The 1153433-nt window shown below is 31.9% G+C and overlaps 1 protein-coding gene, 1 long non-coding RNA gene and 1 other non-coding gene across 5 annotated transcripts; 2 read left to right on the top strand and 1 right to left on the bottom strand.

Annotated features, from left to right (window-relative positions):
• The first annotated feature begins 529042 nt into the window (after nucleotides 1-529042).
• Nucleotides 529043-1083690, top strand: LOC118191245 (contactin-5-like). 3 transcript variants are annotated; one of them, XM_085813860.1, is made up of 14 exons: nucleotides 529044-529272; nucleotides 777929-778264; nucleotides 874051-874161; nucleotides 879502-879705; nucleotides 886227-886526; nucleotides 890719-891009; nucleotides 905225-905512; nucleotides 944555-944860; nucleotides 996174-996299; nucleotides 1045067-1045091; nucleotides 1054816-1054889; nucleotides 1067507-1067619; nucleotides 1075364-1075567; nucleotides 1082204-1083690. In XM_085813860.1, the coding sequence occupies exons 1-14, from the start codon at nucleotides 529173-529175 to the stop codon at nucleotides 1082240-1082242; spliced, it is 2517 nt and encodes an 838-aa protein (XP_085669986.1). In that variant the 5' UTR covers nucleotides 529044-529172; the 3' UTR covers nucleotides 1082243-1083690. The 3 variants fall into 3 exon arrangements, with proteins under 3 accessions (XP_085669988.1, XP_085669986.1, XP_085669987.1); XM_085813861.1 differs by lacking the exon at nucleotides 944555-944860; XM_085813862.1 differs by lacking the exons at nucleotides 1045067-1045091; nucleotides 1054816-1054889; nucleotides 1067507-1067619; nucleotides 1075364-1075567; nucleotides 1082204-1083690 and adding an exon at nucleotides 999885-1000103 and having other exon boundaries at nucleotides 529043-529272.
• Nucleotides 669616-669688, top strand: TRNAT-AGU (transfer RNA threonine (anticodon AGU)). The gene has a single exon. It is a non-coding gene; the product is annotated as a tRNA-Thr (tRNA).
• Nucleotides 1020421-1030709, bottom strand: LOC118191247 (uncharacterized). Its single transcript, XR_004758552.2, has 2 exons — nucleotides 1030133-1030709; nucleotides 1020421-1020657 (listed from the first exon to the last, which is right to left on the bottom strand). It is a non-coding gene; the product is annotated as an uncharacterized LOC118191247 (long non-coding RNA).
• Nucleotides 1083691-1153433: the final 69743 nt, after the last annotated feature.

Raw genomic sequence — 1153433 nt, 5'->3', positions numbered from 1 at the left:
TATATATGTAAGAATATAAGTTCCAGTTAACGTTCTTTATTCTCGGCTTTTAATAGTTGTCATTGAAAGAATAATATGCGAATATCATTCACATGTCGGAACCTTAATGGAAACATACTTTGCAAAAAATTACCTTTTTAAAATTCTCTCGAGTATAAATTCCGCAAATTTTATCACGCTGGCTGCATTCCTTTAGGACAGCAATCTTCAAATATTACTGATACTTTACTTTAAGATGAAAGTAATTGTAACTTATTCAAATTTAATAAAACGTAATATAACGCAATCTACATGATCATCTCGCAAGTGATCTTGAACTTAGTTCTTTGGCCTTCCTACGATTTTATGGTGTACTCAGCAGAAGTTGTCACGCAAAAGCTGAAATGTTTGTTCAAAGTAAAATAGAAGGGAATATGGTTTTTAAGGCCTTTGACAGGAACGGAGTGAAAATGTCATTAACACAGTTGGTATATTTTTTAATCTTTGAAAAGCTAACCATCAAACAATTTCAGTTTTCTATTAGTTTCAGAATAATGAGATGCTATTGAAGACCGTCTCATTTTTTTTTTGTTTAATATATAGGACCTGTTACCATATTAAACAGAAGGAAGCTGGAAAGAGGTGTTTCCCAATTTTCTTTTGAAGGCAAATTCTCCTGCTCAGCGCCGTGTTCTGAACATTTCCCTACAAAAATGGTAAACGAAATGGTACAACAGCGACAAAGGGCGTCGTACGTACGATTTTCTCCCAAAATTCTGCATAAATAGACTCTGCGCTGCCGCACAGCTTACTAGATATATCAGTGGACATGGCCCATTCCCTGAGTATTTCTTCGCCCGAGCCATCACGAACTGGGGCCTTTGTATTTGCGGGGCACAAGGAAGCCCTGGCCACTACGTCATGGAATGTCCACTAACCGAAAGGTTCCATATCAGAATGCCTTCCACCAATATCAACCCATTCAGACGGTTTACATTGAGAACTCCAGTCCAATGACAGAGAATCTGTAACATCATTAACCTGCTAATGGTATCAGGACTGGATATTGTGGCCACGAACTAAGTAAGATCTATGGCAATTTTCTTCCTGAAACGTTTCCGTGGCGTTTCTACAAGCAAATATAGGCTTTAATCCACCAGCGACAGTGCCAACGAGTGCCACTACTGCCAGAATTGCAGCAGTAAAAATAATTAATTAATTAAGTAATCAAGCAGTGAGGTATATAAGTATTCAAGCTTACATGAATTTATGTATTCAATGTAAACTTCGATACATACGAAGTTTATGTATCCAAGAATTATTGTACATATATATATATATATATATTATTGTACATATATATATATATATATATATATATATAAGTGTCAACAACCATACTAAGTACTCATAACCAATGTATATAGGATAATGTAATCAACTAATCAAATGTTTTTATTGTAATCAAGTATTCAAGTATATAACTAGTATTTAAATGTGTAAACGATATTCATAACACGATTATGTATCTATTATAACAACGCATTTATGTACTCAAATAACGCAAGCCCCAAATAATAAATGTAAACAGGTCTAATGTATGTTTTACCGTAATCAAGTTGTCAAGTACATAACTAATGTATTTATGTACCTTTATAGTGTATCCAATGTATTAATGTATTTTATTGATGGATCATATTTCATGCATTTAAGAATTATTATTATTAAGTTGTCCTGGGACTCGGGAGCTGCCGGTTCAAGATAGAGGAGGGCATGGGACATATACCCGCTTACCTTTGTTAGACATCAGGTGTCCCCGTCCTTCGTCACCTGTCACCTGCTCTTATTCTAGTAGCAGTTTGATAAAGTTGGATTGAGCTGTAACAAAATTATGGATAGCTATGATTTTTTCTTTGATTCATGCAATTTTTATGTCTCTTAATTCAGTTACTCTTAAACAAAATAAAGTTTTTAACTTTAGAGCTTATGCGCTTGGTGGAATCTTTTTGTTTGAAAATAATATGAGACTTTACTTTTGATGAGGGGGAATGTATCAATGTTTTCGGACAAGCTTAATAGAATTCTGCTCATATCTTCTTTATTGCCATGAACTTAATTTAATTCTATGAATAGTCTTCACACCTATTTCTCACGGAATCTTGTAAATTGTTCCGTAGATCATGAATAAGTTGGGAAAACGGATAGTATCTAACATCAATGCCAACTTCACAGCCGATTTGTTCTAAAGCTTCAAGGAAATATATCACAAATGAATTGACCAACTAAAGCGTGTTGGTAAATAAAGGGATGCAACTAGCAGCTGCTGCTATTAGAAGCTGCAAAGACCGTTGTCCGAGAAATAATTTTCCCATGATTGCGTTGAGTAAACTACGCTTGGCAAAGTTATCGGTAAGTAGCCTTATTATATTGCCATTTTGTTACACGTAGTTAATCTACTATATAACGAAATCGCTTACTCCCTTAGGAATGAACTGAAGCATGTTAAGAGAAGTCCTGGCTTAGACGTCCTTAAGTTCCTCGTCTTGGAGAAGGCAATTTTTGGATGACTAGAACGAATACATCTGGTCGAATTAAATCATCTAAAAGCTGGATTATTAAATTTATTATTTTAGTATACTGTCTTAAGACACTTATCAGCAATCTTAGTACACTTAAGATTCATTCGATATTAATATTCTACGACACTGATACTCATCTGATACTCATCTCTAATAAACATTTTTTTTCTAACAAATGCTAGAATACTTAAAAATTGCAATTTATTCAAAAGCAAAATTCAGCTTTCAATTTTTCTTAAATTTGAATAAAAATATATTAGAACATAGCAAATATACTTAGGGACTTTCAGGCATAACAAATATGCATAGGGGGTTTCAAGCATATTTTGTGCTTTCATTTGGGAATCAGTTATGCTTTGATTGTGCATTAACCTGCATCAACAAGCAAAACGTTACATTTGGAACAACTAAAAACGTTTTTCTTACGTAATACTTGAATGTATTTTTTATTTAAACTCCCTAACACTTATTGATGAAATACAATCCAAAAAAGCTTAGATATTAGATAGATCTAAACTCGTATATGGCCAATTATTTCGATATTTCTGAATGTGTATTCATTATACTGATAAATGTAGTAATGTGCCTTAAAAGCTTTTTGGAATAAAACAAGGAATAAAACAATAACATTCATGTATCCTCATATTTTTCGAACTGTTGCCAAAGGCTTAATGGAAATGTGTTTTGATGTTTTCTTTTCATCATTCTCTCTTGTCTTTCATGTGTTAGCGAATTCAAAAGATATGATTGTGACATTTTAGTAAGGTAGCTAGAAAATACTGCTTTTTGCAGTATGTTGAAAGTGAAATTTCCAATAGCATTCGTAAACTATGAAATAAAATGCTTCCAAATATACTACAGATGTATGTCATCTTCAGTGACTCTTCCTTAAAATCTGTAGACTTAGTAAATAGACATTTAATAAAGCTATTGATATTTGCTATTCTAGAACTTCAGTATAGTTGCTAGTCTAAGTGTTTGTTGGTTATATGCAAAGGAAGGGTTTCATTAAGAGAACGCTTTTAAATTTTCTCTTGTCTGATTCTTAATTCATTAACTTTACGTTAGTAAAATATTAATGTCAGTAGCTGTGCCATATTTTCGAAATCTCCATTGGTCCGTTTTTCAAACAAGATAATGCGAGACAACGTGTTTCCCAAGGTGCCTTATATTTCCTCAATTCAGAATATATTCGACTCCTACATTGGCTGGTTCGTTTTTCACTCAGCCACTACTTGAAATGTCTAGTCAACGGCTGCAGAGAGACTTGTACGAAAATACTTTCTAACTGTACGACAAAGGATTTCAGATATATAACTGCAACTGCATGGAGGACGCTAATCGTTACTGCCATCCAGACTCATGTCTGTTCGACATATAGCTGCTGCTATTTTTGCTATAGGCTTATTCTTGGGGTACTTATATCGTCATGATATTACAGAATATTGCAAAACTTTTTTCAAAAGTGTAAAATTCATGATATTCGAGCGCAATTTCAGTCTAATCTTAGAGTTCCAATTTCACAACTGAAGCAATTTTATGCTGAATAAATAAGACCTATTTAAGAGTTATTTTTTATTATTACTCATGGAAATAAAAATGCGTTGAACACAAAATCTTGTACTTAAAAAGAGGTCGTGGTTAAACTAGTAAAAGTAAAACAAGTTTCCATGATATTATTTCATTGTAAGTTAATATATGATGTATAAAACTGTACTCTTATTTCATAAAGATTTAACTGTTAAATGCATAACTTCACATTTTTTCACTAGTTTACTTGCAACAAATATTTCTCTCAAGGGATAATATTTTATATTTTGCCAGAACAAGATATCTGAGAGCTGAAACTAATTCTTTGAGGTAGTTTAAAGATATTTAAAATGCACTATTTTTAAATGTACTAAAGAGTGAAAATAATTTTTTTATCGCTATAGTAATATTCTGGGTTCTGTTTGTCTATCACACGGTTTCTAATAAATGCATATTTGAACTGAATATTGTCAAGGAGAAATATAAGCGAATTGAAAGTAATTATCCTCATATATGGTTTTTCTGTACTATTACCACTAAAGTCATACGCTTAATATATGCGCATCTTATATGTGACTAAAATAAAGTTACAAGGCGTCCATGTACTAATACATTATTAGCAGTTCCATACGTTTATTTTTAGTCTCATATGCTTAAGAATATCATGATAGCTACAACTATTACTTTTGACTTTTTACTGCATCTGGGTAAGACCGTGCAATTTAAAAATTTTTTATATATAAATTTTATTGTCTTGTTGCAGTTAATGTTAGAGTGAAATGCAATTACATTACTATTCCGAGATCATTATATTGCTCATTATTTAAAAATTTTTCACGTTTATGTAACCAAAGTATCGAGAAAGTTTATTTACATAAAAAATAAATTTATGTAATCCTATTCCTGCATAAGATCTGTTTTCACAAACAGTAATCTGTACAAATAATTCATTTACCGCACATCTGCTTTAACTCTCCAGGCTTTATCCTTTGAGGTTCTTATTTAAATAAATAGCGTGTTGAATACGGCAAACATTTGCGAGAATTAAAGATCATTAATGAGTTTGATTGATATATCTAATACCAAGGATATGCAAGTCTTTTAATTAAACGTGGCACTATAATTAGTCTAGAGAGCTTTAGCAAGATTAATTGTTATTGCACATTTTGACTGAATGCATTGATTAAAAGGTGTAGTTGACAGCCATAGAGTTCTCGATTTGGGGCAGTATTTTGAAACAGCATTGTGGAATAGCTCATTTCCTAAACTATCAAAATGTCGTTTTCCAAAATTTAACATTTCTTCAGTAATAATATATGAATTTCTCTGTAACTGACATGTTATTCTGAATTTTACAACATGTTATGTGCATACATCCAGACATACACACATACATACTGTATATGCAATGAAACGTTGGGTTCTACGATAGCAGATATTGATGATAGGCAAGGCAGACATAGCAACGGCAGTGATATATTCATGATATAACATTATTAAAGTAAACATATTTAAGTTTTATCTTAGAGTGTGTTGAGCTCCAAGAACGAATGAACCGAGTCGGGAGCTGTAATCTAGTATGTCGTCGAGTGCATTCCGAGATGTAGCGTGGAGAGTCTCTAGAGTACGTAGAGTTCCGAGAGCGTCCGAGCACAGTCGGGAGCTGTACTCCGGTGCTTTCCCGTGAAGCTGTCTTCACTGTTACAAGCTCGTAGCCTGGAGGCTGTGTCCCTGATTGTTTCAGCGTGTTTATAGTAGTTTTTAGACGACTGTAAAACGTGATTTTAGAGCTGTCTTGAATAATACTGTTGAATAAATTGTTTCCATCCTTCATCAAGTGATGTCATCGTTATTCACTCCAAATCGACGAACCCCGTACGAATGTAAAGGAAGGAAAACATAACAATGTCGAAATGTAAATTAGTTTATTTATATGTATATATGCACATCTGTTAAGGATTTTGGAATCTGATCAGAATTTTCCTGAATTCTGATCAAAATCTATTGGCTCTTAATATGCATGCCAAGTAATGTTTTGAAAGTTAAATAAAATTATGGCTAAATTAAAAGGTTTGCTTACAGTATCATGTTACAATACCCTTTGTACACAAAGAAGTTACTCCACGTAGCAGTTCAATTTAATCCGCAAATTTTGCAAAAAGTAATAAACGTAGTATTAAGTGGTATTTAAGTATAGTATAATATAAATAATAATGATTCAGATTTAATGAAACTATTCTTAAGCGAAAATCATAGAAGAAATCATATCTTAAATTTCAGTTAGGGATCTATGATTTAAAATGTATAATAAAATATTTATGATCTTTTAAAATGATAAAACACGTACAGGTTTTATTAAAGTGTATTAAGATGTGCGTCAATGAAACGCTGCTTTTCTCGTTTTGAGACGCTGAGCCATTGAAGAACTCTACTGAATTCGTTACTTGAGGCCAGGAATTTTCAAAATTTTGAAACCTTTTGTCATGGAAGTCTTCCGCACATGTATGATTTGGTCTTTACAGCGAAACGTACAATAGGAAAATATATTGTACGTAGTTATTGATTGGATTGGGTTTATAAAGTTATGAAAAGCCACTAGGAATGTTTTTCTAAAGAAAGGTTTACCTACGAAAGTAATTTTATAACAGACCCTGGCTCGTACGCAGGGGAAAATTACGAACATATTCATGTGAGCAGTCCTTTTTGCGAAACTTTTGAACGCTGTAGAACTTCCAGTGGCCAGAGATATTTTTCACTCGACCTCTGCTTGTCCCATATAATTAAGAGAAAGGAACACAACGGAATAATTAACATTGTAGAGACGTTAGGTTAATTCGAAGCAGGAGAAATGAAAAATGAGCAATGCCTCCCCATGACTCGAACTACGAATATTTCGAATACGCCCCGAGTGTGCTGACTTCTACACCACGAAGGCATTCTAAGAAGGCGGGAGAAATAACTTACCACTGCAGTACACAAAAGGAAAACACTATCTCATACATAACAATATTGAAATACCCTCCTAAACAATATTACAAAGGTTACAGTGGCATAGTTACGGGGGTTAAGAGGACATCTGTTCCCGGGCTTAGCATTCAGAGGGTGCCAAATAAAGCTTATCCATTGCATTTTTGCAAACGGAGGTAGCGCTAAATTTACAGTTGTCCCCAGATGCCGAAACTTCTAGCAACGTCTCCGAGCGACGAATCAAGGTGTCGCAAGGCACAGTTTACAAATTTTTGGTTTGGGCTATTTATCAGAAATGGTCAAACTTCATATCAGTAGAAGTCGCACGATAGGACTATCGAAGAACCACAGCGAAATTTTCCAAAACCGCATACATTTCTGTATAATTCTAAATAAAGCAAAATTGCTGCTGAAGGAAAAGAAACTGTTGAAGCAAATTAACAGCTTTTGAAACACATTTGTGGCTCTTTATTAACATGAGTAAATAGAAAATTCATTCTAAGTAATAAAAATTTTAATATCTGGATGAATATCGGGTGTTTGTTATTCGTTTTGAAATCCAAACACATTTCTTCCCGGGTTTTTAAGATACTTTGTTCATTTATACTGTTTTCTTGGCTAAAAAAAAAAAAAAAAAAAACTCTTGGCTAAATAAAGTCGTTTTAATCGGACTAAAAAAAAGGCGAAAGAAGATATTGTGTTGTTTACGATAGCCTGAAAACTTTTCCATTCTAGAAAGGACGGGGCAATTATTCGAAAATTTCAGTAAATGATTTTCGTTATAAGGTACTTCTCCCGCCTTCCTAGCGTGCCTTCGTGGTGTAGTGGTTCTGCACGCTGGGCCGGTATTCCAGAGGTCCGTGGTTTCATTTCCGGCGAAGGCGTTTGCTCCTTTTTCATCCCTCCGGCTTTACCAATTAACTTAATACCTCTACAGTGGCGCCCGAACTAAAAAGGTCTTTCATGGATGATGAATCTCCACACCCAGGATTTGGCGATTGGGTCCGTTAAATACCCCAGTCGCCCTTTAAAAGGGGGTCTATATAAAGTATTTCTCCCGCCTTTCTAGCGTGCCTTTGTCGTGTAGCGGTCAGAGCACTGAGGTGGTATTTCAGAGGTCCGTGGTTCGATTCCCGGCGAAGGCGATTGCTCAATTTTCCTCTCTCCTGCTTCCAAAATTCCTAATGTCTGTACATTGTAAAAGAAAAACAAGAGTTATCGAAGGAAAATGAATAGTCGCACAGCAGTTTAAGAGAAGAAACTATTTTAGAAGTAAGATGTCAACATTCCAAGATTTTTGCATAAAGATAATAGTTCATTTTCGCACACAGCAATTATAAGGGGCAACATTTCCGGAAAGATAGCTTTGAATCATTTAAATGTTTCTTACGTTAGTTGAGAGATGAATTATTAAACAAGTTTTATATTTTGTAATGAAAGTTAATAATTACTGATTGTTTTTTAAAGAATGACATCTGTAGCAAGTTTTACTTCCAATATGAAAGTACTGTTTATTAAGACCCGAGTCGCATTTAACTGACTAATGAGCCACATGTGGTTCACAAACTACAATTTCATCATGCCTGTTTTATACTACATAATACACATTAAGCAAGTAGACGTAAATTCTGAGTAATTAAAAAAAATACTTTATTTGAATCCTAGTTTCGTAAGAAGAAAATTGCATAAAATATAGTTAAGTACATTTTAGCTCTTCAAGTACTTAAAGTTACTTACATTTGAAAGAAAAGGAAAATCTATTTTCTCTGCCAGCAAAGTAAAGAAGTCTCAGTATGAGATGTGATCTTTTAGGACTTTGAATTAATTTTCGCATCAATGTTTCATTCTTTCGTTGGACTATAGAACGCAGCTGAGCAAATAACTGCCATTCCTATGAAAGGACAATTTTCAGCTCTTTGAAGAGTGAATAATTGAAGGAAGCTCCACGGTCAGGCAAATCCTTTCTAAGGCTTTGAAAAATTTTTCGGTGGGAATGAATCTGGAAATTTTCTTTGCGCGCGGAATGACATACTTTCACTCTCAAGGCAATTATTTGACCATCGGTTCTGATTTACTTATTAAAATTACTTCTCATGAAATGAAACCATGGACCTAATGACTCGCAAATATGATCCTAGAATATTTTCTTTTATACATTCGTGCATTTCAATATAATATCCTAACGAAACCAGACACTTCGCCACAGAAGTGCGCCACAGAAAAGGTACGATGTTCATGCATTTACTTCGTGATATTAAGGTATATCGTTGCTTATCCAAAGATACTAGCTATTTTATTATATCTCCGCAGAAATCGCTAGCTGATCATAAGGTTTAATTGTGATGTTCTCACGTTGTCTTTAACGAGAACTCAAACACGTAATGTCTCAAAATAATATCTGTTAGTTGCTAATGAATCCAATGCCGACAGATGCTGACCTTTCTGCTGCTGTAATAGTTACTGCAATTTATGAGATTGTTCAGCGTTTACTTTTCGGAGTAAGCCAATGTGCTAATTAGCAGATGATAATGTAGCCATAAGAAGAGAGGTAGCAAATCTCTAAATAATTAGTTCAATTATTTTCAAAGCGAGAAACTACAGAACAGTTTGCAGGAATGGAAATGACAAAAATTTTATTCTTTATTAATTGGCCTAAGTGACAACTTACTAAATAGAAATGTTAGTATTTTTTTCAAATTTCTCAACAACACGATAGTAATGAGTATCTTCAAAACTCCTTATGATGTCAAAATAAGACCTAATGTAGCCGGTATGTAGGGACTAAACTGACAAATCCACCGATAGATAGCATCAACGAGTATAGATTATGTCATCCAGTTTCTTAATATATGGTGAGTTCCTGCGGAGTTCTTGCTATTCAATAGCTCTTAACTTTCTGCGTTCCTGCACAACTCACGTCAGTTGAACGAATGAAACATGTCTTCAACTAGACACAAAGTTCAATACCACGTTTATGATAGTGCACGAAACACTAGTTGTAATATTCGGCAAACGCGACATATGTTAAAGTGTTACAGTTGGATTCTGAAGAATATCTAGTCTGTTTCTCTCAGTCAAAGAAGTATCAAGGAAGCTATGCTGTCAATTCTGAATGATGAAAACTTTGATGCATCCAATCTATAGTGTGTAAATGCTACAAAACCGCAGATAATTTAGAAAATTCGAGAGGTGTCTTTTGTTTACTGGAGAAAGAGTTCGGAAGATCATTGCTGGGGATGATATGCCTACTTCACTCTAATAAGCTATCATTAACGCGCATAATGAATCATCTGAATGAACCGAGAGGTGAGCGTAATACATTTTACGGACCTATAGGCAAGAGATTAGTCAACAGTGAACAAATCTGAATAGCTGTATATCAACCAATTTAATTAAATTCTCCAGCCATATGAGAAAATGCTGTAGTAAATCTCAGTACAGATCAAACATGTGTATGGAAAGTTTTACATTAAATGACATCCAACCATTAACCTATCACGTATTTTTCTGTCCAGTAATAATCTGACTGTCATCGTGGATGACTGCATTCAGCGAAATGTTTATGTTGCCTACGGGAGGAATTGCTGGTACCTATGCTTCCAGATGAAAAGAGCACATTTGAGAGTTAGGTGTGCGAAGATTTTTTTCTATGATGCCACGATCAAAGGTGCCAGTCTGCCAGTAGGCAGAATTAAAGATCAAGCAACCATTGACAATATGCAAAACTACATTAACATCATACACTGTCAACATTGTGAAGTTACAGAGCCACCTCTTTTATCTCATATTTCAAGTGAAGATTTGAAAGAGTGTATCAAGAAAGGCTCTCCAGTTCGTTGCTTTTGCTCCACATTTCCGTACTTTCTACTTCCTATTCCATACCTAGACAGTTGGGTATTGCATCAGTGGTGTTACGGAGATTTCTAGACACGTATGGGGGACTAGAGTTCGAGACGGAGTAATCAGGGCAAAAATTTGGATAGGTTGATTTTGCTCACAAGTAAGTCTACGGACTTGAATTAAGGAAAGACTGAGGACAAAGTGCCGAAAGATATGCTGGTTTGGACGGATACTGCAAAATTCCTTATACAACTTCTTCATCGTGGAGTGTTCTGGGTAGGTCATTGAACCTGCGAAGTGTTTCATTTTTATACTGTAACTCTACAATATAGAAAATAATTTTGAAAAATTTACAATTTTTGAAAATTCTCAATTTTACCTTATATTTCTAGGACTCTTGCGGGAAACAAAGATGAAAAAGAAAATTGGGAAATAATTTAGGAGTGACATTTTCGTCAATGCAAAACTTTTGAGGGGTAATTTGTTTCATCCCATAATTTTCAAAAATTTCGTGATTTTTCACCATGCCATTAAGGTATCTAATTCAGAATTCAAACAACAAAAATCAGCGTTATACCTACAAAATTCTCACAGGACTAGTTTCGATGGTTTTACCGAACCATCATCTTCAGCTGCAAAACCGCAAGATGATGGTTCGGTAAAACCATCGAAACTAGTCCTGTGAGAATTTTGTAGGTATAACGCTGATTTTTGTTGTTTGACTTCTGAATTAGTATTTATTCGGCGTGTTATTGTGTCTTAATTAAGGTATCTGCCTACGTTCGGAGCACTTTTTTTAAAAACATAGAATTCTGATGAAATATATATTTATTTAGTCAAAAAATATGATACCAAATCATGAAAATAGGTAAATGTTTAGGAATATTTTCATAAATTTTTGAAACATATGCAATTTTATGCACATTTTTAGGAAAACTTAACACTTACGTTAAATGTCGTATATTTTTCCCCACAGTATATATTTCAATTTTATTTATACTGTATACTACTACAACACTCATCTGTGTTATGAACTAAAATGTTTATGATATTTCTAAAATTTACTAAAATATGTGTAATTACATGAAAAAACACAGTTTTTTGTAAAATAGTTCTTATCGTTTTATATAGAAATACTTATAAAACAATCAAATTAATAAATGTGGAAATCATAACATCCAATGCTGAATTAGAATACCAGGATTATGACGTCATCAGTATACCATCAATACAGCCCAGCGCAGTAAGAATCATCCCAGACAGCGCTGAGACCTGGTCGAGAGTGGAGGGCAGACGTGAGCAGACGGCTCACACGTCTTCAAGAGTTTATGAACTTTAATTGTGCTTTCGATGTTATGCCTTTACATCATTATGTTAATCCTGCATACCGTTAACTTCATCTTTATATACTTTTCTTAATTATTTTATTTCTTTATATTAAATAAAAATTTAAGTATTACTTCGTGCTCTCATGCTGTGAATCAAGTCAAAGTCTACAAAAAAATATGGCGCCCAACGTGGGGCCTCGAATTCCAAAATGTGCGAGTAGTAGAACTGTCCTTTGAACTACTGAGTGAAAGTTATTCGATTTATTGGATTACTCGTATAAAGTGTGGATTACCCAATTGACGACGATCATCTGTCGGGTGAGTACAAAACTTTCTTTCCAATATGAAGTTAGTAGAAATTCCAGAATTGGAAGCAGCTTTAAAGAACAGTAAAAGTTCTGAAATCAAAAGTTTGCATAAGCTTATTTTTAATACTGATGGAGACCGAAATAACCGGAAACGATTACGTGAATTTTCTGGCTTTATTTTTAAACCAGATTCCGAAGAATTTAATAAGAAAATAGATACAGTGCAGAATAGTTTTACTTTGAATGAGTTAATTAAAATTTGCAATGTACTGTGCATAAATTCAGAAGGTTTAAAGACGGAAGTCGTAACCCGAATTGTCTCTTACCTATGTGATTTATCTGTATTATTTGAAAATGTTTTGCATGAAGAAAATAGTGATATTGAAGATGAAACTATTAATAAATTTTCTGAAGTAATGCTTGATGATAATCGAAGAGACAATCCTGGTTTTAATGAGTCTCAAGTAAATAACAGTATGCAGCTTCCAATTCAAGATCATTTTAAACCTCATCTTAGTTTTTCTGATATTGAAAGTATTGTTAATCCTTTTTCTGGTAATTCATATGAAAATGTTGATAAATGGATTGATGAATTTGAAGATGTTATAAACTCTTTGAAATTGAGTGACTTGCATAAATTAGTTTTTGCTAAAAGATCATTAAAAGGTAAAGCGAAACTATTTATTCAGAGTGAACCTAAAGTTAATGACTGGTGTAAGTTAAAAAAGCTTTTGAAATCTGAATATGGTAAAGCTTTTAATTCTGCTGAATTGCATGAAATGTTATGTAAACGTAAATTAATGCCTAATGAATCTTTAGATGAGTATTTTTTGAAAATGAAAGAAATGTGTTCGCGAGGTAACATTGAAGATGCTTCATTAATTAAATATGTTATTGATGGTATTCCCGATTCTGTGGTTAGGAAAACTATACTATATGGTTGCGAAACAATGTCTGAATTTAAACAAAAGCTTAAAATTTATGATAAAATGAGATTGGACAATGATAAGTTTAAAAATCCGAAACCGAAAGTAGACACTCAAGTTAAAGATAGAAGTAAGCTTTCGTCATCAAACCGAAATCAATCTAACGTTAATAAGGTCAAATGTTTTAATTGCCAGGAATTAGGGCATTATTCTAAGCATTGTGTAAACAAATCAAAGGGTGTAAAATGTATAAAATCTAAGAAGTTCGGGCATTATTCAACGGACTGTCCAGATCAGACCACCGAGACACATCAAGCAGCTTTATTACAACGAATTTGTGACAAGGATAGAATTATGAAGACTGTAGAGATAAATAATCATTTAGTTGATAGTTTAGTTGACACTGGTTCAGATGTAACGATATGCAGCGTAGAGTTATACAAGCAGATTGGTTCTCCTAATTTAAATTGTAGTGATATCACATTAAACGGAATTGAATCAAAACAAACGTACCCTATCGGCTTTTTTATTTCTGATATTTCAATTAATAGTTTTTCACTGCGTACGAAAATTTATGTTGTTAAGTCATTATGTAATCAAATTGTATTAGGTTTGGATGTATTGAGTCAGTTTAACTTCTCTTTTACCGAGAATGGCCTTCAAATAATTTCTCATCGGAATAAAAGTAATGTAAACTTGATAACTGCTGAGTCATGTCGAAATTCTAACGTTCGTTGCGTTATGGGAAATTTGAATATTGCTGTCTCATTGAAGAATGCTTATGATCCTTCGCGATCGTCTGGCGTCTCTGTTAATGTAAACAAAAGTCCCGAAAGCGGAAGTAGCTCGACGTTTAATTACCTTTCACATCTGGTGAATGCTATTTCTGTCAACGAGATTGATTTATCGCATATTTCAAATGCAGAACATAAAGAAAGACTGTGTAATTTAATTAATTCGTACCAACCACGGAAAAATAGACAATCTGACTTCAAGATGCAAATAAATTTATGCGATGATATTCCTGTCTGTCAAAATAGAAGATACATGTCTTTCGCGGAACAAAAAATTGTTGACGATCAAATTAAGGAATGGTTGAAAGAGGGCATAATAAAGCCTAGCAATTCTAATTATTCGGCGCCTATTGTTTTGTGTAACAAGCGTAATAATTCGAAACGTTTATGCGTGGACTATCAGAAATTAAATAAGAAGATTATTAAAGACAAATTTCCACTACCTTTAATTCCGGAAGTACTTGATCGCTTAGAACAGTCCAAAGTCTTCACGACACTAGATTTGAAAAATGGCTTTTTCCATGTAGACATAGATGAAAATTGCACCAAATATACCGCATTTGTAACACATAATGGTATCTACGAATTTCTTAAAGCTCCTTTTGGTTTATGTATTAGTCAAAATGTTTTTCAAAGATATATTTATTCAGTATTTCGTGACTTGCTAAATGAAGGTGTACTAATTATTTATATGGATGATATAGTCATACCGGCTAATGATGAAGTTGAATGTTTAGACAAATTAGAAAGAGTACTCAAAACTGCTTCGGAGTATGGATTACAACTAAATTTCAAAAAGTGCCAATTCTTAAAACGTAAAATTGAATTTTTGGGACATGTAATTGAAAACGGAACTATTCGACCATCACCTTCCAAAACTGTTGCTGTTCGAAACTTTCCACAACCGCGTAACTGTAAACAACTACAAAGCTTTTTAGGACTAACGGGATATTTTCGTAAATTCATTCCTCAGTATGCTAAAATAGCTAAACCTCTTAGTGACTTACTTGGAAAAGGTATTGGTTTTAAGTTCGATTCCGAACAACAGGAAGCTTTTTGCAGATTAAAAGAAATTCTCTCTCAGGCACCTGTTCTACACATATTTAGGCAAGGATATCCATTAGAACTCCATACTGATGCTAGTAGTCAAGGCTTTGGTGCGGTATTACTCCAATTGTCTGATGATGGTAATTATCACCCAATCCAGTATATGAGTAAGAAGACTTCACCGCAGCAAGAGAAACTCTGTAGTTACGAATTAGAAGCCCTTGCAGTAATAGAAGCTCTGAAGAAATTTCGAAACTATTTGTTAGGGACTAAATTCAAAATTGTAACTGATTGTAGCGCTTTTCAGAAAACTTTAGATAAGAAAGATTTAACTCCTAAAATTGCGAGATGGGCAATGTTTATTGAAGAATTCGATTACGAAATTGTACATCGTTCAGGAAGCCAAATGAAACATGCTGATGCTTTAAGTAGAAATGCTTTAATTTTAACATCATACACATCCGATGTAACTGAGAAGATTCGGTTAGCTCAACAACAGAATGAAGATGAACATGTGAAATTGATAAAGAATTTAGTTGAGAAGGGAGAAGAAAATGGATTCTTCGTGAGAAATGATATTTTGTACAAATTTGAAAATGGTAAAGATCTTCTAGTAGTGCCAGAATCCTTACAGAACGAAATCATACAGAAGGTACATACAAAAGGTCACTTTGCTGTAGATAAAACTGTGAATGCTGTAGAGCAAGAATTCTATATTCCCAGACTGAAATGCAAAGTTGAAAAAGTAATTGCTAACTGTATAGAATGTATACTGTACAACAAGAAGCAAGGAAAAGCAGAAGGATTTCTTCATCCTGTACCAAAAGAAAACGTTCCTTTGAGTTCGTATCATATCGACTTTATTGGACCTCTTCCATCGACGAACAAGAGATACCAACACATTCTAACTGTTGTCGACGCTTTTACGAAATTTACTTGGTTCTATCCAGTGAAATCACCAACTACGCAAGAAGTTATTTCAAAATTGAAGCAACAACAGACTGTATTTGGAAATCCAGCCAGAATCATTTCAGATCGAGGTAGTGCCTTTACATCGAAAGAATTTTCAGCTTATTGTACTGAAGAAGGAATAGAACATGTCAAAATTACTACCGGTATTCCAAGAGGTAACGGACAAATTGAGCGAATTCATAGAATTTTGATTCCTGTTTTGTCAAAATTATCACATGAAGATTCAACGAAATGGTTTAAGTATATTTCAGCTGTCCAGAGGATAATCAACAGTACGACTACGAGAAGTACGAAATATTCACCGTTTGAGCTTCTCATAGGCACGAAAATGAAGAACAAAGAAGATTTGAGAATTAGTGAGATATTGAATGAAGAATATCTAAAACAATTGATACAAGAACGTGATGAAATGAGAGAAGATGCGAAAAACAACATTTTGAGGATTCAAGAAGAGAATCGAAAACAATTCAACAAGAAACGTAAGAAACCGAAACTATACAAGATTGGCGACTTGGTAGCCATTCAGAAAACTCAATATGGGACTGGTTTGAAACTACGACCTAAGTTTCATGGACCGTATAAAATCATAGCTGTTCGACCAAATGACAGATATGAAGTCGAGAAAGTAGGATGCCATGAAGGACCAAATTTGACATCTACTGCGGCTGACCATATGAAGCCATGGTCAAATTGATTTGATTTGTGTATCAGCTCAAAACCTAAGGACCTGATACTCTTTTTTCTTTTTCTTTTTTTTTTATTCTCTTTGCAGGTACATGATAGTGATGTCCATTCAACAGACATCGAGGACGACGCCTCTTCAGGCTGGCCGAAGCTGTGGAAATCATAACATCCAATGCTGAATTAGAATACCAGGATTATGACGTCATCAGTATACCATCAATACAGCCCAGCGCAGTAAGAATCATCCCAGACAGCGCTGAGACCTGGTCGAGAGTGGAGGGCAGACGTGAGCAGACGGCTCACACGTCTTCAAGAGTTTATGAACTTTAATTGTGCTTTCAATGTTATGCCTTTACATCATTATGTTAATCCTGCATACCGTTAACTTCATCTTTATATACTTTTCTTAATTATTTTATTTCTTTATATTAAATAAAAATTTAAATATTACTTCGTGCTCTCATGCTGTGAATCAAGTCAAAGTCTACATAAATATAACTTATATTGTAGCTTAAAACCTAGTAAATAATATAGAAAACACTTTAGTGAAATTTAATAGAGATACCTTCAGAACATTTTGAGTAATTACATTTCTTGTATGTAAAAACACTAGAAAAAAGAAAACCAGAAAATTTCCAGAAAACGCATTTAAAGATTTCACATTAACAGAAAAACTGTTCTGTTGTATTTACACACTTAAAATTCTCCACATTTGTACGTCACACCCTCCATATCTTTATACTTAAGTAATTTTGATTTCCCATTTGATTTTAATTTTTTTCTGGCTATTTTCGAAATGAGTGACGAATGACGTTTCGAGTTCTTTATTCTTTCGTTATCAATTCCAAAGTAATTTTTAATCATTTCTTGTTCAATTGATATGCCTAAATTTTCAAACACAGGAAGTAATTCAAGATACCCTAAATTAAAAATTAAAACTGCTATATAAAGTGTCTCACAAAAGTGATGGGACACTTGTGCTTTACAAAAAGAAACTGTAATAAAATAAATTAAAAAAACATGTAAAAATTTTTTGTGGGTGTGTTTGATACTTAAATTTAGTAACAATTATTACATAAAATACATTTTCTCAAAATAGTAAAATAGTAATTTAATAAAAATACAATTGTATAGAAGGGAGCAAAAATGGCTCACATAAGTGATGGGACACCATTAGATACTACTACGTACTACAATAAAAATATTTTTTTGGGTTTTTATTTTTACTCAAAAGCAATTGGCAATAATTTATAAAATCGTCTGCAGTCTTTCTCTCCAGTTTGTTTTGGAATTTTTGTGTTTTTTAGCTCTGTGCAGCTATGAATGCTAAACGAAAAGAAACTTTGCCTGAAATTCGAAAATTAGTTATTAATTTGCATATTGGACGTGGAAAATCTATTAGAGAAACTGCTGAAACAGTTAACATCAGTCATTCAACAGTTTTTGATATCATTAAATGATATTAAAAAATCATATGATTCAGGATAAAAGAAGATCTGGCCGACCATCAAAGCTATCCAATGGAATTATTGTTCAAATTATTGTTCAAAGCGAATTATTGTTCAAAATATTAAAAAAAAAAATCCAAGAATGAGTGCTCCTAAAGTTTCTGCTTATTTACAAGCATTATATGGAGTAATTGTTAATCCTGAGACTATTAGAAGAGTAATTCGATCTGCTGGATATCACAGAGCAGCCAGGAAAAAATTCTTCGTAAGTGAAAAGAATAGAAAACTCAGACTGGCTTTCACAAAATCCAACATAAAATCCAACATAACTCTGATTACTGGAATGAAGTTGTATTTGCAGATGAGAGTAAATTTAATATATTTAGTTCTGACGGTAGAATCTTGGTGTCGAGAAAAACCCAGGAAAGAATTTCGCAAACAGAACTTAGTGCCAATAGTGAAACATGGTGGAGGAGGAGTTATGGTATGGGGGTGTATGTCGTCCGCTGGAGTTGGTAATCTTGTTTCTATTGACTGCATAATGGATCAGTACAAGTATATTGACATTTTAAATCAAAATTTGAAATATTCAGTACGAAAATTGATCCTTCATAACGATTTTAAATTCTACCAGGACAATGACTCCAAGCACACTGCTTTGAACGTTAGACTCTGGCTGTTGTATAACTGTCCTGAAATAATAAAAACGCCACCACAATCTCCAGACTTATATCCCATAGAGAATATTTGGAATCAAGAATTCGCAAACACACCATTTCTTCAAACCAACAATCAAAATCATTGCTTTAAGAAAAATGGGGTAAAATCACTCCAGAAATCACAAAAAAATTAGTCGAATCCATCCCAAGAAGATTAAATCACGTTTTAAAAGTAAAAGGAAATCCAACAAAATATTAAAACATTTTAAGAAGTAAAATTTTTGGATAAATGTTTGATGGAAAAGTAAGTGTCCCATCACTTATGTGAGCCATTTTTTGCTCCGTTCTAAACAATTGTATTTTTTATTAAATTACTATTTTAATATTTTGAGAAAATGTATGTTATATAATAATTGTTACTAAATTTAAGTCCCATCACTTTTGTGAGACACTGTATGCACCCAGCAACATAGTCTTTATACCTAATCGCAATGTTGCCAGTCCCAGTTCAAAAAATTAAGGCAAATAATTATTGCTAGAAACAAAAAAAGTACCCAGAATTCAAATGAAATGTTTTAGCACAATTTTACACACAAACGGGTAAAAAAAAAAAACACGGATAACAACATTGTTTACCTTTAAGTTGAGCCTTTTAAATGTCACTTCCGGTCTTTCTGCTTTCACTTCCAGTGCAGTTAATTGGCTATATCTTCTCTTCTAATTATCACAAACGTAAAAATGAACCATTTTCGGAATACTACAAAACTGATCTTTCAAATTGGGCAATTAAATTTTTTTTTCACCGAAATCGTTTTTTTAACGTAGGCAGATACCTTAAAAAATTACAAAAGTCGAAGGTTCTTGCAGAAAGTGAAGTTGGAGTAGAACATATTTCTTAAATTTGAAAGTGATATAATAGTCAATAGGCAATTTTTGAGCGATAGTGTGTTTCAATTATACATCTTTTATATTTTTGCTCCTATCTAATATACACTTGTTCGTAATTGCAGTGCTTTCTGATGCAGATGGTCACCTTTAATAAGAAAATAGCTTCTGTCTACTCAGTCCTATTCTATCTTTATGAGACAAAGTAAAAATATACTTCTAAATTTGGAAGAGTTATCAATCAAACTGAATGGCATTAGAGCTGCCGTTATATAAGTATTGTGATTATTATTTGCGTTATTATATAAATTATTTGCGTGTTATGTTGTGATCAGCAGCAACAGGTAATGCACGTGATTATAACAATCTAAAATGTGACATATGCAGGAGTCTAAGTAAGGATGATTTTGTTGGTGTTGTAGCTTATCTCACTTGTCTGACATTAGCATCAGAACGAGCCCACGAAATTCATTGTGGCCAAGCGTACAAGATTGTGCCTGTCGTTGGCAAGTGCCAACGACACAATGTACAATGCAGGTGACGATACGACTTTACTCAGTTCTATTCTCTATTTTGGTGGACAGCACCCCGGGGGATGAGTCGGAGGGTCTCCCATCTCTCTTTCCCTACCATTAACCTTTCGAGAGGTATTTTGGCTCGCCGCATATTTAGAGTGTCCCCATCCCTACATTTACAAACATCAATGCATTCTTCGGTATTCGAGCTCGGGCCTAGCGGTGTGGCAGTCAGCATCCCTAACCACTATCCCAGTTGGGCGACCAAGGATGCCTTTTTGTTTTTCGAATTTATCAACGTCAAATGAATCTTGACAGCTATTACGAGTGTATACAGTTTTCCCTTAATGCTCCGTGAGGAATTCAAGATCTTAATTATTTAGCATTTTCATAAAGCTAAATTTATTTTGTTTAATTTCAAATCTATGTATTTTGGAATTTACAACTAACTTATCTAAAGCACATCGAAACACCATTAGCTCTTTTGGAGTAACGAACGTGAGAAAATCCTGCTATGTCGTCTCCGGGATTCGAGTTCCGGACTTGCTAGCTAGATACACTTTACCATTACACCGTCAAAGCACATGATAAGGAAAGAAAAATACCGTAATACCTCCATATTACGGCTTTTAAGATTACAGACAAGATTATGTATGTTTTACCATAGTTGCCGTTTTAATAAAGTATGCAAATAACACATGAAATTCAAATTTTATTTTATAAAGTAAAATGTGTGAAACACTTTTGTTAAAATTTTGAAGATTCGTTTCACTTAGGCAATATGAACTGCAATGCGCATTCTATTATTTTTAAACAAGAAAATGGACATTATTCATTAAATTCATAAATGATGAGTCAAAAGTCGAACTTATGTCAAGAAATAAGTGTAGAAAATTGAAATTGGAAATTCGGAATTCTAAACTTGACAAACGCACAACTGTAGTCCAAAAATAATGATGAAACTTGGAATTCTGAAATGTGTATGCAGAACGGAAGCAATGAATCAAGTTTCAGACAACACAATGATATCATTATTTGGCATCAACGGAAGGTTCTTGAAGTGAAAATGATAAATACTTGGCAAATCCGATGAAATATTTTTCGCAAAATTAGTCTGCCTACAAAATTACTTCCAAGATGCCCAGAAAAGTGCTTGGTCTAATCTGGTGAAGAGTGATAACCAGTTGACTCTGCTTCAATTGGCCATTAATCACGAGCAAGTTGCTCAGCTATTTCTCAAGTTTTTCAACAAACATAAGAATTGCAGTTGGCGTATTGTTGATGTAGAAGAAAGCTTATTTGGGGCTCCGTAGAAATCAGGAAATGTCACATTTATTTATTTATTTATTTTTTAATTTTAAATATAGATTTATATCGAATGACTATTTTAAAGCAGGCTTCGTCTTTAAATATCTTGAAAATTTCTTAAAATATCTATCTTTTATGCGTGTTATTATGAGTTTTGCTTTTTGAGAGTAAGAGAGCGTTGTTATTTTAGATTTTCAAAATGTAATTACGCTATAGAAATTAATGTTCTGAAAATGAAATGTATAGAAAGTTCTCATTGAAACTGAGTATTTCTTTACATTTTCCTATATTGTATGATTTCCGCAGATTGTTTATTCATGCTTTACATAACGTACCTTTCATCAATTTGAAAAGAATGTTTTTGAAAGCTATTTACAACGATGCCACATTTAACTTATAAGGTATTTCTCCCGCCTTCTTAGCATGTCTTCGTAGCATAGTGGGCAGCACGCTGAGGACGTTTTCCAGAGGTTCGTGGTTCGATTCCTGGCGAGGGCGTTGCTCATTTTTTATCTCCCCTGCTTTCAAAAAGTGCCTAATGTCTCTAAAGTGGCTCCCGAACTAAAAGACTGGTGGATGATGTTTCTCGCTCCCCAGGATTTGGCGATTGGGTCCCCTAAACCCCAGTCGCCCTTTAAAAGGGGAGTATATAATGTATTTCTTACGCCTTCTTTTTCAAAATCTACCTAATGTCTCTTCAATCTTAACTAAAGAGTACGGAGGCATTTCGGCTGATGCTCGTTTTTGTGGATAATATATTTTCAGCAACTGAAAGCAGAAAAAAGGCATTTAAGTTTGCTAACAAAGGGTATATCATAATGCATTTAGATATTGCCCTAAATTTACTGCTCTTTCTTGATATTTTTAATTCGAAATGCTGTTACTGTTCAATGAATAACGAGAAGGCTTACGAGGTTTTCCAGTGCGCCGTTTCACTTTCGCTGTTTTTTTATTCAATGCAATATGTTATTGGAACATATTTATGTCCAAAAATGATTTAAAATCTGTTTTCTTCCAAAACATATTTGATAAATATTGCTGCTAACTGGCCATTGGACTCACTAAATCAGTGCAATTATATTTACCAATTTGAATAAGAAGTTCATTTATTTATCTTGGATATTATGAAATTTTCATTTAATTAATAGCTTTGCATTTTCTTTGAAGTACCTTATTTAATTTATATTAATTTCGGTTATATATTTGCAATACATTTGAACTTATTGCTTTTGTTCTCTGTTATAATTATTTTAAACGAACGTTTCCGTATGATATCTTCAGTTACTCGTAACCACTGAAAATTTGAAAATCACAGGCAACGAAAGGTCAAAGCTCTAAGATCATTTACACTTTTATCGAGTTGAAACGAGTTCATGTACTTTTTCTTTCGTGAATTATTGAAGCCATCTTCCTCTACCCTTTTCCATCCGAGAAAAGACGCTGATTTTATTGTCTTACGTGCAATCTTGAAATTGAATGTTTTCCGTGGTTAGGAAATTTATTTCTGTGTATCCACTTACATCATTTGTTTTATGCTTTCGTAAGTCACTATTGCATTTGTTTCGTATGACGAAAGTTCAGATGTCACACTTATTTACAGTGCTTTCTACTTGAAGTAAAATTCTTTAATTGAAATAGCTGGCATCTTTACCTGACAATCTTGGAATACGAGTATTGGTAAAGTAAAGTGTAAAGCAAAACAGAAATCGATCCTTAAGAATCTCGAAATGTATCCTTAAAAATCTGTCCAACTTCTAGGTTAGTACAATTAAATTCACATGCACACTGCTGTAATATCAAAGTGATTAGAAAACTTGAAGCAAGAGGTTGTAAAGACATTAGGATATTTCGTAGCGGAAGTCATGAACAATGAGCAGTGCCCTCGCCGGGACTCGAACATCGGACCTGTCGAATACGCACCGAGCGTGCTGACCATTACACTACGAAGGCATTAGGTTATTTTGAAGCAACTGAAAAATAACCAATGCCCTCGCCAGGGCTCGAATGTTGGACCTCTCGAATGCGCGCCGAGTGTGCTGACCATTACACCAGGAACGCATGCTAAGAAGGTGGAGAAATACCTTATAAGGTAATGGTTTTATTAACTCTTTTAATAATGTCCTTGCAATATTAGAATTTCTCGATTTTCATGTTCAGCCCGAAAACTTTAAAGTATTCTTTCATCTAAGACATACATAAGTCTCCGATCGTAGGAATTTTATGAAATGTCGCTAAAAATGCCACTGCAAATGTTCCTTCACCTAACGTTTCCAATAAATTCACATTTACAAGAACAAAAAGGCAATGATTTATTTCGCTAATTAAAACTGGTACATATTATTTTGCATCTGTTAGTCTCCTATCTTAAATTACATTCCGAACACCAAATCTGAATACAAATTTCATAAACCTGAAAAGAAAAATTCGTTTAGTGTGAAGAGTTTTTAAATCACTATTCTTATTAACAGTATAACAGAGCAAAACCATATACATGTCTGCAACATGTACTACATTATAACAAAACGATTCAATTAAGTATAGCTTGCTATGACACATTTGCAAACTAATTGCGAAAAAATCAAAACAAGAGGATGAATCAAGGAAGTTGTTTGACTACACAATACCGGACTAAAGAGGTACAGCTAGCTTTCTTGGGTAATAGTTCAACAAATTATGTTGTTGATGTTATCTAGCCTTAAGGATTTTGTTGGGTTACGACAAGTTCGAAAATTTGAGTCTTTTGTAGTTCAAGAATTGGACATCCTAAACGAATGCAGAAGACAGTTAATTTTGATTTAATACCCTCCCAAAAAATGTACCTTTTATTAAAAAAATAAAATTCCACAAATGAATGTTTCTTATGCATTAAACTAAGATTTAGGGTACATAATAAGTAATAAAGACTTCTGACAGACTATAACTAATTAAAAATGTAATTGATAGCTTTACAAAGACTGATTTCTGTTTATTTAACATACAGAGAAAAAAGCGAAAATCTGCATTAATACGACATTTTCGAAATATCTGTTAAATCTATATAAATTTAATAAAATAAATTTTAGCTCAAAGGAGCGTTAGAATGGCCATTAGTCTCGAAGCGGCATTGTACTCCCGTTCACTATAAACGACGTAACACTTTTCAAACTGCTGCCACCAAATATTATCGCCCTGTATTATATTTAAAGAAATAATGAAGAATCGGGATGAATATATATATTTTTCTCACAATGGCGGAAAACGACGTTACCTATAGCCATCAAATTTTGAATAACGTAATCCCCCACCGGAACACGCACATCTGAATGTCTGAATTTTGAATTTCGTATTTGTTTTGCTATCTATTTCATATTTTGTAAATCTTTAACGAATTTTTCATTAACCCGGGAGAAGTCGCGCGGGGCACAAAGTCACCCCATGCGTCAAAAATCAACAATCCTAACCGGAAATATTTCATTTTAATGAATCATCCTTTTAGTATCCTCCTGTTTGACACTCCCCTTGGAATGTGTATTGTTATTTTTGCTTGTTTTTCTTTTCTGCGAAAGAAGCAATAGTTTCTCGGAATGCATGAGGGAATGGGGTGACTGAGTCACCCCGTGCGACCGTTACTGCTTCGAAATTTTTCATTAGTAGAAGTTTAGCTTCGTGCTCTCGAGTGTTGCCGTTGTGGTTCTGTTGGATTATTTGATAGATAATGGTTTACAAACGTAAATTTACCGAACATGAAAAAGAGATGGAACGTTTGAAAACTGTATTAGATGAAGTTGAGTCTTCTGAAGGAGAAGTTGATCAAGATAGTAAAAATGAATCTGATAAAGAAATATCCAGTTCTCACAACAGCGAAAGAGAATTTGAGCAGAATGATGAAGACGACGGAAATCCTGATTTAGTAAAAAGTATTTTTATTAGCAAAAATAAGAGTTTGGCGGAATGGAAAACCAAATCAAAAAGTGAAAAAGGTCTTCTCAAATTATGAGCACTTTTTGGGCTTTTACATCTGTACGGCTTGCATAAATCGTCACATAAAAATACGCAAGATTTGTTGGCTACTGAAAATTGAAACAGGCATTGCAATTTTACGGAACACAATGTCATATAAAAGATTTAAATTTCTTCTCAGGTGTCTACGGTTAGACAATGTGACCAATCGTGAAGCTCGGAAAAACTTGGACAAACTGGCGGCTGCGAGAGAATTTTTTGCCGATTTTAATGAACATTGCCAAAAGATATACCTTATTGGTAAATATGTTACTATCAAAGAAAAATTAGAGAAATTTCGAGGGCGGTGTTCCTTTTGTCAATATATACCCAGCAACCCATCGATGTATGGAATCAAAATATTTGCCTTAGTAGATTCAAGAACTTTCTGCAGCTATAACATGGAGGACAACAGTCGGAAGGTCCCTTTAGATTTGAAAATTCTTCATTTGAAATTACAAAACGCCTATGCACCCCTTTATTTGGGCAGAAATGTAACAATGGATAATTGGTATACGAGTTATCCTCTAGCGAAAGAACTTTTGTCAAGGAAGTTAACTATTGTAGGAACCCTGAACAGAAACAAGGCTGAAATTCTCACCAAGTTCGTCCAAACAAAAACTAGGAACGGTTATTTATCTACATTTGGGTTCTAAAAGAACGCGACAATAGTATCGTATGTGCCTAAAAAATCAAAATGTTTAGTTTTGTTATCTACAATGCATTGCGATGATGCCATTGATAAAAGTGATGATACGAAGAAACTAGAAATAATTTACTTTCTTAATGCAACAAAAGGTGGTGTAGATAAAGTTGATGAAATGTTATCGTTATATTCGATATGTCGAAAAACCAACAGATGGCCGATGGTCGTCTTTTACTGTGTTGAACGACACTGCAATAAATACCCGAGTTGCTTTATTCCCAACAAAGACCCCTCCCTTACAATATGGAAATAGTAGAAAATTCCTAAAATATTTGGCTATATCTCTTATACAGCGCCTTACATAGAGATTACAAAAAATATGTCAATGTTTCCTAAAGTGGTTCGTGAAAGCATCGATAATGCGACTAAATGATACTTGATAGTGTATCAGAAGAACGCCCATCAAAGAAAACAAAACTCGACAAAGGCCGACGTGCTATGTGTCCAAGATCCAAAGACAATAAAACTACAATTTCTTGCAAAATATGTGATAATTTTTCATGTAAAATTCATTCTTCCTATGTTTGCCAGAAGTGTACGTTAGCTTCTGACTCCTGATTAGGTATATACTTATTTTGAATGGATTTTTTTTCTTAAACATTGAAATAAGTTTTTTAAGTAAAGAAGTATAGTTTCTAAATGAAATATTGCAATTATTGCTTATAATCAAATGATTTCTATAAAATATATAACACATTTTTCTAATGAATCTGTGTCTCTGTGTCACCCCGCGCGATCTCCAACGTCAGTGTTGGGTGCGCTCCTTCTGCCGGGTTAACAAACTCAACGATTTTAAAGCGAGTAATGGCAACGCTATTCGAAAAAAAAAAAAAAAAAAAAAAAAAACATTATCATCTGCAGCCTATGAGATTATCTACCGGAAATTATAAAGATATGCTGTTCAAAAATATTTCGTGATATTTCTATTAAATTGAATTCTATGCGGTCAAAGTACGAAGAAAAATGATACTTGATAAATAAAGTAACAGACAAAATGTTAAAAAAACGCCCCTTTGGTCGTAATATAAAATCTGAAAACTTTAAATATACAATATGCTTCAGTGCATTTTTCTTAGGCAAGCAAGCATTTTAAAGTTCTTGATAGCAAAACATTACAAGCTCAATGGAAATAATAAATATGTTTTACTTCTTCTGTCTGATTTTTATTTTCCTGATTGCAGAGTAACAGATATTCCAGCCTGCTGGCAAAATTTCTTATCGGTATTATCAATTTCCTCTACCATATTTAATCTGTTTGCTTGAATTATTTATCTATCGCTCATTAACTAATTGTTCTTTAATTTTATTAAATTTTGTGTCGAAATTAAACTAGTATAAGTTAGTGTAAAAAACAATCAAATTAAAGTAGTTTCTGGTCCCAGTCTCCTTGATTTCGGTGCATAGATATCAATATATTGACATGCACTCTAAAATTAACTCTTTTAGTTATAATGTTCAGCGATGAACGTAGATTAAAAGTCTTGTCTGTAAGTGATACGAAATCTTAGGTATTCAAATTAAATAAATTAAAGGTTCAAATTAAATAGCTCTCTGTTTTCACTTTCTCTGTATTCTTTCTTTATGGTTCCTTTCCATTCTGAATCTAACAGGTAAAGAAAGGCTTTAAAGCTAGTAATTTTTTGTTCTGTTTTGCTAGATTTTAAATCCAAAAAGAAGTTAATTTTAAATTTCGTGGTTCGCTGTTTTCGTAATAAATTACATTAGAAAAAGTAGACGCGTTCGAGCTAGTTTTTAGGTTCAGAAATTTCAAGTTTGCAAGGTTGGGGGATATAGTTTCTTTCATTCTCACTGTTTTTTTTTTTTTTTCCTTGATTTATATGTTCAGTATTTATACAGTATTTGAAAGTCAAGTATTTCAATAGTTGCCTTGTTATTTAACATGTGTATATTCCTTTTACATTTTTATCTAGAATTTCTGAGCATTAGGTAGAGACAATAAACATTCTCCTTTCAGCTAATTACCAGTTTTAAGTTTATTTTTTTTTTGTTGTTTAAATTTGGTTTGTGAAATATTTTTTGCATTTTTGCTTTTACATTTTGTAGAGATATTAGGACTTTTTGGAAGCAGGAGACCTGAAAAATGAGCAAAGCCCTCACCACGAACATCTCGAAATACGCGCCGAACGTGCAGACCACTACACCACAAAGACACGTTAAGAAGGCGGGAGAAACACATTATAATTTTGGTAAACGCTTCACCACTGTGTCTAATATGTTGCTCTTTGCAAATTTTCTGTTTTTTTTTTATGTCCCGTCAATCTATGTGACATATAGTAAGGAAGGTAATGATTTTGGGTTTTCAGTAAATAAGCATGAATTTGGGTCTTCACAACAGGTTTTTACTATTTTTGAAACGAAGTTATTCTGTATATGTGTTTGCATGTGTGTAAAGATTTTTTGTCCACGACAGCTCTTATATGAAACTTTAAAAATTTTATATTTTCCACATTTAATTTTTCGAAATTCCTATAAAATGTTGATTTCATATTGGGCAACCGGAAGTGGTACTTTACAGAAAGCCCATAAGCGTCTTCACTGGACAAAAGGTAGTGGTAAACCTATATCAAAATATAATATAGTTTTTCAATTTTAATATTTAAGACTTCAACGGTAACAGTATTTTAGATTTTGGCGAAACCTGAACGCAAGTAATATTTAAGTGGAAACTCTTAACAGACGTGAAAAAATATATACTAATTCAAAACTTCTCACATTTTCTATGTGAGATATAATAAATAGGTAGGATGTGATTGAGAACAACATACTTTGTTTATAAGCATTAAATGCACTTTTAGAACTATGCTAAATGCAAAGAGAGTAAGCTTATTATGAAGATGAGCTTTCATTATAAAGCAGTTAATGGTTTAACTTTAGTTTCCAACGTGTTCGTTATTTCTTTTTTTTTTTTTTTTTTTTTGCCGAATCACTTTTCAAATTAAAGGATGCTGTTCCTAATCGTTACCGCTATGTATTATTTTTAAAGAAATAACGTAGTAAATATAAATAAATTACCGAATATGAAAAGAAATATATGGTAACATTTAAAACTATGAGGAATTTTATGGCTATTCTAGATAATTTTTTATGACTGTTAAGTCACTGCTTTGTGAATCCGAAACACTATGTGACCTGAAGACGATGCAGTATTTTCGGACCAAAGCTTAAAAACGGATGTTAACATAAACACGCATAATTATCATTATCCACTGTATTAGGGAACAAACAAATGAAAGTTGAGCGCTATTTATAATTAACATTGAGCCATAGAGTCTATAAACTAATCAGATTTTATTTGCCCATACGGTCAACCGGAAGTGGTATTTTACTATCAGCTTCCATTTCCATGTCTTTATATCGACTTGGCAAGAGGTTATATACTGGCCACGTATGTATTTTTTCCACCTCTTTGGGGATTTATTCAAATATTTGCATTTATACATATTTGAGGAGTTTTATCAGTTAGCTGTGTCTAGTAAGTTTTGTTTTTCTTTGACTTTCTGATTTGTTACTTGTGCAGGTCTGTCTCTTTGGTATTTGAAGGTTTATTAGAAGAATTCATTAAATTTTATGATGCGAAAATTTTTGCTCCATGTGGTTTTTCGTAATTTCCTTTCTTATGTGTAGGAAATCTCCGCCATTTCTTTTGACAAGTTGTTCGCTAAGGTATCCTGCCTCTTACGCAGATATGAACTGAAGATTACTATTCAGTTTTGTGGAATTCAAATATTCCTGTAAGTAATGAAGCTAAAGTGCTGACGACTGCTACAGATATAATCTGTGTGAATCTATGAGGAAAATGTTTTGCGAAAACGGCATCAGTAAAAATAAAACTGAATCACATGTAATTCAACTGAAATTTAAATCGATGATGTTTACTTAAGGAAATAATGCCTTTTCAAATTAATTTTAATTTCCTAAAAATTATTCATTGTTCAAAATAGTTGATGCATGTTTATTAACTTTCGTAAACAAACATTATCCAGTATGTAAACAGATTTATGCAAGAACAGAAAAAAATACTAAATTAATACACAGTTCTTTCAGTCTCTTTCGTGAAACTTCCTATTCCGTGGAAATATTTTGTTTAATATACTAATTTTGTAAGCTCTACAAATATTAAGCTATTTAGAAGTTTCATAAGGAATAATTTGTAAATATTCACAAGTAATTTTTAATGAATACACAACTTTTTTTATTCTTCGTAAATATTCTTCACAAAAATTTCTGTTATGTACGCATATCAAGCAATTAGTTTGCAAACATTAGAAAAAACAAAGTAAATATTCTTAGTTGATAGTAAATTAACGCTAAAGAATAAAGAATAAATTAACGAATAAAGAATTAATTTCACACCTTTTGCGATTATTAAAAAATTATTTTCACATTTTTTGCGATCATTAAAGAATTAATTTCACACTTTCTGCGATCATTAAAGAATTTCACACTTTTTGTGAGAAAAGCTTTTAAATTATAATGTAACTCTTCAACGGTAACAGATATCAGCGTATTGTTCCTTTTACCTTAATTCAGATCCCTGCTAATAGATGGTTTTGTGGGCTTTTTCATTGTTTTACCCATATACAGCAAGATATATATAACAGTAACGTTACTACTGTTTATTTTAATGCCCTAAACGGGTTGAAAACGTATAGTCTTCATTGTCTGACATGGATTAAAAAGCAGTGAAAGAGTTGTAAAATACTTTCGTGGATTTTGAAGGCTCTAAATCAAACAATTTCTTTTAGACCAGGATTTCTTAAACTTTTTCAGTTGCGACCCCTTCTTATCACTGAGATTCTCTCACGACCCCAGGACCCCATAATATTTAAGAAAATTTTGTGGGACCCCATAAACATTGCGCAAATCTGACACAGGCGTATATGAAACTGTCAATTTTTCAGTTGTACTGTGATATACTATTGCAGTTTTAGGCCATTTACTTTAGTTTCTAATTTTAAGACATAGAACAATGTGAAAATGTTAAATAAGTAACAGACGAAACGACAGCGTCACGTGCAAACAAGTAAAATGAACGTTTCTATTATAAAAAGAATGCGTCGAAACGTTTACCTTTTTTCTTTGTCTGTATTGTCTTTATCTATATCTATTTTCAGATACTTTGTGTAAAAATATTTGGTAAACTTAAAATTATTATAATAAGTTAAATAAATATCAAAACTGCTAAATTTTTTGGCAACCCTCTGCTGCAGGTCCCTGGTGTAAACTTCGATTTCTGAAGAAGTTCCGCTGCTACCTTGGGACTCGCTACCCACAGTTTAAGAAACGCTGCTCTAGACCGTGCTTTAGGAAGGCATTTCTTTCTTTGATCTGTTAGTCCTAACATGTTATGCTTAATCTATGAAACAACAGCAGCAACAACTCTCATTTTCTTCAATCAGTACAAAACATGCGATCTGAAATTTTGAACATAGAATTACTAGATTATATTACAAACGAAATAAATTTTATAAAATTTATAAAATTCTGCCAATAAACGAGGATCTCGGGTCCCATTCGGTCTTCGTGTGGACTATATTGCAGAAATCTGGTGCAAAATGGTTTGAATAGAGTTTCGAATTCAGTATTAATAAAAATAATTCTTGTTTGGCTACAGCTCAAAACGCAAAAGATAAAAAAATGAGGCGAGCAGGGAAATATTTTGAACTATTTTACCATCCATTTTTCTCGACATAGTTGGCAGAACTCCAGAACGAGTCAGTTCTATCTTTTTCATGTATTTGTTCTTTTGTGCAGTAATTTTAATCCAAGACAAGTGACAGGCTTATTTGAGAACTATTATTTTCGTTTCAAAGTATAATATTTTTATGGATAAATATGTTAAACCAACACTGTACGTAATTTAAGATGCGCGGTTTAGCGTTTGAAATGAATTTCTGCTTGAAAGACAAACTGAGTGTGGAATATAATATGCTAAATAGTACATATGCTTGGAAAATTTTAAGTAATTTAGAATACTTTATTTTGTAGTCTGCAGTTTGATTTTCTGTTACAAAGAATCCCGAGAAGCGCTCAGATAATTCTCCATTCAACACTCACCGTAGAAAATGACGATTTGAATGTGTTACGAAGTACATGATGTATCATTAACTTGACGAGTACAAATGAAGCTTCTTTAACTTCTGTTATTATTTCCTTAGAGTGTAACTGTAGCAGACAGTCAAATATCTCTCACTCTGAGGTCTTAGAAAAACTTTTGAACCCTATTTTAATAACGGTTCTTCAAAGTTCTATCTAATTTAAGTATAAAATTTATTAAATGTGAGATTTATGGAATCGTCGTTTTTAATAATTTCCACGCCAAGAAGTTGCAATTTTACACAAAAAAGATATAATATGTTTTTTTTTTATATAAATGTTAACAGATATTTTTAACCTTTCTCTTGTTCTCATTGGCTGAAAGTCTGCATGCATTACTAAAATTCTATTTGAAATTTACATCGCCAATAAGTGTCATTGACTTCACATGTTTATGAACACTTTCTCTCGTTTCGTTTATATTACTAAACCGTTTTGTAATAAATAAACCGTTTAATAAACCGTTTTGTAAATACCTTACATAACTTCTAAACAATTAATATATGAAAACAAATAACGCATATTTTTAATTTACAGCTTTGTGATCGACTTTACCGTTGATAACTCTCTAAATTATAGCTAAGATTATACCTTCTGTTCTTTCTTATTTTCGGCTGAGATTATTTGGATATAAAGTGTGAATGGCATCTTTTCTTAACTACAACTTTCTTATAGACATACAACTGTAAAAACTTTTGGAATTTTAAGTACTGTAAGTTTCTGAGCAACTAATAATTGAACTTTCGAGTTCACATAAGCTACAGATCTTATTTCTTGGGGATGCACATTAGCCATGTTTAAATTATTTAAATGTTTTAAAATTAAGGAGCCAAGAAATATACATTAAATAGAATAGCTGCAGGCATGATCATTATAAAAATATATTATTTATTCCATTCAAGACGGATTCATTCATTAGGTGTAATGTTTATATGCACAACGCATGCTGAATCAAAAAGAAACTCTAATCGGCACCTGCACAACAATTCGTCACTGTGTGAGAGACAACGCTCTCCTTGCCTGTACCAAGTACTCGGCTTCTTATCGCAAACATGTATCTATGCGAATTTTTGTAATTTTTCATGAATTCGAGCTGTGATGGGGCATTATGCCTATAATATACAGGTCTATATAATTTACAGATTGTAAGACCTCACTTGTTTTTGTTTCATAATTAAGTCAAGACTCCTACTCTATGTAGACTTAAGCGAGTTATTCCTACGTCTGAAAAAGCAAACAGGAACGTACTAAGAGTGTAAAGGCACTTTTTTATTAAAAACTAAGAAGTTGAACAGAAGGCATTCGTGGTGCTTACAAATCAACCAGCATTTATGGCGTGAACTCAAAAGTATAATTTTTATTTAAAACTAAATCTAAGTCTTTATTCGCCAAAAATTACTCAGATATATTTAAACGTGCAAATTGTCTCACACAATGCTAACTAACACCGGAGTGACAGTTGCAGCAGACAAACATAGATCCCCGACCCAGGTCCGACTTGCGGACCCATGCGGAGTTTGGATATCTATGGCCTAGGGGACCTCGTTCTCGCGGGCGCAACCCTCGCAGTCCCCGCCCTGTTTTATCCAAAGCATTGAGCAGAACAAATCGTGGATATGAGTAGAGCTTAGTCATTTTGCTTCCGGGCACCACTTCATCGGCTAAACGTACGCCGAAAAATTCGCTCTGACCACTCTGTCAGTCCCCGTCACGAGAGCTAAATGGGATCAAACCCCCGGGCACTTGGTCGACGATTTCCAATCTAGCTCCACCACAGCCGGAGAAACAGACACGACAGTACCAGTACGGTCCCGGCCAAGCCTGAACCAACCTGAGTACAATACTCGAGTTCTAGTCCTGTGAAGACAAATTATATACCCCGTGGTTGAGACTGCCTAGGTACAGATCCTAACCAGTTCTTCCCAGGAATTCTCCTGAGTCAACCCCCGGAGTGGCAGCAATATCTGCAAGAATAAAGTAATGCCGTAGACAGGTGACGGGTGACGGAGGACGGGGACGCCTGGCGTATAACATAGGTAAACAGACATATGTCCCACGTCCTCCACTATCTCGAAGAAGCAACTCGCTGGAGCCCCGTGAGGCTGCACCGGGAGTTTACATGGCCATACAGGGGCTAGATGTCAAGTAGATTTTACATAGGATGTTGTTAATAACACAAAGTAACTTAAAAATAATATAAAGGATAGCATTAAATCACTAAAACTGAACACAAATCACTGAAACACATAGATATACAAAATTAAACGTAAAAGCATAAAAACACACCCGTAATTACGTAACATAAAGACATAAAAACACACACGAGAATACATAACACGACACATAGAATTAATGCCGTAAACAGAAAAGCTTATCCTATAAATAGAAACGTGGCCTTCGGAAGGCAGAGCTGGCTCTCACTAAAATAGAATTTCACAACTCGCTTATGGCACGAAAGCGGAAAGAGAGAAGTAACAGTACAGATTCGTAACATAAAATAAATTGTCCATTAACATAAATATTTCACAAGGTATAAACAACAAGAATTAAAATAAAAATCAAAGAATCATTTTATTCAATTTATTTGGTAATATCGACTGATAATATGGGGTGCTGCAAAGCCGCAGTGCTTATATATTCTCGCACAACGCACTTCAGCTATTGAGATAGTGTTGGGATTTAAGGAGTCAAATAATTTTTAAATGTCAAAATATGCAAAAAATATGACAAATTTTAAAACTGAATATAATTGTAATTAACTAGTTTACAATAGTGAAATTTTGTACCTTTATTTTTCAATATTGTTGAATTTTGTGTTTGGTCCTATACGTTAATCCTGAGATATTACAATATTTTAAATGAAATAAAGACAAAATACCCTATTCTTTATCACAATAAAACTGTAGTATAAGGGTGTACCGCGTGCAACATTACGAAGAAACAAATCACTATTTTGAGGAGTTTTCTTTCCCCCTTCCGCTTTAAAATCATAAAAAGAAGGTATAGCTTAAATAAACTTCTTTAAAAACATTTGAATTATATTTTCCTAAAAAAAATATTTTTTATTTTTTTAGTTTTTGAGGTTCTAAAATCGACTATTTTTCACATAAATTTGAAGCTCATTTCTAAAATTTTTATGTGAAAAGCGTAATAAATGAATATTTTATATTTACGTAAGGTTTATATAATTGGTCAAAATTTCATGAGACTTTCGTTAATCTATAATCAAAGCCTGTAAATTTATATTATTCTTTAATTTCAATAAAAAGATACAAAAGTATATTTATAAATTTGTAAATGAGCATAACTATATTTTTAAACTGAATAATATATATACAGTTAAAAGTCGTTAATCCGGACTCGTCGGGACTTCGGCGATTCCGGATTATCGATTTTTCCGGATTATAGATCATTAGTTTAAATCTGGTAAAATGGCATGCAGAAGTTATAAAATTAAAAATATGAAACCGTAATTTACGAAATAAAGAACAATTATGATCTAAAGCGTATCAAAATTTACAAAAAAAAAAAGCTTAATATTTATTTGTTTACTTTATTAAACATTTCTTTCAATGTAAGTTGTTTAAGTTGCTTCGTTTTTTACGTGATAATACATTCTCTTTAATTCTATAAACAGACATAATTTCTTGTTCAGTTACAAAGTTCCGCTGTTGAAGTCCTATAATTGCTGTGTCGAGAATACCGGCTAATTCGTCAATCGAATTTTTTTCGTTTTCAATAACCTCTGTTACTTTCTTCGTTATCGGAAGCGAATTATAATGACGAGGTATTTGATTTAAATCATATCAAAGACGGAGTACATCGAAATGAAATACTACATTTCGTAAGCAATTATAAGCCAAATAAAATAAAAACATCTGCCCTGAAGATAAGGATAGTGCTGACAGATCAACTTCCAATTCATCGCGCGCCGGACGCGGCGTTAAAGATAAACAAAGTTTAGATAAACAAACGTTAAAGTTTAGATAAACAAAGGATATGCCTTTATCCATTTTTTGCAGCAATTCCACTTTTTGTTTAATGGATTCCGAAACATACTTTCGCTTTGAAGATCCGTTACATATTAGTAAATATAAATCGGAAATTCTATTTGACATAATCGAAAGTTCAAGCTTACTTTTATAAAATTGCTCTAACAGTGTGCAAAAAATAATAAGCCGGATCCAATTCGAAGATTAAGGAACAACGCAATCTGCAACATTAACTGAAATAGATAATTAGATAATTTTAGCTTAGCTTATATCGTCCGTAACGCCCATTCGTAAACGTATTTTTCGCACGCGCACACGCAAATTCGCAGCCGTAGAGATCTTACGCGCATGCGTCAACGCGACGCATGCGCAGAAAGTTTGTAGCTTTGAGGTCCGGATTATAGATCATTCCGGATTATGGGTGTCCGAATTAACGACTTTTGACTGTAATATCCATGATTTTGAATTGAATCAATAAAATGTGAGGTTTCGAAAATTTTCATGATTCATCAAATTTAATTAGAATTCTAAATATTCTTAATTCAGAACCACAATAGATGGTCATTTTATACAGATGTAGTGTTCACGCAAATAATAAAAGGTTTTTGAAATTATACAATTAGTTAGTTTAGTTGAATCATGCTCACAGTCACAAAAATCACATTCTTATGAAATTTGAAAAGAAAATAGCTTAGAATCTAAACGAATTACTTTCTTAAAATTAAAAAAAATGCACATAAATAAGCTGATAATTAGTTAATTTTTATCAGGTTATTAACTATATATTTCCATGAAATTATATGCCGAAACATCTGACATTTCATTCGCGATTATCTCAACTCCTTCCTTTATGCCGCAATTATTTGCTTATAGGAAGAACATCGCTAATCAGAACAGATATAGACGCCTATATTAGTTGAGCTTTGTCTGCCCGACCAATTAGTGTTGTAACCTCGCTTAGGTTTAGTGACTGTGTAACCCAGTTAGGCTTGTGGATGTACAAATCATAATTTTTAGTTTGTTTATTGTAAGGTTCAGCAAGCTGCTGAATTAAGAACGTTTAATTATGTGTTGTATTGTTTTAAATTTACTAACTAGCGGTGAAGAAGTAAACATGTTGTGTCTTGTATCCATCATCCGAATTCAGCAAAAGTTATGACTCATAATCATATAGCAGTAAACTAAGGGTGAACAAAGCAGAAGTAGATAATTAGATAGCTGGACATTAAAAATTATTATAAATTTAAGGAATTAAATATCAGGAATATTCTGAAATTCAAATAAAAAATTGTACTTTAAATGGTTTAATGGATATTGTTTATAATAACTGTGGTCCTAAAGCGAATTATTAATAAATTATTAATAATTATTTTTAAATACACTAAAAATCAAATTTCAATATTAAAGCATAAGAAGAGATTTTATTATTTTTAATTGTTAAGAAGTAAATTAATAAGCTAGTTAGCATAGTTAATTATGACAAAAGAGGTGAAGGCTAGTTGCCTGAGAAGAGAGTTAAATGATTTTATAAAGGAAATCGATTCAAACTCGCTTTATATTTGGAGCAAAACACAAAAAGAACATCGTTATTTCAACATACGCTTGTTTCGCCTGGCATCGACCAGCTTCAATGCGAATTTGGTACTGGTTTTGCTGTACTCGGTGTACAAGACATGCAACACGAATTTGGAATATAAGGTATGGAATTTAACTTCCATATTTTAAGAACGATATTTTATCGAATCTATGACGATACTAAAGTTTATTTCCTATTTCTCTGACTTCTGTAAGGATTTGAGAAAGTGCATAGGCGGTACAAAATGTTTGTGGATGAATTTCAGAAAATATTTTTATATTTTGTGCAGGGAAAGTAACATAGTCTCATTTGAAGTAATCTCCATTCTTAATACATATTTTGCATCCGTTGTTGTTTAAAAGTACAAAGGTCTTGGTTATTATATCATTAGCTTTTGAGCTCTCCCAAATATATGAGCAATCTCGCTATAATTCTGAATCGAAATTCACATATCTTAAACGTTAAGAAAAGGGGTTAAAAATTCTAAACTAAACAAATAAAAAATCATCATCTCGTTCTAGGAGATTATAAGAACTCTGCTGTCATTCCTTTCTATCCATCAATTAGCTATAAAACTGAACGTTTTTACAGAAATTCAACTTTCAGGTCGTCTTATCGTCTGTCAATACAATTTTCATTTCCATACTTATGATCCTGGATATGAACTCCTGGGATATATAGAGGATTCTTTGCCAATGTGTTTTAATTTATATTGATCAACTTACAACAGCCTTAAAATTTCGTGCTAACGAACATGAGGCATAAGTTAGGAAAAAAGGAACACATAAATCCTTTGTCACCAAACACTGTTGGTCAGATAATCTCATTTTTCATTTTCTGCAGCCGAAGTTATTCAAAAAACTTCTTCCGTTAGCAAATTATATTTTCTAGAGGTGTTTCACATTCATAAAAAATCTCTCAGTTCTAGTTTACGTTCTAGTTCCGTCTTTAATCTCAGCCTTTAAGGAAATTATTTCAGATTCATTCCCATTTTTCATCAATAGATGGCTCCAGTAGTTTAACTTCCTACTTCTCATTATTATCGATTTATCTTATCTTACCACTGTCTTCCTTTTTTGTCACTTGCACTTCTGCAGCTGAAGCTAAAGTTTCTCTGTTTAAACCTTTGAAACTAATTCTACAGATTTGTGAATATTACGTTGATGTTGCTTCTTTGCCTCATCCAATAATATCTTTCTAATATGAGAAGTTTATCCTAACATTTATGAAACACCCTCGGGAGATTCAAATAAATAAAACGAAGTAAGTTAACAGGCATTTGTCAAACTTGTCCCCATTGTTTGAAATATTGCTGCAGTTCGTTTGAGATATGTCGTTCAAATACTTCGTGATGCCGTTCCTTATTTTTGAAGTTTTCGGAGATACTGGCCTTAGAATCCGGTTCTGATTTTTTGAAAAGGCAAATAATCATAGGGATCTAGATCAGGGAAGCTGAGAAAATATTACTTAAGGTGATTAAATTAGATTTAAAAATCGACAAGGAACCAATACCGCTTGCAGTCGCTTTTATTCATGATGCAAAATTTGTGTGTTTCATTTGAATAATTGCTGTTGCAGATATTAATATATTTCGAATAATTGTTATCGTATATATTAAGTCTTACTTTTAACAACAGTTAAACGTATAAGTTAACAACAGTAATTATAAGTATAACAACAGTTATAACTATAAGTCTTACTTTTTAAACAACAGTTGTCGTGTATAAGCAACAAAGAGTGTTCTTGCAGTAAGCTGCATTATAAGTTGTCATTCTTAGATGAATTTGTGGCGTACAATTTCGCGCATATCGAACAAACAATGACTTTGCTTTTTATTTTAGACATCCTTTTCCAAAAAGCTTTTGTTTATGAATTTGTTTCAGCACTTTGTCAAGACTTTTTGATTTCGTGTCAAATCGTATTCCTCGTATCATTTTATTAAAAAAATCGTTGGTTGACCAGTTAACACACATTAGTCTTTCTTTTTACTTTTATTTTTTATTTATTTATTATTTATTTTCCATTGCTGTCAGATATTTAGGGATGGACACAGTTCTCTTTTTCTAAATTTCTGAACTAAAATTACATGAACAATCATTATTCCTGATTCAGCGCTTCAGTAGGCATGCTAGTTGGATACAAGACATTTATCAGTTACACCCGGACACTAACTCTTCTTTTGTTCACACGAGCAGTTGAAGTCTGATTTCACAAATTTTTGCTCCATTAAGACATTGTTCTCCATTTCAAAATAAAATAATAATAATTATTAAAAAAATGATAAATATTTATAAAGAGCCTTCTTTCAGATTATGTAAATGTCCTCCAAAAGCAGAATTTGCATTAATGACAAAAACAACCCGATTGTACCAATTAATGTTTCGAGGTTACGTTACTGTTATCATGTGGAGAGACAACATCAATCTACGAGTTTCGTTTCATAAGCTAAACCAAGCTTCAGTGAGATACCGATTACTATCTTGCTGATGGATCATTCAGGAAGTAGAACGTGAACGTTTATAAGACATATTTGTTTATGTATTTACTTAGAAAAATAATTCGTTTACTTACGATGTTTCCTCAAAACCCACAAGGTATATCTAACCTAAGTTAAAGCATAATGTATTTCAGATCTCTCTGAAGGAAACTGACTTACATTTCGTTTAAAAATGGAAGAAAAATCAATAACGCCCGTAAGACGACGTGTTAAACTCAGAACGATCTGCAAGTGTTCAGCGGTCTTACCCAAGTAGCCACTAGTAAACCAAAATTGGACCCAAAGCGAATTCATAAAAGAAAATGACTATACTCAAGATTAGGTGACGCATTTTAATGAAACATTTTGATAAAAACAAATCTAATATGGCTGAAGCCATCTCCCAGTTTATGTTTTCATTTACTTATTACTTGGCCGTATTACATATCATGCATGAAATTGTTTAATAGCAAATAATGAATGCACATACAATTAACCTTTCTTATGTAAACCTAGCATTTTTCTTAAAAATAAACTAAATTCGAAGTTTACTCTATAGTATAAACTTAGTAACTTGAATGCAAAATAAACTATTGCCCACTAGAGAATTTCTTCATTTTACAGAGATTTAAGATTCGAGGCTATTAAATTAGAGTCACTGGCCAGAGGCTAAGTTCATTGTCTTTCTTGGATAAGTAATTAATTCTTACTTCTCTTGAATTCAAAATTCTAATTATATCTAGGCTCGACTGCTAGGATAAACAATCTAAGTAAGAAGAGGATTTAGTATTCATTAATTCTACCCTTACTCTTACTACGTAAAAGTATTTGAAAAAGTAGATGCAGTTTACAAATCCGTGAGGAAATTTAATGCTGCCTTAATTAACATTTTTAATGGTCAATTATGGTAGTAATACTCTCGCTATTAGAGGCGGCATGTTTTTCTTGACGAAATTAATGATTCTTGTTAATTATTTTTCAACAGCCAATTAAGAAAATTTTCGGCGCGTAATCGAAAAATTTCCCTTAGGTCACTTCACGAAGATTAGTGAGAAAACATTTTCGTATGTGCAAAAGTATATAAAAATTTTCTTTCTTGGTTAATGAAGACGACTCAGGTTTCTGATTTAACATTAAAAATTAAAATAGCAAGTCCAAAGACACAGTTCTAATTCATAAAAATTTTTTAATGAATTTGCAAGTACAGAATTAAAAAAAAAAAATCCCTATTACTTTAATTCTCACATTTTATTTCGGGTTATGTAGTTTAGTATTGTCATTAGTACATAAAAAATAAAATATATATAATTATAAAACTAAAAGCGTATTATCATTTTAAAGTTGAAGTTGTGTTATGTACTTCCCACTTTTATTCTTAGAACCCAGAGAAAGCATTTTAATATGCAAAAGTTTTATACATCATTGTAAAACTCACTTTCCATAAGAACAAAAACGAAAGAAGGCAGAAATAATAAGATATAATGAAAACAAAAGATATGAATTGTAGAAAAAAACATTAATTTAAATTTAACTTTGAGATTGAGTTTAATGCTTTGTTGCTTAACTTCCGCTTAAATATATAAACAAGCACTTTGGTATAAAATTACCTTGAAAACAAACACATATTCTAAAAGGTCATTAAAATTGGAAATGCGCAAGACAAAATTTTCATTCTTAATGCAGAAACTTTAACCACCTGCCCCATTGCTTCCTGTACAAAGATTTTCCGCTGATTGAAAAAGAACTGATGTAAAGAAAAGCGGTTAACGAAAGCTGAAGCCTTTAAAGCTGAAGTAAAGAAAGACGGTTAACCAAATTTGGTAAGCTTATCTGAATTACACTGGCCTTCATTTCTTGTAAAGCAATCGTTTTTTGAATAATTGTTTCACCGTGACTGAAACATTTCCTCGATGACGCATTGCAAGAATATATGTGATGCCAGGGATATTCAAATTATTGAGAAACGATTATTTTTATGTATTGGTAAATAGTTATTTGTATGGCTATGGACAGAGTTGTGAAGCAATTACATAAAATAATTGAATATATGGAATTTTACCTGTACCTAATCATCCTAAATTAAATGAAAGATAAATCTTGACTTACTCATTTAATAGTGATGTTAAATAACTTTTAACATCTTCGCATGTGAAACTGATATTTATTGCGAACATTATATTGCAATCGAAATTTATATACGTATTCAGTCACGTAGAAACCTGGATAAACACCAATCACATGATGTCAATCGCGAATTCATTGTGGAAAACAGGACGCCGAAGGAAGTGAAAATCACTTAACGTCGCAAGAGTCATTAATTATTTTCAACATCTTGTTTGCAGACTTTATAGGAATGAAAAATGTCCTACTGCTTTTTAATCGAATTGCCATAGCTTGGTTGACATCGTGTATCAAAATAAAAATAGCGCAAAGAAACTGCTTCATGAATTGAAGAGATTTACTTTAACCTAGCACGGTGTTTGACGAGAGGTACGTTCTGCATCATGATAAACAAATATAAGAGAGGTTCAGTGAGTTAAGAAAAGGAAACCAGTTTGTGAAGTGGTACTATAAACTTGCTTCGGAAAATGCTGACCAGAGCAGACGAGGAATAAATCAGGTAAACGACGCCCTTCTCCCTCCTGCTTTCATCCAGTGTGATCAGGGGTCAGACCGCAAGTGGACAATCCGAAAGCCAGATTATTTATACCGTTTTTAACTAATGTCCTTTGCCCCACAATCGAAATGGAGTTCGAATGGAGAGTAAAAAATGTGAGTGCTTGCCTCCATTTCCCCTTATAACTGAAGCAAATTGTCCTAAATGATTCCAATGAATGTCCTTTAAGAAGTCAGCATCTAAAATCTTAATAATCAATTCAATTCATCTTCATGATAGTACGACGAAGAAACGTGCTTCAGTATGAAAACATGCAGGCCTCTATTTACAGGAGCCTGATTTAGTATTACTTTGTTTGTATAGTACTATCTGGCATTAAATTTATATCTTACCTTTTTTATTTGCAAACCTCATGTTGCAAAGCCCATGATAGTTATCTGCCTAAGGGAAAGGATACCTTATTTATGCATACCTTCCTTATTGCCTTATTTTTATCCTTGTTTATCGGTCCCATGTGTCCAATGAAATAATCTTCACAATGCTCTTACAACTGTAAAAGTAATTAATATAAAATTATGTATTTTTTCCACGCATTAGTATTATAATAAATGCAATATTATGATGTCAGGAAAAGACGTAATGTAGTAAGATTTACATTACTTATTCTCCTGATATCAGAATATTTCATTAATTTCAAATATTTAAGAAAATTAAACATATATAACAAGTTTAAGTTCCCTCAGCGCTAGGAGAATATTCGTTCTAAGATGTGTGATGGTAGTCAGTAATTTTAAGGCAAGCAACATAGTTTTTAAATCTTTCCAAGAATTGGCTTGCTAAACAGTGATACTCGAAATACTTGAATTCGTGAAATTCTAAGCACTGAAAAGTGTACTTACGAGCTCCAGAAAGCAATAGCAAGCATATATTTCTTCTCTTTATCGAAAATATTTGATGTTTGACTCCTGAACCTTACTACGTAGAATAAGCATTTTGGGAACAATCGGTATCCCGAAGCTTCCTTTCTGGAGGTTATTCTTTCATGACAAAATAAGGTCAGTGCAGTTGTAGTACAGTTGTTAAGTAAGTGTGGACGTTTCCCTTGGTACTAGTATATTTCTTCTTCTCCAATGGTAAGGAAACGTGTCCAAAGAGCTAAAGAGAATGTGCCCCTCGAGTTTTACTTTCTGTCTTATACAGAAGAAAGAACTTGCTTTTGTTTAACGCTTAGTATGCAGGCAAAACAATAATAAGAAAATTTACATGTAGTCTGACGTAATTTCATTAATTTGATAAAAGAATTTTCAATAAAATTCGGTTTGTAAATTCTCTGAATAATAAATAAATTTAAAAAAATTATTGAAAAAGGATAATTTAGGATTTCATATCAATACTAAATTTAAGCATTTATTGAAATGTGTCAAATAGGTGTATATCTAGGCATATATAACATACTTACAAGTGTAACAAAATGCCACAAAACACACACTTATAATAGGTTCCGTATTAATAAATATATTTTACAAAAATAAATAAATAAATAAATAAATAAATAAATGCGCAAAGCAGAATGCATTTTTGCAATGTGTGCAGGGCAACAAAATAAGCACTTATAGGAATAATTGGTGCAGAATGTACATTTTTACTGTCATTGCAATTAAGCGAAATGGAGGTTTAGTTCTAGGCTGGTGGAAGTGTAGGCGAAGTAATTCGTTGGTGTCCGTACTGCGATTTTTGTTGCAGTTTTAAGCAGAATAATTAGTCGTATTGTAGTTTTAAATGAACTATTTAAAATTTTAAAATGATCCTATCAAAGAGAGTGCCTAGTGATATGCGTTTGATCTCAGTGATGTTGAATCAAAATGTTTTGTTTAGTTTTTAAATTTTTAACAATAGCTTAAAGGAGTACGATTTGATAATTTAAGAGGAATGAGTACGAAACTATAGATTTAAAATGTTTATTTTATTTTTAAATGTTAAATAAAATACTTTTCTGTTCGAACAAACAAATATATAAAAATATTAAAATTTTTCCAGTACGTTTAGAAATATTAAAACTTGAAAATTACGTGGTTGCTAAACCTAAAATGATAAGCGCTAAAATATATATAAAAAAATGTGAAATATTATTCAAAAATAGGATAATTATCTAATTATGCTCTAAAAGTTAAGAGAAATGTAATCTTTCAAGTGATTTCCATTCATAAAGAAAGGACAATTTGCCACAAATCAATGCTTGAATATTATAAATATTTGCTACATACTGTTTGTAGTAAAAAGCACGTAGTTTAGAACATAAACGCAAAATATTAAATCATTTCAAATCTCGGCAAGATAAGGTGTTCCAATGGGTTCCAAAATGATGTTCCTAAATGCAAAAAAGGATAAAACATGCCGGGATATACACACAAAATCCAGAGCTTTCACATATTTTCGAACGATTCTGATTACGCAATTAACTAAATTTAATTAAGTGTAAAAATTAATTGGCAGAAACGTTTACACTTAAGTATAAATTATTTTCTTATACAATCAAATATTTTGATATTAAAATGGTTCATGCTAATATGTTTTGGATAGATTGGATTGAAGGCTATGGTTTTGTCCATTCTTAAGAAGCATTCTTTGATTTTTCATTACAGAAGCAATATAAGTACCTTGAAATCTTTATAATTAAATGCGTAATATAAGATATTGTTACGAATTTTGTACATGGGCAGACGACTTTAGTGCAATTATATATGAAATTGTTGTACTTCTTTTGTGTAATGTAACATGAAAATCTAAAGAAGCGAAGCTTGCTGAAAATTTAAGAATACAATGGCACATCTATTTAACATTTAGTAAATGTCTCTCTCGATAATTTGGTGAGAAATCGCTAAAAGGCGCAAAACATGGCGACCATTTGGCGCCATTTTGTTCCGGTCCCTGTATAACCAACCGTATTAGGTTATAGTAATTGAATAACTATAATTTATGTTCTGTGTAGCTGTAACCATAATGCGGTTTTCATTTGCCATCCATTAATTTCGAGAAGCAGAAAGTACTAGAAATATCTAGGCGGTTGACTGAAAACTATATAAGACCGGAGAGCACATCTGTATCAGTTGTTTTTGTTAGCTGTTAGTTCAACGTGAACTCAGTTTACAAAGATATCTGCGGATTAGTTTTGCTCTTAGATGCGCTTAGCATTGTGTTGTGTTTAACATTCTTAGTAGTTTGAAGTGTTACCACTGAATGTACTTCGTGATACAGTAAACACCTGTGCGAGTATTCCATAATTCTGAAGCTTTTCTTTTGGTAAAATAAATTGTATCTACCTATTATCGGATCTATGTAAATTAAATCCATTGCAAACCCGTACTCACTCAAAAATAACATCCATAACAAATGAAAATTTGGCAGTCACTCATTTCTACAGGAAAAAGTATACCAAATGTCTGTCCAAAGATGTTACAAACTCCAATGATCATTCCAGAAATTAAATCTGTCTTTCTAAAAGGACACTTCACCTATTGAACATTAAAGGCTGTTCAATGCCTATTTCTACAGTGAATGAAACACTTAACAAGTTTAGAAAAAGCAAAAATTACACTATTCAATGTTTGCATATATTAGATTTTACATCCTGAAACGTTTCTTTTTATATTTCCAAATCACTCATAATTATATTGAAAATTGACAGAAATGTGAAAATTATGGTAAAATATATTGGTAAAATAAATATTTCCAGATTATGTCATATATATGACAATTACAGAAATAACGTAGGATCACGATTACAGAACTCTAAAGGAAATTTTTATAAGCATAATATCATGGTCTGCGTTAATAAGGATGATGTACAGAGGAGTTTGACAGATTTTTAGAAAACTTTTGGTAAATAATTAAAAAAATGAAAATAAATTATTTTGGCAAAAGCTTATTATTTGAAATTAGAAATACTACGTACCGCTTTTATTTTTTTTTGAAAATTTTGCATGCGAACATGGATGTGTTTTTGAGCTTTCCGAAAAGAAATATTCTTATTCCATAATTCAGAAACATTGTGAAATGTATTGCATTAAAACTCCAAGTAACAATTAAGCAACATTACTAATCTTAAAGGGAAAAACCATCAACCATTACTTCTGCATGGATAGAAGACTCCAATGAATACCCGAAAAATGTACGTATTGTTTCTAATTTCTCTACAGCTAAATCATCGTTAACGAGAAAAATTCTGCCGACACAGAAACCAATTGAAAAATTTTAAATACATCTTTAACAATAATGGATAAAATAGCAAACCAAGATTTACAAAGTAAAAAAAAAAAACTGGAAAATATTATATTTACCAGCTTTTGTCAAGGTATGTGGCTCAACGCAGAACTATTTATAGAACCCTGTATGAAAACTGTTTGGCAGGAAATAAATGGGAATACTTAGTGATCCTTTATGAAGCCCAATTTTATATGAATAATTTCCATGAAAATAGTTTATTCATTATCGAAAACGAAGAGAAAAATATGTCCAAAGCTGGTTCCGTCAATGCAAAGAAAGTTTCAGTAAGGGGTATATTGTAGCAGGATTCTCTTACTGTGGAAAATAAAAAAAAAAAAAAAAAACATAAATAAAAATAAAAAAAAAGCAGAGAAATATTAAAATCAATTCAGTGTTCTTTGAATTGAAAGTTTTATAAACGATATTTACAGAAAATTTCCATTTATTTATACTAGTATCATTCAAAGAGTGAAACTTCATCAAGACAAAGCAACCAGTCATACTTCGAAAAGTAACTGTTGTTAGCGCAAAACTACATCTTCTGTATCCTTAAATCCATTTCGGTTCTTTTTCGTAATTTTAGCTATTGCTCACTCTGTTTTAATTCATATTTCTGAACAATGATGTGGAGGTAATTGCTTAATTAAGCAAAGGTACTCAGCAAGTCAACGCCTTGGTAATCCGAAATCCAAACCCTTACCAATAAAATGTTTATAAGGTTATAACTGCGTTTTACTTGAAATATAAATCCTGCAACTCCGACTATAAAAATAGCGAATTATCGCTACGTCTGAAAATTGTATGACAGAGGTTTCTGAAGTTCTAAACAACCTTTTTATGAAAAGGAACTTTTAACAATTCGTGCTACATATAGATTACTACTTGTGGCGATGTAAATCTAACAATATCAGATTCTTAAATTTAAACGTTAAAAAAGTAGTCTAAGACTATGCAGTATACCTTTTAGATAGAGCTGGCAGAATATAACCACGTGGGCGCGAGTGCCAGGAAAGTCTCTCTATCTAAAATCCTAAACACTCAGCTTAAATATTTTTAAAGCTAGTTTGCATTGTGGTGAGGAATATGGAAAAAAGACGTTAAAGTAAAGATCGAGATCATAACATAACATTGTTAACATAAGATTCTCACATGTTGATTATTTTCAGGGAGTTTACATTGCATAACTTACATTACAAAATAATACAAAGTCTACAACGTAATGCTTTCTGTTCATTTATCCACACAATTAAGATGTTTAGGTAACTAATAATTTCATGGTGGCAACTATATAATCTTAATAATGAGTCATGTTTTCCATGCATCCTCAAGCCCTGCAAGATTAGCTTTGTAGCTTCTTAGAAATTTTGCCCAAACATTTGATGAATTTGAAATAACTAGAATTCTTTATTTACAAAATAATATTACCCTATTGCTTTTTTGGAAAATTATTTACCTTATTTCTAGAAACTTCACAATTAGAAGTACATATCTGGGATCAATATTTAAAGAAATAAACCCTATACTCTTTTAATGTCCATGTGCCAAGGTGCTTAAAATTTGTATGATTACCTTTCTTTGTTTATGACGCAGATTACTGTTTGCATGTAGAAGAATTAGATATATATGCTGAAACAAAATGTAAATAAATGACGTTTTAAGCTATTTTATTTATAATAATGTTGGTATAATATTTAACTAGACTTGCTGCAAAATATTGTAAAAATTAAAACGAGTAACGCTGTTCTGAATGGTCTACATTTTTATACATATAAGTCACGTAATATTATAAATTGTAAGATCAATGAACCAGGAATTATTTGTTTCTTCTTTTTCCTCCAAAAGAAGGGTTTCAAATGCAAATTGAGTGAAGCGACAGTAGTAGAAAAAAGGATCAAATTAGATTCTTCGTATATTGTCAAAACTTTAAGATATTACATTATTTTTTAATTTCTGATACAAAATAGACTTTGGAAGTTAATTTTAAAGACGAGATATACTTATTGAAATACTAAAATATAAAACAGACACACTCAAAAAAGGCGTGTGTTCCGTTTTTCAATGCTAATCGATACAAATGTTTCAGCTTTAAAGAAAAAACAAAATTATTGGATGCCCTTTCTCAACGATTTACGATTCACGTATGAGAGCAAGAATAATTACTGGCTATCAACGTATGGATTTGTTTCGCGGAAAGTGAAAAAGAAACAAAACATTCTTCAGCAGTTAGTATTTTTTTCTGAATTTTATTAACAGCATATTGTTGCTTGTCGACAAAATACTGCTGAGAACTCCAATCTATCACAAACTTTTGTTCTTTACGTCATGAAACATACGTGATAGCAATAAAGAATCATAGACAATACCTAGAAAATATATTTTCCTTTCCTTCAATCTGCTCCATACATGTCGAGGTTTAATAGTTCTTGAGTTTCAATCCTATAGTTTTTCAGAGGCGAAGACTAACCGCCCTAGGCATGATTATACAGTGAACCAAATGAGTTTTAATCAGTAAACGATATTCAAAACAGTGAATCAAATGAGTAAAATTAAACGCTGATTCGTCACTTTACGGAGCAAACTTTCAAAAGTATAATTATGTATGATATAGTTTCAGAAAAATTTAATGTAATGTAGTTTTAATCTAATATTGTGAGATAGGTTTTCTTGATTTCAAGTGGTTGATTTTCTAAGATAAAAAATCTGATATGGACTCAACATGACTTCCTTATACGGAATATTAAATTATACTCATCTTTTGCTGCATTTCATTTAAACGTATTTCCTCGAATTTCATTAGAGATATTTCTCATTCAATGAATTCAGTTTTCACTTCGAGGCAAGGCATACATGAAGCATACATGAATACATGAAGCATTCGAGGCATACATGAAACCTCAAAATGTCTTCATTAAAAATTGAAAAATGTAGAAAACGTTAAGACATTAAATACAGTTAAAACAATTTTTACAATTAAAATAAGAGGTTTTCCTCAAAAAGAAGCAATTCGGCCAGCGGGCAAGAAGACATATTTTTCGGTGCACAAAACCGAAAGTTTAAATTTGGTCCACTCCACATGTTACATTTTTTAATAATTTCGGAAATTAATTGCACGCTAAATTTACGTCATATGTACTAAATTTGAGAACGTATATTTTTTTATTATTAAGGTAATATGAACATCTGATTATTAAGGGCAAAATAACTTAAGAAAACTGGAGCAATCTTGTCTTTTATTATCAAGCTTTGTTTCATAACTTCACTTAGAATATGCTTCATGCCATGAATTCTTTGCTCTAATACGATATTGTGCTCCATTTAGATAAGACTTTTTGTTTCTTCATACATTCTTTTCTTTTTTATATCAGCTCTTATTTCTTTTCTCCTAACCCGCAAAATGAGCAATCATGTAGCGGTAACGCTTACCAACACATCAAGAAAGCGGACAAAAATCACGTCATCAACATGTCATCATGCCGGTAGTAAATGACTCTCAAATGCAAGGAAACTATCTTGCCAGCCATATTTGGTCATGAAGTTCTTTAATGAAAATTGTGAAAATGTGCAAGAAAACGGAAAGGAAATATTTTTGTACCTCGATGTACGTTATTAATCCTTTCCAGATACTTGAACCAGTACCAAACTGGACATACACCAAAAGAACGTTTCAAGAAAGAATAAATGGGAAGTAATTAATCCTTCTTACGCAATGGGTAAAATATATACTGAACCTAAATGAAACGCTGTACATAATTGTTATTCTGCAGTTAAGATGAAAATCAATTTTTGATCATGCTCTAAAGTTACTAAGCTTTGTTTCCAAGGGGACATAACCCAATTCGCAACGTTAACCGATTTAACCGCTTAACAACCACGCCCGAGATATCTCGGGAATAGATGCCTTTTCGATTTTCCAATGAACTAGTTAACTCGGGTGCTGAAAATATTACGAATATTTAATGCCATCATCCGTAATATCGCGTGGCCGCATGATTAGCTGTGGGAGGAGTCCAAGCAGCCTTTTTTGTTTGGTTCAACACTATGCCATGCACATGTTTTCTTAGCTGTGGGAAAGGTCCAAGCGGCTTTTGTACTTAGTACCTCCATGGCCCTGAGCTGTAGTCGGCGACGTGGCTGCATTATAAATAAACCTTAAATACAGTTTGTTTTGTTAGTCGTTGCAGATTACCAAATTATCACGCTGTTGCAGACTGCGATGTGCCGCTATGTGTTACACTATGTTTCAGACTGTACCATACTGTTAATGACATCTATGTATTTACTTGATCTATGTATTACTAAAATGTATTTACTTGATTTTTACTTTAGCTCTTATTACCTTGACTACAGTTTGTATTACTTTTGGCTAGATTGTGTGGTTTTTTTGCCTGCTTCATTGAAGCCCGTGTTAACTCGAGTAATGTCATGAACGATAATAAATATATTGTTTTTTCTTGAAAAAAAATTTTTTCACCTTACAAAGCTACATTTAGTGAGCTGTATATGCACATAATAAAAATGTTATAAAACTTCAGGGATTTTCGGCATAATTTTTAATATAAATTCAGTCATTAAGCGGTTAACAAGGTCTTTCTATTTACAACTGTAAAATACCATTTTACCAGGAATACGGTATACAATAACCTTGTCCTAAATAGTCATGTTTTTCAAAAATCACTTTTTTCATCTTCATAGTGATCCTAGCACTTTTCTTCGAAGCTTGATCCTTCTCATTAACTTTCTTCAAACTCATTGTTAACGAATTTACAAGTCATTAACTAGATAAAAAAAAAAAAAAATATTATAAAAAAAAAAAAAAAATCTGAAATTTTTCAGATTTTAAATTACGTCCAAAGGGGCGTTTTTTTAATGTTTTGAGTGTTACCTTTATTTATTAAATATCATGTTCTTTGCACTTAAACCATAAAATTCACTTCAAGAGCAATATCGCAAAATAATGTTAAATTAAGCATATCTTTAGAATTTCCGATATACACAGTCTCGCGAGCTGGAGATAAAAGTATTTTTTTTTCTATATAACGTTGCCATTTCTCGCTTTTAAAGCATTGAGTTTGTAAATCAAAAATTCGTTAAAGTTTTACAAAATATAAAATCTATAATAAAACAAATTCCAAATTTGGGATTTCAGATGCCCATATTCGCAGTAGGATTTCGTCATTCAAAATTCGATGGCTCTATGTACCATTGTTTTATCACAATGCGAGAAATAGACAATCATTTATGCAGATTTTTCATTATTTAATTTCTTCAAATATAATGCAGGACTCTAACATTTTGTGGCAACAGTTTGAAAAGTGAACCGACGTTTATAGGAGTCTCTCATGGGACTCATAGAGTACTGTCTCTCATGGGCAGTCGTAGCGTTGTCTCGAAAGAGGTAAACAAGTGTAATTCTCTCATTTGTGTTTCATCGTACTCGAGTGGTATTCTAAGCAAGTATCGTATATCAAATAAAATTTTTCGCGTCCAGGCGGAACATATATCAAGTTCAGAAAATTCAGAACTGACGTATATTGAGGTACCACAGTATACCATAGCCAGTAAGATGTTCAGTTTTTTGTTTAATGTCATTAAATAATATAATAATAGTTGTTTAATGCCCCATAGAAACATAAAATTTTAACCTATTCAAAGTAACCTTAAACGCACATCGACTTTTCAAGCAACTTCTTGGTTCTCTTAATTTCAGTATTGTTTTCTAAGGTAATGTAGTTTCTTTTTTAAACGTTTACGCTAGACAGCGAAAATGTGAACTATGAAAATTTCTAATTTTATTTAATAACGTTGAACGGTTCGCCAACTCTAAATGAAATATTTATGCGCCATTTCCTTTTTCATTCCTTTTCCCTTAAGACATGTTAACGCTCTTATTCAAATATACAGTCACATATCTATTCCTCACTATACATATCCGCATAATTCTACATCCTTTGTAGTAAAAATACCGTTTTATTTGCGTTTTACATGTATTGTTTAAGTGCTATCTTTAAAAACACTCAGTAAGGGAAGAAACCTAATTTGACATAGAGAAGAAGGTGAACTTTCTAAAACGGTAGAAATTTAATACTTAAATAAAATATATCAAAATTAAAATTATGTTTAACTTCGCTTTTTGATTCTTATCAAAATGTAATTTTTTGCGAATTTTCTTTATTTGAAATATCATAATTTAAAATATTAAAACTCGTCGCGAATTAAAGTTTTCATACGTTTTGTTTAAATGATATATGAGGGAACAGATTATATTCGCGATAGGATATTAAGTAAATAAATTTTGATTTACATAGGTTTAATTCAGCTATCGTGCCAGTTTTAGGAATTTTAATGGAGTTATATTTTATGTGCTATAGCTTCGATGCTATAATAAAATGAAATAACGATAGTGCTATCCCATTAACAACATATTAAAGTATAGCTATGTTCATTAGTCCGTAAAACATTTTAAAATTCGTAATAACTGAACTGTGCTACCAATATCAAATTGTATTATCCTGAAATGCAGAAATATCTGGTGAGCCATACATACAGAATTCATAAATGATCAGTATGTTTATATTTTTCATTATTACTTAAGGTGTCCGTCTTCGCTGATAAGGCAAATAATTATGTGTTGTTGGTAAGCAAATTGGCTAATGGTATAGTAAAATAAAGATGCGTTTATTAAACAAGAAGGTGACCGTCTTCCTAACACGTATACCATTTTCCAGAGTACCTCCATGTTGAATTTGTTGCATATATGGAGACCATTTGCAACGCTGCCTGTCAAGGTGGAGAAAATACGCCTTAATTCATATTTATTCCGTTCTCTAAATTTAATTTTATGTAAGCTTTTCTTGTGGTGGATGCTTTTCTCTCTACAGCATCGCTACAGGGTTCAGGGTTATCACACCGAATCATCAATGTTGTGGCTTGCGAGAGAGGTGATAGATATCTCTGTACTAAGTTTGAATTTTCTTATATATTAATAGATTTTAAAACTTATCTTACGTAACAAACCAAGTATTTAAAATTCATTCATTTAGCTTTTCACCGTGTAATAATATGAAACCCAAATGCTAAGCAATGTTAATATTTCAACCGTTAGAACTATTTTTGTGTTTTGCACCTTTGTGTGTTTTCAGCTAATAGAAAAATACTTGTCTCCAATAGTATATATACTATTTGTTAATCTGGATCAGATTCTTTCAGGCAGCATTTCGTTTCATCTCAAAAGGGTAAAACGCAAAGGATTGAACTTATTTTAATAAGTCAGATATTTATTGTAAAATATGTTGGTATAATCTAAAACAGCAACTTTGACGATGGTGGTGTTGTGTCGGGGTTACTATGCACTTTACGCATTCCAGTAACTATCAGATATGTTTAAAAAAAAAAAAAAAACAGAATTTTAAGCTTTCAAGCAAGGACTTGTCACATTTGGTTTATATTAGCGGTTATGAAGCTGTTTTTAATTTTTTTTCCGCATACTAAGAATTAATCTGAGGCACACGACTCGCAATTTTAGTTGTTGCTATGAACCGAACAAACGGTTTGCCGAACTCATTTCACTACCATATAATTTATACAGTTCTTGATGCTTGTAAACACTTTCAGTAAATCATATGTCATCGAAACTGGGACATCGATCACTTGGAGAAAGTTGCCTGAGCAGATGAACAAAGTTCCTTGCTAAACAATGTGGTATAGCAGTATTTTAAGTGATTATTTTTACCTAGGCGTCAAAATATTCCTTATTCCACAAATGCACAGAGGGCCGAAAGGTGAAAAAAGTGTTTTCGACAAGTCAATACTTTCTGGAACCATGGCATATCATAAAAACATACATCCATGAGCTTTGCGAAGCAAATGCTGACAATTCACAGTTATCTGAATATCAGGCTGACCGCGTATACAGCTGTATAACAATTACACTTTGTGGTGGAAGTGTCATCTTTCAGTAGGAAAATTCTATATGTCATAACACAGAAAAGATTGTGCAAAAGTTTTAAAATCACTATGAGAAACGACATTTAGTGAAACTACCCAGGCTTACGAACTTGAATCTATGGAGTATTTGTGTTATGAATCCCGTTTAAAATGAAGAAACAGTTTCAAGGAATTAAAAAGGAAATTTATAGGTTGTTGAATTTATTGTTCAGGCTGTCAAATGTACGTGGTAGAGCTTCATATAGAGAAACGATATTCTGTTATAAGTATTATATATTTTTAAACTTTCAATTTCCACAACAAAATTTTTGCACAGAGAAACAGTTAAATTTTTGTTAAATGCATTGAAGCGTTCCGTATCCATCAGCGTTTTTCAGTTGCGTCCTATCTAGGAATGTAAGTCAACATAAAGTGAAATCTGTATTTCCTTCAGTGGATAGTGGTACTTGTTAGTCCAAAGGGGCTTTGTCCCTGAAGGACTATTGTTTTCCTTTTGCGATTTTTCGTTGAATCACTATAAATGTCCGTTCCACTTTTCACCTTCAATGGATAGTGGTACTTGTTAGTCCAAAGGGGCTTTTTTCCTGAAGGACTATTGTTTTCCTTTTGCGATTTTGCGTTGAATTACTTTAAATGTCCGTTTCACTTTTCAAACTGTTGCCACCAAATCTTAGAGTCCTGCATTATATTTGAAGAAATTAAATAATGAAAAATCTGTATAATTGTATGTATATTTCTCGCATTGTGATAAAACAACGGTACAGAGAGCCATCGGATTTTGAATGACGTAATCCTCCTACGAATATGGCCATGTGGAAGACCAAATTGAAATTTGTAAATTGTTTTATAATCAATTTCATATTTTGTAAAACTTTCACGAATTTTTGATTAACAAACTCAAGGATTTCAAAGCGAGCAATGGCAACACTCCTACGGGGGAGGGAACATTTTTATCTCCAGCGCGCGGAACTATGTATCGCAAATTCTAAAGATATGCTCATTTTAAAATTATTTTGCGACATTGCTATTGAACTGAATTTTATGGTTTCAGTGCAAAGAACATGATATTTAATAAATAAATGTAACACAGAAAAAGTTACAAAAACGCCCCTTTGGATGTAATTTAAAATCTGAAACCTTTCATATTTTTCTTTCTCCTATCAAATAGCTTATGCTTTTCGACCTTGTGTTCTCGCTCAATAAGTTGATCCTTCATCTTCTAAGCTTCTGACTGATTTTATGCACGGGAAAAACAGAAAACAGGTATAAGTTTACAGGTTTTTATTATCCTAAATTTTAACAAATTTACTATTTTTAAGACTTAAACGTTTATCTTGGAAGACCACTTGGATCTTTTCGCAGTAGTTCGAAGTTTCAAACACCATTTCACCTCATTTTTGTTTATGAGCTACTCGTATAATTTTATTTCGGAGCTGGAAACATGAAAGATCAGTGATGCTCTCGCCTCGGCTCAAATTTGAGTGTTCCGATTGCCAGCCGGAAATGTTTAAAATTACACAAGGAAGGCACGCTGTAAAGAATAAAATTCCTTAGAAAATATTTTTGCAACATGTAGATGCTGTTTTGAAATTAAATTCCAAATTCTACTTATCTTCTAATGAAGCGTTTATTTGAATCAGGCTATTTAATTTAAGTAAAGTATATTAGCGCTGTCTGCCTAAACTGAGTTTAGTTTTTAACTAGAATGCCATAATGGAGAGAATCAAAAGTCTTATACTCATTTTGCTTTACCTCAAAATTTTATAAGTGAACGGAACAGTGAAGTCTAATATAAGGTATCTGCCCATGAAAAAAATAATTTATGTCATTTTATTGCTTTCTGAGCTTGGAATCTTCACATAGCAATAAATTAGTAACCAAACAAAGCAATCTGGAACATTTGGCTTTCAAAACAGGGCACATTAAAAAATTCAAAATTTAGATTTTAATAATTAAATTTGGGCGTCATTATTATTTCAAATAGCAGTTTACATTTTACAGTTTCATTAAGATATTAAATATCAAAAGCGTAAAGCTCTTAATATAATCAAACGCAAAATCTATGCCAGACGGACACAGTCATTTTCACCTCATAAATATTTTGCAGTTTCTAATTAATTTATAATTTTTTCTGCCATTTTCGCTATTTCAAAATACATAGGCATGTTTATGCATTTTCATTATGCATGTCATTCTTTTTTCTCCTTCTGGTTGTGAAGACTCTCTTTTACACTATTTAATTGATACATGTTTAAAATATTTCAATTTTCTGAAGTAAAAAAAAAAAAATCAAATAAAAGAATATTTAGAACGACACGCTACAATAAACTTTATTGAACGAATAACACGCATTATTTAAAAATTAAATATTTTAAGAGAATAATCTAGTGGATGACACCGTAATCTTTTTTTCTCTAATTTCAAAATCATAAAGTGGAAATAATATGAAAATTAAATGCCGAGAGATAATTTTTTACATATACTGACGAAATACCTTACTAAATGAAATTTGAATTACTAAATGAAATTGAAGGGATTTTTTAGCATTTCAATAAAGAATCAAAATACTTTCTATTAAATTAAGCCAGTGATTCTCAACCTGTGGCGTGCACCCCCCTAGGGAGGCGCGAGCACACTAATGGGGGGCGCAAGCATATCCAAGAGAAAATGTTATTTAAAAAAATTGATTAAGTGACTGAAAGGAAAGAACACACACACACATACAAAACAAAATACATTTCGACATATTTAATAATTAACTTATTAAATTTTAAAAAAACTTACTAAATTAAAAAAAAAATAATAATTATTAGTGACTTCTTGGGCCTGTCTTGCAGAGCAAAGGTTTTTGAAGGAGGGTTTAATATTAGAAATAGACTCTCTCAGTTCTTTTTCTATATTTAGCTGAGATCTATATTTTGTGTTCAAAGCAGCCACCGCATAAAACCCAGTTTCACAACAGGTAAGATTTTTAAAATGGTAGTAGAATGCGAAATGCCCTTGTTTTTAGTGCAGAAAACTCATCATCCACTCCTGCCCAAAATTCAAAGAGTGATTTATTACTAAATTGTCTTTTGGTTTCGCGGCTTGCCGTGAAGTCTATGAAGGTTTCTTCCTCTTCAATTGAGAGTCCTTCGGGAGTATTTTGAAATGTATCCCTCACCCACTTGTAACTTGATATCAATTTGTCGTCAGCAAGAAAGTACTTTTTAAAATTCTTTGCTAGCATTGCTAAATGATTTTCAATGGTTACGAAAACAACTTTTACATGTTGTTCTTCAGCCTTGTAAGTTTTAATACAATCATTCAAATTTGCAAAAATTGTTAAGTTTTTCTTGCTTTAAATTTCTGCTCCACAATTCCAAATTCCTACAAAAAGCATTAACTTTATCACTCGTATCCAATATATGTGTATTTGATTCTTGCAGTTGAATATTCAAGTTATTTAATTTCTCGAATATGTCGACCATGTAGCTCAATTTCATCACAAATAAACTATCGCGAAAATTCTCTGCTTCCGGTCTGTTTTCCTCTTTTAGGAAAACGGCGATTTCTTCTCTTAATTCATAAACACATTGCAAAAATTTCCCTCGTGATAACCATCTTGCCTTGCAATAAAATAGTAACGCTGAATGTACTGCACCCATGTCTTTAAAAAGTGGGGAAAAGATTCTTGATTTCAAGGGTCTCATTTTTATATAATTTACTACGGTTACAACCGTAGTTAACACAATATTCAAACCAGGACTCATTTCTTTGGAAGACAAAGCTTCTCTGTGGATCATGCAATGTGTCCAGGCACACTGTGGCGATTTTTGTTTCACAAGAGCGTGAATATTTTGGAATCTTCCGGACATAGAACGAGCACCATCGGTGCATATTCCGACGCAATTTTTCCATTCTATGTTTGCCTCGTTCATAAAATCATTTAAGATAGCAAATAATGCGAGTGCTGTTGCTTTGAGTTCTATTGGTTTGCAGAAAAGTAATTCTTCTACTACTGACAAATCATCACAAAATCTAACATAGGCAATGAAATGAGCATCTTTATTACTATCTGTTGCCTTATCGAGTTGTATTGAAAACAATTTGTCACGTAACTTCGACAAAAGCTGACACTCTACATCTTCAGCTATATCAGCAATTCGACGGGCAACAGTATCTTTGAAAGAGGTATAGACTGCAATTGTTTTGCAAAATTATCTCTAAACATAATTTCTACAATCACAATTGCGGCTGGCAAAATAAGCTCTTCATCAATGGTGTGAGGCTTTTTACATCTGGCTATTTTATATGAAACTTTGTAAGAGGCAATTAAAGCTTTTTCATTCACAGACAAAGTTTTTTAAACAATGATTTTTGCTTTTCATATGATTTTAATTTTAATTCGAAGAATTCTCTGGGTTTGTTTACGTACTCACTATGAAGCGTTTCCAAATGTCGTTTAAGTTTATTAGGTTTCATGCTGTCTGCCGCCAACATTTTTGAGCAAATGATACACAGGGGCCTTCATTTACTTCAGTACTAGTGAACTTCATTTACTTCAGTACTAGTATCTTCATTTACTTCAGTACTAGTGAACCCAAAATTTAAGTATTCTTGAGAATATTTTCTTGATTTTATTTTCGAAACCACGCTGGTCAGTGTACTTGTTGATGCTTGTCTATCGTCTAATACCCGCTTAAAAATTTATCCATGATTCTGCATAAGTCTGCTGCCGTGAATATTTAATACGGTGAATTGCAATTACACGAAAATATATATAACATACACATTCAGAATAGATTCAATAGCGATAGAAGGATCGACTCGAATGAGATTGTCTGGAATTGAAATTGGCGTCATAGAACTTTCTCCTTCTCCCTATGAGAAAACATTTGTTCACATTTGCGCATGCTCCTAACTTAACTTTTAAGCTGATCAGACAAATCGAAACTTCTCACGAAACCGTGAGAATGCCCGACATGGCGGGACGCAAGAGCAATAAAAAGGCATAGGATTCTTGTTTTTTCAATGCTGAGAATCGGTGTTGCAAAATGTCAATAAATTTCCGTATTCTTGGTAATTTGTAAAGTTTAAAATTAAGTTTGTAGTGTAGGTTTAGCGTCAAAATACTCAAAATATATTATTATTGTATACATTTTATTGTATGCGTTGGCGAGGGGGGGCGCGATGAAAATTATGATTGAAAATTGGACCGTGAATACTAAAAGGTTGAGAAACACTGAATTAAGCCCAACAATAATTCTGCTCCGAAGTATGTAATAAGGAGATTTAGATATATTTTCATTAATTAAAATAATGGTGCAAATGTAGAGAAACCAGCTATATTATCGATTATACCAATTAATGACATCACTAAGAATGAAATTTATTAAGAAATTTGGCTCAAATCTTAAATTCGTTAAAATTTGAAAGATGAATTAAAAAGCTTCCTTGTTACCTAGATACTATAAATATCTGACATATTCTTGCGTCTTGATTTTGCATATTGCCTGTTGGAATGGTAAAAATTTGCCAGACCCCGTTAATGATTAATACTCTTCTAGCGTAGCGTAGTGTTGTGATCTCAAACTTTTAAATGCTCTGCCAAAGTCATCTTTAACCTAAAAAAAAATGCATACTAGACACTTTTTAAGAGTTATTTTACACTTCCAGCGATTGCAAGAGATAATATTTAAAATATATTTTTAAAATGAGGTGAAAAACGCTACAGTAGATGCAATATTAGTTTTGCATCAAATATGTCTGCATTGAAAAATGATGTGTACACCACATGACTTCCTTGTACGGAATATTAAATTATACGCATTTTTCTTGCATTTCAATGAAACTTATTGGATTAAATTAAAATTTAATTTCACTTGGACAGGCATTATAGAAAGGGATATTTATTAAAAACTTAAATTTAAAAGATCCATCTAATATGTCTTAATGCATCATACACAGAGCTGGCACTAGGCATTTTCCCATCTGATGCAATCTCTGTGGATCCTAAATTCGACAGCATAGTGCCTTATAAGGATTATGTTAATTTTATTAACAGTTACATTTTGAGTTAATTTTGAATTCAGGAAATTGATGTAAACTAGCCAAAATGTTTAGGAAGGCTTCAAATTAAAATCACGGATAAATATTTTGTTGAGTGTTGTTGTTACAAAACAAATGTTTTTTAGCTTTAATGTGTAATTATTCTAATATCGTTTAAAAATCAGTGTCATAAATTACATGTATTTTAAACTGTGAAATTTTATTAGATTTTGATTTTAATATGGCTTTTTTAACAAATATTGTTAAAAAATAAATTTAATAGTGGCCATGTAAATCCATAATGACTAAGGTTATCTATTTACCTAATTTAATTATTTATAACTAACTGCTTACCCTTAAAAGTTATCTCTACATATTAAAACAAGTTATTGCCTTTCATTAATACTCACTGTGGTCACAAGATAAAACACAAAGATGTAGAAATTCAAGTAAAACATTTTCTGTGCATCTAGAGGCACTTGAAATGCTTTAATGGTGCTTTAATGGCTTATTGGAACCTGAAAGTATATTAACTGGGTTACAACCCTAGAACTCTACACAAAGCTATTACATTAATTGCATCAAACAGAGCCTGACTAACTTTCAACACTTGCTTAACCTTCTTGCCTTTCAAATTTGTTCTAATCAGCAGGTCTCTCTCTAGACAAGCCGCAGCGATGATAACATTCAGTCTTTTTTTTTTTATGAATCATGCTGATTATGATCTTACTTCTCATTTTAACCTTTCCTGTTTGACATAAAATCTACCTGCTATTTACTAAACCTTTAGACCAGCGGTTCTCAACCATTTGGACTATGAAAGCCTTTAGTATCACCACTACAAAGTACTACTATCAGCACCACTCTTGAACAAAGCTCAGATCGCATAAATTTACAAGTGTTAGAGAAAAAACTCAATCAGGATGTTGGGGGTTTAATTTTTGAAATAAATAGTTAAAAATACTTTGCTTTTTTGTGTAGTACCTATTTTTTTCTTGCGTACCACCAGTGGTACGCGAACCACCGGTTGAGAACCTCTGCTCTAGCTTCTTGAAAACTGCATCAAGTTTATTTTATTCTCCAACTTATTAATAATTATGTTAACTAATTCATGTTTAGTAATAATGCATACTACTTAGGGATCTATTTTATTTTTAGGATGGTATTACAAAAGTGAAATTCAGGCATAGAATAATATTTTTAATTGAATTTATTCAGTTTCCATTTGCTCATAGGTCCTTAATTTTTTCATTAATGGCCCTTGAAAGTCCTTTAAAGTACGCGACACTCTGGCGCTTGGTTCACTTACCAGCTTTATATTTCGTTCATATTATAACTCAGAATGCACAAAATTTATATCATCGAAGAATTATCTAATCGTTGCCACATGTTATATTCAAATAATATAATAAATCTAGAACGATGTAGAAAAGAAATTAAGCAAACAAAACAAGAAAGAAATAGTTTTTCACACACGATTCAGTATTTCTCATTCAATTAATGCAGTTCTCACTTCGCGACAAGGCAAAAATACATAAAATCCCAAAATATCTATATTAAAAATTACGAAGTAAATCTTAAACACTTATTTTCTCGAAAAAATTCCGAAAAGGAATAATCACGATTTAATTCGCAATAATGAATGACGGCGTTATCTTTGTTTTTTGCGGAGCTTAGCCTTTCTAAATTGGCAACAAATCCACTATTCTGCTGTTTTAAATGTAAATAAACATGTCCACCATGTGATTTAAACATTAGGCTTAATCGCACTTAAACAGCTTTCAAATTGTTGATAATTCTACGAATATTGCTTGCAAATTTCTTAAAGGCATCAAAACATTAACCGGAAATTATGAACAACATATTTCAAACATTTTTAAAGCAAAAATGCACAATTTACAAACATATAATAGTAAAGAACCTGAGATCGTTGAGCCGGGTAAATGAGTATATATATATATGTATATACGTTTGATGATATACGTATGATGTAACGCTGATTTTTGTTGTTTGACATCTGAATTAATATCTGGTGTCTTGTTCATGACATTGCAACCAAAATAAATAATTAAACTGCGCATTTTTAACGAATGGATCTGATGATCACACAAATTGAAGAATTACGAAAAGTAGGATTCTGCCAACGTGAGAATAAAACAACTTCTTTTGAAGTTAATCTAATTTACAGAATTACATTGTATTTACAGAAATACTTTACCTAACATTTTGTGTTCTAAATGTTATATTTGATAACCTGTATTCTTTATTATCTTTCTACGCTGTATTTTTCAAGACAATAAAGCTTTTTGTAGTATCCGAAGAGGTATTCTTTACCATTCCCCTTTAACAGCTTTCTAAAGTCCAAGGAGTGTTGTAGGTCGAACTTTGGACGACCCAGTTTTTTAAAGTCCAAAAGCGTAAAAATCCATAAAATAATTATCAGGTAATTTAGTAGAAATATGAGTGAAAGGTATGATATTGACACGCGTTTCTTGTTCCATTTCTTTCAGAAAATTAAAAGTGGATTTTGACGTGTGGCTGCTTGTTCTGTCTTGTTGCAATTGTAGATGGCACTGTGGCCCGTAGATTGTAGATGGCATAGATTAATGTGAGTAAATATAAGATATTTCATATTTGGAAATTAGGTACGAAATATGTTCCTGATTATATAAGGAATTTGGATTACCATTTTTGTCTACTGCGGTTTTTCTTTTTAACGTTAAGTATCCTACCTCTGCAATATTCGAAATATTCTGATTTTTACTTGGATATATAGCTGAAACAATTTTTCTCCTCGAAGCCAAACTTGGATAGTTTTCCTTTCGTGTTCACATTATTACTTATTATAGATTTAGGTATCTAAACACCGTGCTTTCACAGCATTTTTATTAGGTAGAAGAATAAATTCCTTCGGAAAGAGCACAAAATGGCCTTCCATCCATTGCTTCTTTAAATGATCTATTTTGCCTCGAAACAAAACTATCATGTAGGGGACGATGAGTTATACTTTCAAAAATATAGTTTCAGTTAGAAAACTTTTCCAAGCAGTTGATTGTGTTTCGAAGTAAGGCACAATCGTCTAAAATTTGTGCAAACAGTCTCCTTATAAGCAAACAATAACCTGAACCTTGGCTCCTTCCACACCACAGAGGTAAGAAAGAAACTGTTTCTTCGTTCGTATGACTCCTCATGAAAAAGCGCTTTTAAAAAAATTTAGAGAAAGAACATTTTCCCAATAAATACCGCAACATTAGATGTAGAAATGAATGACTGCCGGCCTGTGTGTCCAAGCGTTGTGTGATAAACGTAGCAACTAGAAGCTTTCTATTGTTTGCTGTTTGCTTTCGAGCAGAAACTGACGGGTGTGAACATGATAGAAAAGCCAAAATAGCATGGTTACTGTTTCGTTATACTCACGAACCAGGTAAGGATGGATATGCAATTGCAGATATGTACTGCCCTTTGTTAACCTATTTAAAACGCTTGTCTTCCTGCCAGGTGCTCTCCCGATCGATAGTGGTGGGCGTGGGGCGAAACCGACTGACCTATGATAACCAAACTGTGGCCCCTTTGTCTGGCAATAGTTACGAACCGAGTTCCTGACTCAGGGTACTTGACGTCGCTATACAATCCTGAAAGATCGAGAGGACATATTTGTCTTCTCGGGCGTTAGAGGCCCGAGTCCCTGAGGTCCTGCATGCGTTTACTATGATCCTCCTGAACCTAGCGATACTATATTATCCGACAGTATTTGGATCACTATCAATATGAGTATAATTGTTGGAAAACAATAAAGCAAAGTACCGATAGACCACGATCCTGCCGATATGTACTGATAGTTTTTCATTTTTACACTTTGCATAACGCGACATTCAAATAAACAACCGAAGTTCAAATTTGATTTCCAAATATGAAGTCCACCGGGCAATTTTTACACGTTATAGATGGCGTTACTCATACCTGCTCTGTACGCATGTGCTGAAAGGCTAATCATTAGGATGTACCAACATTAACTTTTCAGCAGTTTTGACATCTGTTGCATGCCCTCTTCATAGCGTAGTAATTTTAATGCTCAGCGGTGTAGATTTATTTATGAATAGTCATAGAACTCAGTCGGACATTTTCGCATATCGCAGCGAAATATGCCCTAAATCAAAGTATTTCCTTACATTTTAAATTTCAAATTTGTTTTATATACATATGTAGGATATCAAATATGAAAGAAAATTGATAACTTTAATTTTTCAATATCCCCTTTTATTTCTCGTTTTAATTTGGCTGCAATCACTTCGTATCCTAAAACTACAAATTTTTTATAATATATGAATCCAAGGTGCGTCACCTCAAAATTAATCCGCCTGATGCCATCTTATGTAACACACACTGCAAACACCTTTTTTCTCAAATCACAGATCAAAATATTACTCTATAAGTATCATTGCTTGTAAATGCAAAGTACGTTTATTGCATTCCTTATGTTTACTAGCATACGTACAAATACATCGACAGGTAAAGTTGATGTGACATAAGAATTTCACTATTAGTCTTTTAAGTGTAGTCCCACAACACAACTTCTGCAACGTTCCCTCAATTTTGATGCGAGCGGCTCCAAGCGTCTCACACCCCTTTGCCTATTATCAAATAAATCCCTCTCTGATTTCAGCTGGCTAGTGTTAAGTACCTCCAAGCCTCGTACGCATTATACACTTAAAAACATCGATGCTTTCTCAGGGATTTTAAGTCAAATCTAAAGATATATACAAGCGTCGCTAACCACGATACCGATCATGGCGGCTCAAATACGTCCTTAGGACAGACTAGAAATGTAATAATGGCAATGAGATTGGGGATAAAGTATGCATTTATTTAGCTTGTAACGTTTATTAAACTGGTTAGGATGTTTTTTATATAAAACTGCTGAATGCGAAAATCCTTCTTATCTTCTTGATGAGACATCTACGTTTATAATCGTAAAACGCCATCATTGTCAATACAGGGATGTAAACTCGATAAGTTAGAATAGCCCATACCAAAGAAAAGGTTCCTTTGAATTAGTAATAATTATACGTTTTTAGCTGATGCATATTCTTCGCAAGACAAATCGCCATCGATATGTTTATGTTTTGGAATTTGACTCTTCTTCTTGAATCGTAATATCCAGCCCAACATACGCACGATGTGAATGTTTATTGAGAAATATTTATAATGACAGTTTATATTTACCAGCTGAACACGAAGAATTAACGCATTTGTTTTTTCTTCACTGAGATCTCTTGTTCATTTTTTTCATTGTTGGATTCTGGCCAAGATTCCATACATTAGTTTAGCAACTGAGGATATTTCCACCATTGGGATTTTTGCAAGCATTTAGCACCAAATCCCCAAGAAGGTAAATCAGGAGCATTCCGATCACTCGGTTTTCATCGGTTTTAGGAAGTCAATGTCCTTATTTCTCTTACTCTGTTACTGATAAAAATTGACCCCAATGCATTGCAACAGACCTGTGGTTCTTTTCTGTACAAAAAATTCTATATCTTCTAATTGAAGAGCTTCTACAATGGAATTTTGCAATCTAGAATTTGCAAAAATTTTCCTCTTAGTCACCACTTCATTTTCTTTAAATTCCAAGCTTTAAGGACTAATATCTAAAACATAATCATTTCTATTCAGTAATAATACCAAAACGTTTGATTTGTTGATTTCAAGGTCATAAGTTTCTAAATAGCTTTGCTCACAACTTTTCAGATCTAATTGTACTTCTTTCATAACTTCGGTTGCCAACAGTGAGGTTAGAACATATTAATATTTCTGCTGTTTTTAACTTGTAGGAAATTTCCTTTTAATGCCCAGCCAAATTTAGTTTTCATGGCAGAAAACCACCTTTCAGTTCTTTTCTTTCACATGTAAAATGTTTAACTGCGACTTCTGATGTAATTAATTTCTCGGTAGGACTTGGGTTCTTTTGCATGTCAATTGTAATAATATTAGAAGTTTAAAGTTCTCGAAACCAGGATCCATACCTAATTGGAGGAATGTTACCACTAATTATTATCAGTTCACTAGTTCTTCACGATTGGAAAGATATCTAGCATCAAGATTGCCTAAATAAATCTTTTAAAACTTATGTTTCGATTAATTTGTTACAGTCTCTCCAAATAAAGAATAGTGCACAATGTATTCTTTAATTATATCGTAAATCCTATTTAAAGCTGAAAATATTAAAATATGTGACTTATGTGAACCTGCATTAATTGACAGACGAACATCCCATTCAGTGTTATTACCTATTAACCTTACAACGAATGTCTGAAGAAAAACTTCAGGATTAGAAAACGAACGTGAATATAATGTTAGAATTCATTGTTTGTTTCGAGGGGCAAACTGATTTATTTTTTAATTTATTGCGGTTATTATTTGTTTTATGTTATTCTGGGCTCATAACAGAAAAATGTCCCTTTTAACGTATCATAGACTTCCCTGAAACTTTGCAGTTCTTTGCATTATGTCCCTGATTTCAGGAAAAAAAATGTTAAATATATTTTTTGTGTCAAGGACGCATTTTTAACTTTAAAACATTCATTACTATTATGTTTGCCAATACAAAATAAATATACATTACTTAAATTATTTTTGTTAAAGGCGAATGAATTGGTAGGACAAACATGTTCTTTATTTACTTTAGAATTTATCCTTTTGTTTTCCTTAAAGGATTTATTCTTAAAATTAAAACCTGAAATTGCAGTTGAAATGCGTTGTTCTATTTGGAACGTCGTTTTGAATTAATTTTGTTAAATCATCAAGGCAAACTTTTGGAGCTCCTTGTGGTGCTCCTCCGATCCATTGTCATTGTGAGACTCTAACAACTCTTCTGGAACAAGGATTTCACAAACGGAAGCAGAATTGCATTATATGTTTCAGTTGCTACACTTAGAAACGCTAACGAACTCAAATGTTATTATAATCAGTTCTGTCATACAAAGTTGAAAGTTAAGAAGTGGAATTTGTCGTGGTATTTTGAACAATTAAGACAAAAGTTCTTTAAGGTAAACTTCTATTAATAAAACCTTTGTGCCAAATGGTAAATTTAAAGCTTCTACTACCTTCGGATAATTATTCTCCAGCGTGAAAATTTATCGCAGTTGATTGTACAAAATACAAGAATTTATCCGCAGGATATATATTATCATCCTCATGCATATTCTTATTGAAGGCCCGAAATGGCAACCATTCTTGAATTTTAAATCACAATTTTTCCTTCGAAAAAGTCAGTTCGCGTTCGTTTTCTTCGTCAATGTCAGTCAATCAAAGTCAGTTAGCGGACGTCTCCGTTTTTACGAAATATTTACACTATCAACATCAGTTTCATTTTTTCGTTTAAAATTACCTTTAAATAATTGCTTAAATATTTTTCAACTAACTTAGCTTTTGGAACGCCTCTTCTCTTTTGTTGTATTCTAACTACTCGTCCATTACTTCACTATTTAAATTTTTAATTCTTTAGATTCTTTCAGTAAAATCTGATTTTTTGATTGCACTTCCATAATGTATTCCTGTGTCTCATTAATAATAGCTGGAATGAACTTATTACCAGTTTCCTGGGTTTCATGATCTTTTCTACGTTTACAAATGGCGCGCTGTCTAGGAAGCCATAATATATTGAACGCTGCTGAGCAGTCTCTCTCAGTAAACGAATTCTACCGAGCCATGATATGTGGTAACAAAAAATACTCTGCTTAAGAATAATTCATTTTCCATCAATTTACTTTTAGAAAATGCAGATTGGTCACGTTTTCCCAAACGACTACCTCATGAGAGTAGAAGACACTGTTGCCAATCCATTGCAATTGGCGTAAAACAATGACTCGTCCAATAGCCAGCAATTTTATCGGTATTGAAGCCAAGAATATTTAGTATACTAATTTTACGTCTTAAAACTCTAAATAAAAAGCATGGCTCAAATTCATGGATTTCCTATTTTATTGTGATTAGGTTGTTTATTTACAAAATACCAGTTACCCTTTATAGGTTTATCTATGTTTCCAGCAAAAGTAACAATATAAAGCACGATACAAGAACTACAACCAAAAGACCAAGCTTTCAAGCAGTTAACATATAGTGAAACCTAAGAAATATGGAATTTCTATAAATTTAATTTTTACGAAAGGAGAAATTTATTAATTTAATTTTTGTTTGCCTTTGCCTGGGGGAAAACACATCGTAATGTGAAATAAATTTTATGTATCAATAAAGTTCCCATATCAGATATACATGCTGCACGCTCATGCAATCGGTATAAGATCTGGTAAAATTTGGTAAGGGATTTTTTTAGAATAAATATTTGTTTTGAAAATACTTATTTATACTAAACATCTGAATTCGAAACATCCTTGATTAAAAGTTTTTCCCTAGAAGGGAGATGAATGAATTAAAAATATGTAACTTGTTTTCAAACTCACAATGTAAACTTGTTTTTATTTTCGATTTCTTTCGCTTCGTTTTCATTTACCCTATATCATAAAATCTAAACATCATAGCGAGGACTCAACACATGAAGTATCCAAATCATTGAAAAAAATAATCTTTTTCTGTCCTGCAGCTTTTATAGGTAAAGGAAATTTTGATTTCCCTTGAGCGTATTGTTCATATCAACCGTCTGAAATTCGTTGCTTCTCATAGGAAAAGGAAGTATAACTTGTAAATTGATCATCTCTCATGGCAAGCCCAACATGGCGTCGGAAAATAGTCTGGTATTTACCCCTGGCTCAGAATCTGCCCTGTCGTTAGGGTTATCTTGCATTTTTGAGATTTTGTTTTTAGATTATTACTTCTAGAAATTTCTTTCTTGCATGCAATGTTAAATTTTTTTTCTTTGTTTCAAACTGCTCTTGGAATGTTTATTTTTTATAACACTAGGTCTTCAAGAAGTCGAAGGAGTTGGAAAAATGACACTTGTGATGATGATGTCACTAGATTTGGAGAGAATAGCGTTTATTCGTTTTACGAATCTCTGGTGTTTTCATCCACATTTTTCATGATTTTGCTTTCATATTTATAGTTAAGAAAATATAGAATCTATATAAACGATGATTTTCAAATTCTTAGGAGCCTGACTCTGAATTGTGATTTAATTTCCTTACATATGTTAAAGTTTGAATATTTCATATTTGTAGGCAATCAAGGAAATATTGTAGTTTTTAAATATAGAAGGAAATATAGAATCTGCGTGTATTAAATAGGTGCGTTTACAAATGTCAGAGCAATGTTAGGTTTCCGATTCTAAGGACATTTTAGTCCTCCTAACTAGGAATAATTATAATATATTATACTAACAGATATTCAGTAGACTACATCTATGCGAGACTAATAATTTCTAAGAATGGGCTTCTGAAACAGAGAGGGGAATTTCAGAGTTTGAAGAGGGAAAAGGCAGTAAGTCTGAATAATATAAATCTAAATAAATGTACATGTAGGGGGGATGGTCTTCTAGTAACGGTGAAACGGATGCAAGGGACAAAACATATTGAGAACCACTGTTCTAACTTTTATCATAAGTACATGGATCCGAGGATAATAGCAAACGCTATAAAAACAAAAATTAATGTGACGTACAAAATTTTGATTCACTTTAAAATTATGGAAGTAAAATATTAAAAACAATTAATAAAAAATAAATCTTTCAGATTTTATGTTACACCCAAAGAGGCGTTTATTTAACTTTTTCTATGTAACCTTTACTTATTAAATATAATCTTTTTCGAAATTAAACCATTAAATTCAGTTCAAGAACAGTATTAAAAAATAATTAAAACAAAGTGTATTTTTAGAATTTCTGATACGCAGTCTCGCGCGCTAGAGATAAAAAAGTGTTTTGTTTCGTACTATGTTGCCATTGCTCGCTTTGCAAACGTTGAGTTTGTTAAACAAAAATTCGTTAAAAGCTTTACAAAACATGATACAGATAATGAAAAAAATCCAAATTACAAATTTTGGCTTTCAGATGCCCATATTTGAGTGCAGGACTACGTTATTCAAATTATAATGTCTCTATGTACCGGTGATTTTTCACAGTGCGAGAAACATACATGCATTCATGTAGATTCTTTATTATTTAATTTCTTTAAATATAATGACGAACTGCAATAATAAGTGCCAACAATTTGAAAAATGCAACGCTGCTTATAGTGAACCAACGCGAAATAGCAAAACAAAATTAATACCCCTTCTGGGCAAATTGCCACTTTCGGCAAATAAAACTTTCCTCATACTAAAATACATTAAAAACTGCGCTAGTAAATAGAGCAATGTAACGTATAAGCATATGGTATTCACTGCCATATATATAAGAAGTAAGAGATTGTAGAATTTTTAAATTAATTCACGAAAGACAAATGAAAAATTTCAATTTCATGTTGCACACCCTAATATAAAACTAATAATTAACTAAGCATAACATAGAATATGATGAGTAATAGAATTAATAATCGAAGAAACTTTAGACGAGATTTCTTATGATCTTATCGATGATCTTTAAACCGGGATGCGAGCTGAGAGCTTGAGGGAGTTTCTATCACCTGAGAAAACTCATAAAATTGTAGACTGAGAATTCCAATTCTCCATGTTTAATTACGTGGGCTGAAACGAGCGTATAGTATACAAGAGCGTATATGCATGGGGATAAAGAATTAGCCGTGTTTCAGATACTACTATTACTCGCAGCTGAGCAGGCTCCCGAACAGGGTATTATCTCTGGTAGCCTACCTACATACGGGATTTCCATCTACTCATCGGATTTGATCTACTTCCGGCCAAACCCCAGCCCTTGGATGACAGTACAGATAGCATTATCGTATTTCTAAAAAAATTAAGAAATAATGAAAATAATAACATGAGCAAACAAGGCTCTTGAAGGAGGTACAATTTTTCAGCGAAGATACACTATTAAGGTGTTGTTCTACTAATAAACAGAGTAATGCAATATATAAAGTGGAGATAGTGTATGTGCTATGTAATATAAATGCAATATAAATGCACACTGTTGTAGACAATATAAATTGACAGGTCAATTCCCGATAAACTTCTGGGATACAAAGAATGCATACTGAAGATAAAAATGAAAGGATACCAATAGCGAAATAACAGGAGTATACAACGGTCTTGAAGTGAGTAGATTTTTTCAATGCAGAAATATCATTGTGGTGTTGTTTTACAATTCGTGTATTGTATTACATAAGGTGGAGGCATACTAAGCCAAAATACGTTTCAGATACTATATTTTGGCTGTAATAGAAGCTGTTGTCACTTCGCTTCAATTTCGAAACCTATACTCTAGAAATAATGACAGTTTTTTTAGGGGGGAGGCGAGTTGAAAATATAGCTTTGAGGCTGCTGACAATGATGAACATTCTTATGTTTGTCATTTCTGAGTTATTTCTTGTTCTCCAAGATTCTCTGTAGTGCCTGGTTTTTCGAAACTGTAACCCTGAATATAGGTAGCGCCCTCTAGCCGGAAAAAGGGTAAGTTGGAGACTGGCTTTCGATGAGAGAGGTCGAATTTTATAAATTTAACAATTCTATTATCTTATATATTTCTTTTTGTACAAAGTGTATATAGTTTACGTTGACTGTGTGAATAAATTAAGAGATAAATCTGAATCCATTAATCATGGCACCGGCCACGGCTGGATCTTAACATTATCTTAATGTATTAAGAAAATTTATATATCGGCGCCCCACCTTTTTTGTTTTTAGTCCTATATTTAAAAAAATATCGTGAAAGCTAAAGATGATTTTCTGCATTTAAGCTGATTTAACTAAAACAGTGATATTCAAAAATTTCATATATTTAATTGACTATTTTAATGTGGCTGTCTGTAGAATGTAAGAAACTAATAAGAAATGAAATGACTACATTTAAAGATACGAAAATTATTGTTTTTATTCCTTTTAATGAGCGCCGTGACGACAGTTTTTTTCCCCCAAATTGTCTGTTCTCTCCGGTAACTTAAATTTATATTTAAACTACAGAAAACCCTCGCTTGATTAGATATTCCCTTTCAGCATTCCTTAAACTCATGCGGCTGCAAACGAGGAATAACTGAATATTTTTATTCAAAAACTCTGTCCCTGTCGGTAACGTACACGATAACTTAAAAAATGAAGGATATTTGTTAAATGCGCATTATTCGATAAATAATATTAGAAATTTCACATATGCGATGTTGTACAAATGAAAATACTGCCATGATTTGTTGGACTAGATGTGAACAATAAATAAGAAATCTTTCACATTGAATTTTGAAACCACTTTGATCGAATATCGTATTATCATTTCAAAATGAGCAACAGAAAATTTTCAAATTTTCAAAATGTCGATTGTGTTGACGAGGATCAGGTATTAGATTCAAGATTTAAATTAAACAAACAAAGAACAGAAAAGAAATTAAGTAAAGACATATAACCTTTCGCATTGTAATTGTCAGCATAATAGTAAATTCAGAAAAAAAAACAATTTTATGCAGAGAACATTTAATTTATTCATAGATAATGTGTTATAATAAACACATTATTAATGAACTTCATTGCTTAATTTGATATTGTATTTGTTTCATGGTTATCTTGTTTTCTCTTTTAGAAATATTTCTAAAATTTTCCTTTGTGGGTTCAAGAGCAAATATTTTGAGTTTCTAAATGAATATTTATGTCTTTTGATTTTTCCCTCTCACAGCCATAAACAAACTCATAATTCTATTCTTATGCAAACTTAAAATATATAGGATTCTGGTCAATAAAGCAGAAAATATGAATCAGAGCACTAACAAAATCATAATCAGACAGCTAGGTTTAAGAAAAAAGAAGAGAAATTACTTTGAACACACTGATGAGTCTTGTAAAAACAATACAAGTAAAGACAACTTATTTGTCTAGTAAAAGTTTAAAATTAAATCCTATGCACAAAATATTACTTGTAACAAAAGGCCGATAAATGAGTTAAAAGATAATGTTGCCGAAAATTGCCTTAAGGGGATAAGAGACGTTAAAATAATTTTTTTTTTCAAACTTCAAAATATTTTTGACTTTTGTGTATTATGCATGATTTTACACAAATATGTAATTTCTTAGTGATAGAGCTAATACTTTCCCTAAAAAATAAAGGCATATTTTCATGCTTTTAGACCTTTTTATCTATATACTCCCTTCCGCATTAAATTTAATCAGAAGTGCACAATGTTTTGTGTAACCAATTTAAATTAAATAATAAATAAAGAAAGCAAACCGATTTTAAAATAAGATTAAGTAGCACTGAAAAATAAATTATATATTGAATTTAAAGCACATTTAAAAACATTATACTAATTGGTAATTATTTTACGGAAAGCCTACCAATTCAAGCAAAAATTTATGATGTATTTCTCCCGCCTTCTTAGCGAGCCTTCGTGGTGTAGTTGCTTGCACACTCAACGCGTAATTGAGAGGTCTGCGGTTCGATTCCCGACGAAGGCGTTGCATATTTTTCATCTTGCCTGCATCCAAAAATACTTAATGTCTCTAAAGTGGGGCCTGAACTAAAAGGGTGCTGGATGATGATTCTCCTCACCTAGGATTTGGCGCTTTGGTCTCCTAAAAAACCCAGTCGCCCTTTAAAAAGGGAAGTATATAAGGTATTTCTTCTGCCTTCTTAGTGAGCCTTCGTGGTGTAGTGGTCTGCACGCTCAGCGCGTAAATGAGAGCTCCACAGTTCGATTTCTGGCGAAGGCGTTGCATATTTTTCATCTCGCCTGCTTCCAAAAGTACCTAATATCTCTACCAGTTAATCAGTACTAAAATTCATGTTTATTTTTCTTTTGAGTAATACCATAATCATGAATAAATTATGAAATCATTTAAATAAAAATTAAGATACAAAGTGCAGTTAGAATTTTCAAAAAACTTAAATAATCTTTGAAAGATTTTAAATGGCATTTTGCAGCCACCTAGAGGGTTATAATGGTTAGGAGAGCCGACTGCGATACCGAAAACCCCGGGGAGATAAATTGTCTTTCTCTTCGTAGGAAGTAACAGTGGTCGCTTATTAGGTGCCTCCATAATAAAATAGCCACCACTTCTGGCTTTAGTACCGAAGAAAGCCTAAAAATGGCTAGTACCTGTCATAAAAAAAAAAAAAAAAAAAAAAAAAAAAAAAAAAAAAAAAAGACCATTTTGTCTTGAAAATTCTTCTCAGGTTTTGGGAGGTGGGGGTAATAAAATACGAAATTTCGAATTTTTAAAGAAAATTTGCTCTCGAACATCCCTTTCACCCTGCTTTAAATTCGATAATATTTGCTGAATTTAAAATTACTAACGCATTTTGAGAAACGTGGTACTCAGAGTATATTTTTGATAAGAAACTTAAAAGTCGATAGTTGGATAAAACTTTAAATCCATTTATGTGCCAATAATATGCATATGAACGCACATAGAATAGATATATAGAAACATATATTGATCCTTTACACTAATACTTTTACCTAGATGGAATGTTATCGATCATCCATTCGTGTTAAATATTCAGATCATTATGTTTACTTCGCAAAACATTAATATTTAAAGAAAAACTCGTTCAGACTCCATACATGTAACTAGCAATTTCAGTGTGCAAAAGTATCGAATATCTAATAAAAACCTTTTTTTTTTCTCTTTTGAATTCTAAAGAATTCTTTCAATTTAACATCTTCCTCGCATGCAAGTGAACGTGCTAAACATCGTGCACATTTTTGATGCAAGGAAACCATTCCCGAAGGGAAACGCTAACAGAAATTCCCTTCTTTGAAAAAGTGAGGTAGGAAAATAAAACCAATAAAAATTTCGGAATGGAAATTCTCCCGCCGTCTCTCAAACTTTTGATGTAGTATATATCAATCAGTCCACACTTTTCAATTTTTGAATATTTTTTCGGAGTACTCAACTGGTTCCGGTTGATGCTTCTTCATTGTGTATGCAGAGAATCATGTTCTTTTAAATTGGAAAATAAGCAAATATTTCCATATAGATAGCGCAGTGTGTGTTACAGAGGACTTCATTTTGTAAGTATAACTTCTAGTATTATTTTGTGTTTTTTTTTTTAGCTTACTATTTCATCGGAAAATCTGTCATACATATAAATTATATTCTACAAGCAGAAATATAAATTACACGGATATGGAGAAGCATTTTTGGAGAAATAGTTTCCCTAGTTTCTTGGATATCTTAGTTAGCATAATTTTGAACGTATGAGAAAATATCAGTGTACTAAAAATTTAAGTATCTTGCAGATTTATTATTTTTTTATGTTGGAGAAGTGAAAAATGAGCAATGTCCTCGCCAGGACTCGAACCTGGTCCTCTCGAATGCGCGCCGAACATGCAATCATTACAACACGAAGGCATGCCAGATGGAGGGAGAAAATACTTTATATACTCCACTTAGAGGCGACGCAAACAAGATCATAAAGTATGTTTTTAGACCAGGTGGATCGGGTCATAGTCCTCTCATTTGTAACCTTATATAATCCTTCTTTTAAAGGGCGACTGGGGAATAGGGGACCCAATTGTCAAATCCTGGTGGTGAAGAATCGTCATCCACCACCTTTTAGTTTGGATGCGACTCTGGAGTCATTACTTTTTTTATGCTGCAGAAGTAAAAATAAGCAATGCCTTCACCGAGAATCGAAACTGGATCTCTCGAATATGCGCCGAGTGTAACCGTAACACGACGAAGGCATTCGCAAAGGAGGGAGAAAATATCTTATTAACCTTTTTGTATATAGCAATATATTTTAATTGTGTACTATCACGAAACCAAACAAATCTGATAGTCGATCTTTTTAAATGTTCCGAAAAATATAAATGCATTACATTTCTACAGCAAAAGCAAATTCACTTGGAAGCCAAGTTTTATGTCAACGTTTTGATATTTAAAATTTAATATTTTTCCAAATCCATGTCGTGCTTTGATTCGTTCATCATCTAAGAGTTCTTTCATTACGAATACATATTTTATGTATTAATTCGTCAGAAGCGAAGTTATATCATTGTGAAGTTATTTAAGTTTCATAACATGTCATTTATCAGTTGAGTATATTGAAACTAAACAGAGACGATATCGAAAATAATCTGTAAATAAATGTTTTAAATTTCATAGTCAGAAAACATATGTTTTTATTTTAATCTTAAACCAGAGGCAAAGACATATCTGAATGAAAAAATAATGAAAAATAATAATCCTATTAAACATATTTTATGAGAATTTTTAATTACATTACCCAACATCAGAATTAACAAGTATATACATTTATAAATTTTAATAACATTTAATATTCTTTTTAACGGAAAGCTGTTCAAAGAGTTTTAAAATAAAGTAAATGCAGTAATTGTATTAAAATTTGTAATTAGCCAAAGGGCTGTTAGTCTCAAAACGGCATTTTGCGTTGTTTCACTTTCTGCGTTAATTCACTTTTCAAAATGTAGCCACCAAATTTTACTGCCATATACACTGACTACCAATAAGTATTTGGACACCTGTGATAGAAAAGAAAAACTAACTTTATTCAAAATCAATAGTTGCTAGAGCCTCCAGGAGAGGTAATTACAGCTTGGACCCTCCAGGGCATACTTTCCACAAGTCTTTGTATGACAGCTAGTGGTATTTTCTTCCACTCGGCTTGGAGAAGACATAGAAGTTCCTTACCCGATTTTGCACGGATAGTGCACCCCTGAATTCGGCGATGCAACTCGTCCCAGAGTTTCTCGATAGGGTTCAGGTCTGGACTTTGAGCAGGCCAGTCCATTCGATGAACTCCATTGGCCCCATACCAAGCCTTGGTTAACATCGAAACATGACAACTGGCATTGTCGTCCTGAAAGTAACAGGGGTCCAACCCGTAAAACTGCCACAACGTAGGAAGCACATTGTCATCCAAAATAGTGTAGTAGGCATCGGAGTTGAGCTTACCGTGAATGGGGACCAAGGGTCCTAGCCCATACCAGGAGAAACACCCTCGGACCATAATTCCACCTCCGCCGAACTTGACTGTTGGCACAATGCATTCTGGCAGGAGACGTTCTCCAGGTAGACGCCAGACGCAGACCCTGCCATCCGAACGGTAAAGGGTGAACTTTGATTCGTGACTCCAAAGAACCCGTTTCCACTGATCTCTACGGTCCAATTTCGATGTGCTTTGCACCACATTAACCGAGCAGCGCGGTTGGTTGATCAAAGGCTTATGGGCAGCAGCACGACCATGAAAAACAAGCAGATGTGCTTTCTTACGGATGGTATTCATTGAAACAATACTCCCGGATGCCTGTTGAATCTCCTCGCGGACGAGGGCCATCGGTTGGGTGCGCTTCTTCCGAATTTCTCTGGACATCCCTCGTCGGTCTCTATCTCCCAGTTTCGTTGGTCTGCCGACTCGGAGCACATTCCAACAATCACCGCTCACTTTCCACTTCTTAATCACATAGGCCACTGTCGATTTTGGGTACTTCAGATCGCTAGACATGTCCCTTAAGGATCGGCCACATTTGTGATACCTGATAATTATACCTTTCTCGAAATCAGAGAGCTCTGAACTGCAAGGCATCTTGCATGCGACTAAAGCCGATGCTGTTTTCTACACGATATATATCGGCGGATTCCATGATGTACCTTAGGGCCACAGATATCGTCATTTGCATAGGTGTCCAAATACTTATTGGTAGTCAGTGTATTATATTTAAAGAAACCAAGTAATGAAAAATCTGCATAAATGTACAAATGTTTCTCGCATTGTGAAAAAACAACGGTATCTAGAGTTATAAAATTTTGAATAACGTAGACCTCCAACATTGGCACTTGGAGGCCAGAATTTTGAATTTCGAATATATTTTATTATCTATTTCAAATTTGATAAAGCTTTAACGAATTTGAATTTTTGATTAACAAACTCAATTATTTCAAAGCGAGCAATGGCAACACAGTACGGAAAAATCATTTTTATCTCCAGCTATTGAGACTTTGTATGGAAAATTCTAAAGGTATGCTGTTTTGCTGTTTTTAAATATTTTGTGATATTGCTGTTGACTTGAATTTTATGCGTTTTAAGTGCGGGGAACATGATATTTAATAAATAAACGTAACACACAAAAATCTAAAAGAACACACTTTTAAGCGTAATATAAAATTTAAAAGCTTTCAGATTTTCGTTTTTCTTTATATTAAGGTCAGATAACACTACTATATGTAATTTGTAAACGTTTAAATTATAACACTTAAAGGACATTTCAGCATTCTTCGGAATACAACGCTCTGCAATGTAATAAAAGTGGAAATTTAGAAGCAAAATTCTCAGAAATTGTAGGAGAGAGAAAAAAATATTTCATCTGATTAAATACATAATTACTCGAATTCTTATACAAAAACTACCTGGAAAATGTGAAATAATTCCAGTAAAGTAAACGCAGCCAAAGTTAACAGCAACATAGAAATAATCTCCATTAAATTTCAGTTAAGTGTTTCAGAACAAACAATTAGCTTTCCAAATGAGAGCTCCTTATCTTTTAATTCCTTTTATCTCCAATAAAGGCTAACATTTTTTGCTCTAAAATACTGTTTAAAAATATTTTCTAACATAATGCTGAAAGGATGAGTTGCTCCCTAATCGAAAATTATATTTAAATAAGATTGAAGCCTTTTTCCTGTTTTAACATTCTTAGGATAAATGTAATATAAATGTATTTTTTCTCTCTAAATAACATTTTAAAAATGAAAGGAAAGCGAAGAGCTATGATATTAACATTTAACATTTTGCTGTCTGCAGTAACATGCTTCAAATATGATTTAATTCATCAAATAAATCTGAAGTATGGTTTAAATAAATATAGCATCGAGAATGTTAAATGATGAAAAGAAACTGAGGCGTAATATAAAATGAAGTACTTGCAAACAGGAATTTTTTAACTTTACGTTAGCATTCATTATCAGAGAAAGAAGCTATTCAATGCAGGTTTAAAGCAAACCATAATAAAATAAAGAAGGATACATGATTTCAGTACAATAATGGCATATTATAGTTAATAATAATAGGATTTAACTATCCAAAGGAGATAATATTTGGTTAATTAATTTTGGCTAAAATAATATTGTTGATATAATTAAATTTCGTTTTAACTTAGAAATGATAGATCGTAATTTTGAATGAGCCTCGATTAAGATAAGGATTTTGACAATATACGTACTCATAAACAAATGACTTATTATTAGACGTTGCTTAAAGACTCGGGAAACTGGGAATTTGTTTTCGGTATTCGCTTAAATAATATAAAAAGAAGGCAGATTTGTAAGTGAACTCGAAGTAATCAAAATTCGCCTTTTTTAAATACTACTTAAAAATAATTCTATGTTAATAAAATAAGTATTATATGCACAATGTAAGATTAGGGAACACACAATGATCGAAATTAAATGTAATTCTAACTGAGTTTGAGTAAAAACCTTGGATTTAACCTTGGAGTGATGTTAGTTTTATGAAATACTCTATTGTTAATCGGAAATGTCAGTTAAGAACTTCCTTTTCTTTAGAGGAGATAGTAGTTTCACGTCTTCAAAACCTGAGATTTTCAAATTTATTTTTAGAAATTCATATCACTTAAAAATTTAATTTAAAGCAAATCGCATCAAAGCCTGGTTCAAATTAATCGTACAACAGCAACGAAACGCGTTCTTATATTAAGCCATATAAAAAGTTTCTGAGGTTTCTTGGTACATTTTTGAACATTTAAATATTTTCTTTGTTGAAAATCACTTTTAATCAAGTACATATTGATCATTATCATCTACGACCGTTTGCCATTTTTCGGGTAGCTCCATATTTTTATTTGTGTAGAGCTTCTGTGGTTTATCGTCGGAAAACTTGGCCAATGATTTTCAGCAGAGCTTCGGTCGGCCAGTTTTTTACCATCAAGATTTTTGCAGAGGCCAAAACAAATGGTAGTCAGATGGCGTAAGGTCCGGGCTATAGTGTGTATGCATCAAAAACTTCTTAATCAAGTCCATCAATTTGTTCCGAGTCATCAAAGATGGGTATGGCCGCGCATTGTCATGATGGAACACAACTCCTTTTCTGTTGGCCAATTCTGGTTTTGAATTGCTTCGTTCAAACGGCCGAGTTGTGCACAATACAGGGCCGAATTAATGATTTCTCCAGGTTGCAGCAGCTCATAATGGACAGTTCCTCAAGTGGCATCTAAACATCGAGCTTCTTTTTGTAGCCTACTCTTTTCAAATGATTCCCAAACTGTCACGTGGTTGATGGTTTAGCGCCTCCGCTGATTCCTGACAGCTTGCGTGCCGGTTTTACTCCACCAGTTGCAAAATTCATTGACTTTTTCAGTGACTGGCCGACCAGAGCGAGGTGCATCTTTGACATCGAAATATTACATTTTATGTAATGATGTCTCCTAGCCTTACAATATTTTATATTTTGTTTTTCCTCACGAAAATCACAGTATTGCCTAGGTGGATACTTTCTAGCTGAGTTCATTTAATTCTTGACACGTGTAGCATCTACGTGCTCCGAAGAATTCCGTAAATCCATAATCTCTCTAACCAGCAAAAAATTGTCTATGTTGCGTCAAAATTTTGTAGGAGTACAATCGACTATCCATTATATTTTAACCATTACGAAAATCCATTACGTTTAACAGTAATTTTGAATAATATTGTAAGTTTTTAATTTATTCTTCACTGCTAAACACTAAACTTCCTCGGTTTAATTTAGTGATTCTTTTCTTTGTCTGAGACTACATATTAGCAAATGGTTTTCTAGCTCTTCTTGCATTTTTTAGATTTTGGGAGTTTTCTTCTGGAAGGATAAATATTGTCAGGTCATTTGGCTTCTTAGATTGGAAATTTCTTTTAACTATTTGTGCATATGTTTATGTTCTGTTATAGCCACTCGGTATTTCGTTTTGGTCATCTGGGTGGTAATTAGTGATCGGAACGTTTTCAGAACATTTAAGACTACAACAATTATGAGTACTTTTCCCTTATGTAACTGTTACTCATTTTGACAGTACTATTGTAATAATATGCGTGTGTGTGTTTAATTATTTTTATCGATCCAATCTTATCCTTGCCATACAATCTTAGCCATGTCTTCCTGGCCCACTACTATAAAACGTCCTAGGTCCTTTCATTTACTGTGACAAGATATTATGGGCCATGATTTTCCAATTTCATGTTCAACACGTCGTTGTATCCTATAAATGTACATTTTTCAAGACTTTAATGGATTGGAAAACGAAATTTGCATCACAAAAGTTATGTATGTATGCGTATGCAATGCGTGCTATTCTCTGAAAGGACGACTTAAATGATAAACCTAGTATGTTAGAATGCAGTTTTAAGACACGTTAATATCATTATATTATATATTTTAAAGAATTTATCATTCGGTTTTAGTACCGTTATTTTTATTAATGCAAAATACTCTCCCATTTTTGCATGTTTTTTAACTGCTATAATAAATTTAAAATATTTAAATCATACGCTGAAAAAATGTAGGGGCTACACTACGCCACGGGGTGTAGTATGAGAGTAAATACGGTTTGTATACTTGTTTAATATTACTTCAATGGCTTTTTTAATGTATTAAACTTCCGATGATGAAAAATAAGTCACTAATTAGCTACCATGAAAAACAAAATACTAAATTTATATTCACTTTTATGCCATTTTTCACGTTCTTCATCTAATATTTCTCGTTATATTATTCTTCATCTAAACAGTTTAATTTAATTATCTTTTTTTATATCGCTTGCCTGCGTATTTCTAAACAAATATCGCTATTTCTTTCCAATAATAGTAATATTATTTATCGGTATTAATTGCTATCTTTGTACACCTTCGGGAAATTAGAATAATTTACATAATAATGTCGGAGTAATGTTTGTTTCTCACATAAATGCGAAATTTTCCTTAAGATCAATACGAGTGTAATTAAATGCAAATATGAATTTTTTCGATGTAGCAGCTGGCCCGAAGAACCCATTCTTCTGATAATATGAAATTAAAATTTCGATATTTTTCGGAAATAATTGCTTTTTCTTGTCCAATGGGATGTCTTAAGTTTTATTTACATAAAGGAAAATTTCCTTATCTGGCTTTTATTGAGTTTTTTATATTTGTAGTATACTTTAGCTTAAATTCAGTTCATGCTTAAACAAATTATAAAATCCGTTTTAATAACCATTCATTTTTAAGTACACATTGCTTAAATTCTTATATTTTCAAATAAACTAAATTCATCCGTATGATTTCGGGAGATATATTGCAGATCTCAGTTTGAATTAAATCCATTATTATTCAAACATATAGTTACGTACCATTCCTTGTAATTTAAATATATCAGTGTTGATATAATTTTTTATTTTTGTAATAATCGTACTAAAATAAACACATATTAATTCAACTGCTGGAATATGTGAGTCGAATATTCACGAATCACAAATATGCTTTTCACATGTACATAGCAGAATGATAAGTTAGATTAGATTATTTGATTTGAAAACAGCATAACACGCAACGGCTATCTGCCTGTGAAAAGCAATGACTTCGAGCAGAATTTTCTAAGGAAAACTGGCTCGTATTTACGTTAAATGCGAAAAATCACGAATAGTAACCATGTAGTTAGCCTGTTCTCCTGGCTTCGAATCCGTGTCAAATTATCAATGTTAATTCTCATAACCGCTCTGTGGATGGTGTGCCTAGCAGAATAACAGAAGAATGAGTGAGTGAGTGCACCGCTATGATGGCTTCCGACCACAGACGTGAACCAAACGGAATTATATACCATCACGGCAGGGAAGACTCCAGAGTAACACGGTTGAATATTATATACTAATAACAGTTTTTACATATTTTACATATTGCAAGGCACTAAGCGTTATTCTGGTTATCTGCTTTAAGTTTTGAACATTTGAAACACTATAATATTATCCACAGTTGTTTCTGCTTAGGCAGTGTCTTCAGATTTTCTCTATTTTATCAAGGGCTATTCTGTTTTTGAGTGTGTTAGTCGTCTACATTGCCCAGGCACAGTCCGCTGGTTTCTTCAAGTGCCAGGTTCTTGTATGTACACAATGGAAGTAATAATGGTCCGTGTCGCCTTCCTCTCCGCATTCGCAGAAAGGAGTATCCCTAAGTATGAATCTGTTCAGGTATTTTGGGAATGGTCCATGACCTGTCAAGAACTGTGTTAGGCTAGCACAGTGGGTCTTTATTTTCATGTTAACTTTTGGCAGTAAGCGAAATATCCTCCGTCCTACCTCTACCTCTTTTCATCTACTTTGCCAATTTTGTAGCAGACTTGTCAAAGTCGCTTAATATGAGACCAAGGAAGTTTAGTTGGTCTTTCTAATATATACGTGCAGTTGGCTGCCGGCTTGGCCAGTAGGTAAGCGGCTTCATTGCCTTGAATCCCTGTGTGAGCGGGAACTCATTTTAAAGTGGGTCTTTACGAAATAGGCATTGCCAGAAGCTGTTTCTGAATTCGGTATACCAAAGAACTCCTGTTTTGACTTGTGATAGCCGCCAGACTTGATGCCGAATCACTGAGTATGGAGAATTTCTCCTGTTGACATGTGTTAGCATATCCAATTGCAGCACTGATAGCCAGAAGCTCTGCTTGATACACCGAGTTGTTCAAGCCTAATTTCCTTTTCCACTCGAATGTTACAACTCCATTTTCTAGTCTACAGAAGGCGCTGCCCGTGCCGTTCTCGGTTTTGGAGCCATCTGTGAAAAGGTTATTACTGTACCTCTGAATTGGTTGGTCGTTTATACTGATACCGTCGGAGAGATTAAAAGCTGCTGGATGGAAGTTATTGCAGTTGTTTTGCTCCTCGTAGTCCGAGTGGTGATAACTAGGAGACCAGAGTGTTGAAGTTTGACCCAGCCTGGTAACCCTTACGATAGCTGCCTCCCTTTCTACTATCAAATCTAGGGGAGGGATTCCTGCTAGTTGTTGTAGGGCTAGTGTTGACGTGGTACGGTAGGCCGTGCATACTTTAAGTAGCTGCTGTCTCCTAATAGAGAGCAGGGATCTTTTCATATGAGAGGTAAGTTCGCCACCCCAGATTGCTGCTCCGTAAGTTATTACTCTTTCTGTAATGGTTCTATGCCAAATTTTTAGTAGCTTAGATGAGATACCCCATTTATGTGAAGTCATGCGTCTCATGTTGTTGCTTAGGATGCTAATTCGAGTCTTAAGATTCCTGACATGTGGCATCCAAGAAAGTCTGTTGTCGAGTAATAGCACAAGATATTTCAATTGGGGGAAACATTTTACCGGTATCCCATGGAGTTTAATGCTTGGGTTGCGTCTTAGCTGCCTGCTGCGTCCTATGAATAAAGCTTGAGTTTTCTCTGCCGAAATCTGAAGCTTATGTGCTCTGGCCCATTGGGAGAACAGATCAAGACAGTTTTGAGATCTCATTTCGAGGTTACTCCTTCCTGCCACAACTAGCATAAAATAGTCCGCATAGGCTATGATTCGAGCGTATTCTACGCTCTCAAACTGACGAAATGCCGAGTTTGCCACTATATTCCATAGTGTTGGTCCAAGGCATGACCCCTGTGGGAACCCTCTAAACACATGTTTGACATAAATGCCGCTGCTTGTACACTTCGATCTTGAAGGTACGAGCGAAGGATAGTAATAATGGCTGTTGCGCAGGCCATGTTGTGCAGCAAATTTATTAAGTCTGGCCGCCAAAGGGAGTCAAAGGCTCCCTTGATGTCAATGGCTATTGCCAGTGAGTGCAAATTGTTACCCTTGTTTTGTTTGATAGCGGCCATTAAGTCTTTTATGACATGTTCAGTTGAGATGCCCATTCGTAATCCATAGTGGTTGGGATGCAGGGCGTTGTTCCTTTGCAGGAAGATGTCCAGTCTGTAAAGAATTACTCTTTCCAATACCTTACAGAGTGCTGGCAGTAGACAAACTGGCCTGTAAGATGAAGGTTCTGCTGGAGTTTTGCCTCATTTTAGGAATGACGCCACTTCTGCAAACTTCATATTTTTAGGAAAGTACTGATGTTTCCAGCAAGCTGAAATGACCACAAGGAATAGTTTTGAGAATTTCCGGTGTATAACAGAAGAGAAGGGTAGTATAATAATAGAAGAGAAAGGTAGTAACTAGGCAGTTTTCTCCTATGATATAGAGCTATGCAACCCAGCCAAGATAGTGCTTAGCGATGGGCTCGGTTTCGAAATAAAGCTTCCGGTCATTAAACAGAAATAACAGAGCTATTTTTGCCCAGACTGTATAGTAATTAGTTGAGCCTACTACGGTTCTGATGGGCCTGGGTTCGAATCCTGGATAAGACATCGATGTTTGTAAATGTATAGTGCCATGGCGGTACTCTAAATATGAGGCGAGCCGAAAGTCCTCTCGTGTGTATTGGTGGGTAAGGAGAGGGGTGAGAGACCCCCGGGATGCTCTCCCTCAAAACAAAATTGGGGGTGGAAAGCAGAAGTTCAACCTCTTTTCGGAGTAGGCTGTGGCAACCATTGTTCCAAGTAATGTGGACACGACAACAGCAGCAACCACTGAGCTGTTCTACATCGTAGGAAGGAATTGCTTAAAAATCTTGTATTTAATTTATACTGTATAATAACGAGTTTTCTATAAACAGTAAATTAAGAAAGATTATTTTAATTAATTTCTTCATCTTCCTTCGTTTGAACATTTATATGAATTGTTTTTGTGTCAAATACGATTAACGAATTGCTTTTTAATTCAGGTAAGGAAATACAGATTTAACGAAGAACAAATCCAAAGATAAACATTCCTTCAATGCAATCGTAATAAAATATTCATTTAAAGTTTCATTAATTAAAAGTTTTAAGTTCTTTAATTCGTTAAATTCTATTTTAATTTATGTTTAATTGGCATAGCAGATTTTACTAGGCTCTAATAAATGGAGTTAAATATTTATTCCTCAAAAATAAGATTGAACTTTAAGATCATGCTTTTTTTCACTAAAATCTGCACGCAAGGCTATTACTTAAAAGAACCTAAGTAGCTTAGTAGCATAAAACTAATTAACTAAAATATGATACTCTGGATTAAAATAATAAATATGTTAAAAATAATTCACGAAAACTAAATAGTAAGCAGTTGGTAAAAGAGGTTAAAGGATATTTTTTTGCTCATTTTCTGAAGTTTTAAGCAAGTACTCTTCTTTGTGAAAAGAGGAAATCCAGGATACTTCGCGTGCTTATGAGCTCAAGTTCAGTTGCTAATTTCTTTGCCATAAAGTCCGCGTTATGGAAACTACTAACCATTTTTAAATTCCTACTGTTTGCTCACACACTCCCTATATCTTATTGAACTTTTCAGTTGTTAATAAAATACTTTTTGACCATCTACTCAAGTTCAAATACATTTTTTTAAAACTTGTAGTGGATGATACTTGATGTTAATACAGTTTTTTCACATATTAAATCCAATTCCTACTTATTTATTTTGGTTTAGCCGAACTAAAGATATGCTGTTGTTTACTTCATTGTACGAAGTAAAAAGAAAGTATTGTAATCGCGAAATGTTTCACGCAGCATATTTCAACGAAAATATCAATTTCGACCGCTTTTGAATGCAATTTAACGATGTTTTTGCGTGATATCTGTACAGAAGGACAGAATAAAAGACTCTTTTCCTCCAAAAAAATTATAAAATTTCTTTAAAATGAATTCTGAAGAGAATTTTTCGTATCTCGCATAACTCAAAAACGAGTAGCCTCAGAACGTGAAATTTTGTATATAGGACTACTATAACATGTAAATATGCACCTCGTATTTTGGTTGCAATAGGCCGCGCCAAACGTATATAAATATATTTATATACACTCTGTTAGCCGGCTCAGCGATCTCAGTTTCTTTACTCTTATATGTTTGTAAATTGTACATTTTTCGCTTTAAAAATGATTGAATTATGTTGTTCTTATCTTCCGGTTAAGGTTTTTATGCCTTTAGTAAATCTGTATGCAATATTTTTAGAATTATCAAAATTTTAAAGTTGTTTAAGTACCGCTAAGCCTATTAAATTTTTTTGATGATGGCCATTGCTTGTTTACATTTGAAACAGCAGAGTAGTGGATTTGTTGCCAATGTAGAGAAACGTAGGTTTGCAACAACAAAGATAACGCCTTATTGCGAATTAAATTATCCTTAATCCATTCTGTAGTTTTTTCGAGGAAATAAGTGTTAAGGATTTACTTCGTAATTTTTAATACAGATATTTTGAGTTTTTATGTATTTTTGCCTTGTCGCGAAGTGAGAATTGAATTAATTGAATGAAAACACTCAATCGTCTGTGAAAAACTGTTTCTTTTTTGTTTTGTTTGCTTAATTTCTTTTCTACATCGTTCTAGCTTTATTATAGTATTTGAATAGAACATGTGGCACCGATTAGATACTTTAAATGAGATAAACTTTGTGCATTCTGAGTTATAATATGAACGAAATAGGATACTGTTAAGTGAACCTAGCGCCAGATTGTCGCTATGGTAAACAAATTTTGGTGAAAAATGGTGAATTTTAAAGAATGCATTTATTCTATTGTGGTTTATGCGCTGTCGGCGAAGTAGATTTAATTCAATCCAATAAGTTTAAACGAAATGCAAGAAAAAATGCGTATAATTTAATATTCCGTATGCGGAAGTCATGTGGTGTACACATCAGATTTTTTAAATATATTATAAGACCTTACTAATTAATAAATGGTCATAAGACTTACTAATAAACGGTCATTATTTGTTAAAATAATGACCGTTTGTTAGAAATTCTCATGTGCTGTAATAATTAATTTTATAATAACTTATAAATAATAGTACATCACTGTGATAAATGGAATTACAATATTTAACAAAAATGAGTGGCAACAGTAAGACAGAGTTCTAAAGATTTTTTTTTTTAAGTTTATGTAATTAAATAATTGTAGTTTTATAGAGTTGGACGAAGCGGATGTAATGTCCCATTAGGTAGCGAAAATTCTCCCTCTATTTCTATGTTAACGTGATAATAATATATGTTTAAATATATATTATTGTAATGTAATATTGATGGATAGAATGACAATTTATAGACCACCATCAGCTTCATAAATTAGAAACGAAAAAATGTTAAGTTAATAATATAATAAAAAGTAACTAAAATAAAATTTTTCTTTGTTGTCCTAAGTAGGAATTGACTTTATTTTTTTATAGTACTTGTTTTAAAATGGAGCTTCCTCTCAAAATACCTGCATCTTCACGTTGAATAAGGTGCGAACATAGCCCAATGTATTCACTATATTTCTTCCCATAAACACAACATTTTATTTTGACTCTCGTATGCACTAATTTACATGGTTCCTAAACAAAACCTGATTTAAGAACCTTACCAATAGAAAATCGAAACTGCTCACACGTTGCAAGAAAATATGGCATGATTTGCACTTTATTTTAATTTTTCAATAGACTGAAATTATACTTATTTGAAAATTAGCAAACGCAACTTTGCTGGCAGAGAAATTAATGGATCCGATTACATCAGAACGTACCTCATAAAAATTCTGAAACATTTCTGAGAAGTATTATGAAAGTTACTTATTTATGCAGTTTCATGTAGAATTTTTCAGTGCAACTTTAATTAATTTGTTACAACCTTTAAACTATTTGGTTATACATTAAAAATCTTACCTCTTCCAACTTCAAAATACTACGCTGAAAGTAATTTTCTTTTACTCTGAGAAAAATGCGATAAAATTTTCGAAGGATTAATTAGTTAACAGGATTACTTTAATTAGTAATTATTTTTTAGTATTTCGACCAGCGCTTTTACTTAACACTGTCATTATAAGCACATGTAACTTTCTTAAACTTGATCATGTTCTTAAGTTAAAGAATATCTAATCTATACAAAGTTATTCTTAAGAAATATTAATACGTTTAATAAGTATTATATTTCTTAATTATAACTTAAGAAATATAAATCAATCTTACTAGTTAAAAATTCGTAACTGAATTATTTGATCTTACTAGTGGCATGCATCTTAACTTTTCACTCCTAGCGATTTGCTTAATATTCTCTGTTCATTTAATAGCGTTAAGCAGTAAAAATTATTTAAATACAATATATAAACTGCGAACTTTTAATATAGTTTATATAATTTACCAGCATGTAGCAATTTGTGCTAATCACCTTCTACTCATGGAAAAAAGAACGCCTTCACGCCATTTCCTCTTAACAATTTTATTTAAGTAAAGAAACTTAAATAGCGGAATCAAATATTTTTCTTACTCTGTTTCTTTTCAAAGAAAATATGAAACAATATCTGTAATCTCTTATAAGAAAATATGTAGCTGAAAATATTTTGCAAGTGATGTTTGCAATTTATTCTTGAAGAAAATATAAGAAAAGCTCGGAAGATTATACATCTTTAAACCACAAATAAATATGTAGAGTAATTAGGTTTTTTAGACATTGCAAACGGGAAAACTGATGTTGGGATTAAGATATTTTATTCTGTGACTTCTTTCGACGTATATACTCAGCCAGGGTCAACTCCAAGCACATAAGGGGCACAGGCAACCACCTAGAGGCCGATTTTCGAGGGCGACAGCTAAATTGTTTTCACAACAACTAAATAATGATGCATTTCGCTTTGAATTGGTAATGTATTTGATATATGCCGGACGACAACTGCACCGATCGCCATGGACACTGAAGGAGTGTTAAAACCCAAAAGTCTTTAAAAAAATGGTGATTTCGAATTTTCGCGTTTTCAAATTCTCTACACTTTTATCGTTCTAAAAAGTGAAAGTGCTTTATTTATTTTTTATTTTTTTTTTTTGTATATTTAACATTTTTTATTGATTTCGAAAATCAGATTGCTACAAAAAAATTAACTAAGAGATGCCAAACGCTTTTATAGGTATCTTATACCATAAAAGATATATAACATGGAGAAATTTGCAATTGTTTTGCACTGTGCTATATTGTAAAAGCAATTAACTTACCATATATTGATGTTAGCTTTAATATTGTCGAATAGTTAATCGATTAACGAGACTGATATGAGTTTTTTTAACTTGTAATTTATATAATTTAATTTGATTTATATAATTTAATTGTAACGCTATTAAATGTAAAATTCTTATAACTATCAAATTCTCTGTATATATACATGTTTTTATATAAATAAATCTCTCTCTCTATATATATATATAAAGTACGCTAAGTCATGTGAGTGAGACACACTCTCTTGTTTACTTAACAAAAACGTTGCTATTTAAACAGCATTGTACTGAAGATGACTCCATCTGTGATAACTCTTAACGTTCTTTGTGACAGATAGGTGCCAATTATTCGAATGACATCATTACTAACACGCACGCTTTCCAATGTGACGAGTGTATCTGGCCACCACAAAGAGCGTCAAAAGCCCCTTTGATGCCGTGTACCTGACCCTTGCAAAACTGCTGTCTCTGTTTTAAAACAGCCTGATTAAACAAGCTAACTAACAGCTGTTTTAAAACAGCCTTAAGCCTGATTAATGCCAGATTAACTGAAAGTCAAACTGAAGAGGATTCTGTCTCTATATATTTTATGCTGCAATCTTTCTAACGTAAATCTCGAAGGCAGCTTGCGTAAGAACGGCAAGAGATAGATCGGCGTGTAGAAAGAGGGTAGATCGTCGCCGGCTTTATTCGAAGAATAACACTACTTCATCGTAAAACTCTTCCCTCCCGAGGTCGTGCGAACGAAGTTCCTCTGTGCGACCATGATCTTGGACCGCTGAACATCACTGTGTGAAAGGACATTTCGTATTTTATCTTAAAATGCATGCAAAAATGATTCTTATAATACCTTCTCTATCTAAATATTTTTTATCCTTTCACAAGTTATTTAAATGTTATTTTTATACGTAAACAGAAATTACTAATATTTACAATTAAAATAAAAATTCAGACTACATTAAATTTCAATAGTAATTATAATTAATATGTCCAATTTGTTTTAATTTATTCATAGCTTTCAACTGTAAAAGTTACAGTTTGTTTTTTCTGCGGCTTATTTGCTTAAAATCAGACATTTTCAGTCATTTCAGAAACGACACTTATCTAGACTATATTAATTGTTGCATTATTAGGATATGTGATTGTTTCGGAATCAGTAAAATTTAAGCCGACTATGACATAATTCTGATACTTTTTGAACTTATTTTAATTCATGTTTTAAGTATTTACTCATCCTTGGACACCCAACAGACGTTGAGTGCATAAGACATCTCAACATCCTGAGAACACTTTCATCTGTGTATCATCTTCATCTATAATTATTATACGAGCAAACTTCCCTTAGGAAATCCACCATAAACTTATCTTCCTTCCTGCTTATGCAAATAGCCGTGGTGTGATGTGTCCTTATTAAACCAATAACATTAAATACTATACTTAGTGCATCGCAATATTGATATAATTCCATTTTGTGCATTTATATAAACAAATTATTAATTACATAGCATCTTTTAGACCCGCACGTAAATTTTAAATTATTTTAAAGAATTGGTCCAGCTTTGAATTTCTATTAATGAATGCAAAAGGGTATATAGACTGGTTTATGAATTCCTCACTGAAAGCATTTGCGCGATAAGAAAATATTAGAATTTATTAAAACAGTCTACAAGCTAAACGTATATTGAAATTAATTGCTTTAGAGGTAACATTTTAATAAATTCTATTGCCCTTAATGTACCGCATACTCAGTATCATACTTCAGGTACTGAAGTCAGAAGCTTGTATGATTACAATACAATTACTGCACCACTATTTCTTTTATTACCATGCTATAGCTAGAAAGGTAATAAATCTAATTGAACTCATGAAACGTCTTTTGGAGAGTTGCTTTTAGATGGAAACAACAAAGATCACGTAAATCGGAAAACAATTCTCTTTTGCTCTGTAGAATAGATTCATGGATCTTGAACTTAATGCTTCCACGCCTCTAACGAATGGACAAAAGGGTCTTCTGCAAATTTCATCGCTCTAATTTGAAGACTTCCTATTAATCGCGATTCGAAGTTAATAATGAAATGCAGAGCAATAAAAATTTTGCAACAGACTTTGAAAATTCTAATTCCTGAATACAGCAACATAAGCGAATTACTTAAAATGTCCAGAGAGATTAAAGAAAGAGATTTGTTCTAGGTTTAAATAAAAACTATACACTCTCATAAAGTATTAAAAATAGCCTGTCACAGATTATTTCCAGCATGTAGAGTAAGTATCTTAGCCTTTATTTATCCTCACTTCAGTTGGTTAAACGTTTTATCTATTTTACCCTTCTATAGTGGCATTAAATCTAATTTTATAAAAGGAAACATGCCGAACATTTTTGTATTTCGTAGTTGGTAAATGGAAGTTAAATACTTCTTCTTGAATGACCTTAATTTTTTCCAAAGTCATTCAGCATGTAAAAATACAACCTATCACATGATGTTATGCATTTAACACATTGAACGATTGCTATATTTAAAACGTGACTTACAGTAAATGTTCACTCTCTGCCCGTCGTTTTACAATATTGACGACCGTGAACACGGGGAGTATCGCTTTTAGATGGAAACAACAAATCAACAAATATCACGTAAATCGGAAAACAATTCTCTTCAATCTTCGAAAATGAATGTTGGTCGATCATTCGTCACCGTTAAGAGCCTTACATGGAAGTATTGAAGCATGGTAAATATTTCATCGTCATAAGCATACAATAACATTTTAAATATTTCATTACAGGTGATAACAAATTTAACACAAAAGCAGTTATATATCCGTTGTATGGTCATAGAGGTGTCTTTCTCATTCACCACGGCAAACGCACAACGTACTGCCACTGTCTCTGTCCAAATGCTGAAAGCCTTAACGTGTTCAACAGTGTCTAAATATAACAAAACATTCATAAAACTCTGTACATCATTCTTATTACATATAATATCTTAAAAGCTAATTAGGCACTAGTTTAAAATATTTCAATTATCCATTACCAATAGATTACAGAACTTTACGTTATTTTATGAGTTTATGAGAAAGACATCAATCAGAAATATTTTAGATATCATGGTATGCAATTCTGGTAATAAAATATACATAGCATATCATACAGAAAAAAGATATACAAATGTGTTTGCTTATATAGTTTGTAAGTGAATTGCTGCTTTTAAAAAGTATGCAACAACTTTAAAATACTTTAAAAATGCACAGGCATGTGAATGTGTTCAAGGAATATGAAAAACATAGGTATGCCAAAGATTTAAATTTTGTTGTGTATCATAATGCCGTATTATGCACTACTTCGACACAGATAAAGTACATGATAAAGTACATGTGTAGTACACCCTACATTAAAGAAATTACATTACTTTTACTGCTCGTTTGAAATTTTGGTGAAGTGTAAACTTTTAATTATAATTTATCTGATAACTGATATGAGAAATATCAATGGAATAAATTAGGTAATTATATTATTGGACAAGTCAAACAACAAGAATCAGCGTTATATTTGTAAATCTTACAGGCGTACTTTCTATGGTTTAACTACAGAGCCATCGAAACTCGTCCTGCAAAATTTACAAACATAACACTTACTTTTGTTGTTTGATTTCTCCAATAATCATTATTCGACGTGTTATGTTAACCTAAATTGTAGGTAATTATAGTCAATTACAATATATTAGCATGCACTGCAGTTAATATGTTATGCATGCTATAATTAATATATATATATTACTTTGTGTATATTACATTTAATTATAGTATAGTATTATTAAATTCTATTATCTGTGAAATATGGATTCGGCAGTTGTCATCATCATTATAACTTGAGAGAGAATAAACCAGATCATATTTCTCTATCAGATAACTTCCCGATGTCAAAATGATCTATTGCATTAATTTCTGAAATTGTACCAAATGCTCAGTACATATAACCAGGATCTTATCTCTTTTAGGAAACCCCCTTATTTCTTTTTACTTCCTTGTACGAAGTAAAAAGGAAGTATTGTAATCGCGAAAAATTTCGGGTATCATATTTCAACGAAAATATCCATTTGGACAGCTATCGAATGCAATTTAACAATGTTTTTGCATGGCATATGTACGTAAGGACAGAATATAGGACGCGTTTTCCAAAAATAATTATATAAAACTCATTTAAAATGAATTCTGAAGAGATTTTTCGTGGCGTATGTACGTACATATGTATCTAGCATAACTCAAAAACGATTAGCCTAAGAATGTTGAAATTTCGTACATAAGACTGCTATAACATGTAGATGTGCACCTCCCATTTTAGTTGCAATCAGCCGCACCGAAGGTATATAAATATATGTATATATATATCCACTTTGTTACTCGACGCAGTGAGCTCAGTATCTTTATTCTTATATGTTTGTAAATTGTGCATTTATCAATTTAGAAATAATTGAATTATGTTGTTCCGGTTAAGAGTTTTATGCCTTTAGTTAACCTGCATGCAATAATTGTGAAATTATCAACAATTTAAAAGTTTTTTAAATGCGGCTAAGTCTAATTTATGATTACCATGGCAACCATGTTCGTTTACATTTGCAAGTTAGCAAAGTAGTGGATTTGATGCCAATCTAGAGAAACTAAGCTAACAAACAAAGTTACGTCTTCTTTTGTTATTGCGAATTAAATTATGCTTAATTAATTCTGGAATTTAACATTTAAGTTACTGACTTGTTTTGGCGTAGAAACTGTAACTTGTAATCGTAAAAATTGTTTTTTAATTGTTTTAACACTATTTGATTTTTTATGTTTTTCTACAGCTTTCAAATTTTAATGAAAATATTTTGAATTTTTATGTATTTTTGCCCACCCACGAAGTGAGAACGAAATTAATTATTAGTGCATGCACATTATGTAAGCGGCGCTAAATCGTCTGAGAAAAACTGTTCCTTTTTTTTTATTTCCTTTTATACATCGTTTACGATTTATTATGGTATTTGAATAGGACTTGTGGTAATTCTTCAGATAATGTAATTTTCGTGCACTCTGAAATATAAAATGAATGTTGATGCTGTTAAGTGAACGTAGCGCCGAAATGTCGCTATGTTATATAAATATAGTGAACCTTAAAGAGTGTATTTATTCTATTGTTGTTTATGCGCTATCGGCGAAGTAGATTTAATTCAAAATTCGTTAACTGTTAATTCAATATGTTTAAATGAAATGCAGGAAAACTGCGTGTAATTTAATATCCCGTACAATGAAATCTTGTGGTGTACACGTCATATTTTTTACTTAACTGTTTTAGGGTTTGTAACCTTATATTATTTGTCATTTTTTATTCAGGGATACTGGATCAAAAAATTATTCAATTTGATTCGGTGATACAGGAATAAAAATAAATTAAAATCCTTTATTTTTAATAATAATAATGAATTTAGCATTCCTAGCAGAAGTCCAGTAATATTTACTATAATATGCGTATTAGAACAACAATTACACAATGAACTGCATTTCATACTTCATTTTTCTCTGAGCATTTTACGTAATTAATGTACAAAATGTAATTTTTATACTGATGGTGCGGAGTTGCAGTGAATAATAACGTGCTAGTATCAAAATTCGATATATTCGTAAGGAACATGCATATTAATACGTATCATTAAAAAGATGTTTCCGTATAATTAATGACACTTGGTAAGGAAAAGTTCTAATAACAGAGTAATCGAGGATAAAAGTGGTAATAAGGTACTTAATGTAACACTTGAATAGCTGCCCAGAGGATATAGTGGTTAGTGATTCTAGCTACCGTAGTGATGGGCCCAGGTTGGAATCCACGAGAAGGCATGGTTGTAGCTCTCTGACCCTACATACAAGGCAGCGGTGGTCACCCATCAGGTACTTCCATAGTAATACTCTGGACGGCTACCACTTCCGGCCTTTGTAGTTGCGCAAGGCAAATGGCTAGTAAACAAAGCGCCGGCCATTAAAAAAAAAAAAAAAAAAAAAAAAAAAGGGGGAAAACTGGAGTTTCACATGTAGTTTTGTTACAAGAGAAACATTTACTTTTATTAATAAGCAAAAGAAGCTGATTCAGAAGTCAAACAACAAAAATCAGCGTTAATTCACAAAATTTTCACAGGACTAGTTTCGATGGTTTTACCGAACCATCATCTTCAGCTGCAAAACCGCAAATGAAAAAGATAGGAAATGATGTTTAGATAAGATAAGAAAGCCTGGACAAGAATAAGCAAGTGGCGCCATCTGTTGGCGAAACCAGAACTAAAACATAATTTCTCTAAAAGCCGAAGGCAAATTTGGATTGGAATTAGGATCGTTAACTAGAACAGAAAGATTTTTATGAATGTGAAATGCCTCTAGAAAATCCAGTTCTCCAATGGAAGATGTTTTTTGAATAATTTTGGCAGCAGAAAAATTGAAAGTGTGATTTTCGGACCAACAATGTTGAGCAACAGAAGACTTCTGTGTTTCCTTTTTTCTAACATATGCCTCATGTTCTTTGACGCGAAATTTTAAGGCTCTCTTAGTTTGGCCAATGTAAATTAAACCGCAATGGCAAGGAATCTTATAAATACCCCAGGAATTCATATCCGGAATGGGGTCCTTGAGTATAGAAGTTGGAATTTTATTGATGGGAGAGTAAACAACCCGAAAGTTAAATTTCTGCAAAATATGTGCAACTTTATAGCTAATTGATGGAAAGAAGGGAATGACAACAGAATTTTTATAATCTCCTAAAATAAGAGTGGGGCTTTTAGTGTGTTGAGATGAGAATTTTTTAACTGCTTGATTAATAATGTTGGGTGAAAAGCCCCTGTCAATAGCTATTGCTTTTAAATAATTTAGTTCTTCATCAAGGGCTAGTTTGGAGGAGCAAACTTGAAGAGCACGGAAAACATAGGAATAAAATGAAGCTAACTTTTGTTTAGTCGGATGACATGATTTAAAGTGTGGTGGAAGGCAAACCGATGAAGGTTTACGGTAAACTGTAGTACTGAAGTTGGATGTGTTACGTGTGACCAGAATGTCGAGAAACGGAAGAGAATTGCAAGTCTCAAGTTCAAAAGTGAACTGAATAGCAGGATCAATAGAATTCATTGTTGAAAGAACTCTATTTAAATCATCTTTATTACCTTCAAACAGGGTAAAAGTATCGTCTACGTAGCGGAACCATGCCGGGAAGTTTAAAGTTTCAAACAATTTTGATTCATAATAATGCATGTAGATATCAGCCAGGATGGGACTGAGGGGGCTACCCATGGCTAATCCCTCAGTTTGCTTGTAATATTTATTTTGGAAAACAAAATGTGTTTTGTTTGTTTCAAACACAGTTGAGTGAGAGTAGATAATAAAGAAGCATTAGAATGTTTTGTGACGAACAAGGTAATCGGTCTTCAGGACATTAAGAATAAGTCTGTTGTGCCATTGTGGCACATATTAAATTTTAATTGTCATTTAAAGTAAAGACAAATAGGCTGATCTAGATAAAATGGACACCAATTATGCATTGAATCTAAATCTTTAGAGCGTTGAATTGTTCTTCTTAGTACTGTGATAAAATTTACTATTATTCCCACGAAAGTCGTTATTACTGTGACAGTAAGTAAATAAAATATCTTCCCTAAATAGAAATTGAGGTAAATGGAATTAATGGAGGAAATATTGCAAAACAAACCAGTTTGGATAAGTTTTGGTAGCCTCAGGGTAGATTTCATACCTCTGAACCTAATTAAGCTGCTTGTATATAATACAGGTAATTTGGCATGAGTTTATTATTTGTCAGTGTATTTGTTATGATATAAAGCTATATACTAATTTCTTACATTTCATGATACTTCTGTCGTACTTGCGACATTTGTTAACAAGGTAAAAAAAAAAAAACATTTCTCGCATAAAGAATTTTAGAAAATATTTCAAAATACTTCGTGGTAGAACAGAAATACAAAAATGAATTATGTATTTGAATTGTTATAGTAAAAACCTGTCTAGATGTACCTAGACAATAATGCATTACTTATCTAGATAATTTTTTTTCCAGAACTTGTTTGAACTTGTTTTCCCTTTCATTTGATCTTTCGAAATATGAACAACTAAAATGGTCAGCAGCAACTTCCCTGCTTCATTTTTTTTTTTTTTCACATTTTATTCAGTTTGAGTTTGAAACAAAAAATTTGCTCAGAAAAACAGCTGAGAAATATTTATGAAAAATAAATTGAGAATTCAGAAGTTTTAAACGTTTTCAATAAAAGAATGGAAGACATATTCAAAGCTAGTTGAAGATATTTTGGGTTTTTGTTATTATTATTATTTTTTTTTTTTTTTTTGTTTTAGCTTATGAATGGAGATTTTTAAATAACTATTTCTTAAAATTTTAGATGCGATCTAGAATTTCAAGTTTTAATTTTTTATTATAAACATTAAGGATTGGAATTTTCATGAAAGAATCTTCTTTAAGGATCGATTGGAACTGGATTATTCAATTATGGCAAAGCACACCTGCCTAAAGGGAAGTATGCCTTCGTAGAGGACTTTCTAAGGGAAACTGGCTCGTATGCACGTTACACATGGTGAAAACCACGAAAGCGCCCATGCAGCCAGCCTGTTGGCGGGATTCGAACCTCGGGCCGAACTACCAGTGTCCAGCGTCTCTACCGCTCGGCCGCTGGTGGGCCTCTTCTTTATGGAATGAATGAATTAATTGTTTATTTCACTTCAGATGAAATATTTTCATGCATTGTTTTACTCTATTAGCATTTTCAAACTGTAATCAAAATATAACAGCAGAATGTTTTCAAAATTCCGTGAACTAAATTTTTAAATGCTCAAATTATTTTTGCTATAGAAACAAATGAAGACTAATTATTTGAACCAATAATAGATTGTTCCCTTGCTTAAAAATGAATAATGTGTGTTTAATTTTAAACAAAGTTGATTAAATGTAATATTCATAAAGGAATTAGTTTTATGCATTGTTTCCCTGTTTATATGTTTTCATTTAAACCTGAATGACCTTCCATCAAAATAAGCTTTATACATTGTTTAATTGTTATTTAAACTATTAAGGTAGAGAACGCGAAGCCATTTGCGTTAAGGAAAGGATGCTTTCATGAAACACGTTTTAGGGAAAATGGTTCGTGTTCATTTTACTCATAGAGGTTACAGCTGCGCCTTTGTCTTGAAGATAACGTGAATTCTATTTGTTCTTTTCTCATTTTGAACGTTATACAAATACATGTCGGTTGATATTTTCCTTGCATGTGACTTCAATTTTACCATAGTTAGGCAAAATATTAATAGCTTATACTTCAAAAAATCCAGAATTTATAAATCTTGATCTAAATATACATATTATATATATTTTAGCCGTATCAATGTTTCAGCTACATTTCAATCTGGTAATTTCTACATACCTGAAAGATGGTTGGTAACTGATCTCAAAAATATACTGAATCATTATCCAAATACAGAGTAATATGTGACAGGTGAGAGCAAATACAGAGTAACAGTTTAGATATAGTTTTTGTGTCATATTATCTAAAGGCTGACAGTTCTAGGTTTCGTATCAGAGTAAATTAAGTAGTTTGCAGTAAATAACAGAAATACATTATGCATACAAAAGCAGCTTGCTTTCGTATAATAAGAATTATTTATAAAGTTTCCCTTTTTGCCTTCTTTGCATTATTAATGTCAATTTTTTCAGTTGCGAAATGTACGAAATTACTAAAGGGTCTAATTAAATTTCTCCAAAAAGTATTAACTTTAAGTACTTTGTAAAACAATAGAACATTCATATTGAAGCAGAAAAATTATTAAAATATTTACATTTTCACAAATCCCGTAATTCTAGAATAGAGAAAATGCTTTTCTCATTAAGGCAGGTTCTTTGGTATAAACAAGAGTTTGGTATAAAAATAACAATAGTTCGAAAGAAGAACGAAAGAGCTGAAAATAGCAAACTCGGTGAATAGGGCGTTTTAAAGATTTCCTTTCTCTTTAATAGAAAATGAAACGTGAGAGAAAATACAATGCTTAAAAGTATACGTTTACAAATAAAAGCGTGCATAGCTTTGCATACTTTTTCGTGAAAAAAAAAAAAATCCAAATTTTTGACCCGATAATTTTTTCTTTTCCAGGTAAATCCTTATGATACAATGACTAGTGCAAAGTTTACTTTCGTGCATAAAGACCAGGGTTTTTTTTCTTACTTTAATAGAGGTCACAGGTGTGATTTTAATTCGATTCATTAACAGGAGCCTCAAATTTTGTTGTTGAGTTAAATTTAAATACTTCAAAGAACACAAGGCCTGTCTGCAAGGAAGGGATAACTTCGTAAAATCATTTTCTGAGAAAAATTGGCTCGTATTCACCGTACACAAAGGAAAACCACAGCAGCTAAACTTCGACTCTGTATGCACAATATTCGGCTGTCTTAGCATTTGTCACTGTTGGGCTGCGAGCAAATTCCTGTGTGCTGTTTTGTTGTCCGAATGTGCTGTTTTGTTGTTTTTAAATATTTTGTAATATTGCTATTGAATTTAATTTTATGCGGTTTAAGAAGAACACGATATTTTATCATTAAAGGTAACACACAAAACATTAATAAAATACCTCTTTGGACATAAAGTCTGAAATATTTCATATTTATTTATTTATTTTATTTGTTTACTTATTTTAGAGCCAAAGATGTTAGCGAAACTCATCTATTTTTATAACTTCAGAATGTTGTTTTGGTAATAAATAATTCTTTCCTATGTCAAAGTAGACATCAGAAATTGCAAAGCCCTCAGTAGCAACACTGCACGACCAAAAAAAAAAAAAAAATCCAGCAAGCGAGACTAAATTTTAAAGCTATGCTGTTTTTAAATATTTTGTGATATTTCTGTTGAATTGAATTTAATGTGGTTTAAATGTGAAGAGAATGATATTTAATAAACAAAGGTAACAAACAAAACATTGAAAATCGTCCCTTTTGGGGTGATATAAATTCTGAAAGCTTCCAGATTATTTTAGTGGCTCTGTGGTGTATATATTATTTTACTTTGTTAAATGAAATCTTTACATCACTATAATACATTGTCATAACTAATCCTTTTCATATTTACATAATCCAAATCAGTTTTGAGAACTGATGTTAATCAAAAGACGCAGGAATACGCCAGTCGTTGGTCAAAGCCATAGGCATCTTATATAAAGCAGTTTACCAGTTTCCTCACCTCCATCCCGATTTCTATGGAGAATAACAATGGGTGCAGATTCTAGAATAGCATTTCCTTCTTATCACTACTATCATCCTCTAGTGGGACCTTACGTGTGAATGCTATTGTTAGTGTCTCTGTACCACAAAACACTACATTTTTTCACACATCTATCCCTTTCCAAGCTTGGGATTAAACATATGGCAGCCGACACCATGCCGATAAGGAAGGGTTATGTTACTGTGGATGGTCAAATTCATATTATTTTTCTAATAATTATATTTTGTCTCTTTGTTAAAGGCACAATTACGAAGTTAGCCTCAAACTTTAATAAAGTATTTAGAAACAAAAACGAGAGGAGAAAATTTTATAGATATTTTCTTTTACATTTTAAACAAATTTTGTTTTAAAGTATTATATCTTTTATTTGAGTATTACATTTATATCATTTGATTAGTGTCGTTTTTTACAAATTCATAATTTTAAGAATTTTGGCCCAAAGGTGCTATGTGACCAGAAATGCTGTTAACTTCGTTTTGGCATTTTGCGTCGTCCACTATGAAACGGCGTTTTACTTTTCAAATTGTTGCCACCAAATATTAGAGCCCTGCTTTATATTGAAAGAAAGTAAATTCATGATGAATCTACATGAATGTATGTATGTTTCTCACATTGTAAAAAATCAACTGTACCTAGAAATAACAAATTCTGAATAACAAAGTCCTCCACTATGGGCATCTGGAAGCACACATTTGGAATCTTTAATTCGTTTTATTATCTATCTATTTCATATTTTTAAAACTTTAACGAATTTCCGATTAACAAACTCAACGGTTTCAAAGCAAGGAATGGCAACATTGAAGGGGGAAAAAATTTTTACCTTCAGCGCGCGAGAATGTGTACCGGGAATTTTAAAGATATGCTCATTTTAAATATTTTGTGATATTACTGTTCATTTGAACTTCTGGGTTCAAGTTCGAAGAACATAATATTTAACAAATAAAAATGACACACAAAACGTTAAAAATTCCTTTGGGCGTGTAACATAAAGTCTGAAAGCTTTCATAATTTTTTTTTCAATATTTTATTTGTTTACTTATTTAGAGCCAAAGATGTCAGCCAAACTCATCTATTTTTATAATTTCAGAATGTTTGCTTTTCTTACTTACGTCAAAATAATAGTAATAACAGTTCTTTCTTTTGTCAGTAAATATTTCTTACTTATGTCAAAGAAGACATAAAAAATGGCAACCACATTTCATTTCAAAATTAACCCCTAACCATCTTCCCTAAATTGCACTTTTATCATTCAATGGAAATATCATTCGCTTTCCTCTGTCTAAATACCAGTCACTGAAATATGACTTTAATATATTTTGCAAATTCCTATCAAGAGTGTGTCCAAACTTTTCAGTTATTCTGTAAGAAAGTGCCATTGAGTAATTGATGATGGATATTAAATTCCTTGCTTAATGAATTTGAATTGAATTACCTAATTCATTCATGTGAATACGTTTTTTAGATAGTTAAAAGCTTTTAAACTTTCCTTTACGATCTCATATTTTATAATATGAAGTTAAAATCTTTTCAATGTTTCCTTTTAAATGAGTACAAAACAGCTTTATTTTAACATTAACAGCTGAGTCCAGTAATTCTCGATAACACTATAGAATTTCTTCGCTGATTTCACAAGGACTCATCTTTTGATATAGTGAAGGTTATAAATCGCCTTGAGCCAGGCATGTCCGCTGCTTACCATACCTCAACTATGCTGCTTTATTGAATGTCGGTTCTTGCATGTAAAGAGCCTGGCTACGGAAGCACATAGGAAGTTCCATTATGCTAGATATTTTGATTAAATCTGAGAGTTCTCAGCGGTTATAATGATATGTGGCTGATCGATGATACCATGTTCTAAGTACAGAAATAAACATTTTCTTTTCGCTTTTAAAATGACGGATAAAATACTGAGTTATTATAAATCGATGAGCATTTTAAAAATTTGTAAAAAGTGAACTAAATAAGCAAGTTCAAAATTTGAATACATTTAAGTAGAGGTAAATTCAGTGAGATTTTTCTTTACTTTTTTTACGAACTCTTGTTGTGTCAAACTTTATTGGCAATGCATACACCTATTCGCCAATGGTAGATTCTGGAGAGCTAGCTCACGTCATAATTGAATGAAAATTGTCTGATGATAATTTCTTTCATTCAAGATGTTAGTCAAGCTTACTACCACAGAGATTATTATTGAGAGCTTTTGTTAGATTATATCATTAAAACTTTCCCACATACGTAAAGAATATTTGCTAGATTACATGTTAACGCTGTGGCCATTCAGAGTTTCAGATCGAATTTGGGATGGAATTTCATGTGACTTTTCATTGCAGTGCTTTTATGAGTGTATTTGTGTTCCTGTCTTCGTTCGACACTAATCTCTAGAACATCACAACCGCATCACCGAAGCTATTGAGTTAGTGAATCGAACTCAAAATATAATTGCTACTGGGAAAAATGACTTTATCATAAATATGTACCCTCTGTAAAGAAAAGTGGATAGCTTTAGCATTTGTGAAATGTGTACAGGTTAAATGGTGAGATGTGTAGTCCATTAGGTTTTTCGAAGCAAACATTATGAAAGCTGATCTTGAGCCTTGTTGCTGTTCGACGTACAGATTTTCCATCATAGTTTTATGTGCTAATTATTTACTGATGGAAGATAAGTTACTCGTAGTAGATATTCTCCTCACCAGAAGGGAATTGGAGTTGATAAGAGATCCATTTGATCAAATACAGATGGTCCCTAATGTGCATTTTAGTTCGGGAGTGCATTAGCTTTCTTCGAAGCAAAAAACATCAAACGTTAACTATGCCGTTACTGGGATTTGGTTTGGTTTGCTTGATTATAGCAAAGCTTTCGAGGGTTATTTGTCCAAAGAAAGGGATGCCTTTGCGAAGGACTTTCTAAGGCAAACTGGCTCTTATATACTTTACACATTGGGAAAACCATGAAAACGCCTATGCAGCTAGCCTGTTCGTAGGATAGGAACCTCGGACCAAACTACTAGTGTTCAGCGACTTACCGCTCCGTCGCTGGGGGGCACACCGGGATCTGGACCATGGTCGTTAAGGGCTAACTGGGATGGTAAGCATTTACAGCCTGATAGCACGTTTCGGGACAGTGCGAAAATAGCTTATAATATGTATTTAATTAGCGTGGATAATCGAGAGTTCAAGTACAAAGTTTAACACATAATTTTATTGCTGCACCTATTTTTATATATAATTATTATTTAACACCTAATTACTATATACGTTATGGATATTCAAGTATGTGGAAAAATATTAAATTGAATAATATTATCGTTCGTTAATTTGTCTTTAATTTGTGATCACATGGGTAATTTGGCAAAAAATATTCCTTGGATATGTATATTTTAGTGAAACAAGAAACAGTATTTGAAACTAGAAATGCTATGAATATATACTGGTATAACAAATAGAAGAAAGTTTATGATACAGGCATATTTGAGATTTGAAATCTTAGGTACCTTAATAGTTCCAATATTTAGTGAAAATCTCTTCTTTTCAATTTTCATTGTTTCGGGTTCAAATTGAATTCTTTTCTACAACTTTTAATTTGACACAGTTCTTACGAATCAAAAGAACTTCAATGTACTTCTTCAGTTCCTGTAAATTTGGTTTTTCCCTCTTGAGATCACTTGATGTAGTATTGATTATAAGAACAGTGAGGATTGAGAAGTTCAACGCATTTTCATGACAAAAAAAAATAAATATTCAGCAATAGTTTGGAAGGTCATAGCTTCAGTTGAGTACAAAATTATTTCTGTTTTGTTAATAGTAATCGCGTACTCAAAACTTTTAAACTGTTACGTATTTTTGTACGATAATTTTACATAAATTATTTATTTTAGAAGAATCATTTATCATTCTTGTGTCTACTTTAAATGTCGTGGTTTAAAAAAAACAATCCTAAAATACTTTACTTTCAATATGAGAAAAGGATATTTCCTTTTACAATATGGAAAGCGTAAAATAGTATTTTAAAGGGAAAACAGAAACAAGACGTTTTTCAGATGGAGAGAAAAATACCGCTGATTCAAAAGTATCTCTTCCAAATCCGTTTTCTTTCAGCTGATGGAAACTCAGTTGTCTTCTGTGAATAGAATTAAAAGTTTTTAATATGTAAGTAAGTATGGATAAAGTTTTGATTGCGTGTGGATTCAGGCGAAAAATGGACTTTCAGTATTATTACATATTATGCAAATATGTATATATAATTTCACCGAATATAATTAACTGTTTAAATATATTTTAAACGTTTTAAGTGAAAAAGTGTTTCTACTTACGTTATGTGCTTATTTTCAAACTATTGTAGCGAATTCATCCTTTAATATAACTAAGAATATTCTTTTTAATTGTTGCCACCATTTAATTATTCGAAGCAATTTTGGTGTAAAAGTTAGAAATGCATAATTATAAACAAGGAAAATTTCTTAATATTTATTAATTTTAATAAAAGATCCTTCATTTTGAGATTTGGTAGTGTATATCTTCGTATAATTTCCCACACAGTCACGCATCCTGCAGTTCTCCATTCCATAAACGTGTTTGAAAGACTGAAATTATTTAATTTTTATTGAAGTATTTAATTTTCACGTATAGGGAGGGTGTTAGAGATGTTGTTAAATATTTAACGAATTTATGTCTCAGTGAATTTGTACTGTATAGCAAAGCAATTAGCAAAAAAATATTTGGCATCGGCATCTTATATAATTTGCCTTACATAATATTTTAATTACAATTGCTGAATTTTAATTACAATGCTGAATATTATAAACACCATTAAAGGACCCTCCCAAATATGAAATTAGGACATATGAACAACAGACAAAACGCGTTTTGGGAATAAATGGTAAATAAGGCTTTTCAAACTGCATGTGACATTGAATGATTTCTGCATTGCGTGCGCGTATTTCAGATAGTCCTCTAGAAGATATAAAAGGTCGCAGAGTTTTAGGTTTTAACAGTATGGATGGTCATTCATGAAGAAATTGACAGTCTACCATTCAGTTTCCTTCAAATGTACTCGTAAGTATGAACATTGTTTACATGAGGACGTAACATTGAATGATGCTTGATCCTATATAAATAAAATTGGATGTTCTTGAATGTCCAAATTTTTGAAATCCGCATTTTAGTATCCATCACTGGCTGCCTGTAGCGTCGCCTTGAATAGCTTGAATGATAGGAAAACTTTAGTTATAGCTTGAACAATGTGCTGGATTGAATGTTGTAACAATAGTGTTACGAAATGTCCAAGCGCGGTAAGGTAGCTTTCGGGCAAATTAGGTTTAGGGTTGCCATAAAATGGGAAAGGAAAAGTAGGGTTGCCACATTTGGCGAAACATCGCCCATTTGCGATGTTTGGCGAGAAAATTGGCGATATGCCATGGACGGATGGAGAACCTTCTGGAACGAATTCTTACTGGTTTAGTTCAAAATGTTCTCGTACACAAGCCAAAAGGTATATAAACCCTGCTGGTAGGTGGAGAGTTAGTCCGTGCGGAGTCCATCAAGTTGATAGTCAGTCAGCGAGTGCCGAGTTTGTCGTCGAGTGCACCAAAAGAGTCTCTTAGTGTATCGCGCTTAGTGCATCGTCGAGAGAGTGTGTTGAGCTCCGGGAACAACTGAACCGAGGAGTTGGGAGCTATACATCATTGAGTGCATCGTGAGCTGTAGTGGGGAGAGTATCGAGAGTACGTGGAGTACCGAGACCGACCGAGCAGAGCCGGGAGCTGTATTCTGATGCTTTGCAGTGAAGCTGTCTCCACCGTTATAGCCTGATAACCCGAAGGCCGTGTCGCTGATTGTGTCAGCGTGTCTATAGTAGTTCTTCCACTATTTTAAAAGTTTTTAACGTTAACACACTCATGCGTATTCGAGCAGTCCAGGTTCGAATCCCGGTCAGGGCATTTTCGATGTTTCCTGCTTCAAAATAACCTAATGACTGTACAAGCTAATGTTTCCTTTGGCAGCGACAATCGTGGTTAAGTTTGTAAGCCATCCTGTAAAAAATTGTTAACTACATACTCCGTTGCGAACTTGACAACTATTATCTTTGATATTGATATTGAAGGCAGAAACTGGATATTTTGCCTAAAGATAGAAAAATATCTGAATTTGTATTAAAGGAAAACCTGCTTCCCCTCACAAAAGTGTTTTCATAATAACATTTACCCTATTTTGAAAACCTCTGGAATTTAAAATACATGTCCAGGAAAATAGATTTAAAACATGAAAGCATATAACCATGTATTTCGAGCACTGTGTGCCCAGGAGTGCCTTTTTTTTATAAAATAAATGGTTTTTTGTAGTAATTTGTAAAGCAGGAGTTTGTTAAATATGGTAAATTATAAATTTGATTTTGCTATCTATTAGCATTTTGAAGACAATTCCAAACGAATCTTTAGTTAAGCGAAATTTTTAACAGATATGCAGTTTATTTAATATTCTATTCTTGCTTCGACTTCTATATAAAAATGTGTGCAAAAGTGCCATAAATTCTGGATATCATAATGTCTGAATATCTAAGAATATTTCTAAGATAAATTAGAAACAGCATATGGGAAAAACTTGGAATATTCTTTTCTCAGTACTTTATCTGTTATAATGCCGAACGTTTTGAAATAGAAGGATCAAGTGATGAAATTATTTTGAACATTTAGAGAATATTTTCATAATTTATAATTTTGTCATAACAAGGAATATTTTTCTTAAAGCTAGTGTGAAAATATACTCCAAATTTATGCAAAATGTGCCAATGATAAAGATCAAAACTTTGGACCCAAAAGTTGTTGGAAATTTTAGAGAAACACAAAATATACTATTTGATAGTTCTTCAACGATATTGAATTGTCATATTCCTTTTTGTAACACTTTTAAGATGTCGCTTTTCTAGTCATCCAAAACGAAAATCAATTAAGTTGGCTATTTATGTAACATATAACCATTTTCAATAACTTTATATGCTATTGTTTCTTTCCTTTCAATTTGTTGCGTTGTAACGCTTCTTATAAGTTTTAAAAATTTGATTCTGGGCATTTGTTTTTAATGTTAAAATTGATGTTTAAAATAAATGTTTTTAATGAAGAAAATTTACAATAACAAATGAATTACAAAAGAGACTTGGTATTCTTGTTTGGAGTGCTCTGTTTAACTTGCCTTTCGTATTTTTTTAAGATATAAAGAAATATTTGAACAAAAGTATGTTAACTAATTGCGTTCGAGAATAATCGTAAAGTAATATATACAGCTATTAATATAAATTCCTTGTTAAAGCTGATGTAAAAGAACCTTTCAAAAAAATATTATTTCGTTAGAATTAAAAATGTTGTTGCATAATAATATTAGAAATGGTAATTTTAATAACTTTTTTTTTCGTTACAAATGTAAAATGAACAAAAATTCAATTTAAAAAAATGTGAAAATTTTGGTTTCAAAAATTGGGCAAAAAATTCACAGTGGTTAATGATCGCCTGTGTAAATTTTACTTTTAGAGTTTGGAGAACGCTACATTATATTTGATAAACTTTACGTTAATACTGCTTAGCTAAAGAGCAGAATGATTTTTTTTTACTTTCGTTAATTGTATAACTATTCTAAAATATATTAAATTTTTATGAAGTACATTTGAAATTATTTAAAATTTATTCATTTTTGTGATTTTAATATTGTTAAGGTGTTCCAGCTAAGATTTAAACAAATTTAATTCAAATTACTTAAGCTTTACAAAATTAAATAATTTAAGGAAATTATATTAAGATAAAATTTCAAATAGAGCATCAGAAAAAGAATTAATGTAATTAAATAAATACATTTGCACTGAATAATCGCGAAAGGGCACTACCTTAAATTTCATTTAAATCACTATACTTTAGAATGGAAATAATTAAATTTAGCTCTTTAACTAAACCTTATAAATTTCTTAATCAAGTTAACTGTTTTATGTATTAAATTATCTGAAAACAAATCTTTAACACTTTAACTTCAATATCTGTTATCGGTTTTACGACAAAAGGAACTCGAAATCTCTATTCAGTATTTCCGGCAATTCAGTTACGGCTTTTCAATGGATTCAAGCTGCGGGATACGAATAATATTACTTGTAAACCCGCAGCAAAAATATCCGAAAATTGCTCTTTTCATCAAGATAAGCAAATATTCGCAGCCTCTTTAAATTCAGTACCAATTGTGGCCACGAAAATTACCTTATTTTTCACGAATTCTAAATTAACTGGAAACTATAAATAGTAATCTGCCCCATGTAACTAGAGAAATATTAGGTCAGACCGAAGGAATAAACCCGGCTAAGATTTATATCTCTAAAACAGCAGACTGCTGAAATTACGTTATCAGTATTCCTTTGGCTATCCTCAATGAACGAACTTTGCTTATTTAATTTTCCAAATAGATATAATACTTTCCGAAACAAACTTAAGGATTTTATAATACATAAATTTTGAAGTCTACGCAAAATAATCTTTATGTCCTTTAATATTCTAGTTTGGACTGAGATTATAGAATTACCTAGCATTAGTCCCTTTTAAATTTTCCAGAGAGGGATCATAAATAGGTTTCCCTGATTATCTGTAGTAATGAGATCAGGGATTCTGAAAATTTGCTCATTAGAGTTTAGAAGAATTCATTAAAATGGGCTTCGACGGTCTGAAAGGAATTTTCCTGATTTAGCGTAAACTTCGTAAATTAGTAAATAGGATTCCGGTGGCTTAGCGTATGACCTGTACAAGATACAAAAGATTAGGGAAAGAGTTTTATTTAAAAGAATTTAAATGAGAAAAAGGAAACTGAAATCAAAGGATTCAAATAATGGCTTGAAATGCGTATTTACGTAATGTATAATTAAGCATTTTTTAACTGTCAAAGATGAAACTTTTCTGAAGTTTTGAAGGCGTTTAATCGTGTAAGGGTGTTTGAACTGTAGATGAAAACACGCATTATGAGACTATTTTCTGATTTAGAATCTTACAGGATTCATAATAGAAATCGTTATTTTCCTTATGTTTTATTAAATGCTTAAGCTTCAAAATAATCAAAATATAAATGAATTGCTTACTTTATGTTTTGGAAGATGTAGCTGTCAGGTTACGTAAAATTTGGATTACTTCAAATTGTTACCATTTCAACTTAAGCTCCTTTATCCTCTATTCGAAGACTTGGGGAAATTATCGCAGTATTTCAGCTTTGAAATGCTAATTGAATTCTGAAAACGCGTCAGGCAGAATGATTTCATTTATTTCGCCAAAATGAAGAAAGGTAAAACACTAAATTTAATCCTAAGATACCAAAGGCTGAGAAAAATGCCTTGTTACTAAGCATTCACGATATGCATATTATCACGTAAATTATAAATGTTTCTACACTAAAAAACGCATTACATTTAATTAATTGCTGATAAAGTAGGTATTCGTTATTTTACAAAGACTGAAATTGAAAAATAAAATGCGTTTCTTATTTCTAAACCATAGCAACCAAGTTAAGACAACACATGTCCTTTTATCTAAATTTCTAAACTAAATTTTGTTGGCATTGTCTAAATTCTCCCAGGAAACAGCTTCAGAAGTTTAAAATTTCATTTAATTGATGCGCGAAAGAAGCACACTTTTCTCGTAAGCAGTGTTTCATGTAAGAAAATTTAACGCATATATTTTCTGTTGTGTGCATCTCTAGGTTTCAGTCTATTTGCATGAGAAACAACTTTTTCTTCTCTCTCATCTCTTTTAACATCGTATATATTTCCTCCAATACAGAACTGATTCATTACCAATTCAAATCAAGCACTATATTATTATATGTAGTGTAGTTAATGCTATACATATTAGAGCCGAAAATCAAGAAGCTTAATAATTTAGTAAATTATATTTTTAGAGCAGGTTACTCTGTTGATAACTTATTAAGGCAAACGATACAATACCTAATGAAAGAAATGCTTTTATGAAGAATTTTCTGAATGAAACTGACTGTTATTTACATTAGATGTGGAGAAAGCTCAAAATCTCTCATGGAAGGTGTCTGTTCTATGTCAACAAAATCAATAATCTAAACGTTTCATAAAAAAGTCGCAGGTCAAACATCAGGATGTAGAGAGTACTCTGTCAAATTCCATGGCTATCAGTTTTTATTTAAGGCAGTTTGAACTGTAAAGATTAATTGCTTATGCTGAAGAAAAGTTAAAAATAATAATCCCTGATGCTTAAAATTGTTTTGCGTAAGACTAATGATTATTCTGCTGATTTTCCGTGGCTTAGTTGTATGTATTGTCTTTTCTTTTCCTTGCGGAGGCAATGGGTTCTGCCTTTTTCCTGCGAATGTCAAAAAAAGTATTGTTGGGAAGGATTCTATTTTCTTTATTGCTATGTATTTTCATATGGTATAGAATTACTTCCTCAGCTGGTGTTAAGTATTAGAATTCAGTTTAGTTGTAACCTTAAAATTTGCTTTTAACGTACTGATGGGATTTTAAGACGGCCTTATAATGATAAATTCATATACTATTTCATTTTTTAATATTACACATCGAAGCTTCTCACCGATAGCCACTATAAAGAATGGAAGATTTAATACAGGCATAAGCCTCAGTTGTACTTCCGATTTATAATATAAGATCGAAATCTCTCTACATGAGATGAATAATGTATTAAAAAGTCATTCTCAAAAAATATTGCGTACTTTGTTAAGGGTTTAGAAACTCTTACATTCGTCAAGGGAGGTCTGCTATCTAGCATGTATGATATTTTAATCTACAACGTTATCAGGATTTTGCATTTTATGTACCAATTCCTATAGCTAAGTACATTATCGCTGTGCTTTAGGTTTCGCCTAGTGAGTCTGAAGTTGGAAATCTTGGTGTATAACTTGAGAGGTTTGAGTGTTTTACTTTCTAATAATTACTTTCTAATAATTATTTTTATTTTGGAAACAGCTTTTTCTATACATTCTTATTTCTCACCTACGTTTCCCTGCCAGAATGAGTTTTCGGGGTTACGATTTATGCAAATGAGGTAGAAACGAGTATTTAAGCTGAAGTTTGGGTCACTTCAGTAGGACAGCGTGTTTTGCCTTTCCGCCACGTTGTTGCTGCTAGTCTAAGCTTACTAATACACGGCTGTACTGTTATATCTCTGCTAATTTACACTGGTGATCTTAAATAAGAGCCAACTCTGTTAGTTGATTCTGTGAAGCTTCGGCTGTTTACCTTTATTTAGTATTAGATTAGTTTTATATTTTCTATCTTGAGTTAAAGCCCAAGTGGAGGCTTACTATAAGCCCGAGAAGGGGACCACCTGTTCATTAATTGTGAGTTGGAAGAAGGGTAATTAACCCCTTATTACTTGCAAGAACTCAAAGAATATTCTCTACGCAGTTCTTCAATATTCTAGCTCACAATATTACAGGTTATTGTGAAACAAACATAGTAAAACGAAACTACTTAGTACGGTTATACAGTACATTAGACGCCTAAGTAAAGTATTCATACATTTGATATTTGATACAAAAAGTACTCATACATTTAGGAATTATTACATAAGATGGTATTTCATTAATCTGTAATATAATACATTATTAAAAACTCGTATACTCTCAGAGCTCAGAATAATATTATCAAAATATTCCATAGATGTGTTTTCTTTTTTATCCAAAACAAGACCCAAAACAGCTTAAAATAAGCGTGTTGAAAGCGCATATTTATAAAATTGGTATAATATAAAAAACATTTTATTTGAGTTAAATTCTCAAAAATGCGGTCTGAGTTCGAAATTGTTTCATTAATCAGATGTAGATCTGGCGGAAAATGGTGAGCATTTCACCTGTCAAAATCTAGGCATTACTATTGCTCGACCCGTGGCAGTGATCTTCATAGAATACTTATCAGGTGAGTAGTAAGGCATCAAACGATTTGAGATAACGTGCGTATATGGATACTGCGAGTGCTGAGCTTTATTGCATTGATGGATAATATGTTGTTACATATGGATGGATAATGTATCCTTTGATATTTGACAAGCTAGCGATTATTCAGGCAGGAATCAATGCACGAGCAAAAATTTTAATGATCCTGATATCCATCCCATTCATCAAGTAAACGATTGTGAACAGTAAGTATGAGGAATGACTTCATGACACACAAGATATCGATGTTTTCGTTAAATTTATTTCATACGCTTCAGTGTGATCCCTTCCAAGCTGCAATGAAAATATGCGAATGTTTCCTCTAATCCTCGAAATATATTTTTAATTTGATTCCCTCAATGCCCTTCGAAATACACAGAAAATCTTTGTTTCCTTATTTACTTTTTTAAATCAGTAGACTAACGATGGTGACCATCAAGGCGCAATTTTAATCGTAAAAGAACTTAAGAGGTTCTACAGTGCCATGCCGAATTAATACGGATTTTGCAAAGCCATAGTTGGTGAATTTTTGAGAATATATTAACGAATATCTAGGGAACTGAGAGTAGATGTTTATTATCAGTGAAAAATCCATGAGTCACTCAGTCGGTATAATTCAAGTCGTTAAATACAAAGTACTTCATGCAAAAGGACAAACATTTCCAATAATACTCTTCGCAGTTAGTCAAATCCTTGACTACATTGTCATTTATGGTAAAATTTAACGTTTTTTGAGCAACTCTAGAACCAACACACTGCGAGTCCAAATAATCCTCGAAAATAATTTGGCTTTATTCAAATGATACAGAGTCCTGCTCAATGATGTCTTTGCTTGCTAAATAACACTAGCCAAGGAACAAGTAACTGCATTGATTGTCTGCTCCCACGTGTCTCATTTCCGATGTATTTTTGCTTTCATTCAGCATCTTATACAACTGAAAAATTCTTGTTCTTAATAATGTGTTATTCTCAAAAGCTTTTGTAACATTACAGACATTTTTATAACAGAAATGCCGCTTTGGAAACAAAATTTAAGGTTTTTTTTTCCGTTCTTTGTTCAGTTACGTTCACTAATTTCGAAAACAACCGAGCATAATATTATTTATTCATTAGAATATAATTTATTTACAAATGAAGAAAGCAATCAATTCTAACTATTTCCAGATGTCGGTGAAAATCATTGGAACTTCTAAAAACTTTTTATGTGTTTTCTAACCCGTAAGTATTTTAAATGATTCATTCTTGATGTTATTAAATAGCAGCAGTATTTCAAAATATGACAAAATTCGTCTATAATGAGTAAAAATACATTCTGAGAAAACCTCTTAGCCAACGACGTTTCGTGATATCAATTTATGTTAATTGTGTGTCGCTTTACAACTTAGCATGTGAGCATTAGCCCAAAAGGGCGTTAGCCTGAATGGGCTATTAATCTCAAAACGGGATTTTACGTCGTCCACTATAGACATCTGTATCACTTTTCAAATTGTTGCCATCCAATATTATCGTTCTGTACTATTATAAAGAAATAAATAACGAATAATCTGTACGTATGTATGTATGTTCGTTGCATTGTAAAAAAACGGCGCTACCTAAAGCAATCAAATTTTGAATAACGGAGTCCTCCAACCGAACATATGCACCTTGAAGCCCAAATTTTGAATTTCGAAATTCTAAAGATATGTTGTTTTAAAATATTTTGTGATTTTTCTATGCAAATGAATTTTACGAAGCGTAACTGCGAAGAACGGGATATTTAATAAATAAAATTAACACATAATATGTTAATAACAAAATGACAAAAAAGTTTTGCAAGCCATCCTACTTTGAACATTGATATGATGAACTGAGAAAAGACTGAAGAAAAAATGTATGCCAACACCTAAAACTGCATCGAGAATTCCAAGCATATTTTGCTATACTGCTTTAATTATTTTAAATATTATTGAACTGAATGTATCGTATGTGATAAGAAAATGATGCTTAATAATACAGCTAAAAGGGCAAAAATGATCTTAGACGGAGTAATTGTAACGGCCAGAACTGGTACACTGCGAGCTCAGCGATACCATAAAAAAACCTTAATAAATCCTTTTGGGCGACAGTTAAATCTAAACCCTTTCAGATTTTTGTTTTTATATTTTCTGTTATATCTGTTATATTTGATAAACTTCTGACTGAAATGCTGTCACCACATTTATTCAGTCAAGCATTACAACTTTGCAGAATGTGCACGTAATGTATTCTGTGTATGTAAATATACTCAGTAATAAAAAATGCATGTGTTTGCTCAGTAATAAAAATGCACCTTTTGTTTGGATTCTTATGAAAGGATGAGTTGCAGCTGGAATTCAACTAGCTAATCTAATTATATTTTGTTATAATATTTTAGTGATATTTTCAAAATATATTAATTACGCAGTTTTAATTTTTGATTAGATTATTCTTATAACTTAATCTAATCAAAAATTAAAACTGCGTAGGAAAATTCACGTATAAATAAACGTAGGAAAATTCACTACGTTAGTTCAAGATTAATTTTTCACTTTAAGCTTTAACAATATGTTTCCCTTTGAAAACAATAACATGGGAACAGAAATACCAGGTATTCCTCAGATAACAATGTCCTTGAGTTGGGCCATTCAAGGAAAATTGCCTCACGTTTAACCTACTCATGGAGATGAGAGTAATAAAGGCCAAACAGTGAATCTCTTTCAATTTCCAAAAAGGCCAGCAAGTCTCAAATGTCTAAAACGGAAAAAAAAAAAAAAAACTCGTATACTATATTCTCGGTGAGTACACGGGCTGGCTTGATGGATGTTACATGCTCTGCCCCAGTGCAACATGAATATAGCTGTTTCCCTTAAAAAATCTCCCATGAATATTTCTTCTGACATATAAACGCCATCTTATATCTGTAGCTAATTAACTAGTTGCAGAATATAGGAAAAACTAACCAATGTTAAGTGGTTTAAGTATTTTGACAGTCTCTTGTGCTATAATTTTTAGCTTCGAATATAGTATAATCTTCCGTCGATGGTGAAAAGAAAAGAAAAGAAAGAAAGAAAGCTTCGAATATAAAATAGAAGTTCTAATCAATTACGTGAACGTCAATGGTATATGGAATCAATCAACAGAGAGTATATACGAAAATAGAGGCACATATTATTAGAACTTATACAACACATTTTATGGTACACAGTATTGTATGCATTACAATAAAGTGATACCTGTATTATAATGTAATTGATATACTGTATCATATGCATTGCAGTGTGCGCAGTTGCTACAATACTGCATTTAAAATAATACAGTGTACTCGTACATTGTTTTGGTTATATTATTTAAAAATCGAAACTCAAATACCTAACACAACACTGTATTAATGAGCGCTCGTATTTAAATCAAAATGTGTATTACACATTGTAATACACTCGCATTACAATCAACAGGAATTCATATATTTTGAATCACTTGAAAAATTTTATTTATATGGCTCAAAAAGAACATTCATGATTTCTGGTTTGTGCCACTTTATTTCGTCGTCAGTATATGGCGCGTTCAGGTAAAAAGTTTTCGAGGTGTCGTTAGGCCTCATTCTGAAGTCACCAAGCTCCAGTAATGTGTCGTCAAAAGTCAGTTTGATATCATCAATGATACAGCTCAGAAGAATATGTCCAAATTTTATTTTCTGTCATACCACTAGATGTCAAGTTATTTTACAAAAGAGAAAGGACTATGTGGCAGTATTTTTGCGAAACCTAATGTAAATTTGCAATTTCTTTACTAGCAGGTTAATTAATGGTTACCTTTGGAAACATATTCTGATGCTGCAACCTGAAATCAATACACATCTTTAGTTAAGCCTATACTGATAGATGTTTTATGATCTGAATCTGATTTACCCTAAAATTTACATCAGACACAGATGCAAAAAACTAAATAATTTATCAATTGAGGAAATTTAGCAAATTTTTAAGTATTGTGTCTCATATCATTGAACCTTCTGTCTTGTACAGTATGAGGTATTTATTTTTATTTCGATGGAATAAATTTTTCTTCCGAGAATGACTATCCCATAAATTTATACATGATTATGATGTAGAGTTCATAGGTTTGTATTTATTACAAGTTGCAGGGCACACTTTCATAAAAACAGCTATGCCATATGGTAATATTTCATAGCTCCATGTGCTAAATGGAGTAGCATACTACATTTGAAATATTATATTTTTAAACTACGCTATTGCGATTTGAGATATGTTAATAAGGTAAAAATTTCCGACAGCCTCCTACAAATTTTTCGATTGTTGTCTTGCAAGTTAAAACTTAAGAAACAGTGCAATATTATATTTTAAAAATTTATTTATTTATTCATATTAATTGTTACTATATTTTTATTTGCGATAACAGTTAACGAAAATTGGTTTCTTTTCCAAATTAATGCTTCAGATTGATTACCAAAACATGAATCAGAAATATGGTTACATATTTCATAGCTACCATACGACGTGAATGTTGTGACTAAAGGAAGAGAAAGAATGCCATGGTAAAGTCTTCAACCCGAAGAACAATGCGCAATAATACCAACACATCTCATTTTATTATTTCAAACTATGCATCGCTCCAAACACTGTCAGAGTTCTCTATCGATGCTCCTGCGTCGGTATTCCTGAGAGCTCTTTCGAGATGCTTTATTTTCTGAATGTTTCCCGTTTTAAACAGCCGTTTTCTCCACTTTTCCACAGCTGACAGCAACGTTCTGCTTTTAACTCGCGTCTTTCCAGCCTCAGGTTTATTCTGCCATATATTGGCTTAGACTGTAACTTGCAGCTGCATGTTATATGTTACCTAAACTAATAATTTAATTTCCAGCGCGTGGTTATTATTTGAAATGAAAAAAGAAGTTTCAAGTTCAATATGCAATTCACATTCTTCCTCTACATCGTAAGAAAATAAACTATATTTGTTACAAACATATCGCTTAGTAACTTATATTTTATAAAACATAGTAATGTCGCAGTTAATTTTTGAAGTTCTAAATAATTCTATTTACCTATAGAGAAGTGTATGTTTATTTCAGCAGAATTTAAGATTCCTTTCATCTCTGAGATTAGATTGACTTGATTCCATTTCACGAACAGATTAGCTCTGATAGATGACAGTGTCATGCAGAATTAAATCTTATCTTTCTTGATAAATTTCCTGGCGATAAGCAAAGTTTCAAAGTAATGTGATCATCAATTAGTGGTTGTTGTAGATCCGCTAATTCAGGATGAAATGCTTATTAGAAGTTCTCTAATGTTTTTTACTAAAGGATTAATCCACTAAAAGGTCTTCTAAAGGAGAAGTCTTTTGATACCTTTACAAAATGACAGCACATTTCACTTCCACGTGCAGACCTTTTTCATTAAATGCTAGAAATAATTTAATACTTCCATAAGTTTTTCGCAAAGATAGTTTTCCTTGTCTTTTAAATTAAATTTTATCTTAAAACAACATCGCGTAAGATAACTTTGAAAGGTTTGAAACGAAGTTTTTCTTAATTCTTTTTTCATTATTAAGAGGAAATTTTACCGGTTTTGCTTTATTCTGCTTCGTTTTGTCTCTTTTATCAATACAGACGTTACAGTATGTTTAAGAGTTTAATGAGAATGAAATTTTATCATTAAATTCCTATTTGAATCCAAATCGATTAAAGGATTTATGTGATAGTTCATATGATATCTTAGAATGATCATTCATAGTGATTTACCTGTAAATTGCTGACCTTAAGCAAAAATATTGCTAGACAAATTTAATTAAACGAAAGGTAATCGTTCTAATTATTTTATTAATTTGAAGTTTCCCATCTAAACAGATAATAAATCAGGCTTTTGGTTTCATAATGGTGTAAAGAAATTAATAGTAAAAAGTACAACACACATATATTTCTTTGGTTCCTATGTTAACTTACTTGATTAATTAAAATTAATAACAAATTTACAACGTCTGGAAGTATGCCAAATCGATCTGCAGTATAACCTGTTTTTTCCAAGACTCATTGTTGAATGAATATAGTGTGATTTTACAGTGGTTAACACTTACATATTTTTGAAGTCAGGTAAAATCGCAATTTTAATTTCTTATTTGATAGATTAGGTATATTATAGCTTTATAAATTTTCTTTACGTTTTAAGAATTTAATGTATGGAATAAGAAAACTCATTCATAATATAATACATTTTTCATTTTAATATTTTAATTAAACTTTGATATCTTACATATATATGTATATATATATATATGTGTGTGTGTAAGATATATATATATATATATTGCTGGATAGATTAGATCGTTATCAATTTCAATTAAGTTTTAAGAATTAAATTTAATTTATGGAATAGGAGAACTCCGTTATAACTCATTCTTCACTTTAATATTTTAATGAAACCATTGATCTCTTATATGTGTATATATAAAACGCTGTGCATTAAAATTGCTACACCAGAGAGGAAATCAAATAGTAAAACCTTATTTATCGCACATGTACAGTATAATGGGAGAAAGATTTTTATCATATTTGAAAGTGCTTTGTCGTACACAGTCAAATTCGGCAGTAACAGTGGCTCTAATCCACCTGGGAATCGAATTGAACTTTAGTGTTCCCTTTAGTTTAACTAAGCAGTTAATTTTCGTATTTTTTCTGAATTCTTTTATTTCCCCTTCCCCTTTCATTTTCTTTCCAGATGCAAATTGAGTAGGAAACTAGAGTATTTAATCGGATGAAACGGAAAGTTTAGACAGAGCCTGATTTCGCTAATGTAGCGTACGTTTTTTGTTTTGTCCTACAGCTCTTAGTCTTAGTGGTGGCTATTAATTTTGGCTGTTTAGTTAGTCTATTGCCAGCGTAGGTTGATGAGTCAGCCTGTTAGATTAAATTAAATTGTGTAGTCTAGCACTACTTCCTATATTTTGAATTTATTGTTAAATTATCTTTAATTTATCACCGCAAAAAGTCGGTGCTCTTAACCCCCGTAAGACCGTGCTTTACTGTTAAAGCTTTGCGCTCTGTAAAAAGGGTTTTTACACCCTATCTGCATTGTTTTCATCATCACGCCTGTCCTATAAGCCGCTAGATTGGACGCTGAGGTCTAATCATATTGCATGATAGCTAAAAACTTAAGATCTTACAAACTGAGCTCGGTTAACATATACGGGGACTTCAATGCAGCTCATTGATAGAATTTATCTGTTGTAGGGTCTGGCGAGTGGTAGGTACAGTCTATAGCAATACATGAGTAAATTGTTTCAGTGGGGAAGACTTTTTGAGAACACGCTGGCCAGGGCAGTAGTCAGTCATCTGAAGGTTAACACAACAAAGGAAATATACGGTCATTCAATTATCTGGTTGAAAGATGACACACACAGGCCTCGAAGATACACTACAACTACAAGCTTTAAATTTTCAGAAATGTAACTCTGACGATCAGATTACTGGCTATGAGAACGAGAAGTAGTCTTCCTAAACCAGCATACCAGGTGCTGAGTCCGTATGATGATAAAAGCAGGCTGGCACTATTCGTTTCCTAGGTGCTTCATCACAGGAATATGTCGGTTATGATATTGTACCCAGCACTGGGATCGTCTGAAAATGCGACTTGGTGCCACTCCTGTGTTCCGTGTCGTCGTTCCTCGCACCACTGTATGTACACTTGCTTCTGTCGTAGCGTCAAGGCAAACCACAACAGCTTTTGCTTTGCTGCCAGTCCGTGGTGCTGCAGACTCATGGTACAATATGTGACTTTTCGATCCAACGTGTCTATCTTCTCGGACGTTAGTGTCTTGCGGCCGCTGAAAACCTGTAAGGCGTTTAGCATGGCTCCGCTGGACCCATATTCGTCTGTCAGTCATGAGATTCCGACTAAAATAAGCAGCAATGTTGTGGAAAGATATATCAAATCCTGATAGGCCATGATCCCTCCGCAGTCTGTTTTCCACACGCGCTAGTAGAAATTCCTCCTTCTTACACATGGCTTAACACGACCTTTTCACAAATAACATACACTCATATACGATTTCCATTTGTACACAATGTAGATGCATATACTCATACTCGCTTTGTAGGTATGAGTAATGTATATAAGTTATCAAATTTTTAATGTTATCTATGTAAAAAAAAACTCTATTTTTTATACAATTTCTGAGGATTTCTCATCTTTTAATCTACGATTACCTTTATTTTTATTTATTTTTATGCAAATACATTTGATATAATAATATAATATATTTTATATAATGATATAATAATAAGAATAGACTATACTTGCTTAAACATAATTTGATTTTTGTAAAATAAAATTTTCCTTAAACATGCTACATATCTAAATTTTAAAAATATCTTTCAAAATAACCTTTAAAATTTTATACACCGCTGAGTTCTATTTCCGAAATCGATGTGCACATATTGTCTTAAAATGGCAGACTTTTTTTCAGTGATTGAAGGTAATCAATCTGGTTTTTCTGGCAGGAGGATAAATAAATAACAAAAAAGCCAACAGTCAGCAGTCCTATATATAGGCTTTGTCTTCGTCAGAAATTTTTCCATTACTTTTATTTCTATTTACTGATTTCCTCGCCCATCCCTCAATACCGTTATTCTCTTCTTCATCTTCACTTACTTTTGTACGGTCGTGTATTGATCGAGCAGTCCTCAAAGTGTGTCAGCTTATCTAGCAACAAGAAGAGTAATGGAGGTAGCCGAAACAGTTCCAGACTATGACCATTGTAAACCGTAAGGTGGCTTGAATGTTATAAATTAACACCTGATGAGTTAGAATTTCTAAAAAACTGAATATTATGCTTTGAAAACACTACTAACTGTAGTTAAGGTGATATTCAGGAGATGTACTAGTATAATAATGTAGCTTAGGAGATTTCTCATTCCCGTTCTTTGTAGTTTTTGTAACGCTTTCATGCAAGAACCACCATTAAAACTATCTTCATAAATGCAGGAAAGTTGAGATAGGTATCCAAGCATCTGCATTCCTGAATTTTCCATTCTAGAAAAACTACGTAAATGATAATGCAACTTCTAACCGTTGATGTAATGAAATATAGACAACTTTTTAAAGTGTACTTAAATATTTACAGGGAAAAATATTCGTATAGTTTAAGGAACACACATTACCGCTGTAATTTTTTGCATCATATTCAGTTTTTTTTCGTTACCGAGGAAGTCGAGAAAATTAATATGAAGTATTATTTTATTATTTTCCGAATGAGAGTAAATTACAATTGAACGCAATTTATTTCAAATTTTTTACCCTTTTACAAAACTACTTTGATATTAAAAATGTTAATTCAATGCTTAAATAAGGATATCTAAATTTTGCCACCTAAAATTTATTGAATAATCGATGAAAATTCATTCCTAAATTAAGTGAAATAGGTTTTGAATGCTAAAAATGTTTATTCCTGTTAATAGTCACATATTTCTCAAACAGGAAAACACATAGCTTTGTGAGAGAATATTGTTATTTTTGTAAAACTTAATTTGTATAGACAAAAAAAGCTTTATCTTTGTAAATGTCCTCCCCCACCAAACGTAAATATTATGATTTTCTCCAAATTTCAGTAGTAACACAAAATATTTAGCCTTGATATTTTGAAAGTTGTATACTTGACTAACGTATAACACGTTTATGGAAATTTACTCATGATGACTGTGGGGTGAAAAGTACGAGAAGTTGTTAAAATTCTATTTTTCTTTTTTAGAAAATTCATGAGAAATCATATCAAATTCTGTATAATTTCGCAGCTGCAGCTAACATTTTACTAAATGCAGATGCGGTTTTAGGCTTTACTAAAGGCTACTGTACTAGAAAGCAAAAACATTAGAAGGAATGCATTCTTAAGAAATAGCGGCATTATTTTATAAAACAGGCATATTTTTCTAGAAAAACCTAGTTACCTGAAAAATATATTATAACGATTCTTTTCGCTTATTTTTAGACGATTTTGTTTTGCTGTAAAAACAATCTTCTGCTAGATGTTTTTTAACTGCAACTATATTTTTGAAAGTACGAAATATAGTCTGCTACTTAATAGTTTAGTTTTCAGCCAAAATGTCGCTTTTTAAGAAGCAATGAGGAAAGGCTGTCCTTGTGTTCCTTCTGAGGAAACTTATTTGTTTTTAGTTATTAAAAAACGTTGTGAAAAGCATGGTTTTTCGATATCTAAAGCTATGATAGGTAATTTTGTCAACAACAAACAAAAAAACATCAAAATTTAGCTTCAAGGGGAAAACTTACATAACCAAGAAAACAACGGACTATTTCGAAAGTAGCAAAAGTAAAACATTTAATGTTAACTAAACTCCGCCAAGTCAAAGAACAGTCGCAAAATCATTAAGATACTCAGTGTCAACTGTAAACAAAGTGATTAATGTTGATTTGAATCTTAAAAAGTCAAAAAAACATAATGTTCATAGTCTTTCTCCACAAAATGTAGACGAACGCAAAACGTGCTGCAGAATTCTTTATCAGAAACATTTACCTGGACAAAAATGGAAAAATTTCATAATAAATGAATCTTGGAGGTACTTAAATCTCGGCCGCTGGTGGGCTATCGTCAAAGTAGAAAAAAAATCTTAAAATATGATTCACGAAATCAAAAAAAGTTTTTCTAAGGAATTTATGATTCTTGTTGGTTTTTCATATAATGGCAAACTACAAGTAAAGAGAGAGGAAAAAATGTTAAGATCAACACCACAAGTTATATTTATTTGATATATATACTACAACATATTTGACATCCAATTCTCAAACGTGAAGTTTCCCTTAGAAAGTCCTCCACTAAGGCATCCCTCCCCTTAGGCAGATAGCCCTAGTGTGCTTTGCCGTAATCTCAATAAACCAAACCAAACTCAAACGTGAAATACCTTCTCTTTTCAGAAAATAACAATCTGTTTTGGATTTTGTTCCCTTATTAAAAGAGTGCATTTAATTTTTTTCAGAAGAAGAACTATCGAAGAACTGAACAATTTAATTGACTGTGGTGAAAATTTCTCAAAAAGGCTGGAGTCATTAGATTAATTTTTTGATGCTGGAGACTTGAAAAATATACAGTGCCTTCACCGAGTTAGAGCTTAGGAACTCTGGAATACGTGACGAGTGTGCTTCCAGTTATACCATAAAGGCATGCTGAAAGAAGAGAGAAAATACTTTATAGGGCATCCCTTTCAAAGAAAGACTGAGGATGAGGTGTCCTAATCGCCAGATCTTGTGGTGACGAATTATCGTCCACCACCTATTTTAGTTCGGGCACCTATTTGAGTATTTTAGTAGAGTCGTTAGGTTAATCTGAAGAAAAAGACGGGACGGAAAACTATGCACTGTCCTCGCAGGAAATAGAACCCTGACATCTCATATACGCCTCGAGTTTGCTTCCAATAACATTACGAAGACTTACGGCAAAGGAATGCGAAAATACCTTATATACTTCCCCTTTTTTCCCCTTTTAAAGAGAGACTGGGATTTAGGGAACCCAGTCACCAAATCCTGATTGTGACGATTTACCGTCTGCGACAGTTTAGTTCGGGCAGCACTGGAGAGTCATTAGAGTATATAGATTCAGGAGCATGAAATGTGTGCAATTCCTTTCTCAGAGATTCGACCTGCAGACCACCCAAATGCGCGTCGAGTTTGATTCTAGTTACACCACGAGAGCAATGAGGAAAGGAGGGAGAAAATACCTTATATGCTCCCCCTTTTAAAACGCGCGCCCATCACCTTTTAGTTCTGGCGCCACTTATAGCGTCATTAGAATTTTTAGAAGCAAGAAACGTGAAATATGAGCATTGCCCTCAGCGAGATTCGAACCTTGTACCTCTAGAAGATGCGTCGAATATTCTTGCAATTACACCACAGAGTCATGCAGAATGGAGGAAGAAAATGTCTTATAAGACAAAACTAGCTATAATGTGGTTCTACTGAGGTATTATAATGAAGAATGAATTCAAAAACGAAAATAGACCTGTACATTAAACAGTGGCATGTAGATAATTAAACGTAAACAAGATTATGACTAACTTTGGAAAACTTTCATGAAAGCTTTAAAAATATTTTGTAGATTCAAAATTCAATTAATTCTATTTATCTGTTTGCATGCTCATATGAAGGTAAAAGGCTTTCTGTAACAGAGAAAGAAAAACTAAATTCCAGTTCTTACTTAATATTACATTCAATTATAAAAGCAACGAGACTGCTGTCTTGAAAACATAGACTCTGTCTGGTGTTTCTATTCTGTTTTATGTCTATTAAATTATTATATTTGCTTAAAGTATTTTGAAATGGAATGCATTCATATCTTCCGTAAGAAATTAATACAGTGACTTATACTTCTTTAAAATAACCCAAAACTAAATGTTTATGTCTGCGTTTAAGATTTAAATTAAGCAGCATTATTTATAAAAAGTAAAATTATGAATTTCATGTTTGCATACACCAAAAGATATAAAGAAAAAATTATTAGTGCAGAAAAAACCAAAGTTTTAAAGTTAATATAAATGCAGCAAGCTAAATTCCTCAACTTAGGTTCTAGTCTTGAAACTTAATGTTTTAATTCTTTTAATGACGTAAGCATATATTAATATGTATTTTCTCAGGAGTATCTTCATATAGTTTCATCGTAGCGTATAGATTCGTTCACATAAATTTAATATTTAAATTTAGTATTTTCATAATCCCATAAATGTTAGTTCAGACAATTGATTTTTCTTTAGAGAAAATTGTTGGGAATTATCTTAATCAACCCAGTTATAAAATTCAATTCTGTAAGCCATTTGCTATTTCCGTTCCATATGTAGTTTGCCACTTGTACACAATATTTTTCTTATCAGGTACTTATCTTATACTTTCACTTTCTATATGTAAAATCGTTATACATACCTTGAGATTTATTTCAATCTTTTATTGTTTTATCCCTCAAGGTTATTATAAACCTGACCTTAAACGAAAGTGGTAACTTAGACATCCTAACGAAAAGAAAAATTAGAGCTGCTATTTTCTCTTTATATAAGACAGAATTTGGTGTAAATAAGTAATGTAATCCCTACGATAATTCAAATTATAAAATGCGCTGTTGTTCAGGTGAAACTGCGTCTTCAAAAAGACATGAATTCAAAGAACGATATTTCAAGGAGAGAATGCTTACGGCGGAAGTTTATAAATGGTTGAAATTAAAACACTGTTCGTAAAAATGAGCCTGGTAAGCATATAACATTTTTATTGTTATTTAGCATTCATAACTAACATTAAGCGCCTTTGTTATGATAGATACAGGTACACAGGTAAACGTATAGCCATGTACCATGCGCCAGTTGATGATGCCTTTTCATGCTAACTAACCTTATTGTTTTTCAGGTTTCGTAAGAATTTACAAAGAAATGTTGTGAAGATGAATATTTAAAAATTTCCAAAGGATGTAGAGTGTACTGACAATACACAATAATATTATGTAAACTGTAGATCCTTTGGAAAGCTTCAGATTTTCATCTCCGCAAACGTTCTTTGTAAACTCTTGTGAAGCTTGGTGTTGTAATTTCTCTTGATATCAATACTCATATCCGTTTGATGATAATTAAATTACGTAATTTTAGTATTTAAAGGATGTTGTGTGGAATAAAAGTACAATTATTTCCATTTATGCTTTATAAAATGCTTGGCTACTATTACCCAAAGAACTGTCTAAAGAATCGCGAAATAGCTTAAAAATGTTTACTTAAATTTCCATCATATTTTCCTTCCTCACATTCTATTAACTCTTCTATCCAGTGACAACACTGATCCTAAGATCTTTCCCAGAAACTGAAAGCCTTTGCAAAGCGATTTTTATTATTGAATTCAACACCTATCCTTTCTGGAATTCGCAAGTAAATTTGCAAGTAAAACAATTCAGTAAACTAAATGCAACCAGTAAAGGAGAGAAGTACTGTTATGTATGGACTGTAAAGGAGTGAAAGACACTTTCGCGGATATAAAGCATAAAGCAATCTCTCAACCATCAACGTCATAGACGTTACGTATTTTCTGAAAATAATATTACAAGACGATTTCACGCACTTTTGTATTCTTTGCTCTGATGCCGATAAAAGTCCAGAACGAGCGTCATCCTAACATAAGGCAAATTATAAATAATCCTCTTATTAAAAACAATTTTATAGAAAGCTTAGTGAAGATTTGTTTCCCTTCCTGCATCACTGTTTCCGAGTCTGTCTGAAATCGGGATGCAATTACGTTGAATCAACATTATTAATTGTCATTTACGATGACAATGCTAAGCAGGTCAGAGAAGAATTTTAACCAAATTCTACGTGGGCAGAGAGTAATTGCTCGATTTATGTTTGGCACAGCATTCTAACTTATTGGCATACGCAAGGCTCTGGAGCTCAATAAATAAGAAATGCAGCTTTTGTCGGAAAGTTTCTTTATATGTTTGTAACTATACGGAATATTCTGCAGTTCTTGTTGTTTCCGTGTCCTTATTGCATGGAAGAACGTTTGCCAGAGCCTGCTCCAAAGAAAGTTTGGACTTCTATTTTCCACCCCAATTTTGAGGGAGAGCATCCCGTGGGGATGGTCCGGGGATTCTCCCACCCCTCACCCTTTCGACCAAACTACATGCGAGGACTTTTGGCTCGCCTCATATTTAGGATGTTCCTATGCCGCAAAGACATTATACATTTACAAATATCCATGTCTTCTCCGGAATTTGAACTCGGGCCCTTCGGCACCCCAGTAAGCTCTCCTAACCGCTGTACGGTCTGGGCGACAATGTTCTCCAATTGAGTATACAAATGCATTGACGGATTTCTTCACATTTCGCAAATGTTTGGGGAGTGTCTTATAGCAAAGACAATTTTCACATGTTTATGTGGAAAATTTTTAGAATAAGAGGTTTAAAACTCTCATATCACTATTTCATACACATCCATCTTATGACAATAATAATGATATATAAGTTAAAATTAAATATTTTTTCCTTTGCTTCTGGAATTCGACGGCATTTTCAAAATGCCACAAATTTAAAATTATTTATGAAATTCGTTTCAGTTATCTGAGAATTCCGAGTTATTAATTTTGTTACTGACTTTATACTCTAAGAAGGTGTTTATCTATCCTTGTATAATAACAAATTGGTTACTAATTGTAAAAAAAAAAAAAAAAAAAAAAAAAAAAAAACGCGATAGCAGTGGATAATTATTGAGTTCAAATTTATAATTCCTTAGAATTAACGACGTATAATAGTTTACATTTTAAAAAGGGGATCAGAATTATACCAAAAGTACGCAACAACTTGGAGATAGCAAAGATGTTTAGTTTATTGATTTACTATCTAACGCAGTTTGTATCAGTACTTATGCCAAAATGCACTTAATTAAAATAATTATAAACCATAAGCAGATGTTTTAAATGAAAAATTAAAGATCAGAGATTTAATAGAATGCTCAATTTTGCTTCTAATAATATTTGCGACGCATGATATAAACTCTAAGTTGTAGAAACCCTAACTGAATTACCGTATTTAGTCAAAAATAATAATCTATTTTCTTACTATATTTTTGTTCTAAAATCAGGTAAGTATCTTATGTCGGGTGCTTTAATAAATTAAATCATAAAAAGAAAAGAAGAATTTTAATTATTATTCTACATAGACTGGACTATGCACTATTTAATTACGGCAAAGCACACGAGGACTATCTGCCTAAAGGGAGGGATGCCTTCGTGAAGGACCTTCTAAGAGAAACTGGCTCGTATACACGTAACACATGGGGAAAATTACCAAAACGATCATGCAGCCAGCCAGTTCGCGGTATTCGAACCTCGGACCGAACTACCGGTGTTCAGTGTCTTTACCGCTCGGCCGCTGGTGGGTATACTGCATAGAATAATTACACTTTAAATAAACCATACAGATAATTATAATATACGTATATTGCATAAATAAGGCTAATTATAGTAGCCATTCAAAAGCTACCCGAAATTAAAGTTAAATTTTTGTTTAAGTTTTCCACTGATGTGTTTATCTTTCATTTCAAAGTCATATCTAGCTAACGGATTATAATTTACACTTGCATCTAGTATAGTTACAGATATGCCTAAAGACCAATCACAATAAAATATTATTGACTTTTTTAAAATTTCTCTTTTTATAACTTTTAAAAGTATTATATTTAATTATGTAATTTGCATCGCATCTCAATAAAAGCAAATTAATAGAAATCAGAGCCATGCTCTTATAAGATATTCATTCACATTTTTATCTCTTAAAATTCATCCTGAAGTGTAACGGAAGTTTAAATTCGAAAGAGGTAATTTCTAGTATATACGGATTTTAGAAAATTCAAATATTGTATATAAAGAGTAAACATATAATAATACCTCGACTTACGCTTTCTCGGCCTAGGTACCTCACACTTAGGTTACCCGTTCCAAACAACAAAAAATAGATATTTCTTTCCGTTTTTATCATGATAATGATTTTTAATGTGGATCAAGAACTCGACAATCCTCACGATCTTCTGGAATTTCTGATCAAAAGCATTCTTCAAAAACTGAGCAGTCTTGCTTTACGCCTACAGAAAGGACCTATAACGATTTCAGAATTGTGCGAAAGCTTAAAATCTTGTTGAAATTAACACGATGTCTTATGAAGACGTTGATTCAAATATGTAGTGAGCATCAACAACAAAGTGGCAATTTGCCCAGCACTAATAACTTCGTTTTGGCATTTTGCGTTGATTCACTACAAGAGTTGTTTCACTTTTCAGATTTTTGCCACCAAATATTATCGTATTATATTTAAAGGAATTAAATTATGAAGAATCTACATAAATGTATGTATGTTTCTCGAATTGTGATAAAACAACTGTACCTAGAGCCATCAAATTTGAACAAACGTAATCCTCCTGCGAATAGGGGCATCTGGAAGCTGAAATTTGGAATTTGTTTTATTATCGATTTCATATTTTGTAAAACTTTAAAGAATTTTTAATTACTACTTTTGCTGAATATTGATTATTTGTGTTGCTCTTACGTTACGTTGCTACCTTATTTGGCGTATTTCTTCTGCAGAAATTTTTCTGAAGTTAATGTGGTTTGAGTGTTGTCGTCGGGAAGGAACGTTTATGCTAGTATACGTTCTACGGAATACTATATTTGCTATCTTACATTCAAAATACTTCTTTTGTCGATGCACCTTATAGGTGGGACACTATTAGGTCCGTCCACAATCCCTTCATACCACTTATGAAGGGAAAGACAGTTACAACCATGCCGTTTCCGGGATTCGAGCCCGGGCCCTTTGGTATCGTAGCTGGCTTCCCTAACCACTATACCTTCTGGGCGGCATGTTTAACCTATATACCCCCGAATAACCCGTGAAAAGAATCGCATATTCTCTACCTCCGTCAAACGCTCTGATTACTCATGTGATTTTTAAACCGTAGATAGCTTCATCCTTGATTTGTAGCGATGTGAATCTGTTCCATTCCTTAATCTTCAACTTTCAGATGCTTCCATGATGGTAAGCGTATCTTCGTAGTTGAAATTACTTGCACTCTGAAGCTATAAGTTTCTATAAATTACTGAATATTAATCAACTAATAAGAGACTTTGATTAAGATAACAAAATTATAAAATTTCGCGGAAATAATTTAGCTCCTGATTCCTATCCTAATGGGTGATAATTACGATTGATCTACACACGCTTTACGAGAGGTTAAAAGTATATATTTTCGTTTTGAAAGAAACAGACGTTTATCTGACACGTTACAGGGAGTGCTTGGGATAAATTCTTTAAAGTATCTTTGATAAATTAGGAATTATGATCTGGAACCTGAATTAAAGTGAAAATATGATAAATGATGAAGTTAATTGTATGAGGTCGGGCAACGAAAGAAAATTCGAGAACTACGTGCTGCCTGGCAGAAAGAGTATCTGGCATTTTGAACTGTCAAAAGCTGAAATGCAAGAATATATGCGCTACCATTAACTTAATTTTAATTATGTTTTCCAGAAACTAACTTCATTAAGTTAAATTAACATTGAGAAATGATGATAATATCAGAAATCATCAAATATCAGAAATATGAGAAATGATGATAATCAGACTTAAACATAAAACATTTATGTAATGAAGCAATGTAATTTAATAAAAATATCTGGTGTGATATTGCTAAGGTATATAAGCGATACAAATCAGTTTCAAATTTAAAACAATACGGAATTTAAATTTTGATGAATATTGATATAATCTAAACCCCTCTGAGCGTTTCAAAGGACCCATATCACTCCATTTTGAACTGCATATATGTATAAAATCAATTTCAATTTGAGGTTGAATTTTGTGTAATATAAAGAATTTTCAGGAACACATATCATTCTTACATGGGAAGAGCCCGTGTAAGAATGATATGTGTTCCTGAAAATGTTCTGAAATCGATATATTTGCGTAATTTGAATAATCGATTAACCCTTTTAGTTAGTTACAGAAAAAAATCTGTGGTAGTTTGCCTTTGAATTCTAACAAACGGAGGGGGGGAACTCATGAAGTTTTGATAAGAAAAGTAAATAAATAAATAAAAGGAAACTTAGCCTAATGTTGCACAAATATCTTGCTGCCTGAAAGGATCATTTTGAAGGCAAACGATAAGCTGAAAAGCGAGGTTAGTAAAGAGCATTTTACGACAACTGGATAATTGAAAGTCTTAACTGTATTACTAGCGAAAGAAGAATCTTACGACATTACATAGGTTGCATACGTTTGCCTTTCAGTTTCACTCTTTTCTAAAGAGAATCAAGTAATAATATGAGGAAACGCAGAAAAGAATAAAATAATATCTGACCCTCATTGCAGCTGTCTTAATGTTCTACCGTTATCAGTTTCAATATTGTCATTTTTCATTTAATATTTATCCTTGTGGTAAACGACCCGTCAGCGCCAACCAGTAAAATTAAAGAGTTATCAGCGTAAATGATTTTGTTTCGGAGATAAAAACACAAATTACTTATATTGCCCAACACGGAAACCAAACTCGGAATTATTCGATTGCTAGCCAGACGTACCTTTCAATTACACTACAAATACTATATGTTTTAGTAATGTTTGAGAAAACCTCACATTCTTCGTACTTAAAGGGTGACTGGCGAGGCCGAAGAACATTCACCAATCCTGATGGTGTCTAACTATCGTCCACCACCTTTTAGTTCGAGCTCCGATTGCAATTTTATTAAACGCGAAAAATGAGACAATTATCTATGTCTTCGTAGGAATTTGAACTGCTATCCTTCCGATGTTACTCGGACGATTTTTCCAATTACCTTACCCGATTAGGAGGCAGAAGAACCTTACAGAACTGTTAAATATTATTAGCTTAACCAAGCGAATGGGATGTCTACATGGGAGGTTTCATGGATTTCTTTTTCTGTAACGTGAATACGAGCTACTTTCCCTCAAAATGTGATTTATGAAGGCATCACTCCTCTTAGCCAGATCGTCCCCGCATGCCATTTTTGTATTTGCAGAAACCAATAAGTGCAATGTTAAATAATTTTAATTTATCTATGTTTATAGATTTAATCATAAATATAGGACTAAATCATATTATTGTGATTACCTTTTATGTTTGATATCAATGGCACATGACAAGTGTCAGCAGTAAATTTAGTGCGTGTATATAGGTAATCGGAAATATGTAATCAACATGAATAAACGGAATAATTTATTACACTTCCAAAAAGAAATGTTTAGTGGATTTTGGGTCAGTGATGGCAGTATTTCTGAAATTGTGCAGATTGTTTATTTTCGTAATTAAAGCGTAATATGAATAGTAAAATGGCACGAGCCATAGATGAATGATGTGAACGGAGGCTGCTGCAATAAGTTCGGGCCGATCGACGTGTTACAGTGGAACAAATTACTGTCAAATGAACCAGGGGGACTGTTGCATTGTTCTCCAAAACGATAGCACAGCGAATGCAGCAGACTGATCACGATAGCAAATTTGCTTATGCGCACGGCGGAAGAGGCTGGAATTTGTACAAAAATACCAACAGTAGATCTTGTTTGAGTGGCAAAATGTTACATTCTTTGATGATTAATGTTTTCTGCTTTATCGACCAGATGGACATTGACACATGCAGCGATAAATATTTGTGGAAAAAAAAACATGCTGCTTAAGGCAACATCGTGGTTTGTGAAATGTTTCCATACAATTTTCAGGACCAGTTATTGTGGATGGCACTGTGAATAGTATTAATTATGAACTGAAACTTGCAGATCATAAATGTAGGTTTTTTCATCCTGGAAGTTATGGCATCTTCCAACAGTGCGACGGCGTGTCACACAACTAGAAATGTATGTTAATGCATGGAAACGTATGATGAAGTCTTCCCTTATCTCAGATTCCTCAGACTTAAACCCAACGCAGAATCTATGGAACCGCGTCCATTGTTCTTTGGATGCCCCACCATTCACCCTTTGGTACTTGTCCATTGCAATGCAATCAGCATAGCTCCAGATTCTTGCGAACACTTTATAGCACTTTACTAAATCCCTCACAGGCCGTCTAACCGCAGCTCACACTGTATATGATGGTTATGCTTTATATTAACAGGTGTTTACATTAATTATTACTTGACTATGTAAATTAATAATAACCATAAATTAGATTGCAATATACATAGTGCACTCATCTATATTGTTCTTCGCTTTAAAAGTATTAATGGATTGATAAGACTCTTTTGAATAATATTTTGATGCATCACGATTTTGTGCTCTTCTAATGTAGTCATTGAAATATACAGAAACTCAGTTTTTGTTTCGGTTGGCCATGAAGAATGGCTTAGTTAATTGAGCCTTCTCATTCCAGATGTTTCCGTGTCCTTTACCATCAATCTAAACTAACCCGTATGTAATATGGCAGAAGAGAAAAATATTACTTACTCAATTGAGTTTTAAAAAAAGAAACAATTCAAAACACTATACGAACAAAAAAAGCTATCATTAATATACTTGCAAATCGGACAGGAAGATTATTTATCATTAACCGTTCAATCTTCAAAACTGCATGCAATTGCCGTAAGATATTTTACTGAAAAATGCTATCATTTACAAAATGGCAGCAGGAAGAACAATAATGAATGCTAATATTAATATTAATATTAGGAAATAGCATACTTATACCCAGTATTTAATTTAACTAATTAACATGAGACAAGTTAATTAGTTAAATTAAATACAGATAGAAATTAATGAATAACAGTTAAGTTACAATTTTAAAACTTTAGAAACTTATAATGTATTTATAATAGACTAAATATAAAAATCATTCATGAAATTTTTAAAATGATAAATAAAGCAAAAACTGACCACGAGAAATTGAAATATTTCACACCATGTTCTAAAATATTTAAGGAAAATAAGAAAGTCAAAAATTATAGTTCGCAAATTTTTTTAAAGGAGTATCATTTTGTGGCATGAATTTCAAAGCACATTTCAGATCTTTTACGTTTAGGATTAAAATATGATGCTTCTTAGATATGATGAATTCAGAAATCAAGAATATGAATGTAACATTGATGTGATTGATGCTCTCTTTGAATAAAAGAGTTACGCACTTTATATTTTTTTCCATAAATTCCCTATGCATATTATACACTAAGAATACTATTTATGATAAATTTAAAGGTGTGTTTAAGCATTCACAAATTATGGTAAATGCGAACAGATTCCTTTTAAGATATTATTAATCAGGCGATATACAAATACAGGCAATACTTGTATATGAATCTGAAGGATAGGTACTTGGTTTTCTTTAAAAGTTTATTTATCTTATAAGGTATTTCTCCCAACTTCTTGGCGTGCCTTCGTGGTGTAGTGGTTCTGCACGCTGGGCCGGTATTCCAGAGGTCCGTGGTTTGATTCCTGGCAAAAGCGTTTGCAAATTTTTCATCTTTCCTGCTTCCAAAAATCCTAATTTCTCTACAGTGGCGCCCGAACTAAAAGGGTGTTGGATGAGGTTTCTCCACATCCAGGATTTGGCGATTGGATCCCCTAAAAACCCCAGTCGCCTTTTAAAAGGGAGGGCATATAAGGTATTTCTCCCACCTTCTTGGCGTGCCTTCGTGGTGTAGTGGTTCTGCATGGTGTAGTGGTCGGTATTCCAAAGGCGGTTGCTAATTTTTCATCTTGCCTGCTTCCAAAAAATACCTAATGTCTCTAGAACCTTTAGTTAAATCTATTAATATGATTCAAAGAATGTCTTTGATGTAAATGAGATGAAGTTGTGCGATTTAAAGAAAAATCAGGATTTCATCGTTTCTACTTAGTTAAGACACTAACTATTTATCTTACCTCATTTTCATAGGAAGTTATGTACAATTTCATCATTTGCTATTGAAAGACTCATAATTTTCATAGGAATTTAGTTTGATAACATCTGATTTGAAAGTAAATTATGTTCGTATATTAATAGTTTATAAATGGAATTGCATAATATATACAGTTGTTTTTAAATTTAATAGGTATTTCGAAACGAGATGCAGCAGTTGTACAATGTAAATTTTGATACTTCATCCTCTTTTATAAAATTTACTGTTAGACAGGAATTTGTTTTATTTATCGAAATAGAAAAGGCAGGTGCAAAGCGTAAATTATGTAAAATCATCTTATAATTTTTATTAAAAAATTATTTAAAATTTAATATTTATTTCTTAAAATACACATATAACATTTTAACAATGCAATAACATATTAAAATAGTGCAGTTTGTAACAGATTATATTATTAGTGTTTTTAAACTAATCATTCAAATTAAATAATGCCAAAACTTCCCATTTGAATAAGAACAATATACTAGGTTTTTCTAACATTTTTTGACCTTTAACTCTAATAACTTTGAATGAAAGTATTATAAAAATACACTATTGATGATAAAGATATATATTACTATGCAGCTCATCTTTCTAACATTTAACATGCTCAATTTACTTCGAACATAATTTGTACTTACCTTTCATCTCTTTGAAACCATTTGTAGCTAAATAATGTCATGGATTACCGCTGTGATCCTAACTCAAAGCATGTTTAAACAAAACCGTTTTAAAGTGTAGACAACAATTAATCGGTGAGTTTAAGCTAGCCGATTGATCAAGAACTTCATTACCCCTAACGATACCGAAGTTGAAAAGACATTTATTAAAATTCATTACTTTCTGTCCTGTACATATCCAAAGTTAATGTCTTAAAAACATTAACTTTGGATATAGATAGAAAGTAATAACTAACAGTTAAGTTACAATTTTAAAACTTTAGAAACTTATAATGTATTTATAATAGACTAAATATAAAAATCATTCATGAAATTTTTAAAATGATAAATAAAGCAAAAACTGACCACGAGAAATTGAAATATTTCACACCATGTTCTAAAATATTTAAGGAAAATAAGAAAGTCAAAAATTATAGTTCGCAAATTTTTTTAAAGGAGTATCATTTTGTGGCATGAATTTCAAAGCACATTTCAGATCTTTTACGTTTAGGATTAAAATATGATGCTTCTTAGATATGATGAATTCAGAAATCAAGAATATGAATGTAACATTGATGTGATTGATGCTCTCTTTGAATAAAAGAGTTACGCACTTTATATTTTTTTCCATAAATTCCCTATGCATATTATACACTAAGAATACTATTTATGATAAATTTAAAGGTGTGTTTAAGCATTCACAAATTATGGTAAATGCGAACAGATTCCTTTTAAGATATTATTAATCAGGCGATATACAAATACAGGCAATACTTGTATATGAATCTGAAGGATAGGTACTTGGTTTTCTTTAAAAGTTTATTTATCTTATAAGGTATTTCTCCCAACTTCTTGGCGTGCCTTCGTGGTGTAGTGGTTCTGCACGCTGGGCCGGTATTCCAGAGGTCCGTGGTTTGATTCCTGGCAAAAGCGTTTGCAAATTTTTCATCTTTCCTGCTTCCAAAAATCCTAATTTCTCTACAGTGGCGCCCGAACTAAAAGGGTGTTGGATGAGGTTTCTCCACATCCAGGATTTGGCGATTGGATCCCCTAAAAACCCCAGTCGCCTTTTAAAAGGGAGGGCATATAAGGTATTTCTCCCACCTTCTTGGCGTGCCTTCGTGGTGTAGTGGTTCTGCATGGTGTAGTGGTCGGTATTCCAAAGGCGGTTGCTAATTTTTCATCTTGCCTGCTTCCAAAAAATACCTAATGTCTCTAGAACCTTTAGTTAAATCTATTAATATGATTCAAAGAATGTCTTTGATGTAAATGAGATGAAGTTGTGCGATTTAAAGAAAAATCAGGATTTCATCGTTTCTACTTAGTTAAGACACTAACTATTTATCTTACCTCATTTTCATAGGAAGTTATGTACAATTTCATCATTTGCTATTGAAAGACTCATAATTTTCATAGGAATTTAGTTTGATAACATCTGATTTGAAAGTAAATTATGTTCGTATATTAATAGTTTATAAATGGAATTGCATAATATATACAGTTGTTTTTAAATTTAATAGGTATTTCGAAACGAGATGCAGCAGTTGTACAATGTAAATTTTGATACTTCATCCTCTTTTATAAAATTTACTGTTAGACAGGAATTTGTTTTATTTATCGAAATAGAAAAGGCAGGTGCAAAGCGTAAATTATGTAAAATCATCTTATAATTTTTATTAAAAAATTATTTAAAATTTAATATTTATTTCTTAAAATACACATATAACATTTTAACAATGCAATAACATATTAAAATAGTGCAGTTTGTAACAGATTATATTATTAGTGTTTTTAAACTAATCATTCAAATTAAATAATGCCAAAACTTCCCATTTGAATAAGAACAATATACTAGGTTTTTCTAACATTTTTTGACCTTTAACTCTAATAACTTTGAATGAAAGTATTATAAAAATACACTATTGATGATAAAGATATATATTACTATGCAGCTCATCTTTCTAACATTTAACATGCTCAATTTACTTCGAACATAATTTGTACTTACCTTTCATCTCTTTGAAACCATTTGTAGCTAAATAATGTCATGGATTACCGCTGTGATCCTAACTCAAAGCATGTTTAAACAAAACCGTTTTAAAGTGTAGACAACAATTAATCGGTGAGTTTAAGCTAGCCGATTGATCAAGAACTTCATTACCCCTAACGATACCGAAGTTGAAAAGACATTTATTAAAATTCATTACTTTCTGTCCTGTACATATCCAAAGTTAATGTCTTAAAAACATTAACTTTGGATATAGATAGAAAGTAATAACTAACAGTTAAGTTACAATTTTAAAACTTTAGAAACTTATAATGTATTTATAATAGACTAAATATAAAAATCATTCATGAAATTTTTAAAATGATAAATAAAACAAAAACTGACCACGAGAAATTGAAATATTTCACACCATGTTCTAAAATATTTAAGGAAAATAAGAAAGTCAAAAATTATAGTTCGCAAATTTTTTTAAAGGAGTATCATTTTGTGGCATGAATTTCAAAGCACATTTCAGATCTTTTACGTTTAGGATTAAAATATGATGCTTCTCAGATATGATGAATTCAGAAATCAAGAATATGAATGTAACATTGATGTGATTGATGCTCTCTTTGAAAAAAAGAGTTACGTAATTTATATTTTTTTCCATAAATTCCCTATGCATATTATACACTAAGAATACTATTTATGATAAATTTAAAGGTGTGTTTAACCATTCACAAATTATGGTAAATGCGAACAGATTCCTTTTAAGATATGATTTTGATGTGATAGGTATAATAAAGAAAAATTACATTTTCTATTTACGCTTAAAACTAGCTTTATAACATATATTCATGTGAATAGTCTTTTGATATTATTATGAGCTTGTTTTTCAGAACTTAATGTGGAGATTAATAAATTAAATCAGTAACCTTTTCGTAATTTTTAAGATACATTAACCCTCAGCTGGAGGGGCTGGCGTATGGTACAATTTTAGAGGGGCGGCGTATGAAGAACGCCAGGTCGTTTTTCTAGCCTCTGCTTCGTGTTTGAAACTATTTAATCTTATACATTACATTAATAAGGTGATTCCTCATAATAAAAAGAATATAAGAAAAAAGAATAACAGAAAAAAAGCAGTAAAGATGAAAATTACGAATTTTTAATTAATTCAAAAAATGGAATGCACTGGAAATGTAATTTAAAGTTATATAGTATTCTATGTTATTTTCTGTATGAAAATTATAAGATCATAAATAAAATTTACAAATTATAAATATTCTGTAAATGAAAGTTCGGTAAGTAATAAATTTCACAAATGAAAAAATTAAAAACCTTTCGCTACTTTAATCCTTTTCAGATTGTCGCTGTTCACTGCAGCAGGGTTTGAAAAGTAATACTGTCTTACCCAGATGATTTTTGCAGGTAAACATAGAAAACTCAGAGCATTTTATGATAGTGTAATTATTCTTCATTCTACCCCACTTAGCGCAATTTTCTTTGATCGTTTTGCAGGTGGTTCCTCGTCCTTTTAGGACCTTGTCCTTGTCCGCTTTTGTTGTTACCAGACTTCTAATAATAGCTTTGGAATGCGACAGGAGAAATGGCAATTTTAGACGATTCTGAAGATGTGGTTTCATCAAAGGTATAACTAGATTTTTCAAAAAATATCTTCTAAACTTGATGGTTGCATCATGTTTGGCGAAGTTCAAGAGCACTTGCGAATTTATGCCCGCTATGCTTAGGCCAGTGCAAAAGATATTGCCATTGTCCACCTCTTGGTTTTTCGGGCGACAAGGAAATTACTACAAAGTTGGTATACGGTGTCAACTCAGCCTTTACATTTGTTATAATCTAGGATTATGTGAAATTTATTCGTTTCCTGGTCAATTTGGCATCATCGTGTGGCGTACTGAGCAGTATTACACACTTAGTTTTTTCGTTGCATATGAAACAATTGTTATATCATTTTGAAAACCAAACAGTGAACTGCCGATTTCTCTTGTTTTCGATGGCTGGAATTCATTTGGAATTTCCTTTTTTTCTTTTTCAGCGTACCCACAAGTGTTATACCTTTGGTAAGATGGTTATTGAGCTAGCGGGTAACTTGCATACCAATAATCGGTCGTCAGGTTACGGTTTGAACCTTCGTACACACCAATTCAAGTTTTGACAATATCAATACTTGAATTAGAAGCCTCGTAAGGGCCTGGGGGTTGACTGCCACAGTAAATTTCAAGCTTCAATGTATAAAACGTTCGTGAGTCAACAACTGCAAAAATTTTCAGACCGTACTTTTCGGGCTTGTTGGGGATGAATTGAATAAAAGAGTATCTCCCGCGAAAGGGTTCAACCTCTCGTCGATTGTGAGTTCGTCACCTGGTGTATAAAACTATTGACGGTTCTGATTGAAAGATTAAAAAAAAATCTTAGTGCAGCAAACTTATAAGTTTTTCTTCGCATATACCGTGTGCCTTTATCGTCGAATCTAATTACAGCATACAGGTTTCTGAATCGCTTGAGACCCATGACCCCTTGCAAAATTTCAATTCCAGTACCATCTTTTACCCATACTTCCTTCAAATTGAGTTTTGACATTTTTTTCATCCTAATAAGAATAAAATTCCTAATAAGGCCAAGAGTTCTGCTCTATTAATGTCATATATGCTTATTTTTGAGATGTTTTGGAGATCATCTGCAGTCCTGTTATATTTGAGATAAATATTTGTATATTCTTCGATAGCATCAAACATATTTGTATTTATGATTTTCTGGAAAGCAGAAAGCTCATCATTTATATCGTCAGAAGTTTTGGCACTTGGGAATATTTTCTTCATCAAATGTTTTCGAGACATTCTAGCGAATTTGCTCTTGAGGGGATTTTTATTCCACTTATAAGTTTTCTTTTCTTCTTTCAGAAACTTTCCTCCAACTTTCTCCTTTTTGTAAATTGTTTTTACAAAAAAGTCCTCATATTTTAAATCACTTATGTCATTTTCAACATCACTAAAATCGTCATTTGTTGGGAAAACATCATTTGAGGAAGGAGAATAAGGATGTTTAGAAACATTGCCCTCAATTTCTGAGTCACTTTAATCAAAATGTTCAATGACTTCCGATTCATCGACATCAGATGCGTTATCCAAATTTTCGGAGTCTTCATCAACCCAGACTTCTTCTAAAATGCGCAAATCTGCTTCAGGAGGTACAATATTCTTTCTGTACAAACTTGGAGGAGCGGCGTACTGCGTTTGCCTACGCGACATGTTCACAATAACTTCTTTCGGAACGAAGACGAACACCAGATGCGTTGCATTCACTAGGAGGGTAGAGGAAGGGAGGAAGCTCAGAGAGGGGTTGTCTAAAAATTACAACCCAAAATATGACATTGGCATACTCTTTACGCCGGCTCCTCCATTGCATGGTTAAATTATGATGCACTGAATTTTATGGAAAAGCCATAGCTTATTATTACATTTCAATTATATATAATTATATAAATTAAAAAATTTTATTATTAAGAAAATGCTGAATAAATGTTTATTCTTATTGAGTAGCTTGTTTAATTCCACATCATAAATACGGTTATTTAAAGTTGTTTTATTTATGTTAAGGTCATTTTATTTATGTTATGTTCCTGTGTTTTTGAGAAATTTTATTAAAGATTTGTATTTTTACAGGTATGTCTTCATTTATTTTATGCAATTTTATGTGAAGATAGAAAATATCTGGTGAAACTGCATTGGAGTAAGTTAAATGCTTTGCTATTCTTGACACACAGATTAAATAGTAACGCTGTGTCTACCAAGATTAATAAAGATTTCTTATTTTGTAATATCTAAGTAAAACTGTAAATATCAAATGTATTTTCCATGAAGACAAATGATTTTCTAAAAATGTATCTATGTATGTTTGGCAAATCAAGGGGAAAAATACATCTTTTCAAAATTACATCTAGTTTCTATATTTAATGAATAATCTTAGAACAATTATCATAATGAAAATGCAAGTTCGCAAAGGTTTTCTACCTATGTAAATAGCATCCTAGCAAATTTATCCCGAATGATAACTAAACATTGCTTTTGATTTTTGAAAGTTCAGAAAGCACTTGCACTAAAATATATAATGCGGTTATATTTTTATTTAAATAGGTTCTTGGAAATTATCAATCCAAAAATTTTTTGCAGAGAGATTAATTCTTTGTATTTTTTGTTTACACGTTTAATTTCATTTGAAAAGAGGTTTATAATTTAAAACTTATTTATCATTTACAACTAAGTTAAGAATAATATACTTCCTCAAGAGTACGTATTCGATTGTTTATATAGTTAACAGCTAGCTTATTAAATGCCTTAGACAGTTACCAATTAAAACATTATTAAATTCTTTGAGAAATGAGAGGAATTGAGCTTCAAAATTATATAAAATCCGGTTATAACTTAAAGATATCCGATTCTCAGATATCTTTGACATTAAAGCTTTTTTTTCAACTGAAGCCTTAGCAGTAATGCTTAGCATTAGCATTACCATGTTTGGCACACCGTATAAAAACACTATATGAATCTTGAAGTATTTTTACAAAATATTTACTGGGAAGGGAAATTTCCGTGTAGCCACAGAGTTTAACTCTTCGTTTTTGGGTAAAATATGTACTCTACTAAGTGATAAGAAAATTTAATATTAGACTTACTAATATTAAATTAAAAAATTAGATTAAATATTAAATTAAATAAATGATTATTTATTAACTGACATTAAAAATGTAGACAAGTTTCCGTGAGTAGATAAAAAGCTGTTCATAGCATTTTTCTAGACATACATTTAAACCCTTCTCATGCGTTTAAACCTTTAGAAAACAGGATTCTTTGCTAATCCGTACGCTTAAAATTTCGAAATACCCATCCCTGTCATTGAACGTCCCGTACGTTTCCTCCCCTCCCTGTCCATTAATACACAAACAGCTGTGAAGGTTTCAAATGACATTATTTCTACTTCCTAGCAAAGAAGCATTGCACTTTTAGGACAGGCCGTCTGCAATAAAGTGATACAAATCGTTTGGGGAAACTGCACCTGCTACCGCATATCACAAGGAAGGGAAAAATCAACGCGGCAATATCGGCCATTTCTTACGGTTGTGGTCGTTTGAATGAAAAACCCAGTCGTGCGTCTCGGCCTTCAAATGCTTAAGATCTCCTTGAAAGCCTAAGTTAATTTCCCTTTCAGATCCCTCGATAACTTCAGGAATTGTTTATAAATTTTCATTATTGGATTTGTATTAAATTATTTTCAAAATCTTGTGCAAAATGTTTGTCGGATAGCTAACATTAGAGTTTTTATTTAAATAGTGTCATTGAGCGTATATTAAGTATATTAAGTTCATGCGCGGTAATAAGTAAAATTCTATATTTTTATTACACACGATTTCCTCAAATTTCATGAAAATAAACTCCTGAGAATTTCTGCATATACGCACAAATAATTTCCCAAAAAATAAACTCTTCAGCAAACTTTTTTTCCTGCATCAAAGGAGTTTTACATTTGCAACGTATAATGTATTTCTTCCTTACATTTATTTATGTAACTGCTACCTCGTAAAATATGATCGGATACCAAATAATATCAAGAACATAATATGCAAAGAATATTTTTATATCCCAAAATGTATAAATGCCATCTCAAAATCTTCTCTGCTTACCATTTCTTCTCAATTTAGAAGTTTCCTTTTTTTTAAAATGCTATTCGTTTCGAATATACAAAAGGAGATTGAAGTGAATTTTTTTTTATTTATTTATTCTTAAGATATATGAGTTTTCGTCAAATATCTACACCGATGTTGATAGCTTTCACAATTTTGAGAACTTGTTTATTTCTTCCGCTTTATCTTTTGATTATTTTCCTGTTAGCCCCGTAAGCTGAGTCTAATATCTACACTTTCTTTTCAAACTAGTATAAATTTACGGCTACATGGAGTGCAGATGTAATAAACGTATTTTTGGATAAAATTATTTATAATTAGCAATGAAGCAACGGAATTCTGTAACTCATAAAAACTGTTTCTTAAAAATTATGACTTTTTCATTGTTAGATCACCACTGCAGGTTCTCGAATTTAAAATAAAACAGGTTGTACGAAAATAATATGTCGAGTTTTATCAAATTGTTGTTATGAATTTCATTCGTTCCTCATTGAATATTAAAAAGCTGAATGCAAATATTTAAGACTAATTTCTAAGTAATTAATATACTTCTATGAAAGGCAAAACAGGAGATGAAAGTTTTACCATATTGCACTTAGATCATTACTTTTAGGTATTCAAATAGATGTGAGTTACCATTACATCATAAATCTGACAAAGCATCTACTACATGGATATACATTGCTCGGCAAATTAAAGGATAACCCGATACAAATATACTTGCTCACCGATTAAAATTTTCTATCAATGTCAAAGGTGTAATTACATATGTTAATTACCTGCTAGTGAAAACAACACTGGATTTCTGTGCATAGTTTAGAATGTAGAGGTGCAAATTAGGCGCCTAACATCGCGTTATGCATTGATGCATATGAGAATTCGGAAGTGTAATATTCTTTAAAGTCTGTTTTATATCTGAGAATGATCAGTACTTATTAATTGAGACTCAGGCAATAGGTATCATTTAAATAATGTGAAAATGTGTCGGTTAATTGGGAGACTTGAAGGGAGACAAACGGACATGTAAGTCGCTCGTGCCATCTCGTGAACTTAGAGCAGTCTTCCTTTTTTCTCTCATTGATGGCTCAAAAGAACTGTTAAACGATTACTAGAGAGCTGATTTCAGAACTCTGGACTTCCACAAGGGTTAGAACTAGCCATCGTACTTGCGCATGAAAGCTTAATGAGCTTGGTCATATGCGAGAAATCTAATAATTTGTGTACCACTCGCGTTATCTGCGAAAGGGTATCTTCGTACCAATGAAACCAAGAGCAAAAGGATGGCGATTTGTTTGCTGAAGAATCCACATGTAGCCTGAATTATACTTTTAGGCTGTTTTTTATTTGGATGGAGTAAGAAACACGTAACGTAACTTGCATTCCCTTATCCATAAAAGATCCCGTTTCCACGGAAGCAGTTTCATTATACGAAAATGTTAGGTTATTAGTAAACTGCAAAGCTAAGAGGAATATCTTCATGGGGGAAGCTGGCTCGTATTTGCGTTATACGTAGTAAAAACCACGAAAACCATCAATGTAGCTAATACGTTCACCTGGGTTTGAGCCAAGCCACTAACTTGGGGAGGAATCATCAGAAAGGGGTGCACCAAACTGTAAATCACTAATTCTGTAATCGGTCATAGAGATGTGAAACCCACCATATGTCTCGGAACCCACCATAAGGCTGCTATCACACATTCGTTTGTTTCGGAAGAACAACTGTTTGGAACAATTTTCTGCTTTATCACAACAGGCAATTACCACAGATCACTTTGACGTTAACACAGAGAAAACTGGTTCTCCATTACAAACAAGCTGATAGCATTTGAAGCTGATTGGTTGAAAACGAAGAACTTGCAGTTTTTTCGAAGGGAAGGATAAAATCGTGCTTCTTTCTTTCAATACTAAACCAGGACGAAACATTGTCCGAAACAGTTGTTCCTGTGAAACAAATGCGTGTGTGATATGAGCCTAAGGTTGCTGAGGAGAGTTCTTGATCCCGATTATTTGCTAAGGGACGAAGGCGCTCCTCCGTATCGAACTTTTGATGCTAGAATATTTCAAAATGCATGATATCATTCGAATGTATTTGTTACCTAATTTACCAGATTTGAACTCGATTCAGTACATGGGATGATTTAGATCCTCAAATTGAAGTGAACCAAGTCCTTCTCCATCAGGAAGTTTGCAAAATTTTTAATATGCACTATTTACCAATAGACCAATTGTAAAATCTAATATATGGCTTGGAAGATATATTTTATTCATTATTATAACTTCGCAGCTTTTCCTATATATTATCAACTGGAACTATTAGAAATTGAATGTGTTTTTAATTTTCCCAAAACTGCAAAATGTAAATGTATCATCAGATAGCAGATGAGTTATCTCCGTACACATGAAGAACAAATTATGCACGAATTTTTTAATGCCTTTTTACTTCCTTGTACGAAGTAAAAAGGAAGTATTGTAATCGCGAAACGTTTCAGGCAGCATATTTCAACGAAAATATCTATTTTGAGAGCTATCGAATGCAATTTAACGATGTTTTTGCATGATATCTGTACGTAAGGACAGAATAAAACACTCTTTTCCTTCAAAAAAATTATAAAACTACTTTAAAATTAATTCTGAAGAGAGTTTTTCGTGGCGTCTGTACGAACTTATGTACGTACATATGTACGTATCTCGCATAACTCAAAAACGAGTAGCCTCAGAACGTTGAAATTTTGTATATAGGACTGCTATAACATGCAGATGTGCACCTCGTATTTTGGTTGCAATCGACCGCACCAAACGTATATAAATATATTTATATATATATCCACTCTGTTACCCGGCTCAGCGATCTCAGTTTCTTTACTCTTATATGTTAGTAAATTGTACATTTTTTGCTTTAAAAATGATTGAATTATGTTGTTCTTATCTTCCGGTTAAGGTTTTTATGACTTTAGTAAATCTGTATGCAATATTTTTAGAATTATCAACAATTTTAAAGTTGTTTAAGTGCCGCTAAGCCTAATAATTTTCTTGATACTTGTTTCCATTTGAAACAGCAGGATAGTGGATTTGTTGCCACTCTAGAGAAACTTCGCAACAACAAAGATAATGCCTTCATTTATTATTGCGAATTAAATCATGCTTAATCCTTTCTGGAATTTTTTCGAGGAAGTAAGTGTTTAAGCTTTACTTCGTAATTTTTAATACAGATATTTTGAGTTTTTATGTTTTTTTGCCTTGTCGCGAAGTGAGAACTGAATTAATTGAATGACAAATACTCAATCGTCTGTGAAAAACTGTTTCTTTTTTGTTTTGTTTGCGTAATTTCTTTTATACATCGTTCTAGCTTTATTATAGTATTTGAATAGAACATGTGGCAACGATTAGATAATTCTTTAAATGATGTAAATTTTGTGCATTCTGAGTTATAATATGAACGAAATATAATACTGTTAAGTGAACGTAGCGTCAGAATATCGCTATGATAAACAAATAGAATGAATTTTAAAGAATACATTTATTATACTGTGGTTTATGCGCTGACGGCGAAGTAGACTTAATTCAATCCAATAAGTTTAAATGAAATGCAAGAAAAATCCGTATATTTTAATATTTCGTATTAGGAAGTCATGTGGTGTACACATCAGATTTTCTATTCTTGTGATAATTAAATAATGCTATTTAAAACTAATAGAGTATTTATTTGCTTTCAACCAGTTAGTTCCACTCCATTTACTGCAATTGGTTTATAATTAGCTAAATTTAAATTTAGTTAAATAGAGTTTTATTATTGACTCAGAGATAGTCGCCATTTTTTCATATTTTCTTTAACGTATTCATGAACGAATATATTACGAATATTAATTAAGAATTAAGTAAAGTTACAACCATCTCATGCCCGTTACTAATACAATGTTTCTTTTACATGAGAAATGTTGAATTTGTCGCATCGCAATAAACATTAAATTAAAATGGTTGCATTTACTCATGACCATTGGAAGCCTTTAAATTTTTAAACCATGAGCCCTTATCCGAAAATAGCTATATTCCTGCCCTCTATGTACTTCTTAACTTCACTGTCATTTTAAATAGTATAGATGCAAAGAAAGAACTGAATATGCACTACAAAATACTTGTAAATAAAACATTTCTTCTGGTTTATTTTAAAACTCAAAATGATGTTGACATTATAAAATTTGCTTTAAATGCTCGAGAGTAATTAAAAATAAAACGTTTAATGTAAGAAAGAGAAAATTAGTGTTTTTTGATAAATCTTACTTTTCATTTGCAATGCCTTTTATTTGTAAGCATAAATGTTATGCCACACTGTATCTGATATTGTTATTAAGATTTTTAAGTTTTAAAATATTTATTTGTATATTTATCTTCAGCTTCATTTTACCTTCGTTTATTTTCTTTGTTACTGATGGAGGTTGCATGCAATGTTAGTATTAATAAGAGTTTATATATATATATATATATATATATATATATCCTATGCATAAATGCTGTTTAATAAAGAGAGCAATGCAGACTTTTTGAGAAAAATTGCGTGACAGAAAAGGTTTTCCACATTTTTGACAAATATCTTGATTATATATTAATAAATCTATCCTTGAGATTTTTATATCGAAAACATTATTAAAGTACCTGTTGGAAATGCTTTTGTGAGTATCAGCCTCCCTTTTTACGACTTTAAACCTGAAAATGTAAAGAGCAGTTCTTTCAAAATTGCATTTTTCATTTTTCTGAAGTATTTAAGTTCTTATGAGTAAGAATAAAAGTAATTAAAGTGTTCTTTAAAATTTCAGTTTGCGTTGCTGTTTTTCACTCTAGTTTTACGTTATTCTTAAGCAGAAATGAAAACTTCACAACAAAATGAAAAATAAAAGATAAATTTCGTATTCTGTCCTCATGAGGATTCTAAAACGATTTCGAGTTTAAATAAATTTCAGCCAGGCTTGTATCTGGTTTAGAAAAGGGAAAAAATGAGGATGGTGTAATTCACAAAGTTTACAGCCCTCGTTCTCAAAACACTTTTGATATCAAAATAAAAAAACGTCATGCGTTTTCTTTGGTATTGTATTTCATTTCGAGTTTAGATTTAGGCGACTATGATATTCACAGCTTTGCGATATTTCAGTTATATCATGATGTATTTTGTAAATTTTCGAAGTTCCCAAATTGGTTTTAATTTCAATTGTTTCCTTCTGTTTTGCAGATGTTTCTTTAATTTTCGATGTTTCCGAATCTGATTCTGGGATAAGATTTATATTGAGATTCGTGTCTCCAAGTATCTGCCTGTTACTTCCTTGGAAGTTCCACGATCACTTGAATGAATGTATCTCTACTCAATGGCAAAAACTACCAACCCTAGGAATTTGCTAATATTTTTTGCTTCATTTAAAATGCATGCATTTTACGTATAAAACAGCATCTTAATTACGAAATTTGTGGTCTAATATCATTAGAGAACAACAAACTCCATGTGAACACTTATACTATGAAAAGTTAAGCTATTAAAATATTTATAGATTCTTTCCATTAACTTATTTTAATTACTTTTTAAGGGATTAAGGTAAGGCTGAAATTGCGCCAAACGAAATTTAAAAACGGATATATTATCGGATATATTAATGAGCATTTCGCTAGCATCAAAAATTTAAATCATGGAGCTTATAGAGGAAAATTTTGTCATATGTTGATAAAACCTTAATTTTAATTAGACTGTAATCCAAAACATAAAAGATGGAACGAAGTGAAGCTTATAAATTCTGTTCCTGCAAAATGATGATGTCTTGTTGTTAAAGGAAGAATCTCGTTTAATTAGGCGGAGCAATGATAAAAAAGAAGACAAGCACGAATCATCACTAAATATTAATGCGTAATAAGGTTTAATAAATGGCTTGCCTGTTTACTAATTTCAGATTTGATGTTATGAAAAGAAAATTGTATTCTCTTGGAAACTTTTGGAATCTAATTTTTTTAATTTTCTTTACTTCTGCGTGAAAGGTTTTCTCAAAACAAAACTCGTCGCAAAAGATTTAAGTGCCAAGTCATGGCTGAATGGACATACCAATGTAACATTTAATAAAAGAGTTGAAAAGGTAACTTTGTTGTTATACTGCATTTATTGTGATGATGACTTTATAAGGAATACTCATTCGTATCCAAGATACATTGGAGAAAAGTCATGGAAATCCTCGTCTATTTTTCAGGATCTGTACCAGCTACCATAACTCATTGATCTTACACTTGTGTACTTCTGCCCACCAGCAGCAGAGCAATAAATTGCTAATTATTAGTAGCTCAGTTCGAGTTTCGAATCCCGGAGAACGGGCTGGTCTTTCAGTGGTTTTTCCCATGTCTAACAAATATATGAACCAATTCTCCTGAGAAAAATCCTCCACGACCGCATCCCTTCGCTTAGGCAGACAGCCATTGAGTGCTTTGTCATAATCAAATAAACCGAACAAAACCATTCGACTGTCCGTGGAATTAATTAATTATTAATGTAGAATTAAAAGACTATATTGTCTTTCTCTTGCTTAAGACCTAACGTACAACGGTATTTAGTCTCCTTTTCTCATTTTATAGAGATATCTCATTTTATATATTTTCTCATTTACGTTCTTCTCATTTTAGAGAAGTCACCTTCCTAATTTGAACAATCATTCCTACCTAGGCTCTATAGTTATTTCCTAGGGCCGCTTTAACTAGAAGTTAATGGAGGAAAAGAAAAAGAAAAATCTGAAAACTTTCAGATTCAATAGTACTCTTAAAGTGGCCATTTTAAATAGTACATGCAAAGAAAGAACTGAATATACACTGTAAACTACTTGTAAATAAAATATTTTTTCTGGTTTATTTTAAACCTGAAAATGATACTGTAAAATATTCTTAAAGTGCTTGGGAGCAATTAAAAATACAATGTTTAGTATAAGAAAAAGAAAATGAGTCTGTTTTTTGATAAAACCTTACTTTTCATCTGCAGTATCTTTTCATTTGTACGCATAAATCTTATGTCATGTATCTGATTTTGCTATTAAGATTCTTAGATTTTAAAATATTTATTTGTATATTACTTTTCGGCATCATTTTACTTTCGTTTGTTTTTCTTTGTCACTTATGGAGGTTGCATGCACTGCTATTATTAAAAAGAGTTTATATATATACATATAGATATAGAATTTATATATATATATAGAGAGAGAGAGTTCATATATATATATATAAATAAAGTTTTGGGTGTTTCCTTTATTTATTAAATATCACGTTCTTCGCTCTTAAAAAATAAAATTTAATTCAACAGCAATATCACAAACTAATTTTAAAAGCGCAAATATTTAGATTTTCGATACACACACAGTCTCCCGCGTTAGAGATATTTTTTTTTCCTTACAGTGTTACCATTGCTTGTTTCGGAATCGTTGAGTTTGTTAATCGAAAATTCGTTAAAATTTCACAAAATATGAAGTAGATAAAAAGCGAAGCTCCAAATTCCACATTTGAACTTGCAAATGTCCATATTCGAGTGCAGGGTAACGTTATTCATAATTTGTTGTCTCTATGTACCATTGTTTTCTCACAGTGTGAGAAATGTACATACATTCATGCAGATTTTTCATTACATAATTTATATAAATATAATGAAGGGCTCTAATATTTGGTGGCAACAAATTCAAAAGTTAGATGCCGTTTATAATGAACCAACCTCAAAATGTCAAAACGAAATTAATAACCCTTCCTGGCAAATTTTCCCTTTGGCCTAAAAAATGATGTAGGGTTTTAGTTCTGTAGCCGATTGAAATGTTGTATTATTTGCCACTGCAATGCTATAATGTTAACTCATTCTCTTTCTATTTTAACTGATTGAAGAAGGAGCGGCTGTTTAGGTCGTTTCAAACTGCACAAAGAATATTTTCTAAAATTCTGTTTAATGTAAGTGACCGCTGTATGGTTATCTGTATCATTTGACCTTCTGTTTGAATATCTGTATTTGTTATATTTTCCCTGAAAAAAAGTTTAAAATAAGAAATTTTATTGCACATACGAAAGGATTTCGAAACACATATCTTTCAATCCCGTTCCTTATCTGTAATACAAGACTGAAAAAGATAGCACCTAAATAACAACGTAATATTTATTTGCTATTTGATGAATTTTATATCCAGCTTTTCTTGTCGAATGTGTAGAAGAAAAAATCATGAAATGCTAAAATGAAACTAATTTCGAACTTCGAGTCTTTTGATGTTCGCTTCTTATGTAGAGGGTGGGGTGGAAAGATATTTCCAGACTTGCAGAAATTCTTTTCTTGGAATTCTCTTTTGGCATTGCGGATCCTATTCTGATTCGATGTCCCAGTATTCTGGAAATGGAGGTCTCCAAATCTCTAGAACACACAAAAAAGGAAAGAGGAACTTTGAAGATGTTATCTTCTTTTTCTTCAGGATAACTTTCTTAGAAAGAAAAACTTCAGATGAGTATTATGTTTTAGGATACCAAAGTAATGTGATAGAACGCGTCTTCTCGACTTCAACGTGACGGGCGACATTTTAGGTCATGTTTATTTTTAGATGGATTTTTGCCCTCGAGCTGTCCTTTGTTATTCTTTAGAACGGCTAAACTCTGTTTAAATCCCAAAAGTATGCTTGATTAACTTTATGATAGGAAATACTGCATCATACCCGTGTCGTACAATATTCTCTTGGGATTATCTAAACTTGTGTCGCTAAGAAAGAATACATTATAGCTACGGTGATAAGCGAAATGTTAATAGTTTAGATTAAAAATTCATAAATATTTCAATACTTATCAGGGTCTTTCTTCCAACCGTTACTTAGCTGTTTACCTATCGAAACTGTGCTGTTTGTTTAACAGATTAAACATACTTTATAAAATTACCAATTTTTCGCCAAATAGTTTTAGATTGAATGCAAGTTATTTATTCTTACTAAGTACTATTTTATTATTTTTTCTCATACTTTTACGGAAAAGGCGATAGTATACTGATTTCCATTTACCATTCATTGTTTCATATTTCTTAACTGAATTTTTTATTATAATGGACTTATTACTGAATTCAAGATTGTTGCAGGATATCTATTATAAAAACAGTAAACTGCATGATTCGTGAATACTGTCTGAAATGTCTTCTGAAAGCAATTTTATTCTTCTTCGAACAGCAGAGAGCTTTTTAGTAATTGTTGAGAAAAGTTCGCTAATTTGATATTTAATTTAAATCATTCTATTTCAGCTTTACTTTCACACATTTCTACAGTATTTAGTGTTTAACGAATTCTTTCAGTTTTGAATTTTCTTTAGAGGCAACTGACTCGATTACGTTCAGTATCAATTCATTTATATTGATTATATATTATTTGATATACTATATCGATTGAAAAAGGAAATTTACGAATTAAAGGATTTCACTATCATTTTACTCCAGAATATCATATTTCCATACGTGAAAAATATTCACTGCCTTTGCTTTGATTTAAACTTCGAATCTCCCGAATACGCGTTGAGAGTGCTTCTAGTTACACCACGAAAGCATACGGAAAGAACGGAGCAAATACTTTATAAATATAATGCATCCGATACTCTAATGTCCCAGAGGTATTTCCAAAGCTTACTCAATTCGACTGCTTGGAATTTAAGCCAAGCCTTCATTTAGATTTGCAACAAAGATGTTATGTTCGTACAAGCATTACTCACAAGCGTACATGATCTCGTGTTCCTATTATCATTCTCTGAAGAAAGTAACAAATGATATACTGGATTAAGTAGTGGAAGAGCTAGATCATGTTTTAAAGTTGTTCTGAATTTTTTCGTTCAATTGTGTATTATCAGTTTTTTTGTTTATTTGTATATTTACACAGGAAAAAACTGGAAATGTAATAATGTGTGCTTATGATCTGAAATATAATCTCAAATCAGCAGATGTTGCAGTCATTTTGATCTGTTCTTAAACATGTGTTAAGCATGTGTGCAGAAACTTTTCTTCTAAAAACTTCTCCTAATTACTGTTCCATGTAACACCTTGTATTTTTATTTATGAATGTTTATAATATACAGTCGACATTATGATTTTCTTGCTTGGATTAACAAATTTTCCTCACTGCAAATAAAGAAGTTTCCGTCTACTTCGGGTTGGGAAGAAAGTAATTTCGGTTTTTTAGTGTGAAATGAAACTCAGTTTTTTTCTCTACAAAACAGGAAGTTTAATCAATCAATATCTTTCATTCTGTTCGGTTGTAGAGACATTAGGCATATTTTTGGATGCAGGAAAGATGAAAATAGCAGCCGCCTTCGCCGGGAATCGAACCACGGACCTCTGGAATATTGGCCCAGCGTGCAGAACCACTACACCACGAAGGACGCTAGGAAAGCGGGAGAAATACCTTATACGGTGACCTGATGACATCTTTCTGGTAACTTCATGAGTTTTAAATTTAAACTTTTTCAATAAATGATTATCCGATGGTGCACGATCAGGTCTAAATAGAGGATGCTACATCACTTCCATCCAAAGCTCAAATAATTCGTACGTGCTGCTGAAATGTGTGAGGATTAACACTGTTGTTACGAAATGCCATTCTTTTCCGATTTGCCGATTCTGGCCTCTTTCCCTTGATCGCTTCCTCCAATTTCATATGTAGCAGGCACTAAAATCTGAAATGATCGTTTAATTATTTGGAAGCAGCTCAAAATGCAGAAAAACATTTGTAATCCCACCAAATTGACAGCATGATGTTTTTCTGACGCAATTTAGCTTTCGATATGATTTAAGCTGATTCATCATTTTTGGACAATGATGCTTTTTGATTAAGGTTCTTGTAGACAATTCATTTTCATCACCAGAGGTAATTTTGAAAAAGGTCAACTGCATTGCATTTCAAATGCGTATCGCAAATATTAACTCGTTGCGTTAAGAGAATTTCTGTCAATTCATGTGGAACCCAAATATTGGGCTTTTTAAAGAATTCAAGATATCTCATATGATATTTAGTTGTTACATGTAACCTGTTTGCAAACTCTCGCACGGTTATATGCTGATTCGTTCCAATTATGGCTTTGTCATCATCAGTTTCAGAAGGTCGTCCAGAAATGTAGGCCACTATCAAGGGAAAAATCTCTAGAGCGAGATCTTTTAAACCAGTTCTGACACAAGCACTCTGTTAAACAATTACGCATCTCTTTGTGAGCCTCAGATGCTTTCTTGCTTTTATGAAAACAAAAATTTTAAATAAGTCGAAAATGTTTATTTTTGCATCCCGTGATAAAACTGACTGTGAACTTACAATTGTAAACAAAAGTACGCGGAATTTGTTTCCATAGCAACCTAAAATTATCAGCTGCAAAATCTCTAAAGAACAAAAATTATAAGATTGATAGACGAAAAACAAAACCATCACAACGTTGTCTATTTTTACAAACCGAAATTACTTTCTTGCCAACTCAATATTTATTACTGGACAAAACGTAATTTTTTGTGTATCGCGATTTTCATTTGAGCACTAGATAAGAGTTTTTTTCAATCAGAAGAGATGAAATAAATAAGTTAAAATTTTAAACACCGGTACATAACACAGAGTAAAATGGTGTATAATATTCATGGAACGTAACAAATTTACTAATAGACTCTTGATTTGAGATTTCTTTATACCTCTTAGATATCTTTGGAATATTTCAAAAGGTAAAGGAAATCCCAGCAAGACTTAAGAGTCAACTGAAAAGCTAAACATACCTAACAGACTAAATCTACATCTTGGTGTATATAGTATTTCTTAAAATAAGGTTACGGAATTTTAAATTCTTCTAAACGAAAACCAGTATTCCTCAAATAACTTACGCATAATAATGAAAAAAGAAACAAGTAAACAGACAGTGATTCATGACTTGCAGATAAATTCGTGACATGTATTTAATTAGTTTTTAATACCTTAGTTAATAAGTCACTATCTGCTCGCATTTGGCAATACAAATTTGTAAATACAAAAGGAAACAAAATTTGGTAAAGTTTTGGAAATCTAATACTAATAAGGTTGGTAAGATATTTTTAAGGAAATATAATTGCATTTAAGTATCAGAGTACTAAAGTGCTAAACTTCATTTAATATCACGCTTTAAAAATATCATAATCTTTTCAAATTTTATAATTTAGAATTTGCTTAAAAAGAAGTGTGAATATATTAAGAAAGTGCATGCCAATAATTACACTAGGATTCACCTGTTTTGATTAAATGACTCTAAAAGAAACGCTCAGTGCGTGTCAAAGAAAGGTATAAACTATCATTATGAGAAAACATTATTCAGCTATTTCCAGGATTCAGATGTTAAGAAAGATTATTCTTCATGTGTAACAAAAAATATTATTTCTCACATTTACAAGTGTTTAGTTTCTAGTCCCGACTGTGTCATAAGTATTGCTAATCACACTTATATAGTCTCCACTTATATTTCTTTCTTTTCTATTCATTTCTTAATAGACGCCGCAAATATCTGTGTTATTTATCACAAATTAAGCAATGCACATGAGTAAATCAATTTCTTCTAAAGAAGAAAAACCTTACGTAATCTCTTGAAAATGTATGAGCTTTTTTTTTTTTTTCTGAAACCTTTTCAAACAATGTATGCGAGCCTAACCTTGTATACCTAGTTTTCATCATCCATGAATCCAAATTCAACTTCTAACTATCGATAGGTATTTCCAGTTCCAAATTTTGTCATTTTTCTTGCTTCCTATTCCTACTCAACTTTATTGCTTGCCGTAATAATGATTATTTTCCCCCAAGTCTTTTAGCATATACATAATTTGCTTCCGAAAAAAAAAGAGTCCTACATGTCTTGAAATGTATTGAGCGTTTTAGTTTGAATTCTACAAACAAAAGCTGAATTTTTCCCTAATATTTCCCTAATAATAATAATTTCGATACAAATATCCCCACTTCCCGCATGTCTATATTTAAGCTTCCACGCAGCACATACCTTAATTAATCTGCATCACTATCTTATTTATTTTTTATCTTTTGATAAAAATAATAGGAAAAATATTTCGTTCTTCGAACCGCCTTAAACTTTTTTTTTAATTATTATTATTAAACCTATCACTCATTAAGATAAATGTTAAATAAACTATTTTGCATAAAAAAATTTTTCATTTTTAGCATTAGATTTCATAGATATTGGATAATATAGTAATTTTATATGCAGGCGAAATATTAATTTTCTACTGAGGGTGCTATTCACAATGAAGGTGACAAAACTATGAGAGAAAGAGTTTTAACTCATATATATAAACGAATATTATAATCAATAAAACTAAATCTTATAAACATCATTGAAACATTTGTTATTGACATTTAAAATTCCCGCATATTTTTCTTGTTGTAGAAATCCATAATTTTGGTAAAAATGAGTTTGAAACCATTGAAGAATTTCGTTCTTTGATTAGTTTGCTGTTTGAAAAATATAATCAAAACTAACACGGAAAACTTTCTTTCGGAAACTGAGAAAATTACTAATTCTTGTGTAAATAAATATACAGAAAAATTTAAATTTCGAAATATTACATTTAAACACTTATGTGTATTACACTATAGACAGCGTACACAATCTGGCAATGCAATAGTTTAAGCTTACATGACCTATTTCGAGCTCACAAGAATGACCGCTGCCATGCTTACGCGATATGACCTCATTCAGTATTTCGAATTCGCTTTGTGTGGAAATAATCTTCCATTTCTTTAGATTCTTCCTACCAAATTCACTTTCTCTATGATTTCTGAGGGGAAGGGAAGACTTTCCGAAAGTTGAAAACTGATAACCGCTTTGTCATTTTAAGTGAAATATTTGATTTATATCTTCGTCTCTATTTTTCGTAGCTTTTTTAAACATAGTTAAAGTTTCATTTATTATTAGGTTTTTGGAAGATGATGAGAAAAAAATCCTGCTTCACTTAAACCTGATTCCCTAGTGAAAAGACTTTCAATATATTGATTTTTCTCGTGTTCGATTCGGTTATTTCCAAGCGATTGGTTAACTTTTTCATGCGTCATACATAAAGTCATGAAAAAAACTTTGCTTTTTTATGTATTTATTTTATATTTATTGCAAAATAAAATTTCTTTTATTTTAGTATGCATTTATATTCTTAGAATTTCGAAGCAGTCAGTCTGTTTATATTCACAGCTACTTTTTGCATCGTTAAACTAACGGACTATTATGAGCTGCTAACGCCCATCATTTGAAATATGAGGCGTTTATTTTCGTAAAGCAATAAAGGAAATTTCTTGGTATTGCAGCTCGCTGTTAATAAAACTTATTATTATTAATTGGATTTCAAATTAGCTTCCTATAAAGATTACTCGAAATTAATTTAGCATGCATTTTCAAATGACCAAGTGTTACATATACTCTCTTACCATTTGCCAAGTATAAGACAGTGGAATGCTTGCAGCTCCGAGACACAAACTGGCCGTCCAAGGTATACTTTCTGATGCGCAGTCTCGGGCACTAAAGATAAAAATGCTTTTTTCTATACAGTGTTGCCACTGCTCACTTTGAAATCGTTGAGTTCGTTAATAAAAAATTATTGAAAGTTTTACAAAATATGAAATAGTTAATAAAACAAATTCAAAATTCGAGTTTCCAGGTGACCATGTTCGGGGGGATTAATTTATTAAATGTTTGATGGCTCTAGATACCGTCGTCTTTTCACAATGCGAGAAACATACCTACATTCATGCACATACTTCTTTATTTAATATCTTTTCAAATAATATAGGACGATAATATTTGGTAGCAACAATTTGAAATGCGATTCAACCTTTTACAGTGACTCAATGCAAAATCCCATTTTCAGACTAACAGCTCTTCTGAGATACTGCTCCTTTAGGCTAAAAGTAGTATTAAATAAGTTAAGAGTTTTTTAAATCTTAAAATCTAAACATAAAATACATTTAAAGGGATTTAAATCTTGGATAATAGTAGTCGGTATTAAAATATGAATGATTCTTAGATTACAGTATGCAACTTGAGCAGTTTTTCGCAGCTCCACTAAATATGTACAGTGTCTCACAAAAGTGATGGGACACTTGTGTTTTACAAAAGGAAACTGTAATAAAATAAATTAAAAAACATGTAAACATTTTTCGTGGGTGTGTTTCATACTTAAATTTAGTAACAATTATTACATAACATACATTTTCTCAAAATATTAAAATATGAATTTAATAAAAATACAATTGTTTAGAAGGGAGCAAAAAATGGCTCACATAAGTGATGGGACACCATTAGATACTACTACGTACTGCAATAAAAATATTTTTTGGGGTTTTTATTTTTACTCAAAAGCAATTGGCAGTAATTTATAAAATCGTTTGCAGTATTTCTCTCCAGTTTGTTTTGGAAATTTGTGTTTTTTTAGCTCTGTGCAGCCATGAATGCTAAACGAAAAGAAACTTTGCCTGAAGTTCGAAAATTAGTTATTAATTTGCATATCGAACGTGCAAAATCTATAAGAAAAACTGCTGAAACTGTTAACTTGAGTCATTCAACAGTTTTCAATATCATTAAACGATATAAAAAGAATCATATGATTCAGGATAAAAGAAGACCTGGCCGACCATCAAAGCTATCCAATGGAATAAAGCGAATTATCGTTCGAAATATTAAAAAAAATCCAAGAATGAGTGCTTCTAAAGTTGCTGCCCTGATTTACAAGCGTTATATGGAGTAATTGTTAATCCTGAGACTATTAGAAGAGTAATTCGATCTGCTGGATATCACGGTAGAGCAGCCGGGAAAAAATTCTTCGTAAGTGAAAAGAATAGAAAACTCAGACTGGCTTTCGCAAAATCCAACATAAATAGGAATTCTGATTACTGGAATGAAGTTATATTTGCTGATTAGAGTAATTTTAATACATTTGGTTCTGAAGGGAGCATCTTGGTGTGGAAAAAACCCAGGGAAGAATTTCGTAAACAGAACTTGGTGCCAACAGTAAAATATGGTGGATGAGGAGTTATGATATGGGGGTGTATGTCGTCTGCTGGAGTTGGTAATCTTGTTTTTATTGACAATATAATGGATCGGTATAAGTATATTGACATTTTAAATCAAAATTTGAAATCTTCAGCACGAAAATTGAAAACTTCATAACGATTTTAAATTCTACCAGGACAATGACCCCAAGCACATTGCTTTGAACGTTAGACTCTGGCTGCTGTATAACTATCCTGAAATAATAAAAACACCACCACAATCTCCAGACTTAAATCCCATAGAGAATATTTGGCAAGAATTGGAATCAAGAATTCGCAAACGCACCATTTCTTCAAAACAACAATTAAAATCGGTGCTTCAAGAAGAATGGGATGAAATCGCTCCAGAATTCACAAAAAAAAATTAGTCGAATCCATTCCAAGAAGATTAAATCATGTTTTAAAAGTAAAAGGAAATCTAAAAAAAATATTAAAACCTTTTAAAAAGTAAAATTTTTGGATAAATATTTGATGGAAAAGTAAGTGTCCCATCACTTATGTGAGCCATTTTTTGCTCCGTTCTAAACAATTATCTTTTTATTAAATTAATATTTTAATATTTTGAGAAAATGTATGTTATGTAATAATTGTTACTAAATTTAAGTATGAAACACGCCCACAAAAAATTTTTACATGTTTTCTTAATTTATTTTACTACAGCTTCCTTTTGTAAAGCACAAGTTTCCCATCCCTTTTGTGAGACACTGTAACCAAATTTACATGCTAGCAAAAATTGTAACACTAATAAAGAATGTTTTTCTTTATTTAGCTGCTAAGTGCAGGAAATTTTCCTTAAAAAAAGAATGGTATAAATTTCCCAAAATTTCATTGAAGTAAGGAAGTAATACTTCGTTTTATCACTGCAAGAATTTTTCGAAAATAATTTTCTGTGCCTTGGAATCAGCGAAATTATGATACATGTGTCTAAACGCTTTGTAATAATTTGTCAATTGTAAAATTATTTATTATTTCATGGATCCAAATGTATCACGATTTCATATAAATTTTCTGCACTGTGAATTAAAAAACTATTTTTTCCACTGCATAATAAAATAAAAAAAAAAGGAGCAAACGATAAAAATCTGAAAGGTTTCAGATTTTAAATTACGTCCAAAGAGGCGTTTTTTTTTTTTTTTAACATTTTGTGTGTTGCATTTATTTATTAAATATCACGTTCTTGAAACTCAAACCATAAAATTCAGTTCAACAGCAATATCGCAAAATAGAAATCCTTGAGTTTGTTAATGAAAAATTCGTTAAAGTTTTGCAAAATATGAAATCAGCAATAAAACAAATTCCAAATTTCAAATTTGGGCTTTCACATGCCCATATTCGTAGGAGGATTACGTCATTCAAAATTAGATGGCTCGTTGTTTTATCACAATGCGAGAAATATACACAAATTTATGCAGACTTTTCATTATTTAATTTCTTTAAATATAATGCAGGTCTCTAATATTTGGTGTCAACAGATTGAAAAGTGGAACGAACATTTAAAGTGAACCAACGCAAAATCGCAAAACGAAAACAGTAGTCCTTCAGGGGCAAATCCCCTTTGGACTAAAAATGGATGAGAATTTCGGCTGCTTTTACTAAATTAGAAATAAATCGTAAAAGCAATTTATAAAATAAAATAAATGTTAAAAAACAGCCTTACTGTAAGTAAATTAAGGTCTTCTCAAGCAATTTACGAAACATTAACAACTTTTTCATTTTCTTGAAAAGGTAGATTAATTTACTTAATCGCTTGTTTAAACGAAATATTCATTTCTCCTTTTCCACTTAAATCGCTAATATACCGAAACAACTAAACTGATTTTATACGGAAGATAATTACGGCTTTTGCACGGTCTCATTCCAAATCCTTAGAAAAAATAGTCAATTTTTTTTCTATATTTTCCATAAGATACTTTCCAAACATTTTAATTTTAAATACGAATTTTTCAGTAACCGAAGGATTAATCTCAAATGTATTTAAAAAAAGAAATCTCAAATTGTAACTCTAGATTTTTAAAAAATTTTTGTTTTGAATTTGAGAAAACATTCGTAAATACTGAACTGTTAAGTAATATATTTGAATACTTAATATTTTAATGTTTAGAAGGTACTTGTTTAAGTACATACACTCTTAGACAAAAAAAGACGACGTGTTGCGTGCGTACGGGTTCGTTATGAAATGAATGCACAAGTCCGATGAAAAATGAACAAAAAAAAAAATTATTATTATCACAACAAAAAAATGCTTAAATTTTCTCAAATTATCATGCAGTATTACAATATCTCACAGTAGTTATCTTTTAACTACTCAAATGTCCAATAGAACGCAATTAAAAACAGCTAAAGAACGCTAATCCGCGAATTCGCTACAATCAACAAGAGCAGTTTTCTAAACAACAACAAACTAAGCAACTACTACAAACTGAGATGTTTTCCTCCTTTTATAAGATTTTAAAATCACGCGCTAGAATTTTCCAGTACTTTCTCGAAATCAAAAAGAGATATTTATTTATTTAATGCACGCGCTCTTGTAATGTCAATTTCACGGCTTAGCTTTCTTTTAATATTCGTCACGCGCTGCACTGCGCGAGAAATAAAATCATTTAATTTGTAATTGAACTAACATTAGCTTTTTAAATACCAAATTCGTAACACTGCCCCCTTCCCAAGGACTGCACGTCCCGGGCAGTACAATCCCTGGACAGGAAGCTAAACTTACAACTGTGGCATAAATGCATTAATAAGCATTACATTACAATAATAAACAACATGAACAATAAATGCAATACATAAAACAAATCAAATACACATTTAAAAACAAAATGGACCATGGTCTTATACTATTTACAATTATTTACATTATGTACTATGGCCATAGTAATGAGCTAACCTGTCGTAAGAGTTCGAAGACTCACGGATCCGAACCATGACGTCATTTAGCCTGTTTAGGATTGTGTGCGAACCATCCCAAGGTGACTGTAAATCAGGCCTGACTCCTTTTCGTCGAATCGGGTTCCACAACCACACCTTGTCTCCTTCGTTGGATCTATGTCCAGCAGCTCTCGTGTTGTATCTGGTCTTCACTTTCTCCGTCGCCAAGTTCACTCGCTTTCGTGCGGAACGGTGCATCACTTCAAAACGGGCCTTGACATCTTGGATGTGTTCCTCAGGCGATGAAGGCGCATCCCTACGGCGATGAAACAGGCGGTCACAAGGCAGACGAAGGTCTCGACCGAAGAGCATCTGAGATGGAGAATAGCTGGTAGTCTGGTGTTTCTTTTCGACCCTAGCATGATTTCGGCTGTTTCTCGAGCTGGTTCTTTCGGACAAAGCGTCGGCATTTCCAGGTGAGGATCCCTTCTTAGGATGGATAGTCATGTCTTTAGATCCTGAAAGCAGTTTGTTGTTTTTCAAGTCTAAGGAAAATTGTATTTCCTTAAAAAGTCCAATCCGAGTATGCATGGATCTGTAATATCCGCCACATATGCCGTGTGATGGTAGGCGGCACTTCCAAACGTGATGTTTACGTTTAACTTCCCAGTTATGTCGATCTTGTCACCAGACGCAGTCTGAAGGGTAACACAGGATGGCGTCCAAATAAGTTTATCTTTAAACTGTTCAGCTAAATCTTTCCTAATGATGGTAACATTAGCTCCTGTGTCAATGATCATATTGCAATGAACTCCATCGATATTCCCATTAATGGACAGTCCGTTACTGTTGCCACTCACTGTATAAATTTTAAGCGCTTTAAAACAAGGTTTTTCATTATCTGGCAACCTCCGTTCCTCGATATGGTCACTAATTTGTTTACTGCGTCGTTGCTGGGAAATGGTCTTATTTTCCGTACCTCGGGGTGTTTTGCAGTTTCTTCGTATGTGGCCTTCAACTCCGCAGTTCCAGCACTTTAGAACTAGTTTCTTTTCACTTCTGTTCCGTCTCAAGCCACTGACTTGTCTGGTAAAATCATCTGCTTTATATTCCGTACCCTGGGGTGTTCTGCAATTCCGTCTTAGGTGACCTTCACTACCACATCTCCAACACCTTAGAGCCACTTTCTTCTCGCTCCTACTCCGTATCAAATCTTCGACTTGTCTGGCTAAATCATCTAAACGAGCCATCAGTTGATCCACTGGCTCATGGACTCGCACAGCTCTAACTGGGTAGCGATCTCTACTAGTTGCTTGCTGGGCTGCCTCGAACTTCATGGCGTACAACAGAGCGCTTTTTATGTCCTTTACATCTGCCATTCGAAGAGCTTTCTGTATTTCAGTATCTCGGATGCCGTCGATAAAGTATTGTAAGGACAGGATTTCCCTTGTTTCTGTCGGGCATTCCGAAAAGGCGAGATTGGACAGCCTTTCAACATCCGCGGCGAGCTCCTGAAGTGTTTCGGTAGGCTGCTGTTGACGAGATTTTAATTGGAGCCTGCTGTAGTCTTTTAAACATTTCTCGCCGAAGCGCAGCTCCAAAGCGCCGGATAGAGCTTCGAAATCTAACCTTTTGTTTTCGGGAAGAGTCTGAAGGATATCCGCTGCGTCGGCTCTTAGAGAAGCGGCGAGATGACAGGCCTTAGCTTGGGAATCCCATCCATTCGCATCCGCCACGATAGAAAATTGTGTCTTATACACCTGCCAGGAGGTCTTCCCATCATACGTGGATAGCTTCAGAGGTGGACGAGCAGGCATTGGTAAGAATTTAAAATCATCACTCCTGCTCCCTGCCGACGTTACGAATTTCTTTAAAGTATCCATTTCTTTGGCAACTGCAGAAACTCTCTCATCAATTTGTTGCTCGATTTGGTGTTGGACGGCACAAACTCTTCCTTCAATTCGTTCCTCCACAGCAGAAACTCTCCCTTCTATATGTTCTTTTACAGAAGAAACTCTTTCTTCTATTTCTTCTTTCACCGAAGAAACTCTTTCTTCAATATGATCTTTTACGGAAGAAACTTTTTCTTCAATATGTCCAACTTTATTTTCAACTGCGTCAGTTCTGCCTTCCATAGCTTCAAATTTATTTTCTATTATGCAAGTAATTTCTCTTTTCATTTCTTCTTGACCAGCTTGAACGGCTTTCATTTCGTCCTTAACGGATTCCTGGCCCAATTTCATTTCTTCCTTAACGGATTCCTGGCCCAATTTCATTTCTTCCTTAACGGATTCCTGGCCCAATTTCATTTCTTCCTTAACGGATTCCTGGCCCAAATTCATTTCCTCTTTAATTTCTTCTTTAAATGAGGCAAAGGCTGATATTAACTGCCTTAATTGCTCTTCCATCGCTCTTGTTATTGGCATTCAAACCCCACTCCTGACACCAAAAATTGTTGCGTGCGTACGGGTTCGTTATGAAATGAATGCACAAGTCCGATGAAAAATGAACAAAAAAAAAAATTATTATTATCACAACAAAAAAATGCTTAAATTTTCTCAAATTATCATGCAGTATTACAATATCTCACAGTAGTTATCTTTTAACTACTCAAATGTCCAATAGAACGCAATTAAAAACAGCTAAAGAACGCTAATCCGCGAATTCGCTACAATCAACAAGAGCAGTTTTCTAAACAACAACAAACTAAGCAACTACTACAAACTGAGATGTTTTCCTCCTTTTATAAGATTTTAAAATCACGCGCTAGAATTTTCCAGTACTTTCTCGAAATCAAAAAGAGATATTTATTTATTTAATGCACGCGCTCTTGTAATTTCAATTTCACGGCTTAGCTTTCTTTTAATATTCGTCACGCGCTGCACTGCGCGAGAAATAAAATCATTTAATTTGTAATTGAACTAACATTAGCTTTTTAAATACCAAATTCGTAACAATATTTTAATGTTTAGAAGGTACTTGTTTAAGTACATACACTCTTAGACAAAAAAAGACGACGCACCACGACGCACCGAGAAGATATAAAGCAAATTGGACACATATTGATAAGCATACAGGTTTCGACGGAAAATGCAAAATTTTACATTTTGGCTGACAATGAAAGAATGTCGCTACAGCGCATCTGATCTGCGCAACTGACAGGATATTTAAGAGGAGAAATTACGATTCCAGGTCATAAATTCTTCACGAATTTCATACCGTATACTCTGGTAGTTATGCCTCACATACAGGTGCGCGAAAGATATGCTCAGATGTCGAAATTTGAGAGAGGTCGTGTAGTTGGGTTCAAAGAAGCCGGTTGGCTTTATTTTCATTTAGTCCATTTAGCTCAACATTTCAACAGGAGCGATGCCACTAGTAGACGATGTTGGCAGGAATGGATGAGCCATGGTCACACACAGCGTCAAGAAGGAATCGGTAGGCCTAGAGAAGTGACAGAAATTGAAGACCAAGCAATTGTCAGAGCGACACTCACAGCCCCAGATGCATCATTATCATCTATTGTACGTGCAACTAGTGTTTCAGTGACCACAAGCACGATTCATAGACGGCTCACAGAAAGGGAGCTGAAGTCAGGGCGCCCTTTGCGCCGACTACCATTGACCTCTGTACGATGTCAAGCCCGTTTGCAAGTGGTATCGGGCTCATTCGCACTGGAATGTCACTGACGGGAGCAGAATAGTCTTCAGTGATGATTCCCGTTCAGTGATGACTGAACATTTCCTGTATGAAACTGTTTTTAAATGAATACATTCATGTATTTTAAAATCAAATTGTACGCTATTCAGAATATGTTGTGAGGCATTTAAAACTTTTTGCAATCTGGAAATCATGAAATTCAGTCAGATTATTTAGTAACAATATGCGAATATGTATAAAAAATTTCGAAAGTGATAAGTCTGAGATAGTTTTGAGTTATAGGAAGAAAGTATGTGTCCAGTTATTTTTAGAAATTTTTGGAGTACTGATACATTTCGTGTCCTGTGAAATAAAAATATTAAATGCAAGGTTTTCATCCTGCCGTTGGATAATATAATGCAGAAGACATGTATTTAAAATTTTGATCGCAGCCTCTTGTCTGTTGATTTGAACCCTAATTTGGATGTCACAAAGAGATTTGTGTTTTCAAACATCGAAAAATTCGTAAAAAGCCTCTGTCATTTACAAATGTTAGATCAAATTATTTGTTTAAAAGGGTTCTGTTTCTTCTTTAAATATTACTAAAGCAACGCTTGCTCTTTGGCATCTATATTTCAGCTGCCTATGAATATCCATTTTTATCTTTTTCTGTTTATTTTCATTCCGACTATTTTATTTTTACTTGCTACACGTTAGTTTAAAGCGATTGAATTTGCTTTTCATTCCGACTGAATTTGCTTCCTTGCTTTTCATTTTCCTTTTTTCACATATTTGATCCCTTACTTACGGATAATTTTATGTAAAATAGAGTTCGATCAAATTTTTTACTTTTTTGTATATGTAAACTATGCATACTATATCTGCGTATAAACGTAAACGTTTCATCAATGTAAATACATATACACAGGCACTTGCATATAATGCTTTTACTAGCATAATCGTTCCCCCTTTTTACTAGTATCTTTTGAAAACTGAAGAGGGCATAATTAATCTATACTATGTTTTAGGCGAAGGTTTGAATGAATGTTGCGCATCGAAACGTTCATATTAATTAAAGTGCTTATTATGTATTTAATACTGAATACACTAATTCTGTGCACATTCTGTGCTTAAAGGAAGTCAATAAATTTATTAAATTCAGTAACACTCTTTTTACTCGCAGTTTGATATTTTGTACTTGTGGTTCCATGTTACACTGTTACTATAAGTCAAACGTTTCTAAATCATATACTAAAAATAGTGTAAAAATACGCACTACAGAGATTGCAATATGTGAGTAAATACGTTATAAAATAAGTCATGAAAAAAGGCTGCATGTAATTTTATTAAGCTAGAAACCAAAATAGAGAAGAAATAACAAATCGCCAAATGACATATGTCAAAATCCTTTAAAACAGTTCTCGGTTTCATTTTGAAAGTACAGAAGTCCTTATTGATAAAGCGAGTAACAGCCTGTCACTTTACATACAAAATACAACTTAGCTTCTTCTTCTGTCTTATCTTTCCCTGAAACTTCGAAGAAGGAATCGGAACTGTTTCGATCCCGTGATGTGTCCTTCCCAATAATTCAATACTCTTCTGCAGATGTATCTTTTATTCGATCAACCTCAGCCGTAAAATTTCTAGTTGCTATAGCAACATAGAGTGACATTCTATAGCAATCAGGAACAACTTGGATAATTCACCCTATTGTACTACTTTTCCTAATCGTGAGATAACCTTCAGCATAATAAGATAAAAAGTCGAATGTGTTTTAAATTATACCCTACTTTTAAAGAACACGAGTTATAAAGGTTTTTAATTATAGTTATGAAATTATACATGGATATCTTGCAATTTATAAAAAAAACTCTACTGAAATATTTTATTATTGAAAATTATATTCTTTAATACGATTTTCGTTCGTATCGAAAGATAGCTGGTTTATTAATTCGTTATAGCAAAGTACACGAGTGCTATTTTCTTGAGGAAGGATGCCTATATGAAGGACATTTAGAGAGAGCATTTTTACTTTTCGAAGGAAATGTGGTGTGTTCATGTAATACAAAGGTAAAACTGTCGTTTCCCGGAAACTAAACCCAGGATGAATTCCAAAGTTCTCCAAACCATCCCTCAGCCACTCATGGCCTCCGAACTCGAAGAAAATGTTACAATTATAAAACGTTTTTACTACATATAATGAATAGACTTTATGGAAATTTTAAACAATTTTAAATAAAATAAACAATCTGTCTCTTATTAAAAACGTATTAATGAAAGGAAAAAAGATTTAGTTTCCAATTTCCAATTTCTTAGTGTTACATTATATCGAAAAGTAGTTTTGTATTTCATTATGTCTGGAACTAAGCATATATTGTTCCTTTTTCTATTTACAGGAAAATTGAAAAATGACATTTTGGAAAAAGTAAATAATTTCTTTTATATGACCTCTGACACTAGAATGGGTTGTTAATAGTCTTCGATTTTAAATTCAAATATATTTATATAATATGTAAAAGATTATTCATTTTTTTTAAATTTCGGTCGAATTCAGTTCTAAAGTTTTTAATGTGCCGCTTAAGTTCCATATTTAATGACAAATTATTTCTAATAGCTTCAGCATTTGTATACGTAATTTTCTCATGGAGAGTTTCCACGCATTAGCATTCCACACATTAATGCATAAAAGGGGTATATTATGTTAACTAAACTGGCACCTAACAATCATCCAGACTGCGGTCATTTACATTTCGAAATAAAAAAATGAGAATTAAGCCACAAGATCATATTAGAAATTTAATATGGGACATAAAGTTTCTTTAAGACCAAGCATTAAAAGATTGCATAATTCTTAGTAGTATATATGTATCTTTTCATATACAAACATCCTTACATCCACAATTGCATATCTTTTTTCAGAGAAATTGGCATCAAAAGTATTTATTCTTTCTGAACGTTTCTTGGCAATTTCTATACTCGATTGATCTGCGCAAAATTTACTCGCAGTGCTTTTACAATTTTACATCAAAATTTATTTCCTTATGATGAAGTATACTTTCGTCCAGATCGAAGCCTTGAAACCTTGCTAATACTTCAGCTTCCAAAAATGTCTCTTCTTGGTAATATCAGTAACAAAATAAAAATTCAAAACAAAACTTATATCGCAATAATTTAAGTTCTTCTATGTAATATTCTACGTTCTTGTATTTAATGAACAATGAAATTTATCTTACATAATGTTTGCTTTTAATAACCGAATAATTCCAAGTAATGTTTCCGTTTCGATAGGATAATCTGTTTTGTATCCTCCTTGAAATAAAACATGAAACAATATCTGATTAACCTTTATCGTAACGAAAGAACTTAAACTGAAAGACAGTTCTGAAACATTTGTTAGAAGATATCTTCAGAAACGATAAAAAGCTTTAAATATTACAAGATCTAGAGCTTAAGATCCTCTCTTTGCAGAAAAGATGGCAGTTATTTGTTATCCAGAGCTTTAAATCTAATCATAGCTTGAAAAGTATATTTAAATTTCTTTCTAATTTTCGGCTTTTAATTATGATTATTTGGCTTTAAATCGAAATTTTAATTTTGTTAATTTTCCATATTGCTATGAAGAATATTTTTTCAAATTTTCTGCAAAATTAATTCAGAAAACTAAATCCTGTCCTAATGCTCATTGAATTTTTTGAATTATTGAATTTTTTTCTAACTTATTTTATCAATTTACTAAGAATTTCCCATAGTTATTTTAAGTTTAATACTTCAAAGTTTCAAAGATTCTTTCGCATCAATAAGGACCAAAATTTGTTTCTCTGAAACATCTGAAGGGCCGGTATATACGAATGTATTATATATATGTTGTTGGAATATATACTTTGGAATGGATTTCCTTCCCCCCTGCAAAATTGAATGTGATTCATACGAAATGCTATTCATTTACTATTCATTCGAACACAAGCATTCTTCAAAGCGTTACTGCTATTCCTGGAAGAAATGGCAAGGTATGATTTTTTTATAAATATTGTAGAATGGCTGTTGCGATGTTTTGGACAGCTTGAATTGCGACATTACATTGCGAAAACATTAAAGTTCTAGGTACAACTATATAAAAATATGCAGCAAGAAGTGTAATAGTTAAGAGATCTGACGAGTAAAGATTGTATAGCTCATTAATTATCTGTTTCTGCGCTAAGAGTTCCTTTGACTAGAAGAATTTTGAAATTCAAAGGATGCTCATACACTAACAAGGATTTCACTGCCGCATATAACAGTTGGTAATATTTTCTGGTACATTTCTCTAACTCAAAGAAAGCTGACTGTCAAATTCTAGTATAGTTATTTTCGTTATAAGTTATGAAATTCCCACGAATTTGTTATGATGATGAAAGGGATTGAAACATTACAGTCTTAAGAAACATATTAAATCCCAAATTCCAACATCGGAGTCCGAGAATCCTTTACAATCCCCCCACACACACACAAGCACAAGGCCGACTCCAGAGCATATACAACCGGTATAAGTATCTAGCAGCAGCAAAAATTTTAGAACTTAGCGGAGAACCAGGCGGTAAGTATTAAAGATTGCGGAATTTTTAGAATTTAGAAGAGATAAGATAATAGAGATAGGTAAATAGAATTTAAAAGCAGCAAAATGATTAGAATTTTTTTATCAGAACCCATACAGATTGCACCGGGTGGAACGGTGAGTAACTATAAGCTGCCCCTCCCAACTACTAAAGATCCGAAAGTGTGAGCCTGGCCAGCATCAATACAACTTTAATCGATGAATTGTTGCTGGCCACGATGCGGCCCCATAGCCAGCAGGTGTGCGAAAGTGACATACAGGAAACTCAGTTAGTCCGGAGAAAAATCGCATTTACGATACACTTGTTTCCTTTATTTGCATTATATTTCAACGTCTCTTTCAAATGGATACTAGCAGCACGTCAAAACTATATTATTTCCTCCCATTAACAGTTTAGGTAGTAAAGTAAGTACATCGGTGATGTTTTAGAGCTAATTCTTAAAAATTCTAGATAAAAAAAAATTGACAGCATTTATTACTATGATATCTAGAATTAATTTTCATAAAACAGCGTCTTTTGCAATCAGTACTTGCTGTGCAATCAAACATTTGTTCAAGTGAATATCTATTATGATGGTATCAAAAGCTAAGAGATAGCAAAATAATTTTCTAATAAAAGTTTTCGTTAAGAGTATCAATAAAATGTTGCTATAAAGTGGTAAATAATTCTAATTTATATAAATAAACCGTCGATGAGTTTGAAATTTAATGCTGCGCTTATGATATCGAGACGAAACAGCAGTAATATGGTTAAGTTGGAAAACGTAAACCATGGTTAAAGAAATTTCACTTTCAGAAAAGTAAAGATTTTTTAGTGATCGTTATTGACAGAAACGGAATAATTCAAATATTTTTTGAAGGGCGAATGATAAATTTCATATTTTATTAACCATAATGCCCATCCTTCTGAACAGAATTTAGCGCGTTATGCGTGAACGGGCCAAACAAGAATAATTGGTTTTGATGTACGACAAAGCGCAGTTATAATAAAATTCCATTATCGGCAAGCATCTTCTAGCAAAGGAGACTGTACTAACAGTCATTTACTTCATTATTTACCAGATTTGACAACATAGACCAATTTTCCTTCAATAAAATGAAATCTCAACTTAGAAGTAATTATTTTAATGGCAACAAAGAGGTTGAGAAAATAGTAACTTGAGACTTGAACAGCATTAAGAAGATAAAGGTGTACAAAGAAATGAAACAGCTATATGGGCGAGTCAAATTTTGAGTTAATTTGCAAAGAAGTGTTTATTGAAGGATAAGAAATAAGAATTTTATCTTCTTCAACTTTTGTTGTTGTAAGAATGCAGTTGTACAACTTTGTAGTAGCACCACGTATTTCAGATGCAGAGTTGTGTTTAAAATTTGAAGTTCTGTTAAATTTTCTCTCAGTTTTCCTTAGGTGTAAAAATCGTTAGTAATATGAATGCCTTTAATAATGTCTCTTTTTATTCGTTAACAATATACGTAATCATGTGCATAGTTTAGGCATTTTAAGCTCAGTTAGCCCAATATCTTCATAGCTCGAACTTTCAATTATTTCCCCTACTAAATTCAGCTTAGACGTACCGAACTACGGTGGTATTAAGATGCTGTCTTTCTGCAGCCCATATAAAGGCTAGAAAAATACAATATTCCTTAAAATTATATTTTTCCTCCGAATATATCTTTTGGTTGTTTCGTAGGGGATATTTTTGAGTTCATTAGATTTTAATGGATGAACAAAAGCGAGTATGTTACGTGTATGGTACACAACAGAACGTTTACGCATTTAATGGAATAAAGTGTATAAAACTTCATTTTCTCGTGTTAAATTAAATTTCTAGGAGCAACCAGAATGTTACGTGGATGACGACGAAAAGGACGAAAGTAAAAAAAAGGAAGGAAAGATAAATAAAGAAGAAACGCCCAAAAGAGAAACTGGGGCGTTTAGAGCACTAATCAACTTTCACGGAAAGAAGTGGTACAAAGAGGTATTTATACGTGTGAAGCATTTTACGGTTTTCGACTCACGACTGAGACGAAGGATTGAGAGTGGGGGAAAAAAAAAAAAAAAAAAAAAAAAGAAAATAAATAAAAAAACAAAAAGAAAGAAAATTTTAGTTCTTTTTTTCGGCTACGTGACGTACCTGGATGTTTTGCCCACTAAAGATAAGATCTAAGTCTTCAACCTTTGGAACAAAGTTTTAAAACTTACGGTTTTGAGAAAGCGCCATCTGCTGGGATTAGCTCTGCGAGATAGCACGACAATTTAATGCTAGGTTAGGCGGAGTGTTTGCTGAGGATGCGTTTTCTTTTATCTCCTGTTTTATTTTGAGCTGCTTGAAGCTATCCAAACTGATGTTAGGGAATTGTTGCTGAATTTGATGGGAGCATTGTTGAAGATATTCAGCGGGCTGTAAAATACGGACCTTCCAAATAGCTCCGAGTGTTCCTCCTCAGAGAGAAGTTATTTCAGGTGTTATGCTATGTATTGATTATTTCCAGAAGAAAGTATTTTGACTAAAAGCGCTGATCAGGAATTTCATAGGGAATGCAAATGATAAATTATGTTAATAATAATAATAATGATGATAATTACTGAAAATGAAAATTGAAATAGAAATAAATGATCTTTCATAAAAAATTAAATAAACAAACATGTAAGGACTTCAGATTATAGTCTATCATTAAATTTTCAAAAAGTTAAAGAAAAGTGTTAACAAAATGTTTTAAAGAATCTGAAAATATTAAGATTAAAATGAAATTGCAATCTAATAATCTGCAAATTACAGTTGAACATCTGAAAATAATTTTAAGCTAAGAATTTGTAACAATCTCAGCTTTTTAAAAAATAATCCATTAAAAATCAAAGAATCAGAACATCGCAACTGATATTTAAAATGAGCTGTTCAAAATAAGAAAGCGAAATGATAGAAACAAAGCCTGTATGACATTATTTCAAATGGAAATATAAATAAATAATTTTTGATAAAAATAAATAAATAAACATATGAAGACTTCAGATTATAGTCTACTATTAAAGTTTTAAAAAGTTAAAGAAGAAAAGTATTAATTTTTTAAAAAAAATCTGAAAATCTTATGTTTAAAGTGAAACTGCAAGATGATTGTCTGCAGATTACAGTTTTACACCTGCAAATTACGTTACTTCATTGTAAATTGCACTGCATTACATTATAACATCACAACATTCATGTCATTTCATTCGTTCATCACAACACTATATTACAATATTTCATTGTAAATTAATGTGAGTTGGAGACCTTTCCGCTTTTTCATTAAATCAAAGAATTATTCAAGATGTAGCTATGCATTTATTTCGTAGGATAGCTTGCTTAAATTTCTTGAAACAAATATTTGCCTCATGTAAGCAATATTCTTATATTTGCCTCATGTAAGCAATATTCTTTATATTTCCTCGACGTGAAATCCAAGAACTAAAAACAGTAAGCAATTTGAAAACATTTCAAGGTGAAATTTTTAAATACATAAATATAAAATTGCTTTTCTTGACTTGTGTTTCGCATTTTAACTAATCATTATAATTTGGCTTTATAAAACTAACAAGTTGTAGTATTATATAAAAATTTTATTATAACGAGACATTTTCTCAAAATAGGAAACAGAAAAATAAATCTATTTCAATTATTCGTCGGTCAATTAACACACATTGTTTCCTGTTTCTAGTTTGCAGGAAGTTAATTAAAAATTTGAATAAAATAATAATTGATTTTTTCATTATAAAAAGAGTGCTTCTATATCAAAAGATAATTCTGTTTATAAATTGTTTAGCGGCATAAAGTAATAATTGTTTAATATTCATTAATGTTTAATTATACTAAATGTTTAATAGAAATTATTGCTAAATTTAACTAAATGTTTAAAAAAATTATTGCTAAATTTTACTAAATGTTTAATAGTAATTATTAATATTGTTTAATAGTATTACTATTAAATTTATTAGTATTTAAAGTAATAAATATAGTACTTGTTTTAGCAGCAGGAAGCAAATTAATCCGTGGTAAACTTTTCATGAAAATTATCTAACCAAAAATTGTCTTAATCTGGATATTTATATTAAGGGAAAATTGCTTTATTTGTGCGTCATAACATTACCTGAATATTCGTGCTATTTTTTAATTTGCGTTTTTTCGTTAGCTATATTTTGCAGTATCGTATAAAATGTACCTCGAGACTTGTAAATTTTATTTAATTAGAAAAGTCTTTCATTTTTTGTAATATGTGTATATATGTTCAATGGTGTAACAATTTTAAAACAGGTTCACAGAAAAATAAAGGATGTTTGTTGGTGTTTAGCCAGCAAGACATAATTTTATGTCTTTTATTTGAAATTCAGCCTCAAAATATTCCGCTTCGCACTACAGTTATTTAAAAATAGCAAGATTTTTAATTTATGTCTCAAAAATATTTCTATCATTTTAAATATGTATTAAAAATGGACTTAACCAAAGTTATGCAGAATTTTCTCATGCACACAGATTCTGAAGTCAGAAATATACTTAATCTGAAAACATTTAGATTATTCATTTAGATTTCCTCATTAAACCTTTCTTAAATTTTGTTGAAAATTAAAGCCATAATTAACGAAACATTCCCTCGACATCTTCATTTTGCTTAAATTTTAAAATAAATTTAATAGTATTAAAGTAACATAATCTTCAACACTACATTTTTAACAAATCTCAGAGTTTAACAATATTGTTGTGTAGAGAATTTGTCTGATAGCGTTATAAAAACTAGGTGAATGATTTTCTGATTTATGGAAATCTTAATTTTATTTGATTCTGAATTATTTATTTTAAGGCTTTAATTTTGGGGAAAAAACAGATGCTTCTGGGAATATTATTTAGTTTAAAAGAATATTATTTATTTTCTTTTATTTGCAAATTTTGTACAAGCTTTGATTCATTGTGAAAAGAAGCAGGGAAAGGGAAGCAATTTTTGCTAAGTCATGATTTCGCGCGCTTTGTCCTTTAGAATGTTCTAGAATGAATTTCATTGTGTAGTTGACCTTAAGACAGGAAGTACGTGACAGAAAAGTCAAAGGTTGCTACGTGACTTTCAATGTAAGTCATTCAGGTTTTTGGCGATTGAGGGTCCGGTTGTTGGCTAGGTGAAGAAGGGCGCGCATGCGCGATCACCCTTATTTTCGCATTCAGGGGTTGAAAACGCAAATTTTGCCAAAATTAAGGGGGCGATAAGTGAAGCCATAGTTGGAGCCCGCGTTTGTGAAAGAGACGAAGAAAATTTGAGTTGAATCACTTACTGCCTGGCTGAACTTGCTTTGGACGTTACTCTTGAAGCTTGCTCTTGGGATGAGCAAGAACAGGCGAGCCGTAATTGCCTAGGAAAACGTTTCTGGCCGGGAGCTGCAAACATGCTCCCTTGCCGCGTTCTGGTAAAAAGGCGAAATTGAACTGGGCGAGTGACTTAAGATTTTCAAGACCAGGCGGATAGCCGTGCTGGGCAGCAGTGCTCCTGTTTCTGTTTTCCAGAGTTAAAATAGCTTCATCATTATGAAAACCAGTTACCTGCGTGTTGACTTAAGACTTTCAAGACCAAGCGGATAGCCGTGCTGGGCAGCAGTGCTCCTGTTTCTGTTTTCCAGAGTTAAAATAGCTTCGTCCAGAAAATGAAAACCAGTTACCTGCGTGTGTGTTTCGCCAATAGTGCCAGGACAGGACGATGTCTTCTGAAACTTACATTTGTGACCGTAAAGATGAGCCCCGCCGACGTCAACGCTTATTAGGATACGAGTCCTCCACTTCAAGACGTCCTGACCAGATAAGTCTATTTTTTGTGTTTGAACTTTAAGTAAGGTTTCAACGATTTCCTTGGAATGTAAAATAACAACGTAGAATCTTAATTTAATTCTCAGGCTTTCAATCCCTTTCCCCTTCTAAATTTTCAAGACAAACCTTAAGGTTTTTATATGAATTTAAATGTAAAAAAAAAAAAAAAAAAAAAAAAAAAAGAAAAAAAAGGTAAATGACAAATTGAAGAATTCCCCTTAGACTCTCTGATGAGGATAAGATTTTATTTTATTGGTGATGAATTTGAATAAACTGATATTTAATCTGGAAACCTATTACAGTATGTTTCTTTATATATTTAATATGTTTTTCCTATATATCTTGTATATGTTTTCTTATGTTTACGATCCTCTCACGGCGCGGTCCCGGGATGCATTTTTCACAACGCAAATGCATTACCGTTTTACCTATACGATCACTAAAAGTTTGGTAATTAGCAAATTCTTAAGAGTTTAGTTTCCTTCCTAAGAGGAAGTAGAAACCTCTCACGGCAAGTAGTTTCTTATTTAACAATGGTGCCGTGAAGTAAACATTCATAACAATATATGAGGAATTCTTGGACTTTACTGGAAGTGATAAGAACAAAATATGTTAACAAAATATTGCGGCATGAAGTAAATTAATTTCGCATAGTGTTACCTTCTACAAAATAAAGCGCATGAAGGTCTAAAGAACACATTATATACAATTAAATCATAAAGCGATTAATTATGATGTAATTTAGATAAAATATTTATTAAAAACTCATCAATCAGATATTTATAGCATTGTTTTTCTTAAAATGGGAAATGACACGTGGATTGTGCAAATATCTGTATAAAACATTTCAATGTTAAAACTTTATTCTTCGGAAATGCAAAATTTACCGGCATTATTATATATAGCGACTGAATTGAAATTCATTCTAATAAGTTCTCTGATTACTTCTGAATGAAATTAGTCTGTCAGAAACAGAGGATTATCAGAACATAGCTTCGGTATATTCTGGTTGAGTTAAAGTATTAATTAGAAGCGCAAAGTGAAAAGGCAGATTAGTTGTAAATAACTGAATTTATCACTCTCAACTCGAATGTGGGTCATCTTCCTTTCCACGTGCATAAGGATGGTGCAAAACATTTTATATTAATTTAATGATATATTTTATTGAATTTCATTTAACTTTTTGTGGGAGGTATCCTTTGTTTTGAAGCAAATGCCTGATTAATCAGGGCTTTCAAAAATTAATATAATTATAGAAAATTTAGATTTCAATTTTGGTGACATTAGAAATTCCTACAGTGATTGGAAATAAAAGTTAAAAGAATATTTCAGTCAGTGATAGTCGATTTTAATATTTGATCCGTATTTTAGTGCAGAATCGGTGATTTTATTGCATGACTTATTTAGACGTTGACTATCAATTACTTATATCGTGCAATTTCAATTACTCCCAGCCTCGCTACTCGTGACATATGGCAAAACTTTGCAAATGAGATTACGTACTTTGTTCCAGATTTAAGAAACATTTTGCGACATCTTTAGTGATATTCGAACTGCGTTTTATCCTTTGTTACTTCTTTGTACTAGACTGCAATTGTAAATTTTATCCCAAAGGGGCGGAAGTCCAGAAGTCTATCAGTTTCGAAACGGCATTTTGCATAGAATAACTATAAACGGCTTTGTCACTTTTCAAATAGTAGCCACCAAATATTATCGTCTGTATTATATTTAAAGACATTAAATAATGAAGAATCTGCATTAATGTACACTGCTCCAAAAAAAAAAAAAAATGGGACAGTGCTATATCTCCCGTTCTACTGGGCCGATTGACAAAATTCAACCTGCGTTTTTCATGTCTCGAAAGCGCGACTTAGGATATATATTAGATTTATATATAGCACTATTCTAACAGGTATTTTGACACAAAATTGGACTTTTTCTGAAATAACATACCAATTTTTTTCCATATTTCGATTCTACGACTCAAATTATGCCAGAATACCAAGTTTTGTAAAAATTGTACGAGTAGTTTTTAAAATATTAGCTCTCAAAATTTTAGCTCCTCAATGTTAATTGAATTTGGCAAATATTTATTAATATCTCTTTTTTTATTAAACTCTTTTGATTTTTTCTCTCACATTTCGAAATTTAGGTTCATTCCAAATAAAATTTACCCATTTTTGTGTTTTATTTTTTAAATTTGTATTTTAAAATAATTTTTATAAAATTTTCGAAAAAAATTTTGAATTATAAACCTATAAAATTTTTCCATCATCTTAAAGCAGGTGTATTTTTAAGCATATCTGCAAAAAATTAGACTTTTTTATTCAAAATTTTCTAAGATATACACAAATTTACATATTTTCGCGTTTTGAAATTTGGCATCTTTTTTTTGAGCGATAATAACGCCAAATGTGGTCTATGGATTTTTGTTATGCCACAGCTATTTTTAACCTTAAATTTCAAGTAAAATTTTACGGAGAATTAATTATATGACATTTTTTACCTCAATGATGCGTAATAAATATTTATTAATACTATATGAAAAGCTATTTTTATAAATAAATTTTTTAATATTTTTTTTAATTTCTCTCTATCTCTCTCTCTCTCTCTCTCTTTTTTTTTTTTTTTTTTTTTTTTTTTTTTTTTTAAATAAGAGTAAATTTTTACCTTCGGCGTTTTATCGTCTGTTACTTTACTTCGATTAAATCGAATTGTCTAAAACTGAGAATTTTTGTTTGATGTTTATTTGAATTTTATGACAGTAACTGCATAATTTATTTCTAAAAACAAACTGTTGCTTTTGAAGTGGCTGAAAGAGCGGCTGATACATATTTTTAAAGCACAGTATATTTTTATAGAAACATAAGATTTAGAATAATCATTTTTATAAAAGTCAAATTATGATATAAACATACAACCCTCTAGAGACTGAATTAATGGAAGTTCAATGATTATGTAGAAATGATCTGCAGCTACTTAATGGCTGGATAAGTCAGCAGATTCTGTGGACAAGTAAGAATAATTATATAAACGACACCCAACATTCTGGATTCAATTAACAACGAGGATATGATGTTTATTAAATGAATTCAAGAAGTTTTAAAACATAAAAAATCAACACATTTTTTTATCTTAAAATGTATTTTTGTGCATAGCGTATTTTCATTATATTCTTAAAATTCTAATTTAAATGTAATTGTCAAGAACTGAATCCTAATCATTAGTAATATAATAAATAATTATTACGGTTATTAATAAATACTTCTTATAAATTGCAAATATTGCACACGATATTATTTATTTACACTTCAATTCTAACCGTCAGCTCTAGTAGAAGTTACAAATCAATTATATTTAATTAAGGATTGGATTGGATTGGATTGGATTATTTAACTATCGCAAAGCACACGAGGGTTATCTGCCTAAATGGAGGGATTCCTTCGTGGAGGACTTTCTAAGGGAAACTGGCTCGTATACACGTTACACATGGGGAAAACCACGAAAACGCCCATGCAGCCAACCCGTTCGCGGGATTCGAAACTCGGACCGAACTACCAGTGTTCAGCGTCTTTACCGCTCGGCCGCTGGTGGGCTATTTAATTAAGGAACGACCATCTAAGTTTAAAAACAGCGTACCGTAGCAGCAATTCAATTATTGGCGCCGCATCTTTCATGTTACTCCCGATTGGCAAGCTACATGATTTTTAATGAGTATTCGGGTTTTGCTAGTAACTTCACTTGGAAATCGCGCTTAAACTAGGTTAGTTGCTTATTTGAACATAGAAAGAACATGGGAGCTATTTGATTAAGATGCTTTAATAGAGAACCTTTGTAAAGAGCACCTAGAAAACTACAAAAGCCAACCATGTAGCCTGGGTTAGATTTTGCAACAAACAATTAGTATTTAAGAATCTTCAAATGCTAGGCAACTGGTGAAGCTCCAAATAAATCTCTAATTTAATATTTTATTTGTAAATATTTAAAATATTGTTGTATTCTTAGAATTTTTGTTAACTCGTTAGTAAACTACCAAGCCGTAGTGCAAATGAATTTTCAATTTCTTTTGCAATAATTGTATTCACTTAATATTCTTGGAATATGAGCTAAAGAAGGAACGTTCTCGGAAGATTAAAGAAGTGTTTAAATCCAGTGATATTAGGTTTGTCTTACAAGCTCAGGATCAAAACGATTCTGCAATTGCCCGAGTAGTTGACTTGTAAATGACTGTGAATTAAGCAGATGACTTTTAATCTTACGTTTTCAGTCAGAAAACCTATTCCGAATGTTTTGTATTGCATGACAATGCATCTTTTTATTATTCAATAACCAGTCGGAGAACCGCTTGTGTTCCGAAAATAAGTATGTGTACTCAATCGTCCTGCATGTTCTTCAAATTTGTCTTCTTGTGATTTTTTTCTTTCCCAAAAACTAAAGTTGCCTCTCAAAGGAAAGTTTTTTGACATTGAAGAGACAAAAGGAATATGACATCTACTTTTAGAGGCATGTCAAAAACAGATTTCTACAAGCCTTCTCTTCCATTACATGTTGTACAGTCAGACAAAAAGTTGCATCAGCGTAAATTTTATAATCTATTTTTATTCCACTCTGATTACTTTATTAACATACAGTGAATATATACTAAATCTTTTACTTTAGCTTAAGTAATTCGGAAGTTTTGACGGAATTGTTGTCGGAACTAGGACTTAGAAGATAAGTCAAATTAAATATTTCTATAATCCAATAAATTCAAGTTCGAAGTTTCAATATTTTTATTTTCGGAGGGAGGGGAAATTTTTTCAGTTTTGGTCCATTATCCTAAGTATATTTGCTTTGATTCTTTATTTTTCCATAAAAGCGAAATTTTACGCTTGGTATACATATAACGCATAGCCTCAAATTAAAATTTAATAATATACAGAGTGGTTATAATTAAAGTTCCACACTGAAGCGGTCATAAAAGGAAAACTACTGGATCAAATGTTATCAAACTTGGTAATCGTGTAAAGGAGGTCATGGAAATTTATTTTCCGCGAAAAAAAGGAAGTTGGAAACCTCACCACTAGGGGAAAATGACGCTGTATGCAATATTGTTAAACGAAATATGGGTCGGGATCTAACTTAACCTTTTGTTACACAGGTTTAACATGTTGTATACCCTTAAGAAACTTTGAAGTAGGCAAATTACCATTTCAAGGCGTTGAATTCGATAAAAGTCGAGCGCGCCATCCGTGTAAGTGAGAAATTCGTCCATGAAAACCACGAATTAGCGATTAGAAAATGTGAGATCGCAAATCACTCGCACAAGTGCGTACAATCTGGAAATCGTTTTCTTACAGATCGCTAATTTGTAATTTTTGAAGCCTAAATTCGGCAGTAAAACATGAAGTTACTGATTCAAAACGCTTTTAATCGATTTGGGCCAAAGAAATCCCTCATATTATCTATCTAGTTCCATTGCATTCTCCTACTGCATTCGATTGCATAGCAGTCATTTCACACCGTTTAGTGTCGAATGACAGCTAGTTTTATAACTGAACCATTTTTCTCTGAAGAGCAGGCGACAGCTGGACCACTATGATTGCAGCTCACTTACAATCAATGTTAAAATGTTTCGTGATACAAGAACTGCATGGAACTGCAGTAACATGGCATTTTAGATACTACGATTTTTATGCAGGGCTGGGCCCCACCTCACGTGTGTCGCACAGTTACTTAGGAAACATTTCACGAATGAACGTCTACAATGAACGGCCGACAATTCCCCTCTTCCCATCAGACCTCAATCTCTGTGACTTTTGGCTATGGGGTTATCTCAAAAGCACTGTTTATGGTGATATTCTAAACAATTTGGCAGAAATGAAAAATGTCCGTAACATTCCTCCTGATATGCTAAGAACTGCTGTTAATAATGCAGTAACAGGATTTAACTTGCTCTCGGAAAATGCTCTACGCTACATTGAACATGCTTTGTAACACGTTTCGGAAACTATTAAACACATTTTAAACAGATGATTTCATGTCTTATTTCATTTACCAATATTGTATACAGGGCCATTTTTCCACTGGTGGTGAGTTTTTGAACTCTTTTTTTTTTCCCGCGGAAAATAAATTCTCATAACCTCCTTTACACGATTCCCAAGTTTGTTAACACTTGGTCTAGTAGTTTTCCTTTTATGACCATTTCAAATTGGAACTTTAATTATAACCACCATGTAAATTAAATTTTAAAAGTCTGACAGTTTGATTCAAGTCCCAGCTTTAAAAATATATATATTTAAATTTAATATTTTATATTAATCCTCTTAGAAAGAATGTTTTAAGAAGCTAATTTTTCTCTCGCGTTATAGATTGTATAAAAAAACATGATCTTTAATATGATTTATATTGTTTCAGCCGATCTAAGAATCAGGTCACTCGGTGGTACAGAATAAACCCTGCTGGACTGTTTTATTTCTTTGTCATTTAGCAAAAATCTTTTAATTAAAATATTTATCCTTTGGACTTTGCTTTAAACTTTATTTATAGTTAAAATGACTAGAAAATGAAAAGTTGTCTTCAGCTGAAACGCAATTCATATAATTGATATTTTAAAAAATTGACAAGAATGAAAAATGTATGGAAGTCTAGCAGTCGAAAAATCTTAATTTTCTTGTGTGAGCACTGAAAATAACTGTAGAAGGAAAGAAGAAAATTAGGGAGAAAAGTAAGCAAAAATTTGCAGGGAAATTTGGCTGTCAGACATACCAAGATGTTCAAAAAGTTGGACGCTTTCGAATATACTTTCAGGATACTTCAAAGAATTTAGGTGTTCAAAGAGAAAACACTTGGACGTGTACAACAGCAAATACCATCAGTTGAGCTGGTTAACAGAAAAGACAAAAACAATATCATTGCAGATTAAAGTGAAGAGCGACTGGTTTTAGACTATATGGTTGTATAAATTTAAATTACGTTATAGAACATCATATCGTATCATAAATGGAGAATCCCATCATTTTCTCATTCGAATTATTTGAAGATTCAGGAGTTTATCCAGTGATGTATGTGGATGTCACCTAAAGATGTCACCTCCTGATTAAACAGCGGCTGAGCGGTAAATCGCTGAACACTGGTAGTTCGGTCCGAGGTTCGAATCCAGCGAACGGGCTGTCTGCATGGGCTTTTTCGTGGTTTTCCCCATAAGTAACGTGTATACGAGCCAGTTTCCCTTAGAAAGTCCTCCACGAAGGCATTCCTTCCCTTAGGCATAATTACATAAACCAAAACCTCTTGATGAAACCAGACTTTCCTTTCATCTCATACCTTCAAAATGTTTAGCTTCTAAAGACTGATAAAGGCTCTGACCAAATACTTCGTGATGAACTTTCTAAGAGAAACCAGCTAGCATACACGGTACACATGAGAAAAATCCACGAAAACGCCCATGTAACCAGCCCGTTTACCGGGATTCGAACCCCGGAGTGAATTACCAGTGTTCAACGATTCTCTACCGCTCGGCCGTTTGTGGGCCTTTATGAAATGGAAGGCGATAACTTTATTTAAAATGATTGTCAGAAATACCAAGATTATTTCGAAAAGTTGGATGCTTTTTAATATACCTGCAGAATGCCTAAAGAAAAAGAGCAAGAATAAAGTAGAATGCCTGAAGAAAAAGAAAAGAAAAAATAAATTTTTGCGTAAAATTTAATATTTCTACTTTTTTTTTAATTTAAAGCTTTTTAATCTTATGATATTTGATTCTTGCGATTTCAAAAATAAAATATTTGACTAAAATATGAATAACATTTTAAGAAACCAAATGTAGAATAAAACTATGTAAAGCAATGGGCACAATGATTAAACTGTTTAAAGCAGTGTATGCAAGTCATCCTATGTTAAAATGTCCGTTATACATGTCTCTTATTTATATATTTCTTTTCTGAACGGAACATTGAAAGGCGTGTTAACTGTGTTTTATTGTAATTTCTCTTTTAATATATGGAGTTTTCAAATGCATCATAGTCTGGGTTACAAAATATTCTTCGGAAAGAAACGCAATTCAAATAAATAAAATCAAATTCTGGAAAATTTATATTAATAAATATATTTAAAATGCTCAGTTCGAAGGAATAAATAGAAAATTTAAAACAATTATTTGAAGAGAGAATGCAACACAAACAATTAAAATAAATGTATAAAAATTAAAAAATTTCCTAAAATAATAACTATGACAAATAAATATATATAAAGAAAACTATTTGAAAAAAAAATAAACGCTGTATCGTTATTGACGCAGTTTGAATAGGTAAATAGAAATTCTTAAAACAGTTATTCGAAGAATAAAATGCAACTTAAACAATTAAAATGAAATTCGAAAAAGTAAAAATTACTTAAAATAATAACAGTTATAATAAAAATATATAAAGAATATTATTTGGAAAAAAGAATGATGGTGACTTTTTTTCCTCTCACGGGAAAGGAAACAAGGTTGCCATATATTAAGAAGTTCGCCAAGTGAACTATTCTTGGCGCAAACTGAACAAAATGTGCCAACATAAATTTGTGAATTTCTCCGTAAATTTCGCTCCAAATTTTACAAAATTTCATATTTAATTTGAGTCGTAATTTGAGTCGTAGAATCGAAATATGTAAAAATATTGGCATGTTATTTCAGAAAAAGTCCGATTTTGTGTCAAAATACCTATGTTAGTATAGTGCTATATATAAATCTAATATATATCCTAAGTCGCGCTTTCGAGACATGAAGAACGCAATTTGAATTTTGTCAATCGGCCCAGTAGAACGGGATATATAACACTGTCCCATTTTTTTTTTTTTTTTTTTTTTTTTTTTAGCAGTGTACATATATTTCTCGCATTGTAACGAAACAACAATACCTAGAGTCATCCAATTTTAATAACTTAGTCCTACATTCACATATGGCAACACACAGAAGCTGAATTTCGAATTTGTTTATTATTTATTTCATATTTTTAAAATTCTAACGAATTTTTTATTAAGAAACTCAACGATTTCAAAGCAAGCAGTGTCAACACTGTATGATGTTGGGAAGCCCCAACTTGTCAGCAACAGTAGTAGTGACTGCTATGAACTGGAAATTACACAAACTCGTAAGAAGGGTTTAAATTCCTTTTTATTTCACTTTAGAACTTACAGCTGTGTTCACTTGACGCTCACAAACTACGCCGACCCGGCGGTGTAACAAAAAATAGAAGAGTACAACTAAAAATAAATAACAGGATGCATAATTAACGAAGTCACTATCTACGAGGCTCTATAATTGTAACTATCTTAACCGCGTTCTAAGATACAGCTGAGATTCAGCAAACTTTCTGATTAAAACGTTGAAAGAATTCAACTAACTGCCAAAGTAGGCACACAGGCCGAAACGCGCGGTTCTTAAACTTTTACCAAGCAACCTTAACGCTCGTGAATCAAGAAGCACACTTACAAACTCGTTTCTCTTCTATTTAACTCAAAATACTTCTGCTAAAAATTTGAATACTCTGCGCGTTCTACTAAAATTTACATACTCTGGCATTGGTAATTCTAGGGGAAAGTAAAGGCTTGACAGGAAAGATAGCTTAAACTTAAAATAAATGTTAGTTAAAATAAATACAGTTAGTCACAAAAGTCTGCGTACAGACTAAATTTGAAATTAAAAAAACACTTAAAGCATAGAAAAAATGTATTTTAATCATTGCATTTTTTTCTTCTATTAGCTAAAATTGTAAGCTTAAATAAAAAGTAAATAATATCAGTGTAATACTTTTTACATTTTTTCAAAAATATATTTTGTCAAAAGAACTCAGAAATTCCTTCCAATAAGTCTGCGTACACTTTCAAAAAAAAAAAGCAAAATTTAAGTTTTTTACATTACTTCAATACTTTGTAGGATATCCTTTATTCTTCAAAACATCTTGCAGACGTCTGGGCATTGACTGAACTAGTTTTTCAGTGTCATCCGACGTAAATTTCGCCCATTCTTCCTGCAATTTACTAATTAGCTCATTTCACGACGTAATATTGTGTTTTCAAATTCGTTTCTCCAATTTTGCCCACAAATGTTCGATTGGATTGAGGTCTGGTGACTGTGGAGGTGCACGCAACTGTATTGGAGTGTGATAGAGGAGATATTTCTTCACAATTTTAGCTGTATGTTTCGGGTTGTTGTCTTGCTGGAAAAAAAAAGTATTAAAGAGGTTTACATTTCGGGCACTGTCTCGTAGATTTTTCTTCAGAATATCCAGATAAACATACTTATCCATGATTTTATCAATAATGTGAAAATTTCCAACTCCCTTCGACGACATACACCCCCATAATATCACACCGCCAGCTCCATGTTTGACAGTTGGATTTAAATTTCTTAGATTCAGTTCTGTTCTTGGTTTTCTCCATACAGTAGGGTGGCCATTAACTTTAAATATTGTAAATTTACTTAATACCTTTCCTGGTCTTCAGCAATCACTCTTTTCTCTTTCTTCCAGCATCTGGAAGGAATAAGTATCAGTATCTTCTAAATACATTATGATTTACGCTTTCTTAACACTCGATACATTTTCGTTTTCGATACTTTTCTTTTCCTTATTTAACTGCTTACATCCACATTCATTCAAATATTCAAACATGAATTTAACTTTACCCTGGTTCTCCACCATGTGTGGTGTGAAAAGGGAATATTCGTGTTTTTGTATTGCAACACTTCCCCTAAACCACAATGATTTGTTAGAATTCCAGCAACCAAATCAGACACACCTCAATCCGACATACTGAAACTCGATGAGCTATGTTTAATATTCTTAATAATTCAAGTGTAGGTGGGGAACCCTACAAAACACATTCATTCTAAATTCTCCCTCATTCATCTTTAGACATGCAGGCTTTCGCTCTAAAGCATGATTTTATCTACAGTGTAATACTTAAATTTGAATTCGTTTCTTTTGAGCATTTACTTTCAGCATCTAAAATTGTATGCTTCTAGACTAAATTCTACTTTTACATAACTTTCAAGTATGTACCTATATTTAGAAGATTCTAATATATATGATTTTCAAAATTTACCATAAAATGAATAAGATAAAAATAAAGTTTTAGTTCACGCATTCTTCGCCAAGCTGGCGGCACTGAAACTAAATTTTTCATTAATACAAGAATACGAAGTTATTTTACTTTCGGCCAAATTCTGGCTTAACATAACAGAACCAGTCTTTCGACCAACAGGAACTGCTTGCTGCTAGATTTTACACTTAAAGAAAATAATGCTTTTGCCTTAGCTAAATAAAGTAAAACAAAACTAAGTCTCAACCGAGACAAATTGACTTCCGTCAACACATCGAACTTCGTATTTACGCATAACATTTCAGAAAAAAGGAAAAAAAAAATATAGGAAATTTTAACGTATCTTTGACTTTTCGATGCTTGGAACTCCGACAACCTCTTCTGGCAAAATTGATCCCAAGTTATAGAATCCATGGACGTCAATCTCCGCTTTTGGGTTCTTCTACTTTCCTCCATGGTGACTTTTCTTTTTCGCCCTCTATACGCCGGCTTCTTGGGGTGGTAGTCTTCGGGTTCCTGTCTTTTCCGTTTGGCCCCTGGACGGCTGGTCTTGGCGGTCTCCAGTCTGGAATCTTGCTTGATTTTTTTTTTTTTTGTTGGTGCCAATCTTTTCGTTCCTCCTTCTGTCTTTTTCTTCTCGTGAACGGCGGCCTTGTTGCTCCTGGCTATCTGGCCCTGGAAGTGATTTCCTCGACGCAGAATTTCTACTGTGGAAAGTTGTATCTGGTCTTTTCCTATTTACCAAAGATTCTTTACGCGGCGGATGTGATTTCCTGCACTTCTTGAATGCTGGAGTCTGACCATTTTCCTTCCTTCTTTTCGGGGCCCTAGACTAACTTGTAGAAGGGCTAGGTTCCTCTTCTGCTCTCTGCTTCTTGGGTGGTGGAGCGGGTGGCGTTAATTCTGGAATTTCCACTTCATTTGCGCTTGAGTCCTGCAAGAAACTTTTAAGGATTTCAAAATAATTTTGATTATAATATTTTTTCACCTGATCGGGACTGGTTTACAGATTTCCCCTCTCTCGTTCTTAAGGTACAATACGACTCCCTTGATTTCCTGTATTACATAGGGGCCTTCAAATTTTGGAGCCAATTTTGCAGTGAAATTATCTGGGGCACTTGATAAAGAAAATTTCCGCTTTAAAACTTTATCCCCTACTTTAAAATCTGCTTCACGGCGTTTTCTATCATAGTAAAGTTTCTGTCTATTTCTTGCCGTATCCGAACTTTTAACCGCCTGATCAATGAGATTCTGTATATCTTTTTGTTTGAATTCTTCTTCTCTTTGTTGCACAAAGAATAATTTATCTAGTGGCGTAATTAACTTACGTCCTAAAAATAATTCTGCCGGAGTTTTTCCCGTAGTATCACGATTTGCTGTTCTTAAAGCATAAGCTAACTCATTTTTGTAGCCATCCCAGCGCTTGTGATGTGTGCTAACATAACTTCGAATTATTTTTACAATATTTTTATTAACTCTTTCTGCGATGTTTGCTTGTGGTCTATACGGAACCATTTTGATATGACGTATGCCAAGTCCAGTGCAAATGTTTTCAAATATTTGGCTAACGAACTGTTTACCGTTATCGCTAATGACTTTTATCGGTGCACCGTATTTTAAAATATATCTGTGTAAGAATGCATCTGCGATTGTTTTGGCTGACGCGCGTTTAAGTGGAACAATTTCTGTCCATTTTGAAAAATGATCTACAATTACTAAAAGAAAACAATTTTTATTTAACTCACTCTGGGGGAGAGGACCAAGATGATCCGTGCCTAAAATTTCATTCGGAAATGTAGCGCAAATGCTATTTAAGTACCCGGCCGGGCTGTAATTAATATCATTTATTAACTGACATTGATTGCAGGACCTGACATACGCAGTTACTATTTTGTATAATTGCGGGAAATATACCGCCTCGCGTACCCTTTTTATAGTTTTTTCTGACCCCTAAATGACCCGCTGTTTTCGCGTCGTGTAATTCCTTCAAAATGCTTAATCGAAGCGAGGCTGGGATGATGGTCTATATTCGAAATTTTCGTTTGTTGCTTTCGTATAAAACAATAAATTATCTATTATTTCATAGTTTTCTGCTTTACTTCTTATTGCATCGATATCTGTGTGTTCAAAGCTTACGGGGTCTTTTAAATACGCATAGATACTTCCCAATTCAGGATCAGCTTTCAATTTAGCAATAATTGTTTCTCTAGAATCTAAAATTTTTGATGTCAACACAGCGCATTTCAGTTCATTGCCTTCATCGTCCGGTTTTATATGAGATAGTGCGTCAGCAACATTGTTTTCCTTACCCGGTTTATATTTAATTACTAGGTTATACTCTTGAAGTTTTAAAGCCCATCTTATTAACCCGGGCGTTAGGTTTTTCCCCGAGTAAAGTCTACCAACTGCCGCATGATCCGAAAAGACTGTTACTAGCGCTTTGCCGAAATAAACTCGAAATTTGTATACAGCCAATACGGCTAATGTTTCTCTCTCTGTACCTGTATAATTCCTTTGCGTAGAGTTTAAAGTTTTACTAAAAAATGCCAAAGGATGGCCATTCTGAATGAGAACCGCACCTACGGCATAGTCCGATGCATCTGCTGCAATTTCCAGGTTTTCGTCCCCTTCCGGGAATTTCAGAACAGGGGTATTGATGAGTGCTTCTTTTAACCTTTCAAATGCTGTATTTGCTCCTGCTGTCCACGTAATCTTACTTTTCTTTCTTTTAACTGCTATCAACGGTTCAACAATGTTCGCGAAATCTTTTATGAACGACCGATAATAAGAACACAACCCAAGGAAAAAATAAAGTTTCTTGGCGGTATTGGGAGGTGGGAAATTCTTGATGGCTTTTATTTTTGAATCCTGAGTTTCTATACCCTTTTGCGAAATTTTATAACCCAGATATTTAAGTTCTTTAGTCGCGAACTTGCATTTTGATGTGTTAATTGTAAGACCGGCCTCTTTTAATAATTTAAAAACCTCTTCCAAATCTTTAATATGTTGTTTCAACGTGCTAATCGTTATAATTATATCATCTAGATAGATTAAAGTCGATTTTCCTAGAACAGGCTTTAGAAAAATATCCATATCTCTCTGGAATGTTGACGGGGCCCCACACAACCCAAAGGGCATGCGTAAAAATGCATAAGTGCCCGATTTTGTGATAAACACGGTTTTATGTATATCTTCAGGTCTCATAGCTATTTGATAGTAGCCAGACGTGAAGTCCAACGTAGTCATGTCTCGTGTAGACTTAATCTCTCTAATAATTTCCTCTATAACCGACAAAGGGTAAACCGGGAACTTAGTAATACTATTAAGTTTTCTGTAATCGAAAGCAAACCTCCAAGCCCTTTTATCGGAAGGAGAGAAATCATTCTTTTTCCTACATAGTACGACTGGACTCGCGTATTCACTATTTATGGGCGTTATTATCTGGTTGTGCCACATTTCCTGAATATGTTTTTCGATAATTTGTTCTTTCTGTTTATCATACCGGTATGGTTTAGTCCTACAATGTTTGTCGGCAGTGAGTTGTATATTATGCGTGACAATTTGACAATTACCAGGCCGTTCTGAAAACAAGTTTGAAAAAGTACTCACCACTTGCTGGATGGCTTGGCTTTCATGGTCATTCAAATGGCTAAGGTCCACCTGCGGTTGTTTCACTCGCTCCACCACCCTCCGTTCCGTTTCCAGCATAATCGAATTTTCCTGAAAATTCAGTTTGGCCTTCGCGGCCTAAAAAAACTCAGTGCCTAAGATGACTGGACTCTGCAAATTTTTGACCACAAAAATTAATACTTTGAGGCTTTCATCTTTTACCTGTATTTTTAATGATAATTTCCCGATACATTGACAGGTTTTTCCTTGCGCCGCTATAATTTCTGTGTTTTTATTTTTAAATAATCGTAACCTATTAAAATTCTTCTTAAAAATGTATCACTCATAAAATTACCTCCTGCCCCAGTATCGATGAGGGCTTCTACAGGTACATCGCCAACCAGGACTTGAATAATCGGTAATTGTGAATTCTTTACCGTATTTAGGTATCTTCTTGAGGGTTTTTTCGAAACTTCCAGGGTCTGGACCCTCGCTTTTACAGGCCCCTCTACTCGTTTAAAGCTTTCCTTTCAACTTCAGGCTTCTGGGTACGCGGATGGTTGTTTTCAAATTTCCTTTTTGGGCCTTGACCTTCGAGCTTCGATGATTTGGCTTGATAGCTCTTTCCCCCATAAGAGCGATTTGTGTTTCCAGTCTGTTGATTTGAGGATTGCCTGCGGAGACTTTGAGAATACGATGCCCCTCTAGAATTTTTCCGCTATTCTGCGGTTTTGGAACTTAACCGCCAACTCGAAGAGTTCCTGCAAAGTGCTTGGGTTTCGGATTTCTAAGTAATCATGGACAGCAGGTAGCAATCTTGGAAAGATTATTTCAATTATCTCCGTGTCGGGTTTCTTCCCATACAGCATGTTTGTCAACTTAACTTTTCGCAGAATGAAGTCCGTCAATTCTTCTATATTACCTTGATAAAAACTGTAAAGTTCGGCTTCTAGCTTTGTTCGGTCTTTCACTATGGGGAAGGCCTTTAATAATGCTATTTTGAAATTTTCAAAGGTATATGTTTGGCCTCCGAATTCTCCTAATAAAAATTTCCCTATACTCTTCCACCATAGTGAGGCCTGTCCTCTTAGTGCAGACGTGGCAATGGCAACTTTTTGTCTTTCAGGCACAGGTTATAGCTGGAAATTATTTTCGAGGCCTTCTAAGAATGTCGCCACAGAATTTTTTCCGTCGAAATTGACGTTTGGCTTGATAGATGCTCTCATCGTCTGGACCAGGTATCCAAATCCTTCTAATTGGTTCGCCATTTCTTGTTGTTGGAGTTGTACAGGAGCTTTCATCCAGTTTTCGGCCATTTCAGTTCGTAAGGTGTTCGGGCGCCAATATGATGTTGGGAGGCCCCAACTTGTCAGCAACAGTAGTAGTGACTGCTATGAACTGGAAATTACACAAACTCGTAAGAAGGGTTTAAATCTCTTTTTATTTCACTTTAGATATCACAGTTGCGTTCACTTGACGCTCACAAACTACGCCGACGCGGCGGTTGAACAAAATAAGACAAAAATGCGACTAAGAATAAATGACAGGATGAATAAATAACGAAGTCACTACCTATGAGGCTCTAAAATCGTAACTAACTTAACCGCGTTCTAAGATACAGCTGAGATTCAGCATACTTTCTGATGGTCACAGCCGAAAACATCGCGGCAAAAATATCGCGGACGAAAACGTCGTGGAGAAAACAACGCAAGGCAAAAACGTCGTGCTACAAAACATCGTGGGAGAAAACATTGCAAAGAGGAAACATCGCAGTTCTAAAACATCGTGGTACAAAACATCGTCGTCAAAATTAAAGCGGTTCAAAAACTTCGCATTTTAAAAAATACCGTGGTAAAAAATAAAGTATCTACAAATCATCGCATGACGATAACATCGCAGACATGCTTTTTTCAGGCTTTCATAACTGTAAATGGATATTCCCATAATGATTTGTGAGCGCAAGATGGAAAGAAGGATAACTTTTACTTTGAGATTTTTTATTAACTAATAAATTTTTGAGGAGAAATAAGAAGGAAACTTAAGCATAAAAAATTAATGCAACTTATAGAACTTAATATAATTTTAAACCGGCATAGTTAACTAACAAAGGCCATTAATAAATCATTTTTATAAAGTTTTTACTGGTGATTTTTCACGAAAAATATAATCTGTAAGTTGCATTTAATTTTCTATGCTTAAGTTTCCTTCTTACTTTTTCAGCAGAAATTTATTAGTTAATAAGAAAATGTGAAAGTAAAAATTATCTTTCTTTACATCTTGCGCTCACAAATCATTATTGGAATATCTATTTACAATTATTAAAACATGAAAAAATGCATGTCTGCGATGTTATCGTTATGCGATGATTTGTAGATACTTTATTTTTTACCACGATATTTTCGACGACGATGTTTTTAAACCGCTTTATTTTCGACGACGATGTTTTGTATCACGATGTTTTAGAATAAAGATGTTTTCTCTTTGCGATGTTTTCTCCCACGATGTTTTGTAGCACGACGTTTTTTCTTTGCGTTGTTTTCTCCGCGACGTTTTCGTCCGCGATGTTTTTGCCGCGATGTTATCGGCGGACACCCTTTCTGATTAAGAATTTGAAAGATTCAACGAACTGCCGAAATAGGCACACAGGCCGAAACGCGCGGTTCTTAAATTTCTACCTAGCAACCTTCACGCTCGTGATTCAAGAAGCACAGTTACAATCTCGTTTCCCTTCTATTTAACTCAAATTACTTCTGCTAAAATTTTATTACTCTGCGCGTCCTACTAATTTACATACTCTGGCATTGGCAATTCTAGGGGAAAGTAAAGGCTTGACAGGAAAGATAGCTTAAAATAAATGTTAGTTAAAATAAATATAAACCCTACAACTGTATTGAAAAAAATATTTTTATCTCCAGAGCGAGAGATTGTCTATCGAAACGTCTATATATATGCTGCTTTTAAAGATTTTTTAGGCCAAAGAGGCTTCGCCTAGATACTCTCTTAAAGTTTATGTATGTGTAACTAAAAAAACACCTCTTTTGGCATAATATAAAATTTGAAAGCTTTCAGAATTGTTTAATCTTTTTTTTTATTTATGTATTTAATTGTAACAGAATTTAGGCAGCGACCACTGTTATTAGAAGAAAAGCATGGAAATGAATTTCATATTGGACATAACTTCATTTCATAGGAAATCTGAAATAGGTCTCTCTTTTCAGAAGTAAAAATGTTTTGCAAAAGTTAGATATGTAAAGGAAGTAAATATATAAAAAGGGATGATTTCTTTTCCTCACAAAAGAACATCTATGTATTCCTAAAATCAAATCTTGATACAATATACTTTTTTGCATAGTAATACTACCCTGCTTTCAAACGAATTTATCTTATTTTTCTGGATGCAATTGGTAAAGCAACACCTGTAACTCTAATGTGTTCAGTGACGTAGTTAGAAATTTTACTTCTTTAGATGCAAGTTAAAATGACTATATATATACACTTAACATTCTAAATGTCATATTAGCACAGATAATTATGAACTGGAAATAAATTTTTAGTCAAATAGTTGAGTTTCATTTATTTCTTAAGCAATTCAAGTCTATTTTAATAATAAACAAAATTTATTAACAGCAGAACCCCACCAAAAAATCTTAATAAACATAGTTAACCAAACAGTAAAAAAAGTGATTTTCAAGCTACTAATAAAAATGTACTAATCCGTTTATTCACAACTGCAAATGGATTTATGAAATGCAGAGTTAGAGTGCATTTATTGAGGCAAAGGAATCTATTATATTTTTAAGGTTATTCTAACTCGATGGAAAGAAGCGAAAGGAAGTTTAATCGATTTTTTGGTCCGGTCGTATTTCTTCTACAATCTTTAATTATGCTTTGAAAATGATATTTGGTTGTTGCAATATTTAGTACAATCGTTCAAAAAAATAAGAAAACTGTATACATTTCCAAGAAGTCGCTTTCGAATGAACGGTGTTTTTTAACATTAACTTCTCAAAGTATTGAATGATCGTATTTTCATTAAGGTCATTTTTACACAACTATAATGCATTTACAAATTGTAAAGTAAGTTCTAGCTACAATATTTCCGAGCAAATATTTAATAAATTGTCACATCTTTGTATGAATTTAGTTTTCTTAGCATGCAGCATGCATTACATAACAAGGTTAAAAAAAAAAAAAAGCGATCTTTCACTTTTATCACGCCGGTAAATCGAACATTTATTTGCGCTAAAATAATGTCTAAAATGCAGCAGAATAAATTCGCTTTAATGTATTATTCACTGGGTTGAAATTTATTTGTCGAAAACTCATCAAAATTAAACTTTATCTTATTTTGTCTCATCAAAGTTAAACTTTATCTTTATTATTTATTTGGTGAGAAATTCTGAAGTAATATTCCATTTTTCGGCAGTCTGTTTTGATTCTGTGAAAATAAGTTATTTTTTTTTTCGTAGTTTCTTTGTATCTACGCAGGTGTTGCTTAAAAATTAAGCATCTTTATACTGACATGTATAAGGGATTTTCTTCCTTCTTTCCGCATGCCTTCGTAGTGTAATTGGAAGCACACTCGAAGCGTATTTGAGAGGTCCAGGGTTCGAGTCCCTGCGAGGGCACTGCCCATTTTTCATTACTCCTGCTTCAAAAAACCTACTGATTCTACAAGTGGCGCCAAAACTAAAAAAACGTGGAGGACAATAATTCGTCATGACGAGGATTTGGAGATCTTCAGTCCTATATCCAGTCGCCTTTTGTGAAAGGGAGAGTATATAAAGTTTTTTCACCCTTTTTTCCGCATGCCTTCCTTGTGTAATTGGAAACACACTTGAAGCGTATCCAACAGATCCAGGGTTCGAGTCCTGACGAGGGCAGTGCACATTTTTCGCTTCAAAAAATGACTTTATACATGTATTAATTTTCTACAATGCTGACGAAATGCAATTTATTTCAGTCAACACTTATGCGTAAATACACAAATAGGAATAAATTCAAAATTTTATATCTTCTTTTTTTCTTCCCGCTGTTCTTATTCATTGCTTTAAAACTGAGTTTCAGATGCCATCATAACGTAATTTTACTGCATGTAGCGAGTAAATACTACCTAAAAATGAGTCTACTTTAGTTTTTTTTTTTAAGATATTTCTGATTTGGCTGTAAAATGTATTAAATATTTCATCCGTTTATACTTTCTGCATGGAATGAATCTGTATTTTGTAATATATAAAAAAATTATGTGATTTTCTTACAACCACGTACAGTGTCATTAAAGACAAGTTTTAAGTAGTGCAACGAGCAGAGTACATATTCTGCATTTAGCTGAATTTTCTTACTTTTCGTTGGAGGACATCATTAGCACCACTCATAACATAAGCGTCGTCATGTGTTTGACATTTTTAACTGGGAATTTATTTTCTTTCAAGAAACTGAGAATGAGTTATTTTAATGCTTTTGAAGAATGATCCTTTACAGCATAAAATTCAAGAAAATTTTAATTATAAAATTTATGGGTTTCATGGTTATCATTTATGCAATACGAAATTTATGGTTATCATCTGTTGCAATACGAACATGTCTTAAAACTGCACTCATTTGATCCCTCTTCGATAGATCATGAGAGGTGTCAAATAACGAAAAACAAGAGGAAGATGCATTTATTATCTAGCCCTTTCTACTGGCATTTCAAAACCTTGCTTCAAAATATATCATATTTACCTAATAATTTAACGTGAGATAAAATTTTACCATTTTAACTAGTATTTATATCTTCAATATGCTTCCGAAAAGCTAGCGCATTTTTGACAGCATACGTGTAATGTTAAACAACCGTTCTAAAACCATTTTCCAAAATTTCCCTGACATTGAGTCAGCTCTTCGAGGTCTTTATTAATAATACAATTGTTTTTTCTGTGTTTCGTACATAGGTCTCGCTTCCATATATGACTTAAAAGAACTATGGGTTTTTAATTATTACCGTTAAATTCTTCCAATCTCTAATATCTAAACTCCAAATACTATTAGAGTTAGAAAAACCCAACAAGGTTTACAGTACACAACATACAATAATTTAGAATAATTTAACCAATGTTGAGTCAAACCAATAACACTTGTCTGTACTTCGTCGTGTTTGCTGCACTAAAAAGCCGATTTTCCAGTTTGGTATCTTTTAGATATAGGGCCGTAGGTTTTACTTCCTTTTCATCATTTCATCATAATTAATTAGAAATGTTTTACTATTATCAGTAATAGTTATCTACATAATTACTCTATCTGCTGATGTGGGTATAACTGTTTCTTCTATATTTATTGTCAAATTTAATAGCAGAGGTGACTTCAGCCGGTAATACAATTTTGTATATAGGCTGCTCAACGTTACTGTCAGAGACGAGAGATACTGAAAAATATTTTTCTGGACATGATGACTTAATAACAAAATTGTGTAATTCTGGGAGGTTTTTTTTTTCCGTTCTTTTCATGTTTTTTCTTTTCTTTTGTTTTATGTGCAAACTCTTTCTTTTTTGTTTTCATCTGTTTTAATTAATAATATGTGCACTATTTTACGTATCAATTGTTATATTTATATATTTATTTTATTATTTCCTCATATTTTATTTTCCAACCAACAACTAATAAATCACTTCTTAAGAGTTTACAGAAGTAAACCTAGCACACAAGCTAATATAAGAAGAGGGCATTTAGGTGTTTTGGTTGTCTTTTTGAACAAGATCGCGTGCGCAGTCAACAAAAACTAGCGTATTTTTTGTTTCATGATAGCAATATTTTTAATAAAATTTAATATTTCCTTATCTTGAAACATAAAAAAATGCTGTAAAACCAAATGCAAAATGATTTTCACAAGCTAAACAGGCTAGTTTCAGTTAATCTCCTCATGCACATTTCATGATAATGCTGTTATGCTGCAGATGAGCCAATACATGTGTATAAATGAATACACTACGCAGCACTGGAATGAACAATAAATAAGATAAGTTGCTGTGCATTCAAATTTATCTCTACTTTTTATATTATTCGAACACTCAAATTTCTTAGCCTATGGCTCTGGTGATACCTTTGCTTAAGAGGTGCGGACCATATACCCCGTTTTCATGTTATACTAATAACATAATGTATTCACAAAATATAAAATTAAAACTGTAAGTAAAAAATATAAAAGATAGATTCGACATGAAATGTATTTATTGTTACTTTTCGAATATTCAAAAATTATATATTATTAACCATTTCAAACTTCACTGCTTCTCTAAATTTTGTAACACTTTTATAGTTGAAGTTGGTGTTGATTGTTTTTTAAAAGTTACCAGAAGTTGTTTTTTGCTTCCCTTGTTGGGAGTTCATGATCTTAGGGTATGCAGAAATACTATTTGGGATATTATTTATTGAATCTCGATACGTATTTCAGCAAATGATAAAAGTTCACGTAAGATGAAATAATATTTCGTTTTAAGTGTTAGTATGATAATTTTATTTATAGGTTTTTCTTTAGTTTTGAATTGAAAATGAAGGCTACTCTGCTGCCCCTTCCAAAGATAGTTGGACTTAGAATTTGATTGTTTGTTATCTCTCTCATTTCTCATTTGTGCAAAATATGCTGCTTCCGTATATTTAATTCTCATTCGTAGACAATAATCATCATCACAACTTATTTATAAAAAAGCAGTATTTGGGTCATTAGATGACTCAGTCATTATGGCATATTGTAAATTACTATAAGATTGCTAATACGATTTCTCTGCTAACAACACTTGCTAAAGAACGATGTTACTGTCTGAAATGCATTTTGTTTGTCATTCCAAAAGCTCCCAGTTATTTGAAGAATACATAAATCAAAATTTGATCCCAGGTATTTATAGATCTGAACTATGACATGTGGCAAATTAAAAAATGAAATCTGTTTTAGAATTCGTTTTTTTCGCCATTAGACTTTATGTGTAATATTATATACGACTTTATTTAAATTTGTACTGCAAATTTCAAACAATGAATTGCAATGAAATAAGTTGTATCCTATAAAGTTTCAAATTTAATAGATGAACTCGAGAAAGCAAATAACTGATGATAACACTGTATTATTTGCTGTCAATAAACGTAATTCATTCCTGTAAACTATATTTACAACCGCTACACATTGAAAATCTGTTTATCAGAACAATAAAAATCCTTTCCAGTATTTACTTCTGCCGCTAAAAAAGCGTATATTATTTTTAGTAAGTCTTTTCAATATTATCAAATTTAATATATTCTTATCAAAAACCTGTAGTAAAAGTTAAAGGCCTTTCTTAATAATTCGAAAACTTAATTTCATATTTTTAGCCCAGTAAAGGTATATTAAAAGGTGTAAATTCTAGCGTAATAAAAAGGAAATATAAAAAAACACACTTCAGCTATAAAAATTTTTATTACGGTTCACTTCAATAAATGATGGTAGAGATTGAAATATACGTATTTTATCGTTAAAATTGCGGATCTTCAATCATTTCTTCACTTGAAACATTAAACTGTGCTCCAATTCCCAGGTCCGACATTTAGCCGACCAGGCTAACGGCTACCGACTCCTTCTTGAAATAAGAAAACTAAGGAAAATGCTCGATAAATACTTAACGACAAGCCTAAGGGAATATACTGAGTTGAGAAAGAAAGCAAGTAAGAAAACTAAAACAAAAAGAGCAGAAAGCGGAAGAAAATATAAAAATTTAGTATGGATAAGGAAAAGGAGGATTACTGTGGATAAGACCCTTGTAAGTGAAGGTTAAATCCCTGGAGATAAGGAAGGCTGGCTTTGACATTATTTGGTTCTGGAAGGCAAATATGAATTAGATGCAGTGTTTCCCTTCTCTAAGATAAAAAAAATCAGATAGGTGCAAGAAAGTTTCAGATTCCACTCTCCAGTAAATGGAGATCGGTATTGGGAAAAGAAAATGAGAAGAGTCTGTGTAACTAACTTTTCTCTTATTTCTCGAGGATCTAAATTAAATTTCTAAGACTTTGTGCAGTTCGACATACTTTAAAGAAGAAAGGCAATAAAAGAAATGAACATATACGGTAACCTAATTACACAAATGTAACTAGAATGCAAAGGCGTAAGGTATCCGTATGATCCGTTTACATCACTTGAACATGTATTTCACGCAGATAATTTAATGCCTTTTTGTGCTTTATTGGGGTCTTTAGCATGCTTAAAATTTTGAAGCATTGTAGACTTTTTATGATGTCTCTAATTGTTTTGGATATTTTGTTTCCATTAGTGTTTATTCAAGCTTGGATTTTTCGACTGCATATTCCTCAGACATAATTCAATAAAACATGTCTAGGATTTGTTGGAACAGCCAACACGATCTTTCTTATCTTAACCACGACAGACTTTAAATAACTCCTAGCGACGTGCTAGGATAAACTAGTACTTAAAGATTATCAAATATTATTGGAAATCTTACTTTTTTCACCACCATTTCTCTTTGAATATATGCTACCTGATGGCACATACGCCCTCTTCCCTTAAAAAAGTCAAATTTTTTGAATAGATTATTTTGAATGTAAAATATTATTTCTCAGTCCCCTTCAAAACATGCATCGGGAAACACATATCTGGCTTATCGCGTCTGCTATTCCTGGAAGCAGTTGAAAGTTCATAGACTGGCTCTCTCAACATTTTGAATTAAAATCAAATATTTCAAGTTTGACGCATATGATATGACTTTTCGCTAACATTTCGAAATGTAGCAAAAGACATATATATATCTTTCCTCGTCTCCCGTATTTTAACATGGATAAGGAACCCATTTATGCCAAACATCGGGCTCCAGAAATAGGAGATACCTTTTACATGGATATTAATACAGATATTAACGAGATATTCAATTCCTCGAAATACAAATCTACATAAAATGCAGCAGCGCAAGCTGACATCGCAATATCCTGTGGGAGGAGAGGTTCCCGACTTCGCCACGCAACGACACGAGGTATTTCTTCGTGCTCGCTGAGTTACACACTCAGGTGTTGTCTACGGTTATTTTAATTGGCCCATGCGCTACCCTTTCTGCAAATATTTGTTTTCCACGAAATTAAAAATATTGAAGACAAAAAAATCTGATTCTAAATTACGTCCAAAGGGGCATTTTTTAACGTTTTGTGTTTTACCTTTGTTTATTAAATGTCATGTTCTTTGCACTTAAATCATAAAATTGACTTCAATAGCAATGTCTCAGAATAAATTTAAAATGAACATATCTTCAGAATTTCCGATACACAGTTTGACGCGCTGTAGATAAAAAGGTTCCCCCCCTTCGTAGAGTGTTGCCATTGCTCGCTTTTAAATCGTTGAGTTTGTTACTCAAAAATTCGTTAAAGTTTTCCAAAATATTAAATCGCTAATAAAACAAATTCCAAATTTCAAATTTGGGATTTCAGATGCCCATATTCGCAGTAGGATTACGTCTTTCAAAACTGGATGGTTGTAGATATCGTTGTTTTATCACAAGGCGAGAAATATACATACATTTATGCCGATTTTTCATTATTTAATTTCTTCAAATATAATGCAGAACTTTAACATTTTGTGGTAAAGTTTAATTTGAAAGTGATTCCGTTTACAAAGGAACATGGCAATAAAGCTGCATTGAGATATTTGAGAGTCCTCTTCCTTCTGCCATGGTTGGATAGTCCAGAAAGCATAAAAATTAAATCACATAGTTGCCAAGGATGAAAAAGCACCACCAGACAAAAAGGCAATGTAACCAAATCTGGACAGAAAATTCAGATACTGTGACAAAGCAAAACGCAAACAGGTGCATGATTTCGTTTAAAATGATCATAGATCAGAGAAAAAGAGTTTCACAAGACGTAAAAAAGAAAAAGATAAAAGTCCGCAGAAACGTCATTAATTTACCAAACAATATTAACTTTATACCTCACCACACAGCAAGCATAGACAAAGATTGTAAAGAATTTTATGATAAATAAAAAGTATCTTTTTTTAATCAAAATAAATAAATAAATAAATAAATAAAATAAATAAATAAATAAAATAACATTAAAAAAAAAAAAAAAAAAAAAACACTTTGAGTTTTCCGAGATTTTAAACCCAAAATATCAGGTAGCTTCTTATACATTTCGCATGCGATCTTTCTTATATAGTGGCGAAATCTTTATTTGATAATTAGAACCAGGTGTTGTTAGAGAATGCTTTTTCTTAAACTGCGCCAGACGCACGGGCGACGTTAATCTCAGATCTGGAGATAAATCATAATTCTAGCCGGAGGGCACTGGAATCCTAAAAACAAACCACCATGCACTTCCTTTATGTAAGCGAATCACAATTTTAGCAGATAAATTATATATGAATAATAATTAAGCCTAAAAATTCGATTGTAGCTTCTAAATTCTATTTTGGGAAACAAACCCTTTGACGAAGTTTTAGACTTTAAAAAAAAGAAAAGTCTCCTGCCCCCTCACATGTGAAAAGGCTTATTCCATAGAAAATGCAATGAATTTATGAGAGCTGGTAAATTTTTCGTACCCGGAAATGATAAAAGTGATCACCTTACACACGTACGTCTACCGCTAGTGACGTTTTACTGTAGAGTTTCTGCAAACTTTTGAACTATGTATTCAAATACGGAATCCGAAAATTGTAACTTATACTGAGCGATAAGTTTGTTCTTACGATCTTATCGGATCAAATTCGAGGAAATTGTTTTCTCTGCCGTATTCTGCTTGATAGCTGAAACTATACAATTTTTACCTTCAAAACTTGCTATTGTGTGTCAAGCTCTGATAAATATTTTCTTCAGCTGTATTAGAAAAGTGCAACTATGAAAAGAATCTAAACAATACACGTTCAAAGAACTATGAAATATATTTTTTGATGAAAAAAATATTACGTTAGTAATATTAAATATTTACATTTTTCAGTTCATCATCGAATGATAAAAGGTGCTTGAAAAATATTTTTCTTTTCTTCTCCTTTTTTTCTTCAGTGAAATTGAATTGGATGTGAATCCATTAGACGAAGGCTTTGAAAGAAAAAAAAAACTCTACTTATTTTGATATTTGTTTCAATTGCTTCTTTCACTGAAAGCACTTGGAAATAATAGAGTGAACATTCGTTAACTAAAACATCTAAGTAATACATGATTTTTACATCTACTCACATATTTCTAAGTAATACATGAATTAAACCGATAGGGCATCGCGGTCAGAAAGTCTTGGACTCTCCTCTCTTTGTTTTTAAAGCGACGCTTCTGCATTAAAATTCTTTTCCATACTGTTTCTTGCGTTCTTTTTATTCTCATTATTGATGCTTTAATCGTTCTATGTATCGCTTTTGGTGTGTTCGATAAAGAATGATATTCGTTTCTATCATCTTACGAAATAAAATCGAAACCTGCTATAATGAACAAACGATGGATATAAAGAATGAACATTTTGGTTCCATTCGATATCCTACGTAAAATCAACAACATTTATAACGTAAGTATCCATATTCCATTAGGAAAGGAAAACATCTTTACTTGGCTGTTCTATTATTTTAAAACTCAATTTTCTCTGTGTTTTAAAGAAAAATTACGCCAAACAGGCATAGAACCCAGTTTAGAAGAACGAGGACACAATAAGCAAATCTTAGGACACTATACGGCGTTCTTTTTATATGGTGTATGTGACTATTAAATCAAAGAACGTAAGTTTGTTCTTTGATTCCAACCAGATTCTTTATCATGTCAAACAGAGCTTTATAACAAAGCTGTTACTATGATGAAAATTTAGAAAATTTGGCTTTCCAGAATAAAAGAAATTCAATAATCTTATGAGTTTGTATTATGGAGTTGTTTCGTATTTTGGGAACTAAAATTATTTTATGTTTATTTATTTAGTTAATACTAAATAAATAAACCCTTTGAAATAATTACCCTTTGAATACGATTTAAAAAAAAAAAAAAAAAAAAAACATTTTTTCAAGTGAACGAAATATGTCATAAGTAAGACAAATTTAGCATTTGTGATATTTTTGACAAATGGGTTTCAAGCCAAAGGGAGTTTTTGGAGTTAACGGTTCTAAGCGAAACACATATAGCCCAGCCGTAATTAGTTGTATGATACATATGTCTCACACATACCGATCAACTTTCTATAAGCACACGTATTATTCTGGAAAGCTTTATTATATGAAATGGGTTTTACATCGTATGGTACAGGATAAGGCATTCTTTGCATAACTCAACATTACACATTCGGCAATTCATATTTGTTTTTTTCTCTATGTTCATTTGTGTACAATGAGCACAGAGGTGTCTTGATTTTTAAAGCTCAGGAAGATGATCCCCAACATTCAGGAGATTCTAAGTACTTCTTAACACAGCAGTAATTTTTTAACTTTTAGTGGGACACATATGTCCCGTTAGTAGTCAAAGGGTTAAGTATAATTGCTATTCAAAGTTCTGTTCTCCGAATGCAATTTTACTTTCTTTAGGACTTTTGAATTTCATACGATTTTCTTTACAAAAGCTATTCAATCTGAAAAAAAAATGTATAAATTCTACATCTGTTTCTTTTGTTTGACAACCCTGTGTAAGACAAGCATCTCAGATTTTGATAAATGCTCTGTTAATAACTCTGTTTAATTCTACTTTTTTAGACTGAGATTGTTTAATGCTGAAATCTATTTAATGAAAATTACGTGTATGATTATTCTTTCATATATTTCTGCATGTTTCATACTGCTTTCAAATGGCAAAGATTTTCTAGATGATATACCCTTATAGTATGAATATGATTTAGAACATTTTATATAACTGTTTCTTCAAATCTTAAAATGTAAATTTTAAAAAAATTAAATTAAAATTTCATTAACTACCTTTGCTTTTTCAAATGGACGAATAGCATATTTTAACTGTAAATGAGTAAACACAAGTATGCGCAGATGAGTTTGTAGAATATTATACTTTTAAAGTACTAGCACTAATATCCCAAAACCTGCGGTTAAAAGAAATGATAGTAAAAATGCCTCTTTATAATGATCATACAATGATGAGTATGGTGATATTTCTTACGTTTCGAAGTATGTTTTCAATACATGCGGGGTCATTAATAAAGATTGGTGGTATTGGATAAAAGAAGTAGTTTCCTTTCATATGATTTACTATCCATAATAATAATTGCATTTTTATTTAAGAGTTTTCCTCTTACCCTATAATGCATTTCCTTTCGTTTTTTTTCCTCTCGTTTTCTTGTGGGGAGTGGCATTTATTCAAAATAATAGTTTAGAAGAACAACATATGGATGCTTTTCTTTGAAGTCTAAGAATTAATCTTTGACTTACAAGAAACAAGTGACAAAATTCTCCAAGGTGATCAGAATTGATTTTATACTACATCTTCATGGTAAGAAGAAGGCCTAATTTTTTTCTCGATAATTTTTGAAGAATTCTTAACTTCCTACTTTCGATCTTAAACATAATTTAGCTAATTCATGTTTCATAGTGTATTTTTAGATGAGAGGCTTATTTATCTGTCTTTATAACTGAGCTTAAAATAAGATAGTTACAAAACAAACATTATATTATAACATCTGCACAAAAATTATATTATTCTTACAAAATTACTATTTTCTTCTGAAATGAAATTGCTAAAGGTTCATTTAATATTTACAGTTCTATAAAAAGATATAATAATTCTGAGTAATGATTAGCAAATTTATGCTACGTATAGATATTTAGCAGATACGTCTGTTATTGTGCATTAGAGAAAATTTTCTTTAAAGTTGTAATGTATTTCTTCCGCCTTCTTGGCATGTATTTGTAATATGGTTGTCGCACGCTGGGCGCGTATTCCAGAGGCCGATAGTTCGATTCCCGGCGAAGGTTTTGCTCCTTTTTCATCTTACCTGCTTCCAAACGATATAAAGTCTCTACAAGTGGCGGCCGAACTAAAAGGGTGGTGGATGATTCTCCCCACCCAGAATTTGGAGATCGGGTCCCCTAAAAACCCCAGTCTCCCTTTAAATGGGGGAGTATATAAGGTATTTCTCCTGCCTTCCTAGCATGCCTTCGTGGTGTGGTGGTCTGCACGCTGGGCGCTTATTCCAAAGCCCCGTGGTTCAATACCTGGCGAAGATGTTGTTTATTTTTCATCTTGCCTGCTTCCTAAAGCACCTAATATATCTACAAAATCATGATTTTTCCTTTGTTCTTCTGCTGAGTTTAATGTTTATGTAAATTTTATAGTGTTTTTTATATTTGTTAACTGAATGTATTAAACATAAATATGCTGGAGTTGGGTAGTATTATAATTATTTATATTACACCGAAGCGTGGGAGAGATATCAGCCTAAGGGGAGAAATGTCTACGAGGAGAATGTTTTAAGGAAGGTTGGCTTCTGTTCATGGTATAACTGAAAAAATCACAAACGTTTTCTATGCTTCCCGCTCTTTCCACTTGGATTTAATCCGGCTGATATTCAGCGGTTTATCACTCAGCCGCTAACAGACTTGTGGGTTGGTAAAGTTTCTAACTTTAAATGGAATTTTAGAATTAAAAAGTTAAGATGATGGAAAATCCAATTAAATTTACTTCATTTAGAATCAGAAAAATCAGGCAACTCTAAAAACCTTAAAGGTACAGTACTCAACTAAAATCTTTACTAGTAAAAACTTATGCGCTTTTCTGTCATAACAGGTAGTGAAGTGTATTACTTCTGAAATCCCTGACAGCTAAGTTGTTTTTCCATCCATAACTTCTGCGTTTTTTAAATGGCATGTCTCTTTCTTTCCTTCGTTATTAAATTAATGTTTAGCCTGCCACTTGCACTCTTCGATCTATTCTGGCGATTCAAGTCTGTATTAAATGTGCGCCGTAAATATGCATCTGTTGAAAGTCACAGTGATTCGGGAATTTCAATTAACGGTACCAAATGTTATTGACTGTTGCTCTGATAACAGACGGTTCAGCTCATAAGATTCCAAATAGTTATTCCTTCTCTTATTAGAGTATTGAGATTGCACAGTTCCTACTGTTATTGCTGTTTTGTGTGAACTTGTTCCATAATTCTTTCATAATTTACTACGCCAATAAATTTTCAGTAGCTAAAACCTCGATATATCTAAATGAATTCTTCTGCTGTCTCTCTAAGACAGGTTTTCTCTAAATATCAAATGGCATGCACACGTCACTGAGAGTAATATGGACTACATACATTTGTCATAAAAACGTCTTGCATAAAAATATGTTATAGGCAATAAATAAAAAGAATACATTTCTTAAATATTTAAAAACAGAAGTTTTGGGTCCTGAATTTTATCTTTGATTAATTAGAAAATTAAAAATGCTTTTGATAAAACCTAACAAAATTATCATATTTTGAAAATTTTAAAATTTAAATTTTTTTTTTCAGAATAAATATAAAATGTTAAGTGATTACTTGTATAGCTTGTGAAATAAACATTCAATGAATTCAAACATCATACCAAGTAGACATACCCTCCATAAGCGATCCACTCTTTTCCCAAATAGATTCTTATAAATAGAAAAAGTATCATTCAGTATCCGATTGCCTTAAGGAAGAGTCTGAACACTGCAAGGTCATTTAATGTAAGCTGACTAGGTAAATACTAATTCTGAAGAATTGACCCTCATCGGCAATCACACCTCATTTGCCGGTCTAAGCTTTATTTGCAATTTCATCAATAATTATAAAACTCAAATTACTAAAACAATATTAATTACAAATTATTACGACTTGATTAACCCGTTATGCTTATATTATGCACATATTATACATGCATAAAGTGCATGCATGTTTAAATAAATGCCTAGACATATATTTGTTGTTCGAATAAGAATGCGAGAGGAATTGAAGTATAGATAAGAAAGAATAGATAAAAATGCGCGTTTTACGACAGAGAGCTTTCCCTGGCATGTCTATATTTTTTCGAAAAGGCATTACTGTATTTTCCTATTTTTAAAAGCAAAATCTTCAGCTCTTGCTAAACGAAATGGAAATGTTGAAAGATTTTTCTCTAAACGAAAATATTTTTATGCTTTTTAGGAACATAAAATTGTCAGAGACGTTATATGATTTAGATGTACATAGGAGAGTTGTTTACGGTCATAAATATCCAAAATACGCCATTCCATCTTTGATGACCGATGAAGATTTCTTAAATAGTCCTCCATGATATAGTTAGTATGCTTCTCAGAACTTTATATAGAAAGGAAAATCTAAAGGAAAAAAATTACATTATTAGCATGCAAACAGTTTATGAGAGGATAATATTCAGTTATGAAATATAATAAACAATGAATTGTGAAATATTTAATTTCTACATGGCAAGATTATCGTTTACATGTATTTTAATAGATGATAATATAACCAGGATAATATTTGCTGACAAACACAGACTCATGCTCTTCATAACATTGCTTAAACCTCTGTTTTTCTGGAAATGAGCACCAAAAAATAGTTTAATTCTGTTAGGTGTTAAATAACGTAGCTTATTATTATTATGTTATCTTTAACTGGTTCTATGCTGACAATTATTTAATAATTATTTATTTTTCGATAACCAGTAGAATGTGGCTATTAACTGTTTAAAAGTTTTAGAATTATAGTGCACTACAACTTGCTTATAACAAACCCTGATTCAACGATAACCCGAATTTAACGAAGAAATCGAAAATGCTTGATTGGTATAATATCAAGACTAAGGGAGCCTAAATCGCTTTTAACGAGCACACCACAGTTATAACGAGCAGTATCTTTTGATTAATAAAATTTCTATTGACTTTCATTTCTCCAGCTCAGCTAATCATTTCTTGGAAAAATTTTATTAACATTCCAAAGTCAGCCGAAAGTTGGTGACGAGTGATAAATCCTGCACACACCTAATGGCGGACCTTTTTAATATTGGTGGGTGATGAGGATTGAATTTTTACTGCCTAATTCTGCATGCATTATCTAGCCTATGGACCAAGGAATCATCAGAAGGTTTGAATCAAACTTTCGTAAACTTCGTATACTGTTCGTAAGGACTGGATTTTGATATTTCTCGATAAAAGAGAAAAAAATAGGAACCACCTCAAATGCTAATGAAACGTACTCGAAGTGATACATTTAATGAATGACTGCATGGGGAAATGTTGTTTCAACGTACATTACTAGTTGCATCCGTAAAACTGAATTGAACATTTCTTAAGAGAGGAAGAAGTAGACATCTTGGAAAATTTGAAAATGAGTAGAGAATAATTTTGAAATCATGTATCTGTTGACGCCAATATTATCACTTCCCGGATATAAGCTCTCGAGGATACTGTAGCTGAAATTCAAGCAGATGAAAAGAAAAATGAAAGCGAAGATGATAACAACGAATGCGAAGAATTTCAATTGAACCGCCCCCAGTATACCCAATGGCTTTTGAGAACATTTTTCGAAGCCACGGCTGCAATTTATGATTATTTTCGGCCATGAATCTTCTCTGAAGAAAAATAACACAAAAAAGAGAAAGGCAGTTCGAAGCTAATTAACCAACTTGTTTTGAATTGTACAGAAATAAAAAAAAATATGTAAAGTATATATAATGTAATATACATGTGTGAATTTTAATGACTTTTTCACGAATTCCATTTTCAAGAGCGTTCAGTTATAACGAGCAAATATCGCGGTCTCTTCAGGCTCCTTTTATGCGAGCTCGAACGTGCATTGCTGTTATTAGTCATATGTTTAAATTTTGGTGATAAACTTTTGTGGAAATATTAACGATATCATATTAAATATTAATTAAAGGAAATTTCAAATATGCTACGAAGTAAGAAAATACTGAATAATTACAAATAGGTGATCGTCGATTTTTAACACATGATATTAAATTCTAAACATGCATCTTTTTTAATTTAATTGAGGGTAATTTATGTTTGCTGCTATGTGTAATTTTTTCTGTTTCTTATTTTTGCACACTTGTGTTTACATTATTTTTTGTTATAAATAAAGAATGTTCAATGTTTTTGCTCTGTATGATGGTTGCCAAATTCAGAACTTCACATATGTTTTTAATGTGTTTGAGATTTGATAGAGAGGAGCACGAGTGAAACATGGATAGCTGATACGAACGTGCATCAAAAAGTTTCCGATACGAGTAAATTATTTAAAGCAGAATTTTGGAAGGGCTAGTTTTGAGTAGTATTGTTATGCATTTGGTGTAAAGGCTTAATTAATTAATTTGAGTAGTATACAAAATTTGTGGTAAAAGACATTTAATTATTTCAGATACAAAATTACCAAATTATTAAATTACTTCTTAAATTACCAAATTATTATATAGCTCTTAACTTAAGTTTTGAAAGATTAACTGTAATTCATCCTAAGTTCCATTTGTTGCAAACATTTTGTTTTTATCTCGTTGAATGTAAGGGTAAAAAAACAAAATTGGTAAAAGCTGTTTTAGATATTTCCCCCAAACAGTCAAAAACTTTCCTCCTCCGAATGAAAGAAATGCAACATACGCAAGTTTCAAATTCGTTCTTTAGATTGAAGCTATTTCCTGTGAAGTTTAGAATGCCATCTGGAAGTATTTTGTTCTTTTTCTCTTAAGGAATTGGTTTATTTTGAATTTTTCAGTCAGATATTTTTACAGCTTTTTTTCCCTTTGGTACTGCAATTATTTCGAGAATTTCTACTATTTCTTGCTTTAGTCAATAATTTTACTTTGCATTAATTATTGCGTTTCATTACTTGAATGATGTGTGTGAATGTACACATTTTCCTCAAGCATAAATATAAATATTTTGCATAGTTTTCCTTCGTACTTTGAAATGGTTTTAATAAAAATGGGATGTATCATACTGCAAGTGATTATTTATAGCGAAGTTTTGAATAGCATTTTATTAGCATAATAGGGTGTTTTGTGTTTTATATAATTCTTCAAATTGAATTTAAATTCTTCTGAAAGCGAGTGAAATTCTCAAATACATTTTTGCCATGAAACTGAACTGAAATTATAGCTGCAGATATTTTTAACGTAGCTCTTCTTATTTCACGGTATATTTTAAAATGTAATTACTGATTTTAAGCAAATAATTAAAAATGAATATATTTTCTTACCTCAGTAATGACAAAGATAAATTATATTGGTGCATTTGATGAATTTCAACTAGCTGACTTTTATATATGAATCTCTAATACCAATGATATTCCCAACTAAACATTAACCTTATAATAATTTCCACATGCAAAAATGAAGGAACAAATAACGAGAATTGCAAAAATATCATAACATTTGTTTGCAGCAAATTACCTTCACTATCATTTATAGGGGGACATCTGAGTTATGTTTTACTAACAATTAGCAAATGCTGATGTTTTCCTGTATACCTTGTTTCTTCACATGCTTGCGAAATCCAGGCAAGCGGCATAGGTTAAAATGAGCAGGACTTCGTAGGCGGTACGATTTGGAGTAGAAGTTTAACTGCTATTGTATCCCTGAAGAGCAACTGATCCGAATAGACGGAGACGACTGACGTTGTCACGGTTGACAAGCGCTGAAACTTAGTTATTCTTTGTTTATCCGACTCGGTTATTACTGTAACTTCACACAGAGTGCCGGAGTTGTAGCCAAGCTAAAATCCCGTAGAGTTCTAGCAATTCGCTCTTCACGAGAAGTGAGTAATTCGTTTTATAATAATTTAAGTCAAGCCTCCACCAGCTCTGAGGATGAAAGATTTGTAATAACTTTTGAACTGTTCTTGCGTCCACAGTAATAATTAAATAAAGGCGATAACTCCACAACACGTAGAGGTAACTTCTAGAAATGGGCATTTGAACCTAAGTTTAAATAAATCAGCCATTCTCGATTTACAATAAATATATTATTTGTTATTGTTACAGCCATGTCTGTATAACCACAAAAGAGCTCCCATTACCCATTATTAGTGTATGCTGTACTACAATATTTTAGAAATTATGCCGATATGTGAAAGTTCTTTTGCTAGAGTATCAAAGTATGTTTTTATTAAAGCAAGAACATACTCACCTATCACGTTTCAATTTTTCAATCCTTCTAGCATGCCTTCGTGGTGTAACGGCTAGCACACTCTGCGCGTTTTCTAGACGTCCAAGCAAGAGTCCCGGCGAGAGCATTGCGCATTTTCAACATATCCTGCTTCAAAAATATCCTAATTAATCTACAGTGGTGCCTCAACTAAAAGGCAGTGTAGGATGATTCACCACAGGATTTGGCAATTTTGTCCCCTCCCCTACGTCCCATTCGCCCATTAAAATATGGAGTTTATAAGGTATTTTCTCCCTCCTTCTAGCATACCTTAGTGGTGCAACGGTAGCACACTCGGCGCGTATTCGAGAGTCCCGGGGAGGACATTGCTCATTTTCACGTCTCAAGCATCAAAGTAACCTAATAACATTACAAACGAAAGGTACTTCTTTTTACAACAATACTTCAAACTAAGATTTCGGCTAAGGTAGTGATGCAGTTCAATAAGCATATCTTATAGTATGCTAAGAATTTGGTCTCATTAATAATTTATCACTTAACGTGTCTGGTATTTGGAAAAATTTGGTTGATGAGCTCTCTTATCAATTAACTGATTGCCTGTATGATCTTTAAAATATTGAACTTCTTAAAACACTAATAGTTCCTGTACAGTATATTATTGGTTACAGTCGAAAACATCGCGGCAAAAACAATGCAAGACGAAAACGTCGTGGAGAAAACAACGCAAGGCGAAAACGTCGCGGAGAAAACAACGCAAGGCGAAAACGTCGTGCTACAGAACATCGTGGGGGTAAACATCGCAAAGAGAACACATCGCAGTTCTAAAACATCGTGGTACAAAATATCGTCATCGAAAATAAAGCGGTTCAAAAACTTCGCAGTTTAAAAACATCGTCGTCGAAAATATCGTGGTAAAAAACAAAGTATCTACAAATCATCGCATGACAATAACATCGCAGACATGCTTTTTCCAGGCGTTAATAACTATAAATGGATATTCCCATAATGATTTGTGAGCGCAAGATGGAAAAAAATGATAATTTTTACTTTCATATTTTTATTAAGTAATAAATTTTTGCTGATAAAGTAAGAAAGTAACTTAAGCATAGAAAATTAATGCAACTTAATGCTTAACAGAATTTTAAACCGGCATAGTTAACTAGCAAAGGTCATTAATAAATTATTTTTTATAAAGTTTTTACTAGCAATTTTTCATGAAAAGTATAATCTAAAAAAAGATTAGAAAAAGGAAGGTAAGTAACTGCACCTTATCTATAAAATATTGCTAACTTAATTGTGATATTATTTTCTTCACTTTTGTTAATCTAATACTCTTATAATGAAAATTATTTCTTGTTTTGCTTCAGTTTATTTTTATTATTAAAATTTTTATGCACAGCGTCCAGTCAGTTACTTGAATGTAGTCTGACACATCGTCAAAGTTTGAAAGCAGTAACTTGCGGGGAACACGCACACATTTTCTCATCCTTTTGCGGTCCGCCGCAACTTAAGCACAATCTAAAGAATTATTTATTTAGCTGTTTGATATATATTACCTATATGGAAAGTTATTTGGAGTAAATCGACCAATCAATTATATATTTTCATTTTAGATGAGTGAATAGCTGACTAACATATCAGTCTGGGGTTTTAAATCATAATTTTCATAATTTTTAAACAATAATTATAATTTCAGTTAAAGAATGAAGTTTTGAATCTTCAATTATGCTGAGAATATTATTTAATTTCTTTAATTGTGCATGTATATGTGCTTATATATATATATACAAGTTTGATACTACCGATTACAATAAAAAGGGAGGTGCACAACTAAACGTTCTAACAGTCCCATATACAAAATTTCAACTTGACATTTGTCTACAGCTAATCATTTCTGAGTTATTCGAAATATATACGTGCATACGTGCGAAATGTATACATACGTCATGAACAGATCCCTTTTGAAGCCATTTTAAACTCATTTTACAATCCTTTTTGGAAAAATTAGTCAGTTATTCTGTCCCTACGTGCAGATATCAAAACCAAAATTCGACAAATGGATTAGGGAACAGTCAAAATGGATATTTCTGTTGAAATATGATGCTCGAAATTTTTTGTGATTATAATATTCCCTTTAGTTCGTACAAGAAAGTAATAAATTTGCCGTTGTTCAATGGCTATTGAAAATAGAGGCACCTTTAATAAGATAATTTTATGCATCAAAAGGTGTGTCAATAGATTCTGTTCGTAAATTAGTTTCCTACAATGCAAAACAGAAGCCATTCTAAAGGATTAAAAAAAAACTAGTTTTTTTGTAATTATGGAACATGCTTACCGGCTGATACCTATTAAGTGATAAATATTAATTAACTGTTAACGGAAAGAAAATAAGTTTTCTCATATTTTATAATTAGTTTCTTGTCATACCAAGCAATTTTGATTAACAAAATGCATTTTTTTTCAGTATACACTAATGAAAACATTGAGGAAATTCCGCAGCCTGCATAAAAAATGCATTACTTACGCCTGTTATTTATCAAAATCTTGAAAAATTTGAAGCTTCTTTCTACAAAAATAAATTAGTTGTCGTGTGTGTCAGAAAAGAATAATAAAATGCAAGTAAATGCGGTCAAGCATATTTTTTATCAGTCTTGGCAGGCTAAATTCTCTTGGGGTAAATTAAAGAAAATTCAACCGAAGTTATTTCACAACAATCAATAGTCAAAGGTTAAGTCTCTTGTCAAATTATGAACAACTTTGGCAATGAGTCGAAACCTTTTGGGATTAATGTAACAAAGATAGCGAACAAACTTTTGGTGACTAAAAATATCTGTCTGAATACTTGAAGAGATTATCAGGCCAGTGTATCTAAGAATGAATTGTCACGTGTTTTTTATACTCTCTTTGTGTTCTACAATGTATATAGAATCACTTCCGAAATTCTCCAGAAAACACAAACGCTTACAAAAAGGAAAAAGAAAAGATAAACTATAGTGTACAAAAAAAAATTTTCCGGCGTCATAGGAGAAGAGAAGGCAGTGTGTATGTGGAATAGTCACGTGACTCCATTGTAGCCAATACGGAAAAAGAATCCCCTTTCGTTCCGCTGCGCTGACTGTTATTAAATATCCGCCCTAAAGGTCCCTCACATTGAAATAGTTGAAGCGTAAGTTTTGAAACTTGGGATGTTAGAATGTTACGCTCTGCTAGACTTCCTTGATGTTTAGTCCTCTTAACATGAAACGTCAGAATGGCAAAAATAGGAAGATGGGTAGAAAACAAGGAGAATAAAAAAACTGGAAATGAACTGTGAAAATATGTAAAGAGCCATCAAGGACAAAAAGCACTATCTTAAAACGAGTGGATAAAATTTGTATGATCAAATGTCAAAAATAATGTACCAGTCGTTGAGGGATGTAATTTCCTTTCAATAATTATTATCTAACTCACGTGAAATATGTTTATTTTCATTAATAACAGAAAACGATAACTACCGTAAAATGTTTTCAGCTAGTTGTAAAATATAGAAAATCAATACTTAATCTTTAAAATACTGATAGCTTTTATCTGGTAACAAATATTTTGGATTATTTTTATTATTTAACAAAATATCTCTACTTCTTAAGTATATAACTTAAGCTCTAGATAAGTATTTCCCTTTCACTAAGCTAATGAAACAATGTCTCTCGTGTTAACTCTTCTATGAACCCTATGACTGTTATTCTGCTATAAAAGATTTTACTTTATAGAGCATTAGTAGCATATAAACTTAGTTCAGAATTTCCCGCATGATTTATTTCAGTACACTAGAAAACAGCAAGATAACATTCAAAATTTGTTACATCCAAAAGAAGAAAAATATGTAATTACTGATGAAACTTCTTCAAATCCATACAGCATTAAAAGAATTCTTCAAAGTGAGAGAGAAGTTCATTTCCTCAACAAAAAATTAAGCGGCTACAGAATATAATTTACAATTCACTGGCTTCATCGTACTTTTATACTGAAATCCGAATAAAAGTACTCATCTTCATATGATATAATTGTTTAGCAATGCTCACACCAGGGCTAGTTAGGTGTAAAATGTAGTCTTAAGTAGTTCTTAGGTTTCGTTCAGATAGTTGTATAAATGTCATATTTAATTAAACTAAGCTTCGTTGTTAGATAACCAGACATTGCTACGCTACAAAAACTGGTGTAGGGGTTTTAGCAAAAAATTCGATGTTTTCAACTTTATTGTCGACTTGGTATAAGAATTGAACAATCAGACCGATTGCTCAAAAACTATTGAGCGGAAAAGCTGTAAACACATCCACACATGAGCCAATTTAGCTTCTTTAACTAACTGGGGCTTAGACCCTACGCATTTTATGTCTTATGACTACACCTCTATGACATTTATACCACCATCTGAAAGGAGCCTTAGAAACTACATCATCTTGTGGAGAATTTCGTTGAGTAGCAACGCAATTCCTTTTCTTGTTGCTTGAATACAGTTCAACTGGTTTGCAGAAGTAAATTATGTCAAAATACATCAAGACTATTTAAAGGGAAGAATGACTTTTCGAAGGCAGAGAGAAAATGATTTGAACAGTAGACGTTCAAATACATTTTTTAAAGTTATTGTTATAGAGATATGAAACTTTGCATGCATATGTATTTTAGCTTATTTATATCAAAATTCATTTGATATTTCATTTTTTTAAAAATAAATTCTGACTGATTGCAATTTAATTCTTTTTTTGTTAAATTCCCTTTTCATTTTTTTTCCAAATGCTCCATACGACTTAACTTGTTATTTTTGCTTTATTTTTATTGAAAATTCTTTACAGACACAATTTGTTATCAATTAGTGAATTGCATAAAATATTAATTTTTAATTAATCCTTCTTTTACGTATCCCTAAAATTTCCCACTTTAGTACACTTTAATTGGACTTTTATCCCCTTTAAGAATTTGCATTCAAAAATGCATACTGAGTTTTGATACATGTGTAAACAGGAATCTAAATTACAAATTACAATTATTTTGAACATAAACTAAATCGCATGTAGCATTTTGAAGATGTAACAATCACAAAATTTCAATATGAGAATACATTTTTAAGACTATTTTTGCGCCTACCTTTACTAGTTACATGTTAGTATGTCCTAATGCATTATTTGCTTTGATATAAAATATATTAACCTTGTTTTACGTATGAATAGATATTTGTTTCTGCTAATAAAGTCGAAGAATAGTAAGAAATACAAAGTTACTAATTACTGTAATAGCAGCCATTATTTCGATACAAATATTTACTGGAGGCAGCTCTGCCGAATAACACTATGTAAACTCTTGTTACACTCTTTGGTGTATACACTCTTTGGTGTATTCTCTTTTTGGTGTATACACTCTTTGGTATACACTCTTTGGTGTATTCTCTTTTTCTATGTATCTTGCTATAAGTTCATTACTAGCTAGTCTTTGATACACAAGCAGTATTTTGGATAAAACGAAATTTGAATATTTTGGATAAAATTTGTCTTTGATACACTGGTAGTACTTTGGATAAAACACATGTTAATTTGGTTTTTATCATTGAATGAGGTCTAGGTGTATTATTTTCAGCAATGGTATGTTGAAAAAATAGCATGATATAATACTTATTGGGAATATATTATATCTGAATGAGTCATCCGTAGAAGCACATTGAAACAAATTTGAATAAATTTCTGTCTTCATGTCTTACACATTCATACATTACTAACAGTAAAATGTATTAGTTACGGAAATTAAAATAACGTAAAATAACGTTTCTCAAATCTTTATTTAACTTTTTACTCACTGAAAAGGTAAACAAGATTATTCAAATGCTTATAACTTCTTTAAAAATGATTTCTTTAAAAATAATGAGAGGTTTTTTGTAGATGATAAAATTAAAACCGTAAAATATTATCATAAGAATTTTTGCTTCCTAATTTTTGGTCGATTTTTGCTAAAATCATCGTCGTCCACTGCCCCCTTAAGAGAAACCAGGGAAACAGAAACTTAGTTGGAAGTTGCGTCCTTTCATTCCGTTAATAACTTTAATAACTGCCACATTTTCCGGTTACTGATCTGGGTCCTTTGAGGACAGATTTTCGTGAACCAACTTCAGACTGATTAGGAGCTGATAAACACTTCCATGGGACACTCTGTTCTTGAGCATAAGCATCTTCTTAACGTTGGCAAGAAATTCATCAGTGGAGATGATGCTTCACTATCATAATGCTCGATTGGTGGTTTCTGTATAGGAGAAACTTCAAGGGGGACGGTATTTTATCATCAGTTCAATAAAACCTATTACATGTCTTCTAGCTCAAATCACTATTTTACGTGATTATTAGGCTCGTGAAACGATCCGCTGTAGATTCAGGTATAAAACAAAGCTATATTTAATATTACTTTATTAAATGAAAAATATATAAAGGGGAAAACTGAGCTTTTTCTTTCATCATTATTTTAAATGCCATTAGTTGTAAATGAAACAAAAGAAATTAATTAAAATATTTTTAAATTAAGTCTTTTGAATTTTCAGATTTAAAAGCATAAAGATTTTCAGGTTGTACGAAGTAAAAAACTTTAAAATAATAACTAAAACAATTAAAACAGTAATGTATTTAAAGCCAAAGCAACAGCAGGTAAATTTACGAGAATAAAGTTTATGTCAATATTATTTGTTCACCCTGGATCTTAAATAATAGGAATTCTTATACCATTGTCATAATATATTCTAAATAAACTGATTAAGTAAAAGTCAAAACTTAAGATAAGTTTTGCATGTAATCCTGTTAGCTACTTGTCTTATATAAGATTCAGTATTTTAAGTTCGACAGATATTTGAATTTGGAGATACTCTGTTCCTTCGAATTTCGGTAGATATCAACATGCATATTGCTTCTTTGTAACTTTTTTTCCTTAATGTTTCATTTTACTACATAGAGAATGCGTAATTATTATTTTTTCAAAACCTCCAGCTACAGCTACATATTCACGCCACACACAGACTTTTCTCTTTGCCATTTTTTCTCCTTATTTTTCTGAAACATGCTAATCAACTTGCTACTCTCCCTGATAAAGCAAGGACTAGTAAGTAGCAATAAATAATAACTGAAGTAAACAATAACTAAAGAACACAACTCATTCCTTGGAATTTTAAAACTTACGATAATAAATATGTAAATATAACATCTTACATGTTTTCCAAAATGAAAACTTCAAAATTTAGTTTTCTATTTAATTTACTTAATAGATCATTGCCACCCAAGAAGCACATGACGTAGCAAAGATGTTACCACGACCACTTTACAACGTCTTTGTTACGTTTGGACCAGTTTGCAACGTCTTTGCTACGTCATGTGCTACCTGGACAGCTACAGATTCTAAACAAAGACTAAATAAATTATACATTTTGATATTCCCTGTGTTATCGAATACTGAGTTATTATTTTTGCAAGTTGGTAAAAAATTGTGAATAAATATTCCAGAAGCGCAAAACAATTAACTAAAAGTTCGGTACGTATTTTCACAACTGCAAGCAGTAACAATTTTTACAGGTGAAACTATTCGGAGAAATTATGGGTATTTCATCATCCGGATGATTTCGTCAATTAACATCCCAAATGCAAGTACTGCAGCGAATATAAAAAAGAGAATGACATAATTTAACTCTCTGTAAACGTGAACATTAATCAGCTTACTGTATCTGGGGCACACACATTCTCCTTTTCTAAAATAGGTTATCTCTTATCAGTTCCATACATGTACAAGTGCCTACAACTTTAACGTGATTCATCATTCTAATATACTTTTGCACTCTTTGAGAATCCAGAAACAACAGGTTTTACATTACAGTAATAGGAGGCCAGCTTTTCAATTTTCTTATAATCGATTTATGAGATGCATCTATCCTGGGGTGTTTCTCTTGAGTCTTGATGCATCTATCCATTGTACGAAATGGCATAATCCATGCGCAAATACCTTGTGACGAATGCTATGAGATCAGATTCCAAACCGTAGTCCCTAATCACAATTTTAACGAAATTCGTCATTTCTGGCCAACTCCAGAAAAATCAAGAGTACCTATGTGTACTTTTCCTCATCCCTACTCAGGGCTAGAATTTTATTACTCCCTCTTATTTCTGTTTCTTTGCTACATCACTTAACTGCTGTGTGATGACTGAAATCTCACAGAAGACTCACGAACAGTATGGCCAAATCGATGGGCACAGGTAGTCATGTCAGTAGGATCTTCACTCACCCTACATCCATTTCAATAGCTATCATTAGTATACAGTTCCCGCATTCCGCATTTACTAAATATTATGCAAGTCTAGCTCGAATTGAGACGTTACATGTTTCATGGATTACAGTCTAAGTACACCATTCGCTTAAATTGCCAGAGAGGTGACGGTCTAGGACGTAGGTCTAAAAGATAATTCTATCGTTCGATCACGGTGGAATTGTCTTCCACACCGTTATCTTCATTTAAGATTTATGACATATATTAGTGATGCTAGGTTCTTTTTAGGGGAGTATCTAGACATTTGTAACAATTTAATGTATTGTGAAAGTTCGGAATTTCTGAAACTCAATTTTTCGTGTTCTTTAAAACCATATAGAAAAATGTCTATACCCATTTTGTACATGTTTTATGTTTGCGTGTGTGTGCTTGTTTACTTTATAAGGTATGTCTCCCGCCTACCTAGCATGTGTGTGTAGTGGTCTGCGAGCTGGGCGCATATTCTAGAGGTCAGCGGTTCGATTCCCGTCGAAAACGTTGCTAATTTTTCATCTTTTCTGCTTCCAAAAAATACCTAATGTCTCTATAACTTACAAGATTAAGGATGCCAATGGATGCCTTAGCTAAATGTAGTCTTTCATGAATAACGCAAACAGTTACTTCGAAGTATATAAAGACAATTTTGAATTGTATTTAATTATTTTTTAATTTTTGTTTCTTACATTTAGTGCATAATTTGAACAAATTTTCACTAAAATGACAGGAAAAACATTTTATCAAAGGAGAAACACAATAAATTTAAAAAAAAAAAGAAAATCTCTAAAGTTTCAGATTTTAAATTACGTCCAAAGGGGCGTTTTTTAAACATTTTCTCTGTCACCTTTATTTATTCAATAGTTCTTCGCACTAAAACCATAAAATTAAATTCAACAGCAATATCGCAAAATAGTTTTAAATTGAGCATGTCTTTAGAATTTCCGATACGCAGTCTCGCCCGTTGGAGATAAAAATGTTTCTTCTGTACAACGCTGTCATTGCTCGCTTTGAAATCCTTGAGTTTGTTATTCAAAAATTCAGTAAAGTTTTACAAAATATGAAATCGATAATAAAACAGATTTCAAATTTGGGCTTCGACATGCCCATATTCGTAATAGGATTACATCACTCAAAATTCGAGGGTTCTATGTACAGTTGTTTTATCACAGTGCAAGAAATATACATACATTTATGCAGATTTGTCATTATTTAATTTCTTCAAATATAATGCAGGAATCTAAAATTTGGTGGCAACAGTTTGGAAAGTGAAACGGACATTTATAGTGAACCAACGCAAAATCGCAAAACGAAAACAATTGTCCTTCAGGGACAAAGCTCCTTTGGACTAATTATACCCAAATTCCAGCTTTTGGAGTCTGTTTGCAATCCTTGTATTAGAGTAATTAAGTGCAATGCATTTGTCCGATGTAAAAACATTAAAAGAAAAGAATCATAATAATTATTTATATTCTATTAAAATAAATAATAAAAACGTTTTTTCAGTAAATTTATATTCTGCATTTTTTAAAATTTGGATTGATCGTTTCGTACGAATTTTAGCGTAATTTGGAAAATTTTTTGTTATTAATATAGGCTGATACTTAACTAATCTAAATATATGAAACGTTAATTAAATGGTATATGTATTGGATGTCAAGAACGAATGAAATATTTTATATCAACCTTCAGTTTTCGTTTTGAGAGGAAAAAGATTGATTTGAGATTTCATTTTAAATGACACAATCACTTTAAAAAATAATGGCTAGTCCTTCCCACAAACCTTTAAGAATTTCACACTTTCTATAACCATGATTTGCAGCTGGTAGATCTGTATAAGAGGACTGAAAACCTATGACAGCTGGTCACCGAGTAGCCCATTTATAATTTTATTTAGGTTTGACCCATTTCAGTTTTGAAAATATAGTACAAAATCTAAAAATAAATTATATCAATATGTAATGAACATTTCAAGAATATAAAATAATAAACTGAAAATAAGTAACAGCTGTAACATTTTTGTTTGAATGCAAAGCTGCAGTAACTAACATGAATTTTTGGTTTTAAAAAATAAAAATTGTGACGTAAATTCAAGGAAGAAATTGGTTAGTTGGGAAACACCAATTCATAAGGCATAATTTGAAAAAATATTCTTTGCCATTTTGTCTGCATTCACTTCAACTTATAAATGCGAGGAAATATTTTCATACATGAAATTTATTTTAAGTTAAGAACAGGAGCATCTTAACTACATAAATTTCAAATGTTTTTAATTCATCTTAAGACGTTTAACTATTAAACATACTCGTACTTGACTAAATTGACTGACAAGTTCAGCTTCAGAGACTCCATACATATCGAATAGAAAAATAAAGCTAATTCAGTTATGTTCATTTTTAGAATAATTATAATTTTAATTGTAATTTTTATGTTTAAAGTTCATTTTTATTATATAATAATAAAATGACTATATAAAAATATTGACTAAAATTGAAAATACCCCTGACCTGACTAAAATTGAATATACCTGTTACGCACATTATGGTTGATTTTGGCCCACAGTCAAAAAGGTTTGCCGAGTCTACCTATGCCATTGCATTATTTCTACCAAATATTTTTCAAGAAATTAAGCGGAGCTATTTTACTTCATGTGACAGCCTGGTACACTATGCAATTGATAAGCAGACAAATTTCTTTTGTTTTTCTTCCTTTAGTTTTGAACTTTATGTGTGGCAACAATATAATTGATTGATAGAATTGTGTATGTGACAGCCATGTAGAATTGTTCGCTTATTTTGTATCAATTATTTCGCATCGCTGACATCTTATTTATAATTAGTGTAATGAAATAAAAGTGAAGGAATACAGTCCATGTGTTAAGTGATTATTTGTTTTTGTGAAACATATTAAGTAAAGTTCATTTATTATTGGTGCGTCGAGCCGAAGTGCTAGTGAAGATAGTGACTGTACTGAGCTCATTGTAACAACGCAAATATGCATATGGTTGGTAAAAAATTACTCCACTTTGTAAGGTAAGTGGATTTTGAACTTTTATATTCTACTAAAAATTCGTTTATAACGGATTTTAAGAACAATGTTGTAATACAGCATAGAAGTGTTTCGATTTTTCATTTTAATAATGGTTTTAAGTGATTTAAGAACAATTTCTGTTTTTGAATTGATCAATTATGAGTGAACTTATAACTTTTAAAACAAAAAGAGCTGTTTTACGCAGAGTGTTACTAATTATGTAAAGAAAATTGAAGCTATTTTAACTGTAGATGAAATTAATTTAATAGAACTAGAGAAATGTGTTGAATTATTGCAACAAAAAGAATTGAGTTAAGGAAGCTTGATTCTGAAATCGAAAGTTTAATTACAGATACTAAAGAATTAGAAAACGAAATAGATAACGTTCTGGAGTACACAGATAAAATTTATTTGTGTAAATTTAAGGCGAAAAAATATTAAAAAATCAAAATAGTAAAAATAATTCTAATAGTGTAATTTCAGAACTGGTTCTTGACAATATTAAATTACCCAAGTTAACATTACCGACTTTTGGTGGTAATATTACAGAATGGATAGCTTTTAAAGATCTTTTCAGTGCTTGTGTAAGAAATAATACACATTTATCTAATGCTAAAAAATTGCAGTATTTGAAGGCTTCGTTGAAAGGTGAAGCATATCGCATTATGCAAACCATTCAAATTTCGGATTGTAATTTTGAAATAGCATGGAATCTGTTAAACGAAAGATATTCAAATAAAAGAGAAAAAAAATTGCATATATTAATGTTTTCTTAGCTTACCAACTATACAAAATGAATCAGCATTTGCTATTTTACATTTAGTTGACAATATTAATGAAGTAATTCGTTCTTTAGAAGTATTGAATCAAACCATTGATAAATTTGGTGACACTTTAATGACTTATTTAATTTTGCAAAATTTAGACCCTTCTACAAAATTATATTGGGAACGTCAGTTAAAATGTAATGAGATTCCAAAACTTAAAACCAAACAAAACAAAATTTTTTCCAAAACAAAATTGAATTCCTAAAACACTATGCAAGAACACTTCAAAATAGCAAATCAACAAGTAATAAGGTACCTAAATCTGTCTTTCAAAATAAGAATAATGTTCTGTTTGCTATTCTGGGTTGTGGTTATTGTAAAGAAGATCACAGTTTAGCCAAATGTTCGAAATTTCTAAATTTATCGGTTCAGCAAAATAGAATTTGTAAACTCTAATCGTTACTGTTTTAATTGTTTATCTAATATGCACTTGCGCAAAAAATGCAAGAGTTTAAATACATGTCAACATTGCTTTAAGAAACATCACAGTATTTTGCACATTGTAAATAATTCAAAGAATAAAATTCAGTTAAACAGTATATCTCCGCCTACGCAATCTATCCCTAAAAGAGATGAATTAACGAGTCCTAAGGACGTAACAACAGTTTGTGGAGTGTAGATGTTTATGTGACACTGAATCTCAGAGATCATTTATTTCAAGGGATTGTGTGAAGAAATTAGGATTACGAGTGAAAGATAATTCCATTTCTGTATCATGTCTAGGAGAATTTAATACTATAAGTAATGGGGAAGTCGATTTAGTATTCACTTCTCATTTTAAAAGTCATATTCTCATATATTTTAAAAGTGATATTGAACAACAGCAGCGTTTATACTGGACAAGGTGACAAATAACATTCCCTATGTATTTTTGCCATCAATCATCTTCGATAACTTTAGTGATTTGCAATTAGCTGATCCATTCCAGTCACAACCAGTTGAAATTTTATTTGGAGTAAATGTATTTCTGCATTTAATGACGGGAGAAATTGTCAAACGTGGTTCTGATCTACCATTTGCTCTAAATTCGAGGTTGGGATGGATAATTTCGGGTACTACAAATTTTGAATCTACAAATTTTGAGCCAGTATATGTAAATCATTTGAATACAAACAAATATGAGTTAGTAAATTCTTTCTGGGAGTTAGAAAAGCTTCCATATGTACAACCTTTAACAAATGAAGAAAAACTTTGTGAAGAACATTTTAAAAACTTTATATTTTAGTGACACATCAGGTCGTTATTCAGTTGCATTACCATTCAAACATAATAGAGATATTCTAGGTGACTCCCGTGAAATGGAGTACAGAAGATTTCAATACTTTGAGAAGAGGCTGTTTTCTATGAACTAGAACATGTAGAATTAGTGCCAGACACAGATTATGAGTTAGAGAATAAACACCATTATATCCCACATCACTTCGTGTTAAAGGACTCTAGCTTAACAACAAAATTGAGAGTTGTTTTCGATGCGAGTGTTATGTTTCTTTAAATGATACGCTAATGATAGGCCCAAAAATACAAGATGACTTAATTTGTATTTTACTAAGATTTAGACTTCATAACATTGCAATAACCACTGATATTAAAATGATGTACATACAGATAAAGGTTCATGAAAAAGATAGAGATTTTCAGAGAATATTATGGAGAGATAGCCCGTATAAAGAAATACAAGTTTGTCGTTTGAAAACAGTTACATATGGAACTGCAGCTGCTCCATATCTTGCAACCAAAGTTTTAAGTCAGTTAGCAATTGATGAAGGATTGAACTTTCCAAAGGCAAAGAATACAGTTTTAAGAGATTTTTATGTTGATGATATGTTAACTGGTGTAAAAGACAGTTCGGAAGGTATTGCATTGACAGATGAATTGCAACAACTGTTAAAATGGGATGGCTTTGAGTTTCATAAATGGTCGACAAGTGAACCGTCATTGTTAAAAACTTCTGGCTTAAGAAACACAGATTGTGACAATATTCATCGTGTAATAGAAGACAAAACATTGAATGTTCTGGGAATGGAATGGCATCCGGACAATGATGAATTCAAATGCAATGTCGGTGCAATAGAGTATCAAAGTGTTCCGACTAAAAGGATTATTTTGTCATTCGTAGCAAAGCTATTCGATCCATTGGGGTGGATAGCTCCTTTTGTAATTCCAGCTAAAATGATCCTTCAGCAATTGTGGAAATTACGATTATCATGGGATGATCCTGTAACAGAAGAGATAGATCGAAATTGGAGAAATCTATGTAGAGAAATTAAACTTTTGAATTCTATAAATATACCTAGGAAAATTCTGCTACCTGATTATTTTTGATGTGAACTTCACGGATTTTGTGATGCGCCTGAAAGGGGTTATGCAGCAGTTATTTATATCAAAACTTGCAATAACTCTGACATTAATGCTAAACTTGTAACAGCTAAAACTCGTGTAAGGAGAGCCAGTTCAAAGGAGCGTACGTTGGAAGCAATCGTCCCTCCCACCACGGGCAGGAGAAAATAGTCAAGGACGTTCAAGTGTAAGCGGACATTCTTTAACAAGCCGTTAATTAATAACCAATTAGTTCCCTTGACTCGGGACCAGCACTAATCCTCGTAACATCCGCTCGCGGACCAGGATTCTAAATTTGGAGACAATCGACCCTTTAGTTCCGGAGTTAGTATTTTTTTTGAGTTAATAATTTGGACTTAGATTTTCGTCATCTGTGTGTGAAAAGTGCTGTGTCAACAGTGAGTACCGTGTGTGTTAATAATGCCATTCCCTTTCACCTTACAAAAACGGGAAGAAGGACTGAGGATTATTAGCACAATTTGCTAATCAAGCGACTGATTAGAGTAGCTCGTCGGGACCCTTGGATTTGGAATCCTCACGCGATAAGGATCACGGATATTTAAAAATCGAAATTTTTGAACGAGTACAACTAGAGATATTAACTTTGTGTTTGTTTGATTATTCCGGACTAGAATTTACATCTTCCAGTGATTGTGCCAGTGATTTGCATAATTAAGTGTTGTGTGACTATAATCCGGATTACGCAGTTCCGCAGCAGCATCCTGTACAGAAAGCACAGATAAGATAATAACGGCCAAGGTAGGCTTTCTCTACAATAATTAAGTATCTAATTATTTTCCGAGTTTAGCTATATAATTGATTTAAATTTTCGCCGGGTGTAATCAATTACATAATAGGACAAGTACTCTTTTTGTTAGCTACTTCAAAGACTAAGATACAGGTTTCTATTTAATTAATGTAATTCATTTTCCTAATTTTAAAATTTAATTTGTGTGTTGCTCTGCTTCGATGGTGCAGTAGCACTGAGTAAGAAGCATATGCTAAGCTAATTGACAGATTTTTGCTAAGTAGCGCAGATACGTTTTTAATTGTGTATTTAATTGCCTGCTATTAGCAACTTTATTTTGATATTTCACAACATTGTGGTATTTATTTTGTGTGCAGTCCGCATATCGTGACATCTAAGCAAACTCTAATCTGATAGGTGCCATAGATTAATTAATGTATGTGAAGTTAATTACCTGTAATTAACAAATCTTCACGTTACCTGTTTCAGTGGTCTTAATTTTGAGTGTATTTATTGACATAGTTGCTTCACTGTTGAACAACTGTGTATTCACATTGAATAACGAATTTAATTGACATACAGACAGTTCCCGTTAATTTGTGCACAGAGTGATATATGCGATTGTTTAACAATTGCTTAGTGAATTTAATTAGCATCTATAGTTATTATTTGATAATTGTGTGCATGTGATATATGTGACATCATTAACAAGTGCTAAGGAAGTTTTAATTGATATATACAATTAACTATTTATGACTTGTGCATAGTGTGACACATGTTATTTATGTAATTTATTTAATGAGTGTTCTTATTTTGACATAGGCAGTTAGTCTTGATTTGGTACCTGTATTCATACCTGGAAAGTCAGTTGCATTTAACAATGTGCATGTACTGTGTAAATAAATTTCGGCAAATTATACCGTAAGACCATATATAATGAACCGATATATAATGTAGGCATAACGAATGTATGAAAGTGCATATATCTGTAAGCAAAGTAATGTAATATATGTAAATATTTTTGTGTATCAGTAAGCTATGTATAAGTAAGTTATGCAATTTAAAGTAATGCAATATAAATGCAGAAATGTCTAATAAAAATGCATGGGTAACATATATGTTTTGTATTATGAATAAGGGATATAGGATGTCTAACGCAAAGCAATGTGTATATTGGAATGTCTATTTCATGTACTGGAAAATTATGCAATAAGTACCCAAATAACATGTAATGTAAGTAACCTGTAAGACTATTATGTTTGTAAATATTTGTATCTAAAAAATTAATCAGAATGTATTTGCATGTATCTGTATGCAACTGCAAGTATATGTAAGCTAAGGTTAAGGTAAGTGTAGGTAAAATTAAGTAATATGTGAAGCAGGCGTGCCTGACTATGTATGTATATAAAAATAATGTAACGTAAGGCACATGTAATATTGGCATATGTAACTGTACATGCAAACTGTATTTATATGCAATCTACAAGTAATGTAGGTATATTTATTGAAATGTACAGCTAAAAACTGTAACTGTACACAAAAGTAATTCAACGCAATGTAAGATTAATGTAATTCAGGTAATGCATATGCATTGTATGCCGGAAATGAGAGACAAAGTCAGTATGTAACTCTGTAAATCACGTTATCCATAGAATATGTTAACCAGCAAACAAGAATGTAATACTAAATATTAACAGCCCTTGTATGGCCATGTAATTGCTCTTTTGAAAGACTCAAGGTTCATCTCTAGATACTAGTGGACGTGGCGCTACACCAATTAACCGACGGTAAAGGGGTGGTGCCCACGTCCCCCGTCGCATGTAGCACCATTAAAATCTATTACAATTCCAAGACTGTAATTATGTGCAGCAGTGTCATTGGCACGCTTGATTCAGTCTGTAAAAGCTGCATTAGTTATAAATTTTGATTTAGTGCAAGCTTGGAGTGATTCACAAATCGTGTTGTCATGGCTAAGGTCAGATACTAAAAAATGGCAAGTATTCGTATCCAATAGTATTTCTGAAATACAATCCGTCTTACCACCTGAGAACTGGAGTCATGTTGATAGAAAAGAAAATCCAGCTTATTGTGCTTCACTTGGGTTATTTCTTGCAGAACTATTATCTCAACAATTGTGGTGGATTGGTCCTTCTTGGTTAAAGTGCAGTGAGATTGCCTTGTTGAAAAATATTCTTATAGATGAAGAGGGATTACCAGATGCACTTAAAACAGTCTCATTTGTAGTTTCTGAAACTGTACAGGAACTTGCTATTATATCAAATATATCTTCATTTCCAAAGTTACAACGCATATTTGCTTGGCTATTAAGATTCATATCGAATTCTAAAGTGGCATATATAGAAAGAAATACGTCTTTTTTATCTAGTAATGAAATTCGAGCTGGAACTTTCTGTATTGTCCGAATAATACAGCGATTTCACTTTTTTAAAGAAATTCAATGTTTGGAGTTGGGAAAGGACTTACCTACAAACAGCAACCTCATTTGCTTGTGTCCAATTTTAGATGACAACAAAGTGTTACGTGTAGGAGGAAGACTGAATGCGCAACTATCAGAAAATGAAAAACATCCAATCTTATTACCTTCAAAACACAATCTGACAGAAATCAAAATTAGACACTTTCATGTCAAATATCTGCATGCAGCACTAGGACATCTTCTATCTTTAATTAGACAGCAATTTTGGATCATAGCTACTAGATCTGTTGTCCGAAAAGTAGTAAGATCTTGTATCACGTGTTGCAAACTTAGAGCTAAAACTGCAAGTCAAATAATGGCTGAGCTACCGGAATCTAGAGTAACACAATCGCGACCATTTCATCGAACTGGAATAGATTTTTCTGGACCGTTCATGATTAAACATCGTGCAAGACGTGAACAAAAATCATTTAAATGTTACGTATGCTTATTTGTGTGTTTTGTAATCAAGGCAGTACATTTTGAAGTGGTAGAAGATTTGTCAACAAAGGCATTTTAAGTGCATTGAAACGATTTTTTTGTTATTAGAGGAAATAAAATACATATTCAACCCGCCATCATCTCCCCATTTTGGTGGACTATGGGAATCGGCAGTAAAGACAATGAAATTACATCTAAAAAGGACTGTTGGTGATACTGTGGTGACCTATCCGGAATTTCAGACCTTGATAGCGCAAGTTGAGGCTTGTCTCAACTCTAGGCCATTGTGTCCAACATCGGCTCATACAAATGATTTAACTGCATTAACACCTGGTCATTTCCTAATAGCTACGTCTTTAACTGCCATACCTGAACCAGAGCTAAATTATAGTTCCTTCAATCACCTTGACAGTTGGCATGTGAAACAGTTTATTTTTCATCACTTCTGGAAAAGATGGAGTAGAGAATACCTGTCTCAGCTTCAAAAACCTAAATGGCAAAAAAGTCAAAAAAATTTAGAAGTCAATGGTTAAGGGGAATAATTGCTGTTCATCCGGGCTCAGATCATAGAGTCAGAGTTGTTAGTATTAAAACTGGTCATGGTGTCATAAAACGACCAGTCGTGAAATTGTGTCCTCTTCCTATTCAGACTAAAAACTATGAACTGCTTCGCATATAATATTTTGTATTAATTTTCTGATGTTTATCTTTTATTACAGACTAAGAAGTTTCAAAATGCTCCAACTGTTGAAATCCCCTGGGATTTCAACGATGTCCAGGATGTTTATGTGAGTATCGTTTGCTTCATTGTATTGTTGCAAACAGCGTAAATTTCTTTTGTTTTTCTTCCTTTAGTTTTGAACTTTATGTGTGGCAACAAGATAATTGATTGATAGAATTGTGTTTGTGACAGCCATGCAGAATGGCTAGCTTATTTTGTATCAATTATTTCGCATCTTATTTATAATTATTGTAATGAAATAAAAAGGAAGGAATACAGTCCATGTGTTAAGTGATTATTTGTTTTTGTGAAACATATTAAGTAAAGATCAACCTTTGTAAGTATATAATGTTGTGCGTCCAAGATGAACTATGGGCCCCATAGACATATAAGTCCAATATTTAATTTTATTACAGTGATTTTCGGGTTTATTTTAGTGATAGAAGTACTGCTCTACTTTTAGTAAAATGCGCATAAATTTTAGAGCATTTAACAAATGTGTCACCTTTAAAAAACAACCGAAAGTTTTTAGCTTTTAGAACTAATTTGAATTGCAAAGAATTGCAAAGAAGGAAAAAAATACTATTTGTTCTTTAATTTCTAATAGAATCCATAGAATCGATACCCAGCCTATACAAAAAAAGGGGCCCTAGATTCAGATCATTTTATGTTTGATAATAGTTCTAGAAAGAAGAGACTAGTATCTTGTTCTCGATCAATCATTAAAAATCTGATAAAAAACGATACGTAATTACTAGTGGTGCTTATGGAGCAAACTAGAAATGCATACGTATTTTATGAATTGCAATTTCATTGCAGGCGTAAAACTCGAAATTAAATATAGTGTAAATTATAACTGATTAAATGACTTAAGACTCTGTTTTAAGTGTGATGCTACGCGTAATTTGTAACACACGATATATACTCAAATTTAATAGTCTACCTATTTAAAGTTTAATATAAAAGAAGGCATAAATAATAAGAAGAAAGCTCATTTTTCACTAAAAATGCTGATTTCATTTCATTGGACTTCATCAATAAACGTCCATACTTTTTTACTGTTAATTAGCCCACAGGTCAAAATATTACTTCTGTCGTAGATGAACGTGTGGTGATATGAAAGGAATTTAGCATTTTTTGCTGAAACTTTCAATCCTTATTAAAATTAAACTTCGCAAATACTAAGTACATGTATTATTTATTAACTGAGTCATTCCTGACACAATTCATATAACCGTCTCTACTAAAAGCTTAAAATATTTAGTTTAGCATTTATTTACAATTGTGCATTATTTTATATTCAGTCAATGATATTCTTTCTCTTTCCTTTGTAGCTTCATGGATATTAAATAAATGCATGTACTAAGCATTATAAAATATACCTAATATATAAATATTATAAAATATACTTGACATAAATGCAAGTCTTTAGTTTTATGAACAGCTTACAAAAGGTGTGTAGATAGCATTACGTTTTCTTCTTGGGATTCTTTATTGAATCTAAATGATCCATCTTTAATTTGCCATCACTAATGCAGCGACATCGATTGAAGACTTTAGGTTCTAAACAAGATTTGATGCCTCATTAAACCTCACTTGTTTGGCGCCAGAATATGTTACAGAGAACATCTAAGGAACTCACATAAAGTAGATAAGATTCGTCAATTCGATTACTGAATCTAGTAGGACTGCAATGACGCTCTGTAAATCTTAGACTTTGTTTTTATGAAATTCATATTCTCCACTGTAAGTAATATATATTTTAGTAGGTGGATGAGCTTGTTGGCGTCATTTTTTACCATTTTTTTTCTCGCAGTAATATGAGCTGTCTTTCAAATGTAGTTTGCTGTCTATTTATGTACATAAATAATGGAAACATTATTATTAAACAAAAATATATTTTAATACGTTTCTTTCCCTTTTGAAATCGTTTTCAGTATTTTTTTGAAAATAATGTTTAACTTGAAATTCTGTTCCTAAACATTTATACAAATGGATCAAACAAAATACTATAAACACTTATTGTGTTTTATAGATCCTGTTGTGTTTTTACTGATCATCCGTTAAACAAGGTAAAATACATAATAAAATAAAATACATAAACATTATGTCAAATTTAAACTTTTGTCTATATAAATCTATAATACTAAGTATTTTAATTAGATATTTAAAATAACCTAATTTTTTATTGATATTTTCAATTGAAATTCTGTTTTAACGTCTTTTGTTGTTACTTACTTTACTTTAATGCGATGCATTTGTTAACTGCTCTAAAATTTTATGCACCTTTTACTAAAAGTAGAGCAGTCTTTTTATCTATAATATAATCCCTTATTAATTATAAAAGATAAAATTAAATCTTGTACTTAATGCGTCTATAGGTTCCATCGTTCACCTTGGACACATAACATTATGTACTTACAAAGATTATGTGACATCTGTGCAACATTTTAACGATAGTTCAGCTGAAGAGATGACATATTGCATACTGTAGTTGACTTCTAACTACGTACTGTATACGCATCAATCAAAGTGAAACATATTGTCACATCAGGTTATACGGTATTTTTTCCCATCTTTCAGCATGTGGTGTAACGGTAGCAAGCTCGGCGCATATTCCAGAAGTCCAAGTTCGTATCCCGCACTAAAAATTGCTCACTTTTTCATTTACTCCTGATTAAAAAAACACTAATGACTCTACAGTGGCCCCCGAACTAAAAGGTGGTGGACAATAATTCGTCATCACTGGAATTTGGCGATTGAGTTGCCTAATACATAGTCATCCGTTATTTATTATTGCTGTATATCATTCATTTACAATAGTGACTGTAAAATGACTTCAGAACAGTTCCTGCAGCAACGATATTATACTTTTGTTGCAGTGAGTTTTTAAAAGTCCTGTAGTCATTAAGATATTTTGGAAGCAGAAGACGTGAAAAATGATTCATCACATAAGCCAAATCAGACAGAATTTCGAGCTCATCGAACGACACTGTGCAAGTGTGCAAATGAAAAGCTGCAGGGAAGAAGTAAAAATTCCATTGCTTCTATAATTTACAAATGAAGATTTTTTTTTTCTCCTCTCATTCTGAAGTAATATTTGTTTCATTCCACGGATTACGTACACTCTGTTTTTAATTAGCTTTCATCTTAATAAAGAAAGTATTTAAAATCTCATTCCTAAATGGATTATTTAGTAACTAGTTTACAGCATATGTTTAGAAAATTGGATAAATGGATTGTTTAGTAATTAGTTTACAACATACGTTGCTTGCTTTTTAATTCTATGGCTTATATTCTAGCAATGCCGTAAAAAGCATTAATATATGTCCTTTTATTACTTTTAAAATGGCTTTTGATCTAATATTACTTTAAAGATACATCTTTCTGAATATTAAAATATATCTAATAAAGTTCAAGAGAAAGTCATTATTTATTTTAACATCTAGATGAACGGTCCCAGACTGCATACCGTAATTCTTCCCCTAATAAGTTGGTGATATTCAATTAAGCGTGCAGTTATAAGAGCCCAGTAGGAACATTAGGAGAGTAATTAAACCTGACTATGCAAAGAAACGATATAGAATAAAATTACCAATTGTTAATTTTCACTGTATCATTTAATTGTTATGAATTGGAAATCGAAAATGCACTAATACGGTATACTCATCATTTGTTCGTCATAGAATGTGCATCAATTTCATTTCAAACGTGCACTGATTTGATACATACGTGGTTGAAGAAAAATATTTCCCATACTTTCGTGATATTTCACATATGTGATAAGCGTGTGCTTGTTTAAGATTTTTCAGGCAAGTCAAAGTTTAAATTTATTTACGTTATCATCTTCCCCAAGCTTAGAATAACAAGAATTCCCGGGTCATTCACATACCCTATTGTAAGGGCATAAGAAATAGACAGAATAAATAAACAGCAATCAAAATAAATAAACAAAAATCAAAAAGATGACAGCTACTCTAGTTAGCTTTCCGTCTTCTCTTTGAAATATCTCATCTTGAATTGATGAATTAGATTTTCTGGAAGCCTTTCGCATTCAAAAAATTCTTTCGGTTCTAATTCCAATCCATATTCATCTTCAGCCTTTAAGAGAATTATGTTTTAGTTTTCTTGTTTCATCAATGGATGGAGCCAGAAGCGCAATTTCTGTTCAGTCATTCTTACCTTATCTTGTTCATTTGCTCTTAGGCACCTGAGGGGGATGGTTCTACACTTAAACCATCGAAACTAGTCCTGAAAAATTTACATATATTATACTGGTTTACACTGGTTTTTGCTTATACTGGTTACACTGGTTTTTGCCAATAATACTTATTCGGCGTGTTAATATAACCTGACCTAAAATTTGACATAAATAGATTTCCTTTCCTCAGCTAACCATAAGTTAGGTGAACATTTAATGATTTATGTAATGGTTGTTGATGCAATTTCAGGCATATGTTGTGAAAATTGGAATACAAATCCGATATAGTTAATACTTTTAATAATACGTTATCTTAATATTTTATTATCGACACAAAATGTATATTTTATGAGAACTGTTTAACTATTTGGTAAAAAATTAAACTCATTTGAATTTTAAAGAAAAGCCTTTTAAAAAACGCAAAACTATTTTTTTAAATTCGCTTAAACGTTTCAAACGCTACAAATAATTCAAAAGTTTTATTCAACTGTAAATTAGATAATTAAAACTAGGATTTTAAACCACTGCTCTATCATTCCTTTCTTTGGGAAAATGTTTATGTAATGTTATGCAAAATTATGCGAATAGAATTAATCCTGTATTCGTTATTTTAGGAAATACTCAGTTTTTACACTTTTAAAGAATGTATTATTTACATTATAATCTTGAAAAATTCTTTTGTTGAATGCAATTTTTAAACTTCTTTTATTTTCCAGTAATCCAGAGAGTTTGCCTAATTAAATTCAATTATAAATGCAGTAAGATAATTAGCAAATCCATACAAAATTATTTCGCTTTAAGCGAAATAATTGCTATTTTGTAAGAGAAATTTGTTAAAGAAAAATCTTTTTCCTTCGCACTTTCTTTTCACATTTGTTCGTTTATGAACGCTTTCTATATTTCTTAAAGCGCATTTTCTGGAGATTAAAATTTTCATACTTTTATTTAGCCTCCAGCATTTTCAGAATTAACTGGAAGGATGCTTGATTTGCCAGCTTTTGAAATACCATTGAATTGGGAAATTTAATGAAACTAGGCATTTCCTTCTTAAGCATTTTTCTCTGAAGCAAATTCCTAAGTAAGCAAATTTAGAAGGGAATAAAAGTGCTCATTTGTGGTTTATTAGTTTAAATATTATCAAATGTGTCCTCCGTATCAGAACGCTTGCTGTGTATTTAAAATATCTGTTGATATTTTTACACCTTTATCAATGAGTACATGAGATTTGTTCAAAACTAAACTATTTGTCTGTCGTATTGTAAAGAAATTATTTTATTTTAACCAATTATTTTTAATTTTAGAAACTTTCCTTTCCTTCCATAATGTAAATTTAATGACATATATGCATATCTAATTTGGGAACAGTACTTAAGCTGCAGTGTTAAGAGTTCGCCGTAGGAGAGTTAGTTTTGAAATCATGCAGCGTGTTTGAAATAGCTCTGTGAGTAATTGGTGCTGTCAAATTTCTTTAAATTATATTGATATTCCAAACTCGGCTTTGCCGTGTGCAGGTGATTTATCGGTTTATATAAAGAAGGAGCCAGTCGTGTAGTCAGTCTCTTATTGTGACTGTACATTCTATTTTCTGTTCAATTTACTCAGCCACAAGTAGTGGTTAAATTTTGAGCGCAGAGTGAGTGCGGTTTTGTTTAGTTAAAATAAAAATGTTTATAATAACCTTATTCTGAAGTCTTCTTTTCTTTCAAGACCTAGCGAGAATTCACTACCTAGTCTTTCAGTATGGTCTTACAGTTGTTGATTCCGAAACACACAAGAAGACTCTACAGTATTTCAGTTTACAACAAAAATCTATAAAAGCTAATTTTCAATGTATTGGTAACGTAAATATCTTAACTAATTTGTAAACTAATAAATATCTTAAATAATTTTAGCGACCAGGTGTTAATTATTTTAATATCTATTATTCGTTAGCATGGATCCTATCGCTCCCTAATTGGCGATTCAAAGTTTTATTCTTTTGAAAAATTTCAAGTGGCATTTTGCCCACGGAATGCTAATTAAGCATTCAAGCAGTTTTTTCTCTGAAATTGGAACACCTAGCACAATATTCGTACGTGTTTGTGTGTCTGTTTCCGTAGCACTTTACCCACGCTTGCGCTCTGTTATTTAATTCGCTGCTGAAAGTAAAAGTGAAATTATTTAATGTAGTTTCCGTAGCAGGTTTTATATATTCATTCCATTTTCTTCATTTTAACAACTTAAGGTATTTTCCATGGTCGTAAAAATATAGTGGAAAAAGTAAGATTAACGAAAAAGCTGTTAGCTACAATTAAAATTAAAGAGGATCTAGTCACCAAGCACAAAACCAGTACATGCGTGGCTAGTCTCGTAGTTGCCTGATGCCTAAATCGACAGTTTGTGCACTTTTGTAAAATAAAGTACCTGTCAAAAACAGCCAGTATGGCGTAACCACTTTTGGTTACGACAATGATTTCTAGCAGATCTAAAATATGAGAAAACTGCTATTAGTTTGGGTTAATGAAAAACAGTTGCTTTGTAATGTGATTTCTGAGACGATAATTTGTAAAGAACCTAATGTCATTTGCTACAGATTAATAAACTCCATGCCTGATGAGCTCATCTGAAAATTTAAGGAACGGTTTGTGACCGATAATTTTGCTACACACGTAAGGCTTCCGTTTCTAATTTGGAAGCTAAAGATTTTAGTTTACTTAAATCAAATTTAGTTTAAGGTGCTTTCATACGGGGAGAGGCATATGTTTCGAACGAAGCATTCATTTGTGACGAAACAGACCTCTTTTGGAAAACGATGTCAAAGCCACCAACATCTGAAGGGAAGAAGAGTCTGTACCAGGCCATAGGCTAATGGAAAACAGTTTTATTCTATTGTTATGTGATAAAGCTAGTCGCGACTGCAAGATCATGCTTCTTCATGTGTAACATTCGGAAAATTCGTGGTTCTCTAAGAAGAACAACCTTTTTAAGAGTAGATTTAATGTTGTGTAGAGCTCTGTTATGAGAGTATGGATTACAAGCCTGTTTTTCACTGAATGGATAAAAAAGGAGCTTGCTTGTTCAGTAAAAATTTATCTGCAGAAGTAACCTCTCCCGATATAGGCTCTTCTTGTAAAATGTGTCTGCGCATTATCCAGATTATAAGAGAATTTAGTAGGAGTATATAATATTATCAATGTAAAATATATATCTTTCTCACATTACCACTTCTCTTATTCAGCTCATGGACCGACAGATAAAATCGATGCTCTAAAACTTGTACACCAAGGCAAGTTCAAGAAATTTTTCCAAGGTACAAATAAAAGGAACCGACCATCGAAGAGTTCTGGAAGAATCACTACATTATTCTCCATTAGTTAAGAATCATTGAGAAATAATAGAGGAAATGTCGCTGAAGGCGGTGAAATGAGGCGGGAAAGCTCTTTGTCATCAGTGTGTTGCAGCAATGATCTTCGAATGTTTAGAGGAATCACATGTTGTTTCCGACATCGTATATCTGGGCAAGTCTATTCGTTTCGAAGTCAGCAAAGAGGATATCAACGCGTTAATGACCAATCACGAGGCTGAGCTGATAAAGGAAGAACTTCCCATCTCAACCACCAGCAGCAGGTAGTTACAGAAGACGTTTAGATGAAGGTGACAGGCGAGAGCGGGTCTGGACATCCAGGCGTCTTACAAGGACTATTCGATTATCGTCCAGAATCTGTAACTGTATAACACAAGAATTCTTTGGCGCCCGAGAAGCGCGGCATTGGGAGATTTACTAGAAATTTTGACTATCTATGTCCATTAAGGGGCAGTTTGGTAAGACAATAGTCTCATACAAGATGCTGTGACACTGCTATTGTACAATGATAATGCTGTTATACTGATATTGTACACTTGCATCGGAAAGTTTTGCACTGATATTTAAATATTTTACACTGATATTTAGGACAATCCACTCACAGTATTTATACTACCAGCACCCTGAAATCCAGTATTCTTATTTAATTAGATATTATGCCAATTACTCAAGGCGCCAGTGCATACTTTTACCGTTATTTATTTTAAATTGACATATACTCTTTTGTTGACAATTTAATCTCTAGTTATGTATTTATTACTTGTTTAATTTTGCATTCACTGAATTAGATGACGTAATGTAGAAGTCTCTAAGATTCTTAACTGAATTTCAATGTGTTAAATATGTACAAGAAAATCTTCACGTGATATCAAAAATAATTCCTTAAATTTTCTTCTCGATTGAAGAAAAATAAAATATGTACATATACATATTTATATACATGCAGAGAAAGAGGGGAGGGTAAAAGACAGATGTCCTTAAATGGACTTTTTTGTTAGATTTTTTATGTAAAGCTGAACGTTTATACGCCTTTCAAATGGATAATATAAGTGTTAGAAGAATAAAAGTATTTGATTTTCCTGTTTTTAAGATACATTTCTCGAATTAATGGTTTAATATATTTGTTAAGCCGAGTACGAATATTTGTCTTCAGTAATTTTATAATATATTTTTCAAAACGATTTGTTTCATGTTTCTATCAATGATGAAATAAGAACACAATTTATGATGTGGAATCCTTGAAGTTTAAAACTTTGGAGAACAAGAAACAATGAAACTTTAATTGTATTACCAGAAATTTCTATAGAAGACGTTACATACCTTTGCTTGTAGAGTTCCTCTGATCTTTAAACCGATTAGACCCTAATAGAAAAGTAGACATAACTTGTGTTACAGATAAAAACCACCAATCGTGGCTATTTAAATTAAACAATAATAGACAATTAAATTCAAAGGTTGATTACGTAGTTTGAGATTACAAATTCAATAAAAGAAGCTTTACGTTCTCTCAAATATTTTGTCGCCGAATTCGTTTAAAGTATCAGCTAACGAGAGAATGTCAAAAACCAGAATACCACTTTTTGACAGACCTGGCGAGGAATTCAAACAGCAGACCCGAGTTCTAGAAGCGCTTTCTCGCTCAGATTTAAAACCTGCAGCTTAAATACACTGATTCTGCTGAGGAACATGGAAAGAGTAAGTTGTAAAAACCATAATTATAATAATTGATTAGTTAACATAAAGTTCGATACATTTTCCTTTTTTTATATATTGTTAAAAAATAGTTTGCTTTGATTCGAATTAAAATTATTTCATCATACGTAAATTTAAAACTTTCCACTTATACATTTCACTTAAAACGTAGAGCTATTTAAGTCTATTTTGGATTAGAAAACGGGGAAAATCAACTCTCTTCTCGTCTGGATTGAAATCACGGATTTTCTGATTGCCAGACAGATATGCTACCAGTTGCCCTATGACTATACGATTGATAGAATGTCATAATTCCTTTCATTCTTCTCATTTAAATGAGGACTCGAGACAGAGGAACGACACCCAGTCGCCAACTCCTGATAGAGACAATTTACTGTGCAAATGATTTTAGTCAGGTACCCTTAACTTCATTAAAATTTTTATAGCGAGAAAATATAAGAATAATCTGCTGTGCCTTCTTCGAGATTCGAACTCTTGTTCTTAAGACTGCTAGATAGACTTGTTTTTCTTTTTATGCTCCACTGCATGCAGTGATGAAGGCAAAATCTCTTTATGATATATAAAACTATAATTATATTCCATTCACATTTTCTGAACGCTTCTAGAACTGATTCGTCAAGAGGTTTCACATACTAAAATCTAAGTATATGGCTATAAGTGTATCAATCATTCTTAAAACAAATAGAATAAGTAGCAAAAGCAAGGCAAGAAGTAGAAAAAAGAAATGCACTAACTTTTGATATAGAAAGGAAGCATTATAAAATGCCCTTTAAATACCATGGCGGCATTTTACTGTTTTTCTATAAACGCATTAAATAAAATAAATTTTTATCACTCGTTCTTATTTTTTGGTTGGAGGGCTGTGAGGCTTCTACTACTATAAGCTGTACATCTTATTCAACAGTAAAAGAGAAACCATTGCAAAGAAAAATTTTTTGTAATGTCTGAATCATCTGTTATTTTGATTTTAAGCGCTGAGTATTCGTCTGGGTGCATAAAGAAATTTAAAAGGCGTCTGTGAGGCATAACTGCTAAGTGTCTAGAATTTTTGATAGAAGAAAATAAAGAATTGAAATGGTTTTTGTTGCACTTTTAAAACGGGTTTCAATCTAATTTCAGTAACAATCGAATTTCCACTCAAATTTGATTTAGAAGGAGTGGGAGAACTACATTTTTAAAAATATATATTTTCAGCATACCCAATGTATTACAATAAAAATATTTTTTATTTTTGGTGCATTTTCTATTAGTAGAAGAAACAAAATAAATTTGAATTCAAAAGTGGCTTTTTCCCCTCACCAATTGTATTTCAATTTCCTGTAAGAAAGGAATTCGTGTCCTGGAATGGAAATTTAGATTTGTGAAAAGCAATTTTACTCCCATTTCTTCTTTCTCTTTAATAACGTGATAGAGCTTTTAATATCTAACGAACAATTTCCTGAGTTGTTTTTACTATTATTTTATTTTCTTGCAACTGGCCGAAATTTCTGATTTTTTTCCACAATTTATTTATTTAGTGCAAGCTTGAGAAGATAGCGTGTATTATGCATTAAAACAGACAAACAAATGTTTCATAGCTTTGGCATTTATTAATAGAACGAAGTAATCCATATATTTTAAACCTAAAGATTTTCGCAAGTATTGGTGAACTATAACCACCTTTTCGTCCTTCTAGCAGTTCGCGGTTTATTCCAGCTTTAATACCTTCGACAGATATAACCACTGTTTAACATGTACAACATTTAAAAGCTGAGTAGAATAGCAAATTTTATTTATAATATTTTATAAACTGGCAGAACTTGTCATCGGAGTATATCGTGCTGGCCGTGATATTTATATTTTTAATGTCATAAAGATGGTGTGATAAAAATTAAAAATAAATTTTCTTTCTTTGCATCTTTCCACCATACAGCATAAAACGTAATCTTTTTGATGAGTCAGAGCTTACGATATGACATTAGCAAGTCATATAATGATAAATTATATTTCGCTGTGCTGAGATAGGTTTTAGACGTTTCAACAGCTTACTATGTGATGTGACAATTTTCTGATGTATGGAATATGTATGATAGAATCGTGTCTGATTCGAGTTTCGTCACTTACAATCGCATAGTATCTATTTCCCCAATTTATCACGATCATGTCAGGTATTTTTTTTCGCAAATACTTATCTCTATGAAAGTTTGCTGTCCAGACAAATCTTAAACCTCTTCCTGCGTATCCCGCGATTTCCGCGGGCAACATAGAAGTAGCAAAATTTCTGCAACCAGCGATTTCCGCGGGAATGCATTTTTCCCGTCTGTTTAAATGTGCAACTCTCTCTTTCCCTATTCATGATTTCATTTCGGCTTTTATGTGATTTTTAATTGTTTACTCAGATCTTGGTTAAAAGGTGGTGTCCGTTATTCATATTTCTGCGAAATATACAAATACTGCGCGCTCTTTTCAGAGCTCAAGGATGTCTGTAGTTCAACTGTAAATACTATGAGACAAACTGCTCAATATTTTGCTAACCATATACCCTCAGTTCCTATCAAGAATCAGCGTCGAATACAGTGTGTTATTTATTGCTAAAAATACTGAAACTGGCAAAACAATTCACAAAGAAACCTGAATTTAACGCAACGATTGCGAGGTAGGATTTTGCCTCGAGCCTTGTGTCGAAGTTTATGACACTAAACTTCATTTCTAATAACTGTTTTGTAAGTATTTTGCATAGTTTTATTAGTATATACGTTTTACCTTTGCATTTCATAAAGTAAATCATAATTTAGCCAAAATTAACTTTCGATATTTTCAAATACAAGCAAATTAACAAAATTTTGCTTTAATATGATTACTCTTCAATTTTAATTTTTCGCCAACCTTTATATATGATCTCTATCTATACTGAAATAAAAAAACTCTTTTAAAATTGTTTGTATATTTTAACTCTAAATTATATGTAGATTTGAAATATGCAATACAAAATACGTAATTTTTAAACCCATTTTGCTAAAAAATTATGCAGCAAGAGCTTTATCAGCATTTTGGTAATTACCTCTTTTACGAACTCCGAACTTCATGTCCAAACAAGATTTGTATATTTCTTTAAGTTTGTTAATGTATCTTAGTAAGTATCTTAATTCAAAATATTTATAAATTTAATGCTATATTAAACATTGGTAAGACACTAATCTGTTTTACAAAATTATTGCACAAACACAAATTTGCTAAGCCAATGGCTAAACTGATCATATTCTGGTAGTTCGAGATGACTTCGGATTCTATGAACGGGTTTCGATTCCACAGTTTATCGTGTATAAGAGCCATTTCCCGTACGGACAAAGTTTCATCATTATATCATTATATACCTCTCCTTTCTACAGCTCATAAATATGAGTCCTTCCTTAAATACAATTAAAAGAAACACCAGTTGTGTTTAATTTTTATTTACAAAAGTACTAAATATAAGGTTTTAGGCAAGTTTCCCCTTAAATTCTTATTTTTTCCTATTTCTGGGAGACTGCACTTTTAAAGATATTAATCAGTAGCAAAACGCATTGGTAATAAAAATAGTTTTATTATTCTCAGCATTAATATCAAGTTATATTTATTTAAATAAAAAAAGTCTCATAAACTTGAAGTTTCTTATAAATTGTTTATAACGTTTCTAAATTATTTATTATATTACAATTAAGCGTATTCCTTTCCTAAAAAATCCATTTTAGAGTATATTTCATGCAAAGAAAACTCCTTTTAGTTTGCACTGTTGCAGTTAAATAGTCTAAAATGTACCTTTCTATTTTCAAATTTCCACATTTTATTATCCCCTTTCAATAATATCAGCTTTCGTTAAATATATTTTAAAACAAGCGTTTTCATTTCCCTTATCTTTTCGTGTATTTCAAAATTATTGTTCACATCATCATTTACGATTTTTAAAATATTTTCGTTATTTCACATATTTTCATTCTGAAGTACAGCAGTTTTACTTCTTAAAATATATTTAGAACTTTGAGCATATATTTATATATTTTTTGCACTTATACATAAATTATTTCAGGACTTGTTTCCAATTTTTTACTTGAAATTCCGAAACATAGTCAGATGTCGAAGCAAAATTACGGTCGAAATCTGACCGAATAATTTCTGTTTTCTTAGCTAATACATTATAGAGAAATACCTTCATTTTTTTAAATTTCTGTATCAATGCTTTTAGTCATTTCAGTTTATGCATAATATTAATATATGAACACTAGCACGGAGTTTCAATATGTTGCAACAAGTTATTAATATCATTTGGAATTTATGCTGTACTCTGTAGAGCTATTATTATTATGATAATGATAATGATATTTCTTTTTATTTTTTTTCTATAACCCATAGATAATAATTTAAATCATCGCTTTCTTTAGTGGGTTGTTATTTATTTATAATGTTATTTTCAAAAGCTATAAATGCATGTTAATAGGTTACGCTATTCTTATAATCTTCCGTTTCTCTAAAATTATCAATTATGCTTCATGATAATTATATGCAAATACACGTAACAGTGTTCTTTCAAGTATACTATCCGCAGCGCATTAGTGCCAAATTGTGAACATGGTAGCTGATAGTTAGTTCTTCTTTGCTATAAGGAAATCATAATCAAAAATCCCATGTGAAAATAAAAAAAAAAAGTTTATGCTTGTATTACTTGACGTAATTTATATCTTTCTTATTAAACCAATTCTTGAAAAGTTAAATTTGATAACGCGTGGTTGCTATTGAGGTAGTGAAAAATATGCAGGTTAAATGTACCCACCGAAAAAGCAGAATCACCTGTCAGTGTGAAATTTCTTACATAGAACATATTAAAAAACTCTTAGATGGATCAGAGAGGAAAACAACGCCAAAGTAAACGTTTTAAATTAAATACATATTCTTTAATATAAAAAATTCCTGCTCTTTTTATTATTTTATATATATATATAATAAATTTCGATTCCTTTTTATTGCATTAATCTACGAAACAAAAGAATTTAAAGCTCGACGAACTAAATTATATATCTTTTAAGGAAAGCTTAGCTACAAAATCTGAGGCGAGCTTGGAGCGGTTAGGTCTCTTAATGTTGCGAATTATATCCTTTTAATCCTTATTCATGAGAAGAGTAGTTGAGAGGCTTTAGCGTCCTTCTCATTTAGCGCAGAAGTAATTAACTCATGCAACAAGTTTAGTGTTTTCTTAATCGTGTCCCTAAATTAATTTTTAGGCCTTGTAGGCTGTGTAATTAAAATTTCGGTTAGCAAGAGGCAGCATCTTTAGATGAAGAACTCATGCCCGAATGCTAGAGATAGTACATTTGGGGATATTGAGGGCAAAAGCAAATGAAGAGCCTCTCTTGTGTGCTTAATTGCGCAGCCATAAGCGTAGAAGTACGAGTTTCTGTTAGTATTTGTTATTCATCAATGTTTAGAAGCTTAAATGTGAACATCCCATTTTGTAATGTCTTTGATATGATAGATATTTTATGTAGATATAAAAGGAAATATAATTCACTTTCACATTTGGATATGTAATTTATAAATAATTAAATGTGAAATATAAAAAAAAATAGTTTTAAACATTAATCTCGTTAAATTACTTAAGTTATACGCAGGTTAATAATATCAGTTAATAATACGCAGTTTATTATTATCTCCAATTTATTACTCAGAAACTACATTTTTATTTCTAAATATCAGGAAAATTATATAAGTACAATTTTATTTCAGTAGCAAGATTTCGTTTTGGATAAGGTATTGATCTCTTTTCTCCTGAATAATTCTTTAATGCTACCCGTAATGCTAAACGTGTTAATGGCTTATTCATTGTTGTATTGAATATGAATTCTATGTCTACATTTAGTGTCTCTAATCGCTTTAACTTTATTTTCTTATTCAGCTATTTCATTAACTTAGAAATTTTCTTTCCTAATTTCTGCTACTTTTCTTATACTTTTAAGTAGCAATACTTACAAACCATCGCAACGAATGGAATCCTGTGATAGTGTCACAAAATTACAACACATGTCAGATTGCTGGTATATGAAGTATTTGGAAGCTCGTACTGGCAGTGGTCGACTAACATTCCATGAACAATTTCCGGAATTTCGGCAATTTTATTAGTCTAAAATACTTTCACCGTCTTCGATATAACCCCGAAAATGTTATCTTTAATCCTCCCCAAAAGAAATAAAAATTCCAGGAATATTTAACCTGATCGTGAGATTGGTCTTATGTCTTTTAGGATTTTATTAGCTGTTGAACCTTTCAAACTAGCCATCGTAAAACAACAATCATTTTATTTCAATATTGGATGCAACTAATTAAAATTTGAAGTTTCAATTTTTGTTTTCATGGATAAATTATTAATTTAACGAACGTTTTTCATTCCTAAAACTGTAACGTCTTAAAATTAAAGATACCATTAATGGTCAATTTACATATAGAGTTAGAAGTGCAACACGGATGAAGGAAAAAAATCTATAATATCGCGCAGATAACGAGAAACGTGTTTATAAATATGGTGTCATGGGAGCTATTTCTGTACATGTATTTTTATGTGGTACATTGTTTACTTTTGTATTATATCGTATATTATTTCTATAACTTTATTGCGCTTCTACTGCAGTGTGACTGAGCTTATGTTCTAATAACGGTTGCATGTATATAATATTTGTCCAATGGCAGATAATATAATATATATAGTACAGAGTTGTACTGATGTGACACGTAGCATTAGAGAGCTATTAACTATATTACCGATTGCCTTTGATTATGATTGATGGCACTCTAACAAAGGCAGGGTATACTAAATGTATTATACAAACACACATAGTGCTACCATATTTCAGGCTTTAATATGATACTCGATTTCCTACAGGGTAACACAGAATGTACACTCTATTTCTTCAAAATGCCTCAGTAATATAATCCTAATTAATTTTTAAGTTCATAAATTTAATTTCGCAAGATTTGACTGCTAATAAATAAAAGTATAATGCATAAAATAAAATAAATTATATATCTTACATCTATATATATATTTATGTATTTTGGATAGCAAAAGTAGAAAGAATAACAAGACAATGAGTGTATACACACACACACACGCACACACACACACATAATTATATATATATATATATTCATATATATATATATACGTACTTTTATATGTACTCATATATATATATATATATACTTATATATATAGATATATATTCATATATATATGTGTACTCATGGAGGTGTGCATAAGGTTTCCTCGACTCAGGAGACATGAAAAATGAGCAATGTCCTCGCCGGGACTCGAACCTGGACCTCTCGAATATTCGCCGAGTGTGCTACCGTTACACCACGAAGGGATGCTGGAGTTTCTTTTTTTGTTAGAAAAGGAAATAGTCGCTTGGTTTACAATTTACGTAAATACCTAGACATATTATTTTCTACATGGAAAGGACATATCATTTTATGTGCAAATCTTCGAACTGGCGTTAACGGAAAATCTAAAAGGATTCAGGTTTTAGCACTAGCTGAAAGGGCGCTATTAAAGTTTAACATGATTTATGGATAGGTTAGCTTAGGTTATTTAATTACGGCAAAGCCTCGAGGGGTATCTGCCTATGGGAAGGAATGCCTTCGTGGAGGACTTTCTAAGGGAAACTGGTTCGTATACATGTTACACATGGGGAAAACCACGAAAACACCCATGCAGCCAGCCCGTTCGCGGGATTCGAACCTCGGACCGAACTACCAGTGTTCAGCTACTTTACTGCTCGGCCTCTGGTGGTCCGATTTATGGATAGAGATGGCCCAGGTGCAATAACAAAATATTTTGTAATTTACTAGATAGTTATGAATTTTGACTATCAGATGAACCGTATATCTCTACTGTATATGTAAGGCTCACATGATAGTCAAAATATATTAATTGTAAATGTACTTAATGTACTTAATTTTGCATGTAAACTTTTTGTTTGTATTAAATGTACTTAATTTTGTATTTTACTAGATTAATATACATTTTGACTATCATGTGAAACTTATATATCTTCTGTATATTTGCAAATTGAAAAATATATATCGTACTTCTATAAAACATATTTTTAATCGGATGCCTTATGAAATATCTGCATTTTATTTAAATCAATTAGATTTAAACGTGAAAACGAAGTCTGTAAAGAAATGCATTCATTACTTAAAATAGCTTAGTTCGTTAATCAATAACAAGCTGATCATATTTCAAACATCTTGCACAACTCGAATGAAGAGTAGAATAAGGCATTTAAAATTAACCAACGCCAAATCGAGGTGTTTCGAGAATAATACAACCCTTTTGAACCTTAACAAAAGCCGATTTAAGAAGTTAAAATACTATAAGTGCTCGCTTCTTTGGTTGCAAGTTATTTGTGCATTACCATTTTTGTTCTTTACATAATTTTAAATATAAATACATAAACATATTACCATATTTGTTCTTTACATAATTTTAAATATAAATACATAATCATATAAAGCAAATATAGGTATATTTAGTTTCTTCGGAATTTGGTTTAATGTACATCGTAATCAATGATTCGTTGCTGTTCTACATCAATAAAATCTATCTCTTTCATTTTGTCAAACGCATTTTGTTGCTGCATATCCTTCACCAAATCTAACAAATATTTCTTTGCTATGCTTTATTTTCATTTTAAAATTATATTATATTATATTTATATTCATATTCATATATTTTCATTATTATTATATTTCAATTGGAAAATAACAGGATAAGTACAAACAATTTAAAAGCTCAAGAGCTGTTACGGTATTTTTTTCTTTATAAGGTATTTCTCCCGCCTTCTTTGCGTGCCTTCGTGGTGTAGCAAACTTGGCGTGTATTCGAGAGGTCAGTGGTTCAAGTCTTGGCGGGGGTACTGCGCATTTTCATCTCTCGTGTTTCGAGATAACCTAATACTACAGTGACTCCCGAATTTAGAAAGATGGTCGATGATGATTCTCCACCACCAGAATTTGGCGATTTGGTCCCCTAATCCCCAGTCGCCCTTTAAAAGGGAGAGTATATAAGGTATTTCTCCCGCCTCTTGTCTCTACAGCGTCCAATGACTACATTTAAGATTATTTTTTAAAACTTTTCACATAATGAATTTCTTGCTACTTTTAAGAGATAATTTCTATGAGCGCAGTGCCGTTTATCCATTACTTTGCTAATTCTCACAGCATTTCAAAAAATTTGTTTACTAGCATTATACCTAAATTCTGACAATTATATGCTTTTTAAACATTTCTGCGTGTTAAGTGCCAGGAATATCTGTATATGTTTAATTTTAAGTAGAAAAGATATAAAATATCTAGAAGAGATAAACATTTCAAGCTCGTACAAAAGCTGAATAAGCAGATCTAAAAGAAAAACCAATGTTCTAAGCAGACGACCGAGTCTGCTTAGAAGTTGTAGTTGAAAAGTTCTCTAAAGTAAAATTAAAGTGCCACTACAGCAAATACGAATGACAAAGGCATAAAACAGGTTAACACTGCTGAATTAAGTATAATATTTTGTACAAAAAGAATTTCCACATCACTTAAGACCCATCCTTACCTTCCCTAAAAAATTAAACGATTCGCTGTATTGGTTTCTTCACGTTGCGGATTTCAGCTTGTTTTAGAAAATCAAAACTCCTAACAGGATAAATTGAATTATCATATTATTTATGTACTCTAATTTAAGTAGCTGCAGAGACTTGAAAAAGTATAACCAATCTTTTCATTAAAACAGAACTTTGAATATAAACACACTTCTTGTGATAACAGAATTATCATTTGTGGGAGTGTAACTAAGCTTACATTCATTCAAAATTTATAACGTAGAACATTAGTCGAAGCCTGTACAGTAAAATTTAAATCGACATTGGTTCAAAAATTATAACTGGTGTAACAGAGCTAAATGTCAACAGTAAAAACGCTCAGCCGAATAATGACAAACTTATCAGACCTGGCATCAACTAAATAACATAGCTAAGAGAGTGAGAAACGCGCTCTAATTTTCATTCCAAAAACCTCAGCTTAAATACTCTCTGACTCATTTCAGGTGAGGAAACGGAAATGAGAAGTTATAGTAAAGACGGAAATTATAAATAACTGAATAATTTAAATAATAAATATTTCAATGTTACTAACCAGAAACAGCGGTTTTCTTGAAGTAGCTTAAAACAAAATTGCCTGTAAAAGCGGTTTCTCCTCCTATATACTTCTGCTGCAAGAATGCGAATATTCATTACCCAAAGTTTAATTTTGTTAATAGGTCATTGAAATTTCCTTTCTATGCAGATCGCATCATTCCCAATTGCTATGCATGGATCCTGAAATTTCTGTAACGAAATGAATATCATTATCAATATCTTTACTATCCTAAAATTTGAAAAAAAATAAAACAATTTTTCCCTTACTACCAAACGCTTATTGCTTAAGCATTCATCGGAAATTATAAGTGAACTCGTCATTCTTCTAGCCATCTCATCACCAAGAACGTTAATGAAGCGTCACGAAGGGGGCGATCGATTTTTCACCCTTTAGAAAGGGAAATTTCTGTCTGAGATTTGTTGGAAAACACCTCGAAGTTTGGATCAAAGGATCTCTCAGTCCTCTTCCTCTACCACAAACCTTTCGAGAGGACTTTCTGCTTGATAGTACTTTAATTTCATCGTGCGCAAAAGACACTTTTCAATTTTAAGCATCTATGACTTCTCTAGGACTTGAATCCAGACCTAAAGCTGTCTAAGCCGGTTTCCCCACAACCATGTTAACTGGGCGTCAAATAAAACCTATATTTATAAAATATTCCTTAACGGTATTTTGCGCATAAATTACAGAATGAGAATTATTAGGATTAGATTCCTAAACAAATCTCAGGACTTACGAAAACAAATATGGCAGTTTACACATTTGAGATATCGTTAAATTTGTAGACTTGATTTGTAGAAGTGTACACGAAATAAATTTAACTCTTTCGCATCGAGAGAGGACCAAATCTCTTTTACTCAAACATCGAAAAGACCCGCGTATACGAATTCTGTTGGAATGCTTTTCCTTCCCCGATGACAAATTGAATACTACAACGCTAATCATAACCTACTTAAGTAAAGCGACAACTTCTTGGACGCTTTCACCCTGTGTGAAATTTCCCCTTGGGACGGCATTGCAATTTCGGGCATCAATAGCTAAACATTGACAGTAAACAAAGGAAAAAGAAGATGCATTAAAATAACAGCACTACTTTTAGTCGCTTGAAAAGAATGATTGACATGTCATTTAACAACTCTTGAAATCAATGAGCAATACAGTAACGTGATGCGGGAAAGCACTAGATAGGAAATTATTCGGGCGGTCGGGCGACCTGCCGTTGACCTGTCTGAATGCTCGGGCGTTTGGGGGGACCTCGATGTGAAAGAGTTAAAATTAAATTTTATCATCATTAATATCAACACTGTCTTGGTTTGTTTACGAAACACGGTTAAAGTATTTCTTATATATCAAATACGTTTAGGAAATTAAATAAAATATGTCTCCTTTCCAAAAACGTTTCAATATACACCTAATCTTTTGACAACTTACTCTAAAATCATCCAGCATTCTCGTAAGTTAACATTGGTACTATACATTTTATCTCTCAGATGACCAGTTGCACAGCAGATTAAAATCGAATGAAACACTATTGGTCGTCTTTGAAAGGAAATATTTGAGTGTATTTTCTTTCTTAAAAACAAGGAATTCTATTATCATTTTAAATCACTGCATAACGTAACTTTCGAAGATGCCGTAAAAATCTACATTTTTGATATAAAGATAAAAACTTCTAAAATATTACGAAACATTTATTTGAAACTTATGTTATGAAAATTTAAAGAAAGTGAAATGAATAATTTCGAGTCATTTCAAGAAAATAAAAATTAATATTTAACTTACAATGTATAAATAATGTTGTTTATGCACTAGAATTTAAATATATATTTTTAATAAATATAATGTTCAATAAATGCTTTCAACACCTGATATAAAATATAAAGCTAGGTATACAGTAAATTTTCTTAATCACGACCCACCAAAACTCTAAACGGTGGCTGTCACCGCTTCAGATAAGTAATATTGATTAACAATGTGATTTACAGTCTCAAAAATGTGATTTACAGTCAGTTTCAGGCATGATTGTTGGAAGGAAATGGATGCTGTGTATTTTTGCTACAGCTGTATGAATTGCACTTAATTTAGGCAAAAGGTAATCACTTTCAAAATAATCCAGAAATAATAGTATTCGCCTCCTGCAAAATATAGATTCCATAATAGCAACGCACTGTGACGATTCTCAACTTTGATAAAACGTCCGTTTTAAATTAGAGGATTTTCTCTTTTCAACAGAAGTAATCTTCAGGTAAATTAACTAAAGAAGTGCGTTAAGGGAACACCTTGTGCGGTTTTCTTGCTAACTATCCCCCAGTGTCCGCTAAATGACCGGAAAAGTAACAGCATAAGGAAGTGGTAAGGACACCCCTCTGTGCGGTTCCTTGCGACTATAACGTAAAAAGGAAAGAAAGGGGATTTGGGGGAGAATTATGCTTAGCGAAATGGCTGTAGGTAAGTCATGGCAAGCGAAGGAGCCGCATAAAACGGAATTTTGTATATTATAGCTGTATTCTATAGATACAGTACAGTATTTTGCATATTGTAGCTGTACTGTATTGATGATTTATTTTTATTAATCAAGAAATCTTTATTAAGTTTTAAAATAAATATTTAAAAGACCACTAGTCTGTTTATTCATCTATCATGGATGATATTACGTTACAATACTTTTATATATTTATCTGATAAGTTGAAACAATTAAAAAGAGTGCACTGAATTAATTTTAAAGCAGCCATAATAATTTGTTTATTTTGTTATAAATGTCATTTACTTGTTTTGAGACGTTCAGTCTTCTTAAATGGCCCTTTGTAAATTAGGAAATATACGATCAAGAACTACTTTTTTATTGAATATACATAAATACTTTGGACACTGGGAATATCTGACTGCTAACATACTCAATGAATGGGCAAAACCTAATGGGAATAACTAAATTTATACTGAAATTATCCGTTACATTTTCACTAGTGGCCGAGCGGTAAAGTGGCTAAACACTAGTAGTTCTTTCCGGGTTTCGAGTTCCGTCGAACGGGCTAGCTGTACGTGTATTTTCGTGGTTTTTTCTATATGTAACACAGATTCGAGCCTGTTTCGCCTAGAAATGCCTCTCCACGAAGGCATTCTTCTCTTCTGTGCATAATCAAGTAAACCAAATAAACCGATTACATTTTCCATGAGACAGATTAAGTTCGTTGAGTTCTGAGTAATCGACAAGATTAATTTTATTAATAACGAGATACTTCCGATGAAAGTTTAATTTTTTAAATCACTGGATTATTTGGATGACTTTAAAGCGAGCAAAGACTGGCTTCCTTGTCCAAGGCATGTTTACGTGCAGACGTTTTAAGGGAAACTGGCTAGTATGTCACATTTGACACATTTCAATATCCCCTCCCTCAGGTCGGACTACGAATGTTAAGCAATTTTTTGCTAGTGTATAAATGCTTTGCTGCAATTTTGAACAGCAGATTTATGTGAAATATATTTAAAGTCAGAAAGGTTATCTATCACCACTGTTTATGTTTAAAAAAGTTGTATTATATTATAAAAATTCGTATATTTCAGTTATTTAATCATTATTGTTATTATTTCATTCATTTAATCATAGTCATTTTTCTTCTTTCTTTTAGCTAAAATTCTGTGTATAATAAATTATGGAATATTGTGAATTTCCATTTCAAGATGTCTTTACTAGAAGTACTTAATTAATCACGGTCAAACTTTTAATGTCATTTTAGGAAAATAGATCTAATTTTGGTTGATATTTTGTTCCTAAAGCGAAATGTGATCCAAAACAATTTATAGTACGTAATTATTCTAATAGTAATTATGTACCGTAATATAAAATCAATCTAAAATCTAAGTTCAACAATGGAATTAATGAAATAGATTTATTAAATTTAAAAATTGGTATTTTCTATAATGTATGCTTTACTTAGTATTTACTTTTAAGCAGCAAGCTGAACTAAATTGCATTTGTTTACAATAATTTAAGTCTGTTGTTAGCTTCACACATTCAAAGAAATATCGAACTTTCAATTTCTTTATCCGTGCCTTTCAAAGTGAGTTACCTCCTACGAATTTATCACGATACTTGAGGTTAGGGATTACGATGCAACAATATTTTAAAACGAAAGTCGCATTCGATGGCAGCGAGGCACAGATTTATATTCAGAGCGGTACCAAGTATCAAAAATATTAAAAGAAGTAAACTGAAATATTACCTCTTACCTCAAACAAACGTTAATATGATTCGGGAAGAATTACAGAAGTCAATTATCTTCAGCCATAAAGCAATTCATTGTTTGTTGGTTTATAATTTAGTTTTAGAAGTAATTTCAGTGTCTTTAACTGTGGAACTATTTTTCATAATCATAATATATTTTATCGTTTGTTAGTAATTCTAAAAATATATATATATATGGAAATGGTATTTAAGTTGCCTGTCCTATTTGTGTAAAATCCTCTTATCCGCAAACATGCACCATTGTGCAAAATATGTTTTACTTGTATTTTTTTTTACTTAGGCTGCTATAAAACATAATTTGGTTCCTTATTGTATTTTGGTTAAATTGTCAGGACTAGTGTTTCTCCTGATTTGCGTTGAAAACATGAATGGTCCTGAATCGGAACAGGGAGCTTACTCAAGCTATGTTCAAGAAAGTGTGAAGTAGACAACACAAGCAGGAAAGGGTATACGAAACCCTTTCAATACTTTACAGGTATTCTCTAACTTCGGGATACAGAGACCAACCACTCGTGGTCTGAACGTAAGAATATAAAACTACTAATTAAAACTCTAACTAAAATCTAACTTTGAATTAGTATACAAATGTCTAGCATTAATACTGGCCTTTATTTAAAAAAGGTACGTATGCAGTACGCCGAGCTGCTAAAACTACGATACGTCTGCAATTATCAAGAGGGCTAAACCTCTGGCCTTAAAGGCAACCAGCAACAGAGTGAAAACTCGTAAAACTACAGTGGCAAGCGGCTTCCTTCCTATAACTCCTTCTCTCTCTCTCTTCGCAAAAAGCCACAACTTAAGTACTTGGCGTTAGCAAGACAATTTGCATAAACAAGTTAAAGCATTTTAATTATGGCCGGAAGTAGAAAATAAGAAGTGATAGTGCAGTTTAAAAATAAAATAAACGTTAGTAAAACTTAGGATCCTTACAACATTACACTTCAAAAACTGATACACTCGGACAAGTAGAAAATAAGCCCCACCAGTTTCCGAGGGTTAAAAGTCTGCGGAAGCTGGTAGTTCGATCTGAGGTTGGAATCCGCGAACGAGATGTCTGCATGGTCGTTATCGTGTTTTTCTCCATGTGTAAAAAAAACATACAAGTAAGTTTCCCTTAGAAAGTGCTCCACGAGGAAATTCCTCCCCTTAGGCAGAGAGCCCTCGATGCTTTGCCATAATCTAATAATACCATACCATACCAAGTTAATAACAGTTTTTGAGAACTAAGAAAATATTCCGCTAAGAAATACGTAAAATACTACTAACTTACTAAAATAGAGGTAAAATTTAACCAGTCGTGATGTTATAAACTTTTCCCATCAAAGCTTCAAAAATTCTGTACGTCACACCACATGTTTTTGGAGTAACTGAGGTTGAATATGCACCACTCTATTGCATTTAATGTAATAATACGATTTCGTACATAAAATGAGGATGACTTGTGAATTAGAAATGTCAAATATATAGGTAGAGAAATAGAATAATATATACTATTAAAATCTCTGTGCTTCTCTATGTTTTTTTCTTTTTTTTTTTTGATTTATCTCCTCCGCAACGACGGGGAGTTGAGTTTCGAGACACGAAATTGTACGTTTCATTTTCTTACATGAAAGGAGGATGACTTGTGACTTGGAATGTCACATGTGTAGGTATAGAAATGAAATAATCTATGCTATTCAAATATGTACCTGTCTGTCACTTTGTTTGTTTGATTGTGACATCATCTCCTCCGGAACGAAAGGGCGTTAAGTTTCGAGAGAGATACCCCCAAAAAATTCAAAAGATACAAAAATTCGTGAGAAGCCCTTTCGATTATTATCACCTTTGTAACTGCTTTTCTCAGCCGAGATATTAATTAAAAAACTCTAAAAACGCTAAGAAATACGAAAAATACTTATTTTTCCGAGTGGCAACAGTTCCGCGCATTGGAAATAAAAATCTGTTTTACTTCTAAAAGTGTTGCTACTGCTCTCTTTCAAATCACAGATTTTAATAATAAAAAAAATTTGTACATTTTACAAGATATAAAACAAAAATATCATTGCCAAGCATTGAACGTAATATAATTATACTAGCCGACACTCGGCCAGCCCTCGTCTGGCTTCTAAATGTACCAGAAAAATGCCTGAAGGAAACCCCAAACGCTACATTTAAAAACTGCGCAGAATTTTACTCTGCAGAACAACTTCATCAAAAAATCAGAAGTATGAAAGATTTCAGATTTTAAATTACATCCGAAAGGGTGTTAAACGTTTTGCGTGTTACTTTTATTTATTAAATATCATGTTCTTTGCACTTCAACCATAAAATTCAGCTCAACAGCAATGTCGTAAAATAATGTTAAAATGAGCCTATCTTTAGAATTTCCGATACACAGTTCCGCGCGCTGGAGATAAAAATGTTTTTTCCCCCTTAGAGTGTTGCTCGCTTTTAAATCGTTGAGTTTGTTAATCAAAAATTCGTTAAAGTTTTACAAAATATGAAATCAATAATAACACAAATCCCAAATTTCAAATTCGGAATTTCAGATGCATACATTCGCAATAGGATTACGTTATTCAAAATTGGATGGCTCTAGGTACAGTTGTTTATCACAATGCTAGAAATATACGTACATTTATGCAGATTCTTCATTATTTAATTTTTTAAATATAATACAGGGCGATAGTATTTGGTGGCAATGATTTGAAACGTGATACGCCGTTTATAGGGTTCCGACGCAAAATCGCAAAACGAAAACAATAGTCCTTCAGGAACAAAGCCCCTTTGGACTAAAATACCCACAAATTTAAAAAAAAAAATGTATTACATATAACAAAATTTAAATGAAATAAGCAATATCCCTTAATACAAATATTAATTATCCTAATAAATAAATTAACTAACTTATGGTTGCCTTCTCTCAACAAATGTCCAGTATCCAAGAGAAACATTAAATTTAAAAACTGCACAGAATGATCGCTCTCATTTTTCCAAGTGGCAACAGTGCTGATTTTCAACAGTCAGCAGTCCAGTATACAATTGAATGAAAAGCTGTTGCTAAACCTACATTTCTGAAAGAATGAAACTATTCCAAATGATTCGATAAAACTGAAAAGATAAAATTTAAAAAATCTGATTGAAATTTTGAAAAAATCGCTTCGAGGTGCATTGGCTCTAGATGCACCTATATACCAAATTTCGTAACCCTGGATCTATTAGCTTACGCGGAGCACGAACAAAAGACAGTCTCTTCCTTTTATTATATGTAGAAATAAAGACGTATTCTGTGAAGGAACCACGCGATTGCATGTGACGGCATTGTATGTCCAAAATGTTTAGTTAATGTCAATGTTTTAAATAAATAGCTGCTATTGGCAACTTTTTGTTTCAGATTACGATAACTGACACAATATGTTATTGTTACATTAATTCTTTTATTAATAATGAGTTGTTATATTAGATTGTTATAAAATTTGTTATATTACATCAAATTTAATTCATGACGACATACGTATAGGTATTAAGCTAAAGGATACAACGTTTTTGTTTCCTGGTTTGGCAACAAAAATAATATTTACGAAAATGTTATTCCTTCGTAAGAATGAACTGATTTCATTTATATTGAAACGTTTTTATGCATTTTCTTTCAGATATACACAGAACTCATAAATTTTGCATTGGTCACAGCTAGCAACTTTTTATACAGTACATTGAATTAACAGTTTGTTTTATTTTTAGTTTTTCAGTACATGGAACATATGAATATTTCTTTGGCCGCAGCCTTTTCATCTGGCGGGCTTGCCCGCTAGTTAAAATAAAAAATACAGTCTATTAAGCCTTAAACATAAATTTGAGTAATAGCAATTATAAATTTTTACAGTAGTAAAATATTAACAGGATATGTTTATTTGTGGAAAGAGAATGAGTTGTGTACTTGTATTATGCATTTTCATGCTCTTTAATATCTTTGGAGAAGAGCTGCAGTTTCAATTAATTATGTGGTAATACTCATTTGAACTCCGGTTGCATTATATATATTTTTTTATGTTCAATTAGCCTCTGTTATCTCTTTGTAGAGTCATTAGGTTGTTTTGAAGCAGGATATATGAAAAACGGAACAATACCGTCGCCGGGAGTCGAACCTGGACCTCTCAAGAACCCGCTGAATGTCCCACCGTTACACCACGAAGGCGTGCAGAATAGAGGGAGAAAAGATCTTGTATTCTTATGAACTGTATACTGAAATATCTGGATTCTTCAAAGATTTGCTTTTGTTTCATGTTCCCATATACCTGCTGCATCTAAAAATTCACGGAGTTGATTTCTGTGTGTTTACAGTTATTCTAGTTTTGTACAAAGAGTTTAATTTTCCATTATTCTCCTGAGCGTATGATCGGTTAGATGTATTTTACGCATGTTTCAATAAATACTCAGACTTTAAACAAATTTTTCATTGTTTCGGTTATGTATTGGAAATACAAAAAAAGGACAATTCCGCTAATTCTGAGCATATGAAATCGCATTGTAGTTTAGTATTGCAGTAAAAATGTATCTTAATTGTCCATATTTTTTAAGTTATTATTTTTATGTAATATTTATATACAAAACCGGTAATTTTCATCAATGCGCGCTGATATTATTTATAGAAATATTAGATACATTTAAATTAAATTATGAATATCACATAATTCCGCCAGAGAAATTCATACATTATTTTTTCATACTAATTAATTGTATAAGCTTTGAATTAAGATACGGAGAAAGAAGCATTTTAACCTAACAGAAGACCTTAACTTATAAGATAATTTATATTTGTTTAAAAACTAAATTTCTACTATGTCCAAATGGAGGACTACGTTATTCAAACTTTGATCACCCTAGGTACCTTCGTTTTTTCACAGTACGAGATACATACGCACATTCATGCATATTCATTTTTAATTTCTTTAAAAGTAATGCAAGTGGATAATATTTCGTGGCAACAATTTAAAAAAGTGTTTCAGACATTTTAATGATATGCCGCCAAATTCCGCTCTGAAACTAATAGCCAAGCTTGGTAAACTCCCATTTAGACTAAATTATCTTCCCTGTTCTTTATTCTTCTTATTTATTACTACACTTACCATTTCCTATATTCCGGTTTTAGTAAATGTTTGCAATAAAAATGTTAAATAAAATGAGTTTCAAAAGTGACAAATTCATTTCTGCTTTAAACGTTTAGTACATTTCCTCTCTGAAATCTACATGAATGAGAGTAAAAATATTTATATTCATACGGAAACATAGCATTATATTACAGAAATTTTAGACATTTTCCAACTCATTTCGTAAAGAAATATGGTACAGGAATAAAACATCTTTCTCAAAAATGAGTGTTATATTCCAGCAAAGTTTAATATTTTATTTGATTTTCATATAAACATAATATTTTATAGATGTATATTGAGAAATTTTATATATCAAAGAGAAGTTCTTTCAGTCAGTTTTTCTTTTGTAATATATCGAACCAATTCATGTTTATTTGAGAAATACAAAATCTCCGTATTAAAATTTTACATTATATGCAGCATTTCTTCTCAGACAGCATTGCGAAGCATAAATATATGAAATACAGTAAAATAAAACAATCAGCTGTAAACGGAATTTCCAATTAATCCGAGATAGATAATTTATATAATTCAACCTTTTATAATACTTCTCAAATATTTAATAACCCTGGAGCGTGCGTGCAATAAAAATAGTTGGATCTTTCTTACTTACCAAAAATTAAGAAACATTGATGTACTTTCAAAACACAATAAAATTAGCTTTTACTTTAATTTAGTTCGCAGTATTAGTTTCTAGCTAGAAACCTAATTCCGCAATTCTGGAGTAGAGAGACGCGGAGCCTTTTCTTCGAAAGAAAAAAAATAATTCTATGATAAAAGTACTTTGCAGAATTATAATCACAATATTTTTGCTCCTTGAAGAAGTATGATTTTCTGCCAATCCCTTCAAATCCGAGACAGCGCTTTTATAAAGAAACGTCAGTATACGTTTGGGTTTGGTCTGTATTTATAAAACTAAAGTCACCTTATAAGCAGTTTTTCTTCCATGGGAAAGGATACGCTGAAGCGCATTTAAAATAAATATTATTTTTCTGTGTATTTAATAACGACTATTGCTTGCTACTTCTTGACACTTCTTTATTTAACGGTTTTATTAGTTTTGCCAGAGAAGATATCTTTAGTAGTTCTAAAGACTAGTGTTTATTCTCACTCTTAGTGTTCCAATGATCAAAGAAAATATATAAAAAATAATAAAATCTGAAAGAATAAATAAAGGTAACACACATAATGTTACAAAACGCTCCTTTGGACGTAATTTTAAAATCTGAAAGTTTCAGATTTTAAAATTACGTTCAAAGGGGCGTTTTGTTAACTTTCTGTGTGTTACCTTTATTTATTAAATATCACATTCTACGCGATAAAACCATAAAATTCAGTTCAAGAGCAATATCGCAAAATAGTTTTAAATTGAGCATATCTTTAGAATTTCCGATACAGAGTCTCGCACGCTGGGGATAAAAACGTTCTTCTGCACAACGTTGCCATTGCTTGCTTTGAAATCCTTGAATTTGTTAATCAAAAATTCGTTTAAGTTTTACAAAATAAGAAATCGATAATAAAACAAATTCCATATTTCAAATTTGTGCTTTCAGATGCCCGTATTCGCAGTAGGATTACGTCATTTCAAATTCGATCGCTCTAGATACCATTGTTTTATCACAATGCGAGAAACATACATTTATGCAGATTCTTCACTGTTTAATTTCTTCAAATATAACTCAGGGCGATAATTTTCTGCGGCAACAGTTTGAACAGTGAAGCGGACATTCAGAGTGATTCGACGCAAAATCGCACAACGAAAACAATAGTTCCTTTAGGGACAAAGCTCCTTTGTACTAATAAATTTAGAAATAAGTAATGTATGAGTTCTGACACATTTTATTTCATGTTGATTGCAAATGAAGAAATCGAAAAGAAGACTGATATTATAAACAGGTATTGAATACAAGACTAGCGATATTTTGTGAAACGTAACGTAATATGTTAAAGCTTTTTATATTTTCGCAAGAAAAGCTTAATAATGTCATGCGTTTTTTCAAATACTTTTGGTAATTTTTGATGCTATGAACATACATAATAAATCTCATTCTCGTCATTAATTGCTAATTTCGACGTGATTCCGTGTGTACTGTTTCATTGGTATTTATATAGCTATTAAATGGACTGTATAATATTTCATATTACAGAATAGTTAGTTATTTTTTATTAATTACATGTAAAAATTTGAAGTTCTTTCATAACCTAGAAATGCAGTATTATGTATTAGAAATTACGGGAGAAATCTGTCTGGTAAATTGACATAAAACAAGTTATGTCTTTTAACGGCTCACAGTACATTCATGAACAATTTTATTGAAAAAGAGTTAAATGAATGAACCATTAAAAATTTTACTAATATATATGTTAGCGGCAATGTATAAAATGCCACAGTTGGGCAATAAAGTAAGAAACGAAATAGTTATTTCACACGTCTTAGCCATTCTATGCAATGTCGAAAGAGAAACTGGCTAAGTATAAAAAACTCCCTCTTATGACAGTTTTCATGACATGGCAAGTCACGTGACTTTCGATTTACTTCCTTTTGCAGCAAGTGTATTGTGACGTGAAAACGGATAGAGAGAAGTGACAGTAAATGTTCAAAATAAAAAATATCCGGTTATTTAAATTAAATAAACCTCACAATTAATTTTCTATTTATAATTATCTCCAAGGAAAGGAAATGTAAATCTATTACAAACTGAAATAAGTAAATATTAATACTTAAAAGCACTATGTTAAACTGTAAGGATCTTAAGTTTGACTAACGTTTATTTTATTTTAAAACTTTACTGCCCTCTCTTATTTTCCACTTCCAGAATAAATGCGTTAGTTGGTTATACAAATTGTACTTGCCAACGCTTAAGAATTTAAGTTGTGGCTTTTCGCCAATAACACACTTAGATGGCGAGAGAGACAGCCTTCTCGCCACTGTACTTCACGCGAGCTTTCCATCAGTTGCTGTCCGCCTTTAAGGTCAGAGGTTTAGTCCTCTCGATATCTAAAACGTATTGTAGTTTTCCGCAGTTTGCGTTCTGCATACGTAATAATCTGAAAGGCCAACCTTAGTGTTAATCATCTGTGTAAAGTATTCAAAGTTTAGCTCTTATTTAAATTTAGATAGTTAATAGTTCTCATATTTTTATGTTCAGACCACAAGTGGTTGGTCTTTGTATCCCGAAGTGCGGGAGCGTCTGTAATATCGTGGAGAATAAAGGGTAAAGTTAACCCTTCCTGCTTGTGTTGTCCATTCCACACAGCTTGAGTAAGCTCACTGTTCCCAATTCAGGATTATTAGATGTTTTCTAAACAGTTTAGACTATCAACCAGTCCTGATAAAATTACAAAAATTGTAATAAACTTAAAAGAGGTTTAAAATTTGTAATGGTTAGCATTAAAACCGTACATCTTAAAAAAAAGTATATTACATACATAAAAATAAGGTAGAACAGTATATAAATAAAAACGCTAATAAATTACTGCTTATTTTCGGGAAGGGGGTTGACTTATCAAGGAAATCGACCCTCCCCAAAAATTCCGTAAAAATTTATGTATGACTGCATTTCGTCTTTTTTCTTTGGCCACGCTAAACGAGGAACATTGAAAGAATTACAAGACCGTGGAAAGAAAGTGCATGTTGTGAATTACATATGTTTATTTGTTCGTCTTGTAAACAAAATGCTGTCCTATATTACTTACGATTTATGTAATTGCCCACATGGTATGTATGTTAATGTGCCAAGAACCCACCTTACGATAAAGTCGCACAAACAGGGAGGAACTCCTTGCCCCCATCCCCCGAGGAGTTTCCTATCAAAATCTGGATCGACCTTGTCAAATAATTTTGATCGCCTATATCAGATGCCAAAGGCATCGGCCTACGAGGTGCAAACCTCTGTGTCTTCACTGAACAACTCGTAAATGATCTAGATTAGGTATTGATCAGAAGGATAAGTCATAGTAACATATACTGCTAATCAAAGCCAAGTTTTAAATTTAAAACACTATTTGTGTTGGATATATATTTCTTTGATACAAATGAATAAAACTCAAGAATCATATTAAATCATATCGTAAAGCTGAATTCCGTACATTGTAGAGACATTAGGTTATTCCTCTCGGATAAGTGCCGAGTGGGCTGATCACCACACTACGAATTCATGCTAAGAAGGCGCGAGAAATACCTTATAGCATAGGACGTCGTAAAATAGATTATCCTTCCTTTTCGAAATGACTGCATTTTGCCTTCCGAAATCCATACAACGTAGCAAATTGACAATCAAAATGCTTAATATTGGGAGAGGATTATTCACTCTAAAAGTTAGACAGCAGCATCAATTAAGAATATATATTCGGCAATCATATGCTATGGGTAACAGACGTAGCATTGTTCAAGAAGCATTTTGTCCGTATATGCTTTGTAATTCGCATTCATTTAGCGATTGTCTCTTCCAGAATATTACTACCGTTTCATCTAAACTCATATTTCGTCTGTGATAGCATACGCAACCAGAAAACCTCAAATATCCATATTTGATACAATGTCCATAATTAAAACTATGAATATTTTAATTTTAAGTAGCATTAAGTAGATGACGAAAGTCTTTCTATAATGCTCCATTGCAGCTAGAATTTAGTGAGTACATTCCTTAGATATTCGTACGAGGTATCTCTATATATTCATGAATTATTTAGCCCTTTAGAGATCAAATGAAAGTCGTACAAAATCGTACACATTGGACTTTAACTGAATCGCATGAATATATTTAAGGATAAATTATGCATTATATGATAACTATTTACCTTTCTGCTAATTTCTTGAGATACTAAACATAGTTGAATAATAATAACCTTCACGAACAATTCAAAGAACTTTAATATCTTTGAATATCAGATATCTCTCTCACCACGTTTACAGTTTTCGTTTTTTTTCTTAATTATTAAAATCGGAGTTATTTCTCATGTCAGAATTTCTTCATCTCAATGAAATTAATATTTTAGAGCGTCTAAGGCAGATGTTCTCAATCTTTTGCGTACATAGACCTCTCTGTCATTTTTGTCTATGGTATATAGTATCACTATAAATGTCCGTTTCACTTTTCAAACTGTTGCCACCAAATGTTAGAGTTCTGAATTATATTTGAAGAAATTAAATAATGAAAATATGCATAAATGTATGTCTATTTCTCGCATTGTAGCAAAACAGCGGTACATAGAGCCATGGAATTTTCAATGACGTAATCCTCCTACGAATATGGGCATGTGGGAAGACCAAATTTGAAATTTGGAATTTGTTTTATTATTGATTTCATATTTTGTAAATCTTTAACGGAATTTTGATGAACAAACTCAAGGATTTCAAAGTGAGCAATGGCAACACTGTACAGGGGAGGACTTTTTATCGCCAGCGCGCAGAACTGTGTATCGGAAATTCTAAAGATATGCTCATTTTAAAATTATTTTGCGACATTTATTTTGAACTTCATTATTCAACTGTGGTTTAAGTGCAAAGAACATGATATTTAATAAATAAAGGTAACACACAAAACTTTAAAAAAACACACCTTTGGACGTAATTTAAAATCTGAAAATTTCAGGTGTTTTTCTTTTAAATGTTCACTCTTATTTCTAATTCTACAAACACAATTAGATTTTCCAAAACAAAATTTTAGGTTATTTTAATTTTAAGGAATTAACTTCGCTTAACGGCCTTTCACGAGTTACTTAATGCGCATTACGGATCTGACATGTGAAATTCGGCATAAACAGGTTTAATGGAAAAAAGGCATACATACAACGCTCTAAAATTACCTTCCAAAACCTTCTCTCAAATACTAATTTTTCCTACCTCATTTGAATGCACACTCGCTAGCTTTTTATCATTTGCTCAAAAAAGCGTGGGTTGGAAACGATAATAAAAGGAAAGTTGTTTTAAAATAAAATTACTATTATATAAATTAAATGAATTCCCACACACGTATAGCGTAAAAAGTGTGCATATTTAATATAATTATTGATTTAAAAGTAAATTAAATCATTTTTGTTTCTTATTTTCTATATATTTTTTCTACACTTTTCTTCTTGAATAAATACGTACATTATAATAAATAATTAATTATGAGCTATATTAATAACTTTTATAAACAATGAAATCTTTATTATACCGATTAATTTCTTGCAACCTCTCGATTGTTATTGCCCCCCTTTAAAATTTCATGTTTTTTCTTCGAAATTTCATTTGAATGCGACAATGTCGACTCCGTTGGGCACCTCTGGTTTAGAGAGAAAAAAGACATTTGTTCTTATTTTAGTGAAGAATGATATTACAATGATATATGAAGTATACTTCGATCAAAAATGTACTTGCACAACAGAATATATATGAAAAAGACTGCAGAGAAAAGCGTATGATGAATGAGAATAAAAAGAAGCTGTTATTTTTGCTTCACATAGTAACTGCTTATAATAAATTCCTCTGAATTGCATGATTTCGAAATCAATCCTTCTCGCGTGATTCTTATATAATGCTAATGACGCAGGCACTTACATAATGCTTCAACCAATAATAATTTAAAATTTGTGAACTGAAGATAAAACAATCTCTGGTGTGAATGAACCCTTGATTGAATCAGTCTGAAAAATCTTGATTTCGAAAGTACGAATTCCTGTTTTCCTTCCTCTCTGCCTTTGCCATCTTTCTGGGTACCAGATATGTGAAGTAACAAATAAAAAGTGTTCAATCTGTCGCGACTTACATCAAGAATAGGCTGTTACTGTTTATGTCGTCATCAATAACTAAATTCTCAAACTGAGACCCAACCAAGCGAATTCATTCTCTCTGAATGGAGTTCAGTTAATCTTTTTTTATTTCAGAATTTTCTTTTAATTTATTGCTTGTGCTTTAAAGTGATTCAAGTTTCTTCATTGATATCGCGTAATCAACACAAAAAAAAATCTGATGTGTACATCACATGACTTCCTTGTACGGAATATTAAATTATACGCATTTTTTCTTGCATTTCATTTAAACTTATTGGATTGATTTAAATCTACTTCGCCGACACCGCATAAACCACAATAAAATAAATGCATTCTTTAAAATTCACCCTAGTATGTGTTTACCATAGCGACACTCTAGATTCACATAACAGTATTATATTTCGTTCATAGTGTAACTCATAATGCACAAAATTTATATCATTTAAAGAATAGAATTATCTAATCGTTGTTCTATTCAAATACTATAATGTTCTATTCAAATACTATAATAAAGCTAGAATGATGTATAAAAGAAATTAAGCAAACCAAACAAGAAAGAAACAGTTTTTCACAGACGATTGAGTATTTCTCATTCAAATAATTCAGTTCTCACTTCGCAAGAAGGCAAAAATACATAAAAACTCAAAATATCTATATTAAAAATTACGAAGCAAATCTTAAACACTTATTTCATAGAAAAAAATCCAGAAAGGATTAAGCATGATTTAATTGGCAATAATAAATGAAGGCGTTATCTTTGTTGTTGCAAAGCTAAGTTTCTCTAGATTGGCAACAAATCCACTAGTTTGCTGTTTCAAATGTAAACAATCAATGGCCGCCATGGAAATAAAGGCTTAGCGACACTTAAACAACTTTAAAATTGTTGATAATTCTAAAAATATTGCGTACAGTTTTACTAAAGGCATAAAAACCTTAACAGGTAGATAAAACAATATAATTCAATCATTTTTAAAGCAAAAAATGTACAATTTACAAACATATAAGAGTAAAGAAACTGAAATCACTGAGCCGGGTAACAGAGTGGACATATATATATATAAATATATTTATATACGTTTAGTGCGGCCGATTGCAACCAAAATACGAGGTGCACATGTACATGTTATAGCAGTCCTATATACAAAATTTCAACGTTCTGAGGCTACTCGTTTTTGAGTTATGCCAGATACGTACTTGCGTACGTACGCACGTACGTACATACGTTCGTACAGACGCCACAAAAAATTCTCTTCAGAATTAATTTTAAAGCAGTTTTATAATTTTTTTTGGAGGAAACGAGTCTTTTATTCTGTTCTTACGTACAGATATAACGCAAAAACTTCGTTAAATTGCATTCGATAGCGGTCAAAATGGATATTTTCGTTGAAATATGCTGCCTGAAACTTTTCGCGATGACAATACTTCCTTTTTACTTCGTACAAGGAAGTAAAAAGCAGAAAATAAAATGCAATTTTTATAGATTAGATTTTTATAGAATCAGCTTTAATATAAAATGCATATGATGATAAACGCACTAAAAACAGGAAAAAATATCATGTAAGGGAATAATAGATTTCGGATAATATGGCGAATTTATCTACAATTTTCTACCGCGAATAGCGTAAATAACGAAATTTATTTATTTAATTGAATTTTCAAATTCAGGCGTTATTATTTTAACTTTCTATTAATTTAATTACATTGCCAAATATATAAGCCATTATCATTTTTTTAAAAAAACGTCATGTGCGCCACACTCATTATCATTCGCGATATAAAATTGTAGATGATCCTGAGCCAATCTCCATTACAAAATTAGATTCTTGTGCATTTTTAATTGGATTAAAGAAGTGGTGGTGAAATTAATAAAACCTGTATATTTGGGTGCAATGTATTCAGGGCTTCAGTACCGTTTCCTAGTTCATTATCGGGATTTATGATTATTTTAAAATTCGGGTTTTTCTCTCTAAGTAATGCTTGACTTCTTTAATGAATGGATTTTCAAAAAAGTCATTAAAAAGGACATTCGTAACGCAGCCGATGTTCTGTAATGTAGTGCGTATAACTGAAATTTTTGCGTTGGTCAAACGTACACGAGTGTTCGTAGCTCAGCAAGCTGCGTTCGACAAGGCACTGTGCATCGTATTCCTTCAAGAAAAATTTGATTAATCAATGACTCTGTCATTTCAGACATTACAGGTCTTAAAATGCTTTCAAGTACTTTATTAGCCCAGAAGGACGTAAGCAAATAAAGGCTATTAGTCTCGAAAATGCATTTTCCGTTGAATCACTTAAATGCAATGTATCACTTTTAAAATAGTTGCCACTAAATATTATCCTTTCTATTATATTCAAAGAAAATCAGTAATGAAGAATCTGCATGAATGCATCTATTTTTCTCGCATTGTGAAAAAAACTACGTCGCCTGAGTCATAAAATTTTGAACAGCATTGTCTTCCACCCGAACATGGGCACCTAGAAGACCGAATTTGTAATTTTTAATTTGTTTTATTTTCTATTTCATATTTTGTGAAACATCAACGAATTTTTGATTAAAAAACAGATATCTTTAAGGATTTTAAAGGGAGCAGTCCCAACACAATAGGGAATAAAATCCCTGCGCGCAAGACACTCTATCGGAAATTCTAAAGATATGCTGTTTTCAAGTGTTTGTAGCCCAAAGTGGCGTTATTCCAGATGCTCTCGAAACACGTATGTGTCTGTAAATAAAGAAAAAGCTTTTTTGGGTATAGCATAAAACCTGAAAGCTTTGAGATTTTATTTATTTTTTATAATTTTTATTGGCCGTTTATCGAATAGCGCCGAAGAATGAATGAGAACGTTTTGAAATGACTTGTATTTTGTATAAATTCAACTTCTTCGTATTTATACAAATCAAATTGTAAGCATATAATAATTAAATATCCATGCATAAGCATCTAATAAAAATCGATAATGTAGTTCTATTACAAATGAGTATTAAATCAGTTAAAGGTCAGCTACATTCCAACGACCGAATTCTATGAATGACGATTCCATAGCGCGGGTTCAACGCAGGGCAACGAATAGATGTAAATTAATTACAAAAGGCGCGAATCTAAACAAAACTTATTGAAACATTTTATAGCGATAAACTGCGTTTAATACTAATGCGATTAAATTATTTAAGATTTATTTTTGTATATTTTGATTTGGGCGAATTAATTCTTATCTTGTTTATTTTTTGTTTTTACACATTTTGAAACCATTGTTAACGGTAACAAGAAATGATCTCTTAAAATTTGTTCCAATCTCTGAATACAAAAAAAAAAAAGTGTCTAAAATTATATATTTACACTTTGTAGAGATAAGATAGATATAAGATAAAAGATAGAGATAAGATAAAAATAAGCAACGCCTTTCCCGGGAGAGGCACGGACCTCTCGAACATGCGTCGAGCGTGCTGACCACTACACCATGAAGGCATGCTAAGAAGGCAGGAGAAATACCTTTTAAAGGGCGACTGTGGATTAGGGGCCCAGTCGCCAAATCCTGGTTGTGGAAAATCATCTTTACACCGCCTGTTTTGTTCGGACGCCACTGTAGAGACATTACTTTGTTTCGAAGTAGGAAAGGCAAATCTTTGGAATATGGTAACAGGTAGTTTGGCGACATTTTGGTAAGGCGATAAAGTTTACTAGCTAGGACTTTAGCAGTGTACATGGATAAAGTCAAGAGTGTGCGCAATGCCATTTTTGTGCAATTCTGGGATGTTTTTTTAAGTGAAAATAGGTCGACGTGTACATGGATACCGTGTATGTGCAATTCTTAAAAACGCGGCAAGCAATTTGCGATTCTGCGCTTTCTCCCAATTTCGCACCTAATCTTCGTCATGATTAAGCACTTTTCTTCCATAAAAGTTATAGCTTAAGCGTAATTCGGCTAGCAGATTGTTTCAAAAAAATGTTGAGTTAAAAAAAAAAAAAAAAAACTTTACTTTGTGAAAACAAATTGGCGTCCAAACAAAAACTAGCAGGTTACTGCAGCAGGGTTAGTCGCCAAAAAATCGCCAAGTTACCATAATCCAAATATTAACCGTAAGAAAGATGAAAAATGAGCAATGCCGTCGACGGGACTCGAAACACGGACATCTTGAGTGCACGCCGAGCGTGCTGCCCACTACACCACGAAGGCATGCTAAGAAGGCGGGAGAAATACCTTATAACTTTTAACGAATCTTGTTTAAATTATACAATTTTTACACTTCTATTGAATCTTCTTTGAAAACATATCTCATTTCAAGGTCATTGCACGCCATAAACAAGCCATGTGCTAGTTGTTCGAACTGAATGAACATGTTTATCAATAAAAAAGTGGGTATCGCTAATTTACAATATCAAAATATTGATATCTAGTTTTGCGATAGTTAACAGGCTCGTAATTTCATTTTATATATTGGGTCATGCTTTAAAATTATAAATTACGTTTAAGTGTATTCTAAATTTAGATATCATTTTAACTTCGCAAGATTAATTTAAAGAAGAATATAAAAACATTAAGAACGAATAAATTTGACTATTCATTAAAACAATTAGTTTAATGCTTTAATATATCTAGCATTTAGCAGTACTTAAATGTCATAAATACAAGAATAGAATTCATGTCCTTTGGGAAAAAATACACACTTTTAGTCAAAGAATTCGTTCTCTACGTGATTTTAAAACTGCATTTCCAACTTTTTTTTTTGCAGCTAATGACAAAGTAGTTAGTCCTTTGATGAGTTGCTGTTGCAAGAAGTAAATTACACGCATAAAAGCATTACAGTAGGTGCCAGCGAAATTTCGTGCTTCATGTTAATTCAAAAGACACTAATATTTGAGCTTCGCAAATCATTTGTTTTAATTAAGTTTATTTAAAAGAAACAGTCACTACAGTCATTAATTTCACTTATAGAAAGAAAATGCAGAATCTCTGGCTTTGAAAACATAGCAAACTTTTGACATAAAAGAGTTTTAATGGCAGCTTAAAGCAAGAAAATTGTTTTCTGAGAAGTAAACTAGTAAAAAAAAAAAAAAAAGTCCTTTTGTTTGACGTAGATAAATAGTCAAATGTCAACTGCACCATCAAGCAAAAACAAATTCTCATTTCTTTTCTCCTAACCTGATAAAACGGATGTTCGAACAGTTATTTAAACAGTATTTCAGTGTAAAATCTCCTAATAGAATCTCCTCTCACTATTTACATTGCTATAAATCTTTATTAAAAATAGAGGAAGACAAAACAATCAATTATTTCCACTTAATTGTTTTTGCTTCAATAAAGCTCGTTTAAATAAGGCTAGTTATAGCTGAGAGAAAGACTGTGAAATTTGTAAAATAAATAAAGGCGCACACTAATTAATACTTTACCAACATTTACTATACTTTTTTCAGCAAATAAAAAATATTTTTAAATACAACCAGATGTTTGACTCTTACATATTTTTTATTTTTTATTAAGTTTTATTTATTCTTCTACACATGAAAAGATCAAAATGTATAGTTAGACTTTAATTGTTTACTTGACAGAATTCTAAAAAAAAAAAAAAAAAAAAAAGACGCATAAAAATATTTTTAATTATTTATTCTCGTTTCAAAATATAGGTAATAATAACTCATTTACTTCAATCGGTACCTGGAGAGAACTGATTTTAAATTGATTTATTCGAATAAAAATGCGTTATAATGCGCTTTTTTATTCTATGCAGATAAAGGTTTCGACTTGGTATATGTGTATCCCTTTTAAAAATGCGCAATAAAGCGGAAATAAATTAAACATTAAAAGGAAGATTAAAGACAGTTTTTTTCTTTAAGACATCACTTATTCCTTTAATTATAGAATGGATTTATGAGTATGGAGTATCAGTTAAAGCATTATTGGGCGAATGTAAACAAAAGAGAAGAAAGTTTCCAAACGTAAAACATACCCAAAATTAAATTAATGAATCATTAATCCTAGCGCGGGAGCTTGTTTTTTAATTAATAAGAGCTGAGTAATTTCTGGAAAGCCATTGGAACTGCATTTGATAGTTAAAAATAGAAGTAAGCAAGCATTATATTTTTAAGCAAAACTATGTTTTGTGGAATTACGACAGTCGGTCATATCAGTGACATATCAATGATAGTCATCATGACGAATAAGCAGATGGCGGCTTCCACCACCACCTTAGACTTAGACAGTCGTTAGTATAGTTACATTTTTAGCTTAGTACACTGTAAAGCGTGGATGAAAAACAAGATTATATTTATTAATTTGCCTCATCCTAGCCCTTAATATAAACTTATTTGCTAGCATTTAAAACAAATTTTAAGAAAGAGAAAATAAAAATCTGAAAGATTTTAGAATTTAATGGTCCCCCAAAAATTTTTTAAGGTATTTTACGTTGCCGCTGTGCTCACAGTCTACCAGTCTGCTGTTGCACTTACTCCTGTAACCCACATTTTCGTTGTTGTTTTTGTCTTTTCAGTTTTAGCATCGTTTCCTTCGCACTTACACCATATAAAATTCAACAGCTAAATCGCAAAAATTTTAAAAACAGCATAGCAACAAATCTTTAGAATTCCCAATGCATAGTTAAGTGTTGTCATAACAGTATTTCTAATTTTTAGTTATTTCTCAGTGCACCATATCAATGTTTAGTTTTCTTAGTAACGTGGATTGCATAATTGGATTTGTCTTTTTATTATTAAAGTTTTGTGTATTATTTTTTTTTATTCAATATGACGTTTTTCGCAACTATTATGCCACATAAAATTTAATTCAACAGTAAAATCACAAATCATTTCAAAAAGGCATAATCACAAAGTATTTTAAAACAGTATATCTTTAGATTTCCCGACAGAGAGTGTCGCGTACTGGCTATAACAATTTTGTTTCTGAAACAAATATTCTTAAGCACTACAACGATTATTTTCAAATGGTTTAGTTTCTAAATCCATAACTGACAGATTCAATGTGAAAGATAAATAATACATTTTGATGAATGCCAACAGACTCGAATGAATATTGAAATGAGGCATTACTGTGAGTCGATGCAAAATGACGTTTCAAGACTCTTCAGTATTTTTCCCAAATAATTTGCTGTTCCAGCACCACGAATTTCAAAGATACTTTACTTTTTTTTCATCTGGACGGCTTTAAATTTACAGTTAATTTAAAATAAAGAATGGTTCTTCTACATTCAACTGAATGCATTTACTGATAGGTACATATTAAAAATAAATTTCGCAGTCCTTAGAAACAAGCAGTTCAATTTGTCTATCGAAATGTCTCAACCGGGCCAAGACGAATAAAAACGGACGGATAGCTTTACCTACACCATAACACAATTACATGTACTTTACTACACTTTTATCCAAAACTTAATTTTTTTCTGTTTTTTTCTGTTTTTATGTTTATTATGAAAATTTTTAGCCCAAAAGGCAGTTTGCCGAGAAGGGTTAATATGTTTTAATTTTAGTTTCGTTTAGGCATTTTGCGTTGGCTCACTAGAAACTGCGTTTCAATTTTCAAACTGTTGCCAACAGCCCTTAACTATATTTAAAGAAATTAAATAATGAAGAATCTGCATCAATGTATGTATGTTTCTCGCACTGTGAAAAAACGATGGTACTTAGAGATATTAAGATTTGAATAACGTAGTCCTCCACTCACATATGGACATTTGGAAGCCAAAATTTGGAATCTAAAATTTTTGTTTTATTATCTGTTTCATATTTTGTTAAACTTTAATGAATATTTGATTATCAAATTCAACGATTTCAAAGCGTGCAATGGCAACACTGTACGGGGAAAAAACATATTTATCTCCAGCGCAAGAAGATATACTCTTTTTAAATTATTTTGTGATACTGCTCTCTATATTTTTGTTACATAGCGCTTAACTAAGACAGCATGCCAGTATTTTATTCGGCAGATTCGGGGTAAAAGCGAAAGAGTGTTATAATTTCTGTTTTTATGGTAAGAGCTGACTGCTCATTTTACTTACAGTTATGAAAATACTGTAAAATCTATGTATGCATTTTTCAAGATCCAAATTCAGATCGTTTCCTGCTTTTCTTATATGTGTAAAAGGTTCTTAGATTATACCTGTGAATCGCTGTTAGGTATTCGTAAGTTTCCAAAGAAACAATTTTCAATCTGATAGTTACAGATAAAGAAAAGAATTTTTTACTACATTTCGCAGTAAACAAATATTTTTATTGTTCTCCCGTGAATTTCATATTTGGTACCATCTGAATGCTTGTGCATTTTTCACTTGCGTAAATAGCACAGTTCAGAATTTTGATATCTGTTAACACACTGACTTACCTACGTGCCATCACATTCCCCTTGTTTGTGCAGTATTTTTAAATTTTCTTCAGACTTATCCATGAACACAGTGAAACAAAATGCGAGCAGGGTCTAGCCAGTGGGAAAAAGGAAGCTTTAGTTTATGTTAGACAATAAAACCTATGATTTCAAGTCACAGTATTTATAGTTCTTGCGCTGAGTAGGCAGTTCAGCAGAATGTTCTGATTTTGCCCTTTTTTTTCTCGAGAAGCTGCTTTAAATATTCTACAGGTTTATATTTTCCCTTCGATTTTATAAAAAGCATTTCCTGCACACTTTCTGCTCAAAATCTCTCAAATACCATAGCATGATTTCCTTTTTGCCCCGTAGGCATGAAAATCCAATTAAAGATCAAATATCCTGTTACTATCCTTTTGCGCAAGGGAATGTGAGCGTGCTGGCAGGAGGATTTTGGAAAAAATAATTTTGTTACACTAATAAGATTAAGAAATTAGAAATGTACTGTTATATCTATTCTACGGTAAGCATTCTTAAGCCGCGTGGATAAACGGAAAATCTTCATTTTAATTACATGCGGATTTTATGTTTTTTTTTTTTTTTTTTTTTTTAAATAATGGCTTTAAAAAAATATATCCGCCTTGGACTAGATTTTGCACATTAACATACAACAGAAGACATCTGCGGTATACAGAGAAGTCCTCCTTAAGATTTCATTTCTACTTCTTTTCCGTGTCCCATGTTTTCCTTTGTAAAAAGCACATGAATGAAGGGTGATTTAAACTACAACCTCAAATGACGACACATGTTACGAACGCAAATGGGAAAGGATTGGAAAAGGCTCAAAGTGTATATTTTAAAGTAAAAGACTATACTTGTTTTAGGGTCTTTCTTCAGACTAACGACATTAACATGGCTATATGTTTTTTTTTTTTTTTTTTTTTTTTTTTTTTTTTCCGGGGAGGAGGTGTTTCTTTCCACGCATAACATAAATATCATGTACGAACCATTCCCCTTTTGGCAGTTAGCCCCCGTGTGTGATATCTTGATTAAATCAAGCAATAGACATAAATATTCATTCTTCATTACTTCAGATTTATGTGTCTTTTGAAACAATTAATTCCGTTGAATATAACCTTCCAATTAGAATAAGATTTATTTTGTATCGCTTTTATTGTACATAAGCTAAAATTAAGCGCTTTGATGTTAACGCGCTAAATAATTTTAAGTATTGTGTATTCGCTTTCTGTCTGTTATTTCAAGCATAGAATTATGATGTAAATGTACTTTTTTATTTAACACTTAATCCTTTCCTTTTCTTGAAAAATTATTTATTTTTCATATAAAATTTATGACAAATGATCATAGAATTTGCTTAGAAACTTGAGCAAGTCTGATTTGCAATGCTCATTCAGTTTCTCTGAACAGCTCCAGAAGTGTGCCTTTCAATTAGGTAATTCGAACAAAATTTTCTTTTTTAATAATGATTCGTTTATTTCTATTATTTTGATAGTTTGCTCGTTGACCAATTGACCATTATTAACGCTAAATGTATACCTGTTTTTAATGCGCTAAGCAACACAACTTGAAAAGATCTTAATTACTTGAAAGATGTCTTTTAAAGCAATCAGTTAACACTCATTTAAAATCCCGTACTTGTTTGACAATTAATTATTTTTTTGCTAGGTAAATAAATTTAAAGGTTTTATATTTTTTCTGAAATTTGAAACCACCAGCTGAAGTGGAAACCTATCGACTATTCACTAGACCAGGGCTTCTTAAACGTTTTTAAATGTTTTTCGTTCGCGACCCCTTTTTAACATTGAGATTGTTTGCCCAACCCCAGATATTAAATATAAAAAAAGGTATAAAAATATATATCCTCCCGTAAATAATTTACTCCTTTGGTATACAATATACATATAAGAAGAATTAGTTTTAGGATTTAATATAAGCAAAGAAAAATTTAAGAAAATTCTTATGAGAGATGTGCTCGTTTTCTGCTGCATAACAAAGTAGATGTTGGCGCAATATTTAACGTTGCTGGACGTAAAGCATTTTCAACATATTTTATACAAGTTGAACGCCATTTGGTTTTAATTAGCGTTAAAGCAGAAAATGTAGTTTTACAAAAATATATGGCGCTGAATATAACCATATATTTTTATACTTATATATTTGGTGATATATTTGGTTTATAAAATATTCATATATTTGCTTATATTGTCGATACATTAGGTTATTTCGAAGCAGGAGATGTGAAAAATGAGCCGGTACTCGAACCACGGACCTCCCGAATTCGCGTCAAGCGTGCTGACCACTACTCCACGAAGGCATGCTATGAATGCGGGAGAAATACCTTATAATATATTTGGTATTTACTTATATATTACGTGTTTACTTATTTACTTATTTAGTTGGAACTTGTACATTTGGCTTATAAAAATATAAGAACATTTAAAGCCATTTCAGAAGTAGTGAGAAATTTAGTTCTAAATCGGATCGAAAATTCGTCAAGGATTTCAGCGAAAACTCAAGTTTCAAAATTTAAACGCTAGATAGCTTTAGATATTCCTTTTGTACATTAATGTAATATCTTTAAAAGTATAATCTCATTAATGTCTATTAATCTGATTTCTTTAGAAGTCTTATGAATGCAGTTCCTTCTCGCGACATCAAAATTTCGATTTGCGACCTCATTTGTGGCCCGACCCACAGTTTAAGAAAATCTGCACTAGATTAATCTAGGAATACCCAACACAGTTGGCTACAAGTAAATAACTGCAATATCGAGCAGAGATTTAATTTCTTTTGAGTGATGACCTCTTGTGTCCGCAAATATTGGGAGAAATAAACCGTGAGAAATGTCATTTTTTCAGTGTAGGAATACTTGCTGCAATAGACAATGATAAATAAAAATAAAATATTCTTCATATTATTCTCGACTTCCATTTTTTTAGCATTCGCTTGCTTATTCTTGTGCTGAAGTTGTTGTTTCACTTATTCCCGCAGGTCATGGCAGATGACTGAAATGTATAAAAAAAAGGAGACTATTCATATTCAGATATATGAAGAATGTCGGCAGCTGCAGGCGCGATGTACCGAGAAGGAATGGGTTAGAATAGTTGAGGAAATAACAACATGCATGACTGCTATATCTAGAATTTAAAACAAAGCCGCCAACAGAAGCATCTATACAGCCATACATTGAGTGAGAAGCGCTTGTGTTAGTGCACAGAATAAGAAAATAAATAAACATACGAACAGAAACTGTCGAATAAGGCCGGGAAACAAAAACGAATGAAAAATTGGAAGTCATTTTTCCTGCTGTGTGTTTTTTATTCAAGTTCATTCTCCGGTTCTCAGCCAAGGAAAAAAATTCTAATATATAAAAGCTGTGCGTTTTCTTTCCATGTATCTGCACATATTTTTTCTCAGATTTTTTTTTCGTGCAAATATATATATCTGAACCTCAAATGTAGGTGCGTTGATAGCATGTGCAGTTCTTGGGCAGTTTTCTTTTATTTACTTTTTTCTTTCTTATATTACCATTCTTTGGGAGCAGATGGTTTTGATAGAGGCAGCAAAAGAAATATGGACTTTGGACCCCGTTGCTGTCAAAATATGGATAATACGCATTTCAAGAGCAGATTTAGGAAGGGGCACAACACCGCAGACGATTCTGAGCAAGATATTCAGAAATCAAATATCTAATGCACTTGGCTCCTTGCTGAGTTTTCAAACTTCGCGAGGTGTTATGTCGTTTATAAGGAAATATCTTAAGCTTCGAAGCTCGAAATAACTTTACGTCTTGTCACATTTGGCAATATTTTATAACGCAATTTTTCAAATTTTATGCTGGATATGGAGTTCGCAATAAAAATAAATACCGATCAATGAACTTTTCTCTAGGTATATAATCATTTTACACTATCTAAATAGAATTATGTATTTATGCACTATTATAATTTGAACACCAAAACCGATGAATCAGCTTATATAGAAATTCTGAAATGTTTCCTTTTGAGTAATTAAGCCTTATGAATATAAATAAGGCATTTTCAATCACAAAACAACTATTTTGCTGAAATAGAAATATGATAAGGTTAAAAAAGCGTTAAATTCGTTAAAGTATTTTCAGCCTTTGTAATATATATTCAAGCATAAAGAATATGTGACAGGTATTGTGTGTCGTGGAACATTAACATATGTTACCTTTGGTAATAATGTATTTGTTAAACGATTGTATTAACCTACGTAATTCACATTAACATTAACAAAGCGTATCGACTTTATTAATTAATAATGGTGTAAAAGTAATTTTTCGTATATTTCTGGAGCTTATGGTATTTTTTCTTTTACTTTTTTGATTACATTTGATCCATTTTTATGATGACATGTTTAACTTTAGCTCAAACTTGGGTTGTTTCATACTTCCTAAACCAATGTAATGTAAAGTAATGTACGAGTGTGCTGTAACCCTTCTGACCGATAATAATCGCCCTCATGGTTAAAGCAACACACCCAACACACATTATAACACAAAATGCAATTAAAAATCATCAAATCAAAATTCTCAATTTTGTCTTATTTGCACTTATAACATTCATCAAATCCTTTAAAAAATTCTAAACTCTTTACTGAGGCAATAGAATTCTTTACGTTACCGTGTTTTTCCCTAACATATCGTAATAATAAGCAGTCTTCGACGAAAGATCTTGCATTGTCTTCAGCACTACAAAAATAACATACTGTTATTTTGCAAATTAAATCTTTTCAGGTACACCGAGAAGCGTCCGCGTCCAGTAAACATTCGAGTGTTATCAAAATTACATATCATTCTCATATTTTTAGAAACTTCAAAGTTCAACAAATAATCTTTCATTTTTTCCGAAATGTTCCATTTCTATTTTCAGTAATCATAATGGAAATCCTTGATTTTGCCAATATGAATTATTTTTTATACTTGAATATTGAATTCATTCCCGGCATTACCCATAGCAGCCTCTTTGGCTAGTATGTCGACCCTCTTCTGTGGCCACGTCAGTAGCCCTAAAAACACTGTACCTGATTTTATATTTGCGAAGAGGTGAAATCCTGGTAAGGGATATACAAGAGGAAATGAACAAAAGGGGGGCCGTGATTTCATGATGGCAAGGTAGTAGATGAGATGGAGAGACGTAATCAAATGAATTGTACACTGCATATGGTGGGACGAAAGGGAACTGAACAAAATCCATGCATGATGCTGCCCATATATGTCAGAATGGTGCAAAGATTGTAGATGAAATGGAACGATTCATATATACTATTATTTTTTGCGTATATAAAAAAGTAAAATACAAATATAAATTATCTCAAAGAACCTAAATGACGGGACTCGAAACATATTACAAAATTTACAAAATTATCAAATTATTAAACTAGTATAAGGGTTCAGGCTTATTATAGTAAATACAGCTACAACAGACTTTAAACTGAGAAATTTGGGTTCATCGAAAAATGTGTAGAGAAAACAGTTGATTGGCTTGTCGGCTGGTTGGCCTTTATATCAAAGTATAGAGAACAGATAACTTTTTTCATAATTCACAGTGCTGTTGAAGAGTTTCACCCTGGACTTGTGTTATTAATTTTCGTATAATCTTCAAGTCAGTATTTTTCGTTATTAAACAGAAGGCATTGATCATCCTCAGTTCTTTTTTATCATTTTTGCAGTCTAAAATGAAACTACGTAACTGAGTTCTGAACAAAAACTGATCGGTGTTAAATGATTTTGTGCATTCATTTCTAAACTTAGAATATTTGTTAATCAATAATTTATAAATGAAAGTTATATCTCTTAATTAAAGAAAAAATTATACATTTTGTTTTTAATTTAACAAATTAATTATGCTTACAAACTGATGGGAATATATTGATATTAATTATTTATCTTTCTTTTTCTAATTACAAATAGCCTTTTTCATAAAATCATTTTCAGTATTATTCAAAGAAATATTTGAAAATTCAGTACCTAACACAAAACCAGATTTCTCTGTTTGTAGCAGAAAAGTCCTTTTTCCTTCAGATATATCCTGAAATTCTTAAAACACGTTATATTTTTTTATTTCTCGAGAAGTTACTTCAATTTCAATATTTAATTTAATTTTATGACTTAATAATTAATTTAAGAGGATTTATATAAAGTGTCTGCTTAACTTTTATAATTACCTAGTTTGCTATAATAATAAATAAAGTTACTATGAATTTCAGATGTTCGATGGGAAACCTCTCACACAGTGACCATTACGAGAGCGTGAGTGACCATTACGAGAACGTAAATAAATAACGATACTAAGTATGAGAGGACCACTGTCACAGAAAAAACAATCTGAAATCAGCTTTGGAGGGGGCAGTTTTGCGATATGACATTTTTAGGTAGTAAAAATTTCGAATAAATGCTGATAGCAATGCCGTGCATAAGATGAAATTGAACTTGATGTTAGGAGGCAACCAAGGAGCATGTATGCATAATTTACTATCGTTCATTAGTTTATTGTATTTACTGGCAAACCTAATGTATGAAACTGTGTAAGTATGGGATTATTTCTCCAAAAAATAATTCCTTTATGAATTTTTATTCTACAAGTATTTTGAAACATTCCAGAGTTTCCAGATATATTAATGATAACTAATAGTTTAAGTATCATATTCATCAAATAAAAAACAACTATTTTCAAAAGCGAAAGAGAATTTTAAATATAATTTAGGACACTTTTATTTATATATATATATATAGAGAGAGAGAGAGAGATAGATCAATGACCTGTTCATGACACTTTTATGGAAAAACTTTCTATATACCCTATTTATAACAGTTTTACGTTAAACCTAGCTAGATGAATAATTTATAACTTTGTTCAAAGTGGTATAAGTTTACAAATTATTATCAGGTTTAAAAGTATTTGATTATGAGTACGAAGCTCACACAGTATATGCAATGCAAATGTGAAGATAAGTAAGAAGCAGAAAAAAAATATAATTATTAATGACTCATAATAAAATTTTTCTGCTTCAAAAATCAACTACTCAGTTTTGAAATAATGTTAACAAAAATATTAAACTTCAGAGCAGACCTTCATTTATTTGCATGGGTTTGGATAGCAAGTGTTAAAACTACTTTACACGAGCGGAAGACGTCAGGGAAACGTGAAAAACTATGGAGCAGTTCCTAATGTACGAAGTCTTATACACTCAGTGTGATTGCTTGGCTTCGAGAAAGCAGTTCGTCCCTCAATATATCTGAGATAAAAAGAAATTAACAAGAACTCTAGTGACAAGCAGTCACTTTACCAAGCAGGATATATATAGACTCATCCTTCCTGTAGGACAATTGGAGGACCAGTAACACCTCTGGGAGAACTGAAGACGGCTAGTCCAATTAGCTGCAGGCTCGGAGAAGCAATGGATATATACGAGGCACAGGATTGGGAGAGGTCTTGTTCTTAATTTTTTATTTCTTGTAGTTATTTTTTGGGTCGTTCTTTTCCCTTTACCTTTTAGTACAGGTGTAAGTTTTCCCGTTGATTAGTCATTGAGTTACTGAAATGGGAATAAAGTTTTGTTTGGGTAATGAAGTTGATCTAAGTAATGTTGTTCGTAATTGAAAGAACAGTGCTCGGGGACAGGTTAATTGGTTATCAGTAGGAGCATTTCAGAGAAATAATTGAGATAGGTGTTTCCAGCATTTTTAATTTCCGGTGAAGCAAGTTTATCGTAAAGTGACTTTTTAGTGCTGCGTGAGTATTAATTCACTGTTAAATGCACAAGATGACATGAATAAATTTTCCTACGCTATTTTTTTACATGAGAAAGAAGCTCCTTCCTAGAAATATATTTTTGTTCATTAAATTAGTATGTTTTCATCGCAAATATTAATAAATGTATGAAAAAAAAGAGTTGCATCACCGTCTAGAAACCTTAAGAAAGCTTTATTTCCCAGTGTTTTCCCATATGCACTGAGCCAGTTCAAAATGCTAATTTTTCTCTTTTTATTTCCTTGTACGAAGTAAAGGAAGCATTTTAATCGCGAAAAATTTCGGATATCATATTTCAACTAATATACCCATTTCAACCGCTGTCGAAATTTGAAATTTTGTATATGGGACTGCCATAAAATGTAATTATGCACCTCCCTTTTTCTTTGAAATCATCTGCACCAATCATATATATATATATATATAAAGTCCCACTCTGTTATCGTTGACCTGAGTTTTTTATTCTTATATGATCGTAAGTATTGCATTTTTTGTTTTAAAAGTGATTGATTTATGTGACTTTATATTCCGGTTAAGGTTAATTAATCTGCACAAGTTAGTTAATCTTCATGCAATAGTTGTAGAATTATCAACACTTTAAAGGATTAAGTGTCGAGTTAAGCCTAATGAACCGCCAAGTGTTTACATTTGAAACTCAGCAGAAAAATAAATTGCGACTAATTTCTCCCCCTTAAATGTATTTTTGCCGAGTGGGATCAAAAGTAAATTTTCAGTTTTTTGCATCGAAAAATCTGCCTTTTTGTCCGCCTGCTGAATTGCTTGTTTTTGCGTAAAAACTGTTATTTTAACTGCAGATTTTTTTAAACTGTTTCAACTCTATTTGGTGTTTTATGTTTTTCTGTATTTTATAATTTTTAATGAAGGTGTTCTATGTTTTTATGTATAAAAACTTCGCTATAGCGCGAAGTGAGAACTGAATTACTTGAATGAGAAATAGATTTCTAATGAAATTCGAAAAAATAAGTTTAAATGAAATGCAACAAAAAAAAATGTGTATAATATAGTAGGCCATACAAGAAAGTCATGAGCTGTCCACATCAGATTTTTTTATAATTATTGCATGTACAAAGAACGAAATTCTACTCAGAGTTTATTTATTAATACATTATTAGGATTTCACATGCCAGGGTAGCTGCATTATCTACAATACGCTACTAAGTTCTAAAATATGCTGTTATATCGTTTGATATTTTAGATGTTATATTAATACACTTGTAGGGTTTATATTTATTTTAACTAATATTTATTATAAGTTTAAACTATCTTTCCTGTCAAGCCTTACTTTCCCCTGGAATCGCCAATGCCAGAGTATGTAAATTTTAGTAGAACGCGCAAGGATTCAAATTGTCAGCAGAAGTAATTCTGAGTTAAATAGAAGGGAAACGAGTTCGAAAGTGTGCTTTCTTGCTTCACGAGCGTGGAGGTGGCTAGTTAGAAATTGAAGAACCACGCGTTTCGGCTTGTGTGCTTGCTTCGGTAGTTTGTTAATCTTTCAACGTAATATTCAGAAGTTTGCTGAATTATCAGCGGTATCTTAGAACGCGGTGAGGTTAGTTACGTTTAGAGAGCGTCGTAGTTAGTCACTTGTTATTATCTCTTTTCAGTTTCTTATTTTTATTTTACCGCCGGTTCGGCGTAGTTTGTGAGCGTCAAGAGCACGCATTTGTAATTTTTATAGTTGAATAAAAAGGGATTTAAACCCTTCTCAAGACTTTGGTCTACTTCCAGTTCTTAGCAGTCACCACTATTGTTGCGTGCAGGTTGGAAGCGCGCAACATTACACACTACATGACTAATTTATCTATTTCAATAATTTTTACTTTAAATCCCACCAAATACCTACTGACGGAAGATATCAGGCATTGATATTTAACCGATAATTGAAAAACTAGGCTAACACAAACTTTTTCTTTAAAAAGGGTTTCATATACTTTAAAATTTTCTTCACTTAGGATTTCGTTAAATTTTCAAGAGTTTTCTGAAGTGTTCTCAGTTTTTCTGAAGTGTTTTTTCAACAACGTATGAGAAAGAGCTTGTTCAATTACTTAGATTTGACTTTGACTCAAGTGAAGAAACACTTAAGACTGAGAGGCAAGAAAAAGGCAGTATGACAAAATACGTCATCTTTTAATGCTTTAAAAATTACTGTAATTTATAAAACACTCATAAGTTAGACGTATGAAGAGTAGAGGAAGCAATACTCTTAGACTGTTGGTATGAAATATATATAAAATATTGATACGCATCAGTACGGAAATTTACTTATGTTTATTAATTTAGAATTTTGATTTCGTATTTATGCAAAAGGATATAAAATAAATTTTACGCAAACTGAAAAGATTACGGCTTTTCATGTTATTTTTTTCGAATTATATATAAAGTACCATTACAAAAATGAAATATCAGCTAATTATTGCGGCACGTATGCGAAAAAATAATGTAGATAATATTATAAATGCTATCCAAAATTTCTTTTCCTTTTTCTCCTTGAATTATTTAAGAATGATAAAGTACTCTTTTGTGTGACTTTATTAACAAACAAACAAAAAGAGGTAGTCACATAATTCATTCCAATTTATTATTAAAAAAATTTATTGTTTTTATAGCATTATAATATAACAATATAACACAAATTACATTCCACTATGTTTTTACCTTACAAAGTGAAATGTTAAGCATTTATGAGTTTAAAAGCTTTTCAAGCCTTAACGTATTGTTGCTTGCATACGAGTTCGCAATAGATTGATTGCACGCAGGTCCGATAATAAGCTGATAAAATTAATTTTATGAAAAGAAATACCTTAGAGTTCCGGAACTTTCCAGAAACATACTCATACGGTGTTCACATTAATACAGAGTACAATGAGTAGTTACTCTTCGAACTACTATGAACGTTAAACACAACGCATGCAAAGCGCAACTAAAACCAGAAGCTTTCTTTACTCCGAATTATCTCTGATTTTACAATTCACAACAGCAACAACTCAGGGACTAATGCTCTCTCCAGTCTTATATAGTTTTCACCCGTCCGCGGAGAGATTTATAATACTTTTTGCTTCTCTAAATTACTAGAAAGCATATGAGGGCCGAATTACGGTTACAGCTAATATAGTGATTAACATCATTTATTCAATTACAATACCTTTTACGGTGATACAGGAACCGTACACCAAAGTCTCCGAATGGCCGACAAGTTTGGCGACTTGTGGCGATTTCTCGGCATATTTGGTGGGAAATATTAGTCGCCGAAACCGCTGCGAGCTTTGTAATTTGGCATATATCGCCAGTACCCATTTACTCCATGTTAAATAGATTTACCCTGTATTCTTACTTTTCCGGAAAGCTTCGATCCTTCAGATTTTCAAAAGAAATACAACAGTTCCACATAATATTTTACTAAAATCATCTATCTATGCACAGTATTTTAATTAATTTTATTTAATTTAATGTGTACAGTATTTTAATTTAATCATAATTTTCTTACGCTGTAATGTACGAAAAGACGCTGCAGATTTTCACACTGTAGTAATGTCAAATTCAAATTCCAAACATACATAACAGATGTAGAAAATTCACTTGGGAGATTTCGAATAAATAAACAAACAACTAAAATTTAAGAATTTCATGGCCATGCCTAGTATATATCTGCATTTGTTAGGTATATATCGAAAATCGATTAATAAAAAATGTACGCTGTTTTCAATAAATACTTATTATAAATGCAGTTCGGCAATAAAAAGAGTTTAACAGTTTAAGATAACCATTTGCTTTTCGTCATGTTTTCAACATGTCATGCTTTCAATATACCATGCTGCAAATAGTGCATTAGAATGTAAACACAAATGCAAAGGGGCAAAATGGAAGTTATACCTTTAAATCAAGCTAAAACCATCATTTGTGTGAAGAGTTAGACACGCCTCACTTCCTAAAGTTGAATATTGTGTGTGTGTGTGTGTATTTAATTATGGCAAAGCACACGAGGGCTATCTGCCTAAGGGGAGGGATGCCTTTCGTGGAGGACTTTCTAAGGGAAACTGGCTCGTATACACGTTACACATGGGGAAAACCACGAAAACGCCCATGCAGCCAGCCCGTTCGCGGGATTCGAACCTCGGACCGAACTTCCAGTGTTCAGCGACTTTACCGCTCGGCCACTGGTGGGCAGTTGAATATTGAACGTGCATATCAATGCTTTAATATCAATTTCTCACTTCAGGCTTTTTAAGCAATTTCATAAAATGGTACATTTCATGACTTCAGCATTTTATTAGTAAATAAGTTTTCAGTATGTTCCACGAAACTTTTTTCAACGTCTAATACTATATAATTCACTTAAGAAGCATTATTATTTAATATGATTTAATGAAACAAAATAAGTTTAAAACGTGCAGCATAAAAATCTATATATCCTTTAAATGTATTGCTTTTAAATGTGTTTGAGATTTGGAACGTACGTAAGACTTCTAATATGAAAAATACTTTAAGTATTGAAATAATCTTAATAGTTCACGTTTCTTGTAAGTTTCGGTAAAATTACATTTTTTAATCTTTTTTTATTTTAGATTCTACGAATATTACATAATTCGTATGTTAATTAAGTGTTCTTAAGCAATAATCTATAAACTTGATCTAGAAATTTCAAAACTATGTAAGTTCTTAAATAATTTATGAAAATATTTCAGTTATTAAAGTTAAATCTTTGTATTAAATAAATAGCATTAAACATTACTGTTTGTATTAAATAAATACTATTAAACATTACTGTTTGTATTAAATAAATAGTATTAAACATTACTGTTTGTATTAAATAAATAGTATTAAATATTACTGTTTGTATTAAGTAAATAAGATTCTAGGAATTAGTAGAACTTTTGTTCCTAAATTACATTAGAACGGATTAGAATACTGTCTCAGATTTATTGTCCTTAAATTCTTTGGTAGCACTTTGCGTTTTGGTTGCAAATAAACAGTTGATAAATCAGTTTAATATTCTTATGTTTGTTCTTGTATTCAAATAACGTATGTAAATATCTGCATAAACAACATGAACTAAAATGTAGAAAATTCAGTTACTTCCATGCAAAATATATATGGATCACGTTGATCCGCTATAACAGAAACATCAACTAATTATGCAAATGATTCTAACATTCTTTAATTTTTAACTGATAATCTTTACATATTTCTTTTAAATGGATGTACATAACGGTGTTTTTTAGTTTTATTGCAACGATCTGTACTAGAAAATACCTTCGAATATAGTACCTAAGTTTGCTGTGGGTATTTTTACATTTTCTCTAAAAATAACATTAAGAAAGAAAATAAGTTTAATCAGTGAAATATAATGAGTTATGAATGCGTATTACGACGCGCTCACCAGTGAGCGAGTGGTAAAGTCGCTAAACACTGGTAGTTCTGACCTGGGTTCAATTTCAAGCGAAAGGACTGACGGCATGGGCATTTTTGTGTTTTCAGCATATGCAACCTATATACGAGCCAGTTTCCCTTAGAAAGTCAATCCAGCAGCGGCCAAGCGTTAAAGTCGCTGAACACTGGTGGTTCGGTCCGAGGTTCGAATGCCGCGAACGGGCTGGCTGCATGGGCATTTTCTGGTTTTACCCATGTGTAACATGCATACGAGCCAGTTTCCTTTAGAAAGCCCTCCACGAAGGCATGATAGATAGCCCTCGAAGCTTTGCCGTAGTCACATAAACTAAACCAAACTAAACCCTTAGAAAGTCCTTCGCGAAGGCAGTCCTTCCCTGAGGCAGATAGTTCTAGTATGCTCTTTGCATGGCCTAATATATCTATTATCATGGGATATGAAATGCATGTAATTAAAAGCACGCTATGTTAGTTTTGTTGTATAATGTATCGGAGAAAAGCTCACATTTGTTTGCTTTTTTATATTAAACCACATTCATCCTTAGGTTGATATTCGTTTTAAACAAAAGTAGTGTCCTTTGGGGAATTCTGATACAAGTTTCTTATCGTCAAAAAAAAAAAAAAAATCACCTCTGGTGAGAAATTGCTGCCTTGACAATGATCCTGTGATCGTGTCCTATTTATTTTCGTTATAAAAAGAGAAAATTAAGTGCAAACATTTTTCTCCCTGGAGGAAAGGGACCTGTGCCAGACATTCTTAAAACACTTGCGGCTTTTCTATTAAACAAACTTCAATTTGATGTTTATCCCAATTTTTATATTTTCCTAAGCACTAAATAAGCAATTATAGCCTATCTGTCGTCAAGCAAAAAAAATCTTAAGTACTTAATGAAAGATGAAAAAATACTATGCTGCAAATGGTACTTGAGATTTTTTTTCTATTTAATTATGCTGTAAAAGGTAAAAATAAGCACAAGTTATCTATTCATTACATTCTAGAATATCTCTTAAGAAGATGATTAGAATGTTATAGATTTTCAAATTACTTGGAGCTAAATTAGGTTTAACTGGTAAGTATTTAATTAAGCTATAAATCAAGTATTTGGTATAGCTAACTCTATGAGAAGAAAGGTAATTTAAAATATAAAATTAAGCATAATATCTATTACACCTAAAATTATTTAAAACAACATATGTTATCGGCTCGACAAGGATAACTCAGGGTGTAACAGATTTAAATAATATTAAAATATTGTAGTTTAAATAATTTAAATAGATGAACATTAAGGTATTTGTGAATGGCAATATTTGAAACCAGACTCGAGTGCCTCGTGCGACTCTCGCACGAAGAATGTAATTTATTTTAAAAATGTTTAAAATGTTAGAATATGTTTTCTCTTCTTGTTTTGTATGTCGCCATTTTTTCGAGTGTTAAATAAAAGTTATTGCTGTGTTCCATCATTGGAATTGCTTCATATCGCCAAAGAAGTATTACAGTCCTAATTATTTTGGAGGCACCGACCAAGATCGAATAATCGTGCGTATTTTTATTTTGTTAGTTCATCACTGAACATAATATTAGTGATACCAGATTATTACTTCCTGTTCATAAAGCATTGCCTTATTTTATTAGTTCATCACTGAACGTAACTTCCTGTTGATATTGAATTGTCTTATTTTATTAGTTCATCACTGAACATAATATTAGTGATACCAGGTTATTACTTCCTGTTGATATTGAATTGCCTTATTTTATTAGTTCATCACTGAACGAAATATTAGTGATATCAGGTTATTACTTCCTGTTAACACTGAACTGCCTTATTTTATTAGTTTATGACTTGAACGTAAACTTAGTGATACCATTTTAATGCCATTTCTACTAGAGCTCAAAGGAAAAGAAAAATAGCTGAAGAGCAGATCTTGGAACAGATGAAGGAAGAAAATAAAGCATCCAGAGATGTATTTGAAGAAGAAGTTAATTCACCAGAATTAAACGTGGGAGATGTTCACGAAAATTTGAAAAACGATAAAGAAATTAATATTGAGAATCATTTTGCAATGCAGCGTTATCATCATCTTTCGGCTTTTGATTTAATATCAAAGCCGCTACTAATAGACGAAGAAAACAATTGTCGAAAGCAAATGACAAATGAATATTATCCGAAAGGCACAGATGAAATGAGGAAAGGCTTTGCTCTGAATTATAGCCGAGGAACTGGTCCACCATGGAAGAGATCTAGGCGCCGTCAAGAAAAAAAAAGAAGACTAATTTGAATACTGTCCATTTTCTTCCTATTTAAATGTGGTTTAAAAATATTTGTTTAAAACTTAAAATTTTCGGCCTGAAAATTTGGAAACTTATGAGAGAAGTTATCTTTTCTCTTTAAGCATTTGAGCAAGCTGAGCTTATAAACTTTCGAAATTTACAGAACTTTTCCCATCGGTAAAAGTCTCTCCGTTGGGGGAGAGATTGTAACAGATTTAAATAATATTAAAATCTTGTAGTTTAAATAATTTAAATAGATGAACATTAAGGTATTTGTGAATGGCAATATTTGAAACCAGATTCGAGTGCCTCGTGCGACTCTCGCACGAAGAATGTAATTTATTTTTAAAATGTTTAAAATGTTAGAATATGTTTTCTCTTCTTGTTTTGTATGTCGCCATTTTTTTTAGTGTTAAATAAAAGTTATTGCTGTGTTCCATCATTGGAGTTGCTTCATTTCGTCAAAGAAGCATCACAAGGGTATTTAATATGCATAAATACGTTCATATATATATATATATATATATGTGTGTGTGTGTGTGTGTGTATTTATGTTTTTACAGAATCGTTATATGTTGTAGAAGCTTTCTAATTTTAGAAGGTACAAATAATTTAAAATAATTCATTTTAGTTCTTGAAAAGTGCCTTCAGTGCATAAATTAAACAAATTTGAAACGGACAGAAAATTAACTGTTTCTCCAGAAAAAAGAGTGGGTCATTGAAACAGTCTTCCTCTTCTTCATAGAGTTTTGAGTCTGATAATGATATTACTACTTTTTCTTTTTACTTTCTTGTATGAAGTAAAGGAAGTATTGTAATCGCGAGAAATTAGGGTATCGTATTTCAACGAAAATATCCATTCTGACCGCTCCCGAATACATTTGAACGATATGTTTGTATTACATCTGTAAGTATGGATAGTATAAAGGACTATGTTTTCTAAAATGGATTGTAAAATGAATTTAAAATGGATTCAGATGAGATTTTGTTTTCATGGTGGCTGTATATACTATATATCTCTAGAACTACTGGACAAATTTTAATAAAGTTTGGTGTGAACATAGGTTAATATAATACAAACTAACATTCAACAGTTATAATAGACACATGTTCGTATGTAACACTCATGCGAGTAATACGTTGTGCATTTTTTGCTTTGTTTATGCTATTATTTGATTATGCTAAATGATTTAATTATCCTATTATTATGTTCCGGTTAAGGTTATGCCTTTAGTTGATCTGCATCCAATAGCTGAAGAATTATCAACAATATAAAGGTTCTTTAAGTGGAACTAAGCATAACGAAGGCGCCTTTTGTTTCCATGATAAACTCTATTTAGAATAGTGAATCAAGTCAGTTTGTGCATCAGCTTCAATGTCCTTCTGCCGAGTGGAACCCAAAGTAAACTTTCTGTTTTGTGCACTGAACATTTTGCTTCTATGCGCTGTCTGAATTGCTTGTTTTTGCATAAAAACTCTAGTTTTAATTGTAAAAACCTTTTTAACTGCATTTAATTATATTTGAGGTTTTGCGTTTTTCTGTATTTTACATATTTTAATGAAGATAGTTTGAGTTGTATGTATTTTTGCCTTGCCGCGAAGTGATCATTGAATTAATTGAATGAGAAATACGTCTCTAGAAAATTCGAGTAAATAAATTTAATTGAAATGCAGCCAAAATGTGTATAATTTAATAGGTAGTGCAGGGAAGGCATATGGGGTTCTCATCAGATTTTTGATTTAATAGTTTCCACGAACTACTAATTTGAGTTTTTCCAAAGGTTTTTCAACTTTTCATCATAGTATGCCAAGTTAAAATTATATATATATATATATATATATTTGTAAGATATAACAAAATACGATGGCTGCTCTAAGAAAATATTGGCGACCTCAAAATTAACTATTCAACGTTTTATGTTTTCCTCTAAATCTGTTCTCTCAAATTTTCCTTTCCCTGTTACATAACACTACTTGAAAAAAGGAACTAAAACCTAAAATTAACCAATCACGGCTTGGTTATACTTATGCATCTACTTAGTATAAATCCTGTTTCGCAAGCAACTACGTCATCCATTTTCTTAACTTCTGTCCTGCCAACATCTCCACGCTACTTGTGATTTCCTGCCTAAGATGCTTACGTTGTAATTTTAAAGACAGTGCACATAAAAACTATCATATTTAAATGTGATTAGATAAATGTCTACCAAAATAATTGGCATTTTTAAAAAAAAAATAATTGGTGATTCGTCAAAATTCAGTTTTGTTAGATTTGTCTGCCTTCACCCTCAGCCATATCGAAAATTATATATATCAGTTATATATATATATATAACTTTCGATAGTCGGCATGGGTGTCTCTGATATATATATATATATATATATATATATATATATAATTTAAAGTAAAGTAGGAAGAACAAACGGTAAAAGACATATGTGGTCAAAATTTTCGCATTGTGCTGCAAAATTAAAGAAATTAAAAGATAAATTCTAGTACGAACGCTAAAAAGCTGCTTGAATATTGTGGTTCCGTGAAAACTTTAACATAAGCAAAATTAGTTGCAATGAAATGTGTTAAAAGAGAAAAATATAACATTTGATTATTTACACGTAAAAATCAACAATAATAGTAAGCTATATGCTAAACTAATTAAGGTGTATTTAAAACATAGTAAAAGTATTAACTAATTAATCGAGTTAAAAATAAAATTAAGAAGCGGTAATATATATATACATTTAATTGAAATTATATATATATATATATATATAAGAGAGAGAGAGTACATATTTCTGGCGAATGATTAATTTATGTTATGCACCTCTCAGCTTTGCATACTGGCATATTACTCACAATTTCCAATGAAACTGTTTTATACTATGAACGTACTGTTGCACATTATTTAAATTTTTCTAAAAATATTTATTATTGCAAGTTCGAAACAACAAAGGATATACGCAAATAATATTTTACAAAATTATGGTGCCAGGAATAATAAAGTAAAATAGTGCAACAGAAAATTTCAAAAACCATTATTTCAAAAATGCACTTATTTAAATATCGAAAGTTATCTTTTAAAGATAAAGTAAACAGACTATTTTTTCTTATGATGCTTCAAATATCACATGGCTTCGAATGCTTTCAAAGAAAGAAATCATATTATCATAAAGCTTTTTGTTGTATTTTGTATCATGAAAGCTTTTGAATAAAATGAACGTAAGCAAAAATTTCTAATGTACCATTTTAAATAATAATATATCAAGTAAGGTAGTAATTACAATTTTGAAAAACTAATTTTGGTCAGGCGAGCTTAATACATTTTTTTATATTTTAAATAATAATAGATTTTATTTTAAGGTGAATATTAAGCCATTTCAGGCAGCTGGAATATAATCAACTTTGATCCAAATATACCACTGATGAAAAAATTACTGTATACATACTTAATGGAATTCTATTATACAAAAAAAAAAGAGAAAATGAAATAATTTTTATTACGTCATTTTTTTATATTTTTTTTATGTGAAAAGCATTTGAATGTTGGGCGCGTGCTTAGTTATATCCATTTTCGATAGTTTTATATTTGCTAAATATCGGCGTGAGAAATGGATAATACATTTTTATTTAAAATGGAGATAATTTCGGTAACTTTTCTATTTTTATGTAAATCACATTGTCTGGAAGCTGCATAAAATTAAATATGTAGTTTCAAAAACCTCATGTACTCAGTAATATTATTTGATCTTATGTAATAATGACTTTATTCAACTTTACGGTTTAAAAAAGTCATTTTCTACATGATAATAGTTATGGCATATTGTCATAATGACTTTAAAAAAATGTCATTTTCTACATAGTAATAGTTATGTTATATTGTACATTACTTAATAATGATTGATGAATTATATCACTGCAGTCATATGGTAATATCTCTTAACAAACGAACTCTTATTGTATTAATTTTCAATGTATTAAAAATTATAATTTTTATTCATTCTTCTTGTATTAATTGTTATTGAAATTAAAAAAAAAAAAAAAAAAAAAAAAAAAAAACTAAGTGGAACGATGCAAAATGGCGTTTTAAGACTAATAGCCCTTTTCATCTAACGCCCCTTTGAACTAAAAAGGACCTCGAATAAGAAGCGACAAACTTTGAAATATGAATTGTAACAAAATTAATATATGAAATATTTTTTCTAAATAAATTGTAGAATCTCCTATCTGCTGTTTTTGATACCAGTGGATTACAGTGGAAATTAAGTTGTGCCAAGTGTTTTCAGTTATAAATTTCGATATGCAGACGAAGAGACAGCAGTCTGTAACATGGCGCGAGTTATTAAAACGGGCACAGTGGTGTCTTCCCGCTCATCTGCAGGTCATTTAACTCAAATCTCGCAGAACTCAAAAATAAGCAGCCGTAGAACGTTGAAATTTTATATATGGACTGCTATAACATATAGTTGTGCACCACCATTTTTGGTTGCATTCGGCCGCACAAACGTATATATATATATACACACACAAATCGTTTGTGCGGCCGTATATATATGTGTATGCGTGTAAGATAAAAAATATGAAAGCAAACTTCTAAATTTAATTGCCTATAACCTCTTTTATTTTTTAATTCATTTGGGAACTTCCTCTCTCTGCCTTAGAAATAGCGCCATAAATCCAAACTGCGTCATTCAAATTAATCATGCGATCTTACGTAACGCTTAATGCAGATATCTCTTGCCCAATCAAATTAATTGTAAACCAAAACTCGGAATTGAAACGTTTTGACTCCCTCCATTCTTCTTCTGCATTACTACTGCGACATTGTCTTTCTTTTCGCTTTTGCTTTCATCCTGGCCAGATACTTTGCTCCAATCATCTATGTTCTGCTATGGTCGCTTCTATCGCCATAGTATCAAAATTGTAAATGTTCTGGAAATAGGCACGATTGGAGTGCCAAGTAAATTGTGGCCACAAATGAAAATTTAAATAAATATGGAATTTGATACGGCTCGACTGTTTCTTCTTGAAAGTAGATGGAGGTTCTAAGCATCAAGCATCTTCGCAATCAGCATTTCTACGCATCTACATCTCAGTGTTCTTATAGCATTGCTTCCAAAATTGTGCTATTATTACATATATACAGAGTGTCCATAATTAAACTTGAAATTTGTGAACAGTCTGTAGCAAATTCAATACAGCGGAATTGCATGAAAATTTCGTAATGGCAAAATTAAATGATGGGATTTTTATCGAGGTTAAAAAAAAAAAAAAACGAGTTTTAAAAACCACCCCTAGGTGGCATGTCATAACTTTATTGAGAACATATAAATAATATACAAATGTTTACAAAACATTCTCGATGTGATGTCCACCGTTGTGTGCTCCTATCTAGAAGCGTAAAATCGCATGTTCGTCTATTAAAAGCGGCATCAATTGGGGAATGTTACGCACATGGCGTTCTCTGCTTTCTTTAAGGTCGGATAGAGATGTGATGGGATCACGGTAGACTATGATCGTGAGGTGTCCGCACAGCCAAAAGTCGTAAGGATTTAAGTCAGGGGATCTGGGAGACCAAGCTGTAGGAAATTGCCGGCTGATGATTCTGTCGAAATGGAGGCGAAGCACGTGTTTCACACAACAGGCGATGTGTGGAGGAGCAACATATTGCATAAACACTGTGGTTGCATCACATCGCCTTGCCTGAAGAGCTAGAAAAATGGATTGCTCTAATAATGACGCATATTGTTGACCGGTGACGGTGCATGTCACAGGCCTTGCGGGACTTGCGGGACTTCGAAAAACAAAATGACCCACAATGAAGGTTGTAGTAAAGCCGCACCAAACCATGGAATGTGAGGAGTGTAATGCAATTTGTAGGGATTGATGTGAGTTTGTAGCAGCCCAAATACGGCAACTTTGCGTGTTACCCGCACCTTCCATATGAAAGTGGGGGCCATGTCAGTACACAAAATGCTGCATGGCCGTACATCCTGGAGCTCGATTCGCGCAAGAAACCGCAATGCAAATGTTTGTCGACTATCCAGATCAGCTAGTAAGAGCTGCTGCACTAGGGAAAGTTTATAGGAATTGCAGCATAAGACCTTTCGTAGGATCTTATGAACCTTGAAACGAGGTTGTTCAACAGATGCTGTAATTAGCAGAACACTAGTGCTGCCGATGGTTTCCGATCTGTCTTCCTCTACTTGTGTTGCTACATCATCCACTACCTGGCTGCAACACACTTTCATCCCCTTCCTGGCTGAATACCCATGTTAATGTTGCTTCAAATTTCCTAATCATGTCTGTTTGTGCTTGACTTAGTGAGTGGACCTTTTTGTGGATATGCTGATGTTTTTTTCAATTTTTAAGGCAGATATTTTGAGTTTTTATGCATATTTTTCGTCTTGACGTGGAGTGAGAACTGAATTAATTGAACGCGAAATATATCTCTATTGAAATTTGAGAAAAGCTTGTAAAGTCATTAGGTTTTTTTAGAAGCAGAAAAGATGAAAAAATGAGCAACCACCTTCGTCGGGAATCGAAAGGCCGTACAAGGAAACCATTGGTGTCCACAAGAGGCATTTTTTACTATTATTTGAATAATGTTGTGATATGTAAAATCTGCGTTTCTTCATTTTTCATATGTCCTCTTTTTTCTGGTGTGAATAAAATGTTAAAAACATTTATTTTCCTAGACACACGAGATAATAGTCTTTAGTGTGCAGTACGTTTTACACAATGTTATGTTGTTTTAGTCTACAATGTATTGTTGGGCGTAGAGTACATTATTGTTACATTATTGAATGTTCACAGTATCGTACTTATGCAGATTATAATTGATCGCACATTCAATTTTGTACGTTACTCGAAATTTCTGTTTTGCATTCCACTCGCTGTTTAACTGTGGTAAGTTTTATATTGCATTCTCACAAATTAAGGATTACTACTCTTCATGAAGCACGACAAGCACATGAAAATATGAGTTATAAAATTCCAGCATGTTATCATTATTAGAAAATTTTTATGTTGAATTAAATTTGTGCTTGAAATGTGATGTTTATTGCACTACCATAACCTTCCCGCTTTATATTGTTACGACATGTCCAGACGCGGTGAGATAGCTTCCCCGCAAAGCAGGTTTAGGGTTGCCACATTTGGTGACAAAATTGGCGATATGCCATAGACGGATGGAGAATCTTCTGGAATGAATTCTTACTGGTTTAGCCCAGAATGTTCTCGAACACAAGCTATATAAACCCAGCTGGTACGCAGAGAGTTAGTCCGTGAGGAGTCCATCGAGATGATAGTCAGGCAGTGAGTGCACCGAAAGAGTCTCTTAGTGTATCGTAGTTAGTGTACCGTACGTACGTAAAGAAGGAAGAAAAAAACATAACAATATTTTGATCTCTTTAGCAGTCATAATTAGCTAAGAACAAAGTCTAAACAAGTATTTATGCAGTAATACAAGTAATGTCTATGAAGCTGGGACTAACTGAAAGATCTTTGACTAATTCAAATGATTATTAAAATTTTAATTTTTTATTTATAAATGTGTATTTTAATTATTTGGTTCGCTTTTTCCCAGATGTTATCATGATTTCTGTAAAACATGAAATATAAATTTTCAATGCACAGAAGGGAAAAAGGAAAAGAGAAAGCAGGAAAATAAAATTAGTTACACCAATGTGTATTGTGAATGTGCAAATATCATTAATGATAATTTTAGAAGAAATACATAGCATACTTAAATTTCTAAGAGATACGCTTAGTTAAAACTAGAAATGGAATTTAAGAAGCGAATCTATGCTTAATTTTATAGCAACTATGCTGAAAAAATTTCTATATGAAAGTTAAGCATTTTTTAAACCATTGTTTTTGAAAAAAAAATCTGAATCAGAATCCAAAACTTCAGTATTAAAATATAAATAACTTAGAATTGTACTGAATATTTAATTATAATGAAACATGTTAATAGAATGTAGTGATTGATAACTTTATCAATAATATACTCTTCTTATAACCTGCGAGAAAAATATCTGAAAGTAGAACTTTACAAAATTTTAAAATTAATTCAATTTCAGTATAACATAAATTATGATTCTGTAGAGTAATTATTTTTTTTTTTTTTTTTTTTTTTTTTTTTTTTTTTTTACTTGTGGAGAATTTTTTTTTAATGTCTCGAATACGCGTATGCTTCCAAGTATACCACGAAGTCATATGGAAAAGAAGGAGAAAATACATTATATACCCCAGTTTTTAACCCGCGTACCTTGGACTCCCGTCTTGAGGATTAGGGGACCGAATTGACAAATACTGGTTGCGACGAATTATCCTCCATCACCTTTTAATTCGGGAGCCACCGCAGCGTCATTAGGTTATATCGATGCTGGACCGCAAAAATATGCAATGCCCTCGCCGGTATTCGAACAGGGGTCTCCAGAATACGCTTCGAATGTGTTAACAGTTATCCACGAAGCCATGCAGAAAGGAAAGAGAAAATGAAAATACCTTATATACTCCCACTTTCAAGAGGCGACTGAGGATGAGGGGACCAATCTTACCATGACAGGACCACATCTTGGTGTTGACGAATTATGGTCTACTACCTTTTCGGCAGCACTGTATGATCATTAAGTTTTTTTGAAGCAGGAGACGTGAAAAATATGCAATGCACTTACGGGATTCGAACCTTAGACCTCTCGATTACGCGTCGATTTTGCCATTAAAACATGCATAAAAGAAGGATAAAAGACCTTATAGTTGAATAGACATTTGCTAGTTTCTTATGACGTTAAATAAAAATGTGAAGAAAAATTATGTAACTTATTAAGTTACAACGATTTCTTTCAATTAAATTTTCACAACTATTTTTACAGAAAACAAATGTGATATAGAGATTATCGAACTTGACTAAAAAGTCAAAATTTATTATTACAGTTTGTCGCTGAAACTTTTGCAATATCATTAATGTTCTTTTCTAACTATTCTTGATGATTATAAGCAGTGTCATCTAGGCTTATCATTTCAAGATGGTATTAAGTTATTAAGATTTGTCATGAAATTGCACTACGGAGCTATAAACTATTGTTAAAATTCAACATTTCGTTGTCAGCTAGGATTTTTATGCTAATATATACTCATTATTGCTTTACCTATATGCTGGATAAAATATATCCTTTTGAAAGGAAACTATGAAATGAAAGAAATTTATTATTTGCAAAATAAATGTTATCCTTTTGAAAGGAAACTGTGAAATGAAAGGAATTTATTATTTGCAAAATAAATGTTATCCTTTTGAAAGGAAACTGTGAAATGAAAGGAATTTATTATTTGCAAAATAAATGTTTGTGCGAGATTGTTTTTGTGGCACTGCATTCGAATCATTAACATGAATTAACTTTATTTTCAATAACTTTTTGTAATTTATATTAAAAATTATGAAAGTTAAAATAAAAGCTATATTACCTTATATATATATATAAAACTGAGATAGCAAATCGATTAAATAAAATCATAAAACATTAGTGCACATTATTGAAAATTAATTTCTCGAACCCCAAATAAACAAATTTTTCAGTTTAGCAAGAACAGCGTATTAAGCAAAGCAGTAGAAGACAACTGCTTAAATATGAATGTATAGTTGGAGAACTTTACGAAAAGTAAAAGGTAGCAACATGCCTCTCTAGCTGGTGAGCATAGTCACCTGTTATATTTTCTGAGGCTTTGGCTTGGATTCTGCAGAGGATATGGACTTTTTTAAACGTACTGTGTCTTTACGCGATGAGAATATTTGAAATATTGTGAACCCTTAAGTTCTCACTGAGGCCGCCCATACGGTATAGTGGTTAGGAGAGGCTGGCTGCGATGCCAGAATGCTTGGGCTCGAATCGCTGAGAAGGCATGGATGTAAAATTGTCTGTCCCTTCATAGAAAGTAACGTTGGCCGCGAAATAGAGGTATCTCCACAATAAAATGGTCTCTAGCCCAAACTCCTCCACCACCACAATAAAATGGCCAATGTCGTTATAGGCAAGTGCCTGCCATTGGGAAAAAAAGGTCCCCATGAGAGGTTTGTCATGCGAAGATTACCAAACCTTCTGGTTCCGTCCCTCGGAGCATTCTCTATCAAAGTTCGGATGACATAGTTAAAGACGTTTTGTAATCAGTTACGGGACCAAAAACCTGGCCAAGAACGAACATTCCCTCTCCTCACGCATGAGAGTTTATGAACTTGTACCTATGGCTTGAAACAAGGGAAGAGAAATTAGCTATAATAAAAGAATTTTATATACATAAGAGAAACGTAGTCTAAAATAGACAGGTTTGAGGCTAAACGTTGTTGTCCATATTCATTGTTGTCTGTGGCGTTAAACGTAACCATCGAAAGGATTGATAGCAAGTATATAATATTCTATTTAGATATTCTATGTCGACGAAATTTTTGCTGCTATTTTTTTTTTTTTTTTTTGGTAGATTTATGGAGTCCTAAATTTTAACACACCATCATGAAAAGCCATCAGTTCTTCATCATAACAATTTGCCTTCTATCTTACAATTGTATTTAATCTTTGTACTATTATGCAACAGAATAAAGAAGTGTAACGTCCCATTTTAATAAAATATAAAATTGTTGCTAATAACTCATTTATACTCAAGGAATATCTCTAATATTTTCTTGTTTCACTGCAATAACGTGAAAAATTGAAAGAAGTAAAATAATCATTGCATTGTTAGTTAGGCATGCACAAAGTTATGCAGTTAAAAGGCTGAGCATTTGCGTAAAACTGATAATAACCTTTTTACATGGGCAATCAAGTAACCACTATGTTATTATTAAAAGTTGTAGGGCTCCTCCCTTTTATTTATTAACTAAGTATGAGGAATGTAGTAAACTAAACGAATAATCGCTTAAGTCCAAAAAGAGAAAAGTAAAATCAAGGGTTAATTACCCTTTATTGCTCCAAATAAAGATTTATAGATGACCCTTTTCTCAGAACGTACAACAAAGCCTCCACCTGGGCTCAAACTAAAAAATATAAGAACTTAACTAATGACTAACTAAAGAGATTTAGCTGAAACTAACACAATTTCTAAACTAGTTAGAACATAATATTAGCGAAGCTGTCTAAAAGCACGTAATACCTTAGACAGACGTAGCCAATAGGCAAACGCGCGCTATTCAGGAATTCTTTCTCTCGCAGCCAGTGGTCAGTCGAGTTAAATACTCTCTACCACACATTTGCATATAATGCTATTCAAAAATCTCGCTCTGATAAGGAATATTAAGCTGAAACTAGAAGAGATAAGAAAGGTGAATAAACTTAAAATAACTGTTATGAACTAGGGATATATCTTACAAAGTTTTGCCAAAAACCCACTCTTTATGCGTGCCTCTTACGTCTAGCTAGCTATTAAAATCACACAGCGTTTGACCCTGTGACAGGAACGGGGTTTCCCTAAAGCCCCAATTTCTCACTAATGCGATGCGACAAGTATTTTCACAATTTTAATGCCATATTGCTTCTGGTACTTTATACCTGGATTTATGTACTTTTAATATATTTCCTTAATTTCTTGCATATATTCCAAGATATACGTACATATAAATTCGTAAAGACATCACGAAAATTGTTCTAGGGCCTATAATATAACTTTTACGGCTAGAGGGTTTTAACTATAAGTTTCAAGCGCGAATATATACTTTTGCTAGGAGAAGAGGTAGTTGAAGAAAAAATGAATTAATTAAGTAAATTAATTATTTTAATTCGGTGCAAATTTTGCTTACAGCACATTTTTACAAAAATTATATTTTTGTGTTCCAACATCCTTTAGAGCAATCTTTGGTTATATGTTTTTATTGTGCCAACTTATTGCTCAATGTTTTAACTTATTATAAGAAATATATACTTTGGCATTGAATGCAACATGGTGTGAAATGAGATTTTAAACAATTAAGCATTGACGTAATAATTCATCTTACTCTAAATCAGGAAAATATTTTTCGCGTTAATAGTTTCAAGAACAGATATATTACTGTCTTTTTTAAACTTCTTTGGGCTAGAGACGATAATTTTTCTATTCTTCCTCCAAAGAAATAAAATTTTACCCATAAAAAGCAACTTATCAACCACGCTCCAACGGTCAACTGCTACGAACTGATATCCTTTCAGCACATTTTAAACAATACATAGAAGTGACATCACCAAAAATGGCCTTCATTTTAGTTTGGGAAATTGTTATTTAAGGAAAGCCTGAAATATAACACTAATTAAAATCATTGGTTAATTGATCTTTTTTTATAAAAGAACTGAACAAGGAATTTATTTGTCAGCATGAAGGCCTCTAAGAGGCTGGATATTTTGCAGGTTATTTTAAGGAAAGCTTACTTGTATTTATCTTGCAGATTAGGAAAACATTCTTTCGCCGAAAATCAAACAAGAACTTAACTGTCAATATCTATGTAAAATGAAATGTGTTATATAAGAGCGTCAAATGAAGGAAAGCTTTTTGCATGATACCGATAGAGGTCAAACACCATTAAAACAACCTGTAATAAAATTGTTCATTGCATAAAGATAGTGTAGGTTTTCCACGTTCTAATCATGTATACGAAGAGGTGAAATGATAAAATTGCGTAAATCAAAATGAACTTTTTATAATAATATTATTTAAGTTTCTGCAATTAATTGTATAAAAGGATGCGTGTGGTGTGCCATGATGTCTTTTATCATGATTAAAATTGAAATAAATTCGAAGAAATGTAGTTGAATATATCATTGCAATTAGAAATTATCGGTATTTCAGACTATAGTAATAACAGATGAAATAAGGATTTATTCAGAGTTTTGTCATGCAGATTAGTATTTTCTAAGACACTTATTCTTACATTTTCCTTAAAAGCAACAACAACAAACAACAATTCAACTTTATTCTCTCTTCTAACAGAACTTCTTCGTGGATTCTTGAATTTTTAAAAGCATAAGCAAAGATCTGGGTAAAAAGAACAACAAAAGTTATTAAATATCATTCCCAAAAGCCATTATCGTAAACGGATTAAAGATTGCAACTTGATGCAAAAGGACACTAAGTTTATTTTTCAGAAGTCAAAGAGTGTACAGACTGACCTTTATGAGTACCTAAATTTCTAATCACGTGCTGTGTTGAAAGCGAATTTGTTTTATCATTTATTTTTAATTAGTAAAATTGAACTTTTAACTACGCCTATGAAATGTGAGAATATTTAAGAAACAGTTTCGTTACAAATTTTAAGAAACATTTCAAAGAAAGGCTGACCTTTATGAATACCTAAATTTCTAATAAAGTGCTATATAGCTAGAGAACGTGTTTTATAATTTACGTTTAATTAGTAAAATTGAACCTTTAATTACGCTTTTGAAAGGTGAGAATATTTTTAAAACATTTTCATTACATCGAACTAGAATTTCAGAAGTTACAAGGCCTGTACAGCAAATTAAAATCTGAGAACTTGTGTGAAAAAAAATCCTTGGATGAAAGAATTCATTGTATTAAACAAATGGGTAGAAATTTGTCTTAAAAGATTTAACGTCCTTGGAAAAATAAATTTCAAGAATTCGATACCTGATTAAAATAGAATAATTAAATTTCAAAGGCTAAAAAGAAAGAAGTTTAAAACTGTCATAATAAAAAATAATGTAACGATTAAATACTCAAGGTGGATAGTCGCGAAATGGGTTAATTAGACTAATTACACAATTAACACTTCACTGGCCAGATGCTAAAACAATCCAAAAAGAGTAGATTAACAATTTTAAAGACCTCCCAACAATGATTTGAGAGAAAAGACAGTGAGATTAGCTGAAATAATTAAAATCGGAGAAAAGGGGTCGTATAAGAAATTAAAAATGAAGACCAGAAATTAAGGCATGGACGAGAAAAAGAAATAATCATTATGTTATTTACTATTCAATAAAGCTTCTCATTATGATAAATTCCCTGCAAAATGAGCTGTTCCGAAATCTTAATTTTCTCCACCGGGAAAAAAAAAAAAAAAAAAAAAAAAAAAAAAAAAAATTATTTCATTTACTCTTTTGTATGATCAAGGTTTTTTCGGATATGTTACAAAATGGTCACAAACTGTGCCAACTGGAATTTCGTAAATTATTGCATGCATTTCTTCTGTTTAGTAAGTTGATTATGTATCGGTCGAAAGGGCATTTCACTAGTATTGCTAGTGTTGCTTTAGTACTCTGTGTTACTGAGAACATTGTTTTTTATTGATTTAAAAACGTAATCGGGAAATACAGTAGACGATAGGGTGTAAAATACAGTGACATCAGGATGTAAATACAAGTATAGACGTAAATATAAATCAGTGTAAATATGTATGCATTATAATTAATAAAACATGGACTGTGAACTAAATTAGATTATTCAGGTATATATAGGATACGTGTAGCGGTTACAATATGCAAAAACAAATGGCGAGTTATATGTACAAAATTGCAGGTTCATATACCCCGATGATGCACTATTACTCGTATTAACACATACACAGAGAAACATTGTTAACGCTAATATGGTGAAAGTGAACTAATATGCCTGACCTTGATGCAAGACGCTAAGAATCAGAAATAAAGAATCATATACTATAGCTTGATGTAGTGCAGACACAACACTTTGCATTGTAAAACAAATCTTTTGCTGGAATTGTTGTTGAAATTCCTGGTAAAGGAGGAAAGAATTTATCAGAATTTTCAACAGAACTTCCAGCGAAAGATTTATTCTACTATATAAAGTGTATGACTGCAAAAAATTATGAAATACGTTGTTGCGTGTGTACGGGTGCGTAATACATTAACTACACAAATCTGATGAAATGTTAAAACATTTATTCTTATCACAAGAGATAAAACAAAATGCTGAAATATTTTCTCACAGATATTCCTACAATATCACAATATCACACAGTATTTATATTTTAAACTACTAGAAAATTAAATAGCTAGCACAATTCAAAGTGCAGAGAAAGCTAATACGATCTCACCGCGAATTCGCTACAACCAACAACAAAACTTTAGTAAACAACTGAACTGAAATGCTTTTCTTCGGCTTTTATAAGCCTTTTAATCTTGCATGAGAAAATTCTGGTATTTTTCGAGTTGTTTCGGAAAGCAAAAGAGTACATTTGCGAGATACCTATTTATTAAATGTTAAATGCTCGTACTCCTGTATTTTTATTTTTTTGGCCTAGCTTTCTTTTAAAATTCGTCACGTGCTGCATTGCACGGGGAAATAAAAGAATTTTAATTATAATTCTTCTAAAAATAGCAAATTAAATACAAAATCCGTAACAATATTACTGAAAACGAAGGCACTATGATTATAAATAATCAATCATATTACATGAGTGATTTAGCAAGTATTTAAGAGAAAGTAAAGATTATAACATGTCCTGTATACATTTGTAAAGAGCAACACAACAAAAGAAAATTATATCAAGTCTTCTTTCCATCTGTAATTGTATATGTTTTTCTCACTTACTCTATTATTTTATTACTTTATATATTTAACAATGGACCTGTGGGTCCTGTTGATAAGGAAAATCAATGCACGGTTAATCAATAGTTATGCTCTCAGCTTTCTGGCTGCATATGTTGAGCGTATTTCTAATCAATTGTTTCGGCAATTTTAGCACACGATTTTAAATGCTCTCTTCGCAGTGTTCTTCACTTAACGGGGCGCAAAATATATATAAAGATATACCTTAATGTAGCTGACGTTATTACATGATGCTCAACGAGCTACGAAAATTATTATTACCGAATAGAGAATATGCTGATACTGTACAACTGGACATATATTAATTGACTGACGCTAATATTGCTGGCAGAGTTACGCTTTAGAGAGGGTGTAACGGGCGTTATTAACAACTCACGCTTGTTTCCTTGTGATAGTGAGAGTCTGAGATGCGATATATTGCATGTCTGTTTTTTGCGAGTGTTAGTTGCGCTCTTGCAGGGAAACTCTGAGCTCCTGACTTCCGGAGATCGTAATTCGAGGTAAATACACAGTGGTTGGAATCGCTATACTCCGCCACAGAAACCAATATCACTTTTCTTAAAAAAAAACAATTGAAATGAAAGACCTGCAACCAGTGAAGAATCTGGTGAGCTCTGTTTGAAACCTTCGCTAACTTTTAATATGAAATAGAACATTAATTTGCATATAACTCATGATTGAAAACAAGTTAGATTTTATTATAAAGAAGTTTACTTTTAGTTGATTTTAAATAATTTGTCTGCAGTTTTATACTGACTGTGTTGTACCCACTGCAGCTTTCGTCTCAGGTTATTGGACAAAAGAACGAAAGATTTGTAATGTCTCACGATGTGATTTCTGCATCGATTACTATGAATTGCGTACGCAGAGTCCACATAAATTTTTAATACTTACAGACTGCCTTTCATTTATTCATAAAATCTCACTGTTTATTTTTTTTTCAATGTATGCAATAATATATACGTAGCATATTGAAAGGACTAAACCCAAACTAATAAAGATTATACTCTCATGCATGTGTACTGTACCCATGGGTTATATTCTAAATCGTCTAAATTACTTGTTCATAAAAAGAAAAGATGACACAATATCATTTTTACGTCTACGCTGATAACTGATGATGAATGATCAACACAACTTATTCCTATTTTACAAGCCACTCTCACTGAGAAAGTAATGGACATTTTTGTCGTTTATTTATTGCGGTGAAGAAAATATATAACGTTAAGTCACTTCAGATGATGCAGCGAGATTTAACTAATCATATCTGTTATTTTAAGTTTAAACGAATGGATTTTATATCAATATGAGGCTTTTAAGTATGTTTTAATATACATTTGCATGCTTGTTGTAGCCAAATTTAATAATTATGCAAATATTAAATGAATAAATTTGGTAGTTACTAAATGGACCAAAGTTACTAATAATCCATTTCCTGAAAGTAAACCCCTAAGAGATGGGAATACAAAATGTCCTCATATTTCTGTAACATTATACTACGTACAGAAAAACTCGGCGAATTTTTCTGCGGACGCCTTTATGTGGCATTTTGCCATAACTTATTTAATTCCTTGCCTGTGATGACATTTGGTCAATGATAGCAGTGCGTCTGTAAAGAGCACTTTGAGATACAGTCTTAAATAAGCAAATTATAATCAATTGCTTAACAATTTGTTATTCCATGCCTGCTCAATATTGACGAAATAAACATGTATTAGAATGCATTGCTGTTCGCAGTGTATGTATATATAATTTTTCTTTTAGCGGGCACAAATCATCATAGACATTGTCCACTACTAAGACCAGAACTTACTTTATTATGGAAGCATCTAATAGGTGAGCCACCTTTACTACCTACGGAGGGACGGGCACAGCCATGCCTTGTCCAGAAGTCGAAACCCGAGCCCTTAGTATTGTAGTCGACTCCCCTAACCACTATACCGTCTGAGCAGCTCACAATATATAGTAAATATGGAAATTTGCAAAATATCTTCGAATTTTACTCTAATGTAATTCCACATAATACTTAATATGTATTTATCTAGGTTTGCCAACTAGTACTTCTTCTGGTTCTGATATCTTTAACTCACTCTTCCTCCTTTTGAATTAAGAAAATTGTAATACATTTACATTGGAATATAACATTTTGAACAATCCAATTGAAACACTTGCAAAAGAAAATCTTGCAAAAAGAAATTTTCATTTTTTAATTTTTCAAAGAAAATAAAATGCACCTCAACTCAGTTCTTGCAGTTTTTGAGTTTCCATTTAGTCTAGTTGCTAACTGCATCTCAACTGAACTCAAAGAAAATTTATCTCAAAGAAAAATTTCATTTATCTCAAATCTCTCGAGAGTTTTAAGACAGTCACATGTATTTTGTATCATTCAGGTTTTATTTTCTTTTTATTCCCTAATTCTTTTCTAATTTTATTCAAATTAATTTATTTGAAATGTTTAATTCAGTTTTATTCCATTTTTGAAAATTTAAGATATTACTTTTTAATATTTTGTTCTTGTTCCTTTTAGGGTAGAGGGCGCCTTTTATTTTTTGCCTTTATTCCGCATTTCGAATTTTCTGTATTATTATTTTAAATTTTTACTAATTTTATTTTTACTTAATTTATTCTTAATAAATTCGTTTCCTCATAATTTTGACTTAAAAATGTTTGTTTTTATTTAAAAATATTTACTTTTGCTTTATAATGTTTTTAAGTTCTACTTTTCTTTGGTTAGAAATTTATTTAATGTCTATTTAGCAAATTGCTTTTAATATTTGCTTAGCACATTGCTCTTGAAATACTCAACGGTAATTCTTTTTTTATAATTTTTATGATTACCTAAGAGTTTTTAAGATTCCGTGCTCGAAAATATATTAGTTATTTTAGCAATTAGCTTTTGATTTACCCAATAATTTATCTAATTTCTAATTTGAGAATCCTTATTTATTATTTTAAACTACTTGTTACGTAATGCCGTCAATAAACTTCGGAAGATATCCACGAGACAGTTTTACGAATAACTTTATTGAATGAACACCAGACTATTAAAGTTTTAATGACGCAAGTTTTATGTATCCTTTTTTGTGAATGGCATCAGTTTTCGGCGTTGCCATGCACGTTCTGATCCGTGTTTGCTTAGTGATAGAAGTGTTCTATGAATTTAATGTTGATATGAATGGAATTCAATGATATTGTATTTGTTCTGTTTATTGAATAATATCCTAGTTCCTGCTTTACTTCAAAGAAAACTATGAAAATGCTGATGTCGAGTATTAATAAAAGTGTTTATTCATCAAGAAGCATGTGCAGAATTCAAGTAGATAAGATTTATTTCTTTTTCTATAAATATTGAAATTGTAAACAGATATTCTAATAATAGAGTCACTGTGTCTAATTATTATTAAGGTTTATATACGTATATATTAAGAACCTGTGCAGAACAACCGTTGGCGGGTAGTCTCGCCGTAGTTCTGGTATATTTTGGTATTTTCGTTACACTACTTATACTTTGGAATCACGTTGGACCAGGTTATATCTTTATGATGATTAATTAAATTTCATTTTTAACTAAAAGCAATTTTAATTTCTTTTTTGCATTTTCAAAACCTTGTAATTAGTTTTAACCAAAGTTATCTTAATTGGCCTTTTCTCTTAATTTTTGAAACGTTTCCAATGTTCATAGTAGTCTAAATTTAATTCACAAACCTGGATCTATTGAAAATTCTTAGGCAGTTCTTTAAAAAAAAAGACTAAGGAATTTTCAAGAGGTTTTTTTTATTTTTTTTATTTTATATCCCTTTTATTAATTATATTGTATTATTTCCTTTAAATTTTGAAATGTTTATGTTTAATTATAATATTAATGTGTGTATTTCTTGTTAGAGGGTAGCCCATCCCTCTAACACATCATTCACAGTTTAATTTTGATTCCTTTTTATCTTTTGTTTAATCAATTAATTTAATAGCATAATGCGAGACTTTAATAACATTTATCATCTTCAGTTGTTTTATATATATTTGCTAGCCTAAGCGTGGGTGGTGCTGTTAAATGTATGAGTTGAGTGGGCGGGTCATTAAAATGTGTAAGAATGACTCATTTTTCATATAACAATAAAATTTCTGTCTTTTTATACTTCTTCTTGGCAAAATTATAATATATTTCCTTGAATTTAATTTTCACTTATTTCTCTACTTATTTAATCCTCCTATTTTTGTGTTCTCCAAGTACGTTTTATCAAAGTAAAAAGCAAAATCTGTGCTAACAACCAAAAATACCACACGTCTTTCCATTTCACACTATTCCGCTATTTTTCAATTGGCACGTTTCAGCACTCTGTTAAAACTCACTGACTCGGAAAAAAAAGGCACGAGTAAAAGATAAATAATCGAAAAGACAGTAAGGATGTTCGAGAGCTTAAAAAAGACAAGAAAGAGAGAAAAACTTAAGCAAAACGTTGACTCGGTGCCAACTTGAAGCAGCGTTTAAGCTAGCTAAGCAATCTTTGTAAGTGGTTCTGACATGTGGACTTCTTGTGGCACTTCTCCATTCCAATATCCCGAACTTTTAGTTCAATAGATTGATTACAAATAATGCATGAATTGCGAGGGAATTTCGAATTTAAAATTGACTCTTTTATATTCATTTATACTTTATTAACAATTAAAAGTGCATTCCAAAATTCTAGTAGCACTAAAAAAGAGAAAATTGACGTTATGTAAGCTTGGAATTATATGCCCATTTTAATGTAATTCTAAATACAGTAGAACTTCAATTATCCGAATCAACTGTGACCAGACCCCATTCTGATAATTTTCTGAAATTCTGAAAGTTCAGATTATAAGGTATTTCTCCCACTTCCCTAACGTGCCTTCGTGGTGTAACGGTAGCACGCTGGGCCGGTATTCCAGAGCTCCGTGGTTTGATTCCCGGCGAAGGCGGTTGCATATTTTTCATCTTTTCTGCTCCCAATTAACCTAATGACTCTACAAGATAACTGGGTTTTTATCCAATTACGAAAAAGTCTACGTACATTATAATTACTTACTGTATGCACTGTATGTTGAAAATGGGAGAAAGAACTAAGATTAAATAAAAAGAGGCTGTAATTAATTAAAATGAAAAGGCAACACTTTTACGTACATGTTATAACTTGAATAATGTATTCTTGAATACTGCTTGTATTCAAGAATACAGTTTTCAAGTTATTGTATTCTTGAATACAAGTAACTTGAAATTACTGTATATACAGTACGTTATATATAGCGTACTGTACAGTATACAAGTGCTAAATGAACACCTCCGTCAAAGTAAACTGTTTGACGGACACCATGCCTCACTTAAAATTTGTAGACAACCATTACTTGCTTTAAAGGACAAGCATCTAGCTTCTAAGCTAAGATCTTAGCTTTTTCACAAGGAATCGGATCCGAAATTGGGTTTTCAATAGAACGTTGCGGCAAAAACCATTTGAAAACGACGTTTTCTAAACTTTTGCTTGTTGCCTTCAGTGATTTTCTTGAAGACTTTCCATCTTCGTTTTCAATTTTAAAAACGAAATTTCACGTAGTTTAAAAGTGCAGGTTTGCTTCTTTTAATGTCTGAAATCGTTGATTGCCCAGCACTACGTTTCCGTCTTAATTTCTTCTTTTTTCACTCAGAAAGCGATTAGAATAGTCCAGCTTCGAATAATTGGAGTTGTACTGTATTTGTTTTCACTTCTTTATTTATTTCTTAAAAAACTTCATATTGTACGAAATTTTCGGTTCATAGAATGTATATGATAATCTCGAAATCTCTATTGACTAAATCGATGTCACTACTCACAAGTTGTGTTTCATACTATGTACAAAATTTTCTTCTTCATGTGTATTCTTGTACTTGTGATTACTCATTAAGAATAAACAAGAAATCTGACAATTCAAAGGCCAATAATTCTGTAATATTTTTATCTGCTTCTTAAAATAAGCATGTTGCTCTAAGAAGTTTTCTTTTTTGTGTAAAACCCGAATTTATAACTCAAACAATATGTAACTTGTAGAAAACTTCTTAAAATGTTAAACAAATTATTTGAAGATAGTAATATGAAGTAGGATTTTTGCGTATAAAAATGAATGATAGTTTTTAGCATAAAATTTCAGTGAAATGGAACATATGAAGGCATATATAATAAAATTTCTGAATGTTCAAGTAAAATAAAAAAACAGATTTTAAACTGATTGAGCAGCGAACACGCAGGCTCGGAAACCTCCTATTGCACTATAATTATGCTGCGTTTTGCTGTTCCTGTAACATGGTTAATTAAAAATTGTCCTTTGTATGTATACCACGTTAAATGATAAATTGTAATCTAAAACATTGTGATCTAAGTTATCGGGGTTTTCTTTCAGTCTTAAAAGTCAACATTTAGTCTGACTTTCCTTATTTGAGAAAAATGACTTTACCCCTTAGATTTTAATTTATCACGGTCAATCTCAGATATGCATTCTGACTGGAATGACAGAAATGGATTATTTAATTATGGCAAAGCATTTAATGACTATCTGCTTGTGCGTGATTAAGGGGAGGGATGATTTAGTAGAAAACTTCCTAACGGAGACTGGTTCGTATACACGTTACACATAGGGAAATCTACGAAACATTCATACAGCCAGCTCATTCGCCTGGAATAGAACCCAAGTCGGAAGTATCAGTGTTTAGCGACTTAACCACTCGGCCGTTGGTGGGCGGTATCAGGCATGATTAAGGTTTCATGCCATTCTACCAATCGTTAAAGTACCAGACATGATACTTTAATATCTGGCAGAATATTGAAAAATTAACAATTTCGATAACAAAAAATGTGTATGGTGTATTCCAAGCAATGAAACATGTAGGTATTATTCCTAGTAAAAGAAGAAGCAAAAGGGATGGCAGGTTTCTTCCAAGGTGTAATCAATCATTCTATCGTAAATGTGAGGCACGTATTGTAATTAGCTGTAGTTCATTTGAACAATTTTTGAAAATATTTAAGATATTTCTTATAAACATCCATGATTAAATCGGGTTTCCTTTTTTCATTTTTATCGTATTTGCTGTGTGTCTGCATGAACTTTACAAATGTAATCAATCACTGTTATATACTAAAATTGTTCTTTTTGTCATGTTCTTCTAACCCTTAAACTTATGACCATTTTTCCTATCACGTTCTACATATCTTAAATTAACAGCCTCAAAATTTTGGTTTGCGTGTCGCATGCAGCCCACGAAACGGTTTTACTCGGCTGGCGAATATATTTCAAATAAGTTAATCATTATTATTACGACATTAATTATTTTGATAAGAACATGAAGAAAGGTTTCAAATTTTAATGAGTTTTAAGTGCAGTTTTACAATATTTTCATTGTCGTTAAAAAGAACATGAATAAAGCTCTATAAAATATGTAAATGTAGCTAATTAATTTACACTGAGATGCAAATCAGAATCAAAGATTTGAAGCTACAGATTTAATAAACCTAAAACCCTCAGAATTTCGAAATTTTTCAATAAGAATAATCGCTTTGTTTGTGAGTACATTGATGCGGGAACAGGTTTTCTTTTGAAGTAGAAAATTAATTGTAATACCACTGTAAAGACACCAGGACTGATAGCTGAATATCTGCAATTCGTAATAAATGTTTTCTAGCAATTTTTCTTCAAAATTACGAATTTGATCAAAATAAAGACGCTAAGTTGCGTCGTAGCTTAAAGCTGTGGTCAGAAATAGAGAGCTTGATAATTACTGACAAATAAAAATTCGTCTTTCTCCTGTATTCTTCAAAGTTAAATTTAATTAAAAATAAAAGAATAATATGTTGTAAATATTTATTTTCAAATTTTGCCCCACTTGGAAACGTCTTCTTAATTTGTTTATGTTTAGTTAAATAAGTTATTCAGTGCTTAATTCAAGTATTAGAATTGATATAAACATATGTCATTCTAAAAATCTGGTATTTAGCTTTAGAAATAAATTTAATATATGAGAATTCTAAAATGTAACCAGCAGAAGTTCCTTGCACATACCAACCTTAAATTTCAGAAAGAAATTAAATATAAATTGGAATATTTCCTTTGTTTCATTATTTTACTGTTTATGTATATAAGGTATTTTCTCCCTCCTTCCAGCATGCTTTCGTGGTGTAAAAGCAGCACAGTCGGCGAGTATTCGAGTCGCGGGGAGGGCACTGTTCATTTATCATGTCTCCTGCATAATAAACTATAATGATTAATTTTAATAAATATTTGATAAATAAAATTTTAAATATAGTTTAAATAATATCTTTAGTTTTGAAACAAGTTTCAGTTTAACATAAGATTTATTAAAAATTAAAACACCGTAATAAGTGAGAGTTGTTAAAAAAACCGTTGATTGAATAGAAAATCTATGCCAATGATTGCTTAACAATTTAACTATGTGAAAATCCATGTATTATTACAGTTATTGATATGGGAGCTAGCAAAATTTCAAAAATGCCAAGTCTTAAATATATGTAATAAAAATTAATGAAAACTGTATTACAGAATCCCAACTAGCCCAGTGTTTATTACCATAATTTGATTGTAGACAATCTGTAGAGCTCAATTGTCTTTATTCTGAAGATGTAATACTCCTTTATCGTAATTTGTTTCATGACAGAAAACTATTTTAATTCCCTTTTTTTTTAGATAGGAAACTAATGTATGATTACAGGTTTAGAAAACTGATGCATATCCACTGACGAGACACAAAGCATGTTTTTTACAACAAAAGTAAGGAATGAAATAGTTTTTATTTGCTTAAAAACATAATGCACTTCTGTTTAAATTATATTTTGCCAACAACAACAGAAGCAGATAATAAAGAGCTATAGACTTATATATATATATTATACGTAATACCTTTCCTCAATATTTAGAGCCTAATACATTTTGAAAGGGCTATATAAGTCAGGCAGAGCATTCCCCTGAATGACGTTATTAATTTCTTAAAAACATTGAATTATTTGTATTGTTTGATGTAGCTTAAATAAAAGAAATAAATAAAATGCTCTATGTAAATTAACGACAGACTTAATTTTAATACGTGGAATAAGAAGTTATTTAAAAAAATTAAATACCTATATTTCCTGGCGATGCTACGAGCAAACCATTATTTAGCACTTAAATATATTACATAATGTATCGCATAATGTATGTCTTCTATTATTTGTAATAAAAGGGCTAATAATTGTGAAAATTATTAAAAGGTGAAAAAACTGAAGCGTTTCAGATTTTAAATTACGTCCAAAGAGGCGTTTTTCTAATCTTTTGTGTATTACCTTTATTTATTAAATATCGTGTTCTTTCATTCAAGCCATAACATCCAGTTCAACAGCAGTATCGCAAAATAATTTGAAAATGAGCATATCTTTAGAATTTCCGATACACAGCCTCGCGCGCTGGAGATAAAAATATTCTTTCTGTATAACGTTGCCATTGCTCGCTTTGAAATCCTTGAGTTTGTTAATGAAAAATTCGTTGAACTGTTACAAAATATGAATCGATAATAAAACAAATTTCGAATTCAAATTAGGCCTTCCACATGCCCATATTCTATGGAAGATTACGTTATTCAAATTTTGATGGATCTAGGTACCGTAGTTTTATCACAACACAAGAAAAATACATACATTCATGGAGATTCTTCATTATTTTATTGCTTTAAATGTAATACAGGGTGATAATATTTGGTGGCAACAATTCGAAACGTGAAACAGTGCTTATCGTTAATCGACGCAAAATGCAGAAACGAAATTAATAGTTCTTCTGGGCCAATTGCCCATTTGGACTAATAACGAATATATACATTAAAAAATAAATAAAAATCTTAAAGGTTTCAGATTTTAAATTACCTCCAAAGGGGCGTTTTATTAACATTTTGTCTGTAACCTTTATTTATTAAATATCACGTTCTTCGCACTTAAACCATAAAATTCAGTTCAAGAGCAATATCCCAAAATAGTTTTAAATTGAGCATGTCCTTAGAATTTCCGATATACAGTCTCACGCGCTGGAGATAAATATGTTTTTTCTGTACAACGTTTCCATTGTTCGCTTTGAAATCCTTGAGTTTGTTAATCGAAAATTCGTTAAAGATTTAAAAAATATGAAATCGATAATAAAACAAATTCCAAATTTCAAATTTCTGCTTCCACGTGCTCATATTCGCAATAGGATTGCATCATTTAAAATTCGATGGCTCTGGGTATCGTTGTTTTGTCGCAATGCGAGAAATATGCATACATTTATGCAGATTTTTCATTATTTTATTTCTTCAGATATAATTCAGGATTCTAACATTTGGTGGCAACAGTTTGAAAAGTGAAACAGATATTTATAGTGAACCAACGCAAAATCGCAAAACGGAAGCAATAGCCCTTCAGGGACAAAGCCCCTTTGGACTAATAATGAAGAAGTATACAGATTTTCTTTTAAATGTACAGTTTTTGCTTGAAACATAAGTTACGCTACATCAAATGAACACATCTTCGAAAATTAACCATCTATTCAGCATCATGGCTAAAAAATATTCTGTAAGCATTAACTTGATATAACGGCACTCGAAAAGCTGCAGACGACAAGCTTTTCTTATTGCTGAAACTTTTAAAGCTATGTGTCCAAATAATGGAATCTATACTGTAGTTTTAAAATTTCAACTGAATAATTAATCGCTGTCTGTTCAGTTCTGCATGTGAAGAGGTAAACTTTATTTTTGGCAAATGGCTATTCATTTTAAACTCGAGTTGAAATTTCTGTACCTGAAATATATTTCTTGAAAGGAAAATTCATTGCAGCTTTCAATGAAAAAAAGGAAAATAAGTTTGAAAAAGCAGTCAGTTTCGTTTTCACTCTCGGTTAAATTTTTCTATATCGGTCTCCACCTCCACACTCCTTCTTGCTCCTTTGTCACGGAGAGAGGCGGAGTTATGTCATCCCTTTTTTAAATGACCGGTCAAGCTGAGCGGAAACCGTGATCGACTCAACGATGGGTAGAGAACTTGTTCGATTTCTACCATCTAAATCGTTTTATTTACTTAGACTTTTCAAACTACTTTTTTCCCTTCTGTCCTTTTTCAAAATCTTCGGCGCCTATAAATTCAACTTTTCGACTCAAAGTCTCGTGAACTAGCTCTCCGAAAATGTTTTCCTTTTTGTATTTTGCTTTCTAGCAGAGACTTGTTTTTTCGTTTTGCAGGTGATTGTGTACATTTTATTCTTGTATCGCTGAGTTGTGGCGGCACACCGCACATTGTTCTATTTCGGTAAATGGCTTGGAAACAAAGTTTTCGTCCATGCATCTCGCTTATAAAAATGAAAGATGATACTCTAGCAAATGTTATAGCTTTTAGAAATCCAGTGTAAGATCAGAAAGCGGTGAAAGATAGCTGAGAAAGTAACTGCTCCCATTATTCAGCGTAAAAGGGTTAACAACAGAAGAACCTATACACCGCCTGTATCTCAAACTCTGATGTTATTAAGATGTATGCCTATATAAATGACTGAGCAGTTCTTGAATACCTAAAATTTAATTTTCATTCAAACGCCCAAAAATGTTTCCGAATTTTTTAGTTAATGAAAACCTAGATTTTGTTAAAGTGTTTGAGAATAATTTCGAGGTCACCATTGCGTTGCTGTATTTAAATTGTTCTCAATTATTTTATCCTTCATTATAGAATATTCCAATCTTGGATTTTTCCCCTTTACCTAGGAGTTTATCATTTACATTTAGTAATAAGCTTTTTGCTCTTATTTTTAATTGCTATGTTAGAGGTTTAATGGAACCCAAAGTATTCTCACTTTAAATGGCATTAATTAATTAATTAATGGTATATGACTATAAGCATTTCTGTGGGAGCATAGCTTTCGTACACAACTGAAAAGTTATTTCTATGCGCTTAGTGTCGTAAGAATAAAGTGCGAGAAAGTGACACTTATATATAGATTTAAATACAGCAGATTTCATAAAATATTAAAACCAAAACAGCGATTGTAGGGAAAAAAAAAAATCCATGAGTTTGGAAAGTTTTCTAATAAAACTTTATGCATTATAATATATTACATTTGAACTACCTCCCTTATAATATATCGCATTTGAATACAATAATTTAAAAGTTGTCCTTCTTCCTTTAAAATGTATCGCATATTTGGTTCTTATTTATCTAAAGATGTAGGCTACTATTTTTCTTTACTCAGGTATTTGAGATATGCTGAAATATTTTTAATGGTATGCTGAAATATTTGTAAGTGAGTTATGTGAATCAGTTTTTGCCTTTTACATGTGATTATTTAGCGATCTCAGTAGTATTTTTTTTAACTATGAGGGAATAAAAATTCATTTTGAAGAATAGTCTTATATAATATTTTGTTTAAAGTTTCAGTTTTATTCAGCAACTCGAATTTATACGTGTTTGCAATATATGTACTTTTTAAATCTATAGGAAGAAAGCGAAAACTAAGCCATCCAGAATTATATTATATAATTAAAATTATATTCTGATGTTAAAATAAAGAAACATATTTACCGAAGAAGTCAATAAGTTAATATTTAACTATATTTAAATATATATATTTAACTATATTTAAATATATATATATATATATATATATATATATATATAACGGCTTGCCAGCGACAAAGTTGCTAGACACTGGTAGATCGATACGGGTTCTAGTCACGGTTAACGGGCTGGCTGCATGGGCGTTTTCGTAGTTTTCCCCATGTGTAACGTGGATACGAGCCAGTTTTCCTTAAAATTCCTCCACGAGGCATCTCTCCCTTTCCGTGTAGTGCTTAAGGGTATAGGTTAAAAAAGTAAACACTGGTAGCTAGGTTCATGGTTTGAAACCCGGGGAACGGACTGGCTACAATGGCCCTTTTCATGGTTTTCCGCAATGTATAACGTGTATACAAGCCGTTTCCCCTTAAAAGTTCTCCACTAAGTCATCTCACCCTATAGGCAGATAGCCCTCGAGTGCTTTATCATAATTAAATAACCAAACCAAAGCTATATATATGTAAGCTACTGTTTTGATAGGTTATTTAGTTTATGTAAATAAGTGCGTCAGTTTATTTGCACGACAATGATAAATTAAAATATTTTCGAGTTTTTAAATATAAAATTATAACCATTTAAGTATGTTATAAGTCACACAAATGAAAAATTGCCGCATTATGCTAACCCTTCGGTCGACGACCTTTAAAAGTTACACAGTTGCATAGGTTGAGTAAATTTTACATATGCTTTAATACCACTTTGACTAAAAAATGCTTGTTAGGGGACTTAATTGGCTTTTTAAAATTTATTACAGTTATTATAATGTAAGTATCCTTCTGTGAAACAATAAAAAATATATACTGAACTTAAATTTTCAAATAAATGAGGGCTATTAAAGATCTGGGTAAAAGTTTAGATTAAAGGAAATTGAAGTTATTTGATGGAATTTAATTTTTTTAAGATATACCTTTAAGATGTTTTTGAAACTTTTATATCCATAAATATACTCATACCATTCGATATTAGTTATTTTCTTTAATGTAATTGCATTATGTTGAAATAATACGTGTGGGTAAATCCTTCGAGTAGACAAAATAAATGCATTATTTTCCGTCTTTTCTAAATGTACAGTCAATCTTTTATTAACATTGCTCCTTTGCGTATAGTGGTATTTTTGCCCACCTGCGATTAGTTTGAAGAGAATGCTATTTATCTGCAGCTCTTTCAATTTTACTGTCTTGAGAATTATCTGGTGTTAATTGCTTTATAATGCATAACCTTCTTATCATATCTAAAAATATTAAGCAAGGGATTTTTTAAGTACACACGCGTTTATAAAAAAGCATGTAGAATTATGAAAGCGTTTTCTTAATGTAACTAACTCTTTTAAAAGTATGTAATCCTTTATTCCATTTTATGAGATTTTGTCTGCTCAAATTCCGTTTTGTAACTGTGTTCATAAAACTTTAAAACTCTTAGTTTTGAAATAATTTCTTCCCCGTTATTCTTCCTTATTATTATTTGAGTAAATATTATGCTTCATAGATGGCTGTATAGAATCACATTGCTATTGTAAGAAAAGCATTGCTATTTGGAAAATGGCTGCTACTTCTATTTCCAAGTTGTACAATTTCTCATAGTAAACATTATATAATATTGCTTACATTTTCTTAAACTGCCATTTTTTATTCATAATTAGTAATTTTAGACATTTTATTTTAAATTTCAGTTTGAGAAAATTGTGGAGTGGGTAGATAAAGATCTACCGAAAAGAGTGAATTGAAACCCAAATGTACTGATTATCAAGACAAAACACCACTGGAAATGTTTATGTTTGGCAAGGAATTTCTAGAACATTTGACATTTGAATCCAATAGGTACAGGTTACAAAGTCGTAGCAAAATGAATTCAATCACAATCGACGAAATGGAGGTATTTTGGGGGGATCTGTATGTGCATGTCAGTTGTAGATTTACTATTTAGAAGATGGTAATGATCACTGCAAACAGGGTAGGAAATGTTTTCAAATGCAATGACCGTAAATCGTTGGGAAGAGATTTGTATTCATGTACGCAGTATATGCATGCTGTCTACTATAGTGAACAAACTGTAGCAATTATTTAAAACGAAATTTGAATAAAATTATTTTCTTATTATTACTAATGTTATTTTAAATAGAAAAATACAAACATTTTCGTTTAACTTCTCTAGATTATTTGTGTGCAACAAAGGGTTAATCACTATCATTTATTACTCTACACATTTGGAAATGTTTTAGTTTAAAGTTTCAAAACTGCATGTAATATTTCAATTTTCCCTAAAATTTAGAAATATATTGCGCTTGAGGAAATGCATAGAGTAGCAAGCACCCTTATGCTCCTCCGTATGAGTAAAAGTATTAAAGCATAATTATTTCAGGAAGTAAAACAGCTAACTAAACAAAACTTATCGTGTAAACATCCAGCCTTGTATCTTGAAGATAATGAGCAATTCAGCTCATCTCTTGGCATACTCTATTAATTAGATTGAAAACAAAAATTAATGGATAAATTTTACCCAACTCTTGTGGCGGAAAGTTAAACTAATAGTTATTTCGTCTTGTCTACCGTGCTGATACTTTTGCCAAGTGGCAAAGATTACGAAGAAGATTATTATTAAATTCTCTTCCTCTAATGAAATGCGCAGGGAAGAGCGAATGCTCGAGACAGAATCTATGATTTAACACTACTGAAGAAAACAGTCATTAAAACATAGTAATGTACGTAATGTGAGAACACTGGAGAGTTCACGCTGAGTACATTTAATCGTATTTTCTGATACCTATTCAAGTTACTACGTTTATTTACTGTGTCAACCATTATCTAACATTGTTCAAGACTTGCAGATGTTTCTCTTCGGGAACTTCCATGTGTTTCCTTCTCGCATCATTAAGCTTATATTGCCTTAGGTATGTCCCCTCATTACTGGCGTTACACTTTAATTTTATACAGCAGATAGCTTTCAAATTAACGAAGGTGCCCCATGGGTTCCTCCATTTTCGTAAGCATCAGATTTGCTAAGTTTTAGATGCATCTGAAAACTAAGTATTCAAATGAGTTTATATAAAGCGAAGCACTAATCAGAAATTAAGGAAGCTTAATTTCCTAATGAATATTTATATTAATTGCAAATATTTACATTTAAATAAAGATATTCTTTAATGTTGAAAATGGTTGTGAGAAATTTTCAGAGAGCTTGAGAACACTCCCTTTAATTTAAAATCATTAATATCAAAATAGTTACGGTTTTGATGTTTGAAATTGCATATCATTTATGACACACAATAGTTTTGTTCTTTTTGCAACAGAAAAGTGTGATAAATTCTTTCAAAACTCATGGAACAATTCTTTAAAACTTCTTCCAAACTTAAAAACATTTTTGGGTCGCTGGTAATTTACTAATAAATTGTTTAGTAAAAAGTTGTTCTAAGATTCATTTATGAGTAGCTATTTCAGATATTTAATTATTATACACGTAAAACTGTTAAAAATCGTAGACTTTAATCGAATTCTAAGAGGAAACTTAACAGTACTTCCTCAGAACTTAATAAAGCTTCATTGTTTCAAAGCCAATTCAGTTTTATACAATGAACACTAAATGAAAGTTTTATATTTATTTTACAGGAAAAGAATGTAACGTATTGTATATGTAATTTAAAATCAGATCAAATATGGCATTGACTAACTATGGACAGGAATTATTTTGTTTTTCGAGATTTGAATGAGTATCACTAGTCTATTCATCATGTGGAATCAGCGATACTAAGTGAGTGTATCAATGCATAATAATGTTATAAGTATTGTTCGTATATGTAAGCGATATTATGCATCAGTGATAAAGTACAAGTTATTAATTGCATCAGTGATAAAGTACAAGATATTAATTGCATCAGTGATAAAGTACAAGATATTAATTGCATCAGTGATAAAGTACAAGATATTAATTGCATCAGTGATAAAGCACAAGGTAATGATACATATTGCAGCCCTCTCTATATATGGAATTAGAAGTATGCATTGTCTCTTCAACATAACTTAATTTTAAATAAAATATATAACCTTTATTTTTACGAAACTTTTAATCTATTAAATCATTAATAAGTTGGCTGTGGATTATCGTTTAACTTCGAAATGATTTTTTAAGCATATTTTAACTCAGAGCCTATCATTTACCTATCGTTTCACTTATGATTTTTTCTTGCTTAATGTATTTTTATTATATCGACATTTAATATCTGGTACTGCTTATTCCCCTTTCTTGTTCATTCCCGAATGTTGAAATTCCCCCAGCATAATAATTACGTTTCTTCCTTCAGCTGTACTTGCATTTTTTTAGTCCAAAGGGATTTGAATCCCGAAGGACTATTAGTTTCGTTTTGGCATTTTGCGTCGGACGGATAAATGTCGGTTCACTTTTCAAACTTTTGCCATAAAATGTTAGAGTCCTGCATTATATTTGAAGAAATTAAATAATGAAAATCTGCGTAAATGTATGTATATTTCTCACATTGTCATAAAATAACGGTACATAGAGTCATCGAATTTTGAATAACGTAATCCTCCAACGAATATGAGCATGTGGAAGACCAAATTTGAAATTTGAAATTTGTTTTATGATCGATTTCCTATTTTTTAAAACTTTGACGAATTTTTGATTAACAAACTCAAGGATTTCAAAGCGGGCAATGGCAACGTTGTGCAGAAAAAACATTTTTATCTCCAGCGCGTGAGTCTCTGTATCGGAAATTCTAAAGATATGCTCGTTTTAAAACTATTTTGCGATATTGCTGTTGCACTGGATCTTATGGTTTAAGTGCGAGGAACATGATATTTAATAAAGAAAGGTAACAGACAAAATGTTAAAAGACTCCCCTTTGGACGTAATTTAAAATCTGAAACATTTCAGATTTTTTTTTTTTTTTTTTTTTTTTTTGTCCAAAGGGATTTCAGTCCCGAAGGACTATTGCTTTCGTTTTGGCATTTTGCGTCGGACTCATAAACGTCGGTTCACTTTTCAAACTGTTGCCACAAAATGTTAGAGTCCTGCATTATATTTGAAGAAATTAAATAATGAAAAATCTGCATAAATGATTGTCTATTTCTCGCATTGTGATAAAACAATGGTACATAGAGCCATCGAATTTTGAATGACGAAATCCTACTGCGAATATGGGCATCTGAAATCCCAAATTTGGAATTTGTTTTATTATAGATTTTATATTTTGTAAAACTTTAACGAATTTTTGATTTACAAACTCAATGCTTTAAAAGCGAGAAATGACAACGTTATATAGAAAAAAAAAATACTTTTATCTCCAGCTCGCGAGACTATGTATATCGGAAATTCTAAAGATATGCTTAATTTAACATTATTTTGCGATATTGCTCTTGAACTGAATTTTATGGTTTAAGTGCAAAGAACATGATATTTAATAAATAAAGGTAACACTCAAAACGTTAATAAAACGCCCCTTTGGACGTAATTTAAAATCTGAAAAATTTCAGATTTATTTATTTATTTATTTATTTTATTTTATTTATTTATTTTTTTAACTGGGAGCATTATTTAATAGCCATTAGCCTTGCGCCACTACAAGGGCCGGAAGTGGTGGTCATTTCATAATGGAAGTATTTACTAGATGAGCACCGTTGCTTCCTATGAAGGACTGACAGTTACAACCATGCCTTCTCAAAGATACGAACCCTGGTCCATCGTTACTGCAGTCAGGGTCACTAACCACTATACCGGCTGGGCGGCTGTGTACTAACATATATGATACAATAAACTACGCGCATTAAATTATTGATTATGTCTGCTTTTATATACATATACAAATTATAAGGTATTTCTTCTCGCCTTCTTAGCATGCCTTCGTAGTGTAGTGGTCAGCACGCTCGGCGCGTATTCGAGAGGCCCGTGGTTTGAGTCCCGGAGAAGGTGTTGCTCATTTTTCATCTTTCATGGTTCCAAAACAATCCTAATGACGGTACAATACTTTTTAGCATTACCTTTTAAGAGAAAAACCTCTAAAACATTTTAATAGTTGCAATGAAAATTGTCTGCGAAAAACTTTGTATATTTGGGAATAAAAAAATATAAAATGTAAAGCAAGGAATTTATAAAATCCTATATAATTCAAGAATGTTCTTTTTACGCTTGAATTATTTTAATACTCGGAATTGATATTACAATACATTGTTTGTTGTTAAAATGTTTTATGCGTGATTTCACACAGTGTTTAGTTGTAAATGTCATTATATTTAATTTTTCATCATGGTTTGTGCTATTTTTTATTTGCGGTATCTTCATTTTTATTGATTAATATTCATGGCTGTCTGCTGCGTACAAAGAGATTACATACAATTATCTTAAGTTCTATTATAAGTTTCAAACATGTTGTTGCTTTGATGTTTGTGCCATTGAAACATATTTCGTAAGACTCAGAGAGTGCCTTTTGATTTTAAATTGGATCTGAAGTTCAGTCTCTTTTTTCCCCCGCAGAATGTTTGTGAATAAATAAAATTTGTTTTATGCATTGTTCATATCGTTCATTGAAGCTCCGTAATTTATTGCTCATTGTCTAACTCTTATTTGTATGTTGATAAATAAACTACTTATTGACATCTTTCTTGAGAAAATAACCTTCATCCCGTCGGTAATCAATTGGAGTAGGCTCCTAATCCATCTTTCAGGGACTAAGAGTGGGCTCGTCTGGTGCCCATCCTTAGTCTTGATGAAAAAAAGTTATAACGAACATTTCGTTATTCCTGATTACTTTCCTAGTGAACCATCAACCTCAGCTGCAAAAGCGCAAATGGATTTGCGCTATTGCAGCTGAAGATGATGGTTCGGTAAAACCGTCGAAACTAGTCCTGTGAAATTTGAAAATATAACGCTGATTGTTGTTGTTTAACTTCTAAATTAATGCAAGATATCTTAGTTTGCTTCTGACTTAACGACAGCTCCTATTTACATAGTTTTGAATGATTTATGATTATTTTTCATGCTTATTGTCTGATTGATCTGCCTTCCTTTACCAAAACAAATCAAGTTTTCCTTTTAACTAAATTTTATGTCTTCATTTTTGTCATTCGTAGTACATAAACGATAGTCTATTTATCATGACATTTAAAATGTTAGAGTCTCTGTCTTTTGAGAAGCATACGCTAAGTCTAGTGTTGATTTGTTTCTTTTGTAGTTAGTGTTGATATGTTTCTGGGGAATCTTATTTACCGGTCAAACTAATCATCATAGATGTTTTATCATTGTATTATTGGATATACTTCAAAAAATTTACATATAAAAGTTTTTATGTGGAATTTATAAACCAATTTTTATAATTTTGGCATTTTTTAAACTATTTAGTTTTTAATGTTTTTGAACTAAATATAGTCTTGTCTGATTGAAAAGGACATTTTTGCTACGCTCAAGAGGCAGGTTACTGTCTAATTACTTTTCCGTTCTCTATGGACTAAATAATATAAAATAAAAGATGTAAAACTATGCTTAATTTAAGCGATTTCAAACTAATGTTCTTTAAAAAAAAAAGTGAGCTATCGCAGTCTTTGTAGTCATATATGGTTTAAACAAACTCATATATGTGGGATTAATTCGGAACATTAACATAATTTCAAGGAATCTTGGTTTGGTTTGTTTTGGTTTATTAGATTACGGAAAAGCACTCGAGTCTATCTCGCCTTAAAGGAGGGATGCCTTCGTGGAGGACTTTTTAAGGGAAACTGGCTCGTATACACGTTACACATGGGGAAAACCACGAAAACACCCATGTTCGCGGGATTCGAACCTCGGACCGAACTACCAGTGTTCAGCGACGTTACCGCTCGGCCGCTGGTGGGCCTTCAAAGAGTCGTAGAATATTAATATAGTGTAGGAATGATACGTGTAGGCAAGAATGATATTAAATTTAATTCGCTTAAAGTCCACCATTGTTATTAGCTTTACGATTTTGTTTTAGTCACATTTATCTCAAGGATATTTTTAGCTGCATAAATTACTTATTTACTTTTTAGTGCATTTAATTAAACAACGCATTTAAAACAAAGTAATATATTTTATTTCATAGCATGCTTTCGAAATGTAAAAAATATTTGCAACTTCAATGTTACTGTTGTTTCGAGAATTCCAAACAGAAAATGCTTGCTAAATAGCAAACGAAATACTAAGAAGATAGAGTGTAAAAAGAAAATGTATAAACTAAATATTTTAATTCAAAACTAAATCTTCTTCGTGTTCACACATTTATTAAAACCTGTCTTGGTTTTCTCTCGTGAAACTCTGTTTCTAACAGAGGATTTAATAATACGACATGGTGCTTCAGAATAATTTTGACATCATTTCAGAATAATTTTGATGAAAAATTTCAGAAGTACTATCTATCTTGTCACAAATAATGTCTTTTTTAACTTTTGCGTTTGATCAAACTGGCAGTTTTTCTTAAATTTCGAAATTAAAAATATAGTGCTACCGTACACTTGATTATTTCTGACATTCGTTATTACAAATGTTACGGCGGAAATTTTTCTTTTCAAATATTATTTGTTTTTAACTTTAAAACATTCTTAACAGCCCTTTTGCATTAAATGCAATTTTCTAAAACCAATGCCTGAAATTTTTTTTCAGATGTTTTGAAGAGGTATTTTTAATTTATTGAAATTTGAAGAGGAACGAAAAACGTGAAATCAAATCATTCTGCCATTTTAAAACTTTGAAAATATTATTATAAAATAATTCAAAATGTATTTCATGTATTTTAAGGAGATTTCATAAGGAATATTACTCAAAAACCATATTTTTTCTCTTAGCTATATAATGTTTAACTCAATATGAATCTAATTATCTAAATTGCTAGAATACTACTACTGGTTAAAAGTAAGACATTAATCATTAAAATGCTTTTAAATTTTTAGATATTTATTTTGCGTTTAATTTGTATCTGAAAATACGAGTACGTTTCAAATAATTTTTAAAATCCAAAGTCCAAATATGTTTTCAAATCTAAAGGGCTTCCATTAACTTCGATCAAACTTGCTCTTTTACATACATTCATATGCGGAAATTCGCAGCAGTAACTGCTAACAAAAAAATAATACAGATCAATAAATGATAATTAAAAATAGAAAAGGTTAAAATAAGGTAAATAAATCAAATCTCTGAAAAAAGCTCATGATCGTTTAATCAAAAATATTTACTGATTTTTAAACAAAAATATTAAGTCTGATATGAATAAAGCAAACTATTGCTTTATAAGTGCTTTATAAAATTAAAAATTAAATAATACTGCTACTAATAAAAGTAATCTGCTAACTTGAGATTAAAATGCAGCACCTGAAAGAAAAGTTTTAAAATAGTTTTAAAACAATTTTAAAATGTTCAGCTTCATAACTTTTCCAAATCATACGTGTACCAGTTACATAACACATAGTCATGGAGATAACTTTTTTTAAATATAACAAAACTCCAAATGTTCGTAAAATTATCAGTTTCATATATTGTAAATTAAACATATTTAAAATTTATGTTGATTTGGTACCTTAAAATAAAATAATGTTTCATATTTCCAGTGATTTGGCTAGCCGTAAAAACAATCGATGTCTCAGTGTTCAAGTCAGACCATGCTTTATAAGTTTGATGGTTCGAGAAGGACCCAGGACCTGACCCTGCAGTGGATACAAGATTGGGTCTCACCCACTAGCACAGAAATAAATAGCACTTTTGCTCATGATGTATCTATCGCTAAACTTTTACATCGATAATTCTAACAGCGTTCTGCAGCAACACTCTGTGCCTCCCCTCAAATTAATATGGCGCCCCTAATCAATAACTTTAACAGAGGTCTGCAGCACCAATTTGTTCTTTCTGCCAAATTAAGATACTGCTACCAAAACAAGAACTGCGATAATGGCATGGCCCATTATTTGTGAGGAAATGCATTCGAAATTGAAAACGTTTACATGCCTTCACCACAAGTTGCAATCTAAAGGGTGTCGCAAAAATATTGGAAAGGCGTAAGTAGATATAAAATGAGGATTCCATGACACTCGGAGGGAGGCGTGGCCAGTGACGTCACTAGAAGTGAGATTAACGGGGAAGCAAACAGCGTCATCAATGACATCACCAGAAAGGGCGGATCCCGTAGGCGAAGCTGAGTTGTTTTAGGCTGGTTGAGAGAAGTTGGAGGGTTCCTGTTTCTTTTAGTTTTGGGGGCTGTGTGATCACCGAGGCAAGCGGCAGCACGATCGCTTCGCTCCGTAAAAAAGTGAAAATTTTTCCTTTCCTCTTGGTGATTATCAATTAAATTTCTTTGAAAAATGTTTATTTTTCCCCTACAAAACCTATATCATTCCAATGAATTTCGGCTCCGATGTTGACGAGAATAAAACAGCGGACAATGTAAGGATATACTCCAAAAGCCTGGAATTTTAAGATAAGTACTTTTCTTTCATCTAAACTAAATCAAATTTCTATAAATAAGTGCCTTTAAATCAATAAATCTTAATTTTTCATTAGTTTAAAGCATTAAAAAATACTTGAAATTGCCATTGCTTGTTGCTTCCTTTGTGTATCAAATCGAAACAGACGCCAGCGTTATCAGTTCACGTCTGTCAACACTTACAAAGCCCTTAAGGAATCTCGAGAGAGGGAAAATTTGGGGATGAGGGGGATAATTTGGGCATCGCGCTATTTCCCTCTCGGATCTTCTGGATTCTCTTTTCTTTCTAGATCGCTTGAATATAGCTTCGCCTTTAAATAATATTATACCTCACCGATTTTTTCTCATACTGTTCTTTGCTATCTGTTAAATGTCCATATGTAAGGGATGGTTTATTCTTCACCGCCTTAAATGAATTTTTAGAACTATGAGCTTATATAAATAACAGTGTGCCTCATTGTGTTATATTAACATTATTTAACTAGTAATAAATTATGATAGTAAAATAATTAATCTTGTAATAAATTATGATAGTTAAATTAATAAATACTGTTTAATTTGTGTTTTTAATACATATACTCAGTAATTTACACACATAAATAAATATATATATATTTTATTTTATTTATTTATTTATTTATTTGGGTGTATGCGGTTGTGGTCTTGTATTGTATATGGTTCTATGTTTGTTAGTCTGCTGCTGCTTTTTGAAAAATGTATGAAAATGTTGAGAATGAAAGTAGCATAAGTTACTTTGGTTAAATTAATATATACTTTTGTTTGATGACCTTTGTTGATATCTCAGGATGCAAGCGTACATATTACTTTATATTCCATGCTAAATACCTTGATACGAAGCATTTTAACACCGTCAATATTTGTTTTTTCCCCAGTAACACATCTATTCACCATTACCAAACACACTCACTACACAAACACACCTGTGAGACACTATTTATTGTAAATGAAGACAGTTTCTTCTCCTTTTAACTACACTCATGGACACAATCGTATTTTAGTATATTTTCTACTTCTTTTCCTTATCTTTCTATAGGCCCCTCTTTTTTTTTTTCTTTTTCCCTCTATTATTTTTGGGCCATTTATTTTAAATTTTATTTTGTCCCATCTTTTCTTCCTGGCCTTTTGAACTCGTACAAGATGTACGAAGTTCCTTTTTACTCTCCTCAAATACGAAATTGCCCCTCTTTCTATATACCTTTCCTTCGCACCTATGCTTGATTTTTCGCCCATCGGTGCAGAAAGACTTAGCGGGTGCAAAACAAGACATCTGTCTGTCTGTCTGTCTTTTAGTTTCAGTTTCACATTTCAATTTACCTTTTCCAAACCGGTAGCGGATAAATGACCAAAACGATTTTCGATGCTCACGCATTAAAGACGCGTGAGCCTAATGCTTATAGTGTCCTTTACCGATGAAACCGAAAGTTATATATTTTCAGCTTCACTTTTTTTTTTTAATTATTATTCCATCATTTAAATCATTAATGGAATCTCTGGAAATAGTATTCATTTTTATTGTTTTATTTCATTCCTACCATTTTAGTAATTTCTAGAACATTCTTAACTTTAATTTATTTTTTACAATTTCTGACCATGTACATGACCTTTATTTAAATTTAAATCTAGTTTTTAACTTTATTCGTACTTTTTAACGTTCATAATTTTTAATATTATATTTTCCGAGTGTCCTACATAAGCTTCTCATTTATCATACTATTTAATTTGTAACAATTTTTTTTTTTTTTTTTTTTTACTTTTAGCTTGCAATATACTCTGAATTTTAACTTATTAATTATTCATTTTTATTGTAATAGCGCTTATGATTTCATTTATTTTCCGATTTCCTTAATTTTACAAGATTTCTCTCACATTTAAAATTTTTTAACATACAGCGATTTTTGAATTAAACATTTTATTTTATTACATTTAAATATTATTCATGAGTTATCCATGGAATAGTCCTTACTTAGTTTATATTTCAGAATTCTATTTAAATTTACTTGTTCTGTAAGAGTCTTACATTACTAATTTTCATGATTATATTAGTATTTTACATCATTATAAATTAATTCATATTATCAACATTTATAATTTCCTGCATATTCATGTATTTCCTTATAATTTTTAACATGGTTTGTATTTGAATATATGTTTTTAATCTTTTTGATTCTACCTACGTTTAGTTTCGAATAGCTATGAAATTTACACTTTGCTTAATATATTCTGAATTTTCAGTATGGAGCCTCAACTTTCATTCAAAAATTCTAGAACCATATGGACGGTTTCATGCACTCATGAACAAATCTTTCGTACTACTTCGACATTTAACACCACTTTATTCAGTATTTTTTCTTAATTTTCCCCTCTAATACAGTTATTTTTACATTTTAGCTGGTATATATAGTACTAATTTTACCTTACCGTTTTTCATATGCTAAATAAACAGGAATATGTCTGCCTTCGTCAATAACTTTTAAGAACTAACAATTATCTACCTCACATACACAAAGAAATTTTTAAACACAAAATTTTCAATACCGTTGCAATTGTTCGTAACTTATAGCAAAATTTGTATGCAGTTTCATATGCAATCATGTGTTTCCTCAACAAATGTAAATTTTAAATTAAATGGTGTCTTCTGTACACATTCATACAACTTTTAAATCTATGTTAAATGTCGTCTGGTCTGTCGACCTGGATGATGCCCCGGGGATGAAATTTAATTCTACTTGGCTACTTGGCTCTTCTTCTCACTAAGCTTTTAACTATAGGTATAATCTTGAAAATTTATTAAGTATCATTTCATGCTTCAGTATAAATTTTCCTTTGTGACTTAGACTATTTTTAAATTTACAAGACTGTTCAGTTAGAAACCCTCATTTCTAATTTATTTATTGGAAACTTCTTGAATGAAATTCCACACCACCTAAAGATTGGACTGCGGCCAGCTAAACAAAATTTATAAGTTCTGTGTAACTCGCAAAGAAAATGTATAAAAATATTTCACTATGAATGAAATCAGTTCAGTCTTTCCAAGTAATAACTAGTTCGTAATAAATTTGTTGTGAAAACTTTTAAAATTTTATCTCATAGTTTACAATGACTTTTGTTTTTTGGATCCATTATGCAAAAATTTTGTATTTCATTTTTGAAACTGTATTTATCTTTGTTAATGATTTAAATGTCACATATTTGGTGTACTGCAGAGAAAACACATGCGTTTTGTCATGCTTGTGATTTCCGAAATGCACAGAGGTGTCTTTTTTAATCGTTGCTGGGATTAGAAAGACTTTAGTCCGATTTTAAAATCGTAATGAGTATTTATACAAATGAAAACTCCCTGAGTTTATGTTGTCATTATTTCTTTAGAAAAATTAATTTTTAATCAATTTTCTAAATACTCACAAAGCCTTCATTTCCCCCAAATTCTTTTCTTGTGCCCACGCAAGTGCTCATATATCCTGTGAAAAACCTATCTAATACACTGACTACCAATAAGTATTTGGACACCTATGCAAATGACGATATCTGCGGTCCTAAGGTATTTCACGGACTCCGCCGGTATATATCGTGTAGGAAACAGCATCGGCTTTAGTCGCATGCAAGATGCCTCGCAGTTCGGAGCTCTCTGATTTCGATAAAGGTATAATTATCGGGTATCACAAATGTGACCGATCCTTAAGGGACATATCTAGCGATCTGAAGTACCCAAAATCGACAGTGGCCTATGTTATTAAAAAGTGGAAGGTGAGCGGTGACTGTAGGAATGTGCCCCGAGTCGGCAGACCAACGAAACTGGGAGATAAAGACCGACGAGTGCTGTCCAGAGAAATTCGGAAGAACCGCACCCAACCGATGGCCCTCATTCGCGAGGACTTTCAACAGGCATCCGGGAGTATTGTTTAAATGAATACCATCCGTAAGGAAACACATCTGCTTGGTTTTCATGGTCTTGCTGCTGCCCATAATCCTTTGATCACAAAGTCCAACTGCGCTGCTCGGTTAATGTGGTGCAAAGCACATCGAAATTGGACCGTAGATCAGTGGAAACGGGTTCTTTGGAGTGACGAATCAAGGTTCACTCTTTACCGTTCGGATGGCAGGGTCTGGGTCTGGCGTCTACCTGGAGAACGTCTCCTGCAAGAATGCATTGTGCCAACAGTCAAGTTCGGCGGGGGTGGAATTATGGTCTAGGGATGTTTGTCCTGGTATGGGCTGCGACCCTTGGTCTCCATTCATGGTAAACTCAACTCCGATGCCTACTGCACTATTTTGGATAACAATGTGCTTCCTACGTTGTGGCTGTTTTACGGGTTTGACCCCTGTTACTTTCAGGACGACAGTGCCAGTTGTCATGTTTCGACGTTAACCAAGACTTGGTATGGTGCCAATGGAGTTCATCGAATGGACTGGCCTGCCCACAGTCCAGACCTGAACGCTATCGAGAACCTCTGGGACGAGTTGCATCGCCGAATTCAGGGGTACCCGTGCAAAATCGGTGAAGGAACTTCTATGTCTTCTCCAAGCCAAGTGGAAGAAAATACCATTAGCTGTCATACAAAGACTTGTGGAAAGTATGCACCGGAGGGTCCACGCTGTAATTACCTCTCGTGGAGGCTCTACCAACTATTGATTTTGAATAAAGTTAGTTTTCCTTTTCTATCACAGGTGTCCAAATACTTATTGGTAGTCAGTGTATTTGAGAATAGGGATTTCAATGCCTCTGAATATTTTCTATCTCATATCTGTTTAAGAAGTACTACATTATAAAAAAAGGAAACCGAAGACGAACTTTTGACGACGAGGTTTAGGTTTATTTGATTGCGGCAAAGCATTCGAGGCTACCTACCTAAGGGATGCCTTCGTGGATGATTTCCTAAGGAAAATTGGCTTACATACACGTTACGCATGGGGAAACTATGAACTCGCCTACGCAGCTAGCCCATTTTGCTGGATTTGAACCCCGGGCCGAAATAGCAGGGTTCAGCGTTTTTCTTGACAATGAAGATTCGCAGATAATTATTTTACAATATTGCCCTTTTATACATTTTTACTGTTTTAAATTGCCAATAACATTACTTCGAAACTTTGCTTCTCGCAGCTTTTTAATTTATGTTTTAGCTGATGCAATGATTCACTAAAATATGTTACATATAAAATATTGGTCTGGTTTAAACTTAAATTGAGTACTTTAAATGTAGTACTTTTAACTAACATAAAGTTAACATTTTTAAAGCTTTGGAGCTTGCTAAGAAAAATGTTAGATAGTGCATACATTGAAAGAAAAACATTCTCATCCTATCGACTCTTCAGCCAGACAAAACACAAGCTTGTAATAACATGAAGATAATAGTATAAGTCAACAGAATGATTTTTAAAGGAGGAAGAAAATGAGGCATGAAAGGTAGAGAGCAAAGAACTTATGACGTAGGTAAACTCAGATCATTCCTTTTTTGTTTAACCTCATACACAAACATTCGACTCGGGTTGTTAGCCCACTTAAAATACACTGAATTAGCTTGTAGAAAAGCAAATATTCTTTCATTTTTTCGGATTTTCCTCATCAACTTAGAAGAGTTTATTACAGAATTTTACGCAGGATGGAAAATGAACTTATATTCTTAGATTAAATGTTATGTCTTATTTTTTCTTGTTATTTTATATAATGTACATAAAAATTAATTTTTGGATTATTTAATACACAAGAATAATAAAAGAAAGCAAAATAATAAACTATATTTCGCTTTTATTATAATCATGTAACTATATAAAAGTTAAAACTATAGATATTTACTTGATCTGAACCAGTAAACTGATATTATAGCTATTCAACCGTAAGTGTGCAAAAAACAATTATTAATTTGCATACAAAAGTTAAATTTCTATGATAACTTTAAAGAAATTTGGAAACAGTTTTAACCCTTATATTGATACCTTGAAAATAATTCTAATAGAACTCTTATTGAAATAGTAGAAGTGATACTTAATTCTTAGTCTATACTATTAGACTATGCTCGTGTAAGAATTATTATTTATGTACCATATTATAAAAGTACTTGTACTGCATATTAAATTTTTGTTCCAACTGGCTGTTTATTGACGTTTCCATTTGAAATTATAAAATCTATAGGCAAAAGGTTGAACTTTTACTGTCTGTATCCCTTTTATTCCTTAAAATATTCCTGAATATCATTTTAGCTTCTCTTGGTTTAAAACATTACTTCTTTATTTTCATGAGTTGATATATTTTGCGAAAGTAATAAAACTTTATTAAATGCAGAAGTGATATCTCTATTCTACTGTATTAAATGCAGAAGAAATCTATCTATTCTATCAGGCTGAATAGTCAGTCAGACATATTTATTCTTAAGCTTCAAACGTTCATAGCTGTTTGTTTTCAATTTCGATTTCTCAAGCGTTATTTTCACATTCTGAAAGCGATTGTAGCCTCTCTCTTCCATTATTCGCGTTACTTAATTTTATGATCGCAGATTACCTGTTTTCTTGCAACCATTCAGCAAGTTAAACTCCTAGTTCTGGGAATTTTGTTTCATTACCCGAGGCGAAATCTTTAAAGTTTTACTTTCAAATTATAACAAAGCATTTCTGTAGGAAACAGAACAGCTTTTAAAATATGTATGCTCCTTAATAGCAAATTAATATAATCAATAAATGATATTTCTAACACCCCGTGTTGGTAGATCCACATAATTTATTTTCTGGCTTTTGTTTTAATATTTATTTTTAGTTAATGGAAAGCGCAATTATCTTGAAAGTTAAAATCTTATAAGGCTTTTGGACTACGATTGAATCTTGATCTGGGATGTTTTCGTTTGCAGATAGCCACTATTTTAAAGGCTGTAATGAGCTTCATGTTATATTTCCTTCATGGAATTACTTAAATCGAAAATTCTATCATAATGTGATAGAATTTTCATAGATCACTTATTTATAATTGTCTGTCTTCAATTCAAAGTAATTTATTTTGATGCTGGTTATTATACTTAAATGAGGTTAGGCAAGTAGTTTGCTATATTTTCCTTTTTGCATAGACCGGCTTCGCAAAACTAATGACTTGATGATAGTATTACCACCAGTTTTATAGAAATTATTACATATCTTGACAATGGTACCTGAGTCGTTCTGAGATTTCTGATTAAATTAGCTTTTTTTTTTTAATAATTTATGCTATATGTTTCCACTCCTGTATTAGTTCATTCATTATTGGAAATACTACAGAGTGCCTTTTAAAATTGTATAATTGATTTTTCTGTTAATTACTTAGCATAATAAAAGTAAGTCTTTTGTGAATTCATATTTTTATATTCGTGAAAAATTTCTACATTTAAAGTAACCCTATTAAATATTGTTGTAAACGCAAGAAGTAATCAAAATATAAGAGCTACATTTTCCATTTAAACACAGTTATATTTGATTCAAAAGTGTTATTTTCTGCAGCAAAACATTTAGATTATATTAAGCAATTCTTTAAAAATGAATGAAGATAGAAATAATGGGTAAATAAATATCCTTTCAGACATGCCATGTGTCAACCGAGGAAAATATTAAGTGTGTAAAAGCTAGATAAAGTAAGATCTTTGGTAGCTGACATTTCTCAGTCGAATACACTTTTTATGTCTACAGCTCTACAGGGAGATATTTCAAGCAGCAATAGATAACTAGTAACTGTCCTTACCCTATGCGTTATTCATAAGCGACCGAATTGAAGATAAGTCAGAAAATTAAATGGCATATTATAACTTGAGCCAAAGAGTACATATGGTGTTTCTTAGGGGAAGATAAGACATGTAATACATCATCTATAAATGATTTCTATTTCATGCTCACAATTGACAATTTCTTAACCAAGAATTAAAAAAAGAAGAAGTATTTCCATATTAACAACTGGAAAATCATCCTTTCATTTTTTATTGTAACTGAATTCGATAAATTCATAACGCATATGTGCCTCTCTCTATATATATGATGTATATATGATGCTAGACTTCAAAATAGTATTTTGTATCTTCTTTGTATTTTAATTGAAACGTTAAAATCTGAGCATCTTTTCTCACAAAATACAAAATATTCATGGTTATTGTCGTCGCTCCTCTTGTTTTTTAGGTGGTTGCAGTGACAGTTAATATATACACTTCCTGTTGTAATGTTCCTAACTACTTCGTCTATGCTGAACATTTAACTAAATAGCAACTTATCGCTGAGTTTAAGTATTTAATGACAAAGACCAGAGAAGGATTAACATACCCTTTCATTCACTCAAAAAAATATTAACAGTCGGCCCCTTTCTCGGGCGTAAATCAAAGCCTCCACTCGGGCTTCAAATCAAGATACGAAATATAAGAAACTAATCTAATACTAAACTAGACTGACTGAGCCGAAGCTAGACAGAATTGCCTAACCTATTTGGCCCTTATTTTAACTTTGCCGGCGATTACAACTGGCACGTGCAATACGGCCGATCGTAGTAGGTTGAATAACAAAGTAGCCTGATGGCAAACACGCGCTACTAAGGATTCCTAAGTTTTCCTAACGAAGTAAGTTGAACCTTCCTAAAATACTCCTTCTACCTCATTTACAATCAAGGCGATACTGAAAACTCATTCTGGTAGATAATTGTAGGTGGAAAACAAGAAATTAAAGGAAAATGTTTCAAAGTTAAAAATAGCTGTTTTAAAATTAAATACACCTTACAATCTATATTTATGAGATGAAGTCTTTACTGATATTTTTTAAACTTTTATTTGCATTATCTTTTTACCGTATATATGAGTCTTTAGTACTCCTAATTGTTACTTTTTTAATATTTCTTATTATGTAACAGTGATTTTGTTCTGATATTTTTCTCTCTTTATGCAACTTTTTTCTCATTTTTTTGATATGATGAGGATAAATGTAACCACGTGGTAATAAAGTTTTTCTAACAATTAGATTTAAGTTCCTTCCTATTCTCCGGCTCTTGACTCGTGACGATATTCAGTTCAGAATATCGAGACCAAAAGTTAATCAGTAGCTTATACAAACTGAAAGGCAAACGAAATTGATCAAAACTAAGAATTTAATCTTAATTGTGAGAATTTGTGGGCCTATTTAAGTAGGAAGTTAGTCTTAATCGCCAATCGACGAGAGCTTCTTTCAGATACCTGCCACTATGCCTGTGAAATATCGTACACTTAACTGTGAAAGAGCTGCTGAGTTTAGTAAAGGTTTAAGAGTTCAGTAAGGGTTCAGAGTAGTTAGATATACGTTTGCGACCACAGTTTTTTGTAGAACTGAGTTTGGATGTATTTCCATTTCCTGAGCACATTTTCCCACAATAAATATAAATTTTCCTTTTAATTTGGCTCGGCATCTCTCCTCTTATTCAATAATGTCTTGTGTGCGTTTGAAATAAATTATTTTCGTTTTGAGCTCATATGTTTTTACATGCATTCAAAGCCCCATACTTAGTATAATTAGAACATAATTACAAGTAATTTTAATTAATTTCATAATCGTCAGTCTAGATACATTTAACTAAATAATTATTATGTTTGATATGAATAAAGCCAGAGAATTAAACTGATATAACAAAACTATCAATATGTAAATTTCTTTTGTCTGAACTGAGATCAAGAACATTACATTTATTTTTTCCATTTTGCTAGGCAAGTGAACACTTGATTTCTTTCTTTCATTCCAAAATGTCAAAGAGAAAGTGCAATTTTCATATTCTATGTGCATAGCAATTTTAAGCTCATTATTTGATTTACACATATTCCTTTAAATGTATATAAATTTAATTAAGATTCTTAAAGCGCAATAATTTAATATTCCATGTGATACAAGTATATTAGAATGTATAATATATGGATTATATTGAAAGCTACAATAACTGTCACAGGTTTGAATTTTAAGATTATTAATAGTTTAAGCAAAAAAGCAGAGCTTGACATATTTATCTTTGATTTAATTTATACCTGTATAAATTTCACTAAATTCTTTGGTTTTAAAATTGCTTAAATATGTGGAGTTAATTTTGTTTCTTTGCTAAATCTTTTCACAAATAATTTACAGATGATTCTGAGTTACTGATGGTTATTCACACTTAATAATTTTCAGTTTTAGCATCCATTTAAGTTAAAAACTCGTTAATACAATGTATTATTATTTTATCTAATGAAAACTTAATACCTCTTTTCTAGATGATCAAATTAACAGTTCTTTAGCAGCAGAGATTAATAATTCTTATAACTTATCAACGCATGAAACTTTAGAATTACAGACAAATTGATTCAATAAAACTTTCTTCATCTTTAGAAACCTTTCTTCTTTGGTATGACCTCTAACGTATATAGTTCAAGAACGTTAAATTCCTCAGTGATAACTTTGTTGTATTTATTAGAAACAAAAATATTACAAAAATTTTAAGAGTGTTTGAGAAAGCACTGCTCTAGTATACAGATTTAAAAAAAACGAACTTGCATCAAAGAAGTGTCATATACAGGAAATTATGAAAACTTAAAGAGAATGTATTAGCGGCATTTATAATCATTTTCCTTTGCTTTTACAAGATTCATGTTCTGTATCCCCAAAATAATGAATCTCTCTACTATTCTTTCAGAATCAGTTCATTATATCTCATACTACAAATAAAGTACTCTTGCCTCTTTATTTTATGTTTTTACCATGTGAAAAAAATTAGCATCAAAAAATAATTCGAATGATCCTTACCAGTTAATTAAAAATATTACAGTCTTATTTTATCTCTTTCTCCATTTCTTTTTCTTTCTTCATTGTAACTGTTATTTAAAACATTGTGATCATAAGATGGAAATTAAAAAATGGAGCACAATATCGAAAGGTGCATTAACAAAAATACTTTGAATTACGTTTTTGAAAATTTTCGAGTGACCTCTAAAGATTTAAAATCTCTTTCACATTCTTCAAAGTTTTTATCAGAACAAAAGATATATTAACAGCTTTTTCACACTTAAATATAAGAAAAATTTTCCCCCTTAGATTAGATATTTTTTCCTATCTATATTAACTTTCTTGCTGTAAAGTCTACGGCTAATTATGAGACGCAGTTTTTAAAGATTTGAATACAGTAATTATTCTTTCTCTTCATCTCTGGCTACGCTGGAGATATGCAAAGAAGTTTTGTAAAATTTATATAAAATGAAGATTTTATAGACTAATTAAAATGCCTTAACATTACAACTTACCCAAATGCTAAGGAGCTTAGAAACATGTATTCGATATAAATAATGTTGAAAACTATGACGAAATATTTGAATATAATGAAATGCAGGAAATTATAAAGAATAAAAATGCGAATTAATTAATAATGATGTGAAATAGTATAATTAGTAATGGTAAGGCTATTAAAGAATGAAAAATTATAAAACAAGTAAATTAAAATAGGACTATAAAATGTGAATTAAGGTAGAAGTATTCTATAAATAACTTACGAATAAACATTAATAGTCGTAAAATAAAATACTTAATTTAAGTATTTCGGTATGCTTAAGAAATTCAAAAAACGATCTTGAAAGCATAATATTAGTTGTAACGAAAAATTTTATGAGAAATAAGTACTCACATTCGAAGATGAATGATACTAAAAATATTGTATGTTTGCTTATGTATGTGAGGCTAAGTGAAATTTTTTCAAGTAGAGCAATAGATATGTACTGTCGCTCGTCATAGTAACTTCCTGTAGCCATTACTACGATAGCCGTTGGCATTCGGTCAACATAAACTTTGCTGTTGTCACTCACAAAAATCTAATTCCGAGTCAATAACACATTAATCCCCCCATTCTTCTTTTCGCAAGAACCCGCCTGCTCCACGCAACAGCCTCCGCCCCTTCCGATGATGTCACTTATAACGTTACCATTGCGATATCATTTCCGGCGACGTCGCTGGCCACCCCTCCCTCCGGCCTCGGGTGGTGCTGAATCACATGGTACACAATGTGAATCAGCTCACAGAAAGATGGACCGGCGCATCGATGCCTTTATTCCTCGCCCAAAATCATACCAAAGGACGAAATTAGTGAAAATCTGCGATTTAAAGAATCTATTTTTCTCCATCAAAGTTAAGAAAACGTATCTCAAAGTCAAATTCTTCAGTACCACAACTGCTAGTTGTGGCGCCACTCATCTGGAAACTGCCTCCTGAGCCCTAGGTGTTTGGAATATCGCTAGGATACAGAACCAAATATTGCTCTCAAGAAGGAAAAATTGATATACTCAGCTGTTGTAACTATAGGGAAAAAGGATATCTCGCGTCTTATCTTGAATTTCGAAATTTTCCACGAACAGAGCCAATAAGAAAGCATGATAAAACCTGAATTTAGCTACTATCAGACCTTGTCAGGAAAATCCTCTACTCCCCATAAAGCCAGAGTTTCCAATAATGTGCAGCATAATCCCTGAGCCACTGCTGAAATCAATAACTTACCAGATGTTGTAAGTCTATTACATTCAAAGAATCGAAAAGTTCCAAAAGCAAGCATTAATAATTCGAATAGTGTACTTAATCTCTTGTCTACATTAAGTGAGTTCTAATCATTATTTGCCCAAAACAAATTGAATATCATTATTTCTGTTGTTAATAAGCATATGCCTACACTGAAAAATTTTTCTTTCACCAAGGATAAATTCAATATCTTACTGCAAATGATGGCAGAGGTAAACGACAACACCGTTGTTGAATTATGTCCTTAACACCTAAGAAATCTTTCACTAAGTTTATTCTTTGAGTTAACTTCTAATTCTCCCTTCCCATTTTCAAGCTTCCTATATCAAAATTATGCCTTCATTATTTCTTAATTTCTCTATCTCTCTCTGCCCAAAACAAAGCCTACTTTACCCCTTATGCTAAAAACTAATCGCTATTCATTGCGGATCCAACCAATTTCCTGACTCTTGTCGTCACTCGGCTATGCTTCCTACCTGCTGCAACTCTACGCTGGTTCATTTGAGTCTCGACCTTTCCATATGATGTGCGGTTGTTTTCAATACCTCAACTATAAAAATGAACATTAACTATTAATCACTGCCTACTACCCTTGACTATTACTTTTGGCTTATGTATACTGAGCTTAATGAGCTCATAACCAATACCGTATAAAAATATGGATTATCTACAATCTTACACTGAAGTACGGCTTCTGCCCGGGAATCTGAGTCTTGTGGCCTCTGACCATCTAAGTATCTCTAATTTATATCTACTAAGTATAAGACAATACAATGCAAAAACTAAAGAGACGTGACTGTTTCAGTTTATGACTTATCTCTATTTCTTATTTATATTTCATTCATTCTAATATTTTTATTTCTGTTCAAAAAGACTCATTTCTTCTCATTTTGGCTTTAGAATAAATAGGTAAAACGTCAGAAAGAACTTGTAAAGCAGCCGTTCATGCAGTATAATACGTTTTCTTGATAGATAATAAAGTCAATCTTTAAAACTTCTAGAAGTATACATTTTATGCCATATATTTATCTGGTATAAATTATGTACTAGCTGACCTTTAACGAGGATAAATGATGATGTATAGCTTGTTACTAACTGTATTCAATAGAAATTTAGTTGCATTGTGTAAGTAAGGAGAATAAATATATATTAAATGATAATGAATATGTGATCTCTCCAGGATAAATGCGAATGAGAAAGTCGTTGTACTAGGAGACAGGCTAGGGAATTATCAAGAACCAGAACTAAATAGAAACCTAGATTAAAGCTTAAAATTATACCCGGGATATTTCCTTGATAAATCTTTAACACCACCATTATTAATACTGTAACGCATTTTCTGGAAATATACTTGAACGACTTGAAATCCATCGCAAGAGAATTTTAGGAATAAAAGTGTTTGGACATAATGTATTTATGTACTACAGACTTCAGTAATCCAAAGACTGTTCCGCTCCTTTAGTTTTCAAGCTAAGTAAGTTCCTTTGTTATCGGACATTAGCTTTGTTAATAAATAACCGGTATTGCACATTGTTTCTATGGATTTAAATCTTGATATTGGGGATGCTTGCCGTTGAAATATTGGAAGCTGAGCCCGTGGATGTTGAGGGGCTGTCAAAATAAGAAAGGTTCTACTCCCCTTCTCTTAAAAATAATCGATTACGTTCTATACACAAATGCTAGTTTTCAATTTGTCTTTCCTAAGTAATTATTTAAAAAGGAATATCTTTAAGAATAATTGAATGGTACTTTTGGTAAAAGGAATTTCAGTAGAAATTGTATTGAAAAGAAGTACGACGCTTTAAATACCTGAATGTTTGCTCATATGTATGTATGTATATATATATATATATATATATATATATAAAACTACTGAATATAAATATTTACGAATAAATAAGCATATCAATTTAACCAATTAAATATTCTGCTTAAACTGTGAGTAGAGTATTAAAAATAAATTTCATGTTCCTTCGAATAATATTGCAATTCCACATTTTTAAGAAAATATTTAATGAGCATAGCGAAATGATCAAACAAGACTATAAAATGAAAGTTAAGGTAAACAGAATAGCAGCTGCTGATAAAAATGGCGTCTTCCTAGTCAGAAATGTAATAAAGTGAATCCGGACAAACACAGAAGATAGCCAACTTTATATGTATACATAAACATAAAGTATCTATATCTATTTATTTATTTTTTGTTTATATCTGTGTATGTGTGCTTGTTTGTATATATATATATATATATGTGTGTCTGTGTGTGTGTATGCCCATCTGCCTGCATATATATATAAAGCAAATATACAGTCTTTTATGTACAATTGACGAAAATATATGTTTATTTCCCCTTTTCGGTTACTGTAACCTATTTTTATCAATACTATTCAACAATTTATCTCTTTTGAATCATTTATTTCATTTCAAACTCGATTTTTTATATTTTAAGTTTTCAGCGATTTTATTTTATTGTACATTGGTTTTATACTTTTTATTACTGTATGTTTACGCAGATCATTATATACATATCTAACGGTATTTTTTTCTAATTTTTAAGTTCGCTATTATAGTTTCTTGAGTTTAATTACCGGTTATACATTTCATTGTTCAGCGACGTTAATTTGCAGGAAACTGATCCACTGCTAATTCTACGTGCTCGATAATCAGTTGTGCGCACACAGAGAAAAATGGTATTACTTTCGTCTTTAAGTGAGTTTTTAAAATAAGTAAAACCAGTATTTTTAAAAGAGTTCATGAAGATAATGCGATAATTCCTTACATGCTCCTTCACTTAAAGGTACGTAGATGCGCTAGATCCACTCTACCAAATCGAAGTGAGGAGATTATTTCCCTGATATATTTGTTCGCGGTCTCTTACAGAATGCATTAAGTTATGGAAGCGAGAAATATAAACGTTAACTGTGTCGTTAGCGGGATTCGAACCACAGATCTTCTATTGCTAACTAGCTATGTTAACCGCTAATGCCACAAGAGCATACTTGGGGGAGTGCGGTACCATCTTACACAATAAACTGTTAAATTTGCACTAGAGATCAATACATTTTATTAACAAACATTTTCCTAGATTTTAATAAACTCTAGAAGTTTTCTTTTTGCAGTACCTTTAATCAAAACAATGATCAAGGCATTGAAAAATGTGCAGTTTCTTTTCGGTAGAAAAATAAATTCTTGCTTAGATTCTTAGATCGACTTTAAGGTTGCGATTAAACACAGATTTAGAAGCGCACCAGCAGCATTGCTTAGTGATCACACAATCCAATTCCGAATTTAATAGCAGCATTATGGTTCACCACTCGCTAGAATTAACTCCCATGAATAATCGTGAACACAACTTGAACGCAAATACTCTGTTTAACAGTGTTGTAAGTAATAAACACATCCTAAATAAGAAACACACAACTGAGAAAACTGTAGTATTATGAAAATGTGTTGTTAAATAATATTTCAAACTAATTAAAATTACGACATGCAACAATTTTGCTCTTCATTAATTTTAGCATTCCGGGCTACTACGTTTTAATTTGTGTCTGCGTCCTAAAAGAGTTAAAACATAAATAGTGTTAAAAAATAAGAACAGAAGAATGTAAAGTTCAAGCAAAGGCTTGAGACTTAAAAAGTCTGCTTTCTTGATGACCTTGATTAACCAAAGCTAGTAAATGACCAAGGTCATTTGGAAAAAACGTTTTCCGAGATGTTTTGCCGCAAAGAATTCCTTCAAAAGTTTTGTTACTCCTCAACCCTGCCAGCCGAATAAGGCAATTTTTTTTCTTCTACGTTTGGAAACATTTCTTGGCTAAATTCTAAGACGATTATTTCAGTTGCCGAAATTAAGTGGCATCGTTTTCCCTCCTGGTGCAATTTTTTTTTTTTTTTTACTATTTAGTTTATAAAGTGTAGTCCTTAAGTCCGTTAATTCATTAAGTCCTGGCGAGCACATTGCTCATTTTTCGTTCCTGCTTTAAAAAAAAAAAAAAAAAAAAAATTAAAAATACCTTTGTCTGTACAGTAGCGCTCGAACTAAAAACGGTAGTGGATAATGTTTCTCCACCATCCGGATTTGGCGATTAGGTAACCTAATCCCCAGTCGCCCTTTAAAAGCAGGAGTATATAAGGTATTTCTCCCGCATTTTTAGCATGCCTTCGTGGTGTATTGGTCAGCAAACTCGACGCGTATTCGAGAGGTCCGTGGTTCGAGTCCCAGTGAGGGCACTGCTCCTTTTTAATGTCTCCTGCTTCCAAATAACCTAATGCTTCTACCAGTTTTTGAGTAGTTATTTGTTTCAGTTATAATTTCGGTATTTGGTATAATTATGTATATATTAAGTGTGAAGCTAGGAAATAAGTCTTCATCTTCAATATATATAGAAAGGAGCTGTTGGAGAAAATAATTGGTATAATTTAATAACGAGTAGTAATCAGACGTAATTATTGCCTTCAAGATGGCCTCAGGAACCAAAAATATATTTTCATCTTTATTTCAATGATTGAAAATTGCTTTAAAATAGTGGTTAGCAAATTTTGCATCAGAACTACTTAAACTCGACTAAATAAAGTTACGAAAAATTCTAAATGAAAAGATAAGCATAATTCTTGCGAAATTTTAAGGAGGAAGCAAACTGAAAAGTAATTAATTGTCAAAATATGATAAGAAAGCTTTTGTCACATTTAATTCACCAGCGACTGCTCATTTAAATATTTAGTAAAATTGAGAGACAGGATGAGAAAGCACTAAGAAAATAGAGATTTATTTGGAATACACTTATACTGCCACCTGATCTACCCTTCCCCATCATAAATTTAGAAACAGACCTGATTTTTACTTGGATTTCAGCTATTACTAAATTTCCCGCTTCAGAAATAATGGTTGAGGGGGCTTATTTTGATTAAAACTTTGTAGTAGTGAGTTTAATAGGTTAGGTTAGGTTATTTAATTACGGCAAAGCCTCGAGGGCTATCTGCCTAAGGGGAGGGGTGCCTTCGTGGAGAACTTTCTAAGGAAAACTGGCTCGTATACACGTTATACAAGGGGGAAACCACGAAAACACCCATGCAGCCAGCCTGTTCGCGGGATTCGAACCTCGGACCGAACTACCAGTGTTCAGCGACTTTACCGCTCGGCCGCTGGTGGGCCCAGTAGAGAGTTTAAATATGCATAAGTTATCTTAATTATTGCACTCAAACTGCCGATTTAATAAAAAACAAATTTTTCTTCAGTGTCAAATTTAAAACATCTTTCAAAAGTATAGAATTTTTTTTTATTTTAATAACGAAAGAAAATCACTTTTTACTAATTAATTAAAATACCTTATTATTTAATGGACGGGGAATACTTACCATTTCTAGCACAGAAATAGATTTTTGTCCAGCAAAATTTTATTGCTGTGAAATTCCACGTCATCTTACCACTGTGGTAGCACTCCAAGCATTATTCCTGTCATTGTAGTTTGAAACTTCAGCCGTTATACCACTACCACTTAACACTTGGTTTCTTTTAATTTTATTTTTTGTTATTTGTAAGTTTGTGTCGTATACCTCAAAAGTCCTTAAAGTTTGTACCTTAAAAATCGTGTTGCTTTTTGAAAATATGTTATCTAAATCTGTGATTTCTGTTATAATTTTGATATTTGATTTAATTATTTATAATTCAAACGTGAGGCTAGGAAGTAAGCTTTCATATTCAGTAAATATTAAAAGGGGCTGTCGGAGAAAATAATTCGTATTAGTTAATAACAAATAGGAATCAGACGTAATTTCATCTGACACCACTAACTCTTTTTCTGCCTAAATAAATTATTGCATGCTTAATAAGTAAATATTTCATTCCATATATTAGAAACCAAACGTTTGGTTCTATAACTGCAGTTTGTCTAAGAAAAATGAAATGAATTTGATATTTTGTGAGAACTATGCGCATTTTCTATTCTTTATTAAATACATGGATCAATGAGATAGGTACAATTTTTAAATAATCATTGCTGAAATAAAAGCAATAAGAATTCGAGAAATTTATATGCAATTTCGTATGAAAACAATATATGGAAAATTTATTAATATCATTCTACTTGATATGTAGAAGCTAAAGACTTACTTACACTTTTTCTAAGAGGAGATTCTTAATTTTAGCAATTTACAGAAGAGATGTATGTTTTAACACATATAATATGCAAATTTTTTTTCTTATACCAGAAACGCTAGATCTGTATATGGTTTCGCTATAAGCTACAGAATTTTAATGAATCAGAAATAGATAGTTATAAAATTAAATTTGCTTGTGGAAATACAATGACATCTTTTTTTAATAATAAATATATAGCTAACATAATAGTTAGACCTCAAATGAGGACAAAGCTTTAAGAAAATACGGCAGAAGTGCAAAGTCAGGCATTTAGCAGTGAATGCCCGAATAGCCGAAGGCGAGTCGTTCGGATGTTTTCTAGTCTGCTTTGTTTTTCTGTAGAGCTACAGCATATCTGATAATTTTCGCATATCAACATGAAGGACGGTTTCCTTAAGGCATATTATTAATACATGATCTTTAAATGCAAGTTATAAGTACACATCCAAAGACATAGCCTCACTAATATGACATTTCATTGTATGTGCGAAAATATGACTAATAGTAATTCTTTTTCGGACTTTTCGCCGTCGGCATTTCACCGTGGCCGTTTCGCCGTCGGGAAGTTTCGCCATCGGGATGTTTCGCCGTCGGGACGTTTCGCCGTCAAAACATATTTTTCTTTGCATGACTGTACTTTACCTTGCCGTATTATACTCGTATTAAATTTGTTTAGTTTAATTTTTCTGTTTACCTTTTGTATACTTAATAAAGGTTGCTTTAAATATATGTATATATATATATATATATATATGTGGTTATTTACAAGTATGAGATATAAAGAATTTAATGTATTAGAAACAAAAAAATTTCCCAAAATGTATTAGAAACATGAGAAGTAAACTGAGATATATTGACTGAATTTGGCCACCGTGAGTTGAGGGAAAACATACGGCCACCTAATTTGTAGCACATACAGAAAGCAATATTGTCGTAAGGCCTACAGAATATTCAATGCCATTACATATAACTTTTTTCCTTTCTGCCTTCAATCATATTCCCATTTGGGTTAACCTCCAAATCAAAAGCAAGGAATTCGGCACGACTTCTTTTGTCCTCCAATAGGCAGCCTTGTTCTTCTTCCGCAGCCCCTTACTGCTTTCCTTTATTCTCCTACCCTGCAAAGTACTTTCTTGGCTCAGAGCTCCAGGGCAAAGGAGAGCGCGGGGCAAATCGAAATGTCTTTTCTACCCGGAGCTTCCGGCTCTGGTTCTCGGAACTACCCTCTTAGGAGATCGGGGGGCACAGTTTAGATTACAACGGATTCCTTTTATTCTCTGAAACAAGAAAGGAAAGTTTTAATACTTAATTCCGCAACAATACATAGTATAGAATCTAAGGAGTTCTTTAGATGTATTGAAATGACAAAAATTTTCAAGAGGAATATCGATATACCTGGTGTTTTTTATACAATAAATAAATTTTTTCATTTGTAGGAGAAAGGGCTGATGTTTCAGTATGGTTGCTGCTGCCTAACGGAAGCTTAACTATATTTTGCAAGGAAAATTTGTAAAGTAATTTTCCCGCCTCCTTAGCGTGCCTTCGTGGTGTAGTGTTCTGCATGCTGGGCGCGTATTCCAGAGGACCGTGGTTCGATTCCCGGTGAAGGCGTTGCTCACTTTCACATCTCTTGCTTCAAAAAAATACCTAATGTCTCTACAGTGGTGCCCGAACTAAAAGTGGTGGACGATTACTTAAAATAATGTTTTTATCAAGAAATAATCGGGGTAGGGCAGGAGGTGGGAATATTTTGTTAGGTTTTTATCTTTCTATAAAGCTGTGGAAAAAGAAAATTCAATTTAATGTTGACCCTGAAATCGAGAAACGCAATAAAATTCTAAATGTAGATCTAACATATTAACTTTGAAATCAAATAAGCATTTAATTGTAAAGTTTAAATAAACCTGGTTTGCAAAATTTAACTATTATTGACATTTCAACTCTTTATTTGATAAAAAACACGGTATGTATTCAAAATTTTAGTCTAATTTGATTTCAAGTTTATATGACAAGACGTTAAGTTTAGAATTTATTAAGCAGTTTTGAAAATATTTAGAAAAGATTAATAATTAATCACTATAAACCGCTACTCACGTATATTAGTCTCAAAAGGAATCAAAATCTCTTATTCTGTATATTGGGTTTAAACTTAGATAATTATTAACTGAATTATTGGGAAATGTGTAATTAATCACAAATTTGGAAGCATTTTTCAGTTTGAATTTACTGTGTATATTCCTAAGTTAATTACCAAGTTTACGGCAACTTATGAAATTTGTTATACAATAGCACGATGCAATAACTGCATATTAACTAAAGCCACCCTTTTCGCAGTTGGTTGGTGTAACCGGCTGCCATATCCTTGCATTTGGTTTTGAATTCTGGAAAATACATCAATAACGCCATCGCGTATGGAAGATCTTATAATGCTGATTAGCCGAAAGTCCTTTCGGGAAGTTTAGGAAAGGAAAGAGGGCTGGAAGTCCCTTGGATCAGCTTGGGAGGGGGAAATTCTTCAAAATATTAATAGAACTACTCAGATTAGTAGTAAAACAGTGCGAGTTCTTCCCGAGAATGTCAAAATCTCAGGCAGATTGCGGATGAGCCCGCAGGCTGAGGCGTAGATCCAGCTAAGCTTGTAAGAAGGAGGACCGAGAAAAACCTCGCAATTTGAAAAGAGATTACCTTTTATTGATTTTCCTGCAGTGATTTCCTTTTAAATTAGGATTTTCAGCCTTTGTATTTTTTTTTTTTTTTTTTTTTTTTTTCGTATTCCAGCAATTTTACTATGTATTTCGTTATTACTATGTACCCTTAACACTCTTATTTTCAAAGTAAAGGATTGATTCACAATTTTAGTATTGAATTAAATAAAATTGCAAATATAATGCAGGGCGATAATATTTGGTGGCAACAGTTTGAAAAATAAAACCGACATTCAGAGTGATTCGACGCAAAATGGCAAAACGAAAGCAATAGTCCCTCAGGGACAAAGCCTCTTTGGACTAATAAAAAAGTTAAAAAATTAATAGATAGAAAATAAAGATAGAGATAAATGAAATTCCACAATTTCCATCATAACGTAGCTAGCTAAACAACAGTTGTTAATTTACAAATTATTTTCATTTCTGCAAGTTTTCACGATAGGCTACACCAAAGGCATTATGGCGGTATAGTCTTGATGTTCTTAACTCTTGATTTAGGTATGCTTTGAAAAATTCTTATAGTAGTTAATTTAGATTAGACTGTCTAATAAGTTTTTAGATTGTCTAATAGTAATTATCCATTCCTTTTGTTAACAAAATGGGCCTACTTCCACTTCCAGATCTCAAGAAAGCCGTACTGAGTAAGTTTCGGTATGTTCTATGAGAATTCCCCCCCCCCTGCCTTTTTTCAATTTGCGATTCTTTTTAGTTTTAACTTTTCGTTAAATTCCTCATTTAGCTTCTGTAAGATTTATAACAATTTTGATTACGGTTTACTAGATATTGTTATTTTTCCATCGCGTTTCTTTTATCACTGCAATTATTTTTTAACTGCTTCGAAATCATTAATTCAATTTTGAAAATTTATTTAAAATTTTTCGAAAATATTTTAACGCTACGGCATGTATGGGTTGAATTAATAAAGACACGGATTAATCTAATTAATTTTCTGAGAATACTTTAAGTATTAAACTTTAATTTGCATGTTTGCTGGTTTAGAAACATGTTGATGTGTTTACTGTCTTTGTTGCACCCTCACCCCCCCCAACAGCTGATTGATGATGCATCGAAAGATGTAGCTTTCTGTTTTTCTTATCATTTTTAATAGGATTTTCTTTGCGCTGGCCCACAAGCCGCCGAGCGGTAAAGTCGCTGGACACTGGTAATTCGGTCCGAGGTTCGAATTCTAAGACCAGGCTGGTTGCATGGACGTTTTCGTGGTTCCTATGTGTAACGTGTATACAAGTCAGTTTCGCTTATAAAGTCCTCCACGTAGGCATCGATCTCCTTAGGCAGATAGCTCTAGAGGCTTGGCCGTAATCATATAAATCAAAAGAAACCCTTTTTTTCATATGATTTGCCTTGCATTGACTAAGGGATGGATTTTAAACAAGTGAAATCCAGCGCTATCACTGCTAAGACTATAAAGGTAATTGATTATCTCCTAGGAAATAATAACAAAATACTAATGCAATGGGAATTTTTTAAAGTGAATTACGAGTGAAATGTCAGATTTTTAAAATTTTAAATGTTAGTAAAGTTGGGAACCAAAGATTTAAATTCAAATGCTATATTACTTTGCATTTTGATATAGGAGTTTTATTCAAAAATGTTAGAGAAACGAAACGCAATCGAATTGAGGTAATTATGGAAAGAGAAATTTTTCATTAAATTTAATACGTATTACTCTTTTGGCTTTCCATAATTTGTATAATGTTACAAAGTATTAAAATTTTAAAAATTTCAAGTATTTAATTTTGAAATCATTTCATTAGTATTTCATTTTGAAAATTAAATTAAATTATTAATTTATATATATATATGTATATATATATAAACCTTTTCCTTCTAAAATATATATATCTATTTTAAATTTGTCAATTAGATATTTACTTGCATTAAATTTAAAATTAAAACAATTACATAACATTAAAAATACCGATATTCATAAATATTTTTACTAATATTATTGTATCAAATATATTTGATAAAAAATATTACGCGTATGTTATTCTTTAGAGTGCAATGTTTTACGTGACTTCTGTTTTGTTTTACAGCAAACTAGTAAAGAATGCATGCGAATCTTTTTACAAAAATCAAACAAACAAACAAAAAAATATATATTATTTAATTATTGAAGATGTTATTTAAAGATTTTATAATTCAGAATCGTTAGAAATTGTAACCTTAATTAGAATTAAAATTCCAACCAAAGTTTCTAGCTGCCAAATGAAATTTATGTTGCTTGTTTAATCAACAGTAACTCTGCGTGTTTCGACTGAGTATGGCTGAAGCTAACGCACACTTCTGAGTCTTGTCACTCACTGATTTAAATGGCGACTGCTTGCAGCTAATCAAAGTCGATTCTTAGCGGATATAAGCATACATGGTACAGAGGCACAGATGGAAACACTCAGATGGAAACACTTCGAATGCCTATTGCTATTCCGTGCTTTAGAATCTTAGATCGTGTAAATATTGGTGAATGTCTAGCTTGAACCGACGCTGTTGAAATCGGTGTCAAATTGGTTTGATTTCCGTCTCGTGAAATATTGATTTTAGAAACTGTACTCAATTTCGGTAATGTTAGTTTTCCGATCCATAACTTGCCACAAAATTACGGAAGTTATTGTAATAGTCCGTCCTTTGAGTAAAGTTGTAATCAAATTATAAATCGATTTTATAAAATGAAGTGTGCGAAGAAATTGAGAATTTTAAAAAATATTCAATAATAACTTAAAAAGTAAATAACATTTTTGAAAATCATGAAAACTGGAAGATTCGGAAATATTTGAAGCTCAACATTTTAAGGAACGTAAGCGGGAGGGGGGACATCCAAATCTATTGTTCAGATTTTAGTTTGAATAATCTCGGTACTTCCTTTTGAGTGCGTCGATAATACTTTTAAAAAACATTACGATACCAGATGGTAATCCAAATTTGCAAATCCAAATGTTTTGTTTACTAAGTAAATAGTTTTAAATGCTTCTGCTAATCATCACACTTTTATGAAAATCCTGAAGAGTAAATGGTTTACGATGATTATGAATTGTAGTTCGTTTCTGTAAGTTTGTGTGGTTCCAGAACGAGGGAAAAAAATTGTCTATTGAGCTTGTTTAATTTTTAAGCGTATTTGAAAATTTGTGTGTTTAGAAAAATGCCCAGTTTTAATACGTATAAATCTCATAACACTTTCTTGATTAACATTAATTTTAAAATGTTAGTTGGTTGTAAATTAATACAACAATAAGATGAATATTATTCCTTATTTGAGAACTGCCAAATATCTCTTTAAATATCAATTGAATTTGTAAAATTATCTTGATATCAGTTAATAAGTAATACATGATATTCGATTCTTCAGTTTTCGTTAAGATCATAGGAACTTTCATTATATTTACATATTGAATGCTAGGATATATTATAGACACAATTTAAATAAAATAGAAGTTAAAAGACCTCTGTAAAATCTTCATATGAAATTGCTTTAAATACTTCCGTAACAATAGACAGAAATATATAGATAAGGAAATGGGGACCCGGATGCACTTCGAAAATTTTACTAATGCAAAATTTCTAGCATAACAGAATCGAATTCCGTAAGCCTAATTATATTCCATATTAAAAGAGATTTTAATAGGTTTACTTTAATATCATATAAAAATATGATAAAATCCCCTGTTGGAATTGTATAAATTTGCAATTTGTATTTAAAATACGCACACATTCAAAAGAAAAACTTAAATTAACGTTACTTATGACTGTCTGGTTATTTACCAGAAACTTAACTTTTTTTTTTTTTTTTTTTTTTTTTTTTTTTTTTTAAATCGGAAATAGTATTTGTTTAACATTATGCAAACTATAGGATTACTTAACTACTTTCATTTGCAATTTTCCGAAAAACAACTTAAAAAGGCGTTTTGAATTCAAAAATTTAAGATAACATAAGGCAATAAAGAATATTAAAATGATGTACGGCAATTATCAGGATTCCATTTTGGATTGCATCCAATATTCTTCGTTCCTTGCAAATATGCGTTTCCTAAGTACTATTCCTCTTTCGACTTTAACTGATTAATAACTGTTACTGTTTCAAACTTTTCTTTTCATATTGTCATTTTTGTTTTGTTTTATAAAATGTTTCGTCCGTAAAAGAAATTTATAAATAACATAAATTTGGTGCTTAAGTTTTAGGTGCATAAGTTCGAATTCATAATTTCTTTACTTTCGAAACTGATTTGACCATTTTAAATAATAATGAAGAGTAATTAATAATAATAATGGAGTATTTCTTCTTACGCGCAGCATCTAATATCTGATCATTAGTTGAGGAATAAGTCAGCAAATACACATTTTCCATTTTCCAGATAGGAAGATACATAACAGTGTTAGTTTTGGTTTGGTTTTTGTGATTACGGCAAAGCTTCGCGGGTTATCTGCCTAAGGGGAGGGATGTCTTTGGAGAACTTTTAAAGAGAAACTGCCTCATATACACGTTACACATAGGGAAACTACGAAAACGCCCATGTAGCTAGCTTGTTCGCGGGATTCGAACCTTGGACTGAACTACCAGTGTTCAGCGACTTTAACGCTCGGCCGCTGGTGTGCCCCATAACAGTGTTAAATTCATATTAAATATCTGTTTAAATCTCCTTCAGTGAGTTTTTTCTTTGTTCAGTCTAACATCTGTTATAAAGATTTCCGTATTTTGATCAAACAACTGATTGATTTACGTGTGTAGATCATATATTGTAGTTACATTAAAATAATTATAAATAACTACTTTCCCTTCATGAAATAGGTTTTACTGTAAAATTAACAGCTTGCTGAAGCACAGTTCAACAGCGATATCAAACTGGCCATGTAGACCAATTTCCTAAGAATCGGGGGAAAATTATAAAAGGTGAATTATTTTAATTATAGACTTGTTTTATTAGTTAGAAAATAATGTATTACGATTGTAGGAAGAATCGTATTTGAGAATAAAATGACCTTTCCAATAATAAGCAAAATTAATGAAAGAAGAGATTGAAGAGAGTGAAGCTCTATCGGGAAAGTAAAGTTAAGCAGCGCAGGTATATTTAAAACAGCTATCTCGGCAATATGGCGAGATAATGCCAAGCTGGCGATGGCTTTGGCGACAAATTTTTGTAGCCAAATTTGGTTAGAAATCATCAAAAGTCGCCAAACTTGGCGACCATTTAGCGACTTTATGGTTCGATCCCTGTATAGCTGTAATTGGTCTGATCCCTTTATGTAACTGTAACTGTATCGGGCCCTATATATAACTATAAATATAAAATCGAAAGTACTGGAAATTTCTGTGCAGACGAGGGAAAACTGCATAAGACCTGAGAGAGCATCGGTCCTCAGTTTTTAGTTCAGAATTGATTTCGAAATATTGAGCGATCTCCGTGCAAGCTTCGCCATTTAGATGCGCTTTGCATTGCGTTGTGTTTAACATGCTTAGTAGTTTGAAGTCGTAACTTTGGAAAATAAATTTTGTCGAGCAATCATCGGTTTTGTGGGCATTCAGTCCATTACTAACCCGTACGCTCGTGACAATATAAATAACAAATAAATATATATATTGTAACTTAAAATCTATAAAATACCAAGTTTTGTGGAAACTAGGCTAATTTTAGTTTTAAAAGTATGTCTTTTGAATTGGCATGTAAAACTTTACATAGTCTTATTCCTAAAACATTTAAGAACAACTTCTAAACTAGTAATTACTATGTATATTTAATCGTCTTTTATAATAATACAGACAAAACATTCCAGGGCTTTTAATTGTTATTTGTTATCTTAATAAGAAATAAATTACTAAAATGTCACTTTTCGATAAACAGTGGCGAAGCTTTTAGTGTACATTCTTTCGTTTAACGCGTATACCTGCTAAAGAAAAATTGTGGAATGATAACTGGATATGCAAGACTTTCTGTTATTTAGAGTTTCGTAACCTTCCATATAATATAGCACCGTCCCTAGTGAAAATGAAAGCAGATGTGTTGTAATAATTTCAACTTTGAGAAAGAGATTTTTAATTTAACATTCATAGGAGTTTAACTTCATCTGTCAATGATTATAATTGTGTAAAAGTAACTGTTTATTAGACTAGAAGAGAAACACGCTAATGTGACAATCAAAATCGTAAAAAACAACCTTGTATTTAGCGTAGGTATAATGAAACACTCAATCGATTTCGAGGGCAGCTAAAAGTCCCCAGTGCTAATAAGGACCACGTATTTCTGTGACTCCTTCTCCTATTTTCTTCTTTCTATGTATTTCTTTCTCCTGATGAGGAGGGACTTTTAGTCCCTCCTCATCAGGAGAAAGGGAATTGATCAGGAATTGAGTGTTTCATTATACCTACGCTAAATACAAGATTGTTTTTTACGATTTTGATTACCGTAATTTTTAGAAGAAAGGCCACATCAGCGTAAACGCCGCACTCTAGAAAATTAGCGGAAAAAAAAATTAAAATTACACAGAAACGCCGCAATAGATTAAATTGCGCGTGACATCGTCGTGGGCCGTATAGATGCAAAAACTCAACCTAAGTCCTGATATATGACATACCAGTTAAGAAAAATGCATGAAATGAAACCATAACTCAAAAATAAATTAAAGGTAAGAAATGTATAGCTTCTGTGCCGTTTAGAGATATTTTTCAAAAATTTTCCTCTCCGTAATTAAGAACTATCCAACAAGTACTTGTACCCAAACTCATGAGATCTGTATTTGGCAGAATGACAAGAAAACTCCATTCTTGCTGAAGGGGAAATACGTCAGAGTTCGTTATTTCGAGGCAGGTGGGTTCGTGTCCGCCTTTGAAATAAATTGCAGAAAAGGCAGGGGTGGGGAGAGAAACACGCTAATGTGACAATCAAAATCGTAAAAAACAACTTTGTATTTAGCGTAGGTATAATGAAACACTCAATCGATTTCGAGGGCAGCTAAAAGTCCCCAATCCTGGAAATCCTGGAATCCTGGAAGATTCATCGAATGGCAGAGGAGAGAGACTATTCAAACTGATGAGAATGTTGATTTGAAATGACCATCATAGGAAATATTTTATTTTTAGTGCACCTAAACGCCGCATGGGTAGAAACGCCGCACCCGCTGAAAATTTAAGTTTTAAACACGTAAACGCCGCGGCGTTTCTTCCGGAAATTACGGTAACTGTTTATTGTTTTATATCAGTTTTAACTCATTTTCCATTAATGCCTTTTTACTCATTTTCCATTAATGCACTGTTATGATGCTTAGGCTATAATTTGTAGTAGTTAAACACAGGTAAACTATAGGTGCTTTATGAAATAAATACATTTAAATTTGTCTTTTTTTGCTCATAAATTGCATTAGCAAATACTCAAAATTTGTAGTGTTACGTAAATTATTCACTTGTCTAAAATGCTGAGCGCAGTAATCACATAGTAAATAAAAAAAAAAAAAAATCACAGTCAAATTTTAAAAGTACGGCTGCATATATACAGGATGATAATATTTGGTGGCAACAGTTTGAAAGGTGAAACGGACATCCATAGTCATTTGACGCAAAATCGCAAAACGAAAACAATAGCCCCTCAGGGACAAAGCCCCTTTGGACTAAATATTATTAAAAAAATATTCTGAATGGATTTCAGATTTTACATTACGCCCAGAAAAGGTGTTTTTTTAACGTTTTGTGCGTTATCTTTATTTATTATCCCAAGGGGCATTAGCACAGGACTATTTATTTCGTTTGGGCATTTTGAATTGGTTCACAATTATAAATGTCGCGTCACTTTTCAAATTGTTGCCACCAATTATTAGAGCCTGTTTTATATTTAAATAAACTAAAAATGAAGAATCCGCATAAAGTTATATATGTTTCTTTCATTGTGATAAAACAACGATACCTAGATCCATCAAATTTTGAATAACGTACTTCTAGACCCTCATATGGGCATTTGGAAGCCCGAATTTGGAAACTGGAATTTGTTTTATTATCAATTTCATATTTTTTAACCCTTTAAGGAATTTTTGATTAACAAACTCAGCGATTTCAAAGCCAGCAATGTCATCACTGTACGGAAAAAGAATACATTTTCATCTCTAGCACGCGAGACAGTGTATTCGACATTCTAAATATATGTTCCTTTTGAAATTATTTTGTGGTATTGCTGTTGAACTTAATTTTATTCTTTAAATGCCATTATGTATACTTTAGCCACTTTGAAAAATAAGCTCAATATTGTGAAAAATATTGCTCTACCGAGTGGCTCTCTTCATTCACTCAATTGCGTAAAAGAAACAGTCTCGTATTTTTAGGAAGCATTTACGAACTCTAGAAAGACTATATTGGGAATTATTCCCAGGTCTTGACAACACCAAGTAAAGTCAGGATATAATGTGTTTCTTCCGCCTTCTTAGCATGCCTTCGTGGTGTAGTGGTCAGCACGCTCGACGCAAATTCGAGAGGTCCTTGGCTTGAGTCCCGGCGAGAAATCATTGTTCATCTCCTGCTTCGAAATAACTTAATGTCTCTCCAAGGAGAAGGGTGTAAAGAGCCCTTTATTCAATCATATAAAATTGAACACTTTGCCTTTCATAAACCAACAGTTCCAGCTTAACTTAAACAAGTAATGTTGAACTTAAAATATAATGTATTAAACTAGTCTAACAACTCACAGTGTAATTTAAACACAACTGAAGACTCTGACTCTTAAAAGCCGGCTTAAACAAGACTAATGGCTAGAAGCACTCAAAGCCACAGAATCATATCGCTAGTAAGTTACAACGTGGCCTTCAAGCAGGTATAACACGCTTTAAAATCACTTTCCGAAACCTTCGCTTGAATAGCACTTCTTTCAACCTTAACGTAAATAAACGCGCGCTATATGATTAGCATTCTAGCAGGAAAGCATGGGTAAAAGATAAGAAAAAAAAGGAAGGTACCTTTAACTAAACATTAACTTTTAGTCGAGATAAATAAATAGATCCTCACGATGGTCTTCCAAGAAAATCATTTCAATTTCTTCTACATGCTTTCTTCCATTTATCAATAAACTCATTAATTTCTAAATGCTTTTAAAGTATTGTTTACGAGTTTTATTTAAATCTGTTCAATAAAATCAGCTTCTCAGCAGTAAAAGACTAAATCTCAGACCTTAAAACAGCATATAAAATTCTTCCATAAAATTACAATCAATAACTTTTATATCTTAAAATTATTTTTGGAAATTTTTCGTATATTTTGAGTATTATTAACAATGTCAACCGATAAATTTACCTTGGAATATAAATGTAGCTCTTCCTCACTACTACTTTAAAATGCACTCTAAGGTAAAAGAAAAAAGGGTTGGATATCCCTGATTTAAGAAATGTTCCAAGATATTGAGAATTGTATGACATCCAGAAGAGATTTGCCATTCGCAATGCAAATCCTATTGCTTTCACTCCTGCAGAACATTATTCTTCAAAAACTGATATTCGTTCTATGTGTTGTGTGAATTCTCTAAACTCATATTTTTAGATTATTCTTTTTAATTATATAAAAGAAACATTGCAAAATATAATTTGGCTGGGGCTTAAAATATTTAGTCTTCTGAAATTTTATGATAAAGTTTTTTTTAGGAGAATTTTCTTTATCTGCCATGCAGATCATTATTTCTTTCACTGCACGACAAAGGCCTAATTTTAAACTATAATATAATGCAAAATAATAACATGACGTAAAAGATGCACATATTGATCTTATTGTTGAAATTATTTGAAGAATTGGCTTGAGATTTTTGTTTTGAATTTTGTATATAAGTTTTTATATTATCTTAATTTTACGATGAATAATTTCTTGTTTATTCAAAAATTGAAAGAATATGTCGAAAGTCGAAGGAATATATTCATTTGTGATTAGTTTGATAATATTTTGTGAGCGTAGGCGTATATTTGTTTATTACAAGTTACAAATGAAATTGCTGTTCAGTCAACTAAATAAAGATCTTGATGAAACTCATCTTGAATTTTGCTTATTTATCTACTTCTCTTTTCGATCAACTTATAAGTTTAATCTTATACTGAGCAGGAAAAGGAACAAGCTTGAACTTTTATTTGCATTTTCTAGGACTATTTCAGTTTTGCATTTACTTTACTCTTCTTTTCTCTTTTTGAGTAAAATCTTGATCTAAAATAACCGCATTAGTGAATATGCTTACGGTTTTAGTGATGTTAAAAAATAAGGAATTCTATTTTAAATTTAAATGCACTAAAAATAAACCAACTCACACTGAGCTTGCTCAATGAATTGTAGGGGTAATCATAAGATTAAAAACTATGCATAAAAATATTTATTCGAATTTAATGTAAAATTGTTTCGAGAGTAACTTGCGTATATGAAAAATAATTACTCAATATCTAAAGCAATATATTATTTCGTTCTTTAATTTTTTCTTTTCTTTTTCCTTTAAAAAATATTCGTTTGATAAAGTAAAGTAATTAATTAATATTGCTCTGAAAAAATTTTAATTAAGTGATTTGGAACTCTGCATTCTTCAGCAGAAATATTGGATATATGACACATTAGGGAGAAAAAGTCGATATTTGCAAGTATTCTAATAGAATAACCAAACTTTCTGCACAATTAAAATCTGTGAGATTTACCATCCTTATTAAATAGAAATTCGACTTCAAACGAAAATACTTGATTTCTGAGTAAGATAAAAAACTGCTTCGAAGAAACTAAGTAATTTTAATATTATTTTCCTTTATTGAGTAACTTTTTTTATAAATAATGCTTCAGTTCGTGTATAAACTTATTTTCTCTGTAATGCGTTCAGCTCCATATGAGAGCGATGCCGAAGGAAAACTGTAATTAAACAAACATTAATGATGAAGCTGGCGTGAAACTCTCCTATCTCCTAAATTATTTAGTTACAGTATTACAGAGCACAAAGTTAAAAAAAAATATTATATCAAATTAAAGACTTTGATCAAATATCGAGTAAATTAAGGGAATTGTTATGAAATCTTTCAAATTTCCTTATGGTTAAAGATATTACATGATTACTGTTTGTTACAGTACTTAATATGGACTCTTCATTACATTCAAATGAGAAAAATATTCTGAATAATATAAGTAAATACCTCTAAATATTCTGCAATTATTATCACTCACTGAATACTCTCTCGGCAGCAGTGGAAACGTCTACATTTCTCATCAAATTAAATCTTATGTTTAAACTTCACGAAATTATACAAAGCCTTCTTATCCCTTCTATCTATGCACTTTTTTTTTTATTTTATTTTTTTTTTTTATTTTTTATTAAAAGAAACACAACAAGTTCCCCATGTACCACATAGTATCACATGGGGCTTACAGAAGTAAGTAAGAAACACAATACAAACAAAACAGAAGAGAAAACTAAAATAAAATTAAGGATGATTACACAGTTTTACAATGAATTGACAAAAAGTGTTAAAAGCACTTCTCTCGGAAATAAATTGGTAAAACTCTGGAGGCCAGTTAATATTAAAATTTTTCAGTCCCAGTTTCAAGACTTTTCTTTCGTTCTCATATTTAGGACATAGAAGAAGCACATGTTCTACATTCTCCTCGCCGCCGAGGACACAGTCACAGACAGACTCAGGACTCAACTTAAATCTGTTCAAATAACTTTTAAAATTCCCATGTCCAGTAAGAAACTGGGTTAATTTATAATTTGTGAAGAAATGATGACACGACAATCTCATTTTAATAGAAGGGAAAAATCTTCTAGTTAAACTCCCTTTATTTGAATTAATGAATTCGTGATTCCACGACTCCACAATGCTTTTATACATGACCTTCTTATAGAAGGAATTAGGGATATTGACAAAAGTGTCAATTTCCTGCTTAGTCGCAGTCTTAGCAAGGAAATCGGCTCGTTCATTCCCAACAACACCTGTATGACCACGAACAAATGAAAATGAAACCGAAATATTTTTATCCTTTAGATTTTTCAGTTCTTTTTGAATCTCAATAATGATATTATTAGAAGAAGAAATACATTTTAAGATCTCCAAGGATGAAAGGGAATCAGTACAAATGAGATAGTCTGAAACAGCACTGTTTTGTTTAGAGACCCATTTGACGGCGAAGTTTAAGCACAAAAGTTCAGCTATGAAAACGGTACATTCATCTCTGATTCTCAATTGAAAGTGCTCAAATTCAAGACCATTTTTGAAGACAACAAATGCGAGACCAACCTTGCCATCAATTTTGCTGCCATCAGTATAGCAAGTTACAGGCGAATCATCTACGACTTTATTGCTAAACTGAATAAAATTAACAGCATTTCTTTCTGAAGGATGAGGGAGATCAGATAGAGGTAATATACAATCATACTGAGAGACAGTAGAAGCAGAAACATTTTCCTTATAAGCAATAGAATGAAGAATGGCAATGTCAATTGGAGGAAAGCCAGAAATTGCATAAACAGACTCATAGCTTACGGTACGATATCCACATATGACCCGCAGAAGTATCCGCCTTTGAACACGTCGTAAATATCTATAATTTATCTTCTTCTTGAGCGATATACCCCAGACTCTAGAGCCATACATAATGAAGGGGGCAATTCCTTGTTTATAGATGAGCGAATGAACGTTGTAATTAATACCGTATGTGTTGCGTGCAATACGACTTAATCCACGCTGTAATTTATCACATTTCTCTGATACATAAGTTAAGTGTTGTTTCCAAAAAAATTTACAGTCAAGAAAAACCCCAAGATATTTCATTTGCTTTACCACAGTCAAAGGGGTGCCATCGAGAGATAACTGAAATGCATCATAACAGATGTTTCGCATTTCAATAATCATAACCCTGGTTTTATCAGGATTAAAATCTAATTTAAAACCTTTTGACCAGTTGGAAGCGAAATTTAAAGTCTCTTGTGCCTGTAAAAAAGTAGCAGAAAGGTCCCTACTCTGGAAGCAAAACAAAACATCATCCGCAAAGGTTATAGTATCACAACAAGCAAGATTTTCCAGTTTTAATAGGAGATCATTAATAATAATATTCCAAAACGTAGGTCCTGAAACAGAACCTTGAGGGCAACCCCTTTCAAGGTGACGAATTGCAGAAGCCGAGCCCAATTGCAATTTGGCCGCCCGATCATTTAAAAAATCAGCAGCAAGTGAAAAAATATTCATTGGAAGTTCCACTTTTTTGAGAAGATTGAGAATACAAGGCCACCACGCATAGTCGAAGGCGCCCTTAATATCCAAAAAGACCAAAATAGTGTGCAAGTTTTTCTTTTTTCCTCTCTGAACAATTTCATTCAAGCGTAAAAGAGCGTCTTCAGAACTTTTTTGAGGTGTAAAACCATACTGATTACCAGAAAGAAGGTCTCTATGGCGGAGATACCAGCAAATTCTGTTAATAAAAAGTTTTTCCAAGCACTTACCCAAAACAGGAAGTAAGCTTATACACCTAAGGTTATCTAGGCAAGGAATCCTAGACTCATTTCCTTTAGGAATAAGAATTACTTGAGCATGTTTCCAAACACGTGGGAAAATGCCAACATTTAAGCAAACGTTAAAAAGTTTATGGAGAAATTGAGGAAACATTAAATGAAACTGTTTAATAATCTCGTTCGAAATAGAGTCAGGACCAGGTGATTTATTTGGTTCCAGCATAGAAATAACTGTATTAACTTCATCACAAGAAAACATAGGATCTACAAAAGAAGAATAAGCAGTACGCGCAGCTTGACGGTATTCCTTATGCAAATCATCATCATTTTCCTCTAGATCCGAGGGGAAAGATTTCTGAAGCACAGCAGTAATTGTCTCTTCTAAAGAGTTGGTTGTCTCTCCAGTGGAAAGACAAATACCAGTTATTTCAATTTTTTTCATGAAATCTCTTTTAACTCCATACGTGTAAATCTTTTTCCATACATTGCGAACATCAATGGTCGAAAGAAATGTTTTCCAAGACTGAGATTTAGCATCGGCAAGCTTTAGATTGTAAACTTTTCTATATTCAAGATATTTACTTTTATAAAGTTCTCTAAGAGGCGGATTTTTACAACGCTGAAATCTACGTCTAGAGGCATTAAGCCTTTTTCTCATACAAAAAATTTCGGCAGACCACCAAGGAACATTGTGCTTACCATGATTCCTAACAGGTATGGAAATTTGAGATGCCTGGAGAAGAACAGAACTAAAATTCTCAACAAGAGTATTTAGTCGAGAACCGTCAGTACAGTCGTTAAGAATATCAATGAAACGGGTGATGCGAGAAGAACAAAATTTTCGAAAACGATCCCAATTTGCTTTCCCTGTATTGAAGATTTTAAAAGGAACATTTCAGGTGTCTCGTAAGAACGTAGAAAGACAAAATTCAAATTCAATCATCATATGATCAGAAAGGGATTGTTTTTCAGACAGTCGCCAACTCGAAATATCCTGGAGAAGATCTGAACCAATAACAGTAACATCAATATAACTAGAACCCAGAGTTGCCTGAAACGTAGGTCCATAATCTTCATTAATAACAAATAGGTTGTTGGCAGAAATAAATTCACTCAGTTTATCTCCACGAGAGTCAGAATACGGACTAAACCATAATTCAGATTTGCCATTAGTGTCCATACACCAAACCAGTCGATTAAGATTTTTGGACAAAAAGACTTGACTAATTTTATGAAGATCTAGGTAAATGTTTCTTGAGGGTTCAAAATAGTATGAAAAAAGAGTGAGCACAGTTGAGCCAACAGTAATATCCAAGGTAACCATATTATAATCCGTATTTTTATAATCAAGAAATGTTGATAGATCACGTGATCGAATAATGATTGCCGCCTTTACATTATCAGAATTAGGATCACAATAAAGTCTATAAGTGCCAGGATATCCTGGAAGAACATTCTTGTAATAATGAGGTTCCTGAACCAAAGCACAGTCAATATCATCAGCTTCCATATTTAAAATTAGCTGTTGTGTCGCCGATTTGGATTTATGAAGATTTAACTGCACACACTTTAGAACGCGTCTAGCCATAATCAATTCGAGATTGAATGTTCTTTCTCATAAATTCATGACTAGGACAGCATTCTGAAAAAGGTTTGTGATTAACATTCACTTTTTTATAGCTGTTATGCACGTTGTTTGACTGTCTTTTTTTTATTTTTCACAGTATTAAAAATATTTCCTTGAATTCCAAAAGTTATTTGTTTATATTAGAATTTTTAATAAATGGTTTAGGAGCTTTGCTCCTGAATTTTTGGCAAAGTTTTCCTTCCTCCCTCCGCATTTCAAACATACTATTGGCAACAGAAGAACAGTAATAGGAAGTATCAGGTTAAGTTTCATATTTAAAACCTCATTCAGAAATAAGACTAGAACTATCAGAATACTTTTAAATTCAAGCTGTATGTTTTCGAAAGAATATTTTCTACTGCTCGAAATCAAAATTCTTCTATTCTTCCGCCAGTTAAACAAGACAAATTTGTCTTTGAATGAAGTCTAAAATTCCATTTCAGCACACGGTGCTGTTCATTTCAAATGCCGTTGAAACATTTGTTCGCAAAAGTTTGAAGAAAGACATCACGAACCGTTTACAGTGGAGCGAAATGAAATTTTAAGGAAGCTGAAATATAAAGAATTCCTGTTAAACATAAGACTAGAAATAATTAAACTTTAACCCTTTGGATGGAAAGGGCGAGAATCTTCCCCAAATTCAATTGCCTGCAGTGATAGGCCTTCGCTGAGCCAAAATTAACTCTGACGCTTTCCACCCGTAAAACGTTTAAAGTAGTTAAATACCATATTTTAAAATATTTTGTTTTGATTTTCAATGTGCATAAGATAAATATATAGTAATTCCGCCGACAGAACTACGTCAAAATTAAATATTTTGAATAGGCGAAATGTCTTAATCATAAATCTTAGTAAATGATTTAAATAGGATAAGGTTAACTTTGATATAAAAGATATATTATTTTAATTAGTAACAATTCCGATAGAATTACATTCAATCAAAAGCTAAGCAAACAGAAGTTACATTTTTGATGTTTGGTCATGATGTTCAGTAGGCTCTGCTATGAAGATAAACAAAGCGTTTATTACATACGTAATAAACGTTTTGTTTATTTTGTTAATTATAGTAATAATATATAATTAATTACAAATTTTTCTCGAATGTTCCCCATAAATTCAACACAAAAGCTGTCTTAAATTATCTTATTAACTGATTGCAAACATAAGGTTACCTTTGATACAAAACATATATTATTTTAATAAGTGACAATTCAGATAGAATTACATTCAATCAAGAGCTACGAAAACAAATGTTACAGTTTTGATGTTTGATCATGATGTTCAATAATCTCTGTCATGAAAATAAACAAAGCGTTTATTACATATGTAATATTTTATTAATTATAATAAAAATATAATTCATAATAAATTTTTCTCCAATGTTCTTCATGAGTTCAATACAAAAGCTGTCTTAAATTATTTTGTTAACTAATTGCAAACATACCAGTGTGACTATACACATTAAAGAATGGAACGGGAAAAGTAGCCTCACATAATAGTTTATTTTATGCTAATTAACTAGAGGCAGAAGTTAAATCTTTTCAAATAATGAAAAGTTACAATAAACTAATAACATGAAGTATCCGTATTAATAAACATACTGCATTTCTATTGCGAAGCTTGACATACTATTCTAATTCTTGAACTGCCGATACCGCTATAAGCGTCTGACAAATCTTTGCAAGGAAAATTAACTGGCTCGTATCCTAGTTACACGTGGTAGAAACCTCATAAACGCCTATGTAACCAGTTCGTTCACCGGGTTTTGAAGCTGAGTTGACTTTCTGTATGTAATTATACATATACTGAATTTAAATAATCTAAATATAAAGAAATATCAGGTTCAGAAAATAAAACTTTTTGCATTTTCTCGTGTATGTAGTACAGCGTTGGATTACAGATTTTAGACAGCTGTTGTATCGTTACTCTTTGTATTTTTCAATGTTTCTTACATTAGAAATTTTTATATTTCTGTGCCTAATCATTACTCCACGCTAAATATGGTACTGGAGTTAGCTTAGTTTAGATTTTGATTTATATGTATATATATATAATGCAAAATAAAATAAAATAAAAATTACACTTCCAATTCCTCTCATGTTCAATTCGGAATAAACCTCATGCAAGGAAACCAAAATACAAGTGCACAGTCGTAAACTGCCAGAAGCAGGGAAGCAGAATATGCTAAAACCAAAAATTAATATGGAATTTACATCGTTCGCGGCATCATAGGGTTTGGTGTCATGAAAGAAGTAAATAAATAAATCTGTAACACAAAGCAACAAAAAAGCATATGTATAAAATAAAATATATGTTTAATGCAATGAAAAACATATATACATTGCTCTAAAAGGTGTTTAATGAATTTAGATAAATTGCGAATTTTAAACTGAGTGAACTCAACAAAGGTTGGAAAAAACTTCAATGTCTACTGTAACATAAAAAATAGAGTAAAAATTAATGATTTCAAAAAAGGAAATAACATCGAATTAGCTGGTTTACAAGTCCAAAAAGGCCTTGAATTAGAGTTCACTGGAAGTATTAATTCGCTTCATTTCAACGAATGGGAAAATCTGCAATATTTAGTTCAATGAATGGAATAAGTTGTACTATAAACTACGAATTTAAAGCTGATTAAACTCAATAAAAATAATTAGAAAAAGCCTAATGTAACATTGTGGGTACACTAAGTTATTTCGAAGCAGAAGACTTGAAAAATGAGCAATGCCCTGGCCAGGACTTGAACCACGGACCTCTCGAATACGTGTCGAGTATGCTGGCCATTACACCACGAAGGCATGCTAAGAACGCGAGAGAAATAAATTATATACTCCCCCTTTTAAAGTGTAACTGGAGACTAGGGGACCCAGTCGCAAAATCTTGGTGGTGGACAATCATCATCTATCACTCTTTTAGTTTGGGCGCCACGGTAGAGACATTAGGTTATTTCGAAGCGAAGCCCTGAAGAATGACCAATGATCTCGCCGGGAATCGAACCACGGACCTCTCGAATACGCATCGTATGTGCTGGCCAGTACACCATGGCATGATAAGAAGGCGGGAAAATACTCTATAACATAAAATATGTTACATTAGAATGTAAAAAAAAAAAAAGAGGACTTTGAAAATGGAAACAAATCGAATAGATATATAGATATGGTTAAGATAAAAGAGTTATATAAATATGGTTCCTTATTACAATAGCTTTTACTCTTCATTTTCAGGGATGTAATCGACTAATCGACATCAACAATTAATATATATATGTAAAAACAATTAAGATGGAACTGAGGAAAATGCTATTTCAAAGTGACTACGTTTCTCTGCTAATAATTCTAATGAGAGTCATGTAATGTAAATTCTTACTAAAATAGGGAATCTGCTGTTCGAAATTGTAATGCAATTCCCTTCTTTAAACAGACATTAGAGCTTGAAAGCTAAATCGTCTGCTGTTACAGCTTTATCAAGCGCAGAAACTTCCCTAGTGAGGGGCTAATTCAAGAATTGTTAACTTTCGATGAATAGAAAGGCTTATAATAGGGTTCGGAACCTATGATGCACGTGTCAGACACCTGAACTCCGAAAAAAAGTAGAATAAGCAAAAAGAAATTATAAATATGAAACGAGCACTTGAAAAAATACATGAAAAAAATTGGAAATAAAAAATAACAATACTATTTCAGTTTGATTACAAAGTTGCGGTAACCGACGTGCATTTTTTTAAAATTTTTAATAAATAAAATTTGTGAGATAATTTTAAAAAAAATCAGAAATTTTGTCAACAGCGATCCATAATACCTTGATATACTTCAGGCAGCACTAGTGTCATTCTCTTAGCTGTAGCACTTATTCAGTAGAACACAAATAATGGCGCAATTATAGTAGCTACCCAGAGAAATAATGATCATTATTTAAAAGAAATTATTATCATGGAAAAACAAACAAACAAACAAAAATATTTCAAGCTGTGTGGAAAGGAATGTATGGGTGTATCGAAAATAGTGACAAATGGATATGTACTATATTGCACAGATGTAATTGCCGCCAGAACAATATTGAGCTACGTACATTTTTTTTTTTAAACGTACAAAAGTGAGTGAAATGTCAAATGAGGAAGAATCTGAATACATTGCTAAACGTATATTGAATTTTGGAAAACGAAATAATTCGTTAAAGAATTTTCACGCTACATTTGTTATAAATTGATAGTTCGCGCCGCTAGGTGGCGCTCCGAACATCTTGTCTCTGTTGATATTCTGTAACTTAGTTTAGTTTGATGGAAGATCGAAGGTGTTAAGCTTAACAATAATGAAGGCGTTTGCCTAATAATAATGCTTTTAACGAGTGTATTATATTGTAAATAATACGTGTGTGTATTATAACGAGACGGAATGATCACTTACCTCTGTAATTAATGCTCTCTGATGGTAACGGAATTAGTTACTACATCTGCCTGCTTTGTTGCACTTCTTAATAGTGGTAACGGAAAACAGCGTTGCACCTGCCTGCTGTATTTTTGGGTGTAATAACTGCATACTAGTTAAAGATTGTCACGGTGCAAGAACTGCATAGTGACTAAAGGTTGCCTTTCGTTATGGTGGTAATGTTAAACGGCTGCAATAGCCTTAGGACAAAGTTCGAATTTCGGAGAAGGTTTAGATGTGGTGATGTTTGTAAATGCAAGGAGTCTCTGGAGCACGTAGGCACTTAAAATACGGCGAGCTGAAAGTTTAAGGATTTGGTGATAAGGAAAAAAGGAGTAGAAAACCCTTGACACAGTCCTTCTCAGGGACGTTCCTCAAAAAATTTGATTGAACTAGACAAAGTCGTATTGTCATCTATACGGTGGCCAAAGCTCATGCCAACAACAGACGCAATCTTACGCTACTAGCCACAATAAGATTTGTGCATTTGGTCAAAAAATTAGACTTGTGACATTTGTGGACTTGTCCATAGGTGAAATAAGCTAAAAGAACAGCAGAACGTAAAAAAACTTGTCTCGTTTCTCCATCGTTTGTGCAGTAAAAGATTTTTCGTCGATTTTGCCTTGCTAGTCCATCAAAAAATTACTCCACCAAAAAAGCAAATTTTACGTTCATACTTGTTTCCTTTAAATTAATTCTTCAACAGCTTGCGTTTAAACAGATTTATTAAATGTTCGGTAATTTACGAACTTGTAATAGTGTTGCTTTAGATCTTAAACATGTTAAAAATATATTTTAGTGCTTTCGTGTTTCGAAATTACGAAGAAACAACTAATTAAGAAAACCAAATTTAAAAATCAATGTCGAATGAGCTGACCATTAGTTTTTTGACATCAGAATTTTATTAAAATTTTCATTATTCTTAAGATGAAAGTATTAAAATATTTACTTTTACTTGCATTTATTCTTAATTGGAGTGGTAAGGAAAAGCTTGCTCTTGTATTTGATTTCAGTTGCTCTTGAGTATTTTCACGTCTTCCGCTTTTGCAACTGTGGAAATGATAAAATGATCTTATATACAGTGGCTCCTAAAAGTGTTCGTACACTTATTATTTACATTGAAATAGGACTCTATTCATTAACTAAAAGTAAACTTTCTGAATGAGATTTTAATAATAAGATCTATAATCTATTCGTAACAAAATTACATAAAATATTTTTTAAACATAACGAAACTTTATTTTTAAGAAATTAATAACCAACAAATGACGAACATTTTATCTGATGATTTTAGAAGATGAAATACCGAGTCTAAATTAAAACGCAATTACTGAAATATCAGAAGTTTTGTAAGGCATCCAGTTGAATTCACTATTATCTGAAGACCAACGAAAAGATTTAAAGCAGTTGCTATATATGTATTCCTGTATTATTTATAATGAACCAGGATGTACTGATCTTACACAACATGATATAGAATTAGAAGCATAAAGACCGATATGCGCAAAAGCTTATCGGATATCTGCCAGACAAACAGAGACTTTAAAAACGGAAATAGGAAACATGATAAAACTCAATGTAACAGAACTAGGTGAATCAGATTTTACATCTCCACTCATACAAGTTGAAGTTCCTGGAAAAGAGGCAAGACCATGCATTGATAGCCGTCCCTAGAACAAGGCAACTAGAACACAGTATTTTCCCTTGCCAAACATTAAACATTTAATGGAAAAGTGTCATCTACCAGATATATAACTGTTCTAGATCTTACTCAAGGTTACTGGCAGATCCCACTAACTTAACGAGCCCAGCGTTACGCTACTTTTGGAATATTTAAACCCTTAAGGTTACCTTTCGGGCTAAAACATGCGCCATATAATCATTTCTTAGCAAAAAGTTTTCACCTATTGAACAGAAGTACAGTACAATCAAAAGAGGGTGTGCTGCCATTGTCTATGCAGTATAAAAATTAAAATTCTATCTAGACGGACCTCATAAGTTCATTATTCAGACTGATCATAATCCTGCAGTATGGTTGGATAAAATCACTGGGACTAATCCTTTGCATTTGCTCCTTAATTTATAAAATATTCTTTGGATAGTACGTTTGCTGAATAGGAATTGCTCTGTGCTTTATACTTCGTATACCCTCTCTATTACTTTAGTATCACAATAAAAAATATCTAAATATTATATTAAAGATTTAATTCTAACGCATTTCTTTCTTTGTTTCATTGTTTCAAACATTTTTAAACTTCAGTGCTGTCATTATTCGTTTTAAAATATAGTAGTTTCATGAGTAAATTTCCCTTTGTGGGCATGTGCGCAGCACACGCACATTTATGTTGTGATGTGAAAAATTATCCTTCTCTGCCATTGTCATCTCATTCTCTCCCATGATAAACAAACTTTAAGCGTACACTAGAAAAAGAAAAATTCAACAGTGTTTATGCAAGATTTGTTAATAGTCTTACGACGTAATTATAACTTTTTTCAGGCATTTATTTTAAGCAATTTATTTAACTGACGCTGATTTTTTTTTACCCTTAATATTCCATCGTTCTGTGCAGCATTCATACGTACATACTTATTTCTAATAAAAGTAATTAACTTTTAAAGAATTTTAAGAAAAACTAGAACTCTGGGAGAATATATTTTTTAATTTTTTAGGTAGGAAATTCTAAGTTACCGATACAGAAAGTTTTTCAAGATTAGAAACGAATCAATTTATTAGTGTTAACAACTTCGTGTGAATGTTTTAAAATTAACATGTTTTTAAAACCTAACATGCGGGAATGGAAATATGGAATTAATATTTTTGTCGGCCTAAAATAACCTACTCGAATACCAGGATTAAAGGCTTTTTACATTTGTTATATATAAAATCTTTAAAATATGTATGCAATGCATTGTTTTAAATTCGTTAATGAGCATTATGATATATAACTACGTAATGAATTTAAAGAATGAAGTTGAAAAATTTTATGTCTGTGTGGTGTTGCATTTTATATTTCGTTCTCTAAAAATAATATAATGTTTTAGAATTGTGTTAGAGTACAAATCTTACAACTTTTTAACTATGAAGTTGCGCATAGAAAGGGGAAGCACCATCAAAATGCTAACAGTTTAAGTCGTTATATCCAAAGATCTCACAACTAAAAATATACATTCTAGGAAGTTTAAAACTTCATTGTTTAAATTTTTGTATTATTAGAATATGAAACTTTATATGTTTATTTAAACTAAACAACTTTCTCATATTTAAACTAAACATGTTAAAAAAATAATTATAATGTATTTAAACTGAAACTTTTCCTAAAAGCTCCATCAATTTGAAAGAAAAAAAACTTTTCTTCGAAAAGTTCCCCGTGAGGGAAGGAATTTAAGACTGTAACGTATTTGTGTTGCTATGCTACCAAAATAATTCCACTAAGAAACGTAAAAATTTTCACTATTCTTAAGATGAAAGTATTAAAATATTTACTTTTACTTGCATTTATTCTTAATTGGAGTGGTAAGGAAAAGCTTGCTCTTGTATTTGATTTCAGTTGCTCTTGAGTATTTTCACGTCTTCCGCTTTTGCAACTGTGGAAATGATAAAATGATCTTATATACAGTGGCTCCTAAAAGTGTTCGTACACTTATTATTTTCATTGAAATAGGACTCTATCCATTAACTAAAAGTAAACTTTCTGAATGAGATTTTAATAATAAGATCTATAATCTATTCCTAACAAAATGACATGAAATATTTTTTAAACATAACGAAACTTTATTTTTAAGAAATTAATAACCAACAAATGACGAACATTTTATCTGATGATTTTAGAAGATGAAATACCGAGTCTAAATTAAAACGCAATTACTGAAATATCAGAAGTTTTGTAAGGCATCCAGTTGAATTCACTATTATCTGAAGACCAGCGAAAAGATTTAAAGCAGTTGCTATATATGTATTCCTGTATTATTTATAATAACCCGGATGTACTGATCTTACACAACATGATATAGAATTAGAAGCATAAAGACCGATATGCGCAAAAGCTTATCGGATATCTGCCAGACAAACAGAGACTTTAAAAACGGAAATAGGAAACATGATAAAACTCAATGTAACAAAACTAGGTGAATCAGATTTTACGTCTCCACTCATACAAGTTGAAGTTCCTGGAAAGAGGCAAGACCATGCATTGATAGCCGTCGCTTGAACAAGGCAACTAGGACACAGTATTTTCCCTTGCCAAACATTAAACATTTAATGGAAAAGTGTCATCTACCAGATATATAACTGTTCTAGATCTTACTCAAGGTTACTGGCAGATCCCACTAACTTAACGAGTCCAGCTTTACGCTACTTTTGGAATATTTAAACCCTTAAGGTTACCTTTCGGGCTAAAACATGCGCCATATAATCATTTCTTAGCAAAAAGTTTTCACCTATTGAACAGAAGTACAGTACAATCAAAAGAGGGTGTGCTGCCATTGTCTATGCAGTATAAAAATTAAAATTCTATCTAGACGGACCTCATAAGTTCATTATTCAGACTGATCATAATCCTGCAGTATGGTTGGATAAAATCACTGGGACTAATCCTTTGCATTTGCTCCTTAATTTATAAAATATTCTTTGGATAGTACGTTTGCTGAATAGGAATTGATCTGTGCTTTATACTTCATATATCCTCTCTATTACTTTAGTATCACAATAAAAAATATCTAAATATTATATTAAAGATTTAATGCTAACGCATTTCTTTCTTTGTTTCACTGTTTCGTCAAACATTTTTAAACTTCAGTGCTGTCATTATTCGTGCTTTAAAACTATATATCTATAGATAGATATCTATAGATATCTATATATATCTATAGATAGATAGATAAATATTGCACATATGTATTTCTTCTGGGCACTATTTGTCCATGTTTTCTTACTGTGTATTTAATTTTTCTTAAATAGTCATTTATTTTGTGCAATCCTTTTGGAAATTCTGTAATTTGTAAAACACATTTTGACTGTCAATCTAAACAGTTTTCTTGATCGATTAAAATGATTGTCTTTCATATTTGATTACGTTAAAAAGGAGACAAAAATTAACGCTTCGAAGTGCAGTTTTGCTTCCCATTAATTTAATTTGTTGCATTAACGCACGTAATAGATTTCTTTTAATTCAATTCAAGGTAAAATTATTTTGGATTATTTTCTCTGCTGAAGTAATCTTTCATTTAATTTCTCAAGGAATATTTCAAAATCATGAGAGATCTTATTTCAACAGTTGCATACAATTATGCTTATTTTCTTCGTAATTCTTCGTAAAGTTAAAAAAATACATTTTCGAGATATTTTAATACATTAAATTTTGGCATAAGTAATTTTTTCTATTAAAATGTCTTCGTTTTTTTTTAACCGGAAGAATCTAATTACCAGTAATTAGGTTTATCCCTAATTAGGTTTGATTATTAGTAAATGCACCAAATTAATCAAGTTAATTTCATTTAAAAAGAAAGATATACAGAAGTCATTAATAAATTAATTAAATGTATTTGTACATTAATCACAGTACCTCCGTGTTTTTTTGGAGGGGCACAGTTTTATAGATTATATGTATATATACTTTCCTTAAGTTTCCTTTTATTTATGCACTTTAAATAAATTTACTGCGATACAATGTTTAATTTTCTTAATAATATATATTTTCAGTTTGTATGTGTATATATGACCGGATAACCTAATATTAAATTTAATTTTCAATATTAGAATAATAATTTAATTTCATCTACACATATTCGTTTCTCTAAAAAAAATCATTCTTCAAATGCTTATGTCTTATGCGTTAAACAGTATTTTTCCTTGTCATACGTCATGGTAACTTTGAGATTAATTTAAGAATCATGTTTTCCCTCTGTACAGTTTTAAAAATTATACTTTGCATTTGCTCCTGAATTTATAAAATATTCTTTGGATAGTACGTTTGCTGAATAGGAATTGCTCTGTGCTTTATAATTCGTATACCCTCTCTATTACTTTAGTATCACAATAAAAATATCTCTATTACTTTAGTATCACAATATAAAATATTATATTAAAGATTTAATGCTAACGCATTTCTTTCTTTGTTTCACTGTTTCATCAAACATTTTTAAACTTCAGTGCTGTCATTATTCGTTTTAAAATATAGTAGTTTCATGAGTAAATTTCCCTTTGTGGGCATGTGCGCTACACACGCACATTTATGTAGTGATGTGAAAAATTATCCTTCTCTGCCATTGTCATCTCATTCTCTCCCATGATAAACAAACTTTAAGCGTACACTAGAAAAAGAAAAATTTAACAGTGTTTATGCAAGATTTTGTTAATAGTCTTACGACGTAATTATAACTTTTTTCAGGCATTTATTTTAAGCAATTTATTTAACTGACGCTGATTTTTTTTACCCTTAAGATTTCATCGTTCTGTGAAGCATTCATACGTACATATTAATTTCTAATAAAAGTAATTAACTTTTAAAGAATTTTAAGAAAAACTAGAACTCTGGGAGAATAATTTTAATTTTTTAGGTAGGAAATTCTAAGTTACCGATACAGAAAGTTTTTTCAAGATTAGAAACGAATCAATTTATTAGTGTTAACAACTTCGTGTGAATGTTTTAAAATTAACATGTTTTTAAAACCTAACATGTGGGAATGGAAATATGGAATTAATAATTTTTCGGCCTAAAATAACCTACCCGAATACCAGGATTAAAGGCTTTTTACATTTTTTATATATAAAATCTTTAAAATATGTATGCAATGCATTGTTTTAAATTCGTTAATGAGCATTATGATATATAACTACGTAATGAATTTAAAGAATGAAGTTGAAAATTTTTATGTCTGTATGGTGTTGCATTTTATATTTCGTTCTCTAAAAATAATATAATGTTTTATAATTGTGTTAGAGTACAAATTTGTATGCTTACTAAAAGAATTGAAAGAAGCATAGAATTTTTACTTACTATTTACCTCCGCCCCGTTTGTATTAGTTATGGAAATAATCGAAGAAACTAAGAAATAGAAAATTTTGTTTATAAAAATAGAACATTCATATTTTCATCATATAATGTATGGAAACATTTGCTGAATACATTTGAATATATGTTTTTTTTCTTATATTTCTGGCTGTTTTAAAGATTTCTAATAATGTCAGCTTATTCTGATTACAAAAACATTAAAGAATATCAGAATAAAGTAACTAACTCGAAAGTACTAAACGCTTTAAAAAATTGAATGAAATTTTGATACATCATGATCGCTTCATGGAATAAAATGTTGCAAGTCTGGTTTACTGCATTGGAAACTGTGCTTCTTGATACGATGTTGCTTCACGATCGCTAATTATGAGGCTTATAATTGCATGGCAAAAAAAAAAAAAAAAAAAAAATCACATGTGGTTTCTTTGCGCTGAACTCTTTTCTCAAACATTTCTCTTTGAATTTTATCTTGTGCAGACTTTCGCTTTGACTCAGGTACATAATCATCGCAGAAGAACCATTTCATATTCACTATGATCTCTGCCTTGCGGTAAATAAAGAAGCTAGGAAACGTTGTCTGGACACGATGAGGAGCAGTAATCTACAAATTCCAGCCGCCAAATCCAGCCAATATAACCTTTGGCTTCCTTACGTAAACTGACATATAGCAATTAAGGAAGGCGCCAAAGGAATGCTAGACCAATCTTGGTCAAAAGACCCGCCCGCTACAGAGGAGAGGAGGAGGAAAGGCATGGCTGAGAGGGAAAAAAAGAGGAAAAGGGTAAGATCTCTTTTCTCAGGCAAATATTATCAGAGCTTGGTAAACACTAATCTTAGTTTCTATATACCCCAAACCATTACAGAAGTCGAGAGAGTAAGAGCGCATGAAAAAAAGTTTGGATTTACTGGATGGATTTGTTGTTCGTACTCATGTTCTTCATTGGTCAAACGTCAGCATCGGAAGACATGCAATTTTTTCTTAAGGCATAGCAGTGACTCAGTCGCGACATGGTGATAGAATATTTGCCTTAGTAAATAAAAGTTAACGGGTTGAATGGATAAATACGAAATTTGAAAATCTTTGCATATCGCAGAGGATAACATCATTTAAGAAAGTCTAGTGATAACCAGAAGTGTAGCGCAAGAAATATTATAAAAGCAGAAGGCATATTTATTTCAGAAAAGTGCCGGGAAAAGGATAATTTATTAAAGAATATTAGAAAAGCAAAATCTGATAAACGATATTGATATATATATAATACATTTGTTGCATTAAAGGCATGGAATTTCAGAAAAACTGAAGGAAACTCTAATTTATACATTTTTTTCTTTCTCTCTAAAGTATTGTAACATAACTTTTAATATTTTGAGGAAAATCAAAGAGCTGGAAGAGTGAAACTAAATGCAAAATGGGACAAAGTTATTGATTTTTGAGTGACTTTTGATGTTAAGTTTCGAATGAGTGACTAAGGTAATATATTGGAAAAAGTTTTCAAATATACTATTACTTTATAAGAGCTAAGAAAGGATTACTTTTACTTTAGTTTTGAAAAGTTTTGACACGGTTCACACTTTCATTTTTATATCTTCACACTTAATTCTTATACAAATTAATTAACACTTAATTTAAATTACTTTTATATAAATTAATTAACACACTTAATTTTTATATAATATTAATTTCTTTTATGTCATTCAATTAAATCAGCTCATTTAATTAAGTTATATTTTCATTTAAGGCTGCAAAACATCGTATGTTACTTTACTAGTTATTATGATTTCGGTCTTTACTATAACTTCTCCTTTCCCTGTTGCTTAGCAGAACGCAAGTTAGTTGTTTGAGTATTTAAGCTAAAGTTTTTGGATCCTGAGAGAGAGACAGACGTGGTTAGTTTCTACCAGATTTCAGAAGTTTACTTATTCTGCTTTGCGGTCACTTTAAATTTGCAGTACCGGTAAATTTACTGAGCCAGCTTTACAAATTAATATTTAATTGTGTAGTCTTGAACTACTTCTAAACTTTTTAATTTATTGATTGACTTTAGTTTAATTTGCATTTCCACAACTTGCGGTTATTTTAGCGCGAAGTCGTGCTTTTATGTTCAATGTTCTATTTAAATAACAAGGTTGTTGTTACCTTCCTACGATTTTCGTGTTTTGTTTCAAAGACATAACGATAGCTCGTTTCACATCTGTTAGGGTTATAGAACTAAAGTTTCATTACCAAATCAAGTTTTATCCTACAAGGCTTTAATATACATATCTTGAATTTTGTTTATCTTCTATAAATTAATATCATAAGCCATCTTATTCACTTCTAAAATAAAATAAATAATAATTTTGTTTTAGCATTTGTGAATTTTGCAAAAGTTTTGAAATAAAATCACTTTAGATGAAATTCTCAACAAAAGGAAAGATTTAATTTTTCTGATATGCAGCTAAAACTGTGCAAAAATATATTTATTAGGAAATATTAGCTGGGTAATTCAAATTTAATAAAAAATCTCTTGGTATTAAAATACTTTCTTCAAGCATTTGGTTAGGCTTTTCGCTTTCACAAAGCTGAGATTTCACACTGAAAAATAAATTTATTGCATGTATAAGGCTGTTTAAAAATTGAACTGCGTAATAATATAAAATTATGTATAAGTAAGAAGTTGGAGCTCACAATATTTTAATATCATCGCGAAACACAATTTGAGTTCGAAACGAAGTTGCGAATATACTTAAAAGATATTTTCATTTTATATCAATTACGCTGCTTTTCATTTAATCTATGAATTTTTACTGAACTCGATATAAAAGTTTTTAAATGTATACATTAAATATTCAAAACTGTTGAATGCATTCTTTATATATATATATATATATATATATATATGTATTTAATTAAGAAAACAAATGAAAAACTCCTCGTGTTCCACGAAGTATCCCACGAGGTATGCAGATGTAAGTAAATAACTCATAATGCAAGGAAATATAATTTAAGAATAAAAACACAATATCTAGGTCTGGAGAGAGCAAAGAAAAAATATAAATTACGAGTACTATTATAATAAAAATAGTAAAATATGCCACGAATAATTAAAATATGTTAATACTCCTATAAAAGGAAATAAACCAAGTTAATAATAAAGCAATATTAATAAAATGAAATAATACTGAAACAAAGAAGAAATGATACATAAAAAAATACATAATGTAATCATACAAAGACGTACGCAAAATAATATAACGACACACAAAAGATTAAAATCCAATGATATAAATAATAATACTAAAAGTTCTAAGAATAAAAAGGCTTCGGAGCTCTTATTTAGTCATAGAAACCAATGCACTTCTGGCACTCGCATGCAATCTACAATGCAATAAAATATGTTCCACATTTTTCGCCTCAAGCACAGAGTCCACTAATAATAAAATTGAAAAAGTAAGTAAAATCTTACTAAAGTAATTTAAAATTTCTTCCATAACTAATGAAGTTTTACTGCATTTCAGTTCTGTGGACAGCAATAATTTCAACCTCCATGAGCAGTAATGGTAATTTAGACAGGAGTAGTTGATTTTGCAGGTATTAGCTATGAACAAACACTGGAATGTTTTTTCCTATCAAATAATGTCTTTGTGAAGAATTTTCTAAAAAACCGCTAAATTGTATCTTAACTTATACTTAGGGAAATAGCAAAACCACATATGACTTGCAAATTAAGTATCAGGAAGCGACACTAAAATTAAAATACAATAGCAAATGCCTCAGAAACTTATCCAACTTTTAAAAAAATACAGTCATATATAGCGACCAAAAGCAATTTTTACTAAATATTATTTATTAAAAAATATTTCAGTGTTCTCAGACTACATATTAATATTAAACGCCATTCTGATCATACGGCAAGGAATCGATTTATGATCATGTAACTTCAGATTTCTCATTTCATTAGCAAAGATATAACAAAGAGTTAGGATGTAGATGAAAATGACATCCCGCCCCAAATCTGAAGCTGTAAAATATTCCGTTTTCATCCTCATTCCCTTTCTTTTATTGGCCCTAATCTATCCCCTCATCACAAAGGGATGATATGAGCGTCGATGATACTCTTGGCAATATTTTGGATATACATATAGCTGCAGTGGTTTGTTATTCTGCTGTTTGAATGTTAAGAAAAAACCAACGCATACCAAAAGAGAAATAATAAGTTTCCAGTTTTACGTTGGTTTTATATTTAAAGAAATTTATATTTTTCTTTCCATTCGCATAGTTTTTCTTTCTTTTATGTTAGAGTTTAATAGGTGTGGTCGTTTTGTATTGAAAAATATCTATCTATAATTTACGTTGGAGATAAAATAAAGCTGGATATAACAAGTGTGATATTATTTAAATATTATTTCTTAATATCTTAGAGCACAGTTGCATTGTGATTATTTGAAAACTGAAATTCTGAAGAGATTTATTCACTTAATTGCTGAAAATTAGTTTTGGGTGAATTAATTAAAATTACATCTTTTTAGGCAAGCAAAATAAAGTAATTTTTATTTTATAGGATTTGAGTAGAATCACAGTATTCAAAGCAGGATAAATTGCTGGTTTTACCTTTAAAGTTTTAGAAACTAAATTCAACTACAAACAAAGCGCGCTTTTTTATTTATTTATTTATTTTTTTTTAGTGTTTTGGTTTTTTGTAGGAATGAAAATGTCATTCATTATTAATGCCAAAAAAAAATGAAGGCTTAGCTTTTACATACTTTGATGTTTTGTATGCATGCAAAGAAACGGAAGAAGCTTTTCGAATATGCAAAACTATAAGCAACCAAAATTTCCAATTATCTAAGAATTATTATAATCTTACTAATTATCTAAGGATCCAGAAATGTAAAGAAATATTGTAAAAAGTTACATTCTATCAAAATAATATGAATAATTTTATATATGAATAATATATATATATATATATAATTAATAAATTAGTTCTGTTTAAAGGAGAATAATTTTTATGTTTACTAGAAAAAATTAAAGAAAAAATGCCAATCATAAAAATGAGTATTAAATTTTTTCTTGATCTATCATAGGAGTATTTTGATTTTTTAAACAATATTTCCACTAATTCCTTTCATTTTTATCTTTTTTAATTAATTTTAATCAAAACGAATTTAAACAGATCTCATAGAACTTTATTTTAAGAATAGTGTGCGTAAATATTATGAGTTGTATAAAATTTGTGAAATATTTTAATTAATTAAAAAACATTGTACGAATAAACTAATTTCCTGGTTCCTGTTATTTCCTTACAATCATATTACTTATTTCTAAGATATTACCAAGAAGGTAATCATATCACTAGGACGATAATCACATCAGTAAGAAGATGACGAAGGCAGTCATTTGCATTATATGCCCTCCAAAGCCTCTTAAGAATTCTAGGATGAAACTTAAAAGATTCTACTCTTTGAAATAAAATATATTTTGTATTTTTATTCATGTATTTCGTAATTAAGTTTTTAATAATAGGATAACATATTATCACGTAAGTGCTTAAGTGCGGGGGGATAAAAGATTGTGTAACTAACTGTATGAAATATTTTTCAAATTTGTGATGAAACTCCTATTTCTGTTATAGTAAATCACTATTGCTCATCATGTTTCATAGAACAATTTAACACTGTTTAATTTTATTAGGTCAATTTAACTGACCTCATTAAAAAGACATCTTTTTATTATCATCAAAGAGAAGAAAAAAGTCTCCTGGTTCAAAGAATTGAAAGAAGATTTTTCAAAGATATACATGCTTGTTGGCAGTTTTTCATATAACACCAAATAAAAATTAAAGATACTGTTGAAAACTGTTATGATCAGCTCCACATATTATCACGAACATACTTTATACCCATTTTCCAAATATGAAATAACTTCTCTTAACCCACTTCTCTTAACATCTATCAGTAGAACTACATCAAAATAAAGCAAGCAGCCATATGTCAAAATCCACTGTTAATTTCCTGGAAAAAATGGAACAAGGAATTGGTATCAACGCCATACTCTTCACTCATATCCTTACTCGATCTCCTCATGTATCATCCACGGATGTTTGCGCTTTTAGACTTTTAAAAAACGAATTGTTCAAACGTCGACCTTCACCCTTCCTTAGACTTCCTCTCTTTAAAAGGCTGTTGAAGATGGATGGGATAAAATACCTCTTTCGACACTAAAAAGGGCTTTATTGTCTTAGAAATTGCACTGTAGAAGGACAGTGAAGAATAAGGGTTATCAATTGAAACAATTAAAATGCCAAAATTTTAGTTAAAATATTTCTGTAAATTTAATGAAAATCGTCTAAAATATGCGAATGGCCTTTGTATATGTTAAGATATATTGTTATAACTTTGCGGTGGTTTAGTTCGGTGTCATGTTCCTTCCGCAGGAGAATCCAAAATTGTTTCACGGGATTAGGATTTTAATTGTAAAAACAAATAAAATTAATTAATTAAAAAATAAAAATGTATGAGAAACATTTTTAGAAAAAAATTACCCAAATTTTCATGTTACAACTGTCCAATAATTCATTTACCTTGGGTACGTTCTTTCGTGTTTTTAATAGCGTGCGTTTTGTGTTCCCTTTACTTCAAAGATGCTTAATATATTTCTTTTTATAAGAGTAAATGAAGCTTTTGCAGTTTAAGATAAAAATGAAAATATTTGAAATTCAACTATCGATCGAACAATACCATTAAATTTTATTTATATAAATCATTCACTCTCATTTCAAATGCAAAATTCCTGTATATATACATACAAATCAGCGCGCGCTCACACACAAAAACCTATATATATGTATACATATCATATGGAAATCAAATATATCATATGGAGATACATAGACATATTTTTCTGTTCCGAGTTATAAAATTAACCGTTTTCTTCTGGGACATGAAAACTGCCTCAAGACTTAACCAGGACGAAATTCTAAGGTCGGAAAACATAATTTTTTCTGCGAAATTTTAAACTGAAAGTTTGTCTTGCATATTCTCAACACTTTTCCCAACGATGTATATATATATATATATATATATATGTAAAAAAGTAAAGAATATGTAAAAGATTAAATTAGCAACGTAAATTCCCCTTCTCTATTCTAAAAATAGTAACCTCTCTGTGCACTGCGTCATTTCGAGACTATTCTATGTCATATGACTGTTACGTAATTATGATGATGTAAATGGATTGTGCTATCATTACATATATATATATATATATGACATATGTATGTGCTATACGGAGTTTTCTTCTGTTACTTATAGAGATATTAGTATAGTAATCATCCATTCAAACGAAAAGGGGTATACCAACGAAAATTTTGAATTTCTAACATTTAGATAATTTCAAGCAGGTGAAACACGTTTCTTTGGAAATGATTATGTTCTGAAGGCACTTTTCTTTCAGATTAAGTCTTTCATTCTTTATAAATGAACTATTTAGCTTTTCTGCCCGGAAGTAAATTCTATAATGTTATATCATTAAATATATATACGTTCCCTTTCACAGCAAAGGTGCCCACTCGCTTGCACTGTTCGTGATATTTGACTAGCGTTTTATTTCGGCTTGGCTAGTTTGGAAAGCTTAACATCTGCTGTGGTCACCATCTTAGAATAGAGAAAATGGTTTTGGATGAGTTGTGCGTGCAAACCCTCGCTGCAATAAATTGGGCCACTTGCAAAATACTGAAAGACTTGACATCGCTATGGGTACTGGGTAAAAGATAACTAAACATTTCTGCCATCTTTTGTTCGGAACATTTTACGTTATAAAATATTCAGTGTAACTATGTTGAGTTAAACGAATAAATCTATATTTAAGCGGGATAATGGATGACATATTATGGATATTATAAAAGACTATTTTCCCGTGACTTTTTTAATTTAGGATAGCTTTTTTTGTATAGAGTTATATAAATATACACTATCAATAATTACTCTTATTTCCTAGATCAGCACATGCTATTTCATTTTGAAATAAAAATATGGTTAATAGTTTATTTTGATAACATATTCATTCCTGTTGCAACCATGAAAGAAAAATATATTTTGCACTAATACCAAGTATTATTAAAATATGTTTTTCATATTTTCATATCATAAGTTTTATAAATATAAATAATACTTTTATAAATAATGAATGATACTTTGATAAATATAAAATTTCTATGCTTGTTGTTTTCAGAATTATCCGTTTTTATATCATGCGCTTCTCACTACATGTGTTTTATATGCATGATTATAGTACTTGTCGGAATACTAAATGAGTGCTAAGCCTTGAAACTGTAATATTTAAATAGATGTTCTAATCCTTGATTTTTTATGATGTATTCTCATTCAGAGTGAAAATAGACCATGGTTGACATCAATCCCTTTATATGGTTTGGTGTAGGGTTCGATGCATTCATTCTTAACTTCTGGAAAGTTATAAAATAAAGAGGTTTAAATGTTATAAAATGCAATAACTTTGTTAGGAATAAACTTTAATATGTGCCATTCATTGCAAAAGAAAAAAAAAAGTTGTCATTGGTACGAAATACAAAATAGTAATTAATTAATTAATTAATACAAAAACAAATAAAAATAAAAAAATGAAAGAAATATATCAAGATTCAATATGGAACTTTCTTTATAAATATAGTTGATTTATAAAGATATGTATTACTCAAGCATTTGCGGCACTGCAAGTTTTAAACCTGTACATATACAGAGTAATGAAGAGAAGCTCTTTCAATTTCTATGCGTTTTTGAATCATATACATACTTGAAAACACATATAATATCGGTCTCAATGGAATTGCGCAAGGACACTGTGACCTTTCCCTTGTGATAAAATTAATGATCTTGATATCTAACTTGCTAAAATTCGAATACTTTGCATATTAATCGCTTTTTCTGCAAAGACACAAGAATATATTTTTTGCATACTTGAAATTGTTCGTTCATATACTTCTACTATGGCGTGTATAAAATATTACATTTTATTTTAAACGTTTTTTAACGATGTGCATTTATTTTCCTAATTCAGAAATGTAATTAACAACATATCCGCATTAGGAAAATCCTTTTATCTCTTTATGCGAAATGCTGAATTAAGCATTTGGTTGTTTAAGCAAATATTTTACTTAACGCATTATTAATGCAATTAGGAAGAAGAACTGGAAACCAATGACCTTCATGCCATTCAATCTAAATTTCACGGAAACAATTGAGATCAACATGCGATAACGAACTATTAGTAATGGGTATATTATACAGCCGTTAAGGAACTCCGACACGTGAAAGAACACAGATATTTACTTATATTAACATATCAGAAACTTCTCATCTTTATCTTTTTCATAAGATGCAAATAAATTTTATCCTCCGTTGTATGGGTTTCTTGACATTATATTTCAGTTCAACATTAAAATACACCACATGATTGGTGATGCAGCTTCAAATATGCTGTTTCAAGTAAATTACGTTCTAATTCAATGGCTTATTTTCTTTACTTCCAGAAAGACCTAAATGCATAACAGTATGATCCATAGATAGAAGAATAACATCAGTCAAATATTTCTTCTCTTAAATATTAAATTAATGGAATATCCTTTGTCAAAAACGGAGCTCTATAGTTTGATCTTTTATCTGGTGTTCACAATTATTTATGGAATAAATTCTATGATAATTCATAACTGATGACTCGAGCTTTCATATCCAGGTTTTGCTTCAATAATGCATATCTTTTAACTATGGGTTAAAAATATTAAAGCTGAGTTAATAACTAAAAACGTTTGCCAAGCTCAAACATTTGCAGACAGGATAAAACTTGGCTTGGTAATTTTGAGCTATTAGATTACAGGACTATACGAAAATTGTAACATATTGTTGTGTTCTTACGCGTGTGTTTATTTAGAGTAATTAATGACAAAACTTGACGTACAATCAAAACACAATTTATTAACCAGTATTACTCAGGACAGCTCCAAAAGCACGTTTACAGTCGTCGAAAAACTACGACATGCACGTTGAAAAAAATCGGCAACACAGCCTTCAGGCTATCAAGCTACAATGGAGAAGACAGCTTCACTCCAAAACACTAGAGTACAGCTCCCGACTCGGTTCCAGTCGTTCTTAAAACTCAACATACTCTCGACACTCTCCACGCTACAACTCATGATGCACTCGACGATAAACTCGATAGCCTTAGTGATGTACAATCTCGATACACTAACGAGACGCTCGATACTAGACTGACAATCAACTCGATAGACTACGAGACACTCGACAGACTGCTACTCTGCGTAGAAGTCGGGTTTATATAGCTTTTGGCTTGCCTTCGAAAACATTCTGTGCCAAACCAGTAAGAATTCGTTCTAGAAAGGTTCTCCATCCGTCTATGGCATATCGCTAATTTTGTCACCAAATGGGTGATTTCGCGCCAAATATGGCAACCCCGCCTTCTCTTGCCATTTTCTGCAATCCTAAACCCGCCTTACGGAGAAGCTCTCTTACCGCGGCTGGGCATTTCGTAGCAATATTTTTGCTCCTTTGCTACCATGACAAGACGGATATTATTTTGTTACCATGACTGATCTTTTCTCTTGATGGCCGGAGGTAATATTTCTAGCTGGTATTATTTATTAGCTGGTAAATGCTTCTTCGCTGAATCTCGGCTGTAATATTAGATTTAGGATGTCAGCCTGAAGCTTTTGCCTTTACGAAATTCCTAAATATAACTAGAATTACAATTTTTTATGAAACTGATTATAAGACTCCATATAAGCATTACATGGAAGCCTACAAGACCCCCAAATGAAATGAGACCCTTGGACACGTATTGTTAAATTTTTTTAATATAAAATTTCTAACGCTAATTAGCTTAAAGAGAGTATTTAATGCTTTTAGCAGATTTATACTTGAAAGTTTCAATTCCAATATCACGAATTGCTAGATTTACTGAATTATGTTACAACAACATTAAACCATGTAGTACCGCCTAATATAGGAAACACTCTGTTGTTTATATGAGTAGTAACCCACCGTACTCGGGCGTCGGAAGTGACATCACAGAAAAGGGGCGTGGCCAGTATCCAGAGGGGCCTGGAACTGGAAGTGACGACACCAGCGCCATCTTGGGATTTCTCCGGAAGTGATGCGTTGGAATGACGTCATCTAAATTTTGTTTTTATTTTGTGGCAACGATATTATTATTAACGATTAACGAACAAATTAGTATTAATTTGTTTAGCAAATAATACATTTCAATTTGTACTATTACCGTAATTTGATATATGTAACATTATGTATAATAAATCATAATTTATTTGACAACAATGACAGGAAACCAAGGAAAGGCTTATTAGTTACTAAATGCATAGAAAGTATTTTGCGTTTTATACATCGTATTAAATCGCAAAGGTCTATTATTGTGTTAATTATGTTAATAGATGCTTTAAATATGCTTCCTATTGGAAATATATTAAAAAGGAAGATGAGCATAGATAGAAAACTGAAAATATCATTATTTAAAAAGCATCTACAAAATACACAAAATAGATGTAATCAAAGTAACAATCAAACCAATTGCATGCTCCACTAATCTTACGTTCAAAACAACCAAAAAGTCGAAATCTGGTCGATATTCTTATGAAAATCTCATTTATTTATTCACGCTAGAGGCATTCAGAGAACAATGAGCTGGAGTCTCTTCTTTTCCAATAGAAGCAGATATCTTGTCGATAATTCAGAAGATACCGATCCCCAAATGATAGGTTTGTTCGCTGCTTTGTGCGTTTCTTTTGTCTCGGGAAAGAAATTTCTGTCTCAACCGTTGCTTCCTCCTCCACTTTTACGAAAAAGATTGGTTCTTCCCCTTTGATGACAAGAAACTTTTTCTTCCCTGTCAAAAGGTGGCAATTTCTGGCTTGTCATTTCAAAGGACTTCGTGGGAACGTGCTACGAGTCTTGTCTGCATGCAAAATTCCTGTTTTTTGTAGTTGCATTGTACAGTAACTCAAGAGTGTACTTTGGAAGTTATTTGAAAAGGCTGAGTGTTTGGCAGTCAGAAAGAAAGTGAGTGAAATTAAGCATTCCAGTGACAATCACAGTAAACTTCATATCAATGCAAATGTGATGCAGATACGCACGTTTTGTGTTCTAACATGCTGTATAGATGTAAATTTCACATCCATTCCTATTTGCTTAAAATATTACTATTTCCATTTCGATTTATTTGAATTTAATTCTAATATTAATTTAAAATCTTTAAGATGTGCGAAGATTGACAGATTATTTCAGTATGGTGGCTGAATAAGTTTCTTTCAGGCAAATTCTGTTATAATACAAATAATATTACAACGATTTCATACAAATAACGTTATAATGATTTGGGTTTCAAATTTGTTTCACAAATATGGTAAGATATCAGTTCTTTTAAAGAAATGTATTTACTTTCTTTATAAATGGAAATTTAGGGAAACTTAAACAGTGAAAAACAGTTAAGCAATTAATATTATTTCAAATTCGGTGCACAGAAATGACTTGCAAAAAACTAACTTGCAATAAACCATTAATCCTGGCAAATGAGTCGTTGCATGGGAGTTTTCATATTTTCCCACATATACTCTTATGTAAATACGAGCCATTTTTCCTTAAAATATTCTCCACGAAGGCATCCCTTTCCTTTATCAAAATAGCTTGCATCTTGATAATTTAAGCAATGTAATCCAATAAAATAAACCAACACATGTATCGGGCATTTTTGTATTTTAAAATCTGAGTACAGCAACAAAGATAAGATAGTCCCATCTGTTTATTTGGATTCATGTATGATGTTCAAAGTTGTATCTGAAAGTTCTTGCTTTTATTCTAGATCAGAAGCAATGAAATGAAATAAGTTTTAATCGCACTGGAAAAATTAGTCTTAAAACAGTAAGATCAGTAACATCAGAATCTGAAGTGTTTTATAAAGACAGAATATAATCTAGATATTACACATACAGCTGCGGATTTAACATGAAAACCCTACTAAAGGAACAACACTTTGATTACCTAACTTTTAAATAATCATCAAAGCATATGAATAGAGTTGTGCATAATTTTTCATTTTGCAAATGAAATTTGAATTATTTGATAGGTTTACAGAAATTTCTTAAATTTAAATAAAATAATACACAATTATTAATGTAAATGCATAACTCTTACACAAATATGTATTAGTTCATGCTGTTAACTAAAATGTGATATATAAGTAGGGAAAAAATTTGCCTAAAAAAATAAAAGGACGACAGAGAGAGAGACTTGGCGATTAAAAATTCGACTGCAGTATTTACGCATAAAGAATTTCGTGAACCATTTCAGTCTTCACTGAAAAGATAAGCTTTCCCAACAGAAAAACTTATGATCTCCTTTTATGCCACTTTTAAGCTCCGTCTTCAAATATTTCTCACGTCAAGGGAGGCGAATGCAGCCTATAGACAGTTTTTGCATTGTTATTACTGCTTCAATATCATGGAACGCTGCCAAAATGGAACATTATCTTTCAGAGGGAAAATAAGATAGCAACGAATTCTTGTATCATTTCTAGCTATTGCTGAAAACCTGCTACTCGTATTTGTGAGCTTTGCAGTATGACGTATTTTTTACCAATCTATTCCCATAATTCTCATGAAATGAAAGTTGCTTTATTTTTATGTCTTGCAGTAATTAGGCTATTTTTCTAGTGTTGCTATGTTTTCGTCTTTTGCTCGAAAATACGGCAGTTGCATAAAACATCGATAAAAACTAGTGAGAATACGTAATTCAGAGCTATGGTTAATTTAAATAACACGATAATCTAAATAAATGCAAAACCAGGGATTCATATTGCAAATGCATGTATGTAATACATTCTAGATATCTTAAAGTTTCGTTGCAAATTTTATTGAAGGCTTGTTAAATTTCGTTAAATCTAGTTCTTGAATGCTTCCCATCTTAATTAATCCTTTAAATATAGCTTAGAACATCGCATTTATACCTTACCATATTGAATAAAAAAAACAATATCTAATAATATAGAGAAATGACACAGTCATTCGAAGTACAGGGTTCCGTATTTTTGCTTCGTAAATTGGTTTTATTTTTTGGAACTTAAGATGATTCTAGGGCTGACAGATTCTACATGATGTGATGATCAAGTTATCAAAATAATTTTATGCTATATTACCAAGGCACAAAACCCAACAATTCCAGTTCTAAACTACACCAATCCAGTAGAATACAGGAAAAGGCCAAAAGCCATCCTCAGAAACGTATTATACAGGTATTTCCTCCTTTGACTAACTTTTAATTACCTAAAACTTCTTAAAAAACTCACTATTTATTCCTTAATCAATTTATACTGCATATTAATATATAATTAATACTGCATAATAATATATATGGAATAAATAGTGTATGGCTTAGCACTAATAATTTGAAAAACGTAAACCTTTAATCCTTCCTATTCATTAAATAAATTTACAGCAGGCTTAATTTAACTTTTTCACTGGTCCCACCACCTCATTCATTCGGCCATCCTCCTAAATTAACATGGAACTAAAACGAGCCTAGCGCTTGCCCTTAACACATTGCAGATCTCACCTTACCCAATAAGACTCCTCACACGCAGCCAATAGCAGACTTGCAAACTGCTGGTTACTCCCTGTATGCTGAACAAGTTCCGGGTCTTCACCGCTTCTTCAACTTTTCCAGGACTTCTCTTCAACTAATAATTGCCCTGAACTCAATAATTGCTAGGAACTCTGCCATTACTTCTGAATACGTCAAAAATACTATCTTTTCACGCCTCAATTGCTCACTGAATTGCTATTTTCTACAAGCTTGTACAACGCTATTTTCAACGTTCGAATAAAGATACAACTACTACTGGAATACGGCTACGCCCAGGAGACCACGATAACTGAACGTTCGTTCACCGAGCGCTAATTCTACATCTAGCGATGCCTAGCTATTACTCTTTGTGTAACCAAGTTAAATCAGATGAGATTGATAGTTTTTCGAATCCAAGTCTACTATTAAATTTTAAATAATAGTGACGATCATTAGTTAATACGGATATATCTAATTTAGAAACAGGGAAATGAATGTGGAAGCAGAAAAACAATTTTATAATTATAAACATTTAATAAAAACTGGCAAAAACAATTATATCAGTTTGATAAATTACAATTACAATTTTTTTCAGTGATATGCATAAGCTACAAAGAGTGCCAAGTTCATTTAAATAATTAAAAAAATCTAAATATTTTTTCTTTTGATATTACAATTCGATTTTTATAAGCATTTTAAAGCAAACTTTATGTTAAAACTTGCTGTAGAACGAAAATTTTAGTAAACATATTTCTATGCTTTTCAACTTTAAAATGCCAGACTGTTTGTTTAGATTTGCATCTCAAACAACTGGTATTAAGTATCCTAACAATATATATTTTGTTCAGTATATATTATATAGTATAACATTATATATTTTGTTCAGTATACATTACATACTTAGTATAACATTATGTATTTTGTTCAGACAATATATAATTACAAATGACAGGAAAATTCAGCTATTCATATATCTATCTATCAATTTATTAAGTAACGTGCTTTGAAGTTTCCAAAGTAATTTCTTTTATAATTCAGTTTTTATGAAAACATGGTTTTCCTGCCAGAATGCATGATTATTCTGAATTGCTTAATTAAAATTTAAGAGATTTTCATTGCTTGCCAACCCACTATATCTGCATGGAAAAAATAGTGTGCTTCCGGCTTAAGATCTTTTAGAACTATAATTAAAATTTTAAATTGCATGAAATATTTCACACCTAGCTTTTCACTGTTTAAATTATGTTGATTATATATGCTATTTTCTTTAAATAATTATATATGCTTACAAATTTCAATTTCTACTTTTTTATACTTATTTATTAATATTAAGGAAATAAATTCATTTGAAGGATTTGAAGATGATTATATCTTTGAGATTTTTCAAAACTATTTCGGCTTTGGCGCAAGTTTCTCTGACAGAGAGAGAAGCTGGGCAGAGTTAGAATTTAATATTCGCTAAGCTTGTGTCTAGAAGTTCAGCGTACTATACAACTACTGTAAATGCATTTGTTTGACGGGTTGGTCCGTGCTATGACCTGATGGCTAAACTTGTTTCCGTCCGGGAGGCTGGAGGTTCCCCCCTTGCAACAACAACTGAAATTGGATGTTCGGCAATGTACGTCTGTAAAATTCTCTAAAGTTTATAAAATTGTTTTTTGTAAAGTGTATTTGTAACGTGTGCTATTGTAAAATGTATGTTCTGTTATAAAGTATCTTGAGAGTCTGAAATTACATAAATTATGTAATTATTTCTAAAGCCACAACATTAACAAAATCTTACAATGTTATTTAATGTATACATCCTTCTTCCATATACACGGGGATGCTAGACATTGCCACCTAAACTCTTGATAGAATGATGATGTCTCATCTTCGCTTAAACTGTCATTTGAATGTTATTTGAAGCGATTGCCATCTTCAGTTGATTCTTCTGCCTTTTGAAACACTTATGGAAATCTGTGTTGTCAAGGAGCTAAAATTTTTATAGACTTTTGAAATTTTGGAAAAATTACGATCTCGTTCTACACCAGTTTGAAATAAAAGTTGATAGTGTATCATTGCTCAAGAGTCAGATTCCTCATTTTTGCAAACTTATTTCACGAAAAACATAACATATATGGACTCTAGGAAAATTGAACTTATATGAATGCTTAACTTGGTCCTTCTTAAGGGCAATTGCTTTTAACTGTCGGTAAGGCACTCCATGACCAGTCTCATTACTTTATTTACACAGTCTGTGCATAATAAGCGCACAGAGTTACTCCTTAACGAGACGCCGACTTTTGAAAAAATTATCAGTTCAAGATGGATGCATTGAATGTATGAATAATGCTGCTATCAGAATTCCTCAAAAATTTCGGACGAAGTATAAGAAAACGGGGAGAATTTTGCATCAACTTATAAAGTATTTCTCGTGCCTTCGTAGCATGCCTTCGTGGTGTAATGGTCAGCAGACAGCCTGAGCTGCATACCTATTTTTAAATACTATCGCCTTACCTCCTACTGCTGTTTACAAGACTTCTGTTTCTTTTATTTTTATTTATTTAGTTATTCATTCCCTGTTCCTGTTATTCGGGGCGTGTAGGAGGAGTTAAAAATGAAACATCTCGCGTCTTTAACTTTTGCATACCAATATAGTGAATGGCAAACAATTTATGAAATGAAATTAGTATTTGTAATTCTTACGTTCATGCAATGTACATTCCAGACCACTGAACCGGGGCATGCATAGCCCTTTAATAACGTCACATACCTTTTTTTTTTTTTTTTTTTTTTTTAATACTTTGCTCCTTGAAGAACTATCTCGCTTTTATTCAATCTTCTTTTCTAGCATCATTTAGGTCACATTTACTTGCGCTGACACGAAGTCAATGAAAAAGTGCCAATGGATAAATTCATTAAGAGAACTTACCTTATTATCTTTTCCTAACCACATCTCCTATATCACAGCTTTTAAACTGTTTAGGCGGATTTTAGCACATCGTGACACATAATGGAAATGAGGGTCGAAAATGGTAAATGAAACATTACCCGAGGCGAGTGAGAGCTTTTTTTACCGCTTCGTGACTAAATTTTAGATGCATTACATTCGTCCTAGAGAGAAATAATTTTTTTATCCGTCCTTAGATAGGGTGCTTGGTTTTCATATTCGCTTTCCATCTAGGCCTTTTTTTAGAGGTAATATTTAAGAATTATTTCCAATTTTCACACCTAGAACAAAATTTTGCATATTATGTTATTCTTATTTCAACAAACTTTTATTCTTATTTTAAATGACATGTTTATTATAGAAAAGAATATGCAAATTTACATAACAGAAAAAAGATAATATTTTTCTTACGTACCACATTTTTATAATCAATATCAGCTACATTCTCTTAATTATTAATCAGTAATTAATTTTTTATTTTTGTAGCTACTGCCAGAAGCCTTCAGATTGTTTATCAATAACAAAGTTGTTCTCTCTGATATATTAATTACTATCAGGAGATTTTTCAAAAGATTGCGCAGCTGAAAAGACGTGTACTAGATTAGAATATCAGATTTTTGGAAAAATGCAAATAAAAATATTTCTATGCCATAAATTAATTTTGGGATTTTTCAAATTTCTTTTTAAATCATTTCTTAATAAGAAGAAAATGCCTTTAGAAATATACATACATGAAAACAAATTGATATAAATTCAAATTTACTTTAACAATCAACTGAAATCTGATATTTTTAAGAAATGCATTTCTGTATAAAATTGGCAATGAATTTTTTCAAACTTAATTTCCTTTCATTCGTAAAAAATATAGCACTTAAATTATGTATTAAATTTTCCATCTCTGAATGTCCTCAAGAAATTATCTTCTGATTTTAGATCTGGACACAAATGCATTTTCCTTTCCTTGAATATTTGGCTAGTTAGAAGTCGTATGAATTGTGATTAATGCAACGGTTCTAAACCTTCAGGTGTAATAAAGCCAGAAAGAACTACTAGAAATAAACAAAGCAATTGTGCTTGTTCAGGATTGAAGAAATAAATATCCGCTTGTAGTGTCATAATCTATCTTCATTTTAGAAATTCCCTCTGAACTGTGTCCGTGATCGTTGTCAGATTCTTCAGGGTCTTTTCGGTAGTTATTTGATTTGTCATTGAATAAGCTTCTGACAGGGAAACTTAATCTTGGGTGATTATTGGTTTGTGTGTTGACACACATACACATAAGAAAAAGGATAAGATTACGTGTATGGCTGGCATTGCTGAAAAGCTGAAATTATTTGCTAATCCCAAATATCCTTCTTCGGAAGGATTATTTATTTATTATTTATTAAATATTTTGAATGATGCTTGTGATTTCAGATGTAATGTTTAATGCATTTCAGTATGGTGGTGTGGTGGTGGTGTATTTAATTATGGCAAAGCACACTAGGGCTATCTGTCTAAGGGAAGGGATGCCTTCGTGGAGGACTTTCTAAGGGAAACTGGCTCGTATACACGTTACACACGGGGAAAACCACGAAAACACCCATGCAGCCAGCCCGTTCGCGGGATTCGAACGTCGGACCGAACTACCAGCTTTCAGCGACTTTACCGCTCGGCCGTTAGGTGGGCGCATTTCAGTATGAAAAGAAACGCTTAATAACATACCGAAATATAAAATGTGGTGTTTTGTATTAATAATATCTTATATTTAAAGCATTCATTAAAAGCATTCTCTGATTAAAGCTTAAATTACTCTGAGATTACGGCTTTGATGTTAAGCGAATTGGGAAGTCACATTTTTATCTCAGAAATAGCCTGGAATTAATCTTCATGTTTCTCAACAACAGAATAATGTAATGATGTCGTAAAAAAGAACGCAATCTGGTCCTGCTTTCCTAAATCGTTACAGGGACTTTCTATTACTTCATTAGTACATTATAACATACATTTTCAATCTAAAAGTTTTTCGTTATGACAAATTCATCCTCTGTTGTTATGCTCTAAGAGAATAGTTGAACTTTTCTGTTCTCTTACATCAATTCGAAACATGCCTTTACTCGATCTAATTTCACTCACTAATTATCGGTTCTTTCTATTGTTTCAAAAATTCCTAAATTATATAGAATACGGTGCATTTCTTGCAATCTTTCTCGATCTAAAATTCCCCCTCCCCCCTCTTGGCTATGAAGACATGTAACTTCATACCCAAGAGAAAAAGTTGAAAAATGCTCATGAATGAGATATATAATGAGAATTTGAATTTCATTAAATAATGAATGAGAATTTGGATGATTTGACTGACTAATTGGTCATTTTAGGATGATATTCGTAGGCATATTGATAATACGTAGTTGTTGCTATCTTTCCAATTCGGAGGTAAGCGAAGGCAGCTCCCATGACTTTGTGTTAGAATCCGAGTAAAGGTGTAAACCTTTGTAAATGTATGGTGTCGTTACAGCACATGTGCACTTAAAAATTCATCACACCGAAGGTACCTTCAAGAAGTTGCTTGTAGGAGAAGATGGGGTATGAAGCCATTGAATTCTGTCCTTTTAAAGTGTTCTTGATCAAAACTGATTTAGAGCTGGGCAAAGTCTTACTGTTACGTATAAAGTCATCAATGTCTTAGCAAATAAATGTAAGACATACTGTTCTACTCGCTCGTGATAAGTTCGTGACTTGATATGAATTCGATTGAGAGAGTTAGCTTTATTGTATAGATGGAAGGATGATACTTTCAGACAGACATAGCCATAGATTTAACATTATCTTATTACTGGATAACACAGATCTTTAGATGAATAATCGGATTCATACATTATCATGGGTGCAATATGCACCCACAAGTTTTGGAAGCTTACATCTTAAGACATATAATGGATGAGAGAGAAGCCAGCAGCGGCATATTACTTTGCAAAGATGCAAAGGGTAAGTATATTAAAAAAAAGTGGAACAGATAAAAATAAAATAAAAATAAAAATAAAAAATAAAAAATAAAAATTTTTCAATTGAAATCTTATTCGGTGTTTGGATAAGAGGGATTTGCATTGCAACGTTACGTAAAATCTTATGATGCGGTTTAATTTTAAAGTGCTGAAGTTTGGACTGGTATGTTGTAAACAATTACAATTTTTAGGACATGGGAGTGATCCAAATTAAAATTAAAAACTAAGGAGAAACTATAAAAACAAAGGTAGTCGTTTCTTTTCATATTTTATATCTTACATATATATATTATATGCAAATATGTAAGATTATATGTGTGTGTGTAAGATGTAACAACATACGATAGATGCTTTAAAAAATGACTGGCGATCTCAAAATTAACATTCTAAGTTTGGTGTTCTCCCCCTAAATTCATCTGTTCTCCCAAATTCGAGATCATTCCAAATTACATAAAACTGCTTGAAAAAGGGATCTAAAACTAATATTGACCAATCATTAACTTAGAATACTCTCTGCACCTACGACGGATAAATACTGAGTCACGAGCATCTGCTTCGCTTTTTCTGACTTCTGCCATGCAAACAACTTCTCGCCATCAGTTTTTTTTTTTTTTTTTTTTTTTTTTTTTGTAATCTTTAGGTATTAATTTCACGTTTCTTTAATTCTCATTTTGTATATTTATAGGATATTTTGAAATTTATTGTTAATGAATATCACTTTTTGTTGTCTTTGTGTAAAATAGGTTCTAAATTTCTTACATTTTGTCTTTAATGGACAACTTTCAGAAGCATAATGCAGAAAATACTTTGAATAATTACGTTTTTAAATAAAAATTTTCTAATATTGTTATATATATATTTACCAGTTTATGGATGAAAACATAATGGCGGTGAAACTTTTCTTGTACTACCAGATAATTTGCACTGATCCTCATCCATCTCAGATTTTGTGAGAATCTGCAAATAAAAAAGAAAGCAAATGTTATAAATGTCCTTTTTTAATGTGCGAAGTTCTATATCATTAGGCCTAAGAAGAGTATGCGAAAGTAATTGATTCGCATATCATATCCATTCCAGCAATCAAATACCAAATGCTTTATGAAAACGAAACTCAAGTAAATGAAATGCTTTTTTGAAGCAATTTATGTGATTTGGAATGTAAGACTAACCTTATCAATACAGTAATTTTTAGACAAGAAAACAAAATTCTAGTTGCATCTGATCATTTTAATGAATTTGATGCACTTGAGAATGCAAGCAATTTGATTTCAGATTTGTAAACCTCACGTAATTCATTTAAATTATGAAATGTCATTCACATCATCTCTGTTAATAGATCAGATTACGAGAAGACCGAAATTTAAGTAAACTCTTCGTCAATATACGAATTTGAAATTCAAGTATTTAAAGTTTTTCTTTTGAAATCAACGAATTTATTGAATTATTATGGAAGTTCAATCCTTTATCATCCTATTTCGGTGAAATGAGTTTAGTGTGATATGATTAGCTTAAACGGATGCAAATTGGTTAAGAAATTTCATTTCTATTTGTTTAGATTCAACTGAAAAGTTATCTAATCAGAATTTGGATCATTATTCCGCAGTGTCTGCAGGTATGTCTAAAGAGAATTTGAAGTTATTTATAGGCTGTAGTTGCGTCTGGAAAGGAATTGTTAACTTTAAGTCCTTCATAAATAGCAGGTAAACATTTTCTATTGTATGTTTCATTTTCGAGCCTCTCAGCAGCCAGAACAATAGGAGCACTAATCTCTGAAGCAATCGAAATTCCCAATATTTTTCCATTAGAGGTTCCTGAATGAAATGGTTCCATGATGTTTTTTAGATTTTTCTTAAGTCTGATGTCAAATATGTTTCTATAGAAATTCTTGGAGGAAAATATCCATGCAGCCCCTTAGAACTCTAGTATAATAAAATTAAGTAGCTTAACTCTATTGTTCGTAAATTTATTCTAATTCGTTACTCCATTTTCTCTTCACTTTTACCTTCTGTATTTCCTAACAATTCCTTTCAACTCTGAATCAATCATCACTCATTGTACTCTAAATTTAAAGAGAATCATACTACGTTTTTATAAACTATTTTACTGTACGGTTAACGGTATTTTTGATTCAGCACAATTATATGGCTAAACAAAGTTTCTGATTAATTTATCAGTACAATGATAAAAATTTCTAAACTTTTCATTTAAGCTACAATATTTTTATGACGCAAATAAAGACAGATATGCGAAATGATACAATTTATGATATGTTATTCATCTTTTTTATTTCAAATTCATTTTTGCGTACTAAAATGTTTTCGCTGAAATGGGCTCATAAACAGTTAATCTCAGTTAAGTTAGAAAAGGATAATTTCTTCACTCACTGCTTCCAAAATACGCTTTTGTGTTGTTTGTTATTTCATTAAGAACACAGAGAATCATATGATAGCCCTGGAAATAAGAATATTGAATAGTTTCAATGATGCTGTCTTTTCTTTTTTAGCATTTCCTTTTTGGCATCATCTAGGATGTTTCGTCGTTTAATGATCTCTTAATGATCTTATAAATTTGGGATAATAGTGTTGAGTCTTTGACAAACTCTGAGCAATTTAAGATAATTGATGGCGTCCTATTGTTATATTCTATGAGGAATTTCCTTCGCTTTTTGTATTCTGCTTGTTAAAAAACACTTGAATTTCTGTAAGCATCCTATAATGCATCGACTATATGAAAAACATAATTTATAAGCATTTCCCTCTTTGGAAATTTCCTTTAATTCTGAAGAGCTTAAGTTTCTTTAAAAATTTCTTATAACTATTATAATTACTATTTCTATAGATGCGGTTGTTTATTACTTTAACTTTTCTTATGGTCAGTAATATATTTAAGATGCTTGAATATTTGCCCAAGCTGTAAGCAAATGTCTCTAAGTATGAATAATTTTCGTTAAATTAATTGATGTAAACATTTCATTTTATAACAGATATATTACCTAAAAAGTGCTTAATGATAGAGTTAACCATTCCAAAGCATTTGTAATGTTTTACTAAGGAATTGTATGGTACAATCCATACTTTTACACTTTTTACATAACTCCAATACTTTGCAAAGCATTTTTACTTATTTCTTTCATTCATAAAGTTTATGTAAAAATTAACAATTTGTAATAAACATCAGCAATAAAAAAGTAATTAAAAATAAAAATAGAATCAGTTAATAAAAACTAAATTAGTTAAAAAAATTAATTCAATGTCATATTTGCTAGCGGGCGGATACATTAAATATATCGAATTAGGTATAGTTCTGATGAATAAAGAAATCCAATCTTCGGTTTTATGCACAAATAAAATTACACTTGCGGGTTTTTATTTTACTATATTTGAACCTTTTACAAGGTCTTTTCAAGTTGAAAATTAATTGAAAAATATTCGTAAACCAAAATATTTGTTTATGTGTGAAATTCATTTAAAGTCATAATGAAAGGAAGAGAAGGGCAGTTTTCGAAGAGACTATACTGTTTTAATTTTAGGAATTTGCACCATATTTTCCGCTGATTTCTAAAAGGAGATTTCTTCACTCTTTCATACTTGGTTAATGTATGTTTTCTCATGATATTTGTAAAGCATTTCTCAATGTATTTTCTTGAAAGAATTCAATATTTCAAGACAGCAAATAGCAACTTGAGGACAATGGTATTTGTAGATTTAAATTATCTCCAGTAAATTATAAAGCATTTCTACGGCCTTTTGAACATGCCTTCGTGGTGTAATGGTTAGCAAAAGGATATAAAATGGATCTTGTCTGTATATTTTTGTTTGTACGCAGGCTGTAGAAAAAGTTTTAGGATTAATTTGATTATACAGAATAATCACATGATTTTATGAGGTCTGTATGTTTTCTCCCTTTATGTTTCTATGCAAATAGTGCTCGCTCCAACTTGTATGCCTTTGTTTGGTTGCGATTACGGAGCACTTGCTGTGTACACAAGTCATAACAAGCTGAGTATTTTTTTTTTTTTTTTCAGAACATGCTTGATTCAGTGACTCGCGTCTTTGCTTGTCACCGTCAATAGTAAAACCGAATTAGATATAAGTATACTTAATAATAATTAACATTTTTAACGCTCATTTATGTGATAACAATAAAATAAAAGCTTTAGAAGCTCGCGGCTTCCTTCCATGTGTAACGGTTATACGAGCCAGGTTTCCTTAGCAAGTCGCTCATGAATGCATGCCTTAACTTACGCAGAGCCCTTAAGTGCCTTACCATTATAAAATAAATCAAACCAAAACTAAATTATTATGTTAAGTGAAGTCGGAACCCCCTATACCAACAATGTTAAATTGGCCATTTTTGATGTTCTCAAAATCTTTTGTAAACATACGTTTGAAAGTTTTCGTGTAGTAAATTTTGTGTAATTAATAATTATCTGATTAGTTGTGAATGTTTATTTAGTTTATCAAAAAAATTATTTCAGTACATATTTGGAAACATGATAAATAAGCCATAAAAACTTTACGTATTTTTGAGTAGTACTTTCTGAGAAAATGTATATCGAGTATAAAAAATATCCCGTTTGGAGAAAAACGCGTTTTCGTGTAAAAATCCTCATTTGCCTCATTGCGTTTTTGTGTAAAAAGTATTCAATGATAAACTAAAATTAGATTCTTTACAGTTCTAGTTTTCATAGTGATTTAAAAATGCAAAAATACCAAATCGCCATTTTTTGAAGATTTTTGGCTTCCAACACCCAATAAAGCAAAAAGGCTAACAGTGGCTCTGAACTGTTTTATTATATTTTAACTGCTCAATAAATATAATTAAGTCTTCGATATATTAAAAATAGCAATATTTTATGTAATTAATGATAAATTACAAGTGCAGAATTTCAGACGAAAACTTATATGTTCTTCAGACAAAAGCTTATATTTAAAACAGATTGTTATATTTTCTTACAGTATGAATTAATTCTTTTAGAGAATAGGCATGATCTTTTAATATTCGATTGAATTCTATAAAACGCGTATTGAATAGCTTTCGTAACTTGTATGATGTTTTAACTCTCATCAAATTACAAGAATTTGGAAAATGAAAATTTCAATTTAAGAGAAATGTAAGTATTAACTTAGGTTGAAACTAATGTAAATGTAAATATGATGTGCATACGTAAATTTTCAGCAAAATGTAACTGTATTACAATTACTCTTCAGCATAAGTATCGTTGAAAATAAATGTAATCACATTTATTCATTTTTCTGGAATTCAGTCATTGTCAACATAGCACTTAACATTCGCTAATAAATTAGAATCCATTTTTTTCTAGCCGTGTTCACAGTAAAACAATAACTGTTAATTCTTCAAACTGAACACTCCTGAAACCGAACCGTTAATGATGAAACTCGAGACATATTTTTCGGATGTTTAATTTCGGTGCAAACGTCTCGTGTTTTAATCCTCTAAATCTCCAGCAGAAACTGTCATTAAGAAATACGCTTGTAGAAATGTACCAGTCCAAATGTTTGGAGAATTCCTCAGTGGCATTTGGTTCAATTTGTACGAACAAGACAAAATGAAAGGTTTGCAAAGCAAAATTACAAATGAGTACAGTGTCATGGAATCCGATTAGGAAATATAATTAAACGGAACCTTAGACAACAGGGAATATGCACTGCAATCACTAATGACTCAGTTGCTAAATTACCCAACATACTCATATCAAGTAAAGAGTCACATTTATTGTTCTTTAATGTAAAATAAATGGTATACCTAGTTCTTCATTTTCTCACAGCTGTTAAATTTTAGGCTGATTCCAAAAAGAAATAGAATTAGAGAAGAAAAGAGATAAAAACCAAGAACTAGACTTTTTATAGAAACGAGGTTATCTAAAGAAAATAATTGCAACAAGGGTGGGGACACCAATGTTGGAAGAGCGTATAAAAATCTTGCCGATGTAAAAAATGAGATAAAGATACGAAAAATTGTATACTGAACTTTGATGTTCTAAAGAGAGAAGTACTTTGTGATGCTTAAATCTAATTTAGTTAGTAAAGAAATGCTTGAGAATATTTAAACCAAGAGATCCATAATTCTTTCCCTTTCAATGCAAATGCATAAATTTTCGTTGAACATTAATATAAAACTGAGTTCATTGTAAATTTAGGTTCATACGGGTACGCAGAAACGTTTCGCAGAAAGCTTACTTTGCCACCCGCTAAGAAAAATACCATCTAGATAAGTAATTACATCAAAAAACTTTTATTTAATTTTGGGTGTTTATAATAGATTACACAATAGTGGTTATACATCAAACACCTATACCATATTCTATAATCAAGTATATGATACGATATCATAATGAATCATACATAATCCTATATATATATATGTTTGAATTTAACAAACATTCTCTATTCTCTATTCGTAAAAAGCAAATTTCAAAGTTCATAATTTGAAATGAAATTTAATGCAAACAAATAAATGATTAATTATTGTTACGAACTAATCTACAATATCATTTAAATTCTGAGAGCATATGTAAATCAAGTGCAAGTATCAAATTCCATATAAATATAAAATTAAAATTCCAAAAATTATTTTGTCTTAAAAATTTTATCTATAAAAATGCATAAGTGAATGATTGTTGACTAGGCAGACAGACTTATCAAGGAGAAGTTGCCACCAAACCTAACTCTTCAATCATTTAATTCGTGTTTCGTCATCCAATGGGCAAGAAATTAAATAATACTCTTAAAATTAATCTCATATTCAAAAAAGAATAAATACAAAGTTAAAAGCAGTTCAAACCCTGAAAAACATTATAGCTTCACATTCATTAGTCCAAAGGGGCTTTGTCCCTGAGTGACCATTTTTTCGTTTTGCGATTTTGCGTCGAATCACTATGAACGTCCGTTTCACTTTTCAAACTGTTGCCTCCAAATATTATCGCTCTGTATTATATTCGATGAAATTAAATAATGGAGATTCCGGATAAATGTATATATGTTTCTCGCATTGTGATAAAGCAAGGGTACTTAGAGCCATCAAATTCGGAATGACGTAATCCTACTGCGAACATCGACATCCGGAAGCCCACATTTGAAATTTGGAATTTGTTTTATCATCGATTTCATATTTTGTAAAACTTTAACGAATTCGAACTCAAGGATTTCAAAGCAAGCAATGCCAACAACGTACGAAAAAAAAATTACCTCCTGCGCGAGATACTGTGTATCGGAAATTCTAAACATATGCTCATTTTAAAATTAGTGCGAGGAACATGATATTTAATAAATAAAGGTAACACACAAAATATTTAAAAAAAGCTTCTTTGGACGTAATTTAAAATCTGAAACCTTTCAGATTTTCTTTTTTTTTTTTTTTTCATATTTTATAAACTGCTCTTTGATTTATCTTACTTCTCATTAGATGATACTGCTTGCTCCCATTGTTACTTCACATCGGTTTGTTGTTGGTCAATAACCTTATTCTCGTTTTAAAATAACGTTTACATAACGAAATATTTTTATTGGATAATAAATAGTACAGATGTCTCGGAAAAGATTATCGTTTCCCTTTAGCGACATTTTTCGGACATAAATGGAGATCGAAAGTTGTTGTCAGTTCAGAATACCTAAAATCTTTCATTTACATACGATATTACAAAAGTACACTGCGCATCGGCGTAAAAATGTAATTCAGAGTCGTCTGTAGTTTAAAAAATATTGCGACAAATATTACTTGGGAGTAAAATAAATAGATATTTTGTAACTTCACAGCTTGGAAGAATATGTAGTATGCTGTTGAAAAAATTTCTAAATTTAATTCTTCTGCACGCACCCATACGTATCAAAAATAAAATGCAATGTTAGTGATGAAATTTTATTGTAAGCATTGGAAATTCAGTATTTTCTTCATCTTTCTTCTAGAAAAGTTATTCTAACTCTAATCCCCTTTTCCATCTTCTAATATGCTTTTTAATGTTTTGAAATTTTTCTCTTTAGAACATTTTCCATTCGAAAGAGAAATTCAGTAAACAAATAAATTTTCAAAATAAAAATTGTTTTTTTGGAACTGATGTAACTTTTATTTAATAGCAAAGATTTATTATTTTTATTAGCTCTGAGCTACAATACAGAATTTGATATTAACAGAATGCAATATTTTTCACAATCTGTTCATTTCATTATTCATATTGTATTATATTGTTTTATTTAATGCTAAAATCCATGGAGATTTCAGATTACCTTAAGTTTACAGACTCATTTTTTTAGCATCTGAGAGGCTTTTTCTCTTGATACTTACTTACTTTTGCGTTTAATAACTTTTGTGGTGTATCATGTTTCAAATTAAAAGTCATTATATATATAGGGTATATCTTAATTGTAGTGACAAACTTCTAGGAACGGTAGGGCACATCATCAGGATTAAGAATTGCATAGCAACCCATGCCCAGAAACGTCGCCAGGTAGTGCTCTACAGGAGAGTGCTAGTGGAAAGTGAAGATTGCCTCTTTCGAGCGGTAGCTACCATACGAAGAGCATGGAACGCTATTCGACGGAGATCTTGCAGACATGTACTTAGTGTATGGAATAGCTGAAGGTAATGGACGAGCCGTTGCATGCATTTATTGAGAACGTTTCCTCGACAGACATCAATCACACCACAGTTTGTTTTCACGTCTGAATCAAAATTTACGGGTCATTAAAGAAGTGGACTTAATTTGGATTGTATGTCCGTTGCCATCTGAACAGCTGAATCCCGCATCGATGAATTGGGCGTGGTGAACCAGGTCCCTGACCACCACACTCACCGGATATATCGAGCTTTGATTTCTTTTTGGGAAAACCATTAAAAGTATCGTGCATTACGGTCCTGTTGTATCTGAAATGGATCTCGTGGCAGGACTCGCCTGCGCTGCTGCTACAATCAAAGAAACTCCGGGTGTGTTTGAACACGTTCAACAATCAGTTGTCCCTCGGTGTTAGGCATGTTTGGCGTCTGATGGGGCAAACTTCTAGTATCTGTTGTAACATTCAAGCTGTCGAAACACCATTTGTGTTCATGTCCAATAAATGTTTAAAATTAATCAGTCTTGTTTTCTTTCCTATCTTCTACCTCTGCTACCATTTACCCCTGACATTTCCGGATAGAGGTTTTTATGCAATTCTTAATCCTTATGATGTGCCCTACCTCCTTAGAAGTTTGTCGCTACATTTACAGTACACCCTGTATATATATATATATATATTAATAGAAGGCAAGCCCGCCAAATGAACGGACTACAGCTAAAGCAAAATTTGTAAGTTCCATGTAGCCCTGAAAGACAGATATATGAAAACATTTCAGTATGAAAGAAATTAGTTTATTCTTTCCAAGCAACAGCCATTTCTTAAATAACTTTATTGCTGCCGAACCAGGAAACAAAAATATTTGACCCTTCAGGTTAATACGAATGATGTCATAATTTAAATTCAATGCAATACAACAACACTTTCTCAACATCAATAAAAGAATTAGCGTGGCAATAATATATTTTGTCAGTTATACTAACCTGAAACAAAAAAGTTACCAACTGTACTTATTTATTTAAAATACTAACATTAACGAACAGTTTTCGACATATAGTGACGTCACATGCAGTGGCGAGCCTTTTTTAAGATCAGAATAGGGTCTTATATAATAATAATTTATTTAATGTTTCGAAATGCCACTTTATTTCATATTTTGTAAAATTTAAAAATTCTTCATAAACAAACTCTACGATTTGAAAGCAGGCAGTGACAACTCTTCTCGAAATGAAGCGGATTTTTGCTTCCAGCGTGCGAGACTGTCACCACTCGGAACAATGAGGGCAAAAATTATCGTTTTTAGTGTTCTTAATTAATATCTTAGCTAAATAATATCGTACGAAGATGCTAATGTTCAAAATTGCTTACCACGAATTTCTGGAATCTGTGTGTACCGCTCATCAACTCTCCGCGGTTTCGGAGGAGGTAATGTCACAAGCAAACAAACAGACGCACAGAGATTTTAATAGTATAGACATATATTTACAGAAATTGACCATCTCTATGTGAATTGATAGCGTTGTAAATTTCTGTAAATATTTAAATTCTATTTTATGGCACTTATAATACCAAAAAATGTTCCCAATTGTTTGCTTTTCGCCCAATAACGTATATTGCTTACGACCCTGGTCATTCAACTCTTATAATCATACAACACTTATAACTTGTACTCAGTTTCGCTTTGAATCACTTTCGTGATATAGCTTATTTTTGACAACGTTTATAATGTTTATAACGCTTGCACAGCATGGAAGCTCATAATGCTAAAAAATATCATGTCGTCCAAAGTTTTTTTTCCCGCACGATATAGCTTATTTTTATAATTCGTATATTTACTCAAGAGTCAAAACATTATGAAGTATAATTATTTGACTCTATCTCACCTATTCAATAACGCATTCTACGTCCTTTGAAATGCAAAACAGCAACAACAGTGCTTAGCATGATATGCCACAAGTTCTTGGAAGATGACTAGGAACAGGTTGTATAAAATGTCTAACCAGCCGTCCCGAAAACTCGAAATATTCCGACATGGTGGTGTTTGAGCTCTGAGTTGCCGCTGCATTACGTCTCAAATGGGCTCTGTTGGGTTAAGATCTAGGGAGTTAGGCGGACAGGATATTATTAATTGGAATTCATTCCTTCTGCTCCTCGAACCACTGCAACACAACTCGAGCTTTGTGACATGGGATCGCTTTCCTGCTGAAAAATTCCTTTTACAGTTGGGAAGACACACACTATGTAAGGGAGCACATGATCCGCAGTTATGTTCAGATAGTCCACAACTTTCATGGTCTGATGTAGTGCAACTAAAGGTTCCAGAGCCGCCCATGAGAACCTTCCACAAAGCATAGCACTTCCACTACCAGCCTTTGTATGACCTGCAGTACAGGGCGGTAGCAATTGTTCGTCTGGAAGACGGCGTACCCCGCACTACTGTCGACGTGATCAATGAGAAATCGTGAATCCTCCGACTAGACAACTGTCTTCCTTAGCCCATTGTCCATGGTCCAAGAGGCACACGAGTGGGACGTCTGATGCGTAGTCCCATATCCAACAGTCCGCTGAACTGTGTATTCTGAAACAGGCTTGCACCTGCATTGCATTGGGCTGCCAGCGGATTCACTGTCTGGCCCTGATTTTCTATATCAAGCGGGTCAGTCTCGTACGTCCTTTTTCTTTGATGACACGTGGGCATCCAACACAGTGGTGTCTACTGCTGGTTTCCCCATCATTTATCCACTTTGCATAAATACTAACATCGGCAGGTCGTGAACAACCTACTAGTTGTGCAATTTCAGAGATACTCGTTTCGAGTCTTCAGGCAATTACAGTCTGCCGTCTATTAAATTTGCTTAGGTCAGCAGACTTTCCCGTCACTTTCAAAAATAAGAATGATTCCTTACTTTCTCCATCTGCAGTTAAATACCATTCCCACTTAATCACGTGCCATTCATGTCATCCGGACGAGTTCACGGAAAAATGTGGGGATGGGCATAATGGTTTGGCTCGTCAGTTAATGATGCATAATACTGCATATACGTATATATAAGTAAAGAAAAACTTTAAAATTGGCAAATTAAAAAATTTATTTAATAGGACTAAAAACTAAAAAATTCTGCGCTATTGCTGCAAGGTTAATATATCATTTAATATAATAAAAAATGTAAAGGAAATTATGAAATACGAAGTGAAATTTAGAAAGCAAATGTGTACTACTGTGGTAATAATTAAATGAAATTTAGAAACAAAATGTTCGTTATAGTGGGAATATTTAATTGGAACTTATAAATAAATACACTGGAATTGTCAATTGACATGTAAATGAAAAGAATAAAACAAGAGATTTATTAATTTAGAAGTCAATCAACAATTTTAACCCGATATCGTCTGTATAAATGTAACGAATTTTTGATAAACAAACTCAACGACTTCAAAGCGAACAATAGCAACACTGCGCAGAAAAAATCATTTTTATCTCCAACGCGCGAGACTGTGTATCGGAAATTATAAAAATATGCTCTTTTAAATAATTTGTGATATTGCTCTTAAATTGAATTCAGAAGAACATGATATTTAATAAATAAAAATTACGCACAAAATGCTAAAAACCGCCCTTTTGGGGGTAATATAAACATTTTTATTTATTTATTTATTTATTTTTAATACTATATTGCGATAACATTTGCTAAGGGCTGATAGAAAATTGATTAGGGGAAAAAGTGAATTTCGAGACTAATTGCACCTCTAGTGCTAATAATTATATTTACAGAATTTTATCTGCAATTTTATAGCACGAATAGCAAAGCGTCGGGAGCCTAAACAATGAAATGCATTACGTTCATTGACAAACTTATAAACTATTAGTTTAAAATTCATTACGGGCTTTCCCCGCATTTATCATTGCGATATAAATCTATCGATGAATTCTGTAAACAGAATTACTTTATTTGTTATTCCGTTTAAGCTATATGACAAATTAATGTTGTTCTTTTATTGAATTAACTATCATATCCACTTCATATAGAATAATATAGAAAAACCTTTTTATTTATTAAAGAAAGTGCAAATGTCTCCCCGTGTTATAAAGCAATGATTATTGAAACAAATTTTCTTTTCTCCTTGCCGTTTGTCTTAGCTATTTTAAGCAGCTCATTTTAAATATATGTCTTCAGGTTCAGTAATTTGCATTTCTGTGCATTAATTTCTAAACTAGTATACCTATCGTAATTTTTCAGCTTCAAAGTGTTTCAGATATGAATTGAGCATCTGAATACGAAGTTCAGATTGCAGTTTTTAGTCCAACAAGACAATCTGCCAACGGACTATTAATTTCGTTGTATCATTTTGCGTTGATTCAAGCGTTGTTTTACTTTTCAAATTGTTGCCACCAAATATTATCGCCATGTATTATACTTAAAAAAATAAAAATGAAGAAGCTATATAAATTTATATATGTTTCTCGCACTGTGATAAAACAGCGGTACCTAGAGCCATCAAATTTTAAATAACGTAATCCTGCGAATATGGGTATCTGGAAGCCGAAATTTGGAGTTTTTGTTTTATTATCGATTTCATATCTTGTAAAACTTTAACGAATTTTTGAATACCAAACTCAAGGATTTCAAAGCGAGCAATGGCAACGTTGTACAGAAAGAATATTTTTATCTTCAGCGCGCGAGGCTGTGTAATGGAAATTCTAAAGATAGGTTCATTTTTAAATTATTTTGCGATATTGCATTTGAACTGAATTTTATGGTTTAAGTGCAAAGAAAATGATATTTAATAAATAAAGGTAACAGACAAAATGTTAAATAAAAATGCCACTTTGGACTTAATTTAAAATCTGAAACCTTTCAGGCTTTTTATTTCTTCTAATTCTTTTATAGCTTACATCAAATAGAGCTTTTAGGAGTTGCGAAATTAAGTTAATTGGGAAATACTGAAGTTAAGAATAACTGCTTTAAAAAATAAAATTAATTATTTAACATTCCAACATTAAAATTTCGAATACGAACAAGCTGTGAAATTCTTGCCAGTCGAGAATGGATTAAATCTTAAGATGTCTTGGTCATCGGCCTAACAAAGTTAATAATTTAAAAGTAATCTTTTTCCGCATAAAACTAATAGTTTCTAATAAATATAATTTCTTTTATAATAATATCTTTCTTAATATCATCCTGCAACAAATATTATTAAAGCTTATATTATCAAATAATTCATAAATAACTTTCTTTATGCCATTCTTAATTTTATTATAAAATTTCGAGCTTTTTTCCTACGTACTTTACCATCTGCTTCGTAAATGAAATCTAATGGCAATGTTGATGTTATGCACTAATATTTATATTTTAATCGCTGATATATTCATTTTTTTTTAAATCAAACGTTAGCGGTATTTTAATTGTACGCATTTATATTAATTTAGTTTCCCAAGGAAATACGGTAACAAGTACTGGTGATTTTAAAATTGAAATATGTACTAGTTGAATTAGGCTTTGATTAACACTAGAGATTTTATTTCTTATTTCTTTTATTTCTTTGATTAACACTAGAGTAGCTATTTACTGCTATTTTTACTATTGTTATTTAAAAATAAAATATTTTTCTGATTTCTCCTCGTATATCAGAAAATTTAAGTTCATTGAATTCTGTATATATGCTTAGATACTGTTTAGTTCACATACATGTGGAAATACAAGAAACAATTTTTTATTGTTATAATATTCGAAGTTCAGAATTTAAAATTTATATCTCAGATCCAGGCATGAGTATATTTTGTTTCTAAAATACGTTTAATAAAAAATTGTCAATTTTTGATCGATTCGCAAGTTTTATGCTATTGCAAGTGTACTAATCTAAGTCCAATTTCAGTTGTCAAGGTATTATATATTCACCCTCTCTTACACTTCCGTAAGATTCGAAATATGAGCTTGCATCCACCTTCGTTTTTCACTCTTTTCACTTGAAGTAAGATCTACATAAATTCAATTCCTGTAAAAGAAAATACGTCTTTTAAAAGAAAAGAACGATTTCGTAATCGATTTGGCTTGTTTTTATAAATTCTGTTTGTGACATTAATTTTTATATTTATGAATGATTGAATAAACTGATTTTTTATATAGCATTTATTCTTACTTATGTAAGATAAAGGTGTATGTGTATCTGAAATTTTAATCTTTCATTATCATGATGCATGAGGATGCACTATGTAATACACACTGAAAGTGAAAAATGGGAAATAAAGCCTCAGCACAAATGCATGCACAGACATCGAGAACGTTTTGAAACCAGAAGATAACTTATTTTTTTGGAAAAACTTTATTTAAAATATGGTAAACATAATTTATCTTTAAGATAAATTTTTATTTATAATTTCAATGCATACGTTTTATGCTTAGATTAAATCCACTTTTTTTTCTATTCCTCCAGGTATGTTCGATCTGATTCCTTTGTAAAATCTAAATGACGTTGAATTTTGAATAAGTAAGTATCTTTATGTTATACAATTAAACTCTTTTTAAATGTTGGAGGTATTCCCGTGATATTTCTGAATTAAAATTCTGTACAAAATGACATCGGTTGTTGTTTATTAATCGCATTATTTAATTTGCTCTTGTTATAAAAAACCCTTTTTTAAGAAATTGGTAATTATGTTTTATTCATATAATGATTAATTTTTTTAATTACATTTTATGTAGGTATCGTATAGTAACTCATAAACAAAGAAAATTAATTATAGTCTTTACATATTAGTAATTAAGTTTTCTGCATGTGATATTTGGCACGTAACGTTAATAATATAAATCTTTTTAAGTGCACTTTTATGCAATTATCATAAAATAATTTATAAATAAAGAAATTATAGTCTGCCATATTACAGAGTAAAGTAAAACAGTTCTAGGTCTTTGCCCCAACTTTTTATGTATTAAAAATTACCTAACGATATATGGCAGCATTGTTCCACTGTTGCGCAAGAAAAAAGTTTTTTCATTTTTTGATAACAAATAAAACGAGTGATTTCAAATTTGACAACGAATTTGCATTCAATTCTGAGTAAAACTGAACTGAACTGGAAATTAAAATCATAACCTGGATAATCAGGTTTTCTGGATAACATAAACATTTTAAAAACAGCTAAAGAAGAGATGACACCCGCACAGAACAGCTATCAATATTATAACCGAAGTTAAACTCGCTTCCACATACTTCTTCTACAATACGGCAAACAGTTCGTAATGAACTAAGAACTATTCCATAGCCTACGTTTTCACCAGATTTTGAGTTCTGACTGAAAATCTGGACCAACTCAATATCCATGTTACACATCGACCTATTTTCACTTAAAAAACCATGAGACAATTGCGCAAACTTGGTATTGCGCACTGCTTGATTTTGTCCATCGATAAGCGCCATATAAGTGGACGATTCTGCACTTTAGCTAGCGTTTTAAATAATTTGGCGATGTTATTTTGAATTTACTTTTTTTTTTTTTTTTTTTTTTTCTGGCGAATGGCTTGATGTAAATGATTGATTTCCGAATAAAGCCATAAGAAACAATACTATCTGGAAGCGTAAGGATTGGCTTGCTTATAAGGCTCAGTTCTAAAGTTTACACAAAAAGAGAAATTGCAAGATAACGCTTTCAGAAATATGCAAGACAAGTGCTTTTATTTAGAGACAACAGCAAACGCAAATATTATCTTACTCAGAAAGACTATACCCAGTATTTGCAGACACTTTGAAAAAACTATAATAAATTAGAAATTCATTAAAAAACCCTGTATTCAAAAAGCATCAAACAAAATTCTAAATGACACTACTGATAGTAATACTGATATTAATACTGGATGGAATTAAGGAAGAAAGGAAGGAGACTGTATGTCTAAACATAACATTAGATGAAATTACTAATATTGCAAATCTATTTCAGCTTTTTGCTGCTTTTTGATTTGTGAAAGATGGATACGTTCACGAAAGATTCCCCGGCCCCGGCTTCACGAAAGATTCCCCGGCTTTTTGATTTGTGAAAGATGGATACGTTCACGAAAGATTCCCCGGCTTTACGAATGCCAGCAGCGATCGCTCTGCAAATGGCTTGAGAGAACATGTTTTAAAAATGCTTCTGAATTTTATGAATGAGAAAACTTGTCGATCACTGAGCATCGACATTTTCCTATCGCTTAAAAGGTTTGCAATCAGTTATGGAATAGAAATGACCGAATATAATTTCCATTTACTGCTCCGCACAGAGAATTAACAAAACCACAGGTTGAGAAACGCTGTCTAGCCGAAAGACAGCGTTTGCTCAACAATCTATTGCGCTTAGATATCTGCAATATTTTATGAGGCAGTTAGTACACAAGGTGTGCAATTAAGACAACTTGATTCAAATATTATCTCTGAAATAAATATTTTTAACATTTCAATATATAAATATGTACTTATATATGGAGTTAATATGTAATAATTTTGGAGATATAAATATTTATAATTTTAAAACTTCCTAATTTTTGTGAAAAAACTTTAAATTCAGTTTATGAAACTCCAGTACACTACTGGAACCATCTGCGAAACTATCATCATGGACTTGTGGTACTTCTTTAATAATTATGAAGTTAACTCCAATGATGGAACACAGCAATAACATTTATTTTACACTCAAAAAATGGTGACATACAAACAAGAGAAGAAAAGGTATAAAAGCTTATTAAAAAAAATAATTACATGCTTCGAGAAAATGCATGCAGCTCACGAGCCTGTTTTCAATATTTCCAGTAACCTGCACATTAATTATTATTCATCTATTTCAAATGCACGAGAGATTAATAACGATATTAAAGCTGTTACAACCTCTTCCCCAACAGAGAGACTTTTGCGGAAGGGAAGCGTTCTGTAAATTCGAAAGTTTATGAGCTTGGCCTTCTCAATTATTTTAAGAGGAGGTAATTTCTTCCTATTTAAATGTGGTGTAAAATTACTTGTTGAAAACTTAAAATTTTGGTTTAAAGTTCCAAGCTTTAAACCAAAATTTTAAGTTTTCAACAAGTAGTTTTACACCACATTTAAATAAGAAGAATATGGACAGCATTCAAATTAGTCTTCCTTTTTTCCGTGACAGCGCCTAGATCTCTACCATGTTGGACCAGATCCTCAGCTATAATTCACAGCAAATCATTTTCTCAGTTCATATGTGCCTTCTGGATAATATTCAGTTGCCATTGCTTTCGACAATTGTTTTCTTCGTCTATCATTAGGCCTTTGATATTAAATCGAAAGCCGAAAAAATGATGATAAAGCTGCATTGCAAAAGGATTCTCAATATTAATTTCTTTATCGTTTTTCAAATTTTCGTGAACTTCTTCGAATTTTCGTGTGATTGATTTATAGGCAGATGTGACAGTTTGCTGCACAGATGTGCACAGGCCATGTGAAAATTTTAAAAGTTCGGAAAACAAAAATTGAAAAGACCCAAGCAAAAACGTAAAGGAATAAACAATAAAATGAATTGTTCTTTTCACATAGTAATTTCTTTAAACCCCCTCTAATAATTTTTTAAGTCTTTTCATTTCTTGATCATACATTAGATGAGGAAAAGACCGAACAGAGCGACTTGCACACGCCGTGGCTCACACTGAAAAATAGTTACACGAAAGCGCGCGTGGGGTATCGGCACACCCCAAACTATTATTTAAACAACAATAAATGCTCGGAATTTGCCGTTTCCTCTCGAGACGTATAGAACATGACCTTGAAGTCAGCTGCTGACGGACCTAAGCATTTCGGATTATAGGGGGAGATTGCCAGCGAATTTGTTTGAGCGTGGGGTTCCAAAACACCCCGCGCGCGTCTTCCCGGGTTAACAATAAATTCTTCACGTGTTCATAGTCTTTAGCTTTATCCGAGGGTTCTCTAGCTATTAACTGTGTTACTCCGTAAGAAAGTAGTCCTAGTAAATGAGATACAAATAATTCTTTATGAATTTGAGCCCATTCTGCTTGCCTTTCAAACAATGGCAAACATAGACTGATATCTCCTTTCTTATCATCGAATTTCTGCATAAGGTGACGCAACTCCGTTTTCGGCCGGACCTGTCCGGCAGTTTGAGACTTTGTCTATGCTTTAAGTCTTAATCTCACTAATTCATACTATTCTTTCTTTCCCCGCTCTTCTGCTTCTTCCTGTCTCCTACGTTCTTCTCTTTCCTCCCTCTCTTTACGTTCTTCTCTTTCCCTTTCATCCCTCTCTTTCCGTTTTTTCTATTATTGTGTCTAAGACTCCTTTGGCGAATACTTCATCATAATATCTGCTTTCAACAATTTTCTGTTTTAAATCGACTATTTTCAAAGCTGCAGTCGCATCAACTCCCAGTTCAGCCGCAAGATTTTGCAGATCTTCCTTACGAGCTCTTCCTAAGTAAGACATTGTTTCTGTGTTTAAAATTAACGAACACTGTGTTCTTTATACTTCCTCAAAATAGCTCAAATCAAATACTTTAATTAATTTAGACAACTAAAATAAATATTAAAATATTACCCATACGGTAATAAAATAAGACAATTCAATATTAACAGAAAGTAATAATCTGGTATTACTAATTTTAGAAACAGATATTCAGTGATGAACTAATAACATAAGGCAATTCCATATTAACAAGAAGTAATTATGCGGTATCACTAATATTATGCTCAGTGATGAACTAATAAAATGAAAATACACACGATTATTCGATGTCGGCCGGTGCCTCCAAAATAATTAAGATTGTGATACTTCTTTAACAATTTGAAGCTAACGCCAATGAATGAACACAGCAATAACTTTTATTTTACACTCAAAAAATGGCGATATACAAACAAGAAGAAAAAGTATAAAAATTTATTAAACAAAAAATTACATGTTTCGTGAGAGAAAATGCATGCGGCTCTCGAGCCTGCAATTCAATATTGCCAGTTACTTGTACGTTATTTATTATTCATCTATTTCAAATGCACGAAAGATCAATAACGTTATTAAAGCTGTTACAGCCTACTACGCGTTATTACTGTTCTTATTTTAACCATTTAAAAAATAGTTTTTTCTTTCACATAGACCTCCTTAAAGAAACTCATAAAACGTAACTGTTTATTTGACATCTTCTTATTCTAGAATAATATTTACAGAAACAAGAATATTAATCCTAAAGTCATGTAGCACAATTTAGCAAATTGTCAAATGACAGAAGTATAACATGAATTGTAGAATGAGAGTATTATAAAATGAATGGTCGAGAGATAGAACAATTATTTCGTAATTAAAATCGTATTCGTTGTTTTCAAATTTATATTTTACAAATTTTAATACTAATTAAATTTATATTTACTAATTTTAAATAAAGTGAAATAACTAAATAATTATATTGAAAAAATAACGTTGATTTATGTTTAGACATGAGGGTAAATATTTAAAGTTCCAAATGATTAGACCTTTACCTATTTTGTTTCTTTGCCGACTTTACAACTACTCTGCAGTTAAATTCATAGCTTTGCGTTTGCAGTCAAGGAATTTATTGTTCAGAATCATTCAAGAATCTGCGCAGTAATAGGGTATAACCGGCATTTGCAAACAGAGGTTAAGATGTTAGAAATTGTAATGCATTGGCATACAAGAAATAACCTACAGTGCCTGATATATTAATTTACTTAATGTCTTTTTTGTTTGTTTTGCTGTTTTTAATTATATTTAATATTATGACTAATCCAGAACTCATTTAATGTATTCCACAATTTGTAATGTATTTGGTCATCTTTACATCTGTACCTGATTTTTATAGCACATCCTTGATATAACTGTATGCCTAACATGTACAATAATAGTGAAAAGTGTTCCGCTTAGTCTCAGCAGTCCCCACCATGCACCTTCTTTCCATGTTCTGGTCCTTACTTCAATGTTCCTCATTTCGTGGCCAATCCCCGGAGGACACAGTACTAAGCTCTTTATTTATATTTATTCATGTATTTTTTTTTTTTTTTTTTTAATTCCATCGATGAGATCCAACAGGCTGAAAAGCACCTAACCCAGTGGGCCAGCTGTTCCGTCGATGGTGAAAAGAAAGAAAGCGCCTGATATACAGTATATAATGCTGCTGGTGTACAGTAATAGAGGTATCATATACACAATAACATAAATTTGCGAAAAGAGCAGTTATCCGGTATTAATTATATATTAGTTATAGTGTAGGGAAACAAATGGAAAAGGATGTGATTAATTGATAGCAAGCGCAGTATAAAATAGGTAATGCTACACTGTAAACAATAATGAGCAAAAATATAAGCGGTAATATTTGAGAGATTTAAATATTTACATCCAAACCCAAGGCTGATGCAGAATTATTGATATTTAACAAAATAAATAATAGTACAGCACAAAACAAAGGGAGAAACTTTGCGATATGTTTAAAGCAAATGATATAGGTAAATAAAATTACTTAACAAATAAACCATGAATTAAGAACTGCGCTGCATTAGCATAATAGCGTAAGCATCAGAACACAATTAAATTCTAATCTAAGATAAGCAGAGAGCATTAATATTATCCCTGATTTTAATCGCTGTTTGACCTACTTATAATTCAGTGTATTCTTAGTTTGGTCACTTTAATATATGTCGCTTGGTTTTCAAAGATGAATGTGGGAACAAAGACGGCAGTCGAAGCCATAATAGTTTTCCCTGTCTTATCACAATTGCAAAGATAACTGTGATATAAAACTTGGATCATTTTAAACATGCCGCAAATGGGCTATAGCGCTCTGAAAATTTGATGAGGAAACTTTCGCCACGAGTGTATAATACTTCCGATTATAAAACCATATAAAATTGACTTCCATGTAAAATGTAGAACTAGATGAACATTGAATATTTCCAAAATGTAAGCTTTAACTAATGCTCTAAAAGTTAACAAAGCTGGCTGTAATATTCCTGTCCTTAATGAAGTTCGTATTTAAGAGCTGTAGAGAAACTGAACATCCTATTTAATATTTTTAATTTAGTGATCTTTGTTATATGTAATCGATTAGTTAATACTCTATACAATTTTGAATCATCCAGTAACAGAACACAAATAGTAATTAGAACTTTGGATTCGTATGCAAACTGTCTTCTAACTAGAGTATTGAACAATCGGGGATTTTGATAGGGTTAGATTAATAAGAAAATTTTCTCTTCCCGAGTTACGGATTAGTGGACAATCAAACAAATAAGTGGATAATTCACGATTTGCAACAGGTAGTCTGAGAAACAAAATATATGCAATTTTCTGTTTTTTTATTTGAATTGCTTTTCGTTTCACGTTTTGATATGAGTTGTGCATTACATAGCTAAACCATTGTCCATTCATCTCATATATAAATATATATATATATATATACTTTAACAAAAGAAATAATCATATCTATTGTGCATTTTCCTTTCAATGTAAACACATACAGTTCATCAGATCTTCGAAGAACCTCCTAAAACTTCACGTTTATAAAAACTGCATTTTTTTTTTTTTGCCTCTCTGTAAGCCATTGAACAACATCAAGTGGTACTTAAGAGAAGTAAATTCCTAAATTTCAGAAAGAAAGCTTAAATTCCATATTTTATTTGGAGCTTTTGCAAGGCATAAAATCATTAAGAATTGGAAAGAGTTCCCACTGTTAAATGGAAAGGTTTCTTATTACATCGATGCAGATGATTTATGTTACGAAGTGATAAAATGACCACGATCTAATTAATTTAAAATATGCCATACAATTCATGGGAAAATGTGAAGCATAAGTGATTTTTAAACCTTAGTAATAATTGCACTACATATAGTACCTATATGAAGACTTGAGAATTCTTAGAATTTTTCTTGGTATGCTACAAGGATAAATGAAGCACTGTTCCTTTTCATGTTCTTAGAATAACACCATCAAAGAAAATGACTGAATATTGCTCTCTAACATCATTTTTAACATTAAGAAATGTACTAAAGATATTACTATAGAACTCTTTTCTCAGCATTTAATTATCGAACATGTTTTGATCAAATATTCGCTGTATCTATTAAGACATCATTCAATGCATTCGTTTACTAAACTGAAATAAATAAAGAACTACATAAGCAAAAGGAACTCATATTTTTTTACATTCCTCAATTAATATATTTACGCGAAAACACGGTTTTATTACTTCGCTTTGTGAAACGGGGAAGAAATTTGACTTGCATTTAGGAAGCAGAACTCCCGGAAATGGCCAACTTGAGAACTGTGTAATGCATTCTGAAATAAGTGTGACAATATTTCTAAATTATATTAGGAAATATATTTCCTAAACATAATTTAATGAAAAAGTTTATTTCAGCATAATGTGTACGATAACGATACACAAAGTGATGCCACCTTATACGTGGGATGGGCAAGTGTTTTAGTATAACACATATCAATTATGCTTTATGAATACTTTTGTAACTTGCTTCAAAATATTGGCAAGATTTATAGAATAATAATTTACGGGGAAGACTCACCAATAATTTGATTCTTAATGTAAGGTTCGCATCTCTGTATTCGAATCCTTCATTAAAGTTACTATATAACAGAATACAAACCCTTCTCCACATATTTATAGGCAAGAAATATGGCAAACTCTGACATCTGTATAGTGGGGAATAGGAAGTCTCTGATCCTAAATTAAAAAAAAATTATGCAATTAATTTCCTCCTATGGTTTACATCATTGTCAAGAATAAGCTCCTCAAGTTACATAAATTTAATAAACCTTTACATCCTGTGAATATGTTCAAACGTATTCCACCTATGGTCTTTATAAACTGTAATAACCTACTTTAACATACCATCTTATGTACCATTTGTAAATTGTGTTGATTTCTTTTCAAAATTATTTTCTGCATTCCAAATTTAAATTCCCCTGATGTCTCAGATTCTTATCACAATGTTTTTTGGTGCTATTGTCAAAATATTTGACCCAGTTAACACTCATTTGGTATTATTAGTACAATTCAATATAACATTTTGTTCCCAGTATTTATTATATTTATCTGAGCATATGTATCTGCTATTTTTGTTACATTTATCTGTTTCATTCTGTTATCATAAAAAATCTTCTCAATTTAATTCGTCAATTTCAAATGATGCTGATATTGCATTTTAATCTCTTTATGTCTAACTCATTAATTGATAAATGATGGGTGTGGATGTACACTGAGACTGCATGATGTGCAATTATAAGGTATTTCCCCCGCCTTCTTGGAGTGGTGGTCTGCACGCTGGGCGCATATTCCAGAGGTCCGAGGTTAGATTCCCGACGAAGGCGTTGCTAATTTTTCATCTTGCCTGCTTCCAAAAATGCCTAAAGTCTCTACACGATAATATGTTAGCTATAGATCCTTTAAAAGCTTCAGATGTTCATATCTTTAAATGTTCCTTTGTCAAACTCTTCCAAAGCTTGCAGGTTTTTTAAAGTTATTTTTTAGAATTATTTAGTATGAGTAAACACCAGGGGGGTCTTGCGACAAGCTGACCCCCTGGTGCAAAAGCAAAGATGCATAAGCACTCCGAAGCCCACGATGTAGAATACAGATATCAGGGCACTGCCGGCCATTGCTCTTTAAGAGCTGTTGAGCCGCTGTGTTTAGTTTAGTTTTATTTAGTATGAGAACGCATTACCAATTTACCCATGGTATATTACTGATTTTACCCATACTTTCACATGTACTTGTACCTATCCGTAAACCTCTGTAAATTGCATGTAACAATGTGTAATAAAAATATGTAGACTCATAATAATTAACATTGAAAATATAGTAATAATAAACAAACAAAATAAAATTTGAAAACTTTAATATTTTAAATAAAATCTGAAAATAAAAATAAAATCTGGAAGCATTTAGATTTTATATTATACACAAAACATGCATATTTTTCATTTATAGACACATGCAAGTTTCGACAGCATTTGGGCTAGCGCCAAATAATGGGAAAAATATTTACAAACAGCATATCTTTAGAATTTCCAATAGGTAGTCTCGGGGGCTGGAGATAAAAATGTTTTATTCCCTACAGTGTTGTCGCTGCTCGCATTGAAATTGTTAATTTATCAAAGATTCGTTAAAACTTTATAAAATATGAAACAGACAATAAAATAAATTACAAACTCGGGCTTCCAGGTGCCCATGTTCAGTGGAATCTATTCAAAACCCGGTGACTCTGTTGGAGAATGTTATGTTATTAAAATTTTATTTTATAAGGTAGGACATTAAACAGTAACATTTGTTTTTCCAGAGTGCGAGAAACATACATACATTCATGTAAACGCTTCATTATTTAGTTTCGTTAAGTACGACACAGGGCGATAATATTAGATGGCAACAATCAGAAAAGTGATTCGACCCAAAATGCTGTTTTGAGACTAATAGCCCTTATTTGGGCTAATAATTAATATTTAAAATCGAGTGAGCATGAAGCTACGAAAAATTTTGTAAAATGATTCCCTCTTTCAAATATAAACTGTCATTTTATAGATGTCTTATTTTATATTTACAAATGTTAATTATAAAGTAGATTGTAAATGAATTCACAAAAGCGACTTTTCATAAAATGTGTCTGTTAAAATACTGTTATCTGAAAATATGAATTTAACTTGTCTGTCTGAGCTAGAATTTCAAAATTTGGATAGATAGACAGAAACACAACTTTAATTCATTAGACGATGTTTTAAGTCAATATTACTATATTTTAAACGAGGAATGATATTGTTATATGATTCAGATTTTCAGGTTTCAGGAGGAACAGACTAATTTAACAAACATCTCAAGCAATAGATAACATAGCAAAGCTGTCGCAGTGTGTTCGGAGAAGCTGCAATGTAGTTGTAGTAACATCTGCGACGTTGCGACGTCTTAACGAGCAGCAAAAACACACATATTTGCCATTGCATTAAATAAAAGAATTAGAAGATCAAGATCCATATTATCACTTTAAAATGCTAAACAAAATACAATTTCATGGCAAAAAGAAATTTTAAATTCCACTTTTTTAAAGAAATCCATGTCTATGGAGTATTTTAGCTTTAAATTTCATTCAATTTTTATGTTATTTATTTCATCACTCTGAAAAACACTCTCACAAAAAATGCTTGCAGAAGTCCATTACTTGTATTATTGTTTGCAAATGCATTTTTGTTACATAAATGTTACTGTTTTTAAAAATTTTAGCCCAAATGAGATTAATAGCCATTAAGTTATATTAATATAGTACTAATATATATATAATTAATAATTATAATTAATAGATTAGCCCAATGAGATTTGAGATTAACTGCCCTGAAAAGCTATTATTCTCAAAGCGACATTTTGTGTTGAATCACTTTAAATGTCCGAATCATATTTCAGATTTTTACCACCAAATAGTATCATCCTGTATTATATTTAAAGAAACGAAATAAAGAAGAATCTACTTGAATTTATACGTTTCTCGCATTGGGAAAACACAAATGAACCTAGAATCATCAAATTTGGAATAACATTGTCCTCCACCCTAACATGGGCCCGAATTTGGAATCTGGAAGCCCGAATTTGGAATCTGGAATTAATTTTATTGTCTATTTCATATTTTGCAAAATTTTAACGAACTTCTGATTAAGAAACTCAACAATTTCTAAGCGAGCAATGGCAACACTGTGCAGAGCAAAACATTTTCTAGTTGACATTAATTAACAAATTGCTTAAAAACATATACAAAAAATGCAGAGGAATATACTTAAAGAAATAATTATATAACTTACTCGTTCTAGCGCAGTTTAAAAATTATTGTAGTACAAAATTACGAAGAAGTTAACGAGATGAAATTCGCTAAAACACACTACCTGTAAAGTCTGAGGTGTCAGAGATGATACTTAAGTGTCAATGGATTAATTTCGGACAGCCTTGCCTTCTCTTCAAAACTGATTGCATAAGCTGCTTAGGTTCTAGGTGTAGAACGCATTGGCCGCTGTGCAGTAATTTATTGTTACTGATTTTAAATATGTTTAAATAATTTTAGTGAAATTGTATGTAAAACTGTAGTATCTCTTCTATAAAATGAAAGAAACAAGTATAAAATTGACTAAATAGCTATCTCGTAAAATTGGCGAGAAATCATGAAGCTGGCGATGGTTCAGTATAACTTTGTCGCCAAATCTGGTGAGAAAGCGCCATACTTGGCTATATTTTGAGCAAGCGAGATTGTCTATCGGAAATTCTAAAAATAGGCTGTTTTTAAATATTTTTAGCTCAATGTGGTGTTAGCCGAAATGTCTTGCGGTATATGAGTCCGTAAATGAAGAAAACGCCCGTTTGAACTCAATATAAAATCTGAAAGCTTTCAGATATTACTTTTTTGTTAATTAATTAGTTTGAAATTGATTGAGATGCCAGGAAACTAAACGTATCGATAAGTTTTAACGACATGCTGATTTTTTCAAATTTTGTTTTCTTAATATTTAAAAATGTATGTTAAAATAAATCCCGTATGAATGTAAGTAATAAAATAAAGAGCCCGTAGATTTAAAGTATTTATAGTCAGGTTTTCCCACTGAACTCATAGAGATGTAATAAAGAGAAAGTATTCTTGCTAGAGAAATTAAGCATATTTTAATGGTTGGTTCACAAATATTTTTCGGAAAATAAACATTTATATTTTTCCCGTGGTTTATATACATTTTTCCCGTGGCATCTTTAAAAAAAGTAACAGTAAATGAGTGGGTAAATAAGCGACTGGTTTTGATGGAGATCAAAAGCACTTGGCAGTTATCCAAAAATATGTATCGCATAGTAGAAGATGCGGAGAGGGGTGGGGAGAATATTTTGCATCCGTGGCAGCCACCACTCATTTCAAATCAAACTATTTCGGCGATAGGAGTTTCAGTGGTTTATTTCGGATGTTACAGCGGTACTGTGGAAAGTGAGCGAAACGTTTTTAACATAAAAACTGTAGATTTTAAATTTTTTATACATGTGCTTTTTAATTGGTCTCATTAAATTACATTTGCAATTAGCAGTAGTAATCGGATCATACTAATATAAATTGCATTGTTTCAGATTTACTAAGATTATAGGCGCGAACGGACCTTTGCTTTACGAAGGCGAAATCCAGAGCCTGAACAAGGGTGAGGCAAATGCGGCACTTGTCTCAGGTCAACGGTTAGTAGGGGGGGGGCAAATTAGCTGCTAATTTTAAAAATTCATTAATAAAACTTAGATTAGGATTTTTACCTCTCAGTTCTGAAACATATCGAGAAGCGGCATTTTAAACTATGACATTTAGAGATCTAAAGACACTAAGCACCTTCTCTCAAATGCTTTTCCTCAGTCAGTTAAAGAAACTAAATCAAAAATTTAATTAATATTGCCGATTTGATATTTTAAATCAGACAGAAAATGTATTATTACATCATATTTTATATAATTTAAGCTTGCCATTATTGCTACTGCTGCTGTTGTGTTGTCCATGTATTTCCATGGAAGAATGATTGTCAGAGTCTTAAAAAGGCTGTACTTAAACTTCCACCCCAGTTTTGAGGAAGAGCATTTAGGGGGTGGTCCGAGGCTCTCCCACCCCTCTCCCCTAACATCAACCACACCAGAGGACTTTCGGCTCGTCATATATTTAGAGTACGCCATGCCGCAAAAACACTATACATTTACCAACATACATGCCTTCTCCAGAATTCGAACTCGGGTTCTTCGGTACCGCAATAGGCTCCCTTAACCACTACACCGTGTGACCGGCCTCATCATTATTACTTTACACAAATGCATTTCATTTATATAAGACATTCTATAAACCTCTTAATAGTAATTAAGTAATTCAGTTCAAAAATTTTTATGTATGTCTTCGTGGAATTTGATAATGCAAAGAAGTAAAAAGAAAATAAATCCTCGCAAATAAAAATTAACTGTAAATGAACTGTAAAAACCTGTTTACATCACACACATTTGTCACATTTAAAATATATTTTTCTGTTAAAATTTCATAATGTTATTTATTTATTTATTTATTTATTTTTTTTTTGGTCATCATTTTCAGAATATTTTCCATTATCATTTTTATAATGCTCGGCAAAGCAAACAACGACTATCTGCCTAAAAGGAGGAATATCTTCGTAAAGGCTTTCTAAATTGAACTGTCTTACATCCATATTACATACATATGGGTAAGAGCACAAAAGCACCCATGCAGCTTGTCCGTTCGCCTAAAATCGAATAGAAGTGGAACTACAAGTGTTCAACGGATTTATCCTTCGGCCGCGGTGAGCCTTAATTTTTAGAACACACACACAGAAGCACATTTGGAACTAATATTATCAGATATGGGGGTATAAGTATGGGTACCACGATCACGTGACTTAAATCCGCTAGATTTTTATCTCTGATAATTTTGTATAGCAAAGTTTATGAAAAAGGATCAACAAGTAGTACATACCTGCTCAATCACACGTTAGAAGTTAGTGTATATGCAACGCAAATTATATTGAAAGGGTTCAAAAATGATTATTTTATGAACACAATTATGTGTAGCTACTGAGAGCAGGTAGTCCGCCGAAAAACATCGCGGCAAGAACAACGCGGACGAAAACGCCGCGGAGAATATGACAGGGCGAAAACATCGTCGTAAAAAAATCGTAGGAGAAAAGAAAGCAAGGAGAAAACATCGTGATATAAAACATCGTCGTTGAAAATAAAGCGGTTCAAAAACATCGAAGTTTTGAAACATCGTCGTTAAAATCTATAGCGAAAAAATAAAGCACTTACAAATCATTGCATGACGATATAACATCGCAGACATGTTTTTTCAAGCTTTAAACATAATGATTTGCGAGAGCTAGACGGAATGAGCTATATTTTTACATGTGCATTTTATGTTTTTGAGAAACTAATAAATTTTTGCTAAAAAGGAAGAAGAAACCTTAAGCATTTAAAAGCTGACAATGAGAAAAAAATTAAGGACACGCATAACATTTAAAGGAATTTTAAATTTAAGTAGTTAAATACTGAAGGTCATTAATCCATTAATCTCTTTCATGAAACTGTATAGTTTTTCATGCAAAAATATATCGTGAAAAACTCCATTACATTTTTACATTTTTATAAAAGAGATTTATTAACTAATGACCAAAAATATGAAATACGTAGGTAAAAATATTCCTCATTCCTTCTGGAGCTCACAAATCGTTAAGCGAATATAACATTTACTGTTTTTAAAGCATGAAAACACATGTCCATGATGTTATCGTCATGCGATAATTTATAAGTGCTTTACTTTAAAAAAAAAAAAAAAAAAAAAAAAAAAATTACTGCAGTAATGTCTTCAACGATGTTTTAAAACTGCGACGTTTTTGAACAGCTTTATTTTCTAAGATTGTGTGTTATAATACGCTCTTTAAATCTGCGATCTTTCCTCCTTTCTTTCGTTTCTTCTACAATGTTTCGTACGATGATGTTTTCGCTTTGCGTTGTTTTCTCCACGACGTTTTTGCCTCGATATTTTCACTTCTAAACTTTCGATTAAATATCACACTAAAACCATTCTGTTACTGAAAAATGTTTATCGCCTTAAAATTTCTCCTTTTATGATTTTTTTTAATTTCTAATCTTTTCATTAGCATAAACCGTTTTTAATTTTCATGAGTTATTTATTTATTTTCTGTCTTTGTTATTGTATACTTTCAAACACAGCTTTTTCTAAGACTGGCTATCTTTCATTTATTTATTATTACTTTCTGATGTTTTACTATCTGATCTTACAGTAGCTATAAGAATTTTTTTTTCCGTCAGCTTCTGAAATACAATGTTTTGATTACTAATTAGGAGAAAATTATTTTTTGTGCTTAATTTTTGTTTTTTAAAAACAATATAGGGATTAATTCTCCATTTAGAGATTTGCTTTTCAGTGGATGCTTAGCATTTACATTCTTAGGTAAACATTAAGATCACTTAAAACTTTAATATTCTTTAAGGCATTTTTTATCACAGTCCACATATTAATGCTTCTCACATAATTCATTAACATCAGAGACCATTTCCTAATATTACATTTAATTTTTAGTTACGTGCAAATTATATGTGAACTGGGGAAACGTATACAAAGTTGAAGTTCATGATGTCTGTAAAGTGTTTTTTATAAATTAAAAAATGCCAAAACATGAATATTTGCATCACTTAAAACATTTTTGTAACTGAAAGTATATATGTTCACTGTTAACAGTTGTGAAATAAAGGGCAAGTAACAATGTTTGTTGACACAGGATATAATCATTTTCGAGCAGGAAAAATCTTCTCTAAAATCAAGAGATGCATCTTTCTTTAAGGAATAGGTATAACGTGGGAATAATAGTAATGTGCTTGGGGGCCCTCGACTCTAAGACTTCTTTTGGCTAGTCTCTCAGAAACAGTAAAAACGGCCTTATGAAATACTTTAGAAAAACTGTTAGCGGCACTGCAAATCTTTCAGAATTTATACAAAATAAAAAAAAATACATTTGTAATATCATGAAATTTTTATATTTGCTTGGTAATAAGTTCATCGATATTTACGAGACGCTCAATGTATCGTTGTATGTATTCGTCATTTAAAGTATTAAGCAGAAATAAATGTAAAATACGTCATTACTAAGATTATCAACAGAAACCCGCGGACCTCGTAAAGGAAAGAGCTTGAGTTTGGTATGCTGCGACAATTTGTACACTTTCTAACATTTATGCTAATGGTTTTTGTACGCTAAGTAATCACACGATGCTGAAATACAATCAGCTGCTGCTGTAATTGCAACAGCTGCTGACTGGAAAGTAATATCTTCAGCCGACTAATTGAACAGGACGTATAAATTCCAAACAAATATCCTCACTTGAGAGGTCTCAGTAAGTTTCAAAAAGCATCCAGCGTAATTTAGCATGATTTTTTATAATTTTTAAAAGCAGGCAAATGATTTATGCTTTGCGCAAGAGATGTGACTGCGCTTGTTTATTCGTAACATTTGATTCAGCTCAAGCAGTAAGACAGCTAATTTTTATAAGTAAGACGTCTGCCTATGAAACAAATGCAACAGTAACCAACGCACAGCTATACAAATCGAACATTTTTTTCTAAAATATGTTGATGTGGAGAGTGATTTTTCAAAAATTTAGAATATATAGATGTGGTTTAACTTTGCCATAATGAAAGTACTATCTTCATAAGTGTGTGGCTAGAAAATGAATGAAACATTCTAAATACAAATTATTTATATCTAACCGGGACAAACTTTATTTTCTGTATATCAAGACATTTGCATTAACTGAGCTCGTTGACTCACAGCGAGATGGAAGCCGTCTATCGCTGATTAGCTGACGATTAATTCGATTGTCATGTCGCTCGCTTTTCAGATATTTTGTTTTGTAGTTGGTTTTACGGCTAGGAACTGTTTGCGATATTCTCTTGTATCCTATTTGATACCAACCATTTTAGATTGTTATTTATGTATATAACTTCTCATAACAATCTCAAACATTCTAAAGACCCAGACTGATATGACAATTTTAGCATTATGAAAAATATATAAAACGTATTTATTGCTTTAAATTTTCTAACGACACCCAATGCAATAAAAATAATAAAAATACCTGTTTTTATTCGTTTAAGTTATAGCTGCGTGTTTGTAAAATATATTGGGAAAATCTTAAAGTCATTCATTTAGTAGTTTAAGAGTTTTTAAGGTATTCTTAAAGCAGAAGTTAAAAGATATTGTCCCTTTAAACATCTGTTTCTGACAATTAGGTACCTGACAATAGAATATTTTTTTTTAAATGTCACATGAAAGCGATTTTAAAGAAGTGAGTGTCACGCAACTTACAGATGTTTTTGTTGGCAGGCAATATTAATTTTCTTTAGAAAATAAAATCTTTATTTTGGCAACAACAATTTTAAAAAAGAATGCCTAAGATCAAAGCTTAGCAATTTCGTTTTCAGGAAAAGAGAATGATGTTCCTCTGCAGAAAGCTTACGCAACGTCTCATGAATTCAGAATTTCTTATTTGTGAGTTATTGATTAGACAAAGAGATATTTACGTTATGTACTGAAGCAAGATTATTTATTTTCTACACTATGCAATTCATATAATGAGTTTGTTGTAACTAGAAATAGAACTCATGAAATAACAATTCCAGATTTGATGAACTGTTCCTAATTCTTTTCAGTGGTTATTTCCTTGCACTTCTGCATTTAGCTAAACATCGACTACTACAGCATCACAGTAACAAGTGGCTATTTTCTGTGTCAAATAAACTCGCTTCCCAACGTTTGTTGTGAAGACTATTTGGAATTTTCTGAGAAAGATACATTAAAAATTAATGATGCCTTCACGATGATCGAGTAGTGGATCTTTTAGTTGATAACTGTTGAGTCTGTTAATCAATGTACTACAAGGGCTTGCACAGTGTAAAGGCTGTGATTTCGTACACCCCCTGTGCATGCATTAGGGTAAAATTACCAAATGCAACTAATGCCGATTTATCATCAACCATGTTTTAATTCGATTGCCACTGAATTTTTTTCTTCTTTCAGAGCAACACACATCAAAATTAATTGTGTCTTCGCCGAGAATCGAATAATTTTTCTACCAGTTGCTAGTTAGATGTTACATCACAAAGGCAAGCATGGAAGGAATGCCTAGATTTTTTGCAATAAAAATTTCATATGTTTTGCATCTTGCAATTTATTTTAAAGGCATTATTTGGATCGTTCTTTGTCACAGGTTATTTCATACGTTATTAGCAGAGAATGGCATGAAAACGTAAAAGGAAAACTAATGAAAGGAGGAGTTTATTTAAAACTGGAACATAGTAATATATCTCGCTTAGCGAATTGCAAATGTTTTACCTTTCTGTAAAAATTTAAAAATGCTATCTGTAACATCTGTCACTTAATACAATTTTGTAATTTAGATTATATACAGGGGAAGTGCATGATTAAAGCCTGTAATTTAATTAAGATAAACTTTTGCCCATAAGTCACGTTTGAAAGCGCTTGCATCAGATAATGCAGGCATTTCCTCCCGAGATAAGTGATAACCTCACTAGTATGATGGAGCGGTTTCTCGATGTTACGGTCTTTGTGGCACGCCGGAATTTTCTTGTGCTTGTTGTAATGAGGCAATATACATAAGGTATTGAAATGACACTATGCTATAAAGTCTGTGATTATTCAAGTGTAATTATAGCAGGCGAAGCCTCCGATAACTGACTGAGGACCCTTTTAAAATAGTTTAGTCACCCTTAGGAAAGTTATGCCGTAAAAATTGCAAATTCAAATGTATATCATGAAAAACCTTTTATTTTGAACCTCGATATAACCGAACAGTATATAAGCAATGATATATTCAGATTTAAGCAAACAAATTTATTCAGACTAAATGTATTTTATCTGCTCTCTTTAAGTGTTTAAAAAATCTAAAAATTTATTGGTTGCATGTTCTAACTTAGAGAAAAGACTGATAAAACAAAAAAGAAAATATGCCTAAATGTAATGAAAATTAGGTTATTAATTTGTTTAAAATTTATCTTTTTTCTTTAATTTCATTTGTTTTACTAATCGTTTGCGGACAACCTTGATTAGTTTTATTAATAAGCCATTAACAGAATGCTTTTTAATTAAATAATGGTGAAGAAGGCGGCACCGAAGATTTAACCACAGCGAGTTTTCAATGTTTTGACCGTGTCACGTTAAAACTGACATCGCCTAACAGTCTTTCTTGTCTTACACAACCTTTACAATGCTCATTTTATTTAATATGTTATATATTTTTACTCGATTACTATTTAACATAATAGACTAATTACATTTTAAATGATAAATTAATTTTTTATATTTGCTGAGTGGCAATACTTCGAGTTAATACTATTGCATCTATGCATGGCGGCGCCTGGAAGCTAAATATCTCATATTTTGTGTAGCGACAGCACTTAGTAAGGGAAGTGGATAGTATGCAAGGTAGCATAACATAACTATAAGTTATAGTAAAAACAAAAAAGTTTAGAAAATAATATTAAGCACATTTCTAACGTCAATATGTGTTTTACTATTGTGTCTTCTCTGATAAATATGTAGCGTGTGAATATATATGAAAACAAGGTTTTGAGACATAATATAACGCATATGCCAATAGTTATATTTTAGGTTTGCGAGGATCTTTCCATCTCTGATTAGAACGTGAGCATTGTTTGTCTTTGAACTTTTCGTAAATTCAAAGCTTCATAAATGTCAGGAAAATTCAAAACTATTATCTATTAAACCTGGAAGAATAGTTAAGTTGCATGCTAACTTCCATAGACGGAATTTAATTTGCAAAGATAATGCAGTCTTTCAAAATGGACTGAAAACCTGAAAGCATCGTTGAATTTCTCAGTTAAATGCTTTCTTGCTCAGTGTAAGACTTAAGTGATTAATTCTTGTTGCGAAATTATAAGGTATTCCCGAAATTATTCTGATGCCCGCAAAGCACGTTTGAAAGCATAATTTATATGTTTAGGTAACAGGAGTACTACGTTTAAGTTTATTAATTAGTTTCAGCCAACACTGAACTTCTGAAAAGCTAAATATTACGAATATGAGAAAAGCTTTGTTTACTTTATACCCCACTACAATAATTTGTAGTGTAATACAATAATAACTTGTAATACAATAATGTATCTTGATTTTCACTGTATTACTTTATGGAATATTCTTAAGGATATTTGAACTAACAGCTTCTAAAATCGTTTGATATATCGAAATTCAGATATCTGGTATGTTGAACTCTTACATTCATTTAACCTTAAATATAGTTTACCAGTATTAAAGAAAATTTTGCAAACTGTGATTTTCGTTAAATTATGGGTAAGGTCAAATAATTTTTATTGCCTTAAAATTAAAAGTAATATCTGTTCAATAAACTGTAGCTGTTACAATTCATTGTAGCTTTCAGCTACGTTCATTGAATAAGTAGCTTATTTTTGTAAGAAAGAAAAGTGGGAAAATAACCCATGTGGATTAATTTTTGGCATTTTCTTAGTTACATTTTCTCAAATCTGTAATTGTAAGACTGAAGAGGTGACCATTCTAAGAGGTTAATAGAATGTAATGAAGATAGATAACCTATAAATGCTACTCACATATGAGCGTAATTAATGAACATCCATATTTCTCTGAGAATAGTAATTTAATGAGAACTTGAGAAAATTTTATATGTGACGAATTTAATCTTCATTGCAAGATCAGTTATGGTTAAAATGTGAAAATATTTCTAACCATTCTTCTTCTCATCTCCCAGATTGAAACTTACTATTTTTTTTTCAAAGCATAGCTTTCTTTTTAGAATGCAAAGTTTGTTAATCTTGGATTTGTTTCCAGCCAGCATGCTTATATTGTACAAAATTTGTTTGGTTTCCCTTTATGATGTCCCTATAGGGTATTGGAAAAATTGTTTGACTAAATATATCTTAAATAACTGGTCATAAGCATCTTAAATAACTGGTCTATTGTTCAAGCAATTAATAAAATTTATTAGGCCTTTTAGCGGTTTATACTTGATGTAATATCATGTTACACTATTTTGTAACTTTAACAGAATTTATATGGTTTCTAAGCTTCCTATTCTAACTAATAATTTTTACCCTCCTAAATGTTAAATACAGGGTCTTTAATTTGCAAAATTGGTCCTGAATAAAACATCGATTTGTAGGTCCTAAAACATTTTATACCAAGAAAGGAAGAGCAAAAAGCTAATGTTATATGTTCTATAATAATTAAAATGCGTTAAATGCACACTTTCGATGTTTAGCATTTCTACTAATGGGAATCTGATTCCCATGCTTCTGAAATATTTTTTCCTTGACCTGAAAGTTATTTCTTAGAAATCTGTAGTGGAATGTGAATAATACTTTTATATTTAAGAATATTTTTTGGGGATCCAAAAATATATAGTTTAATCAATTAAGATAAGAAAAGGATTTTTACTGACATAATTTTTATGTGATTCGTACAAAAATTCAAATGTCGTCTATTTTTACTTGACCTTAATTGATTTATTTCTTAATTAGAAATATACATATACATCAAGTTTTCCGAACGATAATTAATCGGGAAATCTTTAAAACGTAAAATATAATTGGAACGGTAATCCATGTAATACGTTTAATGTACTGATTGAGTTATAACTCTTTTTTCGAAGTAAATAGTGTATGCTAAATCTCCTATCTGAAGCTATCCACTAAAACAGCAACAATGATACAACGATACTCTATACTTAAATGTACCCCATTCTATTCAAAATTACCAATAAAATCAGCATCTCTCATACAATGACACTTCATATTATATGAAACTATCGACAAAAATCAACAGACTGGTACAATGGTACTACGTACTATATGTAGCTAGCAAAAACATCAACAAAAATGATACAATGGTAGTAAAATAAACAGGTTCATTGAAGGATATTATCCACATAATAAACGGTACAACGTATTACTTGTGTGTGTGTGTGTGATTATGGCAAAGCCTCGAGGGCTATCTGCCTAAGAGGAGGGATGCCTTCGTGGAGGACTTTCTAAGGGAACTGGCTCGTATACACGTTACACATGGGGAAAACCACGAAAACGCCCATGCAGTTAGCCCGTTCGCGGGATTCGAACCTCGGACCGAACTACCAGTGTTCAGCGACTTTACCGCTCGGCCGCTGGTGGGCCCAACGTATTACTTGAAACTGGTAACAAAATCAATGGTACTGATACGACAGTAATATCATGATTAACAAAGATCGCGTAAGATCGACGAAGATCGACAGTAATATCGTGATCGACGAATAATATGATCTCAGCTGTGTCTTTGGGAAAAAGTTCAGAATTTATTGCTATGATTAGTAGCATCCATATGTATTCTGTACCTGTGGTATAATAAATTTTTGCTAGCTTGATTCTCATTCAAATACAATAATAAAATGCATCACATTCATATGAATCATATTGTATTTTGTCGCCTTAAGTAACATGTGAAAGTAACATTCTCAGTTCAAGAGAATACCCTTCGAGTAATCTAAATAAATGACAAAAGTAATTTTGACGGTCATAAGTATATAGATATATGACAATTTTAATTTGCAAAAGGCTGTTAGGTTGATGACAAAGCATGAAATTATATGAACACGTTTCTAAGAAAAGAAATATTTTTATAGTTTAACCGAAATTGATCATTCAGAAAAGATAATATCCGTCATCTATAAAATTACCAAGGATTTATTAGGTTGCGGTTGCTCAGAGAAATATGGATGTTCATTTATTGCGCTCATAATGTAAGTAGCATTAATAGGTGACCTATCTTTTGCATTCTTCCTGTTAGTGCTAACTTGCATATTACATTATTTTGATACAAGAAGGAAGAAGGAGCTGCACAATATCAAATAGATCAGATGTGTAGTCACAGGAATTGATACGTTTTAGCCATCACAATTTAACTGCAAACTATGATGTCAAATTGCCCTATACCTGAAATAAACTACGAATAAACTCGTATTTCTTCAGTTAGGTTGTTACTTTATTTCCAAATCAATACTCTGAAATCACATAAAGTAAATATCTAAAATTTTAACTCTGAAATCACATCAATTGAATATCGAAAATTCTAAATAAAAATTATTATTTTCATTACATTTTTATTCTTATTCCTAGCTATTATAATTTTAATAGGTAAGATGATATTAGATTATAGTAAGTAGATTTATAGTAGAAACAAATGTTAGATATTTCATAGCTAGGTTCTTTTCTCCTGTTGAAATAATTTAGCATAAATAGTTTCAATTTATTTTTTTAAAGTCTTCACTATGCAATATTTTGTTGATATTTTTATCTTTCTGTATTTCTTGATGTTGTTTTCTTTTTATTTATTAGTCAGTTAATATCTTTCCCACTTAAAAATACATAGATTCTGTAAATTTTTACTTGTTTTAAATCCACATTTTCTTTCAAACCTTAATTCTTCTTCAATTCGCAGTAACTTTATCTTTTAATGTTTATAATAGATCTTTCATTCAATAGTTAGTTATGAGTATAAATACAAAAGTAAAATCAGCAACAACAAATACTGATCTAGTCCCCTTATATTTGATTCCCAGATATAATTAATTCATTAATATTTTAATATACAAGGTATAAGAAATAAGTTGAGTGCCCTTTGAAATGAAATTCCTTTTTTTTTTATATTTTATGCTTTTTCATTTTTCATTTTATATCTGCATTTCTTTCAATACTAATTTTTTTATCATTCCATATTAACATAATACTTTAATTCTTATAACAGTACTTTACAGTCGTGTTATAATATAAGTAATTTTCAGTCTTTATGTAACAATAGAAGCAATTTTAATTTTAAATAATTTTACAGTAGGTACGTGTGTAGCCATATGTAATAAAATTATTAAAGCCTATGTTTAGTCTATTTTCTTTCAGTACTGTTTCAAAAAGGAAACAGATTGTGATAAATATTGTTATATGCTTACCAGTTCGTAATAGATTGTATGCCTACAGAATCAATGATAGCTTGATATATTTTTTAATAGTCGGGAGTTTTATTTAATAGCCATTAGACTTGCGCCACTACAAGGGCCGAAAATAGCGGTCATTGCATTATGGAAACACCTAATTAGTGGCCACTCTTTGCCTCCTGTGACGGGACGAACAGTTAAAACCATGCCTTCTTCAGGATTCGAACCCGGGTCCATCGCTACGGCAGACAGGGTAGCTAACAACTATAGGCGGCTGCTTGATAAAATTTGTTTTTTTCTAAAATAAACACTTTAGGTTTCTGAAATTTTCCACAAAGTACTCGCACAGCTCTTCCCATTAGGATAGAGCGCAATCAGTAGTCACAAATAATGTAAAGCGTAATGCAAAGCAAACATAATGCAAACATAATGCAAAGCAAACATAATGCAAACATAATGCAAAGCAAGCATAATGCAAACATAATGCAAAGCGTATCCAAAGAGCGAAGCTCGCGAGGAGATATGTTAATTTTCCGACTTCAGCATTGAACTGAAAACTCAGAACTGATGCTCTCTTAGCTTTTATATAGTTTCGAAACCGGTCGCCAAGAAATATCTAGCACCTTCAATTTTTCGAAATTACTGGAAAGCTTATGCGGTTAAAATTGCTTATAAGAGACAAATACGGTTACAGTTACATATAGGGATTAATTACAATACCAATTACAGTTATGCCGCGATTGGGCAAAAATATAGCCATATGGTCGCCAAATTTGGCGAACAATTAGTAACCGAAACATTGCCAGCGTTACGACATCTCGCTCATTTATCAAAATTTGCATCAATGTTAAACAGACCTTTGTAATCTCATTTTTCCAGCAGAGCTTTATTTTTCTTGAAGCCTTTCATGTTACATTATGCAAAATTCGTAACAATATATTTTGTAATTCTTACTCATGAGCAATATCCTATACTTAATACAAAAAGGTTTTCAAACTAACAGTGCAAAATATCAAATTAAAGCTATACATTTTTTAAAGAGTCCTTTAATAGAGTGGTGAAAAAATATTTGCAATGACATTATTTCCTCACGGAGACACTCAAAAATATTTATGCACGTATTTTGTTGTATAGATTTCCGTTATTCGTAACAAAGAAAACTGACCGTTTTCAAAAGTTAAATGAACTCTAAAACTGAGGTGTCTATAAAGAAATATTTCCAATACTTTTCCAAGGAATTCAAGCGCATTTGAAGATCTACGAAACAGCCGTTATCAGATATTGATTGGTTCAAAAGTGATGCGGTTCGCTTTCGCCTATGCAGTTGGAAAATATTACCACCTTTTGATCTGCTGTTTACGGTTTAAATCTGCTTAAATTTTTGCATTTTTTCTTTTTTTATAATCTCATTATTGAGACAACCTATTCATTTTCCTAAAGTGCGAACATCAGCAGCACCACAGCACAGCTTTTATTTAATCGGTTATAAATTAGTTATACAACGAAATAATAAAATTATTTGAGATTTAGTGCAATTGATCGTTATATTCCTTGGAATAACGCTTTATTCCTTGGAATAAATAAAGGTGAAAGCAATTAACTTATGCAGAATTGTATGAATTAATTAGACATTAATTCTATGAATTGTATGAATTCTGTGTTACCTTTCGGTTTTTAGTACCTAAACGACATGACTTACTACTTACTTTTATTTGACACAGGTTAAAATAAAAGTAGAACATCAAAGTGGAAGTAGAGCAAGTTATTACAGTATTTTATGCGAGATATTTCCTTGTATCCTTCAGAAAAATGTGCACTTAGCGTTCATTTGTTATATTTTAAACTACTAAAACGTTAAACAGAACACAGATTCAAAATGCAGAGAAAGCTAATCCGATCTCACCGCGAATTCGCAACAACAAGAACTAAGTAAACATGAGATGTTTTTCTACGGCTTTTTAATCTTGCACGAGAACATTCTGGTAATTTTTATTTTCTCGAGGTTTCTGAAAAGCAAAAGAGAAGAATTACAGTTACAGCTAATACACATTTACATTCATTCAATTTAAATATAAATTAAGGGGTATCTATTTATTAAATGCGCGTGCTCTTGTATTTTTTATTTTTTCTGCGAAGCTTTCTCTTAAAACTCGTCACGCGCTGCACTGCACGGGGGAATAAAACAATTTTAAATACAATTCTACTAAAAATAGCTAAATTAACACAAAATCCGTAACAATACGTATATATGTGCGAGTTAGGAAAATATAATGTAAAGAAAGATGTTAGATAAATCACTGAGAAATTCTGATTCAGATATAAATAGTAATTATTTTCAAATGTACTTTCTGAAACGGTGTTTATTAACAAACAAATGTCTTTGTTTTCCTAAGACTGATAGTTAATTTAGCTTGCCAATAATGTTCCTAGAAAATGTACTTAAGCAAGCACTGATATTTCTCATTTCGGTAATTGTCTGCTTTGAAATAAATTAAAAGCTTACTTGAGTCAAATTAACCTTCAGCAAGGATAAAACACTGGGCAACTAATCCTCGGTATTACTGGTTGACGATGTTCGAGATAGTCTTCACCGAGCACAGAAAAAAAACATAACAACTCAATGAACAAAGTTCATCCGACTAGACTTGCTTATCTAAGAAAAGACACTTCCTTTTCTGGTTTGTTTAAGAGAAGCATGTAATAGAACACGGATTGTTTCTTTGTCTAGCATAAATTACATTTCCACGCTGCTGTCACGGTGCAGTGTAGGGATAGAAGCTTTCAATTAAGGGCATAGTTGCAAATGAGATTTTTTTTCAGTCCTTCAAGAGCTAATCAGCTGTATGTACTCGCGTTAAAACTAAAACTTAATACAGTGCAAGACTGCCGTGAGGCAATTTCTTTCGAAAAGGATCACACAGAATTCTCCCCCCTGATCCATCACGTAAGCGTTTTATGGTGATAGCTAAATTGTTCGGCATTGTTAGGAAGATAATCACACGTTTTGCCATTGTTCTCTTCAATTCATTCTGAAAGCTAGCTCAATTTGGACTGGTTTTTAAAAATCGGTCATTATTTGTATCCACGAATTTTCAATTACTTGTTAAGATCCATGTTATGCTTTAGCTTCAGGCAAGTAATATTATTTCCAATGTTGTGTTACTGTTGATCAACAGAAACTCTTGATCCAAAAGTCGGTGTATGGAAATTGATAAGTTGCTGAATTTCTGATTATTAACGCTAATTATTGTAAGGAGTATAGGAAAAAAATAATAATTCAAAAAATGTTTCGTTATAATTCAGAAAAAAAGTAATTCCAATGGTTTGGGAGACGAGACATACAGTATACTCTAATGTAAGATTTACAAAAAGTAATTTTAAAAATTTTTAAAAATCAAATTTTTTAAATATTTTTCTTGGCAAGTGTTTAGTGAATTCAATTTTCTGAAATCCATATTGATATTTTTCAGAGAATATGGCAAGTATTGCCTGTGGTTATGTTGAATATAGCAAGTTTGTGACTAAAAGTAGAATGAAGATAATTTTACAACCAGTTTAATGGCTAAATAAGGGATAAGAGCAAATAACTTAAGAGGAATAAATTGTGTAAATAAAAGTTACAGTTTAATTTTAACAATTGATTCCCGAACTAAACACACATTAGGAGTGATTTTGTTATACTGGTACAAATCGGCTAAATTACATCTCTGGTCATGACGTTATCAAGTTGAATCTCAATGTTTTGACTTGGATGTCTATCTCCCTATACATGAAACTCCACAGTAACTTGTTCTTGTTATATTATTATCTGCGTGTTACTTATTCTTCCCTCTCTCTATCATTGAATCATTGAATGATTGGTAAAATCCTATGGATATCACTCTTCTTGCAATACCAGCTGATACTGGTTCAACTCTATTTACAAAGTTTTGTTACTCTGTTCACAACATTCATTGTTTGCATTCATTTTTGATAACTCTTCTACACTGGAAAGTATTTTATCAAGATCATATAATTCATATTATATTTTGAATATCAAGTAAAGGTTCCTTCTCCAGCTGTGATGTATCGTTAAAATTTTAATTTTCTGAAGAAAAAATGGTTAAAATTGTAATTTTATTGAAGTCTGAGCAATGCTATTCGCTGTATCAAATTAGGTTCTTACAAAATTAATCACGAAATTTTCCGTTTCTTTTTTTAGGTGGAGGATTGTTAGTCTTGGTATTGTTTTTCTCCTGTGGGAAAGAAAAAGATACATGGATAACTCTAAAAAAGATAGATACTCTTAGATAATTCTTCAAATGATATAAATTTTGTGAATTCTGAGTTATAATACGACTCATCATTAAAGGTACCCTATTTATAATATATTGGTAAAGGCCGTACTACGCCGATTGCCTCTTAATTGCGTTACGACTTAGACATAGTTATAATATGAACGAAATATAACGCTGTTAAGCGAACCTAGCGCCAGAGTGTCGCTATGGTAAACAAATATAGTGAATTTTAAAGAGTGCATTTATTCTTTTGAGATTTATGCGCTATCGACGAAGTAGATTTAATTCAATCCAATAGTTTAAATGAAATGCAAGAAACAATGCGTATAATTTAATATTCCGTGCAAGGAAGTCATGTGGCGCACACATCAGATTTTCTATTTATCTAATCCAAATGTTTCAATATATTTATTTATTTACCGAATAAAATGTCCATTTTTGTTATTATAAGATAATCTTGCCTTTAAGTAAGAAATTCTTAGAAACTTCTAAGGGTTTGATTGGTTTCAAGCAGAAATGTTTCTCAAGAAAAATATAGAATTTCAAAATAAGTAAATGAATCAATTTAAAAAAAATACTTAAATCTGTTATCATTAGGGAATCTTTCCTGTTTTTCATAATTTTCAATTGTGTTCAATAAAATTGTGTTAAATAATCTTTAATAAAAATTAGAGGTTACTGCAGATTTCTGCATACGAATTTGAATTTAAGCTCTAAACACTTTACTATATATAACTGTGAAATATAATTGTTGTTTTATTTCTTGACAATGAAATTACATTTTATTTAATTTGTAAGGCATATTTTAATTTTATAACAGTTATTTTAATTTTAAAATGCTTTCCTATCAATTCTCATTTCCACTTACAACTCCCTACCTGAATAAGTTTTTAGAATCGCGTTGAATGCAAATGTGTTAGAAGTAGTATTTAAGGAAGGTGCAACTTACTTCACCAGAGACAGCTAGGAATCCTGAGTAGTGCGTGTTTGCCTTCGGGCTAAATCTCTCTTGAAGCTGTTACGCTCGGCCTTGTATTACGTGGATTTTGATATTTGCCGGCTAGTTTAAATTAAGGGCCAACTGCGTTATACAATTGTGTTAGCTTCGGCAAAGTATGTTAGTTAGTTATAGTTTAGTCTTTATTTCCTATTTTTGAGTTCAAGCCCGACCGGAGGCTTTGTTGTAAGACCGAGGAAGGGGGCCTGACTGTTCAACTTATTTTGAGTGAAATAAAGGGTACTTAACCCTTGAGTCTACGTCTTTATTTATTTGAACTAAGCGATAAGTCGCTTAACAGTTCAATAGGTTCCTCAACGTTCATTTAGTAGAATAAGAGTGAATAACTTTACACATTATTTGAACGCTTTTAGATAATATAAATTGTAATTAAAATGATTTGTGCAAAGGTGTCTGCTAATTCAAACTGAATTACCCAGGACAGGCGGCGAGGACGCCCCTTTGCTTATTGCCCCACGGGTTTCGCCCTTTCTACTTGCTCAATTTCTTAAAGTAGAGTGCAATGAAAGGGTACATTTCTTAAGAGCCACCGCTAGCTCAATAAACAAAGGTGATTTAAATAATGAAATGTTAATTCACATGCCTAAGATCTCTTTGTACACAACGTTTATTGTGTAGATCTTTACATTATTTTTAAGCTCGCCTTGCAGAGGAACATCCATTATTTTTGATTTTACGTCCGTTCTTTTACAAACTCTTGAACAGGCAACATAAAACTGACCGTGTCCAAATGCAGGCTCGGGTAAAAAAATGCCAACACGCTTAAGCGTTTGGCCCTGAGACTTATGGATGGTCATAGCAAAGGCAAGTTTTACAGGAAATTGTCTACGTCTCAATTGATACGGCAACCCTGTTTGAGATGGAGCCAATTCAATTCTTGAAATGACATGTATTTCACTTTTAGAGGAGCCAGTCAAAGACTTAGCTATTTATTACATTATTTTTCAATTGGATATCCTCTAGTCTTGTACCATTGCAAAGATCCCTTCTGGTGTTAAGATTTCTTAAAAGCATAATAACTGCTCCAGTCTTTAACCTAAATTTGTGAGGCGGCATGCCAGAAGGCAACAGACTATTTAAAAATTCCTTTGGAAAGTTGTTGGCACTCGCTTTATCATCAGCTACAACGGAATCAACACTTAAATACGTCGTGTCGTTCCTTTCTATAATATTTAAGATATCATCATTTAGTTTGCCTACATGAGAATTTTTAGGACACAATATTGACCTTTCACTAATTTAACTGATATTTCCAGGCTGGATTTTATTACCAAAAGTCCAATCCACTAAACTACCTTTGCATATCATTGACAAAGGAATCTCGACAACGTCTTCACTCAATACATTATCATCAGAAAGAGTTCCAATTCCAAGTTTTAAAACCCACTCACTTTATTAGGAGTCGTTTGACGTCATGTTCATTGTCAGTGGGAGTTTCTTAAATAAATCCCATGATATTGCATATTTTATGCTATTTTACATTATTGCGGCTTCTGCAGCATGAGGCAATACTAATGGACATTTTCTAAAGTCACAGCTGTGCGTTGGGATCGTGGTAAAACTCAGGATTCTTGGACGCAAAGAAGTCCGTGAACACCTTTTCGAGGCGTGGCCAGTTGAAGGATTTCCCTCACAGCTACTTTCTCTCTTTTCCCTAAGCTGTATGAAGTAAATGAAAATCAAATAAAACTACTAGCAAGTTGAAGTAATTTTTGTAAATTACAGTTCAGTTTTTGTTGCCTCCTACGCGGCAATATAAGTTATGTACAGCGCCTTATTTCTGCGCAACTTCAAAGTTATGTACAGCGAATTGTTTCTGCTCAATTTTAGTTAGTTAAGATTCGAACTCCTAGCGTAGCATACATGTTTTGATCCCGTATGGTCGGGAATTTATCATTTTCGATTTAGATTTTAGTTTATTACAGTCCACGAAATAAAATTGTTGTTGATGTAAAGTTGTATTTAGTATACAATCTAACCAGCGACCTCAAAACATTGGTCACCGTCGAACCGCAGTTAATTAGAATTTAAAAAAAAATGGCTAATGAAGACATAACTACGTTGAACAGGAAACGTGGTGGTATTAGAGCTCAAATAACGAAATTAAAGTCGTCTGTCAGTGGAAATAGTGATGATTTTGGTTTTGAACAAATAGAAGTATTGCAAGAAAAAGTGCAAAAGTTAAATAAACAAATTGATGAACTTCGCTTGGATTATTACAAAGTGTGCAAAGATGAAGAAATATCAGACATCGAAGCTACTTTTGAAGAAATTGAGATGGATATTACCAATGTTCAGGTAAGCCTAAAATGTCTTTATACTTCATTATGTAGTAAGAATGCAAATAATGAGTATGCAAATAATAGTATCTCAGGAACAAGAAGTAATTCATTGAATTATAAATTGCCTGAAATAACATTACCTAAATTTTCTGGCAATTTCGAAGACTGGAATTTATTTAAAAACCAATTTGTAGCTTTAATTTCATCTGATAGACAATTAACGGATTCTCAGAAATTGTTTTATTTACAATCTTGTTTAATTGGTGATGCAAAGCAGATACAAACAATAGATGATACATTTTCTTCCTTATTTAAGGCACTTGAAGAAAGATATGATAATAAGCGATTGGTTGTAAATTCTCATATCAATCAATTACTTTCTATTGAAAAAATAGTTTATGAAAATCCTAAAGATTTACAGTCATTAATTAATAAAGTTCAGAAACATTTAAGAGCATTAAAAATTATGGAATTAACTATGGATAAATTAAGCGAAGCTTTGCTGATTAATATTATTCTCAATAAAATAGATAAAGAATCACGTAAGCAATTTGAAATGTCATTAAATAGTAATGATTTATGTGAATGGGATTCTTTCATGACATCTCTTCAAAAGCGATGCCAGATGTTAGAAAATATGCAAAACAAAACTGTATTTGCAAAAACAAAACAAAACTTTCTTCAAATAAAGTTCGATCGCTAGTGACAAAAACGAATAATAATAATAAATTTATGTGTCCGGTTTGCAAAGATAATCACGTAATTTTTAAACGCGAAACATTTCTAGCATTAAATCCAATGGAACGATACGAAATGATTAAAAAGCTTTCTTTGTGCATTAATTGTTTACAGTCAAATCATAAAGTAGCTTCATGTCAGTCTAGACACTTTTGCTCGGTTTGCAAATCAAAACATAATTCACTTCTTCATCGGAATGACGGATCCATGTCGTCTGCAACAAGTGGGGGAAAGCAAAGTGAAACTACGCCCTCCCCAGAGAAACGCAAAAATGAGGCTGTTTTGAATAGTAATGAATCAACAGAAAAAGCCTTATCGGCGTGTCTTTTTTCGAAAAATAAAACTGTTCTCCTTTCAACTGCTATTGTTTGGGTTAGAAATATTTATGGCCAATTCGTTAAAGCAAGAGCTGTTCTGGATTCAGTATCAATGTCAAATTTTGCTACAAATGAATTCTGTGAGTGTCGAAATTTAAAAAAGGAAAGAATAAATATTCCCGTTTCTAGTTTAAATGAGCAAATTTCAAACATTAAATCTCGTACTTTTGCTTCTATTTTTAATGGAAATAATTCGTTCTCTGCTTCATTAAATTTTTTAGTTGTAAATAAAGTCACAGATTTAGTACCTTCTACAAAATTAAGTATTGAAAATATAGATATTCCTAATACATCCAGTTTGGCTGATCCAGAATTTGCAACTCCATCTAATATAGATCTGCTTTTAGGAGCAGAAATATTTTATGACATTTTTATTAATGGCTAATTTAAATCTTCTACGAAATCACTTGTTTTCAGAAATTCTGTATTTGGTTATATAGCTACTGGTTCTTTGAAAACATCCTTTGAAAATTGTCAGAATTATTGTGGACTTCTCGGTAATGTTGATAATATTGATAGATTGGTAGAAAAATTTTGGTTAGTGGAAAATATTGGTGAAGAAAAGCCAATTCTTAGCCAAGAAGAAGAATTCTGTGGGCAACATTTCAAAGACACTTACAGACGAAATGAAGATGGCAGATTTATCGTAAAAATGCCTATGAAAGAAGAACAATTAGGAGATTCAAAGCACTTAGCCAATATTAGATTCAATCAATTAGTTAAACGTCTTAGCAAAAACGCTACATTGCAACATTTATATCAAGATTTCATAACAGAATATGAAAATTTGGACCATATGGAAAGGGTCGATGATAATTCAAAACCGGAATTTGAATATTACCTTCCCCATCATGAAGTGTATAGACCAGAGAAATCAAGTACAAAATTAAGAGTTGTGTTTAATGCTAGTGCCCCAAGCTCAAGTTTGAATGATTACTTTTAGCGGGAGCAGTCCAAGAAGATACTTTTGATATTCTTGTGAGATTTAGAAAACATCAAGTTGCAGTTATTGTGGCTATACAAAAAATGTACCGGCAAATTTTAGTTGATGAATCCCAAAGAGACTTACTTCGAATCTTATGGAAGAGAAACCTTAGCGACTCACCTGTGACATATAGACTCAAAACGGTGACTTATGGTACTAAAAGTGCTCCATTTTTAGCCATTAGATGCATAAAGCAAGTTGCATATGACGAAATGCATAAATATCCTGAAGCTGCCAAAGCTGTCTTGTCAGACTGTTATGTTGATGATGTCATCTCTGGTTCATCAAACTTAGACTCAGCAAGGGAATTGAAAAATCAGCTTATACAGCTTTTTCGTAGTTGTGGAATGACTTTGCACAAATGGAACTCTAATTCTCCTGAACTGTTAGATTGCCTTTCTACAAGCTCTAAGCTTTCATTCTCCTCCAAAAGTGATAATGTGGTTAAAGCTTTAGGCATTACATGGAATTCTCAGAAGGATGAATTTAGCTTTAAAGTCTCAATCAAGGAGAAATCATCATATACCAAAAGAGACATTCTATCGACAATTGCCAGACTTTATGATCCTTTAGGACTGATTGGTCCGGTAATCACCAAAGCCAAGATTTTTTTACAGAAATTATGGGTTCAAAAACTGAGTTGGGATGAACCACTCTTTGGAACTATTGCTCACGAATGACAACAGATAGTTTCAAATTTAAAGGCTGTTGAGAACATAAAAATTAATCGTTGCATCCTCTCCAATCATCCAAGCAAGATTTCACTCATTGGATATATGCAGATGCTTCGGAAGCCGCTTATGGTGCAGTTGTCTACTTGATTTGTGTCGATGAAGATCACGGCTCGTCATCTCATCTACTAGCCAGCAAATCTCGTGTGGCTCCATTGAAAACTTTATCTATTCCAAGATTGGAACTTTGTGAATGTTTCTTATTGGCTCATCTAATTTCGGAAGTTAGTAACTCATTGAAGATGCATTTAGATGACATCATTATGTGCACTGATTCAACGATAGCACTGTCATGGTTGAAGACTTCTCCTCATCTTTTGAAGACCTTTGTTGCAAATAGAGTCTCCAAAATGCAAAGACTAGTAGAGCCACGACAATGGAAGCATGTGTCATCAGCAAATAAACTGGCAGATCTGATTTCTCGTGGTGCTTATCCTCATGAACTCGTGACATCTTCTTTGTGGTGGAATGGTCCTGAACAGAAAGAACTTAGTCATGCTTCTTTATTTGAACTTGACAAGACTCTCATTGATTCTCCTGCTTATCAGGATGAACTTAAAAAACCTTTAGACGTTAATTTGAACTGCAATTTAAACTTGTTTTGGAATACCATTCTTGAATTAACAAATAATTATGTTAAACTATTTAGAATCTTAAGTCTTATTTTCAGGTTTCTGTCTGATCTGAAAGGTCCAGTGAAGAAAACAGGCCCCATTAGTAGTACTGAATTTCAAGATGCGGAAATGCACTTGACAAAAATGATTCAGGTAATAGAATTTGCAGAGGAGATTAAATCACTTCAAGATCAGAAAGTAATCAAAAGTCAGGTAAAAACTTTAAATCCATTTTAGATGAAAAAGATATATTACGTGTGGTCGGTCGCTTAACTCATGCCACAATTAATTATGACTCTAAACATCAAATTTTATTGCCAAAAAATCATAAGCTTACCAAGGTAGTATTTATTCATTATTATTTGAAAAATTTTCGTGCTGGTCCTCAAGCATTGTTACATTTTGTTAGGGAAAGGTTTTGGCCCATTGGTGGCAAGGACTTAGCTAGAAAAACAGTTCACGAATGCTTAATTTGTTTTCGTCATAAACCTATCATTTCAGATCAATTAATGGCCGATTTACCTCCTGAACATGTAAATCCAAATCCAACCTTTCATAACACAGGGATAGATTTTGCAGGCCCTTTTCTAATCAAATAGAGAAATCAAAGGGAAGGTAGTTTACATAAAGTTTATATAGCAATCTTTGTCTGCTTAGTTACAAAAGCGATTCATTTAGAAATAGTATTTGATTTAACATCTGAAGCCTTTATTGCATGTTTAAAACGTGTTTTCTCGCGTACAGGCAAAAGCTCATGTCTGTTTAGTGACAGTGCAACTAACTTTGTAGGAGCTCACAAAGAGTTAAAGAAACTTGCTTTTTTAGTTACTGTCCCTGATGAAGTTTTGGGTAAGTATTTGGCATCTGAAACTATCTCTTGGAAATTTATTCCTCCTCGTGCCCCCAATTTTGGTGGAATTTGGGAGGCCGGAATCAAGTCTTTCAAATTTCATCTTAAAAGAACTATTTCCGATGTTAAACTAAACTACGAAGAATTAACCGTAATTGATCAAATTGAAGGAATACTAAATTCGAAACCTCTTTCTCCTTTATCGTCTGAACATTCAGATTACGAATCCTTGACGCCGGGTCACTTTTTAATAGGCAGACCCATAAACTCAGTTATAGAACCTCAAATTTTGGACTTGTCAGAAAGCAGATTGTCAAGATGGCAAAAATTAACTAAAATGATACAGATTATATTGAAAGGATGGATAACTGACTATCTTAATCACTTGCAACAACGAACGAAATGGTATTTTTCAAAGGACAATATAAAGAAAAATACAATAGTTATTATTAAAGATGATCATTTACCTCCATTTAAATGGTTACTAGGAAGAATTGATCAGACAATTCCTGGTAAAGATGGTAAGATACGAGTAGCAGTCGTTAACACAAAGTTTGGTCCAATTAAAAGGCCAATATCAAAAATTTGTTTATTGTCTGTTGAGGATAACTTCAAGGATTAATTTCTATTGTTAATAAAATATACATTGTTCTTTATTATACTTATATTTTGGTAATTTTGATGAAGAATGTCAATATTTTTTACTGTTTGAAATGTTGATATACTTACCATAATTATTGAAAATATTTGCAAATGCTCAAACTTTATGGAATTTTCTGAATTGCTTATTTCATTCTGTAAAGGATTTACTAACTTTAAATCTTTGTTAATGCTTAAAAAAAATGAATAGCTGAATTGTTATTGATATTGAATTGTATACTTAGATTTAGTTTGCATATCATAGATATTGCAACGTGGGGCGGTATGTTGCCTCCAATGCGGCAATATAAGTTATGTACAGCGCATTGTTTCTGCACAATTTCAAAGTTATGTACAGCGCATTGTTTCTGCGCAATTTTAGTTAGTTAAGATTCAAACTCCTAGCGTAGCATACATGTTTTGATCCCGTATGGTCCGGAATTTATCATTTTCGATTTAGATTTTAGTTTATTACAGTCCACGAAATAAAATTGTTGTTGTTGTTGTAAAGTTGTCTTTAGTATACATTCTAACCAGCGACCTCAAAAGAGTTGTAAACCGTTTCAAAAACAGATGGATTGCTAATGCAAACAAATGTTCACTTTCCCCCTGACACGCTCAAATTGCGTTCAGTTGAAAATTAAGTTTAAAATACAATGTCGGAATAAAATCGGGCAGAAGTTTAAACTCTTTAAGCGAAAGGATATTTAGCATAGAGGTTTTGGTAAATCTACCTGATGAGATGTACTACGTAAAACTCAATAGTTGGTTTCGTCTCCTTTAATTTCTCAACGTTTGCAAGTTTCTAGGTAATTCATATGTAAATATAGTTAAATGCATAATAAGCAACAATTGAATGAATTAAAAATATTTAAATGTTCTTAAATACCATGATAATTTAATTAAAACAATCATAACTGTATGCATGGTATCAGTGTATATGGACTATTTGAATGCCGTGGCAACTTCACCCCATTGGCATGTACAGTTATGCAAGCAACCAATAAACCACCGACGACAAACAAACACTTAAGCCACATATAATAAAGATATTATTTTTTACTGGGCAGAGAAGAAACAGGAGGCTGATTTACTTATAAAAAACTTTTTAAATAAAATATAGTAGTAATTTTGTTTTGCTACCGTAGTGTACTTAGCTGCTGAGCATACAATACATGACTAATCCAACGCGATGCTTGACTTTAGTGGTAGCAAATACCCATGCTTTTTTGTTGATGCTTTTCTTTACTCTTATGTGTATGTATCAAAGGTTTTAACCTTAACCTTCTGTATTTAATCTTTGTTTTATAGAGTACAATTTTCTTCATAATATCTTTCGGAAAGGTACAAGTGCTAGTAAGTTATGAGAATTTTAATGCCACTAAACTGTGTCTTTATTATGAAGATTATATAAAGCACTTGTTAATAAATCAGAAATGATAATTTTAATGTCTTTTTTCATTTTCTCAAAAAGGCAAGGAGCTTTATTTTATCTAAGGGGGCATTTTACATCGTATTTATAATACATTACTAGATTCGTGGTTTCCAACAAAATGTAAAGTATTTTTTTAATTTTATAATAATTATTTTATTTATCCTTCTTTAATTTATCCATCTTTCCTACCTTATTTCGTTTCAACTTACAACTGAATTTTTAGAATCGCGTTGAATGCAAATGAGGAAGAGAATAGTATTAAAGGAAGTTCAATTGACTTCATTCAATTCTTCCTCATGCAATGGGGAAGGACAGAATGCTCCAGAAGATGAAAGTTTTCCTCATGCTTCACAAGATGAAAATTTACACTACTTAAATATAAAATGTAAATAAAAGTAAAAGAAAATAGTAAATGAAAGTGGAACTCAAACATAAAATTGTATAGTTTACTTTAGACGAAATGTGGTAAAAAATTATGTTCACATAAATGAGGCGTTGCCATTCTTCTTCGAAAACTAGCCTAGTCGAAGAAATTAGGCCACAAGTGGTTTAAAAGACCGCTAAAATATCTCAAAATTGGATAACTAAAAGTATTTCAAAGTTTTATACCTTTTTTTTGTAACTTATATCACTTGTCTGATACTACCATTAGATCAAGTCCACTAAATTGTATCACGATCAGAGGCAAAGGTTGCGGATGTCGTTGGCATAGGTCTGGGGCACGTTACAAATGACAGTGCGAATCTGCCCATTTCTTGTCAGATTTTGGAGGAGGGGCATACGTGGCAGTCGTCCCCTTTTTACTATACTCTGTCAAGAATTTTGTCCGCTGTACAGTATTTTAAATGCTCCAAATCTCAAAGGAAGTATACATTTATAAAAAATCTATGCTTTTTCCAGGATTCGAAACCTGGCCATTGGCTAGGCCAGAGATTCTTTTAGCACCATGGGATGATAGCGGCATTATTGTACACGGAAGTATGGCTTTATTTAAAGTTACAAAGTTTTGTATTCTGTATTCAGTTTATTAGAGCATAAAATGCTTTCTTAGTTAGTCTTTCTGTATTACAGGAAACTGATATATAAATTGTTATCATAATATTTGTTGCTTTTTTCAGAAAGTGTGCGTTTGAAAATGCATACCTGGTGCCTTGATTTAAGAAAGTGAAACAGGAAGTCTTATTTTTCGAATACCCTATGCACACACAAATGTTCTTTATACTTTATGCATAAAAAATAACAACTTTAAACATCACCTTTGGTTAGATACTTTTGAATTGTTTTCCAACCCTTATTATAATGTGAGCTTTTTGAGCCTTTCCGTTGAACTCAACTTTTAAAATCAGAACTAGATTTAGACTAGTAAGGTTTTAAATCAGGAGAGATAGCGTTTTAAATGAGGAACAACAGCTAGTTACTGTAATTACTTTTAATGTATATGCAAGGGGAGAATTACTTTCCCCAATTCCACTGCTTGTAAATGAGAACAAGTATTTTAAAGTCATACCAATTATTTCTTCAAATTTTTCTTTTGTTGAAATTCGAATATGAGTATTATGCTCCTTTTAAAAGCGGCTTTCAAGAAGGAATTAGCCAACGATTAAACAACTTATTCCTTCACAGAAAATGATAGTTTTGAGGCTGCTTTAAAGAACTCTTTGTTAAATAGATCTGAAATCCAGTTGTCTCCTTACTTCGTATGAGAAAATAAAGTTTCAACTACTTTGAACTCTTTTTAAGTGGATTATTGTGTTTTCTTCTTTTAAATGTACGAAGCGGATTTTCCGATAAGAAGTTGTAAAGTGGCTCAAACATTTTCGTCTGATTTAATTTCATTTCTCGACTCCCAAAATTCTAACATTTTGATCATAAAATTAATTGTTCGAACACTTTGAAAACAATTTTGAAGCTGTTAAATTCATTTTATGTTTTTTAATTACTGGATAGGCATGCGAGGCCTTGAAGCTATTCATTATTGTGGTATTTCAAGCCTAAGTGAAATGGATAGTCTTCAAAAAAGACTTGAACTTTGTCTCTTAAACAATTTGTTAAACACTTTCTTTCTAAACAGCTATCTTACATTTGTATGCTAATGCTAATTACATTTGTAAGCTACTGTAGCATATAAGCTATATCGATTCTGCATCGTGTAGTCCGAAGTTCGTTATATTAAATTTAAGGAATGACTTTAGTAAAGTTTTGAGAGCTAGCTTTGTAAGGATCTTAAGTTTTACTAACGTTTATTTTATTTTAAATCTTTACTATCACTTCTTATTTTCTACTTCCGGCCAGAATTAAAAGCTTTAACTTATTTATGCAAATTTGTCTGGCGAACGCCAAGTACTTAAGTTGTGGCTTTTTGCCAAGCGAGGGAGAGGAAGGAGTTAGTAGAAGCAGGCCGCTTGCCTTAGCAGTTTTTACTCGGTTGCTGGTTGCCTTCCAGGCCAGAGGTTTAATCCTCTTGATAATTTTAAACATATTGTAGTGTTAACAGTTCTCTGTACTACATACGGCTTCCGGTTAATATACGGCCAATCTTCCACGTAGGCCCTTGTTTATTATTCCAAAGTTAAGTTAGAGTTTAGTTAATATTTTTATATTCTTACGTTCAGACCACAAGTGGTTGGTCTCTGTATTCCGAAGTCCGGAAACCATTGTAAAGAGTGAAAAATAAAGGGTTTCGTATACCCTTCCTGTGTATCTTGTCTACTTCCCACATTTATTGAACATAGCTTTAGTAAACTCCCTGTTCCGAGTCAGGTTCTTGAATGTTCCCAAAGCAAACAAGGAGAAACACTGAACCTGATAGCTTTGACGTAAATGCGCGAATTGTTCCAAGCTATATGGGATGTGGCCTCTTTGACACTCCCTCGCTTTATATACCATCCTCCATACAGTTCTCGCATTTGTCCAAGCATCACAGCTTGTGACAGTTATTGTCATTTTCACAAAATCAATTCTTAATAGCATTAAAAATATCTTAGCCTTAAACGACAGAGCAGTAAGAACTTTTCCTCGAATATTTTAAATTTTTAAAATGCTGCAATAAAAAGCAAGATGAAAAACTTTGATATATCTGTGTTCTAGTCAAACTATATCGAAAATGTTATGTTGTTTTTATTTATATTACTATGAATTCAATGCTCTTACACATAGCCTTTATTCTCCGAAAATTTATATTGTTTCAGAGAGGTATATTGTAAACTTTGGAGCACGTGTCTCTCAAAATACCTTGAATGAAAGGAACTATACAAGTTGAATAGTTCACACTATATTTAGCGATATGGTAATTCTTTTCTGTATGTTCACCAACCGCATTTTTACTGTTGGTTTATAGCTTATAGAGTTTGGCTTGTTTTAGGAGCATAAACTAGTTCCAAACTCTTAGAAAAAAAGAAGCGAAAATTGCGAGCGAAATAGTGCTGTGTCTGAAATAACAACAGACTCTTAAAAAGGATTAAATACTCTAAACGTTATAAAATTTGGAAGTTCCTCAAAATGTCATGAATTAATGCTATTTTCTTGATTATAATTAAAAACGATTATTTCACTTTGTAGGAGATTCCGTTTCTTCCAACATGCATCCAACTCGAAATCGGGTACATTAAATACTGACCGAAAGTTTCACGTGTAATGAATACAGTTATGTTGATTTTAAAACTTTTATGAAATAAGTGTTATCACATTTGTTATAACACTTTTTTCCCATTACTGATAGTTTTTCATGTACCCCTGACTATGCTTCTGTTTTTTTTAAAGATACGGGTAACACAGGTTGGAAACTCTACTCTCTCTGAAATTATTTGCTGTTATTACTTTAGATAAAGCATAGTTTTTACTGTTGTTTTAATCAGAGCAAAATATTTATTTCACAAAAAAATGTTTACTAGAAAAAATAAAAAACAAAAACAAAATCTGAAATGGTTCAGATTTTAAATTACGTCCAAAGGGGCGTTTTTTAACATTTTGTGTGTTACCTTTCTTTATTAAATATCATGTTCCTCGCACTTAAACCATAAGATCCAGTGCAACAGCAATATCGCAAAATAGTTTTAAAACGAGCATATTTTTAGAATTTCCGATACAGAGACTCACGCGCTGGAGATAAAAATGTTTTTTCTGCACAACGTTGCCATTGCTCGCTTTGAAATCCTTGAGTTTGTTAATCAAAAATTCGTCAAAGTTTTAAAAAATAGGAAATCGATCATAAAACAAATTTCAAATTTCAAATTTGGTCTTCCACATGCTCATATTCGTTGGAGGATTACGTTATTCAAATTTCGATGACTCTATGTACCGTTGTTTTATCACAATACGAGAAATATACATACATTTATGCAGATTTTTCATTATTTAATTTCTTCAAATATAATGCAGGACTCTAACATTTTGTGGCAACAGTTTGAAAAGTGAACCGACATTTATGAGTCCGACGCAAAATGCCAAAACGAAATTAATAGTCCTTCGAGATTCAAATCCCTTTGGACTAATAACTTAACAAAAAATGCTTATATTTTTATAACAAAGTAATCAAATTTTCTGCAAAAATTTCTACTGCTTGAAAATAAAAATATTCGGTTGAAGATTCATCGTTAATTCTAAAAACTACTGAAAACATCAAAATTTATTTTGGATCAGAAATGTTGGAAATGAAATCACTTAAAAGCAAGATTAATTTTAATGCCACTCAGAAAGCTAATTAAATGTTAGCCAATTAAACTCTACGAAAAGCCGATTCTAAAAAGCCTTTTACAGATACATTTAAGTGTCCTTGAGAAGAAATTTGCGGAAATGTTTTGATAAAATATCCTTAATTATTATCTCGTGAAGTTACGTTTTTAATATAATTGGATATGTCTACGGAGGAGTAAAAAGTCAAAATTTGTCTCCAACTGAAAAACAAAATCTAATCATTTCTGGGGCTCCTTTTCACTGCTTTATTAATTATGCTAACTTCGTACACGCAGCTGTAACTGATATGTTCGAAATTACGCTTTTACCTTATAAGTCTTTTTAAAATATGTTTTATGTTTATTTGTTACCATATCTAAAACCAATAAATGTTATAAATTTATTTATGGAGTAATTTAAAATACGAATTCAATGTGCGTAATTTTTAACTTTAGGCAAGACTTTCTTTAAATATTTTATATTAAAATTATCGCTTGCTTTAAGAAGATTTGCTAAAATTTAGCCATTTTCTTAATTTTTTTAGGTTATGTGTAACGTTATTACTAGTCACCGCTAAAGCGTCCCTATTATCAGGCAAATAGATCTTGTGTGCTGTACCATAATCTAACAAATACAAACGTTTTTTGAAAGGATTTTTTAGAAGTGACCTTTTCTACTCCAAATTCTACTCAAAGAAATGGCTTCTCGGTTTGGTTTCGTTGAAAGAAAGAACATGTAGATGCATCTGCCTAAAGAAGGGGATTAGGTTATTTACATAAAGAACACAAAGAGTACCATGTCTATGGACAGAAATGCCTTCGTGTAGTAAAGTTTAAAGTTGTAGAGTCATTAGGTTATTTTGAAGCAGGGGTAAATGAAAAATGAGTAATGCCCTCGCCAGGACTCGAACCTGAATCTATCGAAAACGTGTCGATTGTGCTACCATTACACCGTGAAGTCATGAAAGCATGCTCTTTGGAAGAAGAAAATAACCTTAAAAGATAATATAATATAAGATAACACCTGGAGATAATGGGCGCAGCTCCTTCGTCTCATAAGACGAGCTTCGCTTGTCAAGCGGGCCGGACTGCGTCCTAAATAAATAAATAAATAAACCTTATAAGATAAACTGGTTCGAAAACACAAGAAACACCCATATTGCCAGGTCCATTCGTCTGTGTTGGAACACAGATCAAGCTACCAGTATTCAGCGGTCTTAACCAAATCACCCAATGATGGGGCCTTAAGAGAAAGCATACTTTAATGGATTTTTATTAAAGAAAACTGGTTCGTATTCGCATAATACAAGGAGGAAACTGCAAAAATATCATGCAGCTAGCAGTGTAAGTGTTTCCGCTGAACAGTCTTATCCATTTGACTACTGATGGGCATGATGATCAGAGCTGTTTACCGAGTTTATATAGAGCTTTACGTTTTAGTTTGAAGTCACAGCGGTTTTCATTCTTTTAGTTGGGGAATTTTCATTTTGCAACGCAACTAGCTATTTCCAAATTGCGTTACTCGTAGAGAAAGCAACGTTTAATTGTTTATAATTAGTTAAGTTTATTGAAAATTTGTTAGAAGTTATATTTAATATCATCGAGAATAATTTGTAAATCCTTTTCAAATTGTGACTATTCTGTTTTTAATGAATTATATTATGCATCACCTGTATATTCTATAGTTTCTTGGAGATATCATATAGAAAATAAAACAAAAATATGTCGAACGTTCACAGAAATATACATTGAATTTCCTGTACTTAAGATTATTCTTTATCTTAATACATCGTTCTAGATACCCGTAATATTTAAAGAAAAACACACTTGTGAAAAAATGAGATTAACGTTTCTGGTCGCTTAACAATCTTTATTGACAAACTTTGAAAGCAACTGAACTTTAGTACCGTATCTTGTTTTTGCTCAGAACTTCAATTTAAATTCTGCCTTTAAAAATATTAATATAGATTTATTTTAGTCAGGGATCATAAATACTGTAGTTCAGTTTATTTCATGAAAAAGTATAAATTAAATATTTGCTATGTATGGATTGTATAAGAATTCGTATCATTATGCATTGAAAATAGGGTAAATTGAGTTAATATTTAAACCAAATTATCTTAAGTGGTATAGGTATTACTTACCTAAGCTGTAAAGGAAAGCAGTATACTCTAAACAAACATTACTTCTGATTTAGTCTTGGTGATAAATGATAAGACGTCCCAAACTCTTAATTCTTTTAAATACTTTTAACCTGCTAAAGTGACAAATATTAAGTTTGTTTAACAAGTAATGATTTCAATATTGTTTTAGGAAGAAAATAAGCTAAATTTTCAAAGTAATGTTTGTGTAAACTAATGAGATTTATTTTGCTAAACTAACTAAGGAATCAAATACAAGTTGGTAGAATATATATTTTTTTAAATAGTAGCCGATGTAAATTTAATCATTATATTTCTGAGTTTGTGTTTATGATTCTAGTTTTGAAACGCAAGGGAAGGTGTAAATGTAATTATGCATTGTAATTCATTAATGAAATGAGCTGAGGAAAGGAAATACTTTAAAATATTGGAAAATACGTGTTATCGAACATAGACTCCAAGCATTTGTTTTTATGTAAAGTTTGCAATTGAATACACTACAGTGTATACATAATTTCAGAATCTATCGGTTCTGAATACTAGTTCCAACATAATTAGAGTTTCGAAATTAAAAGCTCAGAACTTTCGCACTGTAATTATAACTTATACAAGGTGTGCAAAATAAAAGTATACACAAATTGAATTTCAGAATAATATTGCTTATCGGTATTTATGTAACGTGAACCAGTTAGCATAATGAACTCTGACATGTGTAAGGGCAGTCTCACTGCAAGATGTCGGTTTGAACGCCTAGCAAGCATCAGACCACTCACGGCAAGAGGCATTGGATGACCTAACTACCTCTATGCAAAAAACAGTTCTATTTAGAATATTCTGAAGCCCATTTTAACAAGTTTGTGAGGAGCTGCACAATAGATTTTTGTTTGCTTACCTTTAGTGGGCAAAAACGCTTTGTTTCAGTATTAAAGCATTTTGACATTGTGTACGTCTTTCGAATAAACTAATTAAAGAAAAACATAATCATTAACAAGATTTCTTAAAATATCTTAGAATTAACAAAAAGTAATAAAAAAGAATGCCTATCACAATATTAAAATACACATCAAATTAGCACTTATTTCGTTTCAGTTGGGTATGAGTTTACTAGGTTTACTACGCATAGAAAGGTAATTAAGTTTCTTTTTAATATTTAGTTATACCTCAGTTTCTCAAGGTTTAGTCATGCTAGTGATGAGATATTTGGTGCCAATTTATACCATTAGTTTATAGGTATTGCGAACAACCGATATGACAGCTAAACAAAGATGTTCATAACACTGTAATTGATTTCATTGCTTCTTTTTTAGCACAAGCACGACAGAATGTTTTTACGAAGAATTGGAAGCGTGTAAAGAGAAAGACAAGCAAGAAATCTAGTTAATATTTCATATAAGTCTGGATATGAATTTTTCACTCTATTTTTTTATTTCTATTTATTTTCTCCCTTCTTTAGCATGGCTTAGAAAGCCCACTCATCGCCAATTTGAGAGATACTGGTTTGAGTCCTGGCGAACATTCCACATTTTTCACATCTCCTTCACCAAAAAATAAGAAGCCTTTACAAATGACTTTACAAATGGCGCCTGAACTAAAAGGTGGTAGAAAATAATTCGTCGACACCAGGATTTGGCGAATGGACTCCCTAATCCTCAGTCGCCCATTAAAAGAAGGTACATAAGGTTTTTTTTTATCCCTCCGTCCAGCATGCCTTCATGGTAGCATAGTCGGCGCGTATTCAAGAAATACTGGTTCGAATCCCGGCGAAGGCATTGCACATTTGTCGCACTTCTGCTTCGATACAACCTAATCGCACCCGAACCCAAAGGTGGTGAAAAATAATCCGTCACTACCAGGATTTGACGATTGGGTACCCTACCCTGTTGCTCTATAAAGGAGATATTAGTTAAGCTATTTTTTCTCTTCTTCCAGCATGCTTTCGTGGTGTTAGGTAGCATACTTGGCGCGTATGTGAGAGGTTCACGTTCGAATCACGGCGAAAGCATTGCGGATTTCTTCAGTTTCCTGCTTCCAAAAAAGCCTAATTGCTGCTCCTATGCAAATTTTCAAATTAATTGTAAAATGGGAAATACTTTCAGATTCTTCCATTGATGATTCTTACTGCCATTAATAAACAATCAACGGATGCGCAGTTCAGTTAATAACATTGGCCCTAATTAGCGAGCTAGATTCAGATAAGCATTTACGAATCTATTACAATATGTTTATTTATGAAATGTGCTTTGAAATCTAAACTGATATTTTCCGGGAGAACATTTAGATTTTCGTCATACTGGATCCCAGGGCTCGATACATGGCAGCGCCTTCGCAGAATATATTTTAAAATCAGTAAATCCTTGTGTCAAAAAAGTATAAGAAAGTAATCTCACTCACACCGATTCCTTTGACATATTCATACTAAATTTGCTAACTAATCTTACAAAATAGTCAAAGTATTTAGTAAAACACTTCGTCTGCTTTGTTTCCAACATTTTTTCTGAATTTTAGAGGACATTTTTCTTCTGCGGGGGAAAAAAGCTAACTGGCAATAATTAAAATGTTTTAATGACAAATATATTAAATTAATATTTATGAAGCAATGAATTTTTTATTCTTAATTCTTCCTACGCAAAATTGAATATTTTAGCATGATGTATTGAATGGATTTGCGTAAAATATCTAATTTTTAATTTGAATTTTTCTTGTCGCACACTAAATTTTGTCACTCATGCAATAATATGGAAACTTTTAAAATCATGAAAATTTCCATATTACTTAAGCTACTTCTAAGTACAAAAAGCTTTTATTAATTGTAATTATTCATATATACGTTTTGTAGGTTATTTAAAAAACGTTTCTTGTGATATAACCATTTTCTAAATTGACTTACGCATATAAACCAACGAAATAATATTTTCGATGTGTTGTTTAGTTGTTTCGTGAATTATATTACTATCAGTTAATAAAAATTAAATATAATAAATGCATGGTTTAGACTCTTCGAAAATGCTTCTGGACATTTTATTTAAGTTCTGGTAATTTCTATTCAGTTCGCTTGCAACATTCAGTGTTTTACACTTCTAGAGGTTTTCGAACCAGGAGACAGGGAAAATGTGCTTTGCCGTCGCCGAGACTTGCACCAAGACCTCTTGAATACGCGCTGAGTGTGCTACCATTACACCACGAAGGCATATTGGAAGGAGAGAGAAAATAAGACTCTTAGTGAATTTGGAGTTATCTAAGCGTAAATTAACTTCATGGAGTTATCTAAGTATAAATTAACCTCATTCTGCATTCATTCACTAGTAAAATTATCACAATATAAAATTGGTTAAAGTTACAGCTTCTGTTACTCGGGTTTCCACTTTAGTTGCACAGTTTTTGTGACAGTAAAAAAAGCTTTATATTTTCCATTATATAATTTTCATCCTATAGATAAAAAAAGTCCATTTCATCATACTGGACGTGTTTTGCGTCATTTAAAATTACAGTTAATAACGAAATGGAATTGCACTTGCACAAAAGGAAACAATACATATTTCCTAAGAAGGTCCAGCACAGTAAATAGTCTAGAATGATTGTTTGCTTCGACGAGGTTTGACGAGTGAATGAAGGAATAGGTAGGAATTATAGCTTGGTGTGAATAAAGTATGCATTTTATCAATATCAAATCCGTTTCCTGATCTTTCGAATAAACTGCGTTTGGATTAAAAACATTTTAACGATTTAATTAAGTAGTTAAGCAGTACTGCTTCATGATACACTATTAAGTGCTAAAATTTTACGCTGCTGTCCATTACAATTTTAGTACCGATAAGAATGTATAATTTTCATTCGAAATTTGTAAGATGCATAAGTCACGGAACGGCATGAATTTGATTAGTAGAATAGCAGACATGAAAAGCAAGTGCTCTACAAACGCCCTTCGAAAGCAGAATAAGAAAAGCTAACTGATGGTTAATATAAAATTTTCGAATATTATATTCATGTCAAAAACTTTTATTTAGGAAGAGTTTTAACATATCGAGACTGAAGATTATCTTTTCCACAAGATAAAATTCTCATTCGATGGAACACTGCAACGTGATGTGTGTATGGATTAGATGAGTAGAGAATTAGCCAAATTACCGAGATCCTATAGATTCCATCACACTGTCATGGAGGAAGATTTTGCACACATAGCCATTGAAGGAATTAAGCCACTTCTATTATCTTCGAGCTCTCCCTGCCTTGGCACCAATTTTCTGTTCATCACATATATCTGCATTCGCCATGGTACTTAGAATATCGAAAGAAACGGATGGCATGCGATTGTGTTCTACGATGAGACACGCTTGTATCTGCATCACCTTGATGACTGCACTCACATCCAACTGTCATGTAATAAGAGACCAAGCGAATTCTGAATTATGCATTGCTTATATCTACCTTCATCTGAAATTATGATATGGTACGATAATAGTCCCAGATTTGATTTCATTCAGGACACTGAGTAGATTGTATTTAGGACAGTCCCAGATTTGATTGTATTTAAGTTATGCTTTTGAATAAATAACTGATATACTGAAAAATTATGTGTTGCATCTGACATACTAGAGATTTACTGCGAAAATATCTAAGATCATTTACCAGGAACATAATGATCGACCACATGTGACACCAATCTTAAACATTCCATTATTATCTATTTTATTCCATTTCGTTTTCTATCTATGCATATCCATTACTCACTGCATGAGCGCAGTGAGTAGCATATCACAGACTACTCGCAGCAGATGTAGAAAAAAAAGAGATAGAGGGCGCTGCGCCGCCCGTATGTTTAGCTAATTAAGAGTTTTCAGCAGAGAGGGTTGAGAGGTTGATGAGAGTGGTTGAGAGTGGCATAAACTAGATACTCTGTAATCTGTACTATATAATATTTGTACATAGTCTTCTCTTCATTAAATAGATTTAGTTAAAGGAAAGTGTCTTTGTTTGGCCAATAGAACACAAGAACCACCGATAAAGAAGATGTAAGTAAGTTATTACATACATCAAGTTTTTTGGTAGCATCAGGCCAGAAGGTGAGTCATTTCATTTATCTGCATGCAATTTATCTATGAAAATGAGTTTTGAAGAAACCGTCGAGAGAAATAGAAAAATTAGAGGTTCGGTTCGTACCAGTGTAACAAAATTAATAAAGAAATTAGATGAGGAATTGCAAAGCGAGAATCCGAACCTAGAAGTGTTGCAGGAATCGTTTTCAGTGTTAATCGAGAGAGAAACTAGCTTGTTAAAATATGATGAAGTTATTAATGCTCAAAGCACTGTTCAGGAATTAGAGACAGAAGTAGAACATTGTTTAGAATACAGCGAATCCATCATTAGATGTAAATCTAAAGTCAATAGATATATTCAAAATGTGGGTAAAACCGGAACAACTTCACAAGTTTCGGAAATCAAAACTAATTATAATACTAAATTGCCTCGCATTACCTTAGAAACTTTCAGCGGCGATTTATGTAAATTTACTGAATTTTGGGCTCAGTATAAAGCTGCCATTCACGAAAACAATACGCTTCAAGATGTTGAGAAGTTTAACTATTTAAGATCTTTACTCACCGGTTCAGCTGCAAAAGCTATAAGCGGATTGCCATTAATAGGAGAAAACTATATAAAGGCCATCGAGATCTTAACTGACAGATTTGGGAAAAAAGAAATATTAGTTAGCGCGCATATGAACGTTCTCCTAGCTTTAGAGTCAGTACGCCGTTCAAGTGATGTATCCAGTTTAAGAAAACTATATGATGAAATAACAGTTCAAAGAAGAAGTTTAGAGACATTAGATATTAATTTTAATTCTTATGGCAATCTATTACTTCCTATTTTATATAAGTATATACCGCAAGATTTAGTGTTACAGTTTAGTAGGGAGCAAAAGGTCGACACAGAGTCAACAGTGTCAGATTTATTGTTGTTTCGAAAGAGAGAAGTAGAAGCGCGCGAAAAGTCACTAACTCTGGGTCTTAAACAACAAACACTTTCGATAACCAGTGAAAGAAATACCGACAACTATCGTAAGAGTGTTGCTCCAATTAAAAAGAAAATGGTATCAGCGGCGACGCTTAATACATCAGTCGAAAATTATATGTGCGACTTTTGTGTTAAATCTCACCTCTCAGAAGACTGCGACTTAAGTATTTCAGAGAAATCCAAAGCACTATACGATCAATTTAAGTGCAAGCGCTGTTTAAAAAAGGTCACAAAAAACCATTTTGTAAGGCAAAATGGGCAAAGTGGGTTAAATGTAATATCTGCAAATCTTTGTCGCATTTAGAGAGCCTGTGTGATGCAGAAGGGCAAGAAAATAAATCCATTACTGCGAGCGCAGCAAAAGAGACAAACGTTAGTTCACTATTCCTCGAAACACTGAGCAAGCAAATTCCTAATGACGTGATTTATTATCAAACATTGAGAGGTCAACTGGTAGGAAATAATTCCACATTTAATGTTAGGTTGTTATGCGGTTCTGCTTCCGAAAGATCTTATGTTTGTCAGTCTATTTCCAGAAAAGCAAGTTTACCAACGTAAAGTAAGAAAAAGTAAAGAAAGTTTAAGAATTCATAGATTTGCATCTTCGAATCCGCCAGTGCAAGAATTTAAAAGAAAAAGACTTTCTCTAAAAAATAAGACCGGGTTCACTCTAATCATCGAAGCACTCGAAGTAAAAACCATATGTTCCAATGCATTACCCAAGCCATCTGCAGAAATTATAAACAATCTTCGCCAACAAGGATTTCACTTATCTGACAGCTGCGATAGTGAAGTGGCAGAGGTACAGATTTTAATTGGGAATGATTACTTGAACTGCATCTTAACGGGGAAAACACGTCGGTTAACAGAATATTTAGTACTACATGAAAGCATATTCGGTTGGACGTTGAGTGGTAGAGTGGGCGGGGGAGAGTAAGAAGTTAAGTTCAGGGTCAGACTCCACCGGCTTGTTTATACACATCGATTCGGAAGAGGAATTAAAAATATCGGATCAGATTCGTCAGCTTTGGGAGATAAGTCTAGGAATATCTGAGTGCGCGTCGGAAAGGAGTTCTGGGGATGAGCGAATAATTAAACAATTTGAAGAGGATTTGAAATATGTAGACGGGAGGTATGAGGCTCGCTTGTTGTGAAATAGGAGTCCAGAGCATTTGGAAAATAATTTTGGTTTAGCGAAAAGGCAGTTCGAAAGGGTGCAGCGAGAGTTAAAAGGTAACAGCTTTGTGAGGGAATAGTTTATGGAAATAATTAAATTTCAGACACAAAACAACATTATTCAAGAGTGTGAGGATACGAGAGAGGGGTACTTTATGTCATTCCGAGCAGTGGTCCGTAAAGATAAAAAAAGCACTCAAGTTCGAATGGTATTTAATTGCAGCAGTAGCGAAAGAGGAAAGCTATCGTTAAACGATTGCTTAGAAAAGGGCCCAAACCTAAATCCGAATATTTTGGATATCATTCTTTCCTTTCGAAAATTTAAAATTGGATTCTGCGGTGACATAGAAAAGGCGTTTTTGATGATTGGGATAGCAAGGGAAGATAGGCAATATTTAAAATTTCTCTGGTATCCTGATAATGACAGTGAGGATTGTAAAATTATGCAAATGAACAGAGTATTATTTGGATGTAATTGTTCACCGTTTTTATTGAGTGCAACGATCAAACATCATTTAAAGAAATATGCGGAAACAAACAAAAACTGTGTCGAGATGCTAAATAGCTCACTGTATGCAGACGATTTGTGTTATGGAGGGGAAAGTGTAGAATCAGCTTCCAGTCTTTCATCAGAGGCGGTATCTATTTTGAGAGACGCGAGTTTTAATTTGAGAAAGCTAAACACTAATTCTAAAGAGCTGTATGACTTGTGGGTTCAGGAAGGGTTGTGTGAAGAAATTAGGTCTGAGAGAGATAGTAAGTTGAAAGTGTTAGGCTTGGTGTGGAACTTATAAGAGGATGGTTTGAGAGTAGACGTTACATCATTGTTGAGTAGTTTGGAATCGTTGAGAAATAGCAAAAGATCGGTGTTAAGCACAGCAGTTAAGGTGTTTGACCTAGTCGGATTTATTTCTCCATTTGTGGTGCGAGTTAAGAGGCTGATGCAGGAAATATGGGAGAGAGGTTTGGAGTGGGATGCAGAGTTGCCAAAGGAGTTACGGTGCAAATGGATAAAGTGGTGCGCTGAAATTGAGGAATTAAACGCGTTGAAAATACAGAGGTACTACTTTAAGAAGTTCTAAGTAAAGGTCAGTCGGTTGAAATTCATATTTTCAGTGATGCGTCAGTAGTGGCATATGGAGCGGTGGCATATTTTAGATATAAGAATGAGAGAGGAGAGGTATGTACGTCGTTTATAATGTCGAAGAGTAGGATAGCTCCGTTAAAAAAGTTGTCCCTCCCTAGGTTGGAATTGATGGGGGCTGTAGTTGCAGCTAGGTTAGGGAAATATTTATTGGAAATATTTCAGGATTTGGTAGGTAGGTTAGTTCTGTGGACGGACTCCGAAATTTGCTTGTGGTGGATAAAGGGGTCAGCGCGTGAGTGGGAAGCAGTTCGTGTCGAATAGAATTGCAGAAATACAAGACTATACCTCGCCTGATAAGTGGAAATACTGTCCAGGGTCGGAAAACCCAGCAGATAAATTAACTTGTGGTGAAACAGCAAATGCATTGGTGAAAGATAATAACTGGTGGCATGGTCCATCATGGTTGAAAGATTCTGAAGATCAATGGCCTGAGCAGAAGTTTAAAGTAGAAACTGATTCTCAAAATTTGGAACGTTTAAGCACTTATGTTCAGGTGACTATTCCAGAAGAAGAAAATGTGTTAGACATTACCAAATTCAGCAGTCTCGAAAAATTGTTGAGAGTTACAGCTTGGGTAAAGCGGTTTGTCGCCAAGCTAAGAAAACGTGCCTGTGAAGAAGGTCCTCCTACTGTATTGGAGATCCAAGAAGCTGAGAAGTACTGGATAAAACAAGTATAGAGAGCGAATTACTTTTCGAATATTCAACAACTAGAGAGGAATAATCTAATAACACCAGATTCTAAGCTTTACAGTTTAGCACCATATCTGGACAGTAGAGGTATTTTGCGTGTCAGAGGTCGTTTGGAACAAGCAGAATTAATAGATGATGAAAAACATCCCATTATTCTGCCCAAAACGAAGTTCACCGAACTAGTGATATTTAGTGAACACATAAAAGTATTCCATTCAGGAGTCATGGCAAAATTGTCCAAAGTCAGGAATAAATTTTGGATACCTAAAGGAAGACAAGTAGTAAAGAAAGTTATTAACGCTTGCCTGGTGTGTAAAAAGTTCACAGTGAAGCCCGCCAAACAGTTAACGGGTCAGTTACCCAGAGATCGCGTAGTCCAAAGTAATCCTTTCACAGTTGTAGGCATCGACTTAACGGGAGCAGTTACTATTAGAGAAAAAGCGGATAATCACAAAAAGGTGTTCATAGCCTTATTTACATGCGCTGTCACTCGTGCTGTACACATTGAAGTGGTTTCAGATATGTCAGCAAAAAGTGTCATTTTTTCATTACGACGTTTTTTAGCAAAAAGAGGGAGCTGCAAAGTGATTTATTCAGATAATGCCAAGAATTTCCGCAGCACGTGTGAAATAATTAAAGGATTTAAAAGAATCAAAGCAGATCCAAGTGTGAGTGATTTCTTGACATCCAAAGAGGTAACATGGAAATTTATACCTGAGCGTTCCCCATGGTGTGAAGGGTTCTGGGAGCGTTTGATGAGAAGCATCAAGGAACCTCTGAAGAAAATCTTAGGGAGAGCATTACTGACTTTCGAAGAGCTCTCTACAATATTAACTGAACTCGAGTGTGTGCTAAATAATAGACCTCTAACATACGAGAGCAACGAGCTGGATGAACCTCGCCCGTTCACACCTTCACAGTTTTTATTGCCAGGACGTGGTACATTTAACTTTCCCGAGCATTTCTTGGAAATTTTTAACAAGGTATCCGACAAAGAGACTTTAACCAGAAGCTTTACCAATCTAAGCTCTTAAAATTAACATGGATCAAGTGGAAAGAGCAATATTTACTCCATCTTAGAAATGCGCATAACTTTGCTAATCCTAAAACTGAGCGGAACATTAAGACTGGAGACATTGTGTTGGTAGAAGGACCAAAACAATCCAAACTACTTTGGGACATGGGTGTAATTGAAAACGTGATTATAGGAAGAGATGGACATGTTCGAGCGTGCCTTGTTCGCACGCCCAAAGGACAATTCAGAAGATCGATCCAGATGTTATATCCTTTCGAGATTTAATTTAGAACTTTTGATATTATTGAGTTTTATTATATTATTAATTATTATGTTCATTTGTGGCTTTGATATATACTAGTATAGATTATTCTTTTATATTATTCATTTATATATGTCATACCATTTAGTATTAATCCATTATTAATTAATGTTGATATTGTTATGTAAGTAAGTTTGTGTACTCTTATTAAAGAGTACAGGTGGGGAGTGATCTAGAAAAAAAGAGATAGAGGGCGCTGCGCCGCCCGTATGTTTAGCTAATTAAGAGTTTTCAGCAGAGAGGGTTGAGAGGTTGATGAGAGTGGTTGAGAGTGGCATAAACTAGATACTCTGTAATCTGTACTATATAATATTTGTACATAGTCTTCTCTTCATTAAATGGATTTAGTTAAAGGAAAGTGTCTTTGTTTGGCCAATAGAACACAAGAACCACCGATAAAGAAGATGTAAGTAAGTTATTACAGCAGAAGCAGTCCAATTTCCAACGCATTAAAATCGTAGAGTCACGTATCCCAAGAATATTCCATCGTCTCTCACTCTCTACAGAGAACGAGACCTTTTGGCAACTTTTATTACAGCCCGTTTTGAGTACAGATAAGCAAACTTCTGTAGGAAATCGAACTTAGCTGCAATTTTAATCATTTGAACATTGTACCATATGTTATCTGATTAATAATCATGGACTTTCTGACTTTTGACAGTCTGTACATAAAACTAAAGATTAGAAAACTCAGTTATCCTCATAAACTCTGATGATATGATTCTGTCTTTATATGACGTTGTTATTCTTTATTTTGTTTCTAATTCAGAAGACTATCCTGAACATTAAGTGTGGTAGCCAGTAGGGTGGTGTACTACAGAAATTTATAATGCCTATCCAGCAAAGGTAATTTTAATAAGAATGACCAATATTTCTAGATAGAAGTTATGCTGTGTTCATAAATGAAAAGGCCACTCTAAAAGTATTAATGCCATTGTGGATATAAGAAAGATTAGAATAATTACGTGTACGCGAAGTCTGGGAGTGTTCTTGCAACTAATGAAGTGAAGTTGCAAATTAACAGGGTTGCTCTTTTATGACCTGTATTAAAAATGACGATAAAAACTGTCAAAAATAGTAAGCAAAAGTAATTAAGTTCATGATCTGATTTAATTTGCTTCGATAATTATGAAATCTTTGCATAAACTAATGAAATAATGTTCTAATAATTCTATTAAAGAGCGTTAACTAGCAGTAGTTCCTATTTTTTTTTGCACTGAGTTAATACATAATATGAAGTGTTTTCTTTATATGAATGATTGCTTGTCGCTTTTGCCATTTCCCCCTCCCTTTTGTTCCATCCAGTACTTTCATTAATTATTAACATAAGCAGCAAAGTCTCCGCAAGTTGTTATTATTACTTTTTTTATTTGTTAGAAGCAGCGAGTATTCGGATAATTAATTCATTTTCGCGTTGGCATTTGACAACGATGCTTGACGTTCACGTAACTGCTGGATTCTGTTATTAAAAATTACGTAGCTGAATATTTTTTTTTCCCGCAGTGTATTTCCAAAGAGACAAATGTGATTAACTTTTACTAGAAAAATTGAATTTTCTTTTAATCTAATCCCTCTTGTGTGTTTATTATTTTTACGGCTAATTAATATTTAGTGTGTATCATCTTATCTGATTTTATTATTTCTATGCCATACAAAACATTTTCGGTACTTATATTAATTGGATTTCTAAATAGTTGCAGTAATATATTTTAAAATAATATTTCTATAACGAAAACATTAACCTTAGTTTTAGTTAATAATTTTTCTCTCTTTTTATTTGGTTAAAATTAAATTTTTTTGTCCTATATATATATATATATATATATGTATATATATATATTATTTCATTGAACTTACAATAGTTAAAAAATTCTAGAACAATTCGAAACTTTTTTTTAACATTCGCGAACGGTGAATCCGAATCAGATCTTCGGTCTTGTATTTTTAAGTTGCGTATTCTATGTTTAAACACGTTGAATTCATTTTCTTCTTCTTTTGTTTTTTTAATTAATCTCCTGAATACTTATCGTTTCGCTTCATTCGAAAATACATTTCTCGAAGGGCTGCAGAACTAAAACTTTCTCAAATTTATTCTACCATTTTCTCTATATCATCTCTAAAAGATTATTCGGTGACGAAATATGAAATCACGGTAAGTTTTGAAGTATTTTCGAGTCCATTTTCTGTGACACTGTAATTGTATTTATTCCTTAGGTTCTTCTATCCTTGTTCCTGAGAATTCATGTGTTTAAGCGAGCAAGCAATTTTTAAAATGTATTTTACTCGTAATATCTTTTGATTTTTTGAGAAAAAATTCGTGTCGCTAATGTAAAAAAATATGTACGTTCATTTTACATTAAAATGGGGTTCTGCACGCTGGGCCGGTATTCCATAGGTTTGTGGTTCGATTCGCGGCGAAGGCGATTGCTCATTTTTTTATCTCTCTGGCTTTTCCAATTAACCTAATGTCTTTACAACTTTCATAATCTCAGTGATTTATGTAAGGTACTTCGAAAACAGAAAAAAAGCAAAATTTTCATGCGATATCTACATTTTCTCGCTTTTGGTGTTTATGTTTTTGTGTAACCGAGAGATTAAAACACTAATGAGGAAGACAATATTATGGTTATGAAAGGAATGCTTAAATGGAATAACAATATTTACACAAAATTTATGTTAAATTGGAACCAGAAACTTTACAGTACTGAAATGAAAAGATGAAGAAAATTATTTTATTATCATCTATGAGTTTATACACTACATACATATATACATGTATTATCAGCGTGTTGATTTGCCACGGTAATGTAAGTGTTCATGCACCTCGCTGTAGACAGCGTTCATATCTTTTATGCATATTCTCAAACATATCCTGGAACAAAGGTTGCTGCAGACTCCTGTAATAGGAGATTATTTGCTCACGTAATGAAGGCACAGTTTGGAGGATCTTCACAGTTGAACACAGTCTCCTTTAACATTCCCCACAAGTAGGCATCAGGTGGTGTAAAATCGGGGTAAAATTGTTTCAAGATGATTAGAATAAAACAAGATTGTGACAAAGAGCAGTAAGGAAAAGCAAAAAATCAGACAATTTCTAACTAACAAAAACAAAAAATCATATTTATTCAATGGATCTGTTCACATTGCTATGCCAAGTGTTAGATGCAAATTGGACTGTTAGAAGACGGCCAAATATTTTCCTATTCTGTCGAGCAAAAGAACGATTATGTGAACCGTTCTGTTAGAAACAACAGCAATGTGGAGGTTAGAAAAAGGAAAAAAAATATAACGATTGTACCTTTACTATAATGCAAAAGAAAATCATTTAATTTCGGTAGCCAAGTAGAAAAAAATCGAATTTGGTTTGAATATCAGCGGAATTTGACATACTATGAACAAGTCCAAACGAAGTTGCGTAATGACACTGACAACAAGGCGATAACAAATGACACTGGCCATTTACAGCTATTCTGCATCTAGTTTAGGAGCCATTAAAGGGCTCAAATGTAAAAGCCAACAAGTTCATAATATTAGGAAAAGTCTCCAAAAGCTCCATCGAAATAAACGGCTAATATATTGGTGGGTTCCAGAACACATAGGGCACACAAGGGAATGATTAATCCGATCAGCTGGCGACATTTGCAAAAAAGATATAAACTTCTTGAAATTCTTAAAAAGATATGTGTCTCTGTTAAAGAGTAAAACAAAAAGTACAATAATGTAAGAGTGGCCAAGCAGTTGGAATAACGTATGAACGGGAAGATGAACTCATAAGTTCTTTCCGAAAGTGAAGCCTAGAACACCTTTGCAACACAATTCTTTGCTGGTAATGGGCCATTTCCAAATAATCTTAAAGCTCTAAGCTAGGAGATTCGGAATACTATCAGTGTGGTAAGGTCGGCGACCCCGACCGTTATGTATTCAGCTGCAGCTAAACAGCCAATAATCATCTTCGGCACCGACAGAGCACTACTGGCCACAAAGGACAGACAAACTCCTTCGAAGTGACAAAATTAAAAGGAAACTAAACGAAGATATCAACTGTTATGCGGTACAGTATGTCTCAGTTAATAGACGCAATATAATATAATGGGAAAGCGAAAGTAATGGATATCTAAGATAGTTCTCTAAAATGTATCAGCCTATTGCAGGGCTTATGACTTATGTATGATGATTATCATGGACCTATATATCATCGACATATGTGTCATGATTATTCTAAACTTAGTATCGTAACTATAATCACGGACTTCTATACTGTGAAATTATGTATGTAATATTAAAAGCGCAAGGAAAATCCGGAGCAGTGTCGATGCGTGATGAGATAAAAGCACAAGGAAAGACGGAACACTGTAGATGCGTGATGAGACCCATATTGAAGAAGATTTTGATTGCGTAGTATGCTAGTAATGCTAACTTGGTAATATCTAAAGAACTTGGCAGTCGAAGCAGTTTTAATTCCATTTTTATTTCCAATTGATATTTGTGGCCACAATCACTTGGCACTCTAGTCGTGCCTTTCCACAGAAGATTTACATTTTTGATATTGTTGAGATAGAAAGCAAGCCAGCGAAATTACATCTTAGCAGAGTAGAGGGCAAAAGCTGAAGTGCGTAGTTATGAAAGTTGGAAGCACGCGAAGAGAAAAGATTTGGTTTACAACGACAGTTTCAGTTCTTAATTATTACGTCATCGGAGTTGCGCGGGCCATAGAGTGATCTAGAAATGACGCAATACAGAGAAGTTATTACGATTTTAGAATAGAGAGGAAGAATTAATGTTTATAGTTATATTATAGTTCGGATTCATATATTTTTATCTTACATATTCACCTCTTCAAAAAGAAAAAGGCGTAGCGACAGAGAAGCCTTTTTAAAGAGAAAGAGTTAAAGTACTAGCAAATTTAAAAAAATATAAATAAATAATAAAATTTTGATCCTGTAAAGTATTATTTATAAATATAATTTTTTTTTAAAATAGATTCTTAATTTTTAGAGTCCTATTGAATTTTTCAGCATATGAGTCCAAAAGTCTTTTTGTTTTAGAGTTCACATAATCATAATTCTTCAGGGAAGGTTCTTGTTATTACAGAATCTCACAAAAGAAACTTTTAAATAATCATTACTTATAATTAAATGTAATGCACATAAATATTTATGATACTTATTTTTATACTGATAAATTATAATTTAACATCATAAATACTAGGATTAAGATTTTCAGAATTTATGGTTTCACCGTTATTATCTTTCATTTACAATTCCTGATTTTACAAAACTGGAAGCCTCGCAATACTTCTAAACAAACATATCCATCAATAGGGCTGTCCTCTTGAGCTAACTAGTGTGTTCTATGCACTGGTGGCCCAGGGTGCCTAGACAGTTACTTGAAAAGACCTCCGTTCCTTGCATTAAGGTAACTGGCCTTTGAGAACTGCACTAATACATTCCATAATAAAAAAAATATAATAATAATATAAAAAATTTACAGCATTCATAAAATGAGAGCCTCCAACATTATCTTGCATGAAGAGGGTAAAAGGAACAACTGTACAGAGGTAATTACAGGCCTCTGTTGAAGGAACCAGTACACCCTCATCATACTATACTTAACACACAATAACCCATAAATCTTAACATGCATTTACCATAATTTCATATTACTTATCTGTACTAATTTCACTTATTTTTAACATCTTTATTTTTAGAATAATTATAAAATTCGTATTCAAAATTCTCAACAAAATTTCAAAAACATAATAACTTATCTTAATATCCTTCCCTATGAATAATTTAAATAGCTTAAAATTCGTTACTTAATTTGCTCACACATATTTATGAAAAATTAGAAAAATTAATGAACAAGAATTTCAGATTTTCTCAAAACAAATTGCAGAAATTTTAACCAATGTTGAAATGAAAACTATAGAATCCGCAGCACATTAAATTATTTAGTTCCTGAGCTAGATTCACACGAATATAATAATTTTTGAGCTGTTGAAAAAGCGGAAGTGCAAATAATTTTCTGTCGCACATACTTGCAAACACTAACTCAGATCGACCTTGAACCCGCTGTAATGCTTAATTCCTAAACGGTAATTTACTGATGATTTCCTTTTCACTAGGCATTCGAACTTCTCAATTTATCGAGAGATTACTTTCAATCTGGAAACACTACGCGTGATTATTTTTTGAAGCACTTGCAAAATATCACAGCAGAAGAATGATCTAATATTTTTTAAACACTGAAAAAACAAATTTGATGATTCACTTATTTCACATTATCTTGGATTTATCACAAAACGATGATTTGAAGAGCTGGATTAAATTTTCCATTGATGTTTCAGGCTGCAGGAAACTTGTAAGGATCTTAAGTTTTACTAACGTTTATTTTATTTTAAATCTTTACTATCACTTCTTATTTTCTACTTCCGGCCAGAATTGTAAGCGTTAACGTATTTATGCAAAGTTTGTCTGTCGAGCGCCAAGTATTTAAGTTGTGCCTTTTTGCCAAGCGAAAGAGAGGAAGCAGTTAGTCGAAGCAGGCCGCTTACCTTAGAAGTTTTACTCAGTTGCTGGTTGCCTTCCAGGCCAGAGGTTTAATCCTCTTGATAACTTTAAACGTATTGTAATGTTCACAGTTCTCTGTACTACATACGGCTTCCTGTTAATATAAGGCCAATCTTCCACGTTTATTATTTTAAAGTTAAATTAGAGTTTAGTTTTATTTTTATATTTTTTACGTTTAGACCACAAGTAGTGGGTCTTTGTATTCCGAAGTACGGAAGTTATTGTAAATAGAGAAAAATAAAGGGTTTTGTATACCCTTCTTGTGTATCCTGTCTACTTCCCACAGTTATTGAACATAGCTTTAGTAAGCTCTCTGTTCCGAGTCAGGTCCTTGCATGTTCCCGAAGAAAGTAAGACGGAACATTGAACCTGATAGTGGCGCCCAACGAAGAAGAATAACCATGGCCGAGTTTCAAGAAGAACCTGTGCTGCCTGCAGAAGCGGCTCAGAATCCAGAAATGTCAGCTGCCGCCCTGGAAGGATTTGGTTACATCGTCCACACCATGCGCGCTTCGATGAAACCAGAAGCAACATTTAATGGAAACTCACCGGTAACCAGTTTTTTGGAAAAATTGGATGACCACTTCATGCTCTACCCCGTGCACGAATTTCAAAACGTTACCTTAGCTACCAGCGCTTTGAGGGGCCAAGCGCTTAACTGGTTCAAGTGTATAGGCAGAAGTCTCTTGGGTGAAGCAGGAAGTCCCACCTATACTTACGAAAATTTCAAGACTGCCCTACTAAAAGCCTTCCCTGTTACCTGCGAAATTAGAAACGGAATTTTTTAGTATATATCAGCAAAGAATCCAAAATCTCTCAAGCTTTATTTTAAGAAAAATTCACGTCTTCAAACTCTTGTATGGAAACCGTCCGGATCCTGAGATAATTCAAGTGATTTTGCCGAGGTTACTGCCCCAAGTGCAAGACTTTATTGAATTAAGAAATCCGACTACACTGGAAAAGTTATTTGAGCTAGCAATCCAGTTTGAAAGTAGAAGAACGGCGGACATTGAAAGAAGACGCCAATATGAACAGCGAAACCAATTTGGTGCTCCAAGACTACAGCAAACTCAAGCACACGGCTACGGAAGCAAAGCGAATCAGTGGGCAAGGAAACCCGAGCATTCAAAAACAGCCGGCGAACGTCGACAGTTCAATAGCAATCCAGGAAAAAAGTCTCAAGGCCAGTGGAAAAAGAAGGAAAGCACGGAAATGAAAAATAATTTAAACTAACACGGATTTCTGCTGACGAGAGGGTGCGGAAATCCGAAGGCCACGAAAACCCCTCTTCCTTCAAGTTAAATACAGTAATGGTTAAAAATTTGACTCTTCCGAAGATGGAAGTGTTGGTGAATAATATCCCAGCCACCGCACTCCTGGATACAGGCGCGCAGTGTTCCTGTGTGGCAGAAGATTTTTTTAGGAAGTATTTTCGGAATACCGCATATATAATTCGGATAATACGACAGTGTTAGCGGCGCAAGGAGAAAAATGTAAGTGTATAGGTAAATTACCGCTGTATGTCCGTATCAAGGACGAACAAGTAAAGGTGATGTTTTTCATAGTAAAGAATCTGCAAGCACATATTATTTTAGGAATAGATTTTCTTTCAGAGGCACAAGCAACGCTGGATTTTAATGAAGCGTCCCTTAAGCTGACAATGAAACCAGTTCATGGAGAAAAGGCTGAACCGCCGATGTTAAATCTTGACCACCTGCCTAATGAAGAACAGCGAAGAATCCGACAAGTGGTAAGTGAATTTGCTTCGTTATTTAGTGATATTCCAGGATTTACTCAGGTTACTAACCATAGTATTGACACCGGAGATTCAATGCCAGTTCGCCACAAAGCATACCGGTATGATAAGAATAAGGAAAAAATTATAGAATGGCATATCACCGATATGCTACGTAAAAAGATTATAACGCCGTTAGATAAATTATTTTATGTGGAACAAAGAGCCCCAGAATTTAAAATGGGTGATATAGAAAAACTAATTAAAGAAGCAAAAAAGAATACTGAAATAGCACAGAGAAAACAAAAACTATATTATGACTTGAAACGACGGGGAGTAACTTATAAAGTAGGGGATGAAGTATTAAAAATTAAGCATTCACTTTCTTCAGCACCAGAAGATAAAACTGCCAAATTTTTTCCACGATTTGAAGGACCATATGTCATAGAAAAAATAACTCACGCTGTAGTAGTGTTAAGAGCCAGAAATGGTGAAACCTGCTCCGGAAACATTAATCAAATCAAACTCTACTATGATCGTAATAAAATGCAAATTTTCAAAGATCTTTTGCAGGATCCGGCACGGCAGACACCGCAGGCACAAGCTCCAGAGGTGGAACAACGACAAGTACAAGGGCAAGCCATTAAGAGGCAGGAGCAAGTGAAAAGAAAGTTTCCCCGCGGGAAAATTGAAGGTAACAAGAAAAAGAAGCCGTTCCACCGTCCAGAAAAGAGAGCTCACGAACCCCCCCAGAATGAAGAAGGGAGAAGGACGACGAATGCAAAGAGAGCCAGGAGAAACGACGGCAACTATAACCCGGCTCTAAAACGGAAGATCTACTCATCCGACAGGACTCTCCGCAGCAAATATCGCCGAACTGCGGAAGGACCACCAGTGGCGGAGGAAAAGTTACAAGGAAAATTTGAATGGCCAGCAACGAGGTCCAAGCAGGAACACGAAAGAAGTTTCCCGGTTCCGCCAAGACCAGCTGCCATCAAACGGCCAAGACCACAGGCAGAAGCGAAAAAGAAGGTATTCAAGGGTGACCGAACTGGAAAAAAAAGAAAGATTCTAGAGGAAGGCACTGAAGGGCAAGCCCGCACACGAATGAGGATAAATCAAACAACAATCTACGCTACTTTCCAAGACTGGGCTCAGAAAAGAATGTCCGAATATCTTAAAGATAAGTAAAATTTTATGTTACTTTGCAAACTTAAGTTAATCTTTCATTCTTACTGCAAGTGGCAGATTTCAAGAAGTTTTACCTCATGCGAGGTCTACCTTTATAGCCAAAAGGGCGAGAAATGAGTTGTTACCGATTTTGGTATTATGTTTTTCAATTACTCGCGTGTAAAACTAAAGTTGATGTATAATAGCGATGTGTAAAGACTTAAAGATTATAAAAGTTATTGTATAAATTTTATTTAAAACTTTCTGGCAAGAAAGAAGTTTTAGTCTGAAAGACTTTTTGAAATGTAGTATTTCAATGTAGAAAATTTGGCACTTGCTTTGAAAAGAATAGAAGTTAACAATGTACTACTAATGTATGTTGTCAAATGCGTAAAATTAACGGCATGTTAATATGTTCTTATATACAATGTGAACTGTTAGTTCAAATTTTAAGAAATACCGTGATATGGTAAAAGTGAAAGTAATGTTAATTTTTTTTTATTTGTGTGACTGTAAAAAAAGACTAAATCATTGTGAATATGTGTTAAAGGTTGAATGAATGTAGTTAGGCTCTCTGACGCTACACTTGAGAGTTAGCCACTTTCAGAATAGTACCTCAGGGTTTAGAGTTGAAGTTAGGGTGTGTTACGAGGTCTTGGTATGTTGAATTTTAACACGTTAGTGTTTTGATTGTAGGAGGAAGTGTGGCACACGTAGACAGAAACTTATTCGTGTTTGGTGTTCTTTTACAACACATGTCAGAGAGCACGGGGAGAGATAATTAAAATAGTCATGAATGAAATAAGAATGTTAAGAGCAGTATAATTGTATATGTTACTTGCCATTTCATTGTGTAACATTTCATTAAACTAGTTTTCCTTCCAGATTTCTGGAAGGAACCAGATTTGAATAAAAGCTCCTGTTTAGATGCAGTACAGATGAAAAAATTGCGTATCCTGGGAGCTCCTATTGTAAAAACAAATTTCTTTCTTTTAAATTTCTAGTTTCTAGCGAAGCATGTTTGTAAAAGATTGGCCTCACGTTAGATTCTAGAGCTAAAAGTTTTCAACAAGGTCGTTTTAGACCTCAGTTTCAAACTAATTAACTCTGGCGGGAAGTATGTAAGGATCGTAAGTTTTACTAACGTTTATTTTATTTTAAATCTTTACTATCACTTCTTATTTTCTACTTCCGGCCAGAATTATAAGCGTTAACGTATTTATGCAAAGTTTGTCTGGCGAGCGCCAAGTATTTAAGTTGTGGCTTTTTGCCAAGCGAAAGAGAGGAAGCAGTTAGTCGAAGCAGGCCGCTTACCTTAGAAGTTTTACTCAGTTGCTGGTTGCCTTCCAGGCCAGAGGATTAATCCTCTTGATAACTTTAAACGTATTGTAATGTTCACAGTTCTCTGTACTACATACGGCTTCCTGTTAATATAAGGCAATCTTCCACGTTTATTATTTTAAAGTTAAATTAGAGTTTAGTTTTATTTTTATATTTTTTACGTTTAGACCACAAGTAGTGGGTCTTTGTATTCCGAAGTACGGAAGTTATTGTAAATAGAGAAAAATAAAGGGTTTTGTATACCCTTCTTGTGTATCCTGTCTACTTCCCACAGTGATTGAACATAGCTTTAGTAAGCTCTCTGTTCCGAGTCAGGTCCTTGCATGTTCCCGAAGAAAGTAAGACGGAACATTGAACCTGATAAACTATCCTTACCGGTTTAATTGTCATATTAAAAGCGCAAGGAAAACCCGGAGCTGTGTCTATGCGTGATGAGATAAAAGCACAAGGAAAGACGGAACACTGTAGATGCGTGATGAGACCCATATTGAAGAAGATTTTGATTGCGTAGTATGCTAGTAATGCTAACTTGGTAATATCTAAAGAACTTGGCAGTCGAAGCAGTTTTAATTCCATTTTTATTTCCAATTGATATTTGTGGCCACAATCACTTGGCACTCTAGTCGTGCCTTTCCACAGAAGATTTACATTTTTGATATTGTTGAGATAGAAAGCAAGCCAGCGAAATTACATCTTAGCAGAGTAGAGGGCAAAAGCTGAAGTGCGTAGTTATGAAAGATGGAAGCACGCGAAGAGAAAAGTTTTGGTTTACAACGACAGTTTCAGTTCTTAATTATTACGTCATCGGAGTTGCGCGGGCCATAGAGTGATCTAGAAATGACGCAATGCAGAGAAGTTATTACGATTTTAAAATAGAGAGGAAGAATTAATGTTTATAGTTATATTATAGTTCTGATTCATATATTTTTATCTTACATGTATATATGATGTAAAATATTTCACAGGTATAATACCCAATGTAATTGTAAATGTATATATTTTTGAGATTGAAATAAGTGCCTTTTGGACTGCTAACCCTTCTCTTGGAGGAGTCTAGCTGGATCAGAATGTATCCACCAGAATGACTAAACAGTGAAAGACATTTTCCAGGAAATTTTAGTGGCTATCCTTGGTGGATTTAAAGTAAAAAGAAGTAGGAAAAGGAATTTACCACTTGTAAAAAATAATTTAGCATTGAATTTAATAACCAGTAAGTATAATTCGTCATAACTATGTTTCATGTCTTATAAGTTGCACTATATTTATTTCAAAATAATTGTAGTAAAATATTATATATTTAGTTTTTCTTTTTCGTTTTTGTTTCTTTAAAGTAATTTGAGAGTGACATTCTCTAAATTAATAGAAATGCTTTGGACTATGCATCAACAGCGAAAAATATCTCTCTTCCCTTTAATGATGATGGCAATATTTATGTAGAGCAGCGGTTCTCAACCTTTTGACTAACGCGTACCACCTAAGCAAAAATTGAAAACCTTCAGTACCACTACTACAAAGTACTACTACCACCACCAATCTTGAACAAAGCTCAAATCGTATAAATGTACGAGTGTTAGAAAAAACCTCAGTCAGGATGTTGGGGTTTTATTTTTTGAATATAATAGTTAAAAGTACTTTGATTCTTTGCGTACCACAATTTTCTCTGGCGTACCACCGGTTGAGAACACCTGATGTAGAGCATGCATTTCCTTCAGTTTACGTTCAAGCCTTTCTCACTATCTTTTTAATTTAAACTCTTTATGGAAGCCTTACATAAGATTTTTGAGAAATGATACCGAAATATAGCAACAAAGCAAAGCTAATAATTTGCCATTAATTTTTTACGGCACATGTTTATGTTTGCTCAAGTATTAAAAACTTTCTTTAACCAACATTAATACCTATTTACGTAAGGAATTCATCTTTGTTTTGAGATTATATCAAGTTTATGTATTATTATGGCTTTACTGAAGCAATGCGCGCAGTCTTCGTATTAGCGCTGATTGCACTTCTATTGTGTGAGTAATTAGATGCAAACATCATGCTCTTGAGAGGTGGTGATGATATTGAAACGGGTTATTGGCCCCAATTCATTTTAATAGCAGCCTAATTCATTTTAATATGTCATAAATCATTCTCGCGGGCTCGGACAGATTAAGAACTCGCGGAGAGTCACGCTTTATGCTGAGGATATCCATTCTCAAAGCAGGAGTCTTAAATAAAATAATTACGATCTTGAAACTAAGTGAACATTTTTCGTTATGTTTCATGTTTCGCTACTATGCTTGTGTATGACATTTTTGTTACTAATATTTACATGCATTGTTAAATGCCTGGCTATATTTATCTGATTTCAAAGGTTTTAAGAATTTAATACTTTAAATCTCTAATTCAAAAACATTTAATTTTCTTACTAATTACTTCATTTTGAATCAGCTGCTGAACACTGAGTTGAAATGAACCACAGCTTTTATCGGACACCCTTAGGTAGCTTCGCAATAAAGGGTAGTATAGGGAAGTAGATTTTTATAATTTCTGTTAAAATATTCCAGATTTCTCGTACATATATGAGCCACCCTTTCTGGAACATTTCAAAATATTTCCAAGTTAATTGATTGTCACCAGTATTCCACAGACTTTGACAAGCTTTATCTCTGATTCTACTCTAATTAGTTATAAAACTCTATCCATTACCTATAACGAATTAGTAACATATAAATATACAATTATTATACGAAATCTGAAATGAAAGCAGAACATATGTGATATTTGTATAGATTAATAATAAAACAAGATGCAAAATACAGGAAAAAGCATTTTCAGTTTATTTTCTAAATCCCGGATTAACGCGTGGAAACAAAAATTAGCTTTTATCTTGTAACTGGGAAATGTGCAAATATTTTAATTGATGATATGAAAGTGGTATCTTTTTGATAGTAAATATTGATGTGTACATATATGTGATACGTCCAATACGATTTTCTTTACTTAATGAAAGGAATGACATTTGATTTTAAATTTTAGTAAATAAACAATCACCTGCAAATGCAGCAAAATACCAAAAAGCGCACATAAATTTGCAGCGATACTATAAAAGTTTTAGATTTTCATTAAAGCACTTAAAAATAAATTTATGTTTTTAAATCTAAAAAGGAAAAGTTAATTAATTTATGCAGTAATTAGCCTTTCCTGTCCGCTAAATAGAGTACTGGAAATAAAATTAGAAGAGCTGGATACGTCATAGTTTAGTCTTTACGTCAGCAACATTGGTTAGCAATTCTAAGCGCCATCCTAGCGCTGCTGTCTAATTGTTGTTTTGCTTCCTCCGATGCTTTACGCTAGGCTTCTAATTAATACACAAGTAATGTAATATTTCTTCATTATTGATTGACAAGTGCCAGTTGCCCTCGTAGTGTAAATACAATTTATAGTTTCTCATCCATTCGCTGGATACTGTTTCCTCATTCTATCTAACTTAAATCAAATTTGAACAAGTTCACACAAGTAAATCGCTACATCGTATTGCTGTGAATGTTGAACTGAATCTTAACATAATAATTAAGCATTCCCGGGCATGAATTACGTTGCTGTTTTCATAATTAAAGTGGACTCCCGTTTTACGTCTTCTGTTTTCAAAATTCTGTTGGATTTATTTTAGACAAGAATTGACAGTATACTAGTACATTTCAAATGAAGTTCATATATTTATTTCTTCTAAATCAAGATGGTAAATGTCTGTTTCAGCCTCTCGTCTTGTTCTAACACTCAGGCAATCAATATTTGACTAAGCTGCCAGCATCCTTTCTCTGTGACAATGCTTTTGAGGAAGTATGTTTTTCAAGAGTAGATATTATTATTTGTTTTTTAAAAATACTTCAGACAACTACATTTGCTTTTATTTTTAATTTTGTACTCACTACTCAGACGAAAATATAAATCTGAGGAGGGCTACTGAATTAACAAAAAGAAGAAATGCAAAGATAGAGGTAATATGACAATTAATTAAAATATGTTAAAAATACCAGACATTCAAATTTCCATATTTAGTAACTCAGCATTGTTTTCTTTTAACAAGAATATTAAGTATTGAATTCTTTTCTGTAATACTTCGCAATCAACAAATATTCCTCAAATTTAAGCTTTTCCTTACAACTGATGTCGTTTTATTTAAAATCACTTCGAAGCTCATTTATTGTTTCCAGAAATCCAGAATAATGAAATGAATGTCAAGCTTAAGGCAGATGCTTTCCAATAATTTGAATGAAATTACTTTTAAACCTGCACGGTAATGATTGGTAAGTATTTTTAAACACGCATAATCTTGATTCATTTTTATTTCCTTGTTCGAAGTAAAGGAAGTATTGTAATCGGCGAGATATTTCGGGTATTGTATTTCAACAAAAATATCCATTATGAGCTGTACGTATACGTACGTACGTCTGCATGCATCTCGCGTAACTCAAAAACGAGTAGCCTCAGAATGTTGCAATTTTTATATATAGGACTGCTATAACATGTAAATGTGCACCTCCCATTTGGTTGCAATCAGCAGCACCTAAAGTATATAAATATATGTATATAATAATTTTGGAATTATCAACAATTTCAAATTTTTTTTAAGTGCGGCTAAGCCTAATTTTTGATTACCATGGCAGCCATGTCTGTTTACATTTGAAACTTAGGAAAATGGTGGATTTGTTGCCAATCTAGAGAAACTAAGCTTCGCAACAACAAGCTGACGTCTTTTTTGTGAATTAAATTATGCTTAATTCTTTCTGGAATTATCATTTAAGTTATTACTTTGTTTTTGCATAGGAACTGTAATTTTAATTGTAAAAATTGTATTTCTATAGCTTCCAAATTTTAATGAAAATATTATGAATTTTTATGTATTTTTGGCTTGCTGCGAAGTGGGAACTAAATTAATTAGTAAAGCATGCGCATTAGGTAAGCGGTCCTGAGTCGTCTGCGAAAAACTATTTCGGTTTTATTTGTTTAAATTCTTTTATACATCGTTTTAGATTTATTATAGTATTTGAATAGAACTTGTATTAATTCTTTAGATGATATAACTTTTGTGCACTCTGAGTTATAAATGAATGAGATGTAACGCTGTTAAGTGAACCTAGCGCCGATGTATCGCTATGGTAAATAAATATAATGGACTTTAAAGAGTGCATTTATTCTATTGTGGTTCATGCGCTATCCACGAAGTATATTTAATTCGAAATTCGTTAAGTGTTAATTCAATACATTTAAATGGAATTTAGGAAAATTGCGTATAACTTAATATTCCGTACAAGGAAGTCATATGGTGTACACATTAGATTTTTTTCTTTAATTCTTAATAAAAGATTAATGATTTTATATTATGTATTATTAGTCTGGATTAAGCAGTAAGCACAGTAATCATATTTATTACAAATGCATATGCTTGGAGCATTTACGAGCCAGGTGTCCATATTAACATTTCTCTTATCAGGAATATTTATCTACTCAAGTAATGAAAAGGTGCAACTGATAAAGCTGAACAAGAGTTTACCAAAACTAGTCAGGTATGGATTCTCTAATGAATCGAATAAATAAACCCGTGAAACTCGTATAATATGAATTGCTTGGAAATGAGAATAGGAGAATTAAAATGCAAACAGATGCAGCTTTAAAGTTGTATATATATTTCGAGACTTAGCTATAAGATTAAACAAATTTGAATAATATTAAATAGAGGTTAAGCGAAGAGTCCAAAGGAGCGTTAGCTGAGATGGACGATTAGTCTCGAAACGGCAATTTATGCTTCATTGTAAACGGCAAATCACTTTTTAAATTATTGCCATCAAATATTATCTCTCTGTATTACACTTAAAGAAATAAAATAATGAAGAATCTGCATGAATATATGTATGTTTCTCGCATTGTGAAAAAACGATGGTACCTAGAGCTATCAAATTTTGAAAAACGTAATCCTCTACCCGAACATGGGCACATGAACGTCAGAATTTTGAATTTGTTTTATTATCTATTTAATATTTTATAAAACTTTAAGGAATATTTTATTAAAAACCTCAACGCTTTCAAAGCGAACAATATCAACTGTATACGAAAAAAAAATTATCTCCGGTGCACTAGGTTGCTCATAGGAAAATCTAAAGATATGCTGATATTCTATTGGTTCTATTTAGAAGCTATAAGATGCTCTTTCGAACTCGTAAAGTTGATGTTGCTTAAACTTGTTCGATTGGCATATGTGCTTATTACCTGTTGCAATACCAAACCTGCTGTTCTCTGCCTTCGTGTTCTTTGACGCACTGAAACAACTATATTCGTATTAAGAATAATATTTGCTAGCGGATGCGAGACAATATTTTTGAAATAATACTATATTTACGATCTAAATTTTGTACTACCTATAAAGGTTTGGGTAAAATGGGATGCAGTTAATGATTTTTTCCCTACTTATGTGCATGATTAAAGGAAAGCATGTTTGACGAAAATTCTGTTAATTTCTTTCATTGTTTGTGCTACTTTCAGATTATTCCAAGGGAACCTTATATTGTATATACAGATATAAAAGCAAATGGCTTTTCTAGCCAGTTTGAGGAACAAAGGAAAAGTGTTAAATTCAGTTACTTTAACGTCATTGCGCTTTTCTTTTCTGCTATCATAAATAGATCTGATGTAAATAAAAATCAGTGAAAAGTTAACTCGTTTTGCATTCATTAAGGAAAACGTTTATATTTCAACGAATACATTTTTTATATTATATTTACTACCAGAAGCAGTGGAATGATAGCATCACTCTGTGTAAATACTGCAGTTAGCGTTAAGGGGCCAACTCTGGTAGAGTCTTGATAGCTTCGGCTATATCTTTTTAATTAAGTTTTATTTCTTAGTATTCCTAAGTTCAAGCCCAAGTGGAGGCTTTGCTGTAAACTCCGAGAGGGAGTCAACTGTTAGATTCTTATTATGAGAAATAAAGGGTATTTAACCCTTCCTGAGTTCTGTTCTCTGTCTACTGAGCTAAAGCGATTTTTCGCTTACTGGTTCTCAAGGTTCCACACATGTAGCTGTAAATTACAGGTTTTAACATTACAGTGGCGCCCGAACTAAAAGGGTAGTGAATGATGATTCTCCACATCCAGGATTTGGCTATTGGGTCCCGTAAAAACCCAAGTCACACTTTAAAAGGGGGAGTATATAAGGTATTTCCCCCGCCTTCCTAGCATGCCTTCGTGGTGTGGTGGTCTGCACGCTGGGAGCGTGTTCCAGAGGTCCGTGGTTCAATTCTCGGCGAAGGCGTTACTCATTTTCAAGTATCTTGCTTCCAAATAACCTAATAGCTCTACAACCTAAAGGAAGTATTAGATACTTGGCAAATCATTTTAAAATTAAAATTATTAGCTAAAAATACTATATCTCGAAGTGCAACAGGCTGTTAGTTTTGAAAGGATTTACTATTAGACCATAAGTTTGTACCCTAGGTACAAACACTCGTAATCAGTGAGTACATTTCTCTGTCATATCTACCACTTCCTGCCTAATTGCATTATTTCTGACTGAGAAATTTTTAATGAAAGATAAAAGAAATAATCTAAACTTATCTTTTTAGAAAACTGCGTAACTGTGTTTTAAATTCCACTATTTGTATCCGAAAATTATTTGTCGCTGTGACCTCTAACACGAATAATGCTGCTTCCATTTCTACTGCCTATGCATTTCTGAGCTTTATTATTAATTATACACTTAGATATGTCTGCTGCAGTCGGCATCTCTGCCTTTGAGACTGTTAACAGAGAAAGCGAACCGCAGCCGTGTGAGCTAGCCGAACGTTTTCCTGGTAAATTTAGATAATATCCCTACGGGAGATTCCGCCCCAGAATTAGTTCAATGTGATCGGAATTTATTAAATGTGTAACGATACATAACTACAATAAATACTTTTTTATATGTCCACGAAAGTAATTAAAAAAGGACTGCGTTTGGATGAAAATAGTTATAATTAAAATAGTAGATACGGAAGTATTAGGAAATAACGTTAATTGTACATAAAATATTCTTCTCAGCTTCTTAGATATTTCCTTGTTTAACTGAATATATGAGCTATTTCTTGAAGCTCTTTCAGGAATGGTCGCTGGTAATGTTACTTAAACTGTTAAGCATTTGCATCTAGTTATAGAATGAGTATTAAGTTATTAATATAATAAGAAACAAATTAGCTAAAATTCATTGTCCTGAACATTTAACAGCAAAATTATAATTTCGATAGAAAGAAAATGGAAAGAGTCAGTATAATAGTATAAAGATCTAGCGTTTATTTATTTATTTATGCTATGAACCGTAGTATTTGTTCAAGATATTTGCTGATATTTTTCCAGGCGTTGTGAGCAAATTAAATTATTAGCATTTTACTGTTAAATCTTGATATGAAATATATTTGAATAAGCATAATTTCCAGTTTACGAAAGTAAAAGTATCATACTTATTTTTATTTCCTTGTACGAAGTAAAGGAAGTATTGCAATCACGAAAAATTACCATATTTCGATGAAAATATCCATTTTGACCGCTATCGAATGCAATTTAACGATGTTTTTGCGTGATATCTGTACGTAAAGAAAGAATAAAGGAATCTTTTTTTCCCAAACGAATTATAAAAACGATTTAAAATTCATTCTAAAGAGATTTTTTTCGTGGCATCTGTACGTACATATGTATTTCGCATATCAGAACGATGAAATTTTGTATATAGGACTGCTATAACATATATTTGAGCACCTCCCTTTTTGGTTCGGATCGGCCTCTACAAAATTATATATATATATTTTTAGATATATATATATTATATAGATATATATATATATATATATTATTTTTAGATATATATATATTATATATATATATATATATATATATTATTTTTAGATATATATAAATTATATATATATATTATATAGATTTTAAAAAATTCAAATCAAAATTATAATTTAAAATGTCTCTTAATTGCTCATTTTTAATTTGGGTACTTTGGCTCTAGTAACAACTTTCTCTAATCTGCGTCATATCTGAAAACGTATTCCGCGTTATGTCGTCTTGAAACTTCTGCACTGCCTTTAAGTTTTAGCCAATCAGATCAACGAAATATTTTACTATAAATATTGTTGCAATCCTACCCCACCCTCTTTCTCTGCTTGTGCTTTCTGTCTTAAGGACGTCTCTTTGCTGCTTCTGTTTAAAATGTAATGAACCATGATCAACATTGTGGGGTGCAGATGGCTACCCATTGGGAAGTGCCACAATTCTTATATCTTGGTAAATTATTCATTTTTTGCTTTAAAAATGATTGAATCATGTTGTTCTTATCGTCCGGTTAAGGCTTTTGTGCCTCTAGTTAATCTCCCTGCAATATTTGTAGAATTAACAACAATTTAAAAGTTGTTTAACTGTGGCTGAGCCTAATACTTTTTACCATAGTAGCCATATATGTTTATATTTGAAACATAGCAGAATAGCAAATTAAGTATTTCCGCACCTTGAGAGTCTTTTTGCTGAACGGAAACAAAAGAAAACTTTCATTTTTGTGTACCGAAAATTCTTCTTTCTTCCCTGCTGGCCGAATTGCTTGTTTTCGCGTAGAAACTCTAATTTTAATAGTATTTTTAATTAATTTAACTGTATTTGGTGTTTTATGTTATCTATATCGTTCAATTTTTGATGAAAATATTTTGAGTTTTTATGTATTTTTGCTTTGCCGCGAAGTGTGAACTGAATAAATTGAATGAGAGATATATCTCTGATGAAATTCGAGGAAATAAGTTTAAATGAAATGCACAAAAAATGCGTATAATTTAATATTCCGTACAAGGAAGTTATGTGGTATTCGCATTCGCATTTTTAATCTCTGTTTCTTCGAATAAAGAACCTCAGATGATATTAACTAAAAATTATGGGTATATAAATTTTAATTTTCTTCATTTTTTTAATAAAACCACTTCTACAAAAAGTAAAAAAAAAAAAATACCTGCGAGCAAGCCCACCAAATGAGCAGGCTGCAGCCAAAGCAAAATTTATAAGTTCTTTTGTACCTCTGAAAAGCAAATGTTTAAACAGCTTTCATAATATAAATGAAAAGCAACAACCAATTTGTAAATATTTTTTTTTTATTGCCAAACCGGGAAACAAAGAAATTTGACACTTCAAGTTAATACGTATGACGTCATGAACTAAATTTAATGTAATATAACAACATATTCTCAATAAAAGTAAATGAATTAATATTACAACAACATATCATGACAATTATATTATCACATTCACGGCGTCGCGGATATTCATTGTTCATTTCGTGGGGCGACGCGGCACCAAGTTATAAAATTAAAATTTTAAAATAAAAAATTAAAGTATGTATAATTAAAAAATCTGGAAGTTTTCAGATTTTAAATTACGTTCAAAAAAGCGTTTTTTTTTAATATTTTGTGTGCTACCTTTATTTATTAAATCTCATGTTCTACGTACTCGAACTATAAATTCTATTCAACAACAATATCGCAAATCAATTTTAAAATGAGCATAATTTTAGAATATCTGACACAGAGTCTCGCCGGCGCTGGAGATAATTTTTTTTTTTTTTTTTTCCGTACAGCGTTACCACGGCTTGCTTTGAAATCGGTTAGTCTTTTAATCAAAAATTCGTTGAAGTGTTACAAAATCTGAAATTAATAATAAAATTAATTTCAAATTCTAATTAGGGCTATATTCGATGGAAGATTATGTTATTAAAATTTTGATGGCTGTAGGTACCGTTGTTTTTTATCACAATGCGAGAAACACACATACATTTATGCAGATTCTTCATTATTTAATTTCTTTAAATATAAGAAAGGGCGATAATATATGGTGGCAACGGTTTGAAAAGTAATCCATACTTTTAAAGTTTTCGACGCAAAATGCCAAAACGAAACTACGAGTAATAGACCTTCAAGGCAAATTGCCCCTTTGGACTAATTATAAATTATAAACTAAAATTATAAAATTAAGTTATAATATTATAAAATCATATATTTTATAATACAATGTAATAATTGTATTTTTTTATATACAAGCGTATTTTAGTATTTTTTGATATACAAGCGTGACCCATCGGTGAGTCATGACGGCCCGCGGAACAATCAAGCATAACGCAATGGTGGGTCATGTCGCCCTACTGAACAGACGAGTATGACCTACCGGTGGGTCATGTCGCCCCACGGAACCGACCAGTATGACCCACCGATGGGTTAGGACAGCGTCAATTTGTTAACCTGAGACAACAACAGCAGTTATTTATCGAAAATGCTGATTTTTAGGAAAATATTTCGACATACAATGACGTTACATACAATCGTGTACTTTCGTCAACGTGAAAATATGACCGTATGTAATAATAACATGTTTAATATTTGGAAATGCTAATTTTATTTCATATTTTTGTAGAACTTAAAAATTTTGCGTTGACAAAATCTAGGATCTGAAAGTGAGCAGCGGCAACGTTTTTCAAAATAAAGCATTTTTATCTTCAACACGCACGACTGTTGCCACACGAAAAATGAGTGCAAAAATTAGTGTTTTCAGAATTTTTAATTATTATCTTGTCTGACTAAAGTCGTACGAAAATGAGAATGGTCGAAATGCCTTCCCACAATTTTTTGGAATCCGGGGTTACCTCTCTCAAAACTCAACACTTCGCATTTCTGTAGGAGGTGATGCCACAGATAAACTCACAGACTGGCACAGATTTTAATAGCTTGTACTATAAAGATGCACAAATTTTATAAATTTCTGTTGAAATAACATGAGAATGGGTAATAGATACTGAAAGAATAGATGAATGCCAGTAAAATGTTACGAGCATTGGCTGATGAAAGAAGGCATCATTCTACTTATTACCGTATTACAAAAAAAAAAAAAAAAAAAAAAAAAATCACCGTATCATTTTATTGACTAACAGTGATTAGTTCATATGTTTATCAGATAAAAGTTGTCATTATTTTGCAAAATGAGTGAGTAAGTACAGTTTCTCAGAATTTACGTATAAACAAAAAATAGGCAATGTGCAGCTAGCATCAGTTGGCGTAAAGTATTATTTAGTGAATAAAAGGTTCCTAGAGTATTAAACACTACACAGTAGATGGTGTGGTGTATTTAATTATGGCAAAGCACACTAGGGCTATCTGCCTAAAGGGAGGGATGCCTTCGTGGAGGACTTTCTAAGGGAAACTGGCTCGTATACACGTTACACATGGGGAAAACCACGAAAACACCCATGCAGCCAGCCCGTTCGCGGGATTCGAACCTCGGACCGAACTACCAGTGTTCAGCGACTTTACCGCTCGGCCGCTGGTGGGCACCATTACACAGTAGAAGGCATATAATAAACAAATGCGCTACGAAGTACATGCTTTCAGGCTTTCTTCTAATCAGAATAAAGTAGTCTTTCTGGAATCGGTAAACAGAGCAGTTTCCGTAGCTGACTGTTTTTCCTAGCTCCGTAATTAGTCTTGCGAAGTATAAGAAAGTAGCAGAATTGTTCAAATGAGAATACTTTTTCTTTTATTATATGTGTCAAAAATGAGTTATAACTATCTAATGAAAGGTTAAAAGGAAGAAACATGTAAGTTACAGATCAGCGATGATTTGGGATTATTTAAATTACGGCAAATCACACCATAGATATCTGACTAAAGAAAGGAAGGCCTTCATGGAAGATATTTTAAGGGAAAGTGGCTCGTCGTCGCTTTACATAAGTACAGGTTGGAGTAAGTCCGTATCTGTGCATATTCCCGTAGGTATATTACAGATCCCCGGCTTTGCTATCTGTTGAAAATTCCTCTCCAGTTTGAGGAAGACCACCTCGGGGAGCTGTCCGAAGTTCTTCTATCCCTCTTTTCTTATCATCAACATCTCGAGAGGACTTTCAGCTTAAAACATCAGTTCCTTCGGTGGGATTTGAATCCGGTCCTAGATTCGGCACTCACTGTCACTAGCCAGTATCCCAGCTGGACAGTATTCACTTTGCTCACGCAGAAAACGACGCTAATGCAGCTAGCCCATATCTGAAGCCGGACAAAATTATAAGTTTTACATTTATTAATGCATTGCCTTATTATTTTATTGATACCAATACTTCAACTTTCATCATTTCTTACCAGGATACAAAGTCGCTAAGTGTATTGTAATAAGAGATTTCTTAAAAGTTCGAGAGAGAGAGCTTTGAGTGCGACGCTGACCGTTTGATATTTCTTCGCTCATCTCTGAGGATTACTTTAGATCAACACTGACTTTTTATTAATGGAGTTTGTTGTTGGAATTAAAATATTTTAACTACGTAGAATGTTTTGAACCAAAGTTCGATAGACTTTTGTTTCGTTAAATTTGGCGGGTAATTTAAATTTAAATTAAAATGTTTTATTGATTTAAATTCCTCAAGCAGCGAGGATGGTTTTATAGGCGTAAGTCGTGACTTCGTTAAATTTTAACTGTAATATTGTAGCTTAAACCTACTTCTGAGTTAGAATTATTTCAACAGTCGGGCGATACGTCGCCTGACAGTCTCACTAGATATAATAATTTGTTAAATAAGTGAGTGGTTTTCGACGAACTGGCGAAGAGTTGTATGGCAAGAATCGTTTTCATGGACGGCTGATGGCTGTTTCTGTGAATCATTTTTGATGATGAAAACGTATTTTGCTTTTATCCTATGTTCCTTGCAACACTTTGCTGCCCTTATTAAGAAGATTTCATTCAAAATTTATAAATAATTTTTTTTTTCATTTGCCATTTGAGGTACTTACTTATCTTTGCAGAAATTAAATAATACTATTTTTTTATTTTTAGGTTAATTGTGCTTTTCACCAAAGAATTTAGTCTCAGAGCATTGAGTTATTTTGGGCAAACTAAGGAAAACCCGATACTACACAATTACTCAAAAGTACACTGCTCAAAAAAAAAAAAAAAAAAAAAAAAAAAAAATACTAATACTAAATTTTACGCAAAAATACTAAATTTTACGCAAAAATTTATTTTTTCTTCTCCTTTTCTTTAGGCATTCTACTTTATTCTTGCTCTTTTTCTTTAGGCATTCTGCAAGTATATTAAAAAGCATCCAACTTTTCGAAATATCTTGATATTTCTGACAATCATTTTAAATAAAGTTATCGCCTTCCATTTCATAAAGGCCCAGAAACGGCCGAGCGGTAAAGTCGCTGAACACTGGTAGTTCACACCGGGGTTCGAATCCCGGTAAACGGGCTGGTTGCAGGGGCGTTTTCTTGGATTTTCTCATGTGTACCGACAGCTGGTTTCCCTTGCAAAGTTCTTCAGGAAGTATTTCGTCAGAGCCTTTATCAGACTTTAGAGGCTAAACATTTTAAAGGTATGAGATGAAAGGAAGGACTGGTTTTATCAAGAGGTTTTGGTTTATTTAATTATGACAAAGCACACTAGGACTATCTGCCAAATGGGAGGGATGCCTTCGTGGAGGACTTTCTAAGGGAAACTGGCTCCCATACACGATACACATGGGAAAAACCACGAAAACGCCCATGCAGCCAGCCCGTTTCCGGTATTCGAAACTCGGACCGAACTACCAGTGTTCAGCGACTTTACCGCTCGGCCGCTCTTTCATCAGGAGGGAACAAAAACGCCTTTAGGTGACATCCACATACAATACTGGATAAACTCCTGAATCTTCAAATAATTCGACTGAGAAAATCATGGGAATCTCCATTTATGATACGATATGTTTCGAATAGAAGTTCTATAACGTAATTTAAATTTATACAAACATATAGTCTAAAACCAGTCGCTCTTTACTTTAATCTGCAATGATATCGTTTTTGTCTTTTCTGCTAACACAAGCTCAACTGATGGTATTTGCTGGTGTCCACGTCCAAGTGTTTTCGCTTTGAACGCCTAAATTCTTTGAAGTATCCTGAAAGTATATTCAAAAGCGTCCAACTTTTTTAAACATCTTGGTATGTCTGACAGCCAAATTTCCCTGCAAATGTTTGCTTACTTTTCTCCCTAATTTTCTTCTTTCCTTCTAGTTATTTTCAGTGCTCACACAAGAAAATTAAGATTTTTCGATTGCTAGACTTTCATAAATTTTGCATTCTTGTCAATTTTTTAAAATATCAATTACATGAATTGCGTTTTAGCTGAAGACAGCTTTTCATTTTCTAGTCATTTTAAGTATCAATAAAGTTTAAAGCGAATTAATTAAAAGATTTTTGCTAAATGATAAAGAAATAAAACAGTCCAGCAGGGTTTATTCTGTACCACCGAGTGACCCGATTCTTACATCGGCTGAAACAATCTAAATCATATTAAAGATCATGTTTTTTATACAATCTATAACGCGGGAGAAAAATCAGCTTCTTAAAACATTCTTTCTAAGAAGATTAATATAAAACATTATATTTATATATATATATTTTTAAAGCTGGGACTTGAACCAAAATGTCAAAATTTTAAAGTTTAATTTACATGGTGGTTATAATTAAAGTTTCAATCTGAAATGGTTATAAAAGGAAAACTACCGGACGAAATGCTATCAAAATTGGGAATCGTGTAAAGGAGGTTATGGGAATTTATTTTCAGCGGAAAAAAAAAGTTCAAAAACTCACCACCCAGTGGAAAATGGCGCTGTATACAATATTGTTAAATGAAATAAGACACGAAAACATTTGTTTAAAATGGGTTTAATATTTTCCGAAACGTGTTACAAAGCATGTTCAATATAGCGTCCAGTATTTTCCGAAAACAAGTTAAATCCTGTTACTGCATTCTCAACAGCAGCACTTAGCATATCAGGAGGAATGTTACGGAAATGTCAGTGTATCACATTTTTCATTTCTGCCAAATTGTTTAGATTATCACCATGAACAGTGTTTTTGAGATAACCCCATAGCCAAAAGTCTCAGATTTTGAGGTCTGATGGGAAGAGGGGAAGTGTTGGCCTATAAGACTTTCATTCGTGAAATGTTGCCTAAGTAACTGTGCGACACACGTGAGATGGCCCTGCATAAAAATCTTAGTATCTAAAATGCCACGTTACTGCAGCTCATGTATCACGAAACATTTTAACATTGACTCTAAGTGAGCTGCAATCACACTGGTCCAGCTGTCAACTGCTCTTCAGAGAAAAATGGTTCAGTTATAAAACTAACTGTCAATTCAACACTAAACGGTGTGGAATGACTGCTACGCAATCGAATGCAGTAGGAGAATGCAATGGAACAAGATAGATAATATATGGGATTTCTTTGGCCCAAATCGATTAAAAGCCTTTTGAATCAGTATCTTCATGTTTTTGTGCCGAATTCAGGCTTCAAAAATTACAAATTACCGATCTGTAAGAAAACGATTTCCAGACTGTACGCAATTGTGCGAGTGATTTGCGATCTCACATTTTCTAATCACTAATAATTCGTGGTTTTCAAGGACGAATTTTTCACTTACACGAATGGCGCACTCGACTTTTATCGAATTTGACGCTTTTAAATGGTAATTTGCCTACTTCAAAGTTTCTTTAGGGTATACAACATATTAAACCCGTGTAAAAAAAGGTTAAGTTAGATTCCCACCCAAATTTTGTTTAACAATATTGCATACAGCGCCATTTCCCCCCTGGTGGTGAGGTTTCGAACTTCCTCTTTTTCGCGATTACCAAGTTTGATAACATTTGATCCAGTAGTTTTCCTTTTATGACCGTTTGAATGTGGAACTTTAATTATAACCACTCTGTATATTATTAAATTTTAATTTGAAGCTATGCGTTATATGTATACCATGCGTAAATTTTTCGCTTTTATGGAAAAATAAAGAATCGATGCAAATATACTTAGGATAATGGACCAAAACTGAAACAATTTCCCCTCCCTCCGAAAATAAAATATTGAAACTTCGACCTTGAATTTATTGGGTTATCGAAATATTTAATTTGACTTATCTTCTAAGTCCTAGTTCCGACAAAAATTCCGAATTATTTAAGCTGAAGTAAAAGATTTAGTATATATTCACTGTATATTAATAAAGTAATCAGAGTGTAATAAAAATAGATTCTAGAATTTACGCTGATGCAAATTTTTGTCTAACTGCACAACATGTAATGGAAGAGAAGGCTTATAGAGATCTGTTTTTGACATGCCTCTAAAAATAGATCTCATACTCTTTGTCTCTTCAATGTCAAAAAACTTTCCTTTTAGAGGCAACTTTAATTTTTTGGGAAAGAAAAAAAAATCACAAGAAGACAAATTTGAAGAACATGCAGGGCGATTGAGTACACATACTTATTTTCGGAACACAAGCGGTTCTCCGACTGGTTATTGAATAATGAAAAGATGCATTGTCATGCAATGCAAAACATTTGGAATACGTTTTCTGACTGTAAACGTAAGATTAAAAGTCATCTGCTTAATTCACAGCCATTTACAAGTCAACTGCTCGGGCAATTGCAGAATCGTTCTGAGCTTGTAAGACAAACCTAATATCACTGGATTTAAAACACTTCTTTAATCTTCCGAGAAAGTTCCTTCTTTAGCTCATATTCCATGAATATTAAGTGAATACAATTATTGCAAAAGAAATTGAAAATTCATTTGCACTACGTCTTGGTAGTTTACTAACGAGTTAACAAAAATTCTGCTTTTTGTGTCCAAGAATACAACAATATTTTAAATATTTACAAATAAAATATTAAATTGGAGATTTAATTGGAACTTCACCAGTTGCCTAGCATTTGAAGATTCTTAAATACTAATTGTTTGTTGCAAAATCTAACCCAGGATACACGGTTGGTTTTTGTAGTTTTCTAGGTGCTCTTTACAAAGGTGCTCTTTATAAAGGTTCTCTATGAAAGCATCTTAATCAAATAGCTCCCATGTTCTTTCTATGTTCAAATAACTAACTAACCTAGTTTAAGCGCAATTTCCAAGTGAAGTTACTAGCAAAACCCGAATACTCATTAAAAATCATATAGCTTGCCAATCGGGAGTAACATGAAAGATACGGCGCGAATAATTGAATTGCTGTTACGGTACGCTGTTTCTAAACTTAGATGGTCATTCCTTAATTAAATAGCCCACCAGCGGCCGAGCGGTAAAGACGCTGAAAACTGGTAGTTCGGTCAGAGGTTCAAATCCCGCGAACGGGCTGGCCACATGGGTGTTTTCGTGGTTTTCCCCCATGTGTAACGTGTATACGAGCCAGGTTCCCTTAGAAATTCCTCCACGAAGGCATCCCTTCCTTTAGGCAGATAGTCCTCGTGTGCTTTGCCATAATTAAATAATCCAATCCAACCCTTAATTAAATATAATTGATTTGTAACTTCTACTAGAACTGACGGTAAGAATTGAAGTGCAAATAAATAAAATCGTGTGCAGTCTTGATTAATATAAAATTAAAAATATTTGCACAGAAAAGTATTTGTATTCAGACAGAAAGTTTTTTGAAATATTTGCAATTACTTTATAAGAAGGATTTATTAATAACCGTAATACTTATTTATTATATTACTGATGATTAGGATTCAGTTCTTGACAATTACATTCTAAATTAGAATTTTAAGGATATAATGAAAATACGCTACGCACAAAAATACATTTTAGGATAAAAAAATGAGTTGATTTTTTATGTTTTAAAACTTCTTAATTTCATTTAATAAACACCGTATCCTTGTTATTAATTGAATCCAGAATGTTGGGTGTCGTTTATATAATTATTCTTACTTGTCCACAGAATCTGCTGACTTATCCAGCCATTAAGTAGCTGCAGATCATTTCTACATAATCATTGAACTTCCATTAATTCAGTCTCTAGAGGGTTGTATGTTTATATCATGATTTGACTTTTATAAAAATGATTATTCTAAATCTTATGTTTCTATAAAAATATACTGTGCTTTAAAAATGTGGAGGATAGAATCAGCCGCTCTTTCAGCCACTTCAAAAGCAACAGGTTGTTAAGAAATAAATTATGCAGCTAATGTCATAAAGTTCAAATAAACATCAAACGAAAATTCTCAGTTTTAGACAATTCGATTTAAACGAAGTAAGGTAGCAGACGATAAAACGCCGAAGGTAAAAATTTACTCTTACAAAAATTTACTCTTATTTTTTTTTAAAAAAAAGATAAATTAAAAAAAATAGTTAAAAATTTGAATAATATCATCTATAATTTAAAAAAAATAGCTTTTCATATAGTATTAATAAATATTTATTACGCATCATTCAGAAAAAGTCCGAGTTTGTGTCAAAATACCTATGTTAGAATAGTGCTATATATATATATATATATATATATATATATATATCCTAAGTCGCGCTTTCGAGACATGAAAAACGCAGTTTGAATTTTGTCAATCGGCCCAGTAGAACGGGAGATATAGCACTGTCCCATTTTTTTTTTTTTTTTTTTCCTTGAGCAGTGTACATGTGATGACTATATTGTAACAATATGCCATATGAGTAGATTTATACTGGAAATCAATAGATTTCAGGCCAAATTGATCTAATGTGCTTAAAAAACTTAAAATCTGACATTATGTTACCTTCTATAATTTCTTCTTATCTAATATTAATCTCTAGAATAATGTAAAATAAATGTTCTTTATTTTATTTTCAAAGCGAAATATTCTCGTACACAAGACATTTAATGGTTAATAATCAAAGTTGCAATTTTTCTTCAAATAATTATCATTTTGTTGTAAACTATTTCTGAAAGGTATATCAGTTCATTTACGGCTTGAAAATTCTGCTATTTTAACCAATTTACAGTTATTTAAACATGTGTGTCATATATATATATATATATATATAATAGCATAATGCTATTCGGTATAAAAGCAATGTTCGCCATCTATATACGGAATAAAATATATTTTTCTAACGTATTTTATTTCCTTGATTTCAATCTGACTCATTCAATAAAGTGCTAGATGATAAAGTTGCAGATTTGTTCCCTCTAAATTTCGATTATCGTGTTTACAATCTTCCAAAAGCAAAACACAAATGGCGTACAGATGAATTTCTGTTCTGCATGCTACAAGGAAAAAAAAATATATGCAAAATGTAGAGAGGCATAAATAAAATTTTTGTTCAATAAAATAAGAGAGCACACGGGGAAAACAATAAAGGACCAAAATGCAAATATTTTGAATACACCTTTTTTATTTTGTTTTTATAAACTAAACATTTTCTTAGATGACAGAGATAATGTCATAGATTCAGGTTTTATTCAATCGAAATGTACTTTTTTTGTAACACCAATTTCGGGGGGGGGGGTATTGTTATAAATATATTCATTTGAGACTTCAATAAATTCAGTTGTGTTTCTAAGGAAATAAAAAAGTGTTTCAAAATTGATTCTGAAAAGCACAAAATAAAAATTTCTTTGTGTATCTTAAGAACAAATACTGGGAGAAGGAGAACGTATAATTTAAGTTCGCTTTGAATGACTTTAAGTTCATGATTATTAAAAAATTTCGAAAATATTCATAAATATCCAGTATATATAAAGATACGCTACTAAGTGTTACGAATAAGCAGCTTATATGAAAGTTCTTGAAACTCTAATACCAGCATATTTTTTCATATATTCAATCATTTAAAATTTCCCACATTGTGTTTAAAACCTAAACCTATGTTTTTAAAGACGTAACTTCCCTAGAATTATAAATACTTTTACATCTTCAGTTGGATGTGCTAACAACTTCCGCAGCTGTTTTTGTAATGAGGGAGAATAATAAGTGCAATGTTAGGATGGGTTACAGTTTTATATCTTTTACGAAACGCTATCTTTTATTTTCGTTTAGTTATATTGAAAACAAAAGAAACCTTATACTTGTAGAAACATTAGTTAATTGGAAAAGCCAGATGCCTTCGCCGGGAATCGAACCGTGAACCTCTAGAATACCGGCTCAATGTGCAGACCATCACTTCACGAAGGCACGCCAAGAAAGTGGGAGAAATACCTTATAAACTCCCTCTTTTAAAGGGCGACTGGGGGCTTTAGGAGACCCAATCGCCAAATCTTGGGTGAGGAAAATCATCATCCAACGCCCTTTTAGTTCGGTCGCCACTGTAGAGACATTAGTTTAATTGGAAAAGCTGTAGATGAAAAATTAGCAACGCCTTCGCCATGAATCGAACCGCGGACTTCTGGAATACCGGCTCAGTGTGTCGACCACCAGACCACGAAAGCAGGCCAAGAAGGGAGACATAACTTGTATAGTTTTGTCGATATGCATCTCCGGAATATGACTACTGATCATTATTTAGATATAACTGATCTAAAGGCAATAATTATGGAATATTGATTTTTTGTCAAATTATGCCTTGCAACATTTGTAACATATAAAATAATGCCATGTGCTTTGTAGGTTATTTACTAACTTTTGAATTTAATTTTGACAAAATTCATGAAAAAGCAATAAACCATTAAAAATGTCAATACAGATATTGATTTGAGGTGTGGAACCTCAAGATGCCAATATTTCGAGCTGAAATTTGAATACAATTTGTTCTAGCTCATTTCGAACTATGTAGTGACTTAGGCAATATGGACGTCCAAAAAAAAGTTTTTTCGTTCTACCCTAATGCTTATGGGTGTTTTTTCAGAAGATGCTGTAGGTTTACAATAAATGGGAAGGAGTGCTTAAGATCTAGGACTGCAGTAGAGTGGACATATTGTCTGAGTAAATAGTGATGGAAGAAGAGAGCAAAGCCATAACATATTTGATTACTGCTATTATAGCTAATGCTTCTGCCTGAAAAACGCTTTCTAGTGATCTATATAATCATTCCAAGTGTAAACTGTATGTTCACCGTCGAAAGACGTTGGCTATAGCGCTGGATGCGTAAGCATGTTGTTCATAGGGCATTCATACTGCATTTGGCTGAATGTCACATTAAAGTGGCATACCCTCTAGGCGGCTTCCTGTTTTGCTCGAATGAAGAGGAATCAGGCCTGCGAGGACTATGATGGCGTTAGTGGGTGCTATCCTGTATGTCTTGCACAGGTTTAGGGCAAGAAAGCAAGAGCGAGCACACAACGTAAAAGCACAGGTCGAAATGATAAAAAATTGTTCAGTACTCCCTATATACCTATAGTACCTAGGAGAATCAATCAAGCCACACACAGACTGTTGTCCTCTAACGGCAGTTGTTGAAATATATTGTTCTCGAAGGACCATGTAACCACAATAGGTATCCGATACGACATTCATAATGATGTAGAAACTTTTCCAACCATGCAAATTTGGGAAGAACTACAAAAGGTTTGCTGCATTAATAGAGCAAGATAAGCATCTTTCCACGATAAGCATCTGAGACTTTATTTTTCTTCTTTCTAGGTTTTTCTTTCTCCTGATGAGGAGGGACCTTTAGCTGCCCTCGAAATCGATTGAGTGTTTCAATATACTTACGCTAAATACAAGGTTGTTTTTACGATTTTGATCTTTCCACGTGTTGCCATCCAATATGATTTTCATGATGACGTAGCAACAGTTTCCAAATACTTCAGTGGTACACAATGAACCACGCTTGTGATATTACTTCTTATCTGGGATACGTCATAATAACAAATGATCTAAAGCACCTGGATGTCCCTCCTGGATTACAACATCACATGGCGCAGAATCAACCTATTCTAAATATTAAAACATTATTTTCTGGCTGCTTCAGGTACTTTTACAAAATATTTTATTTCTTAATTTTTGTAGCGTAAAACCGAAAACTGAAGCAGAACTTTATAGAACATGATTTTAAGGAAAGGAAAGACTGCCTTCGGGGATAAATACTTGAAAAAAATAATGTTCATTTCGCGAAATATTTTCTGTTATTAAACCAATAACTTTTTAAATTGTATTTGTCACATTCCACGTCAAAGACTCTAGAGATTAAACGTGGTACAGATGTCAGACTCTAAAGAATTTTGCAAGAATTGAAATCGAATTTTGGAGTTTATCACCAGAATGTGTTTAGGAAAGTTACTCTATAATTTTCTCATTTTAATTTGGATAATTATTTAAATAATGAAAGAAATATAGATTTTTGTAAGGAAATCTTTTAATTCGAGCAATAATTAAATAAAGGGGGTCTCACATCTTAACTCTAGAATTCAAATCGATTTTCAGTATGTCGGCAGTAACATTTGCCTTGTATTGCTGCTTCTTTTGCGAATTTCTTCCATAATAAACTTTTGAACAAGAAATACAGCTATAAAATGCATGCACGGGTTTAAGTCTAGCAGGTTCAGGAGATTTTGTTATCAACTAGCTGTGCAAAACGTAGCTATATTTCATGACCAGACAATTATCATAGATAAATATATGAGTGAGGAATATTTATGAATTCTTGGGCTTCTAATCATAGCTTTTTAATTACAAATACTTATTTATTATCAGAACATTTCTTTAAAAGAAACATTCATTTCCGGGGATTGGCATTTCTGCAGAAAGCAATATGCCTTATGACGATGCGAAAAAGTATTTAAAATTACTTTGAGTTATTCACAGAGGAAAGTATTCAGATTTCTGTTTTTTATAATGGTAAGAAGTTGAACGTAATGTTTTGCGCGGTGTTCGCGTGGATATTGTTGAAGCGTGAGTATTAGCTGTCGCCCTGAACGACGGCTCATTCATCTTATTTGGAAAAAATTATCTAGGTGGAATTACAATTGTCTTTTACGGTATAGATCCCTTGCGGACATTTTTTCTACTATGTCAGTTATCATAGTCTCACATATTGTAAAATTCCTAATGTCAGTGTTCGTTGGTAGAAGTATCAGAACATACAGATAAGAGCTGGAGGCTTACCGATGATTTTTCTCTTTTGTGCTCTTAAAAACCGATAGGTTTGCAGCACTAGTACTGCGCAATTTCTTTTTCTGGCTATGCTTCGGTCGCTCATGCGTCATCCTTTAATATTAATTGAGCTTTTCCTCAATTTTGTTGTACTAATGATCTCAAATCTGTATGCATATAACCATTGTTGAAGTTTTAGTGGTTTCTTCTGTACTGTCTATTCATACAGAAGACAATGAATAGGTCAACTTCTAAATTTAATATATTTATATTTTATTTTGTTTTGTAAATTTTCATATATTTAAAAATTGCAGTTTCTTACCTCAGGTGAGTGTATGGTATAGTATAGGAAACAATAGCAAAATAACAGATGCACTGCGATATAAAGTAAATATAGGTAACTATAAACAGTAATAGTTATCAGGGTTACTGACATGTTCGCAATTAACTTATATTTTTAAACTGTGAGGTATATTTTAATTTTATAACAGTTATTTTAATTTTAATGTGCTTTCCTATCGAATTTTGTTTCCACTTACAACTTCCTACCAGAATGAGGTTTTAGATTCGAATTGAATGCAAATGAGTTAGAAATAGTATTTAAGGAAGGTTCGACTTACTTCGCCAGAGAGAGATAATAATCCTGAGTAGCACGTGTGTGCCTTCGAGCTAAATCTCTCTTGAAACTGTTATGCTCGGCCGTATATTACGTGGCTTTTGATATTCGCTGGCTAGTTTAAATTAAGGGTCAGCTACGTTAGATAATTGTCTTAGCTTCGGCTAAGTCTCTCAGTTAGTGCTAATTTAGTTCTTATTTCTTATTCTGAGTCTCAGCTCATGTGGAGGCTTTGTTGTAAGCCCGAGAAAGGGACCAAATGTTCAGTTTATTTAGAGTGAAATAAAGAGTTATCAAGATAAATAGAAATAAAGCGTTATCAAGATTCCCTTGTTGAGTCTACCAGTTATTTTACCGACTTAGTTATTTGAAGTCGCTTAACAGTCCTCTAGGTTCCTCGACATTTAAATTCGCCAAAACGACAGGAACCTTACAAAACTCTAAAATAAATTTTGTTACAGGAATTTTTTTTTTATCTCGCCACACATTTTATTAAATACATTTTGGATAATAACAGATTAAAAGTATTTAACTTTTATTTTAAGATATGTATAAAAGTAATTTAAAATAATTTCTTTCTTTTATTAGCTGTCCTGTAATAAATGCTCGTTCCATACGATGGCTAATTAATATTTTTTTAAATTACAATCTAAGAATACCTTTTTTTCCCCCTCTTTCTCTCTGTGTCGTAGTTATGTGTTCTAAATTTCTGTACTGTAGATCTAAAAAATTCTACTGAAAGATAGAAATGCGCTGAGAGGCTAACATAGCATTTTTTAGAAATGTAGTTATTAAACTGTAAGTAAACTATTTTAACTATAATTAAAAGTGTGCAGCTTGATCAAATTTCCGTGAGCTACATGATGCGAATATATTTAATGTGCTTCTAGAATGTGCCTGGCATGAGGTACTGGGAGAGAGAGAAGGACTAAACTTGAAGCCTTACAGGAAAAATCGTTTGTTGTGATCATGGGGTAAAACGTCTCCAATGAAAAAGATTTTTCATTGTTAAAAGCATGGGAAGAATACTCTTGTCTATAACTCAATTTCTTTCGCTGCTCAATTTTTCCTGGACGATTAAATTCACTTTTAGGCCAATAAATCAATCTTTTATTATTATTTATTGTTCTAGATACTTGAAAGATGGAAGATATCCGCTTTGTGTCGCCATGTGGAACTATCTTTGAGCATCACTGCATCAGATGTTTACGTCTTCTGGTTTGGGGAAAAAAGAAATCTGCGGTAGGGAAAGTTATTGGGATCATTTCTCTTCTTACATCTTCCGTTTAAAAGGAGTATGTTGAAGCTTAACGGTAGTAAACGTATAAATATTTATAAAATAGTTTTTAAGTTTCGAAGGATTTTAGGATAGTGAATATAATTTTAAAATGCACTCTCGCAAATAAGATTTTTTTAATTTGGGGGGGGGAACATATATATGTATCAGGTAATGTTGTATAGATTTAAAAATAAATATAGTTAAAAATTGTAAGTTCCACATTATTTTGATCTTTTATTGAGCTGACAGACTTATAAAAAAGTTTTTTGTTAAGAACAATTATGATTTTTCATAATGCTGTATAGAAATATCTTGGAGTGTGTTGAAAACACTAACTTAATTGAACTGTGGTATATCGTTATATTAATGCTGTTACATTAACAAAATTGTCTTTTAATTGAAATGCAGTGAACACTGTGGAAAACTTAAACAAGTAATTTATGCTTGATTTTTCCCAAATATTGTAACTGAGTAATATTTTGAAATTTAAAAACAAAACACGTACGCAATGCGACTAGAAAGTTTTAAGACTAAATTCATTCGACCACAACTGTCCGAAATGGCAGAGATCGCGATTGTTGCAGCTGTAAGTGAGCGGGGTGGAGAAAGGGAAACAGAACAATTCTGGATCTGCTGGATCTGCAGCCACAGATAAAAGAAAATATCATGAAATTGTTAAGCACTTTTTCGCTGTTGTTTGATAAGGCCATGGAATTAACACATATAGTTACTCATGAGATAGGTACAGAGAAGAAGTTTACAGCAAAATTCTACCGATACGATAAAGCAGAGGTAACTGGAATTTAAATCTGAAGGACATTTCAGTTCTTGTATGTTTTAATTTTATTTTTAATTTTTTTTTGGAGGGGAGTTATTTCAAATGACTTTAATTATTTATTTTAGAAACTTTTTACGGTAAGCTTTTCTATAAAGTTTTAAACTGTAAATTAAAATTTTATGATTGCGGTATTTTGTTTCTAGTATATACATGCTTGCATTCGGTCAACTAACTATATATTTATATCTTACACCGATAACTCTCATAACTGCATACACTTTCATAACTGCATAATATTACAAACTATATGCAACTATTTCATTCAAGGCCCACCAGCGGCCGAGCGGTAACGTTGCTGAACACTGGTAGTTCGGTCCGAGGTTCGAATCCCGCGAACGGGCTGGCTGCATGGGCGTTTTCGTGGTTTTCCCCATGTGTAACGTGTATACGAACCAGTTTCCCTTAGAAAGTCCTCCACGAAGGCATCCCTCCCCTTAGGCAGATAGCCCCAGTGTGCTTTGCCATAATTAAATACAACAACAACAACAACCACAACTATTTCATTCAAGTTTATTATTTTCTTTCGTATTATGATGATATCGATAAAGTGTAGAGATATACGTGTAGAGATATGATACGTGTAGAGGTGGCTGAAAAGAGGCATATTTTTACTTGTACATCAAGTGCAAGTTATTAACCTTGCAAGCTGTTCCAAAATAGTACAGACAGATATTTGGGGAAAATGCTGCTATATTATACAAACATAAATTATGGCACTTAAAGTTTCGTGTATTTATTTAACAAGGAAAAGATTGAATTATTCATGATGTAGCTGTGCATTATTTTCATAGAATGCTTACAACAAATATTTCTCTCGTAAGGCATTACTCAGTTTCCCACGACGCAGAGTTAGTATGCAGAGTGAAAAAATAATCTTACCTGAAGGATTTCCTTAGGTGTCTAATAAAATAACTATTCAAGCAACATTTGTAAATATATGAGCCTAAATGCATCTTGAGTGACCTCTATGAATATAAATCGAAAGAAATATTACTACTTCAGTCGAAGATGTTTATAAATAATGGAATACTATTGGGCTCAGAAAGGGTCTTAAGAGGTAAGATTTCGAACACCCATCATTTTTAGGTAGCTGTTAATTTATGATTCAATTAGACTTTCATTTAATACTTGATCATGCGGTTGGTTTCGACCATGTAGTCTGACTATGAAGACCTAGGTGAAAGCTTCTGATTACAGATTCGAGGTCTCAGAACTCATTTCAAGGAAGTTCAGGCGAAATAAACCCAGAAATCCATTTCAAGAAGAACGAAGAATACAAGGTAGCTTTCACTATAGAGTGCATCACATTTTCTTTAAAATAGCATTACCTATATTTTTCTTTCTTTTATGCTATGCAGATGAGCCTTTCGTACGTGCAGGATCTCATTGTTTCTTTTCTCGGCTTTCAATGACTTGCATATGGAATGAAATCATTCAAAATAGGAAACAGAAAAATACGATTGAATATATTCAAGAGAATGTAGTTTCTGGAATGTAGACTACTGAAAATATATACCCAAAGCAGCAGAAAAATAAAAGTTTCATTTCTGTTACTAAATTTAGCAGCTATGTTTTTCAATCTTGTTTACTTGAAATCTCCCGGCTTAAGGTGAAAAATGAGTTTTGTATTCAATACCCTTCTACTTATTTTTTCTTGCAGAGAAAGAGAATGATCGTTCAAAATTTTGCTTACATAACAGAATTTGTAGACTGCGAGCAATAAATAACAGGGTCACCACCCTATCTATTTCCATTCACAATATAAAAGAATAGCTGCACCCTTGATGCATTCCGGTTTCAAGTATTTTGACTTCTATTCTTGCATCGATCTAAAAGGAAAGATGCTATACTTCATTTCGCTTTTCCCTAATCACTGAATTTGCTCAAGGGAGGAATCCATAAACTGAAAGAGCCGAAGTACTTTAATGGTGTTTCACGTTAAGGGATTTTAGTAGAGAAAACCAGGAGTTTTGACTTCCGATAACGGAATGAAAACAAATCGCGGCCGAGATCACAGGATTCCGCTTACCTACGAATGTCTGCTGCACTTTTGCAGGTATCCTGAAAGGGGAAAAAGGATTTATCATCGGTTCGTAATGGTTCAAGTTCCGACCGTAAACAAAGCGATGCTACGGCGGCATGTTTTTCTTGCCATATTAATAGTTAATGTGGCAGTTTTGATATGTTCATTCGGCCGTATTGAGTTGAGAAGTGGATTATAATTGTGTCCTCTGCAAAATGACAGTGGTACATAAATTATAGTTAATAAGAGATTGTAAGCAAATAGGAAAATTCGAATTTCGATACATATTTAAGTGGAGATTCGGAACAAGGAATTTGGAATTTAAGGTGGTGTTCTGACTGTTTAAAATAACACAATATATCTATATCAATATCTATCTGTCTCTGTCTTTCTCTTTACATAGAGAGAGAATCTCTCTCTATATAAATATCTCTCTATAGACAAATTATTTTTTATTTCCTTACTTTTTACATTGCAATATATAGTTCGGCCGCCATAGCCGTGAACATAATCGCAAACACGAATGTGCCATTTGGACTGATTTATTCACAAAATAGAGTGGATGAAAGCTTTCTTTAAACGTTGATTAGAAATGTATACTTTTATTCATAAATTTTTTACAATAGAGAATTTATTAAATTCCTACTATTAGCTCACACTCTCCCTGTATCTTGTTCAAATTTTCAATCATTAATTAAATACTTTTTATTCATCCACTCAAGTTCAGATACATTTTTTAAACTTGTACTGGATGACACTAGATGTTAATACAGTTTTCACGTATTAAAGTTAATTCTTATTTATTTGGTACTGTTTTCGGAACTAAAGATATGCTACAAAAATTATAAAACTGCTTTAAAATGAATTCTGAAGAGAATTTTTCGTGGCGTCTGTACGGACGTATTTCGCATAACTCAAAAATGAATAGCCTCAGAACGTTCAAATTTTGTATATAGGACTGCTATAACATGCAGATGTGCATCTTGTATTTTGGTTGCAATCGGCCGCACCAAACGTTATATTTATATCCACTCTGTTACCCGGCTCAGTAATCTCAGTTTCTTTACTCTTATATGTTGGTAAATTGTACATTTTTTGCTTTAAAAATGATTGAATTATGTTGTTTTTATCTTCCGATTAAGGGTTTTATGCCTTTCGTAAAACTGGAAGCAATATTTGTACAATTATCAACAATTTAAAAGCTGTTTAAGTGCGGTTAAGTTTTAAATAACATGGTGGACATATTTGTTTGCATTTAAAACTGCAAAATAGTAGATTTGTTGCCAATATAGAGAGACTAAGCTTCGCAACAACAAAGATAACGGCTTCATTTATTATTGCGAATTAAATCATGCTTAATCCTTTCTGAAATTTTTTCGAAGAAATAAGTGTTTAAGATTTACTTAGTAATTTTTAATACAGCTATTTTGAGTTTTTATGTATTTTTGCCTTGTCGCGAAGTGAGAACTGAATTAATTGAATGAGAAATACTCAATCGTCAGTGAAAAACTGTTCCTTTTTTGTTTTGTTTGCTTAATTTCTTTTATACATCCTTCTAGATTTATTATAGTATTTGAATAGAACATGTGTCAACGATAAGATATAATTCTTCAAATGATATAAATTTTGTGCATTCTGAGTTATAATATGAACGAAATATTAAGTGAACCTAGCGCAAGAGTGTCGTTATGGTAAACAAATATAGTGAATTTTAAAGAATGCATTTTTTCTATTGTGGTTTATGCGCTGTCGACGAAGTACATTTAATTCAATCCAATAAGTTTAATACAATGAAAGAAAAACTGCGTATAATTTAATATTCCGTATAAGGAAGTCATGTGGTGTACACATCAGAATTTTTTAACGTATTATAAGACCTACAAATAATGACCGTTTATTATTATGAATTCTCACATGCTTTAAAAATTAATTTTATAATAACTTATGAATAATAGTACATGACTCTGATAAATGGGATTGTAATATTTAACTAAAATAAGTGGCAACAGTAAGACAGAGTTCTAAGATTTTTAAAGTGTATGGAATTAAAGAAATGTATTTTTATAGAGTTGGATGAAGCCGATGTAATATCCCATTATGTAGCGAAACTTCTCCCCGTATTTCCCGTATTAACGTGATAATAATATATGTTTTAAATATAACCCTTTAAAATGTCCGTTGCTTATTAAAATAAATAACTAACACTGTAGATTATGCAATAATATAACTAAGACGAAACTACTTCGCAGCAGGTCAAGCATATGTCGCCTCAGCATTACAAGAGATGGATAGAATGAGAAATTATAGATCACTATCAGCTTTATAAATTAGAAACGAAAAACTTTTAATAAAAAGTAACTAAAATAAAATTTTTCTTTGTTGATTTAAGTAGGAATTCGTTTTAAATGTTTTTTTTTTTTTTATATTACTTGCATATACAGTAAAAATGGTATAGATAATACGGCCTGTAGATCATTTTTTTTTTTTTTTTTTTTTTCGGTTTCAGCAAACCAATATTTCCAATTACTGAAATATTCTCAATCGGGTCACATATCCATAGGAGAAAAAAAATCATAACATTCACAGATAATATATATATATAATATATATATATATGTAGTATGTAATTTTTTAGATACCTCTACTAAATTTAGATTAGGAGATAATATAATCAATATTTCTTTAGTATATATATATATATATGTGTGTGTGTGTGTGCGTGTGTATGTATATGTGTATGCTTGCATGTTTTCTTATAGTTAGAGTATATTCGAATATTTTAAGTATATGTTATAAAAGATATATTATGTATGTGTACAATTTTTTAAATTTCTCACGCTTGGGAGAACTATTGATTTTCTATATAAAGTTAGGGCATGTTTTTACATATTTTAAAAAATGCAGATAGTTAATATCTAAAAGAAATATAAAAAAAGAAGTACTTTTTTTTTATTTTGACACTTGGAAGTGTTGAATAAATTTACGAACTTCCATGAAATAATAATCCATAGAACACTAGCTTAGTTGTATATTTTAAAAGTTTCCACACTACTTCACTTTCTCTAGACGTATCCCATTACTTAAAACTTGAAAGAAAGCAACAAAGATTTTGTAGTAAATAAAACGGAAATTCTTCGCTGTATGTATAGCAGTGTTGTAACAGCTTCCATGCCCAAAATTTCCCCATTTAAATTCTTCGAGGGGAAAACATCTTTATCGACTGACCTTTTCCACAAGGGGACGGAAGAACAAAAAAAAAAAAAAAAAAAAAAAAAAAAAAAAAAAAGGAATATAAAGATTCTGGAAGGGTAAAGTGCACGGATGTGTGCATTTTCTACGAGAAAGTTTTCCATCCGACCATTTAGGAGGAAAAAATGAAATTTGCTCGCTCTCCCGCATTTCAGCATTTGTCGCATACTTCAGCTGACGCTTCAATAAGCTGAGACTAAAGTTATTTTCTAGATAAATTAAATTAACAATTCGCTAGAAAATTCATTACTTAGTTTTTGTTTAATTTTTGTTTTTCGGTTCTTCCTGTTTTCTGCAGTTTCATAATAGCACCAGCTCTCAAAGCGTGAAATTTATTTTCCATGGCTGCAGTGAAATTCTTTCTCCGGATATATATCCTTAATTGGGAGAAATTAATTCTGCACTTGAAGTTGCATTTCTCTCTTTGCAATCTATAGGTGGAAGGAGGTTATTTTAGTAAATACCTATGCTTTATTTTGAATTTTATTTCCAATATTATAAAAAAACAGCATGTGCAATATTTCATTTATTTCTGAGACTGGAAAGTATAATTACAGACTATTCGAGGGCACATATGTTCCTGTACGCCGTAGTTTAATCACAATTAATGCCCATAATTGTCACAGACAAAACAAACGATGCCAATTATAAAACATAAAAGAGGTTAAACCATAAAATTAGTTCTGCTAATAGTGTTATTCCCAGTCATCGCCAAGATCTGCTGATTCCTTAATTATATTAAAACAGAAATAATCTTAGTAATGTAAAGATCACACTGCAAACCAAATGTCGAATATATTAATAATGAGCATCGGCGTAACGTAAATAAATACACATGCTCATAGTTTCAAACATTAAAAAGAACCTTCTCCTTCAGCTACAACAGCAAAAATGGAACAGTAGAACATATGCTTTCACGATAACAGCAACAACAACAACCAAAAATCCAAGCATGTTCAAATTAAAGAATTAAAAAAAAACTGGCGCTATTTATTTACAAAACCGAAACACAAAAAATATTTTTGTTCAATAATTTTGCATGTAGAGATTCGAAAAATGTGATTTCTTGACCAAAGAAGATGGACAATGAAGCATTTATTTATTTTATTTTCCTGAATGTTATGTCAGACTTTTTAGGGAGAAATTTAAGGTTTATTGTTGCATGGGCCGTGTACATTAAGTCACATTGACAAAGAATGCCGTAGATATCCCACGATGTCTATCTGGAAAAGACTTTAAATATCAGATTGTAAATTTTACTCGAAGGAGAAAAAAAGGCACAAAATAAAAGTTTAACTGCAGTAAAATACATGGAAATTGTACTTCTGCAAATTAAGTGATGTTACGCCGATTCGCTTCGCTAGTAATAGTGCCTTTAAGCTTTACTCTTAGTATAATTAACTAATCCAGAAGATAGATAAGTTCTAGATAATTTGGAAGTGATAACATAAAGAATTACGTAATTCGTATGAATTTAAATTGCTCAGGAGAGATATCAGTGAATCTTCTATACATTAGATTATTAACAGTTATGGATACTTGTACAAGCAAATAAAAAACAGCTAAAATTGACTGAATATTTCTTAAAATGACGAAATAATAAAATCAGCTGCTAATAATTCAAAATAATAAATAAGAATAATAAAAAAAAATTGCTAAAGCGACTAAATAATAAAATTAAAGGGACTAAATATTTTCTGAAGAGAAATATTGTTCAAGAGAAATATTATTAGCTCAGCTTCTTGTATTTATTGTATGAGTGATCAGCGCAAAATCATCGTTAAACGCATCACCTTGCAAGATGACTATTGTCTTTATGAAGTAATACAGACAACAAAGAAATCAAATTTAATCAGTTTCAATACTCAAGAATTTATCTCTTTATGAATAATTTATAATTGAAAAAAAAAAAAGGTAGGTAGGTTGCCCATTGGCTGACTATGAGCATGGGAATATTTTGAATAAAAGTTTGAATAAATAGATCTGACCATTAGAAAATGTATTTCTTCTGGAAAGCTGCAAAGCAACTCAGGCAGATGCAGTAGTTATCACGAGTATAGAAATATGTTACGTGTAGTTTTGAAAGCAGTAGACATTATCTTTAAAATTAAAACATTCCCTTTGAGCTTCTTCCTGTTGATTAAAAATTATTAATAATGATACAAATAAAGTAAATTATTTAATCCTTATTTTAACCTCCAAATGCATACGCAAGAAATGTTGCTTCAAATGTTCATAATTTTCTAACTTAATATTTTATCTTTAGAAATATAATTTATTAAAAATACTCTCAAGTTTGTATGTTGCTGAAACTTACACGCAAGTGGTTTTATTGATAACATTGCAGATTAATAGTGAGTAAATCATTTATACAGATCATACACAATACAAATGATATAGTAAACCTTGAATGAAATGTAAATCTATCGTATCAGTTTTAAGACGCGCTATCTCGAAACATTTTAACTTCGTCCTAAACGTAATCATACAAATGTAATACCATATAATCAAAAAAAAATTATGAATGGATTTCTCTCCCTCTCCTGTTATCAACTACAGTGATATGAGTTTATTTTCTTCCCCAAAATGCATTTTTTTTCAATTGGTTGAATTTATATTTGGAAGGCTTTTTATTATTATGACTTCGTATGACTATTAAACATAGTGCTTGGACCACATAGTGCTTGAAATAAAGTAATACCCCAAACTGATACTGACATGAAAATATTTATCTTGTGATACATTTTGCTAAAATGGAAAGCTTAAATTTTATACGAGACTAAAAAGGGGTTAATAAGAAAAAAGCTTTCCCTCAGTCGATTTAGTTGTGAGAGCGGAAAGAATTCACTTGCATATGCCTAAAAATATCCATCATATCGCAATTAAACTTTTAGGGGATTGTATACAAATACTGGTCAAGGCAGCTATGCATGTTCAGTTTCAGAATGCGAATTGGCGGGGGATAAATTTTGCGTTATAAATAAGATGGTCTCCAGAACATAGAGAAATCTGGTATTCGAAGAACTGTGTTGACTGCTGCATAGAATGAGATAAAGTCGAAGAAAAAATCAAGTGGTTTATTTACTGGCTACATAGTGATCCAGCTATATGACTTTGAGCATGGAGAGTAGTAGTAGTAAGGAACTAAAGAATTAGATTCCATGATGCTCTTAAGACTTTCTGAGGCACTAATGCCAGATGTAAAACTTTATAGAGAAGATGAACTCTAATACCGTAACATGTACCACTATCAAAATATGCTTAACGGCAGTATGAGAAAAAGGGAAATGTCCAATACCTCTTCATTTCTTAGCATTTTAATCGCACGAAATAATTTTAGTTTTGATACTACATTGTATGGAAATTACTCAGTTTGTCTACCACCATATGCCAAATTCTCTCTTTCTACTAAAGAAAAATTATACTCTTTCCACATTTGCGTTTTTCTCTTCTAAGTAAGAGCCGCTGCAATATCTAGAGGTGAAATTACGGTCTAAGCAGATAAAATGCTTTCCAGTTAAAAAGCATCTGTTCCAGTTAATAAGAATGATTTAGTATTATTTCTTTATCTCACTCTTAACCTATTTGTATTTTACAAAAGTTAAAAATCTTCGTGTTGTTTTTCTCTTCACCACATAGCGCTTATGTTCATTAAGTGTGAGTCATTCCATTCACAGAGAATGTGGTGAATTGATGTTCCTTTCTTTAATCCGTATTGATTCTTGGCAATGATTTGCTTCTGTTAAATATAGTAGACAATTCCAACGAGTATAATTAACTCTAAACCCTCCCTAAGCTAGGTAATAATTATACTGGACGATAAGAAGTCAAGCCTTCTGGGTCTTATCAAAAAAAAAAAAAAAAAAAAGATGGAGGGAGAAACTTCTATCGTATTAAAAATCCTTGCAGATTGTCGCAATTTCCTTGTAGGTTCAGGTAAGTTCTATGAGAAATTCTAGACAGACGTCACTGTTTTTTACGCTAGTTATTTTACATCGTCCGATTCTGGCATCTTTTTAATCGCTAAATTCAAAAAATTTCATCGTTCGTATAATTCCCCGCTAGTCCCGAGTAAGCCCGGGGTGCATATTTTGAAGCGCGGAATTCGAATCTTAGATTTTCTTCATTTCTATTTTAGGAAACCCAAAATTCGGAATCTTGTGTTTAACTGGTTATGCTGTCATTAACTTGTTGTTCTATTTCAGTGGGAAAATGTCATAATTATGTATTTTATCAAAATATTTGAGAAGGGAATTTAACATAATACGAACGTAATTTGCTTTATAACATCGTCGATATCAGCAGGAAAGAGTAATTTTTTGCTCAAAAAATATCCGTTGCAAATACTTAAATAACTGTATTATCTCCGTTTAATAGAGTTCGTTATATATTCAGTACACATAATCCAGCCAGAACTTGACAGAAAATAGATTTGCCAGAAACGAGTTCTTCCTGACGAATGCGTAATAACTTATGTACCGACTATCTAATTTCATCATGAACTCGGATTGCAGTCGGAAATGTGCCCAATAAGCTTCTCTAGCGATGATACGTTGGAGAAAGGCTGCATTCATCAGTCACCTACTTTTGGAGAAGCTTTTAGCAAACATCGACAGGTCTTTCTTTCTTTTCAAATGCCAAGTCCTTCCATACCCATCATTTCGGAACTATAGCTTGTTATGAATGATGTAACAGTTGATCTAACATAACACTGAATAGTGATGCCACATTGTTAATTGTGTATCGCATTCTCACGACTGCAACGTTGCCTTCTAAGATGGCTGGACCCAAGCAAGAACAATCTTCAAACTTGTGATGCCAGTTTTCACTTTTTAAATTTATCCAAAAACTTATGCAGATGTTGCTAGGAATCCATCTAAAGTAGAAGAAGGCACTAGAAGGAAGGAAACTAGAAGGGCTGAAATTATTTAAGTGTGAAATGTAAGGAAGGCACTAGCAGGCACTAGAAGTAGCGTTGCCACCTCTTCGGTGTCAAAATTCGGGAGAGGAATAAAGCTTCCAGGAGAGGAAAAAAAAAGTTTCCGCAAAAAGAAAAAAGCTTTTCTTTAGTCGCAACTAAAAAAAAAAAAAAAAAAAAAAAAAAAACTGAAATTTTTCAGATTTTAAATTACGTCCAAAGGGGCGATTTTTAACGTTTTGAGTGTAACCTTTATTTATTAAATATCATGTTCTTTGCACTTAAACCATAAAATTCAGTTCAAGAGCAATATCGCAAAATAATGTTAAATTAAGCATATCTTTAGAATTTCCGATATACACAGTCTCACGAGCTGGAGATAAAAGTATTTTTTTTTCTATATAACGTTGCCATTTCTCGCTTTTAAAGCATTGAGTTTGTAAATCAAAAATTCGTTAAAGTTTTACAAAATATAAAATCTATAATAAAACAAATTCCAAATTTGGGATTTCAGATGCCCATATTCGCAGTAGGATTTCGTCATTCAAAATTCGATGGCTCTATGTACCATTGTTTTATCACAATGCGAGAAATAGACAATCATTTATGCAGATTTTTCATTATTTAATTTCTTCAAATATAATGCAGGACTCTAACATTTTGTGGCAACAGTTTGAAAAGTGAACCGACGTTTATGAGTCCGACGCAAAATGCCAAATCGAAAGCAATAGTCCTTCGGGACTGAAATCCCTTTGGACTAAAAAAAAAAAAAAACCCTCTGCGTTTTCAATCTCATTTAAAAGTACTTTTTTGAGCTGCAGGAGCGAACACACTCTCGCAAATACTTGTGCTTTTTGTTCTACCACAAGACATCGTTTTTGCCAAAGAAGAATCTGGAAATAAGAGTGCTGTAACAATTTGTGCAATTCTGGCTATTAAAAGTGTGGTGGTGCTTAATCCTATGATACACTTAAGTGATTTCAATTGCTGATATATCGTCTTGTTCTTCTGAAGATTTCTTCACGAAAAAGTTCGAAACCGGTTGTGATGAATCCCTATTCAATATTAACGACTGCTGTTGTTTGCTTTGGCAATGTACAGTTAAAGCTCTAACATCTTCGTACTTAATATTAACCGTTTTCCGGCATACTTTTCATTCTCCGTTAAAGTTGTCCCTCTTCACAAGCTAATCAAATTGAGTTAACCACTCGTCTTGAAACGACGTCGAATATTTCGTCTTTTTTTTTTTTTTTTTTTTTTTTTTGTGGCACTTGTTTACTTGCAGAATCAGAATCGTCTTTTTCACTAGACATTATTATCAAAGCATTTAAATAATTTCAAAATATGTACTAGTTTGTGGATAGCTAGGTAATTGCAGACTAAATGAAAGAATGGATTGAAAATGAGAGGGAGATAAAGGCGCGTGCGCGCGACACGTCGGCATGAAACCACTACTCATCCCGTAAGGCGCTTACTCACCACAGATCGCTGCTGCAAAGAATATGTATTGACGTAGACGTTCTTTGGCTGCTGTGCGCGGTCGTGTGATTTTCGATGTTCTCAACCATTTCGTCCGTGCGCATTTTGTCGTTATTTTCGAGAAACTTGATATTCCGGGAGTGCAATATTTATTTTAAATTTCTTCCGGGAGAAGGGAGATTTTAATTTTCAGGGCTCAATTCCGGGAGAATCCCGAAATTCCGCTAGAGGTGGGAACCCTAACTAGAAGGGAGGACATTTTTAACTTTCTTCTTGGTATGTCTGGTTATAGATTTTTAATTACAATTCTTCATTCTGAAGAAGTGTATAGGAAATGTCGTGTTATTCCGTTCGGCAGCTATTTTTATTTCTACAGACTCTAGAAGATAAAACTATATTGAAGTATGCTGTAGTAGTCATAAATAGCTGCTAAATATATATTTTCATTCTATGCTTATGTGATGTGTACGTCGTGTTGTAAAAAGGGTGCCATTAAAATAAAAGTATATTTTATCTACCACCTGAAGGTACCTTTTACAGCTAAGACACTGCCACTGCAAGGTATTTATCATGTACTGTCAACAACAAAAAGGAAATTAAGTTTCCTTACATACAAGGTGTGGCTATTAATTTCTAGGACTGCTCTAATAACACCAGAACAGATGATGTGAAAAAAGTAACATTTTAATATGTTTCGAAGTAATCCCCATCTGTCGTAATACACTTCTGTGCTCGGCTGTATAAGTTGCGGAAACAACTTTTAAAGTCCTCTTTCGAAAGGTTCATCAATGTTGATATCACGTTGCATGACAACGCTCATCCGCACATTGCGTTCCCAGTGAAGAGGTTTTTCGACAGGCATGAGGTCGTGGAGCTGCATTATCCACCATGCTCTTTTGACTTGGCCCCCCAGACTTCTTTTTGTTTCCCAAACTAAAAACTCATCAAAGGAATACGCTTTGTGGATGTTGAAGACATCAAGAAGAACGTGACGTCGACATTGAAGAGCCTTCCGAAAGAGGACTTTAAAAGTTGTTTCCACAACTTATACAGCCGAGCACAGAAGTGTATTACGGCAGATGGGGATTACTTCGAAACATATGAAAAGGTTACGTTTTTCACATCATCTGTTCTGGTGTTATTAGAGCAGTTCTGGAAATTAATAGCCACACCCTGTATTAATGCAGAAAATAATTATCACCGAAACTGTCTTGTTTAGTGGATTCTGATACCAGTTGTCAACAGTTTTTGAAGATTGATTACAGATGTCACTATATTGAATTCTAATTCGACGGTTTGGTTTGTTTTATTTGATTATGGCAAAGCACTCGTAGGCTATCTGCTTAACGTGGAGATACACTGACTCGTATACACATTACACACGAAAAACCCGCAAAACCGCGCATGTAGCTAGCCCATTCGCCAAGATTTGAACCCCCGACCGAACTATAAATGTTCATAGACTTTAGGCCGCTGAATTGGCTCATTCGATGCTGAAACTTCATTAATTACACTCATTCGCTTAATACATAACTGGGTTGATCTTCTTGGTACACTGCTGCAAGAATATTATTATTTGTTGACATATTTATCATGTTACTTTATGTACCGAAAGCGGCTTCCACCTGGCAGTTCAGTGTCGCTGTATGGAATACTGTTAATTATTTTAATTAAGTTTCGTGTTTCCTTCTGAAGAGTGTAATAAATTTAGCGAGAAAAAAAAAAGCTTACTTACTGGAGATTTATTTGGAAAGGCCACATATAAAAATGTGTGTTCCTTGAAAGCTAACACATATATAACAGGCAAAAGTAATATTATACTAGGGTTGTATTTAATCAAGTAAGAGGAAAATAAATTAAATGCTTTCATAAAACTGTAGACAACAAAATATCTTCAATCTTTCTGGATTTAAAACCGTCACATGAAAAGACTTCTATTCCAACTAAATGTAAATATGCATTTGTGATTTATTAAGCAACTGGAAAGAATACATAATTTAATATCACAAAATTATTGCAATCTTAATGCCTACATTATTTGACAGATTTATTACATGGCAATCATGCGCCATTCAGAAACTACTCAACAGTTCAAAAACTACTCGCAATTCAGAAACTACTCGACTACTTTTAATCGTGCAAACGTTTTAAATTACTTTGCTATTCCCTAATATATGGAACACCATACTGATATTAAATTATGTATTCTTTCCAGTTGCTTAATAAATCACAAATGCATATTTACATTTAGTTGGAATAGAAGTCTTTTCATGTGACGGTTTTAAATCCAGAAAGATTGAAGATATTTTGTTGTCTACAGTTTTATGAAAGCATTTAATTTATTTTCCTCTTACTTGATTAAGTACAACCCTAGTATAATATTACTTTTTGCCTACTTTTTTACAATATTTAATTTCCTTTCTCCATACGTTAGAATCTTTTTTAATCTAACATTATTCTAAAATTATTAATTCAAACTCCTCTTATATAGTTTCATATCGAAAAAAAAATGAGAAGGAAGGTAATTACTTTTTCTGAGATTCTTTTTCTCATTAATTATTAATCCAAGTTTTCACCTTTGAAAATTTAGAAAATAATATACAAATAAATAAAAGAATAATATGATCTCATTTTAAAATGAATGATTTTTTTCTATTTTAATATGAAAGTTTTAATATTTATTGACATATTATGGATTAAGTTAATTTTTTTTCTTAACAAAACACTTCTTTTATGTTAACATATCTGAATATTTATCATTTTTAGCTAGCAGTTCTTTCAAATAACTTAGATGAGTTGTCTTTAGAATGAGAAATTTAATCATTATTGCTTTTGACTTAGAACAAGAAATTGTAATTAAATTTGGGATTAAAGCATTTTAGAAATATATTCAAGATGGATTAAATGAAATGCATAATGTGTAACAGCATTTTAAATTCATTAAAGAAAACTAGTTCGATGTTTCGTACTATTACCTATGGTAGTATGGATTTTCACAGTGATATTTTATACTTAAGTTGCTTTATATTTAAATCTAATTTTGTTCATAATAATAGTATGGTAAATTAAACTATGAGATAATAATATGGCAATTTATTTGATGCTGCAATATGATGATATTAAACTATGAGACATATAGCATGTTATTAGCATGGCATTAAACCTTATAACAAGTGTTATATCATTACAGCATAATATAATTACATATGTATTATTTACTACTGAACATCATTACTGTGTAATTACTATTATCAATGTTCATACCAGATTATGAGGTAGGTAACTGTATGTATATGGATAACATAACAGAACATTTCAACCAATATCGTATCAATCGCATAACATAGGAGATGAGTAGTTATCATAGTGTAACATAAAAACAAAATATACAAACATTTCTAAATTTCAGGATATTTGCGTTGTGTATGCTAAACACATTCTATGACTAAGGTCCAGTGTAAGGAATTAACTACAATAATTACAAGGCTAAGTAGGTCAAAATCAATTTAACATTTATTAATGAGCAAATAGTATGAACAATTCACATTTTTAACAAGGGTGAGGGCAGGTCAGCCTTAAATCGGAAGAAACAACTGAAATAACATACCTGCTTATAAATTTAACAATTTCACTGTCCCGTTTGGGAGGCATCAAACAAAATTTTGGGTACTTGATACAGGCGACAACTCCGGCGTACAATGCAGCAATACTGGAAATAACAATTACGTCGGTAGAGGTTTCTGTAAAAGAAAAAAAATATGAGATTTAATAATGTGCAACACTTTAGGAGGCCAGGCTTTCCACCCCACAGCCGCTTCCAACCGGCAGGTCTCCGGTCATCCCCAAAACGCTGGTTCCTTCAAAAAGAAAGCGTGTAATTCAAAATGGTTTCCTCGTCTCCCCATGAAAACACTGCGCATCCACTTTAATAGCTGGCGCGATTTTTGAAAATTTGGCGTAGAAGGTGATGAGCAGGAAGCCAAATCCAGCAACCCAAACAGAGAAATCTTCACGGGAAGGACTTTCCCGACTACCAGAAGAGCCAGTAATCGCAATTCAATCATTTAGCCTTTCCAAGGACACACCAAATGTGTCAACATAGTTACGCAGGCGAAAACAAGGGGGGGGGTAAACTAACGGGTTGGAGGGAAAGTTCTGTCGTATTTTAAATAGGCAGGTGATTTTTCTTGTAAATAAAAAAAAACATCTGGCTAGTGAGTCAATCGGATTTTTTTTTGTTTTTTTAGCTGCTGTATAATATAAAAGGTGCCCTTTTTTACCGTTCATCATTTACTTGTAATATTTAAACGGAAAAACATGTCGGTAGATAAAGTGCATTTACGACACTGCATTTTATATGAATTCCAAAAAGGAAGCAACGCATCTGTTGCATGTAAAAATTTATGTGCGGTATTTGGAAAAGATATTGTAAATGTTCGTACTTGTCAAAGATGGTTTAGCAAATTTCGTTTCGGGGACCTGAGCCTCAAAGAAAGTGTTCGATCTGGACAACCGTCCAAGATCGATAATGATGTTTTGCGATCCATGTTGGAAAATAATCCACATTTAACAAGTCGAGAAATTGCAGAAGAGTTTGGCATTCATCATACAACTGTTGCAGATCACATTAAATCTCTTGGGTTTGTGTTAAAGCAAAGTGTTTGGGTTCCACATGAATTAACGGAAAAGAATTTGTCTGATCGTGTAAGAATATGTTCATCACATCTGATTAGACACAATGTGGAGCCGTTTTTGGACAGGCTGGTTACTGGAGATGAAAAGTGGATTCTTTACGAGAATATTAAAAGAAAAAAATCTTACTGCAAACCAGGAACATCATCAGCAACAGTTCCAAAACCAAGTATCCATCAACGAAAAGTACTGCTTTGTTTGTAGTGGGACAGGAAAGGTCCAGTGTATTACGAGTTGCTGAAACAGGGAAAAAACATCAACGCGGATCTGTACTGCAATCAGCTGGATAAATTGAATGTAGCTATCAAAGAAAAAAGGCCAGCATTAGCGTCCAGAAAAGGAATAGTGTTCCATCACGATAATGCTCGCCCACATACTGCAGTGGTGACACTACAAAAACTGAATGCGTTAGGATGGGAAATCCTTAGTCACCCCCCGTATTCACCTGACATTGCACCCTCTGATTATTACCTGTTCAGATCTCTGCAAAATTATCTAACGGGAAAAAAATTCAAGTCTTTTGAAAGTGTTTCTAAGGCAGTTGCTGACTATTTTAACTCCATGGATGAGAACTTCTACAAAACAGGAATTTACAGGTTACCTGGAAGATGGCAACAGGTTGTAACAAATAACGGAGCATATATAATTGATTAATATTAAACACATATTTTTGTAAATGAATTCAAATATTTTCTTTAAAATGCGACAGAACTTTCCCTCCAACTTCGCTCGAGGTCCCAGTCGACTATGTAGAGCTTCCTACCCAACAAATATTTCCTCCTCCTCAAAATACGCTGTAGAACCTTTCCTTGCTCGCCTGTCTAACAAAACAGGGTCCTCTTTTCGGGAAACTCCATATGGTGTATCCATCCAACACGTCACCCGCACATATGTGCAAACCATATGAGACCTGCCGGTTGGAAGCGGCTGTGGGGTGGAAAGCCTGGCCTCCTAAAGTGTTGCACTTTCGCCCAAGCGAAAAACCGGTTTTTCGCTTGGGCGAAAGAATTCCGAGAAATGGGATTCCGAGAATGAATTCCAAGCCGACGGCAAGGGGTGAAAAATTTCAGAACCAAGTTAACACAAAATGACTTTGGGAAATTAAAAATGAAACTACTAATTAGACAACAAAATAATTCATAAAAAAATGTCAGCACTATATAAATTGTTTCTTCAGCAGGAATTAAAGTATACACACTTATTATCCAGATTGAATTACAATTACAATAGATTTTTCCTATCGCCAGTCAGAAAATATGTATTCGACAACTTTAATAGAAAGAGGGGCAAAAATTAAGTTACCTTAAATTAAGAAAAAAATTTAACACACCAAAAGTGCAGCAACAAGGCTTTAAAATAATTAAAGTTAAAAGTTAAACAACCTTAAGGGTCAAAACAACAAGATACAAAAACCAAAAATCTGAAGTCCCTAAACTCGAATTAAAATTAAACAAATTCAACTCAAGAAAACTTTTAAAGCAACCAAGCTAAATTAAAGTTTACAAAAGTTACAGTTTAAACTTACAACCAACTTTAAACAGAAAAAAAAAAATTCAATTACAGATCAAAACTGAAATAATAAGCAAAACATAGGCTTGAAAATAAAAACGATTAATACATAACACAAGTTATGGAATGTAATATTATATTTAATGTTAATCATTAGTTTCCAGTGAGTAATCGGTTTACTTTATGATAAAAACATACATATTAATGAAATAAATTAACTAAGAAACATAACTTTCAGTTAGATGAAATCTGTGCATTTTGTTACAAACGCAAATTCGTCCCAAATTTAACTAACTATGTAATATTAATTCTTGTCTTATTCAATCAATTTGCTGTATGACATGTTTTGCTGTTTAAGAAACTTGACTGAAAGTAAACCTGAAAAATTATCTAGTAACTAATGTGCTAAACAGTAATTTACAATCACGAAAACAAGTTTAGAATTACTTTTGTTTGAATTACAAAGAATATTTGCTTTCTTGGAAGCATATTGTCGTGGTGTAAGATTTTCTAGCAAATTTTCAAATCCATGGTTCGAATTTCGGCAAGAACTCAGTTCGTTTCTCGTGTTTTCAGGATCAGGAAATACAATTAGGTCTCTACAGTAATAACCCACCTAAAAAACTAGCGGATGATAACTCGTCACTACCTCGGTTTGTTTTGGATTAAATGTGGACATCAGAGCCATACTTACGTATGTTTCCACCTTAGGCAAAGAGGTATAACCTACGTAGAATTAAATTAACTGTATCTCTATACATTTGTATTCAACAAAATATATATTACAGTTTGATTTTTAAATGAAAACATTAAAAAGTACCTTTTTGATAAATAGCTAATAATACAGAAAAGACATTGCATTAATAGATAAATTTTTTGTAACTTGAGTTTTTGTATTTGTTGAAATCGAAAATTCTAATTTAGATGTAATTAAACTAAAGTGTGTTCCTGAATTATCTATAAAAAATCTGGTTTTGGTTCAGCGTTTAAATTTAGTGAAATAGCGTCGTTTCTAAAATTAGATATTTCTGATGGAATATCTGAAGCATTTATATCACTTGAATGTTTAATTGCTAAGGATTAAGTTAGAACCTACTCCTTTTTAAAATAACTATGTATCTCTGTTCATAGGCAGATAGTCCTCTTGTGCTTTGTCATCTCAACTTAACTAAATCTTTAATATACCTAAATCCAGTTACATTTGTTTTTCATCAGTTATACAACCTGGAAATCGGAAAATATCTCGTATGATTTTTTTATATCTTCATTTCAGTTGTGGGATTATAATATTGTTGCTTTCTACATGTTCGGGGCTTTGAAGTAATTGATAACACTTGATGCAGAATTTAAATGCAATTTATTCGTCAGTAAGCAATATTACAGAGGCGAGTTCGAAAGACACGTTTACAGTTATCAGAAAAACACAACACGCATGCTGCAACAATCAGCAAGACAGCCTTCAGGCTATAGCGGTGAAAACAGCTTCATGGTAAAGTGCTAAAGTACAGCTCCCGACTCGGTCGATCCCTCTCAAGCTAATCTCTCCCGTACAGGCAGGGTATACATTATAGCTTTAATCATGCATTTGGAGAATTACTCCAAGGAAACTGCTAAAAATGCATTCTAGAATGTTCTCGTTCTACCTATGACATACGGTCAGTTTTTCGCCAAATATCACAAAATGGACAATATCGCACCAAATCTGGTATCTCTGCCTTTCAAGCCACTTTCTGGCAAACCTAAGCGCGCAGTTTACTCAGGCTGCTCAACCGGCAGACTTCTTTCTCCGTTCCGCTGAAGGAGTTTCGTTTTCGAACCGCTTTGCGGGGAAGCTATCTCAACCCTCAGCCGCTGGGCATTTCTCAGCAATATATGTAATTTTTCTTCATTTCTACTGACAGAAATATTTTTCTAAATGAGAACGCACTAGAAGATTCTTTTATCAGTTGATCCTTCAAAGTCTGACACATTAATATTTCCTAACTTTATTTAAAATTGAATTTTCACTTTTCACAAGAATATGTTCTCTCATTTTTCATAAAGATAATTATTTTATTATTTTTATTTCAATATTTTAAATGTAAGAGGGCTATTTGCCTGTGTCCTCTCGATTTATGTTTCACGTGAGAAAAATAACAAAACACTCATGCAGCCAAACCATTCATCAGCAAACGAAATTAATAATCCGTCAATTACGCTTTCAAATTTATGTATAATTAAAATTTTCAATTGAAAGATTTATTTACCTTTTGTTTACTTCAGTTTAATTCGACAAGCCATATATTAAATTTTAAATTTATTTGCATAAAGAGGTTATTAAATTCAACCCAGTGTAATGACTTACACTAGATGTTTTAGATAAGTTTGAAATTCGTATAAAGTAATGAGTCAAAAATTATATCAAATATGCCATAATGACAATTTTATACCATTTTAAATATTAATTCATCTATTTTTTATTTATTGATTAATGAAAAGCACACACGTTGCACAAAATCTCAAAAATATTGTGCGTTTTTACTGATTTAGATTTTTTTATAATAAATTTAAAACGGTGTTTCTCAGTACATTTCAATATTGTAAGTTAACAATCATAATTTATTTTTTAAAGATATTTTTCAAGTTTCACAACTAATTTGACACTTCTCTAGTGCGTTCTCTTGAACCCTTATCCCGGCTTTTGAACAATATCTTTTAAATATAGAGAACGCACTAGAAGATTTCTGAAATGGGACAACTGTCACTTGAACTATTTGGTGACGCCTGGAATTGGCAACAATTGTAACTTACCTAATTCCTTAAATACATGTCCAATAAAATGTAAGAAATTATTTTATTTTTTCATGTATCTATCTTTTGATATAAGTGGTTAAACATTTCTAGCTAGCAATTGGGATATCTGTGGTTCGAATCCCAGCCTAATCCCATTAATTTTTTTTTCTTGTTTACGAAGTCTAATCAGGCTATACAGAACAATAAACTCTTCTTTCATTTATTAAAATATTAAACCATAAAGATTTGATCAGTTTCTTTGGTTTTGTCTCGAAATTTATTTAAAACAATCATGATTAGAAAATTTTTTAAATTATTGCATTGTCTGCAAAAGTACCTCATATTGAGAACGGATATTATATATAATATATCAAGGAACTTAAGAAATGTTTATTTATTAAGAACGATGATTTTCATATGAAAACCTTATTTGGGGAAAAATTACTGAATTTTACTAACTTGAACTGTTAATTACAGCATGTAAAATCAAAGCCCATTCATAGCTAAAAGTGATTATAGTAAACAGTTTTTATTCTCCAACCCCCCAAGGAAAAAGATTCCTCATGAATATGTTATAACATTTTAAATTTGAGAATTTCTCGGACTTGAAGTAATTTATTGTTTAATTATAGATATTAAAGACTGAATAAAAGTGTAAAAATCTTACGAAGATTTTCCTTGAAGTAGGGATTCAAAGTTATAATATTTAAAATTTTTAATCAAAATTTGGGAAATATTCATCCAAAATACGTTTATTGAAATGATAATTTACTATAATTAGAGTAAGGGAATTTTCAAAAACATAATACAGTTTCTCTAAAAGTTTTAATTGGTATATTTCACTAATTCCTAAAACGTAAATTTTTCTTATATAAAACAGAAATCTGTCAAATACCTTATAAATACGCTTAGAAAGGTCATGTTGACAAATATTTCCTCATCTGTTCTTTAGAAGATAATTTTTTAAATCGTGCCGTGTTAGTATTTTTCTTTTTAAATCTATATACTGTTCTAGAAATTCCAAGAATGCCACAATTACAATACTGAAAGCTGGAAATTTTCGTACATTCTTTTCTCCTTCGAGATTTATATGTACCCTGTCATTAACTGTCTGAGTAGCATTTTTCAGTTTTAATCACGCCGCCTAAGAGAACATATACGTGCGGATAAAGTTCAGATAAAGCTTTATTTTTAGATACAAAGTTCCAGACTTGGAGAGACACTAGTATAATTCATTTTAGTACAGACAGAAATGTCAACAAATGGTTCAAATCTCTTCAAAACATAACTTTTAGAAACGCCTTCGAAAGAAAGCACATATTTCAACGACATCTCTTATTAGGCTGTCCACTTCTTTGATCTCTTCAGTCGCGAATCACCACGTTTTCGCAGTAAACCACGTGACTCATCCACCACTTACTCCAATTATATTCAATAATTCGCGAGGCTGGAGTTTTGACGTTCTTTTTAGGAGGCCCGTCATTCAAGGAGTACTCGCCTCTTCGAAGCGCGGGCCGTAAATTTCATTGTTCCATTTTCCTGCCGAGTTTTTGTTGTAGAAAGTTTGTGTTTCTTGAACTGTGTACGCGACTGTCAACATGATAGAGCACCGCTCTGCTGTAGTGGTATTAATAGTGTTACTGGTAGTTTGCAGAGCTGTTGGAAGGAATAATACCACGGCTGCCGGAAGATACAGAGGTAAGAATTTACTCAATGATTCAAAAACTATTGGATTCAATTCTCATCTGCGTTTATTTGTTCTAAGTTTTCCATAACAAAGTCGTTACTAACTCATTTTATTTCACCAGCACACATTTTTTAAGCCACAGAATTTAATGTGTATTATAATACAAACGTGATCTATCACCAACAAGCACCTGCATCGAAAACTATGTGCTAGTGACTGTTAATTTGAATATAATATTGAACAGTATATTGTCATTAATGTTACGTACACTTACATTATCTTTTTCATCACATTCCGTGCCTTATTTCGCGCACATCTTCTAGATCTTAAAGATCAATGTATATCCTTTTTATCTTCGCAACATTATTTTTTTACCTCTGATAACGTCGTACTTCAAAGAACATTCATACCCAAGAACTTTCACTTATATTATATATGTTATGTTGAATTTTACATTTTATTAGCACATACATTTGCAAAATAACACTTTTCTACCTTGAATGTAGGATATTTAAGTACGGATTATGAAAAGTAAATGAGGAAAAGAAATTTTTAAAAAATAAAACGCACAGTGTTTTTTTAAATCGTGGGATAGAGTTAAACCATACTCATTGCAAATAAAATTTACGTTTCTGTAAGAAAATTGCATATATTTTAAACAAACATCTTTATTGCAAAGGATACAATAAAAATTGTCAGTACCTTTACTCAAAAATGCATAATGTAAAATCCTTTATTTTTCTTATTTTACACATTTGTTGTATTTAATTATTCCATGTTCAATAAGATTTTATTTTTCGATCGTGCTTGTTGTAGATATTTCGATGAACTGTTAAACACGATTCCGTTAGTTCTCTTCTAAAAGCTTTTGTTACATAATTTTTTAAGATTTAAAAGAAGCATAAGCATTAGCTCCTTTGGCTTTCAAATGAGACAAAATATCTGAAGTATTCAATGAGTTACAAATTCATGATAAATCATATTGATTGCATATTTGATCAAAAGTTATTACTGATATTTACAGCTGTCGTTCTCATCCATTTGAGTTCTATAAAAGTAGCGTCAGTCTAGTATATAAAAGTTGTGTACAAAAAGGGTACATATTACACTTCTACAGTTTAATGTTTTAAAGCTATTTAATTGTATGTATATATGTATGTGTGTTATAGATATAGGTAGGTAGCTAGATAGATAGAAATATATACTATATAGAGAGAGCGAGAGAGATGGAGAGATACACCCATAAGATATTCAGTTCAAAAGCGGGCATATTGCAGAATGCACACGTTTGTGAAAATTCCCTTGGCTTAAACATATGTGAGACATGATCTCCCTCTAATTTAGTGCTCTTCTATACATATTTCAACAAATGCGTTCAACTCTTCTAAGGTGTGGATGTTGTTTATGAAAGCTTTTGTTTTAAGCGTTCAAAGAAATATAATCTACGCTGGTAAAATCTACAGATCTTGTTAGTCATAATCCTTGGTTATTATTCTGTCGCTATAAAGGTTCTTTAGTATATTCATTTTGGAACCTCCTATACGGCATGCTGCGCAATTTACCAGACCAAAAATAATATTCCTTCTTCTGGACTAAAGCTGGGAGCTTCTAGGTTCTGTTTTGGTTGATTTAACTATCCGTAATAGTTTCAAAACAAGGAAGGGCTGAAAATATAATACTTAGGTATGGAAAATCAGTCTATGATGCAAAGGAAATTGTATCAAACGATGCAGGTTATATTTTAATTCAAGTGGGAATAGTATTTTTTGCATACATATCTATTTAGACGAGATCATGATTTACCTGTGAAAACCTTACTAAAGTATCATAAACATACTTACTGCTAATTTTATTTTCCTGATTTGGAACAAATATAGACCATTATTCGGACAGGAGTTAGTAGATTAATAATCATTTCGAAAGGGGATTTCTTGAGTTGTTTTTATTGTTTCTAGAAAGAAAATGTCAGCTTCTTTGTGAAGACTGTTTATTGATTCCAGCTATAAATATAACTTATAAAGGCTATTAATTTAACTAATAAACGACCTTACGAACCCTTAAATACTTATATATATATAGAATAGAACTTTATATATAGAATATATATAGAACTTTATATATATAATTTGTTTTTAACACTTCTATTAATCCATAATTAAAAGTAAAATTTAATTGCAATAATACAATTTTGCTGCAGCATTTTTTTAATTTTTAAAATTTTAATTAATCAATGGCTATTTAGTACAATTTGATTTCAAAATTCCTTATAATTTTGATTGAAAATAGAACATAGAAATTTTTGATTTTTTAGAAGTCTGAGTTTACCCTCAGTGCATTTCTGAGAATTAGGAAACTTTACGTATCCTATTTAAACTATAGGTCACATATATGCATGAAAAAATATCTACTAATTTGAATTGATCTATTACTAATTTTTTTAAGGTTTCACAGATTTCAAAACAGTAAAGTCATTATTTTCTAGTAACCTTGAACTTTAGAAAAAATTCTCCTTTAGTGAGAATATTTGTTCTTCTTTTTTTGCTAGTTAATTATAATTGTAAGTTCTGTTGTTCTGTCATACTATACAACTGGTGTTAGAGCATTTATATAATATACGAATAAATGCAAAGTAAAATAAATTTCAAAACCTAATACAAATGCTCGCTAAAACAAATTGGTGCAGTAATGCAAATTAAATTATTTATTTTATTTTATTTTTATTTTTATTTATTTATTACTTTTATTTTGTTTACAACAAGTGGGGGCATTGCTACCCCCACTTGTTGGCGCATTCAGCGCTCAAATAGATTAGATTGTTAATTGCTTTTTGCTTTGTGTTTATTCATTTTGTACTGACAAAATGGGATGCTCGTAGCGCATATTGCAAAAAGAATTAATTTATTTTTCATTATATATATATATATATACGTATATACATACTAAATTAGTAAGCCTAAATTTGCGCTAAAGCTGCTAAGTAATAAACCAATAATTTATCATTAGAAAACCAATAATTTATCACATATTATCTCCAAGGAACATAAATTCAATTAAAACCATAAATTATTATAAAAAATTTAGTAAGTACTTTAATTAGTATTTTTAAATTAGTATTATCTAGACCTCTATTGCAGCGAAAACCATTAAAAATCTGTAAACCATTAAAAACCTGTATGTTGTAAAAACGCATTTACATATGCTTTTTTACAATATATGTCTATGCCAATATTTAAATTCTATTTGTCATATAATATCGCATATAAAGTACTATTTTTTTTACTTTATTGTGTGATGTAGGGGTACTACGAGCTAGAGATAAACAGCGTTATTAAAACAGGCAACTGGAAAATGTTGTTTACATGACCAAGAAAACAGTATACACCTTTCCCGGTAGATTTTAAGCTTCTTTGTTGGCCATTTGCTCGCTCATAAATTTTCATTTGGGTAGAAAAGCACTTTGTTTGCAAACTAGACAAAAACCACAACTCTAGGAAATTAAACTACTTTTTTTGCTGACTAATGATGCGTTTCTGAAAATTTTTCATTGCCACGAAGAGAGCGAACTTTATTTTTTGTTGACAACGTTCGTGTCTGAAAGCAACTTTTAAACTAAAACCAGAAGCATCTGATGATTTACATAAAGATTTGCATCGGAAACGGAGGACAAGGTAGACGAAAAGTAACATTAATATTTTTAGGCAGTTTGTGCAAAACTTTTGAAAACTTAGTTTTTTGGCAAACTATGTAAAATATAATATGAAATCTGTCAGATTAAAGAATAAAAGTCCAGGGGAAATGTATGAAGATCTAATGCGTACATCATTCCTAAATATTTAAATTTCTAGAATAATTTGCTTAAATTATGTATAATATAGAATAAGATTTTGCGACAAGCGACTTTAGAATCCATTAAGCATTTTACAAGCAAAATAACTGAGCATTTAATTCATTTATATTTAATTTAATTAAGCAAAATAATTAAACATTTTCATTTTGTGCTGATTTATCCCAGAATCAGTTTAATAAAATGAGTGGAAATAAGAATGCATAGTGAAATATGCATGTCCTTGCATCTATTCTATCTTTCTTGCATACTGCTTCTATCTATTCTTGCTTGCTTAATTCAAAATAGTGTGTATAATAATTCTAAATGGCAAAATAGTGTATTTTTTAGGATGTCAGTTCAGAAGCATGGAAGTCGTTTTTAGATGCTGCATTAACTAAAAAAAGGAAAAAATAAGTAATTTTATATATTACATATACCTAGCATTTTAAATGCAATATTTATTACTATCAACTCACGTTTTAATAATTCTCTACACACTGAAAAGGACCTTATATCATGTCGTTGTTTTATCAAATAGGAGATTACCTTATGGAAATCGAATTCTACTGAAATCGATGTGTAACATTAACAAATCGAATTTTACTGAAAATTAACACACTAAATCGAGACGAGACAGGTTTATAATGTGGTAAAGCGAATCCATTGTAGTATGAAAGTTCAGCAAGTAAAACACCTTTGAGCAAACAAATATATATATATATATATATATATATATATATAAGAAATGTCTAAAAGCTTTCAGATTTTTTATTACGCCCAATTATTTGGACGTAATAAAGAGGTTTTGCTTTATTTACACACATTCTCGTTTCTAAAGCGTTTGGGATAACGCCACATTGGGTTAAAATATTTAAATACAGCAAATTTTTAGAATTTCCGATAGACGGTCTCCCGCCTTGGAGATAAAAATGTTTTATTTCCTACAGTGTTGCCACAGCTCGCATTCCAATTGTTGAGTTTCTAGAGATATTAGGTTATTTGGAAGCAAAAGAGATGAGAAATGAGCAATGGTCTCGCCGGGACTCGAACCTCCGACCTCTCGAATACGCTCCGAGCGTGTTGATCACTCCACCACGAAGGCATGCTAAAAAGGAGGGACAAATAACTTATAAGTTTTTTAATAAAAAGTTTGTTAACGTTTTACAAAATATGAAATAGACAGTAAAATATATTCTAAATTTGGTGTTCCAGGTGCCCACGTTTGGGGGGGGGGATTACGTTATTCAAAATTTGATGACGCTGGGTACCGTTGTTTTTTCACAGTGTGAGAAACATACATGTATACACGCACATTCTTTATTATTAGTCCTATTAGTACAAAAGGGTTCTCTCCCTGAAGGACTATTGTTTTCGTTTTGCGTCGAATCACTATACGCGGCGTATTACTTTTCAAATTGTTGCCACCAAATGTTAGAGTCCTGCATTATATTTTAAGAAATTAAATAATGAAGAATATGTATAAATGTATGTATGTTTCTCGCATTGTGATAAAACAACGGTACCTAGAACCATCCAATTTTGTATGACGTAATCCTACTGCGAATCTGAAAGCCCAAATTTGAAATTTGGAATTTGTTTTATTATCGATTTCATATTTTATAACGAGTTTTCGATTAACAAATTCAACGATTTAAAAGCGAGCAATGGCAACACTTTAAGGGGGAAAAACATTTTTATCTCCGCGTGGAACTGTGTATTGGAAATTCTAAAGATATGCTCTTTCAAATATTTTGCGATACGCGATAGTGCTGTTGGATGGAATTTTATGGTTTAAGTGCAAAGAACATGATAATCAATAAATAAAAACAACACACAAGACGTTAAAAACACGTCCTTTGGACGTAATTAAAAATCTGAAACTTTTCAGTGTTTTTATTTTTTTTTAAGTTTAATTTTTTTTTAAGTAATACAGGGTGATAATATTTGGTAACAAAATTTTTAAAAACGATACGGAAATTTAAAGCTATTCGACGCAAAATGCCGTTTCGAGACAAATAGCTAACGCCCATTTGGGATAATGATTGGAATCACCAGGACGACGCGTTATACAAATATAGACTTTAATCTAGTTGAAAGTTTCTTAAAATCTGCCGTTTGAAAAGTTTGAATGCACTTGATACAAATAAATTTGGTTTAAATGGCGTCTTACAAAATTTCTGAAATATGAATGATGCATTTTGAAGGATACGAAAACTAAATACTAATTTTAGAACCAAAATTTTAAAAAAAAATGAATTAATTGCTTTTTATAACTTTCCCGTAAAATTTGCATTCATATTTAAAATATTAAACTTTAAGACATCGTACAGTTAACAGGCTAGTATTCGAATGCTTCGAAAATCAGTTTTTTGAAAACGTTAGTTGAATCAAAATTATAAATTATTTCTCTCTCACGCTCTGGAATTTATAGTATAGTCTATGAGTGTATATGTATAAAATAAAATTAAATAGTAATCAGTAAATACACAGTAGATGTTTCTAAATATATATAATATAATAATATAACATAATCATTGCTTATCTGAATAATTATAAGGGCCTCTACCTCTTATACGGTTCTGCCTGTTAGTGATTGGTACAAGTTTAGTTATCTTTTCCTATCAGTCTGTCGTTACTGAATTATGTTATTTTTCCAAGAAATGTGAAATGATGAAGTATAAAAAAGCTTAGCATGTAGTATTTAAGAATCAGTACCTGAATTGATTAGAAATGACGCAAGGCATTAAAAAATGTTTTTTTTGGGAAAGTTGTACATACTGAGGTACCGAAGGGCTCGGCTTCGAATTCCGGAGAACTCATGGATGTTTGTAAATATATAGTGTCAACAGGCGTTATCGTGCTCTCTTTGCCACGAGGAATTTGTGAGCTTGTTCTGATGTTGCTTTCGTGAGCTTGTTCTGAAGTTCTGATGTGAAGACAGCTTCCTGCCAACTTTTTTAATCTACAGAGTTTCATATTTTAATGAATTTTCCTAATATTTGTTGAATTTTCTACCTCCCCTTCGCAAACAAAACATGGGAGATTTTATTCCCCTTCAGGTCCGGTGGGCGAGAAGTATTCATGTTTTAAATAGCAGTAAGAGATTGCTGTTGGTAACAAAACATAACACAGTATCAATTATGACCGTTCTAAGGGAAGATGTGTTTGCAGATTGTATAGCCCAGAGGGGGGGGATAGCAAATAATATTTAATTTTTAGGGCATTTGAATTCCTGCTCATTAAAACTTAACTTTTCAAAACAATTATTCATTAATAATTGATTCGTGATTCACAAAAGTGTAAACGCAATTGGAAAACACTTTTAACTATTACATTTATCATTTTATGTAAAACAAACTGCTATATAGTTGGATTTATTTGTCTTCTTTAACTGCACCTGCAACTGATTTATTGATATTATTTTATAAAACAAGCACTAATAATGCTTAAAATTTCAGTATTGAAATAATATCATGGCTATGGTTAATATGGTTGTTCAGATTTTCCCTAGCTTGCATGTTATGTAAGCAAAAGTAATATTTGATGAGATTGCTTCCGTATTTATGGCTGTGACATGGAAATGGGAATTACATACTATGATGCTATGTTGAAATGCAACCGAATGTTAGGAAAGCCTGGATTGATAAAACTTTTATGCAGAATAACGCATAAAATATATTCTCTAATAAAACAAAACAATGTTTTTCTTTATATAATTCAGATACAGAAAGAATACTTTAAAAATACATAGCGATGATAAAGTAAACGGTGTTTAAAACGTATTTTAAGGAGAGTTACGAATTAATATTTCAATATTTTCTCATTTTATTTACATTTTACTTCTCCTTTAACTCTCCAAGTTTAATCTTCGCCACCGAGCTTGCGACGTTTTATTATTTTCCACATAGTTTCCGAATAATGCTAAGATTGATTATTTACACAATAGTTTCTGCTAAAGAACGTTTCCCTTGTAGTAGGAAGAAAAACGCAATGAAAAATTTACATTTTCTTTTATTTTTTGTTTTCCTTTTGTTCAAAAGGGGACGCGCGTGTGGCAGTTATAAGATTTTTTTTTTCTTTTTCAAAAGTAGTCATAAATCATGTCTAGGAATTATGCTTGAACAAAACAATGGTTTTTACCATCTGATGGTTTCTGGAAGTATAATACTCCGCTTCACTGATGCATTCTAAAAGCCTAAACAGTCAAACATATGTTCTGAAGTTAATTGGGAACGAAAATATCTTATCCCAAGAGAGTGATGAGCTATGCCCCACAATGTAGAGGAAATATCATGACTTTTAAGAACTCCTCCTTTACTTTTATTATTTTAGTTTTATGAATAAAAAGTTGGCTATTGTAACAAAAAGTGTATTTATATGTGAAAAGAATAGCAAATGTCTGTTCCCAAGGTAAATGTCCTGTAAAAAATTATGTCTTAGCTTTTCTGGTATTTTATTTGTCATTTGTCACGTACCCATTATTTTTTTTTTTGCAAACTTTATTATAAATGCTTTATTCTATACACAGAAATATTATATTGAGCGAAATATAAGACCGTAACATAAGATGACCTTGAATTTTTATCTCAGTGCCGTCTGCGAGATTTCTTCATTTATATGTGTTCTGGTAACTTCAAAGCGAATTATCTGGCGTCATCCCTTTTCTAACTCTAAAAGACTCCCTCGTGCCAGCTTATTTGCAGTACATGCGCGTTATAAGAAATGTATAAAATATCTTTAGTTCGATCAGACGGCAGGTGTCTGTTCATGTTGCGAATTCTAGAAAATGTCTGCATGGCGGGATCGTCAAAGTTATGTGTGTTGCAAAGATAAAAACTTCAAAGACAATAATTAGAGTTGATTCAATGAAATTAGAAGTGATTTAGGAAATGAAGATTATGTTTCAAAGGACTGATGTATTGAATCCGAAGACGACAATTCTATATCACCGTAATGTACAATATTTTGGCAAACCTATTGCAAAATCCTGACAAATACAAATATAAAAGTATTTCAAGGGATATAGATAAAAATAATTATATGTATGGAAAGTAGAGCTATAAGGGTTTCATTTTAGAATTTATCCCACGCCATGTATTAGGAAACAAAATTTTGCTATAAAATTTATCTTGAAAAGAAAAGTTTGAGAGTTTAGAGAAAAGGCACAACCATTTTCTATATATTGTTATTATTTATTATTTCATACATCAGTGCTATAAGGAAAACGAAGTAAAAAAAGAAAACGCATGTATTTGTGAAAGTATTGTTACGAATTTTGTACTGAGATAGGAAATTTTAGTAGAATTATAAGTAAAATCGCTGTATTTCAAATGAAATGTAGCGCGGGACAAATTTTAAGAGAAAGCTATGCCGCAAAAAATAGAATACAGGGGCAAGTGCATTCAACTTTGAGTAAATGGACATCTCGGTAATTTGGCGAGATAGGCTGACAACGGTTTTGGTGACTTATTTTGTCTCCAGTTTGGCAAGAAATCGCCAAAAGTCGCCAAGGTTGGCGCTTATTTGGAGGCATTTGTGTCCGGTCTTTGTATTGTAGCGTGTAGTCAGTATTGTAACTAAATAAATGTAACTTACCACTATGTTAGTTGTAACAGTAATTCCACTCTCGTGTTGCTTTCTAGTAATTTCGAGAAAGTACTAGAAATATCTAGGCGGCCAGTTGAAAAATGCTCTCAGGTGCTTGATTATTATTGTTGCGACAACAACAGTTGTAGTTCCGCGTGAACTGAGATAAATTCGAGTTAGTTTTCTCTATAGATACGCTTTGCATTGCCTTGCGTTTAACGTTCTCAGTAGTTTGAAGTTTAAATACTGATAATACTGAGAGATTTAGTGAACACTTCTACAAATATTTCTGTGGAAAATTCTAGAGATTTTAAATATTTTTTTTTTTTTGATAAAAATAAATTTTATTAACATTTTATTGGACCTGCGCATTCAATCTATTACGAATCCGTACCCACGCAGCAGATTAACATCCAACCTTGTACAGAATACATGGAATTGTAAGGCAGAGTTCTCCTCTTTGCGAAATTACTCTGCTGAATAATTTCTGTGTTTGAAAAACGAGAGAAACATTTGAAACTTCCAGGCGAAGAGTTAGTGTTTCAAAATACATAACGACTCTTTTTCATGAAGATAGGACAACACATAAAATGAAAAAATATCTTCTTTGTACTCTAAATGAAGCTAACAAGCTTGCCCAACAACAAGCTAACCAGCTAACCAAACAACAAGCTAAGGCAAACAACAAGCTAAACCAAGCAGCAAGCTAAACCAAAATGCAACACACACACACACACCTGTATATAAAACGTGGAGATTTAGAACAGTTGCACCTACACTGTTACTATCATAGCTGCACTAAAGCAGCTGTTACACTAATGGTTTGATGTTTCAACACTGTTTAATGTTTCAACCCCAGATATTACTTATATGATATATTTCATATTGAATAAGTATAAATATTAATATTTGTTTCAAATATAGTTGCACTATTCTCTATTTAAAAAGTCGAATGTAATTCTACGAAGAAATAAGAATGAATATATTACTCAGTTTAAGGGCCAATCGTAACCAGTTTTGATAATACTTATAATTTTAGAGACTCATAAGAATATTAGTGTCAAGAAAGTGTCTGTTTTTTCTTCATGAAACCTTAACATAACCGGGTAAGATTTAAGGCAGTTCTAATTAGGGGAAAAATTTCACGTATGTAAAGAGGATACCCTGTACATGAATTGATATATTTTAATTGTTCACCAAATAAAGTAATTAAGTGCTGTAAATACAGCACTTTGCGGTAAAATTATATACTGAGAGCTCTGGAAATTAACTGTGCAGTAAACTGACTTTCGGAGAATGGGTTTGTTTAAAGTTTATATAGTTACTCGCTAAATGCTAATCGTAGTTCATTTCGGGAAAATTCATTCTAGCGAAAACTGGTTAGAGAAAATTCTCTAACGTGAATAATATGTTTTTATGATATGTAAGAAGAGTATAAATAAATTTAAACCTGAAAATTTCGGTTTATAATTTATGACTTCGAGAAGTTTACCATAAAATAGCTTTAAAACGTTTTGAAGTAAATAAATATATAAATGTTAGATTAAAAAGAAATTTTGATCTGATTCAGATGAGATTTCAGATGAGCATCTGAGGCATTTAATTTAAGGAGACAGAATAGGCCCACCAATTTCTTATTTAATGCCTCAGAAATTTCAAATAGAAAATATAAAGCATAAAAGTTTTCACTCAGAATGAGCTGTCAAAAACAGCAAAGCCAAACTGCAAAATACTACGATATGATTTCATCGTAAAATACCTTTACACGTAGACTTGTGCACCACTTATTAGTAAAAAAAAATCTGAACGTTTTCAGATTTTATATTACACCCAAAAGGGCGATTTTTAACGTTTTGTGTGTTACGTTTATTTTTTAAATATCATGTTCTTTGCACTTAAAACACATAAAATTCAATTCAACAGCAATATCAGAAAATATTTAAAACCAGCCAAAGAGCATATCTTTAGAATTTACCATACACAGTCTTGCGGACTAAAGATAATTTTTTTTTTTTTTTTCCCGTGCAATGTTGCCATTGCTGGCTTTGAAATCGTTGAGTTTGTTAATCAAAAATTCGTTAAAGTTTTACAAAATTTGAAATAGATAATAAACCAAATTCGAAATTCAAAATTCGTTCTTCCAAGTGCCCATGTTCGGATGGAGGACTACGTTATTCAAAATATGTTTCTTATCAATGCGAGAAACATTTATGCATTCATGTAGATTCTTCTCATTATTTAGTTTCTTTAAATATAATACATAGCGATAATATTTGGTGGCAACAGTTTGAACGTGTCAATTTCAAAGTATCAATCAACGCAGAAAGTGAAACGATGCAAAATGCCGCTTTTAAATTAATAGCCCTTCTGGCTGGGCTTAAAAAAATCGTAAAAAAAGAAAAGAAAAGGCATACCTATAGGTTTATTTGTCAGTCGATTGCGCATTAAATTAACTACAAATAAAGGAGCAATATTTACTTTATTTTGCGAGAAAGAAAGTACGTTTAGGACGAAACAAAATCTGTGAGGTACTTAAAGGAAAAGAAAATATTTTTAATAAATGTACAGCATCTGGCTTTTCAAATTAAAACTTTTTATCCCAACATTAGCTATTCTCCTCTCATAGCACACAACCTCATTTCGACGTTAACGCAAACTTAAGCGTTAACCAAAATTTCAAGTAAATATACTTTTAACGTAGATTTAGGAGATGAGAAAAAATAACTTAAAGCAATTTGGGTATATGTGAGTTGGTGTATGTTAGTCCGTATCTATATGTATATATATATATAGAGAGAGAGAGAGAGAGTTACTCATAGTTATATATATACATAATATTAGATTTGTCAAAAATTTATCATCGTACATTACGGTTAGCAAAATACATAACTACTAATTAATAATTCATACCAGTGAGATGATCTTTTAGATTAAACCCATTCTGATTACGAAAAAAAAAATCTGGCATGAAAAGTAAATTCATAATCTTTATTTCCCCCGCCTACATTAGATTGAAAGCAAAGAAAATGAACAAAGTTAGTTATATAGAGGTGACATACACAATTTTGACAACTGCATGATTTATTTAAGTCATAATGCACTGCATAATTCATCTTCTATTTAGCAATAAAATTCAGTGTCTATAGCATGATTTTAACATGCTGTGGAATCCCATACAGAATTATGCTATCGAAATTGAATTACTTTATATAATAGCAGAACATTGAAATGCATTCGGCAAATCTACACTTCCATTTTGTCAGAAAATTATTTCCGCGGCATTTGAGTCTGCTTCTAACAATGCTGTCTTTCATTAACCTTTTAATAGTTCTAGATTTGGAAGCTGGCTAAAGCAATGAAATTCCATTACCATTTACCCAAACATGGAATGAGGAAATTTAATTCTTAGACGACAAGTCTAATTGCCTTCTAATCGATTAAATTAATTTATCTCAAGAACCTTTTCTGTATTATCGCATTTATCACTCCCCACGATAATAACGTCCTTAACTCTCTTTTCTTTTTCTTTATAATGATAGGGTGAACAGTTTTCTGAATTTAAAGTACTTAGGAGTCTTCAAAGTGCTTTTGTTAGATTGTACTGTAGAAATCCGGGTGTTCAAATCTCTTTACTGCAGTAATGTTTATTTATTTTCTAAATAAAATATATTAATTGATTAATACTCATAAACAGGGAAAATCTATAATACACTTTAAGCAAGTACTGGGCAGAAAACCAGATGTAATGCTAATGCTAAACGCCCAGTGATAAATAAATGGCTAAACATTGCTTCTTAGAGAACCAAATACGTCTTTACTATTTTAAATTTAGCATCATGATTTAAAATATTAAACAACCAAGTCAAATAAATAAGTAATCAAGAATTCAATCAATGGAGCCAAAATTACTAGTATTTAAAATGCAATCCTACTGTATCGAGCACATATAATTAGAGCCAAACCAGAAAATAATAATTTATTAAAACTACCAGTAGTTTCCATTAATAACTGGTTTATATATTATTAAACATACTATTCTTTGTCAGCGTTAATCGGAATATCAGCTATTTATATTTCTTGAGATTTATTACCATTTGTACATGACTGTTAATAAATCCAGTTAAATAACATTAACAAGCGATGCCTACTGATAAATTACCCCAGGAAATTAACAGTTTAAGTATATTTGACGTTTCGACGAAACGACCTGTATAATCTAAAATACCGAAAATGGTTTTACGAAATTTTACTTAATGATGCCCAACATGTATATTATTTTATGTTATCTTTTATGCGTTAACATATATTATGCTTCTTGATTTACTCTAGTATGTATTACTTGCATTTTGTTTCTGTGATTTTTATTATTAGCTCTTAGTAAATATTATGCAGTGAGGACACTTTAATTATTGAATTAAGTGCAAAATAAATATTAAAAAAGGAAGTATTTTTTCGATATTTAATTGACAAAGCCTTACATTTGCAGCATTATAGTGCAACAAATGTTGCTATTTTTATACTGGGTGACTATTTTTTTTTTTTTTTTTTCTATTTTTAATCTTGCTAAATCTTGCTAATTTTATGCTGTAATGGGAATACAAGGGAAGTATGTATGAAAGATGAAAACTAGGTGATTAAAATTTATAATCTAAATTAGCAATGGCCCCATAATTTTTACATTTAATTTGGGTATTTCACCACTCTATTCTAAAAATAGTAATTGTTTATGATTACTTTTTCCGGACTGCCAGATTTAAAAATTAATCCTCTACATGACATATTACGTAATGCACATCAATACAGGTATGTTACAGCCAATCACTTCTTCGAGAACTGAAACTTTGACTCTATATCTCATGATTCTTTTAAATGGGTGTAGCCCTTTTTTCCCGCTTTGTTTTGCTCTTGCTAACACGCACCGCTCTTTTCCCTTATCGTCCACTTTATGAAGATGGCTTAAAGTTTCAAAACTCTGGGTGGAATATTGCATTCAATGATGTATGAATAAGAATATGCATGTTAAGAATTAGTTGGCCAATAATGTGATGTATCTACAACCTTGTTTGCAATATTTTCTTCTCTGTTATGCATCTGCGACGGCAATAGCTCTTGCCAAGTTAATGCAACGATTCATAACTCTGTCTACATAGTGAAATATCTCCAGTTTATGATATCACAACGCAACAGTCTATTGCCAGTCCATCACAGCTATCGATCACGCATCAAGATATTCTAGCTATATTGCATGTATAATACACTAGTTTCCATAAATTATAGTCAAACAGAAAATGACTGTAATCGAATACATGCGTAAATTCAAACGTAATTCCTTAACATTCGTTGTGATGGAAAACATTATATTCATAAATAAGAGGTATCTCTAAAACATATTTTCAATCCTTCAATCATGCTGAAAGGTACTATGATATAAGTTAGGAAAACATTTGACAAAAATGAGTTAGAAAAATATTTCAATAAGGAATATGGTCATCCGTTCATGACAGTGTAGATTTAACACTTGCATTTAGTGAATTAAACTTAGAACAAGACCATTATAAATGTCTGACTTTTCGAAATCCATTTATTGCTCAGATACTGTAATTTATTTAATTCGTATATTAAGTAAATCTAATTCGTATATTAAGTAAATCATATTTTAAACTGATGCAGAGTATTTTTGCTCTTTGAATAAGAGAGGCCTTTCCTCGAAACATATAGAGTTTTCCTATAACTTCAATATTTGAGTCAATTTTGTAAAATTATAAAATTCTGTTATTAGTCAACCGTACTTAAAAATAACACCTAAAAGCAAAATTAATTCAATATAACTCCTGAAAAAATGACATGTAAACGATTGTTTTTACTTCCAGAAAGCAGTATATGTATCTGAAAATGCAAGATCTTTATTAATTCCAAATACGATGTAAGTGTTAAAAAATATTACCCTCTGATTATATTATAAATTACATCAAATATATACATTATCGACAAGATCCAGCAACTATAAATCATTTAGAAGGTATTACTTACAAATTATTCAGCTTGCTAAGCAACTACAATTGTAATTTAGTACGTTAATTAATGATCATATACCACATCAGTTGTCATTAATATTAGAACTACTTTTTTTCCAGGTAATAAGAACGATAAATTAAAATCCCCTTAGCGTTTGCAAGAGGAGCACTTGCTAGGTCACTTTTTCAGGACTCATGTTCCTATTAATTCATTTGGGAAACATCAACAGGAATTGTGAGTGGGAACAAGGAGCTTACTCAAGCTATGTTCGTGTGTATGATGGATAGAAAAACAAGTTAAGGAGGGTTAACTTTAGCCTTTATTTCACACAGTGGGCAGGTGCTCCCGCACTTCGGAATACAGAGACCAACATTTTTGGTCTAAAACGTAAAAAATAACAAATATTCACTTAACAACTAACTTAACAAAATAAGAATTAAACTTAAATGCTTCAGGAGACGATTAACGAAGATCGGTTTTTGACATTGCGTATGTAGTCATCTAGATAGAAATACTATAACATGTCTAGTATATCAGCAGGAACTAAATTCTGGCATAAAGGCAGACACGAATTGACTGAAAAGCACGCGCGTTGTAGGGCAGAAAGAAGGCTGTTTTGACTAGAAACAACTTCTTAAATACCTTCTACAGTTTTGCAACTCATCAGCATAAAACTCCTACTCGCGCTTATTCTGGCCAGAAATGGAAAAAAAAAGACAGGATGGCAAAGTTTAAAATGAAATAAACATTAGTAAAAACTTAAAATCCCTATAACTTACACGTAGCAATATAACATAACGATTCAGATTATTCTCAAATAATCTATCATATACATTTTTAATATCAAAAACTATCAAAAATATTAATTTGGCGGTTACGTAAACATGATACTAGATAAATTTGCAAAACTCCATGTTCCAATAATTTGATTATTTAAAAAATTCTAATTCGAATGAATATATTTCTATTTTTCTGCAAACTAGCCCGAAAGCATCTTTTAAAATAACAATTTCGAAATTTGGGTGCAGTACTTTAATATTATTACAAATATTACAAATAATTATAATTAAATTACAAATTTAATACAAACTTAATATTTGAAGTTGGGGAATTAAAATGCAGATATCCTGCATAATATGCTTTTGCTGTTCATTGTAAGTATTACTTATACCAGTTCACCGTTCAGACTCTACCAAGGTATACAGGTATTAATATATTCAGCTCAGAGAACTTAAGTTGGAAGCCCGATTATCTTCACGCTTATGCATTTATCTGCGCTTGGCTACTCTAGTAAGTCCAATATTGCGTTCCGGACTTACATGGTGGCTTAATTATTAGCAGCAACACCATTGACAAAGAGCAATACCTATTACAGATAAAGCGGCAGGGAATAGTCATTCCAGAAATCCCAATGAGCAAAGACCGTGATATACACTGGACGTTATCTGCTGGAATGCGTGAAACTAATGTCACGGCCTTTTGAGTACTGTGGGAAGCGTTTATTGGCGACACTTGTTACGGTTATTAGTTTTACATCTATTAATGTCACAGAAAGGAGTATTAAGTGACACTGCGGTATATAAAGTTCATGTGAAAAGGGGAATAATCGTAATTTCTGTGTAGTATGTTAATCATATTATGTAGTTATAGTAATCAGGTAGTCATCATGTTGTGACTAGTAGTAGCTGTAACATGCCTGGTAGTAAACATGTTGTTAACATGTACTTATGCTATGTAGAAATTTCAAAACTTGGAGAAAGATTCCGAATCTTTAGGTAAGGGAGTGGAATAGGTGAGAAAGATTGATAAGCATGTATTTCCGGAGAAGTTTGGTTTATATTATTTAAAAATGGAAAGGCACAACTTGGGTTATCTGCTTAAAAAGTAGTTCTGGAAGGCCTTCAACAAAGAACTGATTGGTACCATGTAAAATAAAGACACAAGGCCATGGAAACTTTACGATGTCGGTCTGTTCGGTCACCGCGCAATGAAACGGGAACAAGCTACAAGCATCCACTTACATCATCTTTCTTTTCACCGTTATTATTTACTTTTCTGACAACAGTTCAGCTTTTTCACTATCCTTCACATGTTACCACTCTTTCACCCTGTAATTCATTTCAAGCTTTGTGCTTTGAAAGAGAGAAATACATCAAATCAATTAAAGTAATAGAAACTGCATTTCAAATATTAGACTTTGTATTCGTATTTTGAAGATAATTTTAGTTTAAGTTTACACACTGCAAGGAAGGATGATACACTCCTTCAACTATTAAAAACATTCTGAAAAAACTGCCATTGTAGTAAAGATAAAATAGCAATTCTTTTCACAGTTTATTTCTTAACAGAAGAAGAAATGCGACGCTAAGTGTTGGCTATTCAACTAACAAGGAAGGCAATATAACTGCTTTTTTCCAAACATAGGTCCGGAAATTACTGGACTAAAATTAAATTCAAAGCTGATACGGCTTATTTCTCTTGCAGATAATTTTGGACACAAGTATATATGTAAATATACACCCACATATATGAATAAAATGTGAATATAATTTATGACACACAAAATATGAATGTCAAAGCAAAACTTGGCATAGGATCTGCTTTATTACAAACATTCTTCTCCTTCTGAAGGAAGAGGGCCTATGTCATTTCTCATTTTGGATTGTAAGATCTTCTTCACCTATTTTACAGAACTAGTTGTGGCAGTCTTACATACATTAAGGAAGGGATGTAAATAATAAGTAATAAAAATGGAAAACGAAATCTTGAGTTCTGAACCTGTAGAAGCATTTACAATAAATTTATTCGGTATACGGATCAAGCTCTAAATATATTTTGAATCGAATGTATTTGTATTTATGCTTTTCTTTTGCTAAACATAAAATAGTTAAAATCTGTTTAAACCCTCTATATGAAATAATTCGATAGAAACATAGTTGATATATGTGGGGTTTTCTGCATTATTCTTCAATGGGAAATATAATTGTGTCTAGATGCTCTTTTTGTATTTGCAAAATATAGCGAACATTTCTAAACTGTAATAAATGTAAAGGAAAAAAAAAGAAATAATTTGGTATGAAATAAATCAAAAATACATACCTGAATAAAAATTCTTTTATATAAATAAAATATCTAATTATAAAGCATTAAAACAAGAAAGTTAAAACAAAAAATTAAAGTAAAAAGTTTAAAATTTAAAAAAAAAAAGATGATTTAAAAATTAGAAAATATGCAGCTTTCTTATGCATTATGAAATGATAATTTCAAATTATTTTTCACTAAATAAAAACAATATTTTAAAGGGCTAAGGAACTTACAAATATAAAAATTAATGCAAAGTAAATTTAATTAGAACAAAAGTCTCAATAGAAAGCTCTAAGGAAATTATATGCCTTCTTGCTCATCTCTACCATTTTTCCATCAGTGTCAAGTTCAGGGGAAGCACACTGCAAGAAACTAATCAAAACAGTAAAAGCGAATAAACAAAAATGCGTTGAAGAAGAAAATAGTAAAAAAAGTTCTAGCGTGGATAAAAACGAAAAAAAAAATAAATTAAAAGTGCAACCTAAAATGAATAACGCAATAAAACATAAAAGAAGTAAGCAAAAACTATTCATATTTAGAAGTAACATGTTCTAGAAAAACGAACAAAAAGCTAATTCCTTTGAAACGCATGCCGGTAGCGCAATATAAATCGTGATCATCAATCTAAAATATTTTTTAATCATAAAATTAAAAAGCTCTATTTTCTCCCTAGCAGAAGTTTTTCTTTTTTGTTTCTACTGTTACTTCCTTATTTTGAAGAAAACTAACTGGGCAGCTTCAATGGGTTTTGAAGAAATGTATTTGATTATTTTTTTGAAAAGCTAGTATATTATCTACTGTAAGACAGAAATACACTGTAGTGCTTAACTGCTTACGTAATAAATAGTTTCTATGCCACCAAACCACCTTTACACTTATTTACCTTTAATGTCAAATTTCATTTGAAAATGGTTTAGAGAACACATAACGACGAACGTACATCGATAAAACTTAACATAGAACACGACTGTATTCATATATTGAGAGAAAGAGAAATTATATTTGTTAAAGCTAAAAATATAGTGAAAATTATATTTTTTGTGTGTAAGTTATGTTCAGTATTATGGGGGTTTGAGTAAGTTATGTGCATACCTGCACTTTCCAGACCTTTGCGTGAAGACGAACTGAATGTAAATATGAGAAAGAAGTATCAAACCAACTCTTCGAAAAGAGGTTTTACATGGGACAAAAAGAAAGCATGTCTGTGAAAGCTGTAATTACTTTATATTGATAAATTAAATTTTGAAGTGAAACGTTTATAAATTCTTTCAACCACTTCGGCTTTAGCTGTTGATCATCCTGGTCTGGTTGCTTACAAAAGCTGGCCGTGTCTTGAAACTGCTTCATCCACCGTTCAATAGTGTGACGATGCGATGATACTTTACTAAATTCCGTGCGAATATATCTTTGAACGTCGATAAACGATGAAGTTCAAGCGTATTCTAAAACACAAATGGCGCCATTTTGATTAGCTTTCTGTTGCACAGATGGCGCCATTTTGATTAGCAGTTCCTCTAGTGGCGATTTCGTTCCCGGAAGATTTTTTACTGCTGACAGATAAAGCTTGTATAATTACTGCTTTAGAATTAAGTTGTTTTAGTTACAGTTAATCAATTACAGAATTTGCATTATGCTACTATTTCTTCCCCCTTCAATTTGAATCACCCTATACGTTGCCTTCAAAGTTTAGACATATGTTTCTTGCTTGAGGTAATTTCACCTAATCGAAGAACACATGTAGGTAGGAAGTAAGATGGAGTCGCCCTAAACAAGTTTCTCCCGTACCCCGCTCTGAAGCAGTAAGATGGAGTCGCCTTAAACAAGTTTCTCCCGTACCCTGCTCTGAAGCAGTAAGATGGAGTCGCCTTAAACAAGTTTCTCCCGTACCCTGCTCTGAAGCACCGGCGATCCCTACGTGGTGACCAAAACATTGGGTCATTTACCATTGAGTTCTATGGGATTTGACGCGTTCGGATGTAAATATTTTGTAATTACGTCGTAAATATACATATAAATGTATATATTTTCTTTTTCTACAACACTTCAGAGTCCTAAGTATGGGAAAACAACATATTTTTAAACAACATTTCATTCTGAACGGAATTAAATGCTATACTTTTCACGGGACAGTTTTCTCAGAATGGTTTAATTTGAATGAAATATTTTCACAAGTTTTCGTTAATTACATTAGGAAAAAAAATTAAGGTAATTCGATTTTATTCGGTTAAGGTACAAAAATTAAGATCAAAGTTTATTGTATTATTTATATAAAAATTATGCATTATTTCTTTTCTATTTATAGAGCTTCTTCCTAAAATACTTTCTTAAATATGACATGATTTTTTGGCTTCTGAGGCATCTTTTAAATCGAAAAATGTAAGTCAATTTATAATTAATGCTCTATTCGGTTCATTTTAAATTAGAGAATTATTAGGAATTAGCGAAATACTTTAAATAGTACTTGACTTTCTCTGAACATTTCTGAAAGGGAATAAAATATTTTTTTTTTTTTTTTTAAGTATTATTTAAAACTTGTAACTGAGTTATTATAAAATGTAAAGGGAATAATTTTTTTAATTATACTTGTCAGATTTTTTTTTACCCTTCATTTCAACAATACATATTCCAAAACTCTTTATTACGTTCTTAAGTGTGCCTCTCATAGCATTTGCTTTACAATACCTTTTAACAGATTGCTTTCCAATACGAACAATTCTTGCTTAAATAGTTTTATAACGTATTTGTCAACAGGATTTCAATTTATGTTTACAATTCAATATTATGTTTATTATATATTTAGATAACATTTATAATCATTATAAATTAGATACATTTAATAATTAGATTTCTTCACAGTACTTTCACAGTTGTTTATAACTGAATAAATTCTTCATTTCAAATACATTTATAAATAATTTAATGAATATTTAAGTATTTTGTCAAAGGCAGATACATGCTTTTTGCAAGCACATGCATAAATACCCATACATATTTCCTATTTTTCATTTCCGGCATGTGCAAATCTTTAATTTCTGTGCATTCACTATATTTTTCGTTTAAATGTACCGTAAATGTTCGTTTAAATGTACCGTTTAAATGTACCGTAATGTTTTATTATTTAAGCATAACATTTTTCTTAAAATCTATGTTTTTGTAGTGCAACAGGTTAGAATTTTATAAAACAAATTCATAATCAAAATCGCTCTTGTTAGTTATTGAAAAATAACCAAGATGTGATTTTTGCGTAAATGTCACTAAACTATACAAATTGCTATTATCCATCATACTATGAATGTTTCTTTCATGCGAAAGTGTCCCTTTTTCGATTTCTATGGAACTGTCGTGTGTCGAAATACTATCAGAATCTTGTCAAGCGAGCTTCTGAATGTAAACAAACCCCGTCTGGTGACCTAAGCTTCAAAGTAGTGCTTCACTTTTAGCGCGGGTTGGCCCCTCCTCCCTTTCCTACCTCCATGGAAGAACAACTGCATGTTGAACAACAGTGGTTATTCTGTGATTTTGTGGAATTTGTCTAACATAAAAAATGGTTAGAAAAAGAAAACAAAGCATTTTATTTGCTATCGACATAATTATGCTTATGCATGGAGTGGAAAAAATAGGGATATATTAGCGTAACAGCGAAACTGAATGTAAAATACCGTGCAAGAAATTAAGCTTCATTTAAAAAAGACATTAAAACAAAATCATGTAAATATTCCAATGTTGATAATATAGATGCATTTATTTGCATTTCTATCCTATAAGATGCGAAAAAATATCTGCTCAAATAGGTTGTTGATCTCAGTTCTCGAAAAAGAGTTTTTCCGAATATTATAGAATTTTTTTAACTCTTTTTAAGGATTTCTTTACAAAAATAAAGGCATGTGAAAGCTTTAGTAATTTAAACTACTTAAAACGAAGAAATACTTGTCATTAGTTTATATAGGAAGACATTCCGAGCATTATTTGCTTCTCAAATATTCAGATATGTTTCAGACAACATATTAAGTAAAAGATGAAATCTAGACAAACGCTAAAATAAAAATGATAGGACAAATTCACAGTCCATACAAACAGCAATAATAACTATACTAATTTCACAGTCCATACAAACAGAAATAATACTGTTACGAAATGTACAGGCGTGGTAAGATAGCTTCCCCGCAAAGCAGTTTCCAAAATCTAAATCTAAATAAAATTCCAAGATCTAAATCTGGCCTTCCAAATGGCCATATTCAAGTGGGGGACTAGGCTATCCGTTGTTCTTTCACAGTGCGAGAAACATACATACATTCATGCAGATTCTTCGTTAGTTAATTTCGTTAAATATAATGCAGAGCTCTAATATTTGCTGGCAACATTTTGAAACATGAAACGCCGTTCTATAGTGGACGACACAAAATGATTTTAAATCTTCGCAAATAATTGAATCAGCTCAAAATATATTTCAGTTGCCTTCGTTCACATCAAAAAAGGTAAAGAAAACTGACTTTTGTTTTATTTCATTAGGAGATTTATCTTAATTTATGTAATTTACTGTAAAACTCACTTGCTTATATAAAATCTTCCGAGCACTACGCTATTTTAAATCAAAGTCTTTCGCCTGGAATACGTTTTTCTTCCCTTTGAAATATACTGGGCTTAAAATTTCTGACGTTAGCTTAAAAATATATTTTCCTTTCTGCTGATAACATTTTAGAAATTTAGCTCACTTTCCAAACAAAGAGCAATCTGCGGAAAAAATTTGCTTTGTCCATTCGAACAGTTTTACCTTTCACCTTCAGTTGTTTCGAACTCAGTTTCGAACAGTTTTACCTTCTATCCGTTGCTGTTCTATGTAAAGTATCTCAGATGTCTAGACTGTTAAGATTCGAGTATTGTATGGCGGATGTTTCCAAGAAACTCATAGTAAGGACTGCACTCATTCCGATCATTAAAGTCTTTGATTACAGTTGTTCTGATATGAAGAAGAGTCCATCAGGGGAAAAAAAACACTGTTTGTGAATAAATCCCATTGTAACTTTAAATTGATTAGATAGTTTGCCCGAACTGCACTCCATTGTTTAATTGCTCGACAAATGGAATGAACTTTTCCGTAATTACAGTCATGCAACAACCCATAAATCCTTCCCTGTTCGATTGAAACCGACTTTTTCTTTTAGAAAAATTATGGTTAATGGAGATAATTAGGGAATAGTGAGCGTTAATTCTTCTGAATTCTTTCATACAGAAGCAGCATAAGCGATTATGCATTCTAAAAGAATATTCCGAAGAATAACGCTCCTTGTAGTTCCCCCTACTTTTATTTAATGCCTTCCTCGAAGAGCAGTAAACAGTAAGTACTTAAATGTGAATTTCAGCGTCAGATTACTTGGCTAAAAAGATACCTTACATAATTACAGTTCAAGAAGTGCTTAAATATTGTCCGTTTTTTAGCAGAAAACTATTTTAAGCATAAAGCTGTAAGTAATAGCACGCAGTTAAGTTATACCCCCAATAACTGCTCCTCAAGCATAATTAAACGCACAGTGACGTTGATGTTAACTTAGAATATTATGAATGGATTCACTAATGCATTTAAGAGGTACATACAAATAAATCATAAAAGAATTAATAATCCATTAAAATTATGACTTGCATTCTATGTTTTGTAAATACCTATAATATAAAATACAAATGCATATATGTGAGTGAACATTTTTCGTTTTTGACTTCCAGAGGAAATTAATTTATTTTTTAAAGAGTGAAACATCAACATATTGTCCATTTATCTCTTTAAAAAAATGGGACTTTTATCCTTTTAGTGTTTAAAACGGTGTGTTTATAGTGCTATAAAACACACGTACAAGCGGCGCATGTTACAAATGTGAAGTCAATAACTCCGAGAAAATTTTTCAAGTTCGTTTTCAATTATATAAACTGATTACTTTTCAAAAAACAATCATCAATACTACTGTGCTGCTCTTTATGGGAGAAACTTAGGGATTCAGTTCGTTTGTTTACGTTTGCATTTCAGCGGAAACCGTGAATGAATTCTCGTATTTAATTTACTGAACTATATATATAATGAATCTATACACAATTTTAGGCAAATATATAGCTACTCACGATAGCCGTATCACATATTTGAATGTACTATACATAGAAAATAAAAACTTTAGTCCCATTGAATGGTAACTTGTACGTTGTTCATATATAATTCTAACATTGCCATTCATGTTACCAAAAGGTATATTTTATTAAAAAAGAAATACTGTATTTTTACTATTTATTTTATTAAGTTTTATTCTCTTACTACAGCAATTACATATGAGGAAGACAGAAATGAACGAAATATTTGAAACAGGAAAACACAATTATTAAGAATTGGTTAGCTTACGCTACGATATTCCAGATTAATAATTTATATACTTTCAATTTGCAAGCATATTTTCTTGCATTAACAGTTCATTTCAGTTAATAATGAATGTGAATACCTGATCTTTGCCAGTGTTTAACATGTATTATCTCACATTCATCATTAAATAGATTTTTAATTTTTAATACTTATTACCAAATCAGCTGCATTTTTTGTATTACAATATATAACATAAAAGTATAAATTTTGGAATATATTTACATAAAAGACAAATAAAAAGTAAAAATGTCCGCAGTTAATGAAATTCATTAAGTTCGATCAAGCGTTCATGAAATTCATCATACGAATAATCACATACGAATCTTAACTAAGCCTTTACACCTTATGGTCCTAAAATGAAGTTATTGTCTGTGAGCTCATAAATAAAATAATGAGAAAATAAAATGCCCCAAAAGTAAACATATATATTTTAATTCTTTAACACATTTAATTCTCTTTACGTTGAGTTTGAAAATATAGTAACTTTTCATTTATTTCTTCTTGTATTCGCAAGAAAAATGATAAGGAATATTAGTCATTATAAATCAATGCCTATAGCAACACCAATTATTTTGTTATAGTATGGTTACTACATGTGTAAGACAGCCTAATTTCATTCAGTAAATTTTCAGGAAAACATTATTATTTTTTATCTTTAAATCTGACAAAAATCTAAATATTCAATTGGATATACTCTAAATATGCAAAATAAGTTAGTACATTTATTATAGTAAATAATAATATGCTTGATTATTCTGATCAACTGGTTAGGAAATACTTCATAAATTTTTAATTTAATTATAAATCTGTGTTCCTCACTTTATTATAAATTAATAAAAAAGTAGAATTGAGCAACAGCAGCAGTAATAACCTAATGTAAGTTGGTACATAATCCCAGTAAAATTAGTATTAGACAAGGAAAATGCTGTGATACACTGTTAATTTTAGAAACAATAAATTATTCCAAAGAAAAGAGACGAATTCAACATGCGAAAATTCCTAATCTGAGAGAATTTTAATTCACAAAAAAGTAATATATGTTATTAAGCCCAGATACATTAACTCTGTTATTTTATCAGATTTTAAGGATAATAAGCCAGAAAGTTATAATTGTACGCTGTCTGTCGCCATGTGTTTGTTATTAGGAAACGTCTCACCCTTCTTATTTAACCCATATGATTTCTGATTTGTGGAAACTCCTTCAATCTCCACAGTCACAGAACTTCATCCTTTCCTTAATCCTCTGTGCTTGTCTGTTTAATACGAGGTTGATTGTTCTAAGCAGGAAAGGGCCAAATTAAATTAGAGGCAGCAGACGGCAGTTGTGAGTCAATGTGGCACTTAACCGGATGTGACGTCACTACCCAAATTATCCACTAACGAGAGAACCCGTTGTTTCTTCCAAGGGGGATACCAGAATTCATGAAATTATGGGTTCCTTAAGTAGCATTAAGTGGAGAATTGGTGGTCTTTTATTTACGCAACATTTATCTGTTTTTCTGTTGCAGGTGTTCTTGGTAGAAAAGGGTGAATGTCGATGTCTTTTTATATATATATATATATATATATATATATATTTGGAATACATGTTTTAGATATAATAAAATTAGAACCAATATTGCTATATTACAATATTATATGAATTACATTAACCGAATCTAACAATTTACGGATAAACATACCCTCTTATAAAGACCAGGCATTAAATTAGTATTTCATCTTCAGCTGTGCATAAGTGCTTCAGATATATTCGAAATATTTTTGGCTCGCCGCACAAACGGTATAGAGGTTGCGAAAGCCGACTGCGATACCAAAGGTCACGAATTCAAATCCTGGATCTGTAAGTGTCCGTTCCTTAATACGAGGCAAAGTTGGGCACCTATTAAACCTCCATAATAAAGCAACAACCAAATCTGGCCTTAGTAGTGGCCAAACCGAAGTCGGCTGTGGGCCCGCTATTGGGTAAAAAAATATTTTTGACTCGAATGAAATTCTATTGCAAAGATTTTATATTAAAAATTAAATTCTATGTGCATCAAAGTCCTTGGAGGAAACATACAGCTGATAAAAATTAAAGTTAGTTAAAAGTTTGGTTGGTTTGCAGCAAAGCCTCGAGGGTTATCTACCTAAGGGAAGGTATGCCTTCGTGGACGACTTTCGAAGGGAAACTGGCTCGTATACACGTTATGCATAGGGAAAACCACGAAAACGCACATGAAGCCAGCCCGCTCGCCGGATTCGAACCACGGACCAATCTGCCATTGGCTCGGCCCTGGTGGGCCGCTAGTTAAGAAAAAGTTATTGTTAAATTCTAGGTTAAACTAGCAGAAAATTTTGAAATAACGTATTTTATTCCCTATATCAGGTGCCGGAGTTTATAACTCTTTTAATTTAGAATCTTTCATAGAAGCCATTTCTTTCATAGAAGCCATTTTAAAGAATATTTTTTTTGTTAAAGTAGTAAAAACTCTTAAGTAATAGCACAGTTTAATTCTTAACCCCTTAACCTACGATTTAGATTCGAAGATGTTGGGCCGAAATTGTATACAAGCTCGCGCAGCGTTTGGGACATTTGCACGACTTGTGTAACACGCTAATCCAGGCAATCGTAAACATAACGAATTATGTAATTATCGAAGAAAGTATAGGCAAATAATTATTGATGATACATCCGATGACGATCAACTACCAGAGTCCTGGCTTTGGAAAGCAATAAGAAATAGTCCAAAAATCTGGGACTATACGATGACTCCTGGCATAAGAGAGGAAGCCTTGTGTCAATTAGGAGGAAGTAGAGGAGAATTTGATATATTTAATCTAATATTTGATAACATATTTTGGAACAATATTGTAACCGAAACGAATCAGTATGAAGATCAAGTACGAGAAAATCCACATTGAACACGAGTGTAAAAAGTGTAAAGTTCCGTTACATGTACCAGAATGCTTTGAAATATAGCATATCGTTACAGATTACTAATTTTGTATTTTGGAGTTTTGTATAAATAAATATTTTGTAATACTTACGTCTACCACAATTATTGTATCAGACGGTAATTGCGTATCAAATATTCCACGTTATGTTTACTTCTGGCCCGATCACCGTACGCGGGCTATACCCGTGAAAGTTAGGTTTGGCCCGACCATCGTACGCGGGCTATGCCCGTCGTTTTACATTAAGGGGTTAAAGCCAGTGGTTTAAGATAATTAATTTTTCGCTTTTCTATTTGCCATCTGCTTCAAATTATTTCAAGATTTTCTTTCGATTTTTTGGAAGTTTATTGAAGATTTATTCTTAATTTATTTATTCTTAAAATAAATAAATTCTTAGTATTTCTATTTTAATCATTAACGCTTTCTTTTGCAAGAACACTCAATTCTTTGTATGAAATTGAACTAAAAGTACATTAATTTTCCATAAATCATAGATGGTTAGTCGTAGACGGTTTGGTTGTCATCAGATGTATCACTTACGGATGTAACTGAATAAAACGTTAATGTATGTAATGCAATTGAATATGACGTATATAATGATTTATAATGATAATGATAATTGTATATATTGATGTAACATAAGACCCCGTAATAACATTCTTTAATAGTTAGTAACATTCTTTTAATAGTTTTCTTTTTCTAAATAATTTTGAATTAAATTGTTATTTATACTCAAAGAATATTATAGATTTTGAGTTAAAAAATTATGTTTAACCCATATTCCAACTACATATTATTACTCTACTTAGTAGTATCTTAACTTCTGAAACATGTAGAAATTCAGTCAAATAAATAATATGATAAAATATATTTTTCAGTCTTTACAATACGTTTGCAACACAATGTACTTAAAACGCATTTTTTCATATATTCTTAAATCATTCATATTAAGTATACTGAATTCCCTTCAGATCTATTAAAATATATTACTCGTTTACTTAGTACGCTTTTGCAATTTCAGATTTAATTCTAAAACATAAATTCATGAGCTTTTCTATTTAATTAGGGTTATAATTTTCTTCTCTTGTTAATGCTCAGGAATAAGGCATACTTGTCTAAAAATGATCTTTTTAATCATAAAATGGTGCCATTAAATAAAATTACTCTTTATCATTTCATTCCTAAAGCATAATATTAGAATGTGTTATTAAACATATGAATGAATATGTTGTTAAATATTACAAAATATGAGCTATTAAAGGTCACAAAACATACGCTATTAAATATCCCTCCATTCAATTTTTACTTATATATTTATTTACATCATTTACCATATTATTCAGTTGTAAGTAACATCAGAATAATAAATGGTCCTGCATGAAAATAAACTTTATAATTAAATTTAGTTTTTAAATGAGCTTTAATAAGAACAAAATACAACTGAAAACAACCTAATACATTCTAGCGCAAAATTACGGTTTTCTTTTAAAACGCAAGAGGAAAAAAGTTATTTACAGATTTATAAACGCTGCTCTTTATTAGGCATCCTAGCACAATACTAAAAACAATATTTTATTTCTATTGAGATAAAGTTTTCCATTGCGAAACGTTTACAGCTATCATATCAATGAAAAATAATCTGTAACTTTCATTCAGTTTTTCTTTTAACTGTAAAAGAGTGTCATTAATATTTCCGTAAAATCTAAAAATGATAAAACTTCTGCATATAAAAAAAATACTTCCGCTTTGTTTAACATTTTTGAAACATTAGTGCATATCTGAACTAATGTAACTTAATTCACCGCTAACATTTTTTCTGCTCTCTTCTAATATAGATCAATTTATTTAAATTTTTTGGGTGAATAAAAACGAACGGTACATTAATTTTAAACCTGCGATAAATAATAATTTTAAGTATAATGTTTTGTTAAGGCAAGGCATCTGCAGATTACACACCTATTTAAATACTTTAGTTATATTCAATTTTCTCAAAATTTTCCCCTAACTGTTTGTTATTAAAAATTCTAGTTCCAAGTTTGACATTTTATGTACTTTTTACAGTGCTTTTACAGGCATCTCTAAGATATATGTATAATTAAAATTATGTCCTATGCTGTAATTATCCGATACATTACTAAGTTTGATGCTATATTCCTTAAAACTTTAGAGTCGAATTTAATAACAGTTCAGTGTCTCGACAACTTTAAGGTGCTGTTCATCTGCAAAAGTTTCGGTTCTTATAATTTTCAATTTTGGAACCTCATCTGAAGTTTCTTAAAATCAAGATTTAGTGTGGAATTATTTGGTTAAAAAAATGTCAATACGCAATGCCAAAGTATTTTCTCAATCATTGTAATTTTCTAATAAAAAATTCTTATAAAACAATTTTTGCATCATTATTTTAGTGTTACATTAGATTTTATAAAAAATATAGCAAATGTTTTCATCTAATATAGGTTTATTAGAAAAGTTTTATGCATTTTCTAAAAGATATTGATATTACAATAAAGGATGTCACAGTGAGAATTGAGCAGTTCTATTCTGATAAGTAGACGTGCTTTTTAATTCTGCCATCGATTATCTATAATGACAACGTATGGAGCTGAAGAAAAGTTAGTTAATTAATAAATGAAAAATAATAATAACCGTTTATTAAAGAAAATGTCATTTCATAAGAGTAGTAAAATAACATTATTTCAAAACAGGTTTTCTTCTCACTGAAAATCTTTAAAAATCTGTTGAAAAGTGCTATGAATGACGTTATATAGGATGGTATTTAAAAAGTTTTCTAATTATACATTATTGTTTTATATCTATATATGTATGTATATATGTGTGTGCGCGTGTATGTCTTAGAGTTTACAGGGCAAAATTTTACTTATAATGGCAAACGCGCACACACTTACCCCTACATATGTATGAGTATATGTGAATACGTGCGCGTTGGTCTTTCTAAGTAAAATTTTGCCCTGTAAACTGTACTAGATCTATGTTTCAAGCGCTTTAGGTATTCGGAAGCAAATAAAATATTACAGAGGTTAGTTCCTGAGATAAAAGAAGAAATTCTTGTGATAGAAGAATAGTAATGCTATTTCACTCTTTAAGAAAGGCTATGCAAAGAAAATGAATATTATTTTTCACAAATTTCCAACTGAGTTTTAGAATCTAATGCATAAAAATAGAGTTACTATATAGCTATTTATTTAAAATTAATTAAGTATTTCTCGATTTGAGTTAATTGCAAACAGTAGTTCTACATTACTTTGTAGGGTGTTATGGTTGTTAAATGTATTTAGGTAAGGAGCATAATATTTACCCAATGCCTATTGCACTGCATGTGCTATCACTTCTACTTTTGTCGGCTCGCAAGAGGATGCAAGTTAGTACATAAAAATCCACGTTTTGAAGTTAGAAGCTTTTGTAAAGGACCATTAACTACTGTGTTCTACTATTTTCACCCAGTTGCTTTATTTTCTTGAATCAGTACAGCACTTATTAGTCGTGTTGGCTCACGTTAAAAGAGGTAACTTTTACTTTCAAGGTTTGTTTTTTGTTAAACCAGTAAGCAAGCCGCCCATCCGGTGCAGCTGTTAGTGACGCTGTCTGTTATACCATTGGACCCAGGTTCGAATTCTGGAGAAAGCGTGCATGTTTGTGAGCGTATAGTGTCCCTGCAGTAAGGGGGCACGCAAAATACACGGCGAGCCGAAAGTCCCTTCGTGAGGCTTATGGTAGGAAAAGAAAGGTGAGAGATCCTCGAACTAGCTGAGAGTGTTTTCTCTCAAAGCGGAGTGAAAGCTTCAGCTAACGAAGCTGGAAATACTTAAAATATTATGTGTGGGAATGCATAGATGTCGGCCTTAATCTAACTTGCGTATAACGCGAGGATAAAGTTTCTGTCTATCTTTACGGTGTAAGAATTTAAAATTTTAGATAGGTAGCTTCTCTACAACTATGTTCATGCTAATATACGTTTTACCATGAAAATGCATATTTGTTTCTTTTTCCCCCTCAGCAGATAGTGTTTAATACTAGTTGTGTCATACTAGAGTTGCCAGATCAAATCATTTATGGGAAAGTTTACTCCTGATGGAAGCTAAACTACAGTATAGCTTCACAGTGCATAAACGTTATGTAGTAGCCATACTTTTATTCAAATAAAAGCCAACATTATGATGAATTCTGCTCATTATTAAAACTTTCGATTTTAAAAATTGTACAAAAGTATAAATGAGCGAACGTAGTTATCAAATTCTGAAGCGTTTCTCGAGCGATGTCTGTGTTTTTTAAGAAAATTAGTATTTTGTTATGTCTTATTTTCTTACGAAATCTTACCACGCAAGATGCATAGAAGCAGAGGAAAAGCGGTTTACCAAATAGAATGCTATGAAACGTAACATCGTCCGTCACAAAGCAAAATAAATTCTTTGTTCATAATGCGAGCAAAGGGCTTTGTAATTGTAAGCTTGTTTAGTTTATTTATGTAGTGTGCTATAAATGTTCTCTCAACCAAAAAAATATTTACCTCAAATACTACTAAGAAACAAAAATTCAGCCTCAACATTAAAAATGTTCTCTATTGATAGAAAAAAATATCAAATATCCAAATTACGAAAGCATTTTAGTGCTATTTTTAAATATTAATGGAAGCAGAGAAGTATGTTTCTTGTTTCATAATTTAAATTCAGAATTTAAAACGGAAGTTTCTTAGTAGAGAAAAGAGTAGATAAGGCATTTTTAAGACGTATGCTTCTTGTCGCCTCATTAATTTCTGGAATTTTTCTTCTCTTCCTGGTTTCAAGTTAGCCCACTTAAACTTTAGTAAATTTAAGCCATTAATCTATGTCTTAATAAATCGATTTTTTTCAGAATTTTCAGCGGGGTTAATAAGGACAAGCAATGATGTGATGCAAAATAAGAAAAAAGAAATCCTTCATTACGTCATCCTCATTTTAGTAATATTCCTTTTAATTTCGCTTCTTGTTCTTAAAGGCAGCAGATTTCGATATTCTGATCTTTTATCTCGTGAATTTTTTACCATTAAATAAAAGAATGAATGGAAAATACTTGCTTAAAATGAGTTAATATGGGCAATCTGATTAATGATATTTGTTGTTTGTTGCAATATAACTGACTACCAAATATTCGTTAAAAAGATAAAGAAAATCCTTTATAGTATAGGTTTCAATTTTCTTCTTTGCATCAGTAACAGCTATGTTTCTCGTTTTTGTAAAAGTGAGCAGCGTATCAAAATATCACTGTTTAATGTAGACTATCTACAATATGAGGAGAGGTATGGAAGTTCTTCTTTTGCTATCTCTTTTTTTTTTCATTAATTGCTTCATATCTGCATCATCTTTTAATATGCAAACCAACCACAATATAATAATGCAATTAAAAAAATATGAGATTTATTTCTCTCTTTACAATGCACAACATATATTATCAGCAGGGGATGCTGTCCATGTACATCATAATCCTCCAGTACGTCCACTTACACGCATCACTGCTGCATACAAATTCATCCGGGTTTGGCATATTATGTCATCTGTAATGGCCTTCAATGTGTGTATTTTTCAATCAAGATGTTCCTGATATACATGGGCGATAATAATATGTAAACGCCATCTTTGATAAGCTGCTTTCAAAGAAAGAAACCACATGGTGATTTAAGATCCGGCGAAAATGGTGATCATCCTTCGTTATCTTGCCGCAGATAGATCCAGCGGCGTGAAGAAGTACTTACACGTTTATGTGAAGAAAAGCAATGCGGGACCTTTTTACAGATATAGAAGAGCATAATCGCTACAATTGGAACTCATTTGTGTTAACTATAAATTTTTCAACATATCTATAAATTAGTCGCCAGCCATAATTACTTCGTAGAAGAAAATATCACTTTCTACCAGAAATCTGAACAGATGTTTTGGCTTTTAAAAACCATGTTCTGTATTCTTTTTAAAACGTGCACAAAACTCAAGCTGCTCTGTACATCACAGAAAGCCTTTTCCTGCTTCATTTACAGGTACAATTGCTCGAGACATAAGATTCCAAACATTGGTTGTACATGTAAAGTCCAAATTCACGATGATATTACCCCAGAAGGGGCATCTAAGGGTTTACCACTCCTCATCCTCTATCCCTAAACCACCGAAAGGGGGTTTCAGCTCCTCAATATTTTTAAGTGCGTCTGTGCCATACAACCATTATTCGCTTACAAAAATCCAACTTGAGCACTTAGTTAGCATGTGAAGGGAATTGCTAATTATACGTGAGAAACGTAAGCAATTTCTGTTATTGATAATGCTGGCTGTTCTGGTGTAAATCTATAAATATATTTACTATTTGTGTTTGGAATTGCGTCATCTCTCATGTGAACCTATGAGCATTTTTCATTTTAAATGTTCAATTGGTTTTGCGTCTTAAACCAAATTTTAGAAAAAAATTATCTTAATTAGGTTTAGGAATTTATTGTACTAGAAATATTGGTGACAGGAACTTGAAACTATAATTTAATAATTGAAGTGTCATGTTAGCGCTGGGTTATTCGACCTTCGGGCTGGTACCTTTGTTGAATCTGCTTAAAAATCTTTATCATTTTATTGTAGTGTATTGCAAAGTAAATTGATCTCATGCATTTTATAAAGACTTAAAAGTGTTTGCGGTCCTAGACAAGAAGGAAAGCAAGTTTTGTATAAATATTCTAAATATGATACTGAGTATATGTACATTAGTTTATGTTTGTTACACCTTTTGTTTCGTTTAAAGCATGTTACAATAATTCTGTGAAAGTGAAACAGGCATTATATAACAAAAATGATTATAAGTCAGCTTATAATCATTTTTCTTATATAATGCTTGTATATATCCAGAGATACCTTAGATATGCATTAAATTCATTATTCTGCTCAAATAAAATGGCAAAACGAACTGCTTAATAAATATTCTAATTCAGAAGCTAAGCCACATGAAAACAGTGAAGCTGACGTTGTCTGATGGGTGTTTGTATAAGAACGCCTCTGTTCACTGTCTCCTAAGTTGAAGCTTCGAATGGAACATGAAAGGAGAGCGCCGGAGTTAGTGGATCACAGCAAAGTCAGTGCAATTAGCATGATTTTATAAAGATAATGAAATGGAAAAATATAACATAATACTAAGTTAAAATTTTCATACTTGATCTAAAAATTCAAATTAGAATTCAAGCCGGCTGCATGCAATCTCAGAGTTCCATTCGAGTTTCAGTCAGTAGCGAAAACTATCGTCTTCCACCTCTTTAAAACATAACATTTAGCGTTAAACATAACAGGTAACATTTTATAACAATAGGCCCTTCATTAATTGTACTTAAAAAAATTATCATTCAACATTTTCGAAATTGTGTTTTGTTTCAAAGATTTCTTCTGACCCTCGTGTGGCCATATCATTAATTCCTTAATAGCAGTGAAGCTGAATTGCATCAAACGGAGTCTTTCTGCCGCTGTAACCATTAGCTTTTAATAAGCATTATAAAGATTCGGTATTTAATGAGACGGGCTTAGCTCATTAACTTAAAATTTCATCTCTATGTTTTTTTTTTTATTATTATTATTTTAGGCAGATGAAAACGTACGTTTTGTAAGTGTGATGTCCAAAATTAATTGAATCATGATTTAATCAGCGATAAGTTTAACTATCATCATAATTTAAATTTTCACTTTCTTTTACATCATCCACGTTGAATTCACGATATTTATGATAATTGTTCTGTTTCGTTCTGCTATCTGTTTTTCCATTTTTTTTCTGCTTAAAACGAGATTCCAGGAATAATACGGAACTATAGAAATTCATTATGAAGTATGAACATTTTTATCAGATTCTAACAGTCTGTAGAGGCATAAAACCGTTTTTAATTGTGCTTATTTGCCATTTGATCTTTACTCTTGAGCTGAAGTTAATTTAGCATTTAGCATAGTTGATGAGAACTCAGATAACTGGCTTTCTTCTGTAGACTGCAGCGTCACCAAATGCAAATATCCTACAATATTTATGAATGTATTTCTATCTGTAACTAGTCATAAACTTTATATATAAAACTTTAACGAGAAAGAAAAGTCTTCAACGCATTGAACCTACAAAAATTACTATAACAGAAACTATTTAATATACACCCTTCACCATTATATTTAGAAATATATTGAAGCAATCAGTTAATAACAGTGGATGAAGAAAGAAACAGCCGTGCAAACAACTCTGATTGATTTTCTACAAAGAATGAATATTTCTAAAATTTAGAACTCATCTCATGGAAGAATACTTATCACAACATGAAAAGTTAGAGGACCTCCTTGATTTCTCTCTGTTATCTATATTCAGTTTAAAAAAGAAATTTTGAAACCATATATTTTCCTAGAGAATTTCTCATTCACTTCACATAAAAAACTCCTCCTTCGATTTCTTTTCATGTATCAAACTTTCTTTTTCCGAAACCTATGGAATGCACAAATATTTGGTACATAGAAATCATGTGTGCTTTTAACGTGGGAAGACTTCTCATATTCGCTTGATGTTCCTTAAGAGTGTTTTGTAACTTATTAGCTAATTTAACTGATAGTTAATTTTGTAACTGATTCACTTATTTTATTTAAATTGGTTTAATTTAATTTGGTATTAATTTATTTCCTTTGAATTTATTGATTATTTCAAGATTTAATGTCTAAAGTTTTGATTATAAGTTGTAATTGTTTTATTTAATTTGTTAATAGGTAATTATTAGTGGTTATTACCTTTTAAAGAGAAGCTTATTATGTTTAATTTCAGTTTGAAAACTTAATTTAAACTTACTTGGCTTTGATCTTTTGAATTATAGGATGATTGGTAAAAGACGTTATTACCCTTAAGGTTCACTAATTTTAAATTTTCGTTTTATGTTACACTTAGGATATTTAAATATAATCGTTTTGCTTATAGAGGCATTAGGTTATTTTGAAGCAGGAATACATGAAAAATGAGCAATTCACTCACAGGAACTCGAACCTGGACCTCTCAAATATTCGCTGAGTTGCTACCGTTACACCACGAAAGAGGAGAAAATACCTGGAACGAGGGAGAATATACATTATATATTGCCCCTTTGGGCAATGAGATTAGAGGACGAATGGGGATTAGAGGAGCCGTTCGCCAAATCCTGGTGGTATCATGATCAATCATCTTACACCCTCTTTTTGTTCCCGCACTATTGTAGAACTATTATGTTTTTTTTAAGCAGGAAATGGGAAAAATGAGCAATGCCCTCGTCGGGACTCAAACCTGGACCTCTCGAATACGCGCCGAGTGTGCGACCGTTACACCAAGAAGGGCATGCCATGCAGAAAGGGGGTAAATGTCTTACATGCTGACTGTTTTAATTTTCCACCTCCTTCCTATAAAATTATTGATTTTTAGTGTCTGACTCAACTACTATTTTTAATAACTTATAAATTGCATAGATTTTATAAAGCGGTAAAAAATTTGGTACTTAGCAATGTTCAAAACTATTTTTTTATATAAAGTAGTAAGCTATGGGCCCACCAGCGGTCGATCAGTAAGTCGCTGAACACTGGTAGTTCGGTCCGAGGTTCGAATCCCACGAACGGGCTGGCTGCATGGGCGTTTTCGTGTTTTTCTCCATGTATACGAGTCAGTTTCCCATAGAACGTCCTCCACGAAGGCATCCCTCCCCTTAGGCAGATAGCCCTAGTGTGCTTTGCCATAATTAAATAAACCAAACCAAACCAGTAAGCTATGTCTGAGTTTCAGAATTTGTCTGGAACTTTTCTTCTACAATCCTTTTTGAAGGGGGTCTTTTGCTTCAGGGTGAAGCATCTTATCTAGTGGAAGTGGGACTTGGATGAGAGACTAGCAATTTATATGTTTTCACTCTGCAACGTTTTCACGGATAGGGGTGAAAATTTGTGATTCCAGCTTGAGTTTCTGGTAAAAAGGGTTGATGGCGAGGCTAAAAGAATGGCTTCTTTTCAAAATTCATGGAAAATTTGGAGACCTACACGTAACGGTTGGGACAGGTTTAGTTGTTGATTTTGGCTGGAGTCATCATGGTCATCAGGGTGAGTAATAGTACTTCTGGAAAGGGGTTGGCTATACAGTGTAAAAGACTCTAGGTCGCAGCCTGGGTTATCAGTTTGAGGTTTCAGTTCTTTATCATAGTATGTCTGCTGTAGCTCAGGGTGCTCGAAATCGGGATTGTCCTTATGCAATTATAAAGCGGGTAATATATTAGTTATGTATAACCAATATTTCTCGAGAACAGACAGATGAGTGTAAAGAGCTTCAAGCAGTAATCAGGGAAAAAACAAAGAACTAAACGAAACAAGAACAAAAGCATTATAAATAAAATTTTAGGAAACCTCGAAGTGTACAAAAATTGAATAAATTGAGTGCTTTAAAAGATACAAATTGCTAAAGCTTCTGTAACGACATTGAAAGGACAAGCTTTTGAGCGAAATTGCAGCCTCGTGAAGGGAGCAAAACCTTACTTTGATATTCTTCTAAATCAAACACCTTTTTAGTCATTAAAATTGATCTTTAAACCATTAAGGAAAAGGCAAGCTGAGTTGAAGCAATTCATTTATTTTTATTTACTTATTTATTTAGTTATTTTTTTTACATGAAGTTTTTCGCCATTTGTGTACTAGACGGTTTCGAAAGCACTTAATGTTATTACAGTCACTTTGGATAGATTAATGAAAAATGACTAGTATCTCTTATTTTCATGACGGTCATATCTAAAAATCTGTCATTCTTACGATGAAACGTTGGCCTTTTTAACGGGACGATTACAGTTGAAAGGAGATCTGATGAACCTGCCGGTCAAAGCAGAAATAAAACCTGCTGTGAATGGAGGAAACTTTGACACCTGTGTTCGAATATATATAATATTTAAATTATAAAAGTAGCCTGGAATAGTCATAGTAAAGTTTATCAAGTATGTGCTTTTAGCTTTAAAGGAAGATAGAAAAACAAGTTTTGTATAATATTCAGCTGTAAATGTGAGGTAAAAATATAAAGAAATAATCTATTGTAAGGAAGGTATTTTTATTGAAATTACTACATTTTTATGATAATTTATTCTTTGAATGAGATGCCATGACTGAATCTTTATAGAAATTTTATACGTTCGTGCAGTATTTTATATAAAACAACTGAATAGGATTTATTTTTCTGACTTTAATTAATTCTATATTGTTTTCACTAACTGTATATTGTCTATACGTAAAATGACGAAATTAATAAATGGAGTTCGTGTTATAAGGTATTTCTCCCACTTCCCTAGCGTGCCTTCGTGGTGTAACGGTAGCACGCTGGGCCGGAATTCCAGAGGTCCGTGGTTCGATTCGCTGCGAAGGCGATTGCATATTTTTCATCTTTTCTGCTTCCAATTAACCTAATGACACTACAGTGTTAGTTATAATAATGTAAACAAATATGGAAAAAAATTGACAATATCTTTTTTATGTGTATGTTAATTTTTTACATCCACGTAAATAGAATTTGTTTCCAAGCCTTTTATGAGCAGATAGCAAAACATCCTTCTTCTTCAGTTGAATATCACTGATTGTTTCATGGATGAACTGTTATGCGAAATACTTATTAAAAATATAAATGCAAGTAAAGTATTATTTAATTTCAGACACAGAATGAAGTCCTGAATTACTTGCAATTTTCTCGAACCGATCCATCTTTCTATTGAGATATTATCTAGTAAAACCTGGGTAAAAGTTAAAGAAAGAAACAGTTAAATTCCTTTTTTAAGAATTTAAGAATAAATGCCTATGGATAACAAATTTCAAATACGCTATTTATTTCGAAATCATCCCTCAAAATCTTAAACTTTCGCTTAGATTTCTTAAGAGTAAAGTTTAAAAATATATGTCTATATTGCAGTTTAAAAACAATTAACAAAATTAATACTTTGGTAATTTCCATAGCATATTAATCGTTTTGATTGCGTAAGATCTTACTTCATCTGTTCGATCAAAAAAAAAAAAAAATAATTGAAAGGTTTCAGATTTTAAATTACGTCCAAAGGGGCGGGGGCGTTTTTTTAACGTTTTGTGTTACCTTTATTTATTAAATATCATGTTCTTTGTACTTAAACTATAAAATTCAGTTCAATAGCAATGAAAATTTTAAATTGAGCATATCTTTAGAATTTCAGATACACAGTTCCGCGCGCTGGAGATAAAAAGATCTTTTTTTCCCCGTAAAGTGTTGCCATTGCTCGCTTTTAAATCACTGAGTTTGTTACTCAAAAATTCGTTAAAGTTTTACAAAATATGCAATCGATCATAAAACAAATTCCAAATTTCAAATTTGGTCTTCCACATGCCCATATTCGTAGGAGGATTACGTCATTCAAAGTTCGATTGCTCTATGTACCGTTGTTTTATCACAATGCAGGAGATATGCGTACATTTATGCAAATTTTTCATTATTTAATTTCTTAAAATATAATGCAGGACACATTTAGTGGCAAGAGTTTGAAAAGTGAAAAGAACATTTACAATGATTAAACGCACAATCGCAAAACGAAAACAGTAGTCCTTCAGGGACAAAACCCCTTTGGACTAAAAAGAAATGGAATAGAAAAACGTTTCTTTGCTTTTGAAAAGAAAGTGTAGGATGCACATTTTTTATTGTGGTTTTTAAACAATCAATTGTAAGGATTTATTTATTTTTATCTAATAATTTATTAGTCCAAAGGGATTTGAATCCCGAAGGACTATTAGTTTCGTTTTGGCATTTTGCGTCGGACTCATAAATGTCGGTTCACTTTTCAAACTGTTGCCACAAAATGTTAGAGTCCTGCATTATATTTGAAGAAATTAAATAATGAAAAATCTGCATAAATGTATGTATATTTCTCGTATTGTGATAAAACAACGGTACATAGAGTCATCGAATTTTGAATAACGTAATCCTCCAACGAATATGAGCATGTGGAAGACCAAATTTGAAATTTGAAATTTGTTTTATGATCGATTTCCTATTTTTTAAAACTTTGACGAATTTTTGATTAACAAACTCAAGGATTTCAAAGCGAGCAATGGCAACGTTGTGCAGAAAAAACATTTTTATCTCCAGCGCGTGAGTCTCTGTATCGGAAATTCTAAAGATATGCTCGTTTTAAAACTATTTTGCGATATTGCTGTTTCACTGGATCTTATGGTTTAAGTGCGAGGAACATGATATTTAATAAAGAAAGGTAACACACAAAATGTTAAAAAACGCCCCTTTGGACGTAATTTAAAATCTGAAACATTTCAGATTTTGTTTTTTTATGTTAAATTGCTATACTGTTATTATCCATTTTACGTTTACCTGCCAGAAGGCTATATTTTAGTTCGCACATATCCAAATGAGGAAGAAAGAGATATTATTTAAAAGGAAGTTTTAGATTGTCAAATCAGAGCGTGTTCCGCCTGCTGAAGGCCACGTTACTAGTTGCAGCTCTACTGTCTGTCTACGGCGTTGCATTATTCTTGCCATTAGTGCTTGTCACATCGGCACAGGTCTGAGCCAACTTACGCGTTATGAATTTCAGTATAGCCTTTGGCTAACTTACGACTTACTTTTAACTTGAATTTCTATTATTTCGACTTACGCTATGAATACTGGCTGGTTTTTAAGCACAAAATGTGCCTTCTGCTAAGTTATTTTGAGTGCTGAATAAAAGGGCCTTTTACTATTCAAGGATTTTCAACAAGTTACGTTTAGTTACAAGCATAATCCCTATACAGTATATCAATACTTTATTATCGTTGAAAAACTAAATTTCCTTACACTTTAAACTTCATTTTATAAGCACATTCAGATTAAAGCTTTATCATAATCGTATAGTTGTATAATTATTTAATTTTTTTGGAAATCAACTAGATTTAAAATGTCTAAAATTAGACTAACCTTAAATTATATATGAAAGGAAATGTCACCTTTGTGTAGCTCAAAGAAACATGAGATGTAGATTTTCTGTACTCTCTAAAGGAAAGTAACATTTGCAACATCTTTTCATCTCCCTCTTTAATGCATCTTAAAATCTGAAAGTCAAATTTGATCTTTTTCAAGGGAGTTAGGCCATTTTGAATCCAAAGTTACAAGCTTATTGTGTTTATTTTCGTAAATCCTTGGGGAAGATCGTGGCGATGTTTGTTTCGTTACCCTGCGGCTGGGGCTGCATTAAAATGTTTAATAAATTGGAATGCTAAGCCCGGTATGCAAATCGCATCACGCGATGAAAGAAATAGATGCGCTTTTATCAGAAATCGTGTTGCTTGAGGCTGGGAAGTGAATGTTATTAAAGCATCTCTGCAGTAATAACGAAAGATTTTGGTTGGAACCGATCCTAAATTGCTTTGAAACAACCCATATTTTCATTTTGTTTCAATAATTATTCTTGGTTGAATTCTTTCATATAAACAGTTTTGGTAAAAGTATGTTGGATTTCTATCTCTGATACTGTAAACACATTTTAATGACGACGCTAAATCAAATTTTGTTAAAATGTGCTCTAATATGTAGAAAAGATTCTTAAGCACTTTCCAGCTCAAAGTGGATTACGCATGCATACTGTGTGACTTTCAGGGGAATTATACTGCATGAGGTTACTAAACATGAAAAAGTTAGCTAATAATTTGGGATAAATGGGAAAAAAATGAGGAATGTGAAAACTTTGATTTGATTTATGTTATTACGGCAAAGCCTCGAGGAGTATCTGCCTAAGGGAAGGGATGCCTTCGTGGAGGACTCTCTAATCGAAACTGGCTCGTAGATACATGGAGAAAACTACAAAAACCCCCATGCGACCAGCCCGTTCGCGGGATTCGAACCTCGGACCGAACTACCAGTATTCACCGCTCGAATGGGCCGAATGTGAAAGGAATGACCGCATTTCATAAAACCTAGGCATATGCTACGCATTTCGCAACACGAAGTCATGAAATAAAAATCACATATGCATTTAGAATACAATTAGTTCAGCATATTTTAGGCAGTATGTTTTATTCGACATGCTGTCGGTACTATCATGAGCTAAAACTTCTAACCTATCAGGAACCAAAGATCTCGTTGCCATTCCAGATGTATTTGTAGTTGATTTCATATTGTTGTAAAGATATGGCATCGCACTGTGAGTGAGTGAGTGAGTGCACCGCTATGATGGCTTCCGACGACGAACATGAACCAAACGGAATTATATATCATCACGGCGGGGAAGACTCCAATGTAACAAGGTTGAATATTACATACCAATAACAGTTTTTACATATTGATAACTGCAGGCACTAAGCGTTATTCTGGTTATCTGCTTTACGTTCTGAACATTTGAAACATAATATTATTCACGGTTGTTTCTGCTTAGGCAGTGTGAGATTTTCTGTATTTTATCAAGGGCTACTCTGTTTTTGAGTGTGTTAGACGTCCACATTGCCCAGGCAAAGTCCGCTGGTTTCTTCAAGTGCCAGGTTCTTGTATGTACACAATGGAAGTAATAATCGTCCGTGTCGCCTTCCTCTCCTCATTCGCAGAAAGGAGTATCCCTAAGACTGAATCTGTTCAGGTATACTGGGAATGGTTCATGACCTGTCAACAACTGTGTTAGGCTAGCACAGTGGGTCTTTATTTCCATGTTAACTTTTGGCAGTAAGCGAAACGTCCTTCGTCCTACCTCTGCCTCTGTCCATCTACTTTGCCAATTTTGTATCAGACTTGTCAAAGTTGTTCGCTTAATATGAGACCAAGGAAGTTTAGTTGTTCTTTCTAATATATCCGTGCCAGTTGGCTGCCTGCTTGGCCAATAGGTCAGCGGCTTCATTGCCTTGAATCCCTGTGTGAGCTGGAAGCCATTTTAAAGTGGGTCTTTGCGAAATAGGCATTGCCAGAAGCTGTTTCTGAATTCGGTATACCAAAAGACTCCGACTGTTTTGACTTGCGATAGCCGCCAGACTTGATGCCGAATCACTGAGTATGGAGAATTTCTCCCGTTGACATGTGTTCGTATATCTAATTGCAGCACTGATAGCTAGAAGCTCTGCTTGGTATACCGAGTTGTTCAAGCCTAGTTTCCTTTTCCACTCGAATGTTACAACTCCATTTTTCAGTCTACAGAAGGCGCTGCCGGTGCCGTTCTCAGTTTTGGAGCCATCGGTTAAAAGGTTATTGCTGTTCTTCTAAATTGGTTAGTCGTTTATGCTGATATCGTCGGAGCATTCACAGCCGCGAATAACATAAGGCGTTCTTCACATTCAAATGATCATTGTAAATTCTTAAGGAATATAATGTTTTTGTACGCATATAAATGCAAATTTATTAGACTGCTAATGCTTACAGAAATACTCAAAAATTAGCACCAGCCTAACAATTGTATGCCTGTGCTTATTGAAATCCTTCAAACTAAAGTATTTATTGCTAAGTAATGATGTGTTTTGGCACTGTTACATAAATCTCAACTAATTAACGAGCATTTGCAAATATCTATCTGTAGGTGCGATGTCTGTAAAGGAATATATCTATAAATAAATTTTCTTGAGTTCTATGGCTAAACTCTCGTTTTTTATGGATAACCTCTGTCCAGCTTTTATATATATATATATATATATCATATGTAAAAGCTATGCTTTTACAAAGCTATACTTTATATATATATATATATATATAACTATTTATGAAGTTTTCAACCTTTTGGTTCCAAACTAATGTAATGCCATTTAAGCAGAACAATTATACTTGGAATTATTGTAATTAAAGACAATCACAAATTCTTAATTTATTGGTAGATCCTAATAATTAATACTTTGAATGCTATGGAAACTGAAGTACAACATTTATTCTTACACCGGATTCATTAAAATTATTTTCCCACTTACCTCTGTTTTGGCGAGTTTCTAGCTTTCGTTAAAGTAGGTGTTATAAAATGCTTGTGCTGCATACGTGATGGTTCGTAATATATTGAATGCCCCCAGGTCCGATGATAAGTTAATAAAATTAATTTTATCAAAAGAAACACTGCAGATTTCCGGAAATTTTCACAAAAATACTGGTATAACTATTCACTGTATTACACAGCACAATCAGTAGTTACACTTGAAACTTCTAGGAGCGTTAAACACAATAGAATGCAAAGTGCATCTAAAAGGAGAAGCTCTCCAAAGTTGCTCTGAGCTAACAACTACAACAACTGAGAGCAACTGACGTGAAACGGCGTTTAAGACACGCGGATGCCTGGGCCTAGTGCCCTACCCCGAATCGAACGATTAAAAATTTCGATATAATATACTTAATAACACGTTAAGAAATAACATAACAAAATTGCATTGTTGGATTTTTTTTACATATATTATAAATGTTAATTAATTTGTTGGAGGAGATTGTTCAGAAAGTTGATCGAGCTGGGAACAGAAAGTACTAAATGCACAGTGGAAGCGGTCGTAGTTGTAAAGTTTACGCGATTTAAGAAGAATACATACAATAATTACACAGTGAGAAAAACTGAGAGCAGATGCTGCCTACGGTTGTATATAGTTTTCACCCGGCGGCCAAGATATTTCTAGTATTTTCTGCTTCTCGAAATTACTGGAAAGCAGATGAGAGCTGGATACAGTTACAGTTACATGGGAAATTAATTACAGTTATTCAATTACAATATCTACTACGGTGATACAGGGTTGGTAATTTCTTACTGATTTGGAGACAAAAATTAGCAGCCAAACGGTTTCCAACTTGGCAATATCTCGCCAAATTAGCGAGATAGCCATTAACTCAGTGTTAAATGAACTTGCTTATGTCTTCTTATTTTTCCGGTACACCATGGTATTCAGCTTTTCGTGCTATATTATACAGAAGAATACAAAAATTCACATATAATTTTACTAAATTTGCATATTTTACTAAATGCATACAGACTTTGTAACATTTGAGTCATTCTGTCACATACTGATCTCTGTGAGCATTACTGTGCTGATCCAAGCATGTGTTGAAATGTGTCTATGCATAAAATTTATTGGAAAATATATACATATTTGTATGTTGAACAGAGCAAGCTATTAGTTATCTGAGCCAAATAATTATTTATTATATCAAAATAAGTTTATTAATGTGCATACTTTCATCATAACAAAAACTGACATAGCTTTTCTAAATTGTTCTCTATTTCTGTGATAATGCTTAAAGAATTAGAATAAAATAGTAGCAAATATTTTTTAAGATGTAAATGGTTGAGAAAGCGTGTGGTTGATAGGAGTCGCTTTTTACTGAAAAGAAAAACACACGGCCTTGAAATTCTTTTTTTTTCCTGTGTACTTATATTTATATATACAGAAAGAAAGAGATATGTTTCTTTTTATTTTAACTTTATCCTCTGGATATTTGTAACGAACTTTCGACGAAATGCGACCATCTGCAGACGACATTAGGGTGTTGCCAGATCACAAACCGATACTTTCAAGAAATTCCCGCCGAAAGCGTTACTATCCGTTAACCGTCAAAAAGGAGCAGCAGAAAAGAACTCTTTTTTATCTCAGCTACTTTCTCTTCAGGTGTTGGTATATTACTCCAGGTCAAACTTTACAAAGAAATGCCATTTACTAGAAAACTGTGATTCCTTTTTTGTTAAGTTTTCTTTTAAGAAAGAAAAATTTCAGGTTCATTTGAAATTAGCGCCTAGCTGTTCCTTTCGACGGTGTCCTTTTGGAGAAAAATAAATAAAACTTCTCCAAATGACGATTTGACGAGGCACAAAAATCGTTTTCGAAAAATGTGGGACCTCATTATTTTTCACCTTTCGGAATAATTTATTTTTTCGTAGCAAATAGCATTCATTTTCCCTTTCTTAAGATTTATTGCAAGAATGTTTTATTTTTCTCACAAAAGATACGTGCTTGTTTTTCCGCAGTTTTGAACTTTTATTTTTAGCAATTACCTGAAAAGCTTCTTTCCTGATTTGTTTCGGAATGTTACATAAAAATATTAAGAAGTTCATAGTTTCTTAAATCAAATAAGAAAATTGAATTAAAATATTTTTCCCTGCTCTTGATGCTTTTTTATTGGAAATTGAATATTAATATCTTAAGTTGAAAGAAATGTTTTACCGTTACAATTCCAGTAATTTTTATGAATAAATTTTAAAATATGTTACTTTTTAGGGAACTGCTCCTACCATTATTGATATCTAAAGTTCACTTAAAAGTAAGAACAAATAAAAATGCTGTTACTTTATACATTTAAAGAATGCTATTTTGATATTAAACTTTACATGTATCCGTAAGTAGATTAACTACTCACATTTTAGCTTAGCACTGTACATAGTTTAAGACGTGCTTTTATTGCTAGTACATCTTTGAATGCTCCCGTATTTTGAAATAGTTAGTTTAGCTATAGTATTATTAGTATTAGAATAGTAAGTTTTTGCTTGCATCTATAACTATAAAATAATTTTTGAAATTTTAATATTCCGCTGTTTAAGTTTTATATATTGTTGTTTTTATCGTTCTGAAAAGGACAAAACTTTAAAAATGAAGCTATGTGAACTGAAATATGAATATAAGTTTGAAACTTCAAGTACCGTATTTGCCGGTGTATAAGACTATTTTATACACATTTTTGAAATGTAAAACTTTATTACCGATTTTTATAATGAATTTACAGTATTTTAACTAAAATGTAATACTTTCTGGAAATACCCAAACTATCTGGGAAAGAACGCCTTTCAACGTCCTACGTCAAAATCCAGATACTCATTGCCAGAGCTAAATGAAGTGTCACTTGAAACCTCAGCATCTGAGTCCTCATGCAACAAATTGTCCTCCGTACCATCCAGTGCATTACTAATGCCACACTTCTTAAATGATTTTACCACTGTCTATGTTTTCATGACATCTCATGAAACGTTGACCCATTCACAAACGACGTATCGACGCAATAAGTATCGACGTATAAGACACACCACGTTTTTCAGATCTGCTTTTAAAGCAAAAAAGTGCTTCTTATACGCCGGAAAATATAGTATATGGGAATTTTAAAACTCCGCGTATACGTGTGGTATTGTGTTCTTGTAATACGCTAATAAAACATTGTGTGAACCATTGCATTAACTTGCCCGAACATAGAAATGCAAAGCATTTTATTCGACAAACTTATCTGAGCACTTATAAAGTAAAACCTTATATTTGGAATTAGTACTTTGGATCGTAAGATAATGCACGGGAGTACACTGTATATTAAAGTTATACCATAATTTAACCAAAGAACCTGTGTAATTCATCACAATGAACAGAATAAAAGGCTGCATCTTCCACAAATCTAACTCTTCATTTTCAGTGATTTAAGCATCTTCTTAACTAAAATTCAGGAACGTTTGTCAGAAATAATACTTGTCAGATAAAAACAAAATGTTCAACAACTTTTACACTCGAAGCAGAGCATTTTAATAGGAATGCTAGATAACCATTTTTCCCTTCGAAAGGCTTAATAATATTTCGTACTTGGACTTCGTTTTATAAACTGTTTATGAAAGGATTTCTTTTTATTCAAAAAATATGAATCTTTAAATATGAATATCTATCTGAGAGAAACAAACAAACAAAGTTCATAAATAATAGAAAACCATTAAAAATATCCATTACAATATTTTAACCTCATTCTCAGTGAGTTAAGAATATGGAAATTCAGACCTCTAAAATTTAAATGTAAAAAACAACTATATTTTTAATGAGTTTCAATATTTTTTATAGATGGTTTCTTTGGCTCTCTCATACAGTCAAGAAGGAAGAAACACATTTACAGAATACTTCATGTATTCGGATTGAATTTTTGTGATAATCATCCCTTGATCAGTCTTTCTCAAACAGTAAATTAATAATTATTAATTACAGTTTGTTTTAAAACATTTTATCTAAAACAAATTTTTAATTATTTTTTAAAGTTTAAAATGTAAACCTTTTTTATTTTGCGCAATTTTATCACTATTTTATTTACTAAATAGTTTACTAGTTACAATAGTCCTTGCATTTTACTTTTTCTCGGATAGAATAATCATTAATTTTTGAAAAATTATATATATATGTATAGATAGGTAGATAGATAGGTATGTAGATAGATAGATAGATAGATAGGTTATTATTTTCGCTAATAAAAGATTCCAAGTATATATATATATATATATATGTAAGATAAAAATATATGAATCAAAATTATAGATTAAACTATAAAACATTAATTCTTCCTCTTTATTCGAAAATAGTAATAACTTCTCTGCATTGCGTCATTCAAATTAATCATGCGATCTTACGTAACCGCTAATGCAGATGTCTCTTGACCAATCACCAAATTGCAAACAAAAACTTTTCTCTTCGCGTGCTTCCATTTTCATAACTACGCACTTCAGCTTTTGCTCTCTACTGTGCAAAGATGTAATTTCGCTGGCTTGCTTTCTATCTCAACAATATCAAAAATGTAAATCTTCTGTGGAAAGGCTCGACTGGAGTGCCAAGTGATTGTGGACCCATTTATCAGTTGCAAATAAAAATGGAATTAAAACTGCCTCGTCTGCCCAAGTTCCTTAGATATTACCAAGTTAACATTACTAGCATACTACGCAATCAAAATCATCTTCAATATGGGCCTAATCACGCATCTACAGTGTTCCGTCTTTTCCTTTGTTTTTATTATGACATATATATATATATATATATATATATACATTAGGGGATCGGTTAACGAACAGTTTGGACAGCGAACAAATCGGACAACGAAGACTTTCACGAAAGACTTTTGTGTTCAGATAACGAAAACATATTCGGATAACTAACTAAAACGAGTTCTAACGAACACTTCTCGGCTCTTGGAGCATAATGTGCAGGGTTGCCAAACGCAACGGACCAAAAATCGTTTTCATCTATATTGAATTATGTTGCTTGCCTATTAAACTTCAAAGTTCTATGGTAGAAAAAAGAATTTAAGAGATCATAATGGAACATGAAGATGAACTGACGACAGAAGAACTCCAAAAAATCTTTAATGAAGAACGTCAAGAAACACAGCGAAATGTGTCTCCTTCTGAGCAAGAGGAAGACGAAAGAGGACCAATGCCGACATCTGCCATTAAAGATCTTTTGAAGAAGTGGGAGGATGTCAGAGCTATGGTCTTAGCATGGCACCCAAACCAAGCTCATGTCAGTAGGGTTGGGCATCTGTACAACGACAATTCTATTAATCACTTCCGGAAAATCCTGTAAACGGAGAGAAAAGCAATCGACATTGGACATGTTCTTTAACTCCCCATAAACAAAAAATGAAAACGACTGATTAATATGCAAGACTATATGCACGTATTAGTTTTTAATAAACTTACTAGGAAATTAAAGCATCTTTTTTTAATTTAATTTTTAGGGTCTCCAGAACGAATTAATCGATTTCACAAAAAAAGATCTGTGGTAAATCGATGGTCGGTTAACGAACAATTCGGATAGCGAACACAGACTTGTAACAGATTATGTTCGTTAACCGATCACCCACTGTACTAACTTCAGTTTCTGATTTTTGGCTTAGTTATTACTATAATGTCTTACTTTTCAGCATACAAAATCACATAGTTATCACAAGCTTTAATTTTTTTCACTTCCGTGTTCCTATTCAGACATATAAATGCATTTTTCTAAAATATTATATAAAGTTGTGTCACTCGATTCACGTCAGAAATATATTTAATTCATACGCATTAGAAATGAAAAGTCACAATGAAAAAAGAAAACGGATAGAACGCTGAATGAATATATATTACATACTCACTTCCTTTCATGCTCCTTGCTAGATTTGTTGCAAATGCATATATTTACCCTATTAAGCCATTCAGACTTCAATAAAAGGGCCTTTCTTTGTACAGCACATCAGCTCTCAACAAAAGGAGGGAAAATGCAGTATCTTATTTGAATTCTAAAATGCTTGGGAGAAAATTGTAAAATCATTTCATATAGCTTTTTGACATGAAGCAAATAAAGTTTCAAATAACAAAACAACAAAAGCGGAGAGCGGCTGTGTAACGAGTTTTTAAATATACGCAGCTTCTTTATGCAAAACTGGGGTATTGACAAGAAATGCTTTATATTAATCCTCTTCTAAAGATTTTCTTCATTGTGTTTTAAGCGTGAGACCCTTGCATTTTTTCCCGCATAAATCGTCTCGCATCTGAAAAACAATTATAAAGCAGATATAAAGATATATAAAATCTCATTACCTTTGTTTATTGTATGATGAAATCATTTTATTATATAGAATGTTTTAAAGTTAGAAAATGGGAATCGGTTGAACAACTGATTTAGGTGATTATAGTGGATTTTTATTTTTTTGGTAAATGTTTTTTGTAGACTTATATTTAAGCCGATTAGATATTTGGATCAACAGGTAAATAAAGTCACTGTGCATAAGCACTGCATTTTACTGAGCATAGTTTCTCAGCGTGGTAGTGCACATAATTCTGTGCAGTGATTTGTCAATTCATGCGATAGTTTTACTCTAAATACAGGATACACACTCTTGATGTATCACGATAGATAATCTCGCAAATCCCCAATCATAGGCAGGGACAGCAATTCCAATCTACAAAGGGAAAGCTTTTCCTGTTGTAACATGCCACTGATAACCATTCATCTGTTTCCAGAAATGAGGCCATTAACCATCTAAGTGACTACCTTCAATCATTTCTAAGCAATCAGAGAACAACCACAAATTCAGTGTTAGTTATAAAAATGATAAGTTCATTAATTACCTCGATTTGTAGAACATTTGCGGAACAAGGATCGTACTGTGCAAACTTCCAAAGACTAATTCAGCTGCTGCAAGAGCAAATTAGTGTACACAGTGAACATTGTTTAATCTCTTCAGCGTGACCAGCAGATCTTCCAGAATAGATGGAAATAGAAAAAACTCCGTTTACTTAAAAAGAAAAAGAGAAGAGCATATACTGAGAAACAAATCAAAGAGTTATTGGATCACGTTCTTCTATTAAAAACAAAAGAAGCGGACAGAACTCTTGAGGAAGTCAAAATTTAATTGACTTCTGAACTTAGTGCCGGAGAATTGGGCATCACTGTTGAAAAACAAAACGAGAAAGAAGAAACATAGAATCTTTCAAGAAAGCAATCGAGGGAAAGCGAGTTTTTTGGCAGAAGTCACACTCAGAGAGTCAGTCCTCTTTCATGAAGATTTCAATCATTGTATTTAAAAAAACCCTTTCAATAGAAGACGTCGTATGTGAGGCTTCTGCAAACTTGGTTCCCTCGACGAAAGAACAAATACATTCTAAAAATCCTGTCGCAATAATACTCGTCTCACATGGATCACCGACTTACAGCACAGTCTGTATGAGACTAGCAAAGACACAAGATAAATTTTCGTAAGGTTCAACTATTGTCATTTTAGGAAATATTATCGAGTTTTAAGGTGTTTTAACTATCAGCAGTTGGAAAACTTGTTCTATTCTTAAAAAACAGCGCTGATCTGCGCAGATTGTGGACAAACGTACAGCCTGGATAAATGCAAGACAACACTCCCGCATTGCATTAAGCTGCAAGTTATAATAAAATCAAAGGTACCAGCTTCAACGTAATACAGCTTTCAAGTTCAAGGCAGTATCAAGCCTACAAGGCGAAATTATGCCGAATGAGAACAGCGCGGCAGTGGTATCTGAATAGCCGGATTTTGCATTCCCAAGCACAGTAGATAGCTTAACGTCCTTCAAAGAAATCTGCAGCACTGTCAAGCTACAAATAATCACGCTATCCTCTTTGCAGGGTTATTACGACACAAATAACAAAACAGGATTTAACAGCATTAAACTTACCAATCCATAAGCAATCAAGCCTACAACGGCCCCCTTACGCTCATCTTTAAACATAAAGATGATTACACAACAAGTGCGTAACTAGAAGGACCTAATGGTCAACGTCTGTATATGTAGATGCTTAAAATCTGTTTGTTAGTAAAGTTTTTATCACAAGAATTAGATTTCATTTCATTGATGATAGCGTACACAAAAAGAAGATTTAGAAATTTTGCTAGCCGCCAGTTATAGGATGCCATAAACGTATTTTATGTATGACGCTCATGATATAAAATAACACTTTTTAATAAATACTGTTAAGAAGGCCGAAAAAAAGTACTTTTTAAATGATTAATGCTGCATTAAGCAATGTAATTGTACAATATCCAAAGTCCTTCTACGTTTAGTATGGCCACCTGATAGCAGCATTAGTGTATCACGGACTTAATTTATGTTAGTTTTAAAGCAATGAACTGATCGAAATGTTCTCTTTCGAGTTTCGTTTGAATTTTAGTTCATTCATATTTTAGATGACCTTTTAATCGAAAAGATATTTTAATGTAATTGGAAACAAACTGAGGTATCTACAAATAATATTAATTAGATTATCACATATTTATCGAACAGGGCTCTTATTCATTTCAAGTAGACTGTCATACTCTGTTTGAAACTGTTATCCGATGGCAAGCAACACGTTGATAAATTTGAAGAAGCATGGAACTTTGAAGGAGCACATGAAAGGCATTACTGGTAGTCAAATGAGAAGTTTTCTCCCTCCTGCTGTATTAACCATCTCTCCTTCTTATTACTACTTGTTTCGATTGATGACACATGGTCTGCCTGAGCAGCGCTTCACCTATATGAAGATACCGAAATGGGTTGATTTGTGGATAAACTCGAAAGAGGAAACATTCTTCTGAGGTTCTATCCGTATGCTGCCAGTAAGATGGGAAATAATAGTGTCTAGCGATGGACAATACTTTGAATAAAACATAACGTACCATTCCTTCAAAATAAATGTTCAATTTTTGATAAAAAATGCAGAGAGTTATTTGTACTCCCAGTATCATATATAATGCAGCTGACACGCGTATCTACATAACGACGAAAGAGAAAACCCAATAGTATGTAACTCCTTTTTCAAGTATATATAAAACAGAACATTTATTAATTAGCGATAATAATGCGATATTACGTCCTGTACTGAAAAATATATTTACCTAATTTCTTAGTCTAGTACTGTTAAAAAATAATATTCATTTTTTAATATTTTGTTTTCACCAAGAAAACATGTAGTTTTCATTTTTTATGTTTATTGCATTATATAATGTTGCAAATATACGAATCGTAGACTTGAAATTGTTAAATAGAGAGTGCGCCTGTTCCTTAATTGGCATTATAACAATATGTTTCTTATTAGGCTTGTATAAAAATAAACGTTGCAGATTTTATGGATAAATTACAACTGTGAAAATCTAGAATTATTCATACTCCAGTAAAGACGTTTATATACCGTGTTAACAAAAGTCTTTGCCGGGGTTTGCCTTCCCAACCGTTCGTCGTAGAGGTGTATTTCAGTTGCGAAAATGCTTTAAATATCACAAAAATCATATTTTTGTATTTTTAAATTTTTAAATTAACTTTATGTGAAATACAGAATCTAAATTGTTCATGGTTTATGTCTTCCGTTCTCTATACTTATATTTAGGAAAATTTTGTACTAGTTATTAAACGTAAAGCACAAAATAATTCGGTGCCGTACGGTAAAAATTGTCTAAGACACTTGAAGTTAAGTATGGGAATTATATTTAAAGTCTTTAAAAATTGCAGAATTAATTTTTAAACTTTTAACTAACTAAAATTAAAATTAAAATTAAAATATCGTTTAGAAAAGGTGACTGCTGTTAAAAGCATTTCTATGAAGATCCTTAGGCAAATCAATATATTTTTTTTTATCAAAATGGAGATCCTTTCCACAGAATCTTACAGAATTCGGGTACTAAAAACATTGACAGGTTTCAGAATTATCATAACTCATTAAAGGTTTACAGAAACAGATAATAAAACCAATTCCAAATTTGGGCTTCGAGGTGCTCATATTCGGGTGGAAACGTACGTTATTCAAAATTTATGCTTCTAGGTATTGTTGTTTTATCACAATGGGAGAAATATATATACGTTTATGCAGATTCTTCCTTATTTAATTCCTTTAAATATAATACAGGTCGATAATATTTGGTGGCAACAATTTTAACGGTGAGTCGACATTTGTAGTAAATTAACCCAAAATTTTAAAACGAAATTATAGCCCTTAGGGCTAAAAATTACCATCAGACTAAATTCGAAAGCGAAGGATTGTCATTTTGTTTTTCTTTTACAGTTTTCTAAATATTGATCATTAACAATAGTCACGTTTACTTGGCGGAAATGTCCACCTTGTGTAGAAGTCCGGAGATTAACTGCATTCTATTTTAATTATCAAATTGCTGAGCTGCTACTTTGATTTCCTTTAATTTCCGTATATCAATAAGACGCCTAGAATAATGACATTTACTTATATGCTTACGGTTTTCTTTTTCTGCGTTATATCATCGCTCTTTGGCAAATAAGTTAAAGACTGATTATGAAAGCAGTGTTTCTTTGCTCTAATATTATAATTTTTAGGCACTTGCAATGCAGTGAACTATGAGCAAATGACTTATGAGTAATTTGACCTGAGTTCCGAAAATAGATTTTCGGCAGTTAAAAACAAATTGGCCTTCATGCCTCTCCTCTCTTACTAACGAATTTAAGCTAAATTGCTTTTAATATGAAGTAATTGCTTGCTGTATAATTAGATACATCCGGTTTCGTTCGCTTGAACTTTTACCAGCATCTTGTATTGAAAACATGAGTAATTAACTCTTGCTAGAGCTCTCGAAATATCATAATTTTACGGAAAGATATTAACTGGGAAAAATTCTTGTTTACTATAGTTTCTTTTAAAGTTCATATTATTGTGTAATTACTTTTTGTATGATCATAAAAAATCATGATGGAATGTGATTTGGGGTTAAAAATAAAAGTTTAAAGGAAAAAGTCTAGAGAAGAAGTAAGTAAAGTTAGATAATTTGTATTGTACATCTGATTTTTTTTTCAATTTGATGCACTCTGTGTATCACTGACACAGGTAAAATATATTTAAATTGAGCATGAATCATAAAACAAAATCTGCCGATGCTATGTCGAATCTTTTCTCTCAAATGTTTTCGCCTGTTTAATAAAAATATATCCTGTAATCTCATTCGTGACATAATAAGCGGATTGGCAGCCGAAATCGTGGGATTACCAACATCGATTTTGATTTCAAGAAAAAAAAAAAAGGAATGGAACTATTATTTTTTTATGAGTTGCATTTTTTTTTAATCTGACGCGTATGAAGCTTCTTTCGTTTTCAGTGAATGATGATAGGGATATTACATGTATGTATTTAGAATCCTTCTTTTGTTTCATACAACATATTTAATGAATCGATGTAATGTCCTGGTAGATGCATTGCTATAGTCATTCTTTTTTTACCAAATTTACCAGACGACTTCCTAAAGTGCCATACTTCGTCGTGAATATTTTCTGGCAGCAGAGGAAAATTTATGGACGTTTACATTTATAGATTCTATAATATTATGTTTAATTTTTATCAGATAGGGGTTTTGTACCTTCGATGCACATCTGCATTCTTAAATTAAGTAACATTAGCTGCGTTCCTTATATAGAAGAATATATGGAAGGATTTAAATTACTTTGCGAGAGCATTGCATTATAACTATAAATTAGGAATATGATATTTTAAGCAAAAATTTGATATTACTCTGTAGCAAGTCAATAATGCGTACTTTTTCAATTTCTTTATATCTATCCTGATTTACAATAATACGTACATCTGTAAATTAAAAAGTGATGAAATTGGGTATTTTTCCGTTTTGCCGGCGCAGGCGATAAATTCACATATAATGGTAAAACTGATGCCAAACGGAATATTCTAGCTGGTAATCTTTTTTTTTTTTTTTTTTCCAATGGCAGATTGTGAACAATTACAAATGTAACCCAGTCCATTAATCTATACAAGGCTGGATGTGGTGGTCTCTTTATTATGGAGGCACCTAATAGGTGGGCCACCATAGCCTTTCCTATGAAGGGATGGGCAGTTACAACCCTTCCTTCTCCGGGATTCAAACCCAGGCCTTTCGGCATCGCAAGTCAGCTTCCCTAATCACTATACCCACTGGGCGGCAGCTGGTAACCTTTTACGCCTAATTTTCAATCCAAGTCGCAGCCATTTCTTATCAGATTAATTGTTCTTCAATACTGGCATACTATTACATAGAAGTTTTACCAGATAGTTCAATTTTATGCCCTAAGTCCATCCGCGGTAATTAAGTCAACTAGGATACAATCACACCGGTCATCCGAAGTCGAAAATATAGAAGAGGGAATGTCAAGGGTTCAATTCATCAATTCTAATGAGAATGCACTAGCGAAGTAAAGCGCTGCTGTTTTACATAATTTCTGAGTAAGCTATTCGTACGAATTGAAATAATTCTTTCATTTAAACTTGTATTCCGAATCCAGATTTAAGTTGAAACTAACGTAGATAATTACTGAGAGAATTAGCTTTCTGTAAAGTAGTTTACGTGAGATGAGGTCACTTGGGGTCACGTGATATAAACCAGCGAATTGTGATGTTGAACCATGAAAGCATAGTAAATTCTTAAATTAACCCATTAGCCGCTGGTGTTGCGTTGACGCAACGGTCAAAATAAATGCGTATATAAATATAACTATCTAAGATATTTTTTCCAACAGATGATTTTGTGTAGGGAATATTATGAAGATTATTTCTGTAAAAAATATTTGCCTTCAACAATCATTTTGTTTATAATAATTAATGTCATACTTTAAAGCAAAATTTAAGCAAAATTGTCGACCGGGTATTTTTGCTGAAAATTTTAACGAAAGAATCGCCGTCTTTATGAGTGATCTATTTTTAGTCAAGGTCACCGTTTATCAGAACATTACATCAGTCAGATGTTTATATTTGTGTTGGGAAGAAAGGAAAAACAGGTGTTGCGTTGACGCAACGTCAGCAGGAAACGGGTAGTCAATCTCCTTTTCCACTCATTCCTTTCGATGTTCTGGTTCATGTTCTGGCTTTTAAAAATGCCTAGAACGAGGTATCTTACATTAGAAGAAGCCCTTCAAATATTTTTTGATGAAGAAACATATGATGATCATGTTAATAATGACCAGAATGAAACTGATATTGTTGTTGTGTGACCAGAAATTGCAGAGGCTAGTGACAAAGAAGAAAGGAATGGGAATGTTTTAAATAATGATAATGATATTTTACCAAATGATACTGCTGGGAAAGTTGAAATTCACGTAAGAAGAAAGTTTCAGCCTTCTAATAGCAGTTGTAGTCATACTAAAAAGTTTAAAAAGCAGAAGACTGAAATCTTGAAGTGGATAAAAAAGGAACTGTTAGTTATGTCTCAGGAAGAACATGAAGAAGGAGATAGAAGAGAAATTATAAAAGACAAAACACAAGGTAAAATTAGTGCACAGATTTTCGATTTTCTTTTTGGTTTAGACATTTATTCTCTTCTCGTTGAACAGACAAATATCTCAACAACAACAAAAAAAAAAAAAAAAAAAAAAAAAAGAATTTATTGCATCTGAACCCTATATGAGAAGATTTATTGTAATATTATTGCTTACAGGATATCATTCTTTACCTCAAGAAAAAATGTATTGGTCTTTTGATAAGGACATATCTGTTCCTGTTGCACGAGAATTGATATCACGTTTGCAGTACAGGAATATGAAGCAGAATTTGCATTTGACAATAGTCAAATTCACAATACTGATAAATTATATGAGGTGAGACCGTATCTAAACTTACTAAATATCACCACTTTTACTACTAGAAATATAAAGTCTCTTTTAGATTTCAGACGCGAGAATGCATTATTCCTTTTGCAAACTCCTATTGAATGTGTAGAATTAGCCAGAAATAGATCAGCAACAGGAATGCAAAGTATGTAATGTAGCTTTACATCATGATTGTAATCAAGCTTTTCATGCTTGAATCTTTCAAATGAAACAATCTGTATTTGTAAAAGAAATACAATGTATATTTTAATATTAAATTAATTACAATTAAAGTGATTTGTAGATTTATAAAACGTTATACAGCTAAAAAGTAATCCTGCGCTCCACTCAAAAGAAACATCACACGAGTACAATCCTACTCACCAAACGTCCGTAGTCTTATTCCGCTGACGTTGCGCGAACGCAACACTCGTTTTTTTCCACAGGTAAGAGCATTTTTTTTTAATTTTCAATGTAAATTTATGTTATAAATGCTTAATTTAATATTTGTTATTAGTTTCATGAGAAAAGAAACATTCTTTGTAGTTTTGGCGGTTAATGGGTTAATTACCATTCAAATGTTAATTTGTTAAATTTTTTTATGTATATACTGTATGTTATCGCGAAAAAAGTCTGCTTGGCGAGATTTGCACCGGCAAAACGAAGCAGTACCTGAAATTGAAAATAAAAGAATTTAAAACTGCAAACAATAGCTCTTTATTTACAAGTAATCATGACCGGCGCCAGGGTGGTCGCCCTGGACGCAAAACGTTAGGAATTTTGAAAAAAGGCTCCGGACGGCAGCATTTAAAATTTTCAGATTTTGCCCTGGGAGCAAAAAGCATAAGGCTGGCTGCAAGTAATTTCATTTTCTTATAAGATCATGACTGAAACTCACAACACAATATATTGCAATACAACTGGCAATCGTGAGATGAGATGAAAACTATATTATAAAATAAAACAGCGTTTTATGTCTTTTTAGCACCATTAATTCATATATTGTCTTTTCAATACACAGGTACTATCTTCGTAATAATATTTCCCTACTAGTTTAAGATAAACCTATTCAAAAGGACGTTTAGTTCTAGCTAGGAAGCAATTAGAATGTCGTTATTTTTAAAGCCATTTCTCGCAGCAGTTAATTATTTCATTAGAATGAATGCAATCACCTCTAAATATTGGAAATAATGTTTTACGAAGAAATATCGTAAAGAATTATTTCAAATATTTAGAGTAGCTATTAATAACTGTTTCTAGAGAATTACAGAATTTATTAGCTGCGCATTTTATAGATGAATTCTACAGAATTTATCTACTATTTCTACAGAATCAGACTTTATCTTTTAAAAATGCATGGAATGTGGTCATGAAAACACTTTTTAGCTTATTAGTGTCTGCAGAAATTCGGATTATTTTGTGCATGAATAAAATGTATGAATTAATTTTAATTCAGGAATTGCTGGGTAACGAATTAAGTTCAACCCCATAATAATTATTGAAATGCTTAACTTTAGAAAGAATGTTTTTGAGGTCACTGAAATTCAAATCTTATTAACTAATATCAAATTTGTGATTCGTTTCAGAAGAATATCTTAAACATAAGTCTAAAGGGGGGGATTAAATTTTTTTTTCTAACACTTTAATAGTTTTTTATAGTAAAACATTTTAGTACATTCTTTATATTATTTTTTAAGATTTATGTCTGCTGTAATATCTCAGCATAAGATAAAAGTGCTCGGTTCATACATTCAATCATTTTAGTAAAAACAGTGATTAAAAAATCGTGGAATGATTTTTCCCCTATTAAATCACAACTAAATAAAGATTTGTTTCAAATAAGTTTCTTGCTAAAATGGATCACTGTGAAAATGACCACTATAAACAAAATTCTTAATTATTTTACTTTGCGCTTTTTAAACCATTTTTTAGAGTAGTGTTGGCTGAATTTATGCTTTTCGTGACAATTTTTTATAGATGCTAAACTTACTAATATTGAAACGCCAAGAATTCTAATGCGAGTTTTGGGACATAACGAACACAAAAACGTTTAAAATTTTTAATTTCAAATTATTTATATTTTTCAAAATAACTCAAAAACAATTATTTTAAAATAGCTATATTCCGTAACATTCGCCACAAGCATTTTTAAACTGTGTTTATAAATATAAACTATTATGTAACTATATTGTGCAACTGTAAACATGTGTAAATTGTGAATATTATGTAACTATGTATGTGATAACAGATTTAGACAATTTTTATGTCGTTGACCAAAACAAAATAAGAAAAGGAGAAATTTGTAATAATAGGAATTATTTGCAGAAACAATCTATTAAGTAAATCCTACTTTGATGAAATACGAATTAGCGTTAATGAAAAACTAATTAAAAGCGTTTTCGAAAACTATTACTCGTAGAAAGGGTACCATCTATTATTTACTCATACAAGAAATAGGATCCAATGCTAGAAGATATAGCTTTTACCATAATGTCCCATTTGACTACACTAGAGGTTTTCTTGGAAAACTGGTTGCGATAGGGAACGATGGAACTATAATTAATATCAGTCTGAAACATTATGTTATCCACCAGATCAAAATACACATTTGGAGACTACTGCAGGGGGCTACATATCTGCTATATTTCAATATACTGCAGTTTCATCACTTCGATGGTATTGCCACAGAACCCAAATCCATCATTAGACTGGTCGGGAAAAAACTCGCTGCCTGTGAAAACATTCCACTGGTTTGACTTGAATATGTTAAATTCTGCATTCCTCAAGCTGTCAGAAAGTGTTGAACAAAGATCCATTATACTTACTTGTTATTTCTGCTGGCATAACGTCAGGTAAAATTTTAGAAGATTCAGCAGCTCATGATCCAGGGTTGCGTTCACACACAAGGCAACAACAAATCGAGTTCCCAGATTTTACGTGAGTTTACGAAAACATACCGATGCAGTTAGACAAATGGTACATTTTATTTTGATCTGCAGCACGTTCCTCTGGTTCAAAATCAAAACCAAAAAGAATTCCACATACGGTCCAAAGACAATTCTTGAAGCCATACCAGAACATCCCATATTTCATTCAATATTTACTGCAAGTCATCAAACCAGCAATTAAGCGAAATATTTTCCTTGTTCATTCCGAACATTTGATACATGCAATGATTGTGGATGAAAGAAGACATATCAGAGAACTAAGGCTACATCGATTGTTGAAAGATCAGTTACTTTCCAGGCAAAAGACTATTATTCGAAATTTCACCATTCCAAAACTCAACTTCGAAACAACAGACTAAATCAGCATTATTTGATGGTACAGTTGTAATATAACTCCTCTTCTATATACTGATGAAGACATCAATAATTTATTAAATCATGGCACATTGCTGCAATAATATCTCTAGTAGTTTTCTTGTCATACCAAAGCTGTAGAATGAGTCAAACTTGTGACCGAAGCGTCTAGAAAGGTGTGTGGTGGTGTTGCAAGAGACAGCTTGATTAGGACGATCCTCTTTACAAAATGTACTGTGCCAGAATTTCCCCCAAAAATCTAATGATAAGACACTTTCTTTACAATAACAAAATTAAAAATGTTTGATATCCATCGTTTGTTTACTAAAAATGAAAAAGTAAAGTAATAAAATATTTGAAAATAGCAATTTGAAATTACAGGTTTTAAACTTTTTCCGTATTCTTCATTATCCAAATTTCTTACTACGAGCAATTGCATTTCGATAGTAGTAATTATAAAAAAACTGTCAAAAATCTGCAACGTTTCGTTAATTTTCAAAACTTTGACTATGATGCCTAAATAAAAGATATATTTTTGTATGAAAAACTTTTTTTTTCCATTTTGCACAGGTTATAACCAAATTTCCCTGGCTATAATGATAGAAAAATTTAAAAGAAAGTGTTTTATCAGCCGAGTATATGCATGTGGCTCACCTGTGAAACAAAAATGGTGCTTACTTGTTAAAATACAGTTTTTATACTCAGTCCCAATGATTTGTTTGAAATCATTTGAGCAAGTTTCATACTGTTGAGTACAACACAACAATAGTCTGTAAAGAATAGATTTGTGCTTATAGACTTTTATCTGGTATTCGTTTAAAATTTTATGCATTCATCATCTATTTGAAAGATTTGTGCTTATAGACTTTTATCTGGTATTCGTTTAAAATTTTATGCATTCATCATCTATTTGAAAGCTGTAAATTGGGTAAAATAAATTTCAATAAATAAATAAAACTCATAAAATCATGCACGTATTTATTCGTTGTTTCAAAATTGTAATCAAATTCATTCTTACATACAATTAAATTGCTTTCTGAACAATTAAATTTTACGTAGTATTGTCAAATCTATGTTGGCAGATTCTGAACTGACATCAAAAGTATAAATTAATTTTGATTTGAATTCATACTTGAATTACTTAATAAAATAACGCATTTTACCTATTATCTCATATATGGAGAGTAAAACTTCCTACGTAGTTTTCGGATTGTTCACGAATATAAAATTTTAAACATATAAGTAAATTTACAACGCGATGTAATTTGTATAATTAATCGATTTTCAAATTCCCTCTTTAATGTAGGAAAAATATAAAATAAGCTAGCGAATTTTAGAGCATAAAAAAGCAACTTTGAATTTCGAGTACATTTTAATACGAAATAATTACTTTTTTGTATTTCATGCGTATTTTGTCATACAGTACATTAATACTAATTTATACGCTTTAGTAACAAAATTGCTGTAATGATTTACTCATTATTACTAATGAGCATGAGCATATATATACTATTATATATGGAAGAAAAACGATATCGTTTAAAGAGCATATTTTGAATAGAATTGTGTAATCATCTTTATATCAAAAGCTTTATACTGTTATATTCCGCATGTGATATTTAATTGTATGTATTAATAATTGTTGTATTCAGATAAATGCGTCTCTTAATGATCTTAAAATAAAACTTCGCTCTTGGAATAATAGATCTTTTGTTTTTACAGATATTTACAAAGGGCATACAGCATTATATAGAATGTAACAACTTGCTTTTTGATCTAATGTTTAAAGGCTTTATTTTTCATATATATTAATTACGTAAAATCAAAATTATGTTACATTCATAGGTTCTACACAAATACATGAAGAAATGTAAGCAATTGAAATAGCCTTCGTAATGTGAGGCATTAATAATATTTGCTTAATTTTTTGGGAGGGATTAGTTATGCTTAGTTAACGGTTTATTTACTTTTTGCCTTTAGTCTTTGAAAAAATAAGTTTTATACGTTTTAAAGGAAAATAGACATATCTTGTATTCTTGAATAGTAACACTATCAAATCTATCTAAAGCATAAAAGCACCACTATAAGACCATAAAAGTACATGTTGAATATGGTTGAATATGAGTTTTGTATTAAGCATTTGAAATAATGCAACTTTAAAAGCATTCTGCAAATATTCGGTTGTTTTCTTTTTAAGAGGGATGCAATCTGAAAACTTTTTGCTGAATTTGAGAGAGGAGACAAAGGGAACATTTTTAAACCAAACATATAACAGTTTTCGAAAAACTGCATCCTTTGATTTCAGCCCGTTTTCAAACGTTTAGAAACATAGGCTTTGAAAACTGTAAAACTAAGCATCATTCTGTTGCTGTTTCATAAAGGCTATATAACGAAAATTTTCCGCAGGATTGTAAAATAAACACATTAGGTGCAGCTGCAAATTTTATCATTTTATGTATAATATTACCAGTTATTTTTATATATTTACTTCATTGTTTATTCCAATAAATGTTATGTTTGTAATTATTAAAAAACCAGTAAAAAACCAAATAAATACATTAAATTTAAAAGATCAATTCTGTTTTCTAAGAATTGTTGGGAACTCTATAATGAGTTTTGAATATTTTACGGGCCGTGAAAAATGAGCAATGCCCTCTCCGTGATTCGAATCTGGACCTCTAGTATACGAGTCGAGTGTGCTGCCGTTACACAACTAAGGCATGCTGGAAGGACGGAGAAAATACCTCATAAATATTACTCTTTACTAAAATTGATTTCTGCACTTAAAGGTATGAAATATCTTTATGGATATATTTAAAGATTTCATTTTAATGCAAGTTTGCACTGTACTTCCTTCAATATTCTTAGATAAATATTTGATTCCTTCTTATGAATATTCTATAGTCCTGTTCTTATTAAAAGTTAAGTCGCTGACGAGAATGTAATGATGTTAATGTAAGTATAATGAGAAAAATTGAATGATGTTATTTTATTTTGAGGAAATATATAGATGTTTGTGTTCTCATTCATGCAGCTAGAATTCCTTTACTTCAAGACTAGACCTCTGCATACTTAAACCACCAAAAAATTATTCATAATGGATAATTTGTTTTGCAGCGTTCTATGGAATAGCATAAAATATGCTCTAATATATTTATGAATCCAAAGTACTATAAACCATTGCTAGCATTTGGCAGCTCACAAGGAATTGCATTTTTTTCCCATGAGCATTCATGATAAAACATTCAACTCATCGAAATAGTTTTACAAAATCCCGCTGTTTGACTCTACTTCTGGTGAAGCGTTGATTCGCCGTTGATCATTGTTTTCTTCGAAAAATTATATACACCTGAAAGATACATTTACTAAAATATTAGGCTATAGTATGATAAATCTAAATTCTGAAAAAAAAAAAAAAAAAAAAAAACTGAATTTCTTAACTCAGAATGAAAATTAAACAGACCCAGAGTAAGAAGAAGGAAACATGGTGTATGAATATAATTACCAAACAATGACAAAAGCAAACATACTTCCGCATTTTATTCCTAAATTTGGTCCAATTTCAGAAATATGTGTGTTAGCGAACAGTGCCGTATCTAATGATGCCAGCAGTCAAAATAACGTAAGTAGAGAAACATAGGATAATCGGAAATGCTTTGGACTTCACAAGGTAAAAATAAATCAGGAAAGTAGCGGTAAAATATTTTGCCTCATTGATACAATTTGCACAAAACCTTGAAAGACATCAGTTTTAATTTATAAAATTAAGTGCCAAAATTGATGTTAAACACTTATAAAATTATTTCTTGAACGTAAGGTTGTGTACTCGATTTTTCACGTATGATTCAACACTGTAATATATCAGGTGCACTACTATAGTGTCCAGATCACTACACAAGTCGTTATACTGAAAAAATAAAACTAATACGCTTTACTAATTAAATCAGTAGACATCTTCAAAACGTAACAATTTTTATATATAACGAGAACAAGTTACGAGCTGCCCAATTGGAATAATGGTTAGCGACGCTTAACTGCCCGACCGAAGGGCCACGGCTCGAATCACGAAGAAGGCATTGACATTTCTTAATGTATAGTATCTGTGCGGCAAAGGCACTCTAAATATGTGGAGAACCGAGTGTCTTCTTGAGAAGCCGGTGGTAGTGGGAGACCCTTGGCCCCCTGGGGTGCTCTCCTTCAAAACTGGGAGCGGAATTGAGCAAAGTCATACTGTCACCTGTAGCTCCCCCGTGTAACGGTGCTTGCAACTCCAGGATGCCTGAGCCTAGGCTATGCCCCTTGTAGAATAGTTTAGTTGCTTAGAAAGTTAATATGAGAGTAACCATTCAATTAAGGATATAATTTTTTATTATAAACTTTAAAGAAGCTAACTTGAATAAGGTCAGATGCCAATTAATAAGTAACTGATATGTTAATTAAGTAGGAAATTGATAAGCTGTTAATTGGATTAGACACAGAGGCAGTCGAGCTGGTGAGGCTGGTATAAAAATACGTGGTAAGTATAAGCAAATATTAGTAACCTGAATCCATGTTAAAAAGTAATACAAAAAGAATATATACAGTAAACAAAATGAGTTCTAGTTGATGGAATAAATTACATATATACAAACACAAGATACAAGAAAATTACAAGGATACATAAAAAGTGATGGTACCTAGCAGCATTAAAAGGTAGGTTTGCATTATCATCGTATTTAACTGGGCCAGAGGCCTATCCATATTATATTTAATTTATTGTAGTCATAGGTACACTGCTCAAAAAAAAAAAAAAAAAAAAAAGGGACAGTGCTATATCTCCCGTTCTACTGGGCCGATTGACAAAATTCAAATTGCGTTATTCATGTCTCGAAAGCGCGACTTAGGATATATATTAGATTTATATATAGCACTATTCTAACATAGGTATTATGACACAAAATCGGACTTTTTCTGAAATAACATACCAATTTTTTTACATATTTTGATTCTACGACTCAAATTACGCCTAAATATGAAATTTTGTAAAATTTGGAGCGAAATTTACGGAGAAATTCACAAATTTATTCTGGCACTTTTTTTTCAGTTTGCGCCAAGAATAGTTCACTTATCGAACTTCTTAATATATGGCAACCTAGTTTCCTTTCCCGTGAGAGGAAAAAGTCACCACCGTTCCTTTTTTCCAAATAATATTCTTTATATTATATTTTTAATTATAACTTATTATTTAAAGTATTTTTTTCTTTTTCCAATTTCATTTTAATTGCTTAAGTTGCATGTTTTTTTTTTTTTTTTTTTTTTTTTTTTTTTTTTTTTTCGAATAGCTGTTTTAAAAATTTCTATTTACTTATTCGAACTGAGAAAATAAAGGTGCAGCGGTTTTTTTTTTTTTTTTTTTTTTTTTTTTTTTTTAATCAAATAGTTTTCTTTATATATATATTTTTGTCATAGTTTTTATTTTAGGTAATTTTTAAATTTTTATACTTTTATTTTAATTGTTTGAGTTGCATTGTCTCTTCAGATAATTGTTTTACAATTTTCTATTTATTCCTTCGATCTGAGCATTTTAAATATATTTATTAATATAAATTTTCCAGAATTTGATTTTATTTATTTGAATTGCGTTTCTTTCGGAAGAATGCTTTGTAACCCAGACTACGATGCGTTTGAAAACTGCATATATTAAAAGAGAAAATACAGTAAACCACAGTTAACACGCCTTTCAATGTTCCGTTCCGAAAAGGTATATATCAATAAGAGAGATGTATAACCGACATTTTAACTTAGGATGACTTGCATACACTGCTTTAAACAGTTTTATCATTGTGCCCATTGCTTTACACAATTTTATCCTACATTTGGTTTCTTAAAATGTTATTCATACTTTAGTCAAATATTTTATTTCTGAAATCGCAAGAATCAAATATCATAAGATTAAAAGGTTTTAAATTAAAAAAAAAAAAAAAAATACTAATACTAAATTTTACGCAAAAATTTATTTTTTCTTCTCTTTTTCTTCAGGCATTCTACTTTATTCTTGGTCTTTTTCTTTAGGCATTCTGCAAGTATATTAAAAAGCGTACAACTTTTCGAAATATCTTGATATTTCTGACAATCATTTTGAATAAAGTTATCGCCTTCCATTTCATAAAGGCTCACAAACGGCCGAGCGGTAAAGTCGCTGAACACTAGTAGTTCACTCCGGAGTTCCAATCCCGGTAAACGGGCTGGTTGCATGGGCGTTTTCGTGTATTTTCTCATGTGTACCGTGTATGCCAGCTGGTTTCCCTTAGAAAGTTCTTCACGAAGTATTTCGTCAGAGCCTTTATCAGTCTTTAGAGGCTAAACATTTTGAAGGTATGAGATGAAAGGAAAGACTGGTTTCATCAAGAGGTTTTGGTTTATTATGACAAAGCACACAAGGGCTATCTGCCTAAGGGGAGGGATGGCTTCGTGGATGACTTTCTAAGGGAAACTGGCTCACATACGCGTTACACATGGGGAAAACCACGAAAACGCCCATGCAGCCAGTCCGTTCGTGGGATTCAAACCTCGGACCGAACTACCAGTGTTCAGCGACTTTACTTCTCGGCGGCTGTTTCATCAGGAGGGAAAAAAACGCCTTTAGGTGACATCCATATACAGTACTGAATTAACTCCTGAATCTTCAAATAATTCGGCTGAGAAAATCATGGGATTCTCCATTTATGATACGATAACATGCCCTATAACGTAATTTAAATTTATACAACCATATAGTCTAAAACCAGTCGCTCTTCACTTTAATCTGCAATGATATCGTTTTTGTCTTTTCTCTTAACATAAGCTCAATTGATGGTATTTGCTAGTGTACACGTCCAAGGGTTTTCTCTTTGAACGCCTAAATTCTTTGAAGTATCCTGAAAGTATATTCAAAAGCGTCCAACTCTTTTAAACATCTTGGTATGTCTGACAGCCAAATTTTCTCTGCAAATTTTTGCTTACTTTTCTCCCTAATTTTCTTCTTTCTTTCTACAGTTATTTTCAGTGCTCACACAAGAAAATTAAGTTTTTTTGATTGCTAGACTTCCATAAATTTTGCATTCTTGTCAATGTTTTAAAACACCAATTACATGAATTGCGTTTCAGCTGAAGACAGCTTTTCATTTTCTAGTCATTTTTACTATAAATAAAGTTTAAAGTCCAAAGGATATATATTTTAATTAAAAGATTTTTCCTAAATGGCAAAGAAATACAACTGTCCAGCAGGGTTTATTCTGTACCACCGAGTGACCCGATTCTTATATCGGCTGAAACAGTCTAAATCATATTAAAGATCATGTTTTTTTATACAATCTATAACGCGAGAGAAAAATTAGCTTCTTAAAACATTCTTTCTAAGAGGATTAATATAAAAGATTATATTTATATATATACTTTTAAAGCTGGGACTTGAACCAAACTGTCAAACTTTTAAAGTTTAATTTACATGGTGGTTATAATTAAAGTTCCAATTTGAAATGGTCATAAAAGGAAAACTACCGGACCAAATGTTATCAAACTTGGGAATCCTGTAAAGGAGATTATGAGAATTTATTTTCCGCGGAAAAAAAAAAGAGTTCAAAAACTCACCACGAGGGGGAAAATGGCGCTGTATACAATATTGTTAAATGAAATAAGACTCGAAAACATCTGTTTAAAATGTGTTTAATATTTTTGAAACGTGTTACAAAGCATGTTCAATGTAGCGTCGAGCATTTTCCGAAAGAAAGTTACTAAATCCTGTTACTGCATTCTGAACAGCAGCTCTTAGCATATCAGGAGGAATGTTACGAACATGTCAGTTTTCATTTCTGCCACACTGTTTAGATTATTACCATAAACAGTGCTTTTGAGAAAATTCCATAGCCAAAAGTCACAGAGGTTGAGGTCTGGTGGGAAGAGGGAGAGTGTTGGCTTATAAGACGTTCATTCGTGAAATGTTGCCTAAGTAACCGTGCGACACACGTGAGGTGGGGTCCAGCCCTGCATAAAAATCGTAGTATCTAAAATGCCACGTTACTGCAGTTCATGTATCACGAAACATTTTAACATTGACTCTAAGTGAGCTGCAATCACAGTGGTCCAGCTAACGACTGCTCTTCAGAGAAAAATGGTTCAGTTATAAAACTAACTGTCATTCAACACTAAATGGTGTGGAATCACTGCTATGCAATCGAATGCAGTAGGAGAATCCAATGGAACTAGATAGATAACATGATGGACTTCTTTGTCCCAAATCGATTAAAAGCGTTTTGAATCAGTATCTTCCTGTTTTAGTGCCGAATTCAGACTTCTAAAATTACGAATTAACGATCTGTAAGAAAACGATTTCCAGATTTTACACACTTGTGCGAGTGATTTGCGATCTCACATTTTCTAATCGCTAATTCGTGGTTTTCACGGACGAATTTCTCACTTACACGGATGGCGCCCTCGACTTTTATCGAATTTAACGCCTTGAAATGGTAGTTTGCCTACTTCAAAGTTTCTTAAGGGTATACAACATATTAAACCCGTGTAAAAAAAGGTTAAGTTAGATTCCGACCCAAATTTTGTTTAACAATATTGCATACAGCGCCATTTCCCCCCTGGTGGTGAGGTTTCGAACTTCCTCTTTTTCGCGATTACCAAGTTTGATAACATTTGATCCAGTAGTTTTCCTTTTATGACCGTTTGAATGTGGAACTTTAATTATAACCACTCTGTATATTATTAAATTTTAATTTGAAGCTATGCGTTATATGTATACCATGCGTAAATTTTTCGCTTTTATGGAAAAATAAAGAATCGATGCAAATATACTTAGGATAATGGACCAAAACTGAAACAATTTCCCCTCCCTCCGAAAATAAAATATTGAAACTTCGACCTTGAATTTATTGGGTTATCGAAATATTTAATTTGACTTATCTTCTAAGTCCTAGTTCTGACAAAAATTCCGAATTATTTAAGCTGAAGTAAAAGATTTAGTTTATATTCACTGTATATTAATAAAGTAATCAGAGTGTAATAAAAATAGATTCTAGAATTTACGCTGATGCAAATTTTTGTCTAACTGCACAACATGTAATGGAAGAGAAGGCTTATAGAGATCTGTTTTTGACATGCCTCTAAAAATAGATCTCATACTCTTTGTCTCTTCAATGTCAAAAAACTTTCCTTTTAGAGGCAACTTTAATTTTTTGGGAAAGAAAAAAAAAATCACAAGAAGACAAATTTGAAGAACATGCAGGGCGATTAAGTACACATACTCATTTTCGGAACACAAGCGGTTCTCCGACTGGTTATTGAATAATGAAAAGATGCATTGTCATGCAATGCAAAACATTTGGAATACGTTTTCTGACTGTAAACGTAAGATTAAAAGTCATCTGCTTAATTCACAGCCATTTACAAGTCAAATACTCGGGAAATTGCAGAATCGTTTTGATCCTAAGCTTGTAAGAAAAACCTAATATCACTGGATTTAAACACTTCTTTAATCTTCCGAGAACGTTCCTTCTTTAGCTCATATTCCAAGAATATTAAGTGAATACAATTATTGCAAAAGAAATTGAATATTCGTTTGCACTACGGCTTGGTAGTTTACTAACGGGTTAACAAAACTTAAATTCTGCTTTTTGTGTCTAAAAATACAACAATATTTTAAATATTTACAAATAAAATATTAAATTAGAGATTTAATTGGAGCCTCACCAGTTGCCTAGCATTTGAATACTAATTGTATTCAAATGCAAACAAACAATTAAATACTAATTGTTTGTTGCGAAGTCTAACCCAGGGTGCATGTTTGGTTTTCGTAGTTTTCTAGGTTCTCTTTACAAAGGTTCTCTATGAAAGCATCTTAATCAAATAGCTCCCATGTTCTTTCTATGTTCAAATAACCAACAAACCTAGTTTAAACCCTTAACTGCCGCGGGCATATATATACGCCTTGCTCAGCCGATGCGTTAACTGCCCCAGGCGTATATATACGTCCTTCCAAACTGCTATCATTTGCTTTGCGCTGCTACACCTAAAATTATTCGCAAAGTTAACGCATCGGCTGCGCATCTGGGGCAGTTAACGCATCGGCTGAGCAAGGCGTATATATACGCCCGCGGCAGTTAAGGGGTTAAGCGCAATTTCCAAGTGAAGTTACTAGCAAAACCCGAATACTCATTAAAAATCATATAGCTTGCCAATCGGGAGTAACATGAAAGATACGGCGCCAATTATTGAATTGCTGTTACGGTACGCTGTTTCTAAACTTAGATGGTCATTCCTTAATTAAATAGCCCTCCAGTTGCCGAGCGGTAAAACGCTGAACACTGGTAGTTCTGTCCGAGTTTCGAATCCCGCGAACGGGCTGGCCGCATGGGCGTTTTTGTGGTTTTCCCCATGTGTAACGTGTATACGAGCCAGGTTCCCTTAGAAAATCCTCCACGAAGGCATCCCTTCCTTTAGGCAGATAGCCCTCGTGTGCTTTGCCATAATTAAATAATCCAATCCAATCCTTAATTAAATATAATTGATTTGTAACAGCTACTAGAACTGACGGTAAGAATTGAAGTGCAGATAAATAATATCGTGTGCAATCTTGATTAATATAAAATTTAAAATATTTGCATAGAAAAATATTTGCATTCAGACAGAACGTTTTTTGAAATATTTGCAATTACTTTATAAGAAGGATTTCTTAATAACCGTAATAATTACTTATTATATTACTGATGATTAGAATTCAGTTCTTGACAATTACATTCTAAATTAGAATTTTAAGGATATAATGAAAATACGCTACGCACAAAAATACATTTTAGGATAAAAAAGTAGTTGATTTTTTATGTTTTAAAACTTCTTCAATTCATTTAATAAACATCGTATCCTCGTTAATTGAATCCGGAATGATGGGTGTCGTTTATATAATTATTCTTACTTGTCTACAGAATCTGCTGACTTATCCAGCCATTAAATAGCTGCAGATCATTTCTACATAACCATTGATCTTCCATTAATTCAGTCTCTAGAGGGTTGTATGTTTATATCATAATTTGACTTTTATAAAAATGATTATTCTAAATCTTATGTTTCTATAAAAATATACTGTGCTTTAAAAATGTGGAGGATAGTATCAGCCGCTCTTTCAGCCACTTCAAAAGCAACAGTTTGTTTAGAAATAAATTATGCAGTTAATGTCATAAAATTCAAATAAATATGAAACGAAAATTCTCAGTTTTAGACAATTCGATTTAAACGAAGTATAGTAGCAGACGATAAAACGCCGAAGGTAAAAATTTACCCTTATTATTTTTTTTTTTAAATGGAAGATAGAGAGAAATTTAAAAAAAAATAGTTAAAAATTTGAATAATATCATCTATAATTTTAAAAAAATAGCTTTTCATATACTATTAATAAATATTTATTACGCTTCATTGAGGGAAAAAATGTCATATAATTAATTCTCCGTAAAATCTTACTTGAAATTTAAGGTTAAAAATAGCTGTGGCAATTCACTGTAACAAAAATCCATATACCACATTTGGCGTTATTATCGCTCAAAAAAAAAGATGCCAAATTTCAAAACTCGAAAATATGTAAATTCGTGTATATCTTAGAAAATTTTGAATAAAAAAGTCTAATTTTTTGAAGATATGCTTAAAAATACACCTACTTTAAGATGATGGTAAAAATTTATAGGTTATAAATTAAATGTTTTTCGAAAAATTTATAAAAATTATTTAAAAGTAGAAATTTAAAAAATAAAACACAGAAAATGGGTAAATTTTATTTGGAATGAACCTGAATTTCGAAATGTGAGAGAAAAAATCAAAAAAGTTTTATGAAAAAAGAGATATTAATAAATATTTGCCAAATTAAATTAACATTGAGGAGCTTAAATTTTGAGAGCTAATATTTTAAAAACTACTCGTACGATTTTTACAAAACTTGGTATTCTGGCATAATTTGAGTCGTAGAATCGAAATATGGAAAAAAATTAGTATGTTCTTTCAGAAAAACTCCGATTTTGTGTCAAAATACCTATGTTAGAATAGTGCTATATATAAATCTAATATATATCCTAAGTCGCGCTTTTGAGACATGTAAAACGCAGTTTGAATTTTGTCAGTCGGCCCAGTAGAACGGGAGATGCACTGTCCCCCCCTTTTTTTTTTTTTTTTTGAGCAGTGTACATATTTTAACACTGGAGTTGTCAATGAGGTGTTGCCTTGCATAAAAATGTTTTGCTAGTTTATAGTACTAAGATCTGAGCAACTCCATACCAAGGTCCTCATGAATCCTGTTATTTCTTATGTACCAATCTGTATTAGTTATCTGCCTCAGAACAATATTCTGACATGCCTGCAGTTTTTGCCTATTAGTCTTTCGAATATGCGTCCAAACTACACTAGCATAACACAACAATGGTCTGAGAATGGACTTGTGAATAAGTAACTTGTTGTCTATGGATAGGGGTAGAGTTGTGCTTTACGAACTCAGAATTTCTGGACTGTCACCTGTATGGAGCTTAAGGCTCTTTCCAACGACAGGCACAATCTTGAATTCCTTGGCACGATGAATTTCGTGGTCTTGTTCTGATGTTACTAAAAGACAAGTGAGGTAAGTCACAACAACAACACAAGTTACGAGGATGTATGCGTCTGCACGCGAGCAACACTAGTCACTAAGATACAGATACGATTACATACATACAGTTTCTTTACAGTTATAATAATATGAAACAATGCAGTTAAATAAAATGTTAGGAACTAAGTAAAGAATTCAAAAGTCTGTTATATGCTCAAGCAAAAAAATCCGGCTTCACACATATAGGAACTTAAAGGTGTATAGTTGCTGTTCGCCCTCGAGGAGATCAAAATTAGCAATAATGTACTTAAAAGATTTTGGTGAAGCAAGTTCCAGTGCTCCTTATACGCCTTTGTTAATCTTTGATGTATCATGTTAAGATAATAGGATTCGGAGGCTTTGTTATCTTAAAAATTCTAAAAGTTTTCAATCTGTTTTTAGTATGCTGCGTGCGAGTTAATTTATTTTCTAAAACTCTTTTTTAAATTTTGGATGAAAATCACTCATTAGCTACTCTTAAATTAATTCATATAACCGTAATATGCCTATTTTTATGTATGGTATGCGCATATGATATTCCGTCTATGGCATAAGTAAACGATATATGAAAATTCATATATGCGTATAACCTCTCCTTTAAAATGTTCCTTTCACGCATCTAAGATTTCATCGCTCACCCTGAAAGACGAGCTAGACCTGTCGAACGTTTGACTATAACCCTAAACCTGATTTCTCCACCTTAAACCTATTTCTTTCTAAAGCGCTCTGCGGAATAAGTCTTATCCTTCAATCATTCCGAACAGGTTTATATCTAAAATCGCTTTTCAAGCAAAATCTTAACTCATACGGGAAGAGAATTTGATACCATTCCGTTCTTACTGGATACAAGTGTCTGATACAAGTGATCGGTTATGCTCTCCCTCGCCTATTTCTTTGCTGAAAGCAATGAACAAATTCTACGACGTGATTATGGCCCATCGACGGCCATGTTCCAACGCCAGTGCGTTTCCCGGTTTTTTTTCTAAATTGTTTTCGCCAAGTTGCAGAATAATTTTTGTGACATACCTAGCGTTATAATTTCCTCTGATCAACTGACATCCTGACTTCTCAACTGACTTCTGTTCTTCCATTCATTTGTCATATTTTATTCACCATCTGTTAAAATTTGCTTCTTTAGATTTACTTTTACTTTTAAATGTACTTTTCTGTAAAGGTAAATACATTTAAAAAAAGTGTTGCTTTTATTGTCTCATCTATTATTTGTAGTCGCTGTCTCAAATTGGGGAAAAAAGATTTAGACAACATGAGAGGAAATCTTCCTATATTATCAGGTAATATTAATAGTCTGGAAAGAGATTTTTATGAAACTCTGAAGTTTATTGATTTTTAGCACAGTTCAAAGAAAAAAGTACTTACTTCTAAAAAAGGTGCCTTACTTTTTATTCACAGTGCGAATTTTTAGATGCAATTTAAATCTCCAGTGTTTCGCAGTATGTTAGGCAGTTTGCTTCAACTTGAAACATGTTGTCTAACAACATGCTCAATAACAGTGATAAATGACCCTTGCCCTTTCAGACAATAATCATCGTTTAGAGCCCACATTACTCAAATTGATAAGACTATTGAATACTTGTAGCTCATTGCCAGTTCGGCTTTTGATAAATGAAATGGATTGGCTACAGGAGTTTTCGTGGTTTACATTATGTAGGTTTATTAACGCTTTAAGTCAACCTTACTATTGTAGATAGCCATTATAAGCAGAATAACTAATTACATTTTGAGGCTGCATTTCTAGAACTAATATAATTTTAGAAACCGTTGTTTCGCCAGCTTGCAACGTGTTATGTAAAGCATTTAGACTTTTATTTAAACTATAAAATGCTTCGATTTGTTTTCGAATTTTTTTTGAAATCACCGTTACAAAATAAATGTAGTAAACATGGTTTAATAAACATGGTTTAATCTTCAGGCACAAGATGCTACTGATATCAAATGCACAGAATTTACTTTTGAGGATTCATCCCTACAAGTAAGTAATATTTCGGGCATTTCCGTTGAATTTATATTCTTTCCCTTTCATCGATTCCTTGTGTATCCTGTTATTTATTAATTATTCCTCTAGAACAAACTTTGGTAGCCATTAATGAAGTTTTCGCTTTATTGTGGAGTTCTATCCTATTGTGTTTCCATCAGTGAAGACCTTCGCAATTACTTAAATAGTGTATCCGGAATTCTGCGTTGCGAAACGAGCTCGAAGAGGAAGGAGATAATTACTTGTGTTTAAGGTTAGAAGGAAAACGAGCTTCTTTTAGCTTCGTCTGTTCTTTTGTTCGTAAATCCTGTTGTTTTAAAATTTATATTTAGAGATTATAGACAGAAGAGGCTCCTGAGTTCCATTAATGACTGAAATTACTTTTATTAAACTTTAAGTGCTTTGGTATTTTTTCCCTCAGTGCTTATAATACCACAATGTTTAACACTAAATGTTTAAAGTTGTATTTTATTTCATTAGATATCTTTATTAAAAATCAAAGCATTTGCCATATGAAAGAGAATTTATTCTTTTCTATAGAATTCCAGAGAATTCTAGAGAATTCCAAACTTAATTTAACGAATGTCATCTTCTGGCATTCTTTTGTTTGTTTTCTGCATATTAAAAATAAGTTTGAGAGTAAAAAAAGGTAGTAATAATAACTAGAGACTTCGCTCTAACTTAGTGAAACCTATACTACATTAAGCTTTACAAAAGTGTTACTGCGAGACGCATTTTTCGCAGACCATCTTACAATGATTTAGGTTTCATGGTACTATTCCATGATGTCTTTTATGCAGTTATTCATTTCAGAAATGTAACAATTAATGTTTTTTTAGGAGTTCTAATCTTCTCACCATTACTAAGTGAAAAGCTGAAATTGAAACCGTTAACTCACATTTTTAGGGACTATGTGCTCTATTAGCCGTAGATTAAAAGACTAGCTATCTAGTCTTTGCATCAAATGGTATTCTACTAACCTACTGATATTCTGTTTATGTCACGGCTTATCATTCAAAGGACCAAAGGATAGCCTGATACAGTCATACCCTAGTGTGTGCCTGTTCCTCTAAACTATCCAAATCTCCAGTGATAATTTCTTTCTCTTTTTTTCACTTGTGGAGACATTAGGTATTTTGGAAGCAGGAAAGATGAAAAAGTCTTCGCCGGAAATCGAACCGTGGACCTCTGGAATACCGGCCCAGTGGGCAGGCCACCACACTACGAAGGCATGCCAAGAAGGTGGGAGAAATACCTTATATACTCCCCCTATTAAAGGGCGACTGGGGTTTCTAGGTACCCAATAGCCAAATCCTGGGTGGGGAGAGTCATCATCCACAACCCTTTTAATTCGGGTGCCACTGTAGGGACATTAGGTATTTTGGAAGCAGGAAAGATGAAAAATTAACAAAGCCTTCCCGGAAATCTAACCGCGAACCTCTGGAATACCGGCCAGTGTGCAGATCACTATACCACGAAGGTGGGAGAAATATCTTATACACTTATTGCTCTTTTAGTAGCCTATTTATCGCTTCAGGATATGTTAACCTGGTTACTCTTTGGCTAAGCGAATGCAAACAAAACCACTTTCTTGTTGAATTTCCACTTTCTGATGCAAGACATTACTGCTACCAGCGGATGGCAGAGAGTTTGCAAAAGGGGTTAACCAGACGATGGAGGAACACTGAAACTTAATGTCATATCTTACTTCAATGAAGGCAAGTCATCGAAAAGTAAAGCTTTTATTTTATTGGGCGACCTTGGTGTTCCTGAGTTTACTCTCATGTAGCTTCAGTTGTTAGGTCTGTTGCATCTCTTTAATGGCGACACGTAAAGGTTCTTGATATAGCCTTAATAAATGCTTTTAAGGTTTGAGACTTCTGTTGTCAGCACAAACAATGTGCACGTGCATTATTGAAATATTATCATAAACATAGGCGGAATTTCTGCAATGACCTCCCCTTCATAGACTTTGGAAAGTTTGTATCTGTAAAACTGTATTAAGGATCCCTGTTGATAAACAAGAAACATTCTCTGTTTACATTTATTAATAACTATCTTCAAATAAATATATTAATAAGCACAGTCTAAAAATTATAGCCAGATTATGTTGCATGTAAACAAATTTGCTAAAGAAATAATTATGGAATGAGTATGTATTTCTCAAACCATCAAACATAATTTTTTTTTGGTTTATGATGTTGCAGGCATATGAAGGAAACATCGAGTCAAAGTTAGAACACATTGAAACTGAAACTGATCTTGTTGAAATTAGGAATATTTTTAAAAATAGATATGCTTTATCTTTATGTATATATTAGACATGCGAGCCACTTGGAAATTTCTGAATATCATGGAACATTTTCAGTTTTACTAACAATGTTAGGAGGATTATGGGAAAATAAACGACTTTTATGACAACAAAAAATTCTATTCGTATGAACCGAATTTCCTTTCTTTAAAATTCATATGACGTGTAGCATTCCTGATTTCATATTCAATTTCTGAAGGATTACATTCAAATAAGCAACTTTTCTACCTACAAAATGTTATAGTCATGTCGATTGGATTTCCTTTATTTAAAATTCAAGTTGAATAAGATATTCTGTAACAGAAAGCTACCATACAAAAAATAACCCATTTTGATACCCAGAAGCAAGCGGATTTCTGGGTACTCAAGATATATTTGTGGGTAGCCAAAATACTATTTCTTGAATTTATTTTGTAAACGCGTCTTCTTCCTTAACAACGGTGTTTCTGAAGAGAGGATTTCCTAGTTGTCGGGATTTCTACATGATCGGATTTCGTTGGAAGTAGTAACAAGCATTTTTCAAATCCTGGAATATTCATTCAGATATATTTCGCTTACTTGAAAATATTTGATTTTAAAATGTAGTTTCTTTGAAAATGCTAAATATATTTATGCTCATTTACCTAAAATTAAGGTACAGATTACGTTGCATTCCTTAAGCTTTGAAATCTGAATGAAGATGAAAATTTTGTAGACTTCATTTCTAGAATGAACATGGCATTGCATTCCATAGTTTTATAATAATTTTAACAATATTTTGATATATTGTAAGTAACAGAATTTTAATAAATGAAAAACTTTTAAACAAAGTCCTTTAGTAATATATATATATATAATGTTTCGTTCGTACCTTGTCTTAATTCGTGGCACAATGCATTTTACTCGTTATTTATGTCTTCAGCTAAATGAAATTAGATAGAAATTTAAAATGTGTTTCAGCGACCGCACTTAGGATTAATGTAAACTTTAAATGTATTGTTACGCTATTTTCTTCCTTCACGTTCGTACAGGGTTCGTGAGGATTTGGAGTGAATAATGACAATACTATTTGATGAAGTATCGAAACACACTTTATTGTCCAGTATTGTCAGGACAGCTCCCAAACAAGTTTTTACAGTCGTCAATGAACCACTACAAACATGCTGGAACAATCAGCGACACAGCCTTCCCACTGTCATGCAATAACGGTGGAGACAGCTTCACTGCAAAGCATCAGAGTACAGCTTCCGATTCTGCTCGGTCGTTCTCGGAACTCCACGTACTCTCGAGATTTTCCACGCTACAACTTGCAATGCACTCGACGATACACAGAGCACAGCTCCCGACTCTTCGGTTCAGTCGTTCCCGGAGCTTAACACACTCTCTCGACGATGCACTAACCGCGATACACTAAAAGACTCCTTCGGTGCACTCGACGACCCACTCGGCACTCGCTGGCCGACTGTCAACTCGATCGACTCTGCACGGACTAGCTCGAGACTATCTCCCCCTTTCGAGGAACACACACACTAACTGACTGCGGACCAGCAGGGTTTATATAGCGTTCGGCCTGTGTTTGAGAACATTCTAGGCTAAACCGTTAAGAATTCGTTCCAGAAGGTTCTCCATCCGTCCATGGCATATCGCCAATTTTGTCGCCAAATGCCGCCAAATTTGGCAACCCTACCTCATTTTGTCATTTTATGGCAACCCTAAAACTGCTTCGCGGTGAAGCTATCTCACCGCGCCTGGGCATTTCGTAACAGTATGTTTTAGCAACCGAGATCAGTATTAATGTAAATTTTCAATGTATATTTTAGCAACATTATCAGGATAAATGTAAACTTTAAATGTAGGTTTTAGCAACCGGGATCAGGATTAATGTATGAAATATGTGTTTAACTTCTTGTAGTACGTTAATTTGCATCTAAAAGAACCTGGTTTTTCGCATGAAAAAATTGAATTTAAATACATATTTTTATGTAAAGTCCGTTTGTAAATACTGTTTAACATTTTGCTCTTGTGCGAAAATGAGTACGCACGCAAGCTCTCGCTACTCTACGTGGAATCTGACGTTACTTGCATTCATGTCGTTAGACTGTACGTTTTGTAATGTGAGGTTAGAATAAAGAAAATTGAGAACCCTGCCCATTGTTAAATAAAATCAGTAATAGCGTTACGAGGAGTAAAAGGATAGAAAATAAATTCAGTAACAAAGCTGCCAGTACTCATCGCCAGATATGTGAAATGTACGATGAAAATGCAATAAGTGGCAATAAAGTGCGTATATGGTGTATTAAATAATTTAGAAAAAAAATTATTTTTTGGTCCACCTTCTGTGATTTTTAAAGAAGCCATGAGATCAGTTTGTAAAGACATTAGGTCTTTTCGGGAAGCAGAAAAGAGGAAAAATGAGCAACGCTTTCGCCACGGACCTCTGGAATACGGGCCCAGCGTGCTTCCGTGGTGTAGTGCAGACCACTACACCACGAAGGCACGCTAAGAAGATGGGAGAAATACCTTATAACTTTAGATGACTATGCGCTAAAGTGCATCGATATTTCACTTATGAACAAGAAAAAGCAATTATGCAATGCATGCAGATTCATTGATCTCTTCTAACTCTGAGTCATAACAAATACACCTCTTCAAAAGAAAAAAAAATCACCAAACAAAGGCGATGAGATTATGTTAATTCTCTCTTCACGTGTCCATATATAACTGTAACTATACATAACACATGGTAACCATAGCTGTAATATAGAGCAATAGCTAGTAATGCAGAATAAACAATGTTTAGCTAATCTCGTAGTCATAATTTACACTTACCTATTACATATAAATAATATTAGTTTTATCGCTTTTAATCAAATGTTACATGGCGTAGCCAATAAAAATGTTTGAAGAATCACGCAACGTCACTTGCCAATAACCTTCTCAACTTTGTTATATGACGGGAAGTTGTTTTACAACGAAATCAAATGTTCCGTGGTGGGTGAGTTGTTTATTTTTATTTGAAGTATCTAGCCTACCAGTGATTCATGTTTCGTTTTCGTAGTCTTTGGATATTACGATTAATGAGTATAAACCATTTGCATCTTCCTTTTATTTTATTCAATATTCTGTATTTATAGTTATGCAATGAGTGCTGTTATTTTATGCTGTCTGCACAGACTATATATTCCCTAATTGGTAAATGCGCTAGATTCTATTGAGGTGAAATTCCAACCTGAAATTTCTGAATTTTTAAATAATTTGGGATTCGAGAATATGAATTTTCCTTCGTTTTCGTCACGCGATCGTCGAATTTTAACCAAAAATACATGAAACATTTTAATTCAAAAGGTAAAGGATTACGTAAGTGACAACACATAAAAGGGCTCTGCTTAAAAAAAAAAACAAAAAAAAAAATGTTATTTTCGCATTTTCTGTAGATTTAGATCACGAATGGTATCTTCTGGCGATATTGAGCGTCACATTCTGTTTTCTGAATACAATTTAGTATTCTGTATTTTAGCTTTTCTTTGTGTGATCTCTTTAAATAATACTCTCTCCTATTTGCAGTTTGTTTTAATTTAAAATATTTCTTAAAAAATGTAAAAAATCTGAACTGTAACTAAATTTTTCACATATGGATACTGACAAACTGAACATAAATTGTAAAGTTTTATTTCATTTGCTAAGTTTTATTTGTATATTCGTATCATCCAAATGTGTATTTGTTAAAAATCCATGCTTGAGTTCGTTTTTCATTAAATGCAAATTTCAATTTTTGTTTTGAATAAAAATTTTAATTAAATAATTTTTTCATCACATTATTATTTTTAGTTAAGGGTTTTAAAGCACTACTTGGACATTTATTATTTCATTGTCATTAGTTTTGCCATTTAACGTAATCTTATTACTTTTTTGATCAAATGTATATCAATAATTTAAGCAGTAATAAAATTTTATCATGACTTTACAAGTACCCATAGTAGGTTTTAATGCACTATTATGTACCAATATTTTCTCTCCCCCTTCCAGTATGTCTTCGTGGTGTAACGGTTAGCAAACTCGGCGCGTATTCGAGAGGTCGAGGTTCGAGTCTCGGAAAGGGCATTGGTCATTTTTCATGTCTCCTAACCTAATGTCTCTACAGTGGCGCCCGAACTAAAAGGTGGTGGATGATGATTCTTCACCATCAGGATTTGTTGATTGGGTCCCTTAATCCCCAGTCGCCCTTTAAAAGGGTTCAAAATAACCTAATGAATCTACAACCTAAATGGATTTCAGATCTACAGATTAAGTGTTTAATTTATGATTTAAATACTCACAAATTAAATAATATTTTACATAGTATTTATCATTAATATAGTATGTTACACAAATTAAAGAAAAGAACATTATATGTAGTGTGATAGTAAATAGAAGTAGTTACCTTCGGTTCCTTGATGCGAAACAGAACTTCGTACTTCGTAAAATATTTTACTTGCATATAGTAACTCATTCTTCTAATGCCTAAAGAAGAACGAATTGATCAGGTCCTTCTGCAACGTGCAGGATGCATGTTTTATTGAAGTACTTATTCGAAAATAGGATATCTTAATAGTTTCCGCTTGCCTCAAAGCATTATGATCATAATTTAAGCTCACAAAGTGAAAGAAAATATTTTTTGCAATGATTCCTTGGGCTCATAAAACATAATTGATTTTTAAGGAATAAAAAAGTACCTCTCTTCGGAATAATTTTCTTTTCTATTCGTGTAGATACAAAATCTAAAATCAATGTATCCATATGAAATATTTTTTCTTCTTTCGAATAAATCTGTTCAAAAAGTATGTAAATATTTTTGTCGACCTTAATTGAAATGTTGTTCTCCATCCGAAACCATTAACTGTTCACCAAGGGTAGCATATTATTGATTTTATTTTCCTCCGTTCTGTATTAAGAAGTCTTCAAAGACATAGTTATCACATTTGTGTTGCAAATGATTTTTCCATTCCTGCCTTTTTTTTGTTTGAATATATATGTAAGCGAGGAAAAAACGCAAATGGAAATCGTTAATTAACTTTTGTACGTAAATTCATACCTGATATTAAAGTTCAGACCAATATTTTTTTAATTTATAATTTTGCATTTGGTTTTCATGTTTTTTTAAAGATTAATCGGTTTTGAATACTGTAAAGCCATGATATAATCATTGGTTTTCTTCTGTTTTAGTGATGCATATCTTAGATTCTTCATCAATGATTAGTCGCATTAATCTTTCACCATGACCTGTCTTTTATTTTAGTGACACCTTAGTGTGGCTGCTTTATTTTATCTGAAACTCCCAATAATCAGCATCTGTATTTAAAAAATGGTTATTTTGCCATCCGGGTATTTAGGCTTGCAACTAATTTCTGAAAGTCCACCGTACAAGAAAATTTTGTCATTATTCATTTTACTATGCATTATTCTCCGCATAAAGTATAGAAAAATCCTTTAGGAGAAAACAAAAGGAACACGATTTAAAAATAATTCTTATTAATATTTTAAGCACGTGAAATGAGTAAAGAAATGAGTAAGAATTTTCTTTCATAATTAGAACCTTCTACTCTGATATGGTTTACTGCTCAAAAGGAAATATTGATGAAACCTATTAATTCTTCAGAATCAATGTCACCATATGCAGCACAAACATTTCCTAAAGTATGCGTGAGAATACTAGGTATAACGTTTTAAGACGAGACTCTAAACGATTGAGGGAACAATGTCAATTTGCAGAGTGACACCTGCAATTGTGAAATGCAAAATATAAAGGATTACAATAAAATTGATTTGAATTCTTTACTGTTAAGCATAATTATGATAATCACTACATTTCGTAGCATATTTTTCATAAATAATTATACATAAGTATGAAGAGTTGAACAGAACGTTCTGAACAAAGAAATGCTGAAATCGGAAGCATATAAAATTTCATTTATTAATTCTCATACTCCTTGCCTTTTAGTCCAAAGGGTAGAAGCCCAGAAGGTCTATTAATTATGTTTTGGCATTTTGCGTCCAAATATCTGAATCGCTTTTCAAATTCTTACTACCAAATATTATCGGCCTGTATTACATTTAGAGGAATTAAATAATAAAGATTCTGCATAAATGCATGTATATTTCTCGATTTGTGGTAGAACAACAGTACCTAGAGCCATGAAATTATGAATAACGTACGTCTCCGCTGAATATGAGCACGTGGAAGCCGGAATTTGTTTTGTTATCTATTTCATATTTTGTAAAATATTTATTTATTAGTTTAAATATTTATAAGTATAAATATTTTTAAATTTTTGATTAAGTAACTCAACGGATTTCAAAGCAAGCAACGGCAACACTCTACGGAAAAGCACTTTTATCCCCACGAGACTGTTTATTGGAAATTCTAAAGATATGCTTTTTTTAAATTATTTGTGATATTGCTGTTCAATTGAATTTTATGGTTTATGTGCGAAGAACGTGATATTTAATAATTAAGGGTAACATACAAAACGATAAATAAACCTCCTTTGGGCGTAATATAAAATCCGAAATCTTTCAGATTTTCTTTTTCTTCTCAAATAAAATTCTATAGATCTTATAAGAAAATAATTTTGAGTCTATTGGAGACTGTCATTCTCATTCTAGCACTCTCTGTACAGAAACCTTTTTAATAAAAGGTTTTAATTTTGAATTCGTGATGAGAAAGGTATAGATATATTGCATGATGTATGAATTCAGATCGAAATGCTCAGGTTTTCTCATAGCTGACTCAGTGCGAACGATGATTTTTTGTTTAAAAATTCGTAGAAAGCAATGCGCCATCACTACAGTTGATAATATTTTGTAAAGTCAGTTTTATATGAAAATAAATAGATGAAATATTTCATGAGTTTGAAATAAAAAGAAAGGAATCATATTTGAAAGAACACATTAAAATGTAAGTTTTGTATGCTTAATTTTTTGTTTTTATTTTCCTATTTGACATTTATCTAATTTTTTTTTAATGTTCACTGTTTATAATAGTCATCCAGATTAAAACGACGTGAGTCTGTTTGCATTATATTAGCTGGTAGCATAAAATAGGATATTGCTAGTAGGAGATGTGTTATGATTGAAGATATTTACTTTGACTAAGCATGCATTTTGGAAGGAAATTGTAAAAAAAAGGTATTGGAAACACACTTTTTGCGATTGCTTTTCTAAACATTCTCCTTTTAATGCATTAGAAATTTTTCCATACACTGAACAAAATTTCTGATTTAAGTCAAATTAAAATTCAAACAAATCCTAATAAGATTAATTCCCATCTTCATTCCCTGAAATGTGAAATCATAAAATACTGCCTCGAGTATTTTATGAGGCAACAAGGCAGAAAATGAATGTGATTTATTTATTTATTTTTTTTTTTAATTTAGGTAGCTTTTAAAGTCCATCCAATTTTATTTTCAGCGTCCATTTTTTTATCTCAAACTAAAATTGTATTTTTTAATGGGGGAGGGGACTATTTTTAATATGAGTAGTTCGAGATTGAAAGACAAGTTTCTGGACTTTATCCATTCCTATTTAGCTAAATTTAATAAGAAGTGTTTTTCGTCAAGTTTGAATAAAAGCATATTTTTATCTGCTATGTAAAGCATTTTTTACCTGCTAAAATATGCTTTAAAAATAATGCAACATCTGAACTAGCGGCCGAGCAGTAAAAGCCGCTATACACTGGTAGTTCGGTCAGGGTTTCGAGTCCTCGCTGGATTCATGGGTGTTTTCGTCGTTTTCCCCATGTGTAACATGAATGGGCATCCTACCTTTCCGTGTGATGCCTAAGGGCAGAGCACGTAATAAGTAAAAAAATATATATATATAAGCTATTCTTCATCATTCGGTTAAAACTCATTATAAGAGAAGAGTTTTACGTTTATGATTTAAAGTTTAGTGAACTCACAAGGTTTAACTGTTCGAATAAAGCAAATCGTAAATCATCCTTAGAAATTATAAATCGTATAGAAGATTAATTACTTGTAAATTAAAACGAGGAATAATAACTAATATTTCACTAAAGAATTTAAAAATTCATTCTTAGTGAACAGATTAACTTCGAAATGTTTTAGCTTTCTCAAACTTGATAAAAGTATATTTTATTGCAGATTTTCTCTCAGATGTTAGTAGATTTTATAGCGTATAATGCATGAAATATTAATACATGAGTTATGAATTCCTGTCAAATAATAACTAATAAATTTTATGTAAAAACTTAATCATGCATTCTACAGTTTGCGAAAAAGATAATTTGTATAATTAGCATTTACGTAAACCGAAGTATGGATACAAATGTATCCGTATATTCTAAAAGTGAAAGAAGAAATGAGCATCATAAAAGTATTTTCTAAACTACTGCTGGTCATTAAAATTTTATTTAAAACCCACTAAGTAATTAGGGTTATCATCAGCGAGTAAAACATATAGGTTTTCATAAATACGTTTTTCAATTTTGTGTCAAAATTCAAATGTTATCTTACAGAAATACCGCCATTATTAAACTTTTTTTCCTAATTTAGCATAATGTGATATATACTTTAAAATTGGTTTGCTATACAATTTAATGTGAACAGCGAATTGTTGGAATGTTTGACCAGTTGTACAGTGCCCACATGTGCAGACATGGAGAAATTATTCTCACAAAAACAGTTAACAGTGTTTCTCAAGAAAAACATTTTAAAATTATTAATATTTTTTAATTAACCCTAACAATTACTTGAAAATAGATCTTTTTAAATGTAAGTATCGGAATATTTATTTAATAATAATTTTTTATAATATTTGAAAGTCACTGCTAAGCCTCATTAATATATTCACTTATCGTTAATTTTAAAGTAATTTTTCTTTCTTTTTAAATGTTTTTATGCAGGTAATTTATGGGACAGTGGAGCTGAAACAGTGTGATGAGCACTGTTCATTTAGTGTACCAAAATCGTGCATATTCAGGAAAAAGATTCAAATTAACATGCTGTAGCGATGAAACGATATGTTTCTGTTAAAAAGCTTCAAGAATGGAAGATTACAGAATGAAAAAATATATTTATAATATAATTGATACTTTATTACACCTGAATGATCATTACAAAATATTAGTTTGTTGCATTTATTTTTATGTTTATTTAAAATATGATTTCTCAGTATGGTTGCATATTTTCAATATGGTTTCATTTCTTGCTTTAAAAATCAGTAAAGAAAGCTGAATTAGGTATCTTTAAATATGCTTCAGTGATGAATTTACATTCTCTATTATGAAGCAACACTTCAATGTTTTCATATATGACTAAATGCTGCCTGTAAAGTATAGCGAATTCAACAGATAAACCATCCAGGGTCGATAATGTTTTGGAGGGTGATGGATATTAGTTGTTTGATTGCAAACAATAGATGGAACTCTTAAACACGAACAACATATTAGTGCTTTTTAAAAAACACAAATTTTACTCCAAATAAGTTGGTTCATTAATACTTTTTTCATGAAAAGAAACCTTGCAACAAAAAAAAAAAAAAAAAAAAAAAAAAAAAACAGTTCTCTATTCTCTTTGTTTTTGACCTAAAAATAAAGTAAAAGTTTTATCTTGTTTAAGAAATTATTAGAAAATCTGTGAGCAGATGTTTAAAGGCATATTGAAGCAGATAATCCTTATAAATTCCTTATCTAAATCTTTATAAGACACCATAGTGTTACGAATTTTGTACTTACGTAAATACTGTTAATGAAATTATATGTAAAATTGTAGCATTTTTTGTATATTGTAATATAAAAATTTAAAGAAGAGAAGCTTTGTCAGAAAAGTATGAATATAGGATCAAGTCTATTTAACATTCAATAAATGGCTATCTCGCTAAATTGGTGATATATCTCCAACCTGGCAATGGTTTTGGCGACTCTCCGCCAAAATTTGCCCCACTTGGCGACATTTGGGCACGGTCTAGTTTGAGCCCGAATCAACTATTGATTGATTTATTTTTTTACAAACTATGAAAAAGTATTTTTTCACAAAAAGATTCATAATAATTCTTATAGCCACTCAATAATCATCCTTTTGCTCAGTCATTTTTATATATTTACTCGGAAAACTGAGTTATTTATTTATTCTTGCTTTTAAGCTCATAAATTCTGCGAAGACTTTAGATACAAGATAAAGTTCATGAATCTGTACTTTAAAAAAAATCAAAACGCACTAAGACAAAAAAGATACGGATGAGAGGTAGTGAGTGTATATCCCATCATTAATTTTCAGGGTTGCCTTCACAATTCAGGTCTTCATCAAAACAAAAGGAGGATTCTCGATTTGGCGTATGCAGTAAACATGCAGAATTTCAGTTTGTGATTAATAGATGGGAAATTTCACCAATAATGCAACTTCTCTAAACTTCAGCTATAAAAAAAAAGTCGTTTAAGCGCCATGCCATCAATAAAGGAAAGTTCTATCAAGACTAACGTTTATGTACCAAATAAATCTTAAAGTATTAAAGTCCTTTTCCACAGAACTTAGCGATTAAAGCCTTAAGCTCCACTGTTCTTTTCTATCTTATGACATATTAATAAAGATAATAAATTACCAAAGAAATTTATTTTCGTTACATAGCGTTCTTTCCTGACATTTTTGATCTTAACTTATCTTTAAGCACTTTGTGCATTTTTAAGGAAACGATTATATCATAAAACAGATGTAAGTTATAGTTATACATTGAAGCCACCTTTATTTTCATAAAGTGCTTCATTTGCCATTATAGATTTATGAGGAATACAAAGTTGATAAAATTAATTGACCAAAATAATTTAGTAAAATAAATGTTAATAACGATAAATATAAAACATTAATATGTCATTGGCTTAGTGAATGTAAGTTGTGAAGATGACAAAATTGAGGAACATATTTTTTTTTTAATTTAAAAATATTTTACATCACCAATTAACGCTATACTGCATAACGTGGGGCTTGAGGAAAGGAATAAAGGCCAAGCATAAAAATGTATCCATGCTTCGTGCAGTTTGCAAAAATAGAAATATAAAAATTTAAATGCATAAAATATGTAAATACTTTCTGGAAAATTGAGAACGTGTCTATCAATTAGCGAGATCAAAAACCTTCCACGACTAGCCTAAGCCCTGGCATTACAAGTTATTTCTAATAATATTTCTTTAATGTAGCAAATACATTATAATTTAATAAGAACGCTCATTATTCTGGTCAATCCATTACATGCACACATTTCAATAGCGGATATTCGAATTTAAAGAAGTAGCTCTTGAATTCCACATGATTGTTGAGGTCATGCGGTCGCTTTAACTAAAATTTTTATTTTTCATTAAATATAACACTGATAAAAACAGCTTTCGGACATTGGAAATATCAACTTATTTATTATTATAAAGCGTGTTTCTTGTGTGATGTGCATATAAAGCTTGTCAATAACGCTTTCCTTGTGTGAAGCCGGGCTATTTATATCAGGCCTAATTTCAAACGTTTTATCCAATTTAGTTCAAGCATCTTCTCTTTCATTTCCAAAGTTACCCCGCTAGTATGAACATTGTGTAGTATGAACCCCGTGAATAGTAATAACATTGTTCCTTTTAAGTATTGATGCACTTAGCTTGAATACCCACAGCGAATTTCTGGAAGCTTTGAGGAATTGTAAAAACTAAAGGAAATAGTTTCAAATAAAAAATTTTACATACTTTGATCGATCTCCCTTGGGATAAATTTCTTTCTCATAAGGCGGCTAAATGAACAGTGGAATTTATCTGTTTCTCGCAAAATGTGTTATGCTACAAATATCCAATCATTTGGAATATTTTTATGAAATTAAATAGCTGCAAATATCCTTCAAAGTACTACTCAGGTTGTGAAACGGTTCTAAACAGTGTGTTTATTTTGCTTTTCATGTTTACGTTATGGATAATACGAGGCCGTTAGAAACGCTCTACAAACACTATTATTTATTTTACTTCCATTCGTAAAACAAATGATATTATATTTTTTTAAATGCTACCAGCGTATAAAACAATATGCACTAACATTCTGTTTGATAAAAAGAAAGAAAATTAGGAAAGAGTTCATATAACGCTATAAAGTATTTCTCCCGCCTTTGTAGCGTGCCTTCGTGGTGTAGTGGTTCTGCACGCTGGACCGATATTACGCTGGACCGATTACGATAAGTCCCTGGTTCGATTCCTGGCGAAGCTGAAAAACTTTTAAAACTTTTTATTGAGAAGTTGAAAGACAGTCATTTTACAATGACTGTCTTTCAACTTCTCAATATAAATGTAAGAAAAATTGTGTTCTTCCTTTTGCACAGCCTCTTGGCTATTTGTATTAAATATGCACATAAAATATTAGATTAAAAATTGGTTACCATTTTAATTATCAAAATTTAAGTTACACTAAAATTGCTAAAACTTTGTGTGAATTTTAGTGTGAGAATTAGTTAATTTTGTGCATAATTTTATTGTGAATAGTTCTAAAATTTAGTGTGAAGTTTGGGGCTGTTATATGATATCTATAACTCCTTATTATAAAAAGTGACATACATATCATGGTATATGGTAAGGATAAAAATGTGAACGAGCGAATAAATATTTTAATAAGAAATAATTATTACAATTTGTTTTTATTTTCCTTCAAACAAAAAACATCAATTCTCAGATCTATTAAAAAGAAAGGGAAAAGTTTATAATAAATGAAAGAAATATAATATAAACGCAAATTTATCTAAAAAGAAATAATTTTCACTTTTAGTAATTTCGGTTCCGTAGAACTTTAATAATATCCTTCACGTAGTAAATAAGGAGAAGAAAAAGACGTTCCTAAATCAGTATAAATACTAATGTAGAAAAAATTGTTATTCCGAGGAGAATACGTTAAATTAAATATAATAACAATATCTGCATAATTAATGAAACGAATTTCAATAAACTAATGAAAAAAGCAAAGTTATGATATTAGTAAAACTGCTGAATATTAATAGAACGTTATTCCATCCGTAGGGAAAAGCGGTTAAATTGATACCGAAAAAATTAAGATAATTGTTAAAAGTAATACCTCTAGATATTACTAGAGGTGTTAGAAACTAGTTTGTTAGAAAAAATTTATAAAAAGACGCAATTAGCCGCCAGTGATTAATTATCCTTTTTTCATAAGCATGACTTATTAATTCGCTTTGAGAATGCTCCTTGAGTATTTCATCTCAGTACTGTTATTAGCTATGTTACACAGCATCGCCGGTGAAGGCATAAAAATAAAATAAAATGATGCTTAAATTTCTCTAAACCAGTTGTTGTTAAGGCTTAAATGTCTTATGTACGTTTCTTAGCTTTAAACTGTTGTCAAAATTCCTTCAAAATCGTTCAGTAACAAATAATGGAATAATTTAAAATGTTTATTTTTTCTATTATTTACCCACGTTAAGCTAATCCTTTTTATAATTCTGCACAAGGGCGAAATATCTCAATCAATTTGCAAAAATAGGTAGTCAGTTCAGAGGCAACTAAAAAAATCGCAATTAAAAGCTCAGATTGTTTCCGATAAATAAAGAAAGAACATTCATTCTTTTCTCAAATAAAATAGGAATCTAGCTTTCTTAGCAACAAAAAGTACACGACTGGCGGATAGATTGTATTTCGTCACCTTAAAGAGATTGTTATTTAATTACCACTTCTACTGATCATGTTTCACATTAATCTACCACAGAAAAGCACTTTTGGCATTTCTTTGATTATTCAAAGTTTATGGATGTTCGTAGTAACGATTATACTGTTTTCGGATCATTTGTGGAAAACCAGAATTTAGTAATTTTCATTACTCACTTACACGGAAACGTTCGAGTCGATCGATTAACTGGTATTTAAAATAATGAGTATCAACCATCCACACAACCATTTAGTTTTATATACGTTTAGGAATAGAATTAAATGACTCATCTATGCGTTATAAATATACAATAAGCAGGGAAGCCAGGTTGGCAGTCTTACTTTTTCAATCTAAATTTCTATTACTAGGTCTGTAGTTTCCCTTTTTTGACCTTGTTTTTATTCAAATGAAAAATTAGAAACTTTACTTATCTAGAAATACAATAGATAGAAATTAGATTCAACAATAAACTAGAAAGTTTCTAAAAATGCTTCATTCGTGAAGGAGGCCTTACGTTTTGAAATAAAACTGAAGATATTTTACCTTTTCCAAAATCACTTTGTAACTATTCCATAATTCAATCACATTTGAAACAGGTCACCCTGCTTTCATAACACTTTTCTGTAGACTTAATCATTTCAGACTGTCTATAACTGCAATGCGCAGCAAAAACATTTGCTCATAAGTATTGAAGTACATAGCAATTATGGTTAAGTATAGCATTAAAACAGAGTACTTATATATATATTTTAACTTTTTTAGAATGTTTATTTCATTTATTAGACAGAAAAATTGCTGCATTTCGATAACTGAGCTGAGCAAGTAAATGTTCTTGTGGACAAAGAAATGAAAGGGTGCATTTTATAAATTCAAGCAGGCTTTAAGATTTGCGAACAATCCTGACCTATCCTTAGATCGACAAACCCTTTATTCTTGACGCGGATGCGAGTAATGAAAGTATCGGTGCTGTTTTGTTCCAAGATATAAACGGTTAAGTATGAGTCGTAGTAATACTGGAACAAATGCTTATCTAAACCGGAGAGGAATTACTGTGTCACCAGAAAAGAGTGTCTCGCCATAATTATAACAGCAAAACATTTTCATCATTATCTATACTACTGCACCGCACAGATCATGCATCGTTGACCTGACTTTTAAAGTAAAAGAATCCCAAAGACCAGATAGGCATATGCGTACAGAGACTCCATGATTATGATATCATTATCGCTCATCGAAGAGGATCGTCACACGGAAACGCCAACGGCCTGTGTAGAAGACCCTGCCCAGAAAGTTACCGATATTATTCCAGAGTCAAATAAAAATATAAGCCGGTTAATCCTGTCGCACGTCAAGTTACATCTTCAATACTGTATGACCCAAATCCATGGAGTGACGAAGACGTCAGGGAAGTCCTGCTGGAAGTCTGTAATTTTAAACCCATACCTTACGTAATGGAGTCTTCAATTAGGAAACCTCCCTAGCAGGACATTTAGATCTATAAGCCTACGACAAAAAAAAATATTGGGCCTCACTCCATATTCAAAAAAGCGTCTTGCACCGGCAGTTTAAAGCGGTTGATGGAAAGGCATTCCGATGGCAGCTAATACTTCCAAGATCTCGGATCCCAGACATCCTTAAAGACCTAGACGGCAGTCAACAGGAAACCACTTTGGAATAATGAAAACTTTGCACAGAGTTCGGAAGCGCTTTTACTGGAGTAAAGCAAAGACTGACGTGCTAATTTGGGGTTAATCTTATCGTTCTTGGCGGGTCGAAAAAGACCGAACTAAAGCAATCTATGGAGGTTACGACGTTACAATGTAAATTTTTTAAGTTCATTTTTACTCAGAATTTTTCTCGTACTGATGATGAAAACAAAGAACTCCTTCATAAAAAGTAAAACTTCCGAAGCTGAATGAAATAAAGAGCCTTTCTTCTCCACATTAAAGTGATTTATCATAGCTTACATTTTTTTACAAAATGGAGTATTTTTATTAAAACTATTAACAACTCAGACTATCTGGGCCTTCAACGATAAATTTTATAAAAATTAAAAAACTATTTTTCAATTAATTACAAATAAGCTGAGAAAGAATTTGAAATGAAATAATCAGTCGTAGCCTAACCTTGCGTATTATACAGGTTAATCACGGGAACTGCAAACTACGATTCATAAATATATACTTCTGCTGCTAGAATTTACATCTGAAAGAACAAAATTCAATTTAACCCTACTTGTTATTTCAGTAAATTTGTTGCGATAAAGTTAAATGGTATTATACTAAATATTTCCTGCTGGTTATGTTTACGAAATTATAATTTTGCATTTATTAAAATTTATTAAAATTGTTACAAATACAGAATCCCTATGAGAGTTAAAGTGAAGTTTTAATAAGAAACTTGATTCTATATCGATCGAAATATACATTTATGACTTACGTTTCGCGCGAAGCTTCAATGCATTAGAAGCTGAGCTAACAAATGCAAAATGAGAAAATGGAGCAGAAGGCAACAGTTCATAATTCAAAGCATCTGAGTGGAAATTCGATTAATCTACTAGAGCATCAGGGAACCCTAATGTTATATCTGAATACATTTTCGTAATAAATCATAATTCTTGATCATATTTCAGTGAAAGCCATAATAAACAGAAGCAATGCAGTGTTAGTTGTAAATCGTGACACTCGCACTTGGCGCTCGGCACATGCTAAATTTAGATTTTCAGCATACTTGTATAAATCACATTTTCAATCCAGGGGAGAAGTACCTCTCTCAAAAATCATAAAATAACGCTTTCCGGGTGCTGCGCAATCCCTTCTGGGTTTTCCGCATTCAGTCACAATTCCCGAGTTTGCATACTGAAAAATGTGACATTATGTTTTGCCTCAAAAGTGTTTTGTAATTTTCAAATAAGTCTGAATTTTATGCAAAGATTCATATACTTAAATTTTATTTTCTTCATCTTTTTAGTCCAAAAGAACCCAAATAGTCTCGAAACACTATTTTGCGTTGTTTCACTTCAATGTTTTGTTTCTATTTTCATTCGAATCTGTTGCCATTCGGAAAAAGTAAGATAATACTCTTTCACATTTAATCTGTCGGTTATTATTTTAACAGACTAAACTATTTAAAAGGAATCGATGCATTTCTTAGGAATATTATATTTTTATTTTTCAGTCTGATTGATTAATATGAAAATGCATTTTCATTTATTTCATTATGCACTTTCATGATATTTTCATATGGTACGGATATGTTTAAATAAATTTAAATGGATTTAATTAAATTTGTTTCTTCTTTGATAACAAGATACAAAATCAGGCATTTGAAACAATTAATGCTTATTAATGCTTGGAAGACTCTGTTCCTTACCTATTATATTTAACTTTGAAGTTAATGTTAATCTTGTAGAACTATTTTCAATAGTTACTATATTTTACATTTATTTTCACTCTACAAAATATAGATTATCCTTTATATTTTGGCACGATACGTTTTCTAGGAATTCAGGTTCTAGTTTCCATCGCAATTTTAATAAAAAGCCTCATTCTTCTCTGTTTGAGCCAATATCGTTATCAAATGAGCAGTTAGAACATATCCATCATGTATATTCTTTTCTGATTTTATTTTCCTATTCAAATGATTAGAATTTACTAGAAAAACAAATGATATCCGTTAATAGTTTTATAAAACTTACGTAATACCATTATATGAAATAATATGATGGTTTTCATTAATCTTGTTATATGTAAGTTTCTGTCTTTAACTCTAGAAGGTCACCAGCGATAAAGTCGCTAAACACTGAGTTCAATTTCGGCTCAATTCCAGAGGAACGGGTGTGTTGCATCGGCGTTTTCATAATTTTTCCAATGTGTAAGGTGGATAAGAGCCGTTTTTCCTCAAAAGTATCTCCACGATGGCATCCTGTCCCTTAGGCAGGTAGCACTCGCTTGCTTTTCCATAAGCATATAAAAACAATCACACTTCTAAAATCGATCTAAGCGCTTTTACAGGGTTGTAAAGGTAATCGTGTTATTCGTGATATGATCATATTGATGGAAATTTCTTCCCTGAAAGCATCGGTAATATCAGCGCAAGACTAAAGTTATAAAAATATATGTGAGTAATCGGACAAATATGCCGAATGTCTCAGTAAAAATTGTTCTTCTTATGATCATGATTTCTTACATCAGTTACTGCTTTTTTTCGTCTTTTGCATATAGAAATAACATTGTTTGCTTATTGTTACAAAAAGGGAGAATTTAGATAATCATATCAAGAATTAGCAACCATTCTAAGCAATCTATCACAAAAAAGTACGCCTGAGGTATATTAAAATAAAGATATAATGATATTGCAATATCATTTAACTTATTACGTGCGAAATCATTTTGGATGGTTGTGAATGCAAAATAAACAACATAATATAAATATCTTAGAGTTCATATTAGATTTAAAAAATTAGTCTTGAAGGACTGTTGGAGTTTTACTTAGTATATGTGAAAAATGATATACTAAGGCATTTCTTTACCTTAACAAGAAAAGTCTAAAGGTACGTACATACAGATGAATTTTATTCTTGTTTAGCCAAAAGAAGGTATCCGATGAAAATATTTGTTTTTGTCAATATGCAGCTCTGGGATATTTTGTAAATGATTGTAAAGGACAATTATTCAACAATTTATCGCAAGCAAATAAAAAATTATTTGCATATCTCATAGCACATGTGTTTTCAATAAAGATACCACGATAGAGTGCTAAATTTTCTTTCATCTTTATAGTTTGATATCATTGCGTTTGAAGCTTCTAATACGCAGAATTATCCTCTAGATAATTTCGTATTGATTTCCAGAGATTTTCAGAGAAATGGTCCATTTATGTTGACAGGGAATTTGCTCATATTCCATTGATAAAATGCTTATGTGAGATATAAAAGGAAATATCGCTAAAGATGAATCAAACGAATGATCAAAATTAAAATACGATTAGATAGATACGAGATTCATAAGGGAATTATGCTGAAAATATTGTGCTTTTTCTAATGGCAATTTAGTGTAAGAAATTAAAAGGACAAAACTCAAGTGAGAAAACAAACTTTTTTTTTTCTTTGCTAAATCAAAATTAAAGTGCTGTTTATAATTCGTATTTTTAATAATTTGAGTATTTCAGTATTAGAGTACATAAATATGAAATGTGCCATTATGACAATCTGATGCAAAGACGCTAACTGGAAGCAAAAGGGTAGCAGAGTATGCAGCTATTGAGTTATAAGTGCAAGCATGCATTTATATAATATCTAGCGTTGAGGTAGCTGATGCTTGTTTGTACACTTTTCTTTAATTCAGTTTTTAAGAATTTTATTTTTCAAGTACGATTTCCCTTCACGAATAGAGAATTGTTTGGTTTACTTTATTATGGCAAAGCACACTATGCCTATCTGCTCAAGGACACGGATGCTTTCATGGATTACTTTCTAAGGGAAACTGGCTTGCATACATGTTTCACATGGGAAAACTATGAAAACGACCACTAAACCATCCCGGTTGGACCCAGATCGGAACTACCAGTGTACATCGATTTTACTCCTCGACTATTTGCAAGACAAGGTATAAAAATTATCACATTCTTTGTATTTATTTAATTTGCCAGCATCACATCTCTGATTTATCAGCATAGTATGGTAAATGTGCATCATGTTCAGGCTTTCCGTTAAATTCAGAAACATTTCTAAATGTTAGGATCCCGCAGCTTCGTAATTAATTTTTCAATGCAGTCACTGGCTGGAATTTAGAATGTATATATTGTTTTCTTACTAATATAATACATTTCTCAAGCCTTCTAAATGTATGGCGCTTAGACGTTTTATCTGCTATTTTGGGTAATGAAGACAATTCGCGTCTAAACCATTTACCCTCGAAGTCTTCTTTCTTCAGCACAGTCACATATAATAGACTAGAAGAGAAATACGCTAATGTGACAATCAAAATCGTAAAAACAACCTTGTATTTAGCTTAAGTATATTGAAACACTCAATCGATTTCGAGGGCAGCTAAAGGTCCCTCCTCATCAGAAGAAAGAAATACCTAGAAAGAAGAAAAATAAAGGGGAAGGAGTCTCAGAAACACTTGGTCCTTGTCAGCACTGCACGTGGTTATAATCGGATTTTTAATCAGAGTTACACTGGCCGCCTACTTTTACTGAGCCAGGTATCTGATCAACCATGTAACACAAAGGACAAGAAAATTAGCGAAGTTAAAAATAGGGAGCGAGGGGCAACTGCACCTTCATGCTCAAAATCTGAACTTCGAATAATCGAAAGCAACTACTGAAAGGATTTTTATACCCTCTAGTAGTACCAAACGCGAGGAGGTAACGCCATCTATCGGCAAAAATAGTAACTGAATTAAGATAGTAGAATTTTAAAGGCATTAGGAAGGACTGTATTGGAATTAAAATCACTAACTAAGCATGCTAAATCTTTGTGAATATGAAAAGCCTCAAGAAAATCCAATTCACCTATGGAAAGAAGCCTTTTGGATAATTTTTGCAGGCCCCAAAGTCAAAATTATGGTTAAATGTCCAACTATGATACGCTATTGAAGACTTGTTAATTTCGCCTTTTCTGACATAAGATTCATGTTCCTTGATACGAAACTTCAACGCTCTTTTTGTTTAGCCAATATATCTTAAACCACACTGACACGATATACTATAAATTCCCCAAGAATTCAAGACAGAAACGCAATCTTTTAGAATAGAAGGGTGAATTTTATTAATAGGGAAGAAACCGACTTGAAAATTGAATTTCTGGAGAATCCGTGCAATTTATAGCTAACAGAAGGATAAAATGGAAGCACGACAAGGTCATTAATATTATTTCTAACAGTGGAATGTCTTCTTTGATGAGAATCTGAAATATTTTTAACGGCTTTATCAATAATCACGGGAGAAAATCCACGGTCAATCGCAACTGCTCTCAAATAATTAAGTTCATTGGTAAGCAAAGATTCAGAGGAACAAACTTTAAGCGCGCGGAATACATAATAGTAAAAAGAAGCCATTTTTTGCTTAACAGGGTGGCATGACTTGGCATGGGGTGGTAAACAAACTGCAAAGTGTTTACTGTACACAGTAGTGCTAAAAAGCAGTTTCATTGCGGATTATAAGAATATCAAGGAAGGGGAGGGAATTGTTGGATTCAATTTCAAGAGTGAATTGGATGGCTGGATCATTTGAATTCATAATAGATAGAATCTCAGATAAATCCTCTTTATAACCGTCAAAAAGCGCGAAAGTGTCGTCTACATACCGAATCCAATGTGAAAAAACAACGACACCTAGAGCCATTACATTTTGAATAACGTAGTTCTCTACCCGAATATGGGCACCTGCAAGCCCAAATCTTGAATTTAGAATTTGTTTTATTACCTTGTAAGGTTGTCACTAGCGTATTTCTCAGTTATTGTAGAAAGTGACGAATCTTAAGAACTAGTTAGTGAATAATCGCTTAAGTTCGTGTGACAAGAAACAAAAGATGGAAGTTTAACTAACCCTTTATTATTCCAATAAGATTTAACAAAACTCCGTCTTGGAGTGTACAATCAAAGCCGACACTTGGACTTGAACTTAAAAGACTAAGAAATAAACTAAAACTAAGATTACCTAAAGAGATATAGCCGAAGCTATCAAGATTTTAATCGAGTTGGCCCCTTAACTCTATTTGACTACGAAGCTTATCAAAGGCCTGAGTACGGCCGAGCGTAATAACAGCTTTGAGAGAGAGAGTAGCCAAAAGGCAGACGCGCGCAAATCAGGAACTTTTATTCTCTCTAACTCTGCAAGTAGACTTCGCGGTTTAAATACCGCTCCTCCTCATTAAGTATTCAGAGTGATTCCAAAACTACGTTCTGGCCGTAAGTAGTAAGTTGAAGTTAAGAATTTGACAGGAAAGGAATTTAAAATTTAACTGTTAATAAAATTAGCATAATCCTTACAACATATTTCATATCTTTTAAACTTTAACTGATTTAAGAACTTCAACGATTTCAAATTGAGTAGTGGCAACATACTGTGCGGAATAAAGTATTTTTATCCCATACTGTGCGGAATAAAATATTTTTATCCCATACTGTGCGGAATAAAATATTTTTATCCCCAGCCTACAAAGCTGTCTATAGGAAATTCTAAAGATATGCTGTTTTTAAATGTTTTTAACTCAAATGATCTGGAAATGTGTATGTATGTGTAAACGAAAAAACACTCCTTTGGGCGTAATATAAAATATGATTTTTTTTTTTTTTTTTTTTTTTTTTTTTTTACAAATATAGTTTGTAACTGAACTATTAGATAAGGAAAAAACCTATGTTTTTCCTTATCTAGAAAGACTTACCTAGCCTTACCTATGTTACGCGACGAATCAGATAAAGCAATTACTTTCTGGAAACGAAGATTAAATACTCTTGACCGGATAAAATATAACTTTGAAATGTGGGTCTCCTTTGAAAATGTTCTATATAATATATTCACATATGAATGATTTACCAATGATAATTTTATTTGAAAGTGCATTTACAGCTTTGAAAGTGCATTACATTTAACTAAAAATCAACGATTTTCTAAAATTTTTGACATAGGGAAACAAAATGTAGTGCATTTCTTATATCAAAGATTTCTATATAAAGAAATCAATGGGAATTTCAGAAATCATTAAACAAGTTTGAAAATGTTCTATATAATATATTCACATATGAATGATTTACCAATGATAATTTTATTTGAAAGTGCATTTACAGCTTTGAAAGTGCATTACATTTAACTAAAAATCAACGATTTTCTAAAATTTTTGATATAGGGAAACAAAATGTAGTGCATTTCTTATATCAAAGATTTCTATATAAAGAAATCAATGGGAATTTCAGAAATCATTAAACAAGTTCCAACTTAAAGCAATATTCCACAAATTCATATACTTTTGTTACGCTAATTTGAGGAATTTTCTTTGTATTTTGCAAAACGCTTTAAATATTTCTCTGCACAGAGATTGCTGCTGAAAAATTAACTAAAAATAATTGTCTCGCATATCCCAAATAAACGGAAATTAATTTAGAGAATGCTTTAGTTTTAGTTCTCCACGAATGATAATTACTTTTCGCAGAAAACAAAATGTTTCTGTTAAAAATGTAACAAAAGTAAAAACAAATAATTATATTTATTTAGTTTCGAAAATATAGAATAAAATGAGTCTTTGTTAAAATGAGCTGCTTAAAAGTGCATATCAGTTTTCTTTATCATTAAATGGAATTTATTTGAAGAGTGCAAAAGATTAAAAGCATTCATTTTCCACGTTTAAATATATAAGTTAAAAGTTTTTCAAATAGTAAAGGGGTTATTATTAATACTGATGCAAGACTAATGTAATGGATTTACAGTCAAAATATCCCATTGTGTATTTAGCAATTTTTTTTTAATGCTGGATTACTTGTTACAAGTGTTATGTTTCCCTAGGTAAATTTTCACAAAGCAACATACGTTAATTTTTATGCTTAAGTAATACGAAACGAAAAATTGATAATTAACATTATTTTCAGCCTTGCAGCTGCAACTATGTTTTGCTGATTCGTTTTCAAACTGTCTGCGTGAATGAGTTTTTATAATAACTGTTGCAATTTTATAACTGTAGAAATTTTATAGTAACTATCGAACTTGTCTAGCTATTGATACAAGCATTTTTGACAAAATGAAACGACAGTATTGAATACATTTAATGTATGTGGCATGTGGCATTAAAGCATATAGGTATTATTAAAGTATTATTATAAGGATTATCTAGTTGATAAATTATTTTATACTAATCCTTTTCTACCTTCTATTGATCAGTTTATCTTCATCAAACTGAATAAAGTTTAACTAAATTGCGAATAAAAGCAACTGACGCCGTAAGATTAAGAAATTATCCTCCACCGAGTCTCCTTTTGGTACATGCTCTTCAATAATTAGGCTTTTTATTAATTATTAGACTTCTCGTCTCGGGACCTAAAGCTTTGGAGACGAGACTTGTTAGGAGGAATCAAAACTGGGTTTTCATTGCTTTAAATACCCATGTTACTTCAAAAGCTCGCAAGTACAGATATTTTTGTTAACTTTGAATTTTGTTTTCTTAATGACTACGTTACCTATAAATTTTAATTTATTTGGTTTCTTGTTTATTACTGCAGTTAAATTACACACTAATAATTTGTTAGGTTCATAATTCTTTGGTGGAATATGGTGAAGGATGCGCATTAAAGACGAGCCAAATGCTCTGAGACATGAAAAACGCAAGTTAACTTTCGTCAATCGGCTCAGTAGAAAGGCAAATACAGAACTGTTGCTTTTTTTTTCCTTTTTTTTGTGAGATGTGGACATATTACTGAATTTTATTTTGAATTTTTAATCAAAAACTAACATAATAGTTTTAGAATACATGTATATATTTATTAATATTTCTTTTTCTATTGAACTTATCGGATTCCTTTTTTCACAATTGAAAAATTTAGGTTCAATCCAAATAAAATTCGCAGGTACTTTCTGATTTATTCTTAAGAATTGAAATTTATAGTAATTTTTACTAATTTTTCGATATCAATGTTTCAATATAACTATAAAATTTTTGCCGTCATCTTAAAGTAGATATATCCATAGACATACCTGCAAAACATTATAATTTTTTATTAAAAATTTTCATAGATATGCGTGAATATATATAGTGCGAGTTTTTAAGCTTAAAAATTTGTTATAAGCCATAATAACGCCAAATATGGTTTATGAACTTTATTAAAATTATTTGAAAGAATGAACGGTGCTCCTATTTTTGCGTTCGAGCACACTGAAAGGAAAGAAAAATTGGTTGCCATAAAATGAAGAATTTCGTTAAGTAGATTAGTATTTGCGAAAACTGAAAAAGTGCGCGAAGACAAATTTTAAAATTTCTCTGTAAGTTTCTCATCAAATTTTACAAAATGTAATATTTAGGCATAATTTGAGTCTTGGAATCGAAGTATTGAAAAAAAGATAATTTTGTCATTTCATAAAAAGTTCGATTTTGTATCTAAACATCTATATTAAAGGAATGCTATATATAAATCTAATATATATTCTATCTTTCGTCAATCGGCTCAGCAAACGGAATACATAGAACTGTCTCTCCCTTTTTTTATGCAATGTGTACATATTACTGAATTTGTTTTTAAATTTCCTATTTTATCAAGCTCTCCAGTTACTAAAATCACTAACGATAGGAAGATTGAAGAAGATATGAAAAACACAACACCTTCTTTATGGCGCCCGCTTCCCTCTTATAATTCTTACTGAAACCCTAAACCTTGCAGTTTCTCATTCACTGAAAAGCGACACAAATTATGCTAAAAATCCATTTTAAACATAACGTGTTTTTATTTTTAATGAAACGAGTATGAGAAGATCTTTTACTTAAGTGCTCCACTTTAACATAGTATCTTTTATAAATCGAATTTTACGACTTTCTTAAAGATCCAGCGATATTATTTAAAGACACAATAGAAGAGAAGATCTTTTGCCATCAAACATGAGAATCACTTGGATGCAAATCACTTTTAGAGTCATAAAATAGGGTACTTAAATTGAAATTAGGAACTCAGTGAGCGCCTCTCAAAGCACTCTGGTTGGTCTCATTGTTTACTTAAAATATGCGATTCTGGGTGATTAGATTAATGGTAGTTTTCTGCTGAAGAACGAGTTGAGGGTGCATATACAAAAGCCACACGCTTTATTACCTGTTTGATGCTGCTTGTACGTGAAGTTGTTTAAAAATAAGCAAAACCCATAAAAAAGCGAAATCTTGTGGTTTTAGTATTAGACAGTCGATGCAAATTATCCAAAGGATCGTGAAATTGAATTTATGAGAACCATCTAAATTCATGAAGAATATATATATAAGGTGCCGGAAAGATGACTACAGGTTTTAGTTTCTTATATATTATCTTAGAAATAAATATTTAATTACAAAGTTTCTTAAAACAAAAGTTAAGAACTCTATAAAAATACTATGAGCAATGCGAGTAGGGAAATTTTGGTTTTTAAAATAGTAACTTGTTACAAATTCTTCGTAAAGTAAAAATGCGTCCTTTTTTATGTATAAACTTCTCTAAGATGTAATTAATAAATATTTTCACCAAAGTCAGTTAGAAAGGACTGCAATGTTTTGCTGCCTTCTACGAAGTAAAGGAAATATTGTAATCGTGAAAAATTTCGGGTATCATATTTCAACGAAAATATTCATTTTGCCCTCTCTTGAGTCATTGGAACGATGTTTTGTGTAACATTTGTACGTATAGACATGATAAAGGACTCTTTTTTCCAAAAGTGATTGTAAAATGGATTAAAATTGATTTCACAAGAGATTTTCTCCTTACGTTTGTACGTATGTATGTATTTATCTTGTATCTCGCATAAGTCAAAAACGAGTAACCTCAGAACGTTACAATTTCGTACATGAGACTGCTATAACATGTAGTAGTGCACCTCCGTTTTCAATTGCAATCGGTCGCACTAAAAGTATATAAATATATATAGTCATTCTTTTACCCGGTTCGGTAAGCTCAGTTTCGTTAGTCTTATATGTTGGTATTTTTGTGCATTTTTTTTTTAAGTGATTTAATTATGTTGTTTTTAAGTTCCGCTTTAGATTTTTATGCCTTTACTTAATCTGCATGCACTACTTGTAGAATTATCAATTATTTAAATTTAAAAGTTGTTTCAGTGCTGCTAAGCCTAAAAAAAGGCGCCATTTGATTATGTTCGAAACTCTTAAGTAGAACAGTGAATTAAGTCAGTTTCTGCACCTTCAGTGTCTTTTTGCTTGTGGGACCAAAGGCGAAATTTCAGTTTTGTGCATCGGAAAATCTGTCTTTCTGCACACTGCCCAAATTGCTTGTTTTTGCGAAAGAACTCTAATTTTAATTCAAAAATTGTTTTTTAAACGTTTTAACTGTATATGGTGTTTTATGTTCTGTATTTTATAATTTTTTGATATTTTGATATTTTGATTTTTATGTATTTTTGTCTTTCCATGAAGTGAGAATTGAATTAATTGAATGAGGAATATACGTCTAATGAAATTCGTGGAAATAAGTTTAAATTAAATGTAACAAAAAATGTGCATAATTGAATATGCCATGCAAGAAGGTCATGGGGTGTCTGTCCATCGGATTTTGTTTTGTCTAAGATGAAACGATAATAGTTGGTAATAAATATAAAAATACATCTACTTTTTCTCAGATTAAGATGCAATTTTACCGTAAAGATACGAACAGTTATCAATTATGAAATGATAACTTAACAGTATTTTTTTTTAATTTAACATTTTACTTGGCGCGGGCCATGTAAAATTTGTAATTTGTTTTCGGAAATTTTCCCACCGGCATAATTTTTTGCACTATTTTGTGATCTAAAGTTTTAAAGCATACTACTACTGCTAAGATTTAAAGTCGAAAACTGTAACTACGTTTCATTTTGTAAGCGCTGCACACATTTTTTTTTCATTTGTTCCCTAATCTTACAGTTTTCTTAATCTTCATTTAATCATCTTCGAGTAGTACATAATTAATTTTATTAATAAAAGAATATCTGCTCTTATTTCCTTAATACCAAACACTGTATTTACTGTAAAATAAAACCTTAAGATTATCTTTATATTTTAGGGTAAATCTTAAGGAATAAAAATGTGGGTGAATATATATTTGTCTTGCAGTAATTCTGTTGAATTCTTGCACTAATTTGCTTTTATCATAGTACATATTTATAAGACTTTACCAAATTTTAAACGAAAATATAGTAAAAACAGCAACAAAAAAAGTTCTGATAAGGTTCAGATTTTAACGGTCGCTCAGAACGCTTTGTTACGTTTTTCTTCGCTCTCGTTGAGCTCGCAGTCTGCTAGTCTTCATTTGCATTCATTCCTATTAACAAATTTCTTTTGTTTTCTTAACTTCATTATTAAGCACCATTTTATTCGCCTTTGCGGCATATACAATCGACAGTAAAATTACAAAAATTTTAAAAGCAACATATGTTTAGAACTCCCGATGTAGTGTTAAGTGTCGGCATATATATTTATATTTTTTTCAGTCTTTTCTCAGTTTGTCATACCAGCCCAGCTTCCTTAGTAAGATGGCTCGCAATTTTTTTTTTTTTTTTTTTTTTATTATTAACGTTTTGTGTAATAAATGTATTAATTAAATATCATGTTCTTTGAGCTTGACATATAAAATTCAGTTTAACAGAAAAATCACAAAATATTTAAAAACATATATCCTTACAATTTCTACGGCAGTCTCGCGAACTGCAGATGAAAATGTATTCTTCTTGATCTTATTAAGTTTGTTGATCAAAAACTCTATAAAATCTGAAATTCAAAATTTGAACTTCCAGATTCACATGTTTGTATGGAGAACTACGTTATTCAAAATTTGATGGCCTTAGGTACCGCCATTTTTTCACAGCGCGAGAAATATACATACATACATGCACAGTCTTCATTATTTAATTTCTTTAAAAATAATGTAGAGTGACAATATTTGGTAGCAATAATTTGAAACGTGATACAGCCGTTTATATAGGACGACGCAAAATCCCGTTTATAGACCCATTTCGGCTAACGCCCTTTTGGGCTATAAGACAGGCTTTATTTTCGAGTAAATATAATAAATATAATCTTCGTTTATATCAATCCTTATCTTCAACCCATTATATTCTTAAATTAAGGAAAAATGCCATCAAACATATTTGCTTACCATAGTTTTTACTCTTAAAAGTCCATTCTTTTTTTAGCTTTGTAAACTGTTATTTTTTGTAGACCTAGACTACAATGTTTACTACCCTAAAATCTATTATTGATAGTTACTCTTTCAATTAACTCTACAAGTATAATTATATTCCTATTTTTATATACTAATTGTGCATGGAAAAGTACGTTTTTTATATTTTAAACTTCATATTCTTTCAAAATGGAAATGATACTTTATTTTAATAGATTAGTAGCACAAGTAAACATCAGTATTAATGTATTATCGATTTTTTCAGTGAATATATATCAATTCATTGTTAAAAGAATTATTATTTTACAGGGAACGGCAGAAAAGTCTCATGGTTTTAAACGAGACTACTGATTATAAAGTGGCAGAGCTGGAGGAGATATATATAGCTTTGTAATAGTCTCATTTTAATGCTAACTTTATCAACAAAATTAGGCTATGAAAAACCAATTTCCTGAAATGCCGCTGCATATCCATAGGAGTTTATTCGGCGATTCAAAGCTAAATAAACAGAACTCAAAGCGACACACTGTCAAGAAACACATAATAAATTCTTCAATGGCTGTCGAAGTTTTTAGGAAATATTTCTAAATGTAACATAAAACTACTAATCGTTGTAGTTCTGTTCATACGGATGAAAGTACTATTTGAATACTGAATGCAGGTAACCAAAGTCTAAGAAAGTCCATTAAACAGCATGTTAGGGTTATTCGTAGGTCAAAGTAAAGTGTTATTCATATCGTCAAGGACTTATACTTTTATTCTTACAAGATCCAAGTCCAGCTTTATGATCTAGAGACGTGATGTCATTTTCTCCAGATATTGCGCCTATCTCGAAATTTCTCTGTTGGGATAATTGAAAGAAGCAAAGCAAAAGTCGTCACACACTATGATCTGTAGAGTACATGACGTGAAAAACATCCCTATTGTAACAAATAATGAAAAGCTTGTGATGTCGGTTCAATATCATACGCAATATAATGTAAATAATGCGAAAAATATTATTGTCAAGAACCAGAATCAATTATCCTTACAAGTGAGTAGAAAAACCAAATTCTATCTTCGTTTCACTATAGCGGTACATCATTTTAAGTTCATTTATTGAATATACTATTTTTTAATTTCATTATAAAGCCATCAGATGTTTCTTCCCATTCCTGCATTAAGAAACGCTTATTATCATCAATTAATCGTTACTGTTGGCGCAATTCAAAAGAAAATTTCGGAAAGCAATCCGGATTCTCTGTATCAAACCAAAAAATGTAAAGCTGTGTTTCATATGTTTTTCTCAATATGTTCTCTATTTTTTGATATTTTACAGTTTGCTAAATGAGTCAGATGCATCCATTCTGCATTAGGGGTGAAAGAAATAAAAAACTCTTTATTCCTGAAGAAAATGAAAAAAGCAAGTGTCAGTCCTTTAAGCATTTAAAAAGTGTTTCTGTATAACTAATAAATCATGAATTCATTGAAATTACTCGCAGGTGTTTTTCGCGAAGTATACACTGTAAATGAGTACTTTTTTTCTGAAAATAAGCATTCGTATATTGTTATTTATTGTGATTATGATGTCCATACAATAAATACATTGTGCGCACATTGTGATTATTAAGTCAAAGTAATTTGATTTATGTTGCAAAGAAATACAGCGATATTTTAAAGCCATAAAATATTTTATGACTAGCAACTTCTCAATGTATTTCTATGTTTCACCTACCGTTATTTTACAGAAATTTAAAAAAAATATATATATATTATCAAGCGCGAGGAAATTTATATTCCAAAACGTATAATTGACGTTGTAACTGTGCTTTATCTGCATTCCTTTCAAACGATTTGACTCTAACGCCATTTTACGTGCTCCAAATACCGAAAAAAGAGATTTCTCGAGTCTAAGCTATATCTTGATCCTGCTTTTAAGTGCCCATTACGTATTCTGTTGCTGTGCTGTAACTCCTATAGGTTGCAGTACGTGTTTTGAGTGTTAATATAACCTGAAGATCCTACTCGAAACAATCAGCATAACACCATCCCGAAAACTAAAGGAACGGAATATTTGACAGCACGATTGCATTTGCGTGTGGGAAGTGTAGTGCGAAACTTTAGCATCAATACCTAAACGAAGCTCATGCAAATTGGCACAGCCTAACTTTTCCCCTCTCGTATTTTCCGGCCATTGGCGCATTCTTTTCCTGAGGGGGATTCTCCGCATAAACTAATAAGACATTCAGCATGCATTTTTTTTTCGCCCTGTGCTTTTTCACACTCTTAAATCTAAAGAAAAGAAAGTAGTACTTCTTAAGGAAATGTTTTCTTCAGAAAGTTCTCTGCAATCGACTATTTGAAAGTCGAACTCATCAATTTTTCTTTTAGCAACATTCGGCCGAAAAACTGATTGCTCTTTCTTGGTGTCAGATGGCATGATCCTTTTAGAGGATGAAGCACAAGATGAAAATCACTGTAAAAATAAGGGGGGAAAATAATCTATTGAGATGCTGCTACTTTCTTAGAATTAGGAGCTTATTTCATGGCAAATTAATTTCAAAATGTACCAAAGTCAAACTTTGTTTTCTCTTTCCGTAATTTTAGTAAAACTAATTAGCAACATGTGTTAATCTTCAATGGATGTATCTAGGATTTCTTCTCAAATATCTAAATGCTGTGTAAAGATTTAAAACAGTTTCTGCGATGAAGAGTTTTATAAATATTTCGCTGAATAACTGGTTAAAATGCATTTTAATGAATTCATGATTCATTAGTTTTATTCTTCTATTAAACATAATTTACTCGGAGAATTTCTGAACCAGCTAGTAAACTGATTCTTCTCTTCTTCAGCTAGTAAATTGTATTAAGTATCTAAATTTAGAAAATGAAATTTTAATGAAAAATTTCTTTAGTCTGACAAAAGTTGCAACGAAATTTCTAAACTCATTAATTATGTTATTCTAAGTCATTTCCAGAATTTCCAGAAGAATAATATTGTTTTTGGTTTGGTTCATTTGATTATGGCAAAGCAATCGAAGTCTATCTGCCTAAAGGAAGTGAGTCTTTTGCGGAGAAATTTCTAAAAAAAAATTGGCTCGTGTACATATTACACATGGGGAAAACCACGAAGCGACCTACTAGCGTTCAGCCTCGGGCATCGAACTGAACTACCAATGTTCAGCGACCTTATCTCTCTGCTGCTGGTGGACCAAACTTGCGTTCGCTTGGGATTGAACCCGATGAACGTCACGACTACTAAACTATTAATATTGGAGAACAGCTTAAAATTTGTAACATAAACAAAATATGGATAATATAGGAAGGAATGGTTCTGTAATCAAAATTGTTAATTGTTGACAAACTGGTAACGGAAATAGACAAATAACAAAACTTTCAACAAAAGCAGAATATGGATAATAGAATAAGGAATGGTTCTGTAATCAAAACTGTTAACCTTTTTATGGAAGACGGGAATATTACCTACTTACTGTACTTTAAGCGGTCTTGCCCCACGTCTGCCACCATCTGGTGTCGAAACATCCGTTGAGGCTTTAAAGCCGAGAGTTTGCAGTAAGAGGTGAGCAGTACGTTAACAAAGTCCAGTCTTATACATATCTCGTATATCTGCATTTATTTATTTAGCAACACACAGTTACATCACTGTAGATTACGTATATGGATTCACTGGGCCTAAGATTATATACATCATAATTTACAACAGAATACAGTAACATACAACAGAATACTGTAACTAGGTCGTTGACAATGCAACTCATATAACAGAGCATAATGCGTTAAGTACATTAATTATATAAGGGCTCATATATAAATGTATAAGTAAATTATTTTCTTTATCATGAGTAGTTTATATTCATCAGACAGGAATATGCATAGAATGGACAGGACAAGTATGCCATTTGCATTGATGAACACAAACTGATAGTTGTTGTGATGTGTACTGCTAAGTGCTAATTGTTTGTGACTCTGTGTATGTTTTTATGGTGACGTTTTAGAACTGCGATGTTTCCTTCTTTCTACATTTTTTCCACCGCTGTTTTGTATGACAATGTTTCCCCTTACGTTGTTTATCCGGAACATTTTTTCTCGCGATATTTGATGTAAACGAGCAATTGATTTACATTCCCATCAGAATTTGCATGCAAATGAATTTCGATTTGTAGTGACAACAGTAAGTTTATTTAAACTCGAGGGAACCGAAGTTAAGGGCACTGAAGAAGGTCAGGTTTTAATTAATCAGTTAATGTAAAATACGGCTACTTGTTGGATACAATATTTAATGTTTTGTTTTGTCCATTTGTAACGTAAATGTAAGACTCATTCCTTCGTAAGTTTCTCGACAAGATGCTTTCCTAATAGGGATGAACCTATGGGTCAATTACATAATAATTGCTTATTTTAATATGTCCTCAATTCATTACCTTCACGTCTGCCATTATCCGGTGTAAAAACGTCCAGTAAGAGGATAAGTGTTTCCAGTAAAGCTGCGCAGTAGGCGAGAGAAACCCATCTTAGGATACCGTATATGTGTAACTGTTTAACTGGAGTAGGCAGCCGTAACATTGTAGGTTACATACATAGATTAATTAATTCTAATATTATAATACAACATCGCTATACACAGTAGAATATTATAACATACAACATGGATGCAGAGAACGGGTAGTGAAATACAATACACTTCGTACAGCAATGCACAGTGCAAAAGCTGATACAAAAATGTATTAGTAAATTAATAAATACTTTTTCATAATGCATATTAACTACACATTCGATTAATTAATTTCAGCAACTATTATTATGCTCCCTAATCCTTTTTATTTACCCTAGTAAATTTTGCATTTAAATACGAGTAAATGTCGGTAAGAACTTATGTTGGCTCAATACGTTGCTCTATCTTCATATATTTTAATTATTAATTAGTAGTATTACATTCAATTAATTAGCAATAATGCCCTTCAAACAAATACGTTACAGCAAGCAAAATAAAACGAAAATACTAATTTCGTAGATAGCTGAATGCTATGAGATATTTAAGAACTATCATATATGATTGTATCATATAAGCTATAGTTTACAGTTTATTTGAATTTCTCGTTTAAACGAATCATTTTAAAGCATATTTATAGCTATCTTATAATATGATAATTGTTATAAAAAACCGTAAAAATATCCATTGATCCGTCATAAATATTTTTGAAAGTTCCACATAACTGTAAATAATAATTTATGTACATTTTTCATAAGAACTAAATGTAACATAGTTGCATTTAAAACTACAATATATTTTGAGAATGTGTAATTTACTTATAAGAGGTTTTATCAGTTATTATCTGTTGTTTCCAGAAGACAATAACCTTAATAGCTAACAGAAGGAAATTATTTACATATATCCTATAAAATGAAGAGTATAACAAAAAACCCACATTCAAGGACTTAAGACTCTGAAATTAAAATTGATAACTCAGTGAATAATATACATCGGGTTTATGATTAATGTACAATTGCAGACTATTTCAGACATTCCATTATTTTAAACTAACAGAGCAAACATTTCTTAATTGCAAGTATTAGGGATGAGGAATCTCTATTGCATTAGTGTAAGAGTTATAATTAGAGCTGCTTTTGCCATACATTTATAGTGCTTTGATGTTTCTATATGTAGAAAATCTTCTAATTAATTTTGATTTACAAAACTTATAATTGTGTGCTTTATTTTCCATTTTCCATAAGGGACTTTTCTTTCATCAAAGTTTAATTTGAAGTACGGTTAATTCGTATATTAATGCCTCCAGTTCTATGATATATGGTATAGTAGATTACGCTTACTGTATTTACTTTACTTTTTTTTAACCTTAATATTTCGTTAATTAAATAATTCCCGCCTAAACGATATAGTGGTTAGAGGAGTAGGGACGATATAGTGGCGATTTCTATGTTATAGATGTAATGGTAATCATTTTATTCGGTGATTTTGTTATGATGTGTAAAACTCTGTATTTAAATATAGAATATCATAAATTAATAACAAATTTCTATGCAGTTGCTATGCTATATTAAATTAGTCTGCAGTTGCTGATAAAAAATGTGATGTTAATTTACTATAAACTAGTTTATTTTAAGGATTTGTTGCGGATCACTTTCTATTTTATTTGGTTTCCACGGATTTTTTATGATTATTTAGAAAGATTCTTACAGTACAGGAAAAGAAGTAATATTCACGTGATTCTTACAGTGCAAAAAAAGAAATAATATTCACATATTGTCATTGATTTGTACGAAATTTATAAGAATATTTGTATTAAAAACGCTTTCTGTTCTTCTGAAAGTAGTTTAAGCTAAATTTTTTCTTTCACAATGCCGGTAGTCTTTTGAGTGAATATAATGCGGTAATATGATCCTCGATATGAAGGGCAGGTCACCCGCGATACACTCAAGATGTTCTCGGCAGACTACGATGCGGTGTTCCTTTTGCTCCTGGGTCAGCAGAATGAAAACTAACTTAACAGCAACACAACGCACTTTCGAATCACTCGTGAGGGTCGATAGTCTGCACTGTTCCGTATGACACACCGATAATAGCAGCAGTTGTATTCCGATGATCTTTATGCTCAAGTTGCCTAATGGTTTCTACATTTTGGGGCCTTGTTCTCGTTGAAGTTCGCCCTGATCTCTCATCGTCTTCCAGTCTTGAAGCCCGCGTGCCACTCAAAACACCTCGAAAAACTCATTGCTACATCGCCGAACATTGCTGAATCCTGCCAAGTGTCCCTTCCCGGATTTACAGAACATTCCACATTAGCTCATTGCTCTAACTTGCTTTCCAAGATGAGATCACAAATGTGGTATCTCACCTGGTCAGAATAGCACCAGCTGCACACACAGGATGATGTCTCTTATTAAGGTTGTCTCTTATGAAGGTCGGTGCTGTCAGTGCATGTGAATATAGCCTTGCCCTGTTGTCTATAGGTGTGTTACAAACCTATCTCGAAACTTCTTGATATCTCTTCATATATGTGTATACGTATATGTATATGTGCATATATACGTACATTGGTCTCAAACTCAAATTGCATGAGGCTGAATGCAAGATCTCAAAGCAGCTGACGGGCGGAATTGTTTTTCCTTTTGCTAAAATAAAAGGTTTCTTAAACTAAATTTTAAAATTTATTTATTAAATACGAGTATTTATCTAAACATAGTAATGGAAATAATATAAAAACTGGACTCAGAATCATTAAAATTCTAAACCTCTCTCCATAACCTTACTGAAGTAATTAATTTTCGAAAGGTGTATTGCGCTGGTCGGGCAAAATTGCTTTGAGGCCCGTATGCGCCATTGGGCCTCCAATTTAAGACAACTGTTTTATCTGTTCAACTATGCATAAAGAAAAAAATGCATCTCACTGTAACTGTCTTTCCCTACATAAGATGCAACGGTCGCAACCATAATGAAGTGGCCACTACTTCCGCCCTTCGTAGTGGCGCAAGTCCATTAAAAAAAATGTTTTCAATTAAACTACATCTAATATTTTTTAATTTATTCTGCAAAAACAGTTCCCAATTATTTTTTAAACTGATAACGGATATTTACCAAGAGACATGTGTTGGATGTGCATCTTTTTTGTACATGTACTTTAACATTTTTAACTGTAAAAATGAGCCAATCCAAGATTTCTTAGATTTTCGCAGTTGAATGAAGCTTTCATGCTAAGACATCACCGGTGTTTTATTACTATTTTTCTACAGGTGTATATTACAATATTCATCTGTGAAAATACATTATTTATTCTCTAAGTTTATTACATATTTAAAAAATACTTTTTATCTGTAAAAGCTCTCACTAATACCCAACTTACCCAACCTCTTTTCGAGCGGTTATGCGTTTATAGAAAACAATAATACTGCATAAATAGTAGAAAATGTTTTATTATAACAATTAGCATTTTAATATTCTTCGCTCCTCAAATGAAATTAAAAAGAATTCAATAGGAAAACATTTATTTATATATATATATAATCTATTATATATGTATATATATATATATATATATATGGCTCAAAGCGCGCGAGAATATGTGCCAAAATATTTTCCTTCTGCTAAAAATGGCAATGTACAATATGATTAAAGAGCAGTAATACTGTTTTTTCGATCAACAGTCTTCCGCTTGAAGGCAACAAAGAATCACAAAAAGTTTTTGCATGCAATTAATCATTTAGTTTTTTTCCGGGTTAACCAACATTTGATTTATGTTGAGCTTGAAGCGCAAATGCAATTTCCAAGGAAAGAGAATGATTTTTGGGTTAGGATTAGGTGAATGTTTCGAGAACGTATTAAGATTTTGCTTAAGAAATTTTTGTTCCTTTGATTATTTGAATTTGCAGATCTATTAATCATTTACACATTGTGTCTGTTTAGTTTTGACCATTGTCAAATCGAACTACGACTTCGCCACTGAGATGGTATTAACATTGTTATAAAAAACGTTGTTAAAATTAACCATAAATCACATTTTGTTCCTTTCATTCGTTATTTTTTGTAGATAAAAGATTAATTTTTCCTTCTCTTTCGCCTTCCGTATTCCCCCCCCCCTTAAAATACTGTATGAATAAGGATATTTTAATTCAGAATTTGATAAATGCGAACTTTGCTGGATATTTTTTTTTTCATGTTTCTTAGGAAATACTTAATGCCATCGAAATGTGTGAATATAATATATGTAATTTTTATTATTATTATTTAAGACAGTTGCTGGCACTGATGTTGCTTTCAAGATTGCAAAATTTTCATTTTTTGTTCTATATTAATACTAAAATTTTGAATATACCTTATTCTACTTCGAAAAAGTTTAGGATATTACCTTAGATGTTAGTTTATACCAAATTTGAATTACACTAGATTATTGATATATTTATGCGGGTTTTAGATGTTCAATTTCTTTTTATTAGTGATACGGATTTTATTTGCATTCTCAATTAATTTTTTACATGCATATTTGCATATAGGAATTCATCGTGCTGCGAAAATTTCAGGCCAGTGCCTTTATTTGTTTGGAAATATTTTCTGGGTATAATTTGTTTATGTAGTGTCCATTTTTATATTGATACTTTGTAAACAAATGATATATTACAGTCTGTTCTTTAAAATAGAAATTTCAAGGTTATTTTCCTCCGCTTGAATGCCTGATTTGCTTTGCAACCGTGGAAATCATAGCTGCAATAAAGGATTTTAGTCGCCTTTATTTCTGCTGAGTAGGTTTCTCTTCATTAAAAGCTTGCGAATGAAGGCTGACCTTGAACTACAGTCTCAAATGAATGTACGAATATGTGATGATGACGATAAGCGTTACGATCGCAAATGAGAAAGACTGGCAACGGCCTTGAAGCGCCTAATTTAAACTAACATTTTATAAGTTAAGTTAAGTAACAGACTATAGTTTTTGCGGTTAGCGCCCATTACATAAAACGCCATCTTATAAAACCGTATAAACATAATATTAAAACGCTAAGAAAACTTGTTGCATAGCATTATTTAAAAATGCACATTAGTTGGAACGGATTCTCCAGCTAGACAAACAATATATAGTCAGGAAAGTAAAGGAAATAATGTATCTGCATAAATTATCAAATACTCCATTTTCTACCACGGACACAATTTGTTTGAAACAAATGGTTTATGATCTGAATCTTAAAGTAGCACATATAATATATATTTTGTAAATAGACCTTTGAATATGAAAATATTAAATATATATCTTTGTGTAATATATACTATTTAATAAAATCTCTCTCTCTCTCTCTCTCTCTCTATATATATATATATATAATATATTTATATATTCTGTCACTTCAGTTGACCACATATGTATGCACGACAGCATTTTGTTTATGAAATGTAAAAGTTTCTTCTTGTTTTATTTTTATGTTGTATCGGCAAAATAAATGAAAAAAATATTTCTTTTTCATTACAAGCGTCATTTGAGACTTCATCTGCAATTTTACATTTCATTAGGAAATACAAAAATGTTTTCGTGTAATTTAAGTGTCTCTCGTCCACCATTTCCTGAACATTACTCTGGATTCTTGCGATGCATAAAAGAAATAAAAAGCACGATTCACTAGAAAACGTATTTTGGATTAAATAGCTAATGTTTCTACCGTAAATAATCTCAAAAATAAAATGACTCTATCACAGATGAAACACGAATTAATCACTGGGAAATAGTTTTGATACAAATTCGCTCTTAGTTATTTTCCAAAAGATACGAAAGTACTTTTACAACATCCCTAAATAACAATTTATTTAGAAATGAACATTGAGGAAATATTGCAGTTTACTGAAGTTAAAAGATGCGATGTTAACTCTCATTAGGATGTTTTCTAAAACATGAATATATTTTTTCTAGCGTGGCTTTCAAAACTTAGTTTGATTGAAGATATCTTTTAGCAGTCTTTTAAAATGTTTCCCTATAACTTTCCTCTCAAGTTTAAGTTTTATTTATTTTTAATGCTTAGTTTAAATGATAATTTCCTTTTCTCTGAAATCTGCATATGGTATTTCCTCCAGATAAACCTGAGAAAATCTAAACGAAATAGAAATTAAAACACTAAATATTTCTATGAACTACATTTTTTGCGTATAGCGAATTTAGTTGCATTGAACTTCTTTTACTGGTCAATCTTCCTGCGCGAAGATTAGACCCAGAGGGAATAAGTTCATTATTATTATATTTTAACTAAAAGCTTATAATGTAAAACTGGTTTCTATTTCGTACTGAGTAAATATGTTGATTAATTTGAAAATGAAAAAAAGTTAGGTAACCTTTTTTTTTCCTCTACGCTCTTAACTGGGTTGTTAAAATTTAAAATATTTCGTCCTTCTTAAGTAGCTAAAGAAATTTTGTTTGATAATGATTAAATTACTTGGTTTAGAAGTTGTATTACTATTGTTATCTCGGATTTTTGTTTGCCGCAAGGCAATAACAAATGTGGAGGTTCTAAAATACCTTAAGGGTAGACTCTCTACGAAAGTGCTCAATTTAATGTTTGTTAATGCTATTATTTAAAAAACTGTTCACAGAATTAAATGCTTTTGCTTCAAATTAAATCCAAAATTCTAATCTCTGACCGAAAATACAAGTTGTACTATGATTAATACGCTTAGGCTTCTACCTTAAGTACTGTAATGGATAGTGGTTAGTGACAATGACTACCGTACCGAAGGTACCGTGCTTGCGTTCGAATCCCTGAGAAGGCACGGATGTTTGTAAATCAGCAGAGCAGGTTCTGGAGGTAATTCCTTTTTTCAGTTATAGTGATTATTCTTCAGTTATGTAAAAATGAAATAATGAGTTTAAAATGAGTAACTATTTATTCCTCTTCAATAAAAATTTTAATGTTACGTTATCGTGTGGATGATAAAAATATATTTTATTTAAAATATTTTGATATTTGGAACATAAAAGAAAAGTAGCAAATACACTATCAAGGGTTTCGAAATAAGTATACAAATTTTTACGCTTATACCAGCTAGTTGTAAAAAATGTTAAGCATTAAACTGGGTTATATGCTTGCGATATTTTGATATTTTAAAGGTACCTTAAGGCATTTATGATTCTTTTAACATAACACAAACATTTCGCTAAAATCTGTACTTTTGTCGTCCTGTAGCTTAGATCGCTATTGCAAGCTACCGAAAAATAACTAAGATGTGATTTTTCTCTAAATGCTACTAAACTATACAAATTGCTATTACACATCCAATAGTGAATGTTTATTTTATGCGGAAGTGTTCCCGCTTTTCGATTTGTGTGAAACTGTCAGTAGTGGAAGTACCACCAAACCCATGTCAATACGCTGTGGATGTAAACAAAACCCATCCGCTTTGGAGAACAAGGCTTGGCAGCAAACAGTGCGTCAGGCGTAGTGCGGGGATGGTGCCTCCTTTTATTCTTACTTCCATGGCAATATCACCTATATGGTGCCCAAGACTCTCGTCAACGACAGGCGTAATCTTGTGCCTCTTGCAATGATGAATTTCGTGGGGTTGTTCTGACAGGTTCAGACAAGTGAGATTAGTCACAACAGTAGCGTGTATACTTGACCACATGCTTGACAAAACTTCTGTTTGAGGGAGATGCGTATTAGTTGAAGTTCAGTGTTAGTGTTAACTTCGTTTACTTTATCAAAGACTCCATTTTAGCTCTTTCAGTTGTAAAGACTGCAAAATCTGGTCGACTTCTCTATCACACAGACTAAACAAATTCTAGAAAACTAAGGACAAATAGACAACTCCTCATTGACCTAATATTTTCGAAAATTAATTTATTGTAACAAATTTAAAACAAATTACATCTTTTCGTTTTTCAGATGTTCATATTAATTCCTTTTTCAAAGACATGGTAGCACAAAACATCTATCTCTATAAAACACATCTTTTCATTTCTTTGCGCTACTGAAAATTGTGTCATTTTGTTTTTTAATTAGTAAGTTTATTAAATTCAGTACATTGCATGATTTGCCTAAAGAATATGTTTGCATTGCAGTAATGACAAGGCTAGAAAAACATAATCTGCATAATAAGGTGGATATGAAGGGATTTAATTATGTCCATCAACAAACGTATTTTTAAACTGTTGCAATAAACATTACTTATAAGAAAATATCTGATAATATACTATATTTTACTTTGTTAATAAGAAAAGTATATTCACGAAACTGATATTTGTTTTCCGTCGTAGCTGTCTCTAAAGATGAATATTTAATAAATTCATCTGCAATGAACTGCAAATTAACACAAAATTGCTTCTGTTGCGTTTTGATAATGAATATTCACCTGAACGTTTCTACCCACTATTATAAACGTTCACGAATAGATCGTAATTGCAGGTTCAGATTAAAAAATATAAAAAAAATACGTGGCTTTGATTATATGTAAAAACAAACCGTTATTCGTTGCTCAAAGCAAAATGTATCTTTTTCGCATTTCTTAAGCAAAAATTTTCTTAGTGTTCTTAAATTAGTGTTGTTCCTAGATATATTTCATGTAATAAATTTGTAAAAATGAGAAAAGTAGTAAGGCGGCATGATGTCTGGAACAACTAAATGTACAAGTCGGTAACGTAGCATTTAATTTACGTGAGTAAATCTATACCCATATTACTGATTGCAATTTTGTTCTGTTATCATAAGATATAAGATGAGATAAAGAGAATATTGGTTACATTTGACTTTTTCAATCTTTACAAGAGCGATTTCACTCTCTGGAATATCGAATAGTTATTATAATTATATGAGTTGCTGACCTGATGTAACAGATTAATAATTGTTATTTTGTGAGGAAATATAAATAAAGATTTCAAATTGCTTTTAAATGGCTTTCAAATTGTTTATAACTAAGTTTCAAACTGAAAGCTTCGATTTCACTAGTAAATTTAAAACATCGCATTAGGTTTCCGCTAGAAACAATTTTACTGCAATGGCGTTTAATTCACACAGTGTTTAAATTATTTCTAACAGATTATGTAGATAAACACTTAATTTTTTTGTGATCGAAATTTATGAAATCTTCATGTAACCTGAATAGCTTTAACATTAAAATTTAAGAAAGTTAAAAAATATTTAAAAATTTTAAATTTAAAAGATCTTAAATACAGAAAAATAAACTGCAGTCTGATCATGTAACACAGATCTCAGTTTATTAAGCTGAGCAGTTAAGCTATATCTCCAAGTTTAATATTATATCTCCAAGTTTACTATAATTAATATTATCTATGATAACTTAATTATATCTTCAAGTTTAAGAATTTATTCTACAAATATTCAAGATACCGAGAGTACAATAATCTACTTAAAATAAAATGTCAGAAGTGAAAAAATGTTGCTATAAAAAATATAAAATTTAGAGGAATAATGGAAGTCGTATATATATTCACGTCTTTTCATCATACATTTACATCACCCTAAGATCTGTGTACTTAAAGGAGAGATTTAATAGAGGCATAGTTATGTGTTTATATTGACCTTGCACATGAGGCTTTCACTAAATATATTTTTTCAAAGAGTAGAATTTTTATGTTTACAGGACACCAGATCTGTTGTCTGGTAACAATAAACACAAAAACAGGATTTTCGTTCGAGGTGTTTAATAATGATTGTGACATCATATCCAGTAAAGTGAAATTGTAAAGAATCAAAAATGTTGAAAAAACGTTTTCGGATGGTGAAGTGATACAGTATAGAAAGTTTCCAGCAGATTGGGGAATTCCAGGATCCATTCTTTGTAATATGAGGGTAAAAAGGAGCTGCGTGCATCACGCAGTGTACCCATAGCCAATAATAAATATACGTTTGGATGGTTCCAATGATGAAGTTTTTTTTCTGTGGGCGTGTTTCTGTTACGAGATAAATTTACTGACATTAATAACAACACCTGCCGTCCATACAGGAAATTAGTTAATGACTATGACTGCCATATCGAAGAGCCCCGAAGTTCGTAGAAGGCATGGATGTAAATTATCTGTCCCTTCATAAGAGGTAACGGTAGCCGCCTGTTAGGTACCTCCATAATAATATAGCCACCGCTTAGTAGTAGTGACGTAAACTTATCGTGGCTAGTGCCGGCATTTAGGAGGAAAAAAAGCAAGTTTCAAAGGAATGCTTAGCTTCATAAATGCTAAGGTTATAAAGTTACGATAGTATTACATTTTCGTGGGTTTTAGAAAGTCTGCCATGAAATATAATAAATCGTAATTAAGTTTTAAGAAAAAGTAATCAAAATCTGACTGTATTTATTTAGAAATTAAATTAGACTGAGATATTTTACAGAGCTAGGTTAACTGATTAAGAATAATTTAGCAGGTATGTTTATATTTTAGGATAAATCGTGTTTGATGGATAATATCAGTATTTAGTAATATTCACTGTTATTCCCAGAGAATGTAAATATTTCTAATGTGTCAGGATAAAATTAAATTTAATTATATGCATGTTTTGTGTATAAAGTCCACGAACAGGATTTTGCTGTTTTTGAAACATCTACACCAATAGTTGTGTCGGTCATATCTTGCAGAATTAAACATATTTAGGTTTTTCGCATTTCTTATGTAATATTATTTTTCAATAAATCAGTATTTTTTCTAATGTATTAAAGATACCGAGTTTAAAATAAGGAAATGATTTCAGATTCTAAGATAAAAGCTCTTATTACTTTAAAACTATCCTATAAAACGATCTCAAATCAGTCAGATCTTCGGGTTACCATGAAAGTAATTTGAAATATTTCATACCAGAAACTGCATTTACTTCAAAAGAGAAAAAGCAATGTTGGAAAACCTAGAATATAATACAGCCAACTTTTAAACAAAACAAAATGTTAATGTTTTGATACATTTTAGTTTAGAGTCTCCTTTTAATGATCATATTATGTTAATTACACCTGATTTATCTTATTTCTTTCCTATAAAACATGTATTTAAGTGAAAGGTGAATTTTCATATTAGAATATTTCTATCTGTTATGAAACTAAATTTTCTTGCTGAACTGTCATTAAGCTGTCATTATGCATATATATCAGTGACAGGTTTTACGCAGTTTATGATATTCTGCTTAATGATGGAAATTAAGGGCAAAAAAGAAGGAAGTGAACTTTTTGATAAGTATCCATTAAATTTGATAAGTATCCATTAAATTTCTCTGAAGAATAAATTCCTCATTATCCTCAGCAAAGCTGCATACAATGAAATCTCATTTTGAAGCTGTAAGTTTTTTTTCTGCGTTTGATACTATATTCGAAGCTTCTAATTTCTTTATGTGTTTTATATTATATTTCAAGTTTCTATATTTATTCCACTAATAGCTATATATCAAAATTGAAGAATTTTTGAAAAGGTTCCAAAGTCGTTAGGTTATTTTGAAGCAGGAAGACGTGAAAAATAAGCAATGCCCTAGGCAGGACTCGAACTTGGACCTCTCGAATACGCCCCGAGTGTGCTACCGTTAGATCCCAAAAGCATGCTAGAAGAAAGGAGACAATACATACTTCTCCTTTTAAAGGGCGATTGGGAATTACGACAGCCAGTTGCCAAATCCCAGTGGTGATGAATTATCGTTCACCACATTGTAGTTCAAGCGCCACTGAAGAGAGGTTATTTTGAAGCAGGAAGACGTGAAAAAGGAGCAATGGCCTCTCCGGGACGCTCACCTGGAGGGAGAAAATACCTTATAAAGTAAAGGGAAAATAATTTTATGCACTGTTTTAAGCCATACTATGGTATATATCAATTGTGTAGTTGAAAACAAGGATTTTAATGTAAGAAAATAGTTTTTCCTAAATTTAGTAACCGTATTTATTTTTATTAATTTTTAAGACGAATGTCTAGTTCTAAGTTTAACCATATTGTATATCTAGCATATAATACGTAAACGTTTCGAATGTTTCTTCATAATAACAAAAAAATAGCTTTTTTTTTTAATTATTTTTTTGATTAAAAGAATGAATGGTACATTTTTATGAATACTCCAACATTTTAATATAAAATTCAAAAATTGGATCTTTTATTACCGTATATTCGGCGTATGTATATTCAGAGTGATGAAACATCTTAATCCGCGAATTCATTTGCGTCGGAATGGCATTCTTACCCGAAATGCTGTCCTTCTTTTCTCATAACCGTAGGATAACATTCTTGATCTGCATTGAATACACTGCAGTGAATATCCACATCTGCATTGAATACAATCCACCTTCTTTGCAGAATTAATCACTCTCTCAAGCATTTCCCCACCACACGTATTGTTTCTCTTGTCGCTCTTCAATTCAGGCCCACCAGCGGCCGAGCGGTAAAGTCGCTGAACACTGGTGGTTCGGTCCGAGGTTCGAATCCCGCGAACGGGCTGGCTGCATGGGCGTTTTCGTAGTTTTCCCCGTGTGTAACGTGTATACGAGCCAGTTTCCCTTAGAAAATCCTCCACGAAGGCCTCCCTCCCCTTAGGCAGATAGCCCTAGTGTGCTTTGCCATAATTAAATGCACCACGCTCTTCAATTCAGCAAACCGTAGTCCAAACGCCTGAGAACAATCGTCGAATAAAAGACTTCAAAAGATAAGTGCATAGCACTTGTATCTTTTAGATTTCTTCGTATAGGAAAGGGCGAGCGTTATATCACGAATATACATACAAATTAATAAATGTGGTTTGAAATTACAGGTGCACGTTATACACCAGTGCGCGTTACACGCCAGAATATACGGTGAATATTTTGACAAAGTTTATGATAACAAAATTTTACATTACAGACTTATTAAACTGATGATACTATTTGCTAAAAAATGTTTGAATTGATAGTAATTTTACGTTACGCGTTTTCCAATGGAACTATTCTGAATGTTTCAAAAAATATCTATTCTAATACACACAAGTAATATAGTTTTATAATTTTCAGTGGCTAGACATGTTTAAATATTTTCATTAAATTTGCTATAAGATCACGCTACAGTTTGCATTCAAATAACGCAAGTGCTATACAAAAATGTTAATTTAGAGGAATATAAATGTGATTCTGTAGAGCATAAAATATTTCTTTTTGATCTTATTGCCTTATTTTTTGATCGAAATGTGCCCACAAATTTAGAACGGAAATACCTCGCTTTTCTTCTCAGATAATATATTTTATTAAAACCAGAAAACGTTGCCCACATTGTTGAAAACACACATATTTTCCTTTTTTCGATCTTTAAAAGTAAACAGAATTTGTGGTTTGAAAATGAAATCAAAACAACGTTACTTAAAAGTGAATTTTCCTCTAACTTAGTCAATGGCCCTAAAATTAGATAACAAATAATGAGATCAAACTACAAAAAGAAATGTAGTGATTTGTGCTTATTCGCGAGTTATTTTGAAAATTCACAGTCTTGAATCTGAGAGAATTAAATAAATTATTATAATTTTTCCCCTAGAGTGGAAAGAGGGAAAGTAATGGAAATTTGCGTTATGTAACATGTTTATTTCGTTTTCAAATTAAGTTTTATAGCATTACAAAGAAAAATTTAATGTAGAGCCTTTATTGTAAATAAAAACGCAGATGGAAAAGAAATGTTAATATAAAGTTCAAAAATTTGTTTTGAATAAATAGAAAGCAAATGTAATAATAAATTCATTTCGAGCGGAATTTAAGTTCCTGTTAGTTCGATGTATTATAAAATTTAAATTTGAACTAAAAATAGTTGTTCATAATACATATACTCTTATTCCTTAGAAGAAAATAAAAATATATATGAAGTAACAGACTTTTCAGAAAATCGTGTACTATTTTACATTTGCAGGACATTTTTGCTATTTATTCACAAAATTTTGCAGGAATGTTTCATCATACTGCAACACAAAAGGAATTCGTTTTATGCAAATTAAAAGCTAATTGAAGGTATCTATAGTACATCAACATCGATGTTTTAGCAAGTATTCATCTTCTTCACAAAAGAGAAATGCAGCATGCATTTCAATAACTAGCTTAGTGTTCATTGTTTATTCCAGGAATCAATCTATAACAAACGTTCCCCTCTTCTAAAATTAGGCTGAATAAATGAAACGGAGTGCACTTTGATCCAACATTAGTTAAAGTCTTGTATTCTGGAATTAAATTCATTTTTCAAAAGAGGAATAGGCTACTTTCAATCAAATTATATAGTAATATCATCGTTTAGTTTTACCGTGAAAAAGTATGTTTTAGATCTGTTTAACCGTAAAATAAATTTCTGTGAATTTTAATTTTTATGACTAATTTTCGAAAATATTAAGTATAATCTCTATTTCTTTCTATTCTATTTTCTAGTCTTTACAAGCTACAGGAGAATCTTCAAGTCCTTAATCAGTTTCATTTCTATTTATGATCTGTGGATCTAATAAACACTTTATTTTAGCTGTACTTGCTTTTCTGTTATATCTCTTTATTGAAAAGGTTTTCCTCCCCACTGGCGGGCGCTAGCCATTATAGGTGTTGGCCAATAAAGCTGGAAGTGTTCACTTTATTATAAAGGCACCTAATAAGTAGGCCACTGTTGCTTTCTTTGAACGGGCAGAGGATTTATATCCATGCCTTTTCCGGGACTAGAACCCGGGACCTTCAGTTCTACAGTCAGTATCACGAAACACTTTCCCATCTGGAAGGTTATCACTGGAAAGTAGTTCAGTTTCTTTTCGGGTGGTACAAATCAGCCGCCCTTGTGAAAGGTTGGAAGCCAACAAATATTAGTAAATAATGAAGCTTTATATATCAGCAATGTATATAAATCAGATTCTAATTACTAGTAGTATCTGTATTGGTGTTTATTTAATCATGTACTTATCAGGAAAACGTTTCATCTTTGTAAGTGTTATATAAAATGATGCAACAATAATATTTTCATCCAGCCGCACTGACGAGCAAGTGGTTAGTGACTTTGACTGAAGTACCGAACATTCTGCGTTCGAATCTCGAAGAAAGCATGGGTGTTCGCACAGAAATTATGCTAATACTTGGCAAAGCGGAGCATGCGCAGCACACGCATCATATATACTTTGAAACGGGTCATGATTTTGTATCAAACTGCTTCTTCTTCTGTGTTTGCTTCTGCGGAGGAGCCTCCATGATACCGAAGTAACTGTTATTCCTGTAGCATTTAATTTACATCGCCAAGTGGACTATTCTTCTGCATAAAGACAGCTGCTCATACTTAATAAAGAATGCTTTAATCGCTTACCCAAATGTCGTTATTTCTAGTCAGACAACCAGGACATTTTCACTACAGATCTAACTTGTTCGTCTCTTCGCAGGAATCGACGATTCCCACCTTTTAGATGTCTCCATAACAAAGTGACCACCGCTTCCAGCCTTAGTAGTGGCAAACCGCTAAAGCACGCCATTAGAGAAAAAATATGTTTCATTCAAGTCTGTTTCGAATTTGAATTTTTACTGAATTTAAAATTCAGTAAATCACAAAATATACGCGTTACAAATACAATATCACACATGTGTCTTTGGAATTTGCAATCAAATAAAATTTCTGAGAGATCATTTATATCCATTTTATTTAATTTAAATTTAAAACACTAAAGATGAATATTTAATTCCACGAAAATGTCACTCTTTCATTGTCGGATATAAAATTATTATAGTTATGAAACGTTTCATTTTAAGAATCATGACTTGCGTACTACTAACTAGTACAATAAGATTTTCAATTAAAAACTGGATTTTAGGGTGAACAAATAACCGGCAAGTTAATTTTTTTCAGGCCAGTGGAAGTTTATTTATCTCAGAAATGCATAAGGTGCCTTTCATTGGTTTGTTGGTGTTTAGTGAATAGATTTAAGCAAGGTACACTAGGGTTACCTGCTTTGTATCTAAGTTATATTCGGTTAAAAACCTATAAAACTTCATACAGCCAGTCCTTTCCTCGGATCCCGAACTTGAAACAACTATCAGTGTTTGATTGCGTTAACCAAGTTGTCACTTTCAGACATCAAGCAGGGAGATCATTACTCTTGCTCGTAATCTATTATGAATAAAATTTATGTTTAAAGATTTGCACAAGGAATTGAGGTATAAGGTATTTTCTCCCTCCTTTCCTCATGCATTCGTGGTGTAATTGGAATAATACTTAACGCGTATTCGAGAGGTGCAGGGTTCGACTTCCGGCGAGGGAAGTGCATACTTTTCACGTCTCCAGCAACAAAAAAACCTAAGGAGTCTACAAATGGCTCCTGAACTAAAAGGTGGTAGATGACAATTCGTCACCACCAGGCTATGGCGATTTGGTCCCTAATCCTCAGTCGCCCTTTAAAATAGGGAGTATATAATGTATTTTCTCCCTCCTTTCCTGATGCCTTCGTGACGTAACTGGAACCATATTCGATTCATCCAGGATATGAATCCCGGCAAGGGCAGTGCACATTTTTCACGTCTCCAGCATGAAAAACCTAACGACTTTACAATGTAACGAAGACAAGAAAGGGGAAAAGAAGAAAAATATAAACTGAAATAAAAACTAAAATTTTTTTCTATTAACAAAGATGCTGAATACTTTACATTTCCTGTCTTTGAAAGAAAGAGGAACAGAGAAAAAAAAATCTTCAGCTGAAAAGGAGAGGAATCTTTTTAAAAACATTCTCACCTGTCTGTAGATAGTATTAGCTCGCTAATCAATATCCTTCGACTGCGATGCTTATCTTCCTCGTAGTGATGCATTATTAAGACATTGTTATGTATTATTAAGAAAGAATGTCATAATTTTTAATACTGGGATGTCTGAAATGCAGACTCTAATGATTTCAGAACCCGTAAATTGCTACAAATTCATTATGTTAACTTCAAACTTTTTCTAAATTTCTATTAGCTTTACTATGTAGGGTCGTAACCGGGACAAAAGTAACTTAAAGTCCACTATCCTGCTTATACTAACATGAGACTTATCGTTTCATCTGTGAAAAGTATTATGAAAGTCAAAAGAAGATTTTAAAATAACCCTTTTATTTAAAACTTGAACTTAACAGCTGCACAGTTTGTGCGTAAGAATCAAACTCTATCAAACTTGAGGATATTAAATGATGGAAAATTGAATTCCCACATTTAAATGGATTAGAAGACGAGAAGACAAGCATAACTGGCCTAGTTAAGTGCTGTCTCAAACTTCTAATCACAAGCAATTGAACTTTGCTTAGCAAATTGACTAAAGCCTAAATACTACTTTAACAAGGCTGAGCTAGACAAAGTAAAGTCTACGAGCTTCTCTGCCAAAAGCTCTGTATCCAAAACTTTCATAAACTCCGCCTTATAAATACATACACATATTAATTTGTATCCTGGTGAGAACTAACAAAAGAAAAGAAATGAAAGTTGAGATCTAAATCATAAAATGTATGTAAGTAGTAAAGTAGAAAGTATAAATAAAAGTAGAAAGTAGTTCAGAAAACATTTTAAACAAACGCATACGTACAAGCGTAACAAATGATAAAAATGTTGTTATCTTGTACTGTTTTGATAATGTACCGTAGTTTTGTACTACGCTGTGTTAAATAAATATATTAATTATGTTGTTACCTAATATAAATCGTAAAGATATGTACTTAAATTAATTACGCGCTTCATTAATAATGTAAATTGCGTTTTAAGGTTTCTGATATTTTATTGTCATCAATTTAATGAACGCACTCTTCTTCTCGCACTTGTTTTCTTTTTTTAAAGTATCATAGTAAGTACTTTTAGACAAAGTACTCTATATCAACAGCATATAAAACAAGATAGCCGGAAGCAAAGGACTGGAGAAACATGCGGGTAAAGACCCCCTTTCTCTAAGCCTCATTTAACGGTGGAAAGTCTTCGAAGTACCCTTTTTCTTCTCTCTCCCTCTCTCTTTCCTGTGGAATCAGTGGCGCGAGAATATCCCATGAAAAGCGGCTGAACGTTATACCTCATCAACCACACTCAGTAAGACTCCAAAATGTCTGGTTTAGCCAGGCTGAAACGAGGAGAAAAAAGAAACAATAGAAAAATGACTTCTTCATAGGAAGAAAACAGTGTATTTTGTTATAGAGGGCAGCCAATGTTACGTGACCTGTTACATTTACATGAGTCTGAAAAAATTACCTGCTTGATAGTTTTGATAATTTTTCTTAGGGATAGAATTTTTTTATGTTATTCACATTAAAAAAAGGAACCTATATATATATATATATATATATTTGTTTTTCTTCTTAATACATTTCACAGACCTAATTACTATTAATAAACTGGCCGGTTCTGTTTGTCGTCGTGAGAAACTGAAACAAAGTTAATTTAAAGTTCGTTAAAACGTTTTGCTGTTAAAAGTAGTTAGTCCAGAATGAAATACTTATATCCTTTTGTAATTAAAACTGAAGGCATATGTATTAGCTAATAAATGCATATGATATTTATTTTATCTCAAAAATTAAAAGTAACGCAAGACTTATTTTTAATCAAGATCCCCAAAAAATTAATTTTTCGATCACATGTCAAAACAAATCCCTGGGGATTAAACTGTCCATCCGATGATAAGTCTGAGCTCAGGAGTGAATTACGTACTGTCTGTAGAAGGATATTTAAAAACTTAACTTCTGATTCTGATCTAATGTGAAAGTATTTTTAACATGCATTTTAAGCTTCTTGAAATTTAAGTGACAGTTTTAAGCAACTGGAACTATATCAAACTTCTATTCTACACTTCAGAGAAGCAATAAATGTCTTAATTAAACGGAATATTTTTTTTCCTTTTGTATGAGAAATCCAAAGAAAATTTTGAAAATGAAATTCATTTTGTAAGTGCTATGTCAAGCAGAAGACTGTCAATACATGCTGGATTAAAATGTATTTTTAACATGCATTTTAAGCTTCTTGAAATTTAAGTGACGATTTTAAGCAACTGGAACTATATCAAACTTCTACACTTCAGAGAAGCATTAAATGTCTTAATTAAACGGAATAAATTTTTACTTTTCTATGAGAAATCCAAAGGCAATTTTGAAAACGTAATTCATTTTGTGGCTGCTATGTCACGCAAAGGACTGTCAGTATATGCTTGATTAAAATGTAATGTCTTGTTTATTTTAATAGTAAATTATCATAATCATTAGGATATATTGATTCATGTCCATAAAAGAATTATCTTGAGTCTCCTAGATTAACGTGAATGTATTTTTAACATGCATTTTAAGCTTAACTCCTTGGCATTTATGTGAAGAATTTCAGCAACTGGAAATATCTGAAACTTCTACTGATACATTTAAGAGAAGCAATAATTTTCTCCATCAAATGGAGTAATTTTTTCCTTTTGTATGCGAAATCCAAAGGAAATTTTAAAAACGTAATTCATTTTGTAACTGCTATGTCACGCAGAAGACTCTCAATGCAGAGACTAGAAGAGAAACACGCTAATGTGACAATCAAAATCGTAAAAACAACCTTGTGTTTAGCGTAGGTATAATGAAAGACTCAAATGATTTCGAGGGAAGCTAAAGGTCCCTCCTCATCAGGAGAAAGAAATACCTAGAAAGAAGAAAATAAAGGAGAAGGAGTCAGAGAAACACGTGGTCCTTATCAGCACTGCACGTGGTTATAACTAGATTTTTTTAATCAGAGTTGCACTGGCCGCCTACTTTTACTGAGCCAAGAAAAATTATTCCGTTATTATCCTTTATGCTTTAAAATTTTTCTTGTCCTTTATGCTTGATCAGATAGCCTGCTCAGAAAAAGTAGGCGGCCAGTGCAACTCTGATTAAAAAAATCTAGTTATAACCACGTGCAGTGCTGATAAGGACCACGTGTTTCTCTGACTCCTTCTCCTTTATTTTCTTCTTTCTAGGTATTTCTTTCTCCTGATGAGGAGGGACCTTTAGCTGCCCTCGAAATCGATTGAGTGTTTCATTATACCTACGCTAAATACAAGGTTGTTTCTACGATTTTGACTCTCAATGCATGCTTGATTAAAATGTATTTTTAACCTGCATTTTAAGCCTAACTACGTGAAATTTATGTGATGATTTTCAGCAACTGGAAATATCTCAAACTTATATTGTACACTTCTAGAGAAGGAATAATTTTCTCCATTAAACGGAATAATTTTTTTCTTTTGTATCTGAATCCAAAGGAAATTTTGAAAACGTAATTCATTTTGTGACTGCTGTGTCACGCAGAGAACTGTCAATACATGCTTGATTAAAATGTATTGTTTATTTTAATAGTAAATTGTAATAATCATTAGTATTCATTGATTCATATCTTTAAAAGAATAATCTTGAGTCTTCTAGATTAACATAAGCACATCAAGTGTAGCAGTTTATAATTTATTCATATATCTTTGTTTTTCATTATATTTTGTGTAACTTTTAAAACCTTTATGTGAACTTTAGTATATTTTTAAAAGAATAACATAAGGCTGAAATAAGAATAAGGAGGGTAACTTATCCTTAGTTTATTCTCATAACATAAGGATAGAGATGCATAAAATTGACACAAGTTTAATTTTTTACCAACGTTATTATACTATGAGGTGTGTTTCTGTCATTTTGTAAAGAACTGGGAGCTTTACTCTAGTATTTAAAGCTAATGAACTCAAAAAATGTAGGATCTGCCTGCTTAACATGGATTAGTTTAAGAATTAGACTAATTCACGGCAAGTAGCGGTCTTGTTAGGCCTGCACTAATCTTCATCTGGTATGTTTCATTTATATCATTAAAATTTCGTACTCACATAACTAAATAACTAATATATTATGGTTTTTGTACATAAGATCATTTCCAGTTAAAAGGTTTTTATAAGAAACATATAATAAAATTTCTAATGTCGTTTCCGTCTATGTATATATATAATTTTCCAATTTTCCTGTAATTGATCTTGTTGTTTAACAGATTAAAAATAAAATAGCTAGAGCAGTTCAACGTAATTAAAAATTAAAAAATAAGAAGAATTTATCGAATTCTAACGGAAAATTTAAAAATAAATAATTTAAATATTCTTCTTATCTAAAAACACTTAAGGTGCATTTTTTCAGTAAATAATAATGTCCGTTGCATCATTCGTTTGATTTTAATTTTGTAGGAAAATATTTATTAGAGCTGAATTCCTACTTTGTCAATTGCAGTGTGAAAGTTACGAGAAACAATAAAGAGAAAGGAGCGTGCTAAAACTGAACTTTCAATTAACGTAATATAATCTTTTCTTTGAAGCCGTTTCTTAATGTGCTAGCAGTATTTATTATTACCAATATTTGTTATCCGAACAAGATCAACAGGTTTCAAACCTTTCTAATTTTTAAGTCGATATATTGCATATCGCAAAATATCTAGGCAGAAACTATCCCAAACCTGTCGCTTCATAGAAAGAGCATTACTTTTCCTTTGTTGCCCGTTTAAAACCCAAATATCAGCTGATCATATTTAAAAGAAATATGAAGTTAGTTATTTTATCAAAATTGAAGTTAAAAGTACCTTAATTATCTGTAATACATGTTACATTTTCTCTTGTAAAAATAGTTTTGCAGACCAGCCCTATTTAAATTACCTCACCCTATATAACAGTGCTGAGCCCATGATATAACTAATGTTAGCTTTTGAAAAACAGAGCCAAGATAACGTAATTTTTAGAACTTCGTGATTTAAACTTTTAAATAAAATGATTTTGTTACATTTAATTCGTTTGGAAAACAAACTTCCAGCCACGTTACCTTGCACTTTATCTATCACAAGAGGGAACATAGTTAAAGATTTCTCCACTTTCATCTGTAACAAGGAAAGCAGAAGATTCAGGCTAGTTGTAACAATGAAGGTAGTCGATGGCTAATGAAGCTAACAGGCAATTAGACCGCGCCAGTTGAAAGTCTAATTAGCTTCAGGAGAATCTTTGGAATTAAACAAACCTAACAGTCTCCAATTTCTATTGCTTTTCAATTTAGCTCTGTTCATTATGCATTCCGTACCTTGTTAACGGAAGATACAATTCCTAAGTTGCTTTGTAGGAAGAATTTTCCGTGCGAAAAGTTTGATAGTTTGGGCCGACACAAAGTTAGATTGAAAGAGAAGAGGAAAATGCCTTTTACTGTGTACTCTTTATGAGGAAATATTAAACTAGATTGGGGCAGTTGTTATCGCGCGTGTTTGCTTCCGATAAATTTGATTTTGGGGTAGAAAGATAGTGTTTGATTATACCTTGAGATGGAGAAATTAAGACATTCTTTGGTTTTCGGATATTTTTGAGGCTTTAAAGAAAGTTAAACATTATTTATATTCCGACGAAGAATTTTGAGACTCATAGAAAAGGCTTTGCAGCCAAATAAATACTAATGTAAGAAACAAGTTATCTATATAAAGAAAATACTAAACAGTTATCCAAGCTACATTATATTAACTCGGTATTTTTACAAGAAACACTATTCAAACTGAATATTTTAATTACAGAAACTGCATTACTCTATTACTGACCCATTAATTTAAGACCGCGCTTTATATTTCATTGACAATATTCACATATTTTATAAGGTATTTTCTCCCTCCATTCTGTACGCCTTCGTGGTGTAACGGTAGCACACTTGGCGCGTATTCGAGAGATTAAGGTTCGAGTCCCCACGACAGCATTTCTCATTTTTATGTTTCCCGCTTCAAAAATACCTAATGTCTCTACAGTGTAACACTGATAATGTCAATTAATGTACGAAATTGTGTACTGCCTGGTAATCAAAGTAAGTAGATAATAAAAAAGACGAATATATATGACATATTTATCGAGATATATCCACTTTTCATACAGCAAGAAATTTTAAATAGCAATAAATTTACTCTCATGGATTTCATAATGTTTACTTCATTCTTTCAAACAGCTGGAAAGGAATAAAGACTATAATTATCTTTACATTATTTATTAAAAGAATTCAGTGTTGGATAGTTTCATTAGTCAATACATACACTTCACTTTTTAGATATTATTAGAGTCCGAAATATAGGGTGTCCAGAAAAAAAGTATTGAAAATAAGCGACACATATGTAGGAAATCAGTGTTTATTGCACTGTGGTTTGCATAGCTGAAAAGAAGATTAAAATATTTTCTCAATCTGGAAAACTAAAGCAGAACAAACTTGACCCGTTTATATACTTTTGTGGAAAGTTTGCGAAAGTAAAGGGTAGCTGATGTTTCAGAGGTGTACTGAAATTTCTGAGTAACTGATTTGAGCTCTGTAAACCCCATTGCAGTAAACTCTTTGATTTTTGATACATGTGTCATTCTTTATCATCACTTCTTTCCGGGACACTCTGTATACATGACTGAGATCATACCAGATTAATATAAAATTAATAAGATAAATCTTTGTCATCACCGCTGTTAAAATATGAATCATCTCTGTATTACCAGCTGTTTCTGGACATACAATGTTATTATGCTTGCATAAATGAACCGCTTAAGTTAAAAATCCTAGAAATGGAAAAATTAATTAATTCATCTACTGAACCATCCCTGATCGATACAGTGGGTAACGACGCTATCTGCTCTATCACTGAACTCGGTTCGAATTTCGGAGAATGATTGGTTGGTTGGAATATACGGATAGCGGTACTTAAAATACTGGCGAAGCGAACGTTTCTCAAAAGGTTTGAGGTAAGATATAATTCAAAAGAAATGGGCAAAGTGTTGGGAGAACCTTGGATCCGTTTTATTAGGTGTTTTCTATTAAAATTGGGAAGGACCTGCACAGTAACTGTGTGGGGACTATACCTGTAAAAGTGGTGAAGTTCTGCTGCCTCGTCTACTTCATTCGAATCAAGCGTATTAAATACTGGATGTCATAGTCTAGATTAAATTAAGCATGCTCAAAATGGGCGGAAAATATAACAATAGCGTACGTTGAGAAAAAAACATTTGTACCGTAAACACTCGTTCATAATAAATATTAAATTTATAATTTAATTTAACAAAACAGACACTGAAATTTTTTTATAATATTTGTATTTTGTTTAGAATCCTATTTATGTATTATTCAGATTTTTCAATTTCAGTACAATGGTTGCTTTACCGTAACAGTTTCGAGAACTAACTCGTCCTTTTTCTTTTCATGTTTATTGTATCTTATATGTCATGTATATCATGTACATTTTTGGTTGTACGTAGATGAACTAATTACTTAGAATCATCAGTCTGCTCGACCAAAAATTTATTTATTCACGTAATTTTTAATCTTTCTGCGTTTTTACATACCTTGTCTAGTCTGAAGATGTTGAAGACACACATTTCTATGATGAATTTCTTAAGGTTTACTGAACTGTTAAAGTCTAATCTTCTAAATGCGTATAATTTGTGTCATCAGTTTTGAAATAAGCTGGTTCATTTATTTTTGTTCTTCCACCAACCTTCTGACGACAATGCAGTGAAAGATGTAAATAACCTTCCTTCTTTTACTGGCTCCTTCTAAATTTATACATTTTTGCATCTTAGGAAATTAGTCATTGTGCTTATGGATTTTATTTTGAATGGTTTGTTCCGAGTTTAATATGGAATGGATTTAAATGTTTTATTTTTAATTTTACTTTGCAATATTACCATCATTATTTGCAGCTATCAACGCATAATTGGATAAATTTCTCTATTCATTCATAACTAATTTCCGATCAATGGCAATGACTACTTGCTTTTAATTTAATTACTTGCTTTTAATTTATTTCTTTTTACAATTGAAATTTTGTTATTCATGATTTAATTCAAGTCCCCGTTAAACATTTTTAACAATTTTACATACAAGTTACTTTAAAACAATTTTCGGAATTGAACTTACTAACTATGGATTCACTCTTTTAAGATAATTCTACTAAAATTAATCTTAGGAGATAATATATTCAATATTTCTTTAGTAAATAAATTATTATTAACTTACTTTGCAGCAATTGCGCAAGTAGTAAAATAACTCGATTCCGCTCGAATTTAAGATCATACAATATATATATATATATATATATATATGTAATTTTTAATATATATGTAATATTTACGGGAACAAAGAAGAATAATCACTTAGCAGTCATCGTGGATGGGAGTTTAAGGCGATACCCAACCTTTAGCATCCGAATCCTTTCGTTGTTTGGTGGAGTGGGATATGGCAGAAATGATGGAACCAAAGGATTTCGCTTCTAATTGCACATTTCTATTCAATTCAAGTAGCAAATCATTATTCTTTAAGATTCTCCAAAATTGCATATGCAATAGTATTTTAAATTAAAATACGATTAACTTAGGAAATTTACTGCGTCATACTATTCAAACAAAGCAAGACAGACGGGAAGAGAAGCAGCAAAGGTCTGATAGCGGCAGGAGGAGAAAAGCAGTCTAACGAAAAATGGCGCGATCTCTACATTTATAGTAGATGTTACATAACATGCCAGAATATTCTCAAAAGTACTCGTCTAGGGGTAAGAACCTGAAATTGCGGAAACTTAGAGGTTGCCTGTTCGCGTAGAGCAAAGCCATCGTATTTTTTATATATTACATCTTTCTCTCTCTATATATATAAAGTTATATATATATAAAACTTTTATCAATAATAAATAAAATTATCAATAGTATATGATTTATATTTTTATGATATATAATTTGTAATTTCTGTTTAAATAATTTTTTTTAAATGACTTAATTTGACTAAAGCAGGTTTTATAATTTAAAAACGTTTCATTTTAAAAATATCATATAATATATATATATAACTTTTATCAACAATAAATAAAATTATCAGTAATATATAATTTATGTTTTTATGATATATAATTTGTAATTTCTGTTTTTTAAACTAAAAATTTTTAAATGACTTAATTTGACTAAAGTAGATTTTATAATTTAAAAACTTTTCGTTTTAGAAATATCATATATATATATATATGAATTTAATAAATACAATATTGTAATTTCGTACATATTAAGCAAACTAAAATTTTAAATGATGAAAATTCAATTGCAAACAAAATAAATTGATTAATTATTGCTGCGAAATAATTTGCTATATCATTCAATTCAGAAAACATAAGTAAATAAAGTGCAAACATGTAAATACTAGAAAAAAGTAACACAAATTATACATATATTATTGTATTATTTTATATATATTTATATACATTATTACATTATACGATATATATATGTGTGTGTGTGTGTGTGCATGTACGAAAAAGCAATATTACTTTTATTAAATCTAATAATTTAACATATATTGTACTTTTAAACAAATCTTATGAAAATTAAATTGAAACTCTAGTACTATATATGTCTTCCAATGCTACCCTTTTATTTACGCGGTTTTTCTCAAGTTCGCTTTGCATTATGTTATAATAGTACCTTTGCCGTAATAGGATTTCTTGTAAAAGTAAATGTCTAAGAATAATAATATATATTGAATATTATGCAGATTGTGATGTGTTCATACGATTGTATCACAATCAATTTCAATATGTCAGTTCAATATGTGAAAGTAAGGGTTAAAATAGAAACTTTGAATGCAAATTATAAGTAGCATACTAACGAAGACGGTAACCAAATAAAAACTTACACATCATCGGAGCTCGAATCGCATTCAAATCTTAAATTTTAGCCCTTTATTCGCTGGAAATAATTTGCAGTAATTTTTTGGGAATGAGCGTTATATAAAACTAATAACTTAATTTAAATAATTAATTCTGTGTAGTTTAAAAACAACGTAACGAAAGTAAGATTCATTTAATCTTGAATCAAAAAAATCTTATAAAAATGATTACCAAGGGTCTTAGAAATTTCGTTTTAAAACTTTAGATACTCGTATATGCAGTCGAAAGTAATTCATTATTATAATGTCAACAGTTAGTCACAATGTTGAGAATCATAATGCTAAACGATACGAAATAGCATATAGTAAGAATGACAGGAATTAATTTAGTTAAAATATTGTTTATTACCATCTATTTTATTAGTGTTAAACATTACGCGTGCTGAAACCTTGTAAACCGAAACAGCTTGGGACGAAGCTCTTTCAGATATCACCCCCAAGGGATTTTACTGCATTACTAATTGCATTTTATTTCGTAAATAATTTTAAATGTAAGAAATGAGTCAATATAGTTCGCTAACCAAGATTAACATGATTATGAGATATATTTTCCAAATTTTATTATTACGTTTTCATGTTTCTCCGTGTTAAATATTTTAAAAACTCTCTAACTCTTAGATTTAAATTAAAAAGTACTAACAAATAAAAACTCTTAAACTAACCATGCAAATAAAATTTTGGAGATCCCGTGAAAAGAGAATAAAAAAATTAGTGAAATGATTCCCACTTTTAATTGCTTCTTTGAATGCATTATTTAACTTTGCTGTCTTTAAAAATTTACAATTCTACTAGTAATCCTGTTTCAGATGCTAAATGTTCCATGCGATTTAAGATTCCCTTACAGGATTTTCCCCATCCTTTCCAAAGATCTCGCTAACCCAATTGAAACGCAGATTAAATTTAGTAGGTTAAGCAGTAAATGTAGCGTACAGGTGAATCTAAACTATGCGGTCTTGTACTAACGATAGTCAAGTATACAGGGCAAAAGGGGCGGGAACAGAGCAGATGCAAAGCAAGTCTGCAGCCACCACGTTAACGCTACAAGTTGGTTGTTCTAATGAACGTTATAGTTTACGGCTGGTTTGGTTAAACCTTGACGCAGAGTCAAACTTCATGTCGGGTCATTGCTGGATGGCAGTTGTTTGCTAATGGAATGCAAACCCTGATTTATGTCGGAAAACATTCAGGGCAGGAAATGCTGATTGGCAGTACGTTTTCGAATCATTGCTTTCGTATGGGTCGAGCAAACCAGATGGAGCAAATCAATCTTGGAAACCCGTTGATAAGGATGAAATCTGAGCGGCCAGATGGTGACTTTAATCACTCATTTTAATCATTTTTAATTATCATTATCATTCAGACTGTAAACGTCCTCTTTAAAATTAATTGCATAGGTCAGATTTAGTAATGCATCAATCTTAAGCGTAGAATGGCATGAGCATCGCATATAAAATTACTGCCGTTCGAACAATATTAGTGAATATGCTACATAAATGCATTCTATATTTGAAAAGCAATTACATTCACGATGATAATTCTGTAATTGTATTACCATTCATGGTGTGGCTGTCGGTGTCGTTAAGAACATGTATGCAAAGTTTTTTTTTTTTTTTTTTTTTTTTTTCGAAATACCGATGTAACTCTTTTCACTTCTTCAAATGTCCTTTTAGAAATATTTGTAAGGATATATAGAATTTGTAAAACTATTAATTTTCTACATTTTCTTCTTCTCATATCAAACTTTTTACTGCATTATAATGAGAAGAAAACTTAAAATTGCGGGCATATACAGTATAAAGATAAAGTCTTTTTTTTTTTTTTTTTTTTTTTTTAGCAGCCCCCAACATTTTTTTATTTGGTATTTTCCTCTTTCTATCCTAAAAATTGTAAAATGCTTTTAATAATCTTTTTTAAGTGTTGCCTTTCCCTTATATTATAAGGTATTTCTCCCGCCTTCTTAGCATGCCTTCGTAGTGCAGTGGTCAGCACGATCGACGAGTATTCGAGAAGTCCGGGGTTCGATTCCCGGCGAGGACATTGCTCATTTTTCATGTCTCCTGCTTCGAAATAACCTATTGTCTTTACAAAACAAAAGAAATGATGCACGTGTTTATTGAGGATAAAAGTGAAAATAAAACCATTTGTATAATGGTATTTAAACTAATACCTTCATCAACCAATAACAGTAAAACGATACTGTATCTTCGCTTAGAGAAATACAGCTTCACCATTCTAAGTAATAAGCCCCCTATTCTCTAACGAACCGAACAATACTTTAATTTAAAATTGTCAATCAACTTCAATTTTTTTTTCACCTCGAGCACAATTTTAGTCTGAAGTGAAGTAAACTCAGTATTTTTAATGTAAAGAAATGAGAAATGATTAAGATAATTAGGTATATTTTCAAATACGGAATGCTTGAAAATTTTATTCCTTTTGACGGGCTTGAAAATGTTCCATATTACTTGAATAAAATATTAGTAAAATACTACAGCTATTTACACACATTAATCATACTGTATGCCGTGGATAATCCGACAAACGTAATATTTTAATATACATATTTTATGAGCATTAAATATATATTGAATTTCAACATCAATCTTACAGACATTAATCAGGCGTTACATACATGACGTGTGCCTTGTGATTATTAACAAATAGTATGTCTCTTAATACTTTGAATCACACTTCTTGCATCCCAAAATAAGCTCGTCATTAGTTGTGTCAAATAATCGCTAATGATTTGATCTCGTGATGCCATTTAGTCACAATTAAATTGGACCTATGACTGTGTTATTATGTGATGCTGTTTAGTAAAAGTTGAGGAATATTTTGTTTGAAAATAAATATTTTACATTAAAAGTGAAAAAAAATAGGTAAGTAAGGATATGCGTATGCACGAAATGTTAATCGGGATATTGAATCAGAAAAATACATTCAGATAAATAATTATGCAATGAATATCCAATGAAATACAAAAAGTGTTTATCCTCATATGTGAAGAAAAGCTCACACTAATCTTTAATGTCATAGGATATAAAAATCACGGTACTTGAAATCGATGTATTCTGTAAACTGAAATTGTCATATTATCTACAGAATGAGGTTGCAAAAGGAAACAAAATCTGAAAGATTTCAGACCTTATATTACGCCCAAAGGAGCATTTTCTTAATTTACAGATACATGCACGTTTCCAGAGCATTTGGTCTAACGTCACATTGTGCTAAAAATATTTAAAAACATCATATCTTTAGAATTCCGGTTGAGAATCTCATGCGCTGGAGATAAAAATGTTTTATTCTCTACAGTGTTGCCTCTGTTCGCTTTGGAATTCTTGAGTTTTTTAATGAAAAAATTCGTTAGCGATTTACAATATATGTAAAAGATAATAAAACAAATTTAAAATTCCAAATTCGGGCTTCCGGGTGCCCATGTATGTGTGGAGGATTATGTTATTCAAAATTTGCTGATACCGTTGTTTTTAGCGATACCGTTGTTTTTTAGCGATGCGAGAAACATACATGCATTACATGTAGATTCTTCATTATTTAGTTTCTTTAAATACAGTACAGGGAGTTAATATTTATGGAAACAATTTTAAAAGTGATTCGATGGAAAATGTCGTTTTGAGATGTAACTCTATCTATAATACTAAATCCTCACGAAACAAAAAGCATACTTATCAAATTTCAGAATCGATTTTTTTTTTTTTTTTTTTTTTTTTGAGAATGAGACAGCGAATCTAATTAAAAAGAAAGTCCTCGATATGAATTGTACTCTCTAAAACGTCTTTTTAAGCGCCCTGCTAATAGAATGGGCGATTTCATGTGGATACTATAGTATTCCTGAAGGTGGTTCGAACGTTTGTTGGATTATTCATTTATTAATCTTATGCGAATCGACTATAATATCATCGCCTTCCAAGTAAAAGAAGGACACTTCATTCAGAATTCCATAGTTTTTTAAGGTTTTTGTAGCTCTTAAGATAAACGTGACAAGAATTTTAAGCTAATACTTGCTGGCCGTCCATTTTGCGATCATAGGCAAGGCACATTTAAAGGAAAGTTTTACATTTAGGAACATTATGAGTTCTTTAATATGAATTTCCCATATCATTTTAATCAACAGCATATTGTATTTTTTATTTCTTGATAGGCAAGAAATAAATCTACAACATTATTTTGGAATTTTATCCCACAATATCTATAATTGCGGAAGCTTTATGTTGTCCTTCGAAAGAATTTCGTAAAATTATGGCTCTTTCTCTATAATTCATTTTTATTTTGCTTACATAACAAGAAGTATCGAGTTATTCTCGAAGCCAAAAGTAATTCAGGAAACGGAGACAACTGGGTTTCAAATAGTAATCAAGAAAGACTTCCGAAGAAATAAAAATACGTAGCAGAAAGAGACTAAAAATGGCAATTCATCACGCTCTTCCTAGAAAGGGAAACAATATATCTAAGTATTTCTTCATAGATAAGATTGATCCCAAATACGTGAGTCTTTGGGGTTTTCGCATCTCCCGTAGAGGTATATGCATTATTTTCTTTCCATCTCACTCTCTAAGTCTTTTTTCCTCTGCATTGTTTTGTTCCCCTGCTAATGATGATCTAACGATAAGCGAGCCGTATCGATAAAACAAGGAAAGAAGCAAACGCTTTCTTAAGCCAAGGAGATAAGCGAAAAGTCAAAGGCATTGTGTGTTGCATCCGGAAGAGTAAGTTGAAATGTTGTCTGATCCCGATCTTTTGTTTGCTGAAAAAGAATGAAAGACTTTTGCGGTATAAATTTTAGTCTTCTTAACCGCAGTCTTCTAGGTATAAGCTTCCGCTATTTATTGTCAGATTAAGGCGTGCTTTATTCTTATAGCTAATTTTGCATCAAAAGTTTCATAAATCTTTTTATCTTTAAAGTAAAATTAAGTTTGCTTTTAACTAATAAATTATTCTGTAAAATTCTTGGATAGTTAGTTAGTGATCTCTAAAATGCAAGTCATTATGCTTACCTATCATGGATGAAACAACTATAAGGAGTTTCATGAACTGCAAGTGAATTATGTATATTTGAAGGTAATATATATTATATATGAGAGCTACACTATATATATGCATACATATAGATATGACACTAACAATATATATATATATATATATATGTCTGAAACCAACAAATAATAAGATTAAATATTAATGTACCAAATTTTCTGATGAAAACATGTATGAATAACTAAATTATAAATTAAGCAAATTCGATGCAAGAAAAGATTATTTTAATAATGCTTCAGGGGATTATTAAACCAGAGACTGAAATCAATCTCATTCCTACTATGCGGACATCGAAATTGTTGACAGCAAGATCATTCAGATGATTATAATATTTATATTACAAAGGTAAAAGGAATCAGTAGTAAATCCAGACACAGTAAAATACAAACATGTGACCACTTCCTTAAGAAGCCAATAGTCCATATTCTGAATTTAACTGAACCACATCCTTATATACATGTAATTGTAATCTAACGACTACAACTGCCCTAAACAGCAAATATTGTGATGTCGTTGTCCTAAAGTATGCAATATCAGGTGTAGTTTCCCAAAATGCATTGTATCAGTTTATTGCAGACAGTTTGTCTTAAAAGGCTAATGGAAGCTTCTTTGTTAGGAAGTAGAAACGACGTCACCTAAAATCTCTATACTTCTTTGTGAGCTAATAAACGGGTAGAAGAAGAAATGGACAGGATGGTTAATGGCGGGGACCCGCGTTTTTATATTTTAAGTATACGTGTCAGCGAAGGCTTCGGTATTCTAAGTGTTAAAGCTAACATTTCATCTTAGCCTCTTAATACAAGTTTTAAAGGACTTAATGAGGAGTATGAAAGGTTCACAAAACAGGAAGAGCTTCTGTATTTAAGACAGAAAACTTGAAATTTCCTGTGATATGTTTTTTTGTTTGCATTATAAAAATCAAATAAAATGTTAAGTTTCCTTAATGTTGCATATTTGAATACTGTAACAAATTTTGCTCTGGGATTGATGAGTTTGATCATGAATGTTAAACAACAGCATGGTAACCATCCTCTGATTCAAGTAAACAAATTCCCTCCTACTCCACAAGTTTATGCAATTAAGTTAAACAGCCTGTCGGCATAAAATTATAGCATATCGGCATAAAATTATAGCTTTACTGCGTATTATGATTAAAAAACAATTGCATTGTAATCGGTTTGTAGATCGGTTTATAAATTCGCGCTTTTTCTTCTACAAAATGGAACAGCGAAAAGTACCACCATTTGATTGCCATTTAATGCAGACTTAGACTTTTACAAATTTCGTTAAAATAAGTAAAATAATGGGTTTCGTTTCTTTTCTTAAGAATTATCTCTGAAAATCAAAGGAGAAGTTTTTGGGGCACGCATCTAGCAGACTTTAATATATAGATGAAAAGTCCAAAATCTATTATGACAAGTTGAAAAGAATCAAAACTGATGTCACTGAAAAAAATTGCGCTAATTTTTAGGAAAACTTAAAGCCCCTACTTTGGTGAAATTGCATGTGACTTTTTAGGGGCGGTTCACAGAGATTTATCTCAGCTAACGGAGACAACCGACATAGCCGATCTATCTCCAAAACCAATTATTTCCATAGCGCAGGGAGTTGAAAAATCTGAACTTACACGTATAACGGAGCTAGTCGACACATTGAACTGACTCCGCTAGCTCAGATAAACCGCAGTGTGAATGGCCCTTTACAGTCATAAAAAAGACGGGGTATAATACGGTCCCTCAAGTTACATTTCTTCGATTTACACGTAATTCCCTCTAAATATCTTGGTATAGTCAGTAATGAATCGTTTCTACCAAGAGATTCATCTCATGCAAAACAGGTTGCTTCTTCAGTCGTATGCATGTAGATTTGGCGATTACTGTTAGACACTGATCAAGGATGTGCCCAATGACAAACGCAGGAAAATAAAATTAAAAACTCTAACGTCTTCAAAAAGTTGATCAGCACTATATAATTTGTAAATATACATTTTCCTTTGCATTTATCTGACCGTCACATAATATCCATGAGTGGTTTTGGAAAATTACTTATATATTTGAGTTTAATGAAAACTTTTCATTCAAAATTAGGTTATTTTTTCAAAATTAGGTGGTTTTGGAAAATTACTTATATATTTGAGTTTAATGAAAACTTTTCATTCAAAATTAGGTTATTTTTTCTTGTCCAGATTAAGTAAAGAGGCAAGAGGATTTTTTTTATCATGTTAATAAGCTAAGCTTCAAATTTCGAACAGTTCTCCCTAATCCCATAGTTAAATCATTAAATGGAGAAAATATTTCAGAAAATTACATTGTCTGAAAAATTATTTGTTGGACAATAAAAAGAAAGAAAGAGGATTTCTCAGTAACCTGAATTACTTGTATTTTACTCATTTTTATTTTAGATATACGTAATCCTATTTAATGTCAAAATTATATTCTGAGAAGATAATTTCCCTACTGAAAAATATTTTGACAATATCATATACTTATTTGCTGATCTTGTTTTCGTTTAAAAGCTTTTATTCTGACAGGACGATTAGCTTTTATTGTGACGGAGACAACCGATATAGCCGATCTATCTCCAAAACGAATTATTTCCATAGCGCAGGGAGTTGAAAAATCTGAACTTACACGTATAACGGAGCTAGTCGACACATTGAACTGACTCCGCTAGCTCAGATAAACCGCAGTAAAAATACGGGGTATAATACGATCCCTCAAGATGCATTTCGAATATGAAATAAAAATTATTTTAAACTCTTCGCTTTTCTAATCACTAACTGTTAACTGTATTTGCAATGACTGTAATAAATAATATAAAAATCGTTTTTCTCTAATTTGAAGACATCGTTTACTTTGCTCATTATTACAGTTCTGTGTACACATGGATAAGAATTAAAGGACAACTTTTGATCTTAAATTAAATTTGAGAAACAATTATTATTTGTTGAGTATTATCTTTAAACAGAAACTTTCATCACTACTATAATTGCGTCGATCTCTCAAGTATAGCTCATTTTATGCACCGTTTTAAGCAATTATACTTTTAGAAACGTAATTTGTCATTACTTACTTTGCGATACATTTCGATAAGAAAAAGTTGAAATCTTTAACGATAATAGCTGCATAGACTTCTCATGAGCATACTTTATGAGCTCAAATGCTTGGTGTTTTGTAGTTTTAACATCTGATTACATTTTGTGGGAGATGCTGTTACTAATTCCTCTGTATCGTTAATTTATTGACTGTCGTTCTAAATTATCAGTATCTACCTGATTCTTTAAAGTCCAAAACATTTCCCATTGTATCATTCAGTTTGTTCAACCTGAATTAACGACACGTTAGAATAAATTTAAAGAGGGCGGGCAAGAATGTAACATTCTTTTCTATTGTTGGATGAGCTTCTACGTTGTATTTTCCACCTTTTTAACCATATAAAATTTTTAAACTCACCTGTAAGTAATTTGAAATTTTAATTAAAAAAACTAATTTCTAATATTTCTGACGCCAAAACTTCAACGAATACACAAGTTACTTTTAATTTGTCACCGCTCTGTATATTAAGTTACCTATAATGAAAAATTGAGTTTCAAGACTTTTTATCAAAATTTTGACAATGTAACAATAATACAAACTATTAAAAATTCCTTGGTCTTTTTAAAGAGGAAGAGCAACGTTTCAGAATGATATCTGAATGATTATAAATTTTTAACTAATTCAAAAGAAAGTGCCAAATAAAAAATTAATTTAATTCAAACAATTAAAGTTCATTAAAAGTGCAATAAAGTAAAATCCAGTCTACCAGATTTCATTCCTCCTGACGAAGAGGACCTGTAACTGTTTGCTTACGAAATCGACTGAAATCTTGACTAAATCTTCGCCAAACTCAAGGTTGTTGCGTTACTAACTTTATTTGGAATATTTTCTAATCATTTAATTTTTTTATTTATTATTTTTAATGTCTTTAAAATTTCGCGCTGAGGAACACGAGGTATATCTTAGGAAAAAAGAAACATATAAGTCTTCTGTTGTCCAACACGTTTGGTCAAAAAACAATATTTTTCATTTTTCTGCAGACAAAATTAATCAAAAAACATCTTCCATTGGCGAATTCGTAGAGGCGTTGCACGTTCATAAAAATCTTTCAGTTCCGTAACAATCTCGATTCCCATCGGTCTTTACCCTTAGTTTTAAAAAATAATTAAAATTGTTGCTTTCCCTTTGAAAATCCGAAGCGCGGAGTAATACTTTAAAAAATTTGAAGGAAATGAAAGATTTTTCAAATTATTATTTTCGTACTAAAAGCTCTAATTTTCTTCCCTTTTACCCTATGCCATTAAAGATCCTTATTGCAATCCTATACAGATTAACTCTGCACTATAAGCTTTAAAACTTGTAGATAAATTGTGCACCAAAATGTGTTTACTGTTTTCTGCGTTGTCCTCCATTCCAAAAAGGCAGAAATTTAATTTTTGGGGAATGCAGCTGCTCATCTTTAAACATTGCATTTTAAAATTTTGTTCCGTTACACTTACTAAAGTTCTGAAGAGAATATTGATAAATACTATATGTGTGTATTCTATTTAAAAGCATTCACATTTTAGAAAAATTTTAAAATTGTTAATTTTAAAATGAGTTTTTACTCCCTTCCCTAAGGAATTCCCTAGGCTATATTCCCTAGGGCTTACTGAAAAGTTCAATAAAATATTCAAATGTAAACTTTAAAAACTTATTGTTAAAAATGTTTAATAAGGTGTTTCCCTATCTCTTTATGCAAAAGTTTAGTTTTCAAAGTGGTCTAGAATCTTGTCTCGGATTTAGCTATGCAACTTTGTTAACGTGCTTTATGTATCTAAAAGATTAAGATTTTCAAAAATACAAATTTTCAAATTTTATTAGTTAATGCCAAATTTTCAAAATTTTTATTAATTAATAAGCGAAAGTTTAAAATGTTCTTAAATCTAAATACTTAATTTTGTACCTAGAATATATCTGCTGTATCTAAATCAAGATAAAAAGGAATAAATCTTTTTTAATATTATATTTGGGCAAGACATAAAATAAATATACTTGTATCATTCTTTGGGTTAAATTTATGAAATAATGTACCTCCATGGTTTTCAAATATGGTCATCGACGGAACTTTGTGCGAATAAAAAAGACATTCTTCTTCCAACTGCAACTTAAAACAAGGATATGGGGCCTATAAATAAGCTTTCCTAAATTTCCTCCACTTTTAAAAGTCACTTTTCGTTTCCCACTGTATTCCAGTCGCATAAAAGAGGCAGGAATTACAGATATATTATCGGATTTTTGTATCGTTAAGCGCCTTACACGCAACTACAGCGGGCACATTCGATGTTTTCATATTGATCCAGCTGGGAGCGGTTCCGATATGTTTTCTTTTTTCGTCGTATAATACGGCACTGTCTTTTCCTCTTGCTGGGAGTTACGAGGGAAAATATTCCCAGAAAAGATGCTCATTTAGCGTAGCACAAAATCCATTTTTATTCATCAAAGGAAAGCGTAACTGTGTATCTAAGGCGAGCATTCCGTCGCTCCGTTTTTCACCACAAAGCAGATCCTAAACTCTCAGGGGGTTAACTATAAATTAAAAGACAACCTGTATATAATCAGGATTACTTATGGTATCAAAATATTGAAATTATCGTTAAAATATGGCATTTAAACAAGCCAGTAGTAATGGTCTCTGGGACATATAAGTTAATATGGGCCATCGATAGGTGTATCGGAGATATGGCTGCATATATGAATAAGGGGTATGTAGATATATTCAATTATTTACATGAATGTTGTGCAGTTTCGCTGTCACTGCTGTTTAAGAATCTACTAAAGCTATTTCTGTCTTATATACTATGTTTACGTATTACATTTACTAATCTAGTAATCTTACTAATATATTCCATTTACTAATCTAGTAATCTTACTAATATATTCCATTGTTTTGCACATTAAAAGAAATATGTTTTCGTGCCCAAAAATTATGGATCACGATAAGCTATCCTAAAAATACTCGGTCAAAGGTTTCAAAAATTGAGTCACCTAAGAACTACTGCTAGGAAGCGAAAAAGCATTTTAAAATTAAATGCTTTATGTGGATAATTAGAAAATTAACCCGAGGAACCACTATTTGAAGACAATTTCTGTCCAGTAAAACTGAGCAATTGAAAAATCAGAATTATTTTAGTATGAAGTAATTATATTGTTGATATGGCATACACATCATGATGTTGTTATGTATCATATATGTTTTGTTGTTATGACTTGTCTCACTTGTCTGACAATAACATCAGTATAAGCTCACGAAATTCATCATGGCAAGGAGTGCAAGATTTCGCCGGTCGTTTCTCAAGAGCCCTGAACACCACACTGGTGACAGTGCGACTTCGCTCTTCCACCCCCGATTTTGATGAAGAGTACTCCGGAGAGCGGGTCCAAAAAGTCTCCCAATCCTTTTCTCTTACTAGCAACCTCTCGAGAGAACTTTCGTCTCTCCATGTATTTAGAATGTCCCACAAAGACACTATGCAGTTACATCCATGTCCATGTCCATGTTACATCCAAACATCCATGTCTTCTCTAGGGTTCGAACCGGGCTCTTTAGTAGTACAGTACGCTCTTCTAACCACTATACCGTCTAGACGCCACATCAAGTTATGTTTTATTAGAGAATACCATATGGTATCAGAAGAATTCAATTTCGAGTAAACGAAAATGAGTACTGATGGTGTGGAAGAAATCCCTGTAGCAGCATAAATCACACATTTTTCTGTTTAACCGCTCAGACAGCATAGTGGTTAGGGGAACCTATTCTGATACCGAAGGTCCCGGATTCGAATCTGGAGAAGGCATCATTGTGATTGTTCGTCCCTTCAATAGGAGGCATCGCTGACCGCCTATTAGGACCCTCCACAATAAATTGGTCACCACTTCTGCCCTTAGGAGTAGTCAATGCTGAATAGGAAAGTGCTCGGCACTGAAATAAATGAAAGAAAAATCTCTGTTTAATGGATGATAGCAAATTCAATTTCAGCATATAGAAAGTATTCCAATTAATTCACATTTAAAATGCAAACTGCCTTTATGAACTCTTTTAATAACTATGGCTAATCTGAGAAAATAATGTAGAGATTAACATTGTTAAATTTCATGATATTTTCTGCTGCAGAAATATACTCAGAATTATATAAATATAAATAAAATATTTATATACATTTTGAGTATATTTCTGCAGCTCTCTATAAAATTTTAAAAATGTGATTTTTTTTCATATCTATACTGCATGACAAAATGCCTATTTTTGGAAATTTAAGAAGTGCATAGATCAGTCTGTGATACATTTAATCAAATCTCAACATTCGAAGTTTCCACATTTTTTGAAGTTAAAATTGTGAATTTTTAAATTATAAAATCTGGAGTTGGAAGTCTGCTTTTACTTTGTTTAGACGTAACAGAGGATATTGGATTTTATATGATAGTTTTAAAAATTTTCCAAATTAGTATATATTAGGGACAAACATTCTGCCAATATATAAATCTTTTACAATGCGAGTTTTCTGTTCTTAGACTAGGCGTTTAGATTGGGTGTTAAATAAAACTTAAGACATTCAAATAACAAAATAATTCTGCAGATTAGTAGTAAACTACTGTTTTATTAACTTTGTTAATAATTAAAGATTTATATGCAGAATCATGAAATTTATACATATGCAGATGTTAAATTGTTAAATTGTATGGTGCAAAGTATTTTGAAAATATTATCTAACATTTTTCCTAAATTACTCCCACGGTTATTTTTCTGTCATTCTGAATCAAGAAATTCCAGTCTTCCCTTACCTATCCTTCTTACTTGCATAAATTAGATCTGACTGAAATTGCTTGCATAACACCACTACTTTTATTTAATTACCTCCTTGGAACAATTAAATTAATTACATGAATTTTTCCTTTTTTCTTTTGTTAAACGCTTACTGAGAACTGCGAAGTGTCATTTCCGAAGCAGGAACTCAAGTGATGAGTATTGTCAAGGCTTAAATTACAGGGAAGGGGACCGTTTCAAAATCGGTCTGGTCAGTGCTTTAGTTTGCTGTTCGTAAGTTTATTTTATCTTTTATTATTTCGTCACATTTAGCTCCAACGTAACGAGCCTGTCACGCTTTATTTTGAGTTCAATCAACCATGCAGCCGGTTGTACCAAGGTACATGTTCGTTTTCACAGAAACGGATGTTTTTGTATCGGCGAAATTGGCCTGTTTATTTCCAAGAGAACTGTTATTGAACTATTATCTTAATATTTCGCATTTGAAGAGAACTATTATCTTAATATTTCGCATTTCTAAACCATAGTATTGCTTTCAGAAAAGTACAGATATATGTAATATACAATTAGGACCCACGGAGTTCTATATTATACGGTTAGCAGACCACAGCTGACAGATTACTTTATATTAGAAAAAAACATTTTTTTTAGTGAATCTTTTAATTGCTTTGTCTAGTGGTCACTTTAGACGTGAGGACAATGATAGACAGCTGGAAGGTTCAACCCTTTGCGGCACAGTGTGTCCGGTCTGTACACACCTAAAATTGTCCTTCTGTATGCACAGAAAAATTGAATGAAAAAGGATTCATAGGTTACTATAGGTTACTCTGAACCTTCTTTTTTTATAATAGATTGCAGCTCAGCGCAAACCAACCCATATATTTTAGCCATGTTTAGTTTTTTAAGACCCTCATTTTTCAAAGAAAGTTTCCAGGTTTTTTTTAGGGTATAAAAGGAATTGCTTGAAAAGAAATTGCTATGTTAATTTTTTGGCTGTATGATAATCTCCTTATTCTACTCGTATATTAGCTTTAAATTTTTATCTTGAAATCTTGCCTAAAATCAAACGGTGAAACCTAGGTGTGCCCAGACGGGGCTCACCGATAATCTAGGACAACTGAGAGTCTGTATTCTTTGTTTCTCCGTATCTCATCGGTCAGTTCATTGAAAACAATGCTCGTTTCAGCACTCTTTTTGAAGCTGTATTCAATCAGTGTGACACTTAGCGTACACCTTCAGAATCAAAACGATAAGTGCTAGCTTCACAAAATTTTACTTGTGTACTCCTCTAGGCCTAATTAGACTGCCTACCTTTTTTTAATCAAAACTCCGACTTTAAAGGGTAGCGTGCCGCAAAGGGTTAAACATAGAACCCACTTCTTCAGCTGTAGAAGTTCAAAAATCTGAAGCATTTTGAAGTTGTACAGTTGGATCATTTTGCTCCTCTGCAGCTGAAGAAAGTTCTGTGTTCAAACCTTCAAAATTAGTTCTGCAAATTTACGAATATCACGCTGATTCTTATTACATTAGAACATCAATAATTATATGCAGTTCAATATTATTTATCATTAAAGTTTGAATATTTTCTGTCGGGTACTGAATTTACTAGAGTGCATGTGGATTTATAGCTGTGCAAGCGGCAGAAATGCATTTTGACATTGTATATAGATACATGCAATAAGTAAGAAATTAATTTACATAGTTGTAACTATTGCTTTATATTGGATACTTTATTATTTTACATTTTGCTTACCATCGATTTGCTGTTTTAAATTATATAGACGGGGATGCCCTCAATACAAACATATCTTATCACAGACGATTTTGTTCAACGGTAAAAAAAGCTTAATTATCAATGCTACTTTTCAAATAAATGCTTCGAAACAAACTCCATTCCCTTTATTTGAGAATGTAATATAATTATTTACTTAGGTGAATGCCCTACAAAATCCTAACAAAAGACCTCCTATAATGAAAAATCAACAAATAAAGTCTTTTGTTGTAATGTGTTGTTTGCATGAAACAGTTGTGCCAAAAGACAAAGTAAATGAGTGTGTTTAGAATAAACGTTCTGATTACATATGCATAGAATTAATTCAATCCTGTACAAATAAAGTATTAATTTTTTCTTTTCGGCCAAAGGTTTTAGTCGTTATTGGTACTTTGCACTGGATTCCAAGTATTGAAATATTCATTCTAATTTTAAAAATAATTTCGCTGACAGAAAGAAATCGATTAACGAATTGATATATTGTTAATTTAATGTATTATTTTTTGTATACGATATCCAAGCAAAAACCAAAGTTTTCGTGATTTTGGTGAATTGAAATTCTTTTTTCGTGAACTAAACAGTTTTTGTTTTTATTACTTTTAGAACTGAAATATTAAGGGTTTTGTGACTAATTAAATATATGTTTTCTAAGTTAAATTACATATTTTTTATTCCTTTTAAATTCCATATACTTTATGATCAAGATAAAATGCGAAAAATCAAATGATGAAATGAGAAATGAGAAAAAGAAATCAAAACAAAAAAAAAGGAGTCAAATGAGAAAAAGGTGAAGGGTTATGATAAATTGTGTAACAACTTAAAATTCGTTAGTTAAATTATCTATTTTTAAAATTTAAAGCTATATATAAAACTTCATGATCAAGGTAAAATGTAAGAAACTAAAACTTATTTTAGCAATGAGAAGGAAAAAAAAAGCCTGATTTTCAAACAATTTTTGTACTCAGCACTGCTATAATTTCATTAGAATTTAGTTAAATTACATTTTTGATCCATATTCTGAATAGAAACGGTAGAATATTATGCATTTTCAAAATTATTGTCCCCAAATGTAAATAGTAATTTATTCACATCTAATAAAAATACGGCGTTGGTAAAATATTTTGAGAATCGAAGGTAAAAATATTAACGGTTTTATTTCTGAATAAAATAAAACCGTTAATATTTTTAGCTTTCAGTTAAGTATAATTTTGTTTCAAAAAACCGCAGAAATCTATAGGATTTAAATGCTTGCGAATGGAATGGAAATATATCAACAAATAAAATATTTTTAACCTTCTATTATCATTTTGACCAGGATTAATATTCGCTTACAATATTAAATTTGAAATGCAAGTAAAAACTCAGTCAGTCTTTTGAAAATCACTTTATAAGTTCTTTGGAAAAACTTTTCAATTTAAAATTTGGGGAGGTTCTAATTATTTTTAATAACCAGTTTTTTTATGATTTAGATCTTCACTGTTACTTCTCTTTACGTTTCTCTATCTGAATGCGAATTAGTTCAGGCGTATATAAGGTGAGATTTTTGAATTGCTAAGACACAGAGTATTTCTGCTTCTCGAGGTCACGTTACTAGGTTTCTTTAGCTTAGTTAAACTTGTATTATTCGGCCTTGCATTATAGTTCTTGACACATAAACTATTACGCCGGTGAGAAGTTTCCTAGAGTTTCACCCTTTTCGTCATAAATGGAATACAGTGATAATTTTAACATCTCGATTTTCAAAAATTAAATAACATACACACACATACAAAAAAAGGGGGGCAGAGGTAAAGGAAACGAAAGAAAAATGATGGAAAAATAAAATTGGGTGCATTGCTCGAGTAAAAGCATACTTTTTCAATTTAAAATATTTGGTTTATTTGGTAATTTAAAAAAAAAATATATAATTTAAAATAAAAAATAAGAATTTCTAAAACGAAATTTTGAATACAAATTAACAAAAGATGCTTTAAAACATTTTACGTTTTTGTATTCCAAAACCTTTTTTTTATTTTTTTATTTATTTATTTTTTTTTTTTTGGCTTATTTGTATTTTCAATTCTAGTATTTAAAAAGTCTTCACTATTATACACAAAAAGCTGATGGCTTATCTTAAGATCTAGTAAAAAAAAACATATATTATTAGATTTTGAAACCATATATTGACGTCAAATATAGAAAAAAAATAAAAGAGAATAGCTAGGAATAAAAGAAATAATATCGAGTGCATAATTAAACTTTATTTATTAGACATATGAAAGAGCATTGCCCTTACGTTCTCAGAATGACAATGAACCGAAGTGATAATTTTCACCAGAAAAGAAACTTAAATGGTTCCTACTGCTTCAAAATAATTATCCTATTCCGAATCATGCTCATTTTAAATGTATAATCATCTCATTTTTTACCAGTCTACACAAAAATAGGTTTCATGATAATAGGCTCCTAATAATCGTTTAGGAAGGCAAGTGGTTTTTGACCTTCCTAGTATTTCTTGTTAAAATATTCAAAGATTGTGACATTTCTGTTTAAGAGATCTGTAGAAATGACAGTGGTATTAATGGTGTAATGAGTTAATGCATACATTTAGTCATCTGATAAAAAAAAGTAATCTTGAACCTTTAATCTGAACCTAACATTTATATATATACTTAAATTTATGAATGACGTGATCTAAATTTTATGCTGTAATAAATATTCTTATGATATTCTTATTCCCTCTTTTCATACTTGGGATGATTGAAAAATTTAAAATGTCTCTATTTCTCTTCCCGATAAAAGCTCTGATAGCCCTGAACTAGGTTTTGTGAAACTCATGATTATATATTACTGAACCTACATCTGTCTCCAGTATTTCGTCAAGATGAACGAAGCATTTAATTCATTTTGTCATGTCGAGTGAGAAATATATATCTTGAAAACATTCAAAGAGGTCGTAATTTGATCTTGTGTTAAATTTAAGAAGTGAGATGAAGAAGCATTTAAAATGATACGGCATGGATTTTATTTTGTCCTTTAGCCCTTCAAACTTGATAGCACGCGAGTTATTGACAAAACACAGGAAATTACTAAGCAATGTCAACACTGTCAAACTATGAATATGCAATAGATGGTGCTTATCATGAGAACATCCTGTGAACACATTTTTGACAAGTGATACAACGAAAAAATTTAATTTGTTCAAGGAAAGCAGTTCTATTTCGGTACTATTGAACGACATTTATTGCAACTATGAAAGTATCATCATTGTCAAAAATATTTGTGTCAGGTAGCACTAGAATGCCCTCCATATAACCCTTAACCTCTTTTAATTTCTGGGTATTCAGAAATTAAAAGAGGACCAGAAAACGGACCTGTTCAAGATGAGGATATAAAAACGTCCCCGGCGTTTGTTAAAAAATGATGAGCCCAAAACAGCCTGATTCACATTTGTAAATCATTCATAAAATTATGCAAAAGGAATAATTCAATATAAAAGCATTATAATTTGAAAAATAACTAAAACAAATATTAATTATAAAATGATAATATAGGTTACCCTGCTTTATTAATGTATATAAAAACCTCCTTCAGCCGATTATTCGTTATTATCCATTTTGAGGTGTCCCCTTTCCTTAAGTCCCTACGGACCATTTTGAGTTGGCTGCTTTGATTCCCTAAGCGCATGTTTATTCCGCATAATGGTTAACACAGCCGTAGCCATTTTGCTTTGATATGGGAAGTGTTTTAGAAATGTATTTTATCCTAGGCTCCCTTTAGAGGTCATCATAGGTTTGGCTCGATTGATCAATGCCTAGCATTCGAAACTATAATACATCTAGTATAGTCCATCTGCTCACTGCCAGATTTAAATTCATTTGAATATAAGGTGCAGTTGATTGCCTGGCCATATCACTATAGCTGTCTGCTGTAAAGGCTGAAACGTTCAGCAGAAAGCATGTTTAGGAATGAGACCCTTAACTTCAGGAACTAATCAAACACATATTCAGTAGTATGAATTGCTGTATGTATATTTGGTACATATCTTCTCTGTTAATATAAGCAGTGTTAAATGATTTAATTATCTGCAGGATATTATCATGCGTGATTTTGAAGTAACACTATCACTGTCAGTTTATTTCATATTATTTGCTATCAAGTAAACTCACATTTCTGTGTTCTCTCTCTTTTCTCTTTTGTTTAATTACAAAAGTTAAACAAATCAGTGTGAAGAAATAAATGAGCCTAAATAGATTGTAATATCAATGAACATTTTTAATGACAGAGATTAACTTAAACATAGTTGTATACAGCAGAGAAAAAAGGGCGAAGAAGTAAGAATGGTATACATATACATACATACGTAATAAACAGTTACGTCATCATTCACCGCGCGGATACACGCGAACGGCGCAGGAGAAGCTCTCTTAAGCTAAACGTCGTATTATAATTTATGATACAACAATCCCCCTTTCGACGTTTCGCGGCTGAAAAAAAAATAAACATTAATCATTTACAGTTATTCCAATTAATTTACAGCACTTAGAATGTTTCGAAGCAGTCAATGTTTTTGTCAGTACATCAGCAGGCATTTTCTCTGTTGTCACATATTTAACGTCTATTTCATTTCTTTCATAAATTTCACGAATGAAATGATGTCTAATATCTATGTGTTTAGTGCGTGAGTGATAAACAGCATTTTTCATAAGCTTCTGTGCACCTTGATTATCACAATATATAATGGTTGGATAATCAGCAGTAAAATTTAATTCTTTAAGAAAACGACGTAAATAAACTGCTTCTTTGGCACTTTCGGAAAGACTGATGTACTCTGCTTCAGTATTTGATAATGCGACAGTTTGTTGCTTTCGTGATTCCCATGTTATTGGATTTCCAGCTAGCTTGAATAGGTAACCTGTATACGATTTTCTAGTATTAACATCAGACGCCAAGTCGGCTTCGGTATATCCAATAAGTGCTTTTCCAGTCTTTCGAAATTTTAAACAATAATTTTAGTTCCTTTTAAGTATCGAAGAACGCGCTTTGCAGCCAACCAGTGTAATTTTCCAGGATTGTTATTAAATTGGCTCAGGTGACTGACGGCATATGTAATATCCGGCCTAGTGAACACAGAAAGATACATAAGCGAACCAATTAGACGGCGATAAGGTGCGTTGTTCATTTCTTCCTTTTCAGTTTCAGAAGGACACATTTCTTTACTTAATTTTACACTAGGATCCAAAGGAGTTGCTACTGGTTTTGCATCTTGCATATTAAACCTTCGTAGAATATTATTAACATATTTCTGCTGAGATAAACTAATAGAATTATTATTTACATCTTGATTAAATTCTATTCCAAGACAATAATGAAGTTTGCCTAAATCTTTAACATGAAATTCTTTAGAAAGATAACCTTTAAGTTCAGCATATAAATCACAGCTATTTGTTGCTATAATTAAGTCATCAACATATAAAATTAGAATTAACTCACCTTGAGATGTTTTCATCCTGTATCTGATTGTAATGGTTGTATTCCAAAGTTTTTGAGTTCTTTGTCTAATTTTTCATACCACTGTCGTCCACTTTGTTTCAAACCATAAAGAGACTTTTGCAAAGCATAAACATAATCAGGATTATTTTGGTCTTCATGAAACAGCTTGTTCCATGAAAATTTCTTCTTTTAAATCTCCGTTAACATAAGCCATAACAAAATCTAGTTGATATAACCACAGTTCTTATAGAGCTTGCTCTGGCTACTGGAGCAAAGGTTTCATTGAAATCAATTCCAGGTTCCTGTGCAAATCCTCTAGCAACCAATCGAGCTTTTCTCTTTTGAACTGTTCCATCTGCATTATATTTCGTTCTAAGAAACCAGCGACATCCTATTACCTTTTTGTTGTGTGGTCGCTTTACTAATTTCCATGCACCATTTTTAACAAGTGCTTCATACTCACTTTGCATAGCCTTATGCCATTCTTCAGCATAACTTCCATTTAATGCTTCTTCTAATGTCGGATTTGTATCTTCTTCAGCAATTTGTACTTCTTCCTTTTCTATGTTTATATTGTGGTACTCCTTTTTTGGTCTTCCTGGCTTCCCAGTCTTGACTTTCTTTGGACGACCTGCCCCCCTTTTAATCTGCATTTCAGGTAGTGCTTCGGAATCAGAATCTTCATTATCAGATGATTCTGCCATGTTTGAGGGGTCTTCTGTTATTTCATCAGCCGATATTTGCTTTACATTCAGAGGTTCTTCTTTCTTCTTATCAGGAATATTTTTGAAAAATAAAACTTCTAAATCTTTATCATAATTAGTAGAGTTTTCAAATTCATCAATGAATCTAACATCTCGGCTTATAACGATTTTTCTGGAATTTTTATTCCACAGCCTGTATGCTTTCGATTCATTTGAGTATCCTACAAATATATGTTCTTCTGATCGAGGATCGAATTTCCCCTTAGACCTTTTATTAAGTACAAAACATTTCTGTCCGAATACTTTGAAGTGAGATACAGTTGGCTTGATGCCAAAAAATAACTCATAGGGTGTTTTGTTTACTCCCAGGCTTCGATTTGGGCAACGATTACGAATATAAACAGCACAGTTCAAGGCTTGAGCCCAAAAGGATTGGGGAAGATTACTTTGCAGTAACAAACATCTGGCCATTTCAGTTAAAGTGCGGTTCATGCGTTCAGCTCTCGAATTCTGTTGAGGAGTCATTGGTGCAGAGAATTCTCGTTTAATCCCGCATTCTTGAATATATTTATTAAATTCTTCTCCGCGATATTCGAGACCGTTATCAGTCCGAAGGATTTTTATTTTCTTTCCTAGACGATTTTCGACCTCAGCTTTGTATTTAATGAATGCATTTTTCACTTCATCTTTAGTTTTAAGAAAACTGACTTCGACATAACGCGATTAGTCGTCTATGAAAGTAACAAAATAACGCGAACCAGCATGGGATGGGACTCTCATAGGTCCACACAAATCTGAGTGAATCAAGTACAGTAATGCATCACTTTGAAATTTTGATTCTTTTTGAAAAGGTTGCACAGTTTGTTTACCTCTGATACAGACTTTGCAGTCTTTTAGAGATTCAGTGTTATTAAAATTTAAATTTCTAACCATGTTATCAGACTTAAGTCTTTTCAAATCAGACTCATTTAAATGACCTAATTTAAGATGCCACTTTACAAAATTGCTTAGCTGTGCTATTGCAGCTGTTTCAGTGATTGGATGTATATAATAAAGATCATCATGACGAATAGCCTGCACTAGTATAGATCCATTTGGTTCTATTATTCTAGCATGTCGTTCTGTAAAAATCACTGAACGATTATTTGCAGTAGCTTTAGATGTTGACAGCAAATTACATTTTAATTCCGGAACACATAACACATTTTTGAGCGTAAGTTTAATTGTCTTATTTCCATTAGGTACTGTTATAAGGACAGTTCCAATTCCTGTAATTTTTGCTGTTTTGTTAACTGCTAACTTTATGGTTGAATTCGTTCGAGGGTGAAATTCTGAAAATAACCTTCTGTCATTGCACATGTGAGATGTACAGCCACTATCTAAGCACCATGAGGAGGTCTTCTGATAAGCATTGTTTACTGCTAAACTAATCTGCTCTTCATAATTAGAAGCCATCATAGAACCTTGATTTCCCTTATTTGATTGCGCATATTTTCTATCAGCTATTTTCTTTCTGCATTCAGATGCCTTGTGCCCAATTTTCGAGCAGTAATTACACTTCAAGTTTCGAAAATTTCTTTCAGCTGGAAAATTTTTGTTTGAATTTACCTTCCATTTTTCATTTTTCTTCTGTTCTTGATTTCTTCTTTTATAATCAGTATAGTATGCATTCTGTGAATCTTGAGACGTTTTCCCTTTTTTTGCTTCCCATTCTTCTAACATTTTGATTTTCAAAGATTCGAGACTAGGTAACTGATCTCTTGATTCGATGGCGCATCTAAAATTTTCAAAACTTTCTGGAATACTATAGAGCAGAAGAATCGATAATAAATCATCAGCTATGTCAATTTCCATTTGTTTAAGCTTATCAACTATTTCGAAGAAATTATTCAAATGTTCAGACATCGTTTCGCTTTCCACCATTTTTCTAAATAAAAGCTGTTTTAATAATGTAGCCTTCTTCGCAGGTCATTTCGATTCATATACGGCTTTGAGTTTATTCCACACAGCATTTGATGTCACACAATGCTTTATATGACACAGTTCACTAGGATTAATAGCAAGAATTATATCTGCGCGAGCTTTTTGATCAGCTTGGAGCCATTTCTTTTCGTCCTCGGTTCCTTCAGCAGGTTTTAGCGCTTTACCGGTTACATAATCCCAATGGTCATTTTTAATCAATACTGCTTCTATTTGTAATTTCCAACTGTCAAAATTATCTTTTCCGAGCTTTTCTATAGTAGTCAAATGCGACATAATGTAATACAGTCTCTCACAGCCAAAAATAAAAAAAACAAGATTGAGCGCTATAAAAATAGGCTTAACTGAACGCTGATCAGTTCTTACCGTTGATTAGACGTAACAGTTCCTGCACTGAATTAGGCTTAAGAGTTCAATGCTCGAAAACTTCAAAATGTTCATTTTAAAATAAGTATTTTGCTAATTAGGCACAGTTGAAACGTTCCTGGGCCCATAACCATTGAAAAAATAAATGAGCCTAAATAGATTGTAATATCAATGAACATTTTTAATGACAGAGATTAACTTAAACATAGTTGCATACAGCAGAGAAAAAAGGGCGAAGAAGTAAGAATGGTATACATATACATACATACGTAATAAACAGTTACGTCATCATTCACCGCGCGGATACACGCGAACGGCGCATGCGTCAGGAGAAGCTCTCTTAAGCTAAACGTCGTATTATAATTTATGATACAACACAGTGTTTGCAGATATCTTTAGTACAAATCAAAAACATTTGTTTTCTGAAAATGTAATGATTTTCTTTTCTTTTTCGAGTTAACAGCTAAATTTTCAATTGAAGTTAAACACTAAACGACATTTACGGTTCTTCGCAATTTCTATGAAAACGTTTAGCACTATCTGTTCTAGTTCTCATCAAGGCAGGAAACTCCAATCGATTGAAAGGGTTAACTGATTGACCGGTGGCGAATTTCACGGTTTAAAAGGGGAGGGGAATCTTCAGTCTCAAATTGTTAGACCCGAACTGCAACAAGGTATGACTGATATCACGTGATCCAAAACGGCCAAAGTATAGTTACAGTTAAGCATAATTATTTTGAAGTGAAATAAATAAAAGCTATTTTTAATTTATTTTATTAATCGTAATAATAATTTTTATTTGTTTATGATGATCCATTTAAATAAAATGAAATCACGTTTTAGAATCTGGTTTATGGATTACGGCAAAGCATCGAGAGCTATCTGCCTAAGAGGAGAGATGTCTTCGTGGAGGACTTTCTAAGGGAAGCTGGCTCGTATACACGTTACACACGAGGAAAAGTACGAAAACGCCCATGCAGCCAGCCTGTTCGCAGAGTTCGAACCACATACCGAACTACCATTGTTCAGCGACTTTGCCGTTCGGCCACTGGTGGGCCCTACACTTGAGAAAGAAGAGAAAAAAGCAAGAAGTGAAGCTATAAAAATTAAAAACCCACTTATTTATTCTCTCAACACAATCATAACTTTGAAAAGAGTGTACTTCATTGGAAAGATTTAACGAATGACTTCATAAAACAGAGATAACAAATCGGAGAAAATACTTATGTACCCAGAATCCAAGGTAATTTTAGATTTGGTTTATCTAATTATGCAAAGCACTCGAGGGCTATCTGCCTAAGCATAGGGATGCCTTAGTAGAGGACTTTTTAAAGGAAGCTGGTTCGTATACACTTAGCACATGGGGAAAAACCCGAAATCTCCTATGCAACCAGCCCGTTTGCCTGGAATCGAACCCACTACGGAAGTTATTAATTTATCCTTCTGGAAGCTGGCATTTAAGTATTTTTGACAAATATTTTAACATTTAAAGCTAATTGTAGAATTATGTGCAATCTGTAGCAATTATAACTACATAAACTCATATTCCATGTTTTGGAACCATAATTATGCCTGTATGTAGAATACATCTTTATTGTAAATGTGCGCTTAGTTAACCCAAAGCATCTTTTCTAATTTCAAGATTATACGATATCTTATCTTTAATAACAAAGAATTGTTGTTTTTAATGCAATTTGACAAATGCAGTTTTAATTTGCTCCTAATTTTGAAATGAAGCTTGTCAAGATACGGCGCATTTCAGCCCAGCCGGTGGGCGTCACCTTTCTCCCATGAGACATATATTCCCAGGAAGGGAACATTACGAATACACGGTACATGCATTTTTCCCACCACCGTCGCTAGAAAAGCTCGAAGAATGGCATAATTTTTTTGAGTTTGTGCAGTATATGTATGTGATGAACTTGTTTGTGCTGTACTATGCAAATAAAATGCGGTCCTGTGTTACGTATACTATATCTTGATTATGAACCTTATTTACAGGAGTTTAATGAAGAACGACGTGTGTGTGAGAGAACCCAGACTTACAACATACGTGTCAAAGAACCCACACATACAACGAACATCACAAAGTTATAGTTGCAAAATAGTTAACTGAAACTGCATAAAGGTTGCATTTTACTTTAAAGCTCTAAATTTAGGAGGGGACAATATGTTTTCAAATACACAAATAATAAAGTTATAAACATCTAAAAGAAAAGCTTTTAATTTTTATTTATTTATTTATGAACCCAAAGGGGCAATTTGTCCATAAAGGCTATTAATTTCGTTTTGGGATCTTGTGTCTTCCACTATAAAACGGCGTTTCACTTTTCAAATTGTTGCCACACAAGTCTTAGAGTCCTGCATTATATTTTTAAAATCAAATAATGAAGAATCTGTATGTATGTTTCTCCCACTGGGTAAGAAACTGTACCTAGAGACATTAAATTTTGAATAATGTAGTCCTCCACTTGAATATGGGCATCTAGAAGCACAGATTACGAATTTGGAATTTGTTTTATTAGCTATTTCATATTTTGTAAAGCTTAATGAATGTTTGATTAACAAATTCAACGATTTCAAAGGAGCAATGGCAACACTGTACGGGAAAAAAAAAAAAAAAAAATTATCTCCAGCGCGCGAGACTGTGTATCGGAAAATCTAAAGATATGCTGTTTTTAAATTATTTTGTGATTTCCTATTGAATTGGATTTTATGGCTTAAGTGCGAATAGTGTGATATTTAATGAATAAAGTTAACACACAAAACGCTAAAACACGCCCCTTTGGGAGTAGCTATGCAAATATCATAGGTGTGAATATTATCCAAATTTTTGAAACAAATCAATATTAACAATCATAACAACAATATTAATCAATAATAAGAAACTAAATACTATAAGAAATTTATGAATTTTATAGCTGTTGGATTTATTAACAAGCTATTAGATAATTCAATCTTTAATCAGGTTTAAATCGCATGTGATAATAATTTCTTTGCATGGCTTTAAAGTATTTAATTCGTTTTTATAAATTTTACATCCTATTTAATAGCAATACTCGGCTTACTAAAACTTAGTCACTGCAATATCAGCATAGCCTAATCTTTTAAGAAAAGCACTCGTGTGAAGAATATCTTTATATACTTTTTGTCTTGTATAAACCTGCATGTATAACAGTATTCGAAAGTCCTACTAATTAATAAATTCGGAAATAAAAACTCAATAATATTTGCTTCATGAACGTTGTGATGATATTCACATGCAAATGATCTTATATCAAATTGTCAAAATAATTTTCCAACTATATTAAAATTGTTCTAGAATGATGTAAATACGTAATTGCCAAACATTCATTTCATTTTAATGATTCATTTAAATAAAAAAAAAACTTCTAAATAAATTGAAAACATTATGCATTCAAAGAATCTGTACCCTATCTACAAGTTTTACTTTCATTGCTTTCGGAATGGTATAATTAAAACAATAATTATAACTTCGAATTTTCTGACCTAGTTAAAAAATTGATGTAGAGGATTCGTAAATGAATTATTAAAGGAAAAATTACGATAAATGCAGACTATCGTAATTTTTCAGACAGATGTTCCAAAATCAGTATCGTAATTTTTCAACAGATGTTCGTTGTTCCGGTAATATGCTTCCTTAAACAAAACAACTATGAATTCAAGCCATTTAAATAAAGTTATTCCCTTGAAAGAAACTAATTCACCAAAAATGATACTGTTTTTCATTTTCGTTCTTCAAAAGAGGCGCGTGATTAATAAATTATTAAATGTTTATATCCCGCCTAGAATTTCATGCCAACCAGATACGCGACAATTCTGACGAGTGTTGAAATATTTCTCTTTTTAAAGTTCTGTTACCTATTTGAAAAAACAATTATATAATACGCATATCTGAATTCAAATTGTATAGTCAAAATATATTTACCCCAGAAACTCCTTTGATTTTAACAGTAAATAATTTGGTCCTTTTCAGTAACTTTCATTATAGTATTTTTTGTCATTGCTATTTATCACTTCAGCAGTAAAATGAAATTTTGGTTAGGTAGTTCTCAAATAAAAAGCGCTTTATGGAGGCTGTAATATGTTTGTTAGCTTCGTTTAAAATAAACACCATTTTAGAAAATATTTTAACAGAAATTCTAAGCAAGGAGGCTAGAGCTATTTTGGAATAGTCAGTTTATTTACAGAAGAAAGTGTGATAGCAAAAGATAAAAGACTTAAAATAAAATTATCATAACAAACAGAAACATAATGTGAATTTAAAGAAGGAAACGTTTCTGCCTAACTTTTATATAAGATCATACGGAACCTAATTTGATTGGAAAATGGTTAATAAGTCTTATTTTATCAGAAATCTGTACACAGAGATGAATTCCCCTTTTACATTTCTCCTATAGTATTCTGATAAATAAACATATTCTTTCTTATGACTAGCTAATCCAGTAAAAATGTAGACTGTACAATAAATTAAGTAGCTATGCTTTGAAGCCATGAATATGTAATATACACACTCGCAGTTAAATTTTATCCTCTATATGAGCCAAAATTCATTAATCAAGTACATATGTTTTTCACTATATGTATACTCATATTCGTTTTATATGTCACATTATCAATCGCATGTTCAGCACTGAAAGAACGTAATACAGTAATGATGTATCAGGTCATTAACTTTGATGGTGCTTTTCTTTTCAAGATGTTCATTTGGCACTTTTGTAATTCATTTCGTTTCTGTTAGACTTCAAATGCACTTCTTTTACTTAGACTTCAAATGCACTGCATCGCAGGTATGATATGTACTTTTATTCAAAGTTTCGAAATCTCATTTGAAATGAATATTAAAGACATGATAGTACTAGTTTTTTCTTCCCGGTTCTTTGTCGGGATCTTAAAGCATTCAAGAAAAAAACATTACATGCCACTTACAGTAAGTTCGGACAATGCATTTTAGTTGCAATTAGTTATTGTTATGAAGAAATAGATTATCTCACAACTTGTTCTAAAGGGGCTTGGGAGTAATTTATGTCTAAACAAAAAGGCTGTCTTTTGCTTCAAAATTTGCAAATTTAGGTTGGTTTGGTTTATTTAATTATGGCAAAGCATACTAGGGCTATCTGCCTGAAGGTAGGGATGCCTTCGTGAAGGACATTCTAAAGGGAACTGCCTCGTATACACGTTACACATGGGAAAAACCACAAAAACGCCCGTACAGCCAGCCCGTTCTCGGCATTCGAACCTCCTATCGAACTACCAGTGTTCAGCGACTGTACCGCTCGGCCGTTGGTGGGCCTTGCAAATTTAGGAATTATCCAGCTAAAGCACTAAACATTCGTTGCTTTGGACTACTGCACATTCAGAGTGTCCGTTAAATAGGTATACATTTTAGAAAAACATATAAAACCACGAAACTGGTGTATGGACGCGTAAAATAATCCACCACAAAAATGTTCGGCTGACATCGCGTAATACATTATAACTTCAGGACAAAAATCGCACCTTTTTAATTTGATCCAAGAGTTTTTACATTTTTAGACACAAAAATATGTTGTTATATATATGCTATTTGAAAATTTCGAATCATACAATTAATTGAAAAAGTAATAAAACTAACCCATGGTTGCTTTTGTATTGAGTGTGATTTGCACATACCTGTATATTACAGAATTAGATTGGTTCGAAGCTTAAACTCCAAATTTCTATTTATGTATATTTTAGTCCAAATTTAGCCATTTAGCTGATACATTATGCTGCTAAAATCATAATGTAAGAAGAGAATGAGAAAAATTAAAACTATGCAGCATACATACCTTGAATTTCTGGGCATACTACAAAACAATGTAGCAGTCCAGCGCTAGCTGTCAGATGTACCTCTCCTTTTAAAGAATTAAAAATCTGCTTATTTTCGCAATGTTAATGGTGCAGCGTCGTTTATCGGTGAAATCCTAGACTGCGGGATTTCAGGATAAATTTCAGGCGACAGGATTTCAGGATAAATATGATTCAGGATTTCAGGATATTTAAAGTAAAAACTCCAATATCGAATATCTTAGTTTCACTCTGAAACTCCAATTTTCTGATTTGTATGATTTTCATTATGTAAACAAGATTTATATGATTCTTGGTGTATCTTACTCCATTCCCATGAAACGTAAAATTATGTCACTTGTTCTAAAAACTCTTCATATTTTAAGGCTTCTTTGCCCTACTATCGGTAGCAGTTCTTAAAATTATATGAATTGAACTAAGTTATATTGTAGAGACATTAGGATTTTTTGGAAGCCGGCTAGATGAAAAATATGCAACGCCTTCGCCGGGAATCGAACCACGGACCTCACAATTACGCCCTGAGCATTCAGATCTTCATACCACGAAGGCATGCCAAGAAGCTAGAGAAAAACCTTATAATATGGTATTCAAAAAATATTTGACATTTTTGGAAATACGTAGGTCCAGTTAAAGCCATACAAACCTACATATTGCTGAAATAAAAAAGTGAAAAAAAATATGATAATTTGCGTTATCGCATCTAGTTTACTTTTGTGTACGACGTTCACAGCATATTCTTACTGGCTTCATTTTATTATATGTAAAAATTTCCTACTGCGATTTATAAGTGCAGAAGTCATAATCGCATAAAAGAATATCGAGTCTGCTCTCTCTCAGTGATAATGCAAGTAATGCTGCATTGCCTTTATTTAGATAATGAACCACTTCTGCTTTGTGAATATATGCTACAATTCATGATTAAGTTATTAGAATGAAATTTGTGACCTCATTATTATGCACTCCACGAAAACTAAGAGTTCCGAAAATTAGCACTTGAAAATTAATCTGACTACTATTATAAGCTTGGTCAGAGCTGTTGACATCGTCATCCTCTGAGTAAATATAGCATGCATAATTTTAGTAGTCACCTAGGTTTCCGTCAGTTTAAATTAGCTCGTGTCGACAAGATGCTTTGGCAGGTAGAGAAAGCAATTCATAATTAACTCCAATCTGATTTGATAAATAATTACATTTTGCAGGGAGTTATCATAACCTTTGTGCTTTGCTTAGTATGTAACGTTCGCAAATATGGATTTATGCTAATTTCTTAATCTTTAATTCGATTGTATATTTGAATCAGGATTCGTTAAAACTCTCATCAGAAAACTGTAATAAATTATACAATTCAGATGTGTTGGTATCAATGCGCATTGCGAGAAAAGAAAGCAATACTGTCAAACTCGTTTTCTGGAGAACAATTATTTATTACCTCAAATTAATTTTTATAAAACCACAATCTAAGTCCGTTGCTATATCACCTGATAATAAAGTTATAAGCATATAAATAAAATCTATTTATCGCACAAAATTTAATGATAGATATAAGGCATTAGCTGTTAACTAGGTTGGGATTAAATTATTTCTGGGTAAAAAGTAAATTTTAAGATGTGAAGCTAAGGCTAAATTTATTAAAACTTAAAAATACTATTACAAAAAGATTACGGAATTTATTGTACGATTGTTTATGTTTGTTTATTCAACATTTTTGAAAAACTTGTTATTTTAACTTTATTTATTTTAGAATCATTTATAGGTATAGATCATAAGTGAGACTATCAAGAGTTAAAATGCACGGCAAGTTTTTCATACTTAGTCTCACTTATGATCTATACGTATAAATGATACTAAAATAGCTGTGATTGGTAATAGATGGGAGGAATATATTTAAATTTATAATTTATTTTTCAATAAATTGAAATTTGAAGTGAATTAATATTCCAATCTTAGGTGAAAAAAAATAAGAATAATTAATGGCAATTAGTGGAAAATGGTAAGAAAATAATTGGGGTAAAACAAAACCAACGAAGGATAATTTCACAGAGAGTAGTGAGGTTTGCAGTTTAGTTAAAAAAATAATTAAGATGAAATTGTTGTATCAACAAGAATTTTCGAATGAAAACTTTTCTTTTCTCGGGCCTTCAGCTTTAGATCTAACGACTTTTACCTGATAAAAAAATTAATTCCTTGGCTTTTTCTGTGGTATTTCTAGAATTTGTGTCAGTGTGAATTGAGACAAAATCAAGGGTTGTCTGTTTCTTAAGGGTTCTTGGTAAAATTCTTTCTGTTTAAAAATTACTCACATTCATTTAACATTATTAAACTAATACCTTGCCGTACAAGAAGAAATTAATAAAGATTTCTTTTTTATTTATTGTTAATTTTTAAAATTTATCAACAAACATTCCTTATGTCATTTACAAAAGTCCTTTCTAACTGGTGAATTCAATATCCTTGAAAATTTTAACTTCATCAAATAACATCGACTAATAATCTTAATTTTAACTTTAAAAATTGCTTGAAAGCCTTATTTTAAAATTCCGCAACTTTTGCGTTCTCTCAGCTTCCTTTCGATATCCTTTGTATACTATCCAGTTTCCCTTGGAAAGTCCTCCACGAAGGCATCCCTCCCTTAGGCAGATAGCCCTAGTGTGCTTTTCCATAATAATAATAATAATAAAAAAACAACCAGACCAATCTTTAGATGTTCTCAATATATGACAGCACAGGTCCACCAATATTTAAGGCGTAAAATTTTAGAAATGAAGGGACATATTAATTCTTAAAAAAAGCATAACAGTATTAAATTTCTTTAAAGTGTTAAATCTACTTTCAAGATTTTTTTTAAATGAACTCCGATGCATTTTGTCTAAATATATGATTGCAAACATTTTTTTTTTTTTTTTATTTTGCATCATGTCATTATTATTTACTCGCAAATGCTTTTTGGTGAAAATGTATTACATTTGTAATTGTCATCAACGTGTTTCAATAGCCAGTTTTATTTGCATTCTCATTTGTAGGTATTATAATGTCGTTCCTGAATTCAAAAATTATTTGAGTGAAAAAGGACCAGCTTGCTCAATTTTAACATTCCTTCTTTTTTCTTGTAATCACATGCGGCGTTAGGATCTGTGTTGATTTTTTGTTGTGACTTGTCTGACAGTAACATCAGAACAAGCCCACGAAATTTATCGTAACAAGGAGTCAAAATTGGTGTCATTAACCATACAGAACCATACAGGTGACATTCGACTGACATACGACTTCGCTCATTTCCACCCCCCGTTTTGTTTTAGATCAACCAGGAGAGCCTTACCTCTTCCCCTACAATCAACCTCTCTAGAAGACTTTCGGCTCGCCGGATATTTAGAGTGCCCCCATGCCACACAGACACTACACATTTACATCCATATCTTCTCCGGGATTCGAACCCGGGCCTTTTGGTACCGCAATATGCTTCCCTAAACCGTACACCATCTGTGCGACACGTTAGGATCTGAATCTTCCATATTCATAAAACAGTTACATTAATAACTCATATTTCGTCGAAATGCAATTTTAGTTTAATTTTCTATTATATTGTCATTACATTCCCAGATGACAGCTGTTTAAAATGGGACATAAAAATGAGTTAGAAACCGTTCAGAATATCTTTAGGGTAAGTCAGAAATAGGGCTACATGTTTGAAGTAAATGCAAGGTGTTACTTTATATTCTACAAGAAAATGATAAAGTGCGCGCTTAATTCTGAAATTTCAGTTTTTCATTTCTATTTCATTCATTTATCGTTGTGCAAAAAGGTTAATAACTGATCACTGCCCAGAATGATTGTGAGAAGGACAGACATGGCTTTAATGCAACAAGAAATAACTATAAAAAAGTGTTTAACTAATAGGAGAATGGAGAAAGCGACTACTTACGAAGAGAAAGAAAAAAAAAAATATTGAGAAAGATAGCAGTATCACTAATACAAGAAAATTCAATAAGAATTGAAACGTTCAATTAAACTAGCACTTCTAGGCAGTAATCTGAGTCTAATCTGAGTCTGGCTGTATTTGTTGTGTATTAAAATCAGTTTGGAAACGTGAATTTCAAATTGCATTAACTCATTTCCCTAACCACAGTCTTACTCATCACGCGATCGTTTCAGACTTGTAGCCATGACTTTCAGACATGTTTTTCTTTCATGGTAACCAAAGATATTACGTACTGAATTAGATGATAAAATCTTGTCATTATTTTTTAGACGATTTATGTAAATTTTGTTAGTACAGGTACGGCAAAGCCTCGTGTGGTATCTGTCTGAAGGGTGCCTTCGTTGAGGACTTTATCTGGAAAACTGGCACGTTACACAAAGGGAAAACCACGAAAAGGCCTACGCAGCCAGCCCGTTCGCGGGATTCGAACCTCAGACCGAACTACCAGTGTACAGCGACTTTACTACTCAGCCGCTGGTGTGTCTGTTAGCGCAGGTATTTTGGAAGTTGCAAAGCTTTGATTCTATTTACTTTATGAAGAAGCACCTTCAGAAGAGTAATCAAGTAAATCTGGTTTGCAATTATATTATATATTATAAAGCCATCTGCCGATACTTTTTTCTGCTAAAAATCGTAATTTATACAAAATTCTGTTGTCTTAGTCACTGCAAAATTTCACAAAACAGAACCTTCTATAGGTAAATTGTAACAGTGAATCGAATAATGTTAAATAATAATTAGCATTTGACAATACCGAACGCTTATATTGATCTAATAAAAACACTACATATTATATGAATAACAAGTATAAAAATAACCAACTTGATTTACAGCAAGGCCACTGATATTGGAAAAATGCATCAATGTGATTTTAAACATCGCTACTAAATGTGTGGTAAACTGAACAATATAAATACAAGGTTTCCAATACTCTTCAGTAGTGTTATTTGTTAGTTTAAGGTAAAAGAGTATTCTGCAAATACTGAAACCTCTGTTGAACGAATTTAACATTTTTTTCGGAAATAATATGCTGCTTGAGAGATAGCTCAATGGAATACTGTTTTTCCATTCGTATCTGCGTCACTGAGTCATCCAACAGGCAAATAGGACATTCCTGAAATGCCGAAAACTCCTTTTTATCTCTGTTGCTTTTCCAGTTTTCTTTTGCAATAACTCTGCAAGAACTCAATCGATTTCGATGAAATAACTTCGAAAGAGAATACTTTTTTGGGTAGTAATGTAACTCTTTCTAACAAAAGTATTTCCTGATGAAAAGAAAGATCTGGTTCCAAAACCATGGAATGCTTTCATTTCGCAATACCCCAAGAATGTGTATAGCTATTACACGATGTATATTATTCCAAAAACGTAATTTAATTTTTCTTGCCTGTTCCTAACATTAAGATAACATTTTAAAATAAGTTATCGGATAAAATCTAATTGAAGTTTTAGAACTTGTTTTATTAGATCCCAAGGTATTGAATTAATTGTGTGTTATGAATTTATTTTAAATTACATATATTTGTGTGCGTGTGTCTGTATGTGTAAGTTTGCATACTTGGTAGACATTTTAAAATAATTATAATTATTGGTCTGGAAAGGGAGATATAATATGTGGCTTAATAATATTTAATTTCAGCTTAATGTGTACTGACGATAAGTGCTGGCAACCTTCCAACCGCTTTCCAGCATCGTGATGACTTTTCATGCAGTGTTCATTATCTGTTCTGAGGATATGCAGTACTGAGAAAGCCACTCAAGCCAAAGGAAAACGTAGCCCATACACGGTTATACGCACTCCGGATGTGATCCCGGGAGGCCGAACCCCCCTCCAAGGCCAAACTTTAACATTATTTAACATGTAGTAGTCACGCGGCCCGAGACAGACTTGACAGTACCCTTACAATCTCTGACGAGCCTACAAGAACCACCATAGGAAGGCGGTTCTAGTCCTGCGAAGGCAGCTAATCTCGCCCAGGGAGATTACCAGCTCAGGGAGGGGGAAGTTAAGCATACAAAATTCTTTGCATTTTATACCTGTATTTTAATTTATACTACTGCCTTGATCAACTACTCTGTTGTAAAAAGATTTTTTGCATCTGCCAAAGCAATGCCATAGAAACACATTATAAGGAATGCTCAGTAAATAAAGTTTTACTTTGGGTTCAGAAAGATAAGTTACACTAGAGCGGTATCTAATCTGAAAGGTGAACAAAGTCTTTAAGAACAAAGTTCATAAAGTAATATGATGATGCTTATAAATTCGTTGTTAACAAGATATATTAGATAATTCTTTTGGCTGAATACTTTGTAAGGATTATGTTAATTTTATTAACAGTTAAATTTTAAATTCCTTTCCTGTCAGGTTCTTAACTTCAACTTACTACTTCTAGCCAGAACGTAGTTTTGGAATCTTGCTGAATATCTAATGAGCAGAAGCGGTATTTAAACCACATAGTTACTTACAGCAGGAGAGAAAATCAGAGTTTCTGATTTACGCGCGTCTGCCTTTTTGGCCACTCTCTCTCTCAAATCTGTTATTACGCTGGGCCGTACTCAGGCCCTTGCTAAGCTTCGTAGTCAAATAAGTTAAGGGGCCAACTCGATTTGTATCTTGATAGCTTCGGCTATATTTTAGTTAATCTTAGTTTTAGTTTAATTCTTAATCTCTTAAGTTCAAGCCCAAGTGAGGTACACTCCAAAGCGGAGTTTTCTTAAATCTTATTGTAATAATAAAGGGTTAGTCACCCTTCTATCTTGTTATTTCTTGTTGCCCGAACTTAAGGTATCCGACCTCGTTCGGGTACCATTTTTGTAAAAGTGTTTTTTATTTTAACTATAAACATATTAATTTGAAGATAAGCACATTAATTAATGAAAAGAGCTTAAAACGTAAGGCTGAATAGTTTTAATTTTGAAAAATAATGAAAAAAAGGATAATTTTTCCTTAAATTTTGCCTTTACGGCAACAACCACGGTGAAAAATTTATATATAAATATGCATTTTTTTAAAATTTGTATTTATATTTACACTTGTTTTGTATGCAATGAAGCAAAATAATTAAGAAATATTCATATATTCTTGAGATATGTCAAAATGTATAGTATTTACTGTATATTTTCCTATTATTGCATCCAAAATCTAAAAATAAAAAGTAACAATTCAACTTCTAATTAATATTTCTAAAATCTTCCGCTTCAGAGCATGCATCAGATTATATGAAAAATGTATAGAAAGCATAATTTAATTTTATCGATAAAATTTTGAGTTATGGCTGTTACTATTGGCAATATTTACAGAAAAATCATTTTTCAGAAAACAAGTTTAAAGTTTTCATAAAACAATTTCTTAGTGAAAAAAGCATCTCTGATAATTAAAATTCGCCTGATTTGTAATTGACACCTTATTTTTTCTTCACACACTTTGCCCTTTTTCTTTTGAACAAAGCGTAAATTTTTCGAAATATTATGTGGTGCTGAAATTCGTACTTCCTTAGACTCTTTCATTATTCACAGTGATGTAGCTTCGAACACTGTAGATTATACACAGTTTTGTTACACAAAATAGTACATGGCGCATAAGTTCATGCTTCGTTGTTCTCTTAGATTCATAGTGATTTTATGTGCTGTGTGCGTTTAACGTATTTTGACATTTAGTATTTGGGGGAGGAGGAAAAATATGATAAGATAATAAAATAAAGAAAAGATTATGTCATAATATAAGAATAAAGAAATAAAAATAAGAATAGGCAGAAAACATCTACTTAATATGTATTATGCAGATAAATGAAAGGGGATAACTGATACAATGCATTAGTATGCGGAGAAATGATAAAGACCAACTGAAACAATACATACATTTAAGACTGCTGCATGTGATTAAGCGGGACTTGTTTTAAATTAAGAATAGGAGCAAAGCCTGAGACCAGTTGAAATGCTAGTTCTGAAAACAAACGTTACAAGAAATGCTGTACAGTATTTATAATTATAAAGAAAATTGAAATGCCTCGTTCAGTATATGTTATGTATGTACTATATAACTAATATTTGCAATTTATTGGGCATGTACATCAGAACTGTAACCATTCCAATTCAAACTTTTAAAACTGTATAAGCAAATAAGCAATACATATTATTACACAGAAAATGATAAAGACTTATTCATTGAAACGATACCTATATTTAATACTGTTACAAGCAAATGAACAAAACGTATTATTGTCCAGATAAATGAATAACTGATAAAATACATTAATTTAGGACTATTACAAGTGAGTTTACATGTATGGTTGCCGATTAGTATTTTTAGGAACAATCTTTGGAACCAGTTTGCAATTAAAGCTGACAATAAATCTGAAGTACTATCTAGAAGTATTATTGATAAGCCAATTTGAACACTTTCAGACTTCCATTTTCTTTTTTTTTTTTTTTTTTTTTTTTTTTTCTTTTTCACTAATACGTAAAACCAGTTGTTGATTTTCATCTCTTTACAGCAATACATTTCAGATGATTTCTGTTACATAATGCTATTTTTTTCACCCGTTTCATTCTTTCATATATTACTTACTCATAATAGCTACCGAAGAAGAGTTTCAGTTTTAAAAATATGTCAGCCAATTTTCCTTTGAGTACAACAGAATCACTTAAAATTTAGTTTATCTTTTTAACCAGAGTTTTGTATATGTATGAACGTTTTATACTACTAACATGGGTCTCACTCATAATTTGCTATCTTTAATTGAGCTTTCTAACTTGTGCTTAGTTTTATGATGATCAATTCGAAACACATATTGAGAGTTTTTGCATTCCATTAGAATTTACTGCAACTGAAAATATTTCGCATATTGCAGATTTGGTCGTCTTTATGAAATTTATTTCAAAAGAGTGGGCAATTGTTTAGGATAATTTATGTATATATAATCTAAAAATAATTTATATCTCTGTGACAAATAGTGAGTAGTAAAGCATTGACTATATTGTGTGGGTTTGAATGCAAGTCGATGGCTCACTTTAAATGCCCCTCTTTAAGCCGTATTCTCAGCAAACTAGATAAAAAAAGTGTGCTCAGTTAGTTTATCACTCGGATCTGAACTATCCTTCTATACGCATGCCTTCGTGGTGTACCTGAAATCACGCTCGACGCGTAATAAGGAGATCCTTAGTTCGAATCCCAGCGAAGGTAGTGCACACTTTTCACGTTTCCTACATCGAAAACCCTAATGAGTCTACAGCATTGTTAGAGCAGTTTTTAGCAGTATATCTTTGTATTTACTCGTGATCATTTCATAAGACGCATTTTGTCATTCCAAAGCAGTAGCCCGCTTTCAAAGAAAGAACATCCTGCTGATGAATCAATAATCGAGATTCTCTTAAAAATATTTAAAATGTTAAATTTTTGAAAGTGCATATAAATGAAGGAAACTCAGATGGTTTATTGGAGACACATAAAGTTGCTGCATTGTTTTATCAAACCAAAACATTCTTGATGGATTTATTCAACAACATGCAGTAACAGACCATAAAGAGTATAATGTGAATAGAGTTGGTGGTGATAATGACTCATTGAGATGTACAGTCAAGTTATTAATCAATACTGGTTTATAAACTCAAAGTTTCGCGCAGCTGTTGTCATATTATCTGAAAGAGTGTCAACATGGCTCTCAATAAAAAGAACATAACGGAATTTTCTTGCAGAAGATTTAAACTACATGAACAATTTATACTTACTGCAACTAAGTCCTGTTTTAGTAAATATATTTTATTTCCTTTACTGAAGCTTTTTTGAATTCTTCGTTCAAGGAACCTTTCGATAATTATGATTTTAGAAGTTAATTTTTGAATAATCGATGCTTTCTGGTTGCCTGTAAATAACAATGCATAAATTTATATATATATATCTTCATTTTGCATTTTAGTTATTGGCCCTAATTTTAGCCAACAATCTTATTTTTTCTAAATAAATCATTACAGTTTGAGTTTTTGACAGAGGCCCCTTAGTTTTAATGTTGTTGAACTGATAACGATATAAATCTCTGATATGGCCTTACGTTGGTTTTAGTGCATTTCTTTTGATTAGAAATAGAATATATTTCGCCTAGATGGTCAAACTAGGTTTCCTGCATATGTATTTGTCCAATTATTTAAAATTTTGTTGTTCATAAATATAGTTTCAAAATAAAGGTTTCTTTCGTATGCTTGATTTCGTGTTATATTTTCTATTATTGTGAAAACTGTCTAGTGAACAGCTATAACATAGATGGTAAACAGAAACAAGGACTTTTAGATGCATTCATCTACCCTGGCAGATTTTCAATTTGAACAGAATTATGGTAACGAAAACTAAAACAGATGTAATTCGAAAGCTAAGATATTAAAGGGAACACAGAATATCGTCTTGGCTTGCATAATAATATCCTGGCTAAACATTCTCTCAGAAGAATATATATCTCAGAAGAAGAGCTATATTTCAGAATAAAGAACTATTTTAAGAAATGAATACTTTATAGACGAAAATTACTACTGAAAACTCATATTCCTCGAAGTCAAAAATCCTAAAATATTACAAATATTTTCATAAGTGTTTCTCTGAGTGGGACATTTTTTGATAGAATCTAAAACGACAGAATAATATTTTCTCTTACTAAAATGTCAAAGCTTCACACATATGCAGTGAATTTTTACGACACATGCATTATCACTTACTATCTCAAAGAATAACCTTTTATAAAACATGGAACAAATTGTAAACAAAATGTTTAGATGAATATGATACAGTGCTAAGTTTATGAATCATTATGCTTTGAGTGATTACGCTTCTATATCAAAATGGCGCCGAAATGGATGAAATACTTTCGATCTTAAATATCCTTAATAAATCCAACCACTCTCGGTCTTTTCAAACCAAACTGCATACATTTAATAATAAAACATTCACAGGTAAACATTTAATAATAATTTAGCAATACAGATAAGCTTTAAAATAATAATTACAACAGTTATAGGTCAGCTACGTTTTTAGCGAGTGAATTCTTCCGACGACAAATCTCAAAAGCTTGTTGCCAACGCAGGGCAACGAAAAAGTGGAAATTAATTCGATAGGTGTGAAAGTGAACCTTAAGAATAATTTTTATGTTCAACTTTAAAGTAGATTTTATGCTCTAATGCAATGTTATATATTGTTGTTGTTTGCTGTTACTTAATAGTTTATAATGGTTGTTTAGAGTGAAAGAATAATAATGAAAAGTAAGAAAGTCTTTTCAAGAGATTCAACATTGAGCTGAAATATTTTGTTTACAGCTTTAAATTTACTAAAATATAAGAATTATAATATTTTCCCTGAAAGCTCATCATATAAAAACTGCAATTAATACATTTATGAATTATGACAATAAGTCCAACATTATGTGCTATTAATAAGTATATAGGGCTTAATTGCAGCAAATTAATTTACGTAAATAGGTATTACTAAAATGTATAAATATGAAATACGTTTTTGACTAGGTTAGCTGCACATTTATATGTTATAGCGCTTATAAAAGAATGTCTAAAGTACATGAAAACCACCAATACTCCAGACAAAATAATTATGGGTATAATTTTATCCGAAGGATTAAAACAAATATGCTGATATTAAACATCAAAATTTAGACGGAGAACAAGGTTTACAAAAATTGGCAGTTTAATGAAAGATAATTTTGTCATTTATTATCCATCCCCTGAAAAATAAATTATATAAATGTAATCTAATACAAAAAAGATATTTTCTTTCAAAGTATGAAAAATGTAAACAAACCGTTTGCTTGGTAATTTAAATTATTTTAACTGTCCCAATAAGAATATGCTGAGCGAAAATGAGTACATTTATTTTAACGTCCGCAAAGGAAGAACTTTAATTTCAAATTTAACTTAAGCTAAAATTCAGCTTTGGCCTGACATTGGTTTTATAGCAGTGATGCATACACCTTCCGAATGCACATATATGTATTATAATAAAACAAAAATGAAATAAAAACTTAATTTTTTCTAAGCTTAAAAATTTATTTATCTCTGGAATCAATAACAGTAAATGATTGAATAAACGTAAAGGAGTATTAAAGTATTACTTATTTTTTTTAAATAATGCAAGGATTAACTGTTCGTTTACTTTATAATTTTTTCCGAATAAATGCATGCTATTGTTACCATAGCTCCATTACTAGTTCACAAAATGCATGAATAATACCTGAAATAAGTTCATGTGGGGGGTAAGATTTAAAACGCGGCAGTACCAAATGAAGAATGCAGCGAAAAACTGCAAGTCAGTTTTATTAAGACAAAAAATATTACTTCCGAAAACAAAGAATTAAATAGTTAGAATCTAATCAAAGATCACATGGAAAAGGTTAAAATCAGATATAGTCAAGTTATGGAATATTTATGGTTCGTTCTTCATTAAGAAATTGAATGGGACGAATAACATGAAGGATGGGATATATTCCAAAATTAACTCTGAATAAAATTATATTTAAAATTTCGAGCTACAAAGGATTTTTTATTAAAAGACTATCTATGATATCTATTATTAAAACAGCGCACGGATAGACAGTAAGATGAGAGAAACAAAGGTACGGTGGACATCATATTATATTGTTACAAAAAGAGAGAATAGCCAAAATGAACATCACTAAAGTTTTTAAGACAATTTCTATGTCATCTTCTCAAGTTATAGCTGCAATAACCTTACAGGATATAAGTTGAAATGGGACCACAAATATACATTAGGATTTATCATAATGAACATATGATTTATCATAATATACATTATGGTAAGTCATAATGTATTATTTTAATCAAAATAGCGAAGTCATTTATTATGATGAAACACTAACATTTTCAGAGAAAGAACATAATGTTTAAATGATTAAAAACTGAATTACACACTGATTTATTTTAATATTTAACCTTTATCCTTTTATTTCAAATTAGGGAAGAAAAATGTAAAGGGATTAAAAAAGACGCGTGTGAAAAGTAAACGTTAAACTTAATTATTTGTTAAGTATTGGCGTGCCTTTGTAGCGAATTGTCTAAAAAAATATCACAGTATTATGGGCATCACCATATATGTACTCTACAACTAGAATTATCCGAACTCCCACTAGTCGCTAATTATCCGAATCGCTTTCAGAATTTTGGAAGTTTTTCAGAATCAACTGAAGAGGAGAAGGAAAAGGAGAAAAAGGAAAAAGAAGCTCAAGAAAAAGAAAGGGAAGAGACAAGGAGATGATGAGGATGACATGTCACTTGAGGAACTAAGAAACATTCTTTTGAAAGTTCCTGGATGTTCAGAACTAAGTGCTGAGGATAGAGCAGAATGGATGGTGTGTGATTCGTCAGACCCTGGGTTTCAAATTCTACATTGATGGTGAAGTGATTGAAAATTTGAGAGAAGTAAGTGTCGAGGAAGAAGATGACCTTAATGTCGAAGTTGAAGGAGACACGGGACTGTCAACTAGTGAAGCGTTGGCAAGCCTTGAAACTGCGTTGAAGTGGATGAAGCGTCAATCCGAGTGTGACCACATGCAACTTCTCATTGTCAAGCGGTTTGCGACTTCTTTGCCCCAAAACAGATGAATACAGTCAAACAGCTTACTTTGACCGAGATTTTCAGCAAGCATTGACTTGACAGCACTTATAAGTGCTGTACAGTACGCAATATAACATGTACATAAAAGTGTTGCCTTTTCATTTTAATTAATTAAAATCTCTTTTCTTTTAAAAATAGTTTTTTCTCTCATTTCCAACGTACAGTACATACAGTAATTAATTAAAGTGCACGTAGACCTCTTCTTTGGAAAAAATCCAATTATCCGAATTTTTGACTATCCGAGTGGGGTCCAGTTCCAATTGTTTCGGATAAATGGAATTCTACTGTATTCCTCCTGAAATAGCTTCACTTTGTCGAATTTGCTGCAAATTAATAAAATGAGAGATTCTTAAAAAGTAGTTTGAGTTTGTATTTTGATGTTCTGTTTTACTTTTACTTTTTGACAACTTATTGCTCATGAGTATTAAACATAGGTTTCTGCAAATAAGGAGTGATACGGAAGTTGATAACCACTGAGAGACGGTATTTCAGTTAATTCTGGATGCATAACAATACAATTATCAGAAAAAAAATTTAATAAAATACTGAAATATTTCAAACGTTGTTACAATTATGCTAAATGTAGTTTCATAATAAATGCAGAAAACTCTAGCTGGCGCTAATGAGTACTGATTTAAGACGAGCTGAAACACATGAATAATAGAAGTAGTACTTAGAAGATATATTTAATATGAGTCATTGTACGAGTGTTTTCAAATTTACAACGACCTTTGTTAACCCTATGAGGCTTATTAATGTAAAATTCCGTATTAAAGTATGGCTTTTTCCATCTGTTATACAGGAAAATTACTGCCAGATCCTGAGGGTCTGTGTTATTGGAACATTAAGAAACCCCAAACCAGATTTCATAGATTATCATTCAAATTAAATGTCAGAGACTTTCTCTGATTCATTTCAAATATAACTATATATATATATATATATATATATATATATATATATATATTGAGGAACAACTAATAGAATAACAACAAACTTCAACACTGTATGAATATCTCATGGCTAAATGACCGTCTTTATTCCAGTTTGGAAGTTGCTTTTGGTATAGAGTTAATGTTATACTGGTATGTGACAGTAAGAGCACAAAGGAAAAAACATGTTTTCCAAATTCCAAGATTCAACATCTTACTGTTAATATAATTCGAACAAAAAAATTTATATTATGCAATGTTTTCCGACGTTTATTATACATTTCTATTCTAATTACGTTATCATGTATCGCAAATTATCTGAAATACGATTTTCTAAACATTTACTGATTTCGGGTGCTACCAGATAGTTTTGATAGGTTATTTAATTACGACAAAGCTATCTGCCAAAAGGGAGGGATGCCTTCTTGGAGGACTTTCTAAGGGATACTGGCTTGTATATACGTTACACATGGGGAAAAGCACTAAAACACCCATGCAGCCAGGCCGTTCGCGGGATTCGAACCTCGGACCGAACTACCAGTGTTCAGTGACTTTACCGCTCAGCCGCTGGTGGTCCTCCTAACGAAAATGAGGTTTACGCACTTCGTTAAAGTTATTTGCAAGAATAAACGATGAATCGTTCTTCTTCTCATGCATCAATAAAAAAAAAAAAAAAAAAAAAAAAAAAAAAAAGAAAGAAAGAAAGAAAGAAAGAAAGAAAGTAGATTACTATAAATTTAGAATTCCTCCAAGTGAATTATTTTTGGCGCAAACTGAAAAAAATTGCGCCAATATAAGTCTTTAAATTTCTCAATAAATTTCTCACCAGAAATTACAAAATGTAATATCCAGGCATAATTTGAGTCGTAGAATCGAAATATGAAAAAAATATTGATATGTTATTTCAGAAGAAGTCTGATTTTATGTCAAAGTAACTATGTTAGAATAATGCTATATATAAATCTAATATATATCCTACTCTACTATATAACTCGCACTTTCGAAACATGAAAAACGCAATTTGAATTTCGTCAATCGGCCCAGTAGAAAGGGAGATATAGAACTGTCCCCCCTTTTTGTTTCGCAGTGTGCACCCAAAGCTTTGTTTGTTTGTTGATATATATTTTGATTTTTTGCTTTCTGTCATTAGAGACCAGTTAGTGAATACTAAGCCTATTATTATTATCGCGTAGTTTTAGATAAAAGGTTTTTCTCAGTAAACAGTTTTCTATGGTACCGTGATTATACAGCAATCTTTAATCGTGTAATATACGTCCGTTTGCTAGCTAACCTATGTGCATTAATAATTCCATCGCTGTATATTTATTTCCAATAAGCAAATTGTAAATGCATCTTTAAGCAACCCGAAACTCATTTCTTTTATGACTTTTCCAATTCTTCATTTACTCAGCGAGTGGATAAAAGATATTATATTTTCATAAAAATATAAGAAATGTACCTATTTTCTGTATTTCACTAACGGGCGTTTTCATTTCGATCAATTTACTTCAAAGGGAAAGAATCACTTATTTGTTTTACTAATGACTGCCAGATATATTTATCTAGAGCTTTCTTTATGCTACAAAGTCTTTGAAGTGGTAAATGTTTATAATTAATATCTCAAAATGTTATTATTATAATTATCACGTTACTATTATATCAAATATTGATATATTATTATTATTATTATTATTATTATTATTATTATTACCTTATCATTATTATTAGCCAAACAGGGCGTTAATCCGAATGTGCTTTAGACTGGAAATGAGATTTTGTCCATTAAAAATTGCATTAATTTGCATGAAAGGAACTACATGCTGGGATACGCAAATGATTAGCATTCAAGCAGATGTGCACAAAACAGGTATGAGTAACGCTATTTATATTGTGTATAAATGGGTAGATTACACAGAAATCGCATTTTAACGTTGGCTGTTTGCAAATACAAGTCGCGTTATGCCTTGTGTAAGATGTTAACTCTAGCAACAAGGTCGGAATCGAATGCAGCGGGACCGTGGCTTATCGGCACTGCTGTTTATTGTTCCTAGACATTCCTGTTCGATTTAATGACTGTCAGTCGAATATGGAATCGATGGGTCCAAGAGGGCCGTACCGAAAGCCTTGCAAGATCTCAGCGACCCCGGGTCACTAATGCCCGAGAGTACATACTTCTGTCCACCCGACCAAGCAGAATTATACTGCCACGTCAACGTATAATGACTCAGGAACTTCGCTTCTATGCAGGCCGATAAGCATGTCTGCATGAACAGTGCGACGACGTCTGCAGCACAACGGATTATCACCACGGCGATCAGTGATGCGGCTTTCCTTAATGCTGCAGGAGAGCAAGCGGTGAGCGAGCAGACGAATGATGACATTGAACACAGGAGTAGCCTATTGAAATGATTTCCGATTCTGCATATTGCATCATGATGAAAGTTTACTTGTATAGAGGCAACGAAGCGAACGAACGTTTCCAGCTAGCATTCGTTATTGTCATTCTGTTCCGTTACCTGACATGTGGTACGCTAGTATCGGGTGCGATTAGATACACATCACGGTCACAGTTGTTCGTAAAACCGGTAATGTGGGCAGTGGACAGCCACCATTTCACTTATAAGTCGTTAGGACTCGTGATTGTGTCATAATTTCGAAGATGACGCCAACTTTCAACAAGGTTCACGACTGCCTGACCTTCCTAGATGCAGATTTTGTTCGTCTGTTGCCCTAGCCTGCATATTCTCAAGATCTCTCACCCAATGAGAATACCTGGTATATTCTTATAAGCTACTGGCACTCCATCACTTGCTAGCCACTACTATTGATGAACTCTGGTATAGTGTTGAAGCCGCTCAGAATGAAGAGTCCGTATCTGTGATCCAAATTCAATTCAACTCGATGTTCAGCCGGATTACAGCCGTCATTACTACTAGAGTTGGCAACTCTTGTACTCAAGTCTTCCCGCCGTATACCTCAAATCATCTGCCAATTTAATCATGTCTTCCTTCCGTTGTTGTTGTTGTTTTATGCTCACTTGTCTGACGTAGTCACCTTATGTACACGAAATTCCTCGTGCCAAGGAGTGTAAGATCACGCCTACTGCTGACAACAGCCTCGAGCATCTAACAGGTGAGAGTGCTGTTTGGAGCAGTTTCGCTACCAATTTTGATGGAAAGCACCCCGGTGGGGGCAGGTCTGAGGGTTTCCCACTCCTGTCACCTTCCACCAAACCACATGAGAGGCTTACGGCTAGCCGCATATTTAGAGTGCCGCCATGCCGCACTGACACTATACATTTACAAAAATTCACGAGTTCTTCAGGGATTCGAACCGCGAGCCCTTCGGATCGGCAGTTAGCCACGCTAACCTATATACCGTTTGGGTGGCATGTCATCCTCCTTCTGATATTAGTCCATTCTGTCCTTCTGTTATTTCCTTTCTTTTCTGGTGAAGAGATGTCCAGTAACATAGCAACGGCTCTTGAGGTCAGACAGCAGTAAGGCAGCGACTTACTGCTGTCTGAGATCTTATTGATTTCTTGTGAAATACCAAGTTTTTTAAAAGCTATCACACGATACAATTTGCTAACATTGCATGCAAAACTTAGTTTAGAACCACAATTATCTTTGGTGGCATAAGAAGCGACTTTTATTTAAAATGTAAACAAATTCTTTTTTTTTTTTTTTTTTTTCATTTTCTAGTGCAAGATTTCAAAGTCGAAATCAGAATAGAAATTGTAAGACTATTAAGGCTTGTTAAATATGTACTTTTACTATCAGTTAATCTTCAAACGAAAGACTAATTTAAAACTAAATTGAATGCTGATAAATACAGAAGAATGCGAATAATAATTTCGAAAAATTTAAATTTAAAAAACGAATTAAATCTGAGAATAAATATATTGAAATTTAAGAATAAAAGTTAAATTTCATGAGTAATCTGCAATAAAATTTCATTCTGTATCATCAGAAAACATTTTTTAAGTTACTAAGTCTTGTAGGTCTTTCGGTAAGAAACCTTTACTAGCCGTTTCAGTTTATATAATGTTTGGTCTAACGAAATACTCCATTTTTTTATCAGATCTATGCTTATACAAAATAAACTGCTTAATGGCATATGAAACTACAGATACATTTCGCCTGCCCAAACTTCAGCATTTTAATCAAATATAATAATAAATAATAGCGAGACATTTTTGTAATGCATTTTGACATGCAGTTTTTAACTCTTTCCTCAAATGCTTGGTTTGGTCATCAAAATCAGCAATTATTCAAACAACTAAAGCATGTTTGGTTTAGGTAAAAATAAATAAATTTATAAAAATATAAGGTATCAATTCTGGAATAATCGTTACGGAAAAAACACAAGGTATTTTTTTTTTTTCTAAATACATCAAAATACGTATAATAGGATTTTATACATTCAGTTAAAATTTCTTTGAAAATCATCCAATAAAAACTATAGTGAATAAACACAATTCAAAATTTAAACTATAAACCACAATTGTACCGATTTAGAAATAGAAGTAAAACTGAAAAAAAATGGGTCAAAAATATAAAATCTTGCAAATTAATGTTTTTAAAATTATCCGGATTATTACATATTACTCTCATAGCGTCGAAAAAAAGAACTACCTGCTTCTAATGAAAACAATAAAGATCTGCTGAAGCACATTACAAGTTGTTACAATCACACAAGATTTTAGCTTCGATACCTGCAAATAAAATCAGTCCAATAATAATAACAATGTGAAATGCTCACTTACTGATAACTTAATTTTTTAATAATCTGTGTTCAAAATATACAGAATAATAATTTGATTGAGTGGAAACAATTATTTGGTCCTAATTAGACTATTTAAGGAACCACGTACACACTTTTAACCATTCTTCATTCGCACACTTTTGATCAAGAGCACCCGAGGAAGAAAGTTGCATAATCTAGCACTCACCAATATCTCAAACAGACTTTCACGCAAGCAGAATTTTAGTGTCCCCATTAATTTTTAAAAACGCAAGTGCATCAAATCCAGGCAGAACGACATATTATCCTAGAAGCAATACTTATAACTTCATGTGAATTTATTTAGAGAGTACCAATAATTTGTCCATTATGCCATTTTCAATGATTAGGGAAATAAAAGCTTTATAATCAAATAGCTAATAGCTGAGTATAATTCTTCTATCAGACAATACTATTAATTGAGTCTAAAATTAATCCTCCTTTTGCCGTACACTTCAAAGCATTTAAAACCGCCCCTAGAAACTACACTAGTATGCAAAACTTAAGCAACTTTTCTTATTTTAGCTTTAATTCCGCAAAAAGTTAACTGGGGGACATAAAATTCATCCTGCAGAGGTACAATGTAGTACTGAAAGGATGAGGAAAGCATAATAGCCAAAAAAATTAATAGGACGCGTACGGTACGGAGCGAATAGAAAAATGCTTTTCAGTTAGATTGGTCAAGAAGAAGAGCAGCAAACCAAAGAGCTTTAGTAAAGAACATGACCTCGACTAACAGCAATGGTTGAGTTGCCCGTCTGTCGGTACTCAACACCAGATTATGTAACAGTTTTTTAGGGAAGATTTCCCGGTTTTTGATGAACATTTGTTTCAGTTGTCTGGCGTTCTGTGGAGGGTACGGTCGTGCCACTATGCTTCTCACTAAAGTATCCATACATATTCCATGGGATTGAAATTAGGGAAACGTACTAATCAATTCATTTTGTGGATATCTTTAATTTCCAGGAGCTCATCAATACATGAGTGCTGTGTGGTCGTGAACGTTCGTCCATAAAAACAATGTCGGAACAAATGGTACTCTGAAAAAGACCATCGTGAGGAAGAATAACTTTATCATAATGACGATCTCCGGCAAGTGAATCTCTGTTGAAAATGTAAAGCTCGCACATGCGCTAATAATAATGCCCTTCCATACAAAAACGCCACGGCTATCCCAACGGCCTCTTTCCCTGATGTTAGTGGATGAAAGCGCTTTTCTCTCCATTTTGTATCGAGAGTCGTTTGTTGGTCTGAAGCAACTGCCATCTGTAAAGAGAATGTGACTCCATCGATGAGGTGTCAAGACTATGTTCTCTACACCACTGTAAACTGTGCTGCCCATGGGCTGCTGTCAATGGTATTCAGCTTTTAGGCGAATAGACCACTTTAACGAAGTTGTCTAGCGACAACAAACTGGGACACCTGTCCGATTCCCGTGCGCAACTGTTGAGCAATGTGGCACGCTGGCTGGTTTCGTTTCTTTTTTCCTGTTGTACGACATATCGGTCATCAGCCAAAATTGTTTTCTATGGCCGACCACCACTAATTTTTCTTACAGTTGTAAGTGTCGTTTGGAAGGTTTTCCAAGCTCGTGAAGCAGCACTTTTTATGAAGTACAAAGTCCCTCAAGCTTGCCAGTCATTCTACTACGTTTAAAGCATCCTAATGTTTTCATATCGCCACACTGCAGCTACGATATCACTTTCACTTGCAAAAGAATGCTTATAAATGCGCCTTTCTTTCTTCTTTAAGTTGCGTTGAGCATCATGTGCTAACTCTTCACGTTCTCTGACGTACACTCTGACATCACAGTGCTGATATTTACATATGCATCATATTTCTACTGATTTGGGCTTTCATTGTACTTATCGCATACAATACATAATTATATATACATCAAAATCGAATTTTATTGTAATTTAAAATTTTAAATAAACGTGGTCCCACTGAGTGATCAAAAAAGCTGAAATGGTGGCACGGTTACTCACCCAGTGGTCTTCTCTTGTACCTATCGCTGAAAACCTTATCGACATTTTCATGGCTGTATCTTACAAAATGAATTTGTTGCTTAAGTTTCGCCACTAACCTGTTACAGGTAAAAGATAGTAAATTCTCATTAGCAGCATAGGCAGCTAAAATATGAAAACTCCAGTGCTGTCCATTTCTTCTGGAATTAAAAATTTTAAAGTTTGGGATTCATACAACACCTTTTTAAATCTCATGTACCTTAGTTGTATTCTGTAATAAACAATTTTTTTCGAGTCTAGGTCGTGTAAGTTTTAGCTGCTAAGTGAAGTTAATTTTTATTTCTGTTTTGCTGATTGTTTGAGAAGAAATATTTAAATTTATTTCAGAAATGGGTCAATATTTGAAATGAAAGCTAGGAAATATTTTTCAAGTTAAATCTACCGAACGCTGGGTGAAATAGAGCTGCATATTTTTAACCCAATAGTGTGTGTGTGCCCAATATTAACCCAATAGTGTAATAACTTGTGTTTCATTTAGTCAGTTTTAACGTTTTTCTTGCATATTCATTATATATTTTTAATACTTTTGATGCTTTAGGTTTTCATTTTTTAGATCCTTAACTGAGTATTCTTTAAAAACTACTATATGTAAGTAGATATCTATAAATGCTTGTGGTTTTGGATTTTGCACAGATGTGCACAATTTATTTATTTTAATAAACTTTATTAGGTATGTAAGATGTAATATCAGTACTTAGAAGCTGTTAAAACTATAATTCTTAATTCAATAAACGTCTGGGTAGAGATACGAGCCGCTTGTAACCAATTGATTGTCTCATATATGATTAAGAGGAAACCGTATTTTTTAAACGATCCCTATTCATCTTCATCCTAGCTGAGGTCGTCAAAATTGATTATCCTTAACGACGCTGGTCTCTACTCCCCCCATTTGCATCTCCAACCCCTCTCTTATTCCATGTTAATGTTCCGGCGGTTGCCAATATGGTGAGCAAAAATGAAGTAACACTACACTTGAAAGTCAGGTTTAACTTTGTTTCATCTTGGAATTTTTCTTTTGCTAACTTCTTGTTTTATTAATAGAGCTGTTATTTTATGTTTCTTACCGCATTTTTTTAACTAAAAAAGTGGTAGTAGATACCAATTATTTTACCTTCTCAAGTCGAACATTGAGTTAATTTGAAGTTCATGCTGTGATATTAAAGGGAAGATTTGAGTTTTTTTTTTTTTTTTTTTTTTTGCTTTCAACATTTTTTTTTTGTTTTATATTTTTTTGTTTGAGTTTTATGTGCAGATGTTGCGGATGACGGTGCTTGATACGGTTTAGATTATTAAGAAGACTTAACACGAATAAAAAAGGGAAACAAGGAAATGCTATTTTAAGGAATGGGGATTTTTTACTAGCATCTTCTTCCTTTTCTTTCGCTTTTATAAAGCTTTATTAAAAGAGGGAAATTTTGTTTCTTTAAGAAAAGTTATACATTTTGTGGGAGTAAGTTTAAGAAAATTGTTGTTATAGAAAGAAAGAAATATACGCTTTCCTTCTCATAACTCAGAGCTCTTAAACGTTGCAATGAAATTTAGGTTCGTGAAGTTGTCAAAGAAAGGAACATTCTTTCTTTTTTTAAATAATGTACCTACTTAATGGAGTTGTTTTTATTAAAAAGATGCTTTCACATCATTTTTAAATATAAAACGAAACAACATTGTCACAGATGTTTCTGCTTTCGTAAAAATGATTGAAAACGTTATTTTCCTTACTTTTGACGGTTCATTATTCTTTCTTTACATGCATGGGAGCCATATGTAAAGCAAACTGTGACGGTCTTCCTCATTTAATTTGAAGTAAGATTATCATGTATTCATCAGCTTATTAATTTATATGCGAAACCACTGAGGAAATATTAATAACAACTAAAATGACATGAAAAAACAAACCATTGTTAAATGGCTGATATGTTATCAACAATTACGTTTTTATTTAGATGGATTGCTTACTTAGAGACTAAGATAGTGGATGTCTTTCCTGAAAATTTCCTAAGATAAAGTGAGTTTTATTCTTTTTGTACGTAAAAGAGGGCACGGAAACGTTTATGCAGCCAACTCCATTATTAAGTTTGAACCCGAATCGAATATAGCAGCGTTCAACACTTTTATCCACACAGCTACTTGTTAGGTATTTCTCTTCAGTAGCATCTAAACATTTTTAAGAAGCATTCTGACTGACCACATCATTCTTGCACATTTTTAAATCACCCTATGTTAGTTTTAGAGAACTAAATATTAAAAAATATGCATAAATGTATGTTCCTCGTATTGAAAAAGAGCGACAGTAACTAGAATCATCAAATTTTGAGTAGCGCAGTCTTCCGTTCGAACATGCGCACCTAGAAACCCAAGCTTTCAATTTTTTATTATTATTTTATATTTTTAAAACTTGAATGAACTTTTGATTAAAAATCTTAACGATTTCAAAGCGAACAGTAGCAACACTGTTTTATATAAAACAGTTTTATCTCCAGCTGGCGAGAATGTTGCCATTCGGAAAAATATAAGATATTTAGCTTGCAATTTTCGTCAACAAACTCGGCTACATGAATGCAATTTGTTACCGCAGCCGCAATTAAGAAAAGTTTTATCTTCCATTTGCCAACATGTTGCCATTCAGTAAAGCCTAAATTTAATCTGGAAGGTTAATTAGTAATAAACTGAGCAATTTGAAAGTAATAAACACAGTTCTTAGGAATACTTTTGCCTAATTTTTGATGGGATTGATTTAAATAAAGATGTATTAAAACCATGAGATGTCTAATTAGAAATATTCAATAATTTTATTAAATTACACTGACTGGGCACATTAAAATCATTATATAGTTCTTCTTTTCTATCATAACTATTTTAGGTTGGTAGCCGCTCGAGCGGTTAGATTTTAAAGAAATAATATAGCGAATATAAAAAGTATGTATGACAGACTTTAACACTCTATCAGAAACTGAAACACTTACACTTAACACTATCAGGAATATCAGGATATACTGCTTTTAAATATTTTGTGATTTTGCTGCTGAATTGTATTTTATGGATGTTAAGTGAGAAAAATGTGATATTTGATAAATAAAGTTACACACAAAAAGATAACAATAAAAAGAAAACTTATTGGCATTCCCTGTTCCGTGAACCATTTATCACACTACAGGCCCCCCACACCTTCGAACCAGGCGCGGAAGTTCAATAAAACACAATGAAAAGACAAAAAAAAAAAGTTTTCCAAAGCCATTTTAATGAGAAAACTGAACACTGATATGATGCACTGAGAAACGACTGAAAAAATAGAAAGATGTGTGACAACAATTAACACTGCATCTGGAATTCTAAGCATATTCTAAGCTTTCAAATATTTTGTAATTTTGCTATTGAACTGTGTTTGGCAAAAGTGCGAAGGAAACGATGTTTTTTAATAAAGCTAAAAAGAAAAAAAAAATGGTCCAGCAGGAGTTTTTGCAAGAGCAGAGTGGTAGATTTAAATTTGCAAAAGGTCAGGAGCGTTGCGTATAAATATTGTGATGAGTTATATTTAACATTTTCTCAAGAATAACATAACAAAATAAATTCACTATAAATCTAATAAAACAAAAGAATAATCAGAGAAACAGAAATAAAGGAAGATATTAAATAGCAACAAAAGTTAAAATAAAAAAAAATTATGCCGAGAAGGTATATTAAAATGGTGTCTTTGCTATGAAATTAATAAATAAAACAGCGTGTTCGTAGAAAGGAAGGTATACAATAAAATGAAAAGCTTTACATCTCGTAAATATGCAAAAGGCAGCTAGCTCATTGTACTTCGATTTCCTTCAATAGCATATTGGGGAGAATACAAGCAAATAAATAAATAAATAAATAAAAAAATAAGAATCCAAGGATTTTGCGTTTTTAATATTTGAATTAATATTTAAAGAGAAGTTATTTAAACTAAAAAGAAAGGCAAAATTCATAATATTCATTCTGAAACTGCTTTCGACGTGATTGAATGAAGATGGCAGTAAAATTTTAACATCTGATAAACATAAATAATATTTAAATTAAGAATTTTCAATAAATTTCTACCCTTTTTTCTTGAATTCTCAGTAGCACTTAAATATATAATAATATTGTTGCTGGTAGTTATATATAGGTGTTGTTGGTTATTATAATTGCGTAAATATGCACACTTGTAATAACCACAGGCAACTATAGTCCATTGTTTCAAAATAGGCTTTCCAATGCCATTGCCAGCCCCTCTCCACACTCGTTTCATTTGCGATCGCAATTCGTGTCGTCACCGCCGCACAGCGATTACTTCCTCTACATCACATTATAATAGATTTCAAGTCAGCTTTCATTCGCGCGCATCATTTCATGAAATGAAACACGCTAAATGGAAAAGTAGCGGGGGAGGAGGGAGAAGTTAAGTGACTCGCCTTTTTCCGCAGCTGTTGTTTCCATAATTACGAGTTAAATTAAGTGCCTGAAAATAACCCTAAAATTCCTAAATTAAAGCAGCAGACTGTAGTTGTAACGTTTAACGGATTTACTTCAGGCGGAAAAAAATCCTGTTTCTCAATTTTTAAAATAAGAAAGAAAATTTTAGAATTTTTAATAATCTATTATTCTTGATTTCACTGCTCATTCTAATATATGACACTGGATGCTTTTAGTGTCATTCGCTTGCACTATTTTGAAAAGGAAAGGAAAGATAGCCAGCTTCCTTTCCAGCAGTTATTAATTTTGCAATTTTTCCTTGGGGAATTTTACATTATTTGCATTATTTATTCACATAATTTCACGTTTTTGGATTATCTAGAATACTCCTTCCGATTTCTTCTCCTTCATTATTTATAGCTCCAAATTTATGCTTATTTGGCTTCGGTAAGAGAAATAAAAGCTTATTAATGATTTTATATATACGTATATATATATATATATATAATCAAGAGAAAAAGATTAAAAGGGTTAATAACCTAATAGTAAATACTCATGAAAACGAAAATCATTTGTTTACATTGCAGATTTTGGCTTTTTTTTTAGGAGCATAAACTAGATCCTAACGCTTAACAGACGTAGAGTGAATAATCGCTGTGTCTGAAGTAACAACACAGACCTGAAAAAATTTAAACAAATCTTGTTATTGAAACAGAATTTGAATATAAACTCACTTCTTATGCTTAAGGAAATCAACCACCATTTCTGGCGATGAAAGTAGTGTAATAATCAAATTCGAATTTAAAACGGAGACTAGTAATCAAAGACTGCACATTTATACTTAATTCTAAGCTGGCTCAGAACACCATCACCAAGGTGTCAATTTAAATGTCGGCAGCAAATAACGCAAAGCCGAGTAATTAGAAACTTATCAGAGACGGCAGAACTAAAGTAAAGCGGTCTCGAGTGGCGAAAACACGCTCTGTCTTGCAATCCAAAAACCTCAGCTTAAGTGCTCCTTAAATCGGTTACATTTCTAGAGAGAAAACAGAAAGGAGAAATTATAGTGAAGTCTGAAATTATAAATAAGTCGTTTATTTAAATAATAACCTCAGAATATGTATGTGCATTTTAAACTGGTTATAAGTAGTTCCTGAAATTAGGATTTTTTTTTTTTTATTAAGTGATATTTGCAAACATTGTTTTCTGTATTACGTATTTTCTCCCTTCTTCCACCATGCCTTCGTTGTGTAACGGTAGCACACTCGGCGTGCATTTGAGAGGTCTAGGTTCGAGTCCCAGCGAGGGCATTACTCATTTTCCACGCATCTAGCATAATAAAAATCTAATGAGTGGCGTCCGAACTAAAAGAGGAGTATATAAGGTATTTTCTCCTTCCATATAGCATGCTTTCGTGGTGTAGCGGTAGCACAGTCGGCGTGTATTCGAGATGTCGAATTTGAGTCCTGGCAAGAGCAGTGAACATTTTGCACATATGCATCATCATCAAAAAAAAAAAAAAAAAAAAAAAAAATCCTAATGACTCTACAACGTTGCGATATATTTTGCTTCTACTATGAAACAAACTGAATGAAATGAACACGAAACAAATTTCTTTCCAGTTTGAAAACTTCTGCGTGCCACTTTTCCTCTTACTTGTGTAGTATATACTTGTATATGCGCTGAATATTTTCCCATACTTTGGTATCTTTTCTTTGATATCACTTCAAAATCTTTCTTTGAAACCTGGTTTCTGATGCATTCAAAACATCCAAAACGAAATATAGAACTATCGGGACAGATCGGGACTGAACACCACAGCACTTTGCTACAAGAGCTGAAGCCAAGCAAACAACTTTTGAAAGTGAAGAGGATGTAAATTCGAATCTGGTCTCATAGAAAACAAAATAGTAGTTCGGTGTCATCAAAAGAATTGACACTAGGCAAATAAAGGATTTCAATTTTCCTTACGTAAATCTGAAATCATGCTTATAAAAGATCCTTTTTTGACGTGCAAGTCGTAGTGATGGATTTTCCACACTCATTTCTTCAACATAAAAGATTCTAGATCACTCTTCACCAATCTAAATCGATTCTTGGACAAGAAACCATTGCATATTCCTCCTCTTTCGTCTGTAGTTTCTTGAAGCATGTTGCTTCTGAAATCCAGGTCAAGGCAAGAGATGTTTTCCCACTAATTGCATAATGCATTTTACTCTTCCTCCATTTTCCGCATTCTGTAGCAGCTGGGACGAAAGAATTCGAGGAATTGATTTATTTGTTCATTGTGGGGATTCTTTCACTAGGAACGAATACGAAATATTTATTATATATGGGATCTGTTTATTGATTTGTGCTTATCAGAGTATGTAATTACGAAACGGCGAGAGAACCGTGCCCGATGAATGAGGTTTAAAGCAAGTGAAAGCTGTTTCTCCCTTGCAAGCGGAAATTTTGATTTGTTCTTCTTCATTTGGCAAGAACTGGGTGTTGTTGAAGCTTACATATGCCTTTCCATTCTTTGTCTGTGAAATGTTACTCAAAGTAATATTTTCTTTCAATAATTCCAGGAACATTTAATTGGTATGTGGTGATATGCACCAATGTTTAAACAGAAATTTCAAAATTAAGGATAGATAGGAAACTGGATATCTATTCGAGGATACTAAGGTTCAGTAGTTCAGTATCATCGGGAAAATGCAACAGCTCAAAGAAAAATGAAATCTTAGAATTATATGAATACATGCGTTTTTAATTCATTAACGTCCGGCAGACAGCAGATTTTATCTTGCTAAAGCAATTTGTGTAGCATTCGAAGTATAGCATTGCGATGAAATATTTAGATGGCAGGTGACAAGAATTCGAAATTTTATGAGTCGTTAGTATTTTCTTTTTGTTTGCTTTTCATTCTTGTTGTAATAAAGAAAATCCTGAATCAATTTTCCCTGGCATATTTTGGCCAGTTATATAATATTCTTCTCCACATTATTCAAATCTGCGAATATTATCATCATTCTACTTGCATTTGCAGCTGGTTCCACATAACTAAATTTTCACGCTCAAAAATAACTCAATTCTGTATTCAGATATTATTTTCGTGTAAAATAGGACGTCGAAACAATCAACGTTCTTTCTGTTTCGGATATTATTTAAATTTTTATGTGTGGATGTTGTTTTTTAGGTTGGCATAAATGAATCATTATATATTTAACTTTGTAGAAATTGGAGCTGATACTATACTGAGCAAAATTCTCTTTTAAGAACCTGAATGTATAAATATTTATTGATAAACTATAAGAGGTAGGTGTACATAAGATAAGGAGTAGGTGTGCGGTGACTGGGATAGAAATTTAAAATATAAAAGACTGTTGAAAACATAGACGTGTTTAAAACAAGTAATGAATGAAAAGTTTCCAAGTACATTTTGTGTTTGGAAAAAGGATAAAATGCCGAAAAAAGAAACAGAATGTAGTATACAAAGGAAAAAAAAGCCGAAATACACGAAATGATCCAAACTGGACAAAATCAGAGTGTGCTTTCTTGATAAAATTTTCGAATTAAAAATGCATCTTGAATTGATATATTAAAAACTTTACAAAGTGCAGTTTATAGCTTTTATACAGTTGAATAGTTGGAAAGAAATAAAAATTCTTCCTTTTAAGTGAGTAATGTAGAGGAAAAACTTCATCTCGATGTTTTCGCTGAAGATGTAAAACATGTAGAAAAACTGTTTCATATTCTCTGACTACCATGGACTACCAAACGAACGTACTTGTTAGAGTAAAAAAAGAGGGTCTTAAAAGTGTCCCTAATCCATTAATAGGGGCCCACTAGCAGGCCAAGTGGTAAAAGCTGAATATTGGTAGCTTGTTCTGGGATTCGAGTCCCGGCGAACGGGCTGGTTGCTTGGAAGTTTTCGTGGTTTTCCCCATGTGTAACGTGGATACGAATCAGTTTACCTTAAAAAAAACTTCCACTGGACATCCCTCCCTTTCCGTGTAATACCTAAGGGTGGAGCATGTAATAAGTAAAATTCCATTGCTAGGACATCTACAACGGAAGCAAATCGTATATTTATATGCAGGTAAATCTACTAATCATAGTTCAGGAGGCAAAATTCACAGTATTTTATTTAATATACTTTTTGGGAGTAGAAATTTTATGAAATATGAACAGCGAAACATTTTATGAGTGTGTTTATCTGCCAATGAGGTGACCTAGATATAGGGTCAATTTTCTTCATAAAAACAAAGCAAAAATCACGGGGGCAATTGCAGATTAAATCAATGGAATTTTGCGAAAGTTTTGAAGCCTATAATTTCGTCAAAGAAGCTCAAAAAAATTCTTGCTTCGAAGTTCCACGCAACCATTTTTTTAGGGGGGTGAGGAAGCTAACAGACACAGAGGAATAATGCAAATAACAAGTACACAACTTAAACTATTATACTTATTTTAAGTTGTTAAACTTAGTTTACTGAGTAAAGATTGTGAGTTCTATGTAAACTGGTGTCAGTTTCTAATTTATCTTATTGAATTATATGAATCTAAAACGCGAATAAAGTTATTTAAATGTTTCGCGTTTTTAACTTCAGTGAAACGGAGGATAAGTTTATAATAGCATGCGATGATATTGCGGATCAATAGAGAGTTAAGCTTTGGAGTAAAAGTAGAATTAAGGAAAGTGAAGTGATATAAATCAAAATCAGCTGGTTTCTTACAGTAAATGATTAAGTATACACAAATAAAAATACACTTCTGAGTCTATATAAAAATACAAACATAAAACTGGTACAAAGACAGACAATTGCCTTAGTATTTCACTTTATCCGAGGGAACAAAATTATAAATTAACGATTTCGTTTCTGTCATCTAGGTGGCAGTATATATATGTAAAATATAAAATATATATCTTTTAAATAATAAATTAGTAATATCCCTTTAACTCCCGTCTTCCTTATAAAAATAATAATAACATTTCTGGACTGCGTCATTTCTAAATTAATCTATGTCACGAACCTTGCGTAATGCTGACGACGTAATAATTGGCAACCTAAACTCAGAAATGAAATGTTTCTAACTCACTTCTTTGTGAGCTTCCATACTGGATAACTACGCACTTTAGGTTCTCTCTGTGCGTTTCTTGGACGTAATTCTGCTGGGCTCCCTTCCTATCGCAAAAGTATAAAAAATGTAAATGTTCTGTAAATAGGCATGAGTAGAGTGCTAAGTGATTGTGGCCACAAATGTAAACTGTAAATAAAAATGGTCTGAAAACCCCCCTTGACTGCCAAGTTTCTTAGCCATTACGAATTCTATGTTCTAAGTATGACGAATCTTGGCAATCAGCATTTCTACGCTTCTACGTCGCAGTGTCCTTACATCAATGCTTCTCTGAAATTTGCTTTTTTACATATATAAAGTAAAAATTAAAAACCAGTATGTTGTAACCATCTTCAGTGTAGCTGGTCTATAGTCTAACATAAAGATAGATAAGTGTCATGCATAACGCCACTTATTTTTGAAGTGAGTTAATTTCTATTTCGATGTCTTTTGATTGGCTAATGAATAATTCTCTAACGTTATTATTGGCTGAAGATAATGTAAGTTACTTGCATCAGAAACTTTGTATGAGAACCATATGACTTACGTTAGAAAATTTACAAGCCATAAGACCTATACTACTCTTTGCTTCGCCAGCCTGGGCGGTTACCATTCGTACGAACAGATTGAAAATTCAAAGAATATAAAATAAAGCCTTAAGAATCATAGCTAATACTCCCTGGTTCGTAAGAACCTCCACTCTGCATAATGACCTTAAGATTAAACCTACACACTCAGAAATTCTAAAATTCTTCCTCAAATGTGATCAACACAGCAAGGAAATGATTAAGAAATTAGGCAATTATGACTACGTCATGCAGCAAAAGCATAAAAGACCTCGCACTATCCATCATAATTCTAAATTCTTGTTTATTATCTAATAATTTTTCATTTGTTTCATTTAAACAAGTTTTATTTTTTTTTTCATATTTAGCCGAGTTTTTATTGCGTACTTTGCAAAGAAGATTATTGTACCTGATATAGCAGGTTTTGTGGATTGTATGTGTATATATTGTATTATATTCTGTATGCGACAGCTCTATGGCATAGTAGATAAGAGAAACAATTGGAAACTTTCCGTAACGGGTTCGAGTCCCGATAGAATAGTTTACGCACATATAGCTGTACAAAATTGTTTCTCTATTTGCAACTTATTTTATGCTCTTCATTGTATTTATGCCAAATAGAATTTGTCTCGAGAAACTATCTCAAGGAAAATTTATTTCTTCAAAGTTATGCCACTGCTTTATCCCATGGCTTTGATCAGATGGCATCGCATGAACATCTCTCCAACGATATGCCATTACTGAAGATTCTAAAGTCAACAGATGGCGGCGTACTTCTTCCTCATATGAGACCACACCCAGTGCTTTAAGACGTCCCGCTTGTTCGGATTTTTTTTCTCATCTTTATGCCATTAAGAACTTAAGAAATATAGACTGCTAAAGGCCTCGACAGGCCGCATGCCTTTTACACCAATGATGATCTTTCGCGTTAGAAATGAAATGGAGCAGTTTAGAAACATAAATAGTAAGCAGTTGATATTTTCAGGACAAAAATGGGAAATCGCCAAATTAAGATGGATAGTTAAGGCATTTAATTTAGGAAAATAAATGAGGCTAATTAAATTAATGTTAGAATTTGGCTTTACGACTTTTCTTTCGAATCTTAGGAATGATGCTTTTATAAATAGGTCTCGCAAAGAAATTTTGCTTATTTTCCTTTTCCCCGCTTTCCAGCATAGCAGATTTCTGAATATTTTCAATAATTCTCATGCATTTATTCAGATTTTTCAAAAATGTATTTGAAATTACATATTTTTGAAGCAAATGAATTTGAAATTTGAAAAATTTAGAAAGGCCCGAAATTCACCGCGAAATGTAATGCATGATACTGACTCATTATTGATTCTGATGTTATGTTTGGACATCAAGAAAAATATTTTGCTTTTAATCTTACGCCCGTAATTCGGAAGTGTATAACACCACGAACTCGTTCTTTTCTTAGAGACACAGGGATATAGTCGCATGGGCATTTCTTCCCGATTCTCATTATTTTGGCAGTTTCTCTTTTGTGCTGTTTCATTCTCTTTATGATGGAATTGCAATGGGAAAAAAAAAAAAAAAAAAAGATAAATTGAATTTGGGATATAAAGTAATGTATTTTCTTGGATTTTATTTTCTAATAACACTTCATAGTCATCTGGAAATTTCTTTTTTTGTTATTATATTAGAAATATGGATGGAGGAAATGATTGATATTCAGATCTATGAACTTGCATGTTGTCTTCCTTATTAGTACCTTAATTATTAGTTATGTTAAAAGAAAATTAAGTTATGAATTATACGCAGTATCTCTGTAAAATTATTCTGTAGAGAAATACAATTTCTAGTCGTTTCTCCTTTTATCTTCAAAATCAAAATGTGCGGATACTAACAATAACAAATTTTGCTAAATTTACTTAGTGTGCTCAGAATAATAAGACTAAAGGAACTGAAACTAACGAGCCGATTTGTCTGAACGACAAGGTCATAAATCTGATGTAATCAGGCAAAGAACTATTTCTGATCGTCAAAATTAATTGTTTTACTTTCGTTAACAAATGATGAATGCCACATCCATTGAGTTGTTTCCTTCCAGTTAGGAAGTTCGAGCGGAAATTTTAGCTGGCTTTCATCATTCTTCTTACATGCGTATAACAATTTATGATATTTCATCATTCATCTTCTTGCATGAATATATCAAATTAAGCAATTTCAGTTGTGAGAGATGTATCCAGATGATTAAAATATGATACAATTTCTGATGGATGTCTCAAATTATTTCATAATTATCATAGTGTTTTAACATTTATTCTTTGATATAGCCTGAATCAAAATTCATCAAATGAATTTTTATTTTTCAACTGAACTTTTATACAACACAAGTGAACTTTTATATTTCAACTGAATAAAATCAGTTGAACTTTTATTTTTCAACTGATTTTATTCATCCATTGAATTTTTATTTTTTAACACTCTTAGGAAGTTTACGTATTTAACTCATTTTCGTATTTTTTGGTCCTACTCGCCTACTGATTGTGCATTAATTTTTTTCTTCTATTTTTTAATATATTTTGTTTTTTAATAATTTGCCTACTGATTTTGTCTTCATCCTTTTTTTTTTTTTTTTATTTCGTTAATTTTCTCGAATACGGCACACTTTGTGGATAAATTTCTAAGCGAAAAGGCACGTATTCTCATTATACTGCATGGGAGCCTACTAGCGGCAGAGCAGTCAAATTGCTGAACGCTGGTAGTTCGACCTGGGTTCGAACGGGTTGCACAAGTGCACATGAGTATCTCCATTTAGTCAGGGGTTTCAAAAATTGGCCAATGAGCTTCTGTTTCTGTTGTGGTGCTTTGAAACTATGCATATGAAAGCATACTGCTGTTCACGTTTTACTTTACATTTATTTCGCAGATATAAATGTATGGCGGATAAATGCTGCTATCATTTTAGTAGAAAATTTTGCAGTGCTTTCATTTTATAAGTTTATTTAATTTTCAACATTTCATTTTCGCGAAACGTACCACGCACTGATATTTGGGTTAATGTTTGGGGCATATTGTTGCTATTTATATTGAGAATATGACACTGGCTAGACCCGGGCCGTTGTTGCGTTCACACTGTCGATTTTTACTAAAATCGTTAAATGGCGCGGTATTCGTTCACTCTTTAGAACAAACACTGTAGAACTTTTAAACCAGAATTTAAATGGCTGTTGTATCAGGCTTTAGCGAACTTTTCGGAAGCAGTGAAGAAATTCCCCAAAGTGGATGGTATTTTCCGAAAGCTGATTTCCTAAAAAGGGCATGATTGATAACAAAGCAAAACTTAGCTCTTCAGATAATCGATCAACGAGTAGGTATTAATTCATATTTACTTAACAAGATTATTCAGGAAATGCTTTTGGGTTTTGTTAAATAATATACCAGTCGTTCTTTTCAAGCGACTAAAAGTAATACTTTTATTTGAATTCATTAGCCATCTCCTTTGTTTAGCGTCAATGTTTACCTATTGATGCCCGAAGTTGCCATCCTGTTCTGACGGAAATAATTGTAAATAATGATCAGCCTATCAACTCACATTACTTAAATTAATTTTTAGTTTCTTTAAGTCTGTGCTCTTTGAATGCCGAGTAAATAAACGGAGAAATGCTCTACTTCTTTTTGTGAATATAATCGGTCCGAACGGAACAGTGCTTGTGCTCATGGTGGCAGCTGTGGTAGGCAAAATATATAATTCAATATTTTTTTATATATTTCACGATATTAAACAAAAAGTACCTATAATCTTTTTGCGCACCTTGTTTTCTTTGTATTAATTTAATATACTCTGCATAACCTTAAACTTTATAATAAATAAACTTATACATTTTAAACCGGGTCTTGTTTTTCCTCAATAAAAAAAATAAATAAATAAATAAATAAAAAAAATCTGAAATGTTTCAGATTTTAAATTACGTCCAAAGGGGCGTTTTTTAACATTTTGTGTGTTACCTTTCTTTATTAAATATCATGTTCCTCGCACTTAAACCATAAGATCCAGTGCAACAGCAATATCGCAAAATAGTTTTAAAACGAGCATATCTTTAGAATTTCCGATACAGAGACTCACGCGCTGGAGATAAAAATGTTTTTTCTGCACAACGTTGCCATTGCTCGCTTTGAAATCCTTGAGTTTGTTAATAAAAATTCGTCAAAGTTTTAAAAAATAGGAAATCGATCATAAAACAAATTTCAAATTTCAAATTTGGTCTTCCACATGCTCATATTCGTTGGAGGATTACGTTATTCAAAATTCGATGACTCTATGTACCTTTGTTTTATCACAATACGAGAAATATACATACATTTATGCAGATTTTTCATTATTTAATTTCTTCAAATATAATGCAGGACTCTAACATTTTGTGGCAACAGTTTGAAAAGTGAACCGACATTTATGAGTCCGACGCAAAATGCCAAAACGAAACTAATAGTCCTTCGGGATTCAAATCCCTTTGGACTAATAAATAAAGAAAAATAAAAAAAAATAAAAAAATATTAAAAAAATGACAGAGAAGAGCCTAAAGAATTCTATTGATATGACCGTAAACTATTATTAAGTTATAGATTTATGATCAAATTAATGCATTTAAATTGTTTGTCAAGTTCATAATGAATGAAAGGTAAAATCAAAAGTTTTAATTTCCCTCAAATATGGAAAAGCCCTTTTTATTATCAGTCATTTCGTGACATTTACCTTCTGATAATGCTAAAAATAAATTTTGGGAGTGGCTAAAGAAATCATACCTTATAGCACATTATAAGTCATAATGTAATAGTTGGAAATTTCGGATGTAAAAAATGGCTCGAGCCATTTCTCGATAATTTCAAAGTTTCAGTGTCTAATTTCAAAGAAAAATATTTTAAAAAAAATCTTTAAAAGGGCTTAGATTTTAACGATTGGCCAAAAGGGTTTTTTAAGGTTTTTCTACGATTCACTGAGCTCGCAATCTACCAACTAGTCTGCTATTCTACTCACTCCTGCTAAGCCATTTCTTTAAATATTTTTGGCTTCATTATTAAGCATATTTTTTTCGCACTTACGCCATATACAATTCAACTGCAAAATTACAAAAATTTTAAAAGCAGCATGTGTTTAGAATTCCCAGTGAAGTATTAAGTGTTGGTATGCAATTTTCTATTCTTTCAGTCTTTTTTCAGTTTATCATATCAATTTGCAATTTTTTTAGTGAGTGCCTTGCAAACTTATTATTATTATTAACATTTTGTGTGTTGAATTTATGAATGTATTAAATATGATGTTCTTCGCACTATAAAATTCAGTTAAATAGTGAAATTACAAAATATTTAAAATCAAGCAGATCTTCTTTCCAATATATAGTTTCCCGCCCTTCCTTAATACAATAGCCCGCTCGGACTAACGTTCTGTGGCTAAAAATACGAAGTGTGATGTTTTATTCCTGTTTCTAATTCTATATTTTTAAAACCTAGAGCTAATGTTACTACTAATAATAATATTTTGCATACTTTAAATAGAATAAGAAAACTGGAGACCTTCTTGAACGCGGATGCTTGAGGCGTGTGCCCTGCCTGCGTCCAGTGGAAATCAGGCCCTGCAGAAACCTCTTTTCAGTGTTCCCCATAGCTAAGAGAATTTAGCTATTGGTAGTTCCCTCTTTCCCCAATGACCAGAAACTACCAATAACCCCTTTTCCCCAATGACAGCTTCTTTTCATTCTTCTGGTCAACGAATGAATAAACGCTTTTATTGCTTTTCTTATTGAGTCGATGCGGGATTGGGTTTATTGCTGTTTACGATTTCGCTATGCCGAAACCGGAATGGATTTCTATTGGTCATCAAATGATTGACGTGATATTACACATTATTAAATAAAATCTGATGGTGCATTATTTTATCTTTACGTTCCATTTTCTATTCAGTCCCCCCAATAACATTCATATTTCATTGTGAAAGTTCTGAAATGCTTTCAAGGTTTTTGTAGTGACCTGGGAGAAATATTGTTTCAAGGCCTCTCAATGCAATTTTCGATTAGTAGTGCGTAGCAAAAAAATTGCAAACAATACGCGCAGAAATACAACAATATAGAAAAAAAAAAAAAAAAATAGTAATCATGGAAATATAGGACTTGTTGCGCAGTAAAATTTCTGGACCTAACGCAGTGTCTTCACTCGATATCTCTTTAATTTTAGATTAGGGCTTACCTTTTTTTTTTTTTTTTTTTTTTTCATTATTCTCCCGAGAGTGCCTGCTGAAATGACAGCAGTTTCAGGTTTATAGGTCTACCATAAAAATTTCTTTCGCTAGGTAAAAAAAAAAAAAAAAAAAAAAAAAACTATTTCCTCCAGGGTTTCAATTTCAAGTAAAAACATTCAAAATGCATCGGCAATCATATTTGACTCAGTGATCGGTTCATGCAATGGTTGCAGATTTATATCTTACTCGTTTAAAAATCTGAGAGAAATAAAACTGAGGGTGAGGTAATTTCGCAAATCAGCACGGTTTATATTGAACTCTGAATTCATCGGTACCATTTAACTATCACATGATTTCAAATTCGAGTTAGGCATGCTGATAGGAACCAAAATCAAGGGAAGGTGAGATTTCAATAGGCAAGAAAGTGCAGTTTGTTGTAAAAAGCTTTTCCCAAATTGCTCCGGGGTTAAAGAGCATTAATATATTTCTCTCTTTCTCTTTTCTTTCTTTCTTTTTTGTTGTATATTAGTAGAATTGCTTTAGAACGCAGATTTTATGCATATACTATTTCATTAAACATCTGTTCAGCTTTGTCGAAATTGATTGACCATCATGACAAAATGGATAATTTTGTCGGGCATTATTTAATAAAGAAAATATTTACTTATTCAATACGTAGATGTGCGGGAGGGAAGGAAACGGCCAGGAAGCATATAAGCAAAATGTACACTGCTAGGACAACGGCTTGAGTTTGGCAAATGACAATCCAGATAAGGGTCACCATTAACTCCGCCCACATGAGTGATGTCACATTTCTGACGTTTGTTTATATTATGCTCTTCGGCGTTGCGAAATGCGTTCCCTTGAATGAAAAACATTGTTACTCTGCAATGTATATTTGTTCTAGGGATACTATTTTTTAAATTTTCCTTTAAAGTATTACGTTCTTACTTCCAGAAGGAATATAAATTTATGTCTCAAACTTTACAAAATTTCTCTCTATATTGCGTGTGTGTGTGTATATATATATGTATATGCGTGCGTGTGTATATACATATATTTTCAATATATAATCATATGTGAATTATATCTATCAATTATGAGTGAATGTGCGTGTATTAATTTTTAAGAATGTCAGATTTCTAGCAAATAATCTAGAAAGCTTTTTCTCTTAATTTTTCACATTCAGTTTTTTTAAATAATTAAGATGATTGTATTAATATTTATTATTTCTGCACAACTTGATTTATCACTTAAGAATGTATATATTTAATTTTGGATAAAGTGGGATGTGAATTCCAGTAGCACATGATTTTTAATAATAGAATAATTTCTCTAAAGAAGCTTTTGTTTGTTTTTATTTTTTAATTCCTTTAAAAGAAAATTACTTAATAATATTAGAAATAATTAATATATTACTTCTTATACATGTCTTAAATATGTTAACAGAAAAATTTCATTCAATAGCTTTATAAATTTATTTTATGCAGTATTTTAATTTAATAAGAACTAGTGTTGATAAGTGAATTTCCATTGCTTTCTTTATACATTTAGTTTAGAATTCAGTTTTCAGTGCATGTAATTATCCTCCTTCATAGCCATCCACACACAGCCTAACTGAGGCTGAGCGATAAAGTGACTGGAAGGCTGATAGTTCGATCTGAGTTTGATTCCAGGTGGACAGGCTGGCTGCATGAGAACTAACCTGCTTTTCCACAATTGTAACATGGATATAAGAGTTTGCCCCCTTAGAAAATCCTCCACAAAGATATCCCTCCCACGTAGACCTTGCATGCTTTCCGTAATCAAATAAGCGAAAGACATTTATTAATGTAATAAAGTGTCATGATACACACTAAATCAAACTCGGAAGTTATTATTAATTGTGCTTACAGAAATAAAGCACTTAATACCAGATTTTGTTGATTAATTTACATTTTTAGAAATAGTTGAATAAATTTCTGACCTTCCATAAATACAGTGAACAGTGAACAGTGAACAGCAGTTGTGTAGAGCTTGTCATCTCAATGAGAAGATGTTTGGTACCAGAATTTGTTTATATATTGAGGAGAAGTAGTCAGTTTCAGAGGTGATCACAAAGAAATGGTTTACTGTGTTAAAATGATAATCTGTTCCTAACTTTTTTTGCAGGGTTTGATTTGGTTTATGTGATTATGGCAATGCCTTGAGGGCTATCTGCCTAAGCAGAGGGATGCCTTCATGAAGGACTTTCTAAGGAAAACTGGCTTGTATACACTTTACACATGGGGACAACCACGAAAACATACGTGCAGCCAGCCTATTCGCAGGATTCGAACCTCAGACCGAACTACCAGTGTTCAGCGACTCACCACTGGTGGGCCTCTTTTTTTTCAGGGAAGGAAGTGTTTTCTAAGTGTAGAACATAACATATCTATCTAAATAGTCCATGTTAAGATTTGATCTAGGAAATGAATAATGTTGAAGCTGAAATTAAAATTATATAAATTTGAATGCCATGCATGTAATGTTAATCTCAAATTTAGTTTCCTGTGATGTGATTTTTTTTTAATGTAAGGATCAGGCTCTGGTATATTGAAATATATATATAAACTTTCAATATAGCATGAAGTCTTATATTTGAGTATAATACTGAAATATGTTAAAACATATGAGAAAATAAATATATGTTTTCTTCACATGTTATGGAATATTCATCCCTTATTTAAGCGAATGTGAAGTTACACAGTTTCAAATCCACCACAAAAATGTATGATAGTCACAAGTTTGACAAAAGATCCTTTGCTCAAATGATAAAAGGCTTTGGGGAACATAAATGCAAATTAGAAATGTGTGCTAAATACGAGGCCATCGACATCCACAAAAGTGCACTGTATTAATTTTAATACTGCTAAAGCAGTATTCTTACATATTATCCCTTTCACCGTCCAAGTAGCATGATTTAGTGCCAGTTATGGATGACTGTGCCCTCCATAGAAATGAGTGGTGCTTGGTTACCATAGCCCAAATTTCTACAAATGATTGATGGGATAATACATAAGTATCCTAATTTACATTGACATGAATGAAAACAAAATTTTTTATCATATACCTTTCTACTAAAAAATTTTGTTTGCACTTGGTTTGGTTTGGTTTACATAATTATGCAAAGCACTCAAGTGCTATTTTCTTAACAGGAGGGATGCTTTCGTGGAGGTCTTTGAAAGGGAAACTGGCTCTTATACACATTACACATGCTGAAAACCATGAAAACGCCCATGCAGCCAGCGCATTCGGCAACATTTGAACCCTGATTGAATATCTAGTATTCAGAGACTTTAACACTCGGGTGCTGGTGGTCTGGCCCTCAGTCTTATTAAACTAAAATTCATCTACATTTATAAAGGGCCTATCAGAAAAATGCATACACTTTAATAATAAAAGAAAATTTGGTACTTACGTATTAACGCAACCAGGCCAAAATTCGCATAAATCGTCAAATTTGGCGACCCTACTTACGGCAACCATACGTGTTTAGACGAAAGTTTATTTGTAAAAAGAAAAAATAACACTGGGAGTGTACTACCACAGCAATGGGTTTTCGGCGGAATTTGCCGAGAAAAGAAAGAGACTTTTTTGGTTACTGTACCTAACAGAAGCGCCGTTACCCTCATGGAAAAAATTTGCGAAAATATCAAGGAAGGAAGCATCATTGATTCAGATTGCTGGAAAGGATACAATACAAGTGAGTTCGAAAATACTGGATTTCTGCATGGAACTGTTAATCACAAATATAACTTTGTGGATTCCAACACGGGCGTTCACACACAACAACATGTAGAGCGCATGTGGGGCTCAGCCAAATGGCGCAACAAAAAACAGAGAGGAACAGCCCGTCATCATCTTGACTCATACCTTATCGAATTTATATGGCGCCAAGCTCAAGCTGTTAATGGCGAAGACGGTTTTCAATCAGTGCTAAAAGCAATAGCCAAAAGATTTCCGCCTAAAAAATAATTCTACAACTTATTCAAATTCGAAACCGGAAGGGTTTAATTGCTATTTTATATTTTAAAACGAAATAATATAAATAACTGTATTAAAAATTTTCTGTAATTAATTAATAAATGTACATTTTCTTTCTATTCATACTTTTTTACTCAAACTTACAAATCGCGCTAACCTGGTTGCGATAATACGTAAGTACCGAAAAGGCTTGTGCTTTAGTATTGAACTTAATTATAAGTTAATTAAATCATACATATGAGAGGCTAGGCTAGGTTTAATATAATATTCATAAATATGTACCTGTACAGTTACTTAGATTGCTCAAAGCGTTACAGCGGTAACCATTAACAGCTGACATATAGCACAATACTGAGCAGTTATTTGAACAATGTTTAGTCGATGTGTCTGAGGGGACCTCTGCGCATTCTGCTATAATTTTTTGATGAACGACCTCTAGCCTAACTGATTTCTTGTACTACAAAACATCCCTCAAAGTCCTCCAAATCTATTTGGTTCATTGCAGTGTCACATATATGTGAGAGTACCAACATGTTAAGGAAATATCATACTACATATTATAAAGATAATTCAACTTTGAATCCAATATATAGATGTCATCTGTTAAAGTCTCTATGTATTTTTCTGACAGATCCTGTATGTGAACTTGTACTTTTCATTAGTCCAACCTATTAATAAACTTAGGGGTATTACTGTACAGAATATCTATGAAACTGAACTGATAAATTTTTATATCTGTTCATTTGTTTGCTTTTCATATAATTTTAATAGTTTTATTTTTTATATTGCTTTACATGACGTCAATTTAAACATAAGAAAGCAGAGAACAAAAGAAATTCACACTGAAACTAAATTTAAAATTAGTCTGAAGATTACTGATGTAAAATAAATAGTGGCTAATTTATCAAAATTACATAAGAGGGCAAATAAATAATTAGCATATTCAGATATTTATTATAAGTAAAAATACACATATTACAATGTTATTAATTTATTACTTGCAACCAACTCAGCAGAACTCGTCAGATTTTTAAAATGTGCCAAACTCTGGCAACCATGCTCAATAACAATCCTTTAATAGGGCAATGTCGCCTTTTTTTGTATACATTCTTTTTGTTGTATTTCAAGTTTCAACATTTTTTTATGAACAAATTGTGATATTTTGTGCCTTAATTTTAAAATATGCACTTTGGAATTTATCAACAATGGAAAAAAAAAAAAAACTACAGTGATAATTCTACAGGAATACAAAATTTTGCCAAAACATTTCTAAAAGAAACAAAAAGGGAATGCATTTGGTAGGTAGCCAATGCTGCTGAGGTTTGTGCAATGCCGAGTCTCTGAAATTCTTTAATTTTTTTTTTTTTTTTCAAACCGCTTGGGGAAAAGAATAGGGCAAAACAATTACAGAAAGTTTTGGATATGAACGTGTTTTATTTCCTTATTTAATAACTAAAATTTATATTTCAAATTGTTAAAATATGTTTTTTTTATCATTTGATAATATTAGCCAACTTATGATAGATATCAATAATTTGGGTATCTATTTAAGAAAATTTGTGAAAACCATTATCTTGTAGCCAATGAATAACTTTTACCTTTCATGTGTTAAATCCAAATTGAGTCAAGGTGGTTGTGTTAATACGCAAGTCTCATTAATTTTATAGGCGGTACACAATATTCCTTTATATACTGTAATATTTAGTTTGTGCTGAAATTATGTAGTGACAATAATTTTACTGGTACAACTCTAATATACGCCCTAATTTCACCAAATGTGGCGATATGTGTTCTGCGCTGGTTTTTGGCGCGATTGCGTGTTCTATGGCAACCCTGTTGACGTTGAAAAATCTTTCGCTGGAGCTCGTTGGTTCGCCTCTGTGTCTGAGAAGATGGGAGGAAAAGATAAAATGGTAGTTGTTGAATTGAAGTTCGGCAAAAGGAAATATGATTGTGGCTATCCTGTTGAGGGATAGTGGGTATTTGGAACTGTGGAAAGAGGATCTGAGAGATTATTTTTAATGGCAGTGCATGATAGAAGTAGGGATTTGTGATTTTATTTATTTGTGAACCATAGTATAAATTTTCTGGATAGTGTGTGTGGCTGTCATGTAAATACGATAGTGATTACGTGGCGGCATGTTAAAGGCGGTATGAAATTTATATTTCTGCTATTCGAAAACGCATTAATTCATGGTAAGTGCATTTTATTTTATCCTTGTTGTTATTTTGTAGAATGTTATGTTCATTGGTTCTTTAGTATGAATTTCTGTCGTTATTGTTGTTTTTTTAAATTGTTTGAAATTTATTTTAGTTTATTTTGTTGTTTAGTGTCTAGACTACAATTCGTAGATGTTTTTTAAAGTTGAAACAGAACGCTGTGTACATGGTATTATTTTAAATTTATTGTTGTTATGTTATTTTATTAAAGCGAGGAGTGCGTAGATCGTAGATTCCTTCCTTGCCTAAATTGTGCAATTCGTAGAATTTTTTGAAAGTTTAAACAAGGTGCTGTGTACATGGTATTCTTTGAAATTTATTGTTGTTATGTTAATTTATTAAAGCGAGGTCTGTGTAGTTTGTAGATTCATTCGTTGCCTACATTGTGCAATTCGTAGATGTTTTTTTAAGTTAAAACATGTTGCTGTGTACATGGATTCTTGTCAAATATTTTTGGTTAGAAACTTTACGTTTTTGCTATCTAAATTTTTTGTTTTTGTTTCGGATTTTTTAGCTAAATCGTGTGTTCAAAACGTAGTTTTTGCATGTGCGAAAACCGCGTTTTTGGAGGCATTTTAGGCTAAAAGTTCAAAATGTAGACAAAAAATTTAGATAGTAATATGGCAGCGTGACGTTTCTCGCCAAAAATATTGGCGACTTGAGGGCGCATATCAGAGTAGTTCCATTTTACTTAAGACAAAAATTTTTCAATATTACAAGTTTACATTTTGGTTAATTTTTTTTATGTGATAAAAAGCAGCACATTAAAAACTTTAAGATGAATATTTTGGAGTTTTTAAATTTGGTAACAGTACTAAATATTATATTTTAAAATACTTGATGACTAGTCCAGAAATAAATAATTTAATTCTGTATACCTGAAGAAAATCATTTCTGACTGGCTTTAAAATCAGATTTTTGAAACAGTAGTAGAAAAATCCTTAGAAATACTTATTTTTTAAAACTCTAATGCAATAAAAACAGCTTACCATGAAATGTCTGAGTAAAAGATAACTTGTGATCATTATGTATATACAGTCATTCTTATGTAAATAAATGTTACATGATATCTTTGACCAGCGTTTCTTAAACTGTGGGTTGCGACTCCCAAAGGAGTCGCAGGACCTGCAGCAGGGGGTCGCGAAAACTTTTACCAGTTTTGATATTTCTTTAACTTATTATAATGATTTTACAATTACCACATATTTTTATACAATATCTGAAAATAGATAAGATAATACAATATAGATAATGAAAAAAACGAAAGCTCTTTGATGCGTTCTTTTATAATATAAACGTTCAGTTTACTTGCTTTGCACATGGCGCTGTCATTTCGTCTGTTACTTATTTAAACTTTTCACACTGTTCTATGTTTTAAAATTAGAAATTAAAGTTAATGACCTAAAACTGCAATAGTATATTACACGTGAAAAAATTGACAGTTTCACTCAGGTATGTGTCGGATTTGCGCGATGCTTATGGGATCCCACAAAATTTTCGTAAATATTATGGGGTCCTGGGGGTCGCGAAAAAATCTCAGTGATAAAAACGGTTAGATACTGAAAAAAGTTTAAGAAACCCTGTCTTAGACCTCTGGTTTTTAAACTCTATCTATTAATCTGGGAATTTGATTATTTCACTATAATAAATAAATAAGTGGTACATTTCCGTTTTGCCGGCGCAAGCGTTAAAGTCGCCAATAACGATACAACTGATGCCAAATATAATATCCTCGCTGGCAACCTTTTACGCCTCATTTTCAAAACAATTCGCAGCCATTTTTTATCACATTGATTGTTTCTTCCAATACTGGCATACAGTTACACAGAATTTTTACCAGATAGTTTAATTTTATGCCCTATAGCCATTCGCTATAATTAAGTCAATTAGGATGCAATCACACAGCTCACCAGAAGGCGAAAGTATAGAGTAAGTCAAAGTCAAGGCTTAAATTCATCCATTCTAATGAGAATGCACTACGGAGTAAAGCACTGCGGTTTTATATAAGTTCTGAGTAAGCTATTCGTACGAACTGAAATAATTCTTGCATTTAAACTTGTATTGAAATTAAGATTTAACTTGAAATTAACGTAGAGAATTAGATTTTTGTAGCGTAGTTTACATGAGACGAAATCACTTGGGGTCACGTGATATGAAAAGGCGAATCAGGATGTTGAACCATGAAAGCATAATAAATTCTTAAATTAATAGCTTTTTATAAATTTATTGCCTTTATTTATTGGATTTTTTACAAAATTTGAAACGATATTAAAATGTTTATGCCTTCAAAATAAAACATTCTTAGAACTAACATTTGTTAGCCTTTTTTATGTGTATTCTGTATGTTGTTGTCAATAAAGTCTGCTTAGCGAGATTTGCGCCGGCGAAACGGAAAAGTACCAAATAAGTTTTAATAAATGTATTATAGATGTCAATATGTTTGTTTTCTGTAACATATACTTTGAACATTTTAATTAAATAATTTTTCATCAATAATGCGTGTATATATTTTACACACATTATTGATGAGCTTGATGAGGAGAAATTAATGTTTAAAAAATGAATAATAGACTGAAAGTATTTTGCAACAGAAGATATCAAAAAGGGGAATTATTGCAATTCATAGAACTCGTAAATAAATAAATGCGATAATTAGTATCATATTGTTCTTATTTGTTAAGAATTGATATTAAATTATGGATAATAGAATGGACTTCTAAATGTGAAGCACTTATATGAACAATAATATTAATTCATAACATTCTGAGCTTGATTTCGATACTTAATGTAAATATAAAGCCTTAACAGCTTAGTGGAACTCGTATTAAATAGTTACAGTGTGATCTTAAGTCCAATCTATTTATTACAAGATAACGAAATATAGTCTGGATTTTAATTCAAAACTCTTTTCACATATCGTTAAAAGCCGAATTTTTACCAGTACTCTTCTGTTATTGGGACAGGATTCAGAGATATAATGTATGTATACACGAGTGGTTTTGGTTTCATTTTAATTTAGTATGGTAAAGCACACTAGGACTATCTGCCTGTGAGAAGGGATGCTTTTGTGGAGGACTTTCTAGAGGAAACTGGCTGGTATACACTTTACAAATGGGGAAAACTATGAAAACGCCCATGTAGCCAGACAATTTGCCTGGATTTGAACTCTGTGTTCAAAGATTTTACCACTCGGCCACTGGTGGGCCTGTGCACATATGTAAAAGTGTGTGTGTTATGTGTACACATGTACATGAATACATACGTAGATTTCTGAATTTGATCCCAAAAATAGTATTTTTTAACCATATATCTTACAGTTTTGATTAATTTTATGTACTGCCATCAATAATACATATTATTAGATACATGAGTAATGCATCTTATTATCATTAATTTCTGACTAACAATTCAATTTGAATTGCCACGAGTTGATTCATGACTCACACATATATATATATATAAATAAGATGTTTCAATATAAAGACATAGTTAGTTATATAGCATATTTACAATAATTATTTATTACTCATACATATAATGTATAAAATCAGGCAGTAAATTGTAAAAAAAAAAAAAAAAAAAAAAAAAATACTTTCAATGAATTTGGAAATAAATGAAACTATCTGCATTCATTAAATTTTATAAATGCACAAGCTTCACAGTTGAAAATACATACTAATCTAAGAAAATCAATATTAAATGCTTTTTCTCAAAAAAAAAAAAAAAAAAAAAAAAAAAAAATGTCGGTTCAAGACATATTTTATCGAGTCCAATCATCGGTAGAACTCCAGGTAATCAGTCTTTAATATGTAAAATTTGAAATGTTATTTTAATTTTTTTAAAATCCATTCAGTTTTAGCTTATGTAAGCTTTATTGTATTTAACCAGATGTAAAGGACTATAATCACACAATTCACTTGAAGGTATGTTTCCGAGAAATAAAAGTATACTTATTGGATTCAATTCAGTGTTACACCTTAGAACAGGTAATGATACCTCATTGTTAGGCATTTTTGATAGTTCTGAAATATCATAACTGGTAACAATTATGTTCAGCATCATTTAGCATTTGCAGTTTTATAGCTAAATTAGATTTCAGTGAGTCTATTACACTAAGCACTTACAGTTATTCATTATTATTTTCTTTACATTTCAGCAAGACAATGAACTTCCTTTCTAAGAATGCATACTGAACAATGAAAATTCCAAATATGATATATGCTTTACCAGAACCATAATTTGTCAGTTAATAGTGATTTACTCTTTATAGACATGCATATCCAATAGTCTTGAAATATCAGAGCTGGTAGCATATCTTAAATATATTCAGTTCTTATTAAATAACGTGTTTATCATTTAACTTCAGTAGTTTCACAGCTAAATTACATTTCAATATGTTCATTAGAGTGGTCACACTTTTTCATCTTTATGCTCTTTACGTTCCAATAATAAAATGGTGTGGTGTGGTGTATTTAATTATGGCAAAGCACACTAGGGCTATCTGCCTAAGGGGAGGGATGCCTTCGTGGAGGACTTTCTAAGGCAAACTGGCTCGTATACACGTTACACATGGGGAAAACCACGAAAACACCCATGCAGCCAGCCCGTTCGCGGGATTCGACCTTCGGACCGAACTACCAGTGTTCAGCGTTACCGCTCGGCCACTGGTGGGCCTAATAATAAAATGAAGTTTATTTCTAAGAAAAGATGTTGAATCCAGAAAAGAAATCAAATCACAGTTAATAATGCGGCAAATACTCAGATCTATATATATGAAATGTATTTTAAGGATTTCTTGACACACACTATGTTAATTCACTGCAATGGTAACTGGTGGCTTAATTGCTGACACAAATTAGCATTTTTAACCAAGGAAAGATAACTTCACTTGGTTTAATTACCGCATGTACATTATATATATTAGCTGATTTAACTCATTATCACTTAAAAGTCTCTGATTATTAATATGCAGAATAATTTGTAAACCACACTTTACATGCATCTTCCAGCCATCAGTAACTTCCATCCAACTAGATTTAATTTTGTATTGGAACAATAGAGTAATTCTTAATATTCCGAAACGAACATTAAATGGTTATTCTTTAGTAAATAAATTATTAGATATATACTCATATATACATATAAACACTTTCATTCCGAAAAACTAAATGCACATTCAAAGAACGCCCTTCGTAACGCCGAACAGCAGAATGTAAACAAACGTCAGAAATGTGACATCACTCATGTGGGCGGAATTAATGCTGACCCTCATCTGGACTGTCATTGGCCAAATTCAAGCTGTTGTCCTAGCAGTGTACATTTTGCTTATATGCGGCCGGGAAGCGTAAGTGATGGGAATGGGCGTTTCGGTATTTTAAGCATATAGATTAACGAATGCTTCGGTTTTCTAAGGGTTTATCTCCAAATATACTGTTCATATCCAAATCCAAATATACTAACGCATGAAACATAATTAACATTACAATAATTAATAACACTTTTTTCTCTACCGTCATTTATTTATTTATTGCCGTTTTCGACATAAACATAATTTATAAAAATATGCCTTCTTAATCAAACAGTGAACTGCTGCATAACCAGAAGATTTGTGAAAATTAAAGATGTTGCAGTATGCTCGCTGCGTTAAAATAATACAGCATTATATCGCAATGTACGTTAAAATTGAAAAATTTCATCTTTTTCAAGTATCCAAGTGTTGGCTACTCTCAGAAAGATATTAAGAATGTTGATGCCAAGTGTTGGCCTTTAGAAAGAAAAAGAAAATACAGTGCAAGCAGACTTTCCTTTCTTCCATATTATGTTACATCTGTAATATTACCTACTGTTAGACATTACGGAATATAGTGCAATTATTTAACCGTACAAATATTAATTTTAGATTACTGGTTTTCAGTTCCTGTATAATCTACTGTCATTTCAAAAGTACCGAATTTCTCTCAACGCTAGCAATATCCTGTATTTTTTCTTAATTGTAGGGTATTCTAAGAATCAGTAATTAAAAATTTTATTATTTTAAGTTGAAAATAAATTAATTCATTAATATCTTTCAAGAAGCACTGAATTTATCTTCCCTCAATGGGCCGCAAATTATGTTCTTAGAAAATTACTTTTAAATACTGAAACTGTTAGTATATATATATATATATATATATATATACATACGATATTCAAGTCTAATTCTGTTAAATGAAAATATTGTTTAATATGACTTAACGATTATCATATTTTGGTCAAATGCGTAATGTATCAATTAAAGTATAATTAATAGAGTAAATTGAAAGCATTTTCATAATAATAAATTTACGATTTTTTCATCATGACAATGCTAAAATACTCAGCAGTCGCCTCAAGCACACTGAACAAATGATAGTATATCAGTTTAAAATTTTTATTCAGATTGCATGTTTGTGAAATATAAATGCTCAATAGAAGAAAATATGATTGACTTTAAAGTTATTGATATATCTAGGAGCGATATTTATGTTAAGTTAATGGAAATACGCGATCTTCTTGAAATTCATGAGAAAGATTATTTTGAAGAAATTTCAGATTGATGCACCATTTTTGTTACAGTGTGTCATATACCAATGTTTCATGTTACACGTGTATATGGTTATAGGAAAATACAATAAATTTTAAAAAAGTGAAAGCTTATTTTTATACAAAAATTTTTAATACATGTTCAGTTTTTATGCTAACAGCTTAAAGTAGTATATGCATGATTTCTTTTCTTTAATTTGCAGTTAAAATAATTAATAACAATGTCAACGTACGTATTATGAATAAAAATTTAAATCGTGATAAAATATATTCTAATTACCCGATACCAGCACTCTATGTATGAGAGTTTTTATGATTCTTTAATAGTAATTAAAATTACTGAAAAATAAAATGAGTTAGAATTAAGGGAAAAAAAGGCGAAAGAAAAAATTTTATTATTTCTTTGAAATTTAGTGACACATTCTTTTTTTACATGATACTATTAAAAATACTTTTCACGAAAAATTTTCTTTGAAAATAAAAGATATACTAAGAAACAACGGTGAAATTAAGGGTCTCTTCGAGTTGGCATTTATGCAGTAACCTTATGGAATAACCTGCATATGGTTGGCATTTTGGCTGATGAATAGTGAAAAACGTGAATGTTGCTTAGAAATACAGTTTCATTATTTTCTTAATTTTGAGAAGTGCGCTGTGTTTCTTCACACATACTACATTTACTTTAAGATCCTGAAGCGTAAATAGTTAGTCAGAATTCTAGACTTTTGGGACTTATATATGTTAATGACTGCTAGATCAAATGCTATATAATTCTAAAAAAAAAGGTCTTAGAATGAGCATTTGTTCTTCTTTGCTCGTTCTTCTGTTTTGATGTTAGAAACATCTAGAAAATGTTTTTCCTTTTTTTTTTTTTTTTTTTCTTTTTTCTTTTTTTCTTTTTCTTTTTTTTTTTTTTTTTTGTAGATCGTTAAATTCTTTTTGCATTACTTTAATCTCCGTTCAGAAAGTGGTATAAATGTCATAGTCATAAGGTATAAAATGCATGAGTTCCGTTCATACCTGCGAGATAGGGTTTAAGTGTAGCCAATTAGAGAAGCTAAATTTGAGCATGAGTGGATATGTCTACGGCTTTCCGGCTCAATACTTTTCGCGCGTTTGCTATGATTGGTCGAATCTTTTACTAAATCGACATAACGTTGAAAATTTCCAACTTTATGCCAAAACCCCGAAACCAGTTTTGTGACGTAGTAAGGTCTAGTTACCTAGCAGCGAGGTTCGAAGCCGTGTATTATGTACGCAGCTTCGAAAATATAGTTGACAGAATGCTTTCATTTGAAGTGACATGAGTTCTTTAGTTTACCTTTCAAATTTTAAACTGAAATTGTTTATGAATGTATTCATAATATGTAGATATTTATCTTATTTTAAAAGACATATTTAATAATGTAATTTATAAATATGTTTAAACTGGTATAATTAGTAATTTATTCACCTCATTTTTCGAATATTTGTATTATTATTATATGTTGATACAAATAATCATTTAAGTTATTTATTTTTTTAACTCTAAGAAAATTTCTTGATTGACAGCGTACAGAACATGTACCGAAAAATCGAAATTGACGTGTTTTTCACTGAGAAATATTTGATTATTATTTGCAATCCTCGTATTTTTGGTGAGATCATACTTTAGATTTTCCCCAGTCTGTCTGTTTTCTGTCTTCACTTTTTTTTTCCAAATTCTCCGTATGATAAAAATAAGTGCACGATTAATGTAATTGCTTGGCTGATAGAAACGTATGGGCTCTTCTAAATTGTCAACATAAAATAGAATTTTCTAAATTCGTATCATTCTGTTTAAATATTACCAGAGATTTTAATGAAGCGTGTTATAAATAAGAAAAATAAATAAATAAAATAGAAATAATAAAATTAAGTAAAAAATAAAAAAGATAAAAGTAAATAAATAAAAATTATATATAAATAAAAAATAACCTGAAGGACAAAAATTAAAATCATGATATTTTTTTTTTTTTTTTTTTTTTTTTTTTTTTTTGCTTCCCCTTTTGCTCTACAAAATGAAATAAACCTTCAGCAATGGATTCCTCCCCACTCCCTAACATAACTGAAAGTTAGTTTTATGCTTTTATTACGAACTTTTTATTCCTTCGCATTATAAGGGGAAAAGGCCTCCTCTTACTGCTTTAAAGAGAAAAGTCAAATTTGAGAATGACATTCGTATTATTTTTCCCTCTATTTTATGACAGAGAAAGGAAACTGACTTTCTCCGTTTCTGTTTTTTTATAGCCTATTGATAATGGCCATGACTCTAAAAAAATATTGGTGTTGTTTATTTATTGGCAGCAAGTATCTATCGATTCCGCTTCAGTTACGCCTTTTTTGAGATACAGTGCTTATGCCAATGAAGTTGGTATTGACATTTTAATCTCTGATCTTTACACATACAAAGACATTAAATGACAATAAATGCTAAAGAAGAATTTTGAGATTATTGACATTTTGTTTTCCAAGATATAATTAGCAATCTTAATAAACATACACACATAAGGAGAAATAAATGATTATCCGTCCTAAAAGGATCGTATGTAGCAGTATACGTAATAATAATTTTAAAACTGTTTATAGTTGTAGATTTTACTAAACAGATAATAATAACTTAAAACTGCTTCTGAGCTCAAAAAGTTTAATTAAATTCGAATTAAAATATAAATTTAGTAGATTTTTTAGGTCATTTATGAGTTCTTTTCTCCCTACGTCAGTATGCCTTCGTGGTGCAACGGGAGAACTCTCAGCGCGTATTCGAGAGGTCGAGATTTGAGTTTCGGCGAGGACATTGCTAATTTGTCACGTTTCCTTCTTCAAAATAACTTAATGACTCTATAGTAGCGCCTGCATTGAAAGATGGTGGACAATAATTCGTCACCACCAGGATTTGGTGAAAGGATTCCCTAATCTCTAATAGAGCTTTAAAAAGGGGACTACATAAGGTGTTTTCTTCCTCCTTCCAGCATGCTTTCGTGGTGTAATGGTGGCACACTCGGTGCGTATTTGAGAAGACTAGGTTCGAATCACGGTATGGGCATTGGACAGTTTTCACGTCTCTTTCTCCAAAAAACTATTGACTCTAAAATTTCAGTAGAAATGCCATATAGTAACTTTTTGACCATAATTATTTTCCCGGCGGTCAGGCTGCTTGTATATGATTTTCACTTTCGCCCCCCTTCAATTATACTGTGGATACGAACCATATTTCTTTAAATTTGCCTAGGAGAAAAAATCCGAGTTGCCTTAGTAAAGCTTACTTAATAATTGCAAGTTCGTCATAATTAATTAACTAAATTATAGGACTGTTATACGTACATTTCTGTCTAACAGGTTTATTGTAATCCTTAGAATTTCTGGTATAATTAATTAGAAAAATTTAGTATTAGATTTTTTTTAATTAATTCTTCTTCTGTGCCGCTAATAAATCTGTTAAAAACAAAAACAAAACAAAACAAAACAAAAAAAACGTTTAAGGTTTCCTTGTATTAAGAGACTGTGAATTTCTTTTAAGCTTGATTTATTCAGTAACAATATGATTATTCTAATTAGAAATCACTAACAAACAAAAGTGTTAGTTAACAAACAAAGTTCTGTTCAGTACTATACTAAATTAATGCTCAGTACTATATTAAACTACTGTTCAGTATATTGAACTATAATTTCTTTTCCGTTTGAATGTCTCCGCTCTAAAGCTCAGTGTGTTGTTTTCATGCACTAAGTTTTACATTTCAGCATTTATTTTTCTCGAAAGCTATGTAGTACATTCAGCGAATCGATATACGTTATTTTTTAGAAGAATTTTTATTTACTAACATGAACCTAAAGCTATTTCTAGTGAAAAATTATCAGTATGAATCACTTCACACTTCTTAGTGACAAGAAAGAAATTCCCTTTCCTAAAAAGCAATTTTTTTACAAGAAAGAAAGGTCTTTCCTTAGATGCAATTTTTTGTTTACAAGAAAGAAAGATTTTTCCTTAGATGCAATTTTTAGTCCAAAGGGCGTTAGCCCAGAAGGGCAATTAGTTCCGTTTTGGCATTTTTGCGTTGATTCACTATAAACGCCGAATCACTTTTTAAATTGCTGCCTCCGAATATTTAAGCCCTGCGTTATGTTTAAAGAAATTAAATAATAAAGAATCCGCATAAATCTATGTATATTTCTTGCATTGTGATAAAAAAACTGTACCTACAGCCATAATTCTTTTAATAACGTATGTCTTCATCCGAATATGGGCATCTGAAAGCCCAAGTTTGGAATTTGAAATTTGTTTTATTATCTGTTTCATGTTTTGTGAAGCATTTATGAGTTTTTGATTAAGAAACTCAACGATTTCAAAACAAGCAATGACAACACTATACGGAAGCGAAATAGCGAAAAATGGCAGCACTGCACAAACAAACAAACAAAAAAAAAACTTTTTTTCTCCAACGCGCGAGACTGTGTATCGGAAGTTCTAAAAATTTGCTCTTTTAAATATTATGTAATATTGCTGTTGAATTGAAATTTATGGTTTAAGTGCGAAGAACATGATATTTAATAAATAAAGGTAACACACAAAACGTTAAAAAAAGCCCCTTTGGGGCGTAATATAAAATCTGAAAGCCTTCATATTATTTTTTTAATATAATCTAATTATGTTTTGCGCATACTGGTGCATTGCTGTTTTAGTAGCGATTGCAGATTGCGCAAGTTGTAATAGCGCTTAGATAGCGAGCTTCGGACTCTCGTCACTTTGTTATCTCTTCCGGTCTTCTTTGAAGTAAACTCGAATTCAGCTGGTTGACAGTGAATTTGGAAAGCTTCAAACGAAAAGAAAGAAAGAAAAGGGGTAATGACACTGATAGAGGAAGGTGACAAAAAGGCAGGCAACTGAAGTGTAAAGCTGGGTGTAGAATGATGAAAAAGATAATTGTCGCTGCAGGTAATTCTGAAATCATTTTCGTGTGTATGTTGCGAAATTTCCAATAACAAATAAGTTTTGTTTATTTTACGTTATTTCTTCGTACATGGAAAAGAAGTGTTAAAGACATATGAATCTGGAGGCATTAGCAAGATGAAATAATCACGCGTCTTTTAATTTTAAAGCATACCTCCTGGAAGCTAGCTATGGTATTTCATGTCGTTTAAATTCCAGGCCCTATTTTATCAAAGGCATTTCAATGCATTTTTGTGTATTTTTGCAACGGAGGTGAAAATTTAGCTTTTATGAATGCAAATGGTAGGGTATATTGTGCAGCAAGTTTATATAATATAAATTTCAGTTTACTTCTAATAGTCGATTTAAAAGCTAAAAGTGTCTATTTACTTCAATACTTGAATTAATCAGTCTTTTACTTTCAGAGTATAAATTGTACGACAGTACGTTGAAAACTACATTTGATTCGTGCACAGTTGTATGTTAAAAAGTTTATTTTACGGTGTATCATTGGATAATAATTAATGGTAAAATATATTTCGGTAAAAATTACATATAACGTTGCTTGTAGTTGCTTTTATGAGTTTATAAATATCATAATTATTTGTTGATTCAATTTTTTCTACAAGTATTAGTAAAACTCGTTACTTTTCGCCGTAAAAGTTGCATACTGCTTAGTGTATTTGAAATTAATAATATAAATGAAACTAAGTGTCCATTACTGGATGTACTTTGATTGTGATATCAGCTTTAAATAACGATTTTATTACAATCACATTGCAACTGTCTTATGTAAAGGTAATATTAGATATTCCTATTTGAAATTAATAATATAAATGAAATTAAGTGTACATTATTGGATTTACTTTGATTGTGATATCAGCTTTAAATAAAATATCAGCTTTAAATAATATCAGCAAAAGTTTTCAATTTAGTTGTCCAAAAATAGACATATATATAGCAGTACCGATTGCTTTACGTTATTATTTGTATATTAATCACATTTAATGTGGTATAGTTTACGAACTTCATAATTTAATTATCTCATCTATTAGTAATATAATTATAAGTATGAAGTTTTGTATTTAAAATGTATTTAAATTTTGTAAATAAAATAAATAAATAATTTAATTCTCTCCCTAATTAAAGCAATTACTTTAGTCTATTCTTGGAAAGCTTAAATAACAGAGTGTTTGCAATATTAAGAATAAAAAAAATGTCTAACGTCGGAAGGAGGATTTACAAGATCTCGCAACTGAACTGGGAGCTTATGTGACTGCAAATCGAAAATATATGATCTAAAACAGAAAACTGTTGAGAATAGGAATTGTGAAGAAACATTCGTGAAAGTCTAGAAGTCTTAGACACAGCAACTGAAAATAAAGAAGAGACAGAATAAGGAACGGAGAAAGAAAGAGCAGTATATTTTATAGAGCTTAAGGCTTGAAGCAGAAACAAATTCACAAAGTCCGGCCGAAAACGGAGGTACGTTATCTCATGCAATATATTGGCGACAAGGAAACCGATATCAGGCTATATTTGCTACTTTTTGAAAAGCAAAATGAGTGGGCTCAAATTGATAAAGCAGAATTTGAATCTCATTTATAGTTCGACCGCGTCCAACGTAACTTAGGCTGGCATTTTGCCAAAACAAATGATCTTCAAGATGGGATGTTAATTACATGCCGCAGAGTGAGGAAATCACTTGAGTATTCGCTTTCCTTCGGAAAAAGGGAATTTACTATCGAAAGGGGGAAAAGTTCCCGTGTCATGGGGTGATCCTGTCCAAATAGTTGCTGGAATTTTTAGCTACTAGTTAAGTACAACGATTACAGGGTTTTATAAATTTGATCTAATTATACGACTGCTATTATAAAAATAATAATAGATTTTTCAGTGATTTCGTTCATTTCTGCATTGCTAAAAGTGCTAATAATATATGAAAATCTGGTAAGAAAATATAGATGATAAACAAAACAAATTCTTAATTTAATGAAATAATTCTAAAATAATAAAAAAATACCATAATGGGTCAAACGGTTATAACCGGATTTATTTTATACATATTCCTAATTCTTATCCTAAAATTTGTTATAATAAAATTATTTTTTTAGGTATATGCATTTTGAATGATACATTGGAAACAAATACAGATGTTATTCATTGCGTAAAGTCCTACCTGCAAATACCCACTTGCAGATGAAAGTTTTCACTACCAAATCTAAATTAAATCAGAGTAACAAAATGGATTTAAATGAAACTAACTGCTTCATCTGAATATATCCCAAAGCAAGGCTGGCATTATTTTACTAGGATTGTCAGCCTCGTTAAATATTTAAAAATATTTCTGATTAATTGCTCAGTTTTTTGCCTAATTAAAAAAATTAAAAAAAAATAGTTGATACATCATAAAATAATTAACTTGCATATATAAACGGTAATTTAATTGATTGGAAAAAGTAAGTAATTTGTGTTACTAGAAATAATTTAATGGACGTACGAAACTTGCTTAAATTGGTTATTAAGATATATTAGTTTTCTTAAATAAGTTTGAGAAGCAATTTTTGCTTGAATACACTGTACCTAACATTTCAGTCTTTCCTGCGAAGCAAAATTTTACTGTGATAATTAGGTTCAACTAAAAGAGTACTATTTTGTTAGCAACAGACGTTTATACTTGTATTACTTCTCAGTCTAGTTTAAATGAGAAAAATAAATTAAGCATCATCGATGAGACTTTGAGCGTAACAATTTTTAGAACTACTGTAAATCGCACAGCTACATAATCGTCATCAGCACATGTTTAGCAAGTACCTAATATTAAACAATTTAGTAATTTCTACAAGAGTAATCTATTTCACAGAAACTTTGTATATTTTCATCTGAAAAAAGTAAAGAGTTATTATGTTGCTGTAATAATTTATTCTAGTTAATGCTAAAACTATAGTCTATTGTAAAATTCCAGCAAATTCAAAATTTCCCAACCAAAAATACTTTTGATTTGTAATATGAGATAAAAATAATTTAATTAAATTTAAACCATATTAGCTCATAATATGTATTAAAGATAAATGTAAACAGATGTATGTATCTGAAAACTTAGATCAAAATACTAAACTGACAAATATTTTTATAAATGTGTTACATTCTTGCTCTATAAAAAATAGATACGTGAAGAAACCACTATATTTTATCAGTGAAATCTTCAGTGATTCTAAAACACTTAAGCCAAAGTGTGTATATTATTCATTGAATTCTCTTGGTTTGGCTTAAATAAATTAGACAAATTATTCCTTTATTTTACAAGCACATTTTGTGTTATTTTTCTCCTCGAATATTTTAACTTCACAACGAGGTAATTTCTTAATTTTATTACATGCATCATGCATGTGCCGATTTTTTTTATTATGCAATATTTTTAGTGATGGAATTTTTTTTTTTCCGTCACCATTAGTTAGCGGATAGGCAGCTTTGGTTTTGAATTCTGTTTTGCAAAAGGCAGCCCTCTGAAAGCCATGACCGGCTTTATCCGGTCATTAGACATTTTTTCACTTCTTGGTTTGGTTTGGTTTATTTAATTATGACAAAGCACACTAGGGCTATCTGCCTAAGGGTAGGGATGCTTTCGTGGAGGACTTTCTAAAGGAACCTGGCTACTGGCTCGTATACACGTTACACATGGGGAAAACCATGAAAACGCCCATGCAGCCAGCCCGTTCGCAGGATTCTAACCTCGGACCGAACTACCAGCGTTCAGCGACTTTACCGCTAGGCCGCTGGTGGGCCTTTTTCACTTGTTATATATTAGCTTAAAATTTAAGATATTTTGATTTCTTACTTTCATTAATAATATAAATGCCATTTTGATGAATGTAAGTTTATGGAAAATAGAGCCTAAAATAGGTAAATATGCATACTTAGCTAACAAAAGCTCTTTCAATCAGGTCTTCATGACGCATCCAAAACCTCTGGCCCTTCAAAGGGATTTAAGGCATTGGTATGAGAGGTGGAGGTCACTGATAAGCAAGAATTAAAAATATGGATTTTCCAAAAATGTATTTGAGACATATCTTTTGCATGAGTATGATTTACACAATGTAGGACACAGTGCTCTCAAAGCACATTAAATGACATATGGCACGTATGGCAATAATACTTGGAAATAATTGGCAATAATAATTGGAAACCGCTAGCTGATATTGATATTTGCTCTATGGTATTCGTAGAAGATGCACGAAGGTCAAAAGCTTCGGGAAAACCTCAGTAGCAGAATGATGATGACTTTTCAAAAAACCAGTGACAACCATGAAGAGAATTTTTGTAACAGAACTGGAGAAGGAGTTTGGGTTCATAGGATGACGATGGGAAAATGGATTCACATCTAAGGATCGGTGGGATTAATTATAAGAAATTCAGTCTGATTTAATATAATAATTTATACGGAATAAAATGTAAACATTTATACAAGTCTGCTTTTATGTTACCGAAATTCACTTAAATTCTTTCAATTTACCAAGAAATCCTGAGTCCCGAAAAATTCTATTACGCATGTTCATATGAAAAATATCCTCCTTCCTCGCCGTTCACTGTGATTTCAAAAAAACGTACATTCTGTATCTTTGACCGTAATGTGTTACACTGTTCTTTGACAGTAAAACACTTTCAAAAGGAATCCCCTTCATTTTTCCATCATTCATTCTCTAAAAGAGAAAAGAAAATTTCAAAATCATATTATCTGCCTAATGAAACAAGTTTCTTTCGGTGGTAACCTTTCATTCCTTGATCAAACTGACTGAAAGCCGCCATCTATCTTAGGTTTTTCAAATGCTGACTTCCATTGTTTAGTATTTTTAGCAAAACGTTCTACCTTTTCCTATGCTTCTGAGATTTTTATATATCCATTATTTATTTTTAAATATACTTGAAAAGTTTCATGCATTATTACTCGGAATGTTTTTAAGAAATTCTGTTTAAATTAAAAACGTTTACCATCTCTACGAGTTGAAACATAATTTAAGTTCTTTTGTGTGCATTAATAATGTAACCAAAATTACGCTGTGGGATTTCACGTTGCAGCATTTATCTATATATATACAGTTATCTAACTAATGATACGCCCACCAGCGGTCGAGCGGTAAAGTCGCTGAACACTGGTAGTTCGGTCCGAGGTTCGAATCCCGCGAACGGGCTGGCTGCATGGGCGTTTTCGTGGTTTTCCCCATGTGTAACGTGTATACGGGCCAGTTTCCCTTAGAAAGTCCTCCACGAAGGCATCCCTCCTCTTAGGCAGATAGCCCTCGAGGCTTTGCCATAATCACACACACACACACACTAACTAATGATACATCGACGTATATGTATTGACTCAGCGATTTCGTTCAAACTCTGAATAATGGCAGTACCTTAAATGAGCTAGCACTATCTAACCAGAATTTAGTTAATATTTAAGTAACATTTGTATTTAAGTTTCTCTATTTGCTGAAAGAGTACATTTTAATTTATAAATGTAGCACAATTGGAAATTTTAAATCCCACTTCCTTTTGCTAAACCTAAATATGTAACCGTATAGAGTACCCGAATGCTTCAAAGGTGAAGAATCGTTAAGGTTTCGTGTTTACGTCGATATTTACTTAGCAGATAAATTAAGAGGTACCTTTTCTTTGCCGCTATCCGTATAGCCTTGAGCTTAGTTTATGATGTGCATTGATAAATGTTATTTAAATTAAAAAGCCATATATGGAAATATTTCCATATGGTTAAAAGGAGTTCTATATCATTTAAATTGTATGCTGCATTTCTTTTAAAAACTAAAATCATTAAACTAGTTTTTACAATAAATTTCATCAAAAGAACATATAACCTAATATATATGTGATGATACGGCAGCCGTGGCACATGAATGACGAGGCTTGGCATCAAAGTCCAGGCATTTCTGTAGCAGAGTGTTAAGGCGGTATCCAAAGAAGACACAGAATTTCACTTTTTACTATTCCATATCTTTATTTCAATTTCAGAAGCAGATCAATATTCGTTACTAAATAAGATTACTTTAAATTTATTGCGTCATAGAGGAAAGGAAGGTGGGAGCAGCAGCGTAGGTTCTAACAGCACAGGGAGAGGGAAGCTTCTGTTCGTAAAATTGCGCGCATTCGTAATTTATACTAGCTGTTATGTAATAGGCTAGAAAGTACTGGTCTAGGAGGGGAGAAGGTTGCCTGTTCGCGTAGAGCAAAGCCATCGTATATTTTATATTTTACATCTCTCCCACTCATAAACGAGAGGCCGGGCGAGCGAAGCATTAGTACATTAGTGAAGCCAGAAGTATGAGGAAAGACATGAAAAACATCCAGGATATAGTTTACAGGCTTTAACTATGTCTTATCATAAATCATGATCTTTTCTCATATAATTATAAGGTTTATTTGGTTTTTGATTTATAAATAAACATTATACTAAATTTTATATGGAAGCATAATAATAATTAAATTACAAGCATAAAAGTCCTGAATTTTTCTCATAATGTCCATTAAGCAGCCATTTTACTCGAATGAAGATATTGGTGAAAATTCTTGATGCCAGTAAGTCAGCTTAATTTTATCTTGTGGACTAATAAGTTCACAAATATTATGCACTTTTTCCAATAAATATGATTCAATAATAATTTATTGAATAGAAGATGTTTAAAATTTTTGCTGTGAACATTTTTTTGATAGGGAAACTTCTGCTCGCAAAATGGCGCGCATTCGTTATTTATACTAGCTGTTACATACTAGGCTAGAATGTTCTCGAAGGTACTCGTCTAGTGGGGGAGATCCTAAATTGCGGAAAGTTAATTAGAAGTTGCTTGTTCGCGGTAGAGCAAAGCTATCGTATTTTTTATATTTTGCATATATATATATATATATATATATATCAACAGATTTGCTTAGGCGACATCGTAGTCTTTCCCATAGCACTTTTAATCAGTTCCATAAACGCAGAGGCTACCAAAAAGCAAATCACGGTCCAGATTTCAGAAGAAAGAACCGCCATTATGCTAATTTTATATTCAAGAATTCTGAATACATTTTTTGCCATCTGAAACCTAAATTAATTTCCATAAGAGTATGTATTCAGTAGATTGTAAAATATTTCGTAAAATGCCGAAGTTCCGATTCTAGATTGAAAAATCACATTGTTATTCAATTTTTATATCGCAGGCTGATGATGAAATAGCTGTAAAAATGAAAGCAAACATTGGAGACAAAATTGAAATTTGGTATTCTATTTTTTAGGCATATCTTTGTAAGATTTAGGACAAAATTTATTCAGAGATAGGAAATGAACAAAACTATTGTATTTTTTAAGTAAAATTATTGAACCTAATACATTATTCTAATAAAACATTCGAGTGTTTAATAATTGTTTTCAATTCATTGATAGCAATTGTAGAGAAATAACAGCTTATTTTATCTGTTTCTCTCTTTTGGAAAAAAAAAGTGCGTATTTAAAATGTATTTTGCTGAACGTTTTTGAGACATTTTAATTTTAATCAGATGGTTATATTTTAAGTAATTCAATTTTTTTTTTTAATTTTTCGATTGCAGTCTGAACTATCTTACATAAATTATTGTTAACATTTCTAATTTTTTCCTTAGTTTATGCATTTTAATTATGAAATAATGTTTCTGCAAGATATTCCTCAGTAATTTCTTGGTTCCATTGTTGATTCATTATACTTCATCAAGTATATCTTTATTGCATCATGAATTGTTATATTATTTCTGTTTCTTACATACCATCGCCACGTTCTTATATATTTGCATTTTCAATTCTTTGTATTTGCATATTTAGATTCGTAGATATTTGCATCGTTAATTCTTGTATTTTTTCAGAATGTTATCACTTGCATTTAAAATACAATTTCATAGCTATTATAAAAATGCAGTTTTTTAAATACCTAATGTGTAATAAAATTAATATTGGTGGTACTTTTCAATATATATAACATTTAAAAATTGTAGTTTGTTCGAAATGGCGTTTTTTCGAATTTAGTAGAACAAACAAAGTACCAACTTAAAGAATATCATTTTATATTGTAAATGAGATCATGTCTAGATCGCTATAAAAGTCTTCGAGGCTGTTTATATCTGTTCAGTTACTAGTCGCAGATTAAACGTTTCATTTTGAGTAATGAATTGAGGCTACATTACTCTACAACTACTGCAAGTACGCGGTTCAGAATTTTTATGCGTGCCATTTATAGAGAAAGCTCCAAGCAGTATTTCCCTTCTTATTCTAGGAGAGATAAAGTTTGGAATATGCAGAAAACCATGGTCTATTATATGGGAAGTAAACCCCCTAAAATGTCAAAAATTACTTCTTTTAATGACTTTTCTAATAGAAACAAGGCAGAGATAAATGTTAATTTTATATCCATGTATACATGGATTAATTTCTAATACATGGATTAGAAATTAAATAAATTAACTAAGTTTTTCGAATTTCTTAATTTCCATAAACATAAATTTGAAACTCATAAGTTATTATTTATCTGACATAAAATGTTAGAAATATGTTTTAGAAAATTTATTGGTATAAATAGTTTTATTTAATGTTGGGAAGTTTTGAGAAAATAAAATTGGCTGTTAAGTTTGCATAGGATATATTTCTCATTGATACATTTTTCTGTCCCCGTAAAAATTTATGTTTCATACCTTTTTTTTTTTTGCTCAATAGCGACCAACACTTAAGCGGTCTATATGTCTTCTTCATTTAATCCATTTCTACAACTAGAAGCATGGATCCGTGACCAATCGGTAAAGATACTATGTTGTAAAGATACTTTGTAATCTCTTTTATCCAACCTTTATAACTCGTTATTTTCTAAAAGGATTCTGGCATCAGAAGGTTACATCTGTTGAGCTGAATGCACTCTTTTGTAGCTATCTTTCGAATTAAATACTCGTATAACTAGCAAATCTACGAAAACAGAATTTTACCAAAGCTTTATATGAATAAAGCAAGTCATATGCGTATCAGTTAAGATATTATACAGAAGCAAACACTATATCATACAGTCCGTTAAATTAATGCATTAAATTGTCTTTTTCTAAGGTTTGATATTATTTTGTCTTCTATCTTCGAGATATGAAAATTCAGAACATAGAAACTTTCGTAAAAAAATTAACATTAACAAAAATCAAGCCGGTTTTAAAACTTTGCTTAAAGGCAATTCAGTTATAAAGATAATTGAATTGCTTTTACGCAGACTTTTAAAATCTTCAAAAGATTTAATTCAGAAATATCATTCTTCGTTTCTAAAATAAATAAGTTGGGGAATCATTAGGTTGTTTGAAGCAGGAGACGTGAAAAATGTGTAGTGCCCTTGGTGGGACATGAACCAAGATCTCTGGAATACGCTCTGAGTGTTGCACCGTTACACCACGAAGAGGCATGCTGGAAGAAGAGATAATATACGTTATATGCACCCCCTTTTTAAGGGGACTGGGGTTGAGAGTACCCAATCGTCAAATCCTGGTGGTGATGAACTATCGTTCTACCATCTTTTAGTTCAGGCGCCACTGTAGAATCATTAGGCGTTTTTTAAGCTGGAGATGTGAAAAATGGGCAGTTTCCTCGCCGGTACTCGAACCTGGATCTCTCTAATACGCGCCGGGTGTGCTGCCGTTACACTACGAAGGCATGCTGGAAGGAGGGAGAAAATACCTTATAAAATAAATAAATAAAAATATAATTAATAAAAGTAAAATGTAAGGAATATAAAAAATTCAAAAGGAGAAAGATTTGCTACAAGTCTATAGGAAGATAAAATACATCAAGTAAAACGCAATACGTCTTTTTTATATAAACCCCTAAACTTCAGGATTCAGTCTCGATGGTTTTCTTCTTTCTCTTCAACTTAAAATGCGTCATATGAATTTTAAAAGATAAAGTATTTGAATACTTAATAATGTTATCAGAAACAAAATGCGAAAAGAGATTATCGTTTAATTATTTGCCATACTATCTCTTGTGACTGTACATCTCCGAATGCATTTATTTAGTTAGATTGAATAAATACTTAAATTTATTTCTGAACGTTATTCATTCCTTCAAATACATTTATCTGCAACATCGTTCAGAGACGCCGGAAATAAAAATTTCTTTCTTTGATTAAACGAAGGACAAAAAAAGTAATTACTCTTATTACAATAAAATGATTTCTTATTTGCATCTTCCTAGGATAATTCGTTTTGTTTTGATCAGATTAATACATGATTACGATGGAAGTCTTCATTACTTCGCATTTAGGGTCATACTTCGCATTTAGGGTAGCTTCTGAATTTAAAAAAAAAAAAAAAAAAAAAAAAAAAAAAAAACTAATCTTCTTTGTTAAAAAGAAACTAATAAATGTATGATAAACACTAATTTCACTGTTATAGTCTTGATGACATTTATTAAATTATCTAATTATTAATTTTAATTAAGACTTTATTTCTAAGGCTTCGTTATCAGATAAGAAATGTTTAATTGTTATATGAATTGGCCTAATTAGAGAAAGCTAACGAAGACGAATGATGAAATATAAGTTATTTTCCTTCAACCTCTTTTCCGCCTCCATTTCTACTGTGTTTCTGAGAATTAGCTTTTATCTACATAGCAATGTTTTTTCATTTTCTCAAAAATAACTTGAAGAAATTAATTTAAATATCGCTTCCTATAAATTATATCTGTACATCTGTATATTACCTGTACAAGCTTCTGCATACCGTATTCTCGCGACAGGCCTCACGCGTGTATAAACCACATGCGTGTATAAGCAGTACCTTTTAATTTACCTACAATTAAAAAAAAAATCTTGAGTATAACTGTGAATATTCTGTCTGCTATTTACAATAATTTTCGTTTTGAAAGAGCGAAAGCGAATAGTTCAAAATGAAACTACAAAAATCAAAGAACAGAGTGCGTGAAATTTAGTTTTTCTAATTGAAATTAAAACTTATATATATATATATATATTTAAACAAATTAAATTTAAATTTAAACAAACGCGTATAAAAGTAAAAAAGCAAATTTAAAGCCAAAAAAGTTTTTAAAAATATTGAAAAAAATGTTTAAACATATAAAAGATTTAAAAGATTTAATTCTCGAACTAATCTACAATATCATTTAAATTCAGAAGCATAAGCAAATCAAGTGCAAAACCAATCCATGAAAATAAATTCACTAATTTAGCAAATTAAAATTAATCCAACAATTGTTTTAGAAATGCATAAGTGAATGACTGTTGAGCAGGCAGGAGACAGACTTATTAAGGGGAAGTTGCCTCCAAACCTAACTCTCCAATCATTCAATTCGTGTTTCGTCATTCATGCAGGCAAGGGTAAAAGTCAAAACCAAAATTAAAAAGTGAAGAATGTCCAAAAAGAAATACCAATAAAGTGGTACCCTTAGAAATTAGCATTTAAGAATTAAAGTTTTAAAAGGAAAATACTAATGAAATCTTTTGAGAAACAAGCAAGTAAAGTCAAGTATTAAATTAAACTTTTTTTTTAAAAAAAATAAATTAAAAAAATTAATCTCATATAAAAATAATCTAGAAACTAATGTATTTTAGAAACCCTTGTCTACAGAAACCTCCCCGACACGAATATGCATATCAATAAAAAGAAACTAAAAAAGAACTAGATATAATCCATATAAACCAATAAGAAACATAAAGAACTAATTCACAATTTTTAAAAAACAAATATACTTAAAAATATAATTTCATATCTAGAAAATACTTAAATACTACATAAAAATTTTTAAAAAATACTTAAAGCAAGTAAATAGTAAGTTTTAATTCTAACTTACCTACTAAATGAGCGTTGGAGTCTGCAAAAGTGTTTTTAAAGAGAAGTAAGTGTGTTCTTCAAATTAATTATATAGATGGCGCTTATGTAGGTAAAGTTGAGTGCTAAGCTGCTATCTTTGTTATATTAAAATTTTTTTTGCAAACATTAATATTAAAATATATAAAAATAAATCTAGTAAAAATTAAATTAAAAATTAAAAATCCTAAAGGTATGTAATTCAAATTTTAATTTTAACTATAAATTATTTAGGGAGTTAAGCCAATCAAGAGAGGTAAGTTTGTTTGAAGTAAAATAGAAAGTGGTATTGTGAATTAATAAATGTAAACTGTTTGTAATGTGAAAAGTGTGTTCTGTTGAAAAATTGTGTAAATATTGCAAGGCAAATAATTAAAGTAATAATTAAGTAAAAATGAAATGTTTTGAAATTTAAGTTTTAAAGCAAAATTTAAAACGTCAAAAAATTTTTCCAAAATTTTGTGAAACGAAGTCCTTAAAAAAATCTCTAAAAAAATTCCCAATAATTTCCCCAAAATTCCTTAAAGAAGTTAAATTTAAAGAAAGGAAAAAATAAATAAATAAATAAATAAATAAATAAAATAAAGAAAAAAAAAAAGAAAAAAAAAAAAAAAAAGAAAAAGAAAAAAATGAAAGTTTAATGAACTTGATTTTAACTGGTATATCAAAACTTAACTAAATATTGGCTAAAGTATGGAAAATTAGAAGAAGAAGATTAAAATCTTCACTCAATTCGGGCTATAATTGAGACTTTTGAAAAGAGTTGGCCCTTTATTAGTAAAAGGAAAAAAATCCAGTATTGATTAAATATACATATTTACAAATTTATTTACAATAAAAATTTATAAATAATTTCTTTACTCTTCTTTATCCTTCATTACCCTCCAGCTAAGGTTTAAGGTAATGTTATCATATCAAAAAGAGCCAAAAAATTATAAAGTAAAGTTAATGCCTGCCTTTTTAATATATAAATTAATAAATTTTGGTGGTACTTGGTTATCAACTTGAACATTAATTAGCTTTTTTATTTCTTCCTTTAAATCGTCTATTTCAGTACATATATTTTCTGATTATTTGGCTATGAAACGTGTTTTCTATTACTTTTCTAGAGATATTAGAGTTCCAATTAATTAGTTTAATAGTATGAAAATGGAAATTCCTTCTTTTATCATATAATTTAATTTTGCTGTGTTAAATAATTTGCAGGTCTAGGTATTCAATAGTATCTTGATTCGTATTCGTTTTATTAAGTGTTAAACTATTTGGTTAAATTTTGAATTGCTCAAAAGTAGAATTATTATTGAAAGTTATAATATCATCTGTGTATCTAAAAGTATGAGCAAATAGCTTTAATTCATTTTTATTTAAACTTAGTTGGAATTTATATTCAAAAGTAAAAAGAAATAGGTTACAAATTTGTGTAGAACTGTATGCTCCCATAGGAATTCCTTTAACTTGCTGAAAGATCTTACTATTGAATTTAATGTAGTTATTAAATAATGCACATTTCAGATAATTATTCCATCTTTCAATACTAAGGATGTCAAGTATGCCAGGAAAAAGTTGTGGGAATTGCATTAAACTAGTAAAAATTTCTTCTAATGGTAGAGAAGTATAAAGGTTTTCAAAGTCAAGGCAGTTAATGTTCTTGATTGTTAAACTTCTAAAACTGCTGAGAACTGGAGCATTATTATAAATAAGCCAACTATAATTGTGTTGTTTGTTAACGAGTTGTTGAATTAAATTAGATTTTTTTAAGTATAATTGCAAATATGTAAACTATATTCTTTTTATAATTATTTGTACCATTAGGAATAAATCTAAATTTGAGTGGTGATTTATGAAATTTTGGGAGAGCATATAGATTTGCTAATCTATTGTAGCTAGATGGTTGTGTGGTGTATGGTGTGTATATTTAATTATGGCAAAGCACACTAGGGCTATCTGCCTAAGAGGGAGGGATGCCTTTCGTGGAGAACTTTCTAAGGGAAACTGGCTCGTATACACGTTACACATGGGGAAAACCACGAAAACACCCATGCAGCCAGCCCGTTCGCGGGATTCGAACCTCGGACCGAACTACCAGTGTTCAGCGACTTTACCGCTCGGCCGCTGGCTAGATGGTTGTGAAATTTGCAGTTTCTTATGAAATGCTTTTAGTTTTTTAGCAATAACATTTTTCTTGTATATTGGTGAGTTTGTAAATAATGACATTATTTAGTTCAGTATTAATTAATGAGACATAAAATAAATTTCATATTATGCTAAAATTATTATTGGCTTTGTCAATTTTGGTGATTATGAACTTTTGTTTTAAATCCTGTAAAAGAGGAATGAGAATATTCCACTGTAAATTGCTATTAAATTCAATTTTTCGAATTCGTTGCTTGAATTCTTCTAATACTGCATGTTTCCAAGCCATAAAGGTAGAATTTGGAATATTTAATTTGAAACTAGTTTTAACTATAAATTCGTCTATATTTTTTACGAAACTTTTAAAACCGTGAGGTTTCTTAATTTTTAGTACTGGTCTAAATTTGGTACCTTTTTCCATTAAAATTCTTAAATGTTGGTTTTAACTAACTAATGCTAAATTGCCTATATATATATAAACATATAATTTATCATTAGAAAACTTCTTAATACCTTCTCCAAGGAACATAAGTTCAATTAAAACCATAAATCATTATATGATGAAACACTCTTGCTTAATTTTTGTTGTTAATTGGTAGCAGATTGGTTTGTTTCCCTTCACAAGTCAATTAATCTGCAATCAAATAAAAATAACTACTTTTTCAATGTTCAAAATGTTTACTTTTGACTTTGGTATTTTTGCGATTCAGGATTTTTCTTTTTAGATTTTTATGCTTTTTACTGCAACAGAAGTCAAAGAATACTGATTTTAAATACTTATTAAAATACTGTATAAAATTTTATTTATTATAATAATTTACGGTTTTAATTGAACTTCTGTTCCTTAATTTAAAAAGTTTTCTAATGATAAATAATATGTTTATTACTTTTCAGCTTCAGCGCAAGTTATGGACTTATTAATTTACTCTTAATTACTTTATTTAGAATTTATATATATGTATACACATAGATTAAGTTCAAAAGGAATAGAAATCCAGATCCTATCTGAGGAAAAAGGCCAGTAAAGATTAAAGGTGAAAAATTTTTAAAGTCGTCAAAAAAGTCAAGTTAAGCTTTTTATACGGGAAGCTGAAATTTGTTATAACAGTTGTGTAATATTTAAAATTAAAATTACTATGATAGTAGCAATGAAAATTTTAATAAAATAGAAATGCAAACTGAATAATGAAAAAAATCATAAAAATATTACAATTATATATTACAATATAATATTACAATATTAATATTACAATTATATATATATTTATGTAAGGTAGACTAAAAGCTAGCCTAATCAGGCCTTTGCAGACTATCAGACATTTGCATTGATATAATACACTTATAAACAGGGTTATCTCAGTAATGCACAATGTATTTAATAATTAACTTATCAATACTAAATTAAAACAAGTTTAATAATTATTAGTTACTCTCTTAGGCTCCTTTTGTATAGCAAAAATTTTCAAAGGAGGTTTGATAAAAAAATGGGTATTCCGAGTTGTTTTCTTTCCTATATTTAGCTGAGATTTATATTTTGTCTTCAAAGCAGACGCCGTAGAAAATCTGATTTCGCAAAAGTGAAAATGGTAATAGTATACGGAATGTTCTTGTTTTCAGTGCAGAAAACTCATCATCCACCAATGCACAAAATTCAAAGAGTGCTTTATTATTAAATTGCCTTTTGATTTCGTCACATACCATAAAGCTTTACAGAGATTTTCAGGAGTGTCTTGAAATAGATTCCTAAACCTCTCGTGCCCACCAGCGGCCGAGCGGTAAAGTCGCTGAACACTGGTAGTTCGGTCCGAGGTTCGAATCCCGCGAACGGGCTGGCTGCATGGGCGTTTTCGTGGTTTTCCCCATGTGTAACGTGTATACGAGCCAGTTTCCCTTAGAAAGTCCTCCACGAAAGGCATCCCTCCCCTTAGGCAGATAGCCCTCGTGTGCTTTGCCATAATTAAATACACCAACACCTAAACCTGTCGTAACTTGCTACCAAGTTGTCATCCGTAAGTTTGATTTGGTTTATGTGATTATGGAAAAGCATCTAGCCTCTGTCTAAGGGGAGGATACCTTCGTGGACGACTTTCTAAAGGGAACTGGCTCGTATATAAGTTACACATGGGGAAAAACACGAAAAGACTTTCTAAGAGGAACTGGCTTTTACACACGTTACACATGGGGAAACCACGAAAAGAACATGCAGCCAGCCCATTCTCGGGATTCAAACCTCGGACTGAACTACCAGTGTTCAGTGACTTTACCTCTCGGCCGCTGGTGGGTGTCCACAATAAAATGGGCTTTAAAATTCTTTGCCAGCATGGCTAAATTATTTTCAATTATAACAAAAACAACGTTCACGTGTTGTTCTTCAGGCTTATAATTTTTAACACATTCATCCCATTTTTAAAACTTTTTTTCTTGTTTGCATAAAATTTCTCTATGCAATTCCTATTTTATACAAAAAGCATTAAATTTATCACTCACATTTGACATATGTTGACGATTCAAGGTATTTAATTTCTCCAGTACGTCGACCAAATGGCTCAATTTCATCACATATCTCACCATCTCGAAACTTTTCCGTTTCTGATCAGTTCTTCTGTTCTCGAAAATGGATATTTCATCTCTTTATTCATAAACGCGCTATTTCCCAATTGATAACATTGTTTCCTAGCAATAAGATAGTAACTTTAAAATATGCTGCACCCATATCTTTACAAAGTGCAGAAAATATTCTTGATTTTAGGGGTCTCAATTTCACATAATTTACTGAAAGTATAACCGAACGATGGCACGGTATTTCGACCAGGAATCACTTTTTTGGAAGCCAGGTCTCCTCTGTGGGTCACGCAGTGTGTCCAGGTATACTAAGAAGATTTTGTTTCACGGTTGTTTGTATACTTTAGAACAGCGGTTCTCAAACGTTTGACTAACGCGTCCACCTGACCACCTAAACAAAAATTGAAAAACTACAGTACCACCACTACATTTCAAAATGATTGTTTTTCGATTTCTCAAATATAAAAAAAGTATATTTTGCTATTTGCACAACCTGTTGGTTATTTGTATTAAATATTCATACATAAAATATTTGGTTAAAAATTGGTTACTAATTTAATTATCAAACTTTAAATTATAATACTTTAAATCTAAAATTTAGTGTGAAATTTGAACCTATTTAAGAGAGATCAGTTTCTTTATGTCTTTCGCTTAGTTTTAACCGTAAATTAGGATTCACTTTTAATTTCTGTATTTAATTTTCAAATACAGAGAAAATCCTTGTAAATAAGTTTTGAAAAATGGTAATAAAATTTAATAGCTTTATTTGAAATGCTTTTAAATTTAAGTATTTAAATGCTTTTTCTAAAACGCTTTTAAATTTGCAAAAAGATTCTGCCAAAAGTTAACAAGTCTGCTAATTTTGAAATCTTCAGTTAGAGTTCGATTACAGGAAATTTCTATCAATTGTTCTTTCTCACGAGATTTTTGAATTTAATATCAATAGTTAAAAGTACTTTGTTTCTTTGGGTACCACCTATTTTTCTCTTGCGCACCACCAGTGGCACGCGTACCACCGGTTGAAAATCGTTGCTTATTAAACATTATTAAACATCATTTCCTTCGCACTCACGCCACATAGAGTTCAACAACATAATCGCAAAATTTTTCAACAACATAATCCCAAAATTTCAACAACATAATCGTTCAACAGCATAATCGCAAAAGCTGCATAGCAGCATATGTTTAGAATTTCTGATGCACTCCTAACTGGTGGCACACATGTGCTGCTAACTCTGTTAAGTATAACTTTTTTTTTTTTTTTTTTTTTTTGCAATAATGCCACATAAAATTCAATTCAGCAAGTTAACAAAATATTTTAAAACAGCATATCTTTAGAATTCTCGATAGAATGTTAGAGGTTGCAATACATATTTTTATATTTGCTCTTTTATTTCTTTAAAAACTAATCGTTCGGGCTACAGGCTGCTAAATTAATTATGATAAAAATATGTAATGATTTTAATCAGTTAGTGTAATTTCATAAAAATATTTAATATTTCGAAATAGAAATCATATTTTTTATTACATGTTACTTTAAATCAATCACATTCAAAAGCGAAAAAAGTATTTTTAGGAACTGTATTTATTGTCTTTAAATATAATAATTTATTATCCAGTAATCTTCTAGATTAAATTTTATTCTTTACTAAACGGCATCCCGCTGGCAAGTGAAAGATAAAAGTATTTCATTTCCAGCTGTGGCAACATATTATTTTATACAACCGAGTTTATGAATTAAAATTGAAAGATAAATATCTTACATTTTTCCGAATGGCAACAGTCTCGCGCGATGTAAATAAAATTCTTTTATTTCGAATAGTGTTGCCACTGTTCGCTTTCAAATCATTGAGTTCCTTGGTAAAAAAATTAAAAGTGTTACGAAATGTGAAATTAATAATAAAAGAAATTCGAAAACTAAAAGTTGCGCTTCCAAGTGAACAAGTTTTGGTGTAGGACTCCGTTATGCAAAATGTGATGGCTCTAGGTACAGTCGTTTTCTCACAATGCAAAGAACAAGCATACATCCATGCAAATTCTTCATTATTTAATTTCTTTAAAAATTAGGTAGAGCGATAATATTTGGTGGCAATAAATTGGAAAAGTAATGCCTCGTTTACGGCAAACCAACGCGAAATTCCATTTCGAGACAAATAGCATCTTTTACACTAAAACAAATTATATGCCATAATATTTAGTCAAATGAGGTTAAATATGAAATCACTAATATGGCTGGAAGATATTCAGTTCTTTTGTAATTAACCTATAGTTTTATCTTCAGTCACATATTATCATAAACACTGCAATAGTTAAAATAATTGTTTCTATATTTGATTTAATTCCAATAAGAGTAATTTCATTTATTAGTGATTACACTTCTTTAGTCCAAACGTCGAAGTCTGATGATTATATATCAAGTAGATCTGTATAATTTTATATATTGCTGGGACAGGTATGTTTAAGTGGATGCAGTGGTAGTGACTACATGAAATGTTCTAATTTAGTAAATGTATGCGTATTTAATAATCTAATCAAATTAATGTGTCTTAGTCTTGAAATAGGTTACTTTTGCATTATATATTTATTTTAAATCACGGCGTGACTTCTGAAAAATACATATTTCTCTTTAGATTGTAATTGATTCTGAAAAAGTGTAAATGATATTATAATTTTTTTTTAATGAAACTTAATTCTTCTTGCTTAAACTTCATTGAAAATAAATTTATTAGCACGATCATCATAACAAGAAACACAAAACAGATTTTATTATGCAAAGATTACAAAAAAAAAGGTATATTTTCAGTGATTTTATTCTTTTCCTTTTCATTTCTAAGCTATGCTGAGGAACCATCAGTTATCTTGCAAAATGTACAGCACCCAGGGAATTTTATAACTTTTTTATTTTATTTCAGCCATACTAACCATAAATAATTTTGTGCGCCGCATGCACCATTTTTATTTCTTGCATCGCTTAAAATTTGTATCAGGTACTATATAATACAAAATATATCGGTTATGAGAATCATTTCGCAAAGGAAAGTTATAATATGCAATCAGAATATTAGTTTGAGGGTCGCATAATATTACGAAAGAAGTTTCAGACGCCATATATTAAAGCAGCTCGGTTTCAAAATACCTCCAGTCTCTAATACCACGGAAAATTGAAAACATAAAAGTATTCAAATAGGTTTTACTCTGCATATTGAATTTCGTAATCAACAAGTAATATTTTTAGAAGCTCCGAAAGCTATACTTTAGGAGAAAACATAAACTGAATTTATATTAACATTAAACTTCGGTGAAACCCCATTTCATTCCTTGTGAATGTAACACCTTATTTCTCAAATACAGTTTAGTGAGAAATCTGCTTTAAATTGAACGAGTCTGGAAGTTTATAACTGTGGCTTTTATTATCCAGACTTTATTTGAAGCTACGAGGAGAAGAAACGGAGAGAGATTATCTCAAATTGAAATCATTTTATGCACTTTATAACTTATTTTATTTACTCATTTTTATTTCCCTTATATCACGTTTTAAATTCTGGAAACTTCAAAAAGAATAAATATGTGAGTAATAATTGACAACTGAAGTTGAAAGAAGAAGACAAATAAAACTTAAACAATATTGAGAATAGAATAAAAATAAATATTCTGCCTTTCTAAATAAAAGACACCCAAAGTTATATAAGTTAAGCCGTTATACAATACGCCAGTTATGTTATATTTACAGCATAAACTCTCTGTAGAAATTCAATTATACAAACCCTTGTAAAATAAATGCGTAATTGAAACTATAGAGTTGGTCTTTTTAGAGAATGTAAACTAGATCTGAAACTCTAAAAGATAATCTGTGAATTATCGCTATAACTTGAAAGTACTACAGAGACAGGAAAATGACGTAAAGGAGCCTTTAATTAACTCAAATGAAGTTAATAGTTGGCACCAACTCGTGCTTAAAGAAGATAACAATTATGGCTTACGGTTTCACCACTGAAATAGAGCGCAAGCTGGCTCTGACCGAGCTAGAAATTTATACTCCAACAGGGAATAGAAATTAGGTAATAGGCTAGAAAATTAGTATAAATAACTGTAAGAAACTTGAATGATAGCTTATAACCTTGAAAGCATTAATTCCAATATGGCAGTGTAAACTTAAGACGCAGGTTTAACATCTTAGCTCTGGAAAGAAATTTTAATTTCAATTAAATTTCCATTTAATGTCAATTCGAATTTTATAGAGTATCTAATTTTCTCATTTTTTAAATCTACATTAATAACATTATTATATTATTGAAAGTAATAATTAAGTATTTTAAATTAGATTTAACGAAGAAATATAATTAAATGCTGCATTCTTTGCAGATTAGTCATACATTGTGCAATAAAATTAAATAAAATAATGATACATAAAGTAAAAGAGATGCAAATAAAATTCCTAAATCCCTTATTGTTATCTTCCTAAATCATCCTAAATCAAAGTTAGTATATTTATGTTATGCAACTCGGTTACGCAAAATACCAAACTTTTCAGTTTTCTATATAAGCTGTAAGAATACAAGGGCAAAACGCCGGCACATGATATCGAGCAATGGGGCCCTATTGTACCGGTTTTTATGAGCAGACCAGTCTCTAAAGAGTTAAATCTTACAGTATTTGATTCATTCTTCTGTGAATTAAATTTCCTCCTTTTAATAAGCAATTTTAAAATAAAGGACAATGTTAATTATCATTAATATTTAATCTGTGTAAATGCATCCAATTCAAGTACGCTTCGTCCCGCATATGGGGAACCAAAATCCTTTGATGAAAATACTAGTATGTTACCAACCTACGCAGATATAATAAAATGTTATTTAAAATTTAAATCTGTTAAAATAACACGAGTGTCAAGTACTTTTTAACCCCGAAACAACGGGGATAGAAACGTTTTCTCATAAAGCTTGGACTCTTCTTATTATTGGTAAGCACAGTTTAGTCAGAATGTATTCTTATTAAGATTTTATTAAGGGTTCCTGTTGATTAGGAACACTGAAAAAATTGCATTGATAAAAACGAGCGTAAGATGTCTTTATAAGTCGGTAGCACATTTTTCATAAAAATATTTTGTTACTCAAACTCAGGACGAAAAGCATCTAATTGTGTCAGACACATTTGAGAAAAATATAAATTGAAATTAATAAAAATATTTTTAGATTTAAAAATATCACTCAAATTATCACTTTTTGAGCTCTAGTACAGAAGAACTAGATGAAGTACAATAAGAACAAGGTTGTTGGCGTTCGGTATGCTCGAAACAAATGAGATCGGTTGGGCGCCAGCGTCCGCCACAATAAGACTGGCGCCGGCAGTCTAGTCCCTTGTAGTCCTATGCATAATATAGCGTCATAAACTTATAAAAGCTTAACTAAAAAGTTAGGCAATTTGAGTAGCCGAGATGTATAACATTAATATGTCAATTTTGAAATAATTGATGATATAATGAAAGTTTTAGAAAGATTTAAGTAGCCCATAGGAGAAAGTTCGTACATTAAATATGTGTCAGGCGATCTAAATTTCTAAAAAGAAAGTGCTTTTCTCTTCATTCCAAACACACTTTCACGAAACAAAAATTTATTCGAAAGGTCTGCTTTGTTTTATAACCTCAGCAGATGATAAATTAAAGCACGATTCTTTTCTACAGCTAGCAAGAATTCGTTGGTAGCAAAACCCTTAACATTAAAGAAAAATGTACTCCTATGTACTATTTTTATATCAATACGGTATTTTCTCTCTTCTTCCACCATGCCTTCGTTGTGTAAGGATAGCACACTCGGCGCGTATTCCACAGGTCCAGGTTCGAGTTCCGGCGAGGTCATTGCTCATTTTTCATGTCTCCCGCATTGAAAAAACAACCCCTCCCCCCCAAAAAAAAAAAAAAAACTTACTGACTCTACAACAGTAAAGGGTTAAGAAGAAATCTTTAGAAAAATGGAAAATATGATAAAAGTCTGTAAAAATGACGGATGTAATTGCGTTTCATTCTAAATCAGCCAAGGTTGGCCTTGCATTTGTTCTTTTTGAAGGCCATTCCGAGATTTGTTTTCTTAGACACCGTATACGGAATGAATGTACAGTTTTTCAAGCAGAACTTCTGTGCATTTATCTTGCCTTCAAATGGATCCAGGATCATGGAACAACATCCTCAAAGTACCTTATTTGTTCTGATTCTCTTTCTTCTCTTCAACTTTTGAACAGTATTACCAGCTGCGATAAATTAGTTATCGAAACCCTAGTAACTGTTAGTTCACTTAGAATTAGAGGTATTGATATGTGCTTTGCTTATGTGCGTGCTCATCATGGTTTCTACGGAAATGAAAGAGCTGATTTCTTAGCTAAAGATGCCTTAAATTTACCCATTGATATCAACATTAGCATTCCAAAGAGTTATTGGAAGTCCTTTCATTACAAAAAGCTTTTAGCTATGTGGAATGAGGAATACATTTCCTCTTGTAATGCTGAAGTCACCAAAAAGTTCCTTCTATTTACCATAGACAGAATTCCGAGTCTTTCCTCTCGTTAAATTTTAAAGTGTCTCAGTTTTTATCTGGTCACGGTAAATCTGCAAGTTATCTCTTTCGTTTTAATCTACGATCAAACAATTTATGTGAATGTTCAAAAAGAGTTCCTCAGGATGTGGAACATTTGATTTTCTCGTGCCCTACATTTGATGGCCCTAGATTATGCTTACAGAACGATTTGAAAATGTTCGGAGTGACTTGGCTAGTGAACTTATCTGTTTTCGTGAAGTTCAGACTGCTGTTCTCTGCTTTTCTTCGCTTTATTTATGCATGTAATTTTTAATGTTTGTTTATACATGTAACCTTTAATGTTCTAGTTAACTTACTTCTGTAAGCCCCGTGTTGTACTTATGTGGTGCACGGGAAGTCTGTATGTTCTCAAAGGAAAAAAAAAAAAAAATCCATTCGAAACAGTGTTTTTGCACAAACTGCTTTACTCTGAAGACTTTTTGTGGATTCACTCAATTTGTTCCAGCACACATTTTCTCTCTAGAGCAATTTATTCAGATATTTATGAAAATTTAAGTAAAGCAAAGAAATTTCTTAGTATTTAGATTTAATTTCAAAATTTATTTTGAATTTAAATCCTTAGGTGGATAGTATAATTTCTGAAAAAATGAAACTATTTTAATCAATTAAAACACCATTTTAATTTTTTTTTTTTCAGAGAACTTTTCTCAAGTGTCTTTAAACATTATCCCCCCTTTAAAAGCCCTACTCAAGTGAGAAAAGTTGGATCATATGTCATTCAGGGTATAAACGAATACCCTACAAAATAAATGTAAGGCATCCTTAAAAAATTGAAACTTAATCGCTTTGACGAAGAGGGATTTGTACTACAACTTGATGCTCTGATGCCATCATATTTTTTTTTCCCTTTTCTAAATATACACACATTGAAAAGAATGTAGAGTGAAAAAAAAGTCTCAATACTCAATTTAAAGCGACAACACTTAGCGATCGTGTTTCTAAAATGGTGGACAAGAGTCTTTCTAATATACTCTAGGGAGACAGTAAAAAGGCTTGGTGAGTCTCAGGCGTAATAAAAACTTGTTTCGTTTCGAACCATTTTGTAAGGAAGACGGAAAACAATTTTCTTTTTTGGATCCAATCTCTCGCTTAAATCTGTTTTCTTTTCGTATGTTGTTATTTCAATGTGATAAAGGACGCATGATTTGAAAAGTAATGATGAGTTCTCTGTTTGAAAAGGTTTAACATGATTTTTGAAAATGGTAGAGCTGTTTTGTAGTTCGTTTCATTTATAAATTTTGCTTTGTAAAAAAATATTCTGTTATGATCGAAAAAAAAAATTAATTAGAAAGCACTTCTTTTTTCTACTGTCAACAAATGCAGAACAATATGAGTATTTACTAATAAACTTAAAGAAAAATGCAAATGCAGAGTTCATACAAGTTTTCTATAAATTTTGATAATTTTTTCTGAAGGTAATATAGTGGTATATATTCTAAATGTCTTTTTATTCTAATCTTTCACAAATATTTTAAATCTATTGGCAATACGTAATATTTCTCAATGTATTTTAGACACTTTCTCAATATTTCTTAATGTTTTTTAGACACTTGTATGTGCACGATACTTTATTTTAATAAATCTTAAAAGTAAAATCGTGTTGTTTCAGAATTTCTATTAATAGCGTAAGTTTAATTAATTAAAAAATAAATCTTAATTTTGTTCGTTTGTGCAACATGATAATAAATTGAGTAGTACCTGTATTGCATTTCAATTTTTATATTTTACCGCATTTTTTCTTCAACGGGAACAAAATATAGAAAATGTTAGAAAAAATAACTGTTTTAGTTATCAGAATGCATCTAATCCTTCATTTAATACGAAATGATAATATTATTATCATTATATTTATATTGAATCGTATTATCCGCTAGGGATTCCACTATATTCGTTCTTTCAAGGAAAATGCTTATTCGATAATTTATGACAAATTTATTTGTATTTATATACAGTAGAATGCTGCCCATAATTATATGATATTACTATGACTGTAAATTTCTGGCAATTTGTTTTCTTTAATAAAGCAAGTTAAATCGTCTTATTTACTGTATTCTTCCTTACAGTTTCTCCGTAAACACATATATAAGAAGTGATATGAATTCTGCCCTTAAAAATACATCTCATTGAATTCCTTCTAAGCTTATATTCATTAGTAATTATTATTTTTTCAGTTACCCAGTTTGCTTTTCGGTTGCCCACCAGTTATTATTCTCGCAATGATATTTTCTTTTATAAGAAAAACTAACTCTTGCGAAGTCCTTTATGCCGCACAGACAGTACAGTGGTTAGGCCAAAAGGCCCGGGTTTGAGTCCCGAAGAGGGTATGGTTGTAACTGTCCATCTGTTCATAGGAAGCAAAGGTGGCCCTAAGAACGCATAGGCCATCTATGAACGCAAACGAGGCCTATGAAGCAAAGGTGGTCTAGCTTTCACCATAACAGTGGTCAAAGGTCTAGTGGTCAAGGTCAAAGTTAAAAAGTGGTCAAGGTCAAAAGTACAAAGTGGTCCAGTTAGTAGCGGTCAAATATCTATGATCCCTTGTGTGCCCGCCATTGGGAAGGGAGAAAACTTTTATTGAAAAAACTTCAGAAGTTGTTTTTTAATTTATGAAAATAAATGCACTCTTGTGTACTAGTTTTATTATGGCAAACTGTTCTTCAGAGTGTCTTAATTATATTTTCTTAAATGAATCGTGTGTAATAAAAATATATCAAACTCTTACTAATGAACATTTTGTTTATATTTCAGAATACAGTGAACTCATCTCTGTGATAGGCTCAGAAATTAGCATACCATGTAATGTGACGGCTACTATGCCTGATGATCAAGTGACTCTCATACTGTGGTACAAAGATGATTCAGGTAATCCCATATATAGCGTGGACACAAGGCAAGTTTTCGGAGTAGCACCTAAGAAGTTCGCCAGCAAGGAACTTGAAAGCCGAGCCACATTTAATATAAGTCGGACTGTTGCCATTTTGAATATAAAACCAGTGAAAGAAAATGATGGAGGAGAATACCGATGTCGCGTGGATTTTAGACGCTCAAGAACAATGAATTCAGTTATGAAGGTTATTGTAATAGGTAAGTTATCTCTTCTAAAATTTAGTTAATTGTTTAAAATTTTATTAAAACTTCTCATCTGCTTCAGACTGAAGTTATCGGGTTAAGAATAATAAACTTGTATTTTTTATAACTTTTGGGATGTAATATTTTAGTTATAAATTTAAAATATATTTCAAGATCAATTTTCTTGAAATACGTGATAACTTGAGCATCAACTGTTCAACTTTGAAAAGTGTGTAAGAATTTATTTCTTTCAAGTCATCGGGTTCCACCTATTAAGGGCAAATAAACGTCAACTGCAGCAAATATTGCAACTCTTGAGTTTGGGAATATATATATATATATATCGCGCCAATATTGTCGCCAAATGGGCGATTTCGTGCCAAATCTGGCAACCCTAAACCTGCTTTACGGGGAAGCTATTTTATCACGGCTGGACATTTCGTACCAATATAATCTAAAGATCGTAAATCGTAATTGTAAATTGTTATCGTGTTTCGTAAATATAATGTAAAATAAAATTAAAAAAAATGCATTTAAATTCAGCACATTCGTTTCGGAATAAATCACAAGCAGAAACTAAAAGTATGTACTAGCGTACTGTAAAGTGATGTTTGCATGACGCATTTAATTCATTATGGTATCAAGTACTAAACTCTGTAATGTTTAATAAATTAAATCTGGAATGCAGTGAGTCAATAATTTAATAAATATTAAAGGTTTTTCAAAAACTGCAATTTTATTTAACTATTAAAATTCATTAGTCATTCACATTTTCTGTATTGTATCTGAGAAGTGTAAATATTTACTATGTGCAGTGTTCACTGAATTAAACTTGGACTGCAGTAGACAATAATTTAATAAATATTACACGTATTTTAAAAATTGCAATTGTATGTAAATAAAAAATTTCACTAGTCATTTACATTCGCTACAATTTGTGTGAGAAATATAAATACTTACTGTCACTTACAATTGTTTAGCGTTTGTTGTTTAGCTTTAATCAGTTCTGTGCTCCTAATGCATTACGTAAAGGTAGGAATGGCTTTTGCAGATATGATTTATAACTATTGTCAAGAGGAAGGAAATTAAATCGAGAATATTATTTTTAATAAAAGAATATCGTATATTCTTTTGAGAATATTCTGTATTAAAATGGATAATTCAAAATTTTTAAACTTTTAAATATAAATGCAATAGAATATAACTTACCTTGTTCTATAGAATAACAGAATGATATAAATAATTCGGCGCATTTACGAAAGAAATAATGCTTCAAAATTTATTGTTTCTTAATATTTACTTATAGGTAGTTTTGTTATTCACGCATTCAGTTCAGATTTCTTCGTTTCTTTAACAGTTCTTATTATGAACGTCAACTGTTTGTGTAACATTTTTAAATGATATTACAATGAGAATAAATTTCTACATTATATAATCTCTTATTCATTCGAGAACAAAGAAACAAAGAGAAAATGGCGGATAAAAACGAGAACAAATATATGCTTAGAGTTTAATTATTTTATGGTGATCCAGCCTAGTCAAAAGAATAAGCTATATGAGTAATTGTTTTTTAAGTTTAAACTTTTATCTCCAAACTAGGCATATTAAAAAACATGATCGTCTTATGGCTTCTATTTGCCTCGTTAAAAGAATTCCTTTATGATTCGGCTTTTATTTTAGTGGTAATTTTATACACTTAATTTTATTTTTAAAATGTAAGGAGTTGCAAGAAAATTTCCTACGGAAGTATGTTTCCAGTATGAGAATCTTTATGTGAAACGGAGTTGTTTAGTATATTTGAAATATTATTGAATAAGGCGTATTTAGATAAAATGCAGAACGAATTTCTCAGAATCAGGTATTGTGTGGCCTCACCCTGATTAAACTAGACAAAGAGAGAGTTTCTCCACATATCAAAATATATTAGTGTTCAAATGTTTGGTCCATTAAAGCTGAGAATGTTAGGAAAATGATGTAACCGATGATCAACAGTTAATTTACCAGATCAGTCATGAAAATCTAAATGAATACTTTTGAACATTTGAATCAAATACTAAGTTAAAGCTTTATAAATATAACTCTATCTTAATGCCTCTTTTAAATTTAAAATAATGTCATGATCACTTACAGTTCATGAACTCTTTTCACGTATTCCTTCTCTACATGATGAGTATGTACACCTTGCACAAAAAACGGGGGGGGGGACTGTTTTATATCTTCTTTTCTTCTGGGCTGAATGACGAAACTTAACTTGCGTTTTTCATGTCTCAAAAGCGCGACTTAGGATGTATATTAGATTTATATATAGCATTATTGTAACATAAGTATTTTCACACATAATATCACTTTCGGACTTTGACCTTTCTGGAATTTTGACTTAAAAATTTTAATGCTTTTGTGAACTGAGATACCGATGTTTTTCTGTATTTTTGAGTCTACTACTCAATTTATGCCACACGAGTAGTTTGAAAAAATTAGCTCTAAAAATTTTATCTTCTCAGTGCTAACTGAATTTGGTATATGTTTATTAATATATCTTTTTTATTAAACTTACAATTACCGTATATACCCGCGTATAAGTCGATACCGCGTATAAGACTACCCACCCCCCACTTCGACATAAAAAATTCGTAGAAAATAAGAAACCCGCGTATAAGTCGACCCCCCCCCCCCCACTTCCGAAATCGATCGAGAAACTTCGAAAAATTTTTTTAAGTACTACATTTATTCAAAATCATCTGAGAAAAAAAAGTAAATATACGATAAAAAATACCTTGGTAAATAAACAAAATCAAAATCCTTCAACGTCCGATTCGCCAAATATTTCATAGAACTCTTCTGTCGTCATTGGCTCGTCATCATACATATTTTCAGTCTCGAACTCTGTATTGTTACAATCACTACTAGAGCCTTCATCGTCATTTTAACTTTCAAAAACAGCATCATCTTCCGTGCCGTCTAGTTCGTTGCTAATACAACATTTTTTAAATGATTTTATAATTATTTCAGAAGGTATTTCGTTCCAAGCATCATTAACCCACTGAGCAATTAATGTAATATCGGCCTTTTATTGTTCCGGGGCCGAAAATTCTTTGGTTTAATCGAAACTTACTCTAGTTAAAGTATGAAACTCTGCGAGTTCGCCACATAATTTAAGTCATGAAATTACTTCAAGTAAGTGACTTATTTGATAAGTCGTCCAATTTGAGTGCGGGAAGAAAACAACTGCATTATACAAAGAAATTTTTGAACTTCCTATTCTTTTAATTTTTTATGGCCCCGCGTATAAGTCGACCCTCCACTTTGAAGTCTTTTTTTGTCCAAAATATCTCGACTTATACGCGGGTATATATGGTACTTCTTTCACAGTTCGAAATTTAGGTTCAATCCAAACAGAGTTAATTGTTTTCAAAATTTGTATTTTTTTAATAATTTTTGTAAATATTTTGAAAACATTTTTGAGTGCCTATACAATTTCTACCTGAAACCTATACAATTTCTACCATCATCTTACAGCAGATGTATTTCTAGGCCATGCTTGCAAAAAATTAGAGTATTTTATTAAATTTTTCCGAAGATTGACGTCAAACGTGGCGTACGCCCATTTTTAGAGTTATTTGGAAAAATGAAAGGTGCCCCTTTTTTCCGGCTCCTGCATATATAAAAAGGGAAAGGAAAATAGGTTCCTGAAAATTAAGAGTTTCTTTAAGTGAATTAGGCTTTTCGTCAATTGAAAGTGCGTTAAGTTAAATGTTTACATTTCTTTGAAAGTTTATTACCAGATTTTACAAAACTTAATATTTGGGCATAATTTGAGTCGTAGAATCAAAATATGAAAAAAAAGTTATATCATACCAGAAAAATTCCGATTTTGTATCAAAATTCCTACGCTATATATAAATCCTTTTCCCTACTCCTATACTATATATAACATTGCTATATATAAATCTAATATATATATAATTAGTTGCGCTTTCGAGAAATAAAAATGCAAGTCAAATATTGTCAATTGGCCCAGTAGAACAGAGCATACAGAAGTGTCCTTTTTTAGCCAAAAGGAACGTTTTTCTCGTTGAATCATTATAAAAGTCTAAATCTCTTTACAAATTATTGCCACTAATTATTATTGCCCTGTATTATATTTAAAGAAATTAAATAATGAAAAATTTGGATTAATGTATCTATGCTTTTCGCATTATTAAAAAACAAGGGTGCCTAGAGCCGGCACCCGAATGTGGGCACCTGAAAGCCCGAATTTTGAATCTTATGCTTTGTAAATCTTTAGCGAATTTTCGATTAACAAACCCAACGATTTCAAAGCGAACAGTGGCAACACTACCGCCTCTTTGGGCGCAAACAAAATCTAGAAGGTTTAAGACTTTTTTCTTTCTTTTTTTTTTTTTTTTTTTTTTTTTTTTGGTGCAACATTTGACCTTTCTTTTTGTCACGCATGCAGATTTACAGAAGCAGTAACTAAAAACTTCTTCATCTTGCAAAGTGCAGTAGTATTATTTAACCAAAGTTCCTTAAATTTAAAAGAATGCATCTCAAACGATCTTAAAATGTCGTCCATAGATGAATTATGGTGCTAGTAAAAATTTTCTATAAATTTTCTCTAAATCGTTCAGAAGATATAGAGCTTTTACGAAATTGTATGCAGCTTTTAAGAAGAAAATCTGCCGCACTAAATTACATTAGTTGAGCTAAGCCACAGCGACCTCAGATGCACTGGGTGAATTTTTCATTCTTAAGACGAGGCAGCCAATTCTTTGGATAGAGCGTTTTATCCCCAAATACCCACTTCCGAGAAAACATAAACTACGGTTAAGGTAAAATGAGACACTGTTAGGAGAAAATACACCAAACTCAAGATTTGTCCATAAGACTGGATAAAGTGAACGATTAATTAAACTTCTAATCTTAAATCCCAAACATTATTTATTTAATTCTGTGCAAGTAGAAGCCAATTGTTTGTAATTCATTTGCTAATATAAAACTGTATTTACTTATTTTCTAAAACTGTTCTGCACCTTATTTTACTGCAGTAATAGTTTAATTCTACAAAATAATGAATTTTATTTACTATACAAATAAATGCTAGTCCATTGTAAAATTTCAAAATGTAAGGAAAATTGAAAAAAATATATATATACAAAATTTATTCTATGCCTATTTAAATATCTTTTTAGATAGAAAAGCATAAGACATGAAAATTATTTATGGAAAATAGTATATTCGTGCTTTTTGGCTTGAAGTCTGTGAAGAAACAGATAGCGCGTACCATTAATTATAAAAACCTATCAAAGAGAAAATTTTATAGGAGCCATATACACTGGCTCGCCAAAACATAAAGGCATTTCCCATATTTTTAAATGAACTCGTCTAGATCATGTGGAGAACACGTAATTAAGGGGGATTGGTATTTAACTGCTGCTAGAAAAAGTAAGGAATCATTCTAGCCCTTACTTTTACAAGTGATTGGAAAGGCTGCTAATCTAAGCGAATTTGATAGAGGGCAGAATGTAAAGGTTCGAAGATTTGGAACGAGTATCTCCGGAACTGCACGACTGGTAGTTTCTTCACGATCTGCTATAGATAGTATTTATAAAAAGTGGATAAATGACGGTAAAACCAGCAGTAGATTTCAAAGTGTGTGACGTTCAAGCGTCATCAAAGAATAAGACGTCGGAGACTGTCTGTCTCACATGGTACAGTAAAATCGGCGCCAGACAGTGGCTCACCTGATAGCCCAATACAATGCAGGTCCAAGTACAAGTGTTTCGGAAGCGGACAGTGTTGAATATGGAACTGTGCAGTATATGTTCTCCTGTTATGCCTCTGCTGAGCATTTCAGCAAAGCGTTATTGTGAACTACGCTTACAGTGGGTCCAGGAATATCGAGACTGGATCATGGATAAATGGAAGACAGATGCCGGGTCAGATGAATCACGATTTCTTATTCATCACGTCGACGATGGTGTCAAAGTACGCCATCTTGCAGACGAACAAATGCTTCCCCCTGCAGAACAAGTCATACACAGGCTGGTGGGGCCGATATTACGCTTGTTTCAAACGTTTTAATGCGCGTCTCTGAGACCTTTAGATGTGGTAGACTAGAGTAAGGAAGCTGCGGACTATCTGAACACAGATGCGAACCAGTTTCACCCTTGTATGGCATCTGTCCTCCCAAATGGAAATTGAGTCATCCAACAGGGCAACGCCTCATGTCACAGAGATCGAATTGCGTTGGAGTGGTTCAAGGGACGTAACGATGAATTCCAATTATTGTCCTGGCAACGTAACTCACCAGATCTAAACCCGATAGAGCACATTTGGGATGTCAATTAGCTGCAGCTCAGAGCTCAGAAGCGACTTTTCTGAATATCTCGACTTTGATTGAAAGCTGTTTAGACATTTGGTGTAACCTGCTTCCAGTCATCTACCAAGAACTTGTGGCATCCATGCCAAGGCGAGTTGCAAATGTGTTGCGAGCCAAAGATCGCACGACGCGTTATTCAGTAGGTGGGCATAATATTTTGGTTCCTCAGTCTATTTGCATGTTTCCTGCTAGAGAGGTCCATTATCTTTTCCTGAATACGTAAATTTACCAATTAAACGGTGCTTTATGTAGCAGAAATGCTAAAAACTACTTCTAAGAATAATATTACTGTATCTACAGCAGCTGCTTACCTTTTCTCTTGTGCTAAATGTGAAATAATATCATTAACTATCATTCGAACATTTAAGACTTATATGTTCTTTGTTTCGCAGTACCATGTATTGCAATAAATATTTATGTATTATTGCTATATGTTCTTTGTTTTGCAGTACCATATATTGCAATAAATATTTATGCATTATTGCTACATTTCTTATTCGCAGAACCTCCACTGTTTTTTCCTGTCTACTTTGTGGTCGCTATAACTTAACAGGATCACTAAAATCCAGTCATTCTCAAATACTGCTATATGCTTGTGCAAAGGACTATTATAATTAGTAATAACATTTAGCAAACAAAATATAAATTAAAATTAAGCAAAATAAGATAAAATAAATTGATTTTTTTTTCATTTTTTAATGCAGAAGTTATATATATATATATATATATAGTTATACGTATGCGAAAGCAATTAAAAAGTTCTGCAAGTTTTAATCCCTTTTCTGTAAAAAGAACTTTTTAATTACTAATAAATAATGGCTACTTTATTTATTTGAGTTACTATGTGGTTTTAGACTGTAATTAATTATAAAAGTAAACTGACGAAATAGCCTTCAGAGTACTTTGTTCTTATACAGATTTAAAAAAAAAAAAAAAAGGGAGCTAATGTAATAAAAAAATGTAAATTACCTTTGGAAGTATTTTTAACAATATTTCCTTATACTCTGTTTATAAATTTTTTTCAGATATAAATTGCTCGAATTTCACTTAATCAAAATTTCTGTCTTGCAGGAATGTTTTCTTTTACTTAAATTGTTTAGTACACGTTAATGATTTATGCAGTTTCGCATTATATATTTATTCATTCAACAAGTCGTAAATTTATTTTTTCTATAATGTTTCCTTCTTCCAGAGAGATCAATAGTCTTTACAGCAAATTTGATTGATTTCTTAAATTTAAGAAAGAAATTTTTACAGCACTTTATAAAAGTGACTTACGTTGTGTATGTGAATTAACTTTAAAAGCGGCATCTCAGAATATAAAATTTAAATTCGAAATAAGTGTTACAAAGCTTATGAATTTGAACCTCCAAATTACTCTTGCTAGGTTTATAAAGAATGTTCTCATAAAAGCCTAAATTGGTAAAATAAAGGTAAATAAAAAGTAATAAAACAGGTAAAGGTAAAATAAAAGTGCAGTATTAAGTACTCAGAAATTCGAAAGATAAATTTTCCCCAAAATGCATCATAAAATATTTTAAGATAAAAATAGATTAAATACATTATAAGGTATTTTCTCCCTCCTTTCTGCATACCTTTATGGTGTACTGTTTAGCACATTTGGTGCGTATTCGAGAGGTCCAGGCTCGAGTCCCGGTGAGGGCATTGCTCGTTTTTATGTCTCCTGCTTTCAAATAACATAATGTCTCTACAGTGGCGCCTGAACTAGAAGACTGGGGAATGATGATTCTTCACCACCAGAATTTGGTGATTAGGTCTCCTAATCCCCATTCGCCTTTTAAAAAGGAAAATATATAAGATACTTTCTACCTCCTTTATGCATGCCTTCGTGGTGTAACAGTAGCACACTCGGCGCATATTCGAGAGGTCCAGGTTCGAGTCCCGGAGAGGACATTGCTATTTTTTCATGTCTCCTGCTTTCCAATAACCTAAAAATGAATTTCTAGAACATATCAAATTCATTTTTTAGATCTGAGCATCCAATTTCTGCCAAAAATCAATTAATCCAAATGTGAATAATAATGTAAGAAAAAATTAATTTTTTTTTCTTAAATTTGTTTTACTAGCTATATATACATACCTTTAACTGAACTATTTATACATCAACCAACATGTTTACTTACAGAATATCAAATTTATAACATATCTTTGATATTAGGCATTAAAGAGCCCAAAGATTTAATTCTACGAATATAAAAAAGTACTACGATCTGCTTTAAATGCTCTTCATGAACGATACTAGCAGCTTCGCTACCAGCCTTCGTCTGGCTATTAAATGTACCAGAAAAAATGGCTGAAGGGAACACCAAAAGTTAAAATTAAAAATTGAATAGAATTTTACTCTGCAGAACAACTTCATAAAAAAAGTTAGTACGTATAACAAAATTACAATGAAATAAGCAATATCCCTTGATACAAATATTAATTATCCTAATAAATAAATTAACCAACTTCCCTTTGAAAAATCTTAAGAACTCAAATGGTATAAAGGAGGTTAAGAACTTTGTTTCCTAAAAAAATAACTCAAAACTTTTCAATATCTTAAAAGCAGTGAAATGAGCAATAAATAACATAAAAGAATACAAAAAACAAAAAATTCTGAAATGCAAAGTATAATTAATGATATTTTACCTTATATTTTCAAGAGAAAAAAATTGGGTGCTACTTTGGTAGACGGTTGCACGGATTTTCGGCGATTTACATTGGCGCAGTTGTTGGCGCGGTTTTTACAGTCATCAGCAATCTTGAAAAATGCTGTTTTTACGTATTTTACGCATATAGTAAAGTATTAGAAACTTTAAAAAAATAAATAGAGCTTCTTCGCCGTGTTTGGAGTCGGATACTTTTGTACAGCAATTATTTTTGATTCGTCTGTCTCGATTCCTTTCTGAGATATTTTGTAACCTAAATATTTTAATTCAGGGGCTGCAAATTTGCACTTTTCGACATTAACTTTTAGACCGGCCTTATTTAATAAAGAAAACACCTGTCTTAAATCCTGTACATGTTGGTCGAGATTATCACTAGTAATAATGATATCGTCTAAATAGATAAATGTGGACTTTCCAAGAACAGGCCTTAACACAATGTCCATACATCGCTGAAATGTTGCCGGTGCCCCTGAAAGGCCAAACGGCATACGCAGAAATGCATAAGTGCCAGACTTGGTTATAAAAGCAGTCTTAGGCCCGTCCTCAGGCCTAACCCCTATTTGAAAATAACCAGTCGTTAAGTCTAAAGTCGTCATATATTTGGTCGATGTTATGTTCCTTAGAATTTCTTCAATAATAGGTAACGGATATACCGGATATTTAGTTATGGAGTTTAATTTACGGTAGTCAATCGCGAATCGCCACCTTTTTGGATGTGTCAATGGATAGTCATTATTTTTCTTACATAAAACCACCGGGCTAGCATAACTACTTGAGATGGGCGTTATGATCTTTTTACGTAGCATATCGGTGATATGCCATTCTATAATTTTTTCCTTATTCTTATCATACCGTTATGCTTTGTGGCGAACTGGCATTGAATCTCCGGTGTCAATACTATGGTTAGTAACCTGAGTAAATCCTGGAATATCACTAAATAACGAAGCAAATTCACTTACCACTTGTCGGATTCTTCGTTGCTCTTCATTAGGCAGGTGGTCAAGGTTTAACATCGGCGGTTCAGCCTTTTCTTCTCGAACTGGTTTCATCGTCAGCTTAAGGGACGCTTCATTAAAATCCAGCGTTGCTTGTGCCTTTGAAAAAAAATCTATTCCTAAGATAATATGTGCTTGCAGATTCTTTACTATGAAAAACATAACCTTTACTTGTTCGTCCTTGATACGGATGTATAGCGGTAGTTTACCTATGCACTTACATCTTTCTCCTTGCGCATCTAACACTGTCGTATTATCCGAATTATATATGCGATATTTACGAAAATACTTCCTAAAAAAATCTTCTGCCACACAGGAACATGCGCGCCTGTATCCGGGAGTGCGGTGGCTGGGATATTATTCACCAACACTTCAATCTTCGGAAGAGTCAAATTTTTCACCATTACTGTATTTAACTTGAAGGAAGAGGGGTTTTCTTGGCCTTCGGATTTCCGCACCCTCCCGTCAGCAGAAATCCGTTTTAGTTTAAATCATTTTTCATTTCCATGCTTTCCTTCTTTTTCCACTGGCCTTGAGACTTTTTTCCTGGATTGCTATTGAACTGTCGACGTTCGCCGGCTGTTTTTGAATGCTCGGGTTTCCTTGCCCACTGATTCGCTTTGCTTCCGTAGCCGTGTGCTTGACTTTGCTGTGGTCTTGGCGCACTAAATTGGTTTCGTTGTTGATATTGCCGTCTTCTTTCAATGTCCGCCGTTCTTCTACTTTCAAACTGGATTGCTAGCTCAAATAATTTTTCCAGTGTAGTCGGATTCCTTAATTCAATAAAGTCTTGCACTTGGGGAAGTAACCTCGGCAAAATCACTTGAATTATATCAGGATCCGGACGGTTTCCATACAAGAGTTTGAAGACGTGAATTTTTCTTAAAATGAAGCTTGAGAGATTTTCAATTCTTTGCTGATATATGCTGAAAAGTTCCGTTTCTAATTTCGCACGATCCCTTACGACAGGGAAGGCTTTTACTAGGGCAGTCTTGAAATTTTGGTAAGTATAGGTGGGATTTCCTGCTTGACCCAAGAGACTTCTGCCTATACATTTGAACCAGTTAAGCGCTGGGCCCCTCAAAGCGCTGGTAGCTAAGGTAACTTTTTGAAACTCGTGCACGGGGTAGAGCATGAAGTGGTCATCCAATTTTTCCAAAAAACTGGTTACCGGTGAGTTTCCATTAAATGTTGCTTCTGGTTCCGAAGCGCGGATGGTCTGGACGATGTAACCAAATCCTTCCAGGGCGGCAGCTGGCATTTCTGGATTCTGAGCCGCTTCTGCAGGCAGCACAGGTTCTTCTTGAAATTCGGCCATGGTTATTCTTCTTCGTTGGGCGCCACTATCAGGTTCAATGTTCCGCCTTTCTTTCTTTGGGAACATGCAAGGACCTGACTTGGAACAGGGAGCTTACTAAAGCTATGTTCAATAACTGTGGGAAGTAGACAAGATACACAAGAAGGGTATACAAAACCCTTTATTTTTCACTCTTTACAATAATTTCCGTACTTCGGAATACAGAGACCAACTACTTGTGGTCTGAACGTAAGAATATAAAAATATAACTAAACTCTAACTTAAATTTGGAATAATCAACAAGGGCCTACGTGTAAGATTGGCCGGATATTAACAGGAAGCCGTATGTAGTACAGAGAACTGTTAACACTACAATACGTTTAAAATTATCAAGATGATTACACCTCTGGCCTGGAAGGCAAACAGCAACCGAGTAAAACTTCTAAGGCAAGCGGCCTGCTTCGACTAACTCCTTCCTCTCTCTCGCTTGGCGAAAAGCCACAGCTTAAGTACTTGGCGTTCGCCAGACAAATTTTTCATAAATAAGTTAACGCTTTTAATTCTGGCCGGAAGTAGAAAATAAGAAGTGATAGTAAAGATTTAACATAAAATAAACGCTAGTAAAACTTAAGATCCTTACAGGCTGGCAAATGTAAATAAATACATTTACTAAGAGTATAAAATGCTAAAGTAAGGTTAAATTATTACTTTCATATAATAGAATAAAAACACCGCTATAAAAACATGGCGACAACATTTAATTGGATCAAAATATTGCTTAAATTGAATATCGAATGAAAAACATCATACGAACGTTTAAAAGAATTAAAATATTACTTAAATGCTTTAAAATAAGTTTTATAGGATTTAATTATTTAACATTAAAACATATGTGGCAATAAATATCTCAGGAATTTTTGAAAACATTGTATTAATTTTTTAATAAAAGTTCAAATATACAATTATAAAGTAAAAGAAAATTATGTACTTACATTTTTTTAAAGTATTTTACCTGTCGTATATTGATAAGTGTCACAAAAAATAAAAAAAAATAAATAAAAAAAATAAAAAATATATATAAATAAGAAGGTCATCTAACGATCTTTATCTGTGATTCACATCTCTCGCACTTCATTGAAGAAGCAATTAGCGAGGTTTTTTTCCAAAAATTTAAAATAAATTTTCTCTGACGCTACTAACAATTTATAAATAAATCTTTGATTAGGAAAGCCATGTTGTCCAAAATAAGGTCTCAAAGAGCAATTTTTTTATTCCGATACGAATAATTCTTGGTAATTACCAATAACAACATTCATCTTCGAAACGGACATATCCATTCCATTTGAAATTTGAGGAATTCGAAGAGATGAATAATAAAATTATAAAATGGCGCGGCAATGCACAAATATTCAGTAACCAATCAGGGAGCTGATTACATCACGCATAGAATTAAAATTATTTAAATAATCATTCATAATAAAATCCTTTTTAAAAAAATGCAAAATTAAATTGTATTTTAATATTTAACAGCCATAAATAATGTTTAAAACATTAGATTAAATTTATAGATATTAATAAAACCAATTACTCTTTAAGTAAGGTGACGTCATTGATTACATCATCCACAACATAAAATTATATAAAATATTATAAACAACAAAGTTTTTATTTCAAATAAAAATGCAAAATTAAATTGATTTTTAATATTTAGAAGCCATAAATAATATTTAAAACATAATAAAAATAATATTTATGCATAATAAAACGCATTATTTTTAAAATAAAATGACAACAAAATATTGGTTACATTAAATAACTTATCCAACAATGGGTTTACCAAAAGTCGTATTACTCGCCAAAAAAATCGCCAAAATCCGTGCAACCGTCTACCAATGTAGCACCAAAAATGACAATGAAATAAGCTATATCCCTTAATACAAATATTAATTATCCTAATGAAAAAAATTAACCAACTTTCCGTTAAAGAAAAAAAATCATGCAAAACTTTTCAATATCTTACAAACAGTGAAATAAGCAAAAAATAACATGAAAGCGACTCAAAAAAACAAAACATTCCGCGCAAAATTTTACTCTGCAGAATAACTTTATAAAAAAAAAACATCAATAAAATGTATTATATATATAAAAAATGACAATGAAATATGCCAGTCTCTTAAAAACAGTGACATAAGAAATACGATGAAAAATTGTTGCCAAATCCATATTTCTAAAAGAATGAAACTATTCAAAATGATGCGATTTCATCAAAAATCTATCAACAACAATAAGAAAGGAAAATGCCAAAATCATATTTTTAAAGATGTGAGATGTGAGAAGTGTACTCGGAAGCTTCATTTAAAAAAATTTTTAAAAATACAAAATATTATCATTTTTCCAAAATTCTTTTTGTAAAAGCAGTCGCAAGAATTAAAGTTTAACGTGTCCAAAAATCAAAGAAAAATAAACTCTACATTTTAAAAAATAAACGTTTTTAGAAAAAATCCCGTTGAAAAGGTGTTAAGCTCCCTTTGTTAAATAAATTCGTATTTAATCGATTTATTGAAACACAAAATTTATTTTAAGTTCGAAAAATAGCTAAGTGCCTACATTTGATGACGATGTGAAAATGGAGTGCGTAGAGTAAAATCTCGCTTTCCTATAGCTCATTATATCTCAAAATGACGCGAATTATTCAATTATAATACCTATTTAATTCGCAATAATAAAAGAATGCGTTATCTTTGTTGTTGCGAAGTTTAGTTTCTCTAGATTGGCAACAAATCACTATTCTGCCATGTTTCAAATGTAAACAAACATGGCCGCCATGGCAAAAATAATTAGGCTTAGCGGCACTTAAACAATTTTTAAATTGTTGATAATTCTACAAATATTGCATGCAGATTCACTAAAGACATAAAAACTTTAAATAATATGAGAACAACATAATTCAATCATTTGCAAAGCAAAAAATGCGCAATTTACAAACATATAAGAATAAAGAAACTGAGATCACTGAGCCGAGTAACAGAGTGGATATATATATATATACCTACAGTTATATACTTTTGTTGCGACCGATTGCAATCAAAATAAGTAGTTCGTTTTCGCAATTACAATACTTCCTTTTTACTTCGTATAAGGAAATAAAAATAACAACAGCAAAAACACATAAGTATTTTTTAAAAATAATTTGAAAGCGTTCAGATTTTATATTACGCCCAAAGGGGCGTTTCTTAACATTTTGTGTGTTACCTTTATTTATTAAATATTATGCTCTTCACACATAAACCATAAAATTCAATTCAACAGCAATATCAGAAGATATTTAAAATAAGCAAAGCTTTAGAATTTCCGATACACAGTCTCACGCGCTGGAGATATTTTTATTTTCGTACAGTTTTGCCACTGCTCGCTTTGAAATTGTTGAGTTTGTCAATCAAAAATTCGTTTTACAAAATGTTTACAAAATGTTTTACAAAAGTTTTACAAAATGTGAAGTCGATAATAAAACAAATTCAAAATTTCAAATTTGGGCATTCAGATGTCTATATTCGCAGTAAGTTTACGTCATTCAAATTTGAATTGCTCTAGGTACCGTTGTTTTATCACAATGCGAGAAACATACATACATTTACGCAGATACTTCATTATTTAATTTCTTCAGATCTAATATAGCGCTATAGTATTTGGTGGCAACAATTTGAAAAGTTAAACTCCGTTTTATAGTGGACGACGCAAAATGCCAAAACGAAACTAATAGCCTTCTGCGCAAATTACCACTTTGAGCTAATAAATAAAAATAAAAATAAATTTTAAAATTCACTTAGTGAATATCTATCGGTACATACATATATAATAATAATAATAATAACACAAGGAGAAAATTCAAATTTATATTTATTTTACATTTGAAGTCTTAAAGTGTGTACCTGTAAAAAAAATTCTATTGTTTATTTTTTCCGAGTCAAACGCATTCACAGCTAAATTTTGAATTTAATATAGTCATTTGTTTCAGAAGATTCCAATATGATGACTCTGTTACTAAATAACTTAGTTTAAGAGGAGAACCGGAAATTTCAGAATACTGAAGTGCCACCAGCTGTCGCCTGACAAATTCAATTAACTGACTATACACACACACGTGGGAAATTCTTCGATGTTACCCTAGTCACGTGGCCTGACATACAAACATCCAGTGACAAGGACAGTGCTTCTTCAACCTATTCATTTTATCTATTATTTCATTTCATACTTCAATGGCAATCATGAACATGAGCTCAATTTATGTCTTTATATCTTTAAAACTGTAAGCACAGTAGCACAAAAAGTACAAAAATAAACGTACTCGCGGTCGCATTAAATTGCTTCGGGCATCGTAAGCGGCCCGTGAACCTCGAGTTTGAGACCACTGCTTTACTTAATTCGAAATTATCATTATGTTCACGAGACTTAGCATAAGAGTCATATTTGAATAGTTGTGCTGTATCAAGTAAAATATCGCAAATGTGTCATTATGGTAGATATATATGTGATAAAGTGTATAAATATTGCTGCGAATTTTGTACATAGATAGATGATTTTAGAGCAATTATATGTAAAATTGTTGTATTTCTTTTGTGTAATATAAGATGAAATATCTGAAGAGACAAGGTATGCCGGAAAAGTAAGAATGCAGTGCAAGACCTTTTAATATTGAGTAAATGCGTATCTCGGTAATTTGGCGAGATATAGCTAGCTGCAACGGTTTTGAAGATTCATTTTTGTTGCCAAATTTGTGAGAAATCACCAAAAGTCGCCAAACTTGGCGACCATTTGGCGACATTTTGGTTCGCTCTCTGTATTACCCTAATAGATATTATAATTAAATAATTGTAATTGATCACTGTATTAGCTGCAACCGTAATTCAACTCTCAAATTGTCCTCCAATAATTTCGAGAAGCAGAAAGAACTAGAAATATCTCGACGGCAGGTTAAAAACTATATAAGCCTGAAGTGAGCATCTGCTCTCACGTTTTTCCGTTAGATGTTTGCTTGGTGTGAATTTGGAATACTGATATATCTCCAAGTAGCTTTCTCTTTAGCTGCGCTTTGCATTGTGTTGTGTTTAACGTTCATAGTAGGTTTAAATGTAACTACCGATTGTACTCTGTGAGTGAGAGTTGAGATCTTACTATCTTTGCGTAAAGTTTAAGATCTCTGAAAGGTGTCATTTGACAAAATAAATCTTATCAACCTATCATCGGAGCTGAGTGCATTCAATCTATTACGAACCCGTATGCAATCAACAACGCACTTAGTTTTAACAATAGCTATGGAAAATTTTCCTAAATAAAACTGATTATCGATTTGCAAATCTAAAACAAAATGGCTCGTATACAAGCGGATTTTTATTATTAGAATATAGGATGCATATAAATTTAGTTTACATCGATTTAAAAGCAGCTCATAAAATAGATCGAAAGATAATTTCAAAACTCAATTCTAAAACCCAAAGAATATCGACGAATATGTCTCACATAACTAACGTAATCTTTTGCACCATAGATACTTTATTCTGTTGTAGCATAACTGTTAATTCAGAGGTATTCAAACATTAAATTTCTGGTCAAACAGAATAGCTGGAAAAATGAAAAAGATAAGAAATATAGGCAATTTAGTAACGTAACAAATGACAGATTTTTACACTGTATTACGAAAACATTTACTCGTTTTAAATGTATTCAAAATACGGAAGATTAAGGAAATGCCAGTCGTTGAACTAGTAAAGAGATATTCTAATCTCAGCTAATATGACTGCGACTATGTTAAGCAGATATCAGGTACCAGTGGATGGCGAAAGAGAATTAGTTACGTTTCTATTAGATATATTACTAAACTAATCCATGCAATATTATATATGGGGGAGTGAAGCAGGCTTGCAGTACTCATGCTTTTCCAAGTCCTGCTTGAGATAGGATATTATTCAAGGCTTCAAAAATTGTTTATTGTTTATTTCACTTCAAATGTTAAACAAATATTATAGGTTATTATTACCTTAGTCGAGTTAATTTATTGTTCCTTATTAATTAATGTTTGATTAAGAAATTAACTCTAGCGATTTATGGAAATTGATTAAACTATAAAACTACCATCCAGGTGTAATTCTTTAGAAAATCTTAAGGCAATGGAGGAACAGGGAAGCGAGCCGCGCATGTTGGTTGCAAGCAAGCAAGCAGAAAAAGTGCGTCGCATTCAGAAGAAAACGTAGGAGAGAGCAAAAAGGCGTTTCTTAGGAGCCCACACTTTTATTACTCCAGATATAAAATTGCAAATGAATTTCGAACAAATGTCTAGTTTCGAATTGCTAATTATTGTATTTGTTTAAAAAATTTAATCGGGAAATGTAGCGCCAGTTAGTGAATCTGTCATACACAGATTTCCACATCACCCATGACGTACTGTGTATTGGGATGCGTCTCCATTATTTAACGCGGCGGGATCCACAGTAGGCCTACACCACAAAGATTTGCCAACATAAAACTAAGATTTTTATTTATTTAACTGTTGTCAGTAGTTTCATGAAAATAAATGTTGTTATCTTTGTTATCAAATTTTTTAATCAATTATAATTATTTATCCTTGATTTTTTATGTATGGCAATTTTTATATACCAACAACATTTTTATTTTTCATCATCACAATAATTTATTTCTCTTATTAGTAACATTTATTTTCATGAAACTTATGATAACAGTTAAATATAAATGTTATTATTGCATTTGAATGTCGCTTGTATGCATTGGAGAGATGCAAGTTATTTACCAATTAAATAATTTTAAAGGAAAATGCATTCATTAGAAATATTGTATTTCATACCTAGTTTTGGAAACAATAAAAGAAAATTCTGATTGGATTTGAAAACCAAATGTATGAGAAACTTCTATTGTATAAAAAAATCCATTTTGGACAGGTTTTACGTAAAATCCGTTCTTAGAGCGCGTCTACATCGTAGAATGAGTAACTATGCAAAGTTTAAAGGCAATTGGGTGTATAGTTTCGAAGACCTCGTGATGAGTCAGTGGTATTTCGCTTATTCAGAGAGACATTTATCCAGTGTACACATGAAGAAAAAAATCCGGTACATACGTGTTAACGCAACTACCTTGGCACAATTTGTCGATTTTTTACGAAAGGAAATGTAAAACTTTATAGTAAAAGTTTTTGCGAGTTTTTGGTAGAAAGATTCACAAACTATCGATAGTTATTGTCTGTAAATGTTATCAGCATGTCAAAAGAAAACATACTTCAGCAATTCAAAATACAAATTTGTATTATTAAATAATGATTACGTGATAGATTAAAAAATAAAACGTTTACATTCTTCTTCAAACCTTTCTATAACTCTTTGGCGCTATTCTTCTCCCGAAGTACATAGCGCTCGAACACACAGTTTACGCTTAAAAAACATCAAAGATTTGAGAAGACTCGATTTCGTGCGGCCCTCAGCAACAGCGGTTATCTAGGAATCATCTTTCCTCGTTGTTCCCTTTAGAACATTTTCAAAAAAAATTCCATAATCCCGCAGAAATTTTCCCTCCGTTTCTTGCTGACAAATTCCACAAACTCATATTTGAAAATAAAGGAAAAAATATTCCGATTCGTTTGTAAAAACCATCTGAGTTTAGAATGCAACGCATACGAAAATGGCAGCTTTGCTCGACTGAAGGATTGTTATGGTCATGGTTGCCAGAAGAAAGGTTATGTGCATGGTTGCCACAGTTTGGTGCATTTTGAAAATTTTGCGACTTCTATTAAGGTGGTTGTGTTAATATGTAAGTACCAAAAATCCTTAAATTGTAACTAGAAATTTTGGAAATTTTTATTTTGTTCTTTACAAAACGTTTTTTTTTAATAAAAAAGTCTTTTCTTCATCTTTTATTTTTCCGGTACCGCAGAATGTAGTATTATTTTGCTGAAATTAAAAATGATAAAATATAACAAAATTACAGTTAAATTTAAGTTCTCGGATAATCTTTGGTCTAGATTTTTCATCATTCTAAAATTTATGTATAACGAGTACGAACATAATCATGGCTAATATGGAAATGGCAATGAACTTAAAGATTAAAAATCTTAATGTAAGTAAACTCCATTTACTTACATAAATTACGATTTTTAGGTTTTAGTTAAATGGTAAGCTACAGTTACATAGGTTTGGGAGAAAGTTCATGGCGTTTTTTTCGTAAACTTCAACTGGTTTTCTTATAGTGTGAAATAAAAGTTATTTAAAACAAATATTCCCCATTATTATTGACAATGTTTCGCTATATTTTGTGTAGAGCTGCAGGCCCTTTTAGAAACCGGCCTGATTCCACTGAGAGGGTTCTATCATTGGTGCTCTACTTCTGGACTATACGGTGGTTGCATAATAACTTCCAAATGAAGCTCGCAGAGCTTTTGACGGGTCATCAAAGAAGTACGTGGTTAGGCTTTAACATGATGGAAGATAGCCCCTTTCCTATTATTCATTTCTGGCCATTTTCTTTTAATTGCCTCTCGTAATCTGCAAGTCGAGTGGAGAATTAATCCTCTGACCAACTGGAAGTAGCTCATAGTGAACGATTCCCTTTTATTCCCACAACACACACAGCAGCACCTTGGTTCGGTGTCAACCTGGCTTTGCGATAGCTTGTGACACCTCCCCATCCTTTATCCATGATATTTTACGCTTGCGATTGTCGTACGTTATACAAATTTCATCCTGGATTATATGACACGTTTGGAGAAATGGCTCAGGTTCATTGCCTTTCAGCAGCGCATCGTAGACGTTAATTTGGTCTAGCATGTTTTTCGCGCTCAACTCACGCCAGACATCAAATTTCGTTTTGTTGCCAGCTTTGTGTAAATGGTTCAAAACACTTTTACGGTCAATGCCCAGCTCCATACCAATGCTAACATTGCTGATGTGCTTGTCTTGCTTTCATTTTGCAAGAATTATTCGGCTTTTTCAATGATTGGACAACTAGAGCGTGACACATCTTTTATGTCAAAATTACCAGAACAAAAGCGAGTGAACAAAACCGCGCACAAGATTTTGATAAGGTACCTTCAGTGTACACAGCACATTTTTATTTTCACAAGACTGTGTATCGTTCTTCCCTTTGTCGTAATAATGTTGCAAAATATAGAGCAATTTTTCCTTAACTTTTTTCCATTGTCAAACGCACACAACTTTCCACCCACTGCATCACGTTCGATGCTCATGAACTTACAGTAATACTCGAAAAATCGCCTTTCTAACGAGTGTTTAGTGGTGTCGCTACTTTTTGTATTTTATGAGTTATTTGCCATTGACACTACCTATCAGGAAAAGCGCCACGAACATTTTTCCAGACTACGGAGACTAACAATGAATGATTAAATTTTTTGATTTAGAAATCGATCAAAGTTAGCCATGAGAAAACTGCTAAATAATTAAATGATTTCTCACAAGGTTGCCCAGATCTGATAAGCTATAGTAGAGTTTAAGAAAAGAAAAGAAAACAACTGGATGATTATTTTTCAGGTTATCCAATTCTTGAAAAAACAAATAAGAATCATAAACAATACGCGAAACGCACTGAGTGCTTCATCTCTCTTTCCAATTCTAATTTCCTTCTTCTTACAGTACAATTCCTGCAAAGTTACTGACAGTCTTACTGGGTACACGACCTGTGCGGTAGGTTCATATATATTTTGGCTGCTTCAAGTTTCCAGTAATTATTCTAGAAACTAAATGTTCTTATATCGGATATCATTTAATTATTGTTCACTGTTATTTGATGCTTTCTAAATTAAAGCGCAAGCCATTATAAAATTCAAAATTCACTTATGTTTATTTATTACGATTTTTTAATATCCTTTCATGTTCCTAAGTATCAATGTACTCATGCATTTTATTTGGAAACGTTTGAAAGAATTTACTAAATGGTGATAAGCAAGCGTTTTCTATTTCTGGAGTTTTCGTACTATTATATAATCCTCCAGTTCTAGTCAGCATAATTCTAGGTAATTAAAGTGATGAGCATGTATATGTTAGAAGAAAAAAATCCAATAGCGAAAAGAGCTTCTGGCAAAAACTACAACGAAACCATTTTAAGTTTGCATATAATCATTTCACCCCCCAATCGCCATTTTTCTACAAAATTTAAGCGATATATTTCTAAATCCCTTAAAAATATCCATGGCAGGAAAAACGTCTGCGGGAACTTATGCTAGGCACTTTTCCAATCTTCAAAAGCAACGAGGGGAAATGGGGAGGCAGGAGTGCGTGACGGAGTTAGTTCAAGTCGAGATCACTTTACCGAGAGCAAGCTTTCGGCGCTGTTAAAAACAGTAGGAATGAAATTACATCTGACTTTAAATAAAGAAAATCCTTCAATCAATAAATGTTGGATTTTCGGGTATTCAGTGAAGTTGGAAGAATAAAAAATTTACAAATAAAGTGAAAGAAAAATGTATGCTGAGGACAAATCAAACGACGATTAAACATAACTAGAACTTTTCGAGATACCAAACAATTTCCTCTAGTTGTAGTGTAATGATTAAATAAGTTGATGAAATATTGATATTTGAGATATTTTACCCTTTTATTGCAGTTTTTAACATTATTAACCCAAAAGGGCAATTTGCCCGGAAGGACTATTAATTTTATTTAGCATTTTGCGTTGATTCACTATAAACGGATCTTCACTTTTTAAATTGTCGCAATTAAATATTATAGAGCGCCGTGTTATATTTAAAGAAATTAAATAATGAAGAATCTGCATAAATGTATGTATGTTTCTCACATTGTGATAATACATGGTTTTATAAATATTTTATGACATTGCTGTTGAATTGAGTTTTATGGTTTAAGTGCGAAGAATATGATATTTAATAAATAAAGGTAATACACAAAACGTCAAAAAGACGCCCATTTAGTCGTAATATAAAATCTGAATGCATTTAATTTTTATAATATACAAATGTAAAAGAAATTGTTAGTCCAAAGGACCTGAAGGACTATTGTTTTCGTTTTGCGATGCTTCACTATAAATGTCCGTTTCACTTTTCAAACAGTTGCCACAAAATGTTAGAGACTTGCATTAAATTTGAAGAAATTAAATAATGAAAAATCTGCATAAATGTATGTATATTTCTCGCATTGTGATAAAACAACGGTACATAGAGCCATCGAATTTTGAATGACGTAATTCTCCTAAGAATATGGGCATGTGGAAGACCAAATTTGAAATTTGGAATTTATTTTATTATTGATTTCATATTTTGTAAAACTTTAACGAATTTTTGGTTAACAAATTCAAGGATTTCAAAGCGAGCAATGGCAACATTGTACAGAAAAAATATTTTTATCTCCAACGCGTGAGTCTCTGTATCGGAAATTCTAAAGATAGGCTCATTTAAAAATTATTTTGCGACATTGCTATTGAACTGAATTTTATGGTTTAAGTGCAAAGAACATGATATTTAATAAATAAAGGTAACACACAAAAAAAGTTAAAAAAGTCCCTTTGGACTTAATTTAAAATCTGAAACTTTTTAGATTTTTTAAATTTATATTAACAATTTTATTTCTATCGCTATTTACATTTAATTGGCCGATCACACAATGCTTTGTTCGATTTTCGTTTTATCAACGTATTTAACAATTTTGATTAATTTTATTTAACTTTAAAATTTAAATTCATTTTTCAAATGACGAAATTTTGATAGAAGATTTTTAATTGTTTCTGCACCACTTGTTACCCTGCTAAGCAAAGATTAGTTTTTTTTTTTTTTTTTTTTTTTTTTTTTAAATCTTAATGTACATCAGGTTTCAAAGTTTGTTCACCACCCAGATGGAATAAATTATCCATGAAATAAATTATCTGGTGTACGTTGCATTTGACTTCTCTTCCACTCATTGATTAAAGCTTTAGAGCCTCAGTAAAGACATTCCTCTATTAAAAATAACCGTAATAAGATTGTCGTTATTCTATACCATTCTTCTGACAATTACAGAATCTCTCGGATTCTCTGGAATTTCGACATTTAAGTTATTTTATCATTTATCAGTTAAATTCCTTGTTCTGTTTTTAAAAATCTTATCTCTGATTTTTCTTTTTCGTGAATCTATAGCATTTCATCTCCGAAGGGTTTTACATATATCGGTTAAACTGAAGGAGGGTTAAGATTTCGCGTAGATGAACGTTATCTTATGTTCGAAAAAAAAAATGATTCTCGGCCTAGCTGATAAAAATTTGCCACTTAGTGGCAATTTTTACTTCCTTGTAAGAAGTAAAAAGGAACTATTGTAATCGCGAAGAATTTTGGGTGTCATATTTCACCGAAAATATCCATTTTGAGGGCTATGGAATGCAATTTAACGATGTTTTTACGTGACATCTGCACGCTAGGACAGAATAAAGGACTCTTTCCATTCCAAAAAAAATATAAAACTGATTTAAAATGAAATCTGAAGAGAATGTTTCCTGGCTTCTGTGCGTACGTACATGTATAGCCTCAGAACGTTGAAATTTTGTATGTGGGACTGCTATAACATGGATTTGCACCTCGTATTTTGGTTGCGATAGGCCGCACAAAAAGTATATAAATATATGTATATATATATATCTACTCTATTACTCGGTTCAGTGAGCTCAGTTTCTGTATTCTTATATGTTTCTATATTATACATTTTTTGCTTTAAAAATGATTGAATTGTGTTTTTCTTATATCCCGGTTAAGGTTTTTATGCTTTTAGGAAATTTCAAGCAATATTTGTAGAATTATCAACAATTTAAAAGCTGTTTAAGTGCGGTTAAGTCTAATTTTTAAATAATATGGCGGACATGTTTGTTTACATTTGAAAAAGCAGAATAGTAGATTTGTGCCAATCTAGAGAGACTAAGCTTCGCAACAACAAAGATAACGCCTTCTTGTATTATTGCGAATTAAATCATGCTTAATCCTTTCTGGAATTTTTTCGAGGAAATAAGTGTTTAAGATTTACTTCGTAATTTTTAATATAGAAATTTTGAGTTTTTATGTATTTTTGCCTTGTCGCGAAGTGAGAACTGAACTAATTGAATGAGAAACACTGAATCGTCTGTGAAAAACTGTTTTTTGTTTTGTTTGCTTAATTTTTTTATACATCGTTCTAGATTTATTATAGTATTTGAATAGATAATGTGAGAACGATTAGATAATTCTTCAAATGATATAAATTTTGTGCATTCTGAGTTATAATATGAACGAAATATTAAGTGAACCTAGCGCAAGAGTGTCGTTATGGTAAACAAATATAGTGAATTTTAAAGAGTGTATTTATTCTATTGTGGTTTATGCGCTATCGAGGAAGTAGATTTAATTCAATCCAATAAGTTTAAATGAAATGCAAGAAAAAAGGCGTATAATTTAATATTCTGTATAAGGAAGTCATGTGGTGTACACATCAGATTTTTTACTTCTGCGAAAATTATTTCAAAACTTCTGGAACTGGTAAACTATTTTCCTTGAAGCTTTCCACATTGATAAAATGTTATCTTCTTTAGTACTAACTTTCTAATTCTAATCTTTTCATTCCTAATATTTCTTAGAATTCTTAGTTTTTCATGTTTTATTACTATTTTTCTCGACCGGTGGCGCTATATTCGTGTTCGTTTTGCTTCTTTCATTGCTATGTTTCGCCTTTTGCTCGCCATAAAGGAGGAAAAATATTTGTAGATATTTCTGTTTTTTTATTTTTTTCCCTCCTGAAAAAGAGGGATGTGAGTCTGATAGCCCTCGAAATAACTAAATTTTTTTTAATGTATGCACTTTGTTTCTATGCTAATGTATGATTTTGGGGTGTTTCTTTTCCATTTGATTTAATAATTATTAAAAATGCAGGAATTTCATTCAGTTTCTCATTAATTCTTACATATTACTATTTTGATGGGTTCGAGATGAAAAATTATATTATCAAGCAAATGGTAATAATCTTATTCGTTTCTTGCCGATTTGTTTTCCTTTAAAAATACCTCGGTGTGGGAAAAAGGTGTTTCTCTCAAATGAAATATAGCGCATTTGAGTTCTTTACTAAATTAAAGATTAATAGATATTTCAAGCAATACTCTTTCAGTCTTGTAGCGACTATTAGAATTTTAGAAGCCGGAAACATTAAAAAAAAAATCTGCGATTTAAAACAATGGGATAACCTTCGTGCGCTTTGTCCTATTCAAATAAGCTTAAAAGGAAAGATTTATGTTCAGACATATGCTTCAGCTTTGCATGATTTTAAGAAATGCATTTATAAAAGGATTATTGCATTGACTGAAATGTGCATTTAGTATTGAGTGTTTACTGTAAATAGAAATTAGTGTCAGTTTTCCTTACGCATTGGTGTGTTCTACGGGTTCGTGAATTTGAAGTAATTGATGACAATACTTGATGAAGTAACAAAACACAATTTATTCGCCAGTAGGCACTATTACACAAAACAGATCCCAAGAATATGTGTACATTTGTCGCAGCAACCCAACCGGTATAGTGGTTAGCGCCGCAGACTCCCGTGCCGAAGGGCCCGGGTTCCAATCCTGGAAAAGGCTTGAACATTTATAAATGTATAGTGTCAGTGCGGCATGGCGGCACTCTAAATATGCGGTGAACCGAAAGTCCTCTGGTGTGGTTTGGTGGAAGGGGAGAGAAGTGGGAGACCTTCGTACCCGTCCCCCGGGATGCTCTCCATCAAAATTTGGGGGGGAAGGAACTGAGCTAAATCGCACTGTCACCTGAATGGTGCTTGAGGCTGTTGCCAACGGCAGATGTAATCTAGCGGTCCTTCCCACAAGACATTTCGTGGGATCGGGCTGACTACGTCAGACTAGTGAGCCTCAGCAACAATAACACTTGTCGCAAAACTACGACAAACACACTAAAACAATCAGCAGCACAGCTTTCAGGCTGTAATGGTGAAGACAACCTCACGGCAAAGCGTTAGTACCGCTCCCGCGTCGATTGCTTTCAAGCTAATCTCTGAACTCAGAATACTACTACACTACTTGTGCAGGCAGGGTATATATATATAGCCATAGCCTATTTTCGAGAATATTCTCGGCAAAATTTCTAAGATTTCGTTCTAGAATGTTCTTAGTTCGTCTATAGCATATCGCCAAATGTCGTCGAAAAGGCGGTTTTGTGCCAAATCTGGCAACACTGCCTTTTCCTTCCGTTTTCTGGCAACTATAACTCCGCTTCGTGGGGAAGCTATCTTACCCCAGCTGGGCTTTTCGCAACAGTATATACTAATTATTATCTAAGTTGTCCACTTGTCTCGAACTTGTGCTACATTTTCGGATGACAAAAATAATTACATAACTCAGTAGCAGCTAAAATAGGTACGTAAATCAGTAAAAATAAAAATAGTTTTTTAAAGAGCAGTAAAAGCCGATATTCGCTTACAGCCGCAACTAAGACTCTTTTATGTAAGGCCGATGTATACTTAAAATTTTATATAATATTTATGGCTTGGGTTACCATTATCTCGGGATTTTACCAAGTTGTAGAATATGTTTACGATAACCTTGTGCTACGCTGGGAAAGCCGGACATGACATTTTCCCAATTTCTTAGTCATTCACCGATTTTTAAAGTCGAATTTTTCGAGCTTGCCCTGAGAATTCGGCTGCAGTTTTATGCTCTGTAATTTACATCAAACTATTCATAGAGAAACATAACGAGTCCACTTGCTATTTAATGTTTACAGAACAGACTCGCTGAAAGTGTGTACATTTTATGTGAATACGTACATGAGTGAACAGTTTTATGAATTTCTGAACTTTGAGAATGAAACTATTTTACTACGCCAAGAGAACAGTTTATATTTTGGTAACGTTATTAAACTCCCTATTCATAACTAAGCTAATGGTCATATAATAAGTAATTAAAGATGTGCGATATAATTGAAAAAGAATTGCAATACATTAGATTCTTTTCGCGTAATGTCTTACACGATTATAAAATATGTTAATGAGACTTATGAACAGTGATTTGTTCATTTATAGCTCGGTTTACCTTTTTTGAACGATTGGCTACATGAAAATTTTCTTCCCATCCCTTGTACAGTGTGTTTACGTCCAGTGTTTCCTTAGAATGCCTCCCGCAAAAATATCTGTTATACGACACATAGTTTTCGCAGTCAATTATCTGTGTATCAACAAAAGCAATTTAATGTCATATTTTTCCCAATGAAAGCACGCAGCGTAAGTATACAACACTAGATGTATGAGTCTTTAGAAAGGAGAATTTTATGGCAAAGGAAAACAAACAAGTTAAACCTAGCACAGATGCCATGGCACTCTTTAAGTTAGTTTCAAGAATAAAGGGAAAAAAATTGTCAGAAAGACGCGCTAATGCCTAAAAAATGTGGTTTCAGGAATTCTTTTATACTGACATATAAAAGAAAATAATTGTGACAGATCACTCTAAGTTAATATAGGAAAAAAAAGAGTCTTGGATTAGCTCCAGTTGGAATCATTCTAAGCCGACTGAGTCGCTTGATTCAGAGTAAAAGACAGCAGCTTCTGAGATGGCTTATCTTTTATGATAAAAATAGGACCTATTTCAGTATAGAAAGAATATCTGTGGAAAACACTGCAAGAATATAATTTCAAAAAATTATTATGAGGAATTTATTTGTTAAGTTTCCATCAAGTTTTGAAATTTAACGATCAAAGATAGCAGATTTTAAGAAATCGGAACTTAAGTTTACAATTTGTATAGTTAAAATATTATATAAAAGTTTTCCTTCATTTTTTTCAATATCCAATTATTTAGAAACCTCAGATAATTCTCAGATTCAAAGCTTTAAAAAATTATACTGTAAACAAAATTTTAATTGTCAGGAAATCCTTTTTATTTTGATTGTCTGATTACAGCAAAACACATGAGTGCTATCTTTTTAAGCGAAGCCTTCGCCAAAGACTTTTTAAAGGAAACCGATTCTTACCTATGATACACTACATAATGGGAATGAGAATTTAATCTTTAGTAAAATGATACTGTTTTATATTGTTACGAAATGTACAGGCGCGGTAAGATAGCTTCTTCGCAAAGCAGCTTTAGGGTTGCAGTAAAAAGGCAAGGGAAAGCAGGGTTGCTACATTTGGCGAGAAATCGCCCATTTGGCGACAAAATTGGCGGTATACCATGGACGGTTGGAGAACCTTCTGGAACGAATTCTTACCGGTTTAGCCCAGAATGTTCCCGAACACAAGCCGAAAGCTATATAAACCCTGCTGGTCCGCAGTCAGTTACGAGTGTGTGTGTGTGCCTCGTCTAGAGTGCGAGTTAGTCAGTATCGAGTCAATCCCTGCGGAGTCGATCGAGTTGACAGCCGGCCAGCGAGTGCCGAGTGGGTCGTCGAGTGCACCGAAGGAGTCTGTTAGCGTATCGCGGTTAGTGCATCGTCGAGAGAGGTGTGTTGAGCTCCGGGAACGACTGAACCGAAGAGTCGGGAGCTGTGCTCGTATGTCGTTGAGTGCATCACGAGTTGTAGCGTGGAGAGTCTCGAGAGTACGTGGAGTTCCGAGAACGACCAAGCTGTAATCCGGAGTTGTAATCCGGAAATCCGGTTCGAGTCGGGAGCTGTAATCCGGAAAGCAGAGTCTGGTGCTTTGCAGGAAGTCGTCTCCACCGTGATAGCCAGATAACCTGAAGGCGTGTCGCTGATCGTGTCATCGTGTTTATAGAAGTTCATCGACGACTGTAAAACGTGTTTTGGAGCTGTCAAGTGTGTTTAGATATTTCATCAAGTAGTATCGTCGTTATTCACTCTAAGTCCATACAAACCCCGTACGAACGTGAAGGAAGAAAATAACGCAACAACAGGCGTCAGAAGAAAAGAAAAACGTAACAATATTATAGCATTGCAATATGTTTCTTGCACACTCTGTTCCCAAATCTGAAACCATTGTGCAGCCAACTAAACATCTGTAAGGCCATGTTTCTCACCTAAATCCTTAAATTTTTTAATGGATAGTGGAGGACGAGAGGCACGCACCTGCTTACCTGTGGTAGACGCCAGGTGCCCCCGTTTTCCTTCACCTGCCACGTGTTCAGTGGTCTTATAAAACTGGCCGATTATGAGCAACAGGAAATGGAATTTTGGATTTATCAAGCCAATCACTTTATGTTCCAATACGCTTTGCGTTTAACCAATAATTTTCAAAATTTATAGTAACTATTCCTTAATATTTTTCTGTCATTTTCCTGACTTATGGCCTCATAATTTCTAAAACACGCATAAACTGTTAATGATATAACCGCAGTAATTTGCCGAACAGGCTGAGAGATTTTCGTACTTGCTTGAAACATTTTATTTACGAAGACATTTTCTAATGCATATTTTAAAAAATGATCTCTGTTTTTAAAATACCAGCATTTAACATCATATTTCAAGTTAAAAAATTATCAGTGTGGCTGAATTCATGTGTGTTTTTAATTTAAGGGGACAGAGTCTGAATCCCTATCGCACTGCAACGAATGTCCTAAACTATTCTGATCGCAGTAATTAAATTTACGGATTTAAGATGGAGTAATGAAATTAAGTTACTCTTCTTGATTTTGTGACTTACTCTAAAATGTAAGAAGTCATTGGATAAAGGTTCCAAGTAAATCACTACACGGTGTTTATTTAAATGTGGAATTTTCGGAGAAAGAGTAAGTGTATGTATTTACGGAACATATTTTATCTACACCAATGTTTCTCAAATAATTTTGGTTTACCGCTCACATTTATAAAAAACTGTATATTCAGTCCCTTTAGTTATTTTCTATAAAAGCACGTTAGGAAATAAAGAGTAATAATGAGGTTAGGAGTATTTGTGCATTCAATGAAATTAATAGTAAATATTCAGTCATATTTAACTAAACTTCTTAAAGAACAAACACACACACACACACACACATATATATATATATATATATATTATGAGGCATTTTCTTCCTCCTTTCCGTATTCCTTCGTGGTGTGACTGTAAGTACACTTGACGCGTATTCGAGAGGTCCAGAGTTCGAGTCCTGGCGAGGGCAATGATCTTTTTCACCTGTCCTGCTTCACAAAATTAAATGACTGTACAATATATATGTACGGATGTGTAATAAGAAAATAAAACTAGAAGCACAATAGGTTTAACCCTTTGACTACGAATTTAAAAAGTTTACCACGTTTTCTATCTAAGTGACTAAAATATGTTATTAAAAATTAAGAATAAAAAATCCGAAATATTTCAGATTTTAAATTACGTCGAAATGTACGTTTTCTTAACGTTTTGTCTGTTACTTTTATTCATTAAATATAATGTTCTTTGCACTTAAACCATAAAATTTAGTTCAATAGCAATGCCGCAAAATAGTTTTAAAATGAGCATATCTTTAGAATTTCCGATACACAGTTTGAGGCGCTGGAGATAAAAATGTTTTTTCTCCCGTAGAGTGTTGCCATTGCTCGCCTTTAAATCGTTGAGTTTGTTACTCAAAAATTCGTTAAAGTTTTAGAAAATATGAAATCGACAATAAAACAAATTCCAAATTTCAAATTTGGGATTTCAGATGCCCATATTCGCAGTAGGATTACGTCATTCAAAATTGGATGGCTCTAGATACAGTTGTTTTATCACAATGCGAGAAATATACATACATTTTTTCATTATTTAATTTCTTAAACTATAATGCAGGTGTCTTACATATTGTGGCAGCAGTTTGAAAAGTGAACTGACATTCATAGGAGTCCGACTCAAAATACCAAAACAAAAGTAACAGTCCTTCGGGAGTCAAATTCCTTTGGACTAGTAAAGTAAATTTAGCGTTTGGAATTTTTTTGACAAAAGGTTTTAAGCCAAAGGCTGGGACACATATATCCCAGCCTTTAGCTTGAAGCACCATTTACTACAACTAGGACACATATGTCCCAGCTTTAGTTAATAGTGGGACTAATGTGTCCCACACATAGCGAACGACTTACTCTAAGCACACCTGTTGTTCTTGAAAACGTCATTATATGAAATACACTCATGTCCATAAATTAAGGATAATGCAAAATGAGGCAAAGTAAGAGTTAGAAGCAAAACAAATTTGACTTATTTGTAAAGCTTATTTATCGAACGAAAGGTAGAGCAAAAAAAGATGCTATATGTTTGATATTATTAAAAAATAGCGATTTTTTCTCCTTGGAGCAAATTTAAAAAAAAAAAAAAACTATTTACAAAAAAACAATATTACATGGTTGGTATGATTGTTAATACATTGTATGTCTCCCAGACGTTGCAATACAGTGCGTACAACGCCTAGGCAAGCAGAGTATCAAATTATCGATCTGATCTTGGGGGATATTACACCACTCAAAAAGCAATGCTCTCCGAAGTTCCGGTAGACATGTAGGAGGATGTTGACGGGCTGTAACTCGTCGGCCAAGCATGTCCCACACGTGCTCTACTGGATTCAAGTCCGATGAGAATGCTGGCCAGTCCATACGGGTGATATCCTCCGATTGAAGGCATTCGCCTACCATGTTTGCACGGTGAGGACGGGCGTTGTCATCCATAAACACAAATTGTGCGCCCATGGCGCCCCGAAACAAACGTACATGTTGTTTCAGAATGACGTCCCGATAGGTTTGGCTTGTCATGGTTCCAATTTGAACATGCAGGTCAGTTCTGGAACCCAGAATAATTTCACCCCAAACGAGCACTCCTGCACCACCGCAACGGTGTCGTTCAATGATGTTTTCTTGGTGGTAACGGGTACCTGGAGCACTCCATATGAAAGTCTGGCGAGAATCAGACTGTAAGCTAAACCTGGACTCGTCGGAAAACATCACACAAGCCCACTGTTGCGGTGTCCAAAATGCATGCTCTTTGCTCCAGGCTAACCGCAGGCGACAGTGAGTTGCAGTAAGTGGAACGCATCTGACAGGTCTACGAGCATATAGACCAATCTGCCCTAAGCGTCTGTACACGGTCTGCCTTGAAATTGTCGTACCAGTGGCTGAAAAGAGCTGACGAGACAGGTCTCTGGCTGTGCTCCGTCTGTTTCTTTTGGCAGTAACTGCCAAATACCGGTCCTCATTCGGCGTTGTTACTCTGGGGCGACCTGTGCTGTAACGTCTACTCACATTACCATCGTCTTGGAATCGTTGCCAAAGCCTGGAGATGACACTCTGGGCAATTCCAAGTTCGTCTGATACTTCCATTAGGTGCGCCCACATTCCAGACGACCGATAATTCTACCACGTAAAAAATCATCCAAATGCGTCCTTTGTGTCATAACTATTCGGTTATTGCACTGAAATGCTTATAAAGCGCTTGCGGACAATTTTACTTCTTTGCGTGTATTCCTTATGTATCACTCTCTTACACTCTCGTCATTGCGACGTATCATCGGTGTCATCTGGTTACTTCCTGAAATTTGCATATGATTATTGAAGATGTGTCTAGGGATTTTACAGGTGATATATTTATTTTAGAGTTTGATTTCCGCGTGACTCCTAATTATCCTTAATTTATGGACATGAGTGTAGATTTACATCGCATGGTACAGGGTAAAAATCTTTCTTTGCTTAACCCAATATTACATATTCAAAAACTCATATTTGTTCTGTTCTCTATGTTCATTTCTGCACAACGTCTTGATTTTCCAATTATTGGAATATGATTCCCAGCATTCAGGAGATTCTAAGTACGAACCTCGGTACGAACTACCAGTGTTCGTAGACTTTACTTCTCAAACGCTGGTGAGCTTTTCTAGCATATGTGTAATATTTATGACGAATCCTTCATATTGTGTGCTCTTGATGGTGAATTTCCAACATTTTTATGTTGGAGTCTGCTGTATGACTTGTTTTACCATGAATAATACATATTCTCTTGTGTTTATCAACGCATTTCTAAATAATATATTGATAGATCTCAGTGCCCAAGATTGTCTTAAGGTGGGCCTCAATTCTTGGTGGCCTTAGTCTGTCATACTAGACAAGACTTTTATAAGTTGAAAAGGAAGCTAAAAAAATAAATTTGGGTAAAGTTATATTTCTTATGAATAATCATATCTCATTATGAAAAACTCTTTATTTAAAATGATAATGTCTCTTCGACTGAAGCTTAGACTAGACACACAATTTACACTTTGCAAAAATTTAATATAACCCGAATGCGAAGAATTCATCCTTCACCCCAAACAAATTGCTTTATCAGCTTCTTAAATACAACGCAGCAGCGCAGAAATCAGAGCTCCAATGCAATCGTGCATTGGGCGCAATCTTGATTACATTAATTTCATTGGTGGATAGAAGTGAACTAGAACACCAGTTCAATCAAAATTCAATCAGAGCACCAATGCATGTAGTCTTTAAATGACTGGATCGCTATTAATTTAGCATCGTGTCTTAAAATTAAATTAAGTGGAATATAAAGGCCGTTGAAAGCACCATGCAATATTTTTATTGAAAGTTTAAAGCATTAATGTGTAGTAAAATTAGTAACATACATGAAAATAAAGAAAGTGTATTTCTAAATGCTACTTAGATGCAATAAGGGAGTTCAGATATATAAATTATATTAAAAAATTGACATTTATTTCTAGGGTAATGAAAATCTAGTGTGGAGAAAGTGAATTCGAAATTTGTTCGCTGACTGGCACATAGTTAAAAATCAACCAAGTTTATTTGAGTTAAACAACTTAAGTTTTATAAATTAGAAAATCTTATTTCCAGACTTCTCGATAAATACACTATAGAAACTAAATTCAATATAATAAAATTGTGATGTGGAATAGGATTTAAATTTTCGTTTTTTAGACTTTACGTTGCTCCCTTTCTTAAATTTCAGACTAAAATAAAAGCATAACATTTTCGTTATTACTTTAGATTCTTTACATCTTGTTGGCTAAAATTAAATAATATGAACACTAAGGCTGAAGGACGAATCTACGGGTTAGACTTCATTTGATTTTCAATTACTAAAACAATATACATTTCCTCTTTATAAATTGAATAAATAACTAAATTGGGCAAGAAATGAAATAGTTTCTCGGTCTTATTTTTAAAAGATTCTTCAAAATGTGTCAATTGCTTTTCTTTGTTTTGCAATAAAAACAAGATATGAGAGTTACTTTTTAAGCAGCTGTATTTTTAGTCTGCCTAGAGTTAAAGCACTTTGTTAAAAATCACGTAAGATATGATAATTTAAGTGTAACCTTATCGGTTTTAATGAAAAATTCCCAATCTGGATTAAAGGAATAAAGTATAACGATAGTTTGGTATTTTTCTGTCAAATGTTACCCCTGATTCTGCACTTAATTTTAAGCATCATAATTTTTTTCAAGCATCATTAATTTAATTTAATTTATAATATAATTATTACTACAGATATTTATTTATTTTTGAAGATTTTTGAAGAAAAGAACATATTGGTCTTAAATAAATAAGTTACAAGACTACGAATTTAAAATTTTTAATTAATTATATTTCAATTATACTTTATAAGGTATTTCTACCGCCTTCCTAGCGTGCCTTCGTGGTACAGTGGTCAGCACACTGAGCCGGTATTTCAGAGGTTCACGGTTTGATTCCCGTCGAAGGCGGTTGCTAATTTTTCATCTCTCGGGCTTTCACAATTAACCTAATGTCTCTACAGTGGCACCCGAACTTAAAGGGTGTTGGGTGATGATTCTCCTCACCCAGGATTTGGCGATTGGTTCCCTAAAAACCCCGGTCGCCTCTTAAAAGGGGAAGTATTTAAGGTATTTCTCCCACCTTCCTAGCATGCCTTCGTGGTGTAGTGGTTTTGCACGCTGGGTCGGTATTCCAGAGGTATGTGGTTCGATTCCCGGTGAAGGCGATTGCTCATTTTTCATCTCTCCGGCCTCCAAAAAAATATCTCTACAATTTCAACAAGAATTCATCAATAAAGTGCCTGTAATTTATGTCTGAATGTCTATGTGTCTTATTCAAAACGCCTGTTCAGTTGACTTACATTTAAGTATACCAAATATATAATTATTTCTTAGCTTCAATTAAAGTTGTAATGTTCTTAAATACATGAAAAAGGTCTTTAAATTCGCGTGTGTATTGATTATCATTTTAAAACTGTTCAGCTAACAAAATATTCTCCTGAGAATGGTATGTAAATCTTTCCTACTCCATTTTATGAAATGAAGTTGAAAACCATTTTCCATGATAAAAGCGAACTCTTCAACGAATTGTTTATAAGCACAAAGTTTATTTGTCTACTTAAAGCGCAATTACGAAATGTAGTGATTTTCTATTTTCAAAAGTTAGACATCGATAATTGGAGAACTACACCCTTCTTTAGAAACGCTGACTGAAATGTAAACTTACAATGGATCTTATTTTTTCCTATATAGAATGGCCTTTGCTATCGAAAAATTGGTTCATACTATAACAGTAGAAAATCTAGATTGATCACCAGGAAATTCACTCTTGTTGATATATATCCGCACGCAATCCATCTTTTCAATAAATACACTTACTCGGAAGCATGCGCCTCGGATTCCTTAATACCCCACGAAGAAATCCAATACGTGATGCACACACGCGCCATCGATGGAGAATCATCATTCTGTTGATGAATATCGATTACATCTGAAGTTTTGGGGGAAGGAAATGGAGTCTGTGACGTCTGAAAGAAGGAATTTTGTCCTCTTCATAAATCATCAACTCCAATATACGCTCATCCTAAGGCATATCTGTATGAGATTGAAAGACTTACAGAAGCATCAAATAGAATATATTGAGAGGATCTACTTCTTTTGAACTTTATTCTGTTTTTAAACAAGTAACTATCCTGTAGGACGGTAAGAATTATAGTTCTTTTGTGAAACAATTTCGCAATAAGTCTTTTTTATGAAAGGCATATTTTTCTTTCATTGGAGTTGAACATCATTTCTCATTTCTGAATTCTCAAGTAACTTTAAGTATAGGAATTCTAAAGACATTTTCTTTGAAATTCTAACTACGTGTAACAGCTTCAAATGAACTACACATGTTTACATAAAAAACGTTGCATTATTTTAAGAATGCTATTTAAGAATTTATATTACATTGTATTCCATAAATTTAAGTAGGTTAAGATCAAGAGGATTAGAAACAACAACAACATTACCTCATTTATAGCATCCAAAATTTACATTGCTCAGCTGTGATATCTCGCAATTCTCAAAAGTTGAAGGTAGAATTTACGGCTGACCAAGACTCTTCTAGAAAAACTGAAAATAGCTTTAATGAAAATTCGTTTACTATTAAATAAAATATTGAATTCAAAATAATTCTTCACTGAACCGTCGGAGAACATTTACGTTGATGTCAAAAACCATCACAAAATATCGTATTCTATAGCGGAATTTTTGTATTATATAGCGGAATTTTCTCATGGTATATCCTGTAGTCATACTTCACATATTTTTTCACATATCTGAACAGCGGAAGTAATTTTTCCGAAAGTAACTTCACGCAATGGAAAAAATAGACATCATGACAGTGATAGAGTACTTTCGGTTTTTCGCTGTATAATATTCGAGATTTGTTGAATTTGACGCCTGTTTGAGGACTATAATTGATTATGATAATTTTCCTCACTGACAATTTGAATTCGCTAATTAAAAATACCATAATAAATGCTCGTAGGTTTGCGGTATGTGAACGTGGAAAGCAACTGTCGAAGAACGTTTGTAAGAAACTACATTTTCTCATGGTCATAGTAGGTATATCTTACAGGCATACTTAACATATTTTTCGACATATATGAACAAGGGAAGCAATTTTTCCGAAAGTAACTTCAAGCAATGGAAAAAATGGACATCAGTAAGGTGATACACCACTTTCATTTTTCCGCTATATAATATACGATACTTGGTGAATTTAACTTCTGTATGAAGACCATAATTGATTATGATAAGTTTCCTCACTGAAAATTTAAATTCATTAACACTAACCTAATTAAAAATACTTTAATAAAAGCTCGTAGGTTTGTGGTATGCGAACATTGAAATCAACTATTAAAGAAAGAAGACCAAAAGCTAAAGAACAGTAACATGTAAAATCGGCAAGTATTGTCAGAATGTATTTGTTTTTTTTTTTTTTTTTTTTTTTTTTCTTCTTCTGAATCTTGATCACTGCGTCTTAAAATAATGTCTTAAAAGAATGTGAAGCGCGTCTTAAAAGAAAGTATCACTGTCAAAAAGTGTTTGCAATCTGTGATCGAACAATTTGTTTAATCTGGGATCGAACAATTTAATTAAGTTTCTTCTTTGGAGTGTCTCGATGCTTGTTATAAATATTATATATGTGCAAAAGTTCTCCCTATTTTTCAAATATAAAAGAAAAGCGAATAAAGGAAAACGTAGAGTACCAACGTTTTCACATTATTGTCATCAATTAGTATGGCCTCTTTTCATCTGGCTTGCACTATTAGTTCCTTAATAAAAGAAGTGTCGGTAAAAATCCCCTGATTCAGAATCAAGACCATTTTGTAATGTGGTTTTTCACATTTTGCTCGTTGTCAAAGGCCAATCAATTCTTTAACTACCTAAAAAAAGTATATTGAAAAAACAACTCCAAAGAATGAGGTAGTACTTCCCAATCAAATACAAGTAATTTCCCTCCTAATGATTAAAGCAATATGAGATCTGCCGGTTATCATGTTGAAAGAAATGAATTAGTTTTGGTATGAATTACGGTAGATGATAAGACATGAGTACTCTTCAGTAATTTCTAACATCGAAGGACACTGTGTCAAGTAAGGGCGCCTGCTCCAGAGGTGTAAAATAATTTACATTCCGAAAATATTTTCTTAAGTACATAGCAATACATGCACACTATGAAAGGACTTTATGTTTGACGATTTGAGCAAGCCATCCGGTATAATGGTTAGTAGCGCTGACTGGCGTACCGATGGACCCGAGCTCGAATTCCGGAAAAAGGCATGGATATTTGTAAATGTATTATATATGCGCGCGAGAGGGCCCTCTACACGGCGAGCAGAAATTTTTCTCGACGGCCTGTGGTACTATATGTGTTGGTCCAGCTTGCGCCTGTATCTTTTTGACGATTAATGACCGCCTAACTATCTATTTTTACCTCACTTAGTTCATTTATTGGCAATGCCTGTCAGCACTGAAGATCTGGTTACGGGACACATTTCCTATAAGATTATTTTTCTCTTTATGTTCCACAGTACAATTAGCAAAATCTTTCCAAACATTTTTTAAATTGTTGGAGCAGGTGCTGCTACCTTACACACAGCTGTTTGACATTTGCCATTACTCTAAAGTATACATTCCTCACCACCCGTTCGAATTCAACCAAGAAATGGTAGTTGCCTTGAACTAAAAAGCATCAGCTTTGTATAATAAACTTTATTGTTATTCTAAAACATAAAATTCTTTAAGAGAAATATTGCCTGCAGCGCAGTGCGGCTAAGAACGCTATTCTACTGAAACATAAACATGAACAACTGTTGCCACTCACACAAACTTAATAGTAAATAAAGCACGTTGCCAGTAACAAGATTATTGCAAAAATCATAACATAAAATTAAGCAGTGAGGAAATAAAATATACAAAGAAAAAAAAAGGAATGCAAATATTAAATATGCATCCAACATTAACTCCCACCCTTGCCATTGCATTAACAATAGATCATTCCCGATGCAATGGCAATGGTAAAAGTTTTACTATAGGTCTTTTAAAATAACCATTAACAGTTTTTACTGTAACAACTCTAACATTGCCATCCTTTCCTGGATGGATTTCAACAATGCGACCTAAAGGCCAAACACCAGGAGGCATGTTGTCCTCCTTAATTAATACAATATCACCTACAGACAAATTTGGAAGTTGTTGCTTCCATTTGTATCTTTGTTGTAAGGAATTTAAATACTCCTTATAATATCTCTTCCAAAAGCCTTGTTTCATTTACTGTAATAATTCCCATCGTTTTAATAAAGTGGGTTTGGGAATATTAGAAAAATCCTGTTCTGGGATGCTAGTAAGAACATCCCCAGTTAAAAAATGTGATGGAGTCAAAGCATCTAAATTACCTACATCATTGTGATTAGTTTTAGATAAGGGGCGTGAATTTAACACAGCTTCAATTTGAGTTAGTAAAGTAGTTAATTCTTCAAATGTTAACTTTGCCTCTCCTATCATTCTTTTCAAATGAAATTTTATGATCCCTGATGCCCACAAACCACCAAAGTGGGGAGAAGCAGGTGGAATCATTTTCCATTCCATAGTATTTTCAGCCAAATAATTTAAAATCAATTCATTGCTGTTAAGTGAAAGTAGCAGAGTTTGCAATTCGGACAATTTTTTTTTTGCGCCAACAAATTTCGTACCATTATCCGAAAATAAGTATTGAGGTGTACCACGCCTCGATACAAATCGCCTAAGAGCAGCAATGAAAGAATCTGCAGTTAAGTCGCTAACTACCTCAATATGGTAAGCTTTGGTAGCTAGACATACAAACAAAGCTATATAACCTTTAGTGGTCTTAAAGCAACGACCTTTGTAACATTTCAAAATTACAGGACCGGCATAATCAATACCTGTGCTAAAAAATGGTCTCTCAAGTGTTACTCTTTGTTTTGGCAAGTTTCCCATTAACTGATTATTAGATGACAATTTATATCTGTGACAAACAATACATTTATGGATAAAAGACTGAATAAGTTTCTTACCATTTACAATCCAATAGCTTTGCTTTAAAATGTTAGCTAGTAAACTGGGCCCTGCATGCATATAAGTTACATGATATTGTTTAACAAGCAACAAAGCAATCCTGTGTTGACCTGGTATAATTATGGGATGCTTAGCATTGAATGACAAGTCAGAATTTTGCAGCCTACCTCCCACCCGTAAAACACCATCATCATCTAGAAAAGGAAAAAGTGAGCTTAAAACACTTTTAGGACTTAAAGATGAATTATTTTTGAGATCCTTTATATCTTTATGGAAGTGCACAAACTGGATCCATTTAATGATCAACTTCATAGCTGCTTGCCTTTCATTAGATGAAGGTACTACTGCAGGACTTTTTAACCTATTATCTTCAGAACCAAAGACCCGTTCTTTGCACCTAGAAATAAATCTTAAACAAAAGGAAATTACATTAACTATTTTAGATAAAGAAGAACAGTTCTGAAATAAATTGTCCAGAGTGTCATTAGTCAAATAAGCTGTTGTACAAAAAAATTGATTTTGTCCTTTGTTCAGTTAAGACAGTTGCATCACTGTTAGTCTCATTACTGACAGAACATTGTAGAGGCCACTTTGAACTGTCGAACGCTAAGAATGATGGCCCATGCCACCATAGGGATATGTTCGGTAGAACTTTAGGATCGATTCCTCTAGAAGGAAGACCGGCAGGATTCTGTTTCGACGAAATATAGCTCCACTGTTGATAAGGAATAGCATCTAATATTTCTGAAGTCCTGTTTGCCACAAAAGGCTTCCATTTTCGAGGATGAGCTGCTAACCAACAGAGAACAACCTTAGAGTCAGTCCAAGCGTGAAAGGAAATTTCAGTACTGGAGAAGGCTTTACGGACAGCTTTGATTAATCTGGCAAGGAGCAATGCACCTAGGAGTTCCAGCCTAGGTATGGACACTTGTTTAATGGGAGCAACTTTGGATTTAGCAACCACCAAATTGACTTCATTTCTGTCGTGAGATGTTGGTTGAACACAGTAGATAACAGCAGCGTAAGCAGATTCTGACGCGTCACAAAAACCATGCAGATAGATGTGGTTAGACGTAGTTTGAAGCCACCTTGAAATTTTAACATTTTTGAGAGCCTTAAGATCTTCTTGAAGTCCCTGCAACTTCTCTTCCCATTCTTTAGGCAGTGGGGCATCCCAGTCAAGTTTTAAAAACCACAATTGCTGATAAAACATTTTCAACTTGACTGTACATGGTGATAGCAAGCCAAGAGGATCAAAGATTTTAGAAGATTGAGAAATGAACCTTCTTTTAGTAATTTCAGTCCCCAAATCCATAGAAATGTTAAATAAAAATACGTCTTCTGTAGAGTTCCAAAACAGCCCTAAAGTCTTGGCACATTCATCTGAGTGAACTTCCAGGTCACCTTCTTCATGATTATCAATGGATAAATTTTCGAGAAGCTTTGAGCAGTTTGATCTCCATTTCCTTAAATTAAATCCACGTTTCTGTAATAGCTGTGAAAGCTTAGAGCATAGGTCAACTGCTTCCTCTAAACTGTTTGCTCCAGATAAACAATCATCTACATAGAAATCATTTTTAAGAACGGAAGATACATGAGGATGATCCTGTTCTGCATCCAAAGCAATTTGCCACAAACAGCGTGTTGCTAAAAATGGTGCAGATGCAGTGCCATATGTAACTGTACATAATTTATATGTCTGCATTTTTGAATTAACAGATTCTCTCCAAACAATTCTTTGTAAATGTTGATCCTCATTATCTACTAAAATCTGGCGGTACATTTTTTCTATGTCAGCAGAAAAAGCTATTTTATGTATACAAAAGTTGAGCAATATTGAAAATATATCTCGTTGTAGTGTTGTACCTACCCCTAAAACAGAGTTCAAAGAAACTGAATTTTTAGGTTTACATGAACCGTCAAATACTACACGAAGTTTAGTGGTAGAGCTAGTCGGTTTAACAACAGCATGATGCGGTAGATAATATACTTGCTTATTTTCTTCATTCTCAACAACTGGAACCATATGATTTAAAGTTTCGTATTCTTGCATGAACTCCTTGTATTGCCTACAAAGTTCTTTATCTAAATCAAATTTTCTTTCCATGGATAGAAGACGAGAAATAGCCAAAGGTTTGGAGTCGCCTAACTCTTCAGCATTACTGAAAATGGGCAGTCGGACAACAAATCTGCCATTTCCGTCTACTCGATAATTTTCTTTAAAATGATTCTCACAAAACTCTTCTTCAATCGTTGACTTCTGATTTTGGAACGTTAATTCTTCCAACTCCCAAAAACGCTTAAGTGTTGCATCGACGTTATCCTCAATATGTAAACTCAATATTAACACTAATGGGATGAGGAGTATTGCCTTCTGTTTTAATTCTGCCTGATACAACCCAACCAAAAATAGTATTTTGCGCAATTACATTTTTATAGCCAACAATCTGCCCTGGCTGAAGCAGAGAAAAGAAATAGTCAGCTCCAATTATCATGTCTATTTGTTTGGGCGTACTGAAATTCGGATCTGCAAGATTAATTGAATTCAAATAATCAAGGTCCTTGCTATCAATCTTTACTGAAGGCAAATGCGAAGTTAATTTTTTAAGAATATATGCTTGTATTAAAACACCATTTTTTTTCAACTCAGATTTCGGAAACAATTTTACATTTACATAACCACGAGTCAAAGCTGCTTCAGAATCACCAAGTCCCTTTACGCAAATACGGGCATTTTGTCTGCGTATATTTAATTGTCGAATAAATGATTCACTGATGAAAGAAGCTTCACTTCCACTGTCAAAAAGAATGATACATTCATGACCTTGACCAGCAGAGTCGTAAATTATTACTGCCGCCGTTGGTAAAAATGAAGGACTCTGACCCTGAATAGAAAAACTCGAAATATTATTTTGTTCGTCTAAATTAGAAATCTGTTCATCAGATGGAGATGAATTTGACACAACTACGTTATTACTTTTAATATCTTCATGCAGTAAAGTATGGTGTTTTGCTTTGCAAATAGAACACACATTCTGCGATGAACAAAATTTTAATTGATGATTTCCGAAACAATTGAAGCATAATAAATTCTTGCGAATGATATTTTTCCTAGTCGTAATATCTGCACCTTTAAATTTATAACACTTTGATAAAAAATGAGAACCATTGCAATGCTGACATTTTAGAACAGAATTTTTATTATTATGTGAAACATTCTTCGAAACAGAGCACTGATTTTTATGCGATACTCGCTTTTCATTATTATGAGTGTTTAACATTTCAAGTGAAACACACCTTGAGTTTAAGAATTCCAAAAAACATTCTAAGGTAGGAAATTCTTCTTCACCATTTTTTTGTGACCATAAATGGCGCGTTTCCGGATCGACTTTTTCTAACAAAAAATAAATTAGCCAAACATCTCTAGACGAAGCCTTTTCGCCAAGAGATTTTAATCCACGGATAACTTCATCAGATGTATCAGATAGTTTTCTTAGATTAACAGAATCAGCGCTAGTAATTTTGGGTTGCTCAAGAAATGTTCTGACAAGCGACATTACAATTTGATTTTTTCTATCATAACGATTCATCAGTTTATCCCAAGCCTCATCATATGTAGCTTCGGAAATCGGAATGTGCTTAATAATAGCAGCTGGTTCGTCTTTTAAAAGTCCTATCAAATATTGGAATTTCTGAATTTTTGCTAATGACTGATTGGTATGAACTGTCGCCATGTACAGATCTTTAAAATTAAGCCAATCAGTATATTTACCATTGAAACTCGGAATGTTTAAACGCGGAAGTTTAAAGCTAGCCTCAACTGCAGTGGGATTTGAAATCAAAACATTTCTGGCCGTTACGGATTCAATGGCGGATTGATACATTACTTTCGTTTCAAAATATTTAGCTTCGAATTCAGCAATTTCAGAAGCTTCTTCGGGTAAAGCAGCATCATATTGATCAAATTCTTTAAATATTTGTTCAATTCTTTCTAATCGTGCTTTTAATTCCGTTAAACTTAACTGATTACTGAAACTATTGTGAAGCCGCGTTAGGGTAGATTTCGTTCGTCCTCTTAATCTTTTAAGATCAGATTCACTTAATTCTGTCATTATTACCATGAATAATGATTAATAAGCACAAATAACTTCAACAAGATACTTAAGCAGCAAAAAATATTTCCGCTTATCTTTCTGACGTCACGCAGACGATTCGCAGTACCAGTACTTAAAAGTTCGTTAAACACAGTTCTAAAGCATATAATAATAACACATTAAATAGCATTAAATGCCTCACCTGGGGAACCAAATAGTTGCCTTGAACTAAAAAGCATCAGCTTTGTATAATAAACTTTATTGTTATTCTAAAACATAAAATTCTTTAAGAGAAATATTGCCTGCAGCGCAGTGCGGCTAAGAACGCTATTCTACTGAAACATAAACATGAACAACTGTTGCCACTCACACAAACTTAATAGTAAATAAAGCACGTTGCCAGTAACAAGATTATTGCAAATATCATAACATAAAATTAAGCAGTGAGGAAATAAAATATACAAAGAAAAAAAAAGGAATGCAAATATTAAATATGCATCCAACAAATGGTTTATTTCTGGAGCGAGGAAATAACGAAAAACTGACACTGGTTCTCTACCATCTTTGCTTTTCAGATTTTTGATGTGGAACACACTGATCCAGCATTGAGACGAACCAAAGTGCCTGCGTTCGTCTTTCAGCTGTTAGTCTGTGTACGTAGAGCGATTTCCCAAAAGCTGCCTAGAGAGGCATTCCATATGGGTTGGTCCGGAGTCTGCTCAGAAACCGTAGTCGTACGTCTGGAAAGTGATTATCTCTACTGCTTCTGTCTTTATCCTTAAGTATGCAAATCTATCTACAAAATACGTTTATTGTCAAATGCATCCTCTCGATAAGCTTCACCTGTACAACAAATAATTAAAATATGACCTTATCCTTTATCATTTTAAGGGGGCTCATACTCCTTAAACCCCTCATAATCTTCAAATATGTGACTGTTACAAGAATTGAGATATTTTATTTATTATAAAAGCAATTACTTCCAACTTTTTACAGCTAACTACATAATATAGCTGCTTTGGGAACTAGTAACCAGAACTTTGTGTTGCCACAAATATTTTTGTAATTCAATCCGCTTTGTGACAAAATGTTTCGTTATGTTTTCACCTTGCGCGCATGATATTTTAAAAATGGATAATACTACATACTTGAAATTTATGGAACTCTTCATATGGGCACTATTTGCTAACTGAACTAAAAATACGATGAATATTTTGATATTAAAAAAATTATGCACGAAAACATTACAGTTTTTTAATCAAATATATTTTATAAACTCAACTCCAAAAAAATTTAAATATTTAACTTGAAATTCTTAGGATTTTTAGGTTACAGTAGTTTCCAAATGTTATAAAAAGATATATATAAAATATGGAATTAAATTATGCAACAGAATGTTTTAAACTGTGCACGCAAGTTGGAAACATGACGAAACATTTTGTCACAAAGCGGATTAAATCATAAAAGTATTTGTGGCAACATAACATTAAATTATGCAACAGAATGTTTTAAACTGTGCACGCAAGTTGGAAACATGACGAAACATTTTGTCACAAAGCGGATTAAATCATAAAAGTATTTGTGGCAACATAAACTTTCTGATTACTATTTCAGAAAGCAGCCATTTTACGTTGTTACTTGAAAAAAGTTGGAAGTAATTTCTTTTAAAATAAATAAGTTACCCCAATTCTTGCAAAAGACACATATTCGAAGATCGTATGGGTTTTAAGGTGTATGAGTCCCCTTAAAACTCTTTGAATTTTTTATGAATGAGTTAATCTTACAGGAATGTCGCTTTATATGCTCTCTGTCTCCGTTAGCCGAAGATTCCAGGTAAAAGAGTACTATGCGGCTTCAAATCTGCTTGTAATCTGAACTTCTGAAAACGGGTAGAGTATTTTACTCACTTAATATAATCATACAGCTAGACCATAAATTGCAAGTTTCACCAGGTTTAGCCTTCAAATGTTTAACAGCCTCAGCTGAAAATGTCGTAGTCGATATTATATTCTATTTGCATTCTCATTCTAATATAAAGGCAAGAAAAAGTTCACTAGAATCCGACCAGAGCTTCTGTTCTAGAACAAATGTTGGAGAGTGAATGCATAAATTCATCAGAAATGGAAAGGAAACATTTGTCAAAGTTTGCGCCAAAATTTTCTTTCTAATGTGTATGATATCAATTAATTAGAAATAAAGTCTACTCTGCAGTGATATAGGGAATATTACTGGAAACAATATAAATTTATGATAATACATGAATTACGAATTTCACTCTTGTCGACATAAATAAAGAATATATCAATGAATTATTTTCTCAATATTATATCAAATACTGCATTTATATTTTGGCTTCAGTTAAGTAGTCGTATTGTCATAATGTAACTGCTCTGGTATTCATACATTCACACTTGCTGTCATTAATGCGTAACGAGTGGAAAATTATGCCTGCTTTCAAAAATTCTCCAAAGATAATTCATGAGTTCTACGATTTTTCTTATTCCTTACTAATTTCAAATGAACGAAAAGAATTTCTAGTCACGATTCGCATGAATAATTAATTAGTTTTAAATTTGAATTGTAATCTTAAAATTATCCTCCCGTGCAACTTGGCCCCTGAATGCATCTGAATGTGTTGGTTAACAATCTTGTAAAATATAGACCAATGCGCACGAAATATTCTAGTTATACGTTTTGAAAGGAATTCGTATTAATGAGTGCGCTGTTTAATCAACGAGGAGCTTTTCTCTTTGTTTTTGTTTACATACTCATTGCTGATTCCATTGGTATAATTTATAGTAATTTAGTGGTGAATAATTGTTTTTGATTATATTTTTCAGAAAATTGTGTTTCAAAATTTGCTTAAAAAATAGTAGACCACGTAATGAAAAGGTGAAATTAGTAAAACGAAACACTCATAAAAATTTTGTTTAACTAGTATATCACCAATAAAAAAGTACATTTTGCCCCCTATTTGAGGTTTGTTTAATAATTTGTTTGTTTGATTACAAATAAACCTGCCAAAAATGCAGAAAACCATCAAGATTATTTATTCATGCGCATTCATAAGAATTTAAAAAGCTTAATTTTAATTTCAAGTCACTGGTCGTATACTTTAAGCTTTGGCATTTAATCGTATTATGAAAATAAAGCTTATTAATAAAACTTTTTAGTTTCCGAGCAGAAAACCTGAGAATACCAATTTTGTCCTCGGTCAGGATTCAAACTCCAGACATCCAAACCGCCCAGGTAATAAAGTGCATGCATTCTTTAAAAGCATATAAAATACGTTGATTCTAAGTTTATTTGTTCATCTTGAAATGTGTAATAAAATTGTGTCTCTTGCTTGCCGAATTTCAATGGTAGAGTTAATTTCTGATTTTTCACCTATGACTGCATTGCGAATATGTTTATTCTGAGTTTCAAGCACATGAGGCGACGGGAGAATGAGCTACTAATTCGGACCGACAGTCCTGAGCTGGCAACTCGTAGCGTTCACATTTCAAAGTGGGCAGAATGAAGAAGAAGTGAGGACAGAAGGGATGAGCTTTCACAGTGATTAAAATCATCATCTTCATGATGATTCGTTCAGGTTCGGCAGAGACTGTAAGGATAGTGTCAGTCTGTCTCGAGCTGTGTGATTGCTACATATTTAATAATAATATAAGGGTGATCCTTGGAGTCTTCGGCTTTCTGGCATCAGCTCTGGCCCGAGATACCATAAAAACCGTATTGTGAGCTTCTGGACGGCCTAGACCTGGTTGGATCTCGTTACTGGTGTTAGATAATTTAACTCCGTTCTATGTTACAATAAATTGTTTTTAGTCTTGAACTTGAATACATTACATATACTGAGTTAATTAAATGAATTACTTTAGGCTGTAATTGTTTGCTAACATCATTTATTATAATAAGAACATGGTGGCAAATTATGAAAAGAAACACAAATTAAAAATTTTTAATTGTGATTAAAATTTAATTTTTATTTCATTATATTTTAATTAACATTATCATGATTCATAATTCCATGTAAAGGACCATAAATTTTTATTGATATCATAAATGTGAAACAGTTTCAATTTTACTTTCTTATGGAGTATCTACTAAATTTTGCGGTGTTAAATAGGGTATAGTCTTCAAAAGAGATACTTGAAGCTTAGATGAAGCAAAGAATGATGTTCTTACTGACTTTCGTTGCATAATTTGTTACTAACTTTGACCAACGCATGGAATGAGAATGCTTCAAAATTTTTGATTCAGTGAAAAATTTGAAATCCATTTTTTCTCTTTCATATTTGCTTTACCGTATGCTTCTTCATCTTCAGCAGCTTTCTTTTCCCGAAAAAGCATTTTGGCTACTTGCTCAACCAATTTTCTTTCATTAGTATGTTGGTCAACTTATTCTTTACGAAATCTTCTTCATACTTGTCTGAGGTCGAGAGTTACTTTTGAATAGAATCACTTTCAAATTATCTGAGACGGGCCGACTCATCTTTATATAATTACTTGTAAATCTTTTTCTCTTGGCTAGTCCCCAAAACTCAATATTATCGTACTTCTAGTGTCTGTTGAGGAGTCCATTGTTTGCTGGGGGAGAATTTAAATATTCAGAAACTTTAGGAATTTCTTAATAACGTTTCACAATCACATAATATTTGAAAAAATTAATATCGAAAAAAGCATTAATCTGAAATTTCTTCGAGAACAAAATAACATTTACAAAGCATCGAACACTTATCTGTTATTTCCAGATGAAAATGAAACAGAAACTTAATACAGTCTCCAAAACAATTCTCGGGTGAAGACTTTGCTGGTGGAATCACTAACTGAAACCCTGAAAAGAATATGAGTCAATGTCTTGGACTCTTAAAACACTGGTTATTCTCAACTGGATAAATCATTCGAGTCCCCAGCTGGGTTGCCTTGTTGTTTCTAACTGTGTATATCTAATTGAACTATGATCAAGGGGACATATGTAAATCACTAGCCCCTGTACGGCTATGTCATCCTGCTTCCAATTTTTTTGCAATCAACTCCCGATGCAGTCCTCGTGGGGCATCTTGAAGGTGTTGCCTTAGACAGTTGCGAGTCCAGACTACATCCGAATAGTCGGTGAAAGCTGCGCAGGTCTCCGGATTCTGCTCTCACCTGTCACCTGCCTTTTTATAACCAAAATGCCATAATTCTAAGAGTTTTTAGCTTCTTAAATATTTTATTATTTTCCTTTAAAACTAACATTGCACTGAAAATATGTGTGCTGGTATTATAATAGAAAACGTAATGCTAAATGCACTTATATTTTATTATTCACATCATAAAAAGAAAGAATTACCAGTCATGTAAAAGCCTAAAGCCAGAAGAGAAGACAACCTCAGAAGGGAAAGGGTCTAATAGCCATGGGCATTTCCCCATGGCCGGTTCGCCGTCGGGACGTTTCACCGTCGGGACGTTTCGCGGTCGGGAGGTTTCGCCGTCAAGACATATTTATTTATTTTTTCTTTTTCATTTATATCTTGCCGTATTAAAAAAAGCTGATTTAAATTAATAACTCTGTTTAGTTTAAAAATTCAATTTTTTTATTTAAAGAAAAAGAAATCCTCGTGCACCACAAAGTATAACACGAGACTTACAGATCGTAAGTATAAAAGTCAAAATCGTAAGCACTAACTTCAATTTTAAATAATACAATGAAATCATACACAAAGAAAAAAACACAAAAAAGAAAATACAAAAATATATAAATGTAATAAAGAAATCATTTACAATGTTTAAAATAAAAGTCAGCAAAGTCGTTGAAAGCTCGGTAGGCCGAAACCGAAGACACAAAATAATAACATTTCAGCTGCCAATGAATTCCAATTAATTTTAATCTGCATTTCAATAGATTTCTTTCTTTATCAAGCAATGAGCAGTCAAAAAGCAAGTGGAAAACACTTTGCTGAATGCGTAAGATTGCAATAACACAAATTGAAAGACGTCAGCTTAAACCGTTCGAGATAAACTTTAACCTTACCATGGCCAGACAAAAATTGCGTAACTTTAAAATTGAGCAATAAGTCGTTACTTTTCACTCTTTGAAAAATAGTTGAGAAGAATGTTTTTGTAACAAATCTATTATCAGAAGAGATCTAATCACAATTCCGTTGTTCAATCATTTTAGAATGGAATTTTTTTTTAAATAATATTTTGGAATATTTACATCAACATTAATATAATTTTTAGTTGCATTCTTAGCAAGCCAATCAGCTCTCTCGTTTCCATATTCACCCGATTGACCACGGACAAATGTAAAAAACACTGAAGTACCCTTCGTCTTCAAATCTCCGAGAGACTGCTGTATATTAAGAATAATATCATTACATGATTACATGAAGAGGTATTTTTAAGGAACTCAAGGGAAGAGAGTGAATCCGTACAGATTAAGTAGTTGGAACAACCTCCATCCACTTAATTTCAAAATTAATACAGCAATTCTGAGCAAAATAATTGCTCAGAAATACTATATACTGTACATTCATTTCTAATGCGAAATTGGTGGTACTCAATTTCAACATCATCTTCAAACATAACATAAGCAAAATTAACTTTATCATCAATCCTACTACCATCCGTATAGTACACAAATGAGAATGAATTTACATCAGTGTCCATACTATCCAGAAACTGTACTAGTTGTCTTACAGAAGGATGTGGAAGAACCGACAATGGCAATAAACGATCAAAATGATAACTGGAGCACTTTTCAAGACTATTCTTCTAATCTATAATGGTCAGAATAAACAAATCCAGCGATGGAAATCCGGCAAGAGAGAAAACAGCATTGTAATTAATAGTTCGGTAACCCCTTATAACTCGCAGTAAAATTTGTCTTTGAACTCGAAGCACGCCGAACAAATATTAATTTAGAAGTAAAAAAAAAATAAATGAATAAATAAAAAAAATAAATCAGAGTTATATTCTCAAATTTTCACAGGACTAGTTTCGATGGTTTTACCGATACATAATTCTCAGCTGCAAATGAACGTGATATCATATAATGATTAGATAAGATAAGATAAGAAAGCCTGAACAGGAGATAAGCCACTGGCGCCATCTGGTGATGAGACCAGAACTAAAACATAATTTCTTCAAAGGCTGAAGGCAAAGATGGATTGGAATTAGGGTCGTTTGAAAATATAACGCTGATTTTTGTTGTTTGACTTCTAAACTGACAGTTATATTTAGTTTGATTTTCCTTTTTCTCTTGATTTCAGTTTCCTGCCGGAATGGAAATGTTGTATGACATAGATGTAAATTTTAAACTTGTTTCAGAAGCAGTATTTAAGCTGCATTGCAAGGGTTCAAAAGGGTAGTAGCGGACTTAGTGCCGATGTTTATGCTGCGAATTTTAAATTAGTTTTTTAGTTCGGTGTTCGACACCTTTAAGTTTATACTGACATTTCTCGACTCGGCTTTGCCGTGTGCAGTCGATTTAGCGTTAGTTAAGCTAATGATTCAGTCATTAGATTATCTTAAGATATTATTAAATTTTTACATTCTGATTTTTTGTTACGTAGCCACATGTGGTGGTGATTTATGAGCACGAACTGCGTGTATTTGTTTTAATTATGATTTAAATAAAAGGTTATTTAAACCTTTCATCTGCAGTATTTATTCTTAAAGACATAGCGAGAATTCTCTACTTAGTCGTCGACATAGGATTTAAGACTTTATACTCCCAAAGAGTACAAGAAGACTCTATAATAGTAGTAGCAAAACGAGGTATTTGAAATGACTGTCTTTCTCCAGAGGGGAATTTCATACTTCCAGTGGGAGATCCAGTCAACATTATATTTAGCGGTTAATTATTTAGTTTTAGTTTATGTGTACGAAAAACAACTTTTATTAAAGTTTTGGTATGCTTTATATACGTTTTTGTTGTTTAAGTTTTAAAAATGTCCAAAAATATTCTAAATCGAAATAAATTCATATGCAGTTTTTCGTGTTTGGGAAAGGAGTCGGGATGCTTTTATACGGTGAAAGTAGGATGGTGAAAGGTGTGCCTGACGCAAAAAGGATTGAGAACCAATGTGCTAAAAGCTCAACTCCCACCCCTACTGGAGGTTCTTAGAAATGTAAATCCTTAAATACAAACAAGAGAACAAATAACATTAATATTTATAAATTTATCTTATATAGTCATAAAAGTTCTAATTTAAGTCAGTAAAATATTTTCACCTTTTTTATTATAACGTCGATAATTAAAGCATAAAGCAAATTACTTATATTCTTATAAAGTTACTTCATAGGGAAGATGAATGGTAATTGAAATGTTATTTAACGTATTTTACGTAAATGAAAAAACATCATCAGATTTACAGTATAAAATCTATAATAATTTCTGTCTAATTTGAATGCAATATATGATCATACAGTATTATTTTGATCTTTCAATAACTCATAGGAAATGTTATGACTTGAGAGTGTCATGTTGCATTGTAGCTTGAACGTCTATATTTGAAAAAAATGAAGTATAGGTTCTCATAATTTTACGAATCTGAAGGCGCGAACAACCTTATACTGTAAATGATAAAAAAATTACATGGTTTGGTTTGGATTATTTGATTATGGCAAAGCACTCGAGGGCTATTTGCCTAATGGGAGGGATGCCTTCGTGGGAAACATTCTAAGGGAAATTACCTCGTATACACGTTACGCATGGGAAAAAAACACGAAAACGCCCATGCAACCAGCCCATTCGCGGGATTCCAACCTCGGACAGGACTACCAGTGTTCAAAGACTTTATATATTTTCTGAAAAATGCTGGTTGGATTTTATTATTCAAGCATACTTATGATATTTAAATATACTTCATCTGGAAACAAATTGTCCCCACATTTGTAAAATCTGTTACTTTAGTAAATACACGAATTATTTGTAATAGAATTCAGATACACACTTTTAGCTCCTGATGTTGTGTCAATGGGTCCAAAATTTCTTTTGAAAGCATGAAGAGTGGAAATGTTTCTCACACTGACTACGGAACATTTTGAGATAATCATTAAGTACTTTAAATAAAAGGAAATGTTGCTTTTAATAAAGGCATGTGAAGGAAATTATTTCTGACATCAATTTATTTTATGACAACGCCTTCCATTATAATCAATTACAAAACTAAAACTTGCCTTTTGTTGCCTCAATGAGTGATTGAAACTAATGTCCTGTCATTTCAGTGAAAAATGTTTGGGCATTAATTAATAGACACGGGAATAAAATAAATCATATCATCATAAGCTTAGGTATATTCAGCTTTACTAGGATATGAAGCATATTCAATAAAAAGTAGGAAAAAGTAACTTATGTCTTAAAGCAATTATAAATTTGAAGTCTTGAGAAGTATTCTAAAATAGTAATTCATTTTATTACAGAACAGGTCTTCTGAAATATTTTCGATCGTAGTCCTTTTTTACGCGAGCAAATCTGTCTCCCTCTTTCATTGTAATTTCGCTTAACTTCACTTGAACTATGGTAGGGCTTACGAAAAATTGAAACGTATCTGCGGGATCTGTCAGAAATAAAGCTATATCTTTCAAAAATATAGTACGTATACATAAGAAACTAAGTCTGGAAAGCTTCGTGGTTTGCGTATGATTCGATATATGATTTTGCAGCAAATAAGATCCAAAACTGAATTTAACGACTCGCAGGCGATTGCCAAGATCTTCGAATACATTATATACAGGAAATGATTTCGACCTTGTAACACTCACGGTTGATTTGCAGGAAAAAAACATAACCAGCCATTGTCGATGGTGGCTTTAAGATCGCTCGCTAATTATCTTGAGTGCAGTTTTAAGAATTTGGGCTATATTGCTATGCAAATATAGCCCAATTCTTGAAGTTCGAATTCGTGTAACTTAATGACATAAATTCTGTTGCTAAGTCAAAGCTAAGAAATCCCACCGTCAAGCAGATATTCCAGCTATGCAAACTCAAAGCCAACAATCTTGGCAAAATTTAGAACTCGTCATTTCAGAGGGATGAAAATCTTACCAGACAAAATAAGAATCTACATTGTCTGCAAAAGCTACCCTGGAATCGAAATTGGACCAAACCACATCTTCTGTTCCGCCATCTTGGCTGCAATGCAGTAAATAATTTATTGCCTCCAGGAAGATTTCCCCCCTCCTTTCTGCATGGCTTCGTATTATAACGGTAGCACAGTCGGCGCGTATTCGAGAGGTCCAGGTTCGAGTCCCGGCGACAACACTGCATATTTTTCATGTCTCCTGCTTAAAAAAATCCTAATGACTCTGCAGTGGCAATCGAACTAAAAGGTGGTGGATTATGGTTCTTCACCACCAGTATATGGCGATTGGGATCCCTAATCCCCAGTCACATTTTCTCCCTCCTTACTGCACGCCTTCGTGGTGTAATGGTAGCACACTCGGCGCGTATTCAAGTTGTCCAATTATGAGTACCGGCGAGGGCATTGCACATTTATCATGTCATTTTTCCTTCTTACAAATTGTTTGAAGATAGCAAAGGCGGTCTGCATCGCCCATGTAACTGACTTCATGGGCACGACAATAAACCAAAAAACAAAAGACGTCACTGCTAAATTTCGAACAATCTATAATTCTGTGACGAAACTCAATAGCATTTATGTATTAATATCTGTTTGAAAGTTCATCAGTGGAGCAGGTCCTTAAATGGTCCTAAAAACATTAATTTTTATTTAACTAAAATATGACGAGTGTGTTTTAAGAAAATTAATGAGTAAGATTGAAACATGGAAACACCGTTCGATTTACTGATTTCTTTGAGCAGAAAACATTTCTAAAGTCTAATCAGACTTATACTTGCACCTTTGAAAGAAAACGGCCTATGACAGATTTGATGCAAGTTCTAAGGTTAAAACTATTCTATTCTGAAATTTAGGGCAATGTTTTGAAGTATATGTGTAAAATTTAAAGAAATACTTTCAAGGGCTAGTTTATTTCTTTTTTTTTACGCTCAAATAGGTACGTAGTTACTAATGTAGAAACAGATTTAATTCTGTAATTTAAGGATTTTTCTTTCACATTTGTTCCTGTTAATAATTAAAGTGAAGTGATCATAAGTTACTTTTATAAATTTACTTAAAAAAGATATAAACTCTTTTTTGCTTTCAATAAAAACACTAAACGTTGCAGTTTTTGGAACAAATGAAACTGTGTGAGATAAAAATACCACACAATAAAAATAAATTGAAAAAGGTAATTCTAAATAATCTGCTTCTCCAGAAATTTGCTTTAACCCACAGAGAATTAGTTTACCTTCTGAACCTGCATATGTTCTTGCAAATTAGTAAAATTATTTTTTTAAGTTATTTTAAACTGTTGTTAATAAAGAATTTGCATTTTCATTAAGCTTATTTAAAATAGCGTTAAGAATAAGACCAATAATGAAGAAGAGCTGGCTGAATTACTTTTATCACATACGCCTTTTCCTAAGATGCGCATGAACAAGCCTGCACTTTTTAGAAATTCGGCTAATGTTTGGAATATGGTAACAGGTAGTTTGGCGACATTTTGGTAAGGCGATAAAAGTTACTAGCTAGGACTTTAGTAGTGTACATGGATAAAGTCAAGAGTGTGCGCAATGCCATTATTTTGCAATTCTGGGATGTTTTTTTAAGTGAAAATAGGTCGACGTGTACATGGATGATACCGTGTATGTGCAATTCGTAAAAACGCGGTATGCAATTCGCGATTCTGCACTTTCTCCCAATTTCGCACCTAATCTTCGTCATGATTAAGCACTTTTGTTCCGTAAAATTTCTAGTATAAGCGTAATTCGGCTAGCAGATTGTTGGAAAAAATGTTGAGTAAAAAAAAAAAAAAAAAATGCCTTTACAAATTTTCGCCAAAAATTCGCTAAGTTACCATAATCCAAAGATTAACCAGAAATTCTTCTATACAAAAATCAGTAATTGTTTTATTTGTATGCGATTTGTATCTCTTTCTGTATGCGAAAATTAGATTATATTAGAATTTCAATATTTGTTTAAAAAAGGTATAGGTACTGTAAAATTTTGAACTTTTGATATGGTTTTAATTTACTTTTACTTACCACATAATACATATTACCGTCAGAATGTTTTGGTTCAGTTGCAACGTCCCCAGAAATGCTTAGGATAGCCTGAGTATACTGATCTTCAGATGTCGTATGAACATCATAATATAACATACTGATGATATCTTGTTTACGTCGCTATGTCCTGGAATATGCGAAAGCGACGTTCTGAGAATGTTAATTTTCAGGGATTTTGTCATTTCATATTCTGAGGATACTTGTACTACTGCATTTTCCTAAGGTTTTTCCGTTGTCAAACATTCTGAGAGTATTTATTCCCAATTTTACTAGCAGTTTTGGTTTCCACACACTTGAAAGCACACACATCTATTAATTTCCATATATATAAATTTCATATGCTCTGAATATTGAAGTAATTTACAATTCATAAAGAAAGAAGGTTGAATATTGAAACCTTCGAAACTAGTCTTGCAAATATAAGAATAATACGCTGATTCTTGTTGCCTTAATACCTCAAATAAACAATACATTGTATATGCGTAGAATTCAAAGAAATATTTTTCGAGGGTTAATTCTTTGTTTTTCTCTCATAAAGATATGTAGTTACTGGTGTGTATAATGTATAGGAATGTAGTTACTAATGTTTCTTAAAAATAGTTGAATAAATGAATAATTGAAACAAAAATATACTTGTGTGCAAATTTAAGAGAATTTGCAAATTATGCCTATTTTTACGAAAAGTATTGAACAAAAGAGTAGTAACCGCAGGTACTCGTGCTACGGAAGTGACGTCACAGAAAAGGGGCGGGGCCTCCGCCATTTTGAATTTCTCCGGAGAAGACGACACCAGCGCCATCTTGTATTACGTGTTGGAATGACATCATTAAACTTTCGTTTTGATTCTGTGGCAACGATCTTTTCAAAGTTGTTTATTTTTTGTGGCAACGACACTATTTTTTATGTTTGTGGCAACGAACTCTTGAACCACGTGTTTGGAATGACATCACTTTTAATTTATTATTTTTAATTATTTGACATGTGATTAATATTATTTTGTTATTTGATTAATTTTTAATACGTCATTAATTTTAACTTTTTAATTATTAACTATTATTTTTAACTATTTAGTACATCATTATTTTACTTATTACCTTTAATGAATTTTTGTGGAAATTAATATTATTTTCCCTGAATTTTAAAAGTAACTCCACCGCTGGGATTCGAACTCGCTATCTCTGGGATGGGAGTCTAGCGCTTTACCGCTCGGCTACCCTGTCCTCTTATCAGACTTGTTATTTGAAACTCTCTTTGTCCCTTTGAGTTTTTGCACCATTGATGACATAAGGCTGTAAGTCTGCGCATGCGCTTTGACATGAAAACCGCGTCACACATTTGTTTTTACACGACGGCTAGGATTTCTTTTGTCTTCTTAATCATTACTTTATTCATTGCTGTTTTAAATGTAAGATTTTCCCACGGTTTAATTTTTTTTATTATTAAGATATTTTTAATTGTTTTCAATTTTCATCTCATTCTTACTTTTTTTAAGTTATTAATTAATATATTAGTTTTTATTTTATTTTTTCCCTTTCCCAAACATAAATTTTATTTTTAACTTCAACAAAAGTGAATTTAAATTTTCTTTTTACTTTTTATCTTGCAAAGTTTTTTTTTTATATTTAATTTTCTTTTTGGTTTTACAAAAGTAATATTTATTTTTTACGAATTGAATTTTTATTTTTCACTTTTATATTTTGCAAAAGTTTTTTTTTTCCAAAATTCTTTCCTTTTTGTATTTTTACTTTATTTTAATTTTTTGTTTAACTTTCTTTTTGGTTTTACAAAAGTAATATTTTTATTTACGAATTGAATTTTTCTTTTTCACTTTTTTATTTTGCAAAAGTTTTTTTTTTTTTTTTTCCCAAAATTTATTCCTTTTCGTATTTTTACTTTACTTTATTTCAATTTTTTGTTTAAACTTTTTTTTGGTTTTACAAAAGAAATATTTATTTTTCCAAATTTAATTTTCCTCTCCGCTTTTTATTTTAAAAAAAGTTGTTACTACATTTTTAACTTAATTTTTTTTACAAAAGTAATATTTAGTTTCATAATTTTAATTTTTTTGAGTTTTTTGTTTACACAAATGTTTTTTTGTTACATTTTTATTTTACCCTTAACTTTTTTCCCTTGTTTTAAATACAATACGATGTTACATTTCCATTTCTCCAAAAGTAAACTTACCTACATTTCTGTGTCTTTGAAATTTTAAGCTGGAATTTACATGCATATAACTTCACTTGATAATATTTTCTGTAACATTAAGCCAATATACACAATGCTCTTTCTATATAGTTTAACTGGAATACTACATTTCTTACTTTTTTTACTACTAAGTTGGAGATACTCAGAACTTTTCCTTCTAATGCATTGTACTAACTATTAATGCCTGTATTAACTTTTTTGGCCAACTATACAAAACTTTCTTGATTCCCTTTTACACGTCTTACTTTTATTCAAAGGATTCACCAAACTATGTCTGACAAATGTAATTTTTACACTTTCCATTTACACATTTACCCTTATATTTAACTTATAAAACATATTCATGCTGTATTTCTGATTCCTTTTTCCCACAATAAATACAGACTTACACATGTTTCTTTATTGTAAGACTTACTAACTTTAAAACAAATCTCACAAGGAGCAATAAATTTTCATGGTATGAAGCCCACTCAAACCAATGCATGGAGCATTTCTACCCAGTTAAGTTTAGATACATACCAATAGTACTTCATTTTTTCTTATTTTACTCTACAGATATTTATACATATATATTCAGAACACTCCCTTTCATTCAGTAAGATTCATTTATACTACTAACACAAATTTTGCTAACTCTTTGAAATATTTTACGAAAATATCTTGTATTTTCTTGCACACATCCTACTTAAATCACCAAACATACACTGAACCTTGATTTTTCCTTCATGTGAAAACGTCACTCGGATTTTTAATATGATTCCACCATTTACCGCAGAACTTTATAAACACTACTCTATTTGAACCTACCACAGCCTAACTCTCTTAACAAGGTACAGAAGATTGAATTATATTTTAACTACAGAGAAGAATATCCACATTGTAATGAATTATTTTAAATTTGAATTATAATCACATTTTGTGAAGGAGAACTTAAAGTCTATAATACACATGGAATTAATATTCAGCCATGGAAATGAAACTTTATCGCCTTTTTCCCAATTTGGAATATAAAAATTTGTTAACTTGGAATATTTTTAACGTATTCATTGTAACTTAACTGAAAAAGACTCATATTTCCCATTGTCAATAATTTATTTAGCACTGAACTCTTACAGCCTTTTGAGAACGAAATTTAATTTATCATACCTGACAAATGACTCCTACATAGTTATGATACATTACACGAAATACTGAGTAGAGTTCCAAATAATGATCTAACATAGTAATTAACATAAAAGACCTAACACAAATAATTTTAAGATAGAAATTTCAAACTGACATTGCTTACTAATGAACTTTTACAGCTTTTTTTGACTGACATTTAACTTCTCATAGATAATAAATAAAATTACACACAAATAATTATACAAAATAGGTAATAATGACAGAAAGTACATATAAGGATCTACTATAGTCACCAACTTTAAAAATTTTAACGCATTTTGAATATGTCATAAGAAAGACCACACTTTTGAAAAGCATTATTTTAACTAAACATTTGAACCACACAGCGCACATGTATAACATCATGAGCATGACACCACATAAGTAAATAAAATGTTCACAAAGTACGAAACACATTTCTCTTTTAACTGAACTGTACTCTTAAGAACAATGCAGTATGGAATGCTTAGAACACTCAGGGCCACAGTTCCTCATTTCCCCACGCATTGACCAAAATATACATGTACTTTAAAATCAGTTAAACAAATTCAAATGTTAGTATTCAAAGAGGAATACTTCACAAATTAGATGAAAGAAAGGTACACAATGAACTTGAGTGAAAAATACACAAAAGCATGTAAGGACCGAGAAAAAGATGTATTCGGGGAGAACTTTTTTAAGATAAACTTGCTCTATTTTTGCACATGGGTTACATTTTGCATTTCAGATTAAGGAAACATTCAAGATAATTCCTGTATAACTAGGGATTTTATTCACACTTGTTAGTACTGTAATTTATTAGAACAGTCACAGACATATAGGACAAGTATGCCATTTCCAAGGAAAACAATTTTCCCAAGCCAGACTTTAACAGTGAAATATAAAATGAAATAAGAAAATGTCCTATTTCCAACAAAATTAGTATCTGAGTATGCGAAAACATGAACAAGAAACGAATATTTTTTCTGAAAATGTTCCGAATGGGATAAGTCAGGACTAGTTTCATGGACAGAGCGTGAAAAATAATGATGAATTTTTAATTTTATTTTGTCTGTAGTACATTTACTTATGCTAAAATCTTCCATTTGGTTGACTGTACTTTACATTTAGACGCAAGTTGATAAATCAGAGTGATTTTGTGTTTTAAAGCTTCAGATTCAGAAATATTACAACTTCAGAAATAATACAACTCAAAAGCAAAAAGATTAAAACGACAAGAGAATATACTGCAAGCAAGCGAACGCGATAAATGACTTTTTTGGGCTGATTTTCATGAATTCATAGATCGGGTGCAAAATTTTAATGCACTGTATATGAACTATTTTTCAAATGTATTACCATTACTGTTTTTCAACTTTACATAGACTTTAAGTAAACATTTCATGTTAATTTACCATTTTTCTTGAGATTTATCTACGTATTTACAAAATTTTTGCATTTTGTTTATAATTTTAATACCAAAAGGACATAAGAGAACATTTTTTTCTTGAAAATGTCCATATTTTTACCCAACTGTTATTTCTTTCATAGCTTTGAAGTAACCTATTAAACACATAGTTATCTTGTATTGACCAGACAGCCATTTGTCTTGCCAATGTTTGAGGGAAGTCACAAAGCTAGAGAATTTAAGTAATATTTTACCAGTACGGAGAACTTCTTACGGCGTTTTTGATGAAAATTGACCGAATTTAGTAGTTCATTACTAACCTAGGAGCCTTTAACTATTTTTTTAATTCGGAAAAAACACACTCAGAAATTATCATCAAAATTTTCCATACAGATATATTGTACTACTTTTCATGCCATTAGATTTCCAATGAAATTTGATTCATTGTCACATAGTTAAATGATTGTTATTTTTTCGCATACGAATGCATTTCGCGTCTCACATACGCTCATTACATATGATTTAACAAAACTGCAAACAAGTTAAATGAATATTTCCTGAAATACTGTACATTTCATTCCGGAAAGTTTACATGAGTACCTTCATTTCAAACCCCTAATGTTTCTTTTCCTGCTTTCACAGTCAATTTAGAGTATAGAATTTTCAGTTTTGACAGAAGTTATTTGTGGGTGGCTGTGATGTGTTCGTGTTTTCATAAACAGTTTTTTGTGGAGTACCTTTTCGATAACATTTTGAACACTTTGAAGGTTACCACTTTTACATTACTGCCACTGCAAATCATTGAGTTTTCAAATATTTTCCTATTTATCGTTTACAACGCTTCGTAAAGACTTGAGAACAAAGTTTTACTAAATAGTTATATTATTTGATTTAATAATTGTGTTACACATTTAGAAGATTTAACAACACTACCATGCTGAACCAGAAATTAAGAAAAGAAATGGAATTTTTATCTTAGTATACTATAGGAATAGATTAATTTTCTCTGACTTAGATGTATTCGAATGTAGATAATGGAGACTTTTAACTCAGCTCATACGGACTTCGAATATTTTCTCTAAGTCACCACGATCACTGACTTGCATTGTCTTAGATTTTTCTCGTAAAGACTACTTCTTAAAAGAAGTTTATATACTAATTTCATTAGAAACATGTCTAAAAAATATCTCATCTTCTTAAGAAACATCAACGCTTTGATTTAAATTACTAGGAAAACAAGAACCATTGTTTTGTAAACATAGTTTCTCTCTGACTCAAAAAGTTTATGCTTTGTCATATTCGAAATAAACAATTAACCTTACATACCTAATATATTGTATTGATGAGTTATATTTTAACTTACTGCATTACATTTCAAGCGAATGTGTTTATTGCATCTTTTAATAAAATCTTAAAGGCTGAAATGAGTGTTTCATTACCAAATTTGTACTTTCTAACTTCATTCTACTGAAACGAAAACATTCATAACTTATTGCGAAGAAAATGTTTACGTGTTATACTTTTTGATTAATTTTCATACCACAGTATCATCTTTGAAAATTTGTTTCCTACTCCACTGCTAATGAATTACTAATTTTCGCTATTTCAATACATTTCGTACGTGACAAAAAAACCTCAGTTTAGAAATTTTTTTTTTATTTAACAACTTGCATTGCATTGCTGAACCGGAGCCATAACCATTGCATTGCTTACAAAAGCTAAGTAGAATTGTCAATTCTACGTAAGAGCGAAGATCAAATGCCCACTTAAAGTTTCAGGAGATTGCTGGTATGTCTCCTCCGCAGGAACCGCATTTTACGAAACCCTGCCTTATAACTAATTTTGTATAATTATCGTTCAGATTTTGCAGAGTACTTGATCTTCATTATATCTGTTTTTATCAAATTTACACTTTTAATTCCAAAAATAAGCTTCGAATAGGATGAATATTAGCACATTCAACTGAATTGCCTAGATCTGAAGAATTTATTTTACTTCCAGATTTTTACCTTATGTCTGTATAACCTGCATTTATTCCATTCGTCTTCCTATTACTGATAGGAAAAATTACATTTACATGAGAGATTTGGAATACTGAAGTTCATATGAATGTTGAATAAAGAGAACAAATACAGCATTCTGTCATAATTGACTAATACTCTGAATAATAAAAATTTTAAGAAAACATCAACTTCATTCACGTGAATAAATACATTCTCAAAAACAAACATCCATAAAATCTTTCACAAGTGTCAACATAAACGATATACAAATATATTTTTAAGTATTTAAATATTTCATAAGCTGAAGATAAACCAAAAGAGTATCGGGAATTCATTGGCATATTTTCAAAGAGATAAAGCAGCAAAGATAAAATAGTTTCCAATAGCAAAGAGAAAACAGTTTCGAAATGTCTAAACGACAACCTAGAGCACACTCTCAAAACGTTTGCGAAAAGACAATGATCTCACAAAGACATAAATTTTGTGGAACATGACATTATTTAAAAATTTTCGTTCGAAATTTTAGTTCTGATATAGGAAAATACACATTAAGTAAGTAAATGTGGGTATTCGTGTACATGTTTGTAAAAAAACAAATATATAAATTTTTAGGAAAATTTTGCATGTTTTCTATTTGGGTAATAATACTTTTAACTTAGGAACTTTTTCTATACTGAATATATGTGTCTACGAAATTCTTTGGAAAAAGCGAAAAGTAAATAATCATTTCGATACTTCTCTAGAAGTCAAGTGTTATAAATGAACAACGATTTAAAAATTAACCAAGAGCACAACGAAGTACATATATAAATTATTTTGCTAATCGGTTATGAACTTTTAAGTAGGATATATCCAGAATCTTCAAAACTAATAATGAAACGTTCAATTTAACCCTTGAGATTTTACTAAAGAAGTCTCTGTAATAGTAAAATGCTGGTTAAAATTGTGCTAATAGAAGGGAAAAATCCCTTTTTTTCAAATATTCACATGATATGTAATAAAAATGAAAAGATGGCTCCGGTTCAGCAATGCAATGCAAGTTGTTAAATAAAAAAAAAATTTCTAAACTGAGGTTTTTTTGTCACGTACGAAATGTATTGAAATAGCGAAAATTAGTAATTCATTAGCAGTGGAGTAGGAAACAAATTTTCAAAGATGATACTGTGGTATGAAAATTAATCAAAAAGTATAACACGTAAACATTTTCTTCGCAATAAGTTATGAATGTTTTCGTTTCAGTAGAATGAAGTTAGAAAGTACAAATTTGGTAATGAAACACTCATTTCAGCCTTTAAGATTTTATTAAAAGATGCAATAAACACATTCGCTTGAAATGTAATGCAGTAAGTTAAAATATAACTCATCAATACAATATATTAGGTATGTAAGGTTAATTGTTTATTTCGAATATGACAAAGCATAAACTTTTTGAGTCAGAGAGAAACTATGTTTACAAAACAATGGTTCTTGTTTTCCTAGTAATTTAAATCAAAGCGTTGATGTTTCTTAAGAAGATGAGATATTTTTTAGACATGTTTCTAATGAAATTAGTATATAAACTTCTTTTAAGAAGTAGTCTTTACGAGAAAAATCTAAGACAATGCAAGTCAGTGATCGTGGTGACTTAGAGAAAATATTCGAAGTCCGTATGAGCTGAGTTAAAAGTCTCCATTATCTACATTCGAATACATCTAAGTCAGAGAAAATTAATCTATTCCTATAGTATACTAAGATAAAAATTCCATTTCTTTTCTTAATTTCTGGTTCAGCATGGTAGTGTTGTTAAATCTTCTAAATGTGTAACACAATTATTAAATCAAATAATATAACTATTTAGTAAAACTTTGTTCTCAAGTCTTTACGAAGCGTTGTAAACGATAAATAGGAAAATATTTGAAAACTCAATGATTTGCAGTGGCAGTAATGTAAAAGTGGTAACCTTCAAAGTGTTCAAAATGTTATCGAAAAGGTACTCCACAAAAAACTGTTTATGAAAACACGAACACATCACAGCCACCCACAAATAACTTCTGTCAAAACTGAAAATTCTATACTCTAAATTGACTGTGAAAGCAGGAAAAGAAACATTAGGGGTTTGAAATGAAGGTACTCATGTAAACTTTCCGGAATGAAATGTACAGTATTTCAGGAAATATTCATTTAACTTGTTTGCAGTTTTGTTAAATCATATGTAATGAGCGTATGTGAGACGCGAAATGCATTCGTATGCGAAAAAATAACAATCATTTAACTATGTGACAATGAATCAAATTTCATTGGAAATCTAATGGCATGAAAAGTAGTACAATATATCTGTATGGAAAATCTTGATGATAATTTGAGTGTGTTTTTTCCGAATTAAAAAAATAGTTAAAGGCTCCTAGGTTAGTAATGAACTACTAAATTCGGTCAATTTTCATCAAAAACTCCGTAAGAAGTTCTCCGTACTGGTAAAATATTACTTAAATTCTCTAGCTTTGTGACTTCCCTCAAACATTGGCAAGACAAATGGCTGTCTGGTCAATACAAGATAACTATGTGTTTAATAGGTTACTTCAAAGCTATGAAAGAAATAACAGTTGGGTAAAAATATGGACATTTTCAAGAAAAAAATGTTCTCTTATGTCCTTTTGGTATTAAAATTATAAACAAAATGCAAAAATTTTGTAAATACGTAGATAAATCTCAAGAAAAATGGTAAATTAACATGAAATGTTTACTTAAAGTCTATGTAAAGTTGAAAAACAGTAATGGTAATACATTTGAAAAATAGTTCATATACAGTGCATTAAAATTTTGCACCCGATCTATGAATTCATGAAAATCAGCCCAAAAAAGTCATTTATCGCGTTCGCTTGCTTGCAGTATATTCTCTTGTCGTTTTAATCTTTTTGCTTTTGAGTTGTATTATTTCTGAAGTTGTAATATTTCTGAATCTGAAGCTTTAAAACACAAAATCACTCTGATTTATCAACTTGCGTCTAAATGTAAAGTACAGTCAACCAAATGGAAGATTTTAGCATAAGTAAATGTACTACAGACAAAATAAAATTAAAAATTCATCATTATTTTTCACGCTCTGTCCATAAAACTAGTCCTGACTTATCCCATTCGGAACATTTTCAGAAAAAATATTCGTTTCTTGTTCATGTTTTCGCATACTCAGATACTAATTTTGTTGGAAATAGGACATTTTCTTATTTCATTTTATATTTCACTGTTAAAGTCTGGCTTGGGAAAATTGTTTTCCTTGGAAATGGCATACTTGTCCTATATGTCTGTGACTGTTCTAATAAATTACAGTACTAACAAGTGTGAATAAAATCCCTAGTTATACAGGAATTATCTTGAATGTTTCCTTAATCTGAAATGCAAAATGTAACCCATGTGCAAAAATAGAGCAAGTTTATCTTAAAAAAGTTCTCCCCGAATACATCTTTTTCTCGGTCCTTACATGCTTTTGTGTATTTTTCACTCAAGTTCATTGTGTACCTTTCTTTCATCTAATTTGTGAAGTATTCCTCTTTGAATACTAACATTTGAATTTGTTTAACTGATTTTAAAGTACATGTATATTTTGGTCAATGCGTGGGGAAATGAGGAACTGTGGCCCTGAGTGTTCTAAGCATTCCATACTGCATTGTTCTTAAGAGTACAGTTCAGTTAAAAGAGAAATGTGTTTCGTACTTTGTGAACATTTTATTTACTTATGTGGTGTCATGCTCATGATGTTATACATGTGCGCTGTGTGGTTCAAATGTTTAGTTAAAATAATGCTTTTCAAAAGTGTGGTCTTTCTTATGACATATTCAAAATGCGTTAAAATTTTTAAAGTTGGTGACTATAGTAGATCCTTATATGTACTTTCTGTCATTATTACCTATTTTGTATAATTATTTGTGTGTAATTTTATTTATTATCTATGAGAAGTTAAATGTCAGTCAAAAAAAGCTGTAAAAGTTCATTAGTAAGCAATGTCAGTTTGAAATTTCTATCTTAAAATTATTTGTGTTAGGTCTTTTATGTTAATTACTATGTTAGATCATTATTTGGAACTCTACTCAGTATTTCGTGTAATGTATCATAACTATGTAGGAGTCATTTGTCAGGTATGATAAATTAAATTTCGTTCTCAAAAGGCTGTAAGAGTTCAGTGCTAAATAAATTATTGACAATGGGAAATATGAGTCTTTTTCAGTTAAGTTACAATGAATACGTTAAAAATATTCCAAGTTAACAAATTTTTATATTCCAAATTGGGAAAAAGGCGATAAAGTTTCATTTCCATGGCTGAATATTAATTCCATGTGTATTATAGACTTTAAGTTCTCCTTCACAAAATGTGATTATAATTCAAATTTAAAATAATTCATTACAATGTGGATATTCTTCTCTGTAGTTAAAATATAATTCAATCTTCTGTACCTTGTTAAGAGAGTTAGGCTGTGGTAGGTTCAAATAGAGTAGTGTTTATAAAGTTCTGCGGTAAATGGTGGAATCATATTAAAAATCCGAGTGACGTTTTCACATGAAGGAAAAATCAAGGTTCAGTGTATGTTTGGTGATTTAAGTAGGATGTGTGCAAGAAAATACAAGATATTTTCGTAAAATATTTCAAAGAGTTAGCAAAATTTGTGTTAGTAGTATAAATGAATCTTACTGAATGAAAGGGAGTGTTCTGAATATATATGTATAAATATCTGTAGAGTAAAATAAGAAAAAATGAAGTACTATTGGTATGTATCTAAACTTAACTGGGTAGAAATGCTCCATGCATTGGTTTGAGTGGGCTTCATACCATGAAAATTTATTGCTCCTTGTGAGATTTGTTTTAAAGTTAGTAAGTCTTACAATAAAGAAACATGTGTAAGTCTGTATTTATTGTGGGAAAAAGGAATCAGAAATACAGCATGAATATGTTTTATAAGTTAAATATAAGGGTAAATGTGTAAATGGAAAGTGTAAAAATTACATTTGTCAGACATAGTTTGGTGAATCCTTTGAATAAAAGTAAGACGTGTAAAAGGGAATCAAGAAAGTTTTGTATAGTTGGCCAAAAAAGTTAATACAGGCATTAATAGTTAGTACAATGCATTAGAAGGAAAAGTTCTGAGTATCTCCAACTTAGTAGTAAAAAAAGTAAGAAATGTAGTATTCCAGTTAAACTATATAGAAAGAGCATTGTGTATATTGGCTTAATGTTACAGAAAATATTATCAAGTGAAGTTATATGCATGTAAATTCCAGCTTAAAATTTCAAAGACACAGAAATGTAGGTAAGTTTACTTTTGGAGAAATGGAAATGTAACATCGTATTGTATTTAAAACAAGGGAAAAAAGTTAAGGGTAAAATAAAAATGTAACAAAAAAACATTTGTGTAAACAAAAAACTCAAAAAAATTAAAATTATGAAACTAAATATTACTTTTGTAAAAAAAATTAAGTTAAAAATGTAGTAACAACTTTTTTTAAAATAAAAAGCGGAGAGGAAAATTAAATTTGGAAAAATAAATATTTCTTTTGTAAAACCAAAAAAAAGTTTAAACAAAAAATTGAAATAAAGTAAAGTAAAAATACGAAAAGGAATAAATTTTGGGAAAAAAAAAAAAAAAAACTTTTGCAAAATAAAAAAGTGAAAAAGAAAAATTCAATTCGTAAATAAAAATATTACTTTTGTAAAACCAAAAAGAAAGTTAAACAAAAAATTAAAATAAAGTAAAAATACAAAAAGGAAAGAATTTTGGAAAAAAAAAAACTTTTGCAAAATATAAAAGTGAAAAATAAAAATTCAATTCGTAAAAAATAAATATTACTTTTGTAAAACCAAAAAGAAAATTAAATATAAAAAAAAAACTTTGCAAGATAAAAAGTAAAAAGAAAATTTAAATTCACTTTTGTTGAAGTTAAAAATAAAATTTATGTTTGGGAAAGGGAAAAAATAAAATAAAAACTAATAAATTAACTAATAACTTAAAAAAAGTAAGAATGAGATGAAAATTGAAAACAATTAAAAATATCTTAATAATAAAAAAAATTAAACCGTGGGAAAATCTTACATTTAAAACAGCAATGAATAAAGTAATGATTAAGAAGACAAAAGAAATCCTAGCCGTCGTGTAAAAACAAATGTGTGACGTGGTTTTCATGTCAAAGCGCATGCGCAGACTTACAGCCTTATGTCATCAATGGTGCAAAAACTCAAAGGGACAAAGAGAGTTTCAAATAACAAGTCTGATAAGAGGACAGGGTAGCCGAGCGGTAAAGCGCTAGACTCCCATCCCAGAGATAGCGAGTTCGAATCCCAGCGGTGGAGTTACTTTTAAAATTCAGGGAAAATAATATTAATTTCCACAAAAATTCATTAAAGGTAATAAGTAAAATAATGATGTACTAAATAGTTAAAAATAATAGTTAATAATTAAAAAGTTAAAATTAATGACGTATTAAAAATTAATCAAATAACAAAATAATATTAATCACATGTCAAATAATTAAAAATAATAAATTAAAAGTGATGTCATTCCAAACACGTGGTTTAAGAGTTCGTTGCCACAAACATAAAAAATAGTGTCGTTGCCACAAAAAATAAACAACTTTGAAAAGATCGTTGCCACAGAATCAAAACGAAAGTTTAATGATGTCATTCCAACACGTAATACAAGATGGCGCTGGTGTCGTCACCTCCGGAGAAATTCAAAATGGCGGAGGCCACGCCCCTTTTCTGTGACGTCACTTCCGTTGCACGAGTACCTGCGGTTACTACTCAAAAGGTACTAATTATGCCTCAGAAGAATTATGCATCGCATGCGCATATACCTTTACTCAGAATGCCTATAATCGCTTATTATGCATATTCAAATTCTGCGTATTTCGAAATCTGCATGCATGCGTGTCTGTGGAGCTGTGATTGTAAAAGGATATAAGTGCAGGAGAGGTTTTAAACAATTTGTGTTTTCACATTCCTTCACTACATTCGCTATGTTTTTGGCAAGAGTTGAAAATTTTATAAGGTATCAGGTAAATTTAGTAGTCGTGGACAATGACGGAATGTAATGGAGAATTATTGGGAGACTGGAGGCGGACCAATCACAAGCGCTGGTGGCTACAGAACTCAATGTAACACCAAGTATCTTCATGGAAAAGGTTTGAGGACACTGCGTCTGTACCGAGAAGACGTGTACAAGGGCTATCTAGAACCACAACGTCGAATGAGGACCGTTATTTAGCACCTTCAGCGCAACGAGAGAGGACTGATACAGCTTCACAGCTCTGAAGTAAGCTGTATATTGCCACTGAGGCCCTAGTTTCACCGTTTGCATTTGCGTGAAGGCTTTTTGAGATAGGGCTGTACACCAGAAGACCCGCTGTTTACGTTCTGCTTACTGCAGCACACAAGGAAGCGTATTTAGTATGGTGCAAACAACATGCGCCTTGGACCAGGCTTCAGTGGAACACCATGTTTTTCGCAGATCAGTCCAGATTCAGCTTGGACTTTGAATCTCGGCGTACCTGTATATGGGCAGAGCTTGGAACACCAATATTCATTACAATGGTGAAGGTATAATGGTTTGAGCAGGCATCACTTTGGATGCCGTACACCCCTGCCTGAGTTTGACAAAGGCTCATTGGTGGCCATGAGATTTAAAGAAGAAATCTTAGAATCATATGTTCGACTTTTCAGGAGCGCAGTTTGTCCTGGGATCGAGTTAATGGAAGACAAAGCTCGCCCACATAAGGTTCAGCTGTTCGATGATTACCTGGAAAATGAAAGTATTTGTTAGATGGATTGGCCAACATTCTGACATCTTCTTCCCAGGCATGCTATATGGGGTTACAGTATGTCTGGAACGCTCTTGGCAGGAAAACTTCATCTCATCGTCCCCCTTAGAGAACCGTCTTGGAGTTGTAAACTGCCTTGCTGCAGGAGTAGGATCGACTGCTACACAGTATGCCGTCACGTTGGGCGAATTGTCTGGATTTCAGAGATGACCATACCCCGTATTGGACTTACTTTAAATTCAATATCAAAAAGTGGATTTTGGGCATCCCAGCACTATGAGCTTTACTGATAATCATACGTGCATAAAATGACTTTCTCTGTCTCTGCTATAAATATATACTCATACCAAATTTCATTAAAAGTAAATAGAAAGGTAAAATATCAAAAATAGAAATGTAACTGAATAAAAACAAGAATGCAACTCACTAGTAAACTTTAAATGGTGTTTTAATCTTTTACATTATCTGTAAAAAGTTTTTTATTTGTATTTTTGCGGAATAATTATCTGTCAACAGATTTACTTAAAAAACAGTGAATTGTTTATAAGAAGAAATAATATTTCCAGGGCCGATTTAAAATACATGATTATTTCTTTAGTTCATTAAAAGTCTCTAATTTAAACGCTATCCTAGTACACACACAATTATAGTAATTTTATTTTCGTTTTGCTTTCCAATTTGTTTTAATGAACCTCTAAAGATGAAAATTACGATGGGAGACGCATTTTTCTCCTTTTAGTTCCTTATTAATGATAATTATTGCCAAAGTTCCAGTTCCTGTTATTTTGATTTAGCCTCAAAGTGGTGAAAGGAAATTCATTTGAATAAGTGCATACAATTGCTTTAAAAAAAGTAGACTTTATATCCTACACTTTTACACAATTATTTACTACTTAATATAATATATATTATGATGTTCATAGATCTGCTCATTGTTTCCATTATTTGCTCTTGAATGCATTCAACTGCCTTTGAAGATACATATTTACATATCGCTAAATTTATTAGTAGAATATACTGTAAAATATTTAACATTATTTCTGGCATAGTTTATTATTGCCGGACACTTATTATTGCAGACTAACTTAGTGTTCTCAGACATTTTATTCTTTAGTTTCATTAATGGAATGAAACAATGAATCAACCAATTTCTGTTCAGGAGGAAATATCTCTCTTTCGAACTTAAAATGAACGCACAATTCAAATTCATATTGCCAACGGTATATATAGTACAGAAATATTTTATAGAAATTTATTATATTGTTTATTGTAAAAACTGTATAGAATATTTGACATATTTTTCTGATATTAAAGAGAAAAATTATTCTGTCTCATTAGGTAAAATTTTTTGTTTAAATAAATTGATATATGAAAAATGTGATATATATATGTTACGGTGAAAGACCGAAATCTGAAGAATGTCGACTTTCAGCAGTAAATATCAACATTCACATAGTCTCTTGGTGTATGTCCGAAATATTTTTCAAATACTCTTATTTCTGACTTACACCGATCAGTGTAGACATTCACCATGTACTAATGGTGAATGTTGAACATATAACAATATTATATTTTCTTCTCCGTAATTCAGTCGCGACTCAATGCACTTGAGACTTGAAATAAGAACTTAAGAACATGAGAACCTAAAACACACAATACATTCAAAATGAGAAAGGAAAATAATAGAAGTTAAAAACTTACTTAATTATACAGTACTTTCTAAATGAGAAAACAAAATAACAGTAATAAAAAACTTACTAAATTATGTGATTAAAATATTATTTATTGCAACAACTTAAACTATTGTGGCACTTTATGACCTCTCTTTTCGACTTACACCATAGCATATCTGTGATTGTCGACATACACCGGTGAGGGTCCGAATATACATGAATGTAGTGCAATATTTGATCTTCCACCAACGTATTTGGTGAATGTTAACATTCTCCGGTGAAAGTCGACATTCTCCAATTTCGGTCTTTCACGGTAACATATATATAAAATAGAACATAGAACAGATAATAGAGATAGAAACATAGAATAGAGATAGAGGAAAATAAAAGCAGGTAGAAGAACACAGAAAAACTTTAAAGAAGGCAAAAATATTCAAAAAAAATTAAACTATATTTTGGAAGCGTGAATCTTTTAAAATTTCATGCTGACGCTTATCTTGCCAGGATAATCCAGTTCAGCAATTTTAGAAAAAAAATTTGAAAACTTTTATCAAACAATTATTAGAAGAATGCTTTACACCGAAGCAGACGCTACAAAACATGGGTAACATTCCTATTCTGAGCAGTTTTTATCATGAATTACTTTTTTAGAACCTCAACCTTTTAATACGTTATTCTGATCCAGTGCTCACTCATTTCTAGGCAGATATTAAATCGGCTTAATTCGTTTATCTTTTTTTAAATTATTATTTTATTACTTGCTCTGCCATTAGGCAATACACAGAAAAGAAGGGATGACCGTGGACGACATTTTAAGGGAAAATGGGCTCGTATCTACGATACACATGGATAAAATCACGAAAGCAACATGAAGCCAACTCATTCGCTGGGATTCAAACCCCTGGCCGAACTATCAATGTTCAGGGGCTTTTACTGATCGGCCACTGGGGAGGGGCTATCCCTTTTCTTTTAGTTGTCAAATAGTTGTGCTGGAAAATGTTTTCCTCATATACAATTATTTCGCATGATTCAATTGTTCAAATTTATTTTCTATTCCCACTTATTCGTTTTTGTCTTTAATTGCTCCTGCTGTCATTGTCTTGCTTCGGTAGCGTGCGACAGCAGACTTGAGGAACTAGGTTAGTCCTCTAACTTTTAATGCATTAACTCTTTCCAGTACGTTTTACATAACATTCAAACGCATTAAAAGGAGCATCATTTTATCCCTTTTCGAAACACCGCCCCATTCGAGGGCAGTCGGGTTTTCTCCCGAAAGGGAAGAGCGCGAATTGTCTTCTATGCCAGGAAGTTCGCATTCACCTGCTTACACAGAGGCTATATATTTATTGGCAACTTACCGGTCATAAAGAATTTAAATTTTCTGTTGATTATTATAAGCGAAATTAATTTATCTTTTACCTCTATATATTAATACGACTGCAAAAGAATCTTACGGCACGAGAAGGAATACAAATTAAAATACATTGATGTAGTTATTCTAAATTACGTAAAGTAAACCAGTATGAAACGTCAGTATTCAATCTTTACGGTGCATGCGCAAGCAACAGCTGAAGCCGATTTGTGATAACGTGATTAGCAGCTGCCAGTGTCAAAGCCCTATGAAATCGATCGCTTATTTATCATACTCGTATTAATTCGGATAATATATTTTTAAAACATTAAAAAATAATGATAAGAGGTAGATATATTCTGCATATTATCATTTGTATAAGCATGAATCATTATATTCCGAATATTCGTCACACCAAAGAGGACTAATGCTTAAAATTTAGAAATAATCTGTTTTGCTACCTTTGTCATTTGAGATAAAATGTTATTAATAAATTACTTATTATGACATTCATAAGAGTAAAAAACAATAAGAGAGAGTTAGAGAGTAATAAACATTTAAGAGCATTAATAAGAGTTATTTTGGTGTGATAATTTTGACTTTCCATCTTTATGCCAATTTGATAAATTTATCGGGGCATATTACTATACTCAGTATTCTCGAAATTATATCATTAGTATTCGTATTCACATGCAGTAAACATTGTCATGATGACCACCTAGTATCTCTTTAAGATGACGGGGTACGGACGGTGGTAAGCGTAATATTATTATAATTTATGTATAATGCATATAATTATAACAGGATTATGATTTTTCTTCACACTTAGTCTTCTTCGGTGAATTCTATTGCATACTCTCAAAAAGAGCATTACCTGCTTATATTTAATTGCTATTTTTGATCACACACATCTACCGCCCCCCCCCGAAAAAAATCGAACTTCTGTCATTACTTTTACTGTATAGAAAGGAATGAAAATGCGTTCGAGAGTTTCAGTTGTGTTGCGGCGCGATTGAACACTAGAACCGCGGTACTTTCGATATACCTAGAACCGCGGTGAGGGTGAATTTGACTCTAGACGGAAAACACCTAAAAATATGCGCAATTGATTAATTAACTAAAACATTTTATTTTTATGTAACAGTCAATATTTCTCAGAATTTACGTTACACATTTTATATAAATCAACGGAAATTACCTACATTTTTAGAAAATCGTATTATTTAAAATTTTATTAAGTATAATAAGATGTCTTTTAAACAAAACAAAACATAATTTTCTAATTTTGATGGAAAATCAGAGTATATCATTTAAATAAGTTTAGACATAATTTTAGAGAAAATTTTATTAGTTACTTATTAGTTTGACAGACATTTAAAAATGCAATTTATTGTACGCATTATTCACAAAATTTTGTAATAAGATTTGTACATTTATAATAAATGAGTGCTTTTCCTTTTGAACAAATATCTTCATATCTTATTCACATGCTGCTGAAAAGCCAGAACCATGTGCAGTTTTGTTTCAGATAACCTTTTGCTACATTTGATTTTAGGAAGACATAATAATAAGCATATTATTACACAAGAGATCAGCATATAAATAAAATCTGCGATAAATGATTTCCGCTTCGTTATTTAGGCAGTTAATTATAATTTCATACCTGTAAGGTAATCAGTAATTTATTTCTAGAATTAAGGGATTTCTAAATGTAATCTTGTTACCTATCTCTACCGACCACGATGGAAGTAATAACTTTCCATTAACTGTATCGCAAGAGTTTTTCCAAACAAGCGAACAGTAAAATTCTTTTGAAATTATACGTTTCAGATTCATTAAGAATCTAATTACATGCTTCATCTGCAGATAAATCAGTTTCGAATGAAGCAAAATGTATCTAACTGTAGAATTACTAAATATTGCTGGAAAATGTGGCAGCCGAGAAAAATTAATCAGACCACGCTTCTGGCGTTAGAGAAAACCTCCATTTTGCATAAAGTAGGTCGTTCCGCGATGTCACATCCGACTGGTAACGAAATAAATAAATGGAATTTTAATTATGGTTCAAGGGAATGGTTAATATGTTTGCCATTTAGAGCACCAGAGAAAGGGTGACTAAAAATAAATAGCTTTTCTGCAGCTGGTAAATTCGTTTAAGAGAATTAATCTGCTGTATTTTAGTATAACTGTTAATTATGCTTAAAATTCTAACGCAAACTGTAGTCTGATGTTACAGGCTATTCAATGTTAAGCGAATTTATGACAATGAGGTTAGACGTAATGCAATCAAATAAATTAAAACGAATAGTTTTAAAATATGTATTTGCTTAATTTAACAATCTTGTTTCAAAATGTTGTTCAATAAAATCACAAAAATTTAAACAAATCATTAAAAATCACTTAATATTTTATTCTGATAATAAAATATTCAACGGGACAGAGAACAAAAGCAAATTCACAGGCATTCGCTAAGGGCAAGGTTTGTAAATAAAACGAAATTTTTCACTCTCTTGCACGGACCTAAAACATTTGTGCTACCTAATTTGCGATGCATCTTTCTTGTTCTCGAAACCTTTCTACATATACAAGAACATACCCTGCGAAGAGTATTTAAGTGCCAATAAATGTAGCAAAATAATTGGATATTAAAATAACATTTAAATTTAAACTTGTTTACAAAAAAAGTGTTAAAAGAACTTCAGAACAAGAAATTAAAATAAGTGTTTGTAGTTCAGTACTTTCAATCTCTGTATAAAACAAACTGCGACTGTAGATTTAAAAGACACTGCGACAATATTGGAGATCTGAAGAATTATGTGTTTAATCTTTACATATGAAGCGAAAGTGATCTCAATCATTCTTTCTGTTTTCTATATAAATGCGGAAAAACTATTAGCTGTTTTACGAACAAATCCATTTTCTTCTATTTCTTTAATTATCCGTTGTGGTATTTGAGCAAAATATCCATGGCTACCTTTTCCGAAATGATTGTAACGCAGCTTGCCTTTCTTATTCTAAAGAGTCTGACTCAGATCTGGCTTAGTAAGACTCTGATAGCAGAAGCCTCGGTCAACGTGATTAACACTCAGAATTCTGCAAGTGAAAGTAAACACGTTAAAGAGTTCTCTGCTGATAAAATTTCATAAATTCATCTACCAGTTCTCAGAGGTCTAACGAATTAAGTCCCTATACAAACCGCCCAGACTGGAAATATGTTAGTGACTTTGACTGCCGTGCCGAAGGACATGGGTTTGAATCCCGGAGAAGGCATGTATGTAAAATTGGCCTATTAGGTGGTTGCCTGTTAGGCGCCTCCATGATAAAATAACTACAGCATTTGGCCTTAGTAGTGGCCGAAGTCTAAAATGGCTAAGTCCATCATTTAAAAAAGTCCCCGGAGCCTGCTTTAATTCTTTCGACATTAAATATATATATTAGTTTAAATTGCAAAATTGTGCATAGAATTACGTATTTCAATATTTGAGCCTCAAAGTTATTTTTGGATTAAGGGCAATGGCTGTGTAATAAATTCATTAAAGTTTAGCTGTCCCACCCGGATTTGATTCCAGGGTGAACGGACTGACTGCATGAATGTTTTCATGTTTCTCCTCATTGTAATGTTGATATTACCTAGTTTCCCGTAGAAAGTCCTCCATAAAGACATCCCTTCCCTTAAGTAGCTAATCCTAGCTTGCTTGACCGTAATCATGTTAAACCAAAACTTTCCGCTTTAACTCTGAATCCCACATATTAACGCAGCATGTCTCTTATATTTAAGCGATTTGAAAACTTTTTATTCGATCACCGAGACTCACGAAAAATAACAATTTTTGTCTTGTTTCGAGCTAAACTTCTTCTATGTCCTTCTTTTCTGGTTTTATGCCTGGAATTAGCTATTTGTTTAAATTTTCAAACACTTTAAGTTAACTTATAGTATTTATATGATTCATTTCAATACGATTTGGTCAAACTGCCTCTAGAATCCATTCTTATTCAAAACTATCTATTCAAAGCTGAAATTATAAATTTTAATTCAAACGTCATTACAAAGCTAGGATTACTTTTCATTATGGTTCTGTCAAGCTAAATGAAAAACATAAAATTTTAAAAATAAATGAATAGCCTGCTCTTTGTATATTAATGAAACAGCTAATTTGAAACACCTGAAATAACAGCAGTATAACCTAAGGGGAAGAAGCATGCGGATTTTAGAAGTTAGCTTTTACTATTATGCAAGTATTTTTAGATGGAGTTATATGAAGAGTCAAAAATAAATTTCTCTCGGAATGATGATATCTTTGCAGGACTTCAAGCATGAGACTTAAATATTTCCATTATCTTTGTAATACGCGTCTACAAACTAAATTGTTCTTTAAATGCAGAATGTTCACTAATCCATACAAAGCAGAATTTGCTGTCCCCTTTGTAATTTTACACTGATTTTCATTATAAAAGGAAACGACTGAAGTCAGATTAAACTCTTGGCGTCGCACATTGTTCGGATGAAGGTCTAAAACATGCATGAGAATTAAGTGGGTGCTTGCATGTGAGGTAACTTGGGAAACTTCATTTTGATTACCTATGTGAAAAGGAGTACGACACGATTTAAAGCAATGTTTACTTAAAATGTGTGAACGTGGCGTAATTATACAGGGTTAGGATAAATGATCCATTCATGTCGAAAAGGCTATATTTTCAAAAGTATTACGGGTACGCACATGAAAAATATATGAAAAGAATCACAAACTCACCAAGTGCTTTCACTGTTGCACCAAGCTTCCCGGATAACTGAAACGTTGCTTCATCGCTGAATATTATCATCTTGGTGGCAAAATCTTCGTCCTCCAATATTGATGCAAAGATCTAGTCGACGGTCGTAATCCTCCGGGTTTAATTGTTGCATCCATTAACGCAAAATATTCCACACCGTTTTTTGTGGTATTCCGAACATCTGGTCAATTGACAGAACCAACATCTGGTCAAAAATGCTACAAAATATATAGAATAAGCTCGATTATTGTCTATATGTGTGTCGTGTCACCAAACGGGCACATACTGAATATTTGTAAATGGTGTATAAACTTAGTGATTTTGTGGTTCTTTTCATGTATCTTTCATGTGTGTACGTAAAATATTTTTGAAAATATAGCCTTTTGAAAACGAATGAATCATTTATGTTAAATATGTACATTATTTTTTTTTCAATGCAGAATAGTTTTCCGACGCATAAAGCTCAAAATTTCAAAGCTTTCAAAATTACACCAGTTGATAAAGCAATTAGCTGAACAATTCTGTATGTCCACCCAGCCAGTATGGTGATTAATTAAGTTTATTGATGTAAAAATTGTCTCGGGTTCGAATCCTGGGGTTGGTATGGTGTTTTGAAGCGCGTAGTGTCTGAACAGCAAAGTGACACTCAAAATACACGGCGATCCGAAAGTCATCTCAAGAGGTTGGTGTTAGATGAGAAGTGCTCAGACAACCTCCAGGTGTTCTTCCTCAACACTTTACCGAAGCTTAACAATTACAAAGACATTGTTCAAAGTTCAAAATATACATCTATGGGGTGTGCAGGTGCCGGGTACCTATGAGGTGCGCAGGTGCACAGGTGCCGGCCTTCCTTGCGCTACCTTAGTAAGCCTCCGAAACTCTAACGAAGCGAATAAGAGAACGCATGAAATTTTCTATGGTATGAATTGTATGAAAATGAGAATGATAGAATTAAAAAGTGCAGATTAAATCCAACTTTAAAATTGCATATATATTTCTAGACTCTCTGATAAAATTAAGCGAAATTAATTAATAAATAAATAACATTAAGTTATTTATTTTTCTGGTTAAGTGGATCAGTTATTTTATCACTTTATTTCCCAATATAACTCAAACTTTGTCTCAAAAGTGAGCACTAAAGTTAACAAAATAAGGCTTTTTCTAATATAAAACAGGCATCACCCTTTAAGTTTAAATATTTAATTATTTAAAACACTACTATTATTTCATAGATTTATTTTGAATAAATCAGAAATTATATTAGACATATATGTAGTTTATAGACAACCTATATCATCTTTGCCTTCAATTCTATTTTCGAAAAGCGGCACTGGACGAGTTTTATATGTGATGTTTTGTTATAACGTTTGCTCATATCATTTGTTAATGAAATGAAATTTGAATTATATCTTTCTTTTTTAAACGTACTTCGATTCCGTTTGTTTGGAAACGAATTAAACAATTGTATGACTTCTGTAAGTTTCAAGCTCTTTTACCAGTTTTATATTCGGTTTATCAAAAGCATTAATCAAAGTAGTATTTTATTTTAATTCAGTTTGGTCTCAATACAATAATTTTGAAAGATCAGAATGTTAAAGTAATTTTTATCAAAATAGATTTGTATTAAAGAACGCCGCTGTATACTGTGTGCTGTTTAGCAGAATAGTAATCTAAAACTAAAACACAAATTTCCCATTCTTATGCAATAACCCAAGTTACCCCTCGCCAAATCTATGAGCAACGTACGCACTAAATCAACTTTCCGTAAGTCATCCAGACGGCTCAAGGGATTGTGTGATGGACTGTGTAAAGAATTAAAATATGTATAAAGCTCTAAAATTTAAGCAAAATAACACAAATACGGACTAAGTGCATCAGGCTAAATCGCAAAGTGAGAAAGAAAGAGCAATAAAAATACGACACTCATCAACGTGGTTTCTGTGGGTAAACATTTGTGCATGTGTCCTGTCCTTACTTGTTCATTCTAATACGACAAAGGTTGCATGGGTTATCTGTAAACAGGAAGGGATGCTTTCTTGAAGAATCGTGTAGGGAAATTTCCTACTATTCACATAAAGGGGAAAATCCAGGAAACACACATGGAGATCTCACATAAGCTAGATTTGAAGAGAGATCGGATTTGTAGCTTTCAGAAGTCATCAATTCGGCTATAGATGGGATATATTGAAAACAAAAAGTCACATAGTACAATAAATTTTTTGTTTTCTGTTTTATCTGATTATAAAAAGGCATACGAGAATTATTTGTCTAAGGTCAGGTTCACTTAATGGAAGACTTTTGTAAAAACAACTGGTTCACATTCCCGTTGCGCATGGGAGAAACCATGGAAATAACCATGCAACTAGTTTTTTCAATAGGATTCGAACCTAAGTCGAACTGCCAGTGTCCAGTGGTCGAATCATCTCGGACACTATAACATCTGTTTATTTACCTTTTTGTGTAACTATGTTGTAAGTCACTTAAAGGAAAAAGGAAGAAATAACAGACTTTAAGATGCTCTTTTATTTAAAAACAAATATTTTATATTACACTATGTTTATTACTTAATTGTTTGGTTAATAAGAGATATTTGATTTAATATTTCTTCTCGGTTGCTAATTTTTATTTCTCGTACTTAGCTTTCTTTACGAAATGTTAGAAATTAAAGTTATTTATTATTATATTCTCAAACAAGTTTATAGTTCCTTTGTTATTTTCCGATGCCCAAAAGACATTAAAATTCATATTGTTTTGTCTTTTATACAAAGTTGATCCTTTTTGAAAAAAGTACTTAGGCTATATATGCTGTAAATAAATTAGGTTTCGACAAAAGTTTTTTCTTATGATATGCAATTCTTGTAGATGAGCGATGTTGCTGCATAATATTTTTAAGTAATGAAGAATGCGTCTCAGTGGAATGGTGTTTTAATCAAAGTTTAATTAGGTAAAGGAATCTTTAGTTAGTTCATTTCTCTTTGATAAAGGAAAACATAGCCAAGAAATAAATAATGCAGTAGTGAAAATCATAAATTTTGATGTAAAAACAAATAATAAATGTTCGAGCTGAGTCATAGAGCTACAACTTTAATAACCATTTTTAAATTTAAATTTGTAAAATAAAAAAAAATAAGCTTTTGAGATTTTGCAGTTAAACTAAATTTTATTTCATATAAATTCGATGTTTTTTAATGCAGTTGAAGGAATACTTGCAGGAAAAATGAAATTCTGACAGTTTTACAGAAATATTTGTATATTTAAGGAAATTTGGTTATCAATCATAGAAATACATAGAATTTACAAATTCGTTCACATTTGTGTTTTTACAATGAAGTTTAATATTTTCTTTATATTTCAGAAAAATAATAAAAATAACATTCTTGTAATACGTGTATAATATCTTAAATATTTTAAGATTACTTAAATTCTGATACTGTGAAGCACTGCGTAAAATTAAATATTTATCTAAAAATTGAAGTTTAAATAGACAACAATAACTTTATAAATTTTAATGAAATAATGATGTTTTAAAATGGGGACCAGATTTTTCGCAATAAAATAGGAGTCTGAAGTAAGCAAGTTCAACAGTAATCTTAGCATTATATTTTATGACATATATATTCATCTATGGGTCAGGAGTCTGGATTATAATTTGTATAGCTATAAAATAGTTGCTAACTTGTTAATTTTTCTCAATATATCAGTTTCAGCATTTAATTCTTTAAAATTTCCTTTATAGAGTTATACATATGTAAAATATAAAAAATGAAGCAATATTATTAAACTTAAATGCAACCAATTTCATAAATTTTAATTAAACACATCCCTGATTCAAAAACACGCTTTGCACCATTTTTCATCATTGCGGTCACCTCACTCTTTTTCTGCAGTATCCGCTTTGCAGTAAACGTTTGCCCAATCGCTGCTCAGGATTAATACAAAGACATTTCAGCTAGAAATACAACTGCAGTAAGCAAATTACAACACAAGTTACCCTTTTTGGCTCCCCAATCCCAACGGTGAAGAAAGCAAACTACCTCGGTGTTATCTTCAATAGGAATTTCTCATGGAACGATCACGTGACCCAAGTTTGTGGAAACGCATACAAAATTATGTTCAGACTGTTCCTGCTGTTAAAATGTGAACAGATATCACTACATCTGAAAAAGAAACTATATTACCGTTATTCGACCGATTCTCACATACTCTTCTCCTGTCTGGGCAAACGCAAAGACAAGGACTATAAAGAGCTTTAAGTTCTTAAGAATAATCACCGGACTCTCCACTTCGTCGGAAATTGCAGTCTGCACTCGGATTTAAACTTAGAACAAATTCAAGAATTTATTAATCGCGTCAATGAAAAATTCTTCAACAGAGCGATTAGCTACAACCCGGCTAATTTCGCCAATATCTTAAGTTACGAAATTCTTGAAGAAGATAAACTTCTTCGCCCAATCGCCGCTCACATGTTACAGTCTACCTAAACTGACCAATGAGAGCTCAGTTTACGCAATATAAACCTCTTCATGTGTTCCGGCCAGCTTTTCTCACCTCCATGGCCTTTTGCAACTGCCCCAGACATGGCCTGCTGATCATCGAAGCCCAGGGCTTCACTTCACTATTACTTTTACAAGACTATCTCAACTGGTAATCTTCATTTTTTGGACTTTTACATATGTCAGGACTGTAAGGGGATTCATTCCGGAATCTGGAAAGAGCGGGAGTAGTACATCTCCCGCTGCATTCCAGAATAAACAACCAGAGTATCAAAGTATCAAAAAATACCACCTACAGGTGGTATTGAGTGAGTACGCGTTGCTTTTCTTGCCAGTTGCTTTTAGATTAAACGACATGTTTCGCTTTGCCTTCTCTCTTTATTATCTGAAATGTAAACTGCGTATGTGGAAATTGTGGGGCGCTTGTAACATTTCTAGTGTTGTTCTAATTGAATAATTTGGTTCTGTGCAAAATAAAAATGATGTTTTTAATTATCAGGCCAGTTTTGATTTTCGCACCTATCGTCATCCAAGCAATAGTTTTCTCGGTCTTGACTAAATAGTGAGTTAGTCCCATTTTTCGCAAAAACCCAACACTGCATATATAAAAACTGAAGCATATAACGTCACCCAGACGGTGTTATCTAGCAGCTAGGAGAGCCTACTGCAGTACCGAGGGCCCGGGTTTAAATCCCGGAGATGACATGGATATTTGTAAATGTATAGTATCGGTGCGCCATGGCGGCACTCTAAATATGCGGCGAGTCGAAGTCCTCTCATGTGGATTGGTGGAAGGGGAGAGGACTGGGAGACCCTTGGAGCGCTCTCCCTCAAAATTGGGGTGGAAAATAGAAGTCCAACTTCACTTTGGAGCATTCTCTGGCAACCATTGTTCCATGTAATGCGGACAAGGTAACAACAACAAGCTATATAATACTATCACAATTTTTTTATTTTAAAGCAAAATTATCCTAATAATATTTCCGCGCAATATATATTCTGCTAATTTTGGATAGACAGAAACTCAGTGATTGAGAGAACTCCTGGTGGAAGCAGTTCAAACGAATCTGATCTATCTCTTCCTGGTAACGTTGAATCTGATTTTGTTTGCATTCCCTCTTCCTATATATTTTGTACTTTTCTTATATCAAATATGTTTAGCTTTCGAGAATTATTTTGGTTTAGTTATAAGGTATTTCTTCCGCCTTCCCAGCGTGCCTTCGTGGTGTAGTAGTCAGCACACTGAGCCGGTATTTCAGAGATCCGCGGTTCGATTCCCGGCGAAGGCGTTGTTAATTTTTCATCTCTTCGGCCTCCAAAAAAATCCAAAATGTTTCTACATCCAAATGTTTCTATAACAACCTTGTATTTAGCGAAGTGTATAAGGTATTTCTCCCGCCTTGCTAGCGTGCTTTCGTGATGTAGTGATCAGCACACTGAGCCGGTATTTCAGAGGTCCGTGGTTCAATTGCAGGGAAAGGTGATTGCTAATTTATCATCTCTCCGGCCTCAAAATAGCCTAATGTCTCTACATAGTGACAATTGGTTGATTCTTTAACGTATTTTTGGGGAATTTTGGATTTTACTGAACTTCGTACTGAACTTCACTTCTTTCGTGTCTTTGTGAATTTGGTTCTAAATTTCTTATTTTTCTTCTGTACTCCCTTACAGTATACATATATATATATATATATATACATAAAGAATAAAAGAGCATAAAGTACATTATGTTATGCACTGTAACCAGAAAACAAAAGAATGCTTTAAAGACACGACAAAACTCCAAAGACTAACAAAATTTAGAACGTTTTAGTGAAGTAACCCTTCCCCTCCAAAAAAAAAAAAAAAAAAAAAAAAAAAAAACGTATATTTTGCATACAGAACTTGAGGAAGTATTTGAAAGCGAATTTATTTTCTTAGAGTTAAATTTAAAACATTTAACAGCTTATCAAAGTCGCAATAACAACCTTGTATTTAGCGTAAGTATATTAAAACACTCAGACGATTTCGAGGGCAGCTAAAGGTCCCTCCTCATCAGGAGAACGAAATTCCTAAAAAGGGGAAAAGAAGAAGAAAAATAAAGCAATGGCAAAGGAGTCTCAGAAACACGTGGTCCTTATCAGCACTGCACGTGTTCGTAACCGGATTTTGAATCAGAGATGCACTGGCCGCCTACTTTTACTAAGTCAGGCTATCTGATCAAACATATGACACATAGACTAAAACGCAAGAAAATCAGCTAAGTCAAAAAATAGGGAGCGAGGAGCTACTGCGTCTTCACGCACCAAGTCTGAACTTCGAATGATTTAACAGCTTATTGTTTGGATTAGTGCAAAGCACAGGATAACTCTTCATTTAAGGGAATAGATGATTTAGTGGAGAAGATTTTAAGGAGCACTGGCTCTTATTCACATTACGCATGGAGAAAATATGGAAAATCCCCATGCGATATTCCCAATTATATCATTTGGCGGAGTTTGAAACGTTGCTTAGTCGTCTTGCCGCTATTTAGGTAACAGCTCTAACACAAAAATTACCATTTTGACAGTTAACCTTTTGAACTAAGCACTTTTGATATTCACCCTTTGAATGCATTTGTTAAGTATATCTCTGAGAATTTGCTACATAAATATATGGAATGTATTGTTTTAACTAATGAAACGCAGTGGTTATTTTATTAAATTCTGACAGATTCAAAGTTAATTATATTTTAAGAACTCTTCCAACTTACGGTATTTAAAGCTTTCTAATAAAGTTGCTTATGTTCTCTTAAGAATTTTTTAAAAGGAAGAGAGTCTCATGCATGTCTAGGATCAATATTTAAGCAAAGGAAGTCTCCAGACCCTTTCGAATGCAGTGAATGAGTACAGCTACATTCGCTGAATTGATATCAATAGTGAAATTACATGTACTGGTGCATTTTTGTATTATTTAAAAAACATTGAAATGAAATCTAACTTTAAATTTTACTAAAATAGAGCTTTCGTTAACACAAATTTGGTACATTTCTTATTTTTTCCTTTTGTTATGTTTTGTTTCAAATGCCATCAGAAGTAATAAGTATCTAAAAATTATGAACATTCGTGGTAGTGTTTAGTCCCTGCCTAAAAGCAAATCAAAGAATACCATAACTGATTTCACTAGTGCTAATTTTTGTCCATTCAATATGATGCGAGTCTGAAGTTTCTAAAATTATACGGAGTTTTAGATCGCAACAAATTAACTCTGCATATTAGTATATAAAGTAAGTAAATCTTAATCTGTAAATGGACGCTGTTTTAGACTGTTTTAAAGATTCAATAAAAGATTTAGTTTATAAGACATTTTCGCCCTATTTTATGCATGCCTAAGTGGTGTAACGGTAGGCCACTCGGCACGTATTGGAGAGGTCGTGATTTGAGTCCCGACGAGGGCATTGCTCATTTTTCGCGTCTCCAGCATTAAAATAACCTAATAATAAAATTTGTAGTACTGTAGAGTTAGGTTATTTTTGTTAGGTTAATTAATATTTAACCTAATAAAAATAATCTAACTCTACAGTGGCCCCTCAATTAATAGGTGTTGGGTAATGATTCTTCACCCCCAAAATTACTGGGTACCCTAATCCCCAGTGGATCTTTAAAAGGAGGAGTATATAAAGTGTTTTATCCTTCCTTTCTGCATGCTTTCGCAACTTTCCTTGCACCTACCCGCGCTGACAGTAGGTGCAAGTTCGTACGGCGCACGACAGCGCCATTGTCTTGGTCCCTGTCTGAACATAAAAATTCTTTTCTTATTTGAACGCCCTTCCGAGGGAGTCCACCGATAATATCGCGGACGAAAACGTCGCGGAGAAAACAATTCTAGGTGAAAACGTCGTGCTGCAAAACATCGTGGGAGAAAACATCGCAGTTCTAACACATCGTGGTACAAAATATCGTCGTCGAAAATAAAGTGTTTCAAAAACTTCGCAGTTTAAAAACATCGCCGTCGAAAATATCGCAGTAAAAAATACAGTATCGACAAATCATCGCAAGACGATAACATCACAGAAAAGCTTTTTTCAGGCTTTAATAATTGTAAATGGATATTCCCATAATTATTTGTGAGGCGAGATGGAAAGGAAGATAATTTTTACTCTCCTATTTTTTATTAGCTAATAAATTTTTGCTGAAAAAGTAAGAAGGAAACTTAATACTTAAGCATAAACTGAAGCAGAACAAGAAATAATTTTCATTATAAAAAAGTATTAGATTGATAAAAGTGAAAAAAAAATAATCTCATAATTAATTTAGCAATTTTTTATAGATAAGATCATGCAGTTACCTAGCTTCCCTTTTCTAATCTTTTTTAGATTATACTTTTAATGAAAAATTACCATTAAAACATTATAAAAAAAGATTTGTTAATGACCTTTGTTAGTTAACTATGTCAGTTTAAAATTCTATTAAGTGCTATAAGTTGCCTTAATTTTCTATGCTTAAGTTTCCTTCTTACTTTTTCAGAAAAAAATTGAGTAGTTAATGAAAATGTGAAATTAAAAATTATCCTTCTTTCCGTCTTTCGCTCACAAATCATTATGGAAATATCCATTTAAAATTATTAAAGCCTGAAAAAAACATGTCTGCGATGTTATCATCAGGCGATGATTTGTAGATACTTTATTTTTTACCACGATATTTTCGACGACGATGATTTTTAACTGCGAAGTTTTTAAGCCGCTTTATTTCGATGATGATATTTTGTACCACGATGTTTTAGAACTGCGATGCTTTCTCTGTGCGATGTTTTCTCCCACGATGCTTTCTCTGTGCGATGTTTTCTCCCACGATGTTTTGTATCACGATGTTTTTGCCTTGCGTTGTTTTTTCTGCAACGTTTTCGTCCGCGATGTTTTTGCAGCGATGTTTTCGGCTGTAACCCTTCCGAGAGTCGACTCAGGTAAAACCTGGGGAGCTACTGATCAGGATCTGTACCTAGAATTCTCGGCCACGGGTGTTTAATAATCAATCTCCACAAGACTGGAGTTATCGCTGGCGATGGCTGTTTCAGGCTGTCTTGTCCATTGGTCGTGGTGAAGCTATACAGTCAGATATTCATGACTGTTCGGGGCGAAACACCCCGTCGATGGAGTTAGCGAATTCAGCTAGCTTTTAAACTGCTTGAGGTTTCCAATGGGCGCCTGGAGCCTCAAAGCTGCATATTCATATCCTTCCTTGGTTTCCCCCTGGGGGGTCTAAAGCCGACGTCTGTATACCATGACGTAGTATTAGCAGGCCGGATTGGTGGCCCGCTCTGTCTGATAGTGTTTAAGTGACTTTGTTCTGTTGTCCGGAGTTAGGGGCCATTTTATAGCAGATAAGTTTTTCATCCCTCCAGAACGGGGAGCTGGAATGTGAGTTGCTGAGTAATCCTGTCGACTCAGCTTAGTCTTAACTCGTCGGCTCGACCGATAGGTTAGCGGCTTTTAGAGATTGGGGCGTTTAACTGTGTGAAGACAACCTCGACTTGCCAGTTCTGAGTGCCCCTTCCTTTTAGCACACTGTTTTATTTGACCAAAAGTTATAATCAGGGAAGAATTTCGTCTCTGGTGATCTCTTTTGTCTTATTTGAACATGAAAATATTTGATGCCGCTGCATATGTAACGGTAGACGCATTCGACAAATTGCTTAATCCTTGTGTTGTGTCTATCGTTGCAGTCGTAGTAATCTGCGCAACATTTAGCTTTTTGTAATTGGTTGTTGTTATTGTTTTTCCACATGAAAAAGGTAAGTGCAGTTTCATAATGTTAAACTTAGGTGAACTTTTTAATTCGGGAAAGCAACTATTTGGGCATAATTACTCGAAAACTGTTTACCTCTCATGTTTGAACGATTGTCGTATTCTTGGCCGCGTAAATTACTAATATCTAAACCATTTTTCTCTAAAGACTTTAATAAGAATGCTGTTCATCCTCCACCGGTCGTGTCTGTTCTAATACAAAATACTAAGAACCTTTATTCAATACTGATGTCTGTATTTTCTAAATTAAGATACCTCATACAAATTGATATCTGCTCTTGATGGCTGTCAACAGCGGTAAAATGAAGTAAAATAGGGAAATGCTTTGATGTTTGACCTTTTTTAAATAATTTGCTTTATATTATCCCCTGATAAACTAATTGTTTTTATTTTGAATTTTATCTCCAAGGTAATGAAGCATATTATTTTTTTTAGTTTGAATTTTATTAATATATACAGACATATCATGATCAAATCTTGTGATCATTTCTATACACTTTAAAAAATTATTATTTCTCAGGAATAACTTGTTGAACCACGGAAGGCTAAGTTTTATTTGGCTAAAAATTGAATGGCATAGACAATTCTTTCAATAACAATTCAATAATAATCGCGCCAATGCTTAGTCTCTTTTTTAATAAAACTCGAAATTCTTAATTAACAGGTTTAATCTTTCGTAATCGTTCTAAGAAATCGGATTAACTATTTCGTTGTTTGGCAAGATTCGACAAAAGTACACCTAAAAGAATTTACGTCCTTTTTGTTTTTTGGGAAACTGAAACTCGAAAGCAGATTTTGGTAATATTCAGGACCATTTTCTATTAAGGCTTGAACTTGGGATCGCAATAGTGGTCTTTTGCATAATCCGGAATCACCAGCCACAGGCGAATGCGTATCTACTGCAGAAATTGTAGATTTCAATAGTATTTCTTCTGCTTTTTAGACCGGCTGCATTGAAATTGAAGGTAATTCCCGGGTGAAACACTTTCCCTTTCTGATTATTAGGTTCTTTTACTAATTTCAATGGTAGCTGAGAAGTCTATGGACAACTAGTGCTAGTAGCGTCAGCTTGGGTATTCATTGGGTTTTAGAAAAACTGAGTAATTTTAAACGTTTGGTTTATTAAGTCTTCCTCTACTTTCGTTTTCTTCATTACATTCTGATGCTCAGACAGTTTTTTCTGTTTGTCTTTCGTTATCTGGGACAAAATAAAAACAGAAAAAGTAGAAGTAAAAATAAAAGTAGAAAATAACTATTATAAGAACTGTTGCGTAAAACGCTTCTTAAAAACCCTCGGAACGTCACTGTTTGAAATATTTTACCTTACTTCTGAAAACGTGAGTATACCTTAAACCATTGCTTGGAAAATATATGAACCGGCGATGAATATATGAACCGGGAAAGAATATATGAACCAGGGGGAAAGGGATACTTGGAAAATATATTATAGTGCAAAATAATTCAAGGCGGTGGTAGAACTCTTTGTTTAATAAAGTAAATAAATCAAATTTAAAGTATGTGTTTAAGACAAATGAAATAACGAAGCATATTCCTTCGGTTTTCCGCAAAGCTAAAAATCGGAAAATGGCCAGATTTTTATTACCTTATATATTTTTAGGTCACTTCATATCTCAAATAGGTATATTTTAAATTCAGTGGTACTTAGTAAATATGTCAATCCTTTCTTCTAAAAAGGTAATAAATTTTAGTTTAATAAACAAATGGTTCATGTAAAAAACAAAAAAAAATTTGGGTAATTATGCTCAGATCGTCGCTTTCCTGAATTAAAAATCTAACCTAAGTTTAATATAATAAAAGTATGTTGTTCGTCCTCCACCGGAGGACACACTGCCAACTGCACTCACCTTGTTTATGTAGAATAACAATAACAACAAGCAGTCACCAAAAAAAATCACAAAATGATAATACGATTGCAAGAGTAGACACAAAATAAGGACAAAGCAAGTTGTCGAAAGCGTTTACGGCGCACCCTGTACTCTTACATACGCATCGGCATCACGTATTTTCGTTCACATATATTTACAGGATCAGTTCAACTTATGTCAAAAACTGAAAAAAGCATTAACTGATAAAAATCAAAGCGATATAAATAGTATAGATCTTATGCACGAACTGCATTTTTTGCAAACTTTTGGAGGAAATGTAGCATCGCCGGTTGAAACTCTTAAGTCAATATCGTTGTCAACAACACAGTGGTGTTCAGAGAAGAATTTTGGATATATCTCTGGACATCAGCCCTAGAGCATTTTTTTTTTGTTCCTTGTTGTAATCACAGCTTGAACCTTGTCGTAAACTACGCTGCGAACAACAATTTATTCAGTGTAAACGTATTGGATACGTAAATTAATTTGTTTCTATTTTTAAGATAATAAATAGTGTTCAGGAATATATTTGGTATCCAATGCGTTTAGTATATTATTTCGCTTCGCTTGCAGTGCTAATTTTTTATAACATGCTGTTGTTGACTATTGATCACTTGTCTGACGTATAGTCAGCCCAAGCCCAAGAAATTCCTCGTGGCAAGAAACGCAAGATACGGTCGTTGGCAACAGCCTTGAACACCTTACATGTGACAGTGCAATTTAGTTCAGTTTCGCCTCCAATTTTGATGGAGAGCACCCTCGGGAGGGATGGGACCGAAGGTCTCCCACCCCTCTTCCCCTACCACCAACCTTACGAGAGAACTTTCGCCTCGCATATTTAGAGTGACCTCATGCCGCAGGGACACTATACATTTATCAACATTCATGTCTCCTCTGGGATTCGAGCCCGAGCCTTTCTTTCGGCACGGTAGTCAGCAACGCTAACCACTGTACCGGTTGGGGGGCTTTTTATAACATAAATGTGTGTATAATTTTTTCAATAAATATGTTTGAGTGTGGGTTTTAACAAAGCACAAAATGTTTGTGCTTAAATAATGTAATATATTTGCATATAAAAATGTAATATGTTTGCATATAAAAATATATAATGTTTGCATATAAAAAATATATAATGTATGAATATTACATTTTTACATAAATATGACATTTTTACGTAACAAAATGTAATATGTTTGCATATTTAAACAAAAGATAAAATGTAACCTTTTTTTTTTGTTTTTCATATCATTATGTTAATGTTTCATGTTAAATGTTAACCATATGCAATGTCCCTTTAATATCGTCACAACGTAAAGGCGCTCGCTAGACATTTGCACGACGGCTTTGGTGTGGGCCTGGTCACAGTAGTACACTCGTCACGTATTCTAGAGGTCCAGTCCCGGCGAGGGAACTGCTTATTTTTTACTTCTCCAGCATCAAACTAACCTAATAATTCTACAAGTTCAAAATCGTCATAATCCACTTAATTTTGAACAAGTATGTGCCTCTATTACAGTTACGTCAATGAACTGCAAATGTACTCCCTGCGTGCGTAGAAATAAGTTAATATTGTAATCCATTGTCCAATAACGAACTATGCAAAAATAGTGAACTGTGAAATCTTTTTAAGAAGACACTGCCAATATTTACGTTGAGTGCTAGATTATGAGATCAAAATTTGCTGTGGGTATACCTTGAGATTAGGTAAACTAATCCAAGCAAACATAACTAATTTCATTAATTTATTTAAAACATTATAGCACAGTTCATATAATTTTTTGTGAGCATATGAGAATACTTCGTTGTGGTTAAAAATTTATTCGAAGTGATTCGGCTTCAATTAATGGGCATAAAGTCTCCGTTACACCTAAATACTCCGATTTCGTAGCTTTGAGGCAGATATTTTCCATTATTTTTGTCAAAGATTATTGTCGCCCAGCCGGTATAGGGGCTAGTGACGTTGACTGCTGTACCAATGAGCCCGGGTTTAAATTCCGGTGACGGCATGGATATTTGTAAGCGTAACGTATCTGAGCAACGAGGAGGAGTTCGAAAGACACGGCGAACCAAAGTTTTCTCCAGAGTTCCGTTGTGGGAGATCCTCAGACCGACATCTGACGTATTATCCTTTAACCAACGATATCACGTTTACACCTTTGGACTCTTATTCAAAGGGTATTTTTACTAATGGTTCCAAGACGACAAAGGCATGGCAGTGCGTTTTGTCACGTAGCAGTTAGACAGTGTAAACAAGAATAGAAATGCAAAATGAGCCCTTCCAACTCGGTCAACTCGAAAGACGTTATAAATGTTATTTTCAAGAAAATACTTTTGAAGCGTTTAGCTGAACAAAAATCTAATACTCTTATTCTTCTTCTTCTTCTTTTTAATTAAGGACGTCCCGTTTTCGGTGCAACTATTTTTGTTGTTTTTGTTCTATTGCTCTTTTTTATATGCATTTTCAGTTTCCCTCATTCTTCAATTTTAATACATCTTTTACGAGAAATTTACAATTTGCCCTCGTTTGAATCCTTGTTATAAAATTTATCTTCATCATTTAATTTTTGTTTTATGTTTTTATACTTTGTTTTCGTTTGACAGCTTAGTATAAAATTTCCCTTAGTCCATTATTTTCTGCATTTCAAAATTATTTTATATTTTTATTTTAAAATTTTGTTTTTAATCATTTGTCCTTGTTCGATTTATTAATGTTATTTTATTATAAGTTTTCTCATCGGCATTTTTGTGTATTTTTTATCATCTCCTTTAATCGTATTCATTAAAAAATTCTTTTAATTTTAAATTTGCAATGGTGAATGGTTGGGAAATCTGAAAGTCACCAAAAATTTTTTGCAGCCAAAAATGTTTAGATGATTAGCTTTTATGTTATGCATGCTTAATAGTAAATTAGATTTTTTAAAAAGTTTTCTTGAATGTGTCCTCGTTTGATGATTAATAAATGTTTTTGAAAAATAATAATATATCAGCCAATGTTTGACTCGAAAAAATCGAGTAAAAATAGATAAACCGAATATCTGGCAAAGAACTTAGTTTCTTGAATTATTTAATTGCGAAAATTGTTTATTTTTATTTCGGTGTATTGTCAAAAACATTTTAAAGTCTATCGATTATCATAGACTGATAGGTCACGTATTGCTCCAGAAAAGGTTTCAGAATATTGTATTCAAGAAAAACTATACTGTGAAAATGCAACGAAATACGCAGATTATGTAAACGCATGGAAAGTCTTTAAGAAATTATTGCATCCTCATGCGTCCTCTCGTTGTAAAAGTGGTTGAAACGTTCAGCTGGTGATTTGAGTTCGAATCCAGGAAAGGCATAGTTAATTTTTCAAATATCCTGCTCCGTAAAAAGTAATAACTTCTTCATCTGACCCAGAGCTGAAGGCAGTGGTCTGGTTTATTTGATTATGGTACAGCACTCGAGGGCTATCTGCCTAAGAGGAGGAAAGCCTTCGTGGAGGGCTGTAAGTGAAACTTGCTAGTATACAGTTACACTTGGGGAAAACCACAAAAAAGCCCATGCAGCGAGCGCTTTCGTGGGAATCGAACCTCGGACCGAACTACCAGTGTTCAGCTATTTTACCGCTCGGCCACTAGTGGGCCCGGAAGTGCAGTGGACGGTAATTTAATATCCCTTGGATTTGTTAAGTCTCTTAATGATTTGGTTTGGTTTATTTAATTATGGCAAAGCACACTAGGCTATCTGCCTAAGGGGAGGGATGCCTTCGTGGAGGACTTTCTAAGGAAAAATGGCTCGTGTACACGTTACACATGGGGAAAACCACGAAAAGACCCATACAGCCAGCTCGTTCGCGGGATTCGAACCTCGGACCGAACTACCAGTGTTCAGCAACTTTACCGCTCGGTCGCTGGTGCGCCTAGGAGGAGCTTGTGTTGTGTCGACTGTACGCGAGGAATGACTAGTTCCCTTTCACATATTCCCATAGCTCCGTAGGCACACGAGGCCTATCTGCCTAAAAGGAGAGATGCCGTCGTGAAGGACTTGCTGGCTCTTATACTTGTTACACGTAGGGAAAACCACGAAAACACCCATGCAGCCAGCCCGTTCGCGGGATTCGATGCTTGGACCGAACTACAAATGTTCAGCGATTTTACCGCTCGGCCGATGTGGGCCTCTCTTAAGTTGAAGTATAAAAACTTTTTGCATCTCTTGTGACTGCCGCTGTGAAGTAAGTGGTAGCACATTCCAGTTAGCGCATGGTAGCTGTGAGTTTTGAAATCTGGTGAGAAAGCTGTTGATTCATCACATTGTATGGTCTGGAAAAATAATGGTGTATGTTGTACTGAGAATACGGCAAAGCACACTAGGGCTATCTGCCTAAGGGAAGGGATGCCTTCGTGGAGGACTTTCTAAGGTAAACTGGCTGGTATACACGTTACACATGGGGAAAACCACGAAAACGCCCATGCAGCCAGCCCGTTCACGGGATTCGAAATTCGGACCGAACTACCAGTCTTCGGCGATTGCACCGCTCGGGTACTGGTGGGCGAAATAATAATAGTCTCTAATACTTAAAAGTCAAGAGTTCAATGTTCAAGATGTTTAAAATTAGTATTAAATCTATTTTCTGCAGAGGAACGGAAAAGCAGAAAGTCTGACGATTTGAAGGAGGGATAAATTTTGCGCTTACTGTACATTTATATCATACATAAAAATTATCACATTATTTTTACAAAGTATAAAAGAATTATTGGCTTTTTAAATGCTCATTTTAAAACAACTAAAATGATTGAAAATATTATTGCTTTAAATATTTTTATTAAGACATTTGAAAGTTCCGTTATGCCTCAATGTTCTCATGGAAGAAAACATGACTATGTTACGTATAACATACGAGTAATATATATCGCTTCGTGGCTAAAGTCAAGGAATTAGTAGTTTAAAATAACTTTCTACTTAACTTGAAATGCGTAACACTGCCTGAAATTTTTAATTTGAAATTTTCTATTTTTAAAGCAGTAAAGAAAACTACTTTAAAGTTTATACAGTTCTTTTATTTTTTAGTACCACCTAAGAGCCTTACTATCAAAGATGGCAAGAACAACACTTTAACAGGACTCATTGGACCTTATGAAGAAGGTGCTACTGTCAGCCTTGTTTGTGAAGCAGCTGGAGGCATGATTAATATTTAATTTATTATTTTATAATTAGTCATTAATGTATAATCTTAATTTATTTTTTTCACATGTAAATGCTTTTAATTTTATTAAGATTAGAATATTTAAAAATCTAGCTTCTTAAAAATGCTGTTTAAAAATTAACAAAAATACATTCTATTAATGAGAGATACTTTAAATTCCAATTAGATATTGTCTAATATTTTTACATGCCATGTTATAGAATCATATGCAAGGTGGGCATAAGTAAACTTTCCCGTTAAACTCCTAGTGGCCTATCCGCTCTAACCAATCGAAATTAAATTTCAAATGCTGTTGTTTGAAGGTATGCACTCGAGATTTAAAGCAATAGAGCCCTCTCGGTTACGGTTACAACGAAAAGACTTCGAAATTTGTTGCTGTTGTTTATTTTATACCTCACACGACGAAATTTGAATGTGTAAAATTTTCTTTTACTGTAAAAACATTTTTGTAAATGCGTTTAACATTTTTGTGAATGTGTTTTTAGCTATGTATTTGATTTTTTAGGTAATTTGGGTTTATTGTAAATACTCTTCAAAACATATTCAGATATTTTTTCAATATTCTTACAGTATTTTCTTAGGGATCAGAGTCGTGTCAGGGTATTTTTCTAATCTACTTCTTAAATTTATTTTTCTAATCTTCGAGTTAAATTGACTTGAATTTTATTAAAGTTTAATTTGGACATTCTATTTGGAATTAAAATTTAATTTGTATATATATATATATACAGAGAGAGAGAGAGAGAGATGCTCCGCGATATATGAGATGCTCCGCGAGCTTAATCAAAACCGGAAATTTGTTTAAAACGGTTTTAAGTCTCAAATTATCTACAGGAACTAAACATGTATTCGGAACACATTAATAGACCGAGTTTAGTGTTTCAAACACTTGTTATATCTGAAAATTTTATGTTTTTTAATACTTTTAACTTTAAACTTGGATTCATGGTGCCGTACAAAACTAACTCAAAAAAATATATATGAAACATTCAAATTCATAATATATATCAAAAATCAATCAAATAAACAATCGTATATCATATCTATCAATCAATCGTATAGTGGTAGTACAATTTAACGTTTAAGGTTTGCGTTGTGAGTAACCTATGTAAAGGGAAAATCAATAACTCCAAATTCAATTAAACTCCATGTTTCTTAAAAGCCTCCCGGCTCAAACAAATTGAGGGACATGACAGACCACAGTAAATTATACGCTACATAAATACACAAATGCAATTAAATTTTAAACACACATTTATTAAATTCTTGAATATATTATATAATTAAATAATGGATAACTGATCAGCAATACATATTTTTCTAAGCAAAATAACACATAATGTCACACGCATTTACAGCTTACAAAAATTAATATACCTTAAGATGGAAAATAACACATATCTCATTCCAAAATTAACATACTCATATTAATTAAGTTTACTATTTTTGACGTTCAATAGCTCACTAATTAAGCCGTTAAAACAAATCTTTAAACCTTCCTTTACAGACTTTAAATTAATTAGTCATTATTCAAAATATTCTAATCATTTAGTAGTTTACATATATAAAATAAACAATTTCCGTTTAAGTAATTTGAAAAGATAGAGAGGTAGACAAATTTAAAAATCCCTCACAGATGGAAGACAGTTTTTCTGGATTCTTTCAAGAAATTCTTTCAAGAAAACAAAAATAACTCTTAAAAAAATCAAATTCAAAAGCAATTCAAGCTCAAACCAAAAAAAGAATCAAATTCTGAAAATAGCCAAAATGAATCCAACAAAAACAGAACTGAAGCAGGTTACACACAGAATTTACCCGTAAACAAGAAAGTGTCCAATCCACTTTAAGAATCTTTAGTGTCCAATCCACTTCGAAATGAGCTAAAACAATTTTTTTTTCAAAACACTTTCAGAAGCGTCCATTGATTCAGGATATAATATGTCCATTAAGTGAGAGACAATTGGCGAAAGAAAAGATGTTTAGTGTCCAATCTTTTTTCTGTCAAAACACTTTCAGAAGCGTCCATTGATCTCAGGAACAAGGGAAGCATGATACCTCCTTCTGGAACAAATCTGTATCTCATGACAAATTTCTTCAACTGGAATGTCTCAAACATGACTATTAAGTTCTCCAAAATACACGAAGAAGCGGCGAAACTAAATTTTGGGTAGAGCACTTTTGGCACAAACTTCTAAGTTGTAACCAATCTCTCCTGTCTATGACGAACAATTCTAACTGGAAAGCCTCTAACATGACAATTCAAAGATCACTAAATACACGATGAAACGGTAAAATCAAATTGTGCGTAGAGCACTCTCTCCGTGCGAACAAATTCTCATCAGCGGGAAAGCGGCTAGAAACCTCGCCTCAGACCGAGTCGCAAGCCCCCCCGCAGAAGGTAAAGCCGCACCGAACTTTTTCTTTTACTGCCTTACATCTTCGCAACTCAAATGTCTCCAAATCCGACGCAATAGGCGGCGCCCGCGAGAGCAAGACCCGCAAGGGGTCAAGCCCCCACTCCTCTTCTTACTCTTAGCTTGAAAGACTCAGGAAACAGAATTAGAATGAACTCTAGTCTGGTGCAAGCACCCAGGAAAACTCGGTTTCTCCGCCTCTGTGAGTTCATAGGCTTTCAACAAAATCATAAAATTAAATCTTACCAATCCCGGAATTTTATGTTATCTAAATTGAGAAAATGACACACCCATTACGAATCAAACACCAGAAAATCTGACAATGCAATCCGAAAAACATCTGCACACATAACGTGAGAAAAAGTAGACCCCCCAACTAACAAGCGGAAAATAAGCTCCAAGAGAATCCAATTATCTAACTTAGTACACCTCCCACTGTCTTGAAGTTCGCAAAACAGCAAACTTCAACAAAGCGACATGAAAAACGATTTCCGTTTCACACGCATTAGCTAAAGGGCGACACACATACCCTACTACCTTCATTGTTGGAAAGGCCATAAACCAGATGTGTGTCCTCGCAACCGTCTCTCGCCTTTGTTACAATTCCTACTCAAGAATAATGAGTTAAATAAAACCTTAAGAGCTTAAGAATACTTTTTTTCCAGATTAAAATACACATGAATACAAATAAAAATATTAGAATAATAATGACCTGAATCACATATTAGTAATTAAAATTCGCGCCATAACACACTTACGCCTTTACAAGTTCTGTTTGAAGCGGAAAACGAGTGAGATTCATATTTTGATTTTCGTGTTTTTACGCATTTCTATCTACAGTACTTCATGCGTTTATTTTTCACGGTTGTGTTTACTAATTTGTTAATTTAATTTTAATTTTTAAGATCACAATTTGTTTTAACTTGTTCAAGATATACGTGCAATGTAATACAAATATTGTTAATTAGGAATTTATGCCTACTCTTTTCCGATGCGTTAACATTTTGCATCTAGTACACATTAAACGCAGTGTTAAATCAGTATATATTTTGCAGTTTAATTTAGTCGACAAGTCACCTTAAAATATTTCTTTTTGAGACAAATGCCTCGCCAGAGTACCTTTTACATACCCTATTATCTTCCACTGGTATCTCTGCAGTATTTGTATCTTATACTTAATGCTTAATAAATCGTTGTTTTATCATCAACCTAAAATTAAATTCTAGTTATTGAAGGCCATCTTTAATAATAATTATGTTTCAATTAAAAAAATCACAATTTTATCCATCTTATATAAAACTACTGATTAGCTGATTCGTTTCCTTATTAGATTTGCATAACAATAGCTAATCAGTCCATAGACATATTTTCTTTCAATATGTTATAGTTCTCCTTGGCATTTGTTTAGTTTAGCTCACAAAATGCACATGCCTGCCAAAACAGTTTTAACTTTATCAGTTTATGATGCTATTATATAAAATCCATTAAATCTGTTCTCATGCTTTAGTTTCAATCAGGTATTTGATTATTATCACTTTATTAATTATATTGCTCCAACTTCCAACTACTCAGTCTCATTTATTTAAAGCTCTTACTGTGAAGAAAATTCCACTTAATTACGTATTTTATAATTTGTTCGTACAGAAAGCGTTAGTAAAATTTTAAATGCCAAATTGTTAATTTTTTGTAGTGAAAAATAAAGAGTGATTGGTGATTTCTATCCTTCCCAAAACATTATTAATGAAAAACAGTTTCTAAAATTAAAATTAACATGCTTTCACTGATTTATAAGGTGTACTTTAAGAATAAATATTTATAAGGTGGCAGAAAGGCTTAATGAAACGCTGCATTTATTATTGGGTTGATCTTAATAAGCTGGATCTTTGAATGTTCGTTAAATTTTAATTGCTGCTTTTGCAATAACATATAAATAATTTCATTAATGGTTTTGATAATAAAAATTTAAAAGGTAAGCGTGCAAAATTTCACAAAAATTTTATAAATTCTGAATATCGAAACACGTAAAAAAGAAATTCCATAGATTCAGAAATGATTCTGGTTATCCTTAGCAAAATTTAAAATGAAGACTTCTTAATTTGTTTAGTCTTAGGTGTAGGAAAGAAAGTAATCAAATATAAAATTAAAAATATAAAGAAGAAAAAAAAATCGTCACATGCGTATGGCAGAGTATTTTAGCTATTATTGAGCTTTCTCTTCTACATAAATAGTTCTAAATTATAATAATTTTGTTTTTACATTTTTACATCTTATAATAAAGCAGGGTATGAGAAATATAATCTTTCTAAATTACGTAAATAGCAGAGGGATGGCTTCTGAAGTTTTAATTACTGCATCACAAGGTCCATGATTATGTGCAAAATAATGCATCTTTTAGATTAAAGTTCATATTGCTAAAAATCATTTATAAGACCTTTGTTCTCCTAGTTACCTGAAGCTCACTATTGGTATCCGAATTTAGGTGAAGTTTAGAATTTATTTTGAAACGATATATTTTGTGGAATATTCTTAATACGTTATATTATATCCTAACCATAATTTGAAGAATATTCTGAACAATCGCTTTTGATTATTTAAAAATGATGTAACTTTAGGCTGTTGCCAGAAATTTTCCTTTTGATGGAAACAATAAAAAAAATAGCTTCGAAAATTAGAAACTTTAGAATCATTAGAAACCAGGGAAATTTCTAGAAAAAATATATTTCCAAGTTTTTTTTTTTTTTTTTTTTTTTTTTTTTTTTTTAATTTACACGATAGGATTACATTATTAATTTGAAAATACACATTTGTTAGAAATTTCAGTATATTATTGTTATTATCATTATTAAATTATTATTATTAAATTATTATTATTATTATTATTATTATTATTGTTTACAAAAGGTCGTCCGACTCCTGTTCTGTCTTGGTGGAAAGGATCAACACTACTGGATGATTCTTACACGGTACTGGGTCGTGGCCAAGTGAAAAATGAGCTTGTTTTGCTGAATCTTCAAAGGGAGGATCTCTTGGCCACGCTCACTTGCCAAGCATCCAATACCAATCTTACAGTTCCCGTTTCGAGTTCGATTACTATCGATCTGAGTCGTAAGTACGTTTATATTTGCATCCAGAGTTATAGCATTTTGTAGAAGTAAACATATATATATATATACATCTGATATAAGATATCAGATGTATATTGGAGATTTCTTTATCATAATAAGGAAAAAGCACTTCATTGGTTGCTAAAACGGAAAACGTTATCTAAAACTAAATATACAAGGAGAGAACATAATGTTTCCTAATTTTATGAACTTAAAGAATGTTACATTTCACACAGGGAGTTTTATGACCTAACTGAAATATTTTCGCTCTGTATGATAATATGCAATGTATATAATTAAAGGAAAAATTAACACCGCCACTTCGATAATCGTTTCGAATAAAATTCATCATATTTTCATTTGAATTTTACAACGCTTACTTCACCCTGAATATTCATAACTGTGAAATCACATTTATGTTAAAAATATGGTGTGTTATTTTTATTATATTTGAATTGATAGAGTAGATATAATGAATTTAAGCAGAATAAGCTGGTCTTTCTAATATAATGCACATATATGAAATGATAAGTTAGAAAACACCTTTCAAATTAAACTAAAGCATTTTGTGCATAAAACGTTGTCAAAATATTTCCAATGTTGCCAAAATGATAAAATGTATATTTTTGTAATGCGAATATAATAACCTGCCTACTTAGTTAGAAATAGAGAATTAAAATTAAATATAACAAGTTAAAATACGGAATATTTAATTAATTGAAAAGAAAAAAAATCGTATACAAGTTCTTGTCCATCTGAATAGAACAAAAACATTTTGCGAAATATTTTCTCCGATTATGATGATAATTTATTTAATAAGAGAATATTAATGTGATGAAAAATTTACATACAAATTGCATATAAAATTGTTAGAGTACAAGCTGAAATTTCTTAATATTTTTAAATACAAATTGAGATTTCCATTTCAGTTTTCCAAAGTACCAATTAATGAATGAATTAACTCCATTATGGACGTATTTATTATGAATATATTATAAACATGCATTATTCCATTATATTAGGTACAGTTATAATTACGTATATATCATATATAAATTTGTATTCGTGTTTCATATCTCGTATAAACATGCATTATTCCATTATATTAGAAACAGTTATAGTTACGTATATATCATATATAAATTTGTATTCGTGTTTCATATTTCCCATGCTGAGGCTGATAGTACTGAACAATAGTTCTCTAGTACAAAACAGACAAGGAAATTTCTTCTGTTGCATGAGAAATAGTTTCAGAGACACCGGTTTTCGTAACCGCATCCGAATGCCTTACTGTAAGATATCCCTTTAAATTCCTTCAGACAAATCACACATGAAACTGTGGACAAAGCTAGCGTGCATTAACTTTTGATATCCTGTTTAAAGCGAATTTCGTGCGGGAAATTCCGTTCCAATTTGCCATGCAATCTACAAAGTTCCTCTCGTAAAATTCTGAAGTCCTCAAATTCCGCTGAAACCCTTGATTTGATGACTTTCCAGGGCAATTAGCACTTCCTCAGATTATCCGCATTTGGAAGTGGCTGCTTTGCAGATTATTGCTCGTCGGAGATTTTCACTCACCTTCCTGTGTGTGTGGTCTGTGAAATTTAATGTCCTTCAGATGAGAAGCTCTGGAGTTTAATTAATGTACTCGGGAAGATATAGAACATTTTCTCAATTTACAAACTCTTTAATAAAACATCTGCATTTGAATATCATAATTTATCTTGTTTGAGGTTTGATGAATGTTGTGCGTGAAAGTTGAATAACTTTTGCTAACTTTTGCAGGATAGATCTCTTGATGGAAATTTAAAGGGAAAGCAGATTTGAATAAATTGAAAGAATTGTGGTATACTGCTGTTAGTTGCATGAACGGTACTATTATTAAAACAATTATGTCGCTGTTGTGGGACACAAAGTTTCAAAATATGTTTTGCTGCAAAGAAACTGATTACATTTTAAACGCAAATTAAAAGCTTTTAACACTGAAAATAAACGGCGTAGTAGAACGTTGCACTTATTTGTAAATAAGAAGTATAATTCTTGTACAAATGTTCCACACAGCGACATTTACTCAGGAATCACTTTTATGGCGAACGACGGAGATTAACTGAATTAAAGAACCCAAATATAATAATATAATTACTTTTGATCCTGTTAACTATCTCTCTTCCGGAAAAAAGAAAAAAAGAACTTATTCTGGTTTTTAAAATTTCGAAACTAATTACTTAAACATTCGTTTTAATTAAATGCAGGTCTTAGTACTTCTTGTCAACTTTTAAGGATTACGGATTTCTTTTACAAAATTATATACCACTTTCACATAAAATATAGCCGCAAATATGTAATTAATTGTAAATTACAAGTATTACTGTGAGAAAACAGTGTGGCACAATTAAATAAAATGAGACAAGGTAACAAATTGCTGAATTTGTAAATGAAATGTTAAAGTAAAACTACAACTGTATTAACAAAGGTCGAGCATTTGTGAATAAAGATACATGCATATATTGCATAAATAAGGCTGTAAATATAATTATTATCTAGGTATCATAATCTCTTTTTACCTTACCTTTTTTCATTTATACCACCTTATCTTCAGAGCATTTTTAAATCACTGCATGTTTTTTTTTTTTTTCCCTGTATAGATATTGGTTTGACTTTCCCTTTAAACATATCATTTAATCAGTTTCAGAAATCAACTAGTTTCAGAACAGAAATCCGTCTAGTTCAGAAACGAACAATTGTTTATATTAATGTACTTGATAAATTTTACAAAGAGCTGCATCGGTTAAAGAATGGAAAATAAAATTAAACGTATGTAGTAACCGCGTTCCCTTGCTGAACTCAAGTTTTCAAGTTCAAATTATTTAAGTTTTTATTAATATTTAAATATTCTACATATTAATACTCTGAAATTAGTTTTATAAATTTATAGTTTGATTTATTGTCATCATTGAGTTTTCTTTCCTACAAAGGAACTAAGGGCAGATAGGATTAGAATGTTTCAGAAATTGGAACATACTTTTATTTTATTTATGTTGTATAAAAGAAAGAATGGAAGAGTATTACTTGTTGAAAAGACACTTTGGAGGATCCTGAATACAACTCGATTATCGTATGGAAATAGTTAATCAGAAATTTGAGGACCATTAATTTGAATTGGTAGATTTATTAATTTCAGAAGTGAAGTAAAACATTATGTAGTGTTTGTGAACATGATAAATCAGGAGTTATAAGAATTAGAATTAAAATAATTAAATTATTAAATAGTTGGACTAAAAGCATTTAATTCAGTTATGTATGGACGTTATGTATCAATAAACAATGACTACTTAAATTATTAAATTACTTCAGTTATAATGTTCTGCTCCTAAAAGAATGTTGTGGCTGCGTTCGCATATTTTTTTTCCTTTAACGTAAATCAAAAAAGTGAAGCAATTGGTAAAAAAAAAATCTGAAGCATCTGAATTATTATTATTTAATTTAAGGTGACATTTAAGACTTGAAAAATTTAAATTATTGATTTTTCTCTCATTGCTTTTCTATTAGTTATTTATGTAAAATATGTGATCTATATCAGATTTTGTTCTAATAAATGACAAAAATCTACTGTATATTTAAACATTTAAATATTTCCACATTTTGTAAATTATTCTAGAAAGCTTCTAACTGCAAAGTAATGTCTTCAAAAGGTAATTTTTCCTTTCAAGGAAAAGTTTTAGAACATTAAGTTCCAGCTTGGTAACTTTAAAGGTAATTAAATTGCAATTTTATTAAATTTTAAAGAAATAAAAGTCTTTTATCCTGGAAGAAAAGTTGCATCTACTTCCTGTAGGGAAAGTTCTCTTCCAAAACTCTTCTAGCAGTGTTTTCGTGTTTTTTATGTTTTTACTTCTTTCAAGACAAAAACATTTTACAATGTATCAAAAAATTTTATACGAATGCATGTAATATAAAACATTATACAAAGGTAATATTTGCTTCAGTAAGTGTCATAAAAGAGAGATATATATTTTTTACTTCAGAAAATATTATATTGTATTATAAGTATTAAGATCCTTTAAGGAAAGTATACAATTGTCTCTGGAAAATATTTGTACATTATTTATTTCGTGATCAATAACAAATGAATTTCAATGAAGGAAAATACGAAATGGGAGTTAATTCAGTTTAACTGAAAATATATAATGCAATTATATTTTCGGATAATAATCCTTCCCAGCGCAAAAATGTGTATTCCCTTTTAGATAGTGACTTGTACTTTCATAGCTTACTTAGTGGGATGTATTTTAACGGTATTTTTATTTATGTGGCTTTATATTTTGTATTATAACTACAATTAATTTAATCTACCGTTAGTTTATTAATTTACTATATTATCATGTATATTCAATGATTAGGAGTAAATGTATCAACAATCACAATATGTAAAAAAAGTTAAAATATGGCTAATAACAGCTTATTAGAAATTGCTGTATTTTTACTATAACAAAACTGAAGTCGCAAAATTGTCTGTAAATCTATCGTTTCTGCTTAAAACGTTTCTCATAAGTGACACAAGTGCGTACGATATTGTAAGGAATGGTAACTAAAGCACACTTTCCATTTCTTTCATTTAAACTTCTTGAAAACACATATTCATGTTGGTATTTAAAAAAAAACACAAACAAATTTCTTGGTAGTAAAATTGAAGAAATCGTTAAGCAAAGATCAATCGAAAAGCAAATCAAATCCGATGGAAAAAAAATTAACAAACCGCTTTACAAAAAATCAATTTTCGAAATGAAATTTACAATTACATGCTAAAACAGAAACTCGACTGTTAAACAAAAGCGGTACATCGTAGACAAGTTCCCTAACAGTTTTGCTGCTTCTGCAGCAGTTCAAGCGAATCATGCTTTTTATGAGATCAGCACTGCACAATCTATTGTTTCTTGCCTTTTTTCCAGTAATCCTTCGAGAAGATAATTATCCGTGATGACATGAAAACATGGTTTGCTGCTGATACATTACAGAATTTCCCAAAGAATTTTTATATGAATATATATATAACATATACGTATGTATGTGAAAAGACAATATCGTTTCCAAAAACGGTATTTCTCACAAAAATTGAAGTAGGAAGATTTCTTTAACTGTGGTGGCTACAAACTCCATGCTTCCTAGTATTCAAATTCTTTCTGTGATTGCCAGTCGTTGATTCAAACCAGTTTTGAAAAGCAGTAATTCTTCTTCTGCAAGAATGTTCCGCTTCTGGCAACAATATGAAAGCGAAATGCCTTTTCTGTCTTGAAATGTTCAACCGGCTTGCCATTTTCGTAAATACTTTTCTTACTTTTAAACGTTCTACAGCTCTCCCTGTTAAAAATTCTACCAAATTATACGACAGAACCTTGTCTTGATAAGCATTGAAATGTTGCATTGGATTTCAGATGTGGTAGTTTGAAGTTAATGAAAAAACGCTCATCATTGCTTTGGATAATATGCTGACATTGTTTGAATTTTAGAAACAGGTTAATTAAATTAGGATAAATAATAACAATTAGGTTCACGTTTTGTTCATTTCATAAAAAGAATAAATTAGTAGAATGCATGGAAATTTATTTTATATTTCCAAAGACAACTTTTGACACCAGTGCATAACGGGATGTCATCTTTTAACAATGTTTTCTTATTTTCGGACATGTGAATTTCTTCAGCAGCTAACGCTGTTTCTATTTCTCTCGTTGTTCCATTTATTGATTTTGCCATAAATTTTGTTGTTTGCTCATAGCACCTTTTTCAAATATTGTCGTTCTGCGAGATGTATTTGATTATACCTGATCACACATTCCCAAGCAATGATCTCAAAGAAAACAACTGACTGAGTTTTTTTCAACAGAAATCTTTTAATATGAAACTTAAAATATATATTGAAGGTGTGTCGTGTTAAGAACTAAGATATTTCTGCCACTTTCTCTTGTGATGCAATAGTAACGTATCACTCCAGCAACAAGAGATCCTGGTTTTTATTCGGAGAGAGGGCAATGTCTTATTTCTGTATATGCCATACCCTTTAGACTCCCATTATGTTCTACAAACTATCTGTAAATGAATAGAATATTCTGTACAGTACACAAAACTAAAGCATCATAAACACAGATCACTGATAACATTCAACAGTGGACTGATTTATATTATTTAGTAAGAGGTAACTGTATTTATATTGCACTTGTGAATTATATTTCACTTAAAAATCATTCAGTGTCCAGTTTTAGAAACAAAATTATTTTACTCTGTAAATCTCAACTTTGACGAAGATCTATGGTTACCTCATTATAACTGCTCTAATTTCTCAATGAACAGTTGATTTAAATGTCACAGGTTATTTTCCTAACGACTACTGCCTAATATTATATCATTATTACAAATTATATTATTATTACAATGATCAAATTTGTTTTCAGAACTAATAGTAAAGCATTTTTATAAATAACCTTTGTGTGGTTAAATGTGTGCATTTCTATTAATGTGTACTTACAGTTGGTCCACAAGAAGTGAAAATTATTACTCCACGAAGACCGTTGTCCTCTGGTGAAGAGCTTGAGATAGTATGTCAGACATTCGGATCAAGACCCCCTGCGAGATTATGGTGGTTGATTGGCCAGGAATCTCTCAATGCCATGGCCAAAGAAACAATTTCCGGCGATGGAAATTCCACTATGAGTCGATTGCGATTCCGTCCTATGAGTGAAGAACATGGAAAAACTTTAATCTGTAGAGCTCACAATCCTGAAACTCCAGACAGTGCCTTAGAAGATAGATGGGAACTCAACGTGTATTGTGAGTATGAAAAGAGACATCCTTTTCAAAGTGTCATAAATAATATTTCTCAAGCAGAAATGAATGGGTAGTTGTTGACATATTTTGATAAAGGCAGTTACTACTCCTTTTTAATTTAAGATTGAATTTTGTTGCATCCTTACCCAATTTAATCCTCCTAATCCGAAAAAAGTAATAATAATGCGAGCAATAAACTTCAGTCTGAAATAAAATTCCATATTTGTAATAATGATGCTCGAAAATGTAGTTCTCCATTTAAATTCCATTATAAGTATTAGATTTCCATTATAAGTATTCCACTCCATCTACTTCAATTACGTTTGCTGTTCTTAAGTTATGTTGCAATGTCAGAAGGAATATTCTAATATATACATAATTCCTTCTGCAAATATCTAATTAAACATTTATAAATTTTGAAATGCTGAAAAAGCTCTTTTCCATAACTCATCCTTTCTATATTGCGTTTGTCTCGTTATAATCGAAAGACAAGAAATTACACGAAATGCTATTCAACATTTAAATTAAATATTCCTTTTTCCATTGTAATCGGTTTATCTCGTAACAATCTTTCTTCCTCTAAAGGAAACTAGCAATTTTTAGTTATTCATTGGTGAGTTAATAATGCATATGATGTTCATTATTTGGTTAATTTCTTTATTTGTGCTTTACATTAATTTCACTTGTATTTAGCCATACACATTTCTGTCTGCACAAATGTCTATTAATTAAGAAAGTTTGGGCTTGGCATTGTTTTCAGGGAATTACAGCTTGTACTCGTAATTGAATTCAATTTGTATAATGTTAGTAAATTTAGATATATGTTTCATTATTAATTCATTATTCTTTATTAATATTATTTATTTTTCGTATTTTGCATTGCCCTCGCCATTTTTAATCAGTATTTCTTTCTATCAGCTATTAAACCTCCTTTTTTATTGTTACTAATATTACTATTATTACAAATTATTTTAAAAGTTAAGAAAAAAATGAAGGCATTGAACACTTTGCAAGTTATGAAGTTTGTTGTAAGATCGATGAAGATCTCCTATTGGAATCATATCACGTATCTACTTTGACGTCTTTGATTGGCTTATTAGCTCAAAGTGCCTTAGAAACAAAATCACCCATTATGTAGACGAAATATTATTAGGCGACATATCTGCAGATGGGACTAAATTGCGTCGCTGAGCAACATTGTCTTCTCGTGTAGATGCGCCAGTACGCTGCTCTGTAAATTTTAGGAAAAGTTTTGTTTCTCAGTACGCAGTAGATCTTTCCTCTATATCAGAGTTTCTTAAACTGTGGGTCGTTTTAAAAATTTTAGCAATTTTGAAAATTCTTTAAGGTATTATAATAATTTTACAATTACCAAATATTTTTACATAATGTGTTTAAAAATAGATAAATGTAAGACAATACAGACAAAGAAAAAACGAAAACGTTTCTACGCATTTTTTTATAATAGAAACATTCATTTTACTTTAAAAATTAAAGTTAATGACCTAAACCTGCAATCCTATATTACAGTGCAAGTGACGTAACTAGTTAACTAATGACAATATAACTAGTTAATTAATGAATTATTAAATAATACAGGAATTTAATACTATAGTTTCACTGAAAATTGTCTCTTTTATACTTCATTTTTTATTTTCGGAAATTATGGGTTATGCATATGATGAGTATGGGGAATTTAAAAACAAATAGAATTGCTGCAACGGTGTAAAGCATATCATCAAAGTAAATTGACTCCAAATGCTTTAGCGCAAAACGTTTGGAAGCTTATAACATAAACTAAACATATTTACTGGAGAAAATTTACAGTTAAATCATTTAACAAATATAACTGCAAAACGAATAAAAAATCGCACTAAATTTTTTCAGCAGGCATGAATAACGCAACTATTTTTAATTTGCACTTAATTAAACATAACTATCACCATTCAAGTTTTCAGAAAACAGCAGTTTATAGAAACAATTTTTTTTCAAATCTTTAAATCTACCTGCTAATGTTTGAAGCCTATTTTAAATCTAATAATTTTAAAAGGACACTACGTGTCAAGAACTATGGAATTAATAAATAGAAAATTCCAAATGGAATTTAGTAAAATTACACGCAGAATTACACCCTTTTTTGCATTGCTTGATGGTGTATTTCTCAATTTTTCCGCTTTTCCTAACAATTCATTTCTTTTCAAGGTTATTAATTGTAATCTAGTAATAAATAATATGCTCCATACCACAGAATGCTACATTTACACAGAGATTAAATATGTGTAAGTGGTTTTTATAATGGCCTAAGTATAATTGAATTTGATTCAGATTTACAAACATTATGGAAGATAATTTTCTACCTAATACGTTATAATAAAAAAATAATGTATGTAGACACATTAGTTTGTATAAAGTTTAAAAACCAAAGATGTTTCAGTTAAATGCGCTGAATTCATTGGATTACATATGGAACAAGAACATTCCATAAACTCGAAGTCCTATAATTTCAAAATTTTAATCCTCTTTGAAAAATGTTATTACTTTCGCGGTTGTAAACATCTGAAATGATAGAAATATTTCCACGTTTTGAACCTTTTCGTCACATTGAGTTACGCTCAATGTGACGAAATTGGAATGAACACATCTAAATTTGGTTATTCTTATTATTTAAAATATTATGTTTTACACTGCATGTGTTAGGAGAAAAATGACTCATCTTTGAGTTTTGTTAATTGATTGCTACTGAATTCGCCTGAAGAATGACGAAATATGTGTCAACCACTTTTAATAAAACTGATTAATTTTGCAACATTTTACTTCATTTTATTAGCATTATTATTCCTCGGGATTTTGCTTCCCTGTTAATTAAATATTAATACAAGAACCGCATTTTTATGTTTGACCTCAATTAATATTTCTTTTTATTTATCATTTTTTAGTTCTTTATATATATATACACACATGTGTGGATGTTGATATGTCTAATTTTATTTTTATATATTTTACTTAATTATTTAATTTTTGACGTTGTTGGTTTCTTACCTTCTCTCCCTTTTCTTTCCCAAGTGAATGTTAAATATTAACTTCTATAATCTGTAAAACTTAATTTTATTTAAGTTATTAAAATTTATAATAATTAAAAAAATAAGTACTTCTGTAAAGACAATAATTGCAATAAAGTTCCTATAGCGTAAAATTAATATTTGCCGATATAACTTGCGTTTACGAAAGAAAGCATTAACTAAATTATAACTAAGAGAATGTATTTGAAAAAGCAATAGTATTCAAACGCAATTATCAAACAATGCACGTAAATTTTGTGAATAGGATTTAACTCTTAGATAGAAATATTATATCGAAATAAAATGATTGATTGCAAGTGTTCTTAAATTTTGAAATGCTATGTTAAAAACTAATTTTAGCCATTGCGTGGAGGTAATTGCATTTACTACAGAGCTATCATTTTTAAAAACTTAATTTTATACCCTGAACATTAAATGTTATTACATAAATACAAAATAAACTGCTTAAGTTTTGTAATATTTGTAATTATTATTCTCCGGATTATATTAGGTAAATATTTGTGAAATGACCTTAAATTTAGCTACACATATGCAAAATTTATATGCATGTAAAGTTTTAAATCAATTATTTTATTAGTTGCAGTTTGTTAGTAATTTCTTGTATGAATTGCCAAAATCTAGTAGAAATGCAGGTTGTTCGAAAGCTACGAATTGCTACGTCATGCATAAAAGTTTATACAAATGTGTCTCATAAATGATACGGCGTATATCTAATAATTACTTAACATAATAACTTTCGATTGCACGTAAGTTTGTATATGGATGCTTTATCATGTTTACAGACATTATAAAAACGCTGGAGAAAGAGGTCAGATATCATAACTCTTACAAAAGCATATTCAATTTCTTTTAATTCTAAAATATTGATTAGGAAAGTACAGTTTTTGTCTGAAACGTACAATACATTTATGTCTTCAAGGAAGCGGGTGTTTAATCTCTTTTATTAGTTGTTATTTTGCATGTTTATTGCATGTTAGTTTTATAAAATCATATTGCTTATATTGAACTAAAAGCAATTGATAACATGAATATTTTGCTACTTTGATCCTCCTAATGTTCCTTTCTTGTTTCGTTATGTTTCTGCTAACATGTCTATATATGTCGGGTTATTTCAGTTGTCCCCCAGCTTTCTCTTGCCCTTGGAGCAAGTCAGCAGTATGAACATATTCGAGAAGGAAGCGATGTTTACTTTGATTGCAATATCCAAGCCAATCCACCAGTTACAAATGTCATGTGGAGATTTCAGTCCCGACCATTGGAACACCAGCCTTCCATTGGCATCATTGTCAGAAATCATTCTTTACTTCTACAAAATGTTGGAAGGAGACACAGAGGAACTTATCGATGTTTGGCCACGAATCAAGAAGGAGAAGGACAAAGTGAGGATACAGAACTGGCAATTCAGTGTGAGTATCGTTCCTTTAATCGTATAAATAATTGCCTCGTTAGCCATGAGAAGCAATAAATGGCTCATAGATAACTAAGCTTTATACTAAAATGCGTTATCGCATTATATACTAAAATGCGTTATCGCACTTTAGTATATAATGCGTTATCGCATTTAATAATGCGATATTAAATATTTGAAATACTATATATATATATATATATATATATAAACTTGAAAAATTTAAAAGTAAGTTGCAGTCAAAGGCAAGGCGATTCCTCAACAATATTAATAACTGCATATTTGTAAAGGGGTTATGTATAAAATCAAAACATTTCAAAATAAAAATGATCATAGTAATACGACTATGACTCCAATTCCCTTTTAACTTTTATAAGCTTTAAGTTTATTTTACTTCAATCATGCAGCTATAGCGCAGGACGGGTTTAAAAGATTTATTTTTTTTTATTTTTGCCTCTTATTAAGTTTCTTTATGTATATCTATATATATATATATATATATATTAAATTTTCTTTATGTATATATATGCATAAATATACTTAATATATATATATATATATGTGTGTGTGTGTGTGTGTGTATATATATATATATATATTGTTTCATATGAATAAAAAGTTAAATTAAATTTAAACAATTCTATAATTTTAAAAAGACGAAAACTTGCGCTAAAGCAGCTAAGTAATAAATCAATAATTTATTAGAAAATTTCCATTCTCCCAGTACGTATATATAATCCCCAAGGAAAAGAAAATGTATGGACTATTACAATAGGATGATCTATGCACTCAAAACTTTATACAGCCTACATTTTCAGAACAATGTACAGCAGCTAGCAGAGGCTATGCAGCACGTCTAAGCAGAAGGAAGGAAGTAGAAAAAAGTTACAAGCGATATTTTATTTTTAAAGTTTAAATATCGAAAGCAAAATGCTTCTTTAATTTGACTGGATGAGATCCATCTACATTGCAGCATAATTACAAAAGAAGCATGAAACGGATTAATTTAGGGATAACCAATTCAGAAAGTTACTATAAACAATTTCTATTTGTAGAACAGAACGGCGAGATAGCCAAATTAAAATAAGGAATAAAAAGAACTATTTCCAAATTAAAGTCAATAATTTTCTTTCATATTTTATTTCGTACATATATGAGTCGACAAGAACCCTCAAGTGCGGAACAGAAAATTGTTTCACCCAGCTTTTCAAATCATTGCTTGTGTGAATCTATTTATGCGTATCAAGGTTTGCTCTATTATGAAAATAAAATTAAGTTGAATCAAAACCTTTCTATGCTAAAGGTTTTCTTCTCCGAAATTTTATTCTAATATATTTTCAAATCATTAAGTCATCTACAAAATTACTACATATGTGTATCTTCAAGTTCGACAGAAGTTAACGTCGCTAAATATTAAAGCAATAATTATACTTCCTAACAAATATAAATTTACAAAACCATGGTGAAATAGTATTGCAAAAATCTCCCCACTAAAATTGCAGAAAAATGTAGAGATGCTAAATTATTTTACATGGAGCAGAAATTATGCGTACATTTAGCATTTACAATGAATGTTGCGTTAGGTTTGTATTTCAGCTATTTTATCATAACGCTAAATTTAAGATAAGTAAACCAAAATAAAGTTTTAAATAATAATAGATAATGCTACTTCTTAAAATTGTATTTTTCCTTGAATTTGTACGTATATACTTGATAACATATACATACGAAACCTCACATCTAAATCTTGTTAAAATTGATCTTGTTTTATTTTCAAGCCAGATACTCTTTCATTTTGTAAAATCTATCCAGTTTCAATAACAAACGGGCCAGTGATATTGAATGTACGCAAAAGACAACTTAATCTCAGGTGCAGGTGACCTAAGGTTATCAATCATTCGACCAATAGGAAGTGACATTTTCTTGACGATGTGACCCAAGCGACTGCAAGTAAAAGCAATTCGGAAACCAGATCTTTCGAGTTGAAGAAAGATAGATCACCTCTCAAACAAGTCGACACAAGACGGAATATTTTTTACTTTAGTTTTATACCCTACTGCAAAATATATGAAAGTATTTTAGGTGATCTGAAAGCTCAAATTCTTTAGTATATTTTCTGTATCCAGATTATATTAAAAGCAATACAATTTGAGTGCATATTAATACTTCATCGCCAAAATTTCCTTTTAAATCCAGGTTGTCAAAATTTGCCTATATATATATATGTAGAAGTCTCAGAGTGTGTTTAGCAATCATGTTTCGATACAACAGTACAAAATATGATCTGTAACTGTTGAAATTGTTTGTCATTTCCCTGTGAGGGAAGAGTTTTATCTCTGAGGATAGTAGTGTAAAAATTAACTTTTGCATTTTATATGAAACAATGTCTATAGAAATATTTAAGAGAAATACACAAAAGCTCAATTCATAAGAATATGTTTTATTATTTACCTTTTTACTGTGTATGTTTCTGCACTGAGACACTTCAACCATAGATAACATTAGTTTTATAGAAATTCTTATGAACTTCAATTAATAAGTTTAATTATTTTCATACATTTTGCAAATAATTTAAAATTCTTCTCTGGTATATTTTTAATCTTACTGTTATTATATTTTTAATAGATGGCATCGCAATTGTTTTCAAAATTTTTTTTAAAGTAGAGACTTATAGAAGTATATATTATATAGTAACTTACGGAAGTGTTTATTGTTTTATATTCGCAAATTTAATGTTCTATCAGCATAAAAAGTGCTGTTATTTAGGGAGGATATTTTTTGCAAAGCTCTGGAGCAAGCAATCCGAAGAAATAAATACAAAGCAGCTCCGCTTTCAGCAATTAAGTTTTTTTTCGCTCAATAAGTGCACGAGTCTCCACGTGGAGTTAATTAACAGGGAAATATATCATAGAATTTGGCTTTGCCATTTAAGCCAATAATTCCTAGAATTTGGCTTTGCCATTCAAACGAATTTATTATAGAAATAAGATTTTATAAATATATATTATAAAACTAGAAAGCTCGGCGGTCATACGAAATGGCCGCTGTTCTAGATATTATAAATTGTAATTAAAATGATTTGTGCAAAGGTGACTGCTAATTTAAACAGAATTACCCACGGCAGGCGGCGAGGACGCCCCTTTGCTTACTGTCCCCACGGGGTTTCTCCCTTCTACATGCTTAATTGCTTAAAATAGAGTGCAATGAAGGAAACCATTAGCAGAACATTTCTTAAGAGCCAGCGCTAGCTCAATATATAAAGGTGATTTAAATAATGAAATATTAATTCACATGTCAAAGATCTCTTTGTACACAACATCTCTTGCGTAGATTTTTCCATCACTTTAAGCACGCCTTGCTGAGGATCATCCATTATTTTTAATTTTACGTCCGTTCTTTCACGAACTCTTGAACAGGCAACATAAAGTTGACCGTGTCCAAATGCAGGCTCAGGTAAAAAAATGCCAACACGCTTAAGCGTTTGACCCTGAGACTATGGATGGTTATAGCAAAGGTAAGTTTTACAGGAAATTGTCTACGTATCAAATGAAACGGCAACCCTGCGCCGTGGTAACTTCACCCCATTGGCTAGTACAGTTACACAAGCAACCAATAAACTATCGGGGACAAACAGACAATTAAGCCGCATATATATATATATATATATATGGGGTGAAGTAATATCATCTCCTCCGAAACGGTTGGCTCCTGATCTTAGTGAAGGGGCTTTCTCTACATGGCTTTTTCATCAACAATTCCTTAGCCGGTCTTCGTTTCTAATGAGAGATTTCTTTATTTCTTTCATATATATCTTAAGTATGAATTTTATTCCAACCGTTTCTACTATTAGAAATCACGTCTCTGAGTTCTGAGTTAAGTATTAACATGATTCATATACATTATAAATAACATAATCGTAGAAATGAAATAGCGTAATATAGCTTAAATCTATAAAAGAAAATATAAGTAAGGAAAAGTAAGGTTGTATTTCTAAGTTGATCGAATGCATTCGAAAGAAAATCGCAGCCCATACAATCAAAAACAACAACACACACAAAAAAAGTTCGAAATAGGAGCTAGGAAGAACAAAAAATGAAAGTATGCGCACAAAAGGAAAAAGAGAAATGTCCACTTTTATTTATAATGTTGGTAAAACTTTGTGAAACATAAAGCTTAAATGCTTTGTAAAGAACACGACAGTAAGCCAATTTAAGCTGAGAAAGGAAGATTACTCTACTACTCAACCAGATACTAAAAATGGTAAAATAATCATGCTTCAACGATACCTGCACATTATTGGAGACAGAACTATGTAAGCATCATCCCGAAGTGCCGCCTGAAGGTAAAGTAAAGTAAAGTAAAAAAAAAAAAAAAGTGTAGTAAGTGTTTTACTCATCTCGTCATATCTGATGTTCTCTTGGAGAATCAACCCTGTCAAAAAGAAACAAATTTATTCAATAAATACATCGAATACGAGCTTAAAAGCCTGGAATTAGAACAAAAATCTGAGTATTATTATTTCAATTATTCAACTACACAAAACTATAACACAGATGTTATGACAAAATGCAATATGAGTAAATATCCAGGTGTTGTCTGGCAAACACAAGTCCAGGTGTTGTCTGTCTTCGAACTGAGTTCTCAGTTTACTAGTATCAATTGTGTTTTAAGTACTTTGGCCGTGTTACCATAACATATTCATGTCCAGCTGGTCACATGACTGATGACTGAGGCAGAGAACAAACAGTACTACTGTCATGCAAAGACGATTTGAACGTTTCATCAGCATGTGGTCAGATATAATCATGTTGGAATATAGTGCCAGGAGTATTTCAAAGGAAGGCCTCTGTAAATGCAATCATATAGGAGTTGCTTTTTAGTGTGTCTGTAATTCCCGCAGCTCATACACACGGTATCATCTAAAATGACTAATAGCGTACCACATTACCACAACTATCGTTCGACGTATATGACGCTCTAAAATGCATGCTGAACGATATCGAGCACCGCAATATTTTCTAATATCTATGCTGTCATTATTGCAGTCTAGGTTAAAGCAAAATTCATCAGAAAGTATGAATGATTGCATATCTTCGCGCCATTGTCTATATTCATGTGTCCATTTTAGCTTAAGTTGTCGATGATTCACGGTCAAAAGCTCCTTCACAAACGAATGCTTATATTCTGTCTAACGTGAAGCAAATCCCTAAGAATTTCGAAAGCAGAAAATGTCATACCAGTAGCAGTGCTCTTAAGCTGTGCTAATATTCGCAAAAACGTTGTACAGTTCGCGCTGCTATGTGGATATCACGTTATGTGATCCATTTGTTTAGCTCTTAGGTTTCCTTCAGTTTAATTTGTTGTCATTCTTATGGATATTATGTTCCAGAGAGGCAGAAAATACGTGTTGCCAATATCCTTTTCCACGCAAGCTGATAATTCGTACTAGTTGAAAATCTCCAGTATGTTTTGACAGTACCCTTTTACATCGGCAAGGTATGGTGACACGTAGAGGTTAATTACATATATCGGATTAACGATGATACACTATCACAGCTGACTAATGGTGACATACTGATTTTTAAAACTCTGTCTGTTTATACTATTACATTCATTCTCTAGTTGTTAAGGCCGCTGAATGCTGGTAATTCGATCCGGGATTGAGATAAAGATAACGGCCTGTCTGCATGGTTGGGCTTCGTGGTTTCCTCTGTATGTAACACGAATACGAGCTAGTACCTTTTAGAACGTTTTCCACGTAAGCATCCCTCCCGAACGCAGATAGTCATGGTGCTTATCACATTTCAATAACCTAACTTAACTTTGTGCACTCATCACATGACAGTTTAGGGGATATAACTAAGTGTAGGCATGAGCACTCATACTGCATGTCTAAACATTTGCATATCAGATGTGTAAATGATTACTTGCAAGTTTCATTCCGCTCTCTTGGTTATTTCATAGTGTTGCAATTTTCATAAATATGGGTATAACATAATGGTAACAATGCACAATATACAGTGTAATGATATTGGGTTATCCAACATTTCGCTTTATTCGACACAAAGGTGAAGACCGAATTTACAGTAGAAATAACAATAATATTTATTATTACTATTGGTACTGTACTTTCTTCTCAAAGTCCATATTATTTTCAAGTTAACCAATGTTTTCAGAAAAGAAATCAAGTACTAATATAAAATAGCTTTTTCACAAATACTTTTTGAAACTGTTGCCACTTGTTTTAGGCCGTTGTTGCTAGGATCAAGAAATATAGTTAAAGGTGTAGATTTATATTTGTCGCGTCCTGGCATAGCCGCCAAATATATAACCTCAAAGAAATTATATCCTCGATAGGATTAAACACAGCATATAACATCATGGTCGGTGAAAGTCCTTGATGGTTTAAATCTTAAAAAACCAGATAATGGTATTAGCTTGCAAATAAATGTAATCATATGTAATGTTTAGAAACGTTTATACAGTGTGATGAAACGTATGGAGACTCAGCTTTTGTTCAATTTCTTTTATTTTAAAATTAAAATTATTATTTTTATGACGGTTGTCATGCTTATTAATTTAATTAATGCCGTCATGATTTTATTTTATTAAGGTCGTCATGCTTTATTTTATTTTATGGTTGTAATTTATTTTTAAATCTTAGTATCCATCACACTATACTCTTTTCTATTGTGCAGCAGTATGGTGCATATCAAAATACACCAACACTTATTTTCTAAGAGTAACCCGTAAAGGAGGTTTGAAAAATTCGTACTGATTTGAGTGTGTGGCAAATTAAATTTCCCTTATATTGTGTCAATATTTCAATAGAATGCTGCTTTTTATTTTGGTTGTATAATTTAATGATCCAGAATTAGAAATTTTGTATTATCCGACATAGCAGACCACATTCAGTCCCAGTGGTATAGGATAATCGAGACTTTACTGAAGTTACATCTTTCTAATCTAAAGAAATAAATAATTTTGCCCAGCCAGAAATAGTTAATGTTTAACAGATGTCTAATATTTGGCGGAGCTTTAGTTAAATTAAATTTTCTCGGTATTAAGCCTACTTGTACATGGAAGTGTTTGGAAATATTAGAAAGTTATGCAGAGCAGACTTTGCGCTTATCCTATAAATATGGTAACAGCCGTTTGTTACAGTACACTGTATTGCATTAAATTATCACATGATTCTATATTCTTTGCGCATTAAATATGTTCTGTAGTTCGGGCTTAAATTATTAATATGCATTAGAGATGATTGAAGCATTATTAACTTACCTTCGGTTAAATGACGTATAATATATGAGCCGATGTTATCATAGGAAGGTTTTATGTCCTTAATATTCTACTGCAATCATAACTTGACTTTATGATGAAGTCCAATAGTTTATTCAAGTAGATTCTAGATCATAATTAATGTCCTGGCTGTCATAATCAAGAAATTCCTAAATGATAAAGAAAACAGATGCTTATTTCTTTTTCCAAATTCAAACCCGAAGCTACTAAATGTTGGGGTCTCTAGCCATATAAATATTGAAATATTGTATATAGTAGGTTTTGAAATAAAACGCGTCATAAGAATGTTTTGGTGCCACGTATTAGTTCATCTGAGGAAATTGTTAAAAATGTTAAATCTTCTATCTTTGAAATATTCTGATTTTGTCTTCTCTTTTTCTAATAAAATTATATATACATACATATACATAAGAAAGAGCTTCGTGCACCATATACGTAAAGCCAAATACGTGTGTATATATATATATATATATATATATATATATATACACGTATATGGCTCTTAAAGGGCTTTAATAAGATCAGCAACTTCCTTTTCAGCTATGATCATTGAATCAAAATTAAAAATGCCTAATTAATTTTGTGATGCAATCATTTATACAGGATAATTATTTTCAAGGCAAAGAATTTATAATCTCATATTTTAAAATGCAGTGAAGCTAAAAGTCATTGTACTGCATTTCGACAGATACGTAAATTCATTTTCTTTTATGCGAAAGTCACATGCTATTACGCGTTTTAGTTAGCAAAAGTGTATCTCATGTTTTTTAATGTATTTAACGAATAAAACATATAAAATATCGGAGTCTCTGCCAGAAACTTGATTGCTGCAAAAATTTTACGGCATTTCTAATTGAAGTTTGTAAAGCCCTACTCTCAGGTTACGAAATTTGGCACTGATCTCGTTGCTGAAATGATAATGTTTCCTTCCCAAATTGAAACTGTCGAAAGTTCCATTGTATCTCTATATTTCATTTTTAAAGTTATGGTTTGCTTAATTCTAAAGTGACTAGAAGTATTTCATTTTATAAAAAAGTTTTTGTTATGTGTTGAGGAGAGAATTCAGATCTATTCCATATAACTGCCTCATAAATAACTTTCGAAGCATAAAACTGTAAAAAAAGTATTTGAACTGGAATATAGGGGTATCTCTCTCTCTATATATATATATATATAGACAGACAAAATAGTAAGAAATTTAGAATCTAATCCACGAAGACATGAAAGAAATCAATTTAAAACTGGTTAAATCCCAAAGTCTCCCAATCAAAAATATTATACAAAAACAGCGTTTTTAAACCAAAAGAAAATTTAACTTTATCAAGGGGAGGTAGATCAGACTCAATTGAATCCCTCTTGCTAGGAAGAACACTCTGTTTCTCTTCATCTTTTAGCACAAGAAACGTTTAATATACTAATACACTGGTGTGCAAAAATTAAGGACGAGACGGTTTTTTCAATATAACTTTGTACAAAAGCTTTCCAAATCAACACATTTAATACCGTAAGATCTCCAATACGTAAGGACATAAGTAATGTAAGGAACACTTACTAAAAGAGAAATCAGAGGGATAAAAAGAAGCTTTATTGAAAAAGTAGCATGGAGCGCAATGCGACTGAAGGCCGAAACATCCCTGTGATGGGTGTCCAGCAAAAAACATCCGGTCTTTAATAGGGGATATGATCTCCCCTGACTGCTAGGCAGGTTTCACAGCGTCTGCCCATGCTGAGAATGAGGGTGTCAATGAGTTGTTGAGGCATTGCTGCCCATTCGTCTTGCAGCGCCAATCGAAGCTCCGGAATCGTTACTGGTGGTAAGGTACGCCACCAGTCTGCCTAGAAAGCGTCTGCCAAGCGTCTGCCTAGAAAATCCCATACATGCTCGATGGGATTGAGATCCGGAGATCGTGCCGGCCAATCCATACGTTCAATATCCTCACTCTCTAAGAGCTGTTCGGCAGCTACTGTGCGATGACATGGTGCATTGTCGTCTATGAAAAGGAACTGCGGACCCATAGCGCCTCTAAAAAGACGCACATATGGAAGAAGAACCTCGTTACAATAACGGGTCCCGTTGAGTGAACCTGCGTCGAAGATGTGAAGGTCTGTACGACTACCAAGCATGATGTCTCTCCAAACGAGAACACCGCCACCTCCCTACCTGTCCCTTTCAATGATGTTCGAGGGATGATTGCGACTTCCCCGCTATCTCCAGATGAGTATCCAATAAGAATCGCTACTCAGACTGAATCTGCTCTCATCTGTAAAGAGTACTCGTCCCCATTCATTGTCTCTCCAATTCCGGTGTTCCCGGCACCACAGAGAACGCCTTCTCCGATGGGCAGGCATTAGAGGTACACACCGTACAGGGCGTCGTGCAAACAGACCACCACCATGCAGTCTTCTGGCCACGGTAAAACGCGATATCGGTCTTCCAGTCGCCTGTGTCGTGCGTCTAGCGATTTCTCCCGCTGTCTGCCGCCTGTTTCGTCTGGCCTGTAAGGCAATATACCGGTCATCTGCGGGTGTGGTTCCTCGTGGACGACCACTACTAAACCCCCGGATAGCTGTTCCTGTAGTTTGAAATTGTCTCCAAAGTCGTGACACGATGCTGTGAGCAATTCCGAACTCTGCAGCCACATTTGTCACACTGCGGCCTTCCTCCAACTTCCCAATGATTCGACCTCGGGTAAAAGCATCCAGATGTCGTCTAACAGATTGATTATTCGTCATTTCTCGCTGAGACAGCAACTCGGTGTGATTTTAACTGCTATACGGCGTGCAATCTCTTTGCCAGAATGATCTTACACCGACAACATGCTTTATACTACTCAGACACTCTCCCATTACGTCTACCTGCATATCTGCGCATGTGCTACCGTACATCACCTTACTTAATCTCCTGATTGGTCTTTCTGTCCGCTCTGCCTCTTCGTTCAGCTGATATGCTAATTTTTCGACTTCGTCCTTAATTTTTGCACACCAGTGTATATTATTTGTAGTTACGTACACATGCAAAAATTTCACTTTTCAGTTTGTATACGGCTGAATATGCTATCACACTTTAAAACTGTGTATCTCTCTCAATTTTGTTATACGGAAGACACACTTTTGGGATTATGCTTTTTGTAAATGAGCATAACATTCTCCTATATATGATTGCAAGGATTTCTGAAGCGCCTTCTCTGCATGTTACTGCTTAAAAAAATGTACTCGCCCACCAGTAGCTTAGTGGTAAAGTCGCTAAACACTGGCAGTTTGTTTTGGGATTTAAATATCGGCGAAAGGGCTGGTTGTTTTTGTCGTTTCATTTTTCCATGTGCAATGTTGCCAGCTACCCTTAGAACGTCCTCCACAAAGACAGCCTTCCTCATAGACATATAGCCATCGAATGCTTTTCCATAATAAAATAAACCAATAAACTAATTAAAAGTGTGAGGTAAGAAAAACGTTCCGCTCCAAAAACATTTTTGTGAAGTTGATTCTCAAAGTTTCAGAAGTTTCTTCTGAAATTCTAGTTTATGTAACTAATTTTCTTGCAGATAATTGACGTATTTAGTACCTTAGAAACAAAGTATCATAAAATGACTTCGTCTAATATCGGAAAGCAGATTTTACTTAATATTATTTTTTGATCGTTTGGTCTAAATCACGCGCACCGCATTTTGTAGGATTAAAAATGCTCCTCTTTCTGCAAAGTTGATTCTTTACAATTACTACATCTGAAAATAAAGAGCTCAAAATCGAAGAATTTTTTCGTGCATCGATATGTAGCCATATTTTATAATTCTCTTTGTTTATATTTTATTCATGTTTTACAAATGTCAAAGCATTTATATAAATCTTTCCAGGTCAGAAAGATACGTTTGCAACATTACAGTATGCTTCAACTTTTACCGGGAAAAATGAATCGCGATTTTAGTGTTCAGGTCTCGTTTATATAATACATTTAAGTACACCTAAAATTATATATATATATTGCTTTATAAGAATAAATAGTAAAGTTAAATTAAATTTAAATAATTCTCTTGCGCCATTGCTGCAAGGAATGGAATTTGAATTTAACAAACATTATCTATTCGAATAAAGCAAATTTAAATTTAAATTAAATTTAAATTGTGAAATTTTAATTGCATACAAATAAATTATTAATTATTGCTCCGAACTAATTTACAGTATCATTTAAATTCTGAGAGCATATGTAAATTAAGTGGAAGTATCTAAAACCATGAATAAATATCTAACATTCCAAAACATTAATCCTAAAAAAGTGTTTAAAAAAATTTCAGAATTAAAGTTTTGGAAACTATTTTTTAAGTTTGATTAAAAAACAGCAAACTTTATCTTAAATTAATGTTAATTAATTTAATGTTTAATGATTAATGTTAACATTAATCATTAAATTTAATTTTAAAACAACAAACATTAATCTTAAATGTTTCCAAAACGTTTAAGATTAATATTTTGGATACTATTTTCTTGTTTTTTAAGATTAAATTAATTTGAATTAGTTAATAATTGTTGAGCAGGCAGGAGACAGATCTTATCAGGTAGAAGTTGCCTCCGAACCTAACTCTTCAATTATTCAATTCGTGTTTCGTCATCCATATAGGCATTGGTATAATAATATTCAAAACCAAAAGTAAATCAAATGTAATGAATTACTAAAACCTTTTTTTTAAACAAAAGGAATTTTGAAAAATTTAGAAAGCAAATCGACTAAATCAAAAAATATAAATTGCCAATGTGAAAAGTGTAAAAAACCAAAGTAATTTAGAAACCTTTGTTTATTTGAAAACTTCTCCGACACGAATTATGCATGAAAATAAAAAATAAGCTATATACAATCTATAAAATATACATAAATAATACTAAAAAGGCAAGTAAATTGTAAATTCTGATTTAACTTACCTTCTATACATTTGTATTTCGGAGACTGGGGTAGCATTTGCTAAACTAAGTGAGGTTGAGTAGTATGTTTCTGATAACAAATCGTAACAGTTGCAATTTTTTCAATTTTTTACACATTTTACAGTGCTTTACAGTTAGAAGCATTTTTGCACACAAAACACACATTTTACATCACTTAAGAGTTTACAGAATAGGTTTATACAATAGATCTCCCAGGTAGCAGCTTAACAGTCAACTTTATCTTATATCAGTGCCTTCTGTTTATACAGTTAGCAGAAACATACTGCTCAACCTCACTTAGTTTAGCAAATGCTATCCCACTTTCCGAAATACAAATGTATAGAAGGTAAGATAAATTAAAACTTACTATTTACTTGTCTTTTTAGTATTACTTATGTATTTTTTATAGATTGTCTATAGCTCATTTTTAATTTACATGTATAATTCGTGTCGGGGAAGTTTTCAAATAGGTAAAGGTTTCTAAATTATTTTTTCTAGAAAACTTTGGTTTTCTACTCTTTTTTAATTGGCAATTTACATTTGTTTTTGATTCTTAGTCAATTTGCTTTCTAAAATTCTCAAAATTACTTTTGTTTAAAACATTTTTTAGTAATTCGCTACATTTGATGTACCTTTGGTTTTGAATTTTACTATATCCATGCCTATATGGATGACGAAACACGAATTGAGTAATTGAAGAGTAAGGTTTAGAGGCAACTTCCCCTTGATAAGCTCTCTGTTTCCTGCCTGCTCCACAATTATTCACTAATGCAAATTAATTTAGACTTAAAAAAAATAGGATTAATGTTTTGGAATATTATATATTTATTCTTAATTTTAGATACTTCCACTTAATTTACATATGCTCTCAGAATTTAAATGCTATTTTAAATTAGTTTGCAGCAATAATTAATCATTTATTTGTATGCAATTAAAATTTTTTTAAATTTTAATTTAAATTAAAATTTGCTGTATTCAAATAGAAAATGTTTGTTAAATTCATATGTATATATAGTTTTGTTTCTATTATGGCTTTGAACTTTCTGTTTAATTTGTCCATCTTTCACCTAGATTTTACCCATAAGTAAAGAAGCAGGATTTTTATTATCCTTAAATTTCATTACAATTTTCTAAAGGAAGTTATTTTACATGTTTTTTCCCTCTAAACGATTTGGACATTTCATGCTACATTATTTACTATAGTGTTTTCTAGTTTCAGTTTAGGATTCCTCTTGATTTTATTACAAAATGTGGTATTATCTTTGAAGTTTTATCTTTAAAATACAAGGTGCAGAAAAATTTCTGAAGTTTACCGTTTATCTAAATGAGGTAAAATGCATTATTACCTTAAATGTTATTTTGCCTGAAAGTTAGATAAAATATCTAAGTATAGTTTTTGAATAAAATTGCGAGAATGAATATTTAGACATAAATATTTAGGAAAGAGTATATTTTTAATTTTTAAATAGAACATCTGACTAGAGGTGATATCGAAAAGAACATCTGAAAGTACGAAAGAGATTAGCGCCTTGTGTTCGGGCTGAAAACTCGAATGAATCACCGGTAAATAATATATGCTTAATTTATGAAACTTTTCGTATGCGAGATATAATTTTTGAGACGTGCAAGCAATTAATGCGAAGAATATCAGAAATTGAGTGAATAATGTATTTCTTAAAGTACTTATTGAAATATTTCCTTTTGTCAAAGTTAAAATATCAAGTTATAAAACATTGCAACTCCCATTACCACAAATGTGTCTGGGCGATAATTATGCATGTTACGTTTACTGAGTCTTATTTCGGAATATGTTAATTTATCTAAAAGTCAAATGAATCTCCGATAAATAATATATGCTTAATTTATAAAACTTATAAATATGTTTTAATATAATAAAAATGTTTTCTCCTCTACTGAACAATTTAAAAGAAATTTCTCACTTTGCTTCTTAGAAGTTCGATGCAGTATTTATTAATCTGAAATGTATAAACCTGTTCCAGTTTCTCCTGTTTGTATATCCGGCCAAAAGCGAATGTATGGCGTGGCTAAGCATGAAGAAATCAATGTAACCTGTGAAGTGGATGCAGACCCCGACGATATCCAGTTTCGGTGGATGTTTAACAATACATCAGAAATGATAGATATCATCACATTCACAAGCTCAGCCACAAGAAGCATTGCATCTTACGTCCCTAGATCCAAAATGGATTACGGTACCTTGAGTTGTTGGGGTAGAAATAGCATAGGAGTTCAAAGACAACCTTGCATCTTCACTATCATGCCAGCTGGTAAGTTATGAAAAAATTACATTTTGATGTTAATTAGTTAAACTAAAATTTTGAAGTACAATACAAAGACAATAATACTTGTTTCCTTGAAAAATATACAGCTGTATGAAAACGAATAGGAAAATAAATAAGATAATAACAGCAGATTGCACAAAAATATATGATTGTAAAAACTAAATACATATAGTATTGCTTTCAAATTTAAGCCGCATTTTATTATAATTGCCAAATATCTACTATAAATACCGTGACAATCCGTTTTCGCGCTCTCTTTCTCTGCCTACGCTTGCTATGTTAAAAAGTCTCTAGCCTGGCCGCTTCGATTAAAAATGGACTGAGTAATCACTAAATTTGTGGGGTGCAGATTATCCCCACTGTTATTTCCCATTAAAGTAATCAACAAAGACTAAAGCTATATTTGGATAATTCAGTGATGTTGTGATTCTTCAACGCTTCCGGGCATCTTCTACTGCGTAATCGAAATTTCAGTGACCTAACTTCAATAAACACCACTGAAGAATAATTGTTGGAGTCTTTACTAGTCAAACACTTTTCTGATATCAAATTAACTGCAACGAGCGAAATTATTTCATTATATATATATATATAATATATATATATCATATATATCATTATATATATATATATATACATATATAACAGTATCACAAATTTATTTTTAAAATAAACTTATTCCAATATACTGTATATATATATATATAATCAATATCATGAAATTCAAAATAAATATAACTCCTAATAAATTGCACATATTATCTTTATATGTAGACTGATGATACTTCTATATTTCAAAACGTACGATTATTCGTTACAACGCTTTTAATTATTTATTTTTATTTTTGTAAGCTTGCATAAAAAGTTACAGTATTTTATTAAGTCTACATCCAATTTAAATTATTCTCTTACTCTACGATTATTATTCGGTATATAGTCAGTACATTGTCGTTTGATGTCTTAACAAGACATATTTTGTCAAAGAAATTTTCTAATAAAATGAAAGAATAATTTTTATGAATACATTTTTGGGAGAGGATATAAAATTTATTTGGTTGTTGTATATGTTCGCGAGTATTTTTAGAAGTATTCTCATGATGGTTTGCAAAAAAAAAAACTGATTTATTCTAGTTATCCCTCTATCGGTGTATTCTCATGAATAAATATCATATTTTTTATCATGCATAATTTATGCTTTCAGAATTTTTTAATAACACGGATTAAATACATTCATCAGTTTTGTCTGATTTATTTAGGCTAGGTTGGAAAAATAAAAATTCTCATTTGGAACGTACACGTGCTGACTTCATATTTAGTTTTGTATCAGTTTATATACGGTTTAAGAAATGCAAATTATTAATATGCAATATTAATGAATCCAGATCTAACAAATAACTTCAAATTCAGATATAATGCAATTAATCTTACGCTTTTTAATTTATCGCTATCTTTATTGCATCAAATCTACTATTCTCTCGTTAAAGGAGTATAGAATATGCATGATAAACGGAAACAAGTATTTTTGAAATATTATGCTAATTTTTAACATTTTTTATTGGAAATTTGGAAAAAGGAAAAAAATATACCTGACTTGAAGGAGCAGGAATCTTTCAATAGCTTTTCTTTCATGTATAGATAATCAAAGCAATCAATTTAGCAAATGTAACACACTTTTATAAAAAAACGATTTAATTCCTTCTAGTTTGGGTTTCATAATTTTATGCTATTTTCTATTGGACCGTAGTATTGATTTACATTGTGAATAAAATATGGTATCCTATGATTAAATTAAATCGATCAAAATTTACAATTCTAAATTTGTGTTAAATGTTCCAAATTAATAAGTATTTTATCCTATTCATATTATTAAGTATTTTATTCTGTTCAATAATTTAACTTATTTTTCACTGTACCTCAGCTTTAGTTCGCTACAGTTTTACCACCATCCCCCCCCCTCCTGTTGAGAGTTGGAAGACTTATAACAATACAACTTATACCAAATACAGTTGAAGAAATGCACTCTTTTAGATGCTTTTATCATCCAAAAAAAACACTCGTATGCTTCGGATACCATAACAGTAGAAGAAAAAACTATCGCCGAAACATTTTTGTGGAGTTTAGAGCAAAGGAAGCACTTTCAAGAGAAGGAGATTCCGTCTACGGACTGTTGGTAGTGAGAGACAACGATGGAGTCCTCAGAGTTAAAACTAAAATCATTGAATGTGATGATAAATTCTGCTTCCTTTATTCCCTGTTGCTTCCGTCTAAGCATTATTTGACTGAATGCCTCCTAAGAGAGTATCATGAAAAGAACCGTCATGCGAGAGTGCATATATTAGCTGCTAAGTTAAGAGAGCGATAATGAAGGCCAGAGTGAATGGGCTCCGTTGCCTGACAGTCGTGGGACTGCCTTACGCAGATTAAAGCCCAGACCAGACCTCCGGATATTTCTTTGTACTAAATCAAATTTTAAAAAAAGTTTTACATGGGCATACAGAGCCGTTTTTCTATACAGAGTTATGAGTTACATTGTTCTGTTTTGGTCATAATGATACTTCTTGACATGACATGCATAACACTTCAGACTAACTTTATACTTTTACATGCCAATATTTCAGAAACACTTGTTAAATTTTACAACACTGGAAACTTTTTACAGCACATGACACATTTGATAAGAGAGCGATACTGGATCATTTCGTCCAAATGTAATATAAGATTTTGCGTAAGCCATGTGTATTATGTAGGAGATTTACCGCTAAGGCTTTATCCACCCCTCCGATCCAGTTACCCCTTGACAGAGTAAGATATTCGGCAGTCTTTGAAACAACTTCAAACAAAATTTGTCGTCGATCTTTGTGGACCTTTACTTCTGAGACCAAAGGGTAAAACTTGGATCGTCTTGTTCATCTGCGCCGTATACCGGGCAATTCACCTCTCTGAGTACAGAAACGTTTCTACGGGCTCTGAGACGGTTCATTGCCAGATGAGGCCGTCCTGCCACAGTGTATTCAGATAACGGAACCAATTTTAACGGAACTCACAATGCTCTGAGATGCCTGGATTGGATAAAAATCACAGGAAACGAGTGTTTTCTATTAAAAGGGAAATTCATCCCCCCCCCTACGGCTGCCATGTTTTTGAAAGACATAAAAGAAGCGGAGGAACCAGATCTGGATTACATCGATTTTCAGAAACTCAATGTGCGTGCAAATTACTGCAATACGTTGAGACAAGAACTGAGAAGTCGCTTCCGCAAGGAATATCTTTCTCAACTGGTGCAGAAGGCCAGCGTTTCATGTCAAAATTTAAAGGTGGGAGGACGTGATCCTCTTAGAACTAGACAATAAAAAACGTGTAATGTAGCCAATGGGCAAAATTGTAAAAATATTCAATAGTAGAGTTGGGGATACAAGAGTGGTGATACAAGTGGGCATGCAAGGTAAAAGCAAGCAGTGGATATTTGGTAAGACCAATCAAAAAACTATATCCACTAGAAATTTCAACTGCCAGTGATCCTGAGCTAAATCTGACAACTGAAAACAGACCTAGATATGGTAGACTCTTTAAACCAAGGATATAGTCTCAAAATAATGTACAATATAGACGTTTTGGACTTATATCCTTTTTTGTTTAGAAATGACTGCAATTGCTTGAAGTTTATTCTTTATTGATGTCATTTTAGTATGCTCTATCATATATATTGTATGTTAACTAAGTTTTTTTTTATTTTTCCTAACCTAATGCATTAGTATTGTTTTGTTTTATTTGTAATGTTAGAACATTTTGTGTAATGTCTGATTTTGAGAAAATCAGGGTGGGAGAATGTTGTGCCTCTCGCGTACATCGAGAATAAGTCTGGCAACAACTGTAATAGAAAAATTTTGCAGCGCTTGAATGGCAACATCGTATAACATTCCACACATGTTTTGGAATTGAGCCAATTCTTCAAGACATTTAACATTTAACAAGAGACATTTAACTGAGAGAAAAAATTCTTATCACTCGTCATATGAGTTGAGGCTCCTGAGACGATAACCCATTCTTGCGTTTGCGTGTTTTCATGTTTATTTTTCACTTTTAGAACTTGATTAAACTGAATCTGCGAATTTTCAGTTTCAATACTTTTAAGATACTTATTTTCTTTAAGTTTTGTTATGTTTTGTACACTTTGCGTATTTGCTATTTGGCATGCATTACTTTTATAATTTTGAGAATAATTTCTTACTTTACTGTTTCTTACATCTGTTTTCGGGGAAGTTCTAACGTTGTGTTTTAAATGAAAACAGTCATTTATCGTATGGTTATTTCTCTTACAATAAGTATAATATTGTGTAACATATTTTGATTTATTTTCGCTTTTACTTTTTAAAGCAACTGAATCGTATTTTTGAACTTTCTTAGTTTCCACACGTCTAAAATACTCATCTATTAGTTTGTTTTTAACATATTCTAGCGACAATTCAGCTTCCGATTTAATTTCTATTGCAGTTATTAAGGGGTTGTATGAATTTGGTAAAAGAACATAGTAATTTAATAGTTAATTTATTTTCTTTAATTTCTTTACCTATACTATGCAGCTTTTCAGCCAATTCTACTCCTTTGATATGTTCCTGCATTTTAGAACTTTCATTATATCTAATGGAATATAGTTTTCTAAGAAGAAATAACTTTTTTGTTAAACTTACACATTCATGGACACATTTTAACTTCTGCCAAACTTCTTTTGCAGATTTACTGTGCAAAACATGTATAATTTGCGAATCCGAAATGTTTAGACATATTAAAACTTTAGCTTTACGATCATTCTTTAACCAAATATCAGTAACAGTTTCCGGTTTTTCTTCGAATACAACATCATCTAAACCTTTTTTTTATTAGAAGTTGTTCTATTTTAAATTTCCACACTGAATAATTTTCATCTGTTAACTTTTCTATACAAATTGATTCTTTTAGAATAGACATTATTATTTGTTACAATTATTCTTATAAACTTTGTAACTAGTATTTTCAACAAAGAGTTTTAACACTTTATGCCCCTGGAATCTTACAACGTTACAAAATTTCAATTTTAGATAGAAGCATTTTCACAAAGCAATTACCCTAATCAGTCTCATAATCTTTTGTTGGTTTGTGCAATAGGACTTATGGCGTAATGAGTACGTTTCCTCAAGCACAGTTTTCATTAAAGAATCATAAGTCAAAAAATTAATTACGAAATCTTTATTTAATAAAATAGGATAATTTTGCATAATCATAACAAAACATGCTTAATCATAACAAAAAGTAATAATCTTCACGGACATTAAATCACTGAAGTATGGAAAAGAATAACTTACATAGAATCTTCATCAGTCCTAAATATCAGGTTACCTATTTTAGGCAATAAGAAAAAAGAAAAGAGAAACAGCAACAGGAACATACTTTGGACACCGTACCTGAAAAGAGAAAGTACTAACACGTAGCTAAGGTGAATGTCAAATATACTGCATTGTTCACGAACTTTACTTTCTCTCGCCAATATATATCTTGCACGTTCGTTTCGTAAGCCTTTCGAGTTTCATTATTCAAAATACCTAAATTTATGCTAACAATTTATGTGTCCCAAACTAACATCAGAAAGGAAATATTCATTATCTTGGAATATGGATATTTTTAGTATTCCATTTCAACTATTTTTCTTTGCCCCTGCTTCTCTGTAATCTTCCATCTACAACACATTACCTCTTAAATATAAAGCAGACTTTAAATGCAAATTAGACGGCAGAAATGTTTTTCATAACCGAAGTAGTTAACCTAGAAAGAAGAAAAAAAGTTCCATCTCATAAGTTTAAAACTAGTTTAAGTATCATAGATTAAAATTCGAGAGAACATAAATAGGTGTTTTAGAGACTGCTTGAAATATTAAGTGTTAGGATGCAAATATTCAACACTTATAAACATTGATACACAAGTAAGTGTATCCTACCAGAGTTAATATAGACTGAACGATATTTTTCATGATCTAATTCATGAAACGTCAAGCTAAGATGTTAAATAAAGATAAAAAATATAAAGATATAAAGTATGTCTTTATATTTTTATTCTATATTTAAGGGATTAATTACCAAATTAAAGGGATAGAGGATCTTAAAAAAAGTCCATTGAAAGTAAATAGATTTCGGTAGATTTCTGAAAAAAAAATTAAATACAACTGTAGCATAAACTGATTAGTTTATAATTTCAACATATTTCTCGTATGAAGCCTGATCGTAGATCTGTTGTAAATGAACTTAAAAACAGTCCTGCTTTACAAGAGAAATAGCGAATTGACCTAGAAAGAAGAAAACATTCAGAATAGATAAGTTTAATAAATTAAACTTATCTATTCTGAGCACATGTGAAAATTATATAAATTTATTAAACTTTCACTGAATGTAAGAGAAGCAATCTTGACATGTCTATGGAAACTTGACACCAGACACTCCATTTACGAAACTGCAACATAAACACACATACTACTGAATTTTTTTACGAAGGAGAACGGTTAGGACAGAAAAATCAATTCCAGGACAAATGTTGTTTTAAAACCTGAGTACATCCCTGGAAAGTGCTCATTCAGACTCCTCACATTAGAATAATTTTATTAAAACTTTATGTGTTATCAATGAACAGAAAGGTTTGCCAAAATATGTTATGCCGTAATTAAGGAGGATAACAGAATATGCAGCTCCTCTGATGAAATGCTGGTGAACTTCATTCGTAACCAAAAGATCGAAAACTCTAGAACAGGGGTTCTCAACGGGTGGTACGCAAAAGAAAAATAGGTGGTATGTAATGAACATACTGTTTATAATTTCAAGTATTTTTAACTATTAAATTCAAAAATTAAAACCTCGACATCCTGATTGAGTTTTTTCACTAACGCTCGTAAATTTGTGCGTACTGAGCTTTGTTCAAGAGTGGTGGTGGTAGAAGTACTACTTTGCAGTGGTGGTACTAAAGATTTTTGTTTAGATGGTACGCATTAGTCAATAGGATGAGAACCGCTGCTGTAGAAAATATACGTAATTTTGTGAAAACCTATAAAGCACTGATATCTACTATACCGATTAAGAGTAGCCCTGAGATCTGGTATGCCAATTAAGAGTTATTTTCGGAACTCATAACATGATTTATTTTTAAAGAATATGGTAGAAAATGGAGTACATTTTCATCAAGTAATAACGATAGAGAATACAATATGCAACGTAAATATGTTACAAAGGAAAATGGAATCTCAGATGATGGTCAACTACAACTGGGCTCTAACGTGAGGAGTACTAGAGGTAAAATATCAAATAAATAAATTATAATAATTTAGATAACTATTTTAGCAGTACCAAATATGCGACCAATTTTATTTAACGCTGTAGGCATGTGTTATTCTGAGTTAGGGCATATGAAGATGAGAATGACATTCTTTTGCTCTTTTTTAAATTTAGATGAAGAATAACAATATTTTATTTGCATTTAATGGAATAAAAATTAACCATTTCTGTCGTGATGTGAATGAAAGGAAAATAAATTTATGTATACCCGTTGTTAAATTCATGAATGCGCGGCCAAACCGGAATAATGTTTAGTGATTCTGACTGCGGTACCGAAAGGTTCGGAAAAGGCGTGCATGTTTGTATATGCATAGCGTCTGTGCTGCATTGGACCACTTTAAACATGCGGCGAGCCGAAAGTCCTCTCGAGATCTTGATTGTAGAGAACTCGTCCCCCCCAGTGGGCTTTCTATCAAAATTGGGGGGAGGGCGAAGCTGAGAAAAGTCATACTATCACCTGCATGGTGCTCAAGTGCCTGGCCAACGACTACATTTTTGTACTTCTTGCCCCGATGCTCTGATGTTGCTGCGAGAAAAGTAAAATAAGTCACAAAGACAAATTTATAATTGTCGTTTTCATTGTCTATCAATAGAATAAGGTTAAAACCTTCCCCCTGATGGGACATTTATTATTGCAAATTTCTCAAAATTTGGACCAGAAATATTTCCTATGATTCATCGATTTTTATGCTAGAAATGAGTATTGTGGGTTTTTTCCCCTTTTTAGAATGTATTGTTTGAAAAAGAATTCTGTAATTTCAGAACATATGAAAATATGTACATCTTAATCCAGTATATAAAAAATAAAATTTTATATCGTATGTGCAAATGAGTCTTTAGAGAAAACAGCAAAAATAAAGGAACTCTGCCTTTCCTAAAAGGGAAGGAAAGCTGAAGTTTCTTTCTCACGAGGGATTTATTCAAAAGTTTTATGAAACTCCAAATGCTTACATCACTGCTTTAAGTGAAAAGAATTCAAATATTCAAATAAGAGGATCGTGTTTCTCCACGCCGGCATAATTTAAAACAAATACATAACAGAAAACAAAAGCTTTCGTTAGAAATTCAATTTGAAAAATCCATACATTTTGCATATTAAACTGAAAACATGAGGCGCGGACGTCTGATATATGCTTACCATACATTCAGAATAAGGTTACGTTGCTTGCAGGCTTGGGTTAGATAAAATTAGCTTAGCAATTTAAATTTCCTTTGTGCCTTTCGTTCCATTGAACAATTGTTTAAATATAAACAGTAAGTAAAAGCAAAGCTATGATTTTGCGTTGACTGAATTCATTATTTGGCTAAAATTGAAATTGAAATCTGTTAAGCTTCTTTTCTGCTAGCTTTAAAGTAACAATTTATATTTTTATGTAACATTCATTTTTATAAAGTTTAACTTTTATCTTTGTTTAATCTTCTGATATAGTGCACACTAAAACTGTGAAACTCTAAAACGTTTAAAATGTTTAATAAAGTATATAACTGCGCCACAGGATGGTAGTTTGGTTTCAGAACTAAAAGCTTTCATGTCGCAAATATTTATGTCTGGTTTGGTACAGGTAAACTTTTATCTTTGAAACCACTCACCAATTTATCCAACGCATATTTAAAATATGAAACTAAAAACAATTTGTTCATTGCTTGGTTAATTCTTAATTATTAAAATATGTTTTACCGAATCATATTTGTTACTATTAGTGTAATGAAGCTAAGATAGAATAAGTAAATGAAAATGAAAAATAATTTCATTAAACTAACTTTAAATGTAGTAAAATATTACTGTTATTATTAGCCAGAGTAATTTATATTTTGTTTACTATAATTACATCAAATTAATACCTAATACGGAAGTTATTTCAAATTATAAATTAGCCTATTCATATTAATGATATTGAATAAAATTCTCAGATTATTCTCTTTTGCCATATAAAGCCAAAATATCTTCCACCTTCGGTCGTCCTTAGTTTTGCTTGAACTCATGCGATCGATAATCCGGATCTTAAGGTAACTCATCGGTATTCGTATGTATAATTGTCTAGGGAGAGTACTTGAGTGATAATATATTTGGTGAGCCTTTTTTGCATGATTATATCTAATGTGTATTTTAAGAGACTTCAATGTAAAAACTTTCTTTAATACTTTTATAAGGCTTTAGAAATAACTTGCTATGCATAAGCGTTAGACCTCATCTTTTAACTAAAAATGCTCAAAATGAAGAGAGGGAAAGAAGATAAAATTAAAAGCATAAGATGTAAAAATTCATAAGATATTTTCGAAAAATATAAAAATTAGAAAATTTGTAGATATTTATAATTACCATTGTTTATGTGAGTATCGTTTGCTTCATTTTATTGTTGCAAACAGCGTAAATTTCTTTTGTTTTTCTTCCTTTAGCTTTGAACTTTATGTGTGGCAACAAGATAATTGATTGATAGAATTGTTTTTGTGACAGCCATGTAGAATGGCTCGCTTATTTTGTATCAATTATCACGCATCGCTGACATTTTATTTATAATTAGTGTAATGAAATAAAAGTGAAGGAATACAGTCCATTTGTTGATTGATTATAGTTTGTGAAACATATTAAGTAAAGAACATTTATTGTTGGTCCGTCGAGCCAGAGAGCTAGTGAAGATAGTGACTGTTCTAGGTGTATTCTAACAACCTCAAATATGCATATGGTTGGTGAAAATATTCCTCCACTTTGTGAGGTAAGTGGATTTTGAACAAAAATTAGTTTAATTTGTTGTTAAATTTTAAGAACAATGTTGTAATACAGCATAGAATTCGATTTCATTTTAATAATAGTGTTAAGTGATTTAAGAACAATTTCTGTTTTTGAATTGATCAATTATTAGTGAACTTATAACTTTTAAAACAAAAAGAGCTGTTTTACGCAGGAGCGTTACGAATTATGTAAAAAAAAATTGAAACTATATTAACTGTAGATGAAATTAATTTAATAGAACTAGAGGAATGTGTCGAATTATTGACACAAAAGGAAACTGAGTTAAGGAAGCTTGATTCTGAAATCGAAAGTTTAATTACAGATACTAAAGAATTTGAAAACGAAATAGATAATGTTCAGGAGTACACAGATAAAATTTATTTGTGGAAATTTAAAGGTGAAAAAATATTAAAAAATCAAAATAGTAAAAATAATTCTAATAGTGTAATTTCAGAACAGGTTCTTGACAATATTAAATTACCCAAGTTAACATTACCGACTTTTGGTGGTAACATTACAGAATGGATAGCTTTTAAAGATCTTTTCAGTGCTTGTGTAAGAAATAATACAAATTTATCTAATGCTCAAAAATTGCAGTATTTTAAGACTATTTCAAGGCTTCGTTGAAAGGTGAAGCATATCGCATTATTCAAACCATTCAAATTTCGGATTGTAATTTTGAAATAGCATGGAATCTGTTAGACGAAAGATATTCAAATAAGAGAGAACAAATTTTTTCATATATTAAACGTTTTCTAAGCTTACCAACTATTAAAAATGAATCAGCATTTGCTATTTTAAATTTAGTTGACAATATTAATGAAGTAATTCGTTCTTCAGAAGCATTGAATCAAACCATTGATAATTTTGGTGACACTTTAATGACTTATTTAATTTTGAAAAATTAGACCCTTCTACAAAATTATGGTGGGAACGTCAGTTAAAATCTAATGAGATTCCAAAACTTACGACTTTAATTGAATTCCTAAAAAAACTATGCAAGAACACTTCAAAATAGCAAATCAACAAGTAATAAGGTGTTTCAAAATCTGTGTTTCAAAATAAGAATAATGTTCTGGTTGCTACTTTGGGTTGTGGTTATTGTAAAGAAGATCATAGTTTAGCCAAATGTTCGAAATTTCTAAATTTATCGGTTCAGCAAAGGATAGAATTTGTAAAATCTAATCGTTACTGTTTTAATTGTTTATCTAATATGCACTTGCTCAAAAAATGCAAGAGTTTAAATACATGTCAACATTGTTTTAAGAGACATCACAGTATTTTACACATTGTAAATAATTCAAAGAATAAAACTCAGTTAAACAGTATATCTTCGCCTACGCAATCTATCCCTAATAGAGATGAATTAACGAGTCCTAAGGACGTTTCAGCCACTGTTTGTACCTCTCATTATGATTCGAATGCAAAAGGTAATCAAATCAAACCAGTCAAGTGTACTGCTTTAATAAAAGTTCAAAATTCTGAACAACAGTTTGTGAAGTGTAGATGTTTATGTGACACTGGATCTCAGAGATCATTTATTTCAAGGGATTGTGTGAAGAAATTAGGATTACGAGTGAAAGATAATTCCATTTCTGTATCATGTCTAGGAGAATTTAATACTATAAGTAATGGGGAAGTCGATTTAGTATTCACTTCTCATTTTAAAAGTGATATTCGTGTATCAACATCAGCGTTTGTACTGGACAAGGTGACAGATAACATTCCCTATGTATCTTTGCCATCAATCATCTTCGATAACTTGAGTGATTTACAATTAGCTGATCCATTATTTTACAAGTCACAACCAGTTGACATTTTATTTGGAGTAAATGTATTTCTGCATTTAATGACGGGAGAAATTGTCAAACGTGGTCCTGATCTACCATTTGCTCTAAATTCGAGGTTGGGATGGATAATTTCGGGTACTACAAATTTTGAATCTACAAATTTTGAGCCAGTATATGTAAATCATTTGAATACAAACACAGATGAGTTAGTAAATTCTTTCTGGGAGTTAGAAAAGTTTCCAAATATACAACCTTAAACAATTGAAGAAAAAATTTGTGAAGAACATTTTAAAAACTCGCATTTTAGAGACACATCAGGTCGTTATTCAGTTGCATTACCATTCAAACATAATAGAGATATTCTAGGTGACTCCCGTGAAATGGAGTACAGAAGATTTCAATACTTGGAGAACAGGCTGTTATCTATGAAAAAATTTACAACCAGTATATTCAGTTTATGAAAGAGTACTTTTCACTAGAACACGTAGAATTAGTGCCAGACACAAATTATGAATTAGAGAATAAACACTATTATATCCCACATCACTTCGTGTTGAATGACTCTAGCTTAATAACAAAATTGAGAGTTGTTTTCGATGCGAGCGCTAAAACAACCACAGGTGTTTCTTTAAATGATACGCTAAAGATAGGCCCAAAAATACAAGATGACTTAATTTGTATTTTACTAAGATTTAGACTTCATAACATTGCAATAACAGCTGATATTAAAATGATGTACAGACAGATAAAGGTTCATGAAAAAGATAGAGATTTTCAGAGAATATTATGGAGAGATAGCCCGTATAAACAAATACAAGTTTGTCGTTTGGAAAACAGTTACATATGGAACTGCAGCTGCTCCATATCTTGCAACCAAAGTTTTGAGTCAGTTAGCGATTGATGAAGGATTAACTTTCCAAAGGCAAAGAATATAGTTTTAAGAGATTTTTATGTTGATGATATGTTAACTGGTGTAAAAGATAGTTCGGAAGGTATTGCATTGATAGACGAATTGCAACAACTGCTAAAAAGTGGTGGCTTTGAGCTTCACAAATGGTCGACAAGTGAACCGTCATTGTTAAAAACCTCTGGCTTAACAAACACAGATAGTGACAATATTCATCGTGTAATAGAAGACAAAACATTGAAAGTTCTGGGATCGGAATGGCATCCGGACAATGATGAATTCAAATGTAATGTCGGTGTAATTAGAGTATCAAAGTGTTCCGACTAAAAGGATTATTTTGTCATTCGGTAGCAAAACTATTCGATCCATTGGGGTGGATAGCTCCGTTTGTAATTCTCGCTAAAATGATCCTTCAGCAATTATGGAAATTACAATTATCATGGGATGATCCTGTAACAGAAGCGATTGATCGAAATTGGAGAAATCTATGTAGAGAAGTTAAACTTTTGAATTCTATAAATATACCTAGGAAAATTCTGCTACCTGATTATTTTCGATGTGAACTTCACGGATTTTGTGATGTGTCTGAAAGAGGTTATGCAGCAGTTATTTATATCAAAACTTGTAATAACTCTGACATTAATGTTAAACTCGTAACAGCTAAAACTCGTGTAGCACCATTAAAATCTATTACGATTCCAAGACTGGAATTATGTGCAGCAGTGTTATTGGTACGCTTGATTCAATCTGTAAAAGCTGCATTAGTTATAAATTTTGATTTAGTGCAAGCTTGGAGTGATTCAAAAATCGTGTTGTCATGGCTAAGGTCAGATTCTAAAAAATGGCAAGTATTCGTATCCAATAGAGTTTCTGAAATACACTCCATCTTATCACCTGAGAACTGGAGTCATGTTGATAGAAAAGAAAATCCAGCTGATTGTGCTTCACGTGGGTTATTTCCTGCAGAACTATTATCTCATCAATTGTGGTGGAATGGTCCTTCTTGGTTAAAGTGCAGTGAGATTGCCTTGTCTAGAAATATTCTTATAGATGAAGAGGCTTTACCAGATACATGTAAAACAGTCTCATTTTTAGTTTCTGAACCTATACAAGAACTTGATATTATATCAAATATATCTTCATTTCCATAGTTACAACGCATATATGCTTGGATATTAAGATTCATATCGAATTCTAAAGTAGCATATCTAGAAAAAAATACATCTTTTTTATCTAGTAATGAAATTCGAGCTGCAACTTTCTGTACTGTCCGAATAATACAGCGTTTTCACTTTTTTAAAGAAATTCAATGTTTGGAGTTGGGAAAGGACTTACCTACAAACAGCAACCTCCTTAGCTTGTGTCCAATTTTAGATGATAACAAAGTGTTACGTGTAGGAGGAAGACTGAAAAATGCGCAACTATCAGAAAATGAAAAACATCCAATCGTATTACCTTCAAAACACAATCTGACAGAAATCATAATTAGACACTTTCATGTCAAATATCTTCATGCAGCACCGGAACTTCTTCTATCTTTAATTAGACAACAATTTTGGATCATAGCTGCTAGATCTGCTATCCGAAAAGTAGTAAGATCTTGTATCACGTGTTGCAAACTTAGAGCTAAAACTGCAAGTCAAATAATGGCTGATCTACCGGAATCTATAGTAACACAATCGCGACCATTTCATCGAACTGGAATAGATTTTTCTGGACCGTTCATGATTAAACATCGTGCAGGACGTGGATAAAAATCATTTAAATATTACGTATGCTTATTTGTGTGTTTTGTAATCAAGGCAGTACATCTTGAAGTGGTAGAAGATTTGTCAACAAAGGCATTTTTAAGTGCATTGAAACGATTTATTGCAAGAAGAGGGAAACCATTTGAGATTTATAGTGATTTAAATTGAAATATCATCGCAATATGTAAAAGAATAAAATTCTCGATAAATAAATCTAGTGCATGAGTTTTGACCTATACTGAGCGTGTTTACAAATTTTTGGAGTGGTTTCGAGGGCGTTTAAATAATATTTAAAGTGTAAACAGTTTTTTTTAATGTTCCATCTGATAGCTTTTTTTTTTCAGACTATAAGTCAATGCACCACAATTTCCATAATAGAAGGTTCTTTATAAAATTTCCGTTGATATTGTTTACTTTTCCTCTTCCACTACTTTTCAGAGTCCATCAATCGTGTAGGGACTGTGTCTGAAAAGAGCTCTTTTTCAAGAGACTTAAGACACAATAGTTCATAGGGAGTTCAAAATAGTTCATGAGAGAATTTTGCAGGAATACGTTGAAAAGGTATATACGCAATACCTCTATCAACCTTAATTTTTCACGGAATGCAGTGATGATTTTCGAAGTATGACTTGTTGATTTATCTTGACAAAGTTTCACAGTTTGAAAGCCATTAAGATTATAAATAGAATTTCCTCTGTGAATATCATACATCAAACGTTGTCTTGATAATAAGTTGAGTTGATTTTAACATATTTTTCACTCTTCTTATTTTTAATTTTAAACTGCTATAGAATCAGGCAGCAACCGTAAACCCCTTACAGAAATTTTCTTTCCATTGGCGGAACCAGGTGTCTATATTTTCTCTCCGTTTTCGGTAATAAATAGACCTCTCTTTTGTTTCAGTCATTTAAGTAAATTCATGCTTCATCAAAGGTCGCAATGTGTTTCCATTCATCTTCCACTGAATTTTCATACAGGGTTCTATAAGTTGCTCTGCTTTGAGCAGCATACCGCAGAAAAAGCTGGTGAGTATTTTTAGCTTTTTAAGTTGTAAATCTTACTTTAGATTTTTATTTACTATTATTACAGATGTATTTAAAAATTTTGCAATTGATTTTTGCGTCGGCCTGATTTTCGCATTTCACCAACGATTTAACTTAGAAATAGTATGTACCTGTTTCGAGCATTTGTTTGGAGTCTTCGTTCTATGCATAAGTAATGATTGGAGGTTTGTTTTCTTTCTGATTAATACTGTTGCTTATTTGGCACTTAGAAATTTCAATACCATGCACTTTACCAGGTGTGTGAATCATGCACAGAAATGTTCTGTTCGGAGAGTGCAAAAGCGTATCCTTCAATCCACAGTTTGTTTACAAGAGACATCTTGAAAGAAGAATAATCTTAAAGCAGATAATATTTTTTATATTCAGATAATAAACTATTGCCAAGAAATGTTTATTCTAAAACATTTGCTTTTCTAATTCTTCATCGAAATCGTTCTATAAATGTGTAAATACCTTGTGTTCATATCAAATTTCTGTTTCTGAATTTCGTCTATCATATCAAAATTTTTTTCCGGAAATCACGCTCATGCTATAAGCTAGTATACTATAATTTATAATTGGATGTTTTAAAATAAAACTTTATTTCATGTTCTTTAAGCGGTATTAATGAGCACCATTATGTCCTAAAAATATTACCTGAACATTTCCATGTTTCTGCTTCAGCTATGAATAAAATAGTAAAGCTTATTACACCACCCTCTCCTTAAAAACGTCTACATCAAATTGCGCGGGAAGAGAAGATTGTATTCAAAGATTTTTTTTTATTTTTTATCTTTAATGCAAATTTTTATTGTCATGATAGTTCGCAAACATGATTTGAAACCAGCGACTAAATCATGTAATACTAATAAACTAGATTAGATTAGGTTAGGTTAGATTAGGTTATTTAATTACGGCAAAGCCTCGAGGGCTATTTGCTTAAGGGGAGGGATGCCGTCGTGGAGAACTTTCTAAGGAAAACTGGCTCGTATACACGTTAAACATGGGGAAAAACACGAAAACACCTATGCAGCCAGCCCGTTAGCGGGATTCGAACCTGGGACTGAACTACCAGTGTTCAGCGACTTCACCGTTCGGCCGCTGGTGGGCCACTAATAAACTAGAAAACTGTAGATATACAATGTATCTACCTATCATATTTCTCCTATTTATGCTTATCTTCCTCTCACACATCGAGATTTAGTGATCTCAGCTAAATGTACGGCAAAATAATGTAACTAGAATTTCGTTTATGCATCGGGTTTTGATAGGTACCTCTTTAATGCGTAACCTCTTTGATTTTCTCCGATATTTCATCCAGTTGAATACGAAAAGTTTTGCATTTGGAAGAAAATTCAGCAATTCAATGGTAGAATTTCTCTGTTTTCCCACGCTTGTCTCCAATTTATTCGCGTAAATTTCTACTTAAAAAGAGAAACCGCCATAATACACATTTGATTTTTTTCTGCAGTAATTTTTATAATTTCCACCAGTTGATATAATTATTTTCCTGAAATCAAATAAAAGATTAAGAGCAAATAAGCAAGGATCATTTGGATAAGTTAAATCTGCTTTTGCGTCAATTCTTCGCTTTGGTCAATTTTTTTTTTTTTTTTATTTCTTCTGCCGTTTTACAGTTTCGAAACGATAGATATCATTAATTTTGCTGATCATGGAAGTGATTAAAGGCTGACAAGCTGCCTAATCCTAACAGAACTTTAAGAAAATCATTTCAACTTCCGGGCTGAAATACAGGGTAATTGTAATTAAAGTCCCACTTTCGAAATGTTCTAATGAACTATAAACTAATCAGAATGATCTGAAATTTGACCTGAATATATGTGCAGCAATATGAATTTGCTTGGTGAAAGACAAAAATAATTGTTCAAAATTTTATCATTAAATGGTTCTGCAATAGTTTTAATATGCTAATTAAAAAAGTGCGACATGAGCACCATACATTGGACCTTAATAAAATCATGGAATACATGTAGTTCCCTTTATTTTGCATCTGAGACTTTTAATTTTCCATTTCGGATAGAATTTTTACATTTCACGGATAGAACATCACATCCCACCGCTGCCACCACTCTAATGTTTTCACTATCTCCTCACGAAACATGTAGGCTCTTCGCATCCACATTTGATATATATTCTTGACGTGAAGAATGAACTGCACACTCATTCCGGAGAAACAAAAAATATATTTACATTTTGTTGCACAATGTAATAAATTTTGCAAATTCACACGAAACAGTTCCACTATTTTAACATAATATCAGCGTTTCTGTGTTTACCACACACTCAAGAAAAAGCCGTGAATATCTCGACTGCATTTCAGTTCTTGGTATCCGACTACGTTAGATACCCTAATTTTGAAAAAAGTGTACAAATAAATTCATTTTTGGTGTTAATTAGCAGAATGCTACCTAAAATGATAGAAACAGTTTATAAACATTTTATTAAAATGTAATTTTAATTTTATCTCACATTTTGGATCAAAAATGTATTCAAATTTCAGTATCACGAGATTAGTTCCCTAAAAATTATTTATCAATAGTTTACTTTTATTTTTTTTCACTTATATTTATTAAAGTATAAGGAATAAAATGGCCTAAAATCTAAGTCATAAAGCAAAATGTCTATTAAATGTACCTGTTTGAGTACATACACTAGCTATTTTTCGAGAAATGTTTCTCTCTTCATTTACAAAATTGTCTGCAAAAATCTTAAATATGTATATAAACCTAAACTTTTAGTCCATTTAATTCCCAACATTCTATAGAATATGTGTGGGAAGTATCATAAAATTGCTATAGTAATATTTAATGCAAATTTTTACGTGTGTTTTTTGCATTAGAAATGTTGACAAAAACAAATTAAAAAAAAATAAATAAAGTTTTATCTTTAGAAAATATATTAGAAACTGATATATTATATAGCTAAAAGTGCCCTGTTTTGTATATTGCAACTTTTGTTAACTCTATTTTAAAAGATTTTTTTTCTTTAAAGAAGCTCTTAATTTTTTTCTTGTGATTTTTGCGGAATCTAAAGTATGCCGTTTTGAATCGACAATCCGAGTTTTATCAATACAGTTATATCCCTTGAGAGTATATTGTCCATGTTTCATATTGAGTTTACCAATATTTTTAACATACCCAAAAATCCATTATTAAACTGTATTACTCCTACATAGGAACCAAGACACAATGTTCTCAACTCAACAAACACTTGTTTTGGTATAATGCGTTATTAAAACTCTCATTATTGTATAATTTTCAGAAAATGTTTTATTGTTTCCTACCTTCGATTCACTGATAGAAGCTTTCACAGTATATCTGTTTCCAGCAAATCGCCGTTTCTTAGGACGGAAAGTTCCACGCCGACCCGTTACGACGTTTACAATAATAAAGTGAAAATATTTTTTATCACAATGTTAAAATAACAAAGCAGAATGAGATAAAAAAATAATACTGAATAATAGCAAACACGCTAAACCAGAGTGTAATCAAATCAGAATGTAAATACGAACGGAAATATTGCCAAATATGATACTGAAATTTCGAAAGTAATCTTGCTTCCAAGCACATAATAATAATACATATATTTCAAAATCATCTTTTGAATATCGCCAACAGTATTCAAATGAAATATTCTTGTTTCTGTGTCCCTTAAATATCAACTTCCGGCCATTTAAACAGCAACTTCAGGCGTTTTAAACAGCAATTTCCGGTTCATAGTGTAGAGCAAAAACAGCCATAACTCTACTTCTAATCACCGGAGAGACAAAACAAAAGTAGTTTTTGGAAGCTAAAAATATAAGCTTTAAATTAAAGTAATATTTTTTTTGTAAAATGTTTTCAAAATTGACAATCAGAACGTAGTCGGATACCTTGAGGTTTCCGCATCATCACCACCGTGCATGCCGCATTCTCCTGTCCATGCTTCTTCTCTTCCTCGTTGTCAGATTCCCCTTTCTTTTTGGATTGGGGTGGCTTACCTGGCCAAACTCTCCGGCAGGGCTACGTTGGGAGCTTTTTTAAATCGAGCAGCATGTACATGACAATATATATATATTACTTTTTTTGGGTTGATTTAGCTATTTTTAAATCTAATTAATTAAAACTGTTTCATAATACCATGCAATGCAGCACGAGCTTATTTTTGAGAGAAATTTTAATTATTTTATTATTATTTTTAAGCCAAGCCTGAAAATTAAAAATACAGGAGCACGCGCATTTAATAAATAGATATCTTGTAACTGTACTTTTTGCTTTTCGGAAAAAATCAAGAAAATACCGGACTATGCTCGTGCTGATTAAAAAGCTTATAAAAGCCAGAGAAAGGACACCTCAAGAGTTGTTCTTTATTGTAGCGAATAGCGGTGAAATCGAATTAGCTTTCTTTGTTTTGAATTAAGTTCTTTCGAACGTTTGAGTAGTTTAAAAGATAACTACTGTGAAATATTGAAGTATTGTACGGATATTTGAGAAAATTTAAGCATTTGTATTGTGATAAGAACAAATTTTATTCACTTTTTATCGGACTTGTGCATTCAGTTTATTACGAACCCGCACGCAACAATGCAAGTACAGTTAGCTATGTCACTGGATTATAGCATAGCATGCTACGACCGTCTAGTTAAAGGGTGGATACCTTCATGGAGGATTTTCTAAAGAAATGTGACTCGCATTCCCGTTACGGATAGAGAAAAAAATATTTGACGGAATGTGTGCCCGAGTCGATCTACGAGTGCTCGACAATTCATCTCTCGGCGGTTGATCAGCCATAAATAAAGCATATAAGCGAATATTTTAAAACTGGCATACATATTAGTTATTATATATATATATTATAATAGTATTAGTTAAAGGTAGATGAAAAAGAGGATAATTTGAAAACAGTCGTTTCTTAGAGCTATTTTTTTATCTTATTTCTCACAAAGGCATCAAGTATGTTTTTATATTATTAACTTAGAAATAAGATCGTTATACATTGTTTGGTGAAAGATAAGTCACTGTGCTTTGTTAGTTTCTACATTAGAAATATTGCGGTCTTCTGGAAAAGCTGCGAGGAAAATTGGCGGTAACTCAAAGCTAGCACTAACGCATTTATTAAGTACGACGCAGCGTAAATTTAAAGTATGTGGCTACTTTTCGGGTAAAAGACACAACCTTTTAGATAAAAAAAAAGGTTTAATATTGTTTTTAAACTATAAAGATACATAGAGAGTTATATAATTAGATAAACAGGCAAACAGACAGAAAGTAAAATAGATTGAAAAATAATTCGCTATGTGGCTAGATAGACGCATAGCTCTATCAAAAGATATGCAGAATAAATATTTAAGTCGACAGACACAGAGACAGGTAGTAAATTAAAGAAAGATGTTTATGAGTTTAGTATATCTGGAAATTACAGAAAGGTTTTTTGAATTTTCAAAACATTATATTTCTTTAGTGTCTTTAATAGTTCTGATTACTTTCTAATTATGAATAAATAATGATTGCTAATTGTTTAAAAAGTTAGTATTGTAATTATATCAGATGTGTGCAGCGAGTTTCACATCCTGAATTATTTTTAATAATTGCAATGATTTTAGTGATATAATTGATTTTTTTTTTCAAAATGATATATTTATAATTAACAAACGATTAAAACATTTTCCAATTAAAATACTATATTATGCAACGGATAAGGATATTTAGCAATGATATTTTCTAAATAAGTAAATGAAATGTCATTAAATGCTATACATTTGTCGATTGTTGTAGATTTATTGCCTTCTAAGCAAGAGACACTTCTGTGTTGTCTGCAATAGCTATTAAAAATATTCGTTATCTTAGACACAACAACTGAAATATTTTCATCCTTTCTTATTTTTGTATCGATCTGTGATAAGCATGTGATTCCAAATGAGAAATTAAAGCACTTCCTTTTTTAACTAGAAAACACTGGATTCACTGCATATCAGTTTAATAAATTTTCAAAGACTAAGAAATATTGCAATTAAAAATAGATTCATTTTTTGGCAAAAATGCACGTAAAAAATAAAAAGGTTCATTCTTTTGACAAAAGTGCACACTAACGTTTAATGCTATCGGTTTTATTTGGAAGTCTTTTGATTCAATATCCACGTCCCTGAGAAAACATCTCTTAAATTAGTTGCGAATAATTATGAAAAAATGGATTATTGAAACAGTACATATTTACCAATATTGACTTAATTTAGAATTAATTTTAGTATTTTGGTATTCTGCACATTTATTTAGCATATAAAGACTGATTATGAAAATCAGTGAATATGAAAAAAATTCAAAATATTTGGTAAGCTGCAGAAGTCTTATTCATCATAGTAAAGTTGCTGACATTGTTTTACGATGACAAACAGCATTGTAAAAACCATCTTAATAGAATGATTCAATGAAGGCTAAAGCTGAAGATCATATGTGTACTTTCTACAAGAAATATAAAAGTACACTGATGCTTACAATTTCTGGGAAAAATATGAAGTAAAAGATCTTATATCTCTTATAAATAAAAATATTTAGTATATCATCATTCCTATCCCCAAAATAACATTCATATAGAAAAGACATAAAAGATTAAATCTATTATTAGCAAAGTCCGGTATTATTTTCCTGTTTTCAATGATCTTATTTTTTGTGCTACTTAAATAGAATTTCTTCAATGATTGTTTTATATATGTTTTACTTTTTTCGTCTCTACAGCTATTTGAAACTTAAATTTCCTTATTATTCGGAGTTGTACCTGGTTCCTGAGTAGTATGAAAGATTAAATTTCCGTTGCTTTTACAACTTCAATATAATTCAATTTAAAACTTAACTCTAACATGCAAAAAGCTGAGTTTGAAATAGTAGTCTTTAATGAGTTTTGCTGAAATTGAATGCAAAATTTTATTCAAGCAAATTTAATTTCAATTCAGTTTACATATAGTTTTTTTTTCTTCTGAAGGAAAGCGCGTGAAAAATAACGCAAGACACACCAGACAATCTGAATATCAATAAATAACAATATGCATCGTTTTATTAATGTTTTAAACTTATAATACTGTGATATGGTACATCAGCATATCATACGGTATTAAATCGTTGGAGAGGTACTCCATACGATTTGTGAGTGAAATAACTAATCAAGTTCATACTAGACATATAAAAAATTTATATTGTTCAAATATTGAAGTATTGTACGGGTATTTGAGAAAATTTAAGCATTTGTATTGTGATAAGAACAAATTTTATTCACTTTTTATCGGACTTGTGCAAGTTTACAAAATCATTTCTACATGCTAAAACGAAGTAAAGAATATTAACGTGGACCCTCATGAATATGGTTCCAAACATTCTTCGAACTTTCTTGATTATAAGTTGTAGGGTTTATATTTATTTTAACTAACATTTATTTTAAGTTTAAACTCTTTCCTGTCAAGCCTTACTTTCCCCTGGAATTGCCAATGCCAGAGTATGTAAATTTTAGTAGAACGCGCAAAGTATTCAAAATAGTCAGCGGAAGTATTCTGAGTTAAATAGAAGGGAAACGAGTTCGAAAGTGTTCTTTCTTGCTTCATGAGCGTGGAGGTGGCTTAGAAATTGAAGAACCACGCGTTTCGGCCTATGTGCTTGCCTCGGTAGATAGTTAAATCTTTCAACGTAATATTCAGAAGTTTGCTGAATTATCAGCAGTATCTTAGAACGCGGTTAGGTTAGTTACGTTTAGAGAGCCTCGTAGCTAGTCACTTGTTATTATTCCTTTTTAGTTTCTTATTTTTATTTTACCGCCGGGTCGGCGTAGTTTGTGAGCGTCAAGAGCACGCATCTGTACTTGCTAAAGTTGAATAAAAGGGATTTAAACCCTTCTCAAGAGTTTGTATATTTTCCAGTTCATAGCAGTCACCACTATTGTTGCGTGCAGGTTGGAAGCGCGCAACATTACAACTCTTTCTAAAATAAATTAGAAAATATATTATGTTCAAATAGAATATTCGTTTATAAGCACATAGCTGTTAAAAGTATGCACCACATTTACTCCTACAATTTTCCACAAGAGAGAAATACGCATTCAAACAGACACTTTTTTTCTTAAGCTACCGCTTATCTGTACATCCTGCAATGAATTTGTTGTTACGTATATCTCAGAATTCCCAAATTTTAGTTTTTAGCTGCTCCAATAATCACGCACTAAAAATTAAAGTCCTTTCCTTTGTACTGAGCCTCATGTCTCTAAGACAATCTGGCCTTTTTAAAAAAAAATTACGTTGGTAGTGGTACAGCCCTGTACTGGTTGAATTATCCCCTCGACCATTAAGACCCATTGTCAGAACTACACACTTGAGCTGCATGATGTGCTCCCTGGGCCTGTTCTTTAACGACAATACAGAGATGGATCGATTTTGATAATTTACACTACAGGAAGTATTTTCTCTCTTACTATAAGGGACATATTTTGTATAAATAATATTTTTGTTTATACATTTTTCTCGGCACCCGCTGCAATAAAAAATTTATTCACTTTTCTTTTCACGACATCCAAACAAACAGTTAGTATTATCTCTGAAGAAAGACTGCTACGTAACAAAATTTAAATCAGCTTTCTAAATGAAGCAAGAAAATATTAAAATTTTCCTACAAACGTAACTCTGCTAAATCAATGAATTTACAGAAGCTTTGTTATTGGTACTCGCAGAACGTTTTCTTAATTCAAGCGATTTTGGAATATAATTTTCATTTTCAATATACCAATAATTTGTAAGAGCAGCTGTGTCCTTACTTTCAGAAAGCTTACTAAATCTCATTTGCAAACGTTTTAAAATTGTTTACAGCTGTCATCTTCATTCTCAATTCATTTAATGCTAAATATTTGCGATTATGAAATAAATATCATTAAAATTCCACGCATGTTCTAATTTTATTAATAAATGGCTGCTTTTAGAAGGAAATGCATAGCAGTATGGAGAATAATAAATAGGTTTATTTAAAATATAAGTAAGTTAAAAGGAATTCCGTTATTAGAAGGAAAATTCATAGATGAGAGGGAAGATAATATTAGATTCAAGTTTACAAACTTCAGATATCGAGCGATAACGAAAGCGAACATCATGCGAGAAAAACAGTTTTATTAAAATGCAGCAATTCAAAGTTACTATAAATAATTATTAAGTTAAAAACCGTACCTATCCGTTATTTTCGAAGTTCAGCGTTACTGAATTACTGAGATTAACTCTGTAAAGGTCTAATATCAAATATTAGATCTCTTTTATGATACCGTAAGCATACTTTTGTTAAGATCCTGATATTCACAGTCTTAATAAATTTATTCATGTTTTAATCTAGAAATATAATATACATGTTGCATCTTATAAAATCAATATGTTAAAAGTAAAGTTTGGAAATAATAAGATAGAAAATAATATTTCGAAAGTTGACATCTTCACTTAAAAAAATCTTAAAAGTTAAGTTTTGTGCAAGGAATTAAGCATAACTCAATACCTCAAGCTGCTTAACTATGAGTTGAATGGAAAGTTCTGTTACTTGATATTTACTGGGTAATAAAGTCAGGTTTAAATTCTTTCACGGAAAGTGAATTCTTTCTTTCGCAATTCTTAATTGTAATATTAACTCGGAATTAATAATAATTTTACTTAAACATCACGCACTCGATATTTCGTTAAAAGAACATGCCTCCACAAAATGCGTAAATATTTTTTTAATTTGTTTCATAGCTGTCCAAAATGTGCTTTAAATTTTGGAGAAAAATCTAAAAAAATGTATTTCAACAGTTATTTAATGATGTAATAATTTAGAAGTGTTTATTTCTGAAAAAAGTCTAAAAATGTCAAGTATTGACAGCTATTAATGAATTCAACTTTGGTTATGTGAATGTTATACGCTTAGAACAGGAGGAAACAATCTCGTTTTCTCTACTCATTGCAAAAAAGCGTGATCAACGTCGCTTGAACCAAAGCAAAAAAAAAAAAAAAAAAAAAAAAAAAAAAGAAGCTTACCTGCTTGGAAAAAAAAAAAAAAAAAAAAAAAAAAAAAAAAAACAGAAATAGTAAAAATATTGTAAATTATTAAAAGATAATGTAAATGTAACAAATGAAGTAAAACATATGATGCGAGTGAATTTTAAAAGTTTCATTGGATATAATGCGTAAATTGTTTCTACTTCAAATCACGAACCAATTTGCGATATGTTTAATTTTCTCGTATTAATATTATGAGATTAAAAATAGTTAAATGATATGAAAATGTTATCTAGTGTCTATATATTCATATTTAATATTAACTCGGAATTTAAAGTTAATTTGCTGCGTCTCGTGACCATGTATTGAAGGTAAGTTTGAAGGAAAACTTTACACTAGTTTTTCTCAAAACAAAAATTTTCGCAGTTCGTATGTCTTGAAAATGCTCCATGCGTCTCATTTTTAGCTAAAAGTGAATAATATTTGGAAGAAACTATCTTGTTATATGTTACAATAGATCTGTGTATGCGTTTTGGGATATGAGGTTATTAAGAAGTTAAAACTTGTGATAATGTTTAACAAAGGGTGATATTTTTCCGAAAACTGGGTTTAAGTTCACAAAAATCCTTTTTAAAAATTTCTGATCCATCATATTCAATAACGGATACACAAAACTTCTTGTCAAGTCTTTATAACAAAATTGAAGGAAAAATTAGGAAAAAATATTATCAATTAGCGCACAAGGAGCATTTAAATCTTTTTTTTTAAATAATTCACTTATTATTTTTAAAAATTTTAATTTAAAATAAATTAAAATTTTGAATATATATTTTATAAACTCATGTTACAATACGTATATGTATAAAATTTCTTGCTGAAAAGACAAAAACTTACAAAACTAATTTTTAAAGTCCACCGTCCTCTTAAATTAGTAAGAACCTATTACTTCATCCTTTTGGTTTGGGCCCTTCCCCCCTTTTATTCTAAAAGTAGAAATAATGTAAATAACTTTTTTTTTTTTTTGAAACTGCGTCATATCTGAAAACTAAATCGGCATTATGCCATCTTAACCATCTGCACTGCGTTTAATTGTTAGCCAACCAGATTATAGGAAAATCTTACTATAAATACTGTGGTAATCCAATTACGCACGCTCTTTCTCTGCCTACACTTGCTCGGCTGTTTCTATTAAAAATGTAATGTGTCATCATCAAAAGTATAAGGTGCAGGTTGAGCCCATTGTGATGCGCCATGCCTTTGTGATATTAATAATCAACAAGAAATAAAGTATGTTAAGATTATCAAGTGATTTTGTTATCCTTCAAAATTTCGCGCCAACTTCTGCTAAGTAATTAAAATTTTAGTGATTTAACTTTAATTCACTCGCGATTGCAGAAATAATTGGTGTCTCTTCGCTAGGCAAGCACTCATCTAATATAAAGCTAACTGCAAAGAACAAAATTATTTCATCAAATATATAGTGTGTGTAAGATAAAAAATACCAAAGGAAACTTCTAATTTTAATTGGCTATAACATCTTTTATTTTTCATTTAATTTGGGGTAAAAAATCTCTCTTAATTCTCTCTGTCTTAAAAATAGCGCTATAAGTCTAAACTGCATTATTCAAATTAATCATACGATCTTACGTAACGCTTAATGCAGATGCCTCTTTCCCAGTCAAATAACTGTAATCCAAAACTCGAACTGAAACTTTTGACTCCCTCCCTTCTTCCTCTGAATCCCTACGTCACTTTTTTCGCTACGCTTTCATCCTGATAAAACGCTGCTGCAATTATCTATGCTCGCTTCTGCCGCCACAGTATCAAAATTGTAAATGTTCTGGAAATAGGTACGATTGGAGTGCCAAATGAATTGTGACCACAAATGTGAATCTAAATTAAAAAAAAAAAAAAAAAAAAAAAAAAAAAAAAACTGAAATGTTTCAGATTTTAAATTACGTCCAAAGGGGCGTTTTTTAACATTTTGTGTGTTACCTTTCTTTATTAAATATCATGTTCCTCGCACTTAAACCATAAGATCCAGTGCAACAGCAATATCGCAAAATAGTTTTAAAACGAGCATATCTTTAGAATTTCCGATACAGAGACTCACGCGCTGGAGATAAAAATGTTTTTTCTGCACAACGTTGCCATTGCTCGCTTTGAAATCCTTGAGTTTGTTAATCAAAAATTCGTCAAAGTTTTAAAAAATAGGAAATCGATCATAAAACAAATTTCAAATTTCAAATTTGGTCTTCCACATGCTCATATTCGTTGGAGGATTACGTTATTCAAATTTCGATGACTCTATGTACCGTTGTTTTATCACAATACGAGAAATATACATACATTTATGCAGATTTTTCATTATTTAATTTCTTCAAATATAATGCAGGACTCTAACATTTTGTGGCAACAGTTTGAAAAGTGAACCCACATTTATGAGTCCGACGCAAAATGCCAAAACGAAACTAATAGTCCTTCGGGATTCAAATCCCTTTGGGCTAAAAAGAAATTTAATCCAGCTGGACTCGTTCCTCTTCAATATGGGTCAACGCTCTAAGCATAACGTATCTAAGCCATCAGTATTTCTGCTTTTCTACTTCTCAGTCTTCCTACATCAGTGCTTCCAAAATTGTGCTTTCATTACATATAACAACAATAAACAACGGTTTCTGGTATATCTCTAAAATAATCATTTCAGGTCAGCACGAAGTAAGAGACAGCTTATTATAATTAATATTAAAAAAAGTATATAAAGTTATAAATTACCGATATCGCTTATAAAGTAAACGATGAAATGAAATTTAGCTAACTATCTTTAAACTGTCTTCTCTCTGAAATAATTCAGAACTGACTTAAGTCTGACGCACGAAGAAGGATTTAAAACGTGCTGCTAGGATTTGTAAAAATAACTTCCAGGGCATTGAAAATGCATTTTTTCGAAACTTATATAAATTCTACATTTTTGCAAGAAATCTTAATATGTCGCCGCCTAATTTATTTCGTCAAAGTCCATCTGCAACGTTTCTACCCATACACGTATATCTTTCTACTGGGAGGCGTTTTCCCAATTTAAACGTTGCCACATTGAAGATCACAAGATCTACAATTTTATAGAAGAAATTGATATACACACACACACACACACACATATATATATATATATATATATATATATATATATATATATATATATGTTATATGATCTTAAATTCATTTAGACTTTCAAAATATAACTTACTAGTATGGATTCACTCTTTTAAAATAATTCTACTTTAATTATTATTCTACTTTATTATTAATTCTACTTTAATTATTTAATTAATTTTAAAATAATTCTACTTTAAACTTAGGAGATAATATAATCAATTAATCAACATTGTTCAGGAAATAAATTATATATATAATATATATATATATATATATAATATATATATATATATATATATATATATATAGTTAACTTCCTAAGAAATTGATATATATATATATATCAATTTCTTAGGAAGTTAACTCAAAAATTTAGAAACGTAACGCTCCTTTAAATAAACTGCCATTTTTGTGCAATTATATTTATGGAAAAAGTACTTCACAAAAATTTAAAGGAGCGTTACGTTTCTAAAATTTTTGAGTTAACTTTCTAATTAGCTGCGTCAGGAGCGGAAAGTACCCGAATAAAAATGAGGAATTATGGGTCTATCGCTAATTTAAATTATAGCTTATGCTTACATATTTGTTTTTAATCTTACGCACATATGTATGCTACATTCACATATATAAATATCTCTATCTATATATATATTTCTATATCTATCTATCTATCTATCTATCTATATAATAAAGAATATGTAAAAGATAAATTATAATTTAATTTAGCAGCGTAAATTAATTGTAAAGATGTAAGTGGAACTAAAATAAAACTCAAACAGTCAATAATTGGTCATGAATGTGCACAGAGAACGAAACATACGTTGAACATCAAATTTATAATCTCTCACAGTTATATTGAGAACATTTAATAACTTTTACATAAGAGGTATATGTAAGGAGAGGTATGTGGCTTAAAACTGAATACTCATTGGATATTTTCCATATTACCAGGGATACACATGCGAAAGTTTATTTAATGTTTTCAATATAATTGTAAACTTTAAGAGTTTATGCACATGAGGGTCAATGTATGTTTTGTTATCTGTGCACAATCATGAGCTATATATCTAAATAAAAACATTAAATATTTTTATAAAATTACATTACATATTTTTCACTTGTTAAATATACAGAAGATATGTAAAGTTCCCAAGTTAGTTCTAAATGCATATTTATGTAATATCCTGTACAACGTTTCGCTATTTCTCTTGGACCGTCTCTATTGATAATCCCTACTGTTCGACCTGTATTTTATTCTTGTTGTTCATGTTAAATAATTTATCGATGTGGTATTTTTATTTTAGTCACTAACTATTTGAAATCTGGTACTCATATTTATATAAATAAATTTTTGAGATATCTCCGTGTACATGTATACATCCATTTTACATTTTCGGTTAGGTTTACATACGCAGTTACAGCATATAGCATAATAATCATACCTCAATCTCATTGAATCATATTCCTAAATATAAAATTAAATTTCCGAAAGGGCAAAAGAAATATTGAAAACACAAAATGAATCAATAGTGAATATAACTGTCCCATAAATTACATAATGCTATAAGTACATCACTCCGTAGACGTAAAATATTATTAAGATTGAGCATTCTATATTTCATTACAATTTATTATAAAATTAAAATGCATTATTAAGTTCTAACAGGATTAATATTTCCAAAATTCGTGAAAGAAGAGCAATTTCTTGTGCACACAAAAATTGATTGGATATTTTGTACAAAAACATTTATTCGGAAGACTCACAGATTAAAAAACAAAGAGTAAAACTTCGTATCTGTAATGTATTGTTTATCTCTAAAGGAGCAGAAGAAGTACAGAATTACTGAAATTTAAACTTTTAAACATAAGTTTGCATGCCAGTATGTAATATTTCATACAAAACTCATATATAAAACTTTATATCTTAAGAGAAAAGTGGCATTCAGTTACTGAATATTCTTTTAAGTAAAACGTATAAACATTTTTGTTATTTATTATAACGTTTAATTAAGGAATTCACTTAATAATGCGTAAAACGAATTTACCTACAGGTAATTTTTATATTATTTTACTGAATAATTATTCTTATAAATAAATCGTATTTTTACAAATTACATGAATCAATACTATTCAAATCTCACCGATACTAATTTATTCTTAACGCACCTCGTCTTGAAATTCTTCCCAAAACTTAGTCTTGAAATTGGCATAGAGATAAAATTTAACAATGAAAAAAGAGAAAATGTTTGGTACTTTCTTCATTTAGTCAATTGGCTACAGACGCTTTCTATCTGAGCTCTTTAGATTTTAAATTGATCCCTTGGTAGTCATTCAGCCCTTAAAGTGATTACGTAGCAAAGATATTTGTCTCAAATTTCAAATGAAATGCTTCTTTTATGCATAAAATGGGTATTAACATTTGAAAAAAGTAATTCTTGTAGATATATAATTTCAAGCAAATGTTAAAAAAAAAGAAGTATAATTTTTGAGAAATCATCTGAAACATTCCAATAATATGTATTCCGCGTCAAATATTTATTAAAAAATTTAAGGTTATTTATTGAACGTTTAGGTGGAAATTTAAGGCTATACCTCGAAATTTGCCGCTTTAGAAAATAGCAGGCAACAATGATCAGCGTCCGAAGTATACAAAACGTATTTTTAGTTTGAACTTTGGCTGTCTAGTCAAGGTTTGACCGAAAGAAAGCGACCTGAGTTTAAAATTATTCTCACTTCGTTTTTAATGACTTTTTATGTTATTGATGTTTTTGAAGAATAAATTCTGTGCTTGTTATTTAATGTTAGAAATGTTAAAAGTTGTAATTTACATGATTAGTATATAATTAGTATATAATCATTAGTATATAATTAGAGACCTTTGGGAAAAAAATCAGGAGCCGCCAACGACATGATATAAAATCAAAAACTGAACATAAGTATGTGATTTTCTGCAGATTTTTAAAGCTGTAAATATGACAGAGGTAAACGAATAAATGAATGACCTATTTTTGTGTTCAACTTTGTTGCGTCAAAAGAAATGTACAATTGCTATTTTGTGATGAAACTGTTAAAAGCTCAATTTTATTATTAGTATTATTATCGGTTATCTAAAGCATAGTTACAAGCGAGAGGGAAAATTCTTTCCAAAATGTATTGATAGATGCCACTGTATTTCTCAAACATGGGAATATCATTAACCGAAGGAAAGCAAACTTCGGCTGAAAACGGCAGTACAATTAACAATACATAATTTAATACTCATGAAACAAGCACCTACGACTGATGCAAGAAATGGTCAATACACTGTCCACTGCATTCTGCTGCAACCTGATAACGCATAACAGTTTTTTCCACAGCAAATTGGAATGAATCAGTAATGGTGCTGTGGATAAGGTGGCTTTAAAGTAAGCCAAGCTCGTATTCCGACTACTGTACACACCATTTCGGGGGTGCTCTTAAAGCCAGAAGTCGGAGGTTTTAGGATTCAGATGAACATGGCTGCCAACATTTGAATTTTATCTCTATGCCAATTTCAAGACTAAGTTTTGGGAAGAATTTCAAGACGAGGTACGTTAAGAATAAATTAGTATCGGTGAGATTTGAATAGTATTGATTCATGTAATTTGTAAAAATACGATTTATTTATAAGAATAATTATTCAGTAAAATAATATAAAAATTACCTGTAGGTGAATTCGTTTTACGCATTATTAAGTGAATTCCTTAATTAAACGTTATAATAAATAACAAAAATGTTTATACGTTTTACTTAAAAGAATATTCAGTAACTGAATGCTACTTTTCTCTTAAGATATAAAGTTTTATATATGAGTTTTGTATGAAATATTACATACTGGCATGCAAACTTATGTTTAAAAGTTTAAATTTCAGTAATGTTGGAAAATGACTATTGCTAATCCTGTTATTTTTTAAAGCAATATTCAGTCGTTAGTCGTGCAATTTGGAGAAGAACATTTTCTTGCATAAAAATTCTGCTATCCACATTCTGCTGCCCGTTGAAGTGTCGGAATGATGTGTGCATGAAAGAGATTCAAACCGATGACCAGTTACGAAACAGCTAACAGGACAAAAAGGACTTAGGTCCTCAAAACGTAATGCCGTAAAATCACAGTACACAAGTGATCTTTGTAGCGTAAAGAGGCAATACGTGCAGTGGAAATGGATTCTTTTCGTCCAATTCCTTGTTCACTTCCATCAGAGTAAGAAATTGTGGGGCAAAAGCTTCTCGTTTTGGTAGGTCAGTAAAAAGCAATTCTTGAATATTTTCTAATTTTGTGTAGATAAAATTCCAGGATATTTCGTACAATTTTACAAATCATGCTTACAGGACAGATTGGTTGGAGTAGGTTATTTGAATAAAACAAAACATACTAGGGTTATTTGACTATGGAAAGTTTCCAATCAAAAATTCAGGAACTGAGTTAATTAATTATGCATTTCAATAGATGGTATGATCGTTATGTTTTCTTATTTTTATTATGATCGTTATTTTTTCGTATTTTTATTATGATCGTTATTTTTTCGTATTTTTTATGATCGTTATTTTGTTATATGATCGTTATTATGATCGTTTAATTTGAAGGTGCTTCATGTCATCAAACGCTGTTTAATTTTAAAATTTAAACATTTCAGGCGTATTTCACTAGGTAAAAAGAAATGGAATTATTATATGGAAGTTAAAACATTGTTTCTTGCGAACTGTTCAGTGATTTTTTACAATTTGGGAGACACAAATATTCTTCATAATTTATCGAAATATACTTCCTGCAGCTGCTTCTATTAATATGCTGTCATTATCTTCATGAAACATGAAAATTCATTTTGTGATTTAACATATCTTACCTATAAAGAAAAGTTTCTCATTTCAATCATTCTATTTATGAAATTCTTCTTTTTTTAAGACTTCTAAGAATACAAAGAAGCACTGGTAATTTAAAATCACATTGACAGTTAATGACGTAAACAATATTTTGCTTTGTTTAGAAGTTTTGATGGTTCATGATGGATAACGAAATATGAATGTTTGCAAATTATGAATATGTATAACATAATTAGCACATTTTTAAAACACGATACTACTCACATGCTTAGAATTTTCTCAACGAAGTACGAAATATAAGCAGAAACTGTCGTAAGCGAAAACGTATTTAAATATAAAAGTTATATAAATATGCATTCATAATTGATATTCATAAAATTTCTTTCTGCTTAAGATCGTACCTATTTTCCGTTCTATTTTCAAAATGCGTGTCAAAATATTTCATTTTAAGCAGTATTACTTTTCGTATATATTAAAAATATTACTTCTTGTTATAAATAATGGAAATTGTTTAAAATATTCTGATAAATTAATTTTGATTTTAGAAAAAAAAAAAAAAAAAAAAAACTCATTAGTGTACAGAAAACTTTTTAAAAATTAAAATGAGAAGGGAAAAACATTCCTGGCTTAAAAAAACATATGCGGCAGTTTTACGCTAATAGATCAATCATTTTCATTACTATGCATGCTTTAGATAATTACCTAAAACAAAGCAAAAAGTGTCAAGGTTTTAATTTAAGAAAAAATGTTACTTACATTAAAGCATATGACCGATTTTTTTTTAAATTGATTTATGTCATTTAACTTCTACAAGAAATAATTTTATTAAAGTAAAAAAAAATGGTTTTATGATACTTATCATGATCTCATTTCGTATTCTGATACTCATTATAACTAGTTTATTACATATGAGAAAAAGCATACCATGAAGTATGTGACAGGACGCTTGAATATGAAATTAGGTATTATTTTAAATATATATTTATGACTAATTATATAAACATTTAAATTACGACGTTTTAAAAATACGTGCGATTGCTATATGAAACTGTAAATTAAAAACAGTTCTATTATTTATTTTAAAGGTTCAAATAAGTTTCGATGACTGTTATTTATTTCTTAGTATAATAGCGTTATTTTGTGGCTGTAAAAAGCCCTTTGTAATTAACCTAGCAAGAATTAGTAATGCAACGAATTTTTTTAAAAGATAATTTAGATTTATGAGACAATTCAAAACATCTGTGGTTTTTTACAACCTAAGCAAGACGTTTTTTCGACAAAATTATTATTATTTATTTATTTATTTTGTAAGGTACTTGTAAGTTGAATCAAATTTTAAGCAATACGGTAATTTCTATTTGCTGAGATTATGTCCAATTCGATACATTAACTTTTTGTGACCAGCTTTAACAAAGAATTTTGAATTTAGATGCTTATTTTTCTTGTAGAGATATTAGGTTATTTCGAAGCAGCAGATATGAAAAATGTGCAATACCCTTGTCACGACTCGAACCTCGAACTTCTCGAATACGCGCCGAGTGTGCTGACCATTACACCACGACGACATGCTATAAAGGCGGAAGAAATACCTTATATATTTCTCCTTTTAGAGGTTGACTGGGGATTAAGAGACTCAATCGCCAAATATTGGTGGTGGAAAATCATCATCCACCAACCGTTTAGTTCGGGCGCCACTGTAGTGACATTAGGTTACTTTAGTGCTGGAGATGTGAAAAATGAGCAATGCCCTCGACGGGACTTGGACCTCTCTAATACGCGCTGAGTGTGCTGACCATTGCACTACGAAAGCATACTAAGAAGGCGGGAGAAATAACTTATAGCCTTTGTACACTAAAAGCAAATTAACAGATTGATTAAAAAAAGAAAAGAATGTGCTGTGAAATCATTAAATGATTTAAGCTTTTGAAATACATATAAATGAGTCTTAGTGAAAATTTTTTGCTGAATACATTAATAACGTACAGAATTGAGTCAATTTAGTATGGTAACCGAACATAAGAATAATATCTGCTAGAAAAGTAAGTCTGTGATGAACCATGCAGTGATTGGCGTAAGGTCACCCACTGTCAGACGTATGAAGTGACGTATTAAGTATTAGAGACGTCATCAATCTATCAGTATGAAAGCAACTAGTACTGTTGACAAATTGCAGCTAAAATGCAAAATGCAAAAATGCCCCAGCTGTCCGTTTGAATACATCAAATCACCCGAGAGTTAAATTTCGTCTTGAATTTCACTTAACATTTTTCACATTAATTTTTAATTTATTACTACCCCCAAACTCAAACACGAATTTGCTCTGTTTCACTCATCATTCGAGTCTGTTGCCATTCGGGAAAATTAATATGTTTATCGTTCAAATATAATCTGCCTGTTATTTATTGACAGACTAAGCTGTTTAAAAGCAATATGCAGCTAAGAATTTCGTTTTTCATTTTCGCCAATTCCTTGCCAGTGTGGCTTAATTTACATTGGCCAAACTAAGAGAGCCTTAAAATTTCGCGTTAACGAACATGAGGCATATGTTAGAAAAAAGGAAACACAGAAGTCATCTGTTGCCCAACATTGTTACTCCGAAAATCACACTTTCAATTTTTTCTGCTGCCAAAATTATTCAAAGAAACATCTTCCATTGGTGAACTGGATTTTCTAGAGCCATTTCATATTAAAAAAATCTTTTCTAGTTAACGACCCTAATTCCAATCCGTCTTTGCCTTCAGCCTTTAAAGAAATTATGTTTTACCTCTGGTTTCATCAATAGATGGCGCCAGTGGCTCATCTCCTGTCCAGGCCACTGGCGCCATCTTATCTTATCTAATCGTTATATCTTATCTAATAATTATATCTTATCTCGTTCATTTGCACTTTTGCAGCTGAGGCTGATTCGGTAAAACCATCGAAACTAGTCCTATGAAAATTTGAAAATATAACGCTTATTTTTGTTGTTTGACTTCTGAATTAAATGTCATATCTTTATGGTATTTGTGTAATAATTAAAATAACTATAAGAATAATTATATTAAAAATTAAATAATATTTTTTTAATTATTAAAATTGGTTTTTATACTTTCCTGCAGGACAAGAACAATCATTTTCAAATAAAAAAAATGTAACAAAAACATAGTTTAATCTGGTTAGAAATTAACTTTATAGAGACATTGGGATTTTTTTGGAGGCCGTAGAGATGATAAATTAGCAATTGCTTTCGCCGGGAATCGAACCACGGACCTCTGGAATACCGGCCCAGCGTGCAGAACCACTACACCACGCTAGAAAAGCGGAAGAGATACCTTATATACTCCCATTTTTAAAGAGCGACTGGGGTTTCTAGGGGACCCAATCGCCAAATCCTGGGTGCGGAGAATCTTCATCCAACACCCTTTTAGTTCGGGCGCCACTATAGAGACATTAGTTTTCTTTTGGAGGCCGGAGAGATGATAAATTAGCAACTGCCTTCGCCGAGAATCAAACCACGGACCCAGCGTGCAGAACCACTACACCACAAGGACACGCTAGGAAAGCGGGAGAAATACCTTATAACTTTTATAAACTATTTCGATTACTTATGTTCCTTTATAATAATAATACAATTTTTTATAGAATTTTGATACTTACTTATGACTTCTTATTTATTGGTTACTAATTAAAGTAATGTAAAATACGCTGCGGGAATTTATCATTATTTTTACATTATCTTGTTCGATTGCATCTAAACGTAAGTACCTGCTTGTCTGAGCATGCTTTTTTCTTTTTCTTTTTACACTCTTTATCAAGAACACTAAGTTTTTTTTCTATTTTTTATTTATTTATTTATTTATTTATTTATTTTTATGTATGTGACACTTGTAATCAGTTTCTCTATAAGTGAATCTATAGATGCAAGAGTTTTTTTCTTTATAAGGATATGTGATGCTGTTATCAGATGAAAATAAAATACTGCTGATGTTCTGAGATTAGCAATGCCAAAACATTTGCAACTGAAATAATTCTACCCAAATTTAAGAATGCCATAACTGCATTTTAAAAAACATAAATGAATTTCAAGAAATTTGTGAAATGTCTAAATAATAGTCATATATTTATTCAATATAAAGCGAGGCGGATGGCACTGACTTTGGAACTTGGTATTTAACCATAAAAATTTTAATTAAAGCTTTGAAGCTCTCCAAAGCTAAAAACTGATCTATGTTTTTTAATAGTAAACCACTGCAGGAAGCTAAGTATTATTAAGCACTAACTTTGAAATCTGGATGACTGAATCTATTTCTGAGAAAAAAAAAAAAAAAAAAAAAACTTTATTCCCTTTAGTATTTCCTATTTATTACGTTCACACTATTTCCTTATGCATGAAAATTTAAGTGTTGGTGTATTCCTAATTCATTGCGTCCTATCATACGTAAAAATACCAGTTGCAGCAGTTTCCAGAATTAATAGTGAATAAAAATGTTACTGATGATATCAATGAAATACATGTAATTTTAATCGATTTTAATGTAGTGCGTACGTAAAATTAACCCTTCTTGTCTATTTTTCCCTTTTGAAATATTAGACTGTTTAGAATATTTTATAAATGATCTTCATCTCAAAGCTTGTGCGGTTTTCTTTCGTTAGTAACAGTTTTTCCCAGTGCAATACTTCAGCTGGTAAAGAAAGAGCACTTTCTTTAAGAATTTTAAATTGTTGGGAATAATAATATACTTTACTCTTTATTTTTACAGCTGTATGTTAATGATTTAACAGTGATCATTTTGAAATGTCGGAGTTACTTTTATACAAATTCCTCGCACCTAAAATACCATCAGCGAAAGGTAGCCTATTGAAAAACAAGAACTTTTCGTTTTATTTCTCTGTCACACAATGAACTTCTGACTGCATATTTTAAGATGCTACTTAGTGTTACTTCCAGTAATCGTCACTGTCTCTCAGCTTATCCATCAACTTATCCATCAGAATTTGCTTAGGATTGCGTCTAATAATTTATGTATGTGTCTCAAAACCAGATTAAATGTTGCACAAACATGTATAGTTCAGAGTCTTCTCTAGTGTGAAAGATTGAAGAATTTGCAATGAGGTACGAAACCCACGTGGGAAAAAAACTGATAAGAAACTAACTGGCAGTCCATCATGTAATATGAATGAATAAGTCTTATTCAATTTATATCTTTTATTCAAGCATAGTGTTCAAATTATCATAATCAGTTGTATAGTTAATTTAGATAATATAAGAATATAATAATAAATGCATGATGATTATTCCAGTACGAAAGAATTTCGTTTCTAGAAAAATAATATAAATGGTATATATTATTATATAATTATTCGAAAATGGTACATATTAGTGCATTAAGTTTTCTGATAATGAGAGCTTAGAACTGTACCTGTCTTCCTCACTTCTAAAATAAGTCTGGTTTCCTAGTATTATCAATTTATATTAATTTCTGGTTTGAAATTACTTTAATTTTAGGACCCCCTGACCCTTTACAAAACTGCTCCTTACTTAGCCATTCTTCAACCGCTCTTACTATCAACTGCACTCCTGGCATTGAAGATGGCGGTTTAAAGCCGAGGTTTCATCTGGTTGCTGTAAGTCTGCACGATCCGAAAGATCACGCCAACGTCAGCATTGTAAGCGATCAGCCAGTGTTTGCTGTCAGGGGTCTTGATCCTGGTACTACATATGAGTTGATAATGTTCGCATCTAATTCTAAAGGTCGTAGTACTACCACTCAAATAATGGCCACAACACTGTACGCTGCTGAAAGAAGGACAGGTTAGTTAGTTCAATTGGCTATCAGTGAGTCATCTGAAGCATTATAGACAAGAATTAAGAAGTAGGTTACCTTTTTCAAGGACAATATGCTTGTCTTCATTATTTAGCAGTTACACATCTTCATTTATTGTGTTGCAGGTATTAAGAATATCAATTTAATTTAAATTAGGGTTTAAGAACTTAATACAAAATACATTTATGCTCTAAGTATTAGAGATACTGTGCAGGTTGAATCCGATAAGAAAAAAAGAATATCTTAATAAATTCTACAATAGTGTATGAATTACCACATATTTCAGCATTAAGGCTAAAGTTTTAGGTGCCAGGTTTAAATGCTGTATCTTCTACGAAAGTTATAACAAGCGAAAATGTATGCTTTGAAGCTTTTGCACCACAATTAATTCAAGAGAGTAACATTTTAGCATTCACTTTCATCTAGTAAATAAATAAACTCTAGTCATGATTTGTGGATCTGTAACATTTTTGCACGCGTTTTTATTAATAATTGAAGAGAAGATTTAAATCTAAATTTCCAAAACACACAATTGTCATATACAACAAACAGTTTTAAAGGAGTGTTTTCCCCAAGTTTACGTCATTAACATTCGCCTATTTTTCTTAATATTTCAGGCCCTGTCGTAAATTAAATTCAGATATGGAGATGAGAGCACCAAACTAATAAAGTTTTTGAAAACTAGAGAAAATTGTTATACAAATATTTATTAATCTGAATACCAACAAAATAAGGATTACTTTTCTGTTTAAAATATAAAACATACATAGGGTTTTAGAGTAAAAGTAAGGTAATTCCTATTCACAATAAGTTAAATATAGTATAATCAAGAGTGTTAAGTAACAAACCTCCGATGCTTCAGTGCCTCAATTCACAAATTCTGCCTGTAGATTCATAACTGTATTCAATATGAAACACCTCTACTTCTTTTTCATAGAAATAAGTTCACCCGTTTATGACAAGAAGGGATTTTAAATACACATAATATATCGCTTCATTTTAATGAAAGTAACATGTATTGAAAATAGTGAAGATGTTGACTGAGAACAGCATAAGAAAATATTGCTGTGTTTTTACCAAGTAATTCAAGTTGCATGAACGTAGGACCTGACAACTGGAAAGTAGAGCAGAACTTAATTGTAAAACGAGCAATCTGAACATCTTCCAAAATCAAAAGGATGGTGAAAATTTATAAGCACATGGAAATTAAGTTACATACATGGAAATTAAGTTAATGTTAGTCTTTATATGGAAATAAAAAAAAAGCGGAGCAACTACATCCCAAGCTAGTTGCTCCTATTTGAAGTACTGAAATAAAAGAAAAAAGTAGGAAACATATACTACGTTTTCAGGCTCGAGTGAAGAACAGATTTAGAAATTTTAAAAAATGTACAGTTCCTAGATTTAGAAATAATAAAATACTAATTGTTGATGCCTGAGTATAGTTAACGCATTCGATATACGTTTAGGTTTGATCGGATTATTACAGTCATAGAAAAGAATAAATTTACTTACACTGCAATTCTAGGAGAATGCAAAAGCAATGTTCCTTTCATCGTAAAATGCAAAAGGAAAGTGCTATTCATTCCACTTATTAAATTCACATAATTTTAGAATGATAAATATAGAAATAAAACTAAGATTTAAGAAAATTATATGGAATTAGTATGAATATTATACTTTTATGCCGTCTAATAATAAAAATTGCATCAATGCAGTTTAAGTAATGACACTAATAAACATAGAATTTAGTTATGATTGCAATTATTGTTTGAAATCAGCCAAAATTTATCAAAGCGTTGTTGTTGTTTCTGCGATACCTACAAAGATAAATGTTTAACTCTCGAGTCGTAATAAAAGGAATGAAGCTGAGATTTGTTGCGTAACGGCTTTGATGGAAAAATTTTTCTCCATGGAGATAAACCATCAATAATTGTGTCTTTAAAAATCTGAAATTATGATTTTAGTCCCAATAATGGGCAGCCATGATAAAGTATTTTCAGTTCTTTCTGTTGTAAATAATTTTACAAAAATTAAAAAAAACTGCTGGCTCTTCCAGCATATATGCACCTGCATGAATAAGGATTTTTAAAATGGGTACCTGAAAGAAACCCGTTAGGCAGCATTTCGATCAGGGAATATTTTATCCAACAAAAATAATGTTTGAAAACGGATTAACAATGGATCATTCAATGTACTTGCCATAATTTTATCTTTATTTGCTTAAGATTTAAAAGGGGAAGTTAAAAGTTAAAGAATGAGAGACAGATGACTATTAGGAATCGAAGTGTTAGTCGATGTAAATGAAGTTTCTAAAGCTTCTTATGAAAACCTTGGCGATTGAAGAAGCAACCACCAGAAGAAGTAGCACCTTGCGAAATGTTCTGTATTAGATTGGAATGCCTAGAGCAAAAATGAAAGTTCAATGAACAGGTTATATACAACCGTGAAAGCGGTTTATGAAACCATTCATTTAAAAATGATTGTGAGGTACGCATTTAAATGTAATTTATTATAATTTTATGTTCATATGCGGAAGATAATCAAATTCTTTCTTATTTGATTTCTAATTTGATGGATATTAAAGAAGATAAAATTGGATCATAAAGTTCTGTACACATAGCTGTATTTTGGATTAAAATTATATAACCTTTATTTCTGAATATGTAACGAATGAGAACAATGTAGTTGTAGTTACGTAATAATCTTAAAGTTTAACATAGTACTATTATGTGAATCAAGGATAGTAGGCATGAAAAAGACAACTCCATTTTTAAGCTTAATTATATTTTGCATATGAAACTGTCATATAGAAATCCTCTCAGACAATGAATATCCAGCATCCATGTGTTTTTATCATTATACTTTTGTCCCTTCTAAATTATGAACTAAAGATTCTAGAATAATGAGGACGAAAATTCTACTAGAATAATGAAGACAAAAATTCTAACTCTTATCTTTTTCCGATATTTGTATGTACAATTCTTCTCGTTACTTAAAATATTTTAAGTCATCACCAGTGGTGGACCAATTAAAGACTTCTAAATACCAGCAGTTCGTTCCGATTTCGAACCCAGGCAAAGGGTTTGGCTGCATGGCTGGGTTTCGTGGTTTTCGTAGCTCATCAAGAAGGCATTCCTTTCCACTGGCAAATAACCCTTGTGGCTTTACCGTACTCAAATAATCTATTAACAAAATTTTAATTTTATAACCCTTTGAAGAACAAAACGCCCGAGGCAATCTTTCATTTAAACGATCACAACCGCGCGATACGGCCGAAATTGTGATGTTGTTTTCTTCTGTTCCTCTAAGGTCTGCAGTAGCAGCTGCAGTTTCCCTAAATGCTTTGTTTCGGTTTATTCCAGACAGCTTGTCCTAAAAGGTGGTAGAAACTTCTTTTTTTTGGAAGTAGAAAAGATGACACTTCAAGTGTTCACTCCTCTTTCTGCATTTGTGAGGAAACGGACATTTACATTGTATTATACATAATAGATTATAATTTAAAAAAAAAAATTCAGGATTCACGATTTTTTTTTTTGTTTTTTTTTGTTTTTTTTAAAGATTTTTGAATAGATGTTAAAATTTTCCTTTATTACTAAAATTTCCATCATACAGGTATACTACTATCATCATATTGTCCTTGAAAAAGGTTTCTTTGGAAGATATAAATATATTTTCAAACGTTTGACGTAGGTATTTAGAATGAGAAAGAAATAGCAAAGAGAAATATATCCACTGATTTGCTTAATGTAATATATGTCGGCTTAATTTGATAGTACATATATATTAAGTGAAATACTCCCTCATTATGGGACACGATTAGGTGAAATGAAAGGAGAGCAATATTACAACAATTCAATTACGAAACAACTGACAAAAAATGAAGATATCCAGACTATCACCTCAGCTAATTTTAGGGAGGAAATCTAAAGTTTTTTAGGTCACGAACCTTGCAAAAATAAATTCTTCGACAATTTTCTACAACTGCACTTACCTACTTGCTTAATTTATAATACAATTAGAACGAAAAAAATATATTATCCACAGTTCTATTCAAATAAAATTTGCATCCATTGAAATAAAAATAATTTTTATAGCAGATTGCTCAGCAATGAATCTGTTATTTAAGTAAATTGGTCACTTGAGCAATATTCTGCTTCATGCAAACGGGCGGACAGTATGGTTGGTTATCGTGTTTTGCCCCATGTGTAACGTGAATACGTGTCAGTTTCTATTAGAAAATTCTCTACGAATGCATCCTTCCTCTTTGACAGATAGCCCTCCTCTGTTTTGCCTAATAAAATAATTATAACCTTTCCTGTAAACATAGTTCTCGTTATATTTGAAATTCTAGCATTACTACTTACGAAAGTGTTGTAACGTTAAAAATATTGATTTTAGATTGAAGAATATTTATTGCAAATAAAATAAAAGATCACTGTTCAAAATAACTTTTCTTGTTGGTACCTCAATAAATAAATTTAACAAATTTTAAAAATTAATTTAATTCCATTGAAGTGGTAGTTCATGAATTTATGTAGGCCACACAATATGAGCAACGTATTTTTTGCATTGACAGTAATTTTTCAACTGTGACATTTGAAAATTAAATCCTTCAAATTGTTAAACAATTGAAAATTTTAATCTAAAATTTAAAATTCATTGCTTTTATAAAGTCAAACCTTCATAACTAAGGCCATTTGGTTTATATTTTAAAACTTACTTAAGTGGCTCAAATATATGCGTATAGGTAGATAATTACAAATAAGCATCATAGTAGTTTTATGCTGTCGTAATCGTCTCTTAATAAAATAATCATAAAACAGTGCCAAAAATTAAAAAATAACTTAATTAAAATTTAAAAAATTTCCAAATAGTTACGAAACTTTTATGCAATATAGATGAAATAGGAGAATTGTATTACGATAATTACTACGTTATAAGTTAGTTAAGTTAATATGTACCGGACACATAGTTTCACTTTTATCCATTACAGTTGGGAGTCTGTAGATTATCATTATAACGCAGTGACTTGAAGGTAATTTATATAATCGCATTGAACCGATAATAATGATTTAGCGAAATGACTTGGTAAATTAGCTTTAAAGATGCAGTGCTAATACCAGTTGCAATTCGAGTCATTAGAACCTAATATAAACACTAAGAGATTTCTGAAATTAATTTTGATTATAAACAGAAATATTTTTTTAACAGCGTTGCATATTTTACTTCTCTATTTGTAGCTAGCGTATATTATCGGCAAGAGAAGAAAATCTTAGCGTAGGTTTGAAAACTGAATTTGCAATTCGGTTTAATTAAATTAACAAATCTGTGGATATATTATTGAGTTTTAGTTTGAAAAAATTTTGCAATATACTTTTTCTTTTAAATATTGTTTATGTATTTGTTTTTAAAAATAATTTATTTTAGTTTTGATAATTTATGAAAATATTTTAACCAAAAATTATCTGATTAATTTATATTTTTGTATTATATTTATTTTTATATTTTATTTAATTATTCATATTTTTCTTCAGTGCAAAATTTTTAATTTAGCGTTATATCGAGAAAAAACTAAGATACTAGATAATAATTCACAGTCTTTTACTATTGTTATCCTTTTAATTTGGATCGACTACGGTAAAAAATCATTCTTGAAATGCTAGAAACATTCCGCGCAGATATTGGTTTGTTAATTATAACAGAATCCACAGTTTCCAACAAATTATGAATTTCTAAATTTTGTAAAGTTTTTCTTTTATATCACTTCTAATAAGGTGATCCAAGCTAAAAAAATTCTCATATCATACAATGTGTTTATAGGAAATTGAAAAATTACAAGTGGTAATAGTAAGGAAAGAAAAAATATTTTCCACACACATACGCGCGCACGTGCACACGCAGTTTAAAAATTAGGCCTCATCATGTTTTTAAAAGATGTATGACAACAAAACATAAACATTAAGAAAAGTCAGTTTAATATTTTTCAGCTGTAAAATTAACCAGCTTAACAGCAAATCTGTCTAAATTTCTCCCAAAGTTTTATGAAACTGATAAATCAAAATATGTATAAAACATTTTATACATTTAACTTTCAAATAAACATTCCTTAATATTTGGAACTAATGAAAATACAAAATAAATAGAAATTGGATTGCAATTTTCATTTTTCTATACTATAGCATTTTGATTACAAAACTTTGTATTGTATTTTAACAAGGCTTTACAAACAGTACTTCAAACATTATTATTAAACTGCTTCTTTAAATAAAATTTTTGATTAAAATATCTTTTTTTTAAATTTCTACTGCATTTTAAAATATTGATATTTTTGCTCAGAAAGGTTAGTCTGTGTTCCTTGAGATACAACATACAAACCTCTGCATGGAATATTGGATGTTCGGTTATCACATTTAATAAAAACATTATATGCTGTCATGCTTATTGAAAATATTAAAAATATCTATATAGTACGTGGCTTAAACACTTTGTTGATAGCTTTAAGTATTACTGTTAATTCCATGCACGTTTTTGTCACAATTAAAATAATAAACACATGCAACAAAAATATGAAGCCTCCATCTTAATATAAAAAATAAACATTTATGTCAACAAAACATGCACATTAAGAAAAATCATTTAGCTTTCAATTGTAAAAATTACCAGTTCAACAGCAAACCTGTCCATATTTCATTCCACTTCACTTAATTTCACTCGCGCTTTTCAGCAGAAAGAAATAAAATAGTTTGACATTTCTGTAAGCTATGGCACTTCCACATGACAGCCAATTATAAGATTTTTCGTATTTATTAGAAAGTTTGGTAATAAAATGTCAGCCAATACAAAAAATTTGATATTTTTATTTATTTATTTACTGTCTAAAATTAACTTAAGTTTAGCTGCTATGCACCTCACCTGAAAACGGCTAAAAAGAGATTTGAACCGTGTACTGGCATACATGATGTATACAACACAGAATTTGTTCTTAAGAGTTCTTATATATGTCCCATGTAGTGACAAATTTATGAAGTCCACGTATAATTTTGAAAGCTAGGTTTCGAAACATTGACTGACGGCGATCTTCCCCTCAGTATATAAATGAACCAAATGATGATTCAAGGTTTGTTAATCCGCCTGTATCCTGGGAAACCACTGCATGCACGCTTTGTGATAGACCATATGTTTCACAATCTTCTGTGCAACGATTGCTGAGGTGTCTGTTCTCATAAATAGCCCCATTTACCTTTCTATGATTGCTTTTTGTGGCAGCAAGAGGTATTGACCGGGGCATGAATAATCACTTGTTTGTACGCGTCCTTGCCTAAACATTGTTTCCAGTCTACCCACTGCTGTTGCAAGATAAAGGCTTTCCCATGCTCATCCTTTATCCGACGAAACACTACTGATGGTTGATATTATTCGATATTGAGGAGGTGAATAGCAAAGCGTTAATCTCGTTCGGAAGGTTATGTATCTGAAAATCCATGTTTTGATGATTATTCCTGCAAAGACAAAAATAATTGCCACATGAATTATGCTGTATACAGACAAGGATATATCATCAGCTTTTTTTTTCATTAGACTATACTGAAGTTGGAGAGAACGAAGGGGTTTCCTCTGATTAAGTCTACTTGAAAAAAATTATGGCTACCAAACTCTCAATTATTTGGCTGATAAACTAAAAGACAGCCAAATAAGTTCATATATTACTACAAAAAATAAGCATAGCAGCTTGTTTCAACACAGCGAATAATGCTATTTCTTCCACCTTCTTAGCATGTCTTCGTGATGTCATGGTCAGAACACTCGCCGCATAATCGAGAGTCCGAGGTTCGAGTCCTGGCGAGGGCATTACTCATTTCTCATGTCTGCTGCTTCGAAATAATCTAAAGTCTCTGCAAATTAAACAAAAGTATTGTAGACACCATTGATAACCCAATTTTGAACTTTACAGAAAACAAGAGAACAAAGTGCACAAAGTGTCTAAATCTAATGTATAAAACCTATATACATTAAATGAGATAAAATTTTTAGGCAAATTTAGCGATGAATAAAGATTGGAATTTTAAAAGCAATTTCATATTTCGGCCAACTACAGGCCTAACCTAATGTTAAAATGTTAATCTCTTTTCCTCGTATAGATAAATATACAAAATAAAAAATACGTAAATAAAATTTATAATTTAAATTAGCAGTAGCCCCTTAATGATTAGTTTTAATTTGGATATTTCCCTCCTCACTTGGATAAATAGAAATATTTTTTTCTGACTGATCTCTATCATATGACGTTTACATAACATTGGTGACTGTAATTACAACTCAAACAGACAATAAAAATTTTTACAACATTATTAATTATGAAAGCAAATGCGATAACTAACTAAATCTAAAACTAAGTCAAAAATATGTAACTATGATTATTCACTAAATTAGCAATAACCCCTTAATTCCTCTTTTAAATTTAAGTATATTCCCGCCCTCTCAGTCTAAAAATAGTAATAGCCTTTTTCGATTTAAAATGTTTAATAATCGCTTTTAAGCGTAATCACCAGCTTTCAACGAGTGGTAGAATGGTTGAACACTGGCAGTTCAACCTGGATTCCAGGCGAACGGCCTAACTTCATGCACATTTTTCTTGTATCCCCAGGTCTAATGTGGATCTAAGTAAAATTCCCCTTCACGAAGGAATCCTTTCCTCTAGGCAGATAGCCATCGCGTGCTCTGCCGTAATCAAATAACAACCAAGCCATTCCCTGTTCAGTGGTGTTAATATGGATAATATACAAAAATATATTCAAAAGCATATCCTGCATATTTAAATATGCTTTCAAATACAGCGCAAGCGTTTGGAAGCCTTAAGTGTCTCGCTGAACCATATTTACCTGTTTGATCTTTAAAAAGAAAATATTCTCTATGAAAATGTATACATAATACTGATAGGGGGCCATTAGAAATACACAAAAGGTGTTGTAGACCTGCATTATGTATATCCAAATTTCTGAAATCTGAAAACAAATCCGAATACAAAAGGAATGAAGCTGATTGGTTTACCTTCTACACTGACTACCAATAAGTATTTGGACACCTGTGATAGAAAAGAAAAATTAACTTTATTCAAAATCAATAGTTGGTAGAGCCTCCACGAGAGGTAATTACAGCGTGGACCCTTCGGGGCATACTTTCCACATGTCTTTGTATGACAGCTAGTGGTATTTTCTTCCACTCGGCTTGAAGAAGACATAGAAGTTCCTTCACCGATTTTGCACGGGTAGTGCACCCCTGAATTCGGCGATGCAACTCGTCCCAGAGGTTCTAGATAGGGTTCAGGTCTGGACTCTAGGCAGGCCAGTCCATTCTATGAACTCCATTGGCACCATACCAAGCCTTGGTTAACGTCGAAACATGACAACTGGCATTGTCGTCCTGAAAGTAACAGGGGTCCAACCCGTAAAACTGCCACAACGTAGGAAGCACATTGTCATCCAAAATAGTGTAGTAGGCATCGGAGTTGAGCTTACCGTGAATGGGGACCAATTCCATACCAGGAGAAACACCCCCAGACCATAATTCCACCTCCGCCGAACTTGACTGTTGGAACAATGCATTCTGGCAGGAGACGTTCTCCAGGTAGACGCCAGACCCAGACCCTGGCATCCGAACGGTAAAGGGTGAACTTTGATTCGTCACTCCAAAGAACCCGTTTCCACTGATCTACGGTCCAATTGCGATGTGCTGTGCACCACATTAACCGAGCAGCGCGGTTGGACTTTGTGATCAAAGGCTTATGGGCAGCAGCACGACCATGAAAACCAAGCAGATGTGCTTCTTTACGGATGGTATTCATTGAAACAATACTCCTGGATGCCCGTTGAAACTACTGGCGGATGAGGGCCATCGTTTGGGTGCGGTTCTTCCGAATTTCTCTGGACAGCACTCGTCGGTCTCTATCCCCCAGTTTCGTTGGTCTGCCGACTGTTCACCTTTCACTTCTTAATCACATAGGCCACTGTCGATTTTGGGTACTTCAGATCGCTAGTATGTCTCTTAAGGATCGGCCACATTTGTGATACCCGATAATTATACCTTTCTCGAAATCAGAGAGCTCCGAACTGCGAGGCATCTTGCATGCGACTAAAGTCGATGCTATTTCCTACACGATATATACCGGCGGAGTCCGTAACGTACCTTAGAACCGCAGATATCGTCATTTGCAGAGGTGGCCAAATACTTATTGGTAGTCAGTATATGTCTCGCCATATTAGGGATTTCAAATCTTTAGTGATGATGGCCATTAAAAATAACTGGTGCTGACAAACTGAAAGCAGGGTTATTGTGAGAACAAATTCTGAATTTCTTGAGGTGAACCTGGGACACGTGTAACAAAAATTAATGTACCAGAAGTAAGAACTCGTTGTAGTTAAAAAGAACCCCCAGAACGTTTAATTTTAGGAAATGATCTTGTATTGTTGCCACATGAGAAATTTATTTGTAAATATGCAAAGGTATATAGAGCTAGCTGAGAGTAAGCGTTACTAGTATCTCTGAACATTGTTGACTACAAACAAATTATTGCTTTCAGAATTTAGTTAGAAAAGTAATATAATTAATTGCTTAGTCCATGATAGTGATTTAACAGAGAATATAATTTAAAAGATTTTAAAAATGCTTTTCTTTCCTTCATTTTACTTAGTATTTCTCTTTTTTTTTCCTTTAATAGTCTTTTCCTACAGTGGATTTTTTTAAGTTGTCAGAATATCTGATTAGCTTTTAACTTTGGTGATTGACTTCAATATTTATTTCAATATCAGTTTCGATATTTATTTAAATATATATAATTTAAACAATATGTATATCTTTGCCTAATATAAAATGTGTTCGTTTTATTGATAATGAAACATCGACGTGGTTAATAAGGTAATCAACAATAGTATAAACGTGCCGCCCAGCCGGTATAGTGGTTAGTGACCCTGACTTGCCGTAGCGATGGGACCGCCTTCGAATCCCGTAGAAGGCATGGTTGTAACTTCGTAGAAGGCAATGATGGTCACCTATTAGGTGCTTCCATACTGAAATGGCCAACCTTTCCAGCCCTTGTAGTGGCACAAGGCTAATGGCTATTAAATTAAGCGTCCGACCATTAAAAAAACAATAGTGTAAATGTTCTGTCTCAAAACTCTGTCATAACACAAGAAAATTACATTTTATATCGAATGACCGTTACATCAAAATTTTTTTTGATATACTTTCATAAACCATAGGTCTTTGATCCTGGTCATTGTAATGGAACGGCTTTTATAACGAATGGTGGCTATAACAACAGAGACAGCACTAACATTTACAGTACGCTTGCCTTAGGATCGATATATACATAGATGATCATCTTCCAAACCAAAGCAAAAATAAAGATGATGGACAACAATCAACCGCTTCATATAAACAATGCCTGTTTTCTTGGAAAATGTAAAGTTTCAATAAAATGTTTTAAAAAATTAGTGATTTATAATTGCAAAATATTTTAATAGCTTTTGAAGCTTTCCATACCTTTTATAACCTAGAAGAATCTTATCTAAGACTTTCTCATAAATGGTGGAGCTTTTCTTTATGTTCTTCAAAAATATTGTATTTTAAGATGATTTTAATTTCATATACATTTGCATTAGAGATGCGATTTGCACTAGATCACCTAGTGCATTAATACGATTATCCAACGAACGGGACTAGATCATTTAAGTCATTTTCCTAATTCTCTGTTGTCACCCCCCTTTATATTTTACATGTTTCCTCTTAATCTCGTGTTTTGCATGGCACGTTTATTTTCTATGTAGATTTTATTCATTTCTCATTAATACATACTCTGATGAGATGAGGAATTATTGCATTCCCCAGCACGTTTTTTTCTGTCGTAATGGTTGCACATCTAGCCAGCATAGAAACATCCCTCATTTGAATCTTGGAGAGATTATAGCTGATTCTTTTATGTATCTTGATCCGAAAAATCTCATGTCCCTATAAACGAATTCATAAAGCAAATTTAGATGAAATGATGAAATAAGTTCAGGCCAAAACTCAACTTCCAATTTTCTCCCACATCATTTAGGAAAAACGTTAAACTTTGCAACTTGAATAGCAAGATGTTAGTTTATGTCGTCCCTTGACTCGGAGCTTTGTAAATATCTACTGATATTGCTGAATAATTAATATTTCAAGCAAAAATCATCATTATTGAAATAATCTGCTCTCAAAACCGTTTTCATCTCCTTCTTAACTATTTTTTCTCCAGAGTATTATAAATGATGAGGAGTACTGGGAGCCCAGTGTTTTTTCAATAAAGGCCCAAGCTTTTTGTTTACGCATCTCATGCCTCCTAAATTTCACACACAATTTAATCGTTCCTGTGCTGATTTTTTCATGCAGACATCTTCCTCATTCACTGCGATAAAACATGCTAAGGACATCCATTCGCTGCAAAATAGTGTCTTGACTACCCACAGTTCAGATACTTTCGAAGTATAATCCTAGGACGGTGTTGCCTCACCCAGTATGAGGTAGCTTCTTGTAATACCAGGAAAGAGTACTTATCTATTATTTTCCCAATAACATTTAAAAATTTCCTAGTTTATATGGAGTTTATCCCATAGATATCACATCAGATTTACTAGGATGCCAGGAAATTAATAAGTATTAAATTTAAATAAAATGTTAACATAATGGTACGATTGTCAAGCATTTAAATGTAAAATCCGTTTCAGAGTTTTTAATTTGTTTTAAAAATATTTACGTTAAAATGTTCTTCACTGAATAGTGCACTTATTGAGTTAATATGTCTTTCATTTTTATTTCTTTGTTTATAGAAGGAACTGTAAATGTTTTCGAAAATTGTAGCATTGAAGAAAAAAATTACAACCTATTAATAATAGCTAAGTACATTCGATTTAATTTTTTTTGGCTTCAAATAAATTATTTAGCCTTTTTATTTGTGAGGAATAATGTAAAATGTATACTATCTGAATTATGTAAACATCTTCTTTGAGATAACCTTCAAACAAACTGTCTCATACGTGAAACTATCAAACAACGGCTTCGGCAAATGTTTAGGAAACATTCATCTCAGGGTTCTGATTAACCTGAGAGCATATTAAAAATAAACGCAGGAAACAGAAATAACCCATACTGTAAATAAAAGATAAACAGTCTTAAAAATTTACCTACATTTCCGAGCAATTTAAATCGAAAAAATAATTTATTTTCATATATAAAATAAATCAGGAAAACGAAACGAAGAGACATAAATACTAGAGAAAATAAACAAAAATACTGAATAACGAAAGACTAAACATAATTAGAAGTGAATAAATTATGTCGGATATCCTGATAAAAGTTAATCTAAAACAAGGAATAACCGACTATACACTTCTTTTATGTGCTTTTCTATGAGAAACAGAAGAATAATGAATATAGTATACTTGTTTTATTGTATTTATTTATGTTTGTTTATTATAGCTGCCTTTATTATACTTGTTTATTTTACTGGTTTTATTATACTTGTTTTACTTTATTTATTTTATTCTTTAAAAGGGAATTATTTAGTCAGATTAACTCCTTTTTAAAGAAGGATTTAGTACTTTTATTTATTTCAGATGACGTTAAATCAAATTTCATACTGTTGCGTGAGTACGGGTTCGTTACGAAATGAATGCATAAGTCCGATGAGAAATGAACAAAATTTATTATTATCACAACAAAAATGCTTAAATCTCCTCAGATATTCGTGCAATATTACAATACCTCACAGCAGTTATCATTTAACTACTCAAACGTTCAAGAGAACTTAATTCAAAACAGCTAACGAAAGCTAATCCGCGAATTCGCTACAGTCAACAAGAGCCGTTTTCTAAACAAACTCTTAAAACAACAAAAAACTAACTAAAAAATCATCTGAATTGAGAGGTTTTCCTCCTTTTATAAGATTTTAAATCGCGCGCGAGAATTTTCTGTAATTTTCTCGAAATCAAAAAGAGATATTTATTTATTAAGTATTAAATGCACGCGCTCTTGTATTTAATTTTCCGGCTTAGCTGTCCTTTAATATTCAGCACGCGCTACATTGCGCGGGGAATAAAACAATTTTATTTATATTTCTAATAACATTAACTATTCAAATACCAAATCCGTAACAACACGTTTGCGGATAAAAACAACTGTATGGAATATTAAACAAAATATATTAAATATTAAAAATCATTTAATATTCCATATATTTTTCTTTTATTTTTTTATTTCCCGTGGAAAGTTTTCTTTTACGCAGATGGTAGTTTTTGTATCGTTTCATAATACACTAACTTATTTTTTTCTAAATAGGGTATTATGCTACTAAATACACTTTATCTGTCACTTATAAAAATATTAGATGTATCACCTTTTTTCCCATCTCTAAGTGTATCCACTATTTTCAAAGTAATATTTCTTTAAATCTCTTTGAATTAATCTTTTCCGAAAAAGGAAAAAGGAATAGCTGACTTTTTGGTATTTCTCCGTTTAGTTTAAGGAATCTTGCTATTTGATTTACAAGAATTGCTCTTAATTAACAACCCAGTCAATCGGTTTGAATAACATGCATTTAACAGGAGCTTACAACCAGACTTAGCGCTAGTATTAGTTTTCAATATTTCAGTTTTATACAGAATAGGCATCTTTGCATTTTATCTCAAACATTTCTGGCCGGCCAGCGGCCAAGCAACAACGTTGCTGAGCACTGTAGTTCAATCCAAGGTTCAAATCCGGCGAACGGGCTGCCTGCATAGTGGGAGTCATGGTTTCTTCCATGTGTAAAGTGTATAAGAGCCATTTTCCCTTAGAAAATCCTCCACAAAGGGATCCTTTTCCTTAGACAGAGAGCCTTCGAGTGCTTTGCCATAATTAAATAAACCAACCCAAATCTCTAACATTTTTCAAAGATACTCTTTTTTTGGTAATAATTAATAGACTAACATATTATATCAGCAGGTCAGTTACTCGTATATTTCTGAAATTATATTGATTAGCAACATATTACCTCTGACAAAAATTCATATCTTTATTTCGTTTGATACATAACTATCTCCGATTATAATTGTACTTTCATTAAAATGCTAAACTGGTTCTTCATTTTCTTAGCTTTAAATTCACGCTTTGAATAATGTAAGCTAATCAGGGGGTGGAATTTTAACAATTCTGATGAGATTCAAGTATATAGATCCGATTTTAATAAGCTATTGAAAATAATAGCATCATTGTTTTATCATGTAAAATAATATTATTAAACAATTAAAGAGCATAAAAATTAGTATGTTAATTAAAAACAAAGACTTTGAAACTTGGGAAACAAATTATAATTGGACCTACACGTTAGAAATTATCATACTACTGCTTAGTATCATCTTGTAATTACTTATGGCATATAACTTGTACATTATTCTCCACCTTAAACCAAACGCTTTAATGTCAGATTTATATGGTTATCAGACATCTGCCTAATAAAACTTGCATACAAGCATTCCTCTGATGTTTCTATTCTATGAAATTCATGCCTTATCGCTCTGCAGGATTGCGGAATTACACCCTTCACAGAATTTAGTGAAGACTTGTAGAAACCGTTAAGCAAATTAGGTTCCACGGGCAATTTAGACAATAATTAATGTGCTGACATGTTGACTGAATTCGAAATTCAAGCTTTCATTCTGATGATTAGATTGTTTTATTAATTTTGTAGGAATAATGCATTCACTTCCATTATAGACTTTCGGAATAATTATCATTGAAATGTTAAGGATTTTAATTAGGTGGCAGTGTCACCTGATAATTTACTGGTAGACTCTGAGCAGCTATATCATACTATTCAGAGAGGTTGTTTAAATTTATTAAACCCGTAAACAGTCTAGATGTCCAGATGATTCTTAATGGCAATGATCGTGAATGCAACATACGTTATATGCTCAAAAGGAAGCAGATTCCAAACAATGTCTTATTTATGATCGTTGATGATGCAGTTAAATTAAAAAATAATCCATTTCAATGTTGTATCGTCATGTTTATAATTGTCGTAGGGTTATATAGATGCTGGAACGTGAAAAATGTGTAACGCCCTTTCCAAGATTGAAACTCCGCGCTATGCGTGGAGTGGGCTGCCAGTTACACTACAAAGCCATGCGGAAGAGAGGGAGAAAATGCCTTTTATACTCCCATTTTAAAGGGCAGTTGGGGATGAAGGCACCAAATAGCCAAATCTGGTGTTGTCTTGTTGACCACCTTCTTTATTTGGGCACCACATGTAGAGTTATTTGAAATTTTTTGATGTTAGGAAACTGAAGAACTGAGATATAAATCCGGACTTCACGAATACGCGCCGAGCATGTTTGCAATAAGCTGTATAGTGGTAGGTACACAAAAATATTAATATAAATTTCCCCTTCCGAATGATGGGCTCTATCTTTTATAGGCGTTGGCTACAACTAAGGCCTTTGGTCACTTTGTTATGGCGCTACCTAATAGCTGGGCCACTGCGTCCTCCTGTAAAAGGGCGAACAAATTACGTCCATGCTTTCTGCGGGTTTCGAACCCCGCAGAAGGGTACGGAAGTCAGAGTCATTAATTACTTTCCTATCTGGGCAGCATTGTTTATATATATATATATATATACATATATATAAATTTTAACAAACAGGTATATACGTAAAAAAGCAAATTTAAAGTTAAAATAATAATTAAAAAATGGGCAGACATATAAAGATTTAATTTTCGAACTAATCTACAATATCATTTAAATTCAGATAGCATAAGTAAATCAAGTGCAAAACCAAACCAAGAAAATAAATTCACCAGTTTAGCAAATTAAAATTAATCTAATTTTTTTTTTTTTTTAAATGCATAAGTGAATGATTGTTGAACAGGCAGGAGACAGACTTATCAAGGGGAAGTTGCCTCCAAACCTAACTCTTCAATCATTCAATTCGTGTTTCGTCATTCATGCACGCAAGGGTAAAAGTCAAAACCAAAAGTAAATACATAGTGAAGAATGTCCAAAAAGAAATACCAATAAAGTGGAACCTTGAGAAATTAGCAATTAAAAATTAAAGGTCTAAAAGGAAAATACCAATAATGAAGTATTTTGAGAAATAAGCAATGTAAAGTCTAGTATTACATTAAATTTTCCAGAAAAATTAATTTAAAAAACAATGCATTTTAGAAACCCTTATCTACAGAAATCTCCCCGACACGAATATGCATATCAATAAAAAGGAAACTAAAAAGGAACTAGACATAATTTATATAAACCAATAAGAAACTAAAAGGAACTAATTCATAATTTATAAAAAACAAATATATTCTTAAAAATATAATTACATATCTAAAAATACTTAAATACTACGTAAAAAATACTTAAAAGCAAGTAAATAGTAAGTTTTAATTCTAACTTACCTACCATATTAGCGTTGGGGTCTGCAAAAGTATTTCCTAAGTGATGTAAGTGTGTTATGCAAATTATATAGATGGCGCTAATGTAAGTAAAGTTGAGTGCAAAGCTGCTATCTTTGTTTTATTAAAAATTTTGTAAACTTTAATATTAAAATATTTAAATAATATAAATCTAGAAAAAAATCAAAGAATATCCTAAAAGTATGTAATTCAAGTTTTAATTTTAACTGACCAACTATTTATGGTAGGGAGTTTAGTACCTGAGCCATTCAAGAGATGTAAGTTTGCTCTGCAAATATCATAAAAAGAGTACTCTAATTGAAGTAGAGTAGAGTTAAGTGGTTATTGTGAATTAATAAATGTAAACTTTGTTTGTAATGTTAAATGTGTGTTCTGTTGCAAAAATTCAATATATATATATATATATATAACAAATACAATATTATTGTCTCATTTAAAGCAAATTAAAATTTTAAATTACGTAAATTCAATTGCAAACAAAATAAAATTTTTAATTATTGCTGCGAACTAATTTGTAATACCTTTCAACTTCTCAATTTATCGAGAGATTACTTTCAATCTGTAAACACTACGCGTGATTATTTTTTTGAAGCACTTGCAAAACACCACAGCAGAAGAGTGATCTGTTATTTTTAAACACTGAAAAAACAAACTTGATGATTCACTTCTTTCACATTATCTTGGATTTATCACAAAACGATGATTTGAAGAGCTGAACTAAATTTTCCATTGAGGTTTCAGGCTGCAGGAAACAATCCTAATGTCTTAATTGTCATAATAAAAGCAAAGGAAAAGACGGAACACTGTAGATGCGTGATTAGACCCATATTGAAGAAGATTTTGATTGCGTAGTATACTAGTAATGCTAACTTGGTAATATCTAAAAAACGTGGCAGTCGAGGCAGTTTTAATTCCATTTTTATTTGCAACTGATATGTGTGGCCACAATCACTTGGCACTCTAGTCGTGCCTTTCCCCAGAAGATTTACATTTTTTATATTGTTGAGATAGAAAGCAAGCCAGCGAAATTACTTCTTAGCAGAGTAAAGAGCAAAGCTGAAGTGCGTAGTTATGAAGGATGGAAGCACGGCGAAGAGAATAGTTTTGGTGTAGAACGGCAGTTTCAGTTCCCAATTATTACGTCATCAGATCTGCGCGGGCCATAGAGTGATCTAGAAATGACGCAATGCAGAGAAGTTATATTTTTTTACGATTTATACGATTTTAGAATAGAGAGGAAGAATTAATGTTTATAGTTATATTGTAATTCTGATTTATATAATTTTATCTTACCGGGCACGTAACTGCTTACGATGTTATTCACAACACATATTTAATAACAGTTAATGTACTTTCAAGATATATATACATAGTATTAATGACATCTTATCATCTTACAGAAACATCACCCGTCCTTTTATCTTACACTTCTTAAGTCTAACTAAAGTTCTCTTTTGCTGGTCACAGTTAAGCTGCATTGGCGCAAGATCAAAATCCTTAGTTCATGGAGTTAGGTATTTTTAAACCCCACATAATAACAACACTATGTACATATAGTATAGTGTTCCCATTAGTTTTGCTTATTAATTATTTTGATCAATATTAAAAATCACTTCTTTACCCATACACCTTCAACTGCATCTTCAAGTTTGAATCGTTTTTCTAAATTTAATGATTTCACCTTTTGGTTTGGATCACATCTTAATCAAAAGTTACTGAAACTTCTTAATCTAAAGGTAATCGCGTATAATTTAAGCAATAAAAAATTTATACGCACTGAAGTGTTAAATTTGAAATCACCGTTATCCATTGCAATAAAATCAAAAGTACACATGAACTGACTACCTTGTTACGAATTGGACTTGTTACAAAAAGCCAGATAAGAAGTGAAAGCTAATTGCATGCATCGAGTTTTCAGTTTTCTTTTAAACCCGATACAAACTTGTCTAAGATATATGTCTAAAGCTACTTTTTTAGTCTGCTACATAGTTTCTCTCGATTTCAATGCACTTAGCATAAAGATTGTGAAGAATCGAATTCCATCAGACAAAAAGGAGCTTTATCAGAATCTTCAAATTATTCCTGAATGGCATCTTTTCAGACAATCAATGCTGCGATGATACAAATACCACTTAACCCCCCGAAAAAAAAAGTCACTTAAAGCCAAGTCAGGTAACTACACCGGCATGGGAGATGAGTTTACTTTTACATTTCTGAGTAATAACGGTCTAGAAATCTAAAACTTATGTGTAAGAGTGCTGTAGTTCAAATGTTCATCGATTTACTTTTATAGATTGTCGGAGCTGAGCCAATAGTTTAAGGCAATAAACATCGTTACGACTTTCAGAAGTTTTTCTACTATACAGTGTTATTGTCCATTTCTTCTGTTTTCCATAGGATATTATTCAGTTTTAGTACACATATGTTCAGTGACTATATTTACATTGAGCTGATTATGGTACCATTTTCTGAAGAATCATTTCGCTGTCTTCTCAGACTGCAAACAAGACTTCACGAATATATGTATGTGTTCAGTCACCCTAAGGTATTAAGTATTTTCAGTATTAGCGTACATCACTGACTGACAACATTTTCAGTCACTCATTACTAAAAAAAGGCACTGTTTTACTTTGGTTCCCTTTTACACTCCCAAATGACAAGGCATTCAGTTCACGATTTTCCGCCATCTCGCAGACTTAGCCTCAGAACTTATTGAACTACCCTTGTAAACAATTCCGAAATACGGAATCATTTAAAATATACCATACCAGATATGCAGAATGTTAACTTACATTGTACGATAACTCAAAACACGTTATAAGACAGGATAAGATTAATAGATTAGAAATGATTCAATCCATAATTTAACATTTTCATAAAATTACTTTTAATTTTGTAAGATTTAAATCATAAAATATTTCAAATTTATAGCGTAATGGGTGTCACCTTAGTATATATATTTTTTATGTTTTTTATTGGATTAGGGAATAGTCGTCTTAGAAAGTAATTATTAGGTCTTAAATTTGTGCATATACACAGAAGTACTGATACAGAGGTGATTGCCACTAAGCAACCTGTGTACAAGCAACCACAAAGCAACCACACAACAAACCTGTGTACGTTTTTATACTTTAAAAAATATATATACTTTATACTTTAAAAATACTTTAAAAAAGTAGTGTTTTGCATGGGTTAACCTAGAAATGTCATGTGCTTTCAGATTCGCTTGAACGTTGTTTTGATTCTGGCTTATATTATACAAAATAATTAAGCAATAAAATATCTCTTCAATGATAAGTCGTGAACTCTTTCCCAAAATTTAAGATGCGGACCCTATAAGGAAGGCCTATCGATTCATTCTTAGCCAGAGACAACCTTGATTAAATAGCAAATTTTAATAAAGTATACCAAAATGAAATGTTTGTAACTGTCTCCCAGGAGAGAAAAATGCATATTATAGAAAAGTTATAGATACCCTAAAGAGGAAGAAGTTACAAGGCATTTTCCCTCCTTTCAGCATATTTTCGTGATATTATGGTAGCACACTTGGCGTGTGTTCGAGAAGCCCAGGTTCGAGTTCTGACGAGAGCACTTCACATTTTTCACATCTCCTGCTTCAGAAAATCCTAATGACTGTACAGTGGCACCCGAACTAAAAGATGCTGGACGATAATTCTTCACCACCCGGATTTGGCGATTGAGACCCGTCATCCTCAGTCGGCCTTTTAAAGGGGGAATATATAAAGTATTTCCTCCCGCATTCTTAGAATGCCTTCGTCGTGTAATGGTCAGCACGCTGGGTACGTATTCCAGAGGTCCGTGGTTCGATGACTGGTGAGGATGTTGCTCATTTTTCATCTTTCCTGCTTTCAATTAACTAATGTCTTTACAAATCTATACTGACTCCGATAGAATATACCTTGGATGAAATGATAGCCAAAATCATTTGATATAAAAATAGTCAGTTCTTCATGGTGTAATTGGAAGCATACTCGACGCGTATTCGAGACGTCCAGGGTTCAATACCCGGCGAAGGCACTGTACACTTTTCGCGTAGCTGCTTTAGAAAAACCTAATGGCCCTACAAAGTTAAAAATACCATTCTCATAGAGTAGAAATTATCGAGATATCATTTAATAAAGGTTTCAGTTCCTTATGCCAGTACTATTAAAAACAGAATAAAAGAAAGAAACAGAAAAGTGAACAGGATAAGCTTTCGAGTGCAAGACTCTAAATTGTACTTTCTGCAAGAAAAACATTGTCGTACAAGCTCGAATATTTATGTTCTTACCGATAGAAATATTAAAATTCATATACGTATAGCTAATGGAAATTAAATATTATGTAACTCCCAAATAAAAAATGTCCTTGCATATTTTGTTTTAATAGTCATATAATTCTAACAATTTTTAGGACTGTTTTGGAGATTGACTTTTAAGTAAATCAGTCATTAATTCCGTTGGCAGATTCTGCGTTTCAAAATAATGAGAAAAACATTAAATGAAAGCAAAAAAAAAATAAGAGTAATATTACATTAAAAGATGAGCGAATGTTTGTACAAATGAAAATTAAATAAATAGCTGTCAACTATTTAGAAAACAATCAGTTATTCACAAAAATTGAAATACGCGTATCAAAAAGTCAGTTACGTAAATTTACATTCCTCGACAAAGGAACTACTTGCTAATGAATTTAAACGTATTGTCGGACATGGTCCTCGACAGATACCTTGTTGCCAAAGACGAAGTTATTGTAATTGAAAAGCAGAAAGGAACAAAAAATGATTTATCAGCTATATTAATTTAAATAAATTTGGATGAACGAGAAATTAAACGAGTGAAAAGAAGTAAAAAATTCAATCCAGTCCGTTATTCGCACAAGTAAAATTTACATTGATTTCTTTCTCTGTTTCTCTCAGTATAAAATGTTATCATTTTAATAATGACATAAATGCATGACGGTAAATGCCAATTCAGGTAAATGTTAGGAGTCGCAATGATCGATTTAACACGTGTTTGTTTTTGAAAAGCAGGGAGGGGGGGGGAAATCGACAAGAAAAAATTGCCGGTCTCGGTCAGCCACTCCTTGCCCACAGTCAAGGTAATTAGATGGAATATCACGCAAATTTGTATTATCTTTGAAAACAGTTGACAAATTTCAATATCCAATACTTCTAGAATTACTGTATATTGCTATAAGTATAATTAACAGAACTGAATCAGTGGTAATCAATATTCTGGTACACAATATCATAAAAATCATTTATATAAAGCATTATCATTTATATAAAGATATTGAAAAGCATCACATTAATATACTGCAGTTCGAAAGGCTCGTACATTAATATTTATAGAAACTTATAATACACATATTTTATCATATTAACGACGAACAGTTCAAAACCTTAAGGGTATATTTTATTTTAAACTTCATTTAGTAATTTCTGTTTTGTAAACTTGGAGCTCTTTAAGACTTTACTTTTATGTAATTTCTTGAACTTCTAGTTATCTCTTCGATGAGTTAAATAATTTTATGCATTGTTAAGATTTATATATGCGATATTTTAGCAGTCGTGAAGCTTGGCATCAGATGGTTTTAGCAGAGCGGTAAGGCAAAATCCAAAGAAGACACGCAGAGGAATTTCACTTTTAATTGCACATATTTATTTAATTCAAATAGCAGACCAATTTCCTTTTCCGACGAAGTTCTCCAAATTACATATTCAATAATGAGGTACTAAGTACGATTAAATTTTGACTTTCTGCGTCATAACATTCTAACAAATAAAAGAAGGACGGACAGAGCAGCAGAGAATATGGCACAGGAGGAGAGACGGCGCATTCGTTATTTATAGTAGCGGTTACGTAATAGGCTAGCAAATTCTAGAACGTACTGGTCGAGAGGAAGATCCTGAATTGCAGAAAGTTAATTAAAGGTTGCGTGTTCGCATAGAGCAAAGCCATCGTATTCTTTTATATTTTACTTATATATATACATATATAACACAGTGTTATTCTTAAGGGAACACACAGTGTTAAACTTAAGGGAACGGAATATTCTGAATTTAACTTGTTACAAAATGTAATAAATGTTTTACTAATTTGAATTTTTCCTCTCTGTTGCTATTTTCTAGTCACCATATGTTGTACTTGCGGCATGCTGTTATGTTGTACTTGCGACAATTTTTACAAAATTGTTTCCTACTATAAAATTTTTTCTTTTCTTTCGCTGATTTGCAATTTAAGTTGTTGTTACTTATGCTGACTTGTCGGCACAGGCAAACTCGATAAAGTTCCCTGTTTGTAAAATGTAATATAAAAATGGGCGAAGCTTGTTGGAAAAATAAGAATACAGGGGTAAGTCTATTTAACAATGAGTAAATAGCTGTCTTGCTAATTTGGCCAGAAATCGCTCAAGTCGCCAAACTTGGCGACTAAGTGGCGACATTTTGGTCGGTACCTGTATCATGGTAATAGGTTTTGTAATTGATATTTTGTGTACTGTAATCGGACCTTTTATGCCTTCCAGTAATTTCGAGAACTAGAAAGTACTAGAAATACCTCGGTGGCTGGATTAAAACTATATAAGGCAAGAGAGTCCATCTTCTTTTACTTGTTGGAGTTGTTAGTTCAGAGCAACTTCGGAGTATTTAAAGCTCCGCCTTTTAGATGCGATTTGCTTGCATTGTGCTTAACACTCTTAGTAGTTTGAAGTGTAACTACTGATAGTACTCTGTGTTACTGTGAACACCTGTACAAATAATTCTGTGGAAAGTTCCAAAACTCTAAAGTGCTCTTTTGATGTAACAAATTTTATCAACCTATCATCAGACCTGTGTGCCTTAAATCTATAACGAACTTGCACGTACGCAACAATATAATTATGCTCTTGAAATTTGCTTATTGCTCTTGTAACTGCAGTTTTACATCAAGTGGGCTAACTGATGTATAATACCATCAGCACTGATATTATTACTTTTAAATAATATAATAATAATACCATCAGCACTGATATTATTACTTTTAAATACTGCATGAAGAAAGGCGTAAGTTTAACTAAATCATGGCAAATTTAATTAGTTATGCTAACAATTTTCACGTTTCGCTAACCAAAGATAACTGTTTTGAAAAAGCTGCCATATAGCGCTCTATTATTAGTATACAAAAATTCATTTGAAAATTTCTGTCATCCTCATATATTTAACTTAGAAAGTAGCAAAGTATATAGATGTATGATATAAATATGCATCAAATCATGTAATCATTAAAAAAAAAAAACTATTTACTTGAATAAATGTGCAGGACGAGTACGTATACAGCAAGTGGTGGGAAATTTCTTTCCTAAAACTCATAATTTCAGCCGAATTGATATTTTCATAGTATTACGATATATAAGGATATAAAATAATACAATTCAATATTTCTATACAAGTATGAATCTCAAAACTACATAACTCTGTATATAATGACCGCTCCTACGAAATAAATTTCAAATATATTCATGATTTTTTAAAATTTTCACGTAATGCCTTTTGATAAAAGGAAAAAAAAATATCTGACATTCAGTTTAATTCATGCAAATAATAAGCAGACTTGGTAGACGTAAAAGAGTTCTTTTAAATGTAATAAAAACGCAGCTTTCTTTTTTTTATTCATGTAAATTTATTTGGAAAAAATTTCCACCAGAAACCGTCAATAAATATTATCATTTTAATTCAGGTGCTCATATATTCTACAATAAATAAATAATAGAATAAAATATTGATTTTTTTTTTTTTTTTTTTTTTTTCTGAAACAAACTAAAACATTTTGAAGTACCGTATTTTATTTCTTTACAGCGCCTTAAGCTTTTCTTTCACTGAAGCCAAAATCCTTAGCATATATTTTAAAGGAATTTATTCCTCATAATTTTTTCATCAAATGATATCATAATAGAATGAAAATGCAATTTCTTTCGATATTCCTTTCCATTCAAATCAAACAATTGCCGAGGATAAAAAATTAAAATAATGATTAAAATGAAAAAACTCAGTTCTTAGAAAAGTCCTTTTAACTGTTGAATAACGCTATATGTTAGTTTAATTTAAAAATAAGATATCACTTTATCTGACGCTTTTATGTTTAATAAATGAATTTGAAATTATTTTCTGTATTTTCTTCTTTGTTAAGCTTTTCTAAAATCTACAAGACAATGATCTCATGTTTTTCTTCACTGAGTATATAAAATTAAGAAAAGGGATAATTTTATTCCTAACTTTCACTGCTACTTCAACCGAAACACCTTCATTAAGAAGAAACATTGATAAAGCAATATCAAAAAGTAACCATTCTGTTTAATCCTATTATTTGTTCATCGTATCAGCAGCAATAAATGCCTGCATATTATTGATATACTTAAAATGAGTCTGAAAAGAAATTGCAAGTGTTAATTAAAAAGTTCATGCTTTTGTATTGTTTTATTTTATTTTGATATTGAGAAATGTTGATTTGAAGCTGTTTCGCTTTGCATCTATTGCTTTTCAAATTAAAAGTGTACCAAAATCATCGTCTTCTTCTTCTCCTTACTAATACCTCTGATCTAAATCAGGTTAGATCCATAAATTCATTCGCCTTTATAACTTCCAACACGAAATTAGGTTTCTTCAGTAGATCTTCACGCACCAAGGTAACACAATTAAGTAGACGTTGTGCAGCAGCTTCATGGTTTTTACATTTGGCGCAAGTGGGAAAAGTTTTAGTACCACCGGCATATCTGGGGGCTTTAAATGCCCTGAAGACAAGCCAGCCAGAGCCGCTTGGTCCTTCGTGTCACCCTTGAGACCAATAGCAGTATGAAGACCTGTACTTCGAACCATGAATGTTTCTCCAAGAAAAGCTGTCTCCAAGAACTGTTAGTCGAAACTTTTCGTCCCGAGTATAGTTCAAAGTAGGTCAAAGTTTCAGCATAAACCTGAGGCATGGAATTACTCTCCGTTGGTAGTCTATCAGCTATATCATTATATTTTAGATTTGTGACATTATATTAGTGACAGTGATAAAACAGTTTTTCCAAATCGTATTTAGAATTTGCATTCTTTGTATCTTTGAATATTTACTTAGTTACTTTTCCAAATCAGTCAAGGAAAATTCCTTAGAATACTCTAACTTTACTTAGTTTTTTTAATAATTTGATAAAATTTCGTCTTTTCAATTCATTGTTGGCCTGTTAATTTAAATTTTAACTTAATTTTACATATATACATAATTAGTTAATATATATATATATTAATTTATTATTAACTTATTTTATATATATATATATATATTAACTCATACATTAACTTATATATATATATATAAATGCCTGCATATTATTGACACATATACGTTTATATAAAGAATATACATATACGTATATATAAAGAAACATAATAATAGGCTAAAAATTAAACATAAAATATTTTAAAATCCATCTTGCGCTATAGCTGCAGGATTGAAGTAAAGTAAACTGAAAGCATCTAAAGTTAATATTTAATTGGAATCAAAAGCAAGACTATTCCTCAAAAATGCAGCAACCGTGTATAAGATGTTTAATACAATATCTAAACAAATAAAAATTAAAAGAATAATTCATAGTGTAACAAACTCGAAAAATAAAAATATGGAAAGGAAAATATACACAATTATACAAATTAGTTTCCTTTTACTGAAACTTCAATTCATAACTCATCAGGGGGAAATGAATTAAAGCTTCACAAAAGTCTTACTGAGATTCTGCAATTTATGCAAATGTAGGAGCCATCAGGAGTGTTAAGAAGAGAGGGAATAATAACGTTTTATCAATGATATTCAATAGGATTAGAATTCATTGTCTTTAATGGAGAGAAAAATCATCAATTTGCTATTTGTAAAAAAGCTTTACAATATGATTCTAAGGAAGCAGCTGTCTTGAATAAAAATGCTTTTGGAAATTCAAAATTTGCAGAAACAAAATTTGAAAGTGTTGAATGAAAATATCTTTAATTAAAAATGAAAAAAAAATGTCGTGAATGCAAACTAATATCTTGAATGAAAATCAGCTACCTTGAACTTGTAACAATGTGTGTAACTTTCTGCAGTAACGAAAGCTTTTTTGATCGCTATAGAATTCTAATGTTCGAGGAATGCATTGACATCGTATTAAAAGATTAAAGACGGAAACGCCATATTTTTCACCATAATAAAGCAAAAAATTACCTACATTTTTTTGGAAAGAAATGTAGAAATACGTCGGGAGGCGTTTTGAAGGAAAAGACTTGCAGTGATTTCGAGATCAGACGGAAGTGGTTTAAGAAGGGTTAGTATCGTGGTCATTGATGTATAAAGCACTAATCTATTCAAACGAAAAACAACTAAATTTTTTTTGTTAAAAAATGGCGAATAAACCTGCATCATCTTCTTATTTCTTATTTTAGCATTTGCATTTATTTAACAGTAAATATATATTTTGCGTTTTTCTGAAAGCAATGACAAAAGTTTTGTTTTTTAAATTATTCATGCTTCTTCGAGCAGAAAAGCTTTTCCGAGACAATGCAGGTGCCGTAAAGGCGGAACACTCACCACATATGGGATAGCTTCTGATCTTCAAGCTAATGTAAAACGCATTTTTGGAATATGAGAAAATTTGATGGCGATACATCGAAGGGAAATATACTCAAAATGTTTTCAGCTTCGAAAGAAAAGATTTTAATTCAAATAGGGAGAATTTTTATCGAAGAAGGAACTCTCAACTAAAAACAGTTCAAGGAATTATGTATCAACATTTTGATACAATCTGCCATTTTGCTTCTTTCCAACTCAATTACTGCAGATGTTTTGTGAAAAAATTTGACTGAGAGAAATAGAGATAAGCTATATTTATACTGTGGAATATAAATAAGAAAGAATTTATTTATTTGTTGTGGAAGGGGGGGAATAGATATAACCTGTCGTATATTAGGATGATAATATTAAGCAGTTGTTAGGCTGAACATTGAAATCGAAGGAAGTAATGAAAATATTGAGTACCTGAAAGTTTATTGAACAGGCTAGAAATCTGGAAAAGGTTACATCAGTCTAAATCGTTGCAATGTTCGAAAATATGTCATCGTCCGCTTTCCATATTTATTCTAAATAAAAAATGAATCTATAAAGTTTACTGGAATCTAAATTTATCTGAGAACTGGTCAAGGATGTAATGAAAGTAATATTACATTTGTTCTGGTCCTAGGAAAGACTGCACGGTTAAACTGGCTGAATATAGAGCTCATAAATTTATAGCAGTTTAAAGTAAAGTGTTACTAGTTAAAAGATGGTAGTTCCCTAGCAATTGAAACATTAATAGTTTCGAAGTGGAACTTTTAGCAATGATATCATTTGAATATTTGTACCAATACCACACATGAATGTGAGAATCACAAGAGTTGGATGAACGTCTTTAATTCTTTTGCTTTTCTTACACACACTAAAAATTGGGGAGAGAAGCATCCAAAGTTTGGCCAAGTTAGTAATAAATTATCGCCACAACTAGTTCAGTCAGCACTCTAGACACATAAACGCATTCGAAACTTAACAAATATCGAGCACAGTTTTCAAAATTACCCATATGATCTGTTGGTGATTTATCACAATCTCACAGATGAAAAATTTTATAACTGCAATATTGAAATTTCTTGTGTCCAGCAATATGGCTCGCCACTTGTATAATTATTATCTTCAGTACTACTAGGAATTAATTATATAAAGTATATGTACGTAATAAAAATGTGTTTATCACAGGTTAACAAAAGAATGTATCCTAAAGCTAACAAGAAATAAAACATGAAATTCATATGCGGCTGATGTCCGAAAAGTATTATATGGAAGAAGCACTCAACAACATCGGTCTACAGAAATTTAAGCTGAGAAGTTACACTCAGTCTCAAAGGAGTTGAGACTGAAATATTCATGTTGCTTTCTCCATTACTCTCGGTTACGTATTTCCATTTTTTGGACGTTACATTGCATTTTCTGCTAGAAACCGAATAAAATGAAACACAATGTGTTTTTGAGGTCGCCGTTATGTAAACAGGACGGTAATCTTGTTCAAAAGAACGTGTTTTTGTTGGGAATATATATGCTTGAAATGCTATTATAGCAAGCAGAAATCTTGGAACTTATACTCAAAGTGGACATTCAAAAGACTTTGTTTTTCTATAACATACGCTCGTGCACCGAAATTCGTTTTAAGCTTATGAATATGTTTAAAATATTCACAATACCATACTATGCAAAATATAAGAAAATGTTGTTTTTAAAATTATTCCCTTTTGAAAGACATACCACTCTAACATACTGGGTTAAGCGTTTTTGACATGTCTTAAGATATCGTGAACCTTTTAATGGAGGCTCCACTTCTCAGAAAACCTTCTTTGAAAGTGACCAATATTTCTGCGAGCACAAAGAAAGATCGGTATTAAATGTTATCTATTTCCAGCGAAAATCACATTAGAAGATACGAATAAGGAACGCCATTTTTTATATAAGTCATTATGTTCCTGGTACATCTTCGAAGATCAGTCATCTTGATTACAAGTAAACTTATACATCAATATATTGTTTCAAATGTATTGTTTCTCAAAAAAAAATATAGAAACAGTAATAAGATAACCTCTCATATACATCATTTTGTAAAAAATATCCTCAAATATATAAGCTGTTTGATGTAACTGAACTCTATTTGATGATATATAAAACTCTTAACAAAAGTATGCTATGATACATCATTTAAGCAATTTTTCCAGTTTGTTTCAGGTTTTTGTCTTAGATACATAGGAAAATTGTTGAACTTCCTTATAATATACATAGTTTTAAGATTCTTTAAAAATAAGGTCCTTCAATTTACAATGTTAAATTAGCTATATTTACAAAACTTAAAACTAATTGTAATATTTAAATTGTAATGTTAGATAATTTGTAATGTAGTTTTAATAATTTATTTAATACTTTAGTAAAGGTTCATTTTCAAAGCATTAGCAACACGAATCATGCAAAGTAAAATCCTTTTAAACACTATTAGTGAAAATTTCAAGCATATTATATTTTAATAAATTCAAGTATGCGTGTTAGCACAAGCAGGATATTCATAGGCAAGAACAGAATTAAAACTAGACAGAATTTTTTTAATTTTGAGCATATCTATAAGGATAGTGTTTTCATTTAATATGATTTTAAAAATCTCTAAAAAGAATATTTCAAGGGGTATTCAGATGATTAAATGTTATAAGCAAGATAAATAAAACCAGTGAATTTCCGAAAAACCAATGAATTTCAGAGTTCGAATATATTTTTTTTCATAGAGTTTTTTACTTCATAGAGTTCCGGAAAAGGAACTCAATATTTCACAATAAACTCCAGAAATATTAAGTGCTTTAGTAATACTTTTGCTGACAAATGTGAAAAATCATGTTTAAATTCCCTTTCATATAACATTTTGCTGCTGTAGCATTTTATAAACAGGCGTTTAATGATATTTTATTCCTCTGTAGAAAAATAAAAATTGCATTTAAAGTCAACTTCATTCCTGGAAACATAAAAATGTGTACATCATTTAATATATTCATTAACAAATGAACATTTAAAATTTTTAATATTTGCCAAATTTAAAAAAAGTATTATTATTGATATATTTATATAAATTTGGTGTTTCCAGCTATAGTGCAATGAAACAATTATTTATGTTAATTAAAAGCAAATGAAGGCAAAAGCGGATTTTTCCGCATATATTAGAGCCTGAAATATGGAAGCTAGGTCACTGAAAGTACTGCATAATGGTTTTATGTTGCAGTTCGTATAGAACTTGTTGTGCAAATTTAATGTGATTTCTGCAAGTGATTATATCATCAGTTATAAAACAAACACCACAATAAACTCCAGAACGGGAACTAAACGGGAAAAGTGGTAGTTAACTGCTAGACTTGAGGGGGAAGGCAAATATTAAAGGAGGTCACTCAATATCAGAAGTTTCAAAAACTTGCCATACCAAGAACGGCGAACCACTTTTAGGAAGTAAAAATCATGGTTTGCATTTCTGTTAAGGTTAACCATACACCATAATAAAGAAAGAATTATTGCGAACACTGTAGGTCCCAATATCCATCGCTTTTAAATGTCTGCAAACCTGACATTAATTTCTATATGTATCGTCATCACATTTGTACATATTTATCTGTTATCAGAACTTGTATCAGTAAGGAAAAAAAGACAGGAATAATAAATCAACATTAAGTTACAACGGCTGGAGATTTGATTAAGATTAATGAATGCCTCTAAAATTATAAAAGGAAGACTTGATTAAATCATTACGACATCTAATTTTTATTAAAAAATTCTTATTTAGGACTTCTGACATCCGACTATTCCGTGCGCAAGAAATGTCAAGACAGAAGAATGGCATTTTTGTGCAAAAATGTTCCATGCTAGGTGAAATTTGGGTGTGGCGAAATTTAGTATCTTTGTTCCTTTGATAATATCTACAGCCTAAAATGTTAAGTATCCTAGACATCTTGAAAACCTGAATGCAAAACAGGCTTAGATTTTTATCTTTCTGTAATAATGAATGCCAGCTTCTCAAGATGATGATTTCCTTTCATGTGCAAAGAAGCTTGCTGCAAACTCTTTAAGAAATATTTTATCAAGTAGTACTTGATATGATTTCTTATAGTAATTATTAAACCTTTTTCCCTCCGCTTTTATGTAATAAAAGAGCTTCTTATAAAATTCAAATTTATTATGAGGTTAGAGAATTACATTCTTGATATATAATAACTGTTTAGTTATATCATGATTTAGGGAGAATATATTCTTTAAACATGAGCTGGCGTACAAATTAGCTGATATTAAAATTAGATCGATTTAAATACAATAAAATAATAATATTAGTTTATTGTCTTCTAATGTAGGGTGGTTGTATATAAAGTAACCCAACTCAGAGCTATATGTAGAGCTTTTCTTGCTGACTTCTTTTCATTTAAACTTGGCATATACGTTAAATGGCCCACAGGGAAAAGAAAGCTACAATAAAAAACAATAATTTAAATTCTCCATCGTTCACCTCAGTTTTCCGTTGCTCAAATTTCGGCCTTCAAGTGAAGATGACGCACAAAAGACATAAAACAAGAACTAGATATATAAAACTACTTAATACAATATTTTTAAGGTGCATCTCATTGCGTTGATCACATTGTCAAAGCGGGTTCAATGCATAATAGTAGCATTTTTAAGGTATATTCAATAGTATCACGAAATATTTCTTAAGGAATCTCAGCAATATACCGTGTCATTTTCAATTCCGACAGATTTCGAATGCTTCTTTCGTAAACACGGTGTCACAGGGACACACAAACAGAATTCGCGCAGGGATTCAAGATCGAAGAAACAATTCTCCCCAAAGTCAGCATTAAATATTTCTTCACCTGTCGGTTATCACGTGTTTTGAAGCATCTTTCATGAAGGCAGTAGTTTCTAAACACTTTCGCTCTTATGAGGCTGAAATGGTTTGCTGCTGAAGAAATTTGAAGCAATGTGCACTCATGACGATACAACAAATAGGGTCTTGAGGAGTTCCCTTCTCAAAGAAAAATCATATTTTTCAAAATATTATCTGACATAAAACCTTTTTGCAAGCCTTTCGAACGTCATTATTCTCACAGTGCAACAAACCTATTATTGCAGTTTTGATAAAACAAACTGATCGATAGATCAAGTAATCCATTTCTTCTGTGAAGAATTGTTCTTCTCTAAACGAAGAATGATATGGCGAACACGAATATATGCGGATAAGTTATATTTCATATTTTTACGGAAACGATTTCAATAATTAATTTTTGTACATAAAAGATAATTTCTTGCAGCTATTTACTTATATCTTATAGCCGTGATTCCTCGCTATAGCTCCAGCTGAATTTCCCATGAAAGTAAACTTTAACTTGACACTTGCAGGTCACTTTTGTCGTACGCCTCGTGGTTCGTTTTCGAAAATCCGTCCAGTGTTCATGGACGCCATTCTTTTAAGATTGGTTTTAATAAACCAAAAGGGCAAAGTCAAGGGGAGAAGAATTAGGTAATTTTACAAAAAGTATTTCATTAGAAACGACACATTTTATTCCTGTTTCTGGTTCTTTCTTTGCTAAATAAGGGATAACTGACTTAGACGTGTGACTAGAGAAATCATCCATATGAATTGATGTCCTTTCCATATAAGGCTGGAATTTCTTCAAAAATTGATCATAAAATATTCTGTTGACAGTACAGTGAATTGATTTCAGCCTTCTTTTAGAATTACTTTGCCTTTTAAATGATCGTTGTAACAAAATAATTCAACTGTCATTAATCCCATTGGGAACTTTTCTGTTCAATGTCAACCAAGACATTTCCTACGGTCATTTCGTCAGTTGAATTTTTCTTATTACCGTCGCTGAAATATACCCATGCTTCATCGAGATTCATCGCAAATTTATAAGCAACTCGGTGCTTTTGATATGATTCTCTACAATTTATTTTCTTTCGAAATATGCTTTTGTCAGAAACAGAAGAACTTTGCGTTTTAATTTCTTTTTTAACTTCAAATATTTATGAATGATTTCACTTACAGTGCCAGAAGACATTTCCAGTTCCAATGCGGCGGATCTTTGAATCAGAGAATTTTATTTTAGAATCAGATGTTCCTTTTATTGATATTTATCTGCTTTCGAAGATCTTTGGGGTGCGATTTTGCGGCCTTTTTTTATTTTTACACTCAGCTAGACCTTATTTCCCTCTCAAATTTAACATATTAAAAACATATTTCTTTGAAATGTATTAAGCTCAAATTTTACACCATTTTAAAATTTTTATATGAATATTTTTTCTTGCACAGTGCATTTACAAATGCTTCGACCCATATAAAAAATTTAAGAAACATTTCAGAAATAAATATCTTATTTTGAATTCCAATAAAAGCAAAGTAGTAGAAGATGATTATGTTGAAAATGCTTTCCATTGAATGTGAATAATCTGCATGTTATAGACATGGCCCAACTGGATTGTCACCCTAGGGCCAAAATGGGCATCACTCGCTCAATAAAATGGTACCTAATAAACCAGAGATTTTGAAGTTCAATAAGATGAATGTTTTATAAGAAGTCTAAGAGATAACTGATTTTACGGCATCTGCTACTCGCAATTTAAAGAACTCCAGATTTACATAGCATTCACTGCATGAAAAGCATCATCTAATGGTCAAAATTTGAGCTATTATTTTTTATTGCAGTTTTCTTTTCCCCCAATGGCCCGGATAACTTGCCTACGGAGTTTTAAAGCAAATGATAAACTAGAACAGGCTCTACAAAGATGTGGGTAGGGTCTTTTTAACTATAAGCAGTCTATTCAATACATTTTATCTTCAGTGTTTAATTTTATTTTCACTATAAATTTTTATGGAAAATATTCTATTTGATCTGAATAATTGAACACGTATTTAAACTGTTATTTAATTGGCTTGTGTTAAATTACATTATTGAGCTTTTCTCTTAAATCAGTCATCACACATCTTTTCTATTCTATTTAATGTGAGTGAAATTTTAGCTTAGTTAAATGAATTTTTAGCTTGGTTAAATGAATTATTTATATGTAATACTTTTAATACAGGAGGCTAGTTTAATAAAAAACATTTTTGCAACTGTCTTTAAATTTTATGTCATGCATGTGCATCGAAAAATAACGTCATGCATGTACATATAATCTTTAATGCATATGCTATGCAAAAGATGAAATTCCAATCCGTTCTGTATAAATTAAGGATGATATTTTGATCAGGAAGAAAAATATTAATATTAACATTTTGCCTAAGAAAAATTATCCTGCTTCGAGTTAGTGATATCTAACATTAGGAAAATATATTATAAATCACAATAATTCTGAAATATTCCTAATTATGAATAAGACATATTATTAAATAAGCGTGTTTTAAATTATATCAAATAGATGCATTTAAGTAGTATTAGAAGGCATTTTCCCCTTTTAAACCTGTTAGCTTATGAAGTGATAGAATTTGAAGGGTAAATTAGAGATCCATCTTCATGTCCAATGGCAATGCTCTATATCTAGTTATTTACTATGCTGGCTGAAACTAACTAAATTTGGGTACGACTCACTACGCGAGACTTAAGTCCCAATTACATTATGTTTCGGCTACGCGGGACTTGACGTTGAAAGAGACAATTCTCAAAACCCGCAAAATTCCAGGAAACCCACGTAGCTAGGTTACCATTTCCACTTACTACAAAAACTTGAACGCTAAGCACTAATCGATTATCGCTCAGATTGGGATCACGTGAGGCTTCAGAAGCAGGACTTTCGTCTCATTGGTTGTCTCTACCCGGGACTGAGGTCCAGCCGAGATATTTTCGGTGAGGTTTAAAAAACTCCCGCGAAGCCGTAACATTGTTTCCATAGCTAGGCGGGACTTCGCTTCAGGCTTGGCTCTTTTTTCTAGGAATCCTCCCGTTTAAACCAGTGCTACCAGAATCTCATTTCTCAAAAAGGTCCCGTTTAGCAGAGACTGTAGCCATGTGTGATAACCTCTTAACTGTGAGTTCCTTCGCCTCACAGGACCAGGCACAGTGGTTTAACCTCTGCCCTTGCACCTTGGAGAAAGGGACGCATCGCTTTTTGCGACACCGGTCGCTATCTATGATTTGCTACCTGCCAGTTGCTCGGCCTTCCCGTCGCAGAGGGGCATTAGCCAGCGTCTCCGGGACGGCAATCCAGGAGAACTCGGGACGCCACCCCGGGGTACTAGAATCATCAGCTCTAGGACTTGCCAGACCTTGGGCAGGCCAATAAGTGACCTTTTCGGAGCCTCCAGAACCATTATATTCATGATTTGTATACCCCCGTGGCCGAGACTGCCTAGGTACAAATCCTTTAGCCAAAACTTCGCAGAGTTCTATACGTCGACCTGCGGGGGGGGGAGTGCTGGGTGAAAGAAAAATTAAACATCTTATCTGTTATGCAATTGGGAGGAAGTCAAGTAGTCTGAGCCGAAATAACCGAATGGCGGAACGTTTGAAAACTAGTTTTCTCCATTTTTCTTATTTCAAAAGAAGCTCGAAAATTTCAGGCATTTTATTAAGTAGTGAAACTGAATTAATAAACGTTTTAGCGTTTTTAAAGTACGTATATCATTTGTCTTATAATGTAACTCAAAATTACTATCAAATTATTCTGCAATTAATGGAAATGGTGTTAATCTGAATAAACTTCCAAGAATGATCAGATATACTACAAATTCAGAATTAAGAATTCAATAATTAATTATCAGAAAATACGCTAAATTCCAAAATATGGGTTATAATTAATACTTAAAACATTTTATTTCATATACTCTTAAGCATTTCAGAAATTTAATGAAATATGTGAGAAAGATCACATTAAATGCATGTAAATTACTTAATTTATCGTGATTTAAATAGCTCTTTATCAAAGCTTGATTGAAACACCGGTTACACTTACTCATAATCGGGTGCTTATGCGTTAGACGCTGAATTTGCATCATTTTCGAGTTTTATCCCTGGAATTTCGGAGCTTATTGATAGAATTAAGTGCTCGTAACTAATGACTTGCTCCTTTAAAATGTATCTAAAAGTAGTTGATTGTTTTAGATCATAAAACATACTCTTTCGAGGATTATAATTTCAGGAAAATATTTCGATACTATATATATTTTTAAGTTTAATTAAAGACTTCAAAAACGAAGCACTAAACTTCTATAGAACGAACATTAAATAATTTAATAGGTAAATTATTTAAAATATTTCTGAACCTCAAAGTAAAATTGATGCTATTTTATGCTGAAGCAAATAATTTTTGAGACAAACTATTTTCTTGAACTCGATATGTAATTTAATCAATAACTGATTCAAATATTTTATCTAAGCTAGTCATTTCTGTTAAATGGAAATAAATCAGTATTTATTATTGAAATGAGGTTCAGAATATGTCTGTTATGAAACATGTTACCATAAAACATAAAACATCTATCTTTTACGAAACATATTTGATAAAAATCTGTGAATAATACTTTTGAATAAATAAGGAAGAATTTCAAATTTTCAAAAGAATTTCACACAAAAAATTTTAAAATAGGGTTAGAAAATTGCTGTTTCTACAGAAGAGGAGCATCCAGTTTGATTTTATATACCTCTTATTTTTTATCCAATTTATTAATTTAATTTCAACTACAGAATACAATGAATCGAATCCTCAATTGCAATTTGTTAAGAGTCAAAAACGTACGCAAAATTATAATCTTTAACTTAGACGACAGCTGCTGTCTTTTAACATTACTTTTGAATATAAAAGTGAGTACATATATTTCACAAATGAGCTAAAGTATGAGGTACAAAAATTCTACTCAGAGAAAAGATCAATCAAATCTTTACATTTTTTAATTACTTTTACATTTTTTAGTGGGCATGACACTTGATTAAATGCAGTAGGAGAGATTTTAATATCACACTGAGTCGCAATCCAGAGTGACATTCTTTTAAAATGTATATTAGCATTAGAATAAAGCTTTCCGACTGGTTAATATTCTTTCCTATTCAGCAGAATTATTACAATTAACATTTTCATTTTACTTTTATTTATTATGTAAGTTGTTTAATTTATGCTTAAATAACATAATAATAATATATGGAAATATCAAAATGATATTCTTTTATCAGTTTTAAAGAAGTTATATTTCAGCCGTTATATTTTTCAAAACGTTTGAAAACTCTTTAAATTAAGAGCTTAAACACAAAATGTCTACATAATTTACGACTGAGAGAAAAAATTCTGACATCACAACTAACAAAAAAGAATTGTCATTCTTTTACTCAGTCTACTACAAATATTATTTTTTTAATTTATTATACAGTTTAACTTCAGGTTTAATTTAATTAAAGGTTCCAACAGGAGAACAAAATTGCACTCTAAATTAAAGAATCAATTTTCGTTTCTTGTAGAAAATAAAGTTTGAAGAAAACTCAGAGAGTAATATTTGTACCATTTTTTAATATTCCACCAGTTTGAAGAACATAATTGTTCTTCACTGGGGTGTTGTTAATAACATAACCAGTTACGTTTATTAGGCAGCTTACTGAAATGCTTCTAAAATTCAAATTTATTTAGAAATAATTTTGACAATTCTATTTTAAGTTAATACGTATGAACTTAAAGAATACACTGTAAAAAAAAATCTGTAAAGTTACTAAGAAAAGTCGTGGAAACTGGGATGCCATGGATTATTTGAGTAATCAAAACAGGAATTTTCTTAGTAACTTTACAGAGATTATACCTGTAATGGTTACAGATGTTTGACATGTAATGTTACAGGAAGTTATTCTGTAGGCATAACAAAGTTTTTGTATGTTGATTACCGAAGCATATGCCTGTAAAGGTTACAGATCTTTGATCTGTAATGTTACAGGAAATTATCGTGTAAGTATAACATGTTTTTCATATGTGATTTACCAATGTAAATATCTGTAAAGATTACAGGAAATAATAGTGTAAGTAGATCGTAATTTTTGAATGTGAATTACTAAAGGGAATATTTGTAGATTACTAGTGTTCTGCTTGTAAGGTTATTGCAAGTGATTATGTAAGAACATGTACTTTCATGTGAAATTTTAAAGGATATATATGTAAAAGTTGCAGATAATTTACTTAAAAGTTCTTCCAAATAATTATGCATATAGAACATATTTGTCTTATACAAAATACAAAAATGATGTATTCCTAAATATTAAATATTTTGATTGTAATATTACTATAAATAATTACACATGTAGAACATATGTTTTATGTGAAATGTCTACAGCTACTGCTTGTAACAAAATATGCTGCATTTATTTATTTGTGGGGAAAGGGAAGTTATGTAACTTTAAATATTAAGTTTTTTTTTTTTTTTTTTTTTTTTTTTTTTTAAGGAAAAATACCTTAGATTTTCTAAAAGATATACAACATTTTCTTTCAAAATATTTCCAATGTTAAAAAGAAGCTCAAATTTTATGTTTTTCTTACATCTGCATTACTTTCCTTTATTGAATTTTAAGACATCTCAAAGTTACATATGCATCACGAAATAGCTGGAAAAAAAACTTGTGTATTAGACTTAATGGTTTTTTGGCAATAAATTAGTAATGTTCTAGAATTCCCCCGCTGAACACTGGTAGTTCGGTCCGAGGTTCAAATCCCGCGAATGGGCTGGTTGTATGGGTATTTTCATGGTTTTCTCCATGTGTAACATGTATATAAGTCAGTTTCCCTTCGAAAATCCTCCACAAAGGCATTTCTCCACTTAGGCAGATAGTCCTAGTGTGCTTTGCCATACTTAAGTAAACTAAACCAAATCATTCTCCTTATACCCAACAGTGTAATCTAAAGAGACTGCAATTGGATATGATTACAGTAAAAAAATATTTTAATGAAATTGTTTCAATAAACAATTCTAAATATTTTTTCAAATTCTAAAAAAAATTACTTATGTAACTCAACAATGAACTTAAATTCAGTTATCACAAGTTATCCAAAATTATTTTCATGCTTAATTGCATTATTCATTTTAATTACAACATATAATTCTTTTAGGCATAAATGCTTTTTAATCTCTTCTGCTACTGACCATTAATTGAAATAATAGATTAATTAATCGGACAGTTGTACAGGTATTTTCCCAGATTTAAAACTTTATTAATAAATTACATTCTTCTCATTGAATACAAAATTGAAGAATTAGTTAGTCCTAAATTTAATTTTTCAAGTATTCCTTCTACTAAAACATTTATTGCCTACAAGCAGCCAGACAGTAAGCTGAACACTAGCATTTGGCTCTAGATTTAAATCCTAGAGAATGGGCTTCCTGTGTAAATGTTTGTGTAACATGAAGTTTTCCTTAAAATATTCCTTTCCTTGGACAGATGGCCCTCTCTTGCTTTGTCATATTTCAAATAATCAATTCAAGCATTTAATGTAGGTATGACTTCACAACTTCGTCCCAAATTCTAACTGAAAAATTGAACAGAATCCTCTGATACTCTGTCTATAATACATGATGAATATAGAATGATCTTAAAAATTTAAGGAAGAAAATATAATGTATTTGGAAATACCTTGATCCTATAATTATATTTTTCTCTGCTATGCCTAGAAAATTAAGAAAAGAATGTAAAAACTGAAGATAAAGAATTCAGCATTAATAATTGATATGATAGTAGTAATAAACTAAAAATTTTTTAATGAAAAATTGATAATGCATAATGGCTCCTTAAAATTTTAATTTTCTATCCTACTATTAATGGAACTAATTTATCACTATAATCAAAATGACTCAGATTTTCTTTCTTTAACTGATGTCAAAAATACGATGATTATTTCAAAATTCCTGTGGATGATTTAATTGTTCTCAAAATTTTCTATTCATTTATTAAATGGTTCAGATTAATGTTTTTGTTATCATTATTTCAAACGACTTTTTAAATCTTCGGGAAAAATGTTTAAATCTTCATTCAACAAAATTATATTTTTAGATAGATTTTTATGGAATCAAAAATTCTGTAAGATAATATTCATTCACACAAGATATTAAATTAGTATTTGCTCATTACTTTACAAGTATTCGATGAAGCCTTTTAGTGTAACATACAGGTTACATAAGGAACCATTTCATTTTAACGTAATATTCCATAATCATATATTTTATTTCAAAAAATATATTTTGAAAATATTGGATATTGCAATGGATTTCGACTCTTTATTCCAATACACAGAATATAGAAACAAAAATAGGTTTATTTTTATTTGAAAACTATCCAAAAGGAAAATAAAATAAAAAATAGGTAAAATTTATATTATTGTTATTTTTAATTAACTAGTTGTGAAGGTGCAGTCCTCTTCTTCTTAGGATTCAAAGCATGGCTCCTAAATAAAGAAAAAAATCACATTCGTTAGAAGTACATAACATATTCTAAATTTGTTATGTGACATTTTAATTTAGAATCTCTTCATAATAATTGCATGCACTTGCACATATTCTAAATGATTTAAATCTTTTTTTAAATTAAATAATTAAATTGCAAACAAGATTCCTTTTGGTCCTTTCATGAAATCATAAATTGCATGTATCATCCATTTTTGAAGCAAAAACAGTACAAATTTAAATAATTCAGAAATATTGCAGAAAATAATTTGAGGTTTATTAGATATTTACTATATTTATTTGTAATATAAAATAAATCTGTAAAGTAGTTTTAATAATGATCAGATTTTTTTAAAGATCAATTTCTCTAGAAATTGAAATGTATTAAGGTAGCACTTCTCAATCTGTAGATCATACAGCTTGCCCTCATGGTCCTCCGAAGTTTCCAAAGGAGACAAAAAAATTTAGTTGAAAAATCTCAGAGTTTAAAAAGTTACATATGACAATCATCTATCACCTTTTCTCGTAAGATAGACATTTTATGAAATTTATTATTGGTTACCCTACTTACAGACTTCCCACTCAGTCTTAGCAGTAAAAGATGGATTTAAAGCACTATAACTGTGGTACTTACCACCATATATCCAAATATACTATCATATATCCACTAAGACTGTGGTCATACCATCATATATCCAAATATAGAACAGCCATGCAAGAATTACAAATCATCCTTCTCATTAATAATCTTGAAATATTAGAAATATAACTTTTCTTCAATGGACTTAATTATGAAATATAACGGATTTTAATTATATATTAAAATATAAATGTACTAGTAGTAATATATGCTAAAAAATTGCTTTCGAAGGGAACAACAGCAAGGTGATTCACAAATTATGATAATTCACATAATCTCTGTTCGAAAAAAGTTTGAGAAACGCTGAAACAGGAGAATAATTAAATTATGGTTAAACTGGTAATTTCAGCCATATGCTTTAAGCTTGATGATCAACATTAAAAATTCTCAGAAAGTGTTAGATCAAAAACTACTTTTCCACATAATATGAACTTATACGTAACAGCATTTAATACTTAGCTCACTGGCAAAATATACAAAATTTTGAAATGCAAGTATATATATATATATAAGGCCAATAATATAGTTATCAACAATTAATGCATGAACTTCAATACTTACACAATTAACAAACACATGAACAATGATGTTACATGCATTCATCCTCTGAATTAACTAGTCAGTTTGGGTATTTTCTATCTTAGATGTCGCAAAAATTGATCATGGATTTAATATTTTAAATGTTCCTCTCATAGACATTTTAATACTTGTATTTTTTACATAGAGTGTCATCTTTAGTTTTACAGATATTCATTTGTTCACTTATTACGATTAAGTTTTACAGACAGAACAGATGATACCTGATTACATTAAGTGGTATTTAAGACAAACTTACTTACTGGTACTTAACACAGTTGCTAGAAAAATATTACATAGTGAAAGACAGGGTACAAAGTCAGAATCTGAAAACTTATTGACTTACAGTAAGCTATTTAATGCTTGAAATATTTATGATTAGATAATATCTTTTACATCATCAATATCTAACAGTGATATGATATACTTTAAGTATACAGTAAAACCACTCTATAACTTTTCCATAATTTTGTACAATTTTGATATTTAATGGAGGTGGTTACTTCACAAAGCATGATTCTCAGTGATAATTAATATCAATGTTTGTATCACCAGAATACTTGACATAATCACTTAAAGAGGTATAGTTGCTAAGGAAGGTTTTTCTATACTTCAAACAATGGTTTACATATTTTAAAAAGTATATTTTTCTGACACTGTTATTTAAAAAGTGTATAACTCCTTCTACTCTTAAGCATAAAAATTTGAAATTTTTATGCTTAAGAGTCATTCATTTAGTTGTAACTTACAGGAAGATATCTTAAATGCCTAAAATGTTTTAATTTATGAAAAACAGCAGTTAGAGTATATTGAAGGGTGCTCCCTGTATTATCAAGGGAGCGCAAGTTTGTGCAATTCTCTGATATTTTCTTAAGTGAAAATAGGTCGATGTGTACATGGATAAAGTCAAGGGAGTGCGCGATGCCAAGTTTGTACAATTCACAGATTTTTTTAAGTGAAAATAGGTCGATGTGTACATGGATATGTGCAATCTGTCTTCGTGTAGCGGCGGTTTTTGGCACACAAATCGTCGCTACACAAGCCAAAATAACATGGTCAAAGAATTGCACAAACTCGGTATCCATGTACTGCCAAAAATCGCCAAATTTTGCCAAGGGGCACCCATAAATATGCTTTTACCAAAACAAGCTTTAAGGCATACTGTCAATTACATTTTAAATTCCAGTGATTTTTCAACACTAGTTCAAATACTCTAAGCATATGTTTGCATAAGTTACATAACTTTTGCATCAGCAAAATTTATAACTTAGCAAATATGAACTATGAAAAAAAATATTTGAGCTTACCTTGACCCTTGGATTTACTAAATCTATGACACTTTTAACGCCAAAGAAATTCGATGACCGAAAATACGCGATGATTTATTTAATCTGGTTTTAAAATGGGTCATTTTAAGTTTGGCTATATCAACAACATATTACTCAGTATTGTTGGGTAGTGAATTTGTAATTCTTTTTCATTCTTGAAATATATACAAATGACAGAATTGGAATAAAAATTTTAGGTTTTTCAGATGAACTCATAGATTGAACTAATTTGTTGAATTTTATCAAGTAGTCCTTAAAAATACAACCAACGATTAATTAAAACCAACTGCAATTCAAATGGATACTCTTTGTCAAAAAGGAGCAGTAGAACTTATTTTAAACATTCAGCAATAAATAGTTTTCTGAATATATTTTTTAGCGTAACGGCAGTTTCAAACATAATAAAGAGAACAACATTCATTCTAATGAGGATAATTTTGAAAATAATTCACATTAAAATATATCTGAAAGAGATTTTTAAATGAAAAGATCACACAAAATAATTATTTTCAAAAAATACATGTTATCTCAGATATAGAAGAAATTTGGCATTGAGCTGAGTATTGAAATTAATATATGCAACTGACGTATCATTACTAATATTTCCATGATTTGATATTGAATGCTATAACTATTAAATATTAGCAAATGCATTTTATAATGAACTTTGCACCAAAATTTATAGCAAATTTATATGTAAATTTACATTGTAAGTACTAGAATGGTACCATGTTGTACCTACCATTTTATTAATATTTTACTTTTCAACAAGCATAAAGGAAAAAATAGAATTTTTTTTCTTTAATGTTCCTAGTATGTTACATCATAGTTAAAAATATGTCAAAGTCACGGCATTTCGATTGCCTTTTGTAAATGTAGGTTATAATGTAACTTAATAGATGCTTTATAAGTTGGTAAAGACTGTCCTGGATTAAAACTATCTTTAACACAAAAAATAATATACATTGAATACTTTTACAAATATGTAATTGCTATCCGACTATATAATCTTTTAAGGCGAACTTATCGCATGTATTAATGAAATGATATTCCATTTTTAATGTAAAGTTATTTTGTCGAATTTTTTAAATATATTACATTTATTTTTTCTTTTTCGTTGAGATTAATAATAACATACATAGTGTAATACTCATACATAGTGTAATAATAACATACATAGTGTATAACATACATAGTGTAATGCTCTGAAAAATATTCTAAAGCAGTTCACGTTGGGATTAATGATAACATGTATGGAATAATAATGTTACATCTGTCAACAAAATGAAAAATATGAATATTCTAACGCGATATGTTTTAAAAGATACATAAATATTTAACATGAGAAATTATTAGACTATAGATAGAACATTAATATTAAGCTTATTTGTTTTTAAACTAATATATTAACAAATTTGTTTCTGTTTATAAATATGAGCAGTTTAACTGCAGACACCTGCAGATGTAACGAATAAAAGTTGTTATTTTACTAAATGGAACACAAGCTCTGTGATTTGAACTCTAACAATAATTCAACACAGGTTTATTTAGGAGCATTAGAATTATAAGCTAAACATTAAAAGAATTTAATTATAGATAGTGTAAAGAACATAACAAATACATTACATAAAATTAGTAAAATACACGTCAAACACTATTTCGAACTTACCTCGACCATAGCAAAAATAATGGCTAACATGGCGACTAAGACGCTGTTTGAACTCTCCCGCTAAGACGCTGTTTTTCCACCTTCTTCCTGATTGGTTCTTCTCTCTCAGCCGTTTTAAGCCACGTGATCACACGCTACGGACAAAATCCAAGCAAAACTTCTTGAAAAACTCCTGTAGAGTTTACAGTTTCGTTTGGTTCTGTGTTCGTTACAGGTATTTCCTTCGTAATTGTTCGCATTTCTGTAACTATACAAGACTTTTGTCTGTAAACTTCGAGGTTTTTTTTTACAGTGTATTACAGCAACAAAAATGGAGATTATATTTTGAAGTAACATGAATATACGTAGTATATTCTGCGTAATGATTTATAAAACCAATTTCTAATGGAAAAATGCATGATTGCAAAATCAGTATGCAACATTTCATTTATATTTATAACAATAATGTGAGCTTATTTCCATGAAAGCAAGGAGATTTTCATACAAAAATCACGCATCTAACAAACAGAATTCACTCAGTGTGACGTGAAATGATACCATACGTTTACATGTTTAGTCCAAAAGGGCAATTTGCCCAGAAAGACTATAAATTTCGTTTTGTCATTTTGCGTAGTTTCACGATAAGCGTTGTTTCACTTTCCAAATTGCTGCCACCAAATATTATCGCCCTGTATTATATTTAAAGAAATCATGTTTCTCGCATTGTGATAAAAAAAACGGTGCCTTGATCTATCAAAATTTGAATAACATAATCTTCCACAGGGAATGGGCACATGGAAGCCTTAATTTGAATTTCAAATTTTTTTTTTTTATTATCGAGTTCATATTTTGTAACGCTTCAACGAATTTTTGATTAACAAACTAAACAATTTCAAAGCGAGCAATGACAACACTCTACGGGAAAATATATCTCCAACGCGCAAGGCTCGGAAATTCTAAAGATATGATCATTCTAAAATTATTTTTGGATATAGCAGTTGAACTGAATTTTATTGTTTGAGTACGCAGAGCATGATATTTAATAAATAAGGTAACACGCAAAACGTTAAAAAAACGCCGCTTTGAAAGTAATTTAAAATCTGAAACCGTTCATATTTTATATTTTTTCTGCTTCTCTCACAATAACAATTAACATAGAAACGCCATTATTTGCAGTAACTGAAAACGATGACACTTAAACAGCAAGGAAAATTTTTGGACCTCGTTTGAAGCTATATTTTTTGCAAATGCGACCTAAAGTCACGCAAATATGCCACTTAACTTAATTTACTGATGCTAGTTTTATGTATAGAAGTTATATTTATGATGACTGAGCATGTAAGCAGCTTGCAATTGGCAAAACTAATTTAAATGTTCATTCATCACAAATATAATGAATTAAATGTTTATAGCAAGGAAACGAGCTATCTAAAATGAGTTTTGTAAGAGCATATATAAATAAAAGAGAATTAATTATTGAATCAGGAATGGAAAATAAGTAGTCCTATTGTTATATCAGGTGCTGCATTTTAGAAATTGAGGCAAATATTGTAATGATTTTAAACTCAATCTATATCTACAAAATCAGCAATCTGATGTTCATAGTTTGGATGTAACCCAAACCAGTTTTTGTTATAGCTCGTTTACAATGGCTGTTTCAAGTAAACGTATTAGACTTGGATAAACATATTAGCACAAAAACAATATTAGACACAGTGATTATAATATGTTCGATGGAAAAGAAGTTTCAAATTATTTGCTTATTTTTATTATTTTCTTTAAATCTGAGTCAAAGCTGTTTCTATCATAAAAAAAAAGAAATGATTGTAGCAAAATTATTAAAATGTTAAAAGATTGCTTTAAGAAAAAGTTACGACAATTTATGATATGCATTAAAAACATATAAACAGCTTTCTTCATTCGTTCACTCCAGTCATAATTGCTAAAAATATATTTCTAACAAATTAATTTTCTATTTTTAAACATAAATGATATTTCTTAATGTTCAGATCTATTTCCTAGATATTCTGTCATTAAGCAGTCAAATGATTAAAAACATATACATTTCAACAGAATTCAAGTTAAAAGAAAAACTGAAAAGCAATACACATGCTGTTCTGCACAGGAAACCTTTGTAAACACAGTAAGCTCCCTCCCCTTTAAACTCCTTTCTCTAGACTGCACACGAAATCGAACGAGTTGTATTTATTCGAGAGCGTTTCATGGGGCACTCTGTTTATAGGCAACAAAAGCTTGAATGCCTTACCAATTTTCTCTGAATGGCTTCAGAATGAAATTCCTTTGTTCCGTAAGTAATCTAATTCGGTGAAGCGTGACTCAGTTGTTGCTCAGTTTTTCGTACTCAAATTGTACATTAATAGCTCCATCTAACCATCTAACAGTCCTTAGTTAGATACTTTGTGATGCAAGTCTTTGTTCCCATGAATTGCAGAGCCATCTGAACTAATAGGAGTAATGGTACTCCACAAATGGAGAATTGCAGTATGTTCTGTAATCATCCCAAAACTGTTTTAAAAAAAAACTTCGTTTATTTCTCCTTATCTCGTTGTTCCAGTACCGTTCGTATTGCTAAAGAATTAATTCTAGATTTGAATTTGTATAACATTTGCTTTAAATTACCATTTGGATTTAATGACTAATATAAAAATCTTTGCAATTTCGGAAAATCAATGAACTTCCATTTGATCAAAATAGATACAGATGTGAAAGTAATCTTAAATTTTCTTAAAAATAAGTTTACGTTTGTAAATGATGGTAAAATTTCATATGGAACTCTAACTAGTATATGTTAAATTAGAAAAAGAGCAACAGTCCAGTGACGTTTTCAGACTTATGTAGAAAGTCTGTTTTACTTTCCATACTTTGTAAAATTACACTTAACTCGAGGTATAAAAAAAAGTAGTCTGCTTACACTTTCGAGCTTTAGGAACATTTTATAAAATTTATAATTATTGCGTGGCCTTTAAATATTTACTGTATTTGTTTCCGAAGTCTCCTTATATTGAAGGAAATTTTAACGGATAGAGGAAAATTAATTGAAAATGTCTGTGTTTTCATATGTTATTAGATATAAGAAATTTCAAAAAAGAACAATATTCAATTAGTAGCGAGAAAAGTCAGGTTTTATTTTCCTTATTTCTAGAGCCCATAGTCATGAAATGCGTGGGTTCAAACTTAGTTATTTCTTGTTTAAAGTACATATCATCTATTTATCATACTATACATATAACGTAATTTTATTATATATGTTATTTATATGTATAATATTACAAAAGTGAATGTAATTAGAGCATATATTGTATACGAAATTATGTGTTAATCTATTGTTAGGAAAATACTGTTCACTATCAAAAATAATGTTGTCAGATGTAGAAGTAAAGAGCGAGTTCTACAGCACTGAAACTGTGATAACTTTGAAATCTAATATTAGACGATTAAAGAAAGTGATTTAAATACATTTTTAAGGAATTTCTCCCGCCTTCTTAGCATGCCATCGATATGTAGTGGTCAGCGCACTCGGCGTGTATTCGAAAGGTCCGTGGTTCGAGTCCCGGCGATGGCATTGCTCATTTTTCATTTCGCTTGCTTTCTTCGAAATAACCTAATGTCTCTAGAGTGTCACCTGAACTAATAAAGGTGGTGGATGATAATTCTCCACCACCAGGATTTGGCGATTGGGTTCCCTAATCTCCAGTCGCCCTTTTTTAAAAGGAGGAGTATATAAGGTACTTTACCTGCCTTCTTAGCATGAGCTTGTTGTGTAGTGGTCAACACATTCGGCGCGCATTCGAGATCTCCGTAATTCGAGAATTCGAGTCCCGGCGAAGGCATTTCTCATTTTTCATTTCTCTTGCTTTCTTTAAAATAACCTAATGTCTCTACAGTTTGTTAAATAATGTAGTTCATCTTTTCTCTGTCTAATCATAAATGGCCTGTCTAATCATCATATCTAATCATAACCTGTCATCTCTCTAATCATAAAGACAGTTTCATTTACAATATAGATAAATCCACATTTGTTTTTTTACAGATCAGTCTATTACATATGCTTAATTAAAGTATCAGATTATTTCTATGTAATCGATGCAGAATAATATCAGAATGGTCATAAAAGTCCTGAAGTTTTACAGAAACTGTCTTAAAAATTAAACTAAATATATAATAGTGGTACAAAGTATATACTATGTATGAAAGAAAAAAAAAATCTCAGCTAATATACACCACGAAGGCAACCTAAAGTAGGGAGAAAATACCTTATAAACTGAATACAGTAAGACCCCGCTTAACGCGGGGGATACGTTCCATCGAAGTAGAGCGTAATGCGAAACAGTGCTAAGCGAGGCTATCTTAACATGTAAATAATGGGGTTAGGGAAGACGGATAAAAAATGGTTAGGCATTAAATTTAATAATGTTTTTTTAATAAAAATAAAATCAAACATTTATTTCTTACAAAAATAAAAACAATATAAACGCATATACTTTTAAAAACAAATAAAATTCTCAGTCAGATCATTCAGTCTGTTCTGGGTTTCCATTTTTCTGCCTTTTTGTTAAGAAGGCATTATGATAGATTGGCTTAATGGCATATTGCGTTCAATTTCGTCTTAAATCCACATAGACAGTCGTTTTTCCATTTCCTCTATAATGTTATTTCTAGAACGGGTAATTCTAGTTGCAGAGCTTGACGTAGTTGCAGTTGCCGATGACAGTATTTTTTCTTTATTCTTAAGAATTGTCCTTATTGTTGAAGTTGCCAAAATCAATGCAGCGCTAATTTGAGATTGACGTTCACCAGAATCTAATCTTCTAATCACTTGCATTTGAGTTTCCAGTGAAATGCTTTTTCTGGTTGCTTTCTTTTCTTGTTTTTTATTATCACCCATGATAAAAACTAAAGATCATAATATTTGTCACTGTATTAAACGTTATAGTATTATACAAATTTAAACTTACAATAATGTCAACAAATGTTTCAAATGATAAAAATGCGTGCACCAAGCAAGAAACACAACTACACTGTTTCGGGTATGTTATTTGGAAACCTAGCGCTGCGCACAATTTCGGAGAATCCCCGGGTTAAAATAAAAGAGCGCTAAACCGAAACAGCGCTAAACGAAACAGCGTTAAGCGGGGTCTTACTGTATTTGGATCAAACTCGTAACGAGCAGTCTTAGTAAATCTCTAAATGAGCATCTGGAATTTCCGCTCTTAAAGTAGTTTTAATTTTTTATGAACTTACTTTGTCTTACTGAAACCTGTAGGATTTTGCAGTTCTTCAGACTACAACACATTTAAAAAATTCTAGAGAAATCCCTCAATTAATATATTTTGGCATTTTTGTTTAAAAATAAGACGAAAGGTTTGTTTCATAATCGGTGAAAATTTCAAAACTTTATATCTGACACATTTTTAGATGTTAAAATATTACTCTAAAAACATTCCAATGATTGAAAGAAATTTTGAATATAAATATATCAGTTGGGTCAAAACGGTTAATTATTAAACCTCTTCCAGTCTTTAAGAAGAAAAAATATTATCGAGAAAGAACTTTTTTTCCCTTTCTTTTTGTTTTTCCTTTTTTTCATTTGAATGCATCCTTAACTCACTTTCGAGTTTCATTTCATTTTTTTGTTTCAGGAGATGAACAGCCCATAGCAATCAGTGCAGTTCTAGCAGTTCTTATGGGATTAGTTGGAGCGTTAGTGCTTCTGGCCATTATCATCATATTTATCTTGAAATCTCGAAGCTCCAGCGACAATTCAGGTAAGAAATTTGATAAAAAAAATGGTTCTTCATTACTATGTACCTAACAAGTTCAACATTAACGATGGTATAACTTACAAATTTAATACTGAGCGCAATTAAGCATTTCATCAATGCATACATTGCTTCAAGGCTCAGCTCTACTGAAGTAGTTTCACTAGTAATTAAATTAGGTAACAATGTTTGTTGTTAAAAATAAGTTCGATATATCTCGATGCTTTCACGACGAAATTGGATGAAATATTTCAGATCATGTCGGTGAACTATAACTTATTTTTAGTACATTTTTTAATCTATGCGAAAAAAAAACTCATGCTCCTTTCATATATTCAGGAAAAATTTCATAAAATAACATAATTTATAGCGTGTAATTTTATGGAATTATTAGAATATTGCATGTTTTCATACAATTTGCTAATTATATACTTGCATAAGAATCATGCTTTTAAGGAAAAGAAGTAATTATTGTTAAACACGTTTTAAATTCTTCGTAATATTTCGAGTATATATTTTAATAGCTAGTTTAAGTTAGCTACATTTTCGATTACTGAAAGAAATCTAATGCATTTCTTTCTCCCTTTCTGCATCTTCAAACGCATTTATTTTGACTCTATTTTTACTTTCCAAATATTGTCTCCAATTAAATAATATATATCTATAATAAACTCTATGCATATCTTGATGATTGGGTGATAGTTGCAATTGACTACTGCGTAGTTTGAATGATGCATAACGAAAGAGAAACTAGCTCATAGACGTGGCCACAGATAATATAAGATGTCATTTATAGACATATGTGGCCAACGATAAGACTTGATTTATTGCTAGACACTTAATTCTTGAGATACATATTCTCATAATTCTTGGGATACATACTCGCGATATATATTCTGATAATTCTTGGGATACATATTCTCATATTTCTTGAGATACATATTTTCATAGTTCTTGAGATACATATTCTCATAATTCTTGAGATACATATTTTCATAATTCTTGGGATACATATTCTCATTCGCACATCATTATGCAACAGACAGCAATAGACAGCCTAGAGTTTTTGAAAGCTTACATTTTCAGACAGTGGACAATATATAGCGATTAGCCGCACTGCGCTAGCACAGAAAACTAATCTGTGAAGTAAAGATGCATTTAGCTGCAACGAGAGATAGAGCGTCAGTGCTTTGTTGAAATTTTGATTTACGATTGGATAAAAAGTATCCGCAGTGCTTCGTGTTACATAAGACGACATGATAGATTAGAATCTATTTCTGCTACGTGTTATATAATCTTTAGAATAACTAGATTAGAATCTATTATGTCATCTTATGTAACACGTAACACTGCGGATACACGTACACTGCTGACACGTAACACTTCTTTCAATCTATATTTACTCTAAAATGAAGTTCATTTAGGGAATTTAGATTTATTCTGTTATTTTTATTTATATTTTTTCATATCCTTTCATTAATCAGAATAATAATAAGAATCATTTAATTATAAACACTAAGTATTTTTAGGAGAGGATGAGGAAGTAGCCATATTAAAATGAAAAATTAAAAGGAACTATTGCCAAATTAAAGTAGCAATTTTTTTCATATTTTATACCTTACATATCTATATATTTTCTAAGGCCACAGAAGTTAATTTAAAGCATGATTTTAATGAAAGCATTTTAAATTTCTTCATATATACCATATCTTTTAATGTTTATCCAACTTTGTACAGGATAGAGTGGTTCTGAATATATTATTATGACAGAAAGAATCTGAATAATGCATTATTTGGCTTATGAGGAAGCACACAAGGGCTTTCTGCCTAAGAAAGGAACTGGCAGTTGTGGAGGGTATTTTAAGAGAACTTGGCTCGTATTCACGTTACACGTGGTGTAGGGGAACAAGGGCCCATAGGTTACAAAAGGAATAAAAAAAACTAATTGAATACGTGTTCCCCAGAGCAGAGCCCTAAGCCTTTAGATATTAGTTCGTTATTTAAATATTGGTAGTTCGACTTAGGTTCGAATCCCGGCGAAAGGACTAACTACATAAATGTTTTCATGGTTTTCCCCATGTGTAAAATGTATTCGCATAAAATGTCTTACTCAAAGGCCTCCCTCATTTTTACGTAGATTGTCCTGGTATGGTTTGCATTGTCCAGTTAAACCTAACCTATGAAAGTGGATAATTTACCTGGATAATTCATAACAGTGTAAGTTAAATTCCGTGAAATACATCCATATAGATTATGAAAGGATATGAAAAAATATAAATAAAAATAATAGAATAAATCTAAATTACCTAAATGAACTTCATTTTATTCATTTTAGAGTAAATATAGATTGAAAGAAAGTCGCAAATTAAATAGACGCCGAAGAATATAATGTGTTATGAACAGGTAAGAATTAAGCTTTGAGGGAAAATGTGGAAACGGAGCAGATAACAACGGCATAAAAGCCGATATATATTTTCAGATAGCAGTTTAACCGTCTAGGAATCTGCCATTAGTTTTAGTAAGTTAATTGTTAGTTAACTTACTAAGACATGTTTTAGTAATTTAGTGCAAGTTAAAAACATTAACATCATGAAATTAAAAAGAATTTGCAATCTGATCTTATTATGCAGTTTTCCGTTTTGACACGAGAAATATTTTCAAGCGAAACAGTTACGATAGGCTTACTAGTTTTAAAATTTGTCCTGCAGTAGTTTGAGATATCTAGCAGAAGTTCTTATGTTTGAAACGCTTGTTAAAAAGGAAAAGACCAACTAATCAGAGGCGGCTCGTAATAAGCACTGTGGAAATGCAGCACCCCCTATTTCCACTTATTATTATTTTTAATATTTAATATAGTGTGCCCTTTAGTCTTTAATTCTTTCTTTATACTTTTACAATACATAATCCTTAAGCTTAATGTCAGTTGCCATCCCCTACTTTGTGAAAAAGGTATGGAAAGTCTTTGCTTAGAACTGCACGCTTCACAGTTCCAGCGACAAGGCATTTGGCTGTTCTGCGCATGCGCACACAGAGCAGCACGCGAGCCAGGTAGAGAGAAGAGCACTGCCGCTCCTGCAGTGCCGAAATGCTGGCATGTTGTTGAAAACGTGATTTCTTTTTAGTCCGCATATGTGATATTCCTCCACAAGGTGGAACTTCATCATACGGACTATAAACAAAGTTCATAGTTCATGAAAATTTGCAACTTTTAAAAAATTGCCTTACTAAAATTCATTCAACATCAAATGCAGATCAAACTACTGCAAAAGCAACAGGAATTTTAAAATATCTAAATGATGATAATTTCAAGTTTTGGTTAGAGCTTTTTTATCAGATGCCTCACGTTGAAATAATATTTGTATATTATGCAATACAGAGAAATTAGTGTGTTTAAAGTTAATTAATATATAACAAATTTCAAAACTGCTATTTTAAAATTAAAAAACTCAAAGTACTGCGATAATTTTTCAAAGACACTGATGGCAGAAGCTAAGGAAATATGTGATTTTATATTATGTATTAATATAATTCACAGATATTCTTCCACTAAACACTTAGCTGCTGCTAAATTGTTTAACAAGAAATGCTTAGTTTTAGGAATGAACATTTTACAGAAGAAATAGTACTGAGCACTGAAGCATATCCAATGATTGACAAAGAAGAGCTTGAAACTGATTCTATTGTAGGTCTGATATCCATAAATACTTCAAATTAATTAAGCTACTGAAATTTATCTTCGAAAATAATCAGGATGATGTTCTTAGTGAAATTACGAAACTGATGAAAATTCTCTTGAGAGTTCCCATGACTACATCAGATGCAAAACGCTGCTTTTCAACATTGGAAACTGTAACAATTTTGTTTAATAACTAAGAAATGTTTAATTGTTTTCTTGTAAAATTTCATGAAGTTTCAAAATAAATTTTCTTTTTATACAAGTTTGTTTCCTTTTACACAATCTTAAAACAAAGGTTATTATTATTATTTTTTTTTTTAAACAGCACCCCCACTAATTTTAGCCACGAGCCGCCCCTGCAACTAATAGAAACAAGCTTTGCCGTAATAGTATTTCGTTATAAATTAATAAACCATTTATCATTATTATGAGTATTTTATTATAAATAACAGGGAGAAAATTTCACTATATTATTTTAGAAGAAACTTAATCATTCAAGTTGTAATTGTGCATTTATTTCACTCTATAGCTTGCGTACAAAAGTAGTTCACTCAGTTGAAAACACTTTCTATTTTGACAACAACTAATAAAAATAAACACTTTGAGCGTTTATTTAATCATTTTTGTTTTATTTACAATAAACACTTTGAATGTTTATTTAATTATATTTATTTTTATTTACAATAAACACATTGAGTATTCATTTAATTATTTTCCTTCGAGGCGTTTAATAATAATAAAAATCTCTGATAAAATTTGAAATCATAAAATTACAACCAAAACTAAAAGAAAAATTTTAAAAAAGTTTATCCAAAAAATAAATAAAATCCAAAAGGTTTCAGATTTTATATTACGCCCATAGAAGCGTTTTTTTAACATTTTGTGTGTTAAATATATTTATTAAATATCATGTGCTTCGCAATTAAACCACATAAATTTCAATTCAACAGCAATGACAAAAAATATTTAAAAACAGCATATCTTTACAATTTCCGACAGACAGTACCAGTAGTGAAGTATCGCTGATTTATCGCCCGTGGAGATACATTTTTTTTTTTTCCCTCGTACAATGTTGTCATTGCTCGCTTTAACATTATTAAGTTTGATAATAAAAAATTCGTTAAAGTTTTACTAAACATGAAGTAGATGATAAAACAAATTCGAAACTCAAAATTTCGGCTTCCAAGTGTCCATGTTCAGGTGAAGGACTACGTTATTCAGAATTTGATGGCTCTAGGTACCGTCGTTTCTTTCACAGTGCGATAAATATACATACATTCATGAAGATTCTTCATTATTTAGTTAGTATAATGCAGGACGATAATATTTGGTGTCAACAGTTTAAAAAGTGATTCGCCGGTTTCAGTGAAACGCCACAAAATGCCGGTTTGAGACTAATAGCCCTTCTGGGATACCGCCCCTTAAGACTAAAAAGAATGCTCAAATTGGAATAATGCCAAACAAAATTATTTTAGGAGATGGTAGAAATTTTGCATTCCCTGAAATATATATAATATGGTTTGTAATGCGAAATTTTAATCATCCTGTATTTAAAACTGAATATGATCTGTTAATTTACATTCCTCAGCAAGAAATAAGGAAAATCACGGGAAAGAACTATATTGACATTTGTACCATTAGGTACCTTTTCATATTTGCACTATGTTTGATTTCCATAATACTGATTGTTAAACATCTTAATAGTTTCTTTCTAAACGTCTGCGTAGTTCTTATGGTATGTGTTTATCTGTTATTAAAACCTGTAATTTAAGTCTGTGATAATAAAGAATGCTATAAAAATGCTAACGATGCTCTAGTTATAAACAAAGCATAGTTCAGTTATTAACAACAGATTTTACATTTTTTTCCAAAGAAAATACAATATATGAATAACCAAGTCAAAATACCCCAAAGATTCAGCATAAATGCCTCTTACCGTAAGTGAATAAAATTTTAAGACGGCTACGTGGTTTAAACGTTACATGCACTGGAGCCTACTTAAACGGATTAGACGATATAAATGGGCACGGTAAAACAAATGGAGTTGAAATTCCTGGGTAATGTCCTGCGAATGTTTATGAACATTCCCAAAATTCCGACAGGGTCATCTGTTCTTTGTCAACCACTAAATTATTACACACACTGCCTTAGCCACGAGCTTATTTTATATCACTCAATCATCAGTTGAGCAGACCTCGGTCATGAAGTTATTTATTTATTATGGTTCTGACGTTGATATCTCACAAAGATGATTTACGTTATAATTTTCTTAATTTTTTACTTTGGGGATTGAAATCTCGTTAGGCAATATCATGAAATGTTTAAACGCGACAGAAATCTCGTAGTCGACGAAAACGCAAAATATACTATACATATATATTTTCCTATTTATTTTTATTAATGGGAAAGCTATTTCTACGTATTATCCTTAGAAAATTTATTGAAACAAATTACCTAAAATATGCTTATTTGCAATGTAATGTTATTAAATACTCCTATGGTCTTATGCCAACAAGATCTGAGAAAAGTGCTCTTAGTGCACTTGTGTTTGAAATGATATATTAACAGCAATCCAATTATTTTCATAACGATGTCATAATGATATTGCAACATAAAGATTTGAAACAACGTTTCTGACATTCCTGGAAGAAATTAGTAAATTTCTCTATAAATATATGCCACAGACTGGCAATCTTTTAAATTTCCAATTTCCCAATTTCCTGAAAATGTTAATCGTGCAGAATTATCCTGATAAAAAAGATAATCATTCGTTTCTGATCAAAGAAAGAAACTCATTTGTTTAATATCCTTTGCTAAAAATGCAGAATAGTAAAAAGATGATTTAACTCAGTTTTCATTACAACACGAATTACTGTACTGTGCTTGACGTCATACGATAACTTTCTTTTAAACAGAGTGCGCTAATGTCCTCTAACAGTAAATTCAAGTTCTGCAAATGACATAGGCATGACATGACTTTTCCGTGAACGTTGTAAACAGGCAGGTTATTCTTTCAGTAAAAAAAAAAAATTAATTTAGCCAAATTCGAAAGGATGCATGGGAGATACAAGAAGCTTTCTGCAATTTTCCGTTTTCGCGCACGACTTCACTGTAGCAAATTGTCTGATTTTTAAATATTAAAGAGTGAACATAAGAAGGAAAAATATAATAACTAATACACATGCAATTTTGATTAGAAACCGAATTTAGAAGAAATCACTAATACCCAGTTTTCTTATCTATTTGATATTTCTAGTTTAAAAATTATATGATGAAAAATCAAACTGCATTCAAAAAATAAATAAGAAACTTTACTTGTGTACTGCTTAATTGTGTGTTTGATATGTATGCTAATCCTTATATATTGAAAAACGCAATAAAATTTAAGACAATGTTATTTGCATTTTTGTACATACAGTTGCAAATATCATGTTATTAGTAAATACTTTTTTTGGAAGTTCTTCGAGTTTAAATATTAGTCCATCAACAAAACAAAAAAAAAAAAAAAAGGCGACGTAAAAAAATAGTTCTTAAATCAAAAATGCTAGCTTCCACAATCTAGCACTTTTGATTCCATAATTTTTTCCGATCTAATCGGAGATCGAATTACAGCAAAAGATTCATTAATTTTAGTCGCCTTTTGTTTTGTTATGTATTGATATGTGCCCTAAAACCATAATGTTAGTTCAGAGGTAAACCCCAGCTGCTGACAAGAAGGTGGGTGTCGATTACGAGGTATTAAGCACAAGGAAAAACAGTTATTTAAAATGACCAGTGAGGAGTGTGAAAGATAGTCTTCTTTTTTATAAGTTGATCCACAAATTCATCATAATTAAGAATGTTCTCAAGTTCTCTAAAAGTACTTCATTTTGAGAGGAAGTCAGGATTTATGAGTTGATAGTTCGCCTTTCAAGTCCCTATGGAGAATAGAGTTTCTCTCAAAGCAAGGTGCATTAGTGACTTATTATACGTAGGCATTTATTCCGAAAAACTTAGTCTTTTACTGTGAGTTGCATAAACTGTAGCTCAAGTTGATACGACATATGTAAAGATATGCTTTATAACTCTTTTATTGTGTACGTTCAGAACATTTTGCGTTAACAAAATTGCGAAGACGGATTTTCATGACGGCATAAATGAGTGAGACAAAGTTTGTGACTTCATAATGTAGGCTCGCATTTTATTCTTCGTTTAATTTTCTATTTTCGACTAATATAAAAACAATCAGTTGTTTATTTTCGAAAATTAACACCGAATTCTTTACTATAAATTTTACATTTTTAATATATAAGCTTTGGTTTTATTGAAAATAAGTATAATAATTTGTTTATTTTAAATTAGTATGATAAAAAAGTACATATCCACCATTTACTGAAGGAATAAACAACATCGCATTCGCTCATACTTGTATTTCATATAGCTTCCATATTTAAAAAAAAAAATTAGCTTTGTCATTAACACAAATAAGAAAAAGGAAATATTTCTCAATTTAAATATACAGCGTGGGATTTACGTTTAAAAAATGGTAATAATGGAAAAATTAAAACTGGTAATATATATACCTCTAACAAAAGGTAATAACAGGATTTAGTTTCAAAGCAATCTTCATTATTTTATAAAAGTTTTAAGCTTTAGTAATTCTCAAATTCCTAAATGACGTTATACTCTCTTTTTGCATATTAGTATTCCATGCATCAATAACTAGCAAATACCTGATTGGTCACAATAAGGAAAATAAAATACGAGAAAATTTCCTACAAATTTGTATAATACGGAATGTTTCAAGTAGAAAATATAAAATACAGTGCAATTACAGTAGTATATATTATTTAAATAACATTGCAAAATTTATTTTAACTTGTCGCGAAAATTGTGCAGTAACTTTACTCTTTAAGTATCGTCAAGCTATCAATATTTATTGTAAATTGGAAAACATTATCAGTGTTTCAAAAGAAAACAATTCAAAATCCAGTTTAATAGGCAAAAATGATGATTAAAGATACGATTTACAATTAATACAACAATACACATTAAAAAACAAAAACATAACATTAAGCTTTGCAAATAATATACAATACGTGACTTTTGTTTTTCCATGTACACAACGATCTGTCTTGTTTAGGTAAAAAGAACTGGAAATAAAAAAAAAAAAAAAAGCGTAGGTAAGAAACCAGAGAAGTGAACAAACTCGGCATCGCACAAAATCTTTGCATCCAAAGAGCGACTGAAACTTCAGTGCAATGAATATAAAAGATATTTTTGTTTTCACCGTTTAACAATAAGCTCTTTTAAAAATAAACAGCAATCAGAAACAGAGAACAAGAGACAGAAAAAGAAATGTCCCACATATCCATTGATTCTAGTTACAAAATAACTAACTAACTAAATAAATAAATAAATAAATAAATAAAAATAAAAAAAGAGAATATTTCAGAATAATGGCCTGACGAGGAAAGTCAGGTTACTAGAATAAAATCATTACGCACCTTCAAAATCATCAAATTTAGCTTGTGCCCGATATTTTTTTTTAGTCAATAAAAATAAATTAAACTTACCCTTAGTTCTTCGCTTTTGCAAAATATACCCGTGTCCCGATCTTTGGTCTTTAAACTGATTTTCACGTTCAGTTGCGAATACTTGTATCCTTCGACCTCGAGACAGCTAAAAACTTTCCAGGAGACGAAAATAACAAATGATCCAGGCAGAACATTTCCATTAATTATTACTTACAGTGACTCAGCACCCTTGCTTTCAAATACTTTAAGCATTCATTCATTCTTCCCTTTCTCGAGCAGAAGAAGCACCCACTTGCCTTAAACTGTTTTCCTTCCATGATATTTTTGCTTACGTTCAGTTTTCACAATCACGCTCCTTCTACCTAATATCTCATTCTCTTTCAAGCATAACTCTATGCACACTTACCTACAAAAACTCAGCACTGTTCTGTTATCATGACTGGGTTCAGAAATGTATGTATGTATGCATGTATGCCTTGTTCTTGCGTTCATACATTTCTGAATCCTGTCCCGATAACTGAACAGTACCATCTCTTCTAATCTGTCACAGTGTTTTCAGGCATTACTAAACTAGGTTTGTATAAAATCATTCCTTCGCTTACCCGTACCACATATATGTAACTCGCAAAGCACCGCACACACTCAATTTATTCTTCGCAAACCCTGATTCATGCTTTGAAACCTTCCGAACAAACCTTGTAATTTGATGCTTAACATTCGCCTAGTTTAACACTACACATCCATTTAATACCATTTATGCAATTCTTTTGTTTTACCAATTTCAGATTTACTTCACAAATCGTATATTTATACCGCCCGTAAAACATTTCTCCATACGTCACTGGATCCCACTTTTTTACTCTTAAAAAAATCCAAATTAAAATTCTCATTTACATTGCAGGAAGAACCGACATCAATATTGAATGAAAATATTAAAAACTGCATGCCAGAATATCATTTATGTTTTCTTTGTAACCTCTTGTGAGCTACGGTGGCTCCTACTTGTTTAGCTGAAGACGAGAGCCTGATGTTTTCCTCAAACACAGCTAAGTTAGTGTTGACTGTGCACAAAAGCGTAAAGTAACACTTATTTACGTTTATTGTGAATCTCTGTTTTTTATACCATTCTCCAATTTAGTCAAAACTTCTTGTATCTTTCTAAATGCATGGTTCATTCTAATTGATCTTGCAAATTAAGCTGTATTGTCTGCATAAATTGCTGTTTTGTATTTTGCAAAATTTAAGTCTTTGATGAAAGCATTAACTATGACTCCCATCTAAAGCATATATTGATTTTTTTTTTAACTGCATCATTTCCGGATCAGTCCATATCATATGACTTGCATAACGCTGATGACGCAGCTAATCCAGAACTGGAATTAAAAATTTTTCAAAAACTGAAACTTTTCTCTGAATGAGCTTCCATATAGGAAACCTGTATACTTATAAGGTATTTCTCCCGCCTTCTTAGCATGCCTTTTGGTGTAGCGGTCAGCACCCTCGACGCATATTTGAGAGGTCCATGGTTCGAGTCCCGGCGAAGACGTTGCTCATTTTTCACGACTCCTGCTTCGAAATAACCCAATGTCTCTACAGTGGTGCCGAACTAAAAGGTGGCTGATGATGATTCTCCACCACCACGATTTGTCGAATGGGTCCCCTAATCCCCAATCGCCCTTTAAAAGGGGGAATATATAAGGTATATCTCCCGCCTTCTTAGCATGCCTTCGTTGTGTAGTGGTCAGCACGCTGCACGCGTATTCGACAGGTCAGTGGTTCGATTCCTGGCGAGGTCATTGCTCATTTATCACATCTTTTCTGCTTCGAAATAACCTAATGTATCTACACACTTTGCTTCTACTTTTAATCTCGCTATTAAGCAGTTTAATGTATCACACACGCCTCACACACTAACTCATCACACACACCTGCCCGCACGCAAACATATATTACGTACATAAGCTTACGTCCACACATATTGAGAATAAAACACGAAATATGAATTACAAAACATAATTTAATAATTTAACACGCAGGAATTTAATATATTGCTTACATAAACTACTTAAATCTATTAAAACACACACATATATGTGTGTGTATATAATGTCTCTAAAATCATCCTGTTAAAATATTTATAACCGAAATATTGACAGCAAGCTTGGGTAGAACCAGCTTAAAAGAAGGGCATGATTGGATAAGGAGAATTTTCAATTTTTATATTCAATTTATTAACTAAGAAATTGCACGTAAACATGACATGTACGTAATTTTACATTTTCGTTTTCTAACAAAAGCATTTTAATCATTATATTCTTCTTGGATTTTACATCTTGAATGAACTATTAAAAAAAATATTGAAATTTGCAAAAATATGTATAATCCTTTGTAATAATAATGTTCACGTCTAATGAAAATAAAGCAACATTAATGAAAACGCTGTTTTCATTAATTGCTCTGATTGCTCTTTACTTTTAAAAGAGCTTATTGTTAAACGGTGAAAACAGAAATATCTTTTGTAACAAGCAGCAGTTTTACAAGCAGAGAAAAATTAATGTCGAGTTAGCAGTTGAAGATGTTTTATCTGGCTGATCGTTTTGAAGAATCTTTCTAATTACACGAGCAATTAGCGAAAATAACTTCCAGTCGAAAATGTCAAGGTGAATAGATAGAAAGTACTTCACGTTACATTTTTTCTCAATTGATTTAATTAGTTGTCAAAATGTTACTTTAGGGCTTCTTACTTCGTATAGAATATTTATATTTTATAATCCTGCTAAACAGAAATTCGAAAAACAATCAAATGTCAAGATTCTAAAAGGTTATAGTGAACAGAAATCGGTAAATTAATTTATCTGATTACTGTTGTTCACCATTAGGGCTATCTGCCTTAATGGAGAGATGCCTTTTTGGAGGATATTTCTAAAGCTCGGTGGCCTGTAATTATCGTACATGTGAATAGAAATAGAGAAATTTCATGCACGCAGTCCATGAAAAAGCAAGTAATATAGCCTAGAAACTGAAGGAAATTCACTACTTTTCGCAGCTTAAATATCCTTAAAGAAGAAACTGCTGCAGACATACATACATGCCTATACGTGCTAATAAAGATACCGGTGTAATTTTCTTTCATGATTGTTACAGACGTATCATTATACATAAACATCTACGGTTTCGACCGCGTAAAAAGTTATCAGAAACTATATTCATATCAGTTAATGACTGCATTCGTAAATAACGATAACAGTAACGTTGTACTGCATTACTCTTTTAACAATTTATATAGAGAAAAGCATCTTACATCAACAGCACTAAAATTCTCGCCAACTGTTGTCAGTTATAAAATGTGATGTGGCAGTTTTTCTCCCACTATTCTCTAAAATTTGAGAACAAAATGCAAAACGAATAGGTTTTTCGCCTTTGTAAAATGAGCAGGCCAAGTTGTAAGATTGTTTCATAAAATGTTTACAGCGTAACACCTTTTAGCCCAAAGGGTCAATTTACCCATAATAGCTATTAATTTCGTTTTGGTGTTTTGGGTTGGTTCACTATAAACGGCGTTTCACTTTTCAGATTGTTGCCACCAAATATTAGAGCTCTGCATTATATTTAAATAAATTAAATAATGAAGAATCCGCATGAATGTATGTATGTTTCTCAAGCTGTGAAAAACAACGGTATCTAGAGACAACAAATTTTGAATATCGTAATCCTCCACCCGAATATGGTCATCTGGAAGGCCAAATTTGGAGTTTGGAGTTTGTTATATTATCTGTTTCATATTTTTTTAAAACTTTAGCGAAGGTTTTGTTAACAAACTCTATGCTTTCAAAGCGAGCAAAGGCAACACTATACGAAAAAGGAAAAAAATTATCTCCAGAGCACGAGGCTGTGTATCGGAAAATCTCAAGATATGTTCTTTTTAAATATTTTATGATATTCCTGTTAACCTGAATTTTATAGTTTAAGTGCGAAGAACATAATATTTAACAAGTAAAGTTAACACGCAGGGCGTAATATAAAATATGAAAGCTTTCAGGTTTTTATTATATACTTAATTTCAGAAAAATCCAGAACTGATTTTTTTTTATCTTGATGATAATATTCTGTGTTCCTGTTTGTTTAGAATGCGTAGGTAATGAGGAAAGTTTGAAATACTAATTATTGATTTGATGCGTTTGATGCATTCGACACATCTCAGAGTTTTGAAATAATAATTCCCATAAAATATTTCGTAATCAGAATCTAATACGATATGTACGAAAAGAAATGTATTTTAGCCTTACACATTGCTTATTATATAAAATGTTTCATGTTTTATATTGTTTTATCAGCTGTTCTGTGGAATATTCGATTAGATTGTACATGAACTATGTCAACTAATTTTTTAAAATTGTTAATGGAAGCTTCATATTTTACATCTCAAAATAAATCTGAGACGACTGTTTGCAAGTCCTTGTTCGGAGAAGTTTAGCTTTAAATCAATACATGCATTTATTGGGTAGCTTTAGAGCAACGTGACTAGAATTATTCGAATTCAATTCTACTCACGCCGCACTAGAAGATGCCTCTCAAACAAATTGTTCCAACTCTCTTCACATTCAATCTTCAGGACGCAATTAGTGAAAGCGAATACGATGTGCCTGTGACTTAATAGGGTAAATCTATCAGAATGGGTGCAAATCAAAGCAAACCGTCCTTCTGCTTATAATTAGTCAAATTTAATTAAATATAGGAATTACAGTATGACTGTAGAATGAAATACGAATAATATGGTATTATTAGTTTATTTATTTAAAAATATTTTTTTTAAGTTTCTGTGTTTACATTAAGCAATATGTATGTGACTGACTGCTGTTTTCAGATGTTTTATTTATTTTAAAATTCTTAATATTCTCTAAAAGAACTTTGTGCGGAAAGTAAAAAAAAAAAAGTTTAAGTAAAGTATCTAGTATGATATGCATTATTAGTCCAAAGAGCTTATTTGTACCTGAAGGACTATTATTTTAGTTTTGCGATTTTGCGTCGAATCCGTTTCACTTTTCAGACTGTTGCCACTAAATATTATCGCCTTGTATTATATTTAAAAAATATAAATAATGAAGAATCATGCATGTATGTTTGTTTGTAAATGCATGTATGTTTATGGCATTATGATAAAACAACGGTATCTAGAGCCATCAAATTTTGAATGACGTAATCCTGCTGCGAATTTGGGCATTTGGAAGCGCAAATTTGGAATTTGTTTTATTATCGATTTTGCATTTTGTAAAACTTTTTGATTAACAAACTCAAAGATTTCAAAACGAGCAATCGCAACACTGTACAGATAAAGCATTTTAATTTCCAGCGCGTGAGACTATGTATCGGAAATTTTAAAGATATACTCGATTTAAAATTATTTTTCGATATTGTCTTGAAGTGAATTTTATGGTTTAAGTGCCAAGAACATGATATTTAATAAATAAAGGTAACACACAAAATGTTAAAAAGTGCCCCTTTGGACGTAATTTAAAATCTGAAACTTTTTTTTAATATATTTTTTCATCTCGTTTTATCTAGTATTATATGCATTATTTAAGATATGCATTTCTACGTATATGCATTATTTCATCGCATAAATTACGGATGCATGATTTATATATGGCAAGCTTCGGTTATTATTTCAAGAAATTCAGAAGTTTATTTTTGAGATTGCGAATCTAATACAAAAATAACAGGACAGGAAGAAGTGAGCGGGACACAAGAATTTCGCCATTGGTTATACAGATGTAGTCTCGCCGCACTAACTGTAGAACTTCAATTTTGACGTAGAGAACGCAGAGGGGTGGATCTGTGAATCTTTCATCCCTCTTTCTTTACCTGACCCTCCCAAAAAAAAAAAAAAAAAAAAAAAAAAAAACGCATGAGCATTTTTGGTTCACCAATATTTTAAGTCCAGTCATGTGTATAGAAACTATGCTCTTACAAACATGCCTCTCTCCGGGATTCGAATTCGATCCCATCGGTATAGTAGCAACTACTGCAAAGCACTACAGCGATCAGAGCTACTACAAAATGAACGTCTTTTTTGGTATGGTTTTAATGATGGCAAAGACTCGAGGGATATTGACCTAAGGGTAAGGATGCCTTCGTGGAGGATTATCTAAAGGATACTGGCTCGTATATACATTACGCATCGAGAAAACCACAAAAAAGCCTATGCAACGAGCCCTTTCGTGGAATTCGACTGTCGAACTGAACTACCAGTGTTGAGCGACTTTAACGCTCGGCCGCTGGGTGGCAAAAAATAAACATCCGAACCTACAGCAAATATATGAAAACTTACGAAACATTCATTAACTAATTTTAAAGAAAATATCTAGTAGGAATATTCTGTGATACTTCTTTGGCAATATGAAGCAACTCCAATGATGGAACACAAAAAAAAACCTAATTTAGCACTCAAAGTGGCGACATTCAAAACAAGAAAAAACAAATTCTAACACTTAAAAAAAAAAAAAAAAATTCTTCGTGCGAAAGTCGCACGTGGCACTCGAACCTGATTTCAAACATTGCCATTCACATATACCTTAATGTTCATCTAATTAAATTATTTATTTTAAACTACAAGATTTATACAACCTCTCCCCCAACGGAGAGACTTTTACCGAAGGGAAAAGTAAAATTCGAAAGTTTATCAGCTCGGCTTGCTCAATTGCTTAAAGAGAAAAGGTAACTTCTCTCATAAGTTGCCAAATTTCTGACCAAAAATTTTAAGTTTTAAACAAATATTTTTACACCACATTTAAATAGGAAGAATGGACATTGTTCAAATTAGTCTTCCTTTTTTTTCTTGACGGTGCCTAGATCTCTTCCACGTTGGACCAGTTCCTCGGCTATAATTCACAGCAAAGCCTTTCCTCAGTTCATTTGTGCCTTTCGGATAATATTCAATTGTCATTTGCTTTCGACAATTGTTTTCTTCGTCTATTAGTAGCGGCTTTGATATTAAATCAAAAGTCGAAAGATGATAATAACGCTGCATTGCAAAATGATTCTCAATATTAATTTCTTTATCGTTTTTCAAATTTTCGTGAACATCTTCCACGTTTAATTCCGGTAATTTAACTTCTTCTTCAAAGACATCTCTGGGTGCTTTATTTTATTCCTTAATCGGTTCCAAGATCTTCTCTTCAGCTATTCTTCTTTTCATTTGAACTCTAGTAGAGACGGCATTAACCTAGTGAGGATGACTATCAGGTTCCTTTCTTTGTTTATTCAACAATACAAAAGTTCGATTGCCTAATAAATACCTTCCTTTGTAGAGTTCTTTTCTAATAATGGCAGCCTTAGTTATTAGTCGCCCAAGATCGCAATTTAGTTCGATCTCAGCCAATGGTAAACAGGTTGGATTCAAATCTAATGGCTGTTGCACCACACATTTTCACCTGTCAGCATTTCCGGCGTGATGTATTTGCGACAAACTATATCAATACTAGCACCTGAATCCCTTACTATAGGAATTTGACCATTTACGTAACCCATACTAGTATAAGATAATAGAAATTTATCCTCTGGTTTTGCACTAATTCTGTTAAGATTAGCAGAAGATTCAGTACTATTCTAAAGTTTTGGACATTGGGGTCTTAAATGTTGATAGGACCCACACTGATAGCATTGTGGCGTCTTTTGTTTTCCACATTTATCATCTGGAAGTGGACTTCCAGGTCTATGAAACCAGCTTTGCGAATTAAATTCTGATGACAATTTTTTTTTCAGTTTTATTTTTATTATCTGAACTCAATTTACCTTGAGTTAGTGCATTGTATCTTTCTTTCTGCCGATACACTACAGGCCGTTTTTGAAAGTTTCCGCAAACGTTTTCATATACATCAAGGTTTTCAGCTAATTTTTTAGATGAAATCATCTCTACCCATCATCTCTACTCATTCACTCATCAAGAAAATGATCTCGAATTTCAGGAGGAACTCGACGTTTAAGTTGGTCAATCACCATCAAATCTTGATCAGAAAGACTAAGAATTAAACTAAAACTAAGATTAACTAAAAGAAATATAGTCGAAGCTATCAAGGTTCAAATCGAGTTGGCCCCTAACTTATTTGACTGCGAAGCTTAGCAAGGGCCTGAGTATGACCGAGCGTAATAACAGCTTTGAGAGAGAGAGAGTGGACAAAAAGGCAGACGCGCGTAAATCAGAAACTCTGATTTTCTCTGCCTCTGAAAGTAACTTCGTGGTTTAAATACCGCTTCTCCTCATTAAATATTCAGCAAGATTCCAAAAATACGTTCTGGCCAGAAGTAGTAAGTTAAACTTAAGAATTTGACAGGAAAGGAACTTTAACATAAAATTTAAATGTTATTAAAATAAACATAATCCTTACAGTGTCTAAGACTCCTTTGACGAATACTTCGACATAATCTCTACTTTCAACAATTTTCTGTTTTAAATCGACTATTTTCAAATCTGCAGTCACATGAACTCCCAGTTCAGCCGCGAGATTTTGCAAATCTTCCTTACGAGCTCTTCCTAAGTAAGGCATTGTTTCTATGTTTAAAATTAACGAACACTGTGTTCTTTATACCTCCTCAAAATAGCTCAATCCAAGTACTTTAATTAATTAATGCAGTCAGGAATCACGGAATTAATTTCACTCTGTTAAATACGTATCCTCAAAAATGAAATATTTAAATCATATGAAGTTCATTCTCTCTACCACATAAATTGTGACTAAAATAAGAATAACAACATAGAGCAATATATATATCTACGCTCTGGACAACTAAAATGAATATTAAAAATAATATCCAAAACGGTAATAAAATAAGACAATTCAATATTAACAGGAAGTAATAATTTGGTATCGCTAATGTTGCGTTCAGTGATGAATTAATAAAATAAAGCAATTCAATATTAACAGGAAGTAATAATCTGGTATCACTAATATTATGTTGAGTGATGAACTAAAAAAATTAAAATACGCACGATTATTCGATCTCGGTCGGTGCCTCCGAAAATAATTATGACTGTGATATTTCTTTGGCAATATGAAGCAACTCCAATGATGGAACACAGAAAAAACTTTATTTAGCACTCAAAATGGCGACATACAAAACAACAAGAAGAAACGAATTCTAACATTAAAAAAAAAAAAAAAAAAAAAAAAAAAAAAAATTCTTCGTGCGAGAGTCTCACGTGGCACTCGAACCTGGTTTCAAACATTACCATTCGCATATACCTTAATGTTCATCTAATTAAATTATTTATTTTAAACTACAAGATTTAATATTTAAAACTGTTACAATTCTTATTATATATCAAATTTGCTAACGTTTCTGCATTACTCACGTGAATTTAAAGTTTTTTTTTTTTTTTTTTTTTTAATTATTATTATTTTTTTTTATTACGGCAAAGCACTCGAAGGCTATCTGCCTAAGGGAAGGGGGGCTTTCGTGGAAGACTTTCTAAGGTGAACTGGCTCGTATACACATTACAATTGGGGAAAACCACGGAAAAGCCTATTCAGTGAGCCCGTTCGCGGGATTCGCACCTCGGACCGAATTAGCAATCTTCAACGATTTTACCGCTCTGTCACTTTTGGCCCCATTAGTTTAAAGTTGCATGTCAATTAAAATTTCTTATTCAAGCATTTAGATCATATTCTTTATTTACTTTTTTTCCAGTCTGTTATTAAAGTACTGGAATGATTTGATTGTAATCTATTATTCCAAAAATATGGTTTTGGATTTAGCCCTTCTGTATGCATTTTCTGAAATAAATTTCGTTAACTTGAGTTAATCTATATTCGCAATTTCTTAAATTTCAGTTAGATTTTAATGAGCGTGACTTTTACTCTCTTTAACCAAACAGATTATACGTTAATTTATTCCAAATATAATTCACGAAGCATGAAAAGCGTGTCTCATTATAATTCAGATATATACCGTCTTACAAAATTTTCCATGTAGAGGTATCTAAAAGCAGTTTCAACTTGAATGCTCGTGAATAAGGTTCAAAATACCGTATGTATTCTCTTAAATATAATAAATATATGCTTTCTCTAGGATATTATGCAACTAGTTTATAGTCCTAAAAATGGGAGCTATAAATATCACACTTTGACCGCCCTCTAAGACATTAGCTGCCTCGCTATACTAGAATTGATCGCCGGAGTTCTAACTCTCTGGTAAATGAAAATGTAGCAATTTCACTAGATCTAACAATGAAGCACAGCCGATTCTTAAGAACAGAGATAAAAAAGGAGAAAAACTCGTCTCATAATGACCGCATAAAAGCAAAAAATACACAGACATTATAACCACACTTTACTCTTACGCATCTTGCTCTAAGAAATAAAAGAAGAAAAGCAAGTAGTCGGAATAAGAACAGAAACAAAGAAAAAGAGACTTGCTCAAATAATGTCTAGGAGTAATGAAGATGAATGACAGAGGCTAGGCCTAGCTTCCACCTTAACTTCTATCAGGAAGTGGCAGAGGCTGAATTTTTTTCTCGTATTTAGTGATTTTTCTTTTTGATTACATTTAACGAATATCATTTTCGCTAATGCTAATGTAAGACTTTGTCGCCAAACATTAGGTATTAATCTGCAGATGTTTGAAAGAAAGGCACGTGAAAGATGAGAATATATTGCTCTTACTTAAAGCAGATAAGAATGTTTTTCATTATTATTTTGTTATTTTCTTAATATTATTCTTACACTGTGAACAAAATTAGACGATTAAAAAACAACAAAAAAGGCTTCATTTTAGTTAATATTCCGGCGAATAACGCGCACTTTGAATACAAAATTTAATATCGAAATTAACGGGTGCGCGTTATATTCCGGATATAAAAAATGATACATTTAAAAATAAGGAAAAGAAGCGCACAAAGAAATTAGATTTCTGCATGAACCTAAGTGCTCTTTATTTAAGAAAAAGAGATGACACACCTTATAAGGTATTTCTCCAGCTCCTTAGCATGTCTTCGTAGTGTAGTAGTTTGCACGCTGGGCGCGTATTCCAGAGGTCCGCGGTTCGATTCCCGGCGAAGGCGTTGCTCATTTTTCATCTTTCCTGCTTCGAAAAAACCTAATGTCTCTGCAACCTTAAAAAATTTCATTGCTGGATAATTTCTTTTACGTAAAGTTTATTAATTAGTGTGCTTTCATTCATTCAGGCAAAACGTCTGTTATGTGAATTCATTCAGGGGGGGGGGAGTGCATTCTTACCAAAACTGTTTCTCTTTTCTCAAAAACCCTAGAATAACATTCTTGTGTACCCCTGCATAGAATAGTGCTCACCCTCTTTACATAATTATTTGCTTCCTCGAGCATTCCCCCACACATATATTGTTTCCGTTATCGCTTGTCATTTCAGTATGCCATTGTTCGAATGCCTTGGAAAAATTTTAGAATGAATGACTTCAAAAGATAAGAGCATCACAGATGTATCTTTCAAATTTCTTCTTAAAGAAAATGGTGCGCGTTATACGAAGAATATTTCAAAAAAAAATTTTTTTAAGTAGTCTGAATTTATAAGTGCGCGTAGATGCACCGGAATATACGCTAAGTACATTTAATTGCAAAACTCAGTTTGTATATCAAATAATGAATTAATATTTGGGCATTGAATGTCAGACATACATAAATATTCATCCTTTCTACAAAAGAATGGATATTAGAAAAGCCCTAATAGTCGAATAAAACGGTCTTTTTGGTCGAACCGTCCATGTATTGATGGGCTTTGAGAATTATCTCTGCCCATTAAAAATGCTTAAGATTGTTGGTTGCATATGTTGATATTACAGATTTACAGGATATTCACGATAATAACCTAAAATTAGGCTGTAATACATTTTGTCCAGATGATCTGATATGATGATCCCTTCACTGGAAGCTAGGAATTTCGTAAGAATGTCTCAATACACACATTAGTGATATTTTTAAGCCTCGCATTGCAGTCAGCACTATGGATGTATAAATTAATAAAGTAAAATTTGTAAGTCCTTAAAAACTTGTAATTATGCTATTTCCGTTTTCTTGTGTTTAATGATGATTACGCAAGAATGCATTCCAAAATAAATGAAGATACAAAGGACTGTGTGATGATTTTAAATTGTAAAAATCATAAATTTGTATTTGCATTTTAATCATAGAATATCGCTTCTATTTTAATTCTAAGTTACACTGGTTAAGTCTTCATTTATTTGCATTTTATTGCGATTGTCTGCATATAAAACAGACGATATTGTTCCTTTTATTTGAGCTCAATTTCAACTTAGCTTCTAGTAATGAATTCAAATGATAACTTTTAAAGAAATTCAAACTTTAAAATCTGAAAAGTCATTAAATGTAATCTGCATATGAAAGGAAAGATTTTCATTCAATAGAAAATTAAAAAAGTGCAGATCTAAAACTATTTGCATTAAAGTAAAATTATTTATTCAACTGGATGAAGTGGCTCAGATAAAAGCACTGCTTCTTTGATTTATGTAATATGCATAAATGCTGCTAAAAATAACTTCAGAAAATGTATAGTTTTTCTCGGCTTTATTATGCAGTTTCGTATTTTCCTTAGAATAGGTACAAACTATATTTGCTTCTTTTGTGTGTTGCTGTATTATGCTAACGAAATTATAGTTAATTGCCACTAAGTATTTTTTTTTTTTTGGGCGAATTAGCAGTTTTAATGAAACTCTTATAGAAAAGTATCCTATTATAAAACGTATTTAAAAAAGTGCGTTTTTTAACTTTCACGAATACGCGTAAGGAATTAGATATCAATTACTTTAGCCATTTTAACCACTGAAGTAAAGTAAAAAGAATGAATTTAGACCAAATACCGCTCCTTTATAGAAAGCAAGTAAAGAAATTATGCTATTGTTCAAGGATAAATAGTAGTGATATTTGCATAGAAACAATTTTCATACAATGCTTGTAGTTACGAAAGTAATAAACTCGCGCAAATTAAACGAAACCCAATCAGCTTTCATTAGCGAATTATTAAAAAGAGAAATGTATTCGATCAAAATATCATTAAATGAATACCATTATATATATATAATGTTGTATCATCTTAAATTCATTTAGTGCGAAAACAATTTACTACTACTTGCGCAATTGCTGCAAAGTAAGTTAATAATAATTTATTTCCTAAACTATATTGATTAATTAAAACATCTTTCAAAATATAACTTACCAGTATGGATTCACTCTTCTAAAATAATTCTTCTGTAATTAAACTTAAAAGATAATATAATCAATTAATCAATATAGTTTAAGAAATAAATTATATATATATATATATATATATATATATATATATATATACATATGATGGCAAAAGGTCTGCCTTCTTTGTCATCTTCATTGTACGGCAACGAAATAAAATCACGTTCCTGACATCAGTAATAAATAACAGAAAAATTATTTTTAGGTAAAACGTTTTGAATTCGGTCAGTTTAAAATATCTGGTAAAGGACACTAGACTGTTTCACTGTTCAACACTAGACTGTTTTTAGTTTATAAGGTATTTTCTCCATTCGTCTAGCACGCCTTCGTGATGTAACGGTAAGATACTTGGCTCGCATTCGAGAGCTCCACGTTCGAGTCCTGGCGAAGTCATTGCACATTTTTCACGACTCCAGCATCAAAAACATTGTAATGTTCCTGACTACTTTGTCTACGCTAAAGGTAGTGGAACTTATTGAATAACATTGTAGCGAATTATCACTAAGTGTGTAATTGACAGAGAAGAGAAAGTCCCGTGAAGGGTTAAAATACTCTCTTATTCACTCAAAGAAATAATGACAGTCGGCCCCTTCTCGGGCTTACAGAAAAGCCTCCACTTGGACTTTAAACTCAAGATAAGAAAATAAGATATCTAATTCTAAACTAAACTGACTTAGCCGAAGCTATATACAGTTACCTAATTTAGTTATTCCTTAATCAAATTAGCGGAAGAACATCACCAGGCACATACTGTACGGCCAAGCGCTGTGAGCTTAACAAAGCGCTGACCGCAATAAGGACGCCGAAGCTCTTCTCTTGGAAGTAAGCGAAACTTTCTTAATATACTCTTTCTACCTCGTTTACATGTAACGCGCTCCTAAAACCTCATTGTGGTATGGAATTGTAAGTGGAAAACAAGACTTTAAAGAGTTTCAAAATTAAAAATAACCCTTGCAACGAAATTCTGTATAGTGACGCCCAAACTCAAAGGTGGTGAACAATAATTCGTCACCACCAGGATTTGGCGACTGGATCCCCAAATCTCCAGTAGCCCTTTAAAAAGGCGGTATTTTCTCCTTCCTTTCCACCATGCTATGCGTGGGCATAGCATATTCTTCTCGTCTCCTGCTTCTGGAGGACCTAATGACTCTACAAGATAATTAAAAATGGTTTAAAAATATCAAAAAGTATAAAATTGGAGAGAAATAAAAAGAACTGCGCGATAACTGAAGTTATTACACTGCAGTCAAATGCAGTGAATACAATGTAAGCATGTAACCTACAGCGTTATAGCTGCCTGCTTCCAGCCGAAAAATGAAAATACAAATGGAGGTATACAGTGCATGTGCATTGTTTGCCTCATGCGGACGCTTGCTTCCTTGCTTGTATTTCATTGAAAGCAAACAATTTTTCTATATTAAGTATAGAACAATATAACATAAGATCATATGCAATAATTACTACTAAATATCATTACTGTGCAATTGAAAATTCATTTTAATACCCATACTGTAGTAGGTAATTGTGCAAATTTGTGCAACATAAGTAAACATTTTCTAGCAAGAGTAATCAAGATGAACATACATCATTATAATCAGACAATATAGATTGCATTGTGGGGGAAAAAATTGCAGGTAACCCATACTATGACTAAGTTCCAGTGTAAAATTAATTAAAATTAATTAGAATACAAATACAATAAGTAAAATTAAACTAACCTTTATTGAAGACATTAAAGGTTTACAGTTACAATTTGTTTCATTTGGGCAGTGGCTGTCATCAACGTTAACATTTTTGGCTGAAATATCAAAATAAACAGGCACATACCGTATAATGATTTAACATTCTACAATTATGGGAGCTCCGAATTGTTCACTGGATTCCTTTACAATCACATTTTTCATACTGCAGTTGTAGGATACATTGCAGGGAAGGAAAATCTGTAAAACAAAAGAACAAAATAAGAGACTATTAGCAAAAGGCTGACCCCGAGGCGGCGGCCTGGAACTCCGCCATTCTGCAATTTCCCTCGGGCAGACTCCTGGGCTGCTCGTCCCCCGGCATTCTAATTTCGGCGAAAATTAAACCTTCAGCGGGGCTTTCATTGCACGGTTAATTTTAAATCTTATAAGTAATAGAAAGTGCTGTAAGATTTTTAATTTCTAATCAGATATGACACCAAGTATATATGGTGTGGTGTGTATTTAATTATGGCAAAGCACGCTAGGGCTAATTGCCTAAGGGAAGGGATGTCTTCGTGGAGGACTTTCTAAGGGAAACTGGTTCGTATACACGTTACACATGGGGAAAATCACGAAAACACCCATGCAGCCAGCCCGTTCGCGGGATTCGAGCCTCGGACCGAACTACCAGTGTTCAGCGACTTTACCGCGCGGCCGCTGGTGGGCCCAAGTATATATGTAAAAGATTTAGTAAGAACAATTATAATTATTTAAATATGGACAGTGATGGTGGTCATCTTTAGAAATTACGTGCTAGTATTTTATTATGTTCTCAGAATTGCATGCCACTTTCAGAAGTGGTCATCAAGGCAGAGTTTATTGTATATTGAATAAGAAAATTAAAAATTAATTATATAATTTGAAGCCTTATGAGTACAATATTTGTTAACGTTCTTTGACAAATTTCTGAAAATATGATGAAGAGAGGAAGTCAAAGAGATCGTACCACAATATCCTTTTTACTTCCTTGTGCGAGGTAAAAAGGAAGAATTGTAATCGGTAGAAATTTCAAGTATTATATTTCAACGAAAATATCCATTTTGACCGCTATCGAATGCAATTTAACGATGCTTTTGCGGGACATCCGTACGTAAGGACAGAATAAAGGACACTTTTCCCAGCAAAAAATTGTAAATCTGCTTTAAAATGAGTTCTGAAGAGTACTTTTCGTAGCATCTGTGGGTGTACGTGTCTCGCATAACTCAAAAACGAGTAGCCCTAGAACGTTGAAGTTCTATATATACGATTGCTATAACATGCAGATGTGCACCTGGTATTTTGGTTGCAATCGACCGAACCAAACGTATATAAATATATGCATGTATATATATATGTATATATATATTATATGTATATATATATCCACTTTGTTACTTGGCTCAGTAATATCAGTTTTTTTATTCTTATATGTTTGTAAATTGTGCATTTTTTTTTTTTTTTTGCTTTAAAATGATTGAATTACGTTGTTTTTATCTTCCTGTTAAGGTTTTTATGCCTTTAATAAATCTGCAAGCAATATTATTAGAATTATCAACAACTTAAATTTGTTTAAGTGCCGCTAAGCCTAATTATTTTTTCCACGGCGGCCATGTTTGTTTACATTTGTTACAGCAGAATAGTGATTTGTTGCCAATCTAGAGAAACTAAGCTTCGCAATGACAAAGATAACGCCTTCTTTTATTATTGCGACTTAAATCATACTTAATCCATTCGGAAATTTATTCGAGGAATTGAGTGTTTCATAATTTTCAATGCAGATATTTTCAGTTTTTATGTATTTTTGCGTTGTCGAGAAGTGAAAACTGAATTAATTGAATAAGCAATACTAAATTGTGTGTGAAAAACTCTCTCTTTCTTCCTTTTTAAAAATTTCTTTTATACATAGTTTTAGATTTATTATAGTATTTGAATAGAATATGGGGCAATGATTAGATAATTCTTCAGATGATGTGAAGTTTGTGCATTCTCAGTTATAAAATGAATGAAATGTAACGCTGTTAAGTGAACCTAGGGCCAGAGTGTCGCTATGGTAAACAAATATTGTGAATTTTAAAGAGTGCATTTATTCTCTTGTGGTTTATGGGCTATCTACAAAGTAAATTTAATTCAATTCAATAATTTTAAATGAAATGAAAGAAAAAATGCGTATAATTTAATATTCCATACAAGGAAGTCATGTGGTGTATTATTATTTTTTTAATCTGATGGCTGTCATAAAAATAAATAGTTAGATAAAAACATTTCAATTCAGAAAGAGCACAACGCAAGCAAAACAGTTTAATTTTTAGTTCGTATATCGTTAATCAAGAAATCGTGCATAACATCATTTTTTTTAATAACGGGTGTTATGTTTCATACTTGTGGTAATGAGAATATGTGATATAGCGCTAACTTTTATCACATATTTTTTTTTTTTTTCAAGAAAATATTGTTGTGAACGCTGGCAATTGGTTAATGATCTGTATGTGAGAACCAGCTTTTGTTACCGATTCCCTCTTTATCACGTAAACGTGGATTTAACGCAGCAATACATTTTCTTCAATTTCTTTAACGTATATAAGAACACTTTTATGAAGAAGATTTTTAATAAAAGGTAATTTTTATTATAAAATTTATAAGAAAATTTAAATTTCATATGAGTTACCTCCAGCACGTCTACGGAGCTATGGGAATATGTGAAAGGGAACTAGTCATTCCTCGCGTACAGCCGACAGAACACAAGCTCCTCCTAGGCCCACCCGCGACCGAGCGGTAAAGTCGCTGAGCACTGGTAGTTCGGTACGAGGTTCGAATCCCGCGAACGGGCTGGCTGCATGGGCGTTTTCGTGGTTTTCCCCATGTGTAACGTGTATACGAGCCAGTTTCCCTTAGAAAGTCCTCCACGAAGACATCCCTCCTCTTAGGCAGATAGCCCTATGTGCTTTGCCATAATTAAGTACACCAAACACTAACACCAAGCTCCTCCTATTCGTACGAAAACCAGACTCTTAAAAAAAGGTAAAACGATACTTCTTTTAATGATTTTGAATGTTATGAAAAGTGTACACGAAAGTGTTAATCGGTAAAATGTTAGGGAGGTAGCCTAGTACCTCACGTCTAATAACGGAACTCCACTGGTCCTCACGATTTTGCATGACAGATAAATACAATTAAATGCTGCTTAGGGTCGCTTCATGTGTTCCCTTGAAAAGCAACGAAATGGAGAGCATAGATCTACAAAAATGTATAATTTAGCAAATGGGTCAAAACTGGATCATTTTACTTTTAGCTACAGGGGTTCTTGTATTTCTAAATTTGGTTATAAATAAATCTTCCAGATGTAGTAAAATCAACACATTCAATAAATACATAAAGTTCAACAAATTAGAAACCAATCCATTTAGAAGTGGGTGAGAATAAAATAGTTATATCCAAATAATCATTTTATTTATTCTCATTTCTAAATTGAGGCACTTTGCCATTCAAGCTACTTTACAAGCTATAGTGCATAATTTGGACCGATTCTGGAAACTAATTTACGAATCACTGTTGAAAACATCTATGTTTCGAAGTTAAGAAGTGCAGAAGCGAATTACCACCATGTTTCATTCACACTAACTGAGACAATTAGAACGAGTAACTCTTGCATAATTAAATACGAGTGCCCTTCTTTCTGGAATTCATTCCACGAAATAGCCACTTTGGTTTTCATTATTATTGCTGCTTAGGAAAAAAATATATATTCAAGGTAAAAAGTTAACTCTTAAAGTATTCGTGTAATGGGGTAAATTTAACATTTAAGGTAATATTCTTTTGTTCCCGTCATTTTTTTTATTTTGCTAATGCTATGTTACTTCTGTTAAAGTTAGGATTAGCTGTGATTAAATTAAGGTGTTAGAGCCATGTAGTTAACAAAGCGGTAGAGCTGAGCGATCCATTCGCAGCCCAAAGAGCAAACTGTTAATTGACCTTTACGACTTACCGTGGAAGGAAGTAGTTCCTTTAACAAAGCGCTCTACCCTATTTCCTCATAATTTCATAAAGCTAAAGGAATGGAGATAATTATGTTTATGGTCCTAAATTCTGCTTTTCCATGTACTATGATTAGCGTCACATAAATTTAAATCTTTCGCAAAATATCTCGCATAGTTGCATAAATTGCGTAAAATGTTGCTTGTAGTGCGAATTTAAAAGAGATATGTATCTGAGTCAACACTGAATATAAGTAAAGCGCATATTTGTATTTGATATTATTTTTCCATTTTGTATAGACATCTGAGCAATGAAGTGCAATGACAGTGTAAACATTTTTATAAGAATAATTTTCCAGGATTTTAATTGCAACAAAAATAAAGAATTAAATTATTTCAGTAAGCCAAATGAGAAATCATGAACATTCCTATTTTTTATGTCATAAAATGCTTTTTAATATCCCGATCAAACTTAATTTCTTAGAATACCTAAAATGTGCACAGAAAAAACTGAATTAAAACATTCAAAATTAGTTTATAAAATCTAAAAATGTTAAGTTTTAATCGCCCAAGCGGGATCTATTAAGATATAATGCAGTTTATCATTAGAAATTATCAAAACAGATAGCCGAGGTGAAATATTTTATAGGATACCAGATTTTATAGCATACATTTAGTCTGACATGGGTACGTTGTATACATTCTGTATGTTTTTAACGTGAAAAAGTAGATATCGTAATTTTACAAAAAAACGTTTAGCGTTTTTAATTAGATGTATCACAAAATAAATACATTTTTTAAAATATAACGTTATTAAGAACCACATCTGTTGCTTTTTAGTCTGTATATCATTAACAGGCAGATTAAATTTGAATAAAAAATATCTTGCATTTTGCCGAATGACAACATGACAATGAATGAAAAGTGAAACAACACATTTACTGTGGACGACGTATTAAGTGAATCAATGTAAAATCGTTTTCCTAGAAAAACAATGCTTTTATGTAAATAATTTTCCTTTAACATTAAGACATTTTATCTGTGTCTTATAAAAGCAATAAATAAAGATCTACTAACTCATGGATGAAAATTTCTCATAGAACTCCAGTTTTCCTAAATGTGTAACTTTAACATGAGAAAAGTCTTGTTAACGTGTAGCTGGAATTGCGAATTGAGCACTTTATCGTGCATTTTAAAGTAATCGGATTCAGCGAATAGCTGAACTTTAACTTTCGTTTACTTGATTTATTTATCTCTTTTCAATTTTTATCTATTTATTCTTTTATTTTGTTGCTTCTAGCTCTTGCCCCTTTACTTTATCATAATTTATATCTTGTGTCCTCATTATTTCAAACTTCACCTGTGAATCTCAGTATCTCCTACTTCTTATTAATTAAAGATGTTGCGGCCTGTAATCTTTTTACAGTAAATTAGATTCCGCATTAAACTTCTGTACTACATCCACTTTTTAAACTTCAAGAATTCGTGGACAGTTTTAACTGGTTTGAAAGCTATGGTAACGTAAATCAACCAAACTGAAGATTCTCTAAACCTGAAGCTGATTTAGAATGGAAGTATCAACTTTGCAATGCATTTAGGAGTTCTGTTGATGTCGCACGTAACACGGATGAAAAGATGAAATTTATTACATCGTCCTTAAAATGCAGCTGAAGGAAGACCTTCTGAGAAAAATCGTTGATAAGTTAATGTCATTCAAAATGAAAAACTCTTTCGTACTCTTGAATAGCATAAGCTACGAGCTCGAAAAGACTGTATGAGGAATTATTCTCGGGTCTTATTGACGACAAGAAGTCAAAAGAAGAGTGTAAAGAACCATTTATTCACTCATTATAATTTCACAGATGGACCCACTTCGGCGTAAACAAAGCCAATACTTCTGGCATAGTTCAAAACAGAATGTAAACTTAAATGTATGTTTAGCCCGTCGGCTCATAAGATAATTTAACGCGCAGGAAGACTTGCAGACGTCGGCATAAACAAGTCTCAAGGTACGAGTACGCTCGAAACGTAGCTGACGAACGAGCTTTTACGTTAATACTCGTAGCTAGAAGCATTCAAAGCCAGAGAAATCTAATCGCTGGTAATACAAAATAACAACGTGGCCTTCAAGCAGATATAAAACGCTCTCTAAAATCACCTTTCCGTAAATATCACTTCTTTCTACCTGATTTGAACATATGCGGGCTAGCTTAACATTCTGGCAAGAAAGCGTGGATGAAAACGAGACTTAAAGGAAAGCTGCTTTAAACTAAAAAAATAACTGTTATTTAAATAAATCTCCGAAAACTTATAACTGTTCCATGACTTTTAGCGTTTTCATCGCATCATTGCTTGAATATGAATTCTAAATCTTGTAATTATTTATTGGTTTAGGTGTTTTTAATAAATAATATATGAAATAATATCGTTATAATTAATATTGTTACTATATAACTATCATATATCCCAAATCAATTCCTTTTTCATTTATAGATTAATATTCACATATGCATGCATCATCAAATAAAAGGACAAATGATATTCTTCAAAATGGAACTTTTCAACGGTACCTTGTTTATGTAATAATACTAGAAGTTCCCTAAATAAAGATTAATAAACGAATTCTTGAAATGCGCATTTTACGATAATATATAGTTTAAAGTAAAATATTTATATTAACATTACACTATTACATATAAACCAGTTTGTTTAAAAATAATAATCAGTACTTGTACTACACAATGTGCGCTTTATTTTATGTCGAAAGACCTTTTTCCACCAGTGCGTTATTAACGTGAACTCGCCGTAATTAGATTTCTAAGCATCGTTCCTTTTTCAGAATAACTTACTATATAATGAAAATATTCTGCATTTAAAGAGAGTGGAGTATTAGTCTTAGGTCTGTCCATTGATTTTTTTTTTTTTTTACCTGATATTTATTTTTATTATTTAAGTTTATAAAGTTTAACGTCTTTCACTACTGTAAAATGTGACTTTATAATGTATTTCTTGCGCATTCTTAGCATGCCTTTGTGGTATACCGGCCAGCACACTCGGGGCGTATTTGAGTGGTCCGAGGTTCGAGTCTCGGCGAGGACATTGCTCATTTCTCTTGTCATCGGTTCATTTCTGCACGTCTCTCAGCATCAAACATCCTAACGTCTCTACAACTTAAACTTTTGATAGACTCGCTATGTCAAAAATTAAAGTATAGAAATTTGAGAAGTGTGCGAAAGTTTTATTTTAAACGCAATAAGTTGAACAGAAGACACTCTTGGCGCTTACAAAAGTCGCCAAAACCCTTGGCGAGAAATTCAAAGTAGAAAATTAATAATGTAGAACTAAATTTAAATAACTAATACCAAACGGCTTCACAGAATTATTTAAACTCAGAGTTGTCTCGGTATTCACCGGCGTGAATTTAACTATCGGCAAATAGCAACGCTGAAGACAGAAACTCTAATCTAAAATAGCAAAACTAGCAATGTGGCCTTCATGCGGCAAAACACGCTGTGCCTTAACAATCTCAAACACTCACTTTCATATACTCGAACTAATTCACATTCTGGCTGAAAAACGGAAGGCGAGAAGTGACAGTAAAAGTTGCTAATATAAATTAAATGTTATGTAAATCAAATAATCAAATCATAAAACTCAAATGTTTTAATTTGCATTGCACCAAATGATGATTCTGCAATTCAGCTTTCTTAAATGATGCATTTTTGAGTACATTTTGTGTTATGCGTCTAAAGAGAACTGTATTTTATGCATTTTATTTTTATTAAGAGAAGTGAAAGCAAATTAAACGAAAATAAATGCTGGACAATCCACTGTACAATACGCTGATTCTCTAATTATCTGTAAAAGTTTTTATTTTGCATTATATTTCTTCAAGAACTGTGTACCACTGCTACTCGTACTAGACGTTATTTACGGTTAGATACATAATTACGAAAGCTCTAAATCATTAGTCACACTAACAATTAACTCTCACTAGTTAAACAAATGTTAAGTGATTAAAAAAAAGAATAATTACAACCTATAGATCGGTTAATATACCTATCACAGAATAAAATCTTTCAAGTTAATAAAAATCAGTTGTTTGAGCATTTATTTAATACTTAAATATTTGATTGAGCTATTACATTTACGAAAGAAGAAAATTAAAATTGTTTAGTTAGAGTCTGAAAATTTCGAATTTCATGTAATTTGTGATTATTGGCGATCACAGTGTGAATATTTTGGCGAACAGTAAAGTTTCGGCACATTTCAAGATCAACACTATAAATCAAAATATGCTTAGCATGCTCGAAGTGATGAAATCTAGCCTACGTATTGCAAGCAATATCTTATGTATAGAAGAGTTTAGAATTTCAAATTGTATCTGAAAATCGAAGTGAGATTATTTTTTCTCTGAATGAGAAGGTATCCTGTAATTCCCATAAATGCGCTGGAGATAATTGCCTTTGAAATTACTACAAAAAGAGGATTTCATTATATTAAAATTCGATGCGAAGTTGATTTAGTAGTAAATTATATCCTTTCGCAAAATAAAGGATACCCTTCAAAATAAACAACATGTACTTGAAACATCCTTTTATATATCACAAAAATTGGCTTCAGCTTGGTGTTTCTATTAATGAAAGTGTTATTTTTTTTTTTTTCAAAACATATATTAAGCCTTTTCTTTCTTCCTCCCGCTCATCCCCCCCCGAATTTAGGAAAATATATCGTTGCAGATTCCCCCCCTCCCAATTTTATATAAGGTAAAAATCCCTCTAATATTATTTAATCACTCGTTTGTTGCCATAAATAATAGCTTTTTATTAATTCGTTCTATTTGTTATCACAGATATTGAATTTACTTTATGTATCCCTTGTATATTTTATTACTTATGCTGTTTATTAATAAAACTAAAAAGCATCTTACATAAAGCGTAAAAACAAAATGCAATGCTGCATTTCTGTAATTTTAAAAATAAATACCTATTTTATTTTTTTTAAATTCATTTTTTATAAAAGAGCCATTATCAATTATGTTCTAAGTAGAGATTACTTCTAAAAAAATTAAAAAGATTACTTAATTATTTAAAGGTGACCATCCACCATCTGTAAACGCATCAGAAAAAATCTGGACTCTCTTTTTTTCAATGCAACGCCTTTCACATTTTTGTGAGTTAGAATTTATAAAAATACTCGCTTTGCGATGTGCAAGGTAGTTTAAAGAATTTCTTAGTCTTTTACATTTTTCATAAGCCCAGCACTGCAACAAAGTAAACTGCTCTGCCTTCGTTTACTTAGTTTCCTTTTTCCCGAAAAATTACCTTTTTAAAATTTCATTGTAGAATTTGTATGTCGCTTGAAGTTATTTTGTACATAGAAAAGTAAACATTAAAAATTTTCTATCAAAACAGAAGTACATAAAACAATTTAGTATAACCATACTTTATAATAAAAGAAAAATTAATTGTACCTAACACTTTGCTTGAAATCAACGTCGTTCTTCTTAAGTTAGGCAACATTTGAAACTCAGATTGACCGTAACCGAAAAATGAATGTTTAAAAATTCGTTACTGTTAGAAAAAAATGTGCCAAATGTGATAATATCCAAATTGTAATGATAAAATAGTTTACGAGGCCAAATGTGACCGCAATAACCCATAATACTTGAAAATGTGCAGATGAAAATGTGTGATCTAAAATTTTAAATTAAAATGACTTACCCCAAAGGATGACAATTCAAATAACACAAATCAATTAATATTTCTTATATCTTTCACACCATTAAATTTTGAATAAGTATTAGCATAATTTAAGCAATTATCCAGACAGACGAATATCAGTCCTACAATTTTGAATCGGAACTTCTCTTACGAGTTGCATTCCAATCAAAGTAGATCTCATTCCATCAACGTAAAACAAAGTCTCGGTGAAAAACAACAGTCAAAATTTAACGGCAGGAATTGAGTTAGCTCGCTATACCAATATATTTTTCGAAAAGGAACAAGGCGAATTCTTAAATCATCAGGAAAGATGAACACGAAGACACGTGCACACGAAGACTTCTCGAAGTTTTCAAGTTGTAGAACATCATTAATTTTCGGCAGGTGTTAGGTATATGGATCTATTTAGTTGAATCTTCAATTCCAATTTCTTTACTAGAAGGAATACCATGGCTGTACATCCAGCAACGGAGATGGCAGTCAAAAAAGAGAAGAAAGAAGAAAAAATGGCACACGCATCAGCCGGGTTGAGGACAGCCAGAGCCGTCCTACACATTCGGACCCCAGCAGCAGAAGAAGGAGAAACGGTTGTAGCTGTCAATTTCGCCTTGTCACTCGGCGGTCGCAGCTAGTACACCTGACGCTGAATAAATGTGGAGGCTTGCCTGCACAATTACCTTAACCGTAACGTGAACGTTGGAAACATTTGTTACAGATATGTTCTGTACATATTGTTTTATTGCAAGTGCAAATTATTTATGAAATAGATGAAGAATAATTTTAATCCTTGAGAAAGAGAATTTCGCATCAAATTACTTACAGGTATGAACATTCACGTTTGTCTAAATTTTTTTCTCGGATTCTCATCTTCAGCAGTGTTCACATTTAAGAAAGAAAATATTTTTCTTCTAATTTATCAAGAAATAAATAACTAAAACAAATCAAAGGCACCATACAAAATGCACCATACAGCTGCCAACATCTCGAGAGGACCTTCGGCTCACCGCTAGACTGCCTCATGCAACACAGACACTTTACATTTACAAGCATCCATACCTTCTCCGGGATTCTTGCCCGGGCTCTTCGCGGAGGAAAATTTAGCGGAAAAAAACAACGTAAGGCGAAAACGTCGTGGTACAAAACATCGTGGGAGAAAAGAAAGCGTTTTCCAAATCTTATACTGACATATTATGCAATTGACTTTCGTCATAACAAACAAATCGACATCTAAAAATGTATACATGAAAACGTTAACAACACTTTAAACTCAAACAAAACAAAATATAATTTTCACTAAAACATTATCAGATTAGCAAATGTCAAAAAAAATTATTTGATAATTAACTAAGCAACTTTTATAGAAGTGACCTCATGCAGTTGCTTATCTTCCTTTTTTTAAGCATTTTTAAATTGTATTTTGCATAAAAACGTATCAGTAAAACTTTATAAAAATTATTAATTTATTAATGACCTTTGTTAATTAACTATGTAAATTTAAAATTCTATTATTAAGTTCTATAAGTTGCATTAAATTTCTACCCATTTTCAATTTTTTAATGCTTAAGTTTCCTTCTTACTTTGTCAGCAAAAATTTAGTAGTTCTTTCATAAGTATGAAATATAGATGTGATGTAAAGGAATCCTTGTTTCCCTCGTGCGTTCCCAAATCATTACGCGAACATGCATTTACAACTTTTAAATCCTGAAAACCCATGTGTGCGATGTTATCGTCATGCGATGATTTGTAGGTATTTTATTTTTTACAGCGATATTTTCAACGACTATGTTTTGAAACCGCGAAATTTTTTTAAGCGCTTTTTTTACCATTATATTTTGTACCATGATGTTTTAGAACTGGGATGTTTTCTCTTTGCTTTCTTTTCTCCCACGATATTTTGTTCCACGACATTTTTGCCTCACGTCGTTTTCGTCCACGATGTTTTTGCCACGATGGTTTCGGTGGACACCGGTAAGGTAGTCAGAGTCACTAGCCAATTCCTCTCTTAGGCGGCAATGATTGCAATATATTTGTGTAACATTGGAACTGATATCAAACGCCGTATTTCATTAAATCCATTTTAAAATAAAACAAAACCTCAATCTAGATCAATTTAGTTTATTTAGCGTATATGGATTTCTATTCAGCTTTTTAAAAAATCAAACTTCGTCTTTTATCATTTAGCTTCTATTTGGTCCTAACTATGGTAAACACGAATTGCTTTTTATTTTTAAAGGTTATCAAGAACAACGGAGTTATCAAAAAAACCCTCAGACAGCCGAAAAATTGTCTAGTATTTTGCACATATTTTCTTTAAAGAACCATATAAAAGCAATAGTTTGGTGCATTAAAGTGTGATTTGCTCTTGAAGGGTTAGGTAATCACACTATCAGTTCTTCCCTCTTTATAAGTGTTAGCTCAAAATTTCGCTAGATAACTATCGTTAATATATCCGAAAGCTATTTAAGCTATTTAAAACAGGATGCGCAAGTGAGAACTGCTATGTTATTAGGAATAATTGCTTTAATAATATAAGGGTACTAATGTCATATACAATTTAAATTCTTTCATTCTTACTTTTACAGTGTGATATTAAGAAAGCGAACTGCCGGTAAAAATTGAATTAAAATCCTTTTATTTTTCGTTTTAGGGATAATCTTTATGTGGAAACCTTACTCGGATAAGTCATTTTTTGATTTTCTAAAAAACGGCCAAATTTATTTGCCGCCCTACACCGTTACATATTTGTAAGAAGTTTCTGAGAGGCATTTCATAGCTGTTTATATTGTTTGGGTGAAATACAAGACTTTAAAATTTTTCCAGTTTATATATTTTATTTACTGCTGCAACATTGAAAATCAACATTTTCTCTCCCGAGTTATATACTTAATCATGAATTCGTTTTTTACTTTCTAATATAAATTACAAAGTTGAATGAATAATATAGGAAATGTATAAATTCCTGTTATGTGGATAAATAAAGTTAAACTTCGCAGTCGCACTCATAATATACCTTTAAAATGAGAATTTATATAAAGAATCTTTGAGGTAACGATAAAGAAAAATGAAATACTTTTAAAAGAGAACTTTAATTATGCGCACGTGGCATTCGCTTCGGAAACTCGAAATAATTAACAAATGATGCGCCTTTATAATCGCGGAGTGATTTATATGAATTTAGAAAACTATATTAAAAAATAAATTGCCTTAAATGCTGAAATAAACTATTAAAAGCGGTAATGCTATGAAACCAAATTTAATATTCTGAAGGGAAACGGATACTGCTAATTAACTATAGAGGCAAAATTTGCCAGCTTTCAGATTTTAATTATTTTTCACATATCTGAACCGACACAGTCTCCCTGAAAACTGATCACATTGCATCCTTAATGATTAAGAAACAACTTTGAGATACTATTTTTATCTCTCTTGTATTTTAATATATCTTTCGGTGATAATCTTCACGGTGTAGAGATTCCATAGAATCAGTAATTTCGCCTTAATTAGTAAACTATTATTAAGTATGGGTAATATTACAAACAAACTTCAATGATTTATGTTTTGTAACAAAATATTCTTCGCATTTCTTTAAAGTTTACAAGGGCTTTAGATATATCTTACCACTAAAAGTTCTGAATTCTCTTTAGATAAATTTTAAATTTCAGGTAAAAACTTGTAGAGTCATTAGGTTATTTTGAAGCAAGAAACATGATAAATGAGAAATGTCTTCGTTGGGACTCGAACCTGGACCTCTGGAATACGCGTCGAATGTGTTACAGTTGCCCCACGAAGGTTTGCTTTCAAAGAGGGAAAAATACCTAATATACTTCTCCTTTTAAAGGGCGACTGAGGATTAGGGGACTCAGTCGCCAGATCCTGGTGGCGAAAAATCGTCATCCACCACGTTTTTTCAGGCACCACTGTAGAGTCATTAGGTTATTTTGATATTGAAAACGTGAAAAATTAGCAATGTTCTTCCCGGGAATCGAACCTGGACTTCTTGAATACGCGCCGAGGTTGCTACCGTAACACCACGAAGGCATGCTTCCAGGAGGAAGAAAATACCTTATAAACTTAAACATAAATCTAACTCATAAACTCACAAAAAATTGAGATTTAATTTAGTCATACAAAACAAAAGCAAACATTAAATTACTTATTAAAATCAAAGGATAATTTGAAAACATATGATCAGCTGATTAAAATGCTTAAGCAGTATACTCTGATGTATTTATTTTTCCTAATTATCCGGGACTGAGAAAAATATTGGACTTCTAAGCATAGGTTAGCCCATGAAATAAAAGGTGTTTATAAAGTCCCGGCCCCATTTTGATGTTTAATAACTCATAAAATAATAAAGATAGATTAAAATTAATATCATAAATGGTTATATAGAATGAAAAAGTTTCATGCCCTTTGTCAATGAACTTCCACGTGTGCCCTCTTCGTCGCACAAAGAATATCAAGTCGATATTCAATTTCACGCCAGGTACCGGCAAGCATGTCGGCAGCTACAGAGGCTATTGCGGTTGTAATTCTGGCTTTTATGTCATCAGTGTTCGACACTCTCCTCCTGTAAACGTTGATATTGTTTGAGTGATAATCGCCAAAGGAAAATTGCCAAACGAAAAAGTCCAGCGGCGTTATATCAGATAATCTGTGTGGCCAAGGAATTGGACCTCCTCGGCCAATCCATCTTCCTGTAAAATGGTCATTCAAAGAACTACGAACGATGTACCCCAATGAGGTGGTGCACCATCTTGTTGCAAAAAGACATGTGGCTGAAGCTCTTCTAGTTGTGGAAATACGAAGTTTCCCAACATGTCTTCCGACTGCCACAGAAGCTCGAATTAACTTTTTCTGATTTCTACACGAAGGCCTCATGAGGTTTTACTTTATGCGAGAAAACCAACTGTTTATGTTCTATTCATTTTATCTTTCCAATGATTATATTGCCTTCTCCAAAGTAGCCTCCTCCAAAGATTATATTGCCGTCATGTTAACAGAGTCACGAGAAATGAGGTCAGGTATTGTTTACTAGCCACTTTAGATGCAGCCTGAACAGTTCTAGATGTTTTATCTGGTTGGAAGGGAATAACTTGCAATTTGCATTTCTCGCAAGATCTCTTTTTCACGGAAACTGTGTTATGGTTTGAGATGGGGTGTAATTATCAAAACTGGCAACACAGAACTGCATTCATTTGACGGAGGTTTCTGCAACCACTCATGGATATGTGGACGAGACACTGAATTTCTGCATACGGTTATTTATGGACAATGGTGACCATACCCTTTGCTGATGAATACAATGCTTGCTGTATGTAAAGAATCTGTAAGGTCAGAATACTTAAAAATAAACGATAATCACACGAAAGGTTTGGCCAGTTTACTCAGCCCAGTCGGCATCAATGGTGTGGCTTAGACCATCGAATTACACCTCTTCAAGTACATATTATTGGCGCTCTAGGATCTGAAAAGTTCACTGCCACAAAAATCTCGTGTATTTTTCTAAGACTTTACTCAAGATATGAGATTTGCATTTCTGCCAGAAGTAACCACATATCATATTAAAGAAAGATTTGTTCCAAAACCCTGTAAGTGGTTTTAAGAAAAATCTGACTTAATATTGACACTATTCAACTGGCAGACTTAGTAATTTACCCTAAAACGGCTTTTAAAATTTTAATTTGTTTTTAATAATTTTTGGTAAGTAGCAATAAATTTTATTTATGTCAATACCCTTCAATATTATAAGCAGTGTGTATAAAGTATACCGTGTGACACCCACCTCTTCTGCTTGCTAACATTTCTATATCTTTCTAATTACTTTCTCATAATTTCTATCTACTTAAATGTTTATCTTTATTTTACGGTTGCTCCAGTCCGGTCAGAATGAACGAATAACGCATAGTATCTCCTCAAATTTGCCACTTCACATCATGCCTCCCTCTGATTGTTAATTCACTGAAATAGCATTGTAGAGACATTATGTTATGTCGAAGCAGGAGAGATGAAAAATGACCAATGCCATCTCCGAACCACTGACCTCTCGAATACGCGCCGAGTGTGCTGGCTATTACACTACGAAGGTATTCTAGGAAGGCGGGAGAAATACCTTATAACATAACTACTTGTTTGTTATGCCTCAATAGAAGCCAATGTGCCTTATACGATTATAATAAAGTATTTAACTACAAATAAATAAACATATTTCTATTGCTTCATAAACAGGTTCTGTAATATCATAACTCAAATATCTTCAAAATGTTCTTTGAACAATGCGTAGTTTTTTTAAATGCATTATTAAATGCGACAGTCTTCTTTAATTACTTGAAAATTTATCTGATAAATTTATTTTTTTTAAAACGTATTGTGACTTCTTACATAGCTTATTTAAAAATTATTCTTTGCGCAAACTTGAAATGAGAATTCTTGTTGAAGATATTGTCATGAATCTCCAAAGATTCCAGTTCCTAAATGTTCCAGTATGTTATCAACGTGTTTAATTGAGATATAACTTCTACATTCTATGTTTAATGTTTAGTATGCTACTTAACTTCGAAATATATAAGAAAATTTTTACTGTAAAATTACTCAAATTATTTACTTTTATGATTCCGGAGGGAACAACTGAAAATCATTCGAAGTCTATAAAAATGTTTTAGAAATTCTGTCTTTACATTATGCCTACCTGCTCCAATAAAAATATACATGTTTCATTTTGCAAAATGTAACTCATGAGAAAGAATTCTGTGTACATTAGACCAGTGGTCTCAAACTGTAATTGCATGTGGGCTGAATGCAACTGAAGGCTTGATAAATTTTTAACAAAGCAAAATGTTTTAACTATATGTTTAAAATTTTATCACTAAGTATTTATCGAAACATTCATGCACAGTAATAATAATGACGTAAAGGGAAAATTTACTTGTCTACAGTTTATAGAAGTTTTCTATCTGTAAGCTAAAGATCTGCAAGAATTTTCTGTTTGTTACATTTTCTAATTTAATTCCGCGTTCTGTTAGTTACACAGATTTGTTGATTACACTTTCTAATTCAATTCTGTCTACACTTTCGAAATCAATACTGATACGTCATTTAACTAGTATTGACGTATTAGTTAACTGACGTATTAGTATTAAAAATATTAGTTAATCCAAATGATTTGACAACTAATTATAAATCTCCCAGTTCGACATTTACTTAAAATAATTCCAATATGTTAAATTATCCTCTGAATGGTTTAAATCTTTAAGCCTCTGAATGGCTTTGAATTTTACCTAAAAATAAACGAATTACGAAAACTTGACTAGTCAAACAAAACTTGAAAATGCGCGATGTCAACATATTTCTCATTCTTTTATTTACTAAATGTTTCTTTAATACACACAGTAAAAATAATGTATTTGTATGTAAAAATTTATAAATTTCTCTATTGCTTACTAAAAACGTTAATGATATTTGGATTTAGATAAAATTTGTAACCTTAAAAAAATTACTAGAATATATTTTAATCACGAACTATAGATCTCATTTATCAACCTGTTTCTTTTCTTGGACCGATTATTTTTAACTTGGGAAGAAAGCTGTTCACAAATAAATGTACTTTCAAACAAAGATAATGTATAAATAAGCAACTTAGAGTAATTGTCAGGGGCCAAGCGAGAAAGTAAACTATTCTTTCGAAGATTTCTTCAGAAAAAATTCGATTGCGGAGAATCCCTATTCAATATTAACGATTGGTGTTTCTTGCTTTGGGAATGTACAGTTATAGCTTTAACATCCTCGTACTCAATCATTACCGTTTTCCGAGAGAATTTACATTCTCCGTTAAAGTTGTCTCTCTTCATAAGCCAATCAAATTGAGTTAACCATTTGTCTGGAAACGACGTCGAATATTTTGCCTTTTTTGTGGCACTTGTTCACTTGCAGAATCAGAATCGTTTTTTTTTTCACTAGATATTATCATGAAAGCATTTTATTAATTTCAAAATATGCACTTGTTCTTAGATAGCTAGCTGATTACAGACTAAATGAAAGAATGGATTGAAAATGAGAGCATGAGCGCGAAACGCCAACATGAAACTACGACTCATCCGTAAGGCGCTTACTCACCGCTCACCGTAGATCGCTGCTGCAAAGAATATGTATTGACATAGACGTTTCTTGGTTGCTGTGCGCGGTCGTGTAATTTTCGATGCTCTCAACCATTTCGTTCGTGAGCATTGTATCGTTATTTTGGAGAAACCTGATATTCCGGGAGAGTAATATTTATTTTAAATTCCTTCCGGGAGCCGGGAGATTTTAATTTTCAGGGCCCAATTCCGGAAGAATCCCGGAATTCCGGGAGAGGTGGGAACCTTAGCTGCCAGTTTTGTCTGTTATTAGACAATCAATCGAGAACTGAAAAATGACGGCTTTTACCAAGCCGTAAAATTAATACTTTGGTATGTAGCCTGAAATTACTTCAAAGACGTTTCGCCCTTTGGACCATTCGCCCAATACACTTGCCGAACATTTGGTTTATGGAATAACGGGTTTCAAAGATATATTAATAAGCGATCTGTTCCTTTTATTGGGAGTTCAAATTTTCCAAGTAATAAAATGGTTATAAATGGTTTGTAGAAGTGCATATAAAATACTACATGTTTTCAATTGAAAAGAACCTTTGGATACGTGGTATGTTGAAGAGACTAAGTGAAAAGATTATTTTTACATTCGTCACTCTCAAAACTACTGTTTTTTTAAAGCCTTGCCATATTTGTCAGAAATATTAATACTGTTGATTAATTTTGAAATTTCAAGATTTATATCTCTCAGTAATTTATATTTTTTCAACTGACCAATCATCTAGATTGCATAATTCTTCAGTCTTCTGTCAAATAACTATTTAAACACATTCAACTATCTTAATAATTAGTTTAATATTTAAATTTTTTAAAGTAATTCTTTTGTTGTTTTTAATTGCTCCTTCGATCTACAAATGAAATGTAAATTCTGAGAGATCTGTGTTTCGATGAAAGTGAACTTTTCAAAGCATTCATAAATCCACTAGCGACCAAGCGAATAAGGCAACTGACACTGGTAACAAATCCTGACTAATGGGCTGGCTACATGGGTGTTTTTAGAGTTATTATCAAGTATAAAACCAATGCGATTTAGTTTGCCTAAGGCTGCTATCCCACGTCGGTTTGTTTCGAAAGAACAACTGTTTGGAGCAATTTTTCTGCTTTGTCACAACAGCCAATCACCACAGCTCGCTTTGGAGTTAACACAGGGGAAACTAGTTCTCCATTGCAATCAAGCTAACAGCATGATAGCTCATTGGTTGAAAACGAACAACTTGCAAGTTTTTTCGAAAGGACGGAAAAAGTCGCACGTCTTTCTTTCAATAGTAAACCAGGCAGAAAAATTGTCCGAAAAAGTTGTTCGTGTGAAACAAACGCCGTGTGATATGGGCCTTAGAGATCCCTCATCGAAAGCATCCATGTTATAGAGATTTAGATCTTGTGTGCTTTCCTGAAATCTAATGATTTTGTCCAGCCCGTTAATCACTACCGGTGTCTCTAACACTTCAATTGCAGCGTATTCATCTTACCAAGAGTTACCATGTAGACTCATAATATACACAATTGTTTTAAGAATCAAACTTTTTCAGAGTATGTGATACAAAGCTTTGAATATTATAAGAAAAATTATTTTGTGATCACTTAGAATAGTAAACACTTCACTTTGAACAAAGAATGCACTTAAAATAGTAAACACTTCACTTTGAACAGAAGATTTAGTGGCTCACATTTGTTTTCAGACACTTGAGTTGTACAGTTTTATTTTTCAGTATAAGTTACTGTTGTTAGCAAAATTATTTTGTTTTTCACAGATCATCTGCTCTAAAACCTGCTTGTTTTCAAAAAAAAAAAAAAAAAAAAAAAAAAAAAAAAAAAAAAAAATATTCAAAATACTTTTGTTTGAAAAAACGAATATTGAAAAAGTTCTGAAAATTATCTCACGTAAGTATTAGAATACTTTGAATAGACAGCTTATATTTCTAATAAACATGAGAATAACCAGATGTTAAATAATTGAATAGATAACCTTCAATTAAAATTAAATTTTCATGCTCTTTGAATGCATTCAACTACTTTTTTCGCTTAAAAATGTTGCAATCCTAAGCAAGAATTCTTTTTTCTGTAGCTTTTGAGGAAGTATCAGATATCCTTATTCTTTTCCCCAACTCTCTCCATATGTATTCCAGAGGATCTAGATCTAAGGCGTTATGGAGAAGATTTAATAACTTCAGATGATTAGGATCATTATCCTGATAGAAATTGAATGTATTTTTGTATTCCAAGTTTCCTTGGAGATACTTTGTTTTCATAAAGAATATTTACATGTTCATACTAATCCATATTATTTTCGATCAACTCTAAATTTATTCCAAAAGCAATGAAACATCCACAAACCATTGTGCCTCTACCCATGTGCTTATCATTAGACAACAGGTTTTCGAATTATATTCTTAATTTGGATATTGTCACAAATCAATATGTCTTTCCGACCCAAACATAAAATGTTGACCCTGCCTTAAATGACTCTTCTGAAAGCATCAGGGTTAACGTTATTGAAATCAGTTTTCTAAATCTGCAAAAGTACTAATTTTTGGGTCTTGATTGATTTTTCGTCAACAAATCTGCGATTCTTTGGTATTAGTTTGGAATGTGATCCAGACTTCATTTTCACCAATCTCACGCAATTTCCAGCATTTTATTAACATCAGAGATAGCTAAATTTAGAATATTAAGGGTTTTTTTATATATTCCAAATACTTCTAAAAAAGACGAATTATTAAATTTCTAACATAACTGCTTGTTAATCAGCAGCATCTTGTAATGTTCACTTCAGATGTGGAATTACTAATATATCTGGTTGTAACAAAATTTATCCACCAAAAAAACGTTCTTGATAAGGTTAAACAAAACATGAAAGGAACAGCTTTAATGTTGGTAATAATCATCATCCAAATCTCTGATTTTCTGCTAACATTTTGGTAGTTTTTTCAATACCTTCGGCCCAGAATCTTGGCGGCAGCGAGTTCAAAAACAGGTAACCTCATTTTGGACGTCCTGTGCAGAATGGAAAATAGCACCAGCAAGATGTAGCAGCAGATATAAAAAAGGTAGAAATTCTTAGGACAGATATTGGGACTATATGGTGGGTGTGTTAAAAGATCCAATTCGATCTGTACAGAGTCCAGCTGGTGAATGCAGACACAAGTGGTCTTGCATTATCTTGATGGAACGTTACCATTTTGCGCCGAAACTCAGTTCGACATTTATCTTTGATAGCAGCATTAATACGGACTAGCATATCGCTGAACACGTAACTGTCGAGGGTTTTACCTTTTCCCAGATACTCATTGTGGATAACACCACTGCAATCCCACCAGATACAGAGCATGATCTTTTCATTAGTAAAATCGCGCTTTGCGACGCTGCTGACGTGTTCACCGGGTGCAGACCAACCCCTTTTCGGCCTGTGTTGTTGAGGTAAATGCGCATTTCATCACAAGTGACGGTCCGAATTTTCTCCTCAGCGCTTATTCGAGAGGTCCAGGTTCCAGTCCCGGCGAGGTCATTGCTCATTTTTCACGTCTCCAGCATCATAAAACCAAATGACTCTGCAAGGATAGCTAAGGAGATGCATATTTCGTCCGTTTTATATTTACAAGAACCGTGTTTTTCGTTCTTCTTAAAAATGCAGGAAAAATATTTTAATAATTTATTATCATTTGACAATTTTTATCACAAGATTTATTTTATGGAAGTTCATTTAGCATTCTCGCAATGTTTCATGTGAAAGATTATCGAAAGTCGAATTTTGTTTATCTTTCTTGTAGCTCTCAGTGTCCTTGAGATAAAATAAATATGATTTGTAGTGTCCCGTTTTTTATCGAAAACATTTAAAAGTATTCAAAATAAAGAAAAAATATATAAATAATCGCTTTCAAAACGAAGAATTCAGTAAATAGTACCTACGCAGTTCAAAACTGAACATGAATACTTCGGGATATTTTTGATCCCATTTTCATCACTTATATTATCCCCATATTGTGAAATATATAAGATAACAAGTTGCGAGTACACTTTCTAACAATTAAATTCAAATGATATACTATGTGAAGTTGAAAGATACACGAAATGGAACACAATGGGCCTTATTGACCTTAATTCAACGATAACCTACCGCAGTGAATTGTCATGCCGTATCGAAGAAATATTTTTAATTAAAAATTTTCCGTTTGAGCAACAATTTTAAATAAAAGGGATACGTCAAAAATAGCTTGGACTGGATTATTTAATTATGGCAAAGCACACGAGGGCTATCTGCCTAAAGGTAAGGATATCTTCGTGGAGGACAGTCTAAGGGAAACTAGCTCGTATACATGTTACACATGGGGAAAACCACGAAAACGCCCATGCAGCCAGCCCGTTCGCGGGATTCGAACCTCGGACCGAACTACCAGTGTTCAGCGTCTTTACCGCTCCCAAAAATAGTTTATAAAGTTTAACTTTGAAAAGCAAGAAATGGCGAGGACAACGAAACTCGTTTTGTGCTATGGATTACACAAATTGGCATTTCTAGTGCTGAATTTAAGGAGAAATATTAGCACGCGTTGAAAATGTTTACCAGTAACACTTTCTTTACTATATTTCTATGGCTCATCGAACATTTGAAAGAGTGTAATAAACGTAATAAAATATACAAAGCATATACTTCTTTTTATAACTGCCTTTAATTGAAAAATATTTAATATTTAAAGCTTTTCTGGGCTTGACGTATTTTGAAAATGGGAAAATCTATTTATTGTAAAGAAGAATATCTTAGGTGAATAAATAGCTTTTGATGCATGATTAATTTTAATTTGCATTCTGTGATACATAATTTTGAACAGCTTTTATAAAACTCAGTTTGTAAATGCTTTGGGTGATTCTTATAATCTACACCCACATTTAAATTTCCGAAAAGCATTACAGCTAGAAGAATATCATAAAAAGTTCCTGGAATTAAGTCAATAAATCTGCTTTGAAATTTTCTTTCAGAGCTTTGCAAGGCTTAGCTTGGTTTAAGTATTTCTATTTATGCAGATTAGCCTTAATTAAATCCGATTGTATTGCTCAAAACTGCTTGGGGTCCTCCAGGAAGATTCATTTTGCAAATGAAACAGTATAACTTTTGTTTAATGTTATTCACTGGAAAAGCAATTAGTCTTTAAAATTCACATATTTGAAGCAAATCACGGAAATATAAAACATCTTATTATTTGCTTGAATAGTTGTACATGATTTTCTTTATAGGAGAACAATGAACTATTTATTTTCAGAGAGAATTAAGAATTTATGCACCGCTCTAATTAAAGTGATGCAGAATCTTTTCAGAACTGTTTTATTCCACAGTATGAAATATGATTAGATACTTGCTCACTGTTAACCTAAAAGACTGAATAGCGAAGATGTCATTCCCAAATACAAACCCATATAATTTCATAGTTATTTGGAATTGTACTATTAATAACCTTTATTTAAATTATTTCATAACTTTTCTGAAAATATTTTAGCCTAAGAAAATATTCTTCAGAAATAGTTAACATATGCAGTTATTTGCAGAATTTTTTTTCGGAAAAACTGCCATATTACCATAGCCAAACCTGGTATTTTGATGCATTTTTTAAAAGCATATTTTCATAAATTTAGCGTTGAATAATAACAATTTCCTTCATGAAACAGGTATTATTTAGCAAACCTGGCTTATAATACTTTAAAAAAAATAAAACAAAATATAGAAACTTTAGATAACTTTAGCTATTTTTATTCTGTAACACAGAATTAATTACAAATATTTAAAAACATTTTTTCGAAAAAAAATAGCTTTTTAATGGATTTCAACCGTTCTATAAATATAACCTTCCTAAAAACATACACGAGCTCAAATTTTCATTTTTAAATTGCACATTTTAATTTGTTAATTTAAGGCTGAAAATATTTTCTTTCGTTTAATAATTTCACGTGGCAAAGAGTGTTGATATTTACACTAATACAACATTACATCAAGAAAAAACTTAAATTTGAGGAAAATTTATTTTCAATTCTCTAGTTACTAGATAAGCAATTCTAGTGTTTAAATTCTAAGGTTCTACTATTTGCGGAAGTATCTTATTTTATAGACTGTATTTTTGGAACTTTGTGTATTATTTTGGAAAACTTTAAAGCAAAACGACAAACGTTTGAAGCTCTGTATATTATAAAAATAAGTTTTAAAATATCTGGCTTTAAATTACATACTTTAAGGTGATATATGTTTCAAGCTTATATAAAATAATAAATTCTTTTCATGTATTTAAATGTTAAATTCAATCCAGTCAAAATATAAAACGAGACCATATAATTAAGCAATTTCCGTTATTCTTTAATATATGAAAATTTCTCTTATGGGAAATAAAACGAAATTCTTAAGCGAGATAAAAGTTTCATAGGAAATCGTTTTTTATTTAGAGAAAACGCTTGATATACTTTCCTTTCTCATTTATTCCATATTACGCTTTAAAGATAAAGAATATAGTTGTTACTTATTATCGTAATTTTTTGAACAATTTGATTTCTCCATAACACACACACCAATTATTTATTTGTTAGTTTAGTAAATTAATTTCTAAGATGAGCTGTAAAACTTTCAAGTTTCCTTAATAGCAATTGATATAGTAAACATTTTAAGGGCATCTGAACTCAGACATTAAATAAGGCATTAATATTTTAATAAACATAAATATTAGAATTGTATTTATTGTTATAGCGTTTTTGAAATACCTTTTTTTCCCTCATTTAAAATACATGCCTCAAACGTATCTGAAATATTAATGTTAATTTTTTTTTCTCTTTTCAGTGGAACAGGGAGAAAATAATGAAAAGTAAGTAATTTCTATAATTAAATGTGCTTTTATCGCATGCAAATATTATAATTGCAGAACTTGAATAATATGCATGTAAATATTATTAATGCAGAACTTGAAAAAACTGACTTGCTCGAAACACTACAGGTACAGACGTAAAAGGAAAGACACAAGAATTTCATCATTAGTTAAACGCTATATGCAATACTGAATGGCTTTTTCACTTTTATTAAATAATACTGTATTTCCTATGAAAGTAAGACCTAATACAAGAACAACTCCCAGTATAATGTTTCGAAGTAATCCTAATATAAACCCTACAACCCTATCCCTAAAATAAGACCTAGGTAAGATCGTCAGCCGAGAAGGCACCTTATTGTCCGATCAACAAATGCAGACACAACAGACGTGAACATTCAAAACAAATGTACGTGGATTTCAACGAATTAAAATCTTCAGTATTCAATATGTTGCGTTAGCAACGGACGTTTAGCAGTTGATTTAATAATAAATTTTGATACTCAGGTAAAATGAGGGCAAAAGGATAGAGCAAGATATTCCTTGGAGTACAGGAAAAGAATTGTGGACGACTCTAGGGATAACAACCTTAAAGCTTTGTGCAAAAACGTAGATCTACCAAATTCCCAAAATGGCGATCAGAGTACAATAACCTCAGTCAATAGGTCGCCGAAGAACTGCCAAGAAGCTTAAGTGTTGATAAGGTTGACTTTAATTAGAACACATCATTTGTGAATGTACTGCTAACAGAAGAGCAGAGTGTTTGATTGTTCTCAGGGCTGATATATTCAAGCATTTGCCCTTGCAGTGGAACCACAGCTAGACTTATCAGCAGACAAATTAAAAGCATCGCAACACTGAGTGAATGGCTTCCTTCAGCGATAGGAACCGTCTCTGGGAATATCCAAAACATTTTTCAAATTGGAAAATACTGACGTGATTAAATGTGCCATTGCATTCAAGTGTTTAATTGAAGGCATCAACTTTACTAAACATCAACTCTCTAATATGGTTGCTATGGATAAGCTGCAATGTTTATGATCAAGAATATCAAACTACCATTGATCAGAAAACTGCCCCTGCGATATGTATTCCCTCCGATAATTACGAAAGTGCACGCATTGCATGCATTTTGGCAATACGTCTCGATGGAAAGAAAAACCCCCCTCTAATCACCTCTAAGGACAAGAAAGCGTAAATCGAAAGTGTTTCAGGTATTTATCTTCTTACGACTGAAAAAGCTTGGTGCACACCAGCCGTAATAAGAAAGTTCGTCGATTTATTTCTGCCCCTCTTTCTGCGCGTGACTACAAAATTATGCTAGTGTGGGATACTGCCAGCATTCCCGGCGCTATAAGAAACTTCCTTGCGGAATGAAGAATTGATGAAATAATGATTCCCTAAGGATTGACTGCGTATCTCTTAAAATCTTGATACTGCAATTAACAAGCCATTTAAAGACATTGCTGACCACGGAAATCAGTAAATATATTAAAAATATAATGGATAGGAATCAATGAGGAAACTTTGCGCAATCTAAGCATCAAGAAGTTTTTACTTGGGTGAATAATGCACAGGATAAAATAGCGGACAGCTGTGTTAACAATGGCCTATGAGCAGGCTACATTTACAAGAATAGCTCAATTGAAAAGGGTTGTATTCCTGAACATGAGAGAGTAGGAAATGGGTAGACCTTAGAGAAAATGAAGTCGCAAAACATTCAGGCGGGGAAACCTGATTTAGACCTCTATAGCTATGTTACAGAAGACGACAGGGTTGTGTTGGAATAAATGATTTTGTTTAGTTTTGAATGTTTCTCAAAAGTGAATAACTATAGTTTTTGAACATGAATAAATGACTCCTGAAAATAAGCCCTATCATGTCTTGCAGGAAAAATTATTATAATGCCGAGTCATTTTTTCCAGGGAAACACGGTATATTTTCTTACGAAATAAATTATAGTAAGTCGCTTTGAAATGCACACCGCACTCGAGATAAATTTAGGTATTGTGTAGAGGCAGACCTGCCGCTTTTCAAAAATATACATGCTGTCATTTTAACCATATCTGATAGTCATAAACAGGGAATATATTACATAGGTGCAGAATATAAAACATCTATTTGCATTTTATTTAATTTTAAGGCATTCATGTTTTTATTGTGTACAAATATTAGTTAGCAACTTCTAAAAAGTGAAAACTGTTTTTAAGTAAAATTTTAATTTGCAAAAGCAAGTTTGGAAATTCATATTTTGTTTGAATGTTAGATGTCAGAATAGGAGGGGTTTTCTTGCGTCATAAGTATGGTTATTCCTAAATTTCTGTACCTTTTAATATTTATTTTATTCAAATATACATATAATTTACTTTAAATGACATTTTCACTTACACACATTAAATTTAAATATATCAGGAATAGAAAGTTAAATTATCTATATCTAAAATGTCTATGCTTTCTGAATTTACAGATAAGTTATAAGCTGTTTATGTATTCATAGGGCTGGAAGAATTTACTATTTGAAAGACATGTCGCTGAGTATTAATAATTAACTTATATACGTATGCATGAAATTCTAGTTGATTATTACATAATTATAAATATGCCATGCCATTATTCTATTACCTTATTAATATTATACAGAAAAAATAATTTACCAGTCTGCATTTGCTAATGTTAACCTGTAAAGAAATATCAGATTAATATCGCTATCTTGAAACAAAGTATCATATTTGTAACCTATAAACAATACTTTTCTAACTTAGTACAGAATTCTTTAACAAAATCGTAGTTGAAAAAAAATTCATTTTATGCCATTATTTATATGCCATTATTTTTATACCGTTATTCTATTACCTTATTCAGATGAACTTATAGGGCACTTTGCTGAAGTACGTACTAATCGTAAATTAGTAACTGAGTCATTAGAAAATTCGAATCCTAGTTTAGGCTTTTAAAGTATAAATCATTACTCTAAGTAAGTTTATTTTTTTTTCTCTAAAATATGTATTTACTTTTGTTCTTGATAGCTTCTAAAGTCTGTTATTTAATAAACAAATCAAAATTGAGAACAAATTATTGAGATATTTCAATCATCACTTTTTTTTACGCAACTTACAATGTCTGATGGTTTATTTGCAAATATCAAATTTGAGTGTTAATGTTTCTTGTAAACTTTGAGCTTGACATTTCTTAATTTTTCTTTTGTCTATATATATAATAGAAAAAAATTATATATATAGACACACTGAATTTTTTGAAAATCTTAGCCTCCATGTATATAGTTATCAGTGAAATTCTGAAGTTGTTAAGAAATCGCCTGAATTTATTTCCTTTTTAACCTCTTATGAAAGAGTAGGAAAACTCACAACCAATAGAAAAAAAAATGTATCTTTTTTTTTAAACCAAAATTTTGATTGATCTTCCGGTTTTAGTTTAGTTTCTAAAGACTGTATTCCATTTATATACACTTGTAAATTTAAATTGTAAAAAATAAGGAGCTTAAGATATAGATTATAAACTTTCAATAATCATATCAATATAAGATTTGTAGAAACATTAGGTTATTTTGAAGCAGAAGATCTGAAAAGTGTGTAGTGCCTTCGGCGGGAGTCGAACACCATACCTCCGGAGTACGCGTCGAGTCACAACACGAAGGCAACTGGAAAGGAGAGATAATATACCATATATACTTCCCCTTTTAAAAGGCAAATGGGGATGAGGAGACCCAATTGCCAAATACTGGTAGTGGCGAATTACCATCCACCTCTTTTTAGTTCAGGCGGCACTGGAGAATCATTATGTGTTTTGATGCTGGAAACGTAAGAATTGTGCAGTGTCTTCACCGGGCTGGAACCCTGGACCTCTCGAATATACTTCGCGTGTGCTACCTTTACTACACGGAAGCATGTGGAAAGGAGAGAGAAAATACCTTGTCTATTTTAAAAACATGTTTGTGAAACTGCCATTTTGAGTTTAGATTTGTTTGAGTTAAATGTTTTAAACTCATTATTTGGATACTTAGCTTACTGAATTTAATTTAGTTAGTTAATTTGAATAAAAAAAGCAGTTATATGGATAAAAACAAAGGCAGACCGATATTGTGTAAAAATGGGAAAAACAATGCTTGTAAAATTATTCCTGAGAAGCATACAATAATGCATTTTAAACGTTGTCAGTTTTCACATTTGAAGATTCCTCAATAACAAAAGCGCATGCATATTTTTCTCTCCAGGCGCATATTTCAAATAATGAGAGCACTATTCTGTGAATATGAGAAAGTGCCCCATTTCTTCCAAATATGTGCACCGTTGAGAAGAATTAGTAACTTAAGAGTTTTTAAAACAACTCTTTTATATATATATATAATAACTTAAATGCTCTTGCTTTCTTACGATCTGCGCTTTTCTCTCAGAACGGTAATGGCTGAGCCAAACTGTTCAAATATCCGGAGTATGATTCTTAGTTTTCGTGATCTCATTTGTAGATGGATGAGAAATTTGTACTGTTCGACTTTAAGTCACGCAACCTTTATGCTAATTTATCCTTATCACATCCTTTACATTTATCAAATTATGTTGTCATACAACGTGACGCCTAGCCGCATGTCACGACACGAAAAGGAAAACGATGATTTAACGCCCTGTCTTTATTTTTAACCTCCGTTCTTGATTGATAAGTTTCCAGTGGAACTTCAGTAACGATTTGCCAGTTCAAAGCAGTTTATTTCGGAAATTTTTCTAATGGTTCTTCCGAGATTTCTGAACAACATTAGGGTGATGCATCTGAATTGGCATTTCTATCTTTCAAGTTAAGAGTTATCTTTATTTGAATTCTATTAAGAAAATGAGTCAGATTGCAGATGTTGCATGTTTTGAGGTTGTAAATTTTAGTTTGAAAGAATTATTTTTAAGAGAGAAAAGCATATTGCAAAGAGTAAATATTAAGTATTTTCTTAATAGATAAACGTAGTCTACCATATAGGTAGAATGCTAGTAATGGATAAGTCTGGGCTACCCCTTAGGTTTGGGCAAAACTTCACTTTTGAAAAGGAAAAAAAAATAAAAATGTAGTTAAAGATATTTAAAACAATCAAAACTGTACAAAATTAAGCTAATTTGAAAATTTGCCTGCGATAAAAAATTTGCTTTAAAAATTTCTTTAACTAATTTAGTCGCCCCATAATTAATACTGGTAAAATTTTCAAGGTATTTCTGGTTCTGATAAATTTTATCGAATTATTTCCTTTTTTAATTTGCTGGTCTCAGTGATCTAATCTGTACTAAACTTACTTGACACTCTTTCTTGATGTGATTTCCTTCTGACTTTGATGTTTTTACAGCAACATTACCATTTTATTCATTTTGGCCTGTAGTATGTCTGCCTTATTTTTGGACTATGAAAGCCCACGCAAATATTTTTGAGAGGATATTTACCAGACGTAAGCGTATTATGGCATCATCTATTTCAAAATTATAGAAAGATGTTCACTGAAATGAACTCTAAATTTCAGTACTGCTTAAAATATAGCAGTATTTCGTTTCCTTGTAGCTTTGATGTCTCGTAAAGTAATTTCATTCATCAAAGATCTTACACTAACACATTTTTCATTAAAGAATTCAACATACTATGCTTACATTTCTACCGTTTCATCTAGATCCAACAAAATTTAATATGGCGCTGATGTCAAAGCTGCCTTTTGCTTTGCTGTCTAAGATCAGTAAATCTCACTCGCTTCAGTATAATATGAATCAAAAGCTCAGCCATTTTCGCAATTTTTTTCTGAATGTTCTATAATATTAACACAAGTTCAAGAGGTAAGTTTTTTCCTGGCCCTTTTTTTCGATGGATAGCGAATTTTTTCAGCTTTCTCATTTATGAATCAATCATCATCCTATTTTTCCGATTTTTTTTCATATCCTGGATATTGCGGCTTCTCTCCTCCGAATTTTTTTCCCGATTTGGAATAATTTCCAGACACGCATTCCTGATCGCGAGAGTACGTCGATAAGAGATTTTTCGAGTTGGTGTATCTTTTTGCATATTTTAATTAGCTAACATAGAAAAATACTGCGTTTTCTATGACCAATATGCACGGATTCCGAATATGATAATAAATATTTAGGGATATTCTATGGTCTCTCTCTCTTACTGTGTAAAATTATCTTGTAGAAACATTAGGTATTTTTTTAAAAACAGGAGAGATGAAAAATTAGCAATGCCTCTCTCTGACTCGAACCTCGGACCTCCGGAATATGGGCCGAGCGGGCTGATCAATACACCACGAAGGCATGCTAAGAAAGCGGGAGAAATATCTTATATACGATCAGAAAAGGGTGAGTGGGGATTAGGGGTGCCAATCGCCAATGCCTGGTGGTGGAGAATCATCATCCGTCATCTTGTTTTAACTCGGGCGCCACTGTAGAGACATTAGGTATTATTTGAAAGCAGAATAAATGGAAAAATGAGCAATGCCCTCTCCGTGACTCGAACCACGGACCTCTCAAATACGCACCGAGTGTGCTGACCACTACACCAGGAAGGCATGTTAAGAAGGCGATAGAAATACCTTATAATCTTAATCTTGATTTTAAAGCTGTCACTCATTTTAATAATCAATTTTTGAAGTAATTTTTTATAATTCTGGAAGAAGGATACAAGATTTTGCTTCTTATAGTTTACTACAAATGGTCAAATTTCATGATTATTCTTTTCTCTAATTAAAACGAGAAGGTTATCATACTGACATGCAATAAATATAACTACTTAATTTTTCTCAATTCGCTTTATAAGTGCCTTATTTACTATATTTTATCCATACACAATGGAAAAGGAGATGCGTCATGAATCCACTAAAAAGATTCACCACCAAGACACTTCAGACTATATGCATGTGTCTGGCAATCCATAGAAACAGCAATTTTCTTCCCCCCCCCGCCCAGGAAATAAACCAGCTTTACTTGAAACTAAAATATATAAAACATTCCTTTCTAGAAACAACAATATAAAAACATCAAGAGGAGTCTCATTCAATACAACTAGGCGTTAGCAAGACGAATATGCTTTAAGGCATATGTTTTTGCACGCTGCTCTTTTAGATTTATTTAACTAGAAGCTTTACCTCATTTCAAAGAAAATTTTACGTTTAATTATGTCGGCACTATGTAATTTCATTGCGGTATGAAATTTATATAACTTAAGGAAAAGGAAATAGGGAAAACTGACTAATCCTTCCGTTGATAGCCACAAAAAAGCTAGGCATAAAAGATGGGTAGCTCGGCGAGGTAGAAAAATAACAAGTTTTTTAAAAAAAGAGTCTAATTATAAAAGCTGAGTACAGGAATAAAAACGTCCGCAGTCGAAAGCGGAAAGATCTTTTACTTTTACTAAAAACTCTATTAATGAAATACCGCTTGTTTGACAAAAACTTCTTGTACTTTAAGTCTTTTAAAGATTTGCATTTGAAGATTATTTATTCCAAATTATATTTACTGTTTTGGTTATAAAGCTTCTTTGATGTTTTATCTGTTAGTTAGTGAGCTCAAAATTAAAAATAACCGCATATGCGAAAAGAATTAAAGTAGCCAATCTTTAGGGTTTATTTAAGTGTTTGGAAGTATTATTTAGTGTCTCCATGTATTAAACAATTATAAAAATATGTAGAAAAATGATGATAAAACACAGTTTATTAACATACAGTTTTTTAGATAAGAGGGAATGAAATTTCTAAAAAACTTCACAATGTTGGATATTATTAAACAATTATTTCGAAATTTCTTTATTAAATTTATTGATATTATAGACAATTCACCTACAGGCATTGTTTATTCAACTAATAATAATGCGTGGTTAGATAAGTAAAATTACACGATGAAATAAGTAAAATATCCACTGGCAACTGCAGATTCGCCTTGCTCTTGGAATTAGGAAAACAGCCTGTTGTTTAGTTGAAATGTTTGTTATATTGAAGTAAGTTTATCGAAGCTTTTGAAACTTTTTCTGGACTAGTTTATTATTTTAAATATGTCACTATTAATTTAATTCAATATTTTTGCAATGTAGGTTATTTTTATTTTTCTAAATATCTTATTTACATGTTTTGATATCTTGAATTGATATTTGTGTATTTTTCTAGCGCTTTTTACATTTTTAAATTACTGCATTAACATGTTTTACATCGTGTAGGGGAATTCTTGAACATGTGTACGGGCTTCCTCATTACGGTACATTGATAATTAAAATGAATAAAAATTTTATAAAAGTTGTTTAGATTATATGAACATGATAAGGACGAAACACGATGTCTGAGCAATTGGGAAGAGAGTGAGATAAGCTAATACCCCCAGATGAGTCAGCATTGTCTCACTAAATTTTCAAATGTTAATTTTTTTTAATTCTCGTTTAATTCGTATTTCATTTAATTTGCATTTCAATTGAATTTGCTTTACCACTACTATTAGTTAATGCTTGAGAGATAATTTTTCTTTTTCTTTCCTTTCTTTACTTCATGTTTAATTTTCTTTTACAATTTGTAGGATTCTCCACTGTGTAATTCTAATTTACCGTTGAAAGTGAAGAATCTTACGAACTGATAAGTGAATAATCGCTTGAGTTCGTGTGACAGGAAATAACAAGGTAGAAGGGTAAAATAACCCCTTATTATTCAAATAAGATTTAAGATAACTCCGTCTTGGAGTTCTACAATAAAGCCAACACTTGGGCTTGAACTTAAGAGACTAAGAATCAAAATAAACTAATCTTAACTGAAGAAATATAGCCGAAGCCATCAAAATTCTAACAGAGTTGGCACCTTAACGCTAATTGACTGCGAAGCTATCAAGGGCCTAAAGTACGGCAGAACGTAATAGTAGCCTGAAAAGGCGGATGCGTGTAGCCAGAATATCTGTTATCTCTCTCCCTAAGACTAGAACTTCGCCGTTAAATACCGCTCTTCCTCGTTAGCATTCAGACGTGATTCTAAAACTACGTTCTGGCCGGAAGTGGTAAGTTGAAATTAAGAGTCGATAGGAAAGATTAATTCAAAATTTAACTGTTAATGAAATTAACATAATCCTTACATTTTAAAATTATTTTCAATTTATTTATTTTCCGATTTTTTACTTTATGGAAATGGCATTTAAATTACTTAGTTGATTCAAATTAATTTTGGCTTTAAATTGAAATTTCAAGTTTTGGCTGAATTTGCACTTTTGATAGTATTTCCATTTCGTTTATTTGATTATGAATTAAATCTTTGCAGCCAAGGCGCAGGATTCTAAAATGTTTCTACTTTCCTTCTGTTTATATTTAGATATGTAAGATAAAAATAATAAAAGGAAGTTTCTAAATTTAATTTACAATAGCACCCTATTCTTCAGTTAAATTCTGAGATATCCTTTTTCTATCTTAATACGAGTAAGTGCTTATAAACTATATCAATCTAAAAAGCATAATTTTAAATTAATCCATATTATGCGATCTTACACAACTGTGAAATGATCGTAACGGTTTTTTTCGCGGGGGGGGGGAGGAAGGGAAATATTTAGACCAGTGGTTTTCAACTTTCGTCGACGGCATGCACCCTTTTCATATTATGTGTGTTATCTTATCTTTCATATATGTATATATGTTGTCGAAGCATAGTTTTAATGTTGTTGAATCTGTACGATCGGTAAAATAAGGCAACGCATTTTAAACGCACAGAAATCATTCGTGGCTTTTATTTCAGAATACAAACACCCAAACTGAAACATTTTGAAGATGACAGCCCCGATGTGATACCATCTAAGCCTTTCTGCACTGGTAAGTCAATATTTATTATCACCATATGCATGTGATTTTCTTTCTACCGTAAGTTTAAAATTGTATAAAAAATCTGATTGCTATTTTAACAATAACTACATATAAATTTTCAGGTAAAGATATTTTAAATTTTATAGGCTGTATATATTTTCAGACTTATTCTTAGATTATAAATTTATGAGAGCTCACGAATAAACATGTTTGTATATCAATTTAACATACGTGCAAATATAACTTTACTAAGAAGCTTCATGCAATAGAACCACACGAAACATCATTTATAATAAACGCAGTTAAATCATATTTATCTTAAACAGATTTTGTTTGTGCCAGTATGCGTAAATAATACTAGATTTGGAATTTTTAAGTTAATTCAAATTCCAATAAAAAACTAACAGGAATATTAAAAAAAATAAAAGGACTACTGCATTTCTAATACCCTACGTAAAAACTGATTTCACTATTTTCGAACTGTTCCCTCAGATCGGGCGTAAAATACCTTCGGTTTCCCCATATTTTCGTTTCATGAATATGTAGTTTCCTATCAGCTTTACCTAGATACATAATTTATACAGTTTCCTTCGCAGAGTCTCCAACCATTTATCAGTATATGAATTTTTATTCTGATATTATATAGTATTTTTTGATAAATTATGAAAATATTTCTGAAGTTTTGAAGCTGAACATTTCTTCCTTTGCTCATTTTACATTAGTTATTTATTACTTGAAGTAATATTTTGCATAAAATTACTTGCGGTATTAATGTCTTCCAATTTTGATATCTCCTCAAAATTCCAGACACATATTTTATTAACAAAAGCGCTAAGTGTATGAGGCTAATTATTTGAACTTTAGAAGCTCGATATGCGTTTCATTGTTACACGTGCATTTGATTTTGATTTAATATAAAATTAATTTTAGCTTATTATTTGAAAACAAAGACACATATTGTGGTTAAAAAGAAGAAATAATTTAAGGAAATGCTTAAAAGATTTTAAAAGTCTTATTTTAACGCTAAATTTAATTCTCTGAGAGATGCAAATTTTATTGCCTGAAAATAAGAAGTTAGAATAAATGAAAACTGTGATTAACAAACCTCAGAAATTATGTTGAAAAAATTTTTAGGCAGAAAGCACTTCTGTTGTTAAAATCATACATAAAAGCTTGTTAAAATGATAATAAGTTATCAGAAAAGTAGTAATTTTTTAAGAAATTTCAGTGATTGCTGCAGTTATAAATAACTAATTAATGTCTACGTGAATTGTATTTGATTTACTTGCTCCAAGGGAATAGCATTTAATAGAAATGTTAAAAGCTCCAAACTAGTCAATATAAAGGGTTCAATGTACATTTCGTTCACATAGGAAGTAAAGATATCATAAAACTTTGTACGTCGCTGAATATTATTGCTTTTTTTGTAAGAGATTATATACCAAATTTTCATGCGATATGCCATTAAAAATGAATTACTTCTCTATAACTTCTGTATATGTGATGACCTGACATGGTTATATATAATTTCGATTTCTAGAGGTGCACATTCAAATATAACCCGCATTTCTTAGAACCCAGCTTCAACTACATAACATAAAATCCAGACCGTAATATTTCTTCAGTTTGTGTCTGGGAGGTTGGAATGCAAGTGCCGAGATGTACAAGTGACAGGTGACGGAAGACGAGAACACGTGCTGGCTAACACTTTATACGTGGTGACGTGGTGGCTACACTGGTGGCTTGACACGTGGTGGCTAACACTGGTAGACAGTTATCTGTACCGCCCCCATTACTATCTGTAGCAGCGAGACTTCCCTTGAGGCCATGAGGCACCTCATGGTGGGATAGCTTCTGGTGTTAAATGCAACATTGACAAGGAAAGGTTGTTGAATGAATTACATTTGGCTTTGGGAGAGATAGTCTGATGATACTGACGTTAAATTTGAACAGACAGTTTACATATGTATCCAATCCAGTAAGACATATAGATACATAAAATGCATACATCACACATAAACTCATAAAACTCATATAAAAGAATACAATTAATCAAGCACTTATTAACACATAAATCACGCATAAGCACACAAAATAAATAAAAGTTAACAGTTAAGACAGTTACAAAGGATTTACGGCATACACACATGCAAAGTTTTACTACGATTAAAAATGCAGTTAATTGTTTGCAATGCGGTATTATTTTTATGCTATAATGCAGATGCTGTTTTCATAAATGCAAAATAATGCTAGTAGTAATGTACAGGGGTCTACAAAAGATTTTTGTAAAACTCTCCAGACTGTGAAAATTTTAGACTTGGCGTGCTAAATAGCAATGAATGTGTGCTTATCACTTAGACCAAAAAAAAAGAGGAGGGGACATTTTATTATTTTATTAAGCAGTGATATTTTGTATTGGAAACGTTATTATTAAATAGATTAAAATTTCTAATGTGAAGATTATAATTGTTTTTCTGAGATAATATTTCATCATACAAGAGTTCGAAATTAGTACTTCCAATCATTAAAGTTGTTTGCAAATGATCGTCGATAGAGGCAGTATCGACGCCTATCGAGAGTGTGAATTATCGTTCCGTGATATTGCCCGTCGTACTGGTCAACATCCAACCGCTGTCATGCGAATATGGAATTAGTGGGTTGCTGAGGGTTTTACTGAACGGCACGCAGGATCTCAACTCCAATGACTAACGACAGACAATATCAGACATATTGTGAAGTCAGCCCTGCAAAACCATACAACCATATCACGTACCATTAGTCCGGAAATGGGCATGTTTGCAGTATCTCCAGTATCCACTCATACGGTGTGTCGATGTTTCTAGCAGCGTGAACTATCAGCACGGGGAACATTAATTTGGTTTCCCTTGACAGTACAGCACAGAGACTATTCTCAAACACGGATATCCAGGCTCATGCATAGGATTTTAATTGGGCGTATTTGTCTTCTGAAAGATATTTATAAAATTCAGTTAGGGCCTTTTTTAGCGTTTAATTATTTTGAAACTCAATCACTTCCAGTTGAAGGTCTGATAGAAGCTCCTCAATTATAGAGTCAAATGGATTTTGAAACAGGGATGTATCTATCTTTTGCACTTGCATCAACATCCAGAAAACACTGTTGTAACTTTACTATATATTCAGAAAATGTATCTTGCGCGAATTATATCTTGCGGGAATGGGAATTTTGTTAATATTTGAAATTTCTTACAGCATGGAAAATGGTTAAATTATGTAGTATTATTTGCAATTCAAAGTTTCGGCGATATGCCTTAACGGTGTAATATATTTCACATATGAGTACTCTTTTCCTTGTTATTTTTAATTGAATTAGTTGAAATACACTATGACGTCTGTGGCAAATATTAATTTCCGTAACCATTCGCTTTTCGATAATGAAGATTGTGGGCAATTTTTCTCATTTAAAATATATCTGACTTTCTGTTCGAAGAATTTCAACAAAACGTTCCCATTGCTGAGCCATCAAACTGCTGTATGATAAGAAAAGTCAGGATATTCAGCTTCGATATCTTAAAAATCTAGGAACCTGGAGATGGTTAAATCCACGAGAGCGATTGAAGTTTATTACTGACACATGACAGATTGAAGTGTTTCCCACAAAGAACTTGTTGGTGAATAATACAATGAATTACCAGATGTTTAGCATTTCCACAAGCTTTAAAATTTTGCCCAATAAATCATTTTCCCCTTATACACATATTTTTTCCACAATCAGTTGTGACACATTTTAACTGACTATATTGCAGAATGGGTTAACATTTCCTCGTCTTCCTCGAAAACATCTTCACATGTGATTGCTCCACGTAAACTATTCATAGAAGCTACTTTTTCAATCACCTCAAGTTCAGCATTCACCTCTCGAGTAAACACCAGCAACTAGCAGTATCTTTCGATTGCCAGGTAATATCTGTCTACTTTTAGCACAAAGAGCCAACCTTGTCTTTTAGATGACTCTCAGATGGCTCTCTATGTTCTCAAGTCTTAACAATTGCTCTCACCGAAAGATTGACATATCAAAATATATCATAATCAATAATAAATTTTCTGGCCACATTTCATTTTTCATTTTCATTTAAGCAAATATTATTTAATTAATTCGCGATCATTAAATGGTTTTCCTTCCACGATTAATAAGTGAGCTATTCGTCAGCTGACTTTACTTACTGTTTCGTACGACTTTTTAATTTTATGAATAAATTGCGTTATGATGACGCTAAACTTTCCAATTTAAATGATCGTTCATTTTCTGTGAAATCTAAATACCGCGTTGCGGGTTTAGTTTAGTAATGACAACATATATAATCCTTTTTTTGCACAGCCTATTATGTCATATTAACTATAAAAAATTGTCATTTAATTTTATGACAAAATAAACAAAATAATTGCCTATCCAATCTGCTTTTGCAACAATGACATATGAGGTCTGTATTTTACTTCTTATTTGATTTTGAGAGTGAAATGATAACGGTAGGTCATGAATAAAAACTGATAAGCTTAGCTTATTTAGCTGAGGAGCGCATATCAGGTAGAAATGAAAAGTAGCCAGCAATATGATTTGCATTTCTTTCTGCGTCATTATTACTGTTAAAATCAAAATTACTTTTTAATTTTATACTTTATTATTCCAGCAGTTTTATCGCATTTAAGGAGGTTTCCTATAACCAAAATTTCAAAACATTGATTTCTCCATGCATTTCTGGTTCTTTGTATATTTATCTATCTAAAATATTCTCAGGTTTTAGGAGCAGAGGCTGCTGTTACCAAGCTGTACTGTTGGCTAGTAATGATGTCAGCTTGTTTTGAACTGGATTACATTTTAGCATACATTTCCCATGTAAAAAGTGGGTTCAGACGAAATACAGTTAAAAATATTTCAGCTAAGCATTTTACAGTTATGAGGCCAATTAATGTACTCTTTAGGTTTTAAATGTATATTAACGCATGTAATTACGGTCATTTTATAAGCTATTAATTTAAGTAATAATAGGAATCAAATGCAAAAATTTTAAGTCTTGCTATTAAAAATTTTTGCATTCTGGAATAAAAGTATCAGGTTAAGTATTAGGAAGATGACTTTTAATGGAATGCAGTTGGAAACTATTGATATATGAAGCGTAGGCTCACTGAGCTGTTCAGGTTCACTATTGGCAGGGTCGTTAAGAACATTGAAATTGGTAGCTTGACTCGAGTTTAAACCTTGGCGAGCACTCTTAGATGCAGTAATATTTTCATGGTTTTCCTTACGTATAACATAGATACGAAGCAGTTTCACTCAGACATTCCTCTATTAAGGCATCCCTGACCTAGGACAGATGAGAATTTAGACAAAATTCTTATGATCATTGGCAGTGACTTCAGTATTAACTTTGTTACGCAAGAAGCACATTCATTAATCTATTCCTGCAATATAAACTAGACAGAAAATTAATAAAAAAAAACTCTAAAGAAGCAAGCGCAAGGTCTGGAAGTGCAGTTAATCCATTTTTCTGAGATATTTCTAAGAAATACATTTTAAAGTATTTATATCATGTTTTATATATCACAAATCAATTGTGTCATTTGGGAATTCTTAAGAATTGGTTTTTATTGATTATTTTTATAATTCCTTGTTCTTATGACATCTTATATCTTATATTGATTGCATAAAATTTTCGCTTCCGCTGTACGTCATTTTTATGCTCACATTTTGTTTATATCCTAACTTTGCTTAATTGTTGCATAAATGTTCCCGTACAGTTAAATTTCACATATCTATAATTTCGGAGCTGTCAAGAATGCGATATTACTCGAGACGTCATTTTATGTACAACTATTCTTTAAATAAAGAACACATGTCCTATGTATTTCATCATAATCCTAATATACTGATAAAAATATTTGGAGGCAGTGATTACTTCAGTTATTTTATTTAATTCCAAAAGGCACAGAGAACAATAAACATAATTAAAATACATTCTCCGTGAAAAAAAGAGAGAGTTGGGGGAGGAGGTTTCTTTTCATGAGAAAGTCAAAATACTTTGTCGGAGGCTATTTTCTGCACTACACCGTAAGTCGCTGTGAAACAGTAGTGCATCCAAGAAGAGAGTTTTTCAGCCGTAATGTTGCGCTTGTATTGTGCTCTGGCCTTGCAAAATTCCAGCATGCGTTGGCATCTAAGTGGCTGCTCTGTTGTTGCTTGTGCTGTTCTGCGCAAAGCTCGGATTTTGCTAAATTCTGCATTTAGTGTAGGGATCCACCAAGAAAGGTGTTTTTGCGAAAGGTATTATCGCAAGCTTTTATTAAGTGTTGCAGAAGTTGATAGTAATGATAATCAAGTTGCTCTGGGATTTGACAATTATCTAAGTTTGCTTCAATAGTTGCTATGTGCAGTTGGAGTGGAATTCTGAATGCTTCGTGTCCACTATAGCAGGTTTTGTAGCGACGATTTATGACGTAGGTATGCGATGTGCCTAGGTGAAATGTGATAATGCGGTGGTCACTGACAGAAGGTAGGTCGCTGACTTCCCAGTTCTGTATTAATACTGCTGTATTAACTGATTCAATTGTTAGATTGGGCCAGCCTTGTGGGCCTTAGAAATATGACACTTGATAAAGTTTACTTCTTCTGACTGACAGTCTTGCACTAAGTGACCTTTTCCACACTTGGAGCAAGAAGGTGAGGCTCGGCAACTTTTACTAATATGACCAAATTGTTGCCAATTATAGCAACGTGCTACTCGTACGTAAGGGACGAAAAGGACAAGACATGAAATCGGTGAAAACCTTGCCCTTTGCTAGCAGCTGTTTCTTGATACCAGATTCTACGTCTGAGATGCAGTTTGAGTTGCCGTCCCGTCCAGGCAATGACATCTTGGGAGAGATTTTACTTGTTAATGATGGTGGCAAGAGGTCTTTAAGCGCTTCGACAATATTTTCCTCAGTCGCTTCCGTTGGAACGCTAAAGACAATGATGGATTCTCCTGGTGGTTTGGTTTCCGGTAATATGAGGCAGTCACTTAATTGTGGGCGTTCTTCAATTGCCTAGCGAAGTCTAGAGATATGTGTGCTCTCTCTGCGCCTGATTAGCAATTCCTTTGAGCGCGTTTGCCGAATTTGAACTATTGTGACCCCTAGTTGTGAGGGGCGGAGTCCTGCAACTAATTGGTATTTAATATTCTCAAGGGTGCGGCTAGAGTCTTTAGCGTTTATCGAGAGCACGCGAAGGAATTGTTCAGTCGGAATTACAGCAGTGGGGATATTCTTTGGTGCTGATGTTGACGGACAATGTTTCTTACGCGGTGTGACTTCAATGAACGGTGTGTCGTTGGGTTGATTTTCAGGTGCACCTAAAGGTGCAAAATCTATTTCAGCGAGAGTGCACTGAACCTGCTGAGGTAGAAACTCTTGGAGATTTCTGAGAGTTCCATTTCAGGACTGGAATTGTGCTTCAATTTGACCCTGTAAGCAGGGGATATGCAGTTCTTGTTCTGTGAAGAGCTTCTCACGCTAAAGACAAATTGCTTTAATGATTCTCAATCCGATTTACTAAACCTATTCTTTGGTGTGCTGAAGAAAACTAAGTCTAGCATCTTATTACATTCTGTCTTCAGTGTCTGTAATCTTGAGAATTCTGGCTTGTTAGTATAATAACGAGTGAAAGGAGATGGAAGTGATTGAATTGGAGAAATGGAATTCTCCCATTTAGTCACTTCCAGGTGAGTTTCATTAGTTGCCATAGTACAACAACAACAACAACAACAAAATGAAATAAAATAAACAATTAAAAAAAAAAAGATTAAAAAATAATAATAAAGAAAAAAGGGTAGATGAATGATGCGATAGTTGCTGCTAATTACTGAGCTCCAGGAATTCTTAGCCAAAACTGTCAGGGCTATTGAGAAGTATTTACTAAAGTACAAGAGGAATATTGATGTGCTAAGAAGACACTTAGTACAATTTGATTTTCAGCATACTGTACTTAATTGTGATTGGCAGAATTAATAAAAAAGTAATAAAAATGGGGAAGCAAAATTCAGTGATGTACAACTAACAAAACATACTCCTATACGTTAATAATACAAGCATACAAATAATAACTAAAGCATACAAACAATAAAATGTGGAAGAAGTAAACTATCTTATCGAAGACTTACTTGATGATGCTAACGATTTTAAGTGAAAAAACAAAATTGAGGTTATGTTATCTGGGAAGCACAAAATTCAACTAATATCCTACGTAATGTGCGTTAAAAATGATATTGAGAGCAGACAAATATTATATACATAAATAATAATTATATAAATAAATTAAACATAAGTCGAAAAGAAAATACCATGTTCAAAAACAGCAATAAAGTCCTGCAGGAAAATCATCTAATTGTTGAGATTACTATGTCAAAGATTAGCCGTGTTGCGCTACCAGAAAACGTTAAATCGTTAATGTAAATAGAAGCACATGGGAAAATACTTCTTGCAAAGTCCTTTAGATGGCAGTGCTGTGCAAAGTTCCCTTGTGTAAAAGCTTCAAGGTGATCTTGGAGGATAAGGGTACTGATGCGAGGGCTGGTCAGTTGGTCGTGCGTTGCCTTGCTACGTCCTCAAGGATGGAGAAGGGAGTTAGGCCATGGAGGTAGGAAACTTCTTACCTCCATGAGTTAGGCAGGGGGAAAAAGAATTAAAACACGTAAAAAGCAATTATTGCATAATAGTATTACAACTAATAGAGCTACAGTTATTAGAAGCACATCCAAATAAAGGTAATATGGAGGCCTACATTGCTATAGTTCCATCGCTTCGCTATTTCCAGTGAATGATAAAATATTGACGATTGAATCCTTTAAATATTCACCTTTTGAAACTAATTAAAAATGCTGTACGACATTACAATCTCCAAACTTGTACCGGAGGCAGGCGTAAGGTACCTGCAATTCAATGATATGTTGGTTGTGGCTAGATTAACATATGAAGCCGAGATATCATTTTATACAGAGTCACTATTGAGATGCACTTCACTGAGAATTAGTACTCCCTTGCACTCTTCTATGGCGAACACTTAGAGTAGAATCTTGAATAGATCTTTAACTCTAGACCATAACAGCGTGAAACCAATATAAAGTTAAAGCTCTCGGCCAGACCTTTTCACTGATATGGAAATTATTCCCTTTTGCACTAAATGGCCGAGCTTTATTCGCATTAAATCTTTAACTCGATTCCGCGTGCGCGTGTGTGGCTGAGAAAGCCGGATTTTTTTTATATCTAGCGACTATAGCAATTATTTAAAATAAACTAAAAGTCAACTCAGTTTCAGTTTAGAAAGTTACAGTGTCGTTGATATAAGTCACGTTGCAGAACAAGTCACGTTGCCCTTACGGTGCCCATATCCATATGAAAATTGCATTTTCGATATTTCTAGCCAATATACATTACATGTATACATGTTACATTCCGAACTTCCAAGATTAATATGAATAACTTAATAATTTCGTAATGTTTTGTGCATCTTTATTATACTTTGATTTACACAATAGTGTTTATTTGAACTAAATTGTCTGTGTCAACACATTGCGTTTTAGAATTAATTTTGCAAAGAGAATAAAAGAGAAAGAATTTAAATCAAAAGATACATTTTACATTTTATTGTAATAAATTATAAAAACAGCGGCAAAGCTTCGTTTCCTTATATGAATTTTTTACCAGTGTGGTCTAACTTTAAAACACCAGCACTTCAGAACAAATACAGCAAAAAGCATACTTTTATTAAATTTCAAATATTTACAGTGACAGCGCAAAATAACATCAGCTTGTTGATACATACCCTTATACCTCTCTAACCGTTTCTTCTATTTTGTTTGTATTGAAATGGTAGAATTTTCTTTCAAGCATGCGCCTCTTCAACAATGTTGGAAGATCTGTTAGAGAAAACAACCCATATTTTCATCTAGTAAACAACTCATGCATTCTTTGCTCTTTAGAAGAAAGATCAAAAGTATCTGAAGCAAAAATATGGCTTCTCTTCCAGATTTTCGTATGTGTGTAAACAGCTGGTGCAACAGTCAACTTAACGTCTTTTATAATAAACGATAAAATTTTATTGACTCACCGACCTCGAAGCACAAGAAACTGCCTTTCGATAAAATGGCGACGGTATTCATGTGCCTCAGGCATAAAACCCGCGCATTTGTGGGACTTATTTACGACCGTTGAGTGCGCCGCAAGTAAGTAGTTCGATCCTAAAGCCTTACGTGACGTAGCCCTGAGTTAAAGTCCTTCTGCTGGGATTGGATTTAGTCGTAATACGCTGGCTAATTTTTTTTTTTTGTTCCATTTTAGCTCTTCTTTCCTGTATTTTAAGGTCCCCTTTTTCTATGCAACGGACGCACTTTTCCCAAAGTGCCAGAGTTCGAAGGTTTTTCTAATGTCCGAGTTATTTTCTTCTCTCCGCTTACATGAGGAGCATATATTTGTAATAGAAGAAAAAAAAAATCAACAGCGGCTGTTTTTTTTTTTCTTTTAAACATGTCTTTATTTTTAATACTATTCGCTGCAAGGAATGTTCAGAAAGTAGTCTAACATTTCAGATACAGTAGTTGAAGAGACATCATTTTAGAATTTTTGGTACAGTTGCATAAAATCCATGCATATTCTTGTAACTTCGATATATATCTTTTTATAACTTCCATATATGTTCTTATAACTCCCATATATGTTCTGATGAAGCTTCGGTTTCAAACATATAAATTTCGCATCCAAAAAAAAAAAGTACGAAACTTCATTAAAAGTGAGTCACCTGAAAGCAGGTCATCTCTAATGTATTATTTAACCTGCAGCCTTTAAAAGGTTAAGTTTTCTTTGGCTGCAAAATGGGTATTCTTCAACACTATATATTGCAACTTTTGAAACTGCCGTCCAGACGGTATAGTGGTTAAGAAAGCCTATTGCAATACAGAAGGGCCTAGATTCGAATCGAAGGTACGGGTGTTTGCAAATGTAGTCTCTGTGAGATATGGTGGCACTTTAAATATACGGTGATTCGAATGTCCTCTCGAGAGGTTGATGAGAGGGGAAGAGGGGTGAAAGACCTTCGGTACTGTCTTCAAAATTAAGGGCGAAACTGAGCGAAGTCGTACTGTCACTTGTATAGTGCTCAAGGCCAACGACAGGCGCAATTTTGCTCTCCTTGGCATGATGAATTCCGTGGGCTTGTTTCTATGCTACTGTCAGTCAAGAGAGATAGTCAACACTTTTGAAACGCCTACATGTTATTTCAAATACAATAAACCTTAATGATGTATTATTTCTTGGAATTGAAAGTATCGTATTACTCTCGATATTTTAGATAATGAGCTAAAGAAGATCCAGAATAGCTTTGAGATTTTGCCATTAAATTCAAAATTTAATTATGTTTTCTTTATTTGCATAAAATCTTTTTTGTTTTCTAGCACCTGGTTATTCGACTTCGTTTATTGTGCAAAATTAATGACTTTATTTTTTCTTGATGATGTTAACTAGTGATTTCGACAAACCTGATTTTTCACAATTTTTTTTTCTTTGGAAACAAGGGTAATTTTTGTCTTTTATGATTATACTCTTTCGGGTGTATTGCATTTTCGAAGAAAGACGTATCCTTACATGTGTTTAAATTTCTTTAGTCACTCCTACTTTTCTGTGATTCCTTAATTATTTAAACAAGATTACCAAGCTCATGTTATCATCGTCCAAAAATGAAACAGGCAAGAATAACTGAATTGGGAAATTATGCACGTCAAGATGTTACATACTTAATTTTAGTACGTAAAGCGCACGCTTTATATTTAGAATTTCTTATTACATATTACCTGCATTTCTTGTTACTTATGTTAAATATTCTAATTTTTGAAAATTCTTTGTGTTTTAAGATTTTATTATATCGAATTATGTTCTTCTAGTGATGAGGAATATTATAAGTATTTACTGAAAGCCTATGTATGATATAGATTTTTATATATAGTTTGAATGATATAGATGTAAATTGAACGAGCGTTCATGTACGTCTCTATACACCAATTAAAATAGTTTTATTTTTAAATATTATGAAAGTAATGCATAACACAATTTTTAGTGTTCTTTTCCTATTTGCTAGCTAACGTTTCATATTGCAATATGTTCAATAAATTGGCTAAATATAAGGAAAATATTTTTTCTTCAGCAACATACGAAACAGAATAACTATCCACTTTGTATCAGTATATAAAGGTCAGTTTTCAATGGAATGGTTATTCTACTTGATGATGTGAGGCGAAGTATCTGTCCAGTTTTAAAATAATGATAATATGTAGACAATTAATTTATTTTTGCCTAAAATTATATTATCTAGTTGTTTTCTTATAGGCGTTATTTAATGCTGCAGTATTCTTTACAAATTTATCTTCCAGGTGGGATTTCGTACTTACATTTTGCCCCTTTAATCTGTTCATCACTTTACTCAGAATTCCATCGTTTCTTTTTTTTTCCTACATAAAATTAGTCCCCCTCCAATTCTTCGTAATCCATGAGTTTAAGATATATCACTCTCCAGTTATTAAATGTCCAGTATATTAACATTTGATTATGATCTGTATTTTTTTTTCTAGATTATTCCAGTATAGCTCCAAACACAACTAATGAAATAATATATGAAAATGTAGCTCAAAAAGAACATACATATGCGAATATTATGAGCAGAGTACCTTTCGGTCCCAGTGAAGTAAGTATTATATTATGTGGTTAAAAATATAGTTTAAAACTATTGTATCTGTTTTCAATAAATTAGAAACAAAACTTTTTAAAACTTTGTGTGGAATCCAAAATATCTGACTAATTCTTAACAAATTAAATAAAGACTGAGAATAAAGAAAACGTGTGAAAATAAAATGAAAAAAAAAAAAAAAAATCTGATGTGTACACCACATGACTTCTTTGTACGAAATATTAAATTATACGCATTTTTTTCCATTTCATTTAAACTTATTGGATTGAATTAAATCTACTTCGCCGACAGCGCATAAACCACAACAGAATAAATGAATTCTTTAAAATTCACTCTAGTATTTGTTTACCACAGCGACACTCTGGCGCTAGATTCACTTAACAGTATTATATTTCGTTCATATTATAACTCATAATGCACAAAATTTATATCATTTAAAGAATAGAATTATCTAATCGTTGCCACATGTTCTATTCAAATACTATAATAAAATTAGAATGATGTATAAAAGGAATTAAGCAAACAAAACAAAAAAGAAACAGTTTTTCACAGACGATTGAGTATTTCTCATTCAATTTATTCAGTTCTCACTTCGCGAGAAGGCAAAAATACATAAAAACTCAAAATATCTATATTAAAAATTACGAAGTAAATCTTAAACACTTATTTCCTCCAAAAAATTCCAGAAAGGATTAAGCATGATTTAATGGGCAATAATAAATAAAGGCGTTATCTTTGTTGTTGCGAAGCTAAGTTTCTCTAAATTGGCAATAAATTCACTAGTCTGCTGTTTCAAATGTAAACAATCAATGGCCGCCATAAAAAAAGGCTTAGCGGCACTTAAACAACTTTAAAGTTGTTGATAATTCTAAAAATATTACATACAGATTTACTAAAGGCATAAAAACCTTAACCGGAAGATAAAAAAAAAACATAATTCAATCATTTTTAAAGCAAAAAATGTGCATTTTACAAATATATACGAGTAAAGAAACTGAGATCACTGAGCCGGGTAACAGTGTGGATATATATATATAAATATATTAAATACGTTTGGTGCGGCCGATTGCAACCAAACTACGAGGTGCACATCTACACGTTATAGCAGTCCTATATACAAAATTTCAACATTCTGAGGCTACTCGTCTTTGAGTTATACGAGATACGTACGTACGCACGTACGTACATATGCTCGTACAGACGCCACGAAAAATTCTCTTCAGAATTAATTTTAAAGCAGTTTTATAATTTTTTTGGAGGAAACGAGTCTTTTATTCTGTCCTTACGTACAGATATCACGCAAAAACATCGTTAAATTGTATTCGATAGCGGTCAAAAATGGATATTTTCGTTGAAATATGCTGCCTGAAACTTTTCGCAATTACAATACTTCCTTTTTACTTCGTACAAGGAAGTAAAAAGAAGAGTTTAATTTACTTGAGAACTTATATACCTATATTTTGCTATTTTCTACGAATTCATCTGAGAACTAGTAGGAAATAGCAAAATATAGGTATATTTTATTAAAGAAGTTCAATGAAAACAATTTAAATTATTTCTCAATATTTTGCTTTAGTATGTTTTAATATGAACAAGATAGAAACCTACTTATAAATGGTATGTGCTGCGTATCTGCGTATCTGAGCATCATGTAAAAAATATTAATTGGCATAACAAGTAATAACATTGGACGTTTTCGAGTATTCACTGTAAAAAAATAGGTTTTAAAAACTTTAACGAGTATTCACTATTAAAAAACTATGTTTAAAAAGGTATATGATTATTCACCGCTATAAAAAAAATGTTTTAAAATTGATCAGAAGCATGCAGCCGAAGTAATCTGAAACGCTTACTTGATTTTACAGATTTAGTAGTTTCGAAAATAGTCAGAACAGCAAGATTTTTAAACATAATTTCAGTTCGGTTTTTTGGAGTTTATATGACAGAGCAATCCTTCTAAACAGTGTTTTACGATGTAAAATTTATCGTTTTGTATAGTAAAAATATGAAGCAAAATAATTACATTTATATTATTATGCATAATAATTATACATTAATAATTTTGCATAATTATACATTAAATACATTAATAATGCATACACAATTTTTACTTACTTATTTTAAGAGCGTCATACGCTCTTAAATTAAGTAAATGCAAAATTAATTACTCTGTATTGTCATTAATGACTAGACACCTCCTTAAAGGAATTTAAGTTCGCCTACCCACCATTAAAGTGTGTCATGGGACAGGGAATAAACAGAGAGAGTTTCTTGAGATTGTAATACTAGTAACATCTATCGAAATAGGTGTACGACGAGAGCTGAGTAAGGCTGAAAGAGGCGTTCTTATCGGTGACCACAGATATGATCATTCTAGCATTTTGATTTCTGGCAAGTTTCAGATATTACATATAATGATGGAGTAGAAACGTGAAGGAGTTTTGATCAGTAGTTCAAGCGATGTCGCCTGTGGACTCTAGAACAAAAGAAGAACGTATGTTGTTGACTCAACAATAGCTTTCAGTAAGCTGGATTCCGATGGATACGTACAAACCTGGCGAATGTCAGATAATTATTATTTACCAAAGCCTATTGTTCCCACTGTAAATTTTGGTGAAGACCTAATTATGTTGTGGGTTCTGTTTTCTGTGTTTGGTTTTGGTTCACTAGTTTATGTGTCTGGGGCTCTGAAGCCCAATCCTGTGAGGTGATATCGGGTAATTCTCTGCTACAGAACCTATGAAAACAATTTGTAAAGGTCCTTATTCTTTTCAACAGACAATTTAGAATTTATAAATACAAAATCATCATAGAATAATTTGAGGAAATGGAAGAGAATGAACTTGACCCTCTGAAAACGTCATAACAGTGAATGTTAGAGCTGTGTCATACTAAAATCGTACTAGTTTCAGTTAAGGAATCTTCTACGTACCCCATCATTAACAGCATCATAGCATAATATTCAGAAAATGCTTTTAGATTATAAATCTTATCTGATTTGTAGAAAGCATCTAAAGTTTTGCAGTCTTTACTTATATATTTATTATTTACTTTCTGTTTTAGGCTGGTATAAATAAATGCGAATTCAGTAGAATAATAAACGAGTTAATATTAAATTAAAACGAAATTGATTGTGATTGAAGAATTCTATGTAATACAATTATGTCAAGTATGAAAGAAAAATTAACATCATGCCGCAAATGAGGGGAAAAGAAAAGTTGCTTTTTTAGGATATCAAGCAACATATATCTTTTATAGAAATACTTTTATATTAATGAGTAGCATTATGTCTACACAAAAGTAGTGAACATTTTGGATGATACTATGATACTTGTATTTTTAAAATCCTTATTTTTCTCACCTTTTTTTAAGTTTGCTTAGTAAATGATACATAAAGCTTGCAGTAAGCACGATAAATATTTACGATATAATTAATATTTATGAAATATTCTAGAATTCTGTGCAATAATTGAAAATTCTGTTTGCTTAGTGAAACTATTGAAAATTACTTCGTTTGGGAAATTGAAACTGGATTTATTTGCATTTACTTCTGGAAATACTCCTTTAAGATATATTTAGTTTCTTTTAGATGCCAAATATCAGGGTTTTGTTCGTTTCATTTACACCGCTAAATTCATGTAAAGACAAGAATATTCAAATTGTTGACTAATAAAATTGAACACGCACATTCTTGAATGCCTGCCTTTAATACTGCCATTTAATGCCTGCCTTTAATACTGCCTGCGTTTAATACCTTTAGCATTTCTTACAATTCTCTTAAGCCATTTTGTTGTTTGGCCAAAGCATATCCTCTTTATTTTCCAAAAGCGTGTCTGCAATGATACTGGATACAATTTACTCAGAATAATTTGAAATTTCTTGATGCTAAATTCTTCAAATTACTTTATTCAGGAATTTAAATAGAGTAAGAGGAGTTTTGTGCTGTCTTTCATGGCTAACTATAGTTTGCTGTTATTATTGTTGTTGGAGTAAGATTTAAAATTATTCTTAGGTTTGACTGCAAGCGGACGGATTTTAGATCTTCTTATATTGCAAAACCTGCAGAGATATATGTAACAAATTATCTTATACAATTTAAATGCTCATTTAAATTTCTTCAACATTCAGAGTTACCACTTGCTGACTTAGGCAAGAAGTAGAAATTAGATGTTAATAAGAAAGAACAGTAAGGAAAACTTTTTAACATAATGCTGTTTTACTTATGTATAAATAATATTTTATAAATTGCTGTTAAAATCCTCAAGAAGTTTTGAGGCAAAATACTGGCGTATTTAAACGTTTTTATTTATTCAATTTCTGTAATTTATTTCAATATTAATAGCATTGTTATAATTAAAATTTTTGAAATAAGTGCTATGTGCTTTATCTTAGAACTTTAGCTCAAATTCTGGTGCTGTATCTCAGACCAGCTAAAATTTAATGTAATAATTACAGTACAAATTAATATCTATTCAGTCTTGTACTTTTTTCCAACATTTAATTCTGTAATATAGACCTATTAACGTTCTACATGTTAATAAATACTGAGCAAGTTGCAAAGTTATATTAAATGTAGTGTCAATGAATAAAGTATCCCTGAAGTGATACGAAAGGTATCTGAGAAAATTACAAAACAGATACAAATTCTAATTAACTTTTGGTTAATGGACTTGATTTCCAGAGCTTTGTAGACTAATATCTAGTTACAGTTCGTAATTATGGACATTCGAACAACTTTTAAGATTCTTTAATAATCATTAAAGGACAAAACTCGTACTCCACTGGATTATCATGAATTTAGTAATATTTTGAATTGATTCACACACAGCAGCAAAATTCTAATACTGCAGATGCTCGAATGAAGTATCAAATTTTATAATTAGCACGTTTGTGAGTTTGTAAAACTGAATTTTAATTTTTACAGCTTTGATAATTTGAAACGCATTTTCTAGGAACCTGTAGATTAAGAATTTAAAAATGAAATTTTAATATCTAGAAATTAATCGAATGCTAAGTGTGAATCTATCGATTAAATGCGAGTGCAAAAAAAGGCTGCAGAATATCGCATATTCGTTAATTTTATACGGTCTAAATTATATGCATTTAAACATCTACGAATGTTCCTGAATTATCGAGAAACAGAATGTATGCTTTACGTATTTAGTAATGTGATGCGCTCTTTCAGAATTGAATAGAAAATCATTCATTTAGAAAACTATAAAGATTTGTAACTGGATTCTATAATGCATTTTAAGTGTAAATGAACAGTGTATTAACAAATGTGCTGAGATGCATAAATGAACTTTGTGACATTTTATAAGTCTTTGAAGAGAATTTTGCATGAATCCTTTTAAACAGATCATAGAGGATGATACTTGTAAATATGTAAAGCGCTAAGAGTAGCTAAGCCTACAAAGATTCTACAAAGAGTAGCTAAGCCTTACATGTAAAAATATAGCTATGTTTTTAAAACTAAATTGCAAACTAAATTCAGGAATTTATTCAATAGTGTATTTAGAATGAATGATTACGTAAATGAATGCATCTTAATCTAAATCTGTTTGAAAACCGAATGCATTTTATTATTCAAAGAACTTATGTTATTCAAATAGCTTCTTTCAGTGAAAAGTTATAATTAGAGAGCGGAGACTTTATTTCCTTTCATCTAGCTTAAATGCATGCTTATAATGAAATACTTTCTGGCGCTCTAATTTAAAATAGTTCTTTGATTTTGGGAACGAAGTTTAAAATATTTTATTAATTTCTAAAATAAATATAAAAATTAAAAGTGCTGTAATAAAATTTTAACTTGTTCAGTTATCATCCAACTCCTGTGCAGTTAATACATGGAAATCCAGTCATTGCAAACATTAAAACACTTATTACACAGAGATAAGATGAATTTTCAAAAAGCATTTTTAACAGAGCTGTAAGTAACAGACTATAAAAGAATAAACATTTGCATTAGGAGTTTAAATGCAATTTCTTGAGCGCGATGATGAAAATGGAAATTAAACGGATACGGTATTTTTCTTGTAAAACCTAGATTAACATTCCACATTACATTGCTTTATTTTCGAATTTTACCACCACATTAAATTAATCCCTCCCGTATAATGTAGATGCATAAAATTTTAAACTCCTAATATGACATTTGTGGTTTGCGAACATTGCATGAAAAGAAGACCGACTATAATTTAATTTATTATGCAGAAAGAAAAGTTGATTCTTGTGGAGATTAAGTAACCGAAAAATGATTTTGACTAACTCCGGATCTCTAATTTTAAATTTGCTTCCTTTTTATTATTGTTAAACTGCATTAAGTTGTAAATGCAGCATTCATGTAACATATACATATAGGAATTAAAACAGTAGCTGTGGAGATTATTTCCTTAATTATTTATTATTTAATTAGGAACTTCTTATAATTATTTTATTCAATTAAATAATAGATTTTTTTAATACAGTACGAAAGCTAAGCAGGATACCCTCCGAAAATAAAATAGGTGTATATATATATATTCATATAAAGTCCTCAGGGAATAAAAAATATCATTCATTAGAATATCCTTTATGGTTTTCAAAAACTAAAACTTAAGTTTGTTTACAAGCAATTTTAGGCCTAACAGCCCAACTCGGTTTATTATTCCGTGCCTATAAATATCAGGATTCGAGTTTTTAGCTCAAATGGACGTTAGCCAAGAAGGGTTATTAATTTCATTTTGGCATTTTGTTTTGGTTTACTATAAAAATCTGAATTACTTTTCAAATTTTTACCACCAGATATTAGAGCCTGCATTATATTTAAAGAAATCGAATAACGAAGAATTTACATGAATGTATGTATGTTTCTCGCATTGTGAAAAAAACAACGGTACCTAGAAACATCAAATTTTGAATAATGCAGTCCTTCTCTCGAATATGGCATCTGGAAGCCTGAATTAGGAATTTATTTTATTATCTATTTCACATTTTGTAAAACTTTAACGAATTTTTTATTAACAAACTCAACTATTTCAAAGCATTCCATTAAGATAACAATCGCGTGCATCTTCAAGCACGGATATTTTATTCGCGAAGTTTCTTTACATTTTTTTTAATGGTATTATGGTGGCAGCGTACCAACGAAACAAAGATGATGTCTAAACGGTATTTTGCTCGAATGACTTGTAATGTCATTCGAAATTTCTGTATCGCTTTTCGAATCCCGTGTTGAATCCCCCTTGAAAAAAACGCCCCTTTGTGTGTAATATAAAACCTGTAAGCATTCAAGTATATATATATATATATATATATATTACTTGTAAAAGATTAAATTCAGAAAGCAACCTCAAAATCAAGTTGCTTGTTTTGACGATTAAACTTTTCATCTACTTTTTACATTTACTATTTAATTCAAACTGCCTTCAAAAAATACTTATTAAGAGTATCTCAGAAAACACGTAAAAATGCGATGCATTTTGTTTGCAGCTAATTAAGGCAGGTGAGAATTTTAGCAAGAAGCTTTGGTTCACGAAAATCAGACAAAAAATTAGATTTGTTTACATTTTCAAAATTTAGAGATCATATTTGTAAAAATTTAGAGATCATGTTTCTAAAATTCTGAAATTTATTTTAAGAAACTACATATTTAGAATTCAATGTCTGAGATCAAATTGTAAGGAAATAATACCCATAGACATATTCTATAAACATTCTGACTAAATGTAGATATTTTCACCTTATTTGTTTTATTTTGCAGCCGTACGATGACATAACATATGCGGAATTAGCTCTTCCAGACAGTCGACAGCCGTTTGTAAGGCATCGACTGGAGCCTCCCACTGAATATGCTGACATCGATTTTCAGCACAGTCGGGGGACTTTCCCTGCAGCTACAGTTATAGGGAATGATGAAGACACAGCCCGCAGTCCACTCGTCATATCTTCCAAAGCCATCAGAGTGGTAAGTAGACTCTTTTTGGAGGGGGCAGGGAGCTGCTTTCCTGGACTGAAATCAGTTCCGTCTCAAAAAGCGAATTTCAAATTACTTGGCTGAAATTTAACTCAACGATGACTGCATGACAACATGATTAGATTACCTGATTTTTATAGTTCTCTTTATATATTGATATGGAGTTTAGTGGATTGAAGAAGTTTTATTAAACTTCACTGATGTCAAAAACTTCAAAACAGTAAGTTCTTCAGATTTTCCACTACGGTTTAATATTTATGTGAAAAGACTATATTGCGTCTGGGATTTGAATTTAATTTTGAAATATTTTAGTCCAGATATCTGAATTACGATTAAAATCACTATCCTGTTCTCTATGTCATTGGAGACTTAGATTATTATTATTATCATTTTCATGCAAAATGTTCCCTTCGTTTGAAAAGTAGACATTTCGTCGGATGCTAAATGTGTAACCACAGACATTCATGTATGTGCACTTCTAGAAATGTATTCAAATTACACTGGTAATATTTATGCAGAAAATATTCATCTAACAAATATTTACACAGAGAATACTTACGCGGGAGCGTTTAACTATGAAAAAATTATTCCAAGAGGTCTGGTTCGTGATTATAAGAACTGGAGAAGAACAAACCAGACTACTTACTTGAGACATTTTTAAGTATGGTGAATCTGCTATTGAATCAGTACAAAGGAAGTACGACAGCAATTTCTGTGTTAGTGAAAAATAGATGTGATACACTATCACGCTGCGCCGACAGGCTAAGAAATGTTGTCATCTTTTCACTTTTTATTTTGCAAACTAGAATTCAGATGTATTTGTGTATTTTTACTGGATGTCGATGGAAAACAACTTGTCGAATATATCACGGAGGAAAACAATGCAAGGAGAGAACGTCGTCATACAAAACATCGTGAGAGAAAAGAAAACAAGGAGAAAACGTCGTCATACGAAACATCGTGAGAGAAAAGAAAGCAAGGAGAAAACGTCGCTGTTCTAAAACATCGTGGCTTAAAATAAAACGATACGTAAACTTCTCAGTTTCAAAACATCGTTGTACAACATATCGCAAATAAATAAAGAAATAAAATAAAAATAAAGCATCTACATTACACTATACTAACATCATATAGATCGTTTCTGATTATAAAAGATTTAAGTAAATTTATAAATTTTCGTGTAATGAGTTGTGAATGCAAGAAGAAATAAGTAAGATTTTTACTTCTATGTTGAATATTTTTGATTAACTAATAAATGTTTTCTCATAAGTCATGCAGGTAACTTAAGTATTCAACATATGGAAATTAGTAAAAATTAATGCTACATACGCTAATAGAATTTTAAACTGATGTCTCTTCCTCTTAACAGTTTCTTATTCCATAATTGTTCGTGAAAAATTACTAATAATACTTAAAGAAGAAAATGTTTGAGTATTCAAAATAAAATGGTGCATCGCTCTCCACTGCAACGTTTACATACGAAGTTTTCAATAATTATTTTAAGCCAGTAAGGTGATAAAATAGTTTCTATTTCGCCAGGACAGGCAATCTGCCTTGCGAAATTATATATATCGGTGATATCATATGTATCATATGAAAACTCCGCATTTGATCTTAAAGCATTCGTTTTCTGTAAATTATTGTTGTCATATTTGATTTTAGAATTATGTGTTTCATAGAAAAGTTTCAGCTGTAAGCATTTGTATGTGATTTTTCAGTTTGTAATTATGTGTCGTGATGGTGTTTTGTACATAAATAAATTCTTCTAATTTTCTTTGACAGTTTTTTAAGTCAGTATTTCTCTGCATATGAAGATATTTTTTACAGTGCATGCTTGCTCAAACGCAGTCACGATATTTTTTTTACAGTGCATGTCTGCTCGAACACAGTCACAAGTACATAATCTTCATTATAAATTCTAAAATTGCATCTCAAATCTATGAATGGCCTGAATTAAAAATCTGTACTTTTCAAGATCTTTTTAATAATTTATTTAGCTAATAAAATTATTGCTTATGTTCACAATTTCATGCGAGTTCCTAATAAGATAAAAAGTGTTAATAACGAAGAAACTTGTATATGGAATAGGTTAAAATTATTCAGAAAGAAATTAACATCAGTGTTTTCGAAAACAGGCATAACGATCTGTAACATAACAATAGACAGTCTTATAATGAGACTGAATAAGAAAATGAGCTTATCTCGTAACACCATTCTTTATAGACTGAAAACGAAAATAAATTAGTAAACTTTATTTGATGTGTGAGCGGAAGTTTTCCTACTTTTAAGTGTTATTACGAAAGTATAAAATTAATTGAAACGTTGATACATAGTTTAAAAACATAAGCATTTTTTTTAGCAGGAAATGTAAACAATTTGCAATGTCATTGTCGGGATTTGAATCTGGACATCTCGAATACGCGCCAACTGTGTTACCGTTACAAAAAGAAAGGAGAAAATACCCTATATACTCCCCCTTTTAAAGGATGAGTGGGCATTAGAGGAACCAATCACCAAATCCCGGTGTTAACGAATTATTGCTCACCACGTTTTAGTTAAGGCGCCACTGTAGAATCATTAGGTTATTTTGAAGCAGGAAGAGCTAAAACATGGGCCGGGACTCGAACCTGGACCTCTGGAATACGCACCGAGTATGCTACAGTTACATCACGAAGGCATGCTGGAAGGAAGGAGAAAATACTAGAACAAACTATATATATATATATATATATATTATACAAATTCGTATATTTGAAATAATTCTTGTATTTAAAAAATATAATTATTTTTCAGAAGGGATTAAAGTTAATAATGTATTTTACTCTTACTATTAACTTTAATCAGTGATCCGAATCAAAGCTAAAATTTCTTCCTCAGTTCTCTAAAGAAATTTTTAAACATGGAAAAGACCGGGAGTAATGTTTCGACTACAAAAAAAAAAAAAAAAAAAAAAAAAAAAAAAAAAAAATATTCTTTGGTCAATCAGTGCACATCGCTGCAAAAGAAAGAGCCATAAAAAATGAGAAAAACCAAAGATAGAAAAGAGGGAAAAAAATAACACATCTGATGCGAAAACCAAATCAAATTCTCTCCATTATCTCCGGGAACACCCAATCTAAATGAATTCTGAGACCATCGAAAAAATGGCGAAGAATGATTTAAAAGAAAAAAAGGAAGGATTTCGCGGACTATGATTGATTTCATTCCAGCATCTGTAGAAGAAAGTTGATTTGGTTTTTTGTTCTCACTATCATTCGTTCCCGCCATCATTTGCTATTTCTTCAATAGCCGTATCACGTGATCCTATCCTTAGTCTCAAATGACCGAGTCGGAGGATATCATGGGACTGATTTCACCAAGGGAATTCCACATCTTAAAATATTTGCTTATTTTATAAATGATTAAAAAACATCATTCGTACGATGTCTAGTCTTATGCGTTGAGTAAATGTAAAGCATTTTAATATAATAATAGAAAACAGGATTTTGAAAATACTTTTATTTTCTTAAATGTTTTGTCAATTTCAAGGATATCAACGAGATTTCTTGAAGTAAATTTAATCAAGTTCCGAAATTCTTATGCTGATCAGAGCTTCCCAAAGTTTTCTATTCACAGAAAACATCTTTAGTTCTAAAATTTTTAAGGAACACTAGAGTTTGCTTTTTAATTATAATAAATATTAACGCAGATATGTTAGGTAAACCAAATTTTGTTCCAATTTTGTATATCATACATATAAAAAAACTTTTATAAGCTCCGAATTTTATAAAAAATGACACATAAAATTAATTAAATGAAACAAATAATATAGTAAAATGAAAACATTTTTAGTTTTCGATGAATTTGATGCTTATGAGTTGTCAATGTTTTTTTTGGTCGATGATTTCGTTTGTCAATGATTTTGTTGTCAATGATTTTGTTGTCAATGATTTGAGTTGTCAATGATTTGAGTTGTCAATTTGATGCTTGTTCGAAACTTAAATTCTTATGTCAGATGCAGCATCAAGTCGGTTTCTATATTGGGATTTCTTGGAACAAATGTGAAAAACCAGGCTCGCACAAATACATTGCCATAAAAGACATTAGAATATGAGCAGCTCGTTTTGATAAGTTCGGATATTTTTCTGGCAAATTTTATCTCAAATTGATTTAATGGCAGTTTTTAAAATTTTGTTTTATACCGGAATCAGTTGTCAGATGATTTAATTTTTCGATATCAGATGCACTGATAACTGTCGGCTTAGCTGTCGTCGTTCTGGCACTGCGGGAAATATTGTCTGAAAGTCATGCCACATGCTATAATATTTTATCGCCAACGTTATATTTTTAAACTTTCTTCATTTAAAAGATCATGTAAACTAGGAAAACAGTCAAGTTTATTCTCCTCTTGGGAAGGAATACAGATTTTTCTGCTACCCGTGTTGACAGGGAAAATATAACATTAAGTTTTAAAACAATATTTTTAACGATATAAAAGTTACGTTTATTGCTTCATATTATTAAAATTTTTATATAATACTCACCAATTTAAAAAAGTAGGAGCCCGTCAAAGGTCGAGCGGTAAAATCGCTGAACACTGGTAGTTTCGACCTGCATTCGACTCCAGGCGAGCGGGCTGACAGCATGGGCGTTTTTGTGATTTTTTTTTCATGTGTAAAGTATATGCGAGCAGTTTAATTTAGTATATCCTGCGCAAAGATATCCATACCCCTATGCAGATAGCCCTAGCGCGCTTTGCCATAACCGACTAAAAACCAAAATTTAAAATAAAGATAAAAAGTCCAAACAAAACTAATACTTCAAAAATATTGAAGTGACACTGAAATACTCGTTTTCTTCCGAGTAAGAAATAGAAATACTAACAAAAATTCATTCTGCAATTATTTTGTTGGCAGTTTAAGCCATCTGGTGTTATGGTACATTACTAAATTTATTCCGAGCGTAATTTAAACCATTTTATTTAACATTTAAGATTAAATTTATTTTAAGAGTTGTGTTATATGCATAAAAGTGAACAATGTTTCATAATTTTTCACGGAACTCATAGTTTCTTATGTTTCTAGAACTTAATGCTGAACACAGTTGGGGAAACGCTGTATTACATAAATAAAACTTACTTAAGAATATTTATTTTACGTTTACTTAAGCTTGCTTAAGAAAACTTAAGAAAGCATATTTATTTTTAAGAAACCAAATACCATTCCATATGCGACAAATGTTTTCAGAATTCTATGAAGTTAAGTAATTTTTTTTTTATTTCATCAATTTTCATCTGTATTAACTATGCAGTTTCTCAACATAATCGCCATTTAATTGAATGCACTTTTCCCAACGGGAAACTAAATTTTTTAATCTCTTAAATCTTTAAAAAAAAAAAAAAAAAAAAATCCCGTAAAGTTTTTCTTTTCTTTTCTTTTTTTTTTTTTTTTCAATGTGGGAATAGTTTACTTCTTGCAGACGTTAAAAATTTCTGAAGTTTCTTCACTCCTTTTTCCACAAAAAGAGACCAATTATTCTTCGCGTCTTCCATGGTTGCAAAAATAGTGCTACAAAAATCCGCTGTTTCCGTCAAACAACTGAAACGGATTAAACAATATTTCACGGGAAAGCTGCATAAACATGTCAAGACTTGTCTATGGCCGATAACATTGCCTATAGTCTAGGAATTCAATTAGAACTCACTTCCTAGAACTCTGGAAACACCTTACGTGTAATAATAACGTGTCACATCCAGAGTAAGTGAATCACACGACTGCAAAAATTTCATTGACATTTTTCGGGTTTGCTCAGGTTTGACAACTGAAAGATTTTTTTAAAATTTTACTTCTAGGAGAAAAATGTTCTGGTTTGGCCGCGTTAGTTTAAATTTGCTCACCAATGTACTACATGTACGAAAGGGTATTAGCTGAAATTTTTAAGGTTATCAGTGGTTCACTTGATTCATACGGTGAGCAGCCAATCCTTAGTGTTGACGAAGACCGATGAGCAAAATAGCATAAAAACATATTTAAGTAATTTAAACTTTATTAATTTATAATTTTTTAGTAAAATTATAGCAACATCAGAATTATTTTAACATGGTATTTGATATTTTATGCATGGAATTTCATTATGAATATTATTAAAATTATTTGTTGTGTTAATTTGCTTTCAAAATTTCCTTATAAATTTTATTTATAATTACGAAAATAACAATAAAACTTAATTAAATGTCATATTTTATCTTGAATTTAAAATTAATGCATCAATATCTGATTCAATTGAAGCGGTTGCAATGCTAAGGGAGTTTTCAAGATGTTCATCAGATAATCTGGTTCTAATTTTACTTTCAGTGTTCTTCTCTCTTGAAAACATTATTGGTAAATAAATGAAAATTAAGAGACACGTGATATTAGAAATAAAAATGTTTCGAGCATTTTAATTTGATATAAAAATACAAAATTTAAATGTGAATAATTCTCATTAAAACATTTATATATATCTTTCACAGATACTGTCTGCAAACTTAAATCATATAAAAATATCTTAACATTTATAGTCAACATTTAAATCTTGTATTTATCCATATAATGCGTATCATTGGCTTTCACTTTCTCTCTATATAAGTGTATAATTTTTTTCTTTCAGATGCCGGAAGAATGTCAGCCAAGCATGGGCGCTGTATGACGTTCAATCCCTTAAATACAAAACACTGCCTTCAATCTGCCTAAATCTACATATAAATATAAACTTATGGCGAGCGAAGGGAATTTAAAAAAGCACATCAGCATATTGCTGAGGTTGCTAGCTCGACTGAAAGACTACGGAAGAGATGCATTGCAGAAGACTTCCACTAAGAAACTGCAAAGAGCATTTATGTGCCTCTAATATAAACTACTGGCGTGTTGAGGCGAATGGACATGTTTTGCACAAATTATTATGTAATTATACTTGGCATCGGCACCATGATATCGCATCAGTGAGAAAAGATTCATTTTGCTCGTCTACAAGATATATTTCAATTCCGATTACGGTGTAAAAGATTAAAAGATACATTTCCTTCGAAATTTATTACATAAACTCAGTGCAACAAAATGGAAAACAATTTTGAGTGGATGTAAAGTATTGTTCTTTGTCATGAGTTTTTGTAATTGTTACTATGTGTTTCACATGAGAACAGCAAGTTCTTTTGTTTTGATTGTTTTTTCCGTGTTATATCAGCTTCCTTCCTTTGCTAATTTCCACTTTATTTATACCATCTAAACTACTTAAAATACGATCTCTAATTACGATATCGAAAGGCTATTTTAAGAATATCATTTACAATTTCAGTATTAAATATTATTTTAAAATATTTTTATTTATAACATTTTTTTTCAAATTTGAAAAGTCTAATAATTTATTGCAAGTTCTTTATATTTTACGGAATTACTAAAACTTCGCACTTTAAGAATTACCTTTCATTCAATTTAAAGATACCATTTTAGTAACGCTCAGTGCAAACACCATTTAAATGAAAATTTTTTGTCCAAATTTGTATGATTATCGAATATTTATTTTCGGATATTTTAAAAATATTTTACGCGTAGTACTTAGATTGGAAATTTTAAATACGGGTGTCAGAAAAAGAAAGAACAATATCAAAAGAATTTAAACTTATATAATTAAAAGAACCTTTATAACGAATTTGTTTTGATTAAAATTAAATTGTTTACTTGTAAATAGCACAAAATTATTTATATCTGTTCAGTAAGATGAAGTGTTAATAATACATGTTATAAATTTTACGCATAAATTTTACGTAAATATTGTAATTTCAATGTGTATGTTCCATGGAAACCATCTCATTTCTGTATTAAAAGAAATTAAACATTTGAAAAGATATGTACTATTTTATGCGTTACATTATGCACAAGACTTAGTCAATTTCATACTTTTATCATATGCAATGCATATTATAACTAATAATATTTTTCATCTGTAAAGAATGGTTTTCAAATGTTTGCATTTATGTGAGCAATTAATTTTCTCGATATCCATAGAATGATAAATTACCTTTGTGAAAATTTCTGTAAATAAGTAAATGATGTTTAAAGATTTTCACAAAAAATAATAAATAGTTATTTGACAAAAAATGTTTTTGAATTATTATCATTTTTGATACACATTTGTTATATGATTAACAGATTTTTTAATGGATTTTAAACATGATTTTTTGACAAGTTTCCCAAGCATGAGTTTATTTGCACTAGTGGCCGAAATTTTGGAAACCTTTTGCAAAACTTATTTTTGAGGTTTGATGGCCCATACCTCCAGTTTGTTTTGAAGTAATATCATTAACTTAATGCAACAGCGTGTGTTGATTTATTTGCATTCTGCCTAAAGTAGCATCCAAATAACCAGGAAGCAAGTAATATAAAAAAGTAATTTAAATTTAAATTTAATTAAAAAATAATTAGTTAATAGTTAATTCCTACTTAGTCAACAAAGAAGAATTTTATTTTAGATACTTTTTATTAGCATTATTAAAATTTTTTCGTTTCTAATTTATGAAGCTGATGGTGGTCTATAATTTCTCATTCTATCCATCTCTTGTAATGCTTCAATATTGCCAGGAACCTTTCCAGCGCGTTTCGAGCAGTCCAGTTCTTCAATTAATATTCCATCTAATGATTTCACAGGACTTAAGGTGACATATCCGACTCAAGGAATTAAAGTAAAAAAAAAATGTTAAATTGGGGAAAAAAGGCAAAAACATTAAAGGAAAAAAAAATGTGAAAAACCTGTATTAACATCAAGTGTCATTTAATACAAGCTCAAAAAAATACATTTGGACTTGAGTGAATGAATAGAAAAGTATTTTATTAATGACTGAAAATTTGAACAAGATATAGGGAGAGGGTAAGCTAATAGTAGGAATTTAAAAAGACACAGAATTTGCTTAGGTTCATTTAAAGTAACTTTGCTTTCTTTGAATACAGCTGGTCGGCATGGGCATTTAGAAAGTCCGTGATATATTATCTTGGTCCATCCATGGACCAACTAGGTCACAATAGGATTCAACTAATGATGTCATGCATTGGATCAGAAAGAAATATATTTGTCAGTGTATTATGATGTCAGTATGAACTTTTTTTTCAGGGAGATGTTTTTAAATTTTATTGAGATTGTAAAAAATTATAGAGATGGCTCAAATAGGCGACTGCACAGACATTTACTAGCCCAAATGGAATTAGTCTCGAAATGGGATTTTGTGTTGTCTCACTATATACTGTTTATCACTTTTCAAATTGTTGCCAGCAAATACTGTTGCCCATTATTACTTTAACGAAATTAAATAATGTATAATCTCCACGTATGTATGTATGTATGTATGTTTTTTGAATTGAGAAAGAATAATGGTATTTAGAACCATCCAATTTTGAATAACGTAGTCCACCACCCAAACATGTGCGCCTAAAAACCTGAACTTTGAATTTTGAATTTGTTTCATATTTTATGAATCTTTAATGAATTTTTAATTAATAAAGTTAACGATCTGAAAGCGAGCAGTGGCAACACTGTATGGAATAAAGCATTTTTGTTTCCAATTCGCGAGACCGTTGCCATTCAGGAAAACAAAGATATTTATCTCTCATTTTTAATTAACAAACTCGGCTCTATGAAAACAATCTGTTACCAAGCTCGGAAATATAATACTGTAGAATCAGTACTTACTGTCTAGGATGTAAACTTACTTCTTGTGTGGCTGTCTAGGGGCTAATAAACTAGTCCAATTTACAAATAACTTGAATATTTAATGGAAACATGAATAGTTGCTGCAAACTACAAAATGATTACATGTGTAGAAGGATGAATTTACATAGATGATATTTACAGATGGAGAGAGTCGACCGTCTTTTACATGTAAACATCGTTCAGTCGCATCATCGTCTTAATGGCGGAATCGTCTGACTTCTGTCATTGGAAACGTAAAAGATTTATTCTCACAGCTTGTCGCGTCATCCGATTATAATGAATGATGCCATTTCACAATACTTTTAGCTTCCACGCGCCAGCATATTGCGACTTAGTAAAGCCTAACATACTTTCAAACTTAATCTGAGAAATACCTTATAAACTTAATTAAAGGTAACTTCTAAAAGAAGCGATAATTAACGATAACTTCTAAAGGAAATTAACGATTAGTTAACGATAATTTCTAAAAGAAAAGAGCATTTAGAAACCTTCTATAAGCTTCATAGGAAAGAAATAAGTAAAATGCATCTCGTATCTCATAGGAACGAAATAAGTAAAATATATCTCGTATGCATCTTCTTAGGGAAGAACTAAGGAAACTACCTCACGTGTATGGCCAGGAACCTCGTGTGCACAATGCACAAAAGATGTCTGTTGCTTGGCATTGTCCAAGGCATACTACTCTCCCATGGAAAGTACTGAAAAACGGAGCAGGAGATCAACTCAAGCTATCTTTATATAAAAAAAAAAAAAAAAAAAAAAAAAAAAAAATTAAACAATGAGCTCTAAACTATTGAAACACATAAGAATGAATTTTCTCGTAAGAAGATAAAACTGAATGAAGAAATATTACAAAAAGAGGCTAAAGAACAACAAAAGAGAGGATTTCTTATTTCATTTAGTCTGATTTAAACAAAACATTTTATATTTTTCTTTATTTTAATCTGTTTCTGCTTTTGAATAATTAAATATATAATATAAACTACAATACCAAAGACATACGTTCTGAGGAAAATACCTGACATATCACTGCAAAGACGTTTTATTAAATTTGTCAAGATTTCAGTGTTGAAAGAATTTAAAGACTTGGGAGAAATTCCATACCATAACTTAAAAAAGCTAGAATTTAATTTAAAATTTATTTGTTGGAAACTCTATTTTGGAACTGCTAAACAGATTAAAACATAATAAGAAAAGCGCATTTTTTGCCTCTGCTTCAACAGTCTCTTGATATTGCACGTAATTACATCATCAAAAATTATTCAAAGTAAAATGAAATATTACTTCATGCAGAGACTGCTAATTTAAAAGAAGCGATACTTCTTGTTTTGGTAGTGTTCGATATTTTTTGGATAAATTAACAGAACGATTATAATCATGGAATGATTTGCTAAAACAATAAATAAAAGTCCAGGGAGAGGAATTCGTTACTTCCTGTAGATGCAGGTGTTGTTGTGTCATAGGAAAGATGTGTACAGTAAATGGAATTTCTGAATGTGACAGGATCAATAAAAAGCAATATTAAGAATCCATTAAAATAATATGTAATGTGAGCAGAAATTTAACATTGTCAAAAAAAAAAAAAAAAAAAAAAAAAAACTCAAACCCGCTCATTTGTGACTTAAAGAATGTTTGATTATTAAATATAAACCGGATAATAAGTGTTATGAAGCTCAGTTTTTTTATTCGATTTTAACAAAAGCAACATCAGCTGTTATAATTGCTAAAATAAATGCTATTTTTCATTTTCTTTAATATGATTTCTTTTTCTTATTCTGCTTTAGTTATACTTTAATCTTTTGTAAATTTCATGGTTCGTGTTCTGATCTTTTCCCAGGAATCTTCCGATATTTAATATCCCAAAATTGGTGGGTACGCAAAGTACAGGAACATGTAAAGTGGTGCCTAGTTTTTAAACGTAGGTTAATATTACGTAAAAGGAACGCAGAAATTTAAGCGAAAGTACATAGAACGCAATGGAACTAGCAATATAAGCAAAATACTTAGCCTTACATATGATAATTCCTTGCGATAGAAATGTATTAAATTCTCTAAATTCTCAAGATTTTATACTGCAAAACTTATGATTGAACTTGATTGAGTGCATGATGTTTAATGTGGCTGCCTAACGATTCTCTGAGAGTTCTATGAACATTCTTTCTGATCTACATATTTACTTCTGAAATTCTGACTGAATGTCTAAATCAGAGGTTCTTATCCAAAAACGAATTTCTTAGTTTCAAAGAATGATGTCAGTCTTTTATTTAAATGATATACATTTAGTTTTAGTTAATATAAAATACTATTTTCGTTCAAGTTTTGGTGGGTATCAATTTTTTCTACAGTTTTGTTTGTTAAATTTATAAAACGTAAATATGTAACGTTAATACATGTATCTCGCATAAATCAAAAACCTATTAGCCGTAGAACGTTGAAATTGAATCCATTTTACAATCCGTTCTGAAGAAAAGAATCCTTATTCTGTCATTACAAAAAATTTTCACACAAAACTTGGTTCAGATGAATTCGAGAGCAGTTAAAATGGATATTTTCGGTCAAATTTAGTACCCGAATTTTTTAGCGATTACAATACTTTGTTTAGGTCATACGAGAAAGTAAAAAGTATGATACAATGATTAATTAAAAATAGATTATTTTAAAAATTTGGAGATGAAATTATGTACTTAAAAACCCCTTCTTTTAGGAAAATGTTTACGAATATTTAATGAAGAATTATGCTTTATCTTTGATAATAATTAAATATAAAATTTTTAAATGGAAAAAGGCATTTATAAAAAGAAAATTTCAAAATTTTTCATTACTATTATTTAATGAAAGCTGTAACTTGTCAAGAGTAAGTAGCAGTTTCTTTTAGAATGTTAGGTACTGCGATAATAAAGTAAAAAAAGAAGATGACACATAACATTCGTTAATAGTGCAATTAAGAACAGAAGGAAACTAAGCTCATATGAATAGTGAGATTAATGAGACAAGTAGCACTTAGACTGCAGTGAGACAATCTGTCACTTTTACGGCAAATGATCCTGATAATGCTGTCAGGAAAATTAAGGGTATTAAGGAATAGTTTGAAATACTGATATTTTTCGTATATGAAAGGAGAAGAGCAGAATAAAATATGTTTGTTTGCAAATGTTCCCAAAAATATTCTTCGAAAGGACTTCGTAATAATAAATGCTTTCTGTTTTAACTTAATGAACTACCTGAAAGGTATGAAGTTTTTATTATATTCTGACTACATATTAAAATTATTTGAAACCTATCATTCATAGCTAAAGAAATTTAAAAATATACAAAATTTACGATTCACATTCACACCATATAAATAGTTACTAATTATACAATTAAAATTAGATATTGTGCTTTGCTCTTATTACTAAACTAAGTCTCTTTTGTTTATATAACTTACAAATAAGAGCGAGTCAAACTGAGAAGGAGGCGCAAGAAGACAATTCTGTATATCCCGTGCTGGATAGCTGATCGACGAAATTCAACTTGATCTTTTCATGTTTCGAAATAGCAATTTAAATTATGTATCAAATTTATACAAGTTTAATAAAAAGTATGCGTTTTTCGAAAAGAAGAAATTCTTTCTGAAATGACATGCTGATTATGTTTTCACAGTTGTTAGGCAAAATGGGCTAAAGTTTTGCAAAAATCGAAAGAGGAACTTTATGCTTTTTTAATTTGAAATTTTCATTCGACAATGTTTTAAATGAGTTTGGGAATTTGGTTTATTATTGGTCTTTTTCAATTAAGCTGCCTAGATTTCTCATTTTTGACATAGTTGTATTTAGTTTCAATATAAATAAAATTCAGATTTTATTTTTCTGATTTTTTTCTTTCTATTTAAATTAAAACGTGTCTAGTTTTAAATATGTTTAATAATTTTTTAGAAAAAAATGTGAATTTTAAATTACAAACGTAGGCACATGTCTTTAAATGATCTTTTATACATGCTTCAATTTTTTTTTTTTTTTTTACTTTTTTTTGTTTCAGAACTTTAGAGATAAACTTAAATTTAAACTTTAAAAATATTCTACAATGATTTTCAGAACAGGTTCGATTAAAAGCTATAAGGTATCAAACATGAGCATCATTTCGTTTTGCGATGCTTACTTCTACTTACCTCCGTTATTTTTCGTTTACTTCCTTTTCAAACAAACTGAATTTTAGTAGCTTAATACTTTTTATATTTTAATTTAGAAACAAATCTGATTGATTAAATTTTTAGGAATATTATTTACGGAAAATAACTGATATAATTTCAAAGTAGAAACGCTGTTTAGTTCTATTAATACATAACCTGGATTTTACCTACAGACAATGAAAATTCTTTCTATTCAAATAAGCAAATTTTATATTGCCCTGTTTCGTTGTAAATGTTTTAATTCACTGTCACATACTTGAAGATAAATATATAATAAAATAAAATTAACAAAAAGCAGCTCTCAGGTTTGAATAAAATTCAGCCTTTTAAATACCTAACTTTCAAAGAAATATTGTAGGTATCACATTTCTTTCTTCCTTTTTTTGCCAATTTCTCAGTTATTACTTTAAATGACAATTTTGCTATATAAATCAAAAACATATTTCATAAAATAAGCTTCTATTTAAAATTCATAAAATAATTAATGCACTAAAAGTAGAAAAAAATAAACTTCTATTACACAGATGAAATTCAGCCGCAGACTGTGATTTATAGATACATGGTTAAAATTAAAATTTTTGGAAATACATTTTAAATACTCAGTCTCTCATACACAGAAAAGGTTAACAATTTTATTTTAAGATTAAAATATTTTTACAGGAAATAACGAAGGCATACGTGGCATCTCAGTTAGAAATGAACGATCCGCTCCGGAACCGATTCATTTTACTGAACGAATGATCGCCGCTCCGGCGAAAACGGAATTGCAGTTCTTTAACAGTTCACCGAGAGCTGTTGTTGGGAAGCGTGCCAAAACTTAATTGCTCTTAATTTAAAAACTAGAATTTTTCTTTTTATTATTTACCGGAAACGTCTCTGGCCTATTTTTTATGTGTGTATGTATGTATGTGTGCTTTTGGTTTGCTTCTTTCCATCTAGTATTTAAAGAACTAATCATTAAAAAACAGACGCATCTTAGCGAAACTCTGACCTGCCCTGTTTGAAAATGGATGGATGTTTTTCCCCATCAGTCAATGAGAGGATTTATTAAGTACACAGATTACAGAAACTGGTTCCTCGGATTCTTAGCTGTCAGCGCTCGAGCGCTCCTTCTCTAGTCGCAGATTTGGGTCCTTGGGAGTCGTGATTATTCACTCTTTTCATCGCTCCTACTCTAAGCGCGGAACTGATTCCTGCGGACTCTTCATTATTCGCTCTTTTCATCTCTGCTGCTCTAGCCACAAATCTGGCTCCTGCGGAATCTTGATTATTTCCTCTTTTAGCTCTCTCGGAGCTGTTCCTTTGAGTTTCATTTCAATTCTTTGAATACTGTGTCATAGTATAGCTATGTATAATAGGTATTACATTTTAATGCAATATTATAGTAAAATTTATGTAAAATAATCAATTATATTTTTATTTATTAACTTATTTTACTAATGCCTTGTAATCAAGAGCTGTGAATTTCTCTTCAGTCTTCTTTATAATGTTTATAAACATAATAAAACAATATGTTTATAAACACAAATTTGTCCACTAATCTGTTTTGTCTAGGTTGCAGAACACAATGTGGACCCTACCAAATAGAAGAACCTCGAGCGATGTTTGGTATCATTTTATCAAATTAAACTAAAAAAAGAGAAAATGCCGGTATTGTCAGTACAACATTTACTATATTTGTGAACGAATGGTTCTGTCTAATCCCCTAAAGGAGCTGTTTTACCCATCTCTAATCTTAATAGGTATATAAAAGTGTCCTTATATAAAATGCCATATAAACGTTACCGTAACATCTACCTAAAAGCTAAATATTGTCTACCGTTTGCATCTCATAAAATAATTACAACATAAAACTTCAACGTCTCAAAGAATTATGAAAATTACTATTTTAGTTAGATTTTTATGCAATGTCCTAGGTTAGAAACCGACATTTTTATTTCAGACGATTTAGATCTTTTGCTCAGATAAATGAAAACATGATTATCAGTGATACTCAACGCAACTTTTAAATCCTTGAAGAAATGTTAATGCTTTCCTTTAACGAAAAACCCCTGCCCATCACAATTAACGAAACATCACAAAGACGAAAAACACCCAAGAACGATGTTTGCAGTGTACTGCAACGTGTTCATCAGTGTGAGAAATGAATCATTTTAAAATTTTATTTATGCTTCTTCATTTTGCAACAAATACACTTTCATGTTACAAGTATGTGAAATGAAATACGTTTTAATGTCTAATGCAATTGTTCGTATTCTTGAATCCAGAAATTGATTAATACAGGAAATCAGACTTTCTAAAAACAAATAGAACGTTTATTAAAATTAACAGTAAAGAAAAGTAACATAACGTACAAGAAATAAAAGGAGTGTTCGCTCGCAGTTCCGTACGACCAGCAATAAAACCAGGACTGAGCATTTTTAGAGTACAGCAATACGTAATTAATAGTGCGGTTATTTGTAGTTCATATCCGTAGACCATGGACCTTATAAGAAATAGACTAACCCAAACGGGTTTTCTCCCTCGTGTGAGGCGTTGGCGGCTGTCACCTTGATCACATCCGGAGGAGTAGGGACGACTTGCTGAAATTTAACATTGGTTACCTATTGCAGCGTGTATAATTGTCAAGAAAAAGCTGGTTGTAGCGTCTCATTTCACAAATTAGAATTTCTACATATTTTTATTTTTGAAATTGAGATTGATTTTTAAAAATTTAGCATATTTATCAAGCATAATTAACGTTCCAAATAATTATAAAGCTATTGCATGCTTTCAAAACTGGATATTTTTATAGCTTTTCCTATGCTGTAAGGAAATTTGTAACTACTATTTAGAAAATAATATTTTAAATCTAAACTAATAGAAAATTTCAAACAAGCAATTTTCTCTAGCAATTTTTATGCTTTTTATTGGTGTAAATAAGTAAAAAATACTAAAATATTTAAAAACGAATTTTTGAAAGTTTTGTTTAAAATTCTAAATTGTGCAGCTTTTTTAAAATTAAAGATGAGTATTACAGCACAATTTCTATAAAGGAATTTTATTTCAATTATATTTAATAATACATCTAGTGATAAACAGTTTTGAATCCTTAAACATTTTTATACATTTAATTCTAATATTAAAATTGTATTTAACCGTAATAATTAATTTTGCTTGTATTTTATAGTGATTACTTTTTTATTTATTTTTAGTACTGCATAAGATTTTTTTTATTTACTGTTAATTTAATTTATTAGCTCAAAGGGGCGGTAGCCTAGAGAGGCTGTTAGTTTCGAAGCGGCATTTTGCGCTGTTTTATTATAAATGTGAGTGTATCCTTGCAAATTGTTGTTAACAAATTATATCGCCCTGTATTATATTTAAAGAAATAAAATAATGAAGAATCTGCATGAATACATGTACGTTTCTCGCACTGTGACAAAAAACACAGCATTTAGAGCCATCAAATTTTGAATAATGTAATCCTCCACCCGAACATGGGCATCTGAACGGCCGAATTTCGAATTGTTTTAATCTATTTAATATTTTGTAAAACTTTAACGAATTTTTCATTAGCAAACTCAACGAGTTCAGAGCGAGCACTGTACGGAAAATAACAGTTTTATCTCCAGTGCCGAAATTCTAAAGATATGCTGTTTTCAAATGCATGTGGTTTACAGGCGAAGAACATGATATTCAATAAATATAGGTAAAACACAAAACGTTAAAAAAAGGTTCCTTTTGGGCGTAATATAAAATCTGAGTGCTTCTATATTTTATTTTACCTTTTTTTTCCCTTCATTACACTCAAAATCTTATGCATCGAATTTTATAAATTACTAAAATAAGCATTCCACTTTAATGTTAATAAGTTAATGATGATATAATCAAATAAATGATTGTTTTGTAATGTTATTATAGTTTTGAAAATCACTGCCTGAAAATGGTCATTAATTTTTTTTTTTTAAATTATCAGATCTTGTTTAATTTTATGTTATTTATTTCAAAGCATCAAGTACTATCAATTTTATTTAATTTTACGTTATTTGCACGCAAAATTAAGTTCATAAATTTTGTGTTTAGAGTTTTTACCGTTTTACCAAAGTAAAGATGTTTTTACAAGAACATCGCGTGAAAAAAGGCACGAAATGCAGTAAAAAGTGCTTTAATGAGATATATTAAATCCTATTTGGAAAAAACTGTGGCTTTCATAATCTCATCACTATACAACGTATCACATTTATTAATTAAAAAGAGTTATGTGATACAAACGCCGTAGGTTTCAGTGTTACAGTAAACCAGATCGTCCCTCTTTTTTGCCGACATGTTGGTGACAGGCGCCCGGTCCACTGGGTTAGTCTATCTCTTATAAGGTCCATGCCGTAGACGAACAGGTTACCTCACATAGGTAAACAAACCAAAGCCAGAGTCTCATTTAGTTGTGACGTCACTGAAGTTCACTTCAGCTGCCACTTATTCCCTACCAGTGGCGGCTCGTGGCTAAAATTAGTGGGGGTGCTGTTCCAAAAAAAAATTAACCTTTAAAAATTGTCTAAAAGGATTGGATTACTTAAATAATGACAAAGCACTCGAGGGCTATCTGCCTAAAGGGAGGGATGCCTTCGTGCATGACTTTTTCTAAGGGAAACTGGCTCGTATACACGTTACACATGGGGAAAACCACGAAAACGCCCATGCAGCCAACCCGTTCGCGGGATTCGAACCTCGGACCGAACTAGCACTGTTCAGCATCTTTACCGCTCGGCCGCTGGTGGGCACAATTGTCTAAAAGGAAACAAACATGTATAGAAAGAAAATTTATTTTGAAACTACATGAAATCTTACAAGAAAAATATTAAACATTTCCTAATTACTTTAACCAAAATTGTTACAGTTCAATCTTTGTCTATTCATTTAAAAATGAAATCCATTCTTCTTGTTTTAATTTCATCGAAAAGATGAATAATTTTCTCCTTGATCTCTGGATGACAACTGAGGAAATTTTTCTTTATTGAAAACAATGCAAGCGCATTTAATCTTTCCAAATTCCTAGTGCTTCTTAGAAAATTTTTCATTCTTTTCAATGTTGAAAAGCAGCGTTCTGCCTCTGATGTAGCCGTGGGAACTCTCAAGAGAATTTTTATCTGTTTCGTAATTTCACTAAGAACATATCTAGATTATTTTCGAAGATAAATTTCAGTAGCTCAATTAATTTGCCGTATTCATGGATATCAGACCCACAACAGAATACTTTTAGTTCGGTTTCAAGCTTTTCTTTGTCAAACATTGGATATGCTTCAGTGGTCAGTACTATTTTTTCTGTAGAATGTTCATTCCTAAAACTTGCAAAGCATTTCTTGTTTAAAAACTGCTAAGTGTTTAGTGGTAGAATATCTGTGCATTATAACAATACATAGTATAAAGTCACATATTTCCTTAGCTTCTGCCATCAGTCTCTTTGAAACATTCTCACAGTATTTTGAGTTTCTTCATTCTAAAATAGCAGTTTTGAAATATGTTCCATATTCCTTAACTTTAAACACACTAATTTCTCTGGATTGCATTTAGTTGGATATTATTTCAGCATGAGGCATCTGATAAAAAGCTCTAAGCAAAACTTGAAATTATCATCATTTAGATATTTTAAAATTCCTGTTGCTTTTGCAATAGTTTGATCTGCATTTGACGTTGACTGAATTTCAGTAAGGCAATTTTTTAAAGGTTGAAAATTTTCATCAACTCTCTTTATGGTTCGTATGGTGAAGTTCCACCTTGTCGAGGAATACCACACGCGCGGAGTAAAAAGAAATCACGTTTCCAACAACATGCCAGAATTTCGGCACAGCAAGAGTGACGGTGCTCTTCTCTCTACCCGGCTCGCGTACTGCTTTTCTGTGCGCGCATGCGCAGAACAGCCAAACACCACGTCGCTGGAACTGTGAAGCGCGGAGTTCCAAATAAAGTATTTCGTACCTTTATTCACGAAGTAAGGGATAGCTACTGACATTAAGTTTAAGGATTATGTATTGTAAAAGTATAAAGAAAGAATTAAAGACTAAAGCGCACACTATATTAAATAATAAAAATAATAATAAGTAGAAATAGGGGGTGCTGCAGTTCCACAGTGCTTATTACGAGTCGCCACTGTTCCCTACCTAACTCTCCGTAACTAATCCTTGCTGAATATCGTTAGTCTCCTTTTCCCAACTTCAGTTTTCGGCTTCACTTGTATCTTTTCACCAGTCCTATCGAAGTTTCTACACATATTAAAGAATCAATTAATTTAAGCAAAATGGAAATTTTAAATAAGTTGCACCACTGTTATTTAAACATTATATCGCTTAATTAAACATTAATTTAACATAACATCTTATTAATTTAAACATCAAATCAATACATAATATACATTTCTATAGCTATGAAATGATACGCTTTGCTGATTATTTTTTATTTTACCTACCTTATTGGTATATAATGCAGTCGCCCAGTGCGTACCAATCATTATGCTATGTAAATTTAATAATATTCGTGATAGAACAAAATTCATTTTCTCAGTTGCGTACAAATTTACATTCAGCTGAAATCAATGCAGAAATCTATATTAATCTGAGCAATGAGAGAACTTCGGTGACGTCAGAGCCAAACAGAGAGCGAAAACGCACTTTCTTTTGTTTACCCAAGTGAGTTAACCTTTACTTCTACGGATTCGCTACATCTCCAGCTGAAAACCAATATAACTCCAAGGTTCCAAAGTTCCAAACCCTGATATGGAGTAGCAGCTTAACCACTCAACCTGGAATCAACGAGAAATACAAATACCGCTTCAAAGCGGCATTCCACTCAAGAACAACTCCACTGCTGGGTTCCACTATTACTCCCAATCTCAAGAATTGCATTTTTGATACTTAGGCAAGAGGAGTAACTCGTTTACGGGCGGCTGGAACACGGCGGGAGAAGTCTGGTTTTCAGCTACTCTGACAAATCCATCTAGCCTTGCATATATTTCCACTAATCTTCCCAATTGTTATGTAACTGGAGAAGTTATGTAACTGGAGAACTCGAGTTTGTTCTCTCTTGTAAAATTCAGGATCGGGCCATTCGATTGAAGGAGGGAGGTCAATTATTTAACACATAAGCTGCATTTACAAACTCCTCTTCAGAAATAAGTCTTGGAATCATGAACAGTTTGACCATGTTTTTAATACTACTAGCATTTCTACATGCTAAACCCTAAATAGAAAATCTTGCCTGAATTCTTCGCAGAGAACGCTTTTGCATATTTTATAAAACTATATTCGCTGCTCTGTCTACTTAACGAATCGAGTGCGTGAATGACTTCTGTAGGAAGCAAAGTAATTTTCTGAATCATTCTAGCAGGATCGCATGCTACAATAGAATTCAAATCACTAACATTTGAGATCGTTACTAGCTCCTCTTTAGCCTTAACCAAAACTAAGTATTCTCATGAAACAATGTGTAATGTTTTTGAGAACAAATATTACACTCAAATTTAGAAAAATAGCTGCCGATATGATGACTGTCATTAAGGCAATTAAAACTCAAAATACATTTTTTCACTAGGTGTTTCTTTGATATTACGTTTAATTCTTTAAATTCCATACACTTGCTTTAGAAATGGATGTTATTACATGAAAACGTAATTTCTTAATTTTTGTAAGAAGCAATTTTAGTTCTTGCTTTCGCTATAATTTTGAAACCACTTTGGTCCTTCCGAAGAGGTTTTGTATCACACTCCAAACTGCAAATTTCCAGTGAAACACGTCTCGCACTTAAAAATTGCAGGAAACCCTTAAACGTACGAAAGTCATTTTTAATCACTTTCTGAGATCATAAATAGCGCGCATCAGGATGAAACTTTTCTAGAACATAAATATTAACCACGATATTGTTTTGAAACGCTTGCATGCAAGAAATCTGAAACTCGAGTTACGTCGTTAAAAAGGTTCCTAAAACTTCTTAAGGTAAAATTGTTGGCATGTATAATGGATGATTTATCCAAGAAAGTTTTCGATAACGATATGACGTTTTGCTTTTTGTCATCGTATCGGTTACACAACTTCCATATAGGTATCTTCCAAACTTCCATATAGGTATCTTCTGGAATAGGAATGCATTAAATTAATTTCACTGCATCTTCAAGCAGCAAACCTCTCAGATCACTAAATTCCTGAATTTTAGATATTGATTGATTTTTACGCAGTTTTGATAGAAATAAATCCTTGTATGTAGAACATTTTTATAATTTTCTTGGAAAGAATTAATATTTAATTGCGGAAGCCTTACACAGATCCTTTAAGTAACGCAAGAGTTCTCTGCAATTTACCTAAAGCATTTTGGTAAAATGTCTTAACTGCGTAATATTTTTCTTCGAACTCCTCTATACCAGAGATTATTCGTACTAGATTATTCATACGCAACTTTTCATTGCATGCACTATGCAATCTAGTTAATAGCGCTTTAATGCGGCCACGAAACCTTTTAATAATTACCATATCTATTTTATGCAAAAGTAAAATGTAATGAATAAGCAAAAACTATGAAAAAATCTTCTAATCCATCAGTAATCCTATTTGACTTTGCTGCTTCGTGAGCCTTGTGTTCATATGCTTGAATCTAGAAACAGAATAATCCAGGGAATAAGGCTTTGTAAGAACAAACAGATTATTTATTAAATATAACAATAAAGTTACGTAACGTAATAGAAAATGAACAAAAAGAAGCCAATTAAAGTTTAAATGTGTTTTATTTTTTTATATTAGGTCTTAAACTTAAATTTGTGTCTTTATTCGTTCTGAAACAGGCTGAGGTATTTGCTTTTTCATTGCAGCAACTCACTGGTTTTATCAATTTTTATGCCTTTCATCCAATTTGTCACAGTGCTCCTGGTTTTCTGTTTTTCTGAATATGATCTATTCTGAATTGAATATGAGACGGATTATATCTTTTTTTGCATTATATGCATAAATGCATATAAATATCTATAAGACAGCTCACTGGATAGGGCTTAGTTCTTTAAATTAGTAGGTTGCCAGGAAAAAATAAGTAAGTAAATAAATAAATACATAAATAAGTAAAGTACTTAATACTTAAAGTATTAAATAATTGAAATTAAAAGTCAATAAAATATAAAGTTGTAAATAAAAATTTAATAAATTATAAAACTTTTGATAAATCGTTAAATAATAAAACAACCTTATCCTTTGTGGGGTCTGCAGAATTGCAGTTTCTTAAGAACTAAGAAATAGCTCAGGCAGGATCAGACTGAATTTAAGGCCTGAATAAAGAGTATAATATACTGTTTCAAATGCTGATAGAAAGAAAGGCCATTCTTTTTTCAAAACAAGCACGCTAGTGAGGAAAGGAAAAACGGTTAATGCGCCACTAATGAGCATTGAAGGAATGCTAGAACAAGTAATACAGCGTGGAAGGAAATTCAGTTGCTTAGTATTTTCGTCCAAAACGACCTTTGGTTTTCCTTCCCTCTTGCCACTTAGGGAAGAGTGTCCTTTCCTCAGTTCTCCCACTGTCCTAACCTCCGCCCTACGTACCAAGGGGAAAAGTAGTTTTTCTCTGTCTGTGTCTATTTTTAATTCCTTATTTCTTTTAACCGCTTAAGTCCTACCGCTATTTTCACACAACTAGCTTAGTTTGATATACACAATAAGTAAATTATGTTTAAACGAGTTTTGATTCCTGATTGTCAAAGCTTCTTATTTAGTTTATTTTCTGTTTCAACGAACATTTTATTTTTAATCTAGATACTTGTTTATTGTACACGTATATTGTACACGATTTTAGATATAATCAACAATAAAAATCATCTGCTCTTGTTAGTTAAATAACATCCTCAATTTTATAAATCGTACTTTCACTTTTATAAAAACAATGCTTACTTTTATGCAAGACATTATTTATTTTCTTTCCGTATTTTCTCTCTGTTTAATGTCAAACGCGTAAATTCAGAGTTATATGGGAACGGCTGGAATGATTGTTTTAGATATGTTACGGTGAAACACCGAAATCTGGAGAATGTCGACTTTCACCGGTGAATGTCAACATTCACATAGTCTCTTGGTGTATGTCCGAAATATTTTCCAAATACTCTTATTTCTGACTTACACCGGTCAATGTCGACATTCACCATGTACTAATGGTGAATGTTGAACATATAACAATATTATATTTTCTTCTCCGTAATTCAGTCGCGACTAAATGCACTTGAGACTTGAAATAAGAACTTAAGAACATGAGAACCTAAAACACACAATACATTCAAAATGAGAAAGGAAAATAATAGAAGTTAAAACCTTACTTAATTATACAGTACGTTCTAAATGAGAAAATAAAATAGCAATAAAAAACTTACTAAATTATGTGATTCATTATGTGATTCAAATCTTATTTATTGCACCAACTTAAACTATTATGGCACTTTATGACCTCTCTTTTCGACTTTCACCAGAGCATATCTGTGATTGTCGACATACACCGGTGAGGGTCCGAATATACAAGAATGTAGTGAAATATTCGGTCTTTCACCGACGTATTTGGTGAATGTTGATATTCTCCGGTGAAAGACAACATTCTCCAATTTCGGTCTTTCACGGTAACAGATATTTACGGGTTAAGGGTTGAAATAAACTGTTTGATCTCTAGAAGGTAAATAATTTATATTATTCTAATTTACTTATTGGAAAGGTATTCTTTTTACGAGACCAATATTATGATTTAGTTTAAAACAATTAAAAAAGAATTAAGGCGGAAGAATTTCTTTTCATCTGCCTCAGCAGATGACTCGGGAATGTTTCTACATATAACGTCAAACATTCTACATATAACGTTTCTGGAAAAGAGCATTGTACGATGACAAAACCCTACTGCTAAGCTGACAGATTTTTGTATTCTGGAATCAATCTTTCTCAAAAGTAGATGACCCAAATAAAAATATGATACATTAATTAAAATTCAGTTTTGTATTAAATATCGAATCTCATCCGCGTTTGTCTTTTCAGTTATTAACGTACTCTTTCTTGATCTTGAAAAATTATATTATGGAATTTTCTTTACTTAGGCTATGGTAAGCAACGTCACCAAAACTTCGATCGTAAGCACCAGTGAATCAACCATAGTTTGGGTGGGGCAGTTCACTTAAAACTATTATCCTTTTAAGCTCAAAAATCGATATAATAAATGCATAGCATAGTAAATTCAAATCATAATTAGCATATGACATGGCGAATAAAACGCTGTAGCAATAAATTGCCTTAAAAATTGAGCTTATTCAGCTTCATCGGGAATTACGCAGAATTAAATTGAGAAACTATCCAACTATATTATATAAAATTCATCAAAAATAGGAGTTCAGAGTGGCTTGTCTGTAAGAATACCGCTTAAATTCAGAACATGTTCGAATGTTTGTCTCAACAGACAGTTCAAATTTTCACAAGTATAATATAATGCGTAACTTGCTGATAAGTGAGTAAATGAAGCCTCGTATAATCTTCATTTATTTTGTAAAGTCGTAGAATTGCTTCAAACAGGTAGGTGGTTATAAAATAAAAGTTTAAATATTACACGTATTTATTCAGTAGTAATCGTATAAATGCATAATAATATCATTTAGAATATTCTTATTTACGCTGCATGGTATGTAGATTATTTAATGCGAAGAAATTACAAGAAAAATTCAAGAACCCAGCATCTTAAACCGAAAAAAAAAAAAAAAAAAAAAAAAAAAAAAAAAAACCCGCAGAACAATCTTCAGAACTAAAGACGAAGCTGGTGCTATCGGTGAAGAAGACTCCTACGTTGGCATTGGGGTAAATTTTGAGGAGAGACTTTGAAGGGAGATGGCAGGTGGATAGAATTGTCTTTGGTTGAACTTATGAACAATAAAACCAAGAATCTGAATTCTTGGACTATTGATATTCTCGACACGATTTTGAACAAATGACTCCCGTTTTCTGCTGTAACCTTTCATCTAATACAATGTAACTTTGACTCCAGAAAAATAAGATATTAGATGAGGCTTAAAAGCCTAGAACATTTTTTACTTCTATTCCTAATTTTGCAATAATGAATGTACACAGCAATTTTGGCCGTAGCAAGGCAGGCGAAATTTTGCTTTTAAAAAATTGCTAGTAATTTTCAGAAATTCATTCTCGATTCTGGAGTTTTGCATAAACGGCTGCACCATACGATTTTTGGCTCGTATTAGAAAAAACACAGATATCCGTACTTTCATCACATAAATCCAAAACAAATCTTGAAACACAAATGTTACTTAGTTGTGAAAGCTCGGTGCACCTTCGAGTTTAGTTGTCATTCAAGTCACAAAGAACTCAATATTCCATGATATTTTACGTAACTATAGCTCTTGTAACAAAAATTTTAGTCTAACAGCGAATAATATGATCAGACCTAGGGGAACAAAATATTTTTCCAGATGTTTGGAGAATGAAATACTTGGTATTTATCATATAAGAAGAATCTTGGTATCTTTCTTATCTTATGCAGGGTATTTTTCAAATAAGAGATTCTTTTCTCAATCTACCGTCCGGAATGTCCCAATGAATTCCTAACTCTTTGAGAATCTTTTAATTTGAGTTTCATGGGTGAATGCCAAAATGTTCATGGGAGTTCATAAGATTCAAAATGTTCATATTATGTTATTCATGGAAGCCCGCACTAAATATAGCATATATTTTCTCAGTAATGCTTTCTTCTTCGTTCAACACCTGATGCAACATATAAAAGATTGCTTGCTTAACTTGTTTCGTAGCATTTAACACTCTTTCTATTATACTTTGATCTAGATACTCATTTAAAGCTTATCTGTGCCTTAAGTATAACACATTATGATGTTGTATTTTCCCCTCCAGAATTGTAATTCTTTCCTTTGCGACACCAAAATTGTGACCTAACTGTTCGCAGTTTTCTTCCAAGTTAAACTAACGACACATTGGCCATCTCTGAAAACTAACAGTTTTCTTGAATATCTCCAATACTTTATCTTCATAGTAAGAACTGAGATTATCACTACTACTAAATGATTCCAAATCAAAACTTTTTCATTCACGTCTCGGCATTAACCCTTCAATGCATGATTTTTTATATTTTTACCATACATTTTTTTTTTCTTCAGGCTCATGGATTAAATAAATATGAAAAAATATTTAAAAAATTATTTAGCAATTTTTATTGGTCACTTTGTGAATTTTTAGGTTTGATGTATATATGCATCGTCATGCGATTAGCACTAGAAGGTTAACCACATGAAAAAAATCATTTACAATAACATAATTAATAAATATTGGCATAAAATACTTAATTACATATTGTTTTTAGAAGACACTGACTTTAATTAAAATTTTATTGAAACTTAATTCTAACTAGTCATGTTCAGACTTTATAAAAATTAAAATTGTGAATAAAATTTAAATAAAAATGACATATCAAATATTTTGAACATTTACATTCATAGTGCAATTTACACTGTATGGAAAATTTTGAACCAGTTTCTATACTTATTTAAACATAATGCTACAGCACATTTTCCACATCCAATAAATGCAGGACGCAACAATAGTTTGTAATTGTACCCGGTTCTTTTTACATATGGTACTCTGGATTACGAAATACATTACGTAGAGCTGGATTAAAAGTGACGTATAACTGGATTCTCAAGTCCGATATTACTTCTCAGATAGCGTCACTGGAATTTTTGTCAATTTTCATTTAGATAGTTTTTGTTTATGAGTATTTGATATTTCTGAGAATTCTAGGCACATATTCTTGGACAGTTAAGTTCCCGAGAAATATTTGAAATTTATCAACATCGTACAATACGCACTGTAAGACTTGCAAGTACAATTTTTTGTGTTCGGATAAATAACGTAAAGAATTTAAATCGAAATACCTAAAAACAAATGCTTAAATTAATATAGTTGACTTTTATATCATTACTTCATCTAACTTAATAAAAAATGTCCCCTTTTGGTCAACGCTTTAATAGAGCAACGATCAAATTTTGAGCAAGCATGTATTTTTAAGAATAAAATATTTTCTAGAAAACGTATTCGACATTTTATAAACTTTGTTTAATGCAAATATTCGATCAAATATTTATGATATTCAGTTTTATCTAGTTCTTTTACATTAAAAATGAAACCCATCTTTTAAATTTTTATAACGTTTAAACTCTGCTCCACTGAGACGCCGATAAGCCATTAAAAGCTGTTAAGTTGTATTTATTAGTAATGAGATGCTTTTAAAGTGTAGAAAAATAAAAAGTTGTTATTACCTGAAGGAAAAATAAATCGAACTCTATTAAGGAGGTAGTAGCATTAGAAAAATCATTATTTGTAAAAAAATAAATAAATAAACAAGAATATGTAATTTAAATTTAAAAACAACAAGGATTCCTACCGATATTTTTATTTCCATAAATTTCATGATAACTTGCGCCAAGATATTCCATCCGAAATCAATAAATAATCAATAAATCATTTCCTCCGAAAAGTCATGTTTACGCAATATTTGAGAAGATACAGCTTTTCGGGGTTTTTACCGAAAGTCCAGAAAACTTACGTTTAGTTGTCATATACGTAAGCGTAGTTATATTTTGGATGGGTATGATTATGCGCAAATGGTATGCAAATATGAAACATTCGAAGAAGCAATAATTTCGGAGAAGGAATTCATGTTTTAAAAAAGTATAGAGAAGTGATTCTGAAAATTCAGGATTTGGGACTTAGTTGGATATCTTATTTCTGAGAATACATATTCAGAATTTGCGGAGTAACTTATTATTTATGAAGAGCTTATGAGTATAAATTCTTAGCTCAAAAGCTCCACTTAAATTATATACATATATATGTGTGTGTGTGTATATCTGTTTATGTGTAAGAAAAAATTAGCATACGTATCCAGTAGAGTGGTAAGCAACGTAAAATGGGGAAAGTAAAAAAAAAAAAAAAAAAGAAAAAAAAAAAATATATATATATATATAAAGTATTCATCACCGTATAAACTGCATTGACGACCCTTGAAAGAAATATGTGTTTTATTAGTCATAAAAAATTTAATTAGGAGAATGATAAGAAATTTTAATTTTCGAGAAAAATGAAGAATTTTAAAAGCAACTTTACCAAAAACAATTTTTAAGATAGTATATTGGGATACCGATTACGTTAAATTTCTAAAGTAAATAAGTAAGTCATTGGCAAGAAAAAAACAAACTACCAAAATAAAATCATATGCACAGAAATGCAGAAATTCAGATAAAATAAGAAACAACGAAAAAAAAGTTAGAAAAGCTGACAAATACAGCGTACTAAATAAAGACACATTGGCGAGGTAAAATTGCTAAAAGACAAATACGAATTTCTAAATGAGTAGTTTCAAAAGCCAATTACATTAAAATTATCCTATAATAGCTAATTAGATTGTAGAGTCATTAGGTAAATTGGAAGGCAAGAGATTGAAAAATGAGCAAACGCCTTCGCCGGGAAGCGAACCACGGACCTCTGGAATACCGGCCCAGCGTGCAGAACCACTACACCACGAAGGCACGCTAGGAAGGCGGGAGAAATACCTTTTAAGCTAAAATGACAATATTATTGGCTTTACCCAATGGACTAGGCTTACCAGCGGTGAAGTCCTAGCTGTAAAGTTAGTGAACACTAGTAGTTCTGTCCGAGGTTCGAGTCCCGCGAACGGGCTGGCTAGATGTTTGTTTTCTTGATTTTACCCACGTGTAACGAGTTAATACGAGCCAATTTTCCTTAGAAAGTTCTCCACGAAAGCATCCTTCCCTTCCGTATAGTGCCTTATGACAGAAAACGTAAATAATTATGATAAGAATAATACCTAATGCCTTGAATCTGTAAATGAAAATATATTACAAGACAAAAATTTAAATACATAATATTAAACAACGGTATAAATTAAAAGAATAATTTCATGGCGATGTATTTGTGATTCTCTTTTTCTTTAAACTCCTCCCACGATTTTCTTGAATCCTGTCGACTATTTTATAAAATGTAATAATTTAGGACAGAAGATACGAATAATTTTAAAGCCTAGCCCAGATGGTTTTATGCAGTGATAGCAAACAGATGGAATGCTCAGTTAGAAGGATGGAACTTGTAGGCAGACGGTTGTTGGACAAAATAATCTTTAAAATGCATATTTTGATTCACGAAGCAGGAAAAGTCAGAAGGTGTCAACGCAATCAGAAGCATGAGAGATTGTCAAGAAAGTTTAGGTTCTCAGTCGAAACGATTATTGCATATATTTCCATTTAAAGGACAAACTAAAATATCTGAAAATTTTAATGTTTCCATTACTGTGCAAAGCGTAAAATATTCTTTTGTACAAAATTTGTATGAAATTTGTAATATAATTTCTAATTTTGGGGTGAATTTTTCGAAATCGGAAGATTTTCTAGACTATTTGGTGTAAGAATATCGTTGGAAGTAAAAGACTGGTTATTCATTGTTAAAACTGATTTTTCAATGGAATAATTTGATTGATAACGTGTCACTAAGCTACGCATGGGATTTATCTTATAAGCAGCAAGGTTGGTAGCCAAATAACATTTTGCTCTTTTTAGAGATCGAGTTCTATGGCATTACTGAATGTCACTGGCCGAAAAGCATAGTCGAAAAAGGAACGAAACGAATAGTTTTGTGCAGACAATATGTCTGTGGCTTACTATGCTGAAAGGTTTCTCATGGCAAGGCTAACTGTCGTTATATGACTGAAGTTTGTAGGGGAGTTTGATGTTATCGCAAAGCGACCGATCCTCTACTGCGTTCCGCGTATAACTGAAATTTTCGCGTTGGAGAAATTAAATGGAGGCAATTAAGATCTTGTATCATATTATTATCAAGTGTAGTCAAAATTATTACTGTATTTTTAAATTCTTGCATTACTTGGGCAATTTATCTCGATCTTGTTGTTGCCTCTTTCCGCGCAGTTCCAACTCCATATAATAAACAAATTATACTGTCTTCTATCTATAGCTGAAATAAAACTCAGGTAAATGTTTGCGAGAGTTAATTAAACGTAAATGGGCAATTTTATATAACATGCAAGATGCACGGCAACTTGTGTGGGTGGGAGCAAAATCAGTGTTTGGTTTTTTAAAAATCCGATTTATCACCAAATCCATGTTTTATTAGAAGGAATGGCCATATCTAAATGCTTATTTTTTTTTACCTTGCTGATGTTTTATATGATTTTTTTTAATTTTAATTTGCTGTACCTTCTTTCATTATTAACGACGATAACTGCCAACTTTAAACGCATTTTCAATACTGTTTCCACATTCAGATCTGACTGACCTTAGCTACATTCATAAATTATTTTTGGAGGACGTAAGACTGTAGATGTTTTAATATCCATAATTATTGAAAAATAGCGCGTATTTTGAACTAGATATTATCAGTTGATTTTCTGCAACATTTATGTCATTCATATATTTAAGTGCTAAGTTATTCGCTGCTATAGAGGCTGGACAAATATATGCAAACATCGAAATAATACCATATTGCTGTGACTACTACTGTATAGGAAAACCAGTGGCATTCAAAACAGCTTGAAGTCTTCACAGAATAGATAAGCGGAATTCTTGTATGCTTTGAGAGGGAATCTTGTACCATTCTTCCTGTAAAAGGTTGGTAAATTCAGTTAAGAATGATGGTAGGGGATAGCACACAAACATATATTTCTTCAAAATATCTCACAAAAGCTTAGTAATACTGAAATATAGTGACTGTGGTAGTTATGGTATATGTGAACATTCACCCTCATTGTCTGAAAACCAGTCTTGGAAAACTAGTGGACAACGGGGAAAACTGGTGAACTGAGTGAACAAAAGCTCTGTCGTCTTAGAATACGCCATCACCACTGGGGGAAAAAAATCGTACCATGAAGATGAACGTGAGCAGCCAAGTTACATAATCTTTGGAAATAGCATGACCTTGGAGAGTAATTATGTTTCAAGGAATACCACGATATGACTGCCCAAACCATGACCGAACCCCTCACTATGTGTCAATTTCGGCAGCGAACAGTACCTGTAACACGCTGGGCACGGCGTTCGCTAGACTGGCACAACAGTTTGATTTTGTTGCATATGGCTTATACGTGAGACCTTTAAATATTGTTTTTAAGAAGTATCTAAATTCATCCCAACAAGTAAATAAAAATTAAAAAACGTAAAACAAATTATAGATTCTCTGTACAGTTTACAAAAATATTAACGTACTTGAATTTTCAGAAGCAGCAGTTTTATACATTAAATTTAACCTACGAGTCGAACAAAAAGTATATACAGCTTTATTCTCTCTTTGATGACTAATGATTTGCACATCATTCGGATTTCTTATAATCAAAATCCTTTATAATTAGTAAGCTATTTCATTTACTAAATTTTTATCAGTTTTCTATTTTATTTCTAGCAAATCGCTAAAACGTCTTTCAGTTCTTATGGGTTCGTTTTTAACGTGCACATATCTAATAAATTGTCGCAATTTTTCATGATACGAAATATGCAGTGCACAATCAAAAATATAAGACAATTATTTCGCTTCTTATTTTCAACATAAAATATCAAATCGAACACTCATATCAACTGAAGTAAATTTTTACTAAACATGCATGTGTATTCTCAGTTTAAATATCCTACAAACAACTAATAGTATCATCTACTAATATATTACTGCAGTATCATCTACTAATTAACTTATGCACAATTAACAAAGAACGAAACAGAATGATCCAAGTTTAAAAAGCTTTTTATTGACAATAGTTACTTTGAAAACAGTACTATTATAAGAGATAAAAAATAATGTATTTAATTTTTCAATGACTAATAGGCACTGATATTCTTCTCCAGATAATTATTTATTTCGAATGCTATGTCGTTCTATGATGGAAACTTTCCTATATTTTAACCCTTCAGCAGGGGCTTGGCAGTAAATTTCTGTACAGAAGTTTGGCTTTCTTTATTCGCTGCTCATGGAAATTTCTACCAGCATTTAATGTATCCGATTTCGGATTGGATGTGTATTTGTGAGAAAAAAATTCAAGTTAAAAAGTGAGAGAGCCTTTTTTAATTGTAATCAAGAAATTATCCAGTTATTCATGACATTTTCATGAATTTTAAAATTTCAGGGCTTAAACCGTAACGCTAAGGGGATTTCATTACACGATGTTTGCAATAAATTTCTGCCACAATAAATTTATTAATGTGTCGAGATACATAATAACTTAATTTACACCATTAAACTTGTAGATCCTAGTATTTATGGGAACGAAATGTGACTTTCCTGTTAATACTGTTTGACATCTTAAATTATCTAAGCATGTTTAAATCACATGCTTAGATATGTGATCTAAGCATGTGTATATATATATATGTATCTAAGCATGTGTAAATCATGTCTTGAGATACCCTATGTTATGAATTCTATCAAGTGCAATGAATTTTACAGCTTTTCCATTTTCCTTTTTTTCATCCTTAGTCTTCTGCTAATAAATAATCCTTTAAATGTGATTAAGGACTTCAATAAAAATATTGCAGCTTTCATATTATTCATATATTTATATTTCATAAATTTCCTGAACCCGAAAATTTAAGCAAAAAGTTAAACTTCACCAAGACAAAGCAACAAGGTATGTTTCGGAAAGTACCACAGTATTCCTTGAAAAAATTAAGACTAATAATATATATCTACATGCTTTTTCAGAGTATGAAGCAGAGTATTTCGGCGAAGTCCCTTGAAATTCCACCTATGGACTATTGCGCCTTTGGCTTCGTGATAAGAGATCTTCTTAAGCACAAACTCACCACGATTGACGATTGATGGACTCGTGGAAGTAGTAGAAGATGAATAGAAATCAATACCCCTGGAAATTTTACGAAAAGCCCTTTCGTCATGGAAACCAATCGAATATTTAAATAAGTACTCTTTATATTTTAAATGTTAATTAAGCAACAGCGAAATCGCTCTAGAACGTTTAAAGACCCTTTGCAATTTAGGTCTGCATATCACGTTAATTAACGAAAAGCTCGTTTGTAAGAAAATGCTTACGTATTTTATTTACTTTTTCTTCTTGAACAGCCTGACATTACACTTCGTTCTAACGCACGTGCCTTTCCATTCTAATAAGCGGCGCATACTGTATCTAGACGTAAGAATTTTAAAAAAAAATGTTTTAAAAGCGATGCCATCTCTTGGTCAAATTATTCACAGCAATTTGAAATCAAAGCCACCTTTAAAAAATGTGGTAAGCAGGTAAACGGTAAAATGCAAAATACAAAGGGCAATAAGAGCTGAAAAATCCTTCTGATATTGTCAATTATGAGCTGGGCAACGCATAATTAACAAACGCATTAATGTCCAACATTAACAATCGTATTTCTGAATGTAAAATTTATGTAATTTAGAAGAATCAATTTTATATGAAACAATTTATTAATACAAGGTTTCAAGTTATGCAGTCTTGAATACATTGCATACTACCTTATATTAGTTTATGAAGTGTCGTATAGATTAAAAATAACTTTCTCTCTTGCATATATTCCGAATTATTCAAAATTAACATGAAAATTGAAAATTCAATATTTTCAAATGTATAGACGAACGAGGATTTTACAGAAATGCACAGAAAGCTTCGAAGTTCTTCACACAAAAGATTTATTGCCAGACAGTTGAATGTTTAATCGTCAGGTTGTCTTCCAGTTGTGTTAAGGGTTCCTACATATGTTCTCCAAAGTTCGCAAAGCAGCTAGAATTAAGTACAAATATTCATTGTGACGGCCAACATTCATCAGAATTCATGAGACTTGTTTCAATCTGATTAATAACTTCGTCCCGCATTTTTACACTGATCAATTGGCAGTTGCATAACCAAAACTAGCAAGGTGTAAAGTCTTGGAGTAATCAATAGTCATTCGCCAGGCAAAATGGAAATAAGGACAGGTCATCACCAAATATCGATCGCAGCTGGTGCAGAATCTGAGTGTATACCCTCCAACATGCATGAACGATAAACTACGTTTGACTTGTCTTCCTTTCAAGGAAAGAATAATGATAGGTCTTAAAAACGCTGCACAACGCCTGACTGTAATAGAGACAGTTCGAAATGTACTGCTGAAGACTTCCTCATAATAAAGGGGCCTGTGATGAAAAACGCAATGCATCCGCACCGCACTGTGGGTCTTGGCTGCTGCAAATGAGTTTCCAAAATGACATCTATGTTCTTTACTACCCAGATGCCGCAGCTGTGTGTATTTAGATGTCCGTTAAGTGGAAGGTTCGCCTTGTCGGTCCACATTATGTTTGACTGTCAGTCCTCATCGTTTACCAGCTGTTTAAAAGCCCAACTCGTCACTCACTACGATTAGAAATTCTACGTTTCCAAGACAGCTAAAGCGCAACCTGTCGGGGGAAAATGTAACAACTCTGAATAGTAAATCAACTGAATTCTGGTAATAAAAGTTTTCGTTATTTAAAATAGCAACAATTTTTTAGTGTTTCTATGAAACCCATATTTTGCTACTGTCTATAATTTTAGAATTATACCATTTCATCTTTATTGTTTACTTCTGGATCTCTCGCTATATATAGATATGAAATAATTTGTAAGTTGTTGACATACGGAATGAGTAAAGAAGTTGTTGCAGTCGTGGTCGATTCAGCACTTATTCTTTAGAAGCACATACTACTTAAAATGAATTACATAGCGATGTGCTAAATTTCATTGGACGTATGCATTCTTGATTAAATTTGTGTCTTTTCTAGATGTTTAAAAATCAGTTTCAATAGAAAGAGTAGCTAGCAGCAACCGGATTGACAATATAAAAACCCCGATGCGACGTATATGAAATGTAAGGTTTGATCAGATGATTTAGCTTGAAGTAAATTTGTCCCTTATACCCCAGTTTAAGTTTTTGCTAAATTTGAAGCTGCTATTTACTGAAGCATTGTGTAAAATGCCGCGGCATTAGCATTATGCAAGAATCATAAGATATGGACTAATTTTAAATTGAAGCAGTTTAGAGCGGTATTTATTTTAAGTAGTTTATTATAGATTTATTGTAAATGCTATTAAAATTAAAGTCTGAATTTGGATTTCCATAAATTTTAACTCAACGTATGTACATAACAGTTTTGAAGAGAAGACTGAGATGCTCTCAATCATCGCTAGTAGAAAAGTTCTTTTACTTCTTGCCAAAGTAATGCTTTTATAGCTTTTTCTTTATTTTCAATGGTAAACACATTTTAACACGTTGGTAAACACATACTATTAATTGGCAAAATGAATTTACTTTCTAGCTGAGCGATAACTCATTACTGATCATCTTACCAAAATAACCGAGTGTTACTACCAAAATAACCGAGTGTTACTTACTGGTGTAGCAAATGCATGTAATATTTAGGTATTTCCTCGTAAAGGAAGGAACTAAAAAATATGCTTGGCTTTCTGAAATGGATCCTCTGTTTATTAAAACGTAAATATGATAACTAAATGATTAGAGCTTGAAACCATATTTTTTTTGATTTTTTCACTAAAGAAATATTGTAAACAGACTGCTCAAATTCATGTTCAATGGTTCGCATAAGAATAATGAAGAATAACGTAACGCACATGTATGATTCTTTTTATGAACGTTTAGGCCGAGTGAGTATTGCTTCCATGCTATTGAGTTCCAACAACTACAGGGTGTTTCAGAACTCATAGGTAGACTTTTAAGGGGTAGCAGAAAATACCTAAACAAGCAATTTTCACAATACAACGCATGGGAGGAAATAAAGCAGTGAAACGCTAAACGGCGCTGTAATTGAAAACATAAAGCCCGAGATTTCTTACACATCGTCATTTCTAGCATGGATTTCAGAAGATATGTCGACGTACAGTAATCGGGAAAAGGCGGACATGCATTTTATGTACGGTCTTGCGAATGGTAATGCTCTAGAACGGTATTTATTTTAGTTTAGAGCGGATTTATTTTAGTTTAGAGTTTAGCTCGAAAGACTGTACATGCAGTGTTTTTGGAGAAGAAACGTGTCAAACCGAAAACTGTTCGAGCGATTGCATCGACGTCTGTGTGAAACGGGATCCTTTGTCATCGCGTGCTTGATTACAGGACGCTGGATCACACCCTTACCATATATAGAAAGTGCAAGCCTTGATACCTGCAGATTAATCGCCTAATCGCCACATACGAAATTATGGTTATTCAAGGATAAATGCACCTTTACTCGTGAAGGCATTTCTAATATGCATCTTTATGACCCCTTAAATTTTTACCCATGAGTTTCGAAACATCCTGTACATGAGTATACAACAAGTATGTTATTGAGTTCAGAAACAAATATGCAATAGAGTTCTATCAAATATGCAACAGTTCCGAGTAACCATCTATGTTCAAATAAGAAAAGAGCAGAAAATAATTTAAAAGCATACAAATGTAGGTACAACCGGCATGTGAACGGACGCACTGTGTCAGCTTTCGGTTGTGAACATTATTAGGTATTTTCTCCCTTCTTTCCGCATGCCTTAGAAGGTGCAATTAGAAATATACTCGGCGCGTATTCGAGAGGTACAGATTTCGTGTCCCGGTGAGGGCACTCCACATTTTTCAAGTCTCTTGCTTCAAAATAATCTAATGACTCTACAAATGACGGCCGAACTAAAGGTAGTGACGGTAATATGTCACCACGAGAATTTGACGATTAGGCCCCCTAATATCCAGTCGCCCTTCGAAATTGGGAGCATATAAGGTGATTCCTCCCTTCTTTCCGCATGCCTTCGTGGTGTGACTAGAAGCATACTCAACCCGTATTCGTAAGGTCCACGGGTTCCAGTATCAGCCAGGGAACTGCACATCGTTCACGTCTCCTGCTGCAAAATAACCTAATAACTCAGCAACATATTAATATAAAAGTTAACCAAATTCAGTTTTAATGAAGCTTCACGATTAATGTTTGTAAAATGATGGATAATTAAAAATGAAACGAATGAGCAAAATTTATAAGGTTGATGTAACTAACTCGGCATTTAAAAAAAGAAACGTGTGACAGTGATGAATAAATGTTTAAAAAATTGAAAATTTTCCCCCAGCTTTTTTCTCTTCACTTCATATCAAAATACTCGACCGCTCACTGGAACCCCAGCTTTGAATTAGCCCGATGTAATTAATGTGAGGCAACATTCTGACTGAAGTTAAATAAGAGCAGGATAAATGATTTTTAATTTTTCTAAACTGCTATTTTTTATACCTTAAAAATGGCGATTTAGGGTTTTTTTTTCACCTCCTTTCTCCGTTATTTTTAGTTTCGCTGATGCGGATGTATTCTACTGAAATAACCACTTATGAGACACGTTGAAAAGAGATACTAAATAATGCTCGCTAGGGGAACAGATAAAAATTTTGTAACTATGAGTTACATAACAAAGTATCAATTATTTTAAGGTTGTAAACAAAGACCTGCATTTGCCGCTCGAAAAATCTCGTTCCGTAAACAGTAAAACTTTAGGTTAAAATTACCTAACTTTACGCGATAATTTTAATAAGTACATAATTTTATTCTAAGTTGTCATTGATGAAAAAATACCACGTAATGTTTTCAAATAATTTATAATTGTATTAAATATGGTTTAAGGAAATATTTATAAAAACAATAAAATTGTTCTGACTTAACATTAATATATCTCCTATGTGTCTTAAAATTTTCAGTTAGTTTATAATCAGTCAGTATGTCATTATGTCTAATAAAATATAACAGTAAATTTAAAGTTTCAAATTGTAACATAAGCTCTATAACCTAAAGGCAATAACCTAAAAGAACAAAAAAATTGAGAGTAAATTATTTATATTTCGATGCTTTTTATAAAAACAAAATAAATATCTTATATTCCTAATCATTACGAGAAGAATATGATTTATATGAGAAATTACAGATAGTGAAACTAAACCTGTGCTATATTATCCCTATTAAGTTATCGGAAAATAACTAATCTCAGTGTTAAGATGAAATGATTTGAACTACCAGGAATTGTTTTAATTTCAGAGTCTTTCCAAGAATATTTATTACACTTAAGTGATTATTTAAGGAAATTTAAAGTTGTACGGAAGAGTAACGATCAAAGTAAAATATAAAACTTGTAAGGATCTTAAGTTTTACTAACGTTTATTTTATTTTAAATCTTTACTATCACTTCTTATTTTCTACTTCCGGCCAGAATTATAAGCGTTAAGGTTTTTAACGCTTATAATTCTGGCCGGAATTCTGGCTTAAATACTTGGCGAACGCCAAGTATTTAAGTTGTGGCTTTTTGCCAAACGAGAGAGAGGAAGCAGTTAGTCGAAGCAGGCCTTAGAAGTTACGCAGTTGCTGTTTGCCTTCCAGGCCAGAGGTTTTAATCCTCTTGATAAATTTAAACGTATTGTAGTGTTCACAGTTCTCTGTACTACATACGCTTCCTGTCATTATAAGGCCAATCTTCCACGTTTATTATTCTAAAGTTAAATTAGAGTTTAGTTTTATTTTTATACTTTTACGTTTTGACCCCAAGTAGCGGGTCGGTGTATTCCGAAGTACGGAAGTCATTGTAAATAGAGAAAAATAAAGGGTTTTGTATACCCTTCTTGTGTATCCTGTTTACTTCTCACAGTTTTGAACATAGCTTTAGTAAGCTCTCTGTTCCGAGTCAGGTCCTTGCATGTTCCCGAAGAAGGTTAGAAGGAACATTGACCCTGATAAACTGGTTGGCAAGAATAAAATTCTTCATTAGGAAACTAGACATTTGTATGTCGCTATAGAAATCGATAGTACTTTAAACCTGCATGCGTCTAAGATTATTCATTACCGAATTTTATGTTTAGAAAAACATCATGCTGAAGTTTGTAAAATTACTATTGTTCTTTTTTTCACATTACGAACATGACATTTAAATGAAGTATTGAAATTAATTTATTTGTAAGTTGTTTTAATTATTTTTATTTATTTATTGTAGATTTTTAATCCTCCGTTAAAATGAAATTTCGAGTTGAAGAACGTTTGTCTCTCTTTTAATATTTTATCCAGATTAAATAAAAACTCTACATCTATAATTTAATCATCTATCTAACTCATTAATTACTTTTCACTCAATTATTTCGGCTGAGTTGATAATATCGAAAACAGCTGGAGAATACTATACCCACTTGATACTTTATGTCAGTTAAACTGGAAACATATTTTACTCTATAACATATATCAGTTGATGTTCTTACCGATGAACGAACGATTGCAAAACATTAAATAAGCTTAGTTCGCCTCAGATTCGAAACTGGCGCACAAGCTGGCTGCGTTGTTGAATTTCGTGGTTTATTCTATGTGTAACATGAATACATGCTCGTTTTCCTTCGAAAGGTCCTGAACGATTAATCCTTTCCCTTCAAAAAGCACATCCTCGTGTGTTTTGCCATCTTAAAGTAGCCAACTGAGGCATTAGTAACATACTGTATAACGTTTCTTTGAGTTATGGCACAGAAAATTATTCTATTATCAACGGTGTTATAGAAAGAAGTGTTACTGCAATGCTAATTTTTCGCAAGGTATTTTGACTATTTTCTCTGAATGTGTTCTGCTCATTAACCCACCGGGCGGCTCGCATTCAAATCTATTTACGTCTCGAAAACTGCAGTAAAAATTAACCATGTTTACAATTTTTTTTTCATTTAGTGTGAACCAAAATTGTCCTGAAAACGGCCTTTGTTAGATTTTCTTCCCCCCTTCTTGTAGGGCGATCAACAAGTCGTTTCACTTAAGTGATTGTTTCCTACTGTCCTTTGATTACCGCCTAGAGGCCAGTAAGCAGATGGGCTGCTTTTGCCCTTACGGAGGAAGGAACACGTTTTGTGTCCATGCTTTGGTTAGACGAAAAAAGATATTTTTTTCTGGAAATCCAAAACAGAAAAGGAAGTTTTGTATTGCCTTGTTACTAATTTTGTGCATATTTCTAATCTTAATTGCTTATCAGAGCCGTGCCAAGATAATTTTTCACCTGAGGCAGAAAGGTCAATGCGCGTCCATATAAATATAAAAATAGCTACACTTGTATTAAGCAAAAGTAATTGTATTAAATCAAAATGTCATAACTCTTATAGCATAATTATACCATAATTCTTAAAGTATTTTTTAATCGTAGTTTTATAAATTCAGAGAAATAATGTAGCCAATTATTTATAATTTTCAAATGAAAACGTTAAAAAATTCGTTTTTGATAAATAAGAAATAACACTGAAATGCATATTGCATTAATTTCCAGGTTTTCTTGCAATTTTTTTGGTTTGTTTTATTGATTTAAGTTTGACGAAGCCTATTTCCTCTAATAATTAAAGTAATTTTCGAATTCGTATAGCCAATTTGGCGCCTCTTCTAGTGATTCACATGAGCCCGGCTTTGTTGCTTTTTAAGTATAAATGTTATTAATTTTTATTGCGTCTCGGTATTTTAATGTACGTTTGTAAAATGTTAATTTGTTTTTATATGCATATTTCAGTAATATAATCTTACGACTAGTGAGGCAGTATAGTTTAACTAATTTTCTGCTTTTGATTCATGTTATCGAGCTTTAACGCTAAGAAAAAATTTATAAGAGGCTTAAAATACCTAATTCCTATTGAAAGCTACATGTAATTGTTAATTAAATTACTATTAAAATAACAAACACATGCTCAGTGTCAGTCATTTCGACATAATTCATTTTACCACAAATTTATTTCGTTTATCTTGTTTCATATTTATAAAAGGGGAGTTTACCTTTATCGCATTTATTGGTTGATAGAAGTTATGAAATATTGAATATGTTGAAACAAATTTCAGTCATAATAACCTTATTAAAAATTTTCTACATATAGACAAGATGTCACAGATACCTCTCACTTTCCGAACTAAATTACATGGTACTGAAATTCGGTGCATTTTCATATGATTATTTTTGACAGAAAGAGTTGCCTTACGTAAATCACAAAAGAACATTGTTTTAATTCTTAATTAAATATAGCACTTGTATTAAATTGCTAAAATTCATTGTTAGGAAAATCTCGCTCTAACAAATTAGACACTTTTACCTTTCAAAGTGGAATTTTTGTGGTTTTCTCTGTGCATAATGTGGGCACGAGTAAGTTTTTCTTAGAATGTCCTCCACGGAGGCATTCCTTCCTTTAGGCAGATAGCTCTCCCGTGCTTTGAAGGAAAAATAAAGCAAACCAAAACAAAAGCTTCAAAATTGGTGTTTAAATTTTTTTGGGTTCAAATACGCAAATTACTTAGAAATCTCAATTCACATTATCAAATGTTATTATTTAAATAAATAAAAGCAAGCTGAGGATTTCCATTTAAATTGTTTGTTTTAAAATAAAAAATAAGAACAGTAAGTTTTGAATAAATCTTGTCAACATCAAGCAGGGACAGGAACATGCCAATGTAAAATTTAATATTAGGCCAAAAAGAAACGCTTTGACGTAGATTTTGTATAAAACTTAATCAAATTCGCAGGTAGTCAGAGACAGGCCTTTCTTCAGTAGAGAGAAAAAAATGTTTCTGAAGTATTTGCGTATTTATTACATAAATGTTTTAATGCTTCCATAGCACTGCTAATCGATAAAATTTATTTGATGAAAAGTTTGCTTTTCAAATTCCGATTTTTCAACTTTTTCAGTGACATATGTGGCATCGAAAAACACGTCTGGCCAGGAGGCAGATTAATGGCTGAAAAATTCTTAGAATTTAAAGAGGCATCGAACAAGAAAATTTAGGGATGGCGAAATTCTAAGAATTTGGCACTTGACAACGGCAAAAGTTTTAGAATGTAGAGAGCTACAGAATTTAGGCAGGGCAAAATATTTTAAATTTATAGAACATCGGTCAGTAGAATTAAGATCCCACAGCGATTGCACTGAGAAACAAATCGACCTGCTCCTCGATTATGCGGATGGACGCAGATTAACTTCTGAAAGCTCAGCGAAGCAAGAGCTATACATAATGCAGCTATTTACGATTTCTGCTATAATAAACTGAAATTTAATATAATAATTTAACACTATATATCAGTTTACGAAAACATGATGATACTTTTGAGAAATTTTCTTTAATTCCCCAGTACACTAAAAAAAAAGAAAAAAAAAAAAAGTACAATAGATTATATAATGGTATTACTAACAAAATGATGTCGATGACGCATTTAATTTTAATCTTTTTATTAATCTAAATAAATATGTCATTGAGTTTTCCATAACTTATAGTTTTGCAAATTAAAAATGTTCAATAATATAATGTGTGATTATGGTATTATTGGTTTGGTGCTATTCAAGGCAAAGCACACGAGGGTTATCTGCATAAATGGAGAGATGCTTTCGTGGAGGACTTTCTAAGGGAAACTGGCTCGTATACACGTTACACATGGGGAAAACCACGAAAACGACCATGCAGCCAGGCCGTTCGAGGGATTCGAACCTCGGACCGAACTACCAGTGTTCAGCGTCTTTACCGCTCGGCCGCTGGTGGGTAATATATGATTATGAAAGCTGTGTAAAAGAAGAAAAATTCTTGCACATTCGTCAGGCAGCATACGATGGGCACCTGCTTGAGGAAAAGGATGCGTTTGTAGATGACTTTTTCAGGGAAACTGGTTTGATATATTCAACCTAAAATTCACCAAAATACCAAGCAACGAACGCATTCGCCGGAATTCAAACTTAGGCAAAACTACCAGTGTTCAGTTGCAAAAGAGAGTTAACAACATAAACAGGCAACATGTCTGAAATTAGTATTTATTGCATCCATCAGTCATATGATTTTCTGATATAATTTAATGGAATATCACTGTAAAAAATGGGAGGAATCTTTTTTTTTTTTTTTTTCCTTTTGTAAGGAGATTTTTTTCCGCTTTGTTTTCAACATTTGGTTGAAATGCAAATTAGATAAATATTTACAAATGCAGAATTTTGGATAGTTATTGATGATTTCGAGATTCAGTTTCTGAAATCCATTTCATGTGTCATTTCCTTAAAAGGGTGATACTGAAACCAACTTTCGAGGAGTAAAATGATTACTAGAAAAGAGTTTCCGATTTCTTTCATTCTTTTATTCCCATTATAAATTTATCCCGTAGTTCTTAGAACATTCTTCTATCCGTAAGTGATGATTTGCTTTCCGAGAAAATTTTCTGAAAGGAATAAATTACTTAGTCTTCAAACCATGGGAAAATCTTGCCATCGCCGGTACTTAATTCCCTTCATTTACTGAGATAACCTGCTTTGTTATAAGTATGATACTTGTTTTCTGATTTTTACTGAATTTGCATGCTCAAAGCTATCTAAATAAAGAAACGCTATTGTGAATATCAAGGTATGAGTACATATATGAAAGTGTTATATATTTTTCAGAATTCCCCTATGAGCTGTTTATTCTTAGGGCAGAAAGAGGGAAAAGCTTGCATACATCGCCATTCCCGGAAACTAGACAGTACCGAAAACATTACTAGACAGTCCGGTTTACCAGACAATAGAGTTTATCTGATTCCTAGTTGTAAAAGCTGACAGTTATAAATTGTTATGTTCATGGCGACCTTCAGAAGGCATGAAATTACTTCAAAAGTTCCGCTGCTATAAATTTTCAGATTGCGATTTTGTTCCTTTAAAGTTTCGAAAATACCTATTTTTTAAGTATTTTTCGGTACTTATATTAATATTGATACAAATAATATAGAAAGTACCAAACGTAGCTATGATGTATTTCAATTTGTCCTTAGTATTTTCTCACATATAGTATTAACACTTTGTCTACACGTTTCTAATGTTTCACCATAGTAAGCCTTCTCTTTCCGAATGTATTCAGTTCCTTTTCGCTTTCGTTTTCTGCTTCTTCTTTTTTTTTAATTTTATTTATTTATTTATTTAATGTTACCATATCCTGAGTTTTACTCTAGCTATTAACTAGAGTAGCTACTAGGTAGAATTCATTATAGTACATTCATTATATTCATATAGCTACTAGCTAGCATTCATTATAGTACAAAAACTAATATAGCTTGTCAATATCAACACATTTTTATCTTCAATAAAATCCACTAATTCGATTGATGCTGTAAAAATTACAATTTAATACTTTAGCCAATTATTCTGATTATAGTGATTTAAATTCGATTTTAGGCAACATATGCATTCTTTCAGAAAACGCGATATATTGAGCACCGCTGTTACAAGTAAATGCTGTACATTCAACCGTTTCATAATATGTAAATGTAGCATAACTTCTTTTCGAGTGCTTGCACTGAGAGTCTCCTTCAAGTAAACTTTAATGGAACTTTATTTCATGAAAATTTAGAAGTATTATAAAAGCCTCAGAATTATTTCCATTGCAAACATTTATGAATTATGCAGAAAAATATATAAGAAAAACATCAATGAGAAACTATTATCGAATATACATTTCATGACAGTAGTAAAACATTTTTTCAGTACCGACGGTATTAAAAAGCTCAATATTGTGATAAGCTAAATAAAATAAAACGGCATTAAAAGTTTAATATTGTGATAAGTAAAAGTATACTAATCTATAACACTCATTTGATATTTTTGCCATTAGAACTATAATGTAATTCTAACCGTTAAAGTAACATTGTATTTGTATTAACTAAAATTATAATTATAATTTCAATTAAATTTATCAGTACTTGTTGTTTCCTGCACCTTGAGGAGACGCATTATTATTATTTTCTTTCTATTATATAAAATACTGTCCTCAGAAAAAAATGTCTCTAGACATGATTCTGCTCCAAAATTAATGGATGAGGTGAACAGAAATAATCTTGGAACAGCCTTTGGGCAAGTGCTGCGAGTATGCGAAATGTAAGACTGTAATTAAACTTCGACCATCCTGGAGACTACACTTTCTTAGAATATTGCCATTCGACAAATTATAAAACCTTCCATTTATCTTTAAAGTTTAAGCTATCTGTTATTGACTGAGAAAAGCTGGTAATTCATTGTAGTTAAAACTACAACTAATGCAGTTATAATTGTAATTGTGCCGCCCAGATGGTATAGTGGTTAGGGAAGCCTGACTGAGATACCGAAGGGCCTGGGTTCGAATCCCGGAGAAGGCATGGCTTTAACTGTTCGTCCTTTCATAGGAGGCGATGGTGGCCCACATATTATATGCCTCCATAATAAAGTGACTGCAACTTCTGGCCTTGTATAGACTAATGGACTGTGTTGCACTGTAACTGTTCACAATCTGCCATTGGGGAAAAATAATAATAATTGTAATACAATGATTGTTCGAATTACAATATAACTTCAAAAGCAATTAGGTTTTTCGCTCAGCAGAGTAATAAGTCGTCTTTTGAATACTACTAGTTCAAATCGGATGCCCATTTTGGCAAACAACCTAAATGTTTAGATAGCTCCGTGGATTTCCTTATGTGTAACATGAATACAAATGTGTGTTATGTTGAATAAAAGACCAATTCGTAATTTTTTTTTTCAATGGCAGGTAGTAGCCGTTTATAGACATTGATCACTACTAAGGCCGGTCATGTTATTAAGGAGGGAACTAATACGTGGACCACCGTTGCCACCTATGAAGAGGACGAAGAAATTACATTCATGCCCTATCCGGGATTCGAACCCAGGCTCTTCGGTACGGCAACCAGAGTCACGAACCGCTTTACTGTCTGGGCGGTAATTCATAATAAATGGATTTAGTAAAATTTCTAATACACACAGCAATTAAGCATACTGATTGCTGATCAGAATCCTTTTTTACCAGCTAAAGCAATAGGTTGGATAAAATTATGAGGCTTAGTTTAGTCCTTGATGATCTCCTTTCTGAAAAGAGGCCCACCAGCGGCCGAGCGGTAAAGTCGCTGAACACTGGTAGTTCGGTCCGAGGTTCGAATCTCGCGAACGGGCTGGCTGCATGGGTGTTTTCGTGGTTTTCCCCATGTGTAACGTGTATACGAGCCAGTTTCCCTTAGAAAGTCCTCCACGAAGGCATCCCTCCTCATAGGCAGATAGGCCTAGTGTGCTTTGCCATAATTAAATAAGCCAAACCAAACCTTTCTGAAAAGAAAAGGATAAATGTAATTTTTATGATTTATTTCTTGTGTAATGTAAACAAGACAAGCGTCCCGTTACAAATCCTTTGCGAAAACATCCCTTTGCACTGGCATAAACTCTTTGCTTGCTTTCCCTTAATCTTGTAATTTAAGTTCACATGTATATCGAAGATCATAAACATACATATTTGCTTACTTACGTTATGTGCATTTCGGTCTATATAAAATATTTCCTTTAAATGAACTCCTATTTATGCTGGTACCACAAACTACAATATATGTAAGATGATTCAAAAGACATGACAGAAAATATTAATATTTTTCTTATAGGTGATTATCCCGTTGTATTATTTAAAAACTCATTATCCAAAATGCAGAAACATTTCGAATATAATATTATTGACTGTAATTTTCAAAAATTATCACGATTTCCTTAGCCTATGTCACTGAAATTATAAGGGGCAGTTGTTTTTCTGATTAAATAGTTACAATCATCTGCTGCGCAATTTTAATTAAGAGGTCATTACAATTGCATTGTAATTTTTATTAGATTATATAATTACAGTTATACTGTTTATTCAATTAGATTTCACAATTAAAATGCAATTATAATTAAAATGCATATGAGTAAATTGTATATGTAATTAAAAATTGTTACATTGTAATTACAAGATAATTGCATAATATTATTCCAATTACTATGTGTTTTCAATTGCATTCTGCAATTACATTTGCAATTAAGATCATGATTTTTTGGGCTACGTAACTGCTTTTATCAGAAACAATTGCTATCCTAATTACATTATTATAATTACTTACTGGAGTTACAATGACAGTCTAATTGTAATTAGATTATATGATTGCAGTTGCATTGAATATGAAATTGGATTTCACAAATACAGAGTAATTGTAATTTAAATGAAATTACGTAAATTGTAATTGTAATTAAAAAACAGCTACTTTTTAACTATAACTACTTAGTAATTGGATAATTTTATTACAATTGCATACTACACTTAGAATTACAATTATGATCATAATTTCACTATGTTAAGTAATTCTAATTATCAGAAACGATTACTTTCCTAATTACGTATTTATAATTACCTACTGCAATTGGAGTTAAAATTACGATGTAATTAGCTAATATTACCTTAGTTGTGATTAGATGCAATAAAATTTTTAATTGTAATTAGATTATATAATTATAATGTTTGTGATTATCATTGCATTGTAATTGTAAGACTTAAGAATTAAAATGCAATTGTAATTAGATTATATAATTATAATGTTTGTGATTATCATTGCATTGTAATTGTAAGACTTAAGAATTAAAATGCAATTACATACATTATTGTTGCATTTAAAAAGTACTTACTTTCTAATTGTAATTGCGAAGCTAATTACAATTGCAATATAATTGAAATCACATATTTCAAAATATTGTTGCAGTATCTTGCAATTTTAATTTTAATTCCAATTACATTTTGCCAAACTGCATCTAAAATTTGGAGAATAATTAGGCTGGAAAATGAAAATTCTCTTTACATTTATATATAAACATTTAAGTTTACTATAGCTGGTATAAGCACAGAACAGCTGGAACAGCTGGAAGTTTTGAACGAGCTATTTATTTCGAACTGTTATTCAAAACCTAACGATAAAACCCATTTGCCCCTAGCGAATAGATAGTTTCCTCTCCTCAACTACCTCCCGCAGAGAAAAATTATCACCTGTCAGTTTACATTAAGAGCAGTGAGGGGAGGGCATTCTGAGACAAGCCGTATATATGCTGCTTTGCCGTTTCGTGCCAAAATTTAGGTTTACGTATATATGCTGCCTTGCCGCCATGAGGACCAAAATATTTGGACGCATATATGCTGCCTTGCCGCTATGAGAGCCATTATTTTCGAACGCATATATACGGCCTTGCCGCCTGGAGGGTTAATCTGCCTTCAACAGCAATCTTTCTACGTGCTCTTGCAGTTGAATCCAACTAAACAGACTGGAGTCCCAACTGAAAATCCCCAATACTAGGGTGATATTAAGAGGTAAAAGTCCAAAGCAAATGGGGTTATAGTCCAGGCAAAAGTCACATGGTGAAACATACTTCTTTTGCCGAGCGCCCAGGGCCACATTCCTAGGTTCAACGGACTACTTAAAATTCCTTAACCTCACCTTCGAACCGGGCTCGAGGGGTGACCATACCCTGTTCTCGGTGTTGCTTGTGAGGCGTGACTTAATTCACCTGGAAGTTTGACTGGCCCTCAAAGATGCTACCTGCCAATACTCTGATGTCGTATAGGACATAACAACATGGTTTATACGTCCTCACCCTGCAGGTCACTCGAATAAACGAGGACAGGTCGCCCTGCAAACACCAAGAGATCACGGGGAGCTGACGAGCTCAATGTTTTATACGCCCGTAGCCGAAACTGCCTGGGCACAGATCCTAGCTAGTAGCTTCACATGATTTCCTTCCTCGACCCCCTAGGGTGCATATATAGTAACCAGTGTTAATGAATTACAGGCTCCACTAACTAAAGAATACGTACTACTGGGCATGAACTCCTTAAAAGCCTCCGTATTAGGCGGGAGGTAGTTATCAGGCAAAAAGAGCCCATCATGAGAGCATTAAAGTATCTCAGCTACACCGCCGCCTCGTCCCACACTTAAGGGCGAAAGATTAAAAAGATCTCAAAGATCTCTCTCCTCGTGGTTGAACAGGTCAACCAAGGTCACCATTCCCGGTGAACTGAGACTACCATGATGTGTGGCATCTATGAGTCTGGAAGTTTAGTGGTCGTTTGGAGGCCCCCTCCCCGCCAGTATTACGTGGGCAGTCCACCGGCTGCGGGTTTTATACGGAATACCTGTGATGACCACGGACTGTCCTTGGCAGCGCGCTGCTACCAAGACCGTGACTTTACACGGAATCCGGGTCAAGAGGCAGAGCCGCGGTGGCTACTGATTCCACCAGCATGGTGGCCTATTGCTTTTCCCTTCTCGGTCCAACCGTACAGACGGGCTTCTCTGTGGGTTCTGGAACCGCCAAGCTCAAAATGAGTTCCTCCCCGGACTACACTGTCATGATACTAATCAAGCCAGTACTGCACCCCAGGGGGATCATGTATAGTCAAAATAACGTTATTGAAGATTAATGTGTTTCTTCCTATTACTTTTAATTTTTAATTTCTTTCATATAAATATTTTCTGTTGCAGAAGCTTACATGTAAAAATTCATCAAAACCTTGATGAGAAAAGAAGGTTGATCCAATAGTGAATTTTTATTACTATGTATTATTAATAAAAATCGCAATTTTAATTGGGAGTTTTAAACACATAATTAATTCTTCTAGCGAAAGTAAACAAAAAATTCAAAGAAATAAATATTTATGTAGTTTAAATAGAATTTTAAGCTTCAGCAGATTCACTTTAAATACGAGAGATATTTATAAATTTGTCGAGTTTTATTTAGTGGTAATTTTAATTTTTTTAGACTTTAAAAAAATATTCTAAAAGATCAATAACTGTCAAAAAGCAATTAATGGAATTTAACATCAGCTTTTTTTTTTTTTTTTTCAAGTGTATGCCTACAGTAAAACAAGTACTGTTTACAAAATTTTAAGTTTGCGTACGATCCCTTTAGGAGCTATTGGCACACGTTTTCCGAGTTCTCCCAACTTTACCTTTGTGGACGACGAATCCCCTCAGGTGTGAGCTAATCGAGCGGTGTTTTCCTTTTTTTCCATCTTTTTTTCATTAAGCGCGTTTTAACGTTACACGAAACGGAAATTAAGAGCCGTAACTCCTAGCGCCTCCAGCTAATTTTGTCGTCTTATTGATGACCGTACAAAAACTCAGAGAGAAAGCTCCACGGGAAGGATATTTAATAACAATGTTGTTGTGCTCTTGTTCTACTTTATTCCCGTCTTTACAGCCTCACTTCTGCTATTTAAAGAATATGGAAGCCTGTACAGCTTTCTTAGATCATCAAAATTCGAATGCCGACAGTTAGGAAAATACACCTTGTGTAAATATTGGTAATCGGTTAAAGAATATTCTCACCCTAATTAATAATCGATAGCTTCTACAATTGCTTTTCAATTAGCCCTGGGATCAATGTTTTGTAATTCAAAGTTACTTAATACACAGAATATAATGAATAGCTGAATGAATAAATTCACTTCTGGTTTGAAGATGATCTTTGTGTGAGTTGTAGAAAAAGAAAACGTTAATTCTTTTCATTATGAGAAGATTTTGTTTTCAATTATTTTTTTAGGGGCAGTATTGTCTTTATGAAGTTAAAAAATAAAAGGAATTTATAAAACGGGAAATTTTTAGTGTAAAAAATTAGCAATTACAAACGCATTTGTATAAAAATATACAACATATATGTCTTTCATATGTAGAAAAATGTCTTTAAAAATCGTGTGGAAAACAAAATTTAATAAATTTACATGGGATTTAAGGAAATAAACGATTCCTTACTCACTTAAGTAAGATATGATTTAAAAAAAAAAGTGTTTCTTTTCAAATTGTGATTCGAAAGTTTATATTTGTCATAAGATTCCATAAAAAGTTAGAAATATTTTAACAAATTTAAATTTAAAGTGCAGTGGGAAAAGATAAATAATAGATCTTACATTTCTCCGTCAACTGGCAACACTCAGGAACCTGAGAGTTTCCCGTACCACACAGATGTATTGCTTGCATCTTGTGCAATGGCAAATACATTTGCCATGTCTCTGAATCACAAGCTTTGCAGTGTATGATAAATGGCAAGATAACGTAACGCAATATTCCAAAAATGTGAAATATTCAACTAAAAATATTTCTAAAGTCAAGAATAACAATGAATTTCTGGAACGTTAAAAAAATCAAAAAGCAAGAAATATCCCAAGTATGATTAGCATAATTTTGTTACATTATTTAATAAATGTTGATCTCTAAGAGCCGAATTCTTTAAAGAAGTTTGATTAAAAATATAACAAAAACAACATACGAAAAATGCTTGTTAAAATTAAATCTGTTAAGTCGCTTATCTATAAGCTGAGGTAAGTTGTATATATACATAATATTATGAATAATCACTGTATAAATGTTTATCATGTGAAATTTAAGTTATTGATTGATTGAAATTGATATGAATTGAATACTATAATTACAATCAATTTCAGATTCTGTTGCAATTAGTTGCAATCAGTCAGTTCCAATTGATATATTATTTTTAGCACTGAAAAAATATACTAAAATCAGTATTCTCAATTAAAATTTATAATTGGTAAAGTTTACAAAAAAATTTAAAATGTATTTTTACTACTCAGTAAATAAAATTAGAATATTTTCGCATAAGCCTCACATTTTCAAATAACTGCCATGCAGTGGCGTAGCTAGGTGGGGCAAAGAGGGACATCTGTCCTCGGGCGCAGCATCAGGGGGCGCCAAATCGATGGTACGAAATTTTAGAATGAAGTGTTTTAGATTCGTGGCACACAGAAAGGGGCGCAAAATCTTCAGTTGTCCCCGGGCGCTGAAATCCCTAGCTACGCCTCTGCTGCCATGAATATAAAAACCTGATATTATGAATCCTAATACATTTTTTAGCTATTATGTGTGTTTCATTGATTGTCGAGTTAAATAAATAAATAAATAAAAATTAGCAAAAAATGCAAATATTGTTCGCAATGCTTGTGAGGTAAAATCTAATTAGCTACCCTATTTGCACAACTTTCTCTTGCTACCGCAGTTTTCATTTTCTTTCTGAATTAAAATCTAACTAATATTTAATAGCAAAATAGATAAAACTAATTAGAATTTAATTAGATAAAGCTAATTAGAATAATTCATTTTAGTGGAAAAATAGATAAAATATAATTAAGAGGTTATTAAAGCTATGTCTTATAGTACTACTTACAATTAACAAATACCAGGCACGACTGCTCATGGGATTTCAGTAATTCAAATTTTTCTATGAGTACAACATTCAACCTATCTTTCAACTACTAAATAACTCATTTGAAGCTAAGAGGCTGAGTGTAAGTCTACTCTCCAGTATATAGAAAATTCGCTCACCAAATCCACAGGTCGGTTAGGTGGGAATATATCGATGTTAGACTTACACGTTATATCGGAATGTCACTAAGCTTTAAAATAGCTTGCAATTAAAACTTAATCTAATTTGAATATTGTTGAAGAAGAAATAGAGATTCAGTAAATAATAACATAAAATTAACATTAACATGTTATTTTTATATTGTTATTCTAAATTTATTTAAGTTAATCACAACAAGAATAAAATGAGATTTTCAAGAACCAATCTCAACGCCTTGAAAATTATTTACTGTAAAACTTAAGCCAAGAAATTTTAAAAGCTTAAAATATTAGAAATACCCCCTTCAAAAAAACAAAATAATAATAAAAAGAGAGAGATTTAGAGGGAGAAAGAAAATACAAAAAGAAAGAATGAAAAGGAACAAAATCTGAAAGAATTCAGATATTAACTTCACACCGGAGGATTTGCTGTTAAATATTTTGCGTTCTTGCTGAGCATCGCAGGTTATCAGTCTGCCACTGGACTCACACCTGCTAACACTTTTTTACCCTTTTTAACTTTATAGTAAGCATGAGCACTGCTTTTTTTAGCACATATGCAATATAAAATTCATGAGCAACTACGCAAAATATTTTAAACACAGTATCTTTAAAATTCCGGATAGAGTGTTATGACCTGGCTCTCCTTTTTTTTTTAATATTCGTTATAAAATTCTTTAAAAACTAGCAGTTCGAGAGAGAAGTTCCATGAAAATATTTTCATAAAAAAAGAAAAAAATATGATTGATTTTTTTAGCATTACTTTTTTTTACAATTACGCAGCATAAAATTCATGAGCAAAAACACAAAGTGTCTAAAAAACAAAGTATCTATAGAATTCTCGATAAATTCTTAGGACTGCTATACTTTTCTTTATATTCGCTACATTAATTTTTTTAGAACTAGCCGGTTCAGTGGCAGCCACTTAAGAGAAGCTATCATAAAAAAGAAAACGTGTACAATGATTTTTTAAGTATACCAACTAGAGTTATTCCATAAAAATATTTAATATTTCTAATTGCACATCTCTTGATTTAATTACGATTTTGTTTAAATCAATCAGCTTAAAAAGTAGAAAAAAATATTTTTCAGAATTGAGTTTGCTATTTTCAATCACTTTATATGCTACTCAGTAAGAGGAAGATTAAATTTAAAAGTTGATATATTACGGTTTGTTGAATCACATCATGCTGATGCATAGATATAAAACGAATTCTATTTGAGGCAATGGCAAAACATTGCTTTGAAATAGCCAAATTTGTGGATTAAAACTCAAAGATCAAAATTTCAAAAGTCACCTTCAAATGCTGTGTATGAAGGATCTCTTCGTTTTCTTATGAGCCAGTCAAACCGCGAAGATTCGCCTTACAGTGCTCCCGTTCTCCTCCTGGTTGACAAGAGCAGGCTAGTGCCACGGACTCGACTTTGGTCCAGAATTCGAAAAAACGCTTGGATTTTAATATAGCGTGTTGAAGAACTGCACAATAGCTATGATAAACTGAAGATAGATAGAAACTGAAGATTTAAAAGTCAAGTCTAACCTATTCTTTGCTTTCAATGATACTACGACCACCGACACCTTAAACGAACACATTTCTCTCGTCAAGAAAGAAGCTCAAAATTTGAGGGGTAAGATAAGTTTTATTAAGTTTCATTAATAATGCCGGTTCAACACACAGTATAACTGATATGCCTAAAACTCCTAATAACAGTGCTTCGAAAGGTAAATCCAAAAATAATAATCCTCATCAAGTCGGAACAAACTAGATTCCTACAAGCCGCTAAAGATTGCAAAGTGCAAACACCCTAAAATTAATAGAAGCAATACTGCTATTCCTATAATAAATAGATTTAAGATTTTAGGCAATCTCACAACTCCCGAAGAAATTCCGACCTCACAGGACAGCAGGAATCTAATATGAATGCACACTCTTTTGATTCTGAAATTGTCTTCTGAGGGCTTTCATCCATCACTAGTTAAGATAAAATTAATTTAACTCTGACCAATAGAGGTTTTACCATACAAAAGAATTCACAGCTAAAATACAGAAAAACAAAAGGATCTTCGTCATTATTTATGATTCAGCTACTGCGGAAAACAAATGATGAGGAAATCTACGAACTTAAAGGCATTCTATCTTTCTGAATCAGCATGGAAAAATATTACCAAAAGCTCACTCCCAGAGTGGCCACTTCCTACCCTGTTGCTTAAATGCTCTTTACCTCACCAAACATAGATTGCGTGCATAAAATTAGAAAACTCCAAATGCAGTATCTGAGAATTTTGTCCCTCTCCTGCATTCTATCACGGATGCTCTATATTTCTTAAAAAAAAAAAAAACCAGATACTAATAAATTAACAAAACCAGGTTTCATTTATTTCCAGGTCCTCAAAAGCGAAACTACCAGGTCTAACTCAGACAATGTTCCAGATGAAAACAAAAATTTTCCTACACACGAAGCTAACAGTTCAATTGAACCTAGCATAAAGAAGGAAAAATCTTAAAAAACTCATTTAACAGTAATAAAACTCGTAACTTCGAATTTATGGAACTATAAGAAATCAATTATGTAATAGGAAAAAAACCAAACTCACATTTCTAACCTAAACAATTAAAAAATTATCTCCGAAATTCAGGAGTTCTAAGAATCAGACAGATATACACCCTCAAAATCGTAAAAACAACCTTGTATTTAGCGTACCTACGCTGATTGTCACATTAGCGTGTTTCTCTTCCCGTCTAGATATACACCCTATTTAAAAATCTGAATGAAATTTGTGAATACTCTGATTAATAATTGAAATCTAAAATATTGATGGTTGACTTAAAGGGAACCCATTTTCCATCTCTTGATTTAACGTTTTCTTGAATTTTTGTTTACATAAAATCCCCTTACTGTTTCCCATGTTATTCTTTCAAAATTTTATGGTATCATGTAAAGAATCTCCCCTCTCCCCACCAAAGTCTGCATCGTTTTTAACTCTCTTCTTATCTTCAGCCAATCTCTAAGCTCCATAATTTCACTCAACCAGATGCCAAGCCTGCCAGAAGCCCAACTTCAACGATTCACTCTAAAAGACTTTACCACGGCTTTCTTCAAAACAAGATTCTCTTCCAGATCCCTCACCTAGGTTTCACTTCGTATCTGACTACTGAAATGCTAAATTTGTCAACGATTATTCTTTTTACGGATTAGGCTTCGAACTTCTCACCAGTTTTGGATTATTAGCTGCAGAAAATGACATGTCTAATTATTGTACGTTTCTCTAGAGAAAGCCAGAGGGAAGGATTCTATACCGCAGCAGCACTTTTAAACCGCCCTATATAGTTTTATCTTTCAGCCTTCAGAGGCTGTCCGAGGGGCGCCACTCTCTCCAATCAACTCACGGGGACTTTATATGTCGCCATCATTCATCGCCGAGCCTTGACCTGGGTCCAACGCCTTCCCCCCGGACAGCCCTGATATCTACATGTAACGTCCCACAACCAAGGTGACAGACAAGACAGTACCAGTAAGATACCTGCCAAGCCTGAACCTACCACTGTATATATACGATGGCTCTAGGTCTAGACACAAGTATAGCTAGTTGTCTGGAAGAACCCTGAGTCTTGATCCATTTAAATGGTCGGTCCTAGAAATTCCGCTTAGTCAGACCGCAGCGATATTTGTCCTGCGCCGGTCTGGTTTCCAGAGGGTACCACGAGGAGGCCGATGCTGAACAGAGGGAGACGAGGCAAGCCTCCATCCCTCGGCAGCTGAACCCTCAAATCAAACACCGGGTCTCCTACCGCCAGTGGTCGGTTCCGGATATTTTTCCACAAGTCCAACCACCTCCCGCCACGTTGTTCTACAGGTGAAAGGTGATGGAGGATGGGGACACTTGCTGTATAACAAAGGTAAGCACGTATATGTCCCAGGCTTGCTACTATCTTGAACCGGCAGCTCCCTCGGGTCCCAGGAGACCTGCCTCGGGAATGCATTTGCTTCTCTGTGAAGTCGCATGAACAAATAGGGACCTGGATGATATTGCATGAATGTGTTAGCTGCATGGATATATAAGCATTAGCTTTTAGAATGCATTGGTGACGTTCTTTTGCGCACGCAACTATAATTCTTAAATACATCAAATACTAAGAATTATACTAATAATTCTTAAATACATGAAATACTTGCAATACTACTTTAAATATGATTCGTCAATTAAATATATTAATACATTGGATAAATGATTAAGTTACATGAATGCATTAGTTACGTACTTGAGAGCTTGAATACAGTAAGACACTTGAATACATTAAAGCTGTTCACATTCATTAATTGGGAACTTGTGTTATTTCAGTACTTACATACGTTGTTATAATAGATACATGATTATGTTATATGAATACTGTTTATGCACTTGAATACGAGTTATATACTTGAAATATTTGATTGTAATTAAAAACATTTAATTAATTGATTACAACGTATATGTAACGTATATGTATATTAATTATATAAGTGTTTCAGTACGGTTGGTGACACTTATATTCAATAATTCTTGGATACATTAAGTATCTAAACATAGATTACATTAAACATATAATATCATAAAAGCTTGAATACATAAAATATGCAAGCTTGAATACTTATATACGTTACTGTTTGAATATTTAATTAATTACTTATTTCAGTACCGCAGCAATTATGGCTCAAGTGGCACTCGTTGGCACTGTCGTTGGTGGTAGAGTATATGATACATTTGCTCGTACAAACACTACGAAAGCGTTTTATGAAGAAGATTGACAGAGATCTTACTTAGTTCGTGGCCACAATATCTAGTCCTGATGACATTAGCAGGTTAATAATGTTGTAGACTGTCTGTTGTAGGACTGAAGTTCTCAATGTTGTGTAGTCAATTTAAGTGGTTCTAATTAATTAAAACTATATTAAGTATTACTTATCAGTATTCAAAATTTCTACTACACAACACTTATTTTATTTAATTAAGGTAATTTTATTTAAATAATGTATTAGTTACTTAATGAATTGGGCTTGTAAGCAAACTTTAAAGCTTTTTTTTCAATCTTCATCGCGTAACTCGGGCAGTGAGACAATGGTATCTGGTCAAAAGTCTGCCTAATATTGTGATTTAAAAATACTGAATATTGTTGTTTGTATCTGAAATTTATACTACTTAAGCAGAAATAATTTATCTTTCATATGAGTCTACTTTGGTTAAGATACGCTTATTAGAGTAGGAGTTATGCCGAATTAGTTGTCTAAATTCTGTTGTCCTGGCGAAAATTTTTCTGGGTGGTAAAAATGGTTATTTTGGATAATGTACGTCCTAAGGTCACTCTCATTTCCTGCCTTGCGGTGGGATGAGTTGCGCGGGAAAAGAAGTTGCTGCTCTTTCAGGGTCAACCTGACGATAACGTGGGGGGGCTGACGCGTGAATGTTTTTGAACTAAGGGAAAAAAGGTAAAAAATTTTGTACTGTTTTCTTCTTGGCGTTTTGAAGAAGTCATCTTCCCCAAATTGAGGAATTTTTTAGGAATGTGGTGTCTGTTTGAATTAAAACCGGACTACTGCCCTCGGAGAACTCTTTCCTCGCTGAGCTGTTGCTGTTCATTTTCTCGTAACTGAGTAGGGCAGAATCGCCTACTCCCGGTAAAAAAGAGTATGGAGGCTAAAACATAACGCCGTTCTTCAAGATTCTTTTTCTTCGACGCATCTATGGTTTCTCTCAAGATTTTTGAGGATGCGTTCACCGTTTTCTACTGCGGAAAATTCTCACCTCCTGGCAATCATCATTTTAAAAAGTTCAATAGCATCGTTACACTGAAATTGGATTCATATTTCGTTAGAATGAATTTCCTGTGAGGTTCCGGTTAGAATTTTCAAGCCACGCTATCTCGGTGGTTTTCTGCAGATTTCGGACTTTTAGATCATAACCTGTTTCCAGTTACTTGGGTGGTGGTAGAGTATGTTAGGTGCGTCCACGGATCATCTGCTTAACGTTTGCCAGCTTTGCTGCATTACCTGTAAATGGAATCATCGATCGGCATCTGTTCCGGTATTAACTTCAGCTGCGTATCGGTTCATCACCAGTTCTACTAACGGCTGGGACTCATGTTATCTCTTCTTTCCTTACAGCAGAATTGTGTCTGCTCCTTTCCGGATTCTTCCGACGTTGGAATATGCACCTTACCACGGACCCAAGGACTTGTGTTTCAGATGAGTTTTATTTGGCTTCCTTAATTAGGTTAATTAATAACGTTATAAATTGTTAGCTAAACGTGTAAAGTAAAACAGAAGGGAAATTTAAATTATAAAAAAAAAAAAAAAAAAAAAAAAAATGCTGAGAAATCTCAAGATCTCCAAACTTCATGCAGTTGTAGACAAGATTTACCCAGGGTTCAAAGCCTGGAAGATAAAGATCAATGCTGAAAAATCAACAGTTGTTTACTTTCAAAAACACCCCACCAGAAAGCCTCTCAAAATATCAAACTTAATAATATTGAAATAGCACATGACACCTGTCAAATATCTAGGTGTTCACTTAAATAGAAAATTAACCTTCCAAAATCACATCAATTATGTCTGCAAAGAAGCAAATCAAGATGTTGGAAGTGTTTACGTATTAATCGGCAGACTGAGCATCGCTACTAAAATAATTTTTAAGCATCGCTACTAAAATAATCTTATATTTACAGGCGATAAGACCAACACTTTTCATGTTTCTTCTGTCCGGGTGGCTACCGCTTGTATGCAAAGATTGAAAATTCAAAGAATAAAAAACAAAGAATCGTAGTCAACGCTCCCTGGTTAGTAAGGAACCCCACTTTACACAAAGACCTTAGGATCTGGCTCAGAAATACTAAAACTCTCACATCAATTAATTCTGACAAACACAACCAGGAAATCATTAAGAAATTAGGAAATTATGATTATGTCATAGATTAGAAACATAAAAAACCTCGCACTATTGATCACAATTTTAGATGATAGAGCATGTAAATATTTTACTATTTTTCATTATGTATTTAATCAAGTTTTATAGTTTCGTATTTAGTCGAGTTCTTATACATATTTCTAGCAAAGCAAAGGGACTTTGTACATGATATAGCAGGTTATGAACTATAGTTGTATGTATTATATTTTATTCCGTTTTATGTAAAGAGCTGTATGGCGTAGTAGTTAAGTAATGAAATTGGACAGCTTTCCATGACGGGTTCGAGTCTCGATTGAACTGTTTTACGCACATATCTGTATTAATCACGCTTTTTTTGTATTTATGCCAGAAATTATCCTTTCTCAAGGAAATTTAACTTTTCAAAGTTATGCCATAGATATGCCAATTGCTTATGCTTCAACTCACATCAACAGATGGCACCATCGGAGCTTCACTTCAAGGATATGTCAATACTAAAGTTTCATTTCAAGTCAACAGATGGCGCCAGAGAATCGTAGCACTTCTTTTTCTTAGAGAAACTCTCACGCGGTGCTAAAGACTTTTCCGCTTGTCTGGATTTTGTATTTTTATCTACTTTATGGCATTAGGAACTAGGAAATTTAGACTGGTAAGCCTTGTATATGAACTGGTAAGCCTTGTAATGACTCGAAAACTCAGAACAAGTATCCCCGAAACTGCGCGACTACTAGTCTGTTCATGATCTGCCGTTGCTAGTATTTGTGAAAAGTGGTTAAATGACGTTGAAACCAGTAGTAAACGCTAAGGTGTTGGACGTCCAAGACGTCATCAAATGAAAAGGACACCTCAGACTGTCCCGCTTGGTACAGTAAAATCGACGCCAGACAGTGGCTCAGCTGACAGCCTAATAAAGTGCAAGTCCAAGTGCAAGTGTTTCAGAATACACAGTTCAGCGGACACTGTTGGATATGGGGTTGGGCAGCAGACGTACGACTCGTCTGCCTCTGTTGACCAAGCATCATAGCCAACTATGCCGACTGTGGATCCGGGGACATCGAAAATGGACCATGGATAAGTGGAAGATATTTTCTTGGTCTGATGAATCACGATTTTTAATTCCTCACTTCGATGGTCGTGTCAGGGTACATCGTCTTCCAAGCGAACAGTTGCTCCCGCCTGTACAGCAGGACATAGACAGGCTGTCGTGGAGGTATTATGCTCTGGAGGACGTTCTCATGAGAGGCTGTGGGACCCTTAGTTGCGGTAGAGTAGGCCATGAAAGCTTAGACTATATGAACATAACTGAGCATCAGTTGTGTCCTTACATGCCGTGTATCTTTCGAACTGCAAATGGAATCTTCCAGCAACACAACTCCCATGTCACAAGGCTCGAATTCCAATCAATGAATAAGATGAATTCCAATTAATGTCCTGTCCACCTAACTCGGCGGATCGCAAGCACATTTGAGATGTCATTGAGCTACAGCTCAGAGCTCAGACACAACCATGTCGGAATATATCGAATTTTTGTGATCACTGCTTAGACATTTGGTACAACTTGTCCCCAGTCATCTACCAAGTCATTTGTGGCATCCATCCCAAGGCGAGCCATAGGTCGCGCAATGCGTTATTGAATGGGTGGTCGTAATGTTTTGGCTGTTCAATGTGTGTTTCCAAAAATATGATATCCGGAATTTTTTACGATTTTAATACTTTCTTTACTTCATACAAGGAAGTAAAAAACTATTTTTAATTTGTTTTCAGACATAAAATTTAAAACTATTTGTTACTTAAATACAAAGTGTCGACGTTAATGAAAAATGTAATAAGGGATTCTGGAAAGTTCCTCTTTTTATCTGCAAATGTCTGGTATAAGTTGTCTTTTGAATTACGTTATCTCATAAAATTCGCATATGTATAAGAAAATATAGATATGAAGTTTCAGAGAAAGTATATTATTAATTTTACATTCATTTAATAATTAATAAGTATATTATTAATTTTACATTCATTTAATAATACATTCATGTAATAATTTAATAATTCATAATTTGTATTAGTAATCCTTGGTCTCCCGCTGCAGAAAATATAACTTATGCATTCCTTAGTTCTATAAAAACTTTCCTCCTGCTGATCAACTTTCTGCATTATTTAGCACCAATACATTATGAAAACTAGAAACCTTAGCTGTGACATGGAAATAAAAGTAATTTCAACGCCAAAGGAATAGTTTAAATTATATGCAAAGCAAGGAAGATTTGAATATTTGCTTTGCATTTTCTAAGCATCCATCATTCTTAAACTGTCAGCACAGAAATAATCTCAAAAATAAATGTCAGCAGGCAAACCATCATTATAACTGAAAAGAAAGAGCTATAAAATATTTGTATGGAAATGAGCCTCTGAAAATATAGCAAACAAACAGAATTCAAGATTTTTGAAGCCAAACAATCTAAGGTATAAAAACAAACATCAACAACGTTCTATAGTGTGGGAGCAGAGAATAAGTATCAGCTAACAAGGAAAAAAGTTTAGATTCAAACCAATCCAATCAGAGCAAAATATGAGCCAGCATGGAAGAAGGAAAGAATAAGTATAACGATAAATAAGAGCGCGTGAATGCGTGTCATCTTTTCATAGTGTACAATAGGTTTCTTACAACGAAAGCTGTAGCACCAAAACAACTATTTCTTTGGAAGCATTTCAATTTTTTATCTCTGGCATTTGCTTCCAGTTTCCGCGATTTCAATACGTGTTAAGGAAGGCATTTCGTAAAGGTCGTTGTTAGAGGAAACGAAAACTACTAAGATTTTGACATTCCTCCAAGGCACAGAGAAAAGCAGAAATAAAAACATTTAAAGTGTTTTGCAGGAATTTTCTTTCTAAATAATATTTTACACTTAACGGTATCTTTTGCTGTAACTTAATTGAATCATTTAGCTTCTTTCCTCGACTTTATTTGCGGATCATTCTGAAACAAATATTTCATATTTCTAGATGAAATTTTAACTATTATGTTTTCAAAGCGCATTTTATTCATAGAAATATTATTATATTTTTTTTTCATTATGATACGTATCTTATAAAAATTACCGTTCCGATAAATTCAGTTTGTAATGAAACAGAAACACATTTTATGAACTTTCGGGCTGCAACAACCTATGCATAATTTATTCGTATAATATTATTATGTAGCTATGAAAAATCAAAATATTTATAGATACCTTTTTTAGCAAATTTTCTCAAAAATAGTCGTAGTATTGAAACTATATTTTTGTCCACATACGTGCGGTAAAATATTCAAAGTTGCAACTATTTGCTAACTGATATTTAAATGTTGACAACATTTCTAATTAAACTAGCAATAATTTAAAAGATTTATTGAACAAGCTTCGTGATTTCCCATATTTTAATTTTTCGGCAATATACGTTTGTGTACTATAATGCAATTTAATAAATGGACAATTTAGTTGCAAGCTATATCAGAAAATCAAAAACGCATGAACATTTAGTTTCCATTTCTTCAACAATTACAACTGTTACTGCATACTAGCCGGCAAGCCCGCCAGACGGTCGTGCTGCGGCCAAAGCAAAATTTATAAGTTCTATGCATACCAGAAAAAAAAAATGCATAAAAAATTGTATGAATGAAATCATTTCATTCTTTCCAAGCAACAAACAATTCGTAATTTTTTTTTTTTTTTAGTCCAAAGGGATTTGAATCCCGAAGGACGATTAGTTTCGTTTTGGCATTTTGCGTCGGACTCATAAATGTCGGTTCACTTTTCAAACTGTTGCCACAAAATGTTAGAGTCCTACATTATATTTGAAGAAATTAAATAATGAAAAATCTGCATAAATGTATGTATATTTCTCGTATTGTGATAAAACAACGGTACATAGAGTCATCGAATCTTGAATAACGTAATCCTCCAACGAATATGAGCATGTGGAAGACCAAATTTGAAATTTGAAATTTGTTTTATGATCGATTTCCTATTTTTTAAAACTTTGACGAATTTTTGATTAACAAACTCAAGGATTTCAAAGCGAGCCATGGCAACGTTGTGCAGAAAAAACATTTTTATCTCCAGCGCGTGAGTCTCTGTGTCGGAAATTCTAAAGATATGCTCGTTTTAAAACTATTTTGCGATATTGCTGTTGCACTGGATCTTATGGTTTAAGTGCGAGGAACATGATATTTAATAAAGAAAGCTAACACGCAAAATGTTAAAAAACGCCCCTTTGGACGTAATTTAAAATCTGAAACATTTCAGATTTTTTTTTTTTTTTTGTCACTAAACCAGGAATGAAATCTTTTTAACACTTCAGGTATGCGTATAACATAATTATTTAAATTTAATATAATATAAAATTTTTTTTCAATCAATAAAAACATCAACGTGGCAATAATATATCGGGTCAATAACCTGAAACAAAAGTTGCCAACACCAAGCATCTATTTAAAATGCTGATAATAACGGAAAGTTTTCGGCACACAATTATGTCATATGCAATCGCGTGCTTTCTTCAGCGTCAGAACATGACTTTGATTTTCATCTCAGCCAGCGAGACTGCTGCCACTCTAAAAAGTGAGGGCGAAAATTAGCGTTTTCAGAGCTTTAATTAATATCTCGGCTTCCGTAGGTACCGCTTTCGAAACGCAACTCCCCGCCGTTCCGGAGTAGATGATGTCCCAAACAAATAAACAGTCAGACAGACCCTGGCAATTTTAATTTTTCTTTCCTTCCATGCGCTAAGAAAAAATATGCGCAATGAAAGAATTAAAATTCGATTCGAAAGTATGCTTAATACAGAAATCGATTTTACATAATTTAATTTTGTAAATTTTTCGCGATAAATGAAATTTCAGAACATTTAAATGTTTAAATTTACATGAACCATATGAACAACGTGATGGTGTCTATCTGGAAGTTAAAAAACACGTTATTGCATGATATATTTATAATCAGGGAAGATTTCGTGGATGTAATAGAAAGACGTAAGAGCTGAACCCATTGTTGTTTGTACATTTTCAGTTTCCTACTCTTAAATGACTTCTCTTAAGTAACACTGATGACTCGCTCGTCATAAATCAAATAATAAAAAATACCACGTGTCTACAATTTCCAAGTGACAGAAAATATTATTTAATATAGAAAGACACTTAATAAAAAATTTGCTAAGTAACATCATACGAATCATAGAGATAAAATTAGAAACTAGAATAGCTTGTAGTTTCGCCACAAAATATTATGCTAGTGAAGAATGTTAAATTTCGAAGAAAGATTTTTTTTTAAATTCCATGTTTCGATTCGATTAAAATGCAATGAATAGTAAATAATAATTTTGCGGAATTATAATATTCTTGATATAAATGTAAAAATGTGCGGATGTTGGCTATGGAATATTTTATATTGAATGAGAAACTGAAACGAATTTAATTTTCCATCCTGTAACTATACAATATTGTTCATTAAGTAAGGTCGGGAAGGCTGAACTCATTCTCGGTCCTATTATAATAATTTCGATTTGATGTAACACATGTGAGGTAACCGATATTATATCCACGATTAGGAAGAATTTAGTACTATACAACAGCCGAATCTTATGTGGCTTCCATACCTCGTTCCGGAAAAGTCTTCTTTTTTCCGCCTTAAATTCGGAGCCCGTATGCCTTCAACCTTGGAATCTTTTAATAATTTATCCTTTTCATCATTCAGAAAAGAACAAGACTTAGTATCCTTTAATTCAGAGCAGAAGAGGCCTCTTATAACAATTATTCTATATAAGGCGAAGTGAATTGCATTAATTCATTCTTACATATTTCATTTTTCCACTATCTGTGTGCTTCTTGAAATTCGATTAATGCCCTAATATTATTCGCAAAGGACTACATATGGATTAAATTTAAGCCCATATGGAGAAAAATATTAAATAAATTACATATGTCCTGCTTTCTAAAACTAATTTTATGTCCCTTCTGCTTTCTTTGACTGGTGTATAGACAGACTTTCTCATAAAAAAAGAAAGGGCACAAGAGGAGGACCATTAAAATATTCGCTGTAGTATCAAATAGGGCCACAGATTATGTCATCCCTAAAAAAGAATGCTTTTCCAACAAAAAATTCCAGTATGCTTAAAGTTTTCTTCTTTGTCTTGTCTTCAAATTTCCTGCACCCATAAAATAACAGATCAAGCCATTTCATTTGCTGTTAACATACCATGTACACCTCAGGAAACAAGAAAACAATAATGCTTTACCGAATTATTCCGTTTATATTCCTTCGTCCGTGTATTCATTAACCATAAAAGTAGAAAACATTCGAAAAGACTTCTACCTGCATATTTTCTTTCGATGATATAGAGGAGGCTCTAACAGCCCTCGCAGTAAACAAAATTTTGAAAGGAAATAAATTGATGATACGAAGATACGTCTATGCTAAAAATTCAGCCAAGTGTTCCCTGTGGATGATGAAAAAAGTGCTCAATTTCTGCAGATTTCTGAGGTTTGGCAATACCTAATTATACAAATTCTCCCCAAAATTTCAGACAGTATGGACCTGAGGTCAGCCAGACTTTAATTTCTCTTTTCCAAGCTTTGCGAACCAGAGAGAAAATTAAGCACCAAATGAGACAGTTGAGTGAATTGTCAATCTCAGTGATCATAAATAGTCTGATGTAGCAAGAACGTAATTAGTCTGAGTGATCAAATTCTCGTTATATCAGGCCCAACACAAACACATAAATTTAAATTCAAAATGAAGACAAGACCCGAAGTTTTATTGAAGCCCAGATGAGGTAAAAGAACTACTCATGGGCTTGAAAATCTACGCTAAGCATAGAAATACCTTATGCAATTCTCTAGAAAGCACTCGCAACTATAAATGGAATAAAGATTATTTCTTGTGGATGCAATAAATTTAATTTCTCTAAATTATTTTAAAGCAATAGTTCTTTTTCTTTATCTTTTAACAAACAGCAAAGCAATTTATTTTCCTGCTAAGCCTTTAAGCTGATGTTTATAGCTTAAGAATTCTTTGGAACATAGCCCAGAAGTTGAGAAGATCATAAGTATGACTAGATTTTAAGATATGATTGACTTTTGATCTTTTAATTACAAAGATATCGCATCATGGTTTTTATACAAACTATAAATGGAATAAAGATTATTTCTTGTGGATGCAATAAATTTAATTTCTCTAAATTATTTTAAAGCAATAGTTCTTTTTCTTTATCTTTTAACAAACAGCAAAGCAATTTATTTTCCTGCTAAGCCTTTAAGCTGATGTTTATAGCTTAAGAATTCTTTGGAACATAGCCCAGAAGTTGAGAAGATCATAAGTATGACTAGATTTTAAGATATGATTGACTTTTGATCTTTTAATTACAAAGATATCGCATCATGGTTTTTATACAAACTATAAATGGAATAAAGATTATTTCTTGTGGATGCAATAAATTTAATTTCTCTAAATTATTTTAAAGCAATAGTTCTTTTTCTTTATCTTTTAACAAACAGCAAAGCAATTTATTTTCCTGCTAAGCCTTTAAGCTGATGTTTATAGCTTAAGAATTCTTTGGAACATAGCCCAGAAGTTGAGAAGATCATAAGTATGACTAGATTTTAAGATATGATTGACTTTTGATCTTTTAATTACAAAGATATCGCATCATGGTTTTTATACAAACTATAAATGGAATAAAGATTATTTCTTGTGGATGCAATAAATTTAATTTCTCTAAATTATTTTAAAGCAATAGTTCTTTTTCTTTATCTTTTAACAAACAGCAAAGCAATTTATTTTCCTGCTAAGCCTTTAAGCTGATGTTTATAGCTTAAGAATTCTTTGGAACATAGCCCAGAAGTTGAGAAGATCATAAGTATGACTAGATTTTAAGATATGATTGACTTTTGATCTTTTAATTACAAAGATATCGCATCATGGTTTTTATACAAACTATAAATGGAATAAAGATTATTTCTTGTGGATGCAATAAATTTAATTTCTCTAAATTATTTTAAAGCAATAGTTCTTTTTCTTTATCTTTTAACAAACAGCAAAGCAATTTATTTTCCTGCTAAGCCTTTAAGCTGATGTTTATAGCTTAAGAATTCTTTGGAACATAGCCCAGAAGTTGAGAAGATCATAAGTATGACTAGATTTTAAGATATGATTGACTTTTGATCTTTTAATTACAAAGATATCGCATCATGGTTTTTATACAAACTATAAATGGAATAAAGATTATTTCTTGTGGATGCAATAAATTTAATTTCTCTAAATTATTTTAAAGCAATAGTTAACAATGAAAATCGAATTAAATCCGGTTTTAGTACGTGCAAGTAATATTATGAGTGGAATACCCGATTTATTAGGGCATATTTATCTTTAATCAGCTTAATAAAAGAGTAATTTCATCTAATAGCGTACATAATATTTATTATTTAAGTATCAAAAATTCAGTCAGCTCAAATGTCCACAACATATAGTCAACAAGCTCAAATGACTTCCTTTTTCCATTGAAAAGAGTTAGGAATACATGTTCCCATAATTTATATATGAGAAGAGGAATTCCTTCTCTTCTCATATATAAATTATTCATGGTATAATGGTTTTTATTTGATATTACTGGTAATTTGAAATTTCATGAATGCCCTAGTGGGTTGAATTACCTTCATATCTGTAGAAAGAGCTCCATCTACGGAATATTAATAATAGAAGCAGAACTGTTTCTAAGAGAGATTAAAAACATAAATTGCAGCAAATTTACAATACATGAATTGTCAGAAATATTACGTTATTCTTATAAAAAAAATCGGCTGAAAAGCAGATTTGAAGATGATGAGATAGTTTTAATAACTACAGTTCATTATAAAGGACAACTAAGTTTCTAGAGTTGTTACATTATTTTGAAGTAGCAGACGTGAAAAATGAGGAATGCCTTGGCTGAACCTTGACCTCTCGAGAACGCGCTTAGTGTGCTACAGTTACAAGCACGAAGGAATGCTGGAAGGAGGGAGAAAATACATTATAAGTTAATTAATAAAAATTCAGCTTAGAATTATATGAACAAAATTATAAGTGAATTATTAGTTGACTGCAGTTCGATCACCCTCTTTATGCGTGATTCGGCGTTTGATGAACTTCGCCTAGCTTTCCGACAGCTGGAAACAACCCGGTTTCGTAAGTTGCTGATACTACAAGAAAAACAAATTCGCTCGGAAACTGCACAGATTTAGATACGATTAAGGATATTTATTACGATTACATTGTAGAGTCATTATTTTTCTCCGGGAATCAAACACTGAATCTCTCGAATATGCATCGAGTATGCTTCCAATAACACCACAAAGGCATGCAGAAGGAAGAGAGAAAATACCTTATACAATCCCCTTATTTTATTCCAACTGAGTTTAAGGGACAGAATCTCCCAATCCTGATGGTGACGAATTATGGTATACCACCTCTTAGTTCGAACGCTAGTTGTAGGGGCATTGGGTAATTTTTTTTTAAACCAGGAGATGTGAAACATCAGCTCGCTGGCACTACTCTCGAATAGGTGTCGAGTATGCTTACAACTACACCACGAAGGCATGCTGATAGAAGGGAGAAAATACATTACAGCATGGAACAAAATGCTAAACATTTCATTACCGGGAACGTTTCATCAACTATTGTAAAATTAGATTAATCTTTTGAACAATTTAAGTTTCTTCTCGAAATCTATTTCTTATGGCGAAAAATATTGTTGCATGATATTTTCCGTAATATTCATCTCATGCAGTGGAAGATTATTAATTTGTCTTTAAAATATTCTCCATGAAGATATATTTTCGTGCTGAAATTTTTAAGAGATATTTAATTTGACTTAGGTTAGCAATCCTGTGTTTTGCGAAATTAATTAAGCATTTTTCATAAATGATTTCGTTAAAAATAATATTTTTAAGGAATCTCTGCTTCGAGCATCATTACTGCAATGGTTTAAAAGAGTAATTCATCTCTTATGTTAATGAAAAAAATATCTCTTTACATTGATAATCGAATGTCAGGGTACACCAGTTGAATTTCATATGTGCGCATTAGAAGAATGCTCCTTTCTTTATTTTTTCGTCGAACATAATTGTCCCTGTGTCTCATTCTACTCTTTTTCATGGAACAGAGTGGTCAACTGGACTAGGACAATAAGTGGCCTCTTCTTACCTTTCACATTCCCCAATAAATTGGTTTAGTGGCACTTCTGCCCACAGTATTTTAGCACAAAGAAATGTCATTGATCAAGGGTCAAAGCACAGTTTGTAGTAATTTATTAGCACTTAAAGCAAAACAGCTCTACTTGATTATCTTTTGATAAAATTTTAATGGTGGCTTTAATTCTTCATTTACGTTAGCCAAATTGTAGTCTACTGTAGTACATAAATAAAGATATTAAAGATGTTATAGTATGCTTATGTTAAAGTAAATAATAGAAAAAAACTCAAAAAGAAAACACTTATTCATATTTCTAGATATGTTCGATGGTTTGTCAGAAAAAATATCATAAAAATTAAATTATAATAAAATTTTGTAAGGTCTCTTTTCTACGAGGTTTCACATTTCACACAATAAACTGATTGAGTTATAAGGTTTTTTTGAAGCAGGAGATGTGAGAAATGATAAATGCATAGGTCGGGAGTGGAACCTGGACCTCTCAAATACGCACCGAGTGTGCTACCGTTACAACAAGAAGGTACGATGGAAGAAGGAGATATGCTAGAAAATATATTATATACTCCCCCTTTTAAAGAGAGAAGGAGATTAGGGAATTGAATTGCCAAATCCGGGTGGGAAGAATTATCGTCCACCACCTTTTTATTTCGAGCGCCATTGTAGCATCAAATAGTTTTTTTTTTTTTTTTTTTTTTTTTTTGAAGCAAAAGATGTGAAAAATGTGCAATACCCTTACCGTTTGGTGGAAGGAGGGAGAAAATACCTTATAAATTGATAAAGAATAGATGTCAGATGAAAGTTTATGGAATTTTATAACTTGTACACAACTATTATTTTCAAATTATCTATTTTCCACAATCATATACTTGAATAATTCATTGTTCCTGCACTGTTACAAAGTAAAAAGCAAATAAGTGATCAGGTATCCAGTATAATATATAAAATATTTAGAGCAGAAGGCTAGAAAAATTTATTTCTGAAAGGCTCTGATATGTCCTCTAATCGGCTAAGAATTATGCAAATAATGGAACAGAAAAAGTTTTCAGCAACCAAGAAAAAAGCGCACATTCACTGATATAATGGTTATGAAAGGTATTGAGAGTAAGTATTAAAATCTAGTGTAATGGTTATCACGTTTCACAAAAACAAGGTTTTAAAAACACATAACAAATAATTATTAAATCAGTGGAATAAATGTTAATGTATGGCTTATTAGGCTGAAGTTTCAGCACTCAATAATGCGAGACATCACATCGAAAGATTTATTAGCACGCATTCGCTTTTAAATAAACCAAGATGTCAAAACTATCAAAAAGCAAAAAGATAATTGAGGTATTAAGATGAAAAACCTTGTCAAATGTGGCTAATTGATCGGCTTAAAGCTTTCTCGCTCTAATTAATAAAACAGAAAGCTTTAATTATGGCTAAATCCACTTCTGCTTAAAGACTTCAAGACTTTGCGTTGGAATTAGGTAATTAAAATCACAAAGCTTGATGTTTCGAGAAGTACGTCTTAAATACGCTTTGATTATTTCTGAAGCTGCATTCAGAATAACATTTTTTAATGCTATGAATACATTTCCTAATGCATTGACTGAACTAAAATGCTGTTGTCTTTAAAACAATTAAGCGTTTATAAAAATATTTATAGTTAAAAAAAATTATCCTCTCAACTCTAATTATGTCAGGAAGATCGGAAAGAAAAGAATTTTCCGTTATTCCCTATTTCACTGAGCTTTTGCAAATATTTAGGGAATTAAAAGATTCACTTTCTAATTAACAATTCGTCTCTGGATTCATTATAGCGTCGAAAATTAAATAATAGTCAGTAATTATGAATACTTTCCGTGTTTATAGAAATAATAATCTCGTAATTATGTCACGACAGACTTCTAGCTACTATATGATTAGCTATAAAAAAGTAAGTTTCAGAATTTGTTTTCATTTGTTTGGAGAAGTTGTTAGAAATGTTTATGGATGTCGATATTGGATGCTATGCCTCCCTTCAAGCTACAGAAATCAAACTTCGTTTAAAGTCAGTGTCTGTTAGAAGGTGTTGTTATTGATTATTGGATCTCGGCTGCTTACAGAGACGGTCTTTCATTAAATTCACTTACTGTCTTCACTTTTAATGAAGAACTGCACTGAGAACTTTGCTTTATTGACCGCTGAGTAGTTTTTATTTTGCTTGTTATTTGTGAACAAAAGTATACTTCTGGACAGTTTGGGCTGCGTGTTAGAATTCATAAGAATGCCCAAATGAAACAAGATGAGGATGAAATATATCACATTTTTAACGGTTTTAATGGAAGTTTCTGCAGTTAATTTTTTACAGTTCATAACAAGACTGCCTTCTTGTTCATGTTATTCATCAAAACAAAAAATATCTTCTTTAAACCGTCGCTTTAGACTGTTAACCTTAAATTTTCATTAAATTTGTTTTTTTGATTTCCGTAACATCATATATATATTTTCATAATGCCAATTTCCAATGTTTATTTTTTTACAAATAGTTTTGAATTAAAATGCATAAACACGAGGGTGTCGGGGGACAATTAGTCAAGTAATTTATCAATTTTACTGCATAAATTACAATTTTACTGCATACTTTTTACTCAAAATTGAATTAGCGAAAATGCTTAATCAGAATGAGTTCTTCGGTGCTCTGCATTGGTTCTTAATCCCTTCAATTCACGGAAATATTTGGTCTAACTTAAATTGTCAGTTTGGCATCGCCTTATTACTTGACTAAAGAACTAAACACCTTCGTATTTATTTCTTAATTATTGTTCATTGAGCGGAGTTGGTTTGTTTCCCTTGAAAATTCAACTAATTTCCGATCAATAGCAATGATTACTTGCTTTTAATTTAATTTCTTCTTACAATTGAAACTTTGTTATTCATGATTTACTTCAAGTCCCCGTTAAACATTTTTAACAATTTACATTCAAATTACTTTAAAAGAATTTTCGGAATTAAACTTACTAACTATAGATTCACTCTTTTTAGATAATTCTACTAAAATTAATCTTAGGAGATAATATAATCAATATTTCTTTAGTAAATAAATTATTATTAACTTACTTCGCAGCTATTGCGCGAGTAGTAGAATAACTTGATTTCGCACTAAGTGGATCATAATATACTTTTTGATCATAAGGCGATTACAATAATTTGTATATAAAGCACTGCAGCGCATAGATGTTTGCAGGAACGTCTTGTCAGGACGAAAGCTAAAGCGAAAGGTGTCGCAGCAATGCAGAGGAAAAAGGGAGAGAGTCAGAAGTTTCAGTTCGAGTTACAAAAAACTTTAATTTACAATTATTTGACTGGGCAAGAAGTATCTGCATTAAGCGTTACGTAGGTTCGCATGACTAATTTGTTTCAGTTAATTAACACTTTCTTGATTGGGAGTTTATTATAAAAGCTAGTGCAATTAACTAGTTAATTTCCAGATTAATCATGAAAAATATCAGCCACCTTGTTTTATACAAAATACACATAACTGAAACTTTAGGCACATAGCTTACGAATATTTCTTAGATTGCGATATGTAGTGTAGAGTCGGTGCTCATTTACGTAGGACTCTAATATCTGATTCTCGTTTTGTTCTTCAATAATATTTCGGCTGTGGACAATCTGGTTTAGTAATTAAAATGAAAGTACGACACAATTAAGATTTTAGGAACGATAACCATGTTTCTTTAAGTTTTATCTCTCCATCCGTGTAAAGTTCAAAACTGTACAGATAATCTGTTTCACTTTTACTAAATGTCTTAATTAAAATTCTCAATTTTGTATATTTTTTGACTACAAGTCCTGAACTTTAGATGTTCTCTCCGTGGTATTCGTGTTTCATAAGAATCGTACGAACTATTTGATGTCATAGATCGATTAAAACTTTGGTCGGAACTAATCCAGCATCCAAGTTCTTGTTTTCCATCAGAAGAAAATGGAATTTTTTCACTGTCGTTAAAATAATGGTTTTCATTAATTGTACAAATCTTCTCATCACCCTGTTACTGAGAAATGTCCAAGAATAAAGCAACAGCTGAACGGTATTCTTTCCAATCACCTTCTGTAATAATGCCGAAAAATTATTAATCCAAAGAAAATTTCCATTCCATTATTGGTTATAGTAATTCAAGCACCAAGATTTTAATCACATCGCTATTTAAAAGCTCCTGATGTTGTCAGCAATCAATACGTTTTGTGTAAGAAGAGACATGGCATAATACTGCAGGTAAATAATATGTTAAATAAGCGAATTAAATTAACCTTTTCAAGCCTTGTACTGTGACCAGAATAAGCGGGATACATATCAGTTATATCCTGTCTGCAGTAGACAGGATATAACTGATATATATATACCTTTATTCTGGCCACAGTGCAAGGCTGGAAAAGTATTGTACTCTGACCAGAAAAAGCATGATACACAGTTATATTAAGTCTACAATTATATTAACATATCAGTCATATTATGTTTACAAAACTTGTCAAGCCTTGCATGTATTATAAATGGAAAATATAAAATGGTACTGTAGGTAGTATCAGTTAAGACAAAGTATTCAAGGACTGTCTGTCTCAAGATGGAGGGTTTAGAGGCCAACTTCATGAGGCAACAATTTACCTACATATAAGAATAAAAAAAAGCTCACCGAGCTGAGCAGCAGAGTGGGTATCTCTCTCTCTATCTATCTATCTATCTATCTATATATATATATACCCACTCTAAAGTAGTATACATGTATATATACTAGAAAACCCGCGGTTATACGAAATGACCGCTGTTCTAGATATTATAGATTGTTCTTAAAATGATTTGCGCAAATGTGTCTGCTAATTTTAACTGAATTACCCAGGGCAGGCAGCGAGGATGCCCCTATGCATACTGCCCCACTGTGTTTCCCCCTTCTACTTGCTTAATTGCTTAGACTACAATGAAGGAAACCACTGGCGGTACATTTCTTAAGAGCCCACCGCTAGCTCAATCAATAAAGGTGAGTTAAATAATGAAATGTTAATTCGCATGCTAAAGATCTCTTTGTACACAACATTTCTTGTGTAGATCTTTCCATCATTTTTAAGCTCGCCTTGCAGAGGACCATCCGATATTTTTTTTAATTTTACGTCCATTCTTTCACGAACTCTTGAACAGGCAACATAAAGTTGACCGTGTCCAAATGCAGGCTCAGGTTAAAAAAATGCCAACATGCTTACGCGTTTGGCCCTGAGATTTAGTGATGGTCATAGCAAAGGCAAGTTTTACAGGAAATTGTCTATGTCTCAATTGAAACGGCAATCTTGTGCCGTGGCAACTTCACCCCATTGGCTAGTACAGTTACGCAAGCAAACAATAAACTATCGGCGACAAACAGACACTTAAGCCGCATATATATATGGGGTGAAGTAACATTATCTCCTCCGAAACGGCTGGCTCCCGGGCTTAGCGAAGCACACCGCTGGATTCCGCAGATCCGTAGCACGCCATTTTGACCATTCTGGTCTTCTTGGGACTTTAATTAGCCGAGATATTAATTAAAAACTAAAAACTAATTTTCCCCTACGTTTTCTCTACATTTTCCACTTTCTTTCTTGGGTTTTCCCTATTAGAGGGATTTGGCTACGTGCCAAATTCTTTTTTTTCTCGTATATATACGGAACGGCGCCGAGTTGAAATTCGAGACGCGTATCCTCGGATTCCAAAAAGTTCAATGAATCCATCGATACCATTCTCATCTTCGTACGACTTGAATCGGTTGAGATATTAATTAAAAACTGCGGAAACGTTAATTTCCGCCCTCATTTCTCCGAGTGGCAACAATAAACTATCGGCGACACACACTTAAGCCGCTTATATATATAAAGATATGCGTATACACTTGACGCCTCCGATTGCAACCAAAAAGGAATGTGTACAACTATATGTTATACCACTCCCATATAAAAAATTTTCAACATTCTGAGGCTACTCGTTTTGGAGTTATGCGAGACGTACCTACGTACAGACGTCAAGAAAAATCTCTACAGAATCCTTTTTAAATCCATGTTTCAATTCTGTTGGGGAAAAAGAGACCTTTATTCTGTCACACACTAATATCGTTCAGGGGGATTCGAGCGCGATCAAAATGGATATTTTCGTTGATCAAAATGGATATGACCCGAAATGTTTCGCGAATTACAAAGCTTCATTTACTTCGTACAAGGAAGTAAAAAGGGAATACATGACCAAACATGGCATGACGTAAGCCAAATTATTAAAATTTTGGAATTATGTAACAAAACTCGTGGCATCTTTGTTGTTAACGATATTAATTATGACATATAAGACTTGTAAAGCTTAATTAAATAATACTACTTTTAAAAAATAAGGATTTAAAATAATACTTAACAGAAAAGTTAAATACTAATTAGTTTGTAACAATATTTGTTATAGAACAATTACTGGATTTTACAGAATAAGCTAAAATTCATTAAATCATCTAAAACTTTCCAACGGTAATTTTTTAGTTTTTTAATTTTAATCTGTGTGTAGAAGCAATAAGACTGATTATTATAATATATGTCTTTCATAAAAATATTACTACATCGATATTAAACATATTATCTGCAAATGTCATTTACGATCTCTTCCCGTTAATTCGAAATTGCATTATTTATTCAATTAGCTTCAACTTAGAGCTCAAGGCGTTGCTGTTAATATGTAAATGTAAATGACGCGAATCTATGGGCGACACTTGTGCATTGGTTTGTCGAAGCGTTAATGGAAACTCTGTAACGCTTTTCTGAGGCATTAGGTAAATGCTTTCCGCTAATGGCTCGCTAATGCCGATTGCAATTCAGTTTAAAGCTTGGGTGAAGATAGGTTACAATCGTAGGTTACTTGCTTACCTGTTTAATGACTGAGGGGAGAGAATACGTTGATTTCCGAATCTCAAACTGCTGTGGATATCGGAAATGAGCGGCTTATAAATCTTTAAAATTGCTTGTAACGTTTCGGGTTGCTGATGAGGTTTGGAGATTTTATATAAAACCATTAATTTCTTTCTGGTGATCAGGGTTGCCAAATTGGCATTTTAGCGCCATATTCAAAAGCTATGGTTTTTTTTTTAAGCCAGAGAATCCATTCATTTAGTTGGAGAATTTCATTTTCATTTCTTTCTTGTGTGCTAAATGTGCTTTCAATAAAAGCGAACAGAAACTTTTATATTCCACGGAAAACTTAATATCTAAATAAATAAAGTAAAAGTAAAATTCTTCGCTTACAAATATGGAAACATTTTTTATCTACAAAAATGCAGCCCTTATAGCTTTGTAAGTCTTCAGTTTCCATCCAATTAGTTTTGTAGAAATAATGGAATAAAATCAAAATTCTGAACTTAATTTATATACATAAATTCTAAAGAATTTGATCGTTATTCATATTCATGCAATTTGACCATGTATAGTCACATTTCTATTTTCAATTTTATGCATTCAGTAAGCATTGGTATACTCAAAATTTTCTGTTGTGCTTCCAGTTAAAACAAAAGCAAGAGCTAGAAAATATGTTGACTCGTTATTGTACTTGTTGGAATTTGTCAATTGTTCCCTCAAGTAAATGCTGTTAAGATCTCCAGA

Source organism: Stegodyphus dumicola, chromosome 3 (genome assembly GCF_044657685.1).
Source record: "Stegodyphus dumicola isolate Sdum_Otavi_A_Nest chromosome 3, ASM4465768v1".
Lineage (NCBI taxonomy): Eukaryota > Metazoa > Arthropoda > Arachnida > Araneae > Eresidae > Stegodyphus > Stegodyphus dumicola.
The sequence above is the reverse complement of the archived record's forward strand: the minus strand, read 5'-3'. Positions and strand labels throughout refer to the sequence as shown.

Bases quoted from the DNA above. Each gene is read 5' to 3' on its own strand.
- LOC118191245 (XM_085813860.1), top strand. From the start codon at position 529,173: ATGATAGAGCACCGCTCTGCTGTAGTGGTATTAATAGTGTTACTGGTA. The intron at 879,706-886,226 runs GTAAGTACGTTT...GTGTACTTACAG, and splicing joins GATTACTATCGATCTGAGTC to TTGGTCCACAAGAAGTGAAA. The intron at 944,861-996,173 runs GTTAGTTAGTTC...TTTTTGTTTCAG, and splicing joins CGCTGCTGAAAGAAGGACAG to GAGATGAACAGCCCATAGCA.